This window comes from Hypoxylon trugodes (genome assembly GCF_022578975.1).
Source record: "Hypoxylon trugodes strain CBS 135444 unplaced genomic scaffold F4822scaffold_6, whole genome shotgun sequence".
Lineage (NCBI taxonomy): Eukaryota > Fungi > Ascomycota > Sordariomycetes > Xylariales > Hypoxylaceae > Hypoxylon > Hypoxylon trugodes.
The window spans coordinates 625,126-1,664,730 of NW_026250021.1; the positions used below are offsets into that span (position 1 = coordinate 625,126).

The window sequence follows — 1,039,605 nt, forward strand, 5'->3', positions numbered from 1 at the left end:
CCTGCCTTGCCTACCTTGAGGGAAGCGGTTTCTCGGTGACTCGGGTCACTTTGAATGGCTGGGAATGGGGCGCCAAGGTTTGAGAATGAAGATCGCCGTTCGATTCAATAAGTAATTCCAAGAAATGGAAAGTTTGGGAGCTGAAGAAAAGGGGCAAGTTTTTTATTGAGAATACGAAGGCAAACTCGATGATGATATGACTTTCCATCTGTAGATTACCTATTTTGAACTCGCCTCTATACGGTGTCTAACTGCGTCTTGCTCGGTACTTTTTGCCTTTCTCGTCTTGGTTTAAGCCAAAAGAACATTTGTAATAACTACTTATCTGTGATATATACCTAGATACATTAATATCGTCATGTTCATCAGCGATGATGACAAATGCTTCCCAGCCTACTAACTACTTACCTACCTAGGCAGGCAATTAAAGAGGTGCAACTGGAGGGCATATGGATGGAGTGAATCGAAAGAGACTCACTACCTGTTATTCTGGTATGTATTAAATCGAGAACCACTTCCTGAAGAAGTGTAAAAGGACAAGCCGACATGAACATGAACGGTCTGCTTTTACTTTCTGAGAAATGAGATGAAATCGTTACCTAAGGGATCGTGTAACAGTTGCGTTTGTTTAAATATGAAGATTCGCGAGTAAACTGTCTTGTCTACCTACTTTAGGTGATATGAACTGGATGTGTTCCAAGGTTTACAAGAGAGAATGCGTTGATTCCCCAATACTCAAATAGTTCTGTATCGGAGAATATAAACTCCAGTTATATTAAGAGGCAATAGGGGGCGGCTCACCCACATGTAGTGTAACCGAACTTTCCTGCAGCCACGCATGATGCAGCTAGTAAAGTGGCGTCAATGTCTCATATTAGTCATTGATCCCCGGACCGGCTCGTCATATGTCCGGTGCGGCCCGCTTTACTGCGCCATCATTCTTATGTACTATTTGGCGGCATCCTTTATGTTATTTCTAATCACTCCTAAATCGTCTTAAATCCCTCGCTTAAAGCTTGCGCTTCTTGATATCATATCGTATGATGGTATCTCAAGGAATGCGTAATAGTCATGAGTCGCTATATTTATAGCATTCATATAGGTAGGAGGAGCTAGTTGCCAAGGGTTTGTTTAATGTCTTCATCGTATCGTATACAATATTCCTCAGGCCTTAATCTATAATGGTTTACTGAGACACGAACTCTTGTTGGGGAGACAGGGATACGCTCTCCGAGAACGCCACAGCGCCATCCCCTGCTCCTCACCTACCTTAGTAATGAAATGGACCCCAAACTGAACCCATCACCAGGTCCATTGCAATTGATCCAGGGACAATATCATATAAATCGGGCTTGGTCATGTAAGATCGATATGGCCCTGAAGGACGCAATCCCTAGGAGTCGTGATATCTGTCTACTTGGGGGTACGTATGTTTTTGGCGGCTAGGACTAGCCCTCGGGAGATACTGTCTCTCACCGGTCAGCTCTTTGAAACAATGTATTGTCGGCCGTATTGACATGAAATTTCTTCTGTTATTTTGAAAGAGGAGGCTGCTTATGGAAATAAAACACACTAACTTTTTCGCGGACCCCGAGCTGAAATAGCTCTTTGTCTTACTTCCGAGTATCTATACGGTGAGGATCTGCTCTGCTATACGGGAGGTATGAAATAATTCCGATATGGTTGTAAGGCTTTTACTACCTATTATGCTTTCCTGTTCTATCTTACACCCTTCAATCGCTCAGATTATCTTTACCATATGCCTTTCCGAACTACTCATGGATCTAGGGGCCTAGGTGGACATGATTGCGTACCATAGAGGTCTTTCGCTAGATATAATCACGATATTGTCGCTTATCCTGGTAATCATTCTTATCATTTACATCCATTGTGCGTCACCTATACTAGCTGTGGGGGGATTGACCCCCATCAAATCGCGGATTTTGCTAATAAGCGTCACCACTGCTGCTACTGTATATACCGCATTGGTTGGATCCTAAATATAACATGGCTTGATACGAGGCCTTGAAGATCGAGTTAGGGAACTTGGTGAACTGGATCTGGTACAAGACCCGAGGGAATCGACGCCGAATAATGGCCACCGCAATGCCGTAAAAGAAATCGAAGGTGACTGGCGAGCCGTACTGAACATAAACACCTCTTGGGAGAAGCTTTTGCACCTCCGAGTCTTCTTGATCTTCCTCCTGAGTGCTCTGATCACTACATCCATAGTCACGTCGCTTACGCCTACCATGACTACGAAAAGAATTCCGTACCGCGCTGTCACACCTGACACTAGCTTTGGCATGTACTCTGACGCATTTGATCGGCCGTGCCTTGGTATGTGCGAGGCACCTTGTAACATGAGTCTTCGCTCTGCTTATGGCTGGCCGCTCAGTAATGGCAGTCAGTTCTATGCTAGCCAGTTTTACGCTGCTGGCAATAAAAAATGTCCGGAATCGTTCATGATGCAACTTGCACCCGGGATCAGCACCGCAAATGTTACCGACCATGTTTATGCATATTCGGGAATTGCCGTGGATCGGACTGCGATCGGGGCTCCGACCACGATCTTCTCGGGGGAAGTCTTCCAGAGTCTTTCATCACACTATGGGGGCACGTTGGTCAGCACAACTCAATGCGTGCCTGTCATGGTATCTAACCCCGTGAGGTGCGAAGTGGGAGGGAATGTGACCGTCGAGCTTCCTAATAATTTGACGATCACTCGAGGTGAAATGAGGGCATTCGGCGAGACATGGCCTGGGGGCGCCACGATCACAAAGACCTTGAATAAAACACCTTTCCGTTGATGGCGGTATGGCTAACTCCGTATTTAGCCCTTCATTGGTCGGCGAAGAACATGTAGGCAAGATGCTGCTTGGGTTTGGCGCGGTGAATGGGCCGGTTAATCAAGTACCGTATGCATCTTACCTAGCTGGTACGATCAGTAACCGGTATGAGCCAGAATATCGTGCAGGTGGCTCTAAATATGCGGTAACATGCGTCGTCAACCCGCGAAATGTGTTTGAATATCGCTTGGTGACGTTGGATTTGCGAGCTTTGGGAAAGGGATCAAATTTGGCTCAGTATCTCACGGGGGGCGAAACTTGCACGCCTACCGAACCAACAATCAGCAACAAACTATTCGCGATGGCCGGGATTGCGAGTAAAGATTTAGTTCAGGAGCATCAAGGGGTAGACGGCTATGTCGAGACGCTTGTGGAATTTTCTGGGCAGTATAGAAAGCCACCGTACGCATTTCAAGATAGTAGGAATGCTCTGGAGGATGTTTTGGGCCTTGTATCGGCTCTGGCAGTCTCAAAGATGGTAGTTATAGGGTATATTGTTCTAGCCTCGGCATTGAATGATCGTGGAGGCGATTCGTCCGCGCTTATTAAAGTAACAAGACTTGGTACTGATAGTAGCGAGGCGCTCTGGTTGCTCATTCCACCCGCCGGTAGCCTTATAATTATTTGCGTCTTGTCATTTCTGAGTTTCCGACGCAACTGGGCGCCAGTGGGAAGAGGATTCGAAGGTATATCAAGGCAAAGACCAAATCGCTACGCGGCTGAAAGTCTTTACCAAATCATATCCCTAGGCATTTCTACTAAGAGGATTTCTCAAGAAGATTAGATCTGAGGTTTTATAAGACGGATACGCGTTTTACGCGATACCATAAAAACATTTAAGAGCGTTCCCATTCAGGGGCTTTTGTGTAATGAAATTAAAAGATGCGGGGAGGCACAAGGAATTGCGCGCTAGAGATAGTTGGGTTATGGCGTTTGTCTCGCTATAATTATAGTAGGTACCCTAGGCTGACCCAGATCCATGGATGTGCTTTGGTCATCAAGTCCCACTATAAATACGGGGGACTGCACACTGTAGCTTAGCGGGCTTAGCGCATGGCGGGTATTAGGTACCCAGGAGGCAGACGTTAGTAGCCCAAATTGACCAGTCGAATTACCACCCGCATGGAGCGTCTACCACTAAATTACAGCACACTGCGGCGACCGCATACGCCACAATTATAGCGAGATACTCCCTACCTACTTGGTAAAGTGCACTGGGTTACAGCGCTCTAGGCCTTATGCTCCTAGGGTGCACACCCAAAATAGGGATGATATTGCTAACCAGGTAAAGAACTTCAGTTCCGACACACGTAAATTTAGAGTGAATCAACTACCTGGATATTAACTGTCAAGGTATTCCAAGCGTGACCCAATATATTATAAAGTAGACTCCGCATCTACATCAAAATCATCCGGATTGAATTCGGTATCATCCCCGATTGTTTCGTTATCAAACTCCAGCGCCTCACCGTCCTTACCATCATCATCATCATTGTCCTCCTCTTTTTCAACCGCATCTCCCCCATTGTTCTCTGGGGTCTCCTCGTCCGACTGAGCCTTCTCCTCGGCATTCTCACTATCAGTCGCGGATTGACTATGCGCTGGCGATGATGTCTCAAGGTAGAGAGGCCCAATCTCTTCGAAATTATGCTCGGGATTGTGCATGGTTGACCTATGGCTGTAACACTTGAAGCAAAGCGAAACATCATCGGTACACTCGATACACTTCCATTGAATACCCCATATGTTCTATGGGTGATCGGTTGGTCAGCATCTCAGGTCTCACATGTTCGAATATGGTCAACATACCACGAGGCAACTCCAACAGGTTTTATACTTGTTAGATGCCGGACGAGTCTTGTGGAAATACTCGTCCCATTCTTCAATCTCTCCATCCGAACGCTTCCGTGTAAGATCCTTTGGCGCCAGTAGGTCTTCTATATCGATATATCTTGCAACAAAATTACCCAACTTCAATGCCGACCAGTCAGCATCATAACTATGTCCACGAGCCCATAGATCGGCGCCCTTATCCAGTAGCAGATGTATTGTAGTTACAGTACCAGACCTTGCGGCCCACTATAATGATGGGAGTCAGCAACCACTTCACAGAATAGAGAGGGGCAAAAGAACCACTGAAGCTACTCAGGCACTTACCATCAACGGTGTCCAGCCGTCTTGGTCCACTACATTTATATCTACATCTTTCGTGACGAGATAGTTGATGCAGTCGGAATATTCACATCCTGCAGCAAAGTGAAGTGGAGTACGTCCATATTTGTCTTTGGCAGTAAGATCTGCGTCAGCTTCAGCGAGAAGCTTCAGACCAGCATCCCAGTATGTGGTAGCGGCTAAATGTACAGCACGTCTTCCTTGATCATCGGACACGTCAAGGTAAGCTTTACGGCGAATGAGGAATTTGAAAGTTTTGGTTCTAATTTCGCCTTCATCCGAGCACTCAGACGCAGCCAGGATGAGAGGATACCCGTATCGGCCACCCATAGCATTGATGTCAACCTTTACATCGTCAACAAGATACCGTATCATAGGCAAACGGTCATTTTCATTCCCGATATTGAGAGCAGTATATAGCAGTGACTGGCTGTATTCGGGATTCACCACGGATGGATCGGCGTTTGCTTCAATCAGCAACTTCACCATCTCCAAAGAGCCCTTGCTACAAGCTAAGTGTAGAATGCTGCCAAACTTGGAGCTGTAGACGTTGACATTGACGTTTTGTTCAATCAAGTACTTCGCGACCTCGATATTGTTCTCATTGATCGCGACTGCTAGAGGTGTATAACCTTCGTTATTTTCCACGTCTGTTGGTGCACCCTCTTCAACCAAAAGTTTCACGATAGATAAGAGCGTATTTTCGTGGATCTTATGTAGAAGAGTGTCGCCTTGGTCATCTATGTGACCCAAATCTGGATTATAAGGTAGCAAATGTTTGAGACATTCTTCGAATTCCGTCGAGTCGCCCTTCTGAACGCAGATATCCACGGCCCCATCGCCATTACTATGCCGGAATGTAGGGTCGGCACCTGCATCTAGAAGAAGTTTTACACACTCTGGAGCCTTGTTCCTACAGCCTATAAGAAGCGCCGTGTATCCAATATCTTCAGGTACTGTCCCGTCGTCCCCATAGACGATTTCTAGGTCTGGTTTAGAGTCTCCGTGTTCTAATAGGGCTGCGATCGTTTTTGGTTCGTCACGTCTTGACGCCATCATAGTTATAGTCCCGAAACTGCAGATGGAATCAATGTTGACACCCCGTTTGAGCAGCTCGGGTATAAGGTGCGGCATATCGTACGCCGCGTGAAGGGGGGTCCATCCATCACTTGCACTCCAGTTAACATCACCACCTTTTTCGAGAAGTAATTTCGCGACTTCAGTTTCGCTTCGATAGAACGCCGAGAATAGGGGCGAATCCGTATCTCCGCCGCAAAAATTGACATCAGCCCCCTTTTCTAACAGAAGCTCCACCAGTTTAATATTTCCTAAATTAGCCGCTAGAGATAACGGCGTTTTGACGTTCGAAAAATTCTTTTCGGTTATGTTAACCTCCAAGCCATGCTCAATTAGTAGGGAAACGAGATCGAAATTTTCGGTCTGGATAGCCCGCATCAAATGCATGTTCTCGCTACCGTCCTCTTGCTTTATGCTGGCCTTATACTCGAGAAGCACTCGAACAGTATCGATAGAATTATTCAGAATAGCTTCAGACATTGGAGTGCTCGAACCGAACTTGACATCTGGTTTGGCGCCGCTTTTTAACAGCTCCCGGGCGCATTGGCTGTACCCAAAACTAGCCGCGCCGATTAACGGTGGCCTAGGGGCATCTTCAGCGGGTTCGAGTTTGTCTTCGCTGTCGATATCTGCGTTAGCTTTGTAGAGTAGCTCTATTGCCTTATGATTGCCAGATTCCGAAGCAAGTTGCATAACGCCCCTGTCAGTTGAGGTCTGGTGGTGGATGACGGCCTCATCTTGCAGTAAGAGACTGATCATACGTGGGTTACCTTCATTCACAGCTGTCAAGAAAGGCGTTGACTGTTCGTCGTCGCGGATATTTAAATTTGGCTTGACGTCAGAATCGAGTAGAGCCTTGACTGTATGTAGTTGGTCCCACCACACGGCAACCCCGAATGGGGTCGTCCCCAGGTAGTCCCTGGTCTCGTCAATATTGCAGCCGGACTTTTGCGCAGCAATGAGAAGCTTGTCTAGACCGGCGGCCGCAGCTCGGCATAGTATATTTTCCGACCACTGGATCGTTTTAGGGTCTATTTTCTCGAGAATACTGTCAACGGCCCCACTATCCCCTCGTGCGGCTGTCCAAAGCAAGGCTTCTTGAAGTTCTTGGTCATTCATAGCCACTTCTTTTATTAATTGCTGCGAAAGCTGTTCATTACCGATTCTGACAGCCTCCGTCGTGGCGTAACTGATGTTCTGTTTAAAAGAGGGTAGGGATTTCTCCCTGCTTATTTGTTCATCAACTAAGTCTTCCAGGCCTAGCATAGCATAAATCGGCAGTGGTGAGATATAACTTCTCTGTATCCGATTGAAAGGATTAGAGAGCTTATAGTAATAGAACTCCCAAGCCGCGCGACTCTTCCGATTAGAGAAAAACTCATGAACAAGCCTAGATAGTTTGAACTTTCCGCTAAGCTGGTAATGCGTTGGCCAGAATCTGACTGCGTACTCCATCATACTTAGTCCCTGCGTCGCCATTAGTGTTTCGTCGAGCTGTGTCGCGTATGTGCCCTCGACATATTTCTCGGGAAACAAGCTAGACAGCTTCTCTTGGACGGCTTCTAATCCTAGGTATTTCAGACATGTCTCCACGATTTCGCCGTTTATCTTAGCCGTGTAATCTCCAGGGTTTCCTGTAACATCGATGTCGGCCAGGCCACGGTACGAATTATGGCTGAATTTAACGTCACGGCCGTCCACGACGATCATGCCACCGAATATATGGTCGAGTTCTTCCGTTAACCTTGAAGAGTCGAGGTCGTCAAGAGAAAATTCCTCGGAGGACTCTCGGACGGCAAGTGCCTCAACTAGTGCTTCAGGGGACCAAGGCTCCGCGGCGTATTTGACCAAATGGAATACATCCTTCGCCCACGCCTTTTTCTCCGGGCTTAAAGATGATAAAAAAGCATTCATCAGGTTCTGTGGCGAAACATGCGCCATATCTTTCAGGACGCAACCTATCCAAGATTTGGAAATGCCCCGTCTGCCATGATCCAGCCATTTCAGGATGCTATACCCCAAATGAGGCGTGCCTTGGCACTGATCCAGTAAGTCCTGGATTTCATTTCGATAATGCTTGAATATTGGTCGCCTTTCGATAAGGTCGTCTAGGTCTGTTCTAAGCAGGTAGCGTGTCTCGCTATCAAGAGCCGGCTGATTGGGCTTTGGGGAATCCGCTAAATCAACGCGCGAATCCTCTGGGAACGAATCGACTGCCAAATCATCCCGATTCGCAGTGGATATAATCATTCGGCAGGACTTCTCCTTATAACTTTGTACGTCAAGAACGCGCTCTAAGAACCAATTCCGTTCCTTTTGTGGGCATTGGTCGAAACAGCCGATGAAGAACGTGATATGATTGACGGCCACAGGATACATGAAGATCTTGAATAGATGGTATAAATCATTGAGCGACCAAGATCGCGTATCATCCAAGAACTTCAAGTCACCTTGGATTACGTTTTCTCGGCCTTCCCAAAAGCGCCATATCAAGGCATTAATGAAATACAGTAACATAGTGGAGAGCGTACTATACCTGGAATCCTGTTGGTCAAACTCAAAGTAGATTGTAGAGGACTCGGGACGTCTTTGATATTCGCTTGTTGTCTTCGCGCAATCATAATCGAGCCAGAAACGTTGAGAGATATCGGCGATGTCTAGGGCCCTATCCGTACTGCCGTGTATATGCAGTATCCTTGGCCCAGGGGGAGGCTTGGTGAACTTCTTGAACGCAGGATGCTTACGGATCCAGGCCACTATAGGTGACCTTGGGGTCGCAGGGTCGAAGTCCACTTTCAAGGCTCGCGTTGGAGGCAGGAGTGATAGAATACGTGCCTGAAATTGGATAACATGGTAGTTCACCTTAATTACTAGACTATTCGTTAGATCTTCTGCCCGTTTCCTTGAGTTGTATGACTTGGACTTACTGGATCCGGGGATGTTTATGGCGTTCGTGACTAACGGAAGCCATCCATCGGAAGGGTCATCCTCCATTAGTTCCATGTGACTTATCGTGAGGCAAGCGATCCTGCCATATGCTTCGAACGAATGGCCAATAGCATGTGCATAACGTGGAAAGGGAGTTACTGGATTAGCTAGTTCGTCGTATGGGCCGGAAGGTTTCGCAATGTAGGACGCATTATCGTCGATAGGACACTTGTCCAAACTTGTACGAACATTGTGAGTAAAAACGTTGAAGACCACGGCACGGTCCAGTAACTTAGTCGCCAAGAAAGTCTCATTAGCCGCATTCACCTGTCTGGCGAGGTCCTTGACTTTTTGTGTCACCCGGTATTTTATATCAGGTCCAGGAAGCTGTATGAGCTGGTATATCTGATCCTCAAGGTCATCGATAGAATGAGCTCTATGAGGACAACCTAAGAATATCTTACTCCGTGAGCTATTTCAAACTGTATATACCCATTTAAGGTCCTACTTACGATGGCGGTTGTTAAGATGGCTATTTTCCCGTATTTCTCCGGATGCGCAACGGCCAGGGATAGGGCCTTGGGCTGTCAGTATAAATATTTCGAAAGGGGCTACTTAACGGAAAGCGATGCAGGAAATACCGACCTCCTTCACAATACTACCTCCAATGTCATGACATATCCATATTATTGGTCGGTCGGTTTCGGTCTGTTAGTTATTAGTGGATATCGCGCTCCCAAATTGATTCAAACCTGCCTCTTCAAGTGCTTCTCGTCTTCGCGCATACTCTGTAACTAATGCCTCTGCGTGGGAAAGGATTCCATTTGGCTCATAGATAGTCGAGTTTTCCGAGATCAAATAGGAATAATCGACTTGTCTGTTCGATAGATCCTTGAAGAGGTGATCTCTGACCCACCACTTGCCCTCATCGTTAATCCAGACCTTTTTGTAGTCATCCCGTATACCATGAACAGTGATTATGCTATTTCGCAATAATAAGGATCATATTATCAAAGTATTTTTTAGATAAAAACGCTCACTCATAGTCAATATAATCGGATCCATTCCAGCCCATAGGCTTATTGATGTCCAACCCAAGTTTTCTATTGTTAAGGATCTCTGGGGTTGGTTGAGGCAAAACATTCGGAAGGGTGAGTAGCTCTGTGGTTCTGGTTCCTGTGCTTCTCGCATCGTCATTTTCGTCATTTTTGGCGTCTCCGTCGTCTTGTGTTTTCACATCTTTTTCTAGAAATGAAGCGTCGCCTTTCGGTGATTCCGAAGCCTGCCCCGGAGCTGATGCTTCATTACTTTCGGAAGCGTCTTCAGACATAGCTTCGGGTTTGATGCCCTACTAGCAACACCTGAACCTTTTTGAATACGGAGGGCGCATAAGTAAGCTAGCCTTTGAGCTGTGAATGGAAAATAACATTCATGAAGGAGCCTAGATCATAGCTTCAGCCCACGTCGTATGGTATGGTTAACCCAAGCTAGCGGATCCTAATGGGGTCATCTATTGACCAGGGTACGTGTGAATATCGATATGATACTGTGAGCTATTTTCACGTTTTTGTACTTGCTGCCTAGGTAGATACCTAGTTACTTAATTAATAGCAATTTATTTTACTGGATTTTATAAAGTGGAGGGCTAGCGGACCTATGCGCCTGAGATGATCGCGTGCATAGCTGGGCGTACGTGTCGTAAGCCCTGCTCCTACCCTTGTTACCTCGGCGAAAGTGGAATCAATATTCACGCTATAGTTGTGTAGAGACTCTTCAACATTATCCGATGAAATTTTCAGGCAAATAAGTCGCAGAAAGGTTTTATTCCCTAGACTTCGTTGCGCGTGTAACTATGGTTGTAAAAGTTACATCACTCAACTTCTCAAGGTCAACGCTACCCAGCTCATCGTCACCATATAGGATGTTTCTATGTGGGCGTTTCCCTTTCTCCCGAGGATCCGGTTGAAATATGATAGGGTCATCTTTAGGGATTTTCTTGAAGAAGCTTTGGGCGGCTGTTTTTTTGTCCGTTTTACATGTAAATCCCAATCCGCAGTAGAATTTCTCTTGGTCTTCTCTCGAAACGAGTACTGCGACTGTGAGGGAAGCTGGAATTCCCGACTTCTGAGTTTCGTTCTCCAATAAGGTCCACTTTACTCTTCGATATGGTGGGATATTGTTGACGAGATGCATCCCACCGTTCACCGAGATCGCATCCGACGACACACTATCGACTGTTTTTTCCCATTTTCCTCCAATACTCAAATCTGCAAAATAGCTAGCTCCAAGGCTCACCTCAGCCCCTCTCGTGACACTTTCTGACTGCGTTGTTGGCATCAGGCTATATGAGCCATCGAATGATATGCGTTCGACTTCGACATCGCCACCATCTGCACTGGGTGTGAATTCAAGCTCAATAGTTGCTTCGGCGATACGGCGCGTATTGTGTTGAGGTTTGAATCCCCATTGTAAAACAAGTAAAGTAGCGTATCGATCGCTGTCGGGGGATATAGCGCCATGAACAACCTTCTTGAGATTGCAACTGATATCTATAGCGCCAGTGCGCTGTAAAGCTTCCGTTCGGTGATAATGATCATCGGAGATGTTGAAAACGTGAAAATCACTGCCTTCTTCGCCCCCAGCTTCGAACAATTCTAGATTAACCGTTTCTGCATTAGCTTCGGTCTCCATTGTTGCATCGATACCACCCGGGCTCTGCTTCGTCACGGTTATGGTTCGATTAACGCCACCAGCTTAGGTTTTACTGTATGATACTATATCGGATTTATAGCTTTTTTCTCTCTGCTTTTTCAGCTGATGGCTGACAAAGATATAATTTGACCGAGAGGCTTTTAGTAAGAGGAGAAGGATCGACTATTATAGAGCTATGCCGGGGTTGGCTACCCTGGCCGTCAGCTTGGCTGCCTATCAGGTATTAGATTAAGATGGGGGCGGGGGAGTAATTAATACCTTGTGATGTTTCATGGAGCTATACCCTGGTCTACACTGTGTGTCTTAGCTCCCGGTCAGCTTGGCTGGGAATAGCGGATGGAAGGGAGACACTAACCCCGAATGGACCACTACTCCGTACCTTTTCGTTACCCATAGCCAGCCTTCTCAGACGAGATGTCGTTCAACCTTCAACTCAAAACTCTCACGTATACCGAAGGGTTAAGAATGCGAATTAGTATTGATGTTTATTCGCCATGTCGTCCGAGTGGGAACACGATGAGGAAGTGGAGGCCAACGGGATATCCGAAGACGAGTTTGATTTTGATGAATTAGATGGAACCGAAGACCCCCAGTTAAAACGCGAGGATGGTTATGAGCAACGTTTCAGAGCAGCAAGTAAAGCGATTAAGAGAAAGAGGAGTTTTAAAGGAGAAGACGATGTCGATGAATTCCTTACTGAATATGGTGATGTCGCTCCCAAGTCGTCAACCAAGGAGTCTGGAAATCTTCTGCACGTGCTCGTAGAAGTCGTCAAGCATACAGAAGAGATAGAATCTCACGATGTCGAGCTTCTCGTGCGGCGATTGGTCCGGAAGTATCCAGACTTATTGCTATATGGCAATAAGGATGGTTATAACCCTTTATACATGGCCATTAGAGCGTCGAATTTCCAACTCGTTGAGTATATGGTCTCCACATGCGAAGAGTGCGCCCAAGAGAAGGAGACGGCTCCGGTGGCCTCAATTCATATGAGCTGCCTAGATGATGCGCTCCGCAAGCAGGCCCAGGAAGGAAAAACAAGTCTTCATGTTGCATTAGAGGAGAATTTGAACGCCAACACGATAAAAATGTTAATAAAAAACGCTAGCGACGAGGCACTCGCCATTCAAGACAACCTCGGCAAGACTCCAATGCACTATGCAGTTCAGTTTGCGCAATGTACTGATGTCAGAGCCGAAATTATTGACACTTTCATCCAGCGAGATCTGAATGCACTTCACAGCTCCCCGCGGCCACCGAAACTATTCCTGGACATGGTTGATAAGAGCGGGCGTTCGGTATACCGTGAACACCAAAGTACCAGAGCATCCACCAAGAAAAAGTTCGATGCGTGGGCAGCCAAAAAGGCAAGCGAATCGAGGACTGCGAACAAGACATCGGAGCAGAACCGAGGGTCCAAAGATGACGAAGAGCTTGCATCTAGAGATCCCAAGGAAGCCGCTCGAATGCAGGCTAACTCAAGGGATGTGTCGCACTCCGCTGCACTCAAATCCGAAGTGGATCGGCTTGCCGGGAGACCCACCCGCGAAAAGGAGGGGACTAGCAAAGTCGATGAACGCGAACGACTGCGACAGAAAAAGAAAGAGGAAGAAGCAGAGCGCGAAAGATCGCGTCAGGAGACGGGCAGACCGAGAGACGAGACACTGGATCGTGAGAGGTTGCGACAGCGGAAAAAGGAAGAGGAATTCGCTAGAGCGAGGGAAGAAGTCGCCGAACAGAACCGACTCCTGAAGTTAGCGGAAGCTAATAGGAGAGCCCAATCGGACAATCATCCAGATCAGCTAGGTGTTCAGACTGGACATCAGAGAGGGCCAACAGAGCCTTCTCCTAATACCCCTATCAAACGAACGGGAACTTCCCGGTTTGATAAGCCAGTCCAAGACAAGCCACCTTTGAGGCCACAACAAACCAGCAGAAAGAGCAACACTGGAGAAAGGGGTAACATGGGAGTTTGGAAGAAGAACTCCGATGAAATACTTGCGAAACTCAAACTACATTACATGCGAACGAGAGACGTTGAGATGGCCATCATATTCTTATACGGCACAAATATGGATGGTGAGCTGATGTGAACCTCAAGGCAAGTTCTAACGGTTGCTGACATAACCCCTAGATATACAAATCAGCTTCGATTACGACCGTATACCACGCGAAATAAAATGGAAAGTATTCGAGAATCGATTCGGTGCTAACAGCGCGACCGGCTTAAAATTCGATGAGGTCTTACAATATGTAAATTTCCCACAGGTCAACGTACAACTAACCGGTCGACAAGCCGACATGGAGCGGGATTCGGAACAGCGCCAAGGGGCGCGACAATTTGGAGCAAGCGGTCGCAAAGATATGCAACATTTCTTTAATTGGCTGTACCAAAAAGGAGTTAGGCATATCATCAGAGTATCCGTCAATGACTCGGGGCCAAAAGTCCACAGTGACAAGGCGATTCAAACGTCGCTCGAGAGGTTCGTCGTCGAGCAATTGGACTGGCAGAAGACGGATCTGGATCCACAGACTATTCTTCATGTTAGTAGTAAGGTACCGAAGAAGCCGACGAATGGAGACCAGAAGAATATCGAATTACTTCCTAATAGACAGCTAAAGGAATTAGTTTTAAGATGGAGTGGTAGCAACGCCGTTCTTCGGGCATGGAGTGAACCCGAAGGCTTACCACTACTACCCCAGCTCAAATCAATTCGTCTTTACATGCCACAACCTGCTGAAGTATTTCCCCCTCGCCCAACCCCCATCCCAGCACTAGGCTAACCATAAGGTAGACCTACGATGACGAGCAATGGATCACCCAAAAGGTCAAAGAGTTCCAAGCTAGAGTGAACAAGAACTTGAACACTGGTACTACACGTAGCTTAACATTCAGGAGCGAGGACAACTCCGAACCGACAAAAGATACCCGCCAGATTAAGGTTAAACCCGAATACGCCAACATAGACGAGGAGCGCAAACTAACGATGGACGATATGCCCCTCTTAATATCTTCGCTCCCCGCCAAAGGTGTTAACTCGCACCGATGGCTCGACTCCACATCCAGATTCGCCGGTCTAATGAGTAGATTCTGGAAAGACACCCTCGACGAATTCACAAGCTCGCGCAAACTGGGCGCCCAAGGAACAATCGAGAAAGCCGAGGAGGACGTCGTAGTCGCATTAATCGACGACGGCGTCGACGTATTCGATAGCGCGTTTTCGGGTCAAGTACTCGAGGGGAAGAGCTTCGACTTCCATAACGGTAAAGTCCGACCGCCGTTCTCGTCGGCGAAGAATCATGGAACGGTGATGGCGAGTATGATACTGCGTGTCTGTCCTATGGCTAAGATTTACCCGATCCGACTTAAGACGTATGAGGTCGGCGGAAAGAATCAGATTGTTATGAAATATGCGGCGCAGGTAAGATCCTAACCATCACCCTTTTAGTACCATGCTAACTCGTCGCCTTCCTCTCCAGGCCATCCAAGCGGCCCTAGATAAGAAGGCGACCATAATATCGATGTCGTGGACTATCCCGATGCCAGAAGGGAAGAGTAAGGAGAAAGATGAGATGAGCAAAGTCCTCCAGAAGGCTGTCGACAGGAACGTCTTAATGTTCTGCTCGTCCCCCGATAGAGGGAAGTTCACGGACCTAGACTATCCCAGCGGTTTCCAACGCGACAAGTTCTTTCGCATCGGCGCCGCCCGAAACGACGGCACTGTATTCAACTGGACGCCCGAAGATGGTATAAGTTTCGTATTACCGGGTGTAGATGTGGTTAAGAACCAACTCGGTAGCGGGACTTCGTCGAGGGAAGTCACGAAGAGGATAACGGATTTCGAGTACGAGACAGGCTCGAGCGTAGCGGCGGCATTGGCATCGGGTTTAGCGGCGATGATAATCTATTGTGTTAAAGTGAGTGTGTTAGCGCTGAAAACGGCGAATGCGAATAAGGGGCACATACTTGGTATGGGTATATCGTCTAACGACGCGACTCGTATCACGGAGTACGAAGCTATGAAGTTTGCCTTTACCCAACTCGGAGAGATGACAACGAATAACTTCATTCCGGTGTGGGAGAGGTTGGATCCTGTTAGCAAGATGTTAGAGGACGCCCAGGCAAGGCGTATGGGTCAGGAGGAGACTATCGAACAGTTCTCTCGGTTCGCGTCTTCCCTAATAAAGCGCGATCGGGTAGAGCCTGGGCCTACTGGAGGTCGTTGATGAGAAGGTGGCTTCTTGATATTTAGATGTTAGTTACCTAGGTAGGTAGGCACGATATACCATATTATAAAGCAACTGCTTTTTTTAAATTTCATCAATACGGCGCGGTATTTAGAAAAGTCAACGAAAACATCAAATCAAAAACTCCTCTGCCATGAACACCATTCTCCATGCCGTCCATTCCCTCCTAGCGGACTACCTCGGGATGGCCCTTAATCCGTCGGGGTAAGGTATAGCACTCCATCGGGGGCTCTCCGGGTCGCTTAAGGACGCTACTTAACTATTTTGATTGGCCTGCTTGCGCATTCCGCGCCTTCACCGTATGGCGACGTAGGTGTCGCGCCACCATCTCCTTGGTACTAAACGCCGTATTGCACTCCGGCCAGTTACACTTCATGTGGTCGCCGGCCGCCGTATTATGCTCTCGCAGGTGGATGTTGAGGCCCTGCTCGCTGGCCAGGGTGGCGCCGCATCCCTCCCAGAAGCACGTCGTTCCGATGTGCGATTCTCGGAGGTGCTGGAGAAGCACGGTTCTGGTCTTGAACAATTTTTGGCACTCGGGGCAGGTCTTGTTCTCCGGAGTGTCAGGCAGCGCGGTTGGACCCGCCAATCTAGGAGGTTGTGATGGCCGGGCAGGTTGCGCCGGCGAAGGGGGCGAGGAGGGCGAAGAAGTGGCCCTCGAGGCTTGAGAGGCCTGTTTCTGTGTCGGGGGAGTGACACTCTTCTTCGGTGAGGGGGTGCTCTTGGCCGGAGTAGGGGCTCTCGGAGGCTGAGAGACGAGTCTCTGGGCCAGCGCCGCGACACCCGGAATCACACCAGGAGCGACAACGCCGTCCCGCGCTGGTGATTTTGTTAGTATTTATTTTGTAATATAGACGCGAGGCGGAAAGGTTAGAGTGCCGTGGAGCTGTATCGGGATTCTGTCGTGTGCTTGTTGGCTACATACCTCTCTTATTTTCTCTTCGGCGTGCCTCGCCACCCCAGTAGGGGAGCGGCGTGCGTTTGCCCTTCTTCGAGTTGTCGTTGGTCATTGTAATAAGTTGATGGGTTTTTGTTTTCGTATTAAATCAAGCGAGAAAGGGTATGGAAGATGATTGTGAAGAAAAGCGAAGAAAATCGTGGTGAGTAGGAGGTAGGGGAAAAGAAGTTGTTTTGGGTTGAAGGAGAGTGAAGGGTTGGATAGGTAGGACCTTTAAATGTATTTCACTCCTGGTTCCTTCCTAGAATCAAGTCAACGGCAGGTGGATACGCGGCACTGTAGAATCGAATACGAAAAAAGAGTGGCTAGTAAATTCCATCTGTTTGCCATATATATAAAAGATTACGTTCGTCGATAGCTAGACAACTTTATGTAATCCGCGTTTTACACTGTGAACACCTTGACAGTGCCAATCAAATTAGTCCCGTCTTCGATTAATCACGGAATTACGGTGGTCAGGCCACAGTATAAGAACGACACAAGTGTGGATGATCAATCATTATTGGCTATCTGGGTACCTAAGGTTGTAAAGACAATTGACATTCTGGTCCTTGGGTGTCGTCCACAGGCCATCCCTAGCAAGTTCCCTCCATAGCAACACATACGTTACGCGTTTTTCCACCGAAGTCTACTCAGAAGGCATTGTTCCTAGCTAGTTGTTAGCGATGATTTAATTTAGATTGATAGGATTTATTACGAACAATACCAGTCGGCTTACTGAGATGCTTGACTCTTCAGGGCCTTCACCTGATGACGACGAAGGTGTCGTCTGACACCCTCCACAGTCGGAAAATCATGGTTACAATCGTGCCAATGGCAGATTAAATGGCCATTTGCGACGTTTAGGGCTTGTACACGATTATGCTCACGTATATGCAGGTTGAGTTCTTCCTCGGTAGTCGTTGTTGCGGTGCAGCCAACCCAAAAACACACTGTACCGATGTGTGCCTCTCCCTCGTGTTGGAGGAGGGTGGCTCGTGTCTTGAAGTGCTTGTTACACTGGGGACATACATGCTGCTCTACGAGCAGTATATTTGTTAGTATTTCCCTCCAGATACCTGTTTATAATTTACGTACCGGTGGCGGCTTGAGTAGCCGGGTTGGTAGACGAAGAAGCCATCGTGGCGGTAATTTCGAGTTAACAGTTGGGGTTATTCGTTGATGTTGTTTTGGGATGGAGAAAGAAAAACTACGTATTTGGGAAGCTTGAGAATTTCTTACGGCTGGAGGGATGTCTCGGATTCACCTAAATGGATAATTATTCTAGCACCCAGTTACCTTGGTTATGGTTCCTTCCTCTAATTACGTATACCTAGGTACGATAAATAGATAGTACGGCGTAAAGTCGGAGAATAATCGCCAGAAGGGCCTACGTAGGTACCTAGTTTCTCGCTAAATAAGAGAGATACATAGGCAGCGAAGGGTTCTAAAAGGTGCCCTGGTGGTTTAGTACATTGAAACCAGCTGTCACGGGCCAGGTGCCTACCCTACATGTACCGATCATACAATAACCGACTCATACACGCAATCGAGCGACTTGTAGAAGGCACCATAGGTATTTACATTATGAAGCAATTTTGGATCTGCTAAGGATGAGTCTACACTTCAGATGAAATACGACTTGCCGTCCGAACCGGTGCCTGGTGACTATGAGAAAGGGGTAGATGTGGAGCTCAAAGTTACACCGTTTGACGGGTTGACGCGATGATTGACTGTTAACCACTGCAGTTGCCCTTGGTATATCAACAAACTTCCTAGGTACAAGAGGGCAAATGACCCCGGAACTCCCCGATACTCGGTACACGGCGATTAAACTCTTAGAGCACATTAAATTGGTCTAGGTACACACCAGCTACACGCCAGAACGCGAGTGGACTAAAGCGCCAACGCTAATACCAGGTATATTACCTATTAATACATGTATCTGCATGTAGTTAGGAACATATCACCGTAAGTACTGCCTAGATAGCTTGTCCCTGCAGTGTTTATATAGGTAGATTGTGTACCTACCTAGGTAGGTACTTGGGTACAGATAGTGGTCACTGGTACTAGATTGCTACGATGACTATGAAAATAAGGATGAGTCAACAATGCTTTTATTTATTTACTTGTTTACTGCGAGAATTAGACTGTTTTATGAAGCATTATGAATTTGCGAGGTCCTTTCCCGTTTGCAGTAAAACCGGCAGCTTCCGGGCTTACGACGACTTCCGTAGATAGCCCCGGTTCCGGCTGCCGGTCTTCCGGGGCCCTACGGCGGATGGTAGCTTCGTTGTCATAAAACGTTTCATCGTCGAAAGGCAAGAACAGCTCAGTACCTACCCAACCCGTCATCATCAGGAACGCCGGAGCACTGCTATGTCTCGTACCTACTCAAACAGCTTGTACGACCTCCGTCGAGGTAGGCGGCGTAGTAGGGAAATCCTTTGGCCCTTTTCTGAAGTTCTTTGTAGCAGAGCAGGCGTCAACGACGACGAGATGACTGTCCCGTTTGCTGGTTTGCCCTAATCCCCCAGAATGTGTCTAATAGTTTTCCTTTGCAGCTCTTAGAACAATCAAGCCCCCATTGTATGTCAATTTCACAGATATGCCACAAAGCCATCAATCAACCCAGGCAGCTCTTAAATGCCATAATTAGTATTGCGGTCACATACGGAACTTCTATCGATTACAAAGAGAAGGGGGCCGATTGAAGTTGAGGGAATATTCACGTGATGTCATTGGTAAGTATCTACCATATGCTCAATATATTTGTGAAACCATACTGGATAGGGGGCTGACTAATATTGTACTACCAAGCGCCCCCTTTTCAAAGACGCGAGTGTTCTAGGTGACACCAAGAACCTATGGCGATTGGATCTGCCGAGGCTTAGATTATTAGCAATAACGTTGGAGATATAATATGTAGCGGTAATTTCTTAAAGAATTAACAAATACCGATTCATGTAATCCATAAAAGGAAGCCTTTTCGATACATGACGGTGTGTTAAAGTATACCCGAGGTTATAGCTGACATTTAGAGGATAGTTCCACAATTATCTTGTCGAAACCAATGTAACATAACGCTATTCAACTTGGTAATCGCCGAACTGTTACCCATGTTGTTTTTCGTATTCAACTTCGAACTACCCCAAGATATGATCTACCATCGGAATCCTCTGTGCGGAATGAACGACGCGGAGCCGAATAGTCGGGTTTAGTGTATGTAATCATGAGACTGCCAGGTTCTGCCGCCAGTGCATACCCCGCACGATTCCTTGCTGGCGATTGTTACCTGCCTTCGGCATGTATATGATTCGGCTGAAGCCGAAAATGCACATTTTATAAATGTAGAGGGATCCCAGTTGTGACGTCTCTTGTGGGAGATCTCAAAGTCTTGGAATTGGAGGAGGGAAAACAGTAACAATCTTAATAAGAAAAAAAACAACTAGTAGCAACATGCCCGGTCTCATCCAAGAATCGCCATTCAAGACCATCACGGTCCAGGAGCTACATCCAACCTTTGCGGCGGAAGTAAGCGGAGTTAACTTCCAAGATGTATCTGAGGAGCAGTTCAAGGAGATCATTGCGGCCATGGCCAAGGTACGCCGACACAACCAATTGGATTATATCAACCGCCCCAACATAGCTTCAAACCCCCTAAGAACCGCAACTAACAGTAAACCCATATAGTACGGCGTATGCGTCTTCCGCAACACAGGCCTCGACGACGAAGCACACGTGAAATTCTCCGAGCGACTCGGCGAACTCGACAACATAAAGCGGTATCTAGGCGCAGGCCGCAAAGCCCGCTACGACCTGTACGAACTCTTCGACGCCGGCAACATCGACAGCGAGACCGGCGGAGTCCTAGACCCGAACTCTGCACGCGCGCACTCGAACCGAGGGAACGGGTTATTCCACGCAGACTCGACCTTCAACCCACGGCGGGCCTCCTTCTCACTTCTACGCGCGTGTGAATTACCCCCTCCTGGAAACGGTGGAAATACCGATTTCGCCGATTCGCGAACGGCGTTCGATGAGTTGCCCCAGGAATTGAAGGAGGAGTTATTGGCGAATGATTATGTGGGCGCGCATTCGATGGCGCACTCGCGGAAACTGGGTTCTCCTGAGTTTTTCGCAGATGTGGATCCTACGACGGGCCCGATGCAGCGGCATCGCATAGCGCAGGTGCATGAGCCGAGTGGGCGGATGAATTTATATATCGGTGCGCATTTACACCACATCGAGGACGCTGACGGAAATGAGATCCCAAATTCTTGGGAGTTGGTGGAGAAGTTGAATAAACATGCTACGCAGAGGAAGTACACTACTACGGTGCAGTGGGACAGGCCGAGTGATATGATTATTTGGGATAATAGATGTGTGCTGCATCGCGCTGGGGGTGGTGTGTTTGAGGGCAAGTATAGGAGGGATTTGAGAAGGACGACGGTACATGATGATAGTCCGACGGCGTGGGGATTGAATTCGAAGGATCAGGTTTGGAAGGGATTTAATGCTCAGGCCGCGCCGAAACATGCTGGTGCTGTCGGGGTGTAATTTGTTCTTACTATGCTGGCGAGTAATCTCGTAGTTGATGTAGTTATAATTCTTTTCATATTTCCTGCAATGCCATGGTCTACTACAGTATCTATGTCAGTGTCTACCCAAGAAGTCTTGTATCATATTGTTCGCCTGGCTCGAATAGTATTAAATTTGGTATTTTATGGTGAAGCTACCTTTTGAGGGGCTTACTCTTGTAACGATTGAGTAGAGCACTTTTAGAGCCTGGGGTGGATTGATTAGGGGACAAGGATTCCGAATTACGGCGATGAGCTGCATATGCAGACACTATAAATCACGTGGCGAACCAATGCGGTGATTCATAGGTACATCTTGGTCGTCATTCTGCATCCATCTTAGTGACTAATAGGCAGTAGACTATATAGCGTATTAAACTCGTATCTGCCACTAGTCCCACCGTAAAACCGAGTACTTGAGGCGTCGGCATCGGATTACTGATATTCACAATGGTTCTCGAGGTGACTTCTAGAAATTGGTATCGTGATGAGTATCTGATTTCAACCGAACCACTACTTATTCAAGTCGATGCGGTGAATTCAGCTTTGAGTTCCGACCTGATGTGGTGGGCACAAGGACTACCGCGAGATGTGATGAAAAAGGCGCTTCATAACTCATTATGCCTCGGCCTATATATCCTTCCTAAGTCTACCTCACAAATCGCTGGTAAGTTTCTTCTTGGATTGCCGCCGTTGGGTCCCGACTCACGGGTTCAGGTCAAAGTAGTCCGACCCAAATCGGATTGGTGAGGGTCGTGACTGACGATGTCACATTCGCCTATCTCACCGACGTATACATCCTTCCAGAATATCAAGGGAAAGGCCTCGGCGGGTGGATGATGGAATGTCTAAATGAGGTCATCAAGGATTGGTCCCATCTGCGGCGATTTATGTTCTTGACTAGCGATAGGATGGACCTATATCGTAAACACCTCGGCGCAAAGGATTGGCGTGAGTGTAACACGGAGGGTATTTCAATCGGTTTGATTGAAGGACCTGCGGCACAACATCCAGATCATTAGCGATGCGGGGTTTGTTCACTCCTTGCTTGTCTTTCCGTACGCGCCACCATGTGTCTTTCTCATTTCCAATGCGCGCTTATAGGGAGGCGCGGTCGGAGGCTGGACCGGGTCGAGGGATACGTAATCTGGGGGTAGACGATAGGAAGCGTCGGAATCGAAAGCGGACAGATCCCCACAAGCAATAAAGGGTGCGATCCACCTAATTTCGCTTTCACGCTTTGGACGGAGGTCTTCCACTTGCACTTCAGTGACTCCATCAGCATCTGTGATCGGGACAGAAGTGGGGACGGCGTTCCACGCCCCAGTTTCCGTATCTTGCAGGATCGTATTTGCAGTAATCGGTAGACTCTGGGCATTTCGCTCCGTCATATGTGATAAACGAAATCCGACACCTAAGGGCTCTTCCAGGCTTGCGGAGAATCCTTTCGGTGGTTGGAAATTTAAACAGACGATGAAAGCTTCCACGCTACTGGCACGCGAGGACCTCGGCTTCGCAACATGGACCTTTTCGAAGAATATTTTGAGCTGCGCATACAGTATATCTACGTTCTTGCCCCTGAAAATCTTGGCCACGAACTTGCCGCCTGGTTTCAAAACACATAGCGCTAAGTTTAATGCCGCGAAAAGAAGTTGTGATTGAACGTAGATATCCAGATCATGCAATCCAGTTACGTCGGGAGCACCATCACTGAGCACAAGGTCAACTGGATGCGCAGCTTGCTGGCTCTTCGTTTTCGAATCATATTCGGGATCTAATGCCTTCAATAGCAGCGGAACCGTAGCCGGATGAGTGATATCAGCTCGTAGAGTGACGATTCCCGGCAGTGGACTGATGGGTTGAAGGTCAATGGAAACAATCTTGACGTCCTGACGAGGTTTTAACCCCGCAGGTGGCTGCGTCGGTGCTGAAATCTCCGGTTTCTCAGTGGTGGCTTGCGCCCCAAACAACCCTAGCATTTGTTGTCGGAATTTGGCATCGCGATCTTGCCAAGCGGCTCGACCAAATTTCTCCCCCTTGATTAACACCCTGGATAAAACCTGAGACCAACTTCCGGGCGCAGCGCATAAATCTACTACCCGAGTAACATTGTTAAAGAGGTCAAATTCTAATCTTCTATTAGCATCGTGTCAGGCATCTTACCCTCATGGGCGGGGAGATAGGTGGGACAACCTTCATCAAGCTGTAATAGTTTGAAAGCACTCCTTGCTCGCCATCCTTGCTCTTTTGCAAGTCTGTAATAAGCATCACGCTTGTCCTTAGATGACTTTCCCATGGTGAATTATTGACTTGTACAGGATGATATGAGACTTTCGTGATTTTTACATGTTTAAGTTTCTTCTCGTTACAATTTTTGCGGCGATTAAGATGCTTAGCGACCGGCGGGTACTTAGGTACTTCCAATGGTAGGGCTGAATTAAGCTGTGGTCAATGCGCTTTGCAGAGGTCTTATCGATTAAAAAGTGGCTGCTGTAGATAAGCTGATAAGAAAATCAAAGTCCCAAAAATTTCCAGCAATTCGGCAGCATCGTCACATTTAACTATTGTAACCAATTCCCAAGACACGATGGACAGTCAAAAGAAACGCAAGGCGACCGGCCGACCAGCGAATACACCAGCAAAGAAGAAGTCGAAGGCCCATGCGCCACCCTCGAAAGCCGTTAAGAAAATGAAAGCAAGGAAAACAATAACCGCGGACTCGCTACAATGGCGCAAAGCGAAGCTCCCCGATATGTTCAACGACGCCGAAGGCTTTTATGGTCTAGAGGAGATTGACGACGTCGAGGTTGTCCGAAATAACAATACGATCAAATTTGTATGCTTCATTGCTCAAGGTATAATTTCAACTACTGACAGGAAATAGAGAGCACTTGCACCTTCAACCGACGACGAAGAGGAAAACGATAAAAATGAGGAACAAAGCGAGGATGAGTTCGAAGGTTTTGACGATGAGCCCCCGGCACAACCTACCTCGAAAATCAAGCCTGCAATCCTGTCCACGAATGACATTGAGGACCTGGACGCGGACGCACCGAAAGAAAGCAAAAAGAAGCAGAAGCAGAAGAAAAAGAAGGACCTTGGCGAAGTAGAAGATCCGGAACTTGAATCCAATGTCTTTACCGGGCTGGATGAATTGGAAGATGCACAGGATGACGCCGACCTATCTGCATGGGTATCGTTAGACCTATCTCCGCGTATTCTCGACTCGTTGGCGAAGCTGAAGTTCTCGAAACCCACACCCATACAAGAGGCGGCCATACCACAGGTATTAGCTGGTCACGATGTTATTGGTAAAGCTGCGACAGGTTCTGGTAAGACCCTGGCGTTCGGTATTCCAATTGTTGAGAAATGGCTAGAATTATCGGACCAGGACGATACACCACGGGACGCAGCAAAGATTCCGCTCGCTTTAGTCCTCTCGCCAACCCGAGAACTCGCTCATCAACTTACGGATCACATCAAGAACCTTTGCGCTGGCTTACCGAACTCACCTTACGTATGTTCCGTCACTGGTGGTCTATCAGTTCATAAACAACAACGCCAATTAGCTAAAGCAGACATCGTTATTGGAACGCCTGGGCGATTATGGGAGGTTCTAAGCTCTAGCTCCGAATTGACGAACAACTTCAAGAAAATCCAATACCTAGTGGTCGACGAAGCCGATAGACTTCTAACAGAAGGTCACTTTAAAGAAGCCGCTGAAATCTTCAATGCACTAGACCGATTTGAAACCGACGAGGATAAAGATGAAGACGGCGATGCGAAACCTTCACCTAGACAGACTCTCGTATTTTCGGCGACATTCCATAAAGGCTTACAGCAAAAGCTTGCAGGCAAAGGACGTTATGACTTAATGAGCCAGCAAGATTCAATGGAGTATTTACTCAAAAAGCTCAATTTCCGCGAAGAAAAGCCGAAATTCATTGATGTAAATCCAGTTTCACAAATGGCAGAGGGGCTTAAAGAGGGACTTGTTGAATGTGGTGCAATGGAAAAGGTATGATCCTGTTTAATTGCATGAAAACGCCACATGCACATTTACTGACAATATATGCAAAGGACCTTTACTTATATGCACTTTTGCTTTTATATCCTAATGTCCGAACATTGGTCTTTACCAATTCCATCAGCTCGGTTCGGAGATTAGCCCCTATGCTCCAAAATCTCAATCTCCAAACCCACTCACTTCATTCTCAGATGCCACAAAAAGCACGACTGCGCTCTGTTGAACGATTTACTGGGGCGAAACAAGGACAATCATCCATTCTTGTCGCTACAGATGTCGCAGCACGCGGTTTGGATATTCCGGGTGTAGATTTAGTAGTTCATTACCACGTACCCCGTGCTGCGGATGTTTATGTGCATAGATCCGGGCGTACAGCGCGTGCGGATAAAACAGGGTTGAGTATACTTCTTTGCGCACCAGATGAGGTGACGCCAACGCGAAGACTTATTGCGAAAGTACATTCAACTAGCAGTAAGAAATCGAAGAAGACCTTTTTCGTACAGACACTAGACATGGACCGGAAATTGGTTAATCGTCTAAAACCTCGCGTCACATTGGCGAAAAAGATTGCCGACGCTGGGCTTGCAAAAGAGAAGGGCAGTAAAGAAGACGACTGGATGCGCAATGCCGCCGAAGAACTCGGTGTCGAGTACGATAGCGATGAGATGCAGCAAGTTGGGAAATGGGGTGGACGAAAAGGGGGAAGGAAGGAGAAGCAGGAACAGGCTAGGGCTATGACGAAAGCTGAGTTAGGCGCTTTGCGCGCTGAACTTAGGGAGCTCTTGTCGAAGAGGGTCAATGCTGGTGTGAGCGAGAAGTATATCGCGACTGGCATGGTGGATATGGATGAGCTCCTGCGTGGTGCGAAGGGCGAGTTTTTGGGCAGAGTTCAGGGGCTTGATATTGAAACTTTGTAGTTTATACCCAAACATTGTGGTAGGAGCGTCATAGGATCCTATGGAAAGAACGTAATACCATTGGTACTATCCTACGTTTCATTCATTCCTGGCAGTCCATCGTTCTTGAGGTCACTTCTATCGCAATGTCTTCGACAACATCAGGTGACGATGTCGTAAGCTAGACCTGGCGTCGCTTCATCAACTCCAACCGCAATGACTACCGTTAACACAATGGCGTACAACATAGTGTTATGCTTTCAAGCGACGTCATGGTGTCTAATGGTCTTTCTCCCTCTAGATAACTCTTGTCATTATACTTCGATATAGCAGGTGGGGACATGTCAATGGTGAGCTGGAGTAATCTCACTACGCTAGAGTATAGGCAAACGGTGAAACTCTACTTAGCCTTCGTGAGATTAGAAAGCACAATTCGTGCAATGCTTATTTATGATCATTCGCTATACCGTGTCACTTAGGTACCTAAGTTGATATGAGGCGTCCGTGCCTTCAAAAAGGGGGTATTCTGCAGATTGGTAGATACATTTTGTAGTAGCCAGCAAACTGCAACCAATATTAATTCCTATACAAGGAACATAAGTTAAGCCTTAGGACTAAGCATAAAAGAAATGAGCTGAAATACTCCCTCCTAGTATCCGATATGGAAAGGGAGAATCTTATATTGGCTCCTGATCACCAATATGTACCTAGGTATCTAGCGCCCAATGCAATGATATACTCAAACTAACTGAACTGTAATTATAGGAACTGACCCTTCTTAAACTTTCATCGTGAAACGTGCTTTCCCACCTGACCTGGTCAAAGTATGAAACCGATATTGTAGGAACTTAACCTCTGGGGAAAAGTATATCGAGAGTCTATCCAAAGTCTATTAGACTGAAGCTTCCATTCTATCACATGTAGCTTCCCCGAGACATACTCTACACTTAGGCCTATGTCAGATATATTGAACTTAATGCCAATCGCACGTTCAATCCTTTCCCGCAAGGCTTTTCCTCTCATTGTTGTAGCTTCTAGATAGAATGAGGAGACAGGAAAATTATCATTATAAAAGGCCACCAAGCCCTCACGATTTTCCGCTCTCCGTTCTTCCTCATCAGCTCACATTACATTCACAAACACACACACACGCACACGCACCTACACAGATCAAGGACGACTACAAGACTTCGACTATCCTCAATCACATACCACAGTCGTCCTTATCTCCACACATTCAATACAGGCCGCGACCACATACCTCCCATATAATGGCAACCTCGCGGCCTGTATTCCAACCATTATCGGGTGTCCCTCTGACGGATCTTCAACAGAGACCTACGGAGGGGACACCGCAGGGTCGGGTTAAGCCACAACCCGAGATCGTCCTCACGCCCGCTGAGGACCCTACCGGCAATGACAATCTCACCCTACGCCACTCGGAAGGGGCCAAACCCAATAACCCCCCGGCGCTTGAGTTACCAGGACAAGACGCCCGTATTCTGATCAAGCCCTCCGACTGTGGTGATAGGTTGGGATTTGCATGGTCTATGCGAAAGAAGTGGTACTGCTTATGGGTGATATTCTTCGTGCAGGTATCCATGAACCTGAACACGACGATCTACTCCAATGCCATCGATGGCATATCACTCGAGTGGGAGCTAACCCCGTATCTAATACGGTGGGGTGGCGCAGCCTCATTCCTGCTTACCTACGCGTTCGGTTGCGAGCTTTGGGCACCGTGGTCCGAAGAGTTCGGTCGGAAAATCGTCCTACAACTGTCGCTGGGCTCGGTGAACGCGTTCGCATTCATCGTGGGCCTTGCCCCGAATTGGCCGGTACACATCTTTGGCCGATTCATGGGTGGCCTATCCAGCGCCGGAGGTAGTGTGACGCTTGCGGTTGTATCCGACATGTTCGATCATGACGATCCTATGTTCCAGTATGCGGTACTCTTCATAGTGTTCTCATCGGTCGGTGGCTCTATTGTCGGCCCTATTATAGGTGGTGCCATTGAGGGACATACCTCCTGGCGATGGTGCATCTGGATCCAACTCCTTGTTGGTGTCGCGGTGCAACTGTTACACCTCTGGGTCGTGCCGGAGACTCGAGCTACCGTCATAATGGACAAGGTCGCTAAGGAACACCGCAAGTCCGGCAAGAACCCGCACCTCTACGGGCCGAACGAGGTAGCTGGCAGGAAGCGCATAGACTGGGCCGAGGTAGGGCAGATCTGGATACGGCCGTTCAAGATGTTCTTTACAGAACCGATTGTGCTCGTATTCTCCCTATTGTCCGGTTTCTCCGATGCCCTCATCTTTAGTAGGTGTCTTCGCGAGCTACCTACCATTTCATTACTACCCCCCCTCTTTTGCGCCTCGGTGTTATGTATGCTAACATTTGATTCCCCTCAGTGATGATCCAGTCGTTTGGTTTCGTATACTGGCAATATGGCTTCACCCCTCTCCAAACCGGGTTATGCTTCATCCCTATCGGTCTTGGCTACGTGATCGGTGCTCTGTCGTTCCTCTTCGTCATCAACCGCAACATACAACTGCGGAAGAAGACGCCACAATCGGAGTATGCGATGTACGAGTCTCGGCTTTGGTGGCTATTGTACTTGGCACCTTTGTTGCCTATTGGCCTTCTGGAGTTCGCTTTTACAGCGGCATACTTCACGACGCCGATACACCCGATAGCCAGTATGATAGGGTCCTGCATGATCGGTATAGCCAATCTTGCCATTTATATGGCAACCATCGACTATGTCTTGAGGGCATACGGACCATACGCCGCGTCCGCGACGGGTGGCAATGGGTGGGCGAGAGACTTCCTCGCTGGAATACTAACTCCTTATGCGATCCCCATGGTAAGTGACCACTCAGTAATAAATGACAAGGGAAACTCACTAACATTTTAATAGTATGTCAAACCTCCCCATCGTATCGTCGATGTCGTCGCCTCCCTTCCTTATTCTACTTACCCCTGCCTGAAAGAAGAATGCTAACCATATGTTTCTAACCACAATAGGTATGAAAAGCTCTCCATCTTCATGGCGACCATCATACTGGTAATTATCGCAACCGTTCTCACGAGTGCCGTCTTCATCGTATATAAATACGGCCCGGTACTCCGTCGGTCTTCACGCTTCGCCCAGACAATCGCCAATGCCGAGGCAGACCAGGCGACCTCCTCCAGCTCGGACGGCGATAATGAGGCCGTGAACGGGGGTGCTGACAACGATGACCACGACGGCACTCGTGGCTCCCATGCTGCTCGCGATCCCGAACGCGTGGACAGGATAAACCATACCGTCCACGTAAATCGCGTACTCAACTTCCTGCCTCCGGATAGCTTACCAGGTAGTCGCTCCAACTCGCAACCGAACTCTGCAGTCAACTCGCCAGTCGTTTCGCCCCGCACTAGCGTTGAGGTGCCGAAGAGGAACCCACAGTTGCATGCTCGACGAAGTGGCCAGGCGTATTCGCGGACCCATTTGCGAGTGCCTGGGGCACCTTAAGTGGTTCCTAGTGAAAAATGACGCGGTGGACGAGAGTTCGGCGAGGAGTAGGGGCATTAACAAGAGCTATGTTCCGGAGCAGAGGGAGAGGCCAACGAGCAACCGGCCGAATCGAACGGTGAGAACGGCGAGAAGAGATAATGAGGAGAATGGCGTAAAGGGGAAGAAAGGTCGTAGGAAAGATTGTATAGTAATTGAATGTTTAATTTTTTTATCCTGTATCTGTTGGTTCCAGCTATAAAGCGGGCAGATTTTGTCGAGATACGGATTATGGGCAGCGAGGTGTCCCCCGACGAGCATACCTAGGTAGGTACAGCATGCAAGTGTGCGTCATTATATTACTTTATATGCGCACGATAGTACCTTGAAGGCGTCAAACTTGGTTCAGACTGCAACACCCCGCGTGTAGATAGGCAAGATGTACCCGAAGGATCTCTCATTTGGATTTGGAGTCGCCCACTTCCAGCTGAAAAGCGATCGTAAGCCAATATATATATCTGTCTAGCTTCTTTGCGATAATTTTCCCTTAACTACTTGAGTATCATTCACGGCAACTAAAAAAATCGCTACTATGTATGAATTTGGTTCATCAAGCTCTTCGCTTCTAAATTCGATCTATATACTCGGCATTTTATCCGTCTCCGTAAGGCGTTTGATCCAATATGGACTTTTATCGAGCGTTTACTGATTGTTGGTTTAGTGCTGGGTTGTTCGTCTAGTCTATAACCTTCATTTCCACCCTCTAGCACATATCCCTGGCCCAATATGGTGGCGTGCAAGCCGCTTGGGATACGTCCGCTCATTGCTGTCGGGGGATCTCGTTAAGAAATTCAAGATTTCCACAGACGTTATGGTGTTGTTGTTCGGACTGCCCCTGATGAAGTTTCGATCGCGCATGAGGATGCGTGGCAGACTATCGTGGGTGGTCAGAACCCATTTCCTAGAAATGCGACGTTTTTCAAAACACCTCCGGGTCAACCGGATAACTTGGTTATGACTGCGGATCCGGTTGCGAATGCCCGGATGCGCCAGGTTGTCATGCCGGCGTTTACGGAACGGGCGGTTATGAAGCAGGTATGCTATACTGCGCTGTATAGAGGTGTTGATGAGATTAGCTAAATGTTGCATAAGGAACCGGTCCTTAAGTCCTATGTGGATTTGCTTATTGAAAAGTTAAGTGAGTGGTCATGTCGGGTAAGGAAAAGCGAGAAACTATTGTTGATGTAGTCGATTGGTTTCACTGGTTCGCATTCGACCTCTCTGGGCAGCTTTGTTTTGGCGAGTCTTTTGAATGCCTCGAAAATGCGAGGAGTCATCCGTGGATACGCATGATTTTTAGCTTCATCAAGAGTAGGCGCATCCATACCTTCAAACGTGCTGTCCTCGCTACATCTTCCGATTAATTGGGTTCTAAGAATTGATCTAGTGACGGTCCTCGCCGCTATCACCAGATATTACGCTGGTCTCGAAACTCTTCTTATGCACTTCATTCCTTCGAGCCTGCGCAAAAAACAGACAGATCACTACGCGATGGGGTTGGAGAGAATCCACCGGCGTATGGCATCTTCTCATCGGGATGATTTCATGGCCCCTATGCTCGAAAATAATCCGGATTTTGAAAGAATGTCCGTATCTGAGATAGAATCTACCATGCCGATCATAGTTCTTGCAGGTGAGTTCTACCATTCCAACATTTAGCGGACTCTTCTCCTAATCTGTAAGAGTCTATCAGCTAGCGAAACGACCGCGACAACGCTTTGTGGGATAGTCTCTGCCCTTACTCGGAGTACAAAACAATTACACAGGCTGGAGCATGAGATCCGAGGTACCTTCGACAAAGAAGAGCAGATTACCCTTCGCGCCGTCCAAAACCTTCCCTTCCTCAATGCCGTGATATCAGAGGGCTTGAGGATGTACCATCCTGTAGCTGGCGGGCTCTTACGGAGCGCTCCGAAAGGTGGCGCGACCGTTTGTGGTTGTTTCCTTCCTGAAGATGTAGGTCTTAGTGATTCTTAGTATATCCGGCCATGAGCGGCGTCTTGGCTAATCGAGTCGTGCAGACACATGTAGTTGTTAACTCAACCGCTATGTCCCTCTCAGAGGACAATTTCCATCGCGCAAGCGAATTCCTGCCTGAGAGATTTCTCCCTGCGGATATGCAACCTGCCGAGTTCGAGAACGATTGCCGCGGCAGCCAGAAACCATTCGGATTTGGGGCGAGGAATTGCTTAGGTTGGTTACGCCGCGTCCATATCATCTTGATACTTCGGTTAGTAATATTGACTCATTGTGGCATAGGTAAATCATTTGCTTTGGCAGAGATGCGGCTTGTGCTTGCTCGCCTCGTCTGGAAGTTCGATATGTCTATAGCACCAGGAGGACATGTCGAATGGGGTCGATTGAAAACATATGTTGTGGTGCAAAAGGAGCCTATTAACGTTATCATCCGGGAAAGGTAAGTTAGGTAGGTAAGATGTATTGTTTCATAGGGGAAAGCGCCGGGTAACAATGTCAAGACTAGTCTCAGATTAATTTGGGTATCGTCTTAAAGGATGCGAACTAGTATAATGAGTGGCTGGATTCAAAGGCAATAGGTTTTTAGTAATACTTAATATAACCTTCATACTTCAAATCAAAGCTCCTCTCATACCGCTAATTGCTTGACCTCGCCCTCGGGTGAACAACTCACGAAGCGCCATCGGCCGGAATGCCACATAGGAACAGTCTTGGTCATAATTGTCTTGACTATCCCCTTTAGAGGCGGGAATACTTCGTGCCACATGCCACCCTCAAATTCAATGGTCTCCATATTCAGGAAGAAAACGGGAAGTGTGTTGAATAGGAAACCCAAGGTAACCTGCTTCTTGCCTAGACGCCAGAGATGAGAATCGATGAAGACCAACGTACGGGAAGCGAAGCGAACTTACCAGCAGCATCAGCAGTGCCTAGGATATCAATAGGGGTATCTGTAGTATCGTATTGAGCGAGCGCTGCGATAGCAGGTGGTTCAGACGTGAGATGGCTGTGCAGCGGTTCCTTAAATGAGTCCATAATACCAATCAACTCCGCCGGTAAGAAATCCCCACCCTTGTCCTGAAGATACTTCTTTATCTGATCCATTCCGCCGTAAAATTCTTCATGTTCATGGACTGCGCCGTCCATCAAACCTTTCCGACCAGCCGCCTTATCGATATTCGGGAAAAACTCCGTCTCCTCGTAATGATGGTGTTGTGCGACGCAATCAATCCAAGCCAGACAGTATCCGACGAATTCGGATTTGTTGATAGGATCCTGTATACGAGGCGCTTGCTGATATATGCTGTTGAAGCCGCGGATAAACGCGTTGTGGCTAAGAGCCATGTGCGATGCTTCGATTGTGAAAGGGTCATCTTGAAGAAAAATCTGTTAGTAATCTGTCGCGATCAAGCGATCGTCTGTATATTAATACGTGCCTTGCTAGTTTTGAATCTGGGCGTGTGGATTAAAGGCAACGGCGTATCTGTGTATATGGGAGTTGTGGTATTGGCCATGTTGACTTGCGAATATCCGGACGAAAAGTCTTTGGGGGGCACTCTTGATGATGTATAAACCGATAATATAACAGCTATTTCAAAGTACTGCAAGGGAGAGGCCTAAAAGGGGGTTATCCTACGATTTGTGTTCCAACACACATAGGTATGTTGGCGGAGGGCTAAACCTATACCCCTACCATGGCCGCGCGGGGCAAGCCGACATCCGAGACGGCCCGACCGGGGTACTTGGATGTTCGGAGTCGGTCGGCGGTTAGTTATTCTGAATTACTTATTATATAGAGGTACAAGAAAGATGATATATTGATTCATCAGTTTTTATTTCTTGAGGTTATATACGAGGTCGCGTATCAAGTATATACAACGAAACCAACCCAGCACTTAACCAAGTGTTGCCTGCATGCATATACGACTCATGTCCAACCCCCCTTTATACATCCACCACCATCTCGAATATCCATACCAAGCAAAGCTCCGCCGCTTGGTAATACCTAACTATATAACAGAGAACAGAATATTCCAGGTGATGATAGTCCTCTAAGACGGAGCGCCGGCCCCCGATCCAAATGACCACCATACGGTACGATCAGACCAGCCAGCTGAGCCGCGACCAAGACCCTTGTTTTTACGCGAGGTTGTTCTTGATGTTAGCGTACTGACTGTTAGGGTAGCTAAGCAAGTTCTGCGAGGACTCAAGCGAGCCCGAACCGCCCTGTGCGTTAAACGCAGCAGCGATCAAGCTACCACTGTCGGTACGATCACCAGAGGCCTCCCAGAACATGGATCCACCGAGACCCTTGCCTTGCGCGTATGTGATCTTCTTCTGCACCATGTCGACGTTGTCGTAGCTGATGAGCTCCTTGGCCGAGGCGTCGTAGCTGTAAACTGCGCCTGCGGTCGCGTCGTAGGTCTCGGTTGCGCCGGCCTTGGGGAGGACCTTGTAATCCCACACTCCGCTCTCCCAGGAGCCAGAGCCGACGCCGGAGTACGCTTGTCCGATACCGTTGGTGGACTCGAACGAGCGACCGTAGAGGGGTAGACCAAGAACGATCTTCGACGCGGGGACACCACCCTTAATGTAATCGGCGACAGCAGCATCAGTCGAGAAGGGCGTAGTGATGGGGTTCTGGGGGTTAGGGTACAAGTTGGCCTGGTGGCCGGAAGTAGTATCCCAAGAGCCGGCGTAGTCGTAGGCCATGAGGTTGAAGGTGTCTAGCACGGCTGCCAAGTCACTAAGGTGGAGCTTGTTGTAGTTGGTGGGACCAGCGGGAACAGCGGCCGTGAGAAGGAAGTGGTAATTGTTAGCGTACTGCGCGGAGTACGAGTCAAGCTCGGCGCGGATAGCCTTGAGAAGAAGGACATGGTTGGTGGCCTCGGTGTCATCGGCAGGGTACTCCCAATCGATATCGATACCACTGTGATAATGAATTAGTAAATACTTCTTCAAGTATAAGTTTTAACATGTTTGGTGTTTTCTGGGCAATCATCGACTGACTGGGGTGGTCTGGCTCATAATATGGGTCCGGAGGGGGAGAGGGATACTGATAACACTTACTCGAAACCCCAGTCCTTGACCAGAGTGACTGCCGATTTCGCGAAAGTCGATCTGGTCGCATCGGTGCTAGCTGCGCCAGCAAAGTTGCTCGAGTACGTCCAACCACCAATGGAAAGGAGAACCTTGAGCTGTCGGTTGGCCTGCTTCAACTTGTACAGTTGCTTGACACAGCCATAGGCGTTGGTGCCGGGCTCATCCCACGCTAGGGTGCATATGTTAGTGAAATTCGTTAATCATGAAATGAGCGGTAAATCACTTACAGTCGCCATCGTAGTGCTTCTCTAGATCGGCATACGAGTCCGACGTGTAGACGGTTCCGTCAGTTCGGAGATTGGCGAAAGAGTACAGCACGCGGGAGATTTGATTGGCAGGAAGTTGCGCGGGCTGGTAGTTTCTTCCATAGATACCCCTAATAACCCCGTTAATTCGTAGTCTGTGCATGGATTAGTGAAATAACATACCAATTGGTGAAGTAAACCGTGTTGGAAAATGAAGAAGCCCGCTTCTCGACTGCGGTGATTGGGCTAGAGAGGGCGACGGAGGCCTGCAGAAGCAGAGCCGCAAGCGACTTAAAAGATACCATGTTGTCGAATAAATTCAGAGTGATGACTAGAGAAGTCTAAAGGAATGAAACTCTGTATCGGTGAAGTTTGCTTTGGTGGGAGAGAAAATCAAAATGGAAGTTGATCTACCCGTGTATTTATACAAACTCGTAGACGAGGGAAGGTGCACATTTGGCACGCAGTAGGAGCTCACTTTGTCTCCCCCATGTGACACAAGGATGTGACTGTAGACGCTGAATCCCAGGTAATGGACTGTTGACTTCGGACTAAAGGGGCCATTGCTACACCAAATAACTTGACGGATAGCCCGTAGCGGCTCTGAACAAGGGCGGCAACGTTGCTAGTATCAACCCAGACATAATCCTAAATCGAGTTATTCTGGTGTATCCCCTGCTGCGGTGACATTTTGAAGGTGGTTACCCCGGTCATGAGTATACCGACGAGGCTCATGAGAGCTTCTCAGAACCAGAAAAAAAGCATATTAGAGTTTAGAAGCCCTCGTGCTCTATCCCTAACCCGTATCCGGAAGGTACACATTGGAATGTGTCTTGCATACTTGGACTCGGTAATAAAGGCTGCCTTTGCTCAGGGGAAGCTGTTCGGCACAACCAATCAGAAGCTAGAGAGCTTGGGGACTAGAACACCATAGACTAGACTTCGGATGAGATTAACACAAGGGTCGACCAGCTTATCACAGGGTAGTATGATCCCATCAACTTGTAGCTCATACCCCACCATCACTTGATCAAATGAGATCTTGGGACAGCCGTCACATCGGAGGCGTGTAAATCACGGCCAATCTTTAAAGAAAGTGATTTACAGTAGTAGATCAACTGATTCTCAATAACAGGAAAACGACAGCTAACGCACGTAAGTTAGGGTAATGTGGTAGATTATGTGAGACACACAGGGGAGAAGGGTTTGTCTTAACCTCACTCACACAAGTTTGGGGTATAATACGTCGGCGCTCTAATTCACTACCTCTGCCGACCCCGCAAGGCAAATGTCAAGCTTGGATTGTCTTTAGCGTCCTAAGCCCTAGCTGTCCGTCCCATAGGTATCCATTCCGTGGTGTGGAGAGATAAGGTATTTCCTATTTGGGACAGTTCTCCTAGTAGGCCGCATCGAAGCGTCCAGTCTTAGCCTAGATCGCGGCCATGGTGCCGAGGTCAGGCTCACGATGCTGACCAACCTAGTTAGCCCACCCCCACCTACGCCTAGACCTTTGGTTGCATTAAAAGAATCAATTATACTTGCAACGTTACTGAACCTAAAGGAAATTTGGCGCCCCGAATTGCTTCTTGATATCCGCGAAGTCATCCTCCGGACACGACATGAAGTGTAAATCTAGACGGTGGCATGCGCAAGACCTATCGGGCTGAAATAGGAGCCTGGGATGGAGGGACGAATATCCGCTACCGATTGCGCGTGTCCATCGCATCTACGGCGCGACAAAGAGATTATCAGTTATAACTTCGCCAAAATCAGGGGTGCAGATGCAGGTCAGTGTTTAGACAATTGATTGGACGTAGGCATATCCGATGTAGAATTTCGGTTGATTGAAAGGAGGTAATCGCATGGTATCCTTGAAGCGCCCTTGGTTCGCCTACTATATCCATGGGCACGTCCAGGTGGTCGGGCCGAACACTGACTCGACCAACTTGCTAGGCCAAGACATTAAGGAACAATTGCGATTCAGTTTATCGACCAACATGCCTTGCTTGTTGGATTTCCAGTTAGTTAGAACGTGAGAGTAGACCGTGCCACTTCGTTGCGTACTGCGCTAACATTGCGACATCTCGAGAGGCCTTCATGTGGAACGTTATGTGCCGGATTTATCTTCCCGCCCGCTAACTTGATTGATTGTAGGTAGTAGATGTTTAGTTGGGTAGGCCTTGGCTTCCAGGAACCCGCCAGGTGACCGACCTTGGCTATAGCGTCATCCCATTGGTAAGCCGGTAGTGCTACACAGACTCGCACCAACTTAAAGTGCCAAGAATTGAATGTCTTAACTTCCTCCTTATCTATTTAGGGCTCCCAAATTCTTACGCTGGATTCCAAGCCAACGGTAAGTTCCGAATCATCGCTGAGCTACCGGAACACAAGACAAGTTTATGATACGTCGTGGCGTGGCGATGAGGCTCTTCATTGATCGACATTATTCGAAACAAAAGCGCATATACAATACATTCGCGGTACACGGTGCCTGGCATGGGTTCGGAAGTTGAACGTGTTGGAGTGGTACTAGAAAGCAGAAGGATGGATGGATGGTGGGAGACACAATCCTGACAAGTCCAGCTCGTTCGACCAGGAGAGGAAGTTGGTTAATGGAAGGTTGCAGATGTTAGTTCAGGCGACTCCGGAGGATATTTGACGGGACCCTGGGAGACCCTAGGGGAACCCTAAGTAAGATAAAAAAGTAAAATTGGGCTAGACAGGTAGTACCTAACTGTAGGCAGGAGTACCTAGGAATAATCAAATGGAATAATCACGGATAGATTCTAGTGCCAGATCTAATGTAATCTTAATGTAATCTACTCCAGATCGTAAGGCCAAATTGAACCTAGTTCAAACCTAGTCCGCTCTTAGTCCGCTCTATCCGGGAAGGTGGACAGGGACAAGACCAAGGAAGGAATACAATACCGAAAAAAGCTCGGACCATTCCGTCTCGCTTATAATTACGCCATTATTCTTTCTACCCCTTTTATTTCCAGCTATGCCCGCTAAAGATTCAGCTAACGCGCGCCTTAATGATCCTAATCCTCAGCATCACGCGCCAGATTGTTGGATCCCAAATTCTAAATATGGCTCTTTTTAATCTTTACCACCAACATATCTACCCTTCCGGAGTTGATTAGCATTCATGCATAACCTTTCGAGTAGGTGCTTTTAATTCCGAATGGTCCCACGTTAAACACGTGGTAAATCTCACATCTCCACGTGCTATCTGTGAACAATCAAAAAGTATCAAATCCCGAAATTTAGGAATAGAAAGAAAATAATCGGAGCTTATCCGATAAAGAATTCGGATGCATCCGACGAGAAAATCTTGAGTGTGAATTTTATAAATTTCGGAGTTCAAATCTAGGTAATGTTTCGGACCTATCCGCTGACAGCCACTCGAAAAATAAGAAGGCGGGATAAATCCGAGGGGTTCATCGGCTCGGGTTCCGAAGTTTTCGGCGTTATATCCGAGACATGACATAATTTTGTACTGAAGTTGTTTCTATCGGCGCCTATCCGAAGGTATTGTTTTCGATCTTTACGCACAATTTGTATGAAAAATTAGTATTTCACTATTCATCACTTCGTCATACACATCTGTCTTATATCCTATGCGTCCTAGCCTAGTAGCCGTCCCCAATTCCTGGTATTATCTCCCATATCCCATCCGTAGCTAAAACAGAAAACCCGACAAGAAACCAGATTATGTAGGGGGCTGATGAGGGAAGTCCTCAAAAGACAATCCAGATACAAAGTCTTCCCATGTCCTCCAAGACACATCTCCAGCGCCACTACTACCCTCGGGGCTACTGCTCGCATCCCGACCCTGCGCGTATGCTCCCTGTGGCGTAAACCACTGCGGTAACGAAGATGGACTAGCGGTATGATCGAAAGGCATGAATGAGCCCATCGCATTAAAATTAAAGTCCAGATCCATAGAATGTTGAGGTTGTCGTTGCGTCGTTGGTAGACCTGCAGAACCTGCATGCGATGGCGCCATGGCGTCCAGGGATCTATTCGGTACAGGTGACGGATAGCCCGAAGGTGTCGCGCTATATGCGACCGACGGACTAGTTCCAAGCTGCGATGGCATCTGGGAAAGGTTCTGCCCAGTAAGCAATGGTATTATTCTCTTCCTCGCCTGTCCCATCAGTTTTTCAAGAGGCTTTTTGAGCATTCCTTGGCGATTGTCTTCTATGAGTGCTTTGTAGTCTTCATAGCATTCTTCAATCACTGGCCACGCAGCTCGGAGTATTCCGACCTCGGCACAGACGAAGCACTCGGTGATGGCGATCGCAAGTGCATGCCACTGCACCACGATATACCATCGAAACCCTTCCCCTCTAGGATCCGTCCGGATTAAATTCACTTTTTCCAAGACCTCAAGAGCGACATTTAATAGATTTGTAAGCTGAGCCCGCCGTGTCGGCTTGCTTCCGACGCGACGCAAGGGTCTCAAAGCTGAGAGACGCATGGACGCTACACGCGATTGAGCTCCATGAAACGCAAACCACGCATAATCACTCGTCTCCGGATCACAAAACTTCAATAAATTGAGGACGCTTTGCTCGAACCGATAGACTTGGTCTTCTCGCTCTGCCCAATTGAAGCCTTTGCCTTCTCTATCGTAGAAATTTAAAAGTCGACCGCTTCGCTGCGCGTAATACGTGACAAGGGCATAAGTCATGTCGGTCAGCCCAGCTCTATTTTGCAGCTCCTCGGATGTGTCGACGTCGAATTCGGAATCATTAATATTTAAAGGAAGGATCGAAGATATTGCATTGGGACCTATGAGAGGCTCGCTAGCTTGTTCGAATGATGACTGGAGATCCAAAACGCATATCGTATGCCATAACCGCCGCCGCATTTGTTGATTGAAAAAGGATTCGGTATGATTATCTATATGAAGCGAAAGGGCCCTTGCTATTCGGACGGTAAGGGCCACCATAGTCCACACAGCGCGACTCGGGTCTTCGGTCCGTCTCGCAACAAGATATAACATGAATGCTTGTAGGACGGTGATATCATTAGTAGTCAGCAGTTCTGATTGTTCCAGCGCCGCTTCACATGCTGCTCTATATTCAACTATTGCTGCCGACTTGCATATACCGAACATGTTCTGACATTGGTTTTCTGTCATACTCGCCAAAGCGGAGTAACAGACGACGGATCGGACACATCTCGAACATATGTGGTCGGGCTCGTATGTCAAATATCGTTGACCATTTAACATGAATCTGCTAAGCGACGGTCGATGAAGTAGTTTAAAGACAGGGTCTACTTGTCGTAGGAAAACTTCGCACTTAATCCAAACTGGGTTAGTAATTACTTAGATAAATTAGGCAAGGGGCTCTAGGCAACTACCGGGCACAAGGGACCCTAGTTACTAGCCTATCTGAAGAGAAGATAATAATAAAAAAAAAACTTCGAAAGTTACATACTAATTGGGCAGTAGTCGTGTGATTCGAAAACAAACTCTCGGTTGCCTGAATAGCTGCAGGACCAGAAGAACCGATGCCTAATATCCTCAGGCCGGCACCTGAAGCAGACCTCGGGGTTGACCCTATACTCTCTTCATCATCGGAAGAGTTACCGACAATATCGCGAAGGCCTTCTATCTTTTAGCAGTTAGTCTTGGGAAAAGCCGTCCTGAGGGGATAACTTGTTACCTCCTCAGCGATGTGAGCCCAAAATTGCCGCCCAACCTGCTTCCCTTCGCCTATATCAGTGGTAGACTCGTGGCTAATACGTATCTTCGGACCGGGTCTTGGAGGGGTTAAACTTGTGCTGGCTGGTGTATCTCTCAGGTCATTCATATCCGATATTAACGCTTCCAATCTTCGGATGCGGTCCCTTAACTCATCGGCCCCATCGTTCGATACCGCCGGCATCCGAGGAGTAACATAGCGGCCACGAGGTAACCGCTTGCGATAAATGGGTACGCATTGTACCCCCGACTTCACACAGTTAGAACATGGACTAGACTTGTCGCATTTAATCTTTCGTCTTCTGCATAATTCGCAATTTAGTTGTGGAACACCAGCTGTTAATTCAGTTGACCGGTGGTCACGCCAGGGTGTATCATCCGAAGCTCGGGAGGTTGGTGTTGTCATTGTCCCACAAGCAAAAAGAGTTGGCTTCCGTAAATTCCAAGAAAGATTATAAATCGGTTATATGTCGTTTTAGGCTCGAATTCCAACAGGCTGCAACTCTGTTGGTAAAAAAGGCCGTTGCGTAGGATCGCGTTCGCTAATCCACTTAGTTTAAGTGTTAGTGATTTTCTACCTACCAACGCTTTAATGACTAATAAGTCCACGGCGAAGCCTAACTGAATAATCGTTGCAGAAGGAAGGATTCGCGCATTTCAGACCGGTCACCAACGCTCATCCCGAATATGAAGCAATGTTGTGTTAGACTTTAGGGTGCTTATATCTAGGAAGTGAACAAGCCTCACCCAATCCTTCAGCAGGCTTCTAAGGTATGACTCTCGGAGGCTAAATACAGTTCTTCAGCGACTGTGCCGCAAAGAGATAGCCAATCAGAGTTAAGGCACCATACCATACCTGGAAAGCTTCATGCAGCTTCTAAAGTCGTGTTCTTATATTCGATCGGCTATTATACTGTGTTATAATTTCTAAATACTGTATATAGCTCTTGGGAAGCCTAAGAAGCAAGTGCAATAGTAAGTGTAAATATGGTACTCTCGTGGATACGATGATTAATCAAAGCCCTATACAGATTATGTGGTTTTGAGTCCCGATTGGTTCCATTTTCATGTAGGACTTTTTGCCCCTGAGTCCCTACAACGGTATAGTCACAGTACGAATGCAACGCCCCTGTGGCTCAGCAAACCCCGAAAACCAACATACATCTATACAATTCCTTCCTCACAACTACCTATCGTAGCTAAATCCCCATATAAGTGCAACTTATACCATGGGTTCTAATAGCCTATTTCAGCATAGAAATATCGACAATCGATTCCGCCATGTGTTTATTACCTCGGCACACGACTTCAGCTCAACATTCTATAATACTAAATAGCTACATGTGGTATATCTATACTACGTTATCCGGGGTATGGAAAACGAGCTAGCAAGGTCTCAATGGGACGTCTTCCTAAGTATTCGCGGATCAGTAGGTAGCTTCAATTTCCCTGATACGAACTATCACGATATTCTATATTTACGTCATAGAGATGCTATATTCTCTAGGCGAGCTACGAAAATATGGATACAACTTCCCACATTATATGGGATAAACTAACTAATTGGGCCACGGGGGCCAAAATTCGGTTCCACTGTAGATGAAAGAGATAATCGTTTCTACGTCGTGGCATACTCGGTAAAAACTCTTGGAAATGATATGTCAACATACGATGTGAGGAAGCCTAAGAGCTGAATACGGGAAAAAAGTATCCCCAATAACGCCGAAGCGATCGACCCGAGCTGAATATACGAAGTTTCTAGTTGGTATGCGAATTGGCGCCCTCGTCCGGAGTTGCACTCATCCGTGGGTTGATTGCGCCTAGTCCGGCCGATCCGGATCCTCCTCTTGCCGGCCCACACACATCGGCGACTATCAATTGATCGGGTTGATGACTTGTCATTTCACCAAATATCACAAGATAGCTTCTAATTACTTAGGTATTCTTGGTAAGCCTTACCGCGACTTGATGGAACGCGCCTAGGTAAACCGTGGCGGTTGCTCGTAGCAATTGTCTAGGTACCTATCGAAACACATTCGGGTTGGGGAAGGACATATTTTGAGCAGGGTAGGCACCCGGACACTTAGAGAATAATTATTTCGGAAATCGGAAAGGCTATCGAGTTTCGTTTGATCTTTCGGTTTAGATAAGTAATGCAACTGGCATTTTTATGTGTATCGTACTCGTCTTCTTGTGTTGTCGAAATCCTCTTTTATGATTCCTGGAAACCCCGACGAACACCTGGTTATATAAAAAGATAACACCTTATTCGCATAAACTGTTGAGAGTTTACCTATATGGTATCGCAACGAAATATCCGTCACATTCGCAAAGGGGCGACACATAATACTGGCGCGAGATCAAAACCCGAGGAGATAAGCGATGGGCATGAAGTAAAGCGCCACAGTCCAGAGGCACCACGATTTCCACGTTTTGCAATCTTCCGCTGGGCCTTGTTTCCGCGTTACTCTCCACGCAACCCAAGCCCCGGGTGTACCAACAATCAAGTATCCTAAGGGCCCGGTGCTCCAGAATATCGGGCATACCAAGGACCAAAAGCTGACGAAGAGCGCGATAGACGTACGTGATGCTCGCTCGCCGAAGAAGACAACGATAGTCTTTCTGCCCCTGGTTCGATCGCCGGCTTGATCCTTGAGGTCTTGGACCTGCATCGTGGTCAAAATAACCATACTGATAATAGCAGTCCAGATTATTCCCCTCCGGCTAATTTGGCCGGCTTGTCCCGACCCTAACGCGATTTCGAGAGATGCGCTATTGAACATGCCGTAAGCGATAGAAATAATTAGGTCCCGAATTATCTCGTCGCCACCCTCGAGATCGTTATACATCCACGTCAAAATTTGGATAGAAGCTCCCTGTTTCCAGACACCTAAAGCATAGTTGAATAGCCAAGCCGCTGGAATCGTAGCAAGCATAGCCCTGCGAGTCTGGTCCACTGTCACTTTTCCGGCTACAATCGGGCGTCTAGGCTTGTTCAAACGATCTTCCTGAATAGATTTCGGAGACCTTTGATTCGCGAGGTCAAAGTTCAAGACATTGAACCAGTTGAAGAGTACGACAAGTGGAGCGCGCCATAAGAGATTTTTGGTTGAGGGCCTTGATCCTTCTGATAGAACGGATGATGCCAATGCACTTAGCAGACCGAAACTCGAATTTGGAATAACGAATGTGGTGAAATTACTTTCCGTATAATCCCAGAAAAAGCAAAGGAGGCGTATTATCCAGCCAAGAAGTTGCGGCGACTTATTAGTAATATTTAAGCTAAGAATTCTTGGCTGGCTGTTTATTGAGCGAGTGGGCCCTATTTCGGCGTTTTCCGTGACAAAAGTTTGCTCCAAGGCAGCCATGATGATATGTTTAGTATGGATGCGTAGATAAAGGCCTTCCTGAAGTCGTCCGTCGATGAGTACTTATATTAAGGCATTGAAACTGAATGTCAGCATATTAAACGTAAAATACGGTAGCCGGTGAAGTAAAAGACGCATTTGAGTGCTTAGTATAATATAATTTACCAGCCTATGAGCAGCATTGCCTACCTAGGTAGGAATAGTCACACCAGATGCGACCTATCGATTCCTACGGGAGAGTTACACAACCGAAGCCATCGTGATGTAAGAGTGCAGGCGTAGGACTCTTCTTCGCTTATCCTTCCAAACCAACAGATTCGGTATTTAACCTTAGGCATTAAAATATGCCTAATACATAACATTATTATTAACGAGATTTCGAACTATCCAATGAACGGCCCTTACATTAGGGTCGGAACGAGCAAATGACATCGAAGGCTCCAGGCGGGGCAGAATACTTCATTGATACCCCCGTAAAAGGTTGTTCGTTTGTGCGGATGCTTTAGGTACATCTACTTACTACTAGGTAGTATTAATGAGAGTGACTATATGACGCCAAATGAGTATCCTCCCTTCTTGGGATAATCGGGAGTAAGGTGGTTTTAGATATCTTCCATAGCAAATTCGGGTTAGTAATCACTCGTGTAAAGGTATATCCCAAACTGCTAAGAATACAGCCAAGAAACGATTCTCTTTCTGCTTTTTAAAGGAAGAAACGATGCTATTTCTACCTATATCACGTGACATCCCTGAAGGTCCCCCTTTAATTCCGCAGTCGGTGATGATTGGTTCTTGTTAGCCCACTTATTTTTGTACCTATGTTAAACACAAGAGATTATCATCATCTTTTGTCTTCATCTTACATGTTCCTTACATGGATTTAAATACGCAGAGGACTTGGCCTGGCTGCGCAGTAACACGATCTTTCATATCACGCCACATGGTTTCGGGATCGTATCCCGGCGTAAAACTAACATCGTAGCGTTGTAGTAAAATTGCCGTTGATAGTCGGACTTCAGTGTAGGCAAGTGCCTTGCCTACGCATTGACGGTTTCCTGAATAATTAGTTTCAGTATATAGGTAGATCTCTCGGGGCTCTCGATCGCGCCCTGATCTAAGGAGTCTCGTATAACCATGATGTTATCAATAGGGAGAAACATACCAACTGAAAATGGGGCAAAAGCTTGTTTATCGCGAATGAGTTCTGGTCTAGAATACCAACGCTCAGGTATAAATTGGTCTGGATATTTGAATGCCGATTCCACTGATATAGCATCGTTAGGCCTTGTCACTGGACTGCATACGAGATGAAGACTATAAAATACGCGAATCCAAAATAAGATTGACGTCTTACTTCTTTGAATAACGTATTTCGGCGCTGCAACCTTGGTGAATGGCGGGATGAATACACCATCAATTAACAAACCGTTAGGGCCGGTCATTCGGTTGTTACCGGTCATAGCGGGCGGTATTAAGCGGAGTACCTCGTTTATAACGCCATTTAAGTGTGGAAGAAGAGATAACGCATTCGCATCGTCGAAGCTGATGTTTTGGATCTCCAACCGAATCTTTTTAGCGTGTTCGGGGTATTTTGAAAGATACCACCAGATGGCGATCAATGAGGCGCGGACAGTATCACTGTTGAATGTTTAGAGTTCTTACACCAACGACGCAAAAGGTGATCTTACCTTCCAGCAACAACAGCTGTAACAACTGATCCGCTCAAGAGATTACGTCGAGCCTGGACGTCTTTGGTGCCTTTGAGAGATTCGTATTCGTCAAGGAACCAAGCCATCATATCCGTCTTCTCGCCATCCTCTCCTCGCTAAATAATTATCATTAGCCCGATAACCTCAATATTTTAGACACGATGCCCCTACCTTTAGACGCTCCTGCACATGTTCATCGCAAAATGCGACCATGCGAAACCAATCTTGTACCCTCCCATAGAAGGGTATCAACGAAAAGCCGAGTAGAGCAATCCAAATGGCATCATTCAGAGGGCCGACAAGGGCCAAGGCTCTGTCGCGATGGCCAATTGCTGGTAGCATGGCTTGTGAACTCATAAGACCGAAGTCCTTTCCGAAAACTGCCTCGGCCATTACATCGAAAGAAAACCAAGACATTATCTCGTTTACATCGACGGGGCCACCTTCATACTTTGCGATACATTGGGACAATGATAAGGCTTGCGCTGCTACACGAGGACGCAGTATGTCCATAGCTTGTGTGCATAGTGTAAGTATAGCTTCATATCAACTGTCAGGGCTACGAGAAGGATAGGGCCAATTCACCTTTTGTCGAGAGTGACTGCGACCACACCATCCGTCTCTCCTTATGTTCATTTGGGTCGCGGCTGAAGATAACAGAACTCCGCGGATGCATAAGATCATACCAACCGTCCTTGGTAGTCTCATTGTTCTGTCCGTCGAGTAATTGAATGGCGGCCGGGTGGAAGATGGAAATTTCGTTGGGTCCTGCAAATTTTAACATCAATATGCGGATAACGGCGTTAAGCGGTAGATTCGTACCCGTCCTTACAAAATTTCCATATTTCTTATGGAGTTTCTCCATGAAGAGGAAATTCCTAGAATCGCGAACGTGGAATACATGCCAAAGCTTGGTGACAGCGGCTAGTTTCGGGCCTGGGAAAGATCTCGTGGCGTGGAAGAAGACCCTATAGATTAATATGCTCGAGAATAACGATAAGAGGTACCAAGTGGTTAAGGTAGCCAAGGAGCGATAGACAGCGCCTGCTGAGTCTTCCATATGGATGAGAACATATGCAAGAGTTGAACAAAGCGCTAAATGGGCGACGATTATTTTGGCACCGCTCATATGCCACTCATTGCGTATGAAAAACCCAATATGGGCAATAAAACCGCCGAAGACACCAAGAAGAAGGCGAATCATTTCTGTGGGAATTGCGCATATATTGGAGAGCAGGTATTTATTTTTGTATTACTCGAACATGATTTTATGTTTGAGGACTGATAATTCTCTAAATGCTTTGTGATTAGATGTTATCAACCTAGCAAACCACCCATTATGTATTCTACGAAGCTGAGGCGGGTATTCCGGCACCAATAGTATTATAAGATGGTGGGTACTTCAGGTAGGCGCATATAAACTACACATCTCACTCCTCACGCTTCTTTTCGCTCACGAATGTATAAGAACCGAGAGCGACGAACCTAGTAAGTGACAATAGAAAAGTCCTATAACGGCCCGAAGTCATAAGATTCCTGGCGCCTTTTGGGTGGGTTCTTCTACTTATGAATTATATTTATTTTTCTTGTTAGAAGTTATGTCTCATCTCGGCTCCTTCTCGTGCAACACACCCATGCATACTCGCCAACCAGCGTTGTGAAAACGCTATGTGAAGTCATTATCTACGCCACATTACCACGGAACAGGCACAATTCTGTGGAAACTTCATGATACATAATCAATCGCAATGTAACACCGTAGTATCTAAGGTAGGCTGTGCCGCTCTTTGTCCCGCCCCCTTTCCCGCCGTTACACAACATAACGGCAGATAACAACGCAAAACTCACTGAACCGTTAATTTTATGCATACTTCATAATCTTCATAACACACATGTACAACGAAACATTTGGAGATTTAACATACCTACAATTTACTATATTTTCTGAAAATCATGTCAAGTGAGCTGTTCTATTCACTTTACTTCCGATTTAAATTAAAAAAAAGTCGAATGAGTTTGACGGCTCTAGCAACTTTTACGTTCTAGTCTATTTTTGTTACGGTAGAATTTTTATGGACTCTAAGACCTCCTTGCATCTCACCTGTTGGTGCCGCTTAAAATAATACTGGTTTCCCCTCATTGTCCTGCACACATCGGTAATCATTTCAGAATCCTCTTAATATCTATGATGTTACGTGAGTTTGCTTAAAGGATAAGAATTGCCTTAGCCACTTATTGTTTTAACGTTGACGTGAATATTTCGCTTTTTTATCTACGCCATGGCATCATCTAACGATATTGTGGCTGTCATTTGTCACGGTGGATTCCTTACGCCGCAACCCTACCAGCCTTTTATCCAGGCGCTGAAGGCGAAGGGAATAGAGACACACTGTCCCCAGCTTCCTTCCTCTGATCTCACCAAACTCAATGTTGGAGACATTCAAAACCCAGATTACAATAGAGAACCTCCGGAGGGGGGTTATCCTCAAGGTAGAGTAAGATGCAAGCCATCGAGGTGTCTGAACTAATTGTCTACGAGGCGAACACGACGCGAAACTCATTGTTGATATTCTGCGCCCTCTTATAGATGAGCAAGGCAAGAGGGTGCTTATGATCGGCCATTCAGCTGGCGGCTGGGTTGCTACAGAAGCATCTCGTCCAGAGCTACAAGAAAGGGTCCGAAAGGAGAAGGGGCTTCGTGGAGGCATCATTGGGATCTTTTATATAAGCGCAATTCTAGTCCCGGTCGGAGAATCGATCACTTCTTTCTCCCAGCCCAAGGATGGCCCAGTAGAGCCACCACCGGGGATGAAGTTCTATGTAACTCAAACTGTCACTCATTAGATGGCCGATGTGCTAATTATACGCTAGAAACATGGGCTCATTTCCACGGAGGGCGCTGATAAACTCCTTTTCAACGACCTAGAAGAGCCCGAAGCGCAGAAATGGGCAAAGACTCTCACCGCAGGCCCTGGCTTCAATTCCAAGCTGACTAACAATGCTTATGCGGCCTTGCCCCTTGCTTATCTTGTGACGGAACGGGACGTGGTTATGCCGAAAGAACACCAGGAGGGAATGGTGGCCCTTCAGAGTCAAAAGACGGGAGAGCTTACGATATACCGTTGCCAAACCGGCCACTTTCCTCAATTGAGCTGGACCGATGGTTTGGTTGGTGCCGTTCAGGATTTCATCATCAAGGTCAAAGATTGATGAGACATACTTCCTCTTTGGATGGGCTCAAGTAGGACTATTCTGCCTAGAATTTGTCGTTCTCGGCCTTACGCCGAGTCTACGTATTAAATATGTAAGTGTGAAATTGGCAATTTACTTACCGTAGCACTGCAAACCACGCATTGCAAGTCCCTGTGCATATTTGGAGACTTCATAAAACCCCACCCGGGCCGTGTTGGTAAGATCCTTCTTCTATCGAGTTACGCAACAGGTGTGTGGTGTGCCGTCGCATGTAGTTACGGCGAGCAGCCACAACTACGACTCTACTGCAGCCGCCCGTACACACCCTTTCCGCCCCCAATGGCACAGTATTTACCGTTATTATTAGAAACCCAAACGGTAACTCGCCACCGGAAGCCTTAAAATCCCAATTGCCCTCTATCTATTGCGACGGTTAGGTAACTTCCTCAGGCAGGCTACTACCCCAAATGCCAAAGAGTGATTTCTTGAGCATACAGACATTTTCTCAACCATGGTTAGTCAACCTAAAGCCGCTTGGATCGTCGCGGCCTGTATCCTTTTCCCGACTAGCACAATCTCTGTTGCTTTAAGGGTTCTGGCGATCCGGCTCCGTGGTACTGGGTTCAAGTTACGTGATTATCTGGTTTTCTTCGCCTACCTTTCGCAAATTGTGTATATGATACATATATCGATCGGTAAGTCGAACTGCAATTATATTACGTGGGGGCGTCAATTAACAAGCGCAGGTGTAACACTCGGGGGATATGGCTATCACATGGAGGACTTGCCTGATACGAAGGCTATTATTTCTTTGAAGGTGAGAAGTTTTCGCACTGGCATCGAGAGTTTCAATTGACATACGCCCAGACGTATTTCTCGCAAGAATTCATTTGGGCAACAGGGACACTTGCTTTTCGTATTTCGATTTTGCTGCTATACTTGGAGATCTTCCGGCTCACCAGCTTCCGATGGGCAGTCATAGGTACAGGTACAGTGGTGTTCTTTTGGTGGGTGGCTTGCATTATCACCATTTGCGCATTGTGCCGACCGACATCATTCAATTGGGACCGGACCATAGATGGAACCTGCGGCAATGTAGCATTCGTATATGTTTTTACGGCAGCCTTGAATATGGCTATTGATATTTGGGTCGTGTTTCTCCCACTTCCTATGATCTGGAAGCTTCAACTTTCAACAGCTAGAAAGTGGTCTCTCACTGCGTCGTTTGCACTGGGTTTATGGTTAGTTCAACGCACCGATCCAGTTTACTGTCATTCGCTAACATGAGGAAATAGCACCGCTGGAATCAACCTCGGTCGATTGATTTACGACACTTATTGTCCCGCCCTCGATGTCTCATATTGCGCACTCATCAGTTGTATTTTAGTCGTAGCGGAACTAGCCGGGGGCATACTCGTGGCTACAGTGCCTACATTAGGCCCACTTTTGCCGAAAAAGGAGAGAGAATGGTCGGATACACCCGACAAACCACAAGGTGTTCTGCGCACGATCGGATCGATCCCACTGAGAAATATCAAGAAGGGTTACACGTTAGGGGCGTCGTTGTTTTCTCAGACTGAGACCAAGGTCAATTCAGAGGAAGCTTCAATAGAACTAGCTACACAAGGCGCCGACATGGGGCGTGAAGCCGCGCCGGGGAGAGCATGGGCTAGAGTCGATTCTATTGACGATATTTCGACTCGGAAACCGACGTCTTCTGGTTTGAATGACAATTTGGGTTGATGTGATTGAAGGAATTGCATTGTATCAACTTAGTAGTGCTGGCCATACAGAGTACGGCTGGTTAATATGTAAATAAGACTATTTTATTGGTTTAAAGACTCTACTACATGATCTCTACAATGCAGCTGTCTTAAAAACACTAGCATGGTCCGCTCTAATTCAGCCCGACGCCATTCTGGGCGATCGCTTCTTCGATGTTCCGTTACACGATGGTGGCAGTGCTCGTTGCCAAGGTATAGATAGGTACTTAGTTAGGTCGCTAGAAGCCGCGCAACTTCATTCTGCCCCAACTTCCCAAGCCTAAATGTCATCCCCAGTCCTGTTCGAAGCATTCATACTATCTCAAATCCATGGCTAACGCCGCTGATCATGACTTCGGGAACCAGAGCCCGCCAGACTGGGTCAGCTTAGGCAGTGATGTTGAGTTAAGCCGTAGAGTCGGATGCACTCTGCGACAACACTCGACATTATGCGCCCTATGCCGAAACATGGTACATAGCTTTTATACCAATGGAACGCGATCATTTCCACCGCAGCAAGAGAACTTCAGAGACTTGAAGAGTTTGAGAGCGTCTGCGAAAGGCTGCGACATGTGTATTCAGTCACTCGAGTACATACATCGTACCAAGTCAAACCCGAAAGTTCACGGATATTCCGAAGAGGACGAGAACCAAGAGTGGCGGGCGGCTTTCCAAGATACCCAACCAAAAGCCGATATTTTCGGGTCGAGAACCGGAGACGCCCAGCAATTACGCGAGTACTTCGGAGTAGTCAAATTTCCGATCCGAATCACCAAAGACGATTTAGAAAATGATTCGATTCAATTCACCGACCCGATATGGGAACGAATTAAGGAATGGTGTATAAAAGAGAAGAAGGAAATAGACCTAGAAATTGTGCTAGAGTTAATTCCAACCGAGACTAGAGGTATGTCATGGTAAACAAGACAGTCGCATGAAGTGTCTAACGCAAGAAAATCGCTAGCTCTGGACTACGACACTTCCCGGCCAAGTACGAGAGACGCCTTACGGTTATGTAAAGTTTGGCTGCAAGAATGCCGTGATAAGCACAGTTGCTACTCGCCGTCCACTCGTAGACCTCCCTCGCGCCGCAGCTGCGCTAGCTGTATAGCATCACTATGTAGCTGCCTCGGACGAAAACAAGATCATCATTATCGCGGCTTCTTACCTACGCGCCTCATCACTACCAGCGGCGAGCCAAAGCTCATTTTATCTGAAGGCCTGCGAACAGACGAGGGGGAAGTTCGGTATGCGACACTAAGCCATTGCTGGGGCTCTCTTCCGTTCATGACCCTCAGAATGGGTAGCCTTGAACAATTTAAACAATGCATACCGTCGGAGGCTCTTATGACGACTTTCCAGCATGCGATTGAAGTATGTCGCTACTTAGACATCCCGTACCTTTGGATCGATTCCCTGTGTATCATTCAGGACAGTGGCGATGACTGGAAAAAAGAGGCATACCTGATGACTGATGTGTACGGGAGCAGCGAATTGACTATTTCGGCCGAATCTGCCTATAATGGGAGCGTCGGATGCTTCTTTGAGCGGGAGAAGACTTGGCGTTGTCAAATCGTCCCTGATCCCAGGAAGCCGAACAGACTATACAACTGTGTCCCCGACACACATTTTGAAGTTCAACATCCCCTGAGTCAACGCGCTTGGGTCCTCCAGGAAGGCGAATTATCACCTCGATCTCTACATTTCGCCAGAGACCAGGTTTTTTGGGAGTGCAAGGAAAATCGGGCCAATGAGACTTTTCCGACCGGATATCAAATCAATCGTGGCCATTATGTGATCATGAGTGGAGTCGAAGAGTACGCGGCAGCGTACGGTCGGATTAAGAAGATACGCTGGCCCTACTATGTAGAAGAATATACTCGGAGACTTCTAACGGAGTCGAGTGATAAGATGGTCGCTATCGCGGGTATCGCGCGAGTGATTTTCGAGAAAGAAGCGGGGTACGACTGGAAGGACGATCAGAACAGCGAACAGATCCGGTGGAGAGAAGGCGATCGCGATCGATATATCGCGGGTATGTGGCTAAGTCGCATCCCCTACGACTTATTTTGGGGACGCAAGGTGCGTGCGGCAGGACGTGAGGTATCCACAGAGTTCAAGTATCCTACTTGGTCGTGGATTTCTGCAGATGGCCCGATCTTCTGGATGGTGATGCCTAGCCAGAGTTCATCAGATTTCGTTCGGGTGCATGAAGCAGCAGTCACCTATGCCGATCGGAAAAATACCCTAGGCCCCGTTAAGAAAGCCACGTTGAGGATAGATTGTGGCGCTTTACGGCCCGTCACTATCGAGGAGAGACATATTTTCGCCAAAGACGAATTCCCCGGGTGCATGATAATTCGCCTAGAAGATATGTGGGTGAACTTTGTTCTCGATACTCTCGACTATAAGGACTCTGTGCCGGCTCAGGTCTACTTTCTCCCCTTGTATTCCTATGCAAGAACGCCTGGTGTGGTTCTCAGAGCCATGGACAACGCGAAAGGAGTATACGAACGAGTCGGTAGTTTTCAGAAACTTGCTTCAGGGGAAAGAGAAGAGCCAAGACAAAATCAAATCTGGCCCGAGTCCCGTAGCTTGGACGCCAACCTATTCTCAGAAGTTGTGACTGATGAGAATGGGAACCAAAAGTTCATATTAGATCTAGTCTAAAGCATTTCAAGTTTGACTTCAATCACATATTTCAGATTGTCGCAAGGAGGGGGGGTTACTCCGGGACTTCCCCGCCCGCATCACCGCCACGGAATGAAAAAGGGGGAGGGCCTACTTAGGTACTTAGGTAGTCATGTATTAAGGTACCATCTAAGGTTTTACTATTATGGCAATGTCACTCTGCATAGTATGGTGGGTTTACCTGGGATGCGAGGCTAAAGCTAAAATTGATGCCCAGCTCCCATCCAACATAGGAAGCATAATAGGAATGGGGCTATGTGTAGGGCTCTCAGGTCAGTACACTATACCTACCACGACCTAGGTATCGTTTCATTTTCGGCTTTTATGAAAAGGCCTAGACACCCAATTTTGAATCAGACCACGCCGCATTCTAAGGCTAGGTGGGTTCTTGGGTACACAAGTCCCTGACAACAGTCGCAGCATGTATAACCTAGGGGGTATAGATTACAGCCATCCAAGCGTGACGAACCAATTTCTTTAATTAGTACGAGGTAAGTCGTTTTCGTCTCACCAATAACCGAGGTAGCAGTTATAATGAAGCCCTGCCTCAGCCGCATTGTTACCTAAGCTATAGTGGATGCCCGCAACGATGCTGCATCGATTTCCCTTTTAGGAAATCGAAGGCGGTGCATAGTCATCCACGAAGCCCAAAACGTGAGTCCAATATCATTCCCTAAGCTTCATGTAAGTAATCCTCTAGATAATTCACCGTACTTTTCTATAATCCATGTAGCCTCTAATTGGATGATACGTCTTAACGACAGAATAGGCACGAATGTGCGTGCAGCTGAGGCATGTCAGCGACCCCTGTAGTGCGTAACTATTAGATAAAGAGCAGTAGATGAGAGGACGTAAAAATGTATATAACCAACTCGATCTTCCCTTGATATGGGAGGTTAACCAGAGCAGAACATCACATTCACCTATAACCACATATGTACAACATCAAGTCTTTCCTATAAGCACTCAACAACACTCATTCACATCTCAACTAAATTCATCCAAACTTTCGCTATAATATTTCTTCGATAACATTCATTCTAATAAAAATGGTCGCCATCTCAAGAATCATCTTCTTCGCCCTCGGCGCCTCCGCCGCCAACGTCGGTATCCGAGCCGTAAGTCACCGTACCAAACTCCACATCTACCTCTACTCCACCCCCAGACGCCTTCCACCCCACAAACAACAATACTAACCCCCCACGCAGTCCTGCGGGCCCAAAGAACAACAACTCATAAACGGAAAATGCTGCCAAGGCGTAGCCCTCGCCGATTCCAACGGTGGCACCGACTGCTGCGTGCAAAGCGCCGACAACCCCTTCGTGATCACCAGCAACATGAAGTGCATCGCGCGCATCAACGAGGACGACCCGGACTACGACACGAAGTACAAGGACGCGATTTCCGGTGCGTCTTCTTCTACTTCATCTTCCTCTCCGTCTTCTACTCCTACCGCTTCTGGCACTTCGTCGGATTCCTCCGCCTCCAGTTCTCCTACCTCTGACTCGGACTCAGGCTCCTCTGATTCGAAGACCAATGGCGCATTTGAGGGTAACAGGGCTACGCTTGGGATGGTGGTTGCTTTGGCTGCTGTTCCGGTCGTTTTCTACGGTCTTTAAGGTGGAAGATAGGGCGGCGACGGACGTGTCGGTATTAAGCGGTACATCTGTGAAGCCAAGTTTAAACGTGCGCTATTAGTCAATCTGCGGAAGGGATGCTGCTTGTTGATAATTTCTCTTCTCATATAATTCTTGGGATCCAAGCGGAGGAATGCGAATTAATAGAAACGGGGATTTTTGGGGGATTGTATTTTTAATTTTTCCTCTTAATGGCATTATAGGTGAATGTGCAGTATTTTCTCTCGCCGAAAACCTGAACGAAGTTGCCCCGTGCGTGAAATTAATTAGATAAAATATTAGATGAAATATTCCAATTAAATATATCGAAAATATCCTATCCCTCTGGGTATATGTTATTGAGCGGAATCGTAATATTATATAAGCCTCCCGTTAAAAAATGACCATTTGGTCGGATCACATGTGTATGAAATGTTCGGTATCCTGCTCTACCCACTCTCCTATCGTGGCGTAACAGTGATCCGTTGTCGACCAGACATAGCTTTTGCTAGACTGAGAACATGAGCTTCTAGAGTCTTTTTGTCTGCCGGAAAAGCCCTTGTGGAGTATACCGGCATTCCCATCAAATTATCTAGGATGTATTCTCTCTCGACTTCGTTGCCCCCCTCGTATGATATGATTATCGGTGTTCTGGAAAAGACATAAGGAACCTTGCCTAGGCTTCTTAAAAACGGAATGCACATCCATATTTGTTTGCTGAGTTCTCGGTTTTCCGCTTCCAAAAGGTCATTTGACTCTCCTAATAGCCCCGCAAGGTGATCCAGCATTCGATTTAACATGATACGCATCCATACATATGATAGGAAAAAGGACATGATATCTAAGCTCTTGAAATGTAGCTTTGTACCAATTGGAGATTCCGGGTCTGGCAGCTCGTTAATGCGACCAGCATTAAAGGCTCTTTGCGTGATGGGCTCGCAAGTATTCTGAACTTGTGTGTCGAAGTTCGTGACTAGGCGTTGAAGGGCTTCTGCCTGTGCTTGTCTTGTGTTGATATCGGGGTCTTCAGAAATATTTAGAAGGCTGTGGATTAGACCAGGCCAATATCCGAAGTAACGACCTATCGCATAACCGTCCAGTCGCTCATTCGATACAATTTTCTTTAATCGTACCCGCGCTTGCGTCATGACTTCCTTCCATGGCGAACGAAGATAGAAGTTGTCACCGCCGTTGAAAGCCAAATGGGATATCTTTTTAAGTTAGCTACGTTAGGAGAATAGGGGGGGCTTGCTTACTAATGCTGCATGATTCTCAGTCGCGAGGTGAATATCTAACTCGTCCTCAATATTTGGTGGCCCCCGCACCGCCATCAAGCCCGCGACTCCGACACCGTGCGTTGATACATTGTAGGGATATTTGGTGTCAAATACGCCATCTAGCCGTTCGAGGATTGTCACCGCAGCTAGAGTTTCAGCGGTAATTTGTTGCTTTTGATCGTCAAGAGCGCGTTGCAGGTTTCGCAAAGCCTTGCCATAGAGGCTAGGATCGATGAGCTGGTTAGTTGGGACATTCCGTCGGGCGTTGGCCCATGTAGAACACATCAGAGCGACGGCATCTCGTAATGCAGCACTTTCGCTTAAACGGCCCGGGATATATTTCATGTAGCCAGCGTAAGTCAGCATATCCCACGGCGCGTCCTCATGATCAACGAACCTCACTAGACGGGCTCCTACACGGTCAGCTACAGTAGTAAGATTTTTCCGTGGTTCATCGGAGGCTAAACGGAAATGACCGAATGAGGCGCCGCCGGGCAAGTTTCGATGTCGAAGACTTTCTAAATTACCGACCGGCATTTCCGCTGCCGAAAACCGGCCTTCGGTTTTATCTCCGACCAATGTTTCATCGGTTGATTTGTGGTGGACAAACTTGGTCAAAGTTGGGGGACCAGAACAAGGCACATTGGCTCGTACACAAGGAGTGCAGTTTGGCCAATTTTCGTCGCACTGGTGTATATGTTATGTTAATTCCTATGTTGCTTGTATTGGATGAGATATTGGTGGTTGAGTCTCACTTTGACTTTAATGCGCTTGCAGCGCTGGCACCGTTTAGATCTAGGCACGCCCACCATATTGAAATCGTGTTGAGTTGATGTTGAATTTGTGATGAAACGAGTTGCGAAATGCGACCAGTAGAACCCAGCTTATATTTTATGTGGAACTATTGGGCGTGACCAGGTTATTTCGAACACCTGAAATTGTACTAGGCAGCCGGGCTAGATAGGACGAGGTACCTAGGTAACGAGGTGAGATCGCGCCAACGCCCCCTAATTGGGTAAAGGACCAAGGCGGCTGAAAGGTTCTATTCGTGTTATGGTAATTATAGCTAGGTCGAATGACGGTTTCGAAGATTTCTTAGCAAAAGGGCGTATAGTCTAGCTTATTATCGGATTATATGGTGATTGGATTATAGTACCCCTCTACGTAACCAGCTGGGGTGGAAGACCCACTGCACCTGCGTTTTGTCGAGTAGAAAGCCATGGTCGCCTATGGCTATGTTGATAAATCAGACTACAAAGCTGACTTATACCGGGGAGCCTTGGAATGGAATTATATTGGGCGTTCGTGAGGCTTTGCCATGCCCGCAAAATGTCTATTTGCTTCGCTTTATAAAACCCCTGCCGTAAGATTGTAATGCTGTGTAACTGTATCTGCTCACGTATTGGATCAAATGTTGCAGCAATCGCATTCTCACCGACGATTCCATTCATTTGAGTTGTATCGAACCAGCTTCACTTATGATTGTATGGGTTGGTGTAACCGAGAACGAGCTGCAGTGGCATGGCCTACAGCTTATTGTGTTCAAGGTTCTCTCTGGGTAGTATTAAGGTGGTACCATGCGGCGACATGCGGAGCAAGCGGAATGCATCGGACCCCGTGAAAATGTCCGATTTCTGGCTTAGATGTATGTCCTAGGTCTCCCCATGGAATGACGGCTAAGAACCCGGGATTCATTGCAGCTCAAACCATTCCTTGTAAGATAGTCCTGCGTACGTAGGGCTGTTACGCACGTGTTGCCGAGTTATTGGTAGGGAAAACTATACCGATAAATCCACTTCATCTATCGAATATTTACCGGATAGGTATCCGGGATAGGTAGGATGGGAGGACCTAGATTGGCAAACTTATCGAAAACTTGTCGCGTGGTGCAGTCCTTTAAGTAGTAAGACAGCTTTATAGCTACAGCAGCTCGAGGGAATTGGGTGCTTGACAATGCTAGATTAATTCCTGTACGACGCGGTGGCGATTGGAAGAGATCCTCATGATCCATGCTGGATGAATGTGAGATCAATGGACGTTTTGCCTTGCTTAGCTGCTTAGATATCCGTAACAGCTTCAGACCTTCCTACTTTATTTGCATTGCATGGGTAGGTCAGTAGGTTCAAAGTTGCTTCTTTGAATGCAGGTGAAGGTTCAACTTTGAGATTAATTTCAATGGGTTAGTGGGTGGTACTTACTAATATAGTTAGCTCTAGGTAGATTTCGTGTACCATCAACCCCCACATTCCGAGATACATAACAAGGCTCATCCATGAATGCATAGAGTTCATCTTAATAACTCTATATATCATTGGTGAGCCTCACAATGAGAACTATAAATTGGAAACCGCGGAACCGACCGTGACGCAGCCTTAATCGTACGGAATCGATATTGTTTATCTCTCGTCTACGCCGTGCCATGATGTCACAGGGAGTTTTGATTTCTATATATCGAAAAACCAGCCAATCAAAACTTACTACCAGTCCATATGTCTTCTCAAGCTGACGCCCCACTTCTACGTGTATGGCTAGGCCGAACAGATTCTTCGAGAATGGATTTTCATTACTCGTTCGCAAAAAGGAAACATATCGAACAAATCGTAAAGGACCTAGGTATGCTCGATTCGCGTTGTATAAAATCGTGCAATGGGATTTTTATGCTTAGACAACTTTGAAATTTGACATTTGAAAACATAAAACTTTAAATGCCGGCACCAATGAATTCTAAGGCCGCTGAAGCAGTAAGCAGACATTGACTAATGCCAAGTCTCGGCCAATGAAATTGAGAGATGCTTGGTTTAGGCAGCTATTAAAATGCTGCTAGAGAACCCCAAAGTACGGATAACGGCTGCCTGCTTCTGTACCTGAAAAATATGTCCACTTTTAACCTTCACTGGGCACTAAAGAAAAGAGGTAGAAGGTACCTAATACGCCCACACTTTGGCTCGGGATTGACTAGTAGCAGCTACTTTACTCGCCAAGGACAGCGAAGCCTCTTCCCCACTACGTAATGCGGCGCAGCGCTTTTTCAGGCCATCCTTCCCTAATGCTAATGTTAAAGTTATTCAGCGCGCGACACTCTATTTCTCCTACTCCTGTTCCACTTCCCGCTTGACTCCTGAATCTAAGAAATAATTTCAACGTCCACAGTCCACGGACATCGCACAAACCACAACCAACTTGAAAACTTATTATATGAAATTATACCCCTTAGATTTCTCTTCTAATCAATTGTCTTCTTTCTAGTTGTAGATAATCGCTCCAGATTGTGATACCCGATTAATCTGTCCAACAATTTTCTCGCGTGCCGGTGAAATCCTTCGAATCGACTCCGAATCCCGATCGTGTTCGTTTCGTTCCAACGCCGATTAGTTACACTACCGCGCCCTTACAACTCGACATCTACATTCAATCATCGACTGTTACAGGACGGCTATATATGTGCTGTAGGCGTCTTTACGCGATCGAAACAGGAGGTGGTTCTTTATCTCTTAACAGAGACGAGAGTATGGTTCTTAGCGCTTAACAATCTTCTGCTCTCGTCATATTGGCGACGCGGTTTATTGTTATTTAAGGTCTGTTACGCCTTAGCTCGTTGAGCGGGTGTTACGACTTATATATTGGGGGCGTAGAGGCAACCATCGCCGTGCTACGCCCGCCCAGCATAACACAAGAAGCCACCTAATTACCTGCGTTCGTTCGCATTGATGTTCTGCCGCATTCAATGCCTAGCTCTACACCAGAGAAGCGGATAGGTATCCTAGAAGACGATGAGGCACCAATCTCAGCCTCTGCCGCTCTCCTCGGGGATGAGGCAGGTAAGGACGTGGAGGCTGTGCCACTGAATGAGTCCGAGCAGAGATGGGACGGCCGATTGTTTTCTTGGTGCCTAGCCCGGCCGAGGAGTTTACGACGAAAACTACGAAGACATCCATCGGGAGTTGCTATCGCCGTTATTAAGTACGCTATCATAATAATATTGGTACTATTCATAGGGACCCCGGTCTTTTTCCCATCGTATACTCGACTTCCTAAACACTATCGAGATCTCGAATCTAGGTGCCGAGGACCCACTCGCGAGGTTGGATGTGCAAATATCCACGGCGAACAAGTTTTCATCAGCGTCTCCTTATATGATAAGGGCGGTGACCTAGCGAACGGGTCGTGGGGAGAGAGTTTGTTGGAATTAATAGACCTGATTGGCGAGGAAAATGTCTTTTTAAGCATATACGAAAATGATAGCGGTCCGGATGGTGCAGCCGCTCTTGAGAATTTGAAACGGCGGTTGAAGTGTCGGAATTACATCGTCAACGAGCCCCATGTGCCCGTCACGGATTTTCCAACCGTGACACTACCCGACGACACTACCCGAGTGAAGCGTCTCGCATACCTCTCCGAAATGCGGAATAGGGCTTTACGGCCTCTCGATCGGTTCGATCCGGATGCCGGGACAGTGCATTATGACAAGATTTTATTCCTCAATGACATTATATTTAAACCCATCGATGCAGCTCACCTACTTTTTAGTACCAATGTCGAATCAGATGGACGGGCGCATTATTTGTCGGCTTGTGCCATGGATTATTGGGACGCATTCAAATTTTACGACCTTTATGTTACTCGCGATGCCGAAGGTCACTCCGCTGGACTGCCGTTCTGGCCGCTGTTCTTGAACGCTGGCGAAGGCGCATCCAGGGCTGCTATGCTTAACCAGCAAGACGCCGTCCCGGTTACCGCATGCTGGAGTGGGATGGTAGCAATGCAGGCAAAACATGTACAGAATTTGAACGAGTCATTGCCGAATCCTCATTTTCAAGAAATCAATAGTTATGTCGTCGATCCCGCGAAACCACATAATGTTACCGCCCCGGTCCGATTCCGTTACGAACCCGAAGTCTTCTTTGATGCTTGCGAGTGTTGCCTTTTCCACGCCGATGTAGCTCAGGTTGCAAGAAAATCACAAGATAAGGAATTAGGCGTATACATGAATCCATATGTACGCGTTGCGTACACACACGAAGTACTATACTGGCACTCGTGGGTACGGAGGTGGGAGCGGTTATTCAGTATTCCGCACGCCTTAATGTCATGGTCATACTCACTGCCAACTCGCAATCCGCATCGCACGGTCCAGGAAGGCGATACTTTTACGGAAGAAATATGGGTCGGGGAGGGTAACACCGGTCACTGGCAGCTAGTCCAACGAGAAGGTCGAAATGGAATGTTCTGTGGCGTTAGGGAGATGCAAGTCATCAGAGTCGGTAAGTTATATCTCCTATCGACATCATTACTTCTACTGACACAAAACGCGTAGACGAACGCGAGGACAAGAACTGGGAGAATATCAAGATTCCTGCTGGCCAAGTGATGCACTTCCCCACGTAACATGGAGAGGTGCAACAGCCAGGTGAGAAGTGGGACCCAATGGTGAGCTGGAGAATTAGAGAGGAAGCCGAGAAAGCACGCAAGAAGCAGCAACTCGAATCCTCTCAAACTTCCAGCACACGCGGACAAAATAACTAAAGCTTCCACCCCTTGGTGTTCGGGCCAGGGGAGCTTTCAGCCCACCTTTTACTGTTGCACCGCATAAGGTTAGCGATCAAGTAATACTTCGGATCAGGTACATATCTCTGGAAATGGCTATTGGCTATGGTTTAAGGACCCCGACATCGAAAATGTTCGGGCTCCTTTCGTAATGTTAAAATGTTAAACGGAATTATCAAGACGGACTTTTATTGCATTGAGCATTCTATCACCCATAATGGCGGATAGTTGGGTTCTCCTGGGATGAAATATTTGATACCAGCATTGTTGAATTCTTCCACAGCATGGAAGGATGAGACGGCATTGTTATGAAGATTATATCGTGTATTTGGTTTACACTTTTTGGAAGGAAGTGGTTGAGAATTTGTGTGCTGAAGATGGCCGTTTGAAGGGCCGAGTTGCACAGAATGATGTTATTCTAGGTCGGGATAGGAATAGGACATCAATTTTAATGACCAGTAATGTACAGAGATAGACTATTTTTCATTTGCGATTCTTCATGCAGTGAATGGTTCGTTGATTTTAATTTTGATTTTACGGGCATGCTTGGTATAGGCCAATTTTGATGGAGGTAGCTACAGATGAAGGCATTGAATGAGGTGCTGTTGAAATTTATGTGGAGCCTACCCCCTATTTCGATCTATGTTATCAAACCTAATCGCATCTCTAGCTAGAGTTGTAAATGCGTCCCTAATTTTCTAGATAGTTCCCTAGTCACTTTTCTAATCAAATAACAAGAACTTGCATATACTAGGTGAATGGTTAGGGGTGTTAGGCCAGGAAGGTCAATCGGTTAGAACGAGGAAATGACATGGCACGAGATATAAGTTCCTAGGTCACAGGGGTTTGGGAGGATAAACTAGATTATGTTATAGGCGCTCTTTCGGATTCGTGTAAAAGCTATATAACCATATGAATATTTCCGTGACTGTCCTGGTCCGATACACAATGTGCCTCTACGTCCATCTGAGTTGGGATGACCCGCGCTGGGAAGCCCTATTGGCATTGGCCCTGCCTCTTTGTTACAGATGAACTAAGAAAATTACCCATGTTCATTTCTGGGACCATGACTATATGGATTGCGCTCAAATGATTATACCATTAATGGAATGGAAATAAAAGATAGCAAGAGCAGGTGTGGAGGTCAGGCGTGGCCGATATTCCGGGACTAGGTGACATGGTAGTTTGACGTTGTTGCCGGAATAGAAGCCAGGAACAGATACGGGTCTGCGAGTCTTCCATCGGAAGACTACATTGCGTGGTGCTGGAAGCTAGGGGGAGGTGGTACACGGTGGTTAGATCATAAGCCACACCATCAATTCTCTCTAGTCCAGGCCAGTTGGTAAATTAGAGCCGAGACTGGTGATGAACGGTGGTGACGGATCTATTTTGCTGCAGTCTTAGGCTTGGCAGCAGCCTAGGGGATTTGTTAGCATTTATGGTTATAGGTGGAGTACTTTTGGTGGTAACATACCTTCTTAGGCTTTTCCTTCTCCTTCTCTTTTTCTTTCTCCTCTACCTTATCTGCCTTCTCGGATTTCTCAGCCTTGTCGGCCTTCTCAACCTTCTCTTCTGCTTTCTTGACAGCAGCCTTGACCTATTTTATGTGTTAGAAATTGGGTATATTATATCACGAATAGGGTAGTAACATAATTATTGTCTAAAATGGAGCGAAATGATTTCTGGGGTTTATGCGATGGGCGTGGAAAGTAATAACGAGATGAGGGGGGAATTGGGTCATGGGTACTGTCTGAAGGGAATGCGACGCGATTTGATGTGACAGCATAGCACAATGAAATATTATAAGCTTACCTTGTTTGCGACTCCTTCCTTCTTGGGAGCAGCAGACTTCTTCTTAGTCACACCAGTTGGCTTTGCAGCCTTGGCCTTGGGTGCAGGCTTGGTGGCAGTGGTGGTAGCAGTAGGAGACTTCTTTGCCTTAGGCTTAGTTGAGCGCTTGATAGCCGGCGCAGTGTCAATTGTCTGGAAGACGCGCGGCTTGGAGTTGCCGGTGGCAGATCGCGTTCCTTCGCGTGGCATTTTGTTGTATGTGTGTAAAATAAAATATGGTAAATTCTATATCAAATGTTAGAACGCGATGTAGTGTTGATGATAAAGCTTCGAGAATGAAGAAGCGACGCAGGGTGCTGGTGCAAAACAGAATGCGACCGAGGAGAATGGTGGATTGTTATTGCGCGAAAGGATTTGGATTGGGCGACTTACAAAATTGTATGCTGTAGATGGTGATCGTAGCGAAAATTTGTACGATGAATTACAGGTTGTTTCTAGTAAATTACTCGCAAGAATTGAATACGGAGTGATTTAGTTAAGTGTGAGAGAGGGAAGAAGAAATTACGAAGAGGGAGAAGGGAAAGAAAAAAAAAAGATTGTCAACGGGGGGGAAGGACGATGGAAGATTAAGAGGACGGAGGGCAGCAAGGTGATTAGGATAGGACGGGTCAGGTACAGTGCCTACTGTATCGATACCTATAATAGGCCTAGCCCCTACGGTGCGTGAGGTGTGTTATGGTTTTCTCTGCCGCGCTGAGGGCAGTGATTCGACGGCTAACTCATCGCAACATCACCCAACCCTACCCGAATAACATAGTGAATAAATAATACATAATACACAATACCCCGGGCATGTAATAATAGAAATTAAAAATGGAAGAAAAAAATAAATAAAAAGAAGTGACAACATGTCGCATAAACAGACCCGGCTAATCAGGTCTAGAATTGGTTGGAATTGCCTGGGTGCTAAGTGGTCCAGGTGCAGGTGGTCGATTGATTGAGAAGGAAAAGGGAATGATCGGATCATAAAAACGGTTGGGGCACATCCACGAGTTTGATAGCACAGCAGCGGGCGCCTATGATTGATGATTATAGAGTAAGGTGCGATGCGATGCGATTTACTAGGGGGGGTAAGAGAGAGGGGAACCCTTCTGCCGTCCTGATTTTTAATGCTAATTCCTTCCTCCTTCCTCTCAATCACAATCACAACCTTCCTTGCTTCGTCCTCTTCCTACTCTTCTCCTACTTTGTTATTTTTCTTTCTCACCTCTCTATTCCATCTTCATATGAGTATCCACATCGTATTGTGGTCGATTTTCTCCATTGTTGATGTCACATATTCCTTACTAGATCGAGTCAGGCGTGTTATATTCTCAGAGATCCCCTCTGGGTCCTGAACTGGATCGCGACCACGTTCATTAATTTCACTGGTTCTTGGACGCTGCCGCGCGCCTGAATATTTGCCGAGTGCGGCGAAATTATATCTAAATAAGATGATAATACGATGAATTGATCTGAATCGTTGTCAGTTCTATTATTACCCTCGTTGTTTTTTTACTACTTCTCGTGGGTTGCTGTATAGGTGCCCTTACATTGTTTTCCCCAATGCCTGCTAGGGTAAATAACGGCGATAGCGGGGAGTAGGCCTTGTCACCGTCATTTTCTTCTATTTACTACCATTTGCCATGTCAATTTCGCAACTTGTGAAAAGACATTCTCTTGACTCAATTATCAATTTTATGGTTCTCCTGAACAATGTCCAATGTCAAGCGCATTGCTCATAAGTTGCCATATTCTTCATAATTGTTTTGATGGTAGCTCGCGAACCCCTCGCTTTGAACCGGATGCAGTCACATCATGTCTCAGCCGTTTCACGACATACTTGGCGCAATTCGAATCACAATTCCCTGATTCTTATATTAAAACCTCAATTGAGTCATTCGGAAGAAAATCAGTGACAGTTGGGGGAAATAGCGAATTGAATAAGTCACAAAATATGTTATTTGAACATTCGAGTCGTTAGAATTCGTCCCTGAGTAGAGTGGACTCGGGAGTTTTTACCAACCAAAATTCATTGGAAAACTTCAGGCTGGTAATCCCGTTGCCACCAGCCTTTCGGATGTGACGCGCCAATATCTCTGCACTGTCCCTCCGGAGCTTCCCTCCAAAACAATGCGTCATTCCAATCACCATTCCCAACACGAAGTCTGAGAATGAAATCATTCCCTCTGTTCAAGATAGTCCTTGATTTTTCCCCCATATTTTGGCAGCGTAAAAACCCCAATTTCGCTCATTTCTTAGTGAATTTTTCAATGTTTGCCTCTGGGCACTCTTGTTGAAATAGTGCTATTGTTTCATCCCCTAACTTCTGCTCTGTTTCCTTGCCCTTGGCGGTATATAAGAATTTGGGAGCGCTAAGAAATATTGTCAGCCATAGACATAAACAACACAGTAGATTATAACTCGACTCACGGTCTAATTCTCTGTTCGGTCAAGTATGCCCCGTGGCTATCCGGATGTCGCACAGCAGCATCAGTCAAATGGTAACCACCTTGGGCGCTGTTCCAAGCGATATATTTGGAGAACATCTCTGCGTTCGGATCGACGCGGTGAAATGAATTTTGACAATACCCCGGATTGATAGTGTTAATGATAACCTCGGTGGGGTCGAGTCGAGCGGCGAGGATCCGGGTCCACATTATATCGAGTAGCTTGGACAGTTCATACCGAGTTTGTCCAGGGACGAATGAAGCTGGATCATCGAGCCAGGGGATAATACCTTTCCCTCCTTTAGGCTTTGCGACATCGCGTATAGGGGCATCAAATGCGACGCCAGATGCCGTAATGGTCATTCGGCCTGGTTTGCCGGTTTTTTGCGAGGTCCGTCGCAATGGCTCCACGAGAAGCAATGACAACAGTGCCGTTCCGAGATGATTAATTTGAACGTGCGCCTCGTGGCCTGTGGGCGATCGAGTGAACTCCAACCTCTTCAACCCTGCGTTCAATAATACGATATCAAGATGATCTAGTTCAGTGCGCGCGCGTTCCGCGAAAGCTACCATGCTTGTCCATGACTCTTGATCCAATTGCCACACCCGTATGTTACAATTAGGGGCCACTCGAGCAAATTCAGCCTTGGCTGTTTCGCCTTTGGTTGGGTCGCGAACACCAAGAATCAGTCTTGATATACCATGCGATGCTAGTTCTTTGGCCGCCTCGAATCCCAGACCCACATTGGAACCCGTCACAATGGCCGTCAGTCCTTCGAGCCGGATATCATCGGGGAGTGGTTGTGGCTTGAAGGTCGTTTGATACCATAACATATGGAGAAAGTTCCAGAGTCTCGACATGTTTAATATGATTTCGGTTGTTGTTTAGTGTTTTCTCCTTATTATAAATGATTAGTTAATGAGGTTTCTTGCTGCCAAGTTTGGTGATGACTGCTGAAGTCAACTTTTCGTATGGCAAAAAGTCTTATACTTGAGTAATTGATATAGCCACCCATAGCTGCTTCAAAGAGATGCTCTTTTTATACGAATCATGCAGGTACCAAAACTGGTTGCCTATCGTCATGGATCCCATCACAGGTCTCGATCAGATTGAGTATCTATTTTCGGTCCTAGGAGTGCTAGACTTACTTAATGGGGATTGATGGAGATAACATCGCTCCCGTTTGATATCCTGGGGTGATTTGAACCAATCAGCGTTCTTCTTTTCACACTAGAGTTCTGTACGCGGGTGAATTGTTTGTCCATGTGGGCCGGAAAAAAGACCCTTAAATCCGGGATAAGGGGTGCTACGAATTATGTAAGGATTAAAGCTTCATGATTGGCTGTGATGCTGTTGTCGGGTTAGAGCCGGCTTAAGAATCGGGTTAGAATATTGTAAATCCTTCTGGAAAGTCTAAAGACCCGTAACAACTTCAAATATTAATATGGATATATTGTGTTTTGAAGCATCATTATGCTCCTTTAGAATGTTCGTCTGAATGTTTTTTTATATCGTACTCGATTGTTATATTACTTAGGGCTGGGCACTCTACTCTGTTAAACCTTTCACTCGCTGATTGGTGAAGACATTAGAACCCCAAGCCCGCCAGATACCCCGCAATCAATCCGCTGTGCTCACGATAATCATGCCAGGCCAGTGTTTCTAAGAATGGCACGAGACATAGCCGTTGGATTAGAAGTAGAGCAAATATAACTTACTACTCCGACTTTACACTATCCGGAGGCGTCGTTCATTGATATCCCGTCCGATTAGGTTCACCCGACAGAGTGGCTATGTTGACTCCCAGCGAACAACTCCTGCGGTCACCAACAAAACTACATTGAACTCGTCGATCAATCTACAGCGCATTTAGGAACCAGGTACGCTATATATTGCAAGGCCTTCTCCACCAAATCACCATAGGTAGTATAGCATTATCACTTCTAAGTTCCGATTAGCTTCCAACTCGAAGCCAGAATCGCGTATTCGCCAAGAACTCTTGGCGCTTACCGTTTGAATCTTCGAAGATAATGATGCCGGTTTCAAGGTTACAATCAGAGTGAAGCTATCTAATTATTGTCGTCACAAGGCCGCCAAATGATACCATCGGTCCCCGATTATCGATCCGCGCTACCATCAACAAACATGACGACCTCATTATCGACCTGCTACTTTCGGCTCAGCCCTGCATTCGGCCCTTGTAAATATCTGATTATAAGCTTAATTCTGCATGATTGGCACATGGGTTAATTCCCGAACGCGGCGTGGTTGCATGCCGCGCAAGGCTCTTGTCGATGGACCTTGTTGACATCTAGATCAAAAAGACCCTGTTCTAATATAGGTAGTCATTGGCTCTCTCATTTGGGTTGCCTTCGTGACCTTGCTTGAGTCCCCCGGTTATAAAGCTAGAATGAGGTCGGAAGGTCCTAGGAACCTCACCGTCAGTTACGCCATGCTCGCGATGTCAAGGCTGGAAAGTTTTAACTGCTTACCGCTCCCGTTCACGGATCTTCGGGAACCATGACCGTCTTATCATACCTATAGGTCGTCATGTTCTCACAGATGCTCCCCACGACGAGAGTCGGGCCGGGGAGTGAGGATTAAGCGAGCCGTCTTCCCAGACATCTCAGAGGCGTGGAAGTTGTTTGCGCGGGTACCTGAATATAAATATGTTAAGTAGAATATGTCGGTCGCGGCCTTGCCGCCGCCACGACTCCTTCACCTTAGTCGTAGAGCTGTTTATCTACGCATCGAGCTAGTGAATCGTTACTGTAAGTAAAATGATGTGAGTTACATTCGGGATGATCCGCTGATATGCACAGTATAGAGCGTTCGCCTATGGTGGTAATATAGGGGTATAGGCTAAAGTGACTAGGACTATAAATCTATCTCACGCGCCACAACCACGGACCTACTATACTATCTACTCGAAATTCATAGACGGCGGTATGGGGTTAATTATGCTGCAATTTCTGATTTTCGCCACTCTCTTTTCTCTAGGTTTTGCGGCTAGAAGCCCTGAGCTCGTTGAAGGCGCATTTATCATTGAGCTGAATAGTAGCGAGGTGGAAGACGGCATTTATCCGGAGCCCCTAGATCGGCATGCTGAATTTCATAAGCATGCGGAGAATTTGCCTTTTGAATATGCGGTTGCGCACGAGTACCGGTCTCCGGGGACCTATGTCGGCTTGTCAATCCGAGTCACTGGGAACAGTGACTCTGAAGCCGTTTCTGCCCAGCTCAATGATATCCCCGGCGTGGTATCGGTGAGCCCTGTGTATGAAATGTTCTTGTCGGATCCTGGTCTCCCGGAGGGGTCGGTCAACTCAAAGAACCTAGATCTTCCTTACGCAGATACACCGGCAATGCCGGCAGTATCTCCGAAGTCCGATGGAGATCTCGCCTCGACTCATAAAATGGCAGGAGTTGCTAAGCTGCACCAGCTCGGAATTAAAGGCAAGGGTGTTAAAGTAGGGATTGTTGATACCGGAGTCGATTATCGGCACCCAGCCCTGGGAGGCGGTGTTGGCGCCGACTTCAAGATTGCTGGAGGTTGGTCCTGGCTAGCTGACAATGGTACCGCGGTCGAGGACGATAACTTTCTTACTACTTGTTACACGGCAGGCCATGGAACGCATGTTGCGGGTAAAATACCCTTCGAAAGACGCCCCATTCTTTCATTAATTAGGGAGCTAACCTGTGTGCTAGGAATCGTTGGCATGAACCCGCTTACAGATGGAAATAGAAAATTGAATATTTCTGGTGTGGCCCCGGAAGCGACACTGTACATTTATAAAGTGTTTGACTGCTCGACACATGGCGAGACAACTGATCGTGTCATGGCAGCGATGTTACGAGCGCAAGCGGACGGTGTTGATGTGATAAGCATGTCATTAAGCATTCAAGAGTCGTGGCAAGATCGAGATGATCCCTTGATGAATGTTGCTGCGCGTTTGGTCGACTCGGGAATCGCTGTTATTGTTGCCCAAGGAAATGAGGGCTCTGGCAGCAAGTATGCCCCTCAATTATACCGAACATCGACACCCGCGGAGCTTTCGTCTATAATATCCGTTGGGTCAATCGCCAACAAAAACTTCCCACTTGTTTATGCTCTTACTGACTCCCAAGGTGCCACAATACCTTACGCGTCTTTATGGCCCATCGAATTCCCAGATGGTCTTGAGGTCTACTTGCTCGAGAGTGGCTGTTCTGGATCTAGTACTTGGAATGATGCTATATCGTCTTTAGACACCCAGGGGAAACTCAATACGACGATAATCGCATTTCCAATAACAGACAGTTGTCGTTATACCGGTGCTGGGAGTTGCTGCTCAAATCGCAATTTACGATACATAATGGGACTGTACACTGATACATCAGACCCATATCACGTAGACTATGAGATGGCCTCCACCGGGTTCTTCGGTGACGGCTCTGTCCAATACATCGCGATAAACGCGAATGACAGCGCGACACTCTTGGCGAACCTGAATAGTACCGAATCCGACCAGTATAAACTGTTTTTCAACGACTCTTCTTTCTCTAGCCCCCAACAGCACGTTGGTGGCCAAATGGATTATTACTCGAGCTTTGGACCTAGTTACCTCACATACGACTTAAAACCCCAAATATCAGCTCCGGGGGGCCAAATCCTCTCGACTTGGCCATTAGGAGACCAAGGTTATTATACTATCCTTTCAGGGACGTCTATGGCAACGCCGTTCATTAGCGGCTGTTATGCTTTAGTTAAGTCCCAATTCCCGGATCTATCCGTTCGAGAAATCCTTTCACTTCTACAGTCGACGTCAACTCCGGTTAGGTGGGTCTGGAACGACACCATGACCGCGGGCACATTTCAGCAAGGCGCCGGCTTGGTTAATGCCTACAAAGCAATTACGTATAAAAGTCGCATATCGCCTGGTCAGCTTCTCGTAAGCGACACTTCTCGTACCGAGTATGGTGTAGTAAACATCACCATCGAAAACCGTTCCGACTCGCCTAAAACATACACGCTGTCTCATGAAGGTGCCTCTTACTCCGAACCAAATCCACCCAACAATCCTGTCTATTCGCAAGAGAATCAACTTCCTGTTTATGGATCTGCCGAATTTGAGTCGCCAACTGTCGAAATTGCGGCGGGCGAATCTGCAGTTGTCTCATTCAGGATCCTACCTCCCACCGTCGGCGTTAAACCCGAGCGGATCCCTGTATTTGGTGGTTTCGTCAAAGTAAACAGCGACGATGAAGAATTTAGTGTGCCATACTCTGGTCCACCCTATTCCTTATATAACGCGCGCTACTTCCACATCGTCAACGCGACTGCGAACACAGTCCCTCAGCCACAAGTATCCTACAAATATGGCGATGATTGGGTGGTCAACACCGGACTCCTCGAAGCCAACGCGACGCTATCATATCGCTCGCTAATCGGGCGCGACCAATTCACGCGCGGATATCGCATTGATCTCGTGCCCGCCAACATCAACGTGGTGCCGGATTTATACGGTTTCGATCCATCCAAGACATATGATTACATCCCACCTACCGCAACCCCGCCAACCAGGATTTTCAATTTTCCGTCTTACGGAACGCTGGTTAACTCAACGGAACTTCTATCGCCGTCGACGTTCAATTGGCCACTGGGTAAGGGTCTTACGGCTACTCTAGAAAATGGAACTGAGTACTCGCCTGGTCCGGGCGATTATAGGTGGTTCGCTACTGTGCTGCGGTGGGGTGGTGATCCTGGGTTGCTGGAAGACCATGAAACTTGGCTGTCAGCTGTGATTAGGTTTGTTGATGGGCCGGTGAGCGAACCATCGAGTACTTAGGGAAGAAGCTGGCAAATCGTGATGGGCCGTATAGAATATTATTTCTAACGATTGCTGTGGTTTGCTGTGATGTTTTCAGGAATTGGTGTTGCTCTTTTTATAGCATCAGCAATTTGAGTGGTTGACCCCCTGCATTTATAGTGTAGTTAGTGCATGCTGCCGATCAGTTCCGCCCTATAGGTTCTAGCTTGGGTGCTGAAATTGATCATGGCTACAGTGGCTTTTAGTGGCCCATCCCCATAAGTAGCGCCATAGAATAACCATCTCCTAGATGCCGCTCATTTCACATCAAGGCATCTTAGTATTACTGTCACTCGGGGATATTCCGATGAATAAAAGTTTCCTAAACTACGTGAGTGAGAGATTCTCATAAGAACTAAGCATATATATTTCTTTAGAGTATTAAATAGTCCTTATAATTGCAGTGGTTAAAATATTGTTTCTGATTGAATTACTTAGGCGTAAATTTTGAAGCTAAGTTCGTCGGCATCGCGCCGAAGAACCCACCTAAGACACTATTTGCCTTCGAAGGGAGGCGCAAAGAAACATCATTTCTAGGAATCCTTTTAATGGTCAATATATTTGCGTAATGGAGAGTTTATACGTCTCCGGATGCATATTAGAAGAAATTTATGGCAGCGTTTAACAATAAGCAGTGGTATTTGTTCGGCAATGGGTAGCATTCATAAAGTACATAGCTTCGTTACGCATCCCATACTTTCCCCCAGCCCCCTAGAAATGAGGACATATTTCATCGCATAAAGGCGACCTTAATGCCGTTTATTTTCACTTCTGCATTCGAAATAACCACATCTCGAATTGATCGGCGTCGAGACCTTTCGGAACCATTTCCTTCGTTGTTTTCCACCTCATAGATGATAGGCCATGGCTATGATGGTCCGTCGGCTTCCGGGCAAATGCCTTCATTTTCTTCGTATCGGGGTTATCTTCACCCTCACAGACAAGCCTAGCTTCATAGGCCCTTTGTGCGAATGTTCTTGCCCGGGCCTGATCCCCATTGGCGATACATACTTGAAAAGCATCATAGAATAATCGGGCGAGAATGGCTCCAGGATATCCCTCGTACTCTTCTTCTGCAAGGTGGAGTAATGTGCGGCAGCTCTCGAGAATTGTATTTGGGCTTCCTGCAAAAGTCACTGGATCGCCAATTTGGTCGTCAAGACTTTCGATTAGTATGCGACGACGGTCGCTGGCTTGTAGTTCGGCGGCCGGAAGGGAACACTGTTTGCACGTGCATTGGAAACCGAAGGACTTCATTAAGGATTTCTGACGGACAGCGGATGGTTTGCCTGGGTGGTATGAAATAGTGATCTCTTTCCCGCATTCAATTGGTCGGATGGCGTAGATGGTTTCATGTTTTGCATCGGTGTTCCAGCTGTGGTGCGTGTTGGGGAGGCAGCTGTGGTTGATGAGGCATATATTAGCGTAGACTCCGCCTACAGAGGAATCGCATCCACACGCTAAACCGTTCGTTTTGACAACACCACGGAAAGGATGCATCCTTGGAAAGTTGTTGTGGAGTGATAGGAATTGCCGCTGCTCGTTTTTAGATAATGCTTTGAGCTGTGTGGAAATGTATTCCTCTAATTCATCGTCTGGCATAGGTTTCACTGTGAGAAGTGGTTTCTCACAAAGAATCCTCGTGCCTAAAGGGATATTGGATCGGGCGATGAGACCTCTACCTCGTCCTGGGATGATCGCGACCTCAAGGAGAGGCGTACTAAGCTCTTTAATGGGATCGGTGATATGCGTAAGGTTGGTATGTGTCTCCATGTCGTCTCGCTGTGAATAGGATATTAGATATAGTGTTTTATTACGAATAAAAGAAGAAGACGGAGTAGACAAGGCATACTGTTTGATAGGATTTGAATGACTTATGAACTTCTGCCCAATCGTAGTAACCAAGCTGACCAGATAACTCGCTCCAAACATGAACACGAGGGCCGAAATGGAGTCTTGCAATATTGATAACGGTGTCGATATAATCCCTTACTCCTGTTTCTACCGCGATAGATCCTGCAGTATTTGAGCTGAAACGGAGGAACTTATGGCCTTCGAAAGGGAGTACGGGATGTTCTCCTGCATTAAACTCGATGTAATTCGCCTTCGTTTCGACCTTTACGTCGTCTTTGTAATGTTTTTGAACAGTGGCAATGAAGTGGTCCCAATTTTGTCTATCGGCCGCCCCCTTGGATAGGCGAGGGACCATGTCGAAGCCGACGTCAACTCCCATGGCTGATGTGACTATTTCGGTTGCCCGTTATCGCTAGGTTTCCAATATCGTGTAGGACTAAAAGAGGGGAAATTCGCTGTTGGGCGTTGTCGGTCGGATTGTTTGGTAATTGGCACTCCTGCTGCCCTGACCAACACACTTATGTACCTAGGTACATGCCCACCCTGAGTGATGTATTATAAATGAAGATATATACCTACCTAGGTACGTATGTAAGTACCCAGATACTTAACCAGTATAGGTTTATTCGCACAGATATTGCCACGGGTTCTTGCTTCGGAGACGTCTGCTTATATAATCAACGGCTAGGCACATTTGACGCCCGCGTCAGAACAGTGCTACCAATTAATATTCAATCTATACAACTCATTAAAACCCGAATTTCCTTGCATAAGTGCCTCCGGTGTACCAAATTCAAGTAATCCACCGGATTCAAGAAGCATAACCGCATGGTAACTGTGCATTACGTGGCGTAGACGATGCATGATAGATAGGACAGTGCAGTCTTTGAATTCGGTATCGATTATTTCCTGCATTATAGACTCTGTATCGGCATCCACACTATTCGAAGTGGTGTTTAAACCGCAATTAGCATCTCGTCCCGTTCATAATTGTGTTCTTGCTGTATATAGGGGAGAAATAGGAGAGATAGGGGTAAAAGTGGAGATATCAATGACTAAACACATACCTGCTCATTGCCTCATCAAGCACCAATATGCCGCCTTTGTTACCCTTCTTCCAATGCTTTACTATAGCTCTGGCAAGGCATAAAAGCTGTTTCTGGCCGGTAGAACAAGCCCCGGGATCCATTGGGGCGTCTAGACCCCCTTGCGTGTTGACGGAGTCCCAAAGCCCCACTCTCTTAAGTGCCTCGCGGATCATCGCATCACTATCTTGCTTTCCGCCGCTAGTACCAGAAGGAGTACTACCGCTACTAGAAGTAGCGGTGGGGGAGGTGGAACAGAAAGGATCCATGTTGAAGCGCAAAGTGCCCGGGACAAAAAACGAATCTTGTGGCACGACATTGATGTGTGCGCGCATATCCGTCCGTTTTATGGCGGTGATGTCGATGCCGTCGATTTTGATCTGGCCTTGTGACGACGTTTCATCGAGCATGCGCAGCAGCGCAAGCAGAAATGAGGTTTTGCCGCTTCCGGTGCGCCCGCAGATGGCTACGTGCTGTCCAGGTAGAATCGATACGGAGATGTTTTTCAACGCCGGCTCCGCTGTAGACCTATTTTCGTACGGGTTAATTAACTTCTGATCAAGGGTCTATTTCGTGCTAGGAAGCCCCAAGCAGCGTGGTCAAAGAAGTGAAAGGAAAAGGGCAACTTACCCATACGAGGCAAAGACGTTGGTAAACTGGACTGCCCCATCACTAGGCCAATTCGGTGGTAATTGAGGGACTTCCCCGCGTTTATCTCCCTCTTCTACTTCAGTATCTGCCACGAACCGCCTGATACGGGAAACAGCACCAACGCTCGATTCAAGTTTCGTCCAACTTTGGATTAAACGTGCGAGGGTCTCACTAAATTGTATCACAATTAACAAGCTTACACCAACGTTTCCTGCACTGAAGCGATCATGCCATGTGACGACGATAGTTACCAATACCACAGCTAATGCGGCTACCAGTAAATCTAGCACGAACGTGAGCCAGTGTTGAATACAGCTCTGCAGATAAACAGGCCGCTGTGAATCGTCGATAAGCTCATAATTTCGGCGTCGGTAGTGCGATTGCCAACCAAATGCGCGGATTGTTGTGCTTCCTGCGGTATTGTCGGTAGTTTCACCGAAATGTGTGTAGAGTGGAGCACGCGCTTCGATCCCCAAGAGACGAACCTGTCGGGAAGTTTTCAAGTAGAAGCGCTGCAGAAAATACACGACCACGGCTAGGAAGGGGATGGTTATGCCAAGATATCGCGAGAAGATGGCTAGGATCACAATCTTGATTATGATAGACACGGCAGCTGTTAGTTATTATTGTTGTCAGTCCCACTCTACTGTAGGCGCACTGGTAATAGCAGATACTACTGACTTGACGTATAGTTGATCATTGCTAGAGGTAGCTCCATATCCACGAGTTCCATGTCTTGGCTGAATCTACACAAGCAGGGATTAGTAAGCATGATTATATAATGAAAAGGGGCGACCTTGGCGATATTACTTGGAAAAGTTACTCACCGATTAAGAAGTTCGCCACTGTTCGTTGAAGCGAAGAAACTGAACGGCGCCCTAGTGAACTGGTTAACGCGTCATGATACGGTTAAAATTAGCTGCGAAGTGAGCTTACTTAACCACGGCATCGAGCAAGTCAGCATGAAGACCAGCTGCTGTATTTGATATGATGGAGATTATTGCAACCCTCCAGCATCTCATTAGCAGTCGCCTCTTTCTTTGACGGGGGTAGAAAGCGCTCACCATGCCGCTCCACAGGCACCGATAACTCCAAGGACACCAATCATCGCGTAGATTCCCATATACAACCCCACGTCCTTGTTCGGCTCAATGGCATTGGCCTCGGACCACCAATCTACAATAATAGCTAAGAGCCTAATTAGCTTTATAGTCCATTCAGAGCCATCTTGGTGCTGCTTACTTGAAAATTCCGTGCAAAACATCCAAAGAGTCACGAACGCGGCGTACCCACCGACCGCGAGATATCCCGCATTGGCGATGTAGTACTTATACACGGCTATATCTCCGTGCTTGCGTCGGAGGTCTGTCGGAGAGATATCTATCTCCTCGGCCGCATCCGTCGAAAATTGGGAAAATTCGCGGGCTAGCTCGGAGTTTCCGGTCTCAGCTGTCTCGATGACATCTTCGGCGTTAGACTCGGGCAGTGTAGTAATTCCAAACTTGCTGACGTAACCATCATCTTGAAGAAGGGCAGTGGGGTTCCCAGTCTCGATGATGCTGCCGTCCTTAAGTACAATAATATTGTCCGCAAGTGCCATGATGTTTTCTAGAATAGCTTTGTTAGCATTATGTTCTTAGTAACTATACGCTTTGGGGAGGAATACTATTATGCGTAGCTATAATAACTGTCGTTTGGTGCTTTCTCAATATGCCGTCTCGGCCTAGAAGACGCGATGTGATAAGATTCGCAGTGTTGGAATCCATTCCGCTGAATACATCATCAAGAATGATGACACTGGGCCTAGCGTAAATGGCACGAGCCAAAGCCTACAGAACCAACCAATTTCTAATCACCATACTATTCACCTCGAAAATATGTATTGGTAAAATGAACTTACGATGCGCTGTTTCTGACCACCACTCAAGTTCTGCCCTGCGCTTCCCACATTGGTCCGGTCGCCCTTATGCAAATGCCGCAGGTCGACATCGAGACTACACGCACATATGACATTGCTATACCACTTCCTATCATAAGGCGACGTGCCAATGATGTTTTGGCGTACCGTTTTATTCTCGAGCCATGGCTCTTGAGCGCAGTATGCTGCCGCCTCGCGGGGCTTGCTCCATTTAGACTTCTGTGTGGATGATGGGCTCGTGGCGACCGTTTCACCGAGGAGGCTATTTAAGAATGCCGACTTGCCGCATCCGACAGGTCCTACAACAATTGTGATTCCCCCACGCGGGATATCCACGTTGAGGTCCTTTAATATGGCTTCTTTGCCTCTAGTCCACGCGAAGCTTTGCCCTCTGAAGGAAATTGGTTGGATATCTAAAGTGGAATCGGCCTTCTCGTTCTGTTTGGGGACGTTACACGGCCCGTCATAGGCCACATCCTCGTTCACCTCGGAATCTGTCGCATCATGGCGGCAGTACTCTTGGATACGCTCAAAACTTCCGACGCACTGGAAAACCTGAGGGAGCGACTGTATGAACATGATCACCGGAGTCGTTAGTAGGGCTATCAAGGTAATTGAAGTGAAGGCCTGCGCAGCGAGGAGGGCTTCGTTCTTCCAGAAAACCGCTATGATGACGTAGACCGCGAAAGTCACAACAGGCGCGAGATTGATAGGAGTGAGAGCTGGATATTGCCGTTAGCACCTAGGTAGGTAGAAATGCTGATTTAAGCCGTTAGGAATGTTAGCCACCAACATACCTAGCAGTACTGTCCAAACTAGAAGTTTTCGGAAGTTCTTCGATATGTTGATCTCATCCTTGCGTAGCTTCTGGATTGTTGACGACATTATAGATGAGATCCCAAGCATCTTGACAGCTTTCATGTTGCCTAGAAAGCTGGATGTAACCTTCAGTCTCTCCTGGACTCTTTCGATCCATTGCACTTGGGCAATTCGACTTCCCATAGACACTTTGGATGTAGCTGCAATGAAAGCTAGTTTGTGGCACCCTTAATTAGTAACAATTCCTGGGATGGCTTCATGGGCATTTGAAATCTTACCGGCAACAAGGATTATAGGAGCAATACAAGCCACAGACATTTGATTACTGAGAAGCCAACTAGCAATGGCGATATCCAGTAACGAGGCCCAAGTCTGGTGAAATGATCGCATCCCAATGACTATTCGTTCTACGTCCGTACTCATCAGGGCCATCGCGGTGGTTTCGCCATTGTCGCAAGCTCGTCTAGATATTGATCGATCATAAACAAGAGCGATCAAGCCGCCTCGTATCCTAGTGATGAAGCGGAAGTTCTGGTAATTGTATATGGAACTGCTTACCTATACGAGATTGATAAATATCTTGAACCAAATGAAGACATGGGGGTACCTAGGTAATGGCGTCTCTAGTTGATCACTTACTGCTATGCCCATATACACAAGAGCCCAGGCACCAATCAGGCCCTTTCCGAAAGTGGAATCTGGATTTTCCAAGCCGACAAAAGTCACGGTCGCATTGACGAGGAAAGGTTGCGCGAAGGTAAATGCAGTCAAACAGAGTCTGGGGACGACGGCGGACAGCACGGAGAATAGATAAGCCCAGAAGCACGCACGAAGGAGACTGTGTTTAGCTGTTGGATTGTCTGGTGGCGAGAAGACTGGTTAACAATTGCAACTACGAAGCGGCATTGGATCAGTTATCACAGGTAATACGTACATTTAGCCCTAGCTATTGCTAGAGCCTTACCCAGTCGTCGGCTTTCGAGTGCGGTGTCGAGAGGTGGAAGGTCGTTGAGCGTGATTATTTTGGTGTAGCCAGCACGAAATGTAGCAGCAAGCCAGGCGAAACTGGTTCGGGTCCAGATTCCGCTCCTCTGCTCGGGCGCCAGCTTCCCGCCCTTGGCAGCAGAGTCTTGACGATGTATCGCTTCATCGTGTCTTTGAGACTGAGCTGTGGCTAAACCTGCATCTGTTGCATTGGCCTTCTTCTCTATGGATTCCAGGAGTAAAGCTAGGCCAGTAAACGCGAAGACAAGAGTAGCTATCGCAGGAACGGGTTGCCCCTCGTTACTGTCACCGCGGGGCAACAATAGCCAGAAAGTACGGAGTCGCGCGGTGCCGGCAACTACCAATACGGTGAGATAAAGGCTGAGCAAAGTAGAGGGTCGCGGGCTGCGTGTATGATCCACGAAAGAAAGCAACAGGGCCGCAGTAATCGCGACAATGCTTAGGACATCAGCAGCGAGAGAAGCGTTAGTAGCGAAAGCGGGGTACTTAACCCGAAGCGCTAGAAACGCCACCTGTGCCGCTAATAAGCCCAGAAATACAGCGAGTTTGACCCCCAAGAGCGCCGAACGAAGGAACGAGACGCTGGCGAAGGATTTCTGTCGCGGGTGAAAGAATGCCGCGACGCGGATAGGTAGAAGCAACAGGAAGATAGCTGCAGGTAAGCAAGCGAAGAATATATCCTCGAACTGAAGTGTGAAGTCGAAGGACCGACAGTTTGGATTGACTCGAGGCCCGAAGGCTTGGTCGCTGTCGGACAGACAGCCGCTACCCAACGTCGCCATCTATATTCCAAGATTCACATTATTGTACCGTATATATCAAGAAGAAAGATTAAGGAGGTCGGGAGGGAAGGAAAGGGAAAAAGGCTGCTAAATTGCGACATGCAGCTCGAACATACGCATTGTCTCTGGTGCCTGCTGCTGATCTACAGGGGTGTATGAGAAGTACACCGAAGCCTCCCCGCCATAACATTGAAAACTATGTACTTCGATAAGATAACCTATAGAAAATTGTTCGTGATAATCTGGGAATTTGGCTGTATTTGGTTATGATATCATCGTAACTTAACATGCACAGGCATTCCATCTTTGGGATGGACAATGCCTATCCCAGTTTCATATAAGCGCTGTCCATTCACTGTAGGCGCAGGCGTAGTTTCATTGCCACTGAAGATAGTGATTAGTCCTTTGATCAGAAGCCACAAAACCAGGATGTAGGGTGCTTACTGCATCTTATCCCACTCATCCCACGCCTCCTCTATGTCAAATGTCCGAGCTGTCAGAATTAACACAAGCTTCAACTCCATAAGAGCTAGCTCCATCCCGATACAATTGCGAGGACCAAGCGAAAAAGGTATCCAAGCATTATTAGCTGGACGCAGCGGTCCATCAGACACTAGCCAACGCTCGGGGACAAAGTCGTTAGGACGATGCCAGTAACGTGGGTGGCGCTGTATTCCAAGAGCCGATACCCACAGCCCAAACCCCTCCATCGGATACTCCGTGGTTCTGTCCGCAATATCATGCGCCGTCAAGGAGAAACCGGGGTAAGTCTCTCGGACGGTGGCAGCCAACGGATATAGTCTTAACGTTTCTTTTATGATGCCTAATGTATATGGGAGTTGGTGTAAGAGATGAGGGGATGATTTTAATACCTGCATTGCTCTGCCCGCATCCGAGCTAAGTACCTCATCATGTTCAGCTCGGAGTTTTTCAAGGCAACCATGATTATCTTGCAGCAGTTTGACCATGAAGCAAATCGTCGAAGCCGTCGTATCGTGGCCAGCAAAAAGGAAGATCTTTAAATTGGCAATAAGTCTATCGATGAATTCGGTATCGGCTTGAATCGAAACGCTCGATGTATCCTTCCTAGCCGATTTTATGGCGAGATCTATAACAGTTTTCCTCTGGAAGTCAAACGTATCCGACCTCGATTTTCTCAGTATTTGGGGGTATAGAATACTTCGCATGGTTCTGTTATTCCGGAGAACTGAGACATAGTGCCAAGGTAACCGTCCGACCGGACGGCCTTGTGCGACGTTGGGCACTATTCCCATCAATCTTAGTTGGTCAACCAAAGCGGCTTTCAGCTTGCTGTCTGAAGTTCCGGTTTGTTCATGAAGACGCATATCACTAAGGGAAAATATTTCCTGTCAATACATCTTCTTGTAGTAACACTAAGGGATTGTAACTTACAGTGTCGCCCTGCAAATAATATCGAATGTTAGATTTATCGTTCTCTTCTGAAGCTGAAAAGCGGCGCCCCAAGTCCCGCTTTCCCCGGCTAGTTTTTTTAGGCCATCGGCGAAGACGGTCGCTTCCTCAAGAATCTCCGGAAGCATCGCCGTCAGGTTTCGTTGACTAAACCCAGGGTTGAATGTAGAACGCCAAGTTTTCCATATTTGCCCTTCAGTGCAAAGGAGATCATTACATGAAGTAAGTGGCTCAATGAACTTTTTGAACCCGCCAAGTTTAGGTAAATTCTTAGTTAATGTGAACTGGGCCAAAACTTCTGGATTGTTCACTATGGCAAGTGAATCAGTGATTGGCCAGAGGTCTAAGTAAACCACTGAAGGCGGGTACTCGTAACCGGGGAAATACGTGCTGCAATTGTCGAATAACCAGGCATGGAAAATGGATGGATTTACATCTAAGGGATGAGATTTCCGAAATTCGGCAAATATGGGCAAATGGCCGAGCAACAGAGAGTGAGGTAAGATGGGCTATCGTAGAATATAGGCGAGTTAGTTTCTAGTTATTTAGGTGTCGCGCCATTCCAAGATACACTAACCAGTCCCTGGGCTTTTAGAGCCCTAATTCTTGATCGGTGTGTGTAGCCTTGGAAGAGGATCCTCAATACCACAACCGCGACAATAATCCAACCACCACGTAAGAAAAGCACGTTAACGTCGATGAATGCCATGGTGTGGCAAATGATTAGACGAGGGCCTAGAAGTTTTCGCTCCAAGCTCAGTGTCAGTATTTAAAGATCTAGAAATAATATATAGTTGGGACAGTTTGAACTGAGCGAGGGTTTAAGATTGTTGGTCCATCGTTTAGGTACTTGAAACCCCACTCACCCGCTCCGCCTAGGTACATGTACTTAGTTCGCATTGCAGCCAACAATGCACTATAAAAAGACGAAAATAGCAACCTCAGAAAATATACCTCGTTGATACTTTTACTTTATGTTGGTCATTGGCTCATTAGACCGCCGCACTTTTATATGTATATATCTTCAACTCCCTATAACCTTCCATCGACTTAGTCTAGGCGGCGGCGAACTCTTTTTGATAACGGGATACACTTGCGCCTTGCTATCTCGTCCTCAAATAACCTCAACATTCGCTTAAGCTCACCAGTCGTTGCCTCTGCAAGCAACTCCTCAGTCAAACCGAATGGAACATCCTCATCCTCCTCAATAGAACAGCTAGCAACTCTTTTCTTCCCTGCAAGACTCTTTCACTTTTCTATCTTGTATTAGTTTGTACGTGGTTGGTCGGTACTTCAGAGACTCACTAGCGTAGAAAGTGTACTTCGAAGCGTTAGACGAGTACTGGCAGTTGGTACAGGCGCCAGTAAACAGTTCCGGGCCACCAGCGATACATAAAGCACAAGGGCCGGACGAAGAACGGCTGTTACATTGCTGGCAGGGTTCTTTGTTGGTCGGTTCAGTTACAAGGTAAGCTGCTGAAGAAGAGAACCGCTGTTGGCGTGTCAATTGAATGGTCGCAGTTACTTTGTCACCCCTTTCCCGTCGTTCCTTAAGCTCAATCAATCTTACAAGGTCCTATACAAACTTATCAGTATTGAGCAAACCATACCCACTTTGTTATTACCTTTTTGCCCTCGATTATGTCCCGTACATCATTATACCGGCTGGTGCGCAATTGATTTACAACCCAACTAGTTAAGTCAATGGAGGAGAGAAGATGAGGCTCATCCGGTTGTTCTTCCAGCTTCGGAAGGGGTATACCTTCCCATTTCCAGGATGTTAGCGGGAAAATGCCATCAACCATCGCTGACAGTAGATTATGAGACTTGAATAAAACAAAGAGCTCGCTGAACGACTTTCTTTGTGCTGTGAAAAATAAGTACCCAATTAGGCCACTTAGTGAGTAAAAGAGCGGTGAAGAGCCAATCAAGTCAGCGCAGACTTGATCATGCATGTACTAGTTAAGGCCAACACCCCCGACGCGGAGACAACGCTAGCCGTTATTATAACCGTTGAAAAATACCGTAACTCGTTATATAACTTAAAAAAAAATTGTAATGTATTAAAGGTATATTATTGAAAAGGCATAAGATCACAAGATTAAAGAAAAGATTAAATTACTAAGATACAAGAACCCTTTTTAATAGTACCTAGGTGGGTAAGGCCCTCGCTTATGTAATTGACTATAACCTAATTAGGTAACTTCAGTCCTATGCTCTCCACTTTATCACTACCCAATGGGGAACTAATCGAATCTCTGAACATAAACTAGACTTTTGTCAACGCTGGAGTATAGCCAAGTGGCCCCCAATTGAAAGCATTATAGCTGATAAGCATCCAACAATGTATCTATACTGTATGATGAAACGCTGCTACTTTCCTTAGCAGGGCTAATATTGCTTCTTGATAGATCCTGGCTTAACGGGCACCCGACTTTCCAATGTGTATAACATCAATATCATCTCGGAAACCAAACAAGGTGCAGGGAATGAATGAGGAGACCTACTACTGCAATATTAATTAATAACAGATTAAAGTCATGGAAGATATGATTGTAGTACCTTCTACCTCGTCAAGGTTTACGAACTCCCTCGCCTGTTTGTGTACCTAGATACATTCTAGGACTTCAAAGTTAACCGCGTCCTACATCCACAAATGCGCCCCCAAATATAACCTCACTATACTGCTATTGGTAAGCCGAGATACCTACCTAGGTAGGTATGGTAGTCATAACCACCCGGGGACTTTTAAGCCAAGTTCACTTATTTATTTAGTTTTAACCCCCCCAAGAGGGGCATCATCACTTTTCTATAAGTGACTGACAATTTGGGTATGATCGTACATTATTTTTCAATATGAATGTGTTAAAAGGAATGGCTCGTGTAACCTTATTCGGGTCTAGAAATGACGGCAGTGGCGTTTCTTTCGAGCCTTCGCGCGATATCCCGTCCCTAGCCGGGAAAATCATCCTTATTACAGGCGCAGCCGGGGACTTAGGCCGGCAGACAACTATTGAGCTCGCGCGTTATGGGAAGCCCGCTCGTATTTACATTGCCGATTTACCCCTGGACGAGGATGGGAAGAAAGAACTTCTCAATCGGATTGATCGAGAAGTTCACGACGGGTCCGCTTTCAATGAGGAGCAGGACACCACCCCCACGGACCTTCGGTATATCGACTTAGATCTCACGTCGTTCGAAAGCGTACAGAAATGTGCAGCCGAGTTTATCGCCCAAGAGGAACGGCTTGACCTTCTCGTGCTTAATGCTGGTATTATACGTATTATGCCAGGGAAGACGAAGGAGGGCTATGAAATCCATTTTGGGCTCAATTACCTCGGCCACTCACTCTTAGCAAGACTATTGACGGCGACGATGAAGCGAACCGCGCAACAACCGGATGCTGACGTGCGCCTCGTAGTTGTTTCAAGCGAGGGACACGCTATGGCACCAAAAGGTGGGATTCAGTTCGAAAAGTTGAAGACGGATTGTGCTAAGATGGTATGTTAATATTGCGCTACGTTTCCAAGGCGCAGCTTTTGCTAATGGATGATCGTTTTCAAGTCGTATTCGCAACGCTACGGACAGAGCAAGATAGCTTTAATCGCCTTCATGCGCGAGTTTGGTCACCGCTCGCCGGAGATAAGGACGGTTGCGGTACACCCGGGCAGGATTATCACGGGAATGGCCGCCTCCCTCGGAAAGGAGAGTCGACTCGCCCGCGTTACGGCGCCGATAGCCCCACTCCTCTGCGTGCCGGTATCTGTCGGTATAAAAAACTATTTGTGGGCGGCGACAAGCCCTAATGTCATAAGCGGTAAGTACTATGAGCCCGTTGGTGTACCTGATAAAGAAACCAGCGCGGCGAAAGACGAAGAACTTTCTAGGAAGCTGTGGGATTGGACGGAAGCTGAGCTAAGGGGGGCTGGCATCCTTGAGTAAGCGGTACATATACGTAGAAAAGAGAGAATATATGAAATAGACATTGTCGGTACCTATCACCGCGGGCCAATGGCCTAAAGCCAACTTAGACCAGCACGTATAGTAGATGGTTGTACATGGCTGATCTATTGTTTCGGGACCAGCCGTAGCGGGGGTCTTTAGAGCCCCCCCTCCCCCCGTAGGTAGTGGTAATGATTTTCCATGTAAGCCTCTGTAGGTAGCGACTGGGACAGCTATACGGTAGTTTCGCCCTCAACTCTGCACGACGAAACGCCGCTCTTCGTCTAAGTGGTCTGTGGTTACACAGCAGATATGGATATATGGAGGTCGAATGAGCAAAAATCATTGATACTTAGGTACCTAGGTACTTCCCTAGCAGTCGTCGTTTGGCATACGTAACCTGTCAAAATAAAAAAAGTACCTAGTATAGTAGAAATTGGGCACTTTAGGAAGTATTTGGGATGCACTATGCGATGTACATATCTATGCAATTTAGACTGCTACATATAGTACATACATACCTTAGGTATCCAGGTACCTAGGTAGGTATGGACGTATTCTTTAATTGGCACCATGGTAGTAACATTTATAGAAAATTAGTGATTCAGAATGCTACTTAGATCAACGTCCAACCTACAACCCTATTAGAATTGAAAAAAAACAACCCGACTGCCACATTTAGGAGGCCTTGAAATACTGTTCGCGCTCGTGGAGAAGAATTTCATCAAGAGCAGACAAGTATGTATCCTTCCACTCGGTCCGACCGCCAATCAGATTCGAAATTTTTACCATGTCGAAATCTGTTGAATAGCGAAGACGGTGATTAGATAGCATAATCATCGAGTGTGCTAGTATCCGTGAAGATTTTAAGCGCTCGCATTCTTTAACAAGCGTGGTCCTATTCGAGTACATGGCGTCCCCGTCTCCAATTAATATGACAAGTTTCTGGCTGTCGGGAACAGGTTCGAAAAGTTCATTAGCTTTTTTAATGCAGTATGTATAATCCTCATTGCCTCCGATAATGACGAAGTCCAAGAATCGGAATGTCTCATCGGAAATCTTTCGGGCAGGGAGCCCGTCGTTCTGGGACCGGGCCCCGTGGATCACGACTGCAACTTCGGCTTCTTTGTTATTCGACACGACTTTGTGTAGGACATCTCTGTAGATTTGCTTCACCTCATGGATGTTTGAGGAGAGGCTTCCACTGACGTCGACGCATATAACCACCATCTGGGGAAAAGACTCGGTAGACTTCTGTAGTTTGCGCAAGTCCTCCCGTACTTTCGCGAGATCTGCTTGGGTCTCCTTGTGGTTCTCTTGTAACTCTTCCTCCCTTCTAACTTGGTCCTCAGCTCTCTCTCGAAGTTGGTATTCTGCAGCCTGTTTCTTCGACACAGCCTCCGCGCGGGCAGCCGTTAGACTACTGACTTCTCGCTTGAGGTCCTTAGCCTCATTACCTCTCGAAGTGAGACGTTGCTGTAGGTTGCGCTCACGTAACTCGTGTGAGTTCTGCAAGTTGGAATTGGCGACTTTCGCATCATCCAACTCAATCCGAATTTCTTCAAGGGCGATCTCACTGGCTTCGCTCTCTAACTTATGCTTTTCCTGCGCCTCTTCGTACGTAACTTGAAGATCATGGAGTTTATCTCGCATCGCCTCTAATTCCCTGTCTCTCTGGTCGGCTTGGGAGGTGGAGCTCTCGATAGCTTCGCGGTGAGCTTCCTTAAGTTCGTCTTGGCTTAGCTTCGACTGTTCAAGAGATTGTTCTGTTAACGCAAGCGTGATTTCTAATCGGACAATCTTTTTTTGCATAGTCAACACCGCCTCCCTCGCATGGGAAGTTCGAGCCTCTAGCTGCTTCGTTACGTCATTGAGCTGCGAACGAAGTGCTTCGCATTCGGCTTCAAGAACTTTGTTTTTGGACTTGAGGCTGGCTAGTTCGTTCACTAAGTCCGTGACGCGCTTGTCTAGAGCGATACACAAGTTGCGTTCGTTTCCAAGTTTTTCTGCCATCTGGATTCGTTCCATATTGAACGATATCTCCTTTCGACGGGTTGTGTCGCGCTGCATGTTCATCGCCGCCTGGCTTGCTGTTGAGGGTTTGCCATTTGGAGGGCTCTTGTACCCAGATGATTCGTTTTCTTTGCTTGATTGTGTTTCCGCGGCCTCATCCACTTTTTGCGATTTAATTGCGGTGGTTGACATGTTCATCGCCATGTTACTCGACGCCGCTCGTGGCATCGTAGGGGCGCCCTTGTTATTCATGATGTTTGTTGATAGTTGGATTTTGCAGTAGAAAGGTGGGTTTCTAACTTAGAAATCTACGCATTAATGATATGAGGGTGATACTCCTAGTTTTTAACATTGAATATCCAAACTTTCGCCAGCGAAAATAATGAGATGTGTTCGCCTACTAATAGCTGCTGGCCAGACTTAGAAGTTACAAACAGGTCACGCTCTATTGATGTTCTGCAACGGGATGTTTCTAGTCACTGTGGGTCTCGGATGTTCCAGGGATATGGGAGTTAATGGATCGAGGTAGCAGCTACTGCTCTTACCCGCAACGGAAATTATGAATGCGTAATATGATTCACCTTCTCGTTTACTCCATTGTATTTTGGAGACAAGCATGAGCTAGAAGTTCGTCGGCTACGAACGAATGCTATGTAGGCTACCGACACCAAAGTAGAATGGAAAAAGTACCTCTCTTGGTAGCGAGTTAGTTCTACAATACCCGTCAAAATAGGTAGCTGGTTATTATAAACGGGGCGATATGCGAGCTGCACTGGGAGGATTACTTGGATGGTGTCCAGGTGTTCTAGTATTTAATACACTTAAACCACCAAGTCTATTTCCCCTGCTCTAGGAGGTACCTAAGCTGCATTGCACTTTTCAATTCCAATATCTAGACATCGACGCTTATACATCATGGGTGACAAACCGTCGATCAACGACATACGCCGAGTCATGGCCCAGTGTCCTGGTTGTTCCAAAGATATGGCCTCAACTTGCTTACAGGTTGTCTTCTTTCGTAGTACCATATATGAAACAAAGACGCTAATATTCTGTAGCTTTGCGGAAATGATGTTGATAAGGCTGTGGAGAAATACAAGCGCGTTGAGGTTTGTTGGCGATTGCGAATTTGTGTAATTCATCTAATGTTGCTGTTTAGAAATTTCTTCCAGAAGAAGTGCCATCTAATGACGACAATGAAGATAATGGCAGCAATGACGACAACGAAGACAATAACGACGATGACGACAGAGTAAGTCAAGCAACAGATACCAGCCCCGATGAAACCGAAATGCGAGCAACTAGCCAAACGGATAGCGACGAGGAAGGTCCGTCGTGGATACTCAAGCTCCCGAAGCTCCCAGTTTCTCATGACTTCATCAATGATGGGCCTCCCGATCCGTCGAACTTTGAGCTTCATAAACTTCTCGCGGCAATCCAGGCTGGTCACTTTGATGCCGATAGGGTTCGGACCTATCTTCATTATTTCAACAAGGAAACCTTGACCACGAACCTCAACACCGAAGTGAGGGGGTTTCCAGCTATGTTTTATATCGTTTCGACTAACGACGTCGGTATAATCCGTCAATGGATCAAATATGGAGGGAATCCCAACGCGACTTGGGGGCCCGAAGCTTTCCCCTTGGTTGCCTTCTCCATTTTTCATGGAGCGAAGACAATGAAGAAAGCGTCAAGTACACTTGCGACGCTCCTGAGGTTTGACGCGAATCCTCGCCTAATACCAAAAGCATTTTATGATCCTTACTGTGTAGATCTGCCAGAGGGCGGACCCGCCGAAGAGATCCTTCACGATATTAATGATGGTAATAAGAGATGGTGCACGGAAGAAGTGCGCGCCTACTTGGCTAAAGCATTGAATCTGAGTCAAAGGTATTCCCTGTATAGATCCAGTAAACTCTCGCCACCCACCAAGCGTCAAAAGACGGTATTGGATCGACAGGAAGCCGATGAGGTTCTAGGACTCCACCAGATGATAGTTGGCCAATCGATTGCGACGCGCTGGCTCCAAAGAAAGCTTCTCATGTTAGTTCTGTATGCTTCACGTTGATCTTTTTTATAACTAACGCTTCCCAGCTACTTAGCTCAGCAGAAGAGAAGACCGTTCATATTGGTTTTCGCTGGGCCAAGCGGTCATGGCAAAACAGAACTTGCTCGAAGATTCGGAGAGCTCATGTCATTGGAACTGGAAAGGGTGGACTGTACCATTTTCAAACAAGACAATGAATTGTTCGGGCCACGTCCTCCATATTCTGGGCATGAAGACGGCTCGCTTCTTAATAACTTCTTAGCTCGGAAGTCGGGTGAGCGATGTATTGTGTTTATGGATGAGTTCGAGAAGACCAGCGAAGAGATCCATAATACACTCTTGCTTCCGTTTCAAGAAGGTACATAAAGTCAATCACTCCCACACCCGCCGAAGTATTGCGCACTGACATGTCTGACAGGGCGGTATGAGGATCGCCGTAAAGGAACGCTCGTCGATTGCTCTAGGACGATTTGGATCCTCGCCACCAATAAACTCGACGACAGCATTCATGCGTTCTGTAAAGCCAACGAACAGGTATTATTCTACTCAGAAGACGAGGACGTTCAAGATAGGCTAGTCGGAGAGCTTTGCAGCCAGCTCCGCAAAGAGGTCATCGGCCAATTCGGGGCACCTTTAGCCGGTCGCATAACGGAAATTCTGCCATTTCTCACCTTTTCGCCGCGAGAGGCGGCCGTCATTGTTCATAAGGGACTTATGGATATGGAGGCTGAAGTGGATCGGAAAGTGCGCCTCACTCTCAATAAGGAAGAAGATATTTATGTTGGCAACATCAACATTCGCGTTAACAAGGACGCGACGGTCTGCTCCACTATCGCGCAAGAGGAATATGATAGAAAAACTGGTGCACGTAGTATCAATCAAGGGTTAGAGAGGGTTGTCGAAGACCCGCTCATCGATAAATACCTGAAGATAGATGAAGAACTTGATGAGAATCAGCCTGTTGCTCGGTTTGTTGTCGATGTTAACGTCGATAAGGACGTTGAGGTTAGGCTGGTACGCTGAAGAAGGGTCGCATAAGGATGATAGAGAGGGCGGACTTACAAGACCGGGTCATTGACTTGTTAATGTGCAATTATTTCTATGCGATATTGAATACACCATTGAAAACATCCCCCATTGTAGTAGATAAAATGGATGTTGTATTGGGAAGAAAGAGGGGCAATTTGACCTAGTAGAGTGTAGTGCAGGTATTGTCCTAATCTGCCTATTTGATAGCGGTGGTTACTAGTGCGGCGTAATGATGAGAAAGTGAAGCCCTATCCCCCGCTGTAAATATACTGGCGATAGCGTATAGGTACTGTATTGTCATTGATGGTTAGGGATACGCTCGCTGTAAGTTAGCAACAATAGTGTGCTATTAGTCATACTGGTATTGTATTATGTAATCCATTCCTGGTGCAGCAGAAACAGGACTATGATGACGTAAGCATACTGGAACATTTTCGCGGTATTTTCCCCGCGTCTCGTCTTCGATTTAAGACTCACTCATTTAATTATCTCCCTATAGACCTAGGAAAATACAATCCGTGCCCAAAGACATACGCCCATTCTAGTTCGAATAATGGTCGATATAGTCGCTTCTAAACCTATGGATGCCAGACGATTGAGCCGGTATACTATGTCAGGCAGTAATGAAATTGACACGTCATGCAGGAGCTGAAAACTCAGCTGCATATTTCGCACCTTACCACAATCGTCAAGACGAGGCTCGGCTCTACAAACAACGGTGCTGATAAGAATGGATTACCCACGCGCGGGACACTCAAAAATGGCCTCTATAGAGATCTCTATACAGCGCCTACTTAATATACAACAGCGATGGGCTTCTGGCAACACGTTTTCCTCCCCGGCTTTTGGGTTGCGTTGGTTGTAGGCGAGGCGTTTCTGTTCTGGATTGAACCAGCATTTTTGGGATTCCTTCCCTTTGAAATATGGTTCTTGATTCTATCTACGGCTGCTTTTGGCAGTCTGAAGGCATCGTTACTATACCTCTTCTCATATCTGCTTTGGTGCATCTCAACCATCCTCTACGTTTTAGCTGTGATTGTAGTCTGCATACGATTCGCGCTTCTATTAACCCTGTCTAGTATTCTTTTCGTATCATTTCGTGTTTACTTGGGTGTTTATTTAGCGCTAGGACGCCTACTGCCTCTACCACGTTTGCTGTTCATATCACTACTGTCGCCACCACTGTCCTTGTTTTCCAAAGCCTGTGTCCTGCGCTGGCCGCGATTCAGAACCAAGTTACCCGAAAGCGAATTGTGCTCTACTTGCGAGCGTATGATTGATCGTTCCGCACTTCTTACTGGCACCTGGTCTCTACTCGCCAAACGTGTGGAATCTCATTCACACCATACAGCAAGAGACCTAGAAATATCCGCTAAGCAGTGCGCATTGTGCCATCTTTTACCAGGCCCTAAGTCGATGACTGGCCCCGCTACATCTAGCTCTAACTCGCTAAATGAAAATATTAGTTTAGAGGAGGGCAGGGAAGAAACCCTCGAGGTCAAAATATGGGAAGAAGGTCATGTTCTGGCGGGACAAGTACTGCGAATGCAACTCATCGGCGACCAATTCAAGTCGGAAGAGTTGGTGATTGGACGAGTAAAGAATGGTGATGATGCCCCACCACCGAACCCAGACGTGACACCGCTAACGTGCTATATAAGTATCCGAATATCGACCTCGCAGTCAGCTAGACGCGCATAGAGAGATGACTAACTCATCGGATGTCCTTTTATGGGCCCGGGAACAAATCCACGTTTGCGAAAGCGACCACGACAATTGTGGGACATATTTCATGAAGGAATCTCAACGTAGTTTCTGTCCGGCACGACTTATCGATACTGGCGAGATAGGCGATGCTACGGTACGCCTCATCACGGAATCTGAGTTGCCTGCCAACACCAATATCAAGTATGTCGCTTTAAGTCATCGTTGGAGTCCACGTGAGAAGATGAACACAGTTCTTTCGTACGAGAATCTGGAAGCTATGATGCAACCTACCTTCTTCCACGAATGGAATGTAAATTTTCAACATGCTATTTACATTACACGCCATCTGGGGATTCGTTATTTATGGATTGACGTTTTCTGTATTATTCAGGATAGCGATGATTGGAAAAAACAAGCACCTAAAATGGGCCTTATCTATGCTAACGCCACTTGCGTCCTCTCCGCAACAGCAGCTAAAGACTCGGACGGTGGTTGTATCTTCCCCAGAATTAATGCAGCGGGTGGCTGCCAATTACGTCGCCAGGGGAACACTTCACTCCATGTCAATCCTTCTGCACAGCTCGATACAATCATGACCAATCTCTTTAAGGCGAAGGTAGATGATGCGGAATTAACAAGCCGAGGATGGACATTCCAAGAGCGCGTGCTCGCAAGTCGGATCCTCCATTTTTGCGAAGGCACCGTTCTCTTCGAATGCAACCAAATACAAGCATCAAGTAGCCATGGCTTCGCTCAGCCGTACTCCAAAAGAAAGCAAATCTCCCTGGATGGCAGATTGCAGACATTTGTCGGCCCGACGCCGCCTTCGGAATCATTTCTGCCCCCAATTCACATTCCAACTTTTGAACTTCCATCGACTTCGGCAGATAGAATGTTTTCGTTATCGGAGGAAACGGTTCGGGAAGCTAGGGTCAGTACCCGGCCGCTTTCACGGCCAGCCCGCGGAACAGTAGAGACTACCAAGGTCAATATTAATTGGAACCTGGGTTCTAGCTTCTCAGACTGGTTTGGGTTTGAATATACCGACGATTTGATTGAGTCACTTGGAAATTTTCAGTCTTACCAGGAGTATTTATCGTGGAAAACCTGGAGAGGTGAGGTTGTGGAATCGGCTCGTCTGGGCATGCGCGGCGCTTTCGAGGCTCTTTCGCGTTTTAAAGGCACAGAACTTGCCGAGAGGTTTGAGTTCCATTGCTTATGGTACGAGATTGTCGAGAAATATTCGACCCGCGTCTTGACCAAAGACAATGATAAGCTTGCTGCTATTGAAGGCCTGTCAGAGTTCGTCCGTCCCGAGTTCGTCGCTGGGCTTTGGGAGGAAGTCCTTCCGTTTAATCTACTTTGGACCCTTAAAGGGACGAAACCCCTTCCGAGACCCCGCGATCGCGGGATTCCTACTTGGTCTTGGGCATCGGTTGATGGGTGCATTTCGCATCAACTACGTAAAGAGCCATCCTTCAATCCATTTGCCCAGGGCCGTGGGGAGCATCCTGACGTTTACATAACTAAGACAATTCCTTACGAAAAGGAAAGCCAGGATCTATGCACCCAGATTGTTGAAGTAAGATTTCGAATTCCCCTCTTCGATCTCAATCGTCTACGCCACCACTTCCTCTGCGATATTAGTCTCGCCAATGAGGAATATGAGGGCCTTTTCTGTCTCGCAGTCTTATTGTTTAAGAATACCGGTAATTCTTACGAAGCTAGCCGAGAACTACATGGCATCGTAGTTAGCCCGGTGGCAAACTCAGCGTGTAGGTTTGAGAGGGTGGGGTATTTCTGGGCAGGGGATGAGATCGTTATAAAGGAATCGCTCCAGGGGCTAACACAGGACGCGGTTCGCGCGATTGAGCTTGTTTAACGACTAAATCACTAAGCGGGATTCACAACATTGCATCGCCTGCAATCACCACTCCAGCTTATGGGTCAATTCAAGTATCCTGTGTCTTTACCAACTTTAACCGTTAGGTTTGGAAGAACCCCTAAACCTTGACATAACGATGAAGTCTACATAGATGTGCTTATACCGCGAAATCCGGTTACCGTTAGTTGCCTGCGCCCTTCCGATCATCCTCGGATTTCTTCGATACGTCCTCGACCCTATCCTTTCCCTCTTTATCGTTCTTCCCTTTATTGAGATCGATAGCACCAGAAAGCCGCTCTGAAATAGTTGATTGGGCGTGAAGGTATACTTGGAGCATGTAAGACAGTTGATGACCTTGTTGGCTAATACTAGGCTAGCTGACGGTGAGCATCTAGACTATGATACATACGAATTACTTCCTTCGTCCCCTTGGTGGTCTTCGGTCTTCGGAGACGATGACATGATTGAGGAGTTGAGACTGCGGCTGCTCTCTATTGTAGCTTGTTGATTTTGGACTGCTCGTGGATATGGACCTTGGTGATGCAATGAGGACCTACACTAGCTTTCCCTAATTCCATGGCGGTCGGCCGTTATTTATACGTTTTGGCTACGCCCTACTTCATTACTTATTTCTCATTTCTTTTTGGCATATCCTGATATTCCTGCTATATCCTAAGTCACTTCCTAGTTGAAATTCACTCACGGTTACCTAGGTACAATTACTTCGAATTTCGAGCCATGACGCATCGACGAATTGGAACAGATTTCTTGTCTTAGAACATAACCTGGGTAGGTACTCTCAGGATATGGCATCGATATTCAGCCACTGGCAGGCTACCGAAATCTACCAATCATACAGCAGATTCCCAAGTATATGTGCAACCACTCTGCTAGCCTTGTGTAGGCAATCGCCCTTACCAACGCCCTTAATAGGTTACGCGCTAGGTACCCCAAGTAGCGACAGGATGTGTCTGATTCGTACCTAGGTATCTTCTAACCCTTAAAACAGGTCATATGTTATGCTCGCGTAGTTCCACTGCAGGAAGCAGCAATTGTAGAGCCACTACATACTTCACCCAATCGTAGTCTGGGGCAAATCCTTGTGACATACCCTGAGCGGAAGACACAACCTGATGTGGCTGAAAATTTGGGCTAGAGCCTACCTTAGTACTTACGTGTACCCGCGGCGGCCCGAGACTAGAGAGTAACAAGCGCCTAGGTTCTAGTCGTAGCCTCCTATTATTAAAGGTGTTAAGTATCTACTTAGACACCGCTGCATTTATTCTTCGTCCACAAAGCTCCATGATCTATCCTTCATCCATTTCTCCCAAGTCCATTGTCACATTAGCACATTGTCATTGTCAACGTTTGCCCCAAATGTCACTATGGCCCCTACTCGGACAGCCAAGATTCCCGACAGCGACTGGTCGCGGTACAAAAGCGCTATACTAAGCCTATACTTGAGTGCCGACATCCCGCTGGAGGAGATCATTCATCGGTTGCGAATTGAGCATGCGTTCAGCATCACGTAAGAATGGTCCTGGCCCAACATGACTAAACAGTTTCTCACCTGAAGCATTCAAGCATCTCTCAGTTGGAGGCGCAGCTCAAAATTTGGAAGGCTCGGCGGAGATTAAAGTCAGAAGAATGGCAAGCAATCTTTAAGACTATAGACAGCCTCCCCGAAAACACCCACAGTCGCGTCGTATTGAACGGCAGGCCAATCCCAGAATCGAGAATTGAACGTGCAAGACGAAATTGTAGAGCCAAGCCGAGCTCCAATTCGGAACGCGCAAATACGACCAATGATATCCTTGATACTGTTGTCGAGGTTCGATGCGAAGATGGCACACGGATTCGACTCACGGAAATTAAGCCAGCTGACTTCACCCCAATCTCAGCCGAACCGAATATCCGTGGCCCCAAGGCTCCCGAAGCCAACATCATATACGACTCAGCTTCTGTCGTCGAGGCGCAGCAACATACCGGGCAAGACCACGTTTTAACTACTTCCCTCCCCGACCCTATCTACGATGACTCTGTGATCCTGGATGATCCTATGCCGGCAGAAATAGATACAGACGTAACCGGGGACTGGACAATCGATTCAAGCGATCTGACGGTAGTGGCTGAAGGTACACTACTCCCGCCTGGGGGCTTCTTTCTGTATAGCCACAGACCTGGAAGCCCCTTTTCTCTCGATAAGCCCTTTAAATGGCTCGGGGACTTGTCATTCAACCATCTATTCAAGAACTTAAGTTTAGCGCCAACCAGCCACGATAATTGCATTACGACCCATCAGGGAGTGCGTTTAGAGGCAAATGGACATCAAACTTCACAAGGCTGCATGCACTAAGTAGTCGCCTGGACATGCCTATTCATGTCTACCGAGGAAACCGTCCTACTCGGCATCTCCAACGAAGCTTGGTGCCATATCGTACATCAGCATATTATTCTTTGCGCAGGCTGAATGAGCTCATTCGCGAGTTGGTGTCCAGCATTCATGCTAAGTCCACGGAACGTCCAAGCAGGGGCGCCGTGCTGGTAGTGCGAAAACGTTGGATCGTGAAGTGAGACTTCAAGAAGGTAGGTGAAGCGCCCCGTTGCTTAAGAATAGCACGAAGGTGGTGTGCTACCCACATGCAAGAAACCTCGGCGCTACACTAAACAAAGCGAGACGTGAGTCGCAATTTTCGGCCCCTCATAGAGCGGACCATAGCGCACTAAATAGACTAACTAAGCCGCTGTATATATGGCCTGGGTGCGCTATAATAACAGCGTTAGTCGCTAAATCTATTAAGAAATAGTGATTTATTACCGTCCTATGCATACTATTTTTAATAAATATCAACAATGATGCTTTATATTTTAACAACTGTCCTCCACTGGAACGGGCTGGGCACCTACAAGTAGCCCTAACGTTTCCTCGGTCGAACCATTGGAGCCCCAGCAGGTTTCTCTAGGACGGCAGATACGTCTTGCACCACGTAACCATTCGCTTCATAAAGCGGTCTTCCCACCGGGCTGGCATCAAGATAACACTCGACGCCCATTCCGTCCGCGAGATTAGTTCCCCACTTAATCAATGCAGTCCCATATCCCTTTTTCTGGTGAGCTTCAATCGTACCCAACGCCTCGAGATCTAATTTAAGTATCATCATTAGTTACAGCTCTTATGAGCTTCCATCCCAATATCGTGGATGGAATGGAGCATCCAGAGTACGGACTGGGGATGGGCTTACGAATGTGAGCGCGATCTCCTAAAAGATATGTTTGCGTCTTCTCCATAGGGTCAAAAAAGTCCGCTAAAATGTCCTCGTGAATGCTGGGTAAATCCTCGAAACCGGACCACCGCACCCGCCAAGACCGACGCTCCGGATCACAGCCCGCTGGTATGATGCGATATACAGCTATTGCAACAGGAGCACCTTATGTAAAAGAATGTTAGTAAGAAATATAATGGATCTTTGACGTCCTAGTAGCCCCCAATCAGCTGATCCTTGCTTTGTGAATAAAGGTAACAGGAGATAACACTGGTACCTAGGTACGTACCATCTTCTGGATTGCGCACAATGACATATTTTGTCGTAGGGTCCCTAGGGCTAGGAACGGCATTCAGACTCCTCTTGAACGCACGCTGGAGCCAAAGCCGCCCTTCTACTGTTTGCGGGTAAATCCGTTGAATAAAGTCGCTGTTGAATGAACCCCACCACACGTCAATTAAGCTGGCAATCTGGACGGCGGTGGCTTCCTCTACAATCGGAACAGAACCGATCGGAGTGGGGCCGACGCCGGGATCCATAGTTTCCTTTTTAGGAAATAATTACAGACCCTTACTCGTACTACTTTTGGGGGAACACAGGTCGGAAAACGAAAGCAAATATTCAGTAGAATGAAAATCGTAGAATTCATATGAGGCCAGCCCTAAAGGTTGGTACTTATCAGAAGCGGGGATACCGAAGCGGCTATATCAACGTTCATGTACCTCGGTACCTATCCCTTCAGGGTCTGCCTGGTACGTAATCGTAACCGTTACCCCATCGCACCGCCAAGGCGCCATATATCATCACAACGCCCGCATCACAGGCAAATCTAGGCCAATATGACCATATTTCTGTACTCTAACATTATTTCCCTCCCTCCCTCCCTCCATGTATGGGTGAACTAATTTTGGTGAAATGGTAAACCGGACCAGATCATTAGCTCTCCCATAAAACTCGGAATCATTGCGACTGTGATTCGTCCGTAATACCTACGGGGCTTGATCAATTTTCATCCTTTTTGGCCTCGGAGGCAGTGCCTTCTCTCTGAGATCTGATGTCAGGTCGCCCGATTTTCAAGTATGAGGGGGAGTATAGCTGGGCTCGGTCGGTCTTAACTGGCTTGGCCTTGATCAAACCAAGTTCTCCACGCTTCATGTTGGGAGCGAGCCCGTCGATCGAGTCAAGGGTAAAGTTAACAAGGCTAACGGCGTCCTCGTTTCGAAGCATTCGTCTTCCGCGAAGGATATCCAGGATGTTCGACTCCTCCGGCGTAAGAGACTTCTCAATGTCATCAATGATACGGTCGTTCTTCTCGTCGTCATGCTCATTCTCTAGACTGAGGTTCTTCAACTTCGCGATAAGGATTTCCTGCGTGTCGGATGGGATGTAAGCGAGAGAGCGAAAACAGAATTCCACCGTCTGGGAGATCTCTGCCTGGGTCGGCTTTTCTGGAGCAACGGTATCGACCGTGCCATGAATAACTAAACATTTTATTGATTAGTAGGGGCCGCGGCTAAGGGTATTTCACCGGAGACGAGCTTGTTACCTGGTCTAAAGAGAGAGAAGGCTCTCTCGTAGCTTTCTTCATTGAAATCGTGGATCACTGGTTTGTTCTGGTCTCGAATCTGCGCTGTGGCACTCAGGATGACTAACCAGAAACGGGTGTAACTATCCGCTGTCTTCTTAGAGTGCCACGACGCTGCGGTATTCTCGTCACAATCGCCTCGTATAGCAGCTGCGATTGTTACAGCTGCCGTGAGACCCCCGTTCAAAGCCAGGTGGTAACCTGAAGAGAAGAACGGATCGATGAAGCAACCGGCGTCGCCGGCAATTCGCGCATAAGGAAACGCATAGCTCGAAGCGTTATAAGACCAATCGGATGCCGACTTGATGTCGGATACAAGCTCGCCCTTGGACAGGAGCTCTTTGATACCGGGGACAAAGTCGAGAGATTGTAGGTAGAACTCCTTAGAAGAAGGGACTGAATCCATGGATCGCTTCTTCTTAGTGGCCGAATCTTGATTCTGAACAATACCGACAGAATGGGTACCATCATGCAGAGGGATAAACCAGCACCAACCACTAGCATCTTGATAGGTCGTTAATAGTTAGTACGAATATTCTCATAGAATGGCTTCGCTTACATACCAGTCAATGCTTCAAAGAAAGGCGAACCTTCCTTGTAGGTACCAGCGCCGTAGATACCACCGTTCTTCCAGTAACCCCAGCTAGCAACATTCTTCAAGCCTTCATTAAACTTGCGGTTCTTCAAGTACTTAGTACTGAGGATACCCTGTCTTCCGCTAGCGTCAATGAGATATTCGTAAGAGATGCTTCCCGAACTACCATCCTTGTGTTTCCAGGTTGCTGACACAGGGCGTCCCGGATTCTGACCATCGAACTTTGGTGCTACGCTAGCTGCTGTGTCCGATTCAAATGTGATACCGGTGACCTTGACGGAGTCAAAGATCTTGGCACCGCAACTACCGGCATGCTTGAAGAGAAGCTCGTCAGCTTCGGAACGGATTACGTTCCACGCGTAGCCTTTAGGACCTCCTGAGGCAAGGAAGTCCGTGTCTTGAAAATTATTAGTAGATTGTGAATCAAGGGACCAAACTAGGAAGCACTTACAGGTATCGGGATGGTCAGGATCCAGCTTGAAGGCACTGCCGTTCTAGAAAGAAAAAAATTTCATTAGTATGGGGCGCATTATATTTTATATGTAGGATTTAATTACCTTGATACGAAATCCACACTTCTCCCACCTGTCATAGCAGTCGATGAACTTCAAGAAGTGTCGCACGGACGGGAGCATGCTTTCGCCGATATGGTATCTATACGCCACATAAATATCTAAGTAGAATCATCTCGAGCGCTATGTCGTGAATCATATTTCGGCGGAGTTACTCACCTAGGAAATTTATCGGCTTCAAGGACAACGACGTCAATACCCTCGCGGGCCAGCGCTGAGGCAGCGTAGGATCCAGCAGGACCACCACCTGCCACAAGGACAATGCACTTCTCCGGAATCGACATCTTGATGATGTTCGTAGCGTTTGTGTGTTCTGGAGGTGATAATAGGTTAAAAATGGTGATAAAGAGAAGAAACGGTGCCCACCCTGTCACTTGGTGATTGACGGGAAGGTTGCCTCGATAGCAAAAGCACAAATTACTCGATTAAATACCCGAGAAGCTTTTTCGATAAGGGTACCTGGTTGACTGTGGTACGCAGGTAATAGTGGACAGTGTAAGGCGCACCTGCCTATTTTTGAAAGCACTACCTACGGACTCAACTGATTATTTACACACACAAGGCAACTAAGTAGGTTTACAACAATTGCAAACTTATTGGATTGAATACAACAAGCAATCCACAATATGCTGCTAGTACGTCCTAGCGCGCGAAAACTGAGCATTTACCTACAGCATAATAGGCAGGTGCGCAGATACTTCCTCCCTGCGGTACGTTAGCAACCGGGTGCCTTAAGAAACTGTCTTACCGAAGCACAACATAAGAGTAATCCACGACTTCTAGATTGGTTGCTTCCGCGATTTACAATTTCATTATTAGCCACAGAGCCAATCAAACAACCTGTAATAAGCGATTATAAGCGTTTGTGGCCTAATCCTAATTAAATTTGGGCGTGGGTAGATTTTTCATCTCGAGCGGTATTATTACTAAGTGCCTAAGCCAAAGAGGTAAAGCAGAGAGAATAAGCTTCAACCTTTTCAATTCCAAGAGATCCATTTTACTAGTAATCTTTCAAGATATAGCATAAAAACGATGCCATGTCTTCTTGCCCATCCATCTAGCTAAGGAAGTACCGAACTCCAGTCCCAGAAATCCCTATCAGCAAAAGCAACCGGGTACGTATGTATTCATGGTGCTATTTGCTTAGGTGCAGTCCAGATGAAAGTAGAGCAATGTTTGCTTTTATCTGTTCGTGTGATGCTGAAAATTTCGAACCCCTACGTACGTAAAACAATGACCAGGTACTTGGCTCACTAATTGGATTAAATTTATGATGACAGAACTGCCGCTTTCTTGAGGGGAGGAAGCCTCAAGATTATGAGGTGAACTATGAAATTTCAGTATCCACTTCATTCACCTAGCTAGGTCTGTCGCTTGTCAATCTGACTCTTTCTTGATGTAGGTCCTTTTCGAATAGAATGCAGCACCAATAGCTAAAATACTACTCATTCATCCATACAATCAGGTTTGTACTTCATGAGGGCTTTCATATACTCGGGAAGAAGAGGTTTCGCCGCCAATTCGTACAGGTAGTACAACAATTCCCATCATGTAAGCATATCATCGATTATGTCAGCAGACGGTTCCCCTGAAACCTGCCGAGTCAGCATTGAGTCAGCCAGCTTCCCCTATTCGATACGCTTGATTACTAATCAACATAGCATTTTCCAAATCTTTTCTATGGACGTAGCGCGAGCAATGTATCTACTGCTAATACTGTATAGGATTGTTATGTTAGATGAAAGAACGCGCGATAGGGTATAAATGTAAGAAAAGTACCTTTTCGCAGAACCCAAGCTAGTTCCGCTTATTGTTACATTAGAGGCCAAGATGAATCGGTAAAATTGACTAATCCTTCCCGTAGTCCCTGCCCTGTCCGTGAGAGGGAATCTCATTGGGCGAATACAGTATTTCTCCTGATAGTCTTTCGGGTATTGATCTTCAGGATTTTACTAGGAACCTTAGAAAAAGGCACGTTCTTTGATACCCCACTCCATCGAAAAGGGGATTGTCCTACGTATCCAGTTGTAGAATGATTATGGTTATGATACTCTCCTTGCCGGATCCTGATCGTTGATTTGCTACATTTACGTTCTAACATACATGGACGTGCATACGCCGCAGAGCAGGGGTTAAGCTAACAGAGCGGAAATCGCTGACATCCCCGCCCAACTCCTCGCCGCCTGTCAGATGCTATTTAACAAGACATCACAACTCGCAACAGAATACGGTCAAAGACTCTGGTTCTTTCTAAAATATTAGTACTGTTGCGCAGCTGATATTAAGCTTGGAGATGGCTGTTACATCCGACCCGACTACCGCAGCGGTTGACGCCCGTGATCTTTTGACCTCAGCGTTTCCGGGGCGTGTAGCTGTCCCAGATGATGCACAATACCAATCCGAAAAGGATCAACCATGGTAAATTGGAACATTTGTCTACTTCCACCATTTACTCACAAATGCTGTGTAGGTGTCAAACCTGCTGGCTTCCCGCTGCTTGCTTTGTGCGGCCCTCGAGTATGAATGATGTCGCCGAGATACTCAAGATTGTTAGGCAGACTGGGACTAAATTTGCCGTCCGCTGTGGTGGGCACAATACAAACCCCGGTGGCAATAGTATTGATGGCAACGGTATCCTGGTAAACTTACTCAATCTCAAATCGCTCGAGTTAGCGGATGACGCAGTCTTGCGTGTAGGTGCGGGATGCATATGGGGGGACGTGTACGACTTCTTGGATAAAAAAGGCCTATCAGCAATTGGTGGGCGCCAACGTGATGTAGGCGTGTCGGGGTATCTTCTTGGAGGTTAATCTATCTAATTCCTTGCGCTGACCGCATAACGAGTTCTTTCTTTACTTTCATGCTGACATGTGCTAGGTGGGATGCCGGCATTTCCTAACCACCATGGTTTAGCTGCGGATAGCGTCAAGAATTTTGAGGTATGTATACCGTATTTAAATATCGTTATTAGGTCTTAACCAATGGTTTAGGTGGTCCTAGCCGATTCAACCATTGTCAACGCAAATGCCAATGAAAACCCCGACCTTTTCCGTGCGTTGAAGGGCGGTGGCTCGAACTTTGGTAAGCATCTCTTCAAACTCATCTAACAATTCATCTGTGGTTTAAATCACTTACGAAAACATGATAGGAATCGTCACAAGGTTTGATATTCAGACATACCCTCTCATTGAGGTCAAGTACACAGTCTTTATGTATGACCCATCTGGCTATGATGAGGTCCTTCGCGCTACTGCCGAAGCCCAAACGGCCATGGAAGTGGACTCCAAGATTGGCATGTTCACGGCTGTCAACCCCGCCTTCATCGCCGTCGGAGCTTTCTATTTAGATACAGAAGCGGCTCAACCAAAATTTATTGAGACATTCTTCAACCTAAAAAGTCTCCAAGCAACCGCAGTGCCAACCACAAAAGGTACCTTAAAAACACTAATCGAGGCCATTGGGATCCTAGGCCCCGCAGCCAGGTATGGAGTGGCTAGTCAAGTAGTCCTTGGATAAATAATGCTAATTGCCAATAGACGGCTCGCTTATACCACTACTACGAAAGTGTCATATGACCTTTATATCGATATACATAACCTTTGGCTCGAAGGGAAAACCAAGTACCCGGGGGTTAACCTATGGTACTCCATCCAACCCGCATCACCAGCTACAGCGCAGATCGGAGAAGACAGAGGCGGGAACTCTCTAGGACTTGAGAAGGTATCTCAGAGTTGTGAGTAGGGCCGAACATGTGCTTCTACGGCACGTTTAGCTAATAATGATAATTAGGGTGGGCCATAGTTGCCGAATGGCCGGATGAAACTGGGGATGCTGCTGCTGCGCAGGCACTCAAGGAGTTTACGGAAGATGTTATAAACCTTGCCAAGAAAAAGGGCAAACATCTGGATTTCATTTTTATGAATGATGCCCACACTTCGCAGAATGTTCTGGGTGGCTACGGTGCGGAGAACTTGAAGAGACTACGGGACGCTGCGGCGAAATACGATCCAGAGGGGGTCTTTCAGAAGCTACAAAACGACGGGTTTCTTTTAAGGAAGGTCTAGAGTAGGTTTCTGACTAGTTCTTGGTATATCTCATTGCCTGAGCTATTATCCTCGGTAAGTTCGGGTGAAAGGGTTCCCTTAGACACATTCAATGATGAGTGAGATTTTTCCTATAGCTCCCCTCGTAACATACCTAGGTAGTTTACGATGTGGCATCTATTATATTATGCTAGTCTTGAATAATCCCAGTAGCCTCGTTGTCGTACTCTAGTTATTTAGGTAGGTAGATAATAGGGGAAAACACAACACAGCATGATACCCTAAGGAGAAGTACCGCATAACAGTGTGAATAGTCGAGTTAGTCGGACATCATGAGTCCTATAATGTCACCTGGAAACTCAAGCCTGTAGCTAAGGCGTCGAAGCTGGGATTCTCGGAAATTGTATCGTACGATGGTTCTACTTTGCTTTTCTTTGGTATTCGTAAGTACCTCCCATCACCAAAGAGCGTTCAGTAACGGTGGTATTCAATCCCTTGTAGTAGGGATATTCTATCCCATAGTACTTCCCGTGGCCCCAACCGCTAAGATTTGCGTCACGATACCAGCCCGGTATTAGATAGTTCCGGTGTAATTTGGCTGTTTATGACCCCCATACCTAGGTAATCTAACAGACCCAATAGCTAACCCGTTGCCACGCTTTTTTCAGGCAATCATACAGACACCTGCATTCAGAAGCAAAGTGCCCACCTGCTGGCTACATCAAATTGCTTCCTTAGCTTCGACCTACCTATGTTAGTATAGTTGGCATGAATCTTCAGCTATCAATACTAAATGATACTCGCGGATGGCGCAGTCAAAGTTTTTCGGGGACGTGGCCTTCGCCATCACCACTAGTAAGCGACAGAACCATCCCTCCGGGACGGCGATAATGCGGCCCGTACGATATACGTCGATTCAGGGACCTAGATCTAAGCCCTACTTAGATTGCATTTTGAGTGACATGCCAACGGTCTCGCCGATGGTCGAACGAACTAGTCGCTAGGGAATTAGCGCGGACGAATTGGAAGCACCTGTAACCGGCCCCGTGGGAGTATTGAAGTGACTACTTTTCTATCTCAACAAATACACTTTTAGTTTGCGAAACTATGAGAACACTTTAACTATCGTCAAGTCGGATTTGTGATATTATATGGCTTAATGGCCCTAAAAAACACTAATCGGGATAGCGATGCCTCAAGGTTGGTGCTCCACAAGATTTTTAGTACTATGGATATTTGACTGTCATCTCCCAAGCCGCCGAATACCGCGGTAAGCGCCATCTTAGAGATTTGATCGATGCCAAAAAATAGATGATAGCGGAGGAGCTTACGCAGGACATGGCTTGGTATATATACACTACTACATGAAAGAATATAGTGTCTCCACATGCCACGAGGTCAACCGTTGATTAAGGTATTCGCCACTCGAATCGCATCCACTTTCCGTCGACCCCTGAATCTTAGCGTCGATTTGGTCCTGATAATGGTATTGGAATAGGTTGGCAGGCCAGATTCGACCATAGAGCGGAATCAATATTTTAAACACTAGTTTATGGACGCCACCTACTCAAATCATTCACAACGCCAAGGGAGAAATTGGGATACTAATGTCCTGAAAGATTGCGCCAAACGGTAGGTACCTAGGTAGGCTGGGCGGATATGAAATTCGTATAATGCTATGCTTCTCAATATCTACTAGTAGTCGTTCGGTACAATGTGTTAATACCTACTCTAGACACTAGATATTTCAGTAAATTCTTTGTGATTATAAGCGAGTATGGGGATTAGTGTAGCAGTAAAATTTGACGTAATGGGGCGCGTCATCTTGCTGACCTGGCGGAGTTTGGAGAGCTAAGACTAGCGCATCACTTAGTATACAACAGTCTCCTCACGCTATACCATATAGCGCCCTCGCGTGAGACGGTGTTACGTTTTTACAAGCATTCCGCCAAGGGGGTGTGCTAGATATTAAGGCTGCTGCATTAATAGGGGGTCCACCACCAAAGAAGCCAAGAGAGTAGGAATAATAAACGGGTTGTATCGCTCTACTCACGGCGAGAAAACAACTCACAATTAGTGGGAAACGAATATTGAGGTTAGGCAGGTATCAGTTCCGGATATTTTGACAGTGGAAAGATGGCATAGTATTCAATGTTTACCCTGATACACATAAAAATTGGCGATCGGATTGAATCGAAGCAACTGCAGTAAGATAATGCGTAGATATTATTTCGATATATTACTATGCCAACTGACTCCTCTTGGGGGCATATAGTTTTTGTGATTGCTTTTTTTGCCTTTAAAATATTTTGTTTCCTCGCTGTTGTGTATGCGACTCGGGTTCTATTGCCTCTGAAGTTATGGAAATATCCACCGTTTTTTGGATGCTAGTATCCATTGCGCTGGAAGATATTGGCATGGGTGAAGTAACCAGCGGTATGTCGTCGACGCTAGACGAAGTTCCTCCTCCAATGGAACGCTCAATCTCATCCGTAAGCCTTTGGTCCTTGGAAGCAGCAAAGCTTTTATGTAGGCTTTGTTCACTCAATCCAGCATTCGCACCTGATTTGCTGGCGCTAATATCGCGGCTCGTCAACTTCCCCTTCGCCGCCCGGAATAGAGGCCCGAGGGCAGGGAGCGAGGAGCATATTATTAAGATGTATCCCTCGGACATGCCTAAGATATCGAGGTATGGGACAGGATCTGAACATGTATCGTAAGCAATTGAATGGCCAAAACGTGGCTGACAAGATAACTTACAAGTCGGGTCTGTTTCTGATATAGCAAAGGATTGCCCAAGTGCAGATAATTTGATAACTGATGCAACAAACGCAAGGGAACTAAGGCTTAAAGCCGCCGCGACGGCGAGGCGGCTTCGTAACGGCATGTTCAATCGCATAATAAAAGGAATCGGATAGAAGGCGAAGAAAATATCGAGAAATGCGGAATAGGCCGAGGTGAAGTAAGCCAGGTTAGACATTACACTGATATCCGCGCAAGTTCCCCCCTTAATGCTCTTATCCCACCCAAATTCGACGGGATCGCATTGTTTAAACCACCAAACCGAAACTGCGAAGAAACATGCCTGCGAAGTGATTCCAAGCGTCCAGAATAACACCGCCGTCTTTGTACCGTAGTTGAGTATTCGTTTTAGAATGGCAATGATGGCAAATTTTGGTAGTGAAAATTGCCAGATTAAGACCGCATTTATTATGGCGTTGTATTTCAGTGCGTGTTTCTTCTGGTCGTCGCTCAATTCGCTCGCGTGTTTTCCAAGACCATACCCAGATGCTATTGTTACAAGTATGCAAACCACTAGACTGAGTATGAGGCAGAAGATGGTGATATAGTCGTCCAAGCCTAAACCCGCCCGTTGGTGTATTCCAAAACGCAAACGACATAGAATTCTAAGCCCAACGATAACTATACGAGAAAATACTGTAAGGATCGAAAGTCATCAGGGGAGTTGGTGGACATACTTGTTGTTATTCCGAGAACAGACCATAGGAATCTGTTGGCAAAGACATCGTAGTCATCTCGTCCAAGCTCAATCATTTTGACGGGTAGACTGGTAGTCGTGGCCGATGTCTGTCTCGCTAGGCAACCTTGTAAATTTCGAAATGACGCCCAGTTTGGTTATAAGGACTGTCGTCTATCGGAGGCAGAAGCGTCGAAGCAAGTTCTTGCCATAAACCCAGAAAACCACCGGATGCCCACGACACACCACCTCGTCAAGCCGGGAATTTAGAAGCGAGCCTGACTACTAATAAGAGAAAGAGGAAGAGTTGCCCCGACAAGTTAAGATAATACCTATGGTTCATTGGCCCACAAAACCTATACCTAACAGCATCATGCACTTCTTAGTGAGTGCCGGCTAGCTTAGGGACACAAGAGCCCCTTTTTTACCGTCAGTTCCACCACTCCAGATTTCGTTGCTATTGCGTATTTGGTCGTCTAACTCGCTGTCTAGAACTCGGGGTCTTTTTGAACTATCTTTCAGGGTCTGCAATAGTTATGCTGGATACTTCCTATGAACCACAAAGTCATATGGTAATTAAAATACCTGGCGAGCTTTTTACTTGATATAGTATAGAACGGGCGGATAGGAGTCTGTGCTACGATTAGCCTCCGGCATCCCGGACGACTAAGGCAAAATAGGCTTGATCCCGATTGGACCCAAGCGGTTTCGTCCACTCTAGTAAATCGGTTCCCCATCCCAATGCAGATTCAGACTTTGGCCAGAACCTGACGATTTCAAAATAAGCAAGAATCCCAAACCCGAGGCAAATCCCTCTTTTGTGGCAGTAGAAACTAAAAGAGACAGGTCATCGATAGCGTACTCTAGCAGCGACGTGAGCGGGTACGTCCACTGCACCGGTAGCACCAAACGGCACGCATTCTTATATATAGGACATTATCTTTTAACTAGCAACTCTGAAGCATACTTCCGTATGGGATTAGCGCTTGGCACTGATGTATGATGATTCCAAGGCTCCAAGTCCTTGGGTAACCGGCACGTGGCCCCGATGAACTTTCGTCCGTACCTTGTATCTTGATAGTTGATCCTCGTACTCCCTTTGAGGAAAGACAGGGCCAAGAAGGAGCCAACCCTAGAGCCTTAGCGGCCGAGTTATGTGCCAGGTATCCGCTGTTACGAGCTTGGCTACTGTTACAGACTGCATTATTCTTAAACAGTGCCGACGTAGACATGTGTCATCAATACCATCTGGCCACCCCTAACGCTTCGTATACCGTTTTATCGTTGTTTTCGGCGGTCATGATTGGCGCGGTTGTCGGAATCGTCGCACTACATAGAGGCTGAGTAACAAGTAACGGATATCGTGTAGCAGGTCACGCATAATACAAGCAATATTCCCGGGCACGAAGTAATCACCAACGAAGCGAAGAAATAGATGCTAAAGAATTATGCTCCATGTTCAATCTTGAGGCATATTCACGCCAATGAGTAATATTATGCATTCCTTGGCAATAAGAGGAGTTTTGATCACCAGATCGCAGCCAGGGTTTCCCCTGACCCACCCGGACATATCCTGAAATCAAGATCATAAGGCACATACCATAACCATCCTTTCAAGAAGTCGAATGGTACTTTTCCAACGATCATAGAAAATTATCAGCCATGATTTTACACCATATCCATGCTGATTCAGGAACGGCGTGATGGATGCACGCCTACAGAATTCCAAACCAAAAGCTCTACCCTGTCCACAGTTGCGCTCAGACGGGGAACCCCCCTTCGAGATAGCTGGAGACGGCGATAAGGTTACCTCCATACCCACCCGCTTCCTGGTTTTTCGGGTTGCAAATCAAGAAATGTATGCCAAGCCCACAAGTTTTTTCACGGAACATTCCTGTAGCCCAGGTACCGGGTTGTCGAGAAGGCATACAATTCAAGATAATATGAGTATTATATAATGCTTGAAGTATGGATGGAAGCGTTACCTTGACCTATACTGATTAAAATATGGACTTCAAGGATTAGCACAACCTTGCATATCTTTCTTCGGTCGACGGAATGGGTTAGATGAACTTCCCCATACTAATCGTGTGCCTGGGTATACCATGACTCGGTATTTTCAACAACAGTCTGCAGGGAAGAAGTAGTTGGTGAAATTAGTCCAAGAGCGAATTTCAAGTTTCATTGATTTTTGATATGGCTTGCATATAATAATATCCATCGAGAATGTGAGATTTCGTGTCGTAATAGCATTGAGCGGCGTCTTTCGTCCCCAGATATTCCGCAGCATTCGCTCTCACTTTCGGTGAGCCACTCGCTTACATATATACATCAGTTTTTAATGGAGGAACTGTTCACCATAACCGTTGTTCCCTCTCCGAGTAACATTCACCTCCGTAGCACGACCATATCCACATCCAGTGAAGAAATTGCCCTCCAACACAGGAGCAGGCCTTTCAATGACGGCTTTCTGTATTCTTTCCACACTAGCGAGGAATCGATCCTTTACAGATTCGTAGTTGGCATAAGTCAATTTGCCATCCTTCTTTACGAACTTGCCGCCGACTATGACATGTTCGATATCTCCGACACTTGCGTGTAGGATCACCGCCGCGACCGGGTCACGCCATCCTAGCAATGCCGGCGTGCGGCCGTCGAAAATGACGAGGTCTGCTTTGGCTCCGACTCGGATTACACCTAGGTCTGGACGTCGGAGCGCTAATCCGCCTTGTCGAGTAGCCATGAGGAAGGCTTGATTGACTGACATAGGGTTATTGACAGGAACCTCCCATTTATCGAGGACCTCATCAAAAAGGCGGGTGCGAGTTCTCTGGAGCCATAAGCGGGCTTGGGTTATCATATCCGTCGAGAAGGTCATAAATGTGTCGACGCCAATCGAGCCTTGATCTTGTATGAGATGCGAGGTAGGGTGTGAATGCCCATAGTGCATCTCTGATTCGGGCGTGATGGAGATAAACTGGTTGGTGGCACGAAGGATATTGGCGCCCGCGGCTGTAATTGCGGAGGCATGGGAGATCACGACAGCTGTGTCAGTGTTTAGGATGCCAGTGGGTTGAAGGATTTCCGGTGAGTTTTCGACTAAAGTAACAGTTAGTATATCCCCTTTAATCCCGTATAACTTGGCTAGGAGACTTACGCGCCCATGCACCGCCCACGTAATGGACTGTTAGAACTGGGATATTCAATTCCCTTTTCTCTATTAGCTCTTATTCAGCGCTATATTGGATCGCATTTTCGCTTACTTGACCACATTGACAATCGCCTCCTTATCTTCTTGCGAGGCGTGCGCCCATTGGTCGTACGCCGCACTCACAGTAGTTAGGTCGTCTGTGGGAGATTTTGTTTTTACTATCTCCTTAAAAGTAGTGATTTGATCTGAGAGCGGATACGTTTTGGTGCCCTGGAAATCATGACCCCAGAAAACCCTGGCACTGCTGTCAATTGATCCTTGTAGACCAGCCTTCGTCGTCTCGGGTGACCAGATGTGGTGAGCGTGGTCTAGAGTTGTTGTCACGCCGGCGTTGAGGGCCTCAAGCAAACCGGCGAGTTGTCCGATGTAAACATCTTCGGGTGTGAACAGGTATCCTGCGGCAGGGGAGCTATAGCGGAAAATGTAGTCGGCCAGGGTTGTGTTCGGAGCTAATGTCTTCAGTGCTGCTTGCCAGCCGTGCCTGTGTGTGTCTATGAAACCGGGCGAGATAATCTTATTCGTACAGTCGACGACCTCTGTACCCGCTGGCACGTCACTTGGATTGGGGGTATCGTATAGCGCCGCGATAGTGTCGCCCTTGATGAGTACCGCGCCGTAACGAATCACATCTAGTGATTGAGTCTCTTCTTTGTATGCTATAATGGTTCCCCCGGAGAGGAGAAGGGAGCTAGAAGGGGGTGCAGACGTCATGTTGATAGCGCCAAGGAATATCACCAAAAGAAATTATTGATTCAAGTTTGATTCAGTACAACCAAGAAGATTAGACAAGGGAAATATTCAAAGCACCAGCTTCTTTTACTAACATTATTTATATATCATACAGAGCTTCATGTTATGTTGGTTGAAGCTCCCCTTAAGAAAATATTTGTAAGCTGAATCTCGGCTTTCCATTCGTGGATAGAGGGCATTACTCACTAACAACCCGCTTCCTCGCGTCTGTCATCGCGATTATCTGCAAGCTGATTGTCCAGGATTAAATCCGCCCACACTATCCGACTGCACCCTAACTGACCGATTCAGCTCTACTAGCTCATCGATGTGACGACAAATGTTACGCTAATAGGTAATTCGCTGCCTCGCTCGCAAACGCGAAGCGCGACACCCACCTTAGATCGAGAGATGCAGTCATTCTCTGTTTGAGCTTCGTCCCACCCTGCCACCTTTTGATCTCGCGAGAGTAATGAGTAACAAGGCTCTGAGGGCCTCGCTACCAAAATAGCAATTACGAGATTGCTACGTGTTAATCCCAAACACATTTGCCAGATAAGGCATGGATGAGCGGTGTAGAAAAATGTTCGTAGGGAAGTTGAAGCTGGGATGGTCTAGCATTCCGAAGACCTGTCATTTCTATTGTGAAATTCTAGGACTTATGGCGGGGTCAGAGGAGCTAAATAGGGATTCACTGCTACCCCGCGGTGGGCATATCCCTTCCAAGGTTGTAAGGCTTAAGCCCACCTGTAAGGAAAGGCCTGTGCCACGTGCTTACAGCGGGCGTATAGCCGCTCCTCGCACCAATTAACTCGTTCAAGTAATTGATAGTCCTGTAATTCTTGAATAGCGGGTACAGTTCGCTCACTATTCCAGCACATAACCTGTTTTTTCGGCTTACTCTTATCGGTCGTAGCTCACTGAAGCTACCTCCCTAGAGCCTCTATATTATTGATTATAACACACTAGAGTATTGCCATACCTATCAAGATGGGGATATATCTCCATGGATTAACTTCATTAGATCGTTTCTTACTCGCCCACGTACGACTGCATTTAACTTCCATCTCATTTTTCTATATCATTTGTTCCTATAGTTGTAGAGTGTAGTCTGACTTATTCCACCGAGTTTCTGTTCTTTTCGACCTATGGCCTCCAACGTCCACAAGCCTAAAACGCCCGTAATCAAGACGGCCTCCAGCGCTAATAGGCCAATCCAGAATTCATCCAAAGTTGTCACCTTATAGCCCCCCAACAACCCTTCAAGATTCCACTTTAGCGACTCGTGTGGTATGAGTTGTGGCATCAGGAATTAAAATTGTGATCTCAATTCAGAGGTTGTGAATATCGAATAGGCCTATTGAGTCAATAATACACAGACATATACTTAAGCTTTCTATCGAGGAAAATTAGGGGGATAACTTACGTTTCGATATATGAGTGGGCATTGCTTTATAGGGCCGTACCGTAATAGCTTACGGGCGGAAATAGTGGTGTCTTATACGCTATGCAGCGTCCTAGATACACTATAGATATAGGTAAATCTCATGGCGCTTTATGACTCCACGCGAAGCAGCAAAACTGCAAGATTCGTCCTGCGATCTTTAAATACGCGGAATGTCTTATAGACAGCTACTACAATTATAAAATTGGACACGTTGGAAGATCATGTGCGAAGGATGTCTTAAGAATTAGGGTCTTAACACGTCATGCGGATTCCAAAATATGTGCACGGAATCTGCGGGGGTTATGGAAACCAACGTACCGGGAAGGCCATTTATAGCATCAAATATATTTTAATAACGGTTCGGTGGCTACATATCGGTACATCGTTGGCGCCCATGATGCCCGCATAAGCACCTTAACTATAAATTGTTACTATCGCACTTGTACTTCTCGTTTTACGGAAATGAATTTGCTTCTTCTTTATTTCGAAGGTAATAAGGGGAAAATAAGGGAGACGATAATGATTCCCTGGTGTTGTTCAGAACGGTACGGTATGTTGGATGAGCGCAATCCATTTTAACCGACTTATTAATGCGCTTGCACTTAACGGCGGGGTCGATCACTGATTTCTAGATTTTAATTAAGATCGGTTAGATTTAAACTAACAGCTATTCCCAATTTCAATATTGAGGTTGTAGCGTTCTTTGGGAAGATCCACGGAAATGTCGCAACACGTGGTCCGTTATCTCTATTCTGGGAGAAGAGGAGTTGGCAGAAGTTGCTAACTATGGTACAGAGTATCAAAGTTCGTGAATCCGAAATGTCATGATGCATCGCGAGGCGCCGTAAAAAAAGTTGAGCGTTCCCTTAATGATACATCCCGCAAACCAAATACCAAAACTCCACGCCCCATCAACGTTAATTGTGTTTATGGTCGTTTAAGACATAGTTATCATTCACGACTTTGGCCGATTTAGCTTTTCGCGTTCTCGTGTATCCCCTCCTATCGCTCTCCACCATACGTCGCATCCCCATCGCAACGCCCTCTCCGCTGCTCCGCTCGGTGTCATGGCTGGTCGGACATCGAGGTAGAAGACTGGCTCACCCGTCTCTTCAGGTGGTCCGGAATAGTAGTCGATAACGTAGCGAACTTCTTTGCGCTGGCCGTTGATATCTCGGGAAACGTACCAGTCGTGTCGATCAAAAGGTGGTTCAGTGCTACGATACTCATTAGCGCAGCTTCTTGTAAGAAATGCCAATTATATCTTACCCAAAGGCTCCGGGATATATCCAGCCCATGACTTGGAACATGGCCGCCTTGGGTGTCATATCCTGTGGTCGACCTTGAAATCTGACTAGGCTTGGACTTAAGTCTTCCACCTCTTTTTCGTATCCGTACTTCTTTACCTGGGTTTCGAAGTTCTGTTCGCCATGGCTGCACATGCGCCAACCCTTATATAAACCGCCGGAAAACCGTCTCTCCCAGTCCATAATCTCGGCCCAGGCTCCTTCGTTTAAAAAGTTGTGTACGCTCACCATACTCTCAACCGCGGTGACATCCGTGTCCGTGTAACCTTTGCGCAGGAGGGCATTATACATCTGTTGGGGAGATGGGTATTCCCAATTCCCATCGCCATCACCCCTCGGAATCGTTGAGGGCTCTCGTGAGGTGGGAAGCACGTGCGTTTGGTCTGGAGCGGGGGCTTGTGATATTTCTCGGAACATGTAGTTGAGAGGGTTCAACTTCGATAGTGTAGATGATGATTCGTAGTCTTTCTTAGATTCTCTTCTGCATTCTTTCTTCCACTCATTACGTTCTGTTGATGAACCATGGGGCACTGGACATGCTGAGGGGGGGTCGGCGGCGGACAGGGTATGCTTCACGGGACAATAGCCCGGGGAAGATGTTATCGCGTCGGCTGACTTTTGGTGTTTGTGCATTGGACATCCTGGCTGATTATATGAACGGTGGTTAGAAAACACCGCTGGTGTTCGGATTTCAAGACAACTTACAGGGGGTGATCGGCCTCCAAATCCATTTTGAGATTCAGTGAAGGAATGATGCGATAAAGAATGCGATTGGGTCTTTGCCTGAGGCCCATCTGCCCAGAACCAACCCATGACTAAAGTTCGTTTGGATAAGTCGAATGGAGAAAAAAATAATTAGGATACTATAGGACAGATATAAGGAATTAGAACTGAAATAGGATTATGGAAATACTATTTGTGATGGCGTTATCGTTGTCTTCAATTGATTCGACTTTTTTTTTTCATTTGCCGCGCTCGGTTTTCCGAGGCTGACTCTGACTTAATTATGGAAACATGGAACCGGCACGCGCCGAAAAATCCCAGATAGCTGTGTTACGTAATATTATAGTGCACTATCGATAGTCACATGGCGTCAAAGTTCTCGGTGTAGAACGACCGGGATTTTGCCGTCTTCGGTTTAAATTGAATGTACTACGTCACAACCATGGCTTGATTCTTCGCCCATGTTCCCAAACCAAATTTCACGATTCTCGTAGCATCACTAAGCTTTAATACCTGCACCAGCATTACTTGTACCGATGATATGATCAATTCCTTGTGACTAATATCATAGGGACTGCCCATCATGATAATTCATTCCTATCTTCCGTTATAATTGTAGGTTTCACACTCATGAGAGATGCGACCGGTCATCTTTTTTGGCCGGTTCTGCATTCGCCGGAGTTCTCCTCGGTCTACCAAATCTGCGACCAACCTTGGACGATGGCATTCGACATTTCGATCTCAATTCTTAGGACAATCACCATGGCGAAATCCTCGATTAAAAACAAGATTATTAGGAGCTTCAGCTAATATTGCCCTCGGGACTGTGGCCTTTGTCTCACTATCTGAGAAAGACAATGAAGATACGGAACAAACGGCTGAAGGTCGTATGCTCAAAGTATCACGAGAGGAACTAAGAAAAAAGGTCAGTGAAGATGAAGAAGGTATATACCGGCTCGGCCACAAATTGGTCCTCCTTTTCGACTTCTATTTTTGGGAACCTCTCTGTACCGGCGTCAGGTTCGTCGAACTTGTGTTCATATTCATACCTGTCATATTTGCTGTCCCAGCCGTATGGATTGGAAGTCGCCAGCCGGACCGCGATCACGAGAGATCTGGTACCCTCTGGTGGTATCATTTCTTGGTGAAAAGCATGGAAAGGGCTGGTCCGGCATTCATTAAGGTGCGCCAATATTAATGTGATTGTACTTTGTCAAGCAAACTGACAAAGGTACTCAATGAATAGCTCGGTCAATGGGCAGCCTCGAGAACCGATATTTTCCCTACCGAAATGTGCGATATAATGTCGAAACTTCATTCCCATGCGCCCGCCCACTCTTTAGAAGCGACGATGCGAATAGTCGAAAAGGCGTTCGACGGCCGGAGATTCCAAGAAATATTTGAAGAGTTCGAGGAGACACCTCTAGGCGTCGGCGCTATCGCGCAGGTATACAAAGCGAAATTGAAGCCAGATCTTGCAGCCCCAGGCGACGTTGATGTCTTGGAAAGTCGTAGTAATCTTCGGCGGAATGTACGGCGGAAAGTGGATACTGTGCTCAAGAGCATGCCCAAGAGGGTTCCATCGTCTTATGTTGCCGTCAAGGTTTTGCACCCACGAGTCGAGCGAACGGTTAGACGCGATCTTCGTATCATGGTATTTTTCGCTTCAGTACTCAATATTATACCTACTATCGAGTGGCTGTCACTCCCCGATGAGGTCACCCAGTTTGGGGAGATGATGAAATTACAGCTTGATCTGCGAATCGAGGCCGCCAACTTAGCCAAGTTTCGAAGAAATTTCAAAGACCGTACCACCGCATGGTTCCCATTCCCATATCTAGAGTTCACGACTCGGGAAGTCTTAATTGAGGAGTTTGCGCAGGGTATACCGCTAGCGGACTTCCTAGAGAATGGAGGTGGGGTTTTCCAACGAGACATCTCCCAGGAAGGTCTGGATGCATTCTTGCGCATGCTGCTTATCGACAATTTCGTGCATGCGGATTTACATCCAGGGAACATTATGGTGCGCTTTTATCAAGCGTATCAACCAGATTTGAGTCTACGCAACTCATCTAACGGCCAAAAACCGCACCCCAAGGACCAGGCCGATGTTACGGAGCAAGTGCTTGCGCGACTCCGTCCATTCCGCAAGAGGAAAGATCCCGCAGCTTGGGAGGCGGAATTGAAGAAGATTGACCAGGAAGGCTTCAGACCTCAGTTGATTTTTATTGATACTGGTCTGGTTACAGAGCTTAATGCCACAAACCGTCAAAACTTCCTAGATCTCTTCCGTGCTGTTGCTGAGTTCGACGGGTATAAGGCTGGTCATTTAATGTGCGAGCGCTGCCGACAGCCCGACGCTGTCATCGACAAAGAAGTATTTGCTTTAAAGATGCAACATCTCGTCCTAAATGTTAAGAGTTCTACACTCGCTTTGGGCAATGTCAAGATTGGGGACATTTTGCAGCGGGTCCTTGATATGGTTAGACAACACCACGTGAGGCTAGAGGGCGATTTTGTCAATGTCGTAATCAGCATTTTACTTCTCGAAGGTATCGGTCGCAGCCTTGATCCCAATGTGGATCTACTCAGCAGTTCGTTACCAATTCTCAGGCAATTGGGTGCACAAAGCGGAGCCGAGATGATGAAGGGCGGTGATTTCTCCATGTTCTTCGTTTGGGCAGGATTAGAAGCGAGGAGATTCATGAAAGCCAGCATTGAAGATGTAAGCTCAATCACCCCGACGCATGACCATAATCGCGTAGATACTAACCTCTTGTATAGGTGGAGAGATGTGTTAAATACGATTTGTTATCACCAAATGTCTAATTTATGTACACGGTTGGGAATAGATATGGAATTGCATATATCGGCGTTAACAGACGACATCGGACTTAGGAGCAATACCACTCTTCGGAAGGAATATTTCGTTATAGATGAACGTCAAATCATACTAGCTAGAACTGACAACTCGCTAATAGCAAAAGCAATCATCTACTACATTAACATACATCCCATTATACGTCTCTATTTCAACTGTGTCGCGAGCTGAGTGACCTGGTCGAGTAGGTCCTGGGACTCCTTGGGAGCATTCTTCAATACCTTGTCGCGAAGGTGATCGACCTGAAGACCAGCAGCCGTCGGCGGGTTGCCCTGTGCGGTTTGGATACGGCTGACCTGGAACTCGAGGAAGAACTTGGGCACCTTGATCGCCAAAGAACCTCCAACACTGCGAATGCCAGCCTCGGTCGCCTGGTACACATTCAATTGGTCTTGGAAGGTGGCCAGGTCTGAGTTGGCGAGAGGGCTAGCGGTCGCAAACTTAGATAGTGCGAACTCGAGAGGTGTCTGTTTCGATTGGCTGAAGTCGATAGACGAGAAAGTCGTCGACCCGGATGTCACATCCGGTACACCCGAAATAGTCGTTGCAGTCTTGTCGCATGTTACAGTCGACGCGAGATCGTCTACGATGTCGGCGGTCTCTTGAGGCAAGGTTGTGCTGCCGATGACGAAGCACGCATTTTGCGCACTTTGGCGCGCGCTGACGACGACACCATTGCGAAGGGGGATCACAGTACTCGACGTGACGAATGGGATCTTCGGCGCGGCCGCGGCGGTGCCGGCGAGGACTGCGGCAAGAGGGAGTGAGGCACGCATTGTGGTGGTTTGGGGGTATTGGTGATATTAAGGCGACGGTATGTATTTATAAAAAGACGAAACGATCGACAGAGAAACGAAGTCTAGTACCAGACGAGAACGAATGAATGGGTATGCGAAGAAACGAAAAACCCCTTCCCAGAAGGATGACGATATCGAGAACCAAAACAAAAAGTGAGAGATGACGGGAAGAACGTCGATCATGATGAAACGGGCGCCCTCGTGGTTTTTATCATCAACGGAACACGAGGGGAGATCTAAAGAATCAGATCACCAAGACCACATTTTGGTCTTTTCGTCTCATGTCTGATGGGTCTCGGTTTGAGACCCAGCTTGGAGGTTCCATTGCCTACCCCGGATGTCCTCTTGGAATACGACAGCTTTGTTATCTTATTGGTTAACTGTAGGGCGTTGACCCCAGACATCGCAAAGAGCCTCAATGGCGATCCCCTGGTTAGGGGGGACTGGGTTTCACTATAGCCATTGACCAATCAGAGGCTAAGGTTCTGTGTGATCTACAAGACCCCTGCTATGTCCGTAAGGGTGCACCCCCACTATCTCAACCCTTCCATCTTCACTTTCAATCATTAACCTCATTTTTATGTCAGCGAAATTCTTATATTTCGTTTCTCATTAATCTAAAGCGCATATGTCCAGCTTTCTAACTACCGGTAAAATCTTGTCTGCGCTAACTGAAGATAATCTGAGGGAGTTGATGGAAAAGAAGACAGCAACCATCTAAGACGCCAAGCATATATATCGACGCCAGCGACACTCATCTCATACCCCATCTACCACACCTCTTAAATGGGTAAATGATTGTGAACTCAAAATTTAGGGGAGGAGACCCAAAAGGCCAAGACCGACAGCCTTGAGAAGGTCGTCGACGATGAACTTAACAGCGATGAGTAGACCATCAACAACCTTGTCAAGAGCCTTAACAAGCTTGACGAGACCAAGGATGAGAGGAACTAGGTGGATCAAGACGGGCCCTACGTTTTCGCACATTAGTATAGTCCTCGAGCCTTAGATTGAAGTGGGGTAAACTTACCGAGGCCGAGCTTGATAAGGATGAACTTGACAGTGCCCAACAACTCGAAAAGGATGATGGAAACAGTCTTGAAGATGTCTTCCTTGACGAATCGACCCTCTAGAATGGCACGCTTGGCGATGCTTACGGACTTTTCCAAGAGATCCGAGATTGCGTCGAGTTGAGGAGCGATAGAGTCGGCAGCGACCTGGGCATCAGCCTCGGGAGCGCCATCCGCAACCGGAGTCAAAGTCGAGTCTACTTTTTGTTAGACACTGCGAAGATTAATGCTTCATAGGACTACTTACTGATCTTGCCGGTCTGCTCCTGGATTTGTGTGAACAGAGCCTCCAAGCTCGTCTCAATGGCGTCGATGTCCTGGCGCTTCTCAACGCTGGTCTTGACGGTGACGGGGCTAGCAATGGTGGTAGCAAGGAAGCCACCGAAGGCAAAGAGGGCAAGGATTGAGGTCTTCATTTTGAAGATAAGTCGAAGTCAAACTGAACTTTGAGATTCAAGAAAGATGAGAGAGCTGGGTTGTGCTGGAGACTGTTCCTATCGCTAGTGATGAACAAAAGTCGACATTTCTGGGAACCTACCGTTCTATTTATGCTTTTCACGGCGTATCCCATTTCACCCTATTTAATGATTGCTCTAGATTGCGTGCTTCGCCGGAGGCAGAATCACCTTACACCTTCATGCACCCCTTCAAGCAATCTCTCTGACGTTTCTCATATGAAGGCTAGGCGCATAATCCTGCGGTATGACGTCGAGATCCTAGGGCGAATCTCCCTACAAGCCACTGAGTATCGGCATCTTTAATGAAGCAATTCAATATAGATCAATAAAATCTATCAGCCAGAAATAACCTCCTTGCTAACATGATGGAGCTCGGATTTTTCATTGGATGACTAAGAAGATTCTGCTACTAATCAACGGATATTATGCCCGAAATCCGAACGACAATTCTATAATCTCGGGATACGTTCCACGTTACATAGACAACAACGTAGTAGATGATATTAAGTGCTCGTCACGGTGAAGGTGGTGTGACCTGTGACTTCATTGGTCATGGCTCCTTTTACCCCTGGCTTTGCGTGCTGGTACGCAATTTTGACAACGTCTTCGTCGGGAGTCAATTCTACCAGTAATTGACCTGAACATAGCCCCGTTTTCGTATTAGTCGAGATTTGATGTGGTATTAAGTATATTTATCGTATGCTTCGTGATGTCAATGATTTTACGAGGTAAATGACCTCAATTTCTAAGCCACTTTGACTCAACACAATAGACCTGGGACCTGACGATCGCAGCTGTCAATTTTAAGCTTCTTTCTTCTCCCCACCGACGATCCCATAAATGCCGGTCGATCAACTCACTAGTTGACTTGTGTAGGTTGGATACTATATTCTTATTTGAATGAACAACTCAACAACTCAAACAGAGACACTATTGATCAATTCAAGACTGCCTACTATCGAAGATACCAAACTTTATCGAAATTGGTTTTCGTTCATCCATATTATCTGTATTACCACGGTGGGAGGCGCTATTCCTTAAATTTGCCACTTATAGCGGCCATCTCCGGGCCGTCGATGGCGAGGGAGTTCAAAATCTTGAAATGTACCCAGCTTATCCATGTCAGCGAACCAACAGTGCAGATTCGCGCATTAAGGCAGCTTCTAGCTATTGTAACATAAAGCTGTATAAGGGCCTACATATCTCGTACGTAATGAAATCTAGGTACCCGGAGAGCCGCATATTAGATATCTGCAAGCTAATCAATTTATCCAGCCCCCTACGAATTGGAAATATGCGGGGTGCGTCAGACCTGAAGGTAAAAGCAACGTCAAAACAAGTTACAAGATCTGTTGGCTACAGACCGGGTCGAGTGAGTTCTTTGCCGTACCGATTTTGGTCGAATGCTGGTACTAAGCACGCCTTGCCTCGACATCATTACATCAATTCTACTACGAGAACGCCTGTATGACACATCAGGTGAGGGGAACACTGCGATGAGCGTCGTAGGGATCAGTTATTCAAGAAAATAACCTTTTTATTCCACCAATAACTTAAATTTGAGCTAAATGCGACTATTGGATAGTAAACGCCTATGTTTAACCATTCTGTTGTCGGCGAGGTTAGAAGTCATGAAAGACGGGGCATGGCACGGCTAATAACCGACTGAACGGCTAGCCTAGTAAAGTAGCCCACCACACCGATCGATCGAAGATTTCTGGGCTTGCAACCATGGTACTTGTATTATTGCCTACCAGGGTTTGGTGTGGCTGCAGGAAGTAGGATGAGTCTAGGGGTATCCCGATTATGAATTCAGCCATAAAATGGCGTCTCCCCGTGTCTATTAGCTAAGCTATCGCCGACAATGATAAAGCGGCATTCCATTGTTTACTAACTGGCGTCGACTCACCGGCTGAGCTCCCGGCTATAACTGCTCGCTAGCTGCATGGACGAGTAAACAAGGCCTTTCTTCTACCGCCTTTATCCGGTGAGAGCTGAAAATAGCTACAGAGCCTCGGTATCGCGAGTTTACAACCTAAGATCACATCAGGCCATCTTCCGTGATACAGAAATTGGAATGGGATAGTTCATGAGAGCGATTTTTCAGCATACGCCCCCTTGAACAAGACAGTTCCCTATTCTTCGAAAGGGCTTACTCAAAATGCGACGAATTCTAAAAATAATGAGACTTCGGAAGACAAGCACCTCTACCTGACACAAATAAGGATATACATCCCAACGATTCCAATAATATCATTACGGCTAACGCGAACAATTGTATTTTGTAACCTGATGGAGCTTTGAGTCTACTTCGGCCCTTTTATGCCAATGAGCATCAGACGACGAGACGTTGTATGGCAATGCTGTTCGGAACGGACCATCCTATCTAAATTAGTTGAATCGTTTGAAAGCGGTTATTTAGTCTCCACATACTGTCATATTCTGAGAACAATTAATAATTTTCAAGATCATAATCTGTAACAGAAACAGATTTTATTATTTATTGCTCTACAAACATCGAAACACGTCATGGCGAAAACAAAATTCGAAAAACTCCTATCCCCATACCCCATTCTATCCGTTTCACCTACCTTGGCGCCACTAATGCTCGAAATATACCTAGGTACCTAACTTATGCACTGTAGATTCTCTGGCCGTATCTTAACCCCGTTGAGCTCCCCGTACATATCCTCTTTTTCAGCCCATAGCCGCATCCACCATATGGGCACGAATCCTGATGAACATACAAAGCCATCTCCTCGACCCCAATTAAACATGCGAGATACCAATTCTTTCTGGTCAATGAGCCTCTTCTGCGCTTGCTCAACGTGGATCTCCGCTTGAACAAGTAAACGATCTCTCCAATTCCTCCACCGGTTGAGGTCCCTCCAAACTAAGAAGTGGGTCTTGGCCTCTTCTTCAAGTATGTAGATAGTCTCGCACTCTTGAAACAACACCTCTTCCCATTCATATAACCTTTCCCAGTCTTCCCGGTACCAATCATCCCAATTCCGGTCGATTTCATAAATGTCATTGCTCCATGTGGCAGGGCAGTAACTTACAGGGTAGTCCTCCGGACAGCCGAAGTACTCCAGACGCTCGTGCTTGTGCTCTAGCACAAAATAGTCGCATTCTTCTGGTTCGTGATCGTCGTCGTCGTACCTCAGCCCCGCATCGCAGCATGTGATTTCAACAATCGGCATGCAACAGCTATGATACTCGCATGTCGGATACCAAGTGTTCAGAAGCAATTGCCCAGGCGGCGGATGCGAAAGTTCGCATTGGTGGTACCTTGTGCGCCGTGGGTTGGCGTAAACTTCTTGCTGCTCCGCGAATACGTCACATATCATTGGTATACGCACATCGTGGTGCATCTGATGGATAATGATCTTCCGACACATCTTCGCTGAGGCTTTGCCTAGTAGCTACCTCAACTGGCTAGCTCAAGGTTGGGAGAAGGGGTCTTGGGCCTTAATATGCTTAACCCGACCTGGGCTCTATGTTATACCAAGGCCGGCTTGGTTGGCACCAGGTGGGAATTATAAAACTGAGTGGTGTCGTTGTCGTTGATTTAAACCCTTACTTGGTGTAAGGGTTATCTTCTATATACGGCCTGATAGATGCGGTGGTTTGGGCAAGCGGAGGAGTCACGAGTTCCTCGGGAATTTCAAAAGAAGCAATACGAGCGGACGACATATTTTAAATTGACATTAATACAAGCTAATAGTTTTGGATTGTTCGTGTCCAATTGTGTTCTTTCTAGTAGTTCTGCAACGATGGGCTTTATTATCGGTGTCTTTCATGATGTGTCTCGCTTCCAATGCAGGGTCCATTTTATTCCGGGACCCGATTCATCCAGAACAATCCATAAAGAATTGTCTGAAACTGTTTATTGTTGTTTAGGTAAGAAAGAAAAGGATGGTAATTTCCCAAGTATCGGCGAGGCCATCTGGAAATCTGGTTGTTAATGAGATCATACATATAGAAAAGCTACCTTCAATCAGACATCAACATCGTCAAGTTGTTGGATTGGATATTCGCGTTGAAGAATAATGTATGTAGGTGTCTCGCGAGGTTTACCACGTCATTTATTAAATAGAGGTCAAACATAGGAGGAAAACAAACTAGTAGTAACATGGTAATAACGGCATTCAATGTGTGCTCGTCTATACTGAATCGCTTTGTTTGGATAATAGTGTAGGGGTACGCTCAGGTGCGTACCTAGGGTACCTGCCATGGCTTATTGACAAATCACGTGAGATAATTGTGTCATAATGATGACGTAACATTGCATCGGCTCTACGATGTTCCGACGGAATTATGGAATCTCCGGTTTGTTTTTAAAAAAATGTGCGCAGTCCGGGTTTAACTTCGGATTTCCCCAATACATACAAAATATATAATCTAGACGACATAGGAAAACGCGTTTACGCAACGATACTATATACAAAAAAATTGTCTACCTTCCTGACTCATAATATACAACTAGCATGAATATCAGACTACCCGAAACCCTATAATACTAGGCGACTTTGAGGGTCCGACGAGAATTCGGACATCGCTTGACAAAACTGATCAATAACACGGTCGGCATCTTCAGGATGAAGCTTATTACTCGAGACAGCGAATTGAACCAAAAGCTTATCCTTCACTGGATACGTAATGATGTGGAAGTGGGGTTGAATCCCAAGATCAATTGTCTTCCATTGCGACTTCGTCCCTTCAATCGACCCTGATAAATCAATATTACCGTCCTGATGCGTGAGAACGCTGCCGAAGTCCGTGTCGGGTGACCATGTAGTGGCATTCTTCAGTATATCCTTGAAGTCCATGTTGGCAAATGGCATGGCACGTGTGTATTGGCTCTGTACGTGAGCTAGTAGGTCTTGCACGGCCCAATCATCTTCAATCGCCACTCTGAAGGGAGAAATGGTGATACAAGGGCCTGAAATGCTATCGATATCGTGTAGCGGTGCATCTCGTCCGTTGATGATATGGCCGAATACAACATCTTTTCTCTTGGCGGCTCTTGCCAGGACGACGGCCCAAGCAGCTTTGACCAGAGACGCCACAGTGATCCCCTCGGGGACGGAGGGACGTGGAACTTCTCTTAATGGCTTCACTAAGAATTCTTTCTGCGTATCGTTTCGTGGAATTTCGCATAATGTCTGGCTATTCGTCATTTCAGAATTATTTAGATATTCCTTCCAGAATTCGTGAGCTTTTCCGGACTTTTGATTCAAACGATAATGAAGGTAACGTGCGAAGGAGCTGGAGCCTGATTCCAATTGGTCACCATTATACGCCGAAGTCAGATCTTTCGAGAGCAAGGGGAAGGATCCTCCGTCATATTGCGCATGGGTCATCCTAATAATCAACATGTGCTCCGCCCTAGATCGCGAAAGCAAGTACGGCTGGAAATGCAAGGACCCGAGCTCGACTGGCGTGGCTGCAAATTGAGAACACAACTTTTCTGAGTAATCCCATAATTCCTCTTCACAGTTAAGCCGCTCCATTTGGAATGTCGCCTCACGCAAAACCACTTGGAGAATGTCATCGTGGTAAGGTACGAACGCCGTACGAAGAATAGCATGCTTGCGAACTAGAGCATGGCAAGCCGCCTCGAGTTGTTCTGGATCGACAGAAGTACCCATGTGAAGACGACTGTACGTAACATTCTTCCCTCGAATAAGGGAATTCTGGAGTTCGGTAGCAGGAAGGATGTCCTCAACATCCCCGGCCTTGTATTGTTGTGCTATATGCGCGAGGTGTTTATCGAAGAAGCTTTCGAGATCGCTGATACCCAATAACGATCCGGGTCGATATTCCCTAGAATTAGAAGATACTAAAGTCGTCACAACATTGGCTAGTTCGGAGAGGACTGGGTAACGGAAGACCTGTGATACTGGAAGATGTATCCCTCTTCGACGAGCAATGCCCGCCAATCTGATCGCCACAATAGAATCTCCGCCTAGATGAAAGAAATCGTCATCTGCGCCGATATTCTCCTGCGAAACTTTGAATACTTGCGCCCATAGAGACTGCAGCAAGGTCTCTTTTTCGGTGTTTGGCTTCCTCTTCGTACCATGACTACCAGAGAATGCTTGTATTTGGTCTTGGGAAAGCATCGTCGCTTCCTGTCGTAATCTCTTCCGATCTGTCTTCTCGCTACTATTGCGAGGAATCTCCGCTACTTGCAAGAAAACAGCGGGTACCATGTACTTAGGAACCACGGCACTAATCTTGCGGGTTGCTGCCTCGCATTGACCCAGGAATTCTTCATTCGGCACCTCAAATAGGGTGTCAGCGAAGTGGCCTTTTGAGCTAGTAACATTGGCAATAAATGCCATGAGTGTAGGAGGCCCTCCTTGTGGCACTACCACCTCGGCTACCACTTCAGTGACGTTTGGGAACGAATATCGTAAGTGGTGTTCTACTTCGCCCAATTCAATTCTTTGGCCCCTTAGCTTAACCTGTGTATCTCGTCGTCCAAGGAAACGGAGTGTTCCATCGGAATTATACTGAACCAAATCTCCACATCGGTACAGCCGCGAATCAGTATCACCCTGTCGGAATGGGCCGAGCCATGATGGATTTGTGAGATACGCTGCTGCGGTCTTCTCGGCATCACGAAGGTAGCCTCGTGTGATTATAGCACCTTCAACTACCAGCTCACCGGGCGCGCCGATGGGCGCGAGGCGTGACGGATCGGACGGCAAAGTCACCCATCCGACGCCTCCCGTCACGAAACCGAGATTTCCTAGCTTCCAGTCGGATTCGGTAATAGGACCGGCTGCACACATGCTAGACTCGGCGGGGCCATACGCCGAAACAAGGTGTACTTTCGACGCCCACGTGCGGACATTTTCTTGCGTAATCGCCTCGCCTCCAAGGTAGATAGTACGCATGCAAGGAACACTATCAGGCTCCAGCAGCGCTAGGAATGAGGGCGTCAGTAGAGCCCAATTCACCTTGTGTTTGTTGATGAAAGGTACGATATCATTCATGCGATCAAATTCGGATGGTATGCAAATACAGCCACCGTACAGCAGGGCGCTGAAGATTTCATAAATGCATGCGTCGAAAGCATATGACGCGAAATGGAGAACGCGAGTATCCTGGCCAAGACGTGTCTCTTCAGCGTAGCCACGAATACTAGTTGCGAGATTGACATGCTCCATGACAATTCCCTTCGGTTTTCCGGTGCTGCCCGACGTAAATACGATGAAAGCAACGTCATGGGGGCCTACTGGAGAAGTTGACAGATCTTCCGCTCGAGGCTGTTCGCCTTCTATGGGCACTGTTATGAGCGTAGTATTTTCGAAGACCATAGACTCTTTATGAGCTGGAGAAGCGAGAATGAATTTTGCCTCTGTCCGATCCAGAACGTCTTGGATTCGTCCTCTGGGATGCGTCGAGTCGACATTAACGCATGTTGCACCTAATCGAAGAAGCGCTATCATGGTGATGATGACGGATTTGGACCTGTCGAATAACAATGGGACTAACGATCCTGCTTCAATACCGCGGGATTGTAATTGCTGCGCTAAAACGGCGGATGCGGTATCGAGTTCCTTGAACGTCATGTCGCCATCCCAAGCTGAGATTGCGGTAGCATTGGGATGAGTGATAGCGTGTTGCAACACTACATCGTGCAAACAAACATCCCAAGCTGGTGGGACGACTGCGTTCCACTTCGCTAGCTGCTGTCGGTCTTGAGGGCTGACGAGGTCCAATTCGCCTAGTCGAAGGGATTGTGATTGACTCTGGGATAGCTGGCGCAACACATGCTCGAATTGTTGAACCATTCTCGTCGCTACCGCTGGCTCTACGATTTTGTTATCGTAGCTCACCGCGACGATTAAGTCGTTTTCACCTTTTGCCGGGAGATGGCATACAAGAACGAAAGCATAGTTGGAGAACGCTCCGTAATCTTCGTGCTTGGTCCGAGCACTTGCGAGAAGCTCGTTGCCAGCTGAGCTTGCCGGGGCTTGAACAGCTAGATGGCATTGGAAGTCGCAAGCTTTTGCTGCTTCTCGACTAAGGTGGCGCATGTTTTGCATTCCGAATTGTTGGTACGGCATCATGGCTACGGTCTTTTGTTGGATTGCACCTAAGGCTTCTCGGACCGTGTCATTTTCGCGGACATGAGTGCGCACTGGGAATGTGGCGAAGGTTGGACCCGTAATATCTTCGATCCCCGCGACAGGGGCACTACGTCCGTTCACAGTTAAACCATATATAACGTCCTCAGAATCAGTGTAACACGACATCACCACAGCCCAAGCTAGACGTATAGTTGTTGATGTTGTAAATTCGGTTGATTGGTGACCTATTCCGGAGATAACGTGTTCAAGCGAAGAACTTGGATTGGGGATGTATCGAGACGACGGTAGAACAGGGAAGATAGGCGCGTTGAGGCCCTCGAATTCGGATTTCCAGAAATTGTCAGCCCCTTTAGTTGTCAACATGTATTCGATGAACCGATTATACGGCTGTGGAGACGGAGATATGCCATCATACGCAACTTGGGCTTGACTCCATAGTTTTGGCAGCGACGCGCCGTCGTATAGTGAGTGGTGAAGGGTTAGATGGAACTTGAATGCTTTCTGGGAAACGTTCTCTGGTTTGATCAGCGCAAAATGCACCAGCTGATCTCCCATTCCCATGCTGGATGTTTTAATCTGCTCTCTGGATGCCTCTTCATTGTCGAAGGCCTGCCAGACAATTGGACTCCGGACCACGACTTGGAGGAAGTCGGATTCATCCGACTGGATAATTCGGGTGCGGAGAATGGTATTAGCGATTGCCGTGGCATCCCATGCGGCAACAAACCTATCCATATCGAGGTTGTCGGCGAGCTCATACTCAAATGTCGCAATGTAATGGCCTGGGAGTTTAGCGACCAACGCGACAAGGCCTGCCTGTAACGGCGTGCAAGGGTATAAATCCTCTACTTGGTCGGCTGAGATCCCACATTGCTCTGCTGCAAATTCAACTAGAGCATCTTTATCGGATTTATCGTCCACAAGCGTGAAAGGTGCGATTGTTATATCGGTTGATGCTGTGATTTGAACGGATGCAGCGGCTAAGTCACATAGCTTAGGATGATTAAAGATATCGGCCATATTGATGGTGTAGCCTGCCTCTCGGGCCTTGGGAATTAGCGTCATGGCTAGTAGGGAGTCACCTCCAAGACGGAAGAAATGGTCGTCAATGCCGACATCGCTAACATTAAGGCCAAAGACACCAGCGAAAAGCTTTTGGAATTGTTGCTCTGCTTTGGTGGATGGTGCTCTCTTGACTGAGTTCATCGAAGTGAAAAAGTTGATGTCCTCGCGCGTAAAACTAGCTGCAGCAATTCTCACTGCTCGCCTATCAGTTTTGCCAGTCTTTGTGAGAGGTATTTTCACGAGAGGGATGAATATTGTTGGAACCATGAACACGGGCAAGACGCCATCTAGTCGTGACATTGTCATAATTACAGCTTGTTTGAAAGGATCATCTGGGGCCCCAAAGATTTCCGATTTGGTTTCTTGCGGCACTTTCTCATCTTCGTCAAGATAAATGAATGCCATTAACGCTGGCGGTCTATCGTCATCGGTGGATTTGATCACCTCGGCGATGGCGTCTTTGGCATGCGGGAATATTTGTCGCAGATGATATTCAACCTCGCCGAGCTCAACTCTTTGACCCCGGAGTTTGACTTGCGTATCTTTACGGCCAATATATCGCATCGAGCCATCATCAAGATACTGGATTAAGTCGCCTGTCCTATAGAGGCGCCCTGTAGCATTCGGCCGTATTTCTCGCAACCAAGATGGATAATCTAGGAATGAGGCTGCCGTTTTGATCGGGTCGCCTATGTATTCACGACCAACAATGGGGCTTTCTACCAGCAACTCGCCGACTGTCCCCACTGGGACTAATTTTTCATGGTCTTGAGGATCGGCAATCCAACAAACAGCACTAGTTGGAAGACCGATATTATTAGGATCCCTTTCATTGTCCACAAACCGATTAAGAGTGGTTAAAATAGCGCATTCAGCCGGCCCGTAGAGGTTCAACAGATGAGCATGGGGCTTCCACTTCGTGATGTCTCCTGGCGCAATTGCCTCTCCACAAAGCACCAATTTCTTAATGGAGGGTACTGCTACGGGGTCGATGATTCGGGTAACCGAAGGCGTTAAGCAAGCCCAGTTGGCCTGAAGGGTGTTGATAGCTCCAATTAAATTAGACTGACGGTCCTCATCCGAAGGCACACAAATACAGCCACCGGCAAGCAGAGTAAGGAGCATATCCGCGATGCTAATATCGAATGCATATGAGGCGAATTGAAGGACCCTCGACGTGTTATCCATGAATAAACCGATTCGATTCGCCTCCGCGCTGGTACACCATGAAGCGTGAGACATGACGGCTCCTTTTGGTTTGCCGGTAGAACCTGAGGTAAACACGGCATATATCGGATTACTCGGCGCTACAGACGAAACGAACTGCGCTTTGGTCGTTTCCATGTCCCAATTGAACTGGGTATCACTAATGACGACAACTTTCGGCCCTAGTTGAGTAGCAATGGCAGCTTTAGCTTCTGAAGTAACGACTAAGGGGGCGTTGACGTCTTGGCATATATCCTTCAGTCGTTGAACTGGATGCGAAGGATCCATCAATACAAAAGCGCCGCCGGCCTTTATGATGGCAAGGATAGCTACGGTCGTCCACTTCGATTTCTCGAAATAGACAGGGACAAAAACCTCGGGACCAACTCCACAATTTTGAGCGAAATGTGCTGCCAATAGGGATGCCTTTTCGTTCAGTTCGCCGTAAGTGAAATTGCCATCCCATGCGCATACGGCAGGCGCATGTGGCCTTTCTGAATTGTGCTCTTGGATAAGTTCGTGCGCGCAACGATTGACGCGCTCGGGAACATGTTCATTCCACCGCAGCACCTGATCTCTGCTCCTGGGTCCGAATAGATCCAAATCAGCTACAGGCTGAGAGACCTTGGCTAGTATTTCAGAGACGGCTTGTGTTAAGGTATCTAATACGATAGTCGCCTGTGACTCGGTCATGAAGTTAGTCCAATAGTGTAAGGCGATCTCGACCTCGTCGCCCTCGGCCCACACGTTTAGCGTTACATCATACTGGCTGAAGTTAGCGCTCGTACTCAAAGAGAAACATTTTACCAATTCTTACCTCAGTCGGGTCCTCTCCCTTCACCGGCTCAATCCGAACAGACGCAGCCTCTGTGACTTCCATAGCCATTCCTCCCCTCTGCAGAGAAATAATAGTATTGAACAGCGGGATATCCGGAAGGTTAAGCGATCGCTTTATCTCTGCCAGTGAGAGGTGTTGGTGTTTAGTGTTCAGCAAATAATCCTCCTGAGTGCGTTCGAGTAACTGCACCAAGGCTAGATCATTGGAGAACCTGGTTCGGCACACGAGCATGTTGATGAACGGTCCAATTGCGTCCTCGATTCCGAAGAGTGGAATATCTCGACCGGAAGTAAGATAGCCGAAGCAAACATCATCTGAGCCCGTGTAAGCTCTCAGAACGAGACCCCATGCCAGCTGGAAAATGTTGGAGAGGGTTAGTCCATGAGCTTCACACAGTTTTCGCAGCTCTGCGCCCATTCCGAGTTTCGTGACAGCGGCTTGCATTTTTCGAGACTCGGGCTTCATGTTACCGGTAAATGAGGTAGGCAATAGACAGGGATCACTTCCATCTAAGTACTGTTTCCAGTGTTGTCTAGATGTCTCTAGTGGAAGGCCTTGGACATATTCGATATAATCCCGATATAGCAATCCAGATTGGGCCGGTAGAGCATCGTCATAAGCCCGGTGTAAATCTCGGACTAAGATCTGCAATGAAGTTCCATCCAGGAGAGAATGGTTAATCTCGAATAAACAGGACAATTCGCCACTCGGAGAGTTACATAATGTGAGATGGTACGGCGGCGAACCCTTTGATGGTATAGTCGAAGGATGCTCATTAAGCGTCTGTAGAGGGTCGACAGCCGGAGGCAAGACGGTAATCATACCATCTGGAGGGTTCCGTAAAACGACCTGATCCATGTAATTGCCTTGGGATTGGCTGGCCACGAAGAAGGTCCGAAGGATAGAATGTTTCTTGACTACACCATACCAAGCCCGAGCAAAGTCTTCCGTTCTAACCTCGGGAGGGGTTGACTTGGATGTGATTTTCAGGGTAAACCGATTATCATACACCAACGTCGATTTGGATTGGCTTAGAAGCATGCCGTTCTGGATTGGTGAGCATGGATATACATCTTCCACGTCGTCCATGGATATTCCACATCCGGATATAGTTGTCTTCGCAAACTCGTCGAGCGTCGCGTAGTTGAATGGCATAAGCGGGAAGTCGATAAGACTGTATGTGGCTGGTTGAAACGGTAACCTATGGGCCAAGTCACGAAGAGATTTTTCATAATTGGCAATCCACTGGTCAACAGGCCGAATTTCGCCAGCATGACGATTATAGAAGAAACTAAACCTTAGACGATTACCAAAGGAGGTTGCAGCCACGTCAAAGAGTGCGAAGCGCGGCGAATCATCAGCGACGTCCAAGATACCGTGGTCAAAGTCTTCAACGGTCGAAAATGGGTTATCAGCTCGCTCCAACTGCTGATACAAGCCCGTAAAATTGAAGAGAATCTCAACAGGCCCGTCATGCTGAAAAGCGACGCGGCCTTCAGGATTCAAGTAGCGCGACGTAAAGTACGCCCATCCGTTATTGCGAAGTTTTCGGCGTTGATCTTTAGTTCGACGCAGGATATCCAACACATCGTTCGACTCGATATACGTCGGGGATAGCGTGGTAAACCACCCTACAGTATTGGTTAAGTCGATACTCGAATCCCATACCTCGCGACCGTGGCCTTCGGAAAATATTGCTGGTGGGGCGCGGTCTTTGAATGTGTTCACGAATGAATGCAACAAAGCGGCTTGGAAGATTTCCACGGATTGGGTTTGGAATGCGGTATTGGCTGCTCCGAATAATGCTTGTGTCACATCTTCATCTAGGACGAACTCCTTGTCAATAGCGTCCTTGATGAGATTACTTTTACCAGCGACGTTCCAGTAATCCAAACCTGGTGCAGGGATTACGCCGCCGAATGAAGCGGCAGGATTGAGGTGACTAGCGGCGTACTCCGATTGAAGGCGGCACCAAGTCTGGAATGGCAAGGTGGGCTGGGATTTTATGGATCCCGACGTTATGATGTCCTCCAAATCTTTGAGGATAATTCTCCACGATACGAGATCAATGACCAAGTGGTGTGCCACCATGAACAAGAATTGGTCCCCAGAGGAAGTATTGACAAGGTCAACAGCGAATACGGGGCCATCTTCGAGATTTAAAGATGTGTGGCTATCCAGGACGACGTCCTTGGATTCCTGTAGGGAAGTAAACCGGTGCTCTTGGTACCTGAAACTATGGTCAATAGCACTGGAGACGAGTTGGTGCCAAGTATTAACATTTGCTGTCATGTCCCCCGTCTTACGGAATCGGGCCCTGAGCATATGATGGCGCGCCACAAGCTGCGCGATAGCCCCGAGTATCTGTTTCGAGTCTACCGGTTTGTTGACGCGGAAGAAGAAGCTCTGGTTGAAGTGATGAATCCCATTAGGTGCCGACTCAAAGAACAGTTGCTGAATGGGCGAGAGAGCGAATGTGCTCTCGGTCTGGATTTCTGTGCTGTGGACCGGTGTCTTCGCAGCGGCTATTCGCTGGCTGATCGAGGAGATCGTCTTGTGGCGGAAGATATCTGCTATCCTCACTTGTAGCTGTTGACTGGCACACTGAGATACTACTTGCATCGCGCTAATCGAGTCACCTCCAAGACGGAAAAAGTTATCCTCCACACCGATTTCTTCGGGGCTGATGTTTAGGATCCGCGCCCAGATGGCCTGGAGTTTCTGCTCCATTTCATTCGACGGCTGACTCTTGGTTGTTAGAGCACTATACTCCAACAATTCACTCTGCGATAACCCAGAAACGAGTTGTCGTAATAAACGGCGATCAGCTTTGCCATTGGTACTGAGCGGCAGGCGGTTTAAAGGAAGATATAGTGTGGGGACCATGTAACTCGGGAGCAGTCCATTAAGAGTGCTCTCCGCTTCTTGAGCTTCCGAACGGAATTCTGCAGATGGCTGCGCAAGTATGCCCCCAGGCTCGACAGATGAGTCACTTTCGGTGTATATGAATGCCACGAGAACGGGGCGGCGGGATTGGTCTTCGGACACCACGAGCTCAACGATAGCGTCAGTTGAACGAGGAAAACATTGTCGTGTACGGTGCTCAACCTCTCCTAATTCAAGACGTTGGCCCCTGAGTTTGACCTGGGTGTCCTTTCTTGAGATATAACGAAGAGTGCCATCGTAGGTATGCATGACTAGATCGCCAGTCTTGTATAGTGCGCTCGGCTCATCTCCGAGTTTCTTCAGCCACTGGGGTTGTTGAATGAACACAGCGGCCGTTTTCTCTGGTTCGTTCAGATAACCGCGGGCTACAATTGGACCTTCGAGGAGTAACTCGCCGACAGCACCGAAAGGAACTAACCTTTCGTGATTGTTCGGGTCGACCACCCAGGCCCGACAGCCGAATGTCTTGCCCAAGCTCCTCCCAGCAGTATAGGAGTGAACGCGTTCAGTCGCGCCACAAAACACGGCGCACTCGGTTGGGCCGTAGGCAAGATACAACTCGACCTTATTCCTCCACATAGTGAGCTCTTTATCAGAGACCAGCTCACCGCCACATATCATTGTCTTCACCGATGGGAAGTCCTCAGGATTAAGGATTCTAGCCATAGAGGGAGTGGTGAAAATCCAATTAGCCTGCATCCTGCCAACAGCTTCAGCGAGGGACTCCTTTCTTTCAACGTCTGAAACAACACAGATGCAACCACCATTCAAGAGGGTAGTGAGATTTTCGGCGATACTAGCGTCGAATGCATAGGATGCGAATTGTAACACACGAGAGTCTTGGTTGATTTTCAAGGCCACGCTATGTTCTCTAGCACTGGTAGCGAAAGCTTGGTGTTCAATCATCACACCTTTCGGTTTCCCAGTCGAACCGGAAGTGAAGACAGCGTAGAGGATGTTATTGGGCGATGGTGGATGTAATGGTCTGGATTCGATTTTAACCCATTCTCGATTCCGATCACCCACGGTCACCGTATATGCTGCCAAGCTACTCGCTATATCGGCTTGTTCCTCTGACACAACAACTACTGAGGCTTGCGCGCTCTGGCATATTTCTTGTAGACGCTGCACCGGTTGAGAGGGGTCCATAAGAACGAAAGCCGAACCAGTCTTCATGATTGCGAGCATAACAACCGTTGTCCATCTGGATTTTTCGAAACAAACGGGGATAAATTTATCTGGACCGACATCGTATTGCACAAGGTGGAACGCGAATTCGGAACTAAGTTCATCCACTTCACGATATGTAAAGTCTCCGTCCCAGGAGTTAACAGCAGACGCATCAGGCTGAGCCAAGCAGCGTTGATGAATCAACTCATGAACAAGATTCGCTTCTGGAACTGGCAATGCTCCGTTGATGTAGCGTAGGGTCTGGAGTTCTCGTTCCCCTACTGCCTCTATTCCGCTGACTGGAACGTCCGGCTTCGCGACTATCTCGTTAACAATCTGCCCAAGGGTTTCCGCGACGCTATTAGCTATCTCCCTCGGTATAAACGATTGCTTATATTCCAACGCTACATCTATGCGATCAGGTCCAACAATGATATGGACAGTAATGTCATACTATAATTCAATTTAAATTAGCCACGCCGTCCACCATGTAGGGCTGATAATGAGGGGGCTTGCCTCTGACGGGTCCTGCCCTCCAAATTCATTCAGTTTTAGAGAAGACTGCTCCTCGATGTCGACATGCCTCAGGTTTTGAAGAGACACGGCAGTGTTGAATAAAGACCCGCCTCCTGGTATTTGAGCTGTACGTAGGATATCAGTAAGAGGGTAATGCTGATTCTTCAAACTCTCCACGAAGGAATCTTGATTGCTTCTCAGTATTGTGGTCAGCGGTTCCGTGTTAGAAAATTCCATTCGACAGACAAGCATGTTGATAAATGGCCCCATGCATTCTTGAACCCCAGGAACAGGCACATCGCGACCGGCCGACAAGTAACCAAAACAGACTGCGTCGGAGGTAGTATAGTATCTTAATACTATACCCCACGCCACTTGGAAGACATTGGATATAGTCAACTCATTCATTTCGCAAAATCGACGGATACTTGAAGCGTTGCCGACCTCGACTGAAACCGACTGCACAGTATCATCCAAGTCCTTGATATCAGGGATATATGGAAATTGGCAAGGGACGACACCATCGAGATATTTGGTCCAGTACTCCCTCTGCGACGTTGTGGGTTGGTCCTTAAGGTACGATATATAGTCACGGTACATAGGACCGACAGCGGAAGGAAGTGTTCCATTGTAAGCCAGCTTGAACTCGTGTAGAAGGTTCTGCTTCGTTGTGCCATCGAATAGCGCATGGCTGATTGCAAGGCCACAAAAGACCCAACCTCCTGTGGCTTGGCTGATGGTTAGTCGATGTGGAAGTTTCCCGTTACCTGGAGCGAGGTGCGTTCCATCAGATAAGTTGACGAATGCTTCGTTGCTGTCGCCGACTAGACGCACGTTGACTTCGGCTGACACATCTTTCAGAACAACTTGATCAACGAAGTTATCTGGAGAAACACTCTCGATAAACACTGTCCTGAGAATTGAATGACGAGCGACTAGTTTCCGCCATGCGGCAATAACACGATCAATATCAATGGGAGAATCGTCGCTATTTTCCATCGTCCAAATAACGAAAGTTTGGTAATGCTCGGGTTCCTTAGCTTGACTGAGTAAAATACCTCGTTGGATCAGAGAGCAGGGATATACATCCTGCACATTGGAAACCTCGATGTCGCTTTCCGGCAGGGAGCGCGTAATAAATTTGTCTAATGTGCCATATGTGAAAGGCACGAGCGGGAAATCGGACAGTGTGTATGCGGGTGGCCTTGACGGCAGCTTTACCGCGATCTCTGCAAGCGACTGCTCGCACTTCTTGATCCATGTTAGAATAGGACGATGAGCAGCTGCGTGTTTGTTGAAATGAAATCCGAAATAAAGTTGGTTATTTCGCAACTCTGCCACAACATCGATGACAGAAAACCGACCCAATTTTTCGGAAACATCCGATACACGAACTTTGGGCATTGATTTCATATGGAAAAGCGAATCCGAACGTTCAAGTTGTTGGTAAAGCCCAAAGAAGTTGAAAGTTACCTCTTTGAGATCGGATGATTCTTGGGCCTTAGGATGCAAGGAAGACGCAAAATGTGCCCATCCGTTACTTGGTACCGTTCGACGCCTATCTTTCGTCCGGCGAATAATATCTGGTACATCACGGCCTTCAGCCTCGACGTACAGTGGCCACATGGTAGTAAACCAACCAACCGTTCTACTTAGATCAATTTGCGAAATCCAAGGTTCGCGGCCATGACCCTCATTCCACAACGCTGGCGCAGACCTATCTTTGAAGGTTTGACTGAAAGAATAGATCAACGCCGCTTGGAATAATTCAACAGGATGTGTCTGGAAGGCCTCATTCGCCGCTTCAAATAACCTTGCGGTTGTTTCTCGGTCTAAAGTGAAGCTGGCTTCGGTAGTATCCTGGACCAAGTTGGACTGTCCAGCAATCCCCCAATAATCAGTCGGCGGTGACGGAATATCTTTATCTAGCCTTGAATGTTCCGGGTCCAAATTCGCCGCAGCATAGTCTGCCTGCAAGTCGCACCAGGTCTGGAATGACAACGAGGGTTTGCTAGAAATAGAGCCTTCGGTCAGATGCTCCTCGAGGTCTCCTAATATTATACGCCATGAGACCAAGTCTGTTACAAGATGGTGCGCGGCGATGAAAAGGTACTGTTCCTTGCCAACGTTAATTAAATCAACGGCCAGAATAGGACCGTACCGTATATCTATTGCCAGTTCGCTGTCTGAAATCACTTCACCGGCGGCATCAACTGTCTGAACGACATGCTCTTCGGAACGATAGCTACCGGGAATATCGGTCACGATATACTGCATCCATTTCCCATCTTCATCTTGGGTAAATCTAGATCGAAGCATAGAATGTTGTTGCACCAGCTGGTGAATTGCGGCTTCCAGTTGCCCCGAAGAAACGGGCCGCGTTGACTTGAGGAAAAAGCTCTGGTTGAAATGGTGGTTTCCAAGAGGAGCTGCCTGGAAGTATACCTTCTGGATTGGCGAGAGCTCGAATGGTGCGTCGATCTTTTCGGGGGGATAATCAGAGGCGAAAGACTTCTGTAGAACAGCCCCGAGTTGTGAAATGGTTTTATAACGGAAAATGTCGGCGACCGTCACGTTCACTCCTGCTGCATTGCATCTCGATGCCACCTGCATCGCGCTAATAGAATCGCCACCAAGTCGGAAGAAGTTATTGTGAATTCCTATGGACGCGATGTCCTTATTCAGCACGTACGCCCAAACTTGTTGGAGCAGTATTTCGCCCTCGGTGCTAGGCATTTCGTTAGGCACCGCTGAAAAATTGTATTGTTCAAGTTCTTCGGGTGTAAGACGTTCCGCTGTCGCGCGAAGCTTCTTGCGATCCATTTTACTATTTCCGGTCAAGGGCATATATCGAAGTGGGAGGTAGACAACGGGAACCATATAAATGGGAAGAGTCTTGCTCATTTGTGCCTCCGCCAATTGGGCTTGTCGAGAAAATTCCCTATTCGGCTTGGTGAACAAGCTCTCAGTTGAGGGATCAATCTTCTCATTTTTCTTCGACCCGTTTTCACTCCAACAGACAAATGCGACGAGCATTGGTTGACGATCATCCCCTACCGGTTTGACGATTTCCACAACGGCATCACTTGCGTTATTGAAAGAGGCATGGAGGCGTGATTCGACTTCCCCTAATTCAATCCGCTGGCCGCGCAATTTGACCTGGAAATCTTTTCGGGCGACAAACTGGAATTCGCCATTATCGATATAACGAACCAAATCACCAGACTTATAAACGCGACCAGCATATTTGCCCCTAAACTTGCTTAACCATGAAGGAGGGTCGATAAAGGCTGCCGAGGTTTTCTCGGGGTCATTGAGGTATCCTCTTCCAACTATAGGACCTTCAAGTAATAATTCACCCACGGCGCCGATAGGGAGAAGTTGATTAGGATCATCCGGACTCACAACCCATCCGTTACTTCCAAAACAATGTCCTAAGTTACGGCTGTCATTTATCTCCTCGGTTACCAATTGCGTCGAACACATAATTGAGCATTCAGACGGACCGTATGCCAAGAAGAAATTCACATGGGAGCGCCACATGCTCAATTCCTTGGCAGTGATAGACTCTCCACCCGAGACTAGCGTACGCAATGTCTTGAAATCGGATGGATCGAGGACTCTAGCCACGGATGGCGTTAGGAAGGCCCAGTTTGTCCGGAAGGTTGCCGCAGATTTTGCGATATCTTGTCTTTGCACATCAGATGGAACACAAATACAACCCCCCATCAGCAGAGTAGTGATATGCTCCATAACGGCCACATCAAAAGCATACGAAGCAAATTGAAGGACCCTGGAATTGGTATCCATTAGGAGTGCTTTCCCGTGTGCTACGGCGCTAGTTGCGAGAGCACCATGTTGGATCACAACTCCCTTTGGTTTTCCTGTAGAACCAGAGGTAAAGACCGCGAACACAGCGTCGCCGACATCTCTTGTGATGTCGCTTGCCACTCCGTTTTGATTCTTCCAGGCGCGAATATTTTCACCAATTATGAGGACGTTCGATGCTAGATTAGCTGCCAGATCGTGTTTTTGTTCCGATATTACTATGATAGACACATTCGCGTCGCGACAAATGTCCCTTAATCTGTCGACGGGGTGAGATGGATCTAGTAGCATGAATGCAGCGCCGGCCTTAAGAATTCCAAGTAAGCCCACTGCAGTCCAACGCGATTTTTCGAAACAGAGAGGCACAAATTGGTTAGGTCCGACCCCGCGCTGCCTAAGTTCTGACGCCACGAGCGATGATAGTTCATTGATTTCGGCATACGTAAAATTTCCATCCCAAGCCTCAACAGCTAAAGCAGAAGGTTGGCTCAGGCAGCGCTTTTCAATGAGTTCGTCAACGTATTCATTTAATGGCGTCGCTTCATTCTCATTGTACTTGCCGACGCGATCTTTACTCAGAACGCCAAATAAGTTCACGTCCTTAACTGCTTGGTGTGGATCTGACATGATGCCGAGTAAAGCCTGCTGAAATGCGTCTGCAATATTTTCAATCTGCTCGGTCGACATGAACGCTTCGGTATACTCCCAAGTAATGTCAATTCCATTCTCAAGAATTCCGATATTTACGACAAGATCGTACTAGAAACAAAATCAGCATCGAGGATTCGTCAGAAGCAAAAGCGACAAAAAACTAGGCGGGTAGAATCACTACTAACCTCTGTGGGATCATCTCCCTTGAAATCTTCAAATATCAGATTGGAATCTTCTTGAGGATATTCAATCTCTTTTTGAACGGACATAACCGTGTTGAATAGCGGCGTCTCTGACTTGGCGGCTTTCATCTTATCCGCCATTGATAAATGTTGATGCTCTAAACCGTGAACAAATTCGGCGCTAGTTTTCCGAAGCAAATCCAGGACCGATTCGTCTTCACCCAGTGCAATTTGGCAAATCAGGAGGTTGATGAATGGACCAACCGTGTTGTCAACGTCGGGAATGGGAACATCTCTCCCCGAGGTCATGTATCCAAAGCATGCGGATCCCGCATTGAGGTAACGCCTAAGAACCAGCGCCCAGGCTAGTTGAAAAATGTTCGCCAATGTCAACTCATGCTGAGAGCAGAAGTCACGGAGCTCCTGGGCAAAGGAAAGTGTGAAGTTAAGATCTCGTTTGATATCCTTATCATGGTCGGAGAGACGACGAGGTGGCGACGCCGGGAGAATACACGGTTCTGCCGATGCAAGATAACCCTTCCAGTAATCAATAGCCTCGTCTAGAGGAAGACCTTTAAGGTATTCGACATAGTCCCTATATGCTTGTCGAGGTGTTATGTCTAGCCTGTTTTCATAAGCCAGCCGCAGATCACGCAAAAACAATTGCCTCGAGATACCATCGACCACCGTGTGGTTTATCTCTAGAAGACATACAATGTCGCCTCCAGTTGACGGGCATATCGCAAGACGGTGCGGTGGGGTCAACCCCGTAATTTCAAATCGATAGTGTTCTAGTTGCTGTAAAGGATTCCCGCAACTAGGCAGGACTAGACACAGTCTTTGTGGAGGCTCTTTAAGCACAACTTGGTCGTGATAACCATCGCGATGTGGGCTTCCGTAAAGGATCGTCCGAAGAAGAGGATGCTTCAATAAGACTTGGCTCCAGGCATTTTTAAGTCGTTCTGGGTCAATCGGCGAACCCCAACGCGACTTCACTGACCAGAACCACCTATTCACGTACTGTCCCGCAACCTTAGCTTGACTCAAAATCATACCTTCTTGTATCGGTGAGCATGGAAATGCGTCCTCGACTTCTAAAGAATTGTCCTTCAATGCTGTGACTACTTCTCCATTGAAATTCTCCAGATCGGGATACGAATAATCGAGCAGTGGAAAGTCGGATAACGTATAAGAAGCCTCTCTTTGCGCTAAAATGGCCGATGCAGACTTGAGACATCGCTTAGTATTTTGTATCCACTCTTGGATCGAAGCTTGTTGGTTTTTCATACGCCGGTTAAAGATGAAGTTGAACGATAATCTAGCACCGCGAACCTCAGCCAGGACGTCAATCAGCGCGAATCGCGACATCTTAGGTGACATTTGCGCTAGCTCTCCCCGAACGAACGAGTAGGGCTTGAGGACGGACTTAGGGTCATTAGTAAAGCCCGGATGGTAGTTGAACAGTATTTCGAAAGGGCCCTCATCCTGGAATTTAGAAACGCCCTCTAGATGAAGATAACGGGATGTGAAGTAGTCCCAACCATTGCTCTTGACTCTTCTACGCGAATCTTTCGTTTTTCGGACTATTTTGATCAAGTCATCTTCTGATGTAACGGAAACTTCAGTTGGCCACATTGTCGTAAACCATCCTACAGTGCGTGTCAAATCGATACTAGGATCCCACGCTTCTCGTCCGTGTCCTTCCGTAAAGATTGTGGGAGCATTTCTATCAGGGAACGTCTCAACGAACGCTCGTAGAATAGCTGCATGGAGTATTTCTACCGGTTGGGTTCGAAAGGCGTTGTTGGCAGCGCCAAGGAGAATTTCAGTATCCCGCTCAGCAAGGGCAAACCCATCTTCGACTGCATCTCCCCAACGATTCTCGTGCACATCAAATCCCCAATAGTTCGCAGCAGTGTAATCGGGGATTGCGTCGGATGGACGGAGGTTCTTCGCTGCATATGTGGCTTGCAGTTGGCACCACGTCTGGAAAGATAGAGACGGTGCGGGCGGTCTTTGACCTGCGAGCAATAATTCGATGTCCGAGAGAAGAATCTGCCAAGACACAATATCTATAACCAGATGATGGGCAGTGAGTGAGAGATAAAGCTGGCCAGACTCCCCCACTCGGAATACATGACAAATAAAAAGGGGACCGGCCCGGATGTCCAGCTCTTTTTGGTCGGCTAGGATTAAAGTGGCTGCTTCGTCGCGGAATGATACTCTATGCTCACGATACGAGTAGTTATGAGTGGTGTTGTCAGTAATCATCTGCCTCCATCGGCCACTAGAATCTTCGACGAATCTGGCACGAAACATGGAATGATTGACGACAACCCAGCGAACGGCTTCTTGGATCGCCTCAGACGACACAGGTCGAGCTAGTCGAAAGGAAAGACTCTGATTAAAGTAATCATATTCCTGCCCACTTATACCGAGGAACAATTGTTGCATCGGCGATAAGCCAAACTCCACGTTTAACTTTTCGGTCCCTGGTTTAGCTGTCGGGCGCATTTGTTTGGTCTTCAAGCTCATTTGAGCTATTGTTTTCCCTTGAAACAGGGCGGCTACTGATGTTTTAAGTCCGACAGCAGCGCACTGAGCAACTACTTGCATTGCATTAATTGAGTCTCCCCCGAGGCGAAAGAAATTGTCGTCTATACCAATGGAATCCTCATCAATGTTCAATATTCGGCCCCAGATAGTCCGTAACGTTTTCTCGGTGCTTGATGAGGGCGCCCGTTTAACAGTCTGTCCTTCGGGGGAGTATTCCCAGATCTGAGAAGTCGATAGCAAACTGCAGGCTTCCCGCAATTGACGGCGGTCTACCTTGCCACTTCGAGTAAGAGGAAGTCGTCGAAGGGGAAGAAACAGCTCAGGGACCATAAATGGTGGGATTAAGGTCGATAATTCGACATTTGCATGCTGAACCGTCTGACGTAAGAATTTAGTCGGTTCCAGGAACAACTCGTTGTCTCCTTCATTCGCCTGTTCATTAGAACCGATCCAGATGCATGCTACTAAAAATGGTGCTCTCCCTTCGCCGCGAGGGACGATAACGTCGGCGATAACATCAGCTGCCGTGGGAAGACAATTTCGTACGTGATATTCCACCTCTCCAAGCTCTATACGCTGGCCGCGTAGCTTTACTTGGGTGTCCTTTCGTCCAATATAGCGGATCGTACCGTCCGCGTTGTATTGCACGAGGTCGCCAGTTTTGTAAAGTCGTCCTTCCGTACCCAGCGCACGGAAAGCTCGTAACCACGGCGGCGAATCAATATAAGCGGCGGCGGTCTTTTCTGGCTCGTTTAAATATCCTCTTGTCACAATCGGACCCTCGATGACAAGCTCGCCAATTGCCCCAATTGCGGCTAGTTTAGCATGACTGGAGACGTCTACAATCCACCCAACACTACCTACCATTTGTCCGATCGTACCAGACCTCCACCCGACCGGTGGTATAGGCCCGACGGTACAGAAAGTACCTTCTGCGGGACCGTATGCGTTAATAAGACTTACCTTGTCGGCCCATTTATCCACGGGATCACGAGTCACTGCTTCTCCAGCAAGCACAAGAGTCTTCAGAGAAGGTACATCTTCTGGCTGGAATAATGTGAGAGTTGACGGAGTTAAAAGGGCCCAGTTGACCCGTTTATCGGAAATAAACCCCGCCAAATTGTTCATCCGGTCGTGCTCAGATGGGACACAGACACAACCACCAAAGATGAGCGTGTTGAATATCTCGTATATGCTCACGTCAAATGCGTAAGATGCGAAGTGCAAAGAACGCGAGTCCGGACGAACTTCCATACCGCCGGCATGGGCGAGAATACTTGTGCTTAAGTTGACATGTTCCATAACGATACCCTTAGGTGTGCCGGTACTGCCTGATGTGAACAATATCACGGCGGCTTGTGTAGGTGTTACTGTGGGGAGACTGCCGCTGTGTCGTGGTAAAGCCTGTATCGAAGCCGAGGAGATTGAAATTGTTTTGTCAACAAGCCCCTGCACAAGTTGGTCATGAACTTCAGACACAATCATGATTTGTGGTGCTGTTTTCTTGACAATTTCCTCAATGCGACGACGCGGGTGGCCAGGGTCAATGAGCACACACGCACAGCCCGAGCGAAGTACGGTTAAAAGTGCCACAATCGACCAGCGAGACTTTTCCAAGCAGACAGCAATTTTGGACTCGGGCTCGACCCCTTGACTAAAAATGTTCCCGGCCAGCCGGGAGGACCAGTCGTCTAGCTCCTTATAGGTCAGGTCGCCATCCCAGGCACAAACAGCCTCCGCGTCCGGTTTCTCTGTGCTATGGCGAAGCACTAGATCGTGGAGGGTTTCTCGGGTTGCGGATGGAAGTCTACCATTCCACTGGGAGAGTTGCGCCATATCTTCTTTGCTGATGATTTGAACCTCACTAATAGCCTTGTTCCGCTTCGTAGAGAGCTGACGTAAGACGGCGTGGAATTGCTCTACTAATTTTCGTGCTTCGGCTTCTTGAAGCACGTGCGGATCATAATTGACGGAGATTTGGAGATCATTAGACCCTTCCTGCATATGGCAAAACATCACAAAAGCGTAGCTTGCGAAGCCTTCATATCCTTGGATATCCTCTTGCTCTGCTTTCGCGAGACCGCCAAGGTCCAATTCCGCAGTAATGTCGGCAGGTTGGATAACTAACTGCGTCTGGAAATCGCACGCCTTGGCGGTGTCGGCACTAATTCTCCGGATCCTATGCAGGCCGTGGTGGAGGAAAGGAATTGTCGCGATGGTCTGTTGCTGTAACTCCGATAACGACTCAGTCACCGTTCTCTCCCGACCAAGAGATACTCTTACGGGAACCGTTGCGATAGTCGGGCCCGTAATTTCCGCAATACCCTCAAGCGCCGTGCCTCTGCCGTTGGAGGTGAGCCCGAAAACCACATCTTCCGAGTCCGTGTAATGCGAGAGTACCAGAGCCCATGATAGTTGAATCAGGGTTGATAGGGTATGCTCCCTGTCCGAGCTTGGTAGGCTTGTGATAGAGTGGGTAAATGATTGATTCGGATCTGGGCCATAGTCGACATTTGGCAAGGCGGGGAACACTGCTGCGTTCAGGTGATCCATTCGCGATTTCCAGAACTCTTCGCTACCTTCAACACGAGCAATATGACGAATGAAGTGATTGAACGACTGAGATGGCAATTCGTCTCCATTATATGCTTTTTCTACCTGGCCCCAGAGCAATGGAAGTGACCATCCATCATAAAGCGAATGGTGAATGGTCAAGATGAATTGATAAGTCTTGATTCTATCGGATAGTGGCGCCAAACTCAGATGCATCAACGGTAAGCCCAAATCCATTACTTGGGCTTCCGACTGGCGTTTCTGTTCATCAATCGTATCGTAAACCTCCCACGAAGGCATTTCTTTTAGGACTACTTGGAAGATACCATCCTTTCCCGACTGGATAATGCGCGTACGAAGGATTGAATTCGCACTTGATACTGCATCCCAAGCTTTTCGGAAACGGGAAAGGTCTGTCTCCCGAGGGATTTCATATTTGAATCGCGCAATGTACATTCCAGGAGTCTTTGCCGCAAGAGCCATTAACCCCTCTTGAAGAGGTGTGCAAGGATAGATATCCTCGATCTCATCTCGCCCTACTTGACATTGGTCCATTGCGTCATTTTCGACTTGGCCATGGCTAATGCCATCTTGTAGGAGGGAGAACGGCTTGATATGATGATCAACTCCATTAGTATACCTGTGAGCGATCTTGGCGAGAGAAGATATAGAGGGGTTCTTAAAGATGTCGGCAGTGGTGAACGTCAATCCACGATCTCTCGCTAAAGATACTAGGTTCATTGCTATGATTGAATCGCCACCTAAACGGAAAAAGTGATCATCCATACTCAGGTCGCTAGCTGGTACCTTTAGAACCTGGACGAACAGCCCATGGATAATGCGTTCCTCGTTAGATGCCGGAGGGAGTACCTTCTTTGGGGAAGCAGGCCTGTTGTATTCATCCGGAGGAAGCTCTGCTGCAAGAGTGCGAAGCAACTTCCGATCGAGTTTCCCAGACTTACTAAATGGAAGACGATCAACAGGAATGAATACGGTAGGCACCATATACACTGGGAGTAGAAGCTCCAATTGCTCGAGGGCCTCTTCTACGAGACCCCTGAAGCGGCCATCAGAAATTTTGAATATGTCCTGTTCGAGTAGTATGAAAGCCGTTAAAGCCGACCGTTTGGTTCCTCGGCTTTGCGCTACGACTTCGGCGACGACCTCTTGCATTTTGGGGAAACATTTGCGTAATTGGTGCTCTACTTCTCCCAACTCGATGCGCTGTCCACGAAGTTTGATTTGAGTGTCTTTGCGACTAACGTAGCGTAAGGATCCATCTCCTGTGTATTGCACGAGATCTCCAGTGCGGTACAATCGCGAGGCTCCTTCGGGTCGGAAATTCGTAAGCCATTCAGGGTATTTTTCGCGAGGAGAAAAAGACGCCGCAGTCCTTTTCGGGTCATTGAGATAGCCATGTCCCACGATTGGACTTTCGACCAAGAGTTCACCTACAGTGCCAATTGGCGCCAGTCTTGCCTTGTTCTTCGCGTCAACTACCCAGCATACAGCGGATGTCGGGGTCGAAATATTATTGGGATCTCTATGATCGCGAACGTCCCGATGAAGAGTAGTAAGAATTGCACATTCAGCCGGACCGTACAGATTAAGAAGGTGGGCGTGAGGTGCCCAAAGCGAAATAACTTCACTAGCAATAGGTTCACCACATAAAACGAGCTTCTTCAAACCAGGAACCTTATTCGGATCAATAATCCGAGCCACTGACGGGGTCAAACACGCCCAATTTACGTGGAGGTCATTGATTGCTTTTACGATGTTCCCTTGTATGTCTTGTCCTGACGGGACGCATATGCACCCGCCCGCGACAAGGGTAAGCAAGTTATCAGCGATGCTGATGTCAAACGCGTAAGCGGCGAATTGAAGAACTCGCGATTCTGGTTCCAAATAGAGCCCAATACGATTAGCCTGGGCACTCGTGCACCAGGAGATATGAGAATGAACTGCACCTTTAGGTGTACCCGTTGACCCAGATGTAAAGACGGCGTAGATCGAATTTTCTGGGGTCACCAAGGGATTTGGCACGGACGATACATTTTGACGCTCAGGCCAAGGCTTGTGGTTATCGCCGACAATTATGGAGTGTGGCGCAAGGGTCCGGGCTATTTGTTCATTTCGTCCTGAAGAAATGACGAACGGCGCCTTTGCATCTCGACAAATTCCCTGCAAACGCTGAATCGGATGTGACGGGTCAAGGAGAATGAAAGCCCCTCCAGCTTTGATAACACCTAGCATGGCAATTGTGGTCCAGCGCGACTTTTCAAAGCATAGCGGGATGAATATCTCAGGGCCAACACCTTGGTCCATTAGGGAAGCAGCTAGATTCGACGAAAGTTCTTCTATCTCGCTGTAGGTAAACGACCCATCCCAGGCACAGACCGCTGGTGCGCTTGGTCGAAGTACTGAATGCTTCCGGATGAGATCGTGAGCACACACCTTGACTGGCTCTGGCAGAATTTTATTCCATCGCGTCAGCTCCAACCAATCTTCAGGACTGGTGGTGTGTATATCCCGAATGAGCATCGACTCTCGAGAGGGGTTTAACTGCTGGAATATATGTCGCAGCTGTCGTAACATACGATTGAATTGAACTTCATCCACAACATCGGGGTCAAAAGTCGCTTCTATCTCTACCAGGCCAGACGATTGCCGGCAGATCAAAGTAATCGCATATGTGCTAAACGCGTCCAGTGCTGCTAGATCACGAGCGGAGCGAAATAATTCCGGAAGACTTTCCTGTTCAGGCTGGATGACTAACAGGCTTTGAAATCGGCATGCCGATGCCGCTTCCGATCCCATACGGCTAATATGTTGCAGACCAGCTTGCTCAAACGGCATTGTGGCTACGGAATCCCTTTGAAGCTCATATAGTGCGTCGCTTATGGTGCATTCTGGAGGCACGCGCACTCGGCACGGGATTGATGCGATTGTCGGTCCAGTCATCTCACTGATCCCCAGGACAGGCGCCCCACGTCCAGCGACGGTAACGCCGAATATGGTGTCCGGGCTATCGGTATAAAGGGAAATAAGGATGCTCCACGCCAATTTCAGCCTGTTAGGCACATTGAACTCATAATTACTTAAAGACTCAGTTGGAATTACCAAAGTCTCCTTGACAGAAGGGTTAAGGACATGCGCAGCCGATGGAAGAGCAGGGAATACAGCAGCTTCCAAGTCAGCGAAATGATTCTTCCAGAAGTTTTCGCATTCTTGCTTCGTCTGCGTAATGTATTCGATAAAGGGTTGAAACGGCCGCGGCAAAAGGGTCGTCCCATCGTATGCAGCCTGGACTTGCTGAAGAAGCAGTGGCATAGCCCAGCCGTCGCTTAAAGCGTGGTGGAGGGCTAGGGTGAACTTGTATCTACCATCATCTGGTTCAGGGTTGCGAAGACGTATTTGAACCAGTGGCGAGCCTAATCTCCAGTCATCCCAAGTCGCTTTTTGTTCTGATCCAGAATCAATGTGTACCCCTGAATTCCATTGGAGCAACCCACGAATGACAACTTGGTACATAGAACCATCACCAGCCTGTACGATGCGCGTTCGAAGAATTGGGTTTGCATCAACGACAGAATCCCAGGCCTGCTGGAATCTACGGGCGTCCACATCAAACGGAAGTTCGTACTCAAAGGCGACAGTGTATGCTCCTGGTCTCCTTGCCGTAAGCGACATGAGACCCTCTTGAAGAGGGGTACAAGGATAGACGTCCTCAATTTCGGATTCGTCATGAAGTTGACACTGGCGCATGGCGCTTTCAAGTATAGCCGCGCGATTTTCTGATTCCGGAATGAGAGAAAAAGGCGAGATGGAAACCGTGGTGTTGTCGAAGGCGTGTCCGACGGAAGCTGCTAGAACGGCGAGGGTTTCGTTGCCATATACGTGCTTCATCGTCAGCTCTAGTCCTTGCTGCCTAGCAGCTCCAGCAAGTCTCATTGCGCTGATGGAGTTCCCTCCGAGGCCAAAGAAACTATCGTCTAACCCGATTTCAGTGACATCAATTTGCAAAACACTCACCCAGAGCTGTTGAATCGCCTTTTCCATGGCAGTGGACGGTTGTCTCTTAGCTTCAGAATACATGGAGCCGGCGTACTCTTGAACTTGCCACCGAGTCAAACTCGTGGCTAAAGAGCGCAATTGTCTTCTATCGCTCTTACCACTTGGCATCAGGGGCATAGATTTCAAAGGCAGAAAAATGCTCGGAATCATCCATTGGGGTACCGATCCTTGAAGCTCCTGCCGAGTCAATTGTGTTTGATATCTGAATCCATCATTCGGCCCGCTAAGCCAGGAAGTGTGCCCATTTATACGCCCATTAGCATGTTGTTCAACCGGAGTAGATTCCGGTAATACAAAAGCGACTAAAGTCTCCGCGCCGTCGACTTTAGCAATGTCCACAACAATGTCGCGGGCAGCTGAAAGTAAGCGCCGGAGTTGATGCTCAACCTCAGCGACTTCTAATCTTTGCCCGTGAAACTTAATCTGGTCGTCCTTTCGTCCAGCGAACCGAACCGAACCATCCTCCGGGTTATATGCCGCTAAATCGCCCGTTTTGTAAAGTCTAACCTTATGGGGAATAGCATCCGGTCGGAGTCGGCGGTGCCAAGACGGCGGCTCGATAAAAGATTGGGCAGTTCGGACCGGGTCATTAATGTAACCTCGGCCGACCGCGGGACCGTCAAGAAGAAGCTCCCCAACATCACCAACCGATGCTAACCGGCCATGATCATCCGGGTCCACAATCCAACACATTACGCCAACACCAAAACCTAGGTTTGCGTGATCTTCATCCTTGGTGCTGCATGGCCGGACAATGTTGGCTACTGCACATTCGCTTAGCCCGTACGCAACGAACAGGTACGCCACGTACGGTGCCCACTTTCGCACATCGTCCTCACGAATTGCCTCTCCTCCGAATACCAGGGTCTTTATCATAGGGAAGTCGCGCACATCGAGTATGCGCGTCACCGAAGGGGTCAAAAGAGCCCAGTTTGGTTGTAGCCGCAGCGCTTCACCGGCGAGATCATGAGTCCGCCCCTCTTCTGACGGGATGCAAACACACGCACCCACGATTAATGCGGTTAACATCTCCGTCAAACAGGCATCGAAGGCATATGAAGCGAACTGCAACACGCGGGATGATGAATTCATGTTGGTTGCCTTGGCGTGCGCTACGGCGCTGCTGCAAAAAGCTCGGTGCTCAATAGCAGCGCCCTTGGGCTTGCCCGAAGTTCCTGACGTGAATATGGCGTACGCAACATTATTAGGGGTTACGTCCACTGGCACCGGCGTTTTCGGCCACCTCGCTGCATTTTCGTCACTAACAGTGACCACCTTGGTTGTAAGACCGCCTGCCTTCTCGGCAGTCTGTTTCGAAACAATAATGCTTGTCGCACCAACAGTCTTATGTATATCCTCCAATCGACTTGTCGGATGAGATGGGTCCAGTAGCACAAAGGCACCGCCGGCCTTTAAGACTGCAAGTATAGCTACTGGCACCCAACGCGACTTTTCCATCAGGATTGGCACGTACATCTCCGGTCTGACTCCATGTTGTACTAGATGCGCTGCAAACGATGATGAGAGCGTATCAAGCTCTGTATAGCTCAATTGCCCATCCCAGGCACATATTGCTAAGGCCCTAGGGTGAGTACGAACTCGCTCTTGAATCATGTGGTGAACACATTTGTCAAACGTTTGTGGAATAGGCGAAGCCCAGGTTTTGAGCTCTGCCATGTCGGCGCCCTCGCCAATGCCGTTTTCGCCTCCTGACTTCAAAGACGAGGCGGAGATTGTTTTACCATTAGTCCAAGATCCGTTAACGCCGGACTCGATCCGTTCTTCAAGGTGAGGCGCCATCTTGAGCCCTACTTAGATTCAGGAACAAGATATCGTCCGATTATTGGGGAAGAAACTTTTTTTTCTATCCGTCTAGCTTTTTTTCAAGATAAGTGTACAAATATTGTCGAACAAGTATGAAGTACAAGATTCTCGCTCGAGGAGTTCATGGTTATTCTTCTAGCATAGTAGAATCCATCAGTTCACGGCCTTCAACACACATTCTGTTAGGATATAAGGGAGAATAGTAACCGATCCCGAGCAATATCAGGTTCATGGTCGTATACCTAGGTAACGAACATCTATGACGATGTAACGTAAGCCTAGATTGCAATCGACCTTCCAACAGCAGCAAATACATCATTTGTCAAATATTTGACGCCAGATTTACCAGGATGTAAGCCCAGATGTAAGGGCGACTAACCTGGCGTTCCGGAGCGAGATTCGCTAAGGTAACGAGAATCAGCAGAAGCCATAAGAGGAAAGGTCACGCTTATTCTGCACGCAAATCACGAGTTTATTGCACAGTATTCAAAAAGCGCCCAGTGGTAACAAGAGATTATTTCCGGAAATTGATTATATTCTTTCAAATGAAAAGTACCTAGGTAAGTAGCGCCTTTATTGACCACCGGGATAATTACAAAGTAACTAACCATAACAACCCTACTAAATCGGACGTATCTTCACTCCCTAGGGTGTATACTCATTATTGAATTCCTGCTAGAGGAATAATCATGGCTTACTCATAGCTATGTATAGATGATTACGCATAGCGGAGATCGGAAAGGGGGGCAGCTCTTGCTGGCAAGTCGCTGCGATGTTTTGAACCGCATATGTACAACTTGCTAGGCCAGGATCAAATTCAAATCACATACATCCTACCCGATGAAGTTCTCACAAGACAGATTTGTTCATTAACTTCAATTCCTTTAATGATGTCTCAAACCGTGTTGCTCGATACAACACCCTCCCAAGCTGTCCAACTCCACAGCATACGTCAAGGGGGGTTGTTAGACTTGAAAGAATGTATCATTTCAGGCCTACAAGAAAGTCCCAAAACCATGCCTTCGCTACTACTTTGGGATGATCAAGGCCTAAGAAATTTTGATACTTGGACTAAATCCCCATCGTATTATCCAAAACGCTGCGAGTGGGAGATTTTGACCAACTATCGACATGATATTGCTCGCCAGTTCCCAGCAACATCTGTATTAATCGAGCTGGGTTGTGGGTAAGTTAGTCTAAGTTTACAGGCTCAACTTGATTTGCGTACTAATTTGACCGTAGAAACCTCATGAAGACTGCATGGCTTCTAGCCGCGATGGAGAAGGAGCGTCGACATGTGTACTATTATGCACTTGATGTTTCGGATGATGCCCTGTACAAGAACTTAAATAGTCTGAAGAAGCAGTTCATTGACTCGCAATTCATCAGTATTGCAGGATTAAGTGGCACGTACGATGACTGCGTTGAATGGCTTGCCAGCTCTGCAAGTCTACCAGCGTCAACTATAACATTCCTATGGTTGGGAAACAGCGTCGCCAACATGCCCCAACAGGACGTGAGCATTCTTCTAGGCCAGTTCCATCAGGCTTGCCGTAAGATGTCAGCAGACTGCAACTTTCTAATTTCTGCGGACTCTTGCGCAGATGAAAACCGTATCCTCAAGGCATACGATCCTACCAGTGGTTCATCGCGTGTGTTTCTATTCCATGGTCTACACCACGCGAATCGACTATTAGGACAGGCTGTGTTCAAGGAAGAGGAGTGGAACGCTATCCCTGAATGGGATAAGGTGTTGAACGAACTTCGATATAGCTATGTACCAAAGAAAGATGTCCACTTGGATGTTGGCAAACTACAAGTTACGTTGAAGAGAGGCGAACCAATTCACTATTTCATGTCAGGCAAATGGAACGAGTCACAAGTTGGCTCTATTGCTGAAGGGGCGGGGCTCGAAGTAGGCAAAACCTGGAGGGACACCCAGAAGGAGTATTGTAAGTGTCTAATCTCAATTGCAGGCGTCATATTGCTATACTAATATTTGCACGTAGGCTTCTATCTCTTACAGAGCACAACGTCTGCTTCGAGTGTTGTCGGACATAAGGAAATCGCAGAACGGAGCTTGATTTGACCCAGACAGAACAGTAGATCTCAGTGTCGTTAGTTTAGAGCGAGAAAAAATATAGACTTGTTACGTAAATCTCTTTAAAATGAATATGCTTGCTTTCTTCTCTCCCTCTTTCCCTCTAATCACACACCCTCTCGAAGTATCAATGGACGAAGTCCCCCTTAATGGAATATTCTATACGTTAGGGACTACAAAGCATCACCACTATCATCTATAAAATCTATAATAAGATTAGTTCCCAGGGGAGTTAAGGCCGGTTAGAATCCGATATTGGCTTAGTGAATTCTACGGCAGAGGATTGATGATCGACACTAAGGGGCCCTAAGATCGTCGCTTAAGGCTGAGCTGAGATGGGGAAAAGCGGCAGTTAGGTTAGTTAACACACGCGATGGGCAATCGGCGAGGCTAGAGGATTACGTACATCTAATATTGTGAGGTATATCAAGAATTAGAGGAGCTCTCGCTAAAGCAGCATCAGAGCGTCAGGATTGCGCCAGATCACACAAGGATGAAGCGAAGAGGGGATTGATGTGACAAGTCAATAGTTCCTAAGAAGGGAGTTCCCATATCCGGGGATGAAACTATAGTATACACCTGTATAGTGTCACTACAACGTTAAATCTCACACCGAAGACGCCACTATAGGCCAAGGCTGAGTAAGTAGGACTATTATAGTTCAAGTCCACAAAGTTCTTACGACATCACAATTTTGCCCATGGGGCGAGAACCGAAACTAGGGGATGATGATCCGGTAAGGGAAGAAGCTGACGTGATAATATCTTTGTCATGACTTCCACTCAACGTTGGGCCTCGCCATGTACAATAAGCAGATATTTTGCGCTGACATCTTCACGAGACCAGATAATTGACTAGGTAAACTAGTCGCGGATCCCAGTGCCGGTTGCTTACAACGAGCCCCATCCGCCTGCCGGAGCGGAAATGATAGCCGAGTCAGGGGAAACGGTATACTTGCTTCCAAGTAATGTCATCAATACTTGATGAGGAAATGAATGAATGACACAGTACGAGGTCCCAAGTCGGCAAGACTTTGTATACCTCTTAATGGAATATTGTTATACTATTCAATATCAATATAATCCAATTGTAACCTGAGCCTGGGCTTAAGTACCATTACTGTATTTTTAAGGCGTATTCATTTACATAAAATCAGGTTGAATCGTAGGCAACGCCCTTGTCTAGATACAACTAGACACACATCACCGTAGCCATGTCTCCCACAGTGCTAGACTTAGAGGACCAACCTCAGATCTTTGATATCCGACAAAATTATGACGGCCTTGATCTGAAAGGGGAGATCGTGAGAGGGCTTGGATCCCAACTCCCTACGTTGCCTTCTCTTTTGCTCTGGGACGATCAGGGGCAAGATCTCTTCGATAGATTCTCACAAACACCAACATATTATCCATTTCATGGTGAGATCGAAGTATTGAGCCGATATGGATCGGATATTGGAGCAAGTGTGCCCGCTGAAGGGGCGTTGCTTGAATTAGGCTGTGGGTGAGTCGTGCAGCCCCCCTTCCCTGCTGCCCCTTTCAGTGCCAAGCCGTGCGTGCTAACTTGCAAAGCGCCGTCCGCAAAACCAAATCAATCCTGTCCGGGTTTCGCCAACAGCAGAAACCAGTGAATTACTTCGCCTTGGATGTGTCACATCAAGGCCTCACAACTAGTTTAGTTGAGTTGAGAAAGTTGTTCAAGGATTCACCGTTCATAACCATTACTGGACTCCTTGGCACATACGACGACTGCGTGGCTTGGCTGACCGGCCTGAAGACCATGCGTGCCTTGGGATCGATGACTATACTGTGGTTAGGTAATAGCATCGCCAACTTAGATAGCCATGATCAAGCGAGCGCTTTTTTGGCACGCTTTGGCACAGCCTGTCAGCATGCGCGGCTAGCGTGCCGCTTTCTGGTGTCGACCGACATATGCCAGCGTGATGAGAAGGTGCTTGAAGCATACAACGTCGGTCGGCCAGAGTATCGCGATTTCTTGCTCAACGCGCTAGATGCCGCCAACCTAGAGCTAGGCTACGAGGCCTTTTCCGCGGATGACTGGACTCCGGCAAGTTGGCTGGATGAACGTGAACGCAACCTGCATTTCTACTTGACAGCCAAATATGACGTGCTGGTGCCACTGACGTCGGTGGCTGAAGGTACAGATGCGGTGACCATTCATAAGGGGCAACGAGTGAGAGTGGTGACAAGCGGGAAATGGAGTGAGGAGGTAATGGGGCAAATCTGCGGAAAGGCTGGGTTTCACATCCAACAGCGATGGAAAGATGACAGCGGGGATTATTGTAAGTGTAACTTACTGGCTGACGCGGTGACTCGTTGCTGGGAGGCTAACAGAAATCTAACCTAGGCATTTTCCTATTGAAGAATGTCACGGCAAATATTAGTGATCGTCGTGTCGTTCAGCCCACAGCAGGTGTTGGTGAGAAAATATTGGAATTAAAGAAAAGGAAGATCTAGCGGCTAAGAGAAATCGGCTCCTACGTAAAGGCCTTTCCAAATCGGGTAACTTACGATGCGTGCATATACGATCCCTGCTCTGATCTCAGTAGCCAGGTCTAATTGACCAATCAGAACACTAAGCTAGCAATAGAATTACCTGATCGCCATGATGATAAAGAACGCTATAAAAATAACGATAGAATTTCAAACGGCATTAAGATGGGAATTAGGTCCTTCATATAAAAAAAAAAGAGCACTTCCTTAACAACTACCGATATGACCGCATATATCTTTACGTAAAAAGAATGGATAAAACAACCTCTACTTAAGTAAAAGTCCTTCCGGAATACATTGACCCGCGTATACTAGTAATTGCTGAAGTACCAATGTACTCGGTGGTGTTCGTGATCAGTACATGGAGTTTTCTATACAAGATTAAGATTACTCTCATACACAAAGTTGATACCTATGACCACGATAAGAGAGAAGGACATCATGTTATAGCTAAAGCGTTATGAAATTGTAAATGATGACATTCAACGGAATAAGCGGTGATAACCTTTAACTGCCAGAAGTCTTTACACGTGTTTAGCGATGTCTATAAATGGCCAATTAAAAAGCTGGGTTACTCAACCTAAAACATGCATTTCACTATAACCCTATTTCCCATTTTCTAAAGAGACTTGTCATTCTATTACCTAACTTAATTGTATAATGCGTCGACTCGGCATTGACGCCTCGTGCCTGCCTGCTTTTAGATATTAACGGCAATACAAGGGTGTTACAAACCCGGGAGGCGCCGTGCCGTAGTGGGGCAGTCCCCTATCCGTGGTACCTGCAGTTCTCCAGAGTAGCTCCCGGCTATTGCTATTACTCACCACGGCCGTAGTAAGTCTCCCTAACCGTTCTGCATTTTGCGGCGCATTTCGCATGCAGTTGCCCTATACCCCTGTCGCTCTCGTTTAAGTTTAAATAAGCTGATTTGCTTACCATCTGGATACTTAGGTACCTAGGTACCTATAGGGTATCAACCATTTTCTTACTAAGGAGTATGGGTTCTCCACGTGAAAAATGATGGCAATGATTTGCAATTTTCTTCAATTTTTCCTCCTTACACTGTTCCTCTTCGTCACCAACCTTGCCATCCATCTTGCGCCTCACATCAATAAGGCTCGTGTTCAGACCTCGAACACCGGCGTGACTCATTCACGCTATAGCTTTATTGATGAAAAGCGCTACAAGGTGCGGTGCTGGGATAAGTTTCTATCTATAATTTCTAGAGACTTTTGCGTTTCCTACTTGTTTTTGGATAGATAGTTTAACTTGTCTTTCCACTGTACACGATGCGTCCCCCTGACGATACGACCGCTTCTACTGCCGCTGAGGTTTCGTTGTCGAACACTGTTCAGCACTCAGTGGCACTCGAGAAGGTTAGCAGTCAAGAAGCCGCTACGGAATCAAATCACCAAGAAGCTGGGGGGGCATCAAACGCGCAGCATACCCGAGATCCAGAAAAGAATGAGCCCACCGTCGATGCCGCCACCGCGGACTTGGAGCAGGAGTATCCTACCCCGTGGAAGTTGGTTCTCTTGACCATCGCTCTCTGCATGGCGATGCTGATTGTGTCTCTGGTTAGTTGCTATCACTCAATGCGATAATCGATAGCACTTGAAGTCTCTAACCTTCTCCCTTCTTAGGATGGAACCATTCTCGCTACCGCCATCCCCCATATTACCAACGAGTTCAACTCACTTGACGATGTGGCCTGGTACGGTAGCTCGTACCTCTTTGCCGTGTGCGCCTTACAGTTGATGTACGGAAAATTCTACATTATGTATCCCGTGAAATGGGTCTTCCTAGCAGGCGTCGTGATTTTCGAAATTGGTTCCCTCATTGCCGCCGTTTCTCCCTCTTCGGCTGTCCTCATCGCTGGACGAACGATTTCCGGCGCAGGAGCGGCTGGTATTTTCGCCGGGGCCATCATTATCCTCGCCACTTCCGTTCCTCTGCGACAGCGTCCATTGTATACTGGTATACTCTCAAGTTCCCATGCAATAGCGAGTGTCACCGGTCCGATCTTGGGTGGCGCTTTTACCGATCACGTAACATGGAGGTGGTGCTTCTACATCAATCTTCCTCTCGGCGGCGTCGCTATCTTTTTCCTAATTCTCTTCCTGCCTGCCAAGCCTCCGACACAACCTGGCTTGCCATGGAAAGAACAAATCAAACAATTCGATCTTCCTGGAACATTCTTCCTTATTCCTTCAGTTATATCTCTACTACTTGCCTTACAATGGGGCGGCGCGAAATATGCCTGGAGTGATGGTCGCATCATTGCTCTATTCGTTGTTTTTGGCGTTCTGGCGATCATTTTCTGGATTATTGAGCTTTGGCAGAAGGACCGCGCTACCGTCCCTTTGCGCATCCTCAAGAACAAGAATATCATAGGTGGCCTGTGGTATGGCGTATGCATGGGTGCTGCGCTCTTCGTCTTCTCATACTATCTACCTATTTGGTTCCAGGCAATTAAGGGCGTGTCTGCTACCCAATCTGGTATTGACAACCTGCCTAGCATCCTTGGATTGGTTATTTTCTCCATCATTGGTGGTGGTCTTGCGACTGCGCTTGGCCAATTCACCCCCTTGCTTATCGCTTCGTCGATTATCAGCGCTGTTGGCTCTGGCCTTCTCAGCACTTTGAAGGTCAATTCTAACATCGGACATTGGTTCGGTTACCAAGTGTTGCTTGCAGCCGGTGCTGGCTTGGGCGCCCAAAACGTCATGCTCGTCGCTCAAGTCGCCGTTCCATTGGCCGATATGGCCATGGCTACCTCGATCTTGACTTTCACCCAGACGCTTTCATCTTCCATCTTTCTCGCTGTGGCTCAGAATATTTTCCAGAACCAGTTAATCAAAAACCTGGCTGCGAAGGCTCCTGGTATTGATTCCGGCTCTGTCGTCAACGCCGGTGCCACCGCTCTTAGCGGCGATGTCCCCGCTGATCAGCGACCTGCTGTTTTGGAAGCGTATAACGAAGCGCTTATTCAAACCTTCTACGTCGCTGTTGCCACCAGCGCCCTGTCTATTTTCGGACCGATTTTCATGGATTGGATTTCTCTGAAGCAACCAGAAAAGAAAGATACCGAGAAAGTTCTTGAGGGTTCATCTGTGGATGGCAATTCCGCCGAGCCAGAGAACAAGGAAGAAGGCTCATAACATTGGTGAACGGGCATGCTCCTCATAGAGTTATGCTCCGTTGATTTCGGTTCGCGAATTTACCTATATATGTCATCTATTCACTTTCAATTTCTTTTTTAATTTTTACTATACTTACAAAAGTTTCAGAATAGCATATTTTTCTTTACTATAAAAATAATGTCACTAGATGTACATAGGCAAAATGGTTCCAATTTTTACAGGGGCCAATCTACAACTACAACGGCACAATTTGTTGCCATAGACTGGGAATTGGGAAGGAATTCGGCTGCATTATCAATATATATTCATTGAAAGCCGATAGTTTGGAAGGCGTCCGTAAACGGGTATGCCACGAAGTCATAAATTTCGTGAATGATCAATTCGCTACCTAGCCCGTAGTTGATTGAAAGAGCTGGTTGAATTCTAGCGTGCAATACCCAGAGGTATAGGGCATCATGCGCTACCATTCCAGGTAGTCATTCGCTAAACCCTCCAGTGTACAGTAATTATAGGGCCATGTGCTATAATATAGCGTCGCATGTCATGCGATTCTATTAGCGCATTGGTCGCTATGGATTCAGTGGGCTTTAGTGAGTGGCCCCTCCAGGCTATTATCGCGAAGTTTGCCCTACACTCACAGCAGTGATAGCGGTCCTCTAGGGCTAATTCTTTTCGCATCAACCACTATAATTGCGGGGGCGTATAGCGGAAGCCCACCTAAACCATGGCGAGCTTCTACCTGCAAACCCCCATAATTATAGTGGGTTATACATGTACATGCACTTTATATGATTCGTCTGACTACACGAGAATGGTACTATACGGGATGACTGACACACAATAATAATTCGCATTTATTTCAGAAAGCTCCTAATTTACACAGGTGTGTAACCTGCTTCTACGACCAAAGCACTAGACACGGAGGCTTCCCGTTCGATGCGGGAAGAAGGCCCACAAATGAACTCATTGTGTACCGGATGGTATCCTCAGGCGTATCGTGTCTCATGTCGCAAGGTTTGACTTCATGAAAATTCCTAGGAATAATAGATTAGCCTTGCGTAGAGAGAAGAGCATATATATGTACGTACCGAGAGTTGAAAAATGTCAAGTCGCCTTCAATAGCAGCAAGGGCTTTGGGAATCCGACCCTGTACGGTTAGGGGTTGGAATGCGTAGCTGGGGAACTTCTTGCGGAATTCAGCGTTATCGGCTGCGCCATTCCACTGGCGATCGTAGATTATAGTGTCCCCGCCGTGGACTTGTCTCAGAAGCACATTCCATGATAGTTGGCCGACAACACCTCCAATTTCCCAATCAGGACCATCCTAATCACTCATGTTAGTGGCTTCAAGACCAACAGCAGAGAAGAGATGACTTACAAATGGGCCATAGTCAGAATGAATTTGGATGTAGTTACTAACCACCCGCAGCATGCCAGCGAAGTATGGTCTACCATCTTCAAGCGCTACACGCGTTTCTAGGCCAGTGGCCTTTTGGAGAGCGGCAGCAACACGACCTACAACATCCACATTGGCTTCTTCCCTGAAGCGTTTCTGTAAGGAGCTGGCTCGCTCAACACCACTAAGGTATGTTTCCTTGTCTGAAAAAGATTCGTGAGTATGAGGTTAATTGATAAAACATAGAATCATCCTCACCATGGTCGAATTGTGACAACCCCACAGAACCAAGAGGGGGGAACACAACTTTCTGATTGTAGGTGCTCTATTGATTCAGTTAGTTTACTATTGGCACAGTTGCCATTGTCTTTTCACAGATGTGTGAAAACGCTTGATCTTACAATTCCGTGGTCCTGAATAATCCCTACAAGCTTGCTGCACTCTTCTTTTGACAACAAGCTTCGATGGCGTATGGATGGGATGGAATTTTGAAGAAGACTGTATACTGAGTTGTGAGTTAATGGCCGGTCCTCCAGCGTCGTCCAGTTCGAATTCACTAATAAGCCCTGGGCATTATTATGCCCTAGCGCAGTAAATTCCGGGGTATCGTTAGGCGTGCTCGCAACCGCCTGTGCGGATGAGTACAGGCGGGCGAAGGCCCTGGGCGGTTGTGTAGTAGTGACCCTAGCCAGGGAACGGCTGAGGCGGGGCAGCGGACTTAATCTTCTCAGGGACATGTTAAATGCGACGAATAACTAACTAGACTAGAGGCCTTGACCCATTGGATGACACATCTTTCTCTGAACATTTACAACAAAACTTGATATCTAAATACTCGTCAAGAGAACTCGATCTTGATTGACCGTTTACAATGACGACTGTGGATCTTACGATCTCCACATGCCGCTTATTCAGGCTTCAAAGCCGAGTCGGTTACCTATGTGAGAAGATTGCGTAATAATCTATATGTAGCGATCTGGGTGTTGTTCCCGACGTGAATAGAACGTTGTAATAATTAGATACATTAGGTAAGTAACTATTTTTATTTATCTCGAAGATGAATCAGTATTAGAAAATACACTGTGCCTCTTCTATGCAATACTTGGGTATTATTCCTTTACTACCTTGACAGGTGCTCCCAAGATGTTATTATAAACTTTTTATACCTCATTCTACCCCGTAACCCCGCTACAAGGGGGTCGCATTTAGTGACCTCCCAGCGTCTCTCTGCCCTACACCGACAGATCTTAGCCGATCCGATACTGATCCGCGGCTCCCTAGCTACCTACCTAGCGTAGCGTCAGTCATCACCATAAGCATCAGCAATATGCGGCTTATATGCAGGCTGGGTTGCCTCGCTAATTAGCACCCATTTTACGGGGAAGCATCCAGGATAGAAATGTGGCTTGATGCAAATGTGAATATTGAAGGCATTTCCTTCCATTTCCTTCATTTTCGCCTTCTCATCGACGTTTCTCCTCGGCGGGTATCGTGATATCGCGTCTTCGGTACTGGCAGAAGCCGAGAAAGTCCTACACCATCAGAAGCTCAATGGCTGACATCGTAAGATCGCGATTTTCATTACGTCTTCCTGAATCTAGAACTGACAAAGACTCCCTATTCAGGAATCTCTAAGCCCAACCAAGGCTGTCTATCAGTCTCAAGGGGATCTACGGTCATTGCATACGAAGATTATAGGCGTCACCCAAGTCAGTGCCCTGACTGAGGTCAGCCGAAGCCTATTCAAGCAGGCACTACCGGATGACCCTGTTGTCGTAACAGAAGAGACCATCTTCCACGTCCAAGGGGGTGGGCAGCCAAGCGACACGGGTCGCATGGTCGTTCAATCAGGCGGAAGTAACCATCCCTCTTTTCTAGTGCAGTCCGTGCGGCGTTCTGGCAATGGCACCATCTTCCATCAAGGTCAATTAGAGCCTACCGATCAGAACACCTCTCTACAAGCTGGACAGCTAGTCGAGCAGCTCATTGACGGTGAAAAGCGGGACCTGCACTCTCGCATCCACTCAGCCGGCCATCTTCTCGGGTTAGCTGTTCGTCAACTCTCATCTGAGATCCCAAACGTCAATGAGACGAAGGCACAACACTATCCCGATGCAGCTTTCGTCGAGTTCCAAGGCAAAATTGATCCGAAGCATCGCGATGCAATTCAGAAGGTGCTTGATGATCTCGTGCAGCAGGACCTACCTATCAATGTAACTTGGTTAGATCCTCAAGGCCTTAAGGAGAGGGGTATTTTTCTACCGGATGCTTTTCATGATCCAACACCTGGTGGGACGAGAGTTGTGGAGATAGGTGAATTAGGCGGGTATCCATGTGGTGGAACACATGTACATAGCACAGCGAAACTTGGGAGGGTGGTCGTGGGGAAGATATCTACTAAGAAGGGGAACACGAAGATAGCGTATACCGTTGGGTAGAAGGCAGATAATGTGGAATGTTTTTGGCGTTATTATTTACGAAATTGGAGGATGTAGTATAAGTCCCTGTAGTCCTCGGGAGTCCTCACTATGGTATATCAGAACTCCGGGGCCTGTAAGAGCGCTATAGCTTCCTAGTACTGCCACCGCCAACTGGCCACTTATAAGCACCTACTATAGTGAATACAGGACCAACGATAGTTGATTTGCAGTACCTATGGTGGGTAGCGAATTGCCCAGCCAAATAACAACCGTGTCAATTGAGCCAAAAACAAGACTCAAACAACAGTTCCCGGACTATAGGTACCTAGGGAATCACCAAGAGAATCCCATAGCTCGCGCGCCTCTTGGAATACGAATTCGATTTATTTTCTTTCTGATACCTAGGTAGCCATATCATCTAATCATCACGTAGGTTCGACCCTAAAACCTTGAACTTTATAGGGCCTGCGCGGTCGGAGCCAATCAGGTTCTTAGATTATCGTCTGCTGTTGCCGAATACGGTAATAAGCCAGGGTACACAGTCCCCTTCTTCTGGGGCTGTTTAGCGTGCTTAAATCAAGTCGACAACAACTATTACGAGTGATGCACATCGCAGTAAAATTACATAGTTTAGGTATTTCCTTGGTCCTATCTTTGAAAGTATCATGTATAATGATGTATTTTAGCGTTTCACCTACAGCATTTAAACCCCGGCTCCTGGGGCTAAAGTACCAAAAACGTTTCTAATACCCCTAAAACCCTAAGTCCACAGCACAATCCAGACCCTACGATTTCCTAGGACAGGGCATTGAATATATTGCTAGGCTCACTAACTAGGTACGTACGTACATTGAGCCTGTTTAAACCACTATGTTTTTAGGTAGCATGTTATCCAACCCAACCACTGGTATGCCTCTAGCAAGTGAGGACCGACGGGCCGGGAATCGTGTATGGTTTGCCACCCATGTACGGATTACCGCTGTTATCGTAGATGGAAACCAGAATACCGGGGTCGCTTGCCTTGTACGCTCCGGGGAAACTAACGAAGTTGGACCCGGCGTTCGTCCCAGAACCGGTGATCCGGATTCTAGATGGTGTCAGAAAACAGGAGTGCACGATAGGATATAGGGAGATTTTTCCTTACTGCGCGCATTCCATATAAAATTGAGCTTGTCCTTGATTCTGTGCACCGTGAAGAGCAATTAACTCAACACGCATAAGATAGTCGCCAGGCGCAACACACTTTGGCATGGTAAAGTAGTGCCAGCCTTTGTTGGCGATCATCTTGTCAACAGCCCATTGTCCGTTGCTTAGACCGTCCTCGGCGACCTTGAACCACTTAAGGCCGGTCGGCTGTGCTGTCGCGGCATTGTCTACCTTGGCGAGGTACACCATGATTGGGCCTAACTTCATTAGCAGTGATTTCTGCTCAAATATTCGGTAAGAAGCCCTTGTACATACCTTTATGGCTCTTAGCAATTGGGTTGTCGGCATCGTTCGCCGACTGCGCGCCTCCAATGACATGGCCCCACCATGCGCCTACCTTCGACCCAGCCGGGACTGAGATAACACTGCTGTCGAGATGTTTTAAGTCCTTGTTACATGCGAAAGCGGCATCGTTAACGTTCTGGATGGGGTAGTCGCTATCGGGAGCGCGAACACCTTTGAGCTGCCCTTGGTCGACGCCATCGACCGACATTTTCTGGAAGATGGTGTGGCTTGAGGCCAGGCTGGCCAGGGCTAGGATGATTGATTGCACCTTCATCTTGTTTGACTACACGCTTTGGAGGAGTGGGAAAGGTTCGCTGATGTGTAGTGATGCATTGCTGTCCACATGAGTTAGGGATCATGGATTCACTTATAGGCGGTTCGTCTCAAGACGAATTTGGGGGGGCGGCGCCTAGAGATCCGCGACAATATAGGGAAATTAATCAACCACTCAGGAAACAACACAACCCACTTGGATACGGGGTAACATATTGCCGTAGTTTTCTCCGCCCTCTGCTATTTTATTCATGATACGTCGATGACAATTGTTCCTCCGAAATGGCTTTTGTAGTGTGTATAGAGGTGAAGATAGTTCATCCTATGTAGGCGACCGTGGCTAGTCTTTCGGCCCCTCGTGTGGACATAAGCAGGTACCATAACCTTCGCTCACGTTGATTGATTGCTCAAAGCCGATGTTCATTTTCCTTATAAGAGTGAAATTGAATATTACTTGAAGACTACGGGCGGACGCATGGTCGCAAGAGAAGTCGTTTCAAAGCTGTACAATAACATTGATTATTGGAAAATGTGTGGTCTTTTCGAATGCATGGTTCGATTGACTTAACGAGAATGGTACCTTCTCTCCGCAGTTATAATTGCAATAAACTATCTAGTCACTAGGTGACTCGTTAAGCGATAATAGTCTTCTCTTTGAAGCAAACCGTGCAAGGAACTATTCAAGACGAATGTTTAAAGTCATTTCATCTTGAGCCTCCCCATTTACTCGTGTAACACGTTATCTCATCCACGCACAATTCACATGTTTGTAAACAGTAAATCCGAATCCCAGCAAACATAAATAAACTAAGGAGAGGGAATATTTACTTAGCGGCCTGGTCATGTGGGGAGAAACATTCATCCGTATAACATCTTGAGACTATTATCTCCATAATAGGAGTACATGTCGAACCTTCGTATCGTACTACAATGGACGGTGCCGCAAACATGCTGATTGGGGCACCATGCCGACTCCTTCTGCGCTCCAAAGTTACAGGTTAAAATGACAAGGCATGAGGGTATGCGCAAATATAAAATCAAGCAGTTCTTGAGCTCTCGAGCTTTTTGGACTCGAAATTACCCGGGCAAGCCGCAACAGCACCCAGAAGGCAAGTACGCCATCACCAACTACACCAACAACAAAAGCAAAGAGCTAACAGCCCTACAGTACCAATACGATCACTCTTTATACACTCACAAGTGGATCTCGCAGATAGCCCACCCTTTGTGATGCTATAACTGACAACGGATTGCTTTTAGTATAGCGAATGCTGGAGCTGACTGGTAGCGGTGTTTTTTATATGAGCATATTTTTATTATTTTCCACTGAAAAAAGTCTATAAAACGAAGAGGATGGTGAATAACTTCGATTGAATGTCAAATTACTAAGCCTTTTCTATTAATCATGAGGCCTGTTAACGTAGGTGGTTAAGTCGAGAGATAGGTGCTCTCTTCATTAGTTACCAGCACCTACCCAGGTAGACATATAAGTTATTGGTTTATTAATATCCTCGCTATGGACTTAATAGAGCTTAACGTATCACTTTTGATCTTCTACCTGTAACCTTTGCCGTAAATTGAGATGTTAGAAAGTAACACATTAATAATGGTCATTCCAAAGACCGAAGACGTGGTACAATGCCCCTAAGCGCTGGTCGATGAACCATTATTCACTGAAAACAGGACATCCTACCTGTAGCGAAAATCACAACCGAATATCTAGTCATTAGTTGACTCCACAGGCAATGGTAATTTTTAACCTGTTAGGGCAAGCGGTGGAAGGACTAGTTCAAGACGGACGTTGTAATTCGTTTGGTTTTTAACTCTTCCCATCTAATGATATAGCAGAACGGCACAATAGGTTTGCATGTTGTAGCTTCGAGACTCATCAAACACAAAGCGACTAAGAAGTAGAAGGTTTTACTACGTGACTCGACCATATTGGAGAAAACATCCATCATTATAGAGAGTCCTGGGGTTGTTGTCTCTATAGTAAGCATACACGTCGAAACTTCGTACGATAACATTATGGAACGACTCACTCTACGCTCGCAAGAAGATGACAGAACGAAAAGGCATGCGTAAATATAAAATCAAGCATTCCTTGGAGATCTCAAGCTTTTGAAATTGAATCCAAAAAGTACAACCAGCCCAAAACAAGAACATCAAGAACAACGACGGCAATAAAGACAATTGCAGCGACAACTACGGCAAAACAAAAGTTGCGTAACTACACCATCTATACAGCAGCCCTTTATATATTGACCAGTATCGACACCATCGTTGCTCAACTCCACCTACTCGATAGTTAACTGCGAGGATTAGGCATCGAGATACAACATGTGCCTGTGTGACGTGAACAAATACAAGTGTCCCTCCTGCGGAAAAAAATCAACATGGCCTGTTGGTTGGATAGTTTGTGCCCACCCAAGCGCGAAGACCGAATACTGTCCGAATCTCGACATCACTATATACAGAGAGGCCGAGGTTGAATGTGATAATTGCTACAGGGTCCGTTGTATACTAGAGGAGAGGGCGAGGGAAGCTAGGGAGAGGGAAAGACAGAGACGGGGGCGGGGACGGGGAAACCGCAGGTAGATCTGCCTTTGTGATGTCGACAAGACGATAGGTTGCTTTTCATGCCTATGATGAATAGCGTGATCGATTAATAGCGGTGTTTTTTTTTCCATCGAGAATATTATGATTGCCAGGTAACTTATGCACCTTCTTTTTTCAAAAAAAGATTCTAAAAAAACGGAGAACATTTTAACACGGCAAGCAACATCTACGACTGGTTGATTCTTAGGCACGCCCCTTTATTCAGAGCCTGTTCCACTAGTCATTGAATCCTCTAATGTATGTCTTAAGCAGGCTTATAGATATCTCTTAGTACTTTGGGAGTTAAGCTAATTATGGTCTTCAAAACAGCAATATCCCCCCAGCCTTTTTCGCGCAAAATTCCCTAGACAATCTCATTATTTCCTTGAGATAGCGGCGCCTGTAATTAATCCCTGTGGTATCTTAGCTTCTATCATTCTGTCAACGATTCTAATATATGATGCATGCCATCGTTATTTTAACGCTGTACCGCCTATTGCCAATCGCGTGCAACTCAACGATAGATACTCGGTAGGCAGACAACAGTTACTACATCATTTAAATGATGAAATACACATATTGGAAGCTATTTATATATCGATTCTCTGAATACCGAAATAGCGTTTGAAATAAACTGCTTAAATTCTAAGGGGACAAATCACATCATGATTTTTATCCCTGCTTTTGACTATGTTTTGACTGAGGCTTTTGAGTCGAGTAATGGATAACTTTGGCTTCTAGGATTTGCTATAGGCCTTAGGGAGTATATCTTAAGAACAAACACTATGTTATAGTAGAATGATTGGAGGAGTTATTGTCCCTCTACAAATTTAGAAGTCACTACGTCACCTCACCTTTTGTTTTAGTGATAATTGGCGAATCAGAACACTGTAATAGTACGCTTACTAAATCCGGTCGGGAAGTTGGGGACCTGAATAAGTACCGAAGTACCGACACGGTAAATGCCTTAATGTGCGGTTTGATAGTGGGGCTACACACGGACCAGGTGCCTTTTATATGTGACTTTACAGGGGAATAGACAGTAAATATTAGTGGGTGTTATCCGTGTGTGAGCTAATTTACGTTCTCGTTCTTTCATACGACGCGCGCACCAAAGAAAGTCTCGGTCGCAATTAGGCGCATCATTAAATTTTCTTTCCTTCATCACCATCATCTCCCAATCTCTTTATCCTACCAACCTCATCTCTCAACACCAAATTGCCCAAGATGTATGGTAATAACTACAACAATTTGCCTGCATCATCAGGCCCCTCGCTTCCGCCACCTCCACCGCCGTCTTATGGTTATGAGAGGTACGATCAACCGCCGCCGCCTCCATACCCACCGCCTCCGGCTAGTTCATCAAGATCGTGGAATGATCGCTATCCTCCGCAAGACCGTCGGGATGATTTTCATTTCCGAGGTCCCTTTTCCGACCTTCGTCGAAATCGCTCAGATGACCGTCGCCGCCCCGATCGAGATTATCGCGATACCGACCGCGATTCTTATCGTCCTCCACAAGGCGACTTCACTTTTCGCACAGAACCTCCTCCGGGTGTCAATTATCACGACTCGTATCGGCCCCGCGAAAGGGAGGGACGCGCACCAAGAACGTACGATTCGTACTACCCTCAACCCCCGACTAATCACACTGATGGTCATAGAAGTAACCACGACGATAATCGGAGCACATCCGACCGACCGCATCATGATGACAACGACGGGCTGACGGGTCGTGATAACCGGCCTCGCCGTAACGATGATCGTAGACGCCAGCAAAATTTCAAGCAGCGTACCGGATTCAAAGAAAGATGGAAGCCGCCAAAGCCAGCTGCAAGGCTACTTCTGCATAAGAAGCATGATGAGAACCCGGAGCTTATGCTGGGGGATACCGCTGCGCGAGCTACTTATAGAGACATTGATGAGCTCTCAGACAGCGACGAGACTGAAATGGATATCTCCGATGAATCCGGCTCTGATGTAGTTGAGCCCGCAAGCAAACGTGCGCGTACGTCGGCGACTGCAACAACCACCAAGCTAGAGGAAGATGTGCCTCGATGGTCGAACCCAGATCCATACACGGCTTTACCTCCGCCGGACGAAAGTACACGTAAGAAGAAAGATATGGTTCAGCTAATTCGCAAAGCACGCGTCGAAGCAGAAGCCAAGCAACCGGCCGCGCAGATAGAGGGGTTGGATTTTATTTCGTGCGATTTCGACGATGATAAGGAGTATGAACCTTCTACTTTTAACAGTAACAGCGCGCATCGTGCACCGGATAGTGGGGCAATAGCACCAGCAACAATTCAGTCCACACCACTTACCTCACACCCCGCGCACGACGCACACAATGCACGCACCGGCGCGCGTGACAAAAATTCTATTGATCTAACATCTTCTACATCTCTCGGCAATCGCAAGCGCACCTTTGATGATAAAATTAAACAGCCGCTTCAGCCATCTGCCCCCACGGGAAAAGGCGCGAAAATGAGTAGCTCCGGTTACATCTTGTCCGATTGGCGCCCAGTCGCGAATGAGAACCCTTGTCCCTGGCTCCAATCTGATTATTCGGATACTCCTAGTATAGGTACTCGGATGCAGAAAGAGATCACAGACTTCTACCTTTGGGTGAGCCCTCAACCATTCGAAGCATCTGTCCGTCAGAAGATAGTTGATCAACTCCGCAAAATTATCAAAATGAGATGGTCGGATGCAGACCTCTACCTCTTCGGCTCATTTGTGTCCGGTCTTTACCTACCAACAGCTGACATGGATATTGCAATTTGCTCAAACAACTTTATCAATCGGGGCATTCCTCGATACGACAAGAAAAATAATCTCTGGGCGTTGAAGCAACATCTTATCAACTACAATGTCACTTTCGACGAATATGTTGAAGTGATCTCGAGAGCAAAAGTTCCATTGGTCAAGTATACCGAAATGCGAAGCCGCCTTAAGTTCGATATTTCCTTCGAGAAGATAGATGGTCACCGAGCCATTCAGACATTCCTCGACTGGAAGGCAAAGTACCCCGTGTTGCCTAAGCTGGTAGCCGTGGTTAAGCAGTTTCTGCTCATGCGAGGACTCAATGAACCTGTTAACGGCGGTATCGGCGGATTTTCCGTTATTTGCATGGTTGTTCATCTTCTTGATATTATGCCTCAGGTGCAAAGTCGCTCTATGCCGGCCGACTCGCATGTTGGCGAAATTCTGATGGAGTTTTTCCAATATTACGGTCACCATTTCAAATATAAGACCGTAGCTATACGCATGAACCCTCCCGGACTAGTACCAAAGGTGAGTACCCCAAAACCACATTCAGGGTATATACTAATCGTATGGATTTAGAACGAGGTTAGCACATTCGTCTATCGCAACATGGATAGGCTGTCCATCCTAGATCCCAACAACCCTGAGAACGACATTGCCGGAGGTTCTAGTAATACCGAAACAATCATGCGCCACTTTGCGCAAGCCTATGATACGATGCTCAAACGCATCGTCAAGATTCAGTGCGGAGGTGACGGCGAAGAGGTGAAGGGCTCGCTGTTTGAGCCCATTCTAGGAGGAAACTATGAATCCTATACGAAGCAGAGATCTATCCTTAAATCTCTACATGATCAGGGTTTTGGTGAGTATAGTCGTCATCAAAGGCAACATCAAAGGTTTCCCCGCGATGACGAGTGGTAATTCGACCAGCGGACGTTACTCAGAACGCTAGGACTTAACCTGGTTGACTTTTATTGGCTTAGATCTAAAAATTCACGTCGATAAACCCCATGCTATCGGGAGCACCCTTGACGACTGTACAACACTCGGCCGGCTTTTCGGAACGATTATATGACGAAGTACGCATACGGAGGCGTTGATTTTAGATGGTTGACCGTACCTAAGGATGATTCGATGCTGGACCCGATACGGATCGTTGGGATTAATGAACACACGGCGTTCCGGAAAACATTCAGATACCATTTGCTTCTTTTTCTCACTTTGCTCATGGTTTTTCTATCATTACTTTTTCAGGGAGTCGACAGGCGTTACCCATCTGGACGATGAGGTCTAATGTATTTTAGTGGCCGGATGCCGGTGTTGGTACGCCCCATACCGCCTGGCTGTCTGGCTTCATCGGCTTAGCCTCCCCTTGCACAATTACGGCTGGCCAAATATGAGTGACTCGCGGCCTAGTGGCGAGGGTAAAATCAGAATTCGTATTTCCTACATTTCTTCGTTCGACATATTCTCCAGTGGAGAGGATTAAGTGACTGACTTGACTAGCATGCTTGCTGACCCTTTCTGCTACCTAGGGTCGAGAAGGGCTTTCGAGCTCAAAGTGACCGGACGATTGAACTTTTGTGGTGACAATATTAATATTATCTCGTGCTAATATATTCGCAGATTATGCACAGTTGATTCAAGGCGTTTTACTCTTTCTATTCAACAAAATAATCTCGACTCTTCACCGAGGCGATGATGTTCCTAATGGGACATCTTCGTCTTGTTCATTTTCCCACCGGATGCTGGGCTTTATGCCGAGCTTCGGAGGGGAATTAATTGGGTTATAACCTTTGGATTCCTCCATGTGTTTACATCGGCGGATCCGAATGAACTACACGGCATCAAGCATCTGTACGATGCTTCATGTCGTGGGATGATCGTTAGACGACGATAGCAGAATTATGCTCCAGGTGATTACTGTTATAATTTTTTTTCTCATTTCGAGGGCCGTTTATCGAGTACGTATTTTCCGATCGCCGATCTCTGCACCCTATGCACGATACATACTACATATCATTTCAACGTTCCTTCCTATGGTGGGGTACTTGGATAGCCAAGCGCCTAAATGTGATAAATGACAGCGATGTCGAGGACAAAAGAGTAGGCGATCCCCAGCTGCATGGACTGTGTAGCCTGCATGTCGCACACGCACTAAATTGTACAGGTACTGGTACAAACTCGAAGGCGTTGAGGCTTCCGATTGGGACTTGGGGGGACTTACAAGGATCCCCGGGGTACTGGACTGGCGCTTAAATACAGTGTTAGGTTCGACTCTTCCAGGGCTGTCGATGCCCTATTTCTTTCTCAATACCTCACCGCTACCCCCCGCAATCGAACACCTACGTACTAAAGCAGCTCGCGAGGAAAGTGCTTGGGGCGACAACATAAAAGAAAATAACTTTGTCAATTAAGCAAGTCCAAACCAGACATCTAGAGTCGCATAAGCCCCTTCCTTGGTCCCTCCAGGTATATTAGGCAAGCAGCACGGCGTTTTCGTCGTTACGTTCCACTACAGAAATTATTTAATGTCTAAACTTAAGCACACCCCCGCCTCGATGACACGAACAAGCACAAACATATACCGACATTGTTGCTACCAATTGTGTACCGCCAAAGGCATAGCCAATTTCCCATCGTCGTGTCGTGTTGAAGATCTTTGAACTGTATACCAGACTATTGAGTTGTTAGAACAACGGAAGCAAACGAGCTTACAACCTACCTTAGTAGTCGAATCGTACAAGACGCAGCGACCCAAATACCTAGCACTCAGAGATGTCCGTTTTCGCAATAATCGCCCTATATTCAGCAATTGAAATCTACTCGTCCTTGTTATCACTGCAAGGGCGACAACTGCCTTGATTACGGGGCTTTGGATTGAAGAAGTCCACCTCATTATTCAGAATTCTATAATTATTTCAATAGTATCAACCAATTGATGTTAGTACCCATTTTCAAACCGCATGCTTGGGGTTGGATCGCGACTTACCAACGCAGTCATTCTCGCTGGCCGTGTGCTTTAAAATCAGAAAATATTATCTCCACCGCTATTCAGATCCAAGACTGAGTACACTGCCTCGGCTCAGGGCTGACTAAGGGCATTTATGTAGGCCTTGCAGATGTCGTAACTTGGACGCGCAACATTCTGGATGGGAATTGGTTATATTGTCCTGCGGATTTTCTTGAAGGATTCGTAGAGTGCCAATTAACTGGTTTTTAATCTATCAATCTAGGACTCGGGAACACGATGACCATCCCCATTCTCAATCCCGCCCGGTCTCCCAACGCTCACCCATACAAGGGAGGGATACATCCCCACCGGGCCTCGAAAATCTTGCGATGCCAAATTTACCATGACTCGGGCATCAGTAACCCCGAACACTGGAGCGGCCTCCCGACAACTGAGACTAACTTATGACGAATATGCTGCGTGATCACAGGGTGTTACCGTCTGATGTGCTACAATGTCGTGTAGCAGAAGAACTCATTTATCACTATAGCCAAGATCAATCAACTCGAACCCTAGCAACGAACCTTTTTAATTGTCGAAATACAAATCCGATAACATCTACGCTTTTGACAGCCAAGGTTTCATCTAGTTCCTACCATATCATACCACAAAAACGCCAAAATAATCTATATCGGCCCCTGAAATGTATCAAGCAAGTAATGTGTACTTTATATGCGGTTTTGCCGCTATCGGTACGTTTCTGCCCCCGGTCCGGGCATTCTAAAATAATCCCCTCATGCTACTAATTCACTACTCCTGATATTAGGAGGCGGACTATTCGGCTTCGATATAAGTTCTATGAGTGGCGTTCTGGGAACCAGTGCATACAAGCGATATTTCGATAACCCAGTGTCATACCGCCAAGGTGGAATTACCGCTGCTATGCCCGCTGGGTCGCTTGTTGGTATGTAGCAGCCTAAGCGTACTACAATTAATAGCCCACTAACCACGAAACTCATGATGGAGGCTCTCTAGCAAGCTCCTTTATCGCAGACAAGTTTTCTCGCAAAGTCGCCCTTCAGGTGGCGTGTATTCTCTGGATCATTGGCTCAACGTGTGTCTCAACCCATTTATTCACTTAATTTCGTACCCCCTACGCTTAGCTTGTGATATCGGGCCTCAGAGCAACTCAATTGACCTAGTTAGCATTCAATGCGCCGCCCAAAATATCGGCATGCTCTGTACCGGGCGGGTCATCGCTGGTCTGTGTGTCGGTATCGCATCATCGATCGTGCCCGTATATCTCTCAGAAGTTGCTCCGAAGGAGATTCGTGGCCGTGTTGTATCCCTACAGCAGTGGGCGATTACTTGGGGTATCTTGATCCAATATTTCAGTATGCGCAATTGGTTCCCTTTTTCCGTTTTCTGCCAATTAGGATTCATTTTATCAAGAAAAATTGATATTTTTCTACTCGAATATCAGCCATATTATCATCCAATAGCCAGCACTGACTTCATTCAGTCCAGTACGGCGCAGCGCAGATTGATGGCGGACCAGACGCCCCGAACCAGTCGGAAGCAGCTTTCAGGATCCCGTGGGGCATCCAGATGATCCCTGCCTTCGTCCTTTTCATCGGCCTATTCTTCTTCCCTTACAGCCCAAGGTGGCTCGCGTCGCAAGATCTTTGGGAAGAGGCCATTTATGTAATGGCACGACTACACGGCGGTGGGGACATGAATCATCCCAAGGTCTTGGCAGAGTATAAGGAGATCGAAGAAGCCTTACGGATTGAACGTGAAGAGTCGCAAGGCAGTTTTAGAGCACTTGCTCAGCCTCGACTTCTTAAGCGCGTGATACTTGGTGCGAGTGTACAGATGTGGTCGCAGGTAAGCATATTTCCAGGTATGACAAGGAGAGGACCGTGTACTAATCCACAATTTGGTAACAGTTGAGTGGCATAAACATCATGATGTACTACATCGTCTATATCAGTTAGTACTCTTTGCCAATACTCGCCGACGCCTTTTCCCTTAATACATAATAATACATCGCTTAACGCATTTCGGGTGTCTCCGAAGACGTATGCTAATTATAGTCTGTGTAGTGGAAGCAGCGCGAATCGGTTCACCCCTCACGACCGCATCTATTCAGTATGTAATTAACGTCGCATTAACATTGCCTGCTATCATGTATCTGGATAAGGTCGGACGTCGGCCCTCGTTGATCTATGGCGCATTGATCATGATGGTGCTTTTCTTCATTTCCGGTATGTATTTGACGTATCCCCCCAAAACCAGTCTCCATTGGATTAACAGCGAAGACAGGGACTCTGCAAGCCATATACGGTCAGCCCAACGACGGCCGAGGCAGCAGCGACGTAACATGGATCATACCAGATAACGTTCCTGTGTCATCAGCCATTGTGGCCATCTCTTACCTATATGTAGCTACATTCGCGACGACGTGGGGCCCAACATCATGGACTTATACAGCAGAGATCTTCCCGTCGCGTATCCGCGCCACGGCCGTAAGTGTCAGCACCGCGTCGAATTGGTTCTGGAATATGGTGCTGGCTTTCTCAGCGCCCGCGCTGCTATGGAATATTAGTTGGAAGACGTATATGATATTCGCAGCCTTTAACGGCGCGGCTTGTATGCATATGGCCCTGTTCGCACACGAAACAAAGGGGAAGACACTTGAGGAAATGGATGATGTGTTTGACTCTGGACGGCCGGCTTGGCGGCCGCGTGAGAATATTAGTCGGCTTGATGAGTTACAGAAGGATATCGAGCGAGGGAATATTCGGATTGAGGCCCCACTTCCGGGTCCCGCGGAGCCGAAAGGGGGTGGAGAGAGGACGGTGACATGGGTTCATCTCAGGTCTCTCGGAAATGAATAGGATTCTATCCCTCGGTCCGCTTACTCGGTAGGTTATTAATAGAATACGGTCCGGGAGCTCCCGAGATTCACTGCGCGGTTTTGACGTTTGCAACTAGGCAAATTCTAGACGTAACTGAATTTACTACGCCTTTAAAACCGCTTCGATTCTAAACGACACCGTTCAATGATGTTAAATCTATTCATTATATACCATATAATCTAATCACATCCAGCGTGATTCCAGATTCCAATCTCCAATTCATTAATCCCATTACATGCGCCCCATTATGCGATCCATCCATCCCATACACAGCCTCACCCATCTATTCCCCTTGACCAATCGCCGCACACCCGTAATCATCATGCGCCAAAAGACTACACCAGCGTAAACACCGTATTCTGTCCGCAAATTTATTAGGTATGCTCGCGCACCCCGTCCACACGCGTCCTAGTACGTCCCCGGCACACCCTGTCTCGGATGTCTCGGAGAACGCGTACCACCGGTAGATGCCGTCGTTGACGGTTGATGCGTAGACGCTGTTGGATTCGTTGTTCGCTGTGAGGTTTATTGTTAATCGTGAATTCTCTCAAATTGAAAGGCTTCAAATATGTTGAATTGGTTTTAGGGAAGGAATTTAGGTGTCTGGTAGGGGTGATGGTGACTTACTTTTGATCTGCCAGTATTCCGGCTTCATGCCGATAGCTGCGTGCTTGATCCACCCGGTACAGTCCGTCGTTGTGAACTCGATCGCTTCGAATTCTTTCCACGCGCTTGTTCCGGTGATGGCTATTGATAATAGCGCAAGTATTGTCGTTAAGAACTTCATGTTGGATGCTTGTTCTTTTTGTTTTTCGGTTGTTGGTTGAGGGATTCGGTAGTTTAATATTCAACGATATGAAGAATGCTGCACTAAAATATAAAAATACAGTGACGTCGACTCGGAATCAATACGAGAAATCGAGATACAAGGAATTACTTTCGTAATGTCAGGCGAGAAAAATAAGCTGACCTCATCCGCGGGTGCTTTGCCGACCCGAGCGGTTGGGCTGTTCTAAAAAAGGGGGTTTCACAAAGATGAGGCTATACAAACGAACAATCAACACAAAGCAGCCACGACAAAAGATTGCGTAAATCTCGAGGCGCACTCTTTCAAAAAACGTATAAACATTGATGAGCTTAAAGAGACATCTATTATCGGGTCCATGGATTGGCTTGGTCAACACCAGAACAAGAGACGAGTCGAGATAATTGCGCTAGCGCCCCAACCGCGTGTAAAGAATTATATGGTGAGAAAAAACATCTTATTGGCGATAATATCAGTGAGAGCGCTATACTATCCCTATTATACTAAACGCGATTCAAACGTCACACAAGTGGTCCATCCCAAGCTTCGTCCTTCAATCGCTTATGAAAAGATTCGCTTTACACAATACAACAAACCATCTTTAAGACTTCTCTCACTAATCATCCTAGCGTAAAGGGTCTCGATAACCGAGATCGAATGAGCCTGGCCACATATCGTACTCCGCAGGGTTAAAAGGTGGAATGTAGTATAGAGGGACGAGAAGTATGATTTCGAGCTCTACACCCGCCTCTCTGGCCGCAGCTCTTAGTTCTGCTGTCATCCTCCATTTCACGGTTTTCCAAATCATTTGACTATGAATCGGCGCGGATTCGATAAGCGTGATCGACTTCAATATTGACGAAAATTCGTGATTGCGTTTTTGTTTAATAAGTTCAAATAACCAGGCTAGTATGATGTTATTCCGTGTTCTCCCCCACAGTGTATTAAAATCACCCAGTGTTTGATTCGGATCTGCAGTCGGTAGTATGCATCTCTTCATTTCTTTGTACGACCAGAATAAACCCAGGTTTTGGTCAAAGAGAATCCAGAGCCTTTCGAGACGTGGCGGAAGTAATTTCTAGGTATCCATTACGTCTGGGTTGCTTGATACTCGACTTGCAGGCCCAAAGAGGAAGTAACCGCCAATAAATAGGTGGGACAAGTTCGTGAAGTTCGATAAGTTGATCGTAGTTTTATCATGTTCGTCAAACCTGACGCAATCGCCTCCAAGAGATAGGCGCCGTAGATGATTAGCTACTGGAGCTAATATATGAGCATAGAATGACGGTTTCAAGGAGCCACAAAGTTTTTGAAACAGGCCCACTCCCTGAGCAAATGCCCACTCGTTGTAGCCAGGCATACTGAGATGTAGGGCAACCAAGTTCGGAGTTCGTAGGAGTAGCAACTCCAATGTATCCACATCGACAGGACGGCCGGGATAAAAATTCATGCATTTTAAGTTGGGGAATTTTGGTATCCGAGACGGTCGACGGGGCTCTATGTATCTAATTACTGATGCGTTGATATCTATCCTTTCCATGGATGGTAGTTCGCATAGCCTAAACAATATACAAACGATTATGTGCCCATCATCGTCGTTAGGGTCGTCTAATTCGGGGTCGTTTAAGAGATCATCATCGTCATCGTCTTGGTTGCCGCCACTATTGCCACCACCACCATTACCAAGACCCCACCCCAGATCCATACGTATAGTTTCAATTGTCAGGCGCCTTAGGTTAGGGAAACGACCGTAAATGGCGAGTAAACTGTCTTCTGTGGTACACGGTTTCATCCATGCGTGATCAATACAATGGCATGATAGCTTCGTTAAACTCCGCGATGTTGATACGTGGCAAATTAATTCGCCGAGGATGCTCATATAATTCGCAGGCTATAATGCCAAATCAGTAGGGACCGATGCAGATATGAATATTGCAGCATCTTGTCAAGTCCGCTATTTTAGCGAGCGAGAGGATTTGGAAAATACCTGATTTTGGGTCGCGTCAAAATGGAGATGGTGAACGCTATCGACTAGAGTTGGATCTTCGCGAAAGCTTCTATTTAGGAGCGGCACCCTCTGCATATCCATAGTTACTGGTGCGGTAAGATCAACTCTGATGTAGGAATATAACGAGTCATTGGCCACCCTTGATATACGACGACAAGTGAGGGCCAGAGCGCAAAGGTTAGGATGGCCATGATTACCTCCTAAATGAGAACGGATGGATTCGACATCGGCATAAGAGCAAATGTTGGCCAAAATCTCAACTGGTAACTGATCCAAACGCATCTTAATTGTTGACTCAAGCGTCTATTTACTCTGCCGCGTTGTCTTTATAGGGAAAGGAGAAACCGGAGCAGAAACATTCAATGATATATGTGCGTTTCTAGGAAATATTGATATGATTTTGGGTACAAACGAAGGCGTACATGATATGGCGTGCTATTTCGTATATTGGAGGATTTGTGTTGGACTTTACTCAGTTAGGAGACAATGAATAAGACGGCGATATTCCATTTCATAACAAGAGTTGGAATTTCGATAGTCGCTTCTCCTTTTAATTCACCCGATACGGAACATTGTAAAGAGCGTCCTAGATACAGGTACCTAATTACTATCTTTATAACTTAAAAATTAAATTCTTTGATATTTTATTAAGCAGAAATGGAAACAGCCATGCCAGGCCTTTTGCATCTAGGTACTATCTTCAGGTTACACCACTTTAAGCCACCTCCTATTTCTTTTACTTACCCCTATTTAACCCCTTAAGCTTATTTTGTATAGTAAAAAACCATGAAAAATAACCGTGTTTACTTTTACACCCTAATCCACATATAGTGTATATTGGCGTTATTATAAATATTAGTTATTTACCTACTAATAGCGAGTGTATGACTAGTGCAGTTCGAATATTGTGTCGCGTATTGAAAAACGACGGCCCCTCTTGGCGGTAATTTCAAGCCGTTATAAATTCACTATCGTGTCTTTCTTAGACCTTCTAGTCAAATGTAAAATAAGCACTGAGGATTAGATTATGTAGGTAAGCGATGCGGGAGTCATATGCCGAAGCGACCCGAATTCACACGTCATCGGACGTCCTATCAAACTCTCATCTCCAAATCCATTAAAATTCATTTTTTATTTAATATTTTAACTAGAATTCTTTCAGAACTGTCTATATCATTGAAACTTGCTGCCTTCAATTGAATTCTGAATATAGACACCGTGGTGGTGATGATGGCAATGGCTTCATCCGTTCTTGACTCGGTAGCGCAGATTCACGCTTTGGTAATGAATTCCGAATTAAGGCCGGGTCTACATCCCATACCCGGAAGTCAACCACTTACCTTCGGCGCCGCCGTTCTACCACCGCTAATCTATTACTTCGCTTTGCTTCTTCTGGCTCCACCACCTCCTCCCGCCATCGACTCTATATACGTCGTATCAATCCGTAATATTCTCGCTCTTACTGCTGGCATTCTCTTCTTCCGTTTGCCGCTCGCCTATCATATCCCTCAAAGCATTGGACTTACCTATCAACTCGGCCTCGTCGGTCTCTACGGCGGATGTCGAGTGATAGACGCTTTCTTCATAAGCCCCTATTGTTTCAAACATATCCCGCGACGAGTCACATACGTGCATAAACCACGAGTCGAGACGCCATCACCGGAAGAGATAGAACCAACGAGAGAATGGACCGACGGCGGAGTCAAAGAGCCATACTTCCACAGAGAAAAGGGAGATTCCAAATCCGGGCCCACTAGGACTTCGGGTCCTGAGCCTACGGTGATCAAGGAAAATAGGAGTCCTAGCTTCTCCGACGAAATCAGCCGCGTAGCTCGCCGCATGTCTACCTCGCTCCCGGACGCGGCCTGCGACTCCTATTTTGCAGTGCGCCGGACGTTACACGGACCGGATCCACAGCCAGTCCTTGAAACCGCAACCACCGAGTCCGGATGGCCCCGAACCCTGCGCGATCGTGTTTCTTGGGCTCTAGAGCTCGAACTAAGTATGCGCGGTGTCGGGTTCACATGGACTACCGCTGATGTCCGGCATACACGCAAGACCTGGCTACCCACCGTCGGAAACCGCGCTCACAGCATCCTAGTACATGCGTTGCCTGTTCTACTATCTAGTTGGTTCGTTATTCGCACTATTTACGTACGATATCTCGGTCCACCATCCGTGTCCGTCAGCGATAGCGACGAGCGTCAATCTCGCGAATTATTCGACGAGGACCTACCCCTTATAGCGCAAACCCTCCTAACAGGCGCGCTAGGCGCATTCCTCATGGCAGCATTTTCACTCGGACACTCGCTCTTCGCGATTGCATTAAGTCCTCTCGCGCCTAGTCCGTTGGCTTTCTTCCCGCCGTTATACAGCACCCGGATTTGGGATATCATCTCAGTGCGTGGATTCTGGTCCTACGGTTGGCATCGGCTATTCGCGCGATTGTTTTTGGTGTATGGTATCTGGCCTGGGGAATGGGTAGAGAGGAAATTGACGGGGAAGAGGAGCGATGAGCCTGCTGATGTGGGAAAGGTGCTTGGTGGTTTTCTTTCTAGTGCATTCGTGCATTCTTTTTCGGTCAGGGGTGTTTTAGGGGGTGATTGGAGTAGCGCTGCTGGTGAAGCGAAATTTTTTGCGCTTAATGGGCTTGCTGTTGTAATATAAGGGGCAGTATGGAGAACAGTGAGGAGTTGGAGGAAGAAAAGAGACTTCAATAAGATTATGTGGTATGATGGTTGGGTTGGCAGGTTATGGTGGATCACGGTTCTGTTGGGCTCAGGGAGGAACTTTGCAAGGGGTTGGGTTAAGTCGGGATTGGTTCGAGAGATTGCGGGCTATTGACACATGCCTAAAATAAATCGGGCTTGGAGTTTATTTATTGCCCTTACAATGGTCATATCGACGCTTTCTTAATATTATTTATTATTAAGCTACATTAGTTCATCGCATCGCGTACGTATATGAGCGCCTGAGTTAATGGGAGGACGGGTAGCTCATAACAATAGACAATAGAAAATTGCCGCGACCGGAGGCAGTATCCGATAGGTAAGTTGAGTTACCAGTTATCCATAACCCGACAGAGCTTTAGCTTTGAATCGTTGTTGAGAACATTCCAACACTCAATTCATAAGAGGTAATGTGCGCGCTCATCTTAGAACTCCACTCCGTTCTCTAATTTGAGCTCGTCCCATCCGAACATCGTAATGATCTCATCTCTCTTCAGGAAGTTTGGCTCATCCGTAGCCAAGTATTTTAGGTAGTCTTCGTGGTTGAATACCTAATGGTCAATCGTGTTAGCTAGAAATGAAGCAGGGGTAACTTAGAAAGCGACTCACCTCTATTAAGTCTTCTAAGCTCCTCGCCCATACGATCGCAGCTCCATCGTAACCCGGGTTTCCGATACCGATCTTCTTAAGATCGACAGAGCCATCCGAGTGGTATTGGGTATATCTCACAACCTTTTCGCGGAAAATAGGGGTTGAGACAGCAAGCTTGCGATGGTTCTCTCTCCAGCTGGAACCTTGAGTTAATACTTGCGCTTGAAATCTTTAAGCTTTCTAGAAACACTTACTATCTGTGGAATTCCTCTAAAGAGATATCATCTCTCTTCTTGATGAGGAAGGTCAGCTTGACAAGCTTGGTGGTGCCGTCGGCGGCTGTGGGTGCTGCTGATGATGCCATTGGAGCGATTGAGGACTATGGAGGATGGGTATTACGGAGAATGAGCAAATCTTAGGAGTTGGCAAGATGTTTGAGATGTTTGGTTTCCAATGATTCCATACCTTATTTCACAACGAGGGAACCAGATTTATATCCCCCCCTTTCCCCGCCCCTCGGGTCGCCCCACACTCAAGCAACCTCTATATCGCTGGATTGTATAGGTGTGTGGAAACCAGAAATTAGCTTACCAAAAATTATAACAACATTTTCCTAATCCTTCAACAACGTCAACGAATTCGCCCTCTAACCGATGTGATCAAATCAGCGGCCCGACGCGTTAGGGTGATATCACAGTACCTTACGGGCATAGATATGCGAGCCGACGCGCTCCTAAACCTGATATAGACATCGCAGGACAGGTTGCACTGCTTGCATCCCGTCTACCATAAATCACGATTCCCAGGTTCCAATTCTCATAAGCCTACCATAGGCTCCGGACGGGCTCCACCGGTCGCAGAAATACCTGGTTCGGCTCGTTATTTCAATTCCCGTGACCTAATTCTTTTCGTTTCTGGACAACCGCTTCTCGATTTGAAATTGGCTGGTATTAATAAGTATCAAATGGGAATTACCCGATGGAATTTGAGGACATGTGATTCTTCGCTTGTTATAGCTGCGATGTTCTGTTATAATGCCCGAATTGGTTTATTGGCCCCTCGGGGCAAAGTGGATCTCACATTGAAAGCACTCTACATTAGAATCGGACGATACTCGGATAGGGTCATCATTTGCGTATTCATAAGACTGAAATGACAACATACCTGTGTACCTACGGTAGGAGATAATCTAACATCATCAAGCTCACTTTGATTCTTCCCTTTCCCCTCTTCTCATGCAGCCTCTTCCTCACCCCCCCTCCACATCTGCAACTTTGATAGGATCACGGGTACACGTCTTCGTAGATGGCTTTTTAGCCACTTACCGTGCTGACATGCTCGGCTGCCGAAGAGGTTTCCCCTTCAGTCATAGACGTATCTGTGCGAAACAAAGGCGGTACTCTACCCGGCCTGTTGGTTTCCTTTGCAAGCTGCTCCCGAATTTCTGGTGTTCTCCGGGATGCCCACTCGTGGATATTGAGTATGATGTCAGAAAGCCTAAGAAAGCCACCCTCGTCTAACATGGAGAAAGAAGTAAATAGCTTCGCAAGGTATTTAGTCACCCCGGAAACTTGGTCCCGCTCTGCCCACATAATGACAATTGACACAAACGATCCATTCATACTTGCGAGGAAGATAGGAGTTTCTTCTTGATCTGGAATCGCATGCTGCATCGCCGCTAGGCACACCGCGCCATCGGTCACACCTCTTTGTATGTCTATCTGTTGGTTCACTCTCACCAGAAGATAGGGGAAAAACAACTTTTAACTCCGCATCAATTGGCCCATTAACGTGTGTCTATATTGACTTTCCGAGTAACGCTCGCATTTTTCGATGAATTCTGTGTAGTCGGGGAAGATCCCAGCCGAATATCCAAAGATCCCATCAGCCTGCCAGTACTCTAGGTACAGAGGGCTTGGTAACAAGCTGCGGAAATCTTCCGAAATGAGTTTGTGTCTCGTCATCGTGAGGCCATATTGACGGATGTCGAACACATTCAATCGTAAACAACGGAATAATAACTCCCGAGTATCTTCCAGGGTTGTCTCGCGCGGTTCGAAATGTGTATTGTATTCCTCCCAGTACTGCTTCGACTGCTGATAGTCTACTTCCTTCTGGCCATCGACTTCCTTTAAACGAGGCTATCTTATTCTTCGTATCAGGTTAGCTACCCATTTCGGCAGCTTGCTTTCATTATCCTGCCAGATTCCAATGTGGTTGATCGCTAGATAGGATGGATAATCGTGGTAAGGGTCCGCGTCTCCTGAACTTTCGCTCGCATTGGAAGCATCGTCTGATTGACGAACATTAGGGGCGTCCAGCGCAACGGAATCGTAGTATGAAGTCCCCTGAGGGTTTCGACTAGATGGAGGGAATACGTGAGGCTTGGATATGTTCAACTATTTCTTCACTGATAAATACCCTGATGGATAAATATATGTGGATGAGAGCATCTAACCTGTTCAAGTTGTTCGAGCGTTTCCCGAATCCACGCTAGATCTGCATTGAAAGGTCCCCTACATGGTCAAATGTTAATCCCATGTATACGACATCCCATGAATGATTTTCATACTTTGAGGGTTGCTTCTCATTAGCTACGTTGTGAGAAGATTGGGGGGCTGTGGACGACCCCTCTTGAGGAAGATGGGATTCCATGATGCTGAATAGCGTGATGCAAAAGTTATCAACAAAAAAATTGCAATATCCTCGTATGTTACGGAGAATTTAGTATGAGGAATAAATCTTCCTTAAGATCTGGGTTGTTCTCGCAAGTTTTATAACGCGTCGCGGCGTTTGAACAACTAACAAAAGCCTCATTTATAACAAAGAAACTAGGCAGCAGCGTTGTCGTCTATGCAGAGTTCCGTATCTGTAGTCTGCCGCCGGACTTTCTATTTGCCATTTAATGCAGTGGCCCGCCTCCTAATTAATTCCCAGTTTCATAGATTCCGTAGACATGTAGGATGGCGACAACATACCTGATAGATTAGATGAATATATCGTAGCAAAAACACCCAATACCACATAAACTCATCTATAAGACATAGATATTGACGTTCAGAAATATTGAAATCACGGTCTACCGGCGAGGTTAGGTATTGATCTGGAAAATATGTACCTGGGTACGTGCATACCCAGGTACCTATCTAGGTACCTATGTAGATAGCAATGATTGATGGTGTGTTACACACGATTCCGATGACTTCTTAAGCCAGTGCAGTGGCACAGTAAACGAAACTATGCAAACATGTGTGTTTCGCGTGTCGCTGCTGGCGCAGGCGGCAAAGGATAAGACTTGAAGTCGTTTGGAGGCTCTTCGGAGATAAACAAACGAACCAACCAGCCGGTCATTTTGATTTCTCCCTTCGTTCCTTTGTCACTTTGCTTATGGGCAGTGTCGTCACAAATGATACCACAGGCGCGTACGGCGTCGCATCGGTACCGCGTCATTACCTAAGGATGGTAGGAATGGGAATCGGCGGATTACGGATTACGGCAGGGAAGAACAAAACGTTACTAACATCTCTCGATTTCCTTTGATTCTGCAGTTATTCTAAAAGAATATGTTAGGTGAATGTAGATAAACGCGTTCAGATCTAGATAGATATATGTATCTACTCAAGCCGATCAATTCTCAGGTATTTGGGTACGTACCTAAAAACGTCAATCTGTCAGTTTGAACAACAATTGTAAAACGTTTAAATAGTTGTTGTCCGTATAATGACTTTTCTATTTCTAGATTGAACCAATCATAAGGTAAGATATCTTGATTATATAGTTTATTATTGTTGATACTACCGTGTATGTTATCGCGTTTATGTTACCACTTAATTTCTTTTAATAGTTAGTCTTGGCTTGTTCTTGTTTTCTTTCTCTTCTTCTTTCATATCAATCCTTAAGGTCTGTGTTGAGGTCTGGTCTGGTCAATCCAGTAAGCCAATGGCAGTAACAGCAGCCCTAGCCTAGTAGTAATAACCGTAATTTAATAGCCGTGATCCAGTAAGAATTCTAATATAAAACCACATTAAAAGTATATATTAAACCTAATGTTATATACATTTTAATTAGTTGAACTAACCTTGGTTTTTTATAATCGTGTGTTCAAAACAATGTAAAGGGAATAGCAATTGTTGTACGTTCTACAACCGTTCTACCAGCTCATAGATTAATGCTACGGTAAACATAGATGGCAGAGAGCTGGCTGAGCAGTGACGCAATCGGCGGGTCTACTTTGGCATTTCCATTATTGTAAAAAGTCGATTAAACTTTGATAGCATTTCTTTTGATGTACTGGACTTATATCGAGGGATTTATCGATTCCGATTAACAACCTTAATCCGCATCTTCCATCCCGCGCTTAGTGCGTACGATTGAGTTCAATAGTTACATTAGTTAGGTAGTTTCCATCCTCGCGGATCTTCCGTGTGGGGATTAGCGTCCCAGCGCTTCTGCATTGTACACGGGCGCTATCTCACTGCGGCATGGGTGCCAACAACTCGTAAGTTTATTAGCGATGCATCGTTCCGCAATCAATAGATATCCTCAACACCACCATCATCTGTCCACTATTAATGATGCATACATCGAGCAATTAAATCAAACCATATACCCAACCTCTCCATACCACACCTACAACAAATGTATTCCCGTGGCTTGGCCATTTTCTCCTTACATGTGACCCCTAGAATAACCACGCGCTATTCTAAAGAGGGAGAACCCAAGTTTTTCCTACATCATAGCCTCGCCGAAAAATTCACAAAAGCCCTCCGTTTTGACGCGCGCGAAAGAGCAAGCAAGCAAGCAAACAATAATCATTACTCCATAATACGGATAGAACTTCTACCCGATCTATAATTTACCTAAGCATCCGTGCACAACCCATTAATGAACATGTGTATACCCGGGTGTTTAGCATGTACCTACGTACCTCCTCACCACAATAGTCGGACCCCAACAACCCCAGATAATGGATCTCTCTCTATCACAGCCAGCCATGACATTACCTTACCTCATAGCACCGTTCACTTACCTAAACCCTCACCAAATATACACCCATAAACCTATTTCTAGACTACCCTCCTTACCTAACCTAGCATGAGGACAGAGCAAATAAGTCCGAACCCATACAAGTTGTCATTATACCGAGAAGCAGACCCACATTATTAGACCAATTCGGTCATATACATAGACGGACACCTTGCCGATCTCTGTCAAGATCTAGTAGATCTGGGATATCGACTTACTATGCCATCCCAAATATAGGATAATTATCAAGCCTCTGGGTTAATTCTTAGATCGGAGACGGCTATCACGAAGAACGGAGCGGAGGGGCTCAGTCAAAGAAAGTTATTGCGATACCATGGACCGTGTACCTATAGCCATACATCTTAGTTTTCATCCTATACTCAAACAATTTAGATAGTTATTCACTATTTCTGTCACAATTGTAGAGTTTAATCAGAATAAAATTTCAACGGTGGTAAATTAACACACACCGACCGTTGAATTTCCACATGAGTAAGTTTAGCAAATACATTATCTCAGTCAAGTACCCAAGTACCCCTGTAGTCCCCACCGGGAGTCTCCGTCAATCCTCGCTATCATCCTCCGACGTCATCAGGGACCATAGTAAAAAGCCACATTCACACACACGATGACATAGGACTTTTTGATTATGATTTGATTTTTTGTTGGCATTTCATTGACTGAGCTAGTAAGTAGAACACCAGTGATCTGATATGATCCGATCGCCTTATGATCTACCATCCTTGAGTTATACTACTTGCCCGTTCCCCATATGCCAAATGCACACGTATGCTTCTGATTGATTGTTTCTCCGCTCTTTGGTAGGAGGCGCCAGAAACCAAAAACCATTTCCAATTATACCCATGCACCCTGGACCCCGTGCCCAATGCCGTGTTCGCCTATCCATCCATACCAAAACCCAATACCATTACTAAGAAAAACGCCGCGAGTGTTGTAGGTATCATGACCATAATAGGGATCTACCCTTCTCTTTCTATGGGGGAAAAAGTAAAAATGGCTTTTTAATTGGTGTCTTGAACACCCCACTCGTAACAATTTGCGCCCCTGAAACCCAAAAGACCCCGTAGAACTCCTGGCTATGATGCATTGGAATCAAATCTCAAATAAAACAAAGGGAAAAAAGTTGGTTGATTAGAATTAAATCATCGCGCGGCTCCGAACATACGGCCCCACACGCATTTGGAAGTTTTTACGCGCTTCGCTTTAGCATTACCGTCTTGCATTGAGCGGAGCTCGTCTGCGCTAATCTCATACGGGAGTAGTTGCTTGGTAGCCTCGCTGCGGTATACAGAACCTTTGCTAGGCTGAGGCATATCAAGAACAACCTCGACCGGAGAGTCGTGGAGGGAGCCATCACCGTAGGCTGCATAGACGTAGCTATCCTCCGGGTCCGAGAGCGGCGTCGACGATCTCGAGTGTTGTCGAGACGAAACAGACGAGGCATAAGAGCTACCGCTGCTACTAGCAGAAGAGCTGTATACCAATCCCGGAGGTGTCGATACGTCTTGCACCATGCGGATAGTCTCGTAAGGCGGCGTCTGCTGCGGTTGCGGCACAGGCTGCCTTGTCCGCGAGCGCGAGCTGTCACGCGAGCTAGGCGGCGAGGGGAACTGCGTAGCAGCCCAAGCCTCGGCCTCTTGTCTCCTTCGGAGATTCTCCTTGCGCTGCATGCGACGGGCGTGAGTAGCCTCGATTTGGTCGCGGATAGGCGCTAGGAAAGGGTCTAGCTCGCGATAGAGATCCTCCTCAGTAATCCTTAGCTCCCACTCCAACAAAAATAGTAGTTGCTTCTCCATTAGGTTAACCTCCGTTCTGCTGAATCCAAAGCTGAAACCATCAATGGTCATACGACTGTAGTTAGCCCAGTGCTTGTTTTTAGGTGAGCTGTCATTGAGGTACTTGGCAGAGAGGATGAGAGCAGCCAAGAAGATTCGGTGAGTAGTGCATCGTAGACCCTTTGCCATAGGCTGTAGTCTAGACTTTAATCGGTTCAAGTATACCAACGTAGACATAAGTGTTGGGACTTGCACGTTAGAAGAACGGACTAGCTGTGTGATAAACTCCTCCAACGTCGGTAAGCTGTTGTCTTCACATCGAATAGCCTTGGGAGAAGGTGTCCTGGGTGGTGTGGGATATTGCGACTTCTGTGCCGGCGGGGGCATCATTGTGGGATCGCATTGTATAACATCGCGGGCAGCTCGTGCTAAGTATGCAATCATAGCCGGGCTTACTGGCTTATAAACAAAATGCTCAAGGGCGGCAGCGTTGAGCTCGCTCATAGGTATCCTGGATGTCGAAGACATTGTGGTTGTGTAAATGTGAGTGAGAAGGTTAAGTAAGCCTTAGATGTGTCCTGCTAAGCCAAGGAAGCGTAAGATGCTAGATGGTAGTAGTAAAAAGTTGATGTTCAAGATCCAAACACCAACGTCGTAATATATCCCGAGATATGGAATATAAAAGAAAAGAAGAAAAAACCAAACGGCAAATGTAAAGTAACGTCAGAGTCCTGAATAGAAAATCCGGGGAAGCGACGACGTTTGGGATGGACGGCTGGTATTATATTAACCGACCTTTGCGTGTGACTAGGGGAGGGTGGGGTGAATGGTAGGTGGTGTGCGAATTGGAGGGAGGATGTAGAAAGATGGGTGTATCACGAGGCGGAGCCTATGATCATATCAGACTAACAAGACTGACTTAGAAGGCGCAACAGTACAACAGTACAACAGTTATGTAGACAACCACCCCAAAAAGTAGATGCCCACAATTAAACTGCGGAAGGGTGCGTAAGGTTTCTGTGTGACGCGAAAGACAGTCGAGGCTGAGCCGAGTTTACTGGGCTAGGTGCTCCTAGTCAGTTCAGTAGACCACCCTGAAAAGATCGACGGCTGACGCGCAAGGTCCGCCTGGGCTGGGCTGGATTGAAAAAAGAAGTGGGTAAATTCCCGGAGGTACCTAGGTCGCTAAGGTTGCTAGGTAAAAAGGGGGTGGCAGCAAGCTAGTGGCAGGTGCTAGGTATGTTGCAGCGCGCTGAAGCGGGTGGCCTAGGCAAGGTATTCCAGGTATTCGAGGTATCCAGGTACCTATATCTAGGTATGCAGGGGGTAAGGAGAGGGGTTGTTTAGGTAAGGTGGAGAGAGGTGGGTTCAAATTGGTAGGTCTCGTAAGTACCAAGTATACGAAGTACTAAGTACCTATCTGGAGTCCGGATTTGACCGACAGGGGTATCCAGTTGCCCAAGTTGAACACCGCGGGATACGTTGCTCCTTGAACGGGCGGGCCTTCCGGAACTGCTTCGGGAGTGAGTTCGGAGCTTGCTTGGGATTCGAGTAAATTTGTCTCGCTTGTCTCCGGTTGGTCGAGGAGAGAAGTTTATTTATCCTATTTAACTCTTATAAAAGAGAAGGGATAAGATAGAAAGGATACCGACGAAGAATAAATAAACTTTTTGTCGGTGATGATTGAAAAAAAAAATAAAAAATCGACTCGTCGTTTTTGAAGGGGATCGTGAGATCTGGTTTCGATGCGACAAATAAACTTCCTTTTTCTTCTTCGCTCTTCTATTTTTTCTCCCTTTCCTTTTTCTCGTGCGATCGTTGGACGTATTAGTGCAGTGCCGAGAAAATTGATGCGCGAAGGGTCTTGTCAAATATTAATGCCTTTGGGTGGCTGACGTGGACAATATTCCAGAAGGCGTTCAATGATACCAGAAGACTGCCGAATCAATTGTACGAAGTGATTAAACCAACTAAGCAAATCAAGCTTGGAAACCTGTACTTGCGCAGTAATGAGTGGCGAAAGATGGTTGCAAAAAAACGATGGCAAAGGCTCCCGAACCGGCGGAAGACCTGGAGTTCGCTAGATTGGTTGAAAAAGATCGGAACGGTTCGACTGGATCGAACTTGTGAGTGAACAACAACGAATTGCGCCTTGGCGAAAAAAGTGTTGAATTGAACAAAAATACCACCGAGCCGGTAAAGGTATTTAGAACGTAGCGTCTTGCGTAGGCTGAAAAGCCGCGATGTAAGAATAATTAAAAAGACTGACGAATCTCTCTCGTGAATGCTGACGAGGAGGTAGCAAAAAAAGTGGTACCTGATGAGTTCCGAGCCTCAAGGCGCAGTCCTAGTCGAAATATCGTCGAGGGGTGTGTGTTTCTTATAAAGAGTGTAAGAGGTGAATAATTAAAAAGATGGAGATCGAGTCACGAGGAATTGTAAATGATGAAATGACTGTGCAAAACCTCGTAACACTCTTCGAAATGAATTATAGAATCAAATCAATACACCGCAACTTCTTGCCGGGTAGCTGAGTGTGACCAGCTTTGTCTTGTACTGTATCGTGTCTTGTGTGTCCCAAGAAAAGATTGGCGAGAGTGTGCAAACCAAAAGCCTGATATATAATAAGATCTACCCGGATTTTTATTAAGGCCAGGGGGGAGCTCTGTCGATCCTATCAAGGAGGTTGTCGTGGAAAAGAGGGGCTGGAAAAATGGACAGACTGATGCAGATGCAGATACAAAAAGATGCAAAGATAGGTATGTTATAACGATTAATTGCCGAATAGTCTTAGCTAGTTGTTGGCAAGGGACGGTGTGTGGTAGGTAATGATGATAAACTGGCCAGAGTCTATCAGAAGTGGGTTTCGTATCGTGGAAGCGTGGAGGCGTGAAAGCTCGTATCAGTCGTTAACGTGGGTGGCTGTATGTCGTAATGAAAGTAACCGGTTTTTTTTTCCTTCAATACAGTCGAAATAGAACCAAACTTATTCCACACAGTGGGTGTCTTTCTTTTTTTTTCTCTGCTCGTCACCGTCGGACTAGTGACTATACTCTAGATGATAATGGAGGAAGGGAAGAATGATGATGATGGAAGGGATCTGGGGAAAGGAGTGTGAGTTTCCAGATCTATATCTACTTTTTCTTTTCTTCTTTTGTACAGGGGTTTTTTCCTATTCAGGTTCATCTGATTGCGAATCGCCAGTCATCTAGGTACAATATTTACTGGTCAATACGTAGGTATGTAGGGCCGCCAGGGACCCTGTTCCAGCCCTTCTTGCCTATTCGCCCCTAAATTCGGTTGTATACAAATATTAACCCCCAAAAGGCCGGAGTCGACACGATTTGAATGGCTGATGGTTTACAACTCATCCAAACGACCCGCCCGCCTACAGTATGCGCCGCATGATCCCTTTGATTGAGACGGGGTCGAGAGTGACAGAGGCGGGTGAGTGGTTCATTGGTTCGTTGGTGTAAGTGGTTCAGAGCTTCAAGACATGAAACAAGCGAGAGAGGGGTCGGGGACTTGGGCCAAGAATCTTGCTGGAACCTCCCGGACCACTTGACTAGGGGGGATTTAGTCGCCCAGGTTCGCTACAAGAGACACTAACCATACGTAGGAGCGGGAACTCGTAGCGCTGGGCACGGAGCCACAGGTACTCGCAGGCTCGTCAGGTATTCGCTGGTGACACTCGATACGCATATCAAGGGTTCCAGTTAGCGCACTCATCTAATCCATAAGCTAACCGCAAACTGATTGCCATGTCTCCTCCTTGGGCCAATAGATCTTCGGATATTGATCTCAACTAAGAAATCGAAACTTGTGTGCTGAATGAACTCCCAGCAAATAGTTAATGACTTGCAGGCCTCTCCCGCTGCGATGGTCTTCTTTGGGACCCTGAAGCTGGCTATAGTATTCAATTCTACGCGTACCTTTCTTGGCCGTTGTTGACGGTTGATGTTTAACTGTGCTTATTTTTGTTGCTGTAAAAATAATGACCTACCAATGGACCTGCATCGAAACATGGATTCGAGAAAAAGTAAGTCGCAAAATAGCTCGTTACCTGAAAGCGTGTAAGGCGTTGAGAGAAGACGAAATCTTAAGCATCACGAAATATTGCTTGATTCATTTTAATCCCCTCATCTCCGCGAAGTCATGGATAGCATCGTCTATCTAACATCTACCACCTACCGCTTATAGATCGTCATCTTAAGTCGAGATCGGCCGAGCTCTGTCCCCTCGAAACGAAACGAACATGGGTTTATCACCCCGGATCTTCTCCAGTTTTCTTATTCTTTACCACCAAACCACCCATGCTTGGTAGTCTTGGTATTCCGTAGATCCTGACCGACACTTTCTTGACCTAGGTCAACTAAGACGTTGACGCATCCTCAAGCAACGATGTATCGAAACGATATAGTTTCTACCAATTAGTAGAATGTTGTTCCTAATATGGTATAGAAAACTCGGCTATATACCAGTGGCTTCTACCATATGCGACCATTAGGTATTGTGGCAAAGTTCGCGGATGAGTCAAAAAGAAACATTCCAAAGGGTTGATAGTAGCATTGCGAATGGACTCACTGTGATTAGCCTCCTTCGCCTCTCCTGCGCCCCTATCTGAATCGCGATCTCTTGAATTCCCTAAGGAGTATGGAAGAAGAAAAGAAGGTAACCAACATTGGAGTGCATCTAGATAATTACTGTACATGCAAAAATTCGGCAGAAGGGTTATCTTCCCGGAAGGATCATATGCTTGTTAATTCCATCCTGACTACACGTATTGGTTTACGTATCCGGATAGGCAATCTCATTCAAAACCATCAGCATTGCCTAATCTAGTCAATATCTCGCCGTTGTGGCGTTTCAAGATTTATCATCCATCTCACTCTCACACCCCTTCAATACAATATTTGCATTGATATCACATATGACCCAGGTATGTACGATTTCATTGGAATGAAGCTTTGCCTCTTGTCTCTATGACTCCCTAGCCAGGGCAAAGAACGTCGTTTTCCCCATCCCCTGAAGCCACGCATTCCAGTTCCTGTAGGTGGCGTTGGGTCTCTTGCCGTGCTGTGCGATAAACTAAATAGTGTCTTATCCAGCCCTAGCAAAAATGGTCTTGGCCAAAGTCACGGACCATTTCAATTAAGGTAACCTAATTGTCACCATCGTCACCCCTGGCCCCCTCTAAAGGTCAGCCATATCTTGGCCATAATAGCAACAAATCAAGATCATACCAACAGACATAAAAATCAATTGCAACGTCGCGGAAACCTCGTAAACCACTTACAATAGGATTTCACGATGTTGTAAAACATCTCAACTCCCTAGCAGAGAAGGAATGGATCCCATCTGACCGACGGCACTTATTCGCCGCACTTGGACCGATTTTTCTATGCGTACCAAACAATCACGTCCAAAGCCAAGACCTCACCGCCGCTCACCAACGTTCGGGGGAGTAAGAACTTTGCACTCTATCCAGAAGCTGAATATTACTAAGTCAGACTCATATTCACTAGTGCGGGTAGGAGGTATTGTATGTATGCAGGTCCAATGCTATTCCATCAGGCATTATCATCCATTACCTGGGTAGGTATGCATCTCACCCGAGCCAGAAAAGGGTAAGGTCGAAAAGGGACAGTCCTATGCAAATGCCGCCATTGGTCGGAGCGCCTCCGAATCGAAACAACCTAGGCCATCGCTGCCGGTCCAATGGTCGCGAATGTTTAACTACCCGCAGAACGGGTAACCCTCATGCCGTGTGGCTGATGACCTAGACCCCTATCTTCTCGGCCGTGGGTACGCATTGGCTCTCGGTAGGCCAAATGGCAGGTGGTGGAGGTCAGCCACTTACTGGTACGTACGCAGGTCTCGGCCTGAGGCCCCAGAGAACAGCGCATTCATACATCAATACGAAGAAAAAAAATCAGACACATACACATAAATAAACAAACATCAATTTAACCTACATAAATTTATTTGCATTTTTACACGTAGCAAATGTAGGTGCAGATTACGGACGTGACGTTGCGACGCGATGCAATGCGATGCGATGCGATACTCTAAACTGCCTTGAATAGAAAATGTGTCTTACCTGTAATGTAAATACGGACGAGGTAGAATAACGTACATAAGCACCTAATACCAAAGCAGCAAATGCCTCGGAGCGTCCTGCCGAGATGCTAGGCTGTTATGCTATTATACCTAGGCCTCAAGGCACCTAGCCTTTTCAGCAGCTCATGGGGGTGCCGAGGAAGATGAGATTCGGTCGCCCTGTAAAGTCGAAAGAGGGAACAGAACCAATAAGTGTGGCTCATAGAGGACACTATACGCTATTTGATCAGGCCATATAGTCCACTTTCGATTCGTCCTCCCGCTAAAGAAATCGTCGATCTACTTCCCAAAATTGAAAGTGGCTTACATGCCCAAATGTCTCGCCGTCCCCGCTGACGAAGGACTCGTCTTTTACTATTCTTTACTCGGCCCTTCTAGGACGGTCGGTCTCCCTCTTAATAACAAGGTGCTATAATCATCCACCCATCGCGAACATCATCACCATCCTCATCTATAGGGTGGTTATATCGCTGCACGTCATGGGAAGGAATGAAGGATATCTAAGATCCAAAGCCACACGGGAACTATAAGACTGCATACGTGTTGCCCATTGCGCCTCTGAAAATCCAATCATGTAATCAAGTTAATTGCTCCGTCCCGTCGGTCGATGCACGTATTGCCGAGGCCCCAACCGTTGGATCTCCGAGGATTATACCTGGAAGTGTTACCCTTACCCTATATTGACAACACCATTATAGCAATGTACGAATTGGTGATATTGATGTCTTAAAGTCTGACGAATAGCGACAACGGTAAGTACTACACCAGCCTCTCCGGCTGAGCTGCATGTCTCGATAAGATGGAGAGGCAGACTGGAAAATGTCTCTCAATCAGGTATTCTCCATCACGTAAACAGCTCATATGTGCATCCGTCTTGATCACAAGCTTCGGACAACCTAAACTCGCAAATGCTATGCTGAAACATAATGTAAACATTCAATATATTTTACTTACTATGCAAAATTAACAGAGCGCATGCTGGAGGCCTGGCGGCATATCGAGGCTGAGGCGGTTAAACGATCGGAACCCTCAGACACCGCGTCTATCATCATATCATGTTCGCAATGAAAATAAATTAAACGACTCTATCCAGATCCGCCGTCTCTTCCCCCCGCCGAGGCGGCTATTCGCCTGAAATGGCAATCAAACTTCATTTCGCAGGCGCCCAGTTTCAACAAGCGCAAAAGCGCAATGACAATTCCAATTTTACAATCCCCATATTCTCCGATAATTTCCACAAGCGCCGCGCTTCTTAATTCGCAGCTATTTTCAGGTTTACCTGATACCTACCTAATCTCCTAAACCGACGAAATCGAAAATCAAACAACGGGCAATCTCTGTGCCGCCGACCCAACCCCAGATTTTCTAGTCCAGTCCTATCCATTATTAGGTAATACTATTTATTACCACCTTATTGCTACATCGTGGATTTAATATGGAGAAAAAAAAAACAGTCCCCATGTACACAAATACCCGTTATAGGATAACATAATCCATTAATACACCAGAACACATAGTAGCGCGCGTAAGTCCCGAGTGAGCCAATCACGTCCCCCTCCGGACCAAAAATAGCCCTCCCGCGTTCTACAACGGCGGACCACAGCTTCTGAAGCGGCTCGCTCCACCACGACCCTATCCTAAGAAAAGCAAAAAGTAAACAAAAGATTACATACCCTATTCTCAAGGTAGTAGGTCATTACTAAGGGACGGGAATGGCACGGACCATTGTCGACGAAAATCCACGGCGGCTCCATCGTGCACGCCCTAGCTAGCTCCCGGTGCGCGAAGGATATTGTTCTACCGGCATCGATGGTGGATATAGATATGATACATACGCCGCATCTGGAGAAAGTCTAAATAAAAGTGATCGACAGGAACTCTAAGCATCCGAACGAAATCGATGTAGTATCGGAAGATACCCGAGATGCCTGTCTTCCGATCCCGTTCGTAGCTCTCCGAATCATCATAGAGTATGGGGCCAAGCTTGTTATTCTGGGGCTTGAAACACACGGCAAATTCCATGTTTGCTTTGTTTCATCGAGAGGGTCTTTCGACGTGAGAAAATAGATACACAGGGTTTGGCAAGGGTTGCTAGAGCTTAGGCCTGAACTAGAGCTGTGAAAAACTGTAGCTATGGAGCTTTGAAGCTATACTGAAGCTCATGTGGGACCTCGAAGCGTCATAGATCTCTTCATTGGCCTTCTATCTGTGACCAAGTCCGAGTAGACCAGACTAGACGTCATAGTGGTCTCTCCTAGGTCGTCCTTGACCCATCACCAGCATCAACAATGTCAAAGTACACACCGACAACTTGTTCTAATCAAAAATCTCTCACATTTTGTGGTGCTGGTAAGGAGGTTACAGTCCCATCTCTAGCAAACAACCTTAAGCACGCCCCATCTACTTTCCACTTACTTTTCCAGCATCACGGAAAACACCGAGTAGACACCATTCCCCATACTAGGTGAGTTGTACTATAGTTCACATTACAAATCTGGCTAGCAGGGCCACGTAATGCCGGGGAAGCCAAGGCTAGCTCTCCTAGATACTTAGACTAAGACGGCATCTACTTCTAAATATACAGTACCTAAGCTCTCCGTTATAGATACACCCCCTTAGACTGTTACGGCAGTTGATTATCATGGGGTCCATTCTGACTTCTAAGCCTCAAAGTAGTTTCTTGGACAGACTTTCTTAGGTATGTCATTGATGAGGAAATCTGTCTGGGCAACGTAAAGGGGCTCAGTAGCTAGCGTACGCAGTTTACTACTTTGTAGGGTGGAATGTGGACATAAGATAGTCATATGTTGAATATGATCCATTTTAAAAGGATGATGATTTGATATTTAATATACGATACTTGGAAATTTCACGAATACTGTTATCCACATGACTCCTAGGACTTATACGGCTCGTTGATGAATTTGTATGTCGAGTTCGATATGAATTATGCTATGCTCTTAAGAGGGACGGTTTGGTGGGTAGGCTCGGGTTATGAACGGCAAGTTGGTTCAAGCCCCGAGATAATGGACGTATGAGTGTGGAAGACTGCTAACAGTATCTATCTACATAACTTATAAATTAGACCTTTTTTACCTAAGTATATAACCTGTAGTTAAGAATTGTGATTATTTTAACACGATAACAACTATTAAGATGTAAATTATATCCGAATGTATATATCAAATCTAATAATAGCTGGTAATCTAGGTACGTATATAATATTCCATACAATATAAAAATGTATTAAAAATGCCATTTTTCTTGTTTCGAACACTGTTGAAAATACCATATAACATTGACTCTTATATCAATCTTAGCTTGAAGCAAAGTGTAGATTATGTTATTCACTAAACAACAAGTAATTTTCCCCCGTTACCATTCCTTAAGAACCTCAAAACTACGTATATATCTATACGCGTATAAAGACATCAATATGATACCGTCCCGTATAAGATTATCTACGGTGATGTAGAAGGAACAGCATCTAATTCTTTCCGGCGATCCTATCGGGTAAAGTGGGTCTCTCATCGGGATGATCCGAAAGTAAACCGGCAAACAACATGCTGTTCAAACTGTATTTCGGTCGGTTCAGGAGGCTCTTACTAAGTCTATACAATGTTGAAGGTTGCTTCTCGCGTAGGAATGGTCAATTAACCCCATAAACAATTCAGGTTTTGAGCACCTACATCGTAGCGGTATTTAGAATACGTATGTAATTTCCACCACTATCAAAATGCAAGGTCCTCGTGACATATTTCACACCAACATCTACCGACTCAGAAGTATATCACCAGCGCAACACTAACTTAATTCCAGAACGCTGAATCGAATTGTCTACCATGAAGCTATGATATAAAATGCTCTACCTGCAACGCCCCAACGTCGCAGTAGCGTGTACAATAAACAAAGCAGCACGAATCACCAAATGTAACATAAACCCAAACCCATTCGATCAAGAACCCTATGCGGAAGAGTAGAATCTAGGTGTTAGGTATCTCAAACAATCTCACAACTGCCATCCTTCTCCCCTACCCCTTAAACTTTCCCCACGATCCGAGTACGCCCCGTCCCGTGTCCAAGTAATTTCCGAGATAGTAAGTTTTAGTGGGATATCCTTTTTATTCCTTCATTTTAACGTAATTGCTTGGGAATATGCCGTGTCTTGCGCCAATCATACCAGTCCTGTAGTACGCGTATTAGTATTAAAACGTCAGTTCAAAATGAGAGTGTATGTACTTACCACCAGTCATTAGCACTATCCGTCTTCTTCACCACCGTGATAATCTCGCCCTTCTTGAAACCCAAGTCGCCCGGTTGATCAGCTTCGAAGTTGAACAACGCAACTGCCTCGTTCTTCTTCATCAAAGCCTGTTTGCTCGCGAAATTTGGTTTCGGCGCAGCTGGTCTACCGGGGCCAGAACCCTCTGCAAATGTGCTAGTGGAAGGTGAGGGTCGGTCGCGATATACATAGTCATCATCAAATCCTCGCGATCCCACAGTGTTGGATCGAGAAATACCACCAGCTGGTCGATCATATACGTCATCCTGCCAGGTACTCGCGCGTTTTGGTCCGCCAAATTCTTCTCTACCAGCAGGCTCGCCATAAGCACTTCCTCGTTGGCCGTTCCATACTACGTCATCATGGCGATCGTCATAAACAGGGACATCGTTATACATGCTCTCATCCCCGACAGAGCCCGTGCGCACACCCGCGAAAATCCTCGAGTTCAGCACAGACATTAAGGGCGCTGCTTGCGGTGTTGGTCGAACGGAACCTGTGAGGAGTTGTGCTGCGGTCCAGCGTTGGCCGTACAACTTCTCATTCGCATCTCTCCGCTCCACAATTGCCGAACCCTCTAGCGACACGCCGGCAAAAAGTCCCTTTGTCTTGCTGTAACTGAAAACACCGGCTACACCCTTGAGTGACGCAGCACCGGCAGCTTCGGCGTTTCGACCGACTGGTCCCGCGGCTATTGACACATTTCCACCGAGTGTGATAGAGCCTTGCTGGGAGAACGTCCTAACGGCGTGTGAATCGTTCAGTATAAAAACGAAGTCGGTCAATTCGAAACCGATTTGGCCACCGAATCCACCACCCGCCGTCATAATGGCAGATGGAGCAGACCAGGTGCCATCGGGCAATCGGGCGACGACTAGACCCGAACCGAAACGCGCTGACCCGAGGAAGCCGGCTTTGAGGACGGTAAGAATCGCAAGACCCTAGTGTAACAGTAAGCCACGAACAATTGTATGCATCCTTGGAAGGTATATGTAGGTAGTATGTAGCTTTAGATCGAAGACTGAACGCGCTGCATCGTGGCGCAGATAGGATAACTAACCTTTGCGTTTGCGAGGACCGAAGGAGGAATAATCTTGTCGGGTCCAAACGCTTGGCGTGGGTCAATGAAGGATGTAAGAATCTTTCCACACTTCTTGCATTCCGCTGTTGGGAATTGTGTGAGTATTCGCTCGTAAAGATACAAGGTAGTGTAGGCAACGATGGGTTGCCTCAGTGCGCGAGATTGCGCCTGTTCGGGAGTGGAGACTACTTACACGCCATAGACGACGGAAGAGGGTTGTTGATACCCATCTTGAAGGATACTCGTTACTGTCGCAGATAAAAGAATGATTGTATTCCGGAATTCCCGAGCTAAATCTTTCAGAACAAGAAGAGAGAGGGTCGGGTCGGGTGGTGGATTTATCGTGGTGGCTTGCAAACACGAACTGCGGGGGATCAAAGGTCGCGCTATCTAAGTAAATTGGGGTAGAATTTGTAGATAATGGACACGATACCGAGTAACTTGATGGAATATTTCGTCGGTAATCGTGAATCTAGATCGCACAATTTTTGCGATTTCGTAGATACAAATTAAGGTAGATAAATAGGTAAGTTAATACCTTGGTATGTGACTTGACAATGACAAAGTGATGTGGTGAAAGTGGGTAGGAAGATGTTTTTATTCTTACGAAATAGAAGGAACAATTCTACAATTCTACAATAATTCTGGGCGTCGTCAGCTGCAAGAGCTCTGCCACCTTGGCGGGGCAGACGGCAACAACGGCTTAGGAACAGGCAAGTCAAGCTCCAAATGGGAAGCTGCAAACACACAGGTACGACGGTATACTTGACCAGTACAGATAATGAGGTCAGAGGGAATAAGACCCACCTGTTCCGAGTGACGCATTTCAAAGCTTAAAACTTTCAGCTGGGGTAGAACCAATTCGGATGATAGGCGGTACCGCTTTAGTACCGATACAATAGAGTTAAGCTAGAAAGCTCCATGCCCAGCCGCGGTCTAGCTTTATGTGGGGAGAAAACCGATAAATATGTGGCTGACGCACTCACTACAAGACACTAGCCACATTTCATGCGTCATCTTCGCCTCGCCGCCTCCTTTTCTCGTCACGGAGACACGATTCATGCCTCCCCATTAAAGCCGAATATTGGGTAAAAGGCATACGATACCATTAAGGAAAACAAAGGCGAAAATCAATTAATTAACCAATTCACTATATTCCGTACCTAATCAATAATTGACCCATTTTATTTGTTGATGCCACTTCGGACTTTCTCGTAACCCTCAACAACTTTTGCCAACCAAAAACTCCTACGCCCAGCCATTAAATCCATTCCTTCCCGAACTTTTCCAACTTCCGCGAATACCGACCCACGATACGAGACGGAATACTTCAACAGTAAACGCCGACATGTCGGAAGCATACGAGCGCGAGCGCCAGAACAATGCGCGACTAGAAGAGCTATCCGCAAAGGTGTCGTCGCTACGCGGCGTGACAGTAGATATCTACGATAACGCAAGAGCGCAAGATGTCATCGATTCTACCGTACGCCTTTCTCCGTAACCTTTTCGCATACCCCTACACTCCTACGTAACACTAACATACGGTCAATTCCATCTAGTCCGATACATTCTCGTCCATGTCGACGCAATTAAAAGGGTCCGCCGGTCGATTAGGTCGCATGGCAGCCTCAGGGAACAAAATCGCCATTCTAAAACTTTCGGGTATTATCATCGGCACATTTTTAGTCATATACTACATCCTACGATGGATTTTCTAAACCGATTCCGACCCCATAACCACACCTACGAATATGAAACATACCCGCTAGCTCAAAGCCAACCAACCCTCATTGGCGCGGACTAGATAGCCACAAATGGTTCGACGATAGCTTCCCGGGTGAATATGGCATGGAATTATTCACACCGACATCTGGGCGGTCTTAGGATTGTGAGAGCGACTACTAAACCTGTATTGCTTGGTATATACCACATTATTTGGGGGGGGGGGGGCAAGCATTGGTCGATGTTGCATTGCTTTGGGGGGGCTCACATGCCTCGATAGTATCAGCAGTCGCTCTAGCAAGAGGGGAAGCAAACCAAGTTCTGCTCTTTATTTGGGGGCTTAGCAATTCCCTGGCATAGCGTAGGCGTTATGGATTTAGCCTTGTTTATACGAAATGGACGATTTACAATTGAATAGACCCACGAATTTGTATTGATGGATCTTATGTGTTAGTGTATTTGACATTGAGCCTTGGTAATCGGCTTGAAGAGACTATGCATAGCGAGAAGTCATGCCTATGTGTCCTGTCTACAATTCAATTTCCATGGGTTGAAAAACCCTATCCTATTGAGACCTGATAACCTTGTTGCGTTCGTAAGACCACTTACTGCCAAACGTTAGAGAATAGATCTTCGCTCCCGAATCCACCACTGGGCTTCGATCCTCCGTTGTTGTTAGAAGTACCAGTACTACTGGTCCAACCACCAAATTCTTCATCTGCCGCTACCTTTGGTGCTGCAGTAAACCCCCCAGAAGCACCGGGTACTAGGCTCTGACTAGCGAAAGAGCCTCCGCTGCTGCCCCAGGCGCCAAAATCATTGCTACTGCTTATTGTAGAAGTTTGGGTTGCCAATGGGCTCTTCGAAACTGGGGCAGGAGTGGATTCAGGATTGCTCCATGCATTTCCCCAGACGTCCGAGCCGCCGAGTGCTGCTGCGTTGAAAGAGGGAGTGGTGTTCGTAGCGGGCGCTGCTACTGGAGCTGGCTTAGGTTGAGGGGTTGAAAGGTTGAAGATGGAATCGGTGGTTGATGACGGTGCGGGAGTCGGCTTAGCTGGCGTTGGCGCGGCGGCCGGCTGAGCGGGACTAGACCAGTCAAACAGGTCGCCAAGGGCAGCCGAGGATGACTGGGCTGGCTTTGGCGAGATAGAAGATGTGCTAAACGCACCAAAGCTATCGGATGTTGTCATCGGGGGTTTCGACTGCGGTTGGGTCGCTGGTTGAGCGGGCTTAGGATCAAAAAAGCTGCCTCCACTCAAGCTTGAGAATGACGAAGTCGCCGGTTGAGGAGTAGACCGGTTGCTAGACATATTCGATAAGCCTGCGAAAGCGTCTTTTGGAGGACTTTTCTGCGCGGTCACATTTCCGAAACTCAAACTAGCAAAAGCGTCGTCAAGCCCTCCACTATTTGACTTTTGGGGCTGATGTCCCATTGTAGGAGATTGCAATGGAGATTGCATGGCACCAAACCCACCAAATGACCCAGAAGAAGAATGCGACGGTTGCTGAGGTGGTTGGGGTCTAGGGGCGGAGGCATATAGAGATAGGATGGATTGCTTGAGATCGGGTCTCGACTGGCCACCAATACCACCGGCATTATTCGTACTTGCGGGACGAGGTGGAGCAGCAGGTGCTTCGCCCAAGAAATCTAAGCCCAGAAGTGAATCTTTAGGGTTCACAGCTTTTGGAGGAGCAGGAGCCGATTTAGGGGGAACTTGCGACGATGCAGGTCCGGCAGTGCTTGCCCTCGGAGGAATATCGTCACCACCGATGAGGTCTGCTTGCGGGGCTGGCGAAGCTATCTTGCGCGGTGCTGCTTGCTGCCCAACTGAGCTTTTCCGAATTGACTCTTTCCTGTCTATACTCTGCTTCTCTTTTACGATGCTTAGTGGAACATCATCGTCGCCATCTACATCCAAGGTTGCAGGATCAGGCATAGGTCCATCCATCACCCATCGCTTCAGTTCGTATTTGGTTCTAATGAAGTTCTCGATCTTAGCCTCGGACGGTACGTGGCCAGCAGCCAGCTTCGATTCCCAGTATTTATTGGCGCGCGCATTGCCCCAGCTTAGAATACTTTGTAGTTGTTCGTCAGTCCAGGAGTCTAGGTCGACGGACTTCACTCTCGATATGTGGGTTCCCATTCCTCGGTGGATTCCTGAGCAGCGAATGCAGATAAAGACGCCCAAGTTCCAACTCGCCCATCGCGGATCTATAACAATTGTGAGTTTTATATACCAATGTGCGGTTATTTCATATATATAAGGGGTGACGTACGTTTGTTTCGTTTGCAATCGGCGCATATCTTGTTGGATTCCAACTTCAGTAGACTCTTAATGGTTTGCTGGTTTTGGGCGGCCCTCTCAGCGGCCGGGTTGGGGGGGCGTCTAGACATAATGCGATTGATGCCTATATGCGGGAATCGGGGAGTATAAACGTCGAGTATATTATCGGATTGGCAAATCTTGTTGTGCGAGGGTTGGAAGGTTAGCAGGGAGGTAGGTTGCAAGAAATAAAAAAGGGGTGTATTATATAGAGTTCCAAGATTGAGTAGGTAAAGTGTCGTGTGGCACTGATATGCTGCAATTCTCTAAGAAACTGTGGCTTTCGTCAGTTGGTCTTAGCTTCTAATAATGGATTAGCTAATGAAACCTTGTTCTTGCGCTTTGAGATATCGGAGATCGCTATATCCTAATAATCCGATGGCGCCAGCTTACAGTAGTTGGAATCAATCAAAACTGCCAATGTCTCATGTGGTGGAACAGACAGTGGCAAGGATCGGGTCGAGAATTGTGGAGACGCAGCTATCCGAAGACGTCAACGGCTTCAAATGCATTTACATAAGTTACATAAGATCTTGTTCGTGCGGTATAACTTCGCCCGACAATGATTCCAAATATTCCAAATCACATCCCTATCTTCATCTGACTTAACAATAATTCCATTCCGAAACTCTTCCAAATCATCCAACATTTAAACCATATATATATCTATCATACATTCACTCTTCAAAACCTCATGAAACTACCTCCATTCTCCAATTTACTGCGTACTTTCTATACCTTTTCCAGTTTCACTCGGACCCGCCCGCTTGCCCACCAAGCAGTATTACGCCATCCAATAACAGTAAAATCCATGCCAACTCTCCCCTTTTTTGGTAGTTTATTTGGTTCGAGCTCCAGTTCAACCAACAATATGTCCTTTCCAGATCAAAGAACGTCCGACGAGTGGCGCGCCGTCTTATCTAAAGGTACGAATATGAGAGCAAAAGGCACTATTTGAACACCCATTAATCCGCATGCTACAGAGCAATTTAGAATTCTTAGGGAAAAGGGTACTGAACCCCCGGGCTCCGGAAAGTATGATAAGTTCTTTTCCGAGTCTGGAGTTTACACATGTGCCGGTTGTGATGCACCCCTCTACAAGGCGAACCACAAGTTTAAGTCTGGCTGTGGGTGGCCAGCATACTTCGACAGTATACCCGGTGCTGTCACTAGGCATGAAGACAGATCTTACGGCATGGCAAGAACCGAAATTGTTTGTTCCAACTGTGGTGGACACCTTGGTCATGTCTTCAAGGGCGAGGGATACCCAACGCCGACTGATGAGAGACACTGCGTTAACAGTGTTAGCTTGAACTTCGCCCCCGAGGATAAGACCGGGAGCAAGGCTTAGGTTAAATATTCGGATGTAAACAAAATTATTTCTACTCATATCCGATGTATTGCATGGGCGGTCTAAGGGGGAGGCGAAGAGTGTTGCGGGAAAAGATATAGGAGTTTCATGTTTGTTATTTCGAAATTCAATATGCGGAAATTGAAGAGCTTTTCAATCCCGTATTCATTCTCTCAATATTCGCGCGATACCTCATTTAAACCAGGTTAACTGATATCTAGAAGTGCAGTAGTAATACCAGCCACTGAATACTTCCGGTTTATCAAAACCCGGGAGCAGAGGGTCTATATCATCTTCCCCCGTGAAGGTAGACCAAGAAGCCACATCTGACGATACCACAGCCAAGCACCCAGGAGAATCAGAGGGCATTTTGGGTTTGAGGCTAGGAAGAAGCAGGATCGAGAGTAGTGTATTCGAAATAACATTGAGTTGGATAGATTCCTCGTGGCTTGTAGACGGGGCCGCCTTAACGATTTCGTAATTCTGCTTAAAGACACCCGCATTGAGCACCGCAATATCCAAGCGCTGTGAGGTTTTCACACGCTCCGCAAATGCGACAATAGAGTCGTAGGAGACAAGATCCAAGTTCCACACCTCAATAGCGCTGTCTGGAAGGTGACGGCCGGATGATAGTTTGGTGCTTGCTTCTTGACCCTTGAGCTCATTCCGCACGGCAAGTATTAGTTTAGATAGACCCAAGTCGAGCAATTGACGGGCGCACTCAAAGCCAATACCAATATTGGACCCCGTGACTATCGCGGTCTTGCCTTTCAGGTCAACATCTTGTATTAGGGGCCGGGTGACAAAGAATTGGCGCCATAAACACGCACGCACTGTCGCCCTCTCCTCTACTAAAAGGATAGCTGGTAGGCATGGTAGATTATTAGAAGTAAAAGGCTACCATTATGACCGAGGGAATATAATAGAGCGTCGTGTCAACTGGGATAAATTTTACAACATGGGAACTTGTTGATCACACCTCTGAGTCGAGGCGCTATCGAGCAAGGGATGGTTATTACAAGAGCAAACAAAGGTAGCCTGGGAACATGTCACGTTACTAACTCATACATACCTAGACATGAAATTAGATAATTATCTTTCATTGAAAATCACGTATTTAGAAGTATAGCTATAGGTCTTATTGTAATTGGTTACGGGCTTAATACTTCATAAAACTTGTTACACAGACCCAACACGTCAAAAAACCAAGCCTTAACGACACAAATGTTAGTACTGTAGCGCAAACCTTCCTAGCGAGAATAAATAAATAATAAATTTTCTCTAAGTTATGACATCGCTGATGCCTCTACGCAGTTACTGGTCATCCTCAGGCCTATAACATCCATTTATAGACTATTTAGGAAATAGTGAAATTACTATACTTCTTCGGGGGCCTATAGGAGTAAAGATTCGCTCAGAAACCATCTATATACCATTGCCAGGACCCGAGCGGAAGCTTCGAACTGGCATGGGATGGAAGGAGATCTAAATCCTGCACGGTTGCTGGTAGTGTGACGGGCCTGTCAGGGCCACATGGACGTGATCTAATGGAATATAAACTTTATTTTACGTCCGAACGGGTTAGGTAATTGAAGTCAGAAACATCTAGTATTCACATCCGATACTGATGCGTAGACACGATGAATCGACCTATTATCACTCATATGCTATTATCATATCTTCTAGGCTAATATAGTGACTAACCCCTACCTCTATGCCTATCATGAAATTAGAATTACCTACGTGCCACAAGTATTATTCTAGATAACTTGGATAATATGCTTGAATGTAGACATATTTACTGTTAATATGACAATATATAGCAATAACCGCAAAAACGAAAGCCTAATCACTGTTAGTACATGATTCAAGTGAGTTGAGGGCTCACAGTCACAGAATAAGCTTCTATCTCTATATTTAATCCGCGCCGTCACATCGACTATCGAACACCGAGTGATAGTCCAGTGAGTGCCTATTGAGTTTGCTCGTGATGAACAATAACCTGCGGATATCTCCCTCGTCTGTTCAACAGGAGGACATAGCTGTAAGAGGACTGGTATAAAAGCCCGACCTGCCTGTAGAATCTCCAGTCACTTTTCCCCCATCCATAACCACAAACAACAACTTCCATCTTATAAGATCTTCCGAATTCTTGCATCTATTCCCCTCAAGACTTCTACATACTCATACACTCAAATCTTCGAACATAAGACTTCACCAGTCCAAAATGGGAAAGCAAAGCGAACCTTCCACTCCCAAAAGGCCTACTATGGCTCACCCTACGAAGCCTCAAAAGAGGCAATCTATTAAGCTCCCCCCGAAGTCTTCTACTCGACCCAATCGACGGGTCTCTCGAATCCTTGCTGAGCGTGGTCGTACTTCGCTGCCACAGCCGGAGCCAGTTCAGCAGCGACCATACAACCTCCGACCAAGATCTCCACATTTCGTCATCATCTATGAGGATGGCCACCACGGTCGGCTACGTTCAGTCTACAACCGAATCACGCGTCAATACGTCTACCAACACCGACGTGACCAAAACAAGAAAATTCGCATGTCGTTCGTTAGAGGAAAGCTCGAACGCCTCCAAAACATCAGGACCCAAGAGATCCTATTCCACAAGGATCGCTCATAAGCAAAGTCGATAATGGCATTTCGGTCAACCTCACCTGCTACATCTGGTGAGCCAATCACGGGAATTGGATGTCTTCTTACTTTTGGACATCCCACTTTCATCAGCGATTCTACATTCGCTTTGGCAACTCTCCTTTTCAATGCTATTTACGAATTATGCGAGTACGCGAGTATGATATTACTACCAATAATGTAAGCTGAATATCACCGAGACCACTTCAATATTTACTAATGCGGACCAGGGAGATAAAAACACAAAAACACAAAAACACACGAAAAAACAACAAAACAATCAACAAAAAAAATCTCAGCATTGATATTTATTTCCTAATGTTTTGATTCACAACAACGCCGGAAGTCGAGACGCGTTTGGATTGAGTTTGGCTATGGTAATGCCTAATGATGATGGGTCACGGATATGATATGATTGCACGGACAGAAGCTCAGGGGTAATTGAGCATGAATACGCATATGGGATCCACTACAAGGACGGACGAAGTTATATATTAGATTGTTATTCTAGAACTCCGTCATAAATTCAGAGCGCATGCTTATACCTCAATTGACTAGACTTTATTTCTTGTGTGGCAGTATATCACTTCTATCATTGGCTAACAGGGGGTGCTGTTAACCCCTATTCTAGAATGCTTGGCCTACCTACCTCACACCATCTCTTCTAACCCGTAAATCCTATTCAAAACATAAGAAAATAAAGAAACCTCGTATTTATTTCCTATTACGACTTTATGAGTATAATTATAGTAACGTTGCACTTTTATTTTAGGTGATTTGTATTTAGCCAGCATGCAGCTTATGGTGCCATGCGTTAACTCCGTCGATACTAAAAGGTGATATAAAACGTGCCTAACTCCACCAAAACCTAGGGGAGACAAATTATTTCTTGTATCTTTAAACAGATACTAAAAAAACTATCAGGATGCAATTACTATCAATTCTTGCTCTAGCGACTTCGGTTGCCGCTGGAGTGCCTAGGGACACAACTATAGCATATGTGTGGGAGGTCTTGAAGTGGCAAGCTGGAGAGTCTCACGGTAACCCTACAGCTCCGGTTACAGGATGGTTCAGTAGGCATTTCCCTATTTTTTATTATTTCTTTTACCTTGTTGAACCGAAAATCCACGCTAATATTTGCCTAAGACTTCAACGTGTCCGGGCCCAGGTACGGTGAAGTTTCGACACACATACCACCCTTCTTCGCCCATTGCGAAGGGACCGCAGACGGTAGTCCCCTTAGCTCAAACCTTACAGTATGCAGCTTGGACAAAGTCGAAGGCGGTGCCCCTGATGCTGCCGTGCTAGCGAGGGTACTTCCCGTTCAAGACATACAGGTACACATTGCCATTACCTATTTGTTTCATCCCGAAGAGTATGTTTTACAGTCTCATTCATCGTACATATCGAGAGATGAGTATATACTGACGGAGATAGCCAACCTATCACGCCGCGGAACTTTACGGTCATTGTAGTGCAAGATTGGGCCAGGGAGAGACCTCCCCATAATTTCACTGTTCATCCTGACGAGATTGTTTAAACCCAAGTCTATATTACCTAACCCATGTCTAAACAAACCCTATTACTGTGTTTACGAAATACGAAACGAAATGTACCTACCTACGCGCGTGTATGTTTTTTGAGGCTGAGTAGCTTAACACGGTTTACTCATCCTGTTATTGCCCTTCTCCTTCTCGGCGATCTCCATCCGAACTCCCCCTTTACCTGACATGTAGAAACGACATTAACTCCTCAAGCTGTTCTTCGTCAATCGTAAACTCGAATGAATCCCTTACCCTCCTCCTACGTGGCCTCTCAGATTCATATTCGCCTTCGTCGTACCTTGATTGTCTTCTGTGACCTTCATCGTACTGCGAATCTCTGTGGTGGCTTGTACTATGTCGTGAGCTTGTGCAATGACCTACGTCGCACTGAGAGTCTCTGTGGCGGCTGCTACTAACTTCGTCGTATCGCGGATCTCTGCTGTAGCTTTGACTGTGTCGCGAACTCCTGCTGTGGCTCTCATCGTACCTCGGGTCTCTGCCATGGTTTCCGTCGTAGGCTGAGTACGAGTTCTGACTGTAGCTTTGACTGTAAGGCCTGCTCCTACTACCACCTTCCTCATATCGCGAATCCCTACCACTGCTCTCATGGTGTCGCGAACTTCCATTGTAGCTTTCACCGCGTCGCGAGCGTTCACTGAAGCTTTGATAATTCTGCGAAGTTTGGCTACCACTGTTGCGATACTGTGAGCTTCTGTTGTGGCTTGCATCGTGCCGTGTACTCGTGCCGCGGTTTTCATAAGTACGCGGGGCTGCTCTATGTGTCCTGTCATACTCTGCCCTAGCATACTGGTTAGATAGTAACTCGTACGCTCCTTGGATCTGGACAAAGTGTGCGTGACCCGAAGGGCCAGCCCTGTCAGGGTGGTTTTGAAGAGAAAGCCTATGGTACTTAGACCTGATGGTTCTAGCATCAGCGTCGCGGCTTACTCCTAGGACCTCGTAGGGGTCGTATGTCAATTGTGGGGGAGCCATTGTGATTGTTGGGTGATTTGTAATAAGTGACTAAAACAGTTCAACTTCGGCGATATTGTGATGTTTAAAGGTTTGTAATAAAGTGACTATGATAATGTGTGTTGATGCAGTACTCTGAGATCCAGAATTAGCAAAGGAAAAAGAGTGGACTATATAGACAGATGAACAATGTTGTTAACTGGATAACATGTCAGATCGTTCATGACAACAACATTGTTTGCGTTCGTAGCTAAAGTCAGGATACCATCCACACTCCAGCAACGAGTGACGAGATCATCGTATCGTTGCCCTTGGGCAATACCTACGCCTGAAAACAACTCCCTGATTTCACCTCAACAATGTCTAAATTACATAAACTTAGACAACCACACAATCCGCAACGGATACACTGCTCCTACCTTCATAAGCTCCCCTTCTAAATCGGAACCCAGTGTAGAGTTTTGTTTTATTAGGAGGTAGAGCTAGTGATCACGTTAACACCGTTTGGAGAAGGATATTTGATAGAGATATGATTATACAAAGCGCCAACTCACTCTTCGCAAATTTCGCGAGCCCCATGGCATCTTTAATAACTTGATGCTGGTTGCTGAATCGCTTTACTTCCTCCTGATTTTCTAAAGGATATGTATGCTCGTACCGCGTCGTCGCCACTGTTGCTGTATTGGTGTGAACAGAAAGAAGTGCATGAAAACGAAGGGCTTACATCCTAAGAGACGACAGAATTCTGCCATACTTAATACCGTCCCCATAGGTATACGTATCTGTTGATTTATGAATGTAGCACGGTGTTCCGACGCATAAGAGACAGTACCAACTCCATGTTACCGACAGAAACGTCCAACAGACACAACAAAATCCAAAAAATAGAAAATAGAATGCACTATAACATTAGATTTGTAATTCGGCGATGTGTTATAACGAGAATGTCAATAAGCAGTTCATAGACCATCGAGCTCCGGAGGCTAGTCCAAATTGAGGATTATTCGTGGAAAATTTATACACCTATATTATTTTATTAAGACAGACTTGATGGCTTCAAGAAATTCCTCGTCTCGAAATCCCTATTAACACAGCTTACTTTAAGGTGATACTTAGGCACATGTAGTCCTTGCGCCAGTACTAGATGAAGCGCTAGAACCGCCTGCAGAAGACCCAACATGCAAGGGATGAAAAACCAAGAACTAAAAGTTCCATGGCTCAGCGAATATCTACCGAGGTATTTTCCCACCATCGGGGCAGATAGGGAGGTGATTGTGCGCATCCCCAATACAGCAATTAGGTCACCCCCTTAACATATCACAAGAAAATGATGTAAGGGAGGCTAGTTCACTCTATCACCATATACGCAAACGGCAATCACGCCCACTTTCGAAAGGAAGCCGTAGAAGTCGGATACTCTCAAGCTCCCGTAGACGAGAGGGGAAAGTGAGGCATCCGGACTTTTCCACACTCCTAGCACGAATGGCTTGCATGCCGCCGGCCACACGGTTACTCCGTCCAAGTTATGGCCCAATGCAGTCGCACGTGGGCTCCTTTCAAAGCCCTCCAGTGATTGGATTGTGTAGCCTGACCAGGTACCTAAAGTGCCTGCTAATTCGAGGCACTGTTCTATTCCAAAACACAGATTAACGCGACGTAATAACTTTTATTCAAACTTCCCAGCTTCAAAAAGTTACTAAGACAGATTTTACTACATTCGATACGCTATCACGATGATACTACCCAAGACCATAAAAGCTTTCACCATTGCACCGGCCACTCCGCTCTGCAGACTAAACGCCTGCGACTCGTCTTCCTAACTCCGAGGCGCTCTACCATTGTAATCAATGCCAGCCTCGGTGGTGTAGTTGGCAAAGCAGTCGTAGTCGAAGTCGATTTCATTGATACGGTCCTTGAGAACCGAAACAACGTTTTCGAATGAGCAGAGACCGTGAGGATCAGCTGAGCAGCCAGAGTAAGAGTCCGCGATGGGGATGACCGCGTCGTTTCTAGTGAAATTAATTAGATTCCCTTTTCGAGATATTGATTAAAATGGATAAGAGAACTTACACAAGGAACCTGGCTTGCTTGGTGGGTTGGTAGGCAGGGCACTCAAGGACTTGAACGACGAAATGTGTTCCGAATGGCACGAGCTTACTGGCCGAAAAGCTGTTTTGTCTTCGGTTTTCAGTGGCGCTCAGCGGCGGTCCGTTGAACAGTGCTGTTAGGTTGAATGCGGTTAAGGTGTCCAAAACTACTACCTCGTGGGTTGCATCAGCGTAGATGGACTGGTTGAGAGGGAAGTAGGTTTCCGAGTTATCATAGGTCTCGTTCAAGGCCGACCAGGCTTCGGGGAATTCTCCCGTGAAGCGAGCGACAAATTCCTGTAGATAAGCCTTTCCTTGAGCAGCGGCAACGGGAGAGCCGGGTCCGTTATTGTAGTAGAACGACTTAGGAATGTTAGCCCGATATAAAGGGAGAGGGCGGGATGGAAATGAAACCATAATGAACATACCAGGTCGAAGTAATACTCGTAATTCAGGAAGTCTTCCTGACTGAAAAGTTCACAAAATGCAGAGTAACCCAGCGCGTTCGTTTCATAAGAGCAAAGTTGAAGCATCGCAATAGCATCAGTTGGCGTAAAGCTAAGACCAGAGATCTAGGTACTGTTAATGATTTTTTTCTCGTCGCGTGGATCGGGTGCAAACTTACTTGCGAGTTTAGGCGATCGAGGGTAGCGTTGAAAGCATTGTTGGCAAATTTAGACGCCAAAGCACTTCCAATACTTCCTCGACTGTTGACATTGGAATTGGTGCAAACCTCATAAGGTGCACCGGAGTTGTTCACACCTGCCGCCTCAACAAGGATTTCGATGTTTACCTCATCCAAGAATTCAGGCACACCAAAGAAGCCGGCCGCAAAGTTTTGGGCGGTCTTGACCATGCGATCTTGAGACTCGGTTCGGAAGACGGGGATGGCACCGGCTTCGGTAAAGTTGTTTAGGAGATGGCCGTAAAGCTGACGGTGCTGTACGCCGAGGAGGAACTCTTGACTCCTACCGAAGGGGGTAAGGAGCTCACCACCCAACTTATAGGTCCAGTCGGCTAGGAAAGCTAGGTCGCCGCTCACTTGTAGTCCTTCTTGCGTCGCGTTCGCAATCTTGGACGCGAATTGGGCCGGCGCGGCACCGGTGGTCGGATATCTCGCACCATGGCGGTATAGGATATGCACCTGCGTGACGCTGCAGCCCTCGGGGGCCAGCGGGCTGGTATCGGGCAAACCGTAGTCGGCGGAGGATAAAGAATACCACGGCGACAAGTTACCCCAATACTTAGTAATGTCGAACTTGTCGGCGGACTCGCTATGACCGTGCGGCTGGGGTGCGACTAGAGGGAATTGATTCGTCGGTCCTTGGTTACCTGGGTACAACGCGGCTGTCTGAATGGCTGCGGGTTGCGCACCCGTTGCGGTCGGACCAGGGAAGCCGACCTCGGACTCGGGTGGGAAGAGGGCGGAGTCGACGGAGGCTAGTTTGCTTCTTTGTCAGTGGTCGATCGTATCTACTAACCACGAGCAATTATATGAATGATAGATAAACTAAGGCATAGATACAAAGACGTAGATCGGATAATAGATTAAGTAGCAAATCGGGTAGTACATACTGCCTTTGGGAGGGTACGAATCCGAAATAGCTGATCCGGCGTGAGGCGCGGCCGTAACGAAAGCGTTATCGTCAGCGGCAGCCCTACCGGAGTGAACCAGTAGAGCTGACACGAGAGCGACAGAGTTGACCAGCTGCATCTTGATCTGGTCTTCTTCTTTTCGCCTTAGATCTGCTACCTAAAGACGGGACCTAGCGGTAACGAGTGGAATGCCAAGTGACGGGACTGCGAAGCTTGACGTGAGCTACTAAAGCTGGATTCTTATAGGTATTATGAGCTGACCACGCGTTGTGATGGATTAACCTATCAGTGAAATAGATAAACACATGTGCCTCATCATCCCTGGTCGGCGATCCTAATTGAAAGGATCCCATAGTAGCAAACGGGTCGGATGGTCCAATAAGAGGCGCAGCGCTGTTCCAATTGCGCGGGACCGAACCTAGCTGAAAATACAACCCCTCTCCTGTCCGATAGGCCGGGTCGAGAGATCTCCCACGTGCTTCGTCTAGAATTAAATCTATGGAGATAGATAATCACTTACGTAGTAGAAGTAAATAAGTAGACGCAAGGAGGAATTGGTAGGTTTGTAAAGAGAGAATATGTAGAATTGATGATGGTGACGATTTTGATGTTGTAAGTTGGTAAAATTTAAAGTTAGGTACCTGGCTGACCGGAACCTAGAGCTAATACGGTAGATGTAATCATAATTCTAATAATCAAGATTATGCCCCTTACGTAATTCCGTTGGACCAAAGTATTATCTTTCCTAAATTTGGTTAGGAAGATACATACCTGGGGTAAGCACCTTGGGGTAGACAGGCGGGATTAGTCGAATCATCATAGAAACTAGATATATCTAACGTTATCTCGGCCGATACCGACGTCGCATTGTCTAAAGGGCTTCTACCCGACACTCTGTCCGTGCTAGCGTAAAAGCAATAGGTACTGTACTTCGGAGAGTTCCAGGGTTTATCACCTATGATTCGACACATCCAATTAAATCGCAAAACTTTTTTCATTTCTTCTTTCTCTATTAGCAATAGCATGCTTCTTATTACCGATCAAGCCGATATTGCGAACTCGACTCTCGACCGAGAGGCAGTGTAATAAGCCGGTACCAATACTTTAGTATTTGGTTCGCGCCTAATGACCAGGTTTCTCGCGAATATCGTGAATAGCTTCTTTACAAGATCTGGTAGTTGTAGTACTTCTGGTGGTTCGCCTGTTTGTTTAGGGCCCACTCCTTCTGCCTTGCCGCCTTGTGCTCCTGCTTCCGACTTCTCTGCTCGGCACGATCCACTTCTCTCTTCTTCTGGTCCGAAACTCCCAACATACCAGTTCCACCATTTGCTCGGCTTATAACGGCGCCGTTGCGTCCACGCTCTTGGCGTCGTACAACTTGCCGCTTACCGTCCTCAGCATCATCAACTTCCATCTCATCCCCCGAGGGTGATGCTCCCTCGATCGCTTGTCTTTCGGCACGTTCCTCTGCTGTCGGATAACCGTTGAGGTTCTGGCGATAATACTTAGCCAAAGACCGGTGACCGACTGAACGGCCTGATGGAAGATGTAGCTCGGTGTCATCGTAGAAAATAGCGCGATGCTTATGGGCATGCGAATGCCATCCATCCATTTGATGGTGGTGCCGGGGATCATGAGATGAGTGGTGGGGGTGCTTGTCGAGTCGCTCAACTTGACGGTAGTGGTTGTCAACTGGAATAGCACCAAGGTCTTCGGATTTGCACGATGAAGTGGAGCTATCCGTCTCCCAGCCATCCTCCTCCATAATCTCATCTCCATCCTCGCCAATTGCTCTAGCTGATCGTCTAGCCCCGAGCTTAGCTCCTCCGTTGGGCTTACCATCCTCAACCGACTCATCATCCGAGTCTTCGCCATCTGAGTACGTGCTTCGGAAGTCGTAGTAGTCACCGATATCGACCTGCTCATCCTCGGAAGTGTAGGGAATCTTGCAGTGACCCTTGTCGCGCATGTGTGTTTGCACGGCGAGAGCGGTATTCTTGAGCTTTCCGCAGTATAGACATTCATGGAATTCTTGGATCCGTTGTTGTAATGCTCCGATAAGTCCTTCAAGGTCGACTAAGTATTGCTTTTCGGGAATGAACATGCTATGAATACGTTCCATGTGGACGACATTCAGGGGGATAGTCGGCGAATCATAGTTGCAGAACAAGCACGATTTGAGCGACAAATTCGGAACCGGCGTTGATGTGCTTGAAGTAGCTTCAGCAGATGTTTCTGTAGCATCCTCCGAAACAGTGTGTTCCCTTTTGTGCTGAGCTTCAGCGGAAGGATGGGGGTTTGACGGTCGCTTTACCGGAGATTGACGGTCTGATAAGTTGGTCTTCTGGAGACCTTCAACTACCTCATTAAACTCATCTTCGGCATCAGAGTCGACTTCCGTTTTCGCAGGGACAGGTTCAAGAGAGAAGGCAGAGCTCATAACAGAGCTGGCATCATCTTGGGTTGATCCTTGACGTTGTGATGCCGCCTCTTTCACCTTGTGTTTCTGACTCGAAATGTGATTTCGGAACGAGTTCTCGCTGTAGTATGTTCGTTGGCAGACATCGCAAACCTGTTGAAATCCAGCACGATCTGCCTCAGCGCTGGTAGCAGCCCGGGCTTGAAGAACCTTTTCGGTGAATATTTCAGACGAAATCGGAGGAAGCGACGCAACACGACGTTTGAGATTATATCGACTATACGTAGTAGAGACGATCACATGTTAGATCAATACCCGATATAAGACGAAGAAAACAAAGAGAGACAAGGGTGAAACATGACTTACTGCCAGTCACTTTTCATATGACCTTTTTGAGTGTCGGCGAAGCGAAAAGCCACTTGACATGTGTTACAGGTGAACTGATGAGAAGACGGCGCAGGATCCTGCTGGGAATGCAGGGCGGCGCCCGAAGGTCTACTACCCGCGACAGTAGCCATGATTGAACTTTTAGTCCGCAGATAGAGATCTTGTGGGTCAGTTTTAATGGATGTAAAATTAAGGTAGGGAAGAGATTTGTGTTTCTCCCAAAGCTCGGAATATGTCAATGGCGGAAGAACCGGGTTGACAAAGTTCGTTAGTCGTAGATCTAGGTGGTCTAAACGGCGTAGGGCAGGTGGAAGGATGAGGGGGAGGGGTTGAGTGAGGCTTTATCTGGATAATCAGAGCCCACTAGTGTGAAGAATTTCGGATTTTTGTGACGACAAAATCTAAATGTGTATCTAAATCGCCGGATGGCAAAAAAAGAGAAGAGAAAAAAGGGTTTGATGCGCAAGTGGACAATCCAAGTGTAAGGTAGGATTGTAAGAATGAATAATGGTATGCGGTCGGACTGATTTGTCACGAGCCGTTGCACGCCGGAGTTTGGGAAAATGGAATTGATCAGAGTTGCTGAAATAATCGATAATCGTCGAAATTCTTGGTTGGAATCTAGTGGCGTTTGGTGGGGTTTATTTTTACCCTCGTGCCTTACTATTTAGTCTTTGCCGAATGAAAACAATTTTTTAGCTCACTCATACGTCAGTTCTAGAACTATCGCGGGTTACATGCGGTACATTCATCAGGGCTAAGGTATTGGTTGGATAGCATGTACAATACAATCAATCTATGCATTATCTCAGGTATTACAAGCATGTGTGGATTAAGTAAGCACTTGGTAGATTTCACTTCCCTTTTTCTCGTTTTTAGCAGGAAGCAATTCCTGTAGGGCCTTAGTCGAAACTTTATACTCATGTACACCAAACCCCTTAAACATCTTGTTTTGTTTCAGAAAAGAGTCAATTCAAATACCATTCATGCGAGAGGAATTATAATTATCGATAACTTTCAAAGTCATAGAAATAGATTGCTTACGTAACGAACTGGATTATATAAGGTACCTAGGTAGCTTACTTAAGTAGGTGCTTACACGTTCATTAATTGGTTGGGTGGGATTGGTCGTGGGGTTAGGAGAGGTCAATACGTGTAGTATGCGCGGGATCCGCCCTACAGCTGTAATGTGCATCCACTGAATGACGCTAAGAATAAGAAAGACAGGGGGTTGAATGTATAATGCATCGAGGTACCTATGCAGGCGTGTTATGCACCTAGACACCTACGCAACTACCTTACATCTCGGCCTTATGCGCCCTTAAACTCAGCCTTGAAGATTCATAGGGCCATTTTCTGGGCTTGGCAGTTGCTTGGGACTGGATTGGATTTCATTGCATGCGGCGTGCGGCTTGCGGCTCGAGTCGTTCCCTCTGTACTCAGTAGATACTACACTACTCCAACTACCTATCTATTTTATCTATTGCCCTCATCTGATTTTTTTTTCTCGCCGTATCGACAAACTTAAGACCTAAGACGTACCCTGAAATCACCGTCACCTTTCCGCGACCTCCGTCATTCCTGCTCCTATCATCTCGGCGCTTGTTACCTCCGATCGACTTGGGTCTTCAGCCACGCGACGACTTTCCAATTCGAATCGCCTTTATTATTCCGATAGTTTCAGGATAACTACACCTACTGATACGAGCGGATCTGGGTGGGAGTCTACATCTAGCTCCGACACGGGGGCAACATTTGCACCCTATGTCATGACGCGAGAAGTCAACCGGCCGGCGGACCATGGTCCTAGCCATCACAGTCTCGAAAATGATATCTTAGCAGCACTTTGGGAACAGGTCCCTTTCCCGCGGCTACCGCTTGATGCGCCATCTGAGATAAAAGATCTTGTAGTCAACGTCGAGAATCCTAAGAAGGTTTATGCCGTCTATCACGCTAGTCGCCGGCATGATCTTCAACTCCTAATCGAGAAGTAGGTTTTTCAATTGCCTAAGCTCAGCCGTACCGGCTAAAGAACGTCACCTAACTTCCTACAGATTCATCGATCAACTACAATATGGTTGTAACTTCAAGGCGTGTACGACCTCCTCATGCTTTAGCTGTCGGAAACGACTAGCTGGTAAGGCGCCCGTTCGACGTTATAACATAACCAGCGCGAGAACTTTAGCCGTGTTCCTAGCAAGCCAAGACGACGCCGACAGCCGACTATGTCCCTATCTCTATCCCCCAGCTGGTCCAAGCGATGGCGCGAAGTCCTTAATGTTCGGCCCAAAATATACATCTTCCAGCGATACGGTCGACTCTGTTTATACAGGCCCAGGGGTTAGGATTGCATCCGCTAAAGGCAATGGGGGTCTGGTGACATTAAGGAAGGGACATGCAAGGAGCCCGGGTCGCCAAACATCTACACACACGAGTCCTAGGCGAAGCAGTCAGAGTCGGAATGGGCAGGTTGAGGATGAAGCACTACGGAATGAAGCGGCATCGTCACCACCGGATACTCGCCATGAAATACAGATCACCGAAAAGTCTATGGTCAAGGATTATCGCTCGTTTGCCGCTAATGTCTTTGGGACTGTTGCTTTCAAGATGCTAGAATGGTTGACGCCGAATAACATGGAGTTCATGTCAGACAAAATTGCAGTAATTGATGAAAATCAGGATACCACGGAGGAATCTCGAGCAGTTTCGTCTCGCTCAGGCGAATGCGGTGGGCGGACTAGTCCACAGTCTACTTCATTAATTCGCGATTTGGAGAGTATAGATAGTGTCAAGGATACCCCGGCCCTTCCCCGGTTCGCTACATCGCGTCTCACTCCGAAAAGCGAAGTCAACGGATTCCACCAGCAGGCACATTCCGAACACCAGTCGGCAACGAATTCGACCTTTCAAGGTCTATCACATCAAAGGAGAAATTCAAGCGCCCGTATTCGTACGTCCTCGGTCTCAAAATCACAGCCTAGGGCTTTAACCGAGCCATTCGTCGAGTCAATTGTGGATGAGACAGGACCTAAATCACCAAGCATTCACAATACGCAATGCGAAAAGGTACCCAAAGGACTTGTTCGGCCTGCTCCTGTTATAACACGAGCTACGCCACAAATAAAACAAAATGGACATACCATGTTTGAAAAGGAGGACCTAGAACCAGCAAGTCCTTGCTCCCATGTTGATGAGCATTATTATCAGGTGGACGGCGCTAGTGGCGAAGAGACATCGAGTAGTGCAGAAACCACGAAATCACTGGATGCGTCAGATGAAAATCATGGTACTCTAGTAGGTGCTGACAAGTTAGAGTCGATATCCGAGCTCGATAGCTACTTACCTCAATCATTGTCGCGCCTAAGTATCCAAGCCATCAATTTTATATGCGATATTCTCCAGGACGATTCCACCTGTGAGAAGCATCTCTTAGAACCGACCACTGTCTGTGGGTCTGTTAAGCGATCATCAAGTCGGCTCAAGTCATGGAGGAGGAAACAAAAAAGCAAAGCCCCATACCCCCAGGATATGAAGCTCCAGTGGAAACTGTTCGCCGAACAGAGTATATTCCATGTCCTCAGCGATCCTGAAGCTTTACTGGATTCATTTACTAGCTCTAGTGGTGTAATCGACTCACAAACTCTGTGGTACTGCATGTTACGCTTAACAAGAGTAGCGCCCAACCTCGTGTTCGACAGCCTATGGATTGCTTTAGCTGGCCTTTTCGCACCGCCGAAAACCCTGCAATCTATGAGATCGCCTACTTCAAAGGTATTTCCGGGGCATCAGAAGTCATTCACAAATATGGAAGCAGCGTCACTCATGTCAGTATGCTTCCACGCTCTGGTAGCAGCAGCTCCGTTAGTGACTGATTCGAGACAATTACATGACATGTCTCGTATTAGGGCGCATGGATTATCACTCACAGGCAGCGGTGCTCTCGCAAGGCAACCTATTCCGTTATGTCTGCAGTATGAGGATGCTTTCACAGACGACATGGCTCTTCGATTGGCGAGGCGGTTACTTAGGGTAATTCCGACACGGCGGCATTTCGATGAACTAATTGAGCTCGACTTGGACGCGGATGATAGGGTTAAAGAGCCAGATGTTTTGGAGATACTACTCTCTCATCTAGAATCATCAACACAGTCGGTGTTAAGTTTTTCGAAAAGCGAGCGAAGTATGCATGAAAAGAGGGTTCCAATTTTACTCCTAGATTGGGCGAGAGCAGTGATGCTTCATGAATGGGAGGGGAAACCTGATGTTTCTGGAGATGGCCCATTTGGCGGTGCTCTCTTGCTGATGACGGCTATGTGTGAGTATTCCTATTATATAATTATGGTGATAATTTCACTAACGTTAAAATAGACCAGAAGCGACAATCTCTTCTCTTGGGCGATGTACCATTTCGTTCTGAATACTTCGGCGATCGACTTGATCCCATGCAGATGCCAGTGTCTTGGCTATCATTCACCTCGACTAGGCAGAATGTCCATCTCTTAGATTACCCGTTCATTTTTAACCCTACATCTTTAGTCTCATATTTCCGAGCTATTAATTTTTCAAGAATGAGCCGCGCCTATGAAGAATCCAGCTCTTTACAAGAACGAATCGCCGCTATCGTTCGACCCGATAGTCTTATCACAGAGCAACACCAGAAGAATGTACTTCAAGATCTGCTAAAGGTTCCCTCGGCTAAGTACTTGATATTGGATATCAGCCGCAAGAACGCATTGAGGGATGCTTTTGATCAGCTTTGGCGACGTGAGGAGCGAGAGTTGTTGAGGCCCTTAAAAGTTCACCTTGGCGAGGACTCTGGAGAGGAGGGCTTCGACAGTGGCGGAGTGCAGCAGGAATTCTTCCGCCTTGCAATTTCGGATGCTCTGAACCCAGACTACGGCGCCTTCGCCATCGATGATAGGACAAGGATGACATGGTTTCAGCCTGGCTCCGTGCAGCCAGAATGGAAATTTGAACTTGTCGGCTTGCTCATGTCATTAGCCGTCTACAATGGACTCACTCTACCCATCACCTTTCCAAAAGCCCTATACCGAAAGTTACTCGGCGAACCCGTTACCGAACTCCATCACATCGCAGATGGGTGGCCGGATCTAGCTAATGGACTCACCAACCTTCTAGAATGGAACGAAAAGGACGGTTCTGTAGAAGATGTCTTTGTTCTCACCTACGAATTCTCTACATCTATGTTCGGCAAGCCCATCTCCCGCGAGATGCACCCCGAACGACGAACCTCATGGCCACAATTTTCGGGCCGACCTAGCTCCCCTCCTCTCTCCGCCGCCAACCCAGACAATGCGCCACTTGTGACAGGTGATAACCGGAACGCATATGTTAGCGACTACATCCGGTATCTCACAGATGTCTCTGTGTCACCTCAATTCACCGCTTTCGCACGTGGTTTCCGCGCCTGTCTCCACCCAAAGTCCCTCCAACTCCTAACACCATCTCTACTACAAAACCTTGTTGAAGGTACGCAAGAAATCGATATTTCAGAACTGCGCCGCGCAGCGCGATATGTGGGCTGGGATGCATCGCACAGGACTGTTCGTGACTTCTGGTCCATTGTAAAGCGCTACGACGACCGTATGCGCCACAAACTGCTCGAGTTCGTGACGGCCAGTGATCGTGTGCCCGTCGGAGGTATGGCGAATGTGCAATTTGTGATACAGAGGAATGGTGAGGAAGGGGAAGGTGGGCATTTACCCACTGCGTATACATGCTATGGTACATTACTCCTACCAGAGTATCGCGATAAAGACGTTCTAAGAGAACGACTAGCGATGGCATTGGAGAATGCGCAAGGATTCGGATTTGCGTAAATAAGAAAAAGGGGGTGGGTGAGTAGAGAGAAGTGGTAGGGGATGGGGGTTATAAGCAAGGAAGAAGAACAGGGAAATTTAAGAGTGTCAGAGTCACCGAAGTTACGGGGTTCACGAAGAGCAAAATAAAACAACAAATAAGCCGAGAATGCGAAAAGATCGGCCTCAATGAAGGATATATTAAATAGGGAATGAACCCCGCGAGATATTTTAAAAAGAGAACAGGTGGACGAGCCACACGGTTTCATATAGTTGAAGAGGGGAGTAAGATGAGAATACTCGTCGCCTCTAGACCACTCGTCAATTAATCGATGCGTTTGCCCAGAGAGCAAAATAAAGCTGGGTTAGGATTTAAGGGAGGACGAACTCGTCTGGTTTTTTTTATCTTTTTTCTTCCCCTCGCGCACACACAACCATCCATCTACCCGCTTCCTTTCCCTGTCTTCTACCCACCTACCGACCTATATGGATGGGCGCGAGGGGATTTCACTCAATATCGTTATAGTATGAATCTGCCACTTTAGCGTTCGTGCGTGCAACAATAAAAGTTAGGGAGCGGTCTTTATTGGTTTTGAAATATACTACGCATAGGTCTTATTTCAATATACATGTGTTTACGAAAACATTATATCTAGATTATACTAGAGATATATATTCACGATTTGGCATATAGAAATTTGGATATTTCTAGTAGACGCATAATGTTCCTGGCGACACTTTTTTCTTGTCCGAACAGTCTAATATGAGGTATCTTGATTTTTTTCTTTTGATGACCTTACAAGTCCATCCACCCATTCTGTCATTCATCTAGCACTACCTATCTACATCCGCAACGAGACCTTCTTTTATGACAGATTCGTCAACGATACGGTAGGCACGAACCGATTAAACTCCCTGTCACATCAAGTAACCTGACCTATCTAAAAGTCCTGATCCCCAGTTCCGCTAACAATAACATTGTTGACCTTAAGCACCATACGGCACAGTTGGGTAGCCAACATCAGTTGCTGGCGCTTGCCGATTAGAGGGTCGATGACGAAGGCTTGCTTCATGTCGTTACTGCCACGGTTCATGCAGTCAACACCAAGTTTACCGCGATCGGCCGCACCAGCCTTGACTTGTTGCGACTTGACCTCGGCGAGTGTAGCGATGGGGTTTAGACCGCTGTTCTCGGCTAAAGCCATGGGGACTGCGTCGAGGGCCTCGGCGAACGCACGCATGGCGTATTGCTCTAGACCGGGTGTCTTCACTGCAGCGTCTTCGACAGCCAGCGAGCAGGCGATCTCAGCGGCACCGCCACCGTATACGACGCGGTTGTCTCGCACTAGGTTACGGACCACGCATAGAGCATCATGGAGTGATCGTCGGGCTTCATCAATGATCTAGTGGGAAATTAGTAATCACCACAATGGATAAGGTATTGTTGGTGTACGTACCATCTTGTTGCTTCCTCGAACAAACACCGTCACAGCTCTAGTGTTAGCGCATTCCTCGATGACAAGCATCTTCTCCCTCGTAGTACCAAAAGTCATCTCTCGTACTATACCAGCTGTGCCAAGTTTCTCCGCCTTCAGATCCTCGAATCGGGGTACTATTCTACCATTGGTGGCAATAGCAATAAGTTCGATCTCCGGTCCTCCCACCCATCGTACTGCGGGTAACTCGTTCTGTAATAACAAGTGGTTCGCCTCGTCATCAAAACCCCATTGGCAAATAGCCAAGTTAGCACCAGTGTCCTTGATTTGCTGGATCATCTCGATAAACTTCTCGCGCTCGTAGTTTTGTAGCTTCTTGAACTCCTCGACTGATGTGATTTCCAACTTATGCTTGGTTTTGGGCTTGGGTGGCTCGAATGCACATGTGAGGATAGCGATTTTGGCATCTCGAACTTCTGATGGCATTTGTGGGTGGGAAAAGTCCTTGTCGACAATGACACCCTTGACTAGAATACTGTCTTCTAGTGCGCCACCGACCTTACCATCTACCTTGATCAACTCGAAATCGACGTCTTTTCGTTCCAGATCAGCAACAGATAAAACGGCGTCCACGGCGATATGGGAGAATTGATCGTGTGCCTTGGATACGATCTTGCTGCCTAAACTGGTTCGGGCTACCTTGACGAGGTTCTCTGTGTTTTCCCGGCTGAACTCGATGGTATCTGATATCCGATCCAACTCCTCCACGGCGATATCACAGGCCTGGTCGTAACCATCTGCTATTCGGATGGGATGGATTCCCTTGTCTATGAGCTCGGCGGCTTGCTCTAAGAGAGCTCCGGCCAGAACAACGACACCTGTTGTACCATCACCAATCTCGTCATCTTGGGATTTCGAAAGCTCGACGAGTAACTTCGCTACGTGGTTGGAGATTTCCATTTGTTGCAGGATAGTAGCACCGTCGTTGGTAACCGTGATATCTCCATCGGGCGAAATTAGGATCTTGTCGAGACCTCGGGGACCTAAGGATGTCTTGACGATGTTCGCAACAGTTCGGGCGGCGAGGATATGGTTTTTTACGGCTTCGTTTCCATACTGACGCTTCTTCTTTCCTTGACTAAAAGGGGGGTTAGTTAGCCAGTCCTTGACTTGGTCGTCTATAGAATAAAGGGACTCACTCTCGAACAACGATAAAGGGCCGCCCCTGCTCATCTTTCATAACAGCGGCTGTAAGAATAAAATGTTAGTATCCAAGATTCCTTCATAAATCTTGTTCGTAGCATACCATTCTGGAGGTCGAGATCTGAAGTGGCATATTAGTAAAAAGTCAATATTTATTTCATGGTGGGGTTCAGTCGCATACTCATCGCCATTTTGCCTGCTTCTATAGCTCAGGAGAGCTTTTGGTGCTGTGTTGATTTATTTCTTGCCAGCACACAGATGACCCAGTAATATCTGACCGTATGCGCCGTGATATAAAGCTGTCAAGTTGGTTGGGTTCTGCCTTGTTGAGCGGTACAAATCTCGAAATTCAGAAATTCTAAAAGATTCAGCCCCACATCTCCCCAAGTCGGAAAATTCACTTCACCGACTCCAATGAGGCGGGGAACTTGAGCGAAGTATCCAGGTACCTCAGCTAAAGCTTTATCTTATCAGCCACTTCCCATTCAAGTTAGTTATTTTCTAGTGCCCATAGAATCACAAGCGATAATTTACAGATTATCGAAAAGGTAGTAACTGCATGGGTAACCCTGCAGCCTACAAAGATCTAAAATTACAACAACAAATAAAATAATAAAATAATAAAATTTCTACTTGCCTCGGTACCTAGGTATCTCTACCAATAAGTACCGAGTCATTGGCAATTGAGCCTAGGGATAATTATTTATACTACTAGGTAACTTCGAATCCCACTCTATCTAAAACGCGATACTCGGCCGTGAACGACAGCTGCAATGAGGCGCAGGAAGATGTGGATGGATGACCAGAATGTAAGGATTGTCATTTGACCTTGATAGTTGACCTTACACAAAATAAATGCACTCCTGATTATCAACCTACACAAACCGAGGCACGGAGTTCCCGGGGTATCTGTTCGGAATACATCGTTGTTGAGCTCCGGGCGGCCATTTTTCTCGCTAATAAATGCATTTACGTATAGGTAGCAAACAATTTCGATGGTATCCAACATCGCGAAATTTCAACTTCTAATTCGAGCTAAAGCAGACGCTGAAAGAAAACCCTTGTCGTTTTATGTATTTAACACTACTTATCCTAGCGAACCATTCATTTAGACCCTAGCTTTAGGTAGCAAAGGTTGCCCCGCTGACGTCTTTAACCCTGTCTAAAATCCAACTTAAAATACCTAGGTATCTAGCTCAAGCTCTACGCAGCACAGCTGAAAAGTTTCCGACTCCGTCTCCTACCTACATCCTATCTCCCTCTTTATCTTCCTTATAGAGTCAACACAACATAATACATCCCTGTCCTTCACCCTCGACATAACATACACATCCTAATAGACTTTACATCTTAATTATGGCCCTTGCAACTCAATTCGAGGGCGTACTCCCTCTTTACATGGTACAAAAACCACCGTTTATGGTCGAAGCTCCAGGCGCTGAAGAAGTCGAAGGTGAAACAAAACCATTCAGACATATCAAGGCCAAAGACGAACTTGTTACCCGCCCAGCACCTCACATCACCACAACATGGGATATTGTAGTCGATAGCGCGAATAAGTTCGGCGACAAACATGCTATAGGTTCAAGAAAACTCATCAAAACCCACACCGAGACGAAAAAGGTACCAAAAGTTGTTGATGGAGTCAAGAAGGAAGTCGAAAAGCAATGGACATATTTCGAGTTATCACCCTACTCATTCCTCACTTATAACGAGTACAAAACTAGGGCTCTAAATGCAGGTGCCGGATTGAGGAAGTTAGGTCTAGAATCGAGTGATGTTATGTACATATTCGCTACGACGAGGTAAGGGAGCACGTGTGTATCACAAAAATACCACTAGTTGCTAAATCCGATATCCAGTGCGAATTGGTTGAATATGGCACATGGCTGTGCCTCGCAATCCATCACAATCGCAACCGCATACGATACCCTCGGTTCAGACGCCGTCGAATACTCCCTAACACAGACGAACGCGAAAGCCATCTACACCGATCCTCACCTATTAAAAACCACAAGCCGCCCATTAAAAACCGCGAAAGACGTCAGAATTCTAGTCTACAATGACTCGTCGAACATCCCCATATCCGACAAAGAATTGGAAGATTTCAAATCCGCGAATTCCCACCTTACCATTATCTCCTATTCTGATCTCGTCTCCTTGGGCGAGGAAAATCCCATAGATGCAGTGCCGCCGAAACCCACTGACATGTGCTGTATTATGTACACATCAGGTTCTTCGGGAACGCCAAAGGGTGTACCAATCACTCACGAAGGCATTGTCGCGGGTATTACTGGTCTTTACAGCGTTGTCGAGGAGGCTGTTTCGCCTATAGACTCCGTCCTAGCATACCTTCCTCTCGCACACATCTTGGAGATGGCACTAGAACATATCGTCTTTTTTATTGGTGGCACATTAGGTTACGGGTCTCCTCGCACACTAGCTGATTCGTCAACACGAAATTGCGCTGGTGATATGCGTGAGCTTGCACCCACTATCATGGTTGGTGTACCTCAAATTTGGGAGACAATACGAAAAGGTGTAGAAGCGAAGGTCAACTCTGGCGGTATGCTAACCAGGAATCTCTTCTGGGGTGCCTACAACCTGAAATCCATGCTTGTGGCCACCGGTCTACCTGGCGGTGGACTACTAGATGCTTTGGTATTCAACAAGGTTCGCAGTTCGACGGGTGGAAGAGTGAGATTCCTTTTCAACGGAGCTAGTGGCATTTCAGACGGCACAAGACAATTCGTGAGTCTTGTGCTCGCACCAATGATCACAGGCTACGGTCTAACCGAAACCTGCGCCAACGGCGCTCTCGGCTGCCCCTTACAATGGACACCCAACACCATCGGACCAGTCCCCGCCTCCCTAGAAGTCAAACTCGCCAGTCTACCGGACCTAGGCTACGACGCAAAGAGTAACCCACCACAAGGCGAGATTCTACTCCGCGGACCGCCTGTCTGCAAGGAGTACTACAAAAACCCGGAAGAAACCGAAAAGGCGTTTACGTCAGACGGGTGGTTCCGAACCGGAGATATCGGCGAGATCGATTCTATCGGACATATCAAGATCGTGGACCGCGTCAAGAACCTCGTTAAAATGCAGGGCGGCGAGTATATCGCGCTTGAGAAACTAGAAGCTGTGTACCGCGGAAGCGAATATGTACATAATCTCATGGTGCACGGTGACAGCGACCATGCTCGCGCTATTGCGGTTGTGAGTCCCAATGAGAAGCCCCTCGCTGAGTTGGCGAAGAAGTTGGGTGTGGATCACGCGCACGAGCATTCTGATCCGAAGATCTTGGATGCTGTGCATAAGGACCTAATAGCTGTTGGCAAGAAGGCTGGACTTACGGGTTTGGAGATGGTGGTTGGTGTTGTGCTGGTGGAGGAGGAGTGGACGCCTGCTAGTGTAAGTTGTTTTCCCCCGATGCCTCTCTAATTTCCAATGCTAATATAATGCAATAGGGTCTTGTCACAGCAACACAAAAAGTAAACCGACGGGCGATAAGAGACGCATACAAGAAGCAGATCCAGGAGTGTTTCAAGCGGACGTCGTAATATGCTAAACTACAGACTTCCTTGCGAATAGGTTCCTCGGTTTTCAAAGGGTTTCAAGGGATCCAGGCCTCTGTATCATTACTTACTCTCTGTACCAGTATGCTATTACCTAGGTATTCTTATATGTTATTAATCCCATGGCATGCAAGACTTGTGTTATATCGGATATGGTTTCAAGGCAGATAAAGGGTATAATAAGATCGGGCTTGTTTAGACTCATCTCACATGTGGCATTATGAATAGGTCAAGAATATCTGTTTACTCGGATCGTGAATAGAAAATGTTTACATAATTTGCGTATTTCTGAGCTTATTTCTGAGCTTTTAGATCTCGAAGTATTTCCATCATATTTCACATCATATTTTAAGTCAGCACATTCAAAACTCGAGCAAGCACATATTAAATTGACTATGGGGTATATGCGTAGCAATTCCTCTTCTCTACATCAGTAGCAAAAAGCAAGAAAACAAGACAACTAACTACTCCAAACGAAGAGAGCAAGTCGGCATATAACCAAACACGTCCTCGATATATATGCGGTAGATATATACAAGGCCTCGCTCCCAGATACAACTCCGTTTTCATATGCAACATCCCACACCCCACTCGTAGCCACGTATATATGTACTTCGCCTTGGGGATCATGCATGTAGAGGAGGGGTGAATAAGCCATTGGAAAACACCACCCGCCCCTTCTATAATTCGTTAATCGTGGCAATATGCCGATGCTTTCCAGACGTTTCCAGCAGCCATAATACTATTCACGCCAGGACGGCATGTAGTAATATCCCGTTATCTCCAGCCGCCGGAATATCTCGTCTCAATTATTAAGACTACTTTTTCTCGGGCAACAGCTCATGAATCGGCTGCACTGGATATTCCCATTTAATATCATCCCGCTTGTACCAAAGCTGCATTGGTGTAACATCTCGCGGGCAATTCTGTAAGTCTTGATGTGTCCTATCCCATGCAGACGCTGCGTAGCTATTGACCTTGTCATCCTCAACCCGGATCCACTTGGTAGTGTTTTCCTTATCTCTGACCCAGGCCCAATAATGGCCACCATCAAGCGACTTGCCCTGGTGGACCTGAACGGCGTAAAGCACGTACTTTGGTTTACCGCGCAAACCATCGTCATAAGTAAACCCTTCATTGGCGCTAGAATGGTGTTGTAAAACTGAGGCGGCGGCTTCCCGCTGACCCACGTCTAGGGCAAACTCCGCGGGGTCGAATTCCAAAGGGAAATCTACTGGCGTTGAACTCTTCTTAAAGCGATTCTCCACATTGAAGGTGAAGGGCGTCCTCCTGATGTATACGCGAAGCAAGGGTGGGTGTCTCGCTAGTCGGCGCTGTACTACACCCCTTGTTCCCCCGCAACCCTGCTTGTCACAATTGACTTCGATTTCTTCGGTGTTGAATATTTCATCCCTAAAGGCTCCGAATATGGTCGCTCGTGGTGGCTTAGGGGTAAGGTACAATGTGCGGTCGTGTGAAGAAAGTACGACGCGAGTCTGACATTTGGTACAATGCCTTACGTCTACCTGTGTGTACCCAAAATGCTTGTCTATAAACGAGGCCCCATCATCGCCAGTAAAGAGCTGCCAAGATCTATGAATTGTCTCCTGGACGACTTCCCGGTGCGGACCTGCTGGTGCATCTGGCTGTGCCACCATAATTTTGGTGATCGCTATGTTAGTCTCGGACGCAAGTTGGCCGAATATGAAAAGTGTCAATTCGTCAACATCGTGCTGATTACCATCGCCAAGTCGCATACGCTGGTTTCCATTTACGTATCCCTCGTGTATAGCGCGTAAATAATGCTTTAATACCGGTCAGTACGAGTCTAGAGGTTATTGGGGGCGCGATTAACATACCATGAGCGTTTCGGGTCTCATTACTTTGAATTGCCGCCTTCTCATCCATAAAAACAAGTTCTTCATTATCTTGGCCAACAATTGCGGGCGCGTGGGCTCTTTCACCTCCGAGGCACGCCAGTTTTCGGGAAATGCTGGGTCAACAAAATCTTCAACGAATCCGGGTGACGCGAGCAGCGCCTGTATAGTAGTATTGCAGTAGCATGCAGTACCAGGATTGATTAGCCCGGTTAATAAAACCAGAGGAGTGGCAGAGGCTGCCATGGCCACGCCGCCAATGCTTGAGTCATCCCTAGAGTCCAATCCACTATATCTTACTCTTGGGATAGCAGGCGCCGGTCTCCTTGGGGGTGCAGGCGATATACCATCAAAGTAATCTCCCTCATATGGAACTACGGGAGAAGTCATTGATTCGGGGGCACCTGTTATGCTCGGAAACCGCCGTATGAAGTCTTCCCTAGTCTTAGCATAGTCAAAGTCAGACGCCCCTGTCTGATCCTTTTTGATAATGTCCTCGAAATGGTTAATCTCATCTCGGCTAAGTGTCTTGGTCTTGCTTCGATATCTTCGAGCCGAACTCTTGCTTTGAGGATATATATCTGATACTGTGCTAGAAGTCTCGAGAGATTGGTATCCATATTCGTACACCCACGAGCTTAGACCACCGCTTAATAGCTTGAGGCTACCCTTAAGGGGTTTATTATAGTTATAATATGATAATGCTTGCCATAAATTGCGTAGAACCATTTCTGAGGGGTTGCCGGTTATCCTAGTCGGAATCGAAGTGCTGTCTTCATTATAGATAACAATCAAATCAACTCGATCGCGCTGCTCAAGCGCAGCAATCTCGTTTGGTGGAGCAAGCACCATACTATCGACTATTTCGTCCGCAGAGATGTTCTCTCGCATGAGAATCTCGGGCTCGATGCAAATTGTCCTAGTGGAACTAATATGACCCGCGTCAAAAGACTCGCGATCACGGACGTCGATTACGAGAATTTCAATACTAGGAGAGCCCTGTTTTGTAAGATTTACGAGCGCGCTAGCTGTAATGGTATCTCCCTCGGGTATCCGTACGTTAGTTTGCGTTATTGGCGATTGAGTCGCTTCGTATGAGTGGGCGGTAACAAACCGCTCTTTGCTCAAGGTTCTGATTGGAAAGTCCGTTGGTATCCGAGCGGAAACGGTGGGACTTGATGCGGTCGAATTCGTTCGGCTAAACATGCCGCGTGGCGTACTCGATGGAAGGTTAGCGACCTCGCTCGTCACAGTACCTCTCGCGGGACTATAAATTGCCTCCGGAAGTTTGGGCATGGCTAGTACAGAATTCCCAGCTTTTCGGGTATCGCGTAACCGCGCAAAACGATCGGTAAGGTCTTCCGGGCTGGCCTTCGAGGTCTGTGTTATGGCGTTACCGTGTAATGCCTGAGGCTTCGGGTGTACTGGTGGTTTCGATTTAAACACTGCACCAGCATTGTTATTCGCACTCTGCCCGGCGTTTTCCTTGACTAGTCTGTCGTGTTCCTTGCCAAGTCCAGCATTCCCTAGATCTGTAGACCCGTTGGTTCGAACGGGCGCCTGCGCCCTTGAAGACGAACCAGGCCGGGTCAGGGTGGTAGCGTCATCGGGGGGTTGTGAGGCCACCGTCGGCTGCACTCCACTTCGCTTATTATCTTCCTTAATATCCTCTTTGATCTGATCGAAAGCAGCGCCATTGGTAGTAATCTTCATCTTAAGAGCATTGTATAAACGATTTAGATCTCCCCGGTCGGTTTTCATAGATGGGTAGTCCTTGTGCCTAGGAATCTTATCAACAGCGATCGTGAAAGCTTTAATATACTCCTGTAACGCGAGATCCGGGCGCTTGAAGTCGCGGAAAGTCGTCGCTTGGCGCATGTGAGTATCGCCAACCTCGAGCATTTTCCGAAGTGGAGTGTGAGGGTCGAGGTAGACCTCAACGGAAACTAAGTCATTTATATGGCGAAAAGGCATCCTTCCTGAACCCGAACCCGAACCCGAGCTTCCATTAGCTACGTACTTGCTGCCTCCATCGGCGGTAGCTCTATAGTTGCCATTCGCAACGGAAGCCATCGTACCTTGCGGGCCGATTCCAGCGGACGGCGAGGTCGTCGTAAAGGCAACGGAACTCATGGCGCTTGTTACCATGTCGGTAGGTGGACGGGGAATATTTCAGTTATCAGACGGTGGTTCGTTGAGAATAATCGGGAATGAATAGATGGTAGCTCAACAACGTGGGGTTAGCACAAAAGCAATGGATTACTGAATAGGTTAGCGTTAGATTTGTAATTTCGTTTAAAAAACGTATGAAAGGATGCACTCGAGATAGAAGCGAAAACGGAATGCGGGTCTTATATACTGTTGCTATTCTGAGGCCGAGGATTGGAATGGTTCTGCATTCTTTCAGCGTATTGGCGGGATGTGTGAACGTGGGAAAAAGGTTCAGAGACGGGAACGGAAGGCTGAAAGGAACAAAGAAGGGCACTGTAATAAGTAAGAAAGGATCCGTAAAAACCAATAAGTAAGTGGGAATGAAAAAATCAACGACGATAAATCAACCACTGTATTAACTCTAAGGATATATGAAAAGAAGAGTTTGACCGAACGGCCTGCTTGTTGGATGCGTAACCAGCATCTGTGAAGTTGTTGATCGAGGTATCAATATATTTATGGGATGAAACTTTCGAGATACGCGCTCTAAGATGATGTGTTTGATTGGAAGTTTTTGAAATTCGGTAGGTATTACGTAAGGATGCGAGTACAAACTTTACCTTGTAATTTGAAGGTTAAAGGTTACTCAGGTATGTACCTAGGTATCTGACGTCGAAGAGCAGGTGATGTTGGAGAGGCTTACCTAATCCATCAAGCACACCAAATTAAGCGGCTAGGCAGCTTAGGTAGGCTACTAGGAAGAACTTAGCTTAGTTCTTGAGGGGCATCCCTGTAAAGCTAGTGGAGTCAGTTTACGTACATGTAGCTGAGACGCTGAGGCGGAACGTAGACGAACTATGGTAGCCTAATACGTCTACTTAGGTACCTAGGAAGGTACCTACCTAAGGTAGTGCCTGGGTGGAACATACAGCGAATCATTATGCTCCATCATTAATACAGTACCTACATCCTAATCATTAAATCACCAAACATCATCTTCGCCATCAACTTGTACCAACACTCACATATCGTTGAATATCTTGATGTGAAACCGCGTAATTATCATTTCAAACCCCGCCTGTTACCTTCTGCTCATAGATCAAGAACCCCCAGATTATTACAATTACCACTCATCGTTCGCGCATCATGATGGGAGGTTGGTGGTCGTCCTCGGCCAATAGCGCCTTGGATGAGCAGATTGACAAAGCAACTGGGAGTAGTTTGTATGTCATGCCCATCTCCAAAGCCTCAGAATGGCGCTAATGATAATTTTGAAACCAGAGAGGACATTCCGCTTAATCTCGAAATATCCGATGTCATTAGATCCAAGACAGTACAACCCAAGGAGGCGATGCGCTCGCTGAAGCGTCGTATTGGCAATAAGAACCCCAACACCCAGCTAAGCGCATTAAACGTACGACTAGTCCTCCTCTCCGTATCTCATACCCGCGGCGCATTCAACGCGATGCTAATATATAGCTTAGTTGACAGACACCTGCGTTAAGAATGGCGGCTCCCATTTCCTCGTCGAGATTGCCTCCAGAGAGTTCATGGATAATCTAGTGTCCCTCATCCACGCAGTCGGTCCCGCCGCCGTAAACCTCGAGGTTCGAGCCAAGATTTTAGAGTTGATACAATCCTGGGCTGCCGCTACCGAGGGTCGTTATGACCTGAAGTACATCGAGGAGACGTATAGAGCCCTGCAGAGAGAAGGATTTCAGTTCCCTCCCCGGACAACTGTGGCAAGCAGTATGATTGACAGCAGCGCCGTATGTATTGCGCCAGTCGGCCTTCTATGCCGACCGATCCCCTTCGTTTTTGACGAAGCTGATTAGTTTATGATAGCCTCCAGAGTGGATCGATTCCGATGTGTGTATGCGCTGCCGCACCCCGTTTACCTTCACGAACCGTAAGCATCATTGTCGCAATTGCGGTAACTGCTTCGACCAGCAATGTTCCACCAAGACGCTTCCTTTACCACATCTAGGGATCATGCAGCCAGTACGAGTTGACGACGGTTGCTATGCCAAGCTAACGGACCGATCCAATAGAGGCGGTCTCAGTAGGCATGAGCTCTCCCCCACGACCCCAACATTCCCCCACAAGAATCGCAGTTCCTCCGCCATGCAACCTCGAGACGCCCGGGTCGATGACGCGTTTGACGAAGATCTCAAGAAGGCTTTAGCTATGAGTCTAGAGGAAGTTCAGGGTCATTCAAGGGGCTACGCTCCCCCGTCGCATAACACTCCTCCGGCATCGCGTGCTGTCGCTGATGTCCATTCACCTGCAGTAGTAGGGACGGCTGAGGAAGAGGACGATGACCTGAAAGCTGCCATCGCCGCGTCTTTGGCAGACATGGAAGAGCAGAAGCAAAAGCATTCCGCAGCGCTAAAGCAACATACGAACGGGTCTGAAAACGCGTCGACTACTTCATTTGCATTGCCGAAGAACGATTATGAGCTTACTCCTGTCGAGGCCGAAAACATCAACCTTTTCTCGACGTTAGTTGACAGGTTGCAGACTCAGCCACCCGGAACGATCCTCAGGGAACCGCAGATTCAGGAGCTTTACGATTCTATTGGGACGTTGAGGCCGAAACTGGCACGTACATATGGCGAAACAATGAGCAAGCACGGTAGGTTTACTCATGTTTTGCAAATTTGAGGTACAATATTCTCGCTAACCATCCAATAGATACGCTTCTCGACTTACATGCCAAACTATCTACCGTAGTTCGATATTATGATAGGATGCTAGAGGAGCGTCTCTCAAAAGCCTACAGCCAACACAGTATTGGTGGCTACGGTTTACCTAGTTCCGGACAGCAGGCGAGCCCATACCCTCCAATCGAGTCGGCCGCAGCCAGGGCTTCTACATCAGCAGAGAATTTCTACACAGGCGAACAGGTTCCAGATACTAGCAGAACACCAGTCGGCCATCAATACCATCATATTCAACAAGGTCCGCCACAGCAATTTACGGGTTACGATAAGCGAGGATCCGTATCAGGGCCCCCGAACGGCCAATATCCGCAGCATACAGTCCAAAGAAGCGACAGTTGGCAGAAACATCAAGGACCATCCGCGCCAGCACAATACCCTCAACAAGCAACTTTTGCTTCCAGCGAACCTCCCCCACAACCGAGCCACGTACCTCAACCTTCTCCACAAACCCCACTTAACAGGGTCACTGAGACAGTTGGGACATCAGCCACTGACCCTAACGTGGCTTATTACTATAATAACTCACAATCGAACAACGACCGTGCTACACCAAGCATCCCCCCAGAACCAGCGCCAGCGCCATCACCGTACCCTAACCTTCAGCACAACTTAAACTACGCAGGGCAATCTGTCCCTCCCACTCCCGCTTCGCTTCCCGTACAGCCATCTCAGCCGTCCCAGCAGTACCAGCCATCCAACCAACAAGCACCGCAGTTATATTGGCATCAGCAGCAGCAACAACAGCAACATGCTGACCGGGCACCCCAAGCATACCAGACAAGTGGTCCGGGGTATTCTAGATTTACGCAGGACTCATTCCCTGCTGCCCCTCAACACGTTCCTCAGCAGCCCGCGATAGAAGAAAGTTTGATTGATCTGTAAGAGAAGTAAGAAAAGCATGGGTGAGGGTTATCAGCTACTACTGGGTGGAGATAGGATTAATAGTGTTCTTAACCGGGTCGTCTCCGAATCTTAATAGAGATATCCACCAATCTAACCAAGATTGAGTCAACTAAGCGAAATCTACGGGAATAGTATGAATATACGGGCATTTGTGAATTAATCCGTAGGCGTTGAGATGTAGCATTTTGCATCTAGGCGAACGTATATATGCATCGATGTGGGTATATGTACGGTACGTCCGTCCGATACATGTATCTACATGTACAAAATCAAGCACGGACTGATCCTCTTAAACATCCGGTTACGTCACTCGTCAAAGTGTTGAAGAGCTGATAAGATAAAGGCATTAGTACATTTAGCGCACAGTACATTACCTAGGTACCTAGGTAGTAGCTACATAAGGTACACAAAAAGAGCACCCCTCCTGCCCCGCCTTTGTTGTACAACGTCATTTTTGACATTGGATCTTCCGGATACAGTCAAATCTCGTGTCGTATCGTCAAACCTCATTTTGATTAAACTAATGAATAGACACGCCTTTAAAGATCGATACATCTTTTTATAACGCATATACATTCATAATCCACCTTCAAATCCTTATTTTTTTCTAACATACTCCTTGGTTGCCTCAGTCGACAACACAATGTCCCGCCATCAAGCATATCGTAATTACGATTACGAGAATGATCTCGACGAATACGAAGGAGAAGGATACTCAGATGAGGGAGAAGAGTTAAGCCCAGAGGACAAGGGTGCGTGTTTATTGCACGAGGCCACCGATTGCCTATCCATACTAATCATATCCTAATAAAGCCCAGATGGACGCCGGTACAGCCCAAATTCGAGCCGCGCTTGGAACTGAATCGACAAAAGTCACAACCCAACAAATACAAGAGGCGCTATGGCATTACTACTACGACGTCGACAAGTCCGTAACCTATTTGGTTTCCAAATTCATCGCGCCCGCAAACAAAAAGAAGGCCGGAGGTAGGTACACGTTTCCTTACTCTCCCATCATCACCTCTCATCATCGCCAACATAACACACGAGGAGATATATCAGTCGCAGGGCTACATCATCCCATGGTACCAGGTGCGTTTCGAGCATATATGTATCGAACATTTTCCTTCGGTCGACATACTAACGGTAATCGCAGTAGTTAGTGAATGCGAAACCTTCCAAAAACGCGTCTCTTTTTCCGACTTTTTCAGCGATATGCCCTGGTTGAATATTCCTAAAGATCGGGAGACCAGATTTATTGCGCCCCTGCATATACAGGGCGGGTTACTCGGAGGCGCCAGTACAGGTGGTAAAATGTCTAAGCTTCAGGCTCTTGCTGCGGCGCGCAAGAAGAAAGCGGAAGAACAGAAATCGGGAGACGGACGGCTCCACGAGGCAACCGAGAAATTAAGCAACCTCTCTACCGTACCGAAGGCGGAAAACCCCAGTAAAGAGAATGTCCGGCCATCTACCGCAGCTCCCAAGGATATTGCGAGCCTTACAAACGCATCCGCGCCCAATGTTTCCGGTCATATAAAAGAAACCCAACATCATGTCGCAAGAGAAGAACCGACTCGAACTCATATCGAAAAACCTGTGGATGGGCTTCCGGATTCATATGTACCTGCGGACCTTTCGCGGATGGCCGCGCCCGTCGAGACTGCTGCCCCATCACCCTTTGCCCAAGCCCTCCTCGGCTCCGCTAGCAGTTCTGCCACGCGCGTGCCAAGATATTACCCGTTCCCTTACATGAATTTGACTTCGTCAATAGCTGACGCCTTTTCAGCGCCAAGTCCGGATGATGTAGTGTTGACAGCACAGTCCCAAGGTTCGCTCTTAGCGAAGAAGGTGATGAGATAGGCATACTAATATTTTGGGATCAGCAAGCGGCAAGAAGAATGCGGCTAATACAAGCAAGAAGAAGGTCGATGTGGGGGGGAAGAGTGACTCAACTTCAGACGGCATAAAAGGCCTGAAGATTGACGACACCCCGCTACCTAAGAGCAAGAACCTCGACGTCCTAAAGGAGTTCGAGAAAACAAAAAGCAAGAAAAGTGCAAGTTTCGTGGTTGTCGGTAAGGACTACAGACGACTACTATATTTACAGTCTCTTTGCTAATTCATGGAAAGGGCATGTGGACGCTGGCAAGAGCACCCTGATGGGGCGGTTACTATTGGATCTCAACGTTGTGGATCAAAGAACAATACAAAAATACCGTAAGGAAGCAGAAAGTATAGGGAAATCCTCATTCGCGCTCGCATGGGTGTTGGATCAACGGTCAGAAGAACGATCAAGGGGTGTAACTATCGACATTGCGACAAACAAGTTCGAGACGGACAACACATCGTTTACTATTTTGGATGCGCCTGGTCACCGCGATTTTATTCCGAATATGATAGCGGGCGCGAGTCAGGCGGACTTCGCTATCTTGGTGGTTGACGCGACGACCGGAGCCTTCGAGGCGGGTCTCAAGGGTCAAACAAGGGAACACGCCCTACTTCTTCGTAGCATGGGGGTATCGCGTATAATTGTCGCCGTTAACAAGCTGGACACAGTCGGATGGTCCCGAGAACGCTTCGACGAGATCTCGCAACAAGTATCCGGTTTCTTAACAGCAACGGGATTTCAACTCAAAAACGTCAGTTTTGTTCCCGTTTCCGGTTTACAAGGAGACAACATAGTACACAAGTCCACGGACGCAGACGCTAGCTGGTACGACGGAAAAACGTTAGTTGAGGAATTGGAGAGCTCGGAGCCAATGGCTCGAGCGTTGCACAAGCCGCTACGCCTAACTATCTCTGAAGTCTATCGGTCTACACAAAGTCCGGTGACGGTATCAGGAAGGATAGATGCTGGGTCACTGCAGGCGGGCGATGCGCTTTTGGTCCAACCTAGTGGGGAGAAGGCCTATGTTAAGTCCTTAGAGCTCGACGAAGAACCGGTGGAATGGGCTGTGGCGGGCCAGAATGTTGTCATTCACCTGAGCAATATCGACCCAATCCACGTACGCGCCGGAGATATCATTTGCGACACGAAACAGCCAATTACGTGCATTGATACGTTTACGGTCAAGGTTCTTGCGTTTGATATTCTGATGCCTATGCAAGTGGATGTTCATCGGGGTCGCCTTCATGCGGCAGGGCAGATCTTGGAGATACCGGCACTTCTCGATAAGGCGAAAGGTACGGTATTGAAAAAGAAACCCAGGATTGTGAAGCCGGCAAGCGTCGCGAGGGTAGTAGTTAAGATGGGGACTGAAGTACCTTTGGAAGAGGGCCAGCGAGTTGTATTAAGAAGCGGAGGTGAGACGGTGGCCGCGGGGTTATTGGAATGAGAGCGTCGCATTGCTATATACCTACATAGATATAATACACTGAGGTGCTATGCCACGTTTGAGGCCCCCATATTGAATACCAGCCGCACTCTATTTAGATGAAATGAATGATACCTACCGTATATGTAGATGTGTACGTATAATATCTAATTATCTCTTGTAGAATAGCTATACGTAAATGCATATATCTGTATACATGTTAACTAGAGGAATATAAAGGGACAGATCTCTTACCAAGGTGGCAACAATTGTGAGTAACAAATTGTCTACAATAAATAAAATCTGGCCTTTTTGATAGGAGGTCGTATGAATCACATCTAAATGTGTCACTAATCCGCCACTTGATGTTACTTTAGAAAGTTATTCCTACAATATTCTAGGTATTATAGGGCACTAGAAACGGGGCATCGTCATGGCTTCTAGCAGTTTGGTTAAGAGTTTTAGAGGGACTAGCAGGGATTGTCCCGCAGTTCAGTGGGGCTGGGGCTCCGAAAAAAAGACTTCGTTGGACGGACCGCACAGCAAAGTTGGGGCAATCTGGCTTTTGCTCGAGTCCGCTCGAGATAAAAAGAAGGTTCCAGTCAATAGAAATCGACCAGGGTACATATGTGTACATTCTATCACATATTCTATTTGCTACAAATGTATATATACTCACTAAATGTTTTTAAGTTTTGATGATAGAAAGTCGGCACTTCCAGGTAGATACAGACAATCACTAGTGAATGCCGCTGTAATTTAGGTATAGATATAGTGATTGCTCAGTATATTCGAGCAATTTTTAGGTACACAATCACTAGATTTGGGGGAACTAAGTTGACTAGGTCATGCACCAAACCGAACACCCTCTAGTTAGACACCTTGCATTCGTTGGATACTTGGCGCCTGACCCACACTTTATTGCAATGTGTTCTCTTGCAAGCTGGCAACTTCATCTTTGAACTATTTTCTTGTACCCATATAAGAATTTCGCAGACACGCCATTGTCCTGACAAATTCTTCTCCTAATTTTTTTCTCGCATAGTCTTCGACGAATTTCTCTTTTTTCAGTGCCGTACCCCGCCAACCGAGAGAGGTTACAGGGCATTCTGGTGGCTTAATCATTTTAATTCTATCACTTTTTCTGTCATTTTCCTCCAAATCTGCGTCTACCCGGATTGCGACAGAGCCATCCCTTCACCATGGCTCGTTCTCAGAGCTACTGGGCTATCGCCTTTGGCATGATAGCCTGGAGCCTTCTTCTCTTTAGTCCTTTAGCATTCGTCGGAACTGCGAGAGCGGACGACGTTGCCGACTATGGCACTGTTATCGGTATTGTAAGTACACCAAAAAGACCCCCAATATGGGCTTGCTCGTACCTTTTTAGGAGTCCCCCTTTTTAACTAATTACGCTGTATAGGATTTAGGAACCACATACTCTTGCGTTGGTGTGATGCAACAAGGAAAGGTTGAAATTCTCGTCAACGATCAGGGAAACCGAATCACCCCATCATACGTAGCCTTCACCGAGGAAGAACGATTAGTAGGAGACGCCGCTAAACAACAAGCGGCCTCCAACCCCACAAACACTGTCTACGACGTCAAGTAAGCCATATCCAAGCTCCCTCGTTGAAGATAAACTCATAGCTAACACTCCCGTTTCCAGACGATTCATTGGTCGAAAGTGGGGCGAGAAAGAAGTCCAAAACGATATCAAGCATTTCCCCTACAAGGTCATCCAACAAGATGGCAAGCCCGTCGTCCAAGTCGAATTCCAGGGTGCCACCAAGAAGTTCACCCCCGAAGAAATCTCAGCCGTTATCCTAGGTAAAATGAAGGAGGTTGCCGAGTCCTACTTGGGCAAGAAGGTTACCCACGCCGTCGTCACTGTCCCCGCCTACTTCAATGACAACCAGAGACAAGCTACTAAGGACGCCGGTGTAATTGCTGGCCTTAATGTGCTCCGAATTGTCAACGAGCCTACTGCGGCTGCTATTGCCTATGGTCTAGACAAGTCTGGCGGTGAGCGTCACATCATTGTCTACGATCTTGGTGGTGGTACTTTCGATGTCTCCCTTCTCTCTATCGAGGACGGCGTTTTCGAAGTCTTGGCTACTGCTGGTGATACCCATCTCGGTGGTGAGGATTTCGATCAGCGAATCATCAACCACTTGGCCAAGGCCTACAACAAGAAGAACTCGGTCGACATCACCAAGGATCTTAAGGCTATGGGTAAATTGAAGCGTGAAGCCGAAAAGGCGAAGCGAACCCTATCGTCGCAGATGTCCACTCGTATCGAAATCGAAGCTTTCTTCGAGGGCAAGGATTTCTCCGAGACTCTTACCCGGGCCAAGTTCGAAGAGCTCAACATCGACCTTTTTAAGCGAACTCTCAAGCCCGTTAAGCAGGTCCTAGATGACGCTAAGGTCAAGAAGGACGAAATTGACGACGTCGTTCTAGTCGGTGGTTCTACCCGTATTCCCAAGGTCCAGGCTCTTCTCGAGGAGTTCTTCAATGGCAAGCCGGCTAGCAAGGGTATTAACCCCGACGAGGCCGTTGCTTTCGGTGCTGCTGTTCAAGCTGGTGTTCTCTCTGGTGATGAAGGCGCTACCGAAGTCGTCCTCATGGATGTTAACCCGTTGACTCTTGGTATCGAAACCACCGGTGGCGTTATGACTAAGCTGATTCCCCGCAACACGCCCATCCCAACCCGCAAGAGTCAGATCTTCTCTACCGCTGCCGACAACCAGCCCGTCGTCTTGATCCAGGTTTTCGAGGGTGAACGATCCATGACTAAGGACAACAACTTGCTCGGAAAGTTCGAGCTTACCAACATTCCTCCCGCACCTCGTGGTGTTCCTCAGATTGAGGTTTCCTTCGAGTTGGACGCCAACGGTATTCTCAAGGTGTCTGCCCACGACAAGGGCACTGGCAACAAGGAGTCTGTCACCATCACAAACGATAAGGGCAGACTTAGCCAGGAGGAAATCGAACGTATGGTCGCCGAGGCTGAGAAATTTGCCGAGGAAGACAAGGCTACTCGTGAGCGTATTGAAGCTCGAAATGGCCTGGAGAACTATGCCTTCAACCTAAAGAACCAAGTTAACGACGAGGATGGTCTTGGTGGCAAGATTGATGAGGAAGACAAGGAAACTGTAAGTTGATTCCCATTACCGTCTCATTTTAAGCAACTATATACTAACTTACGAATTAGATCCTTGATGCCGTGAAGGAGACCACGGATTGGCTCGACGAGAACGCCGCTACGGCGGCCGCCGAGGACTTCGAGGAGCAGAAGGAGAAGCTCTCGAACGTCGCTTACCCAATTACGTCTAAGTTGTACGGCGGTGCCGGTGGTGCCGCAGATGACGACGAACCGTCGACGGACCATGATGAATTGTAATTTTTTTCTTCATAGATCTGTTTTTTTCAAGTAGCATACCCAAAGGCGCAACAAACGAAATAAATTTACGTTAAATGATTAATTCTTGTAGGCTAGAATTGCAAATGACAGGTTGATGGGATTATGTCTGCCAGTCGAGATGGTCGTCTGTTGATAGACTAATGAGATTAGTTTGAATGTTGAAGATGCGAGAATGATATGATATGAATGCGTTGATTTGATTGAGTGGTAGGTATTGTGTTTGTTGGTCTGGCGTGAGAGGGTAATGCTCGTTGTCGTGATGGTGGTGTTGTGTTTTGATCCTCGCCGTCTCCGGTACCTATGCTATTCGCTCTGTCATATGGATAGTTGGAAGCCTGGTAAAACTGCTGCGTGATACATTAATACCATAGAGGTCAAGAGAAAAGATATATATACCTTAGTACACCAAGGCGAGCTTTGACTGTAAGCCATGTAGTATTGAAATATGCGTTTGAAGGTGGACGTTCTCGTCTAGTTGGTGGTCATTATATAATTGTCTAGGTTTCTAAATAGGCGTCGATGTGGGTAGAAGATCTGATTCGTTATAAACCACATGTTTCACAGAACACCAAGGTAGATACTATATGCCCCCAACACCATTAATACACACTATGAATATAATTGCCTCGGCTCAATTCTAACTACGCGTTCTTAGTCTATCTGAGCGCCTCCTAGAACCATCTAATGGGGGCTCAACCGACTCCTTTCCTTTATCTTTCTTGTCGGATTTCCGCGACGTTCTTACGGCAAGTTTTGTTTCACCTTCTTCCCCATCTTCCTCTTCATCCTCCCGTTTAATTGGCTTTGATTTCGCAGTCTTGACCTTCTTAACCGGACGCTCTTCTTCCTCCACATCCACTTCTGTTTTCACTTTCCCATTCGTCTGTTCCTTTTTCTTGCCCTTGAAAAATCGACTCTCTTTTTCCCCGTCCGGCACTGCGGATTCCTCCTTAACATCGTCTATAGTAGTACGTCCCCTCTTCTTCTGCACAGTCGGCACTATACAACTCGTCCTTCCACCGACCTTGATATGCGTAATCTTCTCTCCGTTTGGTAGCGCCATCGCCGAGTCTTTTTTGCCCTTGTCCCACCGGTATTTGAACATCCAGTCTTCGGGAAACTGGTCTGAGTCCCCGAGTTTCTCAACTGCGGTATCGCACACGTACTTAATTGCCTTGTACAGTGTACTAATATCAGCATCAGAGAAATCGTCGCTGTACTGCTCCGGATGCAGCTTCGCCTGATACAAAATTTCATCGCCGACCCAATTCCCAATCCCGCTAATCATCGCCTGGTCTAGCAGGAATGCCTTAATAGGCACGTGTCTACCGCGCGTCTTCTCCCGTAAGTACTTCTCCGTAAATACATCCACATCAACCACAGGATCCGGACCGTTCTCAACTAACGGCGTGTGCTGCCGAATTTCCTTCCCGGGACAATCGACAAGCCTCACGCGTCCAAAGCGGCGGGGGTCCGTGAATGCGACTTCGACTTTCGGATCGCTATCCGTTTCCAGATGGAATTTCCAGAATTTCGGCGGCCATTGCTCTTTATCGGCACCGCCGGTACGTTCCAAATACCGTGTGTACCCCGTTTGTATCCCACGAATATTAATCCATCCCGTCATGCCCAGGTGCATCACGGGATGCGGGGGACTAGACAAAATAATCCAGAAATATTTCCCCTGACGTCCGACATCGAGGACTTTCTTCCCCGTGAGAGCATCTTGGAATGCTGCACCGCTGGTACCGACTTTGCCGTAGATGTTGGCGTCGTCGACGGCGGTGACTTTGCTGATGGTCTTGCCGATTAGGTGTTTGCTGAGAAAGTGTGTTACGCGGGCGACTGTAGTTTGTTTAATATTTTGTGGAATAGGGGTTTGTGATGAATTCGTCTCACCTTCGGCAATCTCGGGCATGATTAATATATCAAATTGACAAGTAAATTACAACAGATGATTATATACCAATACGAAGTTGATAAAATCTAACTCATATACAAAGTTAATTAATTTATTAGTGACTCAGATACATAATGTGATAGTGATGATGATTGTTGTCTCAGAAATGAAATTGAGTATACGAAATTATTGATGACTAAGCATATGTGGCTTGAAGTTTGGCCGTCTGACTCAACCAGATCTTGCAGCCTGGAATTCCCGGCATCGAGATCTGATAGCACGGCTACTTATCTATCATCTTGGATCTCTTGGAGAAAAGATGGGAATCTGAGATTCTGTTGATACCTAGGTAGATAAAATAATAAGGTTACAAATGCAGACAATTTTATTAGCTCAAAAACAATATGAGGTAATTAAGATACTTTGGTACATTATGTACGAATATAAATTGGAATCGATTTTGTGCTTTCAGCTTGAAATGACGAACGGATCAGGACAGTTTAAAGACGCAGATAAGAAGAAATAAGCAGATTCCGCATCAAGTCGGCAATTTTAGGAGCGGTTTAGCCAATAACGGCCTACCCCCAAATAAAGAGAATTGGCGGTAACGGCCCCCACTAAACTTACAACTTGTCTAAACCGGTATGGGCCTATGAGACATAACCGGAGGATTATTGAGGATAGCGGCTGAGAAGCCTAAAGCTTAGTGGTCACTTGAGAAGTTACAGGTCAGCTAGGTTGTAGGTTGCGCAGTAGGGGCACCCAGCAGACCCCAGGTGCAGCAGGTGCAGTCGCAACAGGTAGTACTGACGTTGGTTCGCAGCGATTGCCACCGAGAATCATAGCACGTAGCGTGCTTGCACCCACTAAATGGTACCCACTTACAACCACTAAACCGTCGCTGAGGGTCCAGAGGGTCCATTTTGCGTAACAAATTTAGACCAGGTAAACCTGGCAGAATTTTTTTTTTTTCTCTCTATTTTTTTTCTTTGCAGGTGAGCCCCGCGGTCAATTGGCAATTGGAAGGAAATTCATCCCTCCAATACAATTTTTCTTCCTTGTCATGCAGCAAAGCTACCAAACTTCAAGAATTAATGATTGCGCACAATTTTTGTCCAAAACACGTTATTCTTTTCCCGTCGTCACCATGGATCTTCTCTAGGGTTTTATCCCCAAAGGGTCTCTTTGCGCACCTTGTCTATCATCGGCTTCGGCTTCAGCTTGAGACCTTCTCTTACAATCATCTCGCTTCCTCGCTTCCTTTCTTCCCTTAGCCTTGTGTGTCTTGTGACCAACTAAGCTTCGCCCCCGTATCGGTCAAGCTCTACTACTACGCCAGATTGACCTTTCTACACGTCGGCTTATTTGAACACACACCGCAATCGGAGCAATTAGGATTCTTCTGCAGCGGCAAACCTTGAAACTCGTCCTCGAAGGACCGCTTTACAAGAAAACACGCTGCGAGTTGTGGCATTCATCTACTATCCTCTAAGAAAAGTCCATCTTGCGTGGATCTTTGACGTCAAAGGAGTTCTTTTTTTCCCCAGTTTGACACCGCCTTTCCTTAAACTCTTGTGCCAGATCGCCAAGATGGTTAGGAACATCGTCATTCTATCGGGGAACTCCCATCCTACCCTCGCGGAGTCCGTATGTAATATGCTTGGAGTCCCCAGCGGGAACCGCATATTAAGCAAATTCTCTGTTGGCGAGACCCGCTGCGAGATCCAAGATTCTGTACGAGGCAAAGATGTTTTCATCATCCAATCCGGAGGTGGTTCCGTGAACGACCACTTAATAGAACTATGCATTAGTACGTATTCATGAGAGATTTTCTCAAGAGGTTGTACGACGGAAACTAACCAAGGCAAATAGTGATATCCGCCTGCAAGACGGGCTCGGCTAAGCGTGTTACCGCTGTACTTCCGTTGTTTCCCTATTCACGACAACCAGATTTACCCTACAACAAGGTCGGGGCACCATTGTCAAAACCTCCATCCGAAGTTCCAAATGGGAAGTACACATTCGAGAGCGTCCCAGCTACACCGGCGCCCGGCATCATTAAGAGTGCAGGTTTCAACAGAGAGACAGACTTGGCCAGAGTGATGAGCAAAACGTCCCTTACTAATGGAGCTGGGAATGGCCTCCCTCGTAGTAATAGCGAAAACTACTTCAACGCGAACGGTAGCACAAATGGAAGCACGAATGGAGAGACTCAGAATCATCACACTCTTACCCACTCACGTGCGGGTAGCTATACGACTCATGACTACGAGAACCCGGGACTGATATCGACCTTCCAAGCCAAACCGGGATACAAGAGATGGGTTGCGCAGGCTGGAACTCTGGTGGCAGATCTATTGACCTGTGCCGGTGCAGACCAGTATGTGTCTCCTTAGCTTGAAGATGGATCCGTCGCTTTTATCCGGATATCTCCATCCCCAAGCTCCCCAATGACATGATTCCCACCCGGTGGTTTATATGTAAGGGTATTAGCTAACTTAACCCACAGCGTTGTTGCCCTGGATCTTCATGATCCTCAATACCAGGGCTTTTTCGATATTCCGATGGATAATCTTTACGGGCGTCCCCTACTAAAGCGATACATCCAACAGAATATTCCCGATTACAAGGATGCCGTGATTGTGAGTCCGGATGCTGGAGGTGCGAAGCGAGCCACTGCTATCGCCGATAGCTTGGGCATGGATTTTGCCCTCATCCATAAGGTAAGGAAAATGTGTTCCGTATGTGTTTTCAAACTCATTCGGCCCAATTAGGAACGACGACCAACGCGGATTACGGATCGACAAAATGCGACGATGATGCTCGTAGGAAATGTTGCCAACCGAGTCTGTATTCTGATTGATGACTTGGCTGATACAGCCAACACGATCACACGTGCTGCGAAACTCGTACGAAAGGAGGGAGCGACAGCTGTCTATGCACTCTTGACTCATGGCGTGTTCAGCGGCGACGCAATTGCTCGCATCAACGCTTCCGCTATAGACAAGATAGTTGTGACCAACTCGGTTCCACAGGACGAGCACAAGAGATTATGTCACAAACTTGAAGTGCTAGACGTTGCGCCTATATTCGCCGAGGCTGTTCGTCGCATTCATCACGGTGAATCTATTAGCGTCCTGTTTCAGTATGACTGAACAGTCGCGGGGCGACAGATAACACGGAAGTTATCTTACCATTAAGGGGCTCGTCGACCGCTCAAGGTCATCTCTTCGGAAAAAGTCTACCAGGACATAATGGACGAGTTTAATGGACCACATTTTTACTACTGGACGAATCCCTTTCACGGTTATAAATTCAGCAGAATGACGCATTTCCGGTTTGGGGGAATTCTTTTGGATCCGAGCGTTCGACGTTCGGTTTTAATCGTCTCTCGTTTGCTATGGAATGCGTTGAGGTCGATGGCGACCTCTCATTCAAGGTAGGCTAGATTTATTAGCTGGTTCACTTTTCTACTACCTACTACGTCTGCCACACTACGACCGGGCATATCTGGTAATGGTTTGGGGGTTGCGGAATCAGTTGCATCTCATAGAGAGGAGTTTCTAGGTCGGGAAAGTAACACGAGCTTCTCACAAGCCTACCTCATCGTAAATGCCACGCCGACCTACCTAAGCTTCGTATCTGTGATTTGCAATGTGGGCATTCTCCGTCTTCATGATGTCGAGATGTCGGGTCTTTACTTACAAACCCCAGATACCTACGTGTTCTACTTATTGTAGGTATGATCGTAGGGTTGGCTTGAATGCATTCATGTCCGTTTATCGGAAGGTTGGGATAAATACTAGGCTTAAGTGTACATTATGGTTACCTTATGAACTGAGTAAAATTATGACTATTTGCTATAGTGTGATCATGATCATGTCAAAATTTAATACAAATAAAACTTAAAACATTATTATATGAATATTTGCTTGTATACTTCTCGTATGTAAATTTTTGAGTAATCGTTTGAACTTTTGGAGTTGTAATAGATGAGACCGGATTTGGTGACGATATATCGAGGGTTGATAAGGTGATTATACCGTATTTAAAGCTCGGTTAACGTTTTTCATGCGACCTCTGCTGTTTCAATTCCGAATAACGTTTGGATTAATCCACTTCGAGAAAATACCCCAACCAATGAGAAGCCACAATTAGTTACTACAGTCTCAATACGGAAAGCCTTTGCGGATTTCGGATTACGGCCGGCAAAACGTTAGGTGAAAGTGCCGACCCAATTCGCCCATTTTGACCAGTGGACCTCGGCATGTGCTCTGGGACCACACTAATTCCTTCCCCAGATCAGACTTATTCCGTCACTTGGCTCATCCCGTTCGGCTGTGGGAGAGTCAGTCCAAGTCAAATTCGATTAATAGAAACTACGTCCACCGTTGCTACCCCCTCATTGTCTTTACTACTCCTTAATCAGCATATCACCTAGTCAATTCGACTTTTAGTTCAATTTCTTCTTTTTTAACTCTCCTTTCGATCCACTACGAAGAAAGTCGGACTTCGAATTGACAATCCTTACAGTTGACATCTAGCCGGCTAGGGAACTTCGACTAATTAATTTACCTGACGTACCAGCCGACTTACCGAGCAAACCCGAGAAACGACATATAGCGCAGCCCTCGCTTTATCACCTAGTCACCTACCTACGAACACCATTCCCCGATAAACGAAAAGAAGAAAAAACGAAAATGGTCGCCGACGCCCTAATCTACCACCCCACGGTATCGCACTACCTAAAATTCGTCGCGACGACCGTAGGCCGCGACAAACTCCTACGCACGTTACAATACTTCGCGCGCTTCTACGCGTGGTACCTGTACCGAACGAACGGTACACGCGCCGAAGTCGCGCCCTACGAAGCTATCAAAAAGCAATTCGGGCTCGCGCGAAAGCTCCTGCGTTTCGGGAAAAATGTGGAACATCTGAAAGCCGCGGCATTGGCTGCTGATACGGCGAAGGCGGGGAGTCTGGCTGATCCCGTGTTGAAGTATGCTACGGTGGGGAGGCAGATCGGGTATGCGGGTTACTTGACGTTTGATGGCGCGACGCTGTTTGATGCGTTGGGGGTTAGGAAGTGGGATGGTGCGAAGAGGGCGCAGAGGGAGGCTTATAGGTTTTGGGCCGCGGGGTTGGTGTGTAGTGTTGTGGCGCAGGCGTATACGCTTTATAGACTTAGGGAGAGGGAGGCGAAGGTTGATAAGAAGGAGGGTGAGGGGGTTGTTGAGAGTAAGAGGATTGCGCTGTAAGTTTCTCCTCTTCTATATGGTGGAGAAATGGGACATGGGACTAACGTGGTTATGAATAGGGAACGCTCAGTTAGCCAACTACAGCTACTATCCGACCTTTGCGACTTGACGGTCCCGACGGCGGCGCTTGGTTGGGTTGGCTTCGATGACGGAGTTGTTGGTCTTGCGGGTACGGTGAGCAGTTTGATCGGTGTCTACACGCAATGGAAGAAGACGGCGTAAGGGAAAGAGAGTTAGAGGCGTTGTCCAGGATAGAGGCGTATTGATGGGAGGAGTGGCAGCGACTTTAGGGATGGGAGCATCTTGATGAATAGGGGATAGGGGAGTTTCTTCTACATATGCCCGGATGTTTACAGTATAGGGATTCTTTCTCAATGATGCATATCATCGATACAAGTCACAGTGTACAAAATTGGTAGTTTTGCGTTTCAGATACTTTCTCTATGGAGAGGGTAGATCGAGCAAGATGCGATGACGTAGGTAGCTCTATTGTGGATTTTCTTATTAAAAAAAATAAGTAGTTCGTCTTTGGTCTGAAGAAAGTTACTTAAGATCGATTTATCGGTACTGAATTTTGCAACGATATCTTGTAGCTTGATATGAGCTGACGCGTACTTGATTTATGTTTCGCCAATCCCGACGTATCGTGGCGTTATTATGTATTTCTACACCTGGGTACTACACGAGTTGCGACGCTCGAGTATGGTAGCCAGTGAGTATTGGTTTCTACGTATACGGATGATTTTGGATCAATGTCTTCTAAGTATTAATTGGGTATGATCGTACAAGCGAACGCTGTATTGGTTGTTATCATTCGACAGGTGGAAGTTGATATTATTTGTAACATACACATCATATTGACCCGACTAGATGGTTCCTAGAGTCAATCTAGTTTGACCAAATAAGGTTGTACATAACAGTAACCTAAAGCCACGCGAAGAGATTTAAGCTGTTCTCTTAATACAATCAAGCCACCGTAAATTCACGTGGCTTACATACTCAAAAAGATAGGTAGGCAGGTAGATTAATAAAGTGTTGAGCGGGTTCCCTTACGTCGCAAAGTGGTGTTGTCGGCTAATGGATGTCTCTAAAATGGCGGCGTGTCCGAGCTCTCGCTGTAGGATTTCGTCTTCGTAGTACACCGGGTTGCATATGCAGGGTTACACGACACAAGGTCTTGTACCTACCTACTGTCTTTTAGGATGATGAATTCCTGCCGACTTTCCGGACAAATAAAGTAATTGCTCCGAGGACGAAATTGAATAGAAAAATACCAAAAAAGATATGAGAAAAATGAAAAGAAATAAAATATAAGCAGAAGCAGAAGCACGCGACCAAAAGATGATTTACATGTATCTCGCAGGTAATTACTGCAGCCAAGACTTCGGACCGTGACGCCAAAAATAAAACTAAAAGCTTGAAAAGACTCGGTTGCGCCGCAAAACGAAACGTCAGCACTTTTGGACTGGGGAAAGAACAAACAATCTTGACGATTTCGTGGAAGAACTTGGCACGGGGTATATCTCGAATTTCTGATTGGCTAAATTTGTATTAATTTCCTGTTGGCACAGACGAATTATTCATCAAACCCGCTGCATATAGTGGGCGCGGGATGGACCAAGGATGAACCCTATCGAGTTAGCCGTGTCTTATCTTAAAGAAGGCTATCCGAAGTCAAAATACATGTACCTAGGTAGGTACGAGGTTGGAGCGAACTTAGAACAAATGGGAACTGCGACCTATACAGATAAGGAAGGACGAAAAGCCATGTGGCTTTCGGCCTTTTCGTCTAGATTTATCTGGTTATCTGGTTATTTCCCTACAAAGTTAGATAGTAAGAACTTACTATCCTTTTAATATGAACCAACGCGCTCCTCTATCTACCTATGTAACCTAGTTATTTTCAATCTTCAGGATGCTCAACCTAGTATCGTAAAGAATTTATTCCTTCTTCTTTCTTTCTTGGCTATATAATATACTAGTTCCCACTCATTATCTTGCACTCGTCTTTCCAACTTCAAGATTGTCCAGTGAGGATAATAATATTACTTCACGATATGCTTAGTCTGCGTCGCTACTGATAAGACGAACATTCGCATGCCATCGGCTCACTTCGGCCAACTCTGATCAACACGATTTCAACTGTCCCCGGTAATTGTCAACAGTAGAAAATGTTTTGGCGCAAGAAAAAGGAAGAGGACCAAGACCAAGACCAAGGGGTGGTCTCTGATACTCCACCCGAAATAGTACCTCTTGATGGCCAGAAGACCTTTTTTCAGACTCTCTTGCCCGTCCTAGCTTGTGGCGCTGGTCTCTTCTCAGATGGCTATATCAACAATGTAGGTCTCGCTTTTTACTTATCCGCCCATTTGGCATTCCCTAATGTGTTTTATGCTTACTTGCGACATCTAGGTTATTGGATCTGTGAACACAGTACTCGAAAAGGAATATGACACTGTTTATACAGACTCCAGCGCTGCTAGCGTTGTACCAGCTATTGCGTTCGCCGGAACGGTATGAGGGTATCCAAGCTCCCCCAAGGACTCAGCTTACAAGCTTAGGTCGTCGGTCAACTTTTCTTTGGATACTTATCCGACAAGTGGTCGCGGAAAAACTCACTTCTTATCTCGACGATCGTTTTGATCGTGTTCACGGCTCTTGCCGCTGGGTCCTATTATCGTGGAGATGCTGTGGGCATGTTCAATATCCTAGCTGCTTGGCGATTCTTCGTAAGTATATATAACTTCCAATCTCATTATTTAAGCAATCTACTGACGGGGTTCTAGGTCGGCATTGGTATTGGAGGTAAGATTCTCACTAAGTGATTGTGGCGCGGAGTCGGAACTAATCATTGATATAGGAGAGTACCCAGCCGGCAGTGTGGGTTGCGCCGAGTCCAGCGGCGAGTTGAAAGCGGGCACCCGAAACACTTGGTTTATCCTGTTCACGAATTCTATGATAGACTGGGGTTTCGTTCTTGGAGCTTTCGTGCCTTATGTCGTAGCTGCGGCGGCCCATAATGAACACTACAGCACGATATGGCGAACGAGTTTGGGAATCGGTGTAGCATTCCCACTGGTACTCTTCGTCCTTCGTCTAAGGCTCAAGGAGCCCGAGGAGTTTTCACGAAACTCAATGAAGCAGTAAGTTGCTTCAATTGGCATCATCCACGGTTCTAGATGGAACCGGCGGGATGAGTCGTATCTCGAACTACGATAGCTAATACTATACTCTTTAGTGTCAAGATACCGTACGCATACGTACTCAGATACTACGGGTTCCGACTCTTCATCGTCAGCTTAATTTGGTTCATATATGATGTTAGTATTTATCCCTTAATCTATTTATCAGTACCGGGGTAGCTAACGACCTTTAAGTTCTCGGCTTACTCATTCGGAATTTACTCAAACACCATTGTCGCCAATATTTACGGGACATCTAGCGTCTTAACAACAGTTTTCGGATGGAGTACGGTCATCAATCTGTTTAACATCCCCGGGACTATGCTCGGTGCTCCGATCAGCGACCGTATCGGCCCTCGTTATACTCTCATTCTTGGCCAGGTTTTGCAAGCGGTCGTAGGTTTCATAATGGCCGGAACATACACGAAGCTTTCACATCCCTCCGTCGTTGGTGCTTTTGCAGTCGTATACGGCATCTTTTTGTCTCTAGGCGAGCTCGGGCCCGGGAACAACATCGGACTACTAGCCGCCAAGACCTGCGCAACAGGTGTACGAGGACAATACTACGGTATCGCGGCGGCATTCGGCAAGATCGGGGCTTTCGTAGGCACCTATGTGTTTAAGAAAATCCAATCGCCAGACGGCGATCCGATTAAGTCAGCCCAGTACAAGTTCTACGTTAGTTCCAGTTTATGCATATTCGCTGCTGGTTTGGCCTTGCTTCTTCCTCATATCGATCAGGATACTATCACCAAGGAAGACGCTAACTTCAAGGCCTATCTCGAGAGCAATGGCTGGGATACGAGACAGCTTGGTCTTAAGAAGGGTGAGAGTATTGAGTCTCTGCCTGAGGAGTCTTTGCCTGCGGGATCAAAGGAGAATGTTGTTCCTACGGATAAACCTGAGTCTAGTTAGTTGGGTTAATTGGTACAGGCGAATTGGGTGAGTGGGTTGGTTATGAAGGATACCCCTTTTTGCTTGGAAAAAGACAGGTTGGATACTCTGAATAGATTATGAGCAGTGAATAAAACTACGTCAATTGCAACAGTGATACTCAAATGTCAGTGTCTATGTTTAGCAGGTATCACGTGGCAACGTACAGAGGCGTGTACGTGTAGGTACTTACATGTAGGAACGTGCACCTTCCACTACAAATTTACAGTTTCCCCTCGAAAAGGTTATAAGTGGTAGTAACTTAGCAACCGGTAGCCTGACTCCGTTATGGATGACTTCGAAGGTTAGAAACAACCCTATAGCATAGGTGTTTTTCGTAGCTGGGCGCACGAAAATGTTGCGGACCTAGTTAGATGCGTATGGAAAATACATCGCTCTAACTACCGAAATGGCGGCTACTTTTTTTATGTCCTAGAACGCCAGGGTTCGAATCGTCGGGGTGTTGTTGGTTTTTTTATTTCTATTTCTATTTTTCTTTCCTTCGTACAGCATTCCATTGTTTTTTTTTTTTCTATTGTATTCTGAATAGAAATATGGATGCATTTATTTAGAGGCGCATAGCTGTTATGCAAGTATTTAGGAAACGTCCGTGGATTATTAAACAACGAAGTTCACTCATATCGATATCACGCATCTTTTCGCCACCGCGATTAAATAAAAACCAATTGATAATCGTTTTGGACAGAACCATGCTTAGCTGGGAATGATGAATATCAATGCCTGCTATGTCTAATTTGTATTCATTATATCATGAGGGTATTGAATAGCAAGTACGCTACCGACAACCTTGCCGCACATAATGCATTTCTGAGCCCCCGCAAACAGGCGGGTAGGCATGCATCCTCTCCATCCGCCAAGGTCTATTCATCTGAACGACCTAGGCTCCCCCGATCCATCTTGGTATCGGTAAAGGGATGGATAGCATCCCTTGCAGTTCATATCCAAATCACATTGCCACAACTCCAAATGCTAATGCCGGAAGCAAGATTCATCTCAAAAAACAACCGCCCTTCTCCTTCTAATCTACTCAATGCTCATCCGCATCAAGCCATCATTCGTATCAACCATACCCTGGAATCCCACCCGGCCTTTGGCGCCGTTGATAGGTCTTCCGCTACCACTTCCGCCATTACTTCCATTCTCGCTGGGGGTCGCCGAGGCTTTATCGCCACCATGATTACTGCCTGGTCGAGAGCCCCAAGGGTTGAGGTCTCGTTGTAGAGGACTTTGCGTGATAGGTGAGTTGTGGACACTGTTCATGCCCGGACTCACAGCTCTTCGCTTGAAACTATGCGGGTCGAAGTCGTCGTCTCTTCGCCGCTTGTTGTTAATACGGCGAGTAATTTCCGCCGCAGTCGGAGGGACACTGCCTCCTTGGGATACTGAACCCGAAGCCGGTTGAGGGGTATCCGATTTCTGACTCTCGCTTCCAGGACCACCGGCATTGAGGGGACCTGGGCCGAAAGGTCCTATGTTACCGGAACCCGCCGACAAGGATGGTGAATCCATATTAACGTCTTCACTCATCCCAGACGAGGAGCCTCTAGGCATAAACGACGAAGGCGGAGGTGTGACTCGGCTACCGGCAACACTACCCGTCTCGGAGAAGGTTTCCCAGAAGTTCTTACCCTTCGAGTTCTTCATAGCTTGTTGCTTAAAACTGCTTGATAATGCTGAGTCGGTCATCATATCGTCTTCCGGTGTATCGTCGAGAGATTCTTGGGCGGTATTTAGATTCGGCGATGATTGTGCGGTAGACATAGACGGTATGTCTAATGCTGGGGGGTTAGGTGTAACGCGAGGCTCGAGGTCCATATCACTCTCGCGAACTTGACGGATAACTTCGGCTTCTCGGCGGACTTCGGAATCTACCGGTGTACTTTCTTCTGCCAGTGCGGCACGGATACGCGCGAAGCCTTTCGTCTTTGGCTAGGAGTGCGTTTAGCGAGTGTTATTTGTGGTACATGGATAATAACGAGACTTACCAGAAGACTACCTCTCCGCGTCACGGCGCGCTTGACTACACCTCTAGTACCATCTCGTGGTATTGCTTCACCGGCATCCATAGACTTCTCTTCACTCTCACTACCCGAGATATGCAACTGATTCGCAGCCCAACTAATGCTTTCTCTTCGTGCATGGATAGGAACATCTTTAATCTCCTTCACGACGTTGTTCGGCGGTGACTTGGAATATGTATGTGGAGCGGCAGGGCTGAAGCCTAAGCCAGCTAGGCCGCGTTGTCTTTTCCTGGGTTGTTTTCGCGGTCGCGTTCGGAAGCTCTGAAGACTGTTGATAGCAGGCGATGCTGAAGACATCCACGGGACGACATTGTTCATAGAACCGGATAGGATACCGCCAATTTGTTGGTTGCTCTTAGCTGCTTGTGGTGTACTGAAAATGGCATCTTCCATCTCTTCATCCATATAATCATCATCACCCGAGCTCGAGGAAGAATCGGAAGCTAGAGGATTGGTGCTCCCTACCGAGCTAGAAATATTCATACGTTCTTGGTTACCCATCATGGACCACAAGGAATTTACAGATTGTTCTTGACCATATTCGCCAGTACTACGGCCGGGTATGTTCATAGCACGTCCGCCGATAGTAGGTGAGGAATCGGGGGATGATTGTTCGGCAAGGGTAGAATGATGTAAACTTGTAGCGGCCCTCGAAAAATCTAGACCACGCGATCGTCTCGGGAGGATATTTGTGGGGGAGGCATATATTTGGGAATGGTCGAGTTTCGGGGAAAGAGGGGCGAGTTTGACGTGGTTGGGCGTCTGGGCGGGCGAAACAGATGAATCGCACTGTGACATCTGCAGCGACAGGCCGCGCATGGGGAATTCTGGTCGTCGGGGCGTAACGGGAGTGACTAAAGAATTATTATTTGTTGTAGATGTTCCTGTTGTTCCCATTGCTACCGCTGCTGATGATGCTGATGCTGATGTTGGATCTTGTGTTCTCTCGCGTGTAACCAAAGAACTGTCGGTATCGTCCTTTGATGTTCTTCGTGAGGCTTCGAGAATATGAGGGGATGGAGATAATTGTGTTGTTCCACCTCCATCCGACAAACTTCTAGTTTTTGAGAGGGGTGACCGTTCGATTATTCCAAACCCGTGACTACTGATATTGATATTGTTGTTATTGTTTCCATGGTTATTATCATTATCACCCTTCATATCCTCATCCATCACCGCTATCTCGTCATATTCGTGCGCAGCCATTCTAGCTTATCTTACGAAAGGATGCCGTAGTGATTTGTATGCTTGAAAATTGATCTGATCGTTGCGCCGGATTCAACTCTTCACGAATTGAATTGAATTAGAAAGTGTCAGGGACTTGGATCTCTCGTGTGTGTGATGGATTGCGGCCAGTTCACGGACTGCATCAGTACGAACATAGGGAAACAGAGCATCGGTAATTCGAAGATGACGGAATAAGGAGGGATTTTAAGAGATGAGGATTTGAAAGGGTTGAAGTTCAGATTGTGACGTCGCGCGCGTCATGTCACGGTAAATGTAGGCCTGCCCTACCTTAATACCTAGACATGTACCTTACTACCGGGTACAGCACTATATATGTACCTAAATAACCTAAATACCTAGCTGTTTACTTATCGATAACCCTTTCTACTACGATTAGGGCTGCCAGGATATACCCAGTAACCAATCATCATTCCCAATCTTAGCATGACGTTTGCTATAAATATCTACCGAGTACATTCCTCGCCCGACTTTGGTATAAGCGCCAATGTTACGACCCCTAAAAGTCAAGGTAAGACTCATTAAATCCTTTCCTAAAATTCTTCGTACTCTAAAGTGAAGTTGTTTGTTTACGCTGACAATGAACGCGAGTCACAAATGTTTTAATTTCATCTAATCTGCTAGTGTAAGGTTAAGTTTCTGTGTTGTCCAACTCAATCATTTGATTTGAGCCCGTTTGCCCTCTTCGATGAGACTTAGCGTTGTCGTACAAGCATAATAAATTCTATTAGTCTAGAAACTGTCAATCCTTCCTCAACTTTTACTTCAGCTCAAACCTCAAAGCATCGTACTGTACATACACAGTTTCCGGTAACAACGCTGTTTCCGTATCTGTTGCGTTGAACGGTAAACTCAAAACGAATTCATTAACGCCCTCTTCCAAAAGCTGGGTCGAAAATTCAAACTTCTTCCCGAAATTCTGGCAAACCACACTACTTCTAGCCCCGCACGATCCGCTGCGATAGGACGGTATAACCCATGTTTCGACATCCTTTCCGTTGGCAGCAACTGTATAGGGGAGGTTAGAATACTTCTCCTTAGGAAGCGATGCCCACTTGTCATTCCCATTGGCCGTCTTGGCGCCTGCGAGCTCAACCGTAAGGGTCGCTGTTTTCGCACCAGCAAGTTGATCGCTGCTCAGATTGAATTGAATTGTCCAATTGTTAACGTTCTCGTAGTATGGTTGAGGGCGGAAGTAATTAGAGCGCCCAGGAAATACGCTCCAATGGATATAATTGAAGTCTTCGGCCTCCTTGCTCTCTCCGACTTTGAAATTCACTCCGTCTGGGAAGTCGGTTGGAAAATCCCAGTGGGCCCAATACACACGATGTTGTTCAGGCTGTAGAGGCTTCGATGTATCGGGCGCATAGCCATGCTTGTACTCCCCTGCTGACTTATCAGGAACGCCAATCCGCCAGATTTCCTTGCCTGCACTTTCTGGCTCCCACTTGAAACTGAGCGGGCCACTCGCGGTCTTAGATATCTTAATGTCGTCTTGGATGAACCAACCAAAGATACCTTCAGCATACACCGTCAATCTGTAAGTACCTTCCTTAACTCGGGGGATCTCAATTCCTCCGGTCTCAGTATTAATATCACCCCAATATTGAAGACTCGACGAATCGAAAACATTCAATTGAAAGTCTTGCTTATTCTCAGAGAGAACCGCGATTGGCCTCTTAGCACCACTGGGAAGTGCCACCGTGGCTTTGAATGTAGTGCGCTTTGAACTTGGTGTATAGTTGGGGACATGTTTAGCGATACTATCGTAAAACTCGGTATTCCATGCGGGATCCGCATATTTCGCAGCATCGGCCCTCAATTCGGCGAGTGATGTTTTTGGGCCGCCCTTATTGAAATAATAAAACTGCGGGCCAAAAGTGCGATCAAAGCCATGTGTGATATTGGGAACAGGTGCGCCGTGGTGGCCTGATACCATGTAGTTGTACTATGTGGTGGTAAGTGAAAAGAAACCAGAAAGAGCTAACAGGGAAACTTACGACGATACCATCTACGACTAGATCTGAGTGCAATGGACCACCATAGTACGTTTCCCGTGTGTTATGCACCAACCAAGCTCCGTATGTATTCTTATCGGAACTAGTCGATCCGTCCGAATATTGGCCGTGTACAGCATGGTCACGCCAAACTTCGGAAAACGCGTACTTTGTGAAGTAATCCGAGTATTGTTTTACATAAGCGTCACTCGCCGAGTCCTTGAAATACGTCGTCGCATCCTGGACAGTGATGCCTTTCTTATTGGTATCCGACGAGGGGAAAGGGGCCCAATTGCCGTCACTGCTGGAGAGATGAGTCCATAGACTTGTGCTTGGCCTAAAAAGCGTGCGAAGTTCGCCGAGTCCTCGCAGAAATGGGGTTCTCGAGTTGAAATATGTGACGCGAGAGAAGACGTGCAAGCCCGTCTCGCCTTCTCGTAAAAACCAATACTGCTCCAGTGTCTGATTCGTGGACGAGTACGTGTCGCTCATCACAACGCCACCATACGCTGTTCCAGTTGAGTCGACATCTTTGATGAGCTTGAACTTTGCTGTACTTCCGGGGGACCAGAAACCACTGGGTACACAGGAGCAGTCGAGGTAAGGTCCCTTACCTCCACTTCCTAAGAGATCCTGCTTTCCTAGAGATAGTTGAGTGAGTTGCCCGCTACTTTTACTAACTGCTACTGATAAATCGTCATTTTTGAGAATATATTGGCTGCTAGTCTCAGTCGCAGTTAAGACGGCGTTTATTGGTGACGCGAAAATCGCGAAAGTCAACACCTTGAACGACACCATCTTGTCAGCATTGAATATGTCAACAATCACGACATACCAATTGCAAGAAAACCTTTTTTACCTTGAGTAATATTATGGCTGGGAAGACTGATATAAATATCTAAACAATATTTCCGGTTTTCACTTAAAAGTCTAGGCCTACCCCAAGAGTGGCATTGTCGGTATGAATACTTCGGTCCCTGTTAAACCGAACGATAATTCATGGAGAAATAAAATGAACTTGATGATATTTGCGATAGAATGCGGGGAGTGATCTCTTGGCCGCGTATTGTTACATAGCTCGTCGAAATCGGGCTATTAGCCGTTATCCTGGGTCCGAGTCCCTGAATGGGAGACATCTTAGCGATTGCCCAGTGTCAATTATGGGATAGGTATATCAAGCTTCGAAGTAATACACTACTGATTTTTCTTTAGTGCACACACATTGATACCAATATACAGGAGCGATATTCGTGTCCGTCCTCGTAATCCTGGACCTATGGCAACTTTCGCTAAACTGCCTACCCGGGTACCATTCAAGACTTGCATGATTAACTATAACCAGACTTCTATAGCCCACCGGATATACTTAGAGACACTGAACTTCTAGTTCCTTGTATTACTACCACCTCACTCTGGATAATACAGATCTTGGCAAACCAGTTAACAATCTAGAACTAAGGGCAACCGAAAACTCGATCGGTTGGACTGGCTTATGTAATGGTTCTATCAAAATAAAATCAACGGGGGACGCCTTCAGGGATTAGCTTCATTCAAAAAGGAATTACTGTCTTACGATACCACCTACCATTTGGTTAGCAACTCAGAATGCTCTCCTCCGGGACTATACTTTTTGTAGGGCATTTCATAAATTGTGTTGCTTCACTGGCATACGGGTCCGATGTGGCGACGACCTCCGCCGCCTGTGGTGGCCACCCCACTAGCGCTTTAGAAGCGCCAGTTGATGCCGTGATAGTGGACACAATCAAATCAGGAGCCGAGGTATTCTCTAGTTTAACGTCCGCATTAGCATCACTCCCAAGCGATTCTTCGTGCCAGACAATTTTCATAAAATCAGGCACTTATGTCGAACAAGTATCTGTTAATCGCACTGGAAAGACCGTAATCATTGGATACACTAAGGAAAGCCCTGGAAAGGGGTACTCCGGAAACCAAGCGACTATATCGTTCAGCCGTGGTCTCTCAGTTTCGCCTCTCCCTAAAGGTCACTCTGATTCTGAAACTGCGGTTATTTCAACCGCGTCCTCCGATGTTGCTTTCTACAATATCAACTTCATCAACACCGAAAACTTGAACGGTACCACTCCCAACTATGTGACATTAGCTGCCTCAATATCTGGCAGTCACATTGGATTCTACGGGTGTTCATTCACTGGCTGGCAGGATACGCTTCTCACTGCTTCTAAGGATGGATACCAGTACTATGAGTCTTGCTATATAGACGGGGCTATCGACTTCATCTGGGGTTACTCTGCAGCATACTTCAAGGGATGTACGATCGCTGCTAAGAGAAAATCATCTTGCATCACAGCACATAGCCGCAAGAGCGAGTCCGGAATTGGTATCTATGTGTTCGACCAGTGTCTCGTAACCGCTGCCGCAGGTTACGAGTCTGCGACCAAATCTGGAGTTTACCTTGGTCGGCCGTACTCCGAGTATGCGAAAGTTATCTTCAAGAACTCGTATTTGGATTCTATGGTACATCCGGTTGGATGGAAGATCTGGGGCACTTCTGATCCACGGACTGATCACATCGTGTTCGCCGAATTTAACAACACTGGGCCTGGGAACTGGGAGAATAATGCCGATAGTCGAAAGAGTTTTGGTAAATCGACTCTTCTGAAGTCTGATCGCTATACACTTTCTAGTGTTATGGACTCGACTTCGTGGATTGATTCGACGTATTGGGATAGCATTAACACACCAACGAGTCTTTCAACAGTGCAGACGAGAAATTCATCCCCTGGGAATTTGAACAGCCTCACTGAAGTGAACTCTACGGCACCAGCTGCCGGTGATTACATTGTCTCAAAGTCACCTGTCAAAGGTAAGACGGTCTACTCGAGTTTCACCGAAGCAATAGTATCTATTCAGAAGGTATTGAGCAAGGAAACTGTAACCGTATTCGCCTACCCTGGTGTCTACAAGGAACAACTCGTCTTCAACCGATCGGGTATCACAATTTTCCGTGGTTACTCAGAGGATCCATACGACAACACTAAAAACCAAGTCATTATACAGAATAGCAAAGGAGTTGACACCCAAGCCGGCCAAAGTAATTCTGACTCCGCGACCCTGTATTCTCGAGCAAAAATTCTTCAATTATATAATGTCAACTTGAACAATGTCTACGGTCAGGCGCATGGATATGCGTCGCTTGGATTTGCTAGTGGCAATAACGGATATACTTCGTTCTACGGATGTCAGATTACCGGCAATCAAGATACCTTCGACCTCAATTCCGGAACCAACGTTTTCGCGTATAACACTTTGGTTCAGGGGTCTGTTGACTTTATATGGGGTGCAGGCTCAGCATATTTCCTCAATTCAACAATAGTACCCAACTTTGACGGCGGTAGAATCGCGGCTATGAAGAGAGCTTCCAGCACCGCCCCTGGAGGTCTCGTCTTCGATCAATGCACAGTCACCGCCAAGCAAGGTGTCACTACTGGCTCTGTCTATCTAGGTCGGCCGTATAATAGTTATTCTCGGGTTGCATATATTCAGACCTACTTAGACGAGTCAATATCACCGGAAGGTTGGTCAGTATGGGGGAAGTCTGATCCTCGAACCGATGCGATTCTCTTCGGCGAGTACCATAACCATGGGCCAGGGGCTGGTACAAGTGCCCGTGTTGCTTTTTCGAAACAACTTTCCGATGCGGATGTTGAGCAGTTCCTACTTACTAATTTTTTCTCTGCTCAAGGGACTTCATGGTAAGTGTTTCTAAGATGATAATGTGCTGTAGCTGGCATGGTTAACGATGGTTTATAGGATCAATATGGATTATGTTAAAACTACCCCCTTTATTGCTGGGAATTATGACGCCCGCTAAAACTCACCTCCACTGTATTTTTGACGCTGGGGCCTTCGGTCGGGGGATATTAGGGGCGCATGCACTAACTCCCACGGTCGTACCGTGCTGTAATTACGGTGGGTTAGTGCTAAAATGTACTATAGTTATAGGGCGTGACCGTCTAGTATCATTATACGAAACGATGCAATTAAATGTCTAAAATAAATGTAAATAGCTTGAATATGATTTAAACATTTTTTTATACACTATATATAATTATTCAAAATAAACTGATTATTTTGGTGTTTAGCCTGTGCAAGCCTTAGCATCTCATCTCGAAAGGAATCCAAGGCCACCATCGTATCGTATAGGTCCCCATCATAATACCAAAGTTGTCGTGGGTGTAATACCGATCTCCAGGATGTATCGTAGGTACCTACATGTAGGGGGAAGTATGGGCAAAGGAGCTGGATAATGCCAGCAAGTAAAGTAGATATGGATAGGAAGAACAACAGTGCCTGGTTGAATTCCGAGATTTCGGGATAGGGGGGTTCGGATGAATAATAATAATAGTCTTCATCATCGGGATAATACTCGCTGCCAGCGTCCTCGATTTCCTCTTCCTCCTCCCACTCACTGTTATCGTCCTCCCATTCGTCATCATCTTCCTCGTATTCATCGCCGTCCTCATATTCGTACTCTTCGTCGTAATCGTCGTTGTTATCATCGTGTCCTTCGTATTCTTGAGAAAACTCGTTTTGATTAATATCTGCGGAGTCTGTTCTTCGTGGCGCGTAGAAGTTAACATCATGTTCGCTCATCTGACTTAGATCACCAAACGTGATTCCCAACTTTTCTTTGATTTGGCCAGTTGTGAGCGGTCGCATAAGTAGAGTTTTATCAATTCTTCCGAAAGGTTCTATCGTATGAAGATTGTAGAACCGAAATATGAGCATGTCCAATAGTCTCTTAGGAAGATGCATTTCTTCGGCTTGCTGTTCCGGTCGCGATAATGTGAGAAATTGTTGGACGCGATACACTTGGTTGTGAAGCTACTGAAGTTAGACGAGAACGTCGAATAGGGGATAGAACGATTGACTCACTTGTAGACTGGGATAGTCTGTATCGTGTAACGACGGTCCAAGGAAAAGCCGCGGGGCCAGTGAAGCCATCGCGGGCGATGGCTTTCGTTGTGGGATCGGGATGGTATAGACCGTTTGTAAGAAATTAGAGCTTCTGAATGATTTTTGAGCATGTGAATGAGCAATTCGTTCTACCACCTCGGTTATATCTGGAAATCTTGATCCGCTTAGAGTTCTTTGAAAGACCCTTTTTGCTCTCTCTTCGAAATTCTTCTCTTGGTTTTCGATCGCCTCGGCAGTGCGTAATCGTCCATAACTTTGAGCTACTGATCGGGCGGTTTCTCCGGCAATCTGTTGGATCCGTGGATCTACACGGGCTGCACATAATACATCGACAATCTTTTCAGGCTCGTCAAAACCTCGGAATGCGGCGTAGTGTAGAGGTGTGCACCCCAAATGATCCACGAGATTTCCTGAGATGAAAAATGTTTTCAAAAATTCTAGAATTTGTTCTACTGCGCTGAGAGGCCAGAGATATGCAGCATAATGTAATGGCGTCACGCCGTGGCTGTCCCATTCCAATATGTCAGAAGGGTCCTCCATTAGTAGTTGTATAGTAGCGCCCAGGTCGTTCTCACGCCAATTTAGGCTGGACCCCTTCGGAATGTCAACCCATTCTGGGGTGTAGACTCGAGACAGGGTCTGCAATGGTGTATTGCCAAGGTGATCTCTCGCGACACGATTAGCGCCTGACTCTAGAAGGATCTTAACAATTCTTCTCCTTGAGATTGAGCGCGGTCTTTCGGTGAGGAGTATGCAAAAATCCCAAAGAGGGTATAGCGAACAGGCGTAGTGTAGAGGCGTGAGCCCCCTTCCATCGACAGAATTGATATTAATTGCTTTCTGTGCAAGTATTATTTTTACCAATTCATAATTGCCTGTTTCTGCAGCTAAATGGAGCAGATTAGCACCATTCCCGTCCGATATTTCTCCTATCTTGACACCTTCGTGAAGTAATATTTCGACTGCCTGGATACGGTTTGACTTGACAGCTTCAGGGAGAGCCGCGCCGTTAGGTGATATCAAGTCTACTGAACCTGCACCATAGGTCCAAGTCATATAAAGGCTGAGTAAGAAGGCGAGGTTATATGTCCAATCGGTGTTCTCCAGAAGTATGGAGTCATATGTACCCGAAGGTTCTTGAGTCGCCAACTTTCGATACGCACCGAGTATACGACTTTGTAAGGCTTCGGTATTTTCTTCCGACCGTTGGAGGATTTGCTCTGGCGCTTGGATACGGTGGAAGGCTTCTGCGACACGACGGTATACTGCAATTTGGAATTTTGACGATCGATCCCCAAATTCATCTGGAGCACAACTACAGGTAGAGTAGTCGTCTGTCTCGTGTTGATCCTCGAGAATAAATGACTCAAATTTGAGTGGTGTGCTTGGCGTCAACATGATTCTGTCCATGATGAGAATTGATTCCGCGACACATTCCTCGTTTCGCCCAATCATTGCTAAGTATACCGCTCTCACTGCCACCTTCGGACAGATACCTAGCAAAGGAGTAAAAGACTTATAGGAATCCTCTGATAACCGGATTTTTCGAACAATTTGAGGCCTTCCATAGTAACACGCGAAAGATAGCAAATCGTCGATTGATGGCATGGGTGTATCGGGAGAGAAAACGTATTCACGGGGCCGGGATTGGTACCACCAGCCTTGCCAGACCCCTTTTTGGAAAAATAGCAATATTTCTCTGTCAAGACCTTCATCGTGGTGGTTTGCTTCCAATACGTGTCTCGCAAAATGTTCCAGTGCATAGTCGAGAAACGGTTCCGGCGCGTTCGGTATCGTATCGGGGTCAAGTGCGTTAAGATATCGAAGGCAAGCTAGAGCGATCTGCCCTTGTTCTTCTTGGTATCGGAAGCGATTACTTTGATTGTCTTCCTTGAACCCAGTAGTGAAAGCGTCGTATAAACTAAAACCCGACCTATTGATCAGGAAGTGGTCCCTGACGGACTGATGCGAGACCTCGATAGACGCGCCTATTCGAATGAGTGGTCCGAATAACCCTCGGAGATCGCCTTCCACGTCGACTGGCACATTCAATCGATAATTGCTCCCCTGTGGAGCTGAAGATATCGCAATAGCAAGGCTCATAGCTTCCCTATTCAATGGACCAAGGGAGAGTAAGATCCATGCGAAGATCCTTCTAGCCCGTGGTAAATCGACTGCACCGATCCGGCCCCATATTCGATCATACATTTCTCCAATGTCCTGTGGTACAGACTCCAATATTCGCCTCACAGCAGATGGGGAAGAATCGGTCGCATATAGAAGGTCTTGCACAATCAGTTCTACAAGCCTGTACATGCCGCCTGCTTTTTCAGATAGGGTTTCGCGGATGTTGAGTATATCATCTGCGTAGTGGGGGCGTTCCTGAACAAGTTCATTGACCTTGAAGTGGATAAATCGACGTACATCTTCAAGCATGGGTGGTGCTGTGTCCAGGTCGATGGTAACTGAGGATGGAAATGTAATATCGGCATAGTGTCGGGAAGTTATGATGATCCTCGAGTACCCAGCGTTCTGGCGCTTGATGATCTCTGAAATGCGGGAAACGTCTTTGATAAATTGTCTCCGGGAAACTTCGTGACACTCGTCAAGAGCATCAATCATACAGGTGATTCCTTTATTGTCGGGCGAGGTGAGTACGGCCTCGAATGACCCCATTAGTTGTCGGTAGGTCCAAGACTCGGAGCCTGCGCTCAAGGGAACCACGTATCGGAACAGGTTTGGCTGTTCCATTAGGATTTGTCGAAGTAAGCATGATAGAATCATTTCCGGTGTTCGGCGAATATCTTCGGTCTGCTTACAAGCGAAGAAGGCAGTCGTATTCGTGGGCATCGTTCGCTTTAAGAAGGCCAGAAGCACGCTTTTCCCGCAACCTGGTTTGCCTCTTATAAGCATGATGGGATGTTCGGTATCTCGTGCCCACGAAAGAAATTCGTCGGCCTCTAAAACCCATTCAAAGGTGTTTGACACAGGCTCGCTTACTTCCGACAGCTCACTTCCCACATCGTATGAACGCAGAGACTCTAGATAAAAGTGCCGTTGGGAAAGGCTCAAGAAAGCTTCCGCCGTTATTAGTATCGTAACAATTAAGCATATCGTCGTCCTTGAAATTACATACAGCGATCCGACGCGACAAAAGCATTCAGCTTCTGCCGTGTTTCAACTTCATTGAGGTAGTTATTTGTCGCAGCGATAATCAGACCAAAACTTTTATGATCCTCAAGTCCTACTCTTTCTAGACCCTGGGCATTGAAACGGAAGTATGCTTTACTCAAACCCCTCTCCCGCATAGCTTCTTGAAACCTCTTAGCTGTGTCTTCCGTTTCTGTTGCGATCTTGGCTAGTGTCTCTATCAGGCTCTTGAGATTCTTGCCAAATGACCTCAGTGCAGGCGTTCCGGTCCCTATACTCAAAAATAGCCCGATAGGCCGATTGCCCCCCGGCCAAATCTGATTGACTTCATCGAAAACTTCTTCCACGGGGTTGTTGTAACCCGTAGCGCCATCGGTAAATGTTTGCCCGTCTATTACAATGGGTTTGAAAAACGAAGACGCAGCAGAAGTCGCTCTTGCGGCTTCAACAATCGTACAATCAACTTCCTGAACTGTAGTTGGTGTTTCATAACTTCGGAGCCTGACAGGTTTGGTGATTTCAGCTCTCATAGCGCATACGAAGCTATTGATCGCCTGTTAGCGCTGTAAAAAGACCCCCGCCAATAAAAATACTCACACTTTACAGCCCGGATCGGCTTCAAGGAGCTTAGCGTTACCATCCTCACCTGCTTGAACAACAACTTCACGTATCGCTTGGGCAAGTTCATCGGCGTCAAATGCGCCGCTAAGAGACCATAAATCCTTTCCCTTACCCACTACATTAAACGACCGCTTTCTCGGTTTGAAAACTCTCTCGGAAAGTTTCCCATATGCATCAATACAATCCTGAACGCTCATTCGCAAACGACCTAACATAATCGCAATGAGACTATTATAGCAGTTAGTCTAGTGAATCATGCGAAATACTCAATATCATTCGTCTTACCCTCCTGTGCTTGTCCCCGCGATGATGTCGAAGTAATCGCATGGTTTTGGCGTGTCCTTGGGTTGCAAGCGTTTCATTAAGTGACGTAGAATGTATAGGCTCGACATTCCCCTCACACCTCCTCCATCTACGGTACCGAAGCGTTAGCTAAGGGTATCAATAGAATATTAACAGAATATTAGAAGTTTACCTAGAGACAAAACCTTGAGGCCTTGCTCGGTTTCCGTAATGGCCACCTGAGCCGACGCCATATCGTGTTAGATGATAGCGTCCAAGCAGGAGCTAACAGAGATGAAAAGTCACTCAGGCGTCGGGGTAGGGACAGTCATATATCAACATCTTGACGCCACCTCTTGCATGACAAGGGGTGCCTAATACAGGAGGCATTTCCGCAACCACAGCCCGAGAGGGAGTGAAATAATAAGTTAGGAGGTAACCAATCATTTCTTTCATATTTTGGATTTAGTAGTATCGAATAAGTGATGGTTCTCTAAGATTATAGATTACGCGCTCTGCCTCACCCTTGGCGTCAGATCATCTGGAGAGCTGAACCCCAGGACCCTGGTCTGTTTGAAGGAAGCCAAGGCAGATTGGGGGGCCAGGGTGCGCTGTAGTTATAAGGAGTTTAGCACTAAGTAGAGAAGGGCCAAGGCCCATGAGAAGAGCGATTACTGATGGATATGGTAATTAGTCAGCTAATATAAACGGTTTAGGTTACATATGATTGGTTCATCAAGTCACTATCTTCTTCAAGAAATCACGCTATAGCTATCGAGACTACAGTAAGGCTTAGCACCATGTTCCCTATAATTATAAGGCACTCATCCCCGTCAGAAGTGGATCTATCATGTACCTAGCCGCCTAAGCACCTAGTCCAGGGTGCTAGGTGACGCACTTATCATATACGCCACCCCCACTGCCCAACCATCTCGGTCCCGAGGCGAATTTCTGCTTCAAGATTGACGGAGATATTTATGACCTAAAACTTATCAAGTGATGCTATTCGTGTCGGATCCTCTACAGCCCTAAGATACGATTGGTGATTAACGTGAACACGGTATATAAAGACTAATACAGTTGTCCTAGTTAACTAATTCAGTCAGTTATTAGTTTATACTAACGAGACATTAAAGAGAGAGAGAAGTGTAAATACTAGCATAGGTTCTATCAAAGTTCACTTGTGTCCTGATGGGTATAGCGCTTCAATTAGCATTTTTGCCAGTAATTAACAAATGTATTTTTGCACCTAATTTGCCCCAGAAATATAAAAAGATACAATGCTAAGAAATGCTTATTAGTATGGTATAAGTTTTTATTCCAGAAATATATATATTTTTAAAGTAGTTAGTTAATTCTGCCTCTTTTATTAATTAAAGCGCTGTGCCCGTCAGGGTACAGGTGAATTTTGGTGGAACCTGTGCTAGTAGAGGTTACTCGATGAACCTAAACCTCTATTCAACTCTAACCTATTCACCTAGTCTGTTCGTTCCAGGTCACAACCTTTAACTATAGGGAGTAGCACGCTATAATTCTAGACACATAGGGCCCTGGAAATTTGCTGATGACTAAGTGCATTTAATGACTTTCGTCCTTGAAAATACTTAGGTACAGGGGGTAGGATAGTTGATAGCTCGCTAAAGCTGACTGTAATTTTAGTGGATTTAACGCTCTGTGCACCGTAGGCAAGGAGCTATAATACCTTCAAAGTTTTGGCGGGGTTCGCCCATTCTACCTATCTTTTTCCCTCCTTAAGTCACCACCCAGGTGGTTAACATATATCAAACGAAGCCCTTGGTAGACTATTCGTTCGATAAAAAAGTTCCATTGGCAATGGAACTGTAACTTCCGATAATTCGATAAGCGATTAATTATCCAGCTATTCATTATGTGTTCCAAGGAGCAATGGCCTAAGCATACACTTGCGAAGCGGATATTAGAAGTCTGGAGAGAATGCTCCGATGAAAATGATATAGACGCTCACGTCGTTAGCGAATTTAGGCCTCAAGATATTGCAAAGATCGATATAGATGGACGATTAGCTAAAGAACGTGCTAATACACAGGCAAAAGCATCAATTCCTATCAGGCGCGTCATATTTCCCGGAGTACACCTATCGGAGCCTCTCAAACGATCACGATGGATGATGCTTAGAAATCTCTACAGACGTACTGGCTCCGACTATTCGTGGACTGAGTTGGACCGTACATTTACTCACAACGCTATAATAACGAAGTTCATAGCACCTGGAGCTGAAACGGACAGGGACGCCGTCACCAATCTCACAGTGGATTTACTATCACGTTTACCATCTATGCCACCCCCGCTACCCAACCATATATTACTAACAGAGGACTCAATAGCGGGGAGCTGGCTCCAAATTAACGCAAATTCGTACTCCTGGGAAGATCTCCCTACAGTTCAGAAGCTATCGGGCGGAGTCATCCGTATGGGCATTTCTATATCCCTAACATATAACAGGAGTTCTGATGCCGACACCAAAAATCTGGAATCTCATAACTTTAGGCAATTTCTAGATTTCCTCTCAGACCTAATTGACGGAGCCTTCCACGAGTTTGAAAAAGGCCCTGCGAAATATAATAATACGTGGCGTTGGTTTATCCTTATTACCTATTTGTGGAGTACCTGGCACCGCTGTCTCGCCTTGCATTATTGGTGAAGAGCTCTCTGGTACATGAACCGAATATCTACTGACACGTAAAAGGAGAGTTCTTCAAGATAGTCTGGAGACGGGATTTGACTACACTGGTTTCGGAGAACTTGGACTCAGTCCAAATAGGGGATCGTACCTCCTTTTAGACTCGCTTCAAACAATTAAGTCACAATACATGTGTAGCCTGGCATATCAGATTCTACATCGAAGCAGGTCAACGTTTCTACTCGATCTTCGGCATTTCCATCAGAGGTTTACTGGCGTATTTGGCGAGAGATCAGGAAGATGCATTGGTAACAAGGCATGCTCCGGACTAGGACCCGACGATTGCAAGAGAATCAGAGGAGCCAAAGTTGTAGACCAAAGCCAACACGATCTCTCCTGTACGGATCGACAGGCATGCAATCGAATTAAATGGGACAAGTCATCCTATCTGACGGTGTCCGGGGCACGCGCTGTATCGATCAGTAGCACGTCTGATCAATTACGTTATCAGGCAGCCGATACAGCAACCTTAGCGATTTCCCATGTGTGGAGTCATGGTCAAGGAGGTAGACCGGAAGATGGATTGAATCAATGTCTCCATCAAAGGTACTGCAATATCGCAAAGAAATTCAATTGTACTAGTTATTGGATTGATGCTGCCTGTTAGTGATAAGGGTTTTAGTATCGCTTCTTAAATGAAGTCAGCTAATGCTTCTCTTGTAGGCATCCCCTGCGACCATATTCTACGTCGAGAAGCTATCCTAACCATTAACCAGGTCTTCTCAACTAGCCACGCAACAATACTATGCGACCGGGATGTAATGGATATTGACATCTCAATCATACAAGATGAGAGCGATACTTCCGACGCTAGTGTGGCTCTTATGGAATCCATCCTTACCATAGTCCTTGTTTGTGATTGGAATGTGAGGGCTTGGACGCTACTAGAGGCCTTGCGTGGCAGAAAAAACATCCAACTTCTATGTAAGTCAAGTGGTGACAACAGACTGATTTCATTAACAGATATACTCCGCAACGTGACATACCATGGGGATATAAGCATATCAATACTTCTCCTGACGAACCACCATTTGTTCCCAGCTCCAGGAGTCTACCACTGGATTAAATTCAAAACTTCAAGTCGAGAGCTTCCATTCCAAAGCTCTACATTTGATAGTTCTCACGATGCTCAGCTCACCGCAGGACGTATGGGGCGCGGTTTTATCACGGTTTCTGAAGCCGCTTCGCTCTTGGGCCAAAGGTTCGCTTCCCGCCCCGGGGATGATGTAATCATATGGAGTCTTCTTGTCGACGACCCTGTACGCGGAAATGCCGAGGATCTATGGACTAGAGGGAAAGATGGGACGCGCCTCGATCAAGTTGTTTATACTGGTCATTTGCTCTCAAGCGTACAGAGGCTCCCTCCAAAAAGTTATCCCCGAAACCCATCATGGGCACCTAAGCAGCCAGGCCCATATCTTGCAGCCAATGAAAAATCCCCTATATCTATACTATACCCTCCTTACGACGGTAGTCAGTCACGAGTTGGTACGATCGAGATTAAGGGGTTCGAGATAAAATATCTCCGTGCTAATTGGGGAGTCGCAAGTATTCGCTTCAAGAACAAAACCGCTTCGTCATATCGTGGTATCCATAGCTCAGGAAAACCCATGGACAATGAGCCGATACCAGATAAGTTAGGAGAGTACTTTGAAGGCTGTTACGACGGTATACTACTTCACCCCTTGCAGCGAGTAGGTGCACAAGGGGAAGTAGAAGGCTTTGAAGAATCTTATGCGAACATCTATGGAGGTTATAGAAGCATTACTAAAGGACTCCTACTTGCGGTATGTGGGAGAATCCGTATGACCTCCAGCGAAGGGACGTGGACATGGCTGGGGGTAATTGACTGGGGAGATGATACCACCTTGCCGTACTTCGAGGAAAAAGAAATCTTGCTGGAATAATCCGGGGATCAAAAGCCACTGGTACGTGATCTGGAACCCAACCCAGTATACCGAGCATAGATTTAGGCGGTAGTCAGTCTCCACCAGCGGAACATCAAGGGGTGTTGACAAGATTAACACATCATAGCTGAAAGAAACCCCTTTGAAGAGTCAATTCAGGGAAGAGATGGATAATTAATCTCCAAATCCCTGCATATTACGGAACATCCAGATCTTTATAGGCTCGGTATAGAACTTTTTCAGCCAATGCTAAGACTTGATAGGAAGATGCGCTGGCATCAAACATTTGCTTATGTAAGCCTTCTTTTCAAGTTCACCGGCATTCACTCCCTCTTTTCGCATAAATACATTCACTTCCAACGACTCGCTATACACTTTATACATATTAGCTAACTGCCCATAGCCATGCCGAATCACTTACAACCGAGCGAGATAACATACACACGAGACAGGGTAGCACAGATACTAAACGAAGCCCGTTACATTCCGCCTAATCCAAACAGTAACGACACCAGCCTTCCGATAGAATTGTACGTTGAGCACTCCAAAATCAACACACGTTTCCAACTTGGCGATATTAAAAAAGTTCAACTTGAAGCAGCTTCAAAACGATACCGAGAATATTGTGATATTATCTCAAAAGCAACCCCCGCCAACCACCTTGAGCAGCTTGATACTGCATATAGCAAACTCCTCGAATGCCATTTCCAGCCTCGCGATATTGACGCTACTATCGACGGGGCTTGTCATAAATTGGCTAGGCTCCCTGAGGTCCCCCCTTCGTTAGGTAATCGCTGGACCCAAGAAAGCATCTCCAAATTAGACGATGAATATTTCGTAAACCAGGCACATAAAACCTGGGATAATCTCAAAGTGGTCAGATACGTGGACAAAAATATAATCCGCATCGCGCTTCGAATAGAAATCGCCGACGCTCAGTGGAGCGGCATTTTCGCCTTCTACATCAACACCATCTCGAGTCTTCTCAGCGCAGCGCTTGAATTATCTTCAGTCAGGCGACCCTACGTTTTGGTCCTACAAGCTTTCTTATGGACATCATGGCAGAGAGCCTTGATGCTGCATTTCTCTGACGGTTTGAATCATCAGATTAAATTAGGCTATGATCATGAGCAGAATGAATTTCTCGCAGTAGACATTGTGCCTGCGATTCAGAGGGAATTGAGAGTTGGCTCGAACAGGCCCGATGTGCCGGGATATATGTGTAAATGGGCTTTCAAGCTCCTGAACTCGGATCGCGCGGCGGTGGGATTGGATTTCAGGGCTTTTATTGAGCGTTACGAAGAGACTCTCGGCATTTTACCTCCGCGGTGTATCGTGTCCACAGGAGGTGACAGATTACAATGCGAAGGAACCTCACCAGAAAGCTGCACGCGATTCAAGGGCATGAAAATTGAAGACCAATCAGCACATTCAAGTTCATGTAGCGGATCTGGGGGGTGTAAAAGGCTCTTTTGGAATGAGCAGTCATACAGGGGTCAAACCGGCGCCCGAGCAGTCACAATCGAAGATGGCGATCACGAGCAACTCGACTACCGTACAGCTTCCAGCTCAACGATGACAGTTAGCCACGTATGGAGCCACGGCCAAGGAGGCCGACCCGAAAACCACGGTACCGGAATGAACAGCTGCCTTCACGAGCGCTACATCGAAATCGCGCGTCAATTCGGATGTGATTCATATTGGATGGACACACCCTGCATACCGCAAGACCATCAACTACGAAGAGAAGCCATCCAACACATGAACAGCGTCTTCGCCACCAGCAAATTAACCCTAGTCTGCGACCGAGACCTCATGCTCATCGATGTGAGCAATCCCTCAACCGAATTATACGAATCCTTGCTCTCCGTACTCCTAGTCTGCGATTAGAACGTAAGAGCCTAGACATTCCTAGAAGCGAATCGTGGCCGAAACAATGTGCACCTCCTATGTAAAGACGACCAAGTCGTGCCCCTGCGGGAAGTAATCAACGACGTCGCTGAAAGGGGTGATATAGCTATCGCGACTCTCCTCTCAACAGCGCAGCATTTAATGCCAGCCCGAACTCTCCCCGTAGGAGGCACTCCAAGTGCCGCAATGACCAACCGCGCTCGCGGGTTTGTATCCATCCACGAAGCATCTTGTCTTCTAAGCCATCGGCATGCCTCCCGCGAAAACGACGAAGTAATAATCTGGAGTTTACTCTGCGGCGACGATGTCAAAGAAACCGCTATTGATCTTTGGAGAAGTATGGTAAATCGCATAATCCCCACCGGTTTTCTAATGTCTAGTCACCCTCGAATTGGGTATGAGGTCGAAGCCAATGGAGGGTTCGGCTGGGCGCCTCGACGTCCAGATATGCCTGGCGATGATACTAACGGGGAAGCAAGGAAATTCTTTGCAGATGACGGCTCGAAAAGTACCTACGGTTTCGTTAAACCTGAAGGATTCCGTGCGAAGTGGCTTGTTGCTGAATTTAAAACAGACTTACGACTACGACGTATACTAAATAATACAGCACGGGATTTAAAATACGAGCGGTTTCGTGTCGATCGTGAGCTTCAGCGTATTGCTGCACAATATCTAGAAAGCTATCGCTGGGGCGCTCTAATCCAACCAGGGGAGGCCCCTTTAGCAGACGCAGCCATTCAATACCGCAGTGATTCAGACGGCGTTTTAGTTGCGATAATCGGTTCTAATTGTAAGGAGAAATGGTATTGGATGGGTGTATATGAATGGAAGGTATCCATTCCGCTTCCGGCACTCCGCCGGCGGGAAATATTGTTGGTGTAGAGGTTTGAAATGGGCGGTACGTCGAAGTCTGTTTTTGACCTTTAGATCAGATACCAGATAACAATACTCATAATAGGAATTTGACGGTCGGACTCCTCAGAAAGTGACATTCGTATTTTCTCTTGATCCGTGAACGATTGCTCTCTCTACACCTCTTTACCATATAGAACCCATTTTTCTCCGTATCTGGCAGCACATGCCATCGTATCCACGAACTCCTTACTACATATAAAGTATCAAAAAAATCATAATCATTAGCGGCAAATAAAAAAGAAAAGATTTTACGGCAGCCTGCCATAACTCCGGTGTTCAGAGGCTGAGCTGAGCGGTCTCGACCTTAGATATGTAATCCCGGTATGGCTCCAGCTTCTTCTCAACGACTCCCCCTTGGCCACAGTACCTATCAACCTGGATTTCCTAGTTAGCGACTACTTCACAAGGAAGGAGTAGCGTCAACATACAATTGTGGAACTTCGGCCAGTGTAAAGCTTGGGGTCTAGCATAGCGTCAATGTCGTCCCAGATGTCCTTAAAGTATTCATCCTTCTTGATACGCTCGACGAGGTCATTGTTGCCGCCCTAATTAAAGTTAGCCACACAGAAACCCGACACTAAATCTTCATCCACAATATTGGAGGAAGTGAGGGCCAGTGGATTGAAGAATGACGACGTACTACAAATGAGTTAGCAATGGTACGCATATTAACAGAATAGGACATTGAATAGGCGATATGATAAAAAAGAACATACCCTCATGCTTAACGACATGACTGGCCTCATGCGAAAGTACTCTGACTTTCTCATGTGCTTCCTGTCGAGAACCTCCCTTAGAAACTACTTTCATCAAAATAGCTTCAGTAATCATCTGTGGGTCTCAAATTAGTAAGTGCTAAATAATTAGAGTTGCGGTTACGCAGAAACCCGTGGGCTCGTGAATATGAGAGTAATGAAATGGACGTACGAAAGGAAGCTCCTGTCTGTTACGCGCGTCTATGCGCTTGGGATAAACGACCAGGCCGTTGGTCACATTATCAAGTCCAAGAAGTATAGCGTCCGCAAGGAGGAACTATGAATTGTCAGTTGCCCTAAATCCAGGCTAGTTTAGGCGTTAAATCTCACCATTTCAGGGATATCAATGCGGCGAATAGCTGTAAAACTGCGTTAGCATTGTATGCCCAGGTGCTTATTATAGCACTAGCTCTGCTTACCGCTATCATCTAAAGATCTCTCTAGCTAAAGCAATTGTATTAGTAATCGCACTTATTAATATTCTTGGGGGTTTAATTACCCATTGTGACGAGTAGGTGTTGGAGAAGTTGACTGGGAGGCTCGCTAGTTTGCGACCAAGAGAGCAGATACGCTCCGAACTAAGATGAACGAGGTCAGTATTTACTTAATCTGTAAAATGGGAATATTTTTATTTCGAATTAATCCATATGGAAGGTATTTCGGCATGTTAGCCATGAAGAGGGATACACATACCGCATAGGATTCCTCTTATAGGCCATAGCAGAGCCTAGAGCACTAACGTTAGCGATCGTAGATCATGGAAATAGGGGACCCTCCAGGGCCAGCGGAGCCGGAGATGGGCGTTATTCTACCCATTTGTGTTAAAAGAAGGCTACTTACTTCCAATTTGGTCTTTCTCAAATGGCTCTTCCCTAAAATAGGTATTAGTATAGGTTAATACGAGCTAGAGATCTATTTTACGAACAGTTCCTTCAAATTGGCAAGGTGGCGAACTGTGAAATGTCAGCTTATTGCTAGGTCCAATCAAGGTACCTGTAGGCACTTACAATCGGAAGTGATACGCTGCGCAGTAGCGCCTAAGCTAGCGACAGCATTCGCTAAAAGTAATCAGTGACTCCCCTATTTTCAGGAGGCGTTTAGCTACCTACCAACACGGAGATCAACCTTTCGGGTATAAGTCTGCGTAGAAATAGGGTAGCACTATAATAACCAGAGTTAGCTACTTATCTCCTAGTATTTGGAAATCCACCCACACCAGGGAAACCAGCCTTCTCGCAAAGGAGAACATTTAGCTGGTCGATTTTGGCTTCATCACCGTGAAACAGCTCAAGGAATGACGCCTGGGTTCCGGTGGTTCCTTGCCCTCCTCGGAATCGGAGTTCATTGCGAACATGCTCGATATCCTCAAGATCCATGAGAAGGTCTTGGATCCATTGAGCAGCCCGCTTACCGACAGTAATCATTTGCGCCTACGATCAAGATCATGTCAGTACTCCCTTTTATTTTAAATGACGTGACATCATTGAGATTTCGATAGTTTTCTTTGGAAATAACCCCCCTCCCTCCAAATGCTTCACTTCATGTACGAATTCCATCAAGCAGATAGCTCCGCGCGGATTCATGAAGGTTACTTACAGGTTGGTAATGCGTATAGCCTAGGGTTGGCTCATCCCGCCATTTTTGCGCAAATTGGGATAGGTTGCTATGAGAAGTTAGCATCCACTGCCAGGGCGCCACTGACCCTTCGAAGTTGCACCTCTTCAAGGATACATAACATCGAATGTAACTGTGACCGCAACTCTTTCATCCACGTACTACATTATATCAGCATTTAATTCATATTTAAATTGTTTGAAAATATGAGGTCATTTTGAAAACGCAATAGCATAGAAAACTTACCCTAATGACTTTAGCTATCTTGGGAAGAATAAGGTCAATAGCTTCACGAATGAGAATCAACTCGGTGTTATCGGTAACTACAATGGAATTAATAACGAGAAACAATCAAATAGGGGTAAGTCGCGAGCTACCGTAGCAGGAGGTGGCCTATTGGCTGTATTAGCATATGCTTGTGTATATTCGCGACATGACCATACCCCGGCATGGATGATACCAGCAGCGGCGGGTGCGACAACGCCGTAAGCATGGACATGACCCATTACATCGTGGCGACGGCGGTGTTCCTCCTCGATTGCGACCTTGAAGTCCTCGTCGGTCACGGTAAGATGGGTCTGCATTTGCTCGAGTGCTTCGTCCGTGACTGCGATAGTACAAGTTAATAAATATGATTTCCAGAAACCATTGGGGTTGCAGTGGCCTAAGGTAGCTATCCATCGGAGTAGGCCCCCGAATATGCGGCCAGGGATATAGACAGGCGTTGGGTGTCTTACTCGTCTCAAGTCCAAGCTCTTTTTCGGCCTCTGCAAGCCACAGCCAAAGCTGGCGCCAGGTACCATGTCTGCTCCTCTGACTGAACAACTTCTTCATTTCCTCGCTGGAATAGCGTGAATCAAGAGGAGTCTTGTAATAATCGAAGCCCGCCATGATCGATATTCGTTGTATGAGGCTATTTAGATGGGTGCGTAGCCAGTAAGATTATCGGCGTCGAGGTGTTGAGGTAGGTACAATTTGTCGCGCACCGGAACAGAAGACGACGAGGGAAGGATGAGCGCACCACGATTTTTCAATGTGGGAAAGGGGTTAGATAACCCGAGACAAGAAAAATGTCTAACCAGATCAGCCCGGGACAGGTCACACGGCACAAAAAAAAGAAATAAATTAGTTCGTGAAATCGCGTTATGTTTTATGTATGTTCGTCTTATGCAGAGGACTATGTATGTAGAACTATGCGATCTTTTTTTTTTTTCTTACTAAAGATAATTTTCATCATGCTAAACGGCGGGGTGGAAGGCCTAGAAAAGTCTCAATGGAGGGGTAATTCGGACTAAAAGGGTAGGCGGTCAAAGACCCATTAAGCCCCGGCAAGCAGGAGCGAATCGTCATTGGTCAATTCAGCCAGGAACGGACATGAGCAAACTATGGTTATGTACCTCTTTCTAGTCCCGCATGCTCGACATGCAGACGGATACCCTCGATACTTCCGCTCAGCCCCATAGTAATTCGGTAGGGCGGGCATAATATTTCTGAAACTACATATTTTGAAACAGTCTGATTGGTAAATAGTGAGATATGATGGACGATTAGTTAGATAAGCTATGGCGCATCTCCGATTACGGTCTACAATACAGAAGACATTTTCTAGGATCAAAGCGCTAAATCTTAGGGGTCCGTTTGCTGAATTTAAGTTGTATTAGCTCACCATACCACCATATATTACGTAGGTCTATTAACCCCATGGTTTTAGGTAGCAGCAACGGCCTAAATTACAGCTGACCCTCAGTTGTCAAATAAGTAATAAGGCCAAGATAAGATGACTAATAAGAACAATTAAACTTCCATCAGGCCTCTATATGGGATCAATTTCTCAGGTGTCTGCGTGTAAGCATTGGCATCCCAATCCACATCTATTCCCCGCAGATGTATCAACTCTCGTCCCTTCGGTGCTTTATGCAGTATTCAAAAGCTACAGAAATTATCAGTGCATATACTTAAACTTACGAGCCTCGAGTCGACAACGTTCCAAGTGTAGCCATAATGTCACAAACAGAGCAATATGTTTGTTTCGCCGATGAAAAAAGTATCGCCTTAAAACAGGATCTCGTAGCAGATGATTACTCGTTCGCTCATTCGTGTGACCACTGCAGGATATTCACGATAAATAGAGCACCATCATCCTATGGCTCGAAATTTATAATCAAAGTTTCGAAAACGACCAACGAAATTCATGAGCTAGCTATAGCTGGGTGTTTTTGGTGGAAATTATTTAACGACCGGATTGAATTCTATACCAACCCTACGGTAGCCAAGCAGACCTTTACATGGTATGATTTCGGTCCCTCGACATCAGTTATAAGCGAAGGCACCGCCATCATTGAAATGGAATGGTCTATGCAGTCTCCCATTAAAATGTTCGCTTATCTAAACGTCAATGATAAACGTTCTTACGCGGAATTCATCGCCTTGACGCAACCAGGTATCCGGCTATCCTCCTATCGATGAGATAGAAGCAGTGATCCTAACAAGATCTAAGATGCGAACAATTATCCAGGGTCGCACGCCCTGGGATCTCCGATTAACACGAATCCCGGATCCGACAAATCGATCCAATTAATTCGGTCCTGGATCAAATCATGCTCTGTCCACCATAGCTGCGGAATATCCAACCTGCCACCTTCGCGACCAACTATTCTCCTAGCAGTGGGGAATAATCGTCTTCATCTCGTAGATAATGCCGGCCAGCCGAATGTTCGATATGCCGCTTTGTCTTATTGTTGGGGAGAGGGAACCCAAAGGACCCTGCTCAAAAGCAATAATAAAAAACAACTTTTTGATGATATCCCTTTTGAACACCTCGACACAACCATTCAAGAGGCTGTGAATATTACAAGAGAAGTGGGGTTTCAATATCTCTGGGTCGATGCTTTATGCATTACTCAAGACGACGAAGGGGAAAAATCACGCGAAATTGTAAAAATGCACCAAATTTACCGCGATGCCACTCTAACCCTTATACCATCTAGGGTAGTAAATGTGAAAGAAAGCTTCCTTTCAACGCGGGATGTCGCCGGTTCTGCTACGCCTCAATTTACCTTCGAATTCCCATATCTCGTCGACGACAATGCTGCTCCGGGCCGCACAGTTATACTCTTATTATGCGATTATATAGAAAGTAAACGCGAGCCTTGGTTCGAACGCGCGTGGACGTTGCAGGAAGGCATCTTGTCTAAAAGGCGCCTACAGTTTGGCCCAGAACAGACTACGTGGGTTTGTCATCACGGCATAATGCAGCATAGAGACAGCGATGGCTGGGTCCCTATTCGAGACTCAATTATAACTGGCCTTGGGGATGACAAACTTTTTAACAGGGCAAGCCAGATTATAGAGGGTTCCGAATCAAATAATGGAACTTACCCTTATCCCAAAACTGCTCAATACACCTGGGATCAAATAGTCATAAACTATTCGGGACGTAATACAAGGTACCAGGCCGACCGACTGCCTGCGATCTCTAGCATCGCCAGGAAATTCGCTAACGCTATCAACGACACCTACGTCTGTGGCCTCTGGAAATCCCGACTTTATCGAGACCTTTTATGGAGCAAAGTTCATCCCTACCAAACGAGTGAAAATCCGTCTCATGTTAACCCCTCATGGAGCTGGGCCGCATGTGAAGGTGTTATAAAACCATTTCAAAAAGATATGTCCAAGGACGTTGATTTTGAAGTTTTATCACATGTCGTACAACCTACGACCGATGGGGATATATACTGTGTTGTTGAGTCAGCTAGCCTTCGGGTGCGCGGCCTCATAGCCCCCATGCCAAAAGATATATTAAATGATAAAAGGGCGAACTTAGTTGGTATATTCGGACTTGACCCAACGTCAAAACCGGATATCTGTCGCCCGAAATTCGGTGACTTTACCCAAGCAGATCGATCCTATTTAATTAGGAGGACGGAGTGTGAGCTTGCTGAGGAAAGACGTCATATTGAGGAACTATCCAATGCCCTGGTATGCACGGAGATATCCATCGACGACCACAAGTTAATACCCGGATACGGCGATGATGATGATGATAATAGAACTATTACGGACAGCACTACGCTAATGTGCCAAGGCAGTAAGCCACGTCCTGAAGCACTTGAGTTAAGCCTTTTCGTTGTTGGCCATACGAAGACTCTCAAAGGACAAGTTAAGGGGCCTTCTGGACTCCTCGTAGCCAAAAAACAACACGGGGTGTATTTTCGCGTTGGGCGATTCAATATGTGGGATATATGGGGACGCGACCGCTCTAGGTGGATCGAGCATGATGACTGGTATTCGGATGAATATAGGTCGAGACTGTTGTACCTTTGGGGTGGAGAGCAGAGTGTCCGTGAGATTACTCTGGTCTGATGCAAAGGGCCTCCCTATTACCGTAGTGAGTAAAGTGAGTAGTCATGGTGTTGCCTGATTCTTGAAAAACGACCGAAACGACTGAAATTATATCTTGGGGTCAATGTTTGTGGGAACCATTGGTTGGCTGAATTGTTAGGTGCTGAGAGACGCTTCTAATGCTGACTCCGCCGACCCCTAAGCCCTATATCAACCACTATCGTATAGCAGGTGAAAAGCCAGTAGCACACTAAATTGCACTAATATTTGCGACATCTTTAGGTCGCTACTGAGTATCTTCAGGCGGCATATCCCAACTTCTTAAGGGCCTTCCGCCCTGTTTTCTCTTCCCACTAACTTTTCCACCATCACCAACGAAATTCATAACCCATTCCCGCACCTTTCTAGTTTTCGCCAGTTGAGGATTCGTAGGTCGTTTCGACGAAACATCCCTCATATTGTAAAGTCCACCGCGATCATTCCTATCCAATTTCCTCCGATGCAGCAACTCGACTTTCGTCAGGCCCTTTCTCAAGCTATGTCCATGCACCTGTTTCATGAACACGCTCAGCGCGACGTTACGGAGCAGTACGATATCCTGCCGGCGAAGCTCCTTAAGAATCTTACCGGAGGACTCGCCTAGCTCAGACGATAGCCAGAAGGTTACACTAAAACCTGACTTGGTCTCGTCGCCTACGAGTAGCTCGATTAGGGACTTAGTCGTGCCCCACCTCGTCCGAACAGTCCGCGGCTCAGCGATAGATATTATACCGACGATGAGGTTAACTGTCATCGTCTGAGGTGCAATGGATTGGAGATGCGATGCATTCGGTAGGTCTTCTAGGTCACTTAGGTGGAAATTTTGAACGGCTGAGTTTCGAGTCTGGCGGGTGGAGGCGTTACTACTGCGCATTGAGTCCTGGATGCTTATTTCCTCGGTTGTATTTAATGAGGACCCGTCGGTGCTGAAACTCGCAGTTGGCAATTGAGAGGAGCGAATATCGTCATGTACAGCCAAGGAGTGGTCGTAAAACTGGTCCAGAATTTCCTGGCTTGATTTTCCGCTTCCTGTTAGGGCGGACGCAGACTCGAGAGAAGCGGTAAAAGCTGCGAAGAAACCTTCACCTCCATAATGATTTTGTTCCACTTGGTGAAGTTGAGAGAATCCAGTCGGTAATGCTGCCCTTTCTAGTGGTATCGATCTCCAGACGGCAACATCTAGAGCAGATCCTAGTATGTGACTATTGTCTACCTGACTTAAAGATGTGTTAAGACGGGCGAATTCTGCGATCGGGTCGAGAAATTGGTTTAAGAGATTGGATTCTTTCCAGTCGAGTCCATGGTTATCTGGGGCGCCTGCAAGGATCAGGACTTTGGATACCATGACGACCTAAGAAAAAATCATGATTGCCGATGAGGCAGAGTAGAATCCTCGATGCTATGTAAGCAAGGATTGGATTAAAGAAAAGAAGAGGCCTTTTGATTTCGCATGAGCAGCTTGAATGATGAAAACGTTGTAAGGACGGTAATGATGGTTGAACTTTAAGATCTTGAAAGATGTACTTAGGTACCGCTGTAGATTTCTTGGCGTAGCCCACGGCCCCCACATTCTAGCTTGGATTTGGTTTGTTGACGTCGTCATGCTTGGACCAATCATAATCGTTCGCGATTTGTTTACTTAAAAACGGGGAATCGGGCACCGATGTACCGCAAGTTTGCACCACTCAAACCCACCACCGTCTGTTTCCCCAAATTCCCCCCCCAAAATTTCAATCAATAGAACACAAAGAACTGTTAGAAAGAAGCACTTTATTCTTTTTTGCTAGAGAACTCAAAAACCATTCTTGCACTCCGTTATCATCATGTCCCAGGAGACGGGACTCTGGAGTGTCCGTCGACCACGAGAGGTACGCTACGCTAATTTAAATCGTTCGACGCGCAAATCCCCGTTTGTCGCAATCGGCGGTCAGATTTGGATATAGTCTTGGATTTTGGATTTTTGAAGCTAACATTTTGTTTGTCGCTAGACACTTGGTGGCATTAATCCCAATTCCGCGATACCTCAACCTCACTCAGCAATGAAAAGATCCAATTCCATTGGAAATGGAGGCTCCAGCTTCTCGGGTAGTCATATGCGATCGATGTCGGGATCTAGGCAATCCCTCGCCCTCGGTCGCCCAAGTCAGCCCATGTTTTCGCGATCATCTTCTGGTACCAACTTACCCGACTTGGGAGGTTCTGCAGTAAAGCGCTCTTCATTCCAAAATCCTCCCGGCTCTACACTAAAAAGCTATGCATCTGGTAGCTTGCCAATGCGAAACTCGGAAAACGAACGAAGGAGTAGTATTTACCGATCTCGAACATCAACAAATGGCCCAGGCGCGCATCAGAGCTTCTTCCAACAAGCGCCGCAAGCAGCTGGTGTACCACGCGACCCGCGACCATTGAAGGACCGCTCGTTCCAAGCGCGCATCGGTCAAGAACTCCTGGATTTTTTATCGCAACATAACTTTGAGATGGAGATGAAACATACTCTATCGCATAATATAATCAAATCGCCTACCCAAAAGGATTTTAACTACATGTTTCAATGGCTATACCATCGTATCGACCCGAGCTATCGATTCCAGAAAAATATCGATCAAGAGGTTCCTCCAATTCTAAAACAGCTACGTTATCCTTACGAGAAGAGCATTACTAAATCGCAAATCGCGGCTGTTGGTGGTCAAAACTGGAGCACCTTTTTGGGCCTACTTCACTGGATGATGCAATTGGCACAAATGCTCGAAGGGTATACGTGTAATCGCTATGATGATGCTTGCATTCAAAATGGTATAGACGTTAGTGGCGATCATATCATTTTCGACTTTTTAAGCTCAGCGTACCGGGATTGGCTTGCTATGGACGAGGATGCTGGTGACGATGATGCGGAAAGAGTTCTTGCACCGCACGTGGAGAGTATGGCGAGGGCTTTCGAGAGGTCAAACTCGAAGTACATAACAGAGCTCGAGATGCTCGAAGCAGAGAACGCTGGACTGCTCAAGCAAATCGAAGACCTTGAGAAGTCTACCCCTGACCCACGTGTTCTTGACAATCACTTCAAAATCATGGAAGAGGACAAGGTTAAATTCGAAGAGTATAATGCACTAGCGGTATCTCGATCCGATAAATACGAGAGCCGCATTCAAGTCTTGCAAGAAGAGCTCGATAAGTTGATGCAAGAACTGAAGGAAGCGGAAGATGAACGACGCGCTTTGCAGAAAGAAGTCGACGACCAAGGTATTAGCATGCAGGATATTGACCGCATGACCTCGGAACGCGAAAGACTGCAAAAGGGCATAGAGAGCGCGACGCAGCGACTTGACGAAGGGAAGAAAAGGGTAGCAGAAAAGGAGATGGAGGCCAGTCGCAAGCTTGACGAACTGGAGAGACTCGTTGACAAATATAATACGCTCGCCTATCAAATTGGACTGATTCCCGCAACAGCCGTCAACGCCAAGGGCGTCGCATACGAGTTAGCAGTAACTGTCAACGAGTCGGACTTTACAGGCTCTATTGTGAAAGGCTCTTACTCAAGTGGAGGTGGAAGCGAACGCCTACTAGCTGATCCAGTAACGGGTTATCAGCCAGCACATATTCTCAACTTGGATCTCCGCGGGCATGTTAAGAACAACTTCCTAGCCCTACGTAAGGAGGTATCCGAGCGAAGAACAGCGGCCATGGATGCCATGATGAAGGATCACGATCTGCTTGACGGAATTAAGGAGGCCATCGAAGATAAGCGGAACGAGGTTGAGGCGCTCGAACACAGAGTCAGGGCCGCTGAAGAGGAATATGAGAAGACCAAGGAGGTATGCGCTCGCAATTATTTCCAAGGCTTATATCGTTTACTAATAGGTTATAGGTCACCACGACGCAAAAACTAGCCTCGGATACACAAATCGAGAAGATGGAGAAAGAACTCGCCAAGATGCGAGCTCAACTCACGGAGTCCGTGCAGCTTATGGAGCAGAGAGAGATGAACACAAACATCGAGTATGTTTTCCTTTCCCCACTCATCAATCCCGCATCGTACTAACAACACAACTAGATATGAACAATTAACTCTCCGAGCGAATGCATTACGTGAAGAGCTCCACACCGAGATCGAGAGGATGTTAAACGACATCATCAAGTTCAAGGTGCATATCCAGAAGAACTTGGAAGATTACGAAGGTTTCGTAGCCGACGAGCTCGAGAAGGAACTCGGTAGTGACGAGATGAGAGACGATACCCGCGGTCTTGATATTTAATTCGGGTTTCGTTCTTCTGGGTTATTGTCACGTTTTATGTTATTCGTGGTGTATGGAGTTATTTGGTTGGACTATACCTATTGGACGACCATAATGATTGACGATGATGCGGCGGACGTTCTCATGGCTGGTGGTTTGGTTGATTGGTTAGGTATTCCCCCGTTGTATGATGCTTTTTGTTCTTGAGACGGGCGGATATAAGAAATACCCTCGAAACCTAGTGATAAAGGGGTATTATATCAGTTTTAAATCAAATTATGATTATTTATCTTCCTCTAAAAGCTAGCAATTACCAATTAAGGCCAGGTTGGTAACAATATACCATGTTGAGCATATTATAATGAGCCGTTATATATTTACATCCTCTTATTCTCTTCACAGATCCAGCACACTAAGTATAGCAGTCCAATACAGGATCGTGCTAAACTTACGGAGCAGTGGTAATTATAGAACCCTAATACACTTCGGGGTAGTAAATAGGCTATCGATAATGCCCCATTAGCGGGGCTTAGGGCTGGCGGGGTCCTGTACCTAGGTACTTTAGCTCAACATCAAGCCGCGCCAGATCTACATAGACTTAACATCTCGCTTCAACTTCTCACTCCTCCGTTAATAGACTCTTAAGAGCCATCCTAACTTTCTCCCTCACCATACACCCCTCCCTACACCACAAGCCTCACGATCGAATCGAAGATGTCTGCTCCAGCAAAATCCACACCCCTCGCAACCTCAACACCGTCCTCCACCACACCCATCCCAACCAAACCCCCCTCCTCCGAACCCCCAACCTTCGACTTCCCCCGCGAATACCACTTCCCACCGTTCTTCACGCTCCAAACCAACCACGCAACCCTACGCTCGCAACAAGAAAAATGGTCCTCCCTAATCCTCTCCTACTGCCGCTACCACCGCATCTACCGCATCACCCTCTCCTACACGGATACCGCGCACGAGGACCTATTCCACAACCGACGATTATCACGTTCCTTACGATTATCCGACGCGCGCGAGATATTGAAGTTTATGCAAAAAGAAGGACGAGCTGAACCCGTGGATAGTGGAAGTAATAGTAGTAGTGGAGGCGGAGGCGGGGAATTATTCTGGATATACTGGCGCACGCCCGAAGAATGGGCAGCGATGGTGGAGGAGTGGGTTGAGGAGACGGCGCAGAAGGGTGCGGTGTTGACGTTGTATGAATTGACGGAGGGCGAGGGGACTAGAGGGACTGGTGAGTTTGGATTCTTATATACTTATCGTAAGAGATGGAAAAGATGCAATAAACAAGAAGTACATAAAGTGAACATGTGCTAACACAAACCTCCCCAGAATTCCACGGCCTCGATCCCGAACTCCTCCAAAAAGCACTACAAGTCCTAGTCAAACGAGGCAAAGCACAAATATTTGGACAGGAAGATCAACAAGGAATTAAGTTCTTCTGAGATCAAATTTTACGTTTTGGTTCCCAATGTGCTCGTGCGTACAGCTCGGAAAATATTTACAAAGAATCGCAAGCAGCACTGCTATATGAAAAAGCAATGGCATAGCTAAAGCGGGGAAGCAACAAATGCTTTCATCTAACTGAAAAGTAACGTGGGAAGCAAAAATGCGAGCTCGCCTAAACGCCTCCTTATTCCCTTTCTCTCCCTCCTACCTCAGAGCCATGCAGCGGAACTTCATATGCGAGCATTACAAATGGTATATCCCTACCCTCCCTACCAAAGCGAAAGAAAAGCGCCTATGCTCAGCTGAAGAAATTCGACACCAAGTATTTCTCATCGAAAAATACCTCCTGGTTCATGACAACGTCCAACAACCAGTCCGCAGCGACGATACGGGGTTCCATGTTACCCTTCTTCGCCATATCCTCGAACTTCTGCCATAGCTTCTTTTCCTCCGGACTCGTGTTGCTCAACAGGTATACCGGATCCGGTTCACCCTCATCCTCTTCTGGGTTGGTGGGCTTGATAGTCGACCCACTCCTCGCGCCATACACCATAAAGAGCGCGCCGTTGGCTTCGGCAATCGCTTGATAACCTTGCGGGCCGTTCTTGATACTAGCGGTACAGTAAATAGGAGTGTTCCACAGAAGTTTACCGTTGTTTTTGCGAGCTCTGCGAACCGAAGTTTCGAGCTTAATGGCAAACCGCTTTTCGTTCTCCTTGTCCTTAAGGATATAGTCTTGCGGGTCCTGGAGCTGCTTCGTATCTAGGCACTGCTCGATCCAGTCCGAAGACACAACGGTAGCACCTTTAGATAGATTGCGAAGGAACTTGACCGTCCGTACTAGGTGCGGTGCTACAAGATAATCACACGGTTGGCCATCAGTGACGACGGCAATGCCAAGGTCACGCAACTTCTTCTATTAAGATATTAGCAGAATTCATAACGTAAGGATTTGGTTCACTTACTCGATCTGCGTCCTCACGATGCTTCTCGTTAACCCATCGCTGGAATCCGGTGAGAACGATTCGCATGGTGATCTCCGGAAGAGTGGGCCTCGCCTTCTTTGCAGGACGCTTCTCAGCTTTGACCTCTGTCTCTTCACCCTTAGCAGCCGGGCTCGAAGCGCTGCGGCGATTAAGATTCTCGCGATCGATGTGGTCAGCTGCTCGCTTGCCTCCCCATAATCCGTGACCATCTTTAAGACCTCTCTTCTTCTCTTTCTCATACAGTGCAATATCGGGTGCGAGACCAGATAACCTGCTCAGTGCCTTATCCTTGGCACTTCGACTTGAAGACGAAACCGTGGAGGGGGTCTCGTTCTCTTTTCCAGCACGAACATAGTGGCCCTTAGCTGGGGTTGTGAACTGGGTGGTTGCACGACGTTTTTGCGGTGCCGGTACTCCAAATACATCAGCTGTCTTCTGGGCATACTCAACTTCGGAATCCTTCATGACGTCAAACTCCTTATGCACTTGACGACCAATGACGACACCCTCAGCCGGGCCATCAGAAGCCGAGTTCTCGTCGGCCATCTCTAACGCCTTACGCTTTCGCTTAGCTGCCGGGTTAAGGTCCTCCGGTATGCCAGGGTAGTACAAGGCTCGCAGTTTGCTCGCGTCCAGGCGTGTCTGACCAATAACTTCAGTGAGGTTCGTAAGAGATGGGAAGCAAGTGTATCTCGGGCCATTTGCCTCGTTTTGCCGCTCGCACCTGGCGTAGCTCTCTTCGAGCCAGAGATGGTTGAGTCGATAGATGCTCCAGTCAATGGCTGCCTCACACTTTTCACCACTATCTCGAGCAGTGATCAAATGTGTGTTCTCGGATTTCATAGTCTTGGTATACCGCGCGCCGGCAGCGTTGATCAAATTCTCCAAGTAAATACGGGCCTCACCTCCATAGTTGGAAACCGTGATCTTTAAGTTCTTGAATCCGGGGATTCCGTTGCGTGGAACGGGATAGTGAAGGAGTCGACTCAAAGGATCTGTCCATTGGTTGTGAGTGATGAGATAATATAGCCAGGAGAGGTTTCCGACGGTCTTTCCGATCTGCGAAGCGCGTACGTATGCCGATCCGTCGCGATATTGACAAACAAACCAATGGCAAGCATCGACATCCTTCGTGACCTCACCGCCGCCGTTCTTAACGAGGTCAATGATAATGTCCCTAAGTCGATCCCTAATTGACAAATCTTCTGACAGCATGACCTTGATACCCTCGAACACAGTGAGAGTAGGGCGACCTCTCATGGCATCGGCGGGAGGGCTAGGCAGATAATCAGGTCGGGCGGAAGTGGCGCCTTCAAGGTGCTGGCTGGAAGGTACCGTAATCGCACCGTCGGAATTCCCAGTTAGAATTTGAGGGTTAGGATGAAGGTACGGGCCTTCATCAATTCGCTTTCCAAGCTTAAAGCAGTCGTCGAACCTTCGAAAGATTAGACACAGGTCACTATGTAGGCGGCCAAAATTACTTACCAGTGAGGAAGAACTATCTTGCACTTCAACTTCTTCTCGATAGCTAGCTTGCATTTCGGATGATCCATGGAGAGAGCGCAGATGTGGGTTGTGAGTTTGGTAACATTGTCGGAATCCATTCCTCCCATTGCCATTGCGGCGCCGATGATCGCGTCCTTGTCAGTAGACGGAATGTCGGCGCACGTAAGGACTACATCCGAGAAAATCATTCGAGGGTCAGGAGTAAAGGGTCGGATCTGAGCCAGTTTTCCCTTCATTAAAGATACTGTAATCCATTTGGACTTAACAACAGGGATCATTCGGGCGGTCGCTTCGTTGTACTGAGGGAAGTCTATCGAATTGGCGATGATGTGGGTGATCTGCGAAAGGTCCGGGAGACCTTTTCGTGTCGCCCGACATACTTCGCCGCCGTATTTTTCGACACTATTAGTGAACTTTCAATTGTGTTAGACTCGCAGCTCAATGCATGTAATGACCAATTGAGACATACCTCCATGATTAAATCATCGCCGAGCTCCTTACTGTTCACAAAGGCGAACTTGCAAGTGCCAAAGAGGGCAGGCGTTCCTTGTTCTGGCATCTTGAGATCGTCGAACGCGGTTACGCCTTTTTTTTGCGGGCCGACGCCGATAAATCAAAGCATTCCCCTTGGGGACACAATGTCTGCGGCGGATGGGAAAGATGATTAAATAATGAAGAGGAGCGGCGTAGGAAAGGAATAGAAGTAATTGCGTTAACTCATTAAAGTAGATATGCTACAAGATATCTACTCTGTTTGATTATCGGAATGATCAAGGATCGAAAATAGGTTGCCATCAGTTTAACTTGCCTAGTAAAAAGAAAAGGTGGGACGGCGATTTTGTTTTCTTAGCTACTGGTAGAATCGGGTCGACGCGTTTGGCGGGCCTTGTAATTAACGCGAGAAGAAGTCGCGATCAGGTGATTTTTAGTGCACTGTTTAGTCGCATTCTAGGTACTTGCATGTACCTAGCGGCGATCTTTGTCAGCGTACCTAGGTACTTTAAACACTGGAGTACGCTATAATTACTTAAGCTTCAAGGTTCCAACTGTCAAATGTTGGGACCTTGAGCAAGAATAAAACTTCTCTAGAGGATTCTTTCAATTGAGAGATGTAACACAATAGATTCCTCATATGCATCATTGGTGAGTCATAGCACGAAAATACCATATTACGATGCATCCTTAATCTTCGATCAAATGAGTCAAATTTACAATTACCTGCGCATCAAGTATGTTGGTATGTCGGTTATGCTACAGAACGGTCGCATAGGCGGACGTGTCTGCCTACAGTTATAATCTGCCCTTTTTTTCAGGCCTCCAAATCTCCCCTAGCTGACCTCGATTTGGTGCTCTCCGCCTGATCCTTCAATGATGTACAGGTACCTATTCCCCGCTGTCTCAGTCGACCTCCTAATATTCGTCGCTACCGCTTGTCCATCCACTTTCACATTATATTTCCCGTTCTTGTTAGGGGCTGGAAGGTCCAGTACCCCCGACGTCCCTTTTGGAGTATTATAATTCAATACATAGCTACCGTCACTGCCTACCACCCACTTGGCGGAGAATTTACCTAGGCTAGTTGTGAAGCCGCCTTCAGCATGGGGAAGATCCCCGAACTGCGGCGCAATTCGCCAAGTCGATCCAGCGAGGCCAGTTATACCAATGCCGACAATATATTCGCTTAGCGCGGTTACTGGGCCAGTAGACCACCCATCTGAGTCCACGTCAGTAAAGTTACTTGCAGTATGTCTCGGAATCGAGTATCTTCGATCCAAGAAACACATTTAATCGAAGAATACTTACGGGAATGAGACGTATAAGAGTAAACCTCTTGGTATCCAGCATCATGACGATATCCAAAGGTGCCATCCGTCAAATAACCTTCGACCATAGTGGACTGCGTGCCATTTTCGTTATTTAGATACCAACCCCAACTGGTACGGATTAAATCCAAAGCACGTTGCGTCTGTCCCGCTAACAAATGCGCTTGGATCTCGAATGAAGAGATAAACGGGGAGACTTCGCCAGGTAGTTCCGGAGTTTCAGCTCCGATCGGGGTCCAGTTCTTCGTGAGAGCAAGTGAGATCTTTTGTCCTTCATCTGACGTAGCATTGACCACTCCGAAGAGTAAGGCCAGGGCATTGGCGTCTTGCGGATACAAACCAGTCTCGTTATCACGCGACTCTATGCTATTGTCGAATGCGCCAAAATCATCATCCCAAAGGAGTTCATTTATGATTTCTTGCAGTTTCGCAGCGGCCTTCGCCCATGTCGAGTTAATCCCAGTGGTATCACCGATCCAGGTAGCCAACGCGGAGCCTGTTATTAATGTTCGATAATAGAGAACTTGAGCTGATGTTAAGGTATTGTCCACGTAGAAACGGCCCCAGTCGTTTGTGTAGCCCGAAATATTAAGGAGGCCTAATGAGGGATCAAGTTGGCCTTCGATAAAATTCATCGCTGCAAGATACTTAGGCCAATATTGTCGGATAAAATCCACATCGCCGGAATAGAGAACATAGTTGTACATTCCAATCATAGTCCACCTATATGATGAAGATATTTAGTATAAACTAGCACAGGCAACCACGAGTTTTGGATGTTATGTCTTACATGTGATACGTATCACCATCCGTGGCAAGAAGTGGTGGCCCGGAAAATGGCAACAATCCATCGTCCCCCTAGGCACGGGTAGAAATAGTCAGTGGGAAATTCTCTATGAATACGCCATTTGTGAGAGTACTAACTTGAATGTTGAACAACGTTGCTAGAGCGTTTTTTACGCTTCTAAAACGCGGTGAGCAGATTAGCTTAAGAGCCTATACGAGTCTAGGAGGACTAACTCGATGTCACCAATGCTGTAAAATGCAGAGGGAATCGCAACACCCATGTCACCAGGCCAAACGGTTCTATCACGTTTTGCGCCATCTGTGATTATAGTATCGCCTACCCCGATGTCGCCGTCATTAGTCCACTGAGTCTCAGGGGCAGGCCAGGCTCGTCCCGTTGAGGGATGGAGCGCGTTGGTCTGGATAGTCTATAGCAATGTTAGTCATCGCATGTATGCCTAGGTATAATACATGGAATGTCCTGGAGCGGTGAGATGAACTATAAGACATGTTTCTTCTCATAATGAACCGCTAAAATTTCTATCCGATAGTGAAAGAGTCAAAACATCAAGCTTGAATAAACTCACATAAGCGCCACTGTACCATATCTTGTTGAGTAAATCATCGTCACTATGGAAGTATCCTTGGTAGGCTTGAAGATTTGACCAAGTTGGTTGAAAAGAAATTTCCACGCTGATATCGCCGATAAAGACAGAAGACTTGCTTCCGACGAGGAACAAAGTCATATACCGGAATCCCCCACGGAGATTCTCGACAGGCATAACATAGGTATGATCCCCCTTCGAGGAGAAATTAGCGTAGAGTGCGCCATCATCTCTTTCGTATATACCACTGCTGGAGTCCGAAATACGACCAATCCAATCCTTAGCTTCCGTAAAAGCTATCCCAATGGCAGCATCACCCTTGGTATGAGGCACAGAAAATTGGATGGTAACAACACCTCCAACCTCCAGCCCGAAGTCAAAATAGATGCCTGATCGAGCATTGGTCAAAGGGGTAGTGTTTGTATCATAGTGGTCTCCGGAATCTAGATCATAGGCAGCTTTGGGGGTGACAGTCCGTGTTGGCGGTGAGAATATGTTTGACTCCCACTCGCCACGGAAGGCTGCGGTCTGAGGGCCCGTGCAATTCGTATCTCTCCAGCAGTCATGAGAAAAAACGCCCTGTATGAGGCCGAGAAGCCAAACCGCAAGGGTGAAAAGAAAGTGAGGAGAATGACACAACATAACGGAAAGACAGCACAGCACTACTGCGCTCAGTATTGCAACGCCAGGAAAAGAACCCCATCGTGAAAGAGAACGAGAGCGCATGGGATTTATATCCACACGTACTTCGCCGGAACTCTCCTTTGCTCGGGGCATCGTTAAAGGCGCAAAACTATATGATTGGTGAGAAGTTGCAAGCCACGCATGGTGTAAACATCGCACAGGTACTGTACCTGTATGTAGCTACTATTGCTCGTCCCATCATCCCGCCGAGGCCAGCGTAGGTACATAGCATGTAACCACCCCACCTAAGTCAGACCTAGGCCTAGCTAGGGTCGCTTGAGCGGCACAGCGACTCGAATGACAACATCGTGGTGAAAAACAAAGCAACATAAAAGTTGGACAAGCATTGTAAGGGATCACTAGTCGATGCTTGCAAGCATTCTCGGTTCAAATTGGCCAGTCTCGTGAGCCTCTTGGGTCTGGGGTATGCGGGGGTGCTTTGTTCGGTAGGCTCGAGTGGGAATAGGTATTCAGGATCCCGACGAATCCGCCCGTCCCCCAGGTCCACTTGTCCCCGGCATTTCAATCTGGGGCCGAGCTATATTTCCGAATGTGTCGTCACATGTAGAAGTATTGATGTTATAGCCTTATATAATCCACTTGTTAAAAGTCAATAGGGAATAGACTTGATAATAAGACTAAACTCCAAATTAATCAGCAAACTATTACTTAAACGTAGAGGGAAAGGGCCTCATTGTATGTCAGATTAGGTTTAGATATATCCACGCTGTCGGGTTTTGGTTACTTTTGGTTACTTTGGTAGGATCTTATCATGGATTTGGATCTGGCCGAATACTAATTTCTTTTTTAGTGACACCTGCCCGTGCGTCGTTAGCGGCCTGGCGTAGACAGACATCTAGATAAAAGAAGCCTTCTGGTGGCATGACGAGTGATTGCGTGTTGGCGAAGTGTAAAAGAAGGCATTCCTTTAAATGTCGCAGGGGAATCCAGGTCGTAGCTAATTCAGTGGACGAACTCTATCGCCTAGCCGAATTTAATACCCCGAACTAGTGATGCATCTGTGAAGCCACAGTACATGTACGGTCAGTAGGGTCGACGGTACTTAACACAGCTTTGGTGTATTTTAGTTTGTGGTACATCTCGAAATGCCATGCGCATGCCACGTTGCTGTCGACACTCGAGAACCAACTGAAGTTGAACTCGTATTTGAGCTTGACCTCTCGAGGACGAATCTGTACCTGAAATATCCACCCAGATAAGTAGTATGGTTGAACCAGATGCGAGGAAAACCATGCACATGGTAGAAAGTAGTGCTACATAGATACGTTGATGAGCCCTGAAGATGTTCGTGTTATTGTCTCGGATAGGGTCCGCAAGACATAATCGTCGTGGCTGAAATAAGGGCGTTCGATAGAGGATCGAGCACCAAGGACACTGTAAGTCAGCACATTAAGAGGTACAGAAGAAAGGTCTGGACCCAGCTTATTTAATTAGTTTATTGACCAGTCCCAGTCCCATCTTGCTCCATGGCTTTTTTTTCCTCTGAAAATGCCGGTGTGCATTTTACACATTTAGGTATAAATAGTGTTGCTGGCGCTGAAATATTTTTAACATGAGGGCTTCCGACGTTGAACATCAGCAATTCCCATATGGGGATGCCCGTGTTAAATCGACGCGATCGTCTATTCCAAACAACGGCCCAATAGAGGGCTTATGAGAGCCCATTTCTAAGCGCAGTAGGTTGAACGAATGTTTGCGAACATCATCTGTTCATTTAATCTATATGAAATAGTGGACAAACATGACGTGAGTATTTTTGGTATCTCATGTCCGAACGTCCAGAAAGCAATGTGAGTCTCGAGAAGACGATGCTGCGCCGAACACCGATCCTGGAAGCACTAAGCCATTGGATGAAATTAGGTACTCTTCATAATAGTAATGCTCTGTATAAGTATAATCTTGTCGATGAACAGATATCTTCGTGTTATCCCTTACGATAAAAAATCGCAGAATCAAATAATCGTTAGGTTATCAAGTTACTACGGTTAGGTGAGATAGGTGTCGCAATTACTTATTAGAATGCGCTAATGGCTAAAGAAATGCATTGCTAATCATTTAGTTTAGTGCTCCACTAAGCTCGTAGCAGTATAAGAATGGTGGGACACGGCAGCTAGGAGGCATTGTATCCCCGAATAGCGAATAGCGATCAAATAAACATGGGGCTAATCGGTCGGTCGGTCCATCGCCCAGGTGGATTCTTCAGTGGAATTTGACCCCCTTTGATTCCCTATTCCGGGCAGTCACACGTGACACAATTCAGGGGGTTTTTACCTAGCAGCCCTGGTAGTACCTTCTGTAAATAATCCGATCGAAGAAAAAAAAGAGTACCTAAATAGAGTGGACATATACATCTGATGGCGCTAATGCAACGTTCTAACCTGTACGGAATAAGAGCCCTGGAGGGGACCAGACCACACCCATACCATACCTAACCTAGCTAAACCTGCTAACCTTGGAACCTAGACCTAGATGACCCGGAGGAGAGAAGTGAGAGAGACAAGGAAAAGAAGTAGAATTGGCGCCCTTTCCCATTTGATTGAACCATTTTGAACCACTTGAACATCGATGGGATGAATTCCAATCACTAACAGGATTTAATTAGTTAGTCAGTCAGTTGATTAGTTAGTTAGAACTACCGATACGACTACAACTGTTACTACTTTACTTTTACTACTTTCTCTTTTTCGTTTTCCTCATCTTCTCGTTTTTTTTTTCTTTCTTTATTAAGGAAGAAGGGAGGGAAAGGAAGAAGACGAATTAAGAATAAGAAGGAGGAAGAAGAATAACAGAAGAAAGTTAATCCAGAACCGAATAAGAGGGGGAAAAAAAAAGAGAGATGATCGAAAAGAGAACGAAGGCGACAAAGTGACGAGACCATGATTTCGAACCAAGCACCGCTAACTTCGCAGTCTACCTAATAAACAACCCTTTCTTACCCATCCTCACCCATCCTCGGAGCCCAACAACTCTATACTTGCAACTTTCGGCCGTCCACCCCTTATTTTACCTTCTTACCTCCAAACTCCTCTCTGCTCGTTTATATACATTGCATTGTACATAATACTTTTGTTCCAATCCTTCGCTGAATCACCCAAAGAAGTTCATCGCAACTACGGCGATCTTGTGACCCCGACGCGACCCCCCCCGGCGAATCTGAGTCTGAATCTACCCCCTCGAATCGACCGAACTCGTCGAATTCAGCACTAATACCAAACGTCCGACCGTTGCCGTTTACAATCTTCTGCTTCGCCTTAATCCTCGAGTCCTCGGCCTGATTTTCTGTCGGAACCCCATCCCGTCCCCTTGTATGCATCCCGGAGAGTTATCTGTTGGATTTCGGACATCAACGGCGACGGTGGAAACCAACCCGACATTGTCATCCTCATGATAGTGCCGCGACCCGGTCCAGACTCTGCTTCGTGCAACCCGACAATCTCGTAAAGGGGTATCCTGGAGGTTTAGGGACCTCGCGTGAGGTCGCTGCGAACACCCTCGATGATGGTACGTCATTCCGCCTCGTATCCATGGTCGCATGTCTTGGTCCTACTATTATCGTAATATCGTTCAAAAAGGCTATCTCTACCCTGGCATATCAATAGGCTATTTATTCACGATATTCCCTACATGTTACTAATATCATATGCGACTAACCATTTCCGAAATATTTAGACCTCTCATCGGCCTCGCGATGTCGGTGGAAGCTTTGCGAGTCGGCGTGGCCATACTAATCAACTCTCCATATCCGATCCGACCCATCACATAACCGAAACCATCGGCACGTTATACGGCGACGACGACGACGATCAAAACGACTCGCGACCTTTGAGCTTTATCGCAGCCCCGCAAGGGGGTGAACAAATAGCTCAGCATGGCGGATCTCAATCGTCCTCGGAAAAGAATCGACTGCCGCTCATTCGAACAACCTCGGACAAGACAGGCTTATTAGGTTCATCAGCTGCCACGACGAACGGAAACTCGGTGCAGAAAGCTCAGACGGTTCCCGGTCGAATGCCAAGCCAGAGAAGTACGACGTCGAGAAGTAACGAGTCCGGTCCGAAGTCACCCATCTCCCCCATGTCGCCTTCGCTCCGCGATATGCGCGAAGACGCTCAACAATATCCGATAACCAACATAGACAATCCGGGTGATATTGCTCAAGAGCTTAGCAATCTACAGGCGCTACGGCGCATGTCTATGGATGTCTCGAACAATAGCGATCCCGATCTGCTTCCCTTCCAAGGCATGTCGCTTATGGCGATGCCATCGATAGCACCAAAAGGAGACGACGAAGCCGATCCTTCGAGATTGCTATGGGTTCCAGCTGGTGTTCATCCAGAATTGGCTCCCACTGAGTTCAAGAATTTCGTTGAGAAAAGGGTGCAGTCGATGAAGCGGAGATCCTCCGAATCTACTCTATCTGTAGATGGCTTAGAAAGGAGCGACTCGGGCGGACTACGGAGGAAAAAGTCCATGCTTTCTAGACAAATAGACAACGCAGGTGGCCATGCTGCGGAAGGATATATGGATGGCGCTGAGAGGTTGGAGAGGAAAAAATCCCAAAGGCAGCCAGGGGAAGGTCCGCCAGAACTAAGTATCGACGAACTCATGAAGGATCCATCGAAAGTTGTTCAGAAGCTTACTCTCGAATCACAACGTCAAGAAGGAGGTGGCGAAATACAGAATGCGGAGGATATGCCTATACTCCCTGTTGCGCCAGGCATGGGTTTGCGTCGATCAACTCGCACCACGTATCGAAAAGGCGGTAGCTTGAAGAATCGACAAGGCTCACTTAGATCTGATGATCGGCTCCCTTTCTCAAAGCGCATAGCGGCAAGAAAGGCCGAAGAAGGATCAAGTGCATTGCCTAGTAACGAGTCGAACATTGATGCACCGCCCGGGCATGGTTTGACGCGGGTACAGTCAGAACCGATTTCTGAAAACTTTTCTCGGCCAAATAGACCCGTACGGCGGCAGCAACCTTTCTCTAAAGAATCTGCACTTGACACATACGAAGAGCACGACTCTCAAGAGTCAGGCCAAGCTGCTCCGACCAGACCACAAGGACCGACACGCTCACCATCAGCTGATGCTATCAAGACATCTACTTCTACTCCGCAGATTATAGAGACGCCTGCAATCGAAGAGGAACGCCCCGCGTTACAGAACGCGGAAAACAGCCGGCCCTTTCCCGAACGATCATCTTCACAAAGGGGTGCCGCTCAAGCTGCGCCACAACCTCTGGCCCCAGCCGAACCTCCCGCACGTTCAAGCAAAAGGCCAAACTATGGACAACCACTCCAAAGCTCCGCGCAGCCACAAGCTGCAGGTCGGGCTTCACAGCCGAATCGGTCCTCAAGTACTTCCAATCGAACCCTTAATGATATGTCGCAGACGCCTTCGCCTTTCCCTGGCAGTAGTGCTACTAGCACTGAATCTTTGACCTTCATTCCCACGTTTACGCAATCCGAGGAAAGGAAGCCAGAGAAGAAAGGCAAGAAAGATAAGAGCGAAGGCGATGGCGAAAAATCCAAAGCCACTTGGAAGTGGTTCAAGAGCGAGGACAAGGAGAAGAAAAAGAAGGATGACGAGAATAGGAAGTCCAAAACCAAGGCTTTGGTTGAAAAGGCCCACGATAATGTTCGGCTCGATGTTCTCCAAACCTCTATCGATACAGCGATCCATAAGGGACGAGAGAGTCTGTTACTAGACCGTGACACTGTCGACAGTAAGCTAGAAGAAGAACGGAGAAAGGAGAGTAGTCGAAAGTCCGGGGAGCACAAGAAAGAAAAAGACGGGTTGTTTGCCTCATTTTTTGGAAGCAGCAAGAGAAAAAGCGAGAGGGAGTCGGGCAGTAAGAAACATCAGGCCCAAAGATCATTATCACCAGAACCGGCTCCGTATCGACCTCAACGACCCGATGTTGACTATCACTGGACCAGATTCCCCATCCTCGAAGAACGAGCTATCTACCGAATGGCACATATTAAGCTCGCCAATCCTCGTCGTGCCTTGTATAGTCAGGTCTTACTCAGCAACTTCATGTATTCGTATCTCGCAAAAGTTCAAGCAATGCATCCTCAGATACAAGTTCCCCAATCGCCTCAACAGAAGAGATTACAAGAGGAAGAAAGGCGACGACGTGAGCAAGAACAACAATATATGGAGCAACAGCAAGCTCAGGACAGCATTGATCGTTATAACTTCGAATATCACCGGGTAAGTCTACATGATCAAACTTCGCGGAATACAGGTTTTAATGCTAATATTAGTCCCAGTCAACAAACCAATACGGAGATCCTAGCATGCAACATGAGGCTGGGGATTATCCAGAGGCAGCTGAGATTTATGACTACGACCACGGCAAAGACAACACGAACCGCGATGGCGACTATCAGGACACGGATAGTTACGAAAATCAAGATGCAGACAAGGATTATTATTCCACTTATGTGCAGTATACTAATGAAACTGCGCGTCGCCGGCAGCCAGAGGAAGAGGAAGAAATGTGGTGATAATCCTAACTATAAGAAGAAATTAGCAAGCTCATTTACTGGATCATCACATTCAGTGCATATTCTTGGAGTTTGGGGAGGGCGGAAACCAGTTGCAGCTTACGAACGTGTCGTGCAGGGCAGATCATCAGGAGCCCGACGAACAAATACATCAACCCCTTTTTCCCATCTACATAATCAAACGTTCCCCTTTGTTGGACGGGTAGCGACAGCATGGTGCTAAGGGTGGATATTTTTGGATGGCATTTGCAGCAGGGAGGACAACTTTTGGACCCTTTTTTTCTGGCCCTTTTCCCACTCCCGCCCTCTTTTTTGGAGTTTGGCGACTACGCACGCATCCCTCCTCTTTCACAAGAGCGAGGCGAATAACAACCTTTTTCTGGCAGGGAAAATTCGAAGGTCGGGGATGGAGATGGGAACTTGGGTGTGGGGAGGTAGGAGAATATATCGAAAAATAGCATCGCTCATGATGACTATTAGGAAGCGTACCGAGGGAGTCTCGCGTTGTGTTGATGGGCAAACATAGAGACCCTTGGATCATAATAAGAATTAAATCAGCCCGCGGGCGTAAATACGTAGTCGTTTATGTCTGTGATTTGATGCTGATTTATTTTACCATCTAGACTCCGGTTACGAACTAGGTACGATCTAATCTAGCTGTCTTCCCGAACCGGTCCCCTTGCGGTTATATATAGAAGAGGTTATCATAAATCATAAATCACAAACCACAAAATTGCGCGGGTCATTCTGCGTATGAGCAATTCGCTACAACATCATATTACATCAGCAGTGGTATCAATTCTCCCACCAATCACGGACACAACAAGGCTTAATATCATCCTAAGAAAATATCGTTTGATTCTTGTCACATATCTACGTGTACCACTATGTCTAACTGTAGCGAAGTTATAAACGGTTCTCTTCAACGTCTAATGAAGGATGTACTGTCGTTGTCTTACTCGTGTCACCGAAGTAGGTAGGACGAATTTGACTTTCTGAGCCGTCAATAATTGCCATATCACTTCATGTTGTCTTATTCTGAGGAAGTTTGCCAATCTTCACAATGCAAAGTGGCCTTGACATACTGGAGTAATGTTCTCATGTAGTCAATTATAACATTGTTGGATTTCTATCTCATATCTTGAATACTTGTCAGTTAATTCTAGGTGCAATATAGAAGCTTTTGTCAATCTTTGATATCAGAGACCAAACTTGGCGATATCTATAATATTATACATCACAATAGTATAAATGATGGAAGTCGAGATAGGTACCTAGGCATGTTTCAGAGTGATTAGAATAAGGCTGAGATGGTCTGAACCTTAGGGGGAACTAAGGCGGGACGAGGGTTTAGGGGTTAAATTTCGATTACCTAATACACATGTGCAAACAGTTAAAACATGTATACTGTGCACCTTCCCCAACTAAGTATACAATATCGAAAGGTACGACAGATCGGATTTGGGATACTACAACTGAGCTTCTGTTTGCACAGTATATACGTGTAAATAGGTGGGTCTGCAGGTGCGATTCTGTTGATTTAAGACAGTAGATAGATACGGGTAACCTCGACCTTATTCCCCTTGTCAAATATAAGTGGAAGTAGGTACCGTCTACCTAAGATCGATAAAGTGGACCCTAAGCTGATAATTTCATCCAATCAGAAACGATAAAAAGCTTAGGGATTGTCGCGAGTTCCCTATCCCTCGTCCGAAACTTTTTGAACAACCCCCAAACTTTCCTTCACTGCCTGTCGCCGCTGAAAAATACAAAGTTATCGACCTCACCTCATTCGCCTTCGTCGCCGAATAATTTCATATCTTCTTGACAGCAGACGGCCGTCCACCCCGTACGCACTCTCTCTTCGTCGCACCAACATTCCTCCTCGATACATTGTCCTTTATTGATACCCGGTCGTGCCTATTGATCATTGAACAAACATATTATTTCCTTCATCGGGTCGAGCCAGCTGGCCAACGCAAACCCTTCATACACAAGCACGTCGCGACCAATATTTTTTTTCCTCTTCCTTTTTTTTTCTTCCTTATTTCTTCACCACCCACGACCTCTCGGTGCGACTATCATATCTAACGGCGTTCAACACCCACAGACCATTACGGTACCTCATAGAACCTCGTCGGTTTTATATCTGGAGATTGGTTGTCGATGGCTGTAAGTCTACCTTCTCGTTGTTCCCCGTTCTTGTCATGCGCGCGCGTCCAAATACCTACCTTCAAGGAAAGAAGAGCTCTCTTCCTCGAGGCCACTTTCTCTCTCGCGCTTCCACCTGGTTATTTTCCTTCTTGACATTGTCAAATCAACACATCATTGCCATCGACACAAATTACCCAAGTAGCTTTTCATTATGGACCATCTTCATCACAATACCCAACTCCAGCCCTATCCACCCTCCCAGATCCCAGATGTAGTAGATGTCGATGCAGGAGCACCTGCAGCCATGATACCTCATTTGCCACAATACCAGCTGTCGCAGTCGCCTCTACCACTGCGGCTCCCACCGAATAACATTCTTCCACACCCAAGCCCTCTGCACGATTTTCATCACTATCATCATCTGGCCAGCCCACATTTTGTAGCAGAGCCCTCTGCACAACTCGCTGCTGGAATTCCGCCTCGCGTTAGACCCTCTGATCACCACTTTGAATTCTACGAGTACTCCGATAGATATCAACAGCAGCATCGTTCTACCGATAGCCCGCCTGCTCATTTCGTACCTGATTATGACAGTCGCTATTCCCCGCGACTTATAACCCGTGGCAGCCCAAAACTCATTGGAATCCAAATTCAAGAGCTGACACCAATCCTTCCGCAGCAACGATCTTTTGACAACCGAGGCTATATGCCCAACGGCGCTCCCAGTGGCCAACCCGCTCCGGGCGCAGTTCCGCTACTACCTAATCAAGGCCGCGTCGTCCAATCCGGTCCGATTCGAGTTCTCTGCATAGCCGACGTGCGAGGTAGGTCATATTGTCAAATCACGAGACAAAAATAATGGGATGTAAGGCGGGACTGACAATTGTACGACAGGAAACCTACGATCGCTCAACGAACTTGCGAGAACGGCACGAGCGGACCATATCATTCACACTGGAGATTTCGGTTTCTATGATGACACATCCTTAGAACGCATTGCGGAAAAGTAAGATACAGCATATTGTTGTCCCCGTTCTTGGTAGGTTAACGGCGACTAATTACGTTATTAAACAGGACCTTGAAGCACGTCGCTCAGTACTCGCCGTTGATATCCGAGGAGGTCAAGAAGGCCATCAGCCAAGGTGGACCCGGTTCCGTCAAAGCGCGATTCTCACCTCAAGAACTACCGCTATCCGAGCTTCCGCTACTCATCTCTGGACAAGTTAAGCTCGATGTACCGGTTTACACTGTCTGGGGTGCTTGCGAGGATGTTCGCGTGCTCGAGAAATTCCGATCCGGCGAATACAAGGTCCCAAACCTCCATATTATCGACGAGGCTCGATCCATGTTGCTAGAGATTGGCGGTGTCAAGCTGCGACTTCTTGGTCTTGGTGGTGCTGTTGTCATGCACAAGCTATTTGATAATGGCGAGGGCAGAACCACGATCGCTGGTGGACAAGGTACAATGTGGACTACATTGTTACAAATGGGTGAATTGGTTGATACCGCAAACCGCGTTTACGATCCGACCGAAACCCGTATTTTCATCACACATGCCTCTCCCGCCCGTGAGGGCATTCTGAACCAGTTATCTGTCAGTCTAAAAGCGGATTTCTCCATCTCAGCAGGTCTACATTTCCGTTACGGCAGTTCCTACAACGAGTTCAGTGTGAATCCAACTTTGGATCACTACCGAGGTAAGCTCGCTGCTTCGAAGGCGTCATTTAACGACGTTTGGGAGACGGTCAAAGGCGAAGTCGAGCCAGCAATTCAGCAGAACGAGGCCCAGCAAAACCTCCTTCGAAATGCGCTAGAGCTCGTCGAGAAAATGCCTAGAACCGCGGCTGGTGGAAATCCTTTCGGTGGTCCAGTTGGTGGACCTGGCGCTCAAGGACAGGTTGATGAGAGTGCCTTCAAAAATATGTGGAATTTCAACCTTGCAGATGCTGCATTCGGTTGGTTAGTGTTGGAGATCCAAGACGGTCGCATCGGTACGGAAATGCGAGCTCAAGGATTTAACTTCTCACACCGTGGTGCTAAGCAACAAGCTGCCGTGCCCCAAGGAACGCCTTCGCCAGCCCCTGGCACTAGTGGCTTACCTTCGGCACCACCCACTGCTCCCGCAACTTCTACTGGTCCTCAGAGGAACCCCTCAGCTACGGCACAACCCCCGAAGCCAGCGGCTGCGACTCCATTACAACCTCCCAAACCCGCAACCCCCAAGCCGACCGCTTCATCACCGGCCCCTAGTGCGGTTGCCGGTAAAGAGAACGAGAAGCCTGCGGGTACCAACGGATCGGCTAATGGACCAGAAACTGTACCGTCCCCTGCACCTCGTGCTTCTGCTGACAGCATCATTGGACTGTTCGTCATGAACGTCCAAAGCGACGAGCAGACACGTGAGATATTCCCAGACGACCACAAGGCTAAGATCGTCAAGATCGAAAAGTGGGGAAATAACAGTAACAACAAGGTTGTTCACTTCCAAACCGTGGAAGACCGAGAAGTTGCCTACGCTAGCCTGTCTGACGATTTCAAAGTCAGACACTCAGAAGACCGATCAAGACCCCTAGTCAAGATCTTCCAACCTCGCGAGTCCAAGCAGGCCTTCGGGGGCAGAGGAGCCGGAACTTGGGGCAGTGGGCGAGGCCGAGACAATGCTAGTGGATACCGTAGCGCCGGTGACCGTGGTACTCTGAGCGGCGGTGAGAGTGGTCCCGAGACCAGCCGCCAACGTGGTGGTCGAGGTGGCGCACGAGGAGGCCGAGGTGAGCGTGGTGGTCGAGGCGGTCGAGGCGGCCGCGGAGGTGCAGGCAAGGGCGAAGGTGGTAGTGCTTCACCTGCTCCTACAGGTGATTCTTAAACTGGTCGCCGAAAATACGCTTCTACCTGTTACCATATTTTATTAATGATCTCGCGCAACTCCGCGCGACCTTTTACTTGTATTCTGGCACCTTTCCACAAAAAGAACTTTTCTGTCGTCAAACAGGTGGAGTTTAGAGAGTCTGCCGGCCTGCGAAGGAAGTTTCTTTTTGTTAAGGGGAAAAGGAAATACCAGTTGCCTTCATGTCATAGCTGGGAGAAGAAAGGGGGGGAAAGGACCGAAAAATGCAGGTTTTGTCTCCGCAAAACGGCCTACAGAGGGTTTGTTTTTTTTTCTCTTCTCGGTGGCCTGCGGATGAGGAGGGCTAAGGGTTGTCTTTTCGTGCGGATTGCAGGCCTCAAAACGGTTCGGTGTTTTTCTTGTACCATTCTGAGACTCCCTGGACCGGACGGGATCGGATCATTGAGATAGGTTCTTGCTAATACACCCGGAATAATCTGATTTTCGCTGTTTTAAATGTGCTAATGTTGTGATTATGATTGATCACTAACGATTGAATATATGATAAGGGTAGACCATGTAGACGGAATGGAGCTTTAACTGATATTCTCGTATATAAATAAGTTCGCCCATTTGTATGAGTTCAAGTCTGTCTCAAATCTTTATACAGTTATTAATACTAGAAGCATCAAGAATGCCTAGATAAGTTTTAAGGGGTAAGTATTATGAAATATTGCACCCGCCAGCTTAGTAAAAAAAAGTCATAACTATTATTACTCATAAGATGATTCTGAGGGGGGTGGGTACGAATTTCGTGAGTTCTTTATTATTATAGTTGCAAGTATGACTCCCTAGGTACATAACTTGCCTTATTTTCTCGACATCCTCCGTGTCGTTGAGAGTTGACTAGTCCCCTGTCTATGGGCCGTTACAAGTGATATACAGATCTCCCTCCCATCAACAACCGCCCTCATTCCTCAGCTAGTATTATAAAGGTTTCATACCTTTATGTATAGCCGCCACACCACCCGTCAAATCCTCCCATCCTTTTCCGCCAACCACGAACCCGGCGTCTTCAACCATGTCGCGGAATTCCTCTTGCGACGGGAAGCGCTCGATGCTTTCTACTAAGTACTGGTATGAGTCGCGATCGCCGGCGACCAACTGGCCGATTAAGGGGATGGCGGAGAAACTCCAGCGTTTGTATATAGCGTCGAAAAATGGGATGGACGGGTTTACTTTGCTGAATTCTAGACACGCGAATACACCGCCGGGTTTTAGGACGCGGTGCGCTTCGCGCAGGGCCGCGGGGATGTTGCTGAAATTGCGGATGCCGAAGGCTACGGTGTATAGATCTAGGGAATTGGAGGGCACGGCGGTGGGGGAAAAGGATGTTGCGTCGGCTTCGAGGTAGGAGAGGGATGCTTGTTGCGAGGCGGGGAGGGTGAGGGAACGTTGTTTGCCTACAGCGAGCATGGAGGCGTTTATGTCGGAGATTGTTACGTGCACGGAGGGGTTGTTGTTGAGGATGTGGGCGTGGTGTAGCATGCGGAAGGCTATGTCGCCGGTGCCGCCGGCTACGTCGAGGATGTGTTGGGGTTTTGGGGGGGTGGTGGAGGAGAGGCCGGGGTTGAGGGAGGATACGAAGTGGTCTCTGTTTTCACAGGTTAGTTTAGGTATGGTATGGTATGGTATAACGTAAGGCAGGCGGGAACGTACTTCCAGATCCGGTGCCAGCCAAAGGACATCAAGTCGTTCATGCGATCGTATGATTCGGCGACGCTGTGGAAGACGCCGGCTACTCGTTCGGTCTTTTCGGTTTCTGAGAGGCCATCTTGGAAGCCGAAATGTGTTGTTCTGCTACTCCTAGCATCGTTTTCGCTAGGGGACTGTGTCGTAGAGGTAGATGTCGTGGGTGAGGAGAGTTCGGGTCGGAGGTTGCGGGTTGTCGTGCTGAGCTGTCTTATACACCGGGAACTAGAGGAAAGGGAGCATGGGGTTCGTGATATTCGTGTAGCTCCACGCAAAACTAAAGGACGGGCGGCCATGGTCTCACACAATATCGGGCCGTTCCCGGGTGAGGTCCTATAAAGTCGGGAGAGAAGATAGGATGTTAGCAAACCGAACCGGACCGCCGAAAAAAAAGACGAAGCTACGGATAGAAATTGCGCTGATCCGATGCAAGGGTATGGGTCGATCGGTGCTATGTGGGGTGAATTCGGGGGTGGCTGTTAGGAGTCCGTATAGAGGCACCAGCCACAATTGGTGTAGATTTGGAGAAGATCTGAGGCTTGAGCGCCAAGACATTTAAGCTTGGGATATTTAATTTGGGGTAGCGCCTAAGAAACTCCGTCCTTAAATATTCGGTAGAAAGAAGACTCGTCCGGCTCACCTTATTAAACATTCGCAACTGTCGACGCGGGCGCCTCCTGAGGAGCCGAGGGGGTTTGGTCTTTTTGCTCTATGGGAGTTTGTACGGGGTCTTGCTTAGGAGGTTGTGTGGAAGTCTTCACGGAAGCTTTCTTGGGGGCTTTCTTGGGGGCTTTCTTGCGAGTTTTCGCGGGAGTTTTCGCGGGTGGGTTTGTGGTTGGATTTGTAGGAGGCTTCGTGGGAGGTTTCGGGGGAGTTTCCACGGTAATCTGTATAGGAGTTACGACGGAAGCTAGCACGGGTGCTTCCTGCAGATTGCTCATAGACGATTGCTGGTTACTGCTACGAGACGCCTGTTTAGAGCGGTACATAAGCTCCGCGAAAAACTCCTTGAATGTGACGCCGCGCCAGGTCAGAACGACGATGCCTAGGACTAGGAAGACAACTACGACGCCAATTACTGCGTTTTCGCCGGTGCTTGGCATTTTTCGTGATAGTAATTGACAATTGACGACGGCTTGCTATTTAGCGTGGTTTCTTGGTGGTACAGATGATGCTTTGGTGGCTTGCGGGTGAGTTGAGAATCGCGATGGTTTAATTTACTCCAATTGCAGAACCGGCCAGGATGAACTTTTATTTGGAAAATAAAGGAACCCGAGGTTTGCATGCCTGCAGCACAGGCTGACTTAATACATAGAGATAGGTTGGTTTGTTTATTTCAGTGTTGAGGTTACCCGGGTGCTCACATTTGGTCATTGCATGCAAGCCGCAGTTGCTATGGCGGTACAGTAGGTAATTCCAAAACCCCTCTTTGAAGATACGATGGAGGCCTACTTATTCTATGATTTACTAGAGAAATTTGGCATCTATCACTATCATAAAGCGTGAACCAAGCCGTCTTTACGTTTTGCACTGACCATCTAGGTATCTAGTGGAGAGATATATTATGTGAGGTTGCCTACATAGGTACATTGTTACCTATCATTCTGAAGTTTCCGAGAGAGATGATAAACATTCAATGATATCTTCAACACTCCCTCCTATCATGTGGCAAGTGTAAGTAAACCTAGAAATGAGCATGTATTTTTATTGTTCGTAGCTCTCTAGGTAATAATAGGGGCTTGAAATTGTTATACCCCGGCTTATATAATAAAGCCAAGCTAAAAGCTGGGTAAAAGCTGGGGTATCGGTCTAGGCCCCTTCGCTTTACGCCGGCTTAAGTGACGTCGTTAACCTCGGAATTCCGTCTAACACCTAGAATGTCAGACGGACAATCAATCCTCAAAATTGTCCTTTGCTACAAAGTCTTGCTTTCTTTGCCATTTATATAATTCAATTGGGGTTTTCACCGATGATTAATCCATAATAAACCATGAACTAGGCACAATGAAGGCGCGAACAGTATCGAGAGCCTTTCTACGAAGAGCCGTAGGCTCTACACCCCTCGCCTCTCGTACTCCTAATTTCCAGTACTCAGCTATTCGGTCAGCTAGTAGCGTATCGCAACGCCTCGGTTCAAGCCATGTTTCTTTCCCCGGAGCGGTGAATAGCGCTTTCACGAGCGACCTCAAATTCGTAATACCTTCCGATTACCCTACTTTACCGACATATCGGGTGGTAGATCAAGATGGCAATATTGTCGACCGGGCATTCAAGCCCGACCTTAGCGATGAGGAAGTCATAAAATTGTATAAAACTATGTTGACTATTTCGATAATGGACCCTGTTATGTTCGATGCCCAGCGACAAGGCCGGATAAGTTTTTACATGGTTTCAGCGGGCGAAGAGGCCATCAGTGTTGGATCCTCTTCCGCACTGGACCGAGAAGATGTGGTGTTTTGCCAATACCGCGAACAAGGAATATTTGCGCAACGCGGCTTTACTTTGAAGGACTTCATGGACCAGCTTTTTGCGAACAAACATGATTTAGGAAAAGGTAGAAATATGCCCGTTCACTACGGTAGCAAGGAGTGCAATATCGTACGTTCTGTGTCCAATTGCAATTTACTTAATTAATTACTAACTTTCTTCGTGTAGCATGCGATTTCTTCACCTCTAGCGACGCAAATACCACAAGCATCAGGCGCGGCATACGCCCTTAAAATGCAACGTATTAACGATCCGTCTTTAAAACCTCGGGTGGTCGCAGTGTACTTTGGTGAGGGAGCTGCAAGCGAAGGTGACTTTCACGCTGCACTGAACATTGCCGCAACGCGATCTTGTCCCGTCATCTTCTTCTGTCGAAACAACGGATACTCAATCTCAACGCCTACTCTTGAACAATATCGGGGTGATGGCATTGCAAGTCGAGGTATTGGGTACGGAATTGACACCGTGAGGGTAGATGGAAATGATATCTGGGCGGTTAGAGAAGTCACTAAGAGAGCAAGGGAGATGGCCCTTGAAGACGGTGGCAAGCCTGTATTAATCGAGGCAATGAGCTATCGCGTCAGTCATCATAGTACATCCGACGATTCTTTCGCATACCGAGCCAGAGTGGAAGTCGAGGACTGGAAACGTCGGGACAACCCTATTGCCAGATTACGAAAATACATGGAATCGAAGGGAATTTGGGATGAGTCCAAAGAGAAAGAAGCTCGCGAGAGTACTAGACGGGATGTTTTGAAGGCGTTTTCCGAGGCAGAACGGGAAAAGAAACCACCCATTAGAACAATGTTTGAGGATATCTATGAGGAATTGACACCCGACTTAAAGGCCCAGATGGAACAACTGAACAAGCATCTAGAGAATTACCCTAATGAGTATGATCTGGGCGAGTATGAGGGAGGTATTGATAGTTTAAAGTCATAGATAGTTTTGGTATACCGAATTCGAACATCCGAGTTTAGTCGAGTCATCTTTTTGACACCCAGATGGGGTTAATTAGCTAAATCAATACACCGGTATTACAGAATACCCACACTACATACCTGGCTAGTTGTCTTCTATGTGACGATGAATTATAAGATGTCTCCTTTCTGTTAGTTGTGATTGGTGGCTGCTGAGAGATAACCAACGCTTGTCAGCCACGTCGGACAAAGATATGGAGAACTTGGCAAATTTTTTTACAGGAGGTTCGATATGACATCGTCCTATCAGAGTGAATTAAAGAAAATGCAAAATCCGCCCTTATGCTACTTGATATTATTAAATTTCCGCGAAAAGGGGAGTTGTAATAAAATTGAATGTGTAGGAGATCATGGATAGGAGGAGGGTATTAGATGTGTACTTAATATTGAAAGGAGGGATAAATGATGTCATAGTTTATATACTATTGCTTTACATTGATAGGTACCATGTATCGATACGAGCAAGAACTGGGCGTATAATGAAATAAAATATGCGTGTTGTACTGATTTAGAGCCGCAAGAGTTGATTTGTGACAACGACGATATACCCAAGATGGTTTAGCGGGTGAATTTGAGTTGATTAACGTTATCGTCTAGCGGGATTTACTGGATAGCTTTCTTAGCGTCACCCCTACCCCTACTCATAAAGTTGACCCCCCCTTTTAGCGTCATATGGAATACAGAGTCAATGTATGTGAATGGTCGCGCTTTTCTGTTACACTACCGGAGGAGCAACTACTATAGACACACCCCCTGCCCGCACGAACTGCTTGCTACATGTACTATATGTACAGGGTGACAGGGTATGAATAACCCACCTTACCTCGCTCTAACTATTATTCAATGTACATAGCCCAACCATACAAGCCGCCCGCCGACGCACCTCTCTCGAATGAACCTCCTCCGACATAACCTCCAACTACATCTTGAAGCTTCGAAACAACGGCGACAACGTATCGTATAGGTTCCATCAACTGCTTTATTTGGTATGTGATGACGTGAATTACCGCTTTTGTATCCTTCGAATCGATTCGATTTAATACGGATTTCGAACTACCAATCGATTCTGACGACATCCTGACAGTCAGACCTTGTAGCACAAATTCAATAAAATAAAAAAAAAAAAGAAAGGGCGGAGAGAGAGGAAAGCCACGAACGATCATCGAGCGACCGACCGAACAAGCCATCTCGAATCTCGTAGTAAAGATAATCTATCGCCGCCGTGCCCCATGGCGTAATCCATGGCAGACCGAAAACCCTCTGCTGCGAACCCGCGCTCTCGATCGGCAGTCGATAACGATCCTCAGGCGCGACTTCCTTCTATTTCAGACCTACACCCAAACTTGAACTTGCGATCCGCCGCTCCTGCCTCTTCGCCGTCCTCAACCTTATCTTTGACCCCAAGGTACGAATAAGTCCAAACACGTTCTTGCACGTACACTATTTAAATACTTTGGTACAACCCGAGGGGGCACCACTTTATATTTTTTTAATCCATATCAAACTTCTCATTTCTAAACTCCTTCCACCAACCCTGATGATACACTATCTTCCCATATGAATCCATCATTGCCCTTTACACCTCCACTCTAGCACGTTTTCCCTTATACTCCCCCCACGACCGCCACCAATTGTCTTCCATCCTTCGTATTGGCCAGTGCCTTCTGGTTGGTCATGAACAATCGGTGGAGGGGTACGAGCTTCAGTTGAGGATTCGTAGTTGATACCTTGATTCGCCGAAATACCTATCATCCTCTTTGTTGTTGCCTGAGTTACGACAGTCCTCCCTTCCACTGAACATTGCACGCCGGTCTACTTCACGTCACGAGGCAAATGGAATCAGTGGAATCAGTACAGCCTTAGGTGACGTCTATATACGTGTGTTGGATGTTGCCTATGGTTTGCCTTTAATTTTAAAGAGGATCATTGAATTTCATCCTCGTGACGAGAGCCCGTCCGTCCCACTATTGCACTGTCCAAGTTTTCCGAGGCAAGGCTTATCAAACCTCTCGCCGTCTATTGACATAATCAGTCTCGCACCCCACCACATTTTTCCTTCGAGTTACGCCGTGCTGCCAGGCTACTTCGCATGCAGTCGTGAATTTATAAAAAAAAATCAAGTACTCATGTCTCCCAGAGTCACACGTTCCTCCGCGCGCAACGCAGCGAGCCAAGCAGCGTCGCCGGGGGATATATCTTCTGGCCAAGCTCCGGCTGCTCAAGCGACCACACCCGCCGGAACTAATACAAACATCAACAACCAATCCTCTCATTCTTCGAGACCGACGATAACAAAAAAGAGAAAGCAAGCCTCGAGCGAGAATACCCCACCTAACCAACCTGCACAGAACGAGTCAACTCCATCAGCTCGTCGACCTAAACGACAGAAGGTCTCGGACTCAGCACCTGAAAATCCGCCCGCCCCTACTACTGCACCCACCACCTCCAGTTCGCGTAAGCGGAAAGGAAAGAACACAATTTCTATGTCTAGTCCTGCAGCGTACGTTTTCTAAACTTCAAATTCTAGTACCTCTTCAAATTATATTCAATGCTAATGTTTGCTCAGTGGTAGCTCTGACCCACCCCCACCTAACAGGATGCAGGACTCTACAGCTCCGGCTTCAGCCTCATCGAGCAGGAAGTCTAGCCGTAACAAGAAACCTAGCCAAACATCACAGGGTAAGAAATTTCTCATAGTGTTAACTCGATGCCTAGTTATGTGCTGATTTTTTCTATCCTTATCAATTAGAACAACCCACATCGGGCGCTTCTACCTCTACTAGGCGATCAAAGCGGACGGCTAGCAGTCATCCACCGCCAATGCCTCCTCCTGATCCAGACACAGCTATGACAGGTACCAGGGATCACGATAGCGAAACAGAAGCACTGCCACCTCCACCTCCACCTCCGCCCCCCCCTGCACACGAACCCGATGAAGACAGTGACGATAATGATGATGACGATGAAGAACCTCATCGCCATTACGATGACGATCCCTTCGGTGGATTTGGCGGGCCACCGGGATCGGGCTTGTCCAGTACTCTTAGAGCGCTGACTGGTATGATGTCGGGCATTTCTTCTAGGCTACGCGATATCCTTTCGCACCTTCGACAGAAAGAAGACCCGTCGGTACAGCTAGTAGCTCTACAAGAGCTAGCCGAGATTCTACTCGTCTCCAACGAGGATAATCTGTCGGGTCATTTCTCGCCCGATACATTCGTGAAGGAATTGGTAACACTGATGCAGCCTAATGAAATCACGGGCGAGGAAAATTCTGAAATTATGCTTCTCGCTTGTCGGTGTCTCGCAAACTTGATGGAGGCACTGCCGGCTAGTGCTGCTAACGTAGTCTATGGCGGCGCCGTTCCCATTCTGTGCCAGAAGCTCTTGGAAATTCAATATATTGATCTTGCGGAACAGGCCCTGAGTACCTTGGAAAAGATATCGGTCGAGTACCCTACGAGCATTGTTAGAGAAGGTGGCTTAACTGCCTGTCTAACCTATCTGGACTTCTTTCCTACCGGCACTCAACGGACTGCCGTGACAACCGCTGCAAACTGCTGCCGCAATATCCCAGAAGATTCGTTCAGTGTGATCACAGGAGTCATGCCAATTCTCCTCAACGTGCTGAACAGCAGCGACCAACGGGTTGTGGAGCAAGCCTCACTCTGCGTTACTCGTATAATCGAGAGCTTTAAGTACCAATCGTCCAAGCTAGAGCAGCTTGTCAGCGTAGACTTGCTTAAGGTCATTTTGAGACTTCTGGTGCCCGGTACCACAAATCTTATCAGCACCAATATCCATACTCAGTTCCTACGAGTATTGGCTATTACCGCTCGAGCAAGCCCAAATTTGTCTGCGGAACTCTTCAAGCTGAATGTGGTTGAAACTCTCTATCAGATTCTTACGGGCGTTTCTCCCCCTAGTGAGACGGAGGATGTTGCTTCGAAACTTGATAGTGTTGTAATCATGCAGGCATTGATCCATCGACCACGCGAGCAGATTATTGAGACCCTCAACGTTGTTTGCGAGTTACTCCCAGGCGCAAAGGGAAACGACGGTTCGACACCTCCAATTCCCGCCGATCTCGATCTTGCCGAGCCTATCGCTTCTTCGTCCCTTGGGTCGCGAAGGAAGTCATCTAACGAGAAAAGGCTGGAGTTACTCGACGGATGCAAGGACCAAGTGAGGAGATTTGCGTTGATCTTATTTCCTACCTTAACCGATGCATTTTCGAGTACCGTAAATCTGAGCGTCCGACAAAAGGTTCTCACGGCTCAGTTAAAGATGCTGTCAAACTTGGATAAGGACATACTCGTTGATGCATTAAAAGCTGTCCCATACGCTTCATTCCTGGCAGCTATATTATCCCAGCGAGACCATCCTTCGCTAGTGATGTCGGCCATTCAGATAACAGAACTGCTTCTAAACCGACTAGATGATATTTATCGCTACCAAATTTACCGCGAGGGTGTCGTCAGCGAACTAACCAAACTGGCGGCTGAGTATCAAGAACCCGAAACTAAGGCACCAGAGACATCTCGAGACCATAGCATGGTATCTGGAGATGAAGGGGACAGAGTTTCGATACATAATGGCTCCGACGACGAAGACGATGAGGAGCATGACGAAGATGAGGATGAAGATGAGGACGAAAACGACGAAGACGATCAAGAAAACGACCGTCATGATGACGATTTGTCTGGGTCGCCTGCTAGCTCTGATGGATCTACTATGTCCATCGATGGGCCGCCCCGACCTTTTATTGGCGACCTTCCGTCTATGAAGTCACGCATCGCCGAGGTTGCGAAGAAGTTCTTCGAGACCCACGAAACAGAAAAGCATAGTAAGGCTGTGAGAAAGAAGGCTAAGAAGATTCTTGATAACCTTGAAGCTCTCGCATCTGGAATCGAGGAATTCTATCTTCGTAGGACCGCTAGCGATCTATCGGCTAAGAATGGAACTGCTCTCTTCGAGAGCCTGGCATCCTACTTCGATACCGATCTCCTGGACAGCGTAACGAGTGCCGAGTTACTTGCTTCAGGACTCGTACGTGTCCTAGAAGACGTCTTCAGCAATCCTGACGATGCATTGGCCAACGACGCACGTGCTGCATTCCTGGAGGTTTTCATGGGTCGTTACGTTAACTCAAGGCCAAAGACTGCGACTGCGGATTCGCCTACAACACCATTCAGTGTCTTAATCCACAAACTTCAGGATCTGCTCAGTCGCTCGGAACATTTTGAAGTCATTACCGTTCATCATAGTACATTCGATGGTAACCGCAGCAGCGCAGCATCCATGCTTGCGAAGCAGATCAGGCTGAAATTGGTTGCTGATGAGGACTCCGATATTCCGCGATCTTTCCGCAGTATTAACGTCCATATCCACGCTATTGCAACTTTCAAGGCTCTTGATGACTGGTTACGACCACGAATCAGCCTTCACGAACGCCCCCGCGCGACTAGACCTCGTGATGGATTATCTCGAGCCCTAGCTGCAATGGCTAATTCGGCAGGGCTCTCATCAGCGGAACGCCTCGCTGAAAGACTAGGATCCGGTTTTTCAGGCAGTCCACCTGCGATTCCAATGCCGTCCCAGGCGTCTGGCTCTCGTGGACCACGAAGATCTAAATCAAAGCAACCAGGACAATCTGATGCACCAGCTACGCCAACTTCTACACCTGGATCTGGTCGGGAAAAGGCAATATTGCGTAGGTCGACTCGACGCCAACCCACACAGCCGAGCGAATCACATACTCCTGTTCCTCCACCACCACCTCCCGAGGAGGATGAAGATCTACAGAATGCATTAGAGTGCGCCGACGAAAAGCCAATCAGTGATGATGACGAAGAAGCTGAGGCGGCCGATAGCAGCGCTTTGGACGCCATAGTTGGCGAGTTGGATGAAGATATGGAAGATGCTCCTGCTCCGGATCCATCTGCGGTAAACCTTGTGGAGGCTGCTGGAGGAAAGATTACAGCTAGGAAAGAAGATGGAACTCGGGTTCCCACTCCAGCTCACAGTGGCCCGGGCAATCCTCCAGGTCGAAGTGCGCCGCCCCAACCCTCAGGATCGCAACAGAACACACCGACACCCAGTGGTTCGGCTTCTTCCCGGCCGCTTTCCTATGCGGCCGCTATTCAGTCCGTACCTCAAGACTGGCATATCGAGTTCAGTCTGAATGATCGGGTGATCCCGAACGAGACGACCATTTACCGCGCCGTGCACAATACCTCAACTTCTACAGATGACCATCTAAGCCGTAGTGTCTGGTCCACTATGCATAATATCAAGTTCCGCCGTGTTCCTGGGCCGCCGCCTGCTGAGCCTATTGGTTTCGGGTCTTCATTCGACGGGTCGTTAGACGTAAACGGCGTACCTCCTTCGCTTGCGAACAATCCAACAGCTGCATCTATTCTCCGCCTCTTAAACATACTCCATGACCTGAATACTAACATTGACGATATCATGGTGGAGAATAAGAACGCATTGAAGCTAAATGTGGAACCTCTATCACAGTTCGTCAACACGAAATTGACTGCTAAGCTGAATAGGCAGTTAGAGGAACCTCTAATCGTGGCGAGCAACTGTTTACCGGGCTGGAGCGAAGATCTGGCCCGACTATACCCCTTCCTTTTCCCCTTCGAGACTCGTCACCTTTTCCTCCAATCGACGTCGTTCGGTTATGCTCGATCTATGAGTCGGTGGCAGAGCGCTCAACAGGAGGAAACGTCGCGTCGCGACCGGCGAGATGAGCATCTGTTCCTTGGTCGACTTCAACGCCAAAAAGTACGGATCTCGCGATCGAAGATCCTTGAATCAGCTTTGAAGGTGATGGAACTCTATGGTAGCTCACAGAGTATTCTCGAGGTTGAATACTTCGAAGAAGTTGGGACGGGTCTTGGTCCTACCCTAGAGTTCTATTCTACAGTGTCGAAGGAGTTTTCAAAGAAAAAACTTAAGCTCTGGCGTGATATGGACTCTAATGATTCAGACGAGTTCATTTCTGGCGCTACTGGCTTATTTCCTCGACCGTTGAGCGACGAGGACCCAAGCGCCGCCGTGATCCTCCAGTTGTTCAAGGTACTTGGGAAGTTCGTCGCACGATCCATGATAGATTCGCGCATAATTGATCTCAACTTCAACCCTATCTTCTTCCGTATCGGCGAGGGTTCCTCTAGTGTGAAGCCGTCGCTGGGTGCCGTAAAGATCGTGGACCCTTGGTTAGCAAACTCTCTCAAGCACATCAAGAAGTTCGCAATTGCAAAGAAAGCTATCGACGAAGATCCTCGTCGTACGCCTGCGCAAAAGGTTGCCGATACCGAGAAAATTGTTGTCGACAACGGGACTCTGGAGGAACTTGCATTGGATTTTACATTGCCTGGTTATCCTGACATTGAGCTTGTACCTGGAGGCTCACAAATTTCAGTTACTATTGATAACGTCGAGTCATATCTAGATAAGGTTACTGATTTAACACTCGGTCGTGGCGTCCAACGTCAAGTAGAGGCTTTCCGAACCGGCTTTTCTCAGGTGTTCCCATATTCCGCCTTGAGCGCTTTCACACCGGACGAATTGGTGGCACTATTTGGCCGTGTTGAAGAGGATTGGTCTCTAGAGAGTAAGTTTCTTGTGAATATATTCTTCCATGGTATAATGAAACTAACTTGTCTGTTCCAGCCCTTATGGACTCTATCAAAGCAGATCATGGATTCAACATGGATAGCAGAACCGTCCGAAATCTCCTCCAGACTATGAGCGAGCTTTCTCCTGCGCAACGCCGCGACTTCCTGCAATTCACTACTGGTAGTCCAAAACTTCCTATTGGAGGTATGTATTGCGGTCCCCTACCCTACTTAAAAACTAGTTCTAACCCTTATCCTAGGTTTCAAGAGCTTGACCCCTATGTTTACCGTGGTTTGTAAACCCAGTGAACCACCCTATACATCTGATGACTACCTCCCAAGCGTCATGACTTGCGTCAACTACCTAAAGTTACCAGACTACACTACTATCGACAGCATGAGGCGACAGCTCTTCACTGCTATTAGAGAAGGTCAAGGCGCATTCCATCTGTCCTGATCCACATATTTGAGGGTTTTACGGGCGATGAACAAGCCGAGGATTTCATATCAAAATTATGTCACAGGGTTGGGGCATTGACGAAGCAAAATGAGGCATTGATTTATTTCTTCTTCGTCCCGGCGTAATAAGTGAGGGGTGGCTTTTCTTTTCTTTGGCAAAACCGGTCATAATTCCCCTTTGACGCCCATCACGATTCTTAACAATGAAGATGGAAGTCAAAGCAAGAACAAGAGAAGGAAACACGGAAAAACGCCGAGAAGGACTTGTCTGATGCATGGAAAGGTTGTTTCGGCGCAGGAATGAAACATGATTCCAGGCGGGGATATTTGGCATCAGACTGGACAGCCCTGACAAGGTCTAGTAGCACTTGCTTTGTTTGACTCTTCGCACAAGGGTGGCTTCATCAGGTAGATAGACTGGCCAATTTGTCAAGTATTCATTTCCACATTTTGGGCATCTTCTGCGTAATACAAATTTGCTGTCTTACCGCTTCTCGTTCTCATGCATTGCATATTGCTGTGATAATTTTTGAGAATCCATAGCTTCAAGGTCTCGAGTATAAGTATACGGTAGTTGTTTATAATCTAGTCTAGCATGAGCATAATTAGCATTTGTACTCCTACAACTTCGACCCCGAGATGATCTTCCTCGGTGGCGGGCGACCGACGTGATCCAAGAATTGAGAGCTCAACGTCGTCTTCTCTCGTTGTGGTAGTTTAACCCATTCCTCGTACTCGCGCTCCTTTTCCCTCCACCGCTTCATTTCCTTATTTATCCAAGTCACGGCGTGTCGCGCACATTCATCCGGAACCTCCATTGGGAATAAGTGGCCGCGCCCCTCCATAACGACCTCACCGACGCGACCTGCCGCAAGACCACCGGATCCACCACCTCCTGATCCACAACTCCTCGTCTTGAAATCCCGCGTCTCGGCGGGTGATCCTAGGTCGCTTTCACCGCCGAATACCCACAGAACCGAAGGTCGTACTTCTGGGAGTTGCTTAAGAATACTAGGACCCTCGGACCGGTAAAAGGGAAACGTGCCGGTGCCCGGTTTATCCGGGTCCGCGATCTTGGTCGTTGTGAGTTTCTCCTGCGCCTCCGGGTCGAAATCTGGCGCGCCGTCTTTATCTACGTTGATATTACCGGTTTGGGGGTCGGCATATACGTACGGCCATAAGGGACGGAAGAATGTGAATACTTCGTGGTGTTTGGTGGTTCGTAAGGTGGCTTGGTTGGATTGGGGGTAGATTGCGGTTGGTGTATCGCGGACTGCGTGCTTGACCCATGCGTCGAGGACTCGTGGGTCCCAGGTCCGGTAGAATGCGCTGCGACGGAAGGATTCTTCGGCTACAGCACGAGAGGGCCATACTTCTCGCCGGAAGGCGCTTGCGCGTGCGACGGATTTACCTGGGCCGTTGCGTTTGAGGGAGAAAGTTGTTATGGTGGGATCTAACAGGACTATGGTCGTGAGGAGCCGTGGGTGCAGGAGCGAGAGTTTGGTTAGGATGGCGCCGCCGAATGAATGCCCAATTCCGATTATGGGACGCGGCATCGAGGTGCGGAAGACATTGGTTAGGTGTAAGAGGTCCCGCGCGTGGTCGTGCCATGAGGGGTCGTTGCCGAGGGTGTGCTCGTTTAACACACCGGAGTAGCCTTGGTTCGATACATCGGCGATCCAGATCGAGCGGATGCGGAAACCGTTTTGGTTGGTGGGGGAGTGGGCGCGCGCGTGCAGGTCGGCCCAGAGGGGTTCGTAGAGTTCTTTGGGAAACCCGTTGGCGTGTGCGCCGAGGATGGTGATGTCGCCTGGTTGAGGGTTGGGATTGTCGATTGGGATGTATTGCTTTACACTTATGTAGAGGACGTCTTCCTGTGAGTGCGAGGTCGTTTGGGGGAATTCCCGGATGTGTTGCGCCGGGACGCTGTGCTCTTTGATGTGGAAAGGGAAGGGCGCCATTGTGATGAGTGGTTGCGAGACTGTCTCTTATCTGAAGGACAGATGAATTTCAGCGAGGATTTGCCCGAGATATATAGTCCCGCGATTAGATATTAAGCCCCCCGACGAGAGGTGGACGAATCGGAGTTTGTGTCACAAGCGTTGTATGGTCTATCCAGCTCCCGAGACCTTTCGCTTATCACACGTCGAGACGATAACCTCTCGCCGTCACAATCACACAGAAACGTATGAAGCCGCCGTGTATTATGCTCAATGAGATTCCCAAGTGTTACTTTGGTAACGCTCTATTCCAGAAAAGTGTATAGGGTTATGCATGGGAGTTGGGTGAATTTAGCCGCGGTTATGAGTTGCGGCTCTCGTCACCAACAACTCGGGGATCTAATGATTGTGTAAGAAAAGAGAGATTATATAATTATTAAAAAAAGGCAATTCTTCTTATTTTTGTTTCTTCATCCTCTAAACGCTGAAGTTTGTGTAACAATTAAGTGTATGCAAGGAAATAAGTCATTTTATAAATAGTTGTAGGTGGTAGACCTCGATGATCGAAGCCGATCTGACGATCCGGACTTCATTGTCTCTGCAGGATTGTACCTCGGCCCATGCAAAAAGCGGGACTTTACGCGGGGGCAGTTATTTAAGTGCATACATATGTACTTATAAGCTAGCTGTGCCACACAGTATCCACTTTGTTTAATTGATATGCATTTGACGCGATAGTCAAAATCCCACATCCTAGCACAATCCATTCCTCCCCAGGAAACTATTCAGCTATTTCCCACAACCGCGTCATGACCCACACTCGTCTCCTGCACTGCCCCAACTCTCACTTGGGTTTAACTTGAACTTGAACTTAATGATAAGACTGGAAACAAGAGAAGGATAAAGATATACTGTACTGATCTTGGAATAATTATTTTCGACACTTTGGACATAACTCTCACATACAACTGAGTTGAGGAGGCCCCATCACTCGCTCCGCAGGACCAATATACAGGGACACATCTTATTCGGCCACTGCAGCCAGCCATGGCGCCACAGACAAGGAATCGTGGAAACAAATCTGCCGACGGATCATATAAATCAACTACTCCAGCCCCGAAGCAAAAGCGCTTTCCGGGTCGTCGGGCTCAACTAAAGACTTATGGAAGTCCTCGGCCAACCCTGAAGCCGCTGAAACAAGAGACGTTAACTCAGATGCAGTGGGTGTCTCCATCTATGCAGGAGGACCTCTTGAAACTTGAAGACGAAGATGAAGACGAGGATGATGCTGAAGAACCCGGAGAATCCGAAGTGCCTCCGGCTGTGGAAGTTAAATCTAGGAAGAGGACTCGAGGGAACCGGCGTAAGACAGCCGGAGATGAATTACCCAATGATGAGAAGCCGAAAGGTTCAAAACGGCGGAAGACTTTGGGAGATATCCCCAGTCCAAACCCTACGCGTAACTTCCAAACGCAGACTCTAACGCAATGCCTGGACAAAAGCATTGTGAGGGATCAAGTTGACGATTCGGAGGGTGACGATGACAACGCCTTGATACTAGAAACTCCGAAGAAACCAGAAAAGCATATTTCGCTTGGAACGGACAATGCCAAGCCGGAACAGCAGCCGGAATACAGGTCCTCAGTTCCAACCCTCATTCAGTCTGTTACACCAACCAACAAGAGGAGGATAGAGATTCCGTCTTCGACGTCACCACTGACGCCAATGCTCACCCGGAGTTTCAGCCCAGAACATCGCGACTCACCTTTGAAAGGAAAATCTACCAATGCAGCAACACTATCTCCAATTATCAAGACACCAAGTCGTCGAATCATTCCAGACTCATACAGCACAGCTCATAGTTCCCCAGCTGCAGCCCTATCAACTTCGACCTCCAAAGCTACCCCAAACAAGAAACTCCGATTCGACCTGCCCGAAGACAAAGAAAATATTACGCCGGGCAGAAAGGAACCTAAGCCCCCCAAATCGCCCAAAGACACCTCTTCGCGGACGCCTCTACAGGAACTTCCCGAAGAACCTCGCACGGACCAGGAAATCCCCGATTCTGATTACGATTCTGATGCAACTGAATCTACCATTGTGGAAGATAATGTTGCACCAAACGAAGACAATATACCATCGACGGATGACCCGGAGCCTGCAGAAACATGCTATGGTGTTATTGGAGATGAAACACAGGCTGAGATTCTGCTTTCGGCAGATGAGCTCAGCCGTGAGCTTAGTGAGAGTGATTCCCTAGAGGGAAGCCGGTCGCGATCGGCAACCCCCACACCCAAGCCGAAGAAAAAGGAACCACTTCGTACAGCAAAGGACATAAGCACGCCGACTCGCCGCCCGGGTTCTACAACGAAACAAGTGCAAATATCGTCTCCACAAAGGGGACCAACAGACGAAAATACACCAAATGCGCATACTCAAATTTACACCCAGGGTGTTGAGAGCCAACGATTACCATTAGAAGAAATTCGTGCTCTCGGCCCCCAAACCCCGAACTCCGATATCATGGTGTCACTACATCCTGAGCCCTTGGCGATGATCTTAGATCGTTCAAAGAATCATGAATTCAGGACTTGGAAAATACCACCTAGTGTATCTCGCATCTGGATCTACAGCACCAGGCCGACCTCCGAATTGAGATACATGTGCATCCTCAGCCCGCCGAAGGTACCCGGAGAAATCCAAGACGAAAAAGGAGTCGGGAACGTCGAGTTCAACCAAGGAACTATGAATGCCAACTTTGCATACGAGATAGTACAAGTGTATGAGCTCAACAACCCAGTCCCGTTGAATGAGATGAAAAAGAAAGGCTGGGTAAATTCTGCCCCACAGAAGTACATCTGGGTCCCTCCAGCAGTTGTCGGAGAGCTCACAGGAAATTTAAAATATGCTTTATTCGGCGGTGAGGAACAAGCAGCCGAGACCGCCACACTCCTGCCAACCAGTCCAAATGTCTCGGAATCTCAAGAAATAAAAGCGCAGATCCAGGACGATGTAGATTATTCAACACAGCACCCTTCGTCCGAACGTGGCAATGATATGGTTGCTTCAAGCCCAGTATCACGCAAGTCAGCAGGAAAAAGAAAGCAACTTGAACAAAATCGCGATGGCACAAACCCAACACCATCCAAAATGCTGCTAGGTCCTTCAACCCGATCGGATCCCGCACCTTCAAGCGAAAGAGTGCGGGGTTTTGTGAGATCCTCGCAAGCCACCACGGTCTCAAGCCCAACCATTTCGCCAGAAAAATCACTTCCGCAACCCATAAATCTTTCAAGCCAGCCATCAGCCATCAATTACAACAGTAGCAGCCCGATACTTTTCCGAAATGCACGAAACAATTCTCTTAGATCTTCGCAATTTCAAACACGAAGTCAAATGCTGCCGGATAGCCTGATCAATGGCGAAATCCAGGAACCGCCTCCGATTATATGGGACTCTGCTGATGAGGAATCGGATTAATTTCGCAAACGTCAACAACATCAAACTCTTGTATATTAGGGGTTGAGACGCTCCATTATGATCATTGTATAGGTAGTTAGGCTGAGCCATGCTTGGCGGGAATGAATATTTGCATGTTTTTGGAGTTTTAGGATGGCTAGATTACAGCCCAAAGCTATCATGAGGATATCGAGCACATTGAAAATTAGAGAATACTAGATTGGCAACTATGTCTATTATGAAGATCTTCTATAGGTGTCATTAATACCAATCATATACCTAGAGGCTCCTCGGGAGTATTTTTATGAATCATCTATCCTAGCTGTTTGTCTGCCTTAATATCGCCATCTATCGGCTTAACTCTGTAAGGGCATCCCAAAAGAGTAAGGTACGACTCCCAGGCCTCGATACCGTTCTTGAGCCGCCACAAGTCCTGACTCGCTCGCATGCTTCATGCTTAGTCGTGGCGGAACGGACCGACTCGACGCCGTGTACTAGATATGATCAATAGCGACATTATCCATTACCACTCACACGATTCCTGGCCCTCAACCGTCTGCTCCTTCCTTTGTAAGAAATGACCCATGTAGCTGAGCCTACTCTCAAATCATCACCGTCTTAATTCGAGGGCGTTTTTGGTCTACCTCGTGACGGCTATCCAACAACAAGCGACGGAATCCTAGAATAATCAGATGCGCGCCGGGCAGGCAAAGAGTGCCCAGACTCCCTTTACACCTAAACCAGAGCTCAACCTAGTCCACTCTTCCGCCACCGTCGCTCTCGCAACCACCACCCGCGACATACGACCCACACGACGCCAATCAACGCCACTATCTCAATCGCCGTTAGAGCTATCTCCTTGAGTGAAAAGTCCAGTTGGTCCTCCTGGTTGGCCTCCTGGGTGGAGAGTGTGGGTGTGGTATTGGCACCCACGGACCCTACGGCAACTTCCATGACGGGCGCGGAAGGCGATGAGGGTAGGGGAGAGAGAGCGTGGGTGTAGGAGTCGCGCTGTAGGTGGTAATGTGGGGGACAGTTGTTTTTGAACTGGTCCTGGAAGGATGGTGGGAGACAGCAGAAGTTGTGCCCGTAGATTCTGTACCTGGGGAGATGTTAGTAGGTTTGTTTAAGAGGAGACTTGGGAGATACTGGGTACCAGGTATAAGGTGAATGACTTACTTATGACAGATATCCGGGTCGTCCACGAAGATAAGGAGGTTGCGACTATCCCTCGGAATGAGAATGTTGCAACCTTGGCGATCACCCCTGTCGGGATCCGTTAGGTCCGGTGGTGGTTGGATTCTATGAGCCATTGTGATTTGTACTGGATCGTAAGCTAGTAGTTGTTGTCTACTTTTGTGTGGAAGTGAAGTGGTGAATAAGGTTTGAGGAATGAAAGTCGAGAAGAGAATTACTCGTCTATCGACGCTCTATTTATAATGATCTTCTAGGTGCTCAGCTATCTAGGTAGGAACTATCTAATGGGTCACAAGACTCGTATACACTTTGGTGAAGCTTTGAGCTTGAGTTTGAGTTTGAGTTATATCTAGGCTCTATGGAAAGGGGAAATAGAGTCCATCTAGATCGGCCCAACCACCTAGGGATTTTGCTGTATATGGACCTGATAGCTACTTCTCGAAACCAACGACGAGAATCTTCTGTCCCTTCAGATAGAGTTTACTCTGAATCTAATACAACTAAGTTGCTGAAGATCACGACATAGCTGGGAGGAACAACCTCGAATGAAGACAAAACTCAATGGACACTGAAGCAACGAGTCTATAAAATAGAAGGAGCAAGTTCATAGGATCAGATACCCACGATCGTTCTACGTAGAGTCACGGTGCTGGCGAGCCTTAACGGACCTGCCCGTATTTGAATAAGAACATTGAATATGTGATCTCACTATATTGTAATATCTATTTAGTCTTAACCTTTGAAGTGTGATCATTTACTTCCTTAATTTGATTTTGTTGTAAGAATAATGTGCTATATAGTATTGGGTGATAGATCACTTAGTGTTGAGTGAAATCGAGGTGAGATACGTACCAGGATCTGATGCATACGATGAGCACTGCCACCTGAGTAGTATGAGACGGAAACAATGCGATTTGCCGCACTTCCGAGTCATCTAAGGGGATATGTGCCGTGCGTTGTAGAGCAACTGGCCATCACCATGACATCATCTCCACGACAGTGACCACCTATATATATAATTCAACTTCGTAGATTGGTGGACCGAGTTCTTGAAGATGTGGCAATGTCATAGCGTGCATGTTGTCACCTATAGAAATCAAAAAATTGTCCAGAAAGGAGAAGACTCAAATCCAACAGACATTATACTGCAGCATCCAGACTTGTGAGATATTGGTGGACTATGTCTTCTTTATTCGAGTAGGTTGAAGCTAACAGCACCGATAAGCCTGTGCTCAGTAAGTTTAGTATACTAATGATCTGTCCAGGTGTCTAAGACGAATTATGGGTCATAGTGGCTGACTTCATGAAGCTAAGTACGGCCATACCGCACCTGGAGAAGGTAGCGGAATGGACGAGAACCCCAACACTCGATCCGCGGCTCAGCCCCAGGGGAGCCAGAAGACTCAAGCTGGAGGTTTGCAAACTAGTACAGTTAAGACACCGGTGACCGAGCCTAAGGCAAATGACACAAAGGGCAAGGAGGAAGAGAGCGGCATTGAAAATTTCCAACCATAGCCCCCAAGCAACCTGGGGAAAGCGGTGTTAGCCGAGAATTGATACGACTGTGTGGCTACATCGACTTTTGAAGATATGAATTACCGCTAGTAAAAATCTACCAGATTTAGCTAGACATATTCTAATTCGTGGATTAAATTGAGGCTCACTATACATATATGGTGTAGTAGAGCGTTTTTCATGGTCCTTCGTGATACGTATTAAACCGTAGCTGCGTACTGGATGGTAACAGTGTTAATTGTATCACATTTATATACAAGTTGCGCTAGGTGGCATCTATTTCTTAGGCTCCTCTTTCTTTTCCTCGGGTTTGGGTGTAGGTAATTTGAAGCTCTCTGGCTTGCGGTCGGTACCGGGTCCGACGGGTTCCCAAGATGTAGAACCTCCCTCGAAATTACGGAATGCCTGTGTCAACTCTAATGGCTCCGTAACAATGCGCTTCTTCTCTTCATCATACCGAATTTCGGTGTATCCGGTCAGAGGGAAATCCTTCCTCAAAGGGTGACCTTCGAAACCGTAGTCGGTCATGATTCGGCGCAGATCCGGGTGGCCAACGAAGAAAACACCAAATAGATCGTAGACTTCTCGCTCGTACCAGTTGGCGCCATCGAATAGGGGAGTGATACTTGGTACCGGTGTGGCCTCGTCGGCGTACGTCTTAACTCGGATTCGCGCGTTATGTCTCACACTCAATAAGTTGTAGACAACCTCAAATCGCTGATCTCTGGTTGGGAAGTCGACGGCCGTAACGGTACTGACTTGGGTAAACTCGGCAGCCGAATTGTCTAGTTTGGGGTTAGCAACATGCGCCATTTAATAGGCAAGTAATTGGGCCCGGAGTGTGTATGTATCTTACATTTGAGGAAGGAAAATACTGGTATAACCCCGGAAGGCGGGATATAGATAACGAGCTCATCCTTCCAAACGGAGAACTGCTGGATGTATTTGGGCAAACAGCCCATAAGCCAAGCTCCGTAACGATGTAAATCGTCGGACTTTGTGGAATATTTGTCGGCGGGGTTGACGATGGGGGCTCTAAGCTCCTTGGGGTGGTCTCGAGGTGCGTGCCTCATGTTCGGAGCATCCTTGGGCATAGCGACATTTTGTCGAGCAGTGGAAGCGATGCAGCGGACGATCTGCTCGTTTCGGGCCTGTAACGAAGGCTTCGCAGGTCGCAGAGCTGAGGCGAGAGCTCTACTTCGGCAGATATTGGTCGCCATGATCGGTAGGTAGTGGCAGGCGAGCCAATTGATAGAGGATGGGTTGCGACTTTAGTGAGTGTTATCCGTTTAATTATTATCTAGGTACCATCTATGAAGTTTACAGACTCGAGATCGAATTGAATTACCTAAGGGTGGGTACACATCCCCACAGTGTATCACAGTATGGAAAAGAAGTTGGGCCAATCAAGTGAAAGTAGTTCCCAATTCGCGGAACAATGTTGAATTCTATTCCGATTAATTACTGCTTAGGTAAGAACGTGTTGCCCGTAAAACATTTAAATAGTGCCACCTGCCCAATTATATTTCTTCCAAGGTTAGCACGCTTTATCGTATTCGTGACGTAGCAGATGACCTGCACCTCCAACTCTCTACTTCAACGTTCCTGCCCCTCGGATTCAGCTAGTGTAGATTCGCGTAGAAAATCGCGGAAATTCGGATAGCGATTACTACAGCAATCTATCTGTTCAGAATTTAATATTCATAAATGCACTACATTTGGGTAATTTTTTTAAATACTCGCCTTGACGTAGATGAGTCTATAATCCGGATTAAGTAATCGTCGCTGTTTCCCGCCTAAAAAAAAAAGTGTTAGTGCATACCTAGGTACCTCTTTAACTGTCCTTATGTAATCATTCTTAGTAAGGGAATAAGTATCGATACGCCGTACGCACGGTGGGAAGGTACGGTAGCCACCAAATGGCTTGAGGCAAAAATTGAAATTGACGCTGCTTGCACTAACCCGCATCAGGCCGACCAAGGTACTTAGCGCGTGTAGTCAACGTTTCTTTTCGGCGGTGCTCTGGTCCAATCTTTTTGCATTAGACCTCCTTTGCCTTTTCACATTCACCTGCTCTTACCTTCACGCCAACAATCCTCAAACCATTCCCGCTGGTCTTTTCGTCTTTTTCCCTTTCACAACCAGCCAAACTCTTTCTCCATACGCGCAAAGACACGAAACAACTGCTTACTCTCTAATCACCTTGTTTTTCCTCCGACGCGTTTTTATTTTCTCTCTTAAGGAGTTTTTTTTTCTACGTATGGTTTTTTTCTCGGTATAATCTTCTCTTTTTTCACCTGCATAATCACCCGATAGGTATTTCAACCCAAAAAAACTTGACACCTACACCACCTATACCACGACGCGACTATTGTGCATACGCATCCACACCGACTCTACCGATAGCTGGTAACTTATCGACCGAGTCAAACGCTACATATCTACCTTGGGCTTCCACCCTGCTGGAGCTATTTGATCCTCAAGTGGTCCCGAGTACCTGTGCAAGCTTGACAGATCAATATGGCTCCTCAAGATAGCTTTATCGATGATGAAGATGACACTTGGTAAGCTTGAACTCCATACTTCTCGGCGTGTTATCTACGTCCTTATAATTCGACCGCTAACGTCGTATATAAAGCCCTCTGTGCATAGAAGAGTTCGACCTTTCCGATAGAAACTTTAGACCATGCCCTTGTGGCTATCAGGTACGAACCCGACAAAAATTATTATTCTCGTGTTTGGTTACGTTACTAATAATCATACTGCTGCAGATATGCCAATTTTGCTTCAACAACCTAAGGAATAACCTTAACGGGTTATGTCCCGCATGTCGACGGCCGTACGACGAGAAGGACATTAAATGGAAGGTTGTCACTCATGAAGAGTACGTATATGACGTTCGATACAGTAAATAATGGTGGCTAATATAATATAGGGAAGCGGAGTTTCGAGCAAACATCCAGAAGAACCAAAAAAAGCGAGCGACGGAACAACGTCAAAAAGAGGTCCAGAAACGTGAGGCCGAGAAGGAAAGTCGCAAAAACCTCCAAGGTGTCCGTGTCGTCCAAAAGAACCTTGTTTATGTCACAGGCTTGACACCTACCGTTCGAGAAGATGAACTGCTGAAGACTCTTCGCAAACCCGAGTTCTTCGGCCAGTATGGCAACATCCAGAAGATTTCGATCAGTAATCGCAAATCTGCGGATGGTCAGCCCCAATCACTCGGTATCTACGTCACATTCGAGAAGAAGGAGGATGCCGCTCGATGCATACAAGCCGTACATGGTTCACAAAACGGGGACCGCGTCCTCAAGGCACAGTTGGGAACAACCAAATATTGCTCGGCATGGCTTAGACACGAACAATGTGGAAACCGACAGTGCATGTTTCTGCATGAGCTTGGTGATGAAGAAGACAGCTACTCTCGACAAGATCTCTCATCGTTAAACAGTGTCCACACGCAGCGTCCGCTTGCGAATGCTGGCTCGTCATCGCGCTCCGCATCGCGACAGCAAACGTCCCACTTCCCCGCCGCGGGATCGCAACCTATGGTCCGCACCTCTAGTAAGGAAGGATCAGATGCTGGTGATGGACCGGCCTTGCCAGCTTCCGCGAATTGGGCGCGTACCACACAGCAACGAAGCAGAAGAGGCAGTCATGCTACTAGTCTTGCAGCATCGAGCCCTGCTATTTCGACTTCGCTTCCCGTCACCAACGAATCTGTTCAGGAGACTACCGAAGCTGCGGCACCTATAGAACCTCCACCTTCAACCAATCGAAAAGCGGAGAAACAACCAGCAGTCGAAGCGCCCGTTAAGACTATGCCTGTCAGCACTAAAGGTGCGCCCCGAAAAGAAAGCGATATACCTGATTTCAATATTATCCTGAAGCACCTTGCTGAGTGCCCAGAGAGCGCATTTGCGCCACTAAAAGACGCAGGCGACGATTATCCTCCTCTGTTTGATCCCCAAGGCGGCAAGCGAAGACGAGCTATGAGGGACGAAGAGAATCGCTTGAGCAACCACGAAGAGCAAGTCGACAACCTTGAGGCATCTGAAGGCGAACCTGAAAGCGGTAGTCTTGCACTCGGTGGGGAGCCTGAAGATAGAGAACAGGTTCGTGACAGTGGCCGTTTTGATCAGAGACGAAATGCAACGCAACCTCCGATACAACGTACTACCGCGACCAGCGCGAGCGACTTATTCGGACCAAGTCTGTCCGCTTATGGTCAAACTTCTGCTATTGGTTCTGGCAGTGGTCGTACTGCAACACCACAACAGCAATTGTTCGCTCGACCCCAGAATAGCTTCGCAGATCAGATGCCTCCAGGAATCTCTACACAGTCTTCGACTCTCTTCCAGGGTCAAGGACATAGTCGCCAGCAGTCTCGGTTCAGTTTTGCAAACGAGAACAACTCCAGCTCGATCAATGTTAAGTCGACTGGCGATCCACGATATATGGCACAGCAGTCATCAATGATGCCGTCTGCGTATCGTTCACAGCCTGGCAGTCAGTTATACACGTCTATTCCTGGTCCTCCGCCGGGACTTAAGTCTACTGGCACGACACCCGTTAATGGTGGCATGTTTGGACAGGGGCATGCATTTGGAGGATCGGCATTTAACGCAGGATCCAAGGACTCCTCGAGTGAACTACTTCAATCTCTTATCCGCGGAAGGGGTGTGGGCAGCACCCAAGCCCACGAGGCGGCGAAGCGTGAGTACTTTCCCTTTAGCAACCAATTCCTTCCCTCTACCTCCTCCACCCCAGCTCCTGCTCCGGCTCCGGGCCTTCTGGCATCGCTCCATGGTACCCAGCCAGGAGCTTTCCAAGATTTCGGACCAAAGCAGAAGAAGAAGGGGAAGAAGCACAGACACGCTAACACTTCCTCCTCTGGGGGGAGTGGCTTAGTAGATCTTGCGGACCCGAGTATCCTGCAGGCGAGAATGCAGTATCAGCAGCAGGGGAGCGGCGCCGGAGTCGGGCAGGGGATTTATGGTGGTCAAAACCAAGGTGGGTACAACAACCCCAACATGGTGTACGGGGGCGGGCTTCACAACAGGTGGTAGCCGTTTATGTAGCCCCCCTTAATGGAGTATGGTGGCGTGCTTTGTTTTTGCTCGGCTTTACCGAGGGGTTCGTCTAGGGCGTCCAGGTTCGGAAAGGGTCAAGGAAATAATCGGAATATTCCACCACATTGTTTGAGCGAGCATTGCAGAGAGGCATGGCCCAGGCGGGTCTAGGTTGCATTTGGCGTCCCTTTTTTTTTGCTTGGAAACGACGAGGCTTTGCGACCAATGCTTTGCCTTACACAAGATACACACTTCATTTCTGGCTTGATTCAGTTGTTAATTTTTCCCCACGCATATTTCGGTTACATGGTCACCTCAGGCAAGCCATCGTCGTCTTCCCAAGTTCTTCATGTACGTTAACACGCAGGTCGAAACTCCAGACCTCAGTTGAAAGGCTGCTCAATATAGCATCATTTCCTCCTCATACCAGCTGCTATTGTCATGTATAACTTTTGGAAGACGACGATGGAAGCTCTGTGATTTGACCCTTGCTTTTCTCTGTCATCTCCGTATTGTAGTTCGACGTATCTTGGTTCTAGTAGCTAACGTATTCCTATCTCTAGATGATGACCTCCTCCCCCTGGATGAGGTCTCCTCTTCCGTTGATGCGCTCGTCGCGGATTCTGACAGCTTCGAGGGGCCTTCGATCTCGTCCATACTAGATGATGTAGGATTACGAATACCGTCAGTACCGCCAGGCCTTGGTCTTAGCCATTCCCATCCCCCAGCGCAATTTACCGACAGAATTCCCACTCCCGTGCCTCGTCCAGGCGCAATATCCCTAAGATCCCCAGCTGCCCCACGACCTGTAACTCCAATCATTCCAAAAACCGGCTTAAAGTCGCCGGCTTCAGCCAAGGAGGAAAGTAGTGCCACTGGCGGGACAGAGGCGAAGAAGAGCATCAAAGAGCTTGCCGCAAAGAGTGGCTTATCGAAAGACATCGCTGCTCAAGCTTCGAAATCGTCCAAAGGAAAAGGTGTCCTGCAGGAAGAAGATTTCCCAGCTCTTGATTCAGTTAAGACAAGTTCGCCGCCGCGAGTGACCCCAGCTTTGCCGTCAAAATCAGCATCTGCAAAGGCGTCCCTATCTAAGAAAGCCACCGTAGCCGAAGCAGCAGCAGGCAAAACGACATCAGGAAAGTCTACTTCTAGCAAATCTGACAAACGTCCGGTACCCAGCACTCTTGATATCGCCGCCGCCACGAACACCGTCTCACAAGCAAGTGCCGGTGAAACGGCTAGTGGAATAGACAAATTCACCAATCACGTTCTTACTAGTGCTACACAAGCTTCCAAAATCCAAGGTGCTTCTACCGTACCTACTCCTACGTCAACTACGGCATCTATATCCTCTCCACTAGCAAAAGTTGCTCCAAAGACGCTCCGCCTCGTACATACTCCCAAAACAGAGGCTCCACCCATCCATATACCTCCCGCAGCTGTGGCTTCGATTCGAGCTGCTGGAATAGGAAGTTCCTCTCATCGTCCCGCAACACCAGCTAGTGAAATAATCTCAGATACTGCATCAATTGTGAGCGCGTCCGTTTCAGTTTCCCGAACGAGCTCCCCGCCGCCCACCAAGGTTGGCTCCGCATCTGTGCGCGCAACTACGAAGAGCCAACAGCGCAAACAACGTAAAGAGGCCTCGAAAGAAGCTGCTGCTCAGATTGCAGAGACAAAACCCGTGGAACAGGAAGTAGAAATTGCCCCTATTCTTGGACGGAAGAAAAAACAGAAGAAAGAAAAGAGGGCGGTTACCGCAAGTCGGCCGGAGACGCCAAGTGGTACAGAGACGCGGGCAGATACCCCCGTACCTCAAGACGGACCTACCTCGGCTCCTCCAGAACCAAACGAGAAACTTACTAGAGGTAACAGAGGTCTGTCCGTAGCAGAGCCTCCCAATGCGACGGTTCAGAAGAGTAAAGCACCAAAAAGCCCTCCCAAGAGCCCTGTAGCAACAGTCGACACTTCCATTAGGTTAAATGAGTCGACGAAGACTACAGTCTTGACACCCGACTATGTGAATCATAGTTCCGAGTCGAAGCTAGAGCAGCCTATTGACGAAGATATTGGTGAGGTGCCTAACCTCCGCGATGTCTTCCGGGCTCTTATGGAGAGTGGCAGTTTCCCCGATCCCGAAGCCATCAGTTTCTTCAAAACTGCGATAGGGTACCGCACAGAAGTTGATGGACATTATCCAAGCACGCTCCCGCCTACGCTCAAGACAATCGTCACCAAGGAGGATGAAGATAAGCTTAGCGCATTCCAGCCGGTGCGTAAGATGGTGCATGAACATAATGTGCTCCTAACACCGAACGGGGACTGTCTTCTCAATTTGACAGATGAAGAGGCGGAGATGTTCCTGGAACTTCAGGATCGCATCAGAGCAGACAGCGCTCTTCCTACTGCCTTCTCCGCACCTCGTCACACACCCTCGACTGGATTTAGTCTCGTAAAGAATCGTGCCGTGCCCAATGGTACGCCGTCGTATTTCCCTTCAGGACCCGATAATTACCCCAGCGACCCAGTGGGTAAGATGCACCGCGAGGAAGCTATCAGTTGCATCAACCAACACGTGCTCCCGTCTCTAAACCTTAACGGGTACAAGGCACCCGGATCTAGCTCTAACGCCAATAGCAATGCCGGCTCCTCAAACTCAGCTCGCAATGTCAACCTTCAACAACTGGCACCTTGGATCTGTCCCTCGGTCGAGAACCCCGAAGACCGCGCGCGAATGTTCTCAGGTAGACCCGGTGAGGACGAAGCTAACGCCGTCTACGGATGTCACGATCACGCCGGTGCCGCTACTTCAATCGGCAGTGCCCCATTGATGAGTGTCGAGGACGCGGAGGCCGCGTGGGGCCAGGCGAGGAAACAGCACGAGGGCTTGGAGAAAAAGTTTCGCCAGCTCCAGGCTAAGAATCGTAGGTTGGTGGGCTTGCATTGACTGCCTGGCTACTCCTCCAACGACGATGGTGACGACTTCGATTACGAAGAGGATGAGGAACTGGCTTTGGCTGGGCCGGTCGTTGGGTATGTCGTCATGGCGGCGGTTTGGGTCGTTAGTGCCGTGAGCACTGTGGTACTGGGCGTCTGCAAGGTTGTCCTTGAGATGCTGCTTCGAACTGCGCTGGAGAGTTTGGGGATTGGGGATTATGCCTCGTACTAGGTGGTATGCCGAAGCTATAGACACGGCAAGAGTACCGACATTGGTACCGACGATGGTTCGACGAGAGCCAGGAGACAGCCCATGGAGATTTGGGCTTATTGTTTGAGTATGTGTACCAGTATTTTCATTTTCCACGCAGGCACGATGGCCTGCCTATCTCTCCCCTTACTTGCCTATTTGCATTGCAGACATATGCATAGTTCCCCAGAGGAATAATTCGGCATTGATGATTGATTGCATCACCGGCGTTAGGGACATATGCATACGCATGTTTACGAGAGACGACATAGCATGCATTTTGCACACGGCGTTGAGCATTCAAAGCAAAGGGCCTCAAACCGGAGGAGTTACTGGTATAAATAGGGTACATAGGTCATAAGGCATAGCTACGGCTTGATAAGCTAGCAGGCCTGGTAGATACATATAAAATGCACTCCGTTCTCGTGATGTTGGTGCTTTGACTTAGTCTATTAGGATTAGATGCTATTGACACGGACGTGTGCTTGATTGTGCTTGATTGTGCTTGATTGTGCTTAAACCAGACTGATATGGCCAAACCACTTCAAAATACGTCTTTGGGAAGCGTCCATCACCCTCAAAATTCTCTGATAATTATCGAAGCACTTCGATCCAAACTAGCGCCAAGGTTCAAGTCCATCACATGTAGATTTCCCACGTGGCCTTTACCTACCATGATTGTTGAAGTATCTGCTTGAGCAACCTCGGAGTTTGTTGCTTTGCGTCTTCCGTAAGTCTGTGCGGATAATGGTTGAGATTGAAAGCAGAATTCCGCATCCAACCAGTCCATTAGTCTAGCGTGAAGATAATGTCATAAACCCATCATAATTACCTACGATGTTATGAGTTAACCATACGCCGGTCTTCGGTTACATAGTCGGGTTTCGGTCAATTTCCCGGTAATGGACTTTACTCTCGAATTTGTTGGTCTTATCTAAGCTATTCTAAGCCATGTTTCGGTGTTCATGAAAATTCAATGCTCGATGCTTAGTATTTTTATAATACGGAAGTGTGAGTACGCGAGACATTCATCCCGGGGCTTACCATAAAGAAACCCGTGCGTAGGTAATCGTGGACAAATTCCGTATATGAAGAATCCGATAGGTCTAAGCTAGATCACAAAACCGAGACTATTGCTCTTTTCCTTTTAGCAAAAAGCTTAGATGGGTTTTTATTTTATCTGAATTCTCGGTAAGGGGCATTACTAAGGGAGACTATTACTGATTTGATTTGATTTTTTGATTTGAAATGTTTAAGCCTCAAGGAATGAGAATGCGCGGAACACGTGCCTAATGGTTGCAATAACGTGTTGGATGTCTCAAAATTGAGGATGGAATTGCTTTTCCCCTTATTTCCCGTACGCCATTAAAGATCGATAGGTTGTATGTAGATCGCTGAGTATCTACGTATGTGGAGGCTGAACATTGAGGCTGAACATATGAACCCCAGCCTCTCCGGCTAGCCCCGGTTACCGCCAAGGCCCGGCATGATATGATACCGGGGTATCGGAGGATAGCACGGACTTTAATAATGCAGAGTACATACCCGGAAGTACTTGCCTTGTTGGCCCCTAGCGTTGATTACATAATACAGGACCCCACCCATTGGCTTGGCCTTTAAACATTCCGATCCAATTATGATGACGCCTACATTGACGCTCACACCTTTTTTTTCTTAAGATCTCGACGAACATCGCTTCTACAGCAGATCGATGCATGGATCTCTTGTTTGCCTAACGTGATACAACCTGACCTTCCTGACAGAATTCTAGCCTCATTGAAGCCTCTTAATCTACAATCATGTTAATCATGTTACTTTTATCTGCACTGCGGCCCAAGCCTAACTGAGAATTGAAAGTGAAAAAATATGAATTTGCCACCTATCGCAGCAGCTCGAGATGCTCGGTCCGAGGTCACTCTGCAGCCAGCAAGGCGAACTTGACCCGTCACTTTCGATACGGTGAAGGGATACTGTACCCATTGTTCAACTACGACTACGGTTGTCGTCAATCATCGTACAAAGCAATGCGGAATTCCAACCCACTGTTTCCAGTAGTAGCAACAACATACGCGTATACGTGTGTCTTAGGGGTTCAAAGCATAAACTCCCAAAGGACCTATGCTTAGGGATTTGGGATTTGAGACAGGGACATTAGCATGCTTTGGCCATCGGAGTCCCGAATTCTGATCACAGATCGATCCAACGGTAAAAAATGCCCATTTCCCAAAGCAGAATGGACCAACTTAGCGTTGGTATCGAGCATGCGTGGCTTTAGACTGTTCCTGGAACAGAAGTCGGTGGCTTAAGGCGGATGGCCTTATGATGCTCGATCACGGCCATGACATCAGGCGGCCGCCATCATCCAACTAAAGAAGATCTAATCCTCTTACTTTTCGGTCCTTGCTCCTTGTCTCATTGGACTAGGACATGCCGTACGCCAAATTTTATTTCCCTTACCCGATTGCAGACCCAACGTCCGCCTTTCATTAATGCGAAACGAAATGCATCCTTCATTTAGTAAGACTCCTTTAGCGTTTGCCATCACGATCCAATGTCATGAATCCAGTGCATACCTAGCTACATACGCGAGACGAGGGGGGCACATGAGTCGAGTCGTACTCGGATGAACCCGCGCCAACTTCTCCGAATTTCTATATTATCCTTTATAATAGACACAGCCTCGTCGTTGTAATTCCTCATCTCTATGAATAAGTTAACACTATAACATTAATATCGGGACACCTTGGGGCCATAAAGATATATTAATATTCCGACGATACACCATAACATTCTAAGGCTATTACAACACTCTTCATCGAACTCCAGCAAATTCGTAGCCTTACTATCATTAATACTTCGGTAACCATGTCGATCATGAACCCATGGGAAGAAAGTGCTCTACAAGTAGGTTCCCCAGTACTAATCCATAATCTTGGCCGTCGTGTTCACTTCCCTCGGTTGTATTACAAAGAGTGCTTTGCAGCACACCTCAGCTACAATTACAGTGTATAGATTGCTAATACACTGTGACGATCTAGTATCACTATCAAGATGGCAGTAATGCGGTTCCTACATATTCGATACCATCCGGCATTCCTATGGGGTCAAAAGACACGGTACATGACTCTATTATATACCCTGGACTATATGCCCCAAGCGGCTTCGATATGATGAGCATTCTCGTAAGAACATTAAACTGTTGACTCGTGACAAACTCAATCTAACTGTCAAAAGATCCGGGTCATGCAAAGGCCCAATCCGGTTATCGAACTTGGAGCCATCGACGCCTCCTGTGCACTCGTCATGTGCGATCTACAACAGACGGATTTCCCTATAGTATATATATCAGATGCCTTCACGGAATTAACTGGATACACATCTTCTGAAGTCATTGGGCAAAACTGTCGGTTCCTGCAAGCACCTGGGGCAAAAGTCCGGAAACATTCTTCTCGCAAATACGTGGAGAAGGACCTAGTTAAGAAAATGCGACGCGCGGTCGAATCGAACAAAGAACTCGCCATCGAAGTGACCAATTTCAAGAAGAGCGGGAAGAAGTTTGTCAATTTGTTGGCTATGGTTCCGGTTCATTGGGATAGCCTCACACCCCGGTATTCCGTCGGCTTCCTAGCTGAGAAAACATGGTAAACGACGGAAACCCATTACAAACCGACAACATCGATCCCCGAGAATAAAACTACAAAATTACAAAATCACAAAATTACTGAGGGATTGAAGGATAAAAGCGAAGGGCGTTTGGAGTATGGAATTTCCGATTCTAAAGATGATACCCCGTTACCGAAGCCGGATGCTTTCAGGCATCTACATTATGATATTCGTTACAGGGAATTACTTGCTTTTAGGCATTGCATCTATTTATGATACCCCATAACTTGCATTTTGGTTAGCATTAGGTTGACGAGACTTATGAGAGTACATGCAAAGAGATGAGGATCTGACAATATATGATATCTGAGATATTGGGGTTATTTACGGTTAATCTAAGTCTGTTCAAATCATTACATCATGATAATCAACATTTGCCTCCCCCTTGACTGGTTGTGATGTATCAAAAAAAGTATAGTTGATAAACGCAAATATGACTGCCTTTCCATTAATCCTATAGAACGCGCCAGAATGGGTCGATAGCAACATACCACTTGATGCCATGAGGCTTGTAAACCTATATTACTACCAGCCTTCTGATCTATAACTTGGTACCACTATTTCGCTGATCGGTCCAATGGTTGTGACCCGTTATCGTACCATGGACAAGTAGAGCCGTGTCGATTGTGACCAGGGGACTTCGAATATCAACCAACCACATGTTTCTTTGTGTATTTAAAGCGCGGTTTCTTGCATCTGCATCGTGTGATCTATTGTAACTCGCCTAGTAGCAACCAAAACCAGATTTTAACAACGGAGCTATTACTATCAAGTAGTGTCATGTTACGTCGCGGGCACGGGAGGCGGCTTGTCAAGACGCTGTATTACCCCGTGTGCAGTAAGCTTACCTACAGAATACAAACCTTGGAAATCTTTCGTTCTATTGGCATAGGCTCCGGTTGGGTGGATTGATAGGGTTTGGTTACCTCCACGTCCGCGAGGCTAAGCTGAAGTCCTACGACTTCTTCCCTTCCGATCGCCCTACCGATGGTAGATCGTCCCCATCGGAGCGGGTTGGTGCGTAGACCCGAATTTTTGGTTCCGTTTTCGTTGGCTTTTCTTATTACGGCTTTGGCTTTTGGTGGTGAGTCAACACATGGTTGAGGGGAGCGGATGATCCGCTTAGGGAAGAGGAGATAGAGTGTTAAGCCCTTTTGGGATATTAAGCGGTTTTCTGTCGCGTAATACAATGATTAGCTCTCGGTGATAATGGTGATAGTTGTGGTAATGGTGAGGAGTTGGGGGTTAAGCCCTACGAAAAGGGGTAATCAGTTTCTGTCTAGGATAAATTGAAAAAGAAAATGTAAAGCATCTACACGTGTTAAAATTGATGGATTATATTTAGTTTGGAAGTTTGAAATGTCTCATGAGTTGTAGGGGTCCTTCTACAAATGCTCTACCATAGCCGCGGGAACACATGTGCGAAGATTCTATGGCTACGCAGACGAATAGTACCTACCTAGGTACTCTTAGTTTCTATACTCTAGTTACTTCTTGCACATGAGACATGCTTAAACTGGTTTCGACTGTAGATGTTTTATAGTCAGGATGATACTACCGGTTACGATTGATCCAGAATAAGACACGTAAACATGCTGGATCGTGGGATTGGTTGTCGTTGAGATATACAGACCTCAACCCACGCCGCATAGATCGGGGCTAGGGGAAACTAGGAGATCTTGTTGAGTAGACCCTCATTTTTTTCTTTCCGGGGTACGAGCGATATGTCGGTACGGAGTACAGAAGGACGAAAATGGGTTGCCCGTATCGATGTCAGTCAGCCTCTTCCCCACGGATTTCTTTCGGAATTCATAGGTTGTCTTATAACGTTCTTGAAAACAACTGCGATATTATCATAGTCATCGAGTCATAGCCATCAACCTCAATGGAACATCCTGCCTCAGAACAAAGCACGTTTTCACTCGTCAGGATCCGAGTACCCGGAACGTGGTATCATTGGTATAGCTATAGAATTATTATGTCCATGAACAAAGACTCGCTTGAGAAGTCGAAGTATATCATTAATCCAAATCGTCGGGATCCCCCATCCTTTTTAGGCCATTACTAATATCTAGGTCGATAGCGGATCCGAAGCAGATATTATCTCGGTCAGTTCATGACCTGATCTGCCCACAGCTCAGTTTTACAGCGCATTTCGTTTCAAATCAAAAACGCGATGGTTGACATTCCGACCTAGTTAGTAAAATCTGCGTGAGCATTTTTGCCTCTAGAGCTCGTAGTTAAACAGCCCGAATTTCCTAGGATCCTTTTCCTCCCCAGAAGAAATCCCTCTTTTGCTTCCCCTCTAATTATTGCATTTCCCTCGAGCTGCGAAGAGCTAATCACCCTGTTAAACTCAACTCAAGACCCAGAGCTCGCAGTAATGCGGGGGCCTGGCCATCTCACCGGAGATATCAAGATGACAAGTGAGAGACCCATCAAATCCTCCTTTTTGATAGAAACCCATAATCTTCCTTCGATATATCCACCGCTCCTTATCTCGTTTCGATCCCTAATCCCTCTTCCAATACTCCCAACGACCCTAACTTATCGTCGAGCCAACGCGCCAGCTCCTCGGCTTGGCGTCTTGTAGCCACGACCGCAGTCGCCGCGATACTATTCGTAGTCGCTATACTGGCTGTCGTCGCGGCACCAGCACTAGCCACGCTTTCGACTTCCGACGGCGAACCCAGAGGTGTCGTTGCGCCATGCGCTTCATTATTACCAGCCGCCTGTTGCTGCTGGGCGCCCGACACAGGCACCGGTCCAACGCCCTGAGTCCTTGTCTGACTCTGCGCTAAATCCTCCGCGCCTCCAGCACCACCCGCCGGTCCTATACACACGAACAACAATCCACACTTCAACCTCCTAATCACCAGTACTCCACCCGCGAGCTGCACCGTGACAGCGCTAGGTCCCGACGCAGGATCCCCGCCTGATAAATACCGTTGTTCAAACTGGTATTGCTGCTGCGGCGGTGGTAGCGTGTTTATCACTGTATCCGTACTCGCGGCGTAATGCGCCCATAGCGAGGCTGCGACTGTGCATTGCGTGCGTAGCGCGCCGACGGGATTCGGTGGTGAGGATGCGTGCGCGAGGAGTTTGCCCGAGGGCGTTGTTAGAGCGGCTGTGTGGAGTTGTGGGCTTAGGTTCGAGTTGAGGAAGGCGGTTAGGCGTTTGGTTAGGAGGAGTGAGGGGGTGGGTGCGGATGTTTGTGGCATTTTGGTCGTGGTTCGTGGTGTATGTCGAGGAAAGAAATGGTAGGCGGGTAAGGGATTGGAGGGTGAGGTAGATAGGAGGTTCGGCCGTGAGGATCGGACGACGGCGCGCCGTGTAGTTACACCGGGTATCGCATGGAATTGTGAGAGGCTTGTATATGTCGGAGGATCGAACTCGTTGAGGCGTCGCTCACTTTATCTTGGTCGTCATGATATCGTGAGATGACGAGAGTTGAGAATTAAATCGAGCGTAGGTAAGCAAGCAAGCGAAAGTTAGCAAATGGAAATGATGTGACGTCGAGGCTTGGGTCTCTCGGTCCCTAACGGGGTAGTTCAGGGGGGCGATGGGGCATTGGGGATTATGACATGCATGGTCCGAGCGCTGCGTACAGTATGTATAAATTCGCGGGTAGCGCCATCGGATAGGGGAGATAAGATAAGGTAAGGTTATCGCGACGCCGTGTGTTGGGTGTAACATGACGTCGATGCACTCTAGGTTTATGTATATTTTCACGTTTTGTACTGAGACTCGATTAACTCAATTAAAAGTAGCTATAAACTTAATATTATTAAGATAAGTATTGAGAACCTATCCTTAAATGTGAATATATGATCGAATGCGTAAAAAAGAAAGGAACGCTTCCTACTTAGGAGCGACGAAGAACGATTCCATTAAGAGGGGTAGAATACCTAGGTACGTATCAAAAAGCAAAAATACATGTAGGTCGAGAGGGGTGGTGATTTGAATAGGAACTTCTCCGATGTGAATTGGGAAAAGTGGCATGAGTATTTAATATACTGATCTACTTATGACGTCGATACCTCGTAATTAGGCTCGTGGTTTGACGGCTACATATATCTGGTGCGACTTACCATTGCAACTTAATAGGCCAAGACTCGAACTTCTAAGAATCAAAAAATGTCTCGCCCACCAAATCAGAAGAATCAGAATAATAAACCCTCATGGCAGGAAGTACAACAAGCTCGCCTCCAATACAATGCCGAAAAGTTACCAATGGTGACGTGAAATATCTACAGCCTCTGGCGGATGGAGATGGTATATATCAACCACCAAAAGAATCACAGACGGCTCTTCAACAACATACCGCCTTCTTCGATCGCGACAATGATGGTATCATATGGCCATGGGACGTATACAACGGGTTCCGTGAACTAGGATTCTGCATCCTCTTCTCGCTGGGCTCCTTACTCATCCCCGTATTCTTCTCCTACCCCACGCGAATGGGCCGATCATGGATTCCAGATCCCCTACTACGTATATACGTCGACGACATCCACAAAGCGAAGCACGGTTCAGATTCCGGCATATATGACTTTGACGGGAAATTTGATGCCGAGAAATTCGATCACGTGTTTGATCGATTTGATACGTCGGGCACTGGGGGCTTGAGTGTGGGTGATTTGGCTGAATTGTTGAAGAAGGACCGTTGCGCCGCGGATCCGGCAGGTTGGAGTTTCGCTTTTATGGAGTGGTGGACAACATGGCTTCTTCTGCAGAAGGATGGTAGAGTATGGAAGGATGATTTAAGGGCCTGTTATGAGGGGTCACTTTTCTGGAAGATAAGCGAGGAGAGGTCTAAGGGGAAAGAATGGCAGAAAGGCTACGGCGTTATTGAATTCTTGAACGGCATGTTGTCTAGTGGCACTTGGAGATACTGGGAGATACGAGGCAAGTAGAGAAGATCCAGGAAAGGAAAACGGTTAATTTCCAGTACGGGAGAACACATTGAAAACTCCTATTAATTTATGATGTGTCTAACCAGCGCCAACACTCTTTAACGCCAATCCACTGACGAATAGATATCCTCAACCCATCAATGGAGAAATACAAAGTCATCATCCAACCCGTCCCTTCTAGTGAGAATTGGGGTGCTCATCCCAACCACAACCACCAAATGCGTTACCACGTAACTTAACGATAGCTGAGATTACAAATCATGGTTAAGGAAGTCCCACGGATCTTGTTCAATACCCTGTTCCTCGAATAGCTTATCCTGTTTCTCTAGGTTTTCTTGAACGATTTTGGCGGATCGTCCTTTTTGGTTCTCCCTCTCTATTATCTCTATCGACTGCTGTATGTGTCCAGTATCCTTGGTGACTAACCTCTTCGCTTCGGGATGCTCAGATTCCTTCCACGCCCGCCACTGGTTGTGGACTAAGAGCAAGAGTTCGGAGGTTAGGCAATCTTGGTTCACAAATCGGAACGGGTTCTCCTCGGACTGTACATCTGGGTTGTATGTTGCCATCAATATGACGATGTTTTTCAGTGCATCTGTGTAGTCCACTCTTTCGAGAATATAGTCTAGATCAGGTTTAAGCGAGTCATATGTTTTGAGTTTCTTATCCATCATACGCAGTAAGACCTCCGCAAGTGCCCTCCATTCGCTAATTATAGTGTAGGGCTGATCCTCCTAGGCGAATATCGTTAATATCTACATAGAGAGAGATGGTTTAGGTTTGTAGACTTACTTGCAAGGGCATTGTATAGCCATACTTATCATCTAGCCTCGCGAGCTCTTCGAGTGGCTGAAATGACTTCCCAAGAGGCGGAGCTAAGGCCTTACCCCTATGATGTGGGCGCCTGGGATTGTTCTGACCGTCGGGGAAATGGTTGGATATAAACGCGCTAGAATAGTTACCTAGCTTACACTCTCCGTACCATTCGTCACGTACGGGATGCTGGAAGAAAATGTTCATGGGTGTGATATTGCGGTGTAGTATGGGTTCCCAATTCTGATCCGGGATTACGATATATGCTCTTGACTCGGGATCTGGTGAACGTTCGATTCCAAAGGTCCCGTCGTGTAGCCATGCGAGACCCCTGAGAAGGGAGAGGAGTACGTGCCAGCATAGTGATTCTGGTAAATGAGACTCTGGTACGATAGGTATGAGAGGGGCAGGGTGACCATCCACCCAATGCGGCGGCGGCGAATTGCCTGCCTCTATTAATTCTTCGTCCGTTGGGGGCGGACCCCATGGATCTTTGACTTTTCTGGTGTAATAATGCCTGTTAGTATCAGGAACGAGCAGATTTCCCAGGTTTCCGGCGTTGCAGAAGTCCCAGACGATATAATATGCAAGACGGGGACGGCCTCCTGCGTCGCTCTTCTGAACGAAGAAGGCGTCTACTATCGAGACTAGGTTTTCGTGGTTCAAGATGCGTTCGAGCGTATCCCACAAGTTGGTAAATTCATCCTGGAGTAAGAATTGTAAATCGGTCTCGGTGGCCACGCCAGTTTGAAACGGGTCCACAGTTAATTTGGCTGTGACATCGTGGGCGAGGAATTCAGTTCGGTCATTCTTGCGACATATCTTCCAGACACCAGGCGACGTCTCTGAGATAAAGTCATATTTAGCGGCACGCTCGACGTGTGGAGCAATATCAAAGTACTGCATGGTGACGATAGATCCCTCTGCGAAGCCCTAAAGATACTCTACAAGAATAGTAACACGAGATAGAAGAGAAGAAGAAGTTAAAGGTTGGTCTATGCGAATCTGGGCATGAGTGAGGTGCCATAGTGATGCGAAGTCTTGCTGGAATGTTAACACTTCTGAATGCCTTTGTTACTACTTAATCCGCACAAGGGATAGGCGGCATTCCAGAGCCAGATTCGTCTAGAATTCCCAAAGTGGTTTTCTTTCCCTCTTATCCACGCGATTCTGCCGTTGTCTATTGTCCATTGTCTATTAATCCTCTTACTAACCTACCAACTTGAGAGGGGTGTGGTTTTAACATCTCACTTTAATCATTCCGCTGTTGGGATGGCTGAGAATCACTTCCGGGATTTCTCAAAAGCTAGAAGCGAGATACTCGTACCCCTTGATAATCTGATCTCGGACTTGAATATTCTATCCGTCGACGAAACCGAATTCGTAGGATTACGTTACCATCCGACTTATTCGCTTCGTTATCTTATGATACAATATTTTACCCGGAACTCGGATCGGTAATGTGAAAATGTTGAGTTCCGATGAAGAACAACTGACTAGATAGTGATACTTGGCGGATCAGGCGCAGATCAGACCAAAGGATTGGTCAGCTTAGCAATGGAGTCAGATGGATTTCAAGCCATAAGAGCGCATCAGCAAGAGTGTTTTGAATAATAAATCAAAGTGACTGTAATTCCGTTGGTTGAAGTAATTCGAAATAATTAGACGCTTGAAGATCGCGTAGGACAAACTCGACATATAATCCCTCGTTGTTGGTTACTTGGGTATTTAAGGAGGTTATTCGTGGGTGAATTACAGCTATTGGAAAATATTAGCCGCTTTCTTGTTTAAGAAAGAGGGAAACAATTTGGCGTTTCGACGTTTCGTGTTTTTCTTTAGATTGAGTGATTCTATTAGGCAGGTATTTTTATCGGTGTTACAATGATGTACTGGTCAAGTTACATTCCCACCAAATAAGGGTTTAATCGTTACCACCCAAGTACAACCTAAGATACGTGTGTAAGGGAATACGTATATACGTACACTATACTAAAAGGATCCCCGCGTCTACTACGACGTACATGAACTCTCAAACCTTTAGACTGCGAGGGAGCTACAGGGGAAACCTCAGCGCTAAACTCAATTTAGTAGCCGTACCTTGCATGCCTGGGGAAAGATATCCAATCAACAGCCGGATTGATCGACCGTACCAAAGTAGCGTATCGTTCAACTTAATGCTGCATGCCCGTTTCCGCTATCTCAAACCATAAAAACGGTAAGTCCGACTTTGGACCCCCATTTCCCAAGCAAAGCCAAGGACCAAGGAGCAGGGATCAAGGAACAAGGACTAAAGGCACCAAGCCCACCGAAGTCCCCCCCAGAATTCCGAGACCTTTCAAGCTCCCTCCCTCTCCTTTTTTCGTTACCTTCATTCAATTCGGTCGCAAAGAATCAATAGTCCATTATACCCTTTCCCCAATTCACAAGAGCTCCTTCGAGTGACTCTCGTGAATGAGGATTCACAATTAGAATTTTCGAGTACAATATCAATTTACAATAACACTCGTTTAGTACCATCACCCACTTCAATCGCTCTTCGATCAACCCACGATACCCACATAGTCCGCGCTTGACCCCATTCGATCTTTTGATACTCCATACACGCAACTCCCTTATTACGCCCTAGAAGTCGATCAAACAAAGCCGAACGACATCAGCCAACGTTGGGTCCGCGCTCCCCCCCATTATCCAAGCGCTATCTTGTTTGTCACTCGTCTACTCTCCTTAACCAGCTGGAGTTCAACCATCCGAGACATTTGTCGGTCCATCTCTCACGACCACCCGAGGGTTACCAAACCTAGGTATCAAACAACCGTGCCAGCAAAAAAGAAAAAGCTTGTTGCCGTCAACCGAACCCGAAGGTCCCAAGAATAGCCTCTCTCGGCCGCGATGAGACCCCAATAGCGGCCAGCCGCATTTTTTTCAGAAACCAACTAGCCTGTCTGGCATGCCTTCACCCTAGTGAGACTTGTCATTACTGACGGCTTTCATTTCCAACGTCTCCTAGTCCAGGTCGACGTTTGTCTCTCTTTTGCGAGCCCCTTCCGGGAATCTCCTTCTTTTCTCGATTCCTCTCATATTTTGTCTACTTGACAATCCTGCGAGCAACCTGCTCTTCTTCCAATTCGAGAGCACAGTCGAGCACTTCGCGGGCGAGGGAAAACGACTGTGCGAGACGGCGGGTCCGATTTCAATAAACTGACCATTGATTCACGACGACGAATACAACGAAGAGGAATAACGACTGAGATTACATTCATTTCAGTTCTATTCTTCTAAAGCTGATTGATTGATTGGCGATTTTTTTGATACCCCCATATTCTTGGCCGTGCTAGTTTCCCGCTTTTGTAGGCAGGTTCTCGCGGCGACGAATTATTTCCCGACAAGATGGGTTGCTTAGGTCGAAAGACGGTCGAAATTCGACCTGAACAAAAATGGGATGCTATCGTAGGTTCTCTTCAGTAGGATATTCTCTGGTTGAATATAAGGCTAACTATGATCTCCAGAGTCTCAGAGACTTCAAGTCATCATCTTGTTTCGCTCCTTTCGCCTACGGCTATCTTTACTTCTCTCTTCTTATTTCTCTCGCCGTCTATGGCGTCGATACATTCACTGCTGTCAATTTATTGGCATTCAACACCTGGTCGTCTTCGATTGAGCCTACGCAACTTGTTCCATTTGACGTTTCGAAGTGGATTTTCTCGATTTGCATTATCGCCTCTTTTGTCAACCTGGCATTCGAACATATCCGAGCTATGAGAGTTATGAAGCGAGGAAGCGTGGCTGAGTGTTACCTCGACAATCTAGCCGTTCGCCTGGAAAGTATCCGGCCCGGGGATGGTCAAGGATGGAGACGTTTCCTTGTTTTCGCCGAATTGACTAAGTCTAAGAAAGGCGCTGAATATGTTGCGCTCTTTACATATTTCAGTTTTCAATGTAAGTGCTATCCCTGGTCGTAGAATAATACAATCTCATTGCTGACTTGATTCTAGCTTGGATTCGAGTTATCTTCTGCTCTGGACCACGTCAGGTTGTGAACGCCCTGACGCTGTATTCTGTCTACAGCTCAGATCTTATCCCGACAGACGTTTCTTCCGTGCAGAGCACACTGGGAACTTTCTTCGGCAAACTTGGAACCCTGGCCAACGAGAATAAGCAGCAGGTAGTGATTCTGTCGGGTATGGTGTTCACTCTGGTTATCTGGATATTTTCTCTTCTGTTCCTCATCATCGGGGCTTTATTCTATGTGTTCTTCCTCTGGCATTACATCCCAAGACAGGATGGCGGACTACACGGATACTGTGAGCGAAAAGTCAACAAGAGATTGACCAGCATCGTGACGGTCAAGGTTAATAAGGCACTCGCCAAGGAAGAGCGAGACCGGATAAAGGCGGGAATTAAGGCCGCGAAGAAGAATGGCGAGAAACCACCTACCGAGCGACAGGCAACTTTGCCAACTTTCTTGGATGCTGGTAACGAGGATAAACTTCCACAAATGCCTATGCTCAACCGCAACGATACTATGGCTACCTTGCCTGCCTACAGTTCACGGCCCGGTTCTTCACGTAGTATCGAGTTGAACGCATGGGATCAGAAACGACCGCAGGCCTCGCGACAGGGAACAACGACTACGAATGCATCGATGTCTAGTTATTCTTCTCGTGCACCCTTGATGAACGATGCGGCGGCTATGGGCTACGATCGATCGGCGTCTCCAGTACCGTCTCTTCCACCCATTGACCTCGCCAACTTCCAACCACCCCCTCGACCGGGTACCGCGGCCTCAAATAGGAGTTATGGCCCTGGTGCGCCCCCCAGTCGTTTGCAAACCAACGGATCTGGTTTTGGCGGCGGTTACAGTGCGAGCCCGTCTACGTATACTCCCGATGCCTCATCGATTCCGTCAGCTATTCGTTCTCCGCCCCCAATGGATAGCTATAGCCGACCTATGCCCCGTCCCATCGACCAATTTAGCGGGCGCTCTAGCCCAGCCCCGTCTATGCGTTCGAATCGCGGACCTCCACCCAATGGGCCTGCTTATGGTGGTAACTCGTACCCTCCTCGTAGCGCTACCAACCCCATGCCTCCGCCGCAGAGACAACCGCCGCAGCGCAATTTAACGGCCCCGATGCCACCTCGACAACCAGATGGATATTACCCGCAACGCCCTGGCGCAGGACCTGGCCAACCGAACATGGGGCAAGGATACAACTACGGTAGTGATATGGAGCGTGGTTTCTCGAGATACTAACCTTCGATTTTGAATGACGGTTTGTTATGTAAAGGAATTGGGACATATGGATACCCTAATTGCATACTATTTTAGAGGGTAGCTTTGGTGATGTGGCTCCGCTACGGCTGGGCCTGTATGAAATGGTTCGGAAGGGCCGTTATACCCGGGGAGCGAAGGAAGCGTCCGGACAGGAGGCGTTCAGAGTCGAATCCGATGATATTAATGAAAAGAAAATCCGATGTATTATATTCACCGACATTTGGTCGTATTAGCTACAGCTACCTACTACTACTACTACTTTGTAGCTACCACTTCTATACTTGAACTTTTCCACGTACGGTTATTCCTCGGCCTTCCAATGTTCATAAGTGACCTAGCTCGAAGATGTAACCCGTGGAGATAAAACGATCCAGCCTATGAACAAGCGCACTTACGCCCTTAATTACATGGGCGATTACTAAACACATATTCGGGATTTGAATGCCAATTCCATAGCAAGCCGCGCCCTTCCTGATTTGTCAATAACCCACCCGTATGGGTTAAGAGTGATTCTATCTCGTCATTGCAGATAATAATCGCTAATTTCTGCCAGGTAGCCTTTATATATTTCATGCAATGTAGAGCGTGAATAAGCACCAAATGGGGTCGCGGGTGAATTAAGAGCCTAGTCGCCCGTGTAAGGGGTTTGATGATGATACCTTTGCTGGTTTAAATACGTGTTCGATCTGAAACATCATCTAGTTAATTTGGATCGTTGGACTTGACGTCGCTTGCGATATACGAAACTGACTTACTTACCTTCTGTAAAACCTATCAATAAAGCGGTTAACGATATACTATACCAACAATGTCGACGTGGATGAAATCCGACCCAGACAAACCCCTCGACCCGAACGCCTATCATACCGGCGAACGAGCCGTTCAGAAACTTCTTCTACCAGCGCCGTTGTTGCATAATCCAACACATCATAGTCTACCGCCGCATTTGGAACTGCGTGTTGCGCAGTCGCCGCTTGTGGCGTTTGGCACGTTGGATGGGAGGGGTAGGCCTTGGGTTACGGTTTGGGGAGGGGAGGCTGGGTTTTGTAGTCCTGTGGCGAGGGATGTGCTTGGTGTGAGGGCGGGTGTTGGGGAGGACCCGGTTGTTGATGCGATTTGGGGTGGTGATGGAGGCTTGGAGGATGGGGATGAAGTTGTTGTTAAGCCTGAGGGTGGGAAGGTTATGGCGGGTTTGTCGATTGATCTTGAGACTCGCGATCGGGTTAAGCTTGCCGGGCGCATGGTTGTGGGTGTTGCGTCGAGACGAGCTTTTGATACGGAGAAGGGGAACGGCTTGGTGGATTTGCAGCTTGCGATGAGAGTCGAGGAATCGCTTGGGAACTGCCCGAAGTACCTCAATAAAAAACATATCGTCCCGCATATACCCTCACCCCAGCCCATGAGCGTAGGAACTGGTATGCCGCTGCCGAGGGAGGCGGTGGATTTGATTCATAGGGCGGACTTGTTCTTTATTGCGAGCAAGCATAGTGGTCATGCTGGTGCGCCGAGTACAATGGATGTGAATCATCGCGGTGGACCACGCGGGTTCATGCGTGTACTTCAAAACGAGGCAAAGACTGGAACTACGTTACTTTATCCTGAGTACTCGGGTAACCGTCTGTACCAGACGCTGGGGAATCTGTATGATGACCCGTACGCTGGCATCGTGGTACCGGACTTTGAAACCGGCGATGTGTTATATGTGACCGGGCGGACAGCGATACTGACTGGTGCTGAGGCGGGCGAGTTGATGCCTCGCGCCAAGTTGGTAATACGGATTGACGTCGAGGAGGCTAGGTTTGTGAAGGATGGCTTGCCATTCAGGGGAGAAGTAATCGATTATTCGCCATACAACCCCGTGGTGAGAAAGCTAGCTTCTGAAAATCATGCTGGTATTGCTGGTGACGGAGGCGAGGATACATTGACGGGAAGACTAGTCAGCCGAAAAATAATCACGCCAAATATCGCCAGATACGTGTTCAAACTCAAAGAAGGGAAGAAGGCGAAGGAGTTCAAGCCGTGGCTCCCGGGTCACCATGTCACGCTGGATTTCTCAGCGGAGTTAGACGTAGGGTATTCACACATGCGGGATGATGACCCGCAGAGTCTGAACGATGATTTCGTCCGCACCTTTACTGTTAGTGGACCACCGCCAGACATGGGCGCTGTCGGTGAACCGGAGTTTGAGATTACAGTTAGAAGACATGGTCCGGTTACACGACTGCTTGAGCGCTGGAATATGAGAGCACCCCTCGAAATTCCGGTACTTGGATTTGGTGGCGCTGAGGGGTTCAGATTACCTACAGGAGGAGATGCGAGCGGTGAGGACGTAAGTGTGTTCATTGCTGCAGGCGTGGGGATTACGCCTGTGATGGCACAGGCTGAGGGCGTACTAAGGAGTAGCCGTGGGAAGGGGTTTAGACTGATATGGAGTCTAAAGGGCGAGGATATGCCTCTTGCAGTAGATGTATTAGAGAGGACAGTTGGGTTAGGGGAGGTAACTACACTCTTCGTTAGTAGTGGTATGAGTGAAAAGGAGAAAACTTTGGCGGATACGGTCAGAGGGTTGGGGACTAAAATAGTAGAGAGAAGGATAGAAAAGAATGATTTATTGTCACAGGGAGAGAAGGGGAGAAGGAAGTTTTACTCCTGTACGGGTCCTGCGATGACGAAGATACTGCTAGAGTGGGCAGACGGTGAAGATATGCTCTATGAGAGCTTTGAGTATTGATACTATAACAACACTCTAGTCGAAGCTTCATTGAGATGGTTGAACGGGATTGAATAGGGCTCAAGATATTTGGGTACTTGTGTTGTTTCTATGCCGCTTTCCTACTAATTTTCGTCAAATATGTAAGTGGCTGCTGAGTGGCTTTGATTTGAACCAATGAGTATAGTATGGCTTACGTGTAATTTCAGGGGTCTCGTGAGTAGTATAGAAGCATTTAGACTTAGATGCTTAATGTTATAGACTCAAAAGTGAAATTAGAAATGACTTTTGTATAATATTACACTCTATAGTATCAACTCTTGTGATGTGATATTTTGTTGGCGTATAAGTTGTTGATAGCGTTAAGCCTGGACGAAAGTAGATTGGGGGGACCGAGTACCGTGTCATCCTTAATTCTGATTGGTCAATATCCCCGAGCCAACCTAAAACGGAAACATTTTAATTGAGTTACTTAAATGTGCAAGGGGTTTGGCGTTCATTTCTAGCTTTGACGCTAAGCCAAGCCAACTCAGGAGGGTGGCAGGTAGGTACCTACATAAGTACATGTACCTAGATACGGAGCAACTTGATTTGATGACGCAGGACAACTCATGCGATACACTTACCATCTTTGGGGACCTTGCAGCTTCAATCATTTACCCATCTAAACCATCCAAACCCATCCTACTTCCCCATCCGTATAATCAATTTAATCATCTACATCTATACATCCACATTTTATTATTGTAGTGAACATCTTGAGTTTACCATCTATACTCCATGGTGTTACTACTGTATTGTCAGACATAACAGTAGAGCATCACCATGGCTCGAATATCCCGCCTAATCGCGGGCGCCTTGCTGCTAGTCAGCAGCGTCGCGGCCGATGAGCTCTACACACCCAAACACGAAGCCGGACGATGCGCCATGCGAGGACATTGCGGAAAGAAGAGCTTTTTCGGAAAGCAACTACCATGCGTCGATAACGAACTAGCTACTACTCCCGATCCCGAATTCGCGCAGGATCTCGAGGCGCTGTGCGGTCCGAAATGGAAGGATAGTAAGGTCTGCTGCAACGCTGACCAGGTGCGTTTGCATTCCCGTCCACCCCACATCGCGAATGTGTATCTACAAATAGCTACCATATAAACAAATGAATATGTCAGATTATAGACGTACTAATGTCGATGTAGCTGAGCGCGCTCAAATCCGAGATGTCCACACCGAACCAGATCATCGGCTCCTGTCCCGCGTGCAAGGACAACTTCTACAACCTCTTCTGTTCCTTCAGTTGCTCGCCCGACCAATCCTTATTCATCAACGTAACGAAAACGGTCGAGAAGAATGGAAAGACTTTAGTCGCCGAGGTAGACCAATTAATATCGAAAGAATACGGCGAGGGCTTCTACGATAGTTGTAAGGAGGTCAAATTCGGCGCTTCGAACTCCAAAGCCATAGACTTTATTGGGGGTGGCGCGAAGAACTACTCCCAACTTCTAAAGTTCCTCGGCGACGAGAAGCCTATTGGATCTCCCTTCCAGATCAACTTCCCCCTTGAATACTCCGAACCGGGCATGGCACCGAGAGAAATGAAGCCGAAGAAGTGTAATGACGAAGATCCGAACTTCCGGTGTTCATGCGTTGACTGTCCCGCCGTATGTCCGGAACTTCCGGCTGTGGAGCGAGCAGGTTCATGTCGAGTCGGTGTGCTCCCCTGTTTGTCATTCGCGTCTATATTCACCTATGGTGTATTGCTATTTACGCTTATCATCGCCTTGGTCGGCCATGTCGCTTGGATGAAACATGCCCAGCGACGGAGTGAACGCCTCCATCTGCTCCAGGCTGCCGAACCGAGTGACGATGAGGATGAGGGTGATCTTGTTCGTAATGGGGCTATGTATGACCAGCCCCAGAGGAATTACGTGATCAATACATGGTGTGATACCGCTTTCAGCAAGTTGGGTCATCTCTGCGCAAGATTTCCCGGAATCACTATATTCCTCAGTCTATTAGTCGTCATTATTTTTAGTGTCGGATGGGTCAAATTCGAGGTTGAAAAAGAGCCTGCAAAATTATGGGTTAGCCCAGACTCGGCGGCAGCCCAGGAGAAGGCATTCTTCGACGAGAACTTCGGTGCTTTCTATCGCGCACAGAAGGTGTTCCTCGTGAACGATACCCAGTCATCTGGCCCTGGCCCGGTACTCAGCTACGACACTCTAAAGTGGTGGTCAGAGGTTGAGGATAGCGTGAAGAAGCTCAAGGGGTCAGACTTCGGTACTACTTTCCAAGATGTATGCTTCAAGCCTACCGGGCCTGCTTGTGTAGTCCAGTCCCCAACTATCTATTTCGACGGTACTAAGGACTGGAAATCACAATTTAAGGAGTGCGCCGAATCCCCTGTGAACTGCCGTCCGGATTTCGGGCAACCGATAGAGCCGAACATGATTCTGGGAGGGTTTGATAGTATTGATAATATTACCGAAGCAAAAGCAATCACAGTAACATGGGTTGTCAACAATCACCCCGAGGGTAGCTCGGAACTTGCTCACGCCACAGACTGGGAACGATCCTTGAAGAATCGACTTCTAGAAGCTCAAAAGGAAGCGGCGGATCGAGGTCTACGGCTTTCTTTCTCGACTGAAATTAGTTTAGAGGAAGAGCTAAACAAGTCTACCAACAGTGATGCAACGATCATTGTCATCAGCTATCTCGTCATGTTCCTTTATGCTTCATTCGCATTGGGTTCGACCAGCATGACTATCCGAGAACTGATTAGGAACCCAGCCGTTGCCTTAGTACAGAGCAAGTTCACCCTGGGTCTCGTCGGTATTCTGATTGTCCTGATGTCGATCACTTCATCTATAGGACTGTTTTCATGGGCGGGTATCAAGGCCACCCTTATCATCGCCGAGGTTATCCCCTTTATTGTGTTGGCTGTGGGTGTGGACAACATCTTCCTCATCGTCCATGAGTTTGAGCGTGTCAACCTAAGTCACCCCGACGCTATGGTAGAAGAGAGGATAGCCAGAGCACTCGGTCGTATGGGACCTTCCATTCTTTTCTCCGCTATCACTGAGACAGTTTCTTTTGCTCTTGGTGCGTTCGTCGGGATGCCAGCTGTGAGAAATTTCGCAGTTTACGCTGCTGGTGCGGTATTCATTAACGCACTCCTTCAAATGACACTCTTTATTTCTATTTTATCTTACAACCAGATGCGAACAGAGGATCACAGAGCGGACTGCTTCCCTTGTGTTCAAGTCAAGGCAGCCCGCGTTCACTTAAGTGGTAGCAACGGCCCTGGTGGCCCTCGCCCATACGACATACCAGATGAAACCTGGTTACAGCAATTTATTCGAAAATATTACGCACCTGCTATACTCGGGAAGAAGGTCAAGGTTCTTATCGTCGCTGTTTTCCTCGGTCTTCTCGCTGCGGGTGTTGCTTTAATTCCGTATGTCAAACTTGGTTTAGATCAACGGGTTGCTTTACCTGACGATTCTTATCTCATTGATTACTTCAATGATATGTATAACTACTTGGATACTGGCCCGCCTGTATACTTCGTCACCAAGAACTTGAACACGACACAACGTGATAACCAGCGAGACCTTTGCTCTCGCTTCACAACTTGCGATCAATTTTCTCTCACGAATGTGCTCGAGCAAGAGCGCAAGCGACCCGACGTTTCTTACATCTCTTCCCCAACCGCCAGCTGGCTCGACGACTATTTCCTCTGGTTAAACCCGGACTTTGAGAGCTGCTGCAAGGAGAACCGCAAAGTCTGTTTCTCTGACCGGGACCCCACTTGGAACATTACTCTTCATGGTATGCCAGAGGGTGATGAGTTTATTCATTACCTGGAGAAATACTTACAATCTCCCACAACCGACGATTGCCCTCTAGCCGGTCAGGCATCTTATAGCCAAGCGGTCGTTGTCGACGCTGAAAGGCTTACAATTCCAGCCAGTCATTTCCGCACTATGCACAAGCCTTTGCGTAGCCAAGATGATTTCATCAACGCCTACGCATCGGCACGTCGCATCGCCAATGATGTCAGCGCCAACACAGGTGTTGAGATCTTCCCCTACAGTGTCTTCTACATTTTCTTCGATCAATATGCCAGCATCGTCAATCTGACCGGCACGCTACTTGGCTCTGCCGTGGCCATCATCTTCGTCGTATCCTCCATTCTTCTAGGTTCACCCGTCACCGCGCTTGTTGTGACTCTAACGGTCGTCATGACAGTGGTGGACATCATCGCCGCTATGGCCGCCTTCAACGTATCCCTCAACGCCGTCTCACTCGTCAACCTTATCATCTGCGTTGGCATAGCTGTTGAGTTCTGCGCCCACATCGCCCGCGCATTTACTTTCCCCTCGGGTGCCGTCATGGAGCGCGCCAAGAACCGCTTCCGTGGCCGCGACGCTCGCGCCTGGACCGCCCTTGTCAATGTGGGCGGATCCGTTTTCTCCGGTATCACCATAACCAAGTTACTCGGCGTCTGTGTCCTAGCCTTCACGCGATCCAAGATCTTCGAAATCTACTATTTCAGAGTCTGGCTTGCCCTCGTCATCCTAGCCGCCGCTCACGCTCTTATCTTCCTCCCTGTCGCGCTATCACTAATCGGTGGAGGCGGATACGTTGATCCAGAGAGCGAGGGGGGACTTGTCGAAGACCTTGCTAATAGGAGGTACCGCGCTCTCGTCCCGGATGATGTTAGTGATTCCGACGATGATGACGACTAAATTCAACACTGGAGGGAAGAAATAGCCCAAAAGGGAAGAGGAAAGGGGAAGACCAGAGAAGTAGAATAGTAATTGTAACATAAGGATCAACGGAACTACATGGGAGTCAAGCGTATGCATTTCGCTTTTTTGGAGTACCTATGGTGATAGAGGGATCGATAAGCAAATTGGGTTAAATATTTTGGAAATTATGTGCTCTGTACAATTGTACAAGTGTAACTGGAAGAATATGTTGCTACTAGGTAATATGTAGGATAACAAAGCGGCTTTTGCTTCGGACTCATAGCTATCTCTCCACCGTCGCTATCGCGCACTATAACTCTCAACTCGTATACAGACAGCGTATTGAGGATTGCAAGTTTACACCTTTACTAATTTGGGTCATGAGGTATGATTGTAATATTGATCGCCCGTCTACAGGAATCCTAATAAATAGCATATGGTTGGTCCCGATATCCATTGTCAAAGCCCGTAGCAAGAGCATGAAACATGAGGACAGGTCTTACTTATAATTCTCATTCGTACTTACCCAAGAAATAAAGGGAATCTATCTGAGATTCCTCCATGTCCATAGCTACGTGCCAATCATGTTTAAGTACATGACGATTCTAAGTTGCTGCCTTCTCTCAACTATTAAAGGAAAAATATTTTGTCGCTGTATGTGTATCTGTAATTGATGATGTATTAGAACTGGATAATTACATGCGTATTAAGTTGATTAGAGTACATAGCAATAAAAGGCGCGGCCTCACATCTTTCGATTCCGCAACGAAAGCCAAATATAAGGTCAATTCCAAATGTCTTGCGTGCACATCGGCGTTTGCCACAAAATCGCCAGGGGCTCTCTGGTCCGGATCCCGGGGGTACTCGGACCTTTGGACAATTTGATCGACAAGCCGAAAGCTGAGCGCTGAGACATGGGACCGCCGGTGGAGTCGCCCTCCCCGCCTCCGGGGTGGTTGGAACGAAAAGCGGTTGCGGCTTTGCTGAACCGTGCAACCGATGATAGATGTATTGACGATGCCTCATAAGATCGTCCACCCGTCACCCCCCTCGGCAAACAGGTCGTCATCCGACTCTTCATCCGCAGAGAGTGGCATTAGCTGTCAACATATGTTATTCAACAAAAACGACTCATGTTTAACTAGGTATTACAGTGAAGCCTTACCTCTTCCGCCGTAAAACCAACATACTCGCCGAATGGCCGAGAGTCCCCAGGTCGTGAGCTTCTCCCTTCCCCTCGCCAGGGTGAACTAGGTCTACTTGTCTTAAGCCTCTCATTCTCTTCCAGGCTCACCCTCAATTTCTCCTTCAATTCCGCCTTATCCTCTTCCAACTCCTTAACTCGTTTTTGCAACCATACCAGACTCTCCAGTTCCCGCTCTAGGAACCTGATCCGGAGCCAGGCACTGCTTAGGTGAGCTAGTATTGAAGAACATTCATTCATCTGACTGCCGAAGCGTGATACTTCCGGCGATGGTACCCGAGTCCTTGGGCGTGAGGTATGAGAGCTTCCCATGCGGCTGCGGCTATGCCTATGTTCATAGCCGCAGCCGCTCGGCTTCCCCATGTTGGTGGATTGGCCGTTCATCTCGCCAATAGGTACACTGTTCAACTACAGGAAGTAGATTATCGCTAAGCGGAGAAGCAGCTAAAGGTTGTGGGTGGATGTGAATCAGGGTAGGAATGAGCCCACGTATGAAGAGACGTCTCCGTAGACGACGTGACGATTAATGAATGCCAAAATAAAGAGGATAGAAAGGACGAATAGGGAAGAGGTTAAGAGAAGGAGGAGTATGAATCCAAGGAAGATATTTTCATAGTAGAATAGTTCGTGGCATGATAGTTCGTAGTATGCTGGAAACATTGAAGGGGCTATTCTGGTCCTTCAGTCTTCTTTTCGTGTTGAGCTCTTGAGGGATTGCGAGTTGTTGATATGAGAATGAGATGAAAGTAGAAGTGAAGAAAATTCGGGGGGTACCTAAGTATATATACTGGTCTGAAGGAAACGATGTTGAGGTAATTTGGAAAGGAAACGACGCACCGTCTTGATATATGGTAAGTTTTCGTTTTGTCAATCAAACTTTGCTCATTCTCCTAATCGACTCGACTAACTGAGGAATAAGATGGCGCATCAAGTTCGACTAACATTAGGTATACCTGTGTTGCTGTTGAGGAGGATAGAGCGACCACTACACTCAGGTGCCCGATGATCGTTAATACATGAACTCATTTTACTGGTATATCAGACCACTTGTTTCATAGAGAAACTCTATATATCGGTTTTCGTCTACTAGGGGCTATTGCACCAGAGTCGTTCCTGTTACATTCAATCGACAGAATGGGGTTTGACTTCTGTACTACCAAGGTAGAGTTTGAAGCAATTAAAGCATTGGTAGATACCTTCATTCTTTCCATTATGAATAAGCTTTAGGGGGTACCTGTGCGCATCGTATAACGAATACTAAAGGCTAATGTTATCCCAAAGTCATAAGATGATATCCTAGTTTGCACGATGAGTCAAGGGGCTAATGGTTTGCCTTTGTCGCAACGAGAAGGCACGCTCATACACTCTCAACGTAGCCGTTAGATAGGCGGTTGGGATCTAACCCTTCTATAATAAGAGCCCACGACCCCATCTTTCACATTAAGGAGTAGTCGTTTTGATAATCTGCGAGCTAGATAAACTTGGACGATGCCCAAGAGCAACGAGATAGCATGATACTGCATTTGACCTATGAAAGTATTAGATGGCATGTTGAGGTGGAATAGAGGGAATACACAATAGTAATGTTCTAGTTTTCTCCTCAAAATGCGATAAATATCAAATCGATTCAAGTAATCGACTTTTTGTCTAAATTCACATTTCAAGCCGAATTTCACGTTAAATTGGTCATCAAAGCTTCACCCGCGCTCTAACTTGGAGTAGCACGGTAGGCCACTAAGTGAGCTACGATCCTCACACATAGCTTTGAATACTCTCCCCAATACAATGATGCATAGGGTCGAGTTGGCGTCTCTATGCTGAACAGTTTAGAACATATAGAATCCCATCAATCCATATAAGAGGTCACTCACGATACCTAGGTACTCTAATAACTCAAGGAGCCCGGTAAGACGAACAGTTACATGTGACGTCCTTACATGTCTAGGAAGATAAGTACCTTTCACCTAAGCAAGAGCGTCTCATCGCATGCATATCTTCAGCCGACTCCAATCTACAACAAGAGGACAACTCGTCCTGACCTCACTCCAAGCGGTCAAAGAGGTAGGTGGCTTTCTGAATACGCAATGCTGCAAGACGTAGCCACTCAACTGCAAGTTTCCTTTTAAAAGGAAACCGGCAGGCAACTGTGGCTGGCTATTGGTACGGATTACCTTGCATAGACAGTATGTATGTATATGTAGGCAAGCATGTCGGCAGGTATAGGCATATTACTATCGGTTGTAATGAAGCAAATGGGATCTGAATGATCGACCCGACCCCAAATGCCATGAAATTTGCACCTATGTACACTCTATGTGTGTGTGTATGAAGACGGATGGATATCATCTCTAACCGCTAATAATACGACGTAAAAATTCCCATTACCCCAAAAGAAAAAAAAAAAAAATGAAGCACCTAAGTGCTAATCGCTAATAGGCTGGCGGCATCTAAGGGCCATATAGAGAGTCTTTCCAACTTCCATAGTACAAAAAGGGAGATAGGTTTGGTTACTCCACCGGGGAATTGCGAATTTTGAGGCCAAGGCACCTGAGTAAGGGTGGAGTGGGGGGTGCCAATGGCACAGACGAAGAATTGAATTTCCCCTCGTTGCGTTGCCCCTCATTCCCGTCTTCCTCTTTCTAGCGTAGCTGACTGGAGCTTGCCTGCCCCCGCCAGTGTCTCCTGTGCCGGAGTTTGCGTAGGCCTCCTAAAAGGCCCCCGCCTCTTGATTTTTCCGCGACGCAAATTCGGTATTGATTCGTTCAACGTTTCGCGTACTGTTCTGATGTGTCTTTGTACAATATTGTGAGAATGGGAAGATGCAAATTGTGGCATTTTGCGCAACCCCAAAGCCTAACATTGAGTCCCTCAAGAGTAACCATGACGTAAGTGTAGATCGGCCGTGAATAATCTGACCAGCACAAAAGTCCGGTGCTAATTTAATTCGTCGCCTTCTGCTTTTCCTTATCCTTCGTCTTTGTCTCACCATCATCTGTGTAAAGTTTGTGTTGATCGATGTATTGAATGACGGATGCTGGAATTAAATACTGTACACTCATACTATTGCGTTTTCGTGTTAATAATTTAGTCCAAGACATCTCAATGGGTTGTGTGAGGCATAATAAATTTCGGGGGATTACTCACTCGCGCCGTAGGAACAGTCTGATCTTAGTACTGCTAACATTGTTCTGTATCATCTGCGGAATTGCGTGGATATTGTCTTCCCATTGTTTCAAATTAGCAAGGGCTTCGTCCATGTCTGTTCCACTTCTTTCAACAATCATAGCTCCGAAGTTGCCTAAGATATGGTCGAGATCTTTTTCCGCCCAGACACCAGGAGTAGACATGGTCCCAATTAGATCTGCGCCTGCGAGCAGCATAATCTTGACGGACTTCCGGCTCTCGCCATCCGCAGCAAGAATGCCGTTGTGGACCTGATTTATTTCATATTCGAAATGCTAGAGCATCTTGTGTTAGTGATTATTCATCAAGCTACTAACGGCGAAATTGATAGTCCATTGGTTCATTATGACTCAATAGTTCTTCCATCTTGTGAAATGGCGATTCGATATGTGCGACTTAGATGGTTTGGTATATACTCACGTCCAGCACTTTAGCGGTTGGCATGTAATCGGGTTGAATGGCTTCCCATGGGTCAACCATCAGCCAACTTGACGTCTCTTCCGCTGCTAATTCACACATTCGTACTCTGTTTTATGATATTAGACCATTGATTGTGCCGATAAATGATACAACTCGAATCGTGAACAATTCGAGTTAGAAATGGGTGGCTACTTGCCTGTGGCGCGACTCTGCTAAACCAGCTTTCTTGTATGCATCCGACACTGGTGATAAGTCTGGTCATACACAATATTAGAATTTGTCCTTCATTCTCTTATTTTCCAATGTTGAAAAGAGGCAATACTAACATCCTCCAACGACCTCGTATTGTGTATTTATGCGTGCGTAATCGTTTGCCATCTCGAACATGCGTAGATGGAGATATGTGATGGGAGAAAAACTACCGCAGGCTACCAGTACCAACGGGGTGCGTTCGGAATCGTTTTGTTGTCGCAGCAGCCGGTGTGATGGGAATCTGTAGTTGTCCAGCGTCATGTCCGATACAGCCTGCGGCGCTGGCCCCGCGGCAGCTTCGTTCGTCATCGTCGCTGAATTTGGTAGGGTGGTGGGCGCTCGTAAAAAAAAGTAGATATGTAGTGGTAACTTAAGCTCGCTGGTTGAGGAATTCTCTCTGCAAAAACGTGAATGCAAGAGAAGCTATGAAATCGGAGATCGCGTGATAAAATATCGGTTTAATATGAAAGATGTTAAAAGCAGGTAGTTTAGATTTCTTTGTAGTATGGTTATGATTTGTAGGCAGGCTCGGTAGGTAGAGAAGACGTTATAAGTCATAGGTACTGTACCTAGGCAGGTGCTAAGGAATTGAAAGGCAGCAGGTCTTTGGTGGGCCCCGACGGGGATAAGTACGGCCTAAGTACTGTTATTGAACCTGTAACTTGGGGGTCTAGTCAAGTCAGTTATGGCCGTGGTCGGCGTTGGCCGGCAGAGTTAGCCGCGGATTTAAGTTGAAAAGTTCTTGTATTTGTAAGGATATTCGTGTAGCTATCTTAGTTTTTAAGTACCCGAGTAGGTATTTCTCTTTTACGTGTGATTTTAGTCTACTGAAATAGTTAAAATAGTCCAAGTTTACACTGGAGTTATGACGGTGTTGTGTTTGTACATCAATTCTACAGGATACCTGCCAGATACATGTCTGTATCTGTAGATGATCTGAGAAGTACTTGCATACCTTCAGAGATAACTTCCAATTATCAAGGCGATTAAGTTTACTGATCAACCGAATCATATTACTGGTTGCATTGAAAGTACCTGAAATAGGTTAAATAACCGGGTTCAATGTTATGTAGCGGCAGTACAATACACCTAGGCAATTTCTCATTTGTAATAATTGATTAATGGATTGACTATCAATCATCAATTACAAAAGAGGACGGTTTCAATGCTTCATGAATCCCCTCGGTTAACTGGAATAGAACAAGGAGTTTTGATCCCCTGCCTTAACTTAGTATACGCGCATACCTAGGGATCCAGGAGAGAGGGGCCGTCTCAGAGCATCCCCAGCTGCATCTGGCACAGTGGATTTTCTCGCGGGGTCGAATAAATACTTATTTCTTAGGTACCTAGGTATACCTAAGATATATGAGGTTGGTAATATTTTCAAATTGTCACGCAATTGCAATGCTGATTACGTACCTAGAGTATACCTAGGACATTCAAGAAATGTCATGTGTATCCTAGACTAACCGATATAATAGCTCATGTAATACATTCCCGTTCTGGTGTCGCAAAGGCCCGAAGTTGGCCTTGTGGGAAAAAAATGTCTTGGCTCTTGTTTGTTATAGAATGTGTTAGAAGCTCCACTACCCGGATTGCCTTAATTGACTCACTAATACGTGCACAGGTGCCTACTAAGAACTCCTAAGCTCGCAGATCATATAGCCTAGACCTATTCCTTTCCAGAACAACTGATAGCTCACAACCAACAATGTTCCAGAGTCGCCTTATCCACCACTGCCTACACCAAACCCAACCACTGACCCGCCTAGACCTAGAACCAATTCAGCCGCATCCTGTCTTAAATCTACAAATGTAGTAGCGAGGCAAGCTTCTGAGTAAGGATCTTAAACGCCAAGCAAAACTCCTGAAATAGCGAGACTAAAGCATTGAAGGTTTAATGTTCCCACTCAGATTTTGCCTTATCCTGCCGTCAAAACAATTGATCGCCTATGTGCCTACGATCTCCCGCCTTGAAACGCCGCCAATGCCCTCCTGTGTGATCTCATCGGCATAAGCGTGCCGTCAAGGTATGTAGCTGCAAGCTTTATCGTAATTTCTTTTCTTTTTGGAGGCGGTAGGGCATCAACTTGGTGGGGCGCCTCATAAAAGCAGTTGTAAGAACTACCTCCTTCCGGTGACAAGGTACGAACCGGTCATCACTTCGACTTTCCACCCATCAGCCACCAATGCTTTGAACACGTTGATGCGCAAGCGGGATTTGCCGTCTGCGGTGTGCCTACCAAGGCCAGTAACAACGGTGAATCCCTGCTTCGCCTTACGAACTCGTTCCTCCCCGAGGCCTTGCCACCATTTCCACACCCGGTCAATCGCAATATCAATACCATCTTGGACTGTAACGCCATGAAGGTCAATCATATCTTTGGTACTCTTTTGATCGACCAAGATATTAGCTTCGACGGAACTAGCCTGGCGGTAGTTCTTCGCTTGTTCGTGGGCACGCTCTGCAAAATACGCCCCAGCTTGTCTAAATAGAGGGTCAGATCTACCTTTCTTGAAAGCTGCTGCAGCTGAGTTGAACGAATGGTTTCTCGATTCGGCAAGCGTCCTTGACGCGGCTGATGCGGCTTGAAGATTTATCGGTGAACCTAGGGTGCGTAAGGGCGACTGAACTCCCGATGAGCGTACATTCGTAGAAAGTTTTGGGAGTTGCTTCATCTTTGACGTATTGATGGGCGTGAGCCCAGATTCGGCAGTAACCACTTCTAGATCCGAGGCCACGACGCTATATGCCACATCGTATTTTAGATACGATGGTTTCTCAAAGTGATCCCCTAAGACACGAATAATGTCTTCGGCATCGTCTAGCGTCGCGCAAATTTCAATGGTCGCCTTGACATATTCGCGGGGTACCCAAGAGAACTTGTTTATCTCTAATTGAGAATCGGATAGCAAACCAGCATCTGACGATGCTAACCCTAAGGCAATGTAGTTATCTAGAATCTCGATCACCGTAGCTCCGGCAGAGGCATTATACCGGTGGTAAATGCTTGTCACCTCTGAGTGGGTTAAATTGAGCCTATCAGATATAAGTGCAATATGATCTATCAGTGGTGTTAGCTGTGAGTAATAGGTAATGATTAGCTCAAGTTTGAGAATAAAGTCCAACATACCAGACTGCACTAAATCAATGTCGGTTGCTTCTTCAGCTGGGCTTTCCGGAGTCGTAGACGTAGCAGACGTAGGCGATGTGGGGGATGCAGGTGATGTCGCCTTGGCCACCTTTTTCTTCTTTCCGCCTTTCTTTTTCCTCTTCTTATTATGTACGCCATCTTCATCGGAAACAAAGAAACCATCCACACCTTTAGGACGTTGGCCTGTTTGCTCAAGCCACTGCAGGTTAAGGAGCTCGTCAATAGCGAGACTCGCATCACCCCTTGACTTCTGCAGAGCTAGTTTCACGTCAAACGGTTTAAGCGAGGTGAACATCTGGGAAAGCTGATTCTCCTTCTCGCTATCACTGAGGCCGTCGAATATGTCAACGTGGATGAGCCCCGGTGTTTCACGAGTGGACGTCCTAGATGATCCCGTGGACACAAGACTTGGTGGCACGGAACTTTCTGTTGTGGGAGTAAAGCCGTCGATACTTTTAATATCACTACTAGTTGCCCCGCCACGTTCCACGTCGTCACCTCTGTTGGACGAATTGATGTCTACAACATCATCAACGCCAAGTCCACTTGGATTGAATCCAGTGGCTTCTTCGGCGACCACATCTTTAGAAATGGTTAAAAGGACATCCCGCGCGGCAGAAAATTCCTCAGGGTCTTTTAGATTGTAGTCGTTGGATATAGAAATGATGATGGTCTCATCAAGGAGCGACCCAAGCTCATCCTTAGCTCGTCAGTTAGCCGGATAGGAGTATGAAAATGCAAGTATCTCGCGTAAAAGTTCCGTTGACAAAAAGCAGAGGGCTGATCCTGGCGCCTGACTAAATTTTTGGATTCGCCAGTCTGACTCAACGCAATAAATGACAGGCGATGAGTAAACTGAGCTTGCGAGATTCACTCATACTAAATTGATTGTGCGACCGCCGAGGAAGAAAAAAAGGGATTGTTAACTTACAATCAATTTTTTATACGGATCTTCCATATTAGATGTAACAATACAAGACGCCTTCTTTGTCCAGCAATAGTATTATGTACACCCATCTCAGATTTAACCACGAAAACTTCATGCGTTCTTTTTTTATAGTGGGAAGAACTGAGAAAGACTAGAAGAATAGTACCAAAAACCTCTGTTCTGTTGTCGATGCATGGTAAATTAGGGCGGGGATTTATTTACTGGATGAATGTATGAAATGATGGGATCGTGTGGTTGATTTTCTTTTGTTGGTGGATGAGAAAGACGTGGACGATCTGATAGATATGTACGGAGGAAGAGCTGAACTAATTCCTATTGGTTGGCGGACTGATTCGTGTCTGGGAAGGCTTTCTAGCTGAACATCTTATTGGGGTTTAGGTGCGTGTGGCTTGCCGATAAGCGCTAACTTTTATGTATTTATGCGCTGTGCTTTCCGGGATGTCGTCATCGGTCGGTTATTTCTCACAGGTAACACACGACCAAAAAGTAGCCGTAATGGTTGTGCCAGTGATAAGTGGGGTCATTGTCTTAAATACCTAGGTATCCAGGTACATTTAGATTCAAACAAGATTCCATCTGGTTAAAACACCACGAAAACAGTCATTTCCATACAGAGATGAGATAAAATCTGGTTTCATGTACATATGTGGATCATGACTAAAATTCTACCAATTCATACCCGTCTATCATGGATATTATCAATCCGAAAACTCCAACGCTCACCACGTAAATAATGCATAAATAGCAAAGCTTTCAAAATTCCCGCGACTCACCAATATCGCAAATATCAAACACCCCCGTCTCTGGTAACCCCTTTTTCTTCAACGCCTGTTTTAATAGTACGGGTGGTTCCAATGGTTCTTCTGGTGTCATAACCCACGTACCCCAATGAATGGCCATCGCCTTCTCGCATTTTATATCCTGAAAGATGTCCACGGAGTCAAACGGATCTGCATGCACACCAGAGAACATATGGCGTGGCGCATACGCCCCAATGGGAATGAGTCCCAGATCAAACCTCCCGAACCGCTGCCCAATCTGTCGGAACACTGGGCTCACTGGTAGGTGCTGAAATTCTGCTCCGTGGTCATCAACGCCCTTGGCTACTTTCGGCACAGATCGGTATCCCGTGTCGCCGCCAAACCAGACGGACTTCGCGGGCGAACCTGAGCTTACGGCCCACGACGCCCATAGTGTTTGATTTTGATCCCATGGACTCCGACCAGAGGCGTGTTGGCAGGGAAGACACGAAATCGTCGCAGTAATCGGTTCTGACGACTCTGCACTACTCGCACTTTGCACCTCTGACCTACTTGCTTTAGCAGCTTGTGGCGTCAACGTGAACTCCGCTTCCTGCCGCCAATCCATCTCTGTCACATTCTTCAACCCGCCCTCCTTGAACCACTTCTCAAGCCCCAAGCCCACAAAAAAGTGCGCATTCGGATGATGTTTCTGCACTTCCTGTACAGATTCGTACGACAGATGATCATAATGACTATGGCTAATCACAACCGCATCAACAAAAGGCAGATCGGCGATGTCACAAGGCTTTTCGGTATACCGCATAAAACCAAGGAATCTGTACGGAGCACAGCAGTCCTCAAATACGGGATCGAACAGCACACGCAGCCCGGATGGGAATTCCACGTAGTAGCAAGCATGTCCCAGCCAAGTGGCGCGGAGTTTTGAAGACGCCGTGCGCGTCGGCAAGAACTCAGGTTTCACTACAGATACAATTTTCTCCTCCAGTTTTGGTTCAGGCCATTTCAGTAATCCCAGGTATTTACTCCTACACGTTTCTAGAGTCAGCTTAGACATGCATGAAAATTCGTATGACGGTATGTAAAACGCACATCATTGTCAATGCTAGCTCCCTGAGATTAGGGGGTTTGAAAGACGGGTACGGATTCTGGAATCTGACGGTCTTTCCATGACGATCTTTGACGTGGTGTGCTAGAGGTTTGAAATCTTGCGCTTCGGGGACTTGCGACGGTCGTACCGCTACTGTGCTGTAATAGGCCGCCATTGATAACCCCACGGTGGTTACAGCTATCGATGCTTTGTTGATTGAGATCTTGCCCGGAGATAACGCAGGTCCTCTTTTAAAGAGAACTCGTAAGAACGAAGTCATTAGGTAGGTGTGTGAAGTAATAGGAAAGAAAAGGAGGGTTGCATTATTATTTTGTCTCGATTGAGATTACAGAGATACCAACATTGCTTTCAAATCATCTGATTTTGGAAGTCTCGGTTTAATGTACCTAATACCGGAGTTATGGACGTCGTACAGCGCCGGTAGGAGTTAAGGGTTTCCCCCAAAGCCGCGTTCCTGGCATGTTATTTCCTCATCACATGGATCTAAATTCCTAACACCTTCTCATTCGGCTCCACGGCATGACTCGGGCGCCGATTGATTAGTAGTTCAAAATAGGCACCTCTTTAGATTGCGAATGGAGCTGAAAACACAACTAACCAACTGACTTTTACGACTCAGTCTTACGCTATGCGACATATGGTTGGGCTATTTAACCCGGTGTTTTAGTGTGACCATTTTGTGTCGGGATAACGAAAGTAGGTACAATAAAAATGGCCGAGAACCCCATTGAGATTTGTAAAAATTGGAATACAACCTAAACACAACTTCCCGTTGACGGAGAATTAATAGTATAATGAGAGTGGATATCATAAATCTATGTATTAATAAAATGTAAAAGTCCAGGCTAAGTCTAAACGTTATAGTTTAACACGTAGTCACATAATTACAAGCTACATAGACTCACGTAATTGCTTCGAAAATCCAATGTAGAATAACTCATCATAACACATTTTCGATAAATTCCTCTATATCAAACAGCTTAACGTAACACCCCATCCCAGTCCTCTCCTTGGACAACCTTGAACATATGCTAAGCTCCTATCCTTTCCTTTCCATCACCTAAGCCGCTCTAATCATATCTCACTCACTCACTGTCACTTTCATCCTCATCTTCATCTTCATCATCGTCGTCATCTTCTTCATTCTCCTCTTCTTCTTCACCCCCTTTCTTCCCATCCTCTTTCTTTTCTCCGTCTCCTTCTTCACCATCATCTTCACCCTCCTCCTCAGGCGATACCCACACCAACACCCCATCACGATCCGTCTTCATACCCTCCGTGGGAATAATCTTCAACACCTTCTGAAAATATTTATCCCTAACCACCAACGTTGGTCTTACCCAAGCACCTCTAACAAGCGGCAGCAACCGATACGTAACCGAGCGTCTAGCAACAGGCAGCACATTAAGCGTCGTCGCCTTAGCACCCGAAAACGCAAACTCGTCGCTGGGTTCCATCATAAGACCAAACGTCAGGAAATGCGCCGACGGGTTCTCGATTGTGACGTCTAGGAATAAGAGTTGTGGTGCGGGGTCTAGGGATGCAGGTTTAGATTTCGATTTGGTGGGGGATCGTGGAGATAAGGGTGAGGAGGATGGATCGGGAGGTGAGTAGTAGGATACGCTGGCTAGAACGCGTGGTTCGGATGTTGTGATGAAGAATCGTGGGAGTGGCAGGGACGTAGTGTTTATTGTATCTTTAGACGATGTGAGCCGTCGCCATTTGATAATGAAGGCGAGATCGGCTGTAGCTGGTGATCTATCGTCGAGGTCGAATTTTTGGGCGATGAGCTCGAAACGTGCTTCTTCGATGACCTTGGGGCTGATAACCATGCCAGGCTCCACTGACGGCTGGCTCGTAGACGCTTTGCAAGTCACATTACCTTGTGTAGAGAGAATATTTACATCCAGGCCTAATATAGCCAAATCCTCTTGTGCGAATGATGCATACCTCGTCGCAAGAGACCATTTTTGTGCCAGTCCTCGAGGACGGCGGGTAGCCTCGTTTCCCTCTGATGAGTCATGTATGTCTTCAGGATTGAAATAATTCGGCCACTCGGAATGAAGCCTTGGAGATAAATCGTAGCTCGCCTCAAAAGGGTTAACAATGTTCAGGTTGTAATTCTCTTGTTGAATGATTGGTGTCGCTGGATCTGAAACGAGATGATACCGTGCCTTGACCATCAGATCGAATACCATAGGTCCATCGACCGGTTCGATAATGATTTTAGCTCGTATTGACTTGGAGTTGGGGATTGTCCCAACGGAAACACCCTCGAGTTTTGATTCTTCAACTCCTGCAGAACTCGACTTTTCTGCACCATTTTCGATTTGAACCTTATAGCTGGGCACATTATCCCCATATAACACTACGTCAAGCTTTGTATTTGCATCGGCGTCTTCTTCGTTGAAGAGTTCTAACTCAAGTGGGATATGCTCATTGGCATAATATTGCTCCAGCATTTTGATGAGCTTGACTTCCATTTTTGGAGGCCTAGGAAGTACTTTGATTCTGTGCGGATTTATTCGTGTAACCCTCTTCCTAGAGGACGTCGGCGAATACCACAAACCTACTGAGTTCGTTTCCCTCAGGTGTATTGTGTATTTCAGGTCAAAAGATTCCGGAGCTACTGAAACCTGTACTGAGGAGGCTTCCGCATCACCTGGTTCCCGTAATGGGACGTCTATCTCAAAGACTCGTGTCTGACCTGGCAATAGAGTCAAGTCATCCGTCCCCTCAAGTATAATGGTGGTAATCGTTTGAGAACTTATCTCGGAGGCGTCGTCAGAATCGGCATCGTTGCTAGGCTCGACTTCCGATAGAGCTACTTTGGTTACCCGTAATTTTGGAGACGCTGATGTTTGTTTGTTGCTGGCCTTGTGCTTCAAGTGTATTGGTCGTAAGCTACCGTCAAATTGAACTCGAATCTCTTCAAATTCCACAGGCGCAGCGTCCGGAAATGCATTTGACGAAATTGCTAATTGTGCGACACAATTTTGTCCAGCTTTCCCTTCCTCATTCTTAAATATGAATGATGCTTGTAGGAACGACGTAATGAGTTCATCGCTAATGCTAATATCGGGTTGATCGTCGTCTTCATCTATATCGTCCAACGACTTTGTTATATCGTAATGCCAACCTGGTCGTCGAGAAAACCCTATTGTGATCGTTAGTTATAAGCTGTTCCTTCTAGAGCCGGCCTCACTTGCCTCTGTTGAGAAGCTCCCAGTCGATAGCAATGACAAGGTCCTTTCTGTTGGCTTCTACAGCTGCGCCTCTTAAAGTCCAGCTTAATGCTTCCATGATATCCCACCAACCTTCTTTGCGAAAAGACATATTCCTCCAAAGGGGCGTAAGAATTCCTAAAATTTGTTTCCATTCCCGTAGTCTTTCTAGTTCCTTGGAACATTCGAGTGCTAATTCTGTTGATGTTCGAAGTTGAAGACGTTTCTGAAATTCTCTTCGTGCTAATGTTAGGTGATCATATATCAGCTGGCTATGATTGACGCCAGTCCCGACTAGTGGATACTCTTCATGAGGTTCCGGACACATGTAAGTGTCATAAACGTAGGCCTTGCTTGGCTGGGACGGCGAGGTTGTGTCTGGTGGTTTTCGGTCGTCTTCAGGTATAGACAGTGCTAACTTTCGCCTATTCGAAAGATGCCGCGCAGCCATTCGGTACCAATACCCCTGATGATGAAGGAATTCCCATGGCTGTAAACGCTCGGCAGAAAGATTCTTTTCGGGTAGGCGATATGGTATAGTAACAGACGGATCCAATTCCGGGAACTGAACCTTTTCTATCAAGTTCGCCATTACCGTACTCCATCTCGCTTCCCAAGCTTTCCATCCATAATTTTGTGTTCCCCGTCCCCGTCGATCGACTAAATCGAATATCCTATCATGATGTGCTTGCCATCTCTTGACAGCGGAAGTGCTTTGGCCAGTCCATAATAAGCACTTTAAAATCCGGATAGCTAATATGTCAGCTAGAAGCCGAGAGTCATTGAACCTTGGGCTCCATCCGGGAATAGTTTCAAGAACATCGGCGCCGAGAAGGGTATCGTACGCTTGCTCATAAGAGCGCTGTGCAGTATCTATTTCCTGGCGAAATTCTGCGAAGACGGCTGTCTTGAAGTCGTAACGAACATTCCAGCCCTGCAGAGATAGCGTATGAGAAGTCCCCGTGGTGGGCGGAATAGTCGGCTGCGGCGCAATACCCCTTGACTTCTTTTTCCGAGAGTGCCTACCAAGATCGCGATAGTACTCAGCCGCTTGGTCGAATACCGCGGACAGGACACTATCAACAGCAATATCCAGGTCTGCTTCAGTTCGCTGGGTAGGTAGCACGAAAAGTGAAGCTTTCGGATCTAAACCCGTACTCCTCCTAACATTCTCCAATCTTTCTTGGAATTGGCCTACGGAGCTCGGCGACTGGTCACTGAGAATAACCGCAACAAAACGGGTCTTATATCCGGATTGTGCAATGGCATTTTTTACAGCGTTTATGTCCGTCTTGAGTTGATTATCGTGCAGAGTCGCAAGTGTAGGATCCGAGGTCAGACTATAGAAAGTCAAGTACACACTAGGTATGAACTCCTGATGTTTTTGAAGCCATCTCGTATCTATCAGACCATCAGGATATAACGTAGAACCTGGGCTTAGAGGCGAGAAAGGGGAATGTAGTATAGGAGGGGACGGAGGTGCTTCGAAGTTGTCGGGGAGACGTGCGCGGCGAGGTGGTAGGAGGAATTCCTAAGAAGCGAAGTCAGACTCGTTTCTTATGATAATACGGTATGTCTAGATGCTTCTTAGAAGTGAAGACATACCCTTCCAATCGTCTCTATCTTGAACTTATACCGCCTAGAGGTATCACGGGAGTTCCATGGGAGACTCGTAGCATCCTTTTCTTGAATACAACGAAGGATTATCTTTGCTTCTCGACTCTCTATCGAAGGTAGCTCTGATCGGACGAGTATGCCTTGCTCTCTCAAACCAGGATCTTCCAAGGTATGTTTAGTGGAGGCAGTACCCAGTCCAGAGACGACAAGGAAAGGGACATTATGGTCCAAGCTACCTGCTGGATAGCCGTCCATTGGTTTATTGGTACAGGAGATCGGGATGCATTTGCGTGATTGTATGTGCGAATGGATGGAGAACCGTCATGCCAAAGCGCAAAAGTATCGGTCTAGGCTCGTAATCGATTTAACACATTGCCCTAGAAGCAATGCGATCAGTTCAATATATTTCCACTCAAGTTCGCATGGCTTGGCTCACATATGTGGTGTGATCCTAAAAGTGTTATACCAGTTTGCTATTATCAGATAGTATTTAATATGACACAAGATCAAGGCAACTAAGCGATCCAAGTAGAAGGGTTGGTATCATAACTCATCATTGTATTTGCATTAAAGAAGGTATCGCGTTGCTTGTGATTGCAGCATTGTCTTACATAGAAATCGAAGTGGGTACAAGTATTTGATTTCCATAGCTTCAGTGACCTCACATCACTAGCCTTACGGCCATAGTCTGCTAAGAACCATCGCTAGAAAAGTCGGAGGCTCGGCGGGAACTTGTGCCGGGATTCTTCAGATTATGTAATACTCTTTATCAAAATGCGTCGACTGATTCGTGGAGTATTAAACACCTTAAGCCTTTTTCTGATTAGCGTAGTCTAATTAAGAATAGATTTATGTATCTTTAAGGAGTATTTACACTGTAAAAATACCTATACTGTCCAATACAAGTCAGGTAATATCGTTATCTTGATTAGCATTAGGCGCACTGCGGGCAGTAAAGTAGCCTTGTTCGCTTCCAGCTCTCTACCCGTGTTGCTACCAAAGTATTCCTCCCTCAACTTTCCTCTGAAGTCTTCTTCATTGCATAGAACTTCGGTGTTATATCGCCAAAAGGGTGAATTAGAGACCCCAGAAAGTTATCTACATATCCATATAACCCCTTTTTACTTTACCATTCAAGGAATTCAACTTTCAGCTCGCGGCGCCTTTCTCGTTGCCCTGTTCCTGCGACCGATAGACCTTCTTATCCTCGATCGATTGGTACGAAAAGTTTGTCTGTATTGGTTGACTTTTATACTCCCTTACGTCGTAAAACAATCGGTGCCGCAAATAAAAAATCTATACCAGTTATTCAAACCATTAAGAGATCACTGGAAAAACAAGTTGGATTCACAAGCGTCGCGACAAGTGTAGGAGTAGACGATCGCAATGACGTCTCAACAAGTCCTCTTCTCCGAGACCATCACGGCAATGAAGAAGGCTCGTAAGCGCAAGGCATACGGTAAGTGTTATTGAACAGAGTGACTTTTCGTATTAGTTGCTAATGCTTCGGCTTTTTAGAATCCGACTCTGACTCCGAAATATATTACCATGGCAATCGCGGGCACAAATTGATGAAGAGGGCTAGGTTCGTCCATGAAGGACAGCTAGCACCACCTTCAGGACCGGAGGTATACAAAGAGGCAAGTATTCCATACTTCACCAAAGCGAAAACATGCGGGAACAGCTCCTAATCAATTCTCACCTTACAGATTGTCAATCACGCCGGTTACCAAAGAGCCATCATAAGCCGAAATCCCGTACTCCTTGACGATGATGGTTACGAACTCGATAGCGACGATGACCAAGACTACGTCCAAGATGTTGCCCATGCAGCAGCCGAATTTAACCCATACGCAAACGTGCGCTTAGAAAGTTCGTTGTCGCTCCCCGACCTAGCGTGTCCAGAATTACTAACAGGTTACCGTCCTCAGACATTCTCGCGCCTCTTACCTCTGTTACCGACCTTCCTTCACATCCCACCCTATCACGACCGTACACTACAAAAACTCTCGCAGATTTAGCGAAGCAGAGCTGCAATATCATGCAGAAGGAAAATGCGGCGCTTTGGAGAGTCAAACACCTCCAAACGAAGCTCGTCGGCGACCATATTTGGGCGCCTTGCGATATAATGATCGGTCCCAACGACATAGAACTATTTCGTGACGACTATACGGATTACAATAGTCAAGGGCAAGGGTCTGTCAAGTCGGACGCCAATATACTAATGCTAGAAGACGCACAAGCAAAGACTAGCAAAACTGTCGATGCTGTAGTGAAAGAAGAGGGTTCTACAAACACTGAAGAGGCGACCACAACGAATGGAGGAAAATCCAATAGTGTCGATATCCCGATGATCGATATAGATCAACCAGCCAACGCAGATGCAGGGTCAATAAGACCAGGTGAAAACGTCGACGGAGAGGGACAAAAGCAAGACCACAAATGCAATGAGCAAGATGGTACTCCCGACAAACCCGAAGGCAAGGACAAGAAAGTCGACACCACGGAAAGGCGACCGAGCATAAATGCTGACATCAGTAATGGAGACGTAGAGTCACATACTATAGAGGCAGCGAAGCTGTTAGTAGCAAATAAGCTCTCCTCCATCAGACAGAGCGAAATCGACAGAATAGCCCAATCCGATCAAGCCGACAGAGAAATGGAGCATGCGAATAGTCGTGGGATATCCGTGATGTCGGAATCCACGGATGAGCCCCCGATCCATCCTCTCTTTTTGCCCCCACGATCAGCACATCCTGACCGGGATCTCGGAATCCCGGAAGCTGAGGCGGAAGACATGCGGCGACTGTTACAGCTGTATGTACAAAAGCAGGAGGAAGTATGTCGAGGGGCAAAGCGACTGTATGAGGGACTACTCCGGGCGGACCGGATGCGAAAGACAGTTTTGCAATGGTCCAAGTACGAGGCACATGTTGGACCGAACCGTGACATGTCTGATGGAGAGGATTGGTATGACAAAGAAGAATGGGGTCTGGAAGACGATCTAAAGAAAGGACAAGATGAAGAGGAAGAGGATACGACCCAGACAACGAAGAAGACGAGGACGCGTAGGTGATGACGGTAAAGGTTAGCTAGGTTAGGACATGCTATGCCAGAAGGAATTGTTTAAGGCGGACTTTGTTAGCTGTTATCGAATACCCAAGGAGATAGTTGGCTTAGGTCCAATTCTCGAATCGAATATGATATGAAATGGAGATGCTTCCACATTCTTCCTCCCTATCTTGCTTGTGTTGGTCAATCCATCCACACCTAGGTTTTATCCCTATCAAACCTTGGAGAAACTGGAACTCCCCCAGATCTACCCCGCTGGGAAACTGGGAGATATAGTGGCGTTAAGATAAGAACAACTACGATTTATAGTATAATTCCTATTTGTCTAATGTCGGGGAATAAATAGAGCAGTTGGTTAGATGAGGAGAAAAGTTGTGTGGTACATGTACGTAGTATGGAAGTGTAACATGGATAGATGTAACTCGAAGAAAGTTTAGGTAAACCACAACTTCAACGTAATATACGCACGTGCGTCCCGATCGGCAATGATTAAGTTGTCGCGGAGGGGCTCCGAAAGTCAAAAGAGAGGCAAGAGAAGCTGCGGGATGACACCATGTGAATGTCTCACGGGAACGGAACGCTTAAAAGAAGTCTTGGCTCCAATTATTTTGGCCAGCTCGACCAAACAAGCTTCCACTCCAACTTTCTTAAGCCGCCAGGCCACGTTCGTTTAATACATGCCTACTAAACTTATTTTGCCTGGGAAATAACAATTAACGTCATCGTCATCACTTGCGCATTTTCTCTGAGCTTTCGTATCATACAGTAAAAAACAACATAATCAAGTATACCTAACAAGCAAGCTTAAGCTATGGCATCATTTGAAGCTCCCACGACCAAGCTGGTCGACCTTAGCCAGACAAGCCTGTTTAGTATGCTAAACCTCGAATAGCCGCGACACACGATATACTTGCTAACAATACCAGTTTCGGCCAGTGCTATTGCATTCAATCCTCTATTCTGGAAGTAGGTCGCATGTCTCACAGTTATATACTCATATAGTTCTAAAAGTCGGAAGCTAATAAGAAACAGTATCGTAGCTCGACAAGGTGCGCAAATTAACCCCGACACCAGCCTCCTCTATAGACAACGACTTAACATATCCCACATGAATCCTTGTTTCTAACATTCCGAAATAGAGTATCACAATAAATTACTCACTAAGCTCTTCGGTGGCCGATCGCAAACCGCATGCTATGGATTAGCCCTCACCATCTTCTCCATTGGCCTCGTACGCGATTTCCTATACGAACGTGCACTACGCGAACAACCATCATACCCGTTACTCGAGTTAGATGAGGTCAAATATGTTGCCTTCGCCTTACTCGCCGTCGGTAACATTCTCGTAATATCTTCAACATGGATGCTAGGAATTACGGGAACATTCCTAGGAGACTATTTCGGGATATTAATGGATGATATCGTCACCGGCTTTCCGTTCAACATTACAGATGCGCCTATGTATAATGGCTCGACCTGCAGTTTCCTCGGTACTGCACTATTATACGGCAAGCCTGCCGGTATCCTACTGACCGCCTGGGTTTTCGTCGTCTACCAGATCGCTCTTAAATATGAGAATCCGTTTACGGCTGAAATATACGCAAAGAGAGAGAGGGAGCGTGCTGCGGGAAAGATTGGTAGTAAGAAGTCGCAATAAGCTCCCGGTGGTCGACAAATTCAGTTATCGGGATAAATTGCCATACCGAGATTTACCGAGACTCGCCCGAAACCAGCCGGTGGGTTGGCCGAGGAATGGGTGAAGACATTCCGAGCGAAGATTACGTGTGTGTGTGTGTGTGTGGGTAGTGATTAAGTAGGTTAGGTACGTATGCGTGAGTATGGTGGGATGATGGTGTATTCAGCAACTGGGTGAAAGGAAGTTTGTATGACATATATGATACTGAAGCGTGAATCAAGAAGTTGACGAGGAATGAGATGGAACGGATGGGTGGGTGAATTAGCGAGGAGTGATATGAAATGAGCGAATGATGAGGAAAGCGTAGTTACAGTACCTTAGGAACATCAACACGTCCCTAAGAAATTAATAGTTTCAACTGACCAATGCCGTGACCTGGACTTGTAACATATTACTTGGAAAGAGGCATCTAGATTTCCTTCAGATGAGAATCACTTTTTAATGTTCCCCTCTTGCAACTCACATTCTCTATCCTATTGAATCTGAGATAGAAATCCAACCACAACTACACAAACACTAAGCACAAAACACTTAACAAATTATTTAGTAATAAGAAGAAGCAATTGTACGACTACCATCGTATCGATACGGTATCTTCATCAAATTACAAGGATCTGCCGGGGACCACCACATGGTCCGGCATCGTTTCGGGTCCAAGGTAGCCGGGATTAGGCCGTATTACGGGAGAAACCGTTAAATTCTATCTATCGATGATGCACCCGATCGATTTAGCAAGGAACTAGATGGGTAAGGTGACATACGGAACAACAGGGAATTAGAATGTAAGTAAGTAAAAGTAATGGTGATCTACTCTCAGTTTAGTATATACAAGTGTGTATAAGTGTAATAGCTGTAAGTCAGTGGTAACTCTTACGCTAAACTCTGGGGTAAGGGTACAATCCCGGTGGAGACTACGCTAACTGCTCAGCCCTTTAGTACCGTATGTAGGTACCTATTACGGAGGCAACTCAAACAGATCCAAAGTGGAAACAGAAAATCGTTAACGAATCAATTCATATAGAATCGAATATCCACTTACCCTTTTGGCCTCTTTTTTTCTGTTACTACCTACCGATACCGTTTACACCCGTATTCCGGACTCAACATTTTCTTCTACCGAGCGATTGAAACACCGAAATATTAAATCAATCATTCATTCCTATTCTTTGTCCTTTTAATATTCGGGACTGTGTTACCCGTTTTTATTTCCTCTTATTCTCTTTCATTCCCCATGACAATAGAAATAGAGAACCATCCGCTCGGGAAATAAAAAGAGTAAAAAAAGGGGGGAACTAGGAAACTTCCCATAGCCCGTTTTTTAACTGGGCCTCTGGTTCGATCATGAACCAGACGTCGAGGACGGACGAGCCGTACGAGGGCGAAGGGCTTAATCAAAGTCCTAACGCCCTCTCGAACGACCTCGTTACGAACTCTGACCTCAACGGCATTGCCAATGCCAGAGAGCACAGAAGCGGCGATTCTGCGAGGAGTATGGACAACTCGGGACAACCCGTGGCGGAGGACGTGCCGCCTTCTATTGACGAGGACCCTGATGGTGGCGTCCGAGCTCCTGCAAATCTGACCATTTCCGCTCGTACGATTGGTCAGTCCCCTGGAACGACACCACCATCTCAACCACTAGGTCAAGTCGTTCACGAACAGAGCTCAATTGCATCCCACAAGAAGAGGACTCCTTTGCGCCAGGTCCAACATACTCTTTTTACTTTTTGCAAATTCGTCGGGCCCGGCTTTCTCGTCGCCGTGGCATATAGTATGTGATAATCTCCTTTAATATCATTAATATGACATATATGACATATACTTTATACTTAGACGGATACCTACATGAAGATGTACATGAGGATGTAGGTACTTACCTATTTAAATAGTTACTAACTGAGACCTATAGTCGATCCCGGTAACTATTCCACCGACATCAGCGCCGGCGCTGAAAACCAATTTCGCCTGCTTTTTATCATTTTGATGAGCAATTTGTTCGCCATCTTTCTGCAATGCCTTTCTATCAAGCTGGGAACTGTTACTGGACTAAACTTGGCTGAGGCGTGCCGCGCATTTCTACCGCGATGGCTGAACTATTTTCTGTATTTCATGGCTGAGGCAGCCATTATCGCTACCGATATCGCTGAAGTGAGTACCAAGATCCCTCATCCGAATCGTGGCTTGCGACTCATCGCTGACTTCTGCAGGTCATTGGTACTGCCATTGGATTAAATCTGCTCATACCCAAGCTGCCGCTTGTGGCTGGCTGCGCTCTGTCGATCCTGGATGTTATGGTTATTCTCATTTTCTACCAACCCCATGGAACGATCAAGGGTCTGCGTGCGTTCGAGTTTTTTGTGATGCTCCTTGTCTTGGCTGTTGTCATTTGTTTCTGTATCCAACTGTCACTCATCACGGGTACTACCCCCGGTGAAGTTTTCTTGGGTTATGTACCAAATGACTCCATCACACAATCGTCCGGCTTATTCCAGGCTTGCGGTATCCTTGGTGCTACAGTAAGTCGGTCTTCTTATAGGCCCCTCATCTCCCCCTTTCAAGATTAGCGGCTCGTCAGTGGCGGCGCCACCAAAGCATCCCTCAGCTGAATCGAATACATGAATACTTGGGTACATTTACTCACCTAGCTTATAGGTAATGCCGCACTCCCTATACCTCGGCTCCGGTATCGTGCAAAGCCGTCTCAAAGACTACGACACGAAGCGCGGGCTCCTCCCACCCGAACCCGCCTCCGCGCCGAACAGTACCAAAGAAGGCAAAACAGGCGAAAAGACATACTACGTTCCCAGCTTATCCGCCATCAAGCACTCACTCAAGTACTCCTACGCCGAAGTTTCCCTCTCACTCTTCACATTCGCCCTCTTCGTCAACAGCGCGATCCTTATCGTTGCCGGCGCATCGCTCTTTAACAACCCGAACGCTCTCGAAGCCGATATCTTCGGCATCCACGACCTGCTCTCCGAAAGCATAAGTCCGGCCGCCGGGACAATCTTCGCGCTCGCGTTACTATTCTCAGGTGTATCAGCAGGTATCGTATGCACAATTTCTGGACAAATGATATGCGAAGGCGCATTAAAATGGAAAATGCAACCCTGGCTGCGCCGCCTAGTCACACGCTCCATTTCCATAACGCCGAGTATAATCATCGCGGGCGCAGCCGGCCGCGAGAAACTCAACGCTGCGCTGAACGGTAGTCAAGTCGCGCTTAGCGTCGTCTTACCTTTTGTATCAGCGCCTCTGATTTGGTTCACCTGTTTCGGGAAGTATATGACGGCGCAACCCGGCCACGCAAGATATAAGACCGAGGGCAAGGATACGTTTGTGATTAACGGCGTTTCGTTGGGACTTGATGCTGAGGGAGAGAATGGCGAGATGGGTCTTGCGCCTGCGAATCGGCCGGTTAGACTTGCGAATCCGTGGTATGTCTCGGTGCTTGCAGGCCTGATTTGGTTGATTATTGTTGCTATGAATGTGGCGAATTTGGTGTTGCTCGGATTGGGCAATGCCTAGGTGGCGGACTGCTGAGAAATTCGAATGCGGTTTCCTGGTCAAGTCAAGATTGTCGAATCGCGCATCTTTCGAGTTTGCAGGTGGTTGTCAGTATTGAGCCCTCTGCACGAGTACTTTATCTTCTTTCGCGACCTAAACCCTTCCATGTCGGTGAGGATATGAGATTGGGGTTAGGTCGTTCTTATTTTAGAGCGGAGGATTTACTTCAGAGAATACTTGATGTATATTGGTGAGTGGCATGTGGAGAGCGAAGTTACGTTTGTTATGGAATTAGGAGATAGGAGATGTCATATAACCTCTACATAAATCATATCATAGACGATGTCTCAAAGTATTCGGTCATGGTTATTTGTGTGTGTGTGAATGCGTTGCCTTTACTACATTATGAAGCTATCCTTAGATTGGATATTTGGAGTTACCCGTAAGCTACCTAGGTACCCCTTATAATTAGATGTGCAACAACTAACCCAATGATAGTGCTCGAGATTCTATATTACCCCAACACCCATAAAATCCCAACATACCTAGGTATGATTGCACAATTAATGCTAAATGGATATCTCTTCATAAAATATCGAATGTGAAGCGAGATATCACAAAGTTTTATTACCAATTGGTCGACTCTTCCTAGTATATCAAAGATAGAGCGTCGTTTCTCCCTACAATCCCAAGCTCTTTCCCATGTCTCTTATGATGTCTCTCCTTACAACATAAACGACGTGATAGTTCAATAGACCAAACCATATATCATACGTTGGTTGCATATACATTCAGCCCGCAGTTACCCTCCCATACCCTTTATCGACGTAAAGTTAACTGATGTGTTAGAAATGCAAAGGATAAGCTTCTTAGATGTGATCTAGCCTTGCTCTTGACTCGTAGAGCTTTCTTGTTATGCTCGTCAACTATCTTTAACAATACGCGTAACTACCTTGGGGTCTCATATTAACGCATGCACTTCCTTATCTCTAGTCCAGTTCACTCGCTCTTGTTACCCTAGAAGGAGAACAAACTCTGCCATTTCATCATATATAGAACTTTCATCTAGAGAAACAGCAAATATCATTATCACAAGACTAGCCAATCTCTCTTAATAGTTCAAGTATTTAAACCCCGTCTCTTCTCTCCAAGTGGCCATTCATCTTCGATCCTCAATACTCCAACCTTCTCTCAACCTCTTCAATAGCCATCTAAGCAACCAACAACTCGAGTCACAAATATAGCCATTGGGGATTCACTCATCAGGTTTTGTTTTATCTTCGATCGAAGTATATCGAAAGCTTCCCTAAGGCCTGGCAGATGACTAGGGTCACAGAGCCATTCCATTCAAACCCGCAAGGAATATCAACACTAAAGACATCCATCATCACCCCCCTCGAAAAGATACGGCGGACAAGCCACACAAAATCTACAGTTTCCCACAACTCTAGCTCAACCTACCACATAGCAACCCTGATCAACCCCTCGCAGGCCTGTCGGTGAGTCCACGCCAACCTCTTACCTTTCTTATACAGGTTATTAACGTATGACGTTGCAGTCGGACTTAGAATGCCGCGTAGGCCATTTCACAATGTCATCTACGCGCATCGCACCCCTCTACACTCCATATCACCTCGCCAAAGCTAGGGGCGCGAAGCCAAGAAAAGCGCAGCAAGTCCGTTTCGTGGGCTTTCGTTGTCGAGGGGCAGCATCCATAGGTCGTGCTGGAGATCGTCGTCGTTCGCCTGACAAAGATGATGTCAAGCTCACGTTAGAGCTAGAGGAACATGTGGGCGGGATATTGTCGGGCTGGACAGTGCCCATAACGACTAGGAAGGGGTGTAAAGACTCTCCTTACGGTGCGGTATTGGACCTACACTGGAATATGACCCGCAAGTAGTACGTAGACGAAAAGTCCGCTGGCACCGATATGAGACCGAAGCGCGGGAAAGACCACTTCCACGGCCGCGTTAGACCTTTCAGCATGGGAGACAGCATGTTCGATCATTTGGAACGTCGAGAGAAGCTCGCTTGGCATCGAGAACAGCGGTTATGAAGGCACACCGATGAGAGTGACCACGATAGGACCGTTGCAGGTGAGGGGTATGAATGCCATGAACGGGAGTGAACGGAGTGGAAGGAGTGGGAAGAGGGGGAAGGGGGAGATGGGAAAGAAAACTGAGGGGTGACGAAGATGAGGGTGGGAGTGACGAGAGTGACGAGGAAAAAAGACGAAGACGAGAGGGAAGGGGACGGGGACGGGCAGTGAGAGAAAGAGAAAGAGCTTGACCGCGATAAGGTTGCGGTCAAAATGGAGCTACCGTCCGACTAACATGCATGTCGGACGAAACTTAAGTTTAAAATTAAAATACTGTTGCACAACCGAGATCGGGGAAGTAATTTTGTGAGGTTCTGCCACGTGCGCTCCACCACCAGTCATACCCTCTAGATGGTACAATTCAACATTTGCCCTTATCTGCCCCTGCCCGGGGAACACACAATATGGCAGGAGACCTAGACGCCCGCATATACCCTTTCACGAGGATTGGACACGGTAACATCCGAAACCAACGCAGTCAGGAGAACTATATGCCAGAGCAGATAAAGCCCGGGAATTAAAAAAAGGTACGATGATTAGTAATTCGGGTTTTAACTTTATTATTCTTGACTGATGCAAGCCCATAACCATAACCATGGAGAGCGCAAGGGGAAAAAGGGAACTAGGAAAATAAGCTATTGGTTGGGGAAAACTCTAGATAAAGTATAGACAAAGCAGAATAAGAAACCGAGGCTAAAGCATGTACCTGGCCTAGCAGGGTAGTGTGGGGTATTCGATTTTTACGATGGTCTTGTGTTTATACGATGGGGAGGATAAATGACATGATGAATTGTACGGAGTAAGATTCTAGATTATTATTGAGGCTGTGTTTGTGGTCCGTGGGACTATTACCAGCGCCTGACTAGGGATGCAAGCAAGGCAGTGTATCACACGAGACGAACACCGACAATTGCCTAGTCTCTTCATCAAGAAAGCTTGCTGACCCCGCCAACTCCGCCAATGCCGAGAACAGTAAGTTTGCGGAGTCCCCGGAGAAATGATTTCATCTTTTCGTATGAAGGAGAGACGACCTACATAATATAGGAAGTTTGCTCACTCATCCTGCTAAGGAATAAGGGATGTTCTAAAGAGAAAACGAGTGGCAATAGGTAGCATCCGGGGCTCGGCCCCACATAGATTACCGGAATGGAAGTTGGACGGACGATCTTCCGACCGCAAGGAGTCCACAATTGGCCGAGGATGAGGTTGGTTACAACGGCAGAACCCATGGGATCTAGACCAATTCCATCCTCAAAACCAAGAGGCCGATCGGAATAACGAGTACGAATTTTTGTGGACCTTCCATTATGGGCGATGAATTTCTGAATTGGTATTCTCCCGCGTGCCACAAACCAATAAATGCCTCATACACTAAAATAATAAACTAGCCAAGCGGTGGAAGGATGAGGTCCGGCAAAACAAGGTAGACCTAGGAACAAGACATAGGCACAGGGTGGGGGAAACGAGGAAATAGAAGGGCAAGGGGGGAAAGTGGAAGGGGAATAGGAATGTAAGAAGATAGGAAGGGGAAACAAAGAAGGGAGACACAACACTTGTTGGGGGTAGATAGAGAAAGGATGCATTGAAACGGAATAAAAAAAAAGTCATTGACGTATACCATGTATGTACGGGGTCTCGGAAGGGAGGATACGTGGCCCCCGAGTCCACATATATCTGTATGAATAAGACGCGTCCCGGTCGAGACTACGGTGGCTGCACGGCTATGTAACTTATCACGCGGGATAAATTATCGTGAAGTGCACAAGTGGTCACCCTCGTGTAGGTTTGGAGGTCCCTTGTTGGACCTTGGAGGGATGGCAATGTGTTTTCTTGACCGCATCGTGAGGGGCGGCGTCGGAGGAGGCAAAGTTAAGAAAAAAAAAATGAAGGGGGTTTAAGAAAAAAAGGGGGCTCCATTCTTAGGCGCTTAGGCAGGGAATGCAGGAGGTCACCTGGGGGTCACGATGGTAGCTGTGCGTAAGATAAAGATAGATGGGCAAGGATAATAAGGATGGAAATAGCAAATTCGATTAAGAATAATGGAGCAATAAGGTAGGAAAACCGTTCACATGGGAGAGAAAAAAAAAAGGCAAAAAAGAAATGAGTTTATTGAAGAGAGAGGGGCAGATTGCTCCCAGCTTGAGCTTAAGAAATGGAGGCCAAATTTCCAAAGTCACCAGGAACCACTCGGACCACCCAAGCCCACTGCATCTGACTGCTATTCATTGCTAACTAACGAGCTACTACTGCTATCGCTACCGAGTGCCCCCTTTTTTAGTTGGCCCTAGTGTGTTCGTTCCTTCTTTTTTTTCTATTATTCTTTTTCTTTGAGTTCTTTGCCCCTCGCGCATCCCCTCATCTCATATCCTATCGAAGTAATAAAAATCGAACTAATGGAAGGTTCCTTCTATTGTAGAAGAAAAAAGGAGATGTTCCACCAATCCCCCGAGTCCGTAAAGATCTACTATAATTGTGGAGACAGCGCGACACAAGCTCCGCGAGGCCTAGAGCTCAACAGAAGGAATCGCCAGTGTGCTTAGTCCAGTCCAGTCAGGTCAGTCATTCCAGCCTGCCTAGGTTTGGGTCCTAGCTTTGCACCAGTAATGATTGTTCCGTTTAGTCCGTATTAGTGGTTACGACGCAAAACTGCGCAACTACGACATACAAATCTACATAATACGCACACATTGGATAAAATGTGTACATATGTGTATGTATCTAGGTACCTCGGTACATACCTCTTTCCCTTTATAGTGTAGATTTAATAGATTAAAACTAGATTACTGGATTACCAAAGCTACCCCGGGCACTCTTGCCGGTATGTTGCCGATGAACTTTGCGAAACAAGTCCAGTCCCAGTCCCAGTCCCTTCCACAGTCTTTCCAAAGTACCCAAACACAAGCCAAAGTAAGCCAATAAAGATTCCCCGCAAACCTCCACTCCCCACGAGCCTACCGACCTTTCACGAGTTGAGGTTGAGGTAATTGCTCCAGAGACACGGCGCGGCGGCTCCCAATCCCTGCTCATTCCTGCATTGTCGCATTTGCATTAGGCATTGTTCAATTCGCATGCTAAAGAGCAAAGAGCTATACAAGCCGGCTGAGATCGGTATTGCGGTATTACGATATTATATTATTTAGCATAGCATTGGCATTGCACCAAAAATACAATACGTAAGTGCGACATTGTGCGATCGGCCTGTCCTTTAACCTACCTTACCAATATGATTGTCCCCTTCACCACCACTACCACTGCCATTGCTTCCATTACTTATTCCTCCTCATCCTACTCCTACCATTCCTCCCTCTTTCCCTTCCCCTCTCCTCTTTCTTCTCCCTTTTCTTTCTTCCATATCTTAAACATCCTGAACACTTCTCGTAAAACCAACATCACTAGTACGCACTGCCGCAGACGCTTTGTCACTCTCGTCCACTCTACTCCTCACGCACCATCCCAAACTGGTCTCCCAAGACAACCTAGAAAGGTACCCAGGCTACCCCATATCAGACGGCATCCTATCGTAACAAACGATTCGGCATCCTTTAAGCCGACCGCACACCATCTCGATCTCGACCCAAATTGCTAGGATAAGGCTAAATTGCCTCACCTCGACTCCTCCCCAGCCCCGTCAGCAAACATTCCAAATTATTATATCGACAGTTTCAGCTACATCGACCGACACGATATGGGAGATCATCGTGCAACCAACGGAGTAAATGGCGCATCAGCCAGTCGCCCTCTAACGAATGGTCACACCAACGGTTACACCAACGGTTACACCAATGGTAATACCAATGGTTATACCAATGGAAACGCCACCACCACCACCAATGGCCACGGTCGCACAAATGGTTACACGAATGGCTATACCAACGGTAGCAGCAATGGAAACCACAGTAATGGCCAAACCAATGGTCGCACCAATGGCTATTCCAATGGAAATGGTAACGGAACTGCAAACGGTGGCAGTAGCAGCAACAGCAGTAGCGGCGGTGGTGGGCTATGGAGCCATCGCAGAGAGTCGGAATGGTTTATTGGCAGTATAGACCAGGGTACCACATCATCGCGATTCTTAATTTTCAATCGGGAAATGGACCCTGTCGCCAGTCATCAAATTGAGTTTGAGAACCACTATCCTGAGTCGGGGTACGTAACTTGACGTCACACTTACCTATTATTCTTACCCTACCTGCCTACCCCGTTCCTTAGCCCTTTCCCTAGCCACCCCTCCGCTCCTTAGCCACTCATCCTCTATTCCTACCCCCTATTACATCACTGATCGACTAACGCCCGCATCTTACCATGACAGGTGGCACGAACATGACGCGCTCGAATTGCTGAGCTCAGTTGAGTCATGTATCGAGAGGGCAATGGAGCAATTTACCTTTAAGGGATACAAGAAATCCCAAGTAAAAGGTGTAGGTATTACTAACCAGCGAGAAACGATCGTTTGCTGGGACACAAACACCGGAGAGCCGCTATGCAACGCCGTCGTTTGGCCCGACACCCGTACCAAAGAAATTGTGCGGGAATTAAAAAATTGCCCGGGGGCACATCAAATCCCCGAGATTTGCGGTCTACCCCTAAGTACCTATCACTCCAGCGTGAAGCTTGTGTGGCTGCTGCAGAACAATCTCGCAGTGCGCCATGCATACGAAGAAGGCCGCCTCGCATTCGGAACCGTAGATAGTTGGCTGATTTACCGCCTCAATGGTAAGGATAATAATGTCCACGTTACCGATACCACAAACGCCAGTAGGACCATGTTCATGAACTTGCATACCCTGCAATACGACGAAAGGCTGCTCGCCTTTTTCGGTATTGACCGGACCAAGGTCGCACTACCCAAGATTGTGCCCTCATCGGACCCCGAAGCTTTTGGAAGCATCGCCAACGGCGCCTTGGCCGGAGTAAAAATTGCCGGATGTCTTGGTGACCAGTCCAGTGCTTTGGTCGGCCAATGCGGATTCAATCCCGGACAAGCCAAGAACACGTACGGTACCGGATGTTTCCTCCTGTACAACGTAGGCAACAGACCTGTGCTCTCCAAGTATGGCCTATTGGCCACGGTCGCGTTTGACTTCGGCAAGGGCCGGAAACCTGTCTACGCCCTAGAAGGCAGTATAGCGGTCGGCGGTTCCGGTGTGAAGTTTTTAATGAACAATCTAGGATTCATCAGAGACTCAACTAAGGTCGGTGAATTAGCGGAGAGTGTTAAAGACAACGGTGGTGTGGTATTTGTCACTGCCTTCAGCGGTCTTTTTGCGCCTTACTGGATTGATGACGCAAAAGGCACCATTTGTAAGTTCTGGTCCATCTCAGATTTGTTCATGGAGAATCACTGCTAATTTATTGGTTGTAGTTGGTATAACCCAGCACACGCAACGAGGCCATATCGCTCGTGCGACACTGGAAGCCACTTGCTTTCAGACGCGCGCAATTCTAGAGGCCATGGAGAAAGACTCGGGTCACAAACTTGAGTCCCTTGCGGTTGACGGTGGTATGTCAAACTCGGATTTGACAATGCAAACCCAGGCCGACGTCAGCAATATCCGAGTGGAGCGACCCGCTATGCGTGAAACAACAGCCCTAGGCGCCGCCATCGCGGCCGGCCTAGCTATCGAAGGCTGTTGGAGTGATCTTGACGAACTTCAGCGGATCACACGTAAGAAGTCTGGCCGCAGAGTCTTTGATCCTCATGTTGACCGCAAGAGGGCCGCTCACATGTACCGCAATTGGGAGAGAGCAGTGGACATGAGCCGCGGATGGGTCCGCGACGACGAGGATCACGAGGATCAATCTTCCAGACCGGACATTTTGAGGAAGCCAACTTTGTAAGCAAGCAAGCGAGAGTTCCGTTTTCTGTTTTCGACTGCTGGAGAAGTGGGCATTTCCCTCGTTATAATAATTCTCCTTTATTACGAGCTGCGACAAAGTGGTGTGATGGCTGCCCAGAAAGTGGATCTCGGGTCGATGACGAGGGCCTTTCACTGGACGCACGAAGCGCTCGACGGGGCGCAATGACCTTCCCTACTTCACATCTCCTTGCATTAGGGTTCCCATATATTCGCAACATATGTGGTGGGTAATTGGTATGTATGTAGGTATCCGGGGCCGGAGGAGGGACACTCCAGCAGCATTGCGCACACACACATACAACCTACATACAGCAAAGAGGTACAACATCCATCCATGGATACTCGACACAATACGACACACAGACACCTCTTCTCCATATATATGTGGATAGGGTACCTTACATTAGTGAGGTACGTATCTAATCTACATATACCTACGTGTTCACGTACATATTCAAAAAGGGAAATATGTATGCGGATGTACGTATGTACGCACCGGAGTTTTGTTTCTGGAAAGACTTAATGATGAACACCGCCAGAATTATGGGGTGGCTGGATGGATGGGCGGGATGACAGGTGGGCTCGATTTTCCGGGTTCGGTTGGGTCGGGATGGTAAACCCAGCAAGCCCAGTTAGTAGTAGTAATGATAGTGCCTCCTACATACATACAAATACCTACCGAAAGGTGTAATACAAGAAAAGAAATTAGTAGCAATCTGTCTCCATCTTCTTGCATGCTTCGGTGTTGTTTCTGTCGGAGTAAGTGAAAGGTACTTTGATAAGAAAGGTACGTACGCATGTAGATAGATAGGGTTATATCCGTCCATACACGTTGGTTCGGACTTGATCCGATTGGTGTGGGGTTGTTTATAAATACGTTAGTGATCCATTCTGTTCGTCCTTATTCATACCCATACATATATCCCAGGAGAGATATCGTGTACCTCACCGCTGCGATACGGGGTATAGTACTAGGTAAACCGATTGGAGTAACACCGACGTGAACGGGAATGGAATGGAGCTGTTGTCCTACGTGTTAGTGGGTTGGGTTAGCTACGTAGCCCTGTCCTTGTGAATCCACATTGCCCGTATTTAGGGATGTGGATGTTGGGGAGATATAGGTAGGGGATACAGCATACACTAGCTAGAGAGATATAGGTATGGGTTGTGTAGGTATACATCGGTCGGTAGATGGGTACTGAATTAGTTAGTCGGCGATTTGCTATTTTATCGCTTGTTACGTCGGTAATGCTGTAGAGGTATTCATATAGTAACTGAAGGTGATATGAATTGGGTGTGTGAATGTAAGCCCAAGTCGACCAGAACATTGATATTGTCTGACCAGTGCATTTATAAGCTGAAGATACAGAAGAGGTGCTCAATACGACGTGGCACGGCATGCTATATCTACATTGGTGAATTTCTACCGTGTATGTGTACGGTATGCCGTCATGCCGTATGTAGCTACAGCTGGTCTTATCTCACTTCATCACATCCCTCCATTACATATATTGCTCTCTATCACGGGATGTCGAAGCGTATATATAATAGGTAGACGTATTCGCCTCTTTAATTATTGTCTGACCAACTTTCTACCATTCGCCAGCCGTTAAGTACGCATACCATTCATATACACACGTCGAGTCAACACGAAGCATCTGGATTATTATCTTAGTTGCATTCACCTAACTAGCCTAGAAATCTCAAGCTCGTCATTATAGCCGACACAGCAAGCAAACCCTTGCATGAAATAGCAAGCAGGGTATAGCAGGTAGGTAGCTTGAGCAAGGCAAACAGGTACCTATGTCAGTAGGTAGTAAGTCCAGGTCTCGGTCACCATTAGTTAGACCTTCACTACGACGTCTACGCATTAAGCTATCCGACGCATATACTACCTCCGATGAGAACCGCAATTATTCCGCCTCCATAAAGTCGTATGCTCTCACGTCCGTTATTTTTAGGTTTAGGGGACTCTCCCCATGTCGACTTCGTCCACGTCATCCGCCGTTTTCCTCGTAGGCACCATTTTCGTCTTTGATTTTGTATATAAGCCCCGATAGACTGAAAGAGTACCTCATTCGAGGCCTCGAGGATTTTGAGTAGATAGGAGGGGTCGGCGTATCGCGAGTTCGAGAACCCAAGTCTCCGTCATCAGGACAGGGGTTTAAATTCAACGGGGAGACAACGACAGCTGGCAAAAATTGCCCTCCTTATCCCGTAAGGCTTGCCAGTAATCTGGCAAATAGAATGATAGTCATCGCCTATCATGAAATGCTGACCCGAACGCCACCCTATCTGAAAAACAGAATCGAACAAAAATGCTAAGAGTTTACCACTAAGTGGAAGACGAAGCCGCCGGCATATTATGAAATCTTAAGGGCGAATAAAAGGAGTACCAGATATACACAAGAAGTGTCGCAAGTCGAAAAGGAGTAATGAAGAGCGCAGACCGTGCCTTAAATCAATTACATGATAATAGCGGGCACATCAACGTTCGCCTTGATGCTCTTGTGAGGAAGGACGCTACCACCGTTGACGTAGATCTCATCACCAATGGTAACGTCGTCGCCGAGAACCGTTACGTTCTCGAGACGAGCCCACTTACCGACGGTGCTGTTCCAGCCAACAATGGTGCTCTTAATCCACGCATGATCCTTGACCTTGGATCCGGGAAGGAGTGTGCATCGTTGTAGACGTACACCGTCTCCGATGACAACACCCTTGCCAATAACCACGTTAGGTCCAATTCGGCAGTTCTTGCCAATCTTCGCGGACTCGTCGATCATGACGTTGCCACCGTGGACAAAGCCCTCGGAGGGAGAGACAAGTAGGTGAGGTTGCTTCTTGGCAAGTGCCGAGAGGTACAAACAGGATCCTGTCAGGAAGTCCTTAGGCTGACCGACGTCCATCCAGAAGCCCTCTAGGTCAAAGGAGTGCAATTGACCATCACGTACGATAGCAGGGAAAGTCTCTTGTTCGATAGATGTAGGTCGGTTCTTCTCGATACGCTGGAGCACCGAGGTGTTCAGCATGTACATACCGGCGTTGATACGGTTACCAACGAATTCGACAGGCTTCTCGACGAAGCGGTCAATGCGTGAGGGGTGGTTCGGCTTGTGAACAATGACACCATATTTGGAAGGCTCTTCTACCTTGGTGACAACAATGGTACCCTCATCGCCGTGGGACTTGTGGAAATCGGCGAGTTGCTTGAAAGGGAAATCGCAGGTGATGTCGGAGTTTAAGACGAAGAAGGGAGAGTCGTCCTTAGCGAGAATCTCTTCCGCGAGCTTTAGGGGGCCGGCAGTACCGAGGGGTTCGCTCTCAAGGGAGAAATGGATCTTGACACCTAGGGTGGCTTCGTACTACACAAACCAGGTAATGTCAGCAGAGGGGAAAATAGGGGTCACCTGCGGATTTTGATTTTCGTTTTGGGTACTAACCTCCTTTAAAACCCGCTCCATAACCTCAGGGCGATAGTTGACAGCGAGTACAACATCAGTGACGCCGACAGCAGCCAATGCCTCAATCTGGTGTAGAATCATGGGCTTGTTCGCGAATTCGACTAAGGGCTTTGGCATAGTAAGGGTCTATGAGAGACTAATTAATCTTTTTTTGGTTCTTCGAAGTCGAGTCTGAGACATTTCGCAATTCTCGATTCGACGATGCATAATCACAAATTGGCACACGTACCAAGGGCCGTAGACGCGTACCGAAGCCGCCGACAAGAATAAGAGCTGTGAAGTAGAATAGTTAGTATGTTGTTGGTGATTGGTGTATCGTTCGATTATGGTGTGGAACTTACCCTTCATATTGACTGTAGGTGGTGATTTGTATTAAAATATGTATGATTGTCGCAAAGAGAACGGAATTAACAGTATCACGTTCTTTTATTGAATGCTATAGCTGTCGAATAAACGAAGGACGGCGAAAGTTTTATCGTGGGAGGGAAATTCGTAAAGAAGTCGGTGTGGCAGATGTTCAAGCCAAGACAAGACAAGACTGTCGCGAATTGAATAAAGTGAGGTGTAGTGGAACAATTAAATTAGTACTATAAAAGAATTAGGTGGATTAAAGGACACCTAAACTTTTTGTTTTCCTTTTTCTTTTTCTTTTGGACGTTGGTACAGAAGTCACGAGAGAAGGAGAAAAAAAAAGGATTATAGTTGTGATAGAACGAGAGAGAAGAGTCAAATAATAATTTGGTTACCTTAGGTACCTAGGTAGGTAGATGTTGCAGGTTTACAGTTTACGAATCGTCCCCCCTTTATTCTTATTACTAGAACCCTAAGTAAAGTTGTCGCGCCAGTGAGTGCTTGAAATTAGCGGCCCCCTGCCCCCCCTCTTCTATCTACTTTAGGTAGCTAGCTCCATCCTAGACCCCTGGCATCTGGCGATTTTGGGCAACCACAACTCGTAAAACGCCATAAAAGGGCAGACCACTTCAGCCACAATGTGTGGCATAGGTCACCCCTGATTTACGACCAATCACATGCTCTTAAACCCCACGCTGTACGAAGAAATAATCTACGTAGTATCAAATTGAATTACATTCATGCATCGAATTTCCATCCTTTCAATTAAACAACCAGGGTATTTATTGTTTCAATTCCAATCACATAATGTTGTGTAACATTCCACAATCATCACGTATCTAAAGTTAAAAACCGAGGCCGTACCATACCATACCTGTACCTATATTTAATATCCAAGTATAAACTCTGCCTTTTACATCATCCTCGTATTGGAGTGGTGTAAATGACCAACCCATATAAACAAATACGAGTTGTCTCTACCCAGTATCTCCCCTCGAATCATTCCACTGCCTACCACCACTACATACTTCATACGTTACCATCTAGCAAGCACACAACCACTATCATAACAGGACAGATTGAAGTAATTTTTTTTCCCCATTCCCCGCCGACGTAATCTAGACGATCTTTTCTTATCTTCATCATTCTTACGTGATAAGAGTCACAGAGTCACAGCCTCTTTTCCCAACTTCCGACTATGTATGTGATCAACGGAGGATTGATGTGCGACACTCATACCTACATATACCTACATAGTACACTCACATACATACATACATACATACATACATACATACATAACGTACTAGTTGACATACTTGCATACAGTAGTAATAAACTAAACCCCTATGTAGATAAAAAAAAAAAAAAAAAAAAAAAGGTGATGGATGGATGGATGGGTGGATGGATACCCCTTAGGTAGGTACAGTAACTGACATGCAGAGCGTTGCCTCTCCCGTCCCAAAGTTGGTAGACGTTGTGTTACGACCTGCAGGTTTCCTGGTGCCTATCACAGGAACAAGGCGAACCGACCGATGCAATATCCACTCACCCACCCGTCATCCCGCCGAGGAACCGGTGCGCGGACGAGATGATCTGGGACAAGCTTTGGGGGGATAGAAGGAAATGTTGGAGACCGTTGATCTGCGGGGTGTGGGAGGAAGTTATCATCATTCTTCCCAGATCGCATAATGTTTCGTTCGATGAGCGATTTCCGTATATCTTCAATTCGTTGTCAACCTCGACTTACATGCTTCTAAGATTTAGATTTAGATAAATCGACCTATGTCTCAAATTCATTTACCCCTTTCTAATGATTGATTTCCTCCATTTTCCCTTTTCGACCGCTATAGACCCGAATGGAAATTAAGGAACCGTAACTAGCCCAATTTTTTTGAGTCACGCATGTCGGATACACACATTACGGCCACTTGCATCAGAAGACGCTAGCTGACGTCTTAACAAAATGAAAGTAATAAATGTTTGGTTGTTGTTGATGAGGACATGAGCTTTCGTCATGCCGTGAACGTCGTAAATTCGATTCTTCGTAACTTATCGTGATCGTGATCATGATCATCATCTATCTAGGTTGTAGCCGTGAGATCCTAAATTTTATAGACTTCCGAGCAGGAAAAAAAAATCATGAGGAAAAATTCGAAAAAGAAATAAGGCCTCCGTCCAATCTTCAAAGCGCGAGCTGTGAGAGAAAAAGTAAAACACAAATAATCCACCCAAGTTAATGCCTCTTTCTTTCTTGATCTTAATCTTTTTTCTTTTGTTTTTTTTTCATGCACTCGCTTCATCCCGGTTTTCTACCAATTTTCCCTCATCCCGACTCTAGAATTTGGCCCATTCGTTTTCCTCCTCTTCGTCCGAACGATAGAGGAAACTAGATCCATGCCAACAAGGGGTCTGCCATAGAAAAAAAGAGAACCAGTGCAGCGAGCAAGGCGTGTGCCACATTGCCCTCATTTAGGCCGCCCGAGCAGTCCCAAGGCATTTATCCAAAAAGAAGTCTATCTCGAGATAATTAATATCTCCCTCGAGCCAAGGTCCATCCATCGTGACAGTCGGGGAAAATGGCTCTGGAGCCATATATATGTAGGACTAGGGGAAATGGCCACTTCCTCCCAAAACCAGGCTTCGCTAAATAACAGCAGTAGCAGCAGTAGCAGAGTTGCCTCCAATAGAATCCGTTTTTTTCCCGAACCGGCCTGGTTCTGTAGAAAAAATCCCATGGGCCGAGAAAAGGGGGTTTCATCAAGTCTTTTTTGGTAGAATCATAAAAAAGGAAATATAAAAATTGAAAAGTGTATCAGAGCAATCAAACTCTCTCTTAGGATTGCGGTGGTACGAAATTGCCGATTATTAAATTTGGTTGGTTTCTCATAAGGTCGTTTCAATGATTTCTTCGTCAGGTCGTAAATTCGTTCGATGTATGCAAACTTTTGTCTCTCTCCTTCATTCTCATTCTCATCTCTCATATTCTCTCATTCGGGGATATGCTGGGTTTAAGGGGGTATTCAGCGGGATATGCCTGAGGATAAGCTGTGAAGCTTCACCACGTGTATATATATCATCAATATTTGACGCCTCTCTGTTCTCTGCTTTGTATCCATTGGTTGGTTTTTGTTTTGTTTTTTTGAAAATTAGCCAGGGGTAAGGGTTTTTGGGGCCCACAATCCGTCGATCCGAACGGCTCAGGCAATCAAAACACTTTTTGCTCATTCGAAGGATGCAGTCGAGCTGCTACTCGAGTGATGGCCGGACCTATGACGGCTCTCCTTTTGGCCGTGGCCATGGCCAGACGAAGCATGGCGGGACTTCTTGCGCCTGGTGGTATCATTGGCTGGAAGACCCTGGACAATGCCGTTACGCGCAAGCATGCCTCCATTGACAGAAAAATTCCGGCAAACCATGAAGGCCCTCATGGCCGCATTCTCCTGCGCGAGATGGTCCGATTCGTATGCCAGATCTGTCTGGTACTCGCGCCCATTTACCAGTACCAGGCACGTGTAGCCACTGGGGTCTCTGTAACACTCGTACGAAGGGTCTCGCCACCCACGACGCCGGCACAGGCCTATCGGATGTCAAGTTAGCTGCTAATCCTGGGAAACTCCCACACCCCCCTATCGTTCGATGCCAATAACGTCCCGCGCAATATATGCAGCCCTAATGACGCGACAGAGATCGAGCATGACACATTTGCATATGCATGACAGCCGGATCGCGAACGCTCTAGATCGGGCGCCAGAAAGTGATAGTGACAGTGGCAGTGACGGACGGACGGGATAGGTACATCCACACAACTCATCCCTTCCCACCCCAGAAACGTGGCGTTTGACAGGACAAACCAAAAAAACACTTCTATCGGGCAATAGGGCTTGATGTGTTCCTGCGGCATATCGAGCCTCGACGCAGGGGGTTGTCCACGTGTGAGACGAACTCTTCTTCGCTGTCCTAGCCCCACCACCGCGCCTCTGCGCGTCATCGTGGGGTCGTTGGGGAACGACACAGCTTCTCAGGGGGGGCGTGTTGAGAGTAATGATAGGCAAGATGAGGCGAACAAAGCAGACAGGCAGACGGATAGGCAAAGCAGGCAAGCAATTGACTTACTCTCAAGATACTGCATGTAGAATCCTCCCATATTGCTGACAGCAAAGCAACACAGCACACACAATTTAACAACGCAATTGGGGCCCAGAACTCGTAAGAAAATACGGCAGGGTGGTATTTTCTCCTCAAAACATAGAAACACCCCACCCGAAGAATAAAGATCGGTCGGGTGTATGTACGTACGAATTCCCGGTTTGAGGCAGACCAGACAAGACAGGACAAGACAAGACAAGACTGACTGACAGATAGACAGGCAATGTCGTAAGCAGACACGGGATGAAGTTCCGGGCGTGGTGTGCGTCGTTTGAGTTGATATGCAGTCAAGCCCAACTGTGCGAGGGGATTAGAGAGGGCCAGGAACGGACCGGTAGGGCAGCACTGAGAAAAAAAAAGATTTCTTTCTTTTCTCTCTCTCGATGTGATGAGCAGCTCTGTACTACGGAAACCGAGGTGTGGTTGTGGTGGTGTTGAAGAAGGGGGAGAAAAAGGATAGGGCTACGTATTTCGGGGCTGCGGTGCAGACGAGACGAGCCATCGACGGCGAGACATGTGTGCTTTATTGCAGAATTGGACTTGTTAGTGCGGGGCAGGGATCTGGAAAGACGCAATTAAACACAGCAAGGCCGAAGGGGCAATGGGACGGAAGGGAACCAGGTCGATAGACGCAGGTGAAGATGCGGCTCTTGAAGAGTGTGACCCCATCTTGCTGTGCTGGCGCGTGTCGTTGCCAGTTGATAAAACGTCGAGAGACTAGGCAACTCCACCGCAACACATGGGGTATGCATTCCCTTAGACGATCATCTCTGATAAGTCTGGCCGGGGCTCCTTTTGGCAGAATGTGGTACCGCCGTCTCCGTCCGAGGGTTTTTCTCCATAACCCTGTCCGACAATGGGGGAGCAAGCCCAGGACCCAGCTGGGTAAAAAGAGAGAGCCAGCGAGAAAAGGGAAAGGGAAAAAAAAGATAGAGGTAATGGTGTATGCAGAGGTAAGCATATTGAAAGTGGCGAAATGAAACTGGAACCAGGCTTCTGCGGCCAATCCACGACCCTCGGCGGAACTTGTATAGACTCAAAAGGGGAAAGGGGGGAAACTGATAATAATAAAAAATGAATAAAAATAAAAATAATAGGGACAATAAGATAGGTTGAGAGCAAAGACTTACCTACTTTACCACTTACCCACTGGGGGGAAAAGGGAAAGGGAAAAAAAAGAGAGGAGACCCGGCCACCAGTAAGATCTCTCCTCTTTCTTCTCCTCCTCTTTTTTTTTTCTCTTCCTTCTAGGTACTCCTCATCATCATCCACCTTCTCCTCCTCCAGACCAGCCGGGGCACCGCAAATGAAGGGATGTGCCTGGTTAGTTGTCTGGAGGGGAAGGTGAAAAAGGCGAGAAAGAAACAAACTGCCATTCCAAGATCCCTCTCGGCGGCCGCTAATGCAACAGATACTCAATCAAAACAACGAAAGGACTGGTACGGTTTGGATAGACGGCGTTTTTAGACGACCAGAAAAGGGTCAATAATGATACCTCCCCACGTACGTGCATGCCGCAGCTAGGTAGTCTTGTCTTTGTCTGCTACTACAAAGATGCCTGTCCGTCTGTATTGATGTACGCGCACCTGTATCATGTATATGTATGTATATAGATCCATGTACATGACAAGGACTCGGAGATCGAACTGAGAGATGAGAGGAAGTGAGAGAAATGGGTGAGGAGAGACTGGGGCGGGGGGGTACTAACGGTGAGGATGGAGTCCCGGATCTGAGAATGAACGTAACAGCAAGCCAACCCACTGGATCAGACAGACTTACAGGATAGGATAGAGTGTATGTACATTACATGGTGGACCAAAGGGGGGAGTGAGTGGGAGTGGGAGGGGGGTGAGCGATTCGCATCGCATCGGTGCCATCATAATCATAATAATAACAACAATAATAGACAACGTAAGCAAGAAAGGATTTGGACAAATCAGAAGAGCGAATTGTAATAGTTGAGAAGAAAACAACTATTTTAGTAAAATGTAAAAATCGAGGTACAACATCGGACTGGGGTTTATTTGGATGGTTATTCGAGAATGGTTTGATGATAAGTGTTCGTAGCAAGCTGCCGGCGCTTGGGTTAACATGTACCGATGGCTATTGTATGATCGTATAGGATAATAGAGTGAAATAACTAAAGAAAAGCTAGAGAGAAGAAGCGCTTAACTCTCTTCCGCCCCTTTCTTTCTTTCCTTTCCCTTCTTTTTTTCCTATTCTTCGTTAGTTCTTTCTCTTGTTATTATTTTTTACCTCTTTCTTTACTTTTAAGCTCCGTAGGTACATATATGCAGGTACCTAGGTACTTCAGCATGTACTTAGCGGTATGTAAATACTTCCCCCCCTTTTTTTTTCATTCTACTCCTCTCTAGCAATCTGGAGCTAAACATCAAAAGAGGAAAAAGAAAAAATTAAGTGAACAGAGAGAAGAAAAAAAATTGGACGAGTAAGAAGTAGCTCGATGGTCGGAACCATCAAGTCGGTGAAGGAAGAATGAGATGCATGAACAGTGAGCTAGCCTGCCTGGGCAACCCTGGTCCTTCGACATGAACCTGGTCTCTGCCCTAAGAAGCTATTGGAGAAAAAACTCGAAAGGCGATTTGAGGGACCCTGCCAAAAGACCGACCAGGAGGGACCAGGAGCCCACTAAGAGACCCGAGGGGTGTCCGGCCAATGAGAATCGTGAACGTCCGGGAGCGGCGAAGCGACTAGGCGAAGAACAGACGTTTAACACCTCATGCAATGATGAGTTGGCATTGCCGCTTGATATTAAATCAAGATAGACGTTTATTTTGTGCATGTTAGATTGGTACGGGTACTAGTCGATCCAACAACGCCACGCCTGCGAACGAGGTAGCGGTACCGCGACACGACTTTTTGGGTCCGACAGGCCTGACCACCCGGTTGCATATGAGGAAATGGGATGCCGCTCATGATGACGATTTTCGCTGCTCCTGCTGCTGCTGCCGGCTACTTCTGCTACTTCTTACTGCTGGATGAGGGACGAAGGAATGGTGGTGGTGATGATTGCTACTATACATACATACGTCGGCGCAGCAGGCGAACAGCGACAGTCAAACTAAACATGACATCCCATTGAAGAAGATAGAGAGGGAGAGACAGCGGGATGTAACTTTCGGACTTTAATGTAGCGGCGGTATGTATGTCGGTATGTACGCATATGTCGGTATACTAGCATTTTGTATGTAGGACTACTTTTTTTTTTTTGGTTTATTGTTTTTTCCCACTTCGCCTCGTAACGTTGGAGCGAAAGAAACGCCCAGACCAGCAGCGAAGCCCACATAGTGTAGAAAAATATAGGTACCTAGCTACACTACGACGGACCTAGACGATGTACTATCAAAAGTGCACTTTTTATACAAGTACCTACCTACTTAGTATAATACCTGGCATGTATCCATGATACATGTACATACATATATAGTAAGAAACATTACATGATGATGCACCTAGGGCAATGTTGTATATTATTATTATGAAATAGAAGTGAGGAGTAAGGAAGAGAACCCCTGTACCGACGCGAGGGACACATTCAAGGCCTGAACAATTAAATCACCGCCAAAAATAGTAGAATATCTTGCTAACAGTATGGAATAGAAAAGAACCAGAGAACCAAGGAATCAAATAAACAAAGGCAGAATTGGGAAAATGGAAAAATCGAGAAGCAAATTATGTACGTATGTATCATGTATATGTAATGTAGGAGGCAGGGAGGTTAGGCTGGTAGGTAAGTGAGTAAGTAATTAAGTACCTAGCTATTTAATGGTTATAATAACAATATTAAGCTAAATATACATCACCGTGTACATATATGCGAAGTATCGATGGATCCTGTAAGACACACAGGCGGCTTTAAACGGGTACCACTTTTCGGTTCTTACTGTCGATGAGGTGGGATGGGATGTATCCATGTACCTGTAGTAGTTGGATACATGCTATTCTGTATCTTGAGATATGTACGCAACGTGATCTTTTCCACCGAGGAGTTACCATCGTCGACATATAGAATGTGAAAAAGGGGACGCCGAGGCATCATTCAACCGACAGCGACGCTAGCTATATGAAGAGAAAACTTCGTCTTTTCATGCATCGTACATAGTAATACCATGCCGATTTCCAGGGTAAAGAGGACTAACACCATTAAGGATACTGCCGAGAAAGTCCTCGTTTCCACGTACGTGGTAAGAGACCACTCACGATCCCACCTAATCTGTGAGACCCGAGCAATTGCCCAGAGACATACATACATAACGTAGATTGGAAGTCATTCTGTCAGAAATGCAACGTGTTTGCAAGATCCGAGACCTCGGGGAGGAGTAAAGACCAAAATTTTCGGCCCTAGGTCCACGGCGTCCGAACCGCTGCGAGCAAAGGAGCCGTGAGGTCATCGCAAGCCCCTTTTAAGCCTTCGGAAGCATCCTTTCTTAGGGAGGATATTTTAGCGGCATGTTACCAATCAATTATGTATTGTTTACGCGGCAGACGATTCCTTCATCCGGAAAAGGCCCACAGGCAAAGGTAATGTCGTGCAGCAGGCCTTGTTTACAATCGACGCGCCGAGGTGCAGCCTGAAGCTTAAAGGGGGCCGCAGCATAGGCCTGTTAGTTGTGGGGGAGGTACATTACATCCCCATTCCATCTTACACGCTTCGCAATCTTCTACCATGTCTGTCTACCTTATCGTATCCTACGGGATTATCACTTCGTCGGTAATATTAAGGAGTGGGCAGATTATGGACGTGAATAGGAGAGGTGCTAGATTGATTGCCTGCGTAATAATAGATCCTAGCCTAAGAACTCGATATCGAATTTCATCCCTTATTTTATGCCATCTATGAGATCCGTGAGACATACTCGATCCTCGTGTCAACTAGTTTTCACCATGTGCCTGTGGGCGTGTAGCACAGCACCTCACTACGTCGTGTGAAGAAGCACGGGCGATCAACGGATATGATGCCAAATGCTACCTCCCCTCGCGTTAGTTCGGTCATCGTTCTACCATTTGAAATCATGGTCACCCCAAGGAGGCCCATGATGGGGACTGACACGTCAAGCATTTAATGTGGCCGCAGAAGTACAAGGTGGCATGGGGTGTACGTGTAGGGAACGGATGGGATGCGAAACGACCACACCATGTGGCCAACCCGTCGATTCTGTTGAGCCGATCAGCATGTACAAAGCTCATGCAACTCTGCAGAGCGCCTCTCTCAACCACTACGGCGCGCGTTTGTCCTATACACCAAGGCGGCGATGGGACATTCCGTCGTACGATTCATTAGCCAGCCTCCTTGCCTTGACTAGAGCTGCCGTCTGCCGTCAATATTCCGATTTGGACTACTTCAGATATAAGCAGGTGGCGCTTTTCCGGAGTCCAAAGCGACCTGAGGAGTCGGGTCGAATCCAATGTCTGGGAGAGTTTGCCACCCTTGCCGGTCAGCGTTGGCTTATAATGCGTCCCATACTTGCTGAATAGGGTACCGTTTGCCGCGTGGGACAGCATGACCATACATATGGTGGAGAACGCAGATTAACGAATGCATTGGAATCCCTCTAGCTGATTCTGTTTCACTTCAATCGGGCGTGCCTTTTCTCTATGAACCTGCTCATGTATTACCGCCAGAAGACTAACTTGTTGATTGCGAAGTGCATAATACATCCTGTAGAAAAGTGTGAAAGGGGTATAGTCGAGGTCTATGGGGCCCTTCTTGTACAATGAGCGGGCCAATCTTTGTTGCCGAGCTTCTCGATGCACCGACTTGATGTGTAACTGCGGAGGCATGCGTCCAGTAAGAATAGGGGCGCAGCCATTACCCATTCCTCGAGCCATTGCCCGCCCGGGATGCTTCTCTAAGTACCTCAACAGGCAAGCAAGCGGATATACGGGTTAGCTCGCCTCAACCAAGGGAGGAATTATATGACATATACGAAGAACAGCAAGTCGAGCTATGTTATATAGTTCGACACGTGAGAGGTCGTAACGCTAACACTCGTTCGTAGCTACGGGCGGAAGGTCGATGTATCGCAGGATTGAGAGGAAGAAACCCAGCCTTCTTCGTATTGGCCCGGCGCAGTGTCGGATATGGCCTCTTCATATGCGGCCACAAGCGGGTCAAAATCCCGGCTTCGATAAAAAATACGACATGATTTGTTTTCTCTTTCCCTCCGGTATAAAGTATACAGGATCAGTTGCTTCGAGTCGGTCTTCTTCTTCATAGATTTGAGGGCTTCCATGGTGAGGCGAGACGTCATATTCCGAATGCGTCATCAATCCTTCACCATCCGAGGCAAGCAAACGTGTAACATGTTGAGCTGAGGACAATCCAGTAAGTACGTAGCAAGTATGGTACGCGTCCGGCCCTCTTTTTGGTACTTTTTAGCCTATGCTCGGATTTACGGTTGAAATTGGTCAACTTACTTGCTCGGCTTATCCCTCATACCACCCTTTTTCGATTGGTCTTGCGCGCAACAGAGAATATAGCGTATGAGACCCTCACGACTGTAAATGTTGTGGATATCAATATCGGAGTGCTTATTTTTGTTTACATTGAACATGAGATTAGTTGGTCCAGCGAGACTGGCCTCAATCAGTGGCCAACAGCATCCGACCCAGTGGCTGTAACAACCATCGACAAGTTTATTAGTGCGCCCGCTATACCCGCCTTCTGGAGCATATTGTCGCGACGAGAGCCAGGAAATAAGCCGTGGGACGTCGAGATACCTGCGCGCAAGAGTAGACGTGAGTGAGAACTTCACCTAGTTTGTCAAGTTCTATCAAGCAGGGATAGGCAATACGAACCTGGCAAATGTACGATGGGGTGCATCAAGGATTGCAAGGCAGCCTAGAGCGCAGAATGCGTATGCTCCGTGAGCTTCGCCGTCCGGTTGCGCTGAAATGCCGCCCTCGAAGGTTTGGCCTGCATGATCAGTATGGATCTACCATAAAGCTTGTTTCGGTGGAATCCCTTACATCGGCTTACATATTCTGCTAAACCAGTGAGTAAGTTTGGTCGGTCGGGCGTCCATGCCGGCGAGTCGGACGATAGGTCCAGGGGAAGGTTCAGTAAGGTAATCAGGACGGCTGCGCAGTAAGCCCCCCTGCCGATATCATTAGTGACCTGTCATCGAGGCCGGTATAACGGGACCAAGTATACCTTATGTCGACTTCACCTCCGACTGCCATCCGGAACCCCCCATCCGGCTGTTTCAAGGCGCAAAGCCATTTCCAAAGAGCTCTCCTATCGATGACCTGATATGCATCCTCTCCACCAACGATAGATAACGCCAAGACCATGCCATAGGTGCAGGCTAGGTGTGATTCGTGGCCCATACTTCCTCCAAACCCCCCAGTCGCGTTCTGCATGGACCGTGCTGTCTCGACAAGCCCATCGCGATAGCCAGAGATATCATAGCCTAGGAGGGATAGGCCATTGAGACACCAATAGAGAACCCACGGCCTGCTTGCATCTAAAGTCACATACCCGGAGGGGAGGCCATCGAGATGCTTCCGAAGGAATTTGATATGCCGTTCCCGTTCAAGCCGCGGCACACCACGTCGGTTGTAACGTATATCACCAACCTGGGCGGCCAGAAAAGGAAGACATTCATCTATGGTGATGTCCTGCGCGGTGGAGGTCTTGGTATCAAGGGTGTCCCAGATAGGGGGCCATGTGGTAAACAGTTCAGGGATCATCTTGGGCGTCTAGCTTCTGTGAGCTATTGATTTGGTTACTGGGCGGGGTTGATTCTTTGATTTACCTGCTGGTCTTGGGCGCTGTTTGAAGGAATGGAACGAGGATACATGGAGGTCGTGGACTTCCCTTTGTATGTAGTCCGTTGGCGCACTCGGGCAAGGCTCGTCTTTATTGGCATATGAGATCAGTGTTACTTCTGTCTGGTTATTAGACAGGATAGAGTAGGAGTTGGTGTTGGTGATATGGATTTCGGCTTAAACCGGGAAAAAGGTAGGACGTGACCGATGGAATGATTAATGTTTCTTTTGTTGTAATGGCATTAGTTGACATATGAAGAATGGCCGCTTTGTACCTACATATAGGAAGGTAGTGGATGGATGTCTCAAATGTCTTAAACTTTTGGGCAACTGCTTAAAACGACGAAACCTCTTTTAGCCAACTTAGTCGTCCTTGCCGCGAGACATGTCACCACACACACAAGGAGCTACTTTCCTGAATTAGCAACCACGGGAAAATCTCGGCAAACCAAATGCACTTTCGTCACCTGTCACGTACATACGTGGGTGCCTTATGTAAGGTGAAAAGACTCTTGTGTAGCAACTACTTGTTACTTAGGGCACCTACCTTTTTCGACGTCACAAACTATATCTCGTTTATATATGTCTCCTTCAAAGTATAAGAAGGTATAAAAACTACATAATTATGCTTTCGAAATTTACAATTCTCATTGGTTGAAAAGGTCTATGGAATTCCACAAAGAGTATGTATCTTATAATCCTTGACGGGAATTCTAATTGGTCAACCCCGGACCATGCGAATTGCTACGTAATGTAGCTTTCTGGCGCTCAAGAGATTGTGGTAATTAACAGAACAATTGTAAAATACATGGAGATGAACGGTCGAAACTGCATTGAACTATTAATTGAAGGCGTAGATAGAAGAACCAATCAGGCGAGACAAGCGCTACTTTTTTCAATGTGGCTTTCGGTACAAGATCACTTAGGTAATAATCTCTTCGCGATTTACGTATTCGAATATCCAGACATGCTCATGGTCGCTTTCTGACATCTTTCTAGCTCAGCCTCTATTAGCATATGGATTTTTATCTTATTTCTCATATACTCTGCATGGTCGTAATTTTTAAATGCCGCCGAAACCGCAACAAGACTAAGCAAATCTCGAGGCTCTGGTCTTACTGTTCGATCTATACCTGTGCGACAATCGGTGATAGGTCGCCGGCTCCGTTCTGAGGTCAGGCCGGACCAACTAGCCTGATGATGCCCAAGTCAAATAAAACAAAGCTGACATGATACGGATTTAATTATTTTTTACTTGCCATTTATATGCTTACCCTCCAGCTTGAATAAAAGAACGATCAATACGCGAGCGGGTGAGCAACAGCTCACCGAGTGGGTCACAAGTGTCATATCACAACCAGTAAAAGAGAAGAGAACTGTCTTCGCATCGTCGCTCAACTAAAACGGTGCCCGGAGTAATATCGAGTAGGTGTAGACGTTGTGTATGAGGCTATCGGAATTGATCCTGAGACAAATATAATCCTCTTATGGGTCGTCGCTTCGTTCGGCGGCAATTGAACAATTGTAAGGGTGAATGCGTGGGTCTTCGAACCAATTACCTAGAGTACGCGCTTGATTCTGCAACAGGGCTACCCGAAAGCAAGGTGACGTCCGATCATTATATTGTGTTGGATTGGTGGTCACACAAATGAGCGGGTTGGCAGCTCTCCGGGACCGAGTTCAGCATGCCACTTTTTACCCCCTTATATATGCTTAAGCACTCTGTTTAATGGCCTTGGAGTCAGATAATATACAATTCGGCATCGCCTTGCAGGCTTAGCCTCAAATAGTAGAATAAATGATAGGCTGATGAGGGTACCGAGTAGGCGTTGTACAGATAGTTACTTGTCCTATCCGCCTACTAGGTACCTACCTAGGTAGGCATGTGGTGAGGAGTCTGGGAGTGAGGAAGTCCGTGCTGAGTTTTCCCCAGCCTCTTGTTGATCCGGGTAGGGGACTTACATACAACCAACCAACCTCCGGCTTCAGCCCCCTTCTCCACTTGGGGAGATGAAATCTTTCTGCCTCGCAAGATGCTAGTACCTACAGTAAGTAACAAATTGAAATTTGGATGTGATCCCGTACGACGAAGCCGGGATGGCTAAGCCTTTGCCGTTATAGAAGGAGATAGCTAGTCTCAAACATAAACCTGTTAATATTGGTTTTCGGGCGTCCGGGTATCCGGGGTAGAAGAGCCAGGATCGTATAACCCACGATTGATTGACAAGACGAGCCGCGGGCCGTAGCCGATTGAAAAAAGGACAAGTAACCTAGAGTAAATCCAGATTTGGGGATATGCAGTCAAAAGGAGGTATAATACCTAGGTAATCCTGTCGGAAGTAGGTAGGTACTAATAGTAACAGCCACAATTTTGGTGACAGAGGTAACTAAGGAAAATGAACCACGCTTTCCCCGAATGCAACTAGGAAGAAAGTAATAGTATGCTTTGCAAGGTGGTATATGCCGCGGACCTATCAAAGTATGCGACAAAGAGATCCTTCGCCTCACGGGCGCATAAGAACCTAGATAACCTCAACATATTGCCGACGCTACATACTGTACGCATGTATGAATCTGTATGTCTCGTTGAAAACGCGAGATCGAAGCCTCATTACTCGAACATAAGATAATTTTCGTAATCGGGTGGGTGGCCTGGCTCTCGTATCTAACTAATTTAATCTCTTCATCGCAGCCTTGTGGCCCAAAGTAGAATGTTTTCTTGCGGCTCTTCTGATTCAAACGCTAGACGGAGTTTTAAAGCCTGAGGGGAATATCGCACCATCTACCATCATAATGAACCAGGGACCAGCGGCGTTTTTTATTTGGTTGGTTGGCTCGTTGGTTTGATGGATGGGAATGGATGGAGAGTGAGGGGGGTCGTATGGCGTTCTACGGTTGTATTGGACGGGCTGCAATGTGAAGATCCAGCGTGTTCAAGTGGCTCATGTGCGAAGGGTATCACCATATCGTATATTTTGGTGCAGCTGACGGCAGGGTGATATGCACAGTAAAGGAGCGAAAGCGGACACTGGCAAGGAACATTGAACCTAGTGTGGACTTTCTCCGCGACGAGCGACGGGCGAGAGACGGGTGAGATTCTTTTTTTCTTACGCGCTGTTTTTCCCCTTTGCCTTCTTTTGATCTTCGCGCCTCACGGATTGTGGGGTTTTACTATTCTATATTGTACCTAGATAGCCATAACTTGTTCCAGATCCGGATCGTCTTTTTTTAATGTCGAACGATATGGCCCACAGACTGGGCACCTCTAGGGACTTAGTGAAGTGGGCGGATGGCTAGCCTTTTTCACTTGGTTCTTGGTTCGCTGACTTGTTCGTTTATTCGTTCGTTCCCCAACGATACCTAGGTAGGTATACCTATAATCCGTATTCCGTACCTTGGGTACTTGTCTAGTAGTAGTGCTAGGTAAGTAAACAGGCCCTTCTCGGTTTTCCGAGGAGCCACCTAGAAAACCCCGAGCGAACGAGTGAGCTCGCTCTGGACTATGGAAATGTTTGCGACGTATGGCGTTGCATCAAACGTCACGTAGAATTGAGAAGCTTGTAAGCATTGAAACAGGCATTGACTTATTAGGTATTAGGGGTAACGCGGTCCTACATATCTGCAGTAAGCCGTCAAAATGTTCCAATGTTGCTGGCCATGTCATCATCCAACTTAGCTCAACATGAGATTGATGATTGTGGAGTTTGCAGATGGATCAGACATAGGAGGCACTTCAAGGTTAGGGAAGACATAGGGGACCTTGGAAACTAAGACTGATAAGGGTTGATACCCCGCCATCGAACTAAGCGGATCGTACAGTATGCGTTGTGAGACGGTAGGGGACTGCTAGGTACGAGCTTGTATTGTTGTAGGCTGGGCTTGGGACGGGTAGGCCGGGGGGAAGGCAAATACATGAGGTAGCTCAAGTGGGTTTTCTGTGCGTTGCGTTTGCTACGGGTACTTGATATAGTTGTACATGCATACTCTAAATATGAGCATAGATACTCATTGGTAGTAGAAATAATTCGTATCCAATCGGTAGAGGCAATCACTCGATCAATCAATCAGTCAATCAGCATAACGCTTTCCCTTCGATTTTCTGTTCTTGCTAGTTGTTACCTACCCTAACCCCCTCTTGCCCCGCCACCCTCTTCCCTGTTTAGTGAGAAAAGTCAATTCGTTAGCTACCTGGGTAGTGGACATAGGTACCCATGACAGTGCGAATCCGAACCTTAATAACTTAGCGTACTAATTCGGCGGCTGGTTATTGGCCTCGTGGCCCACCCCCCATGTCCTATCTTGTATCGCCGTCCCACGATTCTTGCAGGACTGGTTTCCCGTGATTGGCCTAACGGCTGCAGGTTGCAGGTGGAGCTGGGACGCCAGCGTTATTCTTCTCACCGCCAGTTTCCCGTGTGTCCTCGCACAATCTCATGCCTCCTCTCCATTAGCCTTCAAGGGCTTCTCCCCGTCGGCCAACCCTCGATCTCACTCGACCCTCCAGCCCATCCACGACCATCCACCGCAAAATCTTACCTCCTCCACATCCAGACATCCCCTTCACACCCCTTCCCCTTCCCCCAGGAGCTGCCCATCAGCGCCGTCAGGGAATTCTACGAAAGAGCGGTGTCGAATCTGCTCGTCAATAATACTAGCGGGAATCGTCCCAAATCCCCCAGTTGATTTCTCCTCCCTTTTCCTGACTTCTGACGACAATGACCCTCGAATTCAATGCCGCCGGGGGGGATGCCTTGTTGGACCTGACCACATACGACCAGCGGGAGCGTTATCCGTACACCACTACAGCACCTAGCACCAATCCCGCCATCTCGGCCACAGCAATGACTCCTACTCGTCCAGCAGGTGCCTGGCCGGTTTCTCTTGATATGGCCGCTCCCCAGAACCCGAACTCGAGCAATGTACCTTCGCCTGTCGAGTCTCAAGCGCAGTCCCAATCGCCCTCGCAACATAGCGCGAGTCCCCTACAGCACTCGCCATACCAGCCCGCACCTCCGCAGACTCACTCTCCGCCTCTTTTGACGGATTGGACGCTACTCCAACACCAGCAGCAGCACCCGCCAGTGCAAGACCTTAGCCAGTTTATGCAAGAGAGCCAGACATTGATACCTTTCAACCCTTTTGCCGCAAACTACCCGGCAAATGCCCTCGGCTATCTACCTTCGACTACACAAGCACCGCTTGAGCCCGCAATGACCATGGAACAGCAAGGTTTTAATAATGTCTCGCCCATCGACGATGGCCGTGCTATGCAGCACCAGTGGGATGGTATGGGAATGGGAAACTGGCAAGATTTTGGTGCCTCTCTGCAATTCCCCGCCGATGGACTTCCCCGATTCGGAAGCTTAGGAAGCCAGTCTCCAACCGGAACGTACCTTGAAGTATTATCGTTGCCGGGATCTAGTGATAACGGATGGGCTCAGGTCGACATGTACCAGAATTACGACTCGTACCAGCAAGCTCAGGCTCAAGCGCAGGCCCAAGCACAGAACACTGCCATTTTTAACCCCAGCCAGACGCTGCACTTGAGGACAAATTCGGATGCGTCTCATTCGGATGGAAGCGGCCAGCGAACTGATTTCAGCAGCAGTAGTTTCGAGGATATTCCCTTCAATTACTCTCCATTTTCTCCAGAGTCCGACACCTACTCGGACCCCGCTAGCCATAGGAATTGTTTCCACGGGGAGTCCCACCATTCTCACGAAATGATCAGCCCTGCTGCGGCCGTTGAGCCAGTGCCAATCAAATCATCGACATCAAACCGTCCTAGCCCCGCCAGTGGATCTGGCGTGGCGTCCCCAACTCGCGACAACCCGTCCCGTAGAAACTCGGGCCCCAAGAAGAGCGCTATCACAAAGTCGACCAAGTCGGTCATCAGGAGGACGTCCAATGGAAAGAAGGATGGTACCGTTGAGAAGAAGGTGGGTCGAAGAAAGGGTCCTCTTCTTCCCGAACAACGGAAGCAAGCTAGTGAAATCCGAAAGCTCCGGGCTTGTCTTCGATGCAAGTTCCTTAAGAAGACGTGTGATAAGGGTGAGCCTTGCGGTGGCTGCCAGCCGTCGCACGCTCGACTCTGGCAAGTTCCTTGCACGCGTATTGATATCAAGGATATTGGCTACTTCATGAAGGACTGGAAGGCGGACTACGAGCGACATCTAGGCCGTGGCGTCTCTGTTTACAATGTGAAGGGTTTCGCTCAGAAGGAGACCCTGATGTGGATCACCCACGGCTACGGCTTCTGCCTGCCTGTTATGGTTCGCGAGGTTTATGTTGCCGACGACAGCTGCTTCCAAGTTGACTGGGTCGAGTCTTATCAAATTGATCAGGAACCAATTGAATTCGAACTCAAGACCGAGAGGCTCGACGTTGGTGAGGGCGGTATCGACCCGACAGCACTTGCTGAATATTTGGACAAGCACATTGAGAACGGATTCGAAAACTTCATTGACGACCATTTCGAAGGAACGCCCTTTATTACGGAAATTCTTAAGACCGCTTACCGCTTCTACACCAAGGAAAAGCTTCCGGTTCTTCGCAAGGCGCTTAAACTTGTGCTAGCTTACAACTTAACCCAGCACATTACACTCGTCGAACAACAGGGCTCGGAGCAAACAATGGAGGGCCAGATTGATGATGAGGACTCTAAGTACTTTGGAAAGTATGTGGCTCCCGTTATGATCAACTTCCAGATCAAGTGTGCCATGGCCGATATGTGGCGAGACTTGCAGAAAGACATCTTAGAGGAACTTTCCGCGCTTTACTCTAGTGTGTATAGTGGCGACCGCTTAAAGAACTGGCCCACTATTTTCATGCTAGCGTCTTTATTGCTCGCTGTTTGGGAGGAGATGCAGTTCGACTGCCATTACCGAGTACCCGACCCCGTTGCGGTTGAGAAGTTTTGCTCTGATATGGAGAGTACTCCTGTTGGTGTTATTACTGGTCTATTCCACGCCATCTCCCAAAAATTGCCGGCTTTGATTGATTGGGATACCGAACGACATGGTCATCTTCTAAACAACAATGTCGCCGTCTGCGAAGCAATGACTGAAGTGCGACAACATGTTCTTAAGCATGGTTAGTGAACTATATTTAACAGATTTCTAATCATATACTAACCAGAAACTAGAATCCTATTTAAGAACAAGAAACACGTCGAAATTCGACAGATATGACTTTGATTCGTTATCGAACAAGTTCTTGTCGAAACTAGTCATCAAAGCTAACTGAAGTTTTGCCTGACGAAAGACAACATATTTACAATTCTAGCAGAGCCTACGCTATTTAGTGCTCGCTACATATTTGATTTTATTTCCTTATTATGAGTTTTCCTTTGTTCAGATTGATGGAAACATTTAGCGATGGCGTTGTCTGAGGAAATGATCTATCGTCATGACCTACTACCATTTACCACTTATGGACCTACATACCTTCGTCTTCTTTTCTCTCACTTTACGGCTGGTCACCGCCTCACGACACATGCGATGTTTTTTACGTCATGTTGCTCCGACCTTACGACCTTTCTAACGGCAGATTCGATGACTGTATGACTTGGAATTATGTTGATCGTTACCACGCGCAAGCACCAAAAGCGATTCGATGGATCATGTTTTTACGAAAATGCGAAAAGAAGCTATGGATTTCACGCGCACACACATACAGAAATATGCGGTTACGTACAAGAGCATAGATTACATGAATGGCTTTTTTAAGGCGTCAGAATGACCCTCAAAACGGTCTAGACGGCCTTCATGAATTACTAGATGGATGGAAATATGAGAAATATGAGAGATCCGTCGCCCTCCCCGGCGAGGACCTGTGGTTCGCGGGTCTCGTTTGTATCACTGTAGGGCAGAAAAGATACAAACAAACAAATGATAATTAAATAAATATGTTTTGCTTTGATGGTTTCAAGCTCAGATTGGAAAACAATTTCTCCCACCAACAATCTCTCCGTTTCGGTCTGGTCAGCAAGTGTAGTGAGGTGGTGGCGTTGCATCCTATAGTGCTCGTGTATGTGACCAAAAATGCCGCGAAGATCTAAGACCTGCGTCGGTAAGCGCTGTAAGAAATTGAATACAACGTCATATTAGTAGGAAATTAGCCAACACCATTGATGCTCACCATCTACTGTTTCTCATAAAGGGGGTAGTGAATCCTTTCGTCCTACCTTCGTAACACTAGAAGGTAATATCGGCTTACGGTTGTCATGCTTGGTGAGAACATGTCTTGAACTTGAGATCCGGTATTCACTATTTATGTATTTAGTAATGCGAACATCTACATGATTGCGGTGACGGAATTTTAATAATGATTCAAAATGATTTCCACCATAGGTAGAAATGCCTCTATTCTGTTGTTACGGTGAATATCCCGTCACAATATCCTGCGGTGTGTACAAGACATGGCGGTCTGTAACGGGCTAGGAAACATAAAACATTGTATGGCATATCCTAGATCTCGATAGAGATCCATAAGAGGACGGACCCCCGCGGAATGGATTTCCTCGTTTAAGCTTGGAATTAAGGGAAGTTAGACCGCCGGGAATGAAATAACCCCAACGATTAGCTACATAGTTGAGCTATTGAGCTAGCTACGTGTATGTATACTGGGATGACGTTGGTCAATTAATGCGTGCTAGCGTTAACTGATTGAGAATCGACCCCGCACTTCCTGTCGGAAAGACCGGCCACATGCTGTGGAGAGCAAGAACGAGTGGGCTCTATTTCCCTTTTCCAAGTTGCGATGCAAGTATTCTTGGTATTCTTGGTGTTTCTACCATTTCCATTATCTAGGTATGTAGTAGGACGGTGATCCGCGGTATATCAAATATTGACAAGGGGGGAACAGACATGGGCAAGTCAGGAACAAGCAACCATGATGGCACGATATCGTTTTTAGTCCATCGATCAGCGCCCCCCAGCCTGAGACTCACTATACCTCCTATACCACTAATGTTCGGCTCGCTCCGGAGATGCTGATCTCGGAAGAGAAAGGGACGAGAAAACGTGCTCGTGCGATACGCTAGAAATCACATCGGTTGGCCCAATTGATATCTCAATCACTTAATATAGTAATAAAATAATTGATGGCTTTTTTTTATGATTGCGAATGCTTGCATATGGTAGCAACATCTTCTATGCCTCACCTGGAATGTTGTCAAACCCGTATCGTCTCATCAATTAAATGGCTAAGGCACTTAGTGTGGATTTTCCCCGTTTTCGCAATAAGATAAGCCTAGCCAAGTTCCTTGTGATCCCTTATCAAGACCGTTAAACCACATGACGTAGAGAGTAAATGATAGGCCAGATAAGGCAGTAGGTACACTGAACCTTTCGCCGTTAAACCTTTAATCGTTTTACCCAATTTATTAGGTTGAAATTCGCATTAGAGTTTCCTTAATGTATTTAAAATACGTAGCGTTTTTCAAACGAAGAAAGTAAATGCCTGAGAGAGACACTAACTTCGTCAGCAGCTGACGCGACTGCCAATTTGTGGCTGGGGGGAGGCGATAATGTATGTAGGTGCAAACTTCCTCAATTTTGGATTGTCAGACTAGTTTGCCTGATTGGTAAGTTGGAAAGTACTAATCACTTCCCGGCAATGCTGCAGGGGTCTAGCCACTTCTCGCGGTTTCCCCCGCTACCTAAACTGTAGGGTGGTGGCTGCTCAATGATTCACTTTGGTTGAGCGTGGATTTCTGAGACATAATTGGGTCAGACCAGTACCCCCGCCCCTCACTTCCTTTCTCAAGGCTTCCATTCTCCATTCAGGTCACTGCGCCTCAGGTATCCAGGTATCCGTGTTCGTTTGCCGCTTTCCCAAACTACTATTTGTACTCCAACCGGCCGCCATTCTTCAAACCTTCTTCTTCCCCAGTACAACTTCTTTTCACCTTGCACCCATCAGCAAATCTATTGCATCTACACCATCTCACATCAACCCCCAGCGATACTAAACCTTTCGTATTCGAGTTCTCATCAGTAATCCCGCCACGATGCAGATCTTCGTCAAGACCCTCACTGGCAAGACCATCACTCTTGAGGTCGAGTCCTCCGACACTATTGACAACGTCAAGTCCAAGATCCAGGACAAGGAGGGCATTCCTCCCGACCAACAGCGATTGATCTTCGCTGGAAAGCAACTTGAGGACGGTCGCACTCTTTCGGACTACAACATCCAGAAGGAGAGCACTCTCCACCTTGTCCTCCGTCTCCGTGGTGGAATGCAGATCTGTAGGTTTTCCCATTTCAACCAATAAGTCATTTTTCAATATGCTAATTATGCCATACAGTCGTCAAGACCCTTACCGGAAAGACCATCACCCTCGAAGTCGAGTCTTCCGACACTATCGACAATGTTAAGTCGAAGATTCAAGACAAGGAGGGTATCCCCCCCGACCAGCAGCGCTTGATTTTTGCCGGCAAGCAGCTTGAGGATGGCCGAACCCTCAGCGATTACAACATTCAAAAGGAATCAACCCTCCACCTCGTCCTTCGTCTCCGTGGTGGTATGCAAATCTTCGTCAAGACTCTAACCGGCAAGACCATCACCTTAGAAGTGGAGTCGTCCGACACCATCGACAACGTGAAGAGCAAGATCCAAGACAAGGAAGGTATTCCTCCCGACCAACAACGACTTATCTTCGCTGGTAAGCAGTTGGAAGACGGTCGAACCCTTAGCGACTACAACATTCAGAAGGAGTCGACCCTGCACTTGGTGCTCCGTCTACGTGGTGGTATGCAAATCTTCGTCAAGACCTTGACAGGCAAGACGATTACGTTGGAGGTGGAATCTTCGGATACCATTGACAACGTCAAGTCGAAGATTCAGGATAAGGAAGGTATTCCCCCGGACCAGCAACGCCTCATTTTCGCTGGTAAGCAGTTGGAGGATGGTCGCACTTTGAGCGACTACAACATCCAGAAGGAGAGTACTCTTCACCTGGTCCTTCGTCTCCGTGGCGGACAGTAAGCGAATCATCGTTTCATGACAGCGGAGAATGACGACATTTGCACGATTCGGCGTTAATGGTTTGAGCCTAGGATCAAGGGCCATGGGCTATGGAATCAATCAATGGACATACCATAGTGGTTTACGAATAATGCATCATATTAATTAGTGATGCTTGCGAAGAATATACCAGAGTTCATTGACCTTTAAACATGATTGTATGCGTAATTTGCTTTGTGATTTTGACTTTCGTAACTCCGCCTGAAGCTTTCTAACGGTTAGTGGCCGTTACGAGTGCTAAGCACACCACTAAATGTGATACTTTTAGGTACCTTTCCACTAAGTCAAACCCCACTAGAGCCGCCCACGTAGATTTTAGAATTCGCTAGACGTCCAAGGCGTTCTAAAGAATGATTCTACTTTTTTCTTCATAAATACATATCTAAATCATGCCTCTTTCAGATCAAACTGCCACCTTCTTGATTCTAAAGATGGGAACAGTCGTCTATTCAGATTGCATGAGAGATCTTAAAACTCCCGCTTCACTCGCAAATTCTAAGACTATTTCGCCACGAAAACTGGCCCAACTTCCGAGATATGCATACGGATGATTTATTACCAAAAGTCCACGTATTCCTGAATTGTTAGGCTATGCCTTCATATTATTACCATATAAAACTCGAGGTTTACCCTACGTCATCACCGACGTCCCAAGAAATAGGGAACGTATCCCAGTCTTCCCAAGGACCGATCTGGTTGCCACGGGATACATCGAGTATCTTCGACGACCTCCCGTCGCATCCTCGAGCACAGACGATATTCTCGGCGCGTCACGGAAAGGGAACCGCCAGACGGCAACGTAACCAAACTTCGACTCACCAGTCTAAGAGCAAGCCGAGTGTTATTGATTGCGGCGCCCCTCGACCACCCGAAGCTCAAGACGATCGCAATATCATACGACTTAGTGAGAGGCAGCTCCGACAACGAACATTAAGCTACCCTCCTCCCCAGTCCAACGTCGCTATAAATCCACATACCGCGGTTAAGGATTGGCGGTTTGGGCAACTAAGGATAGAGGGTATCGACGTGGACGGCTACGAAAATCACACCAGTATGCAGGGAACATCTGCTGCAGCGGCCGCTGTCGGCCCTTCTATGGGAGGCGCTGGCAAGGCTACGAAGGCGAAATATGTCCCGTTAACTACGTCAAAGAATACAGAGCTGGGTTGGGGCATAGTCCATCTATACCGGGAAGAGGCGGAAAGCCCAGAACTTACAATACCGACCGATAGTATACCTGAAGGAGAAGAGGAACAAGACCGCGCGCAAGTCGACTGTACGACGGTCTGTATTCCGGCGGTCCCTAGCTACCTGTCTCCCAGCGACTTCCTCGGCTTCGTAGGTGAGAAGTGGAGGGATAAAATCAGTCATTACCGTATGGTCATGACGGGTCGGATGAACAGGTATCTGGTGCTTATGAAGTTCCGAGAGAGCAAGCAGGCACAGCTCTTTAGACGCGAGTTTGATGGCAAGGTGTTCAACGATATTGAGGTAAGTGCAGTCCTATAGCCAAGGCACACAGAAATGTCCAAGAAGCTAATATGATGTAGCCAGAGGCATGTAATGTTGCTTTTATAAAATCCGTTACTTTCGAGAGTCCATCCCGTCCGAATGGGAGTTTCCCAGATCTTAGCCAAGACCCATTCACACCATCCACTTCCGCTACTTCGAACTCACTCAAACCATTCCCACCGCCGACACCGAACCTAATCGAACTACCAACTTGTCCCGTCTGTCTAGAGCGAATGGACGATACTACGGGTCTACTGACGATACCTTGCCAACACGTATTTCACTGCTCGTGTCTACAGAAGTGGAAGGGTTCCGGTTGCCCTGTCTGCCGACATACAAATCCAACTTTGGCGGCAGCTGCATCATCATCGTCGAACGCTCACACCCCTTACGATCCCGATAACCCATACACACAACCTTTCGGCTCACGTGTATCCAACTTGTGTTCAGTCTGCGACTCACCTGATGACCTCTGGATATGTCTCATCTGCGGTAATGTAGGCTGCGGACGGTATAAAGGAGGTCACGCGAAAGAACATTGGAAAGACACAGCACATACATTCTCATTGGAAATAGAGACCCAGCATGTATGGGACTACGCTGGGGATATGTGGGTGCATCGCTTGATCAGAGACAAGGGCGATGGAAAAGTTGTCGAGTTGCCGGGCCGTCAAGGGGGTGCTATGGGACATGACGAACATGAGGATCAAGATGTGGTTCCACGAGTCAAACTCGAAAGTATTGGCATGGAGTACACTCACCTCCTTAGCAGTCAACTAGAGAGTCAACGTGTATACTTCGAAGAGATGCTCTCTAAAGCCGCAGATAAAGCGGCTCAAGCATCAGCTGCTGCAGATAGGGCCGCAGCCCAAGCCACGCAAGCGTTACAGGAACTTAGGACACTACGGAAGGAGCATGAACATCAACGCACTGACATCATCCCCACGCTAGAGAAAGACTTGGAGCGCGAGCGCAATCGTGCTACTAAGTCGACAGATCTTGCTAGGGGACTAGGTAAAAGTCTCCAAGAGGAAAAGAAGGTGTCGGAGGGACTGATGAAACGTATCGAGCATATGAGCAAGGAGCTTGAGGGCTTAGGTGAACAGGTCAATGCGCTCAAGCTAGAGAATGCGGACTTAAAGGACCAAAATCACGATTTGAGCATGTTCATCTCGGGACAGGAGAAGCTCAAGGAACTCGAGGCTGAGGGTAGGGTTGAAGAGAATGAGGTTCAGGAGGGTAGCGTGTCTTTGCCGGAGGATAAGAGAAAACGGAAGGGAAAGGGGAAGGGAAAGACTTAAGCCTCTTCGCTTCTCATCGCCGTACCCATTGGTGGCGTCGGTGGGATGTAGACATAAACCACCTGCTCTCTATAGATATGTGTAGAATCAGACAATAATCACCATAGTCTCGGCTTAGAGGCCTCGATGCTATCTACTGACTTACCCCTCTGTCTAAGGTGGTGAAACCGGTGTGCTCGGTAATTATACAGAGCTTGTTTTACGAACTCATCAGGCCGACTTCATCGATCATATTTTATCGTATTCGCTAATATGAGGCATGTATACCCAATAATGTTGAATTACCTCACATGGAGTTTGTGATCTATCGCGTGCCGGTATGCCGGTGTATAAGTCGCATTCGTATCAGTAGGTTTCTATGATTGTATGATTCCTTGATCGATTGATTGCGCTTCAACTCGCGTGATATATACACTTACATATTAGAGCGTACAGACGTGCATACATAAATGCGGGATGCCTATACCGGTAGGTATAACACCCCAACAAAAATTGTATATTACCTAAACACTACCTACATATGAAGTGTCTCGGAAATTGATCGTACCATAGTATGTACTCTGAGTAAGTGACCATTCCGTTGGGACCTTTTTGATCCAATCAGACGTGTGCGTACCTAAAGGTCCGGTTTGTACAAGAGTAATTTCGTAATACAGAATTCCGATTTCGATTAGGTACGTATGTAATTATAGATGACGCAGAACTTACTTGGGTTAATTCTACTTGGTTATTCCTCGTACCTAGGCAAGTTATTTAACTTTTATATAGATCTAAAAACCAAGATACCTCGGAATCTTGAAAGATAAAAGATACAAGGTACATCCATGTTTCGCTACGCTAGTAATAAGACAGGTTTTCCCATCGGCCCCTCCTCCACTGTGGCGCCGATAGCCCTCCATACCTAGGCCGAACTTGCCAAGGTTCCAGTTGTTTCCAGCGTATCTTCTTAATTTACAGGGGTATATACTCCCCACTCCCCACGCGCTGTGGCTGCACTTTCCATGCGTTGTATGCTTGATTTTTGGCCTGTGATTGACGAGTTTTTTTTTTATTCCTCCTTCCCTGTCTGTTCCGCGTGAAGATCTACATACCCTACCACTTCAGTTTTCTTCTTAATTCATCATCTCCAACAATGACGCTGGTCGCAGCTCGCGTGCTGAACCACTGATATTTCGCTGTTCTGTTTATTAGCTGTCTAGAAGCCAGACTTTTCCATACGAAAAAAGCAACTAATACGACGTGCTTTTTTAGAAAGTACATAACTTACTTTAGATAGGCGATCTCCGTTCGTTTTTTATCAGATTTTCCGACCCTCTAGAACGTGAACGTTTTCGAGTCCGTCCGCAAGTCCGCGCGCCACGCGAAACCCCGCAACACCCGTTCAATTTGCTTGGATAGATGGATAGTTCTCGTCTTTATCACCACTGCGAATAGATATTTACGGCATATAGCATATGGTTTAGGCATTATCGCGAGATTCTCTTTTCTGTGTTAGGTTTTCATCCCACCCTTATTAATAGAATCCGGCATTTTCGCAACTATGGCGGACGGTAAACCCGCTGAGGAGGCACAGCCTCCGGTCGTCGTACCGAAATCGAAACCTACGAAAGTGAAAGAGTTATATCCAATGTCGGATTGGAAGTACGATCTCTTCTTACATACCTTCTCCGTCCTCGTAGACCTGTTCTTCCGAGAAGTCCACCCACGAGGCGCATGGCGAATTCCGAGAACAGGACCTATCCTATTTGTCGCGGCGCCGCATGCGAACCAGTTCGTCGACGCCCTAGTCCTACAGCGAACCTTGAAGAACGAAGCGCAACGACGTCTCGGTCTCTTGATCGCTGAGAAATCTGTACACGGTTTTATTGGGTGGGGGTCTCGGCAAACTGGTTCTGTTCCGGTCGGCCGGGCTCAGGATAAGGCGAAACCCGCGACAGGTCTCATCTACCTTCCCGACCCCATCAATGACCCAACTCTAATTCGGGGTGTGGGTACGAACTTCGAGAAGGAAGCTGAGGTTGGTGGTATGATATTCTTGCCTTCCGTGAAGGGAGAGTCGGGTAGTTCAGTCGATATTTCCAAGATCATTGGACCCGAGGAAGTCCGAATCAAGCGACCACTCAAGGGAAAGCTCCCTATGCGACAACTTACCGGTCGAGACGACATCGACGAGAAGGGGAACTTTACTAATAAGGACCTCAAGGGAATAAAGGATGGCTATGAAGGTACTAAGTTTAAGCTGGCCCCTCATATTGACCAGACCGAAGTTTACAAGGCTGTTTTCAGCCGTCTAAGGGCAGGCGGTTGTATTGGTATTTTTCCCGAAGGAGGCAGCCACGACAGAACAGAACTGCTGCCCCTGAAGGCTGGTGTCGCTATCATGGCTTTGGGTGCCCTAGCTGAAGACCCCGATTGTGGATTACAGATTGTCCCTGTCGGAATGAACTACTTCCATGCTCACAAGTTTCGATCACGGGCCGTTGTTGAGTTTGGAGCTCCTTTCCAAATCCCAAGAGATCTGGTAGAGAAGTACAAAAATAACGAGAGAAGAGATGCGATTGGGCAGACCCTTGACATGGTTCACCAGGCCTTGAGCGCCGTCACGGTGTCCGCCCCCGATTACGATACCCTAATGTGCATTCAAGGCGCTAGGAGGCTTTACAACACCGGAAGGAAACTACCATTACCAATGGTGGTTGAGCTCAACAGAAGGCTAGCTGTGGGCTTCTCTAAATACAGGGACGACCCGCGCATTATTGACTTGATGAATAACGTTAGGGACTACAACAAGCAACTTCGCTATCTGAATATTAAAGATCACCAAGTCGCTTACGCCAAGATGACTCTTCCGACGGTCATCTTCACCCTTCTATACCGAGTAATCAAGCTCATTCTCCTCTCCATTGGTGTGATCCCTGGCCTTTTCCTATTTGCTCCAGTGTTCGCCGCTTCTAAGATTATAAGCCGTAAGAAGGCGAAGGAAGCCCTGGCAGGTTCATCGGTCAAGATTCAGGGTCGCGACGTTATGGCGACATGGAAATTGCTCGTCGCTATGGCTTTTGCACCCGTTCTATACAATCTATATTCCATCCTACTCGCATTCAAAGTTTACCAAGACCATCTATGGGGCTACGTTCCACAATGGGTACCATTCTGGCTAGTCTTCATTGCCGGATGGATCGTCTTCCCTGCCATCACATTTGGCGCATTACGATTTGGTGAGGTTGGGATGGATATCTTCAAGTCGCTCAGACCGCTAGTCTTGTGCATTAGCCCAAAATCCAGCTATAGTATCCACAAGCTACGAGAGCGGAGGGCAGAATTATCTAAGAAGGTCGTTAAGGTCATCAACGACCTTGGCCCCGACATGTATGAGGATTTCGAACATACTCGCCTCATTGCCGATCCGTCCCGCGCTGACGGCGCACTCAGCTCGCCAAAGGAAGCAGGAATACCAGAGAGAACCGAACCGACGCCACCAGAGTCGCCGCATCTATCGAGAAAGAACACGACATTATCCAGCCGTGCGATCCCGCGCAACGAGTCCTTCAGCAACATTGGTGCCATTGGCATGTTTGCCACGCGCCCGCCTTCCCGGTCTAGAAGTCGGAGCAGCAGCAGCGGAGGCGGCTTCGGATCCGGCGGATTCCCGGTTTCCGGGTTTACGGCGCTGGATACGAGCGAGGGGTTCAATGAGGCGAGTAACAAGATTCGCGCAGCGATGCGCCAAAGAGGACAATTAAGGAGGAGGAAGAGTGGATTATCATCAGATGGTGACGCGAGTGAAGGGGCGTGAAGATTGGGGCTAATGAAAATAGGGGATAATGGGAGGGGAAAAGGGGGATACGGATCGAATCAATCATGGTGGTTTATGCATGCATGTATGTTTTGGATTCGGAGTTGACTGACTTTGACTTGAGTTATCGATCATCATAATATAATCGTGTTAACCTTTCGGGGAGAGGGAGGTGTAACGTGGGATCGGGGTGTCTAATGGCGGTTCCTGATCATTCGCAATGGTTCATAATCGCTTACCTAGGTATAAGTGTTTGCTATTTGGGCTTTGAGATGTGATACGAACATAGTCTAGATATATGGGTTTATGGGTGGCATTATGTATCGTTTATCTAGAATATCCCATTTTGTACAAGACTTTAGTTTCTTCAGATTTTCAGACATGCAGCCACATAATCTATTCGGTGCTATCATTGCCAGTTCACAAGCGAATTTGCGGTGTGTAAATTTATCTTGATTATATACGCATATGTAAGTGCTTACGGGAAGTACCTCCGTATAACCTAAGAGATCTCGAGCAGGGATTCTGGCCAGTCACAACACAGCTAAGGATCTGATAAATTTCCATAAAACCCACGAGAGTTACTAATATACCGATTGTAATATGACAGCCTACTCAATCCTACCCGCTCTAGGAGTCCGCATAATGTACCTAGAAAAGGGGAAACCGTTTGTTTCCGTCAGGGTACGGAATATTACCCAATAAGGGCTGTGCTATTAGGAATTAAAAGAGTGAAGGGAAAAAAGATGGGAGCCTAACCAACAGTGTAATAATTAGGTAGATTACACGCGCGGCCTGGCCTCGGAGCGCCGAAGGGTCCCACCGTTTTCTCCGTGAGAGATACAAGGCTTTTCGAGGGCTTAGCACCGAGAGTGCGTGCCCTCTTTTGTCCGAGTTGGAATACCCCGTCAACCGACGGAAGTTGTGGTATAATAAGAGGTAAGGGGGCCAAAAAAATACGTCTCGAATAATATTCTTCTTATTTCGTGTTTGTCATCTTGGCCATTCATCCCCCCCAACATATGTGAGATTTTCGTGGTTCTCCGCTACTTTGATATTTTTTTTTCTCTCGATATCACTTACTGAGACAAGAAAAGTGAATTAGCGGCTTGCTTGCTTGTTTGTCTGTCTGCCTTGATTTGGGCTTGGAAACTGGGTTAATACATATCAAACGAAAAAGCTGAAATCGATCTTTTCTTACCTCCGAGCTACAACTTCTTACCGTCTTTTATATCTGACGGACACATCTCAACCCAACTTTTATTCAAGAATTGGGCACTTGGCAAAAGAAACCAGACATCACATCAAGAAAGGTATGCAACCTTACAAATACTAATGTTTTCTTTTCCCCTAAAATTGCACCATAACCGCCAATACATAGGCACCTGCAATACCTAACTTAACCCATACTATCGGGTCGTATCTCCTATCCCCGTGCCTTGCCTTTCCCCTAATCCCCACCACCACATGCTGCCCCATCCCTCTAAAAAGGCACAGTACTAACTATCTTAGGCTAGAAATCTCGGATCAGATAAGGAAATTTCAACTGGCAGTTTCCGAACTGGTTACTACCCCACCAACCTTGAAAGCTTAGCTTGCTTTTTACTTTATCCTTATTCTTTTTTATTTTTTTGCCCCGAGAATCTGCACCTGCAAGGCCAGCGTTTCACCGCGGTCACGGTGTGATCGTCTTCGCGTCTTGTCTTTTTCGGCGTGGTTAGAGGAAGAATAGTGGGAATATAGAGGGATAGAGTCAAGATGGCGGCTGGTTTATTGTCTATCTTTGGCGGCGCAAAGCGGGTGATCAATGGCAGTCCTAAGTTATCGGATCTGTTCCCGCAGACGAAGCCGGATATCGACGGCGAGTCTTGTACCCACGATTGCGAAAGCTGCACGGTTAAGTACCCGCGCCACTTCAAGATCGAGGACTCCCATCCGCTTTACGGCAACATTAAACCATGGAGTACACACGTCCTAGTCGCTACCAGTAAATCTGATTGGGTTAGAAGCGTTGAAGATGAGAAAGGTAGTGTTATGGAGGCTTTTGGTAACGCGAGTAAACCAAGCAATGGGGTATGTTCCTACGCCTGTTCATGTACACATCCAAGAGAACTACATGCTAATAATGGAATGAATAGCGCCTCATGCTCTCCGCATCCAATATGCCCACACCTTCCAACCGCCCCGACTACTCGCAACCTACCACACTCCTTCTTCTACCCGCTTTCACCATAATAGAAAACGTCACGCCTCCCGCGGTCCCCTCCCTTATCACCAAATACATCTCGCGCGCACCCACAACCTCCGATCCGCTCGAGCCCGTCTCCTTACCTAAGACCATACCTTCCTCACGGTCCACCGTCGGCGACATGATCGCGCGCCCATGCCCACACCGAGCCATCGTACTCCTCTGCTCGCATCGCACGCGCGACGCGCGCTGTGGCCAGAGCGCACCGCTCGTCAAGAAGGAACTCGAGCGACACCTACGCCCTCTAGGCTTGGATCGCGATCTCGATGACGACCGACCGGGTGGTGTTGGAATATACTTCATCAACCACGTTGGTGGTCATAAATACTCGGCGAATATGCTAGTGTACCGAAGACCCGATGCGTTCGGAATCGATGATGTGCAGCGCGCGAAACTGCCGCCGGGCGAGGAACCGCAATTGGTGAAACCGGTTGTGGATGAGGCGGAGGGAAGTGAGGCCGCGGGTACCAGCGTCGTGGGTGCTGCGCAGTGTATTTGGCTCGCGAGAGTTAGACCTGAGGATTGCGAGAATATCGTCAAGTATACAATTCTTCAGGGTAAGGTGGTTAAGGGGGATAAGCAGCTTAGAGGTGGGTTTGATCGCGGGACTGGATTGATGAGTTGGTAGGGCGGTGCGTTGGGATAATCACCCGTCGCTGTATGGGACGATCCTATGGGACGATCCGTGGCCGTACAGGATACATAGCCTTTTTTTTTTCTTCGTTCGATGGGCCGGCGTGCTGAGGGGTTTCACTTACATGAATATGCATATGGTATGGAGCATGGCTCTTAGAAAGAAAAGAGAAGACTGCTTCTGGGTGCGATTTTTCTATTCTTCTCTTTCTTTTCCAAAGAGGAGATTTCATGAATGAAATGAATGGGTGGTTTCTCAAATTCATAATAAACTGAGGTCACACGAAAAGAGGAGAAAGTAGGAGAGAAAGATAGCATAATGGCTGAAAAGACTCACTTGGTCTAGAACCGCAGGATGAAGTTTTATGATAGATACGAATAGACAACCATTAACTTTACATTATCTTCTTTTATAGGTATACCGCCTTTCATGACTTCATCTTATAGGAAGTGTTATGGCTGGTATATGTTGTTTTTGTTAAGATCCACAGGTCTAAGTGTCACTGCAGAAGGTTTGACGAACTCTCCACGCTAGACACGTGATGCTAAATCGGCTAGAGACGCACTTACGTAAGAATACATCGAATGAAAGCCATGAGCCTCGGTCCGCTAAGTAGACCGGGGTTCGTCATTGGATTGTAGTCGTGCGTTCTCCAATTTCCACGCGACAACTTTAGAAGCCTTAACTGTCACAATTAATTCATCCATTACAGCACAGCGATCCATTGTCCCATTGCCAACCAACACATTGCAATTTTTGTACTTTGTAATCAACGTTTTGCAATGACATTGCGCTAATATTCATCCTACAACCATGGCAATCCGGGAGGATGTAGTGACCTCTGCGGTCTCTTGTAAGTATTTCCCAGCCATCTCATTCATCTTTCTTTCAAGCCTAAAAGACGGAAAAGAAATATGACTTACTAAGTGCAATCAATTATATAGTCCTGCAAGACCCGAACGTAGCATCCGCACCGACCGAGAACAAACTATCATTTCTTCGATCGAAGCATTTAACGCAAGAGGAAATTGACGTTGCTTTCGCGCGAAGCGGTACACCGTCGGGTTCTGTTGCTACTTCACCGCGATCACCACGACCATCCAGCCCTGTACAACATCAGCCATACTATGGCCAAAGCCAATACCAAACACAGCCCTATGGATGGCAAGCACCTCCGCCGGAACCACCTAAGAGGGACTGGCGAGATTGGTTCATAATGGCCACCGTCATGGGTGGAGTCGGATACGGACTTTACTTCGTTACCAAGGTACTACCAGATTCCCTTACCGATCATCCGCGCAATTCATCAAAAACTAACTATTGTTACAGCGTTACCTATACCCCTTGGTCTCACCGCCGACCCCAGAAAAGCTAGAGCAAGATAAGACGATAGTAGACGAGCAATTCGAGAAGGCCTTCGCGACGTTGGAACAACTAGCAAAGGACACCGAAGACCTAAAATCATCGGAACGAGAACGAACCGAAAAACTCGATAAGGTGCTCGAGGAATTAGATTCATTCATGCGAGACACCAAATCCGCCAGCCGACGGCACGAAGACGAAACCGACCGCCTCCGGGAAGAAATGAAGGCTCTTAAAGCTGTGATCCCCAAGTCGATGAGCGCGAACAAGGAATTCACCGATAACCGCCTCAAGGAAATAACCAACGAAGTCAAGAGTCTGAAGTCCCTCGTCACGCAACGCTTGAACAGCACCAACAACAATAACAACTCCGCCTCTCCCACCCCAACATCCACGATCCCACCTCCCCCTTCTATCAATTTAAATAGCTACCTACGTCCCACGAGCGGTAACATCGCGCCTCCTACGGCCAGTGCGGTTTCGACCCCGGGTATCGACCTCATGGCCAAGGAGATCGGCGACGCGAAGCAAGCTATCCGAGATGAGAACGGAGGAGACGGCGGTAGTGCTACGACGAGTAGCAGTGGAAGCCGGCGCGATTATTTGTCGGCGCTGGGTGACCGGTCTAGTCCCTTCGGAAGCGGAAGCGGCATGCCTGCCCAAAAGGCGTCGATTCCCGCGTGGCAATTGGCGGCTGCCGGAAAGAGTGAGGGTCAGGAGGCTTCGGGTAGTTCGTAAGGGCTATGGTGATGGGGAGTGGAAGTGGACTTAATATACGGAGGGCACGTCACGTCTAGGGTTACGCATTGTTACTTGTTCGGCGTTGAATCCGTTTACTATACTTTATTCTTCATGCGTGTGATAGGGGGCAGAAGAGAAAATGGAAGGGCGGTGATGCTAGATTCCCTCTTCTAGATGCTACTAGTAGTCAAAGGCGTACGTACTTCATCCGGGGTTGTGGATGAGAGACGGCCTGAGATAGGTTTTATTGAGTCTACGAGTTAAATACGCTTGTATGGATAGGGGCGGTGGATATGAATTTGGTAATAAACATCTTAAGAATTATGCGCAGTTGTTAAGTCGTCCAAAGTGTTGTGATTGCGAGTGGTGAAGGTGTATAAGGAGGCTATAGAGATTATTCGACTAGCATATAATGGATTTATGTACACTTTAACACCAATAGCAGTTAGGGCATCTCCAAGATACCTCGGTAGGACCTATAGGAATATACGGTCATTACATAGTCCTAGGAGTACACGACTAGAAGCTAAAACATCCGTTAAGACTGGCTATATGGGTATTATTACTCCAATGTGACCAATCAGAACTCACATCAGATTCGAGCTGAGAACCCCCCATGTACTCGGATAGTTAATCACTATGAATCATCCGTTAATGTGTTCAGTTTTTGGAGACACTAAGACCTGGCTGGATGACAAGGGGCACAGTTTAATTACGTTAGGTAGCGTTGCGTTGTCGTCTTCCTATTTCCTTTACAATTATTCCGCGGAATATTATAAGCATGTGTCGGTCAAATTTTCTTATGAAAGGTCTATTGGAAGAATCGGTAGGTATACTTTTATAGTTCTTTTCGTATCTGCGATCAGAAAAGGTGACCTTGATGTCTCATTACGTCTTTCGTAGGGTATAAAACTGACTCGTTACGGAGTGGCATGGCCCAGTAGAAGCTCTCAGCGGAGCAATCTAATTAGGCTTAAATCCCGCCGAGGTCCAGGTAATAGCTTAGGTCTTACTTAGGGGGAGGGTGGATTGGGAAATGATGGGGGCTTAGGATTTTTTTTCCTGGCGCATAATTAACTAGCTAGAAGCTGCTATACCAGGGCTATACGGTAGCAGGGGTAGGCAGTCTACCTCGAAATAGGAAAATAAGTAACTTAGACGTCTCATGCGCCATAGCTACAAGTTTTCATGTATATATCATTTATATGAGGTAGCGACCCCAGACGTGAACATAATCATAATCACAAAAGCGTGTTGTACTTCCCATTAATATATACCCAGCCCATCAAGCTATTCCCAAATGTCTACCAACAATGAGAAGAGCCAATCCGCTGGCGGCGGAGGGCTTGAGCTCCTAAAACTTATCCTACCAAAGGTCCCCTTAATGATCAAAATAATTCTGCTACATATCCTGAAGAAATCCGAAACCAGCCAATATTTAGACCTAAAAAGCGAACTGACCGTGTCAGTTGTACGGTCGATAATAGATACTCCGAAGCCCGGGGCTATTGCTGAGACTCAAGCCATGACACGTCGGGACCCCGGCATCAAGGGAAGATTATGGATTAGCAAAGTGGCGTCTCAAGTACCCCCCGAGAAAGGAATTCTTGATGCTCTACTGGATGTTGTCGATGGCTTCAGGGGCCCTGCCGCGAGAGGCACTGCGCCGACATTTCAAATACCTGACATTGTACCTGTCGAAGCGGAATGGACAGGATTTAGGGAGGCCGCAACCAAAGAATCGACGTTACCGGATATCTCAGAAGAAGGAAAATACCATGAATTGATGAAGGAGTGTAAGAATCCTTCGACGATATTATTTTTCCACGGTGGTGCCTATTACCTTTGTGATCCGGTACTATATAGACCGATGGCGAAAAGGATAGCCAAGATGTCAGGCGGCCGCGTATACTCAGTCCGGTATCGACTCGCACCGCAAGATCCATTTCCAGCCGCGATATTAGACGCTCTAGTTTCTTATTTCACTCTGCTGTATCCTCCTCCAGGATCCATCCATGAGGCAGTAGCTCCCGAGCACATCGTGTTTTCCGGCGACAGCGCGGGAGGCGGTATTTCTCTGGCACTACTTGCGGTTCTACTAGAACTCCAACGGAAAGGCCGCAAGATCACTTGGTATGGCGAGGATCGAGTAGTCCCTCTACCTGCCGGGGTTGCCAATTTGTCCCCGTGGATAGACCCCATACAGAGCACCCCTTCGTTGCTCAGGAACGGGAAATGGGATTATCTCCCACCTCCAAAGTTAATGGCGGAAGATTGGCAGCCGCCGTCGGACGAATTATGGCCAGCTAAACCCGCTCGGAAGCACATTTACATGGATGATGCGAATTTGTTACATCCGTTGGTCTGTCTGCAGTTGAATGAGTCCTGGAAAGGTGCTCCGCCGGTATATTCAAGTTGTGGCTGGGAACGTAACCAGGATGAGAACAGATTCATAGTGTCAAAACTCGCGAGAGACGGCGTAACGGTGGTATTCGAGGAATACCAAGCAATGCCACACGTGTTCGCGGCCATCTTACCCAACCGCCCCGAAACAAGACGCAATTATGAGGGCATTGCGAATTTTGTCAAGACTGTGTGTGAAAGCCCGGAGAATATCCAGTCGTCTTACAAATTGATCAGGGCGAAGACTTTAGAGGAGGTAGATATCGAGTTGGACAAGCTGTCTGAGTTCAGCGAGGAAGAATTCAAGGAGTTGGCACGAAAAAAGGTGGCTAGCCTGAATATATCGCCAGCGCCAGCTCCTGGTGTGCCGCCCAAGCTATAAGTTCTTTGGCTGGGTTATTTGTTTCACATATGAATTCGTTGCGAAGGGGGATGGAATTGAGGATTGGGTTCTTCCATGTCATTCGTATAAGATATCAAGTCATAGGCGATATACAAACATTTATCACGTATATAATAATCCCGAGAAGGATAGGATTGGTTCTATACCTCATAAGGTACCTAGGTATGTATAATAAAGACTTAGATTTGCGAGATATGACGAGAGAAAATGGGATGAAGAGGGACGGATTAGTAACTCGCCCAACCCATCGGTAGCGCTAAATATCCAGATTCAGGGGTCCAATAGTACCTTATTAAAATCAAAGTTTCTCAGTTCCAGCAGTCCGTCTCGTACCCGCCTAGGTACCCTAAGAGATATTAGAGCCACATGATATAATTTTCTTAAGATAACCTTTCGTTCGTGGCGCTTTTTCTTATGCAGGCAGACACAAATTCGAATTGCATCTACCTCTTATGAAATTACTCATGGAAGTAGATACATTATGTATGTACCTTGATAATTATCACTGTTTTCTGCCGGTCTCATTAAAGGCGTACGGAATATTAATATGGGGCGTCACACTCCACTTGCATCGGTCTGACATCCCTGTTGCACTTTTCTTTTTCTTTTCGTGATCCCCTAGAATATCATACCACTATCTGTCGTGCTACCTTTTACGTAGGGGTAAATTTATGAAGAGTCAGCCATTGGTGTATTCCGATTTACATTTGTGAAGATCTCAGTTCGATTTCACCGGCTATAGCCACGAGTGGCACCCCAGTCAGCCAAGCTGGTGAGCCTGCGAATATAAATCTCACATAGGATCATCTGTTCTCGAGAGGCAAGAGGAGGCAAGTCAACTTTCACAATGGAAGCTCATAAACAAGCCGTTCGCACCGTATCCGCGACGGTCCGCGCACTCTTCGAGCGGGCGGAACCGTACCGCATCTTTCACGGTAGTACCAATTCGACACGTCCACCAACACAGAAGGCCGGGGCTCGCATGATCGACATCAGTGGCTTGAAACGTGTATTATCCGTCGATACCGCACGTCGCACAGCTCTTGTTGAGCCGAATGTGCCTATGGACCGTCTGGTAGAACTTACTTTACCCCACGGCCTTGTGCCTCCTGTTGTTATGGAGTTTCCCGGCATCACTACAGGAGGTGGGTTCGCGGGGACGGCGGGTGAGAGTAGTAGTTTCAAACACGGCTACTTTGATGAGAATGTGAAGAGTGTCGAGATGGTCCTTCCGAATGGAGAGGTTGTGGTTGCGACGCCTGAAAAGGGTGGGAAGTATGAGGATTTGTTCCACGGCGCTGCTGGCGCATTGGGGACACTAGGAGTGGCAACCTTACTCGAGCTTCAGCTAGTCGAGGCCAGACGCTTCGTGCGCGCCACGTACAGACGTACGGGAAGTGTAGCAGAGGCTGTCAGCGTGGTAAAGGAGGAGTGCAAGCCAGAGAAGGGAAATGACTACGTAGATGGTATATTATTTTCCAAGGATCACGGCGTAATTGTCTCCGGGAAACTGACAGATGAACTACCATCGGATAACGCCAAGATACAGACATTCAGCCATGCGTGGGACCCGTGGTTCTATATGCATGTACGGGATCGTACCAATGCTCTACCTTCATCAGCCGCTTCCGGGGAAAACACAGAGGTCACTGAGTACATCCCTCTGGCGGAATACCTCTTCCGGTACGACCGTGGCGGATTCTGGGTTGGACAAGCAGCCTTCGACTACTTCAAGCCAGTACCATTCACACGCTTCTTCCGCTGGTTTCTTGATGACTTCCTGCACACCCGTATGCTTTACCGCGCGCTTCACGGCAGCGGCGAAAGTGGACGCTTTGTCGTCCAGGATATTGGGTTGCCGTATGAGTCCGCGGAGCCCTTCGTCGATTATGTCTCTGACAAGCTAGGCATTTGGCCGCTATGGCTATGTCCCCTCAAGACGCCGGCGGGACCAACATTTCATCCACACTTAAGGTCTTCCCCTAACTCCACAAATGGAGAACAAGGGGTGGCGGGAGAAATGCTTAACATCGGTGTCTGGGGCTGGGGTCCTAAGAACCGCGACGAATTCGTTAAAGCAAATCGGGATCTTGAGCGTCGTGTTGCCGATCTGGGCGGTATGAAGTGGCTATATGCTCATACGTACTACACAGAGCCTGAGTTTTGGAACGCGTACGGCGGGTACCAGAACTGGTACAAAGCCTTAAGAGAGAAGTACCGCGCCTCGTCGCTGCCAAACGTATACGAGAAAGTAAGGATTAAGGTCGATGGATCGGAGGATAGGGGGTGGAAGCCTTGGCTCAAGGCACTATGGCCTATTGGCGGTTTGGTGGGTATCTGGAAAGGTATCAAAAGTATGGACTATATGCTACACCGCAACGCGACGTGGAAATGGAAGGGGATTGGGGGAAACGCGAAGGAGAAGGCGTCGTAGGTAGGAGGCTTGTAGAGACGGGATGGAACGGGACGGAATGAGACTATGTGGCTTGCATTGCATGAGGTTTACAAGGTATCCATACCTAGGTACGTGTAATGATTGCGTATGAGGCTTGTACTACTACCAGGGACGGCTGTTAGCATACAAGTGCTATACAGCACGCTATTATATCAAGATAGATAGGTACCTACCTAGGTACCTGATAGATTAATGGACCTATTCGTATTCAGCTCACTAACGGGCTTATAGATTGACTTTTGGTAACCTTCACACTACGAAAAGAGCACTTCATACGACTTCCTCCACGCTATTCACATCTCCAGCCACATTCCAGCTGCAAAAATAACGCCACAACAAGCCACCAGCGGATACGCATCAGAACACAATATCCTTATTTTTATGGTGGACCATATGACCCCCGCGCGGAAACTGTGTCTTGTCTCGGTTTCCCATTCTCAGGGTAAATATGTTACAAGGGCGCTTAGATAGATGCTGATAGATTGTCGATCCGGAAGCCTTGCGTGGATTACGTGCTATGTGCGAGCTGCATGCTGGCCGTGAAGGCCAAGCCACCTTTCCTGGGATACAAATTACGTGGGTAATTCTTTCCAAACCTGAACATGTGAGGCAGAAACAGGATCACGTCCGTGAGTATGGCCAGGCCTCTCGGCGGCTTGTCAAGTTACCGCTTTGGTTACTACGCAGCACTGGCATTGGGGCTCAATTGCCACCCTCGTTGGTTCACTTCATATTTCATTTCTAGTTTGTGAAGTTTTAAGTTGACTAAAATTCCAACACAATACCTATGAGGACCTGTGATTTTGCGAGTTGCCAAAAGCCGGCCGTTCGTACCCTCGGTGATTGTGTACTTTGTAACCGTCATTTATGTTCCCACCATCTTCAGCATGCATTTCATACCTGTCCCAAATGGGAGGTAAGTTCAGCTCTTCACGATACACCTCTTCACTTACTGAGTTGTGTGTCCTTGACAGGACGCAGATGCATATGATCCTGCGGCCCGGGAGGCTGAAGCGCGTGAGCTTACAGAATTGATTGACAAGATCAACACTCCTGCGCTCGCATCTCGAGCCAGTCATTTGCGCGGAGGGATGCCTTGCTCTATCCCTCCGCTTTTTTATGACAGAGCTACTCGGAGTTCTGTTATGGGTGGTATGAATTATCACATTGAAGTCTGTTTTGACGACGGAGTAAAATGGTTCGCTCGTATGCGTAGGTTTAACGCTACATCACCTCCAGCAGCACTGCGAGATTATACTATGCAGTGTGAGGTTGCAACACTCAAGTTCCTCGAGGAGACTAATATACCTACTCCTAAGGTATTTGACTTTGCATTAGACCATGCGGGCAACACTGTCGGCGTTGGCTATATTCTGATGGAAAAGCTACCCGGGAAATCATTGAGATGGTCCATTGCAAATCAGGATCAACGGAGAAAGGTGATGAACCAGCTTGCTAATACGTTCATCGAACTTCGCAAATACCCGTTCAACCTTCTTGGCTCCCTTGATCGCCCAGGAGATTTTCATATCGGTGCATTTGCTCGAGAATCACTTACTGATTTCACGCAAGCTGAAATGCGCACAATGGGTCCATTCTCGTCTTTAGAAGATTATCATAAGTCTTCGCTCCGGCTCATTTTGGATCTGATCATTCGTGGAGAGCTTTACTCGCAGCAACCGGTGGATGCCTACCTAATACATCGATTTCTTGTCGATTTGGTCCCCTCTATGTCGTCATTGTCGGCACAAGATGACCAGCAGTACTATTTGAAACACGCGGACGACAAGGGGGATCACATCCTGGTAGATGAGGATTTTAATATTACTGGTATCATCGATTGGGAGTGGGCTCACACGGCACCGCCAACTCACGCATTCAACTCCCCAATTGGCTTGTTGCCAGTTGCGGATTTCTACAATGGCGCGAACAGTCTGGGCGATGATGAGACCACCTTCGCACGTCTGCTAGAGGGAAAGGGATGCCAGGAACTGGCAGATTTTGTCTGGAACGGTCGATTACAGCACAGGTTTACTTTCTGTTGCGACTACGATCTTGCAGACTGGAATGGATTCCTCGGCCTCTTTCAAGGGCTTCGAGATGCTGTAAAAGTGGATCACGGCGTAGGTTGGGATGATCGGAGAATCACTGCATTACACCGCTACAAAGAGGATGATGGCTTGCTGCTCTTGTTGTCTAGACGTCGTAACGACTAGGTATTGCGATCTCCATGGTTTTATGCATTGCCAACAGGACGGGCTAACGCGACAGCAGAGGGTGATGATGTAGGCTCGTCGAGATCACAGCACCAAACTACTTCTATCCATGTAGAAAGGGGTAGGGCGTTAGGCCCCGTATATCATCGGCTTATGATGGACACGAGTGAGACGCTGGACTGCACCACAGGAGAGACGAAGCGCTAGGGCAAACCCTTTCAGCCCTTGTATCGATTAAGAGGGAGGGAACTATACCTTCGTGAACAATGACTCTCAAGTATGCGAGCTTTTCTAGCTCGGTGAAGTGTGGCATGTTATCGGGATCTGGAATCGTACCCAAAAATTCAGCACGGAGCCGGTCCTCAACAATTGGATTAGCAGCAATGTGATAGCACGCTATATTCAACGTCCACTTCGTCGACTCGATCCCAGCACCGATGATACCCATGGCTTCATCCTGTATTCGCTTGAGGGATTTTTCTTCGCTGGGCAGTTTTGAGGAGAGTATTTTGTGGAAGAAAGTTCGATGTCTAGTATTTTCGAGTTCTTCGCGTCCATGTACCAGTAAAGATGTTGTTCTCTTTTGAATCGACTAGACAACTCGCAATGTTAGCGGTGCTTATTCAACTAATAGAGGATGCGATGGTAGGCCTCGAGTTGCTACTTATACGCATCAACCTATACCACTTTCTTGCAGCATGCGAAATTGTCAGTGCTACATACCACCTGATTTGAAGCCGATCCTATTAGAACAGCATAGAGTCAACTCATTTGCAGTCTAAAAGAATCCGAGTATTGCGCGATCCGAATTCTTGCAGGTTAGGTACCATGTTCGTCTGGTAGGTACCTAGCAGTAATTAAAGGCTCGGGCCGCACCCTGGCGCCTCTGACCTCATTACCTGTCTTGCGTAAGCGAGTGCATAATAACATTGGAGGTCGGCTTTTCAGCTACTCGAGTTCCCTCCCTCTCCATCCTACAAATTCACCTACCTAGGTAGTCAATATCTCTACTGAGAATCCATACCCCATCTCCAATTTGCAACTTCAAGGCCGAGATGACCAGGTTCATTCTGTAATTGGCCGGGTTCGTCTGTTTCAGTTGAGCTTACATCAGGTGTACTACCAATGTAGAGTACCTAGTATGTAGCATCTAGCCAACACGACCATTGCCGGAACTCATATCAAACAAAGCAGAGACCGGTATCCCGCCGATGACGAATGTGGCGCTCTGGTGTAGATTTCCTGTCTAACCGGTGAACGATGATCGAGATTCTTTCCTGGGCTACATTGCGCCACTACCCCCTTCCCTATAGCCTTTGTACGACATGACCAAGCAGTTTCAATGGCGTCCAAGCACTTTTAGGGGTGTGCTCTTCATCTCCCAATGCGCCCCATTAAAAGGAGCGGTGAAACTATCTAAAAGATACTTACTAAGTAGGCAGCCAGCTTTCTAGGATACGCGTGTGTCGTGGATTGTTGCCCAATATAAAAGGACTTGAGACATGCATGTTTTATTTGTGTAACTAATAAGAGACTCCGAAGCCTACCTAGGTACCTACCCGATACCCTATCTACAACTTTCCACTTGCGGAAGCTTAGTTTTCTTACACAAATTAACAGTTCTCCTTGATAAGACGTACGCCGACATATGATAACAACGTCGTTTTAAGCGCCACCAGCTACGAAGAGCAGATCATATGAGGAGCATGTTAGAATTCATCACGACACTTGAATTTCACTACCGCACAAGCGAAGTTTTAAGCAAAACTAAAAATACTATTATCGGACCCTAGGTGTCTTCTTTTCCACTGGATAAGTAGTTAGATTCAAGTCTCGTGTCAAAGCTCACTGGGGCACTGTCGCCGAGCGTGAGGATCCGACCCTGTGGAGCTGGTCCCAACCTGAATGGTCTCCTCTAGAAGAATGAAACCTTCGTTTCCGCCGGAGCGCAATTGCCTAGACGAAGTTACCGAAGCCTTATAAGTAGCCCTCGGATTTCCCAAGGGCATATCCGCCTCCGGTGATTGCCAGTTACTGCTTTTAGTCACGCGCGAAGTTAGGATGGAAAGATCTAACTTTTTGTATAACAGGCGGACGAGGGGACGAATGCCAGGGAGACAGGAGCAAACAAAATAGGCCGCGACTTCGATAATGGTATATATCGATGTGTTCACGGTGTACCACGTTACGTCTGAAGGTAGGTCGGCTAAGTAGAACCCGACGAATCGAATCACAGAAGTGATTATTCCTCTATAAGTACTGTTAATTACCACTCCAAGATCTAGACCGTCAGCTTGTTACTTACAATCCACCTGCCATGGTCGCCACAAAGACGCCAAGCTTCTCCGTTCTACCCAGATTCAGCTGATACAGCATCCGCACAGGCAGCAGAATGATAGCTATGTCAGTAATTATGTTGGGGATACTGACATAGCGGTAACTGGCCATCCAATCGGCGCATTCTCCATGGATAGTCTTATCCCACTTGAAAGCGAACGGTTTGCAAATGGTGAAGACAAGGATAATACCACCACGGCCAGAACAACCCATGTTATGATCCGAGTCCTTTTCTCGACGAATATTCTACTGTAGAGCAGCAACAAGTTAACCTTCGGAGCCGTGACTCCAGCCATATATATCGATTCGATTAATGTTTATAGCTTTAAATACGTCGTGATTACCGACGGATCGCTAGCAAGAAAAACAGCGGTATGCCGGCCACCCCCGCCAATCGTAACGATCACTAGTACGGGTAAGAAGCAAACCGACATGATGTAGTGCGATGGAAACTCACATATCCCAATCACGCAAAGTGCCAATGCCAAAAGGTAAGAAAGTGGATAGAGCGTCCATGTCTCCCATCCATTCCTTGCTACGAGGGAAACTCGAGAAACGACGAAGGCGGCGTAGATGACTGTTGATAAGACAATAAAGGCGATGCTTGTGTTCATGAGCCTGGAGCTACCGTTATTTTCAGAGAGGTACTCAGGTGATAACTGCTCTAGTGGAGGTGTCGCCATGGTGGAATATAAACAGGTCGCCATGCAGCTAATAAGCCGGAGATATAGTCGAAAGTGGCAATGCGACAAGAGACTTGTTCTCCGTCAAAGATGGTAGCATTGGATCACTATCTACTTATCAGATTAAAGTTAGATGTTTGCAGCCACCGGTCTACATAGGGGCTATCTCAAACTTGGTATTCCCTATAGGAAGCGACTAGAATTTGAAAAGGGGACGTGGCTTCGCCGCCACCGGGAGCACCATTGTTTGTCACTATCTCCAGGTACTTTGTTGTATGGTTCTTCGTGAAGAAATCCTCCTGTATATTGTGCAGGTTTTGGTTTTGGAAGATCACTCGAAGCAGGCTGGCCACTTGTTTAACAGTATAGCACTCGTCACACTGCCGGATAACCCCTATCCGCAAAGTGATTCTACTTGCTTTTCTCGCTAGCGCTACCTCTCAGAGGAATTAAAATGGTTGCCTTGGTAGAGATTCGGTAATACAGTGTTATTGACGAATAGGTACGGTCCCATTTGCCTTGTGACGGCAAAGGAAATACTTGACACCTGGTCTTTTTTTCCCAAACCAGCGCACATCTAGGTAACTGCGACCCATTTTCACTCATTACCTTGCCTCCACGGATAGGAAGACAGAGCTAACAGACTCGGATCCCGCCCACTGCTATGATGTATGTGAATTTTGAAGGCGCAAACCTCAAAGATTGGTTCACGTTACTCGCTCTCATCAGCTTTCTTACTGTCCGTATCATAATTCTGCCTGTGCAACCAGCACCTAGGTAGCTAACGTGACGAAGATTCTTACCAACACTATTTATAACTTATTCTTCCATCCGCTTGCCCATGTTCCTGGGCCTATTTTGGCACGCGTGAGCGGTATACCATCATGGTATTACGCTTACAGTGGAAATCGGCATATTTGGCTATGGCAGCAATTCCAAATATACGGCACGAGGTTTCGCGCCTCACCTAACACCGTGTTGTTCTGTGATCCGAAGGCGCATGTTGAGATATACGGCACAAAGTCAAACGTCCAGCGCAGCAAGTTCTATACGGCCTTCCAGCGAGATGAGCGTGACAAGAATACATTGAACACTGTCGATATTGCTGAGCACGCATACAGGCGCAAGCTGCTTAATCTTGCCTTTACGGAAAAGTCGGTGCGTGCTGCATCGGAGTTCGTGATTCAGCATACTGATCGCTGGAATCGACTATTGGTTGAAAAGAGCGGTTCGGAATGGTCCGCTCCCGTTGACTTCTCCCAAAAGGTAGACTATTTGATATTTGATATCATGGGAGACTTATGCTTTGGGAAATCGTTCAATACGAAAGAGCCCGAGGAGAATACATTGAGAGATGTTCCCCATGATATCATAGAGTACATGAAGTTCTCCTACTTAGTAAGTTCCATGATCAAGCATTATCAAGCGGCCATGCTAGATACTAAATACCATCCTCAGATCTGCCGCTCCCCTTTCCTGGACTTCGTCGTATGGTTGAAGCCTCGCGGCCTGAATCGTCTCTTCGCTCTTATGACCCCACCAAGAGCTCAGCGGTATTACCAGTTTGTCTACGACAGCGTCACCGAGCAAATTGCCTTGCACAAAGCCCAGACTGCTATACCGGAAGCAGAGCGGCGTAAAGATATCTTCTATTTCCTATGCGAAGCCAAAAATCCAGATACGGGGACGCCGGCCTACGACGAAATCGACCTACGCGCGGAAGCAAACCTGCTGATTGTCGCAGGGTCCGACACAACGGCGGTCTCTCTTTCGGGAATCTTCTTTTACCTCACAGGAAACCAATATCGATATCAGAAACTGGTTAAAGAGCTACGGAGCACGTTCGAATCGGCCGAGGACATTATCTACGGGCCAAAATTGAAAAATTGCACTTACCTAAGAGCCTGTATCGACGAAAGCATGCGTCTTTCCCCTTCGGGCCCGAGCGAGCTTTCGCGCGAAGTGCTCGCAGATGGTATTACGATTCAAGGACAATATTACCCCAAAGGGACTATCGTTGGTACGTCGGCCTGGGTCGACTCTCGCAATCAAGAGATCTACGGCGATCCCGAGGTTTTCCGACCGGAACGCTGGATTGTTAACGAAGAACACGGGGTTTTCGAGGAAGACGTTGCCCGGATACGATCGAATTTCTACCCTTTCTCTTTCGGTGCAGGAAGTTGCGTTGCTAAGCACTTAGTGATGTCTGAGATAATGATTGTGGTCGCGCGGACTCTCCATCGACTTGATGTCCGGAGGGTGCCGGGCTCGACGGTGGGAGCTGGAGCCCCTGAGATGGGCTGGGGTGCGCGTGATAGGAAACAATTTCATTTGGTCGATGCATTCGTTGCCTTACGTCGCGGACCAGAAGTCCAGTTTCGCATGGCGGCTAGGAATGATACCTGATGGTCTTGTTGAGCTCGTAAGAATACATAAGCTATGAGACTTCTTAAACTTGAATTTTAGAGTATGCTATCATTTTTCTAGCTAGAAGCCACAATAGGTTTAATATTTCAACCCAATATCTAATAGAAGAGGCTATCACAAAACAGCTTAGCCAATCTCGTAAGCAACTTCAACTAAACCCAGCATCTCAACTTCATCGGTCTCAACCACATCAACGATTACTCAACAATTATGAATTGCGTTCACTTAACTACTCCCCTGAATAAGTCTAGACCCTTACGTATTCACATGCGGGATATTCCGCCCCAAATCACGAATCCAACCTTCCTTCGCGGCGTAGAAAGCACACTAGATCCTAGAACTGTACATCATCCCCCTTCCCCCTTTCCTTACCCATGTCTAGCTCACATAATTCCTTCCGATCTGACTTACTAAGGCGATACCCTTGCATGGGCGATTATTCAACCGCGCTACGATAAAAAACACTATCCACGATCCGATCGACCGAACATTTGGCAAGATGCAAGGGCTCTAGCCTGATATATAGTTTTCAATATTAAGATATCTTATAGAATATCATGCAAGGCTACCTCCGACCCTCCGTATAACCTCGGAGAAGGATGAACGCTAAGAGGAAGTGAAGTAACCTAAGATCTAAGTCTAATATTGATACTAGTAAGTGGTAAGCGATAGTAGATTATGAGGCCTTATCATGACAATGAAGATTTAGATATGTTAGACTGCGGGAGAATAAGAGAAATGAAAATCGAGGTGATGTCATCAGCTTGAGATAGAGTACCACAGCTAGACATATTATTCATAGTCGAATACGTAATACGTTCAATTCACTCAAAGTATTGTTTCCGAATCTAGATCTTATTGCGTCTGTCGTACTCGTGCGACTCGTAATGTGAATCGCACCTTGATTATATACAAGTCGGGCGTCCATCATTTCCATCCACCCGACGCTATTATTAATTTGACTCTCTCCTATCTCACAAGTCGTCATAATCCCTCGCTGTATATGTTACCTTTCGTAACACGCTTACATAACACAATCGTCATGGTCTAGATACCTAGGTACCGTAATGAACCCACCCATGTCTATAGAGAACTGAATGTCATGTCGGTCTATATCGAATGTGAATTGCATCTAATGCTTCCTTTTCTGATCTTTTGTCGTTTATGCTTTGATGGCGTAGGTACGCTTGAACATGTCGTCAACGTACTCTAGGTAGTAGGTGCCACTGGCCAGAGTGGACACATCGCCTTGCGCCTTGTAGTCCTTCTGCAAGTGAGCCTTGTGACGGAGCTCGCAGAACTGCAATCAATTGTTAGCTTGAGTCTTGAAGAGAGAAAAGAGTATGTGATTTTCAACTTACAGCTTCATATGTCTCAGGAGAGACTGCTCGCCGTGAAGCAAGCTTGTTAGGGATATCTAAGATCTTGGCAATTTGTTCCGTGCTGCCCTTGACGCGGAGGGAGAGGAAACTGGCAGCCAAGCCAGAACCGTAGCTGAAAAGGCCAATGCGCTTACCCTGGAGAGTAGCGCTGTCGACGTAGGAAACTAAGCTGGCAAGACCGCTCCATAAGCTACCACAGTACATGTTACCGCAGTTTGTGGCGACTTGGATAGCAGGAGAGACGCGCTCGTTGAAGCGCTTCTTGGTGAGAGCCATGAAGGTCTTCTCAACAACCTTGTCAGACAAGGACTTGTTGTAGTCCATATCCCGAATGTCGCCAGGGACCTCGGCGAAAGCAGCGCTGTCAGGGTCGGACAGGTAGTCGTGGTACAGAAGGCGTGCGTAGGACTTCTGTACGACCTTGCAGGTAGGCGAGTGGAAGGCTAGGTAGTCGAAGCGGTCAAGAGGTGTCTTGGTGCCCTCAGTAGGGGCGGCACCATTGCCGTTGCCATTGGTGTTTTGTAGCTGCGCTTCACGCTTGCAGTATGCGCGATAAGCAGCATCGAGAGCCTCCATGTAGCAGTTGACGGAGTAGTGGCCGTCGACATACGGGTACTCACTGGTAAGGTCGGGCTTGTAGAAATCGTACACGTGCTGCATGTAGGATCCACGTAGACCGGGCTCAACGACGAGGGGGGCGTCAGGGCCGATCAGCATGGCAACAGCACCGGCACCTCCGGTAGGTCTCGCATTGCCCTTGGCGTAGAGAGCAATGTCAGCGGCTATGACAATGGCGTCTCTTCCGTCCCAAGCAGAAGACTCGACCCAGTTGACAGAGTTGAACAGAGCATTGGTACCGCCGTAGCAAGCGTTCATGGTGTCGACACCCTCAATGTTGGTGTTTTCGCCGAATAGCTGCATCAATACGGACTTGACGGACTTGGACTTGTCGAGCATGGTCTCGGTACCAACCTCGAGGCGGCCGATCGAGTTAGGGTCGATGTTGTAGTTCTTTAGCAACTTCGAGGTGGCAGTCAAAGCGATAGAGTAGATATCTGTAGGTTGCCCCTTTCTTAGCGCGTGTAGAGACGGGGAGCTCCTAGGAGTAGCAATTGTAGCAACTTACCCTCACGGTCATCGCAGAAGGTCATCTTGGTCTGACCAAGACCAATTGTGTACTTTCCGGCGCTAACACCGTCGAACTTCTCAAGTTCCGACTGCTCGACATACTACAAAGTACAATTCTGTCAGTATAGGGTTTTCCTTCACGATCGTGAACTTCGTGCGATGTCGGAGGGGTAGATTATGGCGGGATGTGGCGGGTCACGGAAATGTCTTGGGTCGTGGAGGGGCGGCAGGGCTCCCACTCACCTGGCTGGGGGAGTAAAGTTCAATGGCCTTAATGCCAATATTCTGAGGACGAGTTGCCATGGTGTCGAACAGTATGTTTTCGTCGCGTCGAAATTGTAAGTGGGAGAGAAAAATATGGTTGTGAACGAGGTCAAGTCCAACGAGTGTGTTTATCTCGGCTGTCTGTGTGGGCGGGTAGAGGTAGTATTATTAGCAATTAAACAGCAGCAGGCACATGGCAAGGTGGCAGGCAGGGTTTTTCGAGGTTGGGGGGGGGTGTGATTTTTATTTTGTATGTTGGTTTCACCGCCAATTGGCAATGGAACCTAACTTTCGAAGGGGATAGGAGGGCTGGCGGGCTTGGTGGGATAGGATAGGTAGGATAGGTAGGATAGGAGGGGAACAGGGGAACAGGGGGGCCATTAGAGGGTACAAGGACATAATTTTTTTTGGTGAGAAGATGAATGTTTGCGCGTGCGAACGCCCAGTCTGGATTTGACTAGATTTACATGTGTGTCGATCCATGGTGGGGTGGGATCTGGGTACAGGATGTAGTAGACCGCCAGGGGTTGGTTCTTGAAAGGGTTTTGGTGCGTTTTTGGTACATTTTGGAGGGGATGTGGAGGGGAGGTTCTTGTTCTTTTTGTCCCTTTTTGACATATGAACTCACCTATCAACGAATTATCGGCAACCTATCTTGGACGTATCAGCGTAGTATTTGATCGTCCTGTCACGAGACAAAATAGTAACGAAACGAAAACAACACAACGCTGGTACTGTCGTATGCGTCAGGCTCTGTTTTTCCTTCTTCTTTTTCTTTTTTTCCTTAAAACGAAAAAGGAGAGACAGAGGGAAACGAACGTGGATGCGTGGATGGGGATATGGATTAAATAAAATGAAATTAGATGATTAGGTAGCAAGTAGAGTAGTAGCGGTAGCGGTAGTGGTAGCAGTAAGAGGTGGAATAGGATATTGAACTGTCAGCAAAAAAAAAACTTATCGATGCTAGTCCCATGTCACAACATTCTGCTATGTACCTTTTCGGTAGAAAAAAAAACAAGGAGGAGGGGGGGTAGAAAGGATGCGAACGGGCTAATATTTTAGTCTAGTTACACCAAATTGCCCTCTGCCGTAATAAGGCGCCGAGTCTTTTAAGTTAGGTACCTATCCGACTAACTATCCAGAAGTCACCATACATGCTGATGCTGTTTAACTCACATGTATCGAGATGTATCTAAGGACCCTCAACATCGGGCGCGGACTTACCCGAAGTGGATAAGACTTATACTCTAAACCTATCTGGCAAGCACCAGTTGCAAGACTTGTTGCTCTGTGCCTGGTGGTTCTTTTCTTTGGCTCTATTTTTCGTTGAGCCGAATATCAACCAGAACAAACTAAAAGTCTGGGCAAAAATCCATCTTCCAATTACATGAGACTTGACTGATGGATACTACGTGGCGGACCTGAAGAAACATTAGATGCTGCTACGGATGTAAGTGAATATTTTCAATTTCCATGTTCCAATTCCAAAAAAGATAGCATTCAACAGCCTCAAACCCTCAATGTTAGCTACACGTGCATAGATATAAGCACTAAAGTAGAATATTAGTTGATTGGTAAGGTCTCAACGTGGAAGTTCCCGAAGTCCACGCTGGTCTCATCTCATCTCTTACCATCTACAGACTACAACCACCCACACGATCACAGGTATCAATGTATAGAATCTATTGCAGGACCCCTAAATTCTGATTGGTCAAAATGCCCCGCCGCATTCCATAAAGAGTAAGTACCGAACTGTATTAAGGTTTCTATTGGGTACTTCCCCTGTAAAGTTTAACGGATTTAAGGTTAAGGGACTAGCAACGTAAGAGGTTAGCTTCCCACAATTCGAACTTTGGATCAATTGATACTTCTGCAACAACGGGACGGCGGGATGGACGCACAGGGCTTTTGCTTTGTTGGTACTATCTATTGTTTCCATCACTTCCTATTTTTTCCTTTTCTTTTCCAAAACATGTCACAATCTCAACAGGATTTGAGGGATAATCCTACATCAGCAACATCGTACTACCCCAGGTCTGCAAGGCGATATATAACGAAATCCAACCGATGGTGACCCGGACTTTCGGATATATATCTCGGGCATTAAGCTACAAATTCGACGACGGCTCGTCCAGGGACCTAGTTGCTTGAGCACTCAGACATGGCTGAACGCACGCACGGGTAAGAGGCTTACCATGGGATCCAATGAAACGTCTACAATCACAACCGAGCCGGCCAAGCCACGAAGGCAACGAACCAAGTTGCCAGGATATCGAATCGCTTTATCAAACGTTTAAATTATTCAGCTTCTGCGAGGTGCTTTAGGTAATGTGTCTCACATGTCATCACATGCAATCGGAACTCAATGATTGGTTGCCTTCTACCTTACGAAAGTGGCTGACCACACTTCTCCCACACGTAATCCATCAGCTCACTTTTGTGAACGATCAACATCAACAAATCTCACACCTAGGCCACGACGAGTATGATGCGGGAATAATACGCTGAAACTCTACAAGGGTATTTTATCTATATGGTAAGAAAATTCTACACGATCCGCTACATAAAGATAAGACGATATCTATTCATCTATTCACCAACTGTTGGGACGTCATCACCATCACGGCTCCCCGCTCGCTGGTGTAACATATCCAGAATCATCTTTCCTGCGGCCCGGTCCATCCGTCACCTTAACATCCAATTTATCTGCGGAGGATTCGGTCGTGGGAACCTCCTTCTCCGTCTTATTCTCTTCGGCCGTCGATTCATCCGAGGTCGACGATGACTTTGACTTCTTTGAGCCCTTCATTTGGGCCTTGCTCTTCTTCTCTGCTTCCTTAGCCTCTTCTTGCTGCTTCTTCTCTTCCTCTTCCTTCTTCTTGGCCTCTTCCTTGCGTTTCCTCTCCGCTTCCTTGAACTCCTTCTCCTTATGATCTTTCCGGGTTTGCTCGATAAAGCTGTTCACATTCTCAACTGCCCTCTGAGCATTGCGCTTATGCTTCATGAGATAACCTTGTAGCTCGGCAGGGCTGAACTCGTGTGTCGGTATCTTGGACGCAAATTCCTCCGCTAGGGCTGACACATGAACATCTTTAGCCGCCCGCTTCTTAGCCTTCTCCTCGTTCAGTCTCTGTCTGGTTTCCGCGTCGAGAGGGGTATCGGTAGGTTCGGGCTCATCGTCACCATCTAGGCTCGCGAAAATAGCACGGAAGATGGCAGAACACATGCCCTCATCCGCTAGGCTGAAGTGAACAGTCATATCAACACGTCCCGGACGAATCAGAGCCTTGTCCAATTTTTCAACATGGTTTGTCGTCATGATCAGAATTCGGCCCTCTTGCGATGCCACACCATCTAGAATGTTAAGTAATCCAGATAAAGACAAACCATTGGAACGACCAGTACTTGGAGTGTTCTCGCCATTCGTTATTTGTCCAGGAACCTTCTCTTCATCGCTTTCATCATCCGAGTCATCCTTCTGAGGTTGGGGTAGAGGCTGGTTTTCCTCACGTGTGTGAGTGAGACCTGCAGAGTCGATATCCTCGAGAAGAACCACACAGCGACGAGGTAGCTCAGCGAATAGAGAGGCGAGACTTTCCTCGCTAGCTGTCATAGAGCTAAGACTGACGATATAAATCCGCATTTGGAAGTAACCAGCTAGAGCAAGACTAAGAGAACTCTTTCCTGTGCCGGGAGGACCGTGCAAAAGGTAACCCCGTCGGTAAGGAATACCCCTATTCGCGTACCATCTTTGTGTCGCAGGGCAGAGATAATCCGTGACATCATCAATGAGCTCCTGCTTCGTGTCCTCGTTCAAGATGACGGTCGAAAAGGGGCGAGTAGCTCGAGCCATGCATCGCTGCCAAAAGGGTGACATAGACCCCGGCCTGAGTGTTCCACGGTAGATTAGAGTCTTGTGCGAGTCCTTCTTTATATACAGCTCACGAGCCTCCATAAGAAGCTCCTTCAGAATCCAGGGATCGCGGCCGAAACATGACAGCGAGATCTCCTCGCGTTGACTGAGTGTCGCGGAGGACATTTGGTTCCGGCCAGTGGACCGCTTGAACACGAGCAAGCGGCCGCGGTACCAGAAGTAGTGGCTTCCGAAGGCGGGCGTGTACGACAAAGTCTTGTTCTTCTTCGCACTAGCGTCCGACTCTCTATACTCTTCATCGTCATCATCGTCGTAGTCGTAGCCCCCGTCCCAAAGGTAGTAGCACCGGGAGTTGATGTTGGTACTAGCTACGAATTTCCGAGCGCCTTTTGAGAATCGCTGCCGGGTTACCCAGGCCATTATAATGTTGTAGATTTCATCGTCAGTTCGGATGTCGACGGTGGACATGAAATGAGTTTCAAGTTTGTCTTGTAAGTAGGAACTTGTGTAACTCCAGACTACTGTTAGAGCACCGGCTAGAAGTAGTAGAGGGATGTATAGGTTGAGATCGATACGGAGATATTTTTGTATGAATCCTGCGTAGGTTGAGAATCCGGGGAAGAATATGTCGACGACTGCGAATTGAGAAATTCGTGGCATCTCGGAACTTTGTGATGAATCAGGAGTGCCGTTGGCCACGCCGGCGGGGGATCCTGATGGATCGGCTGCCATGGCGGGCGATAGGAGACTTAGTAGAGACATTCGACCAAACAAGGAAGAATAAAGAGAACGCACAACTAACACAACACCTAGAGACAGTGAGTTTCTGTCTCAGGGCTCGTCTTGAAGTTTAGTTCAGTTCAGCCCCGGCTGCGAAGAAAAGAGGTGAATTAGTCCAAGCCGGGAACTGTTGCTTGCTGTAGTATAGCACGATGATAGATATGTCGTGGTGAAGGACGTTTATATAACGTCGGTCTGTCCAAGTAAGAGCCCCAGGCAACCATCGATCCAAGATCTACAACACCCTGGAGGACCCTTGGCGGAGGTCTCCACAACCGGTGTTAATTGGTTGACTCAGACCGCATAGAACGGCTATGCTAACCACGACTCTCTAGCATTTCTAGTTGGCTATCCGGCGCCCGTCAGCTATGCATGGCACTATTCCAACAGCAGGCTTGATGAGTGGCTTGTGAATGCCGGTGATGTACCCTTTTTTGGACATACGAACCTTTAGCCGCCACTGCTACCTAGGTTGTTATATACTATACTGTGATTGTTACTATTCATAAGGATCTATATTTGCGCACTATAGGTATGAGTGGGATAGAGTCAAGAGGCAACCTGCACGAAATCAAACTTGATATCATGATTGCTGGCGCCATAGCTTGTAGATGAGTTGCCTGAGTAGACCGCTATGTAAGCACAACCAAGCTTAAACGGATCGCACTCGGTTTTCCATCCATGGATGTAGATCGTTGGCCGAAATATCAGGCAGACACAGGCACCAACCCACTAGCTTTCTATCCGCAATTTCGGCGTGGAATGAGTCTTACGGATACTAATTTTTTTTTTCGCGCCTTCGATCGTTCACGCCGAAGTGGTTCAGCAAAGCTCGGAATTTATCGAACCAACAGGCGTAAATTTTCTCGGATGACATACAGTAGCTAGCTAGCAGTAGTTGGTTAAGCCACAATCGGGATTGTCCTGTCCAATCCGATAGCGACCGGAGGAAAGCGAATGCATTTGACCTACATATCGTGCGAGTCACGACACGTTAATCGCATAAGAAAAAAAAAACGTTGTGTATACAAAAATGTAAGACTTCGGGTGGGAGTGAGGGAACCATTGGCTTTTTCCGTCGGCGTGGACGATGGGTGATGTCTGCCTTGTTTGTGGGGGTTGCTATGGGGTATGAAGCCTGCCGCGAACCACATGGATAGAGGGGACCTGGTTCGGTACCGTGTCAGTGGAAATTATGTAAGGTCTTATTGTACGCTAAAGAATTGGCACTTCAAATCCCTGGAATTGGGGAGAGGGAGAAGAGATCTAGTTGTGTGGCTTAGGATTCAAACACCCCAGTTCGTTAACAAGACTCAGCCGTAAGCTAAGACCGCTTTGGCCCCCCGATACAACTCTCCCCATAAACATCTTTGCCGCTAACCGAAACAAAAATGACTTCTACGATAGCGAAAGGGCTGAGTCTTTGATGAGACTTTGTGGTTATTGGGTATGAAGTTTCAAACACGATAAATCACTCATACTTAACAGTGATCCAGGTTCGATGACTCAACTAACTTACTGAGGCCAATTCCCGTTTCAATGGCTCTTTTCACCATACATCTCCATCGCGAGCGGTACATAGCCCTGTAAATACCTATCCACGAGAGGTTAGCATAGCTTCAGGCAGAGCAATCCGGTCGGATCCGGCAGCACAGTCCAGTCCAGTTCCGTGAAAGTGTCAAAAAGCTATTACCAGGATTTCCGTTATACCAAGAGACGTTGTTGTCTTTCTCCTCGCCAATGGTTTTCTCCTGGGTATCCATAATAATTTCATGCAAGCGTGCCCATTTCCCAATAAGTCCCCAATGAGTGATGTATAGCGACCCAGTTAGTCAGCTTCAGTTGCCTCCATCCAAGTTTCGGATAGCCACTCAATTTCTAAAACTCAGACATGCCAGGGCTTGCCAGCCCAACTTGACAGCGAAGATGGCTTATGGGCAGTGGATAATATCGCCGTTTTCGCTAGCTGACCCTGCATACCTAAGGCACCAGGCACCTACCTAGGTATAAGGCACCTAGGTACGTAGGAACAACACTCGTCTTCACAAAAAACAATGGATAATATTGAACATTTCTTCGTTTTAACAGGTAAATACTAATCATTATATCGAGCGACCCAAGATTGCGTCCGTCTGGCTCGGTGCGCGTCTTGAAATACTGGGTCATTATATCTGTTTTTGCCCTTTCGCAGATGGGGTGTGGGTATCTTTCGCAAGGAACGGCTCTTCTGTCCTCGTAAAACCCTTCTTGTTGTCCCCTTTTTCCTTTCTTTTGCGATTCGTCACATACATATAGCTGGCGTGTCATAAAATAATAACAATAGGTGCATGGCGCCCCAGATTACCAAAAAAATACGAGTTCCACATAAAAACGCCGGATACCCAAAGCCTAACGAGTAGAAATCATCCAGTTCCTTGAAAAACCGTAGAGAACCAATAATTCGTAATATTCATGGGGAAGATATCTCCATCATTAATCATAAATCGTTGTCATTAATCGTAAACTTGTCCGAATCTAGCTCCATTATTCCAGGGGTCGCCTTGTGGAGGCGGTGGAGGCGGTGGAGGACCGCTAGGACCACCTAGTTGAATGAAGCCGCCCTCGAAACCAGCAGGTGGTGCAGCTGGCGGGGGAGGAGGTGGTGGTGGCCCTCGGAATTGGGGAGGGGGATGCCCGAATGGCCCCTGCATGAAAGGTTCCTCATGGAATTGCTCCACGTCGTCGTACATTTCGTCCTCGTGAAATTCAGGCTCAAAGTTCATAGGCCTCGGTGGGAAAGGTTGGCTATGAGCTCTAGGAGGGCTAGCATTACCATTACTCGAACGAGAGCTGGAGCGCGAACTATTGGCGCTGCGTTTTGGGCGGGAGTGAGAGTGGGAGTGTGAACGAGAATTGGATTGGCGTTGCTTTTTGTAGAACTGAGCGAACGGGCCGCTCAGTATGTGCGACGCGACCTTCCTGCGTCTGTCATCACCTTGGTCCACGTAGCGGGTGACAGCGCCTCCCACGCCATAGAATCCCCAAGGATCATCTCGCCAGACAAATGAGTCCGATTCCGAAGAGGACCAGATAGAAGACGTAGAATCTGCCGACACAACAGATCCTGAACGTCCCGAGTAAAAAGACGAAGTGTCCGAGCCGAATGAACCGTTTCGTGGTCGCGGATTCATGACGGATGGTGGTGGAATGCAAGCTCCCTTTATACACAGAAATGGTAGAGTAGTAACTTAAGTCCGGGGGGCGAAGCTGTGACTGATTGTGGCTTCGATGTCTTGTTCCGACTGTATTGAACAAGGATTGTCCTTGTGGCAAAATGCGGGTGAGAGTTGAGTTGAGATGTGAGAAAAGACAGCGACTGGACTATCTATTGAGGTATATTGAGTAAGAATAGAAAAACAAGGCAAGAAGTGTAGGGTGGAAGCCTGTTCCTAGGCAGGACCGGGGCGGTATAGACACTGTTAAATATTTTCAAGGGACAGTGTGCCAAATTTTTGTTTAGGAGGCTCGTTAGCAGGGTAAAGCAGCTCTGCCTATCAGGAACGCCGGCTTGTGTGCTCGGGCGACCATTTCCCTGTCCATTATGCATTTCAGGTATACGCAGTGACGGGGATTGGTGGGGTGTAAGCCACGGTGAGCACAGATATCGATTCGACGGGAGCTGGCAGATTCCGCCCCTAACTGCAGACGATCTCTAAAGAGGTAAGTTCGATTTTCCTCAACGAGCGGAGTTGAGCCAGTGAACTAGTGGACGAGAGCATTTTCTGCAGTTCACGGCGAGGGCAGCCTCATCCCCTCACGGCCAGTCGGTGAAGCATCCAGGGAGCTATTTAGAGAACCAGTTAGATGCCGCTTGCCCTATTTCCCGTTCAATGGGGGGGGTGTGCTCGCATGGGCAGCTACATCAAACCGACTCGATCAAGATAGCGAACCACGAATCGAGGGATGTCGCCTCGCCCCATTTCTTGGGTCGGTACTGGGGTGTAATGCAGCAGCAGTGGCGTACACGAGCTAGAAGAGCTCTACGAAATAGAAATGAAACCTCAACTCAGGACCCTACGCCCAACTCCAACTCTCCCACCAATTGAGCCTCATTGCCTGGCTAACGACGTAGGATTCTGGGGAACCCGGGTGGTCTGATGAGGGAATAATAATATTTCCCCGGCGGAATTGTTCCAAGCAGGCATACTACTAGAAGCGCCCAAGGAAGGATTCCTATAACGCCCGAAAATAATGCGAATGGAGTAGAGGCCGACAGATAATGAATGAGGGGGGAAGAGACCCCGGCACCGAATGTATTGGACTTGATTTTTTGACCCGGTACCGCACCGACAAATGATTGGTAATCGAAGCTGCCGTTTCAAACATGACCTCAGCACCTCGACGCCCTACGAGGAATAGCTGAGGTTTTTTGTGCATCCGGCGGCACACGATCGATGCTGTGTGATGGAGGGCATGTAGCAGCCTTATCTGCACATCAAAGTGAAGCTTACCAACTTTTGTATGCACTCTGTCCTAATCATTCCGACATATTCTGACTGACATGTCAATTGAATCGCGTATCAACGGCAATAACAGGAATGAAAATGCCCCCGAATGACGAAATTTACTTAGAATGAGATTTATGATATATGATATCGCACCCCTACATTTACACTTCGAATTCAATTTTTAATAAAAAAATGACAACATAACAATGAATACCCAATGAGTTTAACAACAAATAATATAATAAATAGATTTATATATATGGTATTCGCTCTCTTCTTACCTTTATTACCTAACCATGATTATTAGTAATTGTAAAATTAGGACACGCAACTCAACGTGACTTACCGTCTATTGAATGCTCTGATTGGGCACATTGTATGATTTAGAGGTTTGGGAAGTCGTCGAGTGCCTAAGGCCGCGTAAGCAAGTAAATATTAGGCACTTAGGTGGGTATATAAATACCGACACCCCCAGGAACACGTTGCTCAGATCTAGTGGCCCTACCTTTCATCGAAATTTTTTTATGACTCTTCTTAGGAGAACAGGCAGCCTAACTCCTATGTCAACCGTAAACCTTTTCTTACTCGGGTACAAAGATCGAGCAGAACATTTGCGGCCCATTCGAAGTCGGCCTTGTCAAGGTAGATCTGACTGGATAGCCTAATCCAAAAAGCGCCGGCGTAATATCTTGTCGCTATGAATGTGTCGAATTCCTCCACTGTCGTGATGGTAATCCAGTCGGCCACAGCCTTTGCCTCTTTAGCTGGAACCTTACGCATCGCCTGGCCGGATTCATCCGGTTCTTCTGCTGTTTCTGCTACTTCTAATGGTAACCTTACGTTAGTGAAATAACAGTTTCGAAGCGTTTCCGTTTTGTTCTCGAGAACCTCCGTTCCCAGTATCGCGGCCATCAACTCGCCGCCTTCCTTTGCGAGATTAATGCAATAGTTGCGTACCCGTTCTTCACCACCACAAACCTGATTTCGGAACTTCAACGCTTCTATGACGCATATGTACGGAGTAGTATCTATCGTGGATACCTTCTCAAACAGATTGACAAAATAGCTCCTTCGAGACATCATCTCTCGGTGAGCTACTGGCTGATAACCTTCCGCAGTTGGGTAAGTCGTCCTGATTAGAGCCTGGTTATGAAAGGGTACGTATAACACCGCGCACCCACGAGGAACCATGAACCACCTATATGGATTTAGTTCGCAAAAAACTTAACGGATGATGAAGGGGATGCGGGGATGAAAAAGGAGAGAAAAACGGGTAGGCTCACTTGTAGCAGTTGGATATGAAAAAATCCGGTCCGATACGGCCAACGTGTCGTAAGTCGATGTGACCTATTCCATGTGCGCCGTCTATGTAACTAAGGATACCATGTTCTTTACATATGGAGACTAGACGTTCCCATGGGAATCGAACTCCGGGAAAAGTGAGGATTGTGTCAAACATGGCTAGCTTGACCGAACTGCCCTGCTTCTGAATGTCAAGGATCGCCGCACGGAATCTCTCGAGAATCTCTCCATCCTCGATTGGGTAGATCAGATCGATACAATACCCTCCGACCCCGGTAGTCTCCTCTAGCGACTGAATAGTCTTGAGGCATGCGTCATAGATGGTACTGAAATACAGTATGACATCGCCGTCTTGATATGTCACATTTCTCAAGACAGTGTTAATCGCAGTAAGTGCATTAGGTACGAAAACTACTTCGTCAGTTTCTGCCCCTAATAGCGGAGCGACAGTCTCCCTTGCTTCTCGTAGGAGTCTAGGATATATGAAACGTATGAAGGTGTCTGGCTTGGCTTCAGTTTCGCACTGCAGCCGCTGCTGATAATCTCGAACACACGAGGGGAAGGCCCCGAACGAACCATGGTTCAGTGGAGTGTAAGAAGAAGCGAAGTTGAAGTGAGCCTGGCGCATTTCTCTGCCGAAAGGCACTGTCGCTACCACTGCCGGCGGCTCGTCACAAAGCGACCTCATATTATAAATATCGTAGGTGTGTGTGGTGTTTCGTAGATAGGTATGCTTTTAGCTACTAGGGCATCGGGAGTTTCCCCAGCAAGACCCGCTGTCAAAGCTGATTGAACTCCGGGTTCTAACTGCGACGTTAGGCTAATAAGCGAACAAAGCTGCATGCTCGACTGACGAGTCGGCGGTTGATTATTACCATCAGGTAGCCAAAAGCAATTCTCAGCCGAGGGATCATAGATAGAGAGGGATTGTTTCCATTCTGAGCTGAGTGTGATAAGGCTTGTAGTCACTATACCGAATTAAACGTGAGCATGACAAATGTCGTGCTTTGGGATCTCGGAGGATACAAGCGGTGCAGGCCTCTCGACACTACGAATCAGCATCGGCTTGTACGGGATTACACCATCCCACCAATTACGGAAGTTGTATAAAATTGAAAGCCAGACAGCCCTGCCAGTTTATGACAAACTTTCCATCATCACGGCACTTTTCGTTGCTTATTATTCGACTTTGTTATTCGAGACTATATTTCTTGAGAGTAACTGTTCGAGATATTTATAACCTAAAAAAGTGGCATAATCTCTTATGATAGGGTCATATCGTATACACACTTCTGAGTCTTTTCAAGTTTAAGGTATATGTACGGCGTAGCGAGAAAAGAGAAGGAGGAAAGAAAAACCTGTCACTATTCAACTAAACAGAAATATCTAAATATGGAAGGTAGTTAGATTATGCTAAGAAACTTCGAACAGCCCGGGTTTCCTGCCTGATTCGTCCAGGAAGCAACGTGCCGTGCACACACATGCTAAGCGCGTGGAGATTAATATATTATTTCTTATTTTGGTTTAGTGCGCCCTTTTTGCATCTCAGTGTCTGCGAGTTTTGCTCGTTCTTCTTCCTGCTGCGTTCTTGCGATAGGAATGCATGCATTATTTATTCAAATTCATAAATCATTTCGAAGCCTCGTTGATGTCAGCGGCATCGTTTTCATTTACACATCGAATGCTTATGTAGGTGCCCTATTCGTCTATTGGAAGAATAGGCGCTCCGAGGATCCGCTGTGTAAAGTGTTCCTGCTTTTCATCACCTGCAAGTTAGTGCAAACTAACAAGATCTTAGAGAGGCTTGACCCGCTCATAGGGGGAAACAAGTGCCGGATCGCCGCCCACATGCGTGTGGGACTGTTTTTTTTTTTACCTAACTTTTTAAAGTTTACTGTAGCGTGCGTTCAGTTATGTACCTACCAACTTACATCACAATAGCAAGAACTTCCATTCTAACACTACAAATGATACATATATGTATGGTGGGGGTACGTCAGAGTATCAATCGATGAAGTATAAGAAACATTCGAAAAGTGTAGTAGCACGAGTGTGGGCTATTGGGTCATCGTGTTCTCTCCCTCCTCCATCTTACATCTTACTGGAACGTCCCGGACAAATGACAGAAGGGGTGACGCAAGGACTTCCAATGTTTCGATACCACACACGTTCTACATATACGACGGGTCTCTGAATAAATAATTAATAGAAAATTAAAGGAAAGAATTGAATCGACGACCAACCGAACGAAGCAGACGCAAATACATACAGGCAAACAAACATTATTATTACATATGTATTAAAAACTTGCCCGGGCCGACTCCACTTGACCTACAACGCTAAATGACTGCTTCATCCGGCTGTATTGCTAATACCTTAGCTTTTCGCACAACCGAGATCTATCAGCACGCCCCCCTCATTTTCTTTCATTTTCATGTGCGGCCTCGTGCCGTCCGTCTTCCGGGAATATTGGAAAAGACTCGTCCACCCCTACAGCGGCACAAGAATAGGCTTAAGTGGATGTAGCGAATCTATGCCCGCGGGGCATATTGCTGTCAATACAAGGCCAGTTTTAAATTACTTGCTCAATAAATTCTTCTCTGATGCCATTTCACGGGACCATGGTGAATCGTGCCTGATGATAGATGTCTTTCGATTCGGGCACGTTTTTTTCTCGACCACGATGGACCGTGTCAAAGTCCTTGGAGGTACGACACTGACAAGGCGATTGCTAACTACACGGCACTCTTAAGTTTACACTCTATCCTGTTCTTTTCTACTGCCTTCGCACATTTAACAATAACCCAAAGTGCCATCGCCAAGAGATCGAGTGGTGCTCCGACGAATATAGAGGAGGGAAGGCAAATTGGGCGAGACCAACCGATCGACCCGGATATCAACTCAATATTCTTTTGATTTGCCCCTGCTGTATTCCCACCAGGTTTTTTCTTCCCCTTTCAAGGGCTTATTTACATACATATGTATATATTATAGTCATATATACACGCGGATATAGTTTTGGACGGGATATATCTAAAGTATTAAGCATACATGTATGAAGACGAGTACGAAAAGTCATATCATTTCTAGGATTGATTGTTCAATGTTGTATGTACAGAGATGTATGTAGTAGGTAAAGGTAACCTATAGTAAGTACATTATCTCTAGACAACCTTACGTTAAATTCAAAAAATGTGTTGAATGCCATGGAAAGCAACATTGACCCCCTCGTTCTTCCCTCCATCGGCCCATCCCATACTCTCTCCCTATCTTATCCAGAGCAATTGAACGTACCATCCTGGAAAAGTGTGGCTCTAATGTATGTCTATATGCATGTAGGTAAAGTGTATGTGGGAAGGTACAGGAAAATGTAGGAAGGAACATCGATTTGAAAGGTGTAGATTAGTAGATTAGAGTAGGTAGGTAGGGTATTAGGTAGGGTACAATAAGGTAGGTAGGTACATGTAGGTGTGGTGGATTTGTATGGATTTGTATGGGATGTACATATGTAACCCGCCAATAGGGCTAGATTGGCTATGACTATTCGCTCAGCACCTGCCTCCTCCTGCCCCCCTCTCAAAAGTCCGAAACCCACTAGGCCTAGTATTGGGGCCCCCCTGATTGTGCTGGGGCTCCCTGTGCCGAACCCGTAAAAGCCACTAGCCACTGAAACTAGAACGGCTGTTTTCCAACCTACCAGTCTAATACCTAACACCTAACATCCATAGTACTGTACAATCCTTTCGCTGTTCTGGCGGCTTTATTCACCTGTTTACCACCAACACTACCTGCACTACCTGCACTACCTACATTCTACACTACACTACTACCAAAACACAAACCAACGGACAACTTGCAATTGGGACCCTCGATCGACCGGACTCGATAGGACGTCACTCGAACCGCGAAAGTCTTATCACAATCATTCGGCACGTTTTTTTTTTAATCTAGTAAACTCGATGACATTCTGGCGTCAAGGTTGTCGTTGGTCGTGCATCTGATGCTGCTGCACGGCGTCTTCGCCCTTCCTTCGCTCCGCTGAAGCAATCTCCCTTGAATCCCCTTTCGCAGCAATGGGTGGTTTCGACAACAACAAATCGTCTGAATTGGGCCGCGGCTCATCTCTTAGAGCATCTGTAAGATTTTCTAATGTTCCGGCCGACGACGATGATTACGACCTTCAGGCAATGGGAATTGCGGATGGGTTTCGCCCTGTAGAAGTCCAACATAACGATCCCTCGAGACCCTCGTCGACACAACAGGACGTTCCCATTTCGCAAATACCACCGCCACGACCTTCGAGTATCACAAAACCGCATCGACGGGAAGAATCTTTGTCTCTACAACACGATGGCTCCTCTACTGAACCCGATAGCGATAGAACGCCAAGTAGAGTCTCGACGGTCTCGACGGCTTCCCCCTTTGTCGACCCCGAAGATTCCTATGAAGGCCCATCTGGTCCATCGCATCCCTACCAGATGTACCCACAAGATGTACGAGTAGCACGAACAGCCAGTCTAGCGACCACATCAACAGCACCAATCTCTGAACGGTCATACAATGGTCCACGCGGGCCGGCGCATCCGTACAGCATATACCCGCAAAACACAATCCCGGAAGCAGATGGAATGCGTAATCGAACCGCGCAGGGGGAAATTAATGTCGGGTTTCCTGGGACAACGGACAATTATCAACGAAGAATTGGACCAGATGGAGAAGACGTGGCGGATCTAATTGGCCCCGACGGTCATACAGAACAATTACCACCTTACACGAGATACCCAGAGGAAACGTACAACAGAAAAGCACTAGGAATAGAAACACCTCAACCGGCGCCTGTGCAACCGATGTTGGCCATCCCAGGTGCCGGAGGTATTGGAGTAGCCACCCGGAATCCGGAATTCGCGTCCACAGAAGACTTAGGCAACCTGAACTCGCCTCAATCCCGACAATCCGTTCGGAGTTTCACGTCCGACGGCAGTCAACGCGAACTAACCGCGGCTACTCGGCCAGACAAAGAAGAAGTTACAGATGAGAAAAGATTGTCCAAGGATTGGCAAACAACGGCCAAGAGGCGAGTCTGGGGTATTATCCCTTGTTGGGCCATCATTCTCGCGTCTATTGTCCTTGTGTTGATGGGAGTAATTCTTGGTGCTGTCATTGGCACGTTGGCCAACCCTCATGTGAAAAAACCTCAGCCTCCAGATAGGTACGAATTTTCCATTACTACATACCGCCCTTTCAGCCTTTAATGCTAAACTTATTCTTACAGGCCACCATCACCAGTAATATCTCCCGGTAATTGGGATACACAACCACTCAGTACCCTCCCTCCCGATTTACCGCCCCTACCGGAGGGCAATTTTTCTATGTTTTTGGGCAGGAATAATCGAATATCTAATACCTGCTTTAGCGACCCAACGCTAGCCCAAGCGTGGAGTTGCGATCTCACATTTTCCCAACTTGCTATGTCAATAAAAAAACTAACCGGCCAACCAAATATATCCGATTATTCCTTCGGGTTCTTGTATAATGATTCGTCCAGTTTAAAGAACAACGTCTACTCTTACGGGGTGCAACCACCCGATATCACTGACATGAAGCTGAAACTTGTCAGTGATGTCAACGAGGCTTCTCGAGGTCCAGCATGGAACTTCGAGGTAGGCTATAATAAAACCGTCATCGTCCCCGAACCATTCATATCAGCTGGCTCAGCCTCACCCTCGTCGAGTCAGAAGCGCCGTCGAATGCTATTTGGTGGCGACTTCAAAAGGAAACAGGCCCAAATCGGCGAACAGCCATGGATTTGTCATTGGGATAATACCATCATGGAAGCATTTATCTATGCGGGCCAAAATAACAGCTATAGCCACCCAATGGACCCAGGTCAAATTACGAATGCTCCCACTGCGTCGGGTAGCAACGGTGGCGGTGGTCCGGCTCCGACACCCACTCCTGGAGCAGCGGACGCAGGAAACGGCGGCGAATTTGGGGGGCCATCGCAAGGACCGCATGGAGATCCTCAGGACTTCCACACTTCTGCTTCGGCTAGCGATGGAGCTGCCACAGCGACTTCCGCTTCTCCCCCAGCACCCTCGTTCGACAAAGGCCTCCCCATGCCTTTTAGCCCCGCGCCGATATATCCGCGAGTTGTGAAAGTTGAAGAGCGTCGTAATAGTGCTTCAACGTCGACTAAGCCGTGGTGTCGTAAGGTTCGAATTGTTGGTGATAATCAGGAGGCGGTGCCGGTTTTGGACGCGAACCAGAACCCGATCGAAATCTATATCAACGAAAACGAAGGCGGTGATGATGATGATTCAGGGGAATCAAAACGAAACGATTTTGACCATTATCTTGGAATCCGAAATAGTGCTAAAGGCACCGATATGAGCGAATGTGGTTGTATATGGTGGCTCTCCTGAACGCCGGAACCTTATGCGAAGTATCGAGAGTTCTCGCGCTTCGTGTGTATTTCAAGTGAATAAAGCGAAAATACCAATCTATTACTGTATATAGCATCACATTCTTATTTTTTGGTTTTCTTGCGAGACAGCGCATATATGTTCCGGCGTTCAGGAGAGACGAGATGAGCTTCGCTCAGACGGGTTATTTATTGTCCAAGTTTGAAAGGAAAAAAATTAGCGCGGATAGTTTTCTTGCCCTTCCCCCCTATTTTTTGTTTTGGCCATGGACTGCGTATCGCAGCCTGACGACGCGTGTTTTGGGGGGAGGGGCTTTCGGCGTTTTGGGTATACACGATGGAAGGGAAATCAAACTGCTTTTCCTTTCGGTATCGTGTTAATAGGATCGGCATATTCCTTTTCCTCATCGTCATCGTCGTCCTCATCATCTATTGTTATAAATGTCTAGGGATGTTATGTTATTGGGTTGTTATATATAGGTCTATATATACATATACATATATAGTGCATATATCAAGATACCTCATGGCCTCACGCTGCGTATGATCGCTTATGGGTATCGTGGTTATCTGTATTTGTAGTGATGTTTGGGTAGGTAGGTCTGAGATACTTTAGATGATTTCAATATACGAGGTACAGATTAAGACCACGTGCAATAATAGCTTTTACACTTAGTTGTCTAAATAGTATATGCCTCGGAGATGAAGGTATTCGTATATGGATGATTCAATACTCCCGAAACGATCCTATAAGAAATATATTGAGTAATTCAAATAATAGTACGGTAATCGGGACTAGACTATGTGAGGGCCCTCGTTGCATCTTTGAACTTAGTAGGTTGAATATGTATTACTTTGGGTCTGTTATTCCAAATATAGTGGAATTGGGGTATCTTCAATTTGAATTAGAGCCTGGTAAGACCTCTCTTCTAACCTGCCAAAATGTCGAGTCCATCATGAATGACTTTCCTTTCCTTTCTCCTTGTCTTCCTTGGCCTCTCTCTCTTCACCACCAACATTCACACCAAACTCGCCAGCAAGTCCATCCAAGAAATTCTCCGCCAACTTCTCAGCACGCTTAGCCCCAATCTTCGCCCTCCTCTCCTCAATCTCCCTCCGTCTAGCCTCACGCGCCCCATCCCTCTCCCTCCTCACCTTTTCCGTATTATCCCTCTCCTTCTCCAGCGCCTGCATCTCCTCCTTTCTCACCCCCTCCTCCCTACTAAACTGATAAAATCCCACCCCCTTAGTCCGTATCTCCGCATTCCCATCAAAATGCGTATCAGGCGGTGGCGTAGGGGATTTATCCCGTTTCGCCGCTAGATCAGCCATGCGATCCAGTGTATTATCCCCAGGATCGAAAGCCGCGGATTGTATGACGTCGCCGTAGATAACGCGCTCGGGAGCACGCGTCGGTTTCGCGGCCATGGATTCTAATTCCAAAGCACCGAGAGCACTGCGCTTGCTACGCCGTTCCAAACGCGTGGCTTCGGAGCGCGGGATGTGACGCGTGCGGCCGAATTCGTCTTTGAAATCTACCATTTCTTCCTCGCCTTCTTCTTCGGAATCGGAGTTGTCGGTGCCGGAAGAGGAGTAGTGGTCTGCGTTTGAATCGGGATGGCGCTCGGCCCATTTCCGGTCGAAGTCGACGAGGGGCGCTGTTTCTCCTTCTTTGGGCACGTAGTCACCGCGTTTCATGGCTGCGTAGAGACGCGCTTTTTCTTCCATTCGCCGACGCGCGCGGGCTAGGTCGCGTTTTTCATCTTCGGTGCCTTGCGGGTCTTTGAGGGTGAGCTTTGCGCCGCCCCTACCATCCTCTCCATCATCTTTGGCATTTTGGTTGGTACTAGCTTTCCGCTTCGCTTTGATGGAGAAGATGTCGTCTTTTGTCTTGGATGGGCGGGCGCGGCCCGAAGATACCGAGGGGGTGGATGTGGATGTGGTTGGGGATTGGTGTTGTCCAGAGCCCGCGGAGGAGAGGAGGGATGTGAGTTGCGAGGCGAAATCGAGGGAGCTAGAGAGCGGGATCTCTTTCTTTTGGCGCTTGGCGGGTCGTTGCTCGTAAAGGTTCGGGTCTTGTGGCATGATGGATGGGGGATTTGGGTTGTTGGCCGCGGAGAAGAGGTAATATGGTAATATCAAATCCCGAGGTGAATGAATGATGTTAGAGAAAGTTGACGAAGTTAATTATTCCCGTCCACTAAGACAACGTTAGGTGAGTTAGCACGTTGGTAGGTGGCACCGCCGCTAGGTACCCTATCTCCACTATAATTCCAGGCGGATGGCTCCTTGAAAATACCCCGCGATCGGCCTTCTAGAAATCTACCTCATAAATTTACCCCACGTCCGTCGCAGTCAAAAACATCTAAACACTGAAGCAACAAGATTCAATCATAATAACAGACCAAAAACAATTGGTCGGGAACATGGCTGCAACTAATAAGGTCTTTATTGCCATCATAGGTAAGCTACCTGTCCTACATAGAACAACGAAAACGTCAGAAAAATAGCTCGATTGACTAATTTATTTCTTACTAAACAGGCGCTGGAGGTGTTGGCAAATGTTTCCTTTCGCAACTCGAAGCCCTATCGAAGCGACGCCCGACACCAAAGCTTAGTCTCTGCTATATTTCTACTAGCAAGAAAGCTCTCTTTAACGACAACTTCTTCATCGATATTAAGAACGTCCTCCAAGAACTCGACTCCTCGACCAAGCCCCCTCTAAACTTGCCTCAGGTAGCAGATTACTTAGCTGCAGCGCCTTCCAAAGTCATTCTTGTGGACAACACCAGCTCGCAGGATGTGGCGAATACCTATCCCCTCTTCCTGAGCCGCGGCATCAGCATAGTTACTCCCAACAAGAAGGCGTTCTCCGGATCATACAAGCTATGGCAGGATATCTTCACAGCTGCTGCTACATCTGGGGCTAAGGTGTACCACGAATCCTCGGTTGGAGCTGGACTCCCGGTTATCTCAACACTAAAGGACCTAGTGGATACCGGTGATGAGGTTACTAAGATCGAGGGTGTATTCAGCGGAACCATGTCTTTCCTCTTCAATTCGTTTGCCCCTGTCGAGGGATCTGGTGGCCAATGGTCTGCCGAGGTCAAGAAGGCGAAGGAGTTGGGTTACACAGAGCCAGATCCTCGGGACGATCTAAACGGATTCGATGTTGCCAGGAAGCTGACCATACTTGCGCGATTGGCCGGTCTGCCTGTTGAGTCACCCACCTCTTTCCCCGTGCAGAGTTTGATCCCGAAGGAATTGGAATCTGTCGCTAGCGGTGACGAGTTCTTGCAAAAACTACCCGAATTTGATTCTCAAATGGAGGAAACAAGAGTCGCGGCGCAAAATCAAGGCAAGGTGGTAAGGTTTGTCGGAAGCATTGACGTTGCCACTCAGGATGTCAAGGTCGGTCTAGAAATGTTCGATAAATCGCACCCGATCGCGGCGCTAAAGGGGAGCGATAACATTATTAGTTTCTACACGAAACGATATGGTGCAAACCCGCTCATTATACAAGGCGCTGGCGCAGGAGGCGAGGTGACGGCGATGGGAGTCACTAGCGATTTGCTTAAAGTACTGTCTCAAATTTCGTAGATAAAAGTTGAGGTACAAAAATTCTATCGATATTCTATTAAGTATTATTGTCGCATTCTATATTGGAGGAGCCGGTTTTATTGTTCTTTCGTCAATCGTCTGTGTGTTCTGAGCGTTTGGGCCGCCTCTGGCTCGTGGCCGACTTAGTAGCAAAAGACGTTGCGGAGCCAGTCGGTTTTGAGTTGGTTTTCCTTTCTGTAGTTTGGGAAGAGATGCGACTCGATCGTGATGCATCCTTAGGCTGCGGTCGGTTCAGTCGCCATACCCAAAGGCAGAAGTCGAAGATGATGAGGCCGATAAGAGGCACAGCAAAGGCTAAGCTGGCTAGCTTCTAAGCGCAGTTAGTAGGCAAAGCCGAGTGTTGGTGACGATGGAGGTAGGCGCACAAAAAAGAAGGCGATCCAAGAGATGATAACCCAAACCTCATCTGGAAATAAACCAGCTTCAAGTGTATGTGTGAACCAAGTCATGGTTAAGTCTGTTGGTATTTTGTTCATTGTTGAAAACTTGACGGGCTAAGGAGGTTATCGAAGACGAATGACAACGTTGACAGCTAGTGAGGCGCGCGGTCGCGTAAACTCATCAGGCCAAGGATTAAATTATAATTAAGATCGTTAAATAATGATGCACTTCCGGAATATCCGTAACGGATAGCAAAAGTAGTAACTTTTCTTGAGACGTAGAATAAACTATGATAATAAAGATATAAAACAGCAAGTTATGTATGGTATGTCAGTTATAAAGTGGTGATATGAGAAAAGAAGGGAAGAAAAAGTTGAAGAACAAGATGGAAATGACGTTCCATCAAATAATTGTCAGCTTACGTGCATGTTAGGATGGCAAGATGTCCCTGGCGATCTGGACCTGCACCTTAAATTTTAAATTCCTTCCATATCATTACGGTCTTCCGAGGCTTGTCATGTCTCTCCGACGTGTTAGTCTACATGCTAAACATCCTACATACCTAGGTATGTACCTAAATCAGGTGTTACGACTAAGAATACTTTACTGCGGCGACTTGGACTGGATATCCATTGGGTACCTACCTAACCTGGTATTTAAGACATAATTGTATTATAATAGGCGGTTTATTGGACTTAGTAAGTCTATTTACAGCTGCATATGTACGCTATATGTACCTAAATATGTGCCTAGGTACACATTAGTTGAGCACTAAACCTGCCGAGGCAGCATAACGGCCTAGGTACTTACAGTACTTACAGCCCTGGAAATCGATTATACTCAGAAGTTTATCGGACTAGCCCGTCACACAAGCATTTAGCGTACCCAATAAGGAATGAGTTTGAAATAACGGGTTGCATACAGGAAACTGCCAACGTGATAAAGCAAAAGGTGACCACCCTATTGGAACTTCTACATCACGTACATATTTAAAAGATGTCAAGTGCTACCAAAAAGAAGGTTCAAAACTTGAAATTACACATAAATCGTAAGATACGCCTTACCACATTTGTCTTACGATCTGGAAAGATGGAATCATTAAATTATCCTTGGAATTACACACGGAATCACGGAATCATGCCGGCAATCCTATACTACGCTAGACCCGCCGACCGGTTGAACGAACCCCTCGCTCCACTATCCGTCATCTAAGATCTTTCCCTACCAAATTTCGCCCATTCTCACCGCCCCAATCCATCTATTGAAAGTATATTTACGGATATACTGGTTTTTGAGGCCAGTTTCCGAAGGCTTACCATTGCGAATGTGCATTAATATGAGAGGGATTTGATGTCTTATCCCCTCTACGCACATTTTCCATCCTTTAATTATACCTATTAGAAAATATACTTAACCCTCTAACTGACGATGGCATCACCTCCATGGGCAGGGGCTGCGAGCCACGAACAATATTTTGTCCTGCTAACAGGAGCTAATAGGTATGCTTTCCCTTCAAAAAGACATCAAGGGATCTCATATCTTAAACAAAGAATTGTATAGTGGCGTCGGTCTTGGTATTGGTCAACGAATAATCGACGAATTCCTCGCCTCTCGACCTCTATCCTCACACCTAATCCTCATTCCTACCACCCGCTCAGCTTCCAAGTCTCGCGATACCATCCTCTCCCTACGCGCCCATTTAAAAAAGACGTCGAAAAGCTCTAAACAGCTTCGAGCTCGAGCAGGCCCCGACTACGACCCCCAAAGCGCCATCTCCCGAGTTCACGTGCTTAGCGTCCAAGTCGACCTATGCGATCCCCGTTCGATATATAGCGTCGCGAAGCAATTGGTACATGGCAAAGTGAGCGATCCGACCGGTGTAATCGATGACGTGAGAATACCTCGCATCGATGTCGCGCTCTTCAACGCGGGCATCGGCGGTTGGTCTGGGCTCGATTGGCTTTGTTTAGCGAAGCAATTCGTCACAGAAGGGATCGTACAGAGCTGTACATTCCCTGCTTTCAAAATGGCAGCTGTGCCGCGTTCTGAGCTAGACACAAAGAAGCTATTAGGAAGTTCTAGCAAATCCGACCCGAAGAACCAACCGCCTAAACTAGCTGAGGTTTTTTGCGCCAACGTCTTCGGGCACTATATTCTCGCTCACGAGCTACTGCCACTTCTAAGCCGCTCGGAACCTAGCGAACCATTGGGTCGAGTTGTTTGGACGAGTAGCGTGGATGCTACACACGAACATCTCAATTTCGAGGACTTCCAGGCACGCTCGGACAAACCGCCGTACGAGAGCAGCAAGCGGATAACAGACATAATGTGTCTAACGGCGGACTTACCCAGCGTACAGAAAGTATCCACGCCATATTTTAGTTCGCCTGCCACCGCCGACAAACCCATCAAACCCCGATTCTACCTATCCCATCCCGGCGTGGTCTGTACGCCTCTATTCCCTCTCAACTGGTTCCTCTTCTATGCCTACTGCCTCGTAATGTACTTAGCCCGATGGCTAGGTTCACCCTGGCACGTCGTAGGGTCATACGCCGGTGCCGGCGCAACATCCTGGCTCGCGCTCGCGGACCAAGAAACACTCGACTCCCTACACGCCGAGCGCGTCAAATGGGGTTCCGCCGTTACGCGAATGGGACATGTCGCTCCTAAGAAGACCGAGGTCTCAGGCTGGGGTTGGGAAGGCAAGGTCGAAAACCGCGAGACCCTTAAGCGTGACGATGCCCAAGGCATCCTGCGCAAAGAAAGGGGCCGCAAGTGGAATGCCGGAGATACGACTGAAGACCTCTTAGTTGAATTCGAGGAAGAAGGACGTAATTGCTGGTCCCGACTAGAGAAGTTGCGAGAAGCCTGGGAGACCGCTCTCGGAGAACCAGAGGGCGCTGTTGCTAACGGGCATAGCGCGTAATAATGAGGAGGGCTTTATATACCCTAAAAGCAATTCCTTATCTGGACTGATAGCATTGCGAGCGGTTTACGTGCTAGTACATATGATTCAACACGATGTTCAAAACGATGATACCTCGAGCATATAATATTTAATATTTACTTATATATATTTACACACATAATATCACAAAATTCGACTAATAGTTTCTAACGACGTAATTATACTTGAATTCGCACTACCTAGATACAAGAAGGGTGTATGATAACGTGAACGCATGGATATCGTCCCCATAAACCATCCAAATTAGACAAAATTCCGCCCGCCCTATGTATAGACGCATCGCGTTCTATGTATGAAATATGTATGTAAGCATGAGTATATGACAGAGGTATATAGGTATGTTCATAATAAATATTATCCATCCATCCATCATATACAGCCCGCCTTCCTGACCTTTTCCCACCACGATCACATCACATTACCGTCATGCCACAGCCACCACCGTACCATTTCCCCCCCTATTACTCCTATCATCACTCCTCACCCTCCTTAGAACAAGTTTATCACCGCGTCCGAATAACCCTAACATCATCGGTAACGGCATGACAACAAGCGCCACGATCGCAGAGAAGACAAGAGCGTTGTACATATGAAACGGTGGGTCCGCATCAGGACCGGCCTTCAGCGCATCGCTGATAACTATAAAAACACCGCCGAACAATTGGCCTCCAGCCCAGGCGACGGTGGATGTAACTTCTGGGCTGACAGGGTGACTTAATTCGCAGAGGAATTCGAGCGCAACGGGGACTAAACCGAATGAAGCCGCACCTAGGAGACTGAGAATAACGTAGGGGCCTGCAAGGTTGCGAGTCTGGGGCATCCAGACAAAGACGAGATACGACAGAGCGATAACCGGCACGGCGATTTTAATAAACAGTAAGAATGCCTTTGTGCGATCGAGAATTGGACTTGTGATAGCAGCCGCGACAAGTCCAACGACGATAAGCAAAGCGCCTGCAATACCAGCTTCGTCGGACGAAAAGCCGTAGGGGATCATAATCTGGTTAAGCAGCGAGGATATACTGTTGAAGAAGCCGACGTAGATGGAATACGGGAATAAGATTAGCCAGATCTCGAGAGACTTTAGGAGATTCAACGAAGATCGCAGCGATGCCTTTGGCGTGTTTCCCGACGGGCCTGGAGGTGTCGGCGGTGCTGCTGGGATGATGAATGATGGTAAGGCAGCTACCGAAGACTAGATCCGGGCTTTCGTTAGCATAGACACTTGGGCAAGTGAGGTCATCACGGCGCAGATAAAGGGAGAGAACGCACAATAATAGCAACATAGAGCACGGCATTCGAGACGTCAGCCGGTCCCGAGACCATAAACGGCACGACAAGCTGGCCGAGAGCGGCCCCGAAGGGATTCGCTAGACTAGCTAGGGCGGTTGCTGTAACACGGCCTCGCTCGGTAAACCACATATCGGAGTAACGCGTAGGAGCGGCGAGCACGAACGGTTGCGCCAAACCCGTCAGGATCTGTCCGAACATGACGACGCCATATATGCCGCCATCCCGTGAATGGGAGCCGGCGTAGCGGATCCAGTTACCGACAAGAATTAATACGGCGGAGATGACAATAGATGGCTTGGGGCCCCAATGTAGGGCGTAGATAGTGACGGGAAAGATGGCGACGAAAGAAAACAAGAAGCCCGTCGAGTACCAGTTGATCGCAGACTCGGTTGTGTTATAGTATACAGCCGCATTTTGCGAGACAGGCGAGAAGGTAAGCCACTAGAGATTTAGGTCGTCAGCCTGCTTGCCCTGTCGCATTATATATGTTCTCTTGGTTCGTATCACGTCATGCCAGGCAGAGTCGCACTAAGAGGATCCAACCCCATCCTGCCGCTGCGAGGCTGTGATGCGCAAAGGCAAAAATAGAGACGAATAATGGAGAGCAAATAGAGGATGGTGTGCGACAAGATAACTACCGATTGGTAGATCTTACAACTCCTTCCCATCCTTCACCTTATTATCGATTCTTCACAAGTCGTACCTTGCAGCGTACATATGATATATATTGCCCAGACTGCAATAATATGGAATAGAATGTAACGAAATGCGATAGCGACTTACATCCCAACTAACGATAATATTCAGCAGCGTTAACTGCACGAGACCAAACCACCGCCTCTTGTACACCTTATACGTTATGCTACTACGGTCGCCGTTTTCAATCGAAGTATTATCTAGCTGCTCTTGGGACCGGCCCATAGTGACAGCAGCAGCCAGGTCGTCGCCGTCGCCGTCGGTCGATGTAGAAGCTAGGCGCAAGTGACCAGATTTTTTGCTTCTGTGCGAATGTTTGCTGCCCGAAGACCCCGAGCCGATCGGGTTGAGAGCGTATTCGTCGCGCGCCTTCTTAATAGCGTCGTTATCGTCGGCTTCGTAGTTCGTTAACGTTGTCGGCGTAACGTTCGCCTCGTCGGATCTACTACGACTACTACCGCGCGACATGATGCCCGCTGGGGGGAAGCTTCCCGTTCGTTCCGTGCCGTTCAGTCGATGGTGGTGATAGCGATAGAAGAAGCTTTGGTGTATGTATAAGTTTGGGGGCGGTACTTAGGTAGGTCGCTCCAAAAGTGTTGATCAAATGAACTGGCGAACAGACTGCGCTCGTGTATTTGCTCGTTCTCGTCTCGGTTAGCCGGGTACCCCCGCGCGTCGATCTCCAACGAACGGCCCTGACAGCCAGCCAGCTGACTTATTACAGTAAGTAAATATTGATGTCTGTGTGAATGTAAGGCAGATTCGTCGAAAAGAACGTCGTATATCGTGGCGTTCTTGGCTTCGTAGATTACTTTTTAAGGAGCGTCGAATAGTTATCTCCTACCTTCGCGTTGTACTATAGAATGCTAGAAGAAGTAAGGGAAGAAAGGGAAATTTAGCAAAGAGAGGTAATATCATGGCATGGTAAGTTCCGAAAGTAAAAAGCAACTACATGCAGACTACCTCTTCTCGGGGAAATTAATCTCGTCTACGTATACGTGTACTCGTCTCCTGTCTAAGAATCGAAGATGCGTTAAGATGTTTTACAATAAAAATAAATTCTTGCGAAGTAATTCAGGGATAAGACATAGTTTGATGGAGAGTTCAAGAGTGCTAAAGTTACCGGCAACCGTATCGACGCTTCCTAGCCTAGCAGCCCTAGTAGGTAGTACCTTACTGTTGGAGTACTAAATTGGAGACGAGGGGAACAAGCTTGGACTCCGATAGGTCAAGCCGCGAGGAGATAACCCGATTCCGTTAGTTAGGTTGTACTTTTTAGAAGCCTCGACCCTGTCAACATGTCCACCGATCATTCGGTTCTATAGCCAGCACGGAAAGGTGCGTCTAGAAGCATGGCAAGTACGAGCCAAATAGGATAAAATGTTGTAGGGTTTCAGCGTTTCACCTACCACTAGGTTTTGTCTCTTAACGACACTCGCTTCGGCTGTGATTGGGTAGTAGCTAGGGCATACCTGCCGTATTTGATCGCCGTCCCCGTGTAACACAACCCTCAAGTCTCGAAAGATTTATGCTACTGCAACCCCTAGTTGTGCACTTGTGTAACTCTATAATCGGTCCATTTATACAACTCCGACGACTTTGCTTTTCCCTCGGCCATTCTTTTTTTTTTTTTTTCTCTAACCACATGCACTTCTCCGACTTTGAATTCGAATTCCTTGATTTCTGGGCGACTTATGTAACACAACTGAACTAGGTTCATTATTGAAGGGAGGGGTTCTGAAACAATGCTCGGTATATAGAGAGGAAAGTTGGGACTATACTGTGGGTTATTATAGGCGTTCGAACAAATTGAATAGGTAATCCCTATAGAGATCCTATAGTCATAGTTTAATGACGCATTCTTCGTATATATACTATTTCGATGTCACCTTATAACATAATCTTTAGGCTATGTCATAACCTGAGCAGATCTCGATAGATGATTTCGAGATAACAAAACCTCGGTAAGAAGTTATTGTATGTTTTTTTCTCTTAATATTCCGCCATGCTATATCAGTATCTATATCACGAGCTGTTAAGGTTGAATGACTCAACTAATATTAAGACGCTTGTTGTATAGATGAGATGTTACCAGGTTTGTGTTACTATACATGCCCTAGACAGTTTTACTCCCCATACCATACCAATTCAAGATTTCACCAATACATCCGATATATTCTTATGTAACAATATAACCCAATGGCTATTGCAATCCATACCAATCAACAAGTGGCGGCCTGGTAAGAGAAAATTGAGGAACAGAGATCTATTTAAAATCTTGATAATGCAGGTTTATGGTACATAGGACAGGCGGTATGAGGTACCCCGGCCACGTATCACCACGTTGAGCCGCAAATCGTGTTACAGAACCACGACCCTCTGACGATTCGACCGGGGTCACACGACGTTGGTCGGTTACCTGATAGAGAATCCACCGGCAATTTTGTTCTAGAAGTTCTATAGATGTATCATAAGCGATACTGGTGTTTCTCGGGTTCTGTCTATTTCGTTTATTTGAGGACAGACCACAGCTTGGGGGCAGCACATTGTCCGGCGCAATGTGCGAGGTGGAAGACTGAAAGACGAAAGGTAGAATTAGCTTCATGTTTCCCGTGTGAAATCGCATCAAATTTGATGTAGGAATAATCCAGATAGTCCAGAGGGGATTTCTCACATTCTTCAACGCAGTCCTCATTAGCTTCACCGTCGTCCGATGCATTCGTAACACGCTCGACACATTCGTCGAAGTGGTGCTTGGCCGGCGCGCACTGCTTGGAGTTTTTGCATTCTGAATAGGCAATCATCAGCGATATATTCAATAGCGTTGTGGGGTCGGTATTTTCAGCAGCACGATGCCAGGCCCAAGTAACCAATAATTATCTTGCCCGAAAACGTGTGCGCCGGGTTCATGATAGTACAAACCTTCTTCAAGCTTTTCTTTCGGGTCCTCAATTTCTTCTTCGTCGTCCTCTTCCTCTTCTTCGGGTTCCTCCGAGTCGTCGGATGAATCTTCGGGCTATGACGGAATCGTTAGTAAATGTTTTAATATAATCAACGTGGGCGGGGCGCGAAGGCGTTGTAACTTTGAGCCGCGGTAGGAGCTCATAGAAGCTTATGGAATGTCGAATTGAGGTATTCTCGATGGGGAAAATATCGTACCTTATCCTCAGCTGGAGCGTCGGCTTCGGCGGTTGTCCACGGCGTAGCCGCTTCGACGAGGTCTTGAATAGTCTCCCAGATACCCATTGTGTTCGGGTGGTGGATGTCGGGCGATCGCAATGCCTTGATTTCGGAGGAATGATCGATGGTTGGTGATGAAATGCAGTCTGCAGGGAACGTTGAGCAACCGAGAAAAATAGAGCATCACCAATTGAGCCATTTTGATTGGCCGAGGCCCGCAATCTACTATCACGTGATACTTCCGCCGATCCATCCGCAAAGCTGCAGCCACACTATGGGATACAGAAATATTCAGTTTTACGTTTTACCATTTTTACGTATTAAAGTCAAGGTATCCAGCATCAAGGTTTAATGATATCATTACCTCTAGTAGCTACTACCTTGAGAGGTAGATCTATGGATTCGTAACGGGTCTTTCCTTTTGACTATTTTTCCTAGAATACCCACATGCTGCTATATTTATATGCCTATAGGCGGTGATTATGAATATTCCTAGCAGTGCAAAATATGACAAATACTTAAGTATGTTATAATCGCATGCTTTAGTGTATTTCGCCTTGAGTCTCATTCAATTTTTGTGAGGAAATTATTACCAGATCGCATTGTTTTGCTCCTGGTTTCCTTGCATGTAGTATCAGTTCGGATATCTCCTTGCTGCTAACCAAATACTCGATTTAATTTCGTCATGCTTTAAACTATGACTCTGTCAACTCGCCAGGATCCAGAATCTCACCGAAGATATCCATATGAACTATACGGAGATTGGCTACTCAGGAACTTAGTACCCCGAGTGCCAAACTTTCAGTTGCAGGGGGGTATCAAATTCTTTTTGTATCAACATCCAAAGTTGACCTATAATCAGGGGTCCTCGGATAACCTATTTCGTCAACCGTATCAACGGCTTTAGGGCTCTAGGGCTCTCTAGGTTGACTAGTATACTACACTAGCTATATCATGATTCCCTCTCAGCTTCTTCCCGCGCACGCTCATCAAAGCGCATGCTGACCGCCTGGGCTTGAGCTTCGTCGTAGTTTGGTGGGGGCTCATCGGGAGTTTGCTGGTGGGCCTCCTGTTCCCGCGCTGCTTCATCTGCTCGCCGAGCCACCTCACCTATTTCGTTAGGGTTGTTACCACCCTGGGGGCCACTATATTCTGGTAATTGTTCGTCATGAACCGTTTGGGCCCAGTTACTCTGACCTGATTCCTCCGCTATCTGCGCCGCATGGTGAAGGCGCGCTTTGAGTTCCACGAATTTCGACTCGAATTCACTAGAACCGCCGTCCTTGAATGTCAACTTCAGGATCACTCTCGGAAATTCTGGCGGGATATTTCCATCAGGTACCGGTCGTACATTGGCTTCCCAATACCACGGTCCAATCCAGGATGAGCACATACGGCTGTCCAAACATCCTAATATCTTGGACGAAAAGGACTTAAACTGGTCTGTGGGTTTGGAAGGTAGATATATCAACTGAGGATAAGCGTTAATCAACCGTTCTAATTCGTATATCGTGCCACAAAGTGCTGCCGCTTACTCTTTGGTTCGTTATATATGCTGTCCCGTTCTCGCTCTTGATGTTGAGAGGAGAAACACCGGCTGGCTGGTTTGGGGCTGTTATGTTGAGACCTATTCGACCTCTTGTCCTATATAGAATGCTTTCATGTGGTAAAGGTTCTATTTCCCCAGCCCGGGATAACATAACCCAGCTAGCCTCTAAGTTAGTATCCTCCTCACCCCGGTTACTTTGGCTAAGGATATATGATGCGTGCTGGTCGTGTAGCCCGTAATCCATGGCGGCGACAATGTATGGATAGTACAAATCGATTACACACACAAGACCGCGGAATGAGGAGCGAGGCTCTCGGGGAGGACAAGGATAGATATTACATCCTAAAAATTTCGCGGGCAGGTAGAGGAGGGGGAACAGAGGGATGAAGGAAGGAAGGAAGGAAGAGAAAAAAAAGGGGGGTAACCGAATGTTTAGTCTAGGCTCATGGCGACAGGAATAGATGAGAGAAAAGAAGGAAGAAAAAAAAAACTTATACATACTTTATTGACATTTTGGAACAATTTGAAGGTGGTCAGCTTTCGGGTCTTGTGCACACAAGTCCTAGTAAGTGCCAACCGAACTCCTGGGATTCGTCGGCACAACGAAAACGGGCAGGGTTCCAGTGATTCTGGTCTGAAGGAACTGGGTGCTCGGTGGGCTCTGGCTTGGTCTCGGAGCGGCACGGCTTGCAGAAAGTGTTTGATGGAGATGTTGATATTGATAATATGTGGGCCACTAACACGGTAGCCGCTGGAACTTGGCCTGCCGGAACTGGTGGCAGAACGGCGCGCGACTGGTAGGGCGCTGCAAGGACTGACAAGGTCTGCAAGGTCTCGCAGGTGTGGAGGCACTTGGATAGCTCTAGTGGGTGGATGGTGGATGGACTGTGAGATAGAGAGAGATTGAACAACGCGCGGGAGAATTCCCGCCTTCTTGCTGCAAGGTGCAGACCGGTTTGCTCGTCTCGATATACCCTATTCAACCTAGGCGTCAAGGGGGGCTTCCCAACCGGTAGAGCCGAAGTTACCCAAAAAAAAAAAAAAACAGCGAGGTTCTCTTTCTTTCCCGGTTCTCTCTTCCTCCCCCTCTGTATGTATGTGTGTATATGTGTGTGTGTGATATGGCTGGGGCAGGGTCCTCCGTCTTCTGGATTCACGATAGAACGGCGTGATGACGAAGATGGATGGTCGTGGTAGGGGAAAATGGGATAAGCGATGCACGATACGGCTAGGTATGGTAGGTTAAGGTAGGTTAGAAGGCAAGCTCTAGACCAGGGATTAGTACACTACAAGTCTGCGTACCAAGCCACCGCCAAGGTCTGGGTGCAAGAGCCCTAAGGCAAGGAGCTAGGAATGGCTAGGTATGGTACTGACTAACTAGACTTAGCAGGTGGTGACGATGTAGATTCTAAACCATTGGATATTAGGTACCTAGGTTGTCGGCTATAGAGAGGTGTAAAGCCTATGTACTACGGCTTCGATAAGATTGATTAGGTACGGTGACACAAGGTTGTGTAAGAGGGGTAAAATTGACACATCGAGTATGACTTACATAATCCACGGCACGGAAGAAGGAACTTTCAGTACGTACAAACCTTAACATGGAGTAGCATCTACGGATTAAAATATTACTTCTGTCTCATGTACCTACCTCATGTATGATACATATATGTATGTATGTAAGTTGCGTATGTATATGCGGATGGATGGATTGAACATGGACTTATTCGGTCGGGTCCGATTCCCTCATTGGCTCTAACATATTCTTAATGTCTAGGGGTAGATTTTTTTTTTTTTTTCTTTTCTTAGTTGTAGTCTTTTTCACATGCTTTGATATCATCCATATAAACTAATTTGGTAACATCTTACGCAACTTGGAGGACACAAAACAGGATGTATGACAAACCTGACGATTTAGTAATTTTCATACCAATTTTTATTTCGGATAAGAGGGAAAAAAGAAAAAGAAATTAGAAAAATTCAACCTACATATTGCCAAGAAAGGGAACGATATAGTTTCCCTTCTCATCTTATTTGTGGCTACCAGTACTTATATTTAAATTCGTACATGCATACAAACTATAGACTAAAAAACTACATCATGGAGCAAGAGCTACTTGGATTACGTAACTTATTTGGGACCGGAACTACCTCGCTGGGTACCTAGGTAAATTACCTATTAACTACTTGTAAATTCTAATTCTCAGTTAATTCTCAATTGATCCTCGCTGCCTCGCCGCCTCGATGACTTCTCACAATTCTCTGACCTTCTCGAAGATCTCCCCTCTAATCTTGTACAACATGGCATCGATAACCCCCCCTAAATGCCCACGCGCCGTGGCTTACAGAAAGCAATGAAGCTCTTGCCTAGAAAGGATACAATTCGAGCAGATCCTCGGATGGTACCGCCATCTCTTCTACACCGGCTTCAATTTCCCAACGAATATATAGTCTCATTTCAGTCCCTTCTTACACTTGTCACCAACAACCCTGGATTGGTTCTATGCACACATTGGACATTGGGCCATGCGTGACGATGTTAGAATTCTTAATTGGAACTTGATCATCATGGTGTTTGCCTCCGCCTTATCATGATCTTCAAACTTATTGACGTACGAACATGTCTTGATGGCCTCGGTTGATCTACCCACGCATTTCCGGGCTTACTTGCTGCTTTTCTTTTCTGCTTTTCCTTTCCCCCTCTTTCTATTAGTCCTACATGTACCTTTATCCGCGAGGGTCCTGCTTTTTTTTTCTCCTATTCTATGCGTTCATGCCAACATATCGATTACCTACCTACCTGGGCTTGGATTCCTTCCTTGACACACATGATTCGTCGTACAATCCGTCATTGGCTGTCAGGCCTGCGTTTGGTGTCTAGCCTCCCGAGTTTGGTCCATCCTGTCAAACCTATCAGAGTCTACAGAGCGACCCAAGCCGAACTATCCTGCAGAGGCCATCACTACGCAGACCTGGGGACGAGACCCTGGCCGGCCGCTGTCTGTCGCTCACTCAACCCAACCCAACCCACCAAGTGCGTCGGACCCTATGGTATCTTCGGAGAGCATTCCATTCCCCGATTCACCCACATATGATGCGACTTTACCGGAGGAATACCTATTCCATTGCGCCGTCATCTGTGGGATCTGCTCTCCTGTTCGCCGGCAGTTCATTTGATTGGTTCACCCTCGACTGCGGCTCCGCAGCAAGAAGGGACTCATCATTTTCTATACCGGCCACTCCGCACAACGTCTCGTTAACATGAGACGCTCCAGGCCATGGGCCAACCTGGTAGAAGGGGATGGGGCGCCATGGCCTTGGAGCGTTACGTTACGTTATTTGAATCTAGATACTGCCGGCCTCTGCTCCTCACGGCCCCAAAGTGAAATCCTCCTCGGACTATGATTCTAATTTGTCCTTGCGGTCTGACCTAGCACGCATTGCAGATCACTGGTCCGGGCTATCTCCTCCTTAACCGAACCTCCTCTTGAGCACATATTGCCATTCATTGACGTCGACCTATGGCGAATCTTCTTGATATCCGGCTCAAAACCACGTCAGTCAGCGGATACATTCGGGATACCATATGAGACTATGCTGGAGGATCTTCACCGATGGGAAACATTCCACTCTGCAAGCCTAGAATGCTCCCTGGACGCATTGGGACCTGAGCAAGCGAAGACGACCTTATTTCTTACTACATCGATGTGCTTCTGGAACAGCTCAATATTTTTAGTAAAAGGTATGTATATCATAATCCGTAGCAGGGATACCCGTGTGATGCAATGACATGATAGAGGTCCCCCAGCTCTCGCAGATCATCTTGCCGAAAACCTATCAAGACTGAAAGACGAGTACGAAGCTGAGCGTGGGTCCGGTCTTTCGGCAGATGAAGCACGCGACATGATTATGCAATCTGTACAAAGCTCCAGACATATGCTTACCGTATCCACCTTCAAAGCAAGACGGAACGAAGCGCATGTCTTGCACGTTGCCGATAGCGGTGAAAATCATCCAGGGCGGGTCGTCTCGAGCTTCTGTTATTAACAGACTGGTTGAGCTTGGCCTCGCAGTTTTCTGCTGAGATATCATATTTTTGACTTCTCCATGGAGGATTCAATTCCTGACCATGGTTCTTCGCAAGACGATACCTAGGTAGAGAAATTAGGGGACTGTTCTAAATATTCCGATCGTTGGTTCCAATCAGACGTGATTCCTTTCTCAGAGACACGACCCATATGTCTCCAGTGGGTTGATATATCATATCAGCCGTGCTCGGATATCCATATTAGGTTTCCACTGCCCACAGAATTACGAGATTTACGAGCTGGTCTCTTTTATGTGGCCTCGGGTGCTGCATCGGGCTATCTAGATGGTTGATCCTGTATAATGTCAACTAGTGCTTCAGCCACGTAAACGGTAAGTAAGCACGAGATCATACGAGCTAGCTCATATCACACAATAAAAATTAGGTAGCAAATAATAGGGTCTGTTCTTAATGGAAAATCATTTGATTTTTGTTTTCATTGAGCCTGTGCCCCTAGTCATAATCGTCGTGATCATTCAATCTACCGCGTACCGCGTGTGAATAGCCCATGTGTGTGTGTCTGTGCCTTGTGCCTGTGTGTATGTCCAACCGGACGTCATTACCGGATGATGAGAAAAGATGGGAAGAAAAAAATCACAAAAAACACATTCCAAATCCCGAGAAGAGGAGGCGTGACAATGAGACGAGACCCGTGGAAAAATAGCAGCAGCAGCAAAAAAAAAAAAAGAGCATCCTTTCCCTTCCCCCAGAAAAACTCCGAATGAGAAGCCCCCAAAATACAATCCATGTTCCACCAAATCGACAAAAAAGAATGCTGACGTTCCAGCTCAGTGTTGAGTTTCGGTGTTTCGGTTCGGCCAAGACAAAGCCAAGTCAGCACTATCGATCCCGAAGACCGGGTCTGGTCTGTTCGTCTGTCACTTCATCATTCCCGCTTGGGAACTTATCTCCACCGATGGGAGTGGCACCGGTGGCAATGGTGGTACTGTTGGACCCTCATAATCCATTTCCCAACGCCTAAGCCAGGTCTCTCGCTATGAGAGCCAGCCCTCGTGACTCAATTTCCCGACGGGAGTAGCCGCGCCTGATGCAGGAGCAGGAGTAGACGAATCTAAGCCTAGACTAAGCTTTGGTATGTCGATCCTGGGAGCCTGTTCCTCCTTGTTGTTTTTGCCTCCTTTGTTATTATTACCACCCCCGCCACCTCCAGCGTATCTCTTGGTCGGGCTCTTGGGCTCGGCCGGCGGGCCATAGCGTACGTCTCGCACGTCCCAGCCGTCTTCGGCAGCGGCTGCGACCCAAGTTCTCAGGCCATCGTGCACACCGGGATAAAACTTCTCCTTGCAGAGGCGTAGACTACCACCCATGCAGCGTTCCCAACCCGAGATGTGAAATAGGCCGCGCAGGGCGTTGCGTTCTTCGGCCGTGGGGGTACAAGCGATGATTGCATTCAAGAGGTCTAAATGCGATGCTAGATAATTCGTAGCATCCCACTCTACGCCACCAACGTAGGGGGCAGCAGGGACTGGGGGTCTCTCTTGTGGGAAGTGAGCTTGCATGTACGCCAGACTGTCTATGCCAGAAGGGCCGGCGCCTTCTTTCGACTCCTTCTCACGGGGTAGATAGACGACGTTGAGATGGTGCAGGAAGATCCAGAAGACCTCTTTGGTGACGCTCACTGCCTCTTTGCACCATACACGGTATGGACGTTCTCGACGCATCTCGAGGACGAATCCGACGGGTCGCGCGTCCTCCTTCGGCTCGGGGTCACGTAGATGACCAAGTACCGTCTTGGCACGGACGGGGCGATCGGCGAGCGAGGCGGATTGTATGTAGGTAAAAAGGACAGAGGTGATGATACCTCGAGTAGTGAACTCATTGGGACCCTTCTTTTCGGGGTCGAAGAGCATTCCTAAAAGGGCGGGAAATAGCGTTGCTTGAATCGAATGGAGGTACTGCAGGGCAAGAGCTGTAGTGCAGAGCGCCTTTAGACAGAGAAGATTCTCGTGTAGCAGGGCATCTTCGTGCTCTTCTCTATTATGGGGTTAGCGTCATCAATAACTTGTAGGTTCAGGTGGTGAACATACCTCCACTCAACCTCCATGATACGATGTAGTAATCCTACAATTTCTTCCATCCCGCCCTGTCGTATAAACTCTTCTGTCCAGGCTACCGTCTCGTTCCGCAGTAGTAGCCGCAACTTGTGCAATTTTCCGACCTCGACTAACTCCGGCTTCTGTACCTTACGCAGGTAGTTCACGAAGTCGACGGGTCCTTGTTGCAACTTCACCTTCGAGAATATACCACCTCCTGAATTCGATCCGGCCGAAGAAGGTCGCTCACTAGCAACGCTATCTGTGGATCTACTTCGGAAGTGCCGTCCTATGGAACCCTCCCCTTTCGACTTCTTTGTGGGAGAAGTCGACTCGGACTTCTTGCCTCTAGACAAGGTGAAGCTTCGACCTCGTGACTTCTTCTGCTTGCCGTGTTCGATCACCTGGGCAGCGTTGATGCTGGAATCACTGTCGTGACTCTCCGGTCTGGTGATACCAAGACCGCGGCTCTCTGCCCAATCTTGTCGTATGAACTCCATCTTGATAGTATCTGCGAGGTTTCGCATCTTGTATCTTTGGTGCTCGGGGATATTACGTCGGTCCAACATTGCTTCGAGGTGCTTATCAATGTCCTTCCCGTCGAGGACGGGCTCAGCAGGTTCGGCGGAGCGTGGTCTATTCTGCGATCCCGAGCCACCGGTGAATACTTTCAGGCCTCTCTGTATCTTAGACGGTGAAGCCTTGGAGCTGCCTGATTTCGATTTAGAATCGGTGAGTTGTGTTGATGGCGCGTGGTAAGATTTAGGTCGTTCTTTGGTCATTCGGCCGCTTGATCCGCCGTTTGCGGTATTGGTAAGGAGGGAATTCTTGTACCCATTCTTCTCATCATTTCGTTCCGACTGTTTCTCCAATGCACCACTGGAGAACTGGGCGTAGATGGGAGGCCGAATACCCTCATGAGGTGGTTGGTTCTCTTTATTCTTCTTGAAGCGCATATCGTCTTCGGTAGATTGCTTATTCAAATTTTTAGAGCTCTTGGGGCGACTTAGGAATCCAACGAGGTTCGTAGCCGATTTGGTTTTCTTGGGTTTGCCTTCGTCTTGTTTGGCTAGCTTAGCTAATTTTTCCGACTCCTTAGCTGATACTGTGTTGAAGCCCTTTTTGGTCGGAGATGGTGGGGCACTGGGTTGTTGTCGTTGCTTCGTGGGTGATCGAGAAGAAGTCCCAATCTGGTTTTGTTGAATTTCACCTAGGGCAGCAGGTCGAGAGAAATTTGGGAAGCCTGGTTCAGAATCAAAGGGCGTGCTATTTGGCGGGAGTATAAGGTCAGAAGGCGGTAATGCGGATCCATCGGAATTGTTTCGTCGGTGGATAAAGGACTTTAGGACGCTCGATTTTGGTCGTGAATGCTGGGGTGACCGGCCAGCACTAGGGGCGATATTCGCTGAGATATGATAATCGTCAACCGATGCCATTGTGTATGAAGAGTGAGGATGTATAGTAATTGAATAGAAAGAAGAAGTAATGTTTAGAAGCAAAGCAAAGATGCTGTTAGTAGGAAAGATAATACGCCGAACTATGCCATATGTCCTCTGAAGTGATGCTCAGAACATAACCGCATTTAAGGGCGGGATGCTGAATCTAACGAACAATTGATTGAAAAATCCACATCTGAAAGCTGAAATCACCAAAGCTGAGCTGAGAACAAAAAAATAAAAAAGTCTAGAACTCAGTGTTGAACATTACCTGGGTGTGAACTGCAATTGAGTTCATGGAGACTTTTTGTTTAAGTTCAATCCCGCCGCTCTTTTGGTGGAGATTTGGGGTCTAGTTGCCGCAGCAACAAACAGGTACCTACGTATCGTACACACGCGTTCCTGCTTCTAACCGACGAACAGTGGGGTCTTATCGCTTATCAGTTCAATGTTATCCCCACCAACTTTTTTCAGCTATAACCCCACTATGTACATCATCTTCGAAGCTACATTCAGCAGTCTTCATTCTTTTCAATTCGACTCAGCACCTACCTATGAACACTTGAATTAAAACACGAGAGCTAGGACTATACGACCTCCCGATATATCTACGATGCCTGGAGCACCGAATAAGAAGCAGAAGCGGGAAGACTACCGCCTTGCCCAAAAAGAAAATGGTGCCACAAATATGCCCAAGAAGAAATTCTATCGCCAACGGGCACATGCGAATCCCTTCTCGGATCATAGATTAACATAGTACGCTTTCAATGTTCCTTCGTATAAGTCGGGGACTCGTTCAATGCTCATTTAAAACAGCCCGATAAGACCCGACGGCATGGATTGGTCGACATTCTTTCCTGCATTCGTCGCAGATGCAAAGCCAGAATCACTTCCGCAGACGACCGAAAATACTGAAACAATTGCGAAGACCCCTCCGAAGAAACTCACGAAAGATGTGGAAGTTGTAGATATAGGCTGCGGTTTTGGGGGATTGCTAGTAGCCCTATCGCCTGTAATGCCAGACACATTGCTCCTAGGCATGGAAATCCGATCTCAAGTATCAGAATTCGTACAAGATCGAATCGTGGCCCTCCGCGCCAAAGACCCCGAGCAAAAGCAATATCAGAACATTGGTTGTCTACGAGCGAATACGATGAAGTTCCTCCCTAATTTCTTCCGAAAAGGACAATTATCGAAAATTTTTATATGCTTCCCGGATCCGCACTTCAAGCAGCGCAAGCACAAAGCGAGGATCGTATCTACTACGCTTAATTCTGAGTATGCATATGTCCTAAAACCAGGTGGGATCGCGTACACAATCACAGATGTGGAAAATCTGCATGAATGGATGGTACAACATTTCGAAGCGCATCCTTCGTTTGAAAGAATTTCTGAAGGGGAACAGGACGTCGATCCCTGTGTAGAAGTTATGAGGACAGAAACTGAGGAAGGAAAGAAAGTTGAGAGGAATAAAGGTCAAAAGTTTGTCGCTTTGTTCCGACGCCTAGAGGATCCTCCATGGTAGGCGATGGTGCTTCTCTACATTGATTGGTTTTGATAAGAAGCAAAAGAACAACTTGTACCACCAATTTCGAAGTTAAAATAAGCGAGGGCTTGTGAGATCCGGGACTTAAGTCCTTTGATTAATGATAAAAAAGATACCCTTTATTACACTGATGAGTTTATACTTCGGATCCGACCGAAGCCTAAGAGATACATATGTATTTAAGACGAAATTGGAGTAAGAAGACAATTATACGAGTGAAGTGTTGTAGGTGATTCAGAGGAAGGTCAAAATGACATGTACATATGTATGTATCCATGGATGTAGATGTGAGTACTCTCAAGTACTGAGGTACCTAGGTACATGTATATAGAAACGTTGTACAGGGTGGGTCTTCCATTGCATAGCCCAATGGCGTGGAACGTCTTAATCGATAAGTAGCTTGGCTTCCAACTGGCCCTCACCTACAGTACGAACCTACGAACCATTCCCACGATACCCTTGAACTTGTTTAACCCCCACGAACGAACCATGCCGCCGGGATTAACACGACTTCAAATTGAGTATGGCCCTTAAGGGGAGAGATGTCATTATTGCTGGCATCGTCTGCTTCTTCGCATGGGGCTATGCGACCAGCTGGTTTCCTGCCATTCGATGGGCCGGATATGCATTCGTCAGCGGCGCTGTTGTAACCCTCTTGGGATGTCTTCTCTTGCTACTGACTTCTCGAGGTTCGGTATATGGCCAACGAAACAGATCGTCACGACCCAACGCAGTTACCTTCGCAGGTGCTGAATCTTGGCACAAAGAAACCATCGCCCTACGAATCCGACAAACTTATATCAAAGCTCCCCTATATGCCGACTCTCCCGCTATTTCGAACTCCCTCGACGATTTACTTGAATTGATTGTACGAGATTTCGTCAAGTCATGGTACTCGCACATAAGCAAAAACCCCGTATTCGCAAACCAGGTGGATAAGGCCATAAGACATGCGCTGGGTAGAATCCGGGATCGTCTTTTCGAGACGGATTTAGTAGAGGTGGTAACAAGCAGAATTGTCCCAATATTGACAGCTCATTTTCGAGATTTTTATGATGCTGAGAGGGCCGTTCGCGGTCGCAAGTTGAATCGCGATGTCACAGAATCTGAAGAGCTGGATTTGGCTATCGCCGCAAAGTACAATGATGGCAAACTGCACCCTGCGGCCTCCCTTACCTATTCAGATACGAAGCTAGTACAGCAAGACCATCTACGGAATATTGTTACTAAGGTCCTACCGAAAGTGCTCCCTGAAAATCTGCTAGACAGTCGGGCCGTGTTCAGCATAATTCGCGAAATTGTTGCCTGTGCTGTCTTGTTCCCTACCATACAACTACTATCAGAACCCGACACCTGGAACCAGGTTATGGAGAACTATGGTCGAAGTATGTTGCAGGATCGATCAACGGTCCGTAAACTTCGTGCAGCGTTGGATGCGCATGCGTCGCCGACACCAAAGAGCTCTAAACCGGTAGCTTTCCCTCGACTGAGTCCAGGTGATAGTGAGCGACGGTTTGAAAAGTTCATACGAACAATACGTAAACTTAATAACCTGTCTGATGCAAGGCGATTCCGCAGTGAAGTAGCAAGTCAATTGAAAAGAGACTCTCAGTACTCTGGTCAGGATCAGATTTACCTTCGCCGGCTAGAGATGGGCAAGCGACTTCTAGATCAAAGAGTTCAACAACTAGCAGCAGGCGGCGACGGGCGACATATACCCGTCTCGAGCCATCCGTCGCCAATTACGGGTTCTTCAATGTTGGAGAAGGCATCCTTAGTCGAGTTACTACGCGATACGTCTGGTCTTTCTTATTTCATGGAATACATGGACAGACAAGGCTTGATGTCCCTGGTACAGTTTTGGTTGGTCGTGGATGGGTTACGAAATCCCCTGGAAGATGACGGGCCCGACGACGAACATATGCCTTCGACTTTGAGCCCCTGGGCAGAATCGGATCGCACAGACCTCGCCCAGATCAATCAAGCGTACCTATCGAAGCCAGAACTTAAAGTATCGGCTAGTTCACGAAGAGCTATTCGTGAATTTCTAGACGCTGGAAAGGCAGCTACCCCAGCGCAATATTACAAGGCACGCCGGGCTGTGCTCCGAACGCAAAGTGCTGTACTCGAAGACATGCAATCTAGGTTTCTTGATGCCTTCAAGAAATCGGACCTCTTCTACAAGGCTCTGGCATCGGAAGAAGCCTCAAGGAATATCCCTCTAGCTCCACAACCTCAAGCTGGGCCTGCCACAAATCCGCCGCTTCTTCGCGCATCTCAGTCTTATGCATTAAAGCCCACACCTGTCGCGAAGCTTAACCCAAGATTAAATACATCGAATGGGCAAGTTAGACGAGGCCTTTCTGCCTCGGATCTAAAAGTGACTACTGCAAGTACCAGCAATGGCTCTGATCCTTTGCTGGGCCACCGACGATCTCTCGACGATACGACTGCGTCACCGTTATTCGATGACGATGATCTGGATCATGATCCGATGGGAGACTCCATATTGAGTCTCGACCAGGAACCCTTAAGACCTGTGCCAGATACTCAAGTCGTTCAAGCGATGGAAGAGGCGCTTAATAATATTATGGAAGATGACCGACCGCAAACCGCAGAAGATCTTCGTGAGTCACTTTTTGGACAAGATGATGGGGCTTCAAGCCTGTTCTCAGGTCAAGACACTGGTTCGGGTAGGGTTTCGTTAGACCAACAACGTCCAATACAATCCGGAAAGGAAGTCGAGAAACCTAGTTTGGCATCCCTTGGGCTTGTAAGTGCAGCATCTAGAATCGGCGTATTCATGGATGATGACCTCTTCGGAGATGAAGATAAGTTCTTGTCGGACGAACGTGATGACCACAACGAAGAAGTAGATGGTGACATCGAGGACGAGGTCCACGAAGCCGCACCAGGTGATTTAGGTCTTGCGGAGGCCATTACGGTTCTGACCAATGATATTGACCGACTTGCCGCGCAGGAGGCTGTTATAGAATCATTAACGAAGAAAGCCGAGTTAACCAATAATACTGCTGAACTCCGGATTTTACGAAAGTCTAAAGCAAGTTTGCAAAGAGAACTTCGACGAAAAGAATTACAACGACAACAATATGTAATCCAAGAAAGCGATAATAGTCTTTATGGACGGGCGTTAATTAAGATCAAGTCTATCCAAGTTGGACGAGAGGAGGATGGTAAAGAATTCGCCCTATATGTTATTGAAGTGAAGAGGGACGCGGGCGAAAAGATGCCAGCCGCCACTTGGATTGTCACACGACGATATAGCGAATTCCATGAGCTTCACCAACAACTACGGCATAGATATCCGTCAGTACGAAACCTTGACTTTCCGCGGCGGAGAATGGTCATGAAGCTCCAGAGTGACTTTCTTCGTAAGCGGCGCGACGCTTTGGAATACTACTTAAGCCAATTGCTTCTACTTCCAGATGTGTGTCGAAGCAGGGACTTGCGAGCCTTCCTATCGCAAAGTGTAATCACCCAAGGAGAAGATCTGATGAATCGTGAAGACAAGAAAGATATGATCACTCGTCTATACGATTCCGTTGCAGATGGCATGGAAGATATCTTGGGGAATATACCCGTCCTAGACCAGCTTTCATTAGCAGGTCAGAACCTTATAGCGGCAGCAACAAGTCAGATGAGTACAATCCCACTAGGCGTCACGGAGGATGCCATATCAACTGCTGAAGCTGAAGCCGAACTGAACGCATTTGAGAACAAAGAACTAGAACCATTCATTAAACCAATCTGCGATATCTTCCTCGAAGTTTTTGGTCTTAATAGGGGAAATAACTGGCTCCGGGGGCGAGCTGTCGTTGTTGTTTTGCATCAAATGCTGGGAGGCACAATTGAACGAAAAGTGAGGGATAACTTCAAGGTCTTAGTCCAGGAAGATGCCATTCTTAAGTATATCGACCTTTTGAAAAATAGCATGTGGCCTGGTGGACAACTCAACAGAAATAAGCAACCAAGGACGTCTTCAGAAAAAGCACGGACTCGGAGAGAAGCAAGCTTGATGCTGGCTACTCTTGTTCCAGATTTAGCTGGAAATGTGGTTGGACGACTGAATGCTCAAGCGGCGAGTCGCAGGCTCTTTGCGACACTCAATAACTCAAGACTAAAGTATGTGATTTTACAAATCCGATATCGTATGCACGATTGTGATGCTAACGAAGCCACAGCTCGCATTTGGTTTTCACCATTATAGATGAACTAGTTGACGTTCTGTTCAATGAGACTTAACCCGCCCTAGTTTCGGGGCATCGTCGTATTTTTCTTCTACCCAGCACAGCATAGCATCGGCGTTCGGATCGGTGGATTTTAGGATGTCGTCGAGGCATCAATGAATGCTATGAATACCTTTTGATGCTGCATACATACATGCAAGGCGGTTGGCGGTGTACAGACCTCTTTTTTATTTATGTCTTTCCCGAGTAGAGACACTAAAAGTGATACCGGCACACTGCATCGAGCACCATCGCGCGAGATCAAAGTGAGGCGATCACTTGTTACACCCATGTCTGGGGTGGTATGTACCTATTTTAAAGCTGACGACGGCAACGCGAGGCGAGGATGTACATACACAGGTACCTAAGTCGGTACTCTGGCGCTTATGTACTTACCTACCCGTTTAGGCAACTTAATATGCAAGCTAAAAGCTTCTTAGGTCAAGTGCTTTAAACTTGAACATGGAAGCAATCTTAAACAAACTAAATTCATGGATATATTCTTTACACGTATTAAATACACATTCGCACTTATAACAAACAATCATTGACAATTGGAACCTGTTAGGCATCCAGCTACACACCAAATTTTCTTCAAGCCTAAAAGATGTGTATCACACCTACACCGAGTTGGTAATGTATGATTAATTTCCTCGACTTACAGTACCATCTGAACAGAAAAGGCTTCAGGAAGGTTGGAGTATATAGTACCTTGTTCTTTTGGGTTGGATCTAAGAAGGAGTTCCCACTTGGAGTAAGTAAATCAGGTACATGCAAGTAGTATGTACTTTAGCTTGGTCGGGGTTGTACTACCTCAATGGTCTGTGCGGGGTGGACGAGGATCTCGAGGGACAAAATCTCTGCGCTAAGAAAAAAAACGCCTGCTCCGCTTCAGCGCCTCCACATTTTTTTAAAGTGCACGGTGCCCCTTCACACCTTTCTTACCGTACCGTTCATGTAAGGTAGTCCCCGTAGTTCCTCTTCACACCCATCACACTGCCCCAGGTGCTCGTCTCTTGCATCAAATCAATCACTTGTCAACTTTAATAACAAGCCAAAGCAGTATTCCGTTCCTCAAACATACTGCTACCACCCTCCAAAACGATACAGAACGACGCCGTTTCTCCTTTCCTTTTTTTTTCCAACCAAAGTTCCCGTAGCCGGTCTATCCATTATACCCTCCTTCCATATTTCTACGTCCACTTCGCCGTTTTGATTTTTCGTTGCCCGTTCGCACTTCGGACAGCTCAAGGTTTTTTTTCTCCCCTCGTTGGGTTTTTTAACGAGCACGAGCCTGAGCCCTCCGAAATTTCCGTTCTATCCCACACAATCCATTCGATCGGATAACAATTTCATCAAAAAATTATCTCCGTTTGGTTTATTCTGGCTTTGCGACATCCCGCAGACTAGGATTTTTCTTCCCCGCCGCGCACGCGGGCAGCTCCAGCTTCTGTCCAGTCCCTCGCCTCCAATCCGGATTCCGATCCTAACAGTTACCCATCGCGACCATGGCATCAACTGAGGTTTCCGCGACTCGGCTCTACTTGGGCAACCTTCCCAAGGGCGGTAAGTTGGCGTACCTAGAAGCTTAATTAAGTCGCTATTGCGGCGTGATAGAGCTTGAGCTGGCTTCCTATTGCTCCATCGTGATTGCTAACATGAACATTGTAGCAACCAAGGCTGACGTTGAAGCTCATTTCGCTACCCATGGAACTGGCGAAATCACCGAGGTCAAGTTGATGAATGGATTCGGCTTCATCGAATACAAGGATCCTATGGATGCGCGTGACGTTGTTCCTGGTGAGCAAACCCACAAACCCCCAGCATTTCTTCGGATTGCTAGTCCTTCCAATAGCTTCTAGAAGTATGAATTTGATAGCTAACTTTTCATCGCGCTGCAGCTTTCCGTATGTCTCGGACCGTTTCTGGCCACCATATTTCCTGATTCTCCCGTTGTTTCCCTGGCTAATTTTGACGAAAAGATGGATCCGACTTCATGGGCGAACGTTTAACCGTCCAATTCGCTCGAGGTTCTCGACACCGCGAAGGCTTCGGTGGCCATGAGCGCAGCGCACCGCGCCCCCGTCGCACTCCCCACCGAATGCAGATTACCGGATTACCCAATGATACCAGCTGGCAGGTCTGTTACCCCCGTTTTCCCGTTCTTCGCCCTCGGATTCTGGCTTTTTAGACCATCATCTTTCCCTTCCTTGGTCCAGCGAGCCGTCTTGCTTCGTGTGCTTTATCGCCTCAACAGCGCAGGGGACGCTGGTATCCAACAAGATCTTTGTTTGTGATGTCATGACCATCGAAATTTAGCTCTCCCACACTCTGGCGGACAGGTCTTAGGAGCTGGCCAAGGTGCCTCAAGGATTTCCATGTTGGACGTAACCCGCCTGCTTGGATTGGTTTGACCGCACTTCTTTGCTGGTGTTACTACTACTTCTACTGCTGCTTCTGGAATAGGGGATATTTGGCCTCGTTCGCATATGTTCTACACCGCTCCTCGGACCCCCCACTTACATGGAATCTGGATCTAGGACCTGAAAGACTTTGCCCGACAATCCAGTTTGGATGTCGTGTACTCAGAGACCGGCCGTGACGGCAATGGTCGCGGGTAAGTGAAAAACTGACCAATATCTCAACTTTAACTAGAACGAGAGCTAATGTTTTATTTATCAACAGCTTTGTCGAGTTTGAAACTGCAGCAGATCTGAAGACTGCCGTAGAGAAGCTTGACGGCCGAGAGTTCAAGGGACAGCGAGTTAACTGTATTGCTGATGTATGTCTACTTCACGAGAAACCGCCATATACTTGACACGCGCTAATTCCCAAAATCAGACTCAACCGGACTTCCCTGTCCGTGACCGTGGTCGTTCTCGTTCTCCTATGGGCCGTCGACCTCACGGCGCGCCAGGCGGTGACGGCTACGATCGACGTGGACCACCCCGTGGGTACAGTCCCCGCGGATACCGTGATGACTACCGTGATAGGAGCCCTCCCCGTCGTGATTACTACGACGAGCGCCGTTACAGGTCACCACCGCGCCGTGGGCCTGTCGATGACTACCCACCACCTCGTGGACGTTACGAGGACCCGTATAGACGCGACTATGGTCCCCCGCCGGACCCCTACGTTAACGGTCGACCGTATGATCGACCTCCCCGGGATTTCCCCCCGCGGGAGGGTGGATATGGACCTCGTGAGGGTGGCGGATACCCTCGGGAGGACTACCGCCGCGGTGGCGGTTACTGGTAAATTTCTTAATTCATCTTTATCTGAACGACCCCCCTTACGTTATCTAGATACCACTCCGTTTCCCCTTCGGATTTGGCCGGACGATTGTGCCGTGACCATGGTATATTTTAGGGAAGAAAGCTACATAATAGGTAACCAAAAAGAGAAAGGTAAAATCAAAAGTTGTTCATGGGGTAGCTTTCATGTGAAGTTGCGATGAAGTTATTGTTTTCTTGAGACGGCCGGCTTCGACGTATTGATGAGGACGGCGGGGACAGGATGTCAAATGGTATTCTCTTGACAAGCTTGGTTGAGCCATGCATGCTCTCTGGTTGGCTTTTGGTTAATTGTGTGTATGATGACCGAGCAAGATAGTTACAGATGCGTTTGTTTTTTACGAATGAGATGTTTTTTTCGCCTAATGCAGGAGCCGTAGAAATTATTCAGGTCGTCTCGAGCTATCAAAAACGTACATGAGGTTATGCAGACTATCATTGTTACCTAAACCCATGTGGGTATGGGTAGGATCCGTCCCGAATCGTTAGATCCGATCGCTGCAGAAAAGCTAGCCTCATTTACTTATGAGACTATTCCCTAACAGCACTGCTTAGTAATTATGAAGTATTGTTCAGGGACTTAATGTCATTACCAACCCAAATCTCCGTACGATCTCTTAGCTACATGATTTATAAGACCTCATGCATTATCGTATTGGTCAAGGTGTGTTAACGAATAGATTCAATGTAGGTAAGAAAAGACATTTATGGATGTTGTGCTTTCTAGAAATAGTAGTTGTTAAGAGTCTGGAGTTGTTATCCCGCCGAGATAGCTATTTATTGTAGGCGTTTTCGGACTCGGTATCATTGAAAATGCCGACTAAATTCCATGGTTGATAGCCATATATGGGCATATATCGTATCACGGTTGTATCTATTCCCGACTCTCCCTCTACGCCGCTCTACTTAGTGCCAATTTTTAAGGGTCTGAAACCTGCTTACAAATACCGAAAGAACAATTACAATTGGAATTACAACAGGTAAAACTTGGATTGCGTAATATGTGTAGTCTTAACAGGGTCTAATTGTAATGATTCATCAGCTAGCTTTACATATCTGCTCCATACAAAGCTGTTCGGAGAGTTTCGAGTAAGGTCACACTTATACCCCAGGAAGGTTGATTGGTGATATCAACGTAGATAGGCAGAATATTTGGATTTACATGTACATGTATACGTAAATCCTCATGTCGGCCAACCCTTTCCGTAGCCTGTTGGCGCAGCGTATAAGAATCCCATCCTCCCGTCTCTCACCTCGGTGTTTGACTTCTCATTATACACAACAGTTCAACCCCACCACCTCTATATACATAAAGAGTAGAGCCTCATTCTCTACATCCCGAATCTCACTAGCACCGGAACAACAACAAGAAATCATGTCGGAACCAACGGGTACCAAAGCCACGAGCGGCATCGAGTTATTCACCTTCGGTGACATTCCCTCCCCTCCTATGCCGAAGTACTCACCACTTACCACTTATAGCCACACCCAACGGTGTAAAAGCCAGCATCCTCCTCGAGGAGTTAAAAGAAGCATACGGGAAGCAATACACATGGCAAGCGATCAACATCATGAAGAACACGCAAAAAGAGCCGTGGTTCACGGCCATCAGTCCCAACGGCCGCATCCCGGCTATCGTCGACCATGATCGTGGCGGGTTTCCCGTGTTTGAGGGGATGGCGATTTTGGGGTACTTGACGAGGCATTATGATCCCGAGTTTAAGTTTAGTTTCCCGGTGGATAGTGATGAGTTTAGTGTCTGTGAGCAGTGGATGGCTTGGCAGCAGTATGTGCTTCTAACTACTTTACCTTACCTGAATATTTGGTGATTGGGATGCTTAACTGATTTGGTGTAGCGGTGGCGTTGGACCTATGCAGGGACAAGCAAACCATTTCTTCCGCTTCGCTAAGGAGAAGGTGCCTTACGGTGTACAACGCTACGTAGGCGAGGCCGAGCGTCTCTACGGTGTCCTCGATAAGCGACTCGCGGACCGAGATTACGTTGCCGGTGCCGGGCGCGGCAAGTACAGCATCGCGGATATAAACCTTCTTGGTTGGGCTAACGGAACGGTTCTTGCGGGTGTTGACCCGGATATGTTCCCGAATGTTAAGGCTTGGGTTGCGCGGTGCTTGGAGCGACCGGCTGTGAAGAGGGGTTTTGCGACCCCCTCGGACTTGGGCATTGGGAATGAGGCGTTGCTGAAGGCTCAGGAGGCGGACCCTGAGAAGAAGAAGAAGGCGGAGGAGGATGCGAAGTGGTTGCAGGAGTGTAAGGAAAAGTATGGGTATAAGTATTCTTCGCCTTAGAGGATGAAGGGGAGAAGAAGTTGGTGTTGTAAAAAACAGAAAAAGCAAAAGCAAAAGCAAAAGCATAGAGGGGAAATTAGGTGGTTACATGATGCATAAAATAAAATAAATTGCATAACTATTGCACATTCATAACTTGCCAAGCTAAATGATACCCTCTTCACTCATATCCATCCTCATCCTTCTCATCGTTTTCTGGAATAGCTATTGTTTACTTTCTTTTCAAATATCTTGGTATAGTATGATTATTATATAAGTGGAAATAGGAAATATCACCATTAGCGACAGGCTCCCACAGGTGGACAATTTTCAGGTTCGGGATGAGTTTCCCCGGATCGTCAACTGCGCCGTCCCCAATTCCCCGCAATCCAAGCCCACGGTCCCTTGTCTTGGAAGTTGGAAATGCTACCCCGTACCTGGGTTGTGGGAACTTACCATCGGGGAAATTTTTGGACAAGGGGAATGGCGACGCGTTATCCTGACCGAAGTGACGTCTTAAGAGCTGATAAAATGGCGAGGCGCCCTCGGGTTTTAATTGAAAGCTGAGAGCCACTGTGGGTGTTAGCTACCCTTGTCTGAGTGAGGCACAGCGAATTATCGCACACAATGACGATTCGTTCAGTTGCCATCACGGCACTTGTGGCCGCTGTCAGTGTCACAGCTCAAGATACTACAGTCGATATTCCTAGCGACCTTGCGACGCGATCACTCGTACCGGATGTTTACGGGTACTCAATTGAACCGGTATGGGTTCACGACTACGTCACCACGCCTCTAGCCGCAAACCTCCTAAGCATCATCGCGAATGTAACGGGCAAAGCGCCCCCTATTCGCGTGGGCGGGAACACGGCCGACCAGACGTATTTCTACGATACACTTTCGACTGGAAATGATTCAGTCGCAATTCCAGCACCTCTCACTGCGAAAGTTTTCAACATCACGCCAAGTTGGTACGATAGCTGGGCGGGATACTTCCCCGACGGCACTGGTTTTGTATATACGCTAAATTTGGCTGTCAATACCTCCGCATGGTCCATCGCGGTCGCGGAGGCGGAAGCTGCGCACGCGGCGCTCGGCGATAAGCTCACACTATTCGAGCTTGGCAACGAGATTGATCATTTCATCCACAAGGGATGGCGAGATTCCTCTTGGGACGTGGCCTCGTATATCGACCAATTCCGAAACCTTACCGGCCAGATCAGAAACTCCGAGTGGTACACAGGAGTCGAAGAAGCGAAGCGACCCAAGTTCCAAGCTGCGGTGTTCGCTGACCCGCCTTGGGTTCCAGACCAGCAGGACGAGATTGATGATTTCAGCATTGCGAATTTGACCGGCAACGGAGAGGGAGGTATTGTGGAGAGACCGGAGGATAAGGAGATTATCGGCAGCTATGCGACGCATTTGTACCCTCAGTCCACGTGCGATACGCCGCGCTGGTTAAGGATGCGGTTGGATCTGTTGTCAAATCATACGACGCTTTGGTTGGTAAGTTACGCAGGTCTTCTTGAGCTCATGCTGGGATATAACTAATACTAAATAGAATGTATCGCAATATGTGCCGCAAGTCGCCGCGGCCGACAAAGCTGGCGCGCCTCTCGTCATGGGCGAGACAAACTCCGTATCCTGCTCCGGCAAGAGCGGCATCAGCGATACCTTCGGCGCTGCCCTCTGGGGTGTGGATTACGTCCTCATGGGAGCTTCCATCGGTATCAAGAAGACTTACTTCCACCTCGGCGCTCAAAGCGAGTACTCTGCCTTCACACCCAAGTCCTACGAACTCAAGAATGAGACACTTGCCCCTGGTATACGAGCGAATTGGTATGGACACTACTTCGTCGCGAAAGTAGCCGCCGCCCAGAACAGTCAGAATCTCAGCATCGTTGCTCTACCAGCGGCTAATACTAGTTCATTAAGCGGATACGCGGTGTATACCGGCGAAGAGCAACAGCGATCGCTTAGCAAACTGGTATTCCTCGATATGGGCGTCTGGAATGGAACAGAGGGACTAAGCAATAATTCTACTCTAAAAGCAACGGATGGCACCGTGTTCAGTGAGGGCGAGAGGCCGTCTAGTACTATTCGCGTCGCAACATCGTGGTCTTCTGGACGAAACGTTAGCGTTACAAGGCTTACCGGCCCGGGAACTAATGCTAAGAGCGGTGTTGCCGTTTCGGGTGTTACGTTTGACCCGGCGACTGGCGACAAGACTGGCGAGGAGAAAGTAGAAAGTGTCTCGGTGGGAGAGAATGGACAGGTGGAGTTTAGTATTAAGAGGGCCGAGGGAGTGTTGCTTGAGGTTGTGGATGCGTCTAGTTCTGGTAATCCTAATGGATCTAGCCCCGTTGACACTTCTGGGGCAGAGAGAGTGAGGCTTTGGGGTGGATTGGCAGTTACTAGTATTGCTGCTGGGTTTATTGGCATTTGGTAAAATTAGAGGATGAATAATTGAATATTGAATGACTTCGATTGAATAACTTTGAATACAATAGAAATCTAATTTCTGTATAAAAAACCATACACTATGCTGACGATTTTTATAAACATCCTGAATACTTCAACCATTATCACTGCGCCCTCGATCAAGCACAGTCTTCGTATACATACTTCTACTTCTGTATTTCGGAAATTCGGACTCGTTACGGCGAGGTGTGACATCTATAGCCACGAGATAGACGTTCAGGTTCGTGATATTGGAGATGTCAATTGTTGATCCATTAACCTGTCCTCAAGTTAGACAGACACAGGCAATCACAGAATGACCAGTCCAGCACATCTGCATATATTCTTACCTCCCGAACTTCAACCCTGATCCATTCTCTTAGAGTAGCTTCGATCCCTGTGGTATTCGAACCGAGAGTAGCGACCACTTTTTGTAGAGGAATAGTAGCATGGGCTAGCCCTTCCTTCGGCATATTGAGCAGCGCCATACGCCCAGCGAACATGTCCCCCGAAACGACATCGATATTACACGGCAAATCCAGATCGGAACGATTAACCGTGATTTGGACGAACCAATCTCGTTTCTCTCCTCCCCCTTTTCCGCAACCACTAAGTAATCCCGTGTCACCGTAAAGTTCATTGATCCTTGGAATGATTCTACCTATATCATTAAGCTCGGGGTAGGTGTATCCAAACGGCTTGAGCGAGGCGGCGGTTATACCAGTATGGAAGGATCGCTTGTCGGCTTGGTAGAACGGCTTTGTCGGGCTAGATGCTGTGATGTTTTCGCCGCGGGCGGTGCTATATAGGCCTGGGCTCGCGTACCATTCGGATTGACACGCTGCGCCGGGGTGAAGGGCAGCCCACAGAGCAGCCAGACGGTCGAGGTTCGCGTGGTGGAGCATACTGGATGTAACAAATCATGTTAGATTCTGTTACGCGTTGATATACACTGAGTTGGGCGATATATGGGCGATCAAACCTACAAAAGCGCATCAAAAGCAGTCAAGTCCAAACTCGCAAACGTGCCCCCGACAGCATTATGTACGATATTATGCGACGCCTCAAGACTAACCCCAGCTAAATTTGCCGTGGATGACATCTGGTCGTAGGTCTCAGCGTACGTGAATGTGCGGTACTAAGTTTATGTTAGAATACCACAAGTTAGTCTTGTCCTCAAGCTCCTATTTCTTCCTCTCCTTTTCCAACCGGATATGGCCCCTTTTCGAGTTGCTCACAACTTGGTATTTCAGCTGGTCTGCCACAGCCGCTAGGTTCGCGTTGACTACATCAGGATTGGAATTCGATTTCCCGTCCGACGCACGTGTCGTCTCCGTGGGCCAGCCCTTTCGTGATCCAGAGAACCGATAGTTATATAGGGGGCTACGAAGAGTGAGGGGTCCGCGTGGGCCGTTGATTGTGATATTTTCTTGTGTACATGATGGTGGTACTTTATCGATGAGCATTAGTCCCCAATACTTTTATTTTCAACTTAGAAAGCTAGGAGGACGATAAGGAGCATGTTTCGACTCTACATACGCTGGGGATTCGCAGCCCAGTCCCAGTACGGCAGGCGAAAAATTTCTCCAGCTTCTCGGTATGCAGAGCTATTCTGAGAGCTGTTATACGACGCGGCAATGCGCTGAACCTGCGCCCCGAGTATTTGCTATTGCATAGGCACGGTGAGAAACAACTCCATGTTGGCCACCCTGACAGGGTAATCTTAAACTTACCTCGTATAGAGCTACATATGGACGATGCCATGCTACGAACTGTGATTCCTTTTAGAAGTTAGTAATTCGGTGGTCATGAAAGGAGTATCGTTGTCGTGGGAGGATAACTACACCGTGCGGGCAAAACCCAGCACCCGAGCCCCCGGGAACCGGCCCGACTCCGTTATACGGAGCGTAGGGCATGCCATGAATGCCTACAATAAATCGTAATGTGAATATAAGACACTTAATAAGACTTTATTTATCAAGTAGTTGCCGTGCTTACCGGAAATTCCAAAATGCGATAACTCATCCGTCTCCGTTCTATTTTGCAGCGCCACAAGGGCCTGGATATACAAATCCCTATTTCTGAATCAGACGATCCCGGATCTTCTTTCCCTTAGTGGACCAACTTACCATCGAGGCCCACCCTCTTCTTGTAGGGCATTAACTTCCCATCGCGCCGGATACTGCCCGGTCCGATTATCAAAGCCTGTTGTCATGCCCGTGACGGGCACCGGTTGTTGCTGGGTCCGTCCATCGAACTCGGGCCGAGCATTAAGAACCGCCACAGGCACGCAAGCAGCCCAAGTGATCAGTCTCTTAATTGAGGACATAGGGATGGTTGGGGGTGGCGTAGGAAATTCGTGGTGGTAGAAAATGATACTGCAAGTACTTGCGGATACCTCCACGAACGAATCTACAAGGCGTCCAATAACGATGTCCATATTTGCGCACTACACTTATAAGTATCTATAAAATCCGGTCTCATGCCTTGATTCCTTGTGATAGGTAAAAAAAGGGATCATGGGATCCCGCATTCGGTAGTGAGAGGGCTGAGGACACGATACTGCGTATTGTATCGTATCGGAAGCATCGGTGCGTTTAATTTTGAATCACTTCGCAGCCTACCGTAATATGTGTGCAGGAAAAAACAGGCAGAAAACGACGTGTTCATCGTGCAGTAAACCGCGGCCACAAAGTGGGATGAACCTATGGAGCAGCGACGCAAGGGATTTGGGGGGCCACGGCATGTATCATGCAAACAGGTGGTAGATAAGGCCACGAGAAATGTCTCTAACATCGCTAGATCTTGCTTTCTTGCTCTGACTCCACGTTCGTCATCTCAACTGACTCTGGCTTGACTCGGAGTTTGGGATGTCCGTGGGCGTCAAGTAGATTGGGCTGGGCGGTGATTTGGGGGTCGTCCGATGCTCGGCCCAGCGCCTAGGCGAAGATCGATCACTTTTTAATTCTCTAACCCCCACTATGTTCCAAGGCCTAGGGCTTAAAAACTGACTGATTTACTGCATGTATTCGGGTTGGTCTGGATCGTATGTTGACCCCCCTCGCGGAACGCAAGGCGTGATCCGTGTGTACCTCCAGCATCAGCCATGCTTATGGTTTCTCACACAGTCGTGGGAAGTGGGAGGGAGCGTGGGAGCGGACATCGGCTGCGGCACGCTGCAGGAACCTGAATGGGCTATATGTTCCAAGGTCCTACCTACGGTTCAAGTAACGTCTTTCCACATGGCAGTAGTCAGCCTGCAGTTGGACCTATCGGGGACTGACCCAGCTCAACGACCCCAATATCCGGGGAATGACTTAATAGCGGGCCGGGAATACCAGGGGTTGGACCCTTTTTCGCAGTGTTTAGCTGTACCTCGACGTTATAGCGCGCGGCATGAGACCCTTCATGCAGCGTCCCACGATGACCTCACGATGTTAAGGGGGGGTTGGTGTGGGCCACGGGGGTTCGGTTGCCTGGTCAGGAACGACAAGTCGAGTGTGTCGCTCACCGCTTTTAGCACGAATATCTTGGGAATTGCGTATGCCATGCAGGTTCCCAAGCGGACTGCCTATAGTGTATGTATCCCGGTTGACAGGCAGCCAAATGAGGTAGGTAAGTTTTGATGCACGATCCCAATGTTTACGGTCCTCATTCGGCCGAGTGCAGCTCAGGTACCAAGTTCGAACCTCTGAGAGCATGTACTCGAACCCGACAGACGGGCTGGCACAGCACAAGTGTTCCCATTATTTACCTGTTAAGTAGGTAGTAGTAAATTAGTATTGTCCATCGTACGATTATCTCGCGAGTAGATCAATGATGTTCGGGTTGTCTTTGAGTCTAGATATCGAGTTTCGAAGCCAATTCGCGTTCCTTGGTCTCGGAAAGGAGTGCCGAGCCAAATATGTACAACAAACCCCACGATAGCCGTTGGGCAGTGTCATCTTTCGGCCTCCATAGGTACCTAGGTAGGTACCCGTTAGTAATATCAGATACATATGTGTTGTCGATTCTCTCATCCGTTCTTTAATATTTTCTAGTATGAGGAAGTACCCAGCAAATTTTTTTTTTTCCTTTTTTGTTTTTCTTTGAGGCATTAATTCTGTCTCAGACTCCAAATTCGGTCAGCTGCATCTCGGGGCTTTTATTCGTTTCTTCATATCGAAGACATGGATGGCCACTGAGACATAAAACTTTGAAATAAAACGCCTCGGCTCGCCAACCGAGGAATGGGTGGAAATATTAGAGCCTCATATCCCAATTACCTGTTTTTTTTATCATATGACTTAAATCATGTGGGAGTAGATTGCATTTCTCATAGATTTCGCATTCGTAAGTGGGATAATTATATTGAAACTCTCAGAGGGAGTGTGTGTACAATAATCGTTAGGTAGATCTGTACATTTCCTCAGCAAGGAGAGAGGCTTGCCACGAGCCATTGTAGCCCCAACCATTGGGCGATACAGTGGAAATTACAGTGCTAACGCGAACGATAAAGGAGAGAAAGGGTTAATATACGGTCGTACAACACCCTGAGCCACGAACCTAGCCCAGGTCAGACAGAAGCTAAGATCCTAGCCATTTTTAACGCCATATCCTTTTTCTTTTTCTCTGTTTTTTTCGTAAGCGAAATCCACAAAATTAATAAGCCCATTTTCCTTGAATTTTGAGTAATAACTCTGCGTCTATCCGAAGATGTGAATTAGTACTCGCGGCAATTAAATAGCGCACACTCCTATCGCGATGAAACTGCATTACCGGTAGGCCGTGTCCCCTACCACTGTGTCCCGGGAAGTCAGCAGGCTGTCATAGGGACTTCTCTAGCAGCACCAATTCTCTGAATCCGTCTTTCCATGATTTGGTTTGCTCGGCAGTCGGTTTTGGGAGCGGGCTACGCGCATAGCCGCCGTATCCCGACCATGCTTGAAGTCCCGACTTGACACCCACAACGCCACCTTGGATGGCGGTCCAATCACCTTGTGATACAATTTCCTGCATCTTCTGGGCTTCTGTATATCTTCCTGCTTTGAATAGCTCGATGGTCTTAATGCACGCCTTCGGTGCGATGTTCGCGAGGCCGGCTAGGATACCGTGCCCTCCTGCGATCAACGATTGGATCGAGAAGTCGGCCGAGCCTGCAAGGACCAGGAAACCGGGCTTGTCTGGATTATAGTCCTTTGATAACTTCCGCGTTGCGGCAGCTACGCGGTTCAACTTGCCAGTGTTGCCGCACGTCAACTTAACGCCGACAATCTTGGGATGCTGCGCTAACTCGATGATTACATCCGATGATAAATCCATCCCGTTTACGGCGCCAGGATAATTGTAGATGATGAGTGGTATCGGAGAGGCATCGGCAACTGTTGTGAAATATTCTTTGATCGTCTCTGACGACGGCGCAAACAATGGCGCATAGTATGATGGGGGTAATACGAGGGCGTAGTCACCACCTGCTTGCCACGCTTCACAGCAGTACTGGATAGTCTCACGAGTACTCTGGGCGCCGCAGCCGACAATGACCGGAATTTGCGAGAAACCAGCGTCGTTCAATGCCTTGCGCGTGGTGAAGGTAACTACTTGACGCTCATCATGCGTGAGATGAACAGCTTCACCATTGGAGCCTTGCGTTGCAATACCGGTCACGCCAGCTTTGGCAAGCCGTACCGTGTGGCGGGCGATATCATTGGTGTCAACATCTTCTGTTTCCTCATCGAAGAAACACATGGTTGGTACATAGACGCCTGGTACCAGCGGCCGTGTCATATGAAAGTCCTCCACTGAGTCGCCGTCAAAGAAACTGCCCAATGAGGAGCGCGACTCAGTTGGTACTAGAGAACTCATTCCCGATTCCGCAGAGGCAGAAGGCCGAAAGGGGATTCTATTGAAGCTATTCGTGAAACTTCCAGTAGGAGACGGTGCGTCAAGATGGGGTGCCATTATTGTGTTAAGATAGTATAATGATACTATTAGGAATTAGGGTAGGTAAATGCTTTGAGATGGGTAGAATTGAGGTAAAGTCTGTGCTTGCAATTCCCGTAAATCAAGGTCGGGGAGCTTGAATTATATATGCGATGGAGTAGGATATAATTATAGCCTACTTCGAGGAGCGGCTACAGGAATAAGAGCGAGCTGCTTCAGAGAGTAGAGATGTATGGACGAGGAGGAAGGTGTATGGAGAACATCCGACTCTCATGACAAGAACGGAGACACATATACTGTCTAGAAACCTGCTATACACGTCTCCTCGTGTGTCTTGCTATGGCCTGTTGCCCAAACGGTGGCGCCCACGAGCACCTCTAGGATCAGTCATATCGGAACGATGACAGCTGAAGGAAAGCCACGAACCGTGCATGGAGATCTGCACCACCCGCATATTCCAAGCTGCGGGAACAAGGGTGTTTTTTTTTTTTATATAAAAAAAGTTTTCGTATCGCGCGCGAAGGCCAGTACGGATACCGCACAAAGAGCCACTAGACGAAGGTATTATGCATTGAGGTGCTATAAGATCCATCCAGACACCCCAGAGCTATATGTACCTATGGGTGGCTTGCATGGACGATGGTTGTGTAGTAGTGTAGGTAGGCAATGTACCGGTCAGGTACACTACTACAAACGTCCTTCCATAAGGGTGGATTATTTTGGAATGTGGGGGTAAACCTCGACGTTGGTACCATCTCTATATTAGTGATGCCCTCAAGATACTCCGTCCTAATATAAAGGTCATAAGTGGTTAGCTGACGACGCTGGTGATACAGTGTCTAGATAGCCCAGCCGATTTGGGCTTTTGGCATTGACCAATGGACGCGAGCAATCTGCCCCTTTAACACCTAGGTCCAACAGACAGGCTGGTACCGATGGAGAAGACCATGCAGGTCTGGACGCAGGCTAGGGAATTGAACGGAGAAAGGCCATGGGTCTAGTCACCAAAGACCGTTTGCCGTTTATTAAGGGCATCTCTATTTACCATATTAGTAGAGTCACATTCACCGGCGTCTGCTTCCACAGCTAACACTACCAGGTTCGACATAGCCGTAGTCCAATGCCCAGGGGCTTCGCGATCGAACAGGGCTGTTATGGCACCCGGTTGGATAGTCGCAAAAATTGGGCAGCGCCTGGTTTTTTTTTTGAAAGTGGAGTGGAATGAGCTGGCTTAACACGACGAAGGTGCCGTCACGAGTTCGAGTATTAGCCAAGGCCCCATGTCAGCCATGTGATGAGAGTATATGTAATGTCGTTTATGACGAAAGATTCGGCTAGTAGTTGGGCGTCTCATTAAGCGGCTGAACTCAGTGTGGCAAAGCGGCATGCGAGGCGTGGATAAGTAACCGCAAATCTCGTAGTCTACTCGCTGTTCGGAAGGAAGTGTGGTTGTGGCTCTAGGATTGGTGGGCGGGTGGCTGCAGTGCCACTTCTATTCGAATAAGCTGTCAAAAGTTGCGAGTGACCTGCCTGCAGATTCATCGCTTCATCGGACATTCCAGTTGTTTCGCGAACCGATCCATAACAGCGGTGAGAGTAATAACGGTTACTCGCCTTGCCTAGAGGCGGCTACCAATTATGAATCGAGATAGGGAGCATGATCAGATGGAAGCATCTCGTTTCCTCAAGCCGGCTCAGAAGAGGGAGATTAGGCTTGAGATATGATACAGTCATCTCAGTCATCTTCAGAGGCATGTTCGCAGCCAGTACAGCAAAGGAAGTAGGTAATAACGTGGCAAGTAGGCGAAGATTGGTTCAAGCCAAGACTGGAACGTCGTACCGTAGTAGTAATCTAACGTAAAAGAAGCTTGTTGAAATGTGGGAAGCACTTCGCTATCCAAGCTCTACAAGATTGCGATGCATCATTGGCATATTCTAGGGAAGACTCCGACTCAAATGGGCGCCGCTTAAGGATCGTAGCCGTCATTGGCGGACGAGGGTTTATGCTTCTCCCAGGCACCGCAACGCTGGGTCACAAACCAAAACCTGTCGATGCGCCACACGGCAGGTGAGTTGGAATAGGATCGACAGTCCAGGGAGTGCGAAGGAAGGTGTCATGTTTGAGGAGGCGAGTATCACACACAGCATTACCATCATTTATCATCATCGTCGTCATCATGATAGTGATCTTCTTCATTTCCGCTTCCATCCTTCTTCTTTATTTCTTTCTTCTCCAACATCCCTCATCATTTCGGGATCGGAGGTTGACTATTTCGTACTAGAAGCAGATGTAAGTCTCGGATTTGATGATGTGCATGGGCGTGGGTGGTAGGAGGGGGGGAACCAGGCAAGCTGGCAGTTTGAACGGTTGGGGGAAATGGGATGGGGGTAAGTTGGGGGCCAACTTGGAAATAATCATGCTTAGTAACAAAGCCACAAGGCGTAAAGAGGGTAAGAAGGTAAGAGGTGGAGAGTAAAGAGATCGTGCCTACTGTACCTACATGGGTACATCCACAGAAAGTGTGCCCACCTCACGTACATAAGCTATTGTTGGCAGCTTGAGACTTCCATGATCTACATGCGTAACCGTAGTTGTATCTATCGTACCTACCTAGAACGCGGGTTATGGGGGTGGGGGGAAAGAGAGAGGGAGGAAAATGTAAGAAAAGAAGGAGAAGGAGGTATCCATCCGAAGTGTTACCTACATGTAGTTACCCCTCTATTCGAGATACCTAGGCCCATTCCATACTAGCGAACAATTTAGGGTGCGGTACCTAGCTCGGTACCTAACCTGATACGTGCTAGGTGATCTGTCTGCTTATTCTTCCCCCAGTGCGGGGCAATGTCATAATTCATTTTTATTATTTCAAGTTCTTCAAGTAATTTACCGTAACTTTTGTTGTTTTCCCTCATGATCTGCATGTGGATGGCTATCACGGTATAGGCCTGTCCAGTCATGCGCCCGCGCATAAACCTCTAATTTTTCTTTTTCGGCGGCTGACGAGGTAGAAGGAATCATTCCACCAGGTTCTTCCTGCAAGCCGTGTCTCCTATCCGCAGCATTCTACATGCCGTATCGAAGTGATCGCCGGCAGGATGAACATTGCCTAACCCGGCTGGGCATGGACTTCCAGAGGCATGACATTTTAGGGTGGCAGAGTAGTAATGTCAATGAATATTTTGTATACACTCAGTACTGCAGGGTATCATTCCTTATCAAGTAGCAAGCGCAGTCGTTGTTATATTGGACTATTCGACAACTAGAGTTACATCTTATAGAGACAAGATGAAGAACACATTCCCCTTTTAGCTTGGTCTATCCGCTAAGATATAGAAAAATCACATTACAACCCATTACGCAGAAACGAATGTCTCTGACTAGCTCGGTCAGCTTACGATCGATTGGTGACGCCTCTCTACAAGGGGCCTATGGGTTCTATCGCGACTATCCTATCACCATCTAGTCGGCACCTACAGTATTTCATAACTATGGCATAGCTAACATCCTTACAAACTAGAATCGCATTATTAGTCTGTCATTATGAATCCTTTACATGCTTCTGACTAACTTCAACATGTCAATTGGTTCGGCCGTATGTATTGCCCGAAGCTACGACTCAGTACCCCGACTCGGAAGAAAAATACGAGCACTTTCTTTCATTCCGCTGCGGTGATCGCGTGATGGTGATCTTCGAATACCAATTAAGTTAGGTATCATCCACTATGCTCTGAAAAAAAATCGATCCACAAGAGAAATGTGACGACGGCTCCGAAATCTGATAGAAATACGCACTTTCGAATCTAGAACCTCCGCAACCCCCCGAAGCCGGGATGATAGGCGGTTACCTAGGTAGTTATATGTATCTTATAGTACTTATACCTCCGATTGATGGTCCTGTTTCCGACAGATTGGTTCTAACGACGGCGAGTATGGAAATGCGAGGCCACCGTTCCATGAAGCCCGGGACGTGATTTTCGGGTACAGTCTTATCCAACTCACTGTCGACTCGTCTAGATCCACTACTCATGTAAGGTATTCCACCTAAACATACCTAGGTATGATAGCTACAATATAGGCATGAGCCCCCTGAGTTTATACATTAGGTCGCTGACCGAATAGTAGAGCAATGTAATTCATATGCTCTACGCAATGTCCAGTTGGTTCTATATCTCAACTGAAACCTCCCCTATATATTCTAAGCCTCTTCATTCAGTCCATTAAGATATATTTGTTTTCTAACATTAAATTCGAGTCATTCTAGTTAAGAACCGACGAATGATATATCCTGCACACCACCCAGTACACCTGCGGAGCTACATACGTCCTTTCAATGCCAACTAAGATCGATCAGTAAAACTTGAATTCAGCCAATCCCTATTTAGAGACCCCAATATCATCTAAATTGCTTAATTTGATTACATGCTTCATACACCATGCAGCTAAAATGTAGTACACTTCAATATCCACTACGTTACGACGCAGGACCAGTCACAGTTTTGGGGTCATCTTAAGGGACTTTCTATAACTAGCCGCTTATATTTACGGAAGGAAACGTCTGGAGCCTAATGAAAGCTCGTAACTTAATTCTGCGAGCGTGCCCAACGGCCAATTCAAAATGCATAATCGCCAAGCTACCTTAAAGGGGCCGTTTCCCGGTCACATGGATTACACGGCAACCCAATCCATAAGGAAGGAGTGTATGTATAGTACCTTGAGTATACTAGACTTTTTTTCATTCACTTACAGGAAGAGGAGATGCCTGCTCTGCCACGTGGGTACGGCATACCTAGGACATGACGTACAAACCAGAGGATGGCATGATCCCAGCCGACACACACAATTTTCTGCCCTATAGGCAACCAGCTGCAAGTAAATCCGTGGGATTCGTGAAAATTTACATCCCCCCACACCTTCGGATCACGTACTGCTTTTGAGAGTCCGTTTGGCCCATGGAGCCTGGTCCGGTCTCGTTGGGTTACGGAAGCTTGAAGACGACAGTCAACCGACGACAGCGAGAATGCCCGATTTCCATATGGACGACGGGAATGGCACTGAAAACAGCATCTGAGGGTGCTGGATTACGAATCTGTATTACCTCCCAGATCCCACGAGCATCGCGTCCAGCCTATTGGAACATCGCCATTAACAAGACTAGTACCAGTCCGGAAGGCATTTAACTACATCATGCCTAGGGCTGAGGATCTAGACAGGACCATATTGGAAGGAAAAGTGCTGACATTCTCGGGGAATTCGCAGAACTTCGCAAATAATATAACCCGGTAAACCGAGAATAATATATCGCCCATGCTACCCTACATGTACCACTACCGTCTGACTCGCATATTTGACTAGTACAAATGCTGTAAGCAAGAATGAGACACTAATCTTCTATATAGTATATATCACAGGTTATAAGCTCTTGGATAGCTATGAGCAGATCTGCGGGGAGCAACGACTACCTCGGTAGTTACTGGGGAATGATCTTTAGAATGGATATTCACGGCTCTAGTGAGGACCATCTCGAGAGGAGAACTTGGTTTCTTGTGATGGTCAGGTTGGGTATTTTTGTATCTCGACACGATACCCGTTTTAAATGAGCCTGGCGAGCCCAAGGTGGCAATATGTGAACTTGGAACGTCCAGGGCTTGTGATTCCTCACGCAAAGTATCTTGGTGTAAGTCTCTGAGTACCGAGGTAATACGATATCTTTATAGATCATTTAGCGATGATAATCTAGCTGAGTAATGAGGTTCTTACGCCCGATTTGTCCCTCATGTCTAAAACCTCAGAATTGCCCAGGTAGTAATACACCGCCTAAAGGTTATATGGAAGCGCCGACCCAAAATACACGTTATCCTTGCAGTATCGTCGGTTATTTGATATAAGCACCCATAAAACTTGTATATGGAATAGAATAGACTGAAGAGGATGGAGTTGAGTGACTTGCTCAGGGTACATCTTTATGTGACATGGGAAAAAATACGAGTGCCATCAATAAACTACCTAGGTACTCTGCATTTCATATTTCCGTGGCGTCATATAACGTTCATGAGATATACACAAATGCAGATCCCCGTTCAAGGCCAAATGAATATTCAATCCACGAGCAATCCCAAGCTTAAACATCCATCGGGAAAGCTAAGTTCAACTATAGTATCTCTTAGGATCGCTCTTGTAATGCTTATAGGGTGTAATGGCTTATTCACCACATAACCCTATTTAGAGCTCACCCGGCCTAGAAAGTCATTTAGTTAACAATAACTTGGGTATCTATCACAAATCAGGAACATGGGTTCTCTAGGATAATATCTATCACCACTTGACAGACAAGAGTATGAAGATATAGACAACACCTTTTAGTTATATAGTAGAGCTCTTTTGTACGGCTCTTAGGTCCGCATATCTAATTATGTTCGTACTATTTTCATTAGATTTCATTTGAGAATGCCTTATATCGTATGGCCCGCATAGCGTTACACAGGATGAATTTTACACAAGTACAACTATGAAGAACTCAAAGAGACTCGGACTTGAGAACGAAACGAATTATATATCAATACCGCCTTTCCATTAAAGCGCACAATGAAGTGGAATATGAATTTCATTGAGCATTTTTGAATAAAACGCAAGTCCTAACCGGCTTAGACCGTAATCATCCGAAAATACTCATTTCACTTATAATTAGTGGTAATTCCTACTTATGAATTACGTCGCAATATGTTAATACTTTCATGTAATTATACGACTGACTTACTCCCGAATAGTATATAGTCTCGTATAATGAAAATGATTATTGTTGTAAACTGTTTTTTATGAAGATTTCATGAGATCCTTCTCGCTCGATAAGATGTTGAGAGTGGGTCTCGGTATACTGAGTATTCCGACTTCCTGTGGCGTATTGCTGAAGAGTCTTCTCAGATAGAGCTTTGACGTAGTCAAAATGATCTATCTCATCACCAAGGCTCTTACATCTACTCCAACTATCGGAGATCTAACGACTTCTTGGTTTATTAAGGCGATATCAACTAATGTCATACGTCATGTGGAGTGAGGGCGACCCGAGGCCATCGTTTGAAACATAACCTCAGGTGACTAGAAATGGACTATATTAGTCTCGAAGTGGCTTCGCCTCAAAGTCCACTTAATGCTCTTTTGATTGTTGAGAAAATTAGGTAGTCTTTTTTACCAACCTCTCAACCTCTATGATGGGTCGGAGGTGGAATGTGAAACTTGATATAATGCAGGTTGCCGTCCTTATTTTAATATGCATATATGGCGGGAAGTTTTGAATAAGTACCTAAGTAGGCACCCGAGTAATTGAGCCGTTTGTAATTGTTATCTGTTGGGTACTTATCTATCGTAGGAATTAGAAGAAAAAAAGACTAAGTGGATGTTGTTGAGTTGTCACTCTGTGTTGTAATTTGGGATGTTAGGAAAGGAATATAATGCTAGCTTAGGCGCGCGCGATACGATAGAATTAACTAGTAGCAATTGAAGAAAGCATAAAAACGATGACGGAAGTGCTATAACCCGTTTGAATGCGCTGCGAGGTGACGAGGTTGGTGGGCTCCGGATTAGTTTTCAAAGAGAGAACCCCACCTCCGATAATCCTAGTTAGCTGCTCAATAACAATGACATTCATCCTTGTCCAGTCCTCAAAGGAGGGGCATCTTCTAAATTCCCATCTTGCATATATCTATGCAGGGGGTTGTATTTCAGTTGTTGTTTGATAGGGAATTGGGACAAGAGAGATCAATTGGAGTATAGATAAACTTGTATACTAGTTTCAATTAAGAATATTGAATCATTACTATAGAAGCAAGCAATAAGTTTTAGAATCTCGCTGTGAGGGCCCCCAGTTTGAAACAGCTAATCGTGGAACCTTCTAAGATCGAAAGGGCGGTGTGGCGGACTAGGAACAAGAAGAGAGGAGTCTTTCGGATGGGGGAATGAATGCTAGATAGTACCTAGTAGATCCGCATGGGTGGCCATAGCTTCTTGCTTCTTTCCCTTCCCTTTCTTGTCCGACCTTGCCCGCACCAAATCAATCCCAGCCCAGCCTCCGCTCATACATATTTTTTTTCCTACTTAAAAAACGTGACCGCCTTGTGTGAAAGATCCTCGTCGTTAGGAAAGTGGGGACTCCAATTGGCGAAAAAAGAGAGAGAAGTGTACAAAGAACAAAGCACCTAACGTGAATAAGTCGGATAAGACAAATTACCAGTACAGAAAAAGTAGCCGATATCTCAGAACAAAAAGAGAAGCTTGCAGCACGCCATGCAACTAGGTTCTGTTCCATCGACGAAGACGCTAGTCCTGTCAATTGCGCCTGTCCTATTGTCAGCTTATCTCATATATCGATTTTCACCCCCGGGACTCCTCCCCGTGCCCCAAAAGAAACGACCGCGATCTAGTGCCGGTGCCGCCGCTTCTTCTTCAACTGAGCAGACCGGATCTCTCAGAAGTTCCAGACGGGCTGTGTTTCCAGATGAAGATGATGACGATGACGAGACCATCATAACGGATTTTTCCGATGGTGAGAGCCATGTGGTATGTGTAACCCCTCAATCGAATAGCTTCATATTCCTTACTAAACCGACTCATAGAATTACGATGAAGAAGGCAACAGCAATAGAAGATCATATCAATATTATTGCATGTTCCGTCCGTTCTTTGACATCGAGAACGAGAACTGGGACAAGGATGAAGATGACCAGCTCGATGAGGAGGATCTGCTTGAACAGTACAATGAAGAGGCCAAAGCTGAAGATAACATCGAGATGAAGCCGGCTGTTGAGCACCCGAATCACCGATGGGTCGCTATGTGGGAGACGTGGAAGTTATTTTCCACATGGGAGAGACGGGCTTCTTACACGAATCCCGAGTTCTTTAACATGCACATTCACAAGCAATTCCACAGCCATGGCATGCAGGAACTTGTTGAGAATATGGTAAGAACTCATTACCCTTCGCCGGGTCCATACCTATGGGCTAACTAATAATTTTCAGCTTCTTGCATTTGATAAAGAGTTTTCAAAGAAGAAGCGCAACAAGAAGAACTTGAAGCAGATGTGGGCCATCATAGCCGCAATTATGCAGTGGCTTGTAGAAATACCCATTGGCGCCTGGCTTGGTTAGTTTTCGAGAATCTAAAAAATTGACTTGTAATTAATTTAACTGACATTTACGGGATTTAGGATTGGACGACAGGAAGAGATTAGAGGCTACCATAGGTCTCGTTGGGCGCGCTTTCGTGACCGTGCTCAATGAGCTTGATCGGGGGAAGCTCCTTAAGGCCGATTCCGATATCAAGGATCTAGGGTTGGTCATGACCTTCTTTATTTACTGGACCACGACACTGCAGGGCCAGGGATTTGATTTGCCATATCGTAAAGAGGTCATTGCCTACGGCAAGAAGGCCGGCGTTAACTTCCGAGAAGCCGGATGTTACGGCACGGAGGAGAAAGTGAGAGCATACGAAAGAGAACTTGGCGCCAGAATCAAGCCATCTTCCAGTGCTCCTAAATCCGATAAGTGGGAGTGGAAGCGAAAAGTAAGTGTTCTCCCTTAAAGACAGGGTTTATAGTGAACATTTGTTGATGCGTAACTGTTTTTTAGTTCAAGAAGTTCGGCAAGGAATACAAGCTTGGTGGTGAGAGATACAATATCCTTCGAATGTCGCGAGCCGAACGCGCCAGCTTCACGCACGACAAGAAGGATCCTCTTGCCGAGATCTCGGACAAAGCACTTCTAGAAGGTAACATTCGAGTGAGACCTCGAGGCGGAGTAGTATCTCATTAGGAATGAGAAAAGAATGAATGACGAAGCTTTCGGGCATTGGGAAGGGTCTTTTTATGTTGTTACGATGTTTGGATATACGAAGTATTAGTAACTCCTACCTGTTCCCGTAGACCCTAATTTAAGGGTTCTACATATCGTCTCTCCATTGAGTAACCTATCTGAGGCCGTGGGGGATTTTTGTGGCTGATGCAGGAATCACGGATTACCCCTTACGGTATTGCAGAGGTTCATGTAAAAAGTATATGGTGCCATTCTCCCCCCTGTCATTGTGAGGTCTGGCTTGTACATAGGGATAAATGAAAATGGTTCGCTCTACTTTATCCGACACCTTTTCTTCTTTGAACACGGATTGTGATGTTCCAACTATAGGGTATAACGACACACTGCATCCTGCCCATCGTTTGGTTAATTCCTGGATGTCTACACTCGAATGACTTCAAACTCACGATCAGCTCGAGTATCTCCACGGACTTCTAAATGCGGTATTCGGATTCGTGGGGTGTTAGTTAGGTCCGGCTCTTGCAGTGTACTATGTATGTAGCTATATGTAGCCATATGCAGGAGACCCTGTCGATCTCGAGAGTAGATCCCGAACCTGCGTACCTTAGGTTCCGAGGCTAGCCAATCAACCTCTGGCGGAAAGCGCTAGATTCCTGTGGGAGGAATAAATATCCATTGTTGGTGATAAACGAAGTTGAGGCTAGACCTACATATGTGCCCGTCACCATCTATCGCTTGTAAATGTGATGAGTGAGACTCGCGTCTGTTAAACATCATACAAAGTATAAATGTTGGTAATAATATCTCACAGCCACAGTCCTTCAGTTACACGAATTGTTGATATCGCAAACTTCGTTCTCGATTCAATCCTCGTTGGGGGCTTTTCGCCATTTCCTTCGCACTTATAACACGACGACGCTGGCTCATTTGATAGGTACGTTTACGACCCGCTTAATGGTTTTTAAACTCCGTACCGCTCATGCATGCTGTAATTATTGAGAGAAGCAATTTATCTAATTCGGCAATGATGCGCAATATCGAATTTAGGCCCACATAAAGGCGGCATGATGAAGAAGGGGGCTTGCTTTAGTGTAACGATAAAGTTTAATCGATGATATGATAATGTTGTTGGTACATGTACATATTGCCGCGGTCTAGATGTTCAATGTTCCTTCTAAATAGCAAACTTCCTTATAACAGCTGCCGAAGATGCGTTTGCGTGTGCATGTCCCCAAGTTTGGCAAGTGCCAACTCCAGGTAGATGCACAAAGAAACAAATATCGGACAAAGATGAGTCTTGCTCATATGTTCTATGCTCGTGATATATCCGAGTCATAAAGAGCTTACCAACAAACCCATGGCCCGGGCAAGAGAAAATAAATCCCATACTATACATTCTCGCTTCGATTCTCCTACCTTTGGTTCAATTTCTTCTGAGCAAGTTTGCTTCGTTAGACGAGGTGACATCAGAAATACACAGCCGGTCGTGATTGTACGTGGGGGATGCGCATTGGAATCCTCCGATTCCCGATTGTCCCCATAACGGAACATCCAACTCGCTGGCAACACTCAACTTTCCGCTTAAATTGGTCGGATAAACCGGGGCCGGTAGGTATCACAACAGTTCTGGTTGCAGCAAAGGGTCGGTGAGCACTGATATAAATAAATCAGGCTCGGCGTTAGAAAAAGTATCGATCGAGCACGAGGAGTAGCCGATCGTATATTGACTTTCTTGGGCATAGGAATCCAACATGAAGTCTCCCGTATCGGTTGCCGCTGGCTTACTACGTGGTCGATCACCCGTGACGACGTGGTTACTTGGTGCGCTATGTCTTCAATTATTGGCTACTGGCGTTCATGCCGATGATGTTGAACCTTTAGAATCGACGATTGAAATGATACGAACTGCGCTGGTCACGAGATCGACTACGTGTCGTGCCATTATATCTTCATTCATCGCGCGTATCGAGAAGTTCAACCCCACTATCAATGCGATCATTAGCTCGGATACGGATGCCCTGCCTGCAGCCGACAAACTAGATATGAAACTTGTCCCTGGTGATCCGGGCGGCAAACTGCTATGCGTACCAATCTTGTTAAAGGATAATTACGACGTTTGGGCTCTTGATACGACTGGAGGAAATTCTGATTTGGCTAAGAATGGAGCGAATGTGGATTCTGCCATCGTCAAGGCGTTCAAGGATGAAAACGCTATCATATTGGGGAAGACAAACATGCATGAATGTATGTATCATCCGATCTTCGATGTCTGCCTATAGTGAAATAGGGGTGCCGAACTGATGCCGTGGTAGTGGCGCTCGAGGGCCTCACAGTCTCATCCTTAGGAGGACAGACGATCAACCCGTACGACCACACTCGAACTCCTGGCGGTAGTAGCGGCGGAACTGGTGCTGCGATTGCGGCCAGTTTTGCGGTGGTTGGCACTGGGACAGATACTGTCAATAGTTTAAGGAGCCCCGCAAGTGCGAATAATCTCGTGAGTATACGGCCAACTCGTGGTCTTCTCTCGAGAACGGGTATCCTGCCCATTAGTTTTACGCAAGACAATCTCGGGCCCATAACAAGGACCATCGAGGATTTGGCTATCGCATTAACCGTTATGGCAAGCGTTGGCGCCGATGAAGCTGATAATGCCACCTTAACTGTACCACCCGAGGCCCGAGGAATAGACTATTCAAACGGGTTGAATGATGGCGATCTGGAGGGACTTCGGATCGGGCTACTCGATGGGTTCTGGAACCACACAGCATCCAACGAGACCACGCCGGTAAACAATGCCCTAGCAAGTACCATCGAATTCTTGAAATCCCAAGGCGTGGAGATAGTTAATGTGACGGACAAAATCTATGATGCGTCAGCCCTTGCCAACTATGATGTTCAGCAGTACGAGTTCAGAGAAAGTTTGGACAATTATCTCTCGAGTCCAGATCGTTACGGCGATAGACCAACCACCTGGGACCAGGTGTACGAAAGCGGAAAGTTTTTGGTCGTTCCAGCCCAATATCAATTCATTAAAAACGCTAGCGTCTCTTCTACCGCCAATGAAACGTATGCGACAGCCCTAAAAGGCATCGAGATGTTGAAACAGAAAGTTAATGAAACCTTCGCCAAGTTCGAACTGGATGCGGCAATCTACCCCGAGCAGAAGAACCTCGTGGTCAAGATTGGGTCGCCCACCCAAGCCGGACGTAACGGTATCCTTGCTGCGTTGACCGGTGTCCCGGTAGTCACTGTGCCGGTTGGCTTTTCAGAACCATCGCAGGATGCTCCGATTGGCGTTCCTATCGGAATGGAAATATTGGGACTTTCGTTCTCCGAAAGCAAGTTGTTAAATATTGCTAACCATTTTACTCGTCTTCGTCCGATGCGCAAAGCGCCCGCGTTTGCGGATTCTACTGTTGAGGCGGGACCTTATTTAAGTGTTCCTATAATACAGCCGAATGCGAAAAATATCCCTTCCGCATATCCGGTCGGAAAACTGTCATCCTAATATGGAGATAGGATATGCAGTAAGAGATATATAATTGGAGTCGACAGGGGAATTTAAGAGGTGTTATTGGAGTGCGGCTCATTTAACCCACCAACCTCCATACATGTGTACAAAGTCCCGAATCAAATGGAGATGGAGAAATTTCCCGAATGGAGGAAGAGTTTCGAACCAGGTGGTATATATATGTAGATTGATAGACCGGTCTGAGGGTTTTAATGAATTATGAAGGATCTTTCCGATGGTTCACTGCATCGTGCCGATGACCGGCCCCCTGACGGGCCAGAGGAAAGACGAACGGGGGGTTACCAAGTAGGAAGTAGATCTCGATCCCCTATGTAAACCCGTGTAAAATAAGTTCCCCGAGCGCTACATTGGCAAGGAGGTCGTACTCGGTCAAGCGTTATTTTGGCGTGGTTTCCAGGATTCTGTCAAGCAAGCCACGGTGGTGGGGTTCTCTGCAGTCCTGCATGCTCTATGCAGCTTTGCAGGTGCCAGCGTTACCGCCCTTCTAGGCTTCTGGGCCGTAGCAGATTTCTCGAAACGTGCAACTCGATGTAGAAATGGTGTCGGTGTTCCAGGTTCATTAGGTATGGTACACAACATCTCTGTCCTACGAACACACCACTTTCTTGTCCCGAAACACGCGACGTCTTTCTAAATTTTTGTTCGACCTTTCGCTGTTCTGTGTTTTATCCTCAATCTTAACTATTCGTAGTGGCATGATTCCGTTGTTACTAGACAACCAGGAATCATCGCCGTAAGCAAACAAGATCGCAATAACGAAGACGGCAATAAACAACGCGAACAGCCTAATGTTGACTCATTAAGAACGAAGACGAAAAAAATATCTTTCAGATGATCGCCGTTGTTATTAGACAGCCAGATAGGCATCTTTTCGCCATCCGATACTCGATCCTGGTTAGGGGTGGAGGGGATTGAAAAGGAGGACAAACACTTCGGACCTAGTCGCCGACGAACACCTCGAGAGTGCGAATTTAATATTCCGAGTTACACCGCCCTGTCACGAACGAAACCACATTCTCTGAACTCCTCTCCGAGTGACTCGACTCTCATACAAACTCCGACCTTTTTCTATATTTGCGCATCAGGGCAATGTGTAAGGAGCTCTACCAACGTTGGTACGGCTGTCTTTGTTGGGGATTTGTCCAACCGGACACATGTTCTGAACTATTCAAGAAGTGCTTGGGACCGAGAGGGGACGTGGACAAAGTTGTTGTGAAATGGAACGACGGAATGTGTAACGAGTGTTGGGACAGACTGCTCCAGGAAGCGAGGGAGATGGCCGAAGCCGAGGATGAGGCTGACGCACTAGCAGCAGCTTCCGCTTCTTCGAATAGTCATTCCTCCAGGGGTTGAGGCTTTTAAGACTGGAAATACCGCTTGGCGATAAATGCGAAATTGATAGAAACAGTAGACGTATAAACCGAGGTTTTTAGTCTAGGAAACACCGAATGAACCCCCCTAAAGCCACTGCTTCTGCTGGCTGACGAGTATGAGATAAGGCACGAATATTATATGGTTTTACCTATCTTGCTTGGCTTTCCTCGAATGCGAATAAAATACTTGCGCTCGCCTACTCAAAAGTCAATACATAATCCAGTCAAATAAATGATGTCTAGTTTACGCGGAAATAGTTGAAATGGCTGTAGCAGCCCGGCGTTCGAAGAAAAAGCTGTCGAAGACAAACCGTAGTTCAAGACTACGTGGGTAGCCGACGTGCGACGATAATGAATTCCGTATATGCGACGATCCAGCGAGAACAGATAGAGCACTGGGCCTGTAAACAGGGTACCGATCAAGGGATAATATCATTAGAAACTAATTGTCAGCATTAATTGTCCTATACCTAAGGTAGTTTAGTAGATGATGACGATGGAGAATTAAAACGGATATAACGAATCAAGAACGCCAACTCATGCCTTGCATGTGCTGATTGAATGAAGGAGTTTAGTAGAAAATAAAGAGGAGAGCTGAAAGTAAAAGAATCTTGGAAGCTTGGAAGTTATGGCGGAGAAGAAAGTGTCCGGACTGCCGGGGGATGGAATGTCCCTTAAAACGCGAAAGGCGCAAATCACGTGCTTTCGAGACGCCTTCCCCCGCCGTCGGCATGTTTTAATGTACCTAAGGCTGCTAAAGGACCCCTCTGTCGCGGCTGCTGTTCAGCGCCCAAGCAACCATATCATTTTCATTTTTCCTTTTCCTTTTTATCTGTAATTCTAAAATGTATATTGGAGTTTTCAATTCACCGTTGGCATGATAACGTCATTATACCCTTCTTTTTCATCATTAAAATTCATTTAATTAATAAAACTATCACTATGGCTGGAAGAAAGCGCGCTGCTTCTAGGGCTAATGCGTCAGCGCCTAGGTCCTCCCGGTCAACGAGGTCTAGTGCAAGAGAAACCGAAGTTCCGCGCATTTATCGCGAAATGCTCGTTGAAGCTGGTGTCCAATCTAGCGCGGCGTCGCCCGAGAGACCCCTAAAAAGACGGCGAGCCGGTCAGATAAATGAGCAGCCAACTAAGAAACCGGAGGTGACGTCAAAGGAGGAGGTTGTAGACGAAAATGAAGAGGAAATCCAATTCGAAGATGTGCCACTTCCGACCGCCACAGTGCAGACAGTATATAGAGATTCAGACGAAGAAGATGAAGATGACGATATTCAATTTGAGAACGTCGATTTCTCCTTTCCAGCCCCAAATTTAGATGAACCCGAAGAGGGCAACAAGGACCTCGAGCTTGATTTCTCAGCACGGACAACCCCAAAGTCTCGGAAGGCTGCAGATAGGCGAAAGCCACTCAGCAAAGCGGAAAAAGATCATCGTATTGAAATACATAAGATGCATCTACTCTGCTTATTAGCTCATGTCGCCCGCAGGAACCGATGGTGTAACGACGAAACTGTTCAGGAATCTCTACGTACACTCCTCACTAGTAAGATGGTCAAGTATCTCAACCCAGGTACTAATCTTAGTCAATTTGGGAGGTCACAATCTCTCAAAGATGGACTGCAACAAGTAGCGACAACGTATAAAACGAAATTCAAGATTACTGAGCGAGGATTGAGAAGGGCACTGTGGGCCGAGAATGAAGAGTACTTACAAAATGTACGAACGCTAGACTGAAGTTTACATATCGCAAGCTAATCGAGATCTATAGTACCAACTTTCAGATGATGCAGAAACGCCCATGGAAAAAAACGACTTCCTTGAAACGGCAAAGTCCCTCCGCGGTTCGCGAGACGTTGGTGCTCAATTATATTGCGCTCTCTTGCGCAGTGCTGGTGTCGAGGCTAGGCTTGTATGCTCTCTTCAACCACTTGCTTTTGCTTCCGGAGGGCCACCACTAGGCAAACCACCAAAACAAAAAGGACGACTAAGCATCGCAGAGCGATACGCTCAGATGCAAGTGAAAGATAAAGATAAAGCTCCTGAATCGGCCGCACCGACAACTAGTTCTTCAGTTCGCAGTCGATTAGGACATCCTAATGCTACAGCATATAGAGTCCCTACTACGCCTATTGCTAGTTCATCCCGTGCTGCACCACAAGTAATTAAAAAGATCCGGGAGTCTCCCTACCCTATCTACTGGGTCGAAATTCTTGATGAGGCTCACCAGAAATGGCAACCGGCAGACCCATTGGTAACGGATTCATTTTGGAAGCCGCAGAAATTGGAACCTCCGGCTTCAGATAAGGAGAATTGTATGACTTACGTAATAGCCTTCGAAGCTGATGGTACAGTAAAAGACGTCACGCGCCGTTATGCAAAAGCTTATAACGCGAAAACAAGAAAAATGCGCGTTGAGAGCGCTGAACCTACGGGAGAACGATGGTGGCGCAAGGTTCTCCGGGCTTTTGCTCGAGGCTTTGTCACGGACTTGGATCAGATCGAGGCTAATGAACTCGTCGCGATCGAGTCGCGTGAACCAATGCCCCGCAACGTCGCGGATTTCAAAGACCATCCGATATATGCTCTTGAGCGACATCTAAGGCGAAACGAAGTCCTTGTGCCGGATGCTTCTGCGTCAGGAACTGTAGGTGCCGGTAGTAACGGCCCCCTGGAGAAGGTCTACAGGCGCAAGGACGTGCGGATTGCTAGGAGTAGAGATAAGTGGTACCGAATGGGTCGAGAAGTTCTACCTAATGAGATACCTGCTAAATTCCTACCTAAACGCGCGAAGAAGAACGATGGATTTGATGATGATGGGCCGGAGGATCCTAGTGAACCAAATGGCGTTCCGATATATACCGAAGATCAGACGATTCCGTTCAAGCATCCTCCCGTGGCCAATGGCAAGGTACCCAGGAATCGGTACGGGAATATTGATCTCTACGTGCCAAGCATGGTGCCCGAAGGCGGTGCATACATAGCCGATGAGCTTGGCGCCCGGGCTGCGTTCATATTAGGTGTTGATTATGTCCCCGCACTTACTGGGTTCCATTTCAAGGGGAGACAAGGCACTGCAGTCCTATACGGCGTAGTCGTTGCTGAGGAGAACGAGGAGGCTGTGCGAGCTGTCGTTGACGGTCTCAAGGATCAAGCAGCCGACTTTGAGAAGGAGCGGCGAGCACGCGAGGTTCTTAGGACTTGGAAATTGTTCTTGATGAATCTTAGGGTTCGACAACGAATTTGGGCCGATGTTGACTCTGATGAGGAGGGTAATGATCGAGATGCTATGAATGTGGATGCGAAAAGTGACGAAGATGCCCCGCGCGAGGCAGAAGGAGATCCAGAAGATGTCACACAGCAGAGTGATGGAGGCGATGAAGCTCCCGATGAAGGTGGTGGCTTCATGATCGACGATGAGGATTACGGAGGGGGCTTTATGGTTGATTGAGGGATGTAAGGCATTAGACGCCTACACCTACCCATTTAGGTACTTGGTTACGATGGTGGCTTGTATAGTAGCCCCGATGTCCGACTCGACCAATTCAATCAAAAATTGATTCAAACCACGATGTTTGTGCAAAGTTGTGTATTAATTGGGTAAAGTACTCGTGATTCTAGATTCGCTATCATCGCTGTGCTGCTTTATTCTTCACTAATTGTGGCCAATCAGAATTCAAGTATAACTCGAATCTAAAGACTTAATAACGTTGATTATACCGAACGATCGCTAAAATGTAGGAAAATTACCTGTGGCGCCAGGGCGCTGGGCTTACACAGGACTTACCTAAAGAGCCTAGGCTCTCGTAGTTTTGCCCTATCATAGGGAGAGTAACGTTCGGCTTTTAGGTATCATGTACCTAAGTATGTCCGTTCGTGATCCCACGAGGCGTTAAAAGTAACCTGTTCGTATCGTATTTCGCAACCTGATGCAGCGCCTATCGTCATTTATATCAGTAATAAAATAACGCGTGGCATGTGTTCCGTAAGGCATTTTTATTCGCTCGTAGCGTAGCATGAGGCGAAGTAATTTTTCTTTTTCTTTTTTTCACTGTTGCCTATTGTAACTATATACAACCAGTTTCCAATTGCTTTGTAGCGAGATGCACGTAATGATGCTGGTTTGCCTTAGTAGGTAGGTACATGTAGCTTAAAAACATGTGGCTTCCGGGTCTGTTTCTGAGTTTGTTAGAGATTGTTTGAGGCTTATTTGGGAATAGGGAACGGGATCTAAACGATGCATGTGTTAGTTACGCCCGGGCGGTACCACTAAACGGCCGAGAGTCCTAGGCAGCTAGTTATTCTCGGCTTTGATTGGTCGATATGCCGTCTTCAGCAAAGGTTCAAGGTGCATAGCCACTGATATGGATTAGAGATCGGCGTGATCGTTAAATACTGCTTCATTCGTTTCGTGATCGGAGAGGAAAAGGATCAATTTAATGTTGTATTTTGGCGTAATATGTACGTTTGTTTTATCCAACAATCACAGTAAAGCCTCGAGTTGTACAGTCAAAAAGTAGACTCAGAAGATACATGCGCCTAATGTATGTCTTATGTAGGCACGCACCTTAATGACGACTTACATTTGGTGTATGTAGACAATACATGTAGTACCTCGCACAGTGCGAATCTGTATTTCTATAGCTGTATGATCCGTACCTGCCGTCTAATATCCATAGTACCCATAGTATGGGTATGGGGCCAACCTTAATGGATTCCTGGTCCATGTCGCATCAGCTCTTACCGTCCCACGAGCCTCGATTGTGTTACATCTGATGATTCTACGATTCTTATAACTCACATCACTGTTTTTTTATTTTTGCTGACGAAGGACGTTCGCTTTGGAGTGGGCTCGGTATTTGCTTGGTACCTTGCGTAAATGGTGGAGGCTTAGTCCTGCTTGTATATCTCTTGCTTATTAAGATCACAACAATAGAGACTTTCGTTTTTCCTTCTCCTTTCAGCATTGGTTTCTTCGTTTCCGGTCGTTTTACTCAACTCTACCGAGGATAACGTCAGCTAAAAAAGATTTCGCATGGAGCAATAAAGGCCCTTTCTACACGGCGCGGATCCGTTTAGCAGACACCGGGGCCTTCAATTCGACTCGACGGCTTTTCGTAGGATATTTTTTTCCTTCGAGACGAGACTGCGCGATCGTCCGGTGTCGACAATGGCTTTCTTGCGACAAACTTGGACCTTGACGGCCAAGAATCTCAAGATCGTCTTCCTCCGCCATTCGATTGCGACAACCATTAGAGCGCTTGTTCTTCCGATTTTGCTTGCTGCATTTCTTACCTTCGCGCGGAATTTATTTGTACCTCCAGCTGTGTTCGGTATAGGACAGACACGTCCCATTAGGTCGCTACAAGATGGACTTGCTACAGCTACCGATACGAATCGTAATACAGTCGTCTTCGTGAACAATGGTTTAACCGGAGGTGATATCGATCGCGTCATAAGCACCATTTCGGGGACGGTAACACAAGCCGGGAAGAATGCCACAGTACTGTCGGATATATCCGGATTGACTTATGCGTGCCGAAGTTCCTTGCGCGGCGTTTCGCCGTGTTACGGCGCCGTGGTTTTCTTTTCCTCTCCGACCGAAGGAGAAGGAGGAATATGGAACTACACTCTGCGAGCGGATGGTGCACTAGGTACGAAAATTGATGTGACCCAAGATACCAATGGCGCCCAGGTCTATACTCTTCCTTTGCAGCGAGCTGTCGACGCTGCCATTGCGGGCACTAACAGCCAAATACGGTTCCCGGATACCACGGACGAGTATCCATTTACACCCGAGACCCAAGAGGAACGAGAAGCCGACATTCGAAGGAACTACCAATCCGCATTGACAAATTTCCTCGGTGTATCTTTCTTCGTTGTGGTGATTGGTATATGCTATCACATGACAGGTCATATGGCTACCGAAAGAGAAATAGGCATGTCTCAACTACTAGATGCGACTATGCCCACGAAGCACCGATGGGAAGCCCAAGTCGCGAGGCTGCTCTCGTATCATCTTGCGTTTACCATATTGTACCTCCCCGGTTGGGTAGTTGGTTCGATCATCATCTCACTTGGAGTCTGGGCAGATACAAACGTTGCCATCGTGCTTCTGTACTTCATCCTTACTGGCCTTGCTTTAGGATCCTTGTCCATCTTATCGGGTGCATTTTTCAAGAAATCGCAATTGTCAGGTGTCATAACGACACTTGCCTGTATTCTGTTGGCAATCCTGGCTCAAACACTAACATCGCCTAGTACTGGTACAGTCACTGCCCTCAGTCTACTCTTCGTACGTATTCCGAACCATTCCCTACCCCATCCCAAATTGTAACAAAACTATTACTAATTCTTCGCATAGACGCCTTGTAACTTTGTTTGGTATATGACCTTCATAGCAAGATGGGAAAGAAATTCATTTCCAGCAGACCTAACCAAGAACCCACCGGATAATCCATGGAATCTTCCCGGTGTTGTCTTCTGGGTTTTCCTCGCAATTCAAATTATCGGTTATCCTATCCTCGGCGCGTACTTTGAGCGCTATTTACATGGTACGACTACGAAGGGCCGTACAATTCTTCATAGCCAAACGGCCGAAACGGCACCCCCGGACGCCGTTCGTCTTGAGGGATTCACGAAGATATACTTCCCCAACCCATTGGCTCGACTACTCCCTTTCAGTTCGATACAGAAAGACCCGGTTGTGGCTGTTGACAAATTGACCCTCACCGCGAGAAGAGGACAGATTCTAGCCCTACTGGGTGCCAACGGTAGTGGAAAGAGTACGACTTTAGATTCTATTGCTGGTACCAGCAAATTGACTAGCGGCGATATCACAATTGACGGTACTGGGGGGTTAGGTATTGCGCCGCAAAAGAACGTTCTGTGGGACGAATTAACTGTTGAAGAACATATTGAGATTTTCAATCAACTGAAGGCCCCTCATAATACTGCGTCTAAGCAAGAAATTCACGACTTGGTGGTAGCTGTGGACCTCAAGACTAAAGCCAAAGCGATGTCTAAGACTTTGTCGGGTGGCCAAAAGCGAAAGCTCCAACTTGGAATAATGTTAACTGGTGGAAGCGCTGTTTGTTGTGTGGATGAAGTCTCTTCGGGAATTGATCCCCTTTCTCGACGCAAAATTTGGGACATTCTGTTGGCTGAGCGTGGAAAGCGAACGATTATTCTCACAACTCATTTCCTTGACGAAGCCGATTTACTAGCGGACCATATTGCCATCTTATCTAAGGGTACTCTACGCGCCCAAGGATCCTCCGTCGAACTTAAGGACAGGCTAGGTGCTGGATATCGCGTTCACGTCTTCGGTGCCAGAGACATCAAGAACCCTCCGCAAATCGAAAATGTTACTCGCAAGATTGGTTTTGATGTGATAAGCTACGTCGCGCCAACCTCTAGCCTTGCCGCGGAAGTAATTCGCTCTTTGGAATCCGCAGGAATTCACGATTACAAATTCTCGAACCCGACAATCGAAGACGTTTTCTTACAAGTCGCCGAGGAGGTTAAGGGTGAGAGTGCAATGGGACCAACGCGGACGCCGTCCCCTGCCGATGGAAACGACAAGCATGCTAGCTCCGATGAAGGTCTTGAAGCTAGTGAATTCGAAAAGGACAAACTAGAGCTATTGTCAGGACGGCCAATTGGCTACTTGGAGCAGATCGGAATATTGTTTATGAAGCGATGCACTATTTTCAAGACCAATTGGTTTCCATACGTCGCAGCCTTCCTCATTCCGATTATAGCCGCGGCGTTGACGGCTCTTTATGTGACAGATCAACATCCAGTTGGGTGCAGCCCGGCCTCGCAAGATTCGGCTGGTTCTTCGGGGTTTTCGGATCTGTACGATGATCTATTCTTAGTTGGTGGGCCATCTTCACGATTCGATAATGCCACTATGGAACGACTTTTCGCTCCCGTCTTCCAGAATCAGAGTCAAAGCCAGAGTCAGCTTCGTCGTCAAGCCATACCCGACGCCAACGCTACTGCTGGAGGCAATTCAAGTTCTTTACTCAAGTTCATCGAAAGCTTGCACCTTGTTGACTCTTTAGATGAGTTTAATGCCTTCGTCCAACAGAAACGGAAAGACGTCAAGCCTGCGGGATGGTGGCTCGGAGACGCCAATTCGGACCCCACTGTCACGTATGAAGCTGATGCTGGAGATGTATTGACTTCAGTCTTTGGTCAGAATGCCCTCGATATCATGCTTGCAAATACCAGTATTTCTGCAAGCTATGCGGCCTTCGATACCCCTTGGGCGCCATCGACCGGAGATTCGCTGCAGTTATTGATTTACTTCTGCTTAGCATTGTCCATTTATCCTGCCTTCTTTGGTCTCTATCCGAACATTGAGAGGCGCCGTAACGTCCGTGGATTGCAATATTCGAACGGTGTACGTTCTCTTCCGCTCTGGGCCTCTTACACGGCGTTCGACTTCGCAATCGTGCTAGTCTCCTCTGCACTTGCTGTTGTCGCATTTGCCGCATCTTCGGATGTTTGGTACCATGTTTCCTACCTTTATCTTATTTTTATTCTATATGGATTGGCATCGATTTTATTTTCGTATGTCATCTCGCTATTTTGCGGTAACCAGCTGTCCACGTATGCGTTCTCCGCAGCTGGACAAGCTGTCGGTTTCCTGATTTACCTAATTGCTTACCTCTGTGTCACCACCTACGCGCCGGTTACCACCATTGATTCGTCTATTTTGGTGGCGCATTTCGTAATCTCGGCGATCGTACCTATCGGCTCGGTTGTCCGAACAATGTTCGTCGCTCTCAATCTTTTCAATACAACCTGCGATGGAGATCAAATACAAAGTAATCCCTCCGACATACTTGCCTACGGTGCACCAATCCTTTACTTAATCCTACAATCGATCATCTACTTCGGCATTTTATTATGGCACGATAGCGGATCAGGAAGCAGTCTTATCAGCCGGTTTACGCGAAAGGCTGCCCCAGCCTCCCAAGATGCGACCGCTTCAGACGAAGAAGTAGCAAACGAGCTCGTCCGCGTTACTAGCACATCACAAGACACCGACGGTCTCCGAACCTTGCACTTGACAAAGAATTTTGGTAAAAATACAGCCGTCGATAATGTCACATTCGGCGTTCAACATAGCGAGGTTTTCGCTCTGTTAGGACCCAATGGCGCTGGTAAATCGACAATCATATCGCTAATCCGCGGTGACATCCAACCGAGCTTCAATGGCGGCGACGTATTCGTCGAGAACACATCAATCAGCCGCCATCGCGCCGAGGCCCGAGCACACTTAGGCGTGTGTCCACAGTTCGACGCCATCGATTCCATGACCGTTCTCGAGCACCTCCGCTTCTACGCGCGCATCCGCGGTATTCCCGATATCGAACATAACGTACGAGCGGTCCTGCGCGCCGTTGGCCTTGAGGCGTTCTCAACGAGGATGGCGCATGCGTTGTCTGGTGGTAATAAACGAAAATTGTCGCTAGGTATTGCGCTTATGGGAAATCCAAGTGTGGTATTACTCGACGAGCCATCTTCTGGCCTCGATGCTGCAGCGAAGCGAATTATGTGGCAGACACTACACTCGATTGTACCTGGTCGCTCGATTTTGCTCACGACACATAGTATGGAAGAAGCCGACGCTTTGGCGAGCCGTGCGGGTATACTAGCGAGACGGATGTTGGCTATGGGAACGACAGAGGGGCTGCGCCAGAGGTTCGGCGATGCGTTGCATGTCCATCTTGTGAGCAAGAGCGCGCCGTACTCGACACCGGAAGAGATGGAGCGCGTGCGTACTTGGGTCTTGAATAAATGGCCTGGTGCTGAGGTGGAGCAGAAAACCTATCATGGGCAGATGCGATTTTCGGTTCCTGCTAGCGCGGTATTAGCACCTGCTACAACAGATAATAGCGAAAGAGAAGACGGCAGCGAGATCGAAAGTGTTACCGATGCTGGAGTTGGCAGTAGCAGTGCTATCGGTCGACTTATCGTTATCCTAGAGGAACATAAGGAAGAACTCGGCGTAGAACACTACTCTTGCACGCCGACGACGCTGGACCAGGTATTCCTGACGATTGTTGGACAGCACAATGTCCAAGAGGAAGGATACAGTGAGGCGAAGAAGAAGAATTGGTGGAGTTGGAGCCGGTCGTAAAGCCCTTCCGCCCCCTTTTTCCATCCATATATCTCCCATCTTCTACTTTTCAAGCATAGACGTTTTCTTTTATTTATTCTCAAGCTACTGAAGTTATGGTACGGATATATCCCATTTTATTCACATGTTTAGAGGCGGGGATCAGGTATGATATAGGCTGCATATGAACTCCCTGTTGTTAGATGGATGAAGCATGGTGTATACAATGCATGGAAACGGGGATTAGATGGGCAAGAGATGTGTATATAGTCTAATACTCTGAAATATTAGCGTTTTCTCAAAGAGCCACTTATTTCACATTGTAATTTCATGCTGCAGTAAGCAATTCTGCGGGCAAATTTTTGGAGAGGAATTTCCCATTGTTGCTATTCCCGTTGGATCATTACATGACCTAGATGGAGGAGATTCTATCCGCCTCTAACCCCCTTTAACCCCGAAATTTTTGAAGCCTCATGATAGTCCGGTAGCCAGCCACTCTAACAGTACACCCATGCTGTCAATATATAACCGTTCAATAACCGTTCAATGCCAACTTCTCATAACTCATACAAACGTAGCAAGGGAAAATAAATCAGCATCTACCAAAACAGAATGTCAATAAAAATGATGCAAATTTTCACCAACTTATACCACCAACGCGAACGTTTTCCTGTACTCGAAGGGGCTCTATGCTTAGGGCGATGACTTCTTGTTGCTTTTGGTCGGCCACGGCCTAGATGGTGTTTGCGTAACGCGAAGAGAATCCCATCGCAACCCACAACTAACCGCTTTCTACGGCGCGGGCCGTTAGGGATGATCCGGGCCTTGACTACCATGAAAGTGCGTTCGCCGTGTGGCCGGAGCATGTAATGCTTAGGCCGGCGGCTAGCAATAGTAACTTGAAGTCTGTTGACGGCTTCGGTATCGCGGGCATTATGGCGGACGTCGAGACTAACGCTGAAACGTACACTCCGGCCGAGGACGCCTGGCGCAAATGTACGTATACGGCTCGGAGCTTTGGTACGATGGGGCCTCATCCCTACAATGGCATGATGGATTTGAGTGGGTGGCTTGGTCTCGGTTGAAGAAGGCAAGGCAACCATAAGGGTAGAAAGAGTTAGGTGCTTCCCATTGGGGCCGTGGGTTGGAGGTTTGTTCCTATTTTGCAAAAGAGTAGGGGATCTTGTGTGGGTAGGAGGGAAGCGCTTGATGCTGGCAGAGGATAGAATGTGTCTCGTGGCAGATAGCCCGGCAATCGTCCGAGGGGACATAGAGAAGAGGATACTTATTTTGTATGAACTAGAATCGGGTAGTTTGAAACCGAGTTGAAGGCGAGTTGAAGTTTCTATGGTAAATGGTCATTTGGTCGTTGGTCAAGCATTAGGCCTACATACTAGGTATTTATCATAGTTAATAGTACTTCTACGGATGTAGAATATTGGCACCGAAGCTCCCGATGATGCCGAGCCCATTGTAGGGTGGGCCAGGGAGCAGGAAAAGGCAAGAAAAGGAGTAGAGAAATACAGCGTGTGCTGTGAAAACGAATTATCGATATGGTTTTCATCGCTCCCGTTTTGGTATGCTAGAGAGTATCATAATGAACTGTGCTAAACAGGCTATGCTATTGGTCAGGAGGTACAGTAACACGTCTTTCTAGGAGGCGATGTTTGGGGATGAACAAAACACAATCACCACATCATATGCATAGAAAATTGGTGTCCAGATGTCCTATTAATCGGGATCGTGTGTTCTGACTGCATTTCCGCTGTAAGACAGATTAGAACCGGCCTGCCGGCCAGCCGCTGCAATGATATGAATAGATTTCCTTTTTATAGGGTGGGGCCCGAACGTCCCTTCCACTTGGATTTAGCGTTATCATGGAACGACCAGCAGACTTAACCTGAACCTCGTCCTTGCTTACAGTAATTCTGCGTAGAAGGTTCAATGTCCTGCAGGGATCATCCTGGGGAAACTGTGCGCAATCTCAGAGACAAAAATACACAGTTTGTTCCGCACGGTTGGAAGCGGTATTCATACTATAATGACATTTTATATAACGCCCTTCTACCTCCTCCAACCCGGCAACAACCATGCTTGAAGGGGAGAGAATAAGAAAAGACAAAAAAGCGCAAAATTATTAGTGAATAAGTTGGTTATACTAGTGCATGCTCTATTTCGCCTTACACCCCCCGAGGGGGGTAGTGTTTTGTTTTTTTTCCTCTTGGAAAGAAAAGAAAAAAATTTAGTCGAGGGTCTGACCGGGGATCGAACCCGGGACCTCTCGCATTTATGATTCTTTATAAGAAAGTACCCAAAGCGAGAATCCTACCACTAGACCATCAGACCCCTGTATGTATTTTTCGGTTCTTTAAGCTAGCCTATATACCCTTGTGACTGTGTCCAATCGTGTCCGAGCCTCGCTCCACTGCAAAACCCGCACTATTAGTTGAGCAAGCACGCAGATCGACGTAGGAAAATCCGGGGATGAGTCAATTGATAAATGGCGTACTAATTAAACCAGGAAATGTTGCTGCATCGAAGATATTCGTGTGCATGCTCGAGTACGCTCCCTCGACAGATCGAGGCCATAGTTAATTAATCGAACAAACACATTGTAAAAATTGAACTTTGCCCATGCCATCGATTTGCGCGACTTCAATTCTGCATTAATATGTTAATGCAGACGCATTTAGTAAATTCTATAATTTCACTCAACATTATCAATTCTCGAGCGAAGCCGTAAAATCACTCAGCTCGAATATCTTCGTAGATGAGTACGACATGCGCTCTGGGACGGAAGCTTCTAAATATGTAGGTAATTATTAGTTAGATTTTGCATTTCTTATATGATCCATCAACCAAGTCGCCGCCAATTCCTCCCCTTTAGCACCGAGGTCGAAACCTCGAGGGTTGGGTCCTACATCATGAACCCGGACTCTCCGATTAGCCTCATCACTTCTAGAGTAAATGTTCTCATCCCACTCAAAGCCTTCCTCCAACTCAATCGCATCGATACTTATCCGCATCAAATCAGCGAGTTCTTTAGCATGGGTTCTGAAAATATGTCGTAGGTCCTTCTTTCGTCTCTGCGCCCTCCTTAGAATCGAAGACGGAAGTGGGGGTGGCGTAGAATGCAGTAGCAATGTCTCGGGGATTTCCAGCGTTGAACTCTCAGGCGGAAAGACAAGTCGGCTTTTTCTTGGCGATTTCACAGGTCTCCACGGTTTGGGCATGTAGTCCTCGGATAATCCTGTTAACTTTAACAATAATAATTCTAGGGCAGTGATCCCCGATGAGTTGAAGGACGGTGGTACGAGAAGATCCGGCGTATGGAAGAAGAGACAAGGGCTTGCGAAGGGGTCGAAGAGATTCTCTGCTCTTTCAAATAACTCTTCGGCATGCTGTCTTAGCTCCTGAAATTGGGTTTCAACTGGCTGAGCTAAAAGTCCTTCTAGTACATCTATCGGACACGACTCTGGTGGTTTGTTGGTCGGGTGGTCGGGAAGAAACCTGGTCCAGTTATAGATCCCGTTGTAAGCGACACATCCTCGCACACCCATAGACTCGTGGGGAAGAGTTTCCGTCAAGGCTAGTGATGTTGCCAGCGATGCGCCGAGGTACGAGCCATAGATATAGATATCTCGGCGCGTGTGAGTTGAAGGACTTAGGTTCTCGACAATCCAGTTATATGCCTTCGCAGTATCGTGAATAGGAGCTGGCCATGATAGATGGGTTGGCTCATCATCCTCTTCCGACGATTCATGGGATGCTGAAGCAGGTAAATCCTCATCCAGAAATGGAGAGAACCCCTTCCAACGATAATTTATCACCGCCGTCGGCTGCCTCTGAATGAATCCTGGCAGTTGCGCAGGCTTGTCCGTAAAAGCGGTTGAGTACGGTGGTAGGTATATCAATAAAGGATCTCCAGATGATACCTTGGCGGTATTGTGTAGACTATTAATTTACACTCAGGGTAAGTCTCATCTTCTATGTCATTCATGTAGTTGACTTACTCAATAGTAACGAGACCTGACGAGCCGTTGCGGATACTCACTCGTTCTATATCGTTAACAGCAGCACTAAAATATCTAGGCTTAGGGCCGCGAAGGGCCGCGAAAACTGAACTCCTAGCCAAGATCCATCTTCTCATCTTCTTTCCTCTATCAATTCGTATTCATAAATCGTCGATTGAATGGAAGATTTTCTTATAATTGAGCTTGATTAGGTTAGCTGAAGATAATCGCGTTGAAGGTGTTGCATATAGATCTTCAATAATTCTTATCAAGCGCATGTGAAAAAAAAGTGAAGGTGCCATACTTGACGCGGCGTGCGACAAAAAAAAATCAGCTATAAATGGGGATGAGATTGGGTGGTTTCCAATCTTGTTCAGCGGCTTTAGTGAGGATTTAAGCATGCGGGGGCGGCACTATAAATGCCAATCGTTTGGTTATTCCAGCAGGTTGTTGCTCCCTAATCCTAGCAGTCTGGACCCTAAAATCCCCACTAGCCCCCGCTAGCTTCGTGATCGCATCGCCAAGCGACGTCATCCCACATGGGCCAACCATATCGCCTGACCCTCCTTTGTCTTGTCATATATCAAGACATTGTTTTCCTATTCATACATAAAACTTAAGTCATACATAAATCTCGCATTTTATTATTCGGAGGAAGTTGCGTCTCAGACCGATGATTACATCGTTAAAGAGGAACGGATGTCGGATGTTAAAATTATAGATGATGTACAGGTCACTTTAATGGGCTTAGACTTCGCTTAAATCGAAAGACCGCGGTGTACGGTTGCAGAGCCTACCTTCGTCTAAACCTACAATTATAAACTATGTATGGGAACGAATCCATCCGCCTATCAATATGGACGATGCGAACTTAGGCGAAAACATCGATGGCCAAGCACAGATCATTGATGACTTTGAAAGCGAGAAGGGTCAAGATGGCGTTATGAGTGATCAGATACACCTCGATCCCAGGTAAGGGCGATAACCGACGTGCTCCAATGAAATGAAATATCTAACAGGCGTGATGCGATATAGTCGATGGTGGTTTGCTTCGGCAGCATTTCCTATGATAGCCGGTACGCTCGGACCAGTGGCTTCAGCTTTCAGTATATGTGCTCTAGTCAAGTATTGGAGACAACACATTCTACCGGATTCCGATGTTACCAAGGCCGTGTTCATTAAGGATCCGCCATGGCTGACGATCGTGAATGCCGTCCAACTAGTCATCGCTCTAGTTGCGAACGCGTTCCTCTTGTTAAACATGACTAAGAGAGTACGCTTCTCAATCGCACAGCCCGTCACGATAATTGGCTGGTATATATCAGCAATATGCCTCATAGCTCTATGTGCCACAGCATCCGGACCGCTGGATCTTCAACCTCAGATCGAATATGTCTGGTCTCAAGCCTTCTATTATGGAATGTATGCGGCTATCCTATACTTCATAGTCGCCACGTTGATGGTTATCACCGTGTGGGGCGCAAACAGAGGACACTATGGCAAGGATTTCGAGTTGACGACTAGTCAGAGAACATTGATGCTTCAGACTATCGTCTTCCTCGTGTACTTGCTCTTGGGTGCATTGATCTTCTCCAAGATTGAGGGTTGGAATTATCTTGATTCCGTGTACTGGGCCGACGTCACTCTTTTTACCGTAGGTTTCGGCGAAATCTCCCCGCAAACTAGGCTCGGTCGTGGCCTGCTCGTCCCATACGCGCTTGTCGGCGTTATAAGCCTCGGTTTGGTCATAGGATCAATTCGAAGTATGATCCTGGATCGAGGTAAGCACAGACTCGATGCGCGAATGTTGGAGAGACAGCGACGTCTATCAATTCGGCGTGCTTTGAGGAAAGGAAAGGGCGACATTCTCAAACCGATTGACGGTGATGCTGTCGATGATCCCCACTTGACGGAATTTGAACGCCGACAGAAGGAATTTCAGCTTATGCGGAGAATTCAATCGCAGGTATGTTAAGGATCTATTCCCGCGACACCTATGGTGTATATGCTAATTAGTGGTAGTAAGTATCCGGTCTTCCTTTTCTCCATGCTACCTCTTTAGCGGTTACCACTGTTAGCGGAGAGTCAAATAAAGCCTTCCTTCGATTTCCAAGATGCCCGGATGACGAGAAGTTTAAAACGGTCCGTACAATGCTAACATGTAGTAGGGCATCAAAGAGGGAAAGATGGACGGCAATGGCCGTATCCACCAGTACTTGGGTAGTGCTCTGGCTTGTCGGTGCGAAGATCTTCCAAGAATGCGAATCGCCTTATCAAGGGTGGACTTATTTTGACGGCTTCTATTTCGCATTCACGGCCCTAACAACAATCGGATACGGAGATCTAACTCCAGTATCAAATTCCGCTAAGGCCTTCTTCGTCTTCTGGTCTCTACTCGCCTTACCTACTATGACTGTTCTCATATCTAACGCGGGGGACACAATTGTAAAGGGCGTCAAGGACGGTACCCTTTTACTCGGAAACATAACCATCTTACCCGGAGAACACGGGTTTAGGAAAGAGATAAAACAGATGTTAGCAAAGTTATCCTGTGGTGTACTGTTTTTAGATGAGGTCATTGAAGAGGACCCTCCGGGCTTTATAGGAGCAGCTCGAGCACGCTCGGATACTGACGATGAAGAAGAGGACGACGACGACGAAGGGGAAGGTAACGAAGGTGATGAGAATAAAAGAACTGGGTCGTCTAGAACAAATAATATAAATAATGCGGAAAGCAACAAGCGAGCCGATAAAGATGCCAAAAATGCGGAATCTGCGCCGACGTCTCCTCTCAGAAGGGATACCCCAACTGAAAGGAGTGTCAATGCGTTAGAATCCACGATTAGTTCATCGCCTACCGGAAACACCAGATCAAAGTCTCCAGGGCGCTCCTCAATAGCCCGGGACAGTTTGCCTACCGAATTACCCAAAACTCGTCCGGAATACCATCTCGTTCTTATCGACGAGATCTCACGCGTAACGAAGCACTTGCGACACTCGCCGCCACGAAAATACACTTTCAAGGAGTGGTTAGTATTCCAAGACCGTCCGTCCCATCCGAGCGGGCTCGGACCATACCAATACCCACGCTAACTTCCCTAGGGCCTGGTACCTACGTCTAATAGGCGAAGACGAAAGCGACGCCGAGAACCACAGACTACCTGAGAAGCACCCGCTTCCGCACGGTCGCCAGCATCTCAGCGCGCACGGCGACAACACATCCTCAGAACCTGGCGCTGAATCTAGCATCACCAATACCAACACTAACGACAGCGAAACCAAAAAAGAAGACGGAGAAGAAGCTGAAACCTCTACAACTGATAATAAAACCCCGAAATGGAGCTGGGTCGGACACCGGAGTCCTTTAATGGACACACGCGAGGAAGCGGAGTGGATCCTCGACAAACTGGAGCAAAAGCTCCGCGAAGAGTTACGGGCCGTAGTCAAGGAATCGGGTGGTCAAGATGCGCTACACGAAGTCGAGGAAGAAGAACGGATGAACGAGCAGAAGAAAACCGTGGGTTCGTATTAATTGGTCGGTTGGGTTGGCTCGGAGTATATAAATACCTAAAAAGGCACATTTGGATTGGAAGTATATAATACATACATACATATAACACGTACCCGGTAATGTAAGTACACACCCACCCTACCGTAGGGCGGGCCGAAGCCGGGGAATATGGGGGAGTACAGAGGATGTGAGACACATACATAGATACCCTGGTACTTTAGGCAATGATTAACTACGCGTTGTCGATGATGATTCGATCGTCTACGGGGATGCATGTACGGGATCGATGCATTGCAGCTCTAGTCAGCCAGCCCGCGCACGCTAGAACATAGTGTAGGGGACGGTAGGGTAGGTAGGTAGCCAAGTATATTTTATTGCTTAGGTGAGATGACTACCTAATAATCTTACAGGTATGTAAGGCTGCAAATGCGTGCAAACGTAAACGATGTATCTCTTTTCTGTCTTGATCAATCTTGCCAATCTGCCACAATTCACAATTTTTGCTCTCTGCTGTCTGCTTTTGCTCTTCCCTTTTTGCTTTTTCGGTACCAGGGGACCACCATATGCTGCTAATGAGATGGTGGTCTTTTTTAAGTCATATTCGTCGTAACCCCCAACACGAATAAATCCGTTTGTTTATCCGTCCTATGTTCTCGTTGCCATATTAGGGGGGAAGGAAGGGAGTATCATGCATGCTCATGATATGTACCCCCCTAGAATAAAATAAAATAAAAATAAAATAAGATCTGCCTCCTCCACTAAAGCCAACCAACTCCTCGATATCATAAGAACAGCTATCACGCCACCTTCTGTTCTTTTCTGGCTTTTCTTAATTTTAAATATAAGAATAATAAAAATCGACACCTACTTAAGCAATCATTTTTTCCCCAACTCCTTCGTTCCGGGCAATTAGCGTATGTGCTCAGGAAGATCAAGTCCTTCCGTCCACCTAGTACTGCGGATAAATGTAATGTCAGTAGGATATTCATCTGGTGGGTGGAGGGATATCTGAAACTTCTAAGGGGTTAATAGGAGTAACTTACGTTGGCTGAAGCTGGTCCTTAGTCAGATGCAGGTCTCCAAATTTATCGGTATCGTAGAAGGGGCACATCTCTCCTCGGGTGCATGGCGCTCGTGGGCAGTGATGGGAGAGATAGCAGTCGTAGTCGGAGCAATAGGGACCTGCAGGACACAAGCTAGTTCGAGCCTTATAGCGATGGATAGCAAGTTCCGGGCCAGTTAATTCAGCATCGTGAGTTTTGTCGCAACTAATACCCCATTTACAGCGTCCCTTAAGGTAAAAGTCGTTGCAAAACACTGACGGCTTGATAGATTGAAATTTGGCCTGGTAGGACGCCTGAGCGGGAGTTCTGGGGGGATGTTGCGTAGGTGAATCAATGCGGTAGCTATCACTATTGTAATATATAATCTTTGGGAGTTTCTTGGGTTTAGGTGCTTTAACTGTGACGTTCTGAAAGTCAGTAACTCCACCTGCCGTAGCGTAACTGATAGAAGTGCCGCCATTCCCAGAGCTAATGACGTTTGGCCCGCGAGGTGGTGCAGCATTCGGTTGCTCAGGGGTAGCGGGAGGTGGGACCGACGACGATGTGCTGACAGACACCGGTGTAGAGGTGGGGCGAGGCGTAAAAGACTGCCTTGGCTCCTGTGCTGTGGGCGACACCACCGTACTAGGTTTCTGTATAGGCTGTGTAGGTCTGGCAATCGGACCTGGACCAGTTGCGACGGGGGTCTCCACGGGTGAATGAGGTCCAAAGGACATTGTCGAAAAGCTATGCTTCGTTTCGTTGGTCAGTGGTTCTGAACGGAAAACATCGTCGAATCGTAAGAGAGGAAACCCGAGGCTCCTGAAAGCTGGTTCCGCGGGCGTAGTCTCCAAAAGCACTAATCTATCGTCGGCCGCGCCGGTATAGTCACGAAGATCGTGTAGATAACCATTGTCATGGCAACAGCCGGCGAGAAATATCTTCTTGCACTGAATATTTCTATAGTAATGATTAAGCATGCCTATAATACGAGTGAGTAAACATAAAACCAGGTCCAATAGTCATTCTAGCAGGGCATTCTTGAAACGTACGTCTTATCTTGGAGTCAGCGTTCTCTTTGCCTTTGCCGACATTAACGAAGTCAAAGTCCGCTCGACTGTTTGTGAATCGCTCTGCGAATAAGCGCATCTGGTCATCAAAGTCTGTAACTTGTGATAGGCGTAATGATTTAGATAGATCATTGAGATTAGCATAGACGCGGACGATAATAGGGATATCATCTTGGCTGACGCCTGTATCTCTAAGATTCTCTCTGACGGCTTGCTTGAGCTTTATCGCAGCCCTTTCGGCGCCCGCGACAGTGTCGCGTAAGAATTCATCCGCAAATTTAGCTCCATCACCATCAATAAGTACAACTACAAATGAATCCTTATTCTATTGAGAGGAAAGTCAGTAGGTGGAGAGGTCTAATATGGAAGGTGAAGAGACTTACAAGTTGATGAGCAAGCCTTTCCACTTCGTTTTCGAGAGTGCTCGCCCTAGACTGATAAGAAGCTCGCGATCGCTTTTGGTCGGCTAGATCAAGCTCGAGTTCATTTATCTTTTTAGAATCGGCTTCGATTTTTTCGAGAATATTCTGATAGGCACGTGTGAGTAAAGCGAGAGATTGCGTAAGGGGCGGAAATATAGGGGAAGAAGAACAAGCAAAAAATCAAGCGGGTCTACGTACATGAATGAAAGACTGCCTCTCGTTATCAACTTGATAATAATGATTAAGCCTGTTTGTTGCTTCGGTTGAGAAAGAAGACACGGGGTCCGACCCGTTCAACATGATTGAGGAGCCCATGCGCCCGGGAAGAGGCGATACGATGCGATGATATCGCAGGTAAGGAAAGGATCAAGTTTCGTTAGAAATGAAGGGTGTTTGGGGAAGAGAGGAAGTTAGATAGATTGCGCAGTAATAGGAAAGAATGGAAAGAATTCACGGTGGGATTTGTGTGGGTTTTGAGGCCTGGGATCTTGGAATGGATCGAATGAACCAAACTGAGGACCTTTGGATGTTCGTATATGCGAATGTGCGAACGTGAATTTGTTCCCGGTTGTGCGGTATAAAGATCAGTTGGATAAGTACAAATCCTTCGATTAGTTCTACACTCGACCTTCGAAAAAGAAACAAGAAGGAAAAACAAATCGGGGTAGATTATATTAAATAGTGATTGAAAGATGAAAAAAAAAATACGATCAAGCACATCCCCAGTTTTGCTGTCAAGGAATAAGTTGAAGGTATCGGTTGATGTTCCGAGAGCCCAAATAGAGATAATGATTTTAGGTTAGTTAGGAACTGTGGGGATTTGCTTTACTTTGGTTTTGGTTTGATTTTCTTAAATGTGCAGTAAAGTACCCTGCCGAAGGTGATGGTTGCTTGGTGCTAGGTACTGCCCTAGGGTGCGCCCAGGCAGGTTACGCTGGTCGCTGGGTTCCAAAATCCTTGGCACGTGATGTAGTAGGTATCATCTAACCTTGGACGTGTCCGTATATACCATGTAGGTATTGTGCGACGTAAAGGGCGCTGAGGAGGCGCTAACGACTACTACACTGCTGCTTCTACGCTTGATGTAGCTTTTTTTTTATGTACCCAACCTAAAGTTCGTCGTTGATCCGCACGGGTACATCCAAGCCTCCCCAGGGCTACGTACATGTATACCTAGGTGTATACATATATCATGCATAAGCACCCGTTCTTGTACAGTGTTAATTGAAAGCTACCTATATGTAGGTATGCATCGTCGTCACATCTCATACAACTTAATAAAGCTACACTCGAACCAATATTTTCCCTTTACGCTCAGCTTCTATTCTCTTTTCATAGTTCATCCGAGCAATTCGAATGAATTTATTGGGGTAATTATATAAGCTAAGCATAGCTCCCTTTTTTATTTGAATGCTGGATCTTGGGCGCTACCTAATACCCGGGTAGTAAGGCATGTTTCACTTATCTGCTTGACAATTGTCGCTGAGACATGACTTCACGATATGTATGTACCTTGTCTTGTATGCCCACTCCATCCATCTTCTACATCTCATCAATACGCGTCAACAAACATCTATCATATCTCTTACATCCAGGTGGCGCCTTGGTAACACCCTACAGCATAGTCCTACATGGAACTCTCCCACTAGTGTTCTGATCTTGAGATATTACTGACCACAGACCGTCCTAGGAATCGCAGCCCGTGCTCCGGTCTTATGAGTACCACCAGCATTCATGTATCGCGTCCCGTGTGTGTACGACATAAATCCATACCCAGATAGCAATTAAATGCAAATGATTGGTGCCCTCTTAGACACAGCATACATACGGAGTAGAGCGAGCTCCCCAACTCATCATTCATACCTAAAGGTGTCAGGGCAACCCATTCAATAAGCTACAATGATCTTAGCACCCATATATCCCTTCCATCCATCCACACCGTCAGCCCATTTTCCGTTCTCTTCAGCTTTTTCGCACCGGAATTTCTAGAAGGACCCATCATTCCCCGCACACCATTATTTTGGCCCAGCTAACTTGCATCCAGTCAATCTCTTCGATGGAGAGGATGACAAGACTGACCCCCTTCACTTCCTTCTTCGGCCGACATACGCAGCGGCATATCTTCGGCTTAGCTTCTGTGCCTAAAAAAGCCAAACTTTGGCCATCTAGCTGGCTACCGACTCTCCAGTTCGTCAGTATCCCCGCAGGATATGGTTGCTGGTCTTTGAACAAGTCAACAAATTGAAAATGTTGTTTTCTATCAAGCGTCTCTCGATTTGAATATGTTACTCTTGCAAATAGTTCGAACACTACCTCTTGTTGGTGGGTTAAACAGCGTACTGCCTGGTTAACCATCTCCCCTATCCGAAAGCAGGTCCGCAGCACAGTGTTCGAGGACAGACCTGACACAGCAGAACGATCACGAACTTTCTCGGGGAAAGTGGACCGAACGAAGGGCTTCAAGGGTATTGCATCTTCGGAATGCAGACCACGCTCGACAGATTTCACCGTACGAGAAGGCTGCTCCCCTAACAATCGGCGGTTCGCGTCTTGAGGAGCGGCAGACGACGAATTTTTCGGTATGACGCTCGTTATAGCATACACAGCGTTCCAGTCGACGTCTTCATCAAGAAGATTGCCGTCGTTAACAGATTTTCCTACGACGGTTGCCGACTGCGAATCCCCGGGATTTCCTGATGAAGAGGAGGGTGATGAGTATTGTAAAGTCGGATCATATTCAGCTGCCGACCTTGAGTCATGATCCCAAGCATGAACGACGCTAGAAGGAGGTAAGTGCGTTTCCTGAGCATTGTCCGAAGTACTATCAAGCGCATTAGCCATGTCTTCTTCCATTAAATCCTCATCGAGGGGGTATTCGTCTTCGACGACGACGTAGTCGCCCCGAATTCTCGTGCCATTCGATGTAGTTTGGTATCCCACATCAGCCAGTCCATCACTATGGTTCAAATTTTGCAAAACATTATTCGTTTCAGATGCACCCGTGATGATTGGGGGGACAAGACGCTGCCCACCCATAAGAGGTGGACTACTGTTAACATCCGACCCGATCATCGATTCCTTTTCGATGCTGCGACTAAGCTGGATAACAGGTCCTTGGGGCCTTCTAGTGGGATAGGGGGTCAATTGATCCATGGTGGTCTGTCCTTGTTGATATAGAGGACCGCTGGTCTGGCCGTGAGTTACATCTTCAAACTTAGAAAGATAAATATGGTCGCTCCCATGGCTAGATTTTGTGATTTTCAAAGTTTGAAAGGAGCTAGAAGATGGCGTGGCCGGTGGAGGGAGCCGACGCTTATAGCGCTTTGCTATACTGCCTTCTCCATCTCCATCTTCCGGTCGATGGTGTTTCAAGCTCTGAGCCTGGCCGTTTGTCGTATGGGCGTCCCAATTGATCCACGCGTGACCGCTTGGGATTGAAACGTCACAGTTGTCACAGGGCCCGTCATTCTCAGGAAGTTCCTCTTGCAGAATTGAGGGTGAACCTTCATCAAGAGCATCTGCCACTTGTTTCTGGCCTATGCGCAAACTATCTTGATCGTTAGGTCGATTAGAGTTCTGCATTATAAATGACTTCGGAATATCGTTTCAAGGCTCGCTGGTTGGAATATTACCACAGATGGTGGCATAAGCAACTTATACACATACTGTAGTAGGATATAAATAAATGTTGGTTAAGTGCGAACTTACGATTGTTTTACATGTAGGGTTGGAGATTTGAAAACGGGGATTGACTACGGGCGATACCTTCCTGGCGTGAGATTAGCAACTACAACTAGCATGCACCTAGGTACTTATGGAGAAATCTGAACATTCAAAAGAGGAAATCATTCGCGCGATAACTCATACGATGGTTGAGAAATAGAAGGCACGGTCTTAGAATACAGGTACGAGTAGAAGGTACAAAGCCCGAGACTGTAAGGATCCCTCGGTAATGCAATAATAAATCAATAATCCACTAAATTCGCCTAAAAGATGGCACCATCACTGTAACATGATGATTATCTTAATTATCGCACCCCGCCTGCCCGCCCATCATCTTCAACAGCTTCCCACCTTGAGGAAAAGATCGTGTGAATTCTTCCATCTCCTTTTTAACTCAGCAGTAATTTGAATATATCATTCCGCCGAAGCTTACTCGCTTAGTAGGCTTCACCTTCTACGACAAGAGAAAGCTAAGCAAACACCCCTCATTCAAGCTCTGGTTGGCATCGGAGCTGGGCGCTAAGGAAGTCGTTGCATGTCTGCAGCAGGCTCCCTGTTAAGGAAATCCAGTCAGCCTAACTGAGTACCACAAACCGCATACATATGGGATCACAGGAAATCAGATCATTGGTTACTCATCTTTTCTGCCTTATTCGAGGCACTTAGTACGACTATTACTCGTCATATTCACACGTTGATTGCTTTTAGGCCGTGACACCATCACATCTCATCGCCAGCCTTCTAGGGTATATTCCAACAATATATTCCAACAAACTACACTACTTAAGAGAGTACATATTACATAGAACCCGGACGTTTCTTCGGTCTTAGAGATATCTTACCAATCAAAACTACCTGCAAAACATGTTCTCTCAGGTGAGTTTCGCCCGTATTGATTCTACTTATTAGCAGTTCCCCTTCCCTTCCCCAAGTTTTATAAGAATTTTATTTCCACCACGATATATATCTAGCATACAAATAATCACGCAAGTCACTACTGGAGTTTTACGGAAACTTATCTAGCATCCTAAATGTTACGTACGAACTATTCTAACCCTTCATATAGAAGAAACCATACTCGGCCGTCACGGTGACGGTTGAGCGCCTCACTAGCGAGCAGTATGAAGAGGATGATCTCAGCGGCATCCCAGACTTAGTCGAGGTTATCAAGCTACAAGCTTCTGGTCCCGCAGAGGCTGCTCGTGCTCTCAGGAAGAAGCTAAAATATGGTAGTGTTCATAGACAGATCAGAGCTCTCGTACTTCTTGATGGCTTAATCCAGAATGGTGGTCCTCGTTTCCAGCGGACCTTTGTCGACGAGCCTTTACTTGAACGCTTACGAGTATGCGGCACATCGGACCTATCTGATCCCGACGTCAGGAAGAAGTGCTCCGAGCTATTCAGAGGCTGGGCTACGGAATATAAAAATACCCCCGGTCTCGAAAGGGTTGCTATGTTATATAAGGCAAGAAGCCTCTTTGATAAATCAGGGAGCCTCGAAGCTAACATAATGATAGGAGCTGCCACGGCGTAAACAGGTCGTCACTCAAGCAAAATCCAAGGTGCTCCGTGAAACCGAACAGGACCCTTTTCGCGACTCCGAGGACGAAGCTGAACAGCCCCAAGTATCCCCACCTCAGGCCTCATCCTCGCGTCAGCCCGTCAGCTACCCTCAGCCAACCCAAACCGTCCAGTCATTCAGTCATGTTAAATCTCCATCCGGGTCCGGATCCGCGTCTGGTTCTGGTTCATTTTTCTCCAGTTCTTCAAAAGACAAGAAAAAGAAGGATAAGGATAAGGCAAAGAGAAAGCATAAGCCGTTCAATCTCGAAGCCGAAAAAGATACCATGAAAGTCGCGATCGCCGAATCCTCGATTGCAGCTACAAATTTAACCAATGCTCTCCAGAGCATTAATCGAGAGCGAGAAAGGATATCAGAAAACGCTGCAGCTGTTGAGCGATTTGAGGCTTGCAAAAAGCTTAGAAGGAAAATATTACGCTACGTATGTCCATATTCCACAGCCTTCATTAGTACCTACTTACACGTAATAGATTCACCACGTCGAAGACGAGCAGTGGCTTGGTGGCCTGCTCCATGCGAATGATGAGCTTGTCGTCGCGCTTATGACTTATGAGCAACTTGACCGTTCTATTGACGCGGATAGTGATTCTGAAGACGAGATGGCGGAACAGGCGCATCTTTATAGGAGTAAGTCCACGATCACGTAAATACTATTCATCCATTGCTTACAAAAACTAGTGGCAACCGAGAAACACAAACAGGCGATGTCACCAACGAGCACTTCAAGCCCATCAAGCCCCGTCCCTGAAATGGCTCATCTTAGTATCAATCCAAGCCCTCCACCAAGGCCTGTTCCGCCTCCTCGACCATCTGCTGCGTCTAAACCAGTCATACCTGCGCGTCCAGCACCACAACCGGACTCTGATGAAGATGATGATTATGCAGATGAGGACGAAAACGACCCATTCGCTGATAGGAATGCTGTTGTGACGCCAAAGATAGAACAGGGTGAACCTAAGTGGTAGATACACTCTAGCCAGATCTCAATACAAGGCGATGGAATAGATCGATCACCTATTAAACCGCCTCTACGGAAGCATTCATGATATAGCGACGGACCACAGAGATACCTTATTTCATTTGGGGGTTCAGCTCATTCACTAGTTCCCCTTTCTAGAATATTGTAGATTGTTGGACTCGCGTCTTCTTATTACAGCAGACGTTGGGTTTAACTATGTTGGTGGGCATAGCCTGCAAGCGAATAATATTCATTTAAGTCTTATGATTCACTCACACATGCTATGCTTTCCGCTTCTTCTTTTCATCTGTCATCAAGGGCCTATTCGTTTGCATCAGTGAGACAGCTCTTATCTTCTCCCCAGGCTTCATACTCGACATTCGGATATAGGAGTCTAGCTTGGGTGTTATCTTGGAGTATCAGACCCATCGGGTCGCGACGTGCACCTTGTCAACATACTCTAATCGGATAATTAAATCAGCCCGTGAGGTTACGCTTAACATGCCCTTGGGAACCTAGGTATATGTAGGCGATCGCAGGCGGTCGCATTCATGACATGACTTCACCAAAACTAGGTCTATGTTCAATCAGTAGCATAGAATGTTAACTTATTAGCTAACTGCACCCCTTATAATATCAGGTAAGTTCTAGACATTCTAGTTCGTTATTGTTCGTAGCCCCTAACATTTACGAACAAGCCACAATACTCCAAGCTCTGCCAACCCCAGCCTCGTTCCGACACTCTATATCTTACTTCATCCTTCATGGGAATAGATTATTAGCCCTTAGTGTTATTTTCCATTAGGCACGAGACATCCCGTGGCGCTCGGGTTCTTCTTTGCTATCCAACCTCTCACTATATACTCCAAAGAGATACTCCGATGTGCTAGGACTATGTGGAAGCACATATACCCCTATTATGAGGTACCTAGATACCTGCCTCTATATCGCATTATCTCCGAGGCCACTTACGTAGTCGATTTATATGTAGGATCGTTTTGGTCCGCGTCGATCTTTGATATATCGATAATTAACTCCTACATAATTCATACACCCTCAAGGTCTACGGAAGATGGCAACAATTAATACTTTACACACTATGCACGTACATCTAAGACCAATATTTGGAGTGTTCAGTAATCATATGAATGACAGGTATATAACCCTTAAGTATGAATCAGCTACTTTCTAGCTCACCACACGTCCTACCTCCCACCGCCCAATAAGCCATTTTCTGGGGACTCTAGGCTAAGTCTATATATATCCCATCCAAACGAACGTACATACATCGGCTCGAGATATCCGGCATCTCGGTTACTCAATCGATAAAGTTTCCGCTAACCCCCACCATCAACCGCTCATGCGGATCTCACGGATCTATAAGTAACAGCAGCTCACATGCATCCGGTAGCTACTAACTCTGGGGAAAGCATGTGCAAGAGTTGAGTAAGTCGTAGCTTCGTCTAGCAGCGATAGGAGTTTGAGGTGTGTGTAGATGGGCATGGAGTCGGCTAGCTATCGCGGGGAAGGGGGAATAGCCATATTTATGACGAAAAGCCATTTTCCGTTTTCTCGGTAGCATGGAAGCGTTTACGGGTGATCCTCCTTTTTTATTGTTATTTAGCACAGACGATCGTCTGTTCCCCAGCCGAGAATACGAGCCGCTGAGGGTCAGTCAGTACATAGTTTAGTTGACCTTACCGACCCAACCATAAGCTTGCTAACGTTTAGCTGTCTATCCTTGGTATTTAGGAAGAAGCTCGGGAAAAAATGGGAAAACGAATCGAGAGCTAGCCAAAACCTTAGCAGTCCTAAGTCAGTCTGGGGGTGGCTGGTGACCACCCCTCCATCAGAGACCCGGATGTCGTCAACCGTTTCTTAGTTTACTAACTATCTAAGTCATTCTCTCGAGGCCTCCCTCCCTTGGCATTCAGATGATGCCGCTGATGCGAGATCAACGCTGAGGATAATGATAATGTAGTCAATTCTTAAGTTAATTTACCCCTGTGCTGGGACGGCTAAGCCATCATTGACGAACATCTACCGAACATATACTATAAATCTTGCTTTCCGATACTACTAGTCTAGAACAACACGATTCTTGGTCACGGTCACGGCGGAACCGACTCCATACTTAGGTAGACATCCAGCCTTGTCAGATCATAGTTTGCGCAAGCAGAGATCGATCGTCCCAGTTCCTCGGAGACACTACGTAAGGCTCCCTAAGCAAGAATTAGGCGAGAAGAGAAGTGGAGGAGGAAATCGGTCGGTCCCCATCGCATAATGGATGTTGTGTACGTAGTCAGCTGACGGCGCGTCCTTTGTAACGAGTAGGCTCGCACAAACTCTCAAGCTAGAAGGGTGGTCCAGAATGGTTCTCCACGAGGCTGGAGAGCCCGTTGCCAGACTTTTGGGTCGGGCGTGAGTGCTAGAAGAATGTAGGCTGGTAGGTTATCCTGCTCTAATGCGGCTCGCAAACTCTGGGCGTATGTTAGCCCCGGAGTGCTAAAATAATAAAATAAGATAAATTCGATAAATTCCGAATAATGGCGGTAAATTGGTATAAACATAAAAATAATAGAATAAAAAATATTCAGAGTTTGCTAGAATCCCGTGCCTATGGGGATATGTTCACGCTGGTAACGAACGGATCAAGTTACACAGAAACACGCGACACCATGTGTCTACCTAGTAAAATAAGGGATGCCCCTTTTACTATATAGCCATACCTAGTAATCCGCGAGATATACCATGTCTTCAAATGAAGTACTCGATGTTGTTTGACCTTAAAACACTCGCATATGGGATGCAAGTACAATGTAGTTTGATATTAGCAGGGCAACCGAATTGCACTCCTCGCTGGTGCGGCCAGACCGACGTTACATAGCCTCTCACTGGTCAGTGCTCCGTCAACCATGTAGAAGGAGTTTCGGGCGGCCGGTACTTCTTCACCGGCGCCGTAAAGGTGAAGCAGCGTTGCCAATCGTTGCCAAGTATCCAGGGATCTGGGTTGAGCTTCACCGGGATACATACCTACAGTATGTCATATAGCTTGTAAAGGATGCGGCTCGAGCATCGCATCTTCATACATACATACATACATACATTTCATACCTGTTTTGAATCCCATCAGGCTAGCGGCTCTTCTCCGTTGTAGCTTCGGAGGCTACAAGACATGGATTAGAGAAAATAGAAAATTTCTTTCATATACCTACTAATTCCCCTAATTCCCAGGATCGAGAATGAAATCGCGGAGGCTGAAGGAGGGGGTCTTGTCTCCTTGAAATTTTTCTTCCATGACGATGACGGCGTTAGCACCCGCGAAATTATCTGGTGCACTCCACCTTGCAAGGGCTAGAGGGATACATATTACTATGTATCTCCCAACAGCAGCCAAGTTGCCAGGCGTCTAGGCATTACGAAGATTTAAGCCGTGGCTCTAAGCAGTCCCGGCGTCTCGGCCCCACGTGGATTTTGGCGAAACGTAAAGTAAAGCTGAACGGATTATCCACGCCGTTGGAATTTTGTACCCTTTCGGTTCTTGCACCATTCCAACTCATTTCATTGGGTGACCTTGTTCATCCTAGAGATTCAAGTAGGTACAATACAGTACCCGTACCCGTACTTACGACTAGGACCCGGCACATCAGATTTTTCCCTGACAAATTGATGGGAACGAAATGACCCGCAGGGTTCGGAACATGTGATAAACCTGTTATATATGAGCGTTATTGTTTGTTAGAGAACTAGAACTAGAACTAGGACCAACACGGTGTACACGGCAGAAGAAGAAGAGGTTGAGGCAAACTTATTTGTTCCCCAAATTCAATAAAAAATCAATCCCCCCTCCTCTCTCGGCTATTATATTGGACGCGTAACGTGAGCAACGACTCAAAAAGTCAAAAATGGAGTCTGGGGGATTACTGGAGATCTGGAGACACGCTTTCAATCATGTGTTTCTCTTCTCAATTCATTTCGCATTTCCTTTCTGTTTCTCCGTCTGTCTAGACCTCTCTAATTTATTGCGTACCTAATACTTTTCAGCTCCTTCGAACTTCTCGTGCGACGTATTTCTGTTTCGTCTCTTGCCGTCCCATGTTTCGCTTGGACATGTTTTCGGCGTTATTATGAGGGAAGACGCTATGCTAATGAGGGATACCGAAATTGGATCAACTCTCGGTCTCTTTCTGGAGCTCATGTGGGGTCGATAACTGGATAGAAAACATAAATCATGTGCTAGAAAATTGGTTAGAATTGGTTAGAGAGCCAGTTATGTAAGCCCTATTAACTGTTATTTCTCTCTTCCCCCAAACCCCACTTCTTATCGGGCATTCACGTGAATGGTCAGCTAGCTTTAAGCTCCTTTTTCATAAGCTCCGCTATCCTTGCTAAGATTCCCGACCATGTAACTCCGACCTGTCAAAGTACCGTTGTATTCTTCTAGCCTTACATAAGGTGATCTAGGTACGTACCTTGCTCGAGAAAAAGAACGCTAGAAGCCTTCTAGAAGGGAGCGGGGCCGCTCTCCGCGGTGGCGAATCACTTGGCGGCTAAATTTAAGCGTCGGTTGGCCAGGCCGATCGGCTGTCAAAATGCCCCAATAGAACCGAATGATGCCGACGCGATTCCAGAAGAAAAGGACCGATCGGCAAAGAGCAGGGGAATTTCGATACAGTAGTACACTTTGAATTTTGATATTTTAAACTTGTTCGTTTCCACGCTCAGACTTGCATCATTGAAGGTATCTAAATAAAATTATTTTCAATAACACACATATATCATATGCCTGACAATATCTAATATCCTTCCTTGCCACGCTACCACGATGAAGGAATTTGAAATTGTCACATGTACACATGGATGTATACGAAGCAAAGACAAGAAATGAGATGAAAGACCACAATAAAAAAAAATAAGAATAAAAAACATGAAAAATAATAAAACAACTAGTAATAAACAATTGAATGGCATATGAACATTATTTTATTCCTAATAGCTATGAATTGCGTGAATATCCCCCTGTTAAATCGTCACAAGCCACGGTTGACAACGCATTGATGCATATAATCTTGGTAGGCAGTTCAAGTCAGCGGGCCAAATTCGCACCTATCTAAAGCTTTCCTTTCTATATATTACCTATTTGGGTAGAGGGGCAAACACACTCTTTTATTTGTTTATCTCTTTCTTTCTTTATTTTTTTATACCCCGCGAAGTTTAGAAAGATGCGATGACTCGAACAGACTCGTATTGACGCCAATCCAGATCTACCAGTTCCAACTGCCAGGATACAATCATCTCATCCTCCAATGACTTTCACTCACCTGCATCTACCATGACGCCGTTGCTACGTGCGGCAACGGAGCTCGTTCCTAAGGATTGTTAATATTATTCGATTTTGATTCTGCCTACCCGTTTTTGCATTACGGCCTTGTCATGAGAGAGATTATATTCTCCGATGAACCTTTTCTTTATTCATCCTAGCCACATCATTTCATCATGACACTACTGTACGTGCCTGTAAACGTGTAAGTGTGTACCTATCGTATTGTACATATATACTTCATGTAGGTCCTTCATGTATGTATATCATCAGGCAATCCTAAAAAAACGCCACACTCAATGACTGGCATATGCTTCTCGGGAACATCCACCAAGCAACGGTCCTAAATAGCGCCTCCGTTTTTGCTTTACGAGTGGGGTCCCGAGGGGTCTGTGGTTGAAGAAGTGTAGTTTCGAAACGAGTTACTTCCTACTTTGTAATAGTAGTATAGAGATAGATAATAAACGCGGCTTTTTTATTTTTTATTTTTTTTTTTTTACTTACGACTACGTCCATTATACGGCTCTTTGTCATTCTGCCTACCGGCAGTAACTCGTGAAATCGGCAGCTGATTACGGAACATCGGGCTTCCGAGGGAGAAGACAGAAAGGATCAAGTCCAGGTGCTTCGAGAATTGTTGTTTAGGTAGGTGAGTATTTCCCTCTTCATCCTCAAACCGACGACGCATGTCAGCTAGTCGTGATCTCTCTTCAGTAGAAATAGCGTGTATCAGTAATGCATACCCTATGGTGGTAGCGTAGCGCCGTAGGCCCAGGCCAAAGGCCGGTTGAGCATCTGATACTTAGTCGCCGCGGGGAGGGCGCCGTTGCTTTCGTTTTGCAGGACGACAAAAAGTCGGTGAGTCGTCCTTCTCGAACGCTGATTTGCGCGCCGCGGCGAAAAGCTGCGAAAAAGGGAAAAAAGGGTGTGGTAGGCCAACTCATCGTGCCTGTGGCCGCAACCACCCACTCACTACCTACCCATTAAATCATTACCACCACCATTATCACTACCTAACCCACTCACCACCGATAAAATACCCAAGAAAGAGATAAAATAAATAATAAATAATAAAATTTAAATGGTTGATAAGCCCTATCGAACCTGACGATGGTGTCATGCAGGAAAGTGGGTTGTCGTCTCTTGCTGTTGTCCTGAATTGTCTAAGACCAGATGCAGTGTACATCACATACATTACATTCGCATCCACATATACATGTACATACATTGCCTGACTGACTTACCTCTGCCCAGCCGGTCTGTATGTATGTCAGTGTAGGTATTAGAGCAAAAAGACAAGGGGGGCACAGCTTAAGGCGAAGGAAGAACTTATGACCTCTCTGTAACCAATAGTAAAATTCGAAAGCGCGAAAGGAGAAATAAAAGCGATTTAAGTTTTAAATATAAATACATTTAAACGGGCATGCAGAGTCAATCAACAATAAAAAAGTGTGGGTAACATGAAAATAAATATAGACTGAAAGAAGAGCTGTACGGAATAGAAATAGGGTTGAAGTCCCTTCTGACAGGCTGACTTGGCTTTACCGCCTTCGCGGGGTGCATCCTATTGGTATCTGATGAGATATTCCTGCATCCAGGGAAGCATTATAAGCTGGGCGAACGAATGAGAGTGTTTCTATAACCATAAACATAGGTAGGTATACACACCTACTTAGACAACTGTTTGTAATTTTTCCCCTTTGTAGCGAAAGTTGAAGTCATACTATATCCCACAAATGTCCATGTAAGACAATAAAGTATGTAGTGGTATACCGTTTTAAGTAGTTAGTCAGCCCTAAGCCTAAGCTTCTGGGTAGTCCCGAGGGTTAGGTAGGGTGACTTGGAGTCTTTAATCGCTAACGTTACGGTTAATGTTGCACCGTTGCACTAATGCCGCCAACCCTCTCAACAACTTCACGTTTTACAAATTAGTTTGTCATACATAAGAAATAAAAGAGCGCATTCTTAAACTCGTGGGGTCTTTGTTAAAAGAGTGTTTTATCGCGTCAAGTAACTTGGAAGTTGTTTCTGATGTAGGTATTCTGTTGAATGAGTGAAACTACTTCACCGCCCTATTGTCGCATAGCAGCCGTTCCAGCTACTTTGCCCACTTACAGCTAGCAAGGCCCGCTTGGAGCAACTGAAGCTCCGCCCAACTACTCCGTTGGTACAGGGTGACTCCTTGGTTTGCAGTAGATCTAAGTGATAGGAATTGGAGAGTAAGACCCGCTCGTCCCTCACTATTATCGTACGTAGCGTAGCTGTATGTAGTAGCTCATATGTAGGTAGGATTTTAATTGTTGTCAGGAGAGCCATATTATAGTCGCTGCGTCTTATTTTAAGTAGGTAAGTACTTAGGTAAATTATGATGATATAAATGGGGTAAAAATAGAGGGGAAATGAGAAAAAAGAGGAAAAAATGAGGGCGGTCTACGAGAGTAGCAGAGTAGTTACATGTTGTCGTTGACCGCGCGCCGCGTTGGGAGGGATCTAACATCTAAGTGACCGAATCTAGAAAGTCGTCGTTTCGAGAAATTCGAGAATGGACAAATAAACCACCAGTAATTCACCGTAGGTTAGGTAGTGATGCAGTCGGTACCGCCAAAGCAAAGGGAAGCCGACAAGACGGGATGGACGGGGAAAGGTCCTCACTGCGTATCCGAGATGCAGTCCCAAGCAAATCACATCACCTCATGAGCTTTTTCCTTTTTTTTCGAGAAGCCCTCCAATTCCTGCAAATCCCGACGGATCTCCATTCTTTTCGTTAGTTTCCGCGCGCTGCTCTTGCCTACTAGAGTAGCACAGCGCACAGCCTTGCATCCTCTTTCCTGTCCGCCTATGACTTGGACAACTCCAGTGGGGAGAAGGAGAAGGAGAAGAGGGAGAAAGATAAACAACCCCACGGGCTGACGGCCTGGGGTATCATCAGGGAAAGGGTTGAATGACCCTGAGGGTCAACTCACAATACCTATACCTACATTTTCCCCAATCTATTGTGGACATACGATACGATACGAATATTTGTAAGGTGGTCAACGGTCGACAGGAAGTTTGAGGAATACCCATAGATATTGGAGAAGACGAGGCGGTCCAGCATTGTTATCCTCCGATCGTCGATCCAGGGTCCTTCTGGCTGCAGCTAGGACCTACCTACCTCACTTCAAACGTGCTGCACGTGTGGGTAAGGCCGCTCCGTCAGGAAGGTAAGTCGCTGTCACGATGGGGCAAAGTCCGTGTCGGTGTGCGTGTTCGATGCCGTAATCTAGATAGAGAATTGGCATCCCGCGTTCTTGAATTTGTACTGTTTTATCTTGCTCTTATTTCTGTTGAATAGGAAAGAAATAAAAGAGGATGTTGTTTTGATATTGTCAGCTGCTTACTATATATGTGTCACTTGCAAATGACTGTATTCGCAATTTCTAGTCAGTTGGCTAAAAAAGAATAGAATTAGTGGTGCTCAGATACTTTTCTTCTTCCCGTGATTCTCTGCCGTTCACCGATTACAGTAAGTTAAAAACAGGTAGTGCTAAAAACGTTTAGCGGTAAATACGGCCACACCCGTTTTCCCGTCAGTGCGTTCGCTCGTTCGTTCGTTACTTGGTATCCTCTAAATTTCCTATATTATGATTAAATTCCGTATGATATCCATGGTTCTTCAACGGTACGAATGGATAGTGGATAACTCTGTCCCTGATCAAGGAGGATGAGATGTAATGCCAGCGTGCCCATCTCCGCTAGTTTGCATTGGTGAGGCGCTAATGACGTTGATGTTCCCTTCATTTTCACATGTTGGAGCCCTTATCCACAGCGCGTCTGACTGCATTGAGAGAGCTCAGGGAGCTTGCTTCCTTTCGAGCGCCACTTTGCGCCGAAGTCCACTCTTCACCTTAGCTCGGTGGTAACTCGTAGGTTGGTCAATGACAATAGCTGGTTTTTTTATTATTTTCAAATGTTGTTAGGGACACCACATACCTAAGTACGTAGCATAGGTTAGACTAGGTAGGTAAGACTTCACAATTGCACGATGATAGTAATAGAAGACAGGTTATGATGTTTGAGTGATTGAACACGTTTTATTATTGTTTTTATTTTGTAGGCCTTGTGTAGCTTTTACTATGTTTTTGTGGTCATGGCGCATGCTTTTGTTTTATCTTCCTTTTTTGGCTGGCTGTTTGCTCAGGCCGCTGTGTTTTGCGCACACATATCTCTAAGCCAGCTAGCAAACCTCCTCCCTTCTGCTATAGCAGGCAAGACAGTACACAATCCCTTGTTTTCCCCCTTTTTGGTTCGTCATTCCCCATCCTTCATGAGGTTGCCCTCCGATTCTCCTTTGAAATACACACTATGAGTAATAGAAAGCAAATGCAGCCCTTTGCCGGGGCGAAATCAAATGCGGACCGTGGTATCATCCAGGTGACAACGCCGATTAGTGCCAGATAAAATGTGAAAACTAAAGGCGAAGTTGCCCTAGACACGACGATGGGCTTCGTTGCGGACCACAAAACAGCGCCAAAACAATGCGCTGTAACGGTCGAGCCCCGCCGTGATTGGTGTGCATGGCTAACCCACCAGCTAGCCATGCAGTGTGTGATTATGGGCGATGGAGTGCCTCGTGATTAAACAACATCATTAAACGCCGGCCTCATGCAATGCAGTCGGTATCGTAGAAAGCAACCACCTTCGCAATGCTTGGAAAAATGAAAAATAATGAGAAAATAAAAAATACAAGGCAGTTTTCGTAGATCTGCCGCTGAGTGCATCCAAGCAACTCAGTTCAGGGTATGATAGATCGAGGTATTGTTGGATTAAATCAGATCACCAGCCTTGAGCATGGTATCCGCCGAAGTCTTCGCGGCTGAAATATTGGTTCCAGCTGCTGGAGTTGGGCTCATCTTTGCCCTGGTTCATGTACGCCTTTTCGGGATACTGCTTTAGGTTGGCAACGTCTAGAGCGGTGTGGCGTCTTTTTAGTACGGCATTAGCCGTTGACGACTTCTGTTGTCGTTCCCAGAGAAGCTGACGGCGAAGCGACTCAGTCAATTCAGTAGCCAACATATTCCTTCTAGTCGTTCTGGGCGAGAGAGCAGCTTGGTGGTTATGGGTTGGCGGGTTGACCATGATAGGTTGCGCAGTAGATCGGGGAATCTCGTTGATGGGCTTCAATGGGGTGGATCGCAAGCCTCTCTTCATCTCAAGACCGTTGTCAGAATCGTTCGGGGAAGACACGACATTCATGTTAGAAGGGTTTTGTAATGCTCGCGCGCGTTGGGGGATGGCTGGGGTAGAGTGAGAGGCGTAGTTGCTAAGCCCCTTAGCTCGCTCTTCTTGTCCAGCGAACATAAGGCTGATCAACGATCTTTGGGAGGTGAGATTCGCCTTCGATGGTACGCGCTTGAATGTGACTGCGTCATCAACGCTAGACTTGCCACTCTCCTCAATAGAGTCTTCCCACTCCGAGTCCTCGTCATCGTCGTCAATGGCACTCTCGTCCATGTAACTATCTGACTGATCACTAGGCGTCTGTATTAATCGTGTGCTAACTTGGTTGTGGAACGATGTCTGCTTCTTTTGCGCATTGAGCATTGGACCTTGTCGAGAAGAGTGCATAGCGCTCTTTAGCGATGGGCTCTCGTCCTCTCCGGAAGAGTTAACACCAATGTCGAACATAGGCTTTTTAGCAGCAGCGGCGGGTTGAGGGACAGCTTTGCGAGGCTCTACGCTCTGAGGCGAAGATTCATTACTAGAGGAGTCACCAAGCTTGAACAAAGCCGGACGCTTCTTAGGCTGGACTGGCTTGGCAGCAGGAGATGACTGAGGCTCGGGGATTGGGTCTTGCGCTTTCGACTTGGACTCATGCGAGTAATGGAAAGACGAAGTCTGTGCCGGCGAGAAACCTCGGATGACCGTAGTCGCAGGGATTTCCGTAAGCTCGGCTTGTGAAGGTAATTGGCATGGCGCAATAACCGACTCGCTTGCGGATTCGGTGATGGGGGTGGTAGGCATCTGCTCTACATCTGGGGACGATTGGGTCTGGTCGGCATCCGATGACTCGATGGAAGGTGAGCTCATATCCGGCAGTGGCGCCAAGTTCGGCTCCTTCTCTTGAATAATAGAAACCACCATCTTCTCGAGGTGATCTGATGTAATATGTCGTTCTCGGCCTCTACTTCGGCTGCTAGCACAAGAGTCCTGTCGGACAATTCGAGGTCGTAGGATCTCAACGGGTTCAGAGATAGTGGAAAAATCGATCGCTTCTTCGTCGGCGACCGAATCGACGCTTCCAGATAGTTGGGGAACTTCTGGTATTCTTTGATGCTCGGGGATGTCTTTTGGTAATGCGGCGGCGCTGACTGTAGGTAGTGCTTTGGCTTCACAACAGAACGTCTCCCTATTCCATAACCTCCAGCTCAAGTTTTCTAATCTTCGTCCTTGCTCAACTGAATCGGCACACCTAGAGAAGACTATAAAGGTTTGGTTAGTAGGCAGTTCCTAAGATCTACCCGATCCTAGTACTAAAATAAATCAAGGCGTACCAGTCCACATGCTAAAGAGGTTCTGAGGGTTGTTTGTGTCGACCTTGTGAATCACGTTGGGATCCACAGTCAGGACCAAGCCTTCAGCTTTACAAGGCATGCCGTTAAAATGGCTGCTCGGCTGCTGGAGCAGACAATGGGAGAGTTGGGGATGTATGGTGGAGATGGTTTCGCGAAGTCGATCGCGAAAGTCGAATTGGGTAAGAAAATGAATTCGCAAAGTTCTCAATGGGAAGATTAAGAAGTAATCGGCACCAAAACGGAATTGGATCGTGGAGAAGGTTCTGGTGTATTCGTAGAGGCGCGGAGGCGAGAGGTGTTCGAATACAATGTGACCGTTGTATAAGTGCCTTCGTAGGTGGTGATGGTGAATGTATATTCGAATTCCCGTAGTATGCTCGTCAGGTGGGACAAGTGCTGCTCTGAACTGGCGGATTAATGCTTGTCGTGATCAATGCTAAGACCGACGACGTTATTAGCACTTCAGAGTAGTTAAACTCTTTCGTGGTTCATGTTCATGATGCAGGTTCCTGGGAAGGGAAGAATGAGAGCGGGTAGGTGTGTACATATGTATTTGATAGGAGGGAAGTGGAGTGGGTAGGCTAGCCAGGCTAGGTGGAGGGTTAGAAGGCGCGGTGTGCAAGGCAAGGTCACTCCTCTCACTGGGTCTGGTACGTACATATGTACATATGTACCTTGTGGATATCGCAATATGTATCTAAGTAGCTACGTACTCATGTAATTAAGTATCCTCGTACCTATGTAGCCCTGTACTTAAGTACCTTTTATTATTCACTCTGGGTCCTCCGGCGGGGATCTCTTGGGGAGTGATGAGGGTGGTGGCGGAACTGGGATCATGGATCAGGGGCGGTAACTAACCCTTGAATAACACGCGCAGAGGGCCCTGAAGGTACCTGTCTTGAGGTACTTACAAGTAAACCCACAATAGGTACGTACTGGCCTCTTGTTTCCTGCTCCGATGGATGGACCAGCGGCCAGACTCGCCCCGAAATGTCCCCTTTAGTGTCTTCAAATTCTTATACCCTTCATGGAATAGCTGAAAAGTTAGTGTATAATCTAGACCAAACTGGGCATCAGATTCCTATTGAGGCACTTAAGGCCATTCTCTGGTCTGCCCGGAAACCCACCCGCGGTCAATTAGACTAAGTCTCCCGAATCAAATTGCTCGCTCTCTTTTTTTTTTGTCATGTACTAACTAATATTCTTCTTACTGGTGCCGGCAACACCTGGGCACCACTGACCAGCAGACCCTTTTGCCTGGGACCTGCAAGCGGTTTCCCTTTTATTGTCTAACTAGGCACATGTTACCCTTCTAATTCGGCTTGTTGTTTTCCAAAGAAGGTCATGAAGTTGTTGTTAGCCGGTGAATGTGCCCAGCTTGCCTAATATAACAACTACACATGCCTACGTGTAGATAAAACTTCATGTTCCATTTGCTATTTGGGTCGTTTATCCTATTCGTTTTCAGAAGCCATAGCCGGATCGTCTAATTCTACGGGTACATGTGATACCTAGGTAGCTATTAGATAGCCGTAGTATAGCTAGAGTAGAGAGTATCGGGTATCATGAATTTCAGCCTCCGGTTTCCTAGAGGTCCTATTGCTAAATTCGAAGGTTACTAGTAAGGAAGCGTTGGATTGATACGGCGTTTTTATTTCCTGATAACGACGCTGGAAAATATCATGGGATTCTTGCCGACGGAATTACGGTTACACATAATGACGGGGTAGTGTTCAACAAAGGAATCCAATACTTCTAACCACATCTGATTACCTATGATAAGTTCCATGAATCAAATCAATTACATGCTCCCTTACTCTCTCTACACAAAAAAAAAAAAAAAAAGCCTCTAGCAAACCGCACACACACATGTATGTATTAGTATTGCAAATATTGAACGAATGTGTGAACAAACAAGCCTTAAGTAGCCACACTCTTTCGTATGCTTGTCAGTGAGAATGTATTGATTGTTTAATTATGTCAATTAAGAATAAATAATTCTTTTCTCCAAGGCAGAAAATACACTATGAGGGAAAATCACGACTACCCAATTCGGGTTGGTTCAATGTTTCCATTCATCCCATTTACAATGGTTGGCTGCCTTATATTTAATAGGGCAGTTTTTCTAGCATCGTGATCCTGAGCTGCGTTAATTTAAAGCCAGACGTTGGAAGGGTTGGTGGTCACAGGAGTGATGACAATGCCACGATGCCCGCAAAACTACCAAATTACAAAATTACAAAAATTACAAGCAAATCGGCAGAGATTACAGTGCACTCGATGGTCAATTCGTTCGGCCAACGTTTGCTACTGTCGAATCGATTAAGGTACGCCAATGCCCCGGACCTTAGGTACGTTTGTTGCTTGGGACGCTTGGTTTTCCGGTTGCTGACAATAGGGAGCACGTGCTGGGTGAAAGGCTGTTGCTTGGACTGGGCTTTGGATCGACGGTCCCGGATTGCCTAGATCCGGCTAGATTTTAAGAAAAAGTTGCCTCGCAAACAGCCCTCGTGATGCCGTCCCATTTAAGTAACTTGAAACTTCATTCGGTTCCTTTTCAGGTCACTCTGGGTGGTTACTCTAGTCACTTCAGTCAACGGACCGCCCCCGCATTGCCTCTATCTCATACCCATCATTCTTAAAGCTGGGACTTCGGACTATCCATTTAGCTGCCGTGGGGAGAAGTCATTTGAACGATTTAGCGACAATGACAACACAACCCCAACCTAGCACGTTACCGAAAAACGAATTGCCAGCGCATAACTCAGATGTCAGACACTGCCTAGTTTAATCCTCTTCTTTTGCATCATTCGAGATATCTATTTCAAGTAGAAATAAAGATTATAGATGCGGTAAATACCTACCTAGGTAAAGTAACTTGGTCAGGCTGACATATCTCGTCTTGTGCCATCTTCAACAGACTTATGTGTTGGCAATCTCATAGTCACATAAAAAATGTGCATACCTTATGTGTAGGTAAGTAAAGGTACATCGGAAACGGTAGATGCTGAAGAGAGGGATGAGAGAGTAAGAGTGGACTCGGGGATTGTGAAGAAATTGCCTCGTACTCGTTGGACCGGACTTGGACTTTAGAATGCTTAGAATGTGGAATGTAGAATGTACCAGGGGCGGGGGGAGAATGGAATTGTGGCGGCTAGATTGTGGTTTAGACGTTCCCTCCGCATAAAAACGTCGTATCAGCTGAGCATTCTCAGCCACACTCGCGACATATTTTCATCTTTTCAATTCGCTCAATTGGAAATTTAAAAATTCACCCCACACAAATCAAGTAAATCAAGTAGGTAACCTGCCTACCCAGGTAGCCACCTACCTGGCTAGACAATGGCCGACATGGCTAGATCACGAAATCTACTCACAAAGTGTAACTGTGAATTACAACTTACGAAACACAACAGCCTTGTATTCGATATACAATACAACACGAAGTAGCACTCAGAGTACACTGACAAAGACAAGAAACCCTGATACGACGGACGACTTAAATCTATTAACCTAATATTGATCTTTTTATAAATACTATGAGTATTAATATGAGTATTAATGTTGCGCAATAAATAGAAATACGCACACGATGCCGAACACGTTTGTCATACACGATCTTCAATATGCCTGTCCATCATCCTCTTACAGGCTGCCTAGGAAATTACTCTCGAGATGATCGTGCTCGAAGCACAATGTACATGTGACAAGATTCCTTTCAAGAACTTGGACGTACTTAAACACCAGTCAACATACAAATCAACCCCAGGGGATTGATCACCGGAGATAAAGTCATATCCTATTACATCGTTCTAACTGATTCTCTAACCGACGTAACTTTACATTGTGATGAATATCATGAATATCATGAATATCCATGAGATAAAATCCTAAATAAACAAAAGCCCAATTGTTGGCAAGGGTAGGACTTATTTTTTTGGTATTATTTGGTATTATTATTATTTTCGTAGGTAGTCACATTGTTCGCTCTTCTCCTGAAGCATCAATATCACGCAGACCTGTGACCGCTTCGTTGCATTCCCAGCGCATTGCTTCGCCAGCATAGCGCCAACAAATGTATTACCTCCGCCAATCGGCCAACAAAACCCCACGCCGAGATGACAGATTCGCTCCCCATCACACCTTGTACCACTTGTACCGTCGAGCACAACGCCAAGACCAGATTCCTATCACACTTTGCGCGCCATCGACGAGCGCCAAAACCGATGTGCTCGTTCAATTACCGCTGCTACCGAAACCCCCATCCGCGCGTCTCAAACGCGACCATCATTTCTTTAGTCAACGAGACACATTTCTAAGAATGTGATGTCCTCTTACTGTCCTCTTACACATCGTGTCATTACGTGGATGGTTATACACTTGTTAGGACTATAGAAAGGCCTAGGCTACGTCCAAATCATCATCTGACCTCGTCCTGTTTTAAGTTGTCAAGTCGCTGTTCATGAAGAATAAGAGTCACAACTCCCAAGATGTCGGGATTTGTTTAAGGCTATCCAATCGTGGTAGCCTCATCTTGCATACCAAGCTCGTGATCCCCAACCACTACAACTCACGAACCATACCATACGTTCCAGATACCAACTTTGGCCTAACCTTCCACGTTAGGCACAACAGATGAAGCATCAGTTAACAGTTGCCCGACTATGATAAATTAGTACTGTGGTATTTACATCTCGGTAGAACCTCCGAATCATCTGCGTTCGCGGCAGATCCCCTTTGAAGGCAAGTCTAGGAGATTCTTTTGGCGATCATGACAGGTTCTAGAAGGAATGGTACCCAAGAAGAGACTGCCACCTACTTTAGATAGTAAAGCTTCCATTGCGATATGTAAGCATGTCAAGCTTCTTCGAGATATCTATCCGCGACGCGGGATGCATCGGTCGCACTACATTGAATTGGGCAGGCGACAAGGCTTATTCGTAAAATAATAAAAAGAAAACGACAACTCGAAGACCCAGGTACCTATCATGCACAATAATTACTCCCACGTTTCTTCTAAGTCAAAAAGCTTTGGGATTTCCCACGATCCTTTCGGCCCCACAGAGGCTACGTAACTCCACCAATATCAGCTTCTCATCAAGGGGAGAAGTCCGGTCCATCGAAAATAAAGAATACGATCGTGAAACCACATACGAACATGAACGCGTGCGAAACTTCGTCACTCTCACCCCCGGAAACTCGGAAAATCGAGAAGAACCACCCCTGAATCCAACCTCGCTGTTTCGACAAGTCGCATTTTACATAGCAAGCGAAGTGACCATTCATGATTTGGGCATCAAGGTACGAAAATTGGGCTTGTTTTTTTATATTACAGAGTAACAATGTCACAATGGGAAATCCAGGGACGAGCCATCCCATCGGGAGCTTTCGCATGCCTTGGTAAGGTACCACTTTATCAGATTTCTGAACGGAGAAATTCCACGCGGTGTTTACCTACAGGCATTAAAAGTACCTACGCAGACAGGTAGGTAGAGTGTAAAATAGTATCTCTCCACGATGGAATGCCCTGCCAAGTAGGTAGTTCATCACCTTGTTAGTTTTTGACATGATTAGCGAAGCCAAGGTGGGATGCGAAACGCAACGAACTGCATGAAAAGAACAGACCTGCATCTACACCGACCTTTTTCTTTGCGTGATGCCGCCGCCGGCATACATGACGAAAAGGACCAAGCTCCCTTCAGAACACGCGCCTTTTTTAGTTTTCCTTGAATTTGGCTACTAATGGAAACTGACGAAGGATTCAACAACCCCCCACGCAGCATCTTAAAAAATTGCTTATTGATCTGATCTTTTCTTTTTTCTAAGTTCCCAACCACAACCATCAAGGTGTAGTGTACTAAGCAAGCCATTTTTTACGTACTTCCCTTTAAAGCATGTATTTTCTAACGTCCCTAGTAGTTTTGATGACCCTGTCGCAAGAAGCGATTCATTCCCCACGAATGCCCTTCCACTCTAGGCCACGATTCCGATTACCTAGCTGAGCAATGTGACCCGAAGAACAAATATCGATATGCGCGACCCTCGAATTTTATTAAGCCTCACAAATAGACAAGCATTAATTATGTAGTAGGGCCGAGGCTGTTTAAGTGCTGAATAAAAAAGTCAATTATTGCCTATCGATTATCAAATCGTAACAATCGATAATCCAACGTTAGCAGAGCCCAAGGAGCACAGCAGCAAATCCAGAAACTCAAAAGGCTTCTGATGGCCCCCACTTTCTAACAACCCCCGCCGCTCACCCCCTTCCCCCCTTCCATTCACTAGCCCCTTGACCTTGCTGTCAATCCTACCCGGACACACTTCCCCGGAGCCAGGGTCGAATAGTGTAAATTATGAAAAGGGGTGGGGGAGAATTGGGGATTTTGGAACTCTATCTGACATTAGGTAAGATGAGTATTGTTACTATATTTCCCAATCCGGTAATCTACATGTAAGTTAGTAACCAGATTATTGTATTTCTAAGAACGAATTGCATATCTGGTCTGATGTTATTTCGCAAACAATATCCTTCTAAAGTCTCTTTGCATGGCCAACAAATCGAAAGGAAGAAATTGCGCTTATACGAAGGATTCGTCAATGGCAACAATTGAATCGGTAAACAGCTGTTAGAACAGGCATATTATCGATCATATTTCCAATCTAGGTCTTTGCTCGTTCATCGTACATGCGATGACTTCACTCTCCGGAGAAAGAAGAACGAGAATCGTCTAGAGAACATTCCCCCTTGCTTGATATCCACCGTCGGAAGTTTATGCCAAGAACCGGCAATTTCAGAACTCGATTCCTGGGAATTACAAAGTCTCAAAACGTGTTGGATGGGGCCTTGCAAACGGGGCATATGGGGCTACCGTTACCATGTCGCTGGTGTCGACTAAAGTCAGGTGAGTTGAGACATAGAATGGGGCAACCAATTAAATCTATGAATGGAATAGTTACATAAGGATAGTGATACATACTATGGGTTAATGGGAAATAAACAATCATTTCGGCATCGCCATACCATCAAGGCGTACATTATGTAGGTGCGGGCGCAAGGAACTGATACAATTAAGCCTGAGCCCTTCATCCGACACACCCCGTCGTCGTCGCCTCTTCCGCGGGATTTGGAGCTATTGTAGGGTATTTAAAGTAATTACCTACTACTGTTCTTGTTTCCGGGGAACTCTCCCGTCGCCCTAAAAAAAAAAAATACTCCATAGTCTCGAGCAAATGCCTACTCCTTTACCAGCCTTGCACAAGCCTTGCTTCATAGTACATCAAAATAAGTAATTCATATGGCTCGGGAGCTCCCCGAGCTTTAGCATTACATAGCCATACATACCCGTCAATGCTGTCGCTTTCGTAAACAGCGCCCCCTCCTCTTTCTGCCTCCCTCCCTCTGCTCCACGAACGCGTGCAGGAGATATCGTTGGTTCTACGGTTGGGGAATGCCAAGCAACTAAAATGCTCGAAAGCAATGTGTTAGGCATAAAGATGAGCAGTTTAATGAAAACTCAACAGGCCATCAGAAAACACGGCTTCAATGACGGGTATGCTATAATGTCTAACCCAGCCTCTTGGTATCCAATGCTCCCCCACGGAGTAGCCTCCGTAGGCCATTTCTCTGATCTAAAGTACGTCATTGACTCTCAATTATCATTAAAAACACCGGCCGCCAGCAGGACGGGTTCACCAACGGCGGACGTTGTACACTTTTGCGACGCGCAAACCCTCCCAGGGTCGGATCCGAAGGTGCACGTTACGGGAAATTCATCGACGCTGGCAAAAGCCGGACAATATCCTAGTCCCGTCTAATCAGAACCGACTACCATGTCATCGGAGTTTAACTCGCTTTAATGTTTAGCAAACTCATGATTTGACGGTTGACAGGTAGGTACGATTATTAAACTATTCCCTTACTTCTATACGATTCGAGACAACCTGAACCATATCGCCGACCTCCCAGATGTACATTACGTTACCTAGATAGGTAGCTTGCGTATCAAGGTGAGGTTGGTATGTAAAGTGTGTAGGACTTTTTGGTGATCTACATTGCCTCAAACTTTTTCGAATGAATTGACAGAGCAGCATACAGTATATACAACCGCACCTACAGGCGTCGTAATTTTGTCCGGAATTTGCAAGCGAACGCCTCCTGAGATAAGCGAAAAACTAGCTACAGAGGGATGCGCATATTCACTGGTCCGGATACCAGCCGTTGCAGCTACGGGTAGTTCCCTTCCAGTCGTTTTTTCTTCTGATGAGATGGTGAGATAGTTATCTGACAGGTCAATAATGCCTAACATCAAGTACCTATGTAAGCGGTAAGAATGCATTTTTTACTAGGTTAAAAAATAATTAAATAAATTCGAAAAATCATATTTTTAGTAGATTTAATTTATCTCTCGAGTGCGAGTCTCTTTTCCCGGGAATTGAAGTTGCTTTTTGTACGTATTCTCATCGATTTGAAGCACGATTGGCGTGTGCCAGACGGTATTAATGCATGACCAGGGTTCATTCATATACCGTCCCCACGATCTTGTCTCGATTTCATCAGCCGCAGCCATTTTGCCTCCCGTGTGCGGGTGAGAGGCTCTCGTGATGCGCTCATAGTCACTTACATAAAGCTAGCTTTTTTAGCAAAAATGATTATTCAGAATCGTACAGATTACAATGTACAATCTCGTCATCCTCTTACTTGACCCCCAACGCTTCTCCAGGCTACGACGCATGGGTACCTAGGAAGTTAGGAATTCCCCCGCCCCGTCCGCTGCGTGAGCCCGACGGGCGGGACACGAGAAGTGATAAATGAGGTTGTAATAGATGCGAGACTCAGTCCTCAGATCTGACAGGTTTGTCCCAAGTCGGAATACACATCGTGTTGTCAGTGGCGCAACGAATGATAACGAGAGTAGAGTGCTGTCGTAAGTGTTTGAGTCCTACGGTCCCCGCATTGCACGTACCGCTGCATAGCATGCCATAATACCACAATACCACAAATTTCAGGGGCATCTCAGCTGTGATGGCTACTGAAAATGCTCATCCTGCCCATCGTTCAAACAGCAAATCACAACTCCTTAAAATTAAGACCCCATTGCGCAAAAAACAAACGGCAGAAACTCGGCCCTTTTCGGTGAATACTGGACCTAGGTGAAGTTCACTAATACTAACAACCAATGATCAATACTAACAAAAGCAAAGGCCATATAATAGAGACGGATCCATACTTCCTAAGGCTCGAGGGAATGTATTACCAACACTAAGGATACTCTAGTCAAGTACATAGGTAACACTATATGAAACAAAACAGCTTCATAATAATACATACAAACTTGGATCCATTAGTTCTTCTGCCCTACCGATAGTGATGTGCACACACTTAACCCAGAAACTCGCTCACATTGAAACGTCGTGACAGAAGGGAATCGGATCTAGGCCTCATTAGTCGCAAACTCGGTCATAGAGGGACCGAAAAAGAAACGGTCTGCGCGCGTGATCCCCTCCTCTCTCACTCTTCCTTACCACCATCTTCGGGGCTACTCGGGATCCAGAGCCGCAGGAAATGTGGGATGGACCCTGAAAATACGACCCTGCGATCCAGGATAGTAGTCCATCAATGGAGCCTTCGGAAATTCTAGACCCATGTGCACCGACGCTGTTATGTTTTTCCCTTCTGTAATTCTAGATTTGTTTTTTTACCCACTATTCACCGCTCGAGTCTGGGATTTTTAGTAGGCAATTTTCCTGTTATAACCCCGCCGGCACGGATTATACCTACTAGCACACCTCGTAATGAACAAGAATACCTATCACCCGCCTTGTTTTCGTATCGATTGGCCCGGCGGTCACGATTCGTCGATGGAGACGAAGATTCTGGCCTTGCGGCTCAGCTTTCATGCTTTTGTGCGACCCGTTCGCATTACGAATGTATGTACGCAATGACCTAGGCCTCCCATTCGATTGGCATTAAAGCATGAAAATCACATAATACGATTAGAATTGCGCCGAACATTATGGACACGAAACTACAGGTCCACATGTCCAAGTCCACCACCGACGCTTACAAGGTACATGTAGCGAATGCAGTGCAGCGCCGACAGGAGAAATAAAACAAAAATAAGAAAAAAAGACCCAACAGCTAAATTTGTCACGTGGCTTCGCCGTCATGCAGACCATAGACCATTTGGACAGTTCTGCCGAAGAGTCGTGATCCGTCCAGGTTGTCACGGACGGACCTAGGACAAAGTCGTAGTTCCGGGACATGGCTAGTAAAAGAAAATGATACCCTGGTTATTCCTAGGTCAAGTGAAGCCGAAATCCACGGCCGCGCCGTCGGCTTAGCGGTTAATTGCTAGAATGGCTTTTCTTCCCCGCATATTGAATCCAAGCCAAGCAATGCCCATTGAGACTCTTCCCGGCCATGTTTCTAACATGTACTTTGTAAGGCCTCCCTAGGTGATTCAATGTTCCTGGCGTCCATGGTCCCTGCATATGACCGGCACACTTTTCAATGTACTTTGACCCTACGCACATACGGAATTTTATCGTGACAAGTCATCCGATGCGGGCTGAATGACCGTTCGTGGTTAAGACGGTATCTGCTCGGATCATACAGCACGAATCGTGTCAATTAATTCTAAACCTAGACTCTTTTTCACTATTCTCATCATTCCTCGAGAAGAGCCGAGAGAATGCGGAGCTGCGCTTAATACCCCAGGAAATCCCCAGACCCAAACAGCCCAGGCCCAGCAGATCTCGGTATCATGTGAGGTTCCTCTCGGCTGGCATCTCTCTCTGTTCTGTCTTCGGTAGGGCCATAACATTCCATTCATAAGCGACCTAGGCAGTAAATCTTGTCGATCTAACGAAAGGGGACTACGTTACAGCTCTTCTTTAGGAAAGATATCTCGCGAGAAACGTACTGTACCTTACCTTACCTAGCATCACGTTCCTGAATCCACCATGGAAAAATAGTGTGGAAAGTCGGTCCGTATACTGGTCGGTCTAATAACGAGATTTTCTGGCGGCGTGATGCCTCCATTGAATGTCGGCTTTGTTTGAAGTCCTATTACATCGAGTGTGTGCTTAGTTCATAGTAGATAATATAGAAACGGCCAAGGTATTAATGTTGCATTCGTAAGTCTGATGCTCACATGACATTTTAATATCTACATCTACTTAAGGTACTTACCGATTTTATCATCAGACGGAGTATTCCCCGGCCGTCGGGCGAGCGGCGTATTTAGAGGGAGGTCATTCCGGGGACGCCACCAGAATTTTCCCCTAGGGAAAATCGGATTGGTGGCTTATTTCTCCGCAATTGAATCCCTCTGTTAAAGGGTTTTTGTATCATCATGAACATATTCGGACGTGTACATATCTCTATTCTTCTGAAGTAGGGATAAGATTTGTCTATCAAATCCCTTTCAGGAAGTAGAGATGAGAAGATCTAAGAAATAAAATAAAATAAATGCGAAAATTAAAAATAAACAATAAAATAATAATATTCATTCCTATCCGTATTCATAATCCCATTTTCCATTCCCTTCCCCTCGGAATTCCTCTATTGGGCGTAGCGAATCTTTACTAATCATCTCAGTAGGATTCTCAGCTTCTCTGTTTAGTCAAATGGTTATATCTATTCGACCATTTAGAACCAATCATCGTCGGCTTACATATGCAACGAGTACACGTGAATTGCATGGGACATACTGCAAATGTTCGTAAGGAGTGGCCGTCGCATGCGGCACGGCAACGTTTCCTGCCAGCCCGCTGCAAGTCAGCAGTATTTACGGCCTATGGCATCGCCTCTCCCAGCCCTGTTTCGGCAATAGGTCCCCCTAGAAAGGACTTTATGGCACTTATAATCTGCACGTTATTATACCTATTACATGCCTCCAATTCCCAAAATATCTCCCCAGCCAGTGCCGCCAGCCTATCGCCGGCGCTTATCAGTAGGCGTGCACCCATTCATACCTTACCTTACATTTCGTTTCCGTCGCAATTGGCACGATATATACGAAAGAGGAAGACTTGGCTGGCATGTTTGAGATAATACGCCCAACACACCGTAAAATGGACTCTTCCTCCTCCTTCTTCTTAAGAGGGAACCAACTAGCATATCCACTCGCCTGATTAGGAACTAGTTGTGATAGGAAATTTCCATTCTTGGAGGTACCCCTTCACCTCTCGAGATCATCCCACCCTCCCGGATCTATTCTCGCAACTCCTCTCGCCCCAGCTTCAGATTCCTCTTTTGGTCCTTAATGGTGTGCCACACGAGACACGCCAGCACGATACGGCAGGGCGGGCTTGGGGAACCATTACCACTGCTGAGGATGAGGATCACGATTTGATTCAGGTACGGTGGCAGGGAGTGTGATCAACATTTTCCTTCCTTAGGGTACTATAGATAATAGGTACCTAGGTTGCGACCCTTATGAGATAGATAGGCTAGATAGATACTTCTTACGTCTTAGGTCAGGTATGTATTGTATGGCAAGCTACGTTAAACATCACGGAGAATTATTTCGAAACGTTGCATAGGTTAGATACATCAAGGTAATCTCATTGTTTTCTTAATCTTGCTTCATCCTTTGTTAAACCAAACCAATTCCTTCCTAATTCCTCCTCCTTCACCCAACGTCCTAGGTAGCACGGGACAGATGACACGGAGGGGATTGGATCGGATTGAATGCGTTTTCATCATTGTATCTTTTTTGCCTTCCCAATCCAATGTTGCGCGCGGGGGGTCTCATAGGTTGATGATGGGTCATGCGCAACAACAACTGGGGGCCTTCATTGGCGCCAAACATTGTTCCCTTTCGCTGACCTCGTTGCCGCGGGTTATCAACAATTCGAGGTTAATGATCCCAAGTATTAGCGTGTTAGTCTTGTTTCAATTATTTTCATATGGTAATAATTGTTTCTTATTGTTCCTGCGGGGGACCCGAAAAGCCGCGAGCTAACTAAAATCTAACAATAATTCTTACATACTTTCTCTAAATCTCACGATGATTCGTGTACTGGCTTCATTTCTCCTTCCTCTTATTTCTTATTTTCTTATGTTCTTATTTATTTTTCGCTTCTCACCCTCCTTCGCGGCGCGGGCCATATCCTGTCGGTCTCGCATTAGGCGTCTTACGTTAAACGGACAGCAAAATGCCGCCCTTGTGACTCGTTTCTTCCCGCCCGGAATGTCAGCGGCCAGACCCGCGAATGCATAGTGCCAGTTGGCAAATTGTGAGATGTGATACGATGCGCTGCGCTGCGATGGCAATGGCAATATTCGATGGCGATGAGATACATCAATATTGTTGAGTTAGGTACATATCTAAGTATATACTGTACCAATATCCAATATATATCTACTTAGAGAAGAGGAAGGGAATAAAAGGTCATGATCGAATGTGACAATGTACCCGTACCGATCGTTGAAACCCCCCACGCAGAGGAACTCCGGTCACTAAGCCTCCTGTAAGTCGCCATGCAGTCGCTGAATGGCGCGTGTGTATTGTCCTACAGCAACCTACAGCTACACCCCTGGTCCTTTTGCATTTGCGTCTCTTTTCGCCTCTTCGCTGTTTTTCTAGTTTAGGCTTTTCGCACCCTCTATAGGAATGTAGATTGCGACGCTGGAACGAGGCTGGTCCAGGTTAGGCATCCTTCTTGTAAGGCGATGTCGCGATCCTCGATGTATGTAGTAAGGAAAGCCGCCGATAAGTCAGCTACCCATTATTTTCTCCATCTTATTACAGTGACTTACAGTACCGTTACGGCTTGCAACAATGTATCTTGAGATGATGCGATAACCGATATTCAAATTCCTTTTTGGTACATCGAAACACTATTCAGGTGATGCCATACTCAAGTCAAAATCCTACAAGATCGGAAGCAACAGCTTGTTTTAAGACACCTGTAATGGGTAGGTATTGACAAAGTCATGCACCCCTAGATCTCGATCTTCGTTGGGGGTTCTTGTTTTGAAAGCGCATCGCCAAACCGAGTATGATTCGATTTAGGATCTCACGATAGAATAGATGGGATATTGTATGTATTTACATGGACATGGATTGGAGGAGTTGAAGGAATCTGGCGTCAGCCCTTTTCGATGACGAGGTTGCTGTCGTGTTGTACCTACTTGTACCTCCCATCCTCCCCAGCATCATCATCTGGGGAATCGCGGTGATGAATCAGATTGTTACCGAGACGAGTAATTCTCCAAACAACAAATGCAGCAAGCCAAGGTCACTTGCGCTGCGCCCCCAATCTCATTTTCGACTGCACGTAGTCACTCACCATCCCTCATTCATTCATTCATCCACCCATTCAATTCCAATTTCTGGGGGGACGGCATGGTCGTGCGCGAACTCTCTCGAGGTCGAGCCTTTCTTGGTACGAAAGTAGCTAATAAGAGCCCGGTCCGAATTAAGAAATGCGCATCGAGATTTTGACCCAGATCGCTGGGGAAGGGAGGGCTGGGAAGTGGAGGGTGAAGGGTGGAGTGTTCGTTTGCGATGGGCTCTTGATATCAACATTACTGACATGTTTTACCGTAGATGGTAGCTATCTGCTTGGATTATCCTGACTCTTAACATCTTTGTTAGAAGTCTGGGGTTCAGGGGAATTGCGTCAGCGGGTCAGCTGGTAATTAAGAATAATAGCTGTTAGCTGTCGATCTGGATTTATTTCCACAACATCGGTAATAATAATAATAAAGAAAAACAAGTCTTGTTGCTTGAATATGATGTCATGAGCCATATCCCTCGACGATGTATTGTTGGAGGAATAGCCGATTACTTTTCTAGCCTAAGTAAAAACGGGTGTTTCTCTTTGGCCGACAAAGACTTATTACTATGCCAAGGCTCTTATTACAGCGTGTATGATTCGTGGTTTGTTAGTTGTTATTAGTTATTAGCTATAAGTACTAGCTGCGCCGTTGGAAATTCGGGAGGATCATCCCTTAGTCTCTCATTAGACCAACTAAATAATTACATACAGCATACTAAAACTGACATAATCATACCCTGATGAAGTTATTTCTGTTCCGAAATGCTATATTGGATTGGGTCACAGGTTATTCCAGTTGGTTTCGGAGTTTCGTTAACTACCACGTCGATACCGAAATCAGTAAGCAGGATCACTATGAATAGGTCTATCTCATGTACGCATGTCCTATTGCGTGCATAATAGTAACTCCCGAGCATTGTTATTAAACCTGCCAGACATAGCTGAACTGTAACGAGAGACTTGGATCAAGATCCTTAGAATTGCATGTCATTCCTTGATGAAGGACAGCCATTTGTCGAGGGTCGCCACGTGGTTGCGGAAAGGAATCCTTCGAAAACAAGGGGAGAAAATCATTAATTGTATTTTCTGTTAAATGGATTATAATTTAATTTCTTTTATTATTTTTATGATTTATGATTATTGCTACCGGTGTATCTCGATGATGCCCTTTTCGGTCTTCCATAATGACCGTATTTGGAAGCCATGGAAGCCATGGAAATAATGGTTGTCTTCTCCAAGAGGTATATTCGATCAGTTAATTTGCGGCCTGAGACCTACATGAAGGTATTCCGTTGACTTGGGAGTTGTCCGTCCGTGGGGTGTGTGGTACCGAGCCTTCTGTGGAACGGACCAGAAGTTCATGTGCGGACTGCATAACCGCACCTTGCCTTCTCGGCAGCTGCAGTAAGGTCATCACCATCTGCGGTGATGCATACCTTTCTACCTATGAAGAAGACCGAAGATGTCTAAGCCGGTATGCGAAGACTTATTACACGCCCACAACTTACGCCGTAAGGTTGTCACTCTAATCTCCTGCGCGTCATCACGGCACATGTAAGTACATATGGCATATGGCAAATCGCAAGCATATGGGAAATCCATTGAGACCGGCCCCGTACGAAGGGGTTTTCTCCATAGTCCTCCACGTCCCGATCAGATCAGCCAGCCTCGGGGATCACTGCCGTCCCGTAGAATGCGACTCATCCAAGTGTGACCGTTGCAACAGATGAGATAGGAATTATTGCGCGAACCAAACTTCGCTTGCCCGTCTTTTTGATGGGTCCGTGTGTCGCAACGGAGGATTCTTTTTCTCGATATCGTATGAAAACCCCGGTGATTGGTTCATCCCCTTAGGAAACAGGTGACCTGAGTATTTCCAGCGATTATTACGTACGCGAGTTATCTGCAAACAACCGCAGATCCCATCAGATGAACACCGGTCCCTTTTCTCATGTGCTTACGAGTCCGTTCTTTTACTTACGGTCAATGTGCCGCGCAAATTTGCTATGTGAGTCTCCTCTGGGATTTAATAGCTCGATATGCATTCTCACCTAATACGATAGGCCTTCTCGCGACGTGTTCCCGTTTCGTAGTGTTCCATCCGCCCCCTTTCCCCAATCCGGTGTACTGAGTGGTATTAGGAATGACGAGGAACGCGAATAGGAACATCCAAGTAATTATATTCCCGCAGCAAAAAGCCTTGATGAAATGAAACAGTTCGGTCGAGATGCCGGTAGGGTTTACGTCGGGTACAATCCGCATTTGACTCTTCCTAATGGCAGAATTGGAGTGCGTCTTGTTGGCTCTTGGCTTTAAGATCCCATCGCCTCCCATCGCCTCCTATGAGTCTCAAAACTACAAGTGTAATGACTTTATTCTTCTTAAAAGCGGCCCGGTTAGACTTGCTATACGTGTTATTTCGTGGAGACATAACTGCGACAGCAGAATGGTCCAATCGATATACTGTTATGTCTGCGTTCCGCCTTGGGACTGAATCTGGTCCTCGGTTCCCCTCTTCCCCGCTCATCTAAGCGTCACAAACGTAGCACATACGCACAGTTATCATGGTTAGATCGTCTCTGTCGTACGAGTATTCTCGGTGACCAATGCCATGAGGGGGTGAAGCGAATAGGGGTGGTTACACGAGCCACGGTCTAATTTTATATTTGATATTGACATTCCATTCGTACGGGGACGGCGCTGGACGTCTCGTTCGTTCGATATTCAGGACCGCGCGATGCTGATGTCTGACTTTGAACCTATTGCAGCGCGAGGCAGATTGAATATCATACTCGCAAGTCTGACGGCAGTGAGTTCAGAATTATCTAGAAAGATTTGTCTCGAAAATCCGCGCTGCGGGTGTGGCGGCTAGGGTATTAATTAATTCTGTCATATTCAATCTCTCATAGGTCAGATTTGAACAGCCTTTTTGATTTGTATTCAAAGTACTCTACCTAGGTAGGTATCTGACCAGTCGTCTTACCAAGAACTTTCATGGTGCCGACCCCGTGGGAAAAGAAATTCAACATTCAGCTCAGCCTTCACCCCACTCCCAATGGGGAGAATGGCCTGCCTATTCGTGGGGTCGCTTGGATGCTGACGGCCTACAACCCCCTTAAGGCCGATCTCTCTTTGCTGACGAATCCGCCTCACGTTGATCCAGCCACGAAGTAGATTGGTGCGAATCTCAACCCAGCAAGCAACAATAGCGGGCGCCGCCAGCCTCTGTACCAACATACCAACTCAACATAGGGTTGAGGGTAATACGCAGGAACACCACTACCTTCGAGTACAACGCAGTTGGAGGAAAGCTTTTAATCTCAAGGAGGTTAATTTGATTCCCTCTACATCTATACACTACATACATAGCCCACTAACCCTGCTGACATCCATGCATCCCATGCGGCGCAAGAGTGCCTAGGCACTTTAGCTACTCGGGCCGTCCCTTATCATGTTATTTCAGATAGTCAGATCCAACCTTGGAGACTGCACGGGTGGCAACACCTTATTCCTAGCAGTTTCAAGAGTACCATAACGGGGTGGTCAGCCGCGCACCGCGAAGGGCGAAGGCTACCTTCTGTTGGCTCCTATTCCTACGACCTTATTATGGTCCGTTTATACAACAGAAGACAGACCCAACGGCCAACGGCGGCGATTAACCCCCCACGGGCGCAGTCAGACCCATTTCGGTCAGCAAATATTTGATAGCCTTTATCTCCGCCATTGTCGCTGTCGAATTTACGGTGGGAAGCACAGCGCAAGCCATACAGGGGTATTGGTTGGCTTCTACAAGGAACGAGAACGATTGCGACACTATCAGACCTACTTTTTTTTCGCAAGATGACCTCCAGAACCTGTCCAATCGTGTAAGCCGGTCGGCGCCACAGATCGTAGATTGAACGTGAATCGCATTCTGAGTAGTCGCAATATAGCGCTTTATTTCGCTATCTTTCTATCTAATATCGGAAATGCTCCTGGACTTTACCTACACCGTCCTCCTGCACTCGCCCACATCCCGATGCACATCGACGCTTCATGCAAGCCCCCGTGCACAAGTCCCCAAATATCGATAGTCCGGTTGGCTTGTCCGTCAACCTTGGTGTCTACCTACCTCTCAGGTAATAAGGGGGCTTTTCAATAGTAGAAATTGCTATGAAGTAGAATAGGCGGTTTCCCCATTTCGGATTTAATGGTGCACGGGGTTGACTTTCGGACCCGCGGGCATTATTCAGAGGCCGGGCTTTTTTTCTGTCACCAAATAATATTCAAAGAGACTCCGCGAATATGTGCACGATACATACAGAAAATATTCAGTTACTCCGTGGGGAAATAGGATATGTGCAACATCAGCACAGGTATGAAACATTGAAGAAAGCGCATATGGAATTACCTAGGATGTCCCTATACGCGTGTCGCGAAGCCTAGTCCGAGTTCTTTTCAGCTTCTAGATTCCATAGGTATACGAAAGATGCATCCGTTCTAAGTATGCGTCACTTTCCCATGACTCTCTTCTAGGAGCGGCTGTCCTCATATTCATAAAAGCGCATCCTATAATAGCTCGTTCATTTAAAGTGAAAAGTGCTGGTTTTGTTTCTGCTGCAATGTGCCATCGCCACGATGCAGCTGAGACCTGAAGGTCACGCGATGTAGAACCTCGTGCAAATATACCGCTTATAGCAGTGACCCCGAAATGACCAATCCTCTTGTGTTCTGCAGTGAAACCGAGTCATGTCAATTACTACTATATTATTAAACTGAGTAGGAAGAATTCTATGCGATCCCTCAGGCGCCACTTACGAAATTTGTCCGTAAAGAGAAGTTTCAAGCAGTACCCTACCTAGCAAGATTTGAGTCAGTATACGCATGGTCATCATGTGTCGATGTGCCCTCCTGCTTTTGCCAAGTGCGTATAATTAGTAAAGATACACGACGTCGACCAATGGCATGTATGTGATCCGGTTACATGGGATTCCTGTCAATCAGCACTACGATGCAGAACATACTGAATTGTGACAATTTAATCTATCAATGCCTTGCTCTTGTTCTACCGAATACTAGAATAATAAGGTCTTGGTAAGCAGAGACGGGAATTGTCAGAATAGGGGCTTTCCAGGTTAAGACTTCTAAATCTGGCTTTGAGAAACACGCGTCCAACCCAACAACCAACCTCTTCAATCTTTGGAACCTTGGCGGTCTAGAGTAATAAGTTACATAAAATAATCAAGGGGAAGTAAAAAAGAAAATAAAAAATTACAGAAAATAATAATAATGAGGAACAACACAAGACAAGCTGTAGTATCATAAGTGGGCTTGTGGTATTACGGAGTAGATCCTGGGGCCGTCATACCGAATAGTTTTCTTTCTTTTTGACTTTATGCACCCCAGATATACGGAGTCCCTACGTACGCACACGTCGCCTGTAGGCTGTAGTCTATTTTATGGAGATATAATCAATTTTATATTGCTGGACTTCTGTACTTCTGTTCTTCGCCAGGTGGCGCTGGAGTCGTTCAGGGGTGTAAAGTAAGAGGTAGGTATGTAGATGTATAGACAACCCCTACCCTTACCCTACAACTACCCTACTTTAAGGTACACAGCGTTTCTTCAGCCCAACGTATACTCACCAACCAGCAAGTTCGTGATACATACACGCTATTACCACAGCCGAAAGCCTTTCGCGGCGGAATAGCCTACGGTACATCCTACCTTAATTACTACTACATCCACAACCCGCCGTGGTGCCGTCCCAAAGATCCCGGGAGATCGGTTCCAGGGTACGCTGCAAATGACGGACGGGCTGGCGACCGAACCCCTACCCCCTGTTAACATCTTCCCCAATCCCATCTCTAGAATACCTTCAGGGCGGCTCTCAGGGCCTTGGATAAAGTCGCCGGTTAAATTCAGCACGGCACGCCTTGACTGCGTGCCCTTTTAACCGGTAGACGAGGGAGGCGAAAAACTCTGCATTCGCCATGTTCTGCGTGGACCCCTCCATGTCTCTATCCCTTACTCGTTTTTATTTTATTTTATTTGGCGGCCCTTCTCCAACGGTTGGGATGCGGGATCGTAGCCGGTGTGGAGGGTTGCTTCCCGCAGGAACAGGCACGGCACTCATACATATAGTAACGATCATGAGAAATCATAAAGTACGAGTCCGCCCTGCCTAGTCCAAAAAATATCTCCGTAGCCTTTGCTACCGTAACTTCCGCCCCTCGGTCAAGGGGTCATCGTGGTTAGACCGCTAGATGACTGGGGTGAACGAACCGGTGACAGCAAGTTTTTTTTTTACCATTATTTCCTTTTTTTTTTCTTTCCCTTCGGCTGTTTAATGACGTTATTTTACCTGCCCTTGCCCCTTGGGCTGTGACCAGATCCGTGCCGTGGGATACTGCGACCTTCCAGCAATAGCCGTAACAAAAGATCGCTCAGGTGCCTGAGATGCGCAAGCAAACAGGCAGGCAGGCAGGCAAGCAAGCAAGGCAAGGCCGAATCCTAGGCCCGAAATGAAAGAAAATAAAATCGCTCTCCCCAACCCCGCGGCTCCTAGGCTTTTGCCTGTCTCAGGCTGCCCAACGGCGCAACTGACACACCACGAGACATGAATGGGCCAAAGCAATCGGCGGTGAAAGGGATTCCGTGGTCGCGCGAGCACAGAAATTTTGATGGAGTGTACTCAGAGTAATCAAGAACCCTATATTCGGTCTTGGCGATGCACAGGACGATCCCCCCCGGGATGGCTAGACCTAGTTTCCGCCCGCGAAGCTCCGTTTTTTGCTTGGTCTGATGATCCTTCCCCGCGTCCTCGCTAGAGCCTCGCTATACGACGTGGAGAACTAAGTAAGTAGGTACAAGATCCGGAGTAAGTCGTAAATCGTGAGGGAGCGCCTGTTAGTGGTACCAGTTGACGGTCTTGGTAGGGTAAGCCCTTACTTATTAAGTCAGCACACCCCCTTTTGTTTCTTCTGGTCTTTTCTAGTTCGTAAGTACAATTCAAATGTTTCAAGTGCTTAGCTGCCACCCTCCCGAATACGTAGGATGCAGTCACGCGTTCGATGTGAGACATTTATTGACAACTCAGCCTTGACAACTGTCTTCACACCCTCAGCAGATCTATCGGGACAACGGCGGTTCCCCTCAGCCTTCCCCATCGTGTCTCGGGGAAGAGGATCTGGCCCTGACAGCCACCTGAGCTTTCGTGTAACCCCAATTAGGAACTCTGGGTCGTATGTTTGTAATAGCCGCAACGCCAGGGTACACATATAACTCCCTTGCCATCAACAATATTAACTAAGCGCGATATTCACGAATTTTCATTGGTCTAACAGAATACGGATTGAAGGCTGCTGGAAAACCTCACGTGTTGATGAGCGTCATTGTATGAGTAATAAATAATAATAGCAAAATCGACTCTGCTATATTTTGTTCCGCTGCGTTGCGATAGGCTTCCGAGAGGAGCGCGGCATGAAAATCTCAATCTCTACTCAGTCAAATGTCCTAGCCACCTGCCTCCTGAGAAGAGTATCTATCCTATCGTACCCTAAAGGGAATCCACACGCGGAGATAATTCAGGCACTAGGTAGTTACATAAGTACCTAAGTTTCGTTATATGTAAGTTTCCTGTTTAGTGATAGAGAAAATTGAAATCATAGGTAAAGCTCTGGCGGGCACCTTGTGGCGGCGAGAAGGACACCGTCGACTTCTGGTAGAACGAGTGCCACTGGGCCCAATGGTTATAGTTTTAATATCAATGGCAATTTAAGACGCTTGTAACGGACCCGTACGTGTGCAAATGAGGCTTGATTGACTAGGTAGTCCTATAACAATGGCCCCCCACGACGACGATGAAGTCTATATCGTAATACCATCACTCTACCTACTGAGACCTATGCCTTCATCCAAACTCCTTGGGCAACCGTCTATATCGACGACAAATTGTATCTCCGTCCGCGACTTCCCCAGTTGAAGGGGCTTTATTCTACGCATAAGACTACCCTATAGTCTACGACTTATTGGATTCTTGACGCCAGTCGCTTTCTCGAAGCGTCTAAGCTCAATGAAGCCATATTTGTCTCGTGGTATGGTCGATATCGGGGTAGGAGGTACTATAACGAAAAATAATTGATTCGGCCACTGCACATTTAATTTCCGAGTTAAATATGGAACCCATCTATATCTTTGATCCTCGGATAGAATGGATCTCAGAGAATCGGTCGAAGAGATCAGGATCGCAAGATTTCTTATTCGCTTACCCCACCAAGATGATTCTAGGTTTAGGAACTCAGAGCCAGCGACATATATAAGATCGTTTCTCGCATCGTACTGATATTTGGTCGGCCATTTTCTTTCTTCCTTTTTCAGGGGCATGCGAATGCGAGTGCCTGTCAGATCTGTAGGCTTTATGTGGAAAATATTTCCGTAAAGCCGACATAGTCGCCTCCAGCCCACCCTCTTTGCTACATTATAAGCTTCCTTGTTGATGCACGAGGCTATCCCGTGACGGGGCTTCCGGGGGTTGGCTATAAGCATGGTGGTAGAGTAAGGGACGCTTGCGGTATCGTGAAGGAAATGAATCCGAACGGGGCGCTTTATTGGTCTCTAGTGGAAGTAGAATTCCCATACCATGTCTCGCAGCTCGAGTGGGAGCAGTCGGAACTGTGGAAAGCTCAGATACTCCTTCCCAGCCTGTTTAAATAGCTCACGAGTATACGAGGCTCCCCTCTTGATTATTAGTGCCATCTCAACAGATGAACACAGGTAGACGTCGCTTGGTAATTTCCGTTGCTCTGTGGATGCTTGTAAATGTGTGCATCCTTGATGATTGCTTTCATGAAAGCGCGGTTATTAGATATGGCTTAATAGGAAGCTGGGGAATGGTGCTGGATTCAACGCGAAAAACAAATGGGGCCCTGGTCTAAGCTAGGTAATCATATCATATAAGGGCACCCGCGGCATCTTTCAGGCATACGTTGAGCACTTTAAAACTTAGTAACATCCTAAGGAACACTTTCGTTACCTAGGTGCCTAGATATTCTCTATAGCAACGTTAATCAAGCTCTTTGCTTGATGGCAACCCCGCATGCGGCAGATTCTTCGTAAGACCAGTGGAATCAAGGCAGTGGTTACTTAGTCGCTTCGGTGCGGCAGACACTTGAGTTTCTTTAGTCATGCATCAGCTTTACATGGTGATCTCAACCTCCTTTCTTGAGATCCACATTAGCCGACTAGAATGCAAATAATCCCATGCTGGTCTCCCACTACCCATCAGTACGACATATCATAACCATTAAATGTGCCGGAATAGGGAATTGGCCCATGATCTATACATATCCACAGCCCGATTATCGTTAACAAAGGGGGCCATTGTAGTGATGTCGGGTGTTTGGGTGGCCTCATGCTAGCACACGGATAGGCCCGGGTGGACTGTGTCGATTCTGAAGAGTTAAAAGAAACGATGGTATGATGTAAATATAGCTGTGAATCTGATATACCCCTATTATCCGATTGCTGGCCCTATTGTATCTATTTCTCCCCTTTTAACCGACGAGAGACCAAATATAACGTATATTCCCAAGTCATAAATCCATATATCATGAAATCGTCATGCCTCAACGTATTCTCCCCTTGTCATCCAAATCAACCCTCGCTGATCCGCTTAGCTTCCTCCTCAGCCTCTTTATCAATCTCATCAACCTCATCCTTACTGAATGCCTGGGAAAACTTAACCCAAGGGCCATGAACCAAACCCGTGCCCGCACCAACCAAGATGCCTAAACCGGTGGTAGGGATAGCAACCAAGCCGCTGACTAGGGATCCAACAGTCATACCTAGCCCACCAGCAATACCAGCCCCTATCCCGGCCCCGGCGGCGCCGCCTTGCATCCACCCGCTCTCGAGCCGTTTTGCGGTCTTGAGCAGCTTGGCGGCTTTCCTGTCAAGGCCGCGGGCCTGAAACTTGAAATCCTCGGCAACGGCGGGGTCTTCCGCTTCTTCAGCTTGCTTGTGGAGTTGAACGGATTCTTCTTGTAGTTTCTTAGATTCTTCGATGCGTGTTGTGATCTCTTCTAGAAGCTTCTCTTTAGTGGTTGGCTTCTTCTTCTCCTGGTCTCCCTTGCTTTCTTCTGGGGCATTGTCCGCCATGGCTGATCTAGCTGATAGATTTCAATGTCGTAAACTCAAGCAAGAGATGGATCGTAAAGTATATAAAATATCGAGGAACGGTTACGAATACCTTCAGGGGTAGAGAGCATCAGCCTCATCCGTTTAGGGTAGGTTCCTCTTTCGGAAGTTATAGGTGGATAAGTTTATTACGCTGTGGCTTGACGAATTGAGGCTTAAAGCTATGAGAGCATTGTCTTACAGACAAACAAGACATATCGAAGATTCGACATGCAGTATGACGTCGAGTATCTGCATAGATTGAACTTGCAAGTCCCAGCGATCTTGTCTTAGATAATCGGCGAATGACCGCATGTAGTGTTACTAAGTAACATCGACGATTCTTCAAGCCCGCTACTCTGATGCCTTATTGCCAATTGAGGATATGTACATGACTTAATTTGGCGTATACTTGAGTAATAATGCTTTGCGCGGGCCTGCGGAAGGGGACACCGTGCTTACCACATACATCAATCTGTATACATACACATACGTTGATCTATAGATATTTACTTACATGCATCGATAGATCTGACTTTTATTACGCACATATGTAAACACGCGTGATGGATATGATGTCAGCCTTTTGAGTTGTTGTTTCCAATAAAGGGCGATGAGAAACAGGATGACGAAATATTCCCCATGCTTGTGACTTGAAATGCCGCCGCTAGTGACTTAGTTATCAATTATCTGGGGCATTATAAGGCATAATAGGCATAATAGCGCATAAAAAGTTGGTAAAGGCGGGGACATAATGATAGTGTGTAACTTAATAAATTACATAAGACATAATATATAGGATGCTTAAGTAATTATTTCCGCCAATCAGGGAACATCCCATGAAGGAAGCTCGGTCGATGAATTGAGTATAGCATAATCCTACGAATTTGCATAGTTCCAGATTGTCTCCACCTTCAATGCCGCATTGACAGAAGATAATAAATGATCACGAATGATAGCAATGCTTATCATTATCAGTAGAGCTCGTTTTCGGGGCTCTCCGCTTTGATTAGGTTAGGTACTTGAGTACATCGGCTGACTGGAATCATTTGACTTAACCTCGGAACTAATAATAGTTAAGCTCTGACCAATAGCCATGACGGCGGGTCCCGCTATCTAAATTATTGCGTTTCACTTACTAAGGAATGTAACGTGTACCAAGCTCAACCAAGGCGACCGTTGCGCTGGAATACTTGGATGCAACACTTTTTGAAGAACAAGTTCCCAAGTCCCGTGACGATTTCGAGCACCAGATCTTTTTCGACCGGTGAAGATTCTTGGGAGGCTCTGAACCATAGTTCGCATTAGCTTGGGATATTAATAAGGTGGAGATGAATATATTTCTTCATATTTTTCTATCAATGTATCCATAGTACTTAAGAATGTACCAAACATTCGTACTCCACTTCCCTTCCCTTCCCTTTCTTAACCCATTAATTCTTCCCCTGCCTTTATTTCGCTTTATTATTACCTTCATGGCATAAGAAAACATATTATCGTACTCCATCGATATCCACCGGAAGGTATTCCCGATCAGATATCACACAACTCTCAAGCAAGCCCTGGAATTAGACCGAAGGATTGCCAACGGATTAATATCTCTTTCTACTATGCGGGACGGTTGGGTACCTGGTTACTTATACATACACCAAGACAGTTCTTAGGGAGAGATTCACTTTACGCCTCTGCTGCCAGCACGTCAAGAGTTCGCTTGCAGCAGATAACCGACATAGATGATGAATAGACATCTATGATTCAACTCGCTACCAGAGCCTTGGGCAGATCCGGGGATGCTCCCGTTATCAACCGTTGGACTGGGGGAGGATATCCTAGTTATATCAATCAATATGAGGATGTACTCATCGACGAGGGTGGAAAGAATGTCATGGGTAAGAAATAAAATAAAAATATTAAATAAAATATTTCGAATAAAAAATATTCATAGGAAAAAATAAAATAAAATACAAATACTATGGCACCACTATCCCCATCTCTCGCACGGTCTTTCCTCATCCCCATGCCAATCCTGACCCGAACATCTGTACTTGGGACGATTGGGATGCCATATCGAGTTCTGCCGGGGCTGATTGACATTGAAATGACACCAACAAAGCTTCTCAGACCGTTGCTAATAAGTGTAAGTCCGCGGGGCGGGTAAGCTTCCGGTGACAAGGTCTGTCCCATCCCGAACAGACATGTCAAAACCAGGACCCAATTTCCTGACTCGTTAGTTTTTCCTAATCGGAACCTGGGAGCCATCGCCATGACTCTCGGGTTAGGTAGGTAGGTCTAGGCGACGACACCCCTTCTTAGTTAGGTAACCTAGCGTAGCCGACGAAGATACCGTTTCTGGACGAACGCTAGCAAGCTTTCCCTTCCAAAATACGTAGGTACCGACGATACTTCTAGAAGAGTGTATCGAAGCGTTCTTCGGCCTCACTTGACACTTTGACAGGAGGGAATTTCGCCGAAGGGCTGGCGCGTTTCGAGCCCGTCGCGCGTAGCCAACCACGACTTCTTCCGCCCGCCCCTGAAACTCCCGTCATAGCGGACAGAGTGGAGTTTCCCATTTAAAGCGCTTCTCGACGCCATTCCCAAACGAGATTTGCTTGCATGAAGGAGAGGGTTGTCTGCGTTGCGTCCTCGAGCCCTTCCTTCTCCGCCCGCTGTCATCACCTCTCTAAAATGAAGTCATTCTCTAGCAAGAGATACCTTCCCCCATTGGGACACCTCTCCCGAGCCCATGCAATCACGGGGGAACTCCCGGCCGGCCGACCGGCTGTCACCACCATGTCGTTCTTAGCGAACTTGTGACAGTCGACGGTCGTAATTATTATCACATGGATGCAAATAGGATCATCAATAATTGATACTGGCCTTGCTACCTACCCGTCTAGGAGGTGTATAGTGTAGTGTGGTTTCTCCATTTTGAAGCTAGAAAATGAATCGATTCCATGTCAGAAGCTAGAAACTCGTCGACCCGAGCCCATGGATTCGGTCTGGGGTTCTAAATGCCTGATGGGAAGCCTAAGTGGGGATCGCGAACCCTGAGTTGGTAGTGATAATCTAGCCGTCTGTAAGAAGTGTAATTAATGGATCTCGATGGTAGTTTTTGGTGTTTAATGAGACATTTATTTTTTCCACTGGCGAAATGAAATCAGGTAGCGACAACAATCTTTTCTTTGCCTTATACGTAGGTACTTGGGAATAACTATCTAGGTAGGTCGCAGACTTCGTATTAGGTACTATGTAAATTTGACGTAAAAGACAGGATGAGCGAATGAAAGCTAAGGATGTCGCAATTTCTTCATCAAATCTTGGAGCTGTTACCGAGTATCTCAATCCCCACATTCAGTGTATCCGAGCGACTGGACCGAGGAATCTTCTCTACATATTGTGTGTATCACGTGTGTGGAAGGAGGGTTGCAATTGTGCCTCACTCTCTTCCCCATTGATACCAATCGGCTGGATATAGTAACGTATTTTGCACGTGGACGTGTGCTGTGTTGTGTTCCCCACTCATATGAAAAGTACGCGAGATTGGATTTCGTAATTCGGTACCCGAATTTGTGAGAATGGATCTTGAAGATAAATTCGAATAAAATAAAAATATAAAATAATATTAATATTTTATTTTACTTGCCGCAATACTCGATATATCCCCTGTCCAAGTTTCAGTGAGGGTAGACTATCTCTTCCATTTCTATCGGGGTCGTCACACTCTACGATGTCTTGTACCTACATACAATGTCACTCGCGGGGGTGCGTTACCAAACCTACGGTTCCTTCATGTAAACCAGAATAGATTCAACCCTAAAGGAGCTTGTTGATGGCTGTTTTAGGATGGTGAGCTATACTTATCAACGTTATAGAAGTTATATTGAACCAATAAAGGTTAACGATCTACCAACGTGGAGTATAGCGGGTATATAATGGTTTAACTCCAGGCATTTAACTGCGGCAAATAAGATTTCACTTAATCCTTCTCTTCCTAGAAAGGAACGAAACCACCTTGATGGTAACACTTACGAATTTGTATGTGTATATGCAGGGACTTCGAGAAATAGTAACCCTGCTGACACTAACCCATGTGGCATCATCGTACTAAAACCCCAACTGCATAGAAAAAAGAGTCACCGTCGTAATCCTTGTTGTTCATGTAAGTCTAACCTGTGTCTCGCTCGGTGAGAGGCGTGAGTGGCTCGAACCTGTCACCTCTTGCCGGAAGAGGCAGGTCAACGTACATATTTTCCCTGCGTAATTGGTACGTAGTAGCTCACAATCCTTGACCCTCCTTCACATAGTACTACTCTTTTCACCCACGAAGCCCCCCAAAGAAATGGTACCCCCAACCCTAGGAAACCTACCCGCCTTACCTAAATAGGCTTCCCGTCAGAAGTCTAAACAGGGGCAGGCCAATGAGGACTTGCAGCCCTTCCCGTTCCCGCCCCTGCGGATATGACCGCTAGTGTACCTCTACAGTGGGCAGTGGACACGGGACAGTACTCGAGCAAAGGTCAGCGCGGGATGTGAGGACGGGAGGAGCTCATTTTCGCTAAAATAAAACATCTAAAAGTTGGTACAGGTTGGTATCATCCCGCGTAGGATTCAGTATTACTTTGTAGCTCAAATTGGTAATGGAGTGTGTTGGTTATTATTTTTGCTTTTTGGCTTAGGACTTCTCCAGAATAGAAGTCCGCGGGAACGTGGGAGCGTGCAGAGAAGCAAAATGCCCGGTCATCGTAAGCCACCAATCCAACACTGCTTCGGTTCTAGATTCAAAGTTGCTGCAAAACTACCGAGGTCTTGAGGAGCGGCGCATGCGGCACAAGCTACACACACGCAATGCACTTGTATTCATTAAATCATTTTACGAAAAAATAAATATGCACATGGCTAAATCAAGTTCTAAGTTGTATCGGAGCTTGTTTCTTGCCCGACGAAGTGGATTCCATCATGTTGGTTCCTGTTAACTCCCCGGATTTGCATCGGCATTCGGGTACATTAGTGTCGGTTGGGTAGCTATGGGACCGCTGTGATGGGATCGCCGCATTCTACGATACCTAGCTTAGTGAAACTCGTTCCTCACCTTGCTTTGTTGCTTAGGTGATCAGTAAGTTCTTACGCATGTCATGTTGGTGGAAATGCCGCGACAAGAGGCTGGCGGAATCGCCGTCAAATGACTCCCTTTACGCTGCTATCGCCAACGCCACCGCTGACCGCTGAAACCACTTGCATGTCAGCCACTCTTGACCGACAGCTATCACGAGCGACGCCATCAACTCACCGAAAGCCACACCGTCAGGTTGATCCCTGCGTTCGCCGCCACCGATCGTTCATCGAATCCTCGTAATTTCCAAAAGGTCGCATCAACGCGTTTGATGCCATCGCTATGTAACTGCCTGTCTCTGTACTTGGGAATTGTACTTGTTGCCCGATACGAAAGCGACGGATGATGTGCGCCTCATGTAGCAAAGAACCTCCAATCCTAATTTAAAATACCAAATCCACGACGGCGGGCTCGATGGCTCTGGGGAAGGCCCGATACATGTCACACCGGGGCCACGCTCCTGGGCTCGCTAAAGAACGATGCGGCGAGTGCGGCAAGGGCGGGTCCCTCTACTCTTCGCGTCTCGATTTACTTTGCCCTGCCGCGCTATGCTCGCTCTGTTGCCGTGTACGTAGAATAAGTAGCGAACTTCGCTTATACCCGACATAGCCCCGGTATGATGCGGCAAAGAGCGACTACTAGGGGGAGAAAGGCGACGAGATGGATGAACCTTGGTAATGGTATTGTAGGCAGGCATTCTTTGCGTGAATATGGAAACAAGCTCGGGAGTGAACCCTGCCCTGGGCGATACGTAATGCTGGTATTTGGAAGTGTACATATGAAATCCCCGGTCGAAATACAGAATGTACAACCACCTAATGTAGGTACATAATGTCACGATCGCATGTAGGGTTACGAATATTAAGGTACCAAGGCTACCAAATGCCAGGGGAAACAATTAGACATTGCTAGCAATAGCTTTGCGGCTCCGCAGACAATGCTACTTCGAGTTCCAGGCGGAAGGGACGGCGGTGCATCCCGTCGACTTTCGAACCAGGGTGGGAGAGCCCCCGGTTTGGGAACCAGGGACGGTAGTTGTATTAGTAGGGAAAGATATTCATTATCCGTTGCAGAATTCACCAGTCGCAACTCCGCGCAAGCTAGCGAGCCCTGTTTTCTTCTGACCCAAGGCGGCGGCTTGGGACGCATAGAGGAGCCGTAATGTGACTTTCGTCAAGGGTCGGAAGGAGAATTAAGGAATATCCTGCCCTTGGCTATTGGGCACGAACGTCTGATCATCGAATATCCATACTACCGAGACAGAGGTACTGGGACGGGTGGAGGCGGATTTGATAACCAGGGGATTTGTATTCAGGGTACAATGAAATAAAATAATAAATATTTTTATTGTTGAATATTTTATTCGAATATTTTTATTTTATTTTTTTTATTATCGGGCGGAAGGAATTAATTGTTGAAGAAATTTAATAATATTCCAGCGATCTTCCCGAGAGTACCCCTAACCCGGGGTCGCCAGGACGTAATCCATGTAGAAGCTCAGTGGCTCGCTTCGAGATGAACTTGGACATATCATTTGGCACTATGAGGCGATGAAGTGATGCCTCGACCATTAAACGATATTACCGGTGCCCAACATCCTCACGTGGACGAAGTTGAATGCTGGCTCAGACCAGAAGCGAGACGCCGTGGTAGATATCACAGGTTGTTGCATAAAATAGTTCATAGAAACTTATCCAATGATGGCGTTTCATAAGTTTTTCGTAGCTTTGTACTATGTGATCAAGTGATAGAACGAATATTGTACCTATCAGATGTATCGTGCTAAGCGCCGACGTAGTAGTGGTGCTGACCAGCGTTAAGCGCTTAGGACTTTGAAGCGCGTAACATACGTTAGATGCTATTTTGAAGTTGGAGTACACTACTTATTGGAGTCATTCGCGTAGACACTTCATGATGGCGGCAATAAGGTTGTTATCATTGGAGTTTACAGCAGAGTTATGATGGCTTTCTTGCGTCGGGCTCCTTAGACGTAGGTACTTTGTCTACAAGCTGTAGAATACTCAGCGCCTAACATCCTCTCCACAACCCCTCAACGCCACCATCGTCACCACTATCACCAACCTATCATCAATCCTCAATCTTTCTTCTTCCCCTCACTCCCGCCAACACGGCGGTACTTCCTCTTATCTTTATGGCTCATCTTGGCCTTATCACGGGTGCCCTTCCCACCCTCCCAGAACCCGCGCCCCTTCTTACCAATAACACTACGGCCGCAAAACGCGCAAGCCTCGACAGCGTAATTCTGCTCGCGGCTGCACCACCCGCAGATCATGCGGTTAGCCCACTCCTGTGGATGGTCTTCTGCTGCATCGTGGCATTTGTCGCAGGGGTGCACTTTGCTGCAGCACTATGGTGTCGGAGTTAGTAATAATTACTACTCCATATGAGACATAGGAAAGGGGTCAGGGGTAAAAGAGCACAAAATGGAGCCTCCAAAGCCACATACCGAAAATCGAAACCATCGATATGAGCGGCGATAATGCGCACACGCTCCGCGCCCAGGCAACGGTTCGCCAGCATGTAAACCTAGCTTCTCCTGGCGTCTCCTCGGACCCGCTGGTGGCAATGGCAAAGTACCATGTGTAATAGCGAGAAACTTGACCTCAGGGATCTTAAAAGTGAATTTGCCATGACACTCCCGACACACATTCGTAATAGCCTCGCCACGAACCGAGACAAGTCCCTGGCTCGGCGTCGAGCATCGCGAGCACGTTGGTATGAACGTGCTAATTAAACAGTCAGCGCATGAACACGAAAGCCATTAGAATTTCTTGTGCAGAAAAGGAGACGGCTGGTTGGGAAAGTCCGGCCAGTAAGACAAAAAGGGGCAACGTACCTAGGCAGCATATCCGCAACACTGCATCCAGCCACATCTACAAAACCAGCTCTAACCGAGCCCTGGTGTACCATCTCCTGTCTAAACATCGTTGTGAATGGCACGGCACACTTCCGACAACTACCCGCTTTCTCTACATCCGGCTTTAACCCCGTGGCGTCGTTTAATGTCCGGCAACGGTCGCATTTTACGCTAAGGTTTAAGATGGATACTTGCAGCAGCTCAATGCCGTGGAGCTCAACTGAGGGAAATGACATCGCGGTACCCCTTTCAGCTTGGTGCGCCATCCCAGAGGTACCGGCTACTGCATCGCCGTCGGTAACCGCTGCACCTCCGTCGTCGGACTCGTCATCCGAGTAGAAATCATTGTCCGAATCTTCCGAGTCTTCGGACTCGTTGCCATAACTCCATTCCGGCGGTCGAGGTATGATGTGGACATGGCTCTTCCCGTCTTCTCCGACGGCTTTAGGAGTATCAACTTGTTGAGCTTTGCCGGTCGTGCTATTCGCGGCAACCTCAGCCTTTTGTCGCGCAATATGCGCTTGCTTAGCTAAGGTACGAATATTCTGCGAGAGATAATTCAAATGGCTCGTCAAGTTCATCTGCTTCTGCTGAGCGGCCTTCTCCGCGAACAGATCCTCCACGGCTTCAGCATCCTTGGATTCAACATTATTGAGAAGTATCTTCAGGGGTTGCAGAGGGTAGAGCAAAGGTATGATTAACTGGACCGACTGAACCAACTGCAACTCGAATGGTAACTCAACACGCCGTCTCGGCTCCAGAGGTAACGTATAGACTACACCATCCGCCGACTTCCGGTAATGGGGCATCCGGGACATTCGAGCCTCTAGTTGTCTAATCTCTTGGGCTCGTCTTGCTCTCGCGCTGGTGATCTGCTCTCCAGTGAACGACTCCTCTGGTACATACACCCTACGAGGCGCTGGTGCCGGTTTTGGGGATGGTTGAGCTGTTGAGGTTGGCCCGCCACTTAATGCAGTAGTAAAACTATCCAGATGTCTGGTATCTTTGAAAGATAACAAAGTTACGGTGTCGGTCTTTCGCTCCGAGAGGAATGCTTCTAAGTTCTGGTCCAAAGCCTTCGTCAAAGCCAGCAAAGTCAAGCCTTGCTTCTCTTTAACAAGTCTATCCCATCCCTTCTCCACATTGACTGCGAATCCACGGGGGATATCCTTATTCTTGACTCGAAGAACAGGAGGCTTCTCCGGGTATAACGCAGGAACCTGAAGTTCGCAATCCAGATAATTCAGCTCGAAAGGGAAATCCGGGTCTGAGGGCTTCAGCTGAAATAAAATATTCGTCGTACCATCTTGTAGTGTGTTTTGTATAGGAGAGTAACGCTTCTTCATCTGATTAAGTTGGTACCTTCGTGGATCCTGAGTCTGGGCGTCGGGAACCGGTCTTGACACAATATGGTCATCGGGGGCTCTAGCGACCGCCTGACTGTGGTCGATAGCTCCATCATGAAGATTTCTCGTTGATATCATGGTTTTAAGTGACTACGGGGCGTGGTGACAAAACGGGGCACCGTTGAAGGTAAGATCTTTTAGAACTTATTGCCCGACTAAAACAATTTAGATACGAAGAAATAGTAAATAGGCAAGAGAAGTTCGCCTTATTTGAGGCATGTAGTAGTCCTTGAGACATCTATATATTTATGACTTTTATCTAAGTACTTTAGGGCGATGACTCAACCCAAAATTGGTGGCTTGAATGCTTGGGAGACGATGCGATGGGAAGTCAATACGAAATACGAGGCAGCCCCATAATCCTTTGCCACTGTGTCATTTGGGGACGCTCGGTCCCAAACCCGACCCGTGCACTCGAACACTAACAATTAGATAACCATCTTTAAGAACTAGAGCAGATTCCAATACTTTTTCCGTCTTCCATAACTTAGTTCTCTCCCATGTTAGTTGTCCTTAAAGCAATATGACATCGTAATGGTTCATAGCCTTGGTTTAATATCCCATAAATAAGTTACCGATTGTGCGACGTTGGTGAATCGAGATATTAGAAAGGAAAACACTCATCTGCAACGGGAAGCTCAGCGTTATAAAGTGTCTTCTGCCACTGGTCCGCAACGAATGCATCAACAGTGACGTTGAAAGTAGATCGAACTTCGAATCCGTTGGTGCATGTGGCATTTCTGGGCCAAAGCATTCTGTCGGCTTTCCTGATACGTGTCTGGCTTTGTGGTACAGTCAAATCATTCACGAACTGTGGCTTCGCTATGATTCCACCGGTGGTATTGAAACGGCCATCCAATACGTTCAGGGCCACTTCAATCGAAAAGTCGACGAACGGAGATGCGTGGCCGGTAGCTGCTTCGCTGGTATCAATCGCTGAGGTTAATTTGGGGCCCCAACCGACGGCGTGTGAACGGTTGCTATTGAGGAAATCGACGTGTGCGTGACCATCAGGAATCGATACAGTGATGTTGCTACTGTGCTTTAAAGGGCCAACAGTGCCAACATCAGCGCCAACAGTCCAATGAAGTGCTGGCTTAAGGCTGAAAGCACTAGGAACATTTATCTCGCTTGGCTGGAACGTTCCTGGAGAGAACGAATAATTATTGTTGTCTAGAGGTGACGTGACATTGAAACTGACAGCCAAATTGCCGAAGAATGCTGCGTCTATGTCAAACCAGAGATTTTGAATTTGTGAGCTCGGGACGTCATAATCGAAATGGCCGCGGATGACAGCAGCGTCGCTGAGATATCCCGCATCAGCCTTGGCAATGAAGTTCGGAGGCGCCGAGAAGATATCAATATCGTCGGGAATAGAGAAGTTGGAAGCAACATTGATACCGGGTTCGTCGAATGTGATGTTCCCGCTATTGTTCGACGAGAGCCCCTGGCCGTGGGAGAAATCGACGCTCATGAAAGCTTTCAATCAATGTTAGTGTGAAATCAACCTCTGATATCTTATCGAACTCACTGGCTATGCTTGCTATGGTTGTCTTCACTGCCTTTGCCGTCACGGTGGTGGCGTCGTCGTCCCAGCTAAGACCAGTGACATGGTAGATTCCTCGCTCGCCTCTCGCATTGCAGTTATCTAGGTGGTTGGTGATCAGGTAGAACTTCCCAGTACGAGGCCACTCCAAGATCGTTTGTTCGAATGCAGCTGGGTTACTGAAGGTGACCCTAACCGCACCATAGGTGCAGACAACCCTTTGTACCTCTCCAATAGCCTCTAGTAGCACTGCGGGTTGATCGACTTGAAGGACAATGCTTACACTGCTACGTGGGTTCGCAGAAGTGTCTAAGGAATAGTCAAGGCTAACGTTGGGAGTAGGCACAATATTTGCGAGCTGGGCTGTGTCGTAGCTAGCGGCTAAGACTGGACGTAGTCCAGAGAAATCATTCCATACCGAGACGGCAGTGCCAGCGAGGGCAGAAAGACATGTCAAATAAGTAGTCAGCCCCATGATTGCTGAATTGAATAGTGACACAGAAGCGAATTGGGTGGGGTGGGATTATGATTGAAGATCGGTTGAAGGCTAGACTTGAATGAAGAGGACAGCAAATTGTGTGGAATCCTTTTTCTTGTGTCTAGTAAGGATTCAAGCTGCTCTGGGGATGGAAAAGAAGGGTAGAGAATTTTCCAGATAGATATTCCATCAATTAGGTCCTAACTGTCAAGGGGCTCGCCTTCTACAACAGCTATCTGATGTTCCTGCTAACTAAGGTGAGGGAGTTTATGTGCTTATCAAACGAACTTTATGCAAGTTTTGCTGAGCCATTTGAAGCAATTAAACCTACTTTAATAGTATGGTCACACGTCTGTAGTTGCTCTTTCCTCATCGACTTCTAGCTCCTTCGTTCGTGGCGATGCCTTCTCATCATAACGCTGTCCCCTTGAATATTTGATGATTTAGTTCAATCGTAGCTCGAAGCCGGCATGACCTGACTCTTTAAATTCGAATAACTGCATCCTTCTGCACCTAGTTGATTTGAGCCCGTGCGGATCACTTCACGACTTCGTTCTGCAACAACCATGATGTTTTGATGCATGTCTATGTTTCATGCCATGTTTAATAGGTTTGACTGGCGTGGGAAGGGGGATTTAAGAGTTCAGGAAGGGCCAGAGAAGCATCGTATAACGGCAAGATCAAGAGCGTTGGATAGAAGTGGTCATATCGGCACTATAATTACCAATGATTGTTGAGAGATTTAAGGGAAATGCGCACACAGGTAGTGATTATAATGATCAAATTGGCGTAGTGATGAAGAAGACTCCCTAGGCAGCCACTTGACGCGGGTTTTGCGCTTCAACACCAACCTAATGTATGTGATCTGAAGTCCACTGATCCACGGGTAAGAAACAACATGCAATCCTATATTGTATGTCATTCAATTCTGATATGTCAAGGTCTGTACGTCTAAGTGACGGAAATGGAGATCATTGAATGTTCCCTTCCCGGTCTTCAATCAACCACGGCCTCTTCTCTCTTCTTAGTCTCTTCATCCAAAACAGTTTGGAAAGCCTGTCGCAACTGCTGCTGTTCTGTCTCGGTAAGAGGGATCGCGCTCCCACGTCGAGAACGCCAACTCGGCTGAGTTTCCTTTAGAGATGCTCCAGGATCTTGGCCTGTTGGATCCGCAAACTCGTATGAGCGCAACTCGACATTGTTCCACCCAGTGCCTGTAAATTGTAAGTATTATTGTATATGTATTATGTTGATAGATATAAAACTTGAATACGGGGTGCAGCTTAAAAAGGAGCCGATAAATTACATACCTCGATTTATAAGAACACCCTGAAAATCCTCCGTAAGGAAATGCAGAATACCACCATGAGTGACAAGAACGACTTGAGCATCATCGTTACCTTTCACAAGCTCCCTGAGCCATACCCTAGCATCTCGAGTCCTCGCTTCGAGATTAGCTGGGTTGGGATAGTACTTGCTCCCGCGAGATTTGTCGTTCCAGCCTTCCGTGACCAGGTGCAGATCAACAGAGTCGCCAAATTCCGCCTTCAACTTGCTAGGATCCGATCCAATATCACACGGTAGAGTTGAGACCTCCTGTGCATCCGGAAGAGCGATTACTTTCACGCCAGCCTTGACTGCTGGCTCAAAAGCGTGCAGACAGGTGTATATAGTTCGACGGATAGGGGAGGCGACAAGGTGCGTTAATTTATCGTGAGCATCAAACTTCTTCCGAAGTTCGGCGCATTGTTCCAGGCCCAAGGGAGTCAAATCAGGGTCTGAAATCTCCTGGTTTTCTCGGCTGAGGTTATGAACTCCCTGAGCGTGACGAACGAGATGAATGATGGGAGCCATCGTGAGGGGTTCGAACAACGTAGGTGGTAAATTCAAAATAGACTCAACTCCAACAAATCGGTGATGGAAAGAAAAAAAGAGGATTTAAATTGTATTGAGGAGTTTATTTGTCTTCTAAATATCTCTCATTAAAGTTCAGCTCATCTAGTCGCCGCAACGGTGGTATCTAGGACTTTGTCGCCCGGTCGAGCTTGTTCTAACCACTAACACTAGGTACCTAATGACTGTTAAAGACCCGATCTCGCTGTGGATTACCACGAGCCATAGCGTAGACTCTGATTGGGTTGGACCCTTTGTAGTGGTATAAAATCACCGCCCCGAGCTGTGCTTGTGGACCTTCCAAGACAGTCTCTCCATTAAAGTGAGTCACGGCGAATGAGCGACTTTGAACTCGTATTGCGATTTTATCTGATTCATAGCGTTATACGACGAAGAGGGACTGCTCACCTAATTTGGCAACCCGACAAACAGCAATGCTTTAGCTGTACATGCACTCCAATAGTATGGGTTCGGGGACTAGTAAATGGAATTCGTTGGAACAATAGAAGGTTATTGCGGGATATATGTTTATTTGGCTCCTTTCCTATATGACATACCCCTGACAAGACTCGTCGAATTTATTGTTCTAGGTTAGAATTGGAAATTGCTAAGAGGACAATGGAGATCCCTTATTTCAGCTTATCTTTTTGGGTCGGCAGCTTGATAGGTAATTAAGCTCGCTTAGTGCTTGGCTTCGGGACGGATGAGATTCCCATCAATAAAAATTACGAAGTATGCAAGCCATATTGCCTGTAAGACTAATTACCCCAGATATTAGTACGTCTGAGACCACTGTAAACTGTAAGGAACGCCTGGAACGTGCTCGCGCTAAGTGATCTATGGAGCACTAAAACGTTTAGGTGAGAAACGTTATTCTATTTTGCTTGGAAAGACCTGCTGAACTACCTGTGAATAGGCGGGAAAATAGAAGATTAGGGGATGCCCTTTAGCGCACCTACTTCATTTTTACCCCTTCACCGTACATACATAAGTCAAACTAAGCCACTGCAGGTGACGAGTACGTGATGTGACCTTATCCTAAACCTGAATTATCATGCAACTGCCTTGGTGGGATTACCTACCTGTAGCCTGTTAGCGTGTGTAAGCTGTAGAATAATGAAAAAGAACCCCTGAAAATCCAGTGAATAAGCTGTTTTAGTGACCCACCGTTGGCCCTGTAGGCTCGAGCGTCTTGCATTGGCTGATTGGCAACCGGCGCTAAATGTGTCAAGGGTGCAGCACCTGTAATCTGTAATAGGTGATTTAAGTGATTTACTGGTTAATCGATTCCCCAATTTTAATCTCGACACTTTCCCTCAAAACGAACTTCTAATTTGTCCTTCCCTCTCTTTTTGCGGCGTCAATAACAACGAGAAGAAAACGTACCTCGCTTCACAACGCACATTAAATTCTCCTTCGCCGTCATTTTTGTTCACGACAACCTCCACCCTCTCCTTCAACATTTTTAAAAACCCTTTTTTCAAACAATCAACCATCAATACCGCAATCATGCCCGGCGTTCGTAAGTTATCACATTTCCTCCACTTAATGCTTCTGCGAGAAGTCTCGCGCTCTTGTTCACCTCGGCGTTTGAGAATCGTCTCGTGATAATATAATTGCAGACGCATTCATCATCGGCGCTTCCTCATCAGGGAAAAAAATATCAATAATGATTTCCTTTGCCAATCTCGAGTAACTTGATCACACTAACACGCCAACCCCCATCACTAGCTCTAGGTGCCCTTGACAACCTCAAGGGCAAGTTCAAGAAGATCTTCGCTAAGAAGAACAAGGCTGGCAAGCCCGCTGATAAGCCCGCCGACAAGCCTGCTGACGCCACCAAGACTGAGGCTGCTGCTACCCCGGCCGCTGGCGCCGCTCCCGCTGGTAAGTTCTAAACCCTAAGCCTCTTAAGTCGCATATCCATGCAACGAAGAGCTTCGCGACCTAGACGATCAATCGGCTAACCTACTTCCACAGCGGCTCCCACCACCGAGGCACCCAAGGCCAGCGAGCAACCTGCTTCAGCACCTGCCGACCCCGCGGGTAAGTTGAACCCAGACCCCTCCTTTCATTGACCTTCAAGGTGCACAAGATGGAAAATCTCCTACGGGGAAAATCCCAGAGTGTATCACATGTTAAAAATCGTTGAATTGGGATGGCGTGTGTAGCATTCGCTAATGATTTCTCCGAATAGAAGCTGCTGCTGCTCCCGCCGCGGAAGCTCCTAAGACCGAAGCTCCTGCTGAGGCCGCCGCCGCACCCGCTGCAGCTCCCGCCGAGGCTCCGGCTGCTGAAGCCCCTGCTGCCGAAGCGAAGCCTGCCGAGGCCAAGGAGGAGGCTAAGCCCGCTGCTTAAGTCAACACCGTTTATTCACATTTTGTCCGCCCTCGATTAAGTTAGTCCGTATGACGACATATTTCGGGTAACACGATAACGCTTGGACAAGTGAAGTTGGTTGGAGCTGCCTTTTGGCATGGATTAATGAGGATGTCACTAGAGGTGTTTTTGCGTTTTGTCATTGGGCTACGAAGTAATTGGAGGATATTCCCAAAGAGTTTTTAGTTTTAGTCGAGAGATACCCTACCCCAACCCCCGTTCGAGAAAATAATGGAATTGTTCTCGTTCTAATTGTGCAAACTTAACGTCTTTATCATAACTATCTATACGTGATTTTTAGAGTGTCTGAGACTAAAGTGTACCGTGTTTTCCTACTAAAATTAACTGCTTACAGTAAGTCCGAAGACTTATTTGTACGGTGTTAATATGATTTGCTTTTTCTACTTTTTCTATATGAAAAGCAAAGCTACAACAGCATGAACGGTGAGCCACCAGCAATAGTGTAGAAGCCCAAGTAGCCAACTCCGAAGGAATGTTTTGATTGCCGCCCGGATTAACAAATGGAGGCCTCTCGCAAGGAGTGGGCCTGTTCTGTCTGATCCTCGTGACGGTCTCGTAAGGATTAATTATGCACCCGGACGAAAACGATCTACAGGCAGATCTAGGAAATTACCTATTATTTCCCATACACACATGTTGGTGGCCTTTTGCTTTAATTCGGATTTACTATGACCAAGGGCCTAAGTATCGGTCTATACATAATGGGCTATTCAGAATTCTAGTTCCTAATAACCCTTCAAAGTACGATTCAGACCGCGAAATTTCAAACCAATAGGTTTAACCAGATGCATGATGTCTGGGCAGAGACAAGACTTTCGAGTAGGTGCACGCATAAGGCAGTTCCCACTATTCTTGCCGTCGCATGAGGACTTCGACCACAACCTAGACTACGATAAGAATATCGAGTCTCTTTTATGTGAGGTGTCCGAATGATTATTCTTGTGTCATCCTGGGGCGTTAGGAACTTTATAGGTGAGCTTCATCGAGGCATGATTGCATAAATTTCATCCACTTGGTCTGTCACTAGATTTCGCCCAAGGAGCTTGGGTGGTCGATAATTGACGAGCTGTTTCGTTGGGCCGTGGCTGAGATGGTCTAGGGACGGGATGTCCTGGACCCCACGGAGCTCGGGAATATGGAATACCAGCACCAGAAGCACCAGGCATACTTGTTGCTTGCGCCCATGGTGCACCTGTACTAGGCCCAGCAGCTGCGAATGACGGTGGTGGCGGCATAGATGTAGCGGAAGTGGGTTGGTTTGCCATGTGGACCGATTGTTGAGGGGTAGCGGCATCAGGGTCTTGTTCCCAAGAGAATAGCGAACCAAAAGGGAAATGCTGTACTACCGGAAACTTGGAAAGAACTTCAGCGTTGAACATCTTGATCATACCCTACGATAAAATTAGCTATGCGTGCAAATCGATAATGCTGCAGAAGATATAATACCTTGTTAATTTTACCCCAACCGTCTTTGATACCGGAAATATCGAACAGAATAGGACTGTGTTCCCAAAATGGCCCTTTCTTAACGTCGTTGATAAATCCAATGGCCGAAAAATACATGTTTCGCTTTCTCTCTTGCTCCACGTACTCTGCCTTGACTACCTGTGCAGGCTTGGGTGCACGAAACAGCGAACCTTCAATCGGCATGGGTTCTGAGTCTGTGATCGCACGGCTTAATTGGGCGGAACCATAGATGTATGGCTGAAAAGAGTGATCATCCAAACCCCATACACCATGAGATCCGGCCGGCTCGAGTGTGTAAGTTAATATTAGACGTCGTACCACACGGAGGTAGGGTTCGAAGACTCCGAGCACGATACTCCGTTCTATGTCACCACCTGGTTTGCCGTCTTTGAATGCGCCGAGTTTCCATAGGCATCCGATGAAAGCTAGGAAGCTTAATTCGTGGCCGGTTCCGTAGTCGAGCCTCTGGGCACTCCCAAATCCACCAAGCAGGTAAGCTATAAGTTCGCCTATAGCTGTAGTATCATTGTTTCCACCGCCGGGACCAAAATTCAACACTGAGTCGGGGAGAAATTCATGGAGAAGATTTGTGACTCTTTGTTCTAATAACTGGTACCACCTCCGGAAACTGATGTTTCCAAAACGCCTCGGACCTTGATCGGGTGGAGCCTCGTCAATGTATGACTCAATCCTAACTAGTAACTCTTGAAGCTTTCGTACTGACTCGACTGGCTGGGTTTCGTATTCTGAACCGATTTGGAAGGTTTGTATCTTGTCCTTCCCATCGTCACCTACAGACTTCCGAGGGCACATAGCGCGATTCAACTGCAATACAAATATTCCAATATCCCGATATGCTTTTGACGTCAGGAACTTGGAAACGTCAGGTCCCTCGTTGATTCTTTTTGCGGGTTTGATGAAGTTGTATTTGGACGAGGGATCCCATATCTCTAGTACAGGGAAGTTACTGGGGCCTGGCTGAGGCTTTCGTGGATCTTGAGATGTCTCCATTCTATAACCACAGGGAAGTATGGTACTGAGTGCCAGCGGGTTAAGGCAAGCAAATTCGTGGATGAATGAAGCGAGATCTGATAAGAGATGGCTATCTTGAAATCAGCTTGAAGGTACCTATGTATCTAAATTTCAATCATTTGAAAGTACGGAACTAGTTCGCAGCTGCTTCTGTTCAATAACGGGTTGCTAGCGTGCGTTTATTCTAGACGTGTGAGGCTGCTGAATACAATTATGGAAGTAACCTTCTAAGTTTACCTGAAGCTTTGAGGCAACATACCCCGCCCCCACTACGCACCTCCCTTCCGTTCCCACGGATGGAAAGCTTGTGCACGGACTAGAACTCAGATTTTCTCCGCGAAAGCCCTGCAGATCCACTTATAATTGGAGAGCCTTTAGCCCTGGAGCAGTTCCCCAGCACCTAGACAGTTCCCTGGCCAGCCGCAGCTGGTGCGTTCAGGGCATTTGAGTGCTAACTAGGTAGGATTATTCTGCAGTGTGATTACTCCACGACGTAAGCCACCTGGAGCCTTACAGTTCAGAAAAAATGGAGACATGCGATTTTGATTTCTTCGCACCAGCCTAAACAATGGGATTGTTTCCAAAAATTCCAAATTTTCGTTCGTTCAAAATTTGGGAGAGTTGATTGACGACCAATCTTCGATCACGTCCCTTACATCCCTTACGTTCCTGTAAATGGCTTAATTTTCTAACCGATATGACGATCCCCACATGTGGGGGTCGACCCCAACGCCAGGCTCGGGCTCAAGCTCAGACCCAACATCCAATCCTAGACTCGAATTTGATTCCAGATCTCAATTCCAAAAATGAAAGCTCCGACGATGATAGCGACGACGAAGGAATATCCAATGTCTCACCACCGAAAAGATCAGACAATCCGAACCTAGGGCCCTTAGCTTGCCATAAAGGCCGATATCTCGAGCTTGATAATGACCGACACACACCGATTGGCCGGCCTAAAAGATGGAAATTTAAAACCATGGTTGATTCTGCAAAAACAAATTCGCGTCTAACTCCCACATCATTCTCCCCTACGAGTCGACTAGATATAACCACAGCTTCTCTAGATGAAAATCGAGATCTAAGCCCCGACAGCGACGCTCCCCCCATAGGGCTTTTAACTAGAGTCAATGCTGTCCTGAGAAAAGAAGAACAAGGCGATCAACAATCCACGACACACCCAAACCACCCTCCAAGTGGCCAAATCAGCCCGCCGGATGCAGATGACGCCCAACCTGAAACCGAGGATGGGCAAGGAGATGTACAGAAGACACGAGACCAATACGTGACCGACGCGTCTACACACGACCAAGACCCGATCATTTCTATTAGTGAAGATGAAGATGAACGAGAGGAATATGACGAACAGGAAGTTAATGGCCGTGATGACAATATACCGACCGAAGATCAAAGTCAAATTGATATATGGGAAGTACCTGAATCGCCATCGCAACAGCTACTGGCTACACAGCCAGCTGCTACTAATACCTTGGGAGCAATATTGCCCCAGAAAAGGCGATTAGAGGTTCATATACCATCGCGTCGTATTGAGTCAAACCAGTCCACACAGCCATGTCATGATCGACCTACCAAGCGCCCCAGAATTGCATCGCGCGATAATCATGCTGCCTTGTTGGTGCCGATAGGCTCGGACGTGGAAGTGGATGTACAGAATGATGCCTCAGAAAAGATAGACGACAATCATTCAGAGTATGCGGGTGAAAATTTCGCAGGAGATGGAAATCTATCGGATATCGACACTTCCACCGAAGAAAGCTTTGCGGAAGACGTAACAAAATTTAGAGCTCAATATCCTCAAGGTTATGAAGGTGACGAAACCTTTGATGGACCTTCGGAAGACGATGATCTTGCCGTACTCATCCGTCCTTTTGGTCTTAAAGCAGCCCTCTTGCAAATGTGCCATCCTGCTTGGGCGGGATTGAAAAGGGGCTGGCACCAACGCTCATTTGATATTGATGCTTCAGAGACTGAACCTGTCAAGGCTCTTCTGCGATTCCTTGCAAGATTCGAGAGATTACTAGGAGCGGCCCCAGTAGCACCTCGAATTACGGAGCAGAACGTATTTCTCAATGAGTACAGTGATGTTCTCACTTATTATTTTTCCAAGATTAAGTTGGTCATCCAGTATATTCGACACATACTGGTAGAGAGAAAATCAGGCGAGTCAGGAATCAATGGTCATAACGAGGAACGCGACAAAATATCCGAGGAAATCGGCGAGCTCGTTATCCCCATGCTATTTCACACTCTTGCATCTGCATGGAATCTGGGGGGTTACGATTGGCAAGAAGCAGCATTTACAATCTCAACTATGGAGTTACTTAGGAGGGCTCTTAGTTGGATTGGTTTGCTATATCGGCCATTGCTTCAACAGATGAGGCTGCGATCGTTTGATACTTCTGAAAACTTGACTGAACACGAGAGAAGAAAGCAACTGGCTACCAGAGAGAAAAGAGCGGAGCTTGATGAAGTCTTGAAAGAATTGTATCGCGTTGTGAATACTGGTCTGGACGAACATGAGAAGGTCGAGCACCAGCGAGAACAAGATCGTCAAGATCGTCTAAATAGATTAAATCGTCAGAAGGAGATCATGGTCAAAAGGGAGAAAGAGGAACTCGAGAGGAAGAAGGCGATTGAAGAACGGAAATGGAGGTCTTTGATGTCTGTCAGAGGTATTCATACACCTCTGTCGCAATCTTCGGTCCCGTCATCCGCAAGAGAGTCGTTGGCGCCACAAGCACCACCTCAAGCACCATCCCAAGCATCACCTCAAATGCGACCTCAAAAGCCGTCGCCATCTCTGGATACTAGTGAGTGGTCCCTTGAAGAGAAGACATGCCTCTTCAAGAAGATACAGATGTCATACCCTGATTTGGTAGACCTTGACGATATTCGATGGGAGCTTGATAGGACCCTCGAAGAAACAGAGGCCATGTCAGAAGAAATTTTGAGGCTTATGCTTGAAGCTGTGCATCCAGAGCAAGAGGTTGCGGAGAGAAATGCACATGTTCAAGAGGTGATGCAGAATTACAGGCGTACCTGGGGCCATTGAATCGGTCGATGCACGGGAATGAAGTTAATGATACCCATATGGATTATGTTGCTTAGTAGCTAGTTGGTTGTTGCTCGTATGCTGAATATGCGATAGCTTGAATTTACAAGTATAATAAAAATCGACTCGGATATAATTTTTTTTCCTTCTAGTGACAGCTTTACCCACTGGTCCACTCTAACCAACCCCTGACTTGCCCACTTGTCTATCAGATAAACAGGTTTCCAAGAAGCTTGTTGTCCAACTATGATGCCAAATAAGATGTCAGCATAAATATATTACATATATCGTATGCATGATTCGGGATATCAATTAAGGCAGCAAGCAAAGCAGTTGGTCGATTTCTCAGTTTCCATCGCGTGCACTGCAGTCCAACCCGTCTGTCTCTGATGTCTAGAAGGGTTCTCATTAGTGGCAAGTTGACGAACTAGAATGGGCTTTCGACCAAGATGATCGGGTAGGTCCACTTAAATTGCGGCGACGATGACCAATGCTATGGGTCTATCACCGAATTGACGTATCAATACGCAGCCGAGCCGAAGACGACGTAGTAGAGCGACGTCGCAATAAAATTGAAATTGAGTTGCATATGAAGTGTCCAGGTTTAATGTTAAGAGGTCAATCCTATTATTATTGTGTATATGTAAAACGCTTACTTTTGACTTTGACACCTTCAAAGAGGAAGCGTTGTCAGTTTTACTTTTTTATTTTCCCCCTTTCATCGTGAGAAATAGATTAAAGCTCCCTTAGCGTTGTTTAAGTGGCCAGTTGATTCCTTTTTAGCTAGCTGTCCACCTGTAGCTTTCTTTTAGTTGCCTCCAAGTTGACGGTACTGGTGGGCTAAGGTAGGTGTCTAGGTACCTTCCTTAGGCACATGTAGGCACTTTCCAGAGTGATCCGAACAGCGTAAATAATAGGTTTAGAGCTACTGCAGTGAGCTAAGAGCTCTTATTGCTCAATGACACGGACCCGCCAAGGACCCCTGTAGTTACCCCTGTTGAGTTCCTTGTGATAGGCGATCCGCTTCAGCGATGTTTGCCTATCGGGGTTTAGTCCAGGTGCTTGGACAGCTTTAATCCAGTGAGCGAGCCGGCCTTTTTGCGGACTGCCTTGGGTGAACGTTGGAGCCAAAATCTTGTCCAATATCCAATACTTTTCCATCCTTCCTTACCCGCCTCCTTGACTTGACATCTTACAGTCCATTCCTCTTATCCTTTCCAACGATTGACTACGGACGGATCTGGAACTAGACATTTCTCGTCGCGAAGGACTTCATACGCGTTTTCTTTTCTTCGTTTGGCCCTTTTACGTCGTTTGCTCTATTTGCGAAACTGCATCGTGTCGGAAACCAAGGGATATAAATACCTATATCTCACTGGTCAATAATATTTCTGTGGCGCTTACCTTGATACCAGGAAAAGGAAAGGCGCGAAAAAAAGGAAGAAAAATAATCATAATTATAAGAAGGAAAAAAAAAAAGGAGTTCGCAAGTTACAGGTCAGTCAATACCCGATTCAGCACACACCACCACCACTACGCTTGGACAACCCCCCCTTTTTGTGACGTGTCGACGGCCGCGAATTATAGTTGATGGCAAGTATTAATGGATTCCTTGGTCAATGCGAGCGAATCTATGCATGTTCGCCTCAAGTAATCCAAGAAGTCTCCATTAACACCATCATTGCTTATCCACTTCTTCGTATAACCCATCAATTTGTACTATAACTGCTTCTAAACGCGATCCGAACCCCCCTCCAAGCTAATAGGAAGTTGTATTTATAGTGCCGTTCGACGTTTTTGACTTGGGAATATTCGAGAAGCGACCGGTTCCGTATTTCCGATAATCTCGTTGTCCTGTCTACCTCGTGAAGTCCGAAATCATGTCTGACGCCGAAGGATTTGAGGTCGTCCAGCACGAAGAATCGGTTCTTTCGGGCGAAGAGACTGCTGGCACCACCGGCACTGGCGCGTCGCCCAAATCATCGGCTAAGTCAAGTAATGGATCCAAGCCCGAAGGTACCACGGGGTTAAAGCGACCGACTGCTACCAGCACTGCTACCCGTCGCCCGGGTACGACCACTACCACCACCCCGAAGACTGCCGTGGGCTCGACGGCGCGTGCAAGCGGCGGTCTTAGCAAGCCCCCGACTCGTCCTCCTGTGGGAACCGCTGTCAAGAAGCCTACGACCGCCGCTGCCACGACTCATCGATCGCAACCATCCGTCTCCGAAGATGAAAAGAAGAAATCTACTATGACTTCTGCGGCGCGCCGAACATCAACGGTACCAAGCAGCTTATCATCGTCTCCCGGAAAGTCTGCCGCGAGACCAGGCGTTGGTACAACTACCACCGCGAGGAAGCCCTCTCCTGCGACCAGCACATTAGGCTCGAGAACAAGCACTCTTGCAAGGCCGTCAACGGGTACCACAACAGGTGCGCCTGCGGTTCGATCTTCGACGGCTACCCGACCTGGAGCTCCCAGTGCTGCGACCGAAACAAGAAAGCGGCTATCTAGTGTTGCCGGTTCGCCAACCGCAGCAAGACATGCTGCTCGTCCATCTACCTCTTCCTCGGCCTCCGCCCAGGCTGCCAAGGATGTTGAAGACCTGAAGGCTAAGCTCTCTGAAAAAGAGTCGGAAGTTGAGTCGCTAAAGGAGCAAGTTGCTACTTCTCAATCCAAAGTCACTGAGCTTGAGGAGAAGATTCAGGCCGAAGCCAATGGTGTTCAAGGTGTTGAGGATGCTGTACGCCAAGGACACGAAGAACTTGTGGAGACTCTGAAGTCTACCCACGCTTCCGAAAAGGAGACTCTCAGCACACAGATATCCGAAGCTCTTGACAAGCTCAAGATTGCTGAGGAGCAGCTTGAGACTCACAAGACGCAGCTGACTAAACTGACTAGCTCCCAAGAAGCCAAGGATACCGAGATCACTAGCCTCCAAAGCAAGCTAGAGTCCCTTCAACTCGACAAGGATGCTGGTGCGAAAGACAGTGAAACTGCTTTGACCAAGGCAACCGAGGAACACAATGCCGCATTGGAGGAATTCCGAAAATCTTTGAATGAACAGCACCAAGCCGTCGTTGAAGCTTTGAAGACGTCGCATGCAGCTGAACTTGACGAAAGTAAAGCATCTTCTGGCGAGCACCAGAAGGCTCTCGAGGAACTTAAGGCCGCTAACGAGTCATTGCAAAAGAAGATCGACGAATTGACCTCATCCACAGAAAGCGAAGGTGCTGCAAGTGCCACCAAGATCTCTGCACTAGAGGCCGAACTTGCCGAATTGAAAGCTGCCGCTGAACAGGACAAAGCCGCGTTGGCTGCTTCCCAGGCGGAATTGCAGGAAGTCAAGACGAAGCTCGAGGAATCACTTGCTGCTGTAGATGCTACAAAGGAAGAGTTGGCTAAGTTTAAGTCCGACTTTGCTAGCTTACAAGAGGAATTAGGCCAGGCCAAAGCGGATGCGACGTCTAGCGCAGGTCTTGCCGGTGAGATTAAGGACTGGGAAGAAAAGTACGAAAAGTTGAAGCAGGAACACAAACTCTCAGATGAGACGCACGAAGCCCAACTGAAGCAAGTATCCCAAGATTACGAGACCGAGATCGAGAGCCTGAAGGGAGATGCTTTCTTCAAGCGCAAGTTCCATGTTCTTGAAGAGGAGCACAATGAACTCAAGGCCAAATATGACGAGCTAACCGGCACACATTCAACGGCCGTTGAAAGCCATACGCAAGAGTTGCAATCCATCAAGACCGAGCACGAGGCTGCTGTTGCGGCTCTTTCCGCCAAAGAGGAAGAGCACCAAAAGGCATTAGACGCATTACAAGCAAGCCATGCAATGGAATTGGAAGCCGCCAAGAGTGGTGCCTCTGCCGATCAAGAAGCTCATCTTGCTGCACTAGACGCCCTCAAGGCTAGCCACGCGAAGGAGATCGAGATTTCTAAGTCCGAAAGCGAAGCAGCTCTTGCAAAGGAGCTAGAGGCTCTTAAGGCAGCCCACGCTGAGGCCCTTAACTCTCAGAAGCAGGACTCGGATGCTTTAGTCTCTGAGTTGAAGGCCACCCACGCACAGGAGCTTTCCACCAAGGATGCTGACAGTAGCGCTCATGCAACTCAATTGGACGCTTTGAAGGCCGCTGTAGAGGATGCTCAAGCTGAGTTGGAGAAGGCTAGATCTAGCCACGCTCAAGAGCTTGCTTCCAAGGAAGCCGATACCAGTGCTCACCTTACCCAGCTAGAGGCAATGAAGGCTGCCCTCGAGGAAGCGCACGCAGAACTTGAGAAGGCTAAAGCTAGCCATGCTGAAGAACTGGCTGCTAAGGAGGCTGACGGAAGTGCTTATGTAACCCAATTAGAAGCTTTGAAGTCTTCTGTTGAGGCTGCACAGGCTGAACTCGAAAACGCCAAGGCTAGTCACGCTGCTGCTCTCGAGGCCTTCAAGAAAGAAAGCGACGAAGCTCACTCCGCCGAAATTGAGAAATTCATCACAATGCAAGCTGAAGCCGTGGAAGCCGCGAAGAAGGACGCATCCGGTTCTCAGAAGGAGCTCATCGACGCCCTTGAAGCCAAGCACGCTCAGGCCATCGAAGAGTTGACTAAGGAACACGAGACTAAGCTTTCTGCCGTAACCTCGGATGTAGCTAAGCATCTCGCCACCGCTACCGAATACGAGACGGCATTGGTTGCGGCGAAGGAGGCCCTAGCCAAGGCCGAAGAGCAAGCCGTGAATCTTGAAGCCGAGCTATTGGAAGCCAAGACGAAGGGCGCGGAACTAGCTAAGGTTGAGGCCGAATACGCAGACTTGCACCAACAACTTGCAGAGGCCAAGATGAACAATGTGGAACTCATGGCTGAAAATGACGCTCTGAAGAACCAGAAGCCCGACACATCTGTTGTGGATGCATTGAAGGCGGAGCTTGAGAAGCTCAAGGAATCGCATGCCCAAGATCTAGCAGCTGCTCAGGACGTGTCGACAAAGTCCGCCGGTGATCTCGAGTCACTACAGAAGGATTACGCGACCGCCAAGGCCGAGTTTGAGTCGCTAAAGGAACAACTAGAAGCGGCTAAGCAAGATGCTCTTATCGCGCAGAAGGACCTCGAAGCTCACAAGAACGATGCGGACGCCAAGCTCAAGAACCAAGAGGCGGATTACAAGGATATGTATGACAATCTGACCGCCATGGTTGAAGAAGAGCAGAAGAAAAGAGAAGCCAATGACAAAGAAGCTGCCGATATCAAGTCGAGATTCGCAGAGATGGAGGCTCAAATCAAGGTCAAGGACGCAGAGATCGCCGAAGCTCTAGTATATTACCAAACTCTATTCTTATGAAACTATGTACTAACGTGATGATAGGCGAAGGCGGCAGCTCAGACATCAAAGAAAGGTTTATCAGCAAGCAGATTCGCTGGCGACGATAACGCAAACGCTCAAGACACTGCCGAGTCGGAGGCTTCCGCAGCTGCAGGTGAGGAGCCTGACCATTCATCAGCTGCGATGAGCGCGGTGCGCATTACCCAATTAATGACCCCCGCTTGCTAGTCGCAGCGAACCCCTATATCGATTTTTTCATTTCCCCTAATTTTCTTCCCTAATTATTATAGAAATGAGACTAATTCGTGTGATTATAGCTAGCACAAGTTAACCTGACTCTCAAAGGCCTGAAGGCCATTGATGACGACATGAGAGACCGAAATAGAACGTATGTATATCCTATCTAAGAGAACTAGGGGATGTTGAGACTAATATGAGATACAGGATGCTCAAGTCAATGACCAATGACCGTCGATCCACAAGCCAGACTTGAACGACAAGATAGCCGTTCTTACGAGCAGTTTCTTCTTCCTAGGTCTATCGGATTTTACTTATTCTCACGTTTTTGATACCATTCTACGACCATCATTCTCGCGGCCTTGTTATTTACGGGAGGGATACGCCGACATACTTTAATTCATAGGGGCCTTCGCTTATGCTCCACACTTTTCTTACGGGTAACGACATTCACATCCTGGATATACCCACCCACCTGTTACCCGCTTCGTCCCTTACTCGATGCTGTTTCGCCCGTCGCTACGGACTGGAGGGGTTTACTGTTACATTTCGGAATTTGACACGCTTTGTAATGAATACTTTTCTGTTTTAGGGGAGGTGCCCCATTTACATACATAAGTACATACTTCTATCGCTCCCGCGATACACGGAGGAAAGGGGAAGGAGAAAGTTGTAAAAAGCTTAGGCGAGATAGTGTTGGAGGAAGAAATTATTCGTTGATTTCTCTATTATTCTTTTCACATTTGGAGGACATGTGGTGTGGATAGGCAGTATGGACGTAGTGTAGTTTTGTCTACGTAGTTGAAATGGACGATACCCCTGTGTTTACAAACCGATGAAGCAGTCACATCCGGCTCCAAGTTGAAAAAATAAAAAACCTAGTAGAGATTACTAATCAAATCTCGATGTAGGGGCGATCATGACTATTTTCCCAGCAAGTTGTTAGACGAAGATTTCCTGAATTTAAATACCGTTATGCCGTAATTACTGTCCATCCTATTACGCTTAACTATATACAAAAACACATTATTCGATTCAGCCGTTAAAAAGGTTCCTTCCAAACACCGTCTGTCTGATATCGCTATCATTTCGTCTACGACGAGGCGATTTTCTCGCCCTTTTCTTCTGTCCCCGCGGGTTTTACTAAATCCCGCACTTCGAACATAGCTTGGAAGTTCTGTTGCTTGACGAACCACGCGTTCACTAGTTTCCACTCTTGGTTCGGGTCCTTGAAGCGGATCTATAAAAGGTCGGTCAGTAACGGTTGCATCCGGTAATGCATTAGGGGATTTTCTTGCCTCGAATTGCCGTAATAAACTCGGAACGACCTTGTAGATCTCTAATAGACTGATATTCTTGCCAATGCACGTGCGACTTCCCATGCCAAATTGGAACATCATACCGTTCATTTCGCGTATACGTTTTTCTTGTTCTTCCTTTTCTTCACCCTTTAGTTTTTCGTCCACGAGCCATCGCTCTGGTCGGTAAATATCCACGTCCTCGCCCCAGATTTCTGGTCGGCGATGAATGATCCACGCTGAGCAACCAACAATAGTACCACCCTTTACAAAGTGACCCGCAATTTCGGCACCCGATTCAGGCACGATACGCTCTAATGGCAAACCAGCCGCAGGGTGCATTCTGAATGCTTCCTTTATGCAGGCGTCGAGGTATGGGAGCTTCTGGCTCTCAGTCCACGTCACAAGACCCGTCTCGTAGTCGCTGAAATCACCAGCTCGGGCAGCGTTATCAAGTTCCTTCAGCAAGTTTTTAAGCGCAGAGGGGTTGCGTAGTAGGTAGTAGAAAACGCTTGCTAGCGAGATAGCGGTCGTTTCGGAGCCAGCAAAAGCCATTGACACAGCCATCGTCTGGACTAGAACGTCGTTCATAAAGTCGGGTCGCGCATCGCGTGCGGCAAGGAATTTCGAAAGTAGATCCGGCGACTTCGGTTCGGCCTTACCTTCAGTAGACACTGGGAGGAGAGGTTTCGAGGGGTCGCCCGTAACATTGGGATTTAGACGCTCAAGCATACGTGCTCGCGCAAAACGTGCCACGGGGAAAGTAGCGTCAATAAAGCCCATTGAGGACAATTTTAGGTAAATCGGGTTCTTGAGGAAAATACGATCGAGCCACGGGATTTGACCAATCTAACACATAATGTCAGCTTAGAGAGTTTCCTGAGCCACAAAACCTGCAACTTACCGGCGCAACGTAGAGGAACAGGTTCCCCAAGTAGTGGACAATTCCATCAATATCCTCATTCTTTTCAACAAAACCATGACGCTTGCTATACGTAATTTCTCCAATTACATCGAAAGCGTAAAATTGTAACCATTGAGTGAAATCACATCCCGCTGGGTTACCGGCGAATAACTTCTCAGTCTGTTTTAGGAATAATTTTGTCGTGTTATCGACAAATGGCTCGTACTGGACAAGAGCAGACATGGCGAAAGCTGAGTTAACACATCGTCTGAATTGCGCGTGGAAATTGTTGTCTGTGGTGCTGAAGAGTGAGGCAAGAGCATCTCCCTTAAGTACAGACTGCTGGACAACATAGAAATCAGACTGTATAAAATGTGTTAGAATTGTCTGCAAAAGTCGCTTTGGGATTGCCTCATACCTTAACAAATCCCTTATTAAGCCCATATATCGTCTTCAGCGCTTTCGGGTCCGCAAACGACAAAGTGTTGGGACCCAGCCGCACAACGTCTCCATACTTCGCATGTAACTTTCGATGAGTTATATCCGGCCGTTGACCGTAAACATCCCACAGTCGCCACAAGTCCGTCAACGACGCCAGGAAGGGACCGGGATACTTGTTTAGGCCATTGTGGTATCGATTCTTAACAAGCCACGCGAGTATCGCAGATAGGGTTATCGGCAGCCAGAATTGAGCTATGAAGCACCCAATCACGGAATTCTCAAGCCCCAACATTTCCCAATGAATTCATCTGCTCTTCTGCGGTAAGTTAAAGCTTTAACAAGATGAATAATAATAGATTTTGTTCCCAAGAGACGGCTGGAGATCAGCAGGAAAAACACCCAAAGGTTGTTGAAACCTAAAGGATTCCCTAGTCGTCGAGATCGACAGTGGTCGGCTCGATATACATTCAACACAAGAAACCCGAAAATCCCTTACAAATATTTGTCAACTGGTGAAGTAGAATCACCGATGGCCGAGTATTACGCAATACTGGCGGTGTTTGCCGAGGTGGTATATATGCGAACCTATCTGTCGGTTACCTGCAGGCAGTCGGCGTGATCAGGTAATAATGCTTTGACGAGAGATAGAATCCAGGGACCTACGGCTTGCCTATCCGTTTGAGAATGGCGACGGAGCTCTTAAGCTTAGGGGTAGAAGGTACACTTGTACTTAATATTGGGTACATCGCATAAGAGCCGTGACGCTTGTAAACGGCAATTAGACGCCTCGAAGTAACTTGTAACAACCCTCTGGCAGTGTTGGTCCCTGTGAGATATTTCCCATATCCGCTTGAGGTTCCGCTTAGACCAAGCCGGGCTACCAGGGGTCCCAAGACTCTGGGGTCCCCGCCGACCCACCGAAGAGGGAAAAGGGGGGCTAGCGAGGGCCGGGCAGTAGATGAGGTGAGCGGGGGGCAACCAGCGCCTGGTTTAGTGAGGGTTTGGGGGGAAATTGATAGGGAAAACCCATGACCGCCAAGTTGGTAGGCATGTGAATAGCTCGAGCTTACACTTGGGGCCGTATTAGATGTGATTTCGGCAGATGAATAGCCCAATGGTTTCGCAGGTATAGTCAGACACAAGTACAATCCCACGACTCGGAGAAAATGCCATGTTTCGGGTCACATCCGTAATGATCGTCCGACGTATCCGTACTTACAGGGCACTGCTCGTAACACGGTAGCCTCCTCGGGAATATGGGTGACAAAGCAAGGCGTATAGATTATCCTCACGATGGCTTCTTAGTCTAAACATGATGTCCACTTGGGTGGATGAAGCAGTATATCGTCTCAGAAGGTAACTAAGTAACAGAAAGTCTGGAGGCAATGCGGCTCTCGGTTATGACGAACTAAGATTGGGGATTAGCTTAGAAATGACGGTGGTAGTATCGGAGTTGACAACAATCCTCGGCATATGTACATGTTGCAAAAGAGATGGCTTTTTTGAATGGCAATATACAATATTGATTGCAGACGGTTGTACTACCAACGACGACATCGTCAGATCTCAATCGCTTGTATTGAATTTTTCTTTTTTTCCTCTCTAACTCTGATGCAGCCATCTCTCTATGTAGAAAGTACTGCAGTAAAGATGGTCTCGGTATAGGCCGCAACAGCAAGCCGAGCTGGATCTAGACCACACCACAAAGATCTGGCAGTGGGAGACCAGGCGTCCGGAACCTGACGACAGACAGTGGTGGTAATGTGTTATAATGGGTCAAGAAAAACTGCCGAGTTCTAATGACGAAGAGGATTAAGAAGTGGCTCTAAAACATTAACCAAATCGAGCCATCGACAGGTCCGGTAGAGTGGGGACGGATTACAGGTCAGGAACGTGAACTCGGCAGATGTAAGAGGGAAGAAAAGGAAAAAAGTATGTATCGTTTCAATTACGATTTTGCCGCCAAAAAACAGCTAAAGAAAAAGGAAAGACCACGTGCGACTTGCATGTCTCAGATTTATGATTTTCGTATTATATAATCATTCCCGAAATAGGAATTGAAACATCGATCTTGCTGCATCTTCGATTGAATTGGGCAATGCATTCGTTCAAACTCTATAATAAAAAAAATAAAAAGTAAATCCGACACCGATCGTGCATATTAGAGATACTCCGATGGCGCCTTTTAAATTCCACTTGCCGTATGCCAGCCTATCAAATAGGATATTACTCATCATCTACAAATGTACCTCATATACTTATCCAGGTACTTAAGGTAGCATCATCATCCGCGTCGTTCCACCACCTTGGGAATTTCACATTCTCCTCCCTTGGTAATTCTCTTTTCTTCCCATAGCCTGATATCAAAAAGGACCCCCAAACCGAACCCCCAAATCCCATCCTCAACGTGGGACTTATTTTTTACTTTTTACTATCTAACTTATGTACCAATTGTAGTAACGACATCGCGTGCTAATACAAGATCTTCCATGATTTGGTACCTACCTAGGTAACTAGCATCGCTACATGACCACCTGGGCATCTATACTGCCCAATTTCCATTACTGCGCATTCTGTTGTATCACCCACCGGATGCAGCTCTCATTATTCCGTATTTTCCCAGCCCGTGTACAAGACTAACGGACCGGATACCCCTTGTACACCGTTGCGCAAGCAGTTACTCACCGATAGAATTCTAGAGTCACCGGCAGTATGTTCAATATGTCTTCATATATGTCTTCAACCACTAAGAATAAAGGCGTCTGCACGTCAAAAGGGTGTGGGATTGATCTCGCTTCGATGCGGGAAAGTTAGCCGGGCTATATACCCCCTGTCATCATCGCGCCTTCGCGACGGAGAAAAATGATATACAAGTCTGGTAGTTCCCTACGCCCGGGTTCAAGATGTGTCCTGACGCGCGGACATCCTCCAACTCGATAGGTTGAATACATTGTCGAACCTTTCTTTAATATCAGCAAATAGATCTATATAACTTTCGCGAGCGGCCTACGTCCAGATCCAAAACTCATTAAGACAACAGCCACATATCATACGAATGCTTATAATAGCAGCCCAACACCGCATTATTAATTCTCAGGCTTAATGATTAATTGGCGTTCTAGAGCCGGTTAAGGAAACTTCATATAAGTCGACACGGCGAATCTAAAAATATCAAGCTGCGATGGCATGTTAAGATAATTTCATGTCCCCGACCTTCCTGGCTTAACAGACGTAACGATGATGTTAGAGGACAGCCTCCTTCGAAAAGACAAAAGTCACGAACCTTCCAAATTAAATGACCCAAGTACCTAGGCCGAGTTACGGGGTGTAGAGCTTTTGCGGCCCATAGAATACCTCATACCTAGGTAGCCAGAGGGATCGCAAATTTCTTGGTGTAGCCACCTACATAGGTGCCTATCCGTAGGTACGAATAGGTACTAAATTAATAGTTAAATGCAGGCGTCGGCACCCTGTATTGTTTTTTTCTAGCCCATAGCCAATCGCCAAACTTAGGAGGGGCTTTATTCGAATCCCTACATGTATGCAACTTTCACTTGACATCATCATCATCGCGTACATGAGGTCGCAGTCACCTAAGTGGGATGAGTTTCCACGTATGGTTCTCTGCTTCCCACACAATCTCATCGACCTCTCCGCTACTAACGCGGTAGGCAATGTCCCCCAGCCACTCTATCTGGAGGATTAGTAACACCGGGTCCGAGAACTGGTTTCGCCGGCTACCTATAACGATGAACTCATACCGGTCTTGGCTCCGGTCAAACATACGCTCCGCGCTTCCGGTAGAGCCAATTGTGTTTCCACTGGAGCCTATAATCGTAAAAGACCGTTCTGCACCCTCATCCGGGGTAGTTACAGTCAAGAAAGCAGAACTAGTCCAGAAGAAAATGATCTGCGTCTCCGGGATCTTGCCAAGCTCCGTGGGGAGTAATTGTGGCTTTTGAGTAGCAATATCGGATAGTGTGACAGGTTGGTTGGCATGGACCTTCCAATTCGCACTATTTCGTGATGCGATCGAGTCATACCCTACCGCCCCCTTTCTCACGCGTTCAAGGCGGAGAGGGGAATGGTGATGCTCAAAACAGAGTATCTCAGGAACTTCCCTAGCAGCTCATGTGGGCTAATAGAACTAGCTGTGGGTTTGGAGGGGCAAGCTTACCCTAGGTCTATATCATAGCGCTCGTCCCCGATACATATGAGCGCCTCTCCTACCCAACCCATCCACGACCAACTAGGGAAAGGAACTTTGACCTGCAATGATGTCATCGGAAGCGTCGAATAATCTTTCCTGCGTTGTAGGCTAGCGAAAGAGTTCCAAAGCAGTCCCTGCTCGAAATAGGATCGAGGTAGGCCCCAAGTGAACTCATTGCCCGAAAGAGCCGACATTCCCTGGACGATAGCAAGGTACCCATCAAAAATATCGCCCTTGCATGTGAAAGCCCGGCGGGTGTAGCTAGCCACGAGATTCTGGTACGTCTTCCAGAAGCGTGCTTGATCATCATCAGGTTCATAGAAATTCCTGAAAGACCCTGATAGAGTCCGTTCCGCGGCGTTAGCATGGAATCTGTGAAAGCGGATAAGATTGTTTTCGAAATAGGATTTTTCGCAGAACATCGCCTCCCGGCAGATCCAGTATACTTGCTCCGGCATGAAGACAAGGATGCGACGAGATAGCACGCGTTCTTGCATAGTCCAACCCCGACTATTCCAGGGTGTGCGCTCCAAGAAATGTTCACTGGGGTTGGCAAGGGGGTCCAATGCTGTCATGAGAGATAAGGCAGGTAGTATATCGCCAGTCATTTCGTTCTTGCTCTCAGGCAGAACTATTATCTCTTGTTGTTCTTGAGAACGGCTTCCTGGGCGGAGACCGGGTAGGCCTCCGTGAACGTTCGACGATGACGCAGCTATAATTGTTAGATGGGCGAAACCATATATCTGACTCATAGCCCCTATCTGAATTGCCTTATCCCCGTCGTCATCCTGGATAATACATAAAGAATCAACCCATATATACCGGGTTTCCAGATATTCCGCTACTAATATCGAGTCCTCTATCGTTTGAGGCAAGTGTTTGGCTAAAGATCCCTGTTGCGCCATCTGATTCTTGTTGGAACTGGTAAGTCTTAATTCCTGCGGCCCTCCCCATACATAGCTGAGAGTGATATATTCATAACTCGACAGCTGAACACCTGTAAAGGTGACAATGCATCTTTGTTGGACGTCAATAAAACGGATCCTCTCGAGCGTACTCCCCAAGCCCACGTCAGCCCGTTCGCAAGCATCGCCATGATCCGCCCTGCAGGTGTTAATCCATCGGCGGACCCATTGAAGATCAAACTGGAGCGGGCGCTGGCGGCCCCCGAATATCATCATATCAATACCAGGTCGGGGGTCCAGGAACCTTTCATCAACTTTGATAGTCGCCGCGCCGATGTTGCATGCTTGGAATGCATAGAACAGACTTTTCTTCGGTCCCCCGATATTATATGCATCAGTTCCAATCTCTACTAAGATCGAAAGCCGACGGATCCAATAATGCTTCCCTCTTAGGTCGCGGTATACGCCGAAGAATGATACCTCCGCGTGACAAATTTCTGTTTCCAGGGGCCGGCCCGGGGTATGCCGCGTTAGAGTATCCTCAATGAGCTGACATAACCGACATGTCTTACTCCTCTGAATAATTTCACCAAATGTACCGAGGAGGGTCGTCTTGTGGGCATCATCCTGTTTGTCTTTGAATGGATACCTGGTCGAGTCTGCTTGGCCTCTTTGAAGAGCTGGTAGATCCGAGACCAAGGGGTTTCTCAAAGATTCGAAATTAATTTCATTGCAGAATTGGCACAATCTTTCGTTCCCCATAATATACAATAAACCATGCCTTCGTGAATATGTTGCAGAGTATGTACGGAGGGGGACAGCATCGATAGGTAAGGCTCTCGACGTGTTGATATTTGCACTTAGGCATTGATACCTCGCTGACAACATATGTATATCTGTAACAGCACAAGATTTATCGACGAATCAAAGTAAATATCGCTTATCTCGTAGTTACTCAAGAAATGTTCTTTCGGGATTAAATGATGCTGAATGTATCATCATATCATCCAGAGAACGTATCTCAACATTTTCTACATGGTCCCTAAAAATCATCTAAGGTCTTAGGATTCAAATTAACAAGCCTCATTCTAAGCTTCAAATAAATAAGTATGCTTGAGAGAATAACTGTTATTTATTCGGTAGAATTCTCAATTTAGAACTTTTAGATACATGGGAGTTATCTTACCCCTTATCATCTGTCTACCTCTACCTCTACCTCCACCCCGATTCTCTAACCATCCCTCTAAGCCACCACCTTTACATTCATGAGTATTCATACAAGTCTAACGACTATATCATGATTCGAGTCTAACCAGAGACACGGGGTTATCCAACCCCACCATATTCCAATAGCTTGTACCCGCAGCTGCCATCTATTCAGGATATCCATCCATCCATAAATCCACCAGCTTAAGTACTAGGACTAGCACTAGTAGAAGGCAACGAGCAAGTGCCCTGACAAGCCATCAACCTCTGGGGCACAAGAACGGGCGTGCTGTTCGCCTTCAGCGCATACGAGCAAGTCTGATTCTTAGCAAAGCAATGGCGATCCAAGTTCTCGCCGAGCTTAAAGCGACCAGTTCCCTCGTACCGCTTGTACAAATACTCGCCGTAGCGGCTAATATTGTAGTTCAGCGTAAACGTGAGCTGGAGGTTGGCAGGGTTGACAGTGCGCGCCGAGCCACGGGTCGCGTTCTTGGGGTACAAGTCCACGGACCAGACACCGTATGACTGCGATGTAGTGCCCGTGCAGTTGTCGTGGATTTGGCCCCGGCCGAGACTGCCGCTGCTGTTGCGGATCGTCTCCTCGATTGCGATGCAGCTCGCGGAGCTCGGCCCGAAGGCTAGGTAGCCCCCGCCATCGCCGTGTGGGATCGGTCCCGCGGAGACGTTGTTCGGGTTCGCGATGTCTAGGTCGATGTTAAGAGGACCGTCGCGTCCTGGTGCCGGAGCCGTGATTTCGAGTCTTGATACTTGCCATGGATCAAGACGCCCGAGGAAGGGAGACGAGTCGGCTGAGCTGGCGAGCTTAGCACTTAGAGTGCATAGAAGGACCGCGAAGGTCGATGTTTGTGTGAAAAGTTGCATTTTTGTTGTTGAAATTGAATAGATCGTTCGAAGCTAATGATGACTATGCTCAAAAGATTGTTATTGAGGATAATGAGGATAATGAGGATGTGTTGATGTTGTCTCTACATGCTGGGTTATCTTCAATTTTTATAATAATTTAGGCCGAGATGCCAAGAATATCCTGGAAGATATGATCCTCGATAGTATAACATTGAGTCCATTGTGAATGACTCGAATAATCATCGCAAGAACTCAAAACGCGATATTGTCCCACCGAGTACCGTCGAGCGACAGCTTAACAACTACTTGCCTGATTAAAGATAGAGTTTATTTCTCCTGAATTTCTTAGTGGCCGTGGAGTTCAAGCTTTCAACTAACGCAAGGGGACCCGTAAGGCACCCGTCTAGGCATACACGGTCCCGGAACTGTCGACGGGTATATGCAAGCTGCGTTTGTGACGCTGTGGTCCCCTAATATGTCTTGAATAAGTCTGTTGATTGACCTTACCGGACGCAATAGCTAGACTTAGTCAGTTTTCTTCTCGTTTGACCTATTGTTCTTATACAGTTTCGCTTCGCTGTGATAGCTTTAGATATGTGTCAGAATCACTTCGTAAGCATGTGATTGTAGAGTCAGTTCGAGCTTATGTAAAGCTTCAATACTGATTGAGGTTCACTGTGTTACCTAATACAAATTCATCATAATGCACTTTACTCCTGACTAAGAAATAAAAAGTTAAACCCTAGCCCTAGTTCCACCTGGGTTAGGATCTGATATGGTAACGGATCATCTAATATCCCATATTGGATGTAGATAAATCTGGGTATGAATGGAAAGAAGAGGAAGGCAAAAAAGTCAAAAAGTTGATCATCCCTCGGGCCGGAATCGAACCAGCGACTTTTCGGTAACAATCATGATTTGATTTACAATTACAGCCGAACGCCATAACCAACTAGACTACCAAGGGTACAAGGAAGTGGGCTTCCTTGCGAGGAACAGATGGAAGTTTGAGTGGTTTAGTGTTCTTATATTTGCTGTGCAATCTGCTAATTGTGCGCGATACGGGCCTCGTATCAATGAGTGGGGCCGTGAGCAATGGCACCGTCCAACCCTAGTGCTATGACAATTCAATAGTCACCTACCTATGGATACTTAGATAATTCGAAAAGTCTTAATGGCCCTAAGTGGTACTATTAAGCACACTGTCGAGAAGTTCAACGTCCTTGAGCAGCTGTTTATCTCCCAATCTTGGGCCGACTAACTGCAAAGCGACCGGCGCTCCCTTAAAAAGCTCCGGGTCATCTAGAACGTGTCAGCTATTGAAAGTTTGATGTCGCGTTTTAGGAAGTTTACGTACACATCTCTTGGTTCTTCTGATCCGCTTCGTGCTTGGCCTTGAATTCAGTGTCGATGGGATCAAGGGCTGGATCGGCGTGGGTAAAGGGCACGATTATGGCAGGATACTGGAAAACATGTTAGCGATATTCGTCGACCACATTCTAGTCCTCGTAAGCCTCACGTCAGTTACGTTCCAAGCTACTGTATAAATATCACTGGTCCAATCGCCAGGTAAGACCGCCGTATGTGGACCAGCGGGCGCTAGGACTACATCACAACCCACCCTCTGCCATTCATCCAACATCTCTTTCTGAATTTGTCCCTTCTTCGTGTTCCACTGCCACGCTTCCTCCTGACTCTTCCGCGGAATATCCCAAAACCCGATCTTAATGACGCTCGGGACCACTGGTTCGCCCGACTTAGCGAACTCTTGTTTCGGGTATGATAATCCATCTAGAGTGAACAACTGCTCTGTAATGTCGCGGATACCAATAAAGTCAGGAGGATTGAAATCTCGAACCTCAAAACCGGCAGCTGTCAACTTGGACACAGCTTCCCTCAAGGCTCTCCGCACTGGAGGGTGGGGAGTGAGACCAGATGCGTGAATGACACCAACGATAGGCTTTCGCGAAACGGGCGCAGGAAATTCCATGATATTTGGTATGACTGCGGGGTCGAAATCCCAAGGCTTTGCACTCCTGACAACACGAGCGAAAAGATCTAGGTCGCGCACCGAATGTCCGAGAGGGCCCGTCACTGCCGGAACACCCGTGTTGGACCCAGTCCAACCCGAATATGAGTAGCCGATCATAGGAATTACCCCAAAGCTAGGCTTATATCCGTAAACACCATTACAAGCTGCAGGAATTCGTATCGATCCTCCAACGTCGGTTCCGACGCCGAGAGCACTGCATCGAAAGGCCTGACTTGCACCCTCGCCACCGCTACTCCCACCAGTGGTCAAACGCGAGTTTACGGGATTCTTAGAGCGTCCAAACACGTTATTGTGACTCTCCGCGACCAACATAGTCTGGGGCACGTTCGTCTTAGAGATGACCACGGCTCCAGCAGCTTGTAGAAGTTCCGGTAGTGGCGATGTGCGCTCGGCCGGTTGGAAGACTCGAGACATATATCCATTCGTCGAGTCGTAGCCCTTGAAATGAAAGCACTCCTTGAATGTCATGGGGACCCCATGCAATGGCCCTACAACTTTCCCAGTAGTCTTGAAAATGCTGTCAAGTTCCTTGGCCCTTTCTATGGCATCCTTAAACATGATCTCCGTCAACATGTTGCAGAGTTGATGCCCTACCGCCGCGCGCTTGCAAAAGGCTATCACAACTTCTTCAGCAGTGAACTTGCCTTTGGCAATGGCTGCAGCTAGTGATGTAGCATCATATTCCTCGCTAGTAATTGCTAGCTCAGCTGGAGACAAGATTTCGCATGAATTTACGAATGGTCGAAGGTCAACAATGTCTTCGGGTGGGAAATATTCTTTTTTTAATTTCCATTCCGATGGTATTCTCGAATCCCGCTCTGCCTCCTTAGCTGCTTGAAGTTCTTGCCAGGATTTCCTGGTTACTGGTTCATCGTTGGCGCCCATATTTGAAAATCAGTATCCAACTTGGATATCTAATGAAAAAAGTAACATAACATGAGGATGTTGAAATAGTCCTAACCCCTCATATGGACATGGAATACGGTCCTTCAGAAATCATACCGGTATCTTGCAAGGGCGGGGCTATAAAGCCGGGTTGGTATCCGAAGAGTTGGAGATGAGGGGACCCAGAGTCCCGAGACGGAATACTGCGTCGTCTACCAATCGTCGGATCGCACAAAGGATGGCTAGGGTAGACTCCTGCATCAATTGGGATCCACTATATGCCTGATTATCTGATAATCTACTCCAAGAATTTAATCTCTAACCTGTTTTATACACCTTATCGTTGCATTCGAGGGACAATCGGGATAAGCTAAAGTCTTGGAATCGGATGCTGCCTATCTGATGATCAATTCGTCGTATGGTATCTTTATCTATGGATAAGGGCTCCTTTTAAACATTCGAGTTTGATAGAGTTGTGTATCGTGGCTTTGGTCTGGGCCATATTAAGTCGGCGAAGAAATATACCGATGATACTATTCTCTAGTTATCTCGAAGTTCCTGCCATCTCTCCGAGATGAGGTTTCGGTGTGAATCCGATCGCGTAGAACTGATAACGCGGAGAGAGGGGCGACGTCACAGTTGAACGCTATGACTGCACCTCGACGAACAAAGCAAGGATCTTATCATGCCAACCACATACCAGGGTCGGTAGAAGGGTTTATGTTTATCTCCATGACTAGTGCTAGAATAGAGAGGAGATATTGGGGAGTAGCATTTAACATACCTGCTTGCTCCTTTTCGCTCCTAGATTTGAAGGGTATTAGTCTATTCAAGCTTCGCTAGCACTGTGACTGCGAAAATGTCCGAGAAGAATGATATTCCAATCGCTCAGAGCTCAGTTGATACTGAACATGGAGTGGGAAGCGTACTACCGAAGCAAAATGCTTTCCAACGTCTGATCCACCGACGGAACGATCTCAATGAATTGGGAAGAGACATGTTGCAGAAGTCATTGCAATATGACCAAGCTCAACTCGAAGCAGACGCCATCAAAGTGCGTTGGAAATTGGATCTTCTGGTGCTTCCGATGGTACGATACTCACTGTTGACGCCTTATGTTTTATAGTATTCGTTTCTAACAAGATACCTTGGTGAAGATGATGACTACATATATGTTGTCGTTTCTTGACAAACAAACGTATGATTAGCTCCATGGAGGACGCGCAGCGAACTCACAATCTGATCAATTGGCTCATAGGCTCAATTACTCCAATGCGTATGGCCTGCAGCAAGATACCCGTATGACGGGCGATAATTACTCTTGGGTCGCTTCGGCCTTGTATTTCGGCTGGCTTTGTACGTAACAGTCGTCAATTTTGAACAGATCTAGTAAACTAATCCGAGTTATTAAGGCGGAGCTTGGCCGTGGAATATGTTGTTGCAGCGTGTTGCGATCGGAAAGCTGGTCGGCGGGATGCTATTTGTCTGGGGAGCCCTATGCATGCTGCAAGCCACGGTATTCAATTTTAGTGGATTCTTCGCTATTCGCTTTTTCTTAGGCATGCTTGAGGCCTGTATCTCGCCTGCATGGGTACTTCTCACTTCGATGCTCTGGACTCGAAAAGAGCAGACATTGCGCAGTTCCATTTGGCTGTGTACGAATGGTGTCTCGAATATCCTGGGGGCGCTTCTGGCTTATGCTTCAGGTGTCGCAGGAGGCCTATCAATAGCCCAGTGGAAATTGATATTCCTGGTAGGTTATCGCATTTCACCTTTGCGCAACCAAGGCTCACCTACTGATTGCTTGTAGATAGTTGGCGCTCTCACCTTCGTGTGGGGATTTGTCATTTTGCTTTTCCTTCCAGACGGACCCCACAATGCGAAGATGTTGACAGAATATGAACGTATTGTCGCCATCTGGCGTGTTTCCAATAATCGGATTGGTCTTAAGGATGCGACGATTAGACCATACCAAATCAAAGAGGCCCTACTCGATGGGAAATGCTATTTGATATGGATGTCCGGAATAGCTCTCGGAATACTCAATGGAGCCGTGACCAACTTCATGTCGGCCATCATTAAAGGATTCAATTTTGACGCGCTGAGGGCATCTCTACTCCAAGCTCCAGGAGGCGGATTTGAAGTTGTCGGCTGTATCCTGTTGGGATTGTTGTCACAACTTCCAAATATGGTCGGTGCATCGATCATCATCGGGTGTCTGCCTGGCATAGCCGGACTTGTCGGTATTCTCACTATTAATATCGAGCATCGCTATGCTCTTGTGGCCATGTGCTGGTTGCAGAATATACTTGGGTCGCCCGTGGTTTTGAATTGGACGGTCCCTGGCCTCAACGTAGCTGGACATACCAAGAGAAGCACGGTTATTGGTATATATTTCGTGTGTTTTGTTGTTGGAAAGTAAGTCGAGATCGATCTAATCCGAACACTTAAGAGAAAAAAGCAACTACTAACATTAGCGAACGCAGCATCATCGGTCCCCACCTCTTCTTGTCACGAGAAGTGCCGAGATACCCGACAGCGATCAAGGGACTTCTAGGTACATATTGTGCGGTGGTTGTATTCCAAGCAATTTACACTTTATGGTGTTGGATCGAGAATAGAGAGCGCGACCGATTGGGTCAACGCGCTGAAGCAGTGGAGGAAGAGCTACTAGAAGGCTTCGAGGATTTGACCGATAAACAGAATAAGCACTTCCGATATAGGCTTTAATCGCTGGAAGGCAGGATAGCAGTAGCTTTAATACGATTTTAGCACCTACCTAGGTACATAAGCCACCAACGCCTTCCTGCTGAGAAAATACGTATGTACCTAGTTTCAGTATAGTTTTAGGTACCTAGGTAGGCCGTAAACACGGCAGGTAAGCCACTAATTTTCCTTAAACTTCAAAATTACTAAGCAACTTGTAGCAAGTAATTAGAAGGTGCGGCAGTAAATCCACACCGCCCTGTGACCCATATTCGTAGCTATAAAAGTCGAGCTCTCTGCCCCTCCAGTCATGATTTTTCTTCTCCTCAAACTTACCTTGAGTCCGCCGCTGCGAGATCAAAAACACGCACAGCGAGGATGGGAAGCCTGCATTGCACAACGTGGAGCTGACCGTCCTTTGGCGATGCCTCTGGCATTCCAAGTCTCATAATTTTTGTTGTCTTTTCTACATTTTCATTACGCCCATCACTGATCGTGGTGACGTGAAGAAGATCCTAAGTTGGCGATTACACGCCTGAACATGATCCGTCTACCCACACGTTTACACCGTCAACTTGTGTTCTCGTGTGGCCACGAGTGACGCGCAGCCGAGCGAGATTGCCATACGACCTAGACGAGTACTTAAATTATCATGAGGATATGTTGTTGCACGTAGAGGTCTAAATTCTGCATTGAGATATCAAATGAATGTACTAGCTAGGTATACCCTAATACCGAAAAGCCCGTTATCTAAAAGAACCCGAAAGTGTAGGTCTTAGGCTAGATTATTGTGAAGGTGTTCTCGCCATGAGCTCCATAAGATCATGAAAGGATTCTCCCCATATTTTGTTCGAGTCGACGTAGCAAACAAAGTCGTCATACTTTAATCTTCCCTCGTCACCCTGGGGTTGAGGGGGCGGCCTAACGAAACTCCCTAGTTTTTTTCTGTTCTCTTCGGAGTCTATCAGCGGAAGATTAGGTGGGATAACGCCGGCTTGTAGACTTGTTTCTAGGGCCTTAGCCTCAGTTCTCAGTGCATCCAATGTCCTGTTGAGTGAGATTTCATCTATCTGGACTCGGCCGTTCACACGTTCGATTATCAGAGGTAACTTCTCGATTTGGAGCGTCTTAGAAATCTGCGGGGCGGTCGGTCGCATTGCTTTCAGCGCTTGGTCACATGCGTTTTCCCAAATGCTAACCTTGTTGGCAACAAAAATATGGATCACGGGCCAGCCTCGTTGGCCACTCCCCAATCCCTCGGCGTTGAACATCTTAGGAATCTTAGAGACATCCTCATCTTTAGGGTGTGTGCTAGGCATGTGCTGTGGGACAGCGTAAGCATATATCTAGGAGGTATCTGGGTATTAAAAACGAAGTTGATGATGACTTACCCGTATCGAACAGAGTATCTCTGGCCATGATGGGCGGTCATTGCTACTACCCGACTTTCGTCGCAAGAAAAAAAGCAAGTTCGTTCCGTCGCCTTTATCAGGAAATAGGAACGTTGATCGTTTTTGTTCGGCAAGCCACTCTTTTATATTTCGGACGGAGTGCGATGGGATAGGATCTGAAGGCCCTGCGTCTTGTAGCTCATACAAGTCCAGATCGACATGTTCTTCGCGAACAGATATCCAAGCCTTTGAATTCAAATTCCAGCGCTTTGCATCCAGCAGTTTTTTCCAGAAACTTCTGCGATGCAGTTGACCGATGCTAACTTTGTCAGTTGCAGTGCTCGACAGGCGCAAGATGCGATCCAATTTCTATAACATATCAGGACAATAGACTTGTAAGTTAAGGTAGGATACTTACTATTGCAATTATGAGCTCAGATAGCTTTCCTTTAAGCAACTTGTTTGGGGATTTCCCCCCCATGATCTTTCTTAGCCATTCCATTAGGCTACCGTATTTTTTTGATTCCTGGAGGTGCTCCGTAACCGCTCTAAGAAACAGGGGTTCGCCAAGGTAATCCCTCAAGACTTGGGGGCCTTGCTTGGCCATGCTAACATACGTATCTCCCAATGAAAGACTTGTCAGAATCGACTGGGCTGTAGTTTCGATCGTAGTGGTTTCAATGTCCTCTGTATCCTCGAAGACGCCGAAGACCTCAGTGTAAATCGCTATCCGGAAGAGATCATTAGCCCATGCCATATCTTTGATGCGCCTTATCCACTGCTTGAAGCTACTCTTTATCTCTCCTACAATTCCGTAACTGGTGGTACTGAATTCCTCCGCCGTAAGACGACCCTTAGTAGTAGATGAGAGACATAAAAGCTCTTCGGCGAAAATGGTGACCCAGCGAAACCGGCCGAAAAAGAAAACGCAGCCATTGTTGATCGTTTTTAGTTCAGACTTCGTGAAAAGGTCCCATTCAACTACGACCCTACGTACCTCATCCCAATCGTTCTTTTTGAGAAGCTCGGTTAGGGATCTCGATGACTTTCGGGTCCGAAAAAAGAACGGGTGCGCCGTGATACGACAATGAGGTTGCTGAGACTTGTGCGCTTTCTTGAGCACGTACAAAACGTGATCGTGCAGAGTTTTCCCAAACTTTTCCTCGTTGGTAATATCGTCGAAGTTATCGTGGGTGGGTGCATGTTCCCGATCATCGCCTGGCCTGAGTTCATAGCCGAAGATGATTAGATGTTGTTGATAAGCCTTAACGATTGGGTTACTTGAGACGGCTTGACTTTCGTGAACAAATATTTTGTCCCAGCCCCTGAAACGACAAACGCTATACAGAAAATCATCGTTACAGGGGACCAGTCGACTGAGACGATACACAGCGTTGGAAATACCATGCTGTGCGGAAGAAGTATTCTGCAATGAAGTCCACAGAGTGAGGTTTTCCTTGTCCCTGCACAGGTTGAAAAGGCACCACCAAGCTACAAGAAGTGCCGTTGCGTCTGTTTTGGATCCTAAGAAATGACCGTACCCCTCATCCCACCCATGATCCCATTTTTCGAATGGTAGACCAGCAGTCTCCCACTCTATGAGATCCTCAAGTGCCGGGTGTATCCCACGAGGCGCCGAACGTCGTATAGGCTCTACCAAAGCGTTTCCTTGATTCGATTCGGCCTCTGCATCGTTTGATGTCATAAGGTATAATCCCCAATCCTCGTATTGGGGGTTGTTAGTATTTCTAATCCCCCCATTCTCTGTAATATTGATAGACAAGAAACCTCCCTTGAAGTTTTGGATAGGGCTTCGTTGGTCAGGTATCTTCTCAAAGGATTGGAGTAATTTTCGAACTTGGCCTTCACGTTGGGACCATATGTACTGACAAAGCCCATTGAAGAGTGGGAGATTATATCTGTCGTTGTATGTTTCCCAGTTAGAGCCTGGCGGGTTATTCCTTGTTGTCCATGTAGAGCCTATTATGTAGTAAGTAATACAACGTAGTGTCGAGAATGGACGATGAATAATCACCAAAGCCTTGTCTTTCCAAGCCATTCCTCAAATCTTCAAGTTTCGATTTCATCGTTTGAAATTCCTTATGATAACTCTGATGTTGGGTACCTCCGGCCAAATCGGAGACTTTCAAATAAAACCACTCCAGAGTTGGCCTGGACCCGGGTTGAAATATTTTCTGTAAGATCGTGCATAATGTGAATTCAACGGGCCTATTCGAGCCAACTTCGTCAGAGATGGCCTTGCTCTTGAGGGACATATATAGCTCGAGGAACTCTGTCGGGCGTGTGCCGAACGCCTCCCAGAGATACCATCCCAAGACCAACGAATTTGTCGATATGGGATCGTCGCCCAAAACTTTGCAAGCGAAGTAGAATGGTCGGTCATTCACTAAGTATGGAAGGGTTTTGGAATCCAAGCCTTCTGGGAGAGCGTATGGTTTCGGTCGTGTAGGTGCGCGGAAGTGATAATGATGCGAAAGTTCTGTTATAGCAGAGTCAGAACCTAGGGCCTCACAACGATATTGGATTGATCATTACCAAAGGACCAATCATTGTCACGAGACCAATCGTCAATTCTCTCTCCATACTTTTGTATGAAGTAATCCAAGCATTTCTTGTTGAAGTTGTCGCCGCTCATTGTAGAGTTGGGTGTATCTGTACTGTGTTTTGCAGTTCTATCGCTCTCTTGGCTGAAATTACCTAGGTGATTGTTCTACTAAATACATATTCTTGCGGCTCTTTTCTTCTTTGGAGTGAAGGATACATCGTGAATAGCTATGGTAGCGAAGATGTGAGGAGGAAGCTAATTCGACTGTGTCACCCACCGCCGTTTGTTGAAACATGAAGTGGCAGAAAAGATATATTGAATGGACTGTAAAAAATGCCTCATTGTTAACAACATATCGAGTCATGTCGTAGAGTCCAAATGCCGAAGAAAAAAGTGCACTTTCGTTGCGAGGCTATTCGGTGACGTGACGATATATAGCTGGGCTGTGCATAAAATACCACCATTTTTTGGACCGGGCTACGATATTTTACTTTTTTTCCTCCACCTCCGCCGTAAGCCACCCTTCAGTTTGGGCTTCAATTTGGGCAAAATCGAAGTAAATCGAAACCATGGACGCTCCTCCTCTTTCAGCCGCAGCTCCAAAAAGCGATAACGGAGGCATCTCTAAGCGAATCTTTGAGGAGACTGGCCTTCTTTCGATGTACACTTCATCTCATGACGTCAAACTACTCTGCCTGCAGCGCTTCGTACGGATGTTTGCATACGGCGCATCAACACTGGTCCTCGTAGCCTACCTCTCCGCACTATCCGTCCCGAAGGCCGCCATCGGACTTTTCATGACATTAACTCTAGTCGGTGACATATGCATCAGCTTCATCCTAACGCTATTCGCTGACGCCCTAGGTCGTCGAGCCGTCTTGGGCCTCGGAGCCTTGTTGATGACAGCCAGCGGGGTGGTATTCGCATTATTTGACAATTACTGGGTTCTTCTGGTGGCGGCGGTGGTTGGGGTGATAAGTCCGAGGTGAGTGGCTGACCCCGCTGCGAGCCGCGCGGGTGGAAATGAAGTTGCTGATACAAGGATCTAGTGGCAATGAGATCGGTCCGTTCCGAGCGATTGAAGAGAGCATCGTAGCTCATTTGACAGATCCTAAGAACAGAAGCGATGTCTACGCTTGGTACAGTCTTTTGGGAAACGTGGGAACTGCGTGTGGCAGCATCACTTGCGGATGGGTTCTTCAGCATTTGACTGAGACATTAGAGTGGGACTCTGTACGCGCGTATCGAGCCGTCTACATTGGATACGCAATTCTCGGGCTACTGAAGTTAACATTTACTGTCTTCTTGAGTCATCGCGTGGAATCGGAGAAGAAACAGCAGCAGAGCCGCGCGAGAAATGACGAGACAAGACCGCTACTAGAGCAGAGCTCAATTGCTGATCCGCCTCCTAGGCGGAGATGGTTCCCAGATATCAGCAAGGAGAGCGTTCCTGTGGTTATTACACTATGCCTCCTCTTTGCTCTAGATTCTTTCGGCTCTGGGCTCGCGCCATTGTAAGTAACAAACTTTCCGGTTCCCTACGATATGACTAACCAGAATCAGATCTTGGATAACGTATTACTTCAAGGATCACTTCAACATTGACGAGGGAAAGCTGGGTACAATTTTCTTCGTTACACAACTAATAGCGGGCGCTTCCCTGATTGTCGCCGCCTCTCTCGCGAAAAGATTTGGTAACGTCAACGTAAGTCCCATCCCACCCATCACGTTTTAGGTATAAGACTAGTTGCTTACGCTAATATTCGTTCATAATAATATAGACCATGGTATTCACACACCTCCCCTCCCAAATTTTCCGCGCTCTCCTCGGTATTCCCAGCGACATACACCTCGCCCTCCTCTTCCTCATCCTAAACTCCAGCACCCAATCAATGGACAGCGCGCCCCGTGCCGCGTTTCTCGCCGCCATCGTCCTACCCGAAGAGCGGACGGTTGTCATGGGCACCGTAAACGTAGTCAAAACCACCGCCCAGAGCCTCGGTCCGATCCTAACCGGTGTCCTAGTCGACCGGAATCTGTTCTGGGTTTCTTTCCTCTGCTCTGGAGGCTTGAAGATATTATATGATATAGGCCTGCTTGCCTTCTTCAAGGAGAAAGAGAGGGAAAGAGAACAGGCCGAGCGACAGAGGATTGAGGACGAGGAACGAGAACACGGTAGCCGGGAAAATCAAACCGGCGAGCCGATGTCCTAGGTCGCGGCGAAATGAGGACCTTGATGATCAATGACGCAGTTCATCAACGCAGTTCATCAGCAGGATCCGGTATTCGCCAAATTTATATATACCAGGTCATCTCTAGGCATTTCTTCCCACCTTAAACATGCACCAAAACACCACGCACCCACCGTTGGGAATCAAGTATATATTAACCACAACCGTATAAATTATTATGTATTAATCCAGAATTTGATTGATATTTATTCATTAAATACTACTTTTACTATTTCTCCTACTGCCACCGCATCTGATACTACGTGCTGAAGATCATGGTAAACTTGATTGAGTCCTATTGAATTTAGAAGTTCTCCTGTCCAGAGAAACGCTCATTCTGAACGATCTCAACCCAATATCCGTCAGGGTCAAGTACGAAGGCAACGTTCTTCATGCGCCCATCCGTAAGTCGCTTCTTCCAATTGACATTTAGGCTCTCGAATCTCGAGCATGCACCATCGAGGCTGTCAACCGAGACACCTACCACTTCAGTTAGCAATGCCCCCCAAGAACGGGAAAACGAACTCACAAATGTGTCCAAACCCTTGGGGCTCTGAATTACCATCGTGGTACTTGAAGTTCTCATCCTTCTCGGTACCATAATTCCACGTCAACTCCAACAAACCCTCATAATCGGCCGTGAACCCGCCCTCGGGAAGGCCCTTCTCGCCGGGGTACCCGAGGAAGTACAAGTTGAACTTCGCAGCGGGCTGCTCAACAGTACGGAACAGAGTCATGCCCAGAACCTCCTGGTAGAACTTAAGGGACTTCTCGGCGTCCTTGACGCGGATCATCGTGTGGTTCTGCTCCATCATTAGCAACTATTTCATTCACAACACCCTCTCTTCGCTTCAACAACAAGAAAAAGCCTACCATTCTATACGTCGTCACATCCGTCGTAACCCCCTGTTCCTCCGGATCATCCGCCCCCTTACTCCCCGCCCTCAAACTAACAACCTCAACCCAATACCCATCAGGATCCAGTGCAAACGCAATATGCTTCATCCTCCCATCCGTCAACTTCTTCTGAAACCTATACCCGGCATCCTCAATCCTCTGACACGCCGCCTGAATATGGTCTACCGCAATACACACATGACCAAACCCACGATGGGGCTCCGCGTTTCCGTTATTAATCTTGTAGTTGGGATCGTCTTCGGTGCCGTAGTTATGCGTGAGTTCGATAAGCCCTTGACGGTCGAATGTACTCCGCCCGTGCGAGTGCGCGGATGGACTGTCGTAGCCTAGGAAGTAGAGGTCGAATTTGGATTCGGGGAATTGTAGATGCTTGACTACGGTCATGCCGAGGAATTCGTAGAATTTGACTATTGCCGACGGGTATAAACGTCAGCTTATGGTGTTGTGATTGCTAGTGGGTATGGTGGGTGTGGCATACCAGATGCTTTAGGGTCTTTCACTCGGAGCCTGCGATTGGTGTCACCATATTTAGCGGCTTACTTCTCTTTAGACATGGTTTATGGTAGGCTTACATAGAGTGGTTGAACTTGTAGTTGTTTGTATTCGTAGTTGACGCCATGGTTGCGAATGTGCGCCAAACGCCTATAGAATTAAACAATTAGATATCTACATCATATATAACCCTTGGATGGTCTAAAGATACGAAAGTGCCTACCTATGAATTGCTTTGGGGTATTTAGAGTATACGATCTTGTTGGTATCCTAAACAAAGTACGGAAACAAGACATAGGGTGGAGGTATCGTAGTTGTCGAAGACAAGAGTTACAGTAAACGTATCAATGATTGCTAATCAACATGACAGGATAAACCAGTATAAAGCTGCTTCCCCTCTAAGAAAGACGCAATGGACTAAGGTTACAATGACGTTTTGTGACAGCTACCCCTCCAGCCCCGCATTTACGGGGATCTAGCCGATGAAAATTGGGGCATCAATCCGCTATCGATCGATAGCTTCAGATGTTCGGGTAGTAAACACCGGCAGACCGAGCTGGGTTACTGTATCACAAGAAACTCAAATCAGTTCAGAGACATACACTAAGTCTATTGCCTACCTCAAGTGCTACAAGCCTTAACTTCAGGGGACTCTTAACCTGTGTTCTCTGTATTCCAATTGTGATATTCCCCGAACTCCGGAAAGAAAACCCGGGACCTCATTTTTTCAGACCTATCCATAGTATTGTACACTAATAAAACAAAGAACATAACGCCTAAAAGAGGACATAAAAAATGACTTTCGGAGGCGCTCCGTACGCGTACTACTTGTAGCGCTATGCGTTGATATACACTACTAATAAATACGTCGGGTGGTTAAACGTAGTTCGAGTAGCGAACTGCTTTGGGTAGTTGGGTTAAGTTATAACGCCCTTCAAGGGCTGTTAAGAAAATAGGAGATCGATCATGTTGACCCGATAACGTTGCTAAGCTTACCAACAACCAAATCGGTGTTGAAGTACTGGCTAGGAGTAACGAAAAATGCGAGTGCGATAATGACGTAGAGGGCCATTAACTGAAGCGACATTAGCACCGAAAGCAGCTATGTAATAGGGGAATAGAAGACTTACCATAGCGCCCTCGAGGTAATTGGACTTTCCATCCTGAACTGTGTAGATTACGACCAAAACAGCCAATGCAAACGCAACCGTTTCGACTATATCGTGTTAGCAACAATGAAAATGATACCAACCATATCAATCAACTCACAAGTCTCGAAATGCAAATCCATTTCCCTGTCCATGATCCATCCAAGGATAACAAGGAATGGTGTTACAAATAGAGCAATCTGGATGCTGGAACCGATAGCAACACCCAATGCCTGTGTCATATGTTAGTCTCGTTGTACCCGAATACCCAAGAATAATTCTTACAAGGTCCATCTTATTCTTGACAGCCACCACGACGGCGGTGACATGTTCCGCCGCGTTCCCAACGATAGGAATCAAGATAAGACCAATAAAGCTTCGGCTAATGTGAGCACGTTCGACGAGAGCGTCTATGCTATCCACCAGGTAATCGGCGCACAGAGCAATCAAGACGGTTACGACAATGAGTACCGCAGCAGCTGACCACGGGCTCATATGTATTTCCTCTTCCTCTTCCGGCTGTTGGGTCTCCACAATTGTCGCGGATCGTACATTTCCAGCCGCTGCTGCCGCTTCGGTGGGCAACTGGGATGCGTTTGAGTTCTGGGCTTCGGCGCTGAATAGTTTATGATGTGTTCTCAGTTGGAAGACAAGATATAAAACATAAAGAAGTAATAGGATAATCGCTGTGCCACGGGAAAGGGAGAGTACGATCCCATTGCGCTCTTCATCAGATCCCTTATTGCTATTATTGATGATCATGAATAGCTAGTCCCTCACATTAGTTTCCATGGGGCTCTTAGTAATAAGGAAGGAACGCTTACAGTGCCGGGTAGTATCATAGAAGCAGCAGATAAAGTCATCAACGAGGCTGTCGTTTGGGCAGTGATACCTTGGAAGGTTTGCTCTTGGCCGGCACCATCCCCTCCTCCCATATTGACGATTCCGCCGAAGAAGAAACACATACCCATAACGAGCAGCAGATTCGACAAAACCGAGCCAATCATCGACGACTTAACAACCTCGATCTGCCTGTCCCTTAACGCGATTATGCTAACCTGCAGGGGGGATGTGGTCAATAAAGTGATAGATCCATGGATGCATGTAATAGTGGGTTGGGGGCCGAAAGCCTTACAATCAACTCCACCGCATTACCAAATGTAGCATTAAGTAGGCCACCCAGAGCCTCGCCCAGCTTTACCGAGATCTCTTCTGTCGCAAAGGATAGTACGGCTGCGAGAGGGATAATGGCGAAAAAGTTAATCACAAAAACCGCCACTGGATCCCAACCGGCTTGACCAGCAATAATACCAATTGGTACAGTGACGAGAAGAATATTCACAGGACCTATATCAATCGATATCCCACTTAGTAAATTCAACCCTGTTACCCCGGAATTTTTGTTTGGTTCGGTAGTGATTGGGTGTGTACGTACTGCTCAATAAAGTGGCCTTGGTGACGTGCCATACGTGCGCCGGATATTTCACCCATGGCTTCGAGTTGCCGAGACCCGGTGTATCATGCGAATCGAAAAAGAATTTCCAAATCTCGTTACGCCCATTCTGTGTAGCAGACCCATTTCCATTTCCTATTAAAGGAGTACGTTCATCGCTGATACCTCCATTCTCTCGGGGACGGTCGTGACTTGAATAAGTAAATGTCTTGCGGACTTGAGCGCGGAAACTGGGTAATAAATCGGCTGTATCGCGATCCATCGTCGCGCGTCATGGTCAGCTAACAGTATTATATCTAGGTATGTTTTTATAGCAATGCCGGTATATCAAAATTTCCGTGTCGACAACCACCACATATTCTAATGAATTGACGCGCGTGCGTGCAGAGAGACGAAGCTGGCGCAAAACAGTATAAGAGAGGGGAGGAAAACAGCAGGTGACTAATTTTGGGTGTGCGATTGGGTATGTATAGGTATCATCAAGCCCGAAACCGACAGGTAGAAAAAAGTAATCCGCACTTACACGCCATTGGGGATTGTCCTTTCTTCCCCCGAAAATTGTATGCGACAGTTCAAAAGTGCAGTAATATTTGGGGTACAGGATGCGTGGAGGCGCAGACAAGATCCAAACACCCTTTGTATCTTCCCTTTCTTTTTTCCCCCTAGCGAAGAAGGTTGACTAAGAATGCTAAATAGAAATACACTCTGAGCGAGTCGTAGTAGTCCCTAATCCGGTAGCTTGGCTGACCTGTTCCTGACTTGGTGTTGGCCTGTTTTTGCTTGTTCGCCCGTCTTGGGAGCTCTTGGTGAATTCAATGTTGTAATAGGTACTTGAATTGAAGGAAGAATCGAGTAGGGTAAATCCTTGGACTCGCCAAGGCACGTCAATTGAACTTTATTTTTCTTTTTTTCGTCCTATTTTCTTCTTCTTCTTGATATGTTAACCTAAAATAAAAACTAGTCAGACATCCATCATCCCATATTATTTTCAAATAAATTCTTTGTTGACCTTGACGGTAAATGGTTGACGTCGTTTTGTTCCAATTCTTAAGCTAGCGCTGAGCTTACCTAGGTAGGTATTTAGTTAGTTTACTCCACTTCGACACGGTCAAGAAAACTCGGGAGGTGAAATGCTGCGCAACAACCGGTCTGCAGGTAAAACGTGGCACGAGCTTAGGGGTACATCCAGGGATTAACTAACAAGGGTTCTGAGTAAGGTACGTAAATACCAAGTAGCACGAATCTCTAGTTCCGGCAGGGTGCGGAGCTTTGAAACTAGAGATAGCTACGTATATGTTTCCGATGGATGTAAGTAAGAAGGTTGACCCAAGTTGAGCTCTCAATTGAACAAGAAGATGAAACAATTCTGGGAAATTTCCGGGTTCGGAAAAGAAATTGCAAGCAGGGAAATACGATAGCACAAACTGTGAAAGCCAATGGCTTTCGTATGAAGCGCGATTAATGAGTAGTTACGTAGAGAGTACATAGTATAAGTCTTGGCAGAAGTGATAAACTGCAGCTCATTGTGGCTGTGCCCCGAATATGGCGGGAAACAATCTTGGAAATTAGGAGTTGAAACTTCTCCGAAGGGAATGATCAGAGGAGGCCTCCCTGTGAAGTACCTAGATCTAGATAAGCGGGCCAAAAAGTGACTTATACTGTACCGTACCGTAAAAGGCTACGACATTGGAGCTAGGTATGTAGCTTACCGAAAAGGTTAGTCCTAAGGTATTCCGGCAGTGTGATAAGGGAAAAAACGTGGGGTCTAGTGTAAAAACCTAAACCGCTACATACAGTACATGTAACGAAGATGCAGTTTTCCGAAGCCAAAGAGGTAGGCTCAGCTATCGTCTGGTTAAGAGACGGAACCTTTCATTACGCGCGGCATATACTAGGTCAATATGTTTAAACGCTAAGGCAGGTAGCCATATGATACCGTCACTACTCTAAGTCCAACCATCACCATCCGGGTCATCCGCGAGGCGTCGAAGGACTTGGGCCTTTGTCATACATCCCAATTCATCCCGTCACTTCGGAAAGGAGAAAATAGTATGCCGTGGGGCTTAGGGGAAGGCTTATGTTGGTAAGAATGCAAACAATATTGGTACCTTGGTATTCTGAAATCTATACGCAGCATCTGGCCTAATTCCATTACCCCCTAACCCCCCAAATATCCATTCTACTCGTAGGTATTATTCACAGTGATAGGTAACTCAACAGGCCATCAAGGCCCTCGATATGTCCAGCCATCTCCACTGCTCATCCAGTGAGCGTCGTCTATGTCCCATGGAAATCATGAGAATCGCTAAATGATCACATGAAAGCTAGAGTACTATTAGCCTTTCTGTACCTCGAAAACAAAGTTGGCCAGAACTTACCTGCGCAGTACGTCAGGTACCACGTCAGCGAGGCGCCTCCGTCCAGCCACATTTGATCGAAGTCCTCCCTCGTGAAGAAATCCCACGCCGACTTGGGGTCAACGGTAGCTAAATTGCCGTAGAGAATCCCCTTCCAACCTCCTTCAGCGTTGTCGGCTCTTCCGTTATCGAAGTACGTCGCCCACTCTTGCTTTACGAACTTAGCGGATCGAGTGAGCCTCGTACTTGGTAGAAGCGGTATCATATGGATGCCTTGGATATACTCGATATTCGATCCGAAATATGTGTTGTGATCACATTTGTTTTCGAATAGAATACCAGCAACCCTGTTTCCAACATATTCTGGAGGCTGGACGTCATTTTCCTCGGTATAGAGATAATACTTGTTCAAAGAACGGGCGAGAATGGCTAGCATCAAATTACCCCTTCGGAGCGCAACATATTAGCCTCTCAAGTAACAGTAGACGGCGACAGCAACCTACCGAGCTTCCATATTCGCGTTCTTGATTGTCTTCCCCCACATCTTGATGGCATAGGCATGCATCGCATCTTCCGAGCTCGACTCTTGGTCCTATATAACAGTTTAGTGTTACTAAACCTGTGAATTGTATCGTTAGGAACGCGTACCTTTCCGTCGGCGGTTTCAAAGAGGCCGTGAGCCCAGCTGTGGCCATGGTACCAGTCAAAATTGCGAGAAACGGGGAAGTGCTTATCCAAATGAGAGGGATTGGCGATATCTCTGACTAGTGTATTTACATAGTCAACGTTGCCCTTGGTGAGCCAGGAGGGGTCAAGGTAGCCGATGATGGCGGCGGCGTATATGAAGTAGCCGTAATGGAAATGATGGTCGTTATAGTAAGTATTGCCGAAGTCCGCACCCTCGTTCCCGGTTTGGTAGGTCGCAGAAGAAACTAGGCCTCCCCAAGCACCTTACAACGTCAGTCTAAGCCAAAACTTCAGGCATATATGGAACTTACTATCGTAGTATAATGGAAATTGCTGCTTGTTGGTTGCAAAACGGCTAAAAGCAGCTTGTAGGTTTTTCAATCCACTCTGAGCCAAATTCTCGTTCTTTAATAAATCCTTCGATACGAAAGAGATTCCAGCGAATTTTGCGAGCGCCTACTCAAAACGTCAGCAATTCATAGAAGCCATATGTTAGTGAGATTATAACATTACCTTCCCACCGAAGTACATTGAATTCTGGTCCGATTGTTGATCCACACTCTGACCCGCTTCATTCGCGGCTACCTTGGTGATATGGTTGATTGCTGAGTCACTCAAAGCTTTCTTCTCGCCGTCAACAGGATGCCAGGGAGCGAATCCCATCGAGACGGGCATATTAGGCTCGACCATCGTCCACGAATCCGCAACGACTCCTACCGCCATACCCTTTGTGGTAGTTTGCAGCTGCGCCTTCGATTTACTACTATGCGTGGCACTGTCAAAGGAATCAACATGATGAGGTAGAGCGTACATCAACAATTTGACGTTCGAAAATCCCGCTTTCTCGAAGGTAAATGTATAGGTGCCTTTCGAACCGGACGTCGATCCAGAGAGTGTAACGTTCACCGGGTATGCCCCAGATGCAGCGTCTATTGCGGTCTCGGCACCGTTTCCGGGGTCTTTTGCAACCTGAACGATGCCGTCGTATGGTTTCTCGGCCTTGGCCATTTTGTTGTTGACCACCGATAGATCAAACGTGTCACCTTTAGCCGAATAGGCATACACATGCCAGACCGTGCTATCTTCTAGGTACAACGTGTATTTGGTCATACCTTCCTTCGGCCCGTTGATCGATTTCGTAACTGTCTTGAAGTAGACGCCGGTGTTGATAACCGGAGTACTCCCTTTATAGACGGCTGTAACGAACGCCATACCTTGCACTAATGGAAATGTGATTAAGGGTTTCGATTTGGCGTCAGCATGCAGATTGACGTTGGCTGAATGTGCAGACAGGTTATCGGTAGTCAAATTAGTACTTGGCCCAAGTTCCGCCGCTGACAAGCATAGCGAATGAATACCAACGGGATTTAGGAAATATTGAGCGGCTCCCGTGTCGTTTGAAGGTGGACCATAGACTCTCTGGTTTGCCTCGATATGTGAGATCGCCAACCCCCAGCTGGACGAGGCCCCCTGACCCTTCGACCAAACGATTGAATACGGGTGGACGTATGTGGGCTGCGTCTGATTAGCGAGAAAGAAGTTGGCGTAGAATTTGTTCGTGCCTATTGGCGGAGAGCCCTTGATACCAGTTCGAGGACGGGGGTGGTCTTTTTGGACTGGGAAGTAAGGCGCAGGGGGGCTAGTTGCGATTGGCGTCCCGAAAATATCTGATGGAGCCATGGTAGACGTGTCTGACTGGTTTGCCTCAAGCCCAGATGGCGCGGTAATTGCTGTTTGGTTAGGCGTTGAATTAGTCGGAAATGATGTCTTTCCTGCACTGTTAACTGTGTTGGAGACAATGTCAATAGTACCGGTTGTGCTAGGCTCAGGGCCAGATAATGGAGGCAAGGCCTGCGAACTTGCCGAAGGTGCAAGATTGGTAGTTACAGGAATAGGCTGGTAACCTTCACGGCGAGAATCTCTGTTTTCCGAAATAGGAGAGGAGCTCTCTTGAAAAGCCTCTCGTACTATCAGTCCGTATTGGCGGTAAAACCTGCTTTGACCCTTTGGGACCCAGAATCGGGCTGCCAGGATGGGTTGGACCTGGACCAGTGTCAGTATCCAATACAACCTCATCACGGCTTTAGGGGAAGGGAGTAGAGGGAGAAAGGATTTTATTCTTAGCGATTTTTATTGGTTTGCTTAATAGAGGGTATTCCGAGCAACCAGCACTCGACTTGAAAAGAAAACTTGTGTTGCCGTGATATCGTATTGCCGCATAATACACCAAGGTAGATATACGGTTCCAGAGTAAAAGCAAAAGAACTTGTAGTGGTATAGTGATAGCAAGAGCAGTTTTAGTTGTGGTATATGAAGCCTCATGATCGAGTCCATGAATAGTGAACGAGTTGTATATATTCTTGGATTGAATGACATGTTGGGTTGACTCGATGTGAGGTGAAGAATGACATCGGTGCACCGGGCGACGGTTGAATCATGATCACCGATGTTAAGTGATGTGTAGAGTTCATGACGAGTGGAATGTGTTGTCTTGAATAGGGGCTGAAGGACCCTACCTATATGATGAGTGGGAACAAACAGATGAGTCCAGAAGTTTTACTGGAATGAAAGCTAGGAGCTGCGAGATGCTGCGTTGTAGTAGGGCGAGATTTGTTCGAAAGTAGGTATATAAAATAGGAATATCGGAGCTATGAATACGGAGATATACTATGTTACCCCTTCTTGGGTGGTGGTTCTAGGTCTTTAGGATTTGTGTCTGTAAGGGAGAAAAAGTTGTTGTGAGGAATTGGTATTAATGATGGCCGCGTCAGACAAAAAAAAAAGGTTGAGCTGGATCCTACATCAAGTACGTACACATGATCGACTACTCAAAAAACGCCTTCGCAGCTTCTGTAATTACTCACCTATATATTGTAAGGAGTCGTGCCTTCTTGAAGTCTAACTTTAGAAGCCGTTACTGGAGGACTTATGAGAATACACTCGTGTGTAAGTAACGTTGGTAAGTTATAACCCGGAGTCTGTTTTAGTGGATGGGGTAGGTTCGATGGCCCCACCTTGGTAGTCCTATAATGATTATACCACGAGAGGTATGACCGAGAAATTCCAACAATATCGAGTAGAGGTAGCAGTAAAGTAATATAAATACCCTAGTATCTTTGTCAATGTCAGTAGTCAGATATCAAAGTCATGGCGTAAGTGTATTTCGACCTGAGGTTCGATATTCTCATGTTGTTTAACACCAAGCTGAGACTTGTCCTGAATATTAGATCCATCTGGCAGCATGTGTATAATATGCTTAAACGTGAAGCAACAAGGGCTGAGTGTTCACATGAATAGTTACGCATATCTCTTCATAGTCCTAACGCATCATATTGTTCTTCGGTGACTGGACTTCTATCTTCCGACGTAATCAAGCGCTCCGTTTTCGCAGGCTTAATTCTCAAATCCCTGACCTTAGCCTTACGTTCTTTACTCTGATTTACCCCATCAGCATCGCTCTTATGGTCTTTTCTTTTCTTCGTCCTCGCCTCTTTTCTTTCTTCGGCGTCCACATCCATCATGTGTTGCTTCTTGCACCGGCGCACCTCTCTCCTGTCCAACACCCAAGGTTGGCTAATGACCTCTCTCCTGAAGTCACGAATCTTGTTCCAGAACTGGACCTCCTGATTCGTAGACCTTATTCTCTGCATCTTCCGGATATGTATCTGCTTCTGGTCTCTGAAGATCTTCGTGCTACCCTTAAATTCGGCGACCATCCCAATATCGATATCGTTCTGAGGTTCCGCGACGGGTGGAGGCTCAACAGCGTCATTTTCATGACTTTCGCTGTTTTTGGTACGGCTATCGACTGGCTTCGGAATATCTAGGCAGCACTCGACGCACTTACCAGTGCTATCGTCAACCGTATAGACTCGGTGGCCATAAAATTCGTCGATCGCGAGGACAACACCAACTATTCGAACCCAGCGAATAGGGTGGTTCAGGGAAAAGAAGACATTGTCGGCTTGAACATGGTAAGCTATAAATCACTCTAGCGATGCGCGTAAATATTTGTGGTTACCTTCGAATCCAGGTCGACGCTCGAGGTCATGAATGTCGATAGCGCGTAAGGGACACCATCTGTTAATCGTCGGGGACAGGTGGAAGCAATACGCAGGATAGTACACTAGTGATTCAGCACTTGTCATCGCATTTTGGTAGCAAGGGTTGATTGCTAAAAAGCAACACTACCGCGTTGTGTCTTAAAAAGTTGTAGTTGGTAGAATGGTAGAATAATGTTTGGAAGACGCGACAGCGCGGAAAGCTTCTAGCTCAGCTGTAATGACCCACTAATCACGTACAGGTAATGCCTCCAGGGCTGTAACATCCCTGGAATCGGGGATTACAGCACTTACCGACAGCACCTACCCCCTGTATGTAGGGCTACCTAGTGTGGGTAGGGGCTATCACATGGCAATACCAACATTCAATGATTGTAGAATAAACACAACACATGGTCTACAGACTACACCTTTTGCTTTATTGGTATATTGAATGATTTATTTTATTTTATTGTAGTCATTGGAAGTAAGCAACTGACAATAGCAAAATGTTTAAAAGTAATTGGTACCTGTCCCTAATTTCCGATGCTTGCCTCATTACCATGCGCCGTGAGAAAACAAACCGAACCCAAATCAGACCTGACTTCATTTCTTCCTTCCCTTCTTCAGTCTTGCAGCAGCAGCCTGAAAGGCTTCTTCCGACGGTTCTTCCTCTGTGACCGTACGCTTCTTTCCTTTTTTACCACTCGGCGCAGCACCATACTTAGCAGCTAGGTTGTCAAGGAAGCTACTGCGACCCTGCTGATTCTGGCGGATGAGTGCAGCTAGATCATCTTCGGATGATCCCTTCTTGCTTTTCCCCTTGCTATCCTTCTTATTCTTGCCGCCAAACAACTTGTCATGCACACCTAGTTCCTTCGCATATTCCTCTGCCTCAGTGCTCTCTTGTCGCGCAGCCTTGACTCGCGCCTCCTTGGATTTCTTGCTCTCCTTCGTGTAAGCCTTAAATGCGGGAACATCTTCTTCGGCAATCGCCTCGTCGATTATAGCGCGGAATCGTTCGTCATCTTCCAGTACATTGCTGAGCATGACCGATTCGTAGATTCCATCCATATTACCCTTGTGTTCTTCATACGCGACCAGGACGTCATCTTTTTCTTCGTCAGAACCCTTGTATTGCTTGGCGAATTTCTCGATCGCATCAGCAGTGATTGTATCGCGGAACTGCTCTCGGTAGAAATCCGACCAGCTAAAGCCATCAGAGTCGACAATGGACTCAGAGGTCGAGCCCGTCTCATCGTATCGTTTACGTCTTATCGGGTCTGATAGTACGGCGTATGCGAAGGCTATGGATTGGAAAGTCTCATGGGCGTCCTGTTTTTTGTCTTCGGAAACCTTATCTAGATAATATCATGTCTGAGCGCTCGAATTCTATTGTTTGTGGAATAGAATGCATACCTGGGTGGTTCTTTAGAGCAAGCTTTCGATAAGCCGATTTGATTTGGCTCTCATCCGCCGTACGTTCTAGGCCAAGAACCTCGTATGGGTCAATGACAGGCGGCTCACCCGCGAGAAGATCATCCGAGTCATCCATAATTGGCAGTCGCTAATCAGTAGTTAAATGATGCACTATTGGGTCGAGAAGCTGGTGATTCCCTGGATGATGAATTGATGAAGAAGGGCCAAAGTCGCGTTACACGCGTTTCTAATCTACGCGGTTTATCGATAAGATTACCAATTAAATTCGCGGGGCGGGCATTTGAGTTCGCACCTTAACTTTAAGGCGGGACCGACATGTGAAGTACCGCAGTACCACCTCCATATCCATCATTTCATCAATTTACGGAATTTACTACCAAAGTAATGAGAGATGGCCGAAAATACAGAACCAAGTAACCTAGAGGCAGGAGATCACCAATCATATATGGAATTTGCCCTATCTCTAGCCACCATATCTCCGCCGAAACCTACCAACTACCGTGTCGGAGCTGTCGTGGTGGATACAGCTACGAATGAGATATTGGCGACTGGCTACACACTGGAACTTCCGGGCAATACTCACGCAGAACAATGCTGTTTTGAAAAATTGGCAAAGAAATACAGCGTCCCATCGGATCGTCTAGGCGAAGTACTCCCAGATAGTGTCATTCTTTACACGACGGTGGAGCCATGTTCTCAAAGGCTTAGTGGAAATCTACCATGCGTGGATAGAATATTAGCAATAGGGAACAAGATCAAGACGGTCTTCGCCGGAGTCTATGAACCGGAAAAGTTTGTCAGTGCCAATTCTAGCAAGCGGAAGTTGGAAGCTGCTGGCATTGAATTTGTTCACGTTGCCGGGCTCGAGAAGGAAATACTGGATGTCGCTACAGCCGGCCATGAGAAATCCATCTGATTTGAATTCGACGAGCCGTGTTTAGTGCAATAATCAGGAGAGAATGCTTCTGTATTTCTAGCCTTATAGGCGGCTACCATTAGAACGTGTATTATTTACTTGGGTATGAGTTTGGGCAGACAATTAGGTAGAAGGCAAATAAAAAATAGAATGGATATGAAGTATCATTTTCCACGACATCAGAATAATGTGACATAGGAAAAAGCATTATAGCTGATCAGAAGGGAAAAAAAAATACCAAAAAATAAATGGTTCGAAATATCTCTTTTAGAAGAGATGCATCAGGAATTGAGCCCGATGCGGGGGTCGAACCCGCAACCTTGAGATTAAGAGTCTCACGCTATGATATACGTCAGTATATGATGTTGACTAGATGATGTGGAAGATGTGAACTGACCTCTACCGATTGAGCTAACCGGGCTGTGATGGTTGGACTAGAATCTGTGGTATATAATAGTATGTGCCTAGAGGTCCCGACATTATGCCGGCCATGGGCACTAGGATTAAGCTAAAAGGGGTAATACATGTAGCTTGCTTAAATGTGCTAGGGTTACTACCTAGGTAGTTAGAGTTGACTGCTAAAGAACCTAACTTACAACACCATACGCCTGTATAATTTCCATATTCTTAGCGGTATGTCTAAAGCCGCATCACTCATGCTTAGATCATGGAGATGACTATCTTCTACAGCATTACCGGCTTCTCTATTGATCTTACCTACCTAGGTAATCATAGCGAGTGAGTAATCGAGATTCCATTTGCGAAGGCTACATAGGAAGAAGTGCGAAGTAGTAGTCTTTAGGTATTGAATGAAAGGTATCCCCACGTATGATGACTCGGCCCCGCTCATTGACGAGTATTTTCGCGCAAACCCACCATTGCCGTTGGCGATTCTTCGATATTACACCCAGTAAGCTCTATTTCGCAACTGCGAATTTCGATTTGGGCGCTAATTCGGAATATTCCCCATCAAAGGCTGGGGTACTTCACCCCAATCATTATGGAATAGTAGTGATGATTGGATAACTACAAGCCGCTAAAACACTTCATGTCCTACATCGTATCCGGAATTTATCCCTGTAGGTCTACAAAGGTGGAGGGGAAAGCTATGATTGTCGAAAGAGATCGAATGGTACTTAGATATTCGCCCGAATGCCACGCAATTCGAATGAGTCACGATCTTTAGCTGATCGAGGCGACGTCTACAGTGGCTTGCTTCGGTTCGTAGGAAATTTATGCAAATACTGCCTTTTCAAGTATAACATCCCAGCGATACTGGCGGTTGAATGCATACCGGCTGCAACTAGGTACTCACAACTTCATGTAGGCGCTGTACAACACGTGCAAACGAGCTTGAACTTGCAGGTATGCACAGGGGGTATACAGTATATATGTAGCACTTACAAGGGGCGAGTTCGAGTTTCTTTCGGGGTCTAAAGTATTACTTGTATTCTACCTTCTAGGGTCCCCGCTTCCCCCATAATTTGGTAACTGGAGGTAACGGAGTGGGTAACGGATCGATCCGAGCAGCGCCCGATGATCCTAGAAGGCTTAGAACATATAGATTTGTATTAAGCTCTATATTATTTAGATGACTACCGAGAAAGGACTGATAACAATTATGTCTCAGAGGGGTTACGTGTCAGCATATGGTTTGGAGGAACTACTGGTTGTGCTACAAGGCTCTTCAGTAGAAGGTGCCTCGCTAAGATATTCTCTTCAAAGTAGCAACCCGCAAAAGGGAAGGGAAAGGGAAAAGTGGCGCAATGACTTCGGGTTCCATCCAGCATGCATACTGTATGTCGAGACGACAACCAACATAGCATAGGGCTACTCGGGGCGTCTTTGAGGCTGAGTTCCGTTTGTGATCCCTTACATATGTACGCAGGTACGTAGAAGATAGCTCCCCTTCTGAGAATGTACCCATGGTTGCCTAAATTGGCCATTTGCTTGACGGAATGCGGGATGGATTACACAAGGTCTGCAATCATTGCGTGTGTTTTGACGAGCACCTACAGCCCCGCCTCTTTCTCCCCCCAACTTGGACAGCCTGCAGTTATATATCTAGGCAGCTATCGCCATGACGAAAACAAAATTGAGGGGTAATCTATAGTTTTAATATATCGGAGTTCAGACTATTAGCATCATTGGTTTTATCATTTGTGTAAGGTGACTTAAAAGTTGGTTGGCCTATTAGCACTTAGTTGACTTGTCTTGGTGTATATGGTAGCATTAAGCTGACGGGTTTTCGTTGGCAAAAAGTAACATGTCATATTTTGAGATGGAATTGTTTAGCTAATATGCTGTACATATAATATACTTTGTTTATTCTAGGTAGATTTTATTCCAAACCGTAAATTTTATGCTCAAATTAGCCATCACGTCTTTTTCTACATGGAAACCCCTGTTGAGGAAAAAGCAAAATGGGTGATGGATTGTCTGTACCAGGATCCTTAAGGGAAAGAGCGCTTATAAATTTGCCTGGACTATTATTATATGTCATGTACCTTCATTGTTTACAGAAAACTACCTAGGTTTAGCAGCGCTTAATAAAACATGATTTTGAGGCCGTACTGATATTCTCTTCAAATTTTAAGTGTTGCTTCCTAAACACCCCTTCCTTTTCTTTTTATGCACATAATGACGTTTCTAATGCAGAACGGCTGAGCCTAAGAAAAGCCATGAACGGTAGGGGAAGACAAGGGTGTGAGCCGAGACAGGGGTATATTAAAGTCAGAACCGCATGGGCGGGTCTAAAACGCCCAATTAAACCCAAAATAGTTAGAACTTTTGACCCGGGGGTGTTGTCTTCGAAGCCGGAGGGCCACCATAACAAACGAGAGAGTTGCACACCGCCTAAGTCCACAGGCATCAATGGAAGAAGAAAAATAAAAGGAAAACCAAGGAAATACAGATGTACTTAGGAATTGCTAGGTAATGTGCTTCCTTATCTCGTACCTACCTAGGTACCTCCCTACTTAAGTATCACGCAAAGAGGTCCTGGTGGATGGCACGTATTACCCGATCACAACATTACCATTTACAAGATAAGTGTACCTAGGTGAGTAATTTGTATGTACCTTTAGCTGCTTAGCTACATGTACCTTGGCCATTCTTTAATGGATCTGTATGCTGGCAAGGTGGGCCTCACTTTTTATGACCTTGTCCGTCCCTCTCTGTTCTATTTCCTTCCCTTGATAAGATCACCATCCGATAGGAATCCTATATATCTGTGGACATCACGGGTGAACCTGGCTGGAATTCGCCTTAAGCTGCTTGCTAGAGTTGCTAGGCAGCCATTCCTCAGTATCTGAGCTTCAATTATCTTCGTTTGACTGTTTGGACATAGTATCTTGGCCCAAATCAAGCTCGTTACATTGTAACGAGCGCCTAGGTGTCCCGCAACGCTTGCTTGCTTCCAAGCCCACACCAATACAACCAACAACCGCATCACCATCAACAGCCAGTATGTACCCAACCAGGTGAAACAACACTTCAGTACAGTAGCCTGAGGTTTTCTACACTTCAGACTCTCATATCTTCCAAATGCCTAGGTAGCATCATTAATCAGCTTTCAAGGCCAAACTTCCAGACAATCTGTACAAGTGTGGTTGTCTTGTTGCTAGGGCCCTTTTCGCCACTACAATGATTCTTCGTACGACACGTACATGAATATTTATCCTACCAAAGACACTTCATTTTCCCGTTTGTCACTTATGGCTCTTGACTTATTGCCAAATTAATAAAGACCAATAACTCATACTATTTTCACAGGCCTGTTTTCTTACCGAGTAAATACTCCTATCATTCCTAACTGGACATAAGCAGCTATCTGGATAGCTACATAAATATTCACACGAGTCTTTGTCACCAACAACCAGTACCTTCTTATTACCAACTCAACACAGCTTGTTGGGGATATTATATTCATATCTCCCAACTTCAGCCACTTGATTTACTAGAACTCTATTAACCCTACCTCCACCGATACATATTCAGAAAGCAGTATGTCAGACCGTGGTAGAGGCAGAGGACGCGGAGGGCGAGGTGGGGACCGTGGTGATCGTGGTGGTGGACGCGGCGGTGGACGTGGAGGCGGTGGTGCCACCTTCTCTGGCTTCGACTCCCGAGGTGACTTCCGTGGTGGCCGCGGTGGTGGCGATCGCGGATTTCGAGGGAGAGGGGGAGGAGACTTCCGGGGCGGGCGCGGTGGCGGTCGAGGTGGTCGAGGCGGCGGCTTTATGGGCGAACAAGAGATCTTCGAGTAAGTCCACACCCATATACACTTCGTGGGCATAGCGAGACTGACTGGAATGTAGAGCAAACAATGTACCCAGACCTGACCCAAATATCACTAAACTCGAGGACAAGATCCTGAAAGATTTCGACATGGTGAGCAAGATGAGCGCTCTGAAACTCTCGTCGAGTAAAGGTTCAAAGTCCTCGAAACCCGGGGAAGATCACATGCCTTTCCGACCAGCGTTTGGTACCAAGGGGATTGTCGTCACCCTACGAACCAACTACTTCGCCTTGGAAGTCAAAACGCCATCTTTATATAAATATGCGATAAAAGCCACTGAAAAAGAGAAGGAGAAGGGCAAGGAAAAGGCCGAAGAACCTCTCAAGAAGGCCCAATCCAAGAAAGGTGGAGGCAAAAAGGGTGACAAGGATGACAAGAAACGTGAAGCAAAGGGAATGAAACTCGCGACAGTCATCAAAAGGGCCCTGGATATAGTCGCCAAGGGAGTTCCCTATGCGACCGAATTTAAAGCTCAAGTCGTCACCATTGGTAAACTTAAGCTACCAGACAACAACATAGTTGAAATCCTGTATGAAGATGAGGGGCGCAGTGATATATACGAGGTCAAATTTGATCCATCTCCCGACATCAATATGGATGCCCTCAGAAACTACGTTCAGACGATGCAGGATCTGCCTGGGGACACCCACATCCCGAGGTTCGAATCAGAGATCGACGCTCTCAGTATTATCACCGGGTTCTGGGCACGTTCTCATGATCAAGTTGGCTCCTTGGGTAGCAGTCGATTCTTTCCGTTAAACGTCCCTTCTGAAGTTCACCCATTAGGATACCCAGATAACAACTCGGTCATCCGTGGGTACTTCCAAAGTGCTCGACCCGCAACAGGACGGCTTCTTTTAAACGCCAATGTCGCCCACGGTGTGTTCCGCGCCGGAGGTTCGGTAACGAAAATGATCGACGATTACGGTTTGAACAGCCCACCTGCCATGCTCGGCAAGCACTTAGCGGGTCTCCGATGTTACTGCAGACTATTACCCGAGAAAGGCTCCAAAGGTGGTCCACAGTCGAAGGAGAGAATCATCAAGAAACAAATCGCTGGGGTTGCGATGCCGAATGATGGCTCCGGTTCGAACAAACCTCAGGTTAGACGCCCTGGTGCCGGACCAAACGACGTCTCATTCTTCCTATCGGGTAATGTGCCACCCGGAATGAAGTCAGACGCCTATTGCACTGTATCCGAATACTACTCGAAAAGTATGTATCAACAATAATTTCTCGCCCTGATATTGATGCTAACGAGTGCGCAGAATACAACTTTAAAGTGAACACGAGGTACCCTGTGATCAAGTTTGGTACAACTAGGCCCATATACATGCCCGCGGAGTTGTGTGAGGTCATTCAGGGGCAGGCCAAGAAGGGTAAAACGACGGCCGACGAGACCGCCGAGATGATCAAGTTTGCTTGTCGGTCACCATTCGCGAATCAGACATCCCTAGCCAAGTACGGCCGAGATACTCTGGGTCTCGACAAAAGCCAGAAGCTTGTGAGTAACCCTTCCCTTTATTAAGTATAAATAAAAGCTAATTGCTTATTTCGTACAGGCTGAGTTTGGCATTCGAGTCGGCGATAGGTTACTGTCGATAACAGGACGCGAACTCCCACCACCCGCCGTAGCCTATCTGAACAAACAAAACAGGAGACAGATTATCCAAGCCTTCGAGGGCGGCTGGAACATGCGAGACGTGAAGGTCGTCAGGCCCGGGCGCGTGTTAAACAGTTGGACATATATCCATATTGACTTTGCCGACCAACCACCGCCTAGTAACACTGAGGTTCAAAACGCCATGCAACAATGGACTACTTTTATGCGCGGTATGGGCATAGCTATGTCACCCAATCCATTCGCGCCTCCCGGGAACGAGTATAGGGTTTCGGTCCCGAGGAGAGGTTCTCCTTTGGAGAAATTAAGGGCCAGGTTCAAGATGTATGTCAATAACAGACCTCAGATGATATTTGTTGTCCTACCCGGCAAAAAGACGGATGCGACCATTTACAACGCCGTCAAATTTCTCGGAGACGTCGAGTTCGGCTGGCACACTGTCTGCGTACTTCGAAGCAACATCATCAAGTGTCAACCACAATACTTCGCCAATGTTGCGCTAAAGGTTAATTTGAAGATGGGTGGTGCTAACCACACATTGAGTAATGATGTCAAGATCATTAAAGATGGAAAGAGTATGATCGTCGGCTACGATGTAACCCATCCGACCAACCTTGCCGGAGGTTCGAGCGGCCTTCCAAGTTTGGTAGGGATGGTATCCAGTATCGATCAAGAACTGGCGCAGTGGCCTGCCGCATCGTGGGGACAAGCCAGCAAGCAAGAAATGCTGGACGTTGTCTTGGTAGACAAGTTTGCCGAGCGCCTAAGGCTGTGGAGGCAACACAACAAATCCCAACTTCCAGAAACCGTTATCATCTTCCGAGACGGCGTATCGGAGGGACAATTCCAGCAAGTGTTGGAAAAAGAACTCCCCTTGATTCGAACGGCGTGCTCCAAGCTTTATCCCCCTGGGCGACAACCAAAGATTTCCCTAGTCGTATCGGTGAAGAGGCACCAAACGCGCTTCTACCCAACTGATCCCAACCATATGACGAAGTCTCGTAACGTCAAGAACGGAACTGTAGTAGATCGCGGCATCACCACGGCTAAGATTTGGGATTTCTTCTTGGTCGCACACACTGCTCTACAAGGTAAATCCCCATTGATCCTATCGAAAAATGAAACCAAACTAACCCTAAACGTATCTAGGCACCGCAAAACCAGCCCACTACACGGTCCTACTCGACGAAGTCTTCCGCGCGACTCTCGGAACAGAAGCAGCCGATTGTCTTGAAACGCTCACACACGAAATGTGCTATCTCTTCGGCCGAGCCACCAAGGCGGTCAGTATTTGTCCTCCGGCTTATTACGCCGATATTGTCTGTACACGCCAGCGAGTGTACCTCGCCGATTACTTCGACCGATCCGACGTTATGTCCTCGACTAGTTCGCAAACCGAGGTATCGGCTGTGGCTGTCAATGAAAATCTGAAGGACACCATGTACTATATCTAAGCTGCGATGCGATTTTATACCGACATGATCGTTTTAGAATCGAGTACTTGCAAAGGAGATTGGCATCTAGCAATACCTAGGTTTGTGATGCTGGGATATAATTGAGTGGTCGGATTTGAGGACCCGGTCTTGGCGTAGGTATTGATTTGGACTTCCAAGTCTGTAGGGCCATAGGGCCTGTCCTTCTTTGGTGATGTTTGATTTTCTTCGGATTTCGGTTCGGGTTTTCAAGTTGTAACTATCGAAAATAAAAAATAACATAAAATGAAAAAGGATATTATGGGAGTTTTCCATTGATCAATGACTAAGTCGCTGTCATTTAGGTAGTGTGTACTGAAATGAATCAAATTATACATCTTCCAAAATTTTCTATATGCGCCTAAATCATGCATATCACGTCCTATACAATACTTTAACATAGATATCAACTTAGATGTCCAGTTAAATCCACCCACCCAGTCTACATATCATTATAGCTTCCGTAGTCTTGCAGCTTGTAGTTCACCGGCGCCCTCAAATAGTGTATCAAACTCTGGAGCCGGCGTGCAAGGTCTCTCATACCAATTCTTCATAACAGCGGCACCGCCACCCTTCTCGATCTTCTTCCACTGCAGGCCCAATGCAGCCAGGAACGCAATCACCGCAGCACCGGCCGAGAAGTAATATGTCTGTCGCAGGCCATGCATATATGCTTCTAACACGCCATTAAGTGCTTTCTGCTGATGCGCTGCGGCTAGTACCTCACGAATCTGACCTGCGCCGCTATGGATGAAGAGTGATGCGTCGACGTGGGGTGCATATTGCTTCATGGCTCGTATGAATCCGTTTTGGAATACGGTCTGCGCTACAGCGATAAAGAGCGCGCCGCCGAAAGATTGGAAGAATTGTACTGAAGATGTGGCTTGAGGTACTAACTCTCTCGAGACCACATTCTGTACTACTACCACACCGGCCTGGAACCCCACGCCTACACCTAGCCCGTCAAGGACTTGATATCCGAACCAGCGGGCGAAGGGCGTGTGAATATCGAGGGTCGTGATAAGTCCAGCACCCACGGCTACCATGGCAATCTCGGCGAGAATGAACGGGTTATAATATCCGGTAACGGTAATAAGCGCGCCTGAGACGATCGAGCTGATGACAACGGATATTAAAAGAGGTAGGAGCTTAAGGCCTGCCTCGACGGCGCTATCGCCTTGTATAGCTTGGAAATAGAGAGCTATGGCTAATTAGATCGTGTTAGGCTTGAACAGGGAGGGCGGACTTACAGAGGTAGTAGATCAAAGGGAAGAAAGAGGCGCCGAAGAAGAGAGCGAACTGTAATATTCGAATTAGTAACTGTTCAAGCACACGCGGAAATTAGTTACGCTTACCAACATGGCGCACAACAAATTGCGATCCTTGAAGAACCTGGGAGGCAGCAACCCCTTATCCTGCTGATAATGTTCAATCCCCACGAATATTAAAAACATGGCGCCTGATCCAGCGAATAAACCTATTACACGTCGATCGCTCCACTACAGCATCTGAATGTTAGTAATTAGATCTTTCGGAAGGATTGAAATGAAGATTTTGCTATGGTACGTACAGGATATTGGGCGCCACCCCACTGAAGTGCCAGAAGCAAGATGACAATCGCAGGTATCAGCACCGCAGCCCCTATTAAATCAAGTTCCAGGACCCGGGTGAGGAATGATTGGTTATCCGGGTTATTGACTCGCGCGATGTTGAGATAGAAGAATATTACTAGCATGGAAATTCCTCCGATGGGCAAATTGATGTAGAAACACCATCTCCAAGTTAGGTGATCCGTAAAAACGCCCCCAAGCTAGCAACACTACTATTAGTATGATCAACAGGTAATAATGAAATTAAAAATAAACTTGCCCCAGGCCCAGCAACCGACGCGATTCCCCACATACATCCGAACATCCCAAACATCATCGGCCGCCTTCTCAGGGGTAAAGTGTACGATAGGATGACGATTGAGCCAGAAAATAGCCCAGCGCTCCCCATACCAGCTACAGCTCTGCCAATGATGAAGACAGTAGAAGACGGCGCCATGGCCGAGACCAAACTACCAAGCTCGAAGATCGCGACAGCGCACAGAAACGAATATTTAATGTCGAATATTCGATATACCTTGCCGTATAGTGGCTGAAGGGCTGTCGAGGTCAGGAGGTATGAGCTCCCGTACCAACCAATATCCTTAACACTGCCATATTCTCCAGTGATGGCGCCTAGAGCCGGAGCTATGATGGTCTGGTCAAGCGCAACGAGGAAGACCGCCATGCATAGTGATAAGATAATGAGCCATAATTTCAGGCCTGAGGGGTATTCGGTGCCATCATCATCCCGATAAGTGCTGGCCCTCGACGGTGTCGTTTTACACGGCGTGTCAGCGAAATCGACATCGTAAAACTCCGGATCCTCCCAAGGACTCGTAATGTCGATAGAATTGGCGACTGTATCTTCTGCTGAGAGCGACATTTCGACGTATTAGTGAGCCCGAAACAGTACCACACCAACGAAGTTCTCGCTAGACACGCAATACAGCAAGGAATAAATTTCCTAAAATATGATACAAAATAGAAACATGATGGAATAAATTTGGTGCCGCAAGACGGCGTAGGGGAAATCACATCGAGATTTTGGTGATGTTGGGATGATGGGACCATCAGACATGGAGCACTCTTCCATTCATACTCAATTGCGGGAAGCAATATGCGGAAATAGGCTCTATGTAAGCTGCTATGCTCAAGTTAACTTAATTACCTACCCACGGACTCCTGAGAGAGCGAAAAGGCGAGGGCCATAGGATGAGATTTCTATCTTTTCTAACGACGTATACCCAAGAAATTGGTTATGAATCTCAGAGACGGCGCTCGGGGCTTGAATTGAGATCGTATCCGAAGCTGTTTCGTAACAACAAACGAGCGAAATAATTCCCCGTATACTGTCGCGACGTGGGAATGTCTGTTAGAGCCTTAGATCAATTTTTTGTCTTTGAAATAAGGTTGAGGCATCGTCATGGATCACACACCATCGCTCACACCGTCGTTCCCATTCTAAGTTCGATGGTATCAAGTCCGTCCCAACATGGGATTGGCTTGTAAGATCCGATGATGTGCACTGAAGTATTATGGGGGGCCCTAGAACATCCATTGGCCTCTGTCTACGTAGGTAGATTGGCATATCATCGTCTGATTTATATGATGAGATGATGACTACTGTGTTTTGGGTGACACTTTAATCCCTATCACACAAGCTGTAGAACTCTACATACAAGTCAATCTTGGGTACCTACCCCGATAAGCCATGAGAAAGCACTCGCAAATAATTCCGCGAAGGATTTCTCTAACTACCGAAACGAACCGACAACTGTGGATTACAGCCCCTTGGGCTATGATCTTGTCACTTAACAGCAGTTCGCTTTATTCAAAGGAATTAACTCGAGAGCCTTAAAAATATTATGAAAATTATGATGTTTCCTGATAATCCTGCGATTGGTGTCTAGACTAACGACTTCATTGTCAAGGCAGAACGAGTCGGACTTCCGACCGTAATCACGAATCATAGGGCTGGTGTAACCATTGCCTTTCCCCGTGGGAGAAGATAACGGCACTACCTTGGTAATTTCCCATAGCGACCTAGAGAACGAATGCTTCTCCGGCTGCCTTGATTCTAGCATTGGGGTATGCATGCAAGAGACAAGTCATCTGCAAGGAACCTTTAGTGACTAAGGGACAGCATGATCGGGAACCAATTACCACCGCATTATTATCTCAGCCACTCGGTTTCAGAAGGATTATCGAGCCATCTCCAAATCAGTTACCGTGACTACAGCGTAAGGCTTTAATCGAACTCAACAGGTAAAAAGAACCATACCTACTTCCCCGCTTGGGTAAGAGGCAAAAAGAAAAGCTTTTCGTCTCTAATACTAGCAGTAGGCTCAATCCCGAAAGAGGAGCTCATCGCCACTTGACAACAGATAACGCCCTATTCTCTAGAACGAAGCCCGACGAGAGACCATGATAAAATGAGTATTCGGTGTCTGGCGGGCTCTTGGCAGTCAAATTTAACTTCTTTTCAATTCGACTAGGATATCCGAAGTGCGGCTGGGTCCAGCCTAACTAAATCCATGTTCCGCTAATAAGGCTAGCTGCCCCTTGATATCTCCAGGACGGTTGGTATTGGTGTAAAGAGTCAAAAAAGTGTGACCGTGATTAAAAACCATTTGCTTTTTGTCCAGGGGTCTTTTCAGCTTTGGGGTCTATTGTGACTAATAATCTCGACACATTCCGAAGCCATAGCTCGCGAAGCGCGGGAAATTTTCTGTTTCGTTCAAGATTATGCTATCAAATGAGATGAGACTCGTGATAGACGCGTGCTATAGTCGCTCCATGTCATCTTTCGTTTTCCTCGTTTCTTTCGCAGGTGGCGCCTCGTGCCTTGGTGGAGTGAGATTTAACTCGCTTATTTCGACGAGTATCTCGGTTGCGCTTTGGAGATGCTCGCCGGTTCCCCGCCCGACACCCGAGATGGATATAGCAGCCATTGATGAAGGCAAAAAACACGGACTATGCCAAGTGTGTTCGTTGTGGGCTGAGTGGCGCTAGTCAAAATATTCTACCGAATCATCATGAATTGAAAATCCACGATTTGTTGTCTGGGGGACTTTTGCGAATTGAGTTTACCGACTTTATGGTTTTAGATAAGTCATACGGGCATGAATTCATCCGAATCCGGGCAAGCTCGCTAGGTCTGTTAATAACTAGGTCGGAGGGGACGCCCAGTCATTGGGGCTCTGTATGTAAAGACGCCTGGGCGGGTCGGTACCCATACCCTAGAGATGCAGGCTTCCAGTTCCTAGTCTAGAGATTAAACTAATATCTTGGCTTTTCAGCCTACCCAGGCAGACAAGGCTTTTTGCGGTCAATTTGCTGTACCTTTTCAGGATTTGAGCGAGATGAGGTCGAGAAGGGACCTGAGGATAAAAGGAGCGTGGCGGACATGAGCGGTTTCTTGTAAGATTGACCCCCTCAAGCACTCTTTCAATCTTCTATCACCTGTCAACGGCCCCACGGTTTCACGTGCTCAACTATCAAATCCCTAGACGTTTTTATATTAGAAGTCGCAATGCTCGTCCAGACTCTTGTCCTCCTCGCCGCGCCGGTCACCCTAGCTGTGACACCGCTGGCGCGTTCCGGCTTGCCGAAGAGCTTTGCTCAAAGTAAGCTTCTCAATACTTTCGCTACTTGCGGAACTGGCTATACCAAATGTGAGAACGGTTGTATGCCCATCGGCGATATCTGCTGCAACGACAACACCGACGAGTACTGTTTGGAGGGCTACTATTGTGTGCCGAACGCATGCTGCCCTGAAGGAGAGACATGCGATGGTGCCAGCGACGATGAGGCCGAGTGTGGTGTAGGAGAGACAGAATGTGGTGACTTGTGCATGCCGTTAGACGGAACCTGCTGTTCTGATGGACTTCACTACTGCCCTGACTTTGGCACATGTACTTCCGATGGGTACTGCTGTGACCTCGGCGACGATTGCGACAGCGACTCCTCCAATTTGACCTCCGCTTCAGATGATGACTTCACGTCCACCACTAGCCGCACAACAACGAAGACGACCACAACCACGAGCACCAGGGACGAGGAAACCACGTCGTCCTCTACTACTAGGAGCCGCACAACTTCGAGCTCGTCGAGCTCGACAACTAGTGTCGACTCTAACGTCGACACACCCATTACCTCCACCCCCGGTGCTGTTACTACCACTGTTTCCCAGCAAGCCGGTGGTATCTTCACTGCCGACGGTAGGATCGCTGCCGGTCTTGCTGTCGTTGCCGCGTTGATGGTTTAAAAATAATCGATTATGGGTGGATATAATTAATGGGGATTTGGATTCTTGTCATATACTTTTCGGTTGATATGGTGCAGATAGCGATGCGGATATACCATTAGCGAGCATAATGAGAATAGGTACCGGTAGTGCGAAGAGAGCGATTAATATACCCAAATACAAGTTGCTTAACATTCTACAAGGTGGCGCCTAGTATAATGTGTGTGCACCATCAATCGTGGTAAACATTATTCATAATAGTGTTTCGCTGCCTCGCCGAACATCTCTAGATCTCCAATAGGGTATTTCATGAAATATCGACTTCGCAAAACTGATTGTAAACCATTGGCAGGATGAAGCCCATCAACAACCATGTGCTCGGATAATGGTCCTGGAAGCGGGGAAACGCCACTTAATATCAAGTCCGATGAGATAGTCCTCTGGGACGCCATCATATTGATATTGTGTAACTTGATCCCATCCAATGAGTGAAGGAGAGTGACCACTTGGTGCGACAAAAGAAATAGGGAGATAGAAAGATGAATGAATACCCGGGATGATACTACCATCTGGAGTATCGTATTAGTAGCATTGTTGATGAAGAACAAGAGCGTCTGTCTTTAACGCCTTTTTAGAAGAGTTAGAAGAGTTAGAAGAGGAAGGTGAGGAAGGACTTGAGTCGCGATGTCAATGTTAAAGTTGAAAATCAAAAGTGGAGCTCGTATCCTAGAAGGTTTGGTTCCGCTATGATTCCGCCATGTCCCTGCCTCTTATGGATGGAACCGATACGATGACGTCACTACAACGAACTGTGACGCTCATCTCGAAGCTCTATCTTTTCAATCAACCCGTCAGAATTAGAGCTGCAATCTATGACTTCGCGATATAAACAACATTTTAATAAAAACTATCACTTCAATCGAAGTTTTTTTTCCAAAGAAAAATACACAATTACCGTTGATCTAATAGCAATTCATTTAACAATGTCGAGCTTTACATCTCTACGCACAGCTCTACGAGCTCGACCGAGCGCTCGTCTAAATTCAAACACCAGCCGTATTGTCGCAGCCAGACAACTCCACCAATCTTCAGTACAGCAATTCCCATATAAGGATGATATGGACCGCGAGTCCTTTAAACCTAAAACACACGAATACACAACAAGCGGAACGGACGAGGAGGTAGCCAGCAAGCAAGACGCCGCCTTCAACCCAAACAAGACGGATCCCGAAACCGAAACCAAAGCCGCGGGGGCCGAAAGTAATGGTAACCCATTAAACGAAAGCCCTGCGAATAAGGCATTCGCCGAGGCTGGTAGGGGCAAGGAGGAAGATAGACCGCATGGTGGGCAGAAGAAGGCCAGTGGTGGTGGTAGTGGACCTAAGAAAGGGAAGACTCCAGCTGCTTAATTTACCGACGGGTTTCATATCTAATATCCGCACGGAGAGGGCGGCTTGGTTGTATATTCCGTAAATATTCGCATTCCGATCGGGAGTTAGGCGGCTGGATATAGTCATTTGTTTGACATCAATGTACCATGCGAACTTCATAATTGTGCAAACCTCACCGTGTGCTCTAAATTGTTGTTCTCGATATGCGTAGATATCGAATTTCTAGGGTATCGCCTACATCATCACATCATTCCCAGCCCACCATAATCAACCATACAACCCATCGAAATCGTCCTCTTCTTCATCCTTCGGAATCTCCACAGCCTTCTTTTTCGTAAGATCTTTCCTGCACATAGGACACGACCCCTTACTCAACAGCCAAGGCCCCACGCACTCCAAATCAAACCGATGGCTTCCATGGCACGGCAATTCCACCACCAATGGATACGGGTCATCCACAAAGTGCTCTGCACAAATCGGACAGCTCTCATCCTTCTTCAATTGCTTCCGAGGCACGCGATCCAGGCCATCTAGATACTCCTGCGTGACGCCTGGGATAGAATCCGGCGGCGCACCAATATCCGACTCCAGCACCCGCATTAGCGACTCCAAGAAAGCCTGGTTCTCAGGCGTCGGGGCATCGACCGCAAGTGTCGCGAATTGGTCCTGCACGAGGCGGAACAGACCTGCTGCATCCACGGGTGTCGGGCCTAGATGTTGTTCTCGTCGGCTGTTTGTGGAGTTGTCTTGCGATATTTGGTGTAGGTGCGAGGTGAAGCTCGACATGTCAGGACGGCGCTTGTGCGGCGGATGCGCCGGCTTTTTGATGTTGTGTTCGACTGCGTAGAGAGCTTGTGTTAGAGAAGGCTGAGGGCGCGGAACGTATCAGAGCTTACCTTCATAGGGGTTGCTAGCCATGATGGGCAAACAGCTTAGGGGATTGGTTATAATTTCCAAGTTAAACTTGTTCAAGAGATTATTAGATTTGTCGAACCGGGAGGAGGGGTGAGCTGGCGATAAATGTCGAAAGCTTCATATAAGGCAACAGTGTTGATTCGTTTGAATTGAGAATGGGAGGAAGCTCAGGTCTACGTAAGAGCTTCAAGCTCAATTAGCCCCACGTTACACCCGCGAAAAAAAGGACAGGCATCGTTAAGCCACGCGTATTAAATATACCTCCATTAAAGTATAAACTCTCTAATGCAATATATTTCTATAATTATGCATATATCCAAGTATATTCTCTTAAACACTACTTACTTACTAATTGAAGCTTCATATACCGCCCCTATAAAATACATTTATATAAGTACTATACATACTAATAAAAGCAGTTCTTTGCCTTCAGGAGTCTATTACAAGCATGCATATCTTCACCAGGCACCATGTTCACATAAATATGTTAAGATGGCTCGCTAGAAGCTCTCTTGCACGTCTTAGGGTACTAAAAAGGGGGTTCCCCTTATGGTATGAGCTATATGTATCTTAACATGTAGGTACATAGCGACAAAGTAGTCATCACTTAGGTAGATACAATATTCAAATGAGGTACCTAGGTGGTATGGATGGTAATTCCTTTGCTCCTCTGCGTGTGCTTCCATGTTAAATCGCTTACGCATCTGTTCAAATCAGCCAGGATAAGTAGCAAACCAACCCCCAAATAATAACTATGCGCCTAAGACTGACTGCTCACAAAAGAAATTTGCTCAATGGTTCTGTGAGTGATACTTCAAATTCCTTTCTAGCAAACAAGTCCGTTCACAGTAAGCAGAACGTTGCAGATTGCTTCGTGAACCCTACCTAGGTGGCGAGTGGACCAAGCATGGTGTGAGCCAATTAACCAGCCCCATCGATAATTGCAAGTACCAGTACTTACGATGCATAGATCTCGATTATCTCAGTATTGTCATGATACCAGAGATTACTAGCCAGATCTGTAGCTTCCATGGTAATTACAATCACAGCCCTGTTCTGGACCAACGTTCCAGTCAGATATTGCCTCGCCTATTACAAATTTGTTATCTACTAGAATCTTTGTACATTTTTATCAACCTATCCAAACTATAGTTTACGAGCACCGAGTAGACTACTGTGCTTGGTCTTAAAGTCCTTATGGACTGATCTTTGGACGATACTACCCACTATCACTGAAGTCGTGAATTTACTAAATCCACACATTGGGAACTTAATAATTGGATATTTATACATATTAGAATTAATAAAGATACCTAAAGTTCTAGGCGATATCTTGTTGTTACCTCAGTTAAAAAGTACCAATCTAAAGGAAAGTAGACATATAATATCGTTTCTTAACCTAAGATGGTTACCCAGTCGGTATGTAGGCAATTAGCATCCATAGGTATTCTCTTGAGGAACATGTCTCGTAAACTACAAGTGGATTAATTTGGAGGAACAAAACCTTGTTGCAAGGGGAAGTATCAAGCATAATTTTTCTGTTATTTTTAAAAGTAATTGGCACGGCCCTGCTACCATACGACAAACATGAGTATTTTCTCCTGAATTGAAAGAATTCTAATTATATTCTTCGGGGTCAGTCTCCCTAATTGGTACACGAGATATAAGGAAAAGAAACAAAGCCTCTCTGGGTATTCTAATGGTGTAAGTCAAGCCGTCATTTTTTAGATATCATATTTTCAATATTCATAAAAAGGTCTACGTCTTGGCTGATAAAATATCATTAATTATTCAGTGGATTGTTTCTCCTGTCATGCTTTGTTGAGTATCTTAGTATCATGACATACCTGCCTTTTGATGTAGAACACAATCTCAGGAGCTACCATTCTCACCAGAGAATTCTCTAGGCTAGGTTTTAGTATAGGGGCGCTATATCCCAGAACGCGTACCTCCGTATTCAAGTCCTATTTGTAAGGATAGACGTAACCATAGGAGACATACCACTAACGGACTTGCTGATTCCAGTGGGGGTCATGGCTGAGCAATGCAATGATCTGCTTCTACTACCAAAATACCTAATTCCGAACGAATCATGTCTGATGGTGGCTGGAGGAGCTAATTAATTTCACTGTAAAGCAGGCCTTTACAAAACGGAGTCGTGTAATATCATGGGGGACCTAAGTAAAGTACCTATGCGTTATTGATATATTGTAGAGGCAGGTATATTCACCGATCTCAGCCTCTATTAATTTGCAATACGTAACCCATGTGGATGGGATCTGTCATGAGACCAACCATAGAAAGGGGTTAATTACTCTGTCGTTATGTGAAGAGATCGCAAGTAACTGCTACAGGAACTATCGTATACATGCACAAGTAGCATCTTTGTTCCAGGGGCTCCTCTGTCCCCATATTGGCGATACGGGGCTCCTCCGATACTTCCCAAGATGTATCGCTTCGTACAGGTCAACCACTGATAGGATCTATATACAATTCTATGATATCTATCTCTGAGTTCCCCCAACAGGTAGGAATGTATAGTAGACAGGAACAGGGCATCTTCAATTCTTATAGGTGTTTTCGGCGTTGGGATCAAGACATGTCTGTCATTGATATTTCCTTCAAGACCATGCCTCAACTATTATTGATAAGTGGTAAAAGAAGAAATTCTAAAACCTTCCTAGGCAGATAATTTAAAAGATTATAGCATAATATTCCACATTAATAACAGTATGTTTTAAATTTTTTTTAGATAATTATTAACAACATCAACGACACATATAGTAAGGTGCTTACTCCCTATTCCATATCTAAGCTTACCTAAGTATATATCAAAGTCGCCTTAGGGTTTAATTCCTTGATGTCTTTACAAAAGCGAAGAGCCATTCAACAAGGGGCTAAACCCACTCATAAACTCTGTTCTATGTTTATATAGCTGCCACACAATTGGCTTAATTTCTACATGATAAGAATTGAACCAAAACGTGTTACCGTAACTTACCTAAGTCCCATTAAGAGGCTTTCAAATGACCAGGTGTATACCCAGCAGGTAATATAAACCATAGCAGGATAATTGGCCTTTGATGGTAGCATGTCTAGGTAAACAGCACCGAAGTAGCCGAATATAAGGCGTTGAAACTACGAATCACGTGAGATATTCTTTACATTTGCATATACTATAGAACTTCCCAAGCCCAGAGTATAGTAACGTTAACGAAGAACCCGTCAAGACTATTTCCACTAAAACCAGTTGTCCAAGGTAATATCGCCTATTTTTCTCGTGTATGCAGGTGTAGAACGTACGAGATCGGCGCCGGTTGGGTCGGTCATTATTATTACGGTATTTATTATCTACGTTACATGCTTCAAGGCTTTGACGAAAATGTCGATACGCTTTTGAAGTCGGGCGGTATAGATATATCGGCCTATTATGGTATGGGCGAGGCTGCGTGGTATAGGCGTCGTCGTTGGATAGAATCACTAATAGTATTGTTCTAGTTAGTAATAGCTGGCTGATAGTTTGGTTCTGACCAGGGACTAACTTAGGTTACTTACCTCTGGGCATTCATCGACGTGTCACGAATCAAGTTTAATATAACATAGAAGTTGTATACCCTCCATTTGTTGCAAATTCAAAAGTCGGTCAGTACACTACGTTTAAGCCCAATAAAATCAGGGGACGCGAAGGGGATGTTGCTACTTCTGTTGAGTTACTGTTAAAATAATCACACCGCATCGTCCTACCCATATTATTTGTGTAATTTTTCAGGACCATTCACACTACCGCTGTTGTATGGGCGGCGAGGCGTCTTTCCTAGATGCCGGATGTGGTCGAAGGATGGTCTTATCCAAATTTGCTCAAAGTTTTGCCTACTCAAATATTCGTAATCAAAGCTAGACACGGCAACGATCCAGTCAGGCACTAGGTGAATCTCGGCGTTCTATATTATCGGATAATTGGGAGGGACTCATCGGGGACATTTCGATCGCTTTACGATAGAGCTCAAGGCGCGTATCGTATTTTCGTTGGCTTCTACGTGGCCGTTGACGTGAGGAATCTGTCGTTCTATCTTCGGCGGTCTTTCTTGATTAAATTTCGACGCGATGTGAAGACCACGGCAAATAATTAAAATGAAGTCGCGGCTATCGGTACGATGGTCTGATGATGGAAGTATTCGGTGGACCTAGTTTTCGTCGAGGTCTATAGGGCGATCTAGTCTGAGGTGCATTAGAGAGTTATTATTATTATTTCGAGTCGATTTGTTTAGATAGAGGATGTATTCGGAGGGGCGGTTCCTGGGTAGCCTGTCCACACTATAAAACAGTCTGCTTTAGCAAAGGCTAGTCGTGTCCCGCGGACTAGCCACAGCCAACAGGCTTGCTTTCAGAAATGTGTTTAATTTTGCTAAGATTCGAGTCCAGTAGGTGATAGCTGTAGTGACACAGCGAGCATACTAACTAAAGGATACTAAACTGTGGCTTAACAGCGCTAAGGAGTATGATAATTAACCCCCCTGAAACATATAACATCCTACTATTACACTATGGATTAGCCACTTACGCGCTCATTCTGCTTACCAAATCAAGCCGTAGAGACCTACTAAAGTCCTAATAGTTTTACACTTAGCAAAGCAAAACAACTTTGTTCATAACGAGTTCATGGCGCAATGTGCGAGATTACGAATGGCATGTCTTTTTGGGACATGTCACATTTACCTTATTAATAATGTTAGAATAAGGCAGTATAGATCTGTATTGAAATTTCAGACTTAAACCTGCAAGTAACCTTCCAGGTGCCCAGGTACGTGAATCAGTTCTTCAACCCAGTACCATATATCTGTCGGATGAAGATTTCCACGAAAAGTCATTCCAAAGGTAATAACTTATAATGTTTTGACAATATCCTTATAAAAATGTACCCATTATAATACTCCTTATCTATCTTGGAACTCGGTGTTGAGCCTCTGAATGTATACCCTAGGTACTGGTGGTTTACCGAAGATTCATTGCCTATTCACATACGTAGGAGCCTTCGAACCTACGTTATTACAAGGCTTGAAGAATTCAGGCGGACGTAATCCGTTCTTAACTTATTACAGCCATTGATCCCACGGGAAGTCATCTAGAACGTCTGCGCAGCCCGACCAAATGCTACATTTACATCGAGAAACTCCCTGACGTGTCCATTCACGCAACGTGCCGTCCTCTAAAGTTTTCCTACGAACCTGTCATCGACTTTGAGGCGGCGCTTTGACTTGCTAGCGCATCCCCTAAGCTCCTAGCCCAAGCCCCGTGGGGGATTGAGCTACACCGAAGAGGTGGAGTTAGTACTGATAAGGTTACAGGTTCATTCCACAAGAAATGACTTCATTCAAGGAGATTTAACAAAATGTGTGGGAGCACTAAGTACCCAGGTAGGTAGTACCACTACTATGAACACTAACTGGCGGGGATCGACCCGGTTGCTTGATAGTAGTTAGCTCATACCCCCCGAGAAAACGTGGCTGTTCCCCTGAAGGAATCCCCTAGCCTTAGATCAAACAGCCCGTCTAGCTAGCTAGATGAGCGCATGAAACAAATCACCACCATAATATATCCACAATCTTTAGCATTACCTCACTTTAGGTGAAAGAGAAGGGTTTTGTCGACGCCCTGATATCAGAAAACCCCGAAAATTTACAGGTACATCAAGAGTTCATTAACCTCCGGATCAAAATGTCCTCATCATTGTCAAGCAGCCCCTCGGAGACCCTTTTTTTAATCGGCAAGTCTCCTCTAGAATTCATGAACATGGAGATGATCCCCACGATACCTAGACGCCACCATTACCACCACGGCATAGTATGCTACGTACCTAATCACGATTATTGCCAATAGCTAGCTCGCCGTCGACTAAGCTAGTGACGCCAATAAGACCGAGATTAATCCAGCTATTAATAGTTATACCATATCTAGAAGAGTTTTCCCTTCAACTTCTAAGGCATTTGAGTAAGTATCCCATAAACCAAAGGGGTCTGGTTGAACCCCAACAGATATGCTTGATATTACTCATCAATTCCCACGATATACATGCCTAATAGCAAATCGGTTAGATGTCATTATTATCGATCCTGACCTTTAATATGTACGAACTAGCATGGTTCGAAGCAAACAACATACACGGCTCTTGTCGTAGCGGGCCTCCCGGTAATTTTTCCTCCTCTTAAAACGTATGCTCGAAGGAGTCTTACCGCACCTTCTCTTAAAGGAATCTACAAGGCTGATTCACTACCCAATCGGACACGGTCGAGCCGCATCCGAGGTGTGAATGAGTGTTAACGTAGTGCTTTCGAACCCTGGGGGCTTCACTACGGTCTCGATGCGGGCACTGCATGACTGCAACGTAGGTGTGGGAAATATGCTGGCTGGGGACGCATGAATCATGTACGAGCCGGCCTCAATGAGCGGCCCGTTCTAGTTGTCTTCCCGAGACTACCTAGGTAAAGTCTAAGAAAAGTGAGAATAACGGGCGAATGGAGCTCTAGGTAGATAGAACTGTCCCTTTTTCGAAATAGGGGCCTTTAGAAGCATAGTAATTTCTAAAGTACTGATATTATATTAGGAGTTGTCATTTGTAGCCTCATATATTATCAAAGAAAGGTATGGTGATTATGACCTTGTGATGACATTGTCAACTAATTCATTTGGCAGGATCTACTAGTATCCCTCAAGCTAACTGTTCTGACGGCGGGAACAGTTTTAGTGACTTCTTTAGGGGCGGTGTGGTCCGAGATATGGGAGGAAAGATCACGATCTCAGGGCGCTAATGTGCTTAATTTTAAGCGGTGAATTCCAGCTGCATCTCCTTTTGTACGCATTAAATTTTCGTCTCCCCTAAGTAATGAACTATCATCTTATTAATTAGGTACTTAGCTAAATATTCCATTAACTTATTTCTATTTGCCCACTTAAGAACCTACATTTAGAGGATATCTTACATTGCTGTCAAAATATTGGTGGAAAACTCAATACCAGACTTATATCACTCAAATTATGACTCTTGTCAAACTACTTCTACACCCTCTAATCGTTTCGGGATATAACAGAAAGTATCCATATAGATAGAAACCTAAGATATGATCAAACATAACAAAACCATCTCGGCGATAACGTTTGAAGGTGGTGGTGCTGTACGGTATTGAGTTTCGAGTTGTTATATTAGTAGGCATTCCCGACTGTCAAAGCCGTGAACTTGCCGTTCGCCTCACCGATTCATAGGTCGTGGCTGGTTGGACGACCAGGCTCAGATGCACGTCAACGTAAACAGGAATTATGGGGAGTGTAACGACGACGGGACATGGGCCCGCTCGAGAAAAATGGCGAGAGAACGTCAAGTTCGGAACTTTTGACGCAAGTAGACTAGCCAGTGTCTCAAGTCCTTGCACAAGGCAAGGGTTGGGTTCATCGATGAGAAATTGAGTCTAAGTGGCAAACACACGTGCGGACTAGCGGATGTGTGGGATGTGTATGGTCGTGGAGAAGAAGCTTGTTGGCTGGTAGCCCGGAAGAGTTCACAAGATATAGTCGTTCGGACTAAGGAATTTGTGAACTGTTCTTTATATTCTATGAATAGACGCACGAATAACCTGTACCCGGGTGAGAACCGTGCTTCCTTGGGCAATTCCAGGTTCTGCGTCCCAGAGTGTCGGATGGCCCAGAAACAAGGTCTCCAAGGGTGGCATTGGGTAGGTAAGGGACAGCTTCGACAAGGGGTCTCACCGGTTCTGGGTTCGCGTAGGGTAGTACTGGGCCACTACAACCTGTACGGGGCGCGGATGGCGATCCGGGTGCCGAAGTGACGGGGGAGCTCCCTGTATTTACAGTGGAATAGGACCCATAGGCCGAGAACCGAGCTTTCAGCAAGGTTGATATTCAGACTGCTAGGTCGTCGAATGATGTGCGCCGATATGACTTTGAATGTGTTGTACATACATTGGCGATTGAATTCTTCTGGATGAGCCGTGATATTTGAAGGCTAACCCTAAGACTTTTTTTGTTAGGTATAGTTGGAAAATATGTGTTGCATTGTGACCACCTTAGCTACCTATCTAGGTATTACTTTCTTGAGTAACGTAATAGGTACCTAGGTAACGTGCTACACGCTTAGCGTAAGGAGTGATAGCTGATATTTCTATTCTTCAAAATATTCTTATGACTTTGTAGAAACGTCAGTGGGTTAGCAAAAATGATATGATATCTCAGACAAATTGCTAGATTTGAGTTCTATATACCCAAGTAGTTCACGAGGATTCATGTTATCTGATTTAGTCTAATTCAGTGGTGACTTTGTGCGCTGAATGGAGTGTCTTCTAAATGGTGGTTTTGTTGAGTCGGTGATAGTGGTATTGGTGGTTGTGATAATTTAACTACCTTTAGATATTGTAATCCTAAACTCATATACCATATTATGTTCAGTGGACATTTATCGTTCTGCAATACTTGATCTCCGCTACGAGTTACTCTTTAGTGAAGCAAAGCTTGGGGGCCATAGCGGAAGTTCATCCTATGACAGCCATTCTGGATAGCATCTAGGATATGGGAAGAAAGACACCAAAATTGTTACTTACGTTCCTTAGAAGTGCTTTTTCATTTTGGTAACGTGTAGGGCTATTGCCCTATTGGTAATGGATAAGGACCTATCGCTATTGCTAACAATGAGAACTGGCAATACCCCTATTTATTGCTCGTCAATTTTTTTTGAGTGGTGGATACCAACACAATAGTGTTTAAGACCTGTTACCATTTGTTTAGCCCTAGGGAGAATGTAAAATTTAGAACTATATTATGGCCATTATTTCTGATCATTGTTCACTTTGTGGGTGATGGGGAGACGGGTCGAGCCGAGATCGTGCAGCTTTTCTTTTCCTAAGTGGGTAGTTCCCCTATTCTACCCATTTACCAAATTCTAACGCTGTGACTTTTTTATTAGTAGTTTCCTCATCCTTCGCTTAGACACAGATTACTGAAGTAGGTAGGCATAGGATTTTCATAGCAATAGCTTATGTAGCTAAGCCCTGTAACGGTGGATCTCCGTAGGTTGGTGCGTGTTATACATTTGACCTACTTTTCAAATATAATAGGAGAAGAGATACTGCGAGTTGATTATGGGATCGAAGAGCTTGCCATATTTGCTCTTGTCAAATGACTTTGTGGTTGTCACGAGCTATCTTGGAAGCGACAGGTTCACCGACAACGCTTTGTCAATGCTGTCGGCATCAAGATAAGGATGAATTTGGCTCGGAGTGGATCTAAGCCCGTCCAAACTAGTTGTGATCTGACAGACCGTGAGCACGTTAGAGCTGGGACTCACATGTATCTGATATGTCAACTAGCAACGTGGCATTCGTTGGCACTTTTGGATCCAGTTCTGAACATCCTTAGGTATGCAATGCTACTCAATATTGTAGTGAAGTTTGAACTTCACATATACCCCCTCTTCCTGCGAGATGATTACGCTACTAATTAGAAGATTGAATGGTAAACATCGTTTGGGTGGTGCGGTAGGTCAACCTATGAGGTATCATGGCTGCTAGGGTTATGTATGAGCTATGACACTAGGCGAACGCCACCATATGGCGTATGTACAAATGATGATATTTATTTCTTACATATATAGATTAATAAACATACCTTAGTAACTATAAAAATGACATATTAGCTACTAATTCTTTAATTCATAATATTCTTGGTGGTTTGCGTCTTCCTAAAGGGAGGTTTGTGATTAGGAAATGAGTGTACACCTACCTAGCCTAAGGTATCAACGTGTAAGCATATGTGCTTCTCATGCATCATTCTCTCCACCCAGGCTAGTGGAGTACATAATTATTCACGTTCTTACGCCCTCGGCGCGAGCTAGTATTCATTGAAGGATTAACTACCTGGGGAAAGGCCGTATCGATGGCCCCCTTGACGAACGGAGCTGAAAGGTTAAAATGATCAGCATCCATTTTCGGAATATAACGTGTTTTTTTATCCCTTAATGATATTCCGGTGTAAAGCATGGTCTGCGTATGAATTATGTGAGTGGAAGTAGGTCTAACGAGCGGAGTCTCCTGGTTGTGATTACCTAGGTAGTTGAGTGGTCCTAGGACGTGTATCGTGGAAGCTATGGTAATGCAGGGGCCGTCCACCCTTTAGAGGTTTAGAGGCTTGGAAGCGTCAAGACCATCTGCCTACTTTGACAGGTTTTGGCAAGTTGTCGTCTATGATAGTGCAAAAACGGTATCGCGCTCGCGTGGTCTAAAATAGTTCCTGTTAGCGTTGGGTATCGACGGGACGGAAAGGCTTCGAGAATGTTTTGGCTTCCAAGACTCGAAATGAATTGATGTCATTATCGCAATGCTTGCGAAATGAAGGTGCCGCTAGACAAGGCGCGGGAGATTCCCATGTCACGGATCAAGCAACGATCCCTTTCCCTGAACCAATCCAAGGGGAGGGGGTTATGGCCTGGTTATGGGTAGGAAATACCCCAGGTCGAGGGGGATGAAGCATGATCACCATAAGATCAAAGGATTACTAGGTTGGAATAAGGAATGGGAGGCAAGAAAAAAACGCAGCTTGCCGTCATGATAAACGCGCTCATTACCTGGGTAGACATTTCGGCCGTCGTTGTATTTCTCGGCCCGCCCATACATTACCCAGGTAGGCACACATAATGACGGCTACGGTAGAAGAGTATGGTTCGGGAGGAGAAAAGGTCCTTTCAATATCGGCATGCCTCCGTTCTCCCGTTTCTCGAAATCTTCCAGAATGTTGCTTCTTAGGGCTAGGGCCAATTTCCAAGCCTGTTTGGAATCCTCATGCGCCGGGGTGCATTGGCTGATAATACCCATGTGTTTCCCCACAACCGCCCACAACTGTCCATCTCATAGGGCAACGGTAGAAGTGTTGTTGTAATCCACTTACGAGGGTATTTGCGAGGGTATACGCTGCCGAGAACGTGGTTTCGTGTTGTTTCGTGTCCCGTCCCGAGTCAGTAAGTTCCCAGGGACGTGTATTGCTACTCATAAAGACGTGACCCGTGGACGGCATACACCGTGCCATATTCAGCTAAATTTCTTGTTGGCATGTTTCGCTCCTAATTTGATGTGAACATGGCCTTGGATGTAGAGATCGAGTACTCCATAATATAAAGTACTGGAAAGAATCGCATGCATACAATATTTTTGAAAATACCTATCTAAATCTTCTCATGAAAGAAAATGAACGCATAGTAAGAGGATGGCGTGTCGTCTTGAAAATCCATCATATTTGATGTTGATGATGTGAAGATTTAGAAAAGCCGAAAAATAAAAATCGATATCTGAGTTATAACTTTATGAGTTACATAACAAGCCACATGCTACTTGCATATGTATCTAAAATATGAAATAAGCAAAAATCATATGTAGGTAGAACCTTACGTACATATAGGGATTTCTACATATAACTTAATATACGAGGTACTTCAACGGCTCCGGTTCAATGTTGTTTGGTGTTGCTCTGTTTCATTCTAACCAAAAGAAAAGAAAAAAATAGGAGCCAAAATCAACAAACGGTCTGAGCGTTACGCAACGTTCGATGCTTTTCGGCCGGGTATTTACAATAATTATTGCATAATCATCTGATCTTGATTTTTTTTTATTTCCTTCTCTTTTTTTCTTCCTTACTACGCCTCCTTAATATACGTACTCATATATAATGTACATATATACTTTAGGTATGTTATGATGCATGTAGGTTACGATAAGGAGGTATGCCAGTTCGATACGTGTGTGTACGTCCAGGTACATGTACGTGCATAAAGAATCATGGCTGCATTAAATGCTAGGGGTTGGCAGGTACGTGGGTAGATACTTGAGTACTGTGACACATGTACCTTCTTCTTTCCTGACGTTCTTCCTATTTATGGAAACGCCAAAGCTTCTGTACACGCTACTTAGGTACTTGGAAGAGCCCAGGTGAAGGGTAAGGCAAGCACCTGGCCTGCTGGGCAATTACCTACCTAGGTAGGTACCATCCCCTAGGTAATACGTAGGTACCCAAGTACCCAACATGGATATTTCTCGCCTCATCAAATCTTTACCATGTCTCTGGAACGCGCCAAATCCCACATTCTCCCTTGAACAACTCAAGTTAGGTTTGGTATTGATATTGCCCAGTCCCGACAGAAGGTAACCTGTTTTTCCTTGTTCGTCACCCGTCATCTGTACCTAAGATCTGTTAACAATCTCCCGACGTTCTAATGCCAAGTACATATGGATGTATAGAATAATGGTATATATATGTACATGTGGCAGTAAACCATGGTATGGTACTATACATATACAGTATAATGCCTATATATATCTCTCTTAACAGAGGACTAGCTGCTAGACTCATTATGCTGCATGTTAATTCTCATATAGAGGATCACCCTTAATATTATTCGGTTGTTGCAACGCAGTGATTATGCACAACGGGATGTCTGGGGAGATCATGGTAATATAAGTCATAATAAGGGCGGAGCCATACTTGGTGGATCCTAGACCGGGGCCATATTTGTCCCTGGCTGCCAAGGTACTTGAACACTGTTTAGTTGGGCACCTTGTAGTATGGATCTGTGCGTGTGTGTGTATCCATAAGGGTACCTAGGTAGGTCAAGTTGATGATTATATCGAAATACTGTATGGATTTTTTTTTGGAGGTGTTGCGTAAGATGCGTATCTATCAGATGGGAAAAAAAGAAGGGTAGGATTTAATATGAAATATTTAAGACAGCTGAATAAGATACCATGCATAGATAAGTATAGTTCAGTCGGGATAACCCGACAAAAAAAAAAGCATTCGAACGATTTTTTTTTTTGACAGATTTCTTAAAACGTGAAAGTCATGTCTTAAAAAATGTAAAACAGCTTCCTCTATTAAGTAGTAGCTAGTATCTATCTAGTTAGTGCGGGCTAGATTATGGCTTAGCGCACTAAGTTTGCATGTACGTAGGCTGCTTCGGTACTTGGAGAGCTGTAGCCCTATTAAGATGTGGTTTCATTAGATTGACAGGACAAGCAAGGGTTCTCTCTCTCTCAAAAAAAAAGGCCAAAAAGGAGAAGAAAAAAAAGTTTGTCAATACAAATTTAACAAGTACCATACGAGCCAAATACTTTTTCCAAAATTTGTTTTCAACAATGTAAGTACCGCAACACCATTGGAGATGCTAAATACGTAGGTACCCACTTGAATCAGCGCGCGCACATTTATGAGTTCGAGGTACGTACTTAAACTTAATATGTCCATAGGGGTTATCCAAACTTTTAGGTAAGTACGCCTCTACCCTGTGCACTGTTTCTGTCTGGCCAATAGCTGTGGTACCTCTTATAAAACATAACCTTTCGCGTTCGTGGCCCCTGCTCCCCCGTTCCTTGCCTACCCAACTGCCCCATGCACATACCCACTCTCTGCCTGCACTTCCTCTAGTGGGTCATTCCACCGCTCTAGTGGAAGTACTTAAGTACCTCCTCGAAAAAAAAAGGCAGCTTACCTAAATACCACTGCGATTTTGGCATTTCATCACTCCCATTATTTTCCTTCTCCATCGTCACACATACATCTCTTTTTTTATATTTCTTTTCGTCAGTCAATCCTTTCCTTCAAGAAATATCGACTCGGTGCTTAATCACAATCGGTGAAGGTGCCTCTTCTTTCCCTACCCATACATATATTTTCAACTGGCACCTTTTAAAAGGGTCCAAGGAATTCATCGAGGTACGTTAGGATCACAAGCTGCCCCCATTCCCACCAGCTTCCCTTAGTACGTAGGCCAGCTTCAGGTCCACCCGCACGTTTTCTTTTGTTGCTTCGATATACCCACCGCTTGGTTTGCACGACGTTCTGTTGTTGCTATTCTAGTATTCCAATCTTTCTTCAACTCTTCCATCACGTGTCGCATTTTTGCCATCCCTTGAACTGGATAAATTACCGGTCCCGTTTGTTCGGTTGGTGGCGTATCGCGAGCTCGAGGCGCTTGCATCGCCAATAGCTTCGGTACTACTTCACTCCTTGGACAAGCTCTAGGTTTACAAACATCGCCTTACATCCTTCGTATCCTATCGATATCGCCAAGTTGGCTTTGGATGCCGTCTCCTTACATTTCTTTTTTCCTTCCGAGCTTTCTAGATTACTGACTCGATTCGGTTTGTTCAGGATTACGGACATTTTTTCGCGCCGATAGACACCGCCGAATCGCGAATAGATGACCACATCCCTCGACTGATTACCTTCGCCATACCCTCGCGAGTCCGACTTGCACAACGTACAGCCGCGACACTCCTACCCCGCCCTCGTCACCTCCTTTCCTTCGACCGATAGAGGTTTCTTTGTCCACCGCAACGTGTGTTGCGCTGCCGTGCGGACTTTCCTGAAGGCTCAACCGAAGAACAGGCGCATTGCGTTACTCGAGCGCAAGTACTCGAGTCAAACAACTCATTTTCGCCTCGACTCCTAGGAAAACCCGATCACGCAAAATTGGACCGGTCAGAAGCTGACGCGTACCGGATTTGCGAATATTCGTCGGTGTCGCACTTCATTCCGGTGACTTATCAGCGTTCTATCACCCCTGGACTCGAACGCGGAGGAATACGTCGGTTTCACACGTTAGCAAGAGTTGTGCTTCCCGGTATTGAAGCCAATTTCTATCGGCCGAAAGGGAGAAAAAGGGTGCCCCTCCATATAACACGCAATACGACTTTTTACGCGATTCCTTTCCGACATTTGGCCGTGCGACAAATATTATCTAGAAGCCGGAATTTCCCAGCTTCTTTCGCCTCGCCATGTCTAAATCACCATCTTCGGAGGTGATGAATATTACGAACATGCTTGATAAGAACCATGCTGCTGCAGCTGCAGCCGCCGCCGCCGCCGCATCGGGTCCCTCGCCGGACCACCAATTACTCCCACACCCCCAACTAAGTTCAGTTGGTATTGACCGTGCGAACTCACCGCATGGCTCCGAAAGTTCTTATCACTCTGGTCCTCGTGTTGGTCAACCCCTTGAGGCTCTAAATGGAATGGGCAACGGTCGACCTTATGGTTCTCCCTCTGCAATGCAGACTGCGATTCCTTTATCTGACCCGAGCATGGCGCCTGGCATGATGATCCCTAGTATGCCCCAGGTTACACACGGAATACCGATGTCTTACAACAAGCCTCCTGAGATGGCCCCCCGACCTCAGCCCCCCGCAAAGGCGTACCCGTGCAGTACTTGCCCGAAAGCCTTTGCTCGACGTAGTGATCTAGCTAGGCATGGTAAGTTTCAATAGAGCATAAAAAGCAAGCAGTGCTAATAATACTTGTAGAGCGAATTCACTCTGGAATACGCCCGCACGTTTGCGACCACCCGGGATGTGGGAAACAGTTCATTCAGCGCTCAGCTCTTACGGTACATCAACGAGTCCACACAGGAGAGAAGCCCCACATGTGTGAGAAGTGTGGAAAGGTAATAATCATATCCTATTATATACGGAAAATATGCTAATTCTTGCGTAGCCTTTCAGTGACAGTAGTTCCCTAGCAAGACATAGGCGCATTCATTCGGGTAAGAGACCGTACAAATGCCCCTACGCCAACTGCCAGAAGACTTTCACTCGACGAACGACGTTAACTCGCCATCAAAATCAACATACCGGTACTGTTGAGGAGGCCGCCGCCGCTACTGCTACTGCCTTGGCTGCTCAGGCTAACCGTACAGCGGCAAACGGGAAGCTTGTGATGCACAGTGATGGAGACCCTATGTCGAACCACGGTTCTCCCCTGAATACCTCTTCACCGGGCCAGAGACAGATGTCTATCTCGCCTGGTGCTGAGCTTGCTGCGGCAAACGCGATGCGAAGCAGTGACTACTCGTATGTGAGCAATGGATCGCTCCCGGTTCACCTTCGTACCGACATGCAGTCACAAAGTCCTACGTCGGCACCGTCGTACACGACCGGTATGCGACCTACATCTCATCCTACTAACTATCCTCCGCCCCCGACTCTAGAACCTAGTGTCGAGTCACATCAGTCAGGGAGCGGCAGCACCGGTGGAAGTCCTCACATGGGCAGCGTGGGATGGCAGTCGCCTTCGCATATGGGTTCGCCTACTCATAGCAATGGTGGCAATAGTTATGTGTACCCGGATCCCGACCAACCCTTCCTAGGTAGCAACAATATGGGCCAGATGTATTACAACGCAGGCGCTCAGATTCGACGACAAACGAGCACGGAACCCGTCCCGGCGACTTATGACGTCAAGCCACGTCCCAATGAGCTATGGGCAGGTCAGTAGGGCGACTTCCCCAGTGATTTCGGCTGGTTTCGGAACGAGGCCAGCGATCCCCTCCTAGGCACAGGATACCAGGAGGCTACCTCTTCCCCGTCAGACTGCCAAGAGACTGCCTCTTCCGTATCAGGATACCAAGGCGATTTCGTTACATATGGTTACGAAGGTCAGGAGGTCATGCCCTTCAAGGGATTTGCGTTTAACCAATAGATTTCCTTTGTCTCTTGCATATTTCTTTTGTTCCGGAAAGGTTTAATACCCATTGGCACGGCGAGGTGTGATTAATCTCGATATGCGATCGAGAAGGGATCAGCACACGGCGTTTTCTATTTTTCTTTTGTTTACGAAGGCCTCAGATCCGGAATCAAACTGCCTCGGGGCAGTCTTCACTCAGCTCCGTCTAAAAGCACAGCGCGCGCACACATACCTCGAGATAATCGGCCGCAACGTTGAACACCACCAGTGGAACTTTATACTAATATAAGGGGCCGAGATTTGCCTCGCTTGATGGATTCAAACGAGGTCTAAATGGCCATCTAAACTTCGTTTCTTCCTCTCAGTTCGACATAAATACTGGTTGGCTTCAGCGGCCTTAATGACACTACGGAAAAAATCGGTTCGAGGCGAAGGGAAGGGTATTAGGGAAGGAGGTTAGGAAATTTGTGGTTTTTTTTAAGGATGCGTAGGGAACGGTTTGCAGTCCCAGAGGCAGCAAGCAAAACGATATGGAACATTTGGGAGTTCAACTTCAGGCGGTGATTTTCGCTATAAGCTGACCCAGATATACATACCAGCAGTCTCAGACGACATGACAATGCTGGTAGCGAGCAATCAAGGATGAATTAAAAAAAAATCTTAGCGATCCTGATGACCGCCGTGGTCTTTTGGTGCATGCTTGATAGCCTACTCAGGGTCCCTCTCCTTGGTAACCTACTGGATGTTCGTTTGGTAGGTAACTCAAGGCTTGGATTAATAGCAAATCACAGGGTAGTTAAAAAAAAAAAAATTGCCAATAGATTGAGAAGAATTGATCCCATTCATGATTATGTTGAAGGTGGTACGTGCTTATGGAGAGGTCTTAGTCTGACTATTTATGTTACAGCGGCCTAGGTCTCGCATCCACAGACCCATATGTTTGTGCTTAACTCACGATGACATGCCCGAAAAGACGGTTCATATTAGCGTTATCTGTATGATGCTCCTACTACTACGCAAGATCTCGACGCTAAGACAGACACCTGGGGTAGGGAGCGCCACTTGTTGATGGAAGTATTAGTCAAGGTGCCATATTTTCCCCGATTCTATACATTACGTTGCATCGAGACAAATAAACCCTAGATAATTTAGTCTCTTTTTCTATTGTCAGCCTGTTGCATTACACTAATCCAACTACATGACATTCGGGGATCATATAGGCCGCCTATACATAAAATGAATGATATATCCGAAACCGTATAAGAACGGCGTTGGACCGCCTCGGGCTCGTTTACGCTTAGAGAAAATGATTATTTAATCACGCCTCGGTTCTCGTACGATTCTGACGATTTATTGGCTTCGACTAGATTATTTTTCGAGGGAAACAGGAAGTGGAGTGGACGAGAATCCCGGACGGGCTGGGCTGGCTTGGTTAGGTTGCAGAAAGAGACCGCCGTTGATTTTTTGATTTGTGATCATGAAATGGGGCAACGTACAGCCGGATAGCAAGCGTACAGCATTCTTTCCCTTTCCCTCTTTTTTTTTCTTTCTGTACGCTTCCGGTGCAGCAATTAATCTCGTATATTGTTCATTCATAATTGGCCATGCAATCCTTTTCATCGAAAAAAAAAAATGAATTGGTCTTGCTCGTTCTCGCGGATAGACCGCATCCCTCCCAATCCTCTTTGCGACATCTCGCCGCATCACTGCAGCTTAAAAGTTCGAAAAAAATTTTGCATTTTCTTAGAATAAAATTACAGGACAACGGGCTAGATTAACCAGCTTGGGAATGGATTAGATTTAATGTCTTGAAACTACCAACTGATTACATATTCATAAATGAAAGGATCCCTCTGACGTTGGAAGTGGTGGCGTATCCCATGCGCTGAGTGAGCTGGGCTTCATTCTGATACTGAAATTGCTTCTTCCGTCGCAACTGAACCAACACCGTCCACATTTTAGGGAAATTCTGCATCGTGAGTCCCACTCTTTTGTTCATTAACAAGATACCCCGTGGCGCAGAAGATGCTGATTACAAAATCCAGAAACACCGAGGATGCAGCAGTAGTCATTCTACTTGCCCCTGTTAAGGTCACCAGCTTACGACTCCCGTAGTATGGAGTCTCCGCTAGCGACTCGAGTCCCTTGGCATTCCGACCCGAAGCGAACTACTACCATCTAGCCGGCTCCGCCGCCTTTATAGGAGGAACCACGGAGCGCTGTGGGCCTACTTAATAACTCTTCTAGGAGTTTCGCCCCCGGCCCGTAGGTTTCATCCCAAGGACTACCTGCGCTTTTCAAATACTGTTCGAAAATGGCAAGCATACAAGAATTATTGTCGCCTACTGCTAACGGGCAGAAGTCTACTGTGCCGGAGGTGAGAGGGCGAAATGGAAGTCCAAGAGTCGATAATCCAGGGGAGACCACGCACTTCACGGTGGAGATTATCTTGGATGTGATATGTCCATATTGTTACGTTAATTGTAAAAACTTGAACACCGCGGTTAGGACTTATACAGCCCGTCACCCGGAAGCAACATTCATGGTGACATGTTCACCATATTTACTCGACCCGATCGCAGGTCGAAGTGGTAAGTAAGCCTCTTCTTATTTGACAACAGTTCTGTTCTTCCACACCCTATAAACTATCCGCCCCCCGAATGAGTCCATGCCTACTCGACTACCCCCTTTTCAAGAGTCAGCGAATGAAGAGCTAACCATCCCGTCCTACCACAGCATACAACAAATCAGACTACCCCACAATCCGAGCCCATAGCCGCGACTACTGGCTCGCTCTCGGGGAGCCCGTAGGCGTGACGTTTAAATTCGAGGGACGGATGGGTAATACACGCGACGCTCACAAACTGCTACGCTTCGCGCTCGAAAGCGAGCCCTCTACCACGCCGAGCACGGCGTTCGCGGCGCGCATCTCGAATCAGAATCAGAGAGCTGCTCCGGCTCTTGCGCTACCTCCGCGGGGGGCATCCGCATCTACTGGGATAGCAGAGAATGGTGGCAGTGAGAGTGCGAATACTTCGCACCCACGAACTCGAGGCCCAACACTGCAGTTAAGAGTATTGGAAGCTTTGTTCCGCGGACACCATGAGGAAGGCGGGGATATATCAGACCGGGAATACCTAATCCAAACCGGCGTCGCGGCGATGGCGGGGACTGGGATCGGGGAGGCGGAGATACGGGGTATGCTCGAGGAGAGCGATTCCCCTTCCCCATCCCCCTCTCCTAACAACGATACAGCGATGGAAGACGCAAACCAAGACCAGAACAGGGAAGGCGAAAATGAAGAGACAAACACCCGCCCCCGAACCTGGGGTCGCGCCGTCGATACCCTATTCGCAGACATCACGTCCCCGAGCGGTGGCCGCGGACTCGCGGTTCGCGCGGTCCCGACGCTTATTGTTAATGATCGGTATGTGATTGGCGGCGCGCAGGGCGTGGCGTTTTTGGTTGCGGAGTTTGAGAGGATTAGGAGGGGAGGGGTTAGGGATAGTGAGACGTATTATACTTAAGTAAAAACGAAGAAGGAAGAAAGGGGGGTGGTTGGTCTTTGAGATTACGACGATTTTTGATTAGAAGGAAGGAGGAATTTGGAGTCCGCTTGGGAGTTTCAAAAAAGGAGAATGAATATGATAAGGATATATCCATATTTGCTTACCTAGGTGATTTATCAGTCAATAAATTCAGAGCTATTCGTTACTACTGGAATGTGGTAGGGTGCACTTGGTTCGTTGTGAATGAAAAGGGTTAATAAAGTAGAAATATATGCGAATGTAAAAGATGCTATAATTTTCTGCTCTTTTATTATGTGGTTTCTTTTCTTTTCTTTTTTCTTTCTCTAGTATCCATCTGCGTAAAATTTTGACTTTCTTTTGGGTTCTTTCATTCTGAAGATGGATTTCATGACTGAACGACCTGCCCAATGGAATGTCGGACAGAGCAAAATAGAAAATGTTGGAACTCAGTCTTTTCTGCTGCACCTTACCATATGCTTTATTGTGCCTGTTGCTGATTAGGACTCTGGCGGTTAATGTATGGAATATAAAGGAAATAAAGAGGAATAAGAAAAAATAACATTAAAAGGTAATAGGCAAACCTACTCAGCCATCTCAAGCATATAATCCAGTCACAGAGCTATTCTCGTCAAGATGGCGAGGTAGCTTTTAAACTAAATCACATAACCTGGCACGGCAATGGCAGAACTGTTTAGAGTGTCAAAGCTCCTTTTATAGCTATGCCATTATGAAGTACAACGCAAAAGATGCAGACTCGCCCGCACGAGTCATTTCTGCCTCATACCAATACCTACTATCGGGTATTTGTGTATGCGTATATGAGGAAAACCATCTCGTGAACTGTCCTCTTTCCGAAACGCCTTGCGATTATATGCCCAATAAAACGCCGCAAAATGCAATAGTTTCTCCTTTTTCCTGACCGTAGACGAGTTCAACCGTCAACGTAAACCCTCTTCTCATCGAAATGCTTGAAAGCCCACCGTGTTCATATCGGTCGACCAAAAAACCGAGATTACTTGCGCTTGAGCTGCTCGAAAATGTTTCGCATGTGCTCGTTCTCGAACTTCTTCTGGACGCGAGAAGCCTTCTTCCGCTTCGGCGCAGCCTTCTGGACATTGTTCGCGAGCTTCGACCCATCACTGGTAGCCTTCTGACCAAGCGCCTTAAGCTTGCGAGGCATCTCATCAGCGGGGGGTAGCTTCTCCTTGAACCACATCGCCTTGAACTCGGGATCGACCTCGTTGTGCAATTCAGGGTTGTCGCGGAATATAAACTTGGCAGCATTCTCTTTTTTCGTGCGCACACAAAGAATCAGGTGTTCGCGTTCTAACTCATCGATCGCCGCTTCGCAGTTGGGCCAGCCATCTTTGATCGTCTTCAACTCGATGGCCCCAGAGTCTTTCTTGTGTTGTAGATAATCGAGCAGCGCGACTTTGGTGTTGACGCCCGGGAGTAGAGGTCGGAATTCGTACGTGCCCAGGCGCCAGGCGGGTACTTTGGCGTCAGCGTTCACCTTCGACTTAGGAGGCGGGTTGTACTGAATACGCGAATGTTTCTGCATGGCCATGGCGAAGGCATACTGCATACTCTCATCGAGTTGATGCAATGTCAAATGGTCGAGAAGCTCTTGTAGGGTCTTGGGCGTTGCCTTGCTCTTCAGATATTCGATTCCGTACGTGATTTGCGTCATCATGTGGCTACCGGTGGATTGCGATGCTGCTTTGGCGGCACGGGCGGCGGGTGTCGGATTCGCATCGTGATCTTTGTCGGTTGTGTTTCCGTCGCGCTTTTGTCGCTTTGCGGGTGCACCATCAGACTTGCCTGCATTTCCTCCAGCTGGAGTGGCGGCCGACGAGCTAGGCGCCGATCGCTTTAGGCCGTTGGCCGGCTTCTGTGGACTCATGACGGAAGATTTGATTATTCGAAGCGGAAGAGGAGTTTTCGCAGTATAATGACGGGTTTGTTTGGTTGATATAGGCCGATCTCGTCAATAGGACGGATGATGGAAAGGAAAAAGAAGTTGATTGAGAATGAAAGACAAGGCTGAATAAAGTTGAATAAGTTGAATTGTTAGGTAATTTCCCGCATAAGGAAAGGTTTAGCTAACATTAGATATTTTAGTGGAGATGCACTAGCATCCACAGGTGTATGCGGTACCTGTAACTTCGTACCTGGACCCAGTAAATACAGTACAGCGGGTAGGCAGTCCGCACGTGGCTTGATGAATTGTACCTAGGTAGTAGGGATTCAGTTATTGAGCGGGTTGACCCTTCTGTTTGGGTTTTGCAGTGAGACAAATCTAAACGCTGTTTTTATCAATATACGTCAATGTACTCAGGTACGCCATCATTAATAGGGATCAATTTTAAAAGTACTTATGGTGTACATATGTGTACCTTCTTGCAACGTCGGATGCATGTATTGAATACAAATAATCAATCTGATAAACCGAGTCTATATAGATAGTCCGAAACAGACATACAAACACTCGGATGCAAGAGACCGAAAGGAGATGAAAATGGCTCGGGAAGTGCGTCATTGGGGAAACAAGTTTCACCTTGCACGGGTATTTACCTACATGTATAATTTGGGGGGAAGAACAACCGAAGTCCAGGTACTTACATACCTAGGTATGTAGACATGTAGGCAGGTCAATAAGAATATCCAGTCAGAAGTTGTTGACCTTCATTTCAATTCGAATACCAAATAAATTAGAATAAATCGAGGATGGTTGGGCAAAGGGAAAACCAAGTGACAATGACATTTATGTTACATCAATTGATATATTAATGTTTGAATTCATCGTATGAATAATACGATATTAGGGACCCTGTTTAGTTTTCGATCGTCGGATTTATTAAAACTGCCTGTTCTTAGAGTGACAGCCCTGCTTCGGTCAGTCAACTCTACCAGTTAAATAAGTGTTGTATTTCCCACTACCTAGACTCCCAGCTCTTCGTAAACCAAACAGCCTGTTAAAGTCATAGCATTGAGCAATATGTATGAAGAACCAACCGGCCTCGAATCTATTAAACATTGGTAACAGGTATGCTCTCAGGAAAGTATCAATCATCTCATCACCTCATCGCCCAGTATATTCTATCATCCCAAATCATTTGGAGCGGGACATATGGATCCCCTATGCCTCCTTGCCTTGCTGCGCTTGCAGGTATTGGTAGGCACCGAAGGCGAGCAATCCTCCAATGAAGACGATAGCGTATAGAGCAGTACCTAAACCGGCCGAGTCCGTGTTGGCAGCGGGTGCGAGGGAAGCTTGTTGAGCCTTGGGAGACGGGTCACCGGGCTGTGGTTGATAATAATTAGCAAATTGAAACGAGACAAGAAAAAGCAAACAAGGCTGGTAGTAAAGGGGTAAGATCTCACCTTTCGCTTGAGGGTACCGACTAGGAGTTGCTCGAGGGTCTCGCGGGCTTCGTCACTGTGGCCGACATCTTCGAAAGCTTCCGTCGCATCCTGACCACCGACATCTAGGAGGACCTCTTCACCACCGCTGCACGAAGAAGTCAAGTCAGTCGGTCAGTCACGAAAATTCGCAAAATGTTCAATTTGCGACGAGGATCGAGCAGGGAGATAAGGGGAAATCCGAATACGAATCGCGCACTATATGGGGATACTTACGGATGCTCATCGATGAACTTGGTGGTATCGTAGATCTTATCGTGGATAACGAGGTAGAGATCCTTCTTGGTGTTGTGCTCGGCAACATCCTGATAGGTAAGCTCCTTATCCGCCATTTTGACTTAATTGTTTAGAAATTTAAACAAATCTATCGAGATCGATCGCTTGCGATTGGGAAAAGACAATGGCACGATTGTGAAGTCAAAAGGATCAGAAGCTAAGGCACACGCACACGTACGTATACTCGGCACGGAGTTTCGGGGTTGGTTGGAGGAGAGGATTAAGAAAGTGAGATGTGTAAGTAAAAGTAGATTGTAAATTGTATTGGTGGTTAGATTTCCCTATCTTCGAATACTTTCTGTCCCCTAGAAATTTCCGAGCTAGCGGTCTGCGGAGCACAAATCCTATGGGATCCACGGATTCTAGCGAATCAGCTACATCCTAATTCATTTATCAACACTCTGTGTGGGGACTAAGCTTCGATTTTTAGCGTGGATACCTCAGTAAATCAACGGACCCTTGGGTTGGTTTCAGTGGACCCATAGTATATCTCAGGGTACGTACTCTACCATTTGAAGATGTGTGTCTCATATGTGTACATAATTATTTTATGCACCCCTCGGCTGGTCGGTTGTACACTGATTCAGTCCGGATGCTGGGTCGGTACATGTCTGTCGTACAAGATCCGTAGTATTACACAACTTCATTATTCCGTTATCTGATCCAAGTAAGGCAAGTCCGAACCTTCGAACAATTTTCACAAATATTTTAATAAGATCGCGACATTAGATCCATTCATTTCAAATTTATACATCTCACTCATCTCAACACATATATTCATCACATACAAACACCTATATATCTTAGACATTGCTTATATGCATATATAATATAAGACTAAGCCAAGACTGCCTTGCCTAGCTGGTTCATCATCTCCGCACGGCTTTACCATGTATCCGTTTGTATCGCATCCGAACCAATTGCTCTCTCACCCCTAAAGAAACGAATCAGCGGGGTCTAGACCATGCCTTATGCAGCACTTTGGGTCGGTACCGAGTGAGAAGGCGCGTATATTCGCACTCAAGTTGTCCAGTTAAGACCGGTAAGTTGTGAATATAATGACGTCTACCTATATCCTCAACGAAGACCCGGATCTTCCGACATCCGATCGTATGATGTTTGTCTCGAATCTCATGAGAGATTCGGAGGGAGGGTTTCTTCAACATGCACTACTGGTCGATTCCTAGAGATCATTTAAAACGTATTCATGGCCGTAGGCATCAGGGAGCCGGCAGTTCCAACCGGAGCTAGGAACGCCAATCCATGGTGTTCCGAATAGCACGCTTGAACGAATACGAAGAGCGGGGGATATCACAATACCGACAAACTGGGTCTCGGTATTTCTTACACAAGATTGAAGAAATTCGCCTTGCGTCCACTCTCCCTCCATTGCTTCACTGCTTCTCCGAACATCAATCCCGGTACGTAACATTCCCCAATGAACGAATATTCGTTCTCACCCAGCTCACGCACTACATAAGGGACTTTACCACCGAATAAGATGACTATAATATCGTCTTTTTCCATCGTCTCGGGCCCTATTCCCATCAAATTTTCTGTCGTTATAAAGAATCGCCTATGCAAACAAACTCGCGTGAAGGTTTCATGAAATCGACCAGAATTTGACGAGTTCCAAAGAGCGGTCTGCCATTTTGGTTTTTTACTGATTCCCGAAACTGGTATTCGACCGCCAAACTGCTTGGACATCCAGTTCGCCGCATCGTCAAGGAATCCGGGATCCTCATCTACTGGCTTTCTGATGTTGGTAAGACCTGCGGTAAGGGTAGAGACAAAGGTGCGTGGAATGTTTTCTGGCTGGTACATTTCTAACCGTTCACCTCTTATGCTATTTCCCTTGTTGGCCAAATGTGCGATAAGACTCCACGCCGACTTGACGAAATCGCGTTCTTCCTTGTACGTTGTATGCCGAAATCCGTAACTTATAAGTCTATCTCCATAAGCTCGTATCACCCTAGTGGGAATCCTGATACCCTTCACGGAAAAGCATCTAGGGTCTATCGAGTCCCCTATTACTAAATTCTCGCCGCCGTCCGCGTTATAAGGAGTATCGTCTTGGCTACCATCGATCAACTCAACGGATTCTTTTCCCTGGCTCCAATCCGGTACCCACGATGGAAGCTGATCCAGCGTTTTCACTCCTTGGATCCCACCGGCATGAGACAGTGCCGCGAGATTTCCATGGTTTATAACAAGGAAACGTACCATGTTCTGATAGACTTCGTTAACTAGTTCATGGTCGTATGTTGGCTCGATCAATGGGTTGAGCTTTTCTGTTTCCGCGGTCTCTTCCGCCAGACTGTACGCCGCGTATACCTTGTCAACCTTCAACGTCGACTTTCGCCCTCGAAGATCTCGCAGCATTTGAAGTAAAGGGCTTCTTTTCCCTGGCGTGCAATGCATTTGCCACATTGCCGCAAGCTTAGCAACCGGTAAAAGGTCTTTCGTATCTCCAGTATATTTAACGTTAGAAGGTAAACCAAAGCCATGTGCTTGAAACCATCTAGCAGCTTCTCCTAAAGCCGCCAATTCGACATGCCAGTCACCCAGGATAGCTATCGCTTGCTTGGCGTGGACAACCTCTTGGACGACCCAGATTCGTTCAAACCATGGATTGTCAAAAAAGTCATAGAGAACCTTCCATTCCTCAGCTGTCGCAATTGGAAACCCGTGCACACTGTTTCTGTAGGTCGCATCTGTAGCGGCTCTTGCCGCCGTAGGATAATCCTCGCCAGCCCGGACATTCCTTAACGCTTGCGCGACGAACGCAAGAACCACAGGCATCCTCCCATACTGTCCGATATGGAACTTAGCCGGCTGTAGAAATGACGGGAGTCCATATAATGAGCTAGTACGTGCCATTTGGAATGATCGAGCTCCGCCCAACCATATCTTTACTGTAGTAGCGTTGGCATATATTCTATCCATCAGCTTAACCTGGTTCTCCTTCTCAGCTTTATCCAACTGGTTGATACATAGCGCATCAATCCAGATTGGCCTCTGCTGCTGAGAAGCCGAATGCTCCCGTTCTTCTTGCCGGTTCGTAGCGAACCCGCGCCACACATTGTGACTCGAATGGAGAGGATGGTTCTCAGGCCAGGTAATAACTGAATCCCAGCTTGGAAGCGGGCGGAGATATCTCATCGCTTCGATTAAATTTTCGGTGACTACCATCCTCTGGCCATTGCATGTTATAGGTTCGTCGGACAGATTACTGCCCCACACATAGGAAATGGCATCGTACTCCGGTGCTTGATCCCTATCATCGACAACAGTTAAACTGCAGTTTATCGTCTCGGATGCGAAGCCCGGTACGATTGATAAAAGACGTATCGACTTCGGCCCCAACGGCCCATAAACTTGGTTAGACATCTTTTGAGACCCCTGCACTGAGGGGGTTCGTGATGGTCCGCGCTCAGATGTGGATGGCTGCTATCACGCAGCTTAACAGAATAATCATTATTCAAGTACAAATAGCCCTATGTTCCATAGTTAGATGGTTATCTTGATGCTAACTTGTGAGGCTAGCCACCTACTGTAGGTATGATTGGAGCTTCCAGTGGGCTATGTCACCGCGATCTCACCTATGAAAGAGAGGGTACTTCAGGGGTGCTTACATATAGCTCACTTATAACCCCAGCCGCGATCACACCCTATGCTGAAATTGGAAACGAATCCGATACGCTAGACCCTGTATCGTTAAAGTGCTATGTCTGCTATTATTCGCGAGGTTTCATTTAAGGCGCAGCGCTTTCAGCTTCGAGTTGCGACATTACGTATATGGTAGTCGAATGCATGCTCGAACCGACTTTTGACTGTTCACCTACTAAAAGTATCGCGAAAGGATAAGAGAATCGAGGCATTCACATGGGAACATCTGGATGGGCTAGATTATAGCTGTATTGAATTGTTATCTCGCCTGCTGACCTTATACGGTTATCTAGAACCCCCAAACGGGGTGATTTCGCAAACATGAATTTATTCACCAATATCTGGAAAGATGCCAAACTATTCAACGCAAGTAAGTCTTTAGCTAAGCATTATAAGAGAATTTCATCGGTTAGAATGTTTAGGTACTAAAAATTGTTATAGCTGTTTATGCACAATGGTAATACCATTCATCTACCTGGCTGTCCGGGGTTTTTATTCGGGAGACTGACTCCTTCATTAGGGCCGGAATTTTATCAGTTATCTCATGCATACTATTAAGACTCTTCTGGCTCATCATCATCGGATTTTCTACAAGACCTAGTCATAATGAATTTCCTATGAAGTTCGCGCCATTAGTTATGAGTTTGGATATGATGTATGTTTACAACCCCAAGCATCCCCCACCCTTCCTTTTCGTCTACTAGAAACTCACATCTCACCTTGTACCCAGCATGTTCCCTATCCTCATCCTAACCATCGAACTACCCCTCATCTTCCGCTGGAAACCGCCTTACATCATCGCCGTATTCTACTATTTCTTCCGCTCCATCGCCGATACCATGCTCCTCAGCGCGGATGTCGCTCGTATGTATCCCCACGGCAGCGCCACATGGGTCCTCATCATAACCGGTCTGATCAAGACACCGCTCATATTCCTCGGGCTTATGCGGCCGTTTGTCTCGTCCGAGGGAAACCGCATAGACTTCGAATCTCCTAATCTGTACTCCATGCGTGAAAGAACCGTGTTTTACATGGCGTACACAGTTGCCTATGTCTTCGGCGCACACGGATTGCCGTTTGGCCCGCCGAAAGGCGTTAGGTGGTTCCTGATTACCGAGCCTATGAGGTCGTGGGGGCTTAGCTCGAGATGGTACTTAGAACCTGCGGATATTTTTTCCGTGGTGGCGTTGATATGCTATTGTATCGCGTGGTTTACTAATCAGGAATATGTGTTTAGTCGCACGTTGGGAGGGCCTGGGGTTGAGATCATGACGTTTGTTCGTCCGGGACGGGTGCCCACGGATGATTCTATTGCCTACGAGGAGGGTGCTATTAGGTTATGATTGTTCGTGGAATGTAAGATGAATTATGTATACTTCACATGAAATTCGCACTTATAAGTCGTTGTGATGAACAACTCAGTTTAAATGTGTCTGTAATAGTTCTGAGAATAAACTCCCCGTTTTACTCATCTCTGCTAGGCTAAAACACGAAGGCTGACCAAACATCTAGACGAAACGATTTTGAACGCGACCATTTAGCACTATCTCCTGGAGGCGCCACCACCGATGTCCTGACCCACTCTGTAGCTGGCTACCTTATCCCATTCGATCTTCTGCCGTGTAACTGGGAGTTGTCTTCGTAGCCCCTTGAATGCGCCCTCGCTTAGATTTGTGAACCCTCGGTTTAGTTCCTCTTGGTACTTCTTCTCGGCCGCGGCGATTTCCTTCGCGATTCCTGCGCCTGTGCCGGAGGAGACTGATCCCGCGACGGGCTTGTTGGTTAATAATCGCACGTTTCCATCTTCATAGTAGTGTACGTCAACCTTGATGCTACCTTCGAGGCTGCTCGATGAGGGGTCGAAAATGTAGAGGGATCGCCATCGTCCGTTCCTGGATTCGTGTTAATATTTCCTCACGGTGTATTGGCCAGATTAATAAAATCCTACCAGAAGTTATTCGGGCTGTACTTGTTGGCCACGATTATAACTGCCACTTTAGAGTCGTCCTCGATAGGGTATGCGCCGTAGGAAGCGTTGGGAAAATGTTCTTTAACGTATGTAGATAGGCTCTTTAACGTAGACTTCCTGCGCATAATTAATCAGCCATCTCTTCGTACGCGTTACTCGAAAGGTCGTATGTACACCAAGTCTGCCTGGGCACCCTCCAACGCATAGCTTTGCACTCCGCTCGCCTTTTGAGTAGCGTGATCGAACGCAAAGCTAGAGGAACTCTCAACGTCGAAGTATCGCCCACCGCCTAAGGAGCTATGCGAGCTGATGATGACTTGCTGGCTGCTGCCGGGGAGCTTCGCTGTGACGAACTGTTCCTCATTGTACTTCTCGAATGCAGGACCCAGCTTGGAGACGATGTCGGACTCGTTTGTTAAGGTTTTGATATCTATAATCGTAATAGGATATTAGAATCGGTTCGATATTCCAAGTAGATAAGTCCAAGGTACCATTTATTACGTCGGCTAACTATGATATGTCTATAAGTCAGTTCGCAAGTCCTAGCTTTCTATGAGTGGGTATTGTATATACCTCGCCAGGCGGTGCGCCTTCTACGAAAGATCCGATAGTATCTAACGCAGACGACATCTTGGATCGACGTGATATTCGGTAGGGTATAAGCGAAACCGATCGGGTTGATTATCGTAGCGTCTTCGTCTGAAGTCGTACTGTTGTCCCAGCTCTTGGTGACTTATTAGGCCTTCAGCGTTGAAACAGGGGAGCGCGGGGCAAGTAGGCGGAGCTTGGTTAGAATCTCTAGGTGTTCCTTATCGATAAGAAACACCAACAATATGACGATAGATACCTAGGTACCTAAAATAGCTTTGGGTTTGTACCACCAAGAATATCTCCACTTAACATTTTCATCCATCAAACTTAACTTTTTGCAACAATCACCTTTCTTAACATATTTACATACGATGGGCATATTGTCGTTGTCTTATAATATATTTATAAGCTCTTTCTCTAAAAGCCCACTTTGGTATACCCCCTAATCTCTCTTATATACGTATGAGGCTACCTGATTTCAAATACGTATAGAGAGTTCTATGCTGTGGTCTCGACGCTATGGTATATACAGGGTGCATAGCTGTTACCAGCTATGTGCTATTCTTTAGAGATCGTCCTATGATCTGGACCTGCCGCATTGGTCTTTTCAATATTCTAACAGCTTCTTAATTCCATCGTATACCCCTATGTTATCGTTAGCATTATAACCATTACACAGTTGGAAACCGTGCGGTACTTACTGGCTACATCGGGGATATTGAACTTCTCAAACATCAACGGAGTGAAGATACTCCATCCAGCCACTCGCGACACCGGAGCTTCCAATCGTATGAATGTATCCGGATCCTCCTGGATTGCTGCAGCCACTTCAGCACCTACTCCAGCATTTACCATTGACTCGTGGACCACCATGCATCTCCCCGTCTTTCGCACACTCTTAAAGATGCACTCCTTATCCCACGGATATATCGTCCGCAAATCAATAAGTTCTATTGAGATTCCCAAATCTTCCTCTGCCTTTTGAAGCGCCGCGTTACAAGTGTAGAGCGGTTGTCCGTACGAGATAATAGTCAAATCTTCGCCCTCCTTGAGTACTTCGGCCCTGGAAAGCGGTAAAGTGTACGGACTTGTTGGCACTTGTTCAACTGCGGCTCGATATAGGATCTTCGGCTCCATGAAAACGCACGGATCATTACTCCTTATCGCGGACAGCAAGAGGCCCTTGGCTTGTAAAGGCGACCTTGGCATTATCACTCTTAGACCAGGAATGTGGGTGAAAAGACTCTCGGGCGACTGCGAATGGTATAGTGCTCCATGGCCTACCCCTCCGCACGGCATCCTTACTGTCAGCCCGCCTGCGTGTCTCCCAGTCAATCCTTCACGATACCGATATTTCGCAGCTTCATTTACTAATTGATCGAATGCCGGATAGACGTAATCCGCAAATTGGATTTCGGCTACCGGTCGCATACCCTCGGCTGCCAACCCAATGCCGAATCCCATAATACCTTGTTCTGTGAGGGGTGTGTTGAAGACGCGAGCGCCGCCGAAATTCTCCGCCAACTTCATGGTACAGCGAAACACTCCTCCGAAGGCAACATCCTCACCAAATACCAGAACGGTCTCGTCTTCCGCAAGCGCAATTGATAGAGCATCGTTAATGGCCTGGAAGAAGTTCATACGTTTCGCTGTGCCATTCTTAGCTTCGGGCGACAACTCTGGATTGCTTAGGGCAGTCTGCGAGCTATGTGCTAATAGTGATGTTGTTGAATAGTCGGTGGGTAGGTTGAGTCTCGCGTTCGGCGGATGTGTCGAGTAGTTTCGACTCCGTAATGTACAAACTACCGGACGTTTGCACTTTCGCAGAGCACTAACGGTTTTAGACACTGTACCAAGTGGTCTGAGTACAACAGAATGGCTCGTCATTTTAATTGCACTCGTTCGTTACCTCTGCCAATTCATGCTTCGCTATCGACTAACAACGTTCTGCAAAAAAAGGATTAAAGAACGAGGAAGCAAAGCAGTCAGCTAAGCTAAAGCGTCATAATCCATAAGACTCGGCATCGCTTATCTGCGGCATTCGGCTCAAGAGAGTTTGAATTGGCATTGGAAAAGGCGAGAAAGGCCAACCCCACACGGCACTAAACCCGCCAAGACCGCTAATACAAGTGTGTACCCCGGTACGTACCGTCGTGGACCACGCCGCCGGGTGTGGAGAGGATCGACAGGGATATTGACTTGGAAATTGAATTTATTACGATTGTTGCCCGGTCAACACAAATACTCACCGTTTAATGCGTTTAATGCCACCTCTTGGCTTCTGTAAGTTCAAGGAAGTCTCGTCCGGACAATTCATCCTTCTATCTTCCGTAATCGATTGATTGCTGCAGATTCTTTCCACAAATAGCTTTTTGCATACCAGTCTACAAACACATTTGCGACACTTTCGACATTTTATATATACTTCCTATCTATTCTTGAATGTATTACTACCTTTGACATTTACCTTATATCTATGGCGCACGACGACGTAGAATCAGACGGATATCGACGTAGAGATTCGGAAGCACGCCATAAACGTCATAGAAAGAAGGGCTCCCGGGAACATGGCTCGAGAGGGGATAGCTCGGCCTCGAGGGGCGCATCGCGAGGTGGAGGTCAAAGGTTGTCAATGAATGCATTGGCTCAACTCAACGATTATAATACTCGGGATCATACGGAAGAACCGCCGAGGGAACGAGAACGAGAGCGGAGGCCAATGCGAGAAAGACGTCGGCGAGAAGAATACACAGCTGTCGATGTCGAGTACGAGTCGCCGAGGACGCCACGTCGGACGAGAGACGACTATCGCCAGTCGGAAGGAGAGTCCGATTATCCTAGACGAGAACGACGGCGGCGGAAAGAGGAATACACAGAAGATGAGAGAGGATACGAATCTCGGGACAGGGAAGAGCGCCGCCGACGACGGCGACATCGCAATGCGGCGGCGACCGAGGACGAAGAAGACGTACCTAGGGAACGAGAACGGAGACATCGCAAGAAAGATCGACGAGTGGTTAGCGGTGCCATTGTTGAGGAAGGAAGGGCGACGTCGAAGATGCGAGCCGGCGCTGCCAGTAAGCATAGCAGTTATGATAGCTACGATAGCATCGCGAAAGAGAAGGCAGGAACAGAAACCGAGGATAAGTTTGCGAAGTTAAAAGAAATATGGAGAACGAAGAAGAAATGTAGGTCTGGACTATCGTATGGTGGACACGGTATTGACATCAGAATTAGGGATCATAGGGGGCATTTCACTTGTCTTGCTTATCATCATCATTGCCGTCGCGGTCTCCGTGAGCAAGAAGAACCAAGCGAACAACTCCGGGCCGGACAAATCTAATCTTAGCGGTGTTTCGGAGAATGACGTACCTCCTGCCGCACGGGGAACCTATTTAGACCCCTTCACATGGTACGACACAACCGACTTCAATGTGACATATACGAACGAAACTGTTGGCGATCTTCCAATTATGGGACTTAACATGGATTGGGATGACTCCAAGGCTGCCAACGACAAGGTCCCAGCGATCGAGAAATCTTGGGGCGACTACGCCAAAACGCCAGCACGTGGTGTCAACCTTGGTGGATGGCTATCGCTAGAACCCTTTATCACACCTTCGCTATTCAACTACGATAGCAAGTTGCAGATCATCGATGAGTGGACTCTATGTAAGCATTTGGGCCCTAAGACGGCTGCTTCAACACTAGAAAAACATTATGCGACATTTGTCACAGAGCAAACCTTCCAGGAGATACAAGCGGCAGGACTCGACCATGTCCGCATCCCTTATAGTTACTGGGCTGTCCAGACATATGATGACGACCCCTATGTCTTCCGAACATCATGGCGCTATCTTCTTCGTGCCATTGAGTGGGCACGAAAATACGGGCTACGAGTAAACCTGGACCTTCACGCCCTTCCCGGAAGTCAGAATGGATGGAATCATAGTGGAAGACAGGGTGTTGTCAATTGGCTCAACGGTACCGACGGTGATCTAAACTCGCAACGATCCCTGGATGTGCATGACCGTTTAACCAAGTTCTTCGCCCAAGACCGTTACAAGAACATTATCACCTTCTATGGACTAGCCAACGAGCCACGCATGGTAGACTTATCCACCCAGGCCGTCCTATCTTGGACACAACAAGCATACGATTTAGTGCGGAAGAACGGGGTCAATGCTAACGTGGTGTTCGGGGATGGCTTCATGGGATTAGCCAATTGGCAAGGCAAACTGACGGGCATGGATGGGCTAGTATTAGATGTGCACCAATATGTCATCTTTAACAACGACCAGATCGTATACACGCATCAGAAGAAAGTTCAATACGCTTGCTCCGGCTGGACGCAGCAGACAGAAGAGAGTATGGACACCTCAACAGGCTTCGGACCGACCATGTTCGCCGAGTGGTCACAAGCGGACACGGATTGTGCACAATACCTGACCAACGTCGGCTGGGGCAACCGGTGGATCGGGACGTACGACTCGGGGAACTCATCCACACAAGCTCTCACACCGAAGTGTCCCAAGCAGGACAGTTCATGTACGTGCGACGGAGCCAACGCGGACCCGAGTACATACAGCGACACTTATAAAAAGTTCCTCAAGATGTTCGCCGAGGCCCAAATGGTCTCTTTCGAGAAAGGCTGGGGTTGGTGGTATTGGACCTGGGACACCGAAGCCGCGCCCCAATGGAGCTACAAGAAGGGTCTCGCAGCTGGTATCCTCCCCGAAAAGGCGTACGATAAAGACTTCAATTGCGACGCCGACGTACCTGATTTTTCTGACTTGAGCGAAACGTATTAATTTCCATTTGGTCCGAAACTCAACCTCGACAATATCCAATTGGCCTTTCTCCTTTGCTTCTCCGCGGTATGATTGGACTTCTAATGCGAATGGTGGGTGTTATTTAAACTGCGGGATCCTACCCTCCCTTTCTACATGCATTGTCCAGACAAAACATAACCTACCTACATACTTTATTTCAATCTCTCTCCCAAGCTGTATGTGTGTGGTGTGCCTGGACATGCATGGGGTTGGTTATCTTAAGATTGTATTCGTCCCGTCCCGTCTCGTTTCGTATCCCCTAATTGAAAGTCGAAAGCTGCAAGAGGGCTTCATTTAAGCTGAAGAGGTGTAATGCATACGCTCGGTCCCCCGAAGGAGATTTCGCCCGTGTCCGCATTCCGCATCGGATTTTACGGATATACCTAGAAGAAAAGAAAAAAACGGGTGGGTTGGTAAGTAGGTTGGTTGGTTTTATCGCGGCTACCGCGCAAATTCGACGAATATTTAATTATCTTTCCGGTCGGCCTCAAAAGAGGCCGGAGAAAACGTCCCGGCCGAAAGAAGGTAGTGGTGGCTATCTTACGCGTGTCCATACACACTCACAAGATTGGTTGTAGTCTTGGAAGCATTTTGCATATATGGGCGGCAGGTTTTGATTATTTATTGTTTTGATATACATTATCTATATACCGATGAGGATGCCGGAAGCAGAAAGGGTGGGTCACGATACATGCGAATGTGTTTTTGGGAATTGTTTTATGTATACCTACCTACACCATGAGAGACGCACAGAGAAAGCGAGACAGAAATATGGTTGACGAATGCAGAGTTTTAATGATACATATGCAACGCAAGTACGCTTGAACGCCATTTTCTGCAGAGTTGACGATCACTTTTTTATTGGCGCTGAAGTCGTTTCTGGCTTATCGTTCGAGGCGTCTCTTGCCGCGTACGCTTGGCAGACAAAAAGGCATGTTACATAGGACTATGAGGCTCTGCGGTTAGATGTTCGCATATTAACTGAATTATCTCGCATTGGTGAGGTCTCATCGTGGCTACGGGTAGCTCTTGTCCGGCCTCTAGGAAGCAATCCATCATACGCCAGAACGAAGGAGTGGGGGCTGTAGGTCAGAATGCCAGGAGGCTGATGGAACGTTAAAGATTCTTGTGCCGAACTTGTGGTGGTTTCGTATTTCTCGTCATAAGCCACAGGGTTGTATCGCGGCTGATCATACTTATCTGACAGATTCACCGGTCGAGAAATCTAGATCAAGCGGGCCAAGCCCCGAAGAGATTAGGGGGGGAGACAAGGCTTGCCCAATGCCGGCGTCTGATATCGGTGTTTGAGACATCGATCGGTCGGAAAATTGGCACATACCTAGGTATAGAAAGACAGAAATGGACATAACGTGCGGGAATGGAGAGCTGAACGATGTCCGGATATTGTTGAGGCTGAAGCCCCGAAACCAGGGCACCGCGTGGCCCAAACCGGTCACTCACCTATCATTCGAGGAGGGAAGAAATAGCGAGACGAGTCCAATTGGACTATAGAGTTGGTGGCTGGGAATCGTGTCGTATTCATGCTGTCATTCCACCATCATGGTCATTCACCGTGGCCGGCCACCACGGTGATCCATCACCTGTATTGTACCCATTCGTCCAAATGATGAGATGCACCTGAATCCAAACAGGGTCCGATCGACACGATGATTTTGACCCCGGTTTGAGTCCAGGCTCAAAGTATATTCATAGTAATTCCACTGTTACTATGATTTCTATCGGAGAGGCAGCAAATACTGTTGAAAACCCGATCATGTCCTGTATGTGTGGTCTAATTGTCTGGTTCTAGACCAATTCTGCGGGTACTCACGGGTTCGCAATTTACTGCCTTGCTTGAATAAACATGATGAAATTAGCGGATCGTATGTAGTTGGCTCCCGAGATGGAAAAGTCTTAATAAAACTTGACGAGGGATCAGGGACCGGGCTGCGAACGCAACACAAAATACAGCTCATGCTTGGAGCTGCGTTAGCGCGTCTCTATTTTGGATGTATAATGCCTATGTTGACAAGATTATGTCCAGTTTTATTCCAAGAGCGCCATTAAGACTAGGGGCTCCGGTAGTTGAAAAAAGGTGGTGTGTGTACCTAACCGCAACACAAAATAGGACCTGCACTAGTGTAGACAGTACAGGTGCGGCCGTAAGGTCAATTTCACGGCTTAATCCTGGTACTCGTGCCAAGAAACACGTCGATAGATGCCGCAAAGATTGTTGGGCTATGTTTGTGACGGTCGGAAGTGGCACCTAGCCTTCTGAACAGCTTAGCTCCCATGGACTGTTCGACACTGTTTCCTATCTCTTAGAGCTCTAGACCTTGGTGCTATCGAGCGCCACATAATTCTCAGATGATGTCAGGGCCAGCAGCGTACTCAGTGATTGGTTGCTCTGGCCTGCGATGTGCGGCGCCACCATACAACGTATGCCTCTGTCCGAACGTGCCAGCCACAGGACCTTCATTCCAACCATCCTTCCCACTTCGTCGGGCCTAGGCACCCAAATATGACTGGCGGTTTGTGGAATCGACCCGTGTTTTTGCCCACTTGGCGATGCACGTATTGATTAACCTCTGATAGCCCTAAGGACCCTGTAACCTCGTATCAAGTTTTGATAAATGCTCACAACCGACATGCACTGAGGGCTGATGACTATACTCCCACGCTAAAAATATTACTGGATCGATGGGCTGGCTACTTGGTTCAAGCTTGTGTCACACAATTAAATGATGTGTAGATCGCCGGCTTCCTAGCCCACTGATCGCCCAACTAGAGCATGAGAATCCCACCTGTGGCAATGGCCGTGATCGATCGCATACGTAGCGTCGGCTTGGAAGAGCTACATGAATTTGAATGAGAATCGACCGAAACAACAAAAGAGTGATACCTACCTAGGTAGGTACATTGGTATTTCGGAAGTCCGATTTTTTCCCACGATGGCTAGACTAGGGGCCTTCCTATTTTCGGGGGTTCCCTGTTTACAGCGAGGAAATTCTTCTTATTGGTTCTTTCCAGACAGAGTGAAGGGCTGGAGTAGTGTCCTGTCTAATCCAGGGGCAGGTTTTGACGCGGTGACCTATGGGCTGCCAAGGATAGAACGTAAGCCTCGCAGCCCAACGTCACTCAAGAATGCTGAATACCGACGCTAGCGATTTTCATCAGAACCGAAAGGATTTGCTAGTATGACGAACAAAAGTACCCTTCGTTAGAAACTTTCGAAAGTTGTTTGTAATTGCTTTGTCAGAATTCTGCAAGCCATTGTGATCTTGCGTATCCGAGGTGAAATTTTAAGCTAGGGCTCTGTACAACCGATTAGAGTGAACTTGAGGTTATTTTACCGTAGGTAACGCAATCCTCGTATGTGGCATGCTTCGAACCGTGACATCATGTGTAATACCTAGGCACCAACCTGAGGAATTGCGGTACGAGCGTACAATATGTATCTGTCTTCCATAGTCGGCACTATCCAAGACCGCCGATGCTGCCTGGAGCCAGGCTGCATTCGGAGGAGCGCTTCCTAGGGTATCACGAAGCTTGTACCCGTTCAGCTGGCCCCTCTAGGACCTTGTTCAATTGTTGTGTTCCATTCGCCTGAGCATGAACCTCAGCAGCCAGTCACCTGCCAACAGTTGGCTGAGAGATTTATTAACCACTTGAATCTTTGCTTCGACTTCCCGCTCCCCCTCCCCCCGGTTCACGTGGCACAGAGTATATTGAAATTGGACGCGCGAGGGTCGTATGCAGTCAAGGCACGTGACTTATATTATGAAAGATCGGCTGCTAATAGACGGGGAACCCCCCTGGGCCACTGAAGTGCCGTGTTTTGGAGTTGGATATAAGTGGCCCATACTATTGCATGATACTCCAAAGGATTGACATGCTGTGTCGCCTAAGTTCATTTGACCAAGGGCAGGGCTGACACGCCCTATGATATTTCTGACGGAGTAGTGCCGGCGTTAAAAGAAGAAGCGAATATACCTATCAAAGCTTAAGGGAACCGCGTCTACTATCCACGACGGGTATACAGGGGAATAGCCAGCCTTGGGCGAGGTTGCATTCCGTAGGAGTAGTGGTGCGCACTATTTCATGCAATGCACGACATTGCGGCAGCGGACGGTTGGCGCCGTGGGCTACATAGAGTTGGGTAAGCGATCTGAGATGGACAAGACTATATTGAAGCTGTATATGCGGATAACCCACTTTAGCATGCATTAGAGGTAATACCATCGAGGCAATGATGGTTAAAATAATCGTATACATCGTATACATACCCAGGTAATTATGCACATGCGCCTGTTAGGACGATCGCGAGAGAGCGATCTGAGGGGTCGGATGTTGTCTCCCTTAGTCGCACTAACAGCGATCGCTACTGGTTACCCCTAGGCCGTGATATGCTAAAGATGAGAAGATGAAGGTCTCTTGCAGTGAAGATCCTCAAGGCACCCCCGGAGAATTCGGGAAGGTTGGCGATAGGAGGGTACGGACAACACAGCGGTAAGGCAGGTAAACGTCTGGAACGGATTCTAGATCAATATGGTGACCTGCCTATTTAATTGTGATTTGGCGAGCGACCGACGAAGCAACCATGGAGAATGGAGAGACCGTAAAGTATGAAGGAATAGCTGTATGCAACAATTCATCCATTGAATTTGCTACAAAGTGACGCGTCAGTAGAAAGCTTCGACAGGTCAGTCCTGCGTTGATTGGGTCCATTCAATTTTGAGCGCATACACATGCGGCTTGACCCACGATGGACATGAAGGGGGGGGGCAATCCCTCGGCATTGCATTTGGCGTCTTCCTTCCCAGTCAGGCTCGGCAGTACGGATACGTAGACCATGATTCGACGAGACATGTGTCGCTTATGGTGGTCTATTCAACCATACAGAATGGAGCGTATGCAGGTATGTAGGTATGTTGAGAGCGACGTTCGTGTTGACGGGGGAACTAATTTGGAGCGTTATTGTTGTTGCTGTTATTGGATATACTCATGTATCGATGGTCCATCCGTTGTGGCCCCGTGTGGCCCCGTCTAAATTGTTGAAAAATAGAAATGTATACGTGTCTGTATGAAGGTATGAATGAGATGACCGGCGTGATCACCTGCTGAAATTGGAAGAAATGAAAGTACGGAGTTTCGTCCGCGATGAAGTAGAAAGAACGGAGACAGAAGAAAAAAAAAAGAAATTGTTATCTATCCGGCTGGAAGTTTTGTGGCATGTACCTAGGTAAAGTTACATACATTGTACCTGCCCTATATACAACATATACTTCTATGTAACCTCCAACTCTAATTTGTCACTATCCAGGATGTCAGTACAATTTAGTATTATTGGTGTACAAAATGTAATGTATTGGGTGTATTGGGGATACCTAAAATAAAGGGGAAGCTTCCTTGGGAAGTACATGTAGAACCCACTGCGATACGTATGGTATTCGTACATACCTACATACATATGTAATGTACAGAGGCATTTACAGCTTCACCAATTGTAGGTCTACTTTGCAATTCGTAGGTAATTACCACTTAAGATCGGATTTATACCTCACTTATTACATACGTATATTATACGTACATAAGGCCGGTAGGGTTGGAAGCAAAGCAACAAGATATGATATGATATGATCGACCAAGCTACTATGGCTCGTCTGGGGAACGATGCATCAACGGCAGGGACCTTGTCAGGGCTTATATTAATTAGATGGTGGGATTTGTTTAGGGCGATGAAGGTTTGATGGCGGGTGGTGGGTAAGAAAACATTGGAAGGTACATAGAATCTCTTCTGTCGTGCAAGGTTCTCACGTTTTTTTAGTTAGTAATCCAAGTTTCCATCGTGGTTCGAATCGAAATCCTTGGCGGCGTTCTTGGCGTTGGTTGGTCCGTGCCTGAATGGTCGATTTGACCTGGTGGGGTCAAGCTACTGCATTAGCACATGTAGTTTTAGGTCTAGCGTCGCTTGGCTTTTCGTCTTTTTATTCCCTTTCCTGCTGAAGTCCCCCTTCCTACTTTTTACTGCTAGGTACGCTAGGTACTTGTATGTAGGGAGCAGAATATTTCACCTGCCGTGCTGTTGGTTTCGTGATCTGCAATCAACTCGGCTCACATGCGATAAGAAAAGGAACCTGGCAAACGAGGAAAGTAGAATAGAATAGAACCGAAGGAGGAGGGGATAAATGGATTACCCAAAGGAGAAACCAGGGGAAAAAATGGGATTACAGATGTGCATGTAAGCATCTACGCATTGATTTCATGGTACATCTATATGTACATAGGAAAGTGTATTATTATATATATTATTTGGGAAAGAAGGAAGGAAAAGAATAAAAAAAAAAACTTAAAAAAAAGAATTGAATGAGGGAACCCCGCAATTCGATTGAAGCATCAAAGACGATTATTCGAGAATGCGGAATGACATCGGCCAATTAGAATTCGTCATTCCCTCTTTCTCGGTTCACCTCTCTACCGACCGATATCGTCAACCTTTTTTTTTCTTTTCCTTGTCGGTTGGCTCACGCAAGCTTAAGGCCCGTGTCATTAGTGTCGACATCAACTTTCTCACCTCTTTTTTTTTAACCTTTGCGCCACCACCGTCTCGCTTCAATTGATTGGCGCTGCCAACTCGAAAGAATTCAAACAAAGTTGACTACTAACGCTGCTATTACTTAGTGGATGGTAGATGTCATCTTCAACAATACATATTGAATTGTCTCAGTATTGCGCTTTAGCTTGTCGCTTGCTCGGCTTTGCTGCGTTTGTGCTTCCCACCTTGGCCTAGTTGGGTAGCTCTCCTCTCAGCCTCTTTCTGCTGGATCTGTTTGGTCTGCTTGGTCTGCTGGTCTGGCGCTTTGCCATCCTCTTTCGCGCTGATCGTTTGAGTCGCTAGATGCATCCGTACCAGATCTCCTATGCAGCTTGCGCCATACTCGATCATCCTCGCAACCTCTCGCAGCAATAACGCATACAATACGCATATTTACCACCTCCTCTTCACCTACTTCCTAGGTACTTGACCGTACATACGTTATACCATAGTTACATAGGTCGCCGATCCAGAAATACATATTATTACATACATACATACATCCACATACATTACATTACATACATATACCTACATACATCATACATAGACCTAATCTTCTTCGCCTCTATCTCACCCCCCTCTAGCTTCTTTTCTCTTCATATCCGAATTGCCGACGACAAAACAATACCTTGTGCGCCCCTGTACCAAATGCGAACAGACTCAGACGTACCGGGTAGCTGCATCTCCATCGAACATCCCGCATACCACCCTAGCCAAACTCCCCAGTGCCTTATCCGTCGCCGCGTGACTCCATGAGCGAAGACCTGTGCCCCCGCGCCGCCCGCTCCGTCCTAATACCTGTTGGAAAAAAATAACACTCCCCGCGATCTGTGCGAATACAGCGGATAGACCCGTTCGACGGGGGTCCAGCAAGCCCTGTCCCCGTTGCACAAGGAAACGCCTCTTTGTAACGGGGAACGAGCCCATTGGCGTCTGCCTAGCTATACCTTGCTATACCTCGCTGAATACGAGCACCTGTCGCTGTGCTGTGCTTGTGCAAGCTCCTTGGGGGTACTGGCCCCCCCAAGACACGGCCGTCGCACCGCGGCAGCGTACAGCGCCATAATACCTAAGCCCGTGTCTCACGCAGTATCTTTAGCTCCTCACCATCCCCAGCTTTCGACATACGGCCTCTCGGGCAACTTTATTGGCTTGCATACGCTACCACTCCACTGCTACTGGTCCACGACTCAAACCGAGGGTCAGTGCTCAACTCGAAGCCAAGACCCGGTGGGAGGGTTGTGTTAGTGCTTGAAATAGGGAATATTGATTTCTTTATTTGGTTTTTTTGGACGAGCTCCCCCGGTCTCTATTGTGATACTCCTGCGGGCGTTTGCAAAATAAATCAAAACAGCAGCTCATCAATCCAAAGAGGTGTGGTTGCGCCAGACTCGCCCTAAGGCATATTGTATTGCCATACCTTTTTATAAGGTGTGGGGAGCTGAAAGGGAGCAGTTTTTCTGTTGTATATATAAACTAAGACAAGATGCCGGAAGACGCTGAAGCAAATGGGACAGAGGTCTCAGATGCTATGTCCGAGAATGAGAACGAGTACGACGACATGGAACACGCCATTAAAGACGAAGATATCAAGATGAACGACCAAAACACTTCACCTGAGCCTGGTGCTGACCAGTCGGGAGAGGTTAAGAAAAAGTACGATCCTAAGGATCCACACCGCCCGAGAAGAAAGAAGGCAAGGCGTGCTTGTTATGCTTGCCAGAGGGCGCATCTAACTTGCGGTGAGTCTCAGCCTTACATTTATGTGCACTAATGTGTTCAAATATTTATCTTGGCCTATGTGTCTCAACATCCCCACAACTGAGCTACTACTCATTTGTTTCACTAAACTACCTTTAAATATCATGAATTCAGCGTTTGTAGCTTCGCTGACGTTTTTATAGGAGACGAACGTCCTTGTCAACGATGTATAAAGCGTGGTCTTGCGGACGCTTGTCAAGACGGAGTCCGGAAGAAGGCAAAGTATCTTCATGATGCCCCTCCGGAGGCCTTGAGACCGGTCCTTGGGCCTACCTACAACCCAGCTGCCCATACGAAGACGAACGGGAGACATCTTTCCAATGGAAACGCTGAAACTTCGCCTTATTATTCGGAAGCCTCTAATTCATCCTCTTACTCCATGTATGGCGGTAACGGTCAGAGCCAGATGGCATCATTACCGGATAACATGTCTTTCGGTGGGCAACAATCTCCCGTAACGCCTGGATACCAACCAAACACATCCAGGGCAGCACAGATGGGTTCCATGCAGGTCCCTCACGTGTCCAGCGAGATGAACAACAACTTCTCCACGGCCTTGTTCGACCCAAGCAATCCTGCCATATTCAATTTTGACCTTGAAGGCTTGAATTTTGGAAGCCACTACGGTGCGCTGGAGTTTGGGATGCTTGGTCACATGTCCTCTGGCGCCGCAGAAACGCCACCTAGGGATGCTATAGCTCAAGCTCCCGGGACGGACGTTAATTATAGCCACACGACGGTGTTTCGAAACGGTGTCAACCAATATAACCAGATATATGAGAATGGTATGGCTGATAGTTACATGAGTGTCGACCCAAGTAACGGTGGTGCATACCCTGGCAATCTACAGCATGGCTTGCCTCATGCGTACGCCGTGGCAGCTGCTGGGCCAACTCCGAACAGTTTGGCTAGTCCGAGTACGGACAATACATCTAGTCCTCAGCCTACTGGTTATGGATTTGACAAATCCCCGACCGCGAGTACTTACACGCATACACCTGCTAGTTCCCAACCCATAGTACAACCCTCGAGACCAAAACCAAAATCTACGAATTCAACCAATCGATTTGGTCCTCAGACTGTCCTAGGCAAGAGACATCGCGATCCGTCCGCGGTCTATGACACTGTTACTGAGCCTTATCCTTACCTCACTGGATTTCATAACTTGATCGCTTTCGTCCAGCGAAGATTCTCCGCCAGCAAAACCCTGCGTATTGCTAAGTCTCTCGCTAGCATCCGGCCGTCGTTCATTGCTTGCACACGTAATCTCAACCGACAAGACCTTATTTTTATGGAGAAGTGCTTACAACGGACATTGTTTGAATACGAGGATTTCATGGGACATTGCTCTGCACCAACGATCGTTTGCCGCCGAACTGGAGAGGTGGCGGCGGTAAACAAAGAATTCATAGCGCTAACTGGGTGGACCAAAAATATCCTATTGGGCAAAGAACCCAACATGAATGCCAACATCGGTCGGTCGGGGTCTGAGCTGAGTGGCATTGGGGCTACTACTACACCGCGCCTGAAAAGCCACCAGCCAGACATGGCAAAGAATTCAGAGGGCAAGATACAACCCGTCTTCATTGCTGAATTCATGGATGATGATAGCGTGATCCAATTCTACGAAGATTTCGCTCAACTGGCATTTGGCGATAGCCGTGGTCATGTCACGAGAAAGTGCCGGTTACTCAAATATCGAACAAAAGAAATGAACGAATGTTTAAGCAGCGACGAGTCTCCTCACAAGGACCGTCGGAATAGTAGCATCCTGAGCAATAGGGTTACTCGAATAGATGGAGAACACGGGATCTCTAGGCTCGAAAAGGATGGCAAAATTGACTGTACGTTTTGCTGGACCATCAAACGCGATGTGTTTGATATACCAATGTTAATCGTTATGAATGTGAGTTCCCCTCGAGCGCAGATTTCTCCCTATTCTGAACAATTTGCTAATCTACCAACCACTATAGTTCCTACCATGTTACTACCGCAATCAGGACCAACTGGCTGTATAGGTATATGGATACAGACTTGGCTGGATGCACGATACATGATAGACGCATGCAACGTTTCTGAATACTTTTCTTCTTGGTTCATACGGGCCTATTTTTTTTTCAGCATGGGCGGCGTTCTGGACGGGGCTCACATTTTAGAGCCCTTCTCCCTTAGCAGGGAGCTGGTCATTTTCACTACCTAGGTATTCATGCATGTATCTCTGGACTTTATATATATAGGGTAGACCCGGTATAGAGCATGGACTTGAGCTCAGTTTTACGATCGAGTACCATGAATTTCATTTGTTCATAAGATACCAAAATTTAGTAACGTCTAACTCTTTATCTACCATCCAACGCCTATCTAATGAGCTACTTCATGATTGCCTCACCAAACACTACGTTGAAACTAGAGCAACATCCACATATGATGGATATTAAGGGGCGCCCATATCTCCCTCCCCTGATGAAGAGAACCAACACGTCTCACGTGCCCTTCGGTCCATCGGAAATTTTCGGCATCGTGCCTCGGGCCGCTTCGGGTAACCAAATTCATCACCCCTACCTACCCCTCCTTACCTAGCGCGCACATCACCCAGGGGACCCCTCGCGTCCATCAATGTACAGCACGTTACGTACGTTACATACGTACATCATGATCCCTTATGTATGTAGGTAATGTAGATCCCGCTGTCCACCCTAAATTCGCAAAAACCGGGCAAAGCGTTTCATTTCGTTATCACATCACATCACATCACATCACATTCGGACTAGCGCACGAGCCAAGACCCATCGAGTTCACCCGGCTCTTTGCCTTCGCGAGGCGTCCAACCGGGGCGGGCGAGGCTCGCTCGCGCGACTTCGCAGTCGATGTTTATATCGCGGACTAACGCGTCTAGGGAGTCGTAGTCGCGCTCCTCGCGCACGAATCCTAGGACTAGAAGGCGCATGGGTGCGGAGTAGAAGTCGGCGTTGAAGTGTCGCAGGACGTGGACTTCGGCGGAGCGGACGGAGTTCTTGTAGAACGGGTTGTAGCCGATGGACATTACCATGGGGTAGATCTGCCAGTGCTTTGGTGTTTCGGTGGTGGCTGGTGTGTTGGTGGAGGGGTTCTGAGGGGCTTCTTTTGTTATCGCCGAGGTGGAGGAGGAGAGCGAGGGGAAGGTTTCGGAGGCTGTGGTTACGGATGTTATGGTCGTAAGAGGAGGATCGTGGAGAGGAGCTGGCGGAGCGTCGGCGGGTGCGCGTGGGTTTGAGCGGTGGCGGTATGTGTCGTCTTTTTTGGCTTGATTACGGTCGGGATGCGAGGAAGGGAGGGCTAACGAGGCGTATCCGAAGTAGACGCCTGACTTTATGTCGGCGATCCAAGGCGTTACGGTCTCGTCGACGGGTAGGTTCGCGGTCGGGATGCCTAGTTCCTTGGATCCCCGACCGAAGCCCGATATGACGGTGCCCTCCATTCGTAGCGGAAACGGGGGCTCCGGACCCGAGTCTGCGTAGAGGATCCGCGGGCGGTCGTCCTCCGCTACTGCTGCTGCCATAGCGTCTTAGATGCCCGGCTTAAGTAAGATGGATTACGTAGATTTGAACTGGTTGATTGGGTGGTATTGTGCTGATGGACTGGCTAGTCGAGGTTCGTAGGATTATTGTTGTCTTAGATTCGTGACAAGGATTCTGAGATGGCGGGGTTATTGTCTTTCTTTCTATGTACGTGAGTAATATCGGCGTCTTTAATATTTCCGGATGGGTAATTAAGCCGTAAGTCTATTAATAAGAGAGTAAATAATTATTTTATATTAGGCAGGTATAACTTGCTGAGTCTATAAAAATGAGGAAACAGCTACCGAGATGCAAGATGTAAGAGAGAGTCATAAAGTTTAATTAGAAATTCGATGGCTTCCTATGGACTCCGATAGAATTGAGCTGCATGGTGGGGGTTACGATCTTAGTTAACGATTAGATAAGATGCATCTTATCGATAGATCTATGGTCAAGCGATGTCGCAGTAGGTCGTACATGTACGTACATTTCGTATGATGTAATTGAAGATTTCCTATGGGAGTCTCATGTTGAGGATATCGAGGAAGAAGACAATGTGGAATCATCCCCATGTTTTCATGTAGAAATACCTTCTCAACAGACTTTCTGCTTAGTAAGCATATTAATCCTGCTTGTTATTAGTTGGAATTACTTTGGGTTGCACAAGAGGCCGGGGATAAGTGGAGGACGAAGCCACATTCACGATCAGCACTTTCTTACTCCTGGTTTTTTTAGGCGCCCCGGTTACTTTCATTTTCTTGTCCAGTAACATAGTCGCCGAGGAAAAGGCCTCAGGGCATGATCTGTCTTTGACAGTATAGATCCATGATAAATTATACAAGATTAGTTCGCCAAGACCTTCGCGTATGGTATTGTCATGTATGAATGAGGCCCTCGTGTTTTCAAGTCCGATGGAACCGATAGACATGAACACAATTGATACATCTGCCCGGCTTGAATATATCATTATTTATTTCCCAGTCTAATTGGAAAATATCCATGGCCGAACTATTTCTATATAAACCGCAAACGCTCTTATCCAGATTAAGCACTCAAATTCAAATCAACGCATAAATATGTGAATAGGTTCGGCTTAATCTTTTCCATCACTGATTCTTGATTCGATCGAAAGTCGTAACAATCGTTCCATCCTTCAACTCGACTTTTCTCTCCTGGAACGAATATCGCCCAATCCTAGGCAAAACCCTCCACCAAACAGCCCAGTACACAACACCTGCAATCAGAACCGCAATTCCTATAATCGGGTATAGCCAGTATGGAAGACTTGTATCTCCCTTTCCTCCAGGAGGATACAAGAATGGCGCAACGAGTAAGAATCCTTGGCCAGCTGCGAATATAGCAGCTACTGGCCACCATACCTTGAATGGCCGGTGCGCATTCGGTGCTTCTCGCCGGAGTATAAAAAGTCCGATGACAACGAACATGGATATTACACTAGAAGGGTAACCCTCGACATCAACGATGAAGTTGAATGCATCTCCGAATGGAATAGCGACGATGACAATAAATGAAGGGATGAAATGGAGGAGTAAACCGGCAGATGGCGATCCGACAGGCCAACCCGAAGCCCAGAATTTTGGGAAAGGTATAACACCTTCCTTCGCCAATTCTTGGTTGACTCGGGATTGGGCAAAGGTGATGGTTAGGACATTACCTAAAGCCGAGAGGGCGATGAAGACGCTGAGATACACGTTAGTGAAATGTGGACACATTGGTACAGGAGGGCTGTGCTGCTTCTTTTACCGCGGGTAATAGTTATAACGTACCTGAGAACTCTCTTCGCGGTCACACCAAAGACCTTGCCGAAGAAATACGACGCGACGGTTGTACCGCTCGCAGCAACCTCCTGCGGTGTAGCAGCCGCGAAGTAAGAGACATTAGCTAGGGTGTACAGAACACCACAGACTCCGAGTCCAAGTGGACCGGCTATTTTCAGGGTGTGTACGGGCCGCTTTACTTCGTTTAGAACATAGGCTGCATTGCTCCACCTAACCATAGACGTCAGTGACTGGACAGCTAAAGAACCACTGATCTACCTACCCGGCATAAGAGTTGAGAACTTTGAAGAGAGCCGTGGCGTATTGGTTTCCCGAATGCGAGCTTCCGGCGAATGAGTCTCTGAAACTCGCATGAGGATCTGGGATAGCTTTTACGCCACCCCCGAGAACAACCCAACCAGTTACCACAATAAACGCGAGGATGATGACTTTAATCCATCCGAGCGCATTCATCAGATGTACACCAACCTTAGGGATGAAAGTATGGATGAGAGTAACGAAGACAATCACGCCGATCGCGATACCTCGTTCTTGCTATACGGTACCCAATAGTCAGTAAAAGCTTCATCTAAGTGCTGAGTCTTGGCTACTTACCCATTCGGTTGGGCTATTATTCGCCGCTACGATAATATTGGAAGCGAAAACGATGCATCCAGACGCTAAACATTTCTGTCAGACCAACATTGACGATCATTCGGATCGAGTTCGCATACCAGTGAAGCCTAGAAGGATGGCTTGTACCGCAAAGACAATTGTGGCCAAAAACTTGGGACGGCGGTAAACAGCTTCGAGATAAACCTTCTCACCACCGCTTCGTGGAAACATGCATCCAAATTCTAGCCATACCATCTGACCGCAAAACGCGAGAAGGAGTCCAAGGAGCCAGAGAAACATTGACGCGCCCACACTTCCAACTGAGGAAGTGATCGACGACGGCGTCGAGAAGATACCGGTACCGATGATACGACCAATTCTAGATATGTCAGTTCCAAATTAGCACAATTAATACTCATTTGGACTTACATCAAAAAGGTAGTCGAAGTTAAGCCCAAATGTCGCCCAAGACCACCTTGGCTCGCTTCTTCGAGCGTCAACTCGCCAGTCTGGATGTCTTGTTTGAGGGCCGCGTCATTATCGATAGTGGAAACGCCCTCTTGGGTAACAGATGCGGGCGCGGGCGACTCGCTCCGCCAGAATTGGGTTTTCTCTTTCCAACCCATCGCGCTCGAATGACGTTGGCGATACTGGTGAGAAGTCTAATAGAAAATGAGGCTCTGTGACGTATACTTGGCGAGATATACCCTAGTCCAATAGAGAACCCTTCTAGACTTCATGGAAATTTGGGGCAATTGATTTACGAAATATGATCGAGTTCCGCCCCATAGATAATATTATGTTTCAGCTGATTGCGTGCTCAGTGTTACAATGGTGCAATATATCGTGATTGCGCCATTCGATAAGAAACCCCATCTTCAATACTTAAAATAGCATCATTATTATTCCTTCTGCGCGACCCAAGTCCCAAAACAACGGATACAAACACTTTGGACACTTGGGTATTTTCCTAATTCGGTACCTAGCCTTCGGTTACAGCAAGGGAATTCCTCTGAGTTATACTCGTTTGGGCACCGTAGGCACCGTTAGTGGTATACCCTACTTTTATTTTTACTGGGAATGTCCTATTTAAAGTAGGAATTAATCAGCTAACCTTGCGGCTCAGCACCGAGAGGTTCTTTTGGGAATAACTTCAACAACTAACAAGATCATCCTTTTATTTCGCAATAATACCACTATTCCCGAATATCTACCTAGGGGTCGTTGACGATTCCAAAGACCTAGCGCAACGCTACAACGTTGAGTCAGCAGATATTGTCGCGCCGCACGTTTAAAATTACAAGACGATAATTTCCGCAGAGTCGCATCAGATTTTCTACTTATTACCTAGATTAATGCCTGTAAAGAGAGGACAAGAACCCAATTTTCCAAAAGGCCCAGGAAAGATGAAGACATTGACCCTCACATTCTCACAGATTGCGATGACGTCATAACTTTAGAAGCTCACGAAGAGACCAGGTTGAGACACCTCTTTGTTTACGAACATTTTTCTACAATATCAAATCCGGGTCTGACTAGTGGACCTGCGCAAATTCGGGCGCAAAATTCTTTTACTTACACAGATAAACCTATTCGGGGATCTCGTCTACTCGTCTATCTTAGGTATTCGTAGGCTAGAATCGAGTGGGTCACGTTACACAAGATTTCACCTGTTACGCGAGCTGGACTGTAACTCTAGACACCAACTTCCTGCCAACAAGTTAGCAATCGAGCACAGCTACGCGATGCGCCTGAACACACGAAATAACAACTGGCTCAAGTCCGAAGTTCTAAGAGATGTGGTATGTAAGATTACCAGAACTAATCTCCTTATCAATGGAACCAGGGGTTCTCTATAACAATACTAGGTAACCAGTCCAAGTGAGTCTAACTTGATTGATATACAGAGGACTACGGTCTGGATATGCTGATTGTATTGTGTCTCCCTTCAGGTTCTATCGATTACGTATTCATCTCATGGACGTGGCAAGTGTAACAGTCTTATCGCATAATCCTTACAGTAAAAAGATCTTCCCAAGGATATTTAATTATTCATTCTGTGATAAGCCATACGAACTAACGATTGGGTCAACGAAAGCTCTCTATGTATACCATTTACCTTAATATTGTAGATCAAAAAGGGGGAGAAAGGTCAAAGCACAATTTATACCTCTATTATACCTCTTCCATGCAGCTTTTGCTCTAATTGGCTGGAAGTGGATCACGTGTGGTTGGTCCCAGAGGATTTGGATTTGCGATCTCGCATCCAACTTCATAGATAACATCCTCTTGGGTCATCATAAGCTTACCTCTGAGTATCCGACGACCAAGTTTGAATCTTTCAACACGATGAAGTTCGCAAATTTGCAAATGTCTGTCTCGTGCCTTGCCACCTTGGCACTAGGCAACATTAATCCTAGGTTCACCACATGCCGCTCTGGTTTACGGGGTAAGTCTAAAATCTTAACGATCATCTGCTCCGGCTGCTTATCCGGCTTCCCAGCATCGTCACAGCAATATCTATCGTTGAAAGACGCTACCATCGACGAGCTTGGGGCAGGTCTTGACAGCGGACAATTTACTAGCGTCGATCTAGTCAAGGTATGTATACTCCACCTTCTTGATTTGGAAGCCTCTCTTGGCTTGTATTGGAGGATTAGAAGTATTTTAACTTTTGCCTAAGGTCCTACCTTGGATAGCGCAAGTTTATTACTAGTTTCTATAGGATATATGCTAACAAAGATGTTCTAGGCATATCTAGATAGAATAGGGGAAGTGAACGATGTTCTACATGCCGTCACTGAGACCAACCCAGATGCTCTGGCTCTGGCGACCGAATTAGATGCGGAACGTTCAGCTGGATTTACTCGAGGGTGAGGAGCTCAGTCCCGATAACAATTATATACTGCGGCTAAAATGATAGGCCGCTCCATGGAATCCCCATTCTTATCAAGAATAACATCGCTACCGATGATAAGTTAAACACGACCGGTCAGTCGCATAATACCCAAATGTACTCAGATACCTGAATACTTACTCATATCGCCAAAGCCGGTTCATATTCTCTTCTTGGTGCGAGAGTCCCTAGAGATTCAGCAATCGCGAACAAACTCCGAAGTGCTGGAGCCATCATTCTCGGAAAGGCCAATCTTAGCCAGTGGGCAAATTTTCGATCTAATAATTCTACGAATGGCTGGTCGGCCTTGGGAGGTCAAGTTTATGGCCCCTACTACCCTAATCAGGACCCCTCCGGAAGTTCTAGCGGAAGTGCAGTATCTTCTACACTCGGTTTAGCATCAGGAACCTTAGGGTCAGAGACCGACGGTTCAATTATTTCCCCATCATCAAAGAATAATAACGTCGGGATAAAGCCAAGTAAACTCTCACCAGGCAACTCGAAGACGTTTAGACTAATTTATCGCAGCTGTTGGGTTGACATCTCGAAATTTGGTTATCCCCATTAGTGAGCATCAAGATACCGTTGGTCCGATAGCAAGAACCGTTAAGGATGCTGCGATTATTCTGCAAGCAATCGCTGGAGTTGATCCATATGATAATTACACATCTGCCATCCCCGATAATGGAACTATTCCGGACTATGTTGCTGCTTGTCAATTATCAGCTCTTTCAGGGGCTCGGATTGGTGTCGCTCGCAACGCGATAGAGCTTCTTTCAAGCAGCATTTCCAGTGCTCAGGTTACTGCTTTTGAAGAGGCGATTTCAGTTCTTGAAGCCGCAGGAGCTACTATAGTTGATAATACTAATTTTACAGCAGCTGCGGAATTCCTAAACTCGACAGTGGAAATGCAAGTTTTACAAGCCGATTTTCTTGTCAATTTGGCAAGTTATTTGGAGTTACTGACCGAGAATCCCAATAATGTCACGTCTCTCGCAGGAGTGCGAGACTTTACGCAGTCTTTTCCCGCCGAGGAATACCCAGCCAGAGACACGGCGGTTTGGGATGATACTATATTCAAACAGGGTTGGAATAACACAGACCCTAGATTTTGGCCCGCCTACCAGCAAAATCTTTACTATGGTGGTGAGGGTGGTCTTCTAGGGGCTATCGAGCGGAATAATCTCGATGCAGTGATCTTACCATCGGATCAGTCCCCTACTTTTGCTGCAGGTGTTGGAGCGCCAATTGTCACGGTACCATTGGGATTTTCTCCTGCCAATATGACTGTTGTGAAGAATTCGTGGGGGCTTGTCACTGACGGTCCAAACATACCGTAAGAGTTCTTACTATTTACAGTCCACTAACTTTTATGATGCACTGTCTGACTCTGGTGATAGGTTCGGTCTTAGTTTCATGGGAGCTAAATTCACCGAGGCGAAATTAATTGGTTTTGCCTACGCTTTCGAGCAGAGGACAAATATTAGGGATCAACAACAGCCGTACATTGTTCCGAGCACAGAGCTTATTGACGTAGTTGGTCAGTAGATGTACTCAGGCAACTATTGATGAACTCTCCAGATATCTAAATATAGACCCATGCACGGGTCAGAGCTAGTAATATGCTCTAAGTTACAATCGTAGCTTTGAGATCGCCGGATGGCCCCGACTCAATAAGGTTGTTGCCGGCCTGTCAACTTAGTCTGTTCAACGTGATTAGTTGAAGTTGAAGTAGCGTTGAACGACACGGCCGTTCTTGGCGCCTCATTCTTAACGCTTTGATATCGCGGGGTATAGGTTATTAACATAGAACTATGAGCTTTAGTTCTAAGGTAAAGTTTACTCTGGTCTGTCTCGGCGGATGTCGATGAATGGATGTCAATGCCGATTCTTCGTCTCCCACTTAACCCATTCCACCCAGATAGGCCCTTAATGCACGTGTAACGGCGGATATGTGACGATCTCTTGCGTTATCCTTTGTTGGGGGCAGCTTCCCGTGGTTGCACAGGCAAGCAGGGCCCTGGGGGTGTAGGTCTATAAATGAGGGCGACCATGGGAGATAACACAACTGGCAACTATATACAATTTTATTTTTCGAGGCACTTGCGGCCAATTAGCATGGGCCCCTGATTCAGTTAAATCTGGTCCCGGAGAATCCGTAACTCCAATTTTGGGGGAGTGTTGGCCACGACGCACTTTTTAATTTGTAGATGAATGGCTGTAGGTGGTGTTACCTGCTAGTAGTGTTGTTATACCCAATCAGAGACTGGGAAAACAGCCACCTACGGCGTGATAAAACTTTTCAGAGGAAAGACGGGGGAGTGTCTTAGCAGAGCTTGCTTCGCTAGGTACCTGGATACCTATCTAGCCACCTAGGTTGGGTGGACACAATCACTCTCTTACTCTACTTGATTTCCCCGAACGCAGAACAGAATTAGAGCATCGCCATCTGGGATCAAACGATTCTAGAAGATTAAGCGATAATCATTCCCGCCTACGCTGGCGGATCGCGTCACCTCCATTGCCTACGGCTCCTCTTAAAACCAGCCGGTGCGCAACACAGACGTCTACTACTTCTACTGGATCTTCCACGATTAGCGGATTGATACTGCTTGAAGCCATTGCGGGCAGCGTCGGGGCCATTGTGTCAGATGTTGTCGTGTCCTAGTCCGAGTCAGCGTTACTATACAAGGAGGGGCCCATACGGGGTTTTGACCTGGCCATGATGGGATTATTCAATGCTCGGCAGAGGTAGAAGCAGAGCTAGCAGAGATTATCATAATAAAGCGGGTTCCCGGTTTAGAGGCCTCAGGACCGTGCCTAGCGCCGATCTGGTTTTCATTTCAGTCATTTGACAACCAACATATAGCTTGGTACGTTAACGCATTTTACAAAAAGAAATATAAAATATTTAATCCTAAAAATATATGCCAGCTATATGTTTATCTTGCAAATGAAACAGCCAAGCTATCTCGCATTGTTCGTTCAGCAGCTTCAACAGAGGTAACGTTATGGCGCAGCGGTCACAACGCTGTTACAAGCAGACGTACCAAGTGTTACGCACGGCCCATTCTGAGTTGGTCTACTTCGCGTAACACAGAAGGGCAGAACGGCACAGCAAGTTCTGTTGGAAACGAAACTTTTGACTGCTCCAAATTTCCTTCTCTTTCATTTCTTTCTTCCCAACTACACCGAAATCACCATGACTGCCGTGTCGCTACTAGTGCTGCTGGCTTCTTCCGTCGCGGCTTTTGCTGCCTATCGTCTGTATCTAACCTACACAGTGCGACTCAGGGCCCAACAGCATGGATGTGAGCCTGCGGCCCGCTACAAGCATAAGGACCCCGTATTCGGGTTGGATATCTTCCTGCGAACCGGAGATGCTATCTCCAAGAACAAATTCCTGGTGGAGCACCAGCGGCGATATGATACATATGGCCATACGTTCGAAAGCTTAAACTTCGGTTCGCATGGAATATCCTCCATCCACCCAGAAAACCTACGGGTAGTCTTCTCTAAAAATGCTGCAGACTGGGGAATTCAGCCTTTGCGACTACACAGCATGAGCCCGTTTTGTGGCACGGGATTTATTACGGCTGACGGCTTTGACTGGAAGGTCTCGCACGACCTACTCAAGCCCGGCTTCCATAGGTCTAATATTTCTGATTTTGGTCCCCTTGAAGAGCACCTCCAGATTCTTCTAGGGCAGATCCCAAAGGACGGCTCTAAGTTTGATTTACAGCCATGCCTCTTAAGACTGGTTTGTCTTATGAATTCCTGCCTACGCTTCTGGTGCACTGACGTATGCACACTAGTATCTTGATTTAAATACGCTATTTCTGTTTGGAGAGCCTATTGGTATGCTTTCCGGCACGCCTCCACCGCATGCAGAAGGCTTTTTGGATGCGTTTCAGGCTGGCTTCAATGGTTGCGGAATACGCATCGCTCTAGGGCCTCTGAGCTTTTTGGTGCCAAAGGGTTCATGGCTTCAAGCATGCGAAAAGGTTCATAAATTCGCCGATATATATGTCGACAGGGCTATCGAATACAGTAAGAAAATGAACTCGGTCGAACATAGCCAGGAAAAAGCAAGGCGACGCACTCTGCTTTTCAACATGGCCCAAGCGACGACTGATAGGACTGTTCTGCGGAACCAAGTAGTGCAGGCTATGATGGCAGCTACCGAAACAACCGCATCTTTAATTAGCCACGTTATTCGTAACTTGGCTAGCAACCCTGATATAGCTGCTCAGGTCCGAGCTGAGGTTCTGGCCGTGAGTGACAAGCCGCTGGATTTCGACCAGTTACCGCGTATCAAGTCCCTGCGACATGTTATCACTGAGAGTATGCCTCCTAATATTTGGCTCTATAAAAAGTTACCGCTAACGTAATTCCTAGCTCTTCGTCTGTACCCTGTATTTCCGCAGATGAACCGCGTTGCTTTAAAAGATACAGTTTTACCTACCGGAGGAGGCTTAGATGGCACTGCTCCAGTGTTCGCACCAGCCGGCACTCTATTCGATACTTGCTTCGCTACGCTTCACCGCGATCCGAAGTTTTGGGGTCCCAATGCCAGTGAGTTTTGTCCCTCCCGCTGGGAAAATAATTATAACCCTCCCCCGTTTACGTTCGTGCCATTTGGGGCCGGACCTCGACAGTGCTTGGCACAGCAAAAGGCGACTATGGAAGCCTCATATATAGTATCACGGGTATTGCAAGAATTTAGCGGAATCAGGAGCGAAGATGAGAAACCCTATCAGGCACAGGTAGCTCTAACAGCAAAGAGCGCTCATGGGTGTTTTGTTTCGCTCACCCCAGCGACAGGATAAACTATAGGGGGTATACGAAGGTTCAATCTAAGGTTTATTTAAAGAGTCTGTCACATACTGTCAACGGGTCCTCCCATAAATTAAACAACAAGGGATTTGTTAGATCGGAAAGGGGCATTCTCTAAGCTATCACATGGCCCGTTTACCGTGCATAGAGTTGTAGTTCTCGCAATGGCCCGTCTAACCTAAGCTCGCTAAATCGATATTTAACTTTCTTGAAAGATATCGAATATCCCCCTAAATAGGGTTTTTACATCGTCCTACCTTCCCTTCTATAGTCCATACCCCTTCCATGTTTAACCTACAACCAAGATGACAAGATTGAGGTTGCCCTAAACACATAGTTTGCGTGATGTTAAAGTTAAGTTAGCGATTAAGTTATGACTATCTAGTATTTGAGATTCCGATGATTCGGAGTTTCCCTTGGCTAGCGAGCGTTATGACATTTAACTGGCAGGGCAATTACGCTAACTCACTTCATTACGGGATATCACGTACATTCTACGTGTTTTTATAATAGCAGGCCTCATGGAACTATTTCAGCAAGCGATATAAAAAGCAGAACAATCGCTTTATGAAGTATATTGGGGCGTACGTAGAAGACAGGTACATAAAGGGCTCGAAGTGGTAACAATTCAGTATAATTAAGTGATACTATTCCCGTTAAACAAGGCCTTTACTTACGCTAACCTTACTCCCATCTGAACTGCTCTTGTATAAATCTAGCATACGATAAATGTCATCAAAAGTTAATGGGTCTTAGTCCCCAGCGCCGATCCGCTTAGGTGGAAGCCAAGCCCCTGAATATTAGTTACACAACGATTAAGTTACCCCTATTTAGGAGAAACTCTATAAGCTGTCAGTCGTTCCCCTGACCTATAAGTTCAATCTATTTAACTCTATCATAAACTACAGCATTAACAATACCTAAGCGATATAAAGCCTGGCGCTTTCCCTATTTCACTCATTTTTAACAAGATAATTCAAGAAATATCGTCTTGAAAAAAATAACCAACCAATCATATATTTTAGATCTCCAGCACAAGCAGAGCAGAGAGGACAGTGCGTTAATAAATCGTCGAGGCGTCGATTCCATGCGTTTACGTCCTGATCACTCTCGACTTCCCGCGTTGATCTATTGAATCATGGATCAATCCCACTTCCCATTTGCCTATAAAAGGCGAACTTTGCTTTTCCTCCTCTTCTCTCCCTTTCACACACCGTCTCGCGTTTACATACCATCTCGTCAATAAGTGCTCCAAATCTACGACTTCAAAACTTATTGATATCGACTTCGTATCACCAGCTTGTCAACGGTACCAAGTCACCTTACGACTTCTCGACCCCATTTTTATATATATTTCTTCCTATACCACACATACATATATATAAAAATGGCTCCATGCGCGAGACACGCCGCCGACCAAGGCCGCCGTCAACCCGGCCTTCAACGCCAACACCAATCCGGATGGCAACCCAGGCATATCCCCAGCCGACAAGCAACATCCGGCTGGCGCGATGGGGATATCGCCTTCCTGAAAAGCGTCGATGAATTCAGCCAATCCGAGTACGACGCCCTGATCAAATCCGGATACATCCGCGAGGGTGCAACAAAGCACCCAGTCATCATCTTGGAACACTCGGATGATTCCAGGTACTACCTAGTCACCACCGTCTCGGCTTACAGCTCTGGTGACCACAACGGCCATCTCCCACCGTGGAAACAAGTATACCACCAAAAGAAGCAGCCCAAGGCATTTCGGGCGTTCCACGGTTCGGAGAGGCCAGACCGATCCAAGGGATTCCTCCAGCTCGCCGAAGGAGGACATTTCCCTAAGCCCAAAACCTCCTGGGTATACACTCGAAACATCTTTGTGGTCCCGGCAACAACACTTAAGGGCTTCGACAAGACCACGGAGAGGCTTCGAATGACCCAGGAGAGTCTCACCGATCTCCTCTCTGATATGGGGAGGAATTGGAATTTCTACAGCCGGTGGACAACACCCCAGGTCCGCCAATTTATGGCGCCTCAACGACCTGAGGTGACACCTACCAACACCCACCCCCCCGGCGTTACCAGTACTCCGGAGAATTCCAAGACTAAGGTGGTCGCCCCAACCACCTTAATCTCAACCACGATCCCTGGAACCCGCACTCTAAACATGTCGAAGTCGTGGAGTGCGGTGGCTGCGATGTCTTGAGGGCTTAACTAGACAAGCTTATTCCTAGCCCCGCATCATCCCAACCCAGCCGAGAAACCGGGACGAAATTCACCTACTCGCTTCGTCACACAGCGAGGTACCTATAGAGAACCACTCACAAGCATGAACCCAAGATAGCCCCAGAGCTAGACTAGATCTAGCAGTAAGGCATCGAGGGAAATGCAATGGTTCCAAAGAAAACAACCGGAATGAAACGGGCCAAACTATATCACCAAGGTAAGTGATTTTGGCGTCAAGTTGAGTTTTGTTGAGCTCATGTACTAACTCGATCCCATCAGGTTGACACCAGGCCCTACAATCAGACTGGTTAATACTTCGATATAGAAGTACACGGGAAGAGGCCAGGAGTGAGAATATTTTACAGGTTTTGTCCCCGTGGGGGTTTCCCTGTATTCAGCATCAATAGCCGCTGGCGAATGCATATTCAAGGTAGTTTCAGGGTATTATTCTGGATCTTTTTTGAAGAAGGGATTCATTGTTGTTATTACTTAAGGATGTATCATGTCGAGTTGTATAGTATTATCTGTATAGCCACATCAACATAAACAATATCACCATTTTGATCAATAATTTCGCATCTCTTCGCGTACCACGTAGGCATCGTAGCATTTTAGTTTTAACTTAATATGGTGAGCGATTCTACCCCGATCCTGGCTTTCATGATTAACAGTAGAGTTGTGCGTGATCTCCTAGCGCGAGGTGAGAGCTCAATACGCCTTGAAGCTACCCCTATTTAGAGAGGAGTCAATTGGAATTCCAACATCAAATCTTACTTATTAAATGTGATTACGTCTTTTCGCGGAAACATCTTACACGAATACGCTTTAGTGAGGACACAAGGTGGATGGCCCTACAAGGGTAGTGCACTATGCCCAAGTGATGCTTGGCTTGATGCCATACAATATAATTGAAGAAATGGTATTATGGCGATGTTTTCTATATTTGCGCTGACGCGTACGAATGATCTCTTGGCGAGCTTTATATGAAAATTGAGGAAAGGAGCTAGCATCATGTCACATGCGTACCTGCGAAATTCCCATTGTGGCACTGTCGATCTGCAGCTCGCATTCGGATATGAGGAGTCTGGTCTTCAGCTTGTCATGGTGCAACGTGCTTAGCCCGATGATCCAAAACGGGGGCATTTGCACCACTTCCCCTCATTTTTGACCGATACCCCGTATTCGTCGGGGGCCTCGGTACCCGTTTACGACGGAATGAGGCTATACAAAGTTGTAATACCATACCGCTTTAAGCGACCCACCATGCGGGGCGTTATAATTCCGCCCATGACATAAGTAGCAATAGCATCCTACCTGAGATGAGTGAGGATATGAAAGGGACACGTCTATTAAGGCGGTTGTCGCGGCTAAGTTTGTCTGAGGAATCGCATTGACGGACATGGCTTGTTCGTACGCTTTCGTCGTCGCTTTGGCGGCTTCTATTGCAGGAGCCGCCAACGTTGTCGATCTATCCGAATCGACTTGGTCACTTAAGAATGACACCATGAATGTCTCTATTCCCGGAAAAGTCCCGTCCCATGCACATTTGGATTTATTGGAATCGGAAGTGATATCGGATCCATACTACGGACTCAACGACTTTGACCTGCGATGGGTTGCGCTCTCTTCCTGGAATTACACCACACAACTATCTGGACTGTCAACCGATGAAAATATCAAAACGTTCCTCTTGTTCAATGGCCTTGACACATACGCTGACATTAAACTTTGCTCGCAACCTGTGGCGAGTACGAATAACCAGTTCCGCCAATACTTCTTCGATGTCACGGATATTCTGTCCGGTTGTGGATCCGACTCTCCTGAGCTTCAAGTCGGATTTGGAAGTGCGCCGAAAATTGCCGAGGCTATCGCAAATCAGCCAGGACAGGAGACGTGGCCGGAGGGAGTCGAAGTTGTCTTCGAATTCTCGAATCGCCAGTTTATTCGAAAGGAGCAGTCTGACTTTGGTTGGGACTGGGGTCCAGCGTTTGCTCCAGCGGGAATTTGGCAGAAGGCGTGGGTCGTGCAACTTGGCGAAGGCGAGATATATGTTCGCAACTCGCTGCTGGATATATATCGCGAAGGACAATTGAACAACCTTCCTCCTGATCAGAGCGCTAACTGGGTTTTGAATGCGAGCATTGATGTGATCGGTGTTGTGCCGGAAGGGGCGAAGCTGAATTTTAATATTGTCGACATCGCTACTCGAGAGCAGGTTAGTAGTGGAGAATTGGCAAATGTTACAAACCATGGTGACGTTATTACTGGTTCTACTACCCTGTCTGCGGATGACTATAAGTTATGGTGGCCAAATGGATTAGGGGATCAGAATCTGTACAACGTCACCATTGAAATCGCGTCGGACTCGGGCGAGAGTATATCCACAATAACGAAGAGAACAGGGTTTAGGACAATTGTCTTGAATACGAGTCCTGTTTCTGACGAGGAGATAGCCAAGGGAGTGGCTCCAGGCGATCATTGGCATTTTGAGATAAATGGCCAACCATTCTTCGCTAAAGGAAGCAACATTATCCCACCGGATACATTCTGGCCACGAGTAACTCCGGGCAAGGTGAGACAACTTTTTGATGCAGCAATCGCTGGAAATCAGAATATGCTTCGTGTCTGGTCAAGCGGTGCCTATTCGCCCGACTTCATGTATGACCTTGCAGATGAAATGGGACTTTTGCTTTGGTCAGAGTTCGAGTTTGGCGATGCGCTTTATCCTGTCGATGCGGACTTTCTCGAGAATGTCCGACAAGAAGCCGTGTACCAGGTCCGACGCACCAATCATCACCCTTCTCTCGCCCTCTGGGTTGGCGGTAACGAAATCGAAGTGTTCCTTGCATATTTCATCAAACCCCTGGGACCGGAGATACTCGAGCGTTACACAAACGAGTATGAGACTCTGTTCTTGGACACGCTAATACCGGCTCTCTTCGGCAATAGCCATAGTATCTCGTACTCAGCAGGTAGCACGGGGAACGGGACACAGTCCATCGACTTTAGCAAGCCGATCCCCATCAGCCTGCGTTACACCAACACTACTCCCGGATCTATCTATGGAGACACCGATTATTACAACTACGACCCAATCCAAGGATTCAACCTATCCACGTACCCAGTTGGTCGATTCGCCGTCGAATATGGCTTCCACAGCATGCCTAGCATCCACTCCTGGCGCCAAGCTGTCAATGAAGCGGATCTGCATTTCAACAGCTCGACCATCATGCTGCGCAACCACCACTATCCAGTCCAGAGCCTCAACACGAGCTACTTCGTGAACTCGGCCAAGGGTATGGGCGAGATGACCACCGCCGTCCAGGCATACTACCCGGTCCCCGCAAAACAAGACTCCGTGGCGAATTTCTCGGCTTGGTGTCATGCGACACAGATTTTCCAGGCTGACTTTTATAAGAGTCAGATCCAGTACTACCGTGCCGGGTCCGGGCGCCCGGAACACCGGCTCGGGAGTTTGTATTGGCAATTGAATGATATTTGGCAGGCGCCGAGTTGGGCCGGTATTGAGTATGATGGGAGATGGAAGGTTCTGCATTATATCGCGAAGGATATATACCAACCTGTTGTCCTGGCGCCGCAGTTCGACGTTGATACAGGTATTCTAAAAATTTACGCTGTGAGTGATCTGTGGAGTGAGGTTAAGGGGAAAGCTAGTCTTGGCTGGATTGGTTGGGATGGAAGTGTTGTTAATACAGATTTGGGAGATGTGGAGTTTACGATTCAGCCGATTAATGCCACGGTGATAGCGACGTTGGATATTAGGGAGTTGACATCAAATGGGACTGTTGATGCGAAGGATGTCTTGTTGGTGGCGAACCTTACGGCGACCGGGACACCGCCGAATACGGAGACTACGAAGACGTATACGCATACTAATTGGTTCACACCTACACCATTAGCGTCAGCGTCGCTTATGGATCCGGGGTTGAGCGTTGAATATGATAGCGGCGCGGATGAGTTTGTGGTTCGCGCTGAGAAGGGGACAAGTGCTTGGACCTGGATTGCTTTGGGGGATGGTGATGCTGATGAGACTATCGTCGCATTTGACAACAATGGGTTCTTACTAAGAAAAGGGGAGGAGAAGCGTCTTGGATATAAATTGATTGGCAATAATGCTGAGAAAGAGGGGTGGAAGGATAGGGTTGGTGCTACTAGCATCTGGGACAATACTTTGTCATGATATGTCCCATTGATGTTGAGTGTAAGCAAATGTCTAGGCATCATACTGCTTCCTAATTCTCATTAGACCATTTTAATTCGCAGAGTCTTCCTTTCTACCTCCCCTAAGATGTGTCCGATATTTTCGTGTAACCCCGAAGCCCCTGAACCCCTGCATGAAGTAGAAAAGGGGTCATTAGTCAGCTGCCAGTTCTCGATGACGGCCCGGCGTTACACAAGTAACTGGCATAATCATTTCACATGACTTAGTAAGATCTTAGTCAGTAGATTTCCACCATTTATCAATGGACGCTTATCTAAGCTTTCTTCACCTCTTCACCTTCATATTTCATCATCGTGCCTAGCAGGGGAAAACATCCCTTATGAGGTACTTACCCAAATTCTCGACTTTAATCAAACTGGTGTGTTTTCTAGGACTCTGGTTTTTAGTTATGCGTCATGTCCCCACTAAGAACGCGATTGAGCCCGAGCGCGTGGCTGCGATTATGTCATCGTGGCATTCTCTTGAGGTAGTCTCATGCAAAAAGATGCAAACTCTATGGGCGGGTTATGGACACATCTACGAAGTTACAGCGCGAGAAATTAGCGGTAAAAATGGGGTTGGAAAAGAATCAGAAGTATTACGACTGGTACTCAAGTTCATCGCACCTCCACCAACGAAGCCGGAGTCGGAAGATGAAGGCCATCTTAGGAAGTTGATGAGTTATCAGGTGGAGCAGTACTTCTACGACTCAGTAGCCCCGCTTTTGGAGGACGAGACTGCTGTCGCTCATGTTATTGCTACCACGCGCGATTCGCAAGGAAAGGCGGGAGCTGAGGAGCTTCAGGGTTTGACGGCTACTGGTATGTGCCTTTGTGTAACATTTGATGGAGTCATGCATTAACTATTTTAACACAGTTATGACTGATTTAAGACCCCAATTTCCAATTGCCGGGGAGAAGAGGTCAGAACTTAATACGAAACAGGTGCATGCGGCACTCGACTGGTTGTCTAGTTTTCACAGAAGTAGTCGAAAGTTGATCCCAGACAATTTACAAGAGCTCCTACGCCCACCCCTCGAAGAAGCCAAGAGGAGGCAGAACGGCGATAATTCGGGAACGAAGTTTTGGCTCAATGGAGGCTACACGTATCTCGCTACACGTCGCAAGGAATATTCTGCCCTCGCTAAAGATGGAAACTCAGAGTGGTCAAGTGCTCTCTGCAAGCCGAGGACTCCGGGTGGGCAGTCGGTATCTGAGATGGTAGCTGATTTCTTAACGCCGCGCGGTCGGAGTTATGAGACACTCATCCACGGCGATGTAAAATCCGAAAACTTATTTACCACCCAATCTGGCGATAAAGTCGCGTTCTACGACTTTCAATACGTTGGCCTCGGGATTGGTGCCTCCGACCTCGCAAAGCTGTTTACGTGCTCGGTACCGCTAGGCTTGCTTGTCGACGACATAAGGCACGTGCCACATGAACTTGCAATGGAGGAAGGCGAGAAAAAGCTTTTGAAGTATTATTGTTCGAGTTTACTTGTCGATTTTAAGGATGCGGAAGGACATATTCAAGAGTATGATTGGGACGAGTTCGTACGGCATTGGGAGACTGCGCTAGTGGTATGTATTGACTCTCTCCCTTCGTTTCCTATCTTTTGAAGGCTTTCCTCGCTTCGCGTATGGTGTACTTCGCTTTGATTGCTAAGGCATTTATTTTCTGTCATGGGACGCGTTTGGTTACTAACTTAATTCAATTTATCTAGGACTGGTTAAGATTTCAGGCGTCTTGGGGATTTTGGGGCAATACTGAGTGGCTTGAAGCTAGAGTTAGGTCGATTCTGAAAGACCAACAATGGAAAAATTGGCTACAGGATAATAAATAATCACAACCGAGGAGAAGTTTAATTTGAAAATTTTAAGACCATATGAAGCACGAAACATAAATATAAGGATTAGATTCATCTGCCATAGCATGTTCTTAGCCCGGTCACATTTCGCGGGAAGATATTCTTACCCCTTCGATGTAGCGTAGGTAAGTTCGAACGCAAGGACATTATATGAAGTTAAACTTGACTGATCTGAGTACATACTAGTATTACTTCCATCAGGATGGTCAGACCGTGCTATATATATCTGAGTAACTTACACCCTTTTGTCCACTGCGCAGGCAAACTACTATCAACCCATCCCACTCGCCACCTCTCGACTTTATCGTCAGCTTTGGCACACTTGAATATTATCAGCTCGCGTGCAACCAAAAAGTCTCCTACCCACCTCCAAATAGAAACAGACTCCCGTGTCACCTACATTCAGACCTAGAGTCCTAACAACCGAAATTATCAACAATCACCACCTTCATACGACCCAATTCCAATAATACGATGGCGGGTAATAGGCGCCTCCCTAGGTATTGGAAGCCGGCACATATCCTGGCTTTCTGCTTTCTACTCTACACCGTCGCCAACTTCATATGTACTAAACATTACGAGCTATTATTGGATGCGAAAATGTGGTGGCTCGTCTGGTGTCTGTATTGGGCGTCCACTGCCACGGCCAGTTTTGTGCTTATGGTTCTCTTTCAAAACTTTGTGGACTGGCTTGTTCCTGTCTCTTACGGCGGGGTGGAACTGGAGCGACTTCATGCACTGAACGAGGGCAAGGAAGAATGGGAATGGGGGGCGGAAGCAGAGAGTTTTGCCGCGGCCTTGGTCGCGCTATCAGGCTGAGCCTCTCTCAGTGGCTTCAGGAGATATGACGGGTCACTGAGCACTGGAATTTCTCACCACAGGGTCTGGGTTTAGATCACTTGGCCGTCTTCCTCTAGTGTGCATTGGTGGGATGGTCTGGAGGGAGGCAAATACAGCATTTTGACGAGGGAAGAAGGAAATTAAGTAGAAGCCTTCAAGTTCGAGATATTTGGAAGGGAGGATTGCCATCTGGGAGCCAAGGATATGTGTCTCATCGAAACTACCCCCTATTCACGATTCTTACTAAGCAATGCTGAATCATCAGTAGTTGGATTATGTAATATGGTGACAAGGAGACCTGAGTCATCTATTACCTAATGAAGAATAATCTAATGATGTGTAACTTACTGAGGCATTACTTAATGAAAGATGGCTTGAAGAGATTACCTAAAGCAGCATGATAAATATTATGTAACCCATCTGGCATTTATTATATAAGCATTATATAATCCGACGAATATTACCTCATCTTGATACCCCGCCAATTTCTTTCTTCGTCTCTATTCTTTCTCCAATCTCCACGCCCGACAAACTAGTCACATCATTTGATTAGCTAGGTAGCTCACAATTCCTTAAAGGGGAATGTGAGTTATCTAGATATCTTCCTAGACTGGAAAACCCCGCAACTTCTGGGATGCCGATTCGTGATCAAAGCATTGCGGTTACTAAATTGGGGACAGGGTAGAAGGGCTCGGCGAAGCGACTTTTCAGGAACTACAAAGTACGGAGCCAATCACGACGGAATATAAGCTGCCGATATGGAGAACTCTTGATCGTCGATATTGCAACATCGTCGTGTGGGGTCTATCTTAGATCAAGCAGTATCCATGAAACCCATGTGGGAGTGGAATGGACAAGATGAGTACCGTATACATCTCCCGAACTAGCGCATCTGTACAAATTCATGTGATGCCGGCAAGTAGTTAATACATGTGCCTGGGCCTGGGCTAATGCTCCCAGGAAGCGAATGAAAGAACAACTTTGCCTATTTTCAAGGGTGTCTTGCGTATCTATGTATCTAGGGATGCCAGCTCGACGACTAAGAAATACACGTCTAGCATTGGTATCTAGTAATTAGAAATTCAACACCTAGGCCAACGAAGCAGATTTCATACTTCAAGTCATCAGATATAACATCTACAGTTTAATACCTAAGATAAGGCGTGAATATGTCACTTCCGTATAAGAACGTTCTCTTAATCGGCGCGACGGCTGGAATCGGTCTTGCCCTCGCGGAGCGTCTAATCGAGAACGGCATCTTCGTCATCGGCGTCGGTCGTCGCAAGGAGCGACTCGACGCCTTCGTGGCCAAGCATGGCCCTGAAAAGGCCGCCGCTTCACAATTCGATATCACCAAGGTTGACCAGATCGAGGGATGGGTTAAAGAGTTAGTACCCATAAGAACAATCTCAACACCAATTGGCCCTACTAACCACTGCAAATAGAATCACGACCACCTACCCCACCATCGACGCCGTGATCCTGAACTCGGGCATCCAACGCACACTAGACTTTACCAAACCGCAAGCCATCGACCTACCACGCACCATCCAGGAGCTCAACACCAACTACACATCCTACCTCTACCTAATCACCTACCTCCTCCCACACCTGCAAGCCCGCGCCCCGAACCCAGCTGCTCTCGTGGGTGTATCGTCCGGTCTGGCCCTAGTCCCCCTCCCACGCTGCGCGAACTACTGCGCCACAAAAGCAGCGCTGCACTCCCTCCTATGGTCTATCCGCGCGCAACTCGAGCGCAATGAGGGCAGTAAGCATATCAAAATTATTGAGATACTGCCCCCCGCAGTGCAGACGGAGTTGCACTCGCAACAGGCGGAGCTTGTTGCTATTGGAGAGGGTAATATTGGGATTCCTGTGGAGCAGTTCTTGGATGAGGCTTGGGCGGGCTTGACGGCGGGCGATGCGGAGATCCCGGTGGGGATTGTGAAGGTGAGGTTTGATACTACGGAGGAGCCCCGCCGTGAGCAGTTTGGCAGGATTTTGAAGGCTTATTATAAATGACTGCCGCGGTTGTAGGGGGGTGATAGGAGGGGAGGGCAGGGCAGGGGTTGTGATGGTGTGTTGTGGATACGGGAAACCAGGGCGATGCGGGTGTACGTAGATTGAGGTGGTACGTAGCAAGTGCTGTAAATAAGACTAAGAGCTATTTTGGTACATTATTTATTTCATTTCACGATTGTAGAACTACGTTACCTATTGGATGGAGTATCACATTATATAGGCGAGAGAGGATATTACGAGTGGGATGACTTCGATTGATACAAATCTAACTATTTCAACTGTTCACTACCAAACGCCGCGCTTATGTATACATTTAGTATTATTTTAGTCATGGCAATGGTAATAGCTCAGAGCTTACTCACAAGCATATGTGGAAAAGAGCAATGAACATGAATTAAAACCACCCCTTAGGAGAGAAAGCACTTGACAAATAGAAGTCTGATAGCCATCCAGATACCTAAAAGGAGAACAAGGTCAAAGGCAATGTCGACAGCGATACCCACACCAGTGGCAATTTTGCTCATGATAGATGTAGGTCTGTTGGGTTGGTGGGTATAATAAAGGTACTGAGGCATTGTGACAATTATTTAAGGTGATATTGAAAGATTCAATATCAGTTGCTGTAGATGTCTTGATTGATTTAGCTCATGGCGATGGGAAGGGAAGCTAATGGCACTGATATTTAAGCTCTTAAATAGTAGTTGTGGTATTCTAGAAAGATGAATGGCCTTTCAAGACCCTTCCTCCGATGACGAAGTGTACAAAGGGATTGTTTTAAGTGAGGGAAAAGCGATAGTTACCATATTCTAAAAGGACGACTACTAGTTAGATTAAAGACAATAAAATCCCTTAATGCGACATGAGTAGGAGTGTTGTTGAGGGGATCTGGCATGGGAGATTTTCAAGTCTCACGTAGATCATCAATCAGTCAGCGAAGCAGTGAAGAAATTGAATAGAATTGATGCTACCAAGTTCATAGACGTTCAACTTAAATGACAATTGAATATAATCTAGAACCGATCAGCGATTCATATTCCTCAATTATACATAGGGTGCATCGCGATGAGACGGGTGAGCTGTGCCGTCTTACTGTGGGGACAGACATACGAACACACCAATGCATCCTTCATCGTATGCTCAGCCAAGGGCATCTAGCCTGAGCTATAAGCACCCGGAAGCAAGGGTAGTTCCATCGCCCCCATGCTCAGCGGAAAGATATAAGTAGCGCGCAGAGCCGCCTGAAGAACATCACTTCATGTATTGTAAGAGCTAAAGATGGACTTCGTAACATGGTATCGCGGAGATTCTCCCAAAAGCCTCACATGCGCCAAAACGCCCAAGCCACGAGAAATTACAAGGTCGAATAAGTTTCGGTTCCCCTTTCCCATCACACCTTTAAGTTAAGCCTTCCACTCATCCCTACCAAGCCTCACAATATCCGCTTGTTCCAGAACCCAATACTTACTAGGTGCCTTCCCCTCGGCCGCAAGGACTGACGCATGAACAGCCGCACGTCCAATAACTTCCGGTTCCTGGCCCCAAGCATCCTGTCTTGCCTGGCCGAAATGCGATAGGCTACGGATAAGCTTGAGGAAGAGCGTGGCGCCTTGGTGGGGTACCTCGCGCTCGGCGAGAATAAAGCCCGGGCGCAGAATGATAGCTTGCTCGAAGCCTGCGTCTTTGATGGTGTCCTCGACGCCGATCTTCATCTTCGAGTAGGGAAATTGGCTGCTGAGAAGCGACCGCGTGCCTGCTGATGATATGAAGACGAAGGTCTTGACGCCTGCGGTGTGGGCCGCTTTGGCGAGGTCGACGTTTACTACGATGGTTAGAAAAGTAATTTTGGCTAACTTTGCTTTTTCACGAAGGGGTTGAGGATGCGGATTGAGGGAATGCGACTCACAATCATGGTCGATTTTCCACTGATTCGCGACGCCACCAGCGGCGGCCCGAGTTGTTCCCACAGCTGAAAAGACTATTGACGGTACGGGACTGATACCTGAGAGATCAGACGACCACTTGGCGGTATCAGCTTCAATTGTGGCGTTCAATTTAGGTGACTCTGCTTTAGGTGCTCGACGAGAAATGGTATGGATCGCCTTGAATGCATCGTGACTTAAAAGAGTTGACAGTATTTGACTGCCTACAACTCCGGTACTTCCGAAAACTGCAGCCACCGACGCCATGATTTATGTAGAATGATAAATTTGTTTATTTTTAAGGTAAAGTCAATGGAGGTGATATGAAAGTGCAATTTTATATGTCACTCAAAGTGCTATATGAAAGTGCAATTTTATATGTCACTCAAAGTGCTATATGAAAGCTCCAGGCAAAATAGGAGACGTATGTTTTCAACCTCGGAAGACTTAGGTGGGCTTTTCTTTGACCCTGGTAGAATTCGGTCGAACAATCACGCCGCCGTGCACTTATTCATCGCAATCGCGATATGACGCAACCAGCAGTAATTTATCCATTGCTTAGTAAGGAACGAGTGGTCGTACAATGCATAAAATGTATAATATTTGCTTTTTATGTCTAAGGTTATCCGACGGCGCCAACTTTACCACTGTAATTAATGCACGGAATAACACCAATTGCAATCCCCTACATAAAACATAAACACCATTTCCTCTAGATAATTGGTATCATCAACTGAATGCAATCTCTCTCTTTTAAAACGCCTTTTTTCATCAATCCTCCGAATCCGATGCACGTCGTGGGCTCCTACTTCGAACTCTTTGATTTCCACTAGGAGGTTGAAGGCTAACCGTCTTGGATGCTGATTTCTCGCGCCACGATTCTTCACTACTTTCGCTACTTTCACTTTCACTGCCACTGTCAGTATCGGCTAGGCTTTCAAGCTCCATCTCTTCATCCGGTACACGTCTTGCATCTTGCCCATTCGGCGAATCGACCGGTTTAGTCTCATGTCCATGAATTTTCATATTGACGAACATGGCGTAAAGGCCCAAGTCGTATGAAAGACGGCAACAACCCGCGACTACAAACGCGATCCAGAATCGTTTACTCGCTGCGAGAATGCCCGTAACAGTAGGACCTGCTGTGGCTGCTAGTGTGCGGACTGTCGAAGTAATACCCATAACCGCTGTTCGTTCCTCAGGTTTCACCACAGCTGCGATAAAAGCGGCGCGTGGCGCTTGGTCCATGTTATTTAACCCCGCGCGAATGAGCAACAACCCCGCCGTCATCCAGAGATAAGGCGGAAATGGAAATGCCAATACAGCTGCTGACGATGGGATATGCGTAAATACCATCGTGTTGATCAAGCCAATCTTTCGTGCAAGAGGACCGGCGAACGCTGCCGAAAACGCACCAAGGAAGTAACTAAACGAAGTGATGTCGCCAAGGGTTGACTTGGCAGGATGGAACTTTTCGTCCATGTAGTAATTCGTCAACGAATAAGGCACCATGCCATCAGCCAACGAGTCGACAGCCAACAAAAACCATAGCTTGTACATTGTGGATCGCGTCGGCGCTGATATTTGGGCCAATCGATTTGAAAGCCACTTGAAACTTCGAATAACCCAGTTCTGAGATACGGGAGCCACATTAGGCATCTCCATAGGGCTCTCGTCGATAGCATTTACATTGCTTTCGCTTTCACCCTGTGGAAGTTGCGTATAACTTTTCTTCATTTTCGCGAGCTCGCACGCATCCGAGAGCATCAAAACCATACCGAGATTCAACAACCCCATCAAAGAATAGATCCAAAAAAGAGCATGGTAGGAATCGACCTTCGACCATTCATCCTTACTCTGTAGGTAGTGGAGAAGCCTACCCGATACTTCACTTCCCAAGGAAGATCCGAGTAATGGCGTAGTGACATGCCATGATAAGACGTCTGCTCTTGTAGAAGCTGTGGTAATTTCCGATAACATAGATCTACAACACGATCAGTTATAATTCAACCACTTGCTCAAGGGAACGACTAACTCCTCTATGCTTCGGAAAGGGCCAAAATCACCACCGGTTATACTAATAACCCCGACAATTGCGCCCAACAAAAGAATCCAGAAATTTTCGAATATCGCAAAAATGACACCGCTCAAAATCATAAGCAACGAGCCAGCGATCATTACCCTTCGTCTACCAATGCGATCCGCCACAAGAGTAAGGAATGTCCCAAGGATAACATCCCCCAGTAGTGTGAGTGTCATAAAAAGGCCAATCTGGTGGTCCGATATTTCTAATGCGGAAAAAAAGATGGCTGTAAGGTTATGTCAACACCTAGGATCTTATGCATCTTCACGAATCAGCCCGGAGTCGTACCTAGAATCAATGCTGTGGTACCATAGGCGAACATGCGGCCAGTTCGCGCGAGGATGATAAGGTAGGCATCCGAGCCAGTTTCATGAATCGCAGCGATTCCAAATTCATGATAGAACCACCTGAGGGGTGCGGTAATTCTTTCAAACATCTAGTCCAGTTTCCCGGCAATAATATTCTTGAGAATATAAGATTACCACAAATACTACGATAAATATATTGTGGGAAGTTTTATTGGTTTTCAATTCGCAAAATAGTGTAAGCGGAAGAAGGAATGGCGGTATGACCGGCTGGGCACGGCAAGGTCACGGGTTAGTTAGCCGACTTCGGCGTTGCGCCATTTGCTTCCCGGATACGTCACACCCGCAATTCTAGCCGAGAAGCCGGCACGGGTCCCGATAAGCAGATACACGCCTAACAGTACCTACTCCATACCTACATGTCTAACCCTTTGTGGATACCTTGTCTTGTCTCAATGGCATTGTTTTTACCTATAAAGGGTAGCTTGATAAGCCGGTAAAGAATGCGATTATTCTTCATTCCCCCTTTTCTACTTTAGCACCCACGTATGAAGGAAGCTTACTCTCAATGTTATCCTTCGAGAAACAATACCTTTATCATCAACAAACATGGGAGTATATGGCTCTCGACCAGGGTATATGAAGATGACGCGATCTCCTCGTGAAGTTGGAATTGTTACTCTCTTTAGAGGTTTTCGAGTCCCAGAGTTCTATGAATCAATAACAGCAGAATGGCTGAGAAAACATCCCCCTGGCTGATAGGACTGCGATTCACCCAAGTTGTATTCATTGGAGCTTTTTCCTATTATAATCTTGGAATAGTCGCTGACTACATCTTTAAAGGGTACTTTTTGCAAACTATCATTCTGCTCTTCTATGCCATGCTATGGCTTTGGCGTTTGTTCCATACACATGCGACTAATATCTTCGCGGCCCTCTGGGCTGGTATCATATATGCTTGGAGGTTTTCGAATGCGACCACGAAAAGTCTTGTATCGGAGGTTGAATACCTCAAAACTTATGTTGTGTCGTTCGTCGTCCACTCCTATCGACTCGTTGCTTCTTTATTCCTCGCCGTCATTCGGTTCACGGAGCAAAGTTTAGTACAGGCAGTTGGGCATCTCCTGTCTTACATTGTGTCATTTTCACTTAATTCCTACCGATTCGCTAGTATTACCTATATCACTGCCGTTCGGCTCGCGAAGCAAATTGTCCCGTTCGTTCGACACACAATGGTTGTGTATGGCCAGCTTTGGCAACCCGTTAACCATGCCACAGGAAATACGCGACGAAACCGGGATAATTATATTGGAGACGATGTTGATCCCTTCATTTCTGCTTGGGGGACTTGGTACATCGGTACTAAGCAGCTAATAAGCCGTATTATTCTTCCCTCAGCTTACCGAAATCTCATTTGGCGGTATTTCGGCAGTCGTCTTCCTAGTTGGATCTGGGATTACCCATCCTCTCTCACGATTGCCTTCGACTATACACATCGTAAGGTGAGCAAGGCAATACACTTCTACCTAATGTTTGCGCACGGAGAAAAAGCAGCCGTTTCATTCGGTCTTCTGTGGACTATAACCTTCCGGCCCCTCACCGTAGCGCTTTTTATCATAACTTCATTCTACGCTATGCTCCACAGCCCGCCAGCCCCAACCAACCTACTAACCTGGGACTTCACCCCTACCGACCACCTCACGCTGACGGTAATCTGGGACTGGGTTATCCTAATTACATATATCACGGTCATGCCTACAGCTAGACTAAACGTAACATACGCATACCGAAGCGTTCACGCGCAAATGCTATGCTTCCACCACCTGCGCGATCGAATCCGATACGAGAATCCGCAGTGGCGCGATAGTTTGCTGTCGAGGTATCTCTACGCACATGCTTCCCTAATATACATCCTATTATCCCGTTTCTTTCGTCTGGATCAGGGACAGCAGGGTGAGACACAACGGGCGCTGTATGCGCAAAGTCTGGGGTTGGTGCAGTTCCGCCATCGAAGGAGGATGAGGAGACAGATTCGGAGTGTCTGGTTCACGGATGATGTTGCGGTCCAACGGCTTGTTATCCGCGCCCGTAGGTATTGGTGGATACCGTAAGTTGTTTATTTCTAATTTTGAGGGTGGTGTTAGTCGAGGAATATGACAAGGTGGAATCCCATTGCTTGTGGTAGGTCACTAGAGTATATAGGCTGGCGTTTTAGGGATATTTCGGTAATTACTTTTGATATAAGTCGCGTGTTTATTAGTCATTTCAACATATAATTCGGCTTTATTGAAGCGACTCGAAAATGAAAGGGCAAAGGGGCAACACTCACATTAGCACGCGTACAAGACCACGTCAACTTCCTCAGTATAAAATTTCTACTAGTTGGAAGTAATTCATTCAAATTTGGCAGTATTATCCGTAAAACTGGATACCTATAAAACTCATTATCTTGGGTATGTCCTCACTCATCGTAGAAGTATGTCAACTACTTTGACACTATGACCCCACCATTTCCCTATAGCAGATAAGTATCCAACTCCAAGATAGTTCAAATTCCATTTCCCTTAGCCACCTGTGTAACAATAACTATAGGCGGTAGTAAAATCCAATATTAACGGTCTATGACCCAGGCCTCTGAGCACCGCCCAGGCATCTGCACAGCGTCTTATGTACAACCATGTACACGCACAAAATCCTCGAGTTCCCAATTCTGTCCCATGCTCTTCAAGCCTCGGCTTTCTGCCTCGGCAGGAACCGCGCCCTAATCCCGGTCATTAGCGCGATGTATGTGTAGCTGTCCATGGATTCTATATCAGGTCTCTCCACGATTTCGACATCGAAGTTCTGCATAACGGCACCAACAATTTTGTTAAGCATCAATTCCGCCAGGGGCCGCCCCGGGCAAGTGTGGGCACCTCCACCCCAAGCCAAACTCGTGCGATCGAGAGAACGCCAAGCCTCGGGACTCTTGAGCCAACGCTCGGGTTTGAATTCTGATGCATCTGGTCCAAAAATAGCTGGGTTCAAATGCATCGCCGCCACATTGACACCAACCGTGGTTCCAGAGGGAAAGTTGTATCCGTGCAAGCTTAGGTCCGGGCCCGCGGGAACCTTACGCCATAGTGCCATCGATGTGACTGGTTCCATTCGTAGTGCTTCCTTGATACAAGCTTGCGTATACGTGCACTTCTCAATATCACCATCGGCTTCATCTAGCTCAGCCTGTACACGTGCCTTTACTTCGGGGTTACCGCAGATAGAAACCAACGCCGCAGTCGCGATCGATGTAGTCGTCTCGTGGCCCGCAATGAAGTTGTTGAATGCCAGTTTTCCCGCGTAGTGTGGTTTCCAAGTTGCTTTTTTCTTTGTAAGTTCTAGTAGCTCGCCTAGCATGTCTTGATCAGCATCTTCTGCATTCCCTTGCTTCTCCGATGCGAGAAACTCCGCGGTACGCTTGCCGATATTTCCAAAAATTCGCTATCGCCCAAGTTAGCAAAATGTCAGGTTTTCAACTGCGGGGAGATTACGTACCGGCTCGAATGGGACATAGTCCGCTGGCATGTTGCTCATATCCACTCCAAAGAACTTGGCTATCCTGGGTCGTAGAGCTGGCCACTTTTGGACAACGAGAAGCAAGTGCTTAAGAGACCCGAAAACGGTAATCTCTCGCCAGAACTTGATGCTCTTGACGAGATAACCATGGTCACTTCCATCCTTAACGAAGTCGGGGGACCAGTTGAGGGTGACAGCGCCTAAGCACTCAACAACGACTAAGTGAACCCAATCGGTATAATCAAGGACCTGTCCTCCCTGCGTCTGCAACTTCGCGACGAACTCATCCATTACTCCGTCCAATCGAGGGCCATACTTCTTGACGGAAGATGCAGCGTACGTTGGACCAATATTTCTCCTATTATTTCGATAACGGTTTATGTCCATTTCGGCGTTCAACGCGAATTTATCAGTTTGCTCTCGGCGGAAACGCCAGTCGAGTTTCCCGGGATGGGTGTCCAGCGCCCCTGTAAGATATAAGTGGATGGTCTTTGCACTGAAATGTGCGGGTAATCATACAATAAAAGTCCCCCTTCTGAATATAGTGGCTTCCGGCTATCATGAATGTCAATAATTTCCGTAACGGCCTGGGCCATTGGCCAGGTTCGCGAGGGTTACACACTGTAGATTGCCCGATACGCCTCCTCAGAATCGAAGGAGATTTCATTGGGGCTAATTCGAACCACCGGTCCATACTTTCGATGCAAGTCTCTGTTAAGGATCAACACTAGAATGAGAGGAATCAGTAAACAAATTTCACGACGATAGTAATTATTTGACACCATCTCATTCTACCAGCCGGGTAGCCCCACCAAGCTCGGGGTTTGAGAGGATGGCGACTTGACCGGGGATAATTATGAGGGAATACTCACTGCGACCCTTCTTCACTTGGAAGACATACCACAAACTGGTAATAGCAGCAATCCTCGGACCTGGGACCTTGGCTAGAGGATGTAGGAACAGGCGATACACCACTAAAGATATGGGAAGTAAAGAAAAGTAAACTGTAAGGAATAGAGCCGGCGATGCCAGCAATGAAGTCACTATGGGCGCCATCGTGACAGATATTCCCATAGACAATGAGCCTTGGGGTGAAGAGCTTGTGAGGTAAAGGCGAAAACTATTGTCAAGAAGGATTCCCGCCTTTTAAAAGAGGACCCCTGGACTTGCGATTGAGACCCCCATGCAATGCGGCACAGTATGTGTGAGCCTCTCTATCTGCCGTTTTAGCGGATTGTTGGTTGATGGCTCTTACAATCTACGTAAGTCACTAACGACGAAACGCGGTTGGAAGATAGTTGAATTATATACAAGAAACAATAGTTAGAAGTAAGGATGATATAGTAGAAAAGAGTTATAGTTTTAAGATTATGCGAGTTGCGCGGCCGTATACATAATGTACTTTCCATTCGGCCACGCCAGGAGGGTTACTTCCAAAATACACCATAATGGGATCGTAACTGCTATGCCTGCCGGCTAAGGCGATACGCTGTCACCTTAAATCGGGGTGGCCTTACTGGTGCTTCGCGGTACCCCGCGGTACCCCCTGTCGGTGAAGTACATCGTGGGTGAGACACAGGTCAATACCGCTTCTTATGATACGCTCCTGCCCTCTACGATCGGCAGTCAAATAAGATGCTACTGCATCGATACGGTACGGCGTACGTGTAAAGTATCCACTGTGGCTGCTTCTTACCGACATTATACTAAAATGTACTTGGATATGTAGTGCGACCCCAAACCAACCTTGGAAATCTTCAATATTCCCACGTTCCAGTGTATCGGGTAAGGCACCTAACAAATCAAACGCCACAAGCCACACAATTTACATATAACTCCCGACAGGAACCGCCTACATCTTAACGAATCCTTCTATCGCCTAACATGCCGCAGTATATTAATTAGGGGTACGTAAAGTACCTACCTTATGTATGTGTGGAACCCGGCTGGCAAGAAATTTTCACGATGGGTGCTTTTTCCCATCCTTTGAAGCCCCAGGCATGGGTCTTTTCGCTAGTGCTTACACTGTTTTCCATACGGCCAACGTATCAAAAACCAATCTTTTTCGCCAACCTCCCACATAACAATATCTCCAAAAAGGGACATTTTGATGTTGGCTACCCGGTCGACATCTCATGATCTTACGATACCCTGCTTATAACAAAACAACAAACATGGATTTTACGGGGTAGGGTCGGTGAGGTCGGGTCGGTTCAACTTATTGACCCATTGACCCATCGAAATCTAAAGACAAAACCGAGAGCTCGGTTTCCGGTGCACGTTACATTCATCTGTACAATTCAGACAACGTTTAAGGAGATGAATCTGCCTGAGAAGAGTGGAGAGTTAAAGCACCTATTCGATCGATGTGGGGGTAGGGAGATCCGTGGTTCGGAACTAAAGCTACTAATCGTCTATTCGCTTTATCAGAATTGCCTCATGAACCAGACTTTGGATAGCAAGCATTGAATTTGCTTCCCGCTTTCCTAATATGGCCGTGCTGCTATGTTGTCTTCACCGGGGCCAATGTCAGAATTTCGGTATCCTACTTTAGTGGTTCGGCGCTTCTCGCGGCTGTTTACGCGGCTGTTCCCCCGCGATTCAGGGGGTCGGAGCCGAGAATGTTGAGGCCGAAGTCAGTTAATCATTACTGTCAATTGATATCTCAAAGATTTAAGATCAAGACTTTCAATGAAGGTAGGCTGAGGCTGAAGGGTGGTGATAGCCTAGGCTTTTCGTCTCAACTATCTTATGATCAATTCATCCTGCGCAATTGACATGTGCTTGGGGTAATGTGCATATTGGGATTTTGGATTTCCGGTTCGGATGTCAGATCCATGCTATGGTGTATAATACAACATGATATATGTATGTAGAGTTGTGACTTGATGATATGATAGCACACCCCTTTTCTCTACCTATGCAATTCCATTGTAATCCAAAAAGAAAATCCTCGCATCCAGCTTTCAATCATGTATAGTGCTTACGTGACCCTCAGCCGCCACCCAGCTCCTTCGGCGGGCTTGAGACGTACGCCGATATTCCAATTACATCCAGGAAAATGGTATAATCTCATATGAATTATGATGAGCTTCCATTTGCCCCGATCTTGCCCTCAGCCTTTTCCAGGTAAGTGACTAGGTCCGCAATCGTGCAGACCTTTAGTCCCCATTTTCTCGCGAACGCAATGCACCCCTCGCCTCGCATCATACTAGGGCCTTCTCGTACTGCGCTACCACTGACCTCGTTTCCGTCTTCGACCAATTCGCAAATTGCCGCGGCTTCGGGTTTACCAGCTAGCCTGCAGAAGTCAACACCGGCCTCTGTATGTCCCCTCCGGACCCTAACACCACCTGGTCGTGCGCGCAACGGGAATACGTGTCCGGGGCGTCGGAAACTTGCTACGGTTGACTTAGGATCTGCGAGGTGTCGGACGGTGAGTGCGCGGTCATGAGCGCTAATACCGGTGGTTACGGAGGGGTCAGCCGCATCGATTGAGATGGTGTAGGCTGTACCACGGGGATCTTCGCTGTTCTCTACCATTTGCGGTAGCTTGAGGGACTCGGTAAGGGCGGGTGTAATAGGTGCGCAAATTAGGCCGGAGGTATGTCGGATCATGAAAGCCATTTGTTCGGTCGTTACATTTTCGGCGGCTATGATTAGGTCACCTTCGTTCTCGCGGTTTTCGTCGTCCATTACCACTATGAATTCGCCATTTCCTATCGTACGAGATACTCATTAGTTACAAAAGTATACAAGGGGGATTCCGGACGAGTAATTGTCTTAGATACCTAAGAATAAGAAGACATACGGAAAGCGGCAATAGAATCTGGTATCGAATCGAATCGACTGTGGTCAATGAGAGCGGACGGCATGATGGGCGATGTGGTGTACGAAATGGTTTGGAGTTGCTTTTGTTTCCCAAGTTTCGTAGACGGGTACCGACAGACAGGACGGTTTAACTATTGGTGGTCGTAGGCTGCGGCGACAAAGGGATTAGAGATCAAAGGTTGCGTCACAACATGCAGCTACCGTAAATCATAAGGCTTAGGGTACGTGGGAAACAAAAGTAACGCAACAAACTGGTGATACGCTATATGTTGTAACAAGATTCTAACAGTAAGTCTTTGAGGAGTAAGTTTGTAAAGTTATAATATAATCCAAATCGGAATGAGAATAAGAATAATATACTCGTTGATTACATGTAGCAAACGGCACTGACGATTCCTTACTCATCCCGGACTTTCCACGGCGTAGAATGAGGAAAGTTCTTTCAAATGCTGACTGATCAGCTGTTTGGCTGTCTGTTTAACACTAAAGTCAAGGGTCTCCGAGGACAAGCTCGGCGGGGTCGGCGTTCATGCTGAGGGGCTTGTTTTCTGGGTCTAAGATTACATCACACTAGGAATCCGTCATTTTCATTGGCCAATTCTAAGACAACCCCTGCACGGGACGAAACCGGCGCACCCCGTTAGTCTGGGTCTTCTGCGTCTCATCAAAGCTTGTTACCCAATCTGGAACTTTTCCAATTCTTCTCATATCGTAATCACACATGGCGAGGGCTTCCGTTGCGACAAGATTATAACAGTAATCACTTTAGAGCGAAGGCTGCTCCCAAGCCTAATACATCATGCCAACAAGTTCTAATACTGCACTTCTTCTGCGACAACTGCGCCACTCCAGTGCTAGCGTGCGACCAATTTCACATGCAATAATAAGCCGGAGTTTCTCGGCCACGAGAGCCTCGGCCTCCTCGTCACCCTCGGGTCCCTCGCCCTCAAACCCCAATCACACCGACCCTACCTTCACGACCGTATCACCCGATGAAGTGTCTCACTTCAACGCTCTCGCATCCTCTTGGTGGGATCCCCAAGGGCCGTCACGAATCCTCCACCTTATGAACCCGCTCCGACATGACTTCATTCGATCGTGTCGCGCTTCTGTCCTCGACGACCCACCCCCACCTTCTACCGGTCTGAAATACCTCGATATAGGCTGCGGAGGGGGGATATTTGCCGAGTCTGCTGCTCGCTTATCTAGTACTGCATCTGTAACAGCGATAGATCCCAGCTCTGAGGTGCTGGCTGTAGCGAAGGCGCATGCGAAGCGAGACCCCGCGTTACGGTCGAAACTTACATACCTCAATACACCTATTGAGCAACTGCCAGCCCCGAGCACACCCCAAGAGGGCTACGATATCGTGTCGATATTCGAGGTTATAGAACATGTATCCTATCCCGCACAGTTCCTCGACCGATGTACGCCCTTCGTCAAGCCTGGAGGTTGGCTAGTGCTTAGCACGATTGCGAGGACATGGATGAGTTGGTTGACCACCAATGTTATCGCCGAGGATTTGTTACGTATAGTACCTCAAGGGACACATGACTGGCGGAAATACATCAATGAAGATGAGCTGAGAGGCCACTTCTTACAAAAGAGAATGGGATGGGCTGAGCCGAGGTGTATGGGCGTAATATATGTCCCAGGCCTGGGATGGAGGGAAGTAAATGGGAGTGAGAAAGTTGGAAATTACTTCTTCGCCGTTCGAAGAACCGATGAGTCGATATGATAAACCTAACAACGATCATAAAAGTTTAAACTGGATATTAGACATGGTGTATAATAATAGAGTACAGGTATGGTCGACCAACTGAGCCGGAAAATGCTCGAGATCTGGTTGTCGCATTATCTATCAATATACCCTCCCAAATTTTGAATAGTCCAGAAGCGATATTTTGGATTTACGAAGGTACATTCACTTTGCACCATCATGAAATTGGTACGATAAATCTTAGGTGCGTTGGCAATACTTTTTCTTTCATTTTAACCCATCGCTAACAATCATATAGATACATATTTCAATCCGGTGATATAGTTTCATCTTTTGCTCTTCAAATTCCATCTCCTGCCGTTTAAGTTGCCCTCTTTGTAAGACGACCCCGTCCCATCTACTGCTTCACAAGTCACGCCATTCCCTAAGAAAGCGTCACCATTACAATGCTCTCAGCCAGTAGCATCGATCAATTTCAGATCCAACTCGCCAGGGCTTCGTATCGTGATATTCTAGAAAAGCGGACAAACAACAATACGCTATTCCACGCAAACACCAATATCAAAGACACTAAACTAAAATAAATTGATCAGATGTCTAATATAAGTTCTGATTTATCCATTACAAACATATACCCAGCTTACTACATGCTTATCGGGGACTATACGGAATCTGGGCTGCCTTCATGATAAGACTTACTCAAGTTGGATGTCGCAATCCCGATTGTAACCCTATCAACCAATAACAAGTGGGGGTATGGGAGGTACGTACAGGAACCAGTATATATCCTAGGCATACAATGTTATAACGATAAGAGGCAGTGGAATATGCCTTTTCTTCACTTTGGGAGTGTTCGGTTCCCAATTCGGACGATCATTCTTCGCGGAGAAGCAGGTTCTATACGCACAGCAGGAAGCAAACATCTGCTGACCGATCAAAGTTCGATCAAGGTCTAACCCCGTTGACTCGGGAAGCTTGATGTGGTAAATCGCTTCTTATCTTCTCGAAAGATTTAGATACCGAGGAACCTGTGTATAGAACCGAGGCATCCTACAAACCGCGAGAATGGGTGTAACACCAACGCCAGAGGTTGTCGAAAAGATGTCGACTTCTCCCGACGACGTACCCGATGAGATACCTTCCCAGGAGGGCGAGGTCGCCCATGCTAGTAACGGCAATGTCATCGATGAAGGCCTCCAGCGCGGGCTTAAGAATCGTCACTTAGTCAGTACCCCCATCTCAAAATTCACCTCGCAATATCTAACCATGGCCACAGCAAATGATAGCCTTCGGCGGCGTAGTAGGCGCCAGCATATGGTACGGAACCGGGTCCGCAATCGCCTACTCCGGGCCCGTCGGTGCATTAATATGTTTCCTCATCATCGGCATCGACGTATTCTTCGTAATGCAGAGCTTAGGCGAGATGTCCACTCTCTTCCCCGTGCAAGGCGCATTCATCGAACTAGCCGGTAGATTCGTGGACCCGGCGTTATCATTTTCGTTAGGCGTGAATTATTGGTATCTCTGGGTTACCAATATCGCGAATGATTATAATAATATTTCGTTGATTATGGGACTTTGGACGAATGCGGTGCCGGCGTATGCTTGGATACTTATTTTTTGGGCCGGCTTTCAGTGTACGTCGCTTCTGGGGGTCGTGGTTTATGGCGAGATGGAGTTTTGGCTTGCGTGTTGGAAGTTGGTGTGTGTGGTTGGCGGGTTCCTTGTTGCGATACTGGTTAATACGGGGGCGGTGGGTGGCGAGTATATCGGGTTCCGGTATTGGCGCGATCCGGGCGCTGTCGCGAATGGGATTAATGGGTTTGGAAAGACTTTCGTTCTGGCTGCTGTGTATTACAGCGGCACCGAAATGCTTGCCTTGACTGCGGCCGAGAGCCGGAATCCAAAGAAGGACTTGCCTAAGGCGATTCGTCAGACGTTTTGGCGTATTCTGATTATCTTCCTGGGTTTGGTATTCTTCGCAGGGATTATTGTGCCGTATAACGAACCGGGACTCCTGACGGCGACTAGCAAGTCTGCGCAATCGCCTTGGACGGTGGCGCTTGTTAATGCTGGGTGGGCTGGTGGTGGGAATTTAGTTAATGTTGTTATGATCACAGCGCAGCTATCCTCAGTCAACAGCGCAATATACGTCGCTTCGCGCAGCTTGGTGGCGCTTGCTGTTAAGAGGCGCGCGCCAGCGTTTTTTGCGAAGACTACCTCAAACGGTGTACCTGTCAACGCCGTTGTTTTTTCAAATACGCTTGGCCTTCTGGCTTTGCTTAATATCGCTTCTACTCCCGGGAAGGTGTTTTCGTATCTGATTAGCATCGCTGGTGCTGCTACTTTTGTTGCTTGGGCGTTTGTTGGTGTGACGCATATACGATTGCGACGGGCGTGGACAAGGCAGGGCCATGGGGTGGATGAGCTACCATACCGTGCTTTCTTGTATCCCTATGGGGCTTGGTTTGTCGTGTTGCTGAATTTGTTTCTTGTTTTCATCTCTGGATACGAAGTTTTCATTGGAGGTTTTGCTGCTGTTGATTTTGTGTTTTCGTATGTGGTCATTGCGATATTTACGGTGTTGTATTTTGGTTGGAAGTTTGTTAAGGGGACAAAGATTGTTCCCTTAGCTGAAGCAGACTTGGTAACTGGTAGACGGGATTATTTGGCACAGGTGGAGGATGATGGCTCTTCTAGAGAGAAAAAGAATGTGCCATGGTATATTGTGGTTAAGCGATTTATTTTCAGCTGAGTCTTAGTATGGGGAGGAATGGAGTACAAGACATACATGATGTGTCATAAGAATCATACCTAGGTAGATACGCAGCATGAAATATCAGTTAAATATTGTTAACAGATCAACTACTATTACTGCTGTGACTAGAATTACTAACGGATTGTCGAATAGGGACATCCTGTCATGCGAAAACTAGCAGTCGTGCCCATAGACATGTTGTTATACCTGCGTAGCTTCCAGCTACCTGTTTGATGTTATACAGAGGCTACACTTTTCTCTGTCAATTTCAATCAACCTCTGAGCCTCTATATAATGGCTCTATCTGGTACCAGAGACATCCCTATGCCTGATGCATGCTCTAGAGATAACTTGGCTTTACAAAAAAGATCGAGGGGCCCAACCTCCACATTTCGCTGACCCTGGTAACGCCCAAGAAACATTAACGGCGACCACGATCACCATGCAGTTCACTCCTTCTCAATTGCTGAGGTACGCCGTAGAGGAAAAAGACAGAGATGCAGTGAGGCGACTTCTTCAGATGAACCCTTCAATTTCTCTCATGCGGGAGGTCCGAATCGTTGACGCCATCTTGGACAATCCCGACCCAACAATATTACGAATTCTCTGCAACCACCAGCCTGTCTTCGTAAATTTCTTTTTTCCATACATCCATGTAGCGGAATCTTTCCTAACGAAAGCATGCACCAAACCGCCAAACAAGATCAATTCGGTGATACATGTACTCTTAGACAACGGTGCGCAGGTCAATATGGGGCGTCCCCCGGATGGCGGCGCATTGTCCGCGGCAATAGTCTGTGGACAGTCACTCGATATCATTAGCAAGATCATAAACAAGGGTGGTATAATTAATTTGAGAACTATTCTTGAAGCTATACGACTAGAGCGCGCAGACGTGATCGAATTACTTCTCAACTATGGAGATGTCAGTCCGGATGTAGATGCTAATGTAGAGCGAATGACTGAAGAGGCGGTGAAAACAGCGAATGAGCAAATCAAGAGGGTTGTAGTGGCTTGGGCAGAGAAGATGAAGCTCCTAATTAATTATGGTAAACTAAGAGTAGAATAGAATTCAATATGAAGCAACAGATACAAAAGACTTCGAGCTAGTAGACTTAACAGGGTATCATTATATGAATTAAATCAATGCTATGGGTATCTGGTACGATCATTGAAACTTGGCGGGAACACTTGGTATAAGCTTCCTCAGTATTTCAATCTGTCGAGCCTGTGCCTTATTCTTGAGATCCGATATACCACGTTTATCGGTTCGTCTTGTTCCGTTAGAATAAACAACGGTATAATCCGGTACTGTTTCTCCTGGTTGTATAACGCTCCGTGGTGTTATAGTGCAGTGCTGTTATGTAGTTGGTCAGTACTATGGCTACAATATCATATGTGAATAGGGAAAACTCACCCTGCCTAGCTTTGCTCCCTTGCCGACTCTGCAACCCACACCAACCAGACACCCTTCGCCTATCATTGTGCCGCCAGACTCGAGTACTGCACCAACTTCAATTGTAGCATAGTCACTAATAACTACGCCATCACGAGATTCACTGGGCGTTGGATCTGCAGACGCCGCCCCAATGCTCGTTCTTTCATGTATGATACATCTCCGACCAATAGTGATTCGTCCGTTAGAGGAATCTAGCTTCGCTCGAGGATGTACGACAGACTCGGAGCTGATATTAATGGTGTGATTTCCGCTTAGGATCGCAGCTTCGGCTATCGTTATAGACGACGAGAAATTGACTGGCGCTTTAGGACCGGAGGGAATTCGAGGGAGAATGGATTGGCGTTTGGAGGACGACATTGTATGATTTTCGTTTAGACTATGTGGGAAGTAACACGAGCGAAAGGAGTATTAAAGTACTCGATTTCATGACTGCATACCTAGATACCCCCTTGATTTAAATGAGAAGAGCTGCCAAAGAATTAAAGTAAATACAATAGACTTGTTTGTATGTTTTAGTATTCCGCGTCGAGTGTAACTTCAGATGTATTTACGTAATGGTTGTTATCAGTAACTGTGTTAACTGCTTATCAACCAATATATTAATCAAGACGGTTGATGACCTCATCACTCAGCCTCGATTCACTAGCCACAATGAAATAATGTGGTTTAAGCTTCTTGGATCGCCACGGAGATCCACCTCTATATGACACCGAACCAATCATGATGCGGTCATTTCCATTCAAAGGCCTCACCTTTTCAACGACAAATCCTCCCAAATATTTCCACATCGCCATCCGGACTCTCCACTCCCTCTGCTCAATTGAGCGCCGATTCCCTTCCACCATGCTGTCCAGGACAACAACCCCGACGGCAGCCTCTGCGAAGGCCCTGTCGCGTATCGCCTTACCGTCCTGTTCCAGATTACCACAGACCTCTTCGTCCCAGCAGAACCGAAGCTTCGCGACCGTACAAGAGGGAACTCCGAAACGAACCTATGGCGGCCTCAAAGATCAAGATCGCATATTCCAAAACCTTTACGGCCGATACCCCGCCGACTTGAAGTCTGCTAAGCGAATGGGAGATTGGCATAAGACGAAGGAGATTATTCTAAAAGGCCATGATTGGATTATTAGTGAGATTAAAGCTTCGGGCCTACGAGGTAGAGGAGGAGCTGGTTTCCCTTCTGGCTTAAAATGGGTACGTCGGATTACACTGTTAATTGGGGGAAACAACTAATCAATTGGTGTTATAGTCATTTATGAACTTCAAGGATTGGGATAAGGACACGAAACCGCGATATCTTGTCGTCAACGCCGATGAAGGCGAGCCCGGAACATGCAAGGACCGAGAAATTATGCGAAAGGACCCTCACAAACTTATCGAAGGATGTTTAGTCGCTGGTCGAGCCATGAATGCAACCGCTGCTTATATCTACATCCGTGGCGAATTTATCCTCGAAGCCGCCGTCTTACAGCAAGCCATCAACGAAGCCTACGCTGACGGATTAATTGGTCGAAACGCCTGCGGTTCCGGTTACGACTTCGATGTATACCTACACCGTGGTGCCGGTGCCTACGTCTGTGGTGAAGAAACATCACTTATCGAATCGTTAGAAGGCAAGCCTGGAAAGCCCCGTCTAAAGCCTCCATTCCCCGCCGCGGTCGGTGTGTTCGGATGCCCTTCCACTGTCGCCAATGTCGAGACCGTCGCAGTTGCTCCCACAATTTGCAGAAGAGGTGGTAACTGGTTCGCCGGTTTTGGCCGAGAACGGAACCAAGGAACCAAGCTGTTCTGTATTTCCGGTCACGTCAACAACCCCGCAACCGTTGAGGAGGAGATGAGCATTCCCTTACGAGAACTTATCGAGAAGCACTGCGGTGGCGTCCGAGGCGGGTGGGACAACCTGCTTGCCATCATCCCTGGTGGTTCTTCTACTCCTATTCTACCTAAGCACATCTGCGACGACCAATTGATGGACTTCGATGCGTTGAAGGACAGCCAATCGGGTCTCGGTACCGCTGCTGTTATCGTCTTAAACAAGAGCGCCGACGTCGTTCGAGCTATCTCCCGACTAAGTCATTTCTACCGACACGAATCCTGTGGACAGTGCACACCTTGCCGAGAGGGTAGCAAGTGGACTGAGCAAATCATGAGCCGTTTCGAGAAGGGAATGGGCCGTGAACGTGAGATTGATATGTTGCAAGAGTTAACAAAACAAGTTGAGGGCCACACAATTTGCGGTAAGTTTACAATTCCATACTATGATTTTCATATTAATAATAATACTAACGTCTTTATAGCTTTGGGTGAGGCTTTCGCCTGGCCTATCCAAGGCCTAATCCGACATTTCCGACCGGAGTTGGAGGCGAGGATGCAGAAGTACGCTGCTGAGCATGGCGGTGCTCAAGCTTTGGCTGGTGGATGGAACCCCGATGCCCGAGCACAAGGCAAATTAGTTGCCCCGGGTCAATAAACTAAATCACCGGAGTGGATCGTCTCGTTATAATATACAGCTAGACGGCGTAATTCGAAAGGGTAAAAAGAATTACATACCTATTGTACACCATTACAACAACTCGTTATTTTGTACATATCCACACAAAGGTAGTGCTCAACTATTCCTAAATACCTATCTATCTGTGACAGTTCCGATGCAATGAAGTAATTCCAAATTGACAGAGCCATGTCGTATTGTCCTCATAGTCATCATAAATCAGAGTACCAGGTTCTAGTTATAATCCGACTTTCTATTCTCGTAATTCCTGAGACCCGAAAAACGACATACTTGTCGCATCTAAAGGGTGCAATCAACCCCCCACGTCTAGTTTCCAGCCACCTCACGTCCGCACCTCTCCCATACGTCCATAGAGGTCAATATCGTCGTCACGAACATAGCCACGCTAACAGTCCCGGGCTCAACATTAATCCATCCAACAAATGTACCCGGAATCAGGATATCAAGCGCGTTAGTGGCTGCCCCGCGACCCAACTTGCGGACCTTAGTTAGAATCTGGCGGCGGCGGAGACGAGTTCGTTCTTTGACTTCCTTGACGCGGTTCCGTGTCCACTCGCGGAATTCAGGGCCGTTCATGTCGTCGGTTGGTCCTTTCTCTGATACATTTTCCGAGTCTTTCTTCTCTGCCTCGGTCTGGGAATCTTGTTTCTCGCTAGTCGTGGTAGAAGCCGATCCTACCGGTGGCGGAGCGGAAGACACGGCGAGTGGGATTTGGAGTAAGTTATGCAATAACCCGCATACCAGCGCGAATAGCCAGAAACGCTGCGCCTCGATAGCAACAACGCGTTCGCGTTCAAGACCCCAGACGGATAAGCCTGGGATTTGGAGTGCGTGGGGTAAAGTGCTGGCTTCGAGGAGGAAGTACATGCCGTTAAAGGTCTTGGCGAAGACATCGAGCCATGGTGTAATCTTCGCAATCGCGCTCTTCTCCTGGGGTGAAGACGGAGCAGAGGAGAGTTGTGAGTATAGTTTTTGAGCGGCGTTGAAGGACTCGAGGAATCGGAATAGTCGTAGATAGCGCCGGGCTAGGCCTAGACGTTGGTTGAGGAGACCGAGGGTGCTCCGGATGCCGGAGGATGAGGGGATGCTGGTCGCCCAGAGACTCAGGGTGAAGAGCAACAAGTCGAAGGGCAGGGTGTAGGATGAGAAGATTTGGACGGTTGCTTGAAGAAGTCGGAAGGTTCGTTCTAGGCCGACTAAGAGTGAATTTATAAGTATATGGTCATATTTTAGACGCGGCTTATATGAAAATTTAGTGAGTATATATCATGTCTTCAGCATAAGTGGTGTTTCGAAATGAGTTCATACTCTTCACACCGGTTTACGGTCAAGATTGAGGCGGCATAGAACCCCGTACCACTCTTACTGAGAGCTAGAGTGAGCTTTCACTAGACGTTAAAAGCTCATTGGTTGATAGCCATGTATTAACTTATACTTAGGAAATTTCCGAGCGATTTGGCATGGCGTTGAGTCTTTTTAATTGACGAAGATGAAGTCCGGGCTGTATAGTCCGTAGTATCATAGGCCTGCTCATAACCGGGTAGTTGGTCACCAGTATGTACGTATTGTACTTTTGCACAAGACTATCAACACCAAATGATGTGCCAGCCATACAGACATCTAGAGTATAACTTTATATTCGAGACGAAGTCCAATTGATAGTATACGATTTCAGTTGATAGAAAAAAATACGGAATAAGATGTTTTCTTGTAGACTTATGTGGCCTCTCGGCTACAGCGGGGTTCGGATATCGTAGGTTGTTACACAGCGTTGAGGGGAAGAATAAAAGGATGATTCGTACCTGAGTCGGTGCTAAATTTTATGAAGGTTTCGAATTTAGAAGCCATGCTGTTAATATACTTTGCGCTCAAAGATGGTGAATACTAGTTTAATTCTAAAGTAAAATGAATGAAAACTAAGATTAAGTTCAAGATCAAGATCAGGTGTCGGAGAATTGCGATGGTGAGATTCAATTCTCAGCCCCCAGATTCGTAGGCTGGGCGCTGGAGATCAGCGGAGTTTAGTTTTTATAAAGGGTCCCGCAGCGCTAGCACTTAATTAGCGGGTCTACCTCTCCCTTCCACAATTCGGGCTATTTATTGAGACTTGCTCAGCATCATCTATAAGTTCGTATTCTCGCAAAATAGTAATACCTATCAAGCGTCCATAATTGTCTTCGCGCCATGAATCTGAGGAGAAACCATAGACCAGTCCGTATGATTCATTTCGTTAGAAGCGACAATAACAAACCCGTTTACGAGGAAATCCGATTCCTCGTCTCGCCCAAAGTTCTGTGCCTGCTCCACAATACACGATAGGCAAGCCGTTTCGGAGCTCAATATCAAGGGGAGGTGGCTACTAAACGAAAGCACGACGTTAAGTTTAAGATATGAATCGCATAAAGGCGACACTGTTATGATAGGAATTTCGTGAGCGGGTGTCTTTTCTTGTCCCATAGCCTCGCTCCATAGACTTAATATGTCGTTGAAACTGTAGGTGCGTACTAGGCCTCGCACACGCCTTTGCGTTTCGTTTGAATAATCTGTATTGTGAGGACATTTAACTCTGGTATCTAACCGACATGCGCTTCTCATAGCACTGTTTGGGTCAATTAGACGGGATTGGGCTGCTGTAGAAACTCGAAGCCAAAGTTGATAACGACTCGGTCCGCTGTTCGCCAGTATCACATCAATATCTATCGCTGTGTCATCTTTTTGTATAGTCGCTTCAGTAGGTAGTTGTGCTCCTTCCGTTAACTTGTCTAAAACATGGTCGAGTAATTCCGCATCGCGGGCTTCAATAACGGCAAAGTCACCTTCGACGCCTTGTGTTCTAAACTGTTTAGTATCTTCATTCGAAATAGTTGTTCTCCCAACCACAGCTTCCATCGCGAATGGTTTGCACTGATACGCGTCGATCGTCATGTCAATCCAAGGGGCAACGATAGCGAGCCCACCATATTGAACAGCAAGGACGGTCGGCGCGTATGAGATTGGTAGGCCTTTTACCTGAGGTAGTTGGTCCATAAGAGTCGATCTTCCAGATTTCATCGTTGTCAACGGAGGACATCCCAGATAAGTACGAGCTACCACGGTGAACCAGTCATTCCATCGCAGCTGTCCCTCGGAAATATTCCCGAGAACATTGAGAACGCCAAGATCGTCCAGTTTGATGTGGGACACGGCTGATATATCATCACAACCAAAACTATCGGCGATAGCGTGGGCGATTAGTTGCATAATCTCCATGAATGCTTTATGGAGCAGGCAACCACGAAATATAGATAGCCCTTTGGTAGTAATCCTATGACGGCATGCCCAACAATAGCAACTTTTTCGGACTTCCCTCAAATTATCTCTTATGATCGGGTAGTATTCGATAACGGTCTTCAACATAGGCTCCTCGACGCTTTTAACCCATTTCATGTACGGGACCTTTGTGGTGTCACCAAGTTCCTCCTCACTGTCCGTAGAGCTCTTATCATCCGTATCGTCCGCAACCGGTCTCGCATAAATAAAGGTGGAAATAGAATCTTCGGGCCACCCCTGGTTAAGAATTGATGGTAGCCTAGTAAGGAGGTTGGCTAATCTAGTGTTCTTTTCCGATGTTGTATTTGCTTGTCTGGCATCCACCTCAAACACGAGGTCTTGAAGTTCTAGGTATCTGAGAACTGGTAGCTTAAGCAGCCATGATACGATTTGTACCGCTGCACACCTAATTAAATTCTTTATGCTTCCACGCCCTGTTACTATACTAGGATAAGTAATAGACGTGTGGTACAGTTTCGATCTAATCCGTGGTTCTGTTTCGTGCAAAGAACTGTCCACGCAATCAAGTCGAAAAAGTAATTGAAGGTCGCCAGCTACGAGCGTGTAAATGTTAAGTTCATCCATCGTAGTGTTTGCTTCGGTAGTACATTCACCATCCGAAAGGCACGAGTCCCAAATGCGAATTTCAATTCGTTTCTCGTTATCCGACTCTCCGGAGTTCTGGCTATATATAACCTTTCCTTTCACCACGATGCGAATGTAGCCAGTGAAATGGTAAATAAGCCACGAAGTAAGATTCTTAATCAGAAACTTGCTGTCAATAAGTAGCTCCCCTTTGCACCTTTGCAATTGGGCCAGCACTGTGCCCAATTTATGGCTCTGTAGATGATGTCCTTTGGTGCAAATGCTCTCTAGCTCTTCTGGGAGGGGTAGCATATTCCCAATTCCAGACTTAATTATCCCTGAGTTCACAATATAAAACCATATACTTGATATGATCTTATCAAGAACTGGTTGTATCTTCACTCTATCAGCATTAAAGTCAAGTTGGCGTTTCGACAGGGACTCCTTGTTAGCTGGTCGACGCGCTTGGAAAATGAAAGCACAAATCGTATCAAAAATAAACTGCTCGGAGTGATACTGGAATAGGCCAGACACAGTTGAAGTTAACCAACGGAGGTGAAGATCGCCAGCCATAAGTCGCCCAAGCGAACCCGAACTTTGAATAAGGAATATCGCAACTGGTTTCGGTGGAGAACTGGTTAGAATGGCTTGGTAAAAAGCGAAGCAATTTTCGTTAGGAATCACTAGGCCTCGAGCTTGCTCAATGCAGAGTTATAGCTCTGTCTCGTTCAATCTCTCGCGCCTGAGCCAACGACTAATTTCCACACCCGCCCGTACAATGGAGTCTGGGCTATTGGCCGTATTCCCCAAAGCAGTGAGGAGGTCAATACTCCTGGTCGCCAATTCCATGCCTTGAGAGGCCATGGCCATCTTCATCCGCACAATAGTGAGAATAAGCCGAAGAGTGGTTGAATTCTGCATAGAATACCCCAAAGGGTTTCCGGGGGCCTCGGCTTGGAGCCATGGTCAGAGAAAGAGGCAGTGTAGATAAATATTTGAAGACAATCCGACATGTTGCTATCGAGAGGGCTGTGATGGCTATTGCATGCTTCCTATTATGTCATGTCTTGATTAGATCGGCGTCTTAGTAACCAGCTGGAGCTGAAGTTTGGGTAACACAGCCGGTAGACGTATTATTCGCATGGCCTATTTAAAACGGTGAGCTTTTTACTATCTACTCAGGCTAGCTGAGGTCAGTGCAATAGTTATGATGAATGTAGGGATTCGCCTACACCATCCCACTCTTCTGTCCTACCCAGAGCCTTCTTTCGATTCCGTTTGCCGATTGGAATTCTTAGGCAAATTCTGCCATTGAAATTCATATTCCATCTACTTTAGGCACCCAAGGCCCTCTCTCAGGTACTTCACTAATAATTCTATTAAATTATAAAACGAACAGTTGATCGCGTCACGATTGACCTTATACCTCTGTGGCAACGACCCCGGCGTATCTTGTACGATTTCGGAGCTAGGTGTGCCCAGCTAGAAGGCATGTATGTGATAACTCACTTCGTACGAAGCTAGGCGCACCGGGGGAAAATGCCTCGCGAGTAAGCTGGGATATCATACTTATTGCGTAATCACCCGAATTCTGGTATTCGGTATAGTTCAGTATCGATACTTGCGTGGCGATCTGATTCGGTATCACACGAAGATCTCGAAAAGTTGATCGGTGAGTAGCAGAGCTAATGGTCTCAGTCCTCGAATAGGAGCTGTTCTGATTATTTAGTTGTAGTTTGGTCGATTGAATTGACGGTCGGAGATTATTTGGTATTGTATGATTACTCAGCACCACTGCTGACGTAATGATTTGCCCCACTGTATAGGCAGCTTTGCTTAAAGAAGTAGGCGGTGAGAGAAATTCTGAAGATTACTGGCAGAAAGAGGGTCCTGGTACGTTCCACAATTTTTTTCTTCGCAGAGTAAGAAGCCGACGATTTTTTCCTTCCAATCGATTAGGAAGCGCGATTCGTTTTTCTACGGATGAGACGTTAACACTGGACCATAACCCAACTTTGAGGTTATGTCAAATAATTCACACACTAATAATCCTCCCAAAAACTCACAAGGACCACCTGCTTGGTTGTTCAGTAACAATTCCAGCAATCCGTCCGTGTCCACATCTGCGCCGCCAAACGCCGACACCCCTACAATGGCGAAGAAAACCCAAAAAGCCGCGAAGGCATCCGTAACCGCGGGCCCCTCAGCTTCGGCCTCTGCTAGCCAGGGCCAAGTCCCACCAAGTCAACTCATGGACCTAGTCGAATCGTTCCTATCCGACCAAGGTTTCGACAACGCCCATCGCGAATTCCAGAAACACCGAGCGAAGAAGGGCTGGAAGGAGCAAGGTGCTGGAAAGAAGAACAAGAAGAAGGCCCATCACTCCCTAGTGAGCGTGTTCCAGACATGGGAGACATTCTCCAGTCAGGTCAACACGCCCGTCCTTGCTAAGGAGGATCCCATGGAGAAGGTCACCAAGGTTAGCAGTAGCAGCAGTGAAAGCGACAGTAGCGATGACTCAAGCTCAGAGAGTGAGAGTGATAGTGATGACGCAGGGGATGTTGCCATGGATGACGCGCCTGCTGCCGACGAATCCAGCTCTTCTGAAAGCTCTAGCTCTGAAGATAGCGACAGCGGTGACAGCGAAAGCGAAAGTGACGAAGAGGATGCGAAGCCCGCCAAACCAGCCGCCGGTGCTGCCAAAAACGGCGTGAATCCCCGGAAGCGAAAGGCGGAGTCGGACAGCGAGAGCTCCGACTCTGATTCTGACGAGGACATGTCAGACTCAAGCTCGGACGACAAACGACCACAAACTAAGAAGGCAAAGACTAGTTCAAGCTCTGACGAAAGTTCGTCATCGGAGTCTTCCGATTCTTCGGATGACGAGAGCTCCGAGGATGAGGACGATAGTGACGCCAAGCCCAAGGTCACTAACAAACCTAAAGCCGAAGATGATGATTCTTCTAGTTCTGAATCTGGATCTGATTCCGATGATGAGTCAGACTCCGAGTCCGAAGAAGAGCCACAGGTGGACTTGAAAGTAGCTGCCGAAGTGCCACTGCCTGACTCCGATTCCGATTCAAGTGATTCCGATTCCGACTCCGACTCTAACTCTGAGTCAGATGAGGAAAAGCCAAAACCCAAAGCCAAGAACAACGCCGCTAGTGGATCAGGCTCAGACAGCTCCGCGACATTAGACAAGGCTTCGCCCGAGTTTGCGCCCCTTCCACCTGACCCAAACACCCTGAAGGCGAATAACAGGGGTAAGAACGGAATCAAAGCCACTAGGACTCAAAATCAGCCTTTCTCCCGCATTCGCAAGGATGTGACTATCGACCCAAGATTATCATCCAATGCTTATGTCACCCATGGGTACGGTGAGAAAGCCCATCAGGATCTTATTGTGACCAAAGGCAAGGGCTTCACCAAGGAGAAGAACAAGAAGAAGCGGGGAAGCTACAAGGGCGGTCCATTGGATGTGAACATGAGCCGAAGCATCAAATTCGATGATTAGAAGCCACGAGTTCCTGCCGAGTCACTCAGGCGATCCAGAAGTACCCCCAAGTAGAGAGAAGGGTGTAGGTCGAAAAAAAGAAGCCGAGGCTACTCGCACGTCCAAGGAAAGTTCCGCCGTCGCCAAGGCTACCGTCGACCAACTTCAAGAAAAGGAAGAAGGATGGTTGATCCGCTCGAAACGCGCGCTTATGGAATGTTACGCATTTATCTCGTCAACGGTCTCACAAACATCTGTATATGGACTAAAAGGGGATTTGTTATTATTTTTTTCATTCGATACCACTTCTACGCTGCATGGCAGTCGACCGTACATTAAGCATGCCGACTTTTGCGGAGTACATTAGATTTGAGAAAAAGCCGTTATTTGACAGATAGATGATTGTCATGATAGGATGTTTGCTTGGCTTAGTCTTGCGGCGGTGTTCTTAATTACGTTTTTTGTTAATAGGATGAACAAAGAATCCTAGGATCCCGCAATAGAGTATTAATCATTTAGACGAATGAATTTAATCCAGCCCCAGCCTCTTTCGTATTCTTCAACATGACTTGTCGGGATTCGATTGGGTATCCCTAGAACGATATTAGAGGTTGAAGGAGTTCTGCTAACGAATTTATATGGGTTCATATGGATTTATTACTAATATGATCATCTCATCTAACTAGGTCAGATCTAAGAGACCAATCTACAAACATCTGAGATGGTTTCATTGCGAGGCTTATTGATTATTGTCCCGATCACTTTACTGCCTGGGGATTCTCTCGCGGTCTCGTTTAGCAAACAACCAATGATCAATCTAAGTGGGGGGATGGGGTTCAACACAGCCCTTGCCTTAATAATTAGGTATATTAAAGCGAAATACTGGTCCTTTGCAGCGGTGAACGTACCAAATTCAGGGTTTCGCATAAGACTATATGGGATGATCGCTGTCAGATCGGAGATCCTGTAGGTTGCGTTGAGTGAGTTATGATGAATCAGGACCCAAGTAGTGGAAACGGGCGGATACACTCGTAAAACGCACATCCGCTTGGCTCAACAAACCCCCACCATTTATCATAACTTCGGAGCCGGGCTAAGCCTTTGGCTGTGAATGGAATATATAGATATTAATCCACCATATAGGATTGAGTGTTTCACCGTCGCGTGATCTTCACGAAGTTATGAGGTAAGCTCGGATTTAAACCATTTCGGCGCTTACTCGCGAGCGACAGCGTCGGCTATCTCAACCTCTTAGGATGAACGAGCGATAACCGCCAAAGTCCCTTGCTTGGCGAGTTATCCGTTTCGTAATTGACGTATGGCGCATCTTCAATTGTGATCCAGGGTCGGACGCCCAGACACGTCGACTCTTCCGCGGTCCACTAGGTGATCTCCAGGGTCCTTCCAGTGATCAATGTCTAAGACATTTTCAAGGTTCCTTGGACGGTCATATCCAGATATCCCATACAACTAGGTACTTAGTCGAGGAGGGGTCAGCGTATGAGATACACGTACGTGTCCGTACACGTATCCGGTATCGCAACACCCTCCCTCATTCTGTCTGGCTCGATGAGCATTGCCATACGTATCAGGGTAAATATTTTACTGTTGATTTAATGGCGAAGACATGCTGTGCGTGTGACCAAATGCCTATATGTAGGTCTCAAGGCTCTCCGAGTGGCTTTGCATCGCGTCGGTGCATAACGGTAGTCTCGATAACCAGCAATCCGAGAGCTATAGGGATATAGACATATGAGGAATTAAGTAAAGGGGCATAAAATGGAGAAATGGAAATGCGTTTGTATACTTACCAGGCTCTCGATCAACTATACCCCTATTCTTGGTGGCGCAGTCCCCTCCATTAGCGATCGAAAGCACGAATTTAGGGCGTACCAAAATATCGACGACTATTGCCAACGCTATCGCGAGGCTGATGCTTCATTTTCAAGGCGCAAATTGCAATATCTCCCCTTTTCTAAACCCACTTGAACGCATCAACGTCAACGTCGCCGCGACGCCTCGCAAGCTAGTATTATTAAGAAACTAGCCTGCTGGGATATTGCTGGTGCTATCCATCATTATGAGATGCTAACATGGGTCGACTTAGTCTCGATAGGTAGTAGTGAACAAGGGAGCAATATGTCTGTGGAGAAGTTGTTATAATGTAGCAAGCCAGGATGAGGTAGCCGTTGATCCGTGGTTATATAGGACTTCAGTGAGGCATCACAAGCTACCTCCTCAAAAGGGATAGTGCTTCGCCAAAACGCCACTTGTGTAAAGTCGTGAAATTGTTTTTTACACTTGGGGGCCTTTTTAGGCTCACTTGTTCACAACTTCGAAATAATTTCCCCGTAACCGAGATGATTATGAAAATAGAAAACTTATCAAAATTAGAATCAAGTTACATTGAATGCAGTTGTTATTTTCATTTTCATACCAACGCCGAGGCAATAAGCGCGCGGGTGATTTGGTCAAAATGGTCGGTGAAAATGACTTGTCACATATCCTGTAGATTGGATTGCAATCGCGGGGAGGACACCTAGGATTGGTAAACCCACCTAGGTATTGAATCAGTAAAATAAATAAAAGTCGTAATGTTCGATACTATTCATCACAAACACACCTAGGTATGTAAGGAGAAGAAATGGTGAGAAAGAGGGGAATGGCTTCGATTAAAAGTACCCTTTCAGCCCAAATTCAGCCACAGCTAGTGTAACTCTATTTCATACCCAGGTACATATACTAGGGCTGGTGTAAATCATGTGGGACCCGTGCGCCTAGTGGGGGAAATTTGACTCAGATCCATTCCATTTAGAACAAGGCTCTAGCTTGTGGGGCGCAGCAAGCGTAGACCTCTTTTACGGTCAGCCAAACCTGCGACCGGCCACCTCACTTCACTCCCATCGCATTCACATTCTCCATCGTATAGTGGGCGCATATATGGGGTAATCAATCCGCGATGACAGAGGATACAGGGCTTAATAGTGAACTACCAACTCACTTCTCTCAGTCACTCTCAAATACATTCACTACTGTCCCTTACCGCCGAGCGCAAGTTACGCGCTCATAGAAATGCGCTGATGGGTAGTTCTCAAAATACTAATAACGGCAATGCCGGACAGTCTGAAAAAATTATTGAGAACTCTTCACCCAAACCTCTACGATACCTTCAGATCTTCCTATTATTCGTCAAAATGGCTGTAGATATGCTTAGTCCGCGTAGAAGCGGAGCACTCGACTTCCAGAATTCCATGAAATTTCACGCCAGCGCGGACGATTTTAAAGCGAATGAAAAATTACTAGAGAAAAGGAAGGACGATGAAGATAAATTTTACGACAAATCTGCATCCTCAAAGGGGTCAGGTGGAAATCCCCGAACACGTTTTCCTGAGAATCATTTCTCCCGAAATGTAGACACCATCGACAAGACACAGCTATTGAAAACTGCACGAATAATGCCTAAGGGCGCACACCTTCATCTCCATTTTAATTCAACCCTCCCACCCGGGTTTCTCCTGACTATAGCGAAGGGGATGAAAAACATGTACATCTCGAGTCCAACTCACAAGCTACGGTCCAAAGACGACTTTAGGGATTGTGAAATTGTGTTCACTCTTCGCCCTCTTGGGGAGGTACTAGAAGGTCTAAGTGAGGACCCCGTATCTCGAGGACGAGAACTAGTTGAGAAGGACAAAAGAGGCCCAAATATTTTCCACGACGACTACGAGCCACGCCAATTGATGCGTTTTCAATATTTTCTTACTGCCTGGAACGAAGAGCAGGAGGTTAGACAGAGACCTCTATCGCGAAATGGGGAGCAAATAGGTTCAGCCGAACCTACAGTTTGGGATATGAGTATGGATTGTGACAAGTGGCTGATTAGTAAACTCATCTTCAGCAAAGAGGATATCGACCTAATATTCAACCCCACGGATAAGGCATCAAATCAAACGCAGGAATCACAGGCGGCAAAAGAAGAACAACCAAGACGACCACAAGCCGAGGAAGCAAAGTGGCCCAAGGATATTGAAACAAAATTCCAGCAAAGTCCATACAAAGATGACCGCAAGAGAGCAATAAGGTACCTGATCAAGTAAATTTACCTATTTGAATTAACTAACAGTTTAACAGAGCATGGGAAAAATTCAACGGCCGCACCAGGATGATGAAAGGTCTATTTAACTATGAAAAGGCATTCAGAGCATATACCAGAAAGTGCTTAGAGGAATTCGTGACTGAAAACGTCCAGTACGCCGAAATCCGGCCAAATTTCATGAAGAGCAATCAAGTCCTACAAGACGATGGAGCAGGAAGCTTTGACAACTTTGGCTTGATGGAAATTATTATCGACGAATACAAGACCTTCATGAAAGATATCGGAGACATGGATGAGAATGGGAATATCATAAAATCCGATGGCCATATACCTTCTCTCGGTGGAATGAAGGTTATTTACTGTACACCTCGGTCCTTCTCAAAAGAGATGGTGCGAGAATCGTTAAAGGAGTGCATAAAGATGAAGAAGCAGTGGTCAGAATATATTGCCGGATTCGATCTAGTAGGTGAAGAAGCTTACGATAAGCAATACCCACTCAGATACTTTGAAGAAGAGTTCACGCAATTTCAGAAGAATTGCCAGGAAGAAGGGGTTAAGATTCCATTCTTATTCCATTGCGGTGAAACCCCCGACGATATCGAAGGCAACCTCGAATGCGCGCTTAGGCTCGGTGCTAAACGGATTGGACATGGCTATGCGTTGCCTGAAAAGCCAGAAGTTATGAAGGAAATGAAAGCCAACAAGGTTTGCGTCGAGGCTTGCCCTATATCGAACATGATACTTGGACTGGTGGAGCGCATGGACGAGCATCGAATTTACGAGTTGCTTGCTTATGGAATACACTGCTCCCTAAACAGCGACAACGGTACTCTTTTCAGGTACGTCTCCAAAACCGCATAAATCTGAGCTGTCGTACTAATTTTTGTTCCAGATCTACCCTATCACACGATTTTTACGAAGTCATGGTAGGAAACCGAGAAATGAATTTGTTCGGTTGGCGCCAACTTGCGAAATGGAGTATTGACCACTCTTGTTTGAGCGACGATGAGCGTAAACGAATTATAGTTGAGTGGGAAAGGCGATGGAAGCACGAGTTCATCCCTGAGATACTCGGGAAGCAAGTCCGCCCGATAAGACTCGACAGACTCGAAAAAGCCGAGGAGATCCGGCAGGCGCGAGAAAGGCAGTTTCAATCAAGCTTAACGACAGATGTACCTATATAAGGTATGTTATGCATTAGGATACTAAACAGGCGCCTCTTTTCCCCGGTTTGGAGTCCAGGTGTTGGGGTGGATATCGGGGGTCATGATTTGATGATACCACATGAATGAAATGAACTAGGTGGTGAATTCATTCTACGCTTGGAGTTCGGAGCAGACGTGATACTCTCACTCATGTATGGTGGGTAGTCCGTATCTAGGTAGTTTTAGAACGTTTTTCTTTGATGGAATTGCGCATTCTAGCAGAAAGCGACTCAGATAGGTAGAAATCTATTAGCAGAAGTTGATCGTGTGTCTTTTCGAGAATGCTGGTGTGGCTCGCTTTCCCTTTTATAGTGGTCTATCTGCGGTAAAGATCGTCATGTCAGAGTATGAGGCAAAGGGCTGCCTCCAAACAGTAAGACAACGTCGAATAGAAGTAGGTAAAACCTATAGAACGCTTGTTAAAGACCCATTACCCCTCAACCCACCCTTAAAAGACTCAATTATAGGTGGCGGGCTGGCGGGTTAGCTAGGTGTTATTGAACCCCCAATTAAACTCTATTGGTTGCAGTGCATCGGAATGTCAACCTAGCGCATGAGACAGCGCATTAGACAGCGAGCGGGCCGCACCTTAGCGGCTAATATAGCATGAATAAGAACTCAAAAACTTATTTGGGAATGGGTCAAGTGCTATTCAGAATCTCGAGATTCATTATACAAGTTGCATAGCATATTACGGGTATAATCTTGTACTAATCTAAGGCGTTGGCCTCGAATAAAATAAAAATAAAAGTGACGATTCAATAACGCTAGTTCAAATTACCTAACCCTACCATTTACCAACCACTCCATCATTTCTCTGGTTCTGATATCGTGAATCCATCTTCGCTCCACTCAATATGCCCGAAGACTTTTTCCACTTCCTTGTTATAAGGCGAGTCCTTAGGGCACCAGACGAACCGTTCGACTTGTGGGACTTCGGAGTATGACGCGGTTTGGTTGATATAGCGATAGCACGCAGTGTACTGCTTAGCCCACTCTTCTAGCTTGTCCCAGCTACGGCACATACGCATCTGGTCAAGGCCAGTGACGGGAATCTCGTCTTGAGTCGAGAATCGCGGTGTATCGTCCGCATTGCAGAGCGCTTCTTGTCGTAGCTGGTCCACGCAGTGCATGATGTGTCCCCACCGTCGTGATTGTGGTAGACCCCGGTTGAATTCAGTCAGGGAGATGTAAATCGATCTCTGCAAACGAATTAGTTAGATGCGGGCACAGACCATGTTGAGAGTCGAGAATGAGGGGTGGTGAGGGGAAACGTACAGCGCAGTGTAACGAGTGGTATCCGTTTAGAAGGTACACACTCTTGCTCCGATCCCAGACGAAACGCTGGGAATCTGGTAGACCTTTCTCCTCGACGAAGGACTGCGGCACAGCGATCATGCCGGCGTCGATGTTGATGGTATCCCAAGCCGCATCTCGGAGCGTCTCGTTCGGTTGATTGAATGGACTCTCCGAGTGCAGTGAAAGCGGCGTGTCCCATTCCAGACCGGCTGTTCAGCCTCGTCAGCGAAAAAATTGATACGAAAGCGAAAACAAACCCAAAACTCACCAAATGGACTACGACCGGTATCCTTTGCTCGGTATTCCCTCCGAACCTTCCATTCGGAAATATACCACGTGCAGATGTTCGAGATGAGCAGTAACCCAATCAATGGGTATAAATATCTCTTAAACGTGGGCTGTGGAGGTGGTGTAGAGATACTACCATCTGCCGACTCAACGTCGCCCTCATCTTTTGCTACCTTTTGGTAACCATTGTGGTGAGCCATGATGTTAGCCAAGATGTGAGCCAAGTGTATCTCAAACCAAAATATTTTACACGGTAGTTGGTATGCTTGGGGAGGGCTGCCCTGCCAAGGCTGCCCCCAAGTAGTGGTCTCCCATTGTCTATATAGTGTGTGCAGGTATGCTACAATTGGTACGTGAACACGGCAGTGCTGCCTTATTTCTGGGAGCCCGCGCAGTGATACCTAATACGGACGAAATGGTACGGATCAGAAGCTTAACATATGTTGGCAGAACCGAGCCTGTGGGTATCCTTACGAGGCGTCTAGGGTATTGGTCATAAAAAGAAAGAGGAAGCTGATCAGTGGCCGATCTGGCACAGCCGGTGACCAAATTTGACTATTTCCGCCAATCCTACGTCTGTTTTGGTAGGAGATGTAGATTTCAGGGATCCTGTTTAGTCGCGATGTTACCCTGCAGATCCGCGTCAGCCGTCTATCAAGCCAACGAAATAACTAAAATACGCCGGTTTTACATATGATTGCCTATCGTGAACTTCCAACACTCTCAGGGCATGCTCCGTTATCATGCAGTAGTAGTATCATAAATTTTCTGGAGACAGTGGTGAAGGATTCGACCGAATGCAACCAGCCGATATATTGGTATTTAAGGTCGTACAAATGCTACCCTTAGCCGCGGATACATACCATACAATTCGGTACGGTGTATACTACCACAATAAGATATAACTCGCGAGCCAATTATAGGCTGAGAAAAGAATGTCCGGGTCCCAATTGTATACTGCCACCTTACGCTACCACGCTATCATACGTTTCCCTTAACCAAAAGATCCTTGAAGCGGTTACATCTGTTTGCCCTCACTACGCCCTATCCCCTCATAACATCATATTCCAAAGTTCAAAATCAGTAACTGACAGAGTAGTCTGCAGTACCCTCGAAAGCGGCTCCCACCTCCGGAACATCGACCTTGTGGTTCTTAGCCCACTCCATGAGAGCATCGGGTGCTGCGTGAGGGGAAATTGTTAGTATATAATGTCAGCGTAAGAGGCGTTCGTTAGAACCTACTAGTGCCGGCTGGAGCTGCGGGAGCAGCAGCGACTAAAGCGGCGAGGAAGAAGCCTGCACCGAAGATCTGAAGCGTGAATCTCATCTTGGCGGTAAGTGTGAGTATGAATAGCGAGGCTTTGTTATTGGCTTGCTTAGATGTTTGTAGGGAGTGTCGAGTTGAAGCTCATGGAGGCAAATAGGGAACAATAAGCTTTGGATGCCCCTTGTATTTATGCAAGTCCGGATACCTCTGCCGGGGCCTCGACTGTCGGCACTGAAGAATGGGATCTGATCTGATCAGCGTTCATGTACAACAGAAGACGGAAGGTGACGGGTGATCCTCTGCCGCCGGCAAGCCACATACCCTAGAACATTGAATAGTCCCATGTAGCGATGTAAACTATTGGGTCCCTGGCCCCCAACCTATTGATCCATTGATTTCCCTGAGCCGGTCTTTAAACGCCACCCTCTGGATTTGGAAAATCTTCCCGAGATGTAAATGGGCGAAGGGACGTTTTTTCGTGGGGTAGCTTTTGCTTTACGCCGCATGACTGCATGGGCTCTTTGCGAGTACTACGCTTCCACATAGTACCGTCAGAAAGTGCTTGCATGTTGAAGGCCCATTCTAGGCCGCGCGTTTATGATTCCTAATACAAGGCTGCAATCATTTGAAAGACTTTGGGAGTCGAGATTGAATGAAGCCCACTTCCCGCTTGGGCGTGGCTTGTCTCATTCCTGTCGTTTCATCGCGACTATGCGTCCGGACGCAAACCCGACTAGCTCGTCCGAAGCGGTTGGTCTCCTAGAGACGCCTGAACATTCCGATATTGATGAGAAAGACCTAAGGCCACACCCACAGCAACGGAAAACGTTCGTGAGGTATGGCCCTTGGTTCATACTCATCGGGTTGCTCGTCGTCTCCCTTATTGCCAATGCCATTCAACTCTGGACATGGCTTCAAGCACGCGCTGCCGCTAATGTCTGCAAATCCCCATTATGCACGTATCCCTCCCCGACCGGTATCGAGTTGATTGTTAACATTTTCTTGCAGCGGGATTAAGTCCAAGCAAACTCGTGCAATTCGGCCAGCCGACACCATGGAGCAACGCAACGAACATGACAGCGCTCGATGAGCTATGGTACGGAATGGATGTCAACGCCGGAGTAATCCAACTCCCAAAAGACGCTCATTTCGGCACGACGCAGGACTTCCCGTGGGACACGTCCAGAGGGCTTTACATGTTAAATAGTTATCACAGCCTGCATTGTCTGGTAAGCAGAGCCCCTCCCTTTCTGACGCATGATATAGGCATGTCAGAGTATCAATGCAGCGCTAAAGGGCTGGACTGGAGTAACTGACTTAAGCTGACCTGAGTCAGAAAATCATATACAGTTACGTGCGCGATTGGGAGGAGGGGCGGTCCCGCGTGCAGACTATAGACCATGTTGCGCATTGCCTTGAGGTCGTTCGCATGGATATTATGTGCGTCGCCGACGATACATTGCTCTCGTACCCGGTCGATGATCCGGAGGAATTGCCGCCGAAGCGTATGTGTCGTGACTGGGACCAGCTTGAAGAGTTCGCGATAAGTAATTCGGCTTGCTTTGAAAGACGAGAGCTTGATGACCCGTTTCGTGACTCGTTGATTGAGTATATGAATTGTCCGACGAGTTCCCCATATTATGAGGTCGTGGAGGAACTAAGGAAGAATAGTAGTGCTGCTAATGGAAAGGAGGACGGGGCATTGGGATCATAGCATAGCGATGGTTTTAGGGAGGATATTGTGACTTGCATAGCAACTAAGACATTCAACTATTCAAAGCTCTCGTGCGTAAATGCTGCATTGAAAGCATATAGACGTACAAGGAGATAGATCACTTAGTGACATTAGGTGCCGAAGCCTGAAGTCATTCGTTTGGTGTTTATCTTTACTATACATATATGATGCACAAGTCGAGCTAACTCACTCTACCACCTACCTCACCCTACGAGATTCGCTTCGCCACGAACTCAATAATGCGAACATCGGGCTCCATCCACGCGCCATCCTTTGCATCCCAACCCATCTCTTCAAAAGTGCGCAGCCATGCTTGAGTCTCCCACTTCGTCCCCGTCGCGGCGCCGACCTCCTCAAACGTCTTAGCAAAGCTTTCGGGATTCTGTCGGAACACACTCGTTGCCATCTGCTTGAGGCTGACGTCCTGGGCCACAGGATTACCAATTTGGTTGCCGACAATCCAAGAGCCAGGCTTCGTGAAGGAACTCAAGACCGTCGCAGCCTTAACCTGATCCTCATAAAGCCACTGATGCAAGACCTGGGAGATGACGATGATATCGACCTTCCCCTTCAGTGCATTCAGCTCAGGCGAAGTCGTCGACAAGAAATCAGCCTCGATGAAGTGCCCCTTGAAGGTGTCGCGGTCGCGGAACAGGTCATACCCGACATCGAAGTGGTTGACGATGTCAACACCATACAAGTTATCCGAGGGCGCTCCGTCGTACACCAGACGTCGCAGGTCGTGGCCAAAGAAAGTGCCCATGTCTGCGAGTAGGGCCCCATCCTCCTTGACCCGTTTCAGGATCTGCGAATATACGGGCAGGCGACACAGCTGCGGAGTAAGCCACGAGCCGAGACCTATACAGGGGTATGCCCGGATATCCCATGCTCGGTCGCGCTGCCCGGTGGTTAGTGTATGGTCAGTTTTAGGGAGTTCGGCTCAATTCAGGGGAATTCGCAATTATTTTCTCTTTTTGTTAAATTCATCCTCCTTTTTTTTCTCGTGTTTGTTACTTTACTTTTTTTTTCTCTTTGGTTTCGCTTAATTGTTCTAGACATTCCTAATTCCTACCCCCTATTTTTTTACGGAGGGGAGAGGTAAACTGACAATTATGTGAACATGTTCCGATTGCTGCTCTCGCGGTATATGGCTGTACTTCTCTAACAGCTCCTGCGTCTGTAATTGGTCAGGTTAATTAATAATTTTAAAAAAGTAAAATAAATCCTCCAAACAAATTTGGGGACGGGAATGGTTTGAGGCTCATACCTCTGGAACTAGGCGATGCTCGATATTAACGTGGTAATAGGGAACCTTTGCCCTGTCTTGCGCCTTTGCATATTCGGGCTCCGAATATTTCGTTCCAGACTTTTCAGCTGCCATGGTTGAATCGGATGAATGAATGGATGGATAGGATCATGAAAAACGAGTGAGTGAATTCGTTTCTTTTGGCGGAGGAATTGATTATTGTTCGTCTAAATAAGACGAAAGAGGGAGGTGTATGTAAGTAAGTGGAGCGCCAATGGAAATCTTTAAAGACCAGGCAGGTATTTTCCTCAGTCTCTTTACTTTTTAATCAAGGGATAGGCGATGAGCGAAAATCGAATCGGGTTGGTTACATAGAAGGATTCGAACCAACGATTGTACCACCCACCCAGCTCGGTCCGGAATACGTGACCGTGACCGCCCGTGAGGGGGAATTCCTCGTTTTCTCTTCTCTCTTCCGTGTTTTTCTCTTAGTTGATTTGTTGATTTACTAGGTTACTTAACCATCTAGTATACCAACCTTGGTAGTATACGTACTTGACACACACAATAGCTTGCATAATACGGTAGTAATGGAAGCAATGGAGCACACCATGTAAGATTTACCATGTGGTCGTGGGGGCTGAACTTGGCCTTGGCCATGCGATCTCGCCCTCTCTCCCAATCCCTCTTCCCGCCAGCCCGCTCCCTTCAGCTTGTTGGTGGCACTATTGGATGGCGTTTCTATATCATCCTTAGTTCGGCCCCGTTTCTTGTGTATCTCGATCCTTTCCGTTCCACCTATTTTCTATTTGGCTTAATGTTTGCTCTTTAGTTCTTAGGTCCCGTCGTCAGCATTCCTTAACCGCCCCCCCCCTCTGTCTTTGTACATTCGTGCACTTAGACGGACGCCACCATACGAGACGGGCTTTACGATATTGGTCTTAGTTGAATGACGAGTTAGAATCTGACTCGCTCAATTAACTAGCCTATCGCTTGGGCGTATATATACTGACTCGAACCCAACATGGTGTCCTCACCAAATGCGGGAGGCATCTATGGCCTCGCTGCTGTGTTTTTCGTTGTCGCCGCTGCTGCCGTCGCGCTTCGTTACCAGGCGCGCCGTATCAGGGCTGCAGGATGGAAAGCCGATGACTGGTTCATCACTGCTGCTATGGTAAGACCACATTCGCATTCTGTATTACTTTGTGCGCACCAGTCTAATCGCATTTTTAGTTACTTACGTGGGGACTGGGAATAATTCTCATCTATGGTATATACGACTCAACCCATAAGCGCGCGCTCTTATATCGTGTCTAATTGTGTTGTTTTGATTTTTAGGCACAACCCAAGGTACAATTAGTTATCACACTACAACCGATCCTGTCACCGGCGCAGTGATTGTCACACCGCATGAGAATCAGATCTCTATGGTAAGTTGCACCGTGGCGCACCTGGGCAAAATCCTACGCTTCGAGAAAGAGCTGTTGGGCTTCTTTTTGGGGGCTGGTTACTAATGAAATGGAAAATAGTTTGGTGGTATTTCGCAAATCCTCACCGTGATCGCTCTCGGTACTCTCAAATTCGGTGTGGTGATGTTTTATCGTCGCATTTTCGCCAATCAACGTTTTTACAATATCTCACTCGGCATTCTCATCCTCATCACTGCCTGGACTGTCGCTTTCTTCTTCGCCACGCTGTTCGAATGTAACGGTCAAAACTTGGACCTGCTGTGGAAGTCTATCAAGACTTTCAAGGAAGTTTGCTACAAGTACAAGAATATCCAGCTTGCGCATTGCATTACGGACATAGCCACGGATTTAATTGTGCTGTCTATGCCCCTCCCGGAGATCTGGAAGCTTCGCATGTCGATCAAGCAGAAAATTGTTATTTCGCTCATTTTCTTGATTGGTTTGCTGTATGTTGAAATTAACATAGCCGTGTTTGCTCGAGTCCAATCACTTACATGAAACATAGGTCGACCGCAGCCGGCACTGCCCGTCTTGTCATCGTCGCAATCGACATCGTCGAGACTACACCGGGTGCACGTGATGTCCGAGGTATGTCTTATCCTGAACCCTCACCGCTCGAATGAAGTCATTAACATTTTATAGGTGTCGAGACAAATGTCCTAGTATGGTCTTACGTCGAGGTCGGTGTCGGTGTCGTCGCAGCCTGCTTGCCGACACTTAAGCCCATCTTCGACAACCGCAGCTTGAACAGTATCGTCGCAAGTGCACGCTCCAAGGTATCTCTTCGGTCCAACAACTCCGGCAGCCGCAACAGAAGCAACGGCGACCGAGCACCAGATGGTTCGAGCGGGTTGGAGTTATTCCCGTACGATGCATCGAAGCAGATTCATAATTACAGCCAAATCAGTGGAGCCGAAAGCACCCACCCCATGCCGACTTACCCCGCGAAGACGATACTTCGAGAGGACGGCTGGACCGTGCAGAGCGAGAGCAGAGCCGATCATACTCGAGCGGAGAGTTCGGTGAGTGCGGGTTCTAAGGACAAAGATATGGTGTAAGCGGCGATATGAATGTCTTTGAAGACTTTCGCTTGCGGGAAGATTTAAAAAGAAAAAAAGGAAAAATATTTACGATGAAGTTATCAACTCCGAATACCCTTAGGTGCAACTGTTGGTTATGAATCCTCGAATATTTCCTAGCTGAGAGGGCTCTAGGTCACAGGATTTAATTGGGAGTGTAGGTATTTAGGTGGTTGGGTTAAGTCGGGAATAAAACGACTGAAGATGTTATGTATGTAGCTAGTGGACAAACACCCTCTGACCATGTTATGATATGAATGACGCATCTATTGTATAAAACATAATTCATAGTCTAGTTTTATGAAAATATTTATAGTTTCGCTTTAGGTTGACCATGCAGCCATGATGATTAATTAAACGCCTAACGATTCCACCTGTTGGTAGCACAAGAAGGCGCACTAGGTACTTGTAACGGGCATTGGAGGCAGGCTGTGATAGTCGACCCCGCAACGGCGGCCTCTAATTACCAATGTCCCGGGCACCTGGACAGCTAAGCTCAAATCAACTAAGCGCACGGGAGCTTCCCGTTCGATTTTGATTCAAGCTAAGCTTTCGCAAACTCAAATCTAGACCCTTTTTGGTAGAAAACGCACGGGCCATGACCAACTGCAACCAATCGACCGAACACCAAGACAGAAAACCGGGGCAGAACTCCATTTAAGCGGATACAAAACGAAACATCGATCAGCCCCAACACCCAAGACCCTTAAGTGGAAGGAAGCGCTAATGTTTAGATTCAACTTAATTTTTCTCGTGAGCCTTCCATCTTGTTTCCTGTCTTTCTTTTCCCCTCAACCCATTGTGCTTCGACTTGGCTTCCTATTCTGCTTCTTGCTATTTGATTTTACTTATATACATTATTATTGTATAAATACACCCAATCAACCACAGTTTTCGTGTTCCTTCGCCCGATCGACCAGACCGTTTAAACTTAATCGACTCGTTCCAGCCCGATCCCAACCGACTCATCTTAGCCTCGAAGCAAGTCATCGATCCGTTTTCTTCTCCACACAGTTCGAACTCTCCTACCCGTCTACCCGCTTCCCGATGAACAAAGACCTTTTAAGCGTACTTTGAAACTATAAATAACAATGGCCGATGATGCTGCGGACCTGGCTTCCCGGCCTAAAGCCGCTATATGGTTCTCCTCAGACGTTGGAGAAGCCGCCCAAGGACCTTGGGGTTGGCGTCTCGATGTTGTCACTCTACTCGCAGTTATCGGCGAGTCATCGGTAGCAGAACATACCCAAACCATTACCGCTAGCATTTTTTGTCTCCTCCCGCGTATTATCCCCGCCCCTCAAGCTTTCTTAAAACCGTCTCGCCCGATCCGACTCCCCGAAACCACTGCAAAAATGACCGGCGTCCACAGTGGTGTTACCCTAGATACCGTAGGCTTCTTTGCGAGTATCATCCACCCTCTCGAAGAGTTACAGCCATACTCAGTTAAGGTCCTTAGGATCACACATGCCGACGACAATGACGGAGAGGTCGCTGGCTTCCCATCCCGGCCCACGAACGGGTCTACTTTTTTCTGGCCACGCTCGTCTAGAAAGCCCACTTCCAATGTAACATTTGAACTTCCTACTATATCTCGAAATTCCCGATCGGGCGGAGCTAGGTCGAGACGAACGGCGGCGAGTACAGCGTACAGTACAGGCGTCGATGAAGAAGCTGGGGGACCTCACCCGGGTATCAAAAAGCGAGCAACGTTCAAAGAGAAGGTCCGGGACCTCACGTCCAGACCTGCTATTCCAGCTACTTTTTATTCCCCTGTCCACATACTTTCAGTCTTCTCCACTCTATTGACGTTCGGTATCATTGCCTTTGCGGCTTATTGGCAGGATGGTACCGCCATAATTGCCGTCGCCCTCGTCTCCCTGGCGAGCTCCGTTGTTGGCTGGGCTTCGTGGTGGAGACCGCTGCTCATGAAGCGTGACCAAAAGAATGTAGTTCCTGACGGCGACGTAATAATCCGTACACGTGAAGGCGCGTTTCTGCTTGTCAAGTGCACTGAAGACGTAGCGCGAGAACTCTATTCAGGCACGGAAGAATGCAACTATCGCGTTAGCGGACGCTCTTACCGGGTTCTCATGGCACTCGGCACCTGCCTCTTGATGGTGTCTGTCATCCTCTTGGGTAATTGCAAATGGTACACACAGATATTCATCGGCGGCAGTTATATCGTACTTAATGGTCTTTACTGGGCCATGGGGTTACTGCCCAAAAAGTATTTTTGGGACTTGAGCCGCTATAACATCGAAGATATCACGCCAGAGGATGCCCAGCATGCCCATCAGAATACTGGCAGTGACAAGAGAGAAGATAAAGCGAGCTTCACGCGAACTCTATGGTATGCTATTCGAGAAACGAAGCTTACGGCTTGGGTTCACAGAAGCGGTGCTGCACCTGACACACAAAAATGGCGCAAATGGCTCGCCGAAGCTAAGAAAGCCGCAGAAGACGGGGATGAAAACTGGAAACCTGTCGCTCGTAAGGACGAGATCATGGAGATGAGAGAAGATGAGCCCAACAGAAGTCCAGTTACGTCCGAGCCACCAGGAACCTTTGACACAGCTGAGCAAGCGGCACCACTCTCCCAAGTTCAACCACCCAACCAGCGTCCCAGCAACGGCGCCTTGTAGGCAAGACTACCTACATCCACAACCCTAATATAGAAACCGGATACGTTAGATATTCTAGCGCGAATATGCGAGTTACTATTATCAGAGTCGCTGAGCTTTGTTTATATACGGATACTTGGGAGATTGACATTTTAATTCGGATCGAATTTTTATGACCCATAACGATTTTCTTCTATTTTATATTTACGTTACATATTCATTCCGATGTTTGTATCATCTGGGTTTGCATGGCTTGGGAGGCATAAAACCATTGGTTATAATATCACGACGATATGAAATTTATTGGATGGGCATACTTCTTGAGGTGGGATATCTAGCATTGTACATAGCGAGGAGTTCTGGTGTGATACGAAAAAACTGCTTGTGTTTACAAAAACTCTTGTATATATAAGATGCGTGTTTCTTTAGTTGTACATTATACGTCTGCTGCGGACAACAATCGCTGGAGTTGAAGCTTCAATTCTCTCACTTTTGTGCCTAGGTACTTTACGAACAGCTAACGAACAATCTTCAAAATTCGATATCAATTATTCAGTCACTAAATTAGATATATCAAATTTATCTCTTGGAAGCTGAAAAAATACCCCCTTGTTGGGGGCCTAAGAACCGTCATTTCAGAAGCACCATGCCAGTAGGCACATATCTCGGCCCGTCCCGAAAGGAGTGGGCATATAAATGATATCTTATATACAAGGGCGAAGCCGAAGTAGGTCGGGATTGAGTTATGCGTCAGAAATTAGACCAAGATCAGAAAGGTGCTGACATCCATGCTCCCATTAACATGACTCACAGGGTTCAAGGTATTGATCTTATTTACCCATGGAAGTCTAGAATGAGAGGATGGGCTAGGGATTCAAATCTTCCCCTAGTTCTAAATAACCAAATCGTTAAAGGGTCATCTATATCTAAACCATCTATGTACAACCCCATAGATATCGCCTACGACAAGTGATCTGTCGCATACGCGTTTACATATCTATCTAGGTAAGCAATCTTACTCCGCGATTACGGTAGACAAAGGGCGGTGGCAAGAATCGATCAAAAGAATTTGACGCTTGATTAGCGCGTGTTGTCCCAGCTGCTCGGAATCAATGACGTCGTGACATATGGTGTACTCATCATCACCATAGTAAACACTAAACTTAATATTTCAGATTTCAATAGTATATATTAGGCTTCAAAGGAATGATTTCTGACAGAATGTATGTACCTTTCGTCAAATTCCGCTCTATAGTTGTAGCGCGCAAGTGGAGTGCATCAGCAGTGAATGGCTAGCGACAACTACAATCACGATATTGAGCGACAGAGCGGTCCCACCATGGCTCAGAACGGATACAAGGATCAAGATGGACGTAAAAGAGTCCTCGTTGTGGGTGCTGGTGCTGCTGGGTATGAATTGAATATCTGAATTTCTATGGCTATAGCATCTCATTATTCTAACATTTCAATAGCATGTCTACGGCCTACCATTTATCACAACATCCCAACAAATTTGATGTTACATTGATTGACGCCGTCGACTACTGCGGCGGACAAGCGTTCTCAATCCCATTAGACAAGAAATACCATGGCGCTTCGTGGTGCAATCAGGGAGTTCAGGGTGGCTCCTACATTTTCCACCATACGTTGACCATGTTTCATCGACAGGGTTTCCACGCAGACCCTGTAAATCTCCAGGTTTCTTTCGGAAAGGATGACATTTTCTGGTCCAATGTATTCCCCACGAAACTTCTAGCGCGGCATCAGAGAGAAGTTAGACGCTTGCCAACGATATTGAAGGTGATGCGTTGGTTCGAGATATTCTTCGCCCTACTCCCACTCAAATTCGTCCTCAAGCTGTTCAGGTTCTCGGAGGAATTCGCCAACACAATTGCCCTACCCATGACGGCCCTCTTCCTAGGTACCGGAAACGCGACCCCGGAAGTCCCCGCTATCATGTTCGAGCGCTTGTGCACGTCGCCGACGTATGGCATGTGGTATGCCCCGGACGAAAACACGGTCGTTAGGAACCAACCGCCGATGGTGGTGTTCCCCAACTTCTCCGAGTTTTACGATGCTTGGCGGAAGGATCTCGTAACGCGTGGCGTGACGGTTCGCCTATCAACGGAGCTAAGGGAGATCGTTGAGAGGAGTAATCGCGGGGTGATCGTTAAGCTCAAATCACGTACTCCGGCGGATGATGGGCATAATCCTACTGGCGGAGACCCCGGTGCTCCGCTTATTGAGGAGGTTTTCGATGAGATCGTGATGTGCTGCTTGGCTGATATCGCGAAGAAGGTATTGGGTAGAGCGGCTTCTTGGAGGGAGAGACGGGTGCTGGGGTCGGCTAAGTTTAGTGATGATATTACGATTACGCATAATGATGCGGATTATATGAAAAACCATTATGAGAATTTTTATCGCGGGGACTTATCTGTTTCGAAGATAAACGGTGTTGACCAGACTGAACGTTTGGACTTTGCGACGAATAATTTTCGGCCGATGTATTACATTAAGATGTACCCGGAGGATAAGTCGAAGCTTGAGATGTGTTTCGACACGACGAACTACCAGAGCCAGTTTCCGGATAAGGCGCCTTTCGAACAACATGTTTTCCAGACCATCTATCTAAACAAAGACCGCGACAGGAAGTTGTGGACGGATCATGAGATTAAGGAGGACAAAATTATTAGGAAGGATTGCTGGCATCAGCTGTGCCACAGCTACACACATTACCTGTTCGTCGTGCCATGGATGATGTTTCTCCAAGCCAAGAACCACACCCGCTTCGCGGCTGCCTGGACCCTGGTCAACGCCCACGAGGTCGCAGTCATGTCTGGTATAGCGGCGGCCGTCGATCTCGGTGCCGAGTATCCGGCGGACCTCGAACATGACAAGTTTGCGTTTCTCTGCTTCCGGCTGTACTACCTGCTCAGTTACGGCAAGTGGTACAGACGCAGATACACGAAGCAGCAGAAACAGAAGCAAGGTGAACCAATTACGGAGGCCGCGAAACAGGGTAGTACCTGGGCGACGGGGTTATACGGGAGTGTATACGAGGGTCCCGGAGTATCCAAGACGGAGCGGCAGACGTGGAGGGAGGGGCTCAACAAGGGTACGAGTACAGACAACTTGGCCGATTGCAACGCATCCGGGCGGAGCCAACCTTGATTATTACTGGTTAGGCGGGAGGCCTCAGTCTAGTCTTTACAACTGGAGTTAACAGAGTGTTTGTATATCAATAGTTTTCGTAAAGCCTCGACTGCATGTTCTATGCGTATCATAATTGTGGAATATAGAATGTGGTTCTAAAATGTAAAAAATTAGTTGTCCTGAATACTACCTTGCCTGTCTTAACTGTCATGAGAAAAACACGAGTTGCTCAAAGCGCGCATTGCCCATACTTAGCCTCGTCTTCGTTGGTTTTTACTGGTTGGTTTCGGTGAGTCTTGAGGCTCAATAACGGGTATACTAAGGATTAAAGGTCTATAGTCTGGTTGTTAATCCAGTTATTAACTCAATAGTCTACGCGCGGCCTACGTGGAATATATGGATATAGCCCCATTGTAACTTCGTATTTTTCCTTGTTATCCTTGCTGCTAGGTATGTCCATATATTGTCACCACTGTGTAGTATAGTAATTCATTTACTTGTTTGTTATTTTTTTGATTATGGGGCTACCCCCTTTTTGTATACTGGTGCTGTGGTGTTATAGGGGGGAACGGGAGGCTGTCAGCGAAATAGTCAGTGGGGCCAGATGTTCGAGTCTGTCAGCAGAAATAATCTTAGGCGATTCTAGCTAGATTTCTTCTCCGCTAAATTAGGGCTCATGTGACTCATCGAAAGCTATTGCGAGCCATCGTGAGTTGACGAATGAGTGAAATATAAAAAAATAGTCTCACCTATAGAACTCAAGTTCAACCCAACATGGAGCCTCAACGCGCCTCTTCTTTCATAACAAACAGGCCACTCATAACAATACGGCACATCTCAGCAGAGAATACATACGCGCTGCGGCAGGCAGTGCTATGGCCCAACAAACCTCTGTCTTACGTGCAGCTGCCCGACGACCTCGACGGTCAGCATTTCGGGGCTTATGTTATTGTTGATGCTGCTTCGTCATCGAATAACAAGGGCGACGACGTCAGTGATGGCATCAATAGGGATGAAGAAGACGCGCGAAGTCCCGAGGAGCTGGTAAGCATCATATCGCTGTTCGTCGATGGGGAGAGTGGCGCGGCTCGGTTTCGCAAATTCGCCACAGCACCGGCGTGGCAGGGCAAAGGAGTGGGTTCCGCCCTACTTACTTACACCATCGAGGTGGCCGCTAGAAAAGGTGCCACGAGTATCTGGTGCGACGCCCGCCAGGGCGCTTTGGGTTTTTACCAACGCTTCGGCATGAGCGGTGAGGGAGAACCCTTCTTCAAGGGTGAGGTGCCTTACCTTCGTATGTCCAGAGCCCTGTCCTGAGATCCGTGGATGGTCGATCCATCTGGTTGATCGTATGGTCGGTCTGTGAAAAAAAAAATTGTGCGTCTGTGTTGTTGTTTGTATCGATTGTATTGTTTGTACCTGTGTCTGCCTGGACCCTTCTAGCCTAGCCATAGAAAAAATGGAGGAGGTTGGGTATGGGGTGCAATTAAGACGTCTGGAACAAGCAGGAATCGTCTGGTTCTTTTTTTTCGCTCTACTCGGGCGCAGGGGAGTGAGGGTGGAATTAAACCGCGTTTTCCCACTCGCAAACTCACGAGACCCTTCCGGATGGCCAATAAGTTGCCCGGGTTGCCGTTGGGAGCCGATGATTGGGAGTATGCCGGCGGGCGGGCCGCGCTACGCTGCAGTTTTCAAAATTGGCGATTCCCCGCGTTTGGCATCGGGAACCAGCGGACGGTACGGGCCAGAGCCAACCCTGAGTGATGCAGTAGCAGTATATGTAATATGCATTGCATGGCTAGAAAGTTCTTGGTTTCAATATCCTGCGTTTCCGCACGTTAGGCGGGCGTCAAATACGTCCAAGTTACCGAGTTGATGGTCTCTTACTGGCGATGACGTATTTCAAGGTATTGGATATGCCAGGATTTATATTGATATTAATGCTTTTGCTTTTGGTCAATATTGTCCTTCCTAGCTGGGCGGGTAGTCCAGGGACAAAGCGTCACTGTGGCTTATGTCCTTACTCCGGATGTCCTGTTACTTGGAGCCCAAGGTCGTACAGTCACCCACAGTGTCTCAGAGAATAGGGGACTTCATTTATTCATTCGTATGTATCACGCTTACGTAGACGAGGTATATTTATACTATATATTATGTATATTAGATGCAAATAGTACCTGCGAATAAATCACGTGCAGCATCTAGGAACGATGTTTTCGGCCTCTTGCACGACGTATCGATTTTGGTTGGCAGAGATATTCAATACGTAGACACTACTGCGATGCAAGCTGATGTGTTTTCTTACTCGAGAAGTAGTTATATGGCACAGTGTGAAAGTGGAGGTATAGGTGAGAAGACTCCCTTTTCTATGGCATAAACGCCAATTCATCAACTGTGGTATGAACTACTTGATTTTCTCACTCCACCTACGCAACTGTTTTATGCAGCGCGAGACGGTACTACCTATCGGAACAATGTTAACGAGAAAATCATAAGAAAAATCATGAAAATCAAATAATGCGCGCAAGTTTCGTACCATGCGACCGGGAGCACAACAGTTATGCTCGGTCCCTGAGATCTCGATAGGATTGTCTATCACATCTGGCAAAAACCTGTTTGTCGCTTAGACAGACATCAATCTCTGACAGTTTGTAAGACGTTGTAAATATTGAAAACAGGTGTTGACTAGGTAAAGGATTGCCGATGATTGACTGTGGTAGTCTTTTTGGGATCGAGAATCTTTAATATCTATCAAGCCGAATAGTATTCGTGATGTTTCACACAATTGAAACCCTTTCCTTTTCACAATTACTAAGAAATGTAACACTGTGCAAATTTTTTCAAAGTCACCCTACCGTAGTAAGGATAGACGCGATTCATTCTTGTAGGTATCTACCGACATTGTTAATCGCTCTGCTAAAAGGACGCTCACTACGCCAACGGGAGTTTTTCAATCGGACTATCAGGGGCGCTGGATGGCCGATCCATCCATTGTCCACTGGCAAGGCCTATCTAGTCGCTCTGCATATAGCAACAATTGACGACTCAATAAAGCCGGAGAGAGGCGTCATACTAGAAAACAATCTCAAAACAGGAATGATGGTTCAACTGGCTCCGGAACACAGTGATTGGTATACAGAGATGCAAGCAGTGTCCAATCCTATATAAATTAGGGCGTATCTGGCCTTCATGAGGTCCGTGAGTCCCTGGAAGAGGCATTAAGACAGGTCTTCGCTTAGCGCATAAGCCCTTGGGCCAGCATTGGGTCCTGAGTGGGAAATGTAGGGCAGAGGAGACCTAACAGACGTCATCCAGCCAACAACGAAGCGAGAATTGCATACAATACTCTCACACAAAGGTGATAGGAACGCGGAGTGGTCAGTAATAATAATTGCGCCCTGTGACTTGGCATTGGTGGCAAATATAGGGGGTGGGGTGGACTGTGGGCAGCATCCATTGGCATCCATCGTCACCTGTTTTTTGACCAATCATATCTACCTGAATGCATGCCTGCCCAACTCGATTAGTTGGGCATATGATCCAACCTCTTCGCTCACCAGGTACAACCGTGTGGGCAGCTGGATACTACAACTTCTACTACGAGTTACTACGAAAGACATGTCTCAGGCTACTGTGTCCTTGTGTCTACTTTTAACGACTGGGTCCGTTGGGCAACGTACCATTTATCGATTGGGCGCCTCGCGGTGAGTCAAGGAGGTACAGCAAATTCCCTTGCAGAACACCCGGGGATGGCATCCTGGTTAGCACGCGGTCGTGTGGTCCCGACAACTTGCAGTGCGCTATGTAGAAATCTGTACTATTCCGTCACACCCCCCCGTACCCCATAGATGTCAGCCTTCCTTTTCGGGGGTGTGTATATGTGTATGTATGTATATGTATGTATTATGTATGCGTATATGCGTCTCCTGATCCTCACATTGGAAATCGAACAAAAGCCCTCTACTACGTCCTTAACCGTTTGCCTCACCTTGTCTTAGCCCCAAGACATCAAAAACCTAACCAAGCCCAGCGAAATGATCTATTACCACAACACTTCTTCAATTCATAAAATTGTATTAACACTACTCAGCTGGCCACATTACTCAACTGACATAATCTACCAATTCTACCCGGAATACGATAAACTATAAGAGGATAATAAGGAATAGGGCAATAGAAAGAGCAGAAGCAGAAGCAGAAGCAGCATGGACACCAGAATAAGCCGACCCGTGGATCGGGCATTCGCCATGCCGGGCGGATTCCCGACTTACACTGAGCAGCGGAGCAGAGAGCCATCGAGGCCAAGGGAACCATCCCGGCCGAGGGAGTTATCACGGCCGAGATCATCATCACGACCTGCTACATCACGAGACTCAGAGACGACAGAGACATCTAGTCAAAGAACATCACCACCAACAACAACAGGTACCCTAAAGAGTATCCTGAAGAACCCATTACCACCATCTTCCATCCCTTCCATAAATCCTCCCATGGCCTTAACACGGCCACAAGACCCACTTGCAGCACGGTTCTACAGGGTACCAAGGCCGGAGCCGGTATACCATCACACAGTCTCGGCACCTCAATCACCAACATTTGGTTCGGAACAAACATATCCCTCGGACAGTGAGAGGTTCAGCTACGAGACAGACTCTCAATCAGATTCATCCAATCTTTCCGTAAACACTCAAGCCACCAGTGTGTTATCGGATAGTTCTTCTATTCCGCCGAAGCCGTCTAAGCCTTCAACCCAGGTTAAGCATATTCGACATGTCCCACAAGCAAACCGGGTCAGGACACGGCCACGATCTAAGGCGCCTTCAGAAGTATCCAAGCCTCCTGTACCGGAGAAGAAGAGTAGGACGGTACACATCGAATTCGTCTCTCCAAAACAAAGCTCCAACCAATCTCAGACCCAATCTCAAACTCAATCTCAAGTTCAATCTTTACCTGCTCTCCCTCCACCTCCGTCTCGAGAACTCCAGGTTGCCCGGAGACAAGATGATAATCTGATGTACAGGATTGAACAATTAGAATCCGAACGCAGCAGACTAAGCAAGGACTTGGACGACGCATCAGTACAACTATCGAACCGAGGAAACGAGCACAGGGAAATAGTACGAGTTCTTAACTTTGAGCGAAACAACAAGGAACTTCTTATCAGAGACCTCCAAGAGCAGAGGCAACTCTCTGATGAGTTCAGCGCAGCTCTAGAAGAGGCGGAGAGGGAACGAGACGACCTGAGGCACAGCCAAGACAAGTACCAAAAGCAGATCGCCAGGCTCGAGAGAGCGCTAGAAGACCAAGAAGCCGTTAAAAGGGAACAAGAGGCCGCGCTCAGGCGGGATATCAACAAGCTAGAGTCCGACACAGCCCACTATGAAAAGCGACTGGAGGTTCGAGCTCAGGATGTCAAGGAGATTAACGAGGAACTTAGAATACTTAACCAGGAACTCAGCGACCTAGACCACGAGGTCAAGGAACTGGAAGTTGAAAGAGACGCTGCTCGAGCAGAGTCTCAGGAGTTCCAGGCTAGAGTGAGGATCCTCGAAGTCGACAGGACACCCTTCAGGGAGGAAAATGAAGCACTCCAGAAGGAAAAGCTAGAACTCCGAAGCCAAATTGAGGGTCTCGAAAATGAGAAGATTGCACTCCTAGAAAAGGTTCAAGGCTTCGAGCAAGAACTTGCATCCCTCAAGGCACAACTATCATCTCTCGAGTCGGACAAGAACTCCCTCCAGCAGGCCATAGAGTCAGCAAAGACTAGCAGGGAAGATATCGATAAGCAACTTGAAGCCGCTCAATCTGAGAAGGGCGACATACAAGCTCAACTCGACGCTACTAAGATCGCCAGAGACGAAGTCGAGAAACAACTCGAAACGACAAAGGCAGATCTCGAGAAGCAGCTTGAGACCGCCAAGGGCGACCTCGAGAAGGAGCTGGAAGCTACCAAGGAAGACCTAGGCAAGCAACTAGAGACCACGAAGCAAGAGCTCGACAAGCAAGCTCTAGACTTCAAGGCTGTCCTAGACGACAAGCAGTCGACGATCGATGGGCTAATCACCGAAGTTAACGGGGCCAAGGACGCCAACATCGCGCTAGCATCTCGAAGTTTGGGATTCGACACCGAATTGACGAGCATTCGAACCAACTTGCTAACTACCCAGACGGAACTCGGCCGAGTACAGGACCAGAACAAGGCACTTGAGACGGAGAAGGGAGGGCTGATCGCTCGCACCGCTGAGCTCGAGAAGGTCAATGAAGACCTAGAGAAGCTCCGCCAGGATCACGCTGGTCTTGAAGAGCGGTCCAAGGGCCTCGAAGCCGACATTGAGAAGCACCAAGAAACTAACAAGGCGCTTCAAGATGAGAAGGACCAGCTCGCAGCCGTCAACAAGAATCTCGAGGAGTCATCGGGCTTCGCAAAGCTTAGCGAGGAGAAGGCTACCCTTGAGGGAAGCGTTAAGGACCTCGAGGTCAAGGTCACAACTCTCTCACAAGAGAAGTCAGACCTGGAGTCCAAGACTACGGAACTCCAAGCCGAAGCCGACAAGGTTGCACCTCTAACAAAAGAGAAGGCCGACCTTGAAGCCACCGTCGAGAGCAAGGCCAAGGAGCTCGCTGCTGAGACAGACAAGGTCACAGCGCTGACGAAGGAGAAGACAGACCTCGAGGGCAAGATCAAGGATCTTCAAACCGAAGCCGAGAAAGTGCCCGGTCTGATCGAGCAAGTGCAGACACTGACGACGAAGTTGTCCGCAATGAACCAGCAGGTCGTCGACGCCAACGCCGAGCGTGTCCTCGCGCATGCCCGAGCGACTGAGTTCGAACAGCTTGTCAACAAGCTCCAGGGTGGCAACAACAGCAGCCGACCCAAGTCGCGCAGCAACTCGCGTACTAACGGCAAGCGTCAAAGTCGATCCCCCAACGGTCTCTTCTTCGTGCGTAACCCCGCCGAGCGCAGCAACGTCAGCGTCGCCACCCGCGATGCCCTCACCAAGGAGCGATCCCGCTCCCCGTCTTAAGCGACTTACTAAAAATTTCTTGGGTGGCGAAGTCCACAGTCTCTGCTAGGCCTAGCTTGGAGACTCGATAGAGGAGGAATGAAAAGGGAAAATCAATCAACTACCTACCTACCTAATCAAAAACAACGAAAAATAGAATGGATTGGATATACCTTTGGGAGATTGACGAGGAATTTGACGGGCGCTGTTGCTTGATTACTGCTAACGAGTCAACGAGCGAACGAACCGTCTTATCGTCAAGGGTTTTACAGGAATTACGGGGTTTATTTACGGGATACATAAAAGCACACGGGATATCGACAGGGGAACTGGGATATCATTGAGCAGGTTTTTTTTACTTATTATTGTTTAGTTACTTCTTTCATCATCATCAGCTGTACACCATGTTGTCGCTGTCGTCATGTACGAGGAAGGGGAAGCGAAGCGAGCGAGTGAGCTACGATAGATTGTCGGAGTGCCCAAAGGAGGGAGGGATATCTGCATATTCTACTTCTCTGTCGCATATTCTTATTCACCATTACTTTTCCTTTGTTCATTTTTACATTATTTTTAATCATTTGGGCATCGGGAGGGAAAAGGAACACATAAAAGACTTGGGAATGGGGAAACGGGGTCAAATATACCCCCATCATGTATTCATCCTCACCTGTATTGCTAGTGTAAGGTTGTCGGCCGTCGCATCATGTTGTAATCTGGAATCATCATGTATTGGGGGGTCTAGACAATGGGCACGAGCTCACGAAGGCGAGAGTGAGATTTATCACCTAGAATATGGGGAACAGTAATTGTGATTTTTAATTTAAAATGATACTTCTCATCTACCTTGACTTACAATCATTAAGTGACTTCTATCTACCTAAAACCTAGTAGAGATGGGTTTATTAACGCATAGACCTAGTGGGTATTCGTAGTGTTGTCTAAGCACAGTTAGAGATGACTTAGAGACCGTTCTGAGTCTGTCTGCACTTAGAATGTACCTACATCAAAGTAAAACGCATATAATCCTGCAGTCTTATTCGCCCTGAAAAATGATATGGCCACTTTAACTCTTTCCTAACGGGCTTCCGGAACCCAGTCGTGCCTAAACTAGGACCTCGGTCACGTACACCCAAGTACTAATGGCCAACAAAATAACCCAAGTAATTAGGTGTCGGTCGGAAATAGATGAAGTGTATTAAGTGCTGGCCTCCGTAACATTGGATCATCCCGTACGTAGTTCGGGCCAATTGGAGAATTAGACGTCGCTGAGCCTACGACCTCAGGGGTTATGTAGCGCTTATTGATTGCGGCCCAATGATTATCAGTAATCTGTAGACGGAAAACTTCGTAGAGCCTTGCAGATCTGGGGCCTTCTAGGCCTTAGCTGTTGTTGCCACTAGTCAATTCGTTTATGTCGAGACCGTCACATCCGTGCCATCCATCGTCACGCTATCCGGTCCTTCCTTTACCGGATGTGACTGAGCATATATCGCGACGGTACCTGCGACTACGCTAAGAGGGGTGTTTCCGTAGTTATTTTCCATATTCCGAAGAAAAAACGACGGGCAAGATGGTTACTAAGTTAATAGTTACTAAGATGCGACCGGACGAGCCGCAATCGCCACATTCGCCGTCGCGGTGGCGACACCCCGACCCCATTGGATCGACATTCTCGAGATCATCAAACTGGGCGATAGGTTCAATGAAAGTGTCAATTGTGCGGCGGATTGGGAGTTACTGGCTAGGAAACCCAGCGTCGACGAGTAACCTAAGAGATAGATATAGGATCAATGCATGGATTGAGAGTTAAGAGTTTGATCAGGAAGACGTACCCTCGAGTAACCAGGGATTTTCCAACTTCAGATTCTCCCAACCCACAGCCCAGGATATTCAATAGTCAGGCCAGAAGCACGATGCAAGCAAAAAGCAATAAATAAGTAATAAATCCGAGTGCGATATATTCAGACCGCGGCGCGTAAGCGGCCAATTGCTACATACAAGCCAGGAACGCGGGCACCGAAATGCCCGAATTAAAAAAAAAATCCTCCAACATTTTCCAGGTGTGAAATTCATTACACGATCCCCGTTAATTCAGGGAAACATAAATCGCATCCTTTAGACAGGAACGAAATTCGGATCTTCCTCTTCCTATTGACGCCGTTAGTTCCTAGACTCTGAGCGAATAGTGTGCTCAAACCAGTCCATAGAACTGACCTTAGTGTGGTGAGACCTCTTGAAGACGTCCCGATGCTCGAAGTTTGATTAAAAAACCGTGCTCTACTTGAGTGTGTAGCGCGGCGCCCGTGAAAAATATGATGCATTGATCGCAACTGCTTGAAAATCGGTGATTTTTGGGGTGGTGGTGCGATTACTGGCCTTGCAAATGCATCTCTACTGCTCTCAATTATTTTGCCAGTTGAACACAGCCTCGGGCTAGATGAGATCAAAGGGATTGGCAATGCTTGAGAGAATACTTCTGGTTTATTATAGTCGGAAACGTTGTTTAGGAGTACATGTAGTCCTCCTTTACGACTTCTTTCAAGAAAGCTCGTCATGCATTCAAGTGACCAAACGCCAATCGCCCAAGTCGAGATGCATATCCACTCAAACAAAACAGGATTTGCCGAGAGTCGGCGGGTAGTTCAACAGTCCGCTTCAAGAAGCCTGCGCTGGACTTCCATCCGTCGCAGCAGCAAGTGTAGTTTGTACAACCCCGGATGGCGCCGCATTAGTAGTCTGGGCGCCCGGCTTGCGGCCGGTATTGCCATCTTCAGTGAGAAGCTTACTTAAAAGCTGCAAATCGTCACGAGCTTTTGGATCTCGCTCCAGAGCACGACGGACAGCTGTCCATTCGCCTTCCTTCATACGGGCGGCGTGCGGCAGTAAGAATGCCACTGTAGAGCTAGAAAATAAAGGACCAAGGACTTCACGTGCCTTCTTCTCACCCTCGGCCTGCGCGGCTCGTAGGGCCGGTACCATAGGATCTTGAGCGACAGGTGCTGTGCCAGTTGATGGGGCTTGGCGGGGAGGCGCTACAGGCGGAGTATGGCCCGGAATCTTAGGCGGCGGGACCGGTGTCTGGTTGTAGTGCGTCGTCTGGGGTATATTGTTGTTACCAGAAGACCCTTGCGGAGTTGCGGGCGACCACGCTGGTCCAGCCGAGACGGAAGATCTTGGTGGTAACGGGGTACCTTGTGCAGGTGTCGTTGAAGTAGCCTTCTGCATCTCGGATCGTTGCTGATCTATCGGAATCTGAACCTGTCTCTCGTCCCGATAAACAAATATCATCAATAGCATAGGCTCGGTGCGCTTTAGAGGAACAAGATGCCCATCGATGTTCTGTACGGGTTCCGGGATTCCACCTTCGCCCTCCGGCACTGGCACTAGATACGTGTCTCTCACATTACCAAGTCTCTTCTCTCCAACAACTCCATATCGCTTCTTAGACAGAAAATAATCGATAACGGCTAAGAATTGTTTACGGGCTGCGGGATCCCCTGAATGGCTTGGAGTTAAGCTGGTGATGACTAGGTCGACCTGGTTATTGTATCGCAAGCCACAAAGGTACGGAATAGCCTTTTCCTCCGTGATTCGACCAGCAACAGTAAGATAGGCAGGTATGAGATCTTTCCATGCGATATTCCTAACCTTGCTGAGATCAGCGCCACCCGCATACTTCGCCACGACCTCCACTTCGGCCACATTCGTCATATAAAGGGGACCTCGCCAAACAACATCAGGATCGATGTGTTCAGATGGAGAGTACGGCGGTGAGTCATTGCCATCTTCTTGGAGTAATCGGTCGACATCGGGATCATCTCCCGGGCCAGTTGATTGGACTTGTGTTGAGGCTCGTCGCTGGTGTGATGCGGATGGGGATCGCACGCTCGAGAAAACTTTGCCAATGTCAAAATCAGCTCGTTTAGGCGAATGTTGAGATGACTGTGTATCAACTCGAAGGGGCGCTGCTGAGGAGCCTGATCGACTACCAGCATTCGCGGGGGACGCCACCCTATCAGTTGATGTAGACACAGCTTGGTCATTGCTCGTGTTTCCGGCCTCGCTTGCTTCCCTCGCCTCCTTTAATGCTTGACGACGAAGGTTAGATGAAGTATCATCCGCATCGCCAGTGAAGTGGTCTGGCTCGATCACCTCTTCCCCTTTGTGGGTCCGCCTGACTCGCGGGCCATCATCCGTGATAAGAATTGACTGCTTTTCTGCGCGAGCTTTCATCTCAGCGGTTTCACGCTGCTGTTCCCTAGTAGCCAACTCATCTCCCGTCATTACTACGAAAGACGGAGGCGATACTGACTTCACGAGTACTTGCGCAGCTAGCTCAACATTGTTCTTCAAACTGAAAATAAGCGTTCGAAGCTGCGATGCGTTGTGTGAAGTATTCGGATGGGTATCATAAAAGGCACGCTCAATCTCGATAGCCAAGCGTTCCGTGACATTCTTCTTGACAGTGCCTTGAGGAATGGTATAAAGCTTCTTCTTCTCCGCTAAGTCAATGGCAGCATCAAGCGCTTTCTGTAATGCAACCGCCGCTTGTCTTCGAGACCCTTCAAGCTTCTGAATATTCTCGGGAAGATCATTCGGAGGGGTATACTTGGGGTCGGGTACAGGTACGGGAACCGCTTGAGCTTCTGTAACTTTGCGCAGCTTGCTCTGTGGACCTTGAGAGTGGTCTCGAGACTTTCGCTTTCCCTTATTGATGGGCTCTGGGACGCCTTCTTCCTTTTTCGCGTCGGGAGTCGGTGATGGTTTCGCCTTCGTGCTGGTAGCGCTGGGCGACGCGCGGTCTTTAGGATCACTTGCGCGCTTTCCTTTACCCTTCCTACCCTTCTTGCGTTTCTTGTCCTCCTCGTACTTCTGTCTTCGGCCTTCCCAGGGCTTCTCTCCCTTCTTAATGGCCTCTAGAGTACTCTTGTGATCGTCGGGCGCGCATTGTTCGCAGAAATAATCTCTAGTTAAATCTTCGGTAAAAACACTCATGCCCATGCACACATTGTGTTGCCAAGCGCCACATTTGTCGCAGGCTATCCATGGCTCGTTCGTATCATCGTCATCTTGAGTGGTCGCACCACAGATACAACGAATGATTTCTTCGTCTTCTTCTTGCTTCTCGTCCTTCTCTGCCGCCTTCTTACCGCCTTTTTTGGTCTGCCTTCGCTTTGCAGGCTCCGGTCCGTTCTCGAGCTGATCGAAAGCTTTCGTGTGCTGACCCTTAGTAGCTCGCACGGAGCGGCGAGGCTCTTGTTCGGCGGCTGTGGAAAAGAACGTATGTTAGCATACATATATCACTAGGCGGACTTTAGTGTTGGATGGTTGTAAAAGAAAGTGTAGATTTAGATATCGAGGCCAGACTAGTGACGATAGGGTAGGCTGCCATGCTGTTCGTCGCAAATCTATGGAAGTTTGGTGGTCTTACCAGACATAATGAAAACCGGTGACGTTTAAAAGACAGTATACGAAGTAGTAGAGTTGCTTGCGGCGTTTAGATAGTCTGTGTCTACGTTGCGACTTGTAGGAATTGGCAACAGTACTCTTCAGGCAATCATGGCTTCTACGAGAAATGGATTGATCTCTATGATCTGACCAGAAGATATGGGGGTGGATGTTTCCCACGATTTGAGAGTAACTCCAACCACTTCTAGTACCTAATGGAACCTAGCTTTTGTTTCGGATTTCGGATTGAAGAGAAAAGAAAGAAAAGCAATCGAATTTGCTGATCGAAGCTCGCGAAGTTGGCGCATAGGCGGTGAATAGGTAAAGAGGGCCAAATGACATGCGATGAAATCGCCGATACCGCGAAACAGGCCTCGTCGCAAAAGGATTCAATCGCTAGTAACAAAGCGGTACCTCCTTGTTGTTGATTGAAGTAAGGAAATTTAGTATGAATACGCGTATGTATTACAATGCCGTGTCGTTCCGTGTCGTATTGTATCCGCGCCGCGACGTGGTCCACCCGGATATTTGATGTTGTAAGGTTGTAAAGTTCCAAGGTTTGGATGGTCGCGGGTGGAGGTTTGACTCTTGAATGGGGAAGTGTTACATAGAAAAAAGCGGCGGCGCCCTGCGTGCACGGACCTTACATCCTTAGCTTAGGTAGGCGCTCTGGCGCTGTGGTTAGGAAAATCCCCCAAGAGGCAAGAAGGCTGGTGAAATAAAGAAGCCGCGGTTGTTAGCGACAAGGATTGCTATAGGTACGTACCCGGTGCATATGTGGCGTCGGATAGATACATTATGTATAATGTACCTCAACTATCTTCAAAAAAACAAAACATCAATACAAACAGAGAACTCGGCACAACCTTGAAAGATAGTATATTGTATTCAATTTCATCGTCATAACACTTACCTCTGCTTCTAATCTAAGCATCCAAATTTTAAGTACGCTTGGCCGATTGATTGGTAAAATGTCGACACTTTCTAATTCCATACAATCAACGTCTTAGGTACATACATACAGCAGTAAAATTACATGTATACATGTATCCTTGCTAAAATTTCAAGGTCGCGGGCGGGGTACTAAGTGTGGCTTTCCCAAAATCATGAGCCACTTTATTATTATGTAATCCCACCCTAGCTCTCGCCTTGCGGGTTAGTGCACTCCAGACAGCTTTGTAGGTACGCGTCGGAGCTCTTGCCTAGCTGCCATCCAGCCTTGGTTTAGCAACAGTCCAACAACAGTTCAACCTTGCTAACTCTATACCAATTAACATACCAAACAACAACTATCGTTTCCTGCTTCTACTCGTCAATCCGTGCTGCTACTGAAGTTTGTGCCGAAATTCTAATATTCTATTTTCTCGGCCGGATTTGACATCATGTCTCGCCGTTACGATTCTCGAGTAAGCCCCAGAGCTGTCTACCTGATATATAGCAACATGACGAACAAGGAAGCTAATACTTAGGACAGACCACTATCTTTTCACCTGAAGGTCGCTTGTACCAGGTCGAATATGCGCTCGAGGCTATATCTCACGCCGGAACTGCGATCGGAATTCTCGCTAAAGATGGCATCGTTCTGGCTGCAGAGCGCAAGGTTACATCGAAGCTATTAGAGCAAGATACCTCAGCAGAAAAGCTCTATATCTTGAATGAGTGAGTATTTGGGTTGCTATCGAAACTTAATTTGACCTTAGGTTCTAATGATTCTCAGCAACATGATCTGTGCAGTAGCTGGCATGACAGCCGACGCAAACATCCTCATCAACTATGCCCGACAAGCCGCCCAACGATACCTCCTCACTTATAACGAAGACATCCCATGTGAGCAGCTGGTCCGAAGACTATGCGATCTTAAGCAAGGCTATACTCAACATGGTGGACTGCGGCCGTTTGGTGTATCCTTCATCTACGCCGGTTGGGACCCCCAGCGACAATTCCAGCTCTACCTAAGCAATCCTTCGGGTAACTACGGTGGCTGGAAAGCGACGAGTGCAGGTGCCAACAATGCAAGCGCCTCGAGCTTATTAAAGCAGGACTACAAGGAGGACTGCACGTTGAAGGAGGCTTGCGGCATGGCGGTTAAGGTACTAAGCAAGACTATGGACTCGACTAAGTTGAGCAGTGAGAAGAGTGAGTTAAGGTTCTAAAGTATCGATATATTTTGCAATACTAACATCATTCCTTATAGTTGAGTTTGCGACAGTGGGACAGACCAAGGATGGCAAGATCTACCACCGACTTTGGAGTGCGGATGAGATCACAGCGCTCTTAAAGGAACATGATCTAGCAAAGGATGAGAGTACGGAAGATAAATAAACGAGAGGCCTCAATTCAAAACCTCGTAGGTTTTGATAATCATGGAACTGATCGTGTACCAATAGCATCTACTAGGAGTACTAGTTGGGCATAAAGTCATCGCCCACACCGTAGTCAGTTAACATGACAAATTCCTGGAATTATGTCAAGCTATGCATTTTGCTAGGCCCTCCTTGAAAAAATTCCAAAGGAAAAGAGTGATACGAATAGAAAGTTCATTCCTAGGACAAATGAATAGTATTAAAGATAATCTTTGTTGTCGCTAATGACTATTACTAGGTACCTATGTACCCTGATAGTAACACCGTATTATAAGGCATAAAATTATTCCCTCCGAGCTCTAGAACCCGCCAATTAGTGCCTCCGCATGTTGCACGCATGTCAGTCAATGGCATCCACCAATCCCCTAGGGTCGTACTTCCCCAATGAGCACTCAATGCTATATTACAGCAAGGTTCACCAGCTGCATGCGCTAAAGAATTTCAGGTCAGGGGGTGTTAAACGACAATTGAAAGTTCCAAGTGTTCTAGGTGCTGCCCCGCCACGCTAAATAAAAACGTCCTAAGCAGATTACCGCTCACAATCCCCCATGACTTAAACTTCTTTGCCCAGCAAGCGTCAACTGCTTCTTTTCTTTTTATATAACATACACAACATTGATACGAATTCGACATCATGCTTCAGGTTCCGATCCGAGAGAAGGCCAATGGTGCCAATAAAGGCACTAAAGCCGTCATCCTTGTGCGCACATTCCATTCCCAATCACAATCCTAACACCTGCACATATGTGAATGACCCCACTAACCAAAGCTGTCTACGATATCCAGGTCGGCGGTCCTTCAAGAGGAACCAGATTTCGCCCTCTCTCGCTCGATGTCCCTAAGGTCTGCTCGCCGAATGGCTACATATATATATATCGAATAACCATACTAACGACCGAAAATAGCCTCTCTTCGACGTCGCTGGCCACCCCATCATCTGGCACTGCTTGACCGCCATTGCGAAAGTCCCCTCCATCCAGGAGGTTTGCATGATCGGCTACTACGACGAATCCGTATTCAAGGACTTCATCAAGGAGGCCGCCTCCGAGTTCCCCAACCTGCCTATCAAATACCTACGAGAATACCAAGCACTAGGCACCGCAGGTGGTCTGTACCACTTCCGAGATGCAATCCTCAAGGGTCGGCCCGAGCGCATCTTTGTCCTCAACTCAGATGTTTGCTGTTCTTTCCCCCTCAACGAGATGGAGAAGCTATTCGACGACAAAGATGCCGAGGCCGTCATTCTCGGTACGCGGGTGAGCGAGGACGCTGCATCCAACTTTGGTTGCATCGTCTCGGACCAGCACTCTCGTCGTGTTCTCCACTACGTCGAGAAGCCAGAGAGCCATATCTCAAACCTTATCAACTGTGGTGTATACCTTTTCAGTGTCGACGCTATCTTCCCTAGCATCAAGACCGCTATCAAGCGAAGAACCGACCGACCACGATTACTCTCATACCCATCGTCCGAGAACCTAGAGTCGAGTTTCATGGCCGACGAAGACGAGGAGCGCAAGAATGAAGTCATCCGCTTGGAGCAAGACATTCTAGGTGATCTTGCAGATAGCAAGCAGTTCTTCGTCTACGAGACTAAGGACTTCTGGCGTCAAATCAAGACAGCTGGTTCCGCCGTCCCAGCCAACGCGCTATACCTACAAAAGGCACTCCAGACTGGATCGACCGAACTCGCGAAGCCCTCTCCTAACGTCATACCCCCCGTATTTATCCACCCTTCTGCACACGTCGATCCTACCGCTAAACTTGGCCCCAACGTTTCCATTGGTCCCCGAGCGACTATCGGACCCGGTGCAAGAGTCAAGGAGTCTATCGTCCTTGAAGATGCAGAGATCAAGCACGACGCTTGCGTGCTATACTCCATTGTTGGCTGGAACAGCCGTGTCGGTGCGTGGGCTCGCGTTGAAGGGACCCCCACGCCCGTCACGAGCCACTCCACCAGTATTGTGAAGAACGGTGTGAAGGTACAAAGCATCACCATTCTTGGCAAGGAATGTGGAGTTGGAGATGAAGTACGCGTGCAGAACTGTGTCTGCTTGCCTTTCAAGGAATTGAAGAGGGTAAGTCCTAACATTGTTCGATAACATTTGGAATGGACGTAACTAACGTAACTTCACAGGATGTCGCTAACGAAGTCATTATGTAAGGAGGATTGCTACGGCGGAGGAAATCTCTTACAGGCCTCTCATATTCCTATGAAATTTGGGACAGTTACTTGTTCCATCTTGGGTGTAATGGTCCTCAAAAAAAAAAGCACAGTGATACCTACGGCGCGATATTCAAGCCAGCCAGATAGTCGAGAAGTTATATAATGGAAAATGCGTTTGTTCTTGACTCCCCTCAACCCTTTTTACCACGTCTACTAGAAGCTTATGCTTAAGTAGGCCTTATAATCTCCTTTTTTGCGCAACGAACATGTTTCTCAACACCGGAAACATCTCAGAAAATTGGCAACGCAAGTGATGCTTTAGCGGTGGAACTATATAGCATCGAAGTGAGAATACTAATGATTACACTCCTCACATTAAACAGTTTAGAATGAGCAGCAACAAATGATATTAACCGAACTAAATGCATGGCACACTAACTATGGACTCAATCCACAAAACGAAGATGAATTGTAATACCGCTCTATAAGTGTGCGCAGTCCTGGCGCGCAACATGTTTTTCCCTACCGAACTCCTCATCTCGGTCCATCACTACCGATACGCGAAGATCGTACTTTCAGTCTCGGCCGTGAATTCAGTTCGCCTATCGTCCTCGGGTTTTGTATTCTGCATGGCGAAGGGCGGTAATGGTGGTCTTATGCCTGAGGGAAGACCAGATGGTCCCGCGGCTACGGATGGCTGGGATTGGCGCCAGGGATGCGAGTCTCGCCACGTGGGAGGGTCTTCTTGCCATGGTGGTGTTGCCATCCATTGTCCGCTCGGCGCGCGAGCGTTGCCATTGCCGTCTTGTGAACCTCTGAGATAAGCTGGTTCCATGACTGGTGCGGGTGGAGGAGGTGGAGGTGGGAATTGCATGGTTCCTCCTTGTGACATTTCTTGGTGCGACCTGGCTAGTTCTTCGTCCCGGAGTGCGTTCATCTCGTCTTGTGCGAGTCTTGCTCTTCTTCGTCTTCGGGTGAAGAAAAATGCCAATCCTAAGATGGCCACCACAGCTACTGCGGACCATACACCAATAGCGACTTTGGCGCCTGTGCTGAGAGGTGGTGGACCAGGCGATTCGATTGCTGGCTGGCCTGATGCGCCTGCGGCGATACCGGCTTGGGGCGGACCAGAGGAGTTTGCGGCTGCGGCTGCTGCATCATCATCCTTGTCGTCATCTTCCTTATCATCCTCTTCTTTGTCGTCTTCTTCCGATGGGGCACTAGCTGTGGATCCAGGCGAAGAAACAGATGATATTCCATCACTATCTACCGACGAGTCGCTCTCCTTGTCGTCCTCCTCGTCTTCGGGCTCAGGCGCCGGCGTGGTTGTAGCTGCGGGTGCTTGTCTAGCTACCTTTGTGACACCATGCCTTCGCAGGAAGTTGTTTAGGGCTTCCTCTGGTAAAGAGGCCTCACTAGCGGCAGCACCCTGAATCCATGCCGCCGTACTGACGAAACTCGCGACGCGCGCTGCGCTGATCGTCTTGGGGAATTGATATGCCATCCTGTGCAACTATCCAATCGTAACTAAAACAAAAAATCGAACCAAACGAATGAAATGCCGTCGAGACGAGTAAAGCCTTGCTCGCGTCCCCCCAAAATTTAGTTTTTCTTTTTGCCCGATCAATACTCCAGCACACCTAACTCCACCAGGGAATAGTAGTGTAGAAACAGTTCGATCGATGGTGGGAGGAGAGATGGTGCTTCGACGACAATAGGACCGCGAATGCCGGTAAGCGGGCAACTACCCTTCAACTCGTCTTGAAGGTATCGAATTTTGAGTCGCCAAGGAACATTGGGGGTCGGGAAAAGATGGGAGCCCTCTAGGGGGGTAGAGGAGTTGTAATACTATCCTTTACACATCCGGATGCGGAAATAGCTCACGCGACACTTTCAAGGTGATCGACATCATTGCCGTGTCGCAGTTTAGATCGTTTCACTAGGGACCTCAGCGAGTAAACGCCGCGCGCTTTGATAGTTCGTTTGTAGTGGGAAGCCCGGGGTGCGGATGAGATGAAACAAGATCCCAATGCCAAGGGGTATCAACGTCGCCTTGGCGAGCCGCACCGGTTCGCTTGGCTGGTCGTAATACCAGATTTTTTTTTTCATTATAATTATTCGCTAGCTTAACTACAACTAATTGACATTTCAGCTATCAATGGACAGCCTCGCGGAAAGCCAAGCTAAGCCCCAGAGTTAGATCAGACGGCTGTCGTCGCGGTTGTTCCAATACGTTAACGCCGGCGACGATCATTTCGCGAAACAAATGTGGTCTCGTCGCTAGATGTTTCAACCTTATCGAATTACTTCTTTTCCTCCAACCTACTTTCTTCATTGACCAAGATGAATTATAAATTCCGAAAGCTTGTAGGTTTGGTTGGGATGAGTGGATACGGCTTCAGATTAAACACCTTCCAGAAACAATCGGTCGATACGTATGAAGATGTTAGTAATTAGGCCGGTACTAGTTGGCCCTACTACACCCACTCTTAACCTGGCTGACGTGTCCTTGAATTTGCCATTTTCCTAACGATTGATTAATCGAGTTCACTGGATGGGAGCTTCGGCGGTTTTACTAGCTTGATACTGCATTGTATATATCTTGCGTGTCGAAATCAGGCCACCGCATTATTCGAGGATGATTATCTTCGCCATCAATGTCGGCCGCGTCGCTTTAACGCGGGTCCCGAGAAAGATCCCTACGGCAATTCTATAGTTGCGTATAATCATTTGCCGTGATAATCCAATCTGTCGGTTGAGCAAGCCGCACGTATGTAGGCCGAAGTAGAGCAAATACTAGGCTCCCCAACAACTTCAAGAACTCTTGATTGTTCTATATCGCTACCTGCGTACTCGCATCACGCGTACCGCCAGGGGATCCGATAGTATCACGGAATTCGATATAGTTGCATATGTTGCTCTAGTTCATTCTTGTCAAGGTAAGTCATGCTTCCTTCGCGACGCATAACAAGTTTGAGCCCATTACCTAGGTAGCCTTCAGCGTCGCGTCAGTGTATAATAGATAGGTAGAAGCTTCTCTCGCCCCCAGTAAACCCAGGGACTGTATGAAGCATGTTCAGAGTTGACACTTGATTAAAACCCCGAATGGCTTATAAGGTAGAGCAGACTAGTTAGTTACTCGGCGAGCCACCTCTTCGCTCCGATTGCATAGGTATGTGAGCGATATAGTTGACCGACTACAGGAGGGCAAAGCTATCAGCGTTACCCTCGAGTAGAGGTATCAATAATAAGTGGCATCACCAACGCCTAACAACTAGAGGATTTCCTACCAATAGACAACGTGAATTATAGAGATTATAAAGGCGAGATATAGCGGCGTCGTATACTCCTTTGTACGTAATGAATCTTCTATGATCCTCAAGAGCCATTGTGAGCCTAGAGGGGGCTCGAATATCCAATCTATGCTTTTCACGTACCTGATCTCGGGACGTTACTTTCTATTTCATGTTAAGGGCATGCAGACATTTATGATCAAAAAAACATGATATAAAGCCGTGGGAAAGTACTTGACCAAATATCTATCGACGTATTACCAAAAATACCTGCTAGAGATATCATGCAACTTGTTAATATCAGGGAGTGATGCTGCGAGCTTTAACGTATACTCATCATCGTACATTTCACCCACCCCACATTAATGCGTTTAAACTGCCTCAAATCTACACATAGGTCTAGATATAGCCACTCAGTCACTTGAATAAGTGTTGAGGATGCGAATGGTAATATCATGTTGAGCTATTTGGAATTTAGCCCAGTGCATGTAATAACCAAGGAATGTCGTGCGGATTATCTAATGACCCTTATTCCCCTCAACGAAACACTCACCTTAGAGTCACAACATGTATATATGATGTAACAGCGCTCCTGCGGAAATATTGGTTTTTCATTTTTCCTTTTAGAATACCGAATTCAACTACATCTAATGCCGGATATGATCAAGTGTTAGGCTCGGTATTTTGCGGGAAATGGCAGTACAATCAATTGAATCAACCCGAGGAGCAATTGGGCGTCAATGACTATGGTAATATCTTCATTTCCTAGTTATATTCCTGGTGAAAACCAAGTTCTGCATGGGGCTGGCCACTGAGAGAGACCGACAAGGATGCTATAGCGAACCACGTAATGTAAAAGCAAAGTACCTATAGTATCATTGCACTTTTCATCTTCATAGATGCCGAACCCCCTTGAAGTATCGCAGTAGTTATTGTGAATACAGGTTATAAAATGCATAGCAACGTGGTGGTTGGGTCCAAGGGAAAGGCTGGGAAGCGAGATGATAGATCACCGATCGAGTAACCTGTCGCCCAATAGTGTTCCATGCAATAGATAAACTTCTATCATAATATACAGGTAACGTACTTACAACTGTATCATATATCATGCGGGTAGATCGAGATTTAGGTGAGTGCTACCTAGTATAAGTGTCGTCATTAGAGCCTTACAGAGCCTTATCGAGCCTTACGGGTAACAACTCACAAGACGACACCACGGAGCCACACCTAGCACAGTAAAGTACCCTTTCCAGTTAGTGGGCTATTACACTGCAAGTTATGATATCACTAGATATTGATCTCTCAGCCCCTGATTCCTTCACTAGTCCGAAGCCGTACTCACGGAACGGAGCGGAGAGCGGGAAGAGAATCCCAGTCTGCCACGCGAAACTAAGACCGTAGTCGATGGGGACCGGGGCCGCCACCGTGGTACAACGTGCTTATGTACATATATCCACACGTGCTACGGTACGTGCATTGCTTACAAGTAGGGAGGGAAAGGTATAGTCCAACCCTCCTTGTCAGCCGCTCAGCTATGGCTATTATTGGGTTACAATATTGCATGTTCGGCTGTAATAATCGACTTCGCAATTGAAGACTCCCCTTAGGAATGTAAGTGTTACGTGAATCTTACGCCAAGGAGGGCGGGATCCGAAAGTGAAGAGAATAGGAGGTGGAAGGATCAGGCCCCCCAATTACCATGTTTACAAGAATGGATTAGCATCATCGGCTCTTCCTCACGTTTTTAGTAAATCAAGTTTAAAATCCTACGCCGACAGCTCCCGATGCGATGAATATGGGACAGGGTTAATGCCGGTCGTAGGCACCCGTTGTGCATCATAGATCGGACGAAACAAACATGCAAACAAATTCGTTCTTAATTACCCCAAGAAATGAAGGTGCTCATGACCAACCCCCCGAGGCGTCCGGGTGTGTATTACCAAAAACGCTGCAGCTATCCGATACTTGCCGGTCACTACCTTCTCCAACCTCCGCGTTAAACGTATTGCGGAAGCTCGACCTACTAACTAGGGCGTGGATAGCGCCCGCGGGATGACAAGAAGGCGTCGTACAGTATTGGACGTAGCGAGAGGGATGAGGGGGCAGGCAAGTAAGAAAGCAAATCCATTTACGCCGGACTTTTTCAATTCTCTCGTAAGCTCCAAAAACGTGATGCGGGATGACAGATTGAGGGGTTGGTATTGGTAGCACAGCATGCACCTATAGATATTGTACAGTAGCAAGTAGGGCTACGACACATACAATCGAAATAGAATAGTATGTATGTATGTATGCCGATGAAAGTGCAAGATTACACTGCATATAGGTACGCGACTATAGTACACTGTATACAAGGTAGGCAAAAGCAGCGCCACACCTATACATGAGAATGGGAGGTACCTATACCTTAGCCCCCCCTCCCCGAGTCCGTGTGCCGATAACATACCTCCCATCCGGCGAGGCTATAGCATCTTTGGGGGCACGTACATGGGGGGCTAATGTACCGAGCGATCCCCGTCTAACGCGGTTAGCACTAGGTGTTTTCTATGAATAGGTAGTTCTACGGGGCTTGGTGCGAAAAATGTACCCCGTCTTTTCTTGTCATACCCGCCGTTACGGTCCGATACGCACATAATACGCATAGTACCTTGCGTTTTTTATCTAGTAAGCGTTTATGTATCACTTCTTTTTTTACGTGCCTTTGGAATGCTAGCGATAATGTGGAGGAATTGTGGAGGGGGGGCTTCGGAATATTATCCAGGCTTGAAATTTCGTCTGATAGAGAACGGGGGGCTGGGAATAGATACTTCGGTTTGTATGTGGGAGACAGGCAACAGTCTCGTACACGTGTAGTCACATAGGTTCTTAAGCAGGCGATTAAAAGGGGGGCTGGGATCGCAGGCTTCAGTGACTCAGTAAATGGGTTGGCTATGGATGGATTAATTATGACTATCTCCGCCTGACCTTTGTCTTGTGAGTAGATGATGTCTCGCAAGCTGTACCAATGCGATTACAGGCAAACCACGCCATTGGTATTGGGCTGTCTTCTTTAGTGTATTCCTACGTATGACTTGCATAACCGCTGGTATCCCCTCAAGTAAAAATGTTCGAGAAGCTGAGCAAGGGATTCTAGACTTGCACATCTTGGTGATAGTTAAGGCGTCTATAGCATGTAAACTTGGTAGGTGGGTGTGGCTATGGATAGGGTGTAGACCATTAACAAGCCTTCTTTCCCCCGCGCCGACCGTGCTGGCGAATGGTATTCATCCGATGACTTCTACGCGTTGGAGACATCGCCTCGTTCTTGTGCCCGACGGCCTCGTGTAGTATGCGAAATTCATCAGTGATGCTTGCTAATCCAAACTTGACGTCCATTTCAGGCTAAACAGTCCAAACTGTTGGGGCAATTGAGGGCAGCAACTTGGCAGTGAAGCGAAGCGAAGTGAAGAACATAGAATGTTACCGCTAAATCAGTTCATTCATCGTCTGACTTAGGAAATAGGAAGAATCGATAGGACGGCTGGTCAGTGATCAGTGACATAGATAGATTACTTACGGGTGCGTGCATAATGTCCGCTGCGAGTGCTAAGCCTTATGGAAAAGATGAATGTATGTCTTTCCAAATGCAAGAAAAAAAAGCCATCTTGGAGGACGATGGCAGATTCTGATGCTAGGCGATCTCTCCTGGCTGTGCCTCAACATCCTCTTCGGGTCCGCGGGCGCTAATTCGTCGAAAATAATATACGAAAAAGGGTGTTGGTGACTATGAACCTACGTGATCCTTTTCCTATCCTGCAAAGAAAATAAAAATCATACTGTAAAAAGAAGATAATTATGTCATCTCACCGCACTGTAGACTCGTAGCAAACGATGCTGCTATTTCGGTCGCGGACTAATGCGACTTAATGTAATGTATGCACTGCGCGCGAAAAAGAATGCTGACGCCTTGTCGCACTTCCACACCATCTTCATCCTAGGTAGATGCGTGCTCTTCGGCCCCAATTGCCGGGTGGGCAAGGTTTAGTTGATGGGCTTTCAGGGCATCGTACGGCACAGTCGGGATCTTGGGCTAACGATTGGGGACGCGATGTGCCCTCAGCCCGTGGCAGACAAAAAATCCCATATTGGAAGTAAAGTGGGTGGACTGAAATTTCTTGGGATCACGTCAGCTAGTATCGTAAATAGTTACCGGTATGAGTAGATGGAAGATATCGAAACAACCAACTGTCATCATGATAGACTCAATAGGTCTAAGACAGGGGCAACGGGGAGGTTGGTGGCTTTCTGGCCTCTGTGTGTTAGGCCTATTTACTCGGTCGCTTTTTCGACTGCCGTGTATTTAGGTGTGTTGGTCAAATCGAGCAAGTACCTGCGGCCGCTTCGGTCTGTGTTATGTAGTGTTGTCGTAGGTCGCTCTAATAGGGTCGCATGGTACTCAATTTGGGTTATTGTTATTATTATTGTTGTTCAATATCATGTATTTTCTGATATTTGTACGTGATCAAATTTGGTACAATTCGAAATCAATTCAATTCATGCCAGGGATATTTTGACGTGATGCTGGTCTAGAACAATAGCCAACGTAAATGTACATAAGTCTCAGATATGAATTATGTGTTACCTTATTGTGATCCCATTTTGTACACACACACCCTTCCTGTAACTCATCGCTGAATAAGTCACCAGCCACGATTACACGATTACACGCAGCAAGATGATATACTGTTTACCTAATTGGAACGAATTGTCTCAGTATGTTATAGCTAGCGCACAAAGAGTAGCACTTCTACTACGGTAGACATCACTGGGGGCTAGGGTCGTAAACAGGAAAGAAAGAGAAAACAAGAATCCTTTCTTCGCGTGGCAGTGGATTCTCATGTACTGTAACCTCATAGCGGCGGGAATCCCAAAGATACTCCAAGGCGCTACCTTGGTGTCATTGCCACCGTGCCGCACACTATTACTACACAATCCAGAGGGAGAGACCCCCCCTGAAGCCCTGGAAGGGGGGGCCTTGCGGCATAACAAAGTCCTCCTACCAAAGCAGCGGTGCGTATATGAGCGGATCCCTACGTTGGCGCCCTATTCAAATTTCGTAGGTGCCTAACAATCATACTACTAGGTACTATGACGGAGGGGACAAGTCGGAACGACCAATTTCACGGTGACTCGAGCGATCAATGGTGGAAACTGCTCATTCGATTGACAGCATTGTCGACAGACCGGAAAGAGGGGTAACAGAGCTGGCGAATGAGAAACACGGCGGCCCGCCTGTTCGATGGCCATCATGATACAAACCCGGCCTCAATATGCATATGTGCATGGTTAGACGTACGGAGGGGAGTAGATAGTCTAATTTTGTACATAACCAGGAAGAGAAAAAAAAGTAGTTGACCTGCAGCTGCAGCTTGCGCACGGAACACGGATGGGCTCAGCTGTCAGACAATAGACAAGGGGGTAATTATTCGCTAAAGGGGCCTGTAAGAGAGGCCCCCTGGATAAACCTCATGGCCATGAGGAGGATGAGGGATGGTCAAGGCCCTGTAACCCTATCCATGAACCCTAACACGAGTCCGTGTCATGAAGAAAACAGTTGTTTTTCTTTTTTGTTGTCGCAATTAGATTTACGGGAGTCTACGGACTTCGTATTGTACACAGTCTTGTTGTCATAGTAATTCTTCAAAGTAAGCATTGGCATAACATAACAAACAACATATCATGGTTGTATACACAAAAAATTCCCTCGTTGGTTTTTTTTCTCGTGTTCGCGTTCCAAGACTTTCTCGGTGCGAGTCTCCGAACGCGTGTAGATGAGTGGCTTGGGCATGAGAAGCAATTTCGGTCAAATACTTCCGTCCGCACACACAAAATTAAACAAAAAACAAAAGTCAAGCGAGAAAAAAGTAAGTGAGGAAAAAAGGGGAGGGGAAGAAAGAAAAAAATTTCGAAGGATCTTAGCATATACATATAATGTTATTATTACAATGCGCCATGGGAATGGAGGCTGACCTTGCATGGCATCCTTTGACTATATTTTTTTCCTTAATTATTTTCCCACCTCGGCTTTTACCAAAAGAGCGAGCGCACTTTTGGCCCCTGCAAGCAAATTTGTCATCCGATTAGATATTCGGAAAATAGATATTTGGCGACTTCGTCACCCATAGCATTGTGTGGAAACTGTAGAAGACATAAGCAAGACTTTGTTGGGAATATCATTTGATAGTTTGCGACATACATGTTGAGAGATATTGTCAGATCAAAGGAGGTATGACGGAGGAGCCGTAGCATTATTATCCTAGCCCCTGTATAGTTGAGTCATGGAGGAGACACCTCCATTATGGATGGTCGACAGAATAACCACACCGACATGATGGTCTCCATTGCTACCAATGACCTAATTCCTCCATGTTTGCGAATAATTGATCGTTGCAAACGGGTCCCCGTCTACCTAGGGTCCCATACCCTATACCTACATGCACAAGTGAGCGCGGCAGCAAGCACATGCACACTACATGCAAACATATTGAACGTCGGGACGAGGGATGCGCAAGCACAACGCCTTGGGTTGCAAAATATCTAAATTAGGCAAATTTTCATACAAACGAAACTCGTTTCAAGTTTCTTCCTGGATGGGTAAAATGTTTCAAGTCAGTCAAATCACAATCATGAACAAAGACGCATATATGTTAAAAGTGTAGAATAGTGTTTTTTTTCTTCTGCCTGAGATTCCTACTACTACTATCAAGAAATAAAAAGTGAAAGAAAAGGGGTATCTCCCAGCCAGCCAGTACAACCCAAATCCCGATCTCAAAACATGTAGAGATCCTCTATAAATGCGACCTTGAAACAACAGTAAATCAATATGCCACCATGTCTGACAAAACGCCCGCTCATGTACGCGCACGGTGCTAACTGGTGAAGCAAATACAACGTCGGCTGGCTAGCGAATCCATCGCTAGTTGGTAGGTAATATCAAAAAACAATAGCCATTAAAACTCTTTTTTCTATGGTTGGACATAACCAACCCCGATGCAATAACCCATCAACGACTAACATAGAGTCGTTGCGCAAAACAAAAACAATCCATCTCTCCATAAACCAACTTTTGAGTTCCCGAATAATGTCCCGGAAGGGTATATCGCTCGTGTCCTCGTCAACTGCTTGCGCGGTGAGCCTGTGTGCAATATAGACACGCACCCTCCTCTTCGTCTGGGGTATCTTGAGAAAAACACGAAAGATGAGACAGGAAAATCCAGGCCCTTCTCCCCTCGATGCATGCTAGTTTGCCCTGCGGCTTGTGTAATATGACAGAAAGAAATCCTGAAAGGGGAAATCCTGGTATCGATGTACCACTCCGGAAATACAACCCAAGACAGGAAATCAGTTTTTACTAGTACACGATGGCGTAGCCATCCTTCTCTCCTCCAATCAGTTTTTCTAATGGTAATATAGTCCGTCCGGAGTCCTGATGGTCCGACGGAAAGGTAGCAAAGGTCCTGGAAGAATAAATCCTAAAGTCCAAATATCTATTGCTTGGGCCTCTTAAGGATATCGTCGCAGTTCGCATCGAACCGCAAATTCCAAAGGCGGACCTGTTGCATAAAAGCTTCTGTGCGCTCAAGTTCGCGCTCGCGACCAAAAATGGTCTTAACAAACTCCACTCCGGCATTCTGTCCGAGGTGGGACGCCTCCTTACTCCTCGAGGATTTGAGCATAGGAGCTTCGCACTTCTTCAGCAGAATGCGAAGCTTGTCGGTGAGGCGTTCACCCGACTCGATGAAATCCTCAATCATCTCTCTATTCGCTTGGGTCCTGACATCCGGTACAACTTCTTCGGCGCGCTTTATTTTGCCCGAGAGTTGGATGAGGAGAACCCATAATTCACCAGCGACGTCGGCGATGGGAGTAGCCGCGCCGTGGTAGTGTACAGTCCAATCGTAGACCCACTTCCCCAATGAGTTGGAGTCGAAGACACTTCCTAATAACATGATGGGCTCTTCCGTAGGATCCCAATTCTTCAATGAATACCCTTGTGGTATCTTGTGCTTCTTAGCATCTGCTTCCGTGGCCTTCCTTGGTCCGGATGCGACGGGCTTCTTCTTGTGCGAACTAGAAGGGCGCGTGGTGGCGGGGCGCTGGATGGGCACAGCGGTTGCCGACGGACGGCGGGTGTGGTGACCGACCCTCGTGGCGGAACGAGCTGGGGGCTCATCGTAACGTGGGTAATCGCGGCTCTCTTTCTCGTAAAACGACGACGGCATGCCCTGCGAACGGTAGTAGTGATCAGTGCCATGTCCCGGAGCAGCATAGAAAGAATCTCTGCGCTTGCGACTCTTGGACTCCGCAATCAACACGCATCTGACCCCATCGATCTCGAAAAACTCGTCCTCGTCGGAATCCCCATGAGAGGCCCGATGGTATGAGAAGGAGCTCCGACGCTCGCGCCTAGGCGTATGATGCGACCCCATTGAGAAACTGTGCTTTCGCGAACTCACATTCGGGCTTGGGCCGGTGGCATACTCGCCGGTGCTTGTGTACCGGGGCGAGAAAGCGGTCGACGGTCGGAAGTCGGGAATATTGGCGCTGGCGTTACGAACGTGAGCTCGGGTAGCCGGTCGCTGGGGGGTCTGAGCTGGGTAAAATGGGTAGTGACGTGGCGAAGGTGTTGGTGAGGGACTCTGTACGTCGTAGAAATAACCCGCATCACCACCTCGAAGAGGGGTCCCGTATGGCGACCCGTAACTCATACTGCCTGACTCTTGCGCGAAGCTGTTCCGCCGTAGTCGTGCGATGGTTTCGATTCAACTCCTGTTTTTTTCTGTGGTCGCCCCCGTCGCGACTCGATGGTATAATGTAAAAAATAATAAAAATTGTGTGATATGCTTTTCTTTTGATTTTTCTTTATAATGATTAAATGGCGCCTGTGTCGTGACGCTGGAGGAAGGGACACCTGTCACCTTGGTATGTGGTCGGTGGGAAGAGGAGAGGAAAACCGTCTTCTTTGAGAGAACATGTCAAGATTTGGTGTTTATATCCCCCAGGAGGATTGGGCATCAAAGTCGATTGGTAGTCGACTCTGAAAGGTGAAAGTGCTGGAAGAAACTGGACCGTTCTATGTAGTCCAGAGTTATTATCCCGCGTGGGAGAGGAAAAATCAAATACAAATAATAATTTGGTCTTCGATTGAGGTGATGAGTCAGTAAAAAATGGCAAAAGCCAAACTTGGTAGAAAAGGTGAACGTCGGAGGTGGTTGGGCAGGCGAAGAGGCCTTGTTTAATAATAACAGGATATTGGACCACCAACAACAGACGGTCGAAAAGTTTTTTTCACTGTCGGGGGGGCGTGCAGGGGTATGCCAGAAGTGACAAGGGGGACCCAGCGACGCCTAATCCTAGCCTAAAGGTAAGGTACCTTGGCAGGTAGGTCCTTGGGTACGTACCCCCGATGATGGGTGTGTGAGAAGCTGATGTCTCTCACTACAGGGGAGTAAGCGCAATAATGCCCACTGTGTAGGTACGTATATTGTCGACAGGGGATGACTCTTATGAGAGACACAGCCACACAGTTTGAAGAAGAATTCCTTCGCACTTTGTCTTTGTTTCGGTATCCAATCGGTGCCCTTAGAAGGTTATATCCACTGTGTGCTGAGCGAGCTGCTTAATTCAGCTGCTTTCGCTGCAAATCGGTCCGCACAGCGCTAAATTGATTCGGTAAAGTCCAGCAGTCCAGGGGATCCAGGGAGGCCCAGGGAAGTCCAGTAGTAATAAATACAGGCCACGCTTCCACAATTCGTTGTCGTATACCCTATCGTAGCCTAAGGGATCTCCCTAGGCGGCGAAGGCGACGGCGAATGCGATTACGATGACGTTCGTTCGGGTCCGCGTAATTCTTTCAATACATGTGTATACCTAGGTAACCCTGTCATTCAACTATCGTAGTTCAGGCAATTCGGATTTTTTTTTCCCATCATAAAGGGTTATCGTATTAGATGAGTCCCGCCGTCCCTAGTAAAAACGGCAGCTCAAAATTTTCTTTCTTGTGCGATGGTTGAATGATGATGCTCTCAGGATCCTGGGTGCCAGGGGGGGTGCCGAGATTTCGGCTGCCTTTAGCGAAATTGGGATAATGGGTTCCTTGCTCCGTCGTGACGCACCGACACTGTCCCAGCAATATGGACCGTATCAAAAAGAAGAGCAAAGAATGTAAAAATTTTTCCTCCTTCAAGGATTTGTCAAATGGCCCACTAGCAAAGATTTCAATCCCTAGGGTCCCTGTCTGGAAGATTGAGGCGCAATGGAGATCTGCGACAAATATCAAGAGATATCTTGGTCGCTCAGTCGTTTCGCTATGGAGATAACTCAGATCCGTTCCAGGTCCTTAATTGCGAAAGAAAGTGAAAAATAATGCTTAACCCGGGATTATGACTCAATCGATGAGAAACGAGTTGGTATAGAGGGATTGGTGGTGGTAGCTGGTTTGGTTTTAATAATCGCGACGGATGGATGAGACGATCCTCACGCACCGACCACTTAGAATCCTTTCCTTGTCAAACAGTAACCGGGTGGAATAATTATGAGTAATATTGAATCAATCAATCAGATGTTCGGACGTTCGTTCCTGTACGTTTTTGTACACTTCGGCCACGGGTCTCCAACGGAAGCCGACAGGATATGCGGAGGAACATATGCTTAATCGGTTGATTGCAGCGCCGAATTGAAAATGCGGTGCTGGGTTGGTCGGGGGGAATAATGTCCCCCGGTGTTCGTTGGTTATGTGCAGGGCATATCAGTTAGATGGTTGGAGCGACAAGAAATGACGAGCATAGGAGAAGGTCAGATTTCCCATACAACCATCATGTGTATAATTAGGAAGATGGAGAAGAAGATTAGATCTAAAATGGAACCGGGCGGTGCCGAATATATGTGAGTTCAGATCTAAAAGAGAGATGGGTAGCAGCTGCCTCGCCTTTCTCACTATGTATAGAATCATAGTAGGTAGTATGTAGGTAGGTAGTAGCTCCCGCGCGGGGAAAGTGGGCAGATGCGGGTAATGTCTAGACCAAAAGTGTATAGTAATGGATGCATTGTACAGGTTTATACCTAGGTAGTGAGAGGAAGTACCTACCCATACCTATTACCACAGTGGACTACTACCTAACGTCACCCATGAATACATCTAACATGTCGCTATCACATTTCCATCACCAACCACCAACCTTTAACCTTTCTCGCATACATAAACCTGAGCACAACCTATCTAAGAATAGTTACAAATCCGACAATCCCCCGCATCCCTTGAATGAATCTTTACAATAGCCTACGTTTCAATTTACAAAATATGGTTATACTTATCAACATATTAAGATAAATAATAAATAACTCATACCGAAATACTTCAATTCATCTAAACTAGTTTGAGTATACGTAGACCTTCCTGGATAGGCATACCAACTTCATATACGTAATACGTATTTGCGTCCTCTCACATCCTCTTACCTCGGTAGCCTCGCTTCCTACCAGTGCTATATCAAGTGGCGCCCGGAATGCGGTGGTGGTGGGCTGAATTGGGAGGGTGGTGAAAGTCTTACACACCATTCATGTTCGTAGGGTACCATCCGGCGCTTCAATTCTCAATATAGCCAGTAAGTGTTCCCTCAACAGGCTTAAAAAAGAAAAGAAAAATTCTAAGCTGAATACTACATGGCAACTATCAGAACCATGGATGCGTCATTCATGATTTTTTATTTTCGAGCGAGAATTAAAACTGACCCAGCAAAAGGACCCAGGCCGATCACAGCCAATGAACCCCTGAACTGGCGATAGTTCGTTCCAGAGAGGGTCATCTGCACCCACCATGCATACGCATGGCGGGGAAAAGGCCAGGAAATAAAAAAACGTGGAGGTCGCAGCTTAAGGCCTATCTCCTACCCCCTCGCCAATCACTTCTCCTTATAATCATATATGATGTCGACGACAAGCAATCAAACACCGAGATCTGTATATGAGTTACAACATATCACATGCCCCAGCCTTAAGATCTTTATTTTACTATGACATTCGATTTCCGTTGGTTAATAATAACTATAACATGCACTTCCATTACTAACTGCTTCTTAGGTGTATAATTAACTGGATGGATCGAGTCTTTCGTTATTCTACATGTTATACAGGAAGTCCGTATAACTACCCACTTCCAAATAGGTAACTAGATGCTAGCCATCCTCATTAATAATAGCCAACTCTGTATAAGTGTTGATGTGCAGCCCATCACACCCAAAAGAAACTACACGATGGTCAATCGGCTCTGATAAATCCTATCTAGGCACAGACCGCAACCCCCAGCTTCCTCGGTATATAATCTATAACTTACCATATTTGGCAACTGATTGGTCACTCAAAGGACTTTCAGCCTCCGCTTCACCGGAATAGCCCCCCAGCCGCCTATTATCTTTTACATTTGAAATGTGATTACATCTATTCCTTTTTGTTCTATTGTACCTAAAGTCGCCTCGTGGCGCGTTGCACAAGTGCCTCACACCCTCTTGTTTCTTTTGTCCCCTCGGTGTAAGCAAAGGGATGTTTGTGGTTGGTCAATTAATCCATCAATTGTCTTATTTCGGTCTTATTCCCTCAGCTCGACGCCCCAAGCCCACCGGTCTTATCTTTGTCCCCTCAGATGTGAGTCGGGTCCCTTTAGGGCGAGGGGCCTTTCCGAAGACAATTGCCTCAAACACAATCCCGAGGAGTCCCTCAACCCTCAGCATCACGTTGATTGGCCCAATTATAAAACAGAATCCTATCAATTTACTCACCTTACTTTAACGTAGTAAACAACATCCTACGATGGTTCAGGAACTCGAAACGGTGGGATTTTGTGCGACAGTCTCGTCTTTAATATCGCCGCAGGATCCCGCATGCTTCGTCCTACATCGCATTGAGTCCTACAGCAAACATTTGAAGAGTTCGCGACCCAGTACCCAGGTATGGTTCTCGAATCTAGAATGGACTTTCGCCTCCGTATGCTTTAATCTACTTATCCGAGCAAGGACTTGCCTAAGTGACTAGCTTTTGATTCAAAGAGCTAGGAGCCCGGGCCGGCTCGGCTGACGACTGCTACTAACTTCCCCGGCGAGCCACGAAGAGCTACGATGGATACCTACTATTTTGCGATTTTACTAGTACATTACTCCATACAGTACAGGTGGGACTGTCCCAGGACATGATCAAGCCGCAGGCGTCGCTAGAGTATCGACTCGGCGGAGATTACACCCACTGCCGCGGGTCAATCCAGTAGTGGATTTTCTTGGCTGGGCGTGCGTCTTGAACCCATGCAGCCATGAGCACAAGTACACATACAAGGGCGAGCAGGGGTTCCACTTAGTCCTTCTCCTATCTCGCCCCATAGCAGTGTATCCATCCCATGGACGTATATAGACGGGAAAGACATTGCTTTTTCCCCGTACTCCGTATACGGCTACATTCACCGGCCACACCTTGACGGCCCCCAATCACCCCTGATTCCTTTTTCTAGAACTGCCCCCCTTATTTTGGGTGTACCTATACTGCATTTTTTCCCTCCCATGTCCCGCGCACCCTGTTTTGGATATTGGCCAATCCACTTTCTCATCTCTCAATACGACATAGAAGACGAAAAATTTTCCATTTTCCAAATATTTCATTTCCCTCCCTACATTGCGATACATGTGAATTAGCAATGCGAAAGGAAAAAGAAAGAATGGCAAAAAGGATGGATACGTGCGATAACTCGCTGATTCCATCAGCCTACCATTTACCCTCTGACTCATACGAAGTAGACGTCATGTACGATTATGTCCTGATGCCCTGCGCTCAAAATGCAATGATGTCCAATATCTGTAAGCTGAAGGAACTCTGTAAATTGTTTGGTCAATGGGACCCGACTTAAGACCACACCTCATGCAAGTATGCATTACCCGATTGGAGAAAACAGGGGGTTTAAGAGGTCAATAGCCCGTTTAGGCCACCTAGTATTTTTATTTAATCACGATGTTTTTTTTTCCCCTACTCCGTACCGTACCCAACAGCCAAAATCTTGGCCACCCCGTTGGACAGTGACCGTTCTCCACCATGCCCTTCAACAAAACAAAAAATAATAATAACAACACTCCGGCCTAGACGGGAGTCCTCACCAGACAACTCTGTCACAATCACGAAGTAGATCCTCCTAGTTTCTACCACTCACCGACTCTTACTAGACTTCTAGACAACAGACAGCATGGCTCTGCAGGATATTCGGAACCTTCTTGTTCATCATGCCTTACATGCAGAGTGCAGGTACCGCCCCTGGTCGTGTTGACACAGTGACGTAGCGGCAGCGCACAAAAAAATCGAAATGAAAAAAATATTTTTGGAATTTAGTATTGGCGAAGATGACCCCTCCGCCCCTCATCAGCCCCTCCGGAGAAGACGAAAGGGGAATACGTGTAGTCATGGAATATATTCCAGAACATCATGCTGCAGCTGATGGATTCAAGCCCTCTTCTTGTTTTTGGCTTCACTTTCCTTTTTCGCGAGTCCTTAATCCAAGCCTGATGCTATACTAAACCAAACCCGGCGTCGAGACGGGTATTGGAGGCAGAAGGGCTGGACCTATCAGGACTATAGCGACACCACCATCAGTATACGTTAAAGTATGGTCGCTCCAACCACAGGTATGGCCCTAAGCGCACGTGTTGGTATGTGACGAAAACGGGGCGGTTGCGGTTTGTCATTTACCATAACCAGAACAACTTCGTGATAAGAAAAAATAGGAGTCTCCCCTCTGCGTTGTTCGACCCAGAAACAAATATCCCTGTCGTCGCTCACCTGGCCCCCCTTTTCGTCCACTGTCTCGCGGGGCTCCGAGATCTTGATTCGACATTGTCTCGCACATCGAGATTATAAAAATGCCGTTATTATCGGCCAAATGGCAAGATGGCAAGATGCCTTTCCCAAAGTTGGGTGGTTGCCTCTGCATACTTCTTTCTGCCTATCTCCCTTCGCTCGCCCCGTCCAATACCATGTCTAGGAACGCAACTCATCCGGCGTACGCATCACGAAGGGAAAAAGGGCCAAATCGTGTTACGAGGCAACACGGGCGGTGATACATGCGGGAAGCAGAATACCCGGGCCAGCGCGCCGGGTTTCGATATTTTTTATTCGCTATGGGCCCTACGCACTGCCCGGTATCGCAGCTCCTATGCTACTATTCTTCGAACATTGCACAGCGTGCACAGCGCCTACAGCGTAGTCGTACGTCTAACAGACCAGACCACACACACAAGATGCAGGTTTGATCAGGGCTACAACATTCTACTAGGAAATCTAGAAATTCGCGACCCAGAAGCCTGGGTCTTAGGTATGCCGTATGCGTTGACGTGTCACCCTTGAGAGCCAGACGAATGGGTAAAGCTTTACGCGCTTCTGCTTGTGGCTGTGCCGCTATATTCTCCTACTGTCTTCACTAAATCTAGGCCCTGGCATGTGATGGGCTATAGGGTCAAGTTGGCACCGCTCACTTGGGTTCTTTTGGCCACTCCACTTTGTTCCGGAACATTGCCCTTTTGGATTTCTATTTCGTTTACTTCATTCTGTCAATTCTGACAAATGCCCAATGGCCAAGGGTTCCTATCTCCGATTTTCTTCAAATCCCGTCAATTGTCTATCTATGGGGTTGGACGGAATCGCCGGCACCATAGACTTATTGCTATGTTAATAGATGACACATACAATTCTTCCTATTTCTCTGCAAGGGAAATAAATCCGGAGCGGGCATATCACAAGTCCGCTTCGGGAACGGGGAGATTAGAAGCCGCAACGAAAGAAAAAGTGCCCCCTGCAGAATTGATACTCGGAATAGGTATGTAACAAATGTCAATAGTCGCACGCCTCTTGCACTGATTACTACGAAATGGGTGGTCTGGTGGTGTAGACCTTGTACTGTAAGTCCGAGAACCCTTCAACCCATACCAAAAATTCTCCATTTTCCGACCCAACACAATAATATCAATACGACGTACATACTATATTAACTGGATCCCATCCAGGCGCTAGTTACATGTTGCCTGTCTATCAAGTTTCACCGCTGGGGGCAGTGACTCACCGCAGAGCGGATTGGATTCGCTTGATGTCTAGCGATCTGGGGGGCTCGGACGCTCGCTTCGAGAGATCCTACCAAATCAAATGAGAGAAAATAAAAAGAAAAAGCCCCATAATCTCACGCAATATTGCCACAACGCCCAGTGCTGACTCCTTCTCCAGTACTCAGTGTAATTTGACACTATGACGAGGACAACAAGAATAGTGATTGCGACGACGAGTAAGTTTCATAGGGCTAGACATTCGCTGATATCGCCTGTGAATTTAGCCATTCAAATGCCGCGGTCGCGTTCACGTAAGGGAAAGCTGAGTAGACGTTGTAGGCAGCAGCCTCGCAATATGCTACTACTAGGATCTGCCGTTGCGACGTTGGGGGAGGCTGAGGCAAAAACACGGCACTTGATTGAGCCTCGATCTGGCATTTCGGTGTGCTCTATCACAACATTGACGCGTTCCATGTTACCTGCGCGCTTAGATTCCATCTATCACATCCCTGAAGCATGGTCCGTCCTGCCCATGCCGCGTCACACGTCAGCCTACTAGGTATCGTTCCGCCTCATCCGTACGACTTTATCTAGATATTCTGCAAGGCTATGAATTAATTCCGTAGGCTACAGTGTCGCACCATTCCTAATTTATTAGGGCAATCGACGACAATGCTCTTCATTCGTACATCGATACCCCAAAAGATACTGCCGTGATACCAATCCGGCTTGTGCAACTACGCCTCCATGACATATTCCGTCCATCCATGAGTCACATGAGTCAAGTCTACGTCCACCCCCGATTCTTCTCGGTATACTGAAGATGGCGATATCAGAATGATTCCTCATGATACTGAATGAGGCAAACAGTGCGAGCGCACTGGCGAGCCTCGCCTCAATACGGGAGCGAGATCTCTGGGGGTGGCTGTGCGTTCTCCTAGTGTTGAGATGCATCTCAAGTCAAGTGACTTGCTGAGAAACATATTATATGTCCTGCCGCGTGTCTGACTCTTGCCTTCCGTCAACTTCAACGGTGATACTAGTCCACCGGCAACGGTTGTGCAATAACTCCTCCGCGTGGGGGATTACATTGGTGTGGCGAAATCCCCATCGGGTAATTTAGATAAGTCAGGTGGAATACGCGGGAAGCTGACGCCTGATCCAACGCAATCCATACAGACATCGACTTTCACCAGCCTGTTTGATTTATTGGCTTCTACGGTTTTGTGTTACTGCGACGGCAGTCCTTGCGATGGCGCGCCCCGAGGCTGGAGCAGGCTGCCTCCCGCACTCGTATGTACGTATGACTTACACTCACTGTAGCACTGACAAATAGTCATAGAGATTCTCGTCTATTACAATAAAGTGATGACTTTCAACGCGAGGGATCTTGTCCAACCAATTATTGGATAGCCTATGCTCATCTGATATAATATTCCTAAATTATCAAATCATGAACACCAAGTATTTCTATCATTGGTAGTTCCCCATATCTCATTACTCCGTAACGCTCAATCTTACCCAAGTCTTAGCACGGCAGTCGACGGAATCAGGAGCGTGTCCTGGGCTGCCTCCGACGGAATTAATTGCCACTGACCAATAATGAGCTTCTTAGGTGCTATTCGCAAGCGTTTTGAGGCGGTATTGGATATGATAGGTTATAATTACACCACTCACTTCGTCGCACCAGCCTCCAAAAGCATCGTGAGTCAGACATTCGCACATTAGCCCGTAGATTACAGCCTAGCGCTTACGTTTCTAGATTCTTGTAAGTACTGATGCAAGCGACAGCGATAGCCCGGAATCTGGAGTCTGCTGTGCCCTTCGCCACCACTCACGACGCTGTAGCATATAGATTAGGCAGTATTTCTTAACAGACTCGGTAACGATTATGATTACAAGTTATTACATATTGTGTGGTAAGCGTGATAGCATTCTAAATTAACGACATTGCGGGTTTGTTCGGGCCCTATGGTGGCTCATGAATCTCTAACACCCCCTATTCCAGAACTAAAGCAAGTAGACTGGTCGGTCCAACACGCGTCGCGAAGTCTGCCTGAAAATGAAAGACTCACATACGATGCCTCACTTTCCAGGCCATTTATTCGTCAATCGTGGGAAAAAAGGTAATGTGCATCCCCGACGTTGACGTTTGATTCGCCAAGTATAAGGAAACTATCTCAAATTGAGCGTTCACCGCGTCGAGCATGGGTAAAAGTTTTTATAACACGAGTTTAAGTCGCTAGATTGTGTCCACTAGAGCTTTAATACCTATGGACGGTATATTCTTTTTGGGTGACCATCAACCTGATCGTATACGGAAACGGGTGCGTCGAAAAGGAAAGGGGGTGACTAACATGGAATTCAAAGGGGTAAATGCCAGTGTGGCAAATGAGACACCATAATTCAAATGACTACTGCATTTATTATTGTACTCTATGGAATTTCAACAGGAAAGTATCGTGAGGAGCTAAGACTTCTAACAACTAGATGCGCGGACACCTAGGTACCTGGATGTTTAACGCCCGGTCTTACCTTCGTGTTAGTATTGCGTTCACTCCTCCTGGGCCTCTACTCTGACTTAAAGCTAGGTGATTATGCATTGATTCTATGATTTCTTTTACATGTCGGGACCTTCGTCGGCCTCGGTGACTTGGCGAGTCTAGATATCGTCCTTGATTCGAACTTGCATAGCCGGGAGCATGAGTAAGGGTTAAGTCTGCATATATTGATGGTATAGAGGTCTCGGTTATTGGGTATTCTACGAACTGTCTCATCCGATATACTATATGCGTCAACATCTAGGGGTCTCTCATCTTGGCATCATATTATCATCAGGGAAATTCTTCTCCCTTGCTATATAGCTGAAAATAACACCGAAAAGTGCATAGGATTCATACTTAGCGGCCAGACATGTTGCTAAAGAAGAGGCTGGTGGGCTTGGTTGTCTGAACGCCATTTGACTCAAACGCTGACCGCCATAGTATCCTAACGAAGAGGCTGAAACATATTCGCTCAGCTCAGGATCGAGCACAGAGTAGAAAAAACTCTGCAGGCTAATAAGCAGTACCCATGGGTTTGATGTGATCAGTAATCCAGCGGTGGACCCTCCGCACAACAAATCCCCGTTATCTAAGCCGCCATTTTCAATATCTCAATGACCTTCTCCTTATCTAACTTCACGGGGTTCACTTTAATACACGGATCCAGCAGCGAATTCTCCGCCAAGACCTCAAACTTATCATTCCCGATGCCGAACTGACTCAGACCCCGGGGCAAGCCCAGCGTACTGACAAATGCAGCCACCAGGTCCCCGGGATCCTTCGTGTCCCGGTCCGCCTCCTTCAAGCCAAGGGCCTCAACAACAGCCGGCTCATCCCAAAACGCCGACGCCACCTGCCGGAGAGAATCACGAACCTTCTCATCCCCATGGGTCCAATTGTACTTCATGACAAACGGCAACATGATGCAGCTCGTCTCGCCATGTCCCACGCCCATAGGTCCGAGTTGGTGTCCGATACCATGACTAGCACCCATACCGCATTCCAACGCCCGCGTCGCCGTTTTCAGCGCAAGCTGTGTCTGCAAGCGCGCATCAAGGTCATCCCACTTCTGCTTAGTCTTGAGTAAGCCTACTAGCAGCATGCGCAGCGCCTTCACCATCTCGGCGAGGAGCTCGGGAGTCGCGCCCGGCTGGGTAGCATATAGCCCCTCGGTACAGTGGTCAACCCCACGTACGCCGGTGGACAGCCAAAAGCGCTCGGGTGTGGACACCGTTAGCGCGGGGTCAAAGACGATGATATCGGCGATCATGGATTCGTGCCATAGGTTACGTTTCTCGAAGGTCTTGAGATTAGTGGCAGCACCGGCTGAAGTGAACTCTCCACCTGAGAGCGACGTGGGTACGTTGATGACTGGGATGGTGGCCGGCTTCACGCCCGCAGGCGCCTTCGTGAGGTCGGAGAGGTCGGCAAAGCATTTGTTGAAGAGCTCATCGGCCCCTTGCATTTCCGATACGCCATTTGCGGCGAGGAGGCGTGCTACTGGTACGGGAATTAGTGGTGTCCGAAGTTAAAGAACAAAAGGGGCTTCGGATGAACCGAGGGAAATAGCTCTGAAAGAGGTAATGAGATTCATGGAATATGTTAGGAAGAGGGGGGATGCGTTTTAGCGTCGCTTACACTTGACACCATCTGAGATCGACCCAGCGCCAAGAGTGATGATGAGGTCCGGGTTCTTCGCATTCAGGTCGTCGGCGAGGGCGAACACATCCTCCCACGGCGTATGAGGAAGAATTCCGTAGCGAACGCCGACGATTTTGTCGCCGAGAGCTTTCTGGAGGGCTGTAAAGGCTTCGGTCTTACTGATGGTCCTGGATACCACGACATAAATGCGTGAGGCATGAAACGTAGTCTCGGCATGGTGAGCACAAGCTTTCTCGAATGTCAAGCCATGCGAGATAAAAGGCTTGGGCTTTGGTGGATAAGCCGCAAAATAAGATTCGCCCTGAGCTGCCATGATGCTTTGAGCCTTGTTTCAGCTTGTCAATATTCGCTGTGAGGTTGGATGGTAGAGTTCAACCTACAATGTGGAAACTTTTCTGGAGTGCAAGGGGTACGGGTATAGAAGCAGATATGAATTAGACAAACCGCAAGAATTTGCTTGTGGAATGGCTTCATTGTCTCGAAATATGATGTATACTGGCGCCTTTAAATGGTATGAGGATGGCTACATCTCGTAACACAAACGGAGCCGACACGCTTCCTTAGTATTCTAAGTCATATTTGCGTCACTGACCCCAGTTTCTATTCCCGGTAAATCCACGTGCTCGGGATAATGATTTATGGTGCTTGAACGGCATCTAATGGGTAGAAGCTATATGAAAATAGATCAGTTAGGATTGATTTAACTTCATCCTGAAGCAGTCAACCGAACCCCTGATTCCTTATATTGACCACTGGTATTTTTGGTGTGGTCTGAATATTTACAAAGAGATGTATTCTCTAATCTTTTAGATAAAGTCAGCGCGAAACTTCTTGGAGTACCTAGGTATTAGATGCTTATATTACCCCTCTAGCCGACTGTGATGGTTCGTGAGCGCTTTAGTTGTAGAAACGAATTACCGGATTCAGCCTACGAACCTTGTCAGAAACCAATCAGAGTTAAAGCACTTACCCGTTTTAAGTCCCAATTTCCATCTTATTACCACTAGCTAGAACCCCACGGCTATGAAGGTTCCTAATGCACTTCTAATGAATTCAGTGTTCCATGTACGAAGGATGTTGCATTTTCTAAACTGGTGGTCTGATGATCGTAGATAAATGCGTCGGAACCGAATCGGCGATTGGCTTGCAGATCAACAAGCCAATCATCTACCGTCCTACCCTCCGTCTTCTTAGATCATAGCCGTACCAATACAACACTGTGATAGACCTGGATCGCGGGTTAAGAAGCTACCAACGAAAAAGTGTGATGCCTCAACTGGGGACACCCTCAATATTTTATCCCAAGATGGAGTCAACTAGTACACCACCAGCGGATATCCCCAGACAAATATCCCAGGATGAAAATGGCTGAAAAAAAGAAAAAGCCCCCAGCTGGTATTATATACCAGCAAGCCACCTCACCTCGCACATGTGTAACGCACCATGCATCACGATCACGTCCCCAGCCACCCCAATTATCCAAAGCGATGTCGTTCCCGGACTCGCTGTTCCGGAACTCATTCTGGAGCTACGAGACGCACGAAGTGGTCCTGCGGCGTCTAAGCGAGATCCACACGCCATCGCCGCCCTCCAGTGACGAGGAGGTAGGAGCCTCCTCATCCACCCAAGCCGCGCCCGAACGCCAGTCCCGGTTCTCGATTAGCAGCGACGAGGACGCGCGCGAGAGCTCCGGGTCTTCGGGTAGGATTGGTGGACCACTGTCCCTCCGCGATAAGGCGCTGCCCCCGCTCCCGCGGTCGTATAGTCTTGCGAGGTACCAGTATAATCGCAGACAGAAAAGTGTGCGGAGGAGTTCTGGGTTGGGTGATATCGATGAGATATCATGGCCTATGCCTCCCGGCGCGAAACCCTTGCCCGGGCCGTCGAAGGAGCCGGTACATGAGGCGGGGAAGATGACGAACGTGCATGTGTTCGTGTTCGTTACGACAATATGCATGGCTCAATTGTGCGCACGTAAGTAGAATTGCGTGAATAGGGTTTACTTGAGATTGATGACATGGGTCTAGAGGCCGGCATTGGCCAGACATTGGCGATTCTCCGTGAAATTGGGGCTAGCTTCGGCATCAGTAATACTAGCAACCTGATTTGGGTTCTTGCTGGATATAGCTTGGCAATTGGCACCTTCATTCTCATAGCAGGTAGATTGGGCGACACCTACGGATACAAACGAATATTTCTGCTTGGATTCGTCTGGTCTGCCGTTTGGTCCGCTGTTTCTGGATCAGCAATTTACTCGACTAATGTCTTATTCATAGTCTCTCGGGTCTTTCACGGTCTAGGTGCTGCCCTTTCCCTTCCGAATGGACTCGCACTCTTAGGAGTAACGTATCCGCCTGGGAAGCAAAAGGCGATGGTTTTTACTTTGGTCGCGACTATGGCCCCGATAGGAATTATTGTCGGAGCTGCAAGCGCAAGTTTATTCGCACTGGTTTGGTGGCCGTTAACATATTGGACCTTCGCGTTGACACTGCTCCTCATTGCCGGAGTAGGGCATTTCGCCATCCCTAGAACCGCACAGAAGAACGAGAGACCAACCAATATTCGTGCTGCGATGTCTGAGCTCGATATCCCAGGGGCAATAACAGGGGTTTCAGCCCTCGTGTTGATTAGCTTTGCTTGGAATCAGGCCCCCATAACTGGGTGGCAAGAACCGTACCTCTGGATTGCACTCGTTGTAGGCGTTCTACTTGCAGCACTATTCGTGTTGATTGAAAGTTACTACGCTCCTAGGCCTCTTATACCATTTTATGCTCTTTCGTCCGATGTGTCCTTCATCCTCATCGCGGGCGCTTGCGGTTGGTCATGCTTTGGGATTTGGGCTTCTTATACCTGGCAATTCGTGGAGAATATTCGTGGTATTACCCCACTCCTGGTATGCTACAGACACCCATACGCCCCAGAATTGTATAAGGAAGCTAACTTCACTTGGAATATAGGCTACGGCGTATGTTAGCCCATGTATCGTCGTGGGGTGCCTGGCTACTATGTCAACTGGCTTTGTTCTTCAGCGGCTGGGTCCGTGTATAATCGTTTTCATCTCTCTTCTAGGTTTCACGCTAGGTTCTGCCCTGGTAGCCACAATGCCTGCTATGCAGATATACTGGGCTCAGCTATTCTTCTCTGTGCTGATTGTTTCCTGGGCGATGGACACAGGATTCCCTGCCACAACATTGGCCCTTTCTAATGCTGTTGATAGGAAACATCAAGGGACCGCTGCGGGCTTAGTTAGCACCGTGATGAACTATAGCATTTCAATTGGACTTGGGATCGCTAGGACGGTGGAGTCATACGTGAACGAAGGCAGTCCGACCATAGAGAGTAAACTGAATGGGTACAGAGCCGCTCTGTATACCGCGGTTGGCTTGGCGGGGCTGGGCGCACTTATTTGTTCGGCATTTCTTGTGAGGACGATCTGGCGGGAGCGAAGACGATGCTGCAATTGTCAAGGAGAATTGGAAGAGCATCATATATAATACGTTCCACATATGTATTCCCGAGGCTGGGAGGTACCGAAGATGTGCTTAGGTGGGAGCGCCGAATGCGCTATTCGATGATATTCTCGCTAGGGAAGATGCTCGAAAAACCGGCCGTATTCAGGCAACGGCTTCAGTTCGAGACTCATGCTTTTTGTGCTGAGGCCTCCAAGCTCGCAGAGCACTTCTCAACGTTTCGACAGGGCACTTGGCTTAGAATCCACTTTGGAGCTGGTATGAGACGGTCTCATTCGTCAGGATACTGTGTAGAGAGATTTGGTATCTTCATAATAAAAAGCTGAATAACAGGGAGCCTACCGCCAAACTCAGTGTCTGCCGAGGACTATGATTATATCGTGGGAATATCCCTATGCATGGATAGTAGGACCGTTGATTGACTGTAGGATACCAAAGGCACTTTGAATTAGAAATCATAATGATATATGAGCCTATTTATATCGTCCCCTCCTAGCATGGATTGACGGACTTATGCATACTAAAAAACTGGAATGATTGACGTCGCTTATACGAATACGATAGAAGCAACCGCGGCGTATCCAGAACACAGTGAGGCCAGATAAATACTAAAATATTCGAGCAGATCTTGAAGCCTACGCGACCTTTAATTTTACCGAAGATATAAATGGTTAATTTGACATGGACGAATCGGCGTCGGACATATCAGAGTCAGATGTATCGGGCTCCTCTAGGGCAATCGCTTCAAGAGCATCCTCAAGCTCAGAACCGATTTTATCTTCAGTAACATAATCCGGTTCAAATAAGGCCGCAGCGAAAGCAACTTTCAAACTAGTAATCTTCCCGATCTCATTGTTTGTCGCAAGTCGCTGCCAGCCGGACCCTTTGAATTTTATTGCATGGATTTCAATGAAGTTGGTTTCAGCATAGCGATCGCGGATGGCTCGGGCGTCAGCGGGGTTATCGGCATGCGTAATTCGATTGATGAATTCGGAGTTCTGGGTAATATTTGTCGAGAAGCGAACTTGTGGCATTACGCTAGATCTAGGTCGGATCTTGAGGGTTACATGATCCCGCAGGTCACCGTTCTTAAGCTTGCCAAATATTTTGATAACCCGCTGAATAATTACTATGAATTCCTGCGCTGACGGCCAAGACCACCAGTCCAACCGCATTGGCATGTCGGAGAAAATGTGCATAGTACTAAAAATAGCGAGGGAGGAAAACAATCGAAAGGCTGAAAAGTCGAGAAGCGATATTGGAAGCCAAACAGTGAACTCCAAAGACGTGGCGGCCCCAGGCTTAAGGATCATATGGGGGTCGGCGCCGTTTTCAAGTAACCACTTAATGCAATCAACATACCGCCACAAGCTGTTGAACCCAAACATTTCGAAATAGTCGAGAGTAACACTGCTAATGCCATTATCCGTCACAGACATAAGGACAAAGAACTTTCCGCAACAATGTACAAGGATTGCAGCCTTTTGTTGCGAGGGAATGCGCTCAAATGCTTCCTCCTGTTGATGAACCCGATTGAGAACGGCCGCATCGCCTGCACCAGCACTGGCAACGAGGACGTTTTGGCTCATGCTCTCTTTTATATTTGATGCCATCCATTCCTGATATTGTTTCTCGCCTATGCCATTTAGTCGTAGATGATCCATCCAATTCATTGCTCTTGTGTACCACTCCATCGGATCGATACCCCAAATCCACGGTGTCAGTGGTACTTTTGCTACTTTCCATCCCTCGGCAGCGAAGACGTATGCGGCATCCATTTGAGCGCTAACATATGCGAGATCCCTTGCCTCAGGAGACCTCTGGTCGTGATTCATGACCTGTTGACCATTTTTCGTGCCCTCGAGAAATTCTCGAACGGATCGGTGTATGAACTGAACCTGCGCCCTGAATCCTTTGGTGTAAGTTGTTGTATCGGGGCGCGCACTATCGCGTTTGACTATTTCTAAGAGGCCTGTACTCCTTGTGAGGATCTATAATTCATATATCCGACATAGGTGGCCCTCATCCCCATTGGTCCAGTATCCTTTGGTTGTTACGATTTGCTGTAACTCTCTCCGTAGTTCTTGATTAGTTGCTAGCAGATGGCATAATACCGTGTTATCATGCTCGCTCTGTGATATGTACCAGAATATCTCAGAAGCTTGCTTTTTATACACCTGTGAGTCTTCATTCTGTTTTTTCCACATTTGTTCGTACAACTCATTGAGATTGGGTGCAAATTCGTAAATTCGCTGGTTTAATAGGATTAATGAATCTCCGTTCTCTATACCCCCCACAACGCTTCTAAGTGCTAACGCTGCCCATAGGAATACCCCATTCGACATCGCTACGAATTCCTCTAGGAAACGTTGATAGCGTTCTTCTGGCGTCTCAAATAGAGACATGTACCTGTCCGAATTCCTATATTCTTGTAGAGACGTCCTAGCGTAGGAATGGATCGCATTGTTTGTGAGATCTTGCACTCTGAGAGTTGGGTAATGACTTAAGTGTTGCCTGAACATAATCTCTGGGCGGCTCGCCACACATATCTTGACATTTGTAATGTCTTTTAGGAACTCCACAATTTTTACAATGTTTTGTCTCCCGTCAGTTTGTATTTCGTCCAGGCCATCGAGAAATAGGCAAGAGACCGAAACTTCACACCGAAGGCATGTGGATAATGCATCAAAAAGTTCACGGAGGTTCCAATCATACGCTGACATTTTCATTCGTATCTCTGGTTGGGATCGCAATAGAACCTCGAAAACATTAGGATTTTTGTCAATAATCTGGTGTAGAAGGGTGCGTACACAGCCCGCGAGTTGCCGCTGCAAATTATTCAGCCCTATCTCGTAAAAATAAAATCGAAATACCTGAACTGAGGGTTTCCAACGGCGAAGAAATTCCATGGTATGGGTGTCGTGGATTAAATATTTCATAAGAATGCTTTTACCACTTCCGGGTTTACCACTGATCCAAAATACCGAGCCGTCCGATTGAAGCCAATCTGAAAATTCGGAGTTTGGGAATATCATATCTACGATATCGTCTGAGGACTCTGTAATGTTATTCTCTCGTTGGTTCGTCTCGGGGAACCACAAAGTGCTGAGCATCCGATTGCGTGTTTTTTCTAGATGGCGTTGAGTAGATTCGGATTCAATCATGAGACGGGTTCGGTCCCCATCTGAAGTGATATGATCTCTTGTTATCTGTGCTTCACTAGAGATCAATTCTACCATGGTTCTTTTCCCGTCTGACCAGTTATTGATAAACTGCTGTATCTCATCGTGTAGTCTCGAGAATCTCTCCCCAGAACGAGAGTAACCAGCCTCCGTCGATGAACTAAGAAAATCAATTAGTGGTTGGTTCCTCAAAATCGCCATCATCATCCCTGCCAAATCCGATTTAAGAATTCTAAATTAAGGACCCCTTGAGTCCCATTTATTCTTTCTTGCAAGGACAAAATCTGTTTATGTCGGAACATGTATTTGGGAACTATCCAGAGACGAGCAACTTTCCTTGCTGAACCAGGTGCCGTAACCTTCTGCAGGAGCCCTTGGAGCTCCTTGGTATCTCGAACTAAATCTGCTGCCAGATTCTTGAGTCTAAATCTCGATAATCGTCTCTGCAGTTCTGTGCCATTCGATTCAAGACCAGCATTTGGAAGAACAGAAATAAAGTCGTTGTTTCTTTCTTCCAACGATGAAACTAAGCCTCAGAGACGTGCTACATTCGATGCAAGGCTAGGATCAGGAGAGCCATGTTCATACGCGTGTTGACAGAGGCTGACAACTTCACTGGTAAATGAGATGACTTGCATTACATTGCAGACGAGACTCAGAATCGGGATCGCTTCTGCCATGATGACACTGCTCTCGTCAACAACATGACAGCCTTTTGGGAACAGAGGTAAAATGGTTTTTGGGTAAGATCGGTAAGGCTCTGAACGCCCAAACGGCGCCCCCTCCTTATCATACCAATCATTTTGCTGGACAAATCAACATCTACTGAGGCAGTGTCGCGCGTCATACGCAGGCCCTTCGTGCATCCGGTTCAGGCTTCATATTACCCCGTCATCTGGGTTTCCGTACAGGGAGATATATTTCGCATGATGTACCTAGCAAAATAAGAATCGTGGGGGCTGGGATGGTGGGAGATTATGTAATGATTGTGTGAAATTGAAACGGCGCTATTGATGCCTCGTCATCAGCCACATTTATAGTGGAGACTACAAGATATAGGAGGAGCTATGACCTAAATGACGTGTATGTTGCCCCTCGTTTTCCCATTACAGGCTTGTGACAATTGACAGTACCTAGGTAGTCAAGTAGTGAGGTTAACGAGAAGGTGCGCGTTGACGAGTGCTTTTTAAGTTAGGCCTCTAATCATTACAATAACTACTTCTACATATAAACCCATTTTCATACTTTTCTCCTAAATTTAATTCAAGAATTCATTGAGATACCTCGTATCGAATCTAACGCATCACCTTCAACATTCTTATATTTCACTACCCCTCAGTCTACCAATCTTCTGATCATCATGGCTTCCAATTTGACAGTTCTGGTTAAGAACATCAGCGCCGATACTGACGACAAGGAGGTTAAGGATTTCTTCAGTTTCTGGTATGAATGCACCCATATTTCCTGATATTTATTACTACATACTAATTTATCATTAAATAGTGGAAAGATCACAGAAATCAAGATCACCCCCGGCGAAAACAACACCAAAGATGCCAGCGTGACATTTGAGAAAGAAACCGCCGCCAAGACCGCGCAACTACTGAACAACACGCAACTTAAGGGGTCGCAAATATCCGTAGCGCCTGCCGATGGCAAATCCGACGACGGTACTCCGCACACGACCAACACCGACCGTGACACCGACGAGATCACTCAGGAGGAGAAGCCTAGAAGCCGTATTCTAGCCGAGTACCTGGCACACGGGTATGTCGTCGGCGATGCTACCCTGCAGCGCGCCATCGAGCTCGACCATAAACACGGCGTTACCAACCGCTTCATGAACACCTTGGTGAATCTCGATCAGAAGTACCACGCTACCGAGCGCGCTAAGGCGACCGATCAATCGTACGGTATCACGAACCGTGCGAACAGTATCTTTAGTGGTCTGAGCTCGTACTTCGAGAAGGCGACGAGTTCGCCTACTGGCAAGAAGTTGGTCAAGTTCTACACTGATGGCCAGCGTCAAGTCCAGGATATCCATGCCGAGGCTCGCCGCCTGGCCGATCTAAAGAAGGAGGAACATGGTGGAAGTGCGTACAAGGCTTCAGGACTTGAGAGAGTGTTCGGTAAGGAGAAGGGACAGGCTGCCCAACCCGCCGCGTCTGGCGATTCCTGTGAGTAAATAACCTATTTATAACGGATCTGGTTATGTTGGAAGTCCTGCTGACATGCTACTCACCTAGCGTCGGTTCCCGCACCTGGACCTAAGGCTGGCACAGAGGAGTCTACCCCTCTCGCAACCACAGGTGCCATTCCTGCGAAAGAGCCCGGAAATGAGAAGGTATAGGTTGATGAAATGGTATCGGTTTAATGACTTATGGATTTTTATGATTCGGGGTTGAGTGCCGTGAAGCTTTACAAGTATTAGGTACCCACATTAATGCGATTTGATTGTTACGTTACGACAGTCTCCGTGAAATATGAAAGTCCGATTGAATGATGTTAATGATTACTGGTAAGGAAAGTACTTTAATCGTAAAGACGTCTTTATGTTATAGGATAGTGTCTTTACAACTACTATAAAGCTGATGACAAGCAGTAGTTCTATCATTTAACGTACACCTAGGTAACTACTTAGTGAATGGTGACTTATAGTTGAATAGAATGCCTTTTTCTTTTTTAATCGTGGTGCATACGAGGTCTACTATCACGAAGCTAAATAGTATAGGCGAAGCTTAAAGTATTCTTTTTTGTTCATTCGTCTATTCATGAAGTCCCTGGGTGACCGTGCCCTATTGTGTTGTACCTAATATCCCTCACTAGTTAGATAAAAATCACGCTGCTTGCTGTTGTACATCTTCGTCATCCTTAGCCCAACTCCTATCTGCTTAGGTTGACGGTTTCTGGGTTTTGGTAAATTTGCTCTCGACCGCGTCCTCAAGAGGACCTCTGGGGTTCGATGTGAGGTTCTTTGGAATGAATCATCGTTAGCAACCATTACCTGAGGGGTGAACTTGATTTATATCAATGGGTAACTAACCTTGAGCTGATCTTCCATAGACTCTTTCTTGTTTGGTGCCTCATCTGTGCCTTGGCCGGAAGCGGGTGCGTCTTGTAGCTGAGCACCAGTCTGGCGCTCAGGGGGAGGGGACTGACGACCTTCGTTAGATGCAGACGACATGGTGGTAAGAAAATGAGGAAATTTGAAGATTGGTTTCTAGATTTGATGATATGTTCTAGTCGTTGGTTGGTGAAGTTTGAGGTTTAGGAGTACAGTCTAGATTCACCTGTCTGGGAGTGGCTTGAGGGAGTTAAATACAATTCTTGGATTGGAATGTTCTAGGTAATCACGCAACCCCTGAGGCTATAAGACGGAGCTTGGCCTTGAAAAGCAGTTTGACATCAGTGCTATCATCGATGCCGTCATGCCCCCATATTCCAATGTTGAACAATCGAAGATATCTACGTCATTGGTTTTCCTTATCGATTATCGATGTAGAATATAAGGTGGGCCTTCCCGGAGTTTCCAGACCGGAAGAGGTTTAAGTATATCGTACCTGTTCAAGCCACGACCCATAAAATCTATCGATAAGGCTGATGGGACCCCGCATCACCTGGGAAGCTTCTGAAGCTAGGTAGCAGGCACCTAAAGAATTCACTGCATTGGCCAGGTTGAATTGGGACTTAAACTTAGGCAAACGCTGTCGGCGACCAGTCAACGCGACCGATTTTAACAGAAACAAACATATCCCAATACAGACAAATAACAACACTACCTTTGACTTGTTTTACTGGTTGTGGTCATCTACATTCTATGGCAATGTAATCCATCCACTTCGATTCGTTCTTTTCCTTTCCAGCCTGAAGTTGGTTCATTCACATACTATTGAAGTCAACCTCATCTGAGTTAAGAAGTACGAAGTAAAAACACCTTGAAGGCACCAAGCCGCCATACTATCTTTTGATATTGAAGCTTGATTCCTTACGAAAGATGCCGGACCTGAACTCTGTTCCGCCTTCACCTCGAGTGCTGGCGGCTTCTCGACAGTCCTCTTCTAATTTAAATGGCCAGTCGCAAGTCTCACCTCCCGCCGCACCTCTCTCACCATCTCTGAATATTCTACCTTCAAACCAACAAACCGTTAACCGCACTTCCTCAATTTCTCTTCCCTCACCGCCAATATCTGGAGCCACAACAATGCCTCAGTCCTCTGCGCCTGGACAGGATAACACTGGCGTTGGCGCTGGTCCAGGTCCTTTGCGACATCCACGTCCGCTAACCGCAGCTGAGCTTCATTCAGAGTTGGAGCAAGAACAAGAGCTCTTGGTAGGTTAATATGGTATTGGGGAGATACATCAAGACATTAACAATCGTTCTAACTATATTGATATAGGTGAACCGCTTGACGCGCGATCTGTCTATGCTGCGCGCCGCACAGAACTCTTCTGTAGCCTCAAACGCTTCCTCCGCGAGCGCGTCGACCTCTGCCGATCAGGTCCACCCATCCTCGTTCACCGACACTCATCTCCTATCCGGACCCGGCTTCCCTCTTCCGACGACTAGTGCTGACCGCCGACATCATCGCACAGGCTCGAGCGCGAGTACACGTAGTTTGGGCCAATCCACTGCCGCCACTCAGGGTTCTACACCTGCGCCGATACCTATCCCTCAACCTCACTCCGGCAATGCAGCTGCGGTCCTAGAAGCAGCGCGATACCCTCGAGCACCAACAGCCATGAGCCGACAGAATAGCAGTGCTTCGCAGAGAAGTACAAGCCGAAACCATTCTCCTCACTCATCAAACTATCCTTGGCCACACAGTGGTAGCGTCGGTTCGTACGGACAACAGCATGGATTCCCCTACGACTACGGATCAAGCTACTTCCCTCGCGGTTCTACTTCTTCCAGTACCAGTGTTGCGGCTACTCCTGGTTCAGAGCTATCTCCTGGTCTTATGCCGGCAACCCTACGATATGAAGAGACGGCTCATTACCGACAAGAGCTGGATACCGCTAAGCGTGAGAACGAGGCACTGAAGCGACGCGTCAAGGAGTTAGAACGCGCTCTACGTGACCGTCGACCCAGTGATGCTTCTCGTACTGGTAGTGGAAGAGACCGAAGCGAGAGCGTGAGCACTACGGCGAGTGTTAGTGTTAGTGGTGCAACTGGCATTGGTGGTGTGATTGGAGGCGGCACGACTATCGCGGGAGATCGCCGAGGAGAGCGAAGACCTATTGAACGAGGTGTGAGTGGTCTAAGCACTACTAGCAGCGTTGCGGCTGGTGTTCCCGAGGACGATGTCAGAGTGGGAGAGAGTGCGGCGAGTGCAGGCTTGCACCCATCCGGCTCCGGCGAGCAAAGCCATGAGGCGAAGTAGGCATGCCATACACACAAGGTTTAAACAGATGTGGAGGATATACCTTCACTTTACAACAATTGAGAAAAGAAGTGGCCTAATACTGGCGTCTATGATAGACATCATGGACAGACGACTGGATGAATTAACGACTCAATGAAGCTTAGCATTTGAGAGCTGCGCTACGTTGGTCAAGGAGGGCCTTAATTAGTTAGGAAAATTTCCCCCAGAGGGGTTTGCTCTAGTTGGAGAGCTATCAAGTTGCCAAGTAGGTAGCTATTGAGGTAGATAAGCTCCATTACTGGACACGAAAAATTGCAACCACATTTTTTTATTCTTAAGTGCGCTTTATCCTGAGGTAGTTTGGACTAACCCGAGACTTAATCCAGTCTAACAACTACTAAGTATATTAACTTCTGGGATATAACATATAACCCTTTTCAAGACATTACCCCTGATATGAGGCTTATAGTTAACTTCTAGAATAGTTCCAGCGCTAGATTGAATCATTAATTCAGGGGACCAAGAGTCCTTTCCGTTTATGTCATCGTCTCGATTGCGCCATCTCACTAAGGAGTTGCGTTTACCCTCAATTCACCGAGACTATGCCGTATACAGGGAGGCCCCTGAGCTGGAGTGTACCTGGTTAGATGCGGCTCTAGATTTCATCGTTGTCGCAATTCTAGATTTATGTTCGTTGCTTACTCCTACAGGTTTATTTACCTACTTATTTGGGTATTGCTATGGCCGAAGGACTGGCATATTGCCACTGTGTATCGAGTTGTACAACATCTACCAGCCCGCGCGAGAGACTTCTAAAGGGCCAACTGACTCTACCTAACTGCCATATAGCTCAATAGTAGATATTCAACTGACTAGCCGATGAAAAGTAATATCATAAAGGCCCATCAGATAAAATAACAATAGAAAAATTCTACGGCTCTACCCGGGGATTTGGACTAGTCGAGTCTACCGGCGTCCGTCAGATTATCACGCTACCAGCGAAAAAGCCCTGGATCCAGACGATCACGCAATTGGGCTCCACCCGCAAAATTTCGTGCTTCTGATGCACTACTTCAAGGTCTGAGATCCGATGCTATGGGTGTATATAATATTCGGCTTACAGGCTGCATGAATCGTGGAATTGAATGTTGATTGAGTGTTACGGTATCACAACGATATAGATCCGGCACGGGTACTCACCTAACTTACCTTTTTTGGTTATTATCGTCACTTGTAGGATATCGCCAAAAAAAGTCACAATGGCGTCCTCAGTATCCGACCACACCGAGGTCCCCGAGGGGGTAATCGAAGTCTCCAAACAACCCCTAAAACACTCTATCTTCCGCTCCGTACCCTTCCAAATCGCCGTCGCCTGCGGAGTATCTTTTACCGCACCCGGTATGTGGGATGCGCTCGGCGGCCTAGGCGCCGGTGGTGCCGCCGAACCGTACGCCGTATCCGCAGCCAACGCGCTAGTCTACGGACTCTTCGCCATCGTATGCGTAGCCGCGGGCGCGATTAACAACCGCATCGGTCTACGCTACGGTCTTGCGTTGGGCGCTATCGGATACCCGCTCTACGGCGCGGGATTATATACGAATAACGTTAATGCTACGACTTGGTTCATGTTGTTCGGTAGCGCGCTGTGCGGTATCTCGGCGGGTTTCTTTTGGGCTGCGGAGGCGGCTATTATTATCGGATACCCGAGTCCCAAGGACCGCGCTTTTTACCTTGCGATCTGGCAGTCGGCGAAGGCGGCGGGCCCGATTGTGGGTGGTGCTATTAATTTGGGACTTAATGCGCAGAAGTCGAGTGCTGGGTCTGTTGGTTCGGCTACGTATATCGTGTTTATTGCGATTATGTGTCTGGGGCTGCCTGTTGCGCTGTGCTTGAGTCCTGCGAGTAAAGTCTGGCGACGGGATGGCACGAGGGTCGTTGTGCGGAAGGAAGCGACTTGGCGTGCTGAGTTCCAGGCTGTGGGTCGATTGATCGCTTCGCGACGGGTGTTGCTCTTGCTCCCGGCTTTCTTCATCAGTTACTTCTACAACGGCTTCGTGAGCACTTGGTTGACGAAGTACTTCACGGTCCGATCGCGCGCTTTCTCGTCGTTTTTCACCAACTTCGCTGGTATCTTCAGCTCCTTCCTCGTCGCTGCGCTGCTCGATCGTCAGAAAATCCACATCCGAACACGTGGGCGCATCGCTTTCATCTCAATCGTTGTTATACTGATCGGTACCTGGATCTGGGCTGTAATCCTGCAGAAGCGATTCTACGATGAGTCGCCTGCCCCGGTGTTCGATTGGTTTACCGGCGGGTTTGGATCGGCGTATGCGTTGGTTTTCTTCTGGACGTTCGCTGGCCAGGCTTTCCAGCAATTCCTCTACTGGCTCGTTGGTCAATATGCGACGGACCTATCTTCGCTGTCGCATCACACAGGTATTCTGCGTGGTGTTGAAGCGCTCGGACAGACTGTTGCTTGGGCGTAAGTTATCCCCCACATTCTCCTTTCTTCCTAATTTTTATTTTCACCAATGCTGACTATTGACACAGAATGCAATCTGAGGGCAATGCCAACCATTTCGTCAGCATTGGTCTCAATTTCGGCATCACTGTGCTCTGCGTCCCCTTCACCTGGATTGTGCTTTCTGAGCTAGATCACAGCCACGAGATCAAGGTAACGGAGGAGCAAGTCATTGCCGAAAGCGTGCAGAATAAGCAAAACGGTGTTGATGAGTCGGTCTGATAGCTGTGTGATAAACGATTGTATACCATAATTTTGAGAAATAGATTTGGGATTGGTCTATCGGAGGTCGCTACGATAAGACGGGACTAGAAAATTTAGATGATACCCTATTAGACATTTAGACCATGGAATGGCGATATTCTTCGTGCCACTCTCTCGTATATCTTCTGCGGTGACGATCTTGGCTCATTTCCGTGATCGGGTCTAATCTTGAAGTTATGATCCTTCGCCGGACTGAGTCACTGACCGAAATGAAAACATATGCTGTTCTTCGATGTTGGGAGAGATTGATCGACTTTCGGTGCTTCATGGTGTAGGCGCGACTCGCGAATATATACCAGTCTCACCCCTGGGCGGGCTCTCACCCCACACTAGTATGGGGATCTCGCCTTTTCGTGGAACGCGAGAATGTATGCAATCTATTTAATCTGATGGACTATAGTGAGCGACGAAGCTTTGTAAATGATACTGATATAAACCTCTACAATTTTTTTCAAAATTGTGTTTATTTTGTTAGTTGAGAATATGTGACAATAAAATGATAAATCAACTTATACATTAGACAATGTACATATTTTGTAAGAGGCTTTGGTGTTCCAACCAGTTAGATTCCAGCAGAATGAAGGGAGGATCGAATTGGGAATAAATCGGAGCTAGGTCTTAATGCCGAAACCGCGATATGCATGTTATGTCGATAAGGGCGTCTTTATGCAGCTTATACTGCAAGGAAAGTCACCGAGGGGCTTATGTACTATGCTGCTTCGAGTCAATTTTCTAACAAGCGAGATCTGATCTATATTTTAATTGGCTATGGTACTTTATTCCTTCTATCGGACACTATTTATCGCCTATTTGTTAAGACCGGTGCAGGAGGTGAAGCCGATCATAGGAGTTTTCAGTGATAAAGCCTTCTATAAGATGATTGGGAACAGTTACAATTATAGTGGTTGCATTAGGATATGATTGGTGAATGAGATTCTAGGCCACTATAACGCCTAAAGGCTCGTAAAGAAATGCCATTGAAGGTGCTTCAGGTATGTATTTAGGCCCTGTGAGCCAGTGTTTAGCTCAGTTCATGGACGCTAAGATGTCAGTATATCCAATAACAACACTGGAAATGAAGAGACTTTTTGTCGGACCTCGCTATTTTCATAATACAACATCATCCTGGTCTCATCACCATGGGTACCTAGGTACCTAGCATACTATGCGCCTTTGATTTTTTTCCTTCTTTCTTTCGGCTTTACAAGAAAACCACCCGAGATCAGCATGATTTCTAGTTGGTTTAAAATATATAATAATATTGTTTCCCCGGCATGACTAACCTCGAGACACCGCTCATGGATGTTCGTACATAATGAGCAGTCTTCCCCTTCTCGTTCCTTCGTGTATACTTCCTACCTGAGTATTCACAGAACTTGCCTCTAAAGACAACACAATGGCGAACGAAAAGCCCGAGGAAGAGCACAAAGGGGACGGGGTTCTGAGTCTCCTCGAGAAGATAATCTGGACACCACCATGGGTCAAATGGGATCCAAAAGCCAACCACGACCTAACATGGGGGATGAATATTCTCTTCGGATTGGTAAGCAAAAATCCAGCCAATTGCCAATTGGTTTTTGGGAGTTGAGAAAATACGATGCTAACTCTTGTTTAGTCCGCTTCTTTCAGTGTTGCAAATTTGTATTATACCCATCCTATCCTGAACATTTTGGCCGATGATTTCAACATCTCGGATCAGCGTGCTTCGTTGGTACCTACGATCACGCAGGCTGGATATGCCGCTGGTCTTCTCCTTATCGTTCCTGCCGGGGATATTGTGCGACGACGACTTATGATTCTATCTCTAATTTTTGTCACGGCATTCATAGTAAGAACCCCCACCATCCACTATAAAGAAGCCTTTCTAATTCGTTTCAGTGGCTTGGATGTACACTCACCAAGTCTTTCTCTTCCTTCCTCGGTCTCTCGTTCGTAGTCGGTCTCTTGACTGTTACGCCACAACTCATGTTCCCACTAGCAGTTCAATATGCCCCACAACGCCATCGAACTACAATGATTTCAGTCGTGATGTCCGGCCTAGTCTTCGGAGTGCTAGTCGCGCGTCTTCTTAGTGGTATCGTCACGCAGTACACGTCCTGGAGGAATGTATGGTGGATTTCATTCGGTCTGCAGTGCCTCGTCTGGATCTGCCTCTTCCTGTACATGCCCGATTACCCCATCCTAAACCGCGAACGATCGTATCCAGGCACTCTGTTGAAAATCGTCACGCTCCCCTTCCAGAAGCCGGATCTTGCGCAGATGTCACTTATCGCGTTCCTCGTATCTGGAATGTTTACGTCGTTCTGGACGACTCTTACTTTCCAGCTCGCGGATGTTTTCCACTTGTCAACTTTGGTCATTGGTCTGTTTGCGCTTATCGGCATCTCACCGGTGTTCCTTAATCCGGTGATTTCGCGCCTGTTGATTTCTCGCGTGCATCCTCATGCTACGCTGATCATCGCGCACCTAGCGACTATCGCTGCTATCTGCATCGGTACATGGGTTGGCACCTTCTCCTTAGCGGGGCCCGTGATTTGGGCATTCCTCGGCGATCTGGGTATGAACACGATCGTCGTGGGAAATCGTGTAGCTATTGCACACGTGGACCCCAAGTCACAAAATGCCGTGAACTCGGTTTATATGGTTCACACATTCTGCGGCCAACTCTTTGGCACAGCTGTTGGTAATGCGCTGTATGCGAAGGGTGGTTGGACTTGGTCTGGTGCTTTTAACCTTGCGCAGATGATTGCCGGATTATTGCTTCTGTTTGTGCGAGGACCGCATGAAAAGGGATGGGTTGGCTGGAGGGGAGGCTGGGATCTGAGGAAGCCGAGAGCTGCGGAAAGTGCACCGGCTGCTAGGGCGCCTGAGGATGTTGAGGCAAATGGTGAGGATACGGTGACGGAAGTACCTACGGAATTACCAACGGAGGATGAGGGTTCTGGGGTGGGAGTGGAGAATCGTGATGAGCAAAAGAGATGAGGCCCGAATTGTTGATAAGGAAGAGTAGGGTATTAATGTTGGATTGCTTAGTTGGAGGTGTTACTATTCTTACTTAGCTCATATAGCTATAATAGATGCATTTGCGTCATCGCCTTCTTTCTAAGTAAACAAGAAAGGAATTAGAGCGGAAGGTACCTGATTATGGAGAGAAGGTTGGTAGTTGTACATGGTTGACACACAATAGCGTGTATCAAAGGGAGACTCTAATTTCTGTAGTATGTATACCGTTCAATACTGTCCGTTATACTGTACAACTGACGAGCAAACATCCGATCTGGTGATGCAGGTGCAACCTGAATGGTCTAACTATTTTTCTTATCTACAACTACCCCGACCATGCCAAAACCTGCGCGATTACCGTCTAGACGTGGGGTGGGAGTTTACTTTTAATTAATTCATCGTAAGGCAAGGGCGACATGGTGCATTCAAGATTTATTTAGAGTATGAAACAAAACTACGTACATTTATGTTTGTACTACTTCTATTCATTATACACATACTTGATACTTTTGAGACCGTGGGCCATGGACGACCGAGCCGCAATCCCAGTTACCTTGCCTAGGAGTAATCCGACGCAGAGTTACTGGCAACTCGAACCCGACGAGATTGCTGATTTACGATCGACCGACTCGCTACCCGAAAAGGCGGAAACAGTCATCATCGGAAGTGGGATTACGGGTGCCGCCGTGGCTTTCAATCTATTGAATAGTGGCGCCAATGATATCGTCATGTTAGAAGCTCGACAGGCATGTTCGGGCGCCACTGGACGGAATGGTACGTTTGCTCCCCCACTCTGTGTAATTATGGCTTACCGTTTGAGATAGGCGGACATACGAAAGCGGCATCGTACCGCTCGTTCTTATACTATGAGGAAGAATATGGCACCGAGACGGCTGTGAAGATTGCTCGTCTTGAGTTAGCTAATATCCGTGCCGTCCATGCATTTGCAAAAGAGCATGGTATTGAATGCGATAGCAATCCTTGTGATACTATAGATGTGGTCTACGATGAGGCGCAGTGGGAGCGAGATCAGCAGGCTGTGGAGGCGATGCGAGATGCTATGCCTGGCGATGATGCATCGGTGTATACCATTCACAGCGCTGAAGAGGTGCGAGATAAGTTCTTCTGCGGTTGCGGGGGAGATGAAGGTGTATATGGCGGGGTATCGTACGAAGCGGGGAGCTTGAGTTCTTACAAGTTCGGTATTGGGGTGTTGAAGCTATGCTTGGCGAAGGGACTCAATTTACAGACGAATACTTCCGTATTGGATTTGGAAAAACTCGAGGATGGTGGCTGGAAAGTCGAGACATCTCGAGGGTCAATCCAAGCTAAAAGAGTCGTCCTGGCAACAAATGGCTATACCGCGAGGATCTGGAAGAAATTCCAAGGTATTATCGTCCCACTCCGCGGACACGTTACCGCCCAAAGACAAGGTTCGAAGATGCCGAAAGATGGGTTACCCGTAACGTATAGCTTCATCTACGAGGACGGCTACGACTATATGATACAAAGACCTAAGGGTTCGCAGTTTGAAGGCGATATCGTGATCGGCGGGGGTCTTGCTAAAGGTGACAACGAAGGTATCGAGGAATATGGCACGACGGATGATACCGCGTTTGACGATGTCATTATGCAAGCCTTAAATCGCAGTCTCCCCGAGTATTTCGGTGATAATTGGGGTCAGGACAATCCGGAGGGGCGCATTCGCAATGCATGGACTGGCATTATGGGCTATAGCCCCGACGGCTTCCCTTTCGTCGGTGAGATGTTGGGAGAGAAGGACCTATGGGTTTCGTGTGGCTTTCAGGGACATGGAATGGTCCTCTGCTGGATGTGTGCCCGCGCACTAGTACGTATGATGAATGGCGGCGATGACGATGAGCTCGACTCTTGGTTCCCCGAGGAATTTAGAATTACCGAGGAGAGGCTGCACCTAGACTTTCATGGCCGTTTACATACTTGATGGTTGATATTCGACTTAACCAGTTCGACGAATTCACCCACTAAATCTTTAAACTACGAAGGTTTTAGTATCGTGCGAAGGGCATTAACACGAATGAAGAATGATATTTACCTAGGTATATATAAGAACGTATCTATTACGCGAGTGGCTTCGCGCCGACGCCGAGGTTTCATTCTATCGTCGCCTCGCTCTTCGCCCGTTGAATCGGATCCGATTATTACAGGGTAATATAACGGGGCCGAATTTGCGTAGGATGCCGACTCATTTTCGGGGGTGACTGATCAATTTATCTTCGTATAGGTAGACCTACATATGCAGGACTCGGCAATCGAACGTGTAGATTTCTATCCATTTCTTTACGCTTGGTGTTTTGAAACCCCACATAATTCCCTAGGCATATTTAGACGAATCCGAGCTGAAGATTGTTCATTTAAACTACGCTGCTAGAACGTCAGGGGTCGAGATTAGCGCGCACGGTACGGCAGTGGAGGGTTGCATCGTCAACGTAATCTAATTAGCGTTGAAACGAACTGTCCTTTAAACACGATACTATTTTGTTTGTTTGAGTCATACATCGTTGATATGCTACATCGCATGAAGGCTGCCCATTCACATCGTGAAGCACCCTCCGAAATCTCGGGCAGCGAGCATGATTCCTCGGACCATCCGATTTGATTTCGCGTCAGTGAAGTAGAATGTGGCTAAAATCGGTCAAATAAGGGGCTGAGCGGATTTTTGAGAGCGAATATGTTGTTCCATATCACATTTCTATGGGATCAGTACAACGCGATCTTGTCCGAAACGATCTGCCCAGCATGTCTACTAGCGACGTTCAACTCGCATTCACGAGGATATCAAAATTGAGTATATCTTAACACGTGTCGCGCCGGGCCTAGACACGGCTTCCTAGCCCGGCAATCGAGGCGCAGCTCCCCTATCCCTGCTCTATCATCTTACTATATAGAGACCTCATAGGAACGGGATATCGAGACAAGTTGCAGAAAGGAAAGATCAGACAGCTTCCTTCTTTCTTTCTATCTACTCAGACATCAATACCGACAGCAAGGCTTCAACATGCCGCTCAAAGTCCTCATCATCGGCGCAGGTCTCTGCGGACCAGCTGCGGCGACGCTACTCCGCCGCGCTGACCCAGAGAATCATATCACAGTCCTGGAGCGACATGAAGGTATCCGCCATAACGGGCTACAGATCGATTTTCGTGCGTGGGGCGTGTCTATCATGCAACGGCTTGGCCTCCTCGAAGACATGCGCAAGCTGTTGGTCAAAGAGGAAGGCACGTCCTTCGTTGACTCTAATAACAAGGCGCATGCCGTGTTCGGCGTTGTGGGAACTGGTGGTGGACAGCAGTCTTTTACAAGCGATTTTGAGATTATGCGTGGGGATCTCTCGCAGTTGTTGTATGAGGCTAGTCGTAAGGATCCCAAGACGGGGGTTATGGATGGGGAAGGGAAGGATACGAAGGGTGATGGACCGGGTGTTAGGTATAGATTCGGCACGTGGGCGACGGCGCTTACGCAGGATGAGAATGGTGTTGATGTTACGCTGTCGGATGGCACTACGGATCGGTATGACCTTGTGATCGGCGCGGATGGACAGTGGTCGCGAACACGACGCATGATATTCGGCGAGGAGGCTGGACTTGATGCGTTCAAGCGTATGGGCGTTTACGTAGCGTACTTCACCGTGCCTCGAGTTCCCGAGGATGATAGTATGGCGCGCTTCTACCTTGCGGGTAACGGGATCAATATCTTATCTCGCCCCGTAGGTGTTCCCGGCAAAACGCAGGTGTACTTCATGGTGCGAACGTCATCCGAGGAAGCCAAGAATGGGATTGAGAGAAAGTCGGTGGAGGAACAAAAGGCTGTATTCGATAAACTGATCCGAGGTTCTAGGTGGCAGACAGAGAGGTTCTTAAAGGGTATGCACGAAAGTACCGACTTCTACGGTGACTCCCTTGGACAGGTTAAGGCTCCAGCAATAATAAAAGGACGCGTCGCGCTTCTAGGCGATGCAGCATGCTGCGCGAGTCCTATTACAGGCATGGGCACAACGGCATCACTGTTGACCTCATGGATGCTAGTGGGCGAGTTGATGAGGAGTGGAGGCAATGTTCCGGTCGCACTCGAGGCTTATAACGTCAATGCACGACCTTACATCAACGAGTTGCAAAAATTCCCTCCCATTATACCACGCATCATGACCCTCCAGTCACGCTTGGCTGTCGCCGTCATATACTTTTTTATGTCGTTATTTATACAGCTTAAGCTTGACAAGATTCTTGTCAAGCTCATACCCGACGACAAAGGCGGCATGCCTCTTCCAGAATATCCCGAACTGAATCTTCCCGAAGCTAATTGAGAAATGAAACACGGGATAGGTGAGGGAAAAGGAAAGAAACTCCGGAAGTCCGGCCACAGGTGGTGGGCTGTGTAATAAGCAGGTTTTGCTTCTTGCTTGGCGCTTCGACTTATTATGTACTATTAATTACCCACTTGCTCAGATGGCATAATGGTAGATATCTACCTAGACACTTGTGTAGGCGAATTTGTTGAATACTTAATATTCCGAGGCAAAAAAATTAATTTCAGATATTAGTTGCTGATCTCAATTTTGGTACAGAATCTACTACCTGCTTCACTTGAGCAAGTGGCTATTAGCGCCTACACCCTCGGGCCTCTTCCAATGTACTTGAACGCCACCCCAGCTTTCCTCGTTGTAGCTGTCCTGTACTTTCTTGCACGTTTTCAGGCCCCACTCAGTGACACCCACCATCAAGCAGCTCTCAAACATGAAAGCACAACTATCCCCACCAACGAACGCAGGCTTGAGTTCGGCATTGCTCGCGCCCTCAAAGCTCTTCGCATCTGGTCCATGTCCACTCATGACATTGTGTAAGCTGGCGCCACCAGGCATAAAACCGCCCTGACCGCCCTTCTTCGCGTCGTACTCACCCGCGATAAGACCCATGAACTCTGACATGGTATTGCGGTGATACCAAGGTGGTCTGAACGTGTTCTCAGCTACTAGCCAGCGCGGCGGGAAGATAACGAAATCGGCAATAGCGGTGCCGGGGTGATCCGACAGACCCGAGAGAACAGTGAAGATCGACGGGTCCGGATGATCATACGAGATACTCCCGATAGTGTTAAAGCGACCGAGGTCATACTTGTATGGGTAGTAATTACCATGCCAGGCCACAACATCGAATGGTGTATGGGCTTGTTTAGTCTGGAAGAGTGAGTTATTGAACTTGACCGTGATTGTGTAGGAATTAGGCCCTTCGGAAGCAGTCGCGCCAAAGTCCTCACTGAAACAAGCGACGGGGGCTTGAAAATCGCGGATATTCGCCAGACAATTTGATCCGATTGGACCTAGCTCTGGGAGACTGAAATGGCCTTGGTATAGCTCAAGCGCATATCCCCTAACCGGACCGGAGGGTAGATGAACTTGATATTTGACACCTCGTGGGATAACACAGATCTCCATGGGCCGGACTAGAAGCCAGCCTTGCTCGGTCCTGATATCTAGAACCCCATCCTGAGCTACAATCAAAAGATCACCGTCTGCCGAATAGAAGGCAGAACGCTCGTCCATCGACTTCCCCGCGGCGTATATGTATATGCCAATGCCTTGTTTCAGCGTTGGGTCACCAGCTCCTGCGACAAGATGTAGACCCGACACGAAGTCGATCTGATCGTTGTGATCGAAGGGATCCCATCTCAATTGATTTGGTATGTATTCAAGTTTTGAGATATCGGCCGAATTATCCGTCTTAGAGGTCGCGGGGCCAAAGGGGGGATGTGTACTCGAAGGAAGTATTCGATAGAGCCATGATTGTTGGTTCTCATGTCGCGGAGCCGTGAAGGCGGTACCAGAGAACTTCTCGGCATATAAACCGTAGGGTGGTTTTTGAGGAGAATTCTGACCAATGGGTAGAGCGCCCTGAATGGCTTCGGTCCTACGTATATTATTAATATGGATCGACAGGTGCTTCAGATAGGTCACGGTAATTACTCGAAATAAGACCCAAACCCATTCTGGTACTTGTATTTTTCATCAAAATCAAATTTCGTGATAGGCATATTGGATGGTTCAAGCAAGTCTCTTCAAGGTGGATTGATATTATAGGTCTTGAAGAGAAAGGCGTTTAATGATACGTCAAACATTGAATATGTCGACATACTTCCAAGTCACTTCTAAATGAAACGGAATGGTCGGGAAGGACTGAAATAAAAAGGTAAAAATATTAACGGCTACAAAAGGTAAATGCAACATGCGGAATGCATGGGAACTTTCAACTATGAATTCCGATGCGGGTATCTAATGCAATGGTCACGGTAGAGATACGATAGGGAAGATAGTTAGAAAGAGGACGGGAATGACGCGCTGGAGTTGGGGAAATGCGGAGAATTGGGGTCCCCAGTTCCGATGATATCCAGCAATAGCCGCTTCTCTTGTACCCCTCCGAGGCCGAATCAGAAGCAGTTCCAAATATTTCGGATAGGCACCTGATTAGTTACAAGATAATACTCATTTCAAAATTCAATGGAATAAACAATCTTCTAAGGTTAAACAATTGTATTTTTTTTTAATAACCTACCTAACCTTTTTATTAAAAACCTTTCCTTTATCTCTAAAAACAATCCCTTTAAAGGTACAGAAAAAACATCATTCACCCATGTTTTTCGCTTATTATCCCAAGAAATCACGCTAAGTTATAAATATCAGGCATCTCCGCGAATTCTCACGCAATCCTTGGAGATACGGCAGAGTTGTTATGGCCTGTTTCGGCTAACTCCACCCCCGAAGCCGTCGCCAGCGACAATCCCTGAAATTCCGTGTAGCCAATAGAACTCATATCCGGTGAGTTCTCCGCCGATTCTGTGTCGCGCCGTGGCCAAGTGAAAATTCCCAGTATGAAAAAGAGGCCGAGATACAGCGAGCCGCAGAGTAAACTTATTCCGAGATAACCGGTTGGGGAGTCTCGGATTGCTCCTGCAATTGGCGGTCCGACAAGGAAGCCGATCCCTTCAAACGCCTCGACTAATCCGAGGCGGGATCCGATAGTATTCGGGTCAGGGTTTAAGTCCCGTACCGAAGGCGGTATTAATGCGATTAACCCCCCAACACATACTCCGTATAGAATGGCGAAGGCAATTATGCCGCCCAGGTTAATCGCTAACGACCAGCAGAATAATAAGATACATGATGCAAGTATGGTGAATTGCCAAATGACAACCGGTCTTAAGTATCTTGTCAGTAAGCTAAGAAGTATGCGGCCTATCAGCGACGATCCATTCATTCCTGCGAGTAGCGAATCTTCGACTCCTGAGGGTAGTCGAATTTTGTCCTGGACGAAAGAGGGGATGTAGAAGTATGGTACATCGACCACCATGTTCAAAAGCAAAGCACAGCCGCCGAGTAAGAGCAGCTTCCAATCCCTGAATACTTTCCAGTCGAAGGTTTCCGGCTCTGAGTCTTCCTCTTCCGGCTTTGGCGGAGGCTTCGTGATAAGGCATGCTGCCAGCAACAAGACTCCGTTCATTAAGGCAAACACGCGGCAAGTCCATTCGGAGCCAACTCCATCGTTGAGTTGCCGGAACAGAATAGGGTATATGATCCCACCAACGCTTGATCCGCTAATAGCGATTGCAGTTGCCAAAGCCAGCCGGTTGTAAAAGTATGATTGTATGATGGCAAGCGCCGGAACATAGATTGCGCCGCAGCCAAGACCAATACATACGCCTAACGAGAGCATGATCCATTGGTATTGTTGTGCGAAGCTAGTCCCTAGCAGACCGATGACGTTCAGTATCATACCAGAGTACATCAGGGACTTGACATAGCCCTTGTCGTAAAGGGGCCCGCTAATAATTCCAATGACACTTAGCAAGAAGCCTTGCACCGTTCCGATCCATGAAATGCTTGACGATGAGTATGACTGGAGGGTGTTATTCTCGTAGTAGGATAGGAAAGCCCCGAAGGAGTTTCCAAGGCCGAGGGTGCAGGTCAAAATGAGGAATGAAGCAACAACTTGACTCCATGCTAACCACCCGCCATCAGGTACCTTGTGTCCACTCATAGTTTACTGGATTGTTGTTTGAAGTAGTAAAGTGGTATGAGGAAGCCAAAGGTGCGGGTTTGACGGTACTAAATGGGCAATTGCCTGCCCTTGGGAACCGGTTATATACCTATGTGGTATAGGATCGTTTGTGACTGTGAATCACTACAATATAGAAGATTGGCTCTAATCACAGTGATATGGAATAAGGCCAATATCAATGATCAATTAACTGGTGACTTAGCTACTGTCTTTGAGATGTATGTCAAACTACTTCCAGCGCCTATGTATGTACTTTGTTAAACAGTGGCTCTTATATTATTATAGAAAATATAAGTCTGCAGTGTAATAGCTTCAAAGAACTTATATATAGGTGCTGAATAGCCTCAAACAAAGTTGGTTTTGAAGTCTGTCTTCGGTGAGAAGGCTTATATTGCATTGTTTCATAACAGACGGGCTTGTTTATCTTAGTTTAGCAACAGTAACTATTCCTCTATATGTCAGGCTGTGTGATGCATATTTCCTTATTTACAACTGTGAGAGGCTATACCTACATGTACCTACCTACATAAATGTTATGGCAGTAGGTGCATCTATGTATATCGGTAGGCTATTTAACCCCCCTTTCTTCTCATCGAAATTCCAACGTGTACATGGAAGCCTCATATAAGTAATTCTACGATTACATTTCTATATGCGCCTACGCGCCGATGCCATGTATCATAAGTTGAGGAGGCGCAGTGTACATCATCCCCCAACGCCCAACATGGAGTAGAGAGATCAGTTGACTAAGAGACAATTGATTCGTTCGCGTTCTGTGCTCGTATAATGCTACTTCACTCGCGTTCCTGTTCTGTTGTGGCTTTAGCAGCTGTCCCTTACGCGCGGGTGTGCAAGGGGACATGCCAACAGCTTGGGTCATGCTATGATATACCAGCAGGGCACTCGCCACACCACGGATTAGCTAATATTAATGACGGGATGTTGATTGGAATATCTAATTTTGATAGCTTCAATTACGATGATGGGGTGACCATTGTTACTGTGGGTGTAGGGCTTGGCCGGGGCGACTTATATACAAACTTAGAGCAATATTAGTTGACAGTCGTAGTTTTAGATGTTAGGATAGGAGGTTTGGGCTTAGGAGTTAGGGAAATATCTACTGAACTAGGATAAATTTGCTAATATAGCTCGTCGATAGCCTCTCCTGAATCACTGTCCTTTCTGCTCTGGCCTGTGATGAGGTTGTAAACTTCTTGGTACTGACTCACATCACTTACGCTAGAATGCCTACCAGCGGTATTGGTGGACCTAATTACTATCGAATATACGTAGAATACATTAGTGATGCGAAATATACTAGTCTATTTGTCAAAATGGGGATAAGGCAATATATTGAGTAGCTATAATCTTTTTACGATCTACTTGCCGTATCTTCCTCCCTCAAGTCCCTTCGGGAGAAGCTACTCCTTTTATGCTGCCTGACGGCAGTGCATGATATTCAGTACAGCTTCCTTTTTTGGATGCGAGACTGCCAAGAGCTGTGTTGGTGCCTTATATGCAGTAAAGCGCTTACAGCGCTTCCAGTGGACCTATCAACCTTCGTCCATACATGTGTTGGTGATGGCTTCCTATCAGGATACTACAGATGTCGTAACACTATTGGCTAAGAAATTCCTAGGTTTCTTCCGTGACAGGCTCGACAGGCAGCCCTCCTGTTATGGTACACAGTTGAGTTAAAAGAAAATTCGATCGGAAGGGCCTATAAGCTGATTAACCAGAATGACTGGGTCCTATATTAAGACCATGCCTTTCACGAGAAAAAGCCAGATGGTTGAGAGAGCCCGGTTTCTCATGCTCACTGTACTGCTACCGGAAATACTACGGCCACGTTACGGGTCTGTATGGGTGTCGCATTTAACAAATCATCAAAGCTAAACGGATCTTGATGGAGTTGATTCGAAACCCACCCCTTTTATGCGAACGGTCAGGGCTGAGGCGACTCAAGCCTTTAGTATCGGCAACCAGATAGGTAAACATCACATCGACTTACATAACGACTTACATAAATTCCTCTCCTTGCCTCGCTTACTCTCAATTTACATCAAGGTATTGCGCATGCGCATCTAGTTAAATGTGACCCGCCATATTCGATAGGACATCACGGTTGGTGGGTGCCACGTCTCGAAAGGGGTCTTTGATTTGTCTGCATCTCACATTGTTCACTATGACGAATATGTATGGGCGTTGGATGGCTACCCTGCCTCCAAGTTTTGCGCCGGACGCCACTTGGAGTATGTAGATGTTGATGGTGTTGTAATACCTCGATTTTCGGTAGAGGTCGACCAACAATGCTGACTGTACGAAAGTAAGGGGTATGCCTTGCGTCCGGGCGGTATTTCGCGGACCGGTAGAAAGGGACCAGTCGAACGAAGCCAAGCCTGATCGTCCGCCTTCAAAACGACATCAAATATGCGGGGGCAGTGGTAGCCATACGGCCTAACAGAGGCACGAAGATCTGTTGGGAACGAATATGACGATGGCGTCTTTTTTTACGTTTTCTTTTTCTCTTTTTATTACGAAATAATATTATTAATGGTAAACTTCAATATTTCAAGATCTACCTATCCTTCAGATTGATGGACGAGATACATCGCCTATTGTTATGCGTACATATCTGGAGATGTACTGGTAACACCATTGTGGCTGCTGCTCGTGATAATGTCTCTAACCCGCCGTAACACAACAGTTAGTCTGATGTCGCGATATACCACTGAAATAATTGGAGATCAGCATTGGTATTGGTGAAGGCTCAGTGGGCTAAAATAGAAAGAAAGCGTAGAGGAGGGGAGGGAAGGAAATATAGCAGAAATATCTCTGTGTGTTGGGACGATTTTGGCTCACGTTCATCACTTTCCCCTCTCAATTGGTTCTGCAATCGGGAGTAGTCAACTGACTAACGGACTATGCGTATTCATTCATTAGGTAAATCAGAAAACCAATGAGTACCTCAGTCACTAATATTTCTCAATGGATGATTACCATGGCATAAGTGACCTACACATTCATTTCCCTATAACACCCCCTCTCTCAAAGTATCGTGATTTCTTGGACCTTGCACATGCTATCCTGAAACGCATCAATACCAGATATGTGCTGGCAAACATGTCGGAATCCCATGAGGTGTCCTCGGTATGACTGCCAGCTCGGCTGTAGCCATTCGAGGGTATCAACCCTGGATCTGACCTTGGTATAGAAAGTCTCCGCGCCTAAACTCAGTAAAGGATCATAAGCATGATTATTAGGGTCCTGAGCCTCGGTTCTTCGGATTTTCGTGTATATCCTCCCCAGTCGAAGGCGTTCGGTCGGGATTAGCTCCCACGATCCCCTTCCGTTTTTTTCTTCACTGTCTAGATTGGTAGGGGAGTAGTCGAATAGTTCCGATTCTATCCCTAACTCCTGCATGAGCTGTGTTGTTGACTTGGAGAAGGCGAGTAGTAGGGATTGAAGGGAAGTCTGAGGCGTTTGGATACCAAGTCGTGAAGCAACTTGGGGTTCTATCTTGTGTTCGCAGGTGTCGATCTCGTCGCTATCAGCCAGAGTTTCAATGGTCCGGTTATCTGTTTTGCCTTTCAATCCATTCATTTCCAGAGCTGCAATACTTCGAGCAACTTGATTCCAATCAGACCACATCTGGATCAAACTGTCTATCGAATTCATAGCAACCTCAATAGCGTCCAGGGCCCGCCAAGTCGCAGGATGAGCCCAGAACTTGACATGTTCTGCCACCGCATTACATAAACTCTTTACATCGTTAATTCCGATGCCGCCTTTGATTGACGTCCTCCACCCCAATGCAGTTTTCCAGACCGCTAATGCTCCTAGTTGCTGCCCGAGGTATACTTTCATCGCGTTGCCCCGCAAGCCGCTCAAAGGCGCATCCTGATCTTTGAGGTGTGACACTATAAGTTCCCCAACTCTACTTTGCCGTAAGCTTTGAAGGAACTCTAGGAATGGTCTATCAAACCCGTATGAAGCGCAGAGGAGATTCGGAGCAGTGATCCCACCAACTAAGTCCACATCGGCAACACGACAACCGGGGATACCGCTAATGGTTTCGAATTTATACCTGTCCATACCAAATTGCGCATTTCGTACAGTACCCTGGCGAAAACCGATGCGACAATAGCCAAGAAGTGCGTAACCACCAGCGGCCTGGTCCATTCGTAAATGTAGATACGAGTCGCAACCTGGGACGTATGCGACGACATCAAGTTCGGGATATACCGGATTTTCTGTCTTCACTAACCATTCAAATTCGTCTCGAGTGCTCGGAAAGGATACTGTTCGTGTATACTCCAAGGGAGCGTTCGCCTCAAATGATTCAAAACTTGTCACAACGGTGCAGTGTATGCTTAGTGCCCCTGTAGTAGCATTGATCTTCGGTCTGGTCTTAGATACGTGTTCCATATCATTGTCTTCCGACTTTCGCAAGAAATAGCGAATCCGTGGCGATTGTTCGTCGTTCGTAGTGAATAGCGTCCAAGACGTGCAGCCGCTCTTGAGCCAAATAGCATCCACCTTTTCGTCTTTGCCTATGGATGAGTCCTCAGGGAGCCTCAGCTTAAAATGATCATCGTATTCTTGGTAACCATGCCCTTCTGTTTTATAATATCGTTTTCTCCTAAAAATAGTGTCCGTATGGGGGGTATTTTGAAATGTGCTCTCGTCTTCACTAGGTAAGATTTTCGGAGCGCGATAAACGGACCAATCTGGAACCCACGTAGGGAGTGAACCGTGACGCCCTTTCGGATACGACAAGATCTCGGTTTTTTTATGTCGCGTAATGAGGTATGATGCTACACCGGTATATACCTGCTTCGTAGAAAGAAGATAATCAGGTACTAACCCATCGAAAAGACCATCTCGCAGAAGACCCAACACCGCGAATACATTATCTCTAGGATCCGAGGCAGAGCAACTCGAAGTCGCATTTAAAAGCTGTAATAGCTCCTCTGGCTGTGTCATGGCGCTAGCAGTTCCTCGGCCGTATCTTGATAACCATGGTACACCTTGAATAAAGCGATAGGGAATGTGGATGCCACTCGTGCTGAATGATGACCAAGAGGCGCCCTTCTCGCCGCAATAAAAAGTGATTGCTTTTGCCATAGCAATTTCCTGTATGATCCATATACGGGAAAAGTATCTCCTTTCAAAGAGACGTTCCAGACCGAAATTTTGACCGTCGCTTAATTCAGGCTCCGGATTATGGGCCATCGCTGGGGGAAGGCTGCTTAATCTGCCCAACGCTTCCATCGCATCATCGCTGCGACGCGCTGCGGGTCCCAAGTAAATCAATACCTGCGAAGCCTTCGAGAAAATCTCGCGCATAATAGAAACTTGATGTGTTCGCTCTTGGGGATCTTGTTGGTTGATGCAGATAGAATCCACCCAAATATTCATGTGGCCTTTAGATAGAAGAAGCCTCAATGCTGAGTCGCAGTTCGCAGTGATGGGAATTATATCCCAGGAGGATCCAATGAATATGAATTTCGGCTTAGTGCTGTCGCCAGTCTCCCCCGCCCATGTGTACGATAGTGCTTCGAACGATGGGCTGTAGACTAAATCGACCAGGGCTAACTCGCCATGCAAATACTGACTTGATGGCAAAGTAGAAAGTTTGAGCAGCCGAATATCATATTTTTGAGCCAGTGGGGTGTAAAATCGGCCGTCAAGTTGGGAGTCCGTGCCCGGCTCCCCTTTTTTAGAGTCCGACAGACTCGGATTCTGTATATTGAGTGAGAGACTCCCGATTCCCGCCTTGCATGCACGGAGGCCATCGCTGGAGTCGTTGCGACTTTCTTCCGTAGAATACTGAACAGATAGCGGCCACCGAAGGTTCAGGGATTGTGACGACTCGCTCATATGAGTATTCGTTGAAGTGGGTTGATGATTTATGTGGAGACATGTTAACTCCGCAATTGAATCACAACTAGAACAGAATAATACATCATCCGTTATGCTTACATCTGGTTTGCGACATTGTCGTCGGTGCCAACGAAGCATGCTCAGGTATGCTAGATGGTAGGGTCGATAGGATAAACGTCTGAGATGTCCAGATAGTGTCGGGTACTATAAAATGCTGACAAATTGAAATAATGCAAAAGCAGGTATATAAGGAAAGAATCGAACGACAAGACGATCTGTTATACCCTGGTTGGAAGTCGTGTAGAGATTAGTGATCTACACCAATAAGGTAAGTAATATAGAGCCAGCAGCCAATGAACATCGCCATTCATTATACAGCGCCCCAATATCATGCAACCTATACCAGAAACATGTTAGAGCCTATGTCCCCACAAAGTGTATCGCCATCAGGGCTGTGCTGTGCCTAAAGCTTTGCAATGAAGTGTAAGGCGCATCCCTCTGGGGACTCGATTGGTATGAAATCATGATAAAGATCAATCAAGAATCACGAGTGAACGACAATACGGCGTTAGTTTGAACGAATAGGCGGGTTAGCTGGAGGTGAATATATATATTGGTAATATTTTCCGAGGTAAATATTACAAGCGACGCCGAGTAGTTGTATTTAGGCGGCTACCCATTCAATCCCAATAGACACCAATATCCAAAAAGAAATATCTCGTTACTATTGATGTTGCGTGGTTCCATTTGTTGATATATATGATACATCGCGTACGTCAATTTGTTGGAGCTTGTATATGAACAGGACCCTGTGAACTTCAGCTGTTGCATCTTTCTAGGCCTATGGCTAGAGTATTATAGTGCCGCGACGGCCCCAAGGAAACCCGCGGCAGCAGCCGCTAGCGGGAAGCCAGTCTCTCGGGCGGGTGCAGCTCCACCTCCAGAGGTAGATGATGTTACTCCGGCCGAGGTTTCGGACGAGCCGGATGAGGAAGAAGTCTCTTTGGCAGAGGAGCTAGAACCGCTTGAGGAAGCAGTGCCACCGGTGCTGCTGATGCCAGTACTCGTTTGGATGGATAGGAGGGATGTGTCGGTTTGAATGGATAGCACTCCGCTTGTGCCCTGGTCTGTCGCAGACGAAATGGCGGAGGAGATCGCAGATGACAAGGATTCAACCGGACCACCAGGATTGGACGTCTGGCGAGGCTCGACTTCAGCAGCGTTTGCTAGGCAGCTGCTTGCGAAGACAAGAGCGAGGGTGAGTTTCGCATGCATGGTGTTGTCGTTGTTTGAGTATTGGGTATTCTATTTCGCGCGGTCTAGCAATTGCCTCAAAACATAATTCTCAATTGGAACTCAGAATTTCGCATTGTAGGTGGCGGTTGTGGGGAGGATATATGTTCCCAAAACCAACATGAAAGCTGATCTACTTGGTTAGTGGTCATACACCATGACGTAGATATAATCAGGGGTTCTCGTTTCCCCACGATATATGATCGTCAAAGCACCGGGATATGATAGGATAGGAAATTCCGGGGTAACACGGATGATTCATCAGCTACACACTGTAAATATGCCTCGGCCCGTATTTGGGTTACATCGAATTAAAGAACTGCCGTCAATAGCTTAAGTTATGCCCATCACTGAAACATCCCAGATTATTGACGTAAGCTCAGCCTAACTCGGGTGTTTGGGCTAATGTTATTCTGGAAGTTCCTCTTTTGTTGGTAAGGAGACAAGAGGGAGACGACTGAGCTGAACTAAGATCTTCAATATCAAGTGACCGGCCTTCCCGATGTAGGATGCTGTTTCAGAGTTACTCTTGCTATGATTGGCCAAATGTGTTGTGCATCATCCTTGGCCGTCTGGTGTTAAAACATTCGTGTATGTATCCGAGCCCTTAGCAAACGGAGAGCGACACTTCTTATGATTGGACCTTTTCATACTATCCAGGAGCAATTCAACAAGAATATCAATAAGGTTGACTGCGCAAACAACGTCCGTTTGTAGATTCAAGAAAACGGAATACGGAGAAGCGGACACGCATTCAAAATAATTAAAAAGAAAAGAAACTCCATCTATACAAACAAAACGCACCCACTTCCTAAACAGGACTAGTGCGATATTTCAAGAGAGACAGGACGCTTCTATACAGAAAAATAATTATATTAATATGGAATTACGTATTTAATGTCTTGTGAGATATGATATGGTGCATGTACCTATTGGGACATCTATTAAAACTCATAAACTCTTCCGTTTGGAACTCTACAGTTGCCTACCTATCTGCCAAGGAGGTATGCAAGATAGTTGTAGTCATGGCCTACGCAGAAACGTATCTGGGCTCGACAGCGGTGATCCTCCATGTTGAGCCCGGCATAGTCTTGAAGCATCCCCATGACCGCGCAACACAAGAATTAAATGACGAAAGTGCCGTTAAGTTTGATATCGAACGCCAAATCTTCGAGTTACTAGGAGAGCACCCCAGGATAGTAAGGTTAGTACATACCTTAACACTATCGAAAATTAATGAGCCCCTAACTTCTCTCTTATGAAGATATCTCGGATGGCAAGATGCTACGCCCGATCAACAACCAGGATTCCTTCTCGCCGAAGCTAGCCCTGGTAATCTTGGAGTATATCTCTATAAGAATCACGACGCTATTCCCTTGTCGCTTCGAAAAAAGTGGTGTCGGCAAGCCATCGAATCGATCGTGTACCTACATCAAAAAGGGGTGATCCATTGTGACATACGTCCCGACAACATGCTTATCTACACAACAACATCCACTACTCCTCCATCCCTCGACCTTTGCCTTTGTGATTTCGGAGGTTCAGAATGCGAGAAGCTTGGGTTGAGTAACCCGAATTTGCCAGACGCCGGTTTCTACAACCCCAACTCCGGAACGGAAAAGTCGCGTAATACGGACATATTCGCCATGGGATCTGTTCTTTATACGATACTTACTGGGCATTGGCCTTACCGAGAACCTGCAGCCGGATTTTTCGAATCGCTTGCCGCAATGGACGCATACATGAATATGGTTGATGGTTTCTTCGAGAAACGTGAATTTCCTGACGTGACGGGTATCTGGGCAGGGGATGTTATTCGTAAATGTTGGATGGAAGAGTATGCGAGCGCTGAAGATGCTTTGCAGCATATCAATGAGTTCTTCAATGGCGATACCACCTACGAACATGTATGTTATATAGACTGAGGATTAAGCTAGAATACCACATCTATAGGTACATCACCTAAATACTCTAACCAGTCTTGATGAGGTCGGCGGCTCTCTCGGCAACCGCGTAGACGGAACTCTGAATATTCCCCCGCGGAATCAACGGGAAGATACTGGCATCAACAATTCTTAGGCCATCCACCCCATAGACTTTGAGTTTCGAGTCGACCACACCACCAGACTCCCTAGGTTTCATGGCTGCTGTCCCGCATACATGGTAATGCGGCGTGTACCCATGTTTCACTGCTTCTTTGGCCTCGTCCAAGGTCTCAACCCTCTTGCCGCCGTTATGTATGCGTCGCCCACCTTCCTTGAAGAGCTCTCGTAGTGGCGAGGCGTCGCGGATCTTCTCGAGGAGCAGTACATGCCGTGCATGTAGCTCTAGGTCTAGTGGGTGCGTCATGGCACGTGGATCGACGATGGGCTTCGCGTGCGGGTCGGCTGATCGTATGTGTGTCGATCCACGGCTAAAGGGATGGTTCAGAACAGCGACAATAGATGCATAGAAACCGTCGACACTAAGACTAAAGATCTGGGAAGGCGAATCCCCAGGGAAGGCATCGAGTTGGAACGGCGCAACGGTGAATTGCACTGAGCTGTCACCTGGGGTACATATCTGCTCCCGGAGGATTTTGGGTTCGACGTCTGCTTGACCGAGATCCGAAAGTAGTTGGCTGACAGATACGGGTTTCAGATCTTGATCCTGGAGTGGGAAGAAGGCCGATCCGAGCGCATTGATGGACAGGGGACCTGCCTTGGCCGTCTGGTAAGCACCCATCACCGCTTCGACGACGCTTGGGTTGCGCATTTGGTCGCCCGATGTCAATGGGTCGGCTACTTCCCACGAGAACGGCACGAAGCCGTGATCCTGGAAGTTCTCGCCTACGTTGGGGTTGTCTAGAAGGCAGTTAATTCCGTGCTTTTCGAGTACATTCTTATTACCAATTCCCGAGAGCTCCAGTAGCTGAGGCGTCTTGACCGCACCAGCAGCTAGGATCACCTCGCGCTTGGCCGAGACCTGTTGCCTTTTTCCATCTTTCCCAACGAATGTGACACCGGTTGCTCGAAGGTTGTTGGGGTTCTGTGTGATGCCAATCTTCTCAACGAGAGCTTCTGTGATGACGCGAAGGTTCGATCGTTGGGCGGCTTTATCGGCATAGTATGTATTTCCAGCATGACTTCTCTCCCTAGTTGTTGGATGAAGTGTAGCTGCGTTATTGAAAGCACCAATGGATACGCCAGCGATAGGATCGCCGTCGATGGGTTTGCCTAGGGCCGACCAGGTTCGCGGCCAGGCTTGGAGGAAGGGAGGAAACCCCTCCTCACTCCCGTAAGAGATTTGGATGGGCCCGTCTGTGCCGTGAGCGCCCTTTAAGAGGTAATCAAGCATGAGCTCTTCCTTAAGCTTTGGTTGGGGCTCGGTAAATGTGTGGAACTTCCGGAAATAACTTTCCATGGTGTCCCATCCCCAACCCGGGTTTCCTAACTTTTCCCATGAATCGTAGCCGGATTTAGACGGGTAGATGACCATCCCCAGATTGATACTTCAGCCCAATTCGGGTCAGCTTACACAATAAAAAGGAACGTATTGCCGTATACTTACGCTGAAGAGCCACCAAGAGTCTTCCCCAGAGGTTGCGCCAATTTACGGTTATTCAATCCGACCTATCGGCAATTACATGTCAGATGCCAATTCCGACTATCGACATGATGAATGAGATACGTGCCTGGGGTTCTGTAGTTATACACCAATCATAATCTGGATTGTGAAATGTCGAGGCGGCAAGACCTTGAATAGAGATCTTTGGGTCGTTCAAGCGATTCGCCCCCGCTTCCAGGACCAGGACACTGACATCCTTATCTTCAGTCAATCTGGATGCAACCACGAGCCCAGCTGTCCCACCTCCAACCACCACATAGTCATATTCTGCGCCTATGTCGATAGTAGAAGCGGTATCAATAGTCGCCATGGCCTATAAACTTGATCGCAAGAAGGTGAAGATGTGAGAGGGAAATGAAGAGCCTTGGTGTTACGTAAGACGCAATATTATGATAGTACTAGGGGTATAGGTAATCGATCAATCGAAAATCTCACGAGCTTATTTAAACATTACATACCAGGTACATTGCGAATTATTGCTATTCATAATCGAGAATTCAAATTGCTATTACCCCTTGTGAAGAGAACTCCACTGTGGTGTGTTGAAACTCCTTCGATCCAGGGGTTGACCCGCATTTGTTAGGATAGTCATAAAGGTGATAAAGTCGTCCCATAACTAGAAAGGGCCTTCCGTACCACCGCGAGAAAAGACAATACCATGGATCAGCAAGATGATATGCGTCTACGCCGCGAAGTTACTGAAAGTAATGCTACGTGAGAAAAAGTATATCCTGCCAAGGTTTGCGGGAACGAACGGCTGGGACCGTGCTTTGAACTGAAAGGGGAATAGTCTTCACCTCAACCCCTGTAAGAATGGTAACATGCCTCCCACGATGTTACCTTACGGGCTCTGTTAAGAAAATTACGGCAGTAGGGAACGAGCTGAAGTACTCTTATGCTTGAAATATACCTTCTTTACAGTTACTCAGCATATTCGGTGTACCAACTGTCAGTAAGACGATCAGTAATCTCACTAACACCAACCCTCTACGCCAAAAGGTAAGACAGTGCGAACCTGCATTGTGAAAAGGGTAAGGATTGGCTGTATTGTGATACGACATGGTCCCTCAAACAATTGCATGCTTACCTACCCGTCAATCCCCGTGATTATATCCTTGAGATGACAAACCATGAAGAAAAAAATAGTTCAAAACATCCAGAATGTGAAAATCTGATATAAGGAAATCTCTCACCGAACTCTAAATGCACAACTTCGTCGTGGTCTTTCTCCCTTTATTGTCCTCGGAACCGTAATGATGTCCATCACTTGTGATGCTTTCAACGACTAAAGACCATTACTCTCGGGGGGTTTACATTGGGGAATTTCTAACCGCCAACCGGAGAAAATGACGTATTACGAACCGAACACGCCAGAAACAGGCGGCCCCCTGGCTGTGTCAACATTATTCGGAGTCATCGCTTTGCTTTCTTGCGTGGCCCGAGCATGTATCATAAAGCAAAGAGGCGAGAAGTTTCACCCGCAGGAATTATACCTGCTAATTGCTCTGGTATGTCCATACTCACCTACGTCTGCAGAATGTCTCTAATGTTTTCTAAAGGTGCTGGTGTTCTCGTCTCTCGGTCTTCAGTGGGCTTGTTAGTTGTCTTTCGTTAATGCGTATGCTGGAAAATTGAATTAATTGATGGCTGACGCTTCAACAGGCGTTGTCAGGGGTGGAACCGGTAGACACATTGGCGACATAAACAGGTTAGATGCAGTTCTTACCCTTAAAGTAAGCAGATCTCCCAATCAGAACCTTTCCGCATACTAACTCCACTCCGTCAGCTTATCATCCCATTTGAGGCGTTATACGGTGTAACCCTTATGTTCGTGAAGTGGTCTATTTTACTTTTTTATCAACGCGTATTCGGTGCCAGCAAGTCGATATGGTGGGTTACATACGCAGTTATGGCGATCATCTTTTTATGGATGGTTTCGGTTATCCTCGAGACATTTCTCCTCTGCCGACCTCTCGCATACAATTGGGATACATCCATCGAAGGTAGCTGCGGAGATCGTAATACTGTTTACGTTGTGGCTGGCGCCACCAACATGGCCACGGACTTTATGGTCTTGTTGGTCCCCGTGCCAATCATTTGGAAGCTGAAAATGCCGGTCTCGCAACGGGTCGGTCTTATGGCCACATTTGGCCTTGGTCTCTTGTCAGTACCTCGCCCCCATGCTGTAGAAATAAATCTTCGGGTTGGCGGTAAACGTAACTAACAGTTTACAGTATCACAGCAATTTCCATAATACGTCTCAAGTCCCTCATAGATATCTCCTTTACCGATCCGACATGGACATTGCCGATGGGATTACTCTGGACTGTCCTCGAACCCGAGCTAGCCATCCTCGTCGCGAACTTCCCCTTCATGAGGCCATACCTTTCTAAATTATTTCCGAAGGACTGGTCAATGTCGCCTTCGTCATGGAGGAGTCGCAAAGAGGACCGTGAAAATTTCGAAAGGCTCGAAGCCGACAGGGCAGCCGTGCCACTACAAACTATTGGTGGCGGATGGACAGGGGGGTCAAGTTCCGCTGCTGCCGCTGCAAAACCAAAGCCAAGAAGCAGTGAGACGGCGGAAAGTGATGGGACTGGCTCGGAGAAAGAACTGACGAGTAGTTCGAATGCTGGCATTGGAGTGGATACCATGTGGTCAGTTAGTAGAGAATAATTCTACATTAAGCATACATCCAAGTTCCCAGCAGCCGCAAGTCTTCAAATCTGGCTAGGCAGGTATTGTCTTAGCCCCCAAGAGGGAACTAAATTGTGACCCCCAATGCATAAGACGCGGGAAGCATGACAAGGGTCGTGTCTAACACTAGCCTACCAGCTAAGTCGCTGGGAATCATTCTGTAGTGGAAATTGTTGGTTTAAATGATTCCCTCGAGACGCGATTGGCGTTTCATCGGCCCAGGTAGCAGCAGACTCGCCCTAGCCAACAACATAGATCTACGAAAGGGCACCCACGAAGCAAGTTGAACGAACGACGCGTGAAGAGCCCATGGGGTAGAAGCACATGGCAGTGGCGTCTAATAGTGTATAAAAGTGAAACTATCCGCAGCACTAACCATTGCCGAGACATGTTCGATTCAACTATGCTTCGACGTTGCCGAATTATTATTTGCTCGAAGCCTAGAACAATGAGACAACCGATAGAGGGATAGCGATAACAGAGTAGAGCACCTGTCCCAGCCCATACCCACCCGCGGCCAACGATAATCGTCAGCCGCATCACAACCCCGCAGTTCGGTCGCGGAGCTGAAGCATCATTGCTACCATCCCCAACAAGCATCCAGTTTTTGTCGGTAATTAGTTCATCGACGAACAATGATCGGTCGCACCGTTTCTGTCGTCGCTGTAAAGCACCAACTCAGCATGACGTCATCTAGTTCCTGAGTATCTAGTCTGTACGGGGCCAGTCTCCTAGACCGCGGTAGTCGTGGCTTCAAATATGCCCTTTCGTTTTTGTATTTCCCGCAATATCGCATGGTATATAATGGTGATAACGTAAATATATGCACTAGAAACTTACACCGTACCTACCTGGGTAGAGAGCATAGAGCCGAGTCTCCAAAGCGACATACATTTGCGCTGCCGACTGCACGTCCCACTTGTCTACAAGTGGACCCGGTTTATTGACACTGATGCCTGATATCCTGTTTTGCTAGATCTATCAACTGTGAAGCTATCGTTCAACCACACATGCCGTTGCCGACACACTCAATATAGCATTGGCTATGATCCAAAAGGTAACAAATGCGCCGATGGCAGACCGCACACCAAGACAGCGGTGCTACAGAGCTGGATAAATAGATGATTAGGCCAGCCGTCACTACGAGATCAACACAATCCTATATCGTTCGCCGCGGATGTATAACCTTGATTCACCCGAAAGTGTCGACGAACTGGTTAATTGATGAAGAAACGATCGGAAATTGTATGAGCGGGGCCTTTCTCGTCTGATCGGACAACTGCAATCGATACAATTTGCTCTATCACGCCAATATGATCACGGGTTGGAACAAAAGGATGCGGCTAGCGTGCTACTATATGAAAATATGCGGCTTCTACGAACCTTTTCTGTGGGGTATATCAGATGAACGGAAGACTGGGGATGCAGAAAACGAACGATACGACCGGATATCGAGGCTGGACTTATCCATCTCTTCAAAACTTAAGGATACTAGTAATGGTAGTACTTCGACCGAAAGCATTTTCACCGCATCCCCTAGGTATTTTCCTTGATGCGGAAAGCTAAAAAGCCCCGAACGAAACCAGCGTTTTGCTGCTTCCACTGGAAACCAAACGCAAGGGTGGGCGTTTCGAGTGAATATAGATTAAATGGACAGCCGCTTCGTGCTGGTATCGTGGGTTTGGGACGTGTCCGGGCCTTCAGACTGTCCTGTCGAAGTTCAAGACTAGCGATTTATTTCAAACGGAGCTATACTAGGGAGGAGGTACTAGAATTTCCGTGCCTTAAGAGATGGAATTATTTAGTACGAGCCACCGACGATGCCGAGCTGCAATATATACCTGAGTAAAAGAATGGTGGGTCGGTATAAGGCGGTGAAGTGGAGCTACTATACCAAGTCTAGTAGACCACAACCACCAACAAGCATGAAGCATGCAAGGGCAGGAATCCATCCTCTTTGTTATAAATCGACAACTTCCCTTGCTTATTAATATCGCTATCCCCGACTGCCCAATAACTATCCGTTGAGTATAAACATTCTCCCTGCCTTTGACCTATAAAAGGTAGTAACCTTTGACTGTGATTATTCTAACATATAGTCACTTATAATTACTGACTCTGAAATTCCATCATGTCCTCTACCCCAGAAGCTATCCTAGCACAGCTCCAAGCTGCAGGCTCCGCATATGCGGAGAAGAAACCTGGAGCGCGCGAGCAACTCCTGAATCTAGGCTACGCCTTGGTTTCTAGCGTGGAACTACCAAGCGAAGCCATCCAACGGATGGGATGGGCTGAGGTAAACATCAAAAGAACTTAATCATATCGACCAGGTGCTTACAGTCGTTTTAATTGCAGCCTGCCAAAGCCGCGCATTGTCGCATTGCTGTCGAGCTGAAGCTCTTCGAGTCTCTAAAAGAAAGCGGCCATCAAGGGATTAGCGCTAAGGAGTTAGCCGCTAAGACCGGAGCCGACGAAGTGCTGATCTGTATATTAGATATGCCCTCGAATTATAGGGAAATACGCTAACATTTCTGGAAGCTCGAACTTTGAAGCATCTTGCTGCTACTAACGTGGTTGCGGAGACTGGTACGGATAAATATATTGCAACCGACTTAAGCAACGCCCTTACCGAGCCGAGATTCCGCGATGGCATCATCTACACGTAAGTGATCTGCCAAAAGCTCGCTACATTTTCAACTGTAGTAAATGTTTTTGAACGACCTACTAACGCACCTCGTAGATACGACGTTGCGGGTCCATCGTTCCGTCATCTGCCCGAATATTTGAAGAGTATCAACTACACACTTCCAACGCAATTAACCGATGGCCCCTTTCAAGCTGCTCATAAAACACAACTTCCTTTCTTCGCTTGGCTAGACCAGAACCCCCCTTACTTGGAGAAGTTTAACAATTATATGGGGGCATACCGTGCCGGAAAACCTTCCTGGGTAGACCCAGGCTTTTACCCCGTCAATGAGCGCCTCGCCGAAGGATTCGATGGAAGCGCGGGTGATGGCGTCCTCCTCGTCGACGTTGGAGGTGGCTTGGGACACGACTTAGAGGACTTGAAGAAGAAGCATCCTTCACTCCCTGGAAAACTCATCCTACAAGACCGAGCCGAGGTTATTTCAACAGTTTCGGGAAGTAATGTGTTCGAAGCTAAGGCGCATGATTTCTTTACCCCTCAGCCAGTGAAAGAAGCCCGCGCCTATTATCTCCATTCCGTGTTGCACGACTGGGGCGACGAGGATTGTGTCCGGATCTTGGAGCAGTTGAAACCGGCGATAAAACGAGGATACTCAAAGTTACTACTTAATGAAATCATCGTGCCAGATAGGAACCCAACATGGCCGGTCACGTCTATGGACCAACTAGTATTCATTCTTGGTGCCATGAGGGAGCGCACGGAGGCACACTGGAGAAAGATATTGGATCAGGCTGGTTTCAAGATCGCGAAAATTTATAACTATGAAATGGGATCAGAGAGCTTGATTGAGGCAGAGTTGGTCTAGTCGTAACAAAGGGCTTCAAAACATACATTCCTTACAAGACTCAGAGATTGTTTTGCGTCATAGTATGACAGGCAGGTTGACTCAAGTCCATGTTATGCATAGACATCAAATTACCCCCTTAAAAGTATTTTAGTATATAACGCCTCGATTGCTACATAGGTAGATACCCTAGGTAGGTATGTAATGCTGACTGTATCAAGCGTTTAGCTGTGTACTCCCTACGAGCGATGAAATAACTAGGCGAAGGTGTAGTTTACGAATATTTCGCCGCTGAGACTGCTTCCGATACAACATGTTGTCGGATACCCGGGTAGTGCCTAACCACTTCCTTGGTTCCTAAGATTGTCTACCTAGCTTTGTCCTATTCCCTACGCAAAAAATAAAAGACACCCAAATAGGGCTGGAATAAACCCGTCGCCTGGAAACAAACTTTGATAAGAATTAGGCGATAAAGAAAAATAATGGAGATCCAATTAGTCAGGGGTAATTATATACGAAGAGGCGACCCCCTGGGATATCACGTGAGAGCGCGATGCAGCAGCCTACCCAAACATATTACTACGACAGCTAATTTCCTGCCTAAGGAGAATCGTAACTGTAGTCTATTCGAGCGTATGGTCACGACTGAATTCAGTTATAGAGCACACACTTGGAAACTCCCTGACGACCTACAGCGCTACCCCCTGTTTCAGTTGCCTGGGATAGGGGTAGTTACGATTAATTCTGTTATCTTAATGTTTCTTTAGGGGATAATGATTATTCTAGGAAGTCGCGACGTGAAGTACCCAATAGATTCACTACATGGCTCTAAACATACCTACCTCTGTAGCACTAGGCACAAAGCTACACGCAATAAATGAATGAGCAAAACAAATTAATGAAGTAAAAAAAAAAAGAGATACAACTAGTAAATCACCTGAGTAGCCATTTCGCACCTTCCACAGTTACCAGGCGACGGCAAATTTTTTCTGTTCCTGCCAGCACTAACCGTCGTTTCCCCTTTAACTGGCATGTACACTGTTCTTCGACTTGTTTACGACAATATTATTACCACTTAGAAGTCGAGGGAAAGTGCGCTGCTGGTGCCCACCGATAAAAAGTTTTTATTACAAAATTTGTAATTTGTAAGAGAAAACAATTAATTGCAGTTATTCTCCCACTCCACATCTTTCCATCTTTCTATTATACCTAGGTATAAATAACCTACAATTCTTACATTTCACTCCCAACAATTTTCCTACATCACTCTTCTTCACTCTCCTTCGTCTACTTCTAAGTCCTTCCGTCTTAATTCATCAAAATAAATATACGAATATTGATAATCGATCCTTGTTTCTTCTGTCACGGTCCTAGGATTGTTGACAATCTTAGTCCTCTGCTTTCATAGGCGTTCGACTCTAACAGTTGCCCTATCACCGCACGAAGGTATGTAGTCAGCTTATAACTCTACTATCAATTATGCGAAGCGTTTCTTCTAACAAATACAGCCAGGTAATAACCCGCTGTCGCAAAGCACAAATAAGCGCGGGAGGCCCCGAGACCAATACAACGGTGCCAAATAAGGCGATCCGCCGGATAGGTTGTAAAGAGAACACCTCTTTATTTAACCCTGTGACTCAATTAACGATGAGGTATGTTTGATAAATAAACACGTTGTACTATTTGTTCTATCTCAGAAAGTTAATGCAAGAATTCCACGGTAGTGACCAAACCCCCAAAGGCGGCCATGGGCAAGCCGGCAAGCAGAGCCCCTTAGACAATACCGATATAGGAGCCAACGGTCATGATAAAGGAACCGAGGCAACCTCCAATGCCGAAGAACTCCCCAGCGCGGTCCTAGAGAGAGAGATTGGGAAGATAATCGAGGTCCTCCTCTCGGGTATGAACGATTCCGAGGGTGACTTCGAGGGTAGCCCGGAGTTGGAAGGAACGGAACAGCCACCGACTGCTAATAGCCCCGCTCATGGTTCTGCGCATAATTCTGCGCATAGTTCCGAAAACAATTCGGAGCCTGCAGGGATGGAGTGGCGCGAGGGCCAATATCCCGCGGACGCCACCGTTGAAGAAAGCGGCGCCTCATGCCGCTACTTGAAGGGCGCCGTCGGGGTCCCAGTCGCGGCCCCGGACGTCGTCGGCGAAACAAGTGGAGCCACAGCTCCCGAGGGCGACGCCGCGGTAGGTACGACATCCTACCGGGGCACTGACAACACCGAGCAGTCGCTGGCGGTTCCGGATGACGACAACTGTTCCCTGCACCTGACAAATTTACCTCCCGACTGCACGGTTGCACAGCTATTGGGAGCTATTAGGGGCGTCGGCAAGATATACGCCTGCAACATCCGGCCTCCTTCCGGCGTGTACACGACATCTGCGGCCAAACTTGTCTTCTGGAATCGACAGATGGCCACCGAGTTCCTGCAGAGAGTGAGGGCAGGTCAGTTCGTAGTCGGGGCCTACACACCCCAAGCGCGAATGAATGACCACAAGGTGGCATCCCAAGAAGAATCGTATATCTCACGCGTTCTCGAAATAACAGGCCCGACACCGATAATAAACCAGGACTACCTAGAGAACTTCTTCCAACGGGAGTTCTCTTACGAGCTAGAGAATGTCGAGACAGTGTTCACGAATGACAACATATCGAAGTTGATAATTCGATTCTCGTCTTATCACTGTCAGGCCTCCAACGCGCGTCGGTCTATCATGCGCGCCATCAACGGCATGTTCACAGACCAAGTGACCCATGCCGAGCGAGACCATTGGAGAAGAGTTCGGAGCCGTTGGGGTGTTGACCCCTGCGCATAGGTGGTAAGAGATCTATTCATGAGACTAGACAGTGTTAATCATGACTGACTTTATTCTTGTCAGTATATTAAAAAGCACCACTTCTCCCCTAGGGAAGGAAGGAAGGATAAATTAATAACAGGGGAGAAATATGTTAGAGTACGAGATACTTCGCCCCTCCGCCGTGAACTGTCATGATATAAAGGATACACGGTGAGGGGGCGATTGACGCAGATGGCGCTTTGTTATTGTAGGGATAAAGTACGCGGGTACGTTAAACTTGAATAACGTCCTCCATACAAAATGTAGTTTATGATTACGACCTGTTCTTAACGTTGTTACTGTGATTGCCGTCGCTAGTCAAGCCGGCTCTTTGAAGACTATTATCGCACCTAATTAGGCAAGTACACCCTGAATCTTTACCAATAAGTCAATCAAAGGCGATACATATGAGACAGTCTAGATGTCTAAAGCTCGCTGTCGCAGAGTTGAAAGATTCGAATAGTGATGAATTATCACTCTTCCTTCTGTCGATATCATACACTATTCCTGCCTGCACCACTCGCTTTCAACTTAGGGTAGGGTATAACCTCCATCAATAATTAAGTCCGCGCCTAGCGAAAGTCATTAGTTTCTAGTGTTGTGTGGCTGCCGCGAGGAACTCACCAGTCATGTAGCTACTAGCATCGCTAGCTAGGAAAACATACGCTCCCTTTAACTCCGACGGATAGCAAAACCTGCGACCGGGGACCATCTCGTTCCATTGACTCCTCCATTCGTATGGATGTACGTCCAGCACTATTAATGTATTAGCGATACCAATTCCGTTTACACGTGTACCTTCCAAGACTTACTCTCCGTTATGATAAACCCCTATTACGAAATCAAGTTAGCGCTTAGAGACACACCAAGAGCCTCCAGAAGCAACTCACCGGCGAAACATTGTTAACCCTAGCAAAGTCCACCCACTCCACCGCCAAAGACTTCCCAAGATGAACCAGCGCAGCTTTACTAGCGTTGTAAGCAGCCTGCTTTTGCGGAATATTAACCAAGGTCGCCGAAACCGAAGCCGTGAAAATAATCGAAGCACGATGGGGTTCGCCCTCCGCAGCTTTATACTGCCTCTCAAAAACCCTCGCCGCAGCCTGCGCCGTCCAAAACGCACCGTTCACATTAACATCAAACATACTCCTAAAATTGTCCTCCGGGTACTCCAACGCAGGGATATTCTCCGCGATTCCCGCATTCGCGACAAGAATATCTAATCTTCCATCCCCGACTTCTGCGACCACGGCGTTGACGACGGATTCTACGTCGGCTTGGGAACGCACGTTGCATTTGTAGGCTTTGACTAGACGACCGCCGTTGGCGGCTGATATTGAGGCTGCGATTTCGTTGGCTTCTTGGGGTGGTGTGCTGGAGTATGTTATGGCCACTTTGGCGCCGGCTTCGCAGAGACCTCGCGCTACTTCTAATCCGATGCCTCGACAGCCGCCGGTTACTAGCGCGGTTTTGCCGTCGAGTTTGAAGTGCGATAGTACCGGGGCGTCCGGGTTGGGGTGGGGTGCGAGAACCATGGTGATACCTGTCTTCTTGATTGTATGAGGGGGTGGGTGGTGGCGTAGAGTATGAAGGTCCGGAGATGGTTGATTGGTAGGTGTAAGTCTGCAGTGTTCCGAGACACAAAGATAGGTTTCGGCTCGGTACTTTATTAAGGGGGGAATGGGTACTCGGCGGGTTGTTATTCGTGCGGAGAGGTACGGACTACATCATACCGAATTCGAGACTACTGGATAGACTACGGGTGTGCATGCGCCGGTGACTAGATCCCCTCCAATCAAATGCCGTTGTTCCCGCAGGCGGCTATCGGACTTGGTGCGCACCAGTGAAGTTTCGTTGGAGAGTGTCTCCACCAAAAATTGAACTCGTGATGGATTTGAATTACGGAGAAATAATTCTAGGAAGTTGCGTTAGAAAAAGTGAGATAGCGAGGAGCTTAGAGTTTTTACTTGCAGGCGTAATAGAGATTTAGCCAGATATAAATTGAATATCTCCCCCGAAACGTAGAAACTTATTTGCTGGTTGGATAAAAAACTCCCATTCATGGAATGCCTTTGATCATAACCTTCATACTGTACTCTCGATTTTCGTTAACTTCCTCGAAAGCTTCCTCGGCTTCATCGGCCTCAAATCGGTTCATGACAAGGATCCGAGGAGTGATTCTTCCGGATGCGACTAGGTCTATGGCAGAAGGATAGCAATCTGCTATGTCGCGAACCGACCCTTTAATATTCAAGGCCTTTTCTTGAGCCATCACGATGGGAAGTTCAACGAACTATTCTCCATATTTAATATGGAACACATTCTCAAGTCTGCTAGAACTAACATACCGGATCAACTACTGTAGCTTGTACATACGTCCCTCCCCTTTTTGCCGCGAACACACCGGTTTTAATGTAGGATTCAGAACCGGTGCAATCCACAACGACGTCGGCGCCATCGCCAAGACGGAATTGATGCACAATTTGATCTACTACCTCGGGTGGCGGACTGGCTGAGTCAGTGGTAGAAGTAGAAGACCATTTCGGGACACACACGCCATGCGCGCTGGATCCCGAAGCAAATGAGGTGCGCCAGTGGGAGGTGTCAACTCCAATAACTCTAGCTCCTTGCATATTCGCAATCATTTGAGTCAATATGCCGATGGAGTTGGAGCCGAGGACGAGGACGTTTTGACGGGCTTGCAGCTCGGCGACTTGACAGATTCGAAGCGCAAGGGCGACAAGTGCGACGAGCGCCCCATCCTCAGCATCTACACTGGCCGGTAGTGCATGGCAGTAAACACTAGGGACGACGTAGTATTTCTGAAGAGTACTGAGTATGACACCAGCGCACATGTTGTAATTTTTATACTGGCAATTAGCACATCTATGTCGATCCGTCAGCATGCAAGCCACATCACATTTTTGGACGGTGGCGCTTGAAGAATAACCTCATACAAGGCACACCGGGCTCGATTACTACGCGATCTCCAACCTTGATATTTTCCACTTTACTGCCTACTTCAACTACTATCCCGCAGCTCCCTTGGCCTGTGTAGACAGGTTCAAGGAAGACAATGTCGCCTATGCGATCTTGTTGATAGTAGTGGACATCGCGACAGCCGATTCGCTCGATATGTACTCGAACGTGCCCATCTTCAAGCTTGAAATTGTCGGACGAGACACTTTGAACCGACTACGAACAATGATCAGATTGTTAGTCCGATTATTTGATGGCTGGGAATTGCTCACTCACTGCTTCTGCCATTCTAATGATTATCGTAGGCTCGTAGGATTCTCAATATTGGTTGTAGAGAGAAGGTAGGTGCGGGGAGTCCTTTGAGCGTGCCGCACGACTTGCTGCGGCATGATGTAAGTGCGCAGTTATGCACGAAATACCAACACAAAATAATGAGTTACAGGTTTCTGATTTTCATTCACTGATTCAACGCTCGAAATAAACAACAAATAAATCTAACTTCTATTGGTATGTATGACCGAGTGGCCATTATTTCTTCAATCCCAATACAGTACTATTACATCGACGATGGGTTTAAGGATATAACTATGGTAACGACTAGACTAGCTTTTAATATATAGGTATAGGTAGGTTAAATATGATTGATATATGATTTAACGTGTAAGGGCAAACCTGATCGCTCTATTCCCAGACTCCGTTGACTGACAATTTGCTCTGTAGTTTTCCCCGTATTACGCGGCATTTATCACTTTACATTCTGTGATATGCCGATAGTCCCTTGTTCCAACGGACCAGCTTCTCAGTCGATTCCGCGGCGGTCGGCTTTCCGGCCTCGTACATGGAATCGAGACGGGCTAGTGCCTCGTCGTTGCCGTTGCGCCGCTTGCGCCATACGCGCCTGAGGACGAAGATCGTGATTAGGATAATGATTAAGCCACCGCCGCCTCCGGCGATACCGGCTACGGCGGCGACGGGTAAGCTGCCGATCATTCCACCGCCGTTGCCTGAGGCTGTCTCTGATTGGGTAAGTGCATTTCCATTGGAGTCTGCGACGGCACTTTGAGTCGCAGCAGAGTCCTGTTGGGGGAGCTGCGTAGCCTGGACTTGCGCAGGAGTTGATGCAGCGGCAGCTTGCGTTTCCTCTGCGCTGCTTAACACGCTACTGGTTGACTCGGGGATGTTGAGACTGGTGGCCACGCTTTCGAGGAGTGAGCTTGATGATGACTTGACGGATGTCGCAAGGGTTGTCGGAACCGATGAGGCCGTTGTTTGCCCACCAACAGTAAACGTCTGGCTTGGTTCGGGGTCGGCGGTTTTCTCTGGAGCGCTGGCCTTCTGTGTTGCGCTCGATGTCTCCGATGCACTGGAAACAGCAGAATCGGTGTTGTCGGCAGCACCGGGGTTGAGTGCGACAGCTGAAGTCTCAGCGGGTGACTCGGGTAACTTTGTCGTCGCGGCCTGTTGCGCAGAAGTGGCCGATTGCTTATTTGCATCGCCATCATCTGAATTGTTTGTGTTACCCGAATCCTTTGAATTATTGGAATCATCCGAATTATTGATATTATTCGAATCGTCCGAATTATTCGTGTTCTCCGGGTCGGCCGATTCTTTCCCGCCAGAATTGGCTGTAGGTTCATTGCCTACCGCCGAGCTCGTCTTCCCGGTCTGTTCTTCCGCTCCAGTCGTTGTCGCTTGTGTATTCCCATTACCGTTACTGTTGCTGTTGTTCTCATCATCATTCCCACCTAACAGGCCGCCGCCAAGTCCCCCCAAGGTGTTACCCAAACCATTCAGAAGGCCAGCCATCGTGGAATGAAAATATGAAGACAACGAACACCAGGTCCAAAGAAAAGAATATAATATAAAAAAAAGGAATGAGGCGATGGTATCACCAGGACTCTCACATCGATAATTGTTGCTGAAGACTCCGAATGGAAATAAGAATCGAATTGAAATTGAGAATATCTGAAAAGAATTCTTTCCAGAAGCTGGAGAAGGGGAACTTCATCCTGAAAGTAGGAAAACCCCGTGCGTTACCTTACCGGCGATGAGCCGACTGAGAAGCCTTGGTTGAGGTCATGATCCGAGACTTTGGCACAGTCCCGGTTTCATGTTCCCTGGCAAAACTATCCCTGAGGTGGTGTCGTGCGCCGAGAAGGGATTGATCTTCGCCTGATCCGCTATTTTCCAACCACCCGCCCGCGGTCGTGGCCCTCTTTGGACCCTGCATAACCCACCCCTGGGCGATCAAACAACATCAGCTATTCCCAGGTGCCATAGCGAATACTTTGTTACCTACCTGCGTACACTATGTTTCTCAATTTGAAGCCCCAAACCCCCTGTTGATCATGGGTATGCAACAATTAAAATACGTACATCGGTTGTTGCCGATGATGTCGCAACAACGGGTTTCAATTGAAGACCATCATTGTCAACAAGTTCACTTACTTATTCTGTCAGCTCTCAATTGCAGCAGTAATGCGATCTACAAGGATACCTCCTAGCTGAAGCCTAGACTTCTCATAAGCTGACAAGTTATTTTTCGATCTATTTTGGACGGTATTTGACTCGATTAATCCATACAAAACAATAGCGACACATGGACCATACAGCTAACAGGTAAGCCATGCGGCCGCCTAGTAGGCCCTGTCATTATCGGATCACATATACCTACCGATGTGAAATTTATCGACATGCTTCTTTACCGTACTCATTCTAAAACTGGCACTTACGAACACTCGTGCCAAGTCAAACATTCACATTCCAACCCCGCGCTTCAATCCAGTATGCATTCTGGCAGTTTTGCGCGGCTAGAATGATTGTGGGTTCAACGACAGAGGCGGTTACTAGATCAATAGGATTTTATTGTCGTCGGCGATCGTTTAATCTGCAGTTTGCTAATGCGCAAACTTCATCCTGTGAATAGCGAAGTTCGACTCCGTCGGAAGAGGAATACCGAGTTTGTGGGGTTCATTCCGATAAATCGGCATTTGGAAGGGAGAACTTGATACGGCGGTCTTGATTGATGTTTATATAAACGGTTTCATCATGACGCATCACAATTCCAGCTTATGGCTCTCGCAACACGCGGCATTCCTCCCTCAGCTCGTACGAGTGCCCTCAGATTCTTCATGCACGGCGAGCTATACTTCGATGACACATTATCGATGGGCGTAGGTCATCGCCAATGAGTGCACTCCGCAAAAAGGGCTCGTCGATACCTGGGCATCTTGTCTCTTGGCCTTCACCTTCATCTACTGCCAAACAATATAAGCCTTACCAGCATAGCAGCACGGTCGATCCCTCATTAGCGTAGCCGAAGAGAGCCGAATACCGCTGTCAATGACCATTAACTACACAGCCATGTGGCTAAGGGAACCCAATGGCTGGGATGCCTCAGACATACCCCAGATACCCGAGATTATTTACCATCGGGTTCTTGCTCGGCGTCGATCTTAACAAGCCAGAGTTATTTGGTCCTTACCTAGCTGCCTTGGTATTATTATGCTGCTGGGCGATAATTTCCAAGCCATGGTTTGCAATCATTACTAGTACCGTATATCCGCGGCGTCGACCCCCCGACATACCCGCTAGGTGGGTAGCACAAACAACTAGGCCGAAATAACGATGCGCGACGACTTCCGTCATCGTCAAGCACCACATTCTAAACCTACCTACCTAGACAGAAGTGGTCCGCGTAGCCCGCGCAGCCCGCGCCAACTGCGATGTCATTGTGCCGAGTATGCATTCAACGACACCTAAATCGTCATCCTTGATTGTTCTCAAGCGCCGGGCGGTGACCGTCGCCTTACGTGGACCGGAGAAGGGAGATGTATCAACGCTTTTCACTATCTAGCAGTAGGTAAGTAGGTGTATTTCTATCATGGCGATGCGAGCTAACCCTGCTGAGTAGGCACCCAGGTAAGTGGGGGTGATGTCGGTGATGGCCTTCTATTTTACAATGGTTTTTCTTCACCGCCCGTCTTTTCTTTGGCTTTCGTGATCCCGTAAGTACGGACGAACTAGAAAATATTTCCGTTTGACTTGAAGGACACACAGATGGCCCCCAGGCCTTTACTAATGTCAAAATATGTTCCTGGAACGGGACAACCATTTCATTCTTATACTAGAGATAACAGGCTCAGGAAACGGCACTCTTATGGCAAGGTTTCCGGGCAAATGGGTTCACCTAGTGTGTACGTCATTGGCACGTCCGGATTTGATGACACGAGCAACTATTAGAAGTCCAAGACGTTACCAATGTTCTGGGTATTTTACGTTCTCTCCACCTAGGTACCTATGTAGCTATGCCTTCATTATCGCTTGCCCTCATCTCATAGCTCCACTTGGATAGAGCAAGGAGACTCTTACATTGATGCTGAATACCCCATTCTTTGAGATTGCCTGTCCCTCCTTCGATCGGCTCTAAATTAAGGTCGGGGTTGCACATTAGGTTCTGGCGAATGTACTCTATGCAATGCCGTCCGTGCTTCAACTTGGAAGCAAGCTCGGTGGTATCAATCCGCGCAGAATTATTCGCAACTTGGTAGAAAAGGAAGAATGATTCTCGAAGTGTGAACTGTCCTCGTCATTCAGACATTGATTACAAGGCGTAGATAGGGGATGACTAACAAGGCAGTGTAGGCTGTGATAAGCGGCTATGTTGAATATATTACCGTCAAACTCATGGTGCAGCGGCAGTCGAACCAGGCCTTGGCCTTCTGCTGTTTGTTAGTCTTATAGGAAGAAAGCCCATTGCTCTGTGAACCAAGGGGGGAATCTCACTAGGTATTAAAGACACCCATGCCGATGTTACGTTCGGACTTGGATCATCAGCAAACGTCCCGTCAAACTCGAACACCTTGGTCTCTATAGGCACTAGGACAGGTTAACGGTTCAATCCACAGTCTATCAACCCCCATAGACGAAGGCAGTGCACTTACAAGGGGGTATGAATGCATTTGGATTGGACTGGTTTTGCAAATTGGAGCTATTATTTAGTCTTGATAGAGACAATGGATGAAGCGTGGACCCGAGGACGAAGGAAATAATTAATAACATCCCGTTAAGGAAGAAGTATATCGAACGGCAAGCTAAAACCCCCCTGACGTCTTGGATGGGGTTTGAGTGCCGTTTGTCATTGGAGGTATATTGGTCATCGCGAGCAACGCCGACTTGGGCGTCCTCGTTCTGGCAGACCGTCTCGTAAGAATAGTCGTGGAACATGTTAGAAAGCGATTAGAAGATGAAGACACCGTGATGATGCGGGGCATGCTTTGAGCCTATGCTTTGGAGGGGAGATTTTGCAGAGAACAGTCGACACCGCATCCGATTGTGCGTCTCAGTTGAACCCATTGCAATCGGCCCGTGCCGACATAAGGTGGCGTAGATGAGGTGTGACGGCAACGACGATCTTTTACATCTCAGGGCATATTATTTATTGTAAAACCTGCCTCTTCACTACGTACGTCCGACGGGCTTTATCAAGAGTCGCACAGCAGATGTATATTATGGTGTGACGCCACAAAAAAAGAAATCCACCTCACTCCCGTCACCAGTACCACCACTTATCCTTGCCACTCAGCTTCGATAATCCAACGTATGGAGCCGGTAGGCTTCTTGGCTCCAATGTATCGGAAACGTGAGTCTGCCTTACGAAATAGCTCGGGCCATTCGTGCATCTCACGCTGCTGTGCATTCAGAAGTTGCTGCATCCCGATATCTGTGTTTCTGTTCATCGTAAGTCGCTTCCATTGCAGGAAAAGTGCATTTACTGGGCGGCTTACATCGCTCTTCTTGCATCCATTGTTGTTAAGCTTTCGAGGCCTGGTAGCATACGCTCGTGAATGACTACTTTCGCACCTGGCTTTAACGCAGGCACCAAATTTTCAAGGATCCTAATGCAGTATTTATCTGCCCAATTATGGAAGATGGAACGGAAAAAGTACACATCTGCGCTGACAGGTTGCTCGGTAAAGAAGTCACTGTAGTGTAGAAACTTATTAGTATCATGGTACTTTCCGAGGGGTTATGGTGGGTTGACTTGCTGTGCCATAAACGTCACTCTGTCTCGGAGTTCGACCGGCAATCGCGATTCCGCCTCTGCTATCGTATTTGGCAGATCCTGTACGACGCACTTCACGTTCGGAAAGCGTTGAGCGATCCCGATAGCAACGCTACCCAGCGAGCCCCCGATATCCACCATGCTAGAGACATTCGTCCATGGATAATTGTCAAAAATTCCGTCGGCTGTCTTGTCCGGGTTTGCAAAATACAGCGCAAACCTTTCCTGCCGGGCAGGATTTTCAGCTAAGATCTCATACATACCTTTATTGCTGTTATTGGCGAGAGAAAACCCCTGATACGTTAGGTGTCGTTACGATAGAGGGGCATGCATATAACGTACTGTCTCGTTATCCTCTTCGGAGTTCGGCCACTTTTCTAGAGCGTCGGCTAACTGCATGCACGCGTCAAACTACTGGCCCAAAGATCTTGCGTTAACACATTCCTTACCTTGACACCTGCCGGCCAAAACTCATCTAGCTCCACAATGAGAGAGTTGCGCGCAACTTCATCTTCAGCCAGAACCGCTGTCAAACCGGAATGTGTAATAACATTAGGCTGAGCCTCTTGAAAAAAATAGTGGTTCAGGATAGCATGTCTGACGATGCGCCTCACGTTCCTTACGTTAAGGCCTGAAAACTCTGCCATATCTTCAAATGTAGTTGAATCTCCAACAGCGAAAGATCTATCAAGTTTGAAGCGAAGGGCCGCTTTGACACTGACGAAGGCTGTCCACTGGATGCAGGAATAAGCCACCAATGATTAGTCGTGCTGGGAAGTGATAGACTAACATCAAATTTCAGAAGATCTTTTGGGCCGGTCATCAGGGCCTTCAGCTCTGAGCAAGCTTCGATCAATGCCCTCCTTGCCGTATGGATTTCCGTGGCTTCTTCTGGTATAGGTATAGACTTAAGAGCGTACGCATCCAGTGACGGCGTTGGCAATTGATTCCGGGTGAGGAAACCATCGATGACTGCGGTCTCTTTCGCGATCAGCGACGAAAGCTCGACTATTCTATTAGGAGAAGCCATATTATGCTATGTTCAAGCGAGGATTTCAAGTAGCCTATGATTGAGCTCTCGTAGTCTTTCGGACGAAGGAGAATAAAAATGAGTTTGGAGTCATTGTATTTCGTTGGTAAGTCGAATTGCTCCGCACGCAAGGGCCTGATAACGAACAAAGGTCTGTCATACTCGAGTTACTCGGCGGCACTGCGCCTATCGGACCAAGCTATCGCGCTAGGTACATTTGATACCTACCAAAGCAAACAATTTTCTCTGATAGGGAGTTCCAAGTTAAGATACCCCCCCTCTACGCAATGTGGATGATGCTTAAGGGACACTCCCATTAACTAGATACCTAGGTACATACCTAGGTACATATATAGATACGTAGATACATACGTTTAGACACTAGTAACTGTGATACGTGACCATAAAAAATACAAAAGTAATTCACAATCTTTCACCGTACATTTAACCCTGAGAAATTTCTTTCTAGTCTGGTCCATAGACAACTTTGTATCCTTTTTCGCATCTGATACCATCACCTGGAGCACTGTGCACAGAGGGAGGTGGGACAATTTGGGACTCGATATGAGTCTCATTGTCAACGGTCTGTTGTAATAATCTGCGAGATATTAGCTAAGTATCTACATGTATCGGAAGCAACGGGGCTCTTGTACGAGGTGCTATATATTTTAAGCCACTTGTCGTCTCCGGGAGTATCTCCGTAGCCGGTGGCTGCTCTATCTCCGCTCTCGCTTTGATTCGTGTGTCCACGATTTGATTTTCGACTGTCACGGCTGGATACTCTAAATACCGAAGACATCATCTCACTAGAAACGAGGACTAGGTCCCCCAAAGAGTAGATCTGACCGACGGGACGGAGCAGAGGCAAACAGGCAGCGACGATACCTAAAGCTGCCTCTATCAATGGCCAGTATGCGACGGGAACAACATAGTCTTGATGTCATTTAGCCCATACTCCTTAATGTTTTCGTTCTGAGTGGCTTACACGTTGTATCCACATTATGGGCATCGACTGTGATCACGAATTAGGAGGAATCCCGCGAAAGCTACGCGAAAGCTATGACGTACATTCTTTAGCCACACCGTATTGAACGACGGTTCTGGCGATACTGGCACCGGTGGTTCTGTAAAATATCAATCAATAATATGTAGACAGGGCGCTGAAGTTAGTAGACTTACATCGTACCCAAGAGGAAAACGGCGCTAATCTGCAGCTTTCTCTTCCACGACATCTGTAGTTTCCAAACTAGAAATATTAGTTGATGCATCATGTATTTCCTCAGTGAGACATACTTAGTGGAACGGGGAGCGTTATTATCAGCACATCTAGGACTACATCGATGTACGACTGCGCCAAATACATGTCTGTGGTGTTTGCAAAGGTCCCAAAGTTTTCTGACGGTTTCTCCGCCCAAACTTCGGAGACGGGGGTTTTTTGAAAAGCATTTGTGAAGAAAAAAACGATTGTCCACGCAATAACCATAGTAATAAGCAGCCCAGATATGACGTTAAAACGTCGCTTGTCGATGCCAAATATCCGCCGGTAAAGGAGAAGCACAGATACTTTAGTAGGTCCGAGAGCCAACAATTGGGCAAGGTCGATCACATAATTTATCTAGCACAAATGACTACTATTAGCATTTGTCCCATATCTAGATAAAGACCATGGGTTATCTCACCTTCTGGTAGATCACATACTGATGATCGTAAATAGGATTCCCGTAGATATCGCGCCTCAAAGGGCGCCCCATTCCTCCAGCGGCCGTTCCTTGGTACTATTAGCATGAGAGGATGTGGCCCAATAACTCCATACACACCAACAACAATCGATATGGCCATCGTGATGCACGAAAGCTGTTCAAAAATTAGCGGAGTGGCTAGGTGTTAGGCGTCGTACAAACCAGAGCAAATAAAATGACCCAGTCATCCCATTTAAACGATGACTGTATTCTACGTCGAACTTGGAAGCGTAGCGCGACGGCAATGGTTGGGATTAAGCCAAAAATCGCGCTAAAGACATAGAGCATGGTAGAAATATCGCTGTTACTAGATATAGTTGACATTATGGGCAATAGGATATAACCCGCTTAGATAACGAATGATATATTGAGGGACAAACTGTGGGAGCAAGGAATTAATAATGAGTCGATGGATGGACAATACTGTTTTAACACGTTCGTTCTAGAGCACGATCAAGACATCAGAAGGTAAAATAACATATAAATATATATATATAAAGCAGGTACTTCGGTATTTATTAAAGCAAAATATAATGCTTATTTTAAAATCACACAACTTTCTAATTCAAAAACCGTAGGATCATGTATGATTACCTAGGTAGGTAGAGTTGTGTAGCCCAGTGGCTTGCTGAAAAGGGGGGGAGGGTAAGGATGGGAGTGTACATAGGCTTCTAATCGAATAGCGTTGAACATTGTATTGGTCACTAGCATCCTTAGGTGGCTTTGCCTAGAGGTCGATCCCTGGAGGGAACCCACCAAACAAACAAACTCAGCGTATATCATCCCACCACAGCTATGAGTTCCTAATAGTATTTTGTCCTTAATTGAAACTAATTTTCTGTGTTTTATAACATCCCACATGTCGACAGATATGGAGCAAGAAACAGTCGAGGCAACTCCCTTTCTCGAATCCAACTCAGGTTCCGTCAGAACACAACGAACCAGACCAACTTCGCTCAGATTTTCAAACATATCAATAATGATACTTGGAATCTTCCTTGTAGTATCAAACGTGGTTTGGTTTATCAAGTACTCGACTCTTGCTGACAATGTCTGCATCCGCCCAAAGCTCTCATATTGTAAGCACCAGAAGGCATGAGCGTTGGTAAGAGTAGATCGAACTCTTTACTAAAAGAAAAATAGCGCCGGCTACTTCTTCTATTTCATATGAGCGGAGGGTGCTTTGGAGGTCTATTGGACCTGAAAATGTTTACACAGGGAAACCTAGAAAGGAGCTGGATGAGGCGTGGGCGGAGCTAATCAAGCGTAAGAATACCATGATCAACTTTTCCGTGCTATGCTAACCCAACTAGCAATGGCAATCAAAATTTCTTCAAGCGAGCTTGCTCTACTTGGTGAATCATCTATTGCATTCGAAGATGGTTCCGGCTACCTTGCAGAAATGGCTGTATTCCATGAGCTCCATTGCATTGTAAGTTCCGTACCTGGCCTCGGATATTCAATCTCTAATTCAGCTTCGCCTTAGAAGCGTCTCCGCCGCCATCTGCACTTGAATTATTATTACGGCAACATGACAGCGGACGAGGCCGATCTTGAATCTAAACATATAGGTAAGGCATACTTCATGATCATGGAAATAGATCTAATATCGACTAGACCATTGCCTCGAATACTGGCGCGAGGCTGCAATATGTCGGGGAGATCCTTCTTTGGCAACATTTGTCTGGCAGGAGGGAAAACCATTCTCGAAGGTCCACAGTACTCATGAGTGTGTAGATTGGATTAAACTGAGACAATGGGCAGAATCTCGGATGGTAGAGGCATCAGATCCTAGCATATTTTCACACGCTCGTTCAAAATAGATTACATTAATGGGCGGACTTTAAAGTGGTGTATGCATGTGTTCTCAGAATATTTCTGCATGCCCAGTGACGATTAGATAAGAGTACATGCCTTCCTTAGGCGTAGCCATAGTCAGACCAATCGTATTTCATCCATAAATATAACCTATCTGCGTAAATAGGCTTACCAGTAGTGTAGCTATAAAGACATGTCGCAGATATGTCTAACTATATTACATGCAGTGTCAGGAAGTCTCGGCGAGAAATCTGCGCCGGCTTAAGGGGCCTCGAAATCGTCGGAAGGTGCACGGCGGGCATAGGGGAGTGGCACAAAGCTAGCCGGTAATAGCCCCGTTGTTGTCCTAAGCACCTAAGCACCTAGGTCTGCTACACAGGCGTGCATCGGGAAGGTTCTGCCAATATCCTCTATTGTGCAGCTTATCACACCCAATAAGAAACATGGCATCGGTTTTTTAAGGTGCGTCACATAAAGCCACTGATTGAAATATTATGATATTTTCTTTTGGTTGTCTTACCTTCCCTTATTGGAGAGGCGAATCGGTGGTACACGAAAGGTCTTATCATCATACATGATCCTTCTGCGTACGTGACGTGATTGCAGTACCATAGATACGGAATCCGCAACATAGAATAAGAAAATAGACACTACCGTTCCACTGTAGTAGTACAAAACCATGTATTTCGCACCGTTTTTGGCGCCTTGTGCTTTATATCTCAAAATAGTAAAAATGAAAATCGTCACGACCTTTGCGTGGAGTTACACTTAGCCACACCCAATCTAAATTGTATGCAATGATGGATGGTAACTGAAGTCGGGAACAAATTACTTCCACCTCACCTTTACCAGTACATAAAGAAGTAGGTACCAGGTATTTACCTATACCGTGTGTTTACAATGAGTAGATATAATGCATATAAAAACTAGTTTCCGCATCCAACTTGAAATTCTGATAAATATTAGCCAGGCAGTCTACATAACCTTACCGACCCAGTATTTCCACATTTTCGCCGAATTTACTTCTAAGTATCTGAACATGAAGACCAGCTCCTACATTCTAGGGTTTCTCGCGATGGGGCTTACATTGGCCTCACCATTGACCTTAAATAGTAATGTGCCACATGATCCATAGATAGAAATTTGCTAACATAGGTTAAGTCGATAAACACCAAATTCGTGGGGCCAAAAGAGATCGTGATGAGGTTATTGCGAAGAGTAAGTACTGTCATATATATAACGTTGCTACATTTGAGCATAGTCTAGACTCTAACAACAAATAAGGAGAACCTGTTGATGCAGACGAAAACCTCGGCAACATGTGGTGCGGCAATTGTGTTTCCAACAGCGATGAAAGCGCAGTCTGAATACGCCTCTCGGGTCAGTATGACTATCTAGGTACTAAAACATTGTCTTGCTTTGTGGGATGGCGGGCAAGGGCGGTATTGTGGGTTTCCATATGTGTTTCAACGTAAATTACCTAACCATTGTACTTCGCTACCAACGAGCCCTATAATACCGTCTCTACCAATGTATACCCAGGCCGGTGCTACCAAATGTTGTGCAATAGCTTAGAATAATGTGTACCTAGGTATATATATGATGATTGATTGCGTAGCTATTAGGATGTTCAAATCTATCCTTGACTCTCTGGAACGTATATTTGAATCTTTTGCAAGGGCAATGTCTTTAGAGAAACCCGATCCCCAAGACTCTTTAGATAGCAATGACTATCCGTCGACATCTTTAGAACCTCTCCTCATATTACAAACACCCGACAACCATAACCACGGCGGACTACCACGAAACAGGAAATCCTGGGGTTTAGACGGCTTGCACCTTATCCTCTCATTACTTAGTATTGCCCTTCTCGTGTGCCTTATTGGAACAATTTCGACACGCGAGGTTCAATCTTCACTTCACGCTCATTGTAGGTTATGATGAGCCTGACTACCCAAGGCCTGGCTACTGTTGAACTAACTTCTAAAAGCCCCGGCGAGAAGTGTTGTGAGATACGAAACCACCTATTTCGAGAAGTATGGTCATTGGAGTAGCCCATTTTCGCAAAAGCCAAGCCCAGAGCTAGACGCCGCTTGGAGCAAACAACTATCCGGTTAGTAGTGTTCCCATTTAAGCTACCAATAGTACTAATTGCCAATCATGGTATAGGGATGAACATTCGAGTGTCAAGAGAGTGGTTGGAGCCGTATGGTGTCGATTCCGTACATCTGGCCGATGGTTCGGGAGTCTTGGCCCAACTTGGAGTCTACCACGAACTGCATTGTCTTGTAAGGCTGCGCCTAGGTCGGCATATATGAAAATCGGCTGATGCTCAAGTTTAACCATGCCTAAAGAAGAAGGTAAAGCATTGGATCTACCGCTCGTATTACTATGGAAATACTACAACGGTCAATTTCGAAGAAGAAGAAGCCCACATAGGTGAGACACCAACCAAAGCGCGTCGTTGTGTCGACCGAGAGACATGCTGATGGAAGCGTCCTATGATAAGAGCATTGCCTTGAATGGCTCCGTGTGGCAGCACTTTGTCGAGGTGACACTACCTTGACTACGTTTCGGTGGGAAGGGAAGGAGAGGCGGCGTCTAGAGACGGAGTATCCGATCCCGCGAACATGTGTGGATGCTGGGCGGATTCTGAAGTGGTCCGAGGAGCATGCTGTGGACATAAACCAGGATGGCCTCTTGCAGGAATCTTAGGCTTTATTTGGTTATATGTACCTACGTATCTGTTGTACATGAACGCTCTCTAAACGCATCAGGCGCTGAAGATAAGTAAAGCAACTACATACACTAGGCTTACGGAAGTTGATTTAAACCATTTCTCATTGTTTGGTCCTGTTTCCGGACTGGGAACCCCTACTTACATGGGCCTTGGGCAGACATTTAAAGAAGTGGCTTGCGCGGGGATAGCTGAAATCAAAAGCAATTTAAAAGGTAGGACAACATTAGCTTATCCTTCTAATGCGGCGAGCCGCGGCAGTAGGATGGCATCGATATTATATCTAGGTACCCATTAAAATGAGAATATCTACCGGGGTAGGTAGGGGACAGAACCCCGAAGTTCATTGACCGTGTTAAGGACAAACGTAATCCCAACCACGAGACCTAAATCGCCTAACGTTAGGTACGGTATATGCACACACTACCTAGGTATACACTTAATTTTATGTGAGTGTGTACGGTTTGCCTGGGTTCTTGGATACATCAGGTAAGGGCTCTGAGTTTCTATCTATTAAAAAAAGACTGGGAGGATATGCCCGTCGAAACGACCTGGTACCTACCCGTGGTGGGTAACGCTCAAACCGCTACGCCTCTGTATAAAAATTTATACTAGGTGTTTGGGTGTGTACCTAGGATGTAGTTAGGACGTTCTACAGTGATCGCCCGGTTGCCTACCTACCTTAGGTAGGTAGGTACATGTTGGTGAGCTATGACCATTTGTGCCCCTCCTTCAACACCGTCTTGTGTAGCAACCAAACCCCTAACAACGTGAACTCTTGAGTAACCTATCTATCTAGGTGGAATCATGGACAAGCTCAGTTACGAAGTACTCAACCTCATTGCGGCTTACCTCTACGTCAGACCATGGAATTATTTCAGTACACCAGATCCTGAACGAAAGTCACGGATGCTCTACCCCACCATCTCACGAGAATGGCAACACACGGCCGAACGGTGGACTTTTGAGCGCATCAGATTTACATCTAACGAACTCACCACATTTGCTAGCCTTTTTGCCGAACCCCGGCGACGCGCACTTTTACGCCGCCTGGGATATACCGTTTTACTTCCGACGTTTGGCGATTCCCGTCACGACTTTGCGAGGAACCAGGCTGCCTTCACGGATGCTATTCAGGGGCTTCTAAACATATTAAAGGACTGGGAGAGCGAAGATGTTGGGAGTCTTGAGCTTCAGATCTCTACTGATTGGGATGTCGATCAATCTACAGGACCTATCACTTTTGACTTTACAGTCCAAAACTCGAGTTCAATTAGAAGATTCCTCACACTTGACGGAAAGGAATTGCCCAAGGTGCGGTGTGTAACCGCCTTCATAATCGAAAATAGTAGTCCGGGCCGTGCGTTGCACCCGACAGCTATATGCCAACTTTCCAACGTCTTCCCACAGCTAGAAAGGTTAGAACTTGATGTTGAAGATCCGATGAACAAACGGAGGGAAATGCGCAAAGAACACCGTCGCGCACTTGCTGCTGGTCTTCTAGCGCTCGACCTACCGAGGCTTACATATCTACGTATATCTCGCCAGACCAACACAACGGTTCGTAACCACAGCTTTGACTGTGGAAATCTTGAGGATGATGGTATTGATCCCCTGAATGATGCTCTCAGGAAACTATCACAGTCTTCCCCACTAGTGCACTTGGAGTTAATTGGAGGTATCCTCGTCTCATCTGACCTCTTCCTAGACCGCCGCGCCCACGGTCATGACTCTTCGGTCTGGCCCACCCTGCGGTCTTTTCGCATTCAAGCTGAGATTATCGCGCCAAATGGGAAATGGTATTACACCGGAGACCCCAAAGCTGTTGAGGCCGAGCCGATTTCTTATTACAGTTCATCTGATGACGAGGACGCTATGGATAGTTCGACCGAGCCCGAAGATGATGAAAGTAGGGATGCTGTCGCGAATGGTCGCGAGCCCACCCATGAGTGGCGTGTGCAACCTGATCCGAATACTTTTAACCCACTGGCAGAAAGCATGGCAGATGCTGTACTTAGGATGCCGCGGCTTGCATCGGGCACTCTGGAAATTGAGGCGTACACGGGTCAATATGTGGATCTGATATTAATATGTGCGGAAGCGGGTGAAGATTTTATACGCGCACCAGGCTCACAATTTGGAAGCCCGGAAGATAAACGAGTAAGGCGGTGGCATGTATGGGTCGGTCCCGATACGAAATGGGAGGCACCGGTAGAGGTAAAAACGAAATGGAGAGAATGGTTAGGGGAGAACGGAAAAGCTACGAGTAGTATATTTTCATTATAAAGATGAACCTGCGTTGAATATCCGAGCCCTACACCATGGATAAAAAACGAAACTCTATTTAATACGACCATCAGTATAATATTATCAAAATACTAAGGCGGTCTTTGCCCACGATAGGGGAAGCTGAAAATCGCTGGGTACTTGAGGTTTCCGCAACACCTACACAATCTCCCCATCCATTAGGAAATCCCACAATTGAATATTTTTCAACCTGTTGGTGCTCTGGTTGGCGCATCAACCCACTCCGCAATGTTCTCTAACAAAGAGTTAGGGTAGGATTTGTGGGTTTGGATTTCTTTGTTGGTTGGATTACCAATTGAGAGTCTAGATGGGTCCAATACGACCAACCCAAGTATGATTCATTTTGATTCATCCTGACTCATTCCAACGAGTTAGCCGTATTACTGTTCTCGGAAAGACGCCGAATTGACGTAAAATGAGCCCCTGCGCCACAGCGTCGCGATATCCGTACATAAGCGACGACCTTATAAGGTCAGTTCGAGGTAGAACAAAATGCGACGAAGATCGTCAAAAACTCATAGCAACATGCGAACAAAGCTCTACTGCGGCGGAAGCTAAGTTTAGACAAAGGACCTTAAATCACCATCGTCATGACGGCATCACCATGTCGCGTGCGACGTACTAAGAGGATCTTCCCAGCAAGACCTCCGAAAAAGACGACAACTACGAAATTATCTATTCTTGACGCATCAGTCACACGATTCGCACCATGTGGCGCCGTCTGGCTTTATGATCAATCCGACAATGCCAATGCGCACGACCCAAGTGTGTTCCAACGCTTAGAAGAAGCGCTCACACAGACACTGAGCAATTATCCCCATTACTCAGGTCAGCTTCGCTGGGCATCCAAGGAATTCGTACAGGGAGACGTAAATCCTCGTTTTCTCGGGCGGCCGATTGTTGTGTATGGCTCAGAAGAGGACCCTGGGGTCGAGTTGGTCATCGCCGAGGATAGTCGAGAACTCAGCGCTATCGTACCAAGTCGAGAAGAACGGTCAACAGAGAAACGAATATGGAATGCGACAGATTTTCCGCAAGGCGAATTCCAGTCCAATACCAAACTCGCATTCTCGAAACTCGGAGAATATGAAGACCTACCAGGCGTTGTCATTCAATTAACACGGTTCAAATGTGGCGGATATGCGATTAGTATCAAGCTCGCCCATTGTCTATCAGACGCGCTATGTCTCACACAATTTGCGCATGCTTGGGAGGCGCAATCCCGATTGCTCTTTGAGAAGTCATCCGTGCCACACACCAATGGAGGGAAGACTATTGCGCCATTATTCAACCCCTCGCAGCTAGATAAGTATGCCAACTTAACAGCCAACGAGAAACGACCGAACCCTGAAAGAATAAAGAAGGCAAGAGCCTTACCCATGCACCGCTTCGACTGGTGGGCGACTGATGCCCCCGGGTATCCCGATTTTGCCACATCATCATCGCGCGTCACCATGCCACCAACAGAAGAACTAGCTCATGTAGAGCTAGGTCCTTCTACTTTTCCTCCTTGGCCAACATGGGACATGGCAGCGCCCGTGGAGCATGTACAGATCCGCTTCAAGGCCGATTCCATCTCAAAAATGAAGAAAGCCGCCGAAGCAAGCCTCCCTGGTTCCTTAGGCGATCAGCGTGTGTCGCGACTCGATTCCGCACTTGCGCATATATGGATTCTCATCAACCGCGCAAGACAACTCGAAAATGATCAAGATCCAGTGTATATGGATATCACCCTTGGAGTCCGTGGACGACTCGACCCGCCTCTACCAGATGCCTTCGTAGGATCCCCGATCTTATTAGGCCATGTCGCTAAAACAGGTTCCGAAGCGAGCACTGCTCCTATTGGAGCAATTGCGGGTTCGATACGGCAGACGATGTCCCTGTTCACTTCCGATGCGGTATCCGCTTACATATATGATGCGGCTCATGAAGTTAGCCCGCAACGTCTATGGCAAGCTTTCCTCGGGTCAAGGCATATGCTCGTTACATCATGGGTGCGGGCACGTGCGTATGAAGTTGATTTCTGTGCTTCGGGGCAACTCGCTCGGTATGTCCAGGGAGTGATGCCTCGAATGGATGGCTTGGTCCAGGTTATCGACATCGCGGATACGGGGGATTTTGACATTAGTGTATGCCTCGAGAAGGAAACAATGGAGAGGTTCCTCCAAGATCCTATGTTGAAGGTGTACGGGCTATGATGAGCGTAGGATAATTGGGGTGACACAGATGACTAACATACAACCCTATCCCATACCCTAAGTCTAAAATAGGGGTATGCATCTAGAGTTTAAAATAGAGCAACCAAGATACCCAAAAGACATCAAAGATTTGTTTCGTTTTAGGATGCTTCATATTGGCGATATCCAATAATAACATTCTACATGAACTAGCCATGCTTTGTCTGGTAACAATAGCGGCAGTGTCGAATTGAAGGATTACCAGTCATGATTATGTTCGAAATCGTACTTGGCCTTAGATGTTAGTTCTTCATCTAATAGAACGCGAACGGCTAACATTGCCATTCCCTTCGCACAATTTAACGCAATATCGTGGGCTTCTTTCGTGCTAGCCGCGGCAGCAAATTTGGGGTTATGAAGCGATACATCCGAGTCTGTTGGGATCGCAAAGACCCCGTGGAAACTAGGCGCGATGTGGGAAACGTTACCCATATCTGTAGATGCCGTAACTTGTTCCTGTTGCTGTAGCAGGACGTTCTCCCCGACGGCCTTCATCTCATCTACGTATGTCTCGCAGAGAGCCTTGTTGGCCGTCAGATTTGCGTAAGTAGGCGCACTATGCATATCAGCTACGATACCCTAACGAATCAAACAACTTACACTATATAATTAAGTTCGCAGCCGGTCGCCGTCGCTGCAGCCTCTATACATGCCTTAACACGAGCAAGAAGCTTGTCAGCCCCAGCGAGAGTTGGACTCCGAACATTCCAATTCATACGCGTATAATCGGTAATAACATTAGGAACTGTCCCTCCAACCTCAATCACAGCATGGATCCGCTCGTCGGGTTTAATCTGTTGACGAAGTAGTCCAACGTTGTTATACGCCGCGACGGCAGCATCCAGCGCATTGACACCATCCCACGGCTGGCCGGCAGCGTGCGCTGTTTTCCCGCGAAATTCGGTGCGAAACTTGTGACTTGCGATCATCTTTAGGGCCGCCAAGCCAGAATATTTCCCTACGTCATCGGAGAATTGATGCGCGCACATAGGATGGGCCATAATAGCGGCCGCAACATCGTCTTTAAATGCGCCAGCATCAATCAGCTTTGCCTTACCACCTCCACCTTCCTCCGCCGGCGTACCGAGAATTCGAATTCTCCCAGCCGCACCGCTCTGTTTCAAAGCGCTCGCAGCAGCGAGGAAAGCGGCGATAGACGATGTCGCGATCAAATTGTGTCCACATGCGTGGCCGATCTGGGGTAGAGCGTCATACTCGGCACATACGACCACAAGACGTCCAGAGGAGCCAATTTCGGCCTCGAAACTAGTCGGTAACCCATATGTGCTGCGCTTCACCGTAAAACCCCGATCTTCAAGAAATTTGGTTATGGTATCGTGTGCGAATACTTCTTCATATGCCGTCTCTGGGTGTTGATGCAATTGTTGGTTGATGTGCGTCCACAAATCCGACGACTCCTTCTCAATTGTACTATTGACAATTGATCTTAAACTTTCAAGAGCAATATTCGCCATTTTCCATTCTCATTTGAAGTTTAATTATTTTGTAACTATGCGAGGGGATGAGAGAGTAAGCGAATCCGTTATCTTGAATCTTTCAGGGAGGTATTCGACGGCCCCCTCCGACGGATATCGCTTCTAATGTTGCGACAGAGTCAACTATTACCAAAGTGCGGAAAGCCTGTCCTGCGGGGATGTTACATCATTCGCGTGGTCAATTTGATTGTATGATTGATGGGCTTTGGTGGATTGGAATTTTAATAATTTACAGGAACCCCCCTTTAGATACCTAAGTACCTAGTATAGATGTAAAGTTCGCCCTCTTCGCGACGTTATCCTGTGAATAATTGATGTTGTATTTCTTAAGTTCAACAATAATGATCAGTGAGTTTAAGTATCTGCCTTAGTCATCAGCACCTTCAAGTTGAAATTGATTACATAATCCATATGCCCCGCTCACTTACATAAGTGCTTAAGAGAAGATTTCCCTGCGACAACTCTAACCCTTACCCTTGTTCTTACCCCCATTCTTCCTCTTAATCTCTTCTCTTGTTTGAATGCAAGGTCAATCAATAGAAGCGCGATTCCGTCGAAGCTAAGTTTCCTCCAGGATCGCCGGCCATATTTTATATCCTCGCTCATCTAACTAGCTGTCATTCGCGGTCTTAGTTTTTATTCACCTCCATCGCAAGCTCGCACCACGCGTTCAACTATTCCCTTCCCGCACCGGTACCCGGCACCAGCGCCACGAATATTGCTAGCCACACCTGACGTGAGGGTAGTCAGTTATGTCTCGAAGGCTCTCTCAAACGTGTTCGTAATGGGTATCGGGTATTGTGGACATCCCATCTTCGTCGATGATGTTGTCCCGCCCTCATTCGATGCGAATGACGTAAGCAGAGACCTGCGCAAGTACAGTGCGTTATGAGGCTATTGCGACAATTCAATCGAGCATATTTGACGGCAAATGAAATAAAGCGCTCAATGATTCAATTATAAAAGATGAAGGGGCCCATGATTGATGGACACTTGGTCCTGGAAGCTTAAGGATTGAAAATTTGAGGACGAAGGAGATCGGCTCGAGAGCAGATTTAAATAGTGCCCAGTTGCCCGCGCGCACCTTCTCTCTCTTTGAGGTGTATGACTCATTGCGACCTCTTTCGTCACCTCATAGAAGGTTTCTTCTAATTTATATAGGTGAGGAAAGAGCAGTCCTACCACTATCAGCAGTCGCTTCGTGCTAATATTTATGTTCGGCTTCGGAAGTTACATGGGTAGGTCAGCCCCTTTTTTATTTAGTTATATACACGGCGAACAGCTGTATGGATACGTTTATGTACTGAGGTGATCCTCCCGTATACAAATGATCAACCTCGAACCCTCTCAAGCCATTTTTAACATACGATTGACCCACTTAGCATACGGCAGGGCCTACGGACAGAGCTTCCGCAATCTGTTTAGCAACAACATCGTGAATAGGATAAGTCGGATGTAAGTTGTTGAGCCAAAAATATTCGTTCACCGGAACCCCGCAACTTGGCGTGAGAGTGTTATCCTCTGGTGTTCCACTGAATAATCTATTAGCGTCGCATTAACACAAAGTAGGATTTTCGGCTTACTTCTGATAGGCATTGCAATAACCGGTTGTATTCTTCAGTCCAGCAGTTTGCTCGTATGTACTTGGCTTGTCCAGAACTTCGCCAAAGCTCTTATTTGAGTCATAGACCCAGACATTGACTTCCTCGGTGTGGTTACTCTTAAGAGCAGCAGCTGTGTCGGCCACCCTCTTATTCCAATCTGCGATGGCAGCCTTTTCTGTGTCTACAGAGCTCTTCCCTTGGCCGACGGTCAACGGGCTTCGATCCACTGGTGGAACATTAATAAAGACGAAGTTCCTCGCTCCAGCAGTATACAATTGATCCACTAGCCCGGAGTAAACGTTGAAAATCTTATCATATAGCGGCCCTGAAGAATCGGGTCCCGATCCGTACGAGTTCCCTACATCATTGATACCAATCCAGAAAGCAAACACGGAGTCGGCACCGGTCCATTTCGGAGCAGACGGAGCTTTGGGGGAGTCGCCGGTGTACCCTGGAAGAAATTGATCTTGTACCTGCTCCTTCACGGATATGACCGTCGGTTGATACGGTTTAACGAGATCCGAGTCGACAGTAGCACCACCGTACGCTAGGTTATACGTCTGCAAGAGAGAAGCATTGTATTTGATGGTAAGGAAGCCAACCCAGTTCGGCCCATTTGAAGACGTCCATCCAGGATAATCAGGATTACCAAAGGGATGCGAGGGCGATGGTGGAGTTTTCGTGTAGTCGAACCCTGGGAATGTAGGTCAGAATCGTTCGCATTGACTTTAGTACCTTCCCCTTATTTGTTAGTACCTGTCTGTGTATAACTATCTCCACTGGGAATATATTAGCATGTATTCCTCAGAATTCGCTCGCCAAAAACTAACAAGATGAAGGCATGTTTGATATCCTTCCACCCCGTCCATTCCGTTGTCGCAGCGCATGACTCTTTTCTCATAGGTGGTAGCGCATATGTACCAACAGCAAGATACACCAAAGCCACAGCAATTAGTGAAGCCATATTCGCTCAATACCAAAGCCAGTGAAGGGCCGGTTGCGAAAAACCGAGTCTGAATTGAACTCGAGACGAAAAGACCGGACTTCTTACTAATGCGCTGGGATTGGAATGAGAACAGACCTTAACAAGAGTTTGAAAAGTCGGGCTGCGTTTCAAGACGAAAAGATTCCAGTTCGCGGGAAATTATATATCCAAGAGCTAGCTTTAAGATTTATGGGATACATATTTATATTGTCTCGTGTATCTGAGATCGAGCCGCCCCCTGGATCATGTAACCCTCGCCAGCGGGGAACAATATCTTACTGGGTACTCATCACATCATAGAAACTAGCCACCTAGACTTCGCTAGCATAGAAACAGCGTGTTTCGAGCTCTATAATGGGATGTCCTTGGGGGCTTTCGAACCTACGAACAGTAAGAAGTTGGAGAACACGGGACATCAGGCACCGCCCTTTTCCATCTAATGGTCTATTTCGAGCAAGAGTCCATTTAATGGTCCAATTAAATACGGGATGGCGACGATTCAAACTCGCCCGTTGACCCTACGCGGAGGCTGAAGCTCCGGACTACGGTGGGAAAGGTACCGCATTCAAGTTAAGATGCTACACCGGCCGAGAACTTTATCCGAGCTTTCGAGTATCTAAAAAGCCTGGGTGTCAACCTGGAAAATGCGCCTTAGTACTTGTGAGTAGATTAACTCCGTAGATATTTCCGGCAGCATATCATGACTATTGTGTTCCTAGCGGTGGGGTACTAACGAGACTTCCTAACATGCACAAATGTTGTTATTTAGCGAAATAATTATGAGCGTGCGATGTATGTCAGGATTTCTAGGACCTACCTAGGTAATACATAACAATGTACATTGTATATATTAGCACGGCCTAGAATGCACTACAAGACATCTGTTCTGACTACAGAACTCGGATATATAAAAACCCGCCAGCTCCGCAACTCAAAGGTCTAGAAGGTCGGGATAGCTATAGGGCGGACGTCCTACGGGTTCTCTTGAGGCTGATACGCCGTATTACATATGCCAACGTTTTAGGGACAATAATAAGAGATATGGGTGCTATTATTGGCTGATTGTTTCAAGTCACATTTTAGAGTAAGCACGATACTAACACATTCTCAGCTTAGAGAATATCATCTTCTCGTTATGAATTATGGAGAGAAGCCATGTTCGGTTAGTGTCTACCATGTGCCACATTGTCTGAGGAACTAATTTGAAATAAAGGCCCATATTCGATTCCTAGATCCACTACCTGCGCCGCTGAAGAAGCTGGGGTATCTAGTACTTAAATCGATTCAGCTCCAGCTTCCACGAAATTAGTAAACTCTTAGTTAAACTTCCCTATATCTATCTTCTACCAAGTTAGCTGCTGCCGACCGTTTACAAAATACCTGGGAAATTGACAAAATGGAGAATAACAAACCCACACTTCACTATATGGCGGTACACCTCCCAATCGCCCGAACTGTTTCGTGCCAGTAAACTTGATATAGGAACTAACACGAGATAGAATTCGGGATCCCAGCAATGTCTTTGGGAGATAGAAGAGCTGGGTATCGAGTATGACTTAGTCCTTCACGAACGTGCGAACGGACGCGCAGCGGCCGCTCTTAAGGACACACATCCACTTGGGAAAGCACCACAACTAGTCACAGCTGATGGCCGTACCATTGCAGAGCGCAGCGCTATCGCATTCTATCTCATCGAGACATACGATAAAGAGGAGCGGTTCAAGGTACCCCCTGCTGGGACTCCCGGCTTTGACAGTAGCAAGAACGACAGACTGCGCGAAGAACAGCTTCTGTCGTTAGTCACGACTTCGTTGAATCAACATCTATGTATGAAGTGCGTACTAAGAGTATTTGCGAACGCAATGCCATTCTTCATCCGCCCGTTTGCTCTAGGCTTCAATAAAATACTCGATAAGGCATTTCTTGACGCTGAAGTTGACAATATCTTCAAATTTCTGGATAACGAACTAGAAGGGCGCCAATACTTCAATGGGACAGAACTACCGACGAGGCTCGATTTTGTTATACAGTGGTATGTGGACTTTGGTGCTCAGGCATGTTCCATCGACATAAGCAAATATCCAAGGGTGAAGAGTTGGTTTGACACGTGTACCTCTCGCCCCGCGTGGAAAAGAGCACTAGAACAGGGTAATGGTTACGACTTGACATTCTAGGGAATCTGCCAATGAAGTAGAGTATTAGGGTTGCAGCGATGGGGGGGTTCTCTGGTGACACAAGAAGCTCTGTTGCGGGATCTTCTAGTTTTCCCGTTTTAAGCGCCCCTGGGCTTTGGTAGAATATGATCACATGTAACGCAGGATGTTGCCTTTCCGGCTAGTAGCTAAGAATGTATTATATAATTCCATTGATGGCCATGAGAGCTCTAAAGTAGGAGTAATGCTGATGCTGATGTTACACAAGTGTTAGTAAGCTAAGAAATAGGGGGGAAGCATCAGGACAACACACATAGGAATATACAAGAACTCAATCCACCCAAGTATTTCTCACGAAATCCAACCCACCGTCCAAGAAACGACCGAGGCTCGGCCCTTTAACTCGATAGGCATCGCCTCCGGCGCATGCAAGATTCCATCCTGCAACCCCAGGAATGCAAGCCCTAGATTCATAGCACATCATTTTACACCGAAGCCTGCTCATGCAGAGTGATAAGGTCACATAATTGGATTGTTTCACTTGCCACGGAGCAACTATATGCTTCGTATAGGTTCTATATGAAGCCTATGATTATCGGGTGACGCACCGCCAGCATGAAAGGATTATTTTCATACGTTAGGTATATTCGCACGGCTCTCGCGCCTGCTTCTTAGTCTGCATCAATTAGCGTCAACGGTTTTTTCTCCATCTCCCCGATGGATCTCAAGAGAAATATTTTTGACTTTTTAGGTATTAAAAAAGCAATATGTAAGCGCATACCAGGTAGCCACATTTGCGATCAAATCAAAACCTACAAAAGAAGAAAAAGTAAGCTGTGATGTTGACGATGATTACGGTTTAGCGTAGCATGGCTGCGTGGCTACGAAGCTGAGATGCGCCTAGGCAATGCATGTTTCTGACCTGTCATATTTCCTCTTGTTCATCGGTGCTACCTCATGCGCCGCACCTATATCCTTGCTGGCCTTTTTGGGGTTGTACGGCTGCTTCTTTTGCTTTTTCTTTCGATAAGACTTTGCGATCGTAACCTTCGCGCAACGATCATGTAATTTATACTGATCTACGTTGCCTTCGAGCGTCCCTATACCGGTCATTTGTGTAATTCTTGACTCCTTATCTTGTATGGTGGAGTATGAATCTCTTGGTCTATTGGCGGTACATGCAGTCCACCCCCAAATTTCAAGCTGGGCAGCTTGAGATGTGATGGATAATGAGCTCGACGATGATTCTGCCGAGTTACGCCATGGCGGGGAAGCTCCGGTACGGAGTGAGTGATATAAGCTAGGGGTAATGTTACGTGTAGATGGAAAATGGGTAGTTTCGAAAGAATCTACAAATATCGGGAGTCTCTCCGTTTGCTCCGTTCTCAATATTTGCCTCCAGAGTTAATGTCAACAGATTCCAACTACCCAAACCACCACGATTACCTTCTTCCACGATGTTTTTCGATGAATTCTTGACAGTTCTCCCTTCCGTAGGACTTCCTGCCACCATCCTATGTGTCTTCGGTGGGATATGGCTTGCATATAATTTATGCATGATCTTGTACAACCTGTCTCCCCTTCATCCCCTTAGTCACATTCCGGGGCCATTGCTGGCGAGAGCAACGTACTTACCGGAGATGTACTATGATCTTGTGAAGCATGGCCGGTATACATGGGAGATAGCGCATATGCATGAGAAATATGGTAACATGAATTTGATAGTTTTCTCCCCAATATACGGGAATATACCTGGCTAATAGGTGGTGTTAGGACCTATTATTCGCATCAATCCCAATGAGGTACACTGCAATGACATCAATCTCATTGATGATATCTACGCTAGTAGCCATCGTAGACGGGATAAAGCCGAGATCGTAACTAGAGGTGTACCGTACGTCGAATCCGGCTTTGCCACTACTGGTCACGAGTTGCACAAGCTACGACGTGCTCCAGTTGTTAAATTCTTCTCCCGTGCAATGATAGCTCGGCTGGAAGATGACGTTCACCGACTGGCGCAATCCCTTTGTGACAAATTACTGTCGAGTGTCGACGGCCCAATCGACTCCGTCCAAGCTTACAGTTGTTTCACTTCAGATATCATCTCTATGTACTGCTTCGGTGAATGTTTCGGTTTTCTAGAACAGAAAGACTGGACCCCTAACTTTCACATTGCTGAGCTTGCCGTATTGAAGCCGATTTACTTCCTTCGGTATTTCCCCATGCTTACTAAACTCTACGGACTTGCAGACCAGTAAGCTACGTTCTTCCCCTAGATCTTAAGAGTCGGAGTTTCTAATAGATCGAAGCCTAGTTGACTATCTCCCTAAGGACCTCGCTTTGTTCATTCAGACATTTAGAATCGACGTGCCTAACCATGTCCGCAACACACAACTCAAAATTGACTCGGGCGTAACCATGGATCGTGCTACTATCTTCAACACTCTACTACAATTGCCGCCTGGACAGAAGAATTTATTGAACTCGAACCACGAAGCAATGACCCTCCTCGCAGCAGGGACCGAAACCACAAGCTGGACTCTAACCGTCATCACATACTATCTGCTTACCCAACCCGAAACGCTCTCAAAACTTACAAAAGAGCTGGGAGAAGCCGTCGAAGATCCAAAACACCTACCGAAATGGAATGAGCTTGAGTCTCTTCCATACTTACAGGCGGTGATCCAAGAGGGCTTACGCCTCTCTTACGGTAGATCTTTCACCACATCAGTATAAAGTATAGGAAATTCGCTAACATCCTACGTCAGGTGTCACTGCCCGTTCGCCACGTATCCCAACAGACGAAGATCTGATATACACTGGTGAGTGGAAGGAAGAGAAGGTCCGATACGTGATTCCTAGGGGGTACCCCATTGGCATGTCAAGTGCCCTCGTCCATCACGACGAAAGCGCATTCCCCAACTCATACGCGTTTAATCCCGAACGCTGGTTGGATCCCGAGAGCAAAAAGGTGGCAGAACGTGGCTTTATGCCTTTCTCAAGGGGTAGTCGCAATTGTGTAGGGATGAAGTGAGTCCTCCTTGATCTTACCCCTCATAAATCCCGCATATTGGGCGTCGAGCTAATGCAGAGACCAAAAGCCTCGCGATTTGCGAATTGCATGTAGCATTAGCTGCGCTTACATTACGCGTCATCCCTCGGATGCGTCTCTTTGAGACGACAGAAGAGGACGTACTTTATGATTACGACTTGTTCATCCCGCAGACCAAGAAAGACAGCAAAGGGGTGAGAGTCACCATCTCATGAATGTATTTCTTTGATTTTCGCCCGCTTTTCTACCGGTACGGAGACACCTAGCGGAGTTCATTTTACCTCGTTTGTTTATATGGATTAGTTGTTTGAGTAAACGATATGGGATTTACATGGTATGAGTACTTTAGGTGCTCAGTATGATGAGTTACGATTTCATCTATTGGAAGTCTTATGAGAGTCTTCCTACACGTTCATTTAATACCTACAAATAAATTACTACTAAGAGTTTGTCTCCGAAGCGCATGGGAGTTGTATGTGACGAATAATTGGTACGTACCTGAATGGCCTAAAAGTGACGATCCCATCGTCACACAGTAATCTCAGATACTGGGATATTCCCTCTTCTAAGTACGCTCCACCTGTATCCTCTCTTCATGTCTACATATGTATTCACGATGGGGTCGTATTGCATGCCTCCAAAAAAAAAAAAAGGAACGTAGATACATGAATCCAGCGGTGAAATTTCTGTAGCTTTCCTCGATCAAAATCTAGTTCCGTATGTATGTTTCCCGGCGGTGTTAGTCCCAACATTGCTTTTTCCATCGCGTAGCTGGAAACTTGCCGACCCGCTCGATGGCCCCTCCCAATTTCCCAAGATCGGATTCTTTCCTTCAATTTTTAAACATCCTTAATAGCTGAAGAAACAAAAGGCGAAGCAAAATGCCCATCAAGAATGAAAACACACCACCATGGCCAAGGCCAGCTCATCGAGTCGTAGGCACCATAGCCCTCCTATCCGGATCCGAACAAACACCACGCTATCGCCGCCGCCTGACCCGTCGCGCGCCTATCCGTTCGGCGACGCTCTTCATCCCGCAAGACCCGAGCGAAACGCCCGAACATCATTTCCCGTTACAAACCATATCTGCGCGATCGACGCAGTCCCGCTTCATAAACCGGTACGATAGCCGCGAGATCCTCGTCCTAGTCGACGGGAGCTGTATCAACAACAGGAGCAAAGATGTAGTTACCAAACCGCTGGCCGGTGGGTGTAGCTTCACATACAAGAGTCCTGGGGGCGTCGCGTTTCCGTTTATGGAGGGGAGCCGGAATGATGGTGGGGTGGTTGGGTTTCCGCTTGAGAAGCGTGGGCCTGGGGGTTAGGGCTATCATGCTACAAGCAATAGAGCGAAATTGAGGGCTGTTATTGCGGCGCTGGAGTTTCGTGCTTGGGAGGAGGAGGGTTGGAGGCGCATTGTTGTTGCGACGGACTTGAAGTACGTTGTCGATGGTGCGACGAGTTTGTTGCCGCAGTGGGTGCGTCGCCGTTGGCGAACGAGTCGGTTAAAGAGAGTCGCGAATCGGGATTTGTGGGAGGAGTTGAGTGGTATCATTGAAAATCTACAGAGATTGGGTACATCGGTTTCGTTCTGGTTGTTGTGCTCTGGAAGCTTGGCTAATGTTAATTTGATGCTCGTGCGGGATACTAAAGATGCTGCGCGAGAGGTTGTTGTGGTGCATAAAATGGATGCGACGGCGGCTGAGTTCACGAGACTTTGTGGTATTATGGTGTAGAGCCGCCAGATATTGCCCTTGTCTGAAACCCACCCAGCTGCTTTGAACTTGGTTGATGCTACGGTTGGAAGTGTTGTGGGAGTTATGATCATAAACCTTTAGACTTGTATTTGGGCGGCCACCTTCGCCAACAGCTGTACTTATTAGAACCGTGAAAACTTACCTGCTAGATTTATAATAGATTTTAAATACAGTACTAATATTTGCGATCGTGGGATGTTGATTCGTCGTCGGGTATCCCGTCCTCTGGTAGCTTGCCCTGAGAATAGGGGACAAAGATCATCAATCCACGACGTACAACAACACTCACACAAGTTCATTGTTCGATATCTTTATTGCGTTTCAAGCATATTATAGAATTACCATTACTTACGATGCGGCCATATGCGCCTCTCACGAATCCAATACCATCCATACCTACCATAACAAAAACACTAACCCAACCTCAAAAAGTCGCAGAATCAAGCCGCAACTCCTCCTCATACTCAATCCAATCATCCGCCTCCACATACTTGGTACTCATGAACAAAAACGAGCCCTTCTTAATCGGCGCCATATCCAGACAATTCTCCATCTTAAGAGGCAAAGCATCCGGTCTGCTAGGCTTAAGGAATTGAAACTTTGGGAGTGACATATCTGTATCACCACTACCAATGCTGCTTCCCGATGATACTGAGGACTCAGATCTATCGAGAGTAGGATGTTTTTGACTTGCCTCTCTTTCTCGTCTGCGTGCTACTTCGCGCTGTTCCTCGCGTATTGCAGCGCGTTCGCCTGCGATTCCTCGACTTGTGGTGTATGCCATCTCGAATGATATTTTTAGCATTGATACGTACCTAGGTACTCGATCGATAAATTCTTCAAGAGATAGGGTCGTATGGATGTTCCTTAACTTAGGTTGGTTGTAGTAGATGGTTTATCGAATAATATGATACACCATCGTAATCCGGAAGCTGAGGCTGGCGTGATATAGACGGAAAATCATCATAGCCTGTTGAGAAACAGAGTGAAATATTGGAAACGATGAAATGTCTTAACTCGATATATATGTGAGTCGTAGAAAACCATTGTTTCTCAAAGACGTTGAGAGAATGCATTGTCTGTCAACAATTGCCGAGATGTTCTTTATGGAGGCTTTGGCTTAAGGATTGACTGGTTGGGTAGGCTAGGTGTGTAGATATTATTAGAGCGAACAATGGAATTGGTGTAGGAGCTCTTTGATAGTATCGGATTGTGGGTTACGAAGATGATCGTAAATCTACCTTGCGCGACGTCACGCTCGAGATAAGCGACTTGCCATATATGAGATAAGTACATATATATATTGAAGTATATAAATAGCTTATCTGTCAAGGAAAAAACATGAACATTAAGTCGTTACGTCGTTACGACTCGCGCTACTATCACGAAGCCATCCTGTGAAGAATGCGACTAGAATGATAATCAAACCAATGAATCCAGCTCGACGAACGTGGTCCTCGTACCTGTGATCTAACTAGAATCAAAAGACGAGACCAGCCTCGCGCTTAATTGTACCCAACCTAAACGCTTCCTTGACCCATCCTGATAGTATACCTGATAGTATAAACATGTGAAACAAACGCATTGTAACGCCACACACCAATATTGAAAAAATCTCGTGAACAATAAGCTCGATGTAAATCGAGACTAGTTTTTGGCAACCATATTGGGACCTGAAGCCGGGGCTGCTAGAAATCGCGGCCGTGGTCCGCTTTTGAACCTTTAGCGCCATCGCCATCGCCATCGCCATCGAACACTTAACACCTCGCAAAGACAATAAAGCGACTAAGTAAGAGTCGCAAGCATAGCTCTCACCAAACCAGGTGGGGGACCTATCAAAGAGTAATGTTAGTCAAAAATCCCTACAAGGAAGAGCGGCTATAGCGCAGAGATAAAAGCGCACCTTCACCTATCGATACTTAGGCACGCTGATGGACATCCTACCTTTCTTGTCCTTCTCGATGCGCACCCCGCGCCGCGGCTCCTCGACCTTCTCCACTTGTTCTTCGTACAAGACGAGTTCACCGGTTGGTAGACGTTCGGCTGATACCAATTCGCGGTTGGTACTGTGGCTGTGAGATCGATGTCGCGAGTGGGAGTGATGGTGGTGTCGTCGCTCGGCCTTTAGGAGGTCGCGCTCCGCTTCGAGCTGTGCAATTTCCATCTTGATTTCCCGATCGGAACGACGTCGGTCATCGCTGATTAATGCAAGGGGTCCGACGGGGACTTCTTCACTGTATTCGTATGGATATTCTCGCGGCTCGATAATAACAGGCGTGCGTGTAGTGGAGGTGGAATGACTGCGATGGGTACGAGCAGTGCGCGCAGGTGAGGCCTCACGGATGAATGTCTGATTGACAACCTCAACAGGTGCTGGCGGAGGAGAAACGACGGGTGCTGCGGTATGTACGATTGACGGGGGAGGTGGTGCAGCTACGGGCGGTGGCGGAATGGTGAAGACTTCTTTTCTTTCTTCAACAACATCGCCAGGAACCGATCGAGCAGCAAATATCTCTTGATCGGCTTTCTTATACTCTTCGCTTATCTTCAGCAAGTCATCGATATTCTGCTGTCCGAGAGCTTTTTGCACGATGATGACATTACCCTAAAAATGTTAGACTGGTGAATATGTAGATACTTTGGAATGAGATCGAACGTTAGAACATACCTCTTCGATGAATGGATAGCCCAGGTCGATGAGAGCCCCCTTGTGAACAAGTCGGACTGGTATCCTCGTCTTTCCTTTCTTAGGGTACTCGCTCTTGGTGCTTTTAACACTCTTAGCACTTTTCGCACTTTTGACGGTGATGGTAGTGCCCCCGCTACTACTGCTCGAGTCGTCCGAATCGATACTGCCACTTCGGACGCTGCCGCGATGCCTATCTCTCGAGTCGTGCCGTCTTCTCGATCTAACCACCTCCATCTCACGGACGCGCTCGGGGTATGCACGGTATTCATCGTCGCCGTAGCGATCGGGCTCGGATATCCTGATTTCGTCGATGTCTCGCTCAGCATATATCCTTGGTGGAGGTAGAGCCCTTGATCGCGGAAGAGGGACGACCTTGTATGGGTCAGGGCGGGGTTCGCGACGGGGTTCATATTCATCCCTTTCGAAAAATCGTGGCGGTGGGCGCCGATCAAATGTGTCGAGAGACGACTGTCGACGTATCAATTGTCCGGGTCGTCGTGGGGGAGATGGCATGCGAAATTCACGGCCCCGTTCTCGTTCACGGTCTCTTTCGCGGTCGATGACGAGGCGCTCTACCTCGGGAGGCGGAGAGCGCCGAAAGCGTGGGCCTTCATCGTAGTATCTTTTCTCGCGGGGATAATCATCATCCCAGGGTCGCGGTGGTCTTCGTTCAAATCGTTCATCGACGGAAGCTTCACGGATTCTTCCACCCGGGCCGCGAGTGACTAAACGGTCGCGTTCCTCGAAGCGATCCCTTTCTGCAACTGGTCGATTGCGGTCGCTCTCAAGAGCGAAACGACTCCTGTCCCACCTCTCACCACCACCACCACCGCCGTACGACTCCCCGTAGGCCAAATCCTCATCCACCAACCTTCTATTCGACATTTCTTGATTGGTATAATTGGTATAATATAGTAAAAAGGATATTACAAAATAAAACGAAGTAAATCAAATAAATGAATAAGTAAATGATATTCGCAAGAATTGAAACTGATGGGAGAATGTAGAAGATGGCGGTATATGATGTCGACGTAATGATGTTGGGCAATGGCTTGTAGCGCTTGCAGCGGACCTTCGGGCTATGACGACAGGAGGGGAGCCAGTCCGGAAAAGCAGCGTATTATATCGATGGTAATAGAAGATGCGCGGGGCCTCTTTTTCGTGAGTGGCTTAAACAATATCCACCACACTGCGCAACACACCTTGGCGAACCTCAGTCGCGTATCTTGCTACCTAAGTAAGTACCTAAGTAGGTAGTCCTACTTTTCTATTTTTCTTATTTGTTATTTGCACACGCAGTGGTGCCGTATGACCTGAATGCGACTCTGTCCGTCGCGGACTGACCTGATCGATGAACCTGATCAAGCAGCGCAAGATAGGATGGTAGGGGTATGTGGGGATAAGGTATTGATGCTTATGGTTGTCTTTTTCGTAGATATATAAGATGTTCGCCGAGTAAGAAAAAAGAAGTCTTACTTAAACAGAAACTTTAACAAGTTTAAGAAGATTCGACTGGAATTGAGTTTAAAGATTTGGAGGGGCAATCAAGTTCTCTTAAGACTTAATTACATCAGAGAACTGGTGATGCCGCACTAGTATTATCTCCCCATTAGCGCTGCGTACAGTCACTACGTACCCAGATGCCCCACATAAAAAGACAGGGTTATCCTAGGAGAGAACCCAGCTAAACAGGGGTCTATTCGTTTGTACAATATTGACAGATGTATCCAATCTAGTATCGTATCGTACAAAGTATCGTGCAATTCATACCCGACTCCCTCATAAACCCATAAGTATCTTCAGTCTATATATTGGATAGCTGACCAGAGCGGAGCAGGCTACGAATGAGGCCCGGCGTATCGTTGAAGGTCTTGGCAACGGAATAATTGGGCAGCGCTTGGGTCTTTATATTGAAGGTCTCGACCTATGAGCTGTGTATGCGGTACGACAGTATGATTCCTCCAAGTCGCACCCTCTTCATGTCTGCATGTAAACCGCGTTCACCGCATCCAAGGCGATAAAGGGGCGATGCAAACAGTTATCTGTTTACATATCAACCTAAGTACTACATCTATGCGTATGTACGGATTAGACGTATCATACGGACAGTGACAGGTTGGAAGTACAGGTATCATAAGACCCTGCCAATACGACACATGCCGAATATCCATGCAGCCTAATGAGTAAGCTACTTTGGTACGACGGACAAGTACATGAATGACTGACCATATTCAACGGAAGTACGAGCCAGACCAATATCAAAATCATGAAGATAATGATATATTCCTTGCGGATACTACCCACCCGTATCAACACGCACTTTTTGATGGATCTCAAATAATCTAGAATATCGTGTTTGACAAGTATGTAATGAATACCTAGGTAGTACATATGTAAACTTCACTTCCAGGATATCAAGCTGCATGATGACGTCGCCTGATTGATTAAGCTCTATATCCTTGGCACATAGAATTTTTGTATATGACCCGTGCGTAGAAATTAGTGTCGGAGTTAATTTTCTTTTTCAATCCTCTCTGTTTCGGAAGACGTTGCTTCGATCGCTAGGAACTTTCAAATGAATTTGTTCTGGTCAGATTAGGGCAGTAGGCCATGATACTACAATTAAATTCCACGCCCTTCCTCGATTTCACACATATTTTATGATTGACACGATAAATAGACAATAACACAATTAATCTAGGCTGTTCGGTTACAAAAACTCCGGCTCGTGCCAACGGACAAGCCCGCAATGTCTACAGCCTAACCAAGGTCCTACGTCGCCTAGTCAGGGGTTCTAGTTCGCGAACCAGGTCCTTAGATAGGTACATACGTCACTGTATCGTCGCTACTAAGGGATGCAAAATCTATTAGCTGCCATGTTTGCGAAACATTTCAATTCTGTTACACCATTCTTTCACCGCCTAACCGAGTATCGGCGACAGTAACATTAACATTTTGTTACCAAATAAGCCCTTTCAAGACGAGATTCGGATCTTGAACACCAGAGCTTGGCTATCAAGGTTGTAGCCGCTATCGTCGGTGTAAGGGAATTTCCCTCCGTTCATGAATCCGTTCTGGGTGATGAAGTCGTTATCGCTGAGACTAAAGACATAATATTCTCCGTCTGGGGAATCGGGGTTAACCGGAACCAATCCGAGCGATTCCCATTTCTCATTCTATCAATTCGTCACGTTAGCTTCGGCCGATATCTACCCTAGGTCAACGGAGAATGAGATATTACTTACCAGAAGGGCTGAATCTTGATCGCCACCATTGTGTATACCGAATCGGTTCAATTGCGAGTTAACATTGAAGTCGAGGAAGCTACAATATGTCGCAGGTGTAATGTCATCCTTGAGTTCTCCTTTCTTAGGCTTAGCGATATTGCAGCCAACGCAGTCGTAATCTCCGTTAGCTTTGATGTCCGTCGCGCCGGTAATATCGAAGACGTCAATCTGGCGGTAGACAGAAAGAGTACTCTCAGCACCATGCCCAGCATTGGAGTCCCTAGATAAGACGAAGAACTGCCCATTGTCGAGGGCAAGTATCTCAGATTGTGCCGCTACCTTGGGATTTTTCGATTTCTTCGCTGTAGGGTCATCGTACAGTGGAAGAGGCACAACCCACTCCCCCGCGTAAACGGGGGCCAGTCGGTTCGAAACATCGTACTTGAGGAAACGAGTGTAGCGTTCGGTCTGCTTGTCTAGGCCCTAAAGTCGTTTCATCATTAACTCCAGACCATCCACACCCATAGAATGGCGATCTACTTACACCTTCCTGGACAGCCGCAGCTTGCAAAAGTACCCACAATGTCTTGCCATCCTTTGAGACACTAAGACCCTCAAAGCCTATATGAATTAGCAATAGTAATCGTGTTACGAGTCGATACGAGCTTACCGTGGTTATTGTCTCGGCCACTGTCGGGGTCAGCCGGGTCAACATCGTCACCCTCGCCGTTATCGACGTAGTGCGGCGGGCTGTTGGCAGAGAATGAGGTGGTATCATTGCGCACGGGTACGATAGCATCATTGGGACGGATTGCGCTAAGCATCTTTCCATCGGGGCCGAAGAGATCTAATCCAGCATTAGTAATCTTCCCTACATTTCAGAAATAACCTGAGATAAGCCCGCATACATATATAGGGTCCGTATTCATCAGATACCCAAAAGCTCGAGTCTTCATTCACCCAAAGTCCTTCCGAGTCGACCGGGATACGTTTACCGCCCGGTCCATCGCCGCCGAAGCCGTCGCCGGTATAAGTAGTAACGGGAAGAGCCGGAAACCCGGGGAATGTGATATTCCCGGTCGCATCGGCGTCTAGCCCCGTGCAAGGCGTCCCGTCGGGTCCGGAGAAGAGTATTGTATCCAGGTACTCGAAATACAGGTTCTGACCCGATGGATTATCCGCAGTCGCATCGGGTTGCGGAGTAAAGACGATGTTGAATTTGTGCACTCGCGGGTTGAAGTTAATTGTCCCTTGAGTGTTCCTATTAATGATTATTAGCACCTTTGCCGCATACTAGGAGTTTCCGGCGCGCGTCCGCCGTGGCTCGCTAGCTGCTTTAGGGGTATTTTCAACTTTAAGGGTAACCATGTGCTTACCAGCCTCGGTCGGGCAGCGACCATAGCACACCCGAATAGCTTCCATTATCCAGCTTCTTCCAAGCGCCCTGCTCTAGGTGTAGGGATGAACCCAAGCCGCCAAGGGTATCGCCGAACTTATCAACCGCGTCCGAGACAACGTATCCGTAGCCGGCTAATTCCTCATATTCGTAAGTTATACCGTTGCAAGTCGTCTTGTTTACGGTTGAAGCTTGAGGGGCACGTGGTACACACTTCGCCGCAGCACCTACGGCGCCAGCGATAATAGAGACTGTCGTCAGTAGCGAATTCATCGTGGATTATTAACCCCAAAGTCAACAATGTCTAAGAACGAGCGAATAACAACAACACGGAGCACGGCAGAATACCATTGAAGCATTAACTACTTAAGATTTATATACAACTTGTGGTTGATTTTAGCTGCCATTTTAGTATCGGTACACCTTGCACGTGCGGCTTGTATGGCAAGGTACGACAACTAGGATTTTAGCTATCCTCCCTCGATTGCATAGTCTGGGTTAGTTATTTTCGTAAGCAAATAGGTAATAAAAAACCCGCATTAGGGAGGTCGCGATTCTTTGACTCTGAGTGTTTATCCGACTACCCTGGCGAGACGCTATCGAATGCATGGGCACGTTGTTCTTAGCTAGAGTCTTATTCGCTAGTCTTTCAATCCCTCTACTGAGAAGCTAGGCGGCGAATCGGCTGACAAAACAGGATACCATTTCAATTACTACGTGTGAAGTTATCTTCGTCTGGATTCGAACTCGGTGAATGAGCACGTGGGGGATTTCTATGTTTGAAAAGAATTACACATTTTTTAGATTTAAATCAATAGATTACGCGTTCTGGAAAATGGGTAGAAGATGGTCTGGAAGGGTTGTAGGGGGACGACAGGCATTAAAATTGGCCCTAGCCGTTTGTACTAGCAGTCAGCAAAATTGTCTAGGGTCGTGGTTCCTTACATCTTTTTCATCATGAATCTACACAAGAACGCGATCAAAGATTAAAAACCCGAGAAACACAATATCACGAAATTTCATTTCCCCTTAGAGCCTTGATATTAGAGGTTGCGTACCTTAGCTAATTGTTTGTGGTTTGGTGCCAAGATCAGTACCATGGCAAAGTGGTGACGAAACGGCACCAACTTGCAGCCATTCTTCCAGGCATCATCTGTTCCCGCGAATGGGAAGCCTCGGAAAGTGCACTTTTATCAGTCTATAATTATTGATGATAACGTATATCTCAAAGGATGCGGTGTCCGTGATCATGGATTTACTTCAAATCGCGCAGGGGATTTTCAGCTCGCTAGTATGATGGTCCAATAAGACTATAGGCGGCGGAAGATGGTTTGATTAAAGAAAACGGTTTTATAACCTATATCCTTTTGGCCCCCGAGAATTGCGAAACAGAAAAGTCTTCGGACCCTCGAAACAATGCTGCAGTACTTAGTACTGGCCAACTGTAGCCACTGACTAGCTCTTAACTCGATGTGTTACGAGGCATGTCTATACCGAGCATACTAACAAATTTAGACGGAAAGGGAGCAGTGGAAATCGATGAAATCGAATTTGTCGGGGGTGAATCACCTATTAAGGGATACGATGATGGAGCGAGCTGCTATAGGAAGTTCTCAGACGTCTTTCCGCCTCTGTCGGAGCCAAAGCTAACCCTAGAACCGTGGAGTCCTCTACTTGCCGAGCAGGCCTTCTCTAACCCTCAGAATTTCCAATCCCAATCTACGATACAGGTCGTGAAGGCGGACGAGCATGGCGTTCTATGGTTACCCGCTGTTGATGATGCTGGTATCAGAAGCCTATTAAGCCGAGATGCATCACCAAAGTCCCCAAATTATCATCACACGCTCATTGTATTCTTCGTGTCTCTTCATTATAACTCCGAGGCGCAGTATGAGCGGCAAGTCAGTATTTCAAAATCCAGTTTCAAAAAGTTTATCGACCGTACCGAGATGCATGATGCAGCTATTCAGGATATGCTAGGTCGGCCGGACTATTGGTCAGCATTCGGTCGACGCAAAATCACCTTACTGGGCGGTGGGAGTAGCTACGAATTCCTCTGTCAACATCCACGCTGGTTGCAAAAGTCGCGCCATGATACTACCGTACACCGGGCACCATGCTCAGTTTATCTCCACCACGAGGGCGAGACGAATACGTCGTACTATATGATTTCTTCGGCGAAAAGTGATGGATATGTCTCAGACATCTTGAGAAATCTTGGGATTCCCGATACCGACAAGCCATACACCGGAATGGCTCCAGATGTAATGTTCAATCCATTCTTCATTCACGCCCTCGTTTCTGGCACAGCATATCGCCAGTCCACCGAGTATTTAGGGGATGTTCGAACAAATCTGATGGAACAAATCATAAAAGTGAATGACTATTCCCAGGAGACGCACCCATACCTCGGTGATGGAGAAGGGGTTGACGCGGGGCGAAAGAAACTGGAAGACATCACCAAGAAGTTACACCTCGTCTCTCAGACATGTGATTCAGGAATTGCCAGTGCCGATATGTCGATTGAGCTTTGCAGAGAGATGCTCGAAGCTTACATGTCTTTCACTGCCAACGGGATTGAAGATCCCGCGTCGCGGCAGCATGTTCAAGACTCGATGGCGTGGATCCTGAAGACCTGGCACTGCCAGAAGAATTGGCTAATTAGCTACAAGGCCAGGAAAGATACCGCTATGAATTTTGTAAGCATAAATCCCTGATGTACCCGACGTTGGACTAAAGATTTCTAGGTATATAATCTGGTTACCCAACAAGACAACTCGGTGAATATCGACATCGCGCACCAAACCGCGCGACACAGCTCGTCCATGAACACGATAACTGTTTTGACGTTGATTTTCTTGCCTGGAACTTTCCTCGCGGTATGCTCAACCTCCCTACCCGGCCGCGATGTTTAATCCCTTTAACTCGTTGTCTTACAGGGCGTTTTTAGTTCCGGTATTTTGGAAAATTCGGAAACGCATGGCATATCTGATCTCTTCTGGCCTTTTATCTGGTTCTTCATTCCCCTGACGCTGCTTTCGATAGCAATCTGGTATTGGCGTCTGCAGTTGGAGAAAACCTACGCCTGGATACGACGTAAGGCTTTGGACCGGAGATATTGTGATGGCGATCCTGAGAAAGGGGTGGGACGTAATTATGTCAAGTAATCTGTGTATGGAGAATGTCGATTTCCTCACATAAGAAAATAGGGGTAAAATACCTGCCAAGGTATTCTTCGAGTATCGGGCCTTTCATTACTTCCCTCTGCGAAATGCTCTGACTAGGTTGAATGTTGTGAATATTAGACATGGGTGCCCCTCGATGGTGTAAAACATTCATCACTTTTCAAATCCTAGTAGGTTAGTGTAAAGACCTCGAAACTAAGTCAGCAGACGCCTCCGTGCCGCATTCAAATTTGCACTTTCGATGAATCGTTACATACCCCTCAATCATCAAGCGGCGCCCGCATCTAGACGGGGATATAGAGTCGCATTAAAGAGTGCCTAGAGTACCGCCTATCTTCCACTTTGGCTAGATCCCGGCATCCAGACGGTCATAAGTGGGGTACCGGGACCGGGACCGGGCCGCCCTCCTTTCCCAACAAGTTCCTGTTCGTGCTCACCGAAGCCGTGGCGATAACGGCGATGACGAATCAAGGCGAGGCTCCTGACGCCATTCCCGCACCGATTGGAAATATTGTTACGTGTTAACCTGCACATCCAAGTTTTAAGGTTACATATATACATGCTATTAGACTTACGAGAGCCGCGCAAAGGACAGCCGGATCGTGCGCTTCTCAAGCCAACCCCCTCGTTAGGCTCCCCACCCTCCCTTCGCGCCCAAATCAAATCCGTCTCCGGGACTAGTTGGCGCGCTTATTTTCGGTGCAGCAAGTCCTGATTGGTCGGGTTTGCATACCTACCCAGGTATGTCTTACTAACTTCCTGAGGACGATTACGCCTCAAATCAGCATGACGGCGCTGTGGAACTACTTTTTAGTGTTGGCTTGTTGGCCGGACGGGAAGCGGCCTCCACATCGGGGTGTTCTGACGTCCCGAGGAAAGGCATTTCTGATTTAGCGGGTTCGCCTCAATAGGCCTCGCATAAGCGAAACATGATATCCAGGTATAATGATGGATTCGATGTGAGCTAACCTAGGCGTATGAATCCGAGGCGAGCCTACTTAGGCGTATAAAGGTAAGGTAGTAATCCACGTTGAGGCCTAGGATTTTGAATTCAATCGACAACCTGAAAGCTTTCACGAGCCTTGCCTATTCTCATCGCAAGCTACCGAGAGTCCCCGGAAGTTGACGACATTCCTCTGAACACTTGATAGCTTCGGCCTCTTTTACACTTAGTTTCAGCCTAGCCTATCTACTCTCTTCCAGATCTAGTCCATCGTTATGGTAAATGAAAGCAAGCCGCAAGAGCCCCACGCTCAGCAGGTATTAACACAGAGCCACCTCCATGATTGACTCGGATATGAGCTAAGAGCCCTTCTTTTTAGAAAACTAAGGCTCATGCTAGTCTCTCCTCGCCTAACAGTGGGCACTTACCCAATGCCCGCGACCATCATTGCGCTAAGCCACAAAGCACTAGAGCACACGAGATCATGGAACGATGGTTGACACAGGGTTCTCATGATGACCCTTGGACTGTATATACCCCCCGCACCGAAGGATGTAGTGGTAAAGGGTATCGTCAATCCAAGTAGGCAGCTAAACCTAGGTCAATGGCTCGGAGGCGTGGTGCCTTATTACTGGGTTACACTACTAGGCGCAACTTGAGGCAGACGGATATAAGACGAGACTGGGGCTTCTCTTGCATGTGTCGGCTTCGGAACTACCCGATGTTCTTTCCCGGTTCACGAGAAGAAAATAGTGACGACGGAGGTACACCTGTTACAATTAGCAATCTTGACTTCAAAGAGTTATTGGAAAGGTGGCTTGAATTCATAGAATGAAGAATGCAAGAAGACTAATAGAAGCATATGAATCTAAGGAAATGTTTTGCTATCCTAGACTCGATAACGAACATGCTTAGTCTAGCAGAATGTAATTGGTACGGAGCCATCCATAGACAGTAAAAGATAAGAGGGTAATAAAACCCGATCATGGGGTTCGTGACGGATCTTGGTGTAAGCTTAGGTTTCTAGATGTTAGCAATGCGAGTTAGTAATAATCGTTAGGCTATCTCCGGTATTCGACCCAATCTTCTTATTTCCATACGACTTCTCGTAACCAATCTCCCAAGATCTTCGAATAAGCGACTTCCTTTAGCTTCCCGTCCTTAACGGCTGCTTCTCCAAGCCATTGATGGGGCAAATGGTCGAAACCGTGAACCTGATCTGGGACTAACAACCACCGAACGCTCTTCTTGCCCCCGTCCTCAACCTTTTCGAACGCAAATCTCTCGTCGTCTAATATGAGCTCCCCCTCCTTCGTCGCGAGCCCCTCTTGGCCCGGCTTGTCTGTCCACGTAGGTATCGGTCGTCCCGCTATTTTGCTCGCCATGCGCCACGTCCCATGCGCGAGCTGATCCAACTCCGTACCGATGAAGAATAGATGCGGAGGTAGATTTTCGCGGGGGGCAAAATACGGCGAAAGCAACGGGTCTCCCAGATCTACACCAGGGGATATATAACTCCATTGAAAAGCCGGCGACAAACCCGCCAAGAAATCAACCGCGCTCCCACGCAGACCCGGAGCAAGACCCGGCTTATAGTATCGCATCTTAACCTTATCTTCCAACGACACCGTCATATCCACAACACCATATATAGCCAAGACAGCCGCGGGCTTGACTTTTTCTCGGATCGAGGGAAGTTGGGAGACGCTGAGGGATAGGTTTCCGCCTGCGGAGAACCCGCCGATTGCTATGTGATTCTTGTCTATGGGGAGGCTCTCATCGTTAAATGCGGCTAGGATTAGGGCTTCGAGATCGTAGGTCGCGGTTGGGAAGGGGAAGTTCGGGGCTTTGCGGTAATTGAGGGCAATCACGAGCACGCTATGCATGCTGGCGAAGCGCGCGTTCCATTCGTCGTCATCTTGCGTTCGGCCGAGGCAAAAGCCGCCGCCATGGATGGTGAATACGGTGGGGAGGAGTTCGTGAGAGGAGTCGAGTTCGTATGTCTTAGGGAAGAAGATCCTACAATGAGCACTTTCGTTAGGTATGGCACGGATGGTCGGGTCTGTGGTTCTAGTTGTGGGATAGGTACCTGATGGGCAAAAACGGTCGGCTATCGTATGTCTTAATGAGGTTCGGAGGGAATTCAGATGGATAGAACCAATCCCTGTAAAAAAGAGTCGGCACGCCTAATAGTTTGTAGGAGTAAATGGTGGTGGCGCGGGATAATTGGGCGAGAAACGGAAGACTCGCTTGTTTGTCCCGGCGGACGACCGAATCCCTGATCTCGTCGGCCATGACTTGAGGTTTCGGCGGTGAATTTGCAATGGAGTTTATGACGGAAGAGAGGGGTTCGTGAGATCAACTCTTTGAGGGGTTATGTCGTAGTTCAGCTAGGTGCGTATGCATCCTAGGCAACTGAGCAGGCATCGTGCCCTACGTAGTCGAGGACGTGGCCTTCGTACCTCTCTGTTTCCTAAACTGGGTATATTGGCTGTTATGGTGTAACCTATCAATTGTATACAAACCGTCTCAGTTGATTTATGCTAGGTACAAGCCGGGGTTATAGGGGTAACTAACAGGGGCAAGGTTACCGCCAAGGTACATAGCTAAATTGGTCCAGGCGTATTCGGAGACTCGGATTCGGGTATCTAATACTATATCGATAAGCCTTCTATTGCGTAATTCTACATGCTACCTACATGTAGGTACCTATCCCCGATCCCCCGTGCTATTAGATCTTCTCTCTTCTCTTAGTTCCAGAGTATGTTCAAAGTAACTCTATTTCTCTTATACTATTAAGCTTAAGTCTTATAAGAATTGATCATCCTATAAGCTTCAACTTCTAAGACTATGTTGACCCAAAAGCTAAGTGGGACTGACATGGGTCGAGTAAGATCTAGGTACGAATTACGAGTCGGCGTATTGTGCGGGATTCGGAATAGTTCCAGATTTGTTAAGTACCTACCTTAGGTATGTAATCAATGAGCTGCCTGGTCTAGAGCGCGTCGCAAATCTTCCTTTGATTTTGCTGTAATATTCATGTCCTTGTGAATATAATCCCAATCCTTTATCAATTGGAGACCGTCTGGTGTTGTGGACTGAAATTGATGTTTCAATTGCTCAGATCATCAACACAAGATGTTGTTTTCTGCTTGTGAACATACTAATGACCAGTCTTTCGGACCCAATGTCTTAGGTTGCCGAGGAGACTTCGACTTCACCATCAAGTTTGAGCAACTCTTCTTCTCTCTCACTCCTGCGGCTATCTTCATCCTCGCGTCGCTATGGCGAATTTACCTACTCGTATCGAGGCCGACCATTGTTGGCGCTCCATTGCTGCGCCTAGCGAAACTTGTAAGGCTCGCTCACTTAGTCTCACTCTTTCGCAGACTTACACGTTAACGTAGGCCGTGCTTATTTCGTATGCCTCACTTGAGCTTTCGCTACTCATCTTAGTCACGCTACTCTCGTTCGGCGCCGATAGTGTTGATATCATCTCTTCCATTCTTCGCCTTGCTGCCGCTCTTTGCATGGTCGGGCTCTCTTACTTCGACCACAGTAGGTCGCCAAGGCCATCCGTCTTACTGAGTGTATATCTCTTCTGGACTCTCTTGTTCGATATCGCCCAAGTTCGAACATACTGGCTGGCCTCCACAACTCGACCAGAAGTAGCATATAGTGCTATCTTTACAGCTGCATTTGCTATGAAAGTGGTCATGCTCTTACTTGAAGCTCAGCCAAAAAGAAAATGGGTTGACTGGGATTCGAAAGACCACAGCCCCGAGGAAACTAGCGGCATCTATAGCTTGGGTGTTTATTCCTGGCTCAACCATCTATTCCTCGAAGGTTATAACAAGGTCTTGGGAATGCAGGATTTGTACCCTCTTGACCAGACTCTAGCCGCCAACCGCGTATCTCAACGTTTCACCAAAATATTGGAGCAAGAAAAGCTTAAGGGCAACAAGATAAATCTTATTCGAGTCTTGGTGAAGACACTTGCGGTTCCTCTTGTGCTTCCCATTGCGCCTCGACTCGCATGGATCGGATTCAAGTTCTGCCAACCCCTATTTATTCAGAGTCTCACTGAACATCTCGAACACCCCGATGCTTTGTCTAAGTCGAATGTTAGCTATGGGTATATCGGCGCTAGCGTTTTCATATACTCTTGTATCGCCATTTCTGTGGCGTTTTACGGTTACTTTTATCATCGGAACTTATTCATGCTTCGCGCTTGTCTCGTTACGGCCATTTATACAAAGGCTACGGATGTTCGTGTCGCTGGCGAAGGCGAGAATGCATCGTTGACACTGATGAGCACCGACATAGAACGTATAATGCTTGGCTTCCGAGCCTTACACGAAGTAGTAAGCGATTTCACTTCCCTTGGATGCATAACCATTGCTAACTCGCCTCGCCGTAGTGGGCGGATCTGCTTGAAGTTGGCCTTGCGAGCTGGCTGTTATATAACTTACTCGGTGTAGCCTTCATCGCACCTATCGCGATCCTTCTAGTCTGTACAGGCGGAGTCTCAGTCATGATGCAGTTTATGGGAGCCGGGCAAAAAGCTTGGATGGCCGGAGTGCAAAAGCGCGTCGGGCTTACTTCAGGAGTTATCGCCAACATGAAGAACATCAAGATATCCGGTCTCACATCTCCGATAGCTCGATACATCGAAAAGCTCCGCGCCGATGAATTGCGGGCTAGTTCCACCTTCCGAAAAATGTTGCTAGGCTGTTCCACTTTCGCTTACATACCGATGCTTCTCTCCCCAGCTGTGACCTTTGCAGTGGCGCATAAAAGCCTTGGAGCTTCGCAGCTTTTTACCTCATTGTCATATCTTCTGCTTATGACGGTCCCGCTCAACGAATTGTTCGAAGCTTTACCTATGCTTGTCGCAGCACTCACTTGCTTACATCGTATCCAAGAATTTCTGCAGAGTGAAGCGCGCGATGATTTTCGAACCATATCCGTAGCGCGGAAGAATGACCTGGAAAAGCCTCCCGAGACCCAACTCGACGACGTTCCTGCGGTAACCATCAAGAACGGTAACTTTGGTTGGCAATCCGATAAATGGGTCCTAAATAATATTGATATCGAGGTTCCTAGGGGTTCTCTTACAATGGTTGTTGGCCCGATTGCATCTGGGAAATCATCCTTATGCCAAGCGCTTTTAGGAGAAATACCGTACCACCAAGGTACGGTGTCAATAGCCACCAATTATCCACGCTTAGGATATTGCGACCAAACGCCATTCTTGTCGAACAGTAGCATCAAAGACAATATCGTAGGTTATTCGCCATTCAATGCGGAACGATATGCTGAAATTATCGATGCGACAATGCTCAATGTCGATTTCGAGACACTACCTCAAGCAGATAGGACCAATGTTGGAAGCAATGGAATCACCCTCTCTGGAGGACAAAAGCAACGAGTTTCGCTAGCAAGATGCCTCTACTTGGAGTCCGACCTTCTCATTATGGATGACGTCTTCAGTGGTTTGGACGCCGACACCGAAGATCAAGTGTTCCAACGCGTCTTCGGAGTAAACGGTATTTTAAGGCGACGACGGGCAACTGTGATATTATGCACACATTCGGTCCGCCATCTCCCGGCTGCGGCGCATGTAATTGCTCTAGGTTCTAGCGGAAATGTTATCGAGCAAGGAAGTTTTGAGGACCTCCTTGCTAACCAGAGCTACGTCCACAGTCTTGGCGTTAAACATTCATCGACAAGCCAGACACCAAGCGAGAATGTAGAATCCGACGATAATACCACAGAACCCCAGTTAAATCTATTGCGAGAAGTTTCCACACAAGCTCCCATACCCGAAGGCAATAATGACAGGGCGCGAATAGCAGGTGATAAATCTGCTTACAAGGTATACATGAAGAGCATGGGTTTACCCCTCGCTATATCTCTATTCGTCTGTGGTGCGGCGGTCGGCTTCTTCGACAATTTCCAAACAATATGGCTGAAATATTGGTCTGACGCAGCCGTCGCCACAAATCCTCCCCACCCATTCGGATACTATGCAGGAATCTACGCGGCGTTCGAAGTTTCCAACCTCCTGTCGTTACTCAGTCTTGGAATCCTACTTTACATCACGGTTATTAATCGGTCAGGGAAATCTTTACATCGCGATGCTTTAAAAACTCTTGTCCACGCACCACTTAGCTTCTTCACCAAGACTGACCAAGGCATTGTCACGAATCTATTTTCCCAGGACTTAAATCTCATCGATACCGAGCTACCCAGTTCTCTTCTAAGCGTGATATACACGGCCTTCGTAGCTCTTGGCCAGGCTGCAGTCGTCGCTACATCATCTCCCTATCTGCTGATCAGCTATCCTTTGTTGGGAGGTATCCTTTACGGTATTCAGAAGTTTTATCTTCGAACTTCAAGACAGTTACGGCTACTGGACTTGGAAGCGAAGAGTCCGCTTTAGTAAGCAATTCTACGTCTAACAATGGGTTACCTTTTTATTTTAACAGATTCCAGCACCCATTTCCTGGATACCGCCAAGGGTATCGTTACCTTGCGTGCTTTCGGGTTCACTGGCGAAGACCAAGCGAAGAATGCCTACCTTCTAGATAGATCTCAGCGACCCGCATACCTTCTTACCATGATTCAACAGTCAGTTATCCTATATGCCAACTTTAGGAAGCCATTCATTCATTCAGCCTACTAATGTCGTATCACAGGTGGCTAACATTTGTGCTTAACGTTGTCGTCGGTATCATTGCGGTCCTCCTTACGACCCTCGCTGTTCGCCTAAGCTCCAACTCAGGCTTCACTGGTGCATCGTTAGTAACTCTAATGGCCTTCGGAGGACTGCTCTCTAGTGCTGTAGTGTTCTACACCCAACTCGAAACATCCCTCGGCGCCATCAGCCGACTCAAGTCCTTCGATAAGACCGCCACATCGGAAGACAAACCCGGCGAGGACATCATCCCCCCAGAAGAATGGCCACAGCGAGGAGAAATTAACCTAGAAGGCGTGTCAGCCAGTTATGGGTATGCGTTCCCTTCCTACCATAGGAACGAGAGCTAACATATTCCCCAGCACCGAGGAACCAACCGAAACCCCCACTCTAGCGCTCAAGAATATCCAGCTCAACATCCGCCGCGGCGAAAAAGTCGCTATCTGCGGCCGCACCGGAAGCGGTAAATCCTCACTCATAGCCCTCCTCCTCAAGCTCCTTGACCCAATAACCTCCACGTCCGACCGCGTACACATCGACAACACAGCTCTCCACCTAGTCGACCGCTCCACACTCCGTCAACGCATAATCGCCATACCGCAAGACACAGTCTTCCTCCCCGACGGCTCCACTTTCCTCGAAAACCTCGACCCATTCCACGCCTCCAGCGCCACAGACGCACAAGCCGTTCTCGAGGTCTCTGGCTTATGGCCCTTCGTTCGCGAGCGTGGGGGACTGGAGGCTGGGTTACTAGTCAATACACTAAGTCAGGGACAACGCCAACTCTTTTCCCTCGCCCGCGCCGTTCTCCGGCGACGCATTCGCGCGCGGAGTCTTGGGTTTGGGGGCGGGGGGTCGGAAGGTGGGGTTTTGTTACTTGATGAAGTGAGTTCGAGTGTGGACCAAGAAACTGAGAAGGCGATGCAGGAGGTTATTCGTGGGGAATTTAGAGAGTACACTGTTGTTGCGGTGAGTCATAGATTGGATATGATTATGGATTATGATCGTGTTGTTGTTATGGATAAGGGTGAGATTGTCGAGGAGGGGAATCCTGAAGAGTTGGCTCGACGGGCGGGGACTAGGTTTGGTGAGTTGTGGAGTTTGGGTGGGAAATAGTCCATCTATGAGGGGGGTCTTTGGATTCGACCTAGATAAAGAGAAAAGTGATTAGAAATGAAGACTTCTAAATAATTGCGATTTTACGAGGGTCGTTTTGGCCTCGTAGGGTATAGTTACGTAGCTGAGTGGAATCGTAATAATCGATGTAGCATCATCAATGAAGTAGATGTGCCCGGGCGTGATGATGTTCGTACGGGCGACGACGTAGGACAAACGGGTGTTAGAAAGTAGATATCCAAAAAAAAAAAAAAAAAAACATTGATACGTCTTCTCCATATCCCCAGAAAGCCGAAGATTATGATGAAAAAAAAAAAGGTGCCTGTTTTTACGGTACTGGAGGTAGTGTAATACCAGCACCGCGGGCTACAGGTAGCCCAGAAATCAAAAAAAGATCAGAATGGCCTCGAGTTGAAGATTCCAAAGGGATAAATCGGGCACGTCTGCAATCTACGGTTGTACTCAACCGCGCGCCACGCATACCCTACGGCCGATCTTCTCCTCTCTCGAGGACCCCGAGCATGGTGAAACTGGGAGGTATAACCTGCATTGTACGGGAATTTTTCTGTTCCGGAAGCATGCAACACCTGTGTTTACTCGATTGATGGAATCCCGACCCCCGACGGGTGACACCTCGAGAAACAACAGAGGAGGATGTCCTAATAGAATGGCGTCCCCTCACCAACCGAACCGAGCAACTTCCAGTCTACCCCTGAGAGAGGGGGAGAGTAGACTTCGCCGCGCATCGGCCGCCACTCGACGCGGGGGTCCTAGCCAGGTAGCCGCCTGGATTGAAGGATGGCCCCTCGGACGACCAACATTTCCGACGACAGGACACCCAGAGAATCAGTGGCAAGCCTATCCCTTTCTTTAGGTTCGTGATCGTCCCGTCTTGAAATGCGGCCCTCCCCGTAAGGAATGGAGCACCTTACGTACGTCGGAGTGAAATACAAATGAACAGGCTCCATGGGTTTAGGTGGTTTCCCACGCCCCGAAGGCTAAACCCTCATCATGACTCGAAGCCAACAACCTATCAGCTAAAAGCGTCATCTAGGTTGGGAGAGAAGGTCTCTCCAACTGCGGCCAAACTGGTATTTGTTGTAGAAGAAAGGAAGAAGAAGAGATGGAATGGTGGAAGAATGGCACATATAAATAGAAAAGCGGTGGGGCTGCGGGATCACCCCATGGCACTAGTCCATTTTGGGTATGAATTGGCTGATCTTGATCTAAAATCCCCGATTGGCTACCCCAGATTTTTTATTTTTTTCTCCGCCAATCATATCAGTCCACTCTCTTAATCAGTCAATTTTTACAGTACCTAGGTACCTAAATGTGCACTAAGCTCACGGGCAGGTACAGGGAGCTACAGCGCGTACCTACCGCAATTACAGGGGCACTTTACAGCACCCTTCTAGAAGCCCCTGTAAATCCACCCACAGTCCCCTAGAATTCCAGCCCTAGGGCATCTTCTAGTAATTGGGGAATCCAACGCCTGTAGCACCTAAAACTTTCCACTATTCCAGCACCTACAGCGCTTCAGCTCTCATTTTAGGTACCTAATCCCCTATACTAATTCACTACCTAGGTACTGATAGTTGACTCTTCCCATAGACATGCAATTTAGTACGTGATCCAACGAGCCCGCCAAACAAAAGAATACGCCTATCTTACAATCCAATGCCCTACAAGTTAGCAGCAGGAGGCAGCATCTTCGCATCTTCCAATTCCTTAAAAGTCCTCTGGAACTCATCCCACGTATCCGCGTAGCCCGTCCAACCCAATTTCCGTGCCTTACTCATGCTTCCGATTAAACTGTAATTACGACCCAGCACAAAAGTCGAAAAATCCCAAGTGGCTCCATCCCAAGAACCCTGATCAAGTCCATACCGATCACGCAATGTCTCCCAAGCCTTGACTACCTCCGGGCGTTTAGCCCATTCCTGAAGGTTGATCTGGCAGAATATCTCCGAAGGCTTAAACTCGTCCTTGAGCCCGATTTTAGCTGCGACCTCTGCTATAGGAGGCCGATCGTGGAGTTTCGTGTAGCTCATCTCGTAGCCTGGGTATGCCTTTCGCTCGTCTCCGGCAGGAAACATTTTCTCCGGTATGTTGCATCCGTAACGGGCCGCCAGCCGGGGCCACATGTCCTGCCAGCTCTGCGCGTCGCCATTACTCACGTTGAAACGTTGGTTGTTTGCGTTAGGTGTCTTGCCTGCCCATAGGCAGAATTCAGCATGTACTCGAGCGGATGTCCAGTTATTGAAGGACAGATAATTGGTTTTGTTCCCTGGGAAGATGAGCTTGGAGCCTTCGAGCTCCTTGCTGATCGCGCAATACTATAGAGTTGCTAATGTTAGTATCGAGGTTACTAGTAGGGGTAATATTTAGATACTCACCAGACCAAGTGAAGTAGTAAGATTCATGAAATTGGCCTTAGCAAACCCAATAACATCTTGGGGATAGGTGACAACCCACGCCCACTTATTATGGTGGTCGGCAGCATGCTTTTCTAGAATACGCTGCTGAGTGTAGTAAAAGTTTGGTGGGCGGTCTCCTTGCTCAAGCCATACAAGCGAGTCGTCATCGTCCTCATATATCGGGTTCTTGGGTTGACCTTGATGTACACCATATTGCTTGAGACCGCAGGTAAGACAGAAATGCTTCAGTTCTATGGTCTGGCCAGACTTGGTAAGAGCCTCGAGGAAATTCGATAGCATGGCGCCGTTAATCCGCGATGCTTCCCCTTCATCAGGGTTGGCCAGATACGCGCAGAAGTAGATGTGCGTCACTGGCGGTATGTGTGAAAGTGATTTACACATCTCATCAGCCGATGATTGCAGGTCTAGAGTCGCATGTTTGACTTTTGGATGTTCTGGCGATTTCTGTGACCTAGAGAGTGTGTAAATCTCCGTGTACTCAGGGGCGTTGACTAAGGCATTGACTATCGCCGTCCCCGTGATACCTTTTTGATTATTATTAATATCGAGTATGATCTAGTTGACTCCAAGAATACCTAGATAGGGATTACTCTCGAGATATTTAGAAACACTTACCGGTAGCACCTGTCACGATTGCCGTTGGCATGGTATAAGATATCCAGCGTGCCGTGAATAGAATTACAAACTAATTCTCTTAGTATACATATAGCAGGAGCGAATACTAGCATTCTGTTCACCCTTATTTAATATAGAAGCACCTCCTATTATGCTGTGGGGAACGCTGCACCGTTGTCAATATGACGTCGTATTGAGGAGACGATGTGGGGACATCTTTCCCGAGGTATCCCAATGTTTCGGAAGGGGGGCACCATAGGATATTTCTGTTGTTACGTATTATGTCGCCTTCTGAATCTAGACTCGTAGGCTCTTCACATGATAGGGCGTTCGCCTCTCCTTGTATCATTCTATGGAACTTCCGATGTTCTCATTGGTTGCTATCCATGAGTGTGATGTATTAGATATAAAATGGTATAACCAACAACAATTGCCATGTTACATCCATGATTACATGGCTACCTGGTAAATCACGGAAGCAGTTTTACCTAGGTATCGATACAGGGACCTAGGTAGGTATCGGCAAGATCGTTTATCAGATGATTGTCACTATACATAAATCTATCAAAAGCTCAATCTAGAGACCAATATATATATACCGAGGTGATAACGTAATATAATCGTTCTGGAATTCCATCCATTCTTAGGCTGCCAAAGCTGTGTTTAAAGATGAATGAATTACGCTCCGTTCGCTCTCGCAGAGGTCACGTGACACCCATGAGGGTCTCCTTTTCCCCATTCCATTATCATTGGTTACCAGAATACCCGCCTAAAATTCTCCTTGTGCACATAAAACAGTCCAAGCGCCTAGGCAGTTAAAAATAGAGTCCTGATATGGATACATACAGCTGTGAATCTTTTGTGGGTCAATCCCTTTGACAGTGTCGACCCTCTCCCCACACACGAACAAGCTGAAGAAAAAGCTACAACCTAAGTGCAAATTAGAAGAAAAGGGCATTGCATTCTGCTCTTGTATCTTTAGAATCACGGGTAGGTAACACTAGAGCCGTCTAATAACGAAAAAGTTTGGAATTAAGCGATACCTTAGCAGTCAGGCAACAATCATCACTGAATATCTGAGGAAAGAATGTGGCTTTAAACACTGATGCTCTAGTGGCCCAAGCTTTTGACTCACAGACAAGCGAACAGTATATAAGATTTCATTTATCTGTTGTAATCTACTAATTGGATGATAATAGGGAACTCACACGTACTTCCTTCCAAGATAAGTTATGGCTGTTTCCATATATCCATGGCCTTGCACTGGGTTCCTAAAAATTCATTTTATTAAATATATTTTTTGACCGATGTCTACGTACTTCCCTTCCTTTCACCTAACAACCCTGCAGGTATCCGACACATCAATAAAACCCTGCCAAAGATTGGTGCGAATTCCCATAAGGCATTTTTATTCTTTGCTGTGTTACCTGGCTGCTGCCTGGTCAAGCGTTACACCGATTAAATAATACTTTTGAGCCCAGCCTACACAACTCGTCCCCGACAAACCTAAGTCCAAAGAGTCTTCGTCACCGTCACCGACTAATAATTGTCGTCATTTAATAATTCCCAAGATGGCACAAAACGACATGATCATAAAGGGAACTACCCAAGTCCTAACGGTGAAGACGCCCTGCCAATTTACCTTTCACCTCGGTCCATAGATCAAATCGAATACTAATAAGCAATCTCGGTATAATAGGGTCTTGGTATTTTGCTTGGTGCTGGCCATATATCCAGTACCACACACGAGAAGATCCTCGCCCTTCTCAGCGGGGACCAAAGCTCCACCGTTGAGATCAAGATGCAGGCCATCAAGGAGGGCCAGAATGCTATGCCTCGTCCAGGAAAGGAGACGCCTGTCTCAATACAATCCCACGACCTGCTGGGACTCGGAGGCGAACTCGCGTAAGTTGCATTGGTACCAATAGTCCATAGAAATTCACTAATCGAAAGTCTCAGCGACCTCGCCATTGCGGATAATTCGCCCGCCCTTTCAACTCCCACCGCCCCCGCTCGCTCCATGACCAGCAGCACCGCCGCGCCAAAGTCCGGCCCTAACGTAAAGATAATCTGCCCGTGGTGGTTAACGGAAGGGTACAGCTGCCGCGAAAAGAAGTGCGGGATGTACCACGAAGATATCCCGGGCGCATTAATACAGCCTCTAATATGCCATTTCTGGGCGGATGGCGGCCGTTGTTCGAAAACAGAGGCCAACTGTCGCTTTGCCCATTACCAGGCCCGGCACCACCTTGTCGCTCCTACACCCAAGAAAAAGGGGAAAAAGAATCGGGTTGTTACCGCTAATGAAGACAATGTAAACGAGTGGTACAATGCTTCGAGCGCTGTCACGCCAGTCGACACGAGTCACGATGGGTACTGGCGTGGTCGAGCCCGCTCTCCTGCTCCTGAGGAATGGCAGTGATTAAGACGCATAAGTCTTACCTCTGATATGTGGGAGAGCGCGTTCGACCTAGGTTCTCAGGCTATATTGGGTGTCAATTCTTGAAAGCAACGATAATAAGGGGTCGCTATTTAATTGTGACCATCATATACTAAATGCTAAAGATATTCCATAACTGGCTTGTGACCCTGGCCATCTTATGGGGTGTCCTAAAACAACAGGCGCTCACAAATGATGAAACCGAGAAACTGGTGAAAAATTGTTGCTGAGCATACACAAGCATAACAGGTCACAACTTCTATCCTCCGCATTGGAGAGTAACATACCCCTTAATGTGTCACCTCATTAATATGATAAGTCTAAAAGAACCTCCATCTTGTCATTGACTTGGCTTTGTTTGAAGTACCTTTCGCACGAATAACTAGAATCATTAGTTAGTCGAGCTAGTCGTCAGCGATACGATTGATTACTTTACCTCCAGAACGCAGTACCGATAGGCATGTAGTGGCAACCACGTACGTACTCTCGGATATTCTCATTTAGTTTCTCATCGCTTTCACTCCAAGGCAATCTTTCCTCAGCAGCGACAGCAACTTCGTAGTGTTCTTGAATAAGATCTAGAACGAGATCGACAGCGCCATGGAGGCTGAGATCGTACTTATTCATAAACAAAAATACGATGTTCTCAAGTTGAGATACCCGCTATAATAAACCACGTCATCGTTAGTTTCATACTTTTCCGCTTCAAATTCATTGGGTGAGAGAACTTACAAACTCTTTCTGTAGTGAAAGCAGGTCATTCACTAGGGTAGTGAGTTTCGTACACTCCTGGATTATGGTCTGCATTGCTTCATGTCTGTGGATATGCTCGGGTATCTCGAACTCCATGGCGTATCCGATCTGGGTGACACTCGGAATAACGCCGACATCAGCCGAGCGGATGCGGAAATGATACCATGGATTTGGCAAGTGATTTCCTTGGCGAACGTTCTGTTCCCTTGCGACACCATCTACGTACTCGTGGAGCTCAAGACGCTGTCGTTCTGCTGTAACTGGGCTAAAGCTTTCTCGGAGCTCCTGGAGAATGGGGTACAGCATCTCCACCGTCCCTCGTAAATTCGCAGGAGGTGTAAAATTGGGATTGGGACCAAGACAATCATCGATGCTCTTCTTAGTCTCTCGGCAGCATTGCAGAGTGCCCTCCATATCCTCGGTGAGTTCTCCACCAGCATCAATCTCTAAGGCGCAGTTAGTAGACGCTCATGCTATTGTTACTTAGGTATGGTTCTCACCATCGTCCCAGAAGAAGATCTGCGCTAGACGTTAACTCATTGCAATAATTTGGTAGGAAATTAGATGACATACCCAATATAGATACTTTGTTAATAGAAGCATTTTATCTTTCTTGCAATGTGGGTAGTACGCTGCAGTGAGAAAGGTATAGTCTCCTCGAGCCCGGTGCTTCGCCTTTTTATGTTCGGGTACGTTGACCCTAGGATTAAAGTTAGTATAATAAAATGCGACAGGAGACACGGCAACTCACTCGGCGAGCCATTCATCTACCTCCTTATTGACTTCGTCGATATCAGGTTGCAGCTCAGTTGGCCACGCCGGCATCAAGGAGAGGACATTGGGAACCAAAACCTTTTGATTCACGGCCCTCTTTATGAGGTTCTTCTTTTCATCAGTAAAACTTATAGCCGCACCTGAGGTATCTGGGATGATTTGCGAAGGCATGGTGATGAGCGTCTAGAATAATGTCTTGAATGAGAAGTTGGTTTGAAGTTTCATTTTCGACAGAGGAAATCCTAATATTTATAGACCTATTGAGTCCTACAAGTCATACTCAACCCTTAAATTACCAGGGCAGATCAACGGCCCCTTCTGCTTGCCCTATCAAGAAAATGCGACTCTATTTACGGCATACATGTGATAGTTGTTTCTTGCTGTCAATCAAAGGCTTACGACGCCAACATCTTTACGAACATGTTACCGAAAGGAGGAAATATTGGGAAGGTATGAGTGCCTCGTCCGTTGAGTGCCCTTATCTGTAGATACATAGGTAAGGACCTTTTGTCATTTGAGGATACCAAAATATCTCTTACATTGGTAGATATGCTTGCTGCAAAAGTTCCTTTTATTTTCGTTCTAGGAAGTTTCTCTTTCTGTCAATGAGCATACTACTATACCATCGCTGGGGCCACCATTCTTTATTTTATGAGGCCACACAAGACTCGAATTTCATTGATACAACTGACCCCATGGCCTTGGTAAGTTCTTAGAACAGGTTCAGTTCACATCCGTCACCTGTATAGGTAGATTTAATTTCTAATATTATGTATTTCTTCCTCGAGGTATTGCACTGAACACTCCATGAATGGCTGTTGGTCTCAAGCCTATGTTGATGTTGTCAGGGTTGATATTACTCGAAATAGAGAACTGGTTCTTCAGCTGCCGTAGGCCAGGGGCGGGTTACATGCATGCTCGACACTGCCTGTTATATCATCTGATTACCAATCAGGGCAACCATAAGTTACTTCAAGGAAGCACAAAGGTGCAGGCCAGGACAGGGGACACATCCTGGTGGATATCCATGAAACGAGGGGTGTCTGCTCTGATTTTATTATTGAACCCTTCTTCGAAACCGATGGCTATAGTAGAAGGCGGAATGAGCGCCTGGCCTATTTGACAAAATAATTATACGCTTCAGAATCCAGATCACTTTTCCCCTTAACAACCTCACCCCTGATTAGTCATTCTAGTAACGAGGGCAGGACGCAGATCCTCGAGAAAAGTATTTCTCAAACTCCCGAAGAATTTAGCTATCTTGCTACTGACCTCAGGACAATTTCTACCTATTTACTAATAAACCATCTAGACACATGATAGTTACTCTTGTACGTATCGAGCTTATAGGAGCAAAGGAAACGGTCTAGTTGTATGCTATTGGTAGAAATTAAGTGGAGTACTCGAAACTTATGCGTGTAACCTCAGCAGAGTGTATTAATATTAAGGCATAGTACTTTTGTATGAGTTTTGGGATTTACAGGAAAGGGCAACTTACAATCTAGTATAGTAGGCATATTATATTTGCTCGAAAGGTAGTTTTACTATTTAGATTTGAATCATCTTGTTTCTTTACCATCATCACAGTCCTTAATAGATGAGTTAGTAACAAAGAGCGAGCTACATGTGATGGCTTCGTCCCATTCCAACTGCCTGCCTAGGTGGGTACTTAGGAAAGCTTATTTTATTCCCCTTTCGCATTTTATAACTTACATGTATGTATTAGAACGGATAATTCAGCATTTTACCATTTTGATTATGAAATACTATCTAGGTATCGCGATATCTAAGTTTATTCCATGGTACGTGTAAGTTGGGCGGATAGGGACCCACCAACGAACCGGAAGTTAGCGCTCTAAGGGACTACGTAGCGCTAAACGGGCCGCTGTGGATAGTGGAATCGCGTTAATCTTCGCCTATCTAGGTGCTGGAGAAGTGCCTTAGCGATCCCCTATTTAGGGTCATCATAGATAATGGTATATTTTTTTTCGGATATTTGAAGAGTGCAAAATAGTTCTTTTGTATTCTTTGCCATTGGATTTGTAAGCCCAAAGTATTAATCCCTAATTTCAGTGGATTGAATGATAAAGTTGGTATTATGTGTTTCTCGATGAAAAACCAAACCAAGAAAACAAGGACCTAAGTAGATATTATAACCGAATATCCCCCCTATTGGAAGGTCCGCTCTACCTAGACGACCCCTGAGTACCAGTAGGTCTGTGGGCCGGAACCACCCCAACTTTCAGGAGGGGTCCACTGAGCCTGGGGGTGGGGATTTACCAAAATAGTGATCTATCGTCAACAACGCTCACGTTTATTAAAGACGAAGGCCGATGCGCCTACAAGCGAGCACGATAGCATACGCAAACGACATAAGAATGTACGCGAAACACTCACAGTCGGCCTCATGCAAATGCAGGTCATCCCGAGAGTAGCGCGGTATGCGTCATCATTCCTCCGTCTAGACCCCCCGTCATCACAAATACCCCTTCCGTAGATGTTGGGTTCGTGCCCAAAAAGGTGACTGTGCAGACACCCCAGCTACCGATAGCGTGTAAAGCCATCGCTAGAAACTCCACTACGTAGACTTTTCCTGATTACTCATCATGTCGCAGCAGCAGCGTACTTGAAGATTAACCAGTAATAAAATTCTTAGTTGGTTAGGGGAGGGAGTGCTAGAAGCTTACCAGAAGAGAGCGCATCTACGCTGTAAAATAGGTTCAAAGGGCATCTAAGCCTGGTGGAATAGCTACCTACCTAGGTAGGTATCTTCAACCCGTGGGCATACTTGCTAGATATGTTAGCCCCTGAAGCTGCTACGCCTCTAAGGGATCCCACTTCCACGCGCTGTATTAGAGAAGTGCGATAAAGTTATACAAATTTTGAAAGGGAGGATAAAGGAAAAAGAAAGATCTAAGAAGCTAGATGGTAGTAGGATTGTGCCTGCATTTGAGCGAACATCGTTAGGAGTTGGAAGTCACATTATGGACTTTCCCCCCCGGAGGACGGGACGTGCTAAACGAATGGTTACCTAGGTAGGTACATGGCGTCACTGCACTGAAGCTAATAGGGCTTGGTTTATGTACTGAAGCGCTGTATTTACTTGGCTGCCACAGAGCAATTAGACGTTAGCGCCCGCTACGCTTGGGTTCTGCCAGCCTCTTCATTGCCAGCACCATCCTTCTCCTGCACTAAATGCTGAGAAGTGACATGCTCCTGGGCCATCGAATAACCCTTCACCGTCATGCTCAGTAACAAACCGGTAGCTGAGAACGCCAACAACGATAACCAGATAGAACCAAGCGCATCCGAAAATGCTTGGATCATCTGCGTCTTGGTATTACCGTCGGTCATTCCTTGTATGAGAGCGACTATTGCTGTCGCATCGCGCGAATATTCATCAGCAAGGGACGCGAAACCGGGAATTTGGAGAAGTTTTTGTTTCAGTGAATTTTGGAATATCACTCCTGAAATTGCGACACCAAGGGCTTGACCGAAGATGCGGATGAAAGAGAAAAAGCCGGCGGCTTCGCCATTGAGCTCGGGCCTGGGTAAGAAATATTAGCATAAATTAGAAGCATTAAGTTATTGTCAGTGCAGATACGTACTCGGTAGCAGCTTGGATAGCCAGGATCTCTGCCGTGAAAAGCATACCAGTCCCAATTCCAAACGGTATATTCAAGAAAACCCATTGAGTAACAGTGGTGTGAGTACCTAAAAGATATAAAAGGCCAGCGCCGGTTGTGGTGAGGGCCCATCCACTCCACAGAGCCCAGCGGTATCTTTTAGTGATGCCTGTTAAGACACCTACCGCAACGCTCGCAAGCGATAGACCTACTGTCTCTGGAAGAAGGGCTACCGCCGAAGTTACAGGGGAATATAGCTTAACGGCCTGGTAAAATAGGGCTGTAGCGAGTAATTAGTTACAATTCTTAGGGTGCTTATGTGGTGGGGGTGGCGTCTCACTGAGAAAGTATATGGCGGCCCATAAGATAAGGCCATGCAGCATAGTCTGGATATATGCGGATATAGCAGTCCAAGTCTTGAAGATGCGCTTGTCGATTATGGGTGCTGTAGCGAAATAAAATTCCCAATAAACGAAACAGAACATCCCAACCAATCCAGCGACTAGTGGTACGAGAGCTTGGTAGGATGACCTATAGCTTTTCAGTACACCTTGTTTGGAGAAGGGGATGGGTGTGTCGACACATACCATGGAAATCTAACACCGCCGGAGGTGATTCCATATAAGAAACTTGCTGAACTAGCGGAAAATAGTACAGAGCCAGACCAGTCAAACCTCTTGAGTTTCTCGGCGATATCTCCCGGTATCTGGGCCTGCTTCAAGAATAATGTAACAAAGAGCATACCAAGACCAACAATGGGTAAATTGATCCAGAAAATCCATCTCCATGACTTGAAAGAATCAGTATCGTCATTAAAATACTGCAGCTATACTACGTACGATGTCTTGGGCGAATCCGGCCCCGATAATGGGCCCCGTCGCCGTACCCACACCCCACATCATAGAATTTATGCTGAACCAAGTACCACGATGCGCGAGAGGCACGAGATCGGATATCAAGATCTTGTAGGCATGTTATATTAGCGTCTAGGTCCCTGTATTTTGGAGGATCAGGAGGGGCTTACCTCTAGAAGTACGATGAGTCCTCCACCTGATGATAAAAGTGAGTATGAATATTCAATTCTAAAAGAGATTCGACTATATACCTCCTGCTCCCTGATTTATGTTAGACGGTAAATAATATAGATACGTATTACTGATGCACCCACCTGGACAGTTCGTCCGATAAGAACAATGTTGAAGTTCTGGGCAAGTGCAGCAATGAGAGAACCACCCGCAAATCCAGCACTGCTAAAATATAGCATCTAAATAGACCATTTTAGCACATTACCCGATATTTAAGGGAGTGGTGAACGCACCATTCTTCGGCCTAGGATATGCGACATTGAGGCGACCGTAGGCTGGATTACAGTCGAAGCCAGAAGGAAACTGGTTCCAGACCAGAACGCTTGTAGAGCGGTACCGCCTAAGTCAGCACTCATAATAGGGAGTGCAGTGGGTAAACTGGTCGATTCAATTGCGATGGCTGCCACGATCGTCAACAGCGACATAAATGCCAACAAAAATCGCTTCGTCGGTCTCCAGCCATCACCGCTTGATTTCATAGTCGTCTCATTCTTTGGCGCAGGTGCAGTGCTACTCATCGCTATGGGCGCCTCGGTTGGCAGAGGGGTCGGCGTTATTTCCATCATGATTATTTAGAACTAGTGGTGAAATTGAAGCGTCCAGTCCCCATTCAAACCCGTTAGTCGGCTTGGAAAAAGCGATTGGGGATCTTAAAAAATGGCTGACATGTTGGTGCTGACCCCCACGACTATATCGCTACTAGTATGTTAAAATGAGCCCCGAAACCATTCCGGTTGGTGAGAAGACCCCTGAAGTTTTACTGGATTAGGAGGATGTTGCCGATACGGCCACCGGAAATCGGCGGGTATTTCGTCAATGCTCATAATCCATCATAAAGACATAAGCTGTATTTGCTAGGCAGGATTAACTAGGGAGTTGATGAGTGAATAATAGATATGCTGTGATTTTCAAGTTGCTCGTAATTTGAATGGGAAAGATAAATGTCCAGTTACTACTCCCGCAGAATTCTTAATTTGACCGCGATGGAAATGGCCTAGACGCCGCCGTATTTCTGCCGTCCCGATCTGTAATTGCTCGAGGAGTTCCACTGCGGTTGGGTCCATTATAGCGTAGTTACCGTCCTCTACTTTCAAGGCGATTCCAATAGCGCCCTTAGCACCTAGCCGCCGTGTTTGTTGTGACTCGCGAACACCAATGGCATAGCAGCCGTCCCCGCCTCCCTTGCCAATAAGTGCACCCCCGTAGGCTTCAATTAGAGAAGTGCAGAAGCGGCCTTCACCAGCAACATTTTCCGGATATTGAACCATCGCGTTGTAGATGCGCGCCATCGCCTGCGTGCGTAAAGACACTGAATCGCCGTCCTTTTCCACATCATCAACTGCCTGAGCAAAAGAAGCGTAAGTGAGGGCTAAAGATTGTAGTGGTGTTGCTGGTGAATACATGTTACAGCCATCCAAAGCCCATTTAACCTCGTCTGAGCTAAGACCTGTCAAGTCTTCCATAATAGACCCAATTCTGTTCTGAATTAGGTGGTCCAGCGTATGATAATTAACAGCGCTAGCCCCGATAGCTTTTGCGCCCGCTATAACGCCAATATGATTACCGGAACACGCGCTGTATATTGGTGTAGGTACAAATCCCTTCTGAATCCAAGCCCTGGTCACAGCGGGATTAATAGACTGGTGACCGCCGCACTGAAGATCGCTCTCCTGGACACCCGACTTAATCAACATGGCTTTCGCTCGCTCGATATGTCTGTCCTCGCTATTGTGAGAGCCGCACATGAGTGCTAGATCCGCATCGTCAAAACCAAACTGCTCCATACCTCCAGATTCTACTAAGGGGATAGCCTGGACAGGTTTGGCTGCGGATCGAATTATCGTCATTCGTGACGGGTCGCCTAGAGTGTGCAGGAGTTTGCCAGTTGCATCGACCACAGCAGCGTTAACCAAGTGCCTGTTCTCCACGATGCCGCTTCGATTGCTAACGACGAAGTCGCCATTGAACAAAATATTTCCCATCTTTCTCTCCAAATATATGAAACTTTATCCAATAATTATACATTTGTATTTATCAAAGAGAAACTTTTAACCTAGAATCAAGCATCTCTTAACATTTAACAAGTTACCTATCGAGAATTGGTTTAACGATGACTTTAGCGATACTCATTGCTTTAACCCACCTACCTAAATAGGCAATGCCCTATAAGCGACAATGCTAAGACTCATCGGAATCCTCTACGAATAGCACTATAGGGCTCCCTACCATTACAACTTAGGTACCTAGGTAAGTTGAAGTATTGGAGGCTAGTTTTTTAAAGCAACAAGAAGAAAAAGAGTAGAGAAGTGTATAGTAGATTTAGTAAGGTTACTTACTAGAATAAATAAATGGATACCCATGATGATACAATAGGCATTAGAAGTATTACCTATCCTTGGGGAATACCTAAGTTAGTGCTACCATTTTCAACTTATTCAATTGGGCTGAGTCAGTCGCTCTCAACCCAAAGAAGGGGCCTGCAGTTGAGGCGTATATTGATTTTAACCTTTCTATATGAGCAATTCTTAGGAAATAATGAAATAGGAGAAAGAAGATAGCGAATCCAAGACCACGGAAATAACGGCCCGCGACGTCATAGTGTTGGAAAGGGATAACTATCGATAGCTAATTTAGTATTGGCATGGGTAATCCGAGTGCGAGTGCTGGATCGCCGGTATGGTGGGGGCGGCGCTAGAAGCTAGATCTTAGATCCGGGTGTCTGTTTAGAGCTATTTTCTCGGCGATGCGAGTGCGATGGAAGAATAGCCTAGATGCTTTCTCAATTGGGAAGAGTGACAGCTTAGTGGACCCTATAAATGCTCAATTAGGGGGCGAGTCAATCAATGATTTGTCAGGTAGCAAAACTTTAATTGAGTGTTAGTAGGGTTACAGTGTTGGACCCAGTCGCTGTTAGAGGCAGTGCAGGCTCTGCAGAACCCATCAACGTAACTAGCCACTCTAGCATCTACAGCTCGTATATATAAACTTAAGAGAACCTCATAGTGAGCCCTCGTTTCAATATTCAACAATCAAATCTTCATTCAAATACATCAAGACATCGCCTAGTTCAATAGCATATATCACACATCATGGGGGGCTACCAGTCAGAGCGAGGTGAGTAGGACGAAATCTTTTCCGAAACTAATACAAGTCTAACAGATAGAAGCACCTCCGCCATATCAATCATATCAACCATACCAACCCCAACATCCCCAGCATCCCCAGCATCCTCAGTACCCCCAGTATCCTCAGCATCCTCAACACCCTCAGTATCAGCATCCTCAGCATTCCCATCACATGTACGAAGAAGAAGATGAGTGGGAATTAGACGAGGCTCAAGAAGAGGTCCGCGCGTACCGTGACAGGGAATATGACGAAATGCAACAGCAATACCTAAATAGGTCCTTGATAAGACCAGGAAATGCGGGATATGCTGGATCGTCTCTACAAACAGCGCCGGGGCGACTTCAATATCCTGTTATCATACCCCAACGACGACCCAAGGCGCGCAGCCGTGGTTTCATCAGAGCTTATGCGCCCGATTTAATGCGTTGTGGGATCGACCAGCCTACTTTCATGGCCTTCCTCGATGGTTTCGATAGAGCAACAGCGGGATCGCCGGTTGTAGGTGCTGTCCACCTAGCGGGAGATTTAATGGGCTTAGTCCCCTCCGCCATAGTGCAACCCATTGCACTAGGTGTACAGATTACCGCTGGCGTCTATCAGGAGATTCAGGATCGCAGACAGTAAGTGACAAAAAACTGCACAATTTAGCTGCAACTTATTTACTTACGAAATTTTTCGCGATATAGCCAAAACGCCTACATATCAAAAATGAACGACGAGCTTTTCCGCCCACGAGGCTTGTACTGTCTGATCATGGCCTACAGCGTCAATTTCGACAAGCCTACAAACCAGCGGGACTTCAACTCCAGCATGAATGCCCGAACTGATTCGCGCAGCACATACCGAAGCAACGATGGTATGAGCGGAGGGATCGAATTTCCAGTTTCAGCAGAACTAGTTTTTCCAGACCTCGAAGATTCATCCGACGATGAGCAAGTGGAGCAGACGGGGCAAAAGCCCGAGAGCAGTATGATGGGCTCGTTATCAAAGACGTTCGAAAACCTCAAGGATAAAAGGGATATCAAGGCTCAGAGGAAATATGTGAGATCATGCGCTGCTCCCTATACAGCCAATTACTGACAGGAGGTCTATTTATAGGTCCGGAAGAATCCCACCAGCGCGCTCAACTCTCTTATGGGGCCTAAACTAGAACTTACGCCTAAGGACCTCAAAAAGCAGGCACGTAGACTTGAGAAGGATGAACGTAAAGAAGAAAAACGAGAGAGAAAACTTGAGAAAAAAGCTCTTAAACATCCTGAGAGGGCTCCGAAGGGTCCGAAGAAGCGAAAGATACGACAGGTACTAGAGATTCGCAACTTGTTTTATAAATACTAACAGACACAATAGGATATTTTGTACATGATGATTATGAACACACCACCTAGAGAGGAGATGGAGAATGCGATGAGAGAGGTTGGGCGGACTAACATGCTGATACAGAAGAGTCTTTGAAGATATTACTGTCGCTATCTGCTATAGCTATCGGTCCGGGGGTTGTCACCCAGAGAGGTTGAAGTTACGCCATATAGCCTAACCAACACGCCTATTAATGGGCGGCAATGCACTATCATTACAGGCGCCATAGTGCTAAGCCTTAGCAGAAATACAGCAAGTTATAGCGTGAGCCTCCACAGAATCGAGGCTATTAGATAGATTTGAATATTCTAAAACTCCTCCACCAATAACACGTCCAAGTGCACCTTGAATATACACGACTAACCTTCATTGAGCAAGATATCAGAGTAGAAATGAAGTTACTCGATAACAAATAACTAGCTATATGATTAATGTACCTACTCGTTCAATAGCATGGCTCGCTAGTAACTCGACTCTCGCTACAAGGGTACATGTTTGTGTTGCTTGCCATATTAGTAAACGCCACACGATTTGATTGGTCAGTTAATTTGTGGAAGAGGATGGGAGGAGGATGTTGCTATAATTATAGAGCGTATAGCTGCTGGACTTGATACTATAACGCTACCCCGCTATACCTAGTGATTTATAATAGGGCATTTTACCGAGCCCTAAAATACATGTATCCTCACCATCACGCCCAGGCGGTCGCTAATAGACGCTGTAAATACAATGCGCTTTAGGACCTAGTGTGCTATTTCTATAGTGGGACGCAGCGGGAGATGTCTTACATTTAGTAGACCTTTTCATTACATTACGTATAGCATCTAGTTCCTAAATCATATCCAGACGGTGCCCAATACGGTATACATCATTCTTCTTAGAGCTTGGAGTCCCTTAATCTAATTACAGCTTCTTGATCCGTCGTTAAGACAAGTTGTCGACTGTTCAAGTCCCACATCTGCTGATGAACTAAAACCCTTCCATCCGCGCCCCACGTAGTCTTGCGCTCAACGAACATCCACTGGTCAACCTGGACCGCCGGGTCGTGGAACGATACATTATGGGTGAGACTCGCAACTAATGCGACATTTCGACCTCCTACCCCCGCAATGTCGGGATTTGCATATATCGATACTCCCGGAAGCATTTCATCTGAAGCGTATGCTAAGGCGGCTAGATTGACCGGCGGTGTATTTCTTGCTAAAGGTCGTGCCCTAACGAATCCACGTATGCGGACTTCCGTTGGGTCATCTTCTTTGACGAACGCATAAGGGCGCCAGTCAAATGGTTTTTCCTCGGGGGTAAATGGTTTCATAACTCCTCCAGATTGTTTCGCATATTGTTCGTTGAAATGCGAACTGGCTTCTTCTGAAACGTCTTCTGGGCTGGCGTCGACGTCGGGCATCGGCACAGAATATGTTAAGGCATTAAAAGCCCGTAATTCGTCATTCTGGAACGAGATTATGGCCACGTAAACACATGTGCCATTGGCGATGGCATGGACGAGACGCGTAGCGTATGTCCGACCATCTGCGGTGCGTTCAACGCGATAAATCACTTCCCCCTCAGAATCCTTTCTAACTGGACGTAGGAAAGAGGACTGTGATGAATAAACGTAGAAATCCGGACGAACCGTACGGTTCGCCGCGGAGATTGCTTGGGAAATCAGCAGGCCGCCGAATGTGGACCGCCCATTTTGCTGTAATCCTAAAGGCCTGTGCAGAGATAGCGTAAGCAAGATGAAAACTGAGTACCTTTATCTAGGGATCATCAATACATACTTCTTATTTATGAAAGTGTCTGGGGCCACTTCAGGGGCCGCACGTACGGCGATGAGCGATTCAGCGGGAGAGAGTGCAGCCATGATAGGGGTGCTGATGAGAGACAAGTGTCATATTCTGGGGCTTGAGGCCTTGGGGAGACATCACTGAATTAAAAACTTCTTAATCCACAGGCGGGTCAGTAAAAAAGGACGGGCCTCATTTCGGCACCGCCGCTGTTGGGTGGTTCGTGCTACGCCGCAACTCACATGCCCACGAATCATTTCCAATGAATTGTTTACCCGCCAACAGAACTAACAGATCCCGATTTGTTAAAGAGAAACGCGCTATAATTATCCCTATTTAGAATTGGTCAGCCGGAAATAAACTCATAGGTGATTAATGCCTTGAATTATAGAGGTGTCAACCCACTGTGGTACGAGTTTTAACAGCTATATCTTACCCCACACAGCGACCGAATCGGGTACTTTAACCCCTAAAATATTAGGCCATAGGTGCCTTAAACTGGCTCTGCGTGTTGCGTTAACCCACTAGAAAAACGTGTCTTAACATTTAATACGGGCATGTTCGGGATTCGGTTTCAACAGCAACCCAGAAACTCGGGAATGGTATCTTTGCTCAAAGTTCCGTATATTGCACCTCTATGAACCTGCCTTATACCCACAAGAAAAACCCGATTCGGCCGTTTCCTTGATTGCTACACCGGAAATGCGACTATGCTGTGAAAGATAGAGGACCCTCCCAGAATCCGAGAAATGAATGATTAACTTAAGAAAAGTACGGTACGTTCACGCGCCGCCCGCCTCGGTTTTCACTTCGACCTTGCCATCCTCCTTAACGACAACCTTGTCAACCGTAAGGGACGCCTTGACGGGGTTGGGTTGGTTATAAACCCATTCGAGCTGCTCTAGGGTGCGGCCTTGGGACTCAACACTATGATGTGAATTAGCGATTACTGCGGGGGGTAAAAAAGGGGGCGGCTACGAACCCAAAGAGGTACCACAGTATCGCTTCGACGATATCCCATCCAACAAATACCTACGCCTCGTTAGTTTATTTTCATTTACCCGAATCGTCAAAAAGGGAATATTTAAAGTAGCTTACATAGATATATTTGTACTCGATATTACCTAGGGCGATTGGTCCGGCAAATTGGTTGATGAAACCCACTGCATATATGATAACGCTTGAAAAAGCAAGACCCTTCGCCCGGGTAGTCGTTTCGAGGGCTTCAGTGGGGATAACACCTTGAAGAGGGGTATAGGTAAAGGAGAAGATGATGTTGAACAGGAAGTAAGATGCCAAAGCACCCTTAGCATAGGACTCCTGGATATTCTCTCCTTGAGCGTCGAGGGCAGCGGAAAGGCCAGAATTAGTGGCCAATGCCGCAGCGCAAGCTTGATATCATTAGCACCGCGAAGTTCGATTAATTCAGAACGTTGATGCTCACCGAGTGTTCCAAAGACCAATACTTTTCGTCGAGGCATCGTGTCGGTGAAAGCTACAGCAGATAATGCGCCAACAGCCGAAAGAACGGAATTGAGTAAGTTATATGCTAGCTGTTGCTCAACCGATGAAACACCAATAATTTCAAAGATCGTAGTGTTGAAATATCCCAATCCGTTCCCGGAGAATTGACCGAAGATGGAAATCATTAGAACTTGGGCGATTCGCCAACGACCGCTATGGGAAAGAATGAAGGGTCGGTCTATTAATGGTTATTAGTCGGGACATGATGCATTACTCGAGTTGCGAGGAAGTAGAACTTACAATCCCACGGCCGTTTATCAATGCCGTCCTGGCGAATGTTTTCCTTCATCTCGTCAACCTCGAGCTTCACAAGCCTAGAGTTGCGGTCGCCGTTCCCGTGGTATTTTGCGAGGAATGCAACAGCTTCCTCCTCGCGACCATTAGCCATAAGGAATCGAGGAGACTCGGGTATAAACCAGACTGCAAATAGTACGAAGATACAAGCAAGAGCTTGCACGATTAAGGGGATTCTCCAGGAATAGTCGTTGTCGATTTTATTGCAGCCATAAACCACAGCAGCTGCCGGGATGGAACCTCCAAACCAACCGCAATTGTAGAATCCTGTAAGGGTTCAATTAGCATCCCGTACTTGTATACTCTCAGGCCATTTACACGGTTTTCTTACCTGTAGCTCGGCCTCGCCAATGCGGAGGAGAAATCTCAACCGCATAGGCCGGTGCAGCAACGGTCATGATCGAGATACCAAGTCCGAGAACGAAACGACCAACAACGAATTGCGCAATTGTGAATGCTGTCGATGCGATTATCATTCCGATAATAATAACAATAGCGCCAACAAACATGCCAGCTCTTCGGCCATATCTATCGGAGAGAATAGCAGCGAAAGGACTGCCAACCATCGCACCACTGTAGCCACCTATCAGTTAATGACTGGAGGGGGGGTTTTCAGGGGTACTAACACAGTGTAAAGGGAGAACATCAGAGCAACGAGTGTGCCGGTCTTGCCGCTATGGAAGGTGTTTTGGAAATGATCCATAGCGACGACACCCGTAAGGAGGGACCCTGAATTGCCAATTTTATTAGTACTTCAGCCTACCAAAGGAGTTTTCGTAGAGTTTTTCTTACCATCGTATCCATTGGCACAGGCACAGCAGAATGCGACACATATGGCGACTGTCAAATATTAGCTAGCTGGCCATACTGAGATGCACGCTTTATCATCTTATCTCTTACAGTAGAGATGTAATGAGCTTCTGCTCTTGTAGTCGATCTTGGTCTCCTGAATAGCCGCGAAGAGTTCGGCCTGGCACCTGATTAGCATCATGATCAATTCCTTTCTAGAATAGAGAGATAATGTCGCGCTTTCGCCCCAAAGCAAAATAGAGTCTTACATTATGGACTGCCTTAGCTTTCGCAACGGACTTGCCCGCCGACTCGCTTGTACCCTCATTCACATTAACTTGCTCATGAGACACCAAGACGCCGCTACCATTGATATCCTTTTCCTCCATAGTGACACAATATTCGGCCTCGGAATGTCGGATATACGTTCGATAAAAGAGTCGAACATCCGAGCAACCGTAGTAACACGACTATAGGACAAGATGGTGTTTTTATTCGCATTCTCGTCTTTTCAGCAAGACCCCCAATCTCTCTTACCCCTGCCCTAAGCCAGCAAATCCCGAAGAGGATGGCGGGTCGAGAACTTCCGCGACCCCAAAGCAGCATGCTGTGTTACCCAAATAGGCCATCGCCTGCCTGTTAGTGATCCCACCATAGCCATTAGGCAGGGGTTAACAGATCGGGTTCTAGACGCCAAGGCAACTCCCGGGAGTGCGTTGCTCCCCACGGCCTTGGCGATATTTCTTGGCCACACACACGCGTTGGATAGGGTATCGAGAAATCTGTATGTAAGACTCGTGTAGCGCAGATCGCCTCTTACTACTATAAGGGCTTTTGAAGAGCCGGCAAGGATTGCTGGATCGGCACGTGCTGAGTCTTTTTCGAATCGCCTTGCGACACGCCACTTTGTGCTATGTTATGTAGGAAGGGTAGCGCCGGGATTCAGGGTCCTGGTGCCCGAGATCTAAGGAGCGCTAGATAGAGTATGGGTTAGACTGGTGTTGCCATTGGTGGGAATCCGGGGTTCAGCTAGGACCCAGATGTTCGCTATAGGAGTATGCGAGACATACTGCTGCAGTTGAGAGACGCGCCTCAATTCGATGCTCCCAACTAGATGGTTCGGGGCTATTCCTATTCGAACTATCGTAGCGAGATCTTAATAAGATTGCTATGCCCACCGGTCATAATGCTTCTAAATTCAACACACCCTCGCGTGCATCTTAGCTGTATATGGCGCCGGAATATCGGATCGCAGTTCTATAGATTTAGGTGGGTCATCCCCTGAGCCCGGGGGTTCAGACGTAGACAACATCCACAACGAAAAGCCAAGCGAAGCAAGACGACAAAACATCGCATATCCCGTGTAGTATCCACGATCGAGCGACATTCCCATCGAAACAATTAAAACCGGCGAATTCAATCATGCGTACTTGGTAGGCCCGAAGAGGTTCGGACCGAAGCTGTCAAACTTCATTCGGCTCTTAGATTTTCGGAGTCTACCGCGGTGCATAATGCAAGTCACCGCGGGAGTCCTGCGAGATTTATTAGCTGTATCCACAGCATTTTAAGGCAATTTATTAGACAGCTTCTGCACACACCATGCGCTATGTATATAATGTCTCATCGGTATTCCGTGGTGAGAATGAGAGTCTTGGAATTTCCAGTTGCTGCTACGTTACGCAGTCACCCGAGGTATATTTAGGTCGTATTTCAGGCAAGCGAAATATCGCCACGGCTTGGTGAGGCTTGGGAGGTAATTGGATACTAACCTATCTAGATGCACACGCTCTGCAACGCTAATGTTGAAGCGAACGATATTTATGTTAGGGAAATCCGCATTAAATCATTGAAGGGTATTGGGAAAGTTATCATAGGTTGTAGGTTGGAGGTTGGAAACATGACAATGTGGAAATAAAAAATATTCAAAATAGGGGACGCTGACATTTCGGAGCATGAATGTTTCGTTGCTCCAACATGACCAATTGTTACATTCGGCAGCAACCAGAACCAAACTTATGTATCTTCCCACCAGTAACTACAGAATATTATATACCGTAGTTGCTTCTTATTTGATGAAACTGGAACCCTTTACGTCGCATTCTCAGCCGCTGTCGTGGGTGCCTTTATGGGATTATTATTGTGGAAATGTGGCGACATAATATTCACTTGAATACAGGTCTCGTGTCATTGACACAGATGTGTATCTTCGGTTTTTACCTGAATCCGCAGTTATCGCGATATTCCAATCCAAAAAAGTGTTGCTTCAAGTAAAGAGGACATACAACTTGACCAAAAGCGAAGCTTTTCAATTGGACATCGTTGGCCTAGCGATAGTATCAATAGTAAACTCCCCACATGAAACACGTAGTTTATATACAGTCCGATAAAATGCTATTCATTCTCAATGCGTCAATGCATCTTCAAATAGCCTCCTCAGTTGATCCCTCTCATGCTCGAGTTCCTTGGCCAGGCCAGGCGCTAACATCAATACCCTAGCCTGCGGTATCGTGCCTTCAACTAGAGCCTCGATGTGGCTCGAGTCAAATCCTAGTTCCTTTAGACCCTTGGGTTGATCACCTAACTCGGCAAGGAACTCCGTGATAGCATCTGCCAAGACACGACCCGCATCTTCACGCTTAACGTTGGTGATATCTACCCCGAACGCTTCCGCGGCAGCAAGATGGCGCTCAGGATTAGAGGGGCCGGTGAATCGGAAGACGGCGGGTGCAGATACAGCAACGGAAACACCGTGCGGGATGATAGGCGTTGTGACCTCGTATCCTGCGTGCTGGTGTCCGGGATTTTGGCCGGAAATTGGATACGACATGCCTAGGCTCTTTGTTAGTCATTGCTCATACGTGTCATCTATTGAAGGATGTCTCATACCATGACAGAGGTGAACCCCAGCATTTCCGAACCCGACACCGGCAAGAGTAGCAGCGAGAAGCATCTCACTCTGGGCCTCATGATCCTCTGGGTCCTTTACGGATCTTGGGAGGTATTTCACTGTGCTGCGGAGCGCACTTAATGAGAAGATATCACTAATAGGGTTTGCGCCTTGATAAGCCGGTCTTAATATTGGGTTGGTCGGTCGAGGTACCCTCTGGTTAAATGGAATAGCTGTCCACGATTCAAGCGAATGGCAAAGTACATCTAATCCAGAACTCGCCTTTACCGCTGCAGGCATCGTCTTAGTGTTGAGCGGGTCACATATTCCGAGAGTCGGCTTTAAGTTGCGGTGCGCGATTCCAGTCTTGGCTCTCTTCGCTACAAGGTCAAAAATCGCCGTCCCAGTGGTCTCACTACCGGTACCGGCCGTGGTTGGAATGGCGACAAGAGGCTTGAGTTTCTTGTCAATTGGCCGTCCGTTACCTAATGGCGCATTGACGAAATCCAAAAAGTCGGCGTCGGGGTATTCGGTGTAGAGGTTCATTAATTTAGCGGTGTCGATAACTGAACCACCGCCTACAGCGAGGAATGCATCTGGTTGATATGGCTTGGCAAAAGCGATTGCCTCCTTAACTCTAGGCACAATTGAGTCAAAACTCATTTTATCTCAAAAGACTCAGTAGTCACTTACGAGCTATCTTTCGGTTCAACCCGAACTTTGTCGAATATCTCATATTCAATACCTTCCCTTGATAAAGCCTCCTCTACTTGCTTGACAGCAGTGAGCTTTCGGACAGTTGAGTCGGTCACGACGCAGACGCGTTTAGCACCCATGTTCTTGAAGTCCATGCCGACTTCTTGGGTGACTCCCGGGCCGAAGCGGATCGATGAGGCAGCCATTTCGAAGGCATATTCCCTCTGCTGGGAAGGATCCATAGGAGAGGCAAAGCCTCGTCGATGGGTATGCTGAGCATACCTGTCAATCTGAGGTTTCGCATGGTGATGGTGGTGACCTGGATTGGAATGACATGGGCAGTTTGGCGGGTGGGCGTACTGAACTGTTCGTAATAAGCTGATTGCTCTTGTAGCAGCCTAGTATTCTCACAACGTTAGTACGTGTATCCTAACCTCGGGGTTGTAGTACTCACGCTCGGAGCTATTCGGACTGCGGCAACCATCTTGAAATTTGCCGGTTGTGAGATCTGTATAGATTATTTTGAGAACCAATTGACTTGTCGAAAATACAGTATATCGGATTACATATATCTAGTCGCTCTCCCGCTATAATCGCCAGCTATATAGTGTCAATTGGTATAAATGAAATGGATTTTTAAGCCTCCGAGGATATGATCGAGGTCTAGGGAATTAGTCCAGCCTGTATGATGAGTTGGTAAGGGTGGTAGGTGTAGTGAAGGACAAAGGGAATAATAGAATGTGGGGTAATAGAGTAGCGTAAGTGTCCCGCTGTGGGGGAATTGACGTTCTTGCCGGTTCTTGGGCCGGTAATAAACATCTCCGCATAATTGAAGTAGCTCGGTTTAATGTCTCGAGTAGCTCTGTACAAATTAGAAGGTATACATAAGGGATACTAAGTATACTTTGATCTAAAATGACAACTATAAGTCGATTATACTTGTTTCTAAAAATCTCATTCGTAACGAGATTGGATGCTTGTTTAAAAAGGGTGGTATCGCTATCTCTTAACCCCACGAAACTTGACAATTATACCCTGAAATCGTTTGAGTTACAGTGCTATCGACCTCCTAAATGGGGTAAGACTTGTTCTTATCGATGATCTTGATTCGCTGAGTTCGCTAGTCTTCGGCGTGAGTCAGCTAGGAGAACACCAAAATAGGGGACATGATGCTAGCGTAATGATCGAATATTTGAATATAAAAACACTGTTTACTCGAGATTATCATCATCAATGTAGGCAGATGGTAGAATTGGGTTACTGCCAGTGAATTGAGTTTTAAAGAATTCGTCCTGCATTATGTCGTCGACTTCAAACACAACTGCGAGCAATGAGTCTCGAAGAAGACTTCGGGATCTTTTACCCAATTTGCACTTGGGATACTGGAGACCCGGGCCCCTCAATTCCTTAACTGACGTTCCTGGCGTCCTTGTTCATACACAGGAAATTTTCGCTGACGATGGTGCTGTGAACACTGGTGTCACAAGCATCCTACCTCGAACGAATTGGTTTCATAATGCCTGTTACGCCGGCATATTCAGCTTCAATGGCTCTGGCGAGATGACTGGTAGCCATTGGATCAACGAGACTGGCTTGCTACATTCCCCTATTGTCATTACCAACTCATTCTCAGTCGGTGCCGCATACCAAGGAATTTACGAATACACCATAAAGGCTCAAGGCGTAGCCAAGGGGAATGTTGATTGGTTTTTGCTACCTGTCGTCGCAGAGACTTTCGATGGTTACCTTAACGATCTTACTCAATTCGTTATCAAGCCCGAACATATTGTCAAGGGTCTCGAGAGCGTAACAAGCGATCGAGTACGGGAAGGAAATGTTGGTGGTGGAACCGGAAGTGAGTAACACCATCTGCCTTTTCTAATACGAAACCCGTACTAAACAAAATCGCAGTGATTTGCCATTATTTCAAGGGTGGTACCGGTAGTAGCAGTAGGTTGGTTGATGGATTCGACAGCAAAGGGGAGGCGAAAACATACACCGTTGGTGCACTCGTACAAGCAAATTACGGAAGGCCACAGCATTTTCGTATCGCGGGTGTACCAGTGGGGAGAATCCTAGCTCAGGAAGCCGACGAGGCCGCCAAAAGCAACCCAGCAATCAAGATGGCGTATGACGCGCTTGAGAAAGAGAAGAATAGGAAAGACGGAAGCATCATCGTCATCATCGCGACAGATGCACCTTTAAGTCCTATTCAATTGCAAAGACTTGCTAAAAGAGCGACGGTGGGGATTTCTAGAGTTGGGGGATATGGCCATAACCCTTCTGGTGATATTTTCCTGGCTTTCTCAACTGGTAATGAAATCCCGGTCCAGTCAGTATCAATGGAGCGAAGGGCGGTTGATCCGTTTAAACCCACTCCCATCACGGTTGATTTGGTTGATGATACTACAATCAATGGGTTATTCGAAGCCGCTGCAGATGCGACCGAAGAGTCGATTTATAATGCTCTGTGCATGGCTGAGACGATGGTAGGAAACCAGGGACACAAGATCGAGGCGCTTCCTCTTGAAAGGGTCAAAGAAATCATGGAGAGGTATGCTTGAACATCATATTCGGGTTTGGAATTATTTCTGTGCTTTTATTAAACATTTTTTTAATCCATAGCAATGAAAGGAAATGAAAATGAAAAGTTCAAGATAGATGCGGGCGCTTGGAATTAAATCATAGGAAATGTGAAATGTGGCGTGTATATGGCTCATGAAGTGTGGCGTTGATTATAAAATAAAAAGTTTCCACCGTCAAGGCACCTTCCAAGATTGGCTTATCAAATGTCAACGCCAAGAAACCTTAGAAGCGACGGCCCCAAGACGCTTTGGCCTTAAACTCCCTGAGACGCCAAATTGTACATCATCATACTTCACTCACTCCCTCATTCTGCATACTCCTCAACCTAATTATCTCCATCCCTCCGCGCTCCCTTCTCTATCACTTCAATGCTTCAAATCGAACAATTGGCTGAGTAACCTACAAGTTAGGTCGCATATAATCTTGCGCTGTCGCTCATTGAAATATCGAAGGAATCGAAGATGGTCACCGATCCTCCGCGAATCGTACTAAGCTACCTACATTCATGAATTCCAGGCCCAACTCGTCACAGGATAGACTGGTACTATGGATCACCCACGCCAGAATGGCGGGCCTATGTATGGCCGTGAATACAACAGGGCCGAACGGTTTGAGGAGGAGAAGAGGCGCATTGTAGAAAGTTGTTTCAATAAAAAGGATGGTGACGGGTCCAGTAAGATTTCCTTATATACCCCTCGTCTCGTCTTGTTTCTTTTTCTTGTCAACCGTACCAAGAACTTATATGTATCGTATCCTCTTGTAGTACTCGAAACCTACATAACACACATCAAAATCACCGAATTTTCGTCGCACCCATCGTCGCCTCCACCCCCCGAAGCGCGAGCTCAATCCGAAAAACCTCGAGTAATAATTGTGGCTGTGCGAAAGTCAGGTCGAGTGCGAATGCACAAATCCAAGGAAAATGCGAATGGTTCATTCTCGATTGGAAAAACATGGGATTTGAACGATTTGACTGGAATAGAATCTTTTACAGCTTCGAATGCTGATCCTCAGAAACGGGAATGGGCTGGTGATACTGGATTTATCGTCAATATCGGGAAACCTTACTACTGGCAGGCTCAAGCAGATAAGGAAAAGAAATTCTTCATTGCCAGCTTACTCAAAATCTACGGAAAATATACGGGCGGGAATGTACCTGAGTTGAAGGGATTCGACCCGCGTGAGCTAGAACAAGTATTAGGATCTCGAAGAATACCACCACCCTCCCAAGAGTCTCCCTCTAACTCCAATCCCGCGTTACGAACTCGACCTACGCCTCCTCCGGGTAGACCTATACCGACGCCGCCACGAGTGGAACCTAAATCCTTGAAACCCGATTCCCTACCATCATCCCAATCCAGCGCATTACCTATACAAAACAAGCCAAACCCCGTGGCCGCCACAGGCGGGATCCAACCCTACCGTCCCCCGCAACCCCCTAGTTCGCCTGCGCGAAACCTCGTACCACCCAACGGGACATCGTCACCTATACAAGGGTCTCCCACTGGTCCAGAATACGCTCGTGCCGGGAACCAGGCTGCCGCTCTCCGAAGGCTTGCTGGTAATAACAAGAGCCAAGACTCCGTAGCAGCCTCAATATCCACGACAAGGAGTGATGATTCTGCCAGCATACCTCCGCGCTCCAGGGGAGGTATGACAGGGCCTGGCGCATTTGGTAGATTCGGTGATCCTGTCGAATCGCCTTCTCAGATGGATTTGCCTGATAGAAAAAGACCACCAATGGACCCGACCAGACCAAAAGAACCAGATGATAATACTCTTGTGCCTGCGCCGCTAATGAGCCAGGGCGCTCGCAGAGACCCGCCACCGAGAAATAACGATCGTATGTCACCTCGAAAAAATTCAATCGGGAAGCGTTCAGACTCTACCCCTCCGGCAGAGAAACAAGCACCGCCACCACCAGAGCCAGTTCCCGAAATCCCCTCAGACCCTATAACTAGCCCGAACGGCACACCGATAACACCAACCGTTGAAACACCAGTACCCCAAACGCCGCCGACCGAGACGCCAGCGGAAGAGGAATCTCGCCCTGGGTTAGGGCCTATGATCAAAGCAAAGCAATCTCGTAATAACTTGGCCGGAGCTTTGTGGAAAGCAGCGTCCGCTGCATCCGCGTTTAAACCCCGACCTGGTGGGGCTGGAGAACGATTGCGAGAAGCAGCAAGCAAGGGCAACACGGACGGACCAGATGGAATAACAAGTGTTGTTCCAGCGCCACCACGCCCAGAGCCAAAGCCCGAACCACCAAAAATTTCCGAACCCGAGAGAAAGTCTATAGACAAAGCGGCTATTGTTCCCGAAGTCAAGGTCACGGTTCCCAATTCTAGTCGCCCTACTAGTTTACAGGCTTCTGTTAAGGAAACTAAGAGGAAAAGCATGGAGATAGCTCGACAAGAAATCGAGCCGCGGCCTCTAACCGTAATCGGGAATGATTCGAAGTATTTATCTGCTCTGGGTATCGATACAACACTGCTGCTCGACAAGACGACGGATTTTGCGAGGTGGCTTGATCATTTTGGCTGGGTACCCGGTGAACAGATGCGAAGCCGGAATTTCGAAGAGATGAAACTCGATATCGATCGCGAACTAAATAAAGCCCAAGCTGGAGGTTGGGTTGTGCGATTCCAAGAGGAGGACGCTCGAGTCGCTGCGATTAAGGGAGGTCTTGATATTGCGATTGCGGAATGTGATGAACTTGACAACCTGTTGACCTTGTATAGCGTGGAATTATCTGTAAGTCCAGGCCCGAAGATCTTGGAGATCCGATCACTAATCAACATCTAGACATTGTCCGATGACATTGCATACATAGAAGCCCAGGGACAAGGTCTACAAGTACAGGCAGCAAACCAAAAACTGCTTAGGAAAGAGTTAGAATCGCTGCTTGACACATGCGCTATCACCTCCAATGATTTGCGAGCCCTAGCAGAGGCACCCCTCGAGTCTACCTCGGGCCTTGAGGACGTCGAGGCTGCACTTGTCACTTTGTATAAGGCGATGATGAAAATTGATTCTTCGGCTGCTGGATCCGAGCTCCGAAAGAGCGAGGATGCAAGCTCAAGTGGTCAATCTAGTCTTAATACCGATTATGGGAAAATGCGAATCGTTCAAGAGAAAAGGGAGATGTACCGATCAGAGAGCGTGGCTTTCTTACAACGGTTCAGCGCTTTCCTATCACGACAATTCGACAAGGCATCCCAAGAAATTAGGGCAGCAGTCGACGGAGCTTTATCGAAAAAGGTTGATCCCGGGCATCATGACGTGGGACGAGATCTGCTTTGGCGATATAGCCCTCTTGTTCTCTACGCCAGAGAGGTAGACCTTGAGGGTTGGAATCGTTGCCTCCAGGTATACCAAGAGAAAAATCTGCCACTCTACAAATTCAGATTCAAGGAAATTTTGGATTCGTGGAAACGAAATGCCAGAAAACCTACGGGCGACGAAGCAGAGCTTCTCTTCACTACCGAAATAGAAAGACAGCAGGAAGGGACCATGACTACTGCTAGGAAACTTACCGTGAAGCGAAGTCAGACCCTAGCTAGGACTCTGCGAGGTCCTCTAGGCGACGGCAGCAAGACGAGCCTCGACAAGATTTCCGACGGCCGGAATCTACCTTACGAAGTCTTTGCTGGTATGATGGATGACTTGGTACCTCTCGTCGAGATTGAACAAAACTTTATTGTGGATTTCTTCCATGCCACTACCTTAGAAACAGCCGACTTCTCCGACCTGGTAGTCGCAACAAAACCGCGAGATCGCAGAGTTGGTGATTTACGACGACATCGACTAATGGAACCCGATAAGGAATTAGCCAGGAGAGTTACCCGAGCGATGGAAGCAATATTCTCATTCTTGGAACAAGACCTACAGAGTGCGGTCGACTGGGTTTTATCCCAAGATCCACTGTAAGTGCAATATCTATTACTTTTACGTAGTCCTGCCAGAGCTAATATGTGAACAGACAAGGAGTTGGTATTCTTGCGACACTCGAACGTAAGCAATTGGAGCTGGTGCAGTCTAACCAAGATTTCTTGAACAAAATCCTACAAAAACTTCATGGAAGCCTAGAGTCACGATTTTCCAAATTCGTCGAGGGACAAATACGCGCAATCGAAGAGACTAAGGTGAAAATTAAGAAACGTAAAGGTGTTATATCTTTTATGCGAGTCTTCCCGCATTTCTCTGGTGCGGTTGAAAACATGCTCGCGACCAATGATACAAGTTCATCCGTTAGGAAGACTGTGGATAAAGAATACGACCGTATTATCAAGACCATGTTCGACTCCCTCAAGGTCATTGCTCGCGAAAACCCTACCACACTCACACATAGCGGCGCCGATCCCGAAGATAAGGAAGCGCTCAACTACCATATTCTACTTATCGAAAATATGAACCACTTCCTCGAAGAACTCGATACCCACGGACTAGAGATTCTAGAGGACTGGAAAGAAGCCGCTGCAGGGGAGATGAGCGAGCACATGAGCCTATATCTCAACGCAATTATGCGACGACCACTAGGCAAGTTGCTTGAATATCTCGAAAATATCGAGACACAACTCGCTACGGGGAAGAGCCCCACAATCGTTGCCGCACAACCAAGCAACGCCAAGGGCACATTTAACAAAATCCTTAGCGGTTATGACGGCCGTGAGGTACGAAAGGGCGTCGAAGCGTTACGAAAACGAGTCGAGAAACATTTTGGAGATGCTGACGACCCTAATTTGAGCCGCAGTCTCGTTAACAGGGTTCTCCGAGAATGCGAAAGGTTCTACGGAGAAGTGGAAGTAAGGATTTCCACAGTTACAACAACAGTTTACAGCGGCGACGTACTCTTCGAGTGGCCCCGCGCCGACGTGAAGAGCGCATTTGCCAACACCGGTCGGTAGGGCGGATCTGGTGATTGGAAAAACGCATCTAAACGCACGTCTGCCGCGCGGACATCAATGGGCAGCGGAAGGTCCTGGACTGTAGCATCACTGGACGAATTAAGGGATGGGAGTTCGGCTTGTAGTACATATTCGCGATGAGCTGATTTGTTCCGTTCATTACTACCGCGCCGTGAGTCTAGTTTTTTACGGTTGTATAAATAGCTGATATAGGTATTTATCGTCCTCGTTCAAGTAGGTTAGTGAATAATACCTATTATTGTTATATATGCCTTGTTGTTTTGCGAAGTGTGTTTTTAGATAGGGATTGGTATAAAAACTGGCAAATATATAATTGGAATCTATCCGAACTACAAAACTTCCAAACCCTTAGCATTACACCTCTAACCTTCTATCCAGAATTCTATATTCTTACATAAACGAAGTTACTCAGACATCACGAAATTCATCCTCGAAATACGAAAATTGCCATACCCGCTATTCTCAGCGGCCCATTGACGCAAATCAATATCAACGTATTTCTCATCTTTAAATCCTTGCTTCACGAAGAAATCATGGTGATTTGGCTCCACGCAGATAGTCAGGGGCAGCTTCTCGGCTTGCGCTCGGTCGTGGCATACTTGGATAAGTTGCGTGCCGATTCCTTGCCGGCGGCTGGCGGGGTCGACGTATATGTGGGTTAGTTCTGAGGTAGACAGGAAGTTAGTTGTGGGGTTTCGTTCGGATGTCTAGGGTGACGGGGGTCTACCATAGTGATCACCAGTTATTTCCGGCTCTATTTGATTCATGGCTTCTACGACTTTCTCGTAGACTTCGGGGACGAATATGTCCGGAATCTGACTCTGGTCCTGATTCTTATCCTCATCTTGTTTGTCGTCTACATTTTGGCTCTGTTCATCCTTCTCACTGTCCGATTCATCGGATTCAGACGGCGTATCGGGGTTTTCATTGTCGCTCATTCGCCTCAGATACATGTGCGCGACGATTTTTCCCGAGGCATCATTGACGACTTTCAAAGATGTGGTCTGCGGGTTTTTGACGCCGAACTCGACGGCGGACCTGTAGTTGGCGCATTGAGCTGCCTCGGCGGGCCAGTCGCGGAAGAGGAAGCGGTTGATGGCTAGGTGTAGTTTCGAGTCTTGGAGGAAACCGGTGAGGATGGGGATATCGGCTTCTGTGGCCGCTAGAATGGTATGGTTGGGAATGGACATGGTTAGTATTCTTTTAAGTAACTCAGGTTGATGGGTATACTCTTAGACATCTATAATTTTAAAGTACGAATACCTATGTATTGAACAAAATTCGTGCTTTAATATTGACTGAAATCAGGCACCCGGATTTTTTGCATGATGGTGTGCTCAAGATACAGAGAATCGTGACGCGTCTATTTCACTTATACACCAGGCTTCCATAAAACAATAGCCAGTCGGCGCTAATGAGGCAAAGAAAAGTTTCTTGTGTCCGGCCAGGTTGGCTGGTGTTTCGGATCTTGTATAGTATCGGATGAAGCTATTCTCCTTAAAAGTATTACAATATTATATCACGATTAGTCTGAGGTATTGCCACACTCAAAAAGTATCCCAGGTCTCAACTTTCTTCGTAGTCGAATTGAGGTCTCAAACATTATATACAAAATGATGACTGTAAACTATACCAGCATAGAGAGTTCTTTGAATTCGCTACGTCTAGGGTCAAACTCAATTGTGCGAGTATTTAAATCGTATTGTGAATCGTCGCAAAATCATATCAACACTATGATCCAGCTTACGCTGCGCATTTGAATGGAATGTTTTGGTTGATGCGCCCAAATACTATACTGGTGTAAATCACACCGGTATCCTTTGTCTATTTGGTGGGATTTTTCAGTAGAAATATTAGGTATGTCTCTTAACATCGTAGCGTGGTCGTAAAGGAGTCTTCGGCGCCCGCGCGGATATGCGTAGTGATTTCCCCGGAGAAAAGGGGCCGGGCGGGGGCGGCCCTTACATCCTCTCGACTTCCTATTAAATTCGTATAGACCGATGGGATTGGCGTGCATATAATTAGTTCTAGCATAATGTCGGCAAACTAATCGGCAAATGATATTTACAGTAGCTACAGCGACCCCTCGCGTCCCCTCTATTCCTTCGACAGATGTGTCTCCAGAAGATGCAATGATACTCCGACTATCACACGAGTTGCACCGTTTGGTCTCGGATACATTCCTTTCCCCGTTCTACACCCTGTTTTAGGATTGGCGATGCGGGGAACTAGGTATTTCAAGATGATATCATGTTGATGGGAAGTATATAATTAAACATGAATATCATCGACACTTTATTTGATTTGTAGAATTGAACCGATCATCCTTGATAAATCAATGGCAAGCCTTACAAGACAGAAGATATTTCGTTTCGCCAACTCGAGGATCCTCCCTAGGACTTCACGCCCCGCCAACTTAGTTGGATGTGGGTTACGAGCTAGATATTCACTTGCTCGTCAGAGCAACGTCGGGAGAAGTGTCATAGTAACAGGTTCAAGTCGCGGGCTCGGAAAAGCCATAGCGCTCCGCCTCGCTGCGGATGGTTACGATGTCTGCGTGAATGATGTGAGCGCTCACCGCGCTGGCTGCGATGAATTGGTTAAGGAAATACAAAACATGGGGAGAAACTCATGTACCGCAATCGCCGATGTTACAAAGAGAGACGAAGTAAAGCAAATGATTCAAACTAGCGTTGATGCGCTAGGACCTCTAAACACCATGTAGGTTGTTTGCATGTGTCACTTGTATTGCCCCTATTGGTGTCGTATTGACATATCTACCAGGATAGCCAATGCTGGAATTGCCCAGGTGAAGCCAGTCCTAGAATTGACAGAGCAAGACTTCGAGCGCATGTTCGCCGTCAATGTGTTCGGAGTACAAAATTGCTTCGCTGAGGCAGCCAAGCAGATGATTATCCAGGGGAACTGTAAACCAGATCACCCTGGGAAGCTCATTGCCGCGGCTTCTATCGTCGCATTCAAGCCCTTCGTCATGCTGCCGCATTATAGCGCTAGTAAATACGCTGTCCGTGGTTTAACTCAAGCTTATGCGATGGATATGGCGGATCACCATATCACTGCGAACGCATATGCGCCGGGCATTGTTGGGACTGCTATGTGGGAGTTAATCGACGCGGAAACGGGTAAGAGAAAAGGCCTTCCGAAGGGCGAGGTAATGAGAAGAATGGTATATGATAGCACTGCATTGCAGAGAGTGAGTGTGCCAGAAGACGTGGCTAAGCTAGTCAGCTTCCTGGCTAGCAGTGATAGCGACTTTGTTACTGGCCAGACGCAGCTTGTAGACGGCGGGATTGTCTATACCTGATGAGAAATATGGGAATGGTGTAATGGCGTTTAGGAAACCCTTGTAATCTGAACTGAGATTGTTAATCCTGTATACTCAATTCATTATTTCATTCATCCCCATCGATCGCCTTGATGTCGACGTTCTCCCACCCCTTCTCGCCCGTCCCAATGACAATAGCTTTGCCATCACCTACCTCTCCCCATCCCAATCTGCGAAGGCCTTCAGGCCCTTCTTCGGCAAAGACGACGTATAATTCCTGCCATGCTTCTGAAACTTCCTTCTCTCTGGCCGTTGAGCGGCCTCTGAACCAAGAATGTGTGCCAAATATTAACGGCAGATCAGAGCTATGATACGCTCGCATCCAAGTTCGAGGTGAAATATTAGGGAACGAAGCAGTTCCCTCCGGGGCGGGGTCCTTGTAAAGGTAGCGAAAAGTTGGTGCATATTCCGAGCGGTACCTATAGGCGTAATCTCTTTAGAAAGCTGTCCAACGCCGACGGGTGATAATTTCTCAGACTTACTGGGCTATCTTCGCTGCAGGTTTGCGGAAGAAGTTATTGGTGATGCCATCCGCGGCTGTCTTATTCACTCCATCTGGATTATACGGTGCTAAGGCGTTTCCTTCTTCATTCGTAGTTCCGACAATAGCAGGCTACCCCGAAAATCAGCTCCGTGACCCGGAAACAAGTCAGTGAAACTTACCAATTTACTAAAATTCCCTGCTTTAGCTCGTTCTTCGAAGTCATCAAACAAGGTAAACCCATCAATAACCGGCCTGAAGCTCAATTGGGGATCTTCCCCCGAAGCAGTATGACTTTTGATGAATTCTATCAGTTTTTCAGCGGATTGTTGTCTCATAAATTCCAACTCCGCACTAGGATCATCTCCCTCAAACCCGAGGCTCTCAGCCACAAAGGTGAAATAACCATGATCTGTATCTCTGACGGGTAGAGGATTTAGTGCTGTCCCTGAATTAATTATTTGGTTTCGCACAAGCGGTTTATCCGGATACTGGAAAGAGTGAGCATCCACACTTCGAGCACCAGCGGACTGTCCGAAATGTGTTATCCGTGAAGGATCGCCGCCAAATGAGGAGATATGCTCATGAACCCATTCCAATCCTAGACGCTGATCCAAGAAGCCGAGATTTCGTTCATAGGGAGCTAGTCCTGCTGCATTAGGGAAGCCGAAGATTGTAAGCCGGTAGCTATATCATTTAGAACCAAGCTTGGTATTATGAACAGGTGCTTCTCTTACTTTACGCTCACGACAATGTGTCTTTGACTCTTTTCAACCCAGGGTATAGGGTTTTGATAAGGCACAGTTGAGCCGCCCACAAGGAATGCACCACCAGGGATCCAAACAACAACCGGCAACTTGCTTTTCGGGGGGTCTTTTACGGCTTCCGCCGGTGCCCATATAGACAAAGATAAGCAATCTTCAGACGTAGTATCGTTAATAGAGAACTCCGGAACATCCGAATCATATACCGACGGCGGGCCACCGAACCACTGCGGACACGATAGACCGAACTCAGTCGCATCGAAGTGGTCAGCCGGAGCTTTCGGTACCGGTGGTAACCATCGCCTCGGCCCAACCGGTGCTTCGGCGAACGGAATGCCTAAGAATTGGGCAACATGTGGGTAATCCTGATTTACGAAGCCGCGTATCGTACCAAAGGTAGAGTTCAGCGACAAATAGCTATCATGTAACCCAACGTTAGCCATTTGATTTGTTGGCGCTGAGAAGACAAGTAGGTCGCCATCTTCTATGATATGCGGGGGGTAGCTTGCCTTGATATAGCCCCGGAGGTTCCCTATAGTCCAATCCTGTCGCCCTATTTATTGGCTACGGCGAAGCCTGAGCGAGAGCCGTATAGGTGCCTGGGGGGCATGCGGGGGTACCTATCTAAAGTGGAATAGCTGCTCTAGCATGTCATACAGGGGTTGGATTAGGGGATTACTGGGGTCAAATTTCGGCACACTTAGAGCGTCTTAGCTATTGAATTTAGTGAATAAAATAGAGGCCTAAGTGCCCTAAATCGGCATGCGCATAGAATTGCCTAAGGTGTTGTTAAACCGTAGTATAGGTGAAGACTTACTATAAAGTATTGAGATTGAACGAATGAATTTCCATATAATAGATTCTTATACTTGAGGCCTAAATTCATCAATAACGCTAACAGGCCTTGTGTATTCTAGATTGGTCTTGTAACTGTAAGGTAGATGGAATGCGCTAGGTCCGGCGACTTCTAGCGCACGCTCAGTGGCCCAAATTGGGTGAGGGGCCATGATCATAACTGTTACCTTAAGACCGTATCTATACTCTTGAACACCAACGGCCTCGCCGGTGGAAGTGTCGAGTAAGAAGATCAAGTCGGGGATAGTAGCGAGAACCTATACGTAGTTAAAATAAGTATGATAGCTGTACCATGGCAATTGGTAATGTGCTTACCTGTTCAGAACCATCTTCCCTCTTCCCAATAGCAACCAAGTTCTCGTTCATAAAAGGTACGACAATTTCCACCCACCCTTCTCCAACCTTGTCGACTTCCGTCTCCATTTCACTATCGCTAAGCCTCTCGATGGTTACCTCGCCCAAGCTATGGGCTGTCGTAGTTAATGTGCTTTTAACGCTGCGGATTTTCCCCTGAAACAATACCTGCGCGCTCTTTTCACCACCAGCAACGGCGATTAGGGCTTTGGGTACATCGACAATATTGCCCGTCTGCTGTGCGACAGCAACTGCCCGACCGAGTCTCCAAGCTAATGAATAAGTGTTAGGGATACCAAATTGACGCATACTTTTCCCATCGAAAGGACGACCGGCGGCTCCAGCAGCAGAACCCATCCCCACACACGCAGTACGGATTTTTAAGCTTGCGGTAGCTACGTCGGGTTGAGGTGCGGGTATGATGGCGGTTTCACCACTGCCGCTGCATAGAATTACCGGGAGTAATTCGTCTACAGAAGATACATGAAGATATTGCGACTTCATTTCGAAATTTGGGTATGCACGGCCTTAATAACGAGGTTAGCAACAGTAAATAGACGAAAAGAGAGCATTGTTGAAAAACTCACCCATCAAATCTCCATCAACTATAGGCATATTATAAAATCTCGTGCTCCCCCAAATCAGTGTTCCGACACCATTGGCACCACCAATCTCGGTCGCAACTAGATGATCAAATTTGACGCCAATCTCTTTCTCCATCGCCTGCATAGCGTATAATACACCATTTCCTCCAGGTCGCTCAATGCTCACAGCTGGAGTGCCAACGCTAGCAACTGGGGGCATTATATCCTCATCTTTTAGGTCCTCAATGCGAGTGATTCGTATTGTATCGCCTTCTAGCAGAAGCTGGCGCATGTGAAGATACGGAGCGTAGGGTGACCCTCCCCCACCGCATCCTAGGATATAACATCCAATCCCCAGAAAGCGTATATCTGTTTCGGAGAGTATCCACTCGCCTGCCGGAGTAACGACCGGTTTGTAATCGCTTAGTTTGACCTTCGCCTCCTCGTCCTCTCTACTAACCGGGATTTCGTGCTTTTTAGTTTCTTCGTATAATACTTGATCAATCAGTGCGTCGGAGACTGATGTGCTAACGATCTCTTCATGCACCCTCTTATGGTCCGCCTCACATGCAACCTCAACTTTTACCAATGTCTGGTCTGTAGTATATGGTATTCCAGAAGCCTCTTCGTATAGGATAATAGCAGTATCCGCGTGACCGCCGTGCGCAACAGCGTTTTGAATAGCTCGGGCTTTAACTTGTGCAATGCCTTCTTGAATACCATCGCCCCTGACGATTATCTCCGCTGCACCAAATACTTTCGCAATCGCGGCACCAATAGCGTTGGCGACTCCGGCATGTTCGGGCACCACTACCTTATCCACACCGGCGAGTTCCTTCGGGCAGAGAATCGAACCACCTCCGACCAGAATGACTGTGCATGGTTCCGGACTAAGCTTAACGCGGTCAATACAGTCTTCAAGCATTTTCTTCATCCGCGCATTGGCCTTTGCCGCAGTTTCCTCGGTTAGAGAAATCTGAGAAGTACCCACACCAGCGACGCCCGATGTAACTGCGACATCTGTTGCGGTCGCGATATCACCACCAAAACACAGTGCCTTCGTAGTAAGATCGTGTCCGACACTGTCCGGTCCGACTATTACATTTCCATCGTCGGCGACATGTAAAACGGAACCACCGCCGAGACCAATGCTTTCCACCGACGGCATTTCCAAGTTTACCTTGACGCCCGCCAAATTAGTATAACTCTTTGCTAGCCGCGGATAGCCGTTCTTTAGTAGATACCCAACATCGGTTGTAGTCCCACCGATATCCACGACAATGGATCCGGCTTGCGATATTGATGACTTAGCTAAGAACGCAGCTCCGCGAATGGAATTAGTTGCTCCAGACGAGAATACTCGGATAGGCGTTCGCATGGCCTCTGAAGCTGGTAAAAGATGGCCGACGTTGGATGTGAGATACAGTGGGCATTGTAGATCGATGCGTCGAATTGCGCCAATAAAAGCTCGAATAGTCCGTCGAGCAAAGTTCATAATTGACGCATTCAATATCGAAGCATTTTCGCGAGCAAGGAGGCCGGGTCTTGCGATGTTGTGGGAGAGGACGATATTGACATCGTCACCTAGCTCCGTACGAAGCCACTTGTGCACTGTGTCTTCCTGGTGATACTTCTCATCGGTTACGGATCCAATACCAACGACAACTATGTTTTTTATCCCTTTGGATTTAATAATTGCGGCTTGTTCTTTAACTGAAGCCTCGTCAATTGGACCGATGAGTGTTCCATCGATATTACATCCCCCTGGGATGATAGCTGAGTGACCATGTATTATTTTCTCAAGACCCCGCGGCCAATCCGCAAATGGTGGCGCGCCAGCAGAGAAGCCATGGGATGCTAGACGGAGTACCGCGACTTTCTCAACACGAGATGTATCCTTTTCGATGATGGCATTGAGAAAATGCGTGGTACCAATAGCTAGGGCGGTAATGTCCGAAGCTTTTACAGTCGATTTACTCAATAATGTCTCCAGCGAAGCTTGTACGGACAGCGTCACATTGGCGCTCGTTGGAGTTTTGTGAGATGCTAGTACTGCATCGCCACTAGATTTGGAAATATCTAGGAGAACGCTGTCGGTGTTGGTCCCTTGATGAAGGTGAGCTTCGGAACTCGCTTGTCAAGGATAAATGGCTCGTACCTCCGACATCTACGCCGACCACCAATGTCTTACCCGAACCGCCATGGGTACTCATATCGACCTGACTCAAACGAGATTACCGAAAGGTGGAAGTTGTATTCAGAGTTATAGATATTATCTCTTACTTCTGTTGCGCGAATATATTTGAATGTTCAGCCGCAAGAAACAAAGGGGTTCGACTCCTTGTTCTCCGCGTACAGGTGGAGACTGTCTCAGCGTTCGGTTGCTCTCCATGTTGTATCGTCGCTTCTAAGAAAGATAGCGTAAGAGATTCCCAACCAAACCCAAGCCAAGTCCACCGGAGGACACCGGCTAGTGACCCTATTACGTTAGGGTGGTATCAGACAAACCCAATCCTGTAGTTGTAGTGGAAAGAAATAAAAATTGGTCCCCCAAATCGTCATTTCCAGTGGAGATGTCACTGCATTAGCGCTATCTTATCTTATCTGATGGCCCTGATCTGATCAATATTGCGGGGTCCGATAGGGGGCGTAGGTACAGATTTCACGGTACCTCGGCGCATTCTACCAATTTCAACAACGATCTTTTGCAAACTAGTTGGTGTATACCTAGGTGCACTCAATTATCATCGGAATACCACGTTTCAATAAATAACAGCGGTGCTATGATCAATCTCAAGCGAAATCGTTCATCTCGAATGTTGCGTCTTAGAATTGTCGTACTGTATCACTCCGCCAGAGAATTATCACATTACAGCGCTTACAGGCGGAATTACCAGCCCCTCTCAAACAGCAGAGCCATTTAAAGCGTGTATAAAGTTACCAACGGAATATCAAGAATGGAAATCAACTCCGAGAGATACATAAGAAACAGTCTACAGAATCTAGACGTATATGTAAAGCTTAAAGCTAGGCTATGCTAGGCAGGTCAGGACAAGATCCCAGATCAGATAGCTTTCCTAGCTGAACTACCTAGCAATGGAACGGTGGATCGCGCGGGGTGCCATGACGCTTCCGACTTCCTTTCAGAAAGAGATAATGCCGATGTCGCCCTCGCGATACATGAGGTTCTAGTCCACGCTTAAAGTTCAATGCTGAATCTCCTCTACTTTATTTCATAGCAATGCTTGATGAGAGACGATACTGACTAACCTCTATGGCACGATTGAATGGGCATGTCTTTGTTGGTGGGAAGGTGTTCTTACATGCCAAACAGCCAGGGCTAGATACGAAGCCTGAGTTTGGAGATGCAATTTACATCCACGAAGGAATAATTAAACACGTTGGCTCCGAAAACGACGATGAGATTTCCCAAGCTCGAGCCGACGGCGCTACCGTCCACCAATTGAACGGACGGACTGTTCTCCCGGGGTTCATCGACGGCCATATTCATTTGTTGAGATTGGGGCAATCATTGAGCAAGGCCGCACTCGATCACTGCGAGAACTTGGAAGATGTGCGGAAAGCCATCAAAGACCATGCGACCGCAAATCCCGATGAGCCACGAATTCTATGCAAAGGATGGATGAGATATATGTCAAAGCCTCTAGCGAGCTTGATTGATGATTTAGATCCTCGACCCATTTACATAGATTCTAAAGATCTTCACACTACCTGGTGTAGTACACCCGCATTAAAGGAACTCGACGCCCAGAATCTTAAAGATCCAGAGGGAGGCAAAATTGAGCGGGACTCTAATGGAAACCCCACAGGTGCCTTTGATGAGGCAGCTGTCTTCAATATTATTTGGCCTTTCCTTGCCTCGGTAGCGACTAAAAAGGATCGCGAAGAATGGATTAGGGCCGCAGTCCAGACGTATAATGCATCCGGCTATATAGGGGCCATAGATATGGCGATGGAGGACCAGGCTTGGGATATTTTACTTGCCATACGCAAAGAGGAGCCCGAACGACTTTTACCATTCCGACTCGCAGCATATTGGCTTATGAGACCCTCGACCTCAGAATCGGACTGTCTTGCGCAAGTAGACCGTGCCATCGAGGTACATAAGCAATTGAGCGCCGAAGAGTCCCCCGACCTCCACGTTGTTGGTATTAAGGTAATCTGCGATGGCATTGTCGACGCCTGCACCGCCTATTTATCAGAACCATATCTTAAGGGAGTCGATGCCACTAAGGCTTCTACTGGTCAACCATTCTGGGACGCTAAGATCCTGAACGAAGTTGTCCGCAAAGCCGATGCTGCGGGTCTGCAAATCGCGCTCCACGCCATCGGAGACGCAGCCATATCCATGGCCGTCGACGCTCTATCCACTTGCTCCCCTCTGAACCGCCACCGTATAGAACATCTAGAGCTCGCGTCCGCGAAAGATGCTAAGCGGCTAGGTGAGCTAGGGATGTAAGTTGTTCTCACTTCCAACTTCTCCTCATTACCCCTTATATGAGGCTTTCTAACACCACAACAGCACCGCATCCGTCCAACCCGTCCACGCCGACCCATGGATCCTCCGCGCCTGGCCGTCCCTCCTAGGCCCGCACCGCTGCACCCGCGCATTCCCCTACCGTGAGTTTTCCGACGGCGGAGCCGCACTAGCCCTAGGCAGTGACAGCCCAACGTCACCATGGGATATCATGGGCAATGTCTACGTAGCCACGACGCGGAAATCATATCGTAACACCGCATACGACGAGGTCGTTAATTATAACTTCCGCCTCGGCGTGTGTGAGTCCGTCGTTGCGGCTAGTTATGGCTCGGCTAGGAGTGTGTTTTGGGATGATCGGCTGGGGAGTTTGGAGGTTGGGAAGGTGGCGGATTTGACGGTTTGGGATATGCAGTGGGATAGGGATGCCCTGTTGGGTGCAAAGGTTGAGGAGACTTGGTTTGGTGGAGAGAGGGTTTGGAAGAGGGTATAGGGGGTTGAGGTGTGTTAGGTATATATACTGAGATGAAGTGCATCCTATTTTGGGACGAAAGATTCAAACCGCCATTCATCTCCTTGTATAACTTAGATAAGAATGAGATCCAAAACATCTGTGCCGGGCAGGTAGCTAGTCCTGATAGAAAACAAATTGATTGAATCAATGTATCGGGAAGATTGTAAACGAATGCATTTTTAAATAAGGTCCCTAAAGTCATTCTGAGATCTTGAGATTAATTTCTAATAATGGTGATCAGGGGGGCACTGAACTATCCTAGTAGGTACACTTAATAGGTGATATGTACTAATTATAGGGCTGAGAGAATCCGCTATAGCGGAACTTCCCGCCTGTCTCAAATGACATGCCCCTCTGTACTTATTCGCCGACTTGGGAATTCTATCACGTCACGACTTCATGGTCATATTTCTTTTTGGCTTTGTAACGCCGCGCGCGATGTAGTTATATACGGAGCTCGTTCCCTTCATAATAATCCCTTGTTTCTCAAAATCTACACAAGCATACTTCTCAACTCAATTATCGTTGATTATATTTTCATGATGGCGAGCGGTCTATTAAGTAAATCCCTCCACCTAACCAACTTCCGGAGTCCTCTCCTACGAGTCGCAGTCCCCAGCGTAGCAGCAGCTTTCGCACTCCAAACCGCCGTCGCCATCCCCTCCATCTTCGCACAATCCGAGCGCTTCTACGACGTCTCCGGCTCCGCGACTTTCTTAACCGTCACCCTACTCAGCCTATACCTACCCAGTCTCCGCGCCCGTGCCGCAGCGACCCTAGCCGGAGCCCCCAAACCGCCATTCCCAAGTCTTCAAAGCGCTTTCGCGGGGAATCCAGCAAGCGGTTTTCACTGGCGCCAAGTAGCGCTCAGCGCCGCCGTGGTGTTCTGGTCCGTTCGACGTACGTAACCCTCATTTTCCCACAAACGCTTTCTGCAACATATAATCGGGAATTGGTAACTAAACCCAACATAGTAGGAACATACCTCTTCCGGCGCGTCCTCCACCAAGGCCACGACTCCCGCTTCGATCCAATCCGCTCCTCCGCCCCGAAATTCGCCGGAGCATGGTTCGGGCAAGCGGTATGGGTATCACTCTGCCTAGCCCCAGTTCTAGCCATCAACGCCGTCCCAACCGCAATTCTAGCTACAGTCCCGTTTGGCGTGGCCGATGTTCTGGGACTTGGGTTATTTGTAGGCGGTTTCGCGTTTGAGATCGCGGCGGATCGGCAGAAGGGTGCTTGGTTGCGTCGGAGGAAGGATAAGTTGCATGATGAACCGTTTATTACTGGGGGACTTTGGAGTCGGAGGTGAGTTCCAATTCTTCTTTCGGAGCTTGTGGTTTTTAGTCATGCGTGTGAGCTGTGAGCTAATTGAAGTGTGTACATGTAGTCAATACCCGAATTATTTCGGCGAGGTCGCGCTCTGGACAGGCTTGGCAACAACATCTGCAGGTATTCTGGTAACACGTCCAGTCCAGCTTGGCCTTGGACTTCCGGGTGGATTGTCAGGTAAACTGTTGGCTATTTCGTTATCATATGTAAGCCCGGTGTTTGTAGTATTTTTACTATTAAAGGTGACGGGTGCGCCGTTGAGTGAGAAGAAATATGACGCCAAGTATGGTCATCGTAAAGATTACCAAGAGTGGAGAAAAAATACCCCCAAGTTCTTCCCCAAGCTGTTCTAGAAATTGGGATACATATACCCGGGTGGGGATCAAATACCTAGGTAGTAAACCATGGAAACCAGACGACGTTGTTCATCAATTGTATTGTATTAAAGTATCTTGTGGAACGAAATCGACGTTTTTCTACTATGACGCACCCAATGCTCCATTCCATAGCTTAGCGCCGAAGACACCAGAGTCCGTCAGACTATCCAACTCCACTACATTCGACTTAGAATCATTTGTAGAATCCCTTGACCTTTTCAACTTCGTCATAGCTACCCAGGTAAATACCTGATCGATCGTGTATGTGTTCCGGTACGACCTCGAGCATTCGTCTCATTCGGCTGTCTACAGCTTGTCCACCGGCTAATAGATTGTTAGTTATGTTGATAAGAGGAGTGAATTGGGATGGATAATTACCATTTTCGAACACCATAGCCATTGGTGCACATTCGTATAGAATTCGCAGTTTGCCCTTGGGACTCTTCTTGTCTGCCGGATAAGCAAAGATACCACCGTACAACAACGTTCGGTACGCATCAGCAACCATACTACCGATATATCGGGCGCTGTATGGCTTGCCGTTATCTTGTGGGTATTTGAGAGAGTTAAAATACTCTTTCGTGTGATCTTCCCAGTATAGCGAGTTACCCTCATTTACGGAGTAAATAGCTCGCTTTTTCGGAATACGCATGTCAGGGTGGGTTAGAATGAACTCGCCAAAGGAGTTATCTAACGTGAAACCATTGACGGTACCGCCCTTCATCGTAATGACTAATTGAGCCGACGCACCATACATGGTAAATCCTGCAGCAAGTAGCTCGGTACCAGGCTTCAAAATATCCTCTTTTGTGCCTGTAGAGCCATCTGCGAGCTTGTGAACACCGAAGATCGTTCCAACAGATACACCAGCATCCAAGTTAGAACTACCATCGATAGGGTCGCAAGCTACGGCGTACCGTGCTCCGGTCTGGTCTTTAAAGTATATGACCTCCTCTTCTTCCTCTGATACTAGCAATGCACATTTTCCTGACGATTTCATGGCTGCAATAAAGAGGTCATTTCCAATAACGTCGAGTTTCTTTTGGTCGTCGCCCGTTGCGTTCGATTGACCAGCGAGGCCTGTCAAGTTTACTAGTGTGGCTCGGCGAATGTAATGGGAGATGGCCTTGAAGGAGAATTGTAGTGCGTGGCATAATAATCTGCGATCGTCAGTGCCATGAGTTAGTGCAATTCCAGTCTTTTGCGGTGTAATTGGAACCTACGTGAAATCTCCAGTTGCTTCCTTGTGTTTTACTTGCTCTTCCGTAAGGAAACGAGTCAAGGTGACAATGTTTGTGTTTACAGCGGCTGTTTCAGCCGGAGGCACATCGTTTCCATTGCCATTCGCCGCCATTATTCTGGATACAGCTTACAATAGATTGATAGTAGATTGGAGTAAGATAGATCGATATGGTGGGAGGTATAAAAGAGGCTCAGAAAGTTGACTTCAACACCAAATGCGGGAAAATGGAGAGATGGAGGGTAGGACAATACTGAAACAGTGTTGTTTGCTAGCGATATGTAGAATATGTAGATAGGTAGGCACGAATGATTAGGCTAGATAGGGTAACCTCCGGCAAGTTATCGTGAGAAATGTCGTACGAAAATATGGCAATGATAAAATATATATGCCGAGGGGAGATGGGATAGCTAGGAGTTTATGAATGTGTTAAGTAAGTGTCAAACGGACAGACACCCCTTTGTTTCGTTGCTCCACCGAGCTACCTAGTCCTCTCTCTTCTCCTCCAACTGGCTTGCTCGGTGTTGCGGGTAACAACAGTACGATGACATACGGCATCTATCCCGGGCGGTCAAATCTAGACCCCTCAAGCCACAAACATTGGGAAACACTAGAACCGACCAAGCCCTATGGCCGGCCGAGGGGAAATGTGGGTTGGGGGAGTACTTGTTGTACTTGTTGGGTTTCTGAAAAGGAATTTTTCGGGTCATGACATTTAAGCCGCCATCGTTTATACCGAGACGGGATATGCCGGCGAGATCGGGCAGAAGACGTCACTAGTACCTTAATTCGGGTCGTGTGGACATTGTACAATGACCAGCCATGATCAAGCCGGATTTTGTTGATTCGCTTCGACATGCACGGATCTTCCGTGTGACGCGATAAACTTACCATATCTAGCCGTTACTTACTAAGTTTCCATTGCATCCGATGGATTTTGAAGTTTTATAAATATTAAGTTATAAATGAGGCAATGCTTAGGAATGATTAGAATAATAAAAAAGAAAAGTTAGGTAACACAGGAGAAAATTGACACCGCTATGATGAAGAAGTAAACGGAAAAGAAATGAGGGGCGAAAATTGGTTGGAGCTTGAAAAATGCCAAGGCCGAGGAGGGGCAGTGGATCGGGAATCTCCAAACCCATGAACCGGGATTTTTCCGGTGTAAAAGTACAAGAGAACCCATTGTTTCGGATAATCATCACCCGTTTTTCCGCTCTGTCGGCCAGGCACCGTGTTTCTACGCCCCACTCAGCGTGAAGCTTGGGTCCTAAAAACATTTTTTTTTTCTTCTCTCCAAAACCAATTGCTTTCCCTTCATTCAACATCATCGTGAAGATTTCCTTCATAGTTACAATCTAAAATGTGAGTACCCAACTTTTTTCCTAGATCTCTCGCCTTCATTGATGACAATATGTAAACCGCAAACTAGAGTCTTTGACCAATTGGAATGAAACTGTTTTTACACGTCAGTCTGAGCAGAAATGTCCTATCTGGAATTGTCAAGAAACAAGACCTGCAGCTTCTTTATGCTAACTTGAAGCTAGGTAATGCGCCCTACCTTGGGGTATAATCTAGATTAGTTGCGATGGTAGAGTGATGGCCATCGTCGTTCTTCCCGCGGTGATCCATCCATCGGTAAGTTCCCTCTTTGCTTCACCGAACTTTTCCTAAGTGATGATTCTTTCTATGCAATCGCATAGCTGGAAATTACCGTCTGAAGCATCTGCTCTTGACGATAAAAAATTGGCTGTTTTCTGATCAGAAATTCTACCACATTATTTATCAAAACGATGATTGGCGCAATCGCTAATTTGGTACAGTTCACCGTCGCAGATTAACAGGTATGCAAAATTTCCTCCATAAACCTGCACCAACCTCGATATGATGAAGCGGCACTGGGCTCCGAATCACTATCACATGAGTCGATACGCCATTTTGTGGCAGGCCTAGAAAACCTCGCCCACTGATCCTATTACTCTCTCGACCTTCATAATATCCTAGCGAAGCTTTCGCTAATCTCGGATTGTCCGACTAGCGGCACCACCTAGTATGTAATCGTCAAACATCATTGGCTTTCGTAGAGTTGGTCTATTTGGATAAGAAGTCTTGCCAACCACATCTCGCGATACGCCTAATTGTTTGGCACTATCTACAGTCAAGGTTAGTTAATTTTTCTCGTACTCAGACAGACAATTCTTGTACCTGATGAGCATTAGATGACGAGTCTGATTCGGGTTTCCGTTGTAGACAACCTTATTTACTACCATTCATGCATTTTCTGAATTCTTTTTTTTTTTTCATATTGGTTATTTTCTCCTTCAACCAATATCATATTCTAACTTTTACAGATCTCAACACTGTCTTGACTGACAATACTTTGGTCAGTACGGTCTTACCACTCAGAAGACTTGGTCCTACTGCATATGATGATTTGACGAAAAAATTGACAAGCATATGTCAGAGCTTCACAGCGTTGATGACTCCAGTCATGCCTGACCGCAGTGGACCAAGTCTCTTGATGTTCTTCCGCCGAAGGATATCAACTAACTAGTTGGAATAGTTGAATTAAATTTGCCTTGGATACTTTATTATAAGGTAAGCCAACTACAATGTTTAGTATTTTCTCGATCCCTTACATGATGATCCAATAATTCACGACGGTCAACATAGCTCAATAGCTTTGATGATACTACCTTTGACAAGGCTTTTACACCTGATATAGGACATTAACCTTGATTCTGTTTGACTTAAAGTTATGATTCAAGCTAATTTATTTCATAGTGCACTATTCGAATATCATACTCGTAACTCCCCATCTTTTGTTGGTGCTCTGTAGCAAGCGATGTACAGGTAAGTGAATTCATTATATCTTTGGCCGTTGGGCGAAGATGGTATATTATGAGCAGCGTAGTTAGGATATTTACTGTTATGGCAGATGGAAAGAAGCAAGTTTATATCAAATCTACATCGTTAAGCACATAATCCATAAACCATGCCAATTCAAATGCAGCCCCCATAAAGCAATTCTTGCAATACCTGAAATGCGTATATGTATGGGTATCCAGTGAACGTAAACAAAAGTCACAAATCCAAGTTGCTCATGAAACTTCATTATCATATCACGTAACCGCCTTGACCTACGAAATAATTCATACCGCGGCACCAATAGTACCTATCATGAAGCACAAATCAATACTGGATCCCTGATTAGGGATAGCCACACTCGATGATGTACCCGTAGCAGTAAACAAACCTATAAGCGGCGTTGTAGTCGTCGCAACATCCGACGCAGCAGTAGGCGGCGACTTCGTGCCCGAACTCCCAATCTGCAGTACACCATTAACCACACTCCCCTCACCATCCCGCAGCGCGCGTATCTGTTCATTAGAACAACTCCCGGGCGCATCGCGGATCCAACACGTATTCTCCGGACTCTTCGGTAAATCAAAAGTCTTCGTAGCACTAACCGGTCCACTCGCATTATACGAACTTAGATCTACATCCGCACCGGTAGACACACTAAACCTGCGGATAATCTGCGCGAATATTTCAAACGCGGTTTCAGGTTGGTACAAGGGGACGAGGAACCTGTTGTGTAAGGCAGTCATTCACTTCGCGAGCTATCAATACAAACACGTTCGCTTGAGTTTCGCGGCGGGAGAGCGAGAGAGCACGGATCGTGATGATGTGGGATCGTCAGGAAATCTAACCGTCAGTGGCTTAAAACTGTGTGAATTATTCGGACTTTACGAAGGGACACAAACTCCTATGCCATGATCGTAGAATGGTTTGTGCATATATTTATGAAATCTCGCATTATGCGACCTAGCTTTGACCTAAGACTTTTCTCTCCTTTGATCTAAAAAGCGAATGATTTCTTGATTGAATAATGACCCGATGCTTGTATTATTTGATCTTTTGTCGCGATGAATTCAAATTGGCGAGCCCGGCATCATCCTAGTGTCGGGTACCTTGCATTAACCCACCCGGTCAATCGGATTTGATATTGACATAATCCTATTTGTAAAGGGGGCGACCGGTGGTTTTCTAGTTGATCTCTTGGCTACACCTATCGATATGAGACACTTGATTTTAAAAGGGTATTATATTAGATTGTATTCATTAATTTGAAGTGTACTAGAAGGATGCCATCGCGAATGCCACGATATGTACCTAGCCCAACTCCCACTAGCTCGCAGTTCAGCTGGGGCTGAACTGGGACCGGGATGGTCAATTTTCATCTAACCTCTGTGTTTATTCTCCCAAGCTATTTCATAACTTTGGTTTTTCAGTCAGCAAGTCCGTTCTCTATTAACAGAGAGACATAATGTCTTCGAACAATTCAGGTTACTCGGCAACGGATATCATCACCTTCATCGGTGTGCCCCTAGCCGTCCTAGGTGTACTCCCCATTTTATACAACACCGTCGCGACACTAGCCGCCTTATCAAAAATAAAGCGCATGCTCAGACATGGTCGACTCACTGCGTTAACGCGTAGCGACGTGGTAAACCGCGTTATCGAAGTGGAACTTCCTCGCTACGCCGTCACACCATGTGATCGTTTCACTGATATAGAGCTATATTGGCAACCCTCAAGACAGCCAAGCTCAATCCCCGGTGGTTCATGGACTACCTTCAACTGGCAATCTCGCGCTATCGGTGCCAAGACTCAGCGAGTCGAGTATGCCGATCAGCTTCGTCAACCCCAGGTCGATGTCGCATTCGATGAGCTTGTAGCTTATCTTCTTGATTTGGGAGCTGTTCCGGACGCTCATGGTTGGAAATTACTGCGCTCGACTGGATTGTGGACTCCAATGGGTTGTTCACTAATGAAATCCCCCGATGGATACCATGAAGCTCTGACTATCGCTCCTTTGGATGATTCTGACGGGCACCTCTCACTGAAAGCTAATTGGTCACCGCATTGGACGACACGGGATACCAATTCCCTACCTCCGTATTGGATTAGGCTCCCACCACTACCAATACCAGAACCAGTGAAAAAAGATGAAACTGCCGATCCTGTAGAAGGAGCATCTGAATCCCAAGATGGCCAACAGCCAGAGGTTATAGAAAAGACTAAAGAGAGGGAGGGAGGTAGCGTACGAAAGGAATCTCTGGACTCGATCCAGAAGCAAGCCGAGAAGGTCGCAAGGACCACCATAACTTGTCAAATATCTGTCGACGGTCTAGTCGCCGCAATGAGCCAAGAGGAGGGGTCCCTATTCTCATCTGCAAATGTCCAAAGCCTTTACATAGAGCCACTACGAATCCGCTTAGGGAAATCCGACGGTGTATGGTTCGCGAGCGTGGCCACGGCATACGGAACAACCAGTCAGACTGTACTATGGAACTACAAAATCCCTGATGAGATCCTCAACTTCGCCCGGCGCGATACGGTTCCATGTGGTGTCCTTGTTCTTTTAGGCGTGATAGACGATTCCCAGACTCCGGAATGGGCTACAAATTACGATTTCAGCGGGGAAGCACATGAACAATTCGTAAGACGCAGCACAGAGCGACGTCTAGCGATGGCGTCTGAGGCTAGGATGACGCCTCCCCAAAGAGAGATCGCGGCCCGTGAGCGAATGCAAAGGGAGAGCAACCAAAGGATGCAAGATAGTAAGTTTGCCACAGCCCCCACCCGTGGAAATGGTTATACTGATTTGAACGTCTAATAGTGCGCGATCAATCGCGACTTCAGAGCCAACGCCGAGAAGCTCGCACATCTGAGGCTTTGCAGAGCCCGAAATGGGATAGCATGCTTGTTGCTGAGCATAACTTACGCTGGCTTAAGGGTAGAGTTGATAGCAGTATGAAAATTGACCCCGCATTGATGATTAGGGATGTTGTTGGGATGTTATTACACCGTATGGTCCTTGATGGCCAATTTGCCTCTTCAATATGCAGGATGCTGGATTTGTGGAAGGCTTGGGCGGATAATGGGGGCATGAGAAGATCTGATTTGATTGCCCTCGAAGATGACCAGGAAACCTTCGCCCTTGCTAGCCTTCTAGTTGCGTTGATTAGGGATACTGCGACTGCCCATGAAGGTACGCTGTCGTTGGACTTGCAGGAGTGTTTACGAATGTGGAAGATTGTGCGGTTGGGGTAACCAACACTTATAATCGTTCTACAATTATGCCTGACTAATTCGAGCATATCGAAAAAGTTTCGCCTATGAGATCATACTTAATGTTGCGTTTATGGTGAAGGGGGCGGTAACACGTTAGCCCTATCTGCGGGTGAGATACTCATCCCTTACTTCGAGTATAAGTTGACACTACTACCCCCCAACTAACAAGCCATCAACACCAACATACCTACCCAACTCTACTGCACCAGCTATAGATTTTTCCAACCACGTTTCCCCCATGTTAACAGGAATAGGTACCTAATGACATCGCCCCGCCGTACTTCCAAATACCAATTACAAGAATACGTCTACGCCCCCAAGGATAAAACCCCATCTTATAACAAAGCGAAGATCACCACCAGTTTAATATGTATGGTTATCAGCGTGGAGGCTTGGATTGGTATTTTCTCTACCTACTGTAGGTAGATATCTGCGCAAGTGAACCGCGAACCCCTCAAACACCAAAATCCTCACGTCACGATCCAGTACACTACCTATGTAACATCAACTCCCCCCAAGTAAAAACCCCCAAAACCCAACTCGGGCAGACAATTTCCGTGTCCTACCAACCTATCAATCTGTAGTAAGCCACCCTTTCCGTCCCGTAACACAAGAGCCTCACCCACTATTAACCGACACAGACCCGCTAAACACATGCCGTGCGACGCCGGAATGTTGGGGGTCACCGCTTAGCGGGTACAAGCGTGTCTCGGCTTCCAACATAAGAAGTACGGACTCGGAGAAAGGGTATTAAACCTTGGACGAGGTGAAAATGGAGCGAGATCAGGTGTTCGCATCGGACATATCTCCGTACGTTCATCATTAGGTAGATAAAACATAAATGTGTTACAGTTCGGAGTTTAGCTTGTTCAGCTGAGGATATTCATGATGCAGGGTCATGCGATCACGATTTCTCAATTAAATTGCGGCACAGTATCTTTAAGGTGATTACCATCCGTAGCACAAGCGTAACAACCACACGGCAAGATAAGCATAATTGATAAAATAACGTTCAATAAATATTCGGATATAGATGCCGATAAATATGTACAAATTAAGTCTCGAAAAAAAAAAAAAAAAAAAAAAAAAATCAACGCCGCCCATATGCAAGACAAGCCACCCTCGCTAGATATACCCAATCATGTACACCTGGCCCCGTCTATATGCGTCTAGATCGGTTTACCTTTAACCTGGAAGGGGTGCGCCTCCGTGTTGAAAACCCAGGTATTATCATGCGCGGCGTTGATCTGCCATTCCGCGTCATCCGCTTGGATTAGATAACTGTACTTCAGGACTTCGGCGAACCAGAAACTCTCCTGGAAGTCGTCGAACCCACCGCCACCGGCAACGTTCACGTCATCGATGGAGCTGAATCCTACACCCGCGCTGCATGTAGCGTTGATGTTCAGGAACGCTTCCCAAGCCCAGTCCTGGTATTTGGTGTCTCCTGTGGCACGGTAGGCGTAGTAGAAACTCTCGATAACCTCGGGTCGTAGCACGTAGGACCCACCACCGGAGGGGATCCAGAATCCGGCGGTGTTGTAGAAGTTGGCAGAATCGTTAGGCGGCGGGCTGTTGTTAGAAGCGTTCGCCGGTAGGTTACTATCCTGCCAGTTGAAAACCTCCGGTCCGATACCGGTAACCGTCGCAACGTACGTCTCGTGGCAAGCTTCTACGAGGTCAAGTCCAAATTGCTTGTACTGATCGTTGTCTAGCGTTAGACCGCCGAGAATAAAGTTTCCTCCATCAAAGCAAGCAAGATGTGTAGACACAAACGAGAGCTGGTTGGGTCCATCGTAGGCAGCAAGGAATGTTAATTCGGGGCGGCTGGTCGGGTGGGACGCCAAGTACTTAATGCTGGAGTCGACAGCAGCAATCCATCGGTCCTTGTAGAGGCCAAAGCGGTCCTGATCATAGACGTACATCTTGATCAGATACTCGTAGTACGAGTCCGTGCCACCGTTCCAGCCACCGCTTGAATCCGTAAAGGTACCGTCCGTAACGTTAACATCAGTTCCAAGCAAACCGGGGAACGGCTCACCAACGTCTGGGTTCTTGACGTTGAGGAGGTACTCTTCGGCGGCCTGCGACAATTTGGCGTATGTGTCATTTCCGGTGATATCACTCAAGTGAGTCCACTCAAGTACCAAGGTCCCGATAGTAGCAAGACCGTTGGTAGTGTCACCACCGACTTGGTATCCACCGTTGCCGTAATTTAGGGTGTTGATGGGAATTCCACTGGGAGTGTTGAAAGTAACGCTGAGAACATCGGCTAAGCTGACCGCTTGTGCGAGAATTTTGTCTATCGACGCTTGGTCCTTGGCGTACTGCTTCAAGGGTCCAGTCAAGAAATCATACGCTAGAAGGTGGTATGTTAATACATATGAAGCGACTTTTTGCAGCCGAGCTTACCTGATAAGAGACCTGCTAAGTAACGGATTGTCGTCTCGAATACGGAGACATTTGTCGACTCGGGGGCGGTGGCCTGAAAGTTAATCGTTTGGATGTGATCTACGATCTGGTTGATGACGTCTTGATTTCCCATAACCAAGGCGGTGGATATGGCGTCAACAGCACTGGCTCCCCAACCATTCCTATCACTTATGTCAGCGCACGGCCTGAGCCTTTATCGAGATCCTTACGCACCGATCATTCTCATAGGTCTTTGAGATAGGCCTCAATGTGTCATTTGGGAAGGCGTATTGAAAGTAGCCATCCCAAGACCGTTGGAAAGCCTCCTTAACGGCGGCGGTTCTGTCAGGATGGGACACGTAGGAAGGCTGGGCCAAGGCCGGTAAGGCACAGCCCAGAAGGGCGGAAGTCCATCTGAGATTAACCATGATGTAGCAGTACGTAGCAGATCAGCTAATCTAACGCTACCGCAAGAACAGGACAAGAAACAACCTGCCGATCGAGCCTAATGATACTGAAAAGGCTGAAGATAGGAAAGAGAAGGAAAGAGATAAGCAAATGGGAAAAGGACCAAGTCTTATAAGATGTGTTTACATGGGAATTTCCGGTATGTAAATCATCAAGCGTGATTAGGATGCCAGGGTGGGTGGTGACGATCTATGTCCGGGGGATGGACATATCCATATCTCGCCTGCATAGCCATATTCCTTAAATAAACCCAGTCCATGATGAAGAAATCGGTACCTAGACTGCTAGGTAGCAGGGATTGTATGCCGGGGCCTTCACTTTCGGAGGGTGAATGGGGGTGTGTATGTAGGTATGTAGGTGTCAATGTGTGATTAGGAAGAGTAAGAGAGTGTGAGAGTACGTGCGTGTGGCTAGGTAGCTTAAAGCAACATCTTAACCTTGGCCTGCAGAATTGTCCATATGGCAAAGTAGATGTGTTTGCGGCTCGTGAGTTTATTAGATAGGGAACGCGGGCGCGGGTTATTTCCTGGCGCGTAACAGGCACCCGACCAACGGGACAAGGAGTAGATCAGCTAAGGGTCGCTGCAATGCAACACTGTTGATCACAGAATGCCAGCACGAGGATCCCAAGTCTCACTTAAGATAGAACATGTGGCACGGTAGTCACAGCTTTTTGCTCGCACCGGACGCTATAACATTAAGACATTAATAGTTCAGATGATGCCATTGAGAACAGAACTTATCCTGAGTAAGGTTAAGAAGCTCTGTAGGTCAAGGCGAAAAGGGGGATACGTTACCTACAACTTACTAGATCGGATGAATTTTTCCGTCAAGCAACAATGTCGCCAATGTCAACGCGGTCAAGTCAAGACTAGTCTCATCCTCGAAAGCAATAGACCAGAGATAACTTGGCGGATAGCGATTATTAGGCCTTGTAAGACCTTCCAAAAGGAGAAACAGATCTACAATACCGAGATACTTGGCCCAAGAAAGCAGGATTAGTTTCTTAGTAAAGGAGAGGGGTCAATGAATAACGGGCCGCAATAAAATGAGGAAGAATAAAAAATAGAAGAAAAGATATGGGGAGCTTCCAAGTTTGATGGAATGTCTTGTGACTAGAAGAGAGTACAAGGACTTAACCCCGGGGTCCCCACGGTGGATAAGACGGGAATTTGTGTCTTAGACCGAGCTAAACTATACTAATTGTACTAATCTCCCTGTACAATGAGGTAATGAGATGCATACCATAGCGAAATAAACAATGGGCCTAACCAAATCTGGATACCCAATATGCCCAATTGGGGCAAAAGATGGTCAAAGTAAGGAATGCAAAGGAAGCGGCATGTTGGTATAGACGTTAAAAAAGGTAAGAGGCAAGGGTATTTAGGGGAAAAATCCTGGATTTCGATTGGATCCAACGTTACCTAAACGTTATACTTTAGCTGGAGGTACCTACCTAAAGGAACAAAGCAACAGCAGCAAACTGGGCTGACATGGAAACTCCGCCGCTGCTGTGCGCCAACTAGACCCCAACTATTTGCAATTAAGCTTCCGGTACCTTACCCCAAAAATTTAGAGATTAGGTTCAGTATCTCCATTATCATAGGTGGTTCGGGAAATGGGCAAGGACAGCTACACTGCTCTTATCTAAGCTGATGATTTGCGGGGAATCCATGTGAAAAAAAAAGAGAAAGAGAAAAAGCGCCGAAATTAAAGGCGTCGGCTTCTCACAGCCGCCGACGGTACTGCTTACGCCTATTCGTTAGTTCTTCGCGGGGCACATTTAACGCACATACCTCCTATCTAACTCCTACCATTCTGCCGCTTATACGCCTCCTCCCTAATCTCCACTGCTTTATTCTTCAACATAAAAAACAACACGACACTACACGACGTGTCGTATATGCATCCATAGGGAATGAATTAGCTATCTTTTCAAGGTAGGTAGGTAGTAGTGTATGTGGTGGTTCTTCGGTTTGTAAACTAATAATCTAGCGCCCTTTCTCATTTCCCGGCCCGCAGTTGACTAAGATCTTGCTCACGATGTTTGGTTCGGTCTAGATGTGCCGCTATAAGTGAAGTGGACATCTCACAGCGTCGTATCGTACTCCGAACCGATTTTTGAGATATCTGATATTTTACCGAGGAATATTGAAGTGACTTGGATATTTCGGGGGATTGAGAAATTGACGCAAATATCTGCAAGATATCTTGTGACTCTCCCAAGCTAAAGACAAACCTGATCGACAGTAGCTAGACCGCCTCACCTAGGATCCTGGGGGAAATCGACTAAGACCTCGACTAGCGCCCTATAACCCCAGCTCTATGGATGATTACATCAATTATACCTAAGTGGACGTGTGAGTACCTAAACAAGGACTTGGGTATGTTATTTGTGCCGGTGATATGTGGTCTGTGCACAATCATATGAAAAGATGCATCATGAACTAACGCTGCTTGCTGTCATGTCATGTCTGCTCACGAGCACCATGTTGTTCGTTAGCCGCTTGGAGATGTACGTCCAAAATGTCCAGACCGAAAAAGGTGGCACATTTTGGTATGCCCCGATCATTTCGCCTAGCTCACCCGAACTAGGCAGGTATCATGGTTTTCTCCTATTCTCTATCTCTTATCCCTTGTCTCTGAGCTTGGCCAACGCCGCAGCTATACCGTCGCTGAGCTTCTCTTCCTGGCGAACTTTCGAAGTCGAGCTAGATGGTTGTTCTTGCATCATATCCTTCTTCGACTCTTCAATGGCTGCTGCTAGCATTGCTTCCTCGTCATAATCATCAGCAATTACGGTATCTTGATTTCGGCGGACTTCCTTTTGTTTTGTAGAGGTCGGCGGCTGTGGTTGCGGAGTCGTGCTGTCTCGAGACAAGCTCGCTGATAAACTAGGCATATCCCTAAGCGGCACTCGACTTAATGGAATGGCTTTGTCGGCAGCGCTATTCGCGCCTTCAACAAGGCGTCTCTTAGCCGCATGTTGAACTCGGAAGGGTTCTTCTACAACACTACACCAGCGTTTTACTTTTTTCTCTCCCCAACCACTAATGACGGAAACTTGTTCAGGGTCGCCGTTTATCGCGTTCGTCAGGCTGCCAAAAGCGCTGACGAGGGAAATTGCATCGGCTTTGTTGATGCCTCGAGGCACTGTAACAAACTCGACGAGCTTTTCGGGGTAACTCGTAGCTTGCTGTCCCTTGATTGCACTGAAATTCGCATGCTCATATGATTTGTATAGTTCGAGGTATCTTGCCGCTTCGGCAGCGGACCAGCAAAGGATGACGGTAACATTGTTGATTAGGGAAGTCTTGGAGAGTTCGCGCAATGAGTCTTCGTGGTTCGGGATGTCGACCATAGTCAAAAGGATGCGAAGGTTAAATTTCCCTTGTAAGTTGCGAATTCGCGTGTATATGTACTCGGGATGCAATCGGTGATATTTGAGGCTTAGGAATAGGGCACATGTTGTCAAGCCCAGCCCATAGTCGGCTGGAATGTCGCTGTATTCCCATGCTACGGACCGTAGGGACGCCAGTACAGGGTTTCCTTTTTGACGTGGTGATACTAATATCGAGGAACCGGAAGAGCGCTGTGGTAGGGCCTGCGGTGTCGGCTGCACGATACCAGAACCCGCAGAATTAGATGAAGGTGGCGGCTTGTCTAACCGCTGAGGCGCCGGTTGTTGTATCTTCTGGGGAATTGGTTGCTGGATTCTTTGGGGAGTAGGCTGTTGAATTCGGTTCGCCGGTTGCGATTTAGCTTGGGATTGGCTAGAAGTGCTTGCAGCAGCAGAGGAAGCTAGAGCAGAGAGAAACTCTGCGTCCGCACCAAAGTCATCGTCGTCCATCTTCACATTGATTTGTTGTGTGAAGAGTCATCTTCTTTTACTCAAGTCCAGTCCTTGGTTGTAATCTGTAAGAACGGAATTCGGTCATCGACTCACTAGATGCAGGCATATATTGAGGCTAGACCAAAAGTGTCTTAGTGTCGGATATGGGACCTTGTCCTACCAGCCTCAGAATGTCTCCACTTAAATTCGCTCCCTCTAATGGAATTATCGAGATATCAACATCCAATCTGTTCAATTCGATTTTGTTTTAGCCTGTAACAAATACTTACCAAATCGACAACCAGAGAAAATATGAAAGCTCTAACAGCTGGCTGGTGAGAGTTCATATCTCTATTTCTTCATTCCTTTTTTTTATGCTTTTGCAAATTGCAAGGCGTTATTTTTGATTGATCGGTTAGACATTCATTCGTTCATTCATTCCACCATGCCTCCGAAGAAACAAACCCCAAAGAAGGGGCCATCTCAGGCCAAAGGCTTAAAGAACCCCCCGGAGACGAAGGAAGACTTTGAAGAAGAGCTCAAATTGCTGGCAGGCCAAGCTCAGGAAGAGACATGGGCCAATTGGGCAGCACAACAGGGCATCATATACGCCAAGGCTGCGGCGCTGATCGCTCTCATGGCTGTCTACGCCAACGTCTCACTACTCACTTTATCGCCTGTATATGGTCAAATCGCTGCGACCAGGTGGCACCAAAGATTAGTTTGGACTGCTTTGTTTGTTGGATGGGGAGGTAACCTGGCTCTCAGGCGAGTCTTACCGGTGAAGACAATCACCCTATTACCCTTGGTGGCGGCGTATATTCCCATGCTACAATCCTTTCTTTTCCAAGCGAGCGAGACGTTCGGCGCAAATATCGGGCCGACAATAACGGAGGCCTTTACCCTATTCCCACTGGTGGTTTTTAGTACGGCATGTGTCGCCGATGTTCTCGAGAATGCCGATTTAAGCGGCTTGCCGAAATCTCTTGCCGGCTCCGCGCCGGGGTTAGGATCATATGCAGTTTTCAAATTACTCGAAAATAACTCGATGCAGCAATTGGCCGCCCAAATAGGAAAATCGGTCTTACAAACACGCGTGGGGTTGGAGCTGGTGCTAGCATCAGCTTACAGCATATTCGCCAGATCCAAACTTTTGGTCTGGGCTATCCCGGCCTTCTTACATGCCGCTTTCTATAACACACATCTTATAACCCCGATAACTACCAACTCCCTAAACACAACTCTCCATATCAATGCATGGTCGATAGTTGATCGGTGGGAATCGACAACGGGTTATATTTCAGTCCTGGATAGCCACAGGGACGGATTTCGAGTGATGAGATGTGATCACAGCTTGCTTGGTGGGGAGTGGACCAAGTTTCCACGGAAAATTGTTGCGGAACCCATCTATAGCGTCTTTGCCCAACTTGAGGCAGTTCGACTTGTCCAGATTCCCAACAAAACACCCGATAACAAGGCTAAAGCGCTGAACATGTGAGCCTATAATTAATTACCAATTCTACGTATAATTACTGATAAAAATTTCAGCGGCCTTGGAATTGGAACAACACCATCGGCCTTAATAGCACATGGTATTGACACGACTATTGTGGAGATTGACCCCGTGGTCTACGATTTTTCCAAGAAATATTTTGGTTTACCATCAAATCACACCGCTGTAATTCAAGACGCTATATCCTGGAGCCAGTCTAACAAGGATGACCTCCGCGAAAATTACGACTATATCATCCACGATGTATTCACGGGCGGCGCGGAGCCGATACCCCTATTCACCCAGGAGTTTTTGACAGGCTTAAAACATATGCTGAAGCCTAATGGAGTGATAGCCATTGTGAGTAATCCCTTATTGATAACACACATATGCGGCGATGATTGACTAAGATAGAACTATGCCGGTGATTTCACTCTACCTCCCCTCGGCATCGTTATGAATACGATAAAGGATGTATTCCCCTCATGCCGAATCTTCAGAGAAGGAGAGCCACCTTCCGCAGAAACTGTAGAAGAAACAGGACGTGATTTCGATAATGTACTCGTATTTTGCGTCAAGACCGGAAATGAGATCACTTTCCGAAAACCCACAGAGGGTGATTACCTCGATAGTCTCGCTAGAAGAGCATATCTCTTACCTAAACACGAAGTCGAGCAATCGGCGTTTTCCGCTACCAGCGCGGACGCGGATATCCTTAGAGTGAACGAAACCGAGAAATTGGTGGAATGGCATGATAAGAGCGCTCTGGGGCATTGGTCCGTCATGAGGACGGTTTTGCCAAGCTACATTTGGCAAGATTGGTGAGCGTGAACGTTTATATATTCTTTGCCATCTACCTACGGGGTTATATGAGCGACTATGTAAATATGGAATAATTATATTTGTACGATTGAGAAGATTGGAACATATTGAACCGTTGAATTGGTGCAATTTTGTTTATGAAGAAAAACGTCGCCATTTGGATCTGGCCCCTCCCAATGTCGGATATAACAGGGCCATAATTATAGGCGGTGGTATACCCGGAATTTATGCCCGAATCTTACTCAGATTACAAGGGTTAGAAACGAGAAAAAGGTCCCGGAAATGCACGGCAAAGCGACATTGATGAAACATCTATCTCATTGCAAACTACATACCAGATGCGACTCCAGCCCCACAATACTGATGGCATCGGCATCCCGTGGTAGTCTCAGAGAAGTTCTCCGTAGTCGCCAGGAGGCTCGGAACCGTAAGAGCTGCGATCCATGTCGAGAGAGGAAGGTTAGGTGCGATAAAGGATCACCATGCGCAACGTGTAGCAAACGGGGCTATCCGGATTTGTGTTCTTATCGTAATCCCCGACCGGAGCATCGTCACACGGAACACAGAGTGGAAACAATACAATCGCCACAAGACGGAGGTATCACCAGCGAGAGGGAGCAACCCGCAGCCGATCTGCATGCACATACCTCGCCTAACCCCTCTCATAGCATCGGGGTATTCAAGGCTCGTCTTACGCATTCTACTTCAATCGCTACGCTAGCCCAAGAGCCTTCTACACATCTCATTGATGGCCCTAGCGACCGCGCCGCTTTCGAGACTGGTGTTTTACCTCTCTTAGGCGTGAATGAAGCTACAAGCACAGAACAGCTGATGACCGTTCTCGAAAATGCGCTTCTCAGTAGCTTCTTATCAGTCGAACAAGATGTCTATGCTCTTTTCCGCTCTTACAAACATCGTGTCCACCCTTTTCATTCCATCCCTCTTGATCTCGACCAAATGGAAAAGAGACTATGCGCCATCATAGAATTCAGACACAGCCCAGGTACCGATGTGGGACTAGACGTGAATAAGATTCCTCGATGGCTTTGCTTGTTACACGCAGTGTTGGCATATGGTGCCCAATTTTCGGATATGCCTCTAGAGCGCCGATTCTCTTTATCCCATGAACATAGTAGGTACCAGACACTGATGCAGTTCCAATTGAGAGTGTTAACTATTAAAAGCAAAACTCGCATTCGAGTTGCTAGTAAAGACCGATTATCTAGCTCGACCTTCTAAGGAGACTATTCAAACGCTCTTAATACTCGGAAATGTACTACAAGATGATATGAAACCCCAAGCAGCTTGGGCTCTCGTGGGGACAACGATACGACTTGCGCAGAGCTTAGGTATGAATACTTGTCGACCTCAACCTGAGTCATTGTCCGTAACTGAGGGAAATGCATCTTTACGGTAAGTTGCAGTCAGTTTCGGAGCTCAAAGTGCAACTATTGACCTGATATGAGGCTTGCTATCGTGCGACAAGAAGCATTGCTCTCTGTGGCTTTCGGTCGCTCTCCATCGTGTAGCGACATGAATTTCGAGGAAGATTTGCCTACTCTTACTCCCGAGAACAGTTTAACATACCGCCAAGCAATGGGTTGGCTCTGCCACATTGCAGTCCGCTTCCTGGAATCCCGAAAATGCGCAACAGCACCGCCTACGCCTCTATCTATTTTAAAAAAGATCGACCTCCTTGATCAATGCGTTTCTCCACATCTCAAGGATCGCCATTTCTGTGGCTCTGCGCAGGATATTGAGGAGTGTTATGCCTTCGATCTACATAAGAACTTCGTCATCTCAGCTCTCTGCCGCCCGTTCCTATCAGATGGGTCGATTCCTACGACCAACGATCGTGATAGTCGGGATATACTAGATCGACTCCAGGGTTCGTTAAAACGCAGCGCCTGGGCTTATATACGTCTACGGACTATGAGTCCCCTGGCTAGAAGGTCGTGGGCGTTTATTCATAATGGATTGACATCTGTCCTTCTATTGAGTTTGATGAAGGAAACGAGGCATGATGATGTGACGAAAACGCTTCGGGATAGTATGATTATCAGTCTTCAGCAGGAAAAAGACGACTATAGTCTGGATTCAAATTCGACAGCGGTTGGCCTTTTATCGGGTTCGTTGACTAAGACATTGAAGGCCCTTCAGACAATGAAGGCATTGGTAGAACGGGAAGCTGTACCGCAAAATTTGTCGGGGATGTCTTCAAATGCCCAGGTACAAGGCAATTCAAGCGGATTGAATGAATCAATTGACTTCGTCAATCAACAAGAGTGAGATCGACATTCATCATTTCCCGCTACTAAGCTGACATATCATAGATCGTGGAGTATGGCCGAATGGCTGGCGTCATTCGATTCAGGAGACACATCTTTAGGGGTGTCCGATTTTATCTTATCGGAACCATTCGCAAGCGAGGAGTCTCCGTTTTTGGTGTGAAAGTTGAAAGGCAGAGCCTCTTCGGAAAGGGGATATTGCCTGGTGGTAAATTGAATGATATTCAGTTTAGCTACAATTTATATCTATGATTACTCAATTAATAGGCGAGAATAGATGTGTCTGACATAACTCAAATAGAATAAAAATTTGAGGAAAATATCGCGGCATGCCCAGGACTCCTTAGGAAGTATATCCCAGCGTCTCCCACTCGGAAAGCACTTTCTCCTGCAACTCCTTCGGAAATGACCCCCTAAAACTAGCTTCTTCCCAGAGCCTGCCGATGGTATACTCCGCCGGCAGCAAAGCATCCGAAACAACCTTCCCACCCTTCCACATATCACCATTTCCATGACCCATATACGGGATCAATGGGTAACCGATGACATCCTCGTAGAAGTACTCATCCATACGAGGACGGCAGCGGGTACAAAAAGCCCATGATACGTCCTTGAAGTTGTAGATATCGATATCGTCGCCTACGAGGACAAGGCGGTGGATCATGGAGCCGCATTTCGCGTGGAATACGATGTCGCCGATTCCGCGGGAGAACTCCGCTGGAGTCGTTTTCATTGCGCGGAGTTTTTCGGTGTCAATTTGTAGGACGACCCATGTCACTTGTGACTCGAATGGGGACCACGATTCTTTGATGGGAAAGCCCTTGGACTTTAGGAGGAATCCGATTTCGGCTGCGGCGAGAGGGCCGATCATGGTTTGCTATGTTTTGTTAGTATAGGAAACTTGTGACGCGGGATTGTTGATACATACAGTCTCATCGGTCAGCCTGCCCGGATTAGAAATTGGCATGATGGCATCCTTCCGATGTGTGATCATATCTATCGTGTACTTGGCCCACTGGTGCGTCTGGCCGGGGAAAATATATCTGTTGATTCCTCGTTAGCACTTCTCCAGTTCATATTAAGGAAAAGAGTTTATCTTACCCATGCATTTCACCGAAAGGACCTTCGGGCACCTTCTCATTAGCCGAAATCGATCCCTCGAAAACGATCTCAGAGTTCGCAGGGACGTAGATGTCATTAGTCTCGCATTTAACAACCTCCACCGGCGCCCCAACAAGTGAGCCAACATACTCGGGCTCTGAAACGCCATCTGGCAGCGGCATACTCGCGGCCATGATAGCGGCTGGTGGAGCGCCGAATGCGATGGCCACTGGCATGTCCTTCCCTAGTTTCTTCCACATGGCGTGTATCTTGCCAATATGCTGGACTTCCAATACGGCGCCGGCGAGGTGGTTACGGTCGTGCACCATAGCCCGTGCAATAGCCCAGTTCGTCCAGGTCCCGTCTGGGGTGCGGAAACACTGCATTCCATACGTCTGGACGTACTTCCCGCCATCGGACTGATGGAGTAGGGGGCATGGAAGTTTTTCAAGATCGAACTGGTCGGGCGTAAGGCGGAATTCCTTGCAAGGACCCGACTCGACGACCTTTGGTGGGATAGGGGTACCGCTTTTGGCTTCGATGATCTTGTCCATGATCTGCTTGGCAGATGCCGTGGGTGGTAGACCGATGTGTCTGGCGATTCGACCGAAGACTTGCTTTGGGTCCGGTCGTAACCCGTTTACGGCTCCAAGGATGCGCCAGAGTCCGTTCTCGTTCTGGCCCTTGAGTTTGTTGAAGAGCGGGGCTTTATCCTCGTCCTCGAGGGCCTTGCGGGTAATGGCGCCGACCTCGAGATGCGGGTCGCATTCCTTGTTGATTTCGACGAGGTCGCCATCGTCTTTGAGGGCTTGTACGTATGATCGGAAGTTCAAATGGGGGAGTTTTTGCTGCTTGGCAGTGGTTGTTGAGGTGGAAGATGACATCTTGTATCAAGGTGTTCGGATGGACAATTGTAAAATTACTTGTAAACTCAATTGAATGAAGATCTATGCCGATAGCTTGGATAGTAATCTTTTTCGACATTCGAAGTTTCTTGATCTTATTTATGTTCATCCGCGCGAGGCCGCTCAGTGTACTTGCATTGCTGCTCCTTGGTCAGCTCCTTAACCCGAGGCCACCGAAGCCTCCGAACCGAGCCGTCCTTCTCCATCGCGAGATCTACTTTGTGATTTTAGTGACTAGGATTGAAGTTGAAATAGAAGTAGATTATTGAGGCGATACGCCAATTGTAATTTAGGCGTGAAATTTGTTTACATGACTTCGAAGTGTCCGAAAGGCTCCGTAGTCCTAGTATGCAATCCCGACGGCAGTAATGTTAATATTACGCATAGAAAATAAATACTTCCAATATCTTTCCTATAAGTCGCAAAGTTGACTACCTTTTATTCAAGGCTCTATAGACAACTCCATTTGAGCCACCACCACTTACCTAATTCTCCAGGGAATCTGTTCGCCCACCATTAAGAGCACGAAAATATTCGACTGTGAATATCTAAGGTGTTAACTATCGAGGCATCCAGATCGTATCGAAGATGGAAGTACCCGTACTCGAAAGGAGAAAGAGGATCGTTGTCGCTATCACAGGGGCCACAGGTGCAGAAATCGGGATCCGACTTCTTCAATCACTACGCCGACTCAATGTAGAGACGCATGTTATTATCAGCAAATGGGCTGGCGAAACCATCAAATGGGAAACTGATTACACAATAGCGGCTGTAAAGGCACTAGCGGACCATGCGTACAGGTGAGCTAACTGGTGTTCGAGGCATCCTTCTCTTCAAAGCTCCCTTCTCAACCTCCCCTTTACTGACCTTTCTATTGTAATCTAGTCCGCATGATCTCGCAGCCCCGATTTCGAGCGGCTCTTACCACGTCGATGGGATGATAGTCGCTCCTTGTTCAGTGCGCACACTCGCGGCCATCAACGCTGGTGTATGCGACGATCTCGTTACACGTGCCGCCGATGTATGTCTCAAGGAGCGACGTCGTCTCGTCCTCGCCGTTCGCGAGACCCCGTTTAGCGAGATTCATCTGCGAAATATGCTCGACGTCACGAAGGCAGGGGCCATTATTGCACCGCCCGTTGTCGGGTTCTATACAAAGCCTTCGTCCGTGGAAGACATCGTTGATCAGATGACAGGGAGGTTGTTGGATCTGTTCGGTCTGGATGCGAAGAACTTCGTGAGATGGGATGGGATGCAGAAGGATAATTAAAGGCGCGGCTTGTTGTTAGGAGGCGATATTATTTGTATCAATCCAAGAATCAATCTTGAGGATAGGTGTCAATGGGTACACGATGGAACCCATTGTTGGACCACTACAGCCACCCAGCCACCAGCTTTAACCCCTCACTTGCCGCTCCGTATCGCCTATCAAATCGAAATTTGCCTCACTATTTTCTCTTTTCATTCATAAGTATCTCTAAATGTACCCTAAGATAATATTCTTGGTATGGAGCGGCCACTCTTTTAATGACAAGATATCTTATTCATCACTGGATATAGTTTGTACTGTTACTTTCCATGGACTTATGGCATTTTCGAGAAGAGAAATTGGGTACCTACCTACCTAAGCCAACGAATCATTAGTATCTGAGTACATGCATGAGTATAACGCCAACATGTCAGCAAGCACCAACACGGACTTCTCGTGATTAGTTAATGAATGATTTAATTTTGATGCATTTATTAATAACCATGGGATCTCAAGATATACATACCGACCTACCAAATTCCGACGCCCCCGAGCTTCATCTCAGCCACCCGACAGAAAATGAATGTGTCAAGATCTGGACTAACACCTCGACGTCTTGGGGAGACTCCCTTGAACTCCCAGAGTATCTGGAAGAATCTCTATTCCTGACAACTATCCCGCTGGCAAAGGATGGTGGAATGACTACCTGGATTCTAGTTGATAAAAACCTACCACCAGACAATCGGCCAATCGTCTGCTCCTGCGAAAGTTTCTACAAGCGCTCCTTAACGAGCGATGCCGATGGAAATGTTGAGGATGTGGTCGTCCACGGCATCGCTAGCGTTTTTTGCCCTGAAGAGTACCGAGGTCGCGGTTATGCTGCTCGCCATATGAAGGAGCTTGCTAGACTTCTTCGTAATTGGCAGTCAGATTATGCCAAAGTTGTTGGTAGTGTGTCATACTCAGACATCGAAAAGGCATACTATGCAAAGCTAGGATGGATTCCTAATCCTACTAATATGCATTTTGAATTCCCCCCACTGAAGACTCCCAAATCTAGTCTCGTCGAAGAGGTCACAGAGAGTGACCTCCCTGAACTTTGCAGGAGAGACGAAATCATGATCCGTGAGGCTATGGCAGCTCCAGCGCCAGGAGTAAAGAAACGCGTGACAATCCTACCTGATCTTGATCATATGCTTTGGCACATAAGAAAGGGGGATTTTGCGACTAGACATCTCTTCGACAAGATACCCCAAGCGAAGGGTGCAATTGCCGGGCCTCTAGGAAAACAGGTATGGGCAATTTGGACGCATCGATACTACGGTCGCCATGATGCGGAGTCCCCAAACAACGTTCTTTATATCTTGCGACTTGTTGTGGAAGGTGACATGAGCGCAAATCAACCTGTGGGCGTGGATGGAGTCGGGCCTGTTCTGCCTAACGAGCAATCATCCTATCTGGAGGCTGTCCTTCAGGCGGCTCAAGCTGAAGCAGCAGAACGGCATCTAGACTCTGTTAAATTATGGGAACCTTCTCCATGGGTTCAACGAGCAATTAAAAAGAGCAAAATTGATTTCAATGTGGTAGAGCGCGAGGAAGATAGTATTGCTAGTGGCATGTGGTACGGTGAAAACGGTGACATCGTGTCGCCCCCGATATGGATTAATAACGAGCATTATGCATGGTGCTGAAGGCCTCAACATTCAGCCGGCGCTGTTCGTTGAAGAATCCTTAGTGAAACAATCGATACAATTTCAACAAATCAGACGCTTCTGAAGTCGCTTTAGACTTAGTATATATAAAGGTACATATGCCGTGGACGGTATTATTGGCTCCCATCTGGGGTGCGGGTAGAAGTGCGTACGTAGCGTACGTAATGCATTACAAGTACCGGTACCCTACCATGAGGTCTGCCTTACATGGTAGAACCTCCTATTGGAAGGGTATTAAACCGGATAACCGAGCAATCAACCTCGGTCTCATGACTCATTAACATAACTTTATTTCAATGTTCAAATATTTCGAGTTATACTGTCATATGGCTATGGATATATCTAAGACACCGTAGGCCATCCATCGGTCCAAGTCAATACATTCCATCCAAATTTGGACTGGGAGTAATCTACACCAACAGACTTATCCACTATCAAATAGGTTAGTACAAGATGCCACTGCGAAATTAAAAAGGGAGAAACACTTACAGTAATGGTAGTATAAGACGTCGCCATGCGCATTATCATAAAAGACACCCTGTCCACCAGGCGCATATATATTCCCATGGCTAGCCAGCACCGTAGTACCACCACCGCTAGTGCAAGCAGCGCCGGACTTATCAGTGTACGGACCGGCGGGGTTATTACTTCGACAGACACTGATATGGTAGACCTGGTCGATGGGATCCGTGCTCGGGTTATACGTGCAGCAGATACCACGACTTAGGAACAAGTACCAAAAACCGTCTTTCTTGTAAATGAAAGCGCCCTCCATCTTATGGTTATCAGCCGGCTCGTACGCGAGCTGGTGCTCGTTGCCAGAGCGGAAGACGTATTGCCCGTTGATGGAGACGCGCGCTTGGTAGATGTTATGCCAGTACGAACCCCACTGCAGGTACCACTCGTTGTCGCCGGTGCCGTTGACGACGTTGGAGTCGATTGCGTTATACGGACTGCTGCCCGTCGACGTCACTACGATGCCCTGGTCGCTCCAGGACCCGGACTCGAGGGTTGTGGATGTCGCATATCCGATCGCTGACGTTTGGCTGCCGGATGTCGATACGGAGTAGAAGCAATAGTAGATGCCGCGGATGTAGGTTACGTCAGGGGCCCAGAGCTAACATCATAGATCGAATTAGTATATACTGTTTTATACACTGTCTAGGTGGGTGATGATTGACGAAATATTGTGGACCGAGGCTAAAATATCTCTAAACAGGTTATGGAAAGGAAAGAAGAGATTCTAGATACTCACCACATCGTTACCTGGCATGTTGATCACACTAGCGCCTTGGATCACGCTACCGCTTCGAGTCCAAGGACCCGATAGACTGGTTGCCGTCCATATACCGATGAGGTCGAGAGTCGAGAAACGGAAGTATTTACCATCGGCGCGCTTCACGACAGCAGGATCGTGAGTGAAGCAATCGCCGGAACACGCACCCGGATCCGGATACTGAGCTCGAACGATAGTGGCTAGGGAAGCCAGCAGAACAGCCGGCAAAGATGAGAACAACATTGTGGCTTAGTAAACGTTCTACCGCGGGAGCCTGGTAACACGCCACACACAGCGCTGTCGAGACATGCCGCTGGGCTGGGCTGCGTCCGAGGACGCTGCGTCTTATAGCTGATACATTATGGGACTCAAGCTTCACGCAACCAGCTAGACTCGGTTGTCGGTTCAGTCGGATTCGGCCAACCTCGCGACTGCTACCTAGCCTGTCCTGTTCTGTTCACGTAACTTGCCCAGTGCGGGGGTTCATGTGCTTGGAGGCATAATCCTCAAATAGAACAAGACGTCTTCAGGCGGTATACTACGTAGCCATAGCATGCCATGGGCGATGGCATCACCGGACATCCTATGGCATACCCTAGACCGGTTTACAAAAATGGAGAAGGGACAGAGTCGATGATGAAAGGGGCTTGAAACACCCAGGGTAGACAAGAAAACAATACAGGCCAAGACACAGCCCGGCAATGCACTAAGCGAGCTGGAATGTTAGCGGATCATGCAAGGTGCGCCACATGGCGTTGCGTTGCTGACCTTCTTTCCGCGGGAGGCGGAGGCGCGGAAGGATGGGAAAAGAAAAAAAAGGGATACCCTAAAAAGAACATAGCCCATCGGATTTATTGATTATTTTTCTTCTTCTTTTTGATATGTTAATTTGCGCTGGAAAATGTTGGTTGCACGTAACTTATCCAAAACAATTACTACTTATGTACATCGCATAGTAGTATACAGGTAGTCAAGTGGATTTTATGAATTATCCACACAGGCGGAGAGGCTCCTGAGTATAATGGGTCTTGACAAGGGTATAAGATCTTGTTAATCAATGACAATCCGGGACGATCTCCCGTTCTCGAACAGTCTCTTGGTATGCCCCCCTTGCCCCATACACTGTGCTGTGCCGCAATACATACGCCGTGTCACAAATAGCTCGGCTTATACGGCAGTAATAAGGGCTCAACAAAACAATAACAAGTACCTACCTAGGTACCCTTATTAATGTACGCGTATCCCCTACCCTTCCCTATCCGATTGTGTTACCCGTGACCACTATAGCGGAATTACCATGCCGGTATTAGCAGGTGGTAGTGCATCGGGCGATAATTCCCAGATTATAGAATATTCGACCCAATTAGCGCTTCCGCCTGAGTCGACTACCTGCAATTTAAGCTTATTTTCGTCCCATTCCTACCCATTTGCCATGGTATTCTTTGAAACCTCCACGAGCTAATTCAGGCATAATTAACCAGACCTAGTTAGCTATTTGGGGTAACCCGAGACTATACCAGGACTATAGAAGGACCACAGCATCATCATTTCAAAGTCGCTGATTGGCTAGGTCATATCTTGTTACATGTCTTTGGAAACCTATTCCGCCAATGGCCGTTTTATGTATCGCCGAGTCTAACGAAGTAGTTAAACCAACGGTGGCCCCAAGTTGATCAAGCGGGGTGCATTCTTAGGTACCCTATAGTCTTCAAACTAAATGTCATAAAGGAATTAATACTAGCCGACGAACAAGGCGAAAAGAGGTCAGCTTGGATCCTGCATGATCCATGAATGCCACTTGCCTATTTGATCTATCACGTCAAATAGGAGGAGACATGTGGAGTGACGTTGACTCCGTTGGGATGTGGTATCGATGCTAGGACCCATATCACACCATCATAGTAGGTATATAGTATCAAATTTCCATGACAGACGGCCGGCCAGTGGCTGCGCTGAGGCTCGCTTTCGTAGGTTGGAAGAAAGCCAAGACTATTCCTCCTGTATAGTCAATATGAAGTTCTACTCGTTCTTTGCTTACCTTCTCGTGGGGGCCACAACCTCTGCGGTATGTTTACCCATCATAACATCTACCTCTTCTCATCCTATCTGTCGCTAATGTAAACAATCATAGGCATTGCCAGCTGATAACTCGGCTCGAGAAGTTACTAGCTTGACCGCGTCCAAATTAACATGGACAGGCCAGGTTAAACGCGGCGAGCCTGCCGTGTCTTTCACCGGCACAGCTGAGGTAAGCTTACCTCCGCACTATAAAAGCAACACGATCACGTTGTACATAAAACTAATGATATGCCCTGATTTGTAGGAGATCTACAACCAGATCATCGAGATCAACCCCAACTATGACAGCGAGCTAGGTCTAGACAGCGCCGACGCGAAGGTGAAGAGGAGAGACCTAAAGCCTATTGCGAAGCGGGCTACCACCTCAAGTGTATGGCTCTTTAATTTCCGCTTACTTTTTTCTTTGCTTGCTAATGCGCTATTCATAGGACTGGACATGCGCCTACGGTAACAACGTCAACGCCGAGTCCGTCGGTGTCGGCGTTCGGTATCTCTACAGCATCGCGAACGGTGACTGCTCAGCACCCCCAGGGAGTCCCGGAAACGGTGGTTGCACAGCTAGCAGTTGCAACTCCGGCGCGGGTATCTTCTTGTGCAATGATTCTAGCAACACACTACACAATGCTTGCACCATCGTCGCGGAGTAAGTTCCCCATCAAGATAGGATTCATCGCATGATACTAATCGGTGGTGCGATTTAGTAACGCCGTGGAGGTTTTAATCAACTGCCAGTCAACTACTTATAATGGTGGTAGCAGTTGGACTAGTTACACACATGGACAGGTAAGTTTTCCCTCCTCTTGAGAAGACAAGTTTATACGGATGAACTAACATTCGACTTTAAATAGATATTTTCGTTAGACCGTAGCTGGAACGTTATTCTTAACCAGTGTTAAAGAACCTTATGAGTTCAGAAGAATCCAGCGTGCACTGCATTATGTTCAATAACCAACATATAGTTATAAATTATATATCCAATTTTACTTGTATCCGCGCTCTCGTTGGCGTAGAGAATCAATCAAGGCTGTCCCACTGGGGCAGAGATGATGGACCGACGCCCATCGCGACCCGGTAAATCTGATATCATGGCAACACCTTATGGCATTACAATTCTAAGCAAGCTAATGTGCTTGCCCATTATTAAGAAAAGATGTTAGAAAAGGGTGAGTACCACGTGAAATTTCTCATTAAGGGGTTCCTCATATTATTACGAAAGACACCGCATCATTATTGTCTCTAAAAGAGAACTCCAGCACTCGAGGGCCTTTACGCCTTATAGGCACCAGGCAACAACCATCTTCTGTTGAAGAAAAAGCATCCCTCGCCACCTAACCCATCAAGTCACTCAATCATCATACTTCGGCCTCTTCACCTCCACCGGGGGCACCGCAGCCTCAACCGCGATATCCTTCGCACCACGATTGTACCCAGTCCAATACTCCTCCAAATATGTCGGCAACCCCTTCACCCTATTATACGAAGCCGGGATGGGATCACCCAGCGTATGATACACCGGAATAACCCCCGTCCAAGTCCTCTCCAACAATTCCCCATTCTCCAAATCCGCCTTCTCATCCTTGGGTTCCCCAGAGCGGATCTTCGCACTGCCCGCTGAAATCTTCACGCGGAGAACGCTGGTAGATTGCATCTCGGCGCCGTTGGGCGGGACGCGGGTATTCTGGTAGCGATCGCGAACAACGGAGTTGGTGATAAGCTCCATAGCCCAGAGTTTTTCGGGCAGGTCCGTGACGATGGTGGCGTGGCCGAAGAGGGTTGCGGAGCGGTAGTTGTAGCTGTGGGAGTTGGGCGTGAGGGAGAGGACTAGGCCGTCTACGTGGCTGGCTGCGACGCAGATCGGTAGGCCTTCTTCTCCGAAGGAGGGAGGGGAGTCGGCGCTGGCTTTGCGCGATAGGTTCATGATACGTGAGGACACGTAGCCATGGAGGTACAGCTCGAGTACGTCTCCCGTGTCGGCGCTGGGACGGGCGAACGAGCCCATTTGCCCGATCATAGGGAGGATGGTAGGGAAAGGGGAGTCGGGGGGTGTGAAGGAGACATGGAGAATGGGGCAAGTGTTGACGATTTGGTGGATGGTCTCTAGCGCATAGGAAGCTTAAGAGATATCAGCTAACCAAACTGCTTAGAACATAACATTTTGAATGTGTTACCTCGGGTATCATAGCGGTGGACCTTGCTATAAGGTTGCTTGGGGTATTCTAAGTCGACGGAAGGCATTTCGAAAGAGTTATTTGTAACTTGCGTTCTAACTTATAAGATCACCAGGGACGATTTAAATTTTTAGAAGTTGAAGAAGAGAAAATGGTGTTGTTAAATAAACTGGTTCTTTCGGCCACGGAGTCGAGGCTAATAGTCTTGTATTACCCTGAGCAATGCAAACACCGAATTTCAACGTCAGGTTGTTTTCCCTTTTATACGAATTTCATGAGCAAGATAATAGTCATGTTTTGAGTCATCTTCATCGCATACTCTTGCGCTTGGTATCCTTATAACGGAGCCGAATTACCTTTCGGAGGTATGGTATTCACGCCCTTTTGAAGGATAGATTAACAAGGTGTACGACGTTCGGGATCTGATTATTTGGTAATCAAGGCCTCGAGTATCCCTAGTACAAGACAAATAGGAAGTAGATAATTGGTTGGTTACGAATGAGAACTCGATCGGTGGAGAAGATCAAGAGTAGAAGTACTTTCTATATCCATTCTCGGAAAGTCCATGCGATGGAAATATTTAGGTACATACACATGTATGTTTAATGTACGTATAACAAATCATCTGCCAAGTACAAGGAAGGTTAGAGCGAGGACACTAGCGACGATAACGAACCTGCGAGCCAACGTTTAATAATTATGAAGGTGCGAAGTCGCAAGACTAAGATTGGATGAAGGTGTAACCAAGGTACTAAAAAGTTAGCGAGTCATCTCCAAATCGTACTGGATACCGGAGATGCGAGATTGCACATGTTCGGATGCAGGCTCCTTCCCCCATACGATTGGTTTTCCGGGTTGTGTAACCCCACTCACGTCATCGAGTTATATAATCCACTATAATCTACAAGTGTGGCTGAGAACGAAACGCCGAAGTCACCGAACCCACACCACAGCACTAGCCACACGGAAATTCAAGATCCACCAAAAACTTCATCAGCACAATTATCGTGAATACGTTCAATCCGCTCCATTCGATTGATCGCAATCCCATTCCCGCCGTCGCCAACCCGACGGCCCTCAAATATACACAATGGCGAAGAAAGGTATATTCGCCCACCTCCAGCCTTAGAAATCGCATTACTAACCTCCCCCACCCGTATGTAGCAAAGTCCCGCCTGATATCCGTACGATTGTTATCCATGGCCATGACCGGTTTCTTCTACACATTTTCCCGCCCACGAACATCACGGCCCATGAGCATGCTTAAATACGACCCAGTTGGTATGTCGGAGAATATCCATTTAAATACCCTATCAATCCAACGTTTGCAAATAGACCAGTAAAATGCTAGGATATTGGTGGTGCAATAGTTATGTAGCCTTTGATGCTATATAACGAATTGGAATTCTGTAGCTCTTACTGATTTTCCTATTCGCATAGTCCGAAAAAAGGTATTATTCCTCGAACAAAAACGAAGAGGAAAATAGTCGGAGCTCGTACGTCGCGTACTTCCACGATAACCCACCGCCGCTCTACGATGAACAGCGAACCTTCGACCGTCTCGCGAAATTGCCACCGATTACCCACCGTAAAGACTCGGATACGCAAAGGATCTGGTCTGGAAGACCGTTCGTGCATCTCATCACCGCTGTATACATAGGTATATTTATCTGTATTATACTATACGCCTGGAACAAAAGCCGTCCTCTCATGGCTCCTCCAGCAACTCGTGATGCAATAGACGCCGCATATCAATGGGATAAAATAAATATCGATTACTACATTACAGCATATCTTAGCAACACTAAACCACCTCGAGATTTCGCGTTCTCTAACGATACATGTCCATTGCCGTTCAAATGAGGCTCAGCCAGCAACCAAACAACGTCAGCAAAGCAAATGGCACTGAACTTGATAATAGTAAATTGAGATTGCCAATATAGGTATCGGCGTCGATTGATGGGTCTTACAATTTTGAACCGATATATTCATCAGGGTGTTGGCCTTCCTGATGCCTTGGTAGACTGGATTAGCCCTGACTATCCGATAATTTTATCGCCTGGGAAGAAGCCATAGTCAATTGGCTATCTATTGGTCTACCAGTCCCGAAACCAGTGGGTAGTTGATTGTATGATGTTTTTCCCTTGAAGCTCCGCAAGCCGAAAGCTCCCAGCCTTGTTCGTTGTCGTTCTACAGGACGCCTTCGTAAGGAAATCTCGTTGGACCTGGATGGAGCTCCCTCAATATGCTCGCGTTCCTCCGCCTCTTGAGACGACGGGAGTGTAGACATGGAACGAGGCAACTTTATACTCTCTATGGTGTGTGCTCCTTCATTCCGCTGTTCGTCGTCTTCAAAAGTTTTTTGTCGTTTAATTGGGATATCATAAATGTCCTCATCTTCGATTTCTTCGTAGCTGGAATTGATAGAACCCGCAACAGGTCGGTTGTACATACTATGAGTGATTAAAGGGGTCTTCCGGCCACGCTTTGCTATTCTTCGCTGAGACGGTGGCTGTGGCGTTTTTGATGTTTGGGTGCCCGTATCTAGAGCGCTTTCTTCCGCTTCAAAATCGGTCGGATTGCTGCCAGTGCCAACTTTCATTATCCCTCGTGCAGGTACCAATTGTCGCCTAGAACTTCTTTCCTCTTCAATAGATATTGGAAGCGCGGGATCAATTTCATTGGCTGGAGACCTCACTACGACTTTTCGCTTGAGGTTTGCTGTGTCCACTTGTAAGTGAGGCGCACCATTTTGCACGCTATTGGCAATGTTAGACCTGGTACCAGGTTGAGAAACCATGTCGCTATCAAGTCGGCTCATGTCAATGACCGCCGCTGCCTCTGAGCTAGCTAACCCCGCTCGGTGATATTCTAGAGCTCCCGATAGCTTCTTCTGGATTTCTAGCAGCTCCTTCAGTTGTCCGCCCATTTGGATCGCGCTCGGTTGGTCCCTCGCCAAACGCTTTAGTATGTGTTTCATCTGGTCAACGCTGATTCGATCGTGTGACCACTTTTCGAGACTGCTTCGCAAAACCGTTCGTTCCTGCTCCGATTCTTCTAAGCCCGTGGTTAGCTTAGTTATAGAAGCGACCATCGCCACAATTTCTGCTTGAACTTCATGTAAGTCTTCCCCAATATTTGCTTCGTTCAAAGTCTCTATTTCTTGCCGTGACTTAGCAAGTTCCTGTTCAAGCCGGACGCGAGCCTCATCTGCCTCTCGAAATTGCTTCTCGACGTCTTGATATTTTCCCTTGATATTGTTTGTCTCTTCTGCAACGGCATGCGCAATTTCATGTTCGCGTTGTTGGGCATGTGACTCGAGGGCTTCTCTGTGCTTTTCGTGCTCATTCTGGATTTGCTCTTCCTTGTCTCGAAGAATACGAGCCTGTGTTCTCAATTCTTCCCTCGCTGCCTCAAGTCGTTCGCTCGACTGAGTGATTGTTTGGTCCTTTTCGGCCAGTTCTCTACGAAGCTCTTCAATTTGTCTCGTTAGATCATCGCCTTTTTCCTTTGCAGCCTGCTCATTGGATTTGGCGTTTTGCAGATTCGTCAACTGGGTTTGAAGTTGCCACCGTTCTGCCCCCTGCTCCATGTTCTCGATTATCGCTTGCTGCATGTCGTCTTGCAAGTTTTGAATCCGCTGCACATAGCCCTCTGCATTCATATCCAATTCGAGTGCTCTTTGCTGCCACACTGCTGCCTCCGCAAGTCCGGTCATCCGCTCGGCAATGCCTTCACATAGTACGCGAACATCGTCAAGGTTTTCAGAAAAGTTTTCATGACCTCCAAGAGCGGATTCTTGAGCAGAGCGTACTGAGTTCTGTACCTCTTCAGTAATTCTAGTATGCGGTTAGTACAGCAATATCCTCTTCTCTAGGTTAGGAGGTAGTTATTCGAATGCATACTTCGCAACTGAGTCGTCATGGACTCCCCTTATATCCTCCATTAAGGTTGCAGGATCTATTGTTCTCTCCCTAGTCTCTGCCAGGACCTCAAGAATTTTATCGATCCTGAATTATTAGCAGAATGCCCAAACTGTAGGAAGATCGCTTACTTTTGATCTTGTTTCTGAATATGGGTTTCGACATTCTTCGCAGCATCACGTTCCGACTCTATCTTCTCTAAAAGCTTTTGGTTTTGCGTAGTCGCTAACCGGAGTGATTGCTCATTCAATTCGTGGGATTCATCGAGCTCTTTGCGAAGGTCTTCAGTTCGTTGTCTTTCAAAGCTAAGCTCTTCTGCCTGTTCTTCTAGTTGAGTTTCAAGAGACTCAATGGTTTTCTTCACTGTTCACGGGTCAAAAATCAATGTAGCGATAAAAGAGTAGTCCACTTACATTCCCCGACTTGCTCGTTAGTATATTTGATGACAGTTGCAACTCTTTGCTTGATATCGGCCCTAGCGAGATCTATGGCCGCAGAGGCTTCGTCTATCGACTCCTTCCGTGCTTGCCCTTCCGCCTTCATGCTCGCGGTTGCTTTCTCGCATTTCTCCCTGCATTGCAAGAAAAGTCGCTGTTGCTCACCAATCGCATCGTTCAGGCGGTTTCTGCAAGCCCTTAGTTTCTCTTCTAGCTTTTTGCGGGAGGCAGTAGATGTGAGAATTTCATCCTGTATCTTTTGGTTTTGAGCGTTAAACTCAGCTTCTCTTGCCGATAAATCCTCAATAACCTTATCCCGAGACTCGATGGCTTTCTGGTACTTTTCAATAGACACATCCTGTTCTTTGATGTGCCTCTCCAGCATAGCCATCTTATGCTCCCAACGGTCCAGAAGCTGTTGGTTGTAAATATAATTGGCATTCCAGGATTCGGCAAAGTTCATTAGATTAACACTATTCTGCTCACGATTAGGACTACGCCACTTCTTCGCAGGGGCGCGCGGTTTTGAGATGTTTGACGCCTGGGAACATGGCCTCAATGAATGATCAATCTCAGCTTGTATGACTTCAACGGGCAAGGGCTGCTGGAGAGCTTTCCTTTTACGTGGGTCCGCCTGTCGATGTCGTCTCGAAGCGTACTTATCCCTGTTATTATGGGTGTCTTTGGTAGTCTTGCTGCTTTCTAGGTTAGGTCTCTGGGCCGTTAGGCGCTGCTCATTCTTATAGGCAGCCCTTTTGTCGGGATTTCCTTGCACCTGTGCTAGTTCATTCTGAGGTCTAGCGGAAGGGGACGAAAGGATATTGCTCTTTGACAGCCTATTACGAGGTGACATATTTGCAAGAGCCTTTCGGCGGACATCCGAGATAGGCTTCGGAAGCTGGGCCTTGGTAAAAGGAGAGTGATATGACGTATGCTTCCTCTCGCTAGGGCGCGGTTTCTCACTTGCACCTGGAAAAGGGTAACCGTCACCTATCGGTTCAGGCTGGTCGACAATTGGCACTCGAACTTCATGGGTAGTATCTCCTATAGTTTCGCGCGGGATTTCTATCGTAGGGATTGGCTCTTCTTCTTGAGTAGCTTGTGTGACTACTGTTGCCACTGGCAACTCATCTTCGTGGTTCTCTGGCGGCGAGGGCTCTGCTCGTCTGCTGGGGTTAGAAATTTCGGGTACCCGATTAGTTTCGGGGTAATTCTGTCGCTGATTTGCATTGCTACGTCCACCGTGGCTGGGTGGTGGTTGGTATTGGAACCCGCACACTATTTCTTCGGTTGTTTGTATAGTCGGACGAGTAATCAGGTTTACCTCGGGGGATGGGATTGGGCGCGGGGCCTGAGGTGCTTGGTCAAGCAAGGAATCTTCAATCATGAGACCTCCATTCGTTCCCTGTGTGTCTTCCAGTGGTTGCAAAAAGTCTACTTGGCTTGAATCAACCTGCGAGCCAATAACAGCGCGGCCATTAAGCACCCTGTCCGGCTCGGATATCTCGTGAGGGGAGCCTCGCTGTGACATTCTGATAATTAGGTGCTGGAGAAACAACTAATCCATTGAAATTATTTATAAGCAACTTATAAAAACCACCAGGCGTCGGTTATAGTTTTCCTGTCTCTTCGAACTGTGGGTGCTTTGCTGCGTAAGGGCTGCACGGAGAGACGGGGGTATCTAGAAGGGCGAATGATAGATGAATGAAGGGGGACTTAGATGAGGGGATTTGGAAAAGCTGGCGAAACGCGGATTAAGTTTGATTTTGGTTTGATTAAAGGTGCTCATCACTAACATAAAGGAAACGGCATTCGATACTCAGATATCGTCGCTTCCATAACTGGTCTGAATAGGACCTTGGAAGGAGCGTATCTCCCTCGAAATTCAAAGATATTTTACGGCACCCCCAGAAAATGAATTCATTAACCCTAACATTTCATGCAGACTTACGTGGAACACATACCCAAAAACATATACCTATATAATCACAAATTGGTTTGCAAGTTATACTTATTGACGAGAAAACAGGCATTCGTCGCCAACGCGATCTGGTAACTCTCAAATCGTGGTCTTGCTTAGATGATAAAGTCCTCGTGTAGTATGGGCGTCAAGAACTAGGGAATAAGTGAGCGCCTATCCCGAGGACTCGGTTGTTGTACCACTGCCTGGATAGCATTTCTCGTTCATATTGTTGTTGAGGCCGACATGCCTAGGAATGAATCGCATCGCTGGTGAGCTATGAAATAGTCCCTCAGATTATCGCGGTCCAGTAATAGAATTGATGCAATGCGAGGCGGCTATATGCGACGTAGCGAACTGGATAGAAATGTCGGCGCATGAAAATGAGGCCATGAGACGCATCATGTCTATTTTCATCTACGCAGCATAAATGAAGCCGAATGACTGACGTGATTCCTCAAACTTCTAAGGAGACCAAGATTAGGTGCCTATTTTAAACGTCCCCCGGGTGTCGTGGAACATGGATCTGGCAATCTTGTCGCTATAGATAGTACGACCGCCGGGAGGCCAGAGATCCGACTACGATTGGTATGACTTGAGTTATAATTAGAGGAACTGATCTGCGATTGAGTGGTCAGTGAGATCTATACATGAAAGAGGTCCGGTTTCTGGCTGGGGCGTTGAATTGGGCTGCGCCTCGTATCCGGAACGCATAACTGAGCAGACGCTTTTTCTAGCGCGACGAGAGTATACGGCGGCAATGGGAGGAGATAGCTAATTATGATGCTTGCGATATTGGAAACACCGATTTCTTCATCGCGGCTAGTTGATGAAGATAGTGATGAAAGGTAGCGAAGTTCCCCCGAAATGGCTACGATAACATCATGCCCAGGCTGTGTGGCATTATTCATGCGGGTAAGCGCAGTTGTGACCAGTTGTTGAACCCACTATGAAGATGTACCCACCTAAATATTATATACATCCATCCAATGTACTATCGGGTCCGGTCTATGGGTTTCGGATAGTGTACCTACCAAATAGGTATATGGGTATGGAGGTGGCTTGCAGCATGTCTCGCACGCGCCGTAGAAATACAGTGCATGACTATTCGGAGTTGAGCTGAGTTGTTTGTATATCGTGACCAAACACCTCCAAGCTCATCACCGTTCATGCATGGGAAACAGCCAAACTAGCTGAAAATAGACTAGATCTGATAACATCTACGTAGAAATTCTATCAGAACAGTCGGTAGAAGCCGTTCCGTGATGAAAATCTCTAGTTCTGAATTATCAACATTATCGACGAACTGGAAGAGGTAAAGATTGGGCGACAGATGTGACAAGATGCAATTCTGAATGTGTTTGGTGGTCGCGAAAAGCGGCATCCCTGCTACAAATCCCTGTCGTCAGGTGCTGATTGGTATAATGACAAGGGGTAAGGCGCCAAAGCGCCCTTGATTAAGCGCTTCGAAGATCGCAACCACCAATGAGAAGCCGTGGCGGTCGAAATAAAAGAGATATTATTGCTTGATTCCGACGTGAATTTTTGCCCTATCCAATAAGAATTACAAAAAAGTGCCGGGTCCCCTGAGATCTAAACTGCCAGAGGTGCATCAAGCCTCTACGAGAGGCACAGATACTATGGTCGAGTGCGCTACCTGGGCTCATACTAGCATCCATTATGCATAGCTTGTCACGTAGATAGTTGGAATGTCCTCGTAGAGTCAGTACTACTATATCTCCAAGCGCCTCAGCTAGGTTTCCCCCACCAGGAACGGCTCATTCATAAGTTCTGAGGGCCCCCATGTGGCGTGATACAAATCCTGGTTTTCTTCCTTTTTTTTTTCGATGCTGTCCCATATGGCTGGATGAGGTTTGCTCGAAATTCTTAGCGACCGTCCTACGTCGTCCCACCGAAAAAACAGAGTGCCGGTTCTCACTTTTAGATTCACTTCTTTTTGCCTGTGCTAGTCATTATGGCGACTTCTACTTCGGATACATTCCCTTTAGCAACCGATCAGCCATATAGCGAAGGCGATAGCGGGCCCGGTTCGATTAGCTCCGGCGGTAGCATCGACAATTCAGCTGGAGCGTCCGGAAGTAGCCCTGGCGTTGTTCAAATTTCCCACGGCGCGATAGTCGCTATTATAGTTGTCGTTGCGGTCGTCTGCGTGCTTGGCAGTTAGTTCATTCGCACAATACCACTAATGTCCGGCACACTAACAGAACATAGTCTCTACGGCAGTACTCTTCTATTTGGCTAAGAAAAGGGAATGGAAGGTTAGGGAGAGTATTCGGCGTTCGGCGAGGAAGGTGGTCACGGCTCTTACGCCTCGTCGTTCCGAATTTCCGAAGTCAGTCAAAGAATCATCTAATGGCTCCTCACGAGGTCGTGTTCGCCTAGACGATGTGCCGCCGACGCCTAAACTTCGACCTGAGGATCTCGAGAAAGGCCTTGCCAAATCAAGCATTCGACAGAGTCCGGAAGGAAGAAGTAAGAAGTGGACCAGGAAGTGATTGATTCCCAGTGGTGGATTGGCATGGGCTGGACAAGGTTATGCGGCGGAGAATCGACACAGGTGTCGAATCGGATATTCCATTCAGGTTATATACTTAGGTACCAATCGGTACGGAGTTTGGGGATAGCAAAGTCAATTGCTTTTTTGGATAATGTATCAATATCAATATCGCTAGTAATCGTTGGGTATCAAAGACGCCTGAAGACATTAGCACTAGCACTCCGTCGCGAGTCTGTTCGTCGATCTTTTCTCTGTGGTTTTGGAGCTTCTTCGTCCTTATTTTTCCTTGACTCTGGAACAAATGTGACATGCCTCTCCCCCACAACATCGCCACCCCGGGCTTTGCTGATACGACCCGACTTTTGAGCTCTAGAGCCTAACGACGTATCTTTTGATGATTGGCCATCGCTTCGGTTAGAATTGCTGACGTGCATGACCATTTCCTTCGGCGCATTCCTTTCTGAGTGTATTTCATCGTCGCTTTCATCATCACTTGCGTCATCTTCGCTCTCGTCTGAAAACTGTGCGCCTGGCTTAGTAGTAACCGCACCTGTTTCTGGATCAACCTTCGTGCTAGGGTTTAGAACTTGAAATTCGCGACTGGTCTCATCGATCTTGAACTCTTCGTCTTCGAACAAACGGTTGAATCGTTCGTCACCTAGAACGCCAGCCTTTGGATCTACTTGGGCTCTCTTCTCTTGGCGCTTGAGTAGCTTATCGACTAACTTCTGGTTGACCTTAACCTTCTTGTTGCCACGGATTCGGCTGGAACGCTCCTTTTCAACCTTCTCCTTGATGCGTTTCGCGCGTTCCTCTTCCATGGCATATGGATTGGCGATCAGGCGGGCTTGATCGTACAACTTCGAGGCCACAAAATAACCGTGCATATAGGGGCGCAATAGGTTCGTCTTGCCGATCAAGTGCGCCAAGCTGAGTGATTTCAACTCTGGCAATGTCAAGAATTTGAAGTTGTCATACTGATCGGTGCTGATCTCTTCAGCCATCTCTTCAACCATGTTATCAAGGAATGAACACCACCGGGGCGCGGGGCCCAATTGTGGTATGAAGAAGCTGTGAAGAGGCTTGCCCTCATTTGCTGTAAGGATCATTCCCGAATTTTTGCACCATGTCACAAAGTTGATATCGACCAAGGGCTCAACTGAAGTCCATGTCTCGCCATCAAGTTCATCCCAGATTTTAATCATCTGTTTATCGGCGGATAAGACCTTCTTCTCATGTGAAGACGTCGTCATGTGAATGAGGTTTTTGATAGGGAAACCGGGACCGTGGTCCTTTTGTATTAACGGCTTCGGGCTTCGAAGATCGAAAAGTTTGATCAGGCCGGTTGAAGTGCCTGTGGCGAGCGAAAGACCAGTGGGATTAAAATCGAGAGCTGTTATTTCGCCTTCTTGACCGCCGAGGATAGCAAGTCGTGATTTGGATCGTGAATCCCAGAATTCGACGGAACCTAGAGAAGTGCCGAACGCCAGCAAGTTATGGCTATTCTCAGCGATAGCGGCTGTATTGACACTACCAACACCGATGCTTCCCTGTAGGCCGGATTCGACACCCTCGTCGTTTCCAACGTCGATTTGATATGATTTCATAAATCTTCCCACTTCTAGGTTCATCCGAAAGACTTCACCGTGGCCATCGGAGTCTAGTCCCACCGAGGGAACTAGCGCTTCGGTTGAATAACGATCGTAAACGAGGTCTCTTCCGTACCTAGGTAGGCGTAACTCGTAGTGACAACCGGCGGGGGTCTGTAATGCGCTTGTTAACGTGCTGCGCCAAAAAGGGAACTAGATTCGATGGGAATATTTGAAATCGACTTACATGGAATTCAAGTTTTCTATCGCTTTGTAGATGTAGGGATTTGGAATAATCGGTGGAAAGGAGTAAGAAGGTTGTATTAAGAGATTTCGTGTGTCTCGTATAGGATAGGGCAAGGTGAGGTAAGTAGTGTGCATGGAATTGCGGCTTATCTGTCGGGTGTTAGTATTTGGTTCAAAATACCCTCTATATATCTGTGTTTCTCTGGACTAGAAGGTAGTCAACGTAGAAAATTTCGTCGCGACTTACATGTTCCGGTGGACATAATCCAATCATTGTCCTCCGAAACCCTGACGCATTGGCTCGCTTCTTCAAACTCGAAGTCTTGCAAAAGTTCTATTCTATTTTGGTACTCGGGATCTGACTTCAAGCTACGTTTTCGGCGACGGGCTAGCCTACATAGAAGACGTGCAATTAGTTTTGTCCAAGCCGATGAAGAGTTGCGTCGTCGTCTTACCAGTCTGGCAGAGGCCGCGCCGTATTGGCACCAGCTATGGTGTACACCGACACATCTCCTTGATTAGTGACCTTCATAGCGAAAGTCCTTTAGGCGATGCGAAGGTTACGTAGGGATTGCCGCGATGAAGTAGCAAAAAAAAAAGATGAAAAAAAGATGAAAATAAGATGAACGAAATGCGAAGCTGCGAGGTATGTACCCAGAGGGGCGATAAGAAAAAATACTATGGGGACTTTTAGCTGATAAGATCACCCTTAGCCTTTTTAGGTCATGGTCTAAAATTCGTCGTTGCTTTGCATGAGACCCTGGTCGGGGTCTCCGGGTTCCGCTTCAAGATCCGCTGATATATAGTAAATGATAAATGATTGGCTCGTGTAACACTTATTAATCCTAGCTGCCCGCGTGCCCACTCAGCATTGGGAGATATGTACATAGGTACTTGGGTATACCCTGTAAGGAATGGATGGATGGATGCACTTACCACATTCGCGCCTCGCGGAGTTTTTATGGAAGACTCCAAACTTGGAAAGCTTCCTTTACTACCTACCTCTCGCTACTTCAGCCCTTCTTTCGGCAAGGCAACACAATTAACTAGGCTGCTTGGGTTATGACCACATATACATGGCCACCTTTGTGACCAACTCCACAAACATTAATGTTGGCGATTTTATTATAAACACTATCCTCCAATCAGATACCAACAGTGACGGAATTTCCATGGCTCGGTAGTCGTTTACGTTGCGCCCGCTTACTGCTCCCGCTTCCCGCCTTTCTTCTTTTGCGCTTCGAGCTTCGCGTTGCCTTTTCTTGGAATGGGCGTAGCGGAGATGGAGCTCGGTATGTGTTGGAGACCTCAGAGATTAAAACCGACTTCTAGAACATCTTTCATCAACTTTGTCCTATTCTCACGCTAGTCTGCGCTTGGTTGAAGGTATCATCGCATCTTGAGTACCTGGCGTATAGCTTGTGTATGGGAACGACTACCACATCGGGATGATTGATACGAATTACGATATGGACACTGGCGAATATGAAACTAATGCATTGGTAATTGTACGTTATACTTCTCATACCTATCAATATGCGCGAACGAAGATCCCTAGCTAACAGCGCCCGATTGGCCTTATAGAATAATATATCATCCGTGAACTTCGCCTTTTACGACCCTGTCTCCCCGAATTTGGCATCCTTCGGTTCCAATGCGATCGAGCTCGAGACTACACTCCGGCGAGACGGGTTCTTAGCCTATTTCGATACCATCCGACGGGGAGTATGGCTCTTTCGCCTGTCGCAAAAAGACAAGCTTCAAGGAAGCCAATCGGCCACGTCAATATTCCCAAAGTCCATTGGAAGTGCTGGATTTACCTTTGCTTTGAGTGAGGAGGGTGTTTTTGAATCGGCCGCGCTGGTGAAGAATCGCACTCATGGTCCAAATTCAGCCAATACTCCGGCTAGCTCCTCGTCCAGCGGATCCGCCGTTCTCGATCCGAGTTATAGGAACACACAGTCTGCCACTCTTCCCTCTGGGCAACCCTTCCCTACAATTAGCGAGCAGGACATTAAAGCAGTCTCCCTTGATTCAAAATCCGTTTCATCTGCTTCTGTAAAAGATGTCTACGAACACTTCATTTCCGCTGCTCTATCTGCGGTATCTTCGAGCTTCTGTGTTACCACCAGTGCTATTCCATTAAGCTCTCGAACATTTCTCCTCCCACGGACCTCCCAAGATGATTTCCTCAGTGTCCCCGCTGTTCTCGCCTCTCTACGCATATATCTTACAACAACGGGTAACTTGGTTATATCCTTCGCGCTTTCTTTGGCAGAGGGTATAATCAATTTGTCGGAAAACCTAGGACACCCTCTCCCGTCGCTGGGTGTTACCGTACTCGCCGCACCTTTGGGCATGTTTGCTAGTTGCCACCCGATTACGATTTCCGAGACTACAGCCACCGAGGGTAGCTACGGCCAGTCACCAGATACGCAGGTTATGAGGTTGCGGTCGGAAAGGGATGACGGCCCCTGGCGGAATATTTGCTCCAATTTCCTTCAAGCCCGTAATATACCGTCCTCTTACTGTGAATCGCAGAACTGGGTTGGTCTTCAGCGAATGCGTCGGAAACCAACAGAACAGAATATAGACGGAAAAAGAACTCCTGTTGTAGGTGCTCCTAGTATATCATGGCCTGTCAACCTCTGCTTCTGCAAGATATTTTCGCGGCTGTCTATTGGGGGTGAAATAGAGGATCAATCAGCCGACCGGAAATTTGACGCCTTAAAAGTTGCAAAACAATGGTTCTTGAGCGCGGGAGAACGTGATAACACCCTAGAAAAAAATAAAAAGGAGAGAGAATCTGCGATAGCTCGGGAAGCCTCATTAGCGGACGGCCAAGCTCAGCACGCGAATGGGCTTTCACCTCTAGCTTTACACCGGTCTGGTAATACCGGGGCACCACCAGGAGGGCTCTATCTTACACCACCGGAACCTAACGCCCAGAGCATCATAGGCGCAACACCGTCGATGGATGATTCAGCTTCTAGTCCTGGAAATCATGTGACCACTGCGGCGCCAGCAGATATGGAATCTACCCGCAACGTATCATATAACGATGATTGGGAGAACACGGAAACGAAGCGTGAGCGCATCGGCAGCTCATTCGAATCCGAAAATCTTTTCGGTGAACTTGGCCCCGATATGTTTGGCGACACGGATATAACAGAAGCGGATTTCAACTTCTTCGATGAGCAACCTGGAGACATGGGTTTGAGTTCTCTTGACCTTCCAAGCCTCCAAAATACGGATTCTAGTCTCGATCTTGGAGTTGGCCTTCCAACGTCACAAGAATCACATATGCAAACGGGCGCTCCGGATATTCACTTGCCTGATGCCACTCCCTCGCCAACGTTTACGAAACCTGAGCTTAAACATGCCCGAAGCTCGTTAGGAGAAGAAGTGCGACGTCATGGTGGACTCGAAACTAACAGATCGCAATCTGCGGCCTTGAAACGGCCTGCTAGCCCGTTCAACCCGGATACGGTATTCAAGAGAATTAGAGCTTCCCTTGATAACCACAAAGCCGTCCACAAGAATTCTCGTATGGACTTCTCTTTTCATAGCAGTATTTTTGATAAGGTGGAATTCGGTCCTGGCTTATCAATGGTAAATAGCAAATATGAAGGGAGTGGACGGTTTGATTTTTCCCTTGAGCGACAAGCAGCGGACACCAAGTCCTCGAGCGCGAACGAGCCACCGACCACAGATTATCTACGACGTCATTCAAAGAACCGAAAGGGCCTAAAAGAACTTCCTGCGAAAGTTGGACAACTCCTTAGTCGTTCTTCCGGCACCCAAGTTCCGACGTCGGACAGAGCGAGTCCCTCTGGTATCGACGAAGCTCATTCAGATGCTGATGAGATTAGTCTCGTGTCAGATCAGGATGACTCCAGTTACGATAGCGACGAACCTTTATCCCCAGTCAAATCTTCGAGTGTGAGGCGACGTCTAGTCGATGATGACGGGGAATCGCTTGCTACATCATTTAGAGAACTCGAATCTGTGGATGTCAGCTCGCCGCATTTGCCACTTGAATTTCCTCAAACTTGCAAGTCTGAAGCGGATCTTCTCACAAAATATTTTGCCGACCCGGAGCCGCCTTTTCTTCAATATTCATTACCGGATGATCTGTTAATCATGGCGGCACAGATCCTAACAGATCAGTTCTCCACTTCGACACTTTTCGTCAATCATATCTCACAGCCTTTAGATTCAAGAGTTGATAGACATCGTCAACTCACCGGTTTAACACGGAAATCCATCCAAGATATCAAATCTTGCCTCCCCCCTTGTCTCGCAACCGCCACTGAGTATCAATTCCGCCCCTTCATAGAAATTCAAGATGTGCCGCTTCTTGGTCAGCCTACGAGGATGCAGCCAAGGCCACCAGGTGCTGACCAAACGAGACCAAGCAACTTATTCCAGATTCCATCACCACATTTTGAGTTACGACGATATGAGTCGAAATTGTCCGTTCTGCCTTCTGCAGTATCGTTTTGGGAGAGCCTTGGACTCAGCCCGTCCCCGGGGAATAAAGACATCAACGCTATCTGCATTTTTCCTGATTATGAAGGTCTTGGCGACGATATGCTAGTGTTTACGGATAGGATGCGTAGCATCTATGAATCCTTAAAACTAGGCTCGTTTAATCGCCTTCCATCATCATCTGGCAGTGAAAACGGCATGTTCCCTTTCTCGGTTGAAAAAGACTCAGCGCCGTTTTCTAAATCGATGGCGGCTTGTGTTTCCAAAATCTGCCAAACGCTAGCTTCAATGGTAGTTGAGGAGATAAATTTCGTTGTTTTCTTCGTCTATTCACCAGATGCTATTTGGTCGATTGTTGAATGCTGTGCGGTTTTCAACCAAATATTCGAAGACTACAAACAATTACTAGCTAACAAAAAATTGGCATCAACCAACGACCTAGCCTTGCAACTGATTCCACAAGAATTCGTAGCATCTTCCAACTCAGTGGCCATGCCATCTCCCTTCGATTTTTCTAGGCTAGCAATGGAGATATATGACAGGTGCACTCAATTCGGTAGTGCGGCGACGTCCCCAGCTATTACACTTGAACAACCACCACCACGGATGATTGATTTCAAATTAACAACAAACCCATCTGCATCCTTACTACATGAGAATACCTGCCTGCATATTGCTTACGCGCAGAGTATAGATGGGAGATGGATCACGGCGGCCTGGACGGACAATAGGGGTAGCCAACAAATGACTGCGTCCTACTGTCTAGGAAGAAAGGGGAAGAGTCTATCGAGACCAGTTGCAGATGTCGCAACGGAGATATGGGGTGCAACGCGTGATTTTATCTCGACATGGAAGGTTCATTGGCGCATTATTATTGCGAAGTGTGGCGTAATGGAACAGTCTGAGATAGAGCTCTGGTCCACTCTTGCACAAGGAGAGTCAAAGGCGTCGATTAGCTTGACCCTCATCGCAGTAGACACGGACCCATCTCTGCAACTGCTTCCACCAGTTGTCAAAGTGTCTAATAATGCTCTTTCGGTATTTTACACAACACCGGTTTCGACCCCGCAGGGGTCTATGGTCTCCCCCGAGCAGAGTGGTAACCCCACTACCCCTATACGAGAGAATGTAATGATGAGCGCTGCTACGCCCGGAGGCGAAAACAATGGGGAATCCGAAAACGAAGCCACATTAACGGAAATCACAGACCAAACATGGGGTGCTGTGCTTTCTCACAGATTAAACAATTCAACTTCACTGACGGAGCTCAACCCAGCTCTAATCAGCGGATATCTAGTAAAACGAGGCGGAACAAGAATTGAAGATCCGCCCACCGTCATGGAGGTTAATATTATACACAACGAAGGGAATCCTAGGGCATACGAATCACTCCTAAGGGAGATGCTTACATATTACCGTGGGCTAGGAACACTAGCTAGGGCTCGTGGTATGGTAGATAAGGAGACTGACATCCGGCCGTGGCATATCGCTGCGGCCGAGAAAGCTGTCAAGGCTTTATACATGCTAATGTGATAGAAGGATGTTAATGTCTAAACACTGAGAGGGGAAGTGTCCTCAGGCCGCTATAAGAAACCGCTATTCTATCACAGGCCATATAATTTAATACATTACTGATATACATACATTATTGATACTCGTGGGTCATTACTAAGCTTATTTGTTCGCCTACTAGGACATCTACCTGAGGACATGATACCCCTCATTCCTTCATTGTCCGGGGTTCCCCAAACTATACCCCATATGAAGCAACAAAGAGCTGACGATATCACAACCATTCGCCAACGGCAACCAACCACGCACCCAGACCCTTGCGTCACAGCACGTTGGGGAAAACAACGCGATGTTTATATCCGTACAGGTCTCGGCATTAGGGCCATGTGATACAGTCTCGGACACGTTCGGTCCACGGGAATGGCAAAAAGAGCTCAAAAGGGCAAAAATTTTCGATTTTGAAAGCAAGTATCCAAAAGCAAATTTCGCACTAATGACGAGACTAGCGACGTTGGTGATGATCATAGGTAACATCAAGTGTAACACAACATTAGCCTCTAACCTTTATCTTTAACAGCTGAAGGGAAAGCAAGACTACTGGGTGCCCCCTAGGGGGGCATGATTTTCCAGCAAGCCACTTCCCCCCTTCCTTTAGGAATATATATCTCGTTGCTCCTTACTCACGAGTCGATAGTTTCTCCGCCGCTACTGCTTGGTATAATCGCCCTTGCTACTAGGTAATTGTGAGGCCACTTCATTTTGTTACCAAATCCCCCCTGGGAGCACCATCGCTATCTAGCCGTAGTACCAACATGGGGTTGTCAGTAGAGAAGAGTCACGGTCCCGATCACTTTGACGTGATTGTCATCGGTGCGGGGGTATCTGGTATCAACACTGCTTACCGCCTACAATCTGAACTCCCAGATGTGACGTTCGCCGTCCTTGAGGGTCGGGACGCAATTGGTGGGACATGGGACTTGTTTAAATTCCCAGGAGTTAGATCAGACTCCGACATGTACTCCTTCGGCTTCGCCTGGAATCCCTGGCCTTATTCGCAGCCGGTCGGAAAGGGGCATCTCATCAAGGAGTACCTAAGGTCTTCGATCGCTAAGTACCAGCTCGACTACCACTTTCATTTCAAACACAAGGTGGTCTCCATGGACTGGTCCTCGAAGGCACAGCAATGGGATCTAACAATCAACCACAACGATATTATGAAACATTACACAGCGGGTACCGTCATCCTAGGGACGGGTTATTACGACTACGAGAACCCACGGCCAAGCATCATACCCGGCCTTGACGATTTCAAAGGCAAGGTTATCCACCCTCAATTCTGGCCCGAAGATTACGATTATACTGGCAAGAAGATGGTCATCGTTGGTAGCGGGGCTACCGCCATCACACTGTTGCCTAATCTAGCCAAGAAAGCTGCCAAAGTTACCATGGTGCAGAGAAGCCCCAGTTACGTGGCATCACTACCGAACCGCAAGATTTCCTGGTTGTCGGCTAGCTACCTACGCCTATGGTATATCTTTTATTCCTACACAGGTGCAATGCTCTGTCTGTGGTTCCCCAACTATATGAGAAAGACTTTCCGCAAGCAGACTATCAAACAGCTGCCAGACTCTGTCAATGTCGACCTACACTTTAGGCCCCGGTATAGCCCTTGGGAACAACGCCTTTGTATGTCACCCGACGGAGACTTTTTCAAGGCATTTCACCAGCCAAACACTGATATCGTGACTGGCATCATCAAGCGAGTAACGGAGAAGACCGTCGAGATGGAAAATGGCCAGATAATCGACGCCGACGTTATCGTGACCGCCACTGGGTTGACCATGCAGTTCGGCGGTAAGATCGACATCAAGGTAGACGGCGAACTAGTCAAATGGAACGAGAAATTCATTTGGAATGGCACAATGCTCCAGGACATACCTAACTTTTTCTTCATAGCAGGGTACGCACGCGCGGCTTGGACTCTTGGCGCTGACAGCTGCGCTTTCATCATCATCCGGTTCTTGAAGCTCTTGAGCCAACAGCAAGCCACTGTTGGGACCCCACGTATTCCCGAAGCTGCGAAATTCCCGCCTCACAAGTATTTCCCTCTTTCCTCTACGTATTCGATGGAAGCGGAGGCTCGCCTACCCCTATATGGAAACAGTGGACCGTGGAAAAGAAAGAGGGACAGTCCACCCGCTGACCTTATACACGCCCATTGGGGTGATATTACAACCGATCTACAACTATCGATCTAATCATCATTCTGCCGGGAAGATTGATGATGATTTGGTGGCGCACGGAACTACGGAGTTATCCCGAGTGGGGCTGAGTGTGGGATTCTCCTTTTCTCCTTTCTCCCTATCAATGTCAACGGGCACTCCTATTTAATAAAATTACTATATCGTCTTGTATTCCTATTTATCCTTTATAATCCATTTCCTCTCACGGGTATCGCAAGCTGGACTTTAGTGGAGTGGAGCAGAGGCTGGCGCGTTGACAAAGAGATTCACATGTGTAGACGACATCATTCTTCTTTCCTATATTGGTCTTCAGTATCATTATTGATTATGAAAAGTGGCTTGTCAGAATGAATTTTTCCTCTACTTCTCTGAATTAGTGGTAAAACGTAGCAAGCTCGCGCTGCTTTTGCTGTCTTTGCATCACCGCAAAATCACGCACATCTTGCACTCGCAATACAAAAACGCCTCAACATGCATGAGCGGAGCAAGCTCCGCGACCGCTGATACTTGACCAATAGTCAACATCATCACAGGTTTGCCCCTGGCTATCCTGAGTAAATGCCGAACGTAATACCAATCCTTTCGGAGTATCTATTCCTACCGCTATCTTGTTTTACTACCATGATCTTCTAAGGGGATTTTTAATTTCGGTGAGTCTGGAACTCCATTGGTGGCGGGTGGGCTATGTCCTTGTTGGTTGCTTTTTACGACTATTGCCTCGGCCACCTGCATGAAGTCTCAAGCCCGAACCTGACGCTGACGCGAACGATTGTACCTCATGATTCCTTTTGGCTTCATCGGCGGTGATCATCGCTGGAAACTACAAGATTGTTAAAGGCTAATAAATCGTTGGATGTTAAAAAATCCCACAGCGTTGGTGTGAGTGTGGTGGTACCGTGGGGGGCGATATCCAGCCACCCGGGTGTCAGCTCAAGTACCGGCCATGTTATACAGACTGTATTCCACTGCGTTACCAAAATTCTTAAGCCTATCACATAGTCCTATCTGGACAGTTTATCTCGTACCGATCGCACGGTGGGCACTTGAACTGATCCCTTTCAGCTGCTTACTTCCGCCTATAAACGTGCTTTTCCGAGTACAAGCCGTTTTATTAGAAAGCGTCAAATTATATTGAAACTGAAACTGATGTATCAATTTGAACTTCAGAAATACATCATCGATTGTTCACACCGCCTCATAAACCGCCATCGATTTGATCTATCACAAAGGTCAGCTCATGCACTTCGCTGCAGAAAACTATGAAATACACACCAATAACGTTATTACTGGACCAAGCATGCCAGTCATTACAGGTCTGTGACATGGCGTCGCTAATATTTGCGTTATTGTAGAAGTCATCGGGGCGTTCCAAGATCATCCATCCCATACCACCAGAAAGGTGCCAAGCGATGTGACCTAAACAGGAAGTCAATGTTTGACCGTTATTGCCTCATTCAAGACTTGACTTACAGTGGAGGGGCCAGATCCCTGGGTTGTCTTGCTCCCATTGTAACACGATGTAGTGACCGGGTAACAACATCTGCACATCGCGGCGTTGAGGATTCTCCGGGTTCACGATGGTGCCATCCCAGCACGATCCGTAATCACCAATCATCTCAGCTTTTGACCAATCAATAGTCCGCCGTATGAGATCTTCCTCGGCTGTGGTGGTGTTGATGCTACGCTGATGTGGCGGGCCACTTGGACCGCCTGGACCACTTGGCCCACCTCCTGGTCTCCCACCGAAATGATCAGAAGCCTCGCCCGGAGAGTACACATTTGAAGATTCCGGTTGGCCCTGCGGAAACACCGTCTTGTTATCAGCGCAGGGCCCCTCCTGGAGCACCATGAAATTGTGTCCATGCAGATGCACCGGGTGCGGCTGAAACCCCGTATTCTGGATTATGAAGCGAAGTGACGAGTTACTGCCGTAGTTATGCACGTTCTGAATATGAGGGAATTTGAAATTTCCAGCATTGGCATTCAGAAGCTGAGGGTCATTATAGTCAACTCGAAATGTACGATTTGCCATATACCATAAGTTAGACGACCCGTTTGGACGCAACTCAACCGGGAGGATCTCTGTTACACTTGGTTCGTCCGGCGTGAGGGGATAAGCCGGTACGGTCTGCCACAGGGGATCATTACCGCAGTAATTATCGTATGCATTCGCCTGCGGTTGGCTTGTCGGGGCTTGTGTGCGATCTGCGTTCTCGTAGAATATCGCCGCTGTCACTAGATACGAGCCATCCTTCCCTGGTGAACAATTCGGTGGTTTATATGCTCGGAGCCACATCGAGTCGGTCGGATCCCCCGTTGCATCGACCAAGATATCCGAGCGTTGGCCGGCCGCGATTGTCACTACGTCGGTTGTATATGGCTCGATTGGTACGAAGTCATTGGCGATGACCGTTAGGTCATAGCCGTCAATTGATACTTTCTGTACAGCGAACGCCGATGTGTTGATTAGCCGTAAGCGATGCGTTTTACCCGATGTGAAGTTGAACGACGCAAGAGGGGCTCCATTATTATTGTAGGAGTTCTTGCCATTGATCAAGTTGTTATCGGAGAGGGTGACCTCGACTTTATTATCCAGAAACCCTTGGGTAATGGTATCATAATATGTGTGGAAGTAGTCTGAGATGGTAACTGGACCTAGGTCAATGTCGTAGTCGACATGACTTGGACCATGAACTATCATGGGCCCGGAGAAGCCGCTCACTGCTTGCGCTTCGTAGTGAGAGTGATACCAGCCAGTGCCATACAGGTCTGGCTTGAAGAGATATGTATATGAAGAACCTGGTGCTATCGGGCATTGAGCGATACCTGGTACGCCGTCCATCCAAGGGGTCTCCTTCTGTAGATTCCCATGCCAGTGTATTGCGGTACCCTCATCCGAGATGTTATTATGGACCGTAACTTCGATATAGTCAGCACTTTTATGCTGCTGATAGGGAAGGGGAGCTTACTTTCAAACCAATCTCCCCAATCGCACTCGACCACAGGCCCCGGAAACTGTGAGTTGACAAGGAGAAGTTCTGCTTCAACTCCGTCAGGGGCAGCTGTCTCCCTCGAGACAGTGAGATCATAGGTTCGAGTCACCCCCGTATCCGGCCGGGATGCATAGGGGTTGGTATTGGTAACATTCATATCTCCCCAAGCACAGTTGGGTGAATGGTGTGGACATCTTCTCAGATATCCAGCTTGGGGCGTCCCAAGGTTTGACATTGCTGTTGTCGCTGTTAGTGTGCTTACTTTTTCATCTACCTAGGAGCCAGGTATGACCGGGGACCCTACAGTCTGGTCCTGCAAACCCATGGTTCCCAATGCCATTATTGAGGGGACGTGCGCCAAGAGCTGCCGTTGTCCACTTCCGGATCGAAGTCATAACTGCTGACGAAAAGGGGCGTAACAGTTCCCTGGAGTGATGGATCTGCCCTAATTCCAAAAGCCGTGGGTTTATAATAACAAAAGTTTTAGGTAGAAGGTCAAGTAAATTAGCGGTGGATAGATGAGATATTGTATAGAACAATGGTTACCTATCAACTATATGACTTAACCCGTACAAAATCAAGATATTCGGGAAATATTCGAAGACCTCCTGGATAGGAAAAAGTTTACCCGTCACGGAGCTGGCCATCGCCGATTCCTTCCGGACTGGATTTTGATATCATTTTGACGACCTCGTACCGAGCCTCCTGAGACCCTTGCAGTGGCGAGCGTAAATACCCGGGTAGCTGGAGCTGACTTACACATCCATAAAAGGAAATTCTATATTTGATTTTAAGGATGATGGATGCGACGTACAACTCAGACTGGCCTAGGCCTCGCGCATTAGAGTTAACTAAGACAAGGACAGACAAACTAACGTAGTCTCTATTACGAGAATTGCCATTCTTGTAAATATAAGAAGTGGGCTCAACGGAATTTTGACGGGATTACCCATGATATCCGTAAACTCACTCGGGAGCTAAAACAAAACGTACGGTGAGTTAGGTTTGGGATGCCTACTGCCGAGGAGAGTGAAAGCATTACACGTATTCTGTCAGTCGATCATAGCCGTAACAGATGATCAGCGGTATTAACTTTGGAACGTAATACCTACCTAGATGTGTTTATAAGCTATTTTCACTCCGCTATATGAATTATTCCTGCTGAGGTAAACGCGACAATGATGAAACTCCGTCATTGAACTCGAAAACTTTGCGACACTAGGTTTACTGACAGTCAGACTGGACGCTCGCGAAAAGCAGACACCGAGCAGCGCGATTCGCCCCTTTCACCTCTCAAGCCCGATCGGAAAGAGATCACGATCACATGGAGGAATCCGAGGTGCAACTCAGGTATTCATTTGGCGGATTATGTGATCATGTGATATTATACTTGACTATTAAGCGTGTTGCTAGAATCAGGATAAATAAGAGTTCCCAGGAAGCGCCAACCCTATAAGTCTGTATTGAGATAAAGATATGGAGAACATATCTATAGACAACTCCATGGACGGACCCCCCTTTTCAAATTAGTGTAACGTTCCACATGAATAGGGGTTATAATGCTATAGATAAAAGAGATAAGAGAACTATGTACCTTCTCTCAATTGCCTATTGTACATATCATAATTGTAGAGCTTTCTGCTCAAAGGCTTACACTTATTTCTTGATAACAGCACTATAGGCCTCACCGCCTTGCCTGAACATAGTTCGAAGATCCTCCGCGAGGGCCTGTGGTTGTTCCCACGCGGCAAAATGACCCCCTTTCTCATGTTCCTTTTCGAAGACCACATGGCCGATCTGCTGGTTCCATAGGCTCGGAGTCCGAAACATCTCCTGTGGGAAATATGAGAATCCCTACACGCAACAATCAGTTTTAGTAGTTTGGATACTCTGTAATCGAAAACTTAGCTCACCACTTTCGTCCTGGGAGTGTAGAGACTGGCACTAGACACCCAATCACCTTTGAATGCCTCGTGATAAATGTTCACGCTAGCAGCTGGCCCGGCATGACTAAACCAATATATACTAACCCATTCACAAATTTCATCATCAGTCCAGGGATAACTATCAGTCCAAATAACCAGTTTATCGTATATCCATGTCAATAAGCCAACTGGGCTGTCCGCAAGCGCAACGCCAATAGTCCCCGGGCGCTGTTTTTGTATCGCAAAATAGCCATTTCCTTCTCCTTGAAATCTTTGAGCCTTTTCGAGGCCGGTCGATTCGCGGGGAGTATATCGATTGAGTAAATGTGAAGTTAAGAACCGCACGAAGCCGATCGGGTTGCTAGGGGGAGGTGGTGTTGCCATGATTAGGTTCAAATGAAGTGCGCGAAGCGACTGGGGATATAGAACTCCGAGCAATTTCCCAATAGAACTTCCCTGTAGTGTTGCGATCAGTGACTGAATCCACGCATACAGAATCATCATACCCAATCTCCCCCTTGAGCGGCATATTGTTCATATCCGAGACCTTGCATCAACTTGTGGCAAGTCTCAGCGTATTGTTTCATCCCGAACCCCCGCTTAGCGATTCGACTCGACCTAGTCAACGGAAAAATATTTAGAGAAGGAAGTGCGCTCGTTGTAAAGTTCACTGTGTTGGTGGTACCTAGTCCTGAAGTAAGGGACCCTGGAGGTCGTACAGGCGCAAAGGGTCCTGACATAACATACTGTTGGGTTGGTTCAAATCGTACCTAGGAAACAATGTAGAGTTTTACGGATACGTTCAATTTGTTTAGTCGAATCTTCTACTAGACTTGGTTATGTAGGATCAACTAAAGGGTGCGGATTACATCCGCATTCATTTGGTTAATTTCGTAGTAATCCATGAAGTTGGTGATGTAGCCTGCGATATTACAATCCTGTATTTACCGACAGGGATGAGCCAACTATTACAACAAACTATCTAAGTAATTATATTAAAAAAAAGTCTATGATATGCCCGCATATAAATTTGCCATCCCCAATAATATACTCCCTACAGTGCGAAGATCAATGATACGCCGTCTTACCTATACTGCTCCCCTATTTCTAATTGGTACCGAACCATCTAAGTCTAATGCACCTCCATTCTATCCCACCAGTCTAAATATTACAAAACCATATAAATACATGCCTTGGGATCGCGAGATTAACGAAGCTCTAGTTTCCAGCCTTTATGTCATCCGCGATTTTCTCGGCGAGCATGTCTATTCACTTGTTAGTTGACGTTCGTAAAAGTATTTGAAGTTCTGAGTAACTTACAAACTGTTGCTTGCGGCAAGCCAGGAGGCAAGAACGGAAATGCAGAAGCATCCACAACACGTACTATTTCAAAGTTAGCACTTCTCTAAAAGGAAGGGAAGGTGATCTACTAACAGCCATTGACACCATACACGCGGGCGTGGTTATCCACAACAGCGTCCTTGTCGTCAGAAGTACCCATTTTACATGTCGAGCTAACATGGAACATGGTGTCGAAGCTTTTCTTTATTTGTTCGTGGATTTGCTCGTCGGTCTGTACTGATGGACCGGGGTAGTACTCAGGACCAATAGTGACATTTGCCATAACGTCCGACTCAAGAATTTGGCGAACGCGCTTAAAGCCACCAATTACCAAGTCGATATCGTGTTGAGTGGTAAGCCAGTTAGGGTTAATGAGCGGATGATCGCTCATCCGAGGAGACGAGATGTTGACGCTGCCCCTTGATGTTGGTGTGATAAGGGTAGTAAGTAATTCGGCGTACATATACCCATCTTGTGGTGATCCAAGGGTTGTATGTTCAAAGTTTCCAGCATAGTTGCCGAGTGTCAAGTATTGCATCTCTGGCCAATCTTCTGGGAGTTTGGCAAGTTCCGCCAATGTCTCCGGCGAGAAATCCTGGCGGATGTCTTGAGGTAGTTTTTCGTATGCGAAGTAGTCGCTAGCAGTGTTTGACAGAGGGCCGGTACCATTGGCGTTGAATTGCTCTATGGCCCGGGAATCGGCATCGCCGTACTTAAGAGCCGAAAGGGTCTCGATATTAACCCGATATGCTATACCGAAAAAGATGTGGTCGTTCATGCCCTGACCTACACCAGGTCGGTCTGCAATTACAGTGATATTATGCTTCTTTAAGAGCTCCGCCGGGCCAACACCAGAAACTTGAAGGAGCTGTGGCGACTGGAACGTACCGCCCGACACAATAACTTCACGTTTTGCCGAAATTGTGTATGTTCGGTCACCGGTAGTGACCTCTACCCCACGAGCAGTCTTGTTCGCATCGAAAATAATGCGTTCTCCAAGAGTTAGGTCAAACACCTTGAGATTTGGTCGATTAACATATGGTTCGAGGAAGGCCGTCGCAGCGGATTCGCGGTGGCCGTTTCGAGGGTTGATGGTGTCCGGTACCCACGACGAACCATTAAGCTTGCCGTTCAGAAAGGTTTCTGTATTAGGAGGTCCTACTTTGTTCATAGATGCAGCAATCCAAGTACTCCAAGACTGCGCCCAAGTTGAGAAAGTAACGTCCAATGGACCCCCTGTTGCAACCTCAGACGGTTCATAGCTGACAGTCGCGTTTTGTAGACGGAGTTCCTGGTTTGGTCCTGTGAAGTTCATGCTTTTGCGATAATATTTCGATGTAGTATCATACGTATATGATTGGTCTTGTACAGCGTCAGCCCACATCTGAAAAGCCCCTTCACATGTGTGGGCATATCCCATGTAATTCAGGTTCGAGGAACCACCGAGCTAGTCATAATCAGTATCAAAATGTATAATTTGTATGATCAAGTTACCTACCGATTTTCCACGAGCATAGTGTACAACTTGGTCGTTCATGCCCTATGATAAGTAGTGAGTAACTCTGGAGTACGCAAAAAATATGGGAATGCAAGGGAGGACGAACCACCTGTGGTGTAGTCAGAAACCCCCAATCGGCCAAGGGGTTGGTCTCATTGGCACCCTTCCCGCCATAGTAATAATCGTACCCAGGCACTTGACTCTGGTTTCCGGTTCCCTTTTCAGCCCATGTTCCCGCCTCGATCACCGCAACAGAGACGCTAGGGTCTTCAGTCAGTCTAGAGGCTATCGTAAGGCCACCAGGACCACTTCCGACGACAACGTAGTCAAATTCAAGTTGGGAACGCCCATATTGTGGGAATGCACTTATGCCTTTCGTATATAGACTCAAGGCAAGTGACGTCAATAGAATTGGTTTAGCCATCTGGAAATCTAAACAATTAATAAAATGCGTCTTTCTGCTAAATGTTCAAGTGAATAAAAGTGTAGATGTGTTGAGATATCCTGTCTTAATCCGACAGGGCGTACATTAGGTATTTATACGAAGTCTCAACATAGAAAGAGGTTATAAGGATGTTGCAACTCACATTTACCTGCTTAAACCGTGCCACCCTTCTATCGCCGATGAGCTACTATTCGTAGTTCGTGTCATGACTCCGAGCGCCGACGATATCAAGCTTCCGCTCAGCTGACAGGTCCTACTATGCATCATGCCACTCTGCTTTATCACGTCTCAAATGGGCCTCCGATAAGTTCCACAAGTAGAAACATACCCGGTAGGATGGTTGCGGCTGATCGCCAAGTTTTCTCTTCTTACCTAAGTGAGGTATGCTTGAGGCTTACCTATCCTTTATGGTATACATCCCTGGTAACTCGTAGCCACCATAGGGGCTTGATGACAACTCGAAGCTGTGCCACATATCTGTGGCAGGGCCGCAGATACTTAGTAGTTACCCAGTAATTCATAATGGTTGTACGTTGGTTCAGGGGGAGAACTCAAATTGTCATTGTCCTAGCTGAAGACGATGGGTCTCGTGAGGGATTAGGTGAGCGACCTAAGCCCCCCAAATTCTATTTGAAATGGGTATATGGATTTGGATCATGAGTTAATGCCATTGAAGAATAAAATGAAAGGCACGGCCCATGATGCTCAGTGTAGTAAGTTGTAAGTTATATAGGTACCTACCCAGGTACCTGGGTACTTATAGGGGCTCTGATATCTCCCCGCGTCTCATAGTAATAACAAATCAAAGGTACGTACATTTCTAGGTACCTAGGTAAGACATACATACAAGTAACTAAGTAGGGATTCAAACGAACCAAGTAGTTACTTAACTTGACAGAGTGGGTTATTCTGGGCTCTCGGGTAATATTATACCGACTAAGGAGGGTCACTTAATGATAAGATCCAGGTAAGTTGCGAATAGCTTCAATCAAAGAAAAACAAAATTGGTACTATACCTGAATAGGTATGATTACTCGATTTGGCATATCTTGATTCAGGTAGTTGTGAAGTGACGTCTAAATTAGTGCCTCACAGGCTGCGGCAGATATAAAAATATAATTCATAATATTGCGCAACAGCTGAGAAGCATATACACAATGGTAAGTTTCCACGAGCGCCGGCATTGCCAGGAGTTTGATTTATCAATGTAGTTAACAGATAACAACGGCGAATGATATCGTAAGTAGGGGGGTAAGCGAGAGCTACAGTCGCAGCTTATCTTCTTACTTACCTATATAGATGTTACCCTTAACTTATCAGGAGCTGAAGCTGACCGCGTAACCGAAAGGAACCCGAACAAACACGTGGCCGCCTAGGGACCTAAGTATGATGTAGGAGGTAGTTCATGCAGCCCTACAAGTGGGTTACTGCATCGTATGGAAGCTATTTAGCTTACTAGCGATACTCTATGCAAGAGGTGTGAGGAACGATGACGCTTACGTCCGCCTCCCCCTTAATCCGGATGTTGGACGCATTAATACGTGTGTATGCTCTACTTTGAAGAATATGTCGACTGGTGACTCAAACCTTGATTGATACATGTGTTTATAGGATCCTTCAACCAGAGTCTTCTTTACCTTGGTAAAGTATTAATATTGCTCTGACCAGAGTTCAGATACGAATGACATCAAATTCTTCTCACGTGGTCATTGTGATAGTGATATGTAAGTACCGTAGGTTAGGGTAGATATTTCGTATCACCTGTCAAGAAAAAAAAAATATGGTACGACCGTATCTACTTTCATTATAATGAGACGCGGGCCTGCTTAACCTCCCGGGCTTTGCCCGCCTGGCTCATCTTCCCGTGTAGTCCGTGCTGTAAGCCCGTTTGCGGCGGGGCCGAACAACCGTTGAATTCTTTGCGCTACCCTGCCTGGATCAGTCAAGGGTAATTATTAGCCCGGTATCCACAAAGGCGCAGACGCAGGCTATTCATTGGCCCTAAGTCGTGCCTAACTACCTACCTAGGTAGGTATCCAATTATCACGCATGCTATTGACACATACTTCAAGTACCTACCTAAACAAGTATACACCACCAGCTATATGTGGTAATGATCCACCCTTGATTAGTCTTACATGGTCTGTGCACTAGAGCTATCTGGCCTCTCGCTCCTAACCATGAATTCCGAAGTTCAGCCCTTCTTCATCATCTTTTCGGACTAACATGCTTCATCCATGAGATTCAAGAACCCCCTTCCGACCCTGCTACTACAAAACAAGCGAAATTCAAGTTTAAACTTCGCATCGTCAGCTGCTGAATAGTGCGTATCATCTAGATAGGATGTGATCTCTCGCCAGCCCTTGTGTATGTTGGGTGCTTGCCCTTGCACAATCCCTCAGGAATCGCGCGCATTATAGACCACTTCTGTGAAGTCAGAGAATCATTTTAATTCCTCTCCATGGCGGGCAACTTAGGTTATTACAAAAGCAATTGCGAGTGCAATTTGGTCGATTACACGTATCTTCCATTGCGGAACTCAACGCAGCAGATTAGGCTTGTGGAACTACTACCGGCCGCGGAAAATGATAGCATCAGAGTCATGATTCACCATACAGATCTGCCACTGCTGACAGCTCCACAGAATCCCCTTCCAAGGGCCAGCTTCGAACAGGTTGAGGAGACGCTACCCCCACGTTGGAGTTTGCGCCAGAATCCATTGGGCCAATACATTTTCGAGAACCAAGACACCGGAAAGTTACAGTGGGAACATCCCAAACCGGACGTCGATCATTCTACATACAAGCTTCCTCCATCTCCCAAGGAGGACTTCGAGCCGAAATATGAGGCATTGTCTTACACATGGGGCAGCAACCACAAGTTACAACACATTATAGTCGAGCATGCACGCCCCGCTCTAGCTACGGACAATCAATTCTATTCAGCCGAAGATCCCGAAACACTGCGGCAGATAACCGCCTTTAAATTAGCTGTGACTGACAATGTTGTAGAAGCACTTCGATACATGCGCTATCAGACCCGGTCGCGGCTCTTGTGGATTGACTCCATTTGTATTCAACAAAGTGATGATGTGGAGAAGAGCCAGCAAGTGTCTTTCATGCCTGTCATTTACCGGCAAGCATACCGTGTCGTTGTGTGGCTTGGCCCAGAAGCCAACGGCAGTAATCATGCAATACAGGCTTTGCAGTACATTGGCAACCAAAGCGAGGTCGATGCACACAGTGCATCCTGGATTCCTTCTCCAGATGCTGTAGAGTTTGAATGGGCCGATACGACAGTAAAATTGCCTTACGATGAAGATACTTGGAAAGCAGTATTGGCGTTGCTCAGACGTCGCTGGTTTACACGGCTATGGGTTGTCCAAGAGATTCATCTCGCAAATACAAGGCCTGGGGCAATAATACAGTGTGGTTTCGATTTTATGGAATATGTTGATTTGAAGCGTGCCATATGTTGTCTTGAGCATAGAATTCTGCCGTCTGAGGCTGTAAAACAAGTTGTAGCACATGCCTGGCGCCTCCTCAGGCTGACAAGAGACGGAATTTTTAGGTTAGTCCTCCGCACAGTCATGGTGGGAAGAGATTGTGAAGATCCACGAGACAAGGTCTATGGCATGCTCGGTCTTGCACCGCGACAACTCGCCTCGAAAATTCGACCCGACTATTCTGCCACAGTGATGGCTGCAGACGCCTTCAGAACAACAGTTCTGGCTCACGCGCGACAGGTTGAACGGCTCGAACTATTCGATCTTTGTTCATTGCTCGGACGGAATATTGGCGGGCCCTCGTGGGTGCCGGACTGGACTACTTCGCACCGCAATGGCTCACCCTGGTTCCTTGGCAGTCAATTTGCGACCGGTGCTTCACGGGCACATTTCAATTACGATAACAGCAAACCATATACGCTCGAAGTATTAGGGATCCAATGTGCTGTGGTGTCGCGGGTATCCGAGCCACTTCGGTCGGAACCCAATAGCTGGGACGCGGTATTGCACGTAAGGCGGTGGCAGCCCCAACACTTGGATCTGGACACGGCGCTTTATGAGCCTACTGGCGAACCCCTGAGATCAGCATATGGCCTCACTTTAATAAACAATAGGATCAAGGAGCGGTGGCCACAGTATGACTTTCTCCCTTCACAAGACCATTGGTTAAAGCAAGACCGGAATGATGCGCTATTCGGAAGTCATGCAAACCTGGAATTTGACGAACAGCGCGAGTCTCGCACCCGAGAGAGGGTCAGCACAGGTATCCAATACGCCCTTAGGTTTTGCCAGGACCGACTATTCGCGAGTACCCACGAGGGTTACTTTGGGCTGGCGCCTGCGGACACAAAATCCGGTAAGTACTTAGTTTGTCGTGAATTTCAAGGTTCTAACGACGATAAACGGCCGTAGAAATGCTGATTTTGGCTGAAATACAGGTGATATAGTAGCTCTTTTCCTTGGGTGCCCAAATCCAATAATTATCCGGCACAAAGGAGGTATTTCATCATATCAAATTGTCGGCGAATGTTGGATCTATGGACTTCATGATGTCATTAAGCTGCTCGGTCCCATCCCCAGCCCTTATCGGGCGAGGGCATTCTACACGTCGGACGGGCGAGAGAACTACGGCTTCGTTAATTCGGATTCCGGTGAACTTGATAAGGAAGATCCTAGACTTGAACCACTTTCCTCGACAACGTGGCGAAGAATCCATCAAGACGTTGATGGAGATTGTCCAATGCATTACGATTTCTTCCAACAACAAGAGACGGGGCAAGTGACAAATTATGACCCAAGATTAGAGCCCGAAATATTGAGGGAAAGAGGCATTCATTTAAATTTATTTTCTCTGATTTAGCAATCGAGCATTAACTAATGCAGAATTTTAGTCTTTAAGACGGCATCCTTAAAATGCGATGTAGTGGTTGCTGCTAAAAGATACGGTAGATGAGCTGTATGTTTCTTATGTTGACTGTTGTACTAGCTAGTAAATCTATGGGGGAAGTCCTGATACATATATTTACACCACTGACGTTACCATATACTGTACAAGGTACAGTAGGTAGGTACCTGAAGACAGTCCCTTGACCTTACTTCAACAATTGCTACAGTTGACTGAGCGCATGGATTTTATCTCGTATTTTACTCGGCGAGTTCTCTTCGCCCAAGAAGCGCGACCCCATTTTGGAAGACGTGCCGTTTTCTACCAAATCTTGGAACATAAAACGCAGTATATCAAACACTTTTATACCCCTGCAGGTACCAATAAACATCGCAAGAAAAGGCCTGGTACCTCAGGTGGACGCCTGGTAATGCATGACGTTCCGAAGGACCATTTTTTTTATAATAACTAAGTTACCTAAAAGCTACCATAATACCCATTTTTTCTAGGCGAGTCGTCTCTTTAGGAGGATAAAGAGAAAGAGAAAAAGACGTCGATTTACGGCTTAGGTATTGTTTCTGTCATGTTGAGATACAAATACAGTGAACAATGCCCACGTCCTGAACATCTTTCAAATATCATGTTTTTTTAGCTCCTTCTAGTTACCCTCATGGTGAAAACAATGGGTTTATACTATTACTCACTGCCCTATCAGCAGTATAAGATCATACACGGATTCTAGGTAGATATGCTACGGATAGTTGCACGAACAATGCTTGCTGTTTCCCATGCGCCAATACGAGGCTCACGTATATATAGGATCGAAATCACACAAAATGAATAGTAGTTTGGCTGTGTAGATCTATTCTTTGCTTATTTCCGTTTAGAAGAAATACTAATCGCAAACCTAACTTATTCATATATTACATCACTTTACACCATGGCTGCTCCACGGCCTGTCCCCGTAGATCTAGACCGTTTCGATTTTCGTTTCAAATACTCAGATTCGAATATAGATTCAATTCCTATAGTCAGATTTCTCTACGATATTCCCGAGGTTCGAAGTGCTCCCCACCGACTTCCTGAACACTATGACTATAGAGCTTGGAGAGTGCACCTGGAAGAGAGATACGGTATTCAGCAAAGCACGCAACTCCTTATAACTGCTAGCAGATTTGTGGCAGCAGACGTCGCAGATATTTTTTATGATCTTCTTGGGGATATTCAATCAGGCCATGCGGCAATGTCAGAAGATGGGGGACGGTGGCATAAGACGATAGCTTTCAACGGGCCACCACCCCAACCCAGGGAAAGGGGACCTAGAAGACCTAGAAACCGTGGAGAGCCCGATCCACCACAGCCAGGCGCCGCAAGCGCGGAACCATCAGAATCAAGTTCCGATGGTTCGGCTATTTCAAAGGTCAAAAGTCTTGTAAGTTCTGCAGGTTCAAGTGTCAAATCTGGACTTTCCAATACCAGTTCAATGATAGGCAGCCTTTTTGGATCACAAAGTTCGTCCTCAGGAGATGACGACGACGAAGAAGGAGAGAGCGATATCAGGGATGAAATAATGGACGATATCCCGGAAGAGGGTGGTGACCCAATCTTGTGAGTACTTTTCGTAATTACAGATAAATCTGAAAAGTTTACCTCTACGACAATTACTAACATTTAATGTATAGTGACCGCGCTGGCGTAAGCATGAACATCAACGATAACACCTGGGCTCAGGTATGTAGATTCTTCAACTGCGACATCGGGGCTAAACAAGTTACAATACCAGGACTCCACCTGAGTCCGAAAGATTATCAGATGTATGCGATCTACTTCCTTCTGCATCAGCCTCTGGGCGGCAACCACGCCGCCATCATTGCCGACGATATTGGTTTCGCTAAGACGGGAATAACGCTAGTTACAATCTTCCTTTATTCCCGTATACAGTTGGTCGCGGCTGAAATGGAGTATGAGCGGCGCCATCGCATCAGTGATGGTAAACGAAGACACCTACGACATCCCAAGAAAGGCGGGGTATGCCCAAGCCAAGACCGACTTGGCTTTCGATGCCCATGTTCCGATCCGGGCGGACTTGCTAGTCGAATAGCCAGACATTTTGATCCGAATCCCTGTATCATCGTCTGCTCCCCAAATCTTATTCAGCAATGGGAAGCCGAAGCTGCCAAGTGGTATGATTTTAATGTCCCGGACGACGAAGTTATACATATCTATATTGCATTCATCATTTTCGAAAACACCACACCGTTACCACAACACAGCGGCGACAGACCGAACGATCGCCGACATAGAGATTGTACCATTTAACGATATAGTAGACCGAGATGCGTATGACGCAGATACAATATATGAACACGAGGGCGACTTAAATAATAACGCGTACGGACGACGGAAGATTCTCCGCTCCAAGAGAAAGTATCCACCCTTGCGATCTAATAATATCATTATTACCAGCAACTACCTCGTACATACTCCAGATGGACATTACAGTAGAGGTGAAGGAAATGAGCGTTTTTGCCGGCTAGCCGCTAGTTATTTCTTCATGGATGAAGTTCATGACTACAAAGGATCAAGGAACAAGCGTACGCGGCCGTTTACAATGCTCCAAACAATCAGTGCCAATACCAAAACTCCTACGATTGCAGTGGGCCTCGGCTTCTATGCTAGGAGGAGGTCCAAGTTCTTGGAGACCGTTTTTCCAGCACATATTTGATTCTGCGGAAGCTCGCTCTACGGCAAGACAGCCAGTGGTCCCCCCTTTGGCGAATACGCTTAACAGCATGGATGATCTTGACCAGTGGGAGGCCGCTTGGACTTATCTCACTACCAGGTTAAGCAATTTGGACGAAGATAACACCATTAGTGATAGGTTTGACGAGCTCCAAGACTTTATTTAAGATGTCGTACCGTCCTTGATACTTGGTAGACGAAAAGGACAAACGTTCCGGGGTGAGCAGATAGGGAGAACCCCAGCGAATGTCATAGAAGTCCGACTCGATATGCCGGTCGGAGTAATTCGCGATGAACATCGTGCCTTAGCTGCGCGAGTGAATTCATGGGTGGAGCATCTATACCAACAAAGACTTCTCGACTGGGATGCTGCGGGGCAGCAGGGCCAAGAGCCAACGAGAAACGGCACACAGCAGGAGTTGCTGAATACTCAGGGTCCGGGGACCACAGTTGCAGGGGCTAGGGCCTACGAAACTATTAAGCGCTCTGCATGCTTCCCGGCGATAGCAAGATTATATCAAATGGGGCTTATAGGCTACGACGACTTGCTAACTGAGGCAGTCAAAGAAGATGCTAATGGGGCGACTGCTATTCTCTCAAAAAGTTTCAATGAGCAAACCCAACGCCAAGAGATCACCCCAGCATTCCAGAACGAAATGTCGAACGCTATAAGCTATTCGCAATTTTGGATGCATGAGGCGGAATTGCGCCGGACCAGCCCAAAGTACCAGCAATTGGTTCAATATATCAATCATATCATCGACCTGAAAACTAATGACTGGACCGCGGCATCTAATCTTCCTAATCCGGGGTCACTCCCGAAAGACGGAAGCCGTGTTAGGAATATGATAGTATTTGCTGACTCTCAGGTATCTGCCTGGATATTATTCATGCTTCTATTTACCGATTTTGGCCCTAGGGTTGAATACCTGTATATTCACAGTGGGCAGTCTGTAGCTGAACGTGCTCCGGTGTATCAACGGATGCAGAGTCCCGTAAACCCTGCTGATACAAATGCCTTGAATAAGATAATGATATCAACCTACGAACTTTCTGGGAAAGGTCATAACCTACAACGCGCCAACTACTGCATCCTAATGGAGGTACCAATATCCACGGACGTTTTACGGCAAGCGGCAGGACGCGTAGACAGACAAGGAGAGGATATGACACCTATCATCGTTAAATTGTGGGATGGCGAGAATTTCTGCGAGGTAAACCGAATAAACAGAAGTAGGAATGTAGATGCATTAACCGCAGACGTCGATATCAGCGAATTCGTGTAGTTTGCATCGTCACATCTGCTTTCGACGTATTCGAAGTATGATGTAGATATATATACCTAAGAATATACACCCTTAGTAAAATAAAGCCCCTCAGTATTTCTTGCTCTTAACTTTATATTCTCGATCGGATCCAATATTGAATAGATTAAGAAGATTACCGTACTTGATGATCATAGCCAGTGTGAATATACCACATACACGGTGTTCACCCCCTTTTCCTACCTAGGTACCTAGGTAGGTACCTAATCCTTAAAAGTCCATGTATTTATAGGGGACTTCAGCACATGACACCCTGTAATTATAGTGACATAGTAGAAAGTGCTACCATACTGTATATTTGCATGGCGTTTTGACGTATTGGTGGTTTTATGTTTATTGGACCGTCGTAGTTTGTAAGTTCTTGTCTGTTTTCCATAATGTAATATAGAGTGGTGAAATCCGTTGTTGTCGTCGATGGGCCTTGCGTTCGATTCGCGGATGATGCACTTTTTATCATTTTATAAGTCTTTCCGAAAGAATACGCTAGTACCTAAACGTATTTAAAAAAAAAAAAGAAAAAAAAAATCGGATGATAATAAATCTTCCTACTTTTTTTTTCAGTATCAATTAGCATGTTTATTCCAGCTTTCGAATGAGTATTGTCCAGATACCCCTGCGTATACACGACCCCCGCTTGACATGATCGCTGTGTAACGACATTGCCATGCTTCAGTCGGTGATCCACCTACACGAAACTGACACAAACCAGGAAAAGAACCCCAAGTTGACCACCCAGATACCCAACCATCTCGCACCTCAATGCCCATTAACCCCATTCGTGCCACTCGTCCCATTTGAACCCGCACAGCAAGCACCATTGCCATTACCATTAGCATTCCCAAACGCAAGTCTACTCATACGATCCGCAGCATCAGTAGCCCCGACTCCGCTGGCAGCGACTTGGCTCGGTGTGCTTGCATAACTAGGCGGTACATCCAGAACCGGGTTGTTAGCGAAGAAGTTCCGCGGACGTAGGAGAAGCGTTATAGGCTCCACGGGCATGACCGGGAAGTCTTCGGGTGCTGGGATGTGGACTACGCCGAAGGTGTGCCAGAGCACGACGTCCGTGTCGTCGACGGACTCGCTGCCGTCTCCGATCCATTCTGGTAGACCGAGGGAGGGCTCGCCGGATGTTTGTGGGACGTGGCGGCCTGCGGGCCAGAGTTGGTCGTCGTTGTCTATCAATTAAATGTGAGTTTCGCGCTTCTTTCGTTGGTTATACTGGTAGGAGTGGGGACTTACACTTTGTGACGAATACAGCGTGTCGGGCGAAACCGGCTCTCTTCCAGACGAGCGAACCCTCCTTAGGTAAGAGCCCGGGTACTTCTCGGCTGACGAGCTTGTAGCTCGCTGCCTTTTTGCTGTAGGGGTGTAATTTGCTTGTGTTGCAGATTTCCCAAGTGCGACTTGTGGCACCGTTGTAGTCTGTCGCTGCCTTTCCGGTAGTATCTAACTTCGTCCTCTTGGCGTAGAATGCGTTACCGTAGAAATTCTCAGGGCTGCCGACTGGCGCATCGGATGCGACCGCGTCTGACATGAAGACTGTGTTGTTTGGTCCGTCCACGTTGGCGTCGACTCGGAGGCAGAATAGATGTTGGTGGTTGTGTGCATTGACACCTTGAATTTCCGTTAACCATCTGATCTAGCGACGACTGGGTCGCGCGCTCTTAGCTAACTTACCTGGGTAAACCTGGGTTCCCCAGCCTTTAGTATCCTCGTCTGGGTCCATGCTATAGGTATTCAAGATACCTGTAAGCTTGATCTCTGGTTGGATGGTACCATCTTGCTGCATGTGGGGTTAGTGATGTCTACCGCAGAGGGGCTCTCTTCGATGTCTTACATGGAAAATCCACTGCGTTCAATTAGCATCTTATTTATTACCTGAGTTTTGAGAAGTCTTACCTGGATCGCGTATTCGTAGTTGGCTGCTGTGAATATTTGTTGGATGATCAATTTTCGCCCGCGTGTAACGATAACCGACTCATCTCGGAAGTCGCTGTGCTTGAACAATATGCCGCTATCTTCCTCGTGGATGCAAATGGCATTCTTGATGGTGTTGAGGCTGCCGTCTCTAGCGGGGAAATGCGCATCTAGGTAGTGAATAGATCCCTTGCAATCACAACCCAGCGCGAGACTGTTGGTCATGTATCCTGCACCATACTCTCCAAGATCAAAGGCGTGCTTCCGTTGGTGGGGGTGCTCAGGATTTCCGCTGTGATCACTATTAGCGCGTTTTCGTCTCATGGGACTGGTGTTTCTTACTATGGTACTACCATCTCTGCCAGGGAGAGTCGGTAGAAGATTGGTCGCACAGATCCCTTATCGTTGTATGTGATGTTGTTAAGGACGATACCCTCTCGGTAGTTGAAGCCGATGTGGAATTTCCAATTTTGCCATTCAATTTCACGACCATTCATCTTGAAAGATACGCCTTCGGGTTGAGTTATGTTGATTGGCTTAAGGTCTTTTCGGTAGCCTCCAGCTTTTTCAACCGCGGCAGGATGGTAGTTAATCGGCTTAGCCTTGCCTAACGGCCTCCTTACTTTCGGGATGTCAATGGCAATGATCTTTTGTTGCTCTGCATCGTATATGGGGCAGAAGTCTAGAGGATATTGGTATTGGCAGTCGTCAACTTCAGGCCGATAGTACATCAAAGCTTGTTGAAGTCGGATCTTGTTTCCATGCCTCTCGTCATAGCCAATTGTCCATGGGTCGCAGTAGACCTTGTTCATGTCCTCCTTGGGGATACCACTGATTTCGCATTGCTCAATGACCTTGGGGTCCACTCGACAGACATATTCTACTTGTCTCAACTCTTCCATCGTGATCTATTGAAGACCGTAAGTAACGTGTGGTTTAGTTCGATTAAACTGCACTGACTATAGGTTGTAGCCCATCTAGCAACTCCCATTTTGTGATTTTACCAGACGCGAGGTCCACCAATCCATCGTATACCTTTCCACCGGGCGCGATGACGACGGTGTCTGCGATCCTTGGCGGGCGAGGGGCATTGGTGGGATCCGCCAACCATTTCGTCATCTCCGCCTTGCGCGGCTCGTGTAGTGAGACGACATTGAAGTAGAGTTCTCCATGAGCCTTCTTGACGATATTGATAGCTGAAGCAATCTCATCTTGATCTAGCGGGTCAAAGGGATGCGGGACCGGATCGGAAGTAATGGAACCCATTTTGATTAGGATATAAGGAAATATGGTAGTAAGATAATACAGTCGATAGCCATTTGCGGCGATGACGAGAACTTAAGTAGACCTACAAACAATCATGGGGTACATCCATCTCTATCATTCCAAAAGGGCGCCTAGATACCCGATTCTGATAATCAAGATGCGAATGACGCGCTGACACGCGGAGTATGAGGTATCATGCACCAATTAGCAATAGGATTCTCCTAACACGATCCCGATAAGGAACTCCACTTGTCGTCTAGTCAAACAACAGGAAGATCCCGGTATCGAAGCTCTAGGCCCCCTCCTTACCAACTGATAAGTAGACCTGGTAGGTAGGGCCATGATAGGAAGATCTCGGTGTGCCCCTCTCTTCATGCGGGAGAGCCAACCAACCGTGCGGGGGAAGAGAGATGACTTAGGTAACTAGGTAGGTAGCCGCGTATAGTTCCCGGAATTGGTATGGGACGGTCGACGATTAGCTTCTTAGTAATATCGTCCTGAATAAGTTATTAAACGCGCCGCACCCAAAGGAAAGCGAGATAACTTCATCGGAGGCTTCGATAGTCCGATACCGGTTTTCTGCATCGTGAATCGGGTATCCAAGATCCTTCATCCTCTAGCTTGGCAGGTAAATCCATTTAACTATTGGCAGTCCTTGATAGCTATTTCTTGCTCTTCCCGAATGCCATAATGGAGATCCCGATTCCCGAGCCCTCGCATGGAATGACAATGGCTCAACTGGCGTAATAGAAAGATATGAATGGATAGTAGATAGTCTCATGCTAGCTGCCATCGAGTTAGTTCCCTTGCTCTTTAAATGATCGGGTCAAACCAATCCTTGTACTACAGGCAAAATCTCTAAAACGCCACTCGCTGCTTTAAACGCTTCTGATATGATATATCAATTATCTCTGTCCAATCCCGATCGAGTTTAATTGGTCACGATGTTATTAACGCTTTGTTGTAATACAGAGATCGCTGGATAATGTGCGGAGTAAAACAAATTCAGCAAAAATAATGAGAGCCATGATAAGAAGCGAGGAACATTCGAAGGTAGTCCGAAGAATTTATAAAAATTTAGAGTCTACTTAGCAATGATTAGGTTGCCATCTTTAGAATAGAGATGGTTATCTAAACCGTTTCGTAGAGACGTATTGAAGCTACGCAATTGAACAGTACTTGCCTACCACCTAGACCCAGGTGGGGCTAGGCGAAAGCGAAAGTAGTAGCGCGCCTGTTGAGTCTTTTTGAGTTGTGTTAACAATTATGGAATGTCTATATAACTTTCGCAGGGTTACAATGTTGAAAAAGAAGGCGACTCATAAGAGATAATCGTCAATATTAATAAGGAATATCGACTAAGCATTGAATATTATGAGAAAGTGGCATAATAACTGATGTCAGCGAGGTAATTTCTCAGCACACAATAAATTCTCTTACTATATGTACCTATTTATAGAAACATTTTACTGATAGGATGACAAATCTGGGACTCAACCCCGTAATAAATTCCTAGGGACTCAGTCTTGTACCAAGCGAACCTATCGGAGAGACAACCCTGTAGGAGCAAATTGTGAACAATATTCCTAATCAGAGGGAAGAGACGCGATCCGATCACTAATACATACATCAATCAGTTACTACAGTCTAAGTACACCTCAGTAGGGCAGGTAGGGGCAATGGTGGGGAAGAGATCAGAGAAGGTTTTGAAGTCGGGAGGTGTTCCGGATGATGTCTCGGTAAGGTTAACCCGCACGGTTCCTATGTAGACCATACCTAAACCGAATTTCATATGTATCGATTCGGCCTAATGCCAACTATTCCGTCGTAGGCCCGCCGGGAAAGAGGCAAACTTGCCCAACGAGCGTTCAGACAGAGGCAGATCGACACGATCCGAAAATTAGAGGGCGAGAACGAACGGTTACGCGAGGCCATAGGTACCATCAGTGATGCTACCCGACGGGGTGACACAGCCTTGCATTCGGCTATTTCGAATGCTCGGAGGGTAGCTGGCCTTCCGATCGTCGAACTCGAGAAACGGCCATCCGCCCCGGCGGTCACGAGATCGGATAATTCAGGATGGTCAAGTAGTACCTCTAACGACGATGCAGCCCCCGTATCATCCCCCGATGACGACATGTTCGAGTTGCTAGCGTCTTCTTATGTCGCAAGCGAACCGGTTGACGACTGGTCGCAGCCGTCGTACCCCATTGCTGCTGGTAACACAGAAACGTTCATAACGCCTGCTGAATTGGAAACATTCGAAAATAGCACCGTCGGCAATGACACAATCGTATGTGCGTCAAACCCAGCATACGATACAGAAGCCTTTAATCCCATGGGGGCTTTGACGACTTGCTTTGAACCCGACAGGGCCATCCACGTTTCAGTCCCTCCCGCGGATATCGTGCCCTACATGGGCCGTGGGGCATACACACTAGCCGGCCAGATATACTGGACATCGCTAGCCTTCGGCTTCCAAGCCCTCCGCGCCTTCGTCAATTCCTCGGCGCCCCCACCGGCCGCTGCAGATATTGTCTCGGACATCTTCGTCCACTCACAGAAGCGTATAGCCCTGCCTCGCATAAGTACGTACCGTTTCCCAAGCCACCTAGTCTCGGATCGTCACTCCCGACGGACTTTCGAATGTGTTAAAAGCCCGAGGTTACTAACTCGAAGGTACTTTAGTGTACTTGATGCATGCACGTCTCTCCTTCCGGCGGTACGGTTACTTCCACCTCATGAGTGCCGAGCACTGGGATGAGGTAAAGGTACATAGACCCTCCCCCCTTCCACCATAGCGTTTCTGTACCAGGAGTAGTCATGGGTATAGTGTCTAACAGAAAGCATAGTACTTCTTAAACCCAGCGGCACCTATCGAGATGAAGAAGATGCTGGCAGTAGAACTGAGCAAGATCGGTTTGCACAAGGACGACTTCCTATCTCCATTCGACATCGAGGTGAGGCTGCGGGAACGCTTCCGCGACGACTACTCTCTTCTCGAGGCTGCGCTGAAGGGACAAGCTGCCGATGAGGCGCATGTTGTATGTATGCGACAGTTGATGCAAATCACGGCGCGTAACTCGATATGCTTCGGCGATGGTCCCCGGTGGAGGCCATCTTGCATCGACAAGTTGGGGGATATGTGGGAGACGTGCACGGGTATGGTGGCTGCAGTGAGTTGATGCTTTTGGAAGGGAACCTGCGACAGGAGTTATGAGATGAGCGATTTGAACACGTCTTGAATGGAAGCGAGTGTATTTTCTGCATTATTACGTCGGTGGCGTATGAAAATTAAGGGGTTGGGGGTTTGTTGATATATCACCTCTCACTTGGCCTTGGTTATGAACAATCATGGAATCAATACATACGAAAAGAAAACGATTATATATACGAATAAAGAATATAAACATACAGATAAAAGAAGAAGTTTCGAATTCGAGGTAATCGTAAGGTTACTGCACTACGAGTTAATGAGGTTCCTCCATGAGAGCTACATCATATAGTGGGTATAATTCGTATATATGTAGTGAAACCCTCGGGATATCTTGGCCAAACCCGTAGCTTTCATGTAGCAAATTTGGCCGGATTGTCGTCTATGATTACTTAGCAATCAAGATCTCTAGAATTTCCAACTTCCAACTTCTAACATTCTGTTTGCTCCCGATAAAGAGTAATTATACGCTATTGACAATCAGTTATTTAGGTGCATTTATGCTAATACAACTAAAACTGTCTTGGCACTGCGCATAGGCAGAAATCTTAAACTTTGAGCTTCGCCGATTGCGATAACGACTCGTGCTTTAATTCATTCAATTAAATTCATTTAACCTTTGTTTCTTCTATTCTACCAAAATATTTACGCTCTCACGAAACGTATCGCAAGCTATAATCAAACCTATAATCGATAAGATCCCGACCAACAACATAAATCGTGCGCGAATAGCGCTCCATGAAATTTACATCTACCCGTTCGCCATACCATGATAGCTTCTTCTCGAATAGATCCGACTTCGTTTGACTCGACATCACTTCAAAATGTCGGTCGGCGGCACGAGCTCGCTCTCCCAATACCTGGAGCAGCTGCCAGGGACGACATATAGGAAACTCTACCTGCAGCCCTCTACCGCGTTCGCCATCTTTCGTCGCATGCTTCCACATATGGGTAAGAGCCCTTCTTCCTTTAAGCGCGGAAGCCTGCTGCGTTACACGACCAACTGCTTACCCTGATGAACAGCAAAGACCATTGTTATGGCCATCCTCTACTCCCCCACGCCCTTCCAAATGTCCGACCTCGAACTATGGGTCAAACCCACTGCGACTCGCGAAAAGGATCAGGCCGTCGCTATCCTCCGATCTCTACATATAATCCAACCTCAATCCCTTACTCTCACAGTCAACTTCAAGAATAGCTTACGACTTGCCTTGGAAGGCGGAGGCGACCATAATTCTTTCGGCGTACCATCCACACATCCTATCCCTAACGAGGTCGATCACGCATTCCTAGATAAATACGCAAAGAAGAAATGGGACGATATTCTACACTACGTTGTTTCGGCCACCGGCCTAACCAGTATGGGAGGTAGTTCTAGCGGTCCTAAGCAGTCGGTAAAGGAACTTCTCACGGCCGGTCATCTAGTCGAGCGTAGCCATGGAGAGCTTAAGATCACTCATATCGGGTTTTCGTTCCTATTACAAGAGGCCAATGCCCAAGTTTGGGCCTTGTTACTCCTCTGGCTCCAGGCCATCGACGCGGCCAACGCCAGTGGAAGTAGGTCAGAGATGGATAGCGTAGATATGCTATCATTTTTCTTCCTACTAGCTTCCCTCGAATTTGGACGCGCTTACAGCACCGACGCTTTGACGGAGAATCGCCGCAATATGCTACCCAACCTAATCGACTTCGGTCTCATATACATACCTCAACATAATACCCACCAATTCTTCCCTACCCGACTCGCAACAACCCTTACTAGCAACGAGACAGCCCTCCGAAGTGTCAGCGCAGGATTTTCTGCAGCGACCGGTGCGAATAACGAAGACCAGGACAAGTGTACTGTCATTCTCGAGACCAACTTCCGAATGTACGCATACGTGCACTCCCCGCTACAAATCGCAGTGCTAGCGCTCTTTTCCGACCTTAAGTTTCGTTTTAAGGGCATGGTGTCTGGCCACTTAACACGCAAGTCGATCAAGAAGGCTGTAGACCACGGCATCACAGCAGATCAAATCGTATCATACCTATCAACCCACGCCGATGAACAGATGTATCGCCACGCCGCTGCATCCAATAAGCCTGTCTTACCTCCCGTAGTCATCGACCAGATTCGTCTGTGGCAGCTTGATACCGAGCGTATTTCCACTCGTGACGGTTACCTATTCAAGGAATTCGATGAATATAAGGAGTATAAGGCTGTCGCTGACTTTGCTGACAATATTGGTGTCTGCGCCTGGCGAAACGATAAGAAAGGTATCTTTTTCGCTACCAAGGTGGAACATATTAAAGATTTCATGAAGTCTCGTCGCAAGGCTAATGAGGCTAGTGAAGCGAAGTGATAGATTCGTTTGCGTCGCTATCCTACCAGCCTATATTTCCCGTGTTTTTTGCCCTGGTATCTTTGATTTCGCATTCACATCATTACAGTTAGGAGTTTTGGGATCTATAGGCGAGCATGAGGACCAGGCAGGTATAGGAGCATATGGTTTACGGCATGAATAGAAAAGCTTCGTCTCTATATGCCTCAGGGCTTCCACAGGCTCACAATAGGTAAAATTAAAAAGTTTTGCGTTTTAACGATTACAAATGTCTTCAGGAATCAGATGGTTTTACACGTAAGCCGAGTCACTTTCTAATTGATGGGACTGAATGAATGATCATGAGCAGAATTTATTAACGGCAACATATGGGCCAGTTTTCCTCATCGTCTGCAAATTTGGTACATAGTGGTTTGTGTTTCTCCCGTCATACCTTGCGCGTATACATGGCTAATGCCTCCAGGTAGACTTGTGACCATCTCTCTTATCCTCCTCCCCGTACCAAGTTTTTCGTCTAATAATGCAGCGAAAAGGGTATCATTAATGCAGCATCCGCAAACGCCAAAGCAAACAACCGAAAGAAACTCGTTCCTGAACTCCCTATTCCATGCTTCCAACCAACATCATAAGTGTGGTTTGGTGTGTCGTGGTTTAGACCAAAAGGTCAAAGCCAATCGCTGAAGAATGGGGTCCTTAAAAACAACCTGAAAAAGTCGAGACTAATCCAGTTGACGCCTGTCGAAATGGAAAAAAGAAATCAATGCGTATCCTCGTTCATCGGTGTGATTCTGAAAAGCAAAAACAACTCGTGCGAATTCGTGATGTGCGAGTTCAAAACTCATGCAAGTGTATAGTCGTTCCAGTCTTTTCAGTCGTTTCATTCGTTCCGGCATATCATGTCGTAAGTGCGCCAGTAGAAGTGGTGAGATAGTGAGGTTCATCACTCGTCTCCTCTCCTCCCTAAATCTCTGCCCACCCCACACCACATTGCGCGATTCAAATCGCACTCCTTAGTTCTTCGCGAAACCACCCTTGCCCTTCTTATCCTTATCCTTGTTTCCGCTGAAAATACGGTTAACCCAGCGACTTCCACGTCCGCTTCCACTACCACTGGCGCTTGACTTTCCCTTGTCTTTATCGCCCTTCTTGCTACCCTTCTCCTTGGGCGAAGCCTTAGCCTGAGTACCAGAACCAGTGCTGGGACCAGCGGAACTCTCGCCGTTCGTGTAAGGATGTGTGTGAGTGTTACGCATACCACTCCCCAAGGTACCGCCCGGGGGCAGGAAACCAGCCTGGTCCACCTTACGCGCGTACGCTTGCTGCCAGGCCTGCAGACTGTTCAGGGCTTCAGGGCCGACGCAGCACGCTTCAAGCTTGATGAATACGCGGCGGGTGCGCGCTTCCTCGTTAGTTAGTTCAGCAGCTTGGACGCGTCGCTGGGCGCCGATGGAAGGTGAAGCGGTGGCGCGACCATGCTGGTGTCGCGAAGCAGAAGTAGATGCCTCGGCAGGTAAAGGAGGCAGAGGCGCCATGGTACGACCCGCGGGAAGAGGCGAGGGGCCGGCGCGAGATGTGTTGGTAGAAGCAGGAGCCGAGGAACCACTTGCGGGTGTAGAAGTAGGGGCAGGTGTGCGTCCCATTTGCGCATCGACGATGACGTTTAGGTTCTCGTGCGTGAGCATCTCGTTCTTGTACTGGTCTTGTAGGGATATGAAGCGGCCCGACCAATACTCGAAGGACTTCGCTTCGTAGACTAGACGCGGGTTGCGCTGGTACGGGAGGTTGTTACTACCGGAGGCGGAACCGGAGGCGGGCGTGGGACTGGTGTGAGTGCCCATTGCTGTGATGGCGGCGTTAGAAGCAGCGGAAGGGGGTGTGTCTTGCGTGACGCGACGGATTGTAGGTTTGGTGCCGGAAGGGCCTGCGATTGAGGGGCCGTGGGACATCGGGGTGGTGGGGGTGGAGGTGTAATTATTACCGCTTTGCTTGGGAGGTGCGCCTTGCTTAGATGAGGATGCCATTGATTTCTCTGAGGCGTTGCGCTTCTCGCTGCGACCGAAGTTGGCGAGAGAGAATGAAGATGTCAAGTTAGAAAAGGCCTTGGGGAGACCGCTGGGCTTCTTGGATTGCGGCTTAGGCGCGGGTAGTTGGGTCTTCTGGGTGTTGGAAGAGGTAGTAGGCTGCGAAGTCTGCGATTGGTGTTGTTGCGCAGGTTGTTGTGGCTGCGGCTCCTCGTTTTGGATGGATTTGCCTTTGCCTTTGCCGTTGTTGTTCGAGGAATTCTCGTCCGCGGGGTGCTCAGCGGTGGGGGGTAGACTGGGAAACGCCATGGTCTTCGATTGTGGAAAATTACGACGAGGGACTTGTGAAGTAGAGGGTAATCTTAGGCTGTCTCTGTGTCGTGCACTGATGCTGGTTGTGGGATTATCACTAGGTGGAATGTTTTCCTCTCTGAAACGAGCGAGTGCGGTGGGGTTAATGGGAGCAGCACTCGCGAAACTGGAAACTGTGGAAGACTTTGGAATTGGAATAAAAGAGTCCCGTTTTTTCTCGCTCGCGTTGGATTGCATGTGCGCGGTCGAGCTCAAGTTACCAGAGGTTTGGGAAGGTCGGAGAGGTCCAGGTGCATTTCTGTTGAACTCGCCCCGGGATCCAGAAGCAGCTGCAGGAGTAAATGCTGTAGTGGGATGGCTTGTTAATGGGCCAATTCCAGTAACACTTGGAATTCGACGCGTAGGAAATCTGCCACTACCTGTTGCGACGGCTGGTGCGTTGGTTGTTGCGGTAACTGACGACTGCGTGGTGGGCTGGCTCGTCGGGGGTTGAATACTAGTATTATCCGCCGACAAATTTCTTGCTGAATCAGAGACAGAAGAAGGTTGCGGATTAATGTCGCGAGTTTTCGACAAGTCAAAAGTCGTGTCCTGAAGAACCGGCGATCCAATTTGTGTGTACCCGCCGCGTCCACGTCCACGTCCAAGTGCGGAAGTACTCGCACTAACCGGCAGATTGCTGCCTCCAATTAGGCGTCCGGTTCCTGCAATTTTATCTCGAGCCATTCGTCCAGACTGTTTGGCAAGCTCGATTCCTTTTGCCAACCTAGGTGTTCGTAATAGCTGGGCTTCTCTTCGCCCCTCGCTGCGATGCGGTCGGTCAGGAGTAGGCGTCGGATAGCCGGATCCATCTTCTCCAGGCGACTCTCTTCCTTCTTGGTCTCCTTTTGGAAGAAGAGGCTCTTTAGAGGAAGAAGCCATGATTTAGCAATGATCTTGGCCACCTTACTAAGGAGAAGGAGGTCGCAAGTAACAAGGACGAGAATCAATTGTATGGTTGCCTTGAACAAGCCACAGACTGCCTCGACGTAGCAGCGACCAAGGGAAATAAGAGAACGACAATTGAATTGAAGGAGAAAAATGAGGATACTTGCGAGCTCTTGCAAAGTAGATTTGGGACTCGAAAATAATGTTTCTTGGTCCTGTTCGTGTCTCTGGCGGTCTTGACGATCCTGACCAGCCATGAGTGCTTGAAGAAGAAATACAGGACTAGGTGAATTGTGTTGGGAATAAAAGAGAAAAGAGCAGGGAAAACAGCGGAGAACAGAGCTGTGGAAGTAGAAAGAAACAGTAAACAGCAGGAGAGCGTGTGGTTGGACTAATCTGGTTGTTTTGACGCGGGTCACGATGTTTTTTGCTCAGGGGCTCCGCATAATCGTCTCGGCAAAGACGATGCGATGGACGAGAATAACTTCTACTGGTGGCCGCAGCTTCTATACATTGAGGATACCCCGGCACTACTTCTTTAATGCGTGTCGTAGGTGGCCTACAAGGTCATTGTGATTCCTTCCTTGACTACAATTAAGGAGCGTTGGTCGAGTGACGCTTCCCTTTGCTAGGGTTTGGGCCGGCAGCCTTCAACTCACTATATAGATCCCCACATGCAAGTCACTCAAGATATTACTTAGACAGTATCGCTAGGAATATAAGGGTCTGCGCACCTAGGTAGTAATAGGATATCTCACGATAGTTGTCTACACGAAGGCGACGGCAAGATTTCACAGAAGGCATCAAGGGTGGTACGGCGGCGAGCATGAGCGTGTGCGAACTCAATACAGTTTCTTATTATCTATAAAGCATTTATATCTAGTATGAACAGAAATTAAGGGGACGAACTTTCATGCGTCTCTTCTGTCTATGCCATTCAATTCAATCTACAATGTGGATGAACTCGTAGGTTATAAACGGAATGTCACGATAGCGTCCAGGTGCGCCAGCTACCCAGATAGTCACGATACTACTAATCAGAGAACAAGCCAAAAAATAGTAGAACATTTCTTACGGGACTTCTAATTCTTTACAATTTTAATTCTATGTCGCATCAGCGTTAGTCTTCTTCTATCTTGAACTTAAACGTCTCATCCCCTTTTCCTCTTTCAATTGGGTTCCCATGAGCATCCCATAACGCCCGCTCTTTATATGTAATATTGCCCTCCCAATCTAGAAGGATAATTGTCTGTCTTTGCGTGCCGTAAGCGCCTTTCATGAAATAACCATGCGCATCCTTGTGGTCTTCTTGCTCGCTATTACCCTCAATCTCATCAAATGCTGCCTTCGCTCTGCCTTCATCAGCCGCATTTGCCATTTCTCTCCAACCATCATCTTCTGCGAAGCTGCGAATAAATACGGATCGTCGAAGAGCATCCATATGTTGTTGAAAGGTCATTTTTGGTTCTAGGGGTAGCGTGTCATGATCGAGGAGTTTAAAAAGTCGATTCGTTAGGTCCTCTTCATTTAAATCCTGGTCGACTGCCTCTTGTATTGCCTCCTTCATCAACTTCTTTCCGATGTTGATCTTGTCCCACGTCGCGGGTACTACGTATACGGCATTGCTAAGTCCGTACGTTTGTCCCCGCTCCCCACCAATCCAAGGAACTTCGCCCACGTGGTCCCATCGGTTGGAAATGATGGCAAGAGGTTTAATACCCTTTTCCGTTCTCTGTTTAAAATCGCCGCAGACAAGCGAGAATCCTCCAACACCTTTCGCAGCTCGGCCTTCGAGCATGGAGTGTACGAAATCGTCTAAGCTCATTCCCGACGGGGAGCCTAGCCATGCTGTTACCATACTACCTCGGCTCTTTACACCGGCGATTGCGTGATCCGGGTCCGGGTCATCTTCTTTCGACTCCCGATAATTCGTCAGCACCGCGAATCGTCCGCTTTTGGTAAGTCCTAGCCATGTTCCACGTTCGCGACGGTAAAGATCTCGTGCTGATAATATCTTTTCGCCTGAGGGTTGATGTGTCCACCAATGTGGTCGACTAGTGGGTCTTAAAATGTATTCATCCCGGTTGTCGATGGCAATCAGAGCATATTTCGGATGTGCCGTTGTAATCAGAACAATACACATTGTGTCGAAGACGAAAAACCTCTAATCTTTATCCTTTTTTGCTTTTTTGAGTATGAGATCGGATATGAATGCTTATATGTACTTTGGTAGGTTTGGTACGATGAAGCGATGCTACTGCAAGAGATAGATATAAACAACCCGGGGAAATAAATATCGACGAAGTAAAAGAATCAAATAGAAAAGAAATACCCCCGTCCTCGCCACCGACACGACACGACACGACACGACTATGTTTTAAAGTGAATCCTGCTTAAACATCAATCTCCTGACACACACATACATAGCAATACAGCCTTTTTCTCTTCCGCGCGCGGCACGGCAGTGTGTAGGGCTAGACCGTTCACGGGATAGACGAGAAAGATCCCAATAGTGGTGTGACACGTCTCATGTAAAAAAAAAAAATTGTGAGAGATGGAAAGATTGAGATTGGGGAGAGAATGCTGCGAATGCGCTGTGTCTGAGATGTAGACCGCCTAACTAACAGTGCCTAGCCAGGTACAAGTACAGTAATTAAGCTATGACAAAATGCGACTTCGGCGTATAAATATGTAGTACTGTACAAATAATACAACTGTAAATACGTAGGGCGGTGTTGCGTGTAAGTTAGTGCCTACATACGTGTAATATGTAAGTCTGTTTTAGGCGAATTATTCCTTGGACGCCGTCCCCCGAACTAATAATTACTAGGTCATATCCCCTAAGTGCCTTCCAAAAATCTTGCAGGTGTCCATGTCATCGGACTCAATGTGGGGTGATAGTGACGGCTAACACTTAAAGGGCTGGGTCATTTAAGACGGTCGCTGCCGAGAGGGTGGCTGATACAACTGTAATTTTCAAGTTGTAGCTTGATTTTCAGCTATACTTCGCACTAAAGTGGTGGCTAATTAGTGGAGTAGTGGGGCAGATCTGAATGGACAAGGGACGGACACTCACTAAAAGCCGGCGCTGGCCGCCTTACTATTTCAGATTTAAAGTCTCGACCTGCATCTGGCATACCAATTTAAATGTTCCTTTTTCCTATCGTACATACACGAAAAGGCTCGTCCCTCAAATACACTTTCATCTCATCAATGGTTCGGTAAATCATATTTTGAATTCTTCATTTAATATACACGTATGCGTAAGGGACATGCATGACTTGCATTGCAGGGTTGCGCAGAAAAAAATAATACTTTTTTCCATGTCGATAACAAGAACCAGTGATGGAACACAAAAACCCTGAGATTGGGCAACAATACTTCTCAACACTTACACCCAAGTGGATCGCCTGATTGCCTCACCGCCGAGTCGAGACGCCATACGAAGGATCACACCTACGTGTACGAAGACATATTCATGGTGTCGCGTGCCCTCCTTACAGAATTGGATTGGCGTCGTTTATTCCGCTCATACTTCACTCCCGCCGAGCCGTGATAGAAGATGGCTACATGCGTATTATTCCCTCCAATCACCTATTTAAGATCGGTGTTACCGTCCGGGCTCGAACGGGTTCATGCCGCGATGTTTGCTATTGCGTGCCAATGATAGGAACGTCGGAACAGTGAACAACTGCCGGACCTGAACATACCCAATTACAATAAATTCCGGTGAGGCTCCTTTATACGTGATGTTACGGTGGGTATGGAGATATCCGGTCGAACTTGTCCAGGTTCCGATGACGATCAGTCTCTACTAAATTGTAGCTATTGATTTATACAGTTAGGATCATCCCGCCCACGCGTACTTTGTTATACTATGAGTTCCGTCCAACATACTCTCATTACTTCGGAACAATACAAGAGGAATATCGGGTAAATTAGCTAGAAATGCATTATAAGCAGGAGTTTGTGTTGTCTACAGTCCGACGAAAAAGATGGCATTCAGCCATCGTGAACTCCCAGGCTTTCAGGGCGCAGACGCCACCAGTTTTGGCGTCACTGCCCACTCAATTTATATTTCTTAGGCGCCTAAACACGCTATTTCACAGCCAGTATCGCACCAACTAGAGCAACTAGAGCGCCTGCGCCAGGTCAAGAGACCTACCTAACTGCCTTAACCACCTATTACCTCTTCCTTTTTTCACATTCGTCTATTTTACCAATGGCTACAATACCTACTCAAGGCCACGAACCACACTGTCGGTGATTTCCAACAAAACCCCGGACCACACTTACTAATGAAAAACCAATTGCTGCATTTTATGATGTTATTTTAGCTAGACTTGAAGTCCGAGTCGCTACGTACCTAGGTATGTATCGATGAGTGTCGATGCATGCTCGGAGTTATTCAATTCTAGGTACCTAGGTAGGCAGGCAAGGGCTGCATTTAACAGCTTTGCTCCTTCTCCTCTTCCAGAGATTCCCAATATTCCAAAGCTTCCAGACATCGGAAAAGCTCAAGGATATAGTAATCTCAACTCTCCCTATTTTGTATACCTCAATTTCATCCTTTCGAATTATATTCACTTTAGTATCCTACAACCATGGTCCCCATAGACCTATTCTTACGTATCGAAACCTAGCTACGATAATTAGGCAAAACAGACATCGACAATGGCCCACGACCCTACCATCGATCACATGTCAATCGGCAGTCTTGATGATGATCAATTTTACAGTGCTTCATCCAGTCGGATTACTAGCCGACATGTCAGCCTCATTGCGGCATCGCGTAACCTGGAAGAAGATACGATCCACCGCATAACTCCCTCACAGCCTCCCGCATCTCCCTACCAACCCGGTCTTTATACACCCATATCCTCACCAGGAACCCGGAGCCCGACATCACCAGGTGGATCGAGGTCGAAGTGGGCCTTCCCTTTCCCGATCCGTCATCACCATAATCCAAAACATCGTCATTTCTGTCCGAAGCCATTAGCCCGCCGCCTGTATCGGACATTTCACGGCACATCAGATAGCACTCCGTTGCTTCGACCTATAGCAAACGAACAGGACGCTGGAATCAAGGGCCGTGTGAAATACATGGTTTCGTCTCCTACATCCCCGATCGCTACAGATCGTTGGACTCCAGCTTATGCTGGAAACCACTCTCCTTGTTCGGAAGGATCATTTACGCCGATTGACTCCCCATTAGATAGATTGGTCAATATGAATAGACGTGGGACCGATGCGATAGTTTCTAACATTCGCGCCTATCTGTCTAGCAGAAGGCACGACGATTGCTCATCAAGGGCAAGCAGAGCCCCAACTGCCAATGAGAATCAACGATTCCCGACGTTGCGAACAGAACGCGGCGTTCTCCAAGGTAATCAGACGCAAGTTAACGAGGCAGCAGCGGATAGTTATTTAGTTACTACACAAGATATTGCAGGAATTCTCGATATTGTCATCGCTGGTATCCGATGTGCCCACCAAGATGGTTCGACGGCAGGATGCCTTTCAATGTTGTTGCCCAAGGAACCACTACTAAAACCTGTCCCCAAAGTGAAAGCAATCATTCCCGGATCACCGAGTATCGCTGATCCAGCTACGACAATCAGCTCCGTGAAGCCTTCTTTCAGCATGGCCAGTTACTCTGACCATCATAAACAATATCTCGATGCTTACAGAACCACAATCATATCCCGACAAAGCATTACTGAAGTTACCTAGGAATGGTCTTCGGATAATGTAGCACAGGAGGTTATCAGAGAACCTTACGCAAGTGTTGTCGGGTCATTAGAGGCATCGCGAAACGTGTCTACCCGTGGCTTATCTTTATTCAGTTCAAATTCTCCATCCCCAAGTGGTTCTCGAAGAATGAGTTCCAGACTCAACCCCACAATTGAGGAGCCAAGTCCTCTACCAGAGCTTGAACCTAGGAGTCCAAGGCGCTCTATATCTGAACCAGTAAGCCCCAGGGAATCCTCGGGGGATATGGGATACAGAGCCACTCGCCAACGCGATGGTTCTATGACATGTTTCCCAAAACTTCCCTCGAGGACATCTACCAGCGACTGGCTAACTCCCCTAGGTCTATTTGGGGAATCTAACATATCCGAACACCGAGAGACAGTATCGGATCTCTACGCTTGCGGCGTCGATGCGCATTGCGGCACAAATATCCCTCAGTCACTAGAGGTACTAGAGGAATCGCCTCTACAGACACCAGT

At 47.1% G+C, this 1,039,605-nt stretch overlaps 338 protein-coding genes and 3 non-coding genes across 341 annotated transcripts in view; 167 read left to right on the forward strand and 174 right to left on the reverse strand.

The window, feature by feature from the left end:
• The first annotated feature begins 1,945 nt into the window (after positions 1 to 1,945).
• On the forward strand, positions 1,946 to 3,731 carry F4822DRAFT_444066 (uncharacterized protein). Its single transcript, XM_051463180.1, has 2 exons — positions 1,946 to 2,671; positions 2,838 to 3,731. The coding sequence occupies exons 1-2, from the start codon at positions 2,253 to 2,255 to the stop codon at positions 3,631 to 3,633; spliced, it is 1,215 nt and encodes a 404-aa protein (XP_051313073.1). The 5' UTR covers positions 1,946 to 2,252; the 3' UTR covers positions 3,634 to 3,731.
• A 79-nt stretch (positions 3,732 to 3,810) lies between these two features.
• On the reverse strand, positions 3,811 to 10,524 carry F4822DRAFT_406103 (ankyrin repeat protein). Its single transcript, XM_051458361.1, has 8 exons — positions 10,067 to 10,524; positions 9,783 to 10,008; positions 9,672 to 9,734; positions 9,539 to 9,604; positions 9,026 to 9,485; positions 5,007 to 8,968; positions 4,659 to 4,928; positions 3,811 to 4,598 (listed from the first exon to the last, which is right to left on the reverse strand). The coding sequence occupies exons 1-8, from the start codon at positions 10,354 to 10,356 to the stop codon at positions 4,227 to 4,229; spliced, it is 5,709 nt and encodes a 1,902-aa protein (XP_051313074.1). The 5' UTR covers positions 10,357 to 10,524; the 3' UTR covers positions 3,811 to 4,226.
• Positions 10,525 to 10,639: 115 nt separating this feature from the next.
• On the reverse strand, positions 10,640 to 11,975 carry F4822DRAFT_279017 (uncharacterized protein). Its single transcript, XM_051454840.1, has one exon. It carries the CDS (start codon positions 11,715 to 11,717, stop codon positions 10,848 to 10,850), a length of 870 nt encoding a protein of 289 aa, XP_051313075.1. The 5' UTR covers positions 11,718 to 11,975; the 3' UTR covers positions 10,640 to 10,847.
• Positions 11,976 to 16,120, forward strand: F4822DRAFT_279022 (uncharacterized protein). Its single transcript, XM_051454841.1, has 4 exons — positions 11,976 to 13,817; positions 13,873 to 14,480; positions 14,534 to 15,160; positions 15,219 to 16,120. Exons 1-4 carry the CDS (start codon positions 12,233 to 12,235, stop codon positions 15,963 to 15,965), a joined length of 3,567 nt encoding a protein of 1,188 aa, XP_051313076.1. The 5' UTR covers positions 11,976 to 12,232; the 3' UTR covers positions 15,966 to 16,120.
• Positions 16,121 to 16,245: 125 nt separating this feature from the next.
• On the reverse strand, positions 16,246 to 16,996 carry F4822DRAFT_444070 (uncharacterized protein; the record flags this gene model as incomplete). The annotated part of the gene is made up of 2 exons (XM_051463181.1): positions 16,246 to 16,805; positions 16,912 to 16,996. The coding sequence occupies 2 exons, from the start codon at positions 16,994 to 16,996 to the stop codon at positions 16,246 to 16,248; spliced, it is 645 nt and encodes a 214-aa protein (XP_051313077.1).
• Positions 16,997 to 17,576: 580 nt separating this feature from the next.
• On the reverse strand, positions 17,577 to 18,064 carry F4822DRAFT_430059 (uncharacterized protein; the record flags this gene model as incomplete). Its single annotated transcript, XM_051461211.1, has 3 exons — positions 17,577 to 17,592; positions 17,663 to 17,963; positions 18,022 to 18,064. The coding sequence occupies 3 exons, from the start codon at positions 18,062 to 18,064 to the stop codon at positions 17,577 to 17,579; spliced, it is 360 nt and encodes a 119-aa protein (XP_051313078.1).
• Positions 18,065 to 19,832: 1,768 nt separating this feature from the next.
• Positions 19,833 to 21,718, forward strand: F4822DRAFT_279044 (taurine catabolism dioxygenase). The gene is made up of 2 exons (XM_051454842.1): positions 19,833 to 20,526; positions 20,617 to 21,718. Exons 1-2 carry the CDS (start codon positions 20,383 to 20,385, stop codon positions 21,481 to 21,483), a joined length of 1,011 nt encoding a protein of 336 aa, XP_051313079.1. The 5' UTR covers positions 19,833 to 20,382; the 3' UTR covers positions 21,484 to 21,718.
• A 678-nt stretch (positions 21,719 to 22,396) lies between these two features.
• Positions 22,397 to 23,862, reverse strand: F4822DRAFT_279062 (FtsJ-domain-containing protein). The gene is made up of 2 exons (XM_051454843.1): positions 23,697 to 23,862; positions 22,397 to 23,631 (listed from the first exon to the last, which is right to left on the reverse strand). The coding sequence occupies exons 1-2, from the start codon at positions 23,797 to 23,799 to the stop codon at positions 22,541 to 22,543; spliced, it is 1,194 nt and encodes a 397-aa protein (XP_051313080.1). The 5' UTR covers positions 23,800 to 23,862; the 3' UTR covers positions 22,397 to 22,540.
• A 204-nt stretch (positions 23,863 to 24,066) lies between these two features.
• Positions 24,067 to 26,782, forward strand: F4822DRAFT_279090 (DEAD-domain-containing protein). The gene is made up of 3 exons (XM_051454844.1): positions 24,067 to 24,339; positions 24,388 to 25,521; positions 25,584 to 26,782. The coding sequence occupies exons 1-3, from the start codon at positions 24,091 to 24,093 to the stop codon at positions 26,445 to 26,447; spliced, it is 2,247 nt and encodes a 748-aa protein (XP_051313081.1). The 5' UTR covers positions 24,067 to 24,090; the 3' UTR covers positions 26,448 to 26,782.
• A 915-nt stretch (positions 26,783 to 27,697) lies between these two features.
• Positions 27,698 to 30,128, forward strand: F4822DRAFT_444071 (multidrug transporter; the record flags this gene model as incomplete). Its single annotated transcript, XM_051463182.1, has 5 exons — positions 27,698 to 27,715; positions 27,785 to 28,748; positions 28,841 to 29,295; positions 29,350 to 29,373; positions 29,467 to 30,128. The coding sequence occupies 5 exons, from the start codon at positions 27,698 to 27,700 to the stop codon at positions 29,944 to 29,946; spliced, it is 1,941 nt and encodes a 646-aa protein (XP_051313082.1). The 3' UTR covers positions 29,947 to 30,128.
• A 236-nt stretch (positions 30,129 to 30,364) lies between these two features.
• Positions 30,365 to 32,405, forward strand: F4822DRAFT_430065 (cytochrome P450; the record flags this gene model as incomplete). The annotated part of the gene is made up of 8 exons (XM_051461212.1): positions 30,365 to 30,425; positions 30,782 to 31,020; positions 31,078 to 31,123; positions 31,174 to 31,296; positions 31,373 to 31,618; positions 31,679 to 31,941; positions 32,007 to 32,178; positions 32,245 to 32,405. The coding sequence occupies 8 exons, from the start codon at positions 30,365 to 30,367 to the stop codon at positions 32,403 to 32,405; spliced, it is 1,311 nt and encodes a 436-aa protein (XP_051313083.1).
• Positions 32,406 to 32,590: 185 nt separating this feature from the next.
• F4822DRAFT_430066 (uncharacterized protein) lies at positions 32,591 to 33,476 on the reverse strand (the record flags this gene model as incomplete). The annotated part of the gene is made up of 3 exons (XM_051461213.1): positions 32,591 to 32,814; positions 32,874 to 33,335; positions 33,395 to 33,476. The coding sequence occupies 3 exons, from the start codon at positions 33,474 to 33,476 to the stop codon at positions 32,591 to 32,593; spliced, it is 768 nt and encodes a 255-aa protein (XP_051313084.1).
• Positions 33,477 to 34,036: 560 nt separating this feature from the next.
• On the reverse strand, positions 34,037 to 35,614 carry F4822DRAFT_444078 (glycoside hydrolase family 18 protein; the record flags this gene model as incomplete). Its single annotated transcript, XM_051463183.1, has 4 exons — positions 34,037 to 34,891; positions 35,032 to 35,233; positions 35,292 to 35,440; positions 35,493 to 35,614. 4 exons carry the CDS (start codon positions 35,612 to 35,614, stop codon positions 34,102 to 34,104), a joined length of 1,263 nt encoding a protein of 420 aa, XP_051313085.1. The 3' UTR covers positions 34,037 to 34,101.
• A 3,245-nt stretch (positions 35,615 to 38,859) lies between these two features.
• On the reverse strand, positions 38,860 to 41,996 carry F4822DRAFT_406119 (uncharacterized protein). Its single transcript, XM_051458362.1, has 3 exons — positions 40,988 to 41,996; positions 40,760 to 40,936; positions 38,860 to 40,620 (listed from the first exon to the last, which is right to left on the reverse strand). The coding sequence occupies exons 1-3, from the start codon at positions 41,429 to 41,431 to the stop codon at positions 39,022 to 39,024; spliced, it is 2,220 nt and encodes a 739-aa protein (XP_051313086.1). The 5' UTR covers positions 41,432 to 41,996; the 3' UTR covers positions 38,860 to 39,021.
• Positions 41,997 to 43,039: 1,043 nt separating this feature from the next.
• Positions 43,040 to 44,455, reverse strand: F4822DRAFT_279172 (UbiA prenyltransferase family-domain-containing protein). The gene has a single exon (XM_051454845.1). The coding sequence runs from the start codon at positions 44,391 to 44,393 to the stop codon at positions 43,386 to 43,388; it is 1,008 nt and encodes a 335-aa protein (XP_051313087.1). The 5' UTR covers positions 44,394 to 44,455; the 3' UTR covers positions 43,040 to 43,385.
• A 658-nt stretch (positions 44,456 to 45,113) lies between these two features.
• Positions 45,114 to 47,420, reverse strand: F4822DRAFT_444082 (cytochrome P450 monooxygenase-like protein). The gene is made up of 6 exons (XM_051463184.1): positions 46,688 to 47,420; positions 46,274 to 46,617; positions 46,082 to 46,218; positions 45,748 to 46,031; positions 45,556 to 45,657; positions 45,114 to 45,448 (listed from the first exon to the last, which is right to left on the reverse strand). Exons 1-6 carry the CDS (start codon positions 47,304 to 47,306, stop codon positions 45,264 to 45,266), a joined length of 1,671 nt encoding a protein of 556 aa, XP_051313088.1. The 5' UTR covers positions 47,307 to 47,420; the 3' UTR covers positions 45,114 to 45,263.
• Positions 47,421 to 48,224: 804 nt separating this feature from the next.
• Positions 48,225 to 49,643, forward strand: F4822DRAFT_279191 (Alpha/beta hydrolase fold-1). Its single transcript, XM_051454848.1, has 3 exons — positions 48,225 to 48,592; positions 48,642 to 48,922; positions 48,974 to 49,643. The coding sequence occupies exons 1-3, from the start codon at positions 48,382 to 48,384 to the stop codon at positions 49,310 to 49,312; spliced, it is 831 nt and encodes a 276-aa protein (XP_051313089.1). The 5' UTR covers positions 48,225 to 48,381; the 3' UTR covers positions 49,313 to 49,643.
• A 1-nt stretch (position 49,644) lies between these two features.
• On the forward strand, positions 49,645 to 51,212 carry F4822DRAFT_279185 (uncharacterized protein). The gene is made up of 4 exons (XM_051454846.1): positions 49,645 to 49,989; positions 50,041 to 50,111; positions 50,162 to 50,535; positions 50,590 to 51,212. The coding sequence occupies exons 1-4, from the start codon at positions 49,806 to 49,808 to the stop codon at positions 51,035 to 51,037; spliced, it is 1,077 nt and encodes a 358-aa protein (XP_051313090.1). The 5' UTR covers positions 49,645 to 49,805; the 3' UTR covers positions 51,038 to 51,212.
• Positions 51,213 to 53,810, forward strand: F4822DRAFT_279186 (heterokaryon incompatibility protein-domain-containing protein). The gene is made up of 2 exons (XM_051454847.1): positions 51,213 to 51,964; positions 52,022 to 53,810. The coding sequence occupies exons 1-2, from the start codon at positions 51,388 to 51,390 to the stop codon at positions 53,725 to 53,727; spliced, it is 2,283 nt and encodes a 760-aa protein (XP_051313091.1). The 5' UTR covers positions 51,213 to 51,387; the 3' UTR covers positions 53,728 to 53,810.
• Positions 53,811 to 54,797: 987 nt separating this feature from the next.
• F4822DRAFT_430074 (uncharacterized protein) lies at positions 54,798 to 55,367 on the forward strand (the record flags this gene model as incomplete). Its single annotated transcript, XM_051461214.1, has 2 exons — positions 54,798 to 54,866; positions 54,957 to 55,367. The coding sequence occupies 2 exons, from the start codon at positions 54,798 to 54,800 to the stop codon at positions 55,365 to 55,367; spliced, it is 480 nt and encodes a 159-aa protein (XP_051313092.1).
• A 229-nt stretch (positions 55,368 to 55,596) lies between these two features.
• F4822DRAFT_279231 (uncharacterized protein) lies at positions 55,597 to 57,627 on the reverse strand. Its single transcript, XM_051454849.1, has 3 exons — positions 57,397 to 57,627; positions 56,621 to 57,328; positions 55,597 to 56,575 (listed from the first exon to the last, which is right to left on the reverse strand). Exons 1-3 carry the CDS (start codon positions 57,451 to 57,453, stop codon positions 55,826 to 55,828), a joined length of 1,515 nt encoding a protein of 504 aa, XP_051313093.1. The 5' UTR covers positions 57,454 to 57,627; the 3' UTR covers positions 55,597 to 55,825.
• Positions 57,628 to 60,009: 2,382 nt separating this feature from the next.
• Positions 60,010 to 62,252, forward strand: F4822DRAFT_279264 (glycosyltransferase family 69 protein). The gene is made up of 2 exons (XM_051454850.1): positions 60,010 to 61,902; positions 61,956 to 62,252. The coding sequence occupies exons 1-2, from the start codon at positions 60,366 to 60,368 to the stop codon at positions 62,024 to 62,026; spliced, it is 1,608 nt and encodes a 535-aa protein (XP_051313094.1). The 5' UTR covers positions 60,010 to 60,365; the 3' UTR covers positions 62,027 to 62,252.
• Positions 62,253 to 63,030: 778 nt separating this feature from the next.
• Positions 63,031 to 64,713, reverse strand: F4822DRAFT_279281 (uncharacterized protein). The gene is made up of 4 exons (XM_051454851.1): positions 64,409 to 64,713; positions 63,998 to 64,261; positions 63,660 to 63,782; positions 63,031 to 63,602 (listed from the first exon to the last, which is right to left on the reverse strand). Exons 2-4 carry the CDS (start codon positions 64,223 to 64,225, stop codon positions 63,570 to 63,572), a joined length of 384 nt encoding a protein of 127 aa, XP_051313095.1. The 5' UTR covers positions 64,226 to 64,261; positions 64,409 to 64,713; the 3' UTR covers positions 63,031 to 63,569.
• A 1,553-nt stretch (positions 64,714 to 66,266) lies between these two features.
• Positions 66,267 to 67,326, reverse strand: F4822DRAFT_430078 (NAD(P)-binding protein; the record flags this gene model as incomplete). The annotated part of the gene is made up of 2 exons (XM_051461215.1): positions 66,267 to 66,390; positions 66,449 to 67,326. 2 exons carry the CDS (start codon positions 67,324 to 67,326, stop codon positions 66,267 to 66,269), a joined length of 1,002 nt encoding a protein of 333 aa, XP_051313096.1.
• A 1,341-nt stretch (positions 67,327 to 68,667) lies between these two features.
• F4822DRAFT_279314 (subtilisin-like protein) lies at positions 68,668 to 72,433 on the forward strand. Its single transcript, XM_051454852.1, has 3 exons — positions 68,668 to 69,237; positions 69,289 to 70,111; positions 70,175 to 72,433. Exons 2-3 carry the CDS (start codon positions 69,415 to 69,417, stop codon positions 72,292 to 72,294), a joined length of 2,817 nt encoding a protein of 938 aa, XP_051313097.1. The 5' UTR covers positions 68,668 to 69,237; positions 69,289 to 69,414; the 3' UTR covers positions 72,295 to 72,433.
• A 577-nt stretch (positions 72,434 to 73,010) lies between these two features.
• Positions 73,011 to 74,789, reverse strand: F4822DRAFT_279335 (SET domain-containing protein). Its single transcript, XM_051454853.1, has 2 exons — positions 74,168 to 74,789; positions 73,011 to 74,097 (listed from the first exon to the last, which is right to left on the reverse strand). The coding sequence occupies exons 1-2, from the start codon at positions 74,546 to 74,548 to the stop codon at positions 73,081 to 73,083; spliced, it is 1,398 nt and encodes a 465-aa protein (XP_051313098.1). The 5' UTR covers positions 74,549 to 74,789; the 3' UTR covers positions 73,011 to 73,080.
• Positions 74,790 to 74,886: 97 nt separating this feature from the next.
• Positions 74,887 to 82,569, reverse strand: F4822DRAFT_430081 (uncharacterized protein; the record flags this gene model as incomplete). Its single annotated transcript, XM_051461216.1, has 18 exons — positions 74,887 to 75,109; positions 75,237 to 75,782; positions 75,885 to 76,518; positions 76,587 to 76,651; positions 76,733 to 76,783; positions 76,842 to 76,913; positions 76,970 to 77,093; positions 77,148 to 77,513; positions 77,572 to 77,734; positions 77,806 to 78,545; positions 78,621 to 78,854; positions 78,921 to 79,200; positions 79,282 to 79,517; positions 79,577 to 80,429; positions 80,723 to 80,813; positions 80,874 to 81,779; positions 81,843 to 82,369; positions 82,438 to 82,569. 18 exons carry the CDS (start codon positions 82,567 to 82,569, stop codon positions 74,887 to 74,889), a joined length of 6,243 nt encoding a protein of 2,080 aa, XP_051313099.1.
• Positions 82,570 to 82,656: 87 nt separating this feature from the next.
• Positions 82,657 to 83,912, reverse strand: F4822DRAFT_406152 (uncharacterized protein). Its single transcript, XM_051458363.1, has 3 exons — positions 83,486 to 83,912; positions 83,166 to 83,436; positions 82,657 to 83,116 (listed from the first exon to the last, which is right to left on the reverse strand). Exons 1-3 carry the CDS (start codon positions 83,813 to 83,815, stop codon positions 83,109 to 83,111), a joined length of 609 nt encoding a protein of 202 aa, XP_051313100.1. The 5' UTR covers positions 83,816 to 83,912; the 3' UTR covers positions 82,657 to 83,108.
• Positions 83,913 to 84,473: 561 nt separating this feature from the next.
• Positions 84,474 to 85,855, forward strand: F4822DRAFT_279442 (uncharacterized protein). Its single transcript, XM_051454854.1, has 2 exons — positions 84,474 to 85,361; positions 85,425 to 85,855. The coding sequence occupies exons 1-2, from the start codon at positions 84,717 to 84,719 to the stop codon at positions 85,800 to 85,802; spliced, it is 1,023 nt and encodes a 340-aa protein (XP_051313101.1). The 5' UTR covers positions 84,474 to 84,716; the 3' UTR covers positions 85,803 to 85,855.
• Positions 85,856 to 86,480: 625 nt separating this feature from the next.
• Positions 86,481 to 88,067, reverse strand: F4822DRAFT_444085 (uncharacterized protein; the record flags this gene model as incomplete). Its single annotated transcript, XM_051463185.1, has 1 exon — positions 86,481 to 88,067. The coding sequence occupies one exon, from the start codon at positions 88,065 to 88,067 to the stop codon at positions 86,481 to 86,483; it is 1,587 nt and encodes a 528-aa protein (XP_051313102.1).
• Positions 88,068 to 88,730: 663 nt separating this feature from the next.
• Positions 88,731 to 90,896, forward strand: F4822DRAFT_444086 (P-loop containing nucleoside triphosphate hydrolase protein; the record flags this gene model as incomplete). Its single annotated transcript, XM_051463186.1, has 5 exons — positions 88,731 to 88,820; positions 88,874 to 88,924; positions 88,975 to 89,858; positions 89,910 to 90,220; positions 90,281 to 90,896. The coding sequence occupies 5 exons, from the start codon at positions 88,731 to 88,733 to the stop codon at positions 90,883 to 90,885; spliced, it is 1,941 nt and encodes a 646-aa protein (XP_051313103.1). The 3' UTR covers positions 90,886 to 90,896.
• Positions 90,897 to 91,393: 497 nt separating this feature from the next.
• F4822DRAFT_279490 (heterokaryon incompatibility protein-domain-containing protein) lies at positions 91,394 to 94,572 on the forward strand. Its single transcript, XM_051454855.1, has 2 exons — positions 91,394 to 92,497; positions 92,553 to 94,572. Exons 1-2 carry the CDS (start codon positions 91,702 to 91,704, stop codon positions 94,478 to 94,480), a joined length of 2,724 nt encoding a protein of 907 aa, XP_051313104.1. The 5' UTR covers positions 91,394 to 91,701; the 3' UTR covers positions 94,481 to 94,572.
• An 828-nt stretch (positions 94,573 to 95,400) lies between these two features.
• Positions 95,401 to 97,239, forward strand: F4822DRAFT_279505 (uncharacterized protein). Its single transcript, XM_051454856.1, has 2 exons — positions 95,401 to 96,011; positions 96,068 to 97,239. The coding sequence occupies exons 1-2, from the start codon at positions 95,869 to 95,871 to the stop codon at positions 96,837 to 96,839; spliced, it is 915 nt and encodes a 304-aa protein (XP_051313105.1). The 5' UTR covers positions 95,401 to 95,868; the 3' UTR covers positions 96,840 to 97,239.
• Positions 97,240 to 97,247: 8 nt separating this feature from the next.
• Positions 97,248 to 98,406, reverse strand: F4822DRAFT_406164 (uncharacterized protein). Its single transcript, XM_051458364.1, has 3 exons — positions 98,036 to 98,406; positions 97,726 to 97,911; positions 97,248 to 97,625 (listed from the first exon to the last, which is right to left on the reverse strand). Exons 1-3 carry the CDS (start codon positions 98,283 to 98,285, stop codon positions 97,399 to 97,401), a joined length of 663 nt encoding a protein of 220 aa, XP_051313106.1. The 5' UTR covers positions 98,286 to 98,406; the 3' UTR covers positions 97,248 to 97,398.
• Positions 98,407 to 98,748: 342 nt separating this feature from the next.
• F4822DRAFT_444090 (FAD/NAD(P)-binding domain-containing protein) lies at positions 98,749 to 100,782 on the reverse strand (the record flags this gene model as incomplete). The annotated part of the gene is made up of 6 exons (XM_051463187.1): positions 98,749 to 99,227; positions 99,293 to 99,835; positions 99,895 to 100,323; positions 100,378 to 100,420; positions 100,484 to 100,580; positions 100,658 to 100,782. 6 exons carry the CDS (start codon positions 100,780 to 100,782, stop codon positions 98,749 to 98,751), a joined length of 1,716 nt encoding a protein of 571 aa, XP_051313107.1.
• Positions 100,783 to 102,331: 1,549 nt separating this feature from the next.
• Positions 102,332 to 104,812, forward strand: F4822DRAFT_406166 (6-hydroxy-D-nicotine oxidase). The gene is made up of 7 exons (XM_051458365.1): positions 102,332 to 102,916; positions 102,969 to 103,303; positions 103,376 to 103,437; positions 103,489 to 103,579; positions 103,647 to 103,980; positions 104,035 to 104,231; positions 104,288 to 104,812. The coding sequence occupies exons 1-7, from the start codon at positions 102,792 to 102,794 to the stop codon at positions 104,560 to 104,562; spliced, it is 1,419 nt and encodes a 472-aa protein (XP_051313108.1). The 5' UTR covers positions 102,332 to 102,791; the 3' UTR covers positions 104,563 to 104,812.
• A 2,028-nt stretch (positions 104,813 to 106,840) lies between these two features.
• On the reverse strand, positions 106,841 to 108,096 carry F4822DRAFT_430091 (uncharacterized protein; the record flags this gene model as incomplete). The annotated part of the gene is made up of 3 exons (XM_051461217.1): positions 106,841 to 107,244; positions 107,302 to 107,964; positions 108,021 to 108,096. 3 exons carry the CDS (start codon positions 108,094 to 108,096, stop codon positions 106,841 to 106,843), a joined length of 1,143 nt encoding a protein of 380 aa, XP_051313109.1.
• A 1,562-nt stretch (positions 108,097 to 109,658) lies between these two features.
• F4822DRAFT_406170 (Metallo-dependent hydrolase) lies at positions 109,659 to 112,594 on the reverse strand. The gene is made up of 3 exons (XM_051458366.1): positions 111,283 to 112,594; positions 111,177 to 111,229; positions 109,659 to 111,118 (listed from the first exon to the last, which is right to left on the reverse strand). Exons 1-3 carry the CDS (start codon positions 111,939 to 111,941, stop codon positions 110,358 to 110,360), a joined length of 1,473 nt encoding a protein of 490 aa, XP_051313110.1. The 5' UTR covers positions 111,942 to 112,594; the 3' UTR covers positions 109,659 to 110,357.
• Positions 112,022 to 112,594, reverse strand: F4822DRAFT_279551 (uncharacterized protein). The gene is made up of 3 exons (XM_051454857.1): positions 112,358 to 112,594; positions 112,167 to 112,258; positions 112,022 to 112,103 (listed from the first exon to the last, which is right to left on the reverse strand). Coding segments are annotated over exons 1-3 (243 nt in total). The 5' UTR covers positions 112,508 to 112,594; the 3' UTR covers positions 112,022 to 112,102.
• A 340-nt stretch (positions 112,595 to 112,934) lies between these two features.
• On the reverse strand, positions 112,935 to 113,717 carry F4822DRAFT_406172 (uncharacterized protein). The gene is made up of 2 exons (XM_051458367.1): positions 113,386 to 113,717; positions 112,935 to 113,316 (listed from the first exon to the last, which is right to left on the reverse strand). The coding sequence occupies exon 2, from the start codon at positions 113,263 to 113,265 to the stop codon at positions 113,041 to 113,043; it is 225 nt and encodes a 74-aa protein (XP_051313112.1). The 5' UTR covers positions 113,266 to 113,316; positions 113,386 to 113,717; the 3' UTR covers positions 112,935 to 113,040.
• A 47-nt stretch (positions 113,718 to 113,764) lies between these two features.
• F4822DRAFT_406174 (cytochrome c/c1 heme-lyase) lies at positions 113,765 to 115,728 on the reverse strand. Its single transcript, XM_051458368.1, has 3 exons — positions 115,419 to 115,728; positions 114,676 to 115,358; positions 113,765 to 114,623 (listed from the first exon to the last, which is right to left on the reverse strand). The coding sequence occupies exons 1-3, from the start codon at positions 115,524 to 115,526 to the stop codon at positions 114,362 to 114,364; spliced, it is 1,053 nt and encodes a 350-aa protein (XP_051313113.1). The 5' UTR covers positions 115,527 to 115,728; the 3' UTR covers positions 113,765 to 114,361.
• A 345-nt stretch (positions 115,729 to 116,073) lies between these two features.
• Positions 116,074 to 118,265, forward strand: F4822DRAFT_430094 (ABC1 family protein; the record flags this gene model as incomplete). Its single annotated transcript, XM_051461218.1, has 3 exons — positions 116,074 to 116,619; positions 116,683 to 118,161; positions 118,221 to 118,265. 3 exons carry the CDS (start codon positions 116,074 to 116,076, stop codon positions 118,263 to 118,265), a joined length of 2,070 nt encoding a protein of 689 aa, XP_051313114.1.
• A 99-nt stretch (positions 118,266 to 118,364) lies between these two features.
• On the reverse strand, positions 118,365 to 119,248 carry F4822DRAFT_279578 (uncharacterized protein). Its single transcript, XM_051454858.1, has one exon. The coding sequence runs from the start codon at positions 119,091 to 119,093 to the stop codon at positions 118,464 to 118,466; it is 630 nt and encodes a 209-aa protein (XP_051313115.1). The 5' UTR covers positions 119,094 to 119,248; the 3' UTR covers positions 118,365 to 118,463.
• Positions 119,249 to 119,612: 364 nt separating this feature from the next.
• F4822DRAFT_279613 (uncharacterized protein) lies at positions 119,613 to 121,062 on the reverse strand. The gene is made up of 3 exons (XM_051454859.1): positions 120,432 to 121,062; positions 120,145 to 120,381; positions 119,613 to 120,085 (listed from the first exon to the last, which is right to left on the reverse strand). The coding sequence occupies exons 1-3, from the start codon at positions 120,598 to 120,600 to the stop codon at positions 119,928 to 119,930; spliced, it is 564 nt and encodes a 187-aa protein (XP_051313116.1). The 5' UTR covers positions 120,601 to 121,062; the 3' UTR covers positions 119,613 to 119,927.
• Positions 121,063 to 123,258: 2,196 nt separating this feature from the next.
• Positions 123,259 to 124,152, reverse strand: F4822DRAFT_279659 (uncharacterized protein). Its single transcript, XM_051454860.1, has one exon. It carries the CDS (start codon positions 124,041 to 124,043, stop codon positions 123,270 to 123,272), a length of 774 nt encoding a protein of 257 aa, XP_051313117.1. The 5' UTR covers positions 124,044 to 124,152; the 3' UTR covers positions 123,259 to 123,269.
• Positions 124,153 to 125,156: 1,004 nt separating this feature from the next.
• F4822DRAFT_430098 (acetyl-CoA synthetase-like protein) lies at positions 125,157 to 152,135 on the reverse strand (the record flags this gene model as incomplete). Its single annotated transcript, XM_051461219.1, has 5 exons — positions 125,157 to 131,786; positions 131,839 to 136,428; positions 136,555 to 141,078; positions 141,156 to 143,758; positions 143,816 to 152,135. The coding sequence occupies 5 exons, from the start codon at positions 152,133 to 152,135 to the stop codon at positions 125,157 to 125,159; spliced, it is 26,667 nt and encodes an 8,888-aa protein (XP_051313118.1).
• A 1,040-nt stretch (positions 152,136 to 153,175) lies between these two features.
• Positions 153,176 to 154,248, forward strand: F4822DRAFT_430099 (histidine-specific methyltransferase; the record flags this gene model as incomplete). The annotated part of the gene is made up of 3 exons (XM_051461220.1): positions 153,176 to 153,345; positions 153,402 to 154,111; positions 154,169 to 154,248. The coding sequence occupies 3 exons, from the start codon at positions 153,176 to 153,178 to the stop codon at positions 154,246 to 154,248; spliced, it is 960 nt and encodes a 319-aa protein (XP_051313119.1).
• Positions 154,249 to 155,473: 1,225 nt separating this feature from the next.
• On the forward strand, positions 155,474 to 156,737 carry F4822DRAFT_430100 (histidine-specific methyltransferase; the record flags this gene model as incomplete). The annotated part of the gene is made up of 3 exons (XM_051461221.1): positions 155,474 to 155,763; positions 155,832 to 156,562; positions 156,628 to 156,737. 3 exons carry the CDS (start codon positions 155,474 to 155,476, stop codon positions 156,735 to 156,737), a joined length of 1,131 nt encoding a protein of 376 aa, XP_051313120.1.
• A 1,072-nt stretch (positions 156,738 to 157,809) lies between these two features.
• F4822DRAFT_406188 (MFS transporter) lies at positions 157,810 to 160,194 on the forward strand. Its single transcript, XM_051458369.1, has 2 exons — positions 157,810 to 158,350; positions 158,417 to 160,194. The coding sequence occupies exons 1-2, from the start codon at positions 158,063 to 158,065 to the stop codon at positions 159,932 to 159,934; spliced, it is 1,806 nt and encodes a 601-aa protein (XP_051313121.1). The 5' UTR covers positions 157,810 to 158,062; the 3' UTR covers positions 159,935 to 160,194.
• A 620-nt stretch (positions 160,195 to 160,814) lies between these two features.
• Positions 160,815 to 162,049, reverse strand: F4822DRAFT_430102 (uncharacterized protein; the record flags this gene model as incomplete). The annotated part of the gene is made up of 5 exons (XM_051461222.1): positions 160,815 to 160,950; positions 161,005 to 161,240; positions 161,295 to 161,515; positions 161,571 to 161,637; positions 161,714 to 162,049. The coding sequence occupies 5 exons, from the start codon at positions 162,047 to 162,049 to the stop codon at positions 160,815 to 160,817; spliced, it is 996 nt and encodes a 331-aa protein (XP_051313122.1).
• Positions 162,050 to 162,863: 814 nt separating this feature from the next.
• On the forward strand, positions 162,864 to 163,750 carry F4822DRAFT_430103 (ThrRS/AlaRS common domain-containing protein; the record flags this gene model as incomplete). Its single annotated transcript, XM_051461223.1, has 2 exons — positions 162,864 to 162,875; positions 162,938 to 163,750. The coding sequence occupies 2 exons, from the start codon at positions 162,864 to 162,866 to the stop codon at positions 163,748 to 163,750; spliced, it is 825 nt and encodes a 274-aa protein (XP_051313123.1).
• Positions 163,751 to 164,360: 610 nt separating this feature from the next.
• On the reverse strand, positions 164,361 to 165,552 carry F4822DRAFT_406189 (glycoside hydrolase family 61 protein). The gene is made up of 3 exons (XM_051458370.1): positions 165,194 to 165,552; positions 164,877 to 165,135; positions 164,361 to 164,819 (listed from the first exon to the last, which is right to left on the reverse strand). The coding sequence occupies exons 1-3, from the start codon at positions 165,495 to 165,497 to the stop codon at positions 164,648 to 164,650; spliced, it is 735 nt and encodes a 244-aa protein (XP_051313124.1). The 5' UTR covers positions 165,498 to 165,552; the 3' UTR covers positions 164,361 to 164,647.
• Positions 165,553 to 169,152: 3,600 nt separating this feature from the next.
• F4822DRAFT_406191 (uncharacterized protein) lies at positions 169,153 to 172,314 on the forward strand. Its single transcript, XM_051458371.1, has 2 exons — positions 169,153 to 171,391; positions 171,443 to 172,314. Exons 1-2 carry the CDS (start codon positions 169,322 to 169,324, stop codon positions 171,782 to 171,784), a joined length of 2,412 nt encoding a protein of 803 aa, XP_051313125.1. The 5' UTR covers positions 169,153 to 169,321; the 3' UTR covers positions 171,785 to 172,314.
• Positions 172,315 to 172,554: 240 nt separating this feature from the next.
• On the forward strand, positions 172,555 to 173,013 carry F4822DRAFT_406193 (uncharacterized protein). The gene has a single exon (XM_051458372.1). The coding sequence runs from the start codon at positions 172,771 to 172,773 to the stop codon at positions 172,945 to 172,947; it is 177 nt and encodes a 58-aa protein (XP_051313126.1). The 5' UTR covers positions 172,555 to 172,770; the 3' UTR covers positions 172,948 to 173,013.
• A 1,389-nt stretch (positions 173,014 to 174,402) lies between these two features.
• F4822DRAFT_279911 (general substrate transporter) lies at positions 174,403 to 176,899 on the forward strand. The gene is made up of 8 exons (XM_051454861.1): positions 174,403 to 174,568; positions 174,643 to 174,780; positions 174,843 to 174,930; positions 175,023 to 175,210; positions 175,339 to 175,703; positions 175,766 to 175,808; positions 175,922 to 176,083; positions 176,142 to 176,899. Exons 1-8 carry the CDS (start codon positions 174,520 to 174,522, stop codon positions 176,714 to 176,716), a joined length of 1,608 nt encoding a protein of 535 aa, XP_051313127.1. The 5' UTR covers positions 174,403 to 174,519; the 3' UTR covers positions 176,717 to 176,899.
• Positions 176,900 to 177,020: 121 nt separating this feature from the next.
• Positions 177,021 to 177,524, reverse strand: F4822DRAFT_430106 (uncharacterized protein; the record flags this gene model as incomplete). Its single annotated transcript, XM_051461224.1, has 3 exons — positions 177,021 to 177,072; positions 177,130 to 177,253; positions 177,365 to 177,524. The coding sequence occupies 3 exons, from the start codon at positions 177,522 to 177,524 to the stop codon at positions 177,021 to 177,023; spliced, it is 336 nt and encodes a 111-aa protein (XP_051313128.1).
• A 1,096-nt stretch (positions 177,525 to 178,620) lies between these two features.
• F4822DRAFT_430107 (uncharacterized protein) lies at positions 178,621 to 179,832 on the reverse strand (the record flags this gene model as incomplete). The annotated part of the gene is made up of 2 exons (XM_051461225.1): positions 178,621 to 179,433; positions 179,530 to 179,832. 2 exons carry the CDS (start codon positions 179,830 to 179,832, stop codon positions 178,621 to 178,623), a joined length of 1,116 nt encoding a protein of 371 aa, XP_051313129.1.
• A 750-nt stretch (positions 179,833 to 180,582) lies between these two features.
• Positions 180,583 to 182,486, forward strand: F4822DRAFT_406198 (uncharacterized protein). Its single transcript, XM_051458373.1, has one exon. The coding sequence runs from the start codon at positions 180,778 to 180,780 to the stop codon at positions 182,215 to 182,217; it is 1,440 nt and encodes a 479-aa protein (XP_051313130.1). The 5' UTR covers positions 180,583 to 180,777; the 3' UTR covers positions 182,218 to 182,486.
• On the reverse strand, positions 182,472 to 183,358 carry F4822DRAFT_280046 (uncharacterized protein). The gene is made up of 3 exons (XM_051454863.1): positions 183,125 to 183,358; positions 182,889 to 183,066; positions 182,472 to 182,830 (listed from the first exon to the last, which is right to left on the reverse strand). The coding sequence occupies exons 1-3, from the start codon at positions 183,232 to 183,234 to the stop codon at positions 182,705 to 182,707; spliced, it is 414 nt and encodes a 137-aa protein (XP_051313131.1). The 5' UTR covers positions 183,235 to 183,358; the 3' UTR covers positions 182,472 to 182,704.
• A 1,275-nt stretch (positions 183,359 to 184,633) lies between these two features.
• On the reverse strand, positions 184,634 to 185,525 carry F4822DRAFT_430110 (uncharacterized protein; the record flags this gene model as incomplete). Its single annotated transcript, XM_051461226.1, has 4 exons — positions 184,634 to 185,011; positions 185,177 to 185,269; positions 185,329 to 185,386; positions 185,443 to 185,525. 4 exons carry the CDS (start codon positions 185,523 to 185,525, stop codon positions 184,634 to 184,636), a joined length of 612 nt encoding a protein of 203 aa, XP_051313132.1.
• Positions 185,526 to 189,058: 3,533 nt separating this feature from the next.
• F4822DRAFT_437605 (cyclin) lies at positions 189,059 to 190,219 on the reverse strand (the record flags this gene model as incomplete). The annotated part of the gene is made up of 1 exon (XM_051462431.1): positions 189,059 to 190,219. The coding sequence occupies one exon, from the start codon at positions 190,217 to 190,219 to the stop codon at positions 189,059 to 189,061; it is 1,161 nt and encodes a 386-aa protein (XP_051313133.1).
• Positions 190,220 to 199,457: 9,238 nt separating this feature from the next.
• On the reverse strand, positions 199,458 to 201,848 carry F4822DRAFT_406221 (DUF500-domain-containing protein). Its single transcript, XM_051458374.1, has 4 exons — positions 201,368 to 201,848; positions 201,154 to 201,257; positions 200,055 to 201,034; positions 199,458 to 199,996 (listed from the first exon to the last, which is right to left on the reverse strand). Exons 1-4 carry the CDS (start codon positions 201,402 to 201,404, stop codon positions 199,933 to 199,935), a joined length of 1,185 nt encoding a protein of 394 aa, XP_051313134.1. The 5' UTR covers positions 201,405 to 201,848; the 3' UTR covers positions 199,458 to 199,932.
• Positions 201,849 to 202,216: 368 nt separating this feature from the next.
• On the forward strand, positions 202,217 to 203,156 carry F4822DRAFT_406223 (uncharacterized protein). The gene is made up of 2 exons (XM_051458375.1): positions 202,217 to 202,657; positions 202,734 to 203,156. Exons 1-2 carry the CDS (start codon positions 202,523 to 202,525, stop codon positions 202,890 to 202,892), a joined length of 294 nt encoding a protein of 97 aa, XP_051313135.1. The 5' UTR covers positions 202,217 to 202,522; the 3' UTR covers positions 202,893 to 203,156.
• On the reverse strand, positions 203,157 to 205,480 carry F4822DRAFT_406225 (ArfGap-domain-containing protein). The gene is made up of 2 exons (XM_051458376.1): positions 205,174 to 205,480; positions 203,157 to 205,108 (listed from the first exon to the last, which is right to left on the reverse strand). Exons 1-2 carry the CDS (start codon positions 205,289 to 205,291, stop codon positions 203,502 to 203,504), a joined length of 1,725 nt encoding a protein of 574 aa, XP_051313136.1. The 5' UTR covers positions 205,292 to 205,480; the 3' UTR covers positions 203,157 to 203,501.
• A 172-nt stretch (positions 205,481 to 205,652) lies between these two features.
• F4822DRAFT_406226 (SelR-domain-containing protein) lies at positions 205,653 to 207,300 on the forward strand. Its single transcript, XM_051458377.1, has 2 exons — positions 205,653 to 206,146; positions 206,204 to 207,300. The coding sequence occupies exons 1-2, from the start codon at positions 205,915 to 205,917 to the stop codon at positions 206,569 to 206,571; spliced, it is 600 nt and encodes a 199-aa protein (XP_051313137.1). The 5' UTR covers positions 205,653 to 205,914; the 3' UTR covers positions 206,572 to 207,300.
• Positions 206,649 to 207,445, reverse strand: F4822DRAFT_444105 (uncharacterized protein; the record flags this gene model as incomplete). The annotated part of the gene is made up of 2 exons (XM_051463188.1): positions 206,649 to 207,338; positions 207,406 to 207,445. The coding sequence occupies 2 exons, from the start codon at positions 207,443 to 207,445 to the stop codon at positions 206,764 to 206,766; spliced, it is 615 nt and encodes a 204-aa protein (XP_051313138.1). The 3' UTR covers positions 206,649 to 206,763.
• Positions 207,446 to 208,798: 1,353 nt separating this feature from the next.
• F4822DRAFT_430117 (uncharacterized protein) lies at positions 208,799 to 209,206 on the forward strand (the record flags this gene model as incomplete). Its single annotated transcript, XM_051461227.1, has 1 exon — positions 208,799 to 209,206. One exon carries the CDS (start codon positions 208,799 to 208,801, stop codon positions 209,204 to 209,206), a length of 408 nt encoding a protein of 135 aa, XP_051313139.1.
• An 895-nt stretch (positions 209,207 to 210,101) lies between these two features.
• On the forward strand, positions 210,102 to 211,019 carry F4822DRAFT_406230 (uncharacterized protein). The gene is made up of 3 exons (XM_051458378.1): positions 210,102 to 210,290; positions 210,364 to 210,592; positions 210,655 to 211,019. The coding sequence occupies exons 1-3, from the start codon at positions 210,143 to 210,145 to the stop codon at positions 210,755 to 210,757; spliced, it is 480 nt and encodes a 159-aa protein (XP_051313140.1). The 5' UTR covers positions 210,102 to 210,142; the 3' UTR covers positions 210,758 to 211,019.
• Positions 210,939 to 211,754, reverse strand: F4822DRAFT_430119 (uncharacterized protein; the record flags this gene model as incomplete). The annotated part of the gene is made up of 1 exon (XM_051461228.1): positions 210,939 to 211,754. One exon carries the CDS (start codon positions 211,752 to 211,754, stop codon positions 210,939 to 210,941), a length of 816 nt encoding a protein of 271 aa, XP_051313141.1.
• Positions 211,755 to 212,020: 266 nt separating this feature from the next.
• F4822DRAFT_280269 (uncharacterized protein) lies at positions 212,021 to 212,636 on the reverse strand. Its single transcript, XM_051454866.1, has 3 exons — positions 212,458 to 212,636; positions 212,288 to 212,410; positions 212,021 to 212,215 (listed from the first exon to the last, which is right to left on the reverse strand). Exons 1-3 carry the CDS (start codon positions 212,501 to 212,503, stop codon positions 212,112 to 212,114), a joined length of 273 nt encoding a protein of 90 aa, XP_051313142.1. The 5' UTR covers positions 212,504 to 212,636; the 3' UTR covers positions 212,021 to 212,111.
• Positions 212,637 to 213,115, reverse strand: F4822DRAFT_280268 (uncharacterized protein). Its single transcript, XM_051454865.1, has one exon. The coding sequence runs from the start codon at positions 213,013 to 213,015 to the stop codon at positions 212,770 to 212,772; it is 246 nt and encodes an 81-aa protein (XP_051313143.1). The 5' UTR covers positions 213,016 to 213,115; the 3' UTR covers positions 212,637 to 212,769.
• Positions 213,116 to 213,466: 351 nt separating this feature from the next.
• On the reverse strand, positions 213,467 to 216,071 carry F4822DRAFT_280278 (phosphoglycerate mutase-like protein). Its single transcript, XM_051454867.1, has 5 exons — positions 215,396 to 216,071; positions 214,446 to 215,260; positions 214,249 to 214,392; positions 213,804 to 214,183; positions 213,467 to 213,742 (listed from the first exon to the last, which is right to left on the reverse strand). Exons 1-5 carry the CDS (start codon positions 215,532 to 215,534, stop codon positions 213,550 to 213,552), a joined length of 1,671 nt encoding a protein of 556 aa, XP_051313144.1. The 5' UTR covers positions 215,535 to 216,071; the 3' UTR covers positions 213,467 to 213,549.
• Position 216,072: 1 nt separating this feature from the next.
• Positions 216,073 to 218,913, reverse strand: F4822DRAFT_280265 (C2H2 type zinc-finger-domain-containing protein). The gene is made up of 2 exons (XM_051454864.1): positions 218,202 to 218,913; positions 216,073 to 218,112 (listed from the first exon to the last, which is right to left on the reverse strand). The coding sequence occupies exons 1-2, from the start codon at positions 218,351 to 218,353 to the stop codon at positions 216,579 to 216,581; spliced, it is 1,686 nt and encodes a 561-aa protein (XP_051313145.1). The 5' UTR covers positions 218,354 to 218,913; the 3' UTR covers positions 216,073 to 216,578.
• Positions 218,914 to 219,871: 958 nt separating this feature from the next.
• On the forward strand, positions 219,872 to 224,078 carry F4822DRAFT_280336 (uncharacterized protein). The gene is made up of 3 exons (XM_051454868.1): positions 219,872 to 220,212; positions 220,277 to 222,537; positions 222,591 to 224,078. Exons 1-3 carry the CDS (start codon positions 219,992 to 219,994, stop codon positions 224,060 to 224,062), a joined length of 3,954 nt encoding a protein of 1,317 aa, XP_051313146.1. The 5' UTR covers positions 219,872 to 219,991; the 3' UTR covers positions 224,063 to 224,078.
• Positions 224,079 to 224,101: 23 nt separating this feature from the next.
• On the forward strand, positions 224,102 to 224,715 carry F4822DRAFT_406241 (uncharacterized protein). Its single transcript, XM_051458380.1, has one exon. The coding sequence runs from the start codon at positions 224,374 to 224,376 to the stop codon at positions 224,584 to 224,586; it is 213 nt and encodes a 70-aa protein (XP_051313147.1). The 5' UTR covers positions 224,102 to 224,373; the 3' UTR covers positions 224,587 to 224,715.
• F4822DRAFT_406242 (chaperonin Cpn60/TCP-1 family) lies at positions 224,716 to 227,336 on the reverse strand. The gene is made up of 6 exons (XM_051458381.1): positions 227,318 to 227,336; positions 226,862 to 227,157; positions 226,784 to 226,801; positions 226,677 to 226,725; positions 225,499 to 226,615; positions 224,716 to 225,444 (listed from the first exon to the last, which is right to left on the reverse strand). Exons 2-6 carry the CDS (start codon positions 226,869 to 226,871, stop codon positions 224,983 to 224,985), a joined length of 1,656 nt encoding a protein of 551 aa, XP_051313148.1. The 5' UTR covers positions 226,872 to 227,157; positions 227,318 to 227,336; the 3' UTR covers positions 224,716 to 224,982.
• A 140-nt stretch (positions 227,337 to 227,476) lies between these two features.
• Positions 227,477 to 230,618, forward strand: F4822DRAFT_406245 (long-chain-fatty-acid-CoA ligase). Its single transcript, XM_051458382.1, has 3 exons — positions 227,477 to 228,485; positions 228,543 to 230,094; positions 230,151 to 230,618. The coding sequence occupies exons 1-3, from the start codon at positions 228,037 to 228,039 to the stop codon at positions 230,241 to 230,243; spliced, it is 2,094 nt and encodes a 697-aa protein (XP_051313149.1). The 5' UTR covers positions 227,477 to 228,036; the 3' UTR covers positions 230,244 to 230,618.
• Positions 230,619 to 230,626: 8 nt separating this feature from the next.
• Positions 230,627 to 234,901, reverse strand: F4822DRAFT_406248 (cysteine proteinase). The gene is made up of 2 exons (XM_051458383.1): positions 232,118 to 234,901; positions 230,627 to 232,063 (listed from the first exon to the last, which is right to left on the reverse strand). The coding sequence occupies exons 1-2, from the start codon at positions 234,281 to 234,283 to the stop codon at positions 231,077 to 231,079; spliced, it is 3,153 nt and encodes a 1,050-aa protein (XP_051313150.1). The 5' UTR covers positions 234,284 to 234,901; the 3' UTR covers positions 230,627 to 231,076.
• A 345-nt stretch (positions 234,902 to 235,246) lies between these two features.
• Positions 235,247 to 238,193, forward strand: F4822DRAFT_406249 (VHS domain-containing protein). The gene is made up of 5 exons (XM_051458384.1): positions 235,247 to 235,509; positions 235,568 to 235,700; positions 235,771 to 236,055; positions 236,132 to 236,921; positions 236,981 to 238,193. The coding sequence occupies exons 1-5, from the start codon at positions 235,433 to 235,435 to the stop codon at positions 237,889 to 237,891; spliced, it is 2,196 nt and encodes a 731-aa protein (XP_051313151.1). The 5' UTR covers positions 235,247 to 235,432; the 3' UTR covers positions 237,892 to 238,193.
• A 166-nt stretch (positions 238,194 to 238,359) lies between these two features.
• On the forward strand, positions 238,360 to 241,348 carry F4822DRAFT_406257 (P-loop containing nucleoside triphosphate hydrolase protein). The gene is made up of 5 exons (XM_051458385.1): positions 238,360 to 238,664; positions 238,726 to 238,899; positions 239,699 to 239,740; positions 239,796 to 239,987; positions 240,043 to 241,348. Exons 1-5 carry the CDS (start codon positions 238,556 to 238,558, stop codon positions 241,245 to 241,247), a joined length of 1,722 nt encoding a protein of 573 aa, XP_051313152.1. The 5' UTR covers positions 238,360 to 238,555; the 3' UTR covers positions 241,248 to 241,348.
• Positions 241,349 to 242,173: 825 nt separating this feature from the next.
• Positions 242,174 to 244,958, forward strand: F4822DRAFT_280480 (78 KDA glucose-regulated protein-like protein precursor). Its single transcript, XM_051454869.1, has 4 exons — positions 242,174 to 242,563; positions 242,647 to 242,831; positions 242,893 to 244,381; positions 244,441 to 244,958. Exons 1-4 carry the CDS (start codon positions 242,429 to 242,431, stop codon positions 244,627 to 244,629), a joined length of 1,998 nt encoding a protein of 665 aa, XP_051313153.1. The 5' UTR covers positions 242,174 to 242,428; the 3' UTR covers positions 244,630 to 244,958.
• On the reverse strand, positions 244,953 to 246,745 carry F4822DRAFT_280485 (Formamidopyrimidine-DNA glycosylase N-terminal domain-containing protein). Its single transcript, XM_051454870.1, has 2 exons — positions 246,550 to 246,745; positions 244,953 to 246,495 (listed from the first exon to the last, which is right to left on the reverse strand). Exons 1-2 carry the CDS (start codon positions 246,566 to 246,568, stop codon positions 245,288 to 245,290), a joined length of 1,227 nt encoding a protein of 408 aa, XP_051313154.1. The 5' UTR covers positions 246,569 to 246,745; the 3' UTR covers positions 244,953 to 245,287.
• Positions 246,746 to 248,140: 1,395 nt separating this feature from the next.
• On the forward strand, positions 248,141 to 249,705 carry F4822DRAFT_430130 (phosphoribosyl pyrophosphokinase; the record flags this gene model as incomplete). The annotated part of the gene is made up of 4 exons (XM_051461229.1): positions 248,141 to 248,360; positions 248,423 to 248,930; positions 249,060 to 249,273; positions 249,325 to 249,705. The coding sequence occupies 4 exons, from the start codon at positions 248,141 to 248,143 to the stop codon at positions 249,703 to 249,705; spliced, it is 1,323 nt and encodes a 440-aa protein (XP_051313155.1).
• A 1,128-nt stretch (positions 249,706 to 250,833) lies between these two features.
• F4822DRAFT_406264 (peroxisomal biogenesis factor 11) lies at positions 250,834 to 252,399 on the forward strand. Its single transcript, XM_051458386.1, has 2 exons — positions 250,834 to 251,804; positions 251,868 to 252,399. Exons 1-2 carry the CDS (start codon positions 251,251 to 251,253, stop codon positions 252,028 to 252,030), a joined length of 717 nt encoding a protein of 238 aa, XP_051313156.1. The 5' UTR covers positions 250,834 to 251,250; the 3' UTR covers positions 252,031 to 252,399.
• A 1,423-nt stretch (positions 252,400 to 253,822) lies between these two features.
• F4822DRAFT_280556 (MFS general substrate transporter) lies at positions 253,823 to 256,049 on the forward strand. Its single transcript, XM_051454871.1, has 7 exons — positions 253,823 to 254,147; positions 254,221 to 254,322; positions 254,370 to 254,537; positions 254,595 to 254,613; positions 254,669 to 254,951; positions 255,047 to 255,128; positions 255,186 to 256,049. The coding sequence occupies exons 1-7, from the start codon at positions 253,980 to 253,982 to the stop codon at positions 255,903 to 255,905; spliced, it is 1,542 nt and encodes a 513-aa protein (XP_051313157.1). The 5' UTR covers positions 253,823 to 253,979; the 3' UTR covers positions 255,906 to 256,049.
• A 760-nt stretch (positions 256,050 to 256,809) lies between these two features.
• F4822DRAFT_280590 (uncharacterized protein) lies at positions 256,810 to 259,501 on the reverse strand. The gene is made up of 2 exons (XM_051454872.1): positions 257,930 to 259,501; positions 256,810 to 257,873 (listed from the first exon to the last, which is right to left on the reverse strand). Exons 1-2 carry the CDS (start codon positions 259,169 to 259,171, stop codon positions 256,968 to 256,970), a joined length of 2,148 nt encoding a protein of 715 aa, XP_051313158.1. The 5' UTR covers positions 259,172 to 259,501; the 3' UTR covers positions 256,810 to 256,967.
• A 246-nt stretch (positions 259,502 to 259,747) lies between these two features.
• F4822DRAFT_280620 (polysaccharide lyase family 4 protein) lies at positions 259,748 to 262,096 on the reverse strand. The gene is made up of 2 exons (XM_051454874.1): positions 261,211 to 262,096; positions 259,748 to 261,158 (listed from the first exon to the last, which is right to left on the reverse strand). The coding sequence occupies exons 1-2, from the start codon at positions 262,003 to 262,005 to the stop codon at positions 259,971 to 259,973; spliced, it is 1,983 nt and encodes a 660-aa protein (XP_051313159.1). The 5' UTR covers positions 262,006 to 262,096; the 3' UTR covers positions 259,748 to 259,970.
• A 482-nt stretch (positions 262,097 to 262,578) lies between these two features.
• Positions 262,579 to 265,276, forward strand: F4822DRAFT_280601 (carbohydrate esterase family 8 protein). Its single transcript, XM_051454873.1, has 2 exons — positions 262,579 to 264,941; positions 265,000 to 265,276. The coding sequence occupies exons 1-2, from the start codon at positions 262,813 to 262,815 to the stop codon at positions 265,058 to 265,060; spliced, it is 2,190 nt and encodes a 729-aa protein (XP_051313160.1). The 5' UTR covers positions 262,579 to 262,812; the 3' UTR covers positions 265,061 to 265,276.
• Positions 265,277 to 265,281: 5 nt separating this feature from the next.
• F4822DRAFT_406280 (uncharacterized protein) lies at positions 265,282 to 270,801 on the reverse strand. The gene is made up of 6 exons (XM_051458387.1): positions 270,413 to 270,801; positions 270,223 to 270,349; positions 269,914 to 270,165; positions 269,303 to 269,859; positions 266,125 to 269,243; positions 265,282 to 266,073 (listed from the first exon to the last, which is right to left on the reverse strand). Exons 1-6 carry the CDS (start codon positions 270,471 to 270,473, stop codon positions 265,288 to 265,290), a joined length of 4,902 nt encoding a protein of 1,633 aa, XP_051313161.1. The 5' UTR covers positions 270,474 to 270,801; the 3' UTR covers positions 265,282 to 265,287.
• Positions 270,802 to 271,973: 1,172 nt separating this feature from the next.
• Positions 271,974 to 273,259, forward strand: F4822DRAFT_280763 (uncharacterized protein). The gene is made up of 2 exons (XM_051454877.1): positions 271,974 to 272,895; positions 272,948 to 273,259. Coding segments are annotated over exons 1-2 (789 nt in total). The 5' UTR covers positions 271,974 to 272,107; the 3' UTR covers positions 272,949 to 273,259.
• Positions 272,751 to 275,244, forward strand: F4822DRAFT_406297 (uncharacterized protein). Its single transcript, XM_051458388.1, has 4 exons — positions 272,751 to 272,895; positions 272,948 to 273,540; positions 273,602 to 274,866; positions 274,973 to 275,244. Exons 2-3 carry the CDS (start codon positions 273,069 to 273,071, stop codon positions 274,843 to 274,845), a joined length of 1,716 nt encoding a protein of 571 aa, XP_051313163.1. The 5' UTR covers positions 272,751 to 272,895; positions 272,948 to 273,068; the 3' UTR covers positions 274,846 to 274,866; positions 274,973 to 275,244.
• Positions 275,022 to 276,816, forward strand: F4822DRAFT_280754 (uncharacterized protein). Its single transcript, XM_051454876.1, has 2 exons — positions 275,022 to 275,139; positions 275,249 to 276,816. The coding sequence occupies exon 2, from the start codon at positions 275,251 to 275,253 to the stop codon at positions 276,733 to 276,735; it is 1,485 nt and encodes a 494-aa protein (XP_051313164.1). The 5' UTR covers positions 275,022 to 275,139; positions 275,249 to 275,250; the 3' UTR covers positions 276,736 to 276,816.
• Positions 276,326 to 277,672, forward strand: F4822DRAFT_280692 (uncharacterized protein). The gene has a single exon (XM_051454875.1). The coding sequence runs from the start codon at positions 276,898 to 276,900 to the stop codon at positions 277,636 to 277,638; it is 741 nt and encodes a 246-aa protein (XP_051313165.1). The 5' UTR covers positions 276,326 to 276,897; the 3' UTR covers positions 277,639 to 277,672.
• Positions 277,673 to 277,947: 275 nt separating this feature from the next.
• F4822DRAFT_430138 (adenylosuccinate lyase) lies at positions 277,948 to 280,931 on the reverse strand (the record flags this gene model as incomplete). The annotated part of the gene is made up of 20 exons (XM_051461230.1): positions 277,948 to 278,046; positions 278,100 to 278,216; positions 278,265 to 278,310; positions 278,384 to 278,502; positions 278,599 to 278,703; positions 278,757 to 278,785; positions 278,846 to 278,870; positions 278,926 to 279,004; positions 279,120 to 279,153; positions 279,267 to 279,298; positions 279,352 to 279,379; positions 279,434 to 279,484; positions 279,536 to 279,587; positions 279,641 to 279,856; positions 280,023 to 280,089; positions 280,158 to 280,201; positions 280,287 to 280,363; positions 280,418 to 280,433; positions 280,484 to 280,647; positions 280,778 to 280,931. The coding sequence occupies 20 exons, from the start codon at positions 280,929 to 280,931 to the stop codon at positions 277,948 to 277,950; spliced, it is 1,554 nt and encodes a 517-aa protein (XP_051313166.1).
• An 843-nt stretch (positions 280,932 to 281,774) lies between these two features.
• Positions 281,775 to 284,783, forward strand: F4822DRAFT_280814 (HET-domain-containing protein). Its single transcript, XM_051454879.1, has 2 exons — positions 281,775 to 282,480; positions 282,538 to 284,783. Exons 1-2 carry the CDS (start codon positions 282,042 to 282,044, stop codon positions 284,400 to 284,402), a joined length of 2,304 nt encoding a protein of 767 aa, XP_051313167.1. The 5' UTR covers positions 281,775 to 282,041; the 3' UTR covers positions 284,403 to 284,783.
• F4822DRAFT_280806 (uncharacterized protein) lies at positions 284,535 to 285,922 on the reverse strand. The gene has a single exon (XM_051454878.1). It carries the CDS (start codon positions 285,763 to 285,765, stop codon positions 284,668 to 284,670), a length of 1,098 nt encoding a protein of 365 aa, XP_051313168.1. The 5' UTR covers positions 285,766 to 285,922; the 3' UTR covers positions 284,535 to 284,667.
• Positions 285,923 to 286,123: 201 nt separating this feature from the next.
• On the forward strand, positions 286,124 to 288,843 carry F4822DRAFT_280820 (HEC/Ndc80p family-domain-containing protein). The gene is made up of 4 exons (XM_051454880.1): positions 286,124 to 286,288; positions 286,409 to 288,232; positions 288,286 to 288,416; positions 288,472 to 288,843. The coding sequence occupies exons 1-4, from the start codon at positions 286,244 to 286,246 to the stop codon at positions 288,671 to 288,673; spliced, it is 2,202 nt and encodes a 733-aa protein (XP_051313169.1). The 5' UTR covers positions 286,124 to 286,243; the 3' UTR covers positions 288,674 to 288,843.
• A 268-nt stretch (positions 288,844 to 289,111) lies between these two features.
• On the forward strand, positions 289,112 to 290,194 carry F4822DRAFT_280880 (ESCRT-II complex, vps25 subunit). The gene is made up of 2 exons (XM_051454882.1): positions 289,112 to 289,901; positions 290,000 to 290,194. Exons 1-2 carry the CDS (start codon positions 289,367 to 289,369, stop codon positions 290,110 to 290,112), a joined length of 648 nt encoding a protein of 215 aa, XP_051313170.1. The 5' UTR covers positions 289,112 to 289,366; the 3' UTR covers positions 290,113 to 290,194.
• A 220-nt stretch (positions 290,195 to 290,414) lies between these two features.
• Positions 290,415 to 293,167, reverse strand: F4822DRAFT_430143 (BRCT-containing protein; the record flags this gene model as incomplete). The annotated part of the gene is made up of 4 exons (XM_051461231.1): positions 290,415 to 291,032; positions 291,082 to 292,537; positions 292,588 to 293,021; positions 293,078 to 293,167. The coding sequence occupies 4 exons, from the start codon at positions 293,165 to 293,167 to the stop codon at positions 290,415 to 290,417; spliced, it is 2,598 nt and encodes an 865-aa protein (XP_051313171.1).
• Positions 293,168 to 293,749: 582 nt separating this feature from the next.
• On the reverse strand, positions 293,750 to 297,074 carry F4822DRAFT_280830 (glycoside hydrolase family 78 protein). Its single transcript, XM_051454881.1, has 6 exons — positions 295,805 to 297,074; positions 295,452 to 295,645; positions 295,356 to 295,395; positions 295,222 to 295,289; positions 294,412 to 295,154; positions 293,750 to 294,322 (listed from the first exon to the last, which is right to left on the reverse strand). The coding sequence occupies exons 1-6, from the start codon at positions 296,597 to 296,599 to the stop codon at positions 293,937 to 293,939; spliced, it is 2,226 nt and encodes a 741-aa protein (XP_051313172.1). The 5' UTR covers positions 296,600 to 297,074; the 3' UTR covers positions 293,750 to 293,936.
• Positions 297,075 to 299,931: 2,857 nt separating this feature from the next.
• Positions 299,932 to 303,124, forward strand: F4822DRAFT_280941 (uncharacterized protein). The gene is made up of 3 exons (XM_051454883.1): positions 299,932 to 300,028; positions 300,197 to 302,743; positions 302,797 to 303,124. Exons 1-3 carry the CDS (start codon positions 300,023 to 300,025, stop codon positions 303,037 to 303,039), a joined length of 2,796 nt encoding a protein of 931 aa, XP_051313173.1. The 5' UTR covers positions 299,932 to 300,022; the 3' UTR covers positions 303,040 to 303,124.
• A 1,650-nt stretch (positions 303,125 to 304,774) lies between these two features.
• On the forward strand, positions 304,775 to 308,629 carry F4822DRAFT_406317 (uncharacterized protein). Its single transcript, XM_051458389.1, has 5 exons — positions 304,775 to 304,888; positions 305,150 to 305,211; positions 305,873 to 306,017; positions 306,088 to 306,199; positions 306,268 to 308,629. Exons 2-5 carry the CDS (start codon positions 305,206 to 305,208, stop codon positions 308,054 to 308,056), a joined length of 2,052 nt encoding a protein of 683 aa, XP_051313174.1. The 5' UTR covers positions 304,775 to 304,888; positions 305,150 to 305,205; the 3' UTR covers positions 308,057 to 308,629.
• Positions 308,630 to 308,664: 35 nt separating this feature from the next.
• F4822DRAFT_406320 (ubiquinone/menaquinone) lies at positions 308,665 to 310,306 on the reverse strand. Its single transcript, XM_051458390.1, has 2 exons — positions 309,737 to 310,306; positions 308,665 to 309,671 (listed from the first exon to the last, which is right to left on the reverse strand). Exons 1-2 carry the CDS (start codon positions 310,063 to 310,065, stop codon positions 309,005 to 309,007), a joined length of 996 nt encoding a protein of 331 aa, XP_051313175.1. The 5' UTR covers positions 310,066 to 310,306; the 3' UTR covers positions 308,665 to 309,004.
• Positions 310,307 to 310,387: 81 nt separating this feature from the next.
• On the reverse strand, positions 310,388 to 311,586 carry F4822DRAFT_406323 (uncharacterized protein). The gene is made up of 2 exons (XM_051458391.1): positions 311,085 to 311,586; positions 310,388 to 310,959 (listed from the first exon to the last, which is right to left on the reverse strand). Exon 2 carries the CDS (start codon positions 310,870 to 310,872, stop codon positions 310,414 to 310,416), a length of 459 nt encoding a protein of 152 aa, XP_051313176.1. The 5' UTR covers positions 310,873 to 310,959; positions 311,085 to 311,586; the 3' UTR covers positions 310,388 to 310,413.
• Positions 311,324 to 313,421, forward strand: F4822DRAFT_280979 (2-oxoisovalerate dehydrogenase alpha subunit mitochondrial precursor). Its single transcript, XM_051454884.1, has 2 exons — positions 311,324 to 312,367; positions 312,425 to 313,421. The coding sequence occupies exons 1-2, from the start codon at positions 311,774 to 311,776 to the stop codon at positions 313,196 to 313,198; spliced, it is 1,368 nt and encodes a 455-aa protein (XP_051313177.1). The 5' UTR covers positions 311,324 to 311,773; the 3' UTR covers positions 313,199 to 313,421.
• Positions 313,422 to 314,073: 652 nt separating this feature from the next.
• On the forward strand, positions 314,074 to 321,860 carry F4822DRAFT_406327 (uncharacterized protein). Its single transcript, XM_051458392.1, has 6 exons — positions 314,074 to 314,641; positions 315,374 to 315,736; positions 315,803 to 315,915; positions 315,986 to 320,860; positions 320,920 to 321,069; positions 321,125 to 321,860. The coding sequence occupies exons 1-6, from the start codon at positions 314,478 to 314,480 to the stop codon at positions 321,319 to 321,321; spliced, it is 5,862 nt and encodes a 1,953-aa protein (XP_051313178.1). The 5' UTR covers positions 314,074 to 314,477; the 3' UTR covers positions 321,322 to 321,860.
• On the reverse strand, positions 321,861 to 323,812 carry F4822DRAFT_406330 (putative toxin biosynthesis protein). Its single transcript, XM_051458393.1, has one exon. The coding sequence runs from the start codon at positions 323,282 to 323,284 to the stop codon at positions 321,944 to 321,946; it is 1,341 nt and encodes a 446-aa protein (XP_051313179.1). The 5' UTR covers positions 323,285 to 323,812; the 3' UTR covers positions 321,861 to 321,943.
• A 155-nt stretch (positions 323,813 to 323,967) lies between these two features.
• Positions 323,968 to 327,019, forward strand: F4822DRAFT_406331 (uncharacterized protein). The gene has a single exon (XM_051458394.1). The coding sequence runs from the start codon at positions 324,311 to 324,313 to the stop codon at positions 326,741 to 326,743; it is 2,433 nt and encodes an 810-aa protein (XP_051313180.1). The 5' UTR covers positions 323,968 to 324,310; the 3' UTR covers positions 326,744 to 327,019.
• Positions 327,020 to 327,469: 450 nt separating this feature from the next.
• Positions 327,470 to 328,035, reverse strand: F4822DRAFT_430153 (uncharacterized protein; the record flags this gene model as incomplete). Its single annotated transcript, XM_051461232.1, has 2 exons — positions 327,470 to 327,824; positions 327,902 to 328,035. The coding sequence occupies 2 exons, from the start codon at positions 328,033 to 328,035 to the stop codon at positions 327,470 to 327,472; spliced, it is 489 nt and encodes a 162-aa protein (XP_051313181.1).
• A 939-nt stretch (positions 328,036 to 328,974) lies between these two features.
• F4822DRAFT_430154 (uncharacterized protein) lies at positions 328,975 to 329,434 on the forward strand (the record flags this gene model as incomplete). The annotated part of the gene is made up of 3 exons (XM_051461233.1): positions 328,975 to 329,081; positions 329,135 to 329,154; positions 329,229 to 329,434. 3 exons carry the CDS (start codon positions 328,975 to 328,977, stop codon positions 329,432 to 329,434), a joined length of 333 nt encoding a protein of 110 aa, XP_051313182.1.
• Positions 329,435 to 329,598: 164 nt separating this feature from the next.
• F4822DRAFT_281063 (uncharacterized protein) lies at positions 329,599 to 330,918 on the reverse strand. Its single transcript, XM_051454885.1, has 2 exons — positions 330,291 to 330,918; positions 329,599 to 330,219 (listed from the first exon to the last, which is right to left on the reverse strand). The coding sequence occupies exons 1-2, from the start codon at positions 330,652 to 330,654 to the stop codon at positions 329,711 to 329,713; spliced, it is 873 nt and encodes a 290-aa protein (XP_051313183.1). The 5' UTR covers positions 330,655 to 330,918; the 3' UTR covers positions 329,599 to 329,710.
• A 1,036-nt stretch (positions 330,919 to 331,954) lies between these two features.
• F4822DRAFT_430156 (uncharacterized protein) lies at positions 331,955 to 337,675 on the forward strand (the record flags this gene model as incomplete). The annotated part of the gene is made up of 6 exons (XM_051461234.1): positions 331,955 to 331,998; positions 332,073 to 332,139; positions 332,206 to 332,318; positions 332,370 to 334,447; positions 335,070 to 337,430; positions 337,503 to 337,675. 6 exons carry the CDS (start codon positions 331,955 to 331,957, stop codon positions 337,673 to 337,675), a joined length of 4,836 nt encoding a protein of 1,611 aa, XP_051313184.1.
• Positions 337,676 to 340,385: 2,710 nt separating this feature from the next.
• F4822DRAFT_281125 (putative vivid protein) lies at positions 340,386 to 341,520 on the forward strand. Its single transcript, XM_051454886.1, has 3 exons — positions 340,386 to 340,597; positions 340,732 to 340,875; positions 340,928 to 341,520. Exons 1-3 carry the CDS (start codon positions 340,559 to 340,561, stop codon positions 341,336 to 341,338), a joined length of 594 nt encoding a protein of 197 aa, XP_051313185.1. The 5' UTR covers positions 340,386 to 340,558; the 3' UTR covers positions 341,339 to 341,520.
• Positions 341,521 to 343,851: 2,331 nt separating this feature from the next.
• F4822DRAFT_430158 (uncharacterized protein) lies at positions 343,852 to 344,577 on the reverse strand (the record flags this gene model as incomplete). Its single annotated transcript, XM_051461235.1, has 1 exon — positions 343,852 to 344,577. One exon carries the CDS (start codon positions 344,575 to 344,577, stop codon positions 343,852 to 343,854), a length of 726 nt encoding a protein of 241 aa, XP_051313186.1.
• Positions 344,578 to 345,294: 717 nt separating this feature from the next.
• On the forward strand, positions 345,295 to 346,397 carry F4822DRAFT_281134 (Caleosin-domain-containing protein). The gene has a single exon (XM_051454887.1). It carries the CDS (start codon positions 345,538 to 345,540, stop codon positions 346,270 to 346,272), a length of 735 nt encoding a protein of 244 aa, XP_051313187.1. The 5' UTR covers positions 345,295 to 345,537; the 3' UTR covers positions 346,273 to 346,397.
• A 126-nt stretch (positions 346,398 to 346,523) lies between these two features.
• On the reverse strand, positions 346,524 to 347,991 carry F4822DRAFT_430160 (uncharacterized protein; the record flags this gene model as incomplete). The annotated part of the gene is made up of 2 exons (XM_051461236.1): positions 346,524 to 347,006; positions 347,065 to 347,991. 2 exons carry the CDS (start codon positions 347,989 to 347,991, stop codon positions 346,524 to 346,526), a joined length of 1,410 nt encoding a protein of 469 aa, XP_051313188.1.
• A 2,074-nt stretch (positions 347,992 to 350,065) lies between these two features.
• On the forward strand, positions 350,066 to 352,696 carry F4822DRAFT_281238 (uncharacterized protein). The gene is made up of 3 exons (XM_051454888.1): positions 350,066 to 350,532; positions 350,592 to 351,021; positions 351,078 to 352,696. Exons 1-3 carry the CDS (start codon positions 350,473 to 350,475, stop codon positions 352,334 to 352,336), a joined length of 1,749 nt encoding a protein of 582 aa, XP_051313189.1. The 5' UTR covers positions 350,066 to 350,472; the 3' UTR covers positions 352,337 to 352,696.
• On the forward strand, positions 352,656 to 355,389 carry F4822DRAFT_406346 (uncharacterized protein). The gene is made up of 2 exons (XM_051458395.1): positions 352,656 to 352,863; positions 352,911 to 355,389. Exon 2 carries the CDS (start codon positions 353,166 to 353,168, stop codon positions 355,086 to 355,088), a length of 1,923 nt encoding a protein of 640 aa, XP_051313190.1. The 5' UTR covers positions 352,656 to 352,863; positions 352,911 to 353,165; the 3' UTR covers positions 355,089 to 355,389.
• A 317-nt stretch (positions 355,390 to 355,706) lies between these two features.
• F4822DRAFT_281262 (patched sphingolipid transporter) lies at positions 355,707 to 359,973 on the forward strand. The gene is made up of 2 exons (XM_051454889.1): positions 355,707 to 356,153; positions 356,261 to 359,973. The coding sequence occupies exons 1-2, from the start codon at positions 355,893 to 355,895 to the stop codon at positions 359,810 to 359,812; spliced, it is 3,813 nt and encodes a 1,270-aa protein (XP_051313191.1). The 5' UTR covers positions 355,707 to 355,892; the 3' UTR covers positions 359,813 to 359,973.
• Positions 359,974 to 363,800: 3,827 nt separating this feature from the next.
• F4822DRAFT_281287 (Nucleotidylyl transferase) lies at positions 363,801 to 365,593 on the reverse strand. Its single transcript, XM_051454890.1, has 5 exons — positions 364,949 to 365,593; positions 364,819 to 364,876; positions 364,623 to 364,728; positions 364,164 to 364,477; positions 363,801 to 364,079 (listed from the first exon to the last, which is right to left on the reverse strand). Exons 1-5 carry the CDS (start codon positions 365,181 to 365,183, stop codon positions 363,959 to 363,961), a joined length of 834 nt encoding a protein of 277 aa, XP_051313192.1. The 5' UTR covers positions 365,184 to 365,593; the 3' UTR covers positions 363,801 to 363,958.
• A 1,069-nt stretch (positions 365,594 to 366,662) lies between these two features.
• On the reverse strand, positions 366,663 to 369,448 carry F4822DRAFT_281346 (uncharacterized protein). Its single transcript, XM_051454891.1, has 3 exons — positions 368,961 to 369,448; positions 368,009 to 368,729; positions 366,663 to 367,939 (listed from the first exon to the last, which is right to left on the reverse strand). Exons 1-3 carry the CDS (start codon positions 368,985 to 368,987, stop codon positions 366,999 to 367,001), a joined length of 1,689 nt encoding a protein of 562 aa, XP_051313193.1. The 5' UTR covers positions 368,988 to 369,448; the 3' UTR covers positions 366,663 to 366,998.
• A 37-nt stretch (positions 369,449 to 369,485) lies between these two features.
• Positions 369,486 to 371,621, reverse strand: F4822DRAFT_406364 (Metallo-hydrolase/oxidoreductase). Its single transcript, XM_051458397.1, has 2 exons — positions 370,832 to 371,621; positions 369,486 to 370,767 (listed from the first exon to the last, which is right to left on the reverse strand). Exons 1-2 carry the CDS (start codon positions 371,107 to 371,109, stop codon positions 369,732 to 369,734), a joined length of 1,314 nt encoding a protein of 437 aa, XP_051313194.1. The 5' UTR covers positions 371,110 to 371,621; the 3' UTR covers positions 369,486 to 369,731.
• A 29-nt stretch (positions 371,622 to 371,650) lies between these two features.
• Positions 371,651 to 376,366, reverse strand: F4822DRAFT_281386 (Gryzun, putative trafficking through golgi-domain-containing protein). The gene is made up of 4 exons (XM_051454892.1): positions 376,128 to 376,366; positions 375,680 to 376,068; positions 374,060 to 375,605; positions 371,651 to 374,007 (listed from the first exon to the last, which is right to left on the reverse strand). The coding sequence occupies exons 2-4, from the start codon at positions 375,944 to 375,946 to the stop codon at positions 371,936 to 371,938; spliced, it is 3,885 nt and encodes a 1,294-aa protein (XP_051313195.1). The 5' UTR covers positions 375,947 to 376,068; positions 376,128 to 376,366; the 3' UTR covers positions 371,651 to 371,935.
• Positions 376,367 to 376,686: 320 nt separating this feature from the next.
• Positions 376,687 to 379,248, forward strand: F4822DRAFT_406369 (RXT2-like protein). The gene is made up of 4 exons (XM_051458398.1): positions 376,687 to 377,150; positions 377,210 to 377,331; positions 377,401 to 377,563; positions 377,623 to 379,248. The coding sequence occupies exons 1-4, from the start codon at positions 377,078 to 377,080 to the stop codon at positions 378,765 to 378,767; spliced, it is 1,503 nt and encodes a 500-aa protein (XP_051313196.1). The 5' UTR covers positions 376,687 to 377,077; the 3' UTR covers positions 378,768 to 379,248.
• Positions 379,247 to 380,956, forward strand: F4822DRAFT_406370 (phospholipid methyltransferase). Its single transcript, XM_051458399.1, has 4 exons — positions 379,247 to 379,635; positions 379,690 to 379,729; positions 379,796 to 379,812; positions 379,903 to 380,956. Exons 1-4 carry the CDS (start codon positions 379,575 to 379,577, stop codon positions 380,418 to 380,420), a joined length of 636 nt encoding a protein of 211 aa, XP_051313197.1. The 5' UTR covers positions 379,247 to 379,574; the 3' UTR covers positions 380,421 to 380,956.
• Positions 380,957 to 381,409: 453 nt separating this feature from the next.
• Positions 381,410 to 384,335, forward strand: F4822DRAFT_406372 (natural resistance-associated macrophage protein). The gene is made up of 4 exons (XM_051458400.1): positions 381,410 to 382,230; positions 382,369 to 382,607; positions 382,667 to 382,975; positions 383,112 to 384,335. Exons 1-4 carry the CDS (start codon positions 381,801 to 381,803, stop codon positions 383,985 to 383,987), a joined length of 1,854 nt encoding a protein of 617 aa, XP_051313198.1. The 5' UTR covers positions 381,410 to 381,800; the 3' UTR covers positions 383,988 to 384,335.
• Positions 384,336 to 389,189: 4,854 nt separating this feature from the next.
• Positions 389,190 to 391,902, forward strand: F4822DRAFT_444137 (glycerol kinase; the record flags this gene model as incomplete). Its single annotated transcript, XM_051463189.1, has 3 exons — positions 389,190 to 390,210; positions 390,374 to 391,365; positions 391,427 to 391,902. Exons 1-3 carry the CDS (start codon positions 389,750 to 389,752, stop codon positions 391,900 to 391,902), a joined length of 1,929 nt encoding a protein of 642 aa, XP_051313199.1. The 5' UTR covers positions 389,190 to 389,749.
• A 2,262-nt stretch (positions 391,903 to 394,164) lies between these two features.
• Positions 394,165 to 396,191, reverse strand: F4822DRAFT_281569 (mannose-1-phosphate guanylyltransferase). The gene is made up of 4 exons (XM_051454893.1): positions 395,728 to 396,191; positions 395,616 to 395,659; positions 395,366 to 395,512; positions 394,165 to 395,287 (listed from the first exon to the last, which is right to left on the reverse strand). The coding sequence occupies exons 1-4, from the start codon at positions 395,732 to 395,734 to the stop codon at positions 394,388 to 394,390; spliced, it is 1,098 nt and encodes a 365-aa protein (XP_051313200.1). The 5' UTR covers positions 395,735 to 396,191; the 3' UTR covers positions 394,165 to 394,387.
• Positions 396,192 to 398,961: 2,770 nt separating this feature from the next.
• Positions 398,962 to 399,884, reverse strand: F4822DRAFT_430174 (uncharacterized protein; the record flags this gene model as incomplete). The annotated part of the gene is made up of 2 exons (XM_051461237.1): positions 398,962 to 399,317; positions 399,854 to 399,884. 2 exons carry the CDS (start codon positions 399,882 to 399,884, stop codon positions 398,962 to 398,964), a joined length of 387 nt encoding a protein of 128 aa, XP_051313201.1.
• Positions 399,885 to 405,877: 5,993 nt separating this feature from the next.
• Positions 405,878 to 407,977, reverse strand: F4822DRAFT_281859 (terpenoid cyclases/Protein prenyltransferase). The gene is made up of 7 exons (XM_051454894.1): positions 407,957 to 407,977; positions 407,665 to 407,793; positions 407,061 to 407,608; positions 406,877 to 407,004; positions 406,706 to 406,823; positions 406,325 to 406,627; positions 405,878 to 406,268 (listed from the first exon to the last, which is right to left on the reverse strand). The coding sequence occupies exons 2-7, from the start codon at positions 407,776 to 407,778 to the stop codon at positions 406,019 to 406,021; spliced, it is 1,461 nt and encodes a 486-aa protein (XP_051313202.1). The 5' UTR covers positions 407,779 to 407,793; positions 407,957 to 407,977; the 3' UTR covers positions 405,878 to 406,018.
• Positions 407,978 to 412,392: 4,415 nt separating this feature from the next.
• On the forward strand, positions 412,393 to 414,922 carry F4822DRAFT_430176 (uncharacterized protein; the record flags this gene model as incomplete). The annotated part of the gene is made up of 2 exons (XM_051461238.1): positions 412,393 to 414,769; positions 414,822 to 414,922. 2 exons carry the CDS (start codon positions 412,393 to 412,395, stop codon positions 414,920 to 414,922), a joined length of 2,478 nt encoding a protein of 825 aa, XP_051313203.1.
• Positions 414,923 to 418,973: 4,051 nt separating this feature from the next.
• F4822DRAFT_282384 (zf-UBP-domain-containing protein) lies at positions 418,974 to 421,735 on the forward strand. The gene is made up of 2 exons (XM_051454896.1): positions 418,974 to 420,196; positions 420,256 to 421,735. The coding sequence occupies exons 1-2, from the start codon at positions 419,297 to 419,299 to the stop codon at positions 421,516 to 421,518; spliced, it is 2,163 nt and encodes a 720-aa protein (XP_051313204.1). The 5' UTR covers positions 418,974 to 419,296; the 3' UTR covers positions 421,519 to 421,735.
• Positions 421,736 to 422,444: 709 nt separating this feature from the next.
• Positions 422,445 to 425,726, forward strand: F4822DRAFT_406424 (uncharacterized protein). Its single transcript, XM_051458401.1, has one exon. The coding sequence runs from the start codon at positions 423,059 to 423,061 to the stop codon at positions 425,312 to 425,314; it is 2,256 nt and encodes a 751-aa protein (XP_051313205.1). The 5' UTR covers positions 422,445 to 423,058; the 3' UTR covers positions 425,315 to 425,726.
• A 1,346-nt stretch (positions 425,727 to 427,072) lies between these two features.
• F4822DRAFT_430180 (actin patches distal protein) lies at positions 427,073 to 428,190 on the forward strand (the record flags this gene model as incomplete). Its single annotated transcript, XM_051461239.1, has 2 exons — positions 427,073 to 427,387; positions 427,453 to 428,190. The coding sequence occupies 2 exons, from the start codon at positions 427,073 to 427,075 to the stop codon at positions 428,188 to 428,190; spliced, it is 1,053 nt and encodes a 350-aa protein (XP_051313206.1).
• Positions 428,191 to 428,803: 613 nt separating this feature from the next.
• F4822DRAFT_406429 (peroxisomal membrane anchor protein conserved region-domain-containing protein) lies at positions 428,804 to 430,835 on the forward strand. The gene is made up of 3 exons (XM_051458402.1): positions 428,804 to 429,049; positions 429,141 to 429,463; positions 429,526 to 430,835. The coding sequence occupies exons 1-3, from the start codon at positions 429,010 to 429,012 to the stop codon at positions 430,294 to 430,296; spliced, it is 1,134 nt and encodes a 377-aa protein (XP_051313207.1). The 5' UTR covers positions 428,804 to 429,009; the 3' UTR covers positions 430,297 to 430,835.
• A 629-nt stretch (positions 430,836 to 431,464) lies between these two features.
• Positions 431,465 to 433,393, forward strand: F4822DRAFT_282468 (Alpha/Beta hydrolase protein). The gene has a single exon (XM_051454897.1). The coding sequence runs from the start codon at positions 431,600 to 431,602 to the stop codon at positions 433,082 to 433,084; it is 1,485 nt and encodes a 494-aa protein (XP_051313208.1). The 5' UTR covers positions 431,465 to 431,599; the 3' UTR covers positions 433,085 to 433,393.
• Position 433,394: 1 nt separating this feature from the next.
• On the forward strand, positions 433,395 to 435,943 carry F4822DRAFT_282469 (FAD-binding domain-containing protein). The gene has a single exon (XM_051454898.1). The coding sequence runs from the start codon at positions 433,953 to 433,955 to the stop codon at positions 435,537 to 435,539; it is 1,587 nt and encodes a 528-aa protein (XP_051313209.1). The 5' UTR covers positions 433,395 to 433,952; the 3' UTR covers positions 435,540 to 435,943.
• On the forward strand, positions 435,944 to 437,852 carry F4822DRAFT_282470 (uncharacterized protein). The gene is made up of 2 exons (XM_051454899.1): positions 435,944 to 436,476; positions 436,535 to 437,852. Exons 1-2 carry the CDS (start codon positions 436,348 to 436,350, stop codon positions 437,774 to 437,776), a joined length of 1,371 nt encoding a protein of 456 aa, XP_051313210.1. The 5' UTR covers positions 435,944 to 436,347; the 3' UTR covers positions 437,777 to 437,852.
• A 1,762-nt stretch (positions 437,853 to 439,614) lies between these two features.
• F4822DRAFT_430185 (uncharacterized protein) lies at positions 439,615 to 440,796 on the reverse strand (the record flags this gene model as incomplete). Its single annotated transcript, XM_051461240.1, has 4 exons — positions 439,615 to 440,026; positions 440,082 to 440,359; positions 440,458 to 440,519; positions 440,571 to 440,796. The coding sequence occupies 4 exons, from the start codon at positions 440,794 to 440,796 to the stop codon at positions 439,615 to 439,617; spliced, it is 978 nt and encodes a 325-aa protein (XP_051313211.1).
• Positions 440,797 to 441,100: 304 nt separating this feature from the next.
• Positions 441,101 to 443,347, forward strand: F4822DRAFT_282520 (benzoate 4-monooxygenase cytochrome P450). The gene is made up of 3 exons (XM_051454901.1): positions 441,101 to 441,535; positions 441,592 to 442,194; positions 442,255 to 443,347. The coding sequence occupies exons 1-3, from the start codon at positions 441,461 to 441,463 to the stop codon at positions 443,200 to 443,202; spliced, it is 1,626 nt and encodes a 541-aa protein (XP_051313212.1). The 5' UTR covers positions 441,101 to 441,460; the 3' UTR covers positions 443,203 to 443,347.
• A 712-nt stretch (positions 443,348 to 444,059) lies between these two features.
• F4822DRAFT_406432 (hydroxymethylglutaryl-CoA synthase) lies at positions 444,060 to 446,561 on the reverse strand. Its single transcript, XM_051458403.1, has 4 exons — positions 445,977 to 446,561; positions 445,732 to 445,834; positions 444,585 to 445,660; positions 444,060 to 444,523 (listed from the first exon to the last, which is right to left on the reverse strand). Exons 1-4 carry the CDS (start codon positions 446,034 to 446,036, stop codon positions 444,386 to 444,388), a joined length of 1,377 nt encoding a protein of 458 aa, XP_051313213.1. The 5' UTR covers positions 446,037 to 446,561; the 3' UTR covers positions 444,060 to 444,385.
• Positions 446,562 to 448,352: 1,791 nt separating this feature from the next.
• F4822DRAFT_444141 (BCS1 N terminal-domain-containing protein) lies at positions 448,353 to 450,603 on the reverse strand (the record flags this gene model as incomplete). Its single annotated transcript, XM_051463190.1, has 1 exon — positions 448,353 to 450,603. One exon carries the CDS (start codon positions 450,601 to 450,603, stop codon positions 448,618 to 448,620), a length of 1,986 nt encoding a protein of 661 aa, XP_051313214.1. The 3' UTR covers positions 448,353 to 448,617.
• A 2,331-nt stretch (positions 450,604 to 452,934) lies between these two features.
• F4822DRAFT_282632 (uncharacterized protein) lies at positions 452,935 to 453,918 on the reverse strand. The gene has a single exon (XM_051454904.1). It carries the CDS (start codon positions 453,819 to 453,821, stop codon positions 453,144 to 453,146), a length of 678 nt encoding a protein of 225 aa, XP_051313215.1. The 5' UTR covers positions 453,822 to 453,918; the 3' UTR covers positions 452,935 to 453,143.
• Positions 453,919 to 455,352: 1,434 nt separating this feature from the next.
• On the reverse strand, positions 455,353 to 457,282 carry F4822DRAFT_282582 (PLP-dependent transferase). Its single transcript, XM_051454903.1, has 4 exons — positions 456,422 to 457,282; positions 455,602 to 456,336; positions 455,485 to 455,548; positions 455,353 to 455,428 (listed from the first exon to the last, which is right to left on the reverse strand). Exons 1-2 carry the CDS (start codon positions 457,126 to 457,128, stop codon positions 455,697 to 455,699), a joined length of 1,347 nt encoding a protein of 448 aa, XP_051313216.1. The 5' UTR covers positions 457,129 to 457,282; the 3' UTR covers positions 455,353 to 455,428; positions 455,485 to 455,548; positions 455,602 to 455,696.
• Positions 457,283 to 460,089: 2,807 nt separating this feature from the next.
• F4822DRAFT_406493 (uncharacterized protein) lies at positions 460,090 to 463,506 on the forward strand. Its single transcript, XM_051458404.1, has 2 exons — positions 460,090 to 461,649; positions 461,713 to 463,506. The coding sequence occupies exons 1-2, from the start codon at positions 460,514 to 460,516 to the stop codon at positions 462,860 to 462,862; spliced, it is 2,286 nt and encodes a 761-aa protein (XP_051313217.1). The 5' UTR covers positions 460,090 to 460,513; the 3' UTR covers positions 462,863 to 463,506.
• Positions 463,507 to 463,607: 101 nt separating this feature from the next.
• Positions 463,608 to 465,099, reverse strand: F4822DRAFT_406496 (uncharacterized protein). Its single transcript, XM_051458405.1, has one exon. It carries the CDS (start codon positions 464,944 to 464,946, stop codon positions 463,816 to 463,818), a length of 1,131 nt encoding a protein of 376 aa, XP_051313218.1. The 5' UTR covers positions 464,947 to 465,099; the 3' UTR covers positions 463,608 to 463,815.
• Positions 465,100 to 465,287: 188 nt separating this feature from the next.
• On the forward strand, positions 465,288 to 466,490 carry F4822DRAFT_444143 (homoserine dehydrogenase-domain-containing protein; the record flags this gene model as incomplete). The annotated part of the gene is made up of 2 exons (XM_051463191.1): positions 465,288 to 465,324; positions 465,404 to 466,490. 2 exons carry the CDS (start codon positions 465,288 to 465,290, stop codon positions 466,459 to 466,461), a joined length of 1,095 nt encoding a protein of 364 aa, XP_051313219.1. The 3' UTR covers positions 466,462 to 466,490.
• Positions 466,491 to 466,506: 16 nt separating this feature from the next.
• F4822DRAFT_282744 (uncharacterized protein) lies at positions 466,507 to 467,131 on the reverse strand. The gene is made up of 2 exons (XM_051454905.1): positions 466,848 to 467,131; positions 466,507 to 466,792 (listed from the first exon to the last, which is right to left on the reverse strand). Exons 1-2 carry the CDS (start codon positions 466,956 to 466,958, stop codon positions 466,553 to 466,555), a joined length of 351 nt encoding a protein of 116 aa, XP_051313220.1. The 5' UTR covers positions 466,959 to 467,131; the 3' UTR covers positions 466,507 to 466,552.
• A 714-nt stretch (positions 467,132 to 467,845) lies between these two features.
• On the forward strand, positions 467,846 to 469,973 carry F4822DRAFT_406502 (uncharacterized protein). Its single transcript, XM_051458406.1, has 2 exons — positions 467,846 to 468,362; positions 468,424 to 469,973. The coding sequence occupies exons 1-2, from the start codon at positions 468,292 to 468,294 to the stop codon at positions 469,787 to 469,789; spliced, it is 1,437 nt and encodes a 478-aa protein (XP_051313221.1). The 5' UTR covers positions 467,846 to 468,291; the 3' UTR covers positions 469,790 to 469,973.
• F4822DRAFT_406504 (MFS general substrate transporter) lies at positions 469,974 to 472,909 on the reverse strand. Its single transcript, XM_051458407.1, has 3 exons — positions 471,908 to 472,909; positions 471,104 to 471,565; positions 469,974 to 471,026 (listed from the first exon to the last, which is right to left on the reverse strand). Exons 1-3 carry the CDS (start codon positions 472,286 to 472,288, stop codon positions 470,256 to 470,258), a joined length of 1,614 nt encoding a protein of 537 aa, XP_051313222.1. The 5' UTR covers positions 472,289 to 472,909; the 3' UTR covers positions 469,974 to 470,255.
• A 1,421-nt stretch (positions 472,910 to 474,330) lies between these two features.
• Positions 474,331 to 475,066, reverse strand: F4822DRAFT_430197 (Non-heme 11 kDa protein of cytochrome bc1 complex; the record flags this gene model as incomplete). The annotated part of the gene is made up of 3 exons (XM_051461241.1): positions 474,331 to 474,608; positions 474,743 to 474,836; positions 474,980 to 475,066. 3 exons carry the CDS (start codon positions 475,064 to 475,066, stop codon positions 474,331 to 474,333), a joined length of 459 nt encoding a protein of 152 aa, XP_051313223.1.
• A 306-nt stretch (positions 475,067 to 475,372) lies between these two features.
• F4822DRAFT_406512 (uncharacterized protein) lies at positions 475,373 to 477,788 on the reverse strand. Its single transcript, XM_051458408.1, has 2 exons — positions 476,536 to 477,788; positions 475,373 to 476,471 (listed from the first exon to the last, which is right to left on the reverse strand). Exons 1-2 carry the CDS (start codon positions 477,046 to 477,048, stop codon positions 475,953 to 475,955), a joined length of 1,032 nt encoding a protein of 343 aa, XP_051313224.1. The 5' UTR covers positions 477,049 to 477,788; the 3' UTR covers positions 475,373 to 475,952.
• Positions 477,789 to 481,041: 3,253 nt separating this feature from the next.
• On the reverse strand, positions 481,042 to 484,419 carry F4822DRAFT_406516 (armadillo-type protein). Its single transcript, XM_051458409.1, has 2 exons — positions 482,685 to 484,419; positions 481,042 to 482,631 (listed from the first exon to the last, which is right to left on the reverse strand). The coding sequence occupies exons 1-2, from the start codon at positions 484,124 to 484,126 to the stop codon at positions 481,632 to 481,634; spliced, it is 2,442 nt and encodes an 813-aa protein (XP_051313225.1). The 5' UTR covers positions 484,127 to 484,419; the 3' UTR covers positions 481,042 to 481,631.
• An 85-nt stretch (positions 484,420 to 484,504) lies between these two features.
• F4822DRAFT_406519 (putative methyltransferase) lies at positions 484,505 to 485,952 on the forward strand. Its single transcript, XM_051458410.1, has 2 exons — positions 484,505 to 484,882; positions 484,943 to 485,952. The coding sequence occupies exons 1-2, from the start codon at positions 484,740 to 484,742 to the stop codon at positions 485,649 to 485,651; spliced, it is 852 nt and encodes a 283-aa protein (XP_051313226.1). The 5' UTR covers positions 484,505 to 484,739; the 3' UTR covers positions 485,652 to 485,952.
• Positions 485,953 to 486,113: 161 nt separating this feature from the next.
• F4822DRAFT_406520 (PXA domain-containing protein) lies at positions 486,114 to 490,550 on the forward strand. Its single transcript, XM_051458411.1, has 2 exons — positions 486,114 to 489,815; positions 489,875 to 490,550. The coding sequence occupies exons 1-2, from the start codon at positions 486,196 to 486,198 to the stop codon at positions 489,933 to 489,935; spliced, it is 3,681 nt and encodes a 1,226-aa protein (XP_051313227.1). The 5' UTR covers positions 486,114 to 486,195; the 3' UTR covers positions 489,936 to 490,550.
• An 877-nt stretch (positions 490,551 to 491,427) lies between these two features.
• On the forward strand, positions 491,428 to 493,177 carry F4822DRAFT_430202 (uncharacterized protein; the record flags this gene model as incomplete). Its single annotated transcript, XM_051461242.1, has 7 exons — positions 491,428 to 491,485; positions 491,591 to 491,719; positions 491,821 to 491,826; positions 491,902 to 492,059; positions 492,460 to 492,536; positions 492,605 to 492,701; positions 492,761 to 493,177. The coding sequence occupies 7 exons, from the start codon at positions 491,428 to 491,430 to the stop codon at positions 493,175 to 493,177; spliced, it is 942 nt and encodes a 313-aa protein (XP_051313228.1).
• Positions 493,178 to 494,223: 1,046 nt separating this feature from the next.
• Positions 494,224 to 495,695, forward strand: F4822DRAFT_406537 (glutathione S-transferase). Its single transcript, XM_051458412.1, has 3 exons — positions 494,224 to 494,642; positions 494,695 to 494,998; positions 495,069 to 495,695. The coding sequence occupies exons 1-3, from the start codon at positions 494,399 to 494,401 to the stop codon at positions 495,517 to 495,519; spliced, it is 999 nt and encodes a 332-aa protein (XP_051313229.1). The 5' UTR covers positions 494,224 to 494,398; the 3' UTR covers positions 495,520 to 495,695.
• On the forward strand, positions 495,661 to 498,090 carry F4822DRAFT_283093 (glycoside hydrolase superfamily). The gene is made up of 2 exons (XM_051454907.1): positions 495,661 to 497,004; positions 497,060 to 498,090. The coding sequence occupies exons 1-2, from the start codon at positions 496,126 to 496,128 to the stop codon at positions 497,945 to 497,947; spliced, it is 1,767 nt and encodes a 588-aa protein (XP_051313230.1). The 5' UTR covers positions 495,661 to 496,125; the 3' UTR covers positions 497,948 to 498,090.
• Positions 497,964 to 499,978, reverse strand: F4822DRAFT_406544 (uncharacterized protein). Its single transcript, XM_051458413.1, has 7 exons — positions 499,803 to 499,978; positions 499,692 to 499,739; positions 499,498 to 499,624; positions 499,197 to 499,408; positions 498,945 to 499,096; positions 498,309 to 498,864; positions 497,964 to 498,238 (listed from the first exon to the last, which is right to left on the reverse strand). The coding sequence occupies exons 1-7, from the start codon at positions 499,872 to 499,874 to the stop codon at positions 498,074 to 498,076; spliced, it is 1,332 nt and encodes a 443-aa protein (XP_051313231.1). The 5' UTR covers positions 499,875 to 499,978; the 3' UTR covers positions 497,964 to 498,073.
• A 711-nt stretch (positions 499,979 to 500,689) lies between these two features.
• Positions 500,690 to 501,669, forward strand: F4822DRAFT_282990 (uncharacterized protein). The gene has a single exon (XM_051454906.1). The coding sequence runs from the start codon at positions 500,982 to 500,984 to the stop codon at positions 501,582 to 501,584; it is 603 nt and encodes a 200-aa protein (XP_051313232.1). The 5' UTR covers positions 500,690 to 500,981; the 3' UTR covers positions 501,585 to 501,669.
• An 882-nt stretch (positions 501,670 to 502,551) lies between these two features.
• On the reverse strand, positions 502,552 to 504,086 carry F4822DRAFT_283139 (dihydrodipicolinate synthetase). The gene is made up of 2 exons (XM_051454908.1): positions 502,717 to 504,086; positions 502,552 to 502,643 (listed from the first exon to the last, which is right to left on the reverse strand). Exon 1 carries the CDS (start codon positions 503,893 to 503,895, stop codon positions 502,765 to 502,767), a length of 1,131 nt encoding a protein of 376 aa, XP_051313233.1. The 5' UTR covers positions 503,896 to 504,086; the 3' UTR covers positions 502,552 to 502,643; positions 502,717 to 502,764.
• Positions 504,087 to 511,447: 7,361 nt separating this feature from the next.
• F4822DRAFT_406568 (uncharacterized protein) lies at positions 511,448 to 512,428 on the reverse strand. The gene has a single exon (XM_051458414.1). The coding sequence runs from the start codon at positions 512,175 to 512,177 to the stop codon at positions 511,923 to 511,925; it is 255 nt and encodes an 84-aa protein (XP_051313234.1). The 5' UTR covers positions 512,178 to 512,428; the 3' UTR covers positions 511,448 to 511,922.
• On the forward strand, positions 512,278 to 514,076 carry F4822DRAFT_406569 (uncharacterized protein). The gene is made up of 5 exons (XM_051458415.1): positions 512,278 to 512,428; positions 512,485 to 512,829; positions 512,888 to 513,011; positions 513,076 to 513,431; positions 513,497 to 514,076. Exons 2-5 carry the CDS (start codon positions 512,536 to 512,538, stop codon positions 513,677 to 513,679), a joined length of 957 nt encoding a protein of 318 aa, XP_051313235.1. The 5' UTR covers positions 512,278 to 512,428; positions 512,485 to 512,535; the 3' UTR covers positions 513,680 to 514,076.
• A 1,145-nt stretch (positions 514,077 to 515,221) lies between these two features.
• F4822DRAFT_283281 (amidase signature enzyme) lies at positions 515,222 to 517,482 on the forward strand. The gene is made up of 3 exons (XM_051454909.1): positions 515,222 to 515,287; positions 515,351 to 515,923; positions 515,992 to 517,482. Exons 2-3 carry the CDS (start codon positions 515,431 to 515,433, stop codon positions 517,188 to 517,190), a joined length of 1,692 nt encoding a protein of 563 aa, XP_051313236.1. The 5' UTR covers positions 515,222 to 515,287; positions 515,351 to 515,430; the 3' UTR covers positions 517,191 to 517,482.
• A 2,047-nt stretch (positions 517,483 to 519,529) lies between these two features.
• F4822DRAFT_430209 (Rad4-domain-containing protein) lies at positions 519,530 to 522,050 on the forward strand (the record flags this gene model as incomplete). Its single annotated transcript, XM_051461243.1, has 2 exons — positions 519,530 to 520,318; positions 520,371 to 522,050. The coding sequence occupies 2 exons, from the start codon at positions 519,530 to 519,532 to the stop codon at positions 522,048 to 522,050; spliced, it is 2,469 nt and encodes an 822-aa protein (XP_051313237.1).
• A 1,618-nt stretch (positions 522,051 to 523,668) lies between these two features.
• F4822DRAFT_283345 (P-loop containing nucleoside triphosphate hydrolase protein) lies at positions 523,669 to 529,044 on the forward strand. Its single transcript, XM_051454910.1, has 2 exons — positions 523,669 to 524,894; positions 524,964 to 529,044. The coding sequence occupies exons 1-2, from the start codon at positions 523,770 to 523,772 to the stop codon at positions 528,753 to 528,755; spliced, it is 4,917 nt and encodes a 1,638-aa protein (XP_051313238.1). The 5' UTR covers positions 523,669 to 523,769; the 3' UTR covers positions 528,756 to 529,044.
• Positions 529,045 to 529,333: 289 nt separating this feature from the next.
• Positions 529,334 to 530,005, reverse strand: F4822DRAFT_430211 (uncharacterized protein; the record flags this gene model as incomplete). Its single annotated transcript, XM_051461244.1, has 1 exon — positions 529,334 to 530,005. The coding sequence occupies one exon, from the start codon at positions 530,003 to 530,005 to the stop codon at positions 529,334 to 529,336; it is 672 nt and encodes a 223-aa protein (XP_051313239.1).
• Positions 530,006 to 530,984: 979 nt separating this feature from the next.
• F4822DRAFT_t87 lies at positions 530,985 to 531,080 on the reverse strand. The gene has a single exon. It is a non-coding gene; the product is annotated as a tRNA-Pro (tRNA).
• A 244-nt stretch (positions 531,081 to 531,324) lies between these two features.
• Positions 531,325 to 533,012, reverse strand: F4822DRAFT_283391 (uncharacterized protein). Its single transcript, XM_051454911.1, has 2 exons — positions 532,748 to 533,012; positions 531,325 to 532,688 (listed from the first exon to the last, which is right to left on the reverse strand). Exons 1-2 carry the CDS (start codon positions 532,882 to 532,884, stop codon positions 531,557 to 531,559), a joined length of 1,269 nt encoding a protein of 422 aa, XP_051313240.1. The 5' UTR covers positions 532,885 to 533,012; the 3' UTR covers positions 531,325 to 531,556.
• Positions 533,013 to 533,603: 591 nt separating this feature from the next.
• On the forward strand, positions 533,604 to 536,279 carry F4822DRAFT_430213 (voltage-gated potassium channel; the record flags this gene model as incomplete). The annotated part of the gene is made up of 4 exons (XM_051461245.1): positions 533,604 to 533,719; positions 533,783 to 534,713; positions 534,926 to 535,776; positions 535,850 to 536,279. The coding sequence occupies 4 exons, from the start codon at positions 533,604 to 533,606 to the stop codon at positions 536,277 to 536,279; spliced, it is 2,328 nt and encodes a 775-aa protein (XP_051313241.1).
• Positions 536,280 to 536,607: 328 nt separating this feature from the next.
• F4822DRAFT_406585 (uncharacterized protein) lies at positions 536,608 to 539,665 on the reverse strand. Its single transcript, XM_051458416.1, has 5 exons — positions 538,992 to 539,665; positions 538,755 to 538,898; positions 538,354 to 538,696; positions 537,302 to 538,283; positions 536,608 to 537,213 (listed from the first exon to the last, which is right to left on the reverse strand). The coding sequence occupies exons 1-5, from the start codon at positions 539,106 to 539,108 to the stop codon at positions 537,168 to 537,170; spliced, it is 1,632 nt and encodes a 543-aa protein (XP_051313242.1). The 5' UTR covers positions 539,109 to 539,665; the 3' UTR covers positions 536,608 to 537,167.
• A 610-nt stretch (positions 539,666 to 540,275) lies between these two features.
• On the reverse strand, positions 540,276 to 542,768 carry F4822DRAFT_406590 (uncharacterized protein). Its single transcript, XM_051458417.1, has one exon. It carries the CDS (start codon positions 542,373 to 542,375, stop codon positions 540,792 to 540,794), a length of 1,584 nt encoding a protein of 527 aa, XP_051313243.1. The 5' UTR covers positions 542,376 to 542,768; the 3' UTR covers positions 540,276 to 540,791.
• Positions 542,769 to 542,850: 82 nt separating this feature from the next.
• F4822DRAFT_406591 (uncharacterized protein) lies at positions 542,851 to 545,536 on the forward strand. Its single transcript, XM_051458418.1, has 5 exons — positions 542,851 to 543,392; positions 543,583 to 543,981; positions 544,034 to 544,519; positions 544,569 to 544,725; positions 544,777 to 545,536. The coding sequence occupies exons 1-5, from the start codon at positions 543,381 to 543,383 to the stop codon at positions 545,061 to 545,063; spliced, it is 1,341 nt and encodes a 446-aa protein (XP_051313244.1). The 5' UTR covers positions 542,851 to 543,380; the 3' UTR covers positions 545,064 to 545,536.
• A 9,655-nt stretch (positions 545,537 to 555,191) lies between these two features.
• F4822DRAFT_430218 (DUF1752-domain-containing protein) lies at positions 555,192 to 557,009 on the reverse strand (the record flags this gene model as incomplete). The annotated part of the gene is made up of 2 exons (XM_051461246.1): positions 555,192 to 556,837; positions 556,910 to 557,009. 2 exons carry the CDS (start codon positions 557,007 to 557,009, stop codon positions 555,192 to 555,194), a joined length of 1,746 nt encoding a protein of 581 aa, XP_051313245.1.
• Positions 557,010 to 573,223: 16,214 nt separating this feature from the next.
• Positions 573,224 to 573,553, reverse strand: F4822DRAFT_430220 (uncharacterized protein; the record flags this gene model as incomplete). Its single annotated transcript, XM_051461247.1, has 1 exon — positions 573,224 to 573,553. One exon carries the CDS (start codon positions 573,551 to 573,553, stop codon positions 573,224 to 573,226), a length of 330 nt encoding a protein of 109 aa, XP_051313246.1.
• A 7,179-nt stretch (positions 573,554 to 580,732) lies between these two features.
• Positions 580,733 to 581,749, reverse strand: F4822DRAFT_283764 (uncharacterized protein). The gene has a single exon (XM_051454912.1). The coding sequence runs from the start codon at positions 581,354 to 581,356 to the stop codon at positions 580,853 to 580,855; it is 504 nt and encodes a 167-aa protein (XP_051313247.1). The 5' UTR covers positions 581,357 to 581,749; the 3' UTR covers positions 580,733 to 580,852.
• A 1,299-nt stretch (positions 581,750 to 583,048) lies between these two features.
• F4822DRAFT_283790 (uncharacterized protein) lies at positions 583,049 to 583,724 on the reverse strand. Its single transcript, XM_051454913.1, has one exon. It carries the CDS (start codon positions 583,637 to 583,639, stop codon positions 583,217 to 583,219), a length of 423 nt encoding a protein of 140 aa, XP_051313248.1. The 5' UTR covers positions 583,640 to 583,724; the 3' UTR covers positions 583,049 to 583,216.
• A 4,196-nt stretch (positions 583,725 to 587,920) lies between these two features.
• F4822DRAFT_283804 (uncharacterized protein) lies at positions 587,921 to 591,096 on the reverse strand. The gene is made up of 3 exons (XM_051454914.1): positions 589,342 to 591,096; positions 588,952 to 589,231; positions 587,921 to 588,852 (listed from the first exon to the last, which is right to left on the reverse strand). Exons 1-3 carry the CDS (start codon positions 590,844 to 590,846, stop codon positions 588,580 to 588,582), a joined length of 2,058 nt encoding a protein of 685 aa, XP_051313249.1. The 5' UTR covers positions 590,847 to 591,096; the 3' UTR covers positions 587,921 to 588,579.
• Positions 591,097 to 591,372: 276 nt separating this feature from the next.
• Positions 591,373 to 592,789, reverse strand: F4822DRAFT_430223 (uncharacterized protein; the record flags this gene model as incomplete). The annotated part of the gene is made up of 2 exons (XM_051461248.1): positions 591,373 to 592,247; positions 592,300 to 592,789. 2 exons carry the CDS (start codon positions 592,787 to 592,789, stop codon positions 591,373 to 591,375), a joined length of 1,365 nt encoding a protein of 454 aa, XP_051313250.1.
• Positions 592,790 to 593,658: 869 nt separating this feature from the next.
• Positions 593,659 to 594,833, reverse strand: F4822DRAFT_283881 (phosphoglycerate mutase-like protein). The gene is made up of 2 exons (XM_051454915.1): positions 594,103 to 594,833; positions 593,659 to 594,006 (listed from the first exon to the last, which is right to left on the reverse strand). The coding sequence occupies exons 1-2, from the start codon at positions 594,644 to 594,646 to the stop codon at positions 593,789 to 593,791; spliced, it is 762 nt and encodes a 253-aa protein (XP_051313251.1). The 5' UTR covers positions 594,647 to 594,833; the 3' UTR covers positions 593,659 to 593,788.
• Positions 594,834 to 595,547: 714 nt separating this feature from the next.
• Positions 595,548 to 597,325, forward strand: F4822DRAFT_406646 (uncharacterized protein). Its single transcript, XM_051458419.1, has 5 exons — positions 595,548 to 595,765; positions 595,851 to 596,207; positions 596,417 to 596,572; positions 596,666 to 596,731; positions 596,883 to 597,325. The coding sequence occupies exons 2-5, from the start codon at positions 596,195 to 596,197 to the stop codon at positions 597,041 to 597,043; spliced, it is 396 nt and encodes a 131-aa protein (XP_051313252.1). The 5' UTR covers positions 595,548 to 595,765; positions 595,851 to 596,194; the 3' UTR covers positions 597,044 to 597,325.
• A 764-nt stretch (positions 597,326 to 598,089) lies between these two features.
• On the reverse strand, positions 598,090 to 601,122 carry F4822DRAFT_437631 (Phosphotyrosyl phosphatase activator; the record flags this gene model as incomplete). The annotated part of the gene is made up of 3 exons (XM_051462432.1): positions 598,090 to 598,476; positions 598,532 to 599,536; positions 601,120 to 601,122. The coding sequence occupies 3 exons, from the start codon at positions 601,120 to 601,122 to the stop codon at positions 598,090 to 598,092; spliced, it is 1,395 nt and encodes a 464-aa protein (XP_051313253.1).
• Positions 601,123 to 604,167: 3,045 nt separating this feature from the next.
• Positions 604,168 to 609,039, forward strand: F4822DRAFT_406656 (uncharacterized protein). The gene is made up of 4 exons (XM_051458420.1): positions 604,168 to 607,957; positions 608,009 to 608,120; positions 608,284 to 608,354; positions 608,411 to 609,039. Exons 1-3 carry the CDS (start codon positions 604,538 to 604,540, stop codon positions 608,295 to 608,297), a joined length of 3,546 nt encoding a protein of 1,181 aa, XP_051313254.1. The 5' UTR covers positions 604,168 to 604,537; the 3' UTR covers positions 608,298 to 608,354; positions 608,411 to 609,039.
• Positions 609,040 to 609,097: 58 nt separating this feature from the next.
• F4822DRAFT_283976 (cytochrome P450) lies at positions 609,098 to 611,705 on the reverse strand. Its single transcript, XM_051454916.1, has 4 exons — positions 610,824 to 611,705; positions 610,406 to 610,768; positions 609,502 to 610,350; positions 609,098 to 609,443 (listed from the first exon to the last, which is right to left on the reverse strand). Exons 1-4 carry the CDS (start codon positions 611,136 to 611,138, stop codon positions 609,297 to 609,299), a joined length of 1,674 nt encoding a protein of 557 aa, XP_051313255.1. The 5' UTR covers positions 611,139 to 611,705; the 3' UTR covers positions 609,098 to 609,296.
• A 2,234-nt stretch (positions 611,706 to 613,939) lies between these two features.
• On the reverse strand, positions 613,940 to 616,723 carry F4822DRAFT_444171 (HET-domain-containing protein; the record flags this gene model as incomplete). Its single annotated transcript, XM_051463192.1, has 2 exons — positions 613,940 to 614,967; positions 615,024 to 616,723. The coding sequence occupies 2 exons, from the start codon at positions 616,721 to 616,723 to the stop codon at positions 614,436 to 614,438; spliced, it is 2,232 nt and encodes a 743-aa protein (XP_051313256.1). The 3' UTR covers positions 613,940 to 614,435.
• Positions 616,724 to 617,135: 412 nt separating this feature from the next.
• On the reverse strand, positions 617,136 to 618,344 carry F4822DRAFT_444175 (uncharacterized protein). The gene has a single exon (XM_051463193.1). The coding sequence runs from the start codon at positions 618,047 to 618,049 to the stop codon at positions 617,372 to 617,374; it is 678 nt and encodes a 225-aa protein (XP_051313257.1). The 5' UTR covers positions 618,050 to 618,344; the 3' UTR covers positions 617,136 to 617,371.
• Positions 618,345 to 618,901: 557 nt separating this feature from the next.
• Positions 618,902 to 618,998, reverse strand: F4822DRAFT_t86. Its single transcript has one exon. It is a non-coding gene; the product is annotated as a tRNA-Tyr (tRNA).
• A 213-nt stretch (positions 618,999 to 619,211) lies between these two features.
• On the reverse strand, positions 619,212 to 620,969 carry F4822DRAFT_430232 (amidase; the record flags this gene model as incomplete). The annotated part of the gene is made up of 3 exons (XM_051461249.1): positions 619,212 to 619,333; positions 619,389 to 619,494; positions 619,551 to 620,969. The coding sequence occupies 3 exons, from the start codon at positions 620,967 to 620,969 to the stop codon at positions 619,212 to 619,214; spliced, it is 1,647 nt and encodes a 548-aa protein (XP_051313258.1).
• A 430-nt stretch (positions 620,970 to 621,399) lies between these two features.
• On the forward strand, positions 621,400 to 623,870 carry F4822DRAFT_284048 (MFS general substrate transporter). Its single transcript, XM_051454917.1, has 6 exons — positions 621,400 to 622,059; positions 622,127 to 622,167; positions 622,228 to 622,325; positions 622,382 to 622,722; positions 622,780 to 623,387; positions 623,456 to 623,870. Exons 1-6 carry the CDS (start codon positions 621,829 to 621,831, stop codon positions 623,697 to 623,699), a joined length of 1,563 nt encoding a protein of 520 aa, XP_051313259.1. The 5' UTR covers positions 621,400 to 621,828; the 3' UTR covers positions 623,700 to 623,870.
• A 483-nt stretch (positions 623,871 to 624,353) lies between these two features.
• On the reverse strand, positions 624,354 to 627,836 carry F4822DRAFT_284165 (uncharacterized protein). The gene is made up of 5 exons (XM_051454920.1): positions 627,623 to 627,836; positions 627,102 to 627,566; positions 625,485 to 627,046; positions 625,067 to 625,435; positions 624,354 to 624,997 (listed from the first exon to the last, which is right to left on the reverse strand). The coding sequence occupies exons 1-5, from the start codon at positions 627,720 to 627,722 to the stop codon at positions 624,461 to 624,463; spliced, it is 3,033 nt and encodes a 1,010-aa protein (XP_051313260.1). The 5' UTR covers positions 627,723 to 627,836; the 3' UTR covers positions 624,354 to 624,460.
• Positions 627,837 to 628,201: 365 nt separating this feature from the next.
• F4822DRAFT_430235 (MFS general substrate transporter) lies at positions 628,202 to 629,845 on the forward strand (the record flags this gene model as incomplete). Its single annotated transcript, XM_051461250.1, has 4 exons — positions 628,202 to 628,617; positions 628,682 to 629,146; positions 629,196 to 629,337; positions 629,414 to 629,845. The coding sequence occupies 4 exons, from the start codon at positions 628,202 to 628,204 to the stop codon at positions 629,843 to 629,845; spliced, it is 1,455 nt and encodes a 484-aa protein (XP_051313261.1).
• Positions 629,846 to 630,006: 161 nt separating this feature from the next.
• F4822DRAFT_284266 (lactoylglutathione lyase) lies at positions 630,007 to 632,017 on the reverse strand. Its single transcript, XM_051454921.1, has 6 exons — positions 631,497 to 632,017; positions 631,354 to 631,423; positions 631,260 to 631,288; positions 630,737 to 631,188; positions 630,393 to 630,666; positions 630,007 to 630,343 (listed from the first exon to the last, which is right to left on the reverse strand). The coding sequence occupies exons 1-6, from the start codon at positions 631,567 to 631,569 to the stop codon at positions 630,168 to 630,170; spliced, it is 1,074 nt and encodes a 357-aa protein (XP_051313262.1). The 5' UTR covers positions 631,570 to 632,017; the 3' UTR covers positions 630,007 to 630,167.
• Positions 632,018 to 632,075: 58 nt separating this feature from the next.
• Positions 632,076 to 633,596, reverse strand: F4822DRAFT_284135 (Sodium/calcium exchanger protein-domain-containing protein). The gene is made up of 6 exons (XM_051454918.1): positions 633,557 to 633,596; positions 633,314 to 633,479; positions 632,707 to 633,189; positions 632,543 to 632,654; positions 632,404 to 632,489; positions 632,076 to 632,348 (listed from the first exon to the last, which is right to left on the reverse strand). Exons 2-6 carry the CDS (start codon positions 633,341 to 633,343, stop codon positions 632,238 to 632,240), a joined length of 822 nt encoding a protein of 273 aa, XP_051313263.1. The 5' UTR covers positions 633,344 to 633,479; positions 633,557 to 633,596; the 3' UTR covers positions 632,076 to 632,237.
• Positions 633,597 to 633,645: 49 nt separating this feature from the next.
• On the reverse strand, positions 633,646 to 634,237 carry F4822DRAFT_284150 (uncharacterized protein). The gene is made up of 2 exons (XM_051454919.1): positions 633,857 to 634,237; positions 633,646 to 633,788 (listed from the first exon to the last, which is right to left on the reverse strand). The coding sequence occupies exons 1-2, from the start codon at positions 634,134 to 634,136 to the stop codon at positions 633,769 to 633,771; spliced, it is 300 nt and encodes a 99-aa protein (XP_051313264.1). The 5' UTR covers positions 634,137 to 634,237; the 3' UTR covers positions 633,646 to 633,768.
• A 1,850-nt stretch (positions 634,238 to 636,087) lies between these two features.
• Positions 636,088 to 639,240, reverse strand: F4822DRAFT_430237 (glycoside hydrolase family 81 protein; the record flags this gene model as incomplete). Its single annotated transcript, XM_051461251.1, has 7 exons — positions 636,088 to 636,179; positions 636,253 to 636,677; positions 636,735 to 636,823; positions 636,880 to 637,181; positions 637,230 to 637,374; positions 637,432 to 638,961; positions 639,160 to 639,240. The coding sequence occupies 7 exons, from the start codon at positions 639,238 to 639,240 to the stop codon at positions 636,088 to 636,090; spliced, it is 2,664 nt and encodes an 887-aa protein (XP_051313265.1).
• Positions 639,241 to 640,136: 896 nt separating this feature from the next.
• Positions 640,137 to 641,280, reverse strand: F4822DRAFT_284359 (uncharacterized protein). The gene is made up of 2 exons (XM_051454922.1): positions 640,940 to 641,280; positions 640,137 to 640,882 (listed from the first exon to the last, which is right to left on the reverse strand). Exons 1-2 carry the CDS (start codon positions 641,064 to 641,066, stop codon positions 640,230 to 640,232), a joined length of 780 nt encoding a protein of 259 aa, XP_051313266.1. The 5' UTR covers positions 641,067 to 641,280; the 3' UTR covers positions 640,137 to 640,229.
• Positions 641,281 to 641,383: 103 nt separating this feature from the next.
• Positions 641,384 to 642,579, reverse strand: F4822DRAFT_406705 (DnaJ domain-containing protein). The gene is made up of 2 exons (XM_051458421.1): positions 642,378 to 642,579; positions 641,384 to 642,319 (listed from the first exon to the last, which is right to left on the reverse strand). The coding sequence occupies exons 1-2, from the start codon at positions 642,511 to 642,513 to the stop codon at positions 641,565 to 641,567; spliced, it is 891 nt and encodes a 296-aa protein (XP_051313267.1). The 5' UTR covers positions 642,514 to 642,579; the 3' UTR covers positions 641,384 to 641,564.
• A 97-nt stretch (positions 642,580 to 642,676) lies between these two features.
• Positions 642,677 to 643,581, forward strand: F4822DRAFT_406707 (cytidine deaminase-like protein). The gene has a single exon (XM_051458422.1). The coding sequence runs from the start codon at positions 642,790 to 642,792 to the stop codon at positions 643,312 to 643,314; it is 525 nt and encodes a 174-aa protein (XP_051313268.1). The 5' UTR covers positions 642,677 to 642,789; the 3' UTR covers positions 643,315 to 643,581.
• Positions 643,582 to 643,605: 24 nt separating this feature from the next.
• F4822DRAFT_t85 lies at positions 643,606 to 643,735 on the reverse strand. Its single transcript has one exon. It is a non-coding gene; the product is annotated as a tRNA-OTHER (tRNA).
• A 3,586-nt stretch (positions 643,736 to 647,321) lies between these two features.
• F4822DRAFT_430241 (Piwi-domain-containing protein) lies at positions 647,322 to 650,689 on the forward strand (the record flags this gene model as incomplete). The annotated part of the gene is made up of 5 exons (XM_051461252.1): positions 647,322 to 647,578; positions 647,634 to 648,829; positions 648,883 to 649,118; positions 649,177 to 650,326; positions 650,385 to 650,689. 5 exons carry the CDS (start codon positions 647,322 to 647,324, stop codon positions 650,687 to 650,689), a joined length of 3,144 nt encoding a protein of 1,047 aa, XP_051313269.1.
• Positions 650,690 to 651,059: 370 nt separating this feature from the next.
• F4822DRAFT_284403 (MFS general substrate transporter) lies at positions 651,060 to 653,321 on the reverse strand. Its single transcript, XM_051454924.1, has 5 exons — positions 652,577 to 653,321; positions 652,278 to 652,517; positions 652,063 to 652,206; positions 651,958 to 652,006; positions 651,060 to 651,908 (listed from the first exon to the last, which is right to left on the reverse strand). The coding sequence occupies exons 1-5, from the start codon at positions 653,177 to 653,179 to the stop codon at positions 651,160 to 651,162; spliced, it is 1,785 nt and encodes a 594-aa protein (XP_051313270.1). The 5' UTR covers positions 653,180 to 653,321; the 3' UTR covers positions 651,060 to 651,159.
• A 2,376-nt stretch (positions 653,322 to 655,697) lies between these two features.
• F4822DRAFT_284399 (uncharacterized protein) lies at positions 655,698 to 656,676 on the forward strand. Its single transcript, XM_051454923.1, has one exon. It carries the CDS (start codon positions 655,829 to 655,831, stop codon positions 656,561 to 656,563), a length of 735 nt encoding a protein of 244 aa, XP_051313271.1. The 5' UTR covers positions 655,698 to 655,828; the 3' UTR covers positions 656,564 to 656,676.
• An 849-nt stretch (positions 656,677 to 657,525) lies between these two features.
• Positions 657,526 to 657,951, forward strand: F4822DRAFT_430244 (uncharacterized protein; the record flags this gene model as incomplete). The annotated part of the gene is made up of 1 exon (XM_051461253.1): positions 657,526 to 657,951. The coding sequence occupies one exon, from the start codon at positions 657,526 to 657,528 to the stop codon at positions 657,949 to 657,951; it is 426 nt and encodes a 141-aa protein (XP_051313272.1).
• Positions 657,952 to 658,200: 249 nt separating this feature from the next.
• F4822DRAFT_430245 (uncharacterized protein) lies at positions 658,201 to 658,851 on the reverse strand (the record flags this gene model as incomplete). The annotated part of the gene is made up of 2 exons (XM_051461254.1): positions 658,201 to 658,772; positions 658,830 to 658,851. The coding sequence occupies 2 exons, from the start codon at positions 658,849 to 658,851 to the stop codon at positions 658,201 to 658,203; spliced, it is 594 nt and encodes a 197-aa protein (XP_051313273.1).
• Positions 658,852 to 673,293: 14,442 nt separating this feature from the next.
• F4822DRAFT_284654 (uncharacterized protein) lies at positions 673,294 to 675,596 on the forward strand. Its single transcript, XM_051454926.1, has 3 exons — positions 673,294 to 674,145; positions 674,196 to 674,335; positions 674,386 to 675,596. The coding sequence occupies exons 1-3, from the start codon at positions 673,671 to 673,673 to the stop codon at positions 675,163 to 675,165; spliced, it is 1,395 nt and encodes a 464-aa protein (XP_051313274.1). The 5' UTR covers positions 673,294 to 673,670; the 3' UTR covers positions 675,166 to 675,596.
• Positions 675,597 to 677,329: 1,733 nt separating this feature from the next.
• On the forward strand, positions 677,330 to 679,101 carry F4822DRAFT_284597 (uncharacterized protein). Its single transcript, XM_051454925.1, has 3 exons — position 677,330; positions 677,400 to 677,945; positions 678,091 to 679,101. The coding sequence occupies exons 2-3, from the start codon at positions 677,669 to 677,671 to the stop codon at positions 678,879 to 678,881; spliced, it is 1,068 nt and encodes a 355-aa protein (XP_051313275.1). The 5' UTR covers position 677,330; positions 677,400 to 677,668; the 3' UTR covers positions 678,882 to 679,101.
• Positions 679,102 to 679,896: 795 nt separating this feature from the next.
• F4822DRAFT_430250 (transcription initiation factor IIE, beta subunit) lies at positions 679,897 to 680,787 on the reverse strand (the record flags this gene model as incomplete). The annotated part of the gene is made up of 1 exon (XM_051461255.1): positions 679,897 to 680,787. One exon carries the CDS (start codon positions 680,785 to 680,787, stop codon positions 679,897 to 679,899), a length of 891 nt encoding a protein of 296 aa, XP_051313276.1.
• A 752-nt stretch (positions 680,788 to 681,539) lies between these two features.
• Positions 681,540 to 682,861, reverse strand: F4822DRAFT_406748 (cytochrome b5). The gene is made up of 3 exons (XM_051458423.1): positions 682,524 to 682,861; positions 682,269 to 682,395; positions 681,540 to 682,188 (listed from the first exon to the last, which is right to left on the reverse strand). The coding sequence occupies exons 1-3, from the start codon at positions 682,637 to 682,639 to the stop codon at positions 682,024 to 682,026; spliced, it is 408 nt and encodes a 135-aa protein (XP_051313277.1). The 5' UTR covers positions 682,640 to 682,861; the 3' UTR covers positions 681,540 to 682,023.
• Positions 682,862 to 683,838: 977 nt separating this feature from the next.
• On the reverse strand, positions 683,839 to 686,178 carry F4822DRAFT_284798 (heterokaryon incompatibility protein-domain-containing protein). Its single transcript, XM_051454927.1, has 3 exons — positions 686,138 to 686,178; positions 685,461 to 686,080; positions 683,839 to 685,394 (listed from the first exon to the last, which is right to left on the reverse strand). Exons 2-3 carry the CDS (start codon positions 685,971 to 685,973, stop codon positions 683,928 to 683,930), a joined length of 1,980 nt encoding a protein of 659 aa, XP_051313278.1. The 5' UTR covers positions 685,974 to 686,080; positions 686,138 to 686,178; the 3' UTR covers positions 683,839 to 683,927.
• Positions 686,179 to 686,573: 395 nt separating this feature from the next.
• Positions 686,574 to 687,595, forward strand: F4822DRAFT_430253 (uncharacterized protein; the record flags this gene model as incomplete). The annotated part of the gene is made up of 4 exons (XM_051461256.1): positions 686,574 to 686,622; positions 686,694 to 686,709; positions 686,773 to 686,907; positions 686,983 to 687,595. The coding sequence occupies 4 exons, from the start codon at positions 686,574 to 686,576 to the stop codon at positions 687,593 to 687,595; spliced, it is 813 nt and encodes a 270-aa protein (XP_051313279.1).
• A 73-nt stretch (positions 687,596 to 687,668) lies between these two features.
• F4822DRAFT_406761 (subunits of heterodimeric actin filament capping protein Capz) lies at positions 687,669 to 688,972 on the reverse strand. The gene is made up of 5 exons (XM_051458425.1): positions 688,795 to 688,972; positions 688,713 to 688,731; positions 688,396 to 688,651; positions 688,201 to 688,338; positions 687,669 to 688,144 (listed from the first exon to the last, which is right to left on the reverse strand). Exons 1-5 carry the CDS (start codon positions 688,849 to 688,851, stop codon positions 687,796 to 687,798), a joined length of 819 nt encoding a protein of 272 aa, XP_051313280.1. The 5' UTR covers positions 688,852 to 688,972; the 3' UTR covers positions 687,669 to 687,795.
• Positions 688,973 to 689,305: 333 nt separating this feature from the next.
• Positions 689,306 to 690,992, reverse strand: F4822DRAFT_284831 (thiamine diphosphate-binding protein). Its single transcript, XM_051454928.1, has 2 exons — positions 689,514 to 690,992; positions 689,306 to 689,457 (listed from the first exon to the last, which is right to left on the reverse strand). The coding sequence occupies exons 1-2, from the start codon at positions 690,697 to 690,699 to the stop codon at positions 689,420 to 689,422; spliced, it is 1,224 nt and encodes a 407-aa protein (XP_051313281.1). The 5' UTR covers positions 690,700 to 690,992; the 3' UTR covers positions 689,306 to 689,419.
• Positions 690,926 to 694,076, forward strand: F4822DRAFT_285038 (glycoside hydrolase family 5 protein). Its single transcript, XM_051454929.1, has 2 exons — positions 690,926 to 692,000; positions 692,050 to 694,076. Exons 1-2 carry the CDS (start codon positions 691,289 to 691,291, stop codon positions 693,621 to 693,623), a joined length of 2,286 nt encoding a protein of 761 aa, XP_051313282.1. The 5' UTR covers positions 690,926 to 691,288; the 3' UTR covers positions 693,624 to 694,076.
• A 7,373-nt stretch (positions 694,077 to 701,449) lies between these two features.
• Positions 701,450 to 704,319, forward strand: F4822DRAFT_285121 (uncharacterized protein). The gene is made up of 3 exons (XM_051454930.1): positions 701,450 to 701,984; positions 702,147 to 703,909; positions 703,977 to 704,319. The coding sequence occupies exons 1-3, from the start codon at positions 701,729 to 701,731 to the stop codon at positions 704,019 to 704,021; spliced, it is 2,064 nt and encodes a 687-aa protein (XP_051313283.1). The 5' UTR covers positions 701,450 to 701,728; the 3' UTR covers positions 704,022 to 704,319.
• On the reverse strand, positions 704,276 to 706,069 carry F4822DRAFT_406785 (riboflavin kinase). Its single transcript, XM_051458426.1, has one exon. It carries the CDS (start codon positions 705,539 to 705,541, stop codon positions 704,771 to 704,773), a length of 771 nt encoding a protein of 256 aa, XP_051313284.1. The 5' UTR covers positions 705,542 to 706,069; the 3' UTR covers positions 704,276 to 704,770.
• On the reverse strand, positions 706,062 to 708,980 carry F4822DRAFT_406786 (high affinity methionine permease). The gene is made up of 6 exons (XM_051458427.1): positions 708,362 to 708,980; positions 708,052 to 708,311; positions 707,933 to 707,997; positions 707,601 to 707,872; positions 707,327 to 707,548; positions 706,062 to 707,240 (listed from the first exon to the last, which is right to left on the reverse strand). Exons 1-6 carry the CDS (start codon positions 708,556 to 708,558, stop codon positions 706,646 to 706,648), a joined length of 1,611 nt encoding a protein of 536 aa, XP_051313285.1. The 5' UTR covers positions 708,559 to 708,980; the 3' UTR covers positions 706,062 to 706,645.
• Positions 708,981 to 710,072: 1,092 nt separating this feature from the next.
• F4822DRAFT_285177 (amidase) lies at positions 710,073 to 712,619 on the forward strand. The gene is made up of 7 exons (XM_051454931.1): positions 710,073 to 710,381; positions 710,436 to 710,533; positions 710,684 to 710,805; positions 710,856 to 710,923; positions 710,984 to 711,307; positions 711,357 to 712,164; positions 712,229 to 712,619. Exons 1-7 carry the CDS (start codon positions 710,282 to 710,284, stop codon positions 712,374 to 712,376), a joined length of 1,668 nt encoding a protein of 555 aa, XP_051313286.1. The 5' UTR covers positions 710,073 to 710,281; the 3' UTR covers positions 712,377 to 712,619.
• Positions 712,620 to 713,781: 1,162 nt separating this feature from the next.
• F4822DRAFT_285212 (cytochrome P450) lies at positions 713,782 to 715,858 on the forward strand. Its single transcript, XM_051454933.1, has 3 exons — positions 713,782 to 714,588; positions 714,644 to 715,172; positions 715,227 to 715,858. The coding sequence occupies exons 1-3, from the start codon at positions 714,031 to 714,033 to the stop codon at positions 715,655 to 715,657; spliced, it is 1,518 nt and encodes a 505-aa protein (XP_051313287.1). The 5' UTR covers positions 713,782 to 714,030; the 3' UTR covers positions 715,658 to 715,858.
• A 1,193-nt stretch (positions 715,859 to 717,051) lies between these two features.
• Positions 717,052 to 718,203, forward strand: F4822DRAFT_430262 (uncharacterized protein; the record flags this gene model as incomplete). Its single annotated transcript, XM_051461257.1, has 3 exons — positions 717,052 to 717,835; positions 717,993 to 718,095; positions 718,158 to 718,203. The coding sequence occupies 3 exons, from the start codon at positions 717,052 to 717,054 to the stop codon at positions 718,201 to 718,203; spliced, it is 933 nt and encodes a 310-aa protein (XP_051313288.1).
• Positions 718,204 to 718,987: 784 nt separating this feature from the next.
• On the forward strand, positions 718,988 to 722,176 carry F4822DRAFT_406795 (glycoside hydrolase family 2 protein). The gene has a single exon (XM_051458428.1). It carries the CDS (start codon positions 719,278 to 719,280, stop codon positions 722,077 to 722,079), a length of 2,802 nt encoding a protein of 933 aa, XP_051313289.1. The 5' UTR covers positions 718,988 to 719,277; the 3' UTR covers positions 722,080 to 722,176.
• A 231-nt stretch (positions 722,177 to 722,407) lies between these two features.
• On the forward strand, positions 722,408 to 724,028 carry F4822DRAFT_406796 (phosphotransferase enzyme family protein). The gene is made up of 3 exons (XM_051458429.1): positions 722,408 to 722,921; positions 722,977 to 723,680; positions 723,824 to 724,028. Exons 1-3 carry the CDS (start codon positions 722,441 to 722,443, stop codon positions 723,941 to 723,943), a joined length of 1,305 nt encoding a protein of 434 aa, XP_051313290.1. The 5' UTR covers positions 722,408 to 722,440; the 3' UTR covers positions 723,944 to 724,028.
• Positions 724,029 to 724,038: 10 nt separating this feature from the next.
• Positions 724,039 to 725,230, forward strand: F4822DRAFT_406798 (uncharacterized protein). Its single transcript, XM_051458430.1, has 2 exons — positions 724,039 to 724,092; positions 724,154 to 725,230. The coding sequence occupies exon 2, from the start codon at positions 724,442 to 724,444 to the stop codon at positions 724,784 to 724,786; it is 345 nt and encodes a 114-aa protein (XP_051313291.1). The 5' UTR covers positions 724,039 to 724,092; positions 724,154 to 724,441; the 3' UTR covers positions 724,787 to 725,230.
• Positions 725,231 to 725,291: 61 nt separating this feature from the next.
• On the forward strand, positions 725,292 to 726,861 carry F4822DRAFT_406799 (putative NADP(+)-dependent dehydrogenase). The gene is made up of 3 exons (XM_051458431.1): positions 725,292 to 725,722; positions 725,772 to 726,194; positions 726,253 to 726,861. The coding sequence occupies exons 2-3, from the start codon at positions 725,977 to 725,979 to the stop codon at positions 726,827 to 726,829; spliced, it is 795 nt and encodes a 264-aa protein (XP_051313292.1). The 5' UTR covers positions 725,292 to 725,722; positions 725,772 to 725,976; the 3' UTR covers positions 726,830 to 726,861.
• Positions 726,862 to 727,766: 905 nt separating this feature from the next.
• F4822DRAFT_406801 (NAD(P)-binding protein) lies at positions 727,767 to 729,217 on the reverse strand. Its single transcript, XM_051458432.1, has 2 exons — positions 728,733 to 729,217; positions 727,767 to 728,648 (listed from the first exon to the last, which is right to left on the reverse strand). The coding sequence occupies exons 1-2, from the start codon at positions 729,013 to 729,015 to the stop codon at positions 728,230 to 728,232; spliced, it is 702 nt and encodes a 233-aa protein (XP_051313293.1). The 5' UTR covers positions 729,016 to 729,217; the 3' UTR covers positions 727,767 to 728,229.
• A 266-nt stretch (positions 729,218 to 729,483) lies between these two features.
• On the reverse strand, positions 729,484 to 731,567 carry F4822DRAFT_285296 (MFS general substrate transporter). The gene is made up of 3 exons (XM_051454935.1): positions 731,120 to 731,567; positions 730,784 to 731,057; positions 729,484 to 730,732 (listed from the first exon to the last, which is right to left on the reverse strand). Exons 1-3 carry the CDS (start codon positions 731,265 to 731,267, stop codon positions 729,520 to 729,522), a joined length of 1,635 nt encoding a protein of 544 aa, XP_051313294.1. The 5' UTR covers positions 731,268 to 731,567; the 3' UTR covers positions 729,484 to 729,519.
• A 300-nt stretch (positions 731,568 to 731,867) lies between these two features.
• F4822DRAFT_430268 (uncharacterized protein) lies at positions 731,868 to 733,247 on the forward strand (the record flags this gene model as incomplete). The annotated part of the gene is made up of 1 exon (XM_051461258.1): positions 731,868 to 733,247. The coding sequence occupies one exon, from the start codon at positions 731,868 to 731,870 to the stop codon at positions 733,245 to 733,247; it is 1,380 nt and encodes a 459-aa protein (XP_051313295.1).
• Positions 733,248 to 733,503: 256 nt separating this feature from the next.
• On the reverse strand, positions 733,504 to 735,981 carry F4822DRAFT_285251 (cytochrome P450). Its single transcript, XM_051454934.1, has 5 exons — positions 735,561 to 735,981; positions 735,311 to 735,415; positions 735,208 to 735,243; positions 734,668 to 735,155; positions 733,504 to 734,613 (listed from the first exon to the last, which is right to left on the reverse strand). The coding sequence occupies exons 1-5, from the start codon at positions 735,760 to 735,762 to the stop codon at positions 733,861 to 733,863; spliced, it is 1,584 nt and encodes a 527-aa protein (XP_051313296.1). The 5' UTR covers positions 735,763 to 735,981; the 3' UTR covers positions 733,504 to 733,860.
• Positions 735,982 to 737,769: 1,788 nt separating this feature from the next.
• On the reverse strand, positions 737,770 to 738,563 carry F4822DRAFT_430270 (3,4-dihydroxy-2-butanone 4-phosphate synthase; the record flags this gene model as incomplete). Its single annotated transcript, XM_051461259.1, has 2 exons — positions 737,770 to 738,407; positions 738,500 to 738,563. The coding sequence occupies 2 exons, from the start codon at positions 738,561 to 738,563 to the stop codon at positions 737,770 to 737,772; spliced, it is 702 nt and encodes a 233-aa protein (XP_051313297.1).
• Positions 738,564 to 739,213: 650 nt separating this feature from the next.
• On the forward strand, positions 739,214 to 740,808 carry F4822DRAFT_285389 (ubiquinone biosynthesis O-methyltransferase). The gene is made up of 2 exons (XM_051454936.1): positions 739,214 to 740,483; positions 740,538 to 740,808. Exon 1 carries the CDS (start codon positions 739,319 to 739,321, stop codon positions 740,255 to 740,257), a length of 939 nt encoding a protein of 312 aa, XP_051313298.1. The 5' UTR covers positions 739,214 to 739,318; the 3' UTR covers positions 740,258 to 740,483; positions 740,538 to 740,808.
• A 496-nt stretch (positions 740,809 to 741,304) lies between these two features.
• Positions 741,305 to 742,994, forward strand: F4822DRAFT_437639 (amino acid permease/ SLC12A domain-containing protein; the record flags this gene model as incomplete). Its single annotated transcript, XM_051462433.1, has 2 exons — positions 741,305 to 741,463; positions 741,516 to 742,994. 2 exons carry the CDS (start codon positions 741,305 to 741,307, stop codon positions 742,992 to 742,994), a joined length of 1,638 nt encoding a protein of 545 aa, XP_051313299.1.
• A 170-nt stretch (positions 742,995 to 743,164) lies between these two features.
• On the forward strand, positions 743,165 to 744,224 carry F4822DRAFT_285401 (uncharacterized protein). Its single transcript, XM_051454937.1, has one exon. The coding sequence runs from the start codon at positions 743,329 to 743,331 to the stop codon at positions 744,064 to 744,066; it is 738 nt and encodes a 245-aa protein (XP_051313300.1). The 5' UTR covers positions 743,165 to 743,328; the 3' UTR covers positions 744,067 to 744,224.
• Positions 744,166 to 744,813, reverse strand: F4822DRAFT_430274 (trimeric LpxA-like protein; the record flags this gene model as incomplete). The annotated part of the gene is made up of 2 exons (XM_051461260.1): positions 744,166 to 744,354; positions 744,415 to 744,813. The coding sequence occupies 2 exons, from the start codon at positions 744,811 to 744,813 to the stop codon at positions 744,166 to 744,168; spliced, it is 588 nt and encodes a 195-aa protein (XP_051313301.1).
• Positions 744,814 to 745,154: 341 nt separating this feature from the next.
• F4822DRAFT_406808 (NADH-ubiquinone oxidoreductase 51 kDa subunit mitochondrial precursor) lies at positions 745,155 to 747,093 on the forward strand. Its single transcript, XM_051458433.1, has 3 exons — positions 745,155 to 745,653; positions 745,709 to 746,696; positions 746,757 to 747,093. Exons 1-3 carry the CDS (start codon positions 745,177 to 745,179, stop codon positions 746,927 to 746,929), a joined length of 1,638 nt encoding a protein of 545 aa, XP_051313302.1. The 5' UTR covers positions 745,155 to 745,176; the 3' UTR covers positions 746,930 to 747,093.
• F4822DRAFT_406809 (peroxisomal biogenesis factor 11) lies at positions 747,094 to 748,891 on the reverse strand. The gene is made up of 2 exons (XM_051458434.1): positions 748,774 to 748,891; positions 747,094 to 748,167 (listed from the first exon to the last, which is right to left on the reverse strand). The coding sequence occupies exons 1-2, from the start codon at positions 748,817 to 748,819 to the stop codon at positions 747,278 to 747,280; spliced, it is 936 nt and encodes a 311-aa protein (XP_051313303.1). The 5' UTR covers positions 748,820 to 748,891; the 3' UTR covers positions 747,094 to 747,277.
• A 237-nt stretch (positions 748,892 to 749,128) lies between these two features.
• F4822DRAFT_430277 (uncharacterized protein) lies at positions 749,129 to 751,735 on the reverse strand (the record flags this gene model as incomplete). Its single annotated transcript, XM_051461261.1, has 2 exons — positions 749,129 to 751,564; positions 751,643 to 751,735. The coding sequence occupies 2 exons, from the start codon at positions 751,733 to 751,735 to the stop codon at positions 749,129 to 749,131; spliced, it is 2,529 nt and encodes an 842-aa protein (XP_051313304.1).
• Positions 751,736 to 752,579: 844 nt separating this feature from the next.
• On the forward strand, positions 752,580 to 754,934 carry F4822DRAFT_406815 (SRP40, C-terminal domain-containing protein). The gene has a single exon (XM_051458435.1). It carries the CDS (start codon positions 752,889 to 752,891, stop codon positions 754,377 to 754,379), a length of 1,491 nt encoding a protein of 496 aa, XP_051313305.1. The 5' UTR covers positions 752,580 to 752,888; the 3' UTR covers positions 754,380 to 754,934.
• Positions 754,935 to 757,210: 2,276 nt separating this feature from the next.
• Positions 757,211 to 760,068, forward strand: F4822DRAFT_406820 (Metallo-dependent hydrolase). The gene is made up of 3 exons (XM_051458436.1): positions 757,211 to 758,439; positions 758,490 to 759,293; positions 759,347 to 760,068. Exons 1-3 carry the CDS (start codon positions 757,439 to 757,441, stop codon positions 759,636 to 759,638), a joined length of 2,097 nt encoding a protein of 698 aa, XP_051313306.1. The 5' UTR covers positions 757,211 to 757,438; the 3' UTR covers positions 759,639 to 760,068.
• A 355-nt stretch (positions 760,069 to 760,423) lies between these two features.
• On the reverse strand, positions 760,424 to 761,581 carry F4822DRAFT_285744 (uncharacterized protein). Its single transcript, XM_051454939.1, has 3 exons — positions 761,227 to 761,581; positions 760,938 to 761,167; positions 760,424 to 760,861 (listed from the first exon to the last, which is right to left on the reverse strand). The coding sequence occupies exons 1-3, from the start codon at positions 761,444 to 761,446 to the stop codon at positions 760,469 to 760,471; spliced, it is 843 nt and encodes a 280-aa protein (XP_051313307.1). The 5' UTR covers positions 761,447 to 761,581; the 3' UTR covers positions 760,424 to 760,468.
• Positions 761,582 to 762,326: 745 nt separating this feature from the next.
• F4822DRAFT_430281 (uncharacterized protein) lies at positions 762,327 to 762,573 on the reverse strand (the record flags this gene model as incomplete). The annotated part of the gene is made up of 2 exons (XM_051461262.1): positions 762,327 to 762,427; positions 762,489 to 762,573. The coding sequence occupies 2 exons, from the start codon at positions 762,571 to 762,573 to the stop codon at positions 762,327 to 762,329; spliced, it is 186 nt and encodes a 61-aa protein (XP_051313308.1).
• A 651-nt stretch (positions 762,574 to 763,224) lies between these two features.
• F4822DRAFT_430282 (uncharacterized protein) lies at positions 763,225 to 764,227 on the forward strand (the record flags this gene model as incomplete). Its single annotated transcript, XM_051461263.1, has 3 exons — positions 763,225 to 763,489; positions 763,522 to 763,742; positions 763,850 to 764,227. The coding sequence occupies 3 exons, from the start codon at positions 763,225 to 763,227 to the stop codon at positions 764,225 to 764,227; spliced, it is 864 nt and encodes a 287-aa protein (XP_051313309.1).
• Positions 764,228 to 764,303: 76 nt separating this feature from the next.
• Positions 764,304 to 765,874, reverse strand: F4822DRAFT_285658 (uncharacterized protein). The gene is made up of 3 exons (XM_051454938.1): positions 765,516 to 765,874; positions 765,357 to 765,425; positions 764,304 to 765,146 (listed from the first exon to the last, which is right to left on the reverse strand). The coding sequence occupies exons 1-3, from the start codon at positions 765,627 to 765,629 to the stop codon at positions 764,457 to 764,459; spliced, it is 873 nt and encodes a 290-aa protein (XP_051313310.1). The 5' UTR covers positions 765,630 to 765,874; the 3' UTR covers positions 764,304 to 764,456.
• Positions 765,875 to 766,421: 547 nt separating this feature from the next.
• F4822DRAFT_406842 (uncharacterized protein) lies at positions 766,422 to 768,362 on the forward strand. Its single transcript, XM_051458437.1, has 6 exons — positions 766,422 to 766,668; positions 766,728 to 766,764; positions 766,833 to 766,924; positions 767,024 to 767,409; positions 767,469 to 767,551; positions 767,606 to 768,362. Exons 1-6 carry the CDS (start codon positions 766,519 to 766,521, stop codon positions 768,019 to 768,021), a joined length of 1,164 nt encoding a protein of 387 aa, XP_051313311.1. The 5' UTR covers positions 766,422 to 766,518; the 3' UTR covers positions 768,022 to 768,362.
• Positions 768,363 to 768,740: 378 nt separating this feature from the next.
• Positions 768,741 to 771,258, forward strand: F4822DRAFT_406845 (uncharacterized protein). The gene has a single exon (XM_051458438.1). The coding sequence runs from the start codon at positions 769,134 to 769,136 to the stop codon at positions 770,685 to 770,687; it is 1,554 nt and encodes a 517-aa protein (XP_051313312.1). The 5' UTR covers positions 768,741 to 769,133; the 3' UTR covers positions 770,688 to 771,258.
• An 800-nt stretch (positions 771,259 to 772,058) lies between these two features.
• F4822DRAFT_406846 (FAD/NAD(P)-binding domain-containing protein) lies at positions 772,059 to 773,892 on the forward strand. The gene is made up of 2 exons (XM_051458439.1): positions 772,059 to 772,076; positions 772,139 to 773,892. The coding sequence occupies exon 2, from the start codon at positions 772,140 to 772,142 to the stop codon at positions 773,835 to 773,837; it is 1,698 nt and encodes a 565-aa protein (XP_051313313.1). The 5' UTR covers positions 772,059 to 772,076; position 772,139; the 3' UTR covers positions 773,838 to 773,892.
• A 66-nt stretch (positions 773,893 to 773,958) lies between these two features.
• On the forward strand, positions 773,959 to 775,349 carry F4822DRAFT_406847 (GCN5-like N-acetyltransferase). The gene is made up of 2 exons (XM_051458440.1): positions 773,959 to 775,057; positions 775,110 to 775,349. The coding sequence occupies exons 1-2, from the start codon at positions 774,594 to 774,596 to the stop codon at positions 775,183 to 775,185; spliced, it is 540 nt and encodes a 179-aa protein (XP_051313314.1). The 5' UTR covers positions 773,959 to 774,593; the 3' UTR covers positions 775,186 to 775,349.
• A 7,407-nt stretch (positions 775,350 to 782,756) lies between these two features.
• F4822DRAFT_406853 (uncharacterized protein) lies at positions 782,757 to 786,932 on the reverse strand. Its single transcript, XM_051458441.1, has 3 exons — positions 786,255 to 786,932; positions 783,038 to 786,090; positions 782,757 to 782,971 (listed from the first exon to the last, which is right to left on the reverse strand). The coding sequence occupies exons 1-2, from the start codon at positions 786,259 to 786,261 to the stop codon at positions 783,479 to 783,481; spliced, it is 2,619 nt and encodes an 872-aa protein (XP_051313315.1). The 5' UTR covers positions 786,262 to 786,932; the 3' UTR covers positions 782,757 to 782,971; positions 783,038 to 783,478.
• Positions 786,933 to 787,516: 584 nt separating this feature from the next.
• Positions 787,517 to 788,666, forward strand: F4822DRAFT_286033 (proteasome). The gene is made up of 4 exons (XM_051454941.1): positions 787,517 to 787,677; positions 787,746 to 787,930; positions 787,989 to 788,407; positions 788,466 to 788,666. The coding sequence occupies exons 1-4, from the start codon at positions 787,654 to 787,656 to the stop codon at positions 788,591 to 788,593; spliced, it is 756 nt and encodes a 251-aa protein (XP_051313316.1). The 5' UTR covers positions 787,517 to 787,653; the 3' UTR covers positions 788,594 to 788,666.
• Positions 788,667 to 788,998: 332 nt separating this feature from the next.
• F4822DRAFT_286075 (nucleotide-diphospho-sugar transferase) lies at positions 788,999 to 791,072 on the forward strand. The gene is made up of 4 exons (XM_051454942.1): positions 788,999 to 789,334; positions 789,421 to 789,477; positions 789,540 to 790,709; positions 790,769 to 791,072. Exons 1-4 carry the CDS (start codon positions 789,269 to 789,271, stop codon positions 790,793 to 790,795), a joined length of 1,320 nt encoding a protein of 439 aa, XP_051313317.1. The 5' UTR covers positions 788,999 to 789,268; the 3' UTR covers positions 790,796 to 791,072.
• Positions 791,073 to 792,513, reverse strand: F4822DRAFT_286076 (uncharacterized protein). The gene has a single exon (XM_051454943.1). It carries the CDS (start codon positions 792,300 to 792,302, stop codon positions 791,349 to 791,351), a length of 954 nt encoding a protein of 317 aa, XP_051313318.1. The 5' UTR covers positions 792,303 to 792,513; the 3' UTR covers positions 791,073 to 791,348.
• Positions 792,514 to 801,493: 8,980 nt separating this feature from the next.
• On the reverse strand, positions 801,494 to 803,551 carry F4822DRAFT_286116 (uncharacterized protein). The gene has a single exon (XM_051454944.1). The coding sequence runs from the start codon at positions 802,836 to 802,838 to the stop codon at positions 801,618 to 801,620; it is 1,221 nt and encodes a 406-aa protein (XP_051313319.1). The 5' UTR covers positions 802,839 to 803,551; the 3' UTR covers positions 801,494 to 801,617.
• A 9,608-nt stretch (positions 803,552 to 813,159) lies between these two features.
• F4822DRAFT_286309 (Dehydroquinate synthase-like protein) lies at positions 813,160 to 815,342 on the reverse strand. The gene is made up of 5 exons (XM_051454945.1): positions 815,261 to 815,342; positions 815,127 to 815,194; positions 814,777 to 815,066; positions 814,373 to 814,721; positions 813,160 to 814,234 (listed from the first exon to the last, which is right to left on the reverse strand). Exons 4-5 carry the CDS (start codon positions 814,707 to 814,709, stop codon positions 813,324 to 813,326), a joined length of 1,248 nt encoding a protein of 415 aa, XP_051313320.1. The 5' UTR covers positions 814,710 to 814,721; positions 814,777 to 815,066; positions 815,127 to 815,194; positions 815,261 to 815,342; the 3' UTR covers positions 813,160 to 813,323.
• Positions 815,343 to 816,309: 967 nt separating this feature from the next.
• Positions 816,310 to 817,890, forward strand: F4822DRAFT_437642 (major facilitator superfamily MFS-1; the record flags this gene model as incomplete). The annotated part of the gene is made up of 3 exons (XM_051462434.1): positions 816,310 to 816,370; positions 816,424 to 817,289; positions 817,354 to 817,890. 3 exons carry the CDS (start codon positions 816,310 to 816,312, stop codon positions 817,888 to 817,890), a joined length of 1,464 nt encoding a protein of 487 aa, XP_051313321.1.
• A 554-nt stretch (positions 817,891 to 818,444) lies between these two features.
• F4822DRAFT_444193 (uncharacterized protein) lies at positions 818,445 to 821,105 on the reverse strand (the record flags this gene model as incomplete). Its single annotated transcript, XM_051463194.1, has 2 exons — positions 818,445 to 819,857; positions 819,924 to 821,105. The coding sequence occupies 2 exons, from the start codon at positions 821,103 to 821,105 to the stop codon at positions 818,538 to 818,540; spliced, it is 2,502 nt and encodes an 833-aa protein (XP_051313322.1). The 3' UTR covers positions 818,445 to 818,537.
• A 1,052-nt stretch (positions 821,106 to 822,157) lies between these two features.
• F4822DRAFT_406906 (uncharacterized protein) lies at positions 822,158 to 823,513 on the forward strand. The gene is made up of 3 exons (XM_051458442.1): positions 822,158 to 822,491; positions 822,552 to 823,225; positions 823,295 to 823,513. Exons 1-3 carry the CDS (start codon positions 822,409 to 822,411, stop codon positions 823,396 to 823,398), a joined length of 861 nt encoding a protein of 286 aa, XP_051313323.1. The 5' UTR covers positions 822,158 to 822,408; the 3' UTR covers positions 823,399 to 823,513.
• Positions 823,514 to 823,785: 272 nt separating this feature from the next.
• F4822DRAFT_406909 (uncharacterized protein) lies at positions 823,786 to 824,531 on the reverse strand. Its single transcript, XM_051458443.1, has 2 exons — positions 824,092 to 824,531; positions 823,786 to 824,020 (listed from the first exon to the last, which is right to left on the reverse strand). Exons 1-2 carry the CDS (start codon positions 824,230 to 824,232, stop codon positions 823,940 to 823,942), a joined length of 222 nt encoding a protein of 73 aa, XP_051313324.1. The 5' UTR covers positions 824,233 to 824,531; the 3' UTR covers positions 823,786 to 823,939.
• Positions 824,532 to 825,042: 511 nt separating this feature from the next.
• F4822DRAFT_430300 (uncharacterized protein) lies at positions 825,043 to 826,429 on the forward strand (the record flags this gene model as incomplete). Its single annotated transcript, XM_051461264.1, has 2 exons — positions 825,043 to 825,378; positions 825,446 to 826,429. 2 exons carry the CDS (start codon positions 825,043 to 825,045, stop codon positions 826,427 to 826,429), a joined length of 1,320 nt encoding a protein of 439 aa, XP_051313325.1.
• A 1,241-nt stretch (positions 826,430 to 827,670) lies between these two features.
• F4822DRAFT_430301 (MFS general substrate transporter) lies at positions 827,671 to 829,154 on the forward strand (the record flags this gene model as incomplete). The annotated part of the gene is made up of 2 exons (XM_051461265.1): positions 827,671 to 828,893; positions 828,962 to 829,154. The coding sequence occupies 2 exons, from the start codon at positions 827,671 to 827,673 to the stop codon at positions 829,152 to 829,154; spliced, it is 1,416 nt and encodes a 471-aa protein (XP_051313326.1).
• Positions 829,155 to 829,992: 838 nt separating this feature from the next.
• Positions 829,993 to 832,527, forward strand: F4822DRAFT_406913 (MFS general substrate transporter). The gene is made up of 3 exons (XM_051458444.1): positions 829,993 to 830,739; positions 830,812 to 831,024; positions 831,075 to 832,527. The coding sequence occupies exons 1-3, from the start codon at positions 830,593 to 830,595 to the stop codon at positions 832,176 to 832,178; spliced, it is 1,464 nt and encodes a 487-aa protein (XP_051313327.1). The 5' UTR covers positions 829,993 to 830,592; the 3' UTR covers positions 832,179 to 832,527.
• A 196-nt stretch (positions 832,528 to 832,723) lies between these two features.
• F4822DRAFT_430303 (FAD dependent oxidoreductase) lies at positions 832,724 to 834,162 on the forward strand (the record flags this gene model as incomplete). Its single annotated transcript, XM_051461266.1, has 2 exons — positions 832,724 to 832,973; positions 833,024 to 834,162. The coding sequence occupies 2 exons, from the start codon at positions 832,724 to 832,726 to the stop codon at positions 834,160 to 834,162; spliced, it is 1,389 nt and encodes a 462-aa protein (XP_051313328.1).
• A 1,074-nt stretch (positions 834,163 to 835,236) lies between these two features.
• F4822DRAFT_430304 (FAD/NAD(P)-binding domain-containing protein) lies at positions 835,237 to 836,541 on the forward strand (the record flags this gene model as incomplete). Its single annotated transcript, XM_051461267.1, has 1 exon — positions 835,237 to 836,541. One exon carries the CDS (start codon positions 835,237 to 835,239, stop codon positions 836,539 to 836,541), a length of 1,305 nt encoding a protein of 434 aa, XP_051313329.1.
• A 138-nt stretch (positions 836,542 to 836,679) lies between these two features.
• On the reverse strand, positions 836,680 to 838,390 carry F4822DRAFT_286537 (Homogentisate 1,2-dioxygenase). Its single transcript, XM_051454947.1, has 2 exons — positions 838,198 to 838,390; positions 836,680 to 838,141 (listed from the first exon to the last, which is right to left on the reverse strand). Exons 1-2 carry the CDS (start codon positions 838,263 to 838,265, stop codon positions 836,818 to 836,820), a joined length of 1,392 nt encoding a protein of 463 aa, XP_051313330.1. The 5' UTR covers positions 838,266 to 838,390; the 3' UTR covers positions 836,680 to 836,817.
• A 317-nt stretch (positions 838,391 to 838,707) lies between these two features.
• On the reverse strand, positions 838,708 to 840,555 carry F4822DRAFT_406919 (MFS general substrate transporter). Its single transcript, XM_051458445.1, has 2 exons — positions 838,912 to 840,555; positions 838,708 to 838,837 (listed from the first exon to the last, which is right to left on the reverse strand). Exon 1 carries the CDS (start codon positions 840,263 to 840,265, stop codon positions 838,928 to 838,930), a length of 1,338 nt encoding a protein of 445 aa, XP_051313331.1. The 5' UTR covers positions 840,266 to 840,555; the 3' UTR covers positions 838,708 to 838,837; positions 838,912 to 838,927.
• A 2,278-nt stretch (positions 840,556 to 842,833) lies between these two features.
• Positions 842,834 to 846,760, reverse strand: F4822DRAFT_406921 (HET-domain-containing protein). The gene is made up of 2 exons (XM_051458446.1): positions 843,149 to 846,760; positions 842,834 to 843,017 (listed from the first exon to the last, which is right to left on the reverse strand). The coding sequence occupies exon 1, from the start codon at positions 846,308 to 846,310 to the stop codon at positions 843,335 to 843,337; it is 2,976 nt and encodes a 991-aa protein (XP_051313332.1). The 5' UTR covers positions 846,311 to 846,760; the 3' UTR covers positions 842,834 to 843,017; positions 843,149 to 843,334.
• On the reverse strand, positions 846,761 to 847,966 carry F4822DRAFT_406924 (uncharacterized protein). Its single transcript, XM_051458447.1, has one exon. The coding sequence runs from the start codon at positions 847,445 to 847,447 to the stop codon at positions 847,028 to 847,030; it is 420 nt and encodes a 139-aa protein (XP_051313333.1). The 5' UTR covers positions 847,448 to 847,966; the 3' UTR covers positions 846,761 to 847,027.
• Positions 847,967 to 848,439: 473 nt separating this feature from the next.
• F4822DRAFT_286678 (kinase-like protein) lies at positions 848,440 to 849,413 on the forward strand. The gene is made up of 2 exons (XM_051454948.1): positions 848,440 to 848,669; positions 848,730 to 849,413. The coding sequence occupies exons 1-2, from the start codon at positions 848,491 to 848,493 to the stop codon at positions 849,388 to 849,390; spliced, it is 840 nt and encodes a 279-aa protein (XP_051313334.1). The 5' UTR covers positions 848,440 to 848,490; the 3' UTR covers positions 849,391 to 849,413.
• Positions 849,181 to 851,873, reverse strand: F4822DRAFT_406927 (putative GMC oxidoreductase). Its single transcript, XM_051458448.1, has 4 exons — positions 851,530 to 851,873; positions 851,139 to 851,469; positions 851,015 to 851,076; positions 849,181 to 850,955 (listed from the first exon to the last, which is right to left on the reverse strand). Exons 2-4 carry the CDS (start codon positions 851,379 to 851,381, stop codon positions 849,437 to 849,439), a joined length of 1,824 nt encoding a protein of 607 aa, XP_051313335.1. The 5' UTR covers positions 851,382 to 851,469; positions 851,530 to 851,873; the 3' UTR covers positions 849,181 to 849,436.
• A 130-nt stretch (positions 851,874 to 852,003) lies between these two features.
• On the forward strand, positions 852,004 to 853,929 carry F4822DRAFT_406930 (uncharacterized protein). Its single transcript, XM_051458449.1, has 5 exons — positions 852,004 to 852,579; positions 852,631 to 852,667; positions 852,734 to 852,804; positions 852,858 to 853,234; positions 853,306 to 853,929. The coding sequence occupies exons 1-5, from the start codon at positions 852,418 to 852,420 to the stop codon at positions 853,745 to 853,747; spliced, it is 1,089 nt and encodes a 362-aa protein (XP_051313336.1). The 5' UTR covers positions 852,004 to 852,417; the 3' UTR covers positions 853,748 to 853,929.
• A 1,829-nt stretch (positions 853,930 to 855,758) lies between these two features.
• On the forward strand, positions 855,759 to 857,356 carry F4822DRAFT_286711 (putative O-methyltransferase). Its single transcript, XM_051454949.1, has 4 exons — positions 855,759 to 856,064; positions 856,124 to 856,253; positions 856,307 to 856,430; positions 856,509 to 857,356. The coding sequence occupies exons 1-4, from the start codon at positions 855,900 to 855,902 to the stop codon at positions 857,278 to 857,280; spliced, it is 1,191 nt and encodes a 396-aa protein (XP_051313337.1). The 5' UTR covers positions 855,759 to 855,899; the 3' UTR covers positions 857,281 to 857,356.
• A 1,579-nt stretch (positions 857,357 to 858,935) lies between these two features.
• Positions 858,936 to 860,085, forward strand: F4822DRAFT_444197 (uncharacterized protein; the record flags this gene model as incomplete). The annotated part of the gene is made up of 1 exon (XM_051463195.1): positions 858,936 to 860,085. The coding sequence occupies exon 1, from the start codon at positions 858,964 to 858,966 to the stop codon at positions 860,083 to 860,085; it is 1,122 nt and encodes a 373-aa protein (XP_051313338.1). The 5' UTR covers positions 858,936 to 858,963.
• Positions 860,086 to 860,637: 552 nt separating this feature from the next.
• On the reverse strand, positions 860,638 to 861,641 carry F4822DRAFT_437648 (NAD(P)-binding protein; the record flags this gene model as incomplete). The annotated part of the gene is made up of 4 exons (XM_051462435.1): positions 860,638 to 860,678; positions 860,731 to 860,862; positions 860,919 to 860,937; positions 860,997 to 861,641. 4 exons carry the CDS (start codon positions 861,639 to 861,641, stop codon positions 860,638 to 860,640), a joined length of 837 nt encoding a protein of 278 aa, XP_051313339.1.
• A 234-nt stretch (positions 861,642 to 861,875) lies between these two features.
• Positions 861,876 to 863,126, reverse strand: F4822DRAFT_286738 (uncharacterized protein). Its single transcript, XM_051454951.1, has 3 exons — positions 862,455 to 863,126; positions 862,078 to 862,399; positions 861,876 to 862,021 (listed from the first exon to the last, which is right to left on the reverse strand). The coding sequence occupies exons 1-2, from the start codon at positions 863,010 to 863,012 to the stop codon at positions 862,166 to 862,168; spliced, it is 792 nt and encodes a 263-aa protein (XP_051313340.1). The 5' UTR covers positions 863,013 to 863,126; the 3' UTR covers positions 861,876 to 862,021; positions 862,078 to 862,165.
• A 349-nt stretch (positions 863,127 to 863,475) lies between these two features.
• Positions 863,476 to 865,007, reverse strand: F4822DRAFT_286774 (uncharacterized protein). Its single transcript, XM_051454952.1, has one exon. It carries the CDS (start codon positions 864,889 to 864,891, stop codon positions 863,836 to 863,838), a length of 1,056 nt encoding a protein of 351 aa, XP_051313341.1. The 5' UTR covers positions 864,892 to 865,007; the 3' UTR covers positions 863,476 to 863,835.
• A 2,283-nt stretch (positions 865,008 to 867,290) lies between these two features.
• Positions 867,291 to 868,593, reverse strand: F4822DRAFT_286952 (uncharacterized protein). The gene is made up of 4 exons (XM_051454954.1): positions 868,029 to 868,593; positions 867,871 to 867,963; positions 867,718 to 867,806; positions 867,291 to 867,664 (listed from the first exon to the last, which is right to left on the reverse strand). The coding sequence occupies exons 1-4, from the start codon at positions 868,309 to 868,311 to the stop codon at positions 867,383 to 867,385; spliced, it is 747 nt and encodes a 248-aa protein (XP_051313342.1). The 5' UTR covers positions 868,312 to 868,593; the 3' UTR covers positions 867,291 to 867,382.
• On the reverse strand, positions 868,482 to 870,447 carry F4822DRAFT_286780 (S-adenosyl-L-methionine-dependent methyltransferase). Its single transcript, XM_051454953.1, has 6 exons — positions 869,940 to 870,447; positions 869,599 to 869,883; positions 869,492 to 869,542; positions 869,133 to 869,443; positions 868,872 to 869,069; positions 868,482 to 868,815 (listed from the first exon to the last, which is right to left on the reverse strand). Exons 1-6 carry the CDS (start codon positions 870,177 to 870,179, stop codon positions 868,653 to 868,655), a joined length of 1,248 nt encoding a protein of 415 aa, XP_051313343.1. The 5' UTR covers positions 870,180 to 870,447; the 3' UTR covers positions 868,482 to 868,652.
• Positions 870,448 to 870,460: 13 nt separating this feature from the next.
• On the reverse strand, positions 870,461 to 872,419 carry F4822DRAFT_406953 (uncharacterized protein). The gene is made up of 9 exons (XM_051458450.1): positions 872,081 to 872,419; positions 871,997 to 872,033; positions 871,859 to 871,947; positions 871,473 to 871,794; positions 871,359 to 871,425; positions 871,248 to 871,303; positions 871,165 to 871,191; positions 870,833 to 871,112; positions 870,461 to 870,777 (listed from the first exon to the last, which is right to left on the reverse strand). Exons 1-9 carry the CDS (start codon positions 872,240 to 872,242, stop codon positions 870,645 to 870,647), a joined length of 1,173 nt encoding a protein of 390 aa, XP_051313344.1. The 5' UTR covers positions 872,243 to 872,419; the 3' UTR covers positions 870,461 to 870,644.
• A 1-nt stretch (position 872,420) lies between these two features.
• On the forward strand, positions 872,421 to 873,912 carry F4822DRAFT_406959 (uncharacterized protein). Its single transcript, XM_051458451.1, has 5 exons — positions 872,421 to 872,997; positions 873,062 to 873,184; positions 873,232 to 873,350; positions 873,405 to 873,489; positions 873,536 to 873,912. The coding sequence occupies exons 1-5, from the start codon at positions 872,778 to 872,780 to the stop codon at positions 873,739 to 873,741; spliced, it is 753 nt and encodes a 250-aa protein (XP_051313345.1). The 5' UTR covers positions 872,421 to 872,777; the 3' UTR covers positions 873,742 to 873,912.
• A 503-nt stretch (positions 873,913 to 874,415) lies between these two features.
• F4822DRAFT_406964 (uncharacterized protein) lies at positions 874,416 to 875,372 on the forward strand. Its single transcript, XM_051458452.1, has 3 exons — positions 874,416 to 874,848; positions 874,898 to 874,954; positions 875,021 to 875,372. Exons 1-3 carry the CDS (start codon positions 874,650 to 874,652, stop codon positions 875,101 to 875,103), a joined length of 339 nt encoding a protein of 112 aa, XP_051313346.1. The 5' UTR covers positions 874,416 to 874,649; the 3' UTR covers positions 875,104 to 875,372.
• Positions 875,373 to 876,787, forward strand: F4822DRAFT_406969 (uncharacterized protein). Its single transcript, XM_051458453.1, has 5 exons — positions 875,373 to 875,666; positions 875,727 to 875,849; positions 875,906 to 876,024; positions 876,091 to 876,175; positions 876,246 to 876,787. Exons 1-5 carry the CDS (start codon positions 875,420 to 875,422, stop codon positions 876,449 to 876,451), a joined length of 780 nt encoding a protein of 259 aa, XP_051313347.1. The 5' UTR covers positions 875,373 to 875,419; the 3' UTR covers positions 876,452 to 876,787.
• A 10-nt stretch (positions 876,788 to 876,797) lies between these two features.
• On the forward strand, positions 876,798 to 879,065 carry F4822DRAFT_287214 (uncharacterized protein). Its single transcript, XM_051454956.1, has 2 exons — positions 876,798 to 877,177; positions 877,273 to 879,065. The coding sequence occupies exon 2, from the start codon at positions 877,281 to 877,283 to the stop codon at positions 878,757 to 878,759; it is 1,479 nt and encodes a 492-aa protein (XP_051313348.1). The 5' UTR covers positions 876,798 to 877,177; positions 877,273 to 877,280; the 3' UTR covers positions 878,760 to 879,065.
• F4822DRAFT_287238 (transferase family protein) lies at positions 879,066 to 881,548 on the forward strand. The gene has a single exon (XM_051454957.1). The coding sequence runs from the start codon at positions 879,371 to 879,373 to the stop codon at positions 880,976 to 880,978; it is 1,608 nt and encodes a 535-aa protein (XP_051313349.1). The 5' UTR covers positions 879,066 to 879,370; the 3' UTR covers positions 880,979 to 881,548.
• On the reverse strand, positions 881,133 to 882,841 carry F4822DRAFT_287209 (uncharacterized protein). The gene is made up of 2 exons (XM_051454955.1): positions 881,618 to 882,841; positions 881,133 to 881,573 (listed from the first exon to the last, which is right to left on the reverse strand). Exons 1-2 carry the CDS (start codon positions 882,490 to 882,492, stop codon positions 881,216 to 881,218), a joined length of 1,233 nt encoding a protein of 410 aa, XP_051313350.1. The 5' UTR covers positions 882,493 to 882,841; the 3' UTR covers positions 881,133 to 881,215.
• Positions 882,842 to 883,758: 917 nt separating this feature from the next.
• On the reverse strand, positions 883,759 to 885,268 carry F4822DRAFT_287507 (carbohydrate esterase family 16 protein). The gene is made up of 4 exons (XM_051454960.1): positions 884,948 to 885,268; positions 884,874 to 884,896; positions 884,097 to 884,811; positions 883,759 to 884,045 (listed from the first exon to the last, which is right to left on the reverse strand). The coding sequence occupies exons 1-4, from the start codon at positions 885,079 to 885,081 to the stop codon at positions 883,892 to 883,894; spliced, it is 1,026 nt and encodes a 341-aa protein (XP_051313351.1). The 5' UTR covers positions 885,082 to 885,268; the 3' UTR covers positions 883,759 to 883,891.
• A 657-nt stretch (positions 885,269 to 885,925) lies between these two features.
• F4822DRAFT_287248 (uncharacterized protein) lies at positions 885,926 to 887,431 on the forward strand. The gene is made up of 3 exons (XM_051454958.1): positions 885,926 to 886,264; positions 886,316 to 886,534; positions 886,602 to 887,431. Exons 2-3 carry the CDS (start codon positions 886,499 to 886,501, stop codon positions 887,274 to 887,276), a joined length of 711 nt encoding a protein of 236 aa, XP_051313352.1. The 5' UTR covers positions 885,926 to 886,264; positions 886,316 to 886,498; the 3' UTR covers positions 887,277 to 887,431.
• An 850-nt stretch (positions 887,432 to 888,281) lies between these two features.
• Positions 888,282 to 890,817, forward strand: F4822DRAFT_407017 (cytochrome P450). Its single transcript, XM_051458455.1, has 5 exons — positions 888,282 to 888,962; positions 889,029 to 889,509; positions 889,565 to 889,965; positions 890,024 to 890,285; positions 890,357 to 890,817. Exons 1-5 carry the CDS (start codon positions 888,713 to 888,715, stop codon positions 890,520 to 890,522), a joined length of 1,560 nt encoding a protein of 519 aa, XP_051313353.1. The 5' UTR covers positions 888,282 to 888,712; the 3' UTR covers positions 890,523 to 890,817.
• A 131-nt stretch (positions 890,818 to 890,948) lies between these two features.
• On the forward strand, positions 890,949 to 891,632 carry F4822DRAFT_444205 (uncharacterized protein; the record flags this gene model as incomplete). Its single annotated transcript, XM_051463196.1, has 1 exon — positions 890,949 to 891,632. Exon 1 carries the CDS (start codon positions 891,189 to 891,191, stop codon positions 891,630 to 891,632), a length of 444 nt encoding a protein of 147 aa, XP_051313354.1. The 5' UTR covers positions 890,949 to 891,188.
• An 856-nt stretch (positions 891,633 to 892,488) lies between these two features.
• On the reverse strand, positions 892,489 to 892,848 carry F4822DRAFT_430329 (uncharacterized protein; the record flags this gene model as incomplete). Its single annotated transcript, XM_051461268.1, has 1 exon — positions 892,489 to 892,848. One exon carries the CDS (start codon positions 892,846 to 892,848, stop codon positions 892,489 to 892,491), a length of 360 nt encoding a protein of 119 aa, XP_051313355.1.
• Positions 892,849 to 893,239: 391 nt separating this feature from the next.
• F4822DRAFT_407021 (uncharacterized protein) lies at positions 893,240 to 896,308 on the reverse strand. The gene is made up of 3 exons (XM_051458456.1): positions 894,733 to 896,308; positions 894,009 to 894,669; positions 893,240 to 893,896 (listed from the first exon to the last, which is right to left on the reverse strand). Exons 1-3 carry the CDS (start codon positions 895,636 to 895,638, stop codon positions 893,850 to 893,852), a joined length of 1,614 nt encoding a protein of 537 aa, XP_051313356.1. The 5' UTR covers positions 895,639 to 896,308; the 3' UTR covers positions 893,240 to 893,849.
• A 986-nt stretch (positions 896,309 to 897,294) lies between these two features.
• On the reverse strand, positions 897,295 to 900,331 carry F4822DRAFT_407025 (esterase-like activity of phytase-domain-containing protein). The gene is made up of 6 exons (XM_051458457.1): positions 899,357 to 900,331; positions 898,889 to 899,241; positions 898,651 to 898,827; positions 898,525 to 898,601; positions 897,999 to 898,463; positions 897,295 to 897,929 (listed from the first exon to the last, which is right to left on the reverse strand). Exons 1-6 carry the CDS (start codon positions 899,647 to 899,649, stop codon positions 897,729 to 897,731), a joined length of 1,566 nt encoding a protein of 521 aa, XP_051313357.1. The 5' UTR covers positions 899,650 to 900,331; the 3' UTR covers positions 897,295 to 897,728.
• Positions 900,332 to 903,248, forward strand: F4822DRAFT_407031 (uncharacterized protein). The gene is made up of 4 exons (XM_051458458.1): positions 900,332 to 902,075; positions 902,124 to 902,255; positions 902,316 to 902,747; positions 902,817 to 903,248. Exons 1-3 carry the CDS (start codon positions 900,861 to 900,863, stop codon positions 902,541 to 902,543), a joined length of 1,575 nt encoding a protein of 524 aa, XP_051313358.1. The 5' UTR covers positions 900,332 to 900,860; the 3' UTR covers positions 902,544 to 902,747; positions 902,817 to 903,248.
• Positions 903,249 to 904,592: 1,344 nt separating this feature from the next.
• On the reverse strand, positions 904,593 to 905,799 carry F4822DRAFT_430333 (alpha/beta-hydrolase; the record flags this gene model as incomplete). Its single annotated transcript, XM_051461269.1, has 2 exons — positions 904,593 to 905,523; positions 905,594 to 905,799. The coding sequence occupies 2 exons, from the start codon at positions 905,797 to 905,799 to the stop codon at positions 904,593 to 904,595; spliced, it is 1,137 nt and encodes a 378-aa protein (XP_051313359.1).
• A 697-nt stretch (positions 905,800 to 906,496) lies between these two features.
• On the forward strand, positions 906,497 to 911,346 carry F4822DRAFT_287888 (ABC multidrug transporter). Its single transcript, XM_051454961.1, has 6 exons — positions 906,497 to 906,858; positions 906,912 to 907,868; positions 907,925 to 909,948; positions 910,003 to 910,137; positions 910,206 to 910,517; positions 910,567 to 911,346. Exons 1-6 carry the CDS (start codon positions 906,643 to 906,645, stop codon positions 911,318 to 911,320), a joined length of 4,398 nt encoding a protein of 1,465 aa, XP_051313360.1. The 5' UTR covers positions 906,497 to 906,642; the 3' UTR covers positions 911,321 to 911,346.
• Positions 911,347 to 912,953: 1,607 nt separating this feature from the next.
• Positions 912,954 to 914,404, reverse strand: F4822DRAFT_444213 (NAD(P)-binding protein; the record flags this gene model as incomplete). The annotated part of the gene is made up of 3 exons (XM_051463197.1): positions 912,954 to 913,656; positions 913,717 to 914,282; positions 914,374 to 914,404. 3 exons carry the CDS (start codon positions 914,402 to 914,404, stop codon positions 913,003 to 913,005), a joined length of 1,251 nt encoding a protein of 416 aa, XP_051313361.1. The 3' UTR covers positions 912,954 to 913,002.
• Positions 914,405 to 915,262: 858 nt separating this feature from the next.
• F4822DRAFT_407040 (uncharacterized protein) lies at positions 915,263 to 917,286 on the forward strand. The gene is made up of 5 exons (XM_051458459.1): positions 915,263 to 915,363; positions 915,422 to 915,596; positions 915,721 to 915,992; positions 916,073 to 916,278; positions 916,333 to 917,286. Exons 3-5 carry the CDS (start codon positions 915,945 to 915,947, stop codon positions 916,793 to 916,795), a joined length of 717 nt encoding a protein of 238 aa, XP_051313362.1. The 5' UTR covers positions 915,263 to 915,363; positions 915,422 to 915,596; positions 915,721 to 915,944; the 3' UTR covers positions 916,796 to 917,286.
• Positions 917,246 to 918,511, reverse strand: F4822DRAFT_444215 (terpene synthase; the record flags this gene model as incomplete). Its single annotated transcript, XM_051463198.1, has 5 exons — positions 917,246 to 917,476; positions 917,546 to 918,012; positions 918,067 to 918,085; positions 918,140 to 918,266; positions 918,318 to 918,511. 5 exons carry the CDS (start codon positions 918,509 to 918,511, stop codon positions 917,246 to 917,248), a joined length of 1,038 nt encoding a protein of 345 aa, XP_051313363.1.
• Positions 918,512 to 921,280: 2,769 nt separating this feature from the next.
• Positions 921,281 to 923,671, reverse strand: F4822DRAFT_407047 (major facilitator superfamily transporter). The gene is made up of 9 exons (XM_051458460.1): positions 923,285 to 923,671; positions 923,135 to 923,230; positions 923,072 to 923,081; positions 922,991 to 923,016; positions 922,806 to 922,928; positions 922,554 to 922,756; positions 922,307 to 922,497; positions 921,949 to 922,246; positions 921,281 to 921,887 (listed from the first exon to the last, which is right to left on the reverse strand). Exons 1-9 carry the CDS (start codon positions 923,615 to 923,617, stop codon positions 921,479 to 921,481), a joined length of 1,689 nt encoding a protein of 562 aa, XP_051313364.1. The 5' UTR covers positions 923,618 to 923,671; the 3' UTR covers positions 921,281 to 921,478.
• Positions 923,672 to 923,691: 20 nt separating this feature from the next.
• Positions 923,692 to 925,115, reverse strand: F4822DRAFT_407049 (thermolabile L-asparaginase). Its single transcript, XM_051458461.1, has one exon. The coding sequence runs from the start codon at positions 925,031 to 925,033 to the stop codon at positions 923,960 to 923,962; it is 1,074 nt and encodes a 357-aa protein (XP_051313365.1). The 5' UTR covers positions 925,034 to 925,115; the 3' UTR covers positions 923,692 to 923,959.
• Positions 925,116 to 926,030: 915 nt separating this feature from the next.
• F4822DRAFT_287953 (uncharacterized protein) lies at positions 926,031 to 927,857 on the forward strand. Its single transcript, XM_051454962.1, has 5 exons — positions 926,031 to 926,165; positions 926,218 to 926,797; positions 926,864 to 927,218; positions 927,276 to 927,476; positions 927,525 to 927,857. Exons 1-5 carry the CDS (start codon positions 926,141 to 926,143, stop codon positions 927,627 to 927,629), a joined length of 1,266 nt encoding a protein of 421 aa, XP_051313366.1. The 5' UTR covers positions 926,031 to 926,140; the 3' UTR covers positions 927,630 to 927,857.
• A 484-nt stretch (positions 927,858 to 928,341) lies between these two features.
• F4822DRAFT_287963 (Thioesterase/thiol ester dehydrase-isomerase) lies at positions 928,342 to 929,491 on the reverse strand. The gene is made up of 2 exons (XM_051454963.1): positions 929,315 to 929,491; positions 928,342 to 929,248 (listed from the first exon to the last, which is right to left on the reverse strand). The coding sequence occupies exons 1-2, from the start codon at positions 929,395 to 929,397 to the stop codon at positions 928,411 to 928,413; spliced, it is 921 nt and encodes a 306-aa protein (XP_051313367.1). The 5' UTR covers positions 929,398 to 929,491; the 3' UTR covers positions 928,342 to 928,410.
• A 1-nt stretch (position 929,492) lies between these two features.
• Positions 929,493 to 932,829, reverse strand: F4822DRAFT_444220 (general substrate transporter). The gene is made up of 10 exons (XM_051463199.1): positions 932,197 to 932,829; positions 932,039 to 932,108; positions 931,931 to 931,978; positions 931,765 to 931,867; positions 931,470 to 931,711; positions 931,085 to 931,405; positions 930,765 to 931,022; positions 930,419 to 930,711; positions 930,303 to 930,352; positions 929,493 to 930,247 (listed from the first exon to the last, which is right to left on the reverse strand). The coding sequence occupies exons 1-10, from the start codon at positions 932,314 to 932,316 to the stop codon at positions 930,103 to 930,105; spliced, it is 1,650 nt and encodes a 549-aa protein (XP_051313368.1). The 5' UTR covers positions 932,317 to 932,829; the 3' UTR covers positions 929,493 to 930,102.
• Positions 932,830 to 934,328: 1,499 nt separating this feature from the next.
• Positions 934,329 to 935,994, reverse strand: F4822DRAFT_430343 (Dehydroquinate synthase-like protein; the record flags this gene model as incomplete). The annotated part of the gene is made up of 4 exons (XM_051461270.1): positions 934,329 to 934,756; positions 934,814 to 935,451; positions 935,508 to 935,908; positions 935,965 to 935,994. The coding sequence occupies 4 exons, from the start codon at positions 935,992 to 935,994 to the stop codon at positions 934,329 to 934,331; spliced, it is 1,497 nt and encodes a 498-aa protein (XP_051313369.1).
• A 716-nt stretch (positions 935,995 to 936,710) lies between these two features.
• F4822DRAFT_288007 (DmpA/ArgJ-like protein) lies at positions 936,711 to 938,133 on the forward strand. The gene is made up of 2 exons (XM_051454964.1): positions 936,711 to 937,365; positions 937,422 to 938,133. Exons 1-2 carry the CDS (start codon positions 936,810 to 936,812, stop codon positions 938,072 to 938,074), a joined length of 1,209 nt encoding a protein of 402 aa, XP_051313370.1. The 5' UTR covers positions 936,711 to 936,809; the 3' UTR covers positions 938,075 to 938,133.
• A 171-nt stretch (positions 938,134 to 938,304) lies between these two features.
• Positions 938,305 to 943,367, forward strand: F4822DRAFT_288132 (exocyst complex component Sec3-domain-containing protein). Its single transcript, XM_051454965.1, has 4 exons — positions 938,305 to 938,769; positions 938,860 to 940,850; positions 940,902 to 942,022; positions 942,079 to 943,367. Exons 1-4 carry the CDS (start codon positions 938,643 to 938,645, stop codon positions 943,001 to 943,003), a joined length of 4,164 nt encoding a protein of 1,387 aa, XP_051313371.1. The 5' UTR covers positions 938,305 to 938,642; the 3' UTR covers positions 943,004 to 943,367.
• F4822DRAFT_288148 (uncharacterized protein) lies at positions 943,344 to 944,260 on the reverse strand. Its single transcript, XM_051454966.1, has 2 exons — positions 943,752 to 944,260; positions 943,344 to 943,688 (listed from the first exon to the last, which is right to left on the reverse strand). The coding sequence occupies exons 1-2, from the start codon at positions 944,212 to 944,214 to the stop codon at positions 943,429 to 943,431; spliced, it is 723 nt and encodes a 240-aa protein (XP_051313372.1). The 5' UTR covers positions 944,215 to 944,260; the 3' UTR covers positions 943,344 to 943,428.
• A 1,102-nt stretch (positions 944,261 to 945,362) lies between these two features.
• On the forward strand, positions 945,363 to 946,349 carry F4822DRAFT_437652 (NAD(P)-binding protein; the record flags this gene model as incomplete). Its single annotated transcript, XM_051462436.1, has 3 exons — positions 945,363 to 945,450; positions 945,517 to 945,745; positions 945,809 to 946,349. The coding sequence occupies 3 exons, from the start codon at positions 945,363 to 945,365 to the stop codon at positions 946,347 to 946,349; spliced, it is 858 nt and encodes a 285-aa protein (XP_051313373.1).
• A 44-nt stretch (positions 946,350 to 946,393) lies between these two features.
• F4822DRAFT_444226 (acetylcholinesterase) lies at positions 946,394 to 948,058 on the reverse strand (the record flags this gene model as incomplete). Its single annotated transcript, XM_051463200.1, has 4 exons — positions 946,394 to 946,789; positions 946,853 to 946,983; positions 947,034 to 947,538; positions 947,589 to 948,058. 4 exons carry the CDS (start codon positions 948,056 to 948,058, stop codon positions 946,438 to 946,440), a joined length of 1,458 nt encoding a protein of 485 aa, XP_051313374.1. The 3' UTR covers positions 946,394 to 946,437.
• Positions 948,059 to 948,478: 420 nt separating this feature from the next.
• Positions 948,479 to 951,621, reverse strand: F4822DRAFT_430349 (hydantoinase; the record flags this gene model as incomplete). Its single annotated transcript, XM_051461271.1, has 4 exons — positions 948,479 to 948,727; positions 948,786 to 949,351; positions 949,412 to 951,514; positions 951,567 to 951,621. The coding sequence occupies 4 exons, from the start codon at positions 951,619 to 951,621 to the stop codon at positions 948,479 to 948,481; spliced, it is 2,973 nt and encodes a 990-aa protein (XP_051313375.1).
• Positions 951,622 to 952,008: 387 nt separating this feature from the next.
• On the forward strand, positions 952,009 to 954,641 carry F4822DRAFT_407069 (amidohydrolase 3). Its single transcript, XM_051458462.1, has 2 exons — positions 952,009 to 953,884; positions 953,952 to 954,641. Exons 1-2 carry the CDS (start codon positions 952,683 to 952,685, stop codon positions 954,397 to 954,399), a joined length of 1,650 nt encoding a protein of 549 aa, XP_051313376.1. The 5' UTR covers positions 952,009 to 952,682; the 3' UTR covers positions 954,400 to 954,641.
• Positions 954,642 to 954,793: 152 nt separating this feature from the next.
• F4822DRAFT_407071 (DUF1295-domain-containing protein) lies at positions 954,794 to 956,170 on the forward strand. The gene is made up of 3 exons (XM_051458463.1): positions 954,794 to 955,320; positions 955,395 to 955,728; positions 955,811 to 956,170. Exons 1-3 carry the CDS (start codon positions 954,960 to 954,962, stop codon positions 956,103 to 956,105), a joined length of 990 nt encoding a protein of 329 aa, XP_051313377.1. The 5' UTR covers positions 954,794 to 954,959; the 3' UTR covers positions 956,106 to 956,170.
• F4822DRAFT_288378 (inositol phosphatase) lies at positions 956,053 to 957,668 on the reverse strand. The gene is made up of 3 exons (XM_051454969.1): positions 957,353 to 957,668; positions 956,508 to 957,289; positions 956,053 to 956,453 (listed from the first exon to the last, which is right to left on the reverse strand). The coding sequence occupies exons 1-3, from the start codon at positions 957,481 to 957,483 to the stop codon at positions 956,323 to 956,325; spliced, it is 1,044 nt and encodes a 347-aa protein (XP_051313378.1). The 5' UTR covers positions 957,484 to 957,668; the 3' UTR covers positions 956,053 to 956,322.
• A 1,767-nt stretch (positions 957,669 to 959,435) lies between these two features.
• F4822DRAFT_288288 (uncharacterized protein) lies at positions 959,436 to 960,216 on the forward strand. Its single transcript, XM_051454968.1, has 3 exons — positions 959,436 to 959,532; positions 959,583 to 959,967; positions 960,154 to 960,216. The coding sequence occupies exon 2, from the start codon at positions 959,642 to 959,644 to the stop codon at positions 959,921 to 959,923; it is 282 nt and encodes a 93-aa protein (XP_051313379.1). The 5' UTR covers positions 959,436 to 959,532; positions 959,583 to 959,641; the 3' UTR covers positions 959,924 to 959,967; positions 960,154 to 960,216.
• Positions 960,217 to 960,521: 305 nt separating this feature from the next.
• On the reverse strand, positions 960,522 to 960,992 carry F4822DRAFT_444228 (uncharacterized protein; the record flags this gene model as incomplete). Its single annotated transcript, XM_051463201.1, has 1 exon — positions 960,522 to 960,992. Exon 1 carries the CDS (start codon positions 960,978 to 960,980, stop codon positions 960,522 to 960,524), a length of 459 nt encoding a protein of 152 aa, XP_051313380.1. The 5' UTR covers positions 960,981 to 960,992.
• Positions 960,993 to 961,244: 252 nt separating this feature from the next.
• On the forward strand, positions 961,245 to 963,630 carry F4822DRAFT_288413 (uncharacterized protein). The gene is made up of 2 exons (XM_051454970.1): positions 961,245 to 962,996; positions 963,056 to 963,630. Exons 1-2 carry the CDS (start codon positions 961,700 to 961,702, stop codon positions 963,487 to 963,489), a joined length of 1,731 nt encoding a protein of 576 aa, XP_051313381.1. The 5' UTR covers positions 961,245 to 961,699; the 3' UTR covers positions 963,490 to 963,630.
• A 792-nt stretch (positions 963,631 to 964,422) lies between these two features.
• Positions 964,423 to 966,728, reverse strand: F4822DRAFT_288425 (glycoside hydrolase family 47 protein). The gene is made up of 3 exons (XM_051454971.1): positions 966,157 to 966,728; positions 965,923 to 966,104; positions 964,423 to 965,869 (listed from the first exon to the last, which is right to left on the reverse strand). The coding sequence occupies exons 1-3, from the start codon at positions 966,348 to 966,350 to the stop codon at positions 964,680 to 964,682; spliced, it is 1,566 nt and encodes a 521-aa protein (XP_051313382.1). The 5' UTR covers positions 966,351 to 966,728; the 3' UTR covers positions 964,423 to 964,679.
• Positions 966,729 to 969,019: 2,291 nt separating this feature from the next.
• F4822DRAFT_430356 (restriction endonuclease type II-like protein) lies at positions 969,020 to 970,240 on the reverse strand (the record flags this gene model as incomplete). The annotated part of the gene is made up of 1 exon (XM_051461272.1): positions 969,020 to 970,240. One exon carries the CDS (start codon positions 970,238 to 970,240, stop codon positions 969,020 to 969,022), a length of 1,221 nt encoding a protein of 406 aa, XP_051313383.1.
• Positions 970,241 to 970,301: 61 nt separating this feature from the next.
• Positions 970,302 to 972,679, forward strand: F4822DRAFT_288470 (S-adenosyl-L-methionine-dependent methyltransferase). The gene is made up of 3 exons (XM_051454973.1): positions 970,302 to 971,716; positions 971,771 to 972,074; positions 972,129 to 972,679. Exons 1-3 carry the CDS (start codon positions 970,668 to 970,670, stop codon positions 972,537 to 972,539), a joined length of 1,764 nt encoding a protein of 587 aa, XP_051313384.1. The 5' UTR covers positions 970,302 to 970,667; the 3' UTR covers positions 972,540 to 972,679.
• Positions 972,680 to 972,899: 220 nt separating this feature from the next.
• F4822DRAFT_430358 (c6 zinc finger domain-containing protein) lies at positions 972,900 to 974,987 on the forward strand (the record flags this gene model as incomplete). The annotated part of the gene is made up of 4 exons (XM_051461273.1): positions 972,900 to 973,668; positions 973,721 to 973,949; positions 974,003 to 974,821; positions 974,870 to 974,987. The coding sequence occupies 4 exons, from the start codon at positions 972,900 to 972,902 to the stop codon at positions 974,985 to 974,987; spliced, it is 1,935 nt and encodes a 644-aa protein (XP_051313385.1).
• A 9-nt stretch (positions 974,988 to 974,996) lies between these two features.
• Positions 974,997 to 977,244, reverse strand: F4822DRAFT_288489 (putative 3-octaprenyl-4-hydroxybenzoate carboxy-lyase). The gene is made up of 3 exons (XM_051454974.1): positions 975,926 to 977,244; positions 975,753 to 975,867; positions 974,997 to 975,701 (listed from the first exon to the last, which is right to left on the reverse strand). Exons 1-3 carry the CDS (start codon positions 976,807 to 976,809, stop codon positions 975,168 to 975,170), a joined length of 1,533 nt encoding a protein of 510 aa, XP_051313386.1. The 5' UTR covers positions 976,810 to 977,244; the 3' UTR covers positions 974,997 to 975,167.
• F4822DRAFT_288459 (Phenylacrylic acid decarboxylase) lies at positions 977,115 to 978,323 on the forward strand. Its single transcript, XM_051454972.1, has 2 exons — positions 977,115 to 977,630; positions 977,716 to 978,323. Exons 1-2 carry the CDS (start codon positions 977,419 to 977,421, stop codon positions 978,098 to 978,100), a joined length of 597 nt encoding a protein of 198 aa, XP_051313387.1. The 5' UTR covers positions 977,115 to 977,418; the 3' UTR covers positions 978,101 to 978,323.
• Positions 978,324 to 978,582: 259 nt separating this feature from the next.
• On the forward strand, positions 978,583 to 979,770 carry F4822DRAFT_430361 (uncharacterized protein; the record flags this gene model as incomplete). The annotated part of the gene is made up of 1 exon (XM_051461274.1): positions 978,583 to 979,770. The coding sequence occupies one exon, from the start codon at positions 978,583 to 978,585 to the stop codon at positions 979,768 to 979,770; it is 1,188 nt and encodes a 395-aa protein (XP_051313388.1).
• Positions 979,771 to 979,951: 181 nt separating this feature from the next.
• F4822DRAFT_288562 (glycoside hydrolase family 43 protein) lies at positions 979,952 to 981,430 on the reverse strand. Its single transcript, XM_051454976.1, has 3 exons — positions 981,047 to 981,430; positions 980,281 to 980,908; positions 979,952 to 980,222 (listed from the first exon to the last, which is right to left on the reverse strand). The coding sequence occupies exons 1-3, from the start codon at positions 981,308 to 981,310 to the stop codon at positions 980,134 to 980,136; spliced, it is 981 nt and encodes a 326-aa protein (XP_051313389.1). The 5' UTR covers positions 981,311 to 981,430; the 3' UTR covers positions 979,952 to 980,133.
• Positions 981,431 to 983,078: 1,648 nt separating this feature from the next.
• On the forward strand, positions 983,079 to 984,042 carry F4822DRAFT_430363 (uncharacterized protein; the record flags this gene model as incomplete). Its single annotated transcript, XM_051461275.1, has 6 exons — positions 983,079 to 983,132; positions 983,199 to 983,315; positions 983,391 to 983,516; positions 983,575 to 983,789; positions 983,848 to 983,929; positions 983,995 to 984,042. The coding sequence occupies 6 exons, from the start codon at positions 983,079 to 983,081 to the stop codon at positions 984,040 to 984,042; spliced, it is 642 nt and encodes a 213-aa protein (XP_051313390.1).
• Positions 984,043 to 984,356: 314 nt separating this feature from the next.
• Positions 984,357 to 985,669, reverse strand: F4822DRAFT_288551 (uncharacterized protein). The gene is made up of 2 exons (XM_051454975.1): positions 985,315 to 985,669; positions 984,357 to 985,258 (listed from the first exon to the last, which is right to left on the reverse strand). Exons 1-2 carry the CDS (start codon positions 985,379 to 985,381, stop codon positions 984,492 to 984,494), a joined length of 834 nt encoding a protein of 277 aa, XP_051313391.1. The 5' UTR covers positions 985,382 to 985,669; the 3' UTR covers positions 984,357 to 984,491.
• A 1,674-nt stretch (positions 985,670 to 987,343) lies between these two features.
• F4822DRAFT_430365 (uncharacterized protein) lies at positions 987,344 to 991,205 on the reverse strand (the record flags this gene model as incomplete). Its single annotated transcript, XM_051461276.1, has 4 exons — positions 987,344 to 989,153; positions 989,220 to 989,324; positions 989,369 to 989,600; positions 989,651 to 991,205. 4 exons carry the CDS (start codon positions 991,203 to 991,205, stop codon positions 987,344 to 987,346), a joined length of 3,702 nt encoding a protein of 1,233 aa, XP_051313392.1.
• Positions 991,206 to 993,314: 2,109 nt separating this feature from the next.
• F4822DRAFT_288645 (uncharacterized protein) lies at positions 993,315 to 994,245 on the forward strand. Its single transcript, XM_051454978.1, has 2 exons — positions 993,315 to 993,814; positions 993,867 to 994,245. The coding sequence occupies exons 1-2, from the start codon at positions 993,610 to 993,612 to the stop codon at positions 994,148 to 994,150; spliced, it is 489 nt and encodes a 162-aa protein (XP_051313393.1). The 5' UTR covers positions 993,315 to 993,609; the 3' UTR covers positions 994,151 to 994,245.
• Positions 994,246 to 994,340: 95 nt separating this feature from the next.
• Positions 994,341 to 996,519, reverse strand: F4822DRAFT_430367 (WD40 repeat-like protein; the record flags this gene model as incomplete). The annotated part of the gene is made up of 4 exons (XM_051461277.1): positions 994,341 to 995,915; positions 995,989 to 996,137; positions 996,235 to 996,380; positions 996,443 to 996,519. 4 exons carry the CDS (start codon positions 996,517 to 996,519, stop codon positions 994,341 to 994,343), a joined length of 1,947 nt encoding a protein of 648 aa, XP_051313394.1.
• Positions 996,520 to 997,435: 916 nt separating this feature from the next.
• On the forward strand, positions 997,436 to 1,002,663 carry F4822DRAFT_444232 (mediator complex subunit 13 C-terminal-domain-containing protein; the record flags this gene model as incomplete). Its single annotated transcript, XM_051463202.1, has 2 exons — positions 997,436 to 997,495; positions 997,572 to 1,002,663. The coding sequence occupies 2 exons, from the start codon at positions 997,436 to 997,438 to the stop codon at positions 1,002,009 to 1,002,011; spliced, it is 4,500 nt and encodes a 1,499-aa protein (XP_051313395.1). The 3' UTR covers positions 1,002,012 to 1,002,663.
• On the forward strand, positions 1,002,664 to 1,004,965 carry F4822DRAFT_288693 (FAD/NAD(P)-binding domain-containing protein). The gene has a single exon (XM_051454979.1). The coding sequence runs from the start codon at positions 1,002,803 to 1,002,805 to the stop codon at positions 1,004,246 to 1,004,248; it is 1,446 nt and encodes a 481-aa protein (XP_051313396.1). The 5' UTR covers positions 1,002,664 to 1,002,802; the 3' UTR covers positions 1,004,249 to 1,004,965.
• F4822DRAFT_444234 (putative multicopper oxidase) lies at positions 1,004,779 to 1,007,621 on the reverse strand (the record flags this gene model as incomplete). Its single annotated transcript, XM_051463203.1, has 5 exons — positions 1,004,779 to 1,005,451; positions 1,005,506 to 1,005,649; positions 1,005,704 to 1,007,152; positions 1,007,203 to 1,007,463; positions 1,007,531 to 1,007,621. The coding sequence occupies 5 exons, from the start codon at positions 1,007,619 to 1,007,621 to the stop codon at positions 1,005,429 to 1,005,431; spliced, it is 1,968 nt and encodes a 655-aa protein (XP_051313397.1). The 3' UTR covers positions 1,004,779 to 1,005,428.
• A 1,261-nt stretch (positions 1,007,622 to 1,008,882) lies between these two features.
• Positions 1,008,883 to 1,009,738, reverse strand: F4822DRAFT_430371 (Alpha/Beta hydrolase protein; the record flags this gene model as incomplete). Its single annotated transcript, XM_051461278.1, has 3 exons — positions 1,008,883 to 1,009,080; positions 1,009,140 to 1,009,607; positions 1,009,658 to 1,009,738. 3 exons carry the CDS (start codon positions 1,009,736 to 1,009,738, stop codon positions 1,008,883 to 1,008,885), a joined length of 747 nt encoding a protein of 248 aa, XP_051313398.1.
• A 462-nt stretch (positions 1,009,739 to 1,010,200) lies between these two features.
• F4822DRAFT_444236 (putative choline dehydrogenase) lies at positions 1,010,201 to 1,012,414 on the reverse strand (the record flags this gene model as incomplete). Its single annotated transcript, XM_051463204.1, has 5 exons — positions 1,010,201 to 1,010,416; positions 1,010,472 to 1,010,534; positions 1,010,586 to 1,011,939; positions 1,011,991 to 1,012,032; positions 1,012,097 to 1,012,414. The coding sequence occupies 5 exons, from the start codon at positions 1,012,412 to 1,012,414 to the stop codon at positions 1,010,370 to 1,010,372; spliced, it is 1,824 nt and encodes a 607-aa protein (XP_051313399.1). The 3' UTR covers positions 1,010,201 to 1,010,369.
• A 2,188-nt stretch (positions 1,012,415 to 1,014,602) lies between these two features.
• F4822DRAFT_407140 (heterokaryon incompatibility protein-domain-containing protein) lies at positions 1,014,603 to 1,017,453 on the forward strand. The gene is made up of 2 exons (XM_051458464.1): positions 1,014,603 to 1,016,796; positions 1,016,879 to 1,017,453. The coding sequence occupies exons 1-2, from the start codon at positions 1,014,897 to 1,014,899 to the stop codon at positions 1,017,298 to 1,017,300; spliced, it is 2,322 nt and encodes a 773-aa protein (XP_051313400.1). The 5' UTR covers positions 1,014,603 to 1,014,896; the 3' UTR covers positions 1,017,301 to 1,017,453.
• An 811-nt stretch (positions 1,017,454 to 1,018,264) lies between these two features.
• Positions 1,018,265 to 1,020,192, forward strand: F4822DRAFT_444239 (uncharacterized protein; the record flags this gene model as incomplete). Its single annotated transcript, XM_051463205.1, has 2 exons — positions 1,018,265 to 1,018,932; positions 1,019,007 to 1,020,192. 2 exons carry the CDS (start codon positions 1,018,265 to 1,018,267, stop codon positions 1,019,641 to 1,019,643), a joined length of 1,305 nt encoding a protein of 434 aa, XP_051313401.1. The 3' UTR covers positions 1,019,644 to 1,020,192.
• Positions 1,019,883 to 1,020,233, forward strand: F4822DRAFT_430375 (uncharacterized protein; the record flags this gene model as incomplete). The annotated part of the gene is made up of 1 exon (XM_051461279.1): positions 1,019,883 to 1,020,233. The coding sequence occupies one exon, from the start codon at positions 1,019,883 to 1,019,885 to the stop codon at positions 1,020,231 to 1,020,233; it is 351 nt and encodes a 116-aa protein (XP_051313402.1).
• On the forward strand, positions 1,020,193 to 1,021,871 carry F4822DRAFT_288945 (uncharacterized protein). The gene has a single exon (XM_051454983.1). It carries the CDS (start codon positions 1,020,336 to 1,020,338, stop codon positions 1,021,350 to 1,021,352), a length of 1,017 nt encoding a protein of 338 aa, XP_051313403.1. The 5' UTR covers positions 1,020,193 to 1,020,335; the 3' UTR covers positions 1,021,353 to 1,021,871.
• A 126-nt stretch (positions 1,021,872 to 1,021,997) lies between these two features.
• Positions 1,021,998 to 1,024,679, reverse strand: F4822DRAFT_288909 (copper amine oxidase). The gene is made up of 7 exons (XM_051454980.1): positions 1,024,272 to 1,024,679; positions 1,023,654 to 1,024,219; positions 1,023,294 to 1,023,603; positions 1,023,232 to 1,023,243; positions 1,023,072 to 1,023,177; positions 1,022,634 to 1,023,008; positions 1,021,998 to 1,022,569 (listed from the first exon to the last, which is right to left on the reverse strand). The coding sequence occupies exons 1-7, from the start codon at positions 1,024,575 to 1,024,577 to the stop codon at positions 1,022,148 to 1,022,150; spliced, it is 2,097 nt and encodes a 698-aa protein (XP_051313404.1). The 5' UTR covers positions 1,024,578 to 1,024,679; the 3' UTR covers positions 1,021,998 to 1,022,147.
• A 1,102-nt stretch (positions 1,024,680 to 1,025,781) lies between these two features.
• F4822DRAFT_289047 (uncharacterized protein) lies at positions 1,025,782 to 1,027,992 on the forward strand. The gene is made up of 5 exons (XM_051454984.1): positions 1,025,782 to 1,026,150; positions 1,026,215 to 1,026,316; positions 1,026,409 to 1,027,165; positions 1,027,266 to 1,027,348; positions 1,027,430 to 1,027,992. Exons 2-5 carry the CDS (start codon positions 1,026,257 to 1,026,259, stop codon positions 1,027,760 to 1,027,762), a joined length of 1,233 nt encoding a protein of 410 aa, XP_051313405.1. The 5' UTR covers positions 1,025,782 to 1,026,150; positions 1,026,215 to 1,026,256; the 3' UTR covers positions 1,027,763 to 1,027,992.
• Position 1,027,993: 1 nt separating this feature from the next.
• On the forward strand, positions 1,027,994 to 1,030,475 carry F4822DRAFT_288922 (transcription factor Tfb2). The gene is made up of 2 exons (XM_051454981.1): positions 1,027,994 to 1,028,742; positions 1,028,815 to 1,030,475. Exons 1-2 carry the CDS (start codon positions 1,028,616 to 1,028,618, stop codon positions 1,030,131 to 1,030,133), a joined length of 1,446 nt encoding a protein of 481 aa, XP_051313406.1. The 5' UTR covers positions 1,027,994 to 1,028,615; the 3' UTR covers positions 1,030,134 to 1,030,475.
• Positions 1,030,476 to 1,031,083: 608 nt separating this feature from the next.
• On the reverse strand, positions 1,031,084 to 1,033,579 carry F4822DRAFT_288924 (uncharacterized protein). Its single transcript, XM_051454982.1, has one exon. The coding sequence runs from the start codon at positions 1,033,364 to 1,033,366 to the stop codon at positions 1,031,123 to 1,031,125; it is 2,244 nt and encodes a 747-aa protein (XP_051313407.1). The 5' UTR covers positions 1,033,367 to 1,033,579; the 3' UTR covers positions 1,031,084 to 1,031,122.
• An 845-nt stretch (positions 1,033,580 to 1,034,424) lies between these two features.
• F4822DRAFT_407157 (DUF833-domain-containing protein) lies at positions 1,034,425 to 1,036,179 on the reverse strand. Its single transcript, XM_051458465.1, has one exon. It carries the CDS (start codon positions 1,035,513 to 1,035,515, stop codon positions 1,034,493 to 1,034,495), a length of 1,023 nt encoding a protein of 340 aa, XP_051313408.1. The 5' UTR covers positions 1,035,516 to 1,036,179; the 3' UTR covers positions 1,034,425 to 1,034,492.
• Positions 1,036,180 to 1,037,773: 1,594 nt separating this feature from the next.
• Positions 1,037,774 to 1,039,605, forward strand: part of F4822DRAFT_289199 (uncharacterized protein) — a 2,036-nt gene continuing 204 nt past the window's right edge. The window contains exons 1-2 of the mRNA XM_051454985.1: positions 1,037,774 to 1,039,342; positions 1,039,467 to 1,039,605. The exon at positions 1,039,467 to 1,039,605 is cut by the window's right edge and continues 204 nt beyond it. Coding sequence (XP_051313409.1) covers positions 1,038,047 to 1,039,105 — 1,059 coding nt within the window. The 5' untranslated portion in view covers positions 1,037,774 to 1,038,046 and the 3' untranslated portion in view covers positions 1,039,106 to 1,039,342; positions 1,039,467 to 1,039,605. The remainder of the gene's footprint in view (positions 1,039,343 to 1,039,466) is intronic.
• Positions 1,039,253 to 1,039,605, forward strand: part of F4822DRAFT_430383 (uncharacterized protein) — a gene marked incomplete at both ends in the record, with an annotated part of 618 nt that continues 265 nt past the window's right edge. The window contains one exon of the mRNA XM_051461280.1: positions 1,039,253 to 1,039,605. This exon is cut by the window's right edge and continues 265 nt beyond it. Coding sequence (XP_051313410.1) covers positions 1,039,253 to 1,039,605 — 353 coding nt within the window.

Coding starts and splice junctions, on each gene's coding strand:
- F4822DRAFT_279186 (XM_051454847.1), top strand. CDS start 51,388: ATGGCTAACGCCGCTGATCATGACTTCGGGAACCAGAGCCCGCCAGAC. Junction 51,965..52,021: donor AATTCCAACCGAGACTAGAG/GTATGTCATGGT, acceptor GAAAATCGCTAG/CTCTGGACTACGACACTTCC.
- F4822DRAFT_279551 (XM_051454857.1), bottom strand. CDS start 112,507: ATGTGTTTGGGATTAACACGTAGCAATCTCGTAATTGCTATTTTGGTA. Junction 112,259..112,357: donor ACTGCATCTCTCGATCTAAG/GTGGGTGTCGCG, acceptor TGAATCGGTCAG/TTAGGGTGCAGTCGGATAGT.
- F4822DRAFT_280590 (XM_051454872.1), bottom strand. CDS start 259,171: ATGGCTGCGCACGAATATGACGAGATAGCGGTGATGGATGAGGATATG. Junction 257,874..257,929: donor CGCGGAGAGGTAGTCTTCTG/GTAAGTCTCGTT, acceptor ACGCACTCCTAG/CCAAAGACGAAAGGCTTCGC.
- F4822DRAFT_279911 (XM_051454861.1), top strand. CDS start 174,520: ATGTATCAAGCAAGTAATGTGTACTTTATATGCGGTTTTGCCGCTATC. Junction 174,781..174,842: donor GCCCGCTGGGTCGCTTGTTG/GTATGTAGCAGC, acceptor CTCATGATGGAG/GCTCTCTAGCAAGCTCCTTT. Junction 175,211..175,338: donor TATCTTGATCCAATATTTCA/GTATGCGCAATT, acceptor GACTTCATTCAG/TCCAGTACGGCGCAGCGCAG.
- F4822DRAFT_286033 (XM_051454941.1), top strand. CDS start 787,654: ATGTCTCGCCGTTACGATTCTCGA. Junction 787,678..787,745: donor CTCGCCGTTACGATTCTCGA/GTAAGCCCCAGA, acceptor TACTTAGGACAG/ACCACTATCTTTTCACCTGA. Junction 787,931..787,988: donor AAGCTCTATATCTTGAATGA/GTGAGTATTTGG, acceptor AATGATTCTCAG/CAACATGATCTGTGCAGTAG.
- F4822DRAFT_406590 (XM_051458417.1), bottom strand. CDS start 542,375: ATGCAGAACTCTAATCGACCTAACGATCAAGATAGTTTGCGCATAGGC.
- F4822DRAFT_406537 (XM_051458412.1), top strand. CDS start 494,399: ATGTCGGCCAACCCTTTCCGTAGCCTGTTGGCGCAGCGTATAAGAATC. Junction 494,643..494,694: donor CATCGAGTTATTCACCTTCG/GTGACATTCCCT, acceptor TACCACTTATAG/CCACACCCAACGGTGTAAAA. Junction 494,999..495,068: donor CAGTGGATGGCTTGGCAGCA/GTATGTGCTTCT, acceptor GATTTGGTGTAG/CGGTGGCGTTGGACCTATGC.
- F4822DRAFT_288909 (XM_051454980.1), bottom strand. CDS start 1,024,577: ATGGGTTCCATTACTTCCGATCCGGTCCCGCATCCCTTTGACCCGCTA. Junction 1,023,604..1,023,653: donor GCAGAGATGGTAGTACCATA/GTAAGAAACACC, acceptor TAGTGATCACAG/CGGAAATCCTGAGCACCCCC. Junction 1,022,570..1,022,633: donor CGCTGTATTCGTCACAAAGT/GTAAGTCCCCAC, acceptor TTTAATTGATAG/ACAACGACGACCAACTCTGG.
- F4822DRAFT_406170 (XM_051458366.1), bottom strand. CDS start 111,941: ATGACGTCTGCACCCCCTTCTAGCTCCCTTCTCCTCTCCGGGGGAACC. Junction 111,230..111,282: donor GCGATTGTCAATGTGGTCAA/GTAAGCGAAAAT, acceptor AATAGAGAAAAG/GGAATTGAATATCCCAGTTC. Junction 111,119..111,176: donor CGTGGGCGGTGCATGGGCGC/GTAAGTCTCCTA, acceptor CTGTTACTTTAG/TCGAAAACTCACCGGAAATC.
- F4822DRAFT_285251 (XM_051454934.1), bottom strand. CDS start 735,762: ATGGGAATATCTGTCACGATGGCGCCCATAGTGACTTCATTGCTGGCA. Junction 735,416..735,560: donor CCAAGTGAAGAAGGGTCGCA/GTGAGTATTCCC, acceptor CTCTCATTCTAG/TGTTGATCCTTAACAGAGAC. Junction 735,244..735,310: donor GGCGTATCGGGCAATCTACA/GTGTGTAACCCT, acceptor CATTCATGATAG/CCGGAAGCCACTATATTCAG.
- F4822DRAFT_280763 (XM_051454877.1), top strand. CDS start 272,108: ATGTGTTCCAAGGAGCAATGGCCTAAGCATACACTTGCGAAGCGGATA.
- F4822DRAFT_286076 (XM_051454943.1), bottom strand. CDS start 792,302: ATGGCATATCAATTCCCCAAGACGATCAGCGCAGCGCGCGTCGCGAGT.
- F4822DRAFT_406223 (XM_051458375.1), top strand. CDS start 202,523: ATGTCGGAAGCATACGAGCGCGAGCGCCAGAACAATGCGCGACTAGAA. Junction 202,658..202,733: donor AAGATGTCATCGATTCTACC/GTACGCCTTTCT, acceptor AATTCCATCTAG/TCCGATACATTCTCGTCCAT.
- F4822DRAFT_279613 (XM_051454859.1), bottom strand. CDS start 120,600: ATGAAGACCTCAATCCTTGCCCTCTTTGCCTTCGGTGGCTTCCTTGCT. Junction 120,382..120,431: donor GGAGCAGACCGGCAAGATCA/GTAAGTAGTCCT, acceptor AACAAAAAGTAG/ACTCGACTTTGACTCCGGTT. Junction 120,086..120,144: donor CCTTATCAAGCTCGGCCTCG/GTAAGTTTACCC, acceptor GCGAAAACGTAG/GGCCCGTCTTGATCCACCTA.
- F4822DRAFT_283881 (XM_051454915.1), bottom strand. CDS start 594,646: ATGGCTCCCATCATTCATCTCGTTCGTCACGCTCAGGGAGTTCATAAC. Junction 594,007..594,102: donor GGGTGTTCTTATAAATCGAG/GTATGTAATTTA, acceptor TACAATTTACAG/GCACTGGGTGGAACAATGTC.
- F4822DRAFT_406842 (XM_051458437.1), top strand. CDS start 766,519: ATGGTGTCCTCACCAAATGCGGGAGGCATCTATGGCCTCGCTGCTGTG. Junction 766,765..766,832: donor GGGAATAATTCTCATCTATG/GTATATACGACT, acceptor TTTGATTTTTAG/GCACAACCCAAGGTACAATT. Junction 766,925..767,023: donor ATGAGAATCAGATCTCTATG/GTAAGTTGCACC, acceptor AATGGAAAATAG/TTTGGTGGTATTTCGCAAAT.
- F4822DRAFT_406346 (XM_051458395.1), top strand. CDS start 353,166: ATGTCGACGTGGATGAAATCCGACCCAGACAAACCCCTCGACCCGAAC.
- F4822DRAFT_279335 (XM_051454853.1), bottom strand. CDS start 74,548: ATGGGAGTTGACGTCGGCTTCGACATGGTCCCTCGCCTATCCAAGGGG. Junction 74,098..74,167: donor CATTCAAATCCTATCAAACA/GTATGCCTTGTC, acceptor TCCTATTCACAG/CGAGACGACATGGAGACACA.
- F4822DRAFT_288645 (XM_051454978.1), top strand. CDS start 993,610: ATGGCGACTTCTACTTCGGATACATTCCCTTTAGCAACCGATCAGCCA. Junction 993,815..993,866: donor GGTCGTCTGCGTGCTTGGCA/GTTAGTTCATTC, acceptor AACAGAACATAG/TCTCTACGGCAGTACTCTTC.
- F4822DRAFT_280046 (XM_051454863.1), bottom strand. CDS start 183,234: ATGGCATCATCAGCAGCACCCACAGCCGCCGACGGCACCACCAAGCTT. Junction 183,067..183,124: donor TTAGAGGAATTCCACAGATA/GTAAGTGTTTCT, acceptor TCAAGGTTCCAG/CTGGAGAGAGAACCATCGCA. Junction 182,831..182,888: donor GCTTAGAAGACTTAATAGAG/GTGAGTCGCTTT, acceptor ATTGACCATTAG/GTATTCAACCACGAAGACTA.
- F4822DRAFT_282632 (XM_051454904.1), bottom strand. CDS start 453,821: ATGAATCCGCGACCACGAAACGGTTCATTCGGCTCGGACACTTCGTCT.
- F4822DRAFT_406520 (XM_051458411.1), top strand. CDS start 486,196: ATGGCCCTTAAGGGGAGAGATGTCATTATTGCTGGCATCGTCTGCTTC. Junction 489,816..489,874: donor CTCAATAACTCAAGACTAAA/GTATGTGATTTT, acceptor ACGAAGCCACAG/CTCGCATTTGGTTTTCACCA.
- F4822DRAFT_285744 (XM_051454939.1), bottom strand. CDS start 761,446: ATGGCTCACCACAATGGTTACCAAAAGGTAGCAAAAGATGAGGGCGAC. Junction 761,168..761,226: donor TACCGGTCGTAGTCCATTTG/GTGAGTTTTGGG, acceptor GAGGCTGAACAG/CCGGTCTGGAATGGGACACG. Junction 760,862..760,937: donor ACCACTCGTTACACTGCGCT/GTACGTTTCCCC, acceptor ATTCGTTTGCAG/AGATCGATTTACATCTCCCT.
- F4822DRAFT_287248 (XM_051454958.1), top strand. CDS start 886,499: ATGGAGAATAACAAACCCACACTTCACTATATGGCG. Junction 886,535..886,601: donor CCACACTTCACTATATGGCG/GTACACCTCCCA, acceptor AACACGAGATAG/AATTCGGGATCCCAGCAATG.
- F4822DRAFT_406493 (XM_051458404.1), top strand. CDS start 460,514: ATGGGTGGTTTCGACAACAACAAATCGTCTGAATTGGGCCGCGGCTCA. Junction 461,650..461,712: donor AAACCTCAGCCTCCAGATAG/GTACGAATTTTC, acceptor TTATTCTTACAG/GCCACCATCACCAGTAATAT.
- F4822DRAFT_279659 (XM_051454860.1), bottom strand. CDS start 124,043: ATGTGTCGGAAGATCATTATCCATCAGATGCACCACGATGTGCGTATA.
- F4822DRAFT_279044 (XM_051454842.1), top strand. CDS start 20,383: ATGCCCGGTCTCATCCAAGAATCGCCATTCAAGACCATCACGGTCCAG. Junction 20,527..20,616: donor TCATTGCGGCCATGGCCAAG/GTACGCCGACAC, acceptor AAACCCATATAG/TACGGCGTATGCGTCTTCCG.
- F4822DRAFT_286309 (XM_051454945.1), bottom strand. CDS start 814,709: ATGGCAGCTCAGGGCGAATCTTATTTTGCGGCTTATCCACCAAAGCCC. Junction 814,235..814,372: donor GATCTCAGATGGTGTCAAGT/GTAAGCGACGCT, acceptor TTCCCGTACCAG/TAGCACGCCTCCTCGCCGCA.
- F4822DRAFT_406785 (XM_051458426.1), bottom strand. CDS start 705,541: ATGGCAGCAGCAGTAGCGGAGGACGACCGCCCGCGGATCCTCTACGCA.
- F4822DRAFT_280336 (XM_051454868.1), top strand. CDS start 219,992: ATGACGCGAGAAGTCAACCGGCCGGCGGACCATGGTCCTAGCCATCAC. Junction 220,213..220,276: donor CTTCAACTCCTAATCGAGAA/GTAGGTTTTTCA, acceptor AACTTCCTACAG/ATTCATCGATCAACTACAAT. Junction 222,538..222,590: donor CTTGCTGATGACGGCTATGT/GTGAGTATTCCT, acceptor ACGTTAAAATAG/ACCAGAAGCGACAATCTCTT.
- F4822DRAFT_282468 (XM_051454897.1), top strand. CDS start 431,600: ATGTCTACCAACAATGAGAAGAGCCAATCCGCTGGCGGCGGAGGGCTT.
- F4822DRAFT_406245 (XM_051458382.1), top strand. CDS start 228,037: ATGGCCCTTGCAACTCAATTCGAGGGCGTACTCCCTCTTTACATGGTA. Junction 228,486..228,542: donor TACATATTCGCTACGACGAG/GTAAGGGAGCAC, acceptor TCCGATATCCAG/TGCGAATTGGTTGAATATGG. Junction 230,095..230,150: donor AGGAGTGGACGCCTGCTAGT/GTAAGTTGTTTT, acceptor ATAATGCAATAG/GGTCTTGTCACAGCAACACA.
- F4822DRAFT_287507 (XM_051454960.1), bottom strand. CDS start 885,081: ATGGCTTCACTAATTGCTGTGGCTTTGGTGTATCTTGCTGTTGGTACA. Junction 884,897..884,947: donor ATCAAACATGCCTTCATCTT/GTTAGTTTTTGG, acceptor ATATATTCCCAG/TGGAGATAGTTATACACAGA. Junction 884,046..884,096: donor TATTGCAATGCCTATCAGAA/GTAAGCCGAAAA, acceptor TAGATTATTCAG/TGGAACACCAGAGGATAACA.
- F4822DRAFT_406796 (XM_051458429.1), top strand. CDS start 722,441: ATGAGGTACTTACCCAAATTCTCGACTTTAATCAAACTGGTGTGTTTT. Junction 722,922..722,976: donor TCAGGGTTTGACGGCTACTG/GTATGTGCCTTT, acceptor ATTTTAACACAG/TTATGACTGATTTAAGACCC. Junction 723,681..723,823: donor ATTGGGAGACTGCGCTAGTG/GTATGTATTGAC, acceptor CAATTTATCTAG/GACTGGTTAAGATTTCAGGC.
- F4822DRAFT_281287 (XM_051454890.1), bottom strand. CDS start 365,183: ATGACGAACGAAGCTGCCGCGGGGCCAGCGCCGCAGGCTGTATCGGAC. Junction 364,877..364,948: donor ATACGAGGTCGTTGGAGGAT/GTTAGTATTGCC, acceptor GTGTATGACCAG/ACTTATCACCAGTGTCGGAT. Junction 364,080..364,163: donor AGACTGTTCCTACGGCGCGA/GTGAGTAATCCC, acceptor AAAACGCAATAG/TATGAGTGTACAGTATTTAA.
- F4822DRAFT_284831 (XM_051454928.1), bottom strand. CDS start 690,699: ATGACGAGCCATTCTGTTGTACTCAGACCACTTGGTACAGTGTCTAAA. Junction 689,458..689,513: donor CAATATCCCCGATGTAGCCA/GTAAGTACCGCA, acceptor ACGATAACATAG/GGGTATACGATGGAATTAAG.
- F4822DRAFT_279314 (XM_051454852.1), top strand. CDS start 69,415: ATGGGGTTAATTATGCTGCAATTTCTGATTTTCGCCACTCTCTTTTCT. Junction 70,112..70,174: donor CCATGGAACGCATGTTGCGG/GTAAAATACCCT, acceptor CCTGTGTGCTAG/GAATCGTTGGCATGAACCCG.
- F4822DRAFT_406152 (XM_051458363.1), bottom strand. CDS start 83,815: ATGCATGATCAAGTCTGCGCTGACTTGATTGGCTCTTCACCGCTCTTT. Junction 83,437..83,485: donor ACATAATCGAGGGCAAAAAG/GTAATAACAAAG, acceptor AAGTTTGTATAG/GACCTTGTAAGATTGATTGA.
- F4822DRAFT_285401 (XM_051454937.1), top strand. CDS start 743,329: ATGCATGCTCTAGAGATAACTTGGCTTTACAAAAAAGATCGAGGGGCC.
- F4822DRAFT_406964 (XM_051458452.1), top strand. CDS start 874,650: ATGCATATAAAAACTAGTTTCCGCATCCAACTTGAAATTCTGATAAAT. Junction 874,849..874,897: donor CTCACCATTGACCTTAAATA/GTAATGTGCCAC, acceptor ACATAGGTTAAG/TCGATAAACACCAAATTCGT. Junction 874,955..875,020: donor TGATGAGGTTATTGCGAAGA/GTAAGTACTGTC, acceptor ACAACAAATAAG/GAGAACCTGTTGATGCAGAC.
- F4822DRAFT_406930 (XM_051458449.1), top strand. CDS start 852,418: ATGACGTATTACGAACCGAACACGCCAGAAACAGGCGGCCCCCTGGCT. Junction 852,668..852,733: donor TCTCGGTCTTCAGTGGGCTT/GTTAGTTGTCTT, acceptor ACGCTTCAACAG/GCGTTGTCAGGGGTGGAACC. Junction 853,235..853,305: donor ACATTTGGCCTTGGTCTCTT/GTCAGTACCTCG, acceptor AACAGTTTACAG/TATCACAGCAATTTCCATAA.
- F4822DRAFT_280941 (XM_051454883.1), top strand. Junction 302,744..302,796: donor ATAACTTCGAATATCACCGG/GTAAGTCTACAT, acceptor TGCTAATATTAG/TCCCAGTCAACAAACCAATA.
- F4822DRAFT_406646 (XM_051458419.1), top strand. Junction 596,573..596,665: donor CGCTGGCGCCGCTCCCGCTG/GTAAGTTCTAAA, acceptor CTACTTCCACAG/CGGCTCCCACCACCGAGGCA. Junction 596,732..596,882: donor AGCACCTGCCGACCCCGCGG/GTAAGTTGAACC, acceptor TTCTCCGAATAG/AAGCTGCTGCTGCTCCCGCC.
- F4822DRAFT_406424 (XM_051458401.1), top strand. CDS start 423,059: ATGGCGGACGGTAAACCCGCTGAGGAGGCACAGCCTCCGGTCGTCGTA.
- F4822DRAFT_286738 (XM_051454951.1), bottom strand. CDS start 863,012: ATGCTGACGGATCGACATAGATGTGCTAATTGCCAGTATAAAAATTAC. Junction 862,400..862,454: donor AAGCTACAGTAGTTGATCCG/GTATGTTAGTTC, acceptor TATGGAGAATAG/TTCGTTGAACTTCCCATCGT.
- F4822DRAFT_406569 (XM_051458415.1), top strand. CDS start 512,536: ATGTTCCGTCCGTTCTTTGACATCGAGAACGAGAACTGGGACAAGGAT. Junction 513,012..513,075: donor ACCCATTGGCGCCTGGCTTG/GTTAGTTTTCGA, acceptor TACGGGATTTAG/GATTGGACGACAGGAAGAGA. Junction 513,432..513,496: donor AGTGGGAGTGGAAGCGAAAA/GTAAGTGTTCTC, acceptor ACTGTTTTTTAG/TTCAAGAAGTTCGGCAAGGA.
- F4822DRAFT_279172 (XM_051454845.1), bottom strand. CDS start 44,393: ATGGCTGCCTTGGAGCAAACTTTTGTCACGGAAAACGCCGAAATAGGG.
- F4822DRAFT_406369 (XM_051458398.1), top strand. CDS start 377,078: ATGACGTCTCAACAAGTCCTCTTCTCCGAGACCATCACGGCAATGAAG. Junction 377,332..377,400: donor GACCGGAGGTATACAAAGAG/GCAAGTATTCCA, acceptor CTCACCTTACAG/ATTGTCAATCACGCCGGTTA. Junction 377,564..377,622: donor CGCAAACGTGCGCTTAGAAA/GTTCGTTGTCGC, acceptor TACCGTCCTCAG/ACATTCTCGCGCCTCTTACC.
- F4822DRAFT_406364 (XM_051458397.1), bottom strand. CDS start 371,109: ATGACTTCGTTCTTACGAGTTCTCTTTAAAAGAGGACCTGCGTTATCT. Junction 370,768..370,831: donor GAGCTAGCATTGACAATGAT/GTGCGTTTTACA, acceptor AGAAACGTGTAG/GAGTAAATACCTGGGATTAC.
- F4822DRAFT_280265 (XM_051454864.1), bottom strand. CDS start 218,353: ATGGCTACTGTCGCGGGTAGTAGACCTTCGGGCGCCGCCCTGCATTCC. Junction 218,113..218,201: donor CATATGAAAAGTGACTGGCA/GTAAGTCATGTT, acceptor TACTACGTATAG/TCGATATAATCTCAAACGTC.
- F4822DRAFT_406512 (XM_051458408.1), bottom strand. CDS start 477,048: ATGTATAAGTTTTTTTTTTCTTCCTTCTTTTCTCTCATCTATTCCTGT. Junction 476,472..476,535: donor CATATATAACGAACCAAAGA/GTAAGCGGCAGC, acceptor GCTTATCCTCAG/TTGATATATCTACCTTCCAA.
- F4822DRAFT_287963 (XM_051454963.1), bottom strand. CDS start 929,397: ATGGCTGCACTCTCTCCCGCTGAATCGCTCATCGCCGTACGTGCGGCC. Junction 929,249..929,314: donor GACACTTTCATAAATAAGAA/GTATGTATTGAT, acceptor ATCTCTGCACAG/GCCTTTAGGATTACAGCAAA.
- F4822DRAFT_406174 (XM_051458368.1), bottom strand. CDS start 115,526: ATGGGTTGGTTCTGGGCAGATGGGCCTCAGGCAAAGACCCAATCGCAT. Junction 115,359..115,418: donor TTGGAGGCCGATCACCCCCT/GTAAGTTGTCTT, acceptor TCATATAATCAG/CCAGGATGTCCAATGCACAA. Junction 114,624..114,675: donor ATATATCCCGGAGCCTTTGG/GTAAGATATAAT, acceptor TGAGTATCGTAG/CACTGAACCACCTTTTGATC.
- F4822DRAFT_406953 (XM_051458450.1), bottom strand. CDS start 872,242: ATGTCAACTATATCTAGTAACAGCGATATTTCTACCATGCTCTATGTC. Junction 871,426..871,472: donor AACGCTCCCCGTTCCACTAA/GTATGTCTCACT, acceptor TAATATTTCTAG/TTTGGAAACTACAGATGTCG. Junction 870,778..870,832: donor CTTAAAATATATAGCACCTC/GTACAAGAGCCC, acceptor AATATCTCGCAG/ATTATTACAACAGACCGTTG.
- F4822DRAFT_288489 (XM_051454974.1), bottom strand. CDS start 976,809: ATGTCATCTTCCACCTCAACAACCACTGCCAAGCAGCAAAAACTCCCC. Junction 975,868..975,925: donor CCTTTCGGTGAAATGCATGG/GTAAGATAAACT, acceptor AGGAATCAACAG/ATATATTTTCCCCGGCCAGA. Junction 975,702..975,752: donor GCAGGCTGACCGATGAGACT/GTATGTATCAAC, acceptor AACAAAACATAG/CAAACCATGATCGGCCCTCT.
- F4822DRAFT_281238 (XM_051454888.1), top strand. CDS start 350,473: ATGGGTTGCTTAGGTCGAAAGACGGTCGAAATTCGACCTGAACAAAAA. Junction 350,533..350,591: donor AACAAAAATGGGATGCTATC/GTAGGTTCTCTT, acceptor TATGATCTCCAG/AGTCTCAGAGACTTCAAGTC. Junction 351,022..351,077: donor TACATATTTCAGTTTTCAAT/GTAAGTGCTATC, acceptor ACTTGATTCTAG/CTTGGATTCGAGTTATCTTC.
- F4822DRAFT_406496 (XM_051458405.1), bottom strand. CDS start 464,946: ATGCCACAAGACCCGAACCTTTACGAGCAACGACCCGCCAAGCGCCAA.
- F4822DRAFT_406927 (XM_051458448.1), bottom strand. CDS start 851,381: ATGGCGACTATTGATACCGCTTCTACTATCGACATAGGCGCAGAATAT. Junction 851,077..851,138: donor GTATAACTACAGAACCCCAG/GCACGTATCTCA, acceptor AATTGCCGATAG/GTCGGATTGAATAACCGTAA. Junction 850,956..851,014: donor ACTCTTGGTGGCTCTTCAGC/GTAAGTATACGG, acceptor ATTGGGCTGAAG/TATCAATCTGGGGATGGTCA.
- F4822DRAFT_406164 (XM_051458364.1), bottom strand. CDS start 98,285: ATGGATCCCGGCGTCGGCCCCACTCCGATCGGTTCTGTTCCGATTGTA. Junction 97,912..98,035: donor TGTGCGCAATCCAGAAGATG/GTACGTACCTAG, acceptor CTTTTACATAAG/GTGCTCCTGTTGCAATAGCT. Junction 97,626..97,725: donor AGGAGATCGCGCTCACATTC/GTAAGCCCATCC, acceptor TACTTAAATTAG/ATCTCGAGGCGTTGGGTACG.
- F4822DRAFT_406591 (XM_051458418.1), top strand. Junction 543,982..544,033: donor GGGTTGCTATGTTATATAAG/GCAAGAAGCCTC, acceptor ACATAATGATAG/GAGCTGCCACGGCGTAAACA. Junction 544,520..544,568: donor GAAGGAAAATATTACGCTAC/GTATGTCCATAT, acceptor TACACGTAATAG/ATTCACCACGTCGAAGACGA.
- F4822DRAFT_406166 (XM_051458365.1), top strand. CDS start 102,792: ATGGCTGTTACATCCGACCCGACTACCGCAGCGGTTGACGCCCGTGAT. Junction 102,917..102,968: donor TCCGAAAAGGATCAACCATG/GTAAATTGGAAC, acceptor AATGCTGTGTAG/GTGTCAAACCTGCTGGCTTC. Junction 103,981..104,034: donor ATCCTAGGCCCCGCAGCCAG/GTATGGAGTGGC, acceptor AATTGCCAATAG/ACGGCTCGCTTATACCACTA.
- F4822DRAFT_280278 (XM_051454867.1), bottom strand. CDS start 215,534: ATGCAGCTGGTCAACTCTGTCGCTCTCGTGTCAGCTCTACTGGTTCAC. Junction 215,261..215,395: donor TTCGTACCCTCCCAAAGGCA/GTATGTACTACC, acceptor GAAGCAAACTAG/CCTCCGTCGACTCCGCCCTC. Junction 214,184..214,248: donor ACGAGTATTACTTCGACCTG/GTATGTTCATTA, acceptor AACATTCCTAAG/TCGTTCTACTACAATAACGG.
- F4822DRAFT_284798 (XM_051454927.1), bottom strand. CDS start 685,973: ATGTCTAACCAAGTTTATGGGCCGTTGGGGCCGAAGTCGATACGTCTT. Junction 685,395..685,460: donor GAGCTCGATCATTCCAAATG/GCACGTACTAGC, acceptor CATATCGGACAG/TATGGGAGGATGCCTGTGGT.
- F4822DRAFT_284266 (XM_051454921.1), bottom strand. CDS start 631,569: ATGTCTTGTTTCCGTACTTTGTTTAGGATACCAACAAGATCGTATACT. Junction 631,424..631,496: donor TACCCCAAAGCAATTCATAG/GTAGGCACTTTC, acceptor TTAATTCTATAG/GCGTTTGGCGCACATTCGCA. Junction 630,667..630,736: donor ATGTGACGACGTATAGAATG/GTAGGCTTTTTC, acceptor ATGATGGAGCAG/AACCACACGATGATCCGCGT.
- F4822DRAFT_281262 (XM_051454889.1), top strand. CDS start 355,893: ATGGCTCGAATATCCCGCCTAATCGCGGGCGCCTTGCTGCTAGTCAGC. Junction 356,154..356,260: donor TCTGCTGCAACGCTGACCAG/GTGCGTTTGCAT, acceptor ATGTCGATGTAG/CTGAGCGCGCTCAAATCCGA.
- F4822DRAFT_406705 (XM_051458421.1), bottom strand. CDS start 642,513: ATGGATGACTCGGATGATCTTCTCGCGGGTGAGCCGCCTGTCATTGAC. Junction 642,320..642,377: donor TGCTCTAAAGAACCACCCAG/GTATGCATTCTA, acceptor GATATTATCTAG/ATAAGGTTTCCGAAGACAAA.
- F4822DRAFT_281346 (XM_051454891.1), bottom strand. CDS start 368,987: ATGGAAGATCCGTATAAAAAATTGATT. Junction 368,730..368,960: donor ATCCGTATAAAAAATTGATT/GTAAGTTAACAA, acceptor TGACGAGCTAAG/GATGAGCTTGGGTCGCTCCT. Junction 367,940..368,008: donor CATTGATTTAGTGCAGTCTG/GTATGTTGGACT, acceptor CACCACTGATAG/ATCATATTGCACTTATATCT.
- F4822DRAFT_280269 (XM_051454866.1), bottom strand. CDS start 212,503: ATGGGGACGGTATTAAGTATGGCAGAATTCTGTCGTCTCTTAGGAT. Junction 212,411..212,457: donor ATTCTGTCGTCTCTTAGGAT/GTAAGCCCTTCG, acceptor ACACCAATACAG/CAACAGTGGCGACGACGCGG. Junction 212,216..212,287: donor GCTCGCGAAATTTGCGAAGA/GTGAGTTGGCGC, acceptor CGTGATCACTAG/CTCTACCTCCTAATAAAACA.
- F4822DRAFT_407017 (XM_051458455.1), top strand. CDS start 888,713: ATGTTTTTCGATGAATTCTTGACAGTTCTCCCTTCCGTAGGACTTCCT. Junction 889,966..890,023: donor GGGCTTACGCCTCTCTTACG/GTAGATCTTTCA, acceptor ATCCTACGTCAG/GTGTCACTGCCCGTTCGCCA. Junction 890,286..890,356: donor CGCAATTGTGTAGGGATGAA/GTGAGTCCTCCT, acceptor AGAGACCAAAAG/CCTCGCGATTTGCGAATTGC.
- F4822DRAFT_406707 (XM_051458422.1), top strand. CDS start 642,790: ATGGCCGAAAATACAGAACCAAGTAACCTAGAGGCAGGAGATCACCAA.
- F4822DRAFT_283764 (XM_051454912.1), bottom strand. CDS start 581,356: ATGGCGGACAATGCCCCAGAAGAAAGCAAGGGAGACCAGGAGAAGAAG.
- F4822DRAFT_286116 (XM_051454944.1), bottom strand. CDS start 802,838: ATGAGTTACGGGTCGCCATACGGGACCCCTCTTCGAGGTGGTGATGCG.
- F4822DRAFT_406504 (XM_051458407.1), bottom strand. CDS start 472,288: ATGTCGCGCGGTAGTAGTCGTAGTAGATCCGACGAGGCGAACGTTACG. Junction 471,566..471,907: donor ATATTATCGTTAGTTGGGAT/GTAAGTCGCTAT, acceptor CTAAATCTCTAG/TGGCTTACCTTCTCGCCTGT. Junction 471,027..471,103: donor TGCTCTATGTTGCTATTATT/GTGCGTTCTCTC, acceptor GCCCGGATCTAG/TCTTCGGTAGCTGCCTTACC.
- F4822DRAFT_406656 (XM_051458420.1), top strand. CDS start 604,538: ATGTCTGACGCCGAAGGATTTGAGGTCGTCCAGCACGAAGAATCGGTT. Junction 607,958..608,008: donor CAGAGATCGCCGAAGCTCTA/GTATATTACCAA, acceptor ACGTGATGATAG/GCGAAGGCGGCAGCTCAGAC.
- F4822DRAFT_287238 (XM_051454957.1), top strand. CDS start 879,371: ATGACGGCATCACCATGTCGCGTGCGACGTACTAAGAGGATCTTCCCA.
- F4822DRAFT_406317 (XM_051458389.1), top strand. Junction 306,018..306,087: donor CTGCATAGCCGACGTGCGAG/GTAGGTCATATT, acceptor ATTGTACGACAG/GAAACCTACGATCGCTCAAC. Junction 306,200..306,267: donor TTAGAACGCATTGCGGAAAA/GTAAGATACAGC, acceptor GTTATTAAACAG/GACCTTGAAGCACGTCGCTC.
- F4822DRAFT_284150 (XM_051454919.1), bottom strand. CDS start 634,136: ATGGATCGCGATACAGCCGATTTATTACCCAGTTTCCGCGCTCAAGTC. Junction 633,789..633,856: donor CAAGGCCACTTTATTGAGCA/GTACGTACACAC, acceptor GAATTTACTAAG/TGGGATATCGATTGATATAG.
- F4822DRAFT_282469 (XM_051454898.1), top strand. CDS start 433,953: ATGGAAGCTCATAAACAAGCCGTTCGCACCGTATCCGCGACGGTCCGC.
- F4822DRAFT_406432 (XM_051458403.1), bottom strand. CDS start 446,036: ATGGCAACTCGTCCTCAGAATATTGGCATTAAGGCCATTGAACTTTAC. Junction 445,661..445,731: donor CTTCTGCGATGACCGTGAGG/GTAAGTTGCTAC, acceptor GGCAACCTACAG/ATATCTACTCTATCGCTTTG. Junction 444,524..444,584: donor CTCCTGAGACATATGAAGCT/GTAAGTTGAAAA, acceptor AATTGATTGCAG/TTCTGCGAGCTCCGTCACAA.
- F4822DRAFT_288922 (XM_051454981.1), top strand. CDS start 1,028,616: ATGTCGGTCGGCGGCACGAGCTCGCTCTCCCAATACCTGGAGCAGCTG. Junction 1,028,743..1,028,814: donor TCGCATGCTTCCACATATGG/GTAAGAGCCCTT, acceptor CCTGATGAACAG/CAAAGACCATTGTTATGGCC.
- F4822DRAFT_279442 (XM_051454854.1), top strand. CDS start 84,717: ATGAATGTGTTAAAAGGAATGGCTCGTGTAACCTTATTCGGGTCTAGA. Junction 85,362..85,424: donor AGACGGATTGTGCTAAGATG/GTATGTTAATAT, acceptor ATCGTTTTCAAG/TCGTATTCGCAACGCTACGG.
- F4822DRAFT_279264 (XM_051454850.1), top strand. CDS start 60,366: ATGCCTAGCTCTACACCAGAGAAGCGGATAGGTATCCTAGAAGACGAT. Junction 61,903..61,955: donor GATGCAAGTCATCAGAGTCG/GTAAGTTATATC, acceptor CAAAACGCGTAG/ACGAACGCGAGGACAAGAAC.
- F4822DRAFT_286780 (XM_051454953.1), bottom strand. CDS start 870,179: ATGGCTTCTCCTAATAGAATAGTCGAGCTTTCGTCGCTGATCGCGAAA. Junction 869,444..869,491: donor CCGAAGAGGATAACGAGACA/GTACGTTATATG, acceptor CTAACGTATCAG/GGGTTTTCTCTCGCCAATAA. Junction 868,816..868,871: donor ATGGATGCAAGAAGAGCGAT/GTAAGCCGCCCA, acceptor TACGATGAACAG/AAACACAGATATCGGGATGC.
- F4822DRAFT_284399 (XM_051454923.1), top strand. CDS start 655,829: ATGCTCGTCCAGACTCTTGTCCTCCTCGCCGCGCCGGTCACCCTAGCT.
- F4822DRAFT_285296 (XM_051454935.1), bottom strand. CDS start 731,267: ATGTTTGAAAGAATTACCGCACCCCTCAGGTGGTTCTATCATGAATTT. Junction 731,058..731,119: donor TACCACAGCATTGATTCTAG/GTACGACTCCGG, acceptor ATAACCTTACAG/CCATCTTTTTTTCCGCATTA. Junction 730,733..730,783: donor CCTTTCCGAAGCATAGAGGA/GTTAGTCGTTCC, acceptor ATCGTGTTGTAG/ATCTATGTTATCGGAAATTA.
- F4822DRAFT_407140 (XM_051458464.1), top strand. CDS start 1,014,897: ATGGCGGGCAACTTAGGTTATTACAAAAGCAATTGCGAGTGCAATTTG. Junction 1,016,797..1,016,878: donor GCCTGCGGACACAAAATCCG/GTAAGTACTTAG, acceptor GCTGAAATACAG/GTGATATAGTAGCTCTTTTC.
- F4822DRAFT_406230 (XM_051458378.1), top strand. CDS start 210,143: ATGCAATTACTATCAATTCTTGCTCTAGCGACTTCGGTTGCCGCTGGA. Junction 210,291..210,363: donor TCCGGTTACAGGATGGTTCA/GTAGGCATTTCC, acceptor TATTTGCCTAAG/ACTTCAACGTGTCCGGGCCC. Junction 210,593..210,654: donor TATTTGTTTCATCCCGAAGA/GTATGTTTTACA, acceptor TGACGGAGATAG/CCAACCTATCACGCCGCGGA.
- F4822DRAFT_407031 (XM_051458458.1), top strand. CDS start 900,861: ATGTCTATACCGAGCATACTAACAAATTTAGACGGAAAGGGAGCAGTG. Junction 902,076..902,123: donor AAGATACCGCTATGAATTTT/GTAAGCATAAAT, acceptor AAAGATTTCTAG/GTATATAATCTGGTTACCCA. Junction 902,256..902,315: donor TGCCTGGAACTTTCCTCGCG/GTATGCTCAACC, acceptor GTTGTCTTACAG/GGCGTTTTTAGTTCCGGTAT.
- F4822DRAFT_281859 (XM_051454894.1), bottom strand. CDS start 407,778: ATGCCAATAAAGACGAGCCTTGCCCGAGTGCGCCAACGGACTACATAC. Junction 407,005..407,060: donor GGAGGTGAAGTCGACATAAG/GTATACTTGGTC, acceptor TGATATCGGCAG/GGGGGCTTACTGCGCAGCCG. Junction 406,824..406,876: donor AGCAGAATATGTAAGCCGAT/GTAAGGGATTCC, acceptor CTGATCATGCAG/GCCAAACCTTCGAGGGCGGC.
- F4822DRAFT_406820 (XM_051458436.1), top strand. CDS start 757,439: ATGGGTAGTTCTCAAAATACTAATAACGGCAATGCCGGACAGTCTGAA. Junction 758,440..758,489: donor GACCGCAAGAGAGCAATAAG/GTACCTGATCAA, acceptor ACAGTTTAACAG/AGCATGGGAAAAATTCAACG. Junction 759,294..759,346: donor GACAACGGTACTCTTTTCAG/GTACGTCTCCAA, acceptor TTTTTGTTCCAG/ATCTACCCTATCACACGATT.
- F4822DRAFT_406801 (XM_051458432.1), bottom strand. CDS start 729,015: ATGGCGTCGGTGGCTGCAGTTTTCGGAAGTACCGGAGTTGTAGGCAGT. Junction 728,649..728,732: donor GTGGAAAATCGACCATGATT/GTGAGTCGCATT, acceptor TAACCATCGTAG/TAAACGTCGACCTCGCCAAA.
- F4822DRAFT_281569 (XM_051454893.1), bottom strand. Junction 395,513..395,615: donor GTACGCGTCTACGGCCCTTG/GTACGTGTGCCA, acceptor AGTCTCTCATAG/ACCCTTACTATGCCAAAGCC. Junction 395,288..395,365: donor TGGAGCGGGTTTTAAAGGAG/GTTAGTACCCAA, acceptor TGGTTTGTGTAG/TACGAAGCCACCCTAGGTGT.
- F4822DRAFT_284597 (XM_051454925.1), top strand. CDS start 677,669: ATGGCAAGCATACAAGAATTATTGTCGCCTACTGCTAACGGGCAGAAG. Junction 677,946..678,090: donor CCCGATCGCAGGTCGAAGTG/GTAAGTAAGCCT, acceptor GTCCTACCACAG/CATACAACAAATCAGACTAC.
- F4822DRAFT_288562 (XM_051454976.1), bottom strand. CDS start 981,310: ATGTTGTTCTCATCTTTGCCGGCTGTTCTGCTGGCTTCCCTAGCCACT. Junction 980,909..981,046: donor ACATGCCAGGTAACGATGTG/GTGAGTATCTAG, acceptor CTATGATGTTAG/CTCTGGGCCCCTGACGTAAC. Junction 980,223..980,280: donor CGTCTTATACTACCATTACT/GTAAGTGTTTCT, acceptor CCTATTTGATAG/TGGATAAGTCTGTTGGTGTA.
- F4822DRAFT_284135 (XM_051454918.1), bottom strand. CDS start 633,343: ATGGTGCCGGCCAAGAGCAAACCTTCCAAG. Junction 633,190..633,313: donor CCAAGAGCAAACCTTCCAAG/GTATCACTGCCC, acceptor GTGAGGGACTAG/CTATTCATGATCATCAATAA. Junction 632,490..632,542: donor GGATTTGCATTTCGAGACTT/GTGAGTTGATTG, acceptor AACACGATATAG/TCGAAACGGTTGCGTTTGCA.
- F4822DRAFT_279017 (XM_051454840.1), bottom strand. CDS start 11,717: ATGGAGACCGAAGCTAATGCAGAAACGGTTAATCTAGAATTGTTCGAA.
- F4822DRAFT_406815 (XM_051458435.1), top strand. CDS start 752,889: ATGTCAAATAATTCACACACTAATAATCCTCCCAAAAACTCACAAGGA.
- F4822DRAFT_406748 (XM_051458423.1), bottom strand. CDS start 682,639: ATGGCGGATAAGGAGCTTACCTATCAGGATGTTGCCGAGCACAACACC. Junction 682,396..682,523: donor AAGTTCATCGATGAGCATCC/GTAAGTATCCCC, acceptor TTCTTCGTGCAG/CGGTGGTGAAGAGGTCCTCC. Junction 682,189..682,268: donor TCGGTACCCTCAAGCGAAAG/GTGAGATCTTAC, acceptor TATCAACCACAG/CCCGGTGACCCGTCTCCCAA.
- F4822DRAFT_406172 (XM_051458367.1), bottom strand. CDS start 113,265: ATGCCACAACTCATACCACACGAGTCGCTAAAGTGGAATCTTGAAGGG.
- F4822DRAFT_280620 (XM_051454874.1), bottom strand. CDS start 262,005: ATGGTGTCGTTCAAGGTGTTGACTTTCGCGATTTTCGCGTCACCAATA. Junction 261,159..261,210: donor TAGTCGTAGATGGTATCGTC/GTAAGTTTCCCT, acceptor ACCACCACATAG/TACAACTACATGGTATCAGG.
- F4822DRAFT_406795 (XM_051458428.1), top strand. CDS start 719,278: ATGGCTTGTTCGTACGCTTTCGTCGTCGCTTTGGCGGCTTCTATTGCA.
- F4822DRAFT_283790 (XM_051454913.1), bottom strand. CDS start 583,639: ATGGCGATGGCTCCCAGGTTCCGATTAGGAAAAACTAACGAGTCAGGA.
- F4822DRAFT_280820 (XM_051454880.1), top strand. CDS start 286,244: ATGTCCCAGGAGACGGGACTCTGGAGTGTCCGTCGACCACGAGAG. Junction 286,289..286,408: donor GTGTCCGTCGACCACGAGAG/GTACGCTACGCT, acceptor GTTTGTCGCTAG/ACACTTGGTGGCATTAATCC. Junction 288,233..288,285: donor AATATGAGAAGACCAAGGAG/GTATGCGCTCGC, acceptor AATAGGTTATAG/GTCACCACGACGCAAAAACT.
- F4822DRAFT_406327 (XM_051458392.1), top strand. CDS start 314,478: ATGGCAGACCGAAAACCCTCTGCTGCGAACCCGCGCTCTCGATCGGCA. Junction 314,642..315,373: donor ACCTTATCTTTGACCCCAAG/GTACGAATAAGT, acceptor CATGTCTCCCAG/AGTCACACGTTCCTCCGCGC. Junction 315,916..315,985: donor ACCTAGCCAAACATCACAGG/GTAAGAAATTTC, acceptor CTTATCAATTAG/AACAACCCACATCGGGCGCT.
- F4822DRAFT_282520 (XM_051454901.1), top strand. CDS start 441,461: ATGATGTATGTGAATTTTGAAGGCGCAAACCTCAAAGATTGGTTCACG. Junction 441,536..441,591: donor CTCTCATCAGCTTTCTTACT/GTCCGTATCATA, acceptor AACGTGACGAAG/ATTCTTACCAACACTATTTA. Junction 442,195..442,254: donor ACATGAAGTTCTCCTACTTA/GTAAGTTCCATG, acceptor TACCATCCTCAG/ATCTGCCGCTCCCCTTTCCT.
- F4822DRAFT_284654 (XM_051454926.1), top strand. CDS start 673,671: ATGTCTAAATCACCATCTTCGGAGGTGATGAATATTACGAACATGCTT. Junction 674,146..674,195: donor TAGTGATCTAGCTAGGCATG/GTAAGTTTCAAT, acceptor TAATACTTGTAG/AGCGAATTCACTCTGGAATA. Junction 674,336..674,385: donor TGTGTGAGAAGTGTGGAAAG/GTAATAATCATA, acceptor ATTCTTGCGTAG/CCTTTCAGTGACAGTAGTTC.
- F4822DRAFT_406257 (XM_051458385.1), top strand. CDS start 238,556: ATGTCCCGCCATCAAGCATATCGTAATTACGATTACGAGAATGATCTC. Junction 238,900..239,698: donor AAACAAAAAGAAGGCCGGAG/GTAGGTACACGT, acceptor ACGCCTTTTCAG/CGCCAAGTCCGGATGATGTA. Junction 239,988..240,042: donor TGCAAGTTTCGTGGTTGTCG/GTAAGGACTACA, acceptor ATTCATGGAAAG/GGCATGTGGACGCTGGCAAG.
- F4822DRAFT_407049 (XM_051458461.1), bottom strand. CDS start 925,033: ATGGGAAATATTTTGTTCAATGGCGACTTCGTCGTTAGCAATCGAAGC.
- F4822DRAFT_280601 (XM_051454873.1), top strand. CDS start 262,813: ATGCTCTCCTCCGGGACTATACTTTTTGTAGGGCATTTCATAAATTGT. Junction 264,942..264,999: donor TCTGCTCAAGGGACTTCATG/GTAAGTGTTTCT, acceptor GATGGTTTATAG/GATCAATATGGATTATGTTA.
- F4822DRAFT_287953 (XM_051454962.1), top strand. CDS start 926,141: ATGGGGGGCTACCAGTCAGAGCGAG. Junction 926,166..926,217: donor GGGCTACCAGTCAGAGCGAG/GTGAGTAGGACG, acceptor AACAGATAGAAG/CACCTCCGCCATATCAATCA. Junction 927,219..927,275: donor TCAAGGCTCAGAGGAAATAT/GTGAGATCATGC, acceptor GTCTATTTATAG/GTCCGGAAGAATCCCACCAG.
- F4822DRAFT_406331 (XM_051458394.1), top strand. CDS start 324,311: ATGGCGCCACAGACAAGGAATCGTGGAAACAAATCTGCCGACGGATCA.
- F4822DRAFT_285658 (XM_051454938.1), bottom strand. CDS start 765,629: ATGGCAGCTGAAAAGTCTGGAACGAAATATTCGGAGCCCGAATATGCA. Junction 765,426..765,515: donor AGCATCGCCTAGTTCCAGAG/GTATGAGCCTCA, acceptor GACCAATTACAG/ACGCAGGAGCTGTTAGAGAA. Junction 765,147..765,356: donor CGGAACATGTTCACATAATT/GTCAGTTTACCT, acceptor ACCACCGGGCAG/CGCGACCGAGCATGGGATAT.
- F4822DRAFT_280979 (XM_051454884.1), top strand. CDS start 311,774: ATGAAGGCGCGAACAGTATCGAGAGCCTTTCTACGAAGAGCCGTAGGC. Junction 312,368..312,424: donor GTAGCAAGGAGTGCAATATC/GTACGTTCTGTG, acceptor TTCTTCGTGTAG/CATGCGATTTCTTCACCTCT.
- F4822DRAFT_406924 (XM_051458447.1), bottom strand. CDS start 847,447: ATGCATGCGAAACTCACCCTCGCTCTTGTCTTCGCAAGCAGCTGCCTA.
- F4822DRAFT_279191 (XM_051454848.1), top strand. CDS start 48,382: ATGGCATCATCTAACGATATTGTGGCTGTCATTTGTCACGGTGGATTC. Junction 48,593..48,641: donor GGAGGGGGGTTATCCTCAAG/GTAGAGTAAGAT, acceptor ATTGTCTACGAG/GCGAACACGACGCGAAACTC. Junction 48,923..48,973: donor CACCGGGGATGAAGTTCTAT/GTAACTCAAACT, acceptor ATTATACGCTAG/AAACATGGGCTCATTTCCAC.
- F4822DRAFT_444220 (XM_051463199.1), bottom strand. CDS start 932,316: ATGGAGGAAAAGGATATCAATGGTAGCGGCGTCTTGGTGTCTCATGAG. Junction 932,109..932,196: donor AAGCTAAGGCAGTCCATAAT/GTAAGACTCTAT, acceptor ATCAGGTGCCAG/GCCGAACTCTTCGCGGCTAT. Junction 931,023..931,084: donor TGATAAACGGCCGTGGGATT/GTAAGTTCTACT, acceptor AACCATTAATAG/ACCGACCCTTCATTCTTTCC.
- F4822DRAFT_282582 (XM_051454903.1), bottom strand. CDS start 457,128: ATGAGGTCGCTTTGTGACGAGCCGCCGGCAGTGGTAGCGACAGTGCCT. Junction 456,337..456,421: donor TTCATATCCAACTGCTACAA/GTGAGCCTACCC, acceptor AAATCCATATAG/GTGGTTCATGGTTCCTCGTG.
- F4822DRAFT_407157 (XM_051458465.1), bottom strand. CDS start 1,035,515: ATGTGTATTGTTCTGATTACAACGGCACATCCGAAATATGCTCTGATT.
- F4822DRAFT_285177 (XM_051454931.1), top strand. CDS start 710,282: ATGAAGTTCGCAAATTTGCAAATGTCTGTCTCGTGCCTTGCCACCTTG. Junction 711,308..711,356: donor TAACGTCGGGATAAAGCCAA/GTAAACTCTCAC, acceptor AATTTATCGCAG/CTGTTGGGTTGACATCTCGA. Junction 712,165..712,228: donor ACTGACGGTCCAAACATACC/GTAAGAGTTCTT, acceptor CTCTGGTGATAG/GTTCGGTCTTAGTTTCATGG.
- F4822DRAFT_283139 (XM_051454908.1), bottom strand. CDS start 503,895: ATGGCACCCCATCTTGACGCACCGTCTCCTACTGGAAGTTTCACGAAT.
- F4822DRAFT_283976 (XM_051454916.1), bottom strand. CDS start 611,138: ATGTTGGGGCTTGAGAATTCCGTGATTGGGTGCTTCATAGCTCAATTC. Junction 610,769..610,823: donor TTAATAAGGGATTTGTTAAG/GTATGAGGCAAT, acceptor CATTTTATACAG/TCTGATTTCTATGTTGTCCA. Junction 609,444..609,501: donor GTTTATTACGGCAATTCGAG/GCAAGAAAATCC, acceptor GACCTTTTATAG/ATCCGCTTCAAGGACCCGAA.
- F4822DRAFT_406280 (XM_051458387.1), bottom strand. CDS start 270,473: ATGGCGTCGGCTCAGGTGGCCATTACGGAAACCGAGCAAGGCCTCAAG. Junction 269,860..269,913: donor GCCGATCCGGGCTGTAAAGT/GTGAGTATTTTT, acceptor GGCGATCAATAG/CTTCGTATGCGCTATGAGAG. Junction 266,074..266,124: donor CAGACTATCCCAGTCTACAA/GTGAGTCAATCG, acceptor TAACTTCAGTAG/CTTCACAACCAAGTGTATCG.
- F4822DRAFT_288148 (XM_051454966.1), bottom strand. CDS start 944,214: ATGTCCATTCCCAACCATACCATTCTAGCGGCCACAGAAGCCGATATC. Junction 943,689..943,751: donor AATAACTGGTGATCACTATG/GTAGACCCCCGT, acceptor TGTCTACCTCAG/AACTAACCCACATATACGTC.
- F4822DRAFT_288413 (XM_051454970.1), top strand. CDS start 961,700: ATGTCTTCGAACAATTCAGGTTACTCGGCAACGGATATCATCACCTTC. Junction 962,997..963,055: donor CAACCAAAGGATGCAAGATA/GTAAGTTTGCCA, acceptor AACGTCTAATAG/TGCGCGATCAATCGCGACTT.
- F4822DRAFT_406103 (XM_051458361.1), bottom strand. CDS start 10,356: ATGTCTGAAGACGCTTCCGAAAGTAATGAAGCATCAGCTCCGGGGCAG. Junction 9,486..9,538: donor CCATCTTAACAACCGCCATC/GTAAGTAGGACC, acceptor TCACGGAGTAAG/ATATTCTTAGGTTGTCCTCA. Junction 4,599..4,658: donor CCTGTTGGAGTTGCCTCGTG/GTATGTTGACCA, acceptor GATCACCCATAG/AACATATGGGGTATTCAATG.
- F4822DRAFT_406372 (XM_051458400.1), top strand. CDS start 381,801: ATGAACCAGACGTCGAGGACGGACGAGCCGTACGAGGGCGAAGGGCTT. Junction 382,608..382,666: donor TCGCTACCGATATCGCTGAA/GTGAGTACCAAG, acceptor TGACTTCTGCAG/GTCATTGGTACTGCCATTGG. Junction 382,976..383,111: donor GCGGTATCCTTGGTGCTACA/GTAAGTCGGTCT, acceptor CCTAGCTTATAG/GTAATGCCGCACTCCCTATA.
- F4822DRAFT_406249 (XM_051458384.1), top strand. CDS start 235,433: ATGATGGGAGGTTGGTGGTCGTCCTCGGCCAATAGCGCCTTGGATGAG. Junction 235,510..235,567: donor AAAGCAACTGGGAGTAGTTT/GTATGTCATGCC, acceptor TTTTGAAACCAG/AGAGGACATTCCGCTTAATC. Junction 235,701..235,770: donor CCCAGCTAAGCGCATTAAAC/GTACGACTAGTC, acceptor TATATAGCTTAG/TTGACAGACACCTGCGTTAA.
- F4822DRAFT_406568 (XM_051458414.1), bottom strand. CDS start 512,177: ATGGAACAGAACCTAGTTGCATGGCGTGCTGCAAGCTTCTCTTTTTGT.
- F4822DRAFT_406959 (XM_051458451.1), top strand. CDS start 872,778: ATGTCGACAGATATGGAGCAAGAAACAGTCGAGGCAACTCCCTTTCTC. Junction 873,351..873,404: donor TCCATGAGCTCCATTGCATT/GTAAGTTCCGTA, acceptor GCTTCGCCTTAG/AAGCGTCTCCGCCGCCATCT. Junction 873,490..873,535: donor TCTTGAATCTAAACATATAG/GTAAGGCATACT, acceptor AATATCGACTAG/ACCATTGCCTCGAATACTGG.
- F4822DRAFT_280556 (XM_051454871.1), top strand. CDS start 253,980: ATGTTTTGGCGCAAGAAAAAGGAAGAGGACCAAGACCAAGACCAAGGG. Junction 254,323..254,369: donor CTATTGCGTTCGCCGGAACG/GTATGAGGGTAT, acceptor TTACAAGCTTAG/GTCGTCGGTCAACTTTTCTT. Junction 254,952..255,046: donor TCACGAAACTCAATGAAGCA/GTAAGTTGCTTC, acceptor TATACTCTTTAG/TGTCAAGATACCGTACGCAT.
- F4822DRAFT_283804 (XM_051454914.1), bottom strand. CDS start 590,846: ATGATATCAACGAGAAATCTTCATGATGGAGCTATCGACCACAGTCAG. Junction 589,232..589,341: donor GTTGCGGATATGCTGCCTAG/GTACGTTGCCCC, acceptor CTGTTTAATTAG/CACGTTCATACCAACGTGCT. Junction 588,853..588,951: donor ATCGATGGTTTCGATTTTCG/GTATGTGGCTTT, acceptor CCGACACCATAG/TGCTGCAGCAAAGTGCACCC.
- F4822DRAFT_288132 (XM_051454965.1), top strand. CDS start 938,643: ATGGATCACCCACGCCAGAATGGCGGGCCTATGTATGGCCGTGAATAC. Junction 940,851..940,901: donor TGTATAGCGTGGAATTATCT/GTAAGTCCAGGC, acceptor ATCAACATCTAG/ACATTGTCCGATGACATTGC. Junction 942,023..942,078: donor GTTTTATCCCAAGATCCACT/GTAAGTGCAATA, acceptor ATATGTGAACAG/ACAAGGAGTTGGTATTCTTG.
- F4822DRAFT_407047 (XM_051458460.1), bottom strand. CDS start 923,617: ATGATGGAAATAACGCCGACCCCTCTGCCAACCGAGGCGCCCATAGCG. Junction 923,231..923,284: donor ATATCCTAGGCCGAAGAATG/GTGCGTTCACCA, acceptor TGGTCTATTTAG/ATGCTATATTTTAGCAGTGC. Junction 922,247..922,306: donor GGCCGCCATATACTTTCTCA/GTGAGACGCCAC, acceptor TACTCGCTACAG/CCCTATTTTACCAGGCCGTT.
- F4822DRAFT_287214 (XM_051454956.1), top strand. CDS start 877,281: ATGGACAAGCTCAGTTACGAAGTACTCAACCTCATTGCGGCTTACCTC.
- F4822DRAFT_279090 (XM_051454844.1), top strand. CDS start 24,091: ATGGACAGTCAAAAGAAACGCAAGGCGACCGGCCGACCAGCGAATACA. Junction 24,340..24,387: donor ATAACAATACGATCAAATTT/GTATGCTTCATT, acceptor GACAGGAAATAG/AGAGCACTTGCACCTTCAAC. Junction 25,522..25,583: donor AATGTGGTGCAATGGAAAAG/GTATGATCCTGT, acceptor ATATATGCAAAG/GACCTTTACTTATATGCACT.
- F4822DRAFT_279505 (XM_051454856.1), top strand. CDS start 95,869: ATGGCCCCTACTCGGACAGCCAAGATTCCCGACAGCGACTGGTCGCGG. Junction 96,012..96,067: donor GAGCATGCGTTCAGCATCAC/GTAAGAATGGTC, acceptor GAAGCATTCAAG/CATCTCTCAGTTGGAGGCGC.
- F4822DRAFT_280268 (XM_051454865.1), bottom strand. CDS start 213,015: ATGCGCACAATCACCTCCCTATCTGCCCCGATGGTGGGAAAATACCTC.
- F4822DRAFT_289047 (XM_051454984.1), top strand. CDS start 1,026,257: ATGGTGGGGAAGAGATCAGAGAAGGTTTTGAAGTCGGGAGGTGTTCCG. Junction 1,026,317..1,026,408: donor GTGTTCCGGATGATGTCTCG/GTAAGGTTAACC, acceptor ATTCCGTCGTAG/GCCCGCCGGGAAAGAGGCAA. Junction 1,027,166..1,027,265: donor TATAGCCCTGCCTCGCATAA/GTACGTACCGTT, acceptor AAGGTACTTTAG/TGTACTTGATGCATGCACGT.
- F4822DRAFT_406429 (XM_051458402.1), top strand. CDS start 429,010: ATGGCAATCCGGGAGGATGTAGTGACCTCTGCGGTCTCTT. Junction 429,050..429,140: donor AGTGACCTCTGCGGTCTCTT/GTAAGTATTTCC, acceptor TCAATTATATAG/TCCTGCAAGACCCGAACGTA. Junction 429,464..429,525: donor GACTTTACTTCGTTACCAAG/GTACTACCAGAT, acceptor CTATTGTTACAG/CGTTACCTATACCCCTTGGT.
- F4822DRAFT_406248 (XM_051458383.1), bottom strand. CDS start 234,283: ATGGTAACAAGCGCCATGAGTTCCGTTGCCTTTACGACGACCTCGCCG. Junction 232,064..232,117: donor TGAGACCCGAAACGCTCATG/GTATGTTAATCG, acceptor CCGGTATTAAAG/CATTATTTACGCGCTATACA.
- F4822DRAFT_282990 (XM_051454906.1), top strand. CDS start 500,982: ATGTATTCGGGTTGGTCTGGATCGTATGTTGACCCCCCTCGCGGAACG.
- F4822DRAFT_279022 (XM_051454841.1), top strand. CDS start 12,233: ATGTCGTCCGAGTGGGAACACGATGAGGAAGTGGAGGCCAACGGGATA. Junction 14,481..14,533: donor ACATGCCACAACCTGCTGAA/GTATTTCCCCCT, acceptor ACCATAAGGTAG/ACCTACGATGACGAGCAATG. Junction 15,161..15,218: donor TTATGAAATATGCGGCGCAG/GTAAGATCCTAA, acceptor CTTCCTCTCCAG/GCCATCCAAGCGGCCCTAGA.
- F4822DRAFT_406241 (XM_051458380.1), top strand. CDS start 224,374: ATGCGTTTGCCCAGAGAGCAAAATAAAGCTGGGTTAGGATTTAAGGGA.
- F4822DRAFT_406198 (XM_051458373.1), top strand. CDS start 180,778: ATGATGGCAATGGCTTCATCCGTTCTTGACTCGGTAGCGCAGATTCAC.
- F4822DRAFT_406786 (XM_051458427.1), bottom strand. CDS start 708,558: ATGGGTTGGAAAGAGAAAACCCAATTCTGGCGGAGCGAGTCGCCCGCG. Junction 708,312..708,361: donor ACTTCGACTACCTTTTTGAT/GTAAGTCCAAAT, acceptor TGACATATCTAG/AATTGGTCGTATCATCGGTA. Junction 707,998..708,051: donor CATCCTTCTAGGCTTCACTG/GTATGCGAACTC, acceptor AGAAATGTTTAG/CGTCTGGATGCATCGTTTTC.
- F4822DRAFT_407025 (XM_051458457.1), bottom strand. CDS start 899,649: ATGAATTCGCTACTGACGACAGTCTCTATTATCGCTGGCGCCGTAGGT. Junction 899,242..899,356: donor TCGCTGCCCGACCGAGGCTG/GTAAGCACATGG, acceptor AATCATTAATAG/GAACACTCAAGGGACAATTA. Junction 898,602..898,650: donor TGGCCGAGACAATAACCACG/GTAAGCTCGTAT, acceptor TAATTCATATAG/GCTTTGAGGGTCTTAGTGTC.
- F4822DRAFT_444082 (XM_051463184.1), bottom strand. CDS start 47,306: ATGATTCGCCTTCTTCTTGGTGTCTTCGGCGGTTTTATTGCCCATATT. Junction 46,618..46,687: donor GCAGTCACTCTCGACAAAAG/GTGAATTGGCCC, acceptor TATGCACACAAG/CTATGGACATACTGCGTCCT. Junction 46,219..46,273: donor ATGTGCAGGAGCGTCTAAAG/GTAGGGGCATCG, acceptor ATAATTATTTAG/CGAGGAGAGGATGGCGAGAA.
- F4822DRAFT_288551 (XM_051454975.1), bottom strand. CDS start 985,381: ATGCCTTCCGTCGACTTAGAATACCCCAAGCAACCTTATAGCAAGGTC. Junction 985,259..985,314: donor CCACCGCTATGATACCCGAG/GTAACACATTCA, acceptor ATATCTCTTAAG/CTTCCTATGCGCTAGAGACC.
- F4822DRAFT_406909 (XM_051458443.1), bottom strand. CDS start 824,232: ATGTCGTCTGCATCTAACGAAGGTCGTCAGTCCCCTCCCCCTGAGCGC. Junction 824,021..824,091: donor CTATGGAAGATCAGCTCAAG/GTTAGTTACCCA, acceptor TTCATTCCAAAG/AACCTCACATCGAACCCCAG.
- F4822DRAFT_406847 (XM_051458440.1), top strand. CDS start 774,594: ATGGAGCCTCAACGCGCCTCTTCTTTCATAACAAACAGGCCACTCATA. Junction 775,058..775,109: donor GCTTTGGGTTTTTACCAACG/CTTCGGCATGAG, acceptor GAGGTGCCTTAC/CTTCGTATGTCCAGAGCCCT.
- F4822DRAFT_406799 (XM_051458431.1), top strand. CDS start 725,977: ATGTCACTTCCGTATAAGAACGTTCTCTTAATCGGCGCGACGGCTGGA. Junction 726,195..726,252: donor ATCGAGGGATGGGTTAAAGA/GTTAGTACCCAT, acceptor CACTGCAAATAG/AATCACGACCACCTACCCCA.
- F4822DRAFT_406221 (XM_051458374.1), bottom strand. CDS start 201,404: ATGGGTATCAACAACCCTCTTCCGTCGTCTATGGCGT. Junction 201,258..201,367: donor TCTTCCGTCGTCTATGGCGT/GTAAGTAGTCTC, acceptor AATTCCCAACAG/CGGAATGCAAGAAGTGTGGA. Junction 199,997..200,054: donor GATAGTGCTAATGACTGGTG/GTAAGTACATAC, acceptor CGCGTACTACAG/GACTGGTATGATTGGCGCAA.
- F4822DRAFT_406846 (XM_051458439.1), top strand. CDS start 772,140: ATGTCTACGGCCTACCATTTATCACAACATCCCAACAAATTTGATGTT.
- F4822DRAFT_285389 (XM_051454936.1), top strand. CDS start 739,319: ATGCCAACAAGTTCTAATACTGCACTTCTTCTGCGACAACTGCGCCAC.
- F4822DRAFT_280754 (XM_051454876.1), top strand. CDS start 275,251: ATGCCGAATCACTTACAACCGAGCGAGATAACATACACACGAGACAGG.
- F4822DRAFT_282470 (XM_051454899.1), top strand. CDS start 436,348: ATGAGGACCTGTGATTTTGCGAGTTGCCAAAAGCCGGCCGTTCGTACC. Junction 436,477..436,534: donor ATACCTGTCCCAAATGGGAG/GTAAGTTCAGCT, acceptor TGTCCTTGACAG/GACGCAGATGCATATGATCC.
- F4822DRAFT_280806 (XM_051454878.1), bottom strand. CDS start 285,765: ATGGTATCCAAAGTCCTGATCCTTGCAGGCGCCCCAGATAACCATGGA.
- F4822DRAFT_406809 (XM_051458434.1), bottom strand. CDS start 748,819: ATGGCTTCTAAATTCGAAACCTTCATAAAATTTAGCACCGACTCAG. Junction 748,168..748,773: donor AAAATTTAGCACCGACTCAG/GTACGAATCATC, acceptor ATTCACTCTTAG/TCGGCCTAGAACGAACCTTC.
- F4822DRAFT_279231 (XM_051454849.1), bottom strand. CDS start 57,453: ATGGTGGGCGTGCCTAGATCTAAACGGTGCCAGCGCTGCAAGCGCATT. Junction 57,329..57,396: donor GCAAGCGCATTAAAGTCAAA/GTGAGACTCAAC, acceptor CATATACACCAG/TGCGACGAAAATTGGCCAAA. Junction 56,576..56,620: donor CTGAGAATCATGCAGCATTA/GTAAGCAAGCCC, acceptor TAACTTAAAAAG/ATATCCCATTTGGCTTTCAA.
- F4822DRAFT_285038 (XM_051454929.1), top strand. CDS start 691,289: ATGGCGCACGACGACGTAGAATCAGACGGATATCGACGTAGAGATTCG. Junction 692,001..692,049: donor ATGGAGAACGAAGAAGAAAT/GTAGGTCTGGAC, acceptor CATCAGAATTAG/GGATCATAGGGGGCATTTCA.
- F4822DRAFT_288378 (XM_051454969.1), bottom strand. CDS start 957,483: ATGGCGGCGAATGGCAATGGAAACGATGTGCCTCCGGCTGAAACAGCC. Junction 957,290..957,352: donor GAAGCAACTGGAGATTTCAC/GTAGGTTCCAAT, acceptor TGACGATCGCAG/ATTATTATGCCACGCACTAC. Junction 956,454..956,507: donor GGCTATGGTGTTCGAAAATG/GTAATTATCCAT, acceptor ACAATCTATTAG/CCGGTGGACAAGCTGTAGAC.
- F4822DRAFT_288288 (XM_051454968.1), top strand. CDS start 959,642: ATGCATTTTCTGAATTCTTTTTTTTTTTTCATATTGGTTATTTTCTCC.
- F4822DRAFT_407071 (XM_051458463.1), top strand. CDS start 954,960: ATGATGGCGAGCGGTCTATTAAGTAAATCCCTCCACCTAACCAACTTC. Junction 955,321..955,394: donor GGTGTTCTGGTCCGTTCGAC/GTACGTAACCCT, acceptor AACCCAACATAG/TAGGAACATACCTCTTCCGG. Junction 955,729..955,810: donor GGGGGACTTTGGAGTCGGAG/GTGAGTTCCAAT, acceptor GTGTACATGTAG/TCAATACCCGAATTATTTCG.
- F4822DRAFT_283281 (XM_051454909.1), top strand. CDS start 515,431: ATGAAGTCTCCCGTATCGGTTGCCGCTGGCTTACTACGTGGTCGATCA. Junction 515,924..515,991: donor GAAGACAAACATGCATGAAT/GTATGTATCATC, acceptor ATGCCGTGGTAG/TGGCGCTCGAGGGCCTCACA.
- F4822DRAFT_288007 (XM_051454964.1), top strand. CDS start 936,810: ATGTCGTCGACTTCAAACACAACTGCGAGCAATGAGTCTCGAAGAAGA. Junction 937,366..937,421: donor TGTTGGTGGTGGAACCGGAA/GTGAGTAACACC, acceptor ACAAAATCGCAG/TGATTTGCCATTATTTCAAG.
- F4822DRAFT_406519 (XM_051458410.1), top strand. CDS start 484,740: ATGCCTGGAGCACCGAATAAGAAGCAGAAGCGGGAAGACTACCGCCTT. Junction 484,883..484,942: donor TCGGATCATAGATTAACATA/GTACGCTTTCAA, acceptor CATTTAAAACAG/CCCGATAAGACCCGACGGCA.
- F4822DRAFT_286537 (XM_051454947.1), bottom strand. CDS start 838,265: ATGCCTATCACGAAATTTGATTTTGATGAAAAATACAAGTACCAGAAT. Junction 838,142..838,197: donor GGGTTTGGGTCTTATTTCGA/GTAATTACCGTG, acceptor TAATATACGTAG/GACCGAAGCCATTCAGGGCG.
- F4822DRAFT_280830 (XM_051454881.1), bottom strand. CDS start 296,599: ATGCCCCGAGCAAAGGAGAGTTCCGGCGAAGTACGTGTGGATATAAAT. Junction 295,290..295,355: donor CAACGTTGTTCAACATTCAA/GTTAGTACTCTC, acceptor ACCCGTGCCTAG/GGGGACGATGGATTGTTGCC. Junction 295,155..295,221: donor GATGGTGATACGTATCACAT/GTAAGACATAAC, acceptor TTCATCATATAG/GTGGACTATGATTGGAATGT.
- F4822DRAFT_284048 (XM_051454917.1), top strand. CDS start 621,829: ATGTCCGAGAAGAATGATATTCCAATCGCTCAGAGCTCAGTTGATACT. Junction 622,060..622,126: donor ATCTTCTGGTGCTTCCGATG/GTACGATACTCA, acceptor ACCTTGGTGAAG/ATGATGACTACATATATGTT. Junction 622,326..622,381: donor CTTGTATTTCGGCTGGCTTT/GTACGTAACAGT, acceptor CGAGTTATTAAG/GCGGAGCTTGGCCGTGGAAT.
- F4822DRAFT_406193 (XM_051458372.1), top strand. CDS start 172,771: ATGCTCCAGGTGATTACTGTTATAATTTTTTTTCTCATTTCGAGGGCC.
- F4822DRAFT_406264 (XM_051458386.1), top strand. CDS start 251,251: ATGGTCGCCGACGCCCTAATCTACCACCCCACGGTATCGCACTACCTA. Junction 251,805..251,867: donor GAGAGTAAGAGGATTGCGCT/GTAAGTTTCTCC, acceptor GGTTATGAATAG/GGAACGCTCAGTTAGCCAAC.
- F4822DRAFT_281386 (XM_051454892.1), bottom strand. CDS start 375,946: ATGGACGGCTATCCAGCAGGTAGCTTGGACCATAATGTCCCTTTCCTT. Junction 375,606..375,679: donor AGATAGAGACGATTGGAAGG/GTATGTCTTCAC, acceptor TTCGCTTCTTAG/GAATTCCTCCTACCACCTCG. Junction 374,008..374,059: donor CTGGGAGCTTCTCAACAGAG/GCAAGTGAGGCC, acceptor CGATCACAATAG/GGTTTTCTCGACGACCAGGT.
- F4822DRAFT_280692 (XM_051454875.1), top strand. CDS start 276,898: ATGCCAGCCCGAACTCTCCCCGTAGGAGGCACTCCAAGTGCCGCAATG.
- F4822DRAFT_406845 (XM_051458438.1), top strand. CDS start 769,134: ATGGCCGATGATGCTGCGGACCTGGCTTCCCGGCCTAAAGCCGCTATA.
- F4822DRAFT_406370 (XM_051458399.1), top strand. CDS start 379,575: ATGGCATCATTTGAAGCTCCCACGACCAAGCTGGTCGACCTTAGCCAG. Junction 379,636..379,689: donor TAGCCAGACAAGCCTGTTTA/GTATGCTAAACC, acceptor TAACAATACCAG/TTTCGGCCAGTGCTATTGCA.
- F4822DRAFT_284165 (XM_051454920.1), bottom strand. CDS start 627,722: ATGAGCGGCGACAACTTCAACAAGAAATGCTTGGATTACTTCATACAA. Junction 627,567..627,622: donor TGACAATGATTGGTCCTTTG/GTAATGATCAAT, acceptor CTGCTATAACAG/AACTTTCGCATCATTATCAC. Junction 624,998..625,066: donor AGATACTCTGTTCGATACGG/GTAAGTCATCAT, acceptor GCTGTCCCACAG/CACATGCCTAGCACACACCC.
- F4822DRAFT_279185 (XM_051454846.1), top strand. CDS start 49,806: ATGGTTAGTCAACCTAAAGCCGCTTGGATCGTCGCGGCCTGTATCCTT. Junction 50,112..50,161: donor AGGCTATTATTTCTTTGAAG/GTGAGAAGTTTT, acceptor ACATACGCCCAG/ACGTATTTCTCGCAAGAATT. Junction 50,536..50,589: donor TCGTTTGCACTGGGTTTATG/GTTAGTTCAACG, acceptor ATGAGGAAATAG/CACCGCTGGAATCAACCTCG.
- F4822DRAFT_407040 (XM_051458459.1), top strand. CDS start 915,945: ATGGCACAAAACGACATGATCATAAAGGGAACTACCCAAGTCCTAACG. Junction 915,993..916,072: donor GAACTACCCAAGTCCTAACG/GTGAAGACGCCC, acceptor TCGGTATAATAG/GGTCTTGGTATTTTGCTTGG. Junction 916,279..916,332: donor GGACTCGGAGGCGAACTCGC/GTAAGTTGCATT, acceptor CGAAAGTCTCAG/CGACCTCGCCATTGCGGATA.
- F4822DRAFT_407021 (XM_051458456.1), bottom strand. CDS start 895,638: ATGTCGAATAGAAGGTTGGTGGATGAGGATTTGGCCTACGGGGAGTCG. Junction 894,670..894,732: donor GCTATCCATTCATCGAAGAG/GTATGTTCTAAC, acceptor TAACATTTTTAG/GGTAATGTCATCATCGTGCA. Junction 893,897..894,008: donor CATCGAGAAGGACAAGAAAG/GTAGGATGTCCA, acceptor ACTCTTTGATAG/GTCCCCCACCTGGTTTGGTG.
- F4822DRAFT_281125 (XM_051454886.1), top strand. CDS start 340,559: ATGTCGATCATGAACCCATGGGAAGAAAGTGCTCTACAA. Junction 340,598..340,731: donor GGGAAGAAAGTGCTCTACAA/GTAGGTTCCCCA, acceptor GTGACGATCTAG/TATCACTATCAAGATGGCAG. Junction 340,876..340,927: donor TCGATATGATGAGCATTCTC/GTAAGAACATTA, acceptor AACTGTCAAAAG/ATCCGGGTCATGCAAAGGCC.
- F4822DRAFT_406516 (XM_051458409.1), bottom strand. CDS start 484,126: ATGGCATCGGTTGACGATTATCATATCTCAGCGAATATCGCCCCTAGT. Junction 482,632..482,684: donor ATCATGGAGGTTGAGTGGAG/GTATGTTCACCA, acceptor ACCCCATAATAG/AGAAGAGCACGAAGATGCCC.
- F4822DRAFT_406242 (XM_051458381.1), bottom strand. Junction 226,616..226,676: donor CCCTTTATCGTTGTTCGAGA/GTGAGTCCCTTT, acceptor CCCCCCTTTTAG/TCAAGGAAAGAAGAAGCGTC. Junction 225,445..225,498: donor TTCGAGGAAGCAACAAGATG/GTACGTACACCA, acceptor ATTTCCCACTAG/ATCATTGATGAAGCCCGACG.
- F4822DRAFT_406297 (XM_051458388.1), top strand. CDS start 273,069: ATGTGTAGCCTGGCATATCAGATTCTACATCGAAGCAGGTCAACGTTT. Junction 273,541..273,601: donor TTATTGGATTGATGCTGCCT/GTTAGTGATAAG, acceptor CTTCTCTTGTAG/GCATCCCCTGCGACCATATT.
- F4822DRAFT_286952 (XM_051454954.1), bottom strand. CDS start 868,311: ATGTTCCACGACTATTCTTACGAGACGGTCTGCCAGAACGAGGACGCC. Junction 867,807..867,870: donor ATGGGTGTCTTTAATACCTA/GTGAGATTCCCC, acceptor AACAAACAGCAG/AAGGCCAAGGCCTGGTTCGA. Junction 867,665..867,717: donor ATCACAGCCTACACTGCCTT/GTTAGTCATCCC, acceptor TGACGAGGACAG/TTCACACTTCGAGAATCATT.
- F4822DRAFT_406188 (XM_051458369.1), top strand. CDS start 158,063: ATGCGTCCCCCTGACGATACGACCGCTTCTACTGCCGCTGAGGTTTCG. Junction 158,351..158,416: donor CGATGCTGATTGTGTCTCTG/GTTAGTTGCTAT, acceptor CTCCCTTCTTAG/GATGGAACCATTCTCGCTAC.
- F4822DRAFT_281063 (XM_051454885.1), bottom strand. CDS start 330,654: ATGGCGACCAATATCTGCCGAAGTAGAGCTCTCGCCTCAGCTCTGCGA. Junction 330,220..330,290: donor AGTATTTTCCTTCCTCAAAT/GTAAGATACATA, acceptor ACCCCAAACTAG/ACAATTCGGCTGCCGAGTTT.
- F4822DRAFT_406921 (XM_051458446.1), bottom strand. CDS start 846,310: ATGCTTCGTTGGCACCGACGACAATGTCGCAAACCAGATGTAAGCATA.
- F4822DRAFT_281134 (XM_051454887.1), top strand. CDS start 345,538: ATGGCAGGAAGTACAACAAGCTCGCCTCCAATACAATGCCGAAAAGTT.
- F4822DRAFT_406320 (XM_051458390.1), bottom strand. CDS start 310,065: ATGGCCGCCCGTCCTTTAGTTTTGCGTGGAGCTACACGAATATCACGA. Junction 309,672..309,736: donor GGCTGGCACCGGATCTGGAA/GTACGTTCCCGC, acceptor CTGTGAAAACAG/AGACCACTTCGTATCCTCCC.
- F4822DRAFT_288470 (XM_051454973.1), top strand. CDS start 970,668: ATGCCTCCGAAGAAACAAACCCCAAAGAAGGGGCCATCTCAGGCCAAA. Junction 971,717..971,770: donor AAGGCTAAAGCGCTGAACAT/GTGAGCCTATAA, acceptor TAAAAATTTCAG/CGGCCTTGGAATTGGAACAA. Junction 972,075..972,128: donor CTAATGGAGTGATAGCCATT/GTGAGTAATCCC, acceptor TGACTAAGATAG/AACTATGCCGGTGATTTCAC.
- F4822DRAFT_406913 (XM_051458444.1), top strand. CDS start 830,593: ATGGCGAACGAAAAGCCCGAGGAAGAGCACAAAGGGGACGGGGTTCTG. Junction 830,740..830,811: donor TGAATATTCTCTTCGGATTG/GTAAGCAAAAAT, acceptor ACTCTTGTTTAG/TCCGCTTCTTTCAGTGTTGC. Junction 831,025..831,074: donor TTTTTGTCACGGCATTCATA/GTAAGAACCCCC, acceptor AATTCGTTTCAG/TGGCTTGGATGTACACTCAC.
- F4822DRAFT_287888 (XM_051454961.1), top strand. CDS start 906,643: ATGTTGTTTTCTGCTTGTGAACATACTAATGACCAGTCTTTCGGACCC. Junction 906,859..906,911: donor TGCTGCGCCTAGCGAAACTT/GTAAGGCTCGCT, acceptor ACGTTAACGTAG/GCCGTGCTTATTTCGTATGC. Junction 907,869..907,924: donor TCCGAGCCTTACACGAAGTA/GTAAGCGATTTC, acceptor GCCTCGCCGTAG/TGGGCGGATCTGCTTGAAGT.
- F4822DRAFT_280880 (XM_051454882.1), top strand. CDS start 289,367: ATGTCTGCTCCAGCAAAATCCACACCCCTCGCAACCTCAACACCGTCC. Junction 289,902..289,999: donor CGAGGGGACTAGAGGGACTG/GTGAGTTTGGAT, acceptor AAACCTCCCCAG/AATTCCACGGCCTCGATCCC.
- F4822DRAFT_407069 (XM_051458462.1), top strand. CDS start 952,683: ATGGCACGATTGAATGGGCATGTCTTTGTTGGTGGGAAGGTGTTCTTA. Junction 953,885..953,951: donor CGGCTAGGTGAGCTAGGGAT/GTAAGTTGTTCT, acceptor ACACCACAACAG/CACCGCATCCGTCCAACCCG.
- F4822DRAFT_288425 (XM_051454971.1), bottom strand. CDS start 966,350: ATGGTTAATCTCAGATGGACTTCCGCCCTTCTGGGCTGTGCCTTACCG. Junction 966,105..966,156: donor AAGACCTATGAGAATGATCG/GTGCGTAAGGAT, acceptor CATAAGTGATAG/GAATGGTTGGGGAGCCAGTG. Junction 965,870..965,922: donor CTTAGCAGGTCTCTTATCAG/GTAAGCTCGGCT, acceptor ACCACCTTCTAG/CGTATGATTTCTTGACTGGA.
- F4822DRAFT_285121 (XM_051454930.1), top strand. CDS start 701,729: ATGCCGGAAGACGCTGAAGCAAATGGGACAGAGGTCTCAGATGCTATG. Junction 701,985..702,146: donor GAGGGCGCATCTAACTTGCG/GTGAGTCTCAGC, acceptor ACGTTTTTATAG/GAGACGAACGTCCTTGTCAA. Junction 703,910..703,976: donor CAATGTTAATCGTTATGAAT/GTGAGTTCCCCT, acceptor CAACCACTATAG/TTCCTACCATGTTACTACCG.
- F4822DRAFT_288924 (XM_051454982.1), bottom strand. CDS start 1,033,366: ATGGCTTCTTCCTCTAAAGAGCCTCTTCTTCCAAAAGGAGACCAAGAA.
- F4822DRAFT_406119 (XM_051458362.1), bottom strand. CDS start 41,431: ATGACAACACCAACCTCCCGAGCTTCGGATGATACACCCTGGCGTGAC. Junction 40,937..40,987: donor GGGCTCACATCGCTGAGGAG/GTAACAAGTTAT, acceptor AACTGCTAAAAG/ATAGAAGGCCTTCGCGATAT. Junction 40,621..40,759: donor ACACGACTACTGCCCAATTA/GTATGTAACTTT, acceptor GTTTGGATTAAG/TGCGAAGTTTTCCTACGACA.
- F4822DRAFT_279578 (XM_051454858.1), bottom strand. CDS start 119,093: ATGCGTGCCTCACTCCCTCTTGCCGCAGTCCTCGCCGGCACCGCCGCG.
- F4822DRAFT_406919 (XM_051458445.1), bottom strand. CDS start 840,265: ATGAGTGGACACAAGGTACCTGATGGCGGGTGGTTAGCATGGAGTCAA.
- F4822DRAFT_406585 (XM_051458416.1), bottom strand. CDS start 539,108: ATGGGCTCCTCAATCATGTTGAACGGGTCGGACCCCGTGTCTTCTTTC. Junction 538,284..538,353: donor CGCTGACTCCAAGATAAGAC/GTACGTTTCAAG, acceptor CTCGTATTATAG/GCATGCTTAATCATTACTAT. Junction 537,214..537,301: donor AAGGACCAGCTTCAGCCAAC/GTAAGTTACTCC, acceptor ATTTATCCGCAG/TACTAGGTGGACGGAAGGAC.
- F4822DRAFT_444175 (XM_051463193.1), bottom strand. CDS start 618,049: ATGCAACTTTTCACACAAACATCGACCTTCGCGGTCCTTCTATGCACT.
- F4822DRAFT_444066 (XM_051463180.1), top strand. CDS start 2,253: ATGACTACGAAAAGAATTCCGTACCGCGCTGTCACACCTGACACTAGC. Junction 2,672..2,837: donor ATGGTATCTAACCCCGTGAG/GTGCGAAGTGGG, acceptor CTCCGTATTTAG/CCCTTCATTGGTCGGCGAAG.
- F4822DRAFT_286075 (XM_051454942.1), top strand. CDS start 789,269: ATGCTTCAGGTTCCGATCCGAGAGAAGGCCAATGGTGCCAATAAAGGC. Junction 789,478..789,539: donor TCTCGCTCGATGTCCCTAAG/GTCTGCTCGCCG, acceptor GACCGAAAATAG/CCTCTCTTCGACGTCGCTGG. Junction 790,710..790,768: donor CTTTCAAGGAATTGAAGAGG/GTAAGTCCTAAC, acceptor GTAACTTCACAG/GATGTCGCTAACGAAGTCAT.
- F4822DRAFT_288945 (XM_051454983.1), top strand. CDS start 1,020,336: ATGCCGGTCGGAGTAATTCGCGATGAACATCGTGCCTTAGCTGCGCGA.
- F4822DRAFT_280480 (XM_051454869.1), top strand. CDS start 242,429: ATGGCTCGTTCTCAGAGCTACTGGGCTATCGCCTTTGGCATGATAGCC. Junction 242,564..242,646: donor ATGGCACTGTTATCGGTATT/GTAAGTACACCA, acceptor TACGCTGTATAG/GATTTAGGAACCACATACTC. Junction 244,382..244,440: donor ATGAGGAAGACAAGGAAACT/GTAAGTTGATTC, acceptor CTTACGAATTAG/ATCCTTGATGCCGTGAAGGA.
- F4822DRAFT_406502 (XM_051458406.1), top strand. CDS start 468,292: ATGGCATCACCTCCATGGGCAGGGGCTGCGAGCCACGAACAATATTTT. Junction 468,363..468,423: donor CTGCTAACAGGAGCTAATAG/GTATGCTTTCCC, acceptor AGAATTGTATAG/TGGCGTCGGTCTTGGTATTG.
- F4822DRAFT_288459 (XM_051454972.1), top strand. CDS start 977,419: ATGGAAGTACCCGTACTCGAAAGGAGAAAGAGGATCGTTGTCGCTATC. Junction 977,631..977,715: donor CTAGCGGACCATGCGTACAG/GTGAGCTAACTG, acceptor ATTGTAATCTAG/TCCGCATGATCTCGCAGCCC.
- F4822DRAFT_285212 (XM_051454933.1), top strand. CDS start 714,031: ATGACTGCCGTGTCGCTACTAGTGCTGCTGGCTTCTTCCGTCGCGGCT. Junction 714,589..714,643: donor AGCCATGCCTCTTAAGACTG/GTTTGTCTTATG, acceptor TATGCACACTAG/TATCTTGATTTAAATACGCT. Junction 715,173..715,226: donor GCGACATGTTATCACTGAGA/GTATGCCTCCTA, acceptor CGTAATTCCTAG/CTCTTCGTCTGTACCCTGTA.
- F4822DRAFT_406761 (XM_051458425.1), bottom strand. CDS start 688,851: ATGTCGTCTGCGTTAGATACTATCGGATCTTTCGTAGAAGGCGCACCG. Junction 688,339..688,395: donor GGTGCCCAGGCAGACTTGGT/GTACATACGACC, acceptor AATTATGCGCAG/GAAGTCTACGTTAAAGAGCC. Junction 688,145..688,200: donor TACAGCCCGAATAACTTCTG/GTAGGATTTTAT, acceptor ACACGAATCCAG/GAACGGACGATGGCGATCCC.
- F4822DRAFT_279490 (XM_051454855.1), top strand. CDS start 91,702: ATGGGCTTCTGGCAACACGTTTTCCTCCCCGGCTTTTGGGTTGCGTTG. Junction 92,498..92,552: donor GATTGGACGAGTAAAGAATG/GTGATGATGCCC, acceptor GTGCTATATAAG/TATCCGAATATCGACCTCGC.
- F4822DRAFT_406191 (XM_051458371.1), top strand. CDS start 169,322: ATGTATGGTAATAACTACAACAATTTGCCTGCATCATCAGGCCCCTCG. Junction 171,392..171,442: donor CTCCCGGACTAGTACCAAAG/GTGAGTACCCCA, acceptor GTATGGATTTAG/AACGAGGTTAGCACATTCGT.
- F4822DRAFT_280814 (XM_051454879.1), top strand. CDS start 282,042: ATGTCACAAACAGAGCAATATGTTTGTTTCGCCGATGAAAAAAGTATC. Junction 282,481..282,537: donor CATCGCCTTGACGCAACCAG/GTATCCGGCTAT, acceptor ACAAGATCTAAG/ATGCGAACAATTATCCAGGG.
- F4822DRAFT_279062 (XM_051454843.1), bottom strand. CDS start 23,799: ATGGGAAAGTCATCTAAGGACAAGCGTGATGCTTATTACAGACTTGCA. Junction 23,632..23,696: donor ACTATTACAGCTTGATGAAG/GTTGTCCCACCT, acceptor ATAGAAGATTAG/AATTTGACCTCTTTAACAAT.
- F4822DRAFT_286678 (XM_051454948.1), top strand. CDS start 848,491: ATGGCCTACGCAGAAACGTATCTGGGCTCGACAGCGGTGATCCTCCAT. Junction 848,670..848,729: donor GAGCACCCCAGGATAGTAAG/GTTAGTACATAC, acceptor TCTCTTATGAAG/ATATCTCGGATGGCAAGATG.
- F4822DRAFT_406226 (XM_051458377.1), top strand. CDS start 205,915: ATGAAACTACCTCCATTCTCCAATTTACTGCGTACTTTCTATACCTTT. Junction 206,147..206,203: donor GCGCGCCGTCTTATCTAAAG/GTACGAATATGA, acceptor CGCATGCTACAG/AGCAATTTAGAATTCTTAGG.
- F4822DRAFT_406330 (XM_051458393.1), bottom strand. CDS start 323,284: ATGGCGCCCTTCCCTTTCCACATCAAAGAGCACAGCGTCCCGGCGCAA.
- F4822DRAFT_286774 (XM_051454952.1), bottom strand. CDS start 864,891: ATGGCTGGCCTTCTGAATGGTTTGGGTAACACCTTGGGGGGACTTGGC.
- F4822DRAFT_406544 (XM_051458413.1), bottom strand. CDS start 499,874: ATGCCCTACGCTCCGTATAACGGAGTCGGGCCGGTTCCCGGGGGCTCG. Junction 499,625..499,691: donor CATATGTAGCTCTATACGAG/GTAAGTTTAAGA, acceptor CCTATGCAATAG/CAAATACTCGGGGCGCAGGT. Junction 499,409..499,497: donor CTGGGCTGCGAATCCCCAGC/GTATGTAGAGTC, acceptor TCATCGATAAAG/TACCACCATCATGTACACAA.
- F4822DRAFT_279281 (XM_051454851.1), bottom strand. CDS start 64,225: ATGCCACGCGAAGGAACGCGATCTGCCACCGGCAACTCCAAGCCGCGC. Junction 63,783..63,997: donor AGGAAGGAGTCGCAAACAAG/GTAAGCTTATAA, acceptor CACATAAAATAG/GTCAAGGCTGCTGTCAAGAA. Junction 63,603..63,659: donor AGAAGGAAAAGCCTAAGAAG/GTATGTTACCAC, acceptor CAAATCCCCTAG/GCTGCTGCCAAGCCTAAGAC.
- F4822DRAFT_406969 (XM_051458453.1), top strand. CDS start 875,420: ATGTCTTTAGAGAAACCCGATCCCCAAGACTCTTTAGATAGCAATGAC. Junction 875,667..875,726: donor ATCTTCACTTCACGCTCATT/GTAGGTTATGAT, acceptor AACTTCTAAAAG/CCCCGGCGAGAAGTGTTGTG. Junction 875,850..875,905: donor TTGGAGCAAACAACTATCCG/GTTAGTAGTGTT, acceptor ATCATGGTATAG/GGATGAACATTCGAGTGTCA.
- F4822DRAFT_406808 (XM_051458433.1), top strand. CDS start 745,177: ATGATGCGGTCATTTCCATTCAAAGGCCTCACCTTTTCAACGACAAAT. Junction 745,654..745,708: donor TCCCTTCTGGCTTAAAATGG/GTACGTCGGATT, acceptor TTGGTGTTATAG/TCATTTATGAACTTCAAGGA. Junction 746,697..746,756: donor TGAGGGCCACACAATTTGCG/GTAAGTTTACAA, acceptor ACGTCTTTATAG/CTTTGGGTGAGGCTTTCGCC.
- F4822DRAFT_286711 (XM_051454949.1), top strand. CDS start 855,900: ATGTCCTCTACCCCAGAAGCTATCCTAGCACAGCTCCAAGCTGCAGGC. Junction 856,065..856,123: donor AACGGATGGGATGGGCTGAG/GTAAACATCAAA, acceptor TTTTAATTGCAG/CCTGCCAAAGCCGCGCATTG. Junction 856,431..856,508: donor CGCGATGGCATCATCTACAC/GTAAGTGATCTG, acceptor CGCACCTCGTAG/ATACGACGTTGCGGGTCCAT.
- F4822DRAFT_283345 (XM_051454910.1), top strand. CDS start 523,770: ATGGCTTTCTTGCGACAAACTTGGACCTTGACGGCCAAGAATCTCAAG. Junction 524,895..524,963: donor CTGCCCTCAGTCTACTCTTC/GTACGTATTCCG, acceptor TTCTTCGCATAG/ACGCCTTGTAACTTTGTTTG.
- F4822DRAFT_288693 (XM_051454979.1), top strand. CDS start 1,002,803: ATGGGGTTGTCAGTAGAGAAGAGTCACGGTCCCGATCACTTTGACGTG.
- F4822DRAFT_406906 (XM_051458442.1), top strand. CDS start 822,409: ATGGCTTCCAATTTGACAGTTCTGGTTAAGAACATCAGCGCCGATACT. Junction 822,492..822,551: donor AAGGATTTCTTCAGTTTCTG/GTATGAATGCAC, acceptor ATCATTAAATAG/TGGAAAGATCACAGAAATCA. Junction 823,226..823,294: donor CGCCGCGTCTGGCGATTCCT/GTGAGTAAATAA, acceptor CTACTCACCTAG/CGTCGGTTCCCGCACCTGGA.
- F4822DRAFT_284359 (XM_051454922.1), bottom strand. CDS start 641,066: ATGACAAGTGCTGAATCACTAGTGTACTATCCTGCGTATTGCTTCCAC. Junction 640,883..640,939: donor GCGTCGACCTGGATTCGAAG/GTAACCACAAAT, acceptor ACCATGTTCAAG/CCGACAATGTCTTCTTTTCC.
- F4822DRAFT_284403 (XM_051454924.1), bottom strand. CDS start 653,179: ATGTCGCTCTCAGCAGAAGATACAGTCGCCAATTCTATCGACATTACG. Junction 652,207..652,277: donor GGGGTGGCGCCCAATATCCT/GTACGTACCATA, acceptor CAGATGCTGTAG/TGGAGCGATCGACGTGTAAT. Junction 651,909..651,957: donor CCCTTTGATCTACTACCTCT/GTAAGTCCGCCC, acceptor AATTAGCCATAG/CTCTCTATTTCCAAGCTATA.
- F4822DRAFT_283391 (XM_051454911.1), bottom strand. CDS start 532,884: ATGAGAAGATGGATCTTGGCTAGGAGTTCAGTTTTCGCGGCCCTTCGC. Junction 532,689..532,747: donor TCAGGTCTCGTTACTATTGA/GTAAGTCAACTA, acceptor GTAAATTAATAG/TCTACACAATACCGCCAAGG.
- F4822DRAFT_283093 (XM_051454907.1), top strand. CDS start 496,126: ATGACGATTCGTTCAGTTGCCATCACGGCACTTGTGGCCGCTGTCAGT. Junction 497,005..497,059: donor ATCATACGACGCTTTGGTTG/GTAAGTTACGCA, acceptor AATACTAAATAG/AATGTATCGCAATATGTGCC.
- F4822DRAFT_282744 (XM_051454905.1), bottom strand. CDS start 466,958: ATGAACAAAATACCAACAGACTTAACCATGACTTGGTTCACACATACA. Junction 466,793..466,847: donor CTTGGATCGCCTTCTTTTTT/GTGCGCCTACCT, acceptor AACTGCGCTTAG/AAGCTAGCCAGCTTAGCCTT.
- F4822DRAFT_406189 (XM_051458370.1), bottom strand. CDS start 165,497: ATGAAGGTGCAATCAATCATCCTAGCCCTGGCCAGCCTGGCCTCAAGC. Junction 165,136..165,193: donor AATTGCTAAGAGCCATAAAG/GTATGTACAAGG, acceptor TAATGAAGTTAG/GCCCAATCATGGTGTACCTC. Junction 164,820..164,876: donor TTTTATATGGAATGCGCGCA/GTAAGGAAAAAT, acceptor GACACCATCTAG/AATCCGGATCACCGGTTCTG.
- F4822DRAFT_406323 (XM_051458391.1), bottom strand. CDS start 310,872: ATGCCAAGCACCGGCGAAAACGCAGTAATTGGCGTCGTAGTTGTCTTC.
- F4822DRAFT_287209 (XM_051454955.1), bottom strand. CDS start 882,492: ATGGCGAATATTGCTCTTGAAAGTTTAAGATCAATTGTCAATAGTACA. Junction 881,574..881,617: donor TGCGAACTTAATTATATAGT/GTAAGTTGTTTG, acceptor TGATATGCATAG/TGCGCCTACTTACGCAAATC.
- F4822DRAFT_282384 (XM_051454896.1), top strand. CDS start 419,297: ATGCCTTCATATTATTACCATATAAAACTCGAGGTTTACCCTACGTCA. Junction 420,197..420,255: donor AGGTGTTCAACGATATTGAG/GTAAGTGCAGTC, acceptor AATATGATGTAG/CCAGAGGCATGTAATGTTGC.
- F4822DRAFT_406798 (XM_051458430.1), top strand. CDS start 724,442: ATGGCGGGTAATAGGCGCCTCCCTAGGTATTGGAAGCCGGCACATATC.
- F4822DRAFT_406225 (XM_051458376.1), bottom strand. CDS start 205,291: ATGTCTAGACGCCCCCCCAACCCGGCCGCTGAGAGGGCCGCCCAAAAC. Junction 205,109..205,173: donor CGATTGCAAACGAAACAAAC/GTACGTCACCCC, acceptor CAATTGTTATAG/ATCCGCGATGGGCGAGTTGG.